The 873,204-nt window shown below is 36.8% G+C and overlaps 29 protein-coding genes and 2 non-coding genes across 46 annotated transcripts in view; 15 read left to right on the forward strand and 16 right to left on the reverse strand.

The window, feature by feature from the left end:
• The window catches only part of LOC134743078 (calcyphosin-like protein), a 403,310-nt gene extending 307,468 nt beyond the window's left edge, over positions 1–95,842 (reverse strand). The window contains exons 1-3 of one of the 2 annotated variants that reach the window (XM_063676376.1): positions 95,697–95,806; positions 6,847–7,611; positions 280–1,174 (exon numbers count right to left, since the gene is read on the reverse strand). In XM_063676376.1, the coding sequence (XP_063532446.1) occupies positions 280–1,174; positions 6,847–7,611; positions 95,697–95,791 (1,755 nt within the window). In that variant the 5' untranslated portion in view covers positions 95,792–95,806. Of the gene's footprint in view, positions 1,175–6,846; positions 7,612–95,696 lie in introns of both variants that reach the window. The other variant, XM_063676375.1, reaches the window with a different exon arrangement.
• The window catches only part of LOC134743106 (calcium uniporter protein, mitochondrial), a 144,734-nt gene extending 18,139 nt beyond the window's left edge, over positions 1–126,595 (forward strand). The window contains exons 3-8 of the mRNA XM_063676432.1: positions 113,554–113,675; positions 114,120–114,275; positions 122,003–122,164; positions 123,544–123,747; positions 124,423–124,530; positions 125,082–126,595. Coding sequence (XP_063532502.1) covers positions 113,554–113,675; positions 114,120–114,275; positions 122,003–122,164; positions 123,544–123,747; positions 124,423–124,530; positions 125,082–125,237 — 908 coding nt within the window. The 3' untranslated portion in view covers positions 125,238–126,595. The remainder of the gene's footprint in view (positions 1–113,553; positions 113,676–114,119; positions 114,276–122,002; positions 122,165–123,543; positions 123,748–124,422; positions 124,531–125,081) is intronic.
• Trnat-agu (transfer RNA threonine (anticodon AGU)) lies at positions 32,163–32,235 on the forward strand. The gene has a single exon. It is a non-coding gene; the product is annotated as a tRNA-Thr (tRNA).
• Positions 87,476–91,980, reverse strand: LOC134743066 (uncharacterized). Its single transcript, XM_063676354.1, has 3 exons — positions 91,897–91,980; positions 90,370–91,267; positions 87,476–88,557 (listed from the first exon to the last, which is right to left on the reverse strand). Exons 1-2 carry the CDS (start codon positions 91,952–91,954, stop codon positions 90,375–90,377), a joined length of 951 nt encoding a protein of 316 aa, XP_063532424.1. The 5' UTR covers positions 91,955–91,980; the 3' UTR covers positions 87,476–88,557; positions 90,370–90,374.
• A 2,448-nt stretch (positions 126,596–129,043) lies between the features above and the next one.
• LOC134743089 (uncharacterized) lies at positions 129,044–143,070 on the reverse strand. Its single transcript, XM_063676403.1, has 8 exons — positions 142,835–143,070; positions 141,787–141,924; positions 140,280–140,461; positions 137,217–137,421; positions 133,179–133,280; positions 130,885–131,060; positions 129,940–130,413; positions 129,044–129,483 (listed from the first exon to the last, which is right to left on the reverse strand). The coding sequence occupies exons 1-8, from the start codon at positions 142,960–142,962 to the stop codon at positions 129,158–129,160; spliced, it is 1,731 nt and encodes a 576-aa protein (XP_063532473.1). The 5' UTR covers positions 142,963–143,070; the 3' UTR covers positions 129,044–129,157.
• Positions 143,071–156,819: 13,749 nt separating this feature from the next.
• Positions 156,820–183,151, reverse strand: LOC134743132 (general odorant-binding protein 70). Its single transcript, XM_063676474.1, has 6 exons — positions 182,926–183,151; positions 175,041–175,134; positions 164,449–164,549; positions 162,353–162,388; positions 157,927–158,077; positions 156,820–157,035 (listed from the first exon to the last, which is right to left on the reverse strand). Exons 1-6 carry the CDS (start codon positions 183,010–183,012, stop codon positions 156,947–156,949), a joined length of 558 nt encoding a protein of 185 aa, XP_063532544.1. The 5' UTR covers positions 183,013–183,151; the 3' UTR covers positions 156,820–156,946.
• Positions 183,152–184,110: 959 nt separating this feature from the next.
• Positions 184,111–195,101, forward strand: LOC134743068 (aminoacylase-1-like). Its single transcript, XM_063676358.1, has 9 exons — positions 184,111–184,241; positions 184,524–184,693; positions 185,192–185,363; positions 185,612–185,761; positions 186,650–186,720; positions 187,523–187,633; positions 193,075–193,170; positions 193,607–193,740; positions 194,162–195,101. Exons 1-9 carry the CDS (start codon positions 184,157–184,159, stop codon positions 194,364–194,366), a joined length of 1,194 nt encoding a protein of 397 aa, XP_063532428.1. The 5' UTR covers positions 184,111–184,156; the 3' UTR covers positions 194,367–195,101.
• On the reverse strand, positions 194,891–195,885 carry LOC134743069 (uncharacterized). The gene is made up of 2 exons (XM_063676359.1): positions 195,685–195,885; positions 194,891–195,327 (listed from the first exon to the last, which is right to left on the reverse strand). The coding sequence occupies exons 1-2, from the start codon at positions 195,788–195,790 to the stop codon at positions 195,110–195,112; spliced, it is 324 nt and encodes a 107-aa protein (XP_063532429.1). The 5' UTR covers positions 195,791–195,885; the 3' UTR covers positions 194,891–195,109.
• A 361-nt stretch (positions 195,886–196,246) lies between these two features.
• On the reverse strand, positions 196,247–238,820 carry LOC134743067 (facilitated trehalose transporter Tret1-like). 2 transcript variants are annotated; one of them, XM_063676355.1, is made up of 11 exons: positions 230,006–230,146; positions 226,625–226,666; positions 211,321–211,571; positions 210,241–210,399; positions 209,031–209,170; positions 201,937–202,169; positions 200,773–200,914; positions 200,035–200,164; positions 199,441–199,631; positions 198,905–199,043; positions 196,247–197,673 (listed from the first exon to the last, which is right to left on the reverse strand). In XM_063676355.1, coding segments are annotated over exons 1-11 (1,551 nt in total). In that variant the 5' UTR covers positions 230,008–230,146; the 3' UTR covers positions 196,247–197,551. The 2 variants fall into 2 exon arrangements, with proteins under 2 accessions (XP_063532425.1, XP_063532426.1); XM_063676356.1 differs by lacking the exons at positions 226,625–226,666; positions 230,006–230,146 and adding an exon at positions 238,634–238,820.
• A 14,582-nt stretch (positions 238,821–253,402) lies between these two features.
• Positions 253,403–306,141, reverse strand: LOC134743097 (cystinosin homolog). Of its 5 annotated transcripts, XM_063676420.1 has the most exons (11): positions 306,026–306,141; positions 297,559–297,639; positions 269,900–270,010; positions 269,633–269,732; positions 268,769–268,969; positions 267,604–267,844; positions 264,513–264,632; positions 263,069–263,239; positions 262,422–262,642; positions 260,882–260,989; positions 259,896–260,564 (listed from the first exon to the last, which is right to left on the reverse strand). In XM_063676420.1, exons 3-11 carry the CDS (start codon positions 269,982–269,984, stop codon positions 260,519–260,521), a joined length of 1,293 nt encoding a protein of 430 aa, XP_063532490.1. In that variant the 5' UTR covers positions 269,985–270,010; positions 297,559–297,639; positions 306,026–306,141; the 3' UTR covers positions 259,896–260,518. The 5 variants fall into 5 exon arrangements, with proteins under 5 accessions (XP_063532491.1, XP_063532490.1, XP_063532489.1 ...); XM_063676419.1 differs by lacking the exons at positions 297,559–297,639; positions 306,026–306,141 and adding an exon at positions 289,702–289,850; XM_063676418.1 differs by lacking the exons at positions 297,559–297,639; positions 306,026–306,141 and adding an exon at positions 289,694–289,829 and having other exon boundaries at positions 269,900–270,006.
• Positions 306,142–307,201: 1,060 nt separating this feature from the next.
• LOC134743070 (cryptochrome-1) lies at positions 307,202–309,505 on the reverse strand. Of its 2 annotated transcripts, none has more exons than XM_063676360.1 (3): positions 309,352–309,505; positions 309,008–309,155; positions 307,202–308,740 (listed from the first exon to the last, which is right to left on the reverse strand). In XM_063676360.1, exons 2-3 carry the CDS (start codon positions 309,122–309,124, stop codon positions 307,307–307,309), a joined length of 1,551 nt encoding a protein of 516 aa, XP_063532430.1. In that variant the 5' UTR covers positions 309,125–309,155; positions 309,352–309,505; the 3' UTR covers positions 307,202–307,306. The 2 variants fall into 2 exon arrangements, with proteins under 2 accessions (XP_063532430.1, XP_063532431.1); XM_063676361.1 differs by having other exon boundaries at positions 309,244–309,398.
• Positions 309,506–309,857: 352 nt separating this feature from the next.
• On the forward strand, positions 309,858–316,634 carry LOC134743116 (spermatogenesis associated 6-like protein). Of its 3 annotated transcripts, none has more exons than XM_063676451.1 (6): positions 309,858–309,995; positions 310,827–311,010; positions 311,400–311,569; positions 312,488–312,666; positions 314,282–314,401; positions 316,228–316,634. In XM_063676451.1, the coding sequence occupies exons 1-6, from the start codon at positions 309,951–309,953 to the stop codon at positions 316,442–316,444; spliced, it is 915 nt and encodes a 304-aa protein (XP_063532521.1). In that variant the 5' UTR covers positions 309,858–309,950; the 3' UTR covers positions 316,445–316,634. The 3 variants fall into 3 exon arrangements, with proteins under 3 accessions (XP_063532521.1, XP_063532522.1, XP_063532523.1); XM_063676452.1 differs by having other exon boundaries at positions 316,234–316,634; XM_063676453.1 differs by lacking the exon at positions 316,228–316,634 and adding an exon at positions 314,955–315,102.
• Positions 316,630–404,396, reverse strand: LOC134743082 (ATP-binding cassette sub-family G member 8). The gene is made up of 19 exons (XM_063676392.1): positions 404,166–404,396; positions 362,332–362,362; positions 339,909–339,977; positions 339,390–339,528; positions 336,522–336,653; positions 335,660–335,800; positions 335,266–335,410; positions 334,566–334,762; positions 333,354–333,504; positions 332,443–332,598; positions 331,962–332,153; positions 323,823–324,092; positions 323,508–323,625; positions 323,133–323,313; positions 322,332–322,455; positions 321,807–321,971; positions 321,164–321,284; positions 320,490–320,773; positions 316,630–318,975 (listed from the first exon to the last, which is right to left on the reverse strand). The coding sequence occupies exons 4-19, from the start codon at positions 339,509–339,511 to the stop codon at positions 318,718–318,720; spliced, it is 2,757 nt and encodes a 918-aa protein (XP_063532462.1). The 5' UTR covers positions 339,512–339,528; positions 339,909–339,977; positions 362,332–362,362; positions 404,166–404,396; the 3' UTR covers positions 316,630–318,717.
• Positions 404,397–405,221: 825 nt separating this feature from the next.
• LOC134743086 (ATP-binding cassette sub-family G member 5) lies at positions 405,222–412,419 on the forward strand. Its single transcript, XM_063676399.1, has 12 exons — positions 405,222–405,371; positions 406,064–406,181; positions 407,645–407,829; positions 408,433–408,577; positions 408,754–408,885; positions 409,154–409,294; positions 409,661–409,865; positions 409,957–410,074; positions 410,175–410,268; positions 410,467–410,605; positions 410,898–411,083; positions 411,935–412,419. The coding sequence occupies exons 1-12, from the start codon at positions 405,318–405,320 to the stop codon at positions 412,335–412,337; spliced, it is 1,920 nt and encodes a 639-aa protein (XP_063532469.1). The 5' UTR covers positions 405,222–405,317; the 3' UTR covers positions 412,338–412,419.
• Positions 412,420–412,556: 137 nt separating this feature from the next.
• On the reverse strand, positions 412,557–416,388 carry LOC134743129 (uncharacterized). Its single transcript, XM_063676470.1, has 5 exons — positions 416,076–416,388; positions 415,705–415,829; positions 415,215–415,427; positions 414,719–414,761; positions 412,557–414,619 (listed from the first exon to the last, which is right to left on the reverse strand). The coding sequence occupies exons 1-5, from the start codon at positions 416,170–416,172 to the stop codon at positions 414,516–414,518; spliced, it is 582 nt and encodes a 193-aa protein (XP_063532540.1). The 5' UTR covers positions 416,173–416,388; the 3' UTR covers positions 412,557–414,515.
• Positions 416,389–418,912: 2,524 nt separating this feature from the next.
• Positions 418,913–456,397, forward strand: LOC134743151 (5'-3' exoribonuclease 1). The gene is made up of 34 exons (XM_063676494.1): positions 418,913–419,011; positions 419,186–419,483; positions 421,074–421,300; positions 423,574–423,626; positions 424,413–424,573; positions 424,859–425,023; positions 427,230–427,512; positions 428,000–428,160; positions 429,298–429,402; positions 430,299–430,353; positions 430,478–430,559; positions 431,056–431,248; positions 431,656–431,829; positions 432,260–432,371; positions 432,818–432,996; positions 433,538–433,707; positions 434,940–435,089; positions 435,275–435,342; positions 435,762–435,976; positions 436,708–436,837; positions 442,756–442,883; positions 443,284–443,465; positions 445,320–445,518; positions 446,643–446,902; positions 447,366–447,518; positions 447,967–448,042; positions 448,203–448,280; positions 448,414–448,481; positions 448,587–448,619; positions 449,297–449,411; positions 450,787–451,080; positions 452,679–452,782; positions 453,858–453,954; positions 454,687–456,397. The coding sequence occupies exons 2-34, from the start codon at positions 419,409–419,411 to the stop codon at positions 454,774–454,776; spliced, it is 4,635 nt and encodes a 1,544-aa protein (XP_063532564.1). The 5' UTR covers positions 418,913–419,011; positions 419,186–419,408; the 3' UTR covers positions 454,777–456,397.
• Positions 456,398–457,522: 1,125 nt separating this feature from the next.
• Positions 457,523–471,104, forward strand: LOC134743071 (maltase A1-like). 2 transcript variants are annotated; one of them, XM_063676362.1, is made up of 12 exons: positions 457,523–457,700; positions 458,359–458,538; positions 460,411–460,574; positions 461,436–461,561; positions 461,975–462,095; positions 463,308–463,488; positions 464,987–465,137; positions 466,576–466,683; positions 468,059–468,310; positions 469,321–469,418; positions 469,726–469,866; positions 470,904–471,104. In XM_063676362.1, exons 1-12 carry the CDS (start codon positions 457,556–457,558, stop codon positions 470,992–470,994), a joined length of 1,758 nt encoding a protein of 585 aa, XP_063532432.1. In that variant the 5' UTR covers positions 457,523–457,555; the 3' UTR covers positions 470,995–471,104. The 2 variants fall into 2 exon arrangements, with proteins under 2 accessions (XP_063532432.1, XP_063532433.1); XM_063676363.1 differs by lacking the exon at positions 457,523–457,700 and adding an exon at positions 457,813–457,914.
• Positions 471,105–472,289, reverse strand: LOC134743072 (DNA polymerase epsilon subunit 4). The gene is made up of 2 exons (XM_063676364.1): positions 471,881–472,289; positions 471,105–471,375 (listed from the first exon to the last, which is right to left on the reverse strand). The coding sequence occupies exons 1-2, from the start codon at positions 472,184–472,186 to the stop codon at positions 471,235–471,237; spliced, it is 447 nt and encodes a 148-aa protein (XP_063532434.1). The 5' UTR covers positions 472,187–472,289; the 3' UTR covers positions 471,105–471,234.
• Positions 472,290–475,217: 2,928 nt separating this feature from the next.
• Positions 475,218–522,318, reverse strand: LOC134743100 (uncharacterized). Of its 2 annotated transcripts, XM_063676426.1 has the most exons (5): positions 522,096–522,318; positions 520,424–521,470; positions 485,361–485,419; positions 477,590–477,790; positions 475,218–476,056 (listed from the first exon to the last, which is right to left on the reverse strand). In XM_063676426.1, the coding sequence occupies exons 2-5, from the start codon at positions 521,217–521,219 to the stop codon at positions 475,865–475,867; spliced, it is 1,248 nt and encodes a 415-aa protein (XP_063532496.1). In that variant the 5' UTR covers positions 521,220–521,470; positions 522,096–522,318; the 3' UTR covers positions 475,218–475,864. The 2 variants fall into 2 exon arrangements, with proteins under 2 accessions (XP_063532496.1, XP_063532495.1); XM_063676425.1 differs by lacking the exon at positions 522,096–522,318 and having other exon boundaries at positions 520,424–521,516.
• Positions 522,319–524,296: 1,978 nt separating this feature from the next.
• On the forward strand, positions 524,297–696,706 carry LOC134743088 (guanine nucleotide-binding protein-like 3 homolog). 2 transcript variants are annotated; one of them, XM_063676402.1, is made up of 10 exons: positions 524,297–524,455; positions 524,772–525,061; positions 526,557–526,743; positions 530,016–530,240; positions 530,518–530,701; positions 533,254–533,476; positions 534,022–534,129; positions 535,548–535,712; positions 536,449–536,802; positions 696,693–696,706. In XM_063676402.1, exons 1-9 carry the CDS (start codon positions 524,437–524,439, stop codon positions 536,782–536,784), a joined length of 1,737 nt encoding a protein of 578 aa, XP_063532472.1. In that variant the 5' UTR covers positions 524,297–524,436; the 3' UTR covers positions 536,785–536,802; positions 696,693–696,706. The 2 variants fall into 2 exon arrangements, with proteins under 2 accessions (XP_063532472.1, XP_063532471.1); XM_063676401.1 differs by lacking the exon at positions 696,693–696,706 and having other exon boundaries at positions 536,449–536,804.
• On the forward strand, positions 540,019–550,513 carry LOC134743101 (calreticulin). The gene is made up of 7 exons (XM_063676427.1): positions 540,019–540,174; positions 540,323–540,427; positions 540,641–540,876; positions 545,501–545,698; positions 546,802–547,011; positions 547,395–547,733; positions 549,152–550,513. The coding sequence occupies exons 1-7, from the start codon at positions 540,087–540,089 to the stop codon at positions 549,170–549,172; spliced, it is 1,197 nt and encodes a 398-aa protein (XP_063532497.1). The 5' UTR covers positions 540,019–540,086; the 3' UTR covers positions 549,173–550,513.
• On the forward strand, positions 568,752–640,215 carry LOC134743137 (uncharacterized). 2 transcript variants are annotated; one of them, XM_063676479.1, is made up of 3 exons: positions 568,752–568,894; positions 607,857–607,907; positions 635,851–640,215. In XM_063676479.1, exon 3 carries the CDS (start codon positions 635,909–635,911, stop codon positions 636,359–636,361), a length of 453 nt encoding a protein of 150 aa, XP_063532549.1. In that variant the 5' UTR covers positions 568,752–568,894; positions 607,857–607,907; positions 635,851–635,908; the 3' UTR covers positions 636,362–640,215. The 2 variants fall into 2 exon arrangements, with proteins under 2 accessions (XP_063532549.1, XP_063532550.1); XM_063676480.1 differs by lacking the exon at positions 568,752–568,894 and having other exon boundaries at positions 607,845–607,907.
• LOC134743085 (ATP-binding cassette sub-family D member 3) lies at positions 619,774–716,163 on the forward strand. 3 transcript variants are annotated; one of them, XM_063676397.1, is made up of 17 exons: positions 619,774–619,784; positions 684,298–684,480; positions 684,613–684,867; positions 687,763–687,832; positions 689,356–689,453; positions 701,432–701,612; positions 702,724–702,793; positions 702,897–702,991; positions 704,171–704,288; positions 704,843–704,940; positions 706,048–706,240; positions 707,048–707,177; positions 707,698–707,872; positions 709,100–709,164; positions 710,667–710,775; positions 711,710–711,814; positions 713,876–716,163. In XM_063676397.1, the coding sequence occupies exons 2-17, from the start codon at positions 684,374–684,376 to the stop codon at positions 714,008–714,010; spliced, it is 2,004 nt and encodes a 667-aa protein (XP_063532467.1). In that variant the 5' UTR covers positions 619,774–619,784; positions 684,298–684,373; the 3' UTR covers positions 714,011–716,163. The 3 variants fall into 3 exon arrangements, with proteins under 3 accessions (XP_063532467.1, XP_063532466.1, XP_063532468.1); XM_063676396.1 differs by lacking the exon at positions 619,774–619,784 and having other exon boundaries at positions 684,254–684,480; XM_063676398.1 differs by lacking the exon at positions 619,774–619,784 and having other exon boundaries at positions 684,369–684,504.
• LOC134742754 (catalase-like) lies at positions 674,955–677,408 on the forward strand. Its single transcript, XM_063675941.1, has 2 exons — positions 674,955–675,108; positions 675,940–677,408. Exons 1-2 carry the CDS (start codon positions 675,007–675,009, stop codon positions 677,383–677,385), a joined length of 1,548 nt encoding a protein of 515 aa, XP_063532011.1. The 5' UTR covers positions 674,955–675,006; the 3' UTR covers positions 677,386–677,408.
• A 1,018-nt stretch (positions 716,164–717,181) lies between the features above and the next one.
• On the forward strand, positions 717,182–728,005 carry LOC134743083 (midnolin homolog). Its single transcript, XM_063676393.1, has 5 exons — positions 717,182–717,558; positions 717,681–717,768; positions 717,881–719,340; positions 722,593–722,680; positions 725,437–728,005. The coding sequence occupies exons 1-5, from the start codon at positions 717,359–717,361 to the stop codon at positions 725,752–725,754; spliced, it is 2,154 nt and encodes a 717-aa protein (XP_063532463.1). The 5' UTR covers positions 717,182–717,358; the 3' UTR covers positions 725,755–728,005.
• A 58-nt stretch (positions 728,006–728,063) lies between these two features.
• On the reverse strand, positions 728,064–735,453 carry LOC134743095 (protein transport protein Sec61 subunit alpha). Its single transcript, XM_063676416.1, has 10 exons — positions 735,294–735,453; positions 735,077–735,144; positions 734,786–734,851; positions 734,080–734,290; positions 732,925–733,086; positions 731,995–732,090; positions 731,164–731,330; positions 730,577–730,717; positions 729,636–729,884; positions 728,064–728,780 (listed from the first exon to the last, which is right to left on the reverse strand). The coding sequence occupies exons 1-10, from the start codon at positions 735,298–735,300 to the stop codon at positions 728,517–728,519; spliced, it is 1,431 nt and encodes a 476-aa protein (XP_063532486.1). The 5' UTR covers positions 735,301–735,453; the 3' UTR covers positions 728,064–728,516.
• Positions 735,454–736,039: 586 nt separating this feature from the next.
• On the forward strand, positions 736,040–745,770 carry LOC134743073 (pre-rRNA-processing protein TSR1 homolog). The gene is made up of 13 exons (XM_063676366.1): positions 736,040–736,228; positions 736,422–736,692; positions 737,070–737,639; positions 738,006–738,174; positions 739,926–740,039; positions 740,355–740,473; positions 740,825–740,980; positions 741,504–741,627; positions 742,209–742,475; positions 743,727–743,816; positions 743,930–744,037; positions 744,626–744,746; positions 745,581–745,770. The coding sequence occupies exons 1-13, from the start codon at positions 736,132–736,134 to the stop codon at positions 745,733–745,735; spliced, it is 2,361 nt and encodes a 786-aa protein (XP_063532436.1). The 5' UTR covers positions 736,040–736,131; the 3' UTR covers positions 745,736–745,770.
• A 395-nt stretch (positions 745,771–746,165) lies between these two features.
• LOC134743074 (dnaJ homolog dnj-5) lies at positions 746,166–765,147 on the reverse strand. The gene is made up of 9 exons (XM_063676367.1): positions 763,375–765,147; positions 760,231–760,397; positions 756,277–756,391; positions 752,332–752,485; positions 751,996–752,120; positions 751,468–751,570; positions 750,823–750,924; positions 749,148–749,257; positions 746,166–748,496 (listed from the first exon to the last, which is right to left on the reverse strand). The coding sequence occupies exons 1-9, from the start codon at positions 764,958–764,960 to the stop codon at positions 748,361–748,363; spliced, it is 2,598 nt and encodes an 865-aa protein (XP_063532437.1). The 5' UTR covers positions 764,961–765,147; the 3' UTR covers positions 746,166–748,360.
• A 4,817-nt stretch (positions 765,148–769,964) lies between these two features.
• On the forward strand, positions 769,965–774,988 carry LOC134742833 (catalase-like). Its single transcript, XM_063676019.1, has 3 exons — positions 769,965–770,098; positions 771,021–771,206; positions 773,768–774,988. The coding sequence occupies exons 1-3, from the start codon at positions 769,973–769,975 to the stop codon at positions 774,986–774,988; spliced, it is 1,533 nt and encodes a 510-aa protein (XP_063532089.1). The 5' UTR covers positions 769,965–769,972.
• A 19,163-nt stretch (positions 774,989–794,151) lies between these two features.
• Trnas-gcu (transfer RNA serine (anticodon GCU)) lies at positions 794,152–794,233 on the reverse strand. Its single transcript has one exon. It is a non-coding gene; the product is annotated as a tRNA-Ser (tRNA).
• Positions 794,234–796,950: 2,717 nt separating this feature from the next.
• On the reverse strand, positions 796,951–800,547 carry LOC134743075 (uncharacterized). Its single transcript, XM_063676368.1, has 4 exons — positions 800,471–800,547; positions 799,998–800,150; positions 797,547–797,699; positions 796,951–797,146 (listed from the first exon to the last, which is right to left on the reverse strand). The coding sequence occupies exons 2-4, from the start codon at positions 800,079–800,081 to the stop codon at positions 796,988–796,990; spliced, it is 396 nt and encodes a 131-aa protein (XP_063532438.1). The 5' UTR covers positions 800,082–800,150; positions 800,471–800,547; the 3' UTR covers positions 796,951–796,987.
• Between the last annotated feature and the right edge of the window lie 72,657 nt (positions 800,548–873,204).

Consider the following 873,204-nt stretch of genomic DNA (forward strand, 5'->3'; position numbering starts at 1 on the left):
TCTTTCAGATTTTCTTAAACATTTGCCTATATTAATATCAGGTAAAGAATAGTATTGATTTTCTATTAAAGTTGTTACAAATGGTTCTGTGGTTATATTTTTAGATGAAGTGCAGTTGCTTTTAGTAGAATAGTTATCGCTCTCTATGTACGTGTTAGTTACAAATACTTCGTTGTTAGTTTTTTTCGGTATCTCGTTAAATATGTTACTTTTATTACTCAAGAATGAGTCTCGCCGGATGTCAGCAAATGTTTTCTTTTTATTAACTTGTGTGTAAATGGGATCGCTCTCAGTATTATTGTTTTCTGAATTTATAGTATGTGAAGCGACAGACGCGTTTTCTTTAAATTGTGACTCGCAGTATTCGTCGATCTTTTCTGCTAGCGAGTTAGCTAAGTATTCTAGTTTATGTGATTTGTCTGTAGACGATGCTATCGAGATTGATATGTACGAAGTGATGCTGTCTGGCGGACTCGATATTGTGCCGTCGTTTTCGGATACTACGGACTGCGTTTCTGCGTCCTTTATTTGCGTATCCTTGATTTGGAGGTTTATATCTTCAGACTCGGGGATTCTGGGTGCTTCACTCCTCTTACTCTTAATAGAAATCTCGTCATACGAGTCTGGGTTATTTACATGCTCAAGCTCGGCTAAATCCTTTTTATCCTTATCGCTATGAGTGATCGATAAACTGTCGTTGGTAAATGATTTAGGAGTATTATTTTTAGACCGATCTCTGTCTTCTTGGTCTGTGTCGTGATCTGTTATGTAAAGAGATTTGTTACGATCCGGGGTAACAACAGACCGCTCAGAGTCTGGAGAACTGTCTTTGTAATTTTTAAGATGAGCTTCAAAATTATAATGCTTTCTTACGTAATTTGAATCTAAGCTGTCTATCTCGCTAGGATTACGAGAGTGTCCAATGCTATCTTCGGAGAGATTGGTTGGTTTCAAGTCGTCGTTCAAATTGGGCCAGCTACCACTAATTGATCTTGAATGGTGACTTTCGTTTCGTGATACGGTGTCTTCTTTTTCAGATTTTCGATCGGCGTTTTCAACGTGATTTTCGTTCTCTCTTTGACCGTTTATAGCTCCAAAACAAGATGCAGTGCTGTCAATGTAAATGCCTTCCAATACTTCTTCTTTGGTTTGGTATTTAGCACGTCCCGGCAACCTAAAAAGAAAAAAAGGTATAAAAATTACTCATAAGCTTATGACATCATATTTTTAATTTGCCGCAACTTATTAGGATTAATTTCTTTAATTTGAAATATTGAAGATTTACTGTTCAGTTGTCTAAAATAAACGCCCCTCCACTAATAAATCGACACATTTAGATGTGAGCGTAAATATGTTGGATTTCCTATTACGGCGAACAACTATATTGTATACTAGCTTTTGCCCGCGACTTCGTCTGCAGGTAGTCTTCGCAGGCAGTTATTTGTGTCGCTTATTTTTTTATCAACTCAATTTCCTCGCGTTATCCCGGCTTTTTGCCACGGCTCATGGGAGCCTGGGGTCCGCTTGGCAACTAATCCCAAGAATTGGCGTAGGCAAGGCACTAGTTTTTACGAAAGTGACTGCCAATTAGTGATGGGCAGCGGTAACATTCCCGCTACCAGTAAGTTTCCATTTGGGAATGTTACTAGTAAGTTACCAATGTTACCAGTAACATTCCCAAAAGCCGGTAACATACGAAACTGACGATAGTGATGACTTACATGAGATAAAATAAGGTTCAAAACTTATTTTTTTAGTACAACTTACTCAAAAATATGTCCCATAGTTCTTAATTCGCTGACATAAGAGCTATGGGATCAATTTTATAAATTTGGTATACAGATAGTGAGTACCAGGGAAGGACATAGGATACTTTTTTTATCCCAGAACTCACCCCTTAAGGGGATGGAAAGGGGAGTTGACATTTGTATGGGGAACCAATAACCGCTGAACCGATTTAGATGAGTTGGTATGGAGATAATTTGAGTCCTGGGGAAGGACATAGGATAGATATTCGCGGGCTTGGTTTCCGCAACTCGACGTCTTACTATTGCGCCTATTTTGTGTGAGGGACATAGGATAGGTTTTACCCTAGAAATCAACCCTAAAGGGGGTGAAAAGGGAAGTGGAAGTTTGTATGGAACCTAATAAAACCGATTTAGATGAAATTTGATATGGAGATAGTCTTAATTGTTGGGGAGGGAGTAGTTTTTATTCCCGAAGTCATCCTGTTCTCCTCTCCACTCTTCTAACACTCACTCAAAGTGCCGCTGGTAATGTATGATGGAGGCAGCTCAAGACCTGGAACACCTAGAGTGCTCCTGGGTGCAACGGGTCAGGGGTAACAATCGCTCAACGTGCTGCTGGTAGTATACGATGGATAAAGCTCAAGACAATGTGGAGTGCTACTGGGAGCAAAGGGTCAGGGGTAACACTCGCTCAACGTGACGCTGGTTGTTTATGATGAGGAAAGCTCAAGACCTGGAACACCTGGAGTGCTGCTGGGTGCAACGGATCAGGGGTAACACTCGCTCAACGTACCGCTGGTAGTGTATTATGGGAACAAAAATTTCAAGATCTGGAACACCTGGAGTGCTGCTGGGTACAAAAGGTCAGGGGTAACACTCGCTCAACGTGTCGTTGGTAGTGTACTAGTGTATGATGGAGATAGCTCAAGACTTGGAACACCTGGAGTGCTGCTGGATGTACCTGATGAGGGTAAAACTCCTTTAATCTGAAGTTGGTAGAGTATGCTGTAGGCAGGTTAAGTTCTCCAAGACCTGGAACACCTGGAGGTCTGCCAGATGAAGCAGGCGTCTGACCAGAGCTACTACACGCTTAACGTGCAGTAGATACTGTTTGCTGTAATCAGGTTGAATTTTCCAAGACGTAGAACACCTGGAGGTGACTTCCCATGGGTCACTCGGTGCCTGCAAGACTGTGGTGACCAAGTTTCTGCTGGAGAGGCTGCTGATCTCCCACCAGGGGGCTACCACAAGCTGAATGTTCAGCGGGTAAAATTTAGGTAGTAAAAAGGGGTAAAAGTTTGTATGGGGAAACAATAAATCTAACTGATTGTTTAAAAATAAGCTACCCAAATTACTAATTCCACGCAGACGAAGTCGCGGGCAAAAGCTAATATTTTATATGAAACTGTGATCATTATTTATTATCCCTTTACTCTACTACTCTAATTTCAAATTTGATTAATTAATATAAAATCGAAATTCCAACAACAAAAATGACGTTTGCCACTTGAAACGTTATACAAAACTAGCTTTTGCCCGCGGCTTCGCCCGCGTGATTTAAGAATCTATGTCGTTTTGTCTAATGTACAGGGTGCGGGGGAGGCAGGGGAAGGAGAAAATATAGTTTTATAACGACTTACAAAAGATGGTTTATATGGTATATGGATCGTAGGTAGAATACATATATATGTACTTACGATGTCTTGCATTTTACTTAGAATGGAAAGCTAAACTTATAAGAAGCAAACAGACAACCACCTTCTTGTAGCACCTTGAACGTACTCATTACGGATGCAGGAAGTTTCCCGATGACTTACTCCTTCCGCCCCGTCCGTCCCGCCGCGCCGCCCGCACTCGCCTAGGTACCGATTGACGACGATCGAGATGGCACCAAATACAAATTTAAAAATCTATTAGGATAACGCGGGTCTCCATACCTCAAAAGCAAAATTAGAACCCTTATAGGATCACGTGTGGCTGTCTGTCGGTCCGTCTGTTACAACCGATTTGCTCCGAAACTACTGGACCGTTTGAATTGCAATTTGGCACAAATACGAGTACTTTCAAGAATTTTCATGAGCTCATTATTCAATTTCAAAATCGATGCGATTTTCGTAATTAACGTCCCAAAAAACCATAAAAACGACACCCATATTGATATTTAGACATTTCAACCCCATTGCACCCCAACAGGGGAGATGGTTTTTCACGTCCGTCACGTTGGATTTAAAAATCGTTCTTGTTTTCCTAATTAGCAACCCGATAAACCATAGAAACAATACCCATGTTGATTTTCAGACTTTCTCACCACATTTCCCCCTATTAGGGGGAATTTAAAAAAAAAACCTGTAACACGTGTTTTTCATTTATCGTTAGGAATACTCCTGTGAAGTTTCGAATATAATAGTCTAACTAATCTTGTTTCCCCAAATCTCCATACAAACTTTGAACCCCATTTAACCCCCTTGGGGGGTGAATTTTGAAAAAAACATTTCTTAGTGCGCCCCTAGACCTTATAAGAAACCTACGTGCCAAATTTGGAATCTCTAGAACCAGCGGTTTGGGTTGTGTGTTGATATGTCAGTCAGGCAGTCAGTCAGTCAGTCAGTTTCTTCTTTTATATATCTAGATGTTGATTGGTTTATTCTAATAATTAAACTGATTTATACACATAATTTCTTTTACTTTATACAGTTAAGCATTATTTTAATCATTTTTTCCAGATAGTAATGTTCCCAGTAACTTTGGAAAAATACCTGGTAATATTGGGAATGTTACCGGTAACATTGGGAATTTACTCTCTCAGAGATTCCTTGACTGTTTTATGACTGTAAATAATAGCATTATTATTTTCTTAAGTATTTAACACGAAAAAAGCATATACAATTCTAATAATTTTTTCAAAGTTACTCAATGTTACCGATCTGGGTAATGTTACTGGTAGCATTACCGGGAATATTCCCACTTTTGAGTAAGTTACTGGTAACGACCCATCACTACTGCCAATTGACCTTCCAACCCAGAGGGGAACTAAGCCTTATTTTGATTAGTCCGGTTTCCTCACGATGTTTTCCTTCACCGAAAAACGACCAGTACATATTAAATGATATTTCGTACATAAGTTCCGAAAAACTCATTGGTACGAGCCGGGGATTGAACCCGCGACCTCCGGATTGGAAGTCGCACGCTCTTACCGCTAGGCCAGCGCTTCGGGTAGCTTATTTTATTTATCCAATCTGCTTTTTATTGATTCCCCATACAAAATTCCACCCCTCTTTTCACCCCCTAAAGGGCCTAAAGGAATGACTAATTGGTCAACATAAACATTCTTTATTTCTAACGAAAAGTTAAATGATAAAAGACTTAAACTTAGACCTATTTTTGAGAAATTATTGATTCCCTCCTTTTTACGCCCTTAAGAGATGATTTCGGAGATAAAACCTATTTTATATCCTTTCCCACAACTCAAACTATCTCTATACCAAATTTGATCTAAATCAGTTGAGCGGTTATTGATTCTCATCTCAACACAAGCTTCTATTCCATCCTCCTTTTGACCCCCTTACAGGATGAATTCTGGAAAATAACTATCCTATGTCCTTCCCCGTGACTCAAACTATATCTACCTATACCCAATTTCAACTAAATCGATTCAGCAGTTTGAAGCGTGGAGAGGTAACAGACACACACTTTCGCATATGTAATATATATGTTAGTATGTATGTAGATGTATGAGATATGAGGAATTGAGGATACATTTAAATAAGTCTGTGATATGTTTTGGCATCGGTAACAAACATCGTATAATTATACATATAATGTATGTATAATTAAAATAAAAAGCCCGCCCTTTTGGCTTTGTCCGATCTTTAAGGACTTCTATGCATTAGCTGAACTCACACATGCACTAAATGACGCGGTTGGTTTAGCCTGAATTTAACAAGATGGTGTGATTCTATTATAAATCGAAATCTACTGAATAACAACAAACAATCTTCAATCGGCGACGTGTGTCGCCTGAAGTAAAAAACGTCAAAACGTTATGAAAAATTGTGTAGTGCCTCTATGCCCAACTCCGCCTCGCACTTAGTTTACAGTAGAATAAACTATCCTTTTAAATTACCTACCCTCTACTTTTCTTGAGCGATACTAGTATAGTTTATTTTATATAAATGTACAGGAATTAGTAAACACAGGTAAAGTACGTGTCAGACTAGGCAAAATGCATTTTTTAGGATAACCTTTAAGTAATACTTAGTTTCATTAGGGTTAACATATATAAATAAATCCAGGCAAAAAAAGCAATTATTACTTTCTTGACGGTCAGTCGGACAGTGGAGGCCGTTTACTTAAAAGGGCTACCAACGGCCAGTTAAATATATAAGTAGAAAGAAAGAAGGCTACAGGCTGCATTTTCAACCCTAAGCTTAAGAAGTTTCACTATGGGACCAAAATGTGAAAACGCGGATAAAAGGCCATTTTAAGAGTCCCCGGCAAGCTCGGCCGGATTGCACCTTCCCATACAAACGTAGTTCCGCTCTTATTTTAAAACTACGTGCTGGATTGTAAATTGTAATGAAACTTTGCACATACAATGACATGAGGTATATCGTATATCTAGGTCTGAAATTAGTTTATATAGCTCCAGTTTATAAAACAAACGAACTAGTACAAAAACAAGTTTTGTATGAAAAACTTAAATTCGCTGTATTTTTTCATTAACTATGGTATCTGAAGCTCCATAAACTAATTAGAGACATAGATATACCTTATCCTATTGTAAATACAAAGTTAAAACTAGCTAGTCGTTTTTAAATGAGAGTGGAACTTTTTTTATTGGACTAACATAATTTGGATTAAACATTTGGGCTAATTAGATAATCAACATTTATTTGGCCGGAACAGTCAATCTTTTTTCGCAAATTCGTGTCTGTGTCCATAGCATATATGTAGCACACAACTCACCATATATCAATGCAAACAAATTGATTATGTACGTAAAGTTAATGAAGTCTACGAAGTAAAATATATAATAGTATTGCAATAAATAATTTTACGTAAGTAGCTATGGTTGATATGTGAATATAATAATAAATACCTGTCTTTAAAGCAAGGTTTGTCGAATAAGCGAGCTCGAGGTATGAGTTGAGACCGCTTGCTCTTGGCGTGGTTTTGAATCTGTAGATCAGTGAAAGTCTCTTCTCTGATAACTGCTAAACTTCGGCTACGACGTAAATTGAAACCTTCTGGTTCTTTGTGTTTACACAGTCTACCATAACTGCCGTTGAATTCGGTATCAGAGTTTGAAAATCGTTTCTGAAGCAGTTCTTCCGCGGCTTTAGACCGTGTCAAATGTTGGTAAAACTCGTCTTGTGGCAATTGAACAGGAAGCTTATAATATTCGGCTAATTTACTTTGGTATTTCTCGTGTTTTTTGTTCTTATTCTCGCAAGTTTCCTTATCCTTTTCCTTAGATTTAGTTAGCTTCCGTTTCTTGGGCCGTTCTTCTTGACTCTTTTTGGATTCGAGTGAATTTCTCCGTTTATCGAACTCTAAAGTTTCCGTAGGATTTTCAAAATACTGGATATCACCGACGGTGTTTGCTGCGGTTTTGTGCTCTTCCTGATTCGATTTCCTTTCAACAAGTTCTCGAAGGCGGCTTCTTGTGGAGCTGGTGTTGGACGTAACGCTTTCGGGTCTTTTGTGAGGGTATTCCAAGTTGGATGAAGAGCGCCTGAAGAGGCTTGTCTTAATCGATCCGAAGTCGCCTTCGTCTTGACAAGAAGCCGCTGAGAAGTTCTGTGTCCTTATGCGGTCAACGTGATTCTGGCTAGAATACGACGCGACCGAGTCCACTGAATGCCTGAAACGCAAAACACAAATAGATTAGATTATGATCCTCTCCCTCTGTGTGAAGCTAAGATAACCGTGTTTGCTTAAGATATACGCTTTTGGTGTGGTTTGTTTGAGTCATAGTTGTTAAGATGACGTCACAGTCAATATTGAGTTAGGATACTCTTTTGTGTGCCGAATATTTTATTCTTCGAGACTTATCAAGGACTAGCCTTTTAGCTCAGGATTTTTGCGAAATAACGCCCTGTAACGGTATTATTATGGCTGTGAATCGTTGGCGATCTGCCAGTGCCGCGTACAAGCGGTATGACAACAAGTCTTGTCAAATACACATATCTTATTTCCCTCGATTATCATATCAAAAAAGAAAAAAATATTATGTTATAAAATAATAATTCCAAAAAGGCTTTCTGATGCACTTGTGTTACATAAAATATATATATGACGGTTTTTCTTATAATTTCTAATTCGTCATTGTTCATGCGAAATGGGCATTAAAATTGAAATTCAGGGTGACCTCTTTTATGAAGTCCCCTTTTGTTAGATCATTATTTCGTTATTATGGTTTCAGTGACGTAATATTAAAAGCTAAATTATAAACTTTTTTCTACAGTTTATACTTACAACTTTTATAATGCGATATTGTAATTTGAGGTTAATAAAATTACTTTCCGTTTAATCGACAGGTTAAGTTCAAATGTTTTAAATTTCCCTAATACATAACATTAAGGCTATGTACATAACATTACAGATACTATTTGGAAGTCGTGCCAAAACAGCGTCGTCTTTAAACCCGGCGCCTACTATTATTCTGAAACGGAATTTAATAGGAAGGCATTTGGCTGCACCATCATAGTTTTTGTCCACCCGAATTTTAATACGTTGGCACGGGATAAAATAATTTTAAAACCAAGTGCGTGCAACTCGCGCACCAAGGGTTCCGTATCCGTACCATTACGCAAAAAACCGCAAAAAAACACGTTTGTTGTATGGGAGCCCCATTAAATATTTATTTTATTTTGCTTTTAGCATTTGTTGTTATATAGTGGAACAGAAATACATCATCTGTGAAGAATTAAACTGTCTAGCTATCACGGTTCATGAGATACAGCCTGGTGACAGACAGACAGACGGACAGTGGAGTCTTAGTAATAGGGGTCCCCTTTTTACCCTTTGGGTACGAAACTCTAAAAAACGAACATCATGCTCAGACCTAACAAAGTTTATTCGTTGAGCCGGTTAAGCGGGATAATTTATAGTAATTGTTTTCCTTTTGTGTCTATAATTTGTAGACATGTTCATAAATAACCAGGAACGTCTCAGTGCAGCTATGAGGAAACTTAGCAACTTTATTTTCTTTAAGACGAAAGTGGAGGACCCGTGCGCAATCGCCTTTTCATACAAACGTATAGTCCTTCATTGAATTTTTTTGATACAATTTATTGTATATAAACTATAACCATCATGCCCCTACGTTTACGTTTGATTTTTTCGATTTTTACATTTGTATGAAATCTGTTTTTCGCTCCTAATTTTTACAATAATCAAACATCTAAAAAAATCAAACGTAGGCGCATAGCTATGGTTAGATGGTTACATATCAAATTATATAAAAATATTTTCCATAATGTCAATATTCTAAGAGGAAAATGAGGACTACGTTTGTATGGAGAAGCGGCCGTTCCCTTTCCGCTTAAAAATGTACGCTTTAAAGGTGACTATAGGGAAAAATAGACCCATTCATCCAAAGCGACCCCTATTCCGTAATTCCCGCATCTTCTATGGAGGGGCGCAACTTGCACTCTTTCGCTGACTAATCTGTACATTTGTGGGATTATGATTTAATGGTAGTAAAATAAAACACAACGTATATAAGCAGAGTATGTTTGCGCCGTACTATCATGTTTTCTGAAGACTCGAAGAGAGATTATAGTTTCTTGACCACTTCCCAAAAAATTAACACTTTCTGTGCCGTCTACTAAGAGCGTCGTCTATAAATATTCACGCTCCAGAGACGTCGCGGGACATTTGTCGACCTTTTTGGGCAAGCCGTGAATTTTACCAGTGTCCCAGATCTTTAGCTATTACACCTTAGCGCTGACAGTAATATACGACCATCCGAAGTTTTTTAATCTTGAATAAGCTTCTTGAATTGAATATTGCAATGGAACATGGGCGATTTAAGACAGTTGATATATTGTTGTCATATGTTACCTCTAATGCGGTGTCTGAGCTATAGTAGTGGCAGTCTCTACTAATTCTGAACAAACTGCAATGACAAAGCGTGGAAGTGTCGAAAATAAGACGCTTCGTAATGACACTCTTAAGACTTTGTTCTGTCAATGTCGGTGCAGAGTTAGCGTAGATTAGACGGTCTCTTATAACCATGCATTTTTAATGTAATATGTTTATACTACAAATACTTTAGTGTACAGGCAGTGATTTCTGAAGCAGGCTATAGGTAAGTAACGACTTTTTTTTCATGCATTAAATACAATGAAGCGCATAGTTTGTGATTAAATGCTTTGTAAATTGATAAAGTAAAACTATAAATCATTGCAATTGAAGAGGCTGTCCGGTCACTACACGTGTATGAGCATTTGGCTGTTTACCAAACAGTTGTCTGTCAGCAATAAAAATCGATTCGTCTGTTCCCTCCTAATATTAATATGTTGCATTAAATCAACAAGACAAATCGTGATCACGTCTATTTGCTCTTATAATTAGGTTCTGTTGCTTATCTAATAGTTTAGTTAAGTAAATAAAATGGGTCTCACATAAATTCCCGTGTCCTTGACTTTCGAAACAAATTAAATCAATGTTCAACTTAAACTGATTTGATGCAAAGTAAGTTGTTGTCCATGGGGTACCAGTGCGCACAAGTTGTTTGCAGAAATCGCGAAGCGTCTGGTTGACGTAACTGGTGACCGAAGAGCTGGCTGCTTCCTCGCACAACGTATCAGCATTGCGATACAGCGAGGAAATATATGCCGCCAGTATCCTTGGTACAATGCCTCAAGTGCCTATTTTAAATTTAAGCTAGTTATTAATTTCGTTTACGTAGTACCACTGTATATATCTTGTATGTAAATAAATAATAAATAAAAAAACTGTTACCTAAATATCTGCAGCGGATATTCTTTAAAGTATTTTTACTATTTTTCATAGGTAAGTATATATAGGTACTCCCTTATGTGTATTCTCAGCTATCTGATATACAACTGCATCGAACTGTAATTGTAAAAGTTCATACGGCCAACTGCAAAAACAAGAAAAGTTAGGAGTGTCGGAATTCAATATCCCTCGTATTACCAACTCCGCTTAAAACCTCTTAGGTTTCTAAGTAAACCACGTAGGTAAGTGGTAGAATTAGTTCAAAGAAGCGTAAGTTTCGTGTTCGGTCTATTTAAACTAAGAAGGCCGGGTTCATAGTGCAGTACAGTCTCAGAGCTCGAGGCATCTGACAATAATTATTGGACACAGGACGATCCCAATTTCTTGACGCATCCGGCGTGTGTATAAAACAATGGCGTAGGTATTTAAAACTAAGGATGTGTCGTTCTCCGCACTGTATGCTTGTTTATTGTTTCCAGTATGCATATAATTAAAATAGTGGCGAAATAAGCATGTGGTAGTGATGATAATGATGACATTTTATCCTTTAATCTCTATCTATCATATCAATCATTGCCAGATAAATGAGAGCAAGAATACAGATTATAATGATATGATAATTTAAAGGCTTATAATTCAAACATTTTATGCTTAGGTATCTTTTAATATTAATGCTAGGCATCTTTTCCACAGCATTATACTTATTTTAGTTCTCGCGCGAGAACATTCCCCATACAACATGGTGAACTTTCTCGGGAACAGCACAACTATAACTATACTACGCTACGTTTAAGTACAAGTGAGACAGCTTCGAAGCTTAGCTTGGCCAATTTCTATAAATATGTAGGCGCTTCCTAACTTTGGTTGTATGATACACACACATACGAGTACATAATCCCTTTTTTTTAATAATTCTTTAATCTAAAATTATCAACTCCGCAAAGCCTCTGTTGGGGTTCCGCGAGAATACTTGTAGTATTATTAAGAAAAAAACAGCTCTAATATAAATAGGTAAGTATATTGTATGGTCCACAGTGACAAACGAAAAATTTGTATTTGGGGCTCCGTCAAATATTTCGCTTTCCAAACGGGTTCCGTAACTATGAAAGTTTTACAACCGCTGCCAATACGAGTATAGCTAAATTGGACATCCCATAGTGTAAGTATGGAACAACCAATTTAGCTAGGATACTAAATGGCACAACAATCACAGTGTGATGGTCTTATGGTATATATATACTACATCGAGTGGGGTATCATATTGTAGGGATTTGAAAATCATCTTTATCATTTTGAAATACCGATTAGGATCTCTAACGATTTAAAGTTACACTGTCGGTTTTAATTTTTTTTTATTATTGACAATTTTTTGTGTACTTATAAGTATGTTAAATAGTAGTGGATGAGACAAAAAAACTTGACATTAAAAACAATGAATGAATTGCTTAATCCGGCCGGCAAAAAATCGCCCTTCACCTTGTAATTTGCACATAATTAACACAACGTGCAGTGTCTTTACTGAAGGTTTACCAATGTTTTGCAAATTTTCCTATCACTATGCTGTTAATTAATAGTCTCTTGTATCAAATCGTGTCGATAAATTTTAGCCGGCTGGCATGTCGTGTCGTGTGTTGATGTATATTTTGAATCCACTGTAATTACCTACTTAATCTTTTAAATGTATAAATTATCCTTCCCCTCTTTCCCACCTTCTCAGTTACGTGATTATTGTTTATTATTATTATTTGTTCATTCATGACTGTTTTTTTGCAGAGTGTTTACAATAACTATGTGTTGTTCGCATTTCCTTATTATTTTCAATACTGGTAGCCGAGGGGCAAGACGTCCGGCTTCAAATTTGGAGGTCGTTGGTTCGGCTCGTACCAGAACAACATGTCTTTATACAAAATGTCAATTCATTTTTCATTTACTTATCTGTGAAGGATAATATTGTGGGGAAACCTGCACACATCTGCGAAGAAATTCAAAGAAGTCTCTAATCTGCGTTGATGTAGCATGGTCCGAATTGTCTTGTTTACAATGAGAGGAGGCCTGTTCCCAGCAGTGGGATGCTGTACATTGTACACAGGCTGGTAACGATTATAATAGGATTGTTTAATGTAGTCTGATTGTTTAATCACATCTCAATCTGAAATGCTTTTGACGCTACTGTTTTAACTAGCAGAAGCATCGTTAAAACGTTTCTTTTATTTTCGTATTCGTCGTCAACCGCACCACATTTTTTTACGAAAGATTTGAAATAGAACAGTGTCTGTGATTCAGTGTCAGATATTTGTAGGTCACCAGAGAGGGGCGTAAACGTCTTTTATAAACATTTCACTAAAATTTCGCCACCATCTGAATGTAAATAAAAACTGGTTTTCATTATCGAGGTTGATATTCGACATTGACCCGTAATGATACGTTTGCAATTCGTAATATAAATGCGTGTATTGTTGGTATGTGGGATGTGGGGAACATAGTGCGAGTTGGCACATAATTAACTTTTTATCCACATCCGCGGTCGCCGCTTTCTTCCGTCCGTGACACCCCAGTTGCGATCTGTGTTCATACGTGTTTTTATTGATGTTGTAACTATGGTTTATTTATATTAATTAAAAGTAAGTGCTCGAACAAAAATGAAAACAGATTAATTATTATAATATATGATTCAAATGAACAAAAGAAAAAGTAGGAGTATGGGCAACATAAAACCCTAGCATAAAAATGATTCCAAGTATCCATGTTACATGGTAAAGCCCTCCGTTTTACCACAAAACCTCGTAAAAATGTCACCGGCGTTACAAAGTCCAATGGTTTGACACCTCATTCGCCAAATCGACTCAGTTATATAGACGCTATGTAACACACGACCCAAACATAACCACATAATAGACACTAAAATCATGAACCTCCCCGTAGGCGAGTAAAAACCATTACGTTTTCATATTTAATTTGACATTTTGTTAACATGAAACTATGCCACGCCTATTTCATGTTACCAACGCGGTTTGACACAATAAAGCGTGAAATACAAACCAAAACACTTAATAAAAATCAGTCTGAAATTAAAATAGCGCATAAGTAAATAGTTACGACAGTGCCCGTAACAATTATTGGCAACAGTCCAATATTTATATAAATAAAGGTAATTTCGCTGTCATTATTGTTCTTGAAGAACTATTTATAGGATTGCAAAAAATAATATAGAGTAAGTGATGACATACGTTGATCGATCACTTTTAACAACGTGTCAATGTCAATTGTGCATATTGACATTGGGTGGTGATGGTAATAGACATATTATTGAACAGCAGAAGGTTTTGCATCAATATAGGATAAATTTCAAAAACATACCTACACAGAAAATTATTTACTACTATTTCTATCTCGACACACAAGGAAATTAATAGAATAGTAAATGATTTAAGGCACAACTAATCCCGTAACTCCCGTATTCTTGCAAATAAAGAATCTTTATCTTTAACTATTACGAACATTCTGAAATCCATCCAGAGTACAATCTCTACCCATATCGAACTAGATTATTATACATTTACTGTACATCTAAGTTTTTATTCCCGTTAGACACTTCATAAAAGTAAGGCACAACTTATCCGTAATGTAAGATAATTGCATTGATATCAATACACTATAGGTACGCGAGTGAAATGATATCCATTACATAATTACGCGTATGTCGTTCTTTGCAACATTTATTAGAACAGCCATACATGTATTTTACGCAATACTGGACCATGTCTATATTTTTTAGTTAAGTAATGCACGTAATGTACTCGTAATCAAATGAAATAGTTCTGCATGGTAATTTTATTTTATTAGGTACACTTTATTTTTGACACCAATTAAGTAAAAAGTTAGCTAGGGCGGAGGTAGTGAAACATAGCTTCTGCAAGATTACAATGTTTAAAAATATGGACTCAAAGAATTCGTGAAGTTCAAGGTTAAAGAACCAGTCTACCGATTTAAGTTCACTTTAGTGACAAATGTCATTTCGCAGTGGCATTTTCCGTGAAACACATTACATTAATTTACATTAAACTATTTCTTAACTTGACAAGTAGGTTAGCTTGTATGTCAACTGTTACAGCAAGATAATCTAGTTTAATCGGTTGCTACCTACTTGCTACATACATGTTTTAACTAAACGCAAACTTAAGTCCCCGGCAAGCTCGGCCGAATTGTACCTTTTCATACAAATGTAGTTCCGCTCTCATTTTAAAACTACGTGTTAGATTGTAATGAAACTTTGCACATACAATGGCATGAGGAATATCTAAGTCTGTAATTAATTTATATAGCTCCAGTTTATAAAACAAACGAATTAGAGCAAAAACAACTTTTGTATGAAAAACTTAAATTCGCTGTATTTTTTTAACTATGGTATCTGAAGCTACATAAACTAATTACAGACATAGATATACCTTATCCTATTGTAAGTACAGAGTTTCAGAGTAATCTAGCTAGTAGTTTTAAAATGAGAGCGGAACTACGTTTGTATGGAGAACCGAGCTTGCCGGGTGGTTAAGTAAATTTATCTAGGTTCTACCAAAACTAATATTGTATTAGGTTCAGGGCTATATAAAATCTGTATAGGTAGGTCAAGTACGTCGACGTGACTAAGAACACTAACATATAATCTAATTACTTATGGCGTTATTTATAAACGCGTTACTGGCCTGAATTAGCTAGGAATCGTTTGTCTTTATCTGTCATTTTGACTTATGTATTTGTAAGAAAGGGATAATAGTTATTTGTTATACAAGGGTGCAAAGTTGTATTTTACCCGCGAGTGTGGAATTGAAACACGAGCAAGCGAAAGGATTCTATAGTTGAACCACGAGCGAAGCGAGTGGTTCTAAAATAGAATCCTGAGCGTAGCAAGTGTTTCAACACACGAGAAGTAAAATACATTTGCACCCGTGTGTAACACAAAACTTTTCACCTCACTATAGCGAGGAAAGTGCAACATCCACAGGCGTTAGATCATCTTCATCACTGAAATCACTCATTTTTTTACGATATTATAACAAAAAAGTAAAAATTTTGTTGACAATGTTGACATTTCTGACGTATGAAATGATGCAATGCTCAATGATGCGTTTTGAAATTGCATCGACTCAACTTGTGCGTTCAGAATTATATTTAACATCATTATTAAAAAACAAACGTTTCTTATGGAACTGTAAGGTTTATGACATAAAATCATTAAATAAAGCTAAATTTGGTATTTTTTATTAGATTCTCAAACCATTTGTTTAATGATAATTAATATCAAACGAATCATTATTATGAGCGTTTTCATTTTGTTATCTGTCAAGCTACTTAAACACGCTCCATCCAAGGTCAAATTACTTTCCCCACTAGTGGATAAAATGCGTTTTTCCCTGCTTGTTTTAAAGGATAAAAGACAACTTTCCGAGCTAGTGAGGGGAAAAAACATAATTTAACAAAATCAGGCCCGTAAAGTTTAATGAATAAGGGGTTTAATGTTTAGGCTCTTCGAATGACATTATATTTTACGATGTGGATAATATGCCCGACGACGTTGTTACCTTTAAAAGAGAATATAGTCATTAAGAGGTTACCTACAACGAATTATTTCCAGACGGTCAATCAAACTGGCGTATAATAATATTACGATGCAATTTCTGATAACGATTGTCTGACTTTACTGTAGTAATAAATATTTTTCCCCTCATTAGCTCGGAAAGCCGTCTTTTATCCTTTAAAACAAGCGGGGAAAAACGCATTTTATCCACTAGCGGGGAAAGTAATTTGACCTTGGATGGAGCGTGTTTAAGTAGCTTTTGACAGATAACAAAACGTAAAACGTCAAAATAATGGTTCGTTTGATATTAATTATCATTAAATAAATGGTTCGAGAATTTAATAAAAAATACCAAATTTAGTTTTATTTAATGATTTTAAGTCATAAACCTTAAATTCCATAAGAAACATTTGTTTTTTAAATGATTTTGAATGTAATTCTGAACGCACAAGTTGAGTCGATGCAATTTCAAAACGCATCGTCAGAAATGTCAACATTGTCAACAAAAAAGTTTTCACCGACTCCGACACGTAAAAATACACAACTTCCCGAGTTTTCTGTTACAATATCGTATTATCGTAAAAAAATGAGTGATTCCAGTGATGAATATGATCTAACGCCTCTGGATGTTGCACTTTCCTCGCTATAGTGAGGGGAAAAGTTTTGTGTTATACACAGGTGCAAATGTATTTTACTTCTCGTGTGTTAAAACACTCGCTACGCTCAGGATTCTATTTCAACTATAGAATCCTTTCGCTTGCTCGTGTTTCAATTCCACACTTGCGGGTAAAATACAACTTTGCACCCTTGTATAACAAATAACTATTAGAATATTGTATTGTGTGCCAACAATCATGACCCATTCACTTTGATTAAGCACACCTGGTCTGGCTGTTACTAATTCAGTTTAAATACTGTCATTTTAATCGTAATTCACTGTAATTGAAACGTTAACGTCATTGTAGAGTCAACCCATGAAATGAACTTAATGCTTTCAGCAGATTCGATTGCCCGCATCAGTGGTTTAACGTTGTCGCAGCTCAACTTCACATCGGTGTTAAGGCCAACTTGGCTTCCGCAAGGTTTATTTACGTTTTTTGTCGATTAAATTAAATATGCTGATTATCACGTTCAAATTGACGAACTAAGTGGCCTTACTTCTATTTTATTCTGACAGGAGGTAAGAATCAATAACAAATTGTACTGAAAACCTTGGGATTATTCATCATTTTTATATACTTAGTAATTTGCATAAATGCATTGAAAGCTCTATCTAGAACATATTGTAAATTTGCTCAACATTTAGCGAAAGCGTGATTTTACAAGGTTGTTAACATGTAAGTAGTCACGCAAAATTATATGTATTAATAAATATGTCGTGATTGAGTAAATCGAGTCAGGTATAAGTTACCCAAATATTGGGACTTACAGGCGTTATGTTCACAATCACGCTTTTTTGATTGAACTGAGCTATTGACGTGTTGATGTCATGCAATAAATATAACTTGTCTATTGATATGAAACGTTATTAACACTTAAAATACAATTCATTTTTTATGGTATTTATTTATGATACGAAGGTTTTTTTTTTTAATATATTTGTAAACCCCGGATACATCGGGGCCACCACTTTCAAAATCCAGTATTCGCCGCTTCGATGAGTTGAAACGAATTTAAGTCCGTGAAGGAATCAATAGGGAAGACCTAAATAGAATGGCAAGAAACCAAGAAAGCCTTTAAGTTCAATAGCTTAAGTTAACGGTCTCACAAATCAAGCGCAGGAAATAAATTCACTATTGGCTTTCTTACCACCCATTCTATCCTTTTAATGGAGCGCGATACAAAAAGGAACAAAATTTATTAGTTTCGTATCATAACGGAATAGCAATTGAAATAGCTGCAGAATCACGAATTTTCGAATGAATGCCTGCAAGAAAATAGGAATATGATTCATTTTTTGCTGCTACTGTATGTCCATTATGACATACACTACCGCTCATAACTATTTAGGCACTCGTAATTTTTTCCATACAATTGTATACAAAATCGGCTTTCAGAATTAGACCGCTAAATCGCAGTCGGGTAACAGTTTTTTGTGGAGTTTACTTTTTTAATTTAACAGACATATCGAGCTTCAAAATGATGTGCAGAATATTCATGTACATTGCCTATTTACCAAATGGCAAGCGTAAAAAAATCCATAAATCGTTTTCCAGTACAACATTGTTTTATTTTGTATGAACTAGTACATAACGGTTTTTTAAATCGTTGCATAAAGTAAACTCGAAATTTTAAAGGATGTCTTTGGCAACAATTTAAGGCTCAATATATTTACCTAAATAAAAATTCAATCCGACATGTAAGAGAGTCATTTGTCTGCGATCGAACAGTATGATTTTGAAAATATTTTTTGTATAAATTTTTTTTTTATTTTTATTTTTGTATTTTTTTTGATGAAAATTGCGGGTGCGTAAATACTTTTGAGCGGTAGTGTATGTACATTGTTCGGTAAGTATTTGATAATACTCAGATTTTGTTCTCATACGTTTACTTAGATGTCCGATTTTGCTAATGGGGTTAGAAATGTATCAAGATAGAAAGCGCTTATCTAAGATGCTATAACATGATATATCACGTTACGTCGTACCCATACCGTTCCTTATGTACATTACCGGTCGTGATAAGGTCTAAGGACTGTTTACAACATTGACGGAATTGATTCATTGAATCGACTGACTGTGATAATGGTGAAAGTGATATCGCGTTGTCATATTGGGCATTGAAAAATTGATTGCGTTCTTTTTTGATCTTTAATCCATGCCTTTAAATAACACTTGCTTGTTTTCTACGTTTTTCATATTTTTTACCCGATTGCTGAAGGTGAGAGATGGCTGTTTTTGAGCTTACATAGAGGTTTTTTTAAACCGGCCTGCGATAAGAGATCATCATCGAGATTTATTCAATTACATTTTTTTTTCAAACCCATAAGGGAAGTAATTAAATGATCAGCCATTTTTAAAACTGATCTGCAAAAAAAATAACCATTAAATCATTTGGGCAGCATACAAATATGTTGCCGGCAATAAATAAAAATCGAGGTGCAACTCTTGTTCAGCAAATAATTCACAAACGGTCAACATTATAACCAATATTTATCTGCTTAATAAATAGTTGAGCTGCAAAATTATTATTTGGTCAGCAAGATTTAAAAATTGGTTGGCAGTTTAATTGAGACGTATGCATAACAAATGGTAATCTGATATAATAAGATGGGTTGCGTTAGATTTGAAAAATCGGCAGGGTTGCAGGCGGAGCGGAATCGTGTGCCTGCATTTCATTCGATGATTATTAGCAGTCACATTGCGGTGTTCTAACGTATTTGTTGGTGATATATTTATCCGTTTTGGTACTTTGAGAATATTATAGGTGTAAAATGGAAGATATTAGCTACTAGAAAAGTGGGTTAGGTTAGGTTAGAACTGCGACCTTCACAGAAAACAACTGCTACTAGAAAAGTGGGTTAGGTTAGGTTAGAACTGCGACATTCACAGAAACAAACTGCTACTAGAAAAGTGGGTTAGGTTAGGTTAGAACTATTTTTTGCGGATCAGGATGAAATAATCCGCTTACCCACTGACTGCTTAACAAAAAACTTTGATTAATGGTGGATCGCTTACTGCCGATCAAATAATTAATTTGCCGACCAAATCAATTTAGAGCAGCTTATTATGACATTAATTGCGAACTGATTTTGAAATACTTGCTAACCTTAAGTTGCTGATCAAATACACATTTTGGCTGACTAAATATATATTTTTGTTCATCAAAATAGGAATATGAAGCAGATCGATTAAATAACACCCATTTCATAAGAACCCAAGATAAGTAGCAAAAATCTGATAGGCATTTTCTTAGGGTTCCGTACCCAAAGGGTAAAAACGGGACCCTATTATTAAGACTCCGCTGTCACAGCAACAGAAATATATCATCTGTGAAAATTTCAACTGTCTAGCTATCACAGTTCATGAGGTACAGCCTGGTGACAGACGGACAGACAGACAGACAGCGGAGTCTTAGTAATAGGGTCCCGTTTTTACCCTTTGGGTACGGAACCCTAAAAACGGCACCCTGAACCCTTCGTGCGCGAGTCCGACTCGCACTTGGCCGGTTCTTTAAAAGTACCTACGCACGCACGTAGCAAGGATATAACATGTATTTGACATTGTTCTAAGAGTATAAATTGTTAGATTTTGCTTTTAAACAGCTTTAAAGAACAATCAGAGTGACCCTTATGTTAAACTTTCGCGGGCACCTTGTTTACGCGAGGTTTACGCCACATAAAATTAAACCGCGACTCAAATATGTTTTGCACGAAAGTATAAATAGATTAATGCTAATCAACGCAGACGCTAAAATAGTCCTCTAAAAAACCGGACAAGTCGGACTCGTCCACCTAGGGTTCCATACTTTTTAGTATTTGTTGTTATAGCGGCAACAGAAATACATCATCTGTGAAAATTTCAACTGTCTAGCTATCACGGTTCATGAGATACAGCCTGGTGACAGACAGATGGACAGAGGAGTCTTAGTAATAGGGTCCCGTAAAGAAACAACAATGAAAAAAAAAAAGGGATTTCTTTTATATAGGGCTGTATCTCCGAAACCGTGCCTCGTAGCGCAAAAATAATCAAATTTTCGTTGCCCTTTAAGGAATCCTTAATTAATATTAAAAATAAAAACAAAAAAAATCTTTATAGCTTCTCCTAAACCGGTACGGAATCCTAAAAAGTGACTTTCAGTTGCCCGTTCGTGCGCTGCCAACCCTATATAGTGCACTGCCTTATGGGAATATAGTTCAGATCCGGAAACCGCTACCAATATGTTGTTGGGCATGGTACTGGGTCTCCAAAACTGGGAGACAGCGGCGCCGGCAATCTACTTCATCAAAATACCTCCCGCCTCGTTGCGAATATTGCATTTTGCACCCAAACTATGCATTGCACATACACGTGTGGGGTATTAAACGAAAGCCAATACAATATTATATATTTCACTAATATCACTATGTTATGAATGCTTGAGGTTCTGCGAGACGAGGAATGAACGGCCTTCTTCTGTTATATGTTAATCTTGATTTGTGTACTATGTGTATGAAATGTCTATTGGTTTCACAGTGCTTTGGATCACTGTTATGCTGTGAAATGTAATGAATAAAAATAAAAATAATAATAATCACTATGTACCAAAATATACAATAGTTTAAGAGAAATTTAAAAATAAATCAAAATGATGAAACAAAGAATTCCATTATTTGGGTTTTTCAACCAAACCAAAAGTCGGACGTTAAAGCAATGTACTACAAAATTAAAGCTGATGTCTCAAGCCATACACTGATATCAAAATAATCAAAATCAGACCAAAAATGTGAAAATTATGCATCAAAATGTGGGTTTGTGCTAGAACAAATGCATTAAAAAAAATCGAAATTGGTCATTTTCTGGATAATCCGCATAAGCTTCTAGTATGTTATTAGCAATATAAAAAGGATCATAAAACTGCTGGGAGACAATCTCTATAGTGCCTGAGTGACAAATAATGGCGTCATACATGATGATACATGTGACCACTACCGAAATTTGCTAAATCTAAATTATAACTATACCATGAGTCATACATACACATGTGCTATATCAAACGAAAGGTTATTAAATATATTATGATTCGTTAATACATTATTTATAAAAACAATGTATATTTTAGGCGCTACAAACATAGAAAAACCACTTTTTTGAGAAATGTTCGTGTATATATATTTTATAGCTCAACTAAAAACGTTATAACAATGTTGCGTCTAATATAAAAGAAACCAGTTATTCATATCTATACGTCGCAGCTTAAATTTTTAATTTCCGATAAAAACTATGGAAGTTGTACCAAAAAAACTAAAGCGCGCCAACAATTCTACCTTAATGCGCTCATATTATGCAAAGAATAGTCCTAATTATGGGGTTTTAAATGAAAGAACATTTAATAAAATACATGACAACGACATTTTGGAGTGGAATCATTATTTATCATTAAGGTAGAATTGTTGGCGCGCTTTAGTGTTTTTGGTACAACTTCCACAATTTTTATCGGAAATAAAAAATTTACTCTGTGACGTATAGTTGAATAACTGATTTCTTTTATATTATACGCAACATTGTTATAACGTTTTTAGTTGAGTTATAAAATATATATACATGAACTTTTTTCATAAAAAGTGTTTTTTCTTTGTTTGTAACTCTTAAAATATACATTGTTTTAATAAATAATGTATTAATGAATCATAATATATTTAATAACCTTTCGTCTGATGTAGCACACGTGACTCATGGTATAGTTATAATTTAGATTTTGCAAATTTCGGTAGTGGTCACATATATGACGCCATTATTTGTCACTCAGGCACTATAGAGATTGTCTCCCAGCAGTTTTATGATCCTTTTTATATTGCTAATAACATACTAGAAGCTTATGCGGATTATCCAGAAAATGACCAATTTCAATTTTTTTAAATGCATTTTTTCTAGCAAAAACCCATATTTTGATGCATAATTTTCACATTTTTGGTTTGATTTTGATTATTTTGATATCAGTGTATGGCTTGGGATATCAGCTTTAATTTTGTAGTACATTGCTTTAACGTCCGATTTTGGTTTGGTTGAAAAACCCAAATAATCGAATTATTTTTTTCATCATATTGATTTATTTTTAAATTTCTCTTAAACTATTGTATGTTTTGGTATATAGTGTATGAGTGAAATATATAATATTTTATTGGCTTTCGTTTAATACCCCACACGTGCAATAAGTGAAAAATGCAATATTCACAACGAGGCGGGAGTCATTTTGATGACGTCATTCCGCTGAAGTAGATGGCCGGCGCCGCTGTCTCCCGGCAGTTTTGGAGACCCAGTACCATGCCCAACAACATACAAAAATTTGGTAGCGGTTTCCGGATCTGAACTATCTCTTGACCGTTTCCCATAAGCTTACAGTCAGTAGTGAGAGCTCTCACTCAAGCGACAAAGTAGCTAGAATAAATGTGAGTTTTGATTATGCTAGAACCTTAAAATGAGTGTATACACATGCTCTTATCGTTATTCGTATATAAATCTACGTCAGTATATACGCCGTGTTTTTTTTTAATTTCCGTTAAATTCACCACGTTGCTTGGTACATTAATAGAAGCTACCTGGTATATATATCGCTTTTTGTAAAATTCGAAAATTTTTTTTTAAGAATCTCCCCTTAAAATTAACGGAAATCAAAAATAACACGGTCTATATACAGGAAGTCCTTAGCCATTGGACAAACCCTGAAACCCCACGTAGGGTTACTTCTCAGGAATGCTCTAACTAGGCCAAGCAATAAGAAGGTATAGAGGGAAATGCAAGGAACACAATTTTTAACTTCGTAGCTTTGTTCGGACTAGTTAGGAGATGAACATATCAAAAGTCCCCGGCCGTAACCCTGGTGCTGGGGGGGAGGGGGGTTTGAAGGTTCCATTTCTTGTATAGTTTTTGAGATATTCGCTCTCGAAGGTTTATTTAGGGCTGTCATTTTTATCTTGATTATCTACATCAGTAAAGCTGCTAGGCCGGAGCGTGAGCTAAGCGTGAAGAGGAGTTAAAAAAAAAGTTATTTGTTTAAAGTTTACATGTTTTTACTTAGGAATGGTGTCAATGTTGATACCATAAATGAATTCAGCACCCCCGATTTATACGAAAACGATCCCAATCCCGGCCTAGCAGCTTCACCGGTGTAGATAATCAGGATAAACCTTGAAGAGCGGATATCTCAAAAACTATACGAGATATCGAAAAACTTGACTGAATAAAACTTGTAACAAATTAAATCTCTTTTCATTTTGTATAAGTGGCCAAGTCGCTTAGACGCATAGTTTCCGAGATATAATCGAAAAACCGAAAAATGGAACCTTTAAACCCCCCCCCCCCCCCCTCTCCCCCCAGCACCAGGGTTATGGCCGGGGACTTTTGATATGTTCATCTCCTAACTAGTCCAAACAAAGCTACGAAGTTAAAAATTGTGTTCCTTTCATTTCCCTCTATATCTTTTTTTGGGCATTTATTTCCTGGCCTAAACGGTAATATTCTTTTAATTAGAATATAAGATAAAAAAATAAATTTACACACAAAAATTATTTCCAATAATCGACAAAAAAAGAAACATTCTGTATTAATCATTGGCAGTGTTTTTGACAATTTGTTCGAAAATGTACGGCAATGATGACATTTGTCAAAAGTCAGAATCATATTAGTGTCATAAATAAAAAAGGTCGAAAAAGGCTTCATACTATTCTATGTATTTATTACCCCAGGAGCTACTAACACATACAGGCTGCTCCAAAGTAAAAAATCGTAATTTCTTTCTTCGTAACCGCTACACCGGTTGTTATGATACTTTGTACACTGGTTCTAAATACCCTAATGCATATGTACATTTCGGCTGTCCAATTTGAATTTATTTATTTACATTTATAAGCATTACAGTTTAACCAAATCGCTTATAAACTAGCTATTACAAACTACGGTAGCATTACAAAAACAAATACACACATTGAAACACAATTAATTATTTACAAAAATAGTACATACATATAGGGTTATTAAATAAATTAAATTAATTACATTAAAATCATCATTATTATCATTAATTATTTACATATATCATCATTATAGCAAAATAGTAGTCAAACATTATTTCGTCAGGTATTGACTCAGGAATACTGAGAGCTCTCTACCAAAACTACCAACACTATCCGCGAATATGTCGATCTGTGGGGCACGGATGGACAAGACATTAAGAAGCTCCAGTGCCCGAGCCGTGGGCGAATTAGCGGCGCGGCGGGTGCGCGCGGGGCACCCCGCGAAGAGGCGCGCCGGGCGCCGCGCGGGCAGCGCGCTCAGGCCCGGGGGACAGGGACGCCACACCGGGACGAACAGGCCGAGTCTCTCCAGTACACTCGGATTATTTACTGTGTTGTTTATTACACCATAGTAGTGCATTAACAACAACAGTTTCCGCCTTAGCTCCAGTGTGTGAAGCCCCACCATACCCGAGACGAAAAGCGAGGGATACAGGAGAGGGTAATATCCATACTGCCTCTTGTACAGGTGTCGGGCGAATCGTCTTTGGACTCTCTCCACCATTAACTGGTATTTTTCCTCGCTGGGGTCCCACGCTATGGCTCCAAACTCCAACTTACTGCGGACGTAAGCATTGTACAACAATATCGCCACCCTGATGTTTTTAAACTTCGCGGATACCCTCATTATGAACCCGAGCGTTTTCGTAGCGGCTTTACACATCTGTGTTATATGTGTACGAAAGTCGAGCTCCACATCCAGTTTGAGTCCCAAATCAGATATTTCACTGACTCTTCCAAGCGGAACGTCCCGGAGATGGTATGCAGCGTACACTGGTGAACGAGCCCGAGTAAAAGTGATGGTTTTACACTTAGATGCGTTAAATTGCAAGTTGTTAGCATCACTCCAATCTGCAACAGCCCCAATATCTCTCTGCAGTCTGGCACAGTCATCCCGTTCACCAATCTGCATGAAGAGCTTGAGATCATCTGCAAATAACAGGCACCTAGAGTTTCTGACGACCTTCGGTAGATCGTTGATCATCAGTAGAAACAGAGTAGGTCCCAACGTGCTGCCCTGACTAACACCTGATCGGGTGTAATATGGCTGGGACTGATATCCGGACACTGCTACGTACTGACTACGACCGCGTAGGTAATCTGCAAAAAAATGCATCAGCCTAGGCGTGAATCCGAACCCAGCCAACTTCTGTAGCAAAACGTCGTTGTCAACCAAATCGAACGCTTTTTTGAAATCAAAGTAGGCCGCGTCAACCTGGGAGCGGTGATCCATGGCTGTAGTCACATAATCTACAAAACAGATGTGATTAGTTGTGGTTGATCTACCAGTCCTAAAACCATGTTGAGCGTCATCAAGTTGAGCGGCCGTTTGATTATTGATTCTATTGTTGACAACGGTTTCGAAGACCTTGCCAAAAACTGACAGAACAGCAATGGGCCGATAGTTAGTCACATCGGAACCGACACTGCTTTTGGGTACAGGTGTTACTCTGGTGATTTTCCAGCAAGAAGGATAGGTAGAGTGCTGCAGTGCCAGATTGAATATGTAGAGAAGCGGTTGCTCCAAAACACTAATACAATCGCGGACCAAGAAGGGAGGCACACCGTCCGGGCCCGAGGCAGACCGTGCCCTAAGAGCCCTGACCGCGCGGCGCAGCTCCCGCGCGTCCACGCTGTCGACAGCCACACGCACCGCATCAGCCCCCGTCACGCCACAGCCCGCCGCCTCCTCGGCGTCTAAGCGCGGCGCCTCGCTGTGGAACACAGAGCTGAAATATTCTGCAAACGCGTCTGCCGCCTCCTTCCCGACCACGATTTTACCTTTATACGAGTAGGTACTTTCACGTCTATCCCTCCTTTTACTCCTGACATAATTCCAGAATTTATTTGGCTCAGCAATAATATCTCGCTCAATGTTTTCGAGGTATCGTCCATATGTAACTTTGATTAACATTTTGACATGTCCCCTGTAGTATTTATAGAGTTCCCTGTTGAACACTTTTCCCGTTTGTTTGTATTTTTTTAGGTGAAAGTATTTGCTCTGAATATACCTGATGATTTCGGGTGTATACCACGGAGGATAGATATACCGCAAGAAGTCCTTCTTTCTTGGCATTTTATGGGGAACACAGCTAGATATACATTCTTTTAATTTTGTATAGAAAACTTCGGTCGCCAATTCAACGTTACGTGCCTCTAAGACCTCGCCCCAATCGATACAAGCTAGTGACACGTACAACGACTCTAAATCGGCTTTACGAAAATCCCACACCGGCGGCACGGAGAGACCACTCAGCGAAGGCGAGGGTGTTGTTGTCAACGGTACGCCTCGCGGCAACACTAGCGCTATTTCGAGAGGCGGGTGGTAGGCGTCCGGCGGCACCAGTGGCTCTATGTCATCGGACACTGTCAGGCGATCAGAAACCAGCCCACTCAATACCAGGTCCAACAGTCCACCGCGGTGATTATGAATTGTGTTGTGTTGGTAGAATTGGCAAAAAGCTAAAAAAGTCTCGAAATGGTTTCGAACCTTACCACTACATGAGTTCAAATTGAAATCACCTATAATTATCATATCAAGGTCAGAATATTTACAGGCAGCATTTTCCAGGCATGATAGAACGGATAAGTACTGATTATCATTGTAGCTTGGTGGAAGATAAACTACACAACACAGGAACTTAACATTTTTCCATTGAACTGTAGCAATTACTAACTCCATTTCCTCTGTAATTCCGTCTATCTCATAAATTGGGCGCAAAGTGAGAGAATTTGATGCTGCGAGTAGAACCCCTCCCCACCCAACGTCGCGTGCTCGATCTTTACGTAGCACTACAAAGCCAGGGGGAAAGAGTTCCGAGTCGCTAACAGAACTGGTCAGAAATGTTTCAGTTAACGCAACAAGATCACAAGTACAAACTAGGATATTATTTAAAAAATCTTCTGTTTTGGTTCGCAACCCTCGCACATTTTGATAATAGATAGAAACAGTTTTATCATTTCTTGGTTTATTAACTTTTTGCACGAAAGTTCTGAAGCCACGGCTTAATGCAAACGTCCTTGGGCCAATTGTCACTTGCCATAACATTTTCAACAAGATTAGGTGGTACGCTAAGTTTGAAGGACGCGTAATTACCTCGCGCTTTTAGCGCAGTTACACCACAAATATCACTGTTATTAATATCACTAAGATGCTGCCGTACCTGTTCCTCAGTAGTTCCCTCCTTAACATAGTAAAGGTGCAGGTAATGCCGCCTTTCAGCTGCCTGTAGTGTGGTGCTACCTACGGCTGCAGTTCCCCGCATTACACCTGTAAGAGAGCTACGCGAACGCCCTGGGCTAGTATCCTTGGGTGCCTCTGTGTTGTTGACAACGATTGGCTCCTGAACATCTGCAACAGCTGCATCCTTAGCCTGCACGCCCTCATTCTTCTTTTCCGCCGCTCCACTAGACTTGCGCCGCTTTAACTCTTCCTTATTACCGTTAAGCACATGCTGATTCTCCCGCTCTGAAATAACCGGTACGTTATCCACCTTTTCACTCGCGGATGCAGGTTTCGTGCTAGAACTAGCAGTTGCGTTATGAGTGGAGTGGCGCGAAGGGAGATCCTGAGATGTTACTACTTCTATCGAACTATGGTTTTGTTTAGAACTTTTCGTCCCTGAGTTGTTACCTGGGCTCTTTGCTGTCTGTTTTGCTGACTTTTCCTTTCGCTTGCCCTGCTTCTTCCCTCCCGCCACTATATCCGCAGGGAAAGTAGGAGACACACCTGGAGCAGCAACAGTAGATAGACTGACTTCAATGGACTCAAGACGCTTTTCAATCACAGACACGTTTGCGTTCACACGCGACACAATATCATTAACAATGGCTACCAATGGCTAAGGACACGCTGTATATAATATATGTATTTATAACAAACCGGGTATTTCGTAAATCTGTAAATGATTGAGTTCTAGGAAGTTTGGGAAGTCTAATTGAAAGACTGTAAGCTACAAACAGGTACACAATTTTTTCAGATTTTTTTTATAGAGGTGACTTAGGGCGAGTATAATAAATATGTAATGTAATTTCTAATAGTAATTGTGGGTAAACAGGATAAGCCCTACTTTACCGCTACACGAACGAGTGAATCATTAAATATCTCTGTTTCCCGGTAATGTTTTGTAATTATAATCTCATCATAGAAGACAGTAGAACGTTATTCTCGTCAATGTAATGATGCGAGACGGGCTGGTAACGCTCGGTATAACAATCATTTGATCTATAGAACTAAAGTTTGTGATATGGAAGGTAGATTTCTTGAAGGACTTTGAAGCGTAGGTATTTGTGGCATGTATTTGTGTTTATCACAAATATAAGTTCGTGGGATTATGTATATCGTCGCGTCGTCTACTACCCACATACACAAGGCTCATTGAGCTGTAGGACTAGGTCGATTAGTGCAAGATTGTCCTTATTTATTTATAAAATTCAATTGATAATTGAACGTAGCTATGCGATAATTGCTTTTATTGAATTTATTAACATAGGTATCTTTTGTTTTTTCTTGTATTTATAATTTTTAGCGTTCCGTGCAAAACTTTGTTTTGAAAAACGGAACACTAATGGGATCACTTCGGTGACTTCGGTCTTGCAAATCAGTTAAATGCGTTATTCTCAGAGACCGTTTGACGTAGATATTATTAATATATAACGATTATAAAGTATAATTATAAAGTGAGCGAAGAAAAACTAGAGCCATTCTTAAAGCAAAAAAAAATCTTCCTTATCCATTATGTAGAATATAAATAATGGTAATACATATGTGTGATGCTGTTAATTAATGGTATTCATCTAATTAATGGTACTAGGCCGCTTACTATTTCATCGATAAGCACATGGCGTCCAAATACCTGGACGAAAATTATTAACAAAAGTAATTGCTAACGAATGTTACCCCTTAGTGTAAGGGAATATAAACCTTTTCATTTATTGAAGAGAGTTCATTATTCTCATAGAGATCTACCATTATTCCCCCGCTTGCAAAGCGTAGTTCCTGCCACATTGTCTCTGACAAAACCCCGTGTGTTCGATTATGTATATGATAACGGTTGTTTTGGTGTCAAAATGATATCAAGTTGATCTTTCGCCGTATCGCTTTTGTTTTGCAGACAAAATTTGCACATTTTAGGCTTTTATATCAACGTCAGTTGTTTTTCGATCAGAAAATGTAGATTCGAGACCTTCTAAAAGAATATCCGCCTAAAGTTGTCGGAAATAAATAGTCATATTGACGTTATCTTTTTTATGCTTTGTTCGTTATAGTTCCTATAACTTTTGGTGGCCAGACCCAAAACTTAATATCGTCAACTCATACAATTGAATTGACACATCAGCATCAGCACATCACATTAATATCGTCAATCGCCGGCAGAAGCCCTTGTTTATTTTGGGGTTCCGTCTCTAGGACATCTTACGTCTAAATATGTCGTAAACAATAACATAAAGTTTATTGTTATACTGTATTCGGACAATACCTCTATTCATTACTCGGGACGTAATATGTCTCGAGCGTGACAAATTGACCATCCGTTATTTGTAATATCTGTACATGTATTGGTATTGCAATCTTTGAAAAAACTCTTTGGTCACGTTCTGCAAGTGCAAATTGACCTTGCTTCTCAAGTACCTAGGTAAATCTTAGTCAGCTTTGGGAACAAATCAAATTATTTTATTTAATGTTTTGATTTCGGTTTTTTAAGTATTCACACTACTATATATAAATTATAAATTAATTTTTAAAACTTTAAAATTCAGCCTTGTAATTTTTAATTATAAAGTTACACTTGGGTATTAAAGTTATATTTTACCTACTACACTTAACAGTACTTAATACTCGACATTTGGATTGTCAAATAAAAGTAAAAAATAGAACGAAGCAGTACAAAAAGGCAATTGCAAAAACTTCAGGGCCTTTTAGCGGCTACATAATTAGATAAAATTAAGATTCAAGTAACAAAAAGTAACCGTTACTTAACTTTCTAAAGGTTCTGTTGTACTGTATATGAATCTCACGTATCTACTAATTACACAACTTAGTCTGTAATAGGGCATTAAATGCCTAAGTCGTCTAAGTACATGAAGGTTCACATACGAAATGGGCTTGTTGATAATCGTCTAATCGTGAACCAAAACACGTCACTTCGCTCCATAATATAACTCCCTCAGAGAGCAAGTAGAACGTGAAAGTGACAAACATCGTGTCCTTGATACCATCCTTGAGACAAGTAATGTTATCCACGAAGTAAGGAATACTCTGAATACATTTTTGCTTAAATATTAGCGATGATATACGAGTTTACTAACTTAATTATCAGTGGCAAACCTATCACGGCCCTCGAAACATTGAAACGTGATGTTTGTATTTCGTCTTACGAAATTTCGGTGGAATACAATATATTTATCGAAAGTTAAATGATTTATCAGAAGTAGCTTGAAAAAATAATATTGCCTATTGACAATATTGACATGATATAAAAAGAAGTCTTGTCTACATATATTTTTCTTTATTCTTCAATCATTTCATAACTATTTTTATTTTAATACGAGTATATCTGCTTCCCGCAGCGATAGTACATCTCAATTTTATCAGTTAAAGATAACTAAGACCGATGTGAAACTGTCGACATCAGTTACTTAATATCTTTTGGCCCGTCTAAAGACTTGACTATTGCGTAGGTTTTTAGTTTTCTACTCAACGCTATAATAGTTTTTATCATCATTAGCTAAAAACTTACTTATGACTAAGGTTAGTTTAAAGTTAATTTGCTTTGCTATATTTCTGGTGTAGAGTTGTAGAGTCGAGGTTGCAAAGATTCCTTCCTACAAACAATGATCCGTTCTCTATTGTTACCAGGTACCACACGAACACGGTAATCAATTAGAGAATAATACCTGCGCTGCAAATACCTAACACATTGTAAAATAATACTTGCCGTAATTTGTCAACTATCTTGTATAGAATTGCGTCATTTGGCAATTAAATACTAAATTACAGGTACCAACTACCTACCTTACTCAAGTTCAATTAAAATAGTAATTTAAATACTGATTTGAAGAAATACATTAATGAAGAAGTGTAACACTCTTACGGTAGATGTCGCTAGAGCCTCCCTAATGGCTAATATAATATATGTTGGAAATATTCGCTGCATTGGGTACGGTCTTGGTGGCTCAGATGGTAAAGCACTGTACTAGTGATCCAGTGGCCGTGGGTTCAAGTCCCACCCAAGACAGTGAATTTACCCACTTTTAATTTATTTCTAAGCTTAAAAGCATCGTTCGCAGACGTTTCTGCTTGATACAAAATTAAATACATTTTCCATTTTAATTCAAACCGTATACTATTTATATGTAAATAAAGCTGCCAGAGAGACTTTTTCCAGAAGTTATTAAACATATCTGTATGTCCTGATACTGATATAAGTATGTAACATTAAATCATAACATTGTTAGTAACTCAATTATGTCAAATTATATCGTTCCATTCTAAAACGATTAAATATGTTATGATACAATGTCTGTCACGCAACTATTACCCAGTTTTATTTGTAAACATTGTTACAACTGATAACTAGATTACTCTAAGTAATGTTTACACGACCTACCTTGAGGAACATCGCGATTCACAGAAATTTTGACACAAAAAATATTAAAATTATACCATTCACTTTTAGTCACTCGCGTTAAGTACTGATAAGTATGGAGGCAACGTCAGTTATGCGGTAGGCTGTCGCGCGGCGGCGGCGCGTCTGTTTGGTTGCGTGCGCGCATACATCACGTGCGTCCGTGACGGTGGCGCCTCAAAGCCGGCTCGCTGCGGCAGATTGTAGAACTAACGGGGCATTCCACGGTCTAATGGTTATCTATAGTGCTGAATGGTTGCAATCTGACGAAATCGTTATGGCAACTTTTATACTGGCGCCGAAGCGCTTTTAAGAGCATCAGAATTGAGTTGAAAAAAAAAAGAGGAAGTAGGTGACTATTAGATTAGGTAGCTCCACTTTTGTCGACTTACGGTAACTTTTGAATGGAATAATATTAACTTACAATAAAATTAAATAAAACTGACAACCAACTTAAGCTGAATTCAATCTGATGATATCTAGTTGCCTTTTAAACTCTGTGTCTAGATAAATAGTTTTGAGTTTCTTATTCTCGTATATATTTTCAGCTGATTGTTATGTACCTACGTATCGCTTTGTCAAGATTTTAATTACGGTACAAATTAATGTGAACACTAAACTTTAACACTACTACGGAGTTTCATAAAACTCGAACTGCTTTACTGCACAAACACAAATATAATACTTTGTTACACGCTACACTACAGAAACTGTGATTACAGAGAGGCAAACAAAATCCCTAGTCAAACAAAACTACTTCATGCACTTTCTATAGTCAGACTGTGTCAATAGAAGGGAGTAAACAGAGGCTAGCGCCGGCTCCTGTTTCGCTAGCGAAGCTATAACGAGTGAACATCTGCCCTTTGAATAGTTTGAATGCTCGTGTTCGAAACCGGAACTTTTTGGCGACATCAATTTTTTTACTACATAAAATATTTGCATCGTTAAAAGGTTTCATGTAATGCACGTCAACAAAGTTTGATAGTTGTACGATGCACGTGTACCTGTACCAGTCATAAAATAAAATCAAATAGGGAAGTTGACTGTATGAAATAAAGCACCAGAACATTAGTAGAGAAACGTAGACAGCAGTTATTTTTAGACACAGTTTCTATTTAATAAATCGTATAATACTATAGTTAACTTGCAATGCTAGTGTTTAATACAAATCCCACAGTGGCAAATTATTTTGACAGTTCGAAAAAAGAAGAAGCTGATTTGACTAATAGTAGTCAAATAACCTGTTGGTGTTATTTCTTTACTTTGGTCAATACAATTTATAACTGTTTTCTTTAAGCTTTTATAATTTTTGCAGCAAATAACTTCTGGTATGTTATATAATTTATCAGCAATATTGGCTAATGTCAATACAGTTCGGTTCAATTGATATGATTCATTGATCTTAAATAAAAACTATTGTACGGACTGTTAAACACAGCATTTGTGTTCTATCTTCAGATCTTTAGGTATAAGTACCAAGAACCTATAGTATTTTTCAAACTGGAAGGGTATACGCTGACGGGTGTCATCTCAAAGGAGTCAGAATCAGTAATCAGCTCTCATTGACATAGAAACCAGTTGTTATTTTCAATTTTTTGTATTGAAATAGATTATGCCCAGCATTGTTATGGAACCTTTTGAATTTGGGACGATTTGGCATAAAGAGTGTCGAGTTAAGATTTTTTTTCGAATAAGATGTATGGATCAGGAACAAAACACCAATTTATTTCAAAAGCAGCAAAACAAACCGTAATATCCTCACGCAGATGGTTATACTACGAATTATTTGTGATTTTTTGGCATACTACATATTTCCGTCACGGGTGCGTTTTTTTAAAATAATCGTTAATTGTTTCTATGGAAAAGTGGTAAAAACCGAAATTGACATTTTAAAGTTATTTTTAATTAAAATTGGTTTTGCCTAACCGTCGGTTTATACCTAATGTCAATGAGAGCCGAATTTCAGCCCACAGTGCGTCGCGAAAATCTAAATTCGAAAATATACGAACTTTCTGCTACGGCTCATCGCCGTTGGAGACTTGGAGCATTCGGTAGAAAGGTATCCAGATCGAGACTATCGAGAGATTCATCAATTAAATCAGTAAGTAATCGAGTTATTTATATTTGGAATTATTTATATGTGTTATCAAAGAGGATATAATAAGATAGAGCGGTACTGTCATAGTAAATTTTGTAACCACTGTAAATTCACTGCCCTCTATCGACATACTTTAAAACAAAATGAAGATTTATAAAAATACGTTAAAATGTATTTAAATATGGATAAATGTTTTTTTTTATTTGCATTAATTATTTTTATATGATTTTGACCCATGTTCTTTCACTGATATGCGTTAAAATTATAAATAACAAACGAAACCGTCAACGCCCTCTATACGAGAGTAGGCCAAAACTAGTGGCGCCATCTGATCGAGAATCAAATTATCGTGATTTTCGAGGCGAGTTTTTTCCTTAGACTGTATCCATCTATTACGGAGTTATATCTATCTTTGGTGTTATTCTCCGCCTTTGTAACATGGCGGTGATCTCAACGGCAATCTGTCAAATTTAACTAGCTATTATAATAATGACTATTCACAAAAAGTTTACTAATTACTTTTTGTTATGGCAAGGTGTTTGGCGATAATTCACATTGCATGTTTCTCATCATTATAAGTAGATACATGTATCAAGATGTTTGTTGTATTTGAAAGCAGAGATATATAATTCATGTAAACGTGGCCAATGTGTAATACGGGCAGCTAAGAGGATTATTCCGCATTCGTTAACAGCCGAAAAGTAATCCATGTTTACTATCTGATTATCGCGGAACTTCTTTGGATTAATCCACTTCCATTTTCTCCTTACTCGGACTTCCTCGTAGATGTACTCGCAATACCCTTGATTCAACTTTAGCATTAGTAGCACTTATCTAAAAGTCGCTAACTTACGCACTGAATGGGTGACACATTTTGATGCAATGTAATCGTGGTGCTAGAAGGTTGTTGGAAACACACACATTATCCGATAACGTAAATCTAGGGTTTAGCCGTTGTACTAAGTATTCACGAGGCAGTCAGGGACGGTCAATGGCCAAGCTTAGTAAGTAATGCCTAGACAAGGTAATGTAGTTTCGTTTTACTAAACAATGGTGTTGGGTAAAGGTATATATGGGCAATCTTGGACTTCTTTGTTAGCTCTTTTGTAAATAATAAATATTTAGGCAGGTCAAGATGTCAACATACATTTACATAATACATAACTCAATTTTATTCAGAACTGTAAAAGAGTAAATACAGCAGTGAGCATAGACTAAAAATAATTTCAGACTGGTGACCCGATTTTGATTCAGATTATGTTTCAAGATAAATTGATTTCTAAGCCACTAGATTTCTGCTGTATTTATTAGCTATCACTTGTTTTTTCATTGTATCGACCAAAACCAATATTTAAATCAGGTGGGTTGTGTTGTTTATGTGGCCAATTAATAGTTGGTTAACAATCAATCACTGAGCAAAATAGCACTAGTTAACAACTCACCACTGTTTGTTTGTAAGCATAATGTAACAATCAATGATTGCAATCATCGCTGAAGCATAGTTTATTGGTTTTGTTAGACGAATTATTTTAACTAATAACTTCCCGCGTCTCCGTGTGTGGTAAGATCACTCAAACTTCTACATACCCTTACGGGAACTGAATTTCCGGGGTCTAAATTACTGTCTGCTAAACCAGTTTTTAAATTATGTGTTATAATCCCATTGTTTCAGCCACGTTTTAATTTAATGACTGAAACTGAAAACACAAACATTACCGTTTATAACCAAGTTATTATTTAGTTTTCGAGCTAAATTATCAGAACATTGGTTACAAACAAGGTTAAAAATACACCTACAAATTATCTGGGTTATTCTATTACTCTTGGCATACAGCACAAAATGAATTTGATCTGAAATTACCACTGCATTACCATAAAATTGGGAATGCTTTCGAATTTATTACTCCATTGTGTAGTTAAATTATAAACTGATCTTTTACATATTTTGCGTTTAGCCACAAATCTGTAAGCTTAGTGCGCACTCCATACATCAGTTTCCTTATTGTTATTGAGAGCCTGTTGCTCTCGCTTTTTCCATTTGGTTTTGTGTACATCAGCTTCCTTACTTAATAAGTAATAAGTTGTATGGGAGGTATGGTAAAACGTATTATTTAACTCGCTTAAAACTATACTTATTAAACTTTAATTTTATTACAAATAAGTTTCGCAAAGCTCGCTTTAAACTTATTAAGTGAGTTTTTATATATGTATGGAGTGAGCACTAAGCTTGTTAGGGTACCGTACCCAAAGGGGAAAATGGAGACCCTATTACTAAGACTCCGCTGTCCGTCTGTCTGTACAGACCACGGACAGCCGTCTGTCTGTCACCAGGCTGTATCTCATGAACCGTGATAGCTAAGACAGTTGAAATTTTCACAGATGATGTATTTCTCTTGCCGCTATAACAACCCCCCTCCTTCTTCCTCTACAGTTTAATTTTTTGCTCCTATTACAGGCCACACATTATATAACTCTGATATTCTTATATTAAGTTATACTCATTCATACTATTAATTCATTTTTCTACTCGTCGAGTATAATCTGTGTATTACAACTTCACGCGCAACACTACAACCTTACTCTTTTCAACGTTGTATAGTCTATGGCACTTCCGACTCAAGCATAAGAATTTTATCGATACGGTTTAGTCAATTATAAAAATTTTAAAAATGGAACTTCATACATTTTGATAAAATATTTCTTGTTTAAGGAGACTCGATTCAAAGCAAACTAGCCTACTTAAACACGCTGCTGCGTCGCACTGCTTTGTGATTGGTTGGCCAACAAAAACATTTTATTTTATGTTGTAGTAGAAACAATTGCTTCATAAGTCAGAAACGTGCATGTGACACCCTTTACATAGCAACATTCATACCCTACGAAAACCGCTTAGCGTTGCTTGTTAGTCTCCATAGGCTACGGTGGCCAAAATCGAGAAAAAACTCTTAAAATTGAATTTAGCGCGGAGCAGGTACCAGGGCCTCATGAGTTACGAGGAGGTGTCGTTGACCAACCCGCCGGGGGCGCCGGGCCCGGCGGCCGGGGCGCGCACGAGTATGAAGGTATCGCGGGCTGCGGCAGCTCGCGTATCTTAGCTGTATAGGTACTTTTGGTTTTGGTTTGGTTTGGTGGTATGATTCTACTAGTTGAAAGTATTATTTTTTTGTCTCGTAGAAAAAGTATTGTATACAATAGTGATATAATCAAGCTTTTCAATCTCGTACCTTAGTTAAGCAACTCAGCAAGCTTCGTTGCTTAAACACGGTACTCGACTGAAAAGCTCTCTATTATATCACGATTGTATAAAATACTATTTTGTACAGTCAAGGGCATAAATATATATAAATTCAAAAATATGTGTAGACAATAAAGCCGTTAGAGAATAAAGTCGTGTTTACATATTTTTAAGACATTTGTCTGGATCGATATTTTTTCCTTCGACTGTACAAATATAATTTGAATCGATTGGCTGTTTTAGGGTTCCGTACCCAAAGGGTAAAAACGGGACCCTATTACTAAGACTCCACTGTCCGTCTGTCCGTCTGTCTGTCACCAGGCTGTAGGTATAGCTAGACAGCTGAAATTTTCACAGATGATGTATTTCTGTTGCCGCTATAACAACAAATACTAAAAAGTACGGAACCCTCGGTGGCCGAGTACGACTCGCACTTGTTCGGTTTTTTTCTTATAAAGAGATTTAATCAAATGCAATGCGCAATGTTAAGAAGTTTTATACACAAGTTAAATTAATATTGTAAGCTAATTTTCAAATTTCTCAAAAATATTTCTCGTTAATTTATTAACCAATTAAGAGTCTACAATAAACTTAATTCAAAATACGAATATTATATAGGTCACTGGTTAGTTTTTACCCGATAAACAAATTGTACTCTACAAGTGCGACAAATGTTTGCAGTACGGTCACGGCGAGCTCGGTCCAAATGAGATCTGTCCGATGTAAGGGACCATTGCCATCTAACACTGGTTACTTGATTTGTTTCCTCTGTGATAACTAGAACGGCTGGTTTAGTCACAATTTAAATTGGTTGCAATTATTGAACCTTTGTTTGTTTTGTTATTCGTGAATAACAAGATTTTAGTTGTAAAGAATAGTTGAGACAGACATGCAGACATTCAAATATCTCGCCGTTGCTAAACATCCAGTTTCACGTTGAAATGTTTCAATTTATTCTGACTTAGATTCCTTTTGGGACCATCGGTTTTTTAGCGCCACTTGCACCATCCCACTAACCCGGGGTTAATCGGTTAATCCTGGAGTTACCATTACAACTGCAAATTGATTACCAGTACAACTTGACACGAGTTAACGGTTTAACCGCTTAACCTCGGGTTAGTGGGATGGTCCAAGTGGCTCTAACTGATTTGCGCGAAATAATACCTCTCAATTTGGCTTCCGTAAAAACTAGTGCTTACGCCAATTCTCGGGATTAGTTGTCAAGCGGACCCCAGGCTCCTATGAGCCGTGGCAAAAAGCCGGGATAACGCGAGGAAGATGAATACCTGTCAATTTGGCACCGTGATAAAATATTATTTTAGTAAATAAGCATTAATTACTCCCTTAATTGCTATTACTAATATTTAGATAACATTATTTATTGTGGACAAATCTATCTTCCTACGATTTGTTTTATCTGTACCTAAACTTGTGTTCTAGGATTGTCACCACTGTTTTGAAATCAAGTTAAACTTTTTTATCCTAAGAAACTTAAAATTTTACTGACTGACTTCTAAATTAAGTTTTCTTTTCTTTTGCAGGTAAATACGCTACCAAACGGCTACCGGCCTGATTATTCTGGTAATATAGAATTTTAAACACAACACGGAACAAGGATTTGCTAAACATTTATTTGCTAACTGCCTTCATACATATCTAGTAGAATGGACAACTGTATAAGGGCGTTTTCAATTAACCATTAACGGTCGGTTAGCAATCGTTACAAAACTGACGATTAATGTCAACCCCACAGATACATTTTGCCAGGAATGCGACAGACTTGACTTAAACACAACGTAGATAAGTCGCGCTGTAACGTACGGAACATCATGCTCCGCGATTATTACGCCATTTAGGGTCCTACTAGCTAAATTGGTTGTTCAATACTTACCCTATAGAATTTGCAATTTAGCAAGAACCTTAACTAAATGGCATAACAATCCCGTGTGGTGACTGTACATCTCTATACATAGAAATTCTGCAGGGGGTCACTTAACTCTGCAGCTTACTGTACAAGTTAGAATGAGAATTCCCATGTAATAGAATACGAGTATAAGAGTCTTGTTAATACTTCACAACACTCAATTGGTAGGTATTTTCACGAAGACCCTATTCTTCTAGACTTTAAACCATCCTTTAATGTAAATGAACAAAAAAAGTATACAAAAAAGAAATTTTTAAATGTGCTTAGAGCGAATAGAGAGATTAGAGAGTCTTTGTCACGTCTTTCTTTTACGACAGTTTTGTCTGGGATATTTTCTGCCAGTTTAGATGAGGTCAATGCGGGATTAAGTTAACATTGCAATGAACTTACAGTTACTTACAGTAGGCAATCAATGGTAAACGATCTACCTAAGTCGCTTTAAAACTATCGTTAAAGAAAATATTAACCTAGAATAATGTCCTACTGCTTGGGCAAAGGCCTCCCTGCTTTCCTGCCATTTGGTCCTATCCAGTGCACACAATACGTGTCGATCAAAAATAAAGGTTTTTATGCCTCGTAAACCAAAGAACACTGCATGTCAAATAGACTGAAGCTCTTGATATTACTACCCGTCGAAATCGTGTTTTGGAAATTGTCTATTCCATAAATTGGAGTTACAGCCGGGACTCGCGTTTTCAATATTGTCTTTCGATGCTATTGGTTTCCTAGCCGCAACATCGCTGGTTTTACAGTTCAAACAGGAAAAGATAGGACTATAAAAGACTCAGCAGGAACTTGTAAACGTAATCACGACCATAGCAATTTAAGGGACGCAAATGCTCTTCAGATTTCTCTTATACAGGGTTTAGGAAAATTATTTGGCCTCAGGGATGAAATGAAACTGATAAAGCCCCGCTTGCTCCTGTAATTAATGGGTGTTTAAAAGACGTTTTAACCCTAAGCCCTACAGAGCATTTAAGCAGTAAGTTACGACTTCACTTTAACCCTAAAACACCCTATCTCTTCCTTTTCGGTATTTGGAACGTTGAATCCTTCAATTTTTTTGTAATTCGCTCGGATCACTTATAATTTATTGGTAATTTGTGGAAGGACAAGTATTTGCATAAAGGTTACTTATTTATTAGCTTTTCAGAATAAAAATGTATTGATAATTTAACTGCATTTAACTGTAATTGATGCTTTTAATTGTAGAACTGTATGTCAGAAATAGTTCCATAAAATTTCAACGAAAATTCTGGAACCCTTAACAGGTTTGTTATCCCTTCACCAACAAACACCTGTTAAACTTTGTTAAGAAATCATTTTGAGGATTACCCCAAGCGCCAAGAGGCTCGGAATAATTATGCGATGCACTTGTCAAACAAATTACCACTAGTGCTTTTTGCCAAGATCTATTTGGCTTTAAACCGTTATAATCGGATGTTACGGATTAGGTACCAAAGAGACACTAGTAGGAGCTATGCATGTTTATTTAGAATTTGCCAAGTGAGTTTCCCGTGTGATTTAAATGTTTCTAATAAACCTGCTGTCAAAAACTTCTAATGTGGCACGCGCACCGCGAGTAAAATGCCGCATATAATAAGCGTGACGTCACATGCCACCCGGTTGCGCCAGGTGTATGGAAAAATCATTAAAAATAAGTTTTTCGTTGTTTGCGTCGTAAAAAAGTGCGTTTAAATATATAGTTGCCATACATTTTTTCTTTTTTTTTTTCTTTTTTTTTAAGAAATCTAATAGAAGTATGTATTTAATACGAGTATACATTAGTGCAACAAAAATATGTAAAAATATTACGTTTTTAAACTCGAACGTATTTACAATAATGTTATGTGTGATTACGGAACGGACTTGATATTACCATTCTCTATTATTAAATTGTTTAGAAACCAATCAAAGCTTAGTAAATCCCGGTTTGATTCAATAAACTAAAGTAGGTCATCTACCAAGATTTAATTAACTATTGGAACTCAATATATTTACTGTCCGTTTCATTAATATTTATTTCGGTACAAGCGCCACTGGGGGATCCTATTCTCGTAGACTAGCACATTACAAAATATCATTAGAGACTTGCCTTGAACGTTCACGGTTCATGTCATTCTATAACTAACTGGGTAAATAGGTAGATGTAATACTTTCCGGTCACGAACCGTCTATCATAAGATGTAGCTTATTAATAGTTACTCATAGGGCCCCATTACTAGATAACCGAGACAACCTATAATCTTAAAACAAACAAAATGTATGATTAAAAGATGTAAAAACACGACCTCATCATAGGCAAGACTTATGGTTTTTTTTTGTGAAAATACATCTAGCATCATTAATTTGAATGGTTATGTTGCGCCGTAATGTGTTTTTCAGGTATGGCACAGTGACATGACACTTTATCAAATAAGAAAAGAATATTTTTAGTGAGAATAAATACAAGCATATCCCTTCGTTCTCTGTAAAATGTGACGTTTTCAACCAAAAGGTACCACATTGTCGCTTGTCGATAAGGTTGATTTCGAATTGAAGCTATATGGAAATAGCGCCTTATTGACAACCGACAATAAGTACCCTTTAGGTTGAAAATGGCACAAATAATGGCGAAACGTCTGAAATAAAAAGTAATATTATATTATCATGGTACAACATAGGTTTTCACGTTCCCGCTGTAATAATCTAAAATAGACTTAGCACCGACCGTTTTTGGGCTTCTTTGAGATTTTCAGAACTAGTGATACCTTATCGTAAACGTTTATACTGCGGCCCAGAAGCTGAATAAACTGACTTAACTGACCGTTATCTTTTTATCGTTATAGCCGCGAGGGAAGCCTTATTATTTGCAGGATCGTAGCAATTAGCCTCAAATTATTGTACTTACATTGTTAGAAAAGGAACGCAATAATCTTTAATTGTGATTCTTTTCTTTCAAATATTTAGGAAAAATCTGCTGAACGATTTAGATGTTAGCGGAAAGCTCAAATTTCGCCTATTTCAAATATAGAACCTGTAGTGTCCAAAGGCTATTTGACATTCATACAAAGGATCTCCGGGAAATCCGTGTTAGCCAATTTAGGTATGCACTTGACTTGCTTGGACCGAATAGCAGAACCTTAGTGGCAACCGTCCGACAAAACTAAATTGTACTGGGCGATTTATGATGTTTACAACGTTACTGTCATCGCATGCCACACGTTTGGCAAATCAAGCGTCGTGCAATAAAAAAACTAACTTCATCGATTTCGTTTTAGGTTGTGCTTTGTTTATCTATATGTAAATTATGTAAGTCACGGAACTGTTTTTATGATAAGATTTGACGGACACGCGTACAAAAAACGCCAAATCATGCTCAACGGTAAGAAAAATTACACAATTATCTCGCTGGTTTTGCATACTCCCGGACAGTCTACTCATCACTCATCACGTTCTGCACTTCGGTGTAAGTTTGTTAAGGTCAGGGTAGTTACGAGACCATTACCTGGAACTAGGTTTGGGTTTGCAATATCCGTCAATTTTTCAAATCCGGATATTTCGGATATTAAAATTTGACGTAAAAAAGTTACGTTCTACAAGGATTCGGTATAAAAAGGCTATTTTCATGGATAGTTATTATTATTTGAAATTAACGTACTCAAATCGGTGTAGAAAAGTATGACCAAAATTAAACATTTATTCGCAAATTAACAATTAAATAATAACAATCAGTTTTTATAGAAAAAAAAAATTACAATGCACGTAGCACATCAGGCACGTGTCTTTTATTTTAACAGAAGAACCAAGCGGATCAGGCTTTTGCGAAGGCAACCGGTAAAAACCTTAAAATGATAAATGGTACATAGTTTTGTAACGAACCCAATCAGGACCTCTTTATGCAAAATTATAAAGGATTTGCAACTGTGAAGTTGATAAGGAAAATAAATACTAACTTTGACATCATAGTGGCGTTGTGGTTCGTGGTGTAATTATTCAGACACTTTATTTGTACTAGTTTATATTAAATAGGTAGTTATTATAATACAAGTTCGAAAAATAGGAGGGTTCGGTCGTGTTTTAAAATTCGCCACTCGTTGCGAATTACCTGTTCGCACGTGTATCGTTCAACATTTTACTGCTAGTAGGTATTGCTATTTTTAATATTTTGTTGTGTTTTATTGTCGCTATGTGTTTCATTAATCATTATTTGACCAACATTTTATGAATAGAATTTTCTATTTTTTACTAGTTACCGCCGCTCCATTACCAACCCCAGCGGTTAATAAAACAAAACTGATTATTTGATGATTGCGTGCTTACATTCAGACTTCAACCGCCGTCGACTAAAAATAAAAACTATAAGTAATCAATTTGCATTATACATATTATACAAGTTGAGGTTTTTGTTCAGCTTACTGGCATTTGTAATATGCATTGTATTTTGACAAAAAAAAAACTGAAAAAAAGACGGTCATTTGTCAATTTTGGGTACAGAACCCTAAAAAAGAGGATTCATACTAAAATATGTAAGTTATTTTTTAGCACAACAAACAAACAGTTCATCATCATCATGTCAACCGATAGACGTCCACTGCTGGACATAGGCCTCCCCCAAGGCTCGCCACTCCGACCGATCCTGTGCCGCTCGCATCCACCGAATTCCCGCGACCTTCACCAGGTCGTCGCTCCATCTCGTTGGAGGCCTACCGGCAGTTCGTCTTCCGGTACGCGGACGCCACTCCAGAACCTTCCGGCCCCACCGGCCATCAGTTCTGCGAGCAATGTGCCGCGCCCACTGCCACTTAAGATTCGCAATTCTGCGAGATATGTCGGCAACAGTTCGTGTAAATTCAATTCTCACATTAGTTACTCTGAAACATAAAACCAGTCTAATGCCGCACAAAGTAAGTACTTCAAGCTTGATTGTTTCCAAGTAAACGTAAAGATCTCCAGGAAATCCTCCTAGATTTTTTCATGTATTCGGCAGTGTTACATTAAAATTTAAACAAGTAGGTATTACATATTTGGTACCCCCAAGCTAGTCCTGGCATTAATATAAATAATGCATTTGGGGCCTAGAATGCCGGGAGCTTTAAGCTTGTTTAAACAGTTGGTGGCAAATATGGCCGTGATGAAACATTTCTAGTCTTATTAAATCTTGCTTAATTGGCTGTATAATGTATTGTTATGCCAAAAGGCTCTGATTGTTTCAAGAAACAAAACGCAATGCTCATTTTAGCACTTTATTTAATCTTAAATAAAGATCCCTGAGACCGCTTGGGAATATCTCGAGAATTGATGCAGGTTATTTTACATTTGACCTTCCAAGCTCAAGGGGAAATTAAATATTGATAATTTGATATATTGTTCGGATTCTTGGATTATTTTTATGTGGATTAATTTTATTAGGTTAGGTTATTGATTATTGTATCTTAGAAAATCTTTATTTTGTAAATTTTGTATTCTTTTTCTAGCACTGTAATGTGTACCAGTAAATGTCTAATAAGTCTACGTCATAATTCATAAGTTTATAGAAAATCATTCATAGAAGGTCGAAGCCAGGGTTCGATTCTAGATAACACAAAGCAACTAAAATTTACTATTTATTTCATTTCATTTCATTTATTGCAAACATATATGAACCTAAAAAGTCTGTTTAAGGCTATATTTTGTATAACTTTATTCAACATATAAAATTTCATTTCCTGCTGAAAGCTCAATGCTGAATAAAATGTTGACATCAAATCAAACCGCGCTGTTTGAGCGTATTTTGTTTCAATATTTACATTTCAGCCTGGCCCGAGTGTAACGTAAATGTAAATCATTTTTCACCTCAGCAGCTCGAACAAGCCTACTTTCGTCACTCCCTGGAGTGAGGAAAGTGCGACTTTCCTCACTCCAGGGAGTGAAACAATGTAGCTTTTTAATTTAGTGAAGGCCATGAACTTCTTTTATTACATTTTTTTATGGTATGGTACGGTACGGTACGGTACGGTACGGTACGGTACGGTACGGTACGGTACGGTCCGGTCCGGTCCGGTCCGTTCCGGTATGGTATGGTATGGTATGATATGATGTGGTGTAGTGTGGTGTGGTGTGGTATGGTTTGGTATCGTATCGTATCGTATTGTATCGTGTCGTGTCGTGTCGTGTCGTGTCGTGTTGTGTCGTGACGTGTCGTATCGTATCGTGTCGTGTCGTGTCGTGTCGTGTCGTATCGTATCGTATCGTATCGTATCGTATCGTATGGTACATATTATAATACTTTTTTTTGTTTATTCTGTGTAATTCGAAATACATTTTAACCTTTAATATGTTCCCACTACTGAGGTGAAAAATTATGTGTGCAACACGAGAGCAAAGTTATTTTACATCTCGTGTTTTTGAGTCCCTCGCTACGCTCAAGATTCTACCTTAGCATCACTCGCTTCGCTCGTGATTCAATTATAGAATCTTTCGCTTTCTCGGGACTCAAAATAAACACTCGCAAGAAAAACCAACTTTCCTCTCTTGTTGCACAAATAACTATTTACATGCTGTATTAACGGATGGTTTTCGCAATTTTTAATAATTGAATATTAAGCGTGTAAAATTTGAAAGAGAAAATTTAATACGCTTGGCAAATCAAGCCCGGAGTTCTGACGCATGACTATTATAAAAGTATCTTTACACGTACTATTGTATTTTATAACAAATGAGCGAAGATGAGGCATTCTTCTAACAAATCACGCCGGGGTACTAAAAGTGACGTCTCATGAATATTGATGGTACCTATATTCAAGCAAGCGACATTGTCATTGTCAGCGTGGTCGCGATGGTGTTTACATGAAATGTATTTCAGTGATACTGGCAGATTTTCAAGCCGTGTTGACAAATAACTTGTTTTATTTTGATTAATATATATACCTTAACATCCAGGGGAACTGAAATGATTTTAATGACAAATAAAAAAGTAGCGAGTTAGGTGTATCCGAAACTTTATAAAGTCTAGCAAACCAATTTTGTCAGTGTAACAGTAGAATAAAAAGCTTTTTTTGTGTTTATCCTAGCATAAGAAAATATATTCTTAGCATAAGAAAGAAACCGCATGGTTCTCTCTGCCCACAAGCGCAACAGGCCAAACTATAAATTATTAAACGATATGAGATTAGACAAATTTAAAAATGAGATTTAGAACTTAAGAGCCCGTTATCGATTTTATTCGCAAAAATGTAAAATTGTTAGATTTAGTCGCTGAAATTGTACACCTTTTGATACGTAATAGAAATAACAAGTACTGGTTTCTATTAGCACGTCTTCTCATCTTGCCGTTTTACAAATCAATTTTTTGAAAACAGACACTAAATTAGTAATGATTTTTTTTTCTGATGGACATTTAGGTAAACGCGCGTAAAGCACTGATTTTGTCGTTCTTATTTGTAAATTTCGTAAACTTTGGACGGCTTAAATGGTAATTTTGTATTATACATATCCTGTACTCCACCTTTTACAGACTACATTTTTATTATTATGACTTTGAAGTAGTGTAAATGAAAGTTAGACGAAATCAATTTTCTCCAGAAATTACTTCAAAACAAGTGACAATTTCGCTGGAAATCAACTTAATTTCAACGTAATTTTGATACTTAAACAATCTACAACATTTGCTGTAACTGTCATCAATTTGTATAATTTACCACCATAATTTTTTGATGAATTTTTAAAAACTGTCCCTTCTCTTCTTATATTACCGGTGACGCACGCTTGCAACCTCATTATTAAAACTCAAGATGAGAAGACGTGCTAATAGAAACCAATACTTGTTATTTAGATATTACGTATCAAAACGTGTATAATTTTAAGGACTAAATCTATCAATTTTACATTTTTGCTCCAAAATCGTTACCGAGCTCTTAAGACTTGATTAATTTGTGCACGGAAAGCTCCCATAAATATACTCTGGCACAACCACTTTGTCAGGCGCGAAGGGATGCCTTCCCATAGAAAATTATAATTTCGCGCCTTTTTCTATTGACAAAGTGGGCGTGTTTGAGTTCCAATTAAATCCAATATATGCGATGTTTTACTGGCAATAAAATCAAATAATTGTTGACGATTTAAAATGACAAACGACGTCACTAACCTACAAACATTGTGAAAATTTATGTAATTCTTAATTAATTAGACTTCAATACTTAGGTAGTCTGTGCGGAAAGAGAAAGAGAAGAGTCGTAGAATGTATTGGATCCCATACATTTCACGACTCTTCTCTTTCCACACAGACTCTACTGCGCTGCGCGGATCCACGTTCTGGCATTCAAGAGGTTAAAACAAAAAAAATACGGTCTATTTTTAATTAGTCGTTGAGGTTCCTACGTAAGCATTCTGGTGCCCAATCCCGTGAAGAGTAATTTGTGACGAAAATAGGCTCTGGGAGTACCCGATGCGGATAGACTAAGTGGACCTATTTAGAGCCCTGTCATTTATCTGGATAAGTATAAATACCAACTTAACGTCAGAAAATCTTGTAGTAAACTTGACGAGACCTAAGTGTACCTAAGTAATGAAACTTATAATAAAAAAATATATAAATAAGGGTTTATATTATATTCCTAGAATATTTTTAGACGGGGGGTTCGTAGAATTGTTGAAATTTTGAAAATGGTCCGTGACTGCAAAAAGTTTAAGAAACCTTGACTTAGGGCCTAATTATGTCCAGCTATTAAATTGTAATATCGTCAATGCATCATTTAAATCGATTGTGTAGTGATACTGATGTAGTTTTCTAATTAAAAACGAATTGGAAATTATTAATAGTTTTCTTCTACTCTTAAAACAAAATAATAAAGTGCCAGTAATACGTTTGGTACGTGCTTTGCTTCAATGATAGTTTTTGGACAATCAAGCCCGAAGCATATAGATTTTATTATAACGCGATAGAAATATTGTGATGAATTTCGACCAAGAAAACTTTAGTGCAGACCAAACTATGCGTTTTCCTACAAATTTTTTGTCAGGATAATGTAGATTATCATATTATATTTTTGCTGGATAGTTTTCGCGGTTAGCAGAAAATACCCGGATTATGTAAAAACAGCAATGTTACTTATTAAATTTTCCGGTTTCCGCTATTTAGCCATTAAAAAATGTGCAACATAATTTTAATAATACCCTATTAAAATTATGTGTGATTACTAGTCAAATCAGTTTCGTTTTTCGAACTGTCAAAACGATTTTGCTACTATGATATTTATATGAAACAATAGCATGTGTCGTCACAATCAAATTACCTACTCTTTATAGTTTTATATGGGTTTTAAAATAGAAATTGTGTCTAAAAATAACTGCTGTGTACGTTTCTCTATTAATCTTCTGGTGCTTTATTTCATGCATGGTGTAATAGTACATTATTGTCGAGGCTCGGAAGTAGCTACTTGCTGGCTGAGGATTCGTTTTAAACGGACGACCTTGGGAGTCCGTTTAATTGAATCCGAAGCCTGCAAGTAGCCTTCCAGCCGAGTCATATATAGTGCTTTTCTCAAAAATGGCGCAATAAATGCAAATATAATAGAAATATTTTACAGAAGCAACGTTCTTATGTATATATTTTCACAGAAAAAAGTAAAAAGATTTGCTTTGCCGCCGTTTTATTTTTTTAATTAAAAATGGAAGTGTATTTTTCTGCTGAAAATACGCCAACCTATTTGAGACACCTAAATAGTCGCGGTACCAACATTATAATAATAAGTACTGATCATCTGGTTGGCTGTTTAATGGACCTATGCCTTCATTTGATATGGCCACTTCAACTTTTAAAAAGTTTGGAACTCGACAAATAATGGAATTTGTATGCAACATTGCAGTCCCGAAATCGAGACTGCAATGTTTTTAACTTTTTAATTTTTTGACTGACCATAAACTACGCACTTCGCGACCTACTTTTTAACCGGCAATGTCGACTTTGCCGTTCATTTTTGAGAAAAATAATTTATTTTAAATACAGTTAAATACCCTATTGCGAAGATTGTTTCATTTGAATTGTAAAGTGTTTTCAAGAATACTGTACATGTGTACATATTATGTGAGTTGAAAAACTGTGCCATGCGTAAAATAAAACGGACTAATGTGACATGCATTCCATTTATACATTTATGCTAGCTATTTTAAATTCTACGGTGGAAACTCGCTCTTTTGCCGGTGGAATTACGATTAGGAGATAAGTTGGTCGCCGGTAAAGCGTTCTTGGCAGCGCTCCCTGCGAGTATTTTTATTTGGGCGCGCTAACGAGACGAAGCGCCTGCCGAGTGCCGAGCCCGCGTACCCACCTCGCGTGCGCGTTTGCGTGTTCTATAACCACAGGTGCTGCTTACGTGGGTTGTTTTGTTATCATTTCAAACTACATGCTTTATTTCAGTCAAGTAGTTAAGACACAAAATTTTATCAGAAAAACAAACATTATACAGATTTGAATTGGGTTTTAGTATAATTTTGCTAGCCCTAATAGTAATTAAGTTTAGGTACGCGTTGATGTCACTGGCGAGGTAAGTATGCACAATGCACATGCACATGTCGTTTTGTAACATACTTACGAGTTTAAGTTCCGAACTAATGATATTAACTAAATTATGCGTTACAGGCGTTGTGTGTTACAGGCTTAGCATACGGTTCGCTCGAAAATAAATCAAATTGAAAACACCATAAATCTTCCTTGGCATTTCTCACTTAAAACAGAATGTTTTAAAGAACAGACTGGAAAGTAAAGAAGTATAAATGTTTTCCCCCCATGCCGCCCTGTAAATAAGTTGTCACCGTTTCACTCGGAGCCGTTTCGTGAATACTAAACGATAACACGCTATAGTAACACAAGCAAAGTTCGGTTTACTCGTACTCTATTTTTTCCTATCTCGGACATTAGCCGAAAGATCTTCGCCTTTTTGTACGTGACTGGGCCCTGGAGGATCTAAACACTAATGAAACTATATTTGACGACGTTTGAAATCGATTGAAAGTCTATAAAATTTATGGGGTAGAAATCAGCACGCTAACGAATGCTTTGCGATTGTGTTTTAAATAACATATTAATCTATATTAGATAAACCTATGGGATCAGTGTACTAAGGATTAAAATATGTATCAAACTTTTTTGTACATATGCTTGTGCCGCACACTGGTGGAATCCCGCCTTCAGATACCTAATTATTATATAATATAATGACATGATAAAGGGGCTCGGTGGCTTAATTAAAATACCTAATAACAATAAAATCGAAAGACAAATTAACATGAGGAGTGAGAAATTAAGTAGACAATTCATAAAGCTCGTGGATTATCAGACTTAAGAGAATATCAGACAGTTTAATTAAAATTGCATGAAGTGGGTGACGTTGAGATAGTAAGCGCCTATTCTATAATAAACATTCTTATAAAATTCAAGCCATACAATTTTCTAAAGTTCTCAATTCGGTTTAATGTTTATTTCTGTCATTTCTTAACCAGTTAGAAAAAAATATATTTTAAAGTAATGTTTCCGGACTGGTCACTTTTATCAAAATATATATTCTGATTGTGGGGATCCATGAGGAACTGAGTTAGGTATGTCTTTACCCATCGCGGGACGTGTCACGGGACGCACGCAGAGGTAGCACCCGCCAGGAAGTAAGGAGGAGAGTTAATGGAATCTAAAATGAACTAGGCTATTGGTTGGGTGAAAGCGATTGACTAAATACTGGGCTAGGTATATGATAAAAAACCGGACTTCGGATAAAAAAACATTATGAATCTTTGTTAAGATTTCTATGTAACTTATAAAACGAATAAAAATCATTAAATCTCAAATCTTAATAATATAACTTCACATAATGGCTAACGAAACGGAACTTGCATTACGGCAAAGAAGTATTTCAGCCGTCTTTGGGATCATTGTAATTGTTATGATATTCACTATAATCGTAAACGATTTTAATGGCATTACAAACTATTTTTTGAAGTCGGTTGTGTGTTCACGGCCTTTTGCCAGAATACATTCATATTTTTGGCAAAATGTCTTATCGATATTTTAGACCCTGACTGTACGTACACACTGAACGCAAACAAATTAAAAACGTGCATTGAAATTCATAGCTAAGTACCTGCTCTTCTACTTTTATGCCGTAGTTTCAACAGTTTCCTCTTTTCCCTCGCTAATTGCATTGAAACTAGTTTGAAAATGTACTTCCACAAGTTTTTAACAACGCGACTTGCGCCGCAAATGCGTCCGTCCCTGTCCAACTAAGAACTAGGCCTGAAGTGTAAAAGAGATGATATTACTTTGTGAAACACTAAATACAATTTGAACAATCCACCCGGCTTCATTGTTTGTATTTCCTTTAATTGACGTGCTTTTAAAATAGTCAAGTTATACGTTCGTGAAAATAAACACAATCAAACTATTATGCGTATTATTTCGCGTGTTAAAAAATGCATGATTGTTTTCTTTGGATTAAAGGTGAGTTATTCACATAAATAAAATGCTTCACATGAGTACTTTCAAGAAATACGTCCCGCTGTCACAGCCAGAAACTGTTTTAACTGTGTAAACTTTTCCTGTTCTAATATGTATAATTGTATATGGAACCATATATTATTTGGCAATTTCAGTAACTGAAAGGGATAAACTAAAATAAGATGAGGAAGTTTAGTAAGGTAAGGTGGGGTAAGATTAACATAGTTTATTTTGCTCGGGGCAAGACAAACAGTATGAGGATTCCAAAGAAGTGATAGTCTTACCCCGGTGATAGTTTTACCCCACCCTACCTTAATCTGGCATCGTGAGTAGCTGTTAGATATGCCTCTACTTTATCAACTTTACGACCGGCCGAGGTTGGAATACTAAGCGTTTTGCCTGAGTATAGTCTCAAATCGTCGAGTTATTGTAGAATCGCTAACTGCATATTATAGGTATAATAGACTATCCAACCTGATAAGTGAGCATTTGATCGCTAATGTTGTTTGTATCGTACACAATTATGTGTAAACTAAACTTGGGATAGCTGTAATAGTATAATTATGTAATATGCATTAAGTAAACAGGCGAAACGCAAACATCAACGTTGGTATAGGACACCTGCGTATAATGTAGGAAGTAGGTACCTAATGATCAAACTGTCACTTTGCCTTCAACATATGGTACATTTTAGACTTTGTGTCTCAAGTTTAAAAGAGAGCAGGTTCTTATGTTGACTGTAGGAATACATCTTCTTGTTTACTGATAAAACTAGTTTCCTATTCGAACCATGACCTATGGTTTCATAGACGCCAATTATCAAGCACATTAACAACATTTAAGGACCAAACTTCCAAAACGTTTATTGGCACTCTTGGAACTACTTGCCGGGTTTCGGGGTGTCATTAAACTGAAACTACATTATTATCACCGCCTTTGGTTTATTTAGTGCGAGAGAATTCATTATATTTTACTATAATTTTATTAATTTATTTACTGCTAGACTTAAACTACCCTTTTGATGAGTAGAGCCGGAGAGTCGGAGACGCGTTCATCATACCTTCTTAGTAGAGTTCATATCTTGGAAGTTTTTTCACTTTCACTTTTGCATGCACTATAAGGCATTGAAACTATAAGGATAGAAGCTCCGGTTACAATTCTGTAAATTTTATTAAGTAAATAAGAATCTGAAATAATAAAAATCTGAATTGACATGTAACTTAACGATGAAAATAACATTCCTTTTACTCTTATAATTTATGTTCGCTGATATCAAAATGTTTACACAAAATCGCTTTCGGAGCATACTCTTGGTTATTGTGAACATCGTTGGAAAGCTAACAAGTTCCTCGCTAGATTTAGTATCTTGACTGGATAAGAACTTGTCTCGAGGATAAGACCGATAAGCTCACGCTCGTACATTTCAAATATGTTGTCTCCCATTCCTTCTTGGCCACTGGCTGGCTTCTATTCTAACTGCTCGTGGATTTTATTTGACTTAAACCTTAAGAGGAAGGGGGACGGCCACTTCTCCATACAAACGTAGTCCCCATTTTCCTCTCTTATGGAAAATATTTTTACATAATTTGAGGTATGTTCATCATAGCTATGCCCCTACGTTTGTCTTTTTTCGATTTTCTGATTATTGTAAAAATTAGGAGCGAAAACCTGATTTTATACAAATTTTTAAATGCTCCTAACTCCTTTAATAATTAAAAATTCGAAAAAAATCGAACGTAGGGGCATGGTTGTAGTTGATATACAAACAAATTGTATCAAAATATTTTTCCCTTCACTAGCTCGGAAAGCGGTCTTTTATCCTTTAAAACAAGCGGGGAAGGACGCATTTTATCCACTAGTGGGGAAAGTAATTTGACCTTGAAGCGTGTTTAAGAAGCTTTTGACAGATAACAAAACGTAAAACGCTTATAATAATGGTTCGTTCGATATTAATTATTGCCGTGTTTAAACAGGTGAGTTTAAATCGATAATTGCACCCATCTGTCTGACGCTTGAATTATATATCAAAATAATGGTAATTTTATTGCGAATATAATGGTATAGGGTTGCCTGCAAAAATCCGGTCACAAATAAGGGTTGCCAGGCTTTTAAAGAAATTAAGAAGGAAAGACTTTTAGCGATAACTCAAAAACGGCTTAACTGATTACGATTGTTTTAACAATTTTCGAATGTGTTTATTAATCACTATTTTTGTGATTTTTTTCATAATTTTTGGATGGATGGTTCAAAAGTTAGAAAGAAAAATCCTTTATTTTTTTCTAAATAATTATTTTCGAAATGATTCACTTTATCAAAAAAATTTGTTTAAAGACCCCTATCCAACGACACTCCACACTATAGGGTTGAAACGATAAAAAAATTGTCACACACATTTTGTTTCTTAAAAAAGCGATTATTTCCGAAAGTATTCACTTTATCAAAAAATGTTTTTCTAAAACCCCTATTTATTTTAAAAGACCAACGACATCCAACATCATAGGGTTAAAACAAAACAAAAAATCCTTACTTCGACTATACAATCCTTTCGCTTGCACGTGTTTCAATTCCACACTCGCGAAAATACAACTTTGCACCCTTGTATAACAAATAACTATTCAATAATGAGAATATCCAGAGAGGAAAATGAGGACTACGTTTGTATGAGAAGGCGATTTCTCACGGGTCCTCCACTTTCGTCTTCATAATAAATGATAAGCGGTGTGTTATGGTGAGTTTCGGTTTGCGACTGCAGCAGCGTTACTGCTGCAGCGTTGGCGTGGGAGACTTGACTGACAGTCTCCTTAATAAAATGAGTGACCGATTTAAATTTCTATTCCCGACAATAATGCGGCAAAGACAGCAACGTAATTTATCAAGAAAATATACGGTAATGTATGTAATGTCACCCACGTCAATGCTGCAGCAGTAACGCTGCAACAGTCAGCAGCATTACTGCTGTAGCATTACTTTTCTGTCACCTTAAATGTAAAGGAACATCCGTACCAGATAAATAATCAGAATATTTTACTGTTCGAGATAATAATATCTTAAGGTTGTATATTAATAATTATGTTTTTTAACCCCTATCTAATAAAATATGCCATTTTCAACCAAAAGGGTACTTATTGTCGCTTGTCAGTAAGGCGCTATTTCCATATAGATTCAATTAGAAATCTACCTTATCGACAAGCGCCAATGTGGTACCTTTTGGTTGAAAACGTCACAAATAATTAGTGTTATTACGGTACACACTGCTTTTTCGGTTAATACCTTGCACTGGCACAGCGGGAATAACGTCTACTAATTTTAGTAACTTAAATTATGCATGAAGGTCATCAATATTAACTATTTCCTAGAACATGTTCACACGGATTTTAAGCGACTTGTGAAATTCTTTAGCTATTCGCAGCTTTAACAATGTTTACACCTCGTAAATCCTGAAGTAAATAAATCTTGCTACGTGAATTGCTACGACGTAGCGAAGTCTACGAGGCGGCGTAGAGGACGACTTAAGGATGGTACGAGCTTATCATCCTCTAGCGCCGAGCTTTTTAAGCTATCGTCAAGATTGGTCGTTAGCGCTATTTGGAATCTTGTTCCCTATTAGTTAATAGTAACGTATTCCTTCATACATAAAATAGATAAATCATCGTTTTTGGCTTCGCTAAACAGAAAATTTACTTTGCATCTTTTCATTTTTACAATAAATAAGATATCGTCAATTTTAAATGAGCTATACAGAAAATATACAGTTGTCACATACTATTTTTAATCTTAATTATCGCCTTTGAAATAGTACATTTTCATTCTAGTGCGGAAAGTATGTCATTACTTACTAAGAATGACATTTCCGCACGTCTATCGAACGACGTTTTTTAATACAGTTGCGAAAAAATAAAAACAACAAGTAAGGAATAAAAACTTTGGAAACTTAAAACATGCTTGCAGTAAGAAAAAAACGCCTCTTCTTTGACAGGCGTTTCGGCAGCTATTGCTACCTCTACCTTCCATTGCTATTCCGTTCCATTCAAACAACTTATTAAGAACGGTTTTTCAATATTCAATATTAAAAAATAAACGTGTTATAATGATGAAGAGGTAAGTAATTAAATATGAAATATGTATATTTTTCGTATTAACAGTAGGTTTTTATGTTGGTTACGACGTTTAAAGGAAACTAATATTAACACTCATCAATACAAATAAAAAAATATGAATATGAATAAGTAGTCATGAATTGGAACAAGTATAAATTTAAAAAAAAATTTGGAAAAGTAAAAAGCACTAGTTTGCGAAAACCAACTTTCCGCACGCTAAACAGCTACATAAAGTAGCACTTTTTGAGCAACTGTATTAAAAATGGATGTTGTAATCTCTTGTTATATTTGGTAAATTTTGACCGACAAATGCGTTTGTCAAAGCTCTTAAAGCTTGTACTTAATAGCTGTAATTGTGCCACAACTCTCGCTCTTTGGACGCTGAGGAAGGGAAATAAAAATAACGGAAACATCGCAGTGAAGGAATAGTAAATACGACCTACCAAAGATAGATATAACTCCGTAATAGATGGATACAGTCTAAGGAAAAAACGTGCCTCGAAAATCACGAAAATTTGATTCTCGATCAGATGGCGCCACTAGTTTTGGCTTACTCTCGTATAGAGGGCGTTGACTGTTTCGTTTGTTATTTATAATGTTAACGCATACCAGTGAAAGAACATGGGTCAAAATCATATAAAAATAATTAATGCAAATAAAAAAAAAACATTTATCCATATTTAAATACATTTTAACGTATTTTTATAAATCTTCATTTTTAGTTTTAAAGTATGTCGATAGATGGCAGTGAATTTAAAGTGGTTACAAAATTTACTATGACAGTACCGCTCTATCTTATTATATCCTCATTGGACCTACTAATGAATTACCTAATATGTACCTACAGTTCTTGAACTCCCCGCTTGCGCTTATAAGGGCGGTTTTACGGCACTGACTAAGATTCCACATACCGGCAAGTAGATTTCGAATAATTCTTATAATTATTAGTTGATAAATTTTCATGCAAGCTCCATTTTCAACCGACTTATGAACTAAGAAGGTTTTTATATTTTCTGTTCTATGTGTGTAAACTATTTTGTGTCACCGACATTTAAAGTTGGTTTTTATTGCACATAGCACTCGTAAGTACTTAAATTAATGTTTTTTTTAATTTATTTCAAAAAATATATACCTACTTATGTCTAGGTGCCTATACAAAAGTTTCGCCAAACTGTAGACAGTTTGTTGGTGAATAGTGCGCTCTCAATTATATTATAAGTAAGTATTTTTATGCGTTATATCTACTGAGTACAGTACAAACTGTATATGTATACTATACTTAGGTTAAGTTTAATCTAAATTATGTTAACAAGTCATTATTATTATTATATTATATTAAATAGTCAGATATTAGATTTAGATGCAAACATTTGATTTGACAAATTAAATGTTTATGAGATGTATTATTTCGACTTTTCTTGTCCATTTGGTTTGTCTGTTGTACACTGTTGCACCTTGGTGAAGCTATGCAAATAGCGTGACATATCACAGCAGTCACACATTTGTCGTAATTACGCTCACGTGAGTGCTTACTGCATAACTCATTAAGAACCATTTCCTGATCGCCATTGTCTAGTTCCGTACTATCATGTGCATTCAATAAAAGTAGTTCTAATAGTTACAGTATTATCAAACTAGATATATGAAGCGAAACGGACGTTTGCTTGCGAATATATAATGAAAATCCTGAAATTTGAGTAGGTATTTGGGTAGGTATAAGGGATTTTTTTGAGGTTCAACCTCAAAGGGTTAAAATGGGGATAACAGTTTTTAACGACCTTTTGGCTATTAACTATAAGTAGTTAACATTTATGCAGACCGATCATAGGAAATGTTAGTGTATAGTGGGTAGTAGATACATGTTCTGACACGTGAAAAAGATCGGGGCGGTTTTACGTGTTTTACGTATAATGTACGATTCGGTTCTTGCTATAAGATGGTCCAGACTGAATTGGTAAGGTCGAAAGGCGAGGCGAGAGAGAAAATTCGTGTTACAAATTGTGTTATTGTGTTTTCTAGGGTTAACGTTGGCAGTGCGGGCAGGGCACTGTGTAGTGCACAGTTTATTCTTGATAAAACACTCATGTTTAGTGCTCTATTGTGGAACTTATTTCTTGTTTCACACCCTTGCTCACGGATACTTCAATACACCTGCGGAGAATAATATAAAGCCTGAAAATGTCTGTACCGCAATATGCAATGAATGAAAATAGGGATTCCAGCCCTACATGACAATCTTCCGCTCCAATACAAATCACTGGCTTTTGAGCTTGGCCTTTTATTCACTGTTTACCTTTTTGATCATAAAATAAATAAGTGCTTTTATATGAGAAACGCCGCAAATGTTTCGTGTCGCAAACATGCAAACTTTTTGCTGAATATTCTGTTGGGTTTGTGGAGCAATGTTAATTGTTTAAAGCAAATTGATGCATTCCACAAAGTTTAGTTTTCACGAGCAACTGGCTTTTTGCCGTAGATATTTGGTTTAACTGCGCGATTGTAAACCGTTGTTAGTCGTTTAAGTCTTCATGTGGTACTTACATAAATATAATATGGGGTTCACTTACCAGTGTACTACGTTGTATACATATATAATTTATGCTAAAAATGTTGCTACATACGTAAGTAAGGGGGTGCCATTACATGAAACTCCTTTCCGCATCATTGGAGCCTCAGGCAAATGCTTGTTCCGTTTATCCTTTTATGAAAATCCACAAATAGTATATTTATGTACGAATGTCGATTTACATTGCCCAATTTTTTTTATCAAGGTTTATGGTTGATTTAACATTCTATCGTATTCGATAGAATGTAACTAGATAGGTACCAATAGGTATTAATAAAATTGGGTTTTGTTAAATTATTTCCGTATCGCGTTTGTAATATTGGTTGCAAATATGGATAATCGAATATTGACCAATATCAGACCAGTTACAAATGTAGCCGTCGAATTTTGTCGTTGTCATTAACCGGAGCTATTTATTCTTGATTTTTCTTCGAGACCTACCTACTGTTTTGTTTCTTAATATTACGAAAGCCAGTGAGCGTTAACCCTTAAATGCATGATTTTTTATTTTTGGTTGGAAAAATGTTTAGCTTCAGAAACTTAAACTTTTTAGGGTTCCGTAGCCAAATGGCAAAAAACGGAACCCTTATAGATTCGTCATGTCTGTCTGTTTGTCTGTCTGTCTGTCTGTCTGTCCGTCCGTATGTCACAGCCACTTTTCTCTGAAACTATAAGAACAATACTGTTAAAACTTGGTAAGTAGATGTATTCTGTGAACCGCATTAAGATTTTCACACAAAAATAGAAAAAAATAAACTAATACTTGGAACTGAAACTCAAAATTTTTTTTTCATCAAACCCATACGTGTGGGGTATCTATGGATAGGTCTTCAAAAATGATATTGAGGTTTCTAATATAATTTTTTTCTACACTGAATAGTTTGCGCGAGACAATTCCAAAGTGGTAAAATGTGTCCCCCCCCCTGTAACTTCTAAAATAAGAGAATGATGAAACTGAAAAAAATATATGATGTACATTACCATGCAAACTTCCACCGAAAATTGGTTTGAACGAGATCCAGTAAGTAGTTTTTTTTTTTAATACGTCTTAAATCGTAAACCGCAATTTACCTTTCACTCACGCTTCACATAAAAAATACATTGTTAAAATTATGTAATGTACGGAATCCTCGGTGCGCGAGTCAGACTCGCACTTGGCCGGTTTTTTTCTGTGGAATCTGTGAGCTGTCCAATGCTTTGTATACATTTGGCAACAATATGCATTTAAGGGTTAAGTTTTATAGACACCTTGCCCCTGTAATGCTAGCCACATACTTTTACGTTGGAAGATACTTGCGCAAATGCTGGACTTGTACAAGTTTTAAAACTTGTGTGATTTTCGATTCCGAACTTGTGCAAGTTTTCGTTTGCGCAAGTTTACCGAAACGTGTGTGGCCGCGTTCGTACAAGTTTTAGCCGACGTGTCCGTCCACTACAATATTAAAAAGCATGTAGATGTAGAATAATTTATTAATAATTAAAAATAAAATGTTAGATTATTTTTTTAGTAAAGCAAAAATATATCTTTGAAAGAGTAATTCTTGTATATATCGTTATATCAATCACTACATAGTATAAAACAAAGTCGCTTTCCGCTGTTTGTATGTCTGTCCCTATGTGTGCTTAGATCTTTAAAACTACATAACGGATTTTGATGCGTTTTTTTAATAGATAGAGTGATTCAAGAAGAGGAAGGTTTATATGTATAATTTGTAAAGGTTTTGTGTAAATTAGTTGAACTACCCGTGCGAAGCCGGGGCGGGTCGCTAGTATATATAGAGATACATACATATACATACACACACATATATATATATATTCGGCTATCTCGGAAACGGCTTTAACGTTTTCGATGAAATTTGCTATATATGGGGGTTTTCGGGACGAAAAATCGATCTAGTTAGGTCTTATCTCTAGGAAAACGCCCATTTTTGAGTTTTTATATGTTTTCCGAGCAAAACTCGGTCTGCCAGATATTAAAAGGTTATGTCTCGTAAAGCCCGTCACGGGCGGAGTGATAATATACCGACAGATACAGACAGCTATCAGCGTACTAGCCAAGTACACGTACGCACGTTTGGCTATCGTTTTTCCCGCCAAAATGAGTGAGACAATTGAGAAACATGGAACTCGAGAGATTTTGGAAGAATTTATAAATATTTATAGAAATGAGCCATGTCTTTGGCTAATAACAAGTAAAGAATATCACAATAGGGATAAGAAAACTGTTGCCTATAATATATTAATTCAACTTTACCAACAATTAGAACCACACGCAAACCGTGATGTGATTGTAAAAAAATTGAATGGCTTCCGTACGAATTACCGCAACGAAAAGAAAAAGGTAGAAGAATCTACACGCTCTAGAGCAGGTACCAATGATGTATATGTACCCACATTATGGTACTACAACTTGTTAACGTCATCCATCGCACAAAACAACACACCTCGACGCTCACTTTGACAGAAATGATGTTTGCACAAGTATACTGGAGCCGTCTGTAGTCACTTTAAGACAAAGGAGCACAATTGTGCGGGTAACGAAAACGATTTAAAATTTGGTGTTAGTTTGCAAGTATCGTATCATTGTAAGATTTTTCATGTAAAGCTTATTTGAGGAAACGTTTTCTCTCCTAATGCTAAGATAAGAAATTGCCAAATTGTAAAGCAATAACTACATATACCATGTCAGCATATTTGGCTCCGCTTCGAACAGTGGTGCGAAACGCATCGAGGACGCTATCTCTGCAATGCGTACCGCTGCCGCTGCCGCCAAGTGTTTGACCGAGACGCCCTACTTTCCTTACTTTGTATAAGTACGCCCGAAGCTCATCTATGCATAATATTTTTATCCTCCTAAATCTAGAGTATAGGTGTTAACAACTGTAAAATTACATAATTGTTTAAGGGTCCCCGGCAAGGTCGGTTTTCCATACAAACGTAGTTCCGCTCTCATTTTAAAACGTCTATCTAGATTGCTCTGAAACTTTGTACTTACAATAGGATACGGTATATCTATGTCTATAATTAGTTTATGTAGCTTCAGAGACCATAGTTAAAAAAATTACAGCGAATTTAAGTTTTACATACAAAACTTGTTTTTGCTCTATTTCGTTTGTTTTATTAACTGGAGCTATATAAACTAATTACAGACCTAGATATACCTCATGTCATTTTATGCGCAAAGTTTCATTACAATCCAACACGTAGTTTTAAAATGAGAGCGGAACTACGTTTGTATGGGAAAGTGCAATTCGGCCGAGCTTGCCGGGGACTCTTAATGTGACTTTGCTATATACCAGCTTTAATATAAAATTTGGAGTATCGCTCGCAGACGTATCTGCATGTTAAAAAAATTAACATCCCTATTTATTGTAGAGTACCATTGTACAGTACAAAAGGGCACACCAAAACGTGAAATTTACCCGGAAAAGAGGACAAAAAATGACTTAAAAACTTTGTTATGGAGACGCAATGCGGAAAAGGATATTTTCGGTAAAACATCTAATAGGAATAACGCCAACAAGTTTGCTCGTTATTGCGATGGGGGATAAATTGCTTGGAATACTAAATGTTTGTTTATGACCTGTAATAAGACCCATCGATATTATCTATAAAAATAAATCTATATATCTATTGTTAAATCTTCTGTAACTTAAACTTTGTCTTTAACTTCTTACCGGAGCTTTCCATATTGACATACGTAAAAATACTTAGTACCTATATACTCAAAATTTGTGCGATACCAAATAACCGGGTGCCATGTCTCTCCTAAAATTACTGTACCACCTACGAGCGTGTAACATAATATTGGTCATAAAAATATACTTAAGCTACATCTCTTTTGGGACGCTAATAATAGTAAAACATATAAATCACACGTTTAACGGTTTATCGTCTCCGGCAACATCGGATTTTAGCACTAAAACTATTGAGCCGAGCAACTAATAACGCAGTGGCACATTTATTTCCACCTTTCTACATACATCTGCACAATGTAGATGCGAATTCATACAAAACTGCGAATTTACAATGCTGTCAAAAAGTTCGAATACAAAGCGTAGAATTGTAAAAAAATTACCACCAATAAACCGAGCATACGCTACGCTAGGTTGTAGGCCAAAGCAATAATCTTAAAAGCGTTGAAAAAAGTACCTAACGTCATTTTATAGCAGATACAATGTAGTGGTACTAGTGGTCAATTCATTCGTAGGCGCCGCCGTGTTGTCTGCCGCAATTGTGGGGTAAACTGTCCGTTTAAATAGAGCCTGGATCGCTGCAATGGGCTCGCTAATTCCTCTAAGCCTTGGCTTTGTTCTACCTCTACCTCTAACACATGTAGAAACGAGGTGTCATTATCCGATAGTTGTCAATAACCTTAGGTTCAAAGAAAAAAGTTCAAGTTATGTTTTAATGAGAGATAAAAACGGACTGTTAATGGATTAGAGATTTACCTCAAAAGGATAAAATTAGCTTTGTCATTTTAATCGAGTCATTTCTGTCACGAGTCGACGGCAAGTGAATTTATTGAATCTATTGTGGGCGATAAACGGCTGATAAGAGGATGATGTTGATTAAAAATCGTCTGCTCACGCTACATTAAAATGAAATTGATTTTACGCTGCTAATAACTGGATCAAGCACATCACATCAATCAGAGTGTGTGACATCAATGATCTGTCATGTAAGTCATGTGCTAGTCGAAGTAAACAAAGTAGGTAACAGGCGAAGTGGTATTTAGTAAACTTAGTGATATAATATCATACTCTAAGGGAATCCATTAAAAATCCATTTGAAAATTATAAGTCGTATTTTTCAGCTGAAAACACGTCCAAGATAGAAAGAAGCTGTGTGTGTGTGTGTGTGTGTTCTACCGCTTGTACAATGGGCTGTCCTCTGAAGAATTGTTTGACATAATGCCAACGGCCGCTTTCTATCACCGCACCGCTCGCCATCGGCAGGGCGTTCATCCTCACACTCTAGCACCTAAATGGTCGCGTACTGTGCGGTTTGAGAGGAATTTCCTCCCGCGGACGCTTCGGCTGTGGAATGAGCTCCCTGCCGAGGTTTTCCGGAGGGACTACAGTATGGGGTTTTTCAAAAAAGCAGTGTACAGGTTTTTAAAGGGTCGGCAACGCGCATGTAATATCTCTGGTGTTGCAGGCGTCCATAGGCTACGGTGACTGCTTACCATCAGGCGGGCCGTATGCTTGTTTGCCACCGACTTGGTATTAAAAAAAAGAAGCTACTGGCACATTTCATTTGACTTTTACGCAAATTAAGAACCTAAAAGTGAACTGCTTCAGTGTATTTTAAATAGGAATGCGATTCCACTAGTTTGTTGCTGTCGGATATATACAGGGTGGAGAAAATGTATGGGCCCTGGTGGGACAGTGCCTAAACCACACTGTGGAAAAAAATTATACATTCTTTTATTTTTTTAAAGAAACAAAACTTCCTTTAAGTAAAATGAGCTAACTTAAGGTTTAAGGCACTTTCCCACCAGGGCCATACATTTTTTCCACCCTGTATATATCCGACAGCAACAAACTAGTGAAATCGCACTCCTATTTAAAATACACTGAAGCAGTTCACTTTCAGGTTCTTCATTTACATAGAAGTCAAATGAAATGTGCCAGTAGCTTCTTTCTATCTTGGACGTGTTTACAGAGTTGAAAAATACGACTTATAATTTTCAAATGGATTTTTTAATGGATTCCCTTAGAGGATTAGGTAAGGTGCCTCAATTTTTAGGGTTCCGTACCACAAAAGGAAATAACGGAACCCTTATAGGATCACTCGTGCGTCTGTCTGTCTGTCTGTCCGTCTGTCACAGCCTATTTTCTCCGAAACTATTGGACCAATCCATACTTAATATTATAAATGCGAAAGTCTGTCCGTCTGTCTGTCTTTCTGTCCGTGTGTTCCCTCTTCACGCTTAAACCGCTGAACCGATTTAGATGAAATTTGGCATAGAGATAGGTTGAGTCCCTGAGAAGGACATAGGATAGTTTTTATCCCAAAAATCATCCCTTAAGAAAGTAAAAAGCGGGGTAGAATTGAGATAATTAACGAAGTGCCTGCTAATTTGTGTGCATAATATGCTCAAATTTAGATTGCTATGACATTTTCTCCAGGCGCTATTCTTACTCTAGCTGCGGTTACTAAGTCCACGCAGACGTAGTCGCGGGCAAAATCTAGTTAAGTTGGTATACATATGTAAGTTTGCGACCCACAGACGGACATGTAACGTAAACGAATGAATTTTAAACACGGGGGCCACTTTTGGGGGTTAAATAATAAAATTAAAAATTAAAGTTTTTCAAACTATGTCGTGTTACATACTAAATGAAAGAGCTCATTGTGAGAATTTTAAATGTATTTTTTTTATAATTTTAGGATAAACAGTTTAGAATTTATTCAAGAAAATAGGCAAAAAATGACCATTCCCTCCCGTTTTATCTCCGAAACTACTGGGTCTAAAATTTTGAAAAAAGAAATACACAAAATATATCTTTACCTATAGATCACAAGTAAACCTATTAGAAATGTGCAGTCAAGCGTGAGTCGGACTTATTTACTTAGTTTTTCATCCGACCCTTACGGGTTTTTAAAGATATTTCGCTCACGTTTCACATGAAAAATACATTGTTTAAATTGTGTAATACGGAACCCTTGGAACGCGCGTCCGACTCGCACTTAACCGGTTTTTTTTAATGTTTTAGGATGGGGTAACCCTTTGGATGCAAGAACGATTTACAACAGTTAATATAACACTCAATAACAATAAAAAATACGATAATAAATTAATGCTTTATCACATTGCACTGAAACCTTTCTGGGTCGGTTACATGAATTATTATTTAATTAATTACAAACTCATATGCTTTGGAGTTTAAAATTGTTTGTGTCCTTAATTGGAATAGTGCAGAATTTAACAAAGTTAGTTTAGCCTTAAGCTAGTTACAGACACCTAATGTGCAAGACTCGCGCGAGCTGCTTTTGACGATAGTTTTTTAAGCACACTGTATTTATTTAGTTTACTTTCAGCTCACCTTTGTTGCTAACTAGTTTCGTTCTGACGTTTCTGGGGTAAGTTTAGGTGCTTCCTCGGGGTTCTTCAGATACAAAACATGACAGCTACATTACATTAATATGTCATACTCGATAGTGACCTTCTGATCCGATACAAACATGATACAAATATGCTATGAACATACCTACATGTGACCGAATTGATTGTCTCGCAACATTCATGCTACGTTAATGTACATATGATCAAATTTGACTTTGGCAGTACATATTCCACGACGTTTACAAATGGCTCCTTATCGGTCTAATTAACAAAATGAGGTATAATAAGCTGCCTCACTACACGTTTTAATTGCTAAGTGAGGTTACATGTTAATCAATCCAGGCGGTCCTACATACATAAAATGTGTATCCGATGAACGCAGTCTAGATGAGAGTCTATATGTGTTGTATTTTACGTAAACGTAAATCGATATCAAAACAGTTTCAAACAGATTTCAATTGTAAAGTTGGTAAATGTTAAGTGCTATAAGCGCAGTAACAAAGCTTTACCCTTACAAGGCAAGGTACCTATTATCATAACAATTTCTTGGAACATTGTTGACTATTCTATAGAAAATATTGAACTCTGTAGTTATTAGGGTTCCGTACCTAAAGGGTAGAAACGGGACCCTATTACTAAGACTCCGCTGTCCGTCCGTCTGTCCGCCCGTCTGTCTGTCTGTCTGCCTGTCTGTCTCTAGGCTGTATCTCATGTACCGTGATAGCTAGACAGTTGAAATGTTCACAAATGATGTATTTCTGTTGCCGCTATAACAACAAATGTGATTTTTTTGCCGTTTTTTGCGTAATGGTACGGAACCCTTCGTGCTCGAGTCCGACTCGCACTTGGCCGGATTTTTGGCATTATATTGTTTTGTCCTGACTGTTGTCGGTTAACATATTATTTGATATTATACCTACTCGTATGCCTGTGTTTACTTTTCTTATCTAATTTAGTTGTCACTTGGTGACTTTTTGGTTTGTGACTTATTTTTAGGGTTCCGTACCTCAAAAGGAAAAAACGGACCCTTAATAGGATCACTATGCTGTTCGGCCGTCCGTCTGTCTGTCAACACGCTTTACCTCGGGAACGCGTGCTATCATGTTGAAATTAAAACCATATACTCAGGTCAACGGTCCCTTGAAGCTGTGAAAAAATCAAACTTCTAAGTTAAGGTAAACGAAAGATACGGCCGTTTATAAATTTGTAAGAAAAAGTAAGTTAAATTTGTACGGAACCCTCAGTGGACCAGTCCGATTCGCATTTGTCCGGTTTTTTCATAATGTAATTAGTTTCGCTCCTTCGTTTTATGATAAAATATGATTTCCCGTAAGCAAAGGCCAGAGTTTCGTTACCAATACATTTCTCATTGAATTTCAGGTAATTTACAGTGCGAGAATATACCCCATGAAATCTGGAAGGGCTCACATTAAAGACGTCATAAAAACTTTTATGGTTTTCCAACCGAAGGGCGGAGTTTTAAGCGATACATAAAATTTACATTATTTACGGCCAGTTGGACCACATAAATCGATATCAAAGTAAATAATACTTAAGATCAATAAGAATTCATTGGGCACTTTGGCTTTGAATATTATGATAGGTTCTCTTAATCTTAACATAGACTAAATGTATTTTGATAAAACATGCATTTTTTTAATTACTTACACGGTTAGTCGATCTGTACAAGTTTTGTTTAAAATTACGTTCAAATCAGGTTTTTGTTATTATGAAGTAGGTATGTACAAAGTCTATTTAATTCGTTTTATTAATAACCTAAGTACAAGAATCATGTAATGTAGTTTCGTCTGCATCGGTGACCTATTTTCCGGTGTTCGATTGAGCTTAAATTATAGAGATCTATAAATGTCGGATGACAATGCAATATTATTGTCATGTAGCTGTTCTGAGATGAACATTGATCTTGGGAAATGTACTATAATCAGTAAGTAATAACGATCTCCTAGCCTTGTCGGTAGTGACCCTGCCTATGAAGCAGGTGGTCTCGGGTTCGAATTGCGGTCAGGGCATTTATTTGTCACGAATATGGATGATTTATGGATGTTTTCTATGTATCTAAGTATGTATTTACTATTTATCTAGGTATATAAGTATGCATATCGTCGGATCGTCACCTAGTACCCATAGTACAAGCTTTGCTTAGTTTTGGGCTAGGTTGATCTATGTAAGATTGTCCCCAGATACTTATTTTATTTATAATTTATTGATAAGTCTAAGAAAAATAAAATAAGTAATTTATTACTTACTTACTTGTCTCAGAAATAGAATTTGGCAGAAAATTGTTTAAATTAGTGGCCATAAATTAACCGAAGGTACAGGCACAGAATAAGTAATTATCATGTACAGGTTTTTTTGCAAGCCAATGATCCAAATTGGAATCCTTTAATAAAAATAATGTTTAACTATAAAACTCCCGTGAGACTCAAACATATTAGAAGAGTGAAGACGGTCCTCGTAAATTGGACCGAAATATGTCGAGCTATTCGACTTAATTGATGTCTAAGAAAAATAAAATAAGTAATTTATTACTTACTTACTTGTCTCAGAAATAGAATTTGGCAGAAAATTGTTTAAATTAGTGGCTATAAATTAGTAGTAGTAGTAGTAGTAGTAGTAAACTCTTTATTGTACAAATATACATATTAAAAATTACATGGTACAAATAATAAGATGTACAAAGGCGAACTTATCCCTTTGAGGGAAAATTAACCGAAGGTACAGGCACAGAATAAGTAATTATCGCGAAACTAATTACATTATTATCATGTACAGGTTTTTTTGCAAGCCAATGATCCAAATTGGAATCCTTTAATAAAAATAATGTTTAACTATAAAACTCCCGTGAGACTCAAACATATTAGAAGACGTGAAGACGGTCCTCGTAAATTGGACCGAAACATGTCGAGCTATTCGACTTAATAATACGTGAGTGACCCGTTTTAAAATAATCTAAAATAAAAATAATGTTTGGGGATTACATTCTCAATCACACCCTTTTGGTTGGTTGATACCAACCCTTAACGATGCCTGCTTCGTGGCTACCGTCCAACGCGCTCCCAGAATATGATTACGCTAATGCGTGAAATGGGCTTTCCTGTTCCATGTTCTGTACTGAAAATGGGTCACTAATGGTGTTAGCCTTGTTTGTTCATTGTTTTTCTCATTAATCGCATGGACACCTCGGAGTCGGGAGTATAAATAAAGCATTGGTAAACAGCTACTTGAATCTCTTTCGAAAACAAAATACCTAAATAATAATACTGCCTACTAATAGTGCTGGAATTTAATTCCGCCGCCGATTCGTGCACTGAAATCGCTTAACACTTTTAAGTCCAAATGTCGAGCATACTTGCTGAACCATCAAATTGAGTTTCTTTCTTAATAAAGTTTCAAGAATTTTAATTTTTACATTTATGCGTAAGCTAATTTACCCGTTGTGTCTCACTGACGGAAAGAGCAACCCATCTTCTCTGCTGTTTTATGCAAGCCAACGATCCGCAACGTTGAACAAAATGTTAAATTATATCTACCTATTGCCTAATTTCAATTTAATTTTAATTTTTTTTTCTGTAATTCTGTAATTTGTGTTTGAAGTTTGTGTTGTCACTTGTTTAGTTTTAGTTTAGTTGTAGCTTAGTTTTTAATTCAGTTACCCACTGAAAATCAGCGTCATGGCTTGCCGTGGCATTATGCTGAGTGGGGATCCTGTTTTAGCATCTAATTTGTGTTTTATGTGTTCTTCATAGTTTTGTCCAATGTTTATGATGTTAAAATAAATGTATTTTCTTTCTTTCTTTTAAATGCGAGATGTGTCCATTTTCGATTGTGTTTTACATTCGATTTTCTATCGAGTGATCTGTATGTAAAGTACTATTTATTTAGTGCAAGTAGGCAACTTATAGTGTAACCATTGTAATGACTGACACTAGTCAATAGCATTTATAGGCACGATTTAGGTATCTAAAAGCTCTGTAAGTTAACATTATAGACGCGAATTTCAATTATGAAAATCAAATTATAGAGTGCAGAGGAAATGGATGACTTCTGTAATGGCCTTCTTTTATGAGTTTTTTGGTATATCAGGCCCCGTAGCCAACGTGCCAATTGTTAACGCTTCGTAGCGTATCGTAGTCGTCTTGCTCTATCACTCTTCCACACTTAACTAGTGCGACAGTGACAGTTGCGTTTCGTTTGTTACGGAGCGTTAACGATTGCACGTTGGCTACGCACCCAGATATCAAAAAAAGAAAAAAAAAAAAAAACATTATTTCATCTTTTGTCCCAGAACTTTTCAAATGTTTAATCTGTAAAATTAACGGAGTTCTCATATTTTATTCTGATCTTATTCGTATTTTTGAACAGACAGTCGCTAATTGCTATTAATTAATGCCGGCCTTGGTCCTGTATGCTCGTCGCTTACCTACCACTCGCCTCAGGAGTCCCAATACACGTGATCTGTTTGAGTACGCCTGAGGTCTTTGGTTCAATTGACAAGCTATCGGTGAGCGATTGGAATTTAGTAGGTCCGCGGTGACAAATTACTTATCACGACCTCGACCCGCCGCCCGCGACTCTTCACTGGTCTTAATTCGATGATTTACCGCACAGGGCAATCTCTCGTTTTATGAAACAAGCCGCTTGTATTAGGGATTTAATGGCACATTGCTTATAATTGAGCTGTTACGAATAAATTCAATTTCATTCGGAGAATAAACACCCAATCAAAACTAATCAAAATATCATTCATTTTCATACATTTTAGTTAGGTCGGTATAACACTTGTATGCTCAGCAGAAAAGATCAAGGGCTATATACCAAGCTCAGGGCGGGACCGCTGTAGTGACAGCCTATATACCAAAGCTTTGCGCAGCGCAGCGTCATGAATCATGGATCATCATGAATGGCTCGTACAAAAATAAAAAGCGGTCTTTCCTTTATAGTATATGAAAAGTTAGAAACAGAATTACGACTTTATCATGAAAGAAACCTAGCCAGATCGATGATTTATTAATAAGTAGGTTGCTACTTCCTACTCTTCCTAGGCGCCAGACTACCTACAAACACTTAGCGAGTTCCGCGATTAGTTGATAACAAGTTGTCAAGAATCGGAAAGTTTAAATTACACTCAATATTCTGCACAAACTATTAGTTTTCATTGCTCACGACAATTAAGAGACATTTCCCTCTATTGTGAAGCAATTGTGAAGGAGATTTGTTATAACTCGCAAGAGGCGAGCCAATTGAACACAGCTGTAGGTAACGTTTTCTGACGATGACTCGTGATAGGTATGGTATGACTGCGCCCCGTTACCATCTTTCTTCTTTCGTGTCGAGGTTCTCTCAAACAGTGGATGCCCAGAAAGCATTGTCTATTATCTTTGATATTGTATCATTTTTTATCAAAGCTGTACGGCTTCATATATGTATAGGTATATACCTATACATACCTATTTGGGTATGTATATACACGAATAGCTTAGAAAACGAAACATTTCCATAGGTACATTATTTACGTTTTTCTTAGCCTTTTGTTTTAATTTTCTGCAAACGATTGACATCCTGGCCAGTTGGCCAGTTCGGGTTGGCAGTGTTGCCACGCCATTCCATACCACGAACTAACATTGAAACAAGTTTAATTGGTCAACAGATATCTGTCGGCGTGCTTCCGTTGCTAAAGTTTGACACTTATCTAATTTAGAAACAAACCGTGCCTGCGACTGGTCGATTATTATTATTATTATTATCGTAGATCGTAGCTGGTGATAAGACTGATAAGCTACGATCATCCGCATAGGTTTGACAAGATTCGTGATTGGCACTGAACCACCTTTTACACCAGTAACACAACAACGAAATATATTACCAAGAGAAATAAACGACATGAGAAAATACATAATGTATAAATAAGTAATTTGCGTTAAGCACGTAATACAAGTCCATTTGCTTAACGTGTTTTTAAAACAAACAGCTTGACGCTAAAATTACTGAACGAACTATACTTTCGTGTCGTGTGCTGATATAAGTGCTTTAGCTCCGAGTCCCAGTGAATTATTCGCCTGGCGTCCAACAGCTTGCGTCAGTTACTGGTGACGTTGACGTTTTAATCCTTTTAAATAGAGCAAGAGGAATTTAAAGCACTTATTTTGACATGAATTACTTTATCGTGAATATTACTAATGTTAGAAGATCATTCAGTGAGTGTTATGAGAGTTTTATAGTAAAGTATGCCCAAACCCAAATAAGAATCCAAATGCATAAGAATATATTATTCTAATACGTTTTTAATTTGACAATTAAAGTCTACATCATGCATAGGGGCATGGCACACTGCATCCGATTCGCACGTCGAACGCAGTGTGCAATGCCATGCCCCATTCCTAAGGTATTCAAAGATTTTAAAAGTAAAGTTAGGCCCGTTCATATAATTTTGAGCGAACATGCGCACCAAAGGACATGTGCACAAACGCGATTTGCACACCAACGAACTGGCCCACTTCGTAGTGCCCGTCTATACGAAATAGGTAATATTATATAAGTCAATGAAGGTATTACAGTCAAACGTAATGACGTGGCTAAGCTAGGGGTTCTGTCATACGATGTTATATAACGTTATATAACAGTCAGTATAGGAGCACCATTATTATAAAGTTTGACAAGACTTCACTTAACCTCTTTCTTAATTCGTTTCCAGGTAAGCTTGTCGGCCAACTGGCACTATCTAAGTCGACGGCGCCAACTAGTTTGGTGAGTTCGCCATAGTCTTTAAACACAGGTGCTCCGTTATCGATTGGGGAACTTTTGGTTCTTCCGGGACGAACATTCAATTGATTAGAAATTGTTTGTACAAATTTTGGTGATGCAAAGTCACTTGTAATATCTTGCTCAATGAAACGAAGTGCCTAAAATTATATGAAATAGTAAGATTATGGCGCGCTTCGTTGAGTATGAACAGGTTCTAGTACCTACCTACCTACTAATAATTTTACTTGTTTGTTACTTACATCTAATGATTAAGGTTATAATTAAGTACTCAATAGTGATAAGTTTATGACGTGTAAAATGTACTGTTTATATTTACCAATAACGTCTGTATTTCTATGATACGAGCTCATATGTCTGTCTTATTACATTGTTTAATACTTTAGTTGCTGTATGTATATCACTACACTTGTTTTTAGTCATATCTGTTTTTAAAACCGTCAGTAATTTTATTGACGAATTCTCGATACTGTTTTGATATGCTATTCTTGGTTGAAGTTAACATACGAGTAACTCACATTTTATTGTTTTCCAATACTTTTTTAAACTGTCCTTTGGGGGCACGGGGAGGAAAGGGATATTGTGTACTAGTTTTTTATTAAGATCGTCCAAGTCGATCAAATCAGCTTATAACTTTTTGGCAAAAATTTCATTTTTGGCACATGCTTTTATCGCTGACTGTACTTTTTTTCCACAGGCAACTAATACTCATCGAGGCAATTCTAAAAACCCCAAACACAATTAGGTTGCCTTGTTTTATCACAGAGTTCCTATGACCACCTCCTGTCTTCATCATCAGATCTGCTCGATGGTACATCCATGCTGGGTGGATGGTGATATTGCATTGTCACCCGACTTACATGCGTATGCATATTTTCAGCTTCATCGGAACCCGGGAAGATGGTTAAATTAGTTACCTTAGATTCCATTACATAGTTGATTCCATCATGAAGTTCCAGTTCATATCTTCCGGCTCCATCATCAGATCAGTTCGACAGTACCATATTATTGTATTGTCATCAGAACTACATACGACAGCTGCCAATTTTCATGACGCTACGATCCTTGGAAGATGGTTAAATTAGTTACCTTAAATTCCATTACACAGTTAGTTACATACAGGTCGACCTAATAAAAGCTTGTTAATACTAATAGCGTCACCTATTACCAGTAGTACCCAGTACCTAAGTAAAGCCGTCCAAAGGTACACAATAATTATTGACACATATGATCCAGCTATATTCAAATTAGAGCCCAAAACTAGAAGCTAAGCATTTTCGGGAACCATATTATGTTTACCTTTACCAAAAAGGTACCAGTCGGCAAGTTTGTTCATAAAATACGTAAAAACTTTTCCAGCAATATTTTCCGTTAAATAAAGACGTATGATCGGATTGGAAAAAACGACATCTCTGTGATCCGTTTCCTATTACTGGCTCAACAGTTGGTAACTTGGCCATCTTAAAACTGATTACTAGTCGGCCAAATTGGCAGTAGGTTCTTAATTATAATGTGTTATGTAGCGGTAAATTTCTACCATATTAATAATAACAGAAAGTTAATTCAGTAGACCCCAGAGGTGGATTACAAATTATTAAGAAGAAACGAAAAATAATATCAAAGAGCTTACTTATACTTATTTACTAGGTATAGTATAGCAAACGTTAATTATCATGTTAAGTCTTCCTAAACATGTTAGAAAAAGTATGAGATATCGAGAGCACAATTGGTAAAATATAACCTTCTGTACAGCCGAAAGATCTAGGTCTTCGACAGATAAGTGTTGAAAAGGTACCGCATGAGCGGTATACAAATTTTAAACCTATTATTGATATGTTATCCCTACACTCGCAGCACATTTTGCACCAATATAATAAGTGTATTTCGTCGGGTGACAAGGAAAAGTCACTAAGTACTACCACAAGTTCATAGCCATAGTGAACCGTATTATTATCCGAATAAGGTTGATTTTTATTTAATAAATTTTTCAGTAATTAGTGAGTTTTGCTTGTCACCTGATGATTTCATTGTAAGTACCTACGAGCGAGATGCACGACACGATCAATTGGCGTGAAAATGAGATGAAATTGTTTGTTCGAATCGGCCCCCAGATCGTACTCGAACATAGCCAAAGCCATTTCGGCTTTATAGATGTCGCAGGCATTTTATAATAATCCACCGTTTACAAACGGCGTCGTCAATTTACAAACGTTTCAGTCTAGTTGTGTAGGAAATGATATAAACGCGCGTGAGGATGGTGGTGTGGTATAAAAGTTTATATAAATTTATAAAACAGCAAACCATGGTCACCCTCAGACAACCATCACGTTTACGTTGACACTATTCAGCGCACTAACAATTTGCCTTCGGCACTTTACAAACGTGAAATCGTTTGTAAATTGACGACGCCGTTTGTAAACGGTGGATTCTTACAATTTGCCTGCGACATAGACACCACGTGACGTTAATATCTCTCACGAGTCTGGTTCGCTTGATTTTTGTCGATATTATGGGAATACGACGTATCACCACGAAGATCGCGTCTATATTCATGAAACGTATTAGATTAATGCGGATGAATGCGGGTGAACAGCTAGTTTGATATGGATCTATGAATTACAATTTGCCTGCGACATAGACACCACGTGACGTTAATATCTCACACGAGTCTGGTTCGCTTGATTTTTGTCGATATTATGGGAATACGACGTATCACCACGAAGATCGCGTCTATATTCATGAAACGTATTAGATTAATGCGGATGAATGCGGGTGAACAGCTAGTTTGATATGGATCTATGAATTTGATGCAAACAAGTTAACAAGTATGTCAATTTTAATAACAAAACTTCCGTGAGACACAGACATATTAAATATATTAATAACGGGTCCTCGGTACGGAGTGAAACATGTCGAGCGTTTTCGACTTAAAATACGTGAGTGACCCGTTATTAATATATTTAATTTAATAAGTACGTCAATGCAAACTTTCTTTGAATCAGAGATGGCAATCTCTTGAGGGCCTACCGCGAATACCGAAGTTCGCAAATTGCGGGCATCTTCCTCTTTTACTCCAATTATGTCGTTATTAGAGTGACACAGAAAGATGCCCGCAATTTACGAACTTCGGTTTTCGCGGTAGTCCCTCCGGGTATATTGGCTGTTTTGGCTTGGATAGTTACGTTTTGCTTGACTTGACTTTGCAGTGTTCGTTTGGGTTGCAATGTTGAGTTCTGCTCTGAAATTGTTGTGTAATATAATCTTATGTGGATTTCTAGAGTTATTTAATGGAGGAAAAGGTAGAGGTAATCTTACGAGTACATTAACGTAGATATTCTAGGCAGTCGAATAAAAAAAACAAATACCTATAGGAACTTCACGAGTATATTCATGTATGTGATCTTTTTTCATAGATCTGTTCAGGTATGTAACTATGTATCTTTACATAACTTCATACAATATTAAATATTCTTAAAGTCTAAACATCAATCAGGCGATACATCAACTGCTACTTTTGTGCGGCCACCCTGTTTGTTGATAAGGTAAAAATTACCGAAATAATGGTGTTTGTACGTACCATATCGATGATTAAACTTTTGTATTAGTTAGGATAGCAGTCATTATTATAGTAAAGATAAATTGCCCGCCTAACCCCAGTAATTATAGCGAGGTTAGTATAGTAAGTTTATATGCTGCGTCATATCTGCGATTGTTCGATTTGCTAGGGAATGAAAAGGACTTTCCAGACAGGAAATTAATATTTTCACTTCCTGTCGCCCAGCATTTGTGACGCTGCTCTCTTTCTTGGTTGTTTTTTGATATTAAACAAAAGTTGTGGCTGCGGCTCCGACCTCTTTTTATTGGTCTGTCTTTCTCCCAAAAAACTGATTTTTAATAGTAGCATATCTTATACCTTTAAACGAGCAATTCTTATATATATCTATATATCTATCTATCTCCGAAAGGCTGAAAGGATTATTTTAGGCATTAAATTGAGTGACAAAGTGAAAAACACTGAAATACGCAATAAAACAAAAATAATAGACGCAGCAGTAAAGGCATGTCAATTAAAATGGCGGTGGGCTGGGCATACAGCTAGGATTAAGGACGGAAGATGGAGCGAAAAGATATTCCACTGGTACCCTAGAAACAGCCGCCGCCCGCCCGGCCGCCCGAGAACCCGCTGGAGAGACGACATCCAGGCCGTCGCCGGCGTTACATGGACCCGAGCCGCCACCGACAGAGAATCATGGCACAGTATGGAGGAGGCCTATGTCCATGAATGGACATCCAATAGAATTTAAATTACTATAATCAAAAAAAATGTACATACAACATACAATATAATATAATTTCATAATAGCTAAATAATAAATTAAGTAACTGAATAATGTATACAGTAAAAAAATCAATATTCTTTGTAATTAACCATGCATGTATTTGTTTCTATTGGAAATAAACGGCTTAATTATTATTATAATTATTAATTATTATCTATCTATCTATCTATATATATTTCGGGGATCTCTGAAACGGCTCTAACGATTTCGATGAAATTTGCTATATGGGGGTTTTCGGGGGCGAAAAATCGATCTAGCTAGGTCTTATGATGCTCATTATATATAATGCGCATTTTTGAGTTTTTATATGTTTTCCGAGCAAAGCTCGGTCTCCCAGATATTTTCCATTATAAGAGCTAAAGCTTTTTCCATGAAAAAATCAGGTACTTAGCGTTTATAATATAATATTACATTAGTAGAGATGATTGGATGGTACTCGTACAGTCGTTATGAAATGTATAGAATCAGTCAAAGTGCCTAATATATTGCAACACATCCTTAATGCTATGTTAAAATATTCTTTATTCAAGTAGGCCTAGCAACAAGCACTTTTTAATCGTCATTAATATATAGATATCATCTTAGTCTTATTATTTGAACAATTTAAGAAAAAAGAAGGGTTAAAGAAATAAATAATAATGAATTGCTTAATTATAGAAATGTCTAACTTTATAATAAGATATTTACAATAAAATTTAAAAAAAGGTACGGTAACAAAGATGTGGCGCTACATGTCTGGCTACGTTAAATGTAGCTACCTACATAATGATATTTTATTCAAATTAAGTATAGTGTGCAACTGTGCATGATCTTTCTTAAAATAAAATAAAACTATCAGCAATTTCCTTTTAATCTTAGTTTTCGTTTGTAAGTAGTTATAGAGTCTTAGAAAATTATACAAGTCTTGAAAATTATACTTGTTTTACAAATACTGAGGTAGGTAGCTACATTACTTTGTTCTAATATTCCCGGAAAACAGTTAACTGCTCTGTTGCCTAACTAAACTTTTCCCGTGTATACTTGTAGTAATTAGGACAAACCAACATTGTTGTTTAATGTTAGGGATCCGGGTCGGTCGGTTTCGCTGGTAATAAATGGCGATATATCTATTTCTATTAGCTTAGAAGTTCAAACGTGTATTACATTTTTGTGTATACATCGTTATTATTAACAATAAGTTAGTTATAAAGTTTTGTAAACTGCATAACTGGGTTCTGCGATAATAGCAGACTTTAATCGTTAATTCATTGGACATTTCATAACATAAGTATTGAACAATCCAATTAGCTTGAACCCTAAATGGCTTATCAATTAATGGCCATGTGGACGAATGTAGCGATAAATAGACATGACACGGTGGCTTCTCATTGTGAATGATGCAGTTTCGTGACAAAACGATACGACTGTTCTTTGCTACAGAATGAGTCGCTACGGCGTAGCATGGCCGATTTAAGTCGCACAGTGACATGAAATGGTACCTCTCAAATCGAATCAATACTTTGACAGTTTCATTCTTACAAAATCCTATCAGTACAATTGCCCCATAAAAATGTAATCAAACATATTTTTTACTACTGAAAGACTGCCTGCACGTGCTACTAAGGATCGCAGTGTCTGTTTAATAGCACTCAGAATAATATTAAGAGCTTTAACATTTTTATTACGTGTTGGTTTTCTTTTATTATTTCAGTTTTTATCATAACTGTACCACTCGGGTACAAATTGTGATTTCATAACGCAAAAAGTCACATGCACGACAAGAAATGAAAACACAAATAATGTCAATCTAGTCTGCAATCTGAGTATTATATTATCCGACCGTCTGAACTGAAGCATCAAATGTTATGACATTAGTGGTGTCACACATGTCACCGACCGTCACTTGTTGCGGTGACACAGCTGTGTCACATATGCTCACATTAAAGGAGGCCGTAAAGCAAAGTGGGGTGATTTATGCCCAAAATGCCCGGTGATTAAATTCAATCATTATTTATTTTCCGAGAGCTGAAGAAAAGTCACTAAATTCTCTAAAAGGTAAGAGTAAAATTACCTAAAAACTTAAGGGTTTAATGGGTTTGAAATAAAGGCACAGTTTATTATTTTATGAACGTATTTTTCATTTTTGGTAGCAAGTGCTAGTAAAGTCGGCAAAAGAGACAAGCCACCCAATACCCAATTGAGTATTTTTAACAAAGTTTCAGAATTCTTTCCTTTGAAATAATTTACAAATATCAAACTAAAAACAAAGAAAACTGAATTGGAAGTTTTCATTTGCTTCATAAAATCAACAAATTGTCAACAAGGAATAAAAACTTGGCATTACCTACTTACTAATCGCGTATATGTTGATCTGTGTAAACAATGTTTTAACAGTATGTTACGTACGTACTTGCGTGAATAATAAATGAATGTTTAGACACAAAAAACGATGAAGTATGGTGGTAAGCTCATAATTAAAAGTACGTAAATTCAGGGAAGTTTCGCTGTTTGGATTTGTTCAGCTACATGATAATTGATAATAATTCATAGGTTGAAATATCTTCTCAATTTTATTTTCACCTATAAAATATCTGCAAAGATATCTAGACAAACTCTCATGCAGGGGCTGAGCAATACGGTAAATTTCGTTCCTTATATCCACATCACGTACTCTGAAAGACTCGCCCATTAGAAATAAATAGACGAATTTATTTTTACAAAGTACTATATGTATAATTTACTTCTTCCTTTTTATTCTAAAAACATTTCAGTATTATTTTCGATTTAGACTCATTGGAAATGAAAACGCATACTGTTTCATTATATTCGAACTTTTCTTTAATAACATATTTTTCCTGATTGTTTTATAGCTGAAATAAGGATTTTTTTAAACTGTCGTAGCTAACGTTAAATTGAAACAGTCCACTGTAATAAATATGTAAATATTCCGAGCGTCTATAAAACGGTCGCTGTGTTTTATTTGTTTTTGTGCAAATACGAGTAGTTTGCCATAGAGCGGTATGCCTTTATTTATGACGATAGCAGATAGCTTAAAAGGATAGGTACTTTAAATTTCTGTACAAATTATTTTCAAACAAACTTGTTTTGCTGTAAGAGGGTTGTTTGCTTATGTTGGAAGATATTGTTTTTCGCAGGCCATGACTGCTAGCCAGGTCAATGTGTAATCAGCGACATTGGAAAATGTATTCCATTCAGAAATCTGCTTACTTGATTCAGGTGTGGCGCAGGATGCGCCAGGAGCATCTAACCTGACTCTTCTTATTTTATGACTGATCTTATTTTATGTTTTCTTTTATATTATGTAATGCCTTGTTTGTTTGTGCTTACGAATAAAATCTTATTCTATTCTATTCTAATATCAAAAATAGGTGGCGGTGGGAGTGGGGACATCCAGTCGGTTATTGTTTACGTGTTATGTTTCTTTCTTATTTAGTAAACATAAACATACATATATACATAGTAAACATAAATTATAAGTACCTAATTAAAACTAATATTCATTTCCAACTAATTACCTACCCGTATAATAAATTAATATAACAAATAATAATATTTTGCACCGCAGGAGGTCTATTCAGATCGTAATTTCTTGTTATTAATTTGTAATGGATATGATCTGTCAGCTGTCAAAAGTGACATTTCTGGTTAAAGAAAAGTTAACATTCGCTCAACTCTAAAGTGTCACACAGCTGGCAGATCACGTCCATTACAAATTGATAACAAGTAATTACTATCTAAATAGACCTCCAGATTAGTATCAAATTTCATAGAGTAGGTATCACTAGGAGGCCAATTCCAACTTCTTCTTCTTCAAAATGATATCTAAATGATGTCGGTCGCCCGTACGCCTCGCTCGCGCCAATACATGTACGGACAAGTACGAGCAAAATGCACGCGCGACTGACATCATTTAGATATAATTTTGATGTCAGAATATGAGTTCAAATTGTCTTCTAGGTCGGTTCGGTATATAATCTAACACAATTTTATTTTAATTATTCATCATTTTTGTATTTTTTGTTGTATATCATGTTATCGCATAGCGCGCGATGGATTCAGACTTGTGTTTTGGCACTTGTCATATGCACTAAAGTCGGATTGCTTGTTATAGCGTCGATCCTCGCACTCATACCGACGGAGATAACGAGCGGTCCCACTTGACCCCAATACACGGTTCGGCGAAGTCCCCATAAATCTCACAACAATGCTTTACAATCCTTTGTACACAGATTGCAGTGGTAAAAAGCCTGACCACTGCATTTAACTGCAAAATGGTTCCTTAAATCTTTACCACCACTTTAATTTGGACTTTAAGGGAACCAGTAGCTGGTTCAAAACGAATGACGTGGAATTGGCATATCGAAAAACCTAGGTGCTGTAAAAAATTATCAAATCGCAGTCATTATACTTACTTGAAATTTCAGCATTTAAAAATCGCAACGCAATTAGCTTAGTGTATGTGTATGTCAGAACGACGTCTGTTCGCCACGGGCACAGTACACCTGCCAGGCTTGTGGGCGTGTTTGCTGCTCCCGTATTGGCCTGCACAGCCATGGAAAATGTTGTCGCCCTACCTGACACTGTTTCTATAGTCTGCAATAGACTTTAAGGCCATGGATGATGTACATGCTATCACTAATAAAAATCAAATCCCTAATATGTATTATGTACCTATATACTACATCCGCTTTATGCACCTACATTAATGTACATTTTCATGGTACGTGCATAAAGATAGCTCCCGAAGCGTCTTTGCCTTCAGCGATTTGCGAAACTTCCTTTTCTTTATGATCCTTCATTGTTAAGAGAGAAGTTCACTCCGTGTTCTGAGAGCTCGCTGAAGATTACTGTGGTAACTTGTAATAATATAAATGTATATACGACATACGTCCGGTCTATCCGTTGTTTTAAGCTCAAAATTTCCAGCTTCGTACTTACTGTTTTGTTACTATAGGTAAGTAGTTTCGGTTTCAGGACTAGAAAATCATCAAACATTTATTCAGCAAATAGGCCACAGGGGCACTTTTACATGTCAATTTTTTTTTAGCGCTAAACATAATTACTTATAGAAATAATATCTACATTTATATCAGCTTATCTGCAATCTTCCGCGGCTCTACGTTATCTGGAAGTAGTTTATCGTAAAGTTTCGCCAGGAGCTCGTATGTATAGATTTTTGATGACTGATCCACATATTTGACGTCAGATAGGCATATTAAATTATGCTGTCTAGGTTAATTTTGAAGTCAGCCTACGCAAGCAGAATATAATTTTTCTGTTCGAGTTCGAGGAAAGACGGCAGAAAATGGATCGTGGCTTCAAACGCCTGTCATTTGTTCCCGACAGTTGTACCGCAGGCCGCGTTTCGTATTAATATGGGGCCATAATGATCTGATAGCGGATTTTACGGTTACACTCATTTCCGTGAAATGGACGTGACGCTTCCTGATTTACAGGATATTTATCATTATGAATTCTGTCTGTTTTGCCTAACTGGGATTTACAAGAAACAGCCTTACGTAAAAGTTTGTCAGAATTAATGTAATTGAAGTCACGCCGTAAAAACAGACACGCTCATACTAAAAGGGAAAAGATAACAGGAATGAAACAAACTCCATTTTATTAATCCTCAACAGACTCTCATTTCAATCCTAATTTTTGCTGCCATTCCAGCGTCTTTTCATTTTCATTGAAGATCTCGTTAGATAACGGGTAACCGCGTTAATATTTGCTTTTAATACGTGATTTTCTTATAAACTAGCAATTTAGTGTTGCGTAGTTCAGCTAGCGTGACGCCATTTGGACTTGTGTGTCATCGAGAAATATGTAGTGTGGAGAAACGCGAGAGCGGCGCACGGTCCGCTGAGCGCTTTTTTACGCGTCCAGCGCCCGCGCGGCTGCGGCCTTGTGCCAGCGGGTGAAATGCTGTATGACTCATAAACGGCTATGGCTTTAAAAACACAAAATTGTCTTCAGTTTCATTTTCAAAATGTTGGCCTCTAAATTTGCTTGATTATGACACGTCGAATAACGGTCAAAGTGGTATTTTGTGTACATATTCTTCAAATATTCTGTGCGGGCTAAAAATATTAAAGTTAAAAAAAAACACGAGGCTAGTATGTCCGCAGTGATATCAATGATTGATAACAAAATAATATTAAATTATGATCGATTTGGAATGTTTGAAAGGCGCTACAGGGCATTATTCAAAAATACAAAATCATAAAATGCTTATGTTCAGTCACAGGACAGTGTGCACTTGTGCAGTAACTGTTTTAACAGTACATATGGTACTACTTTCTCGCACTAGTGCGTAAAAGAGTACTTTTCGTGCATACGTCGAAAATTTAAAGGGCCATAAGTACTGTAAAACGTTGTACGATACACGTGCGAATAGGTAATTCGCAACTCGTGTCGATTTAAAACACTCCCTGCGGTCGTGTTTTAATTTATCACCACTCGTTTCGAATTTCCTCTTTTCCGCACTTGTATCGTAAATAACTATTCCGCTGGCAGTGGCGCGCGCGGCGCCGGTTAACAGCGCGCGCGGAGGCGATCTGCGCCGCGCTTGCGTTCGCGTAAAAACACCTATTAAAATCCCTGACCGCCATTTAAATTGCTAATCGCTCGATGAGCAATAATCGTGAAAATCCTAGTCTTAGACATATTAATTGAAATATTTCACTATGTCAGGCTGTGATATTCGCTGATTTTTATTGTAATATAATTTAGTATTCGCATGCATTGACTGATGCTTTTGATTCTAGTAACTGTAACCTAATGGTGGTGGTTGTTCTGTTCTATATTTCAAATCATTTAATTCGAAAAGTGAAATTAAGAAAATTTGATGATTTGATTCAATGCGTAAGAAAATTTTTACAGATCTCATTATTGGTTGGGAAACCACATTGGAGGCAGTGATTTAATAAAGGCGGTTAATGTTTACTGTGACGGTTGGTTAGATAAACTGCAAATTGAGTAATCTATAAAAACGGATACAAATTTATGATGACCTAGTGTTATCGAGCGGTATTTTTTGGCAAACTATGCGGTGTGCACTGTTTATTTTGGGAAACATCGCTGTAGTGAAGATCTATAAAAAATGATAAGTAATTATCATGTTAGGTAACTATAAAATGTTAGCGCTTCCGTCATGTTTACACAAAAATCTACTTAAATAGGAGGCAGAATTTATATTCGCGTCTCTATTTCCGGAAAGTAACTAGAATTGTTTAGTAATTACAAACTTTAGGGTAAGCGCTAAATGTGGTTATTTTACTGTGGTTTAGAATATTCTGGGAGTTAAATTATTTATCAATGTTTTAGCGTTGTTTATGAGGATAAATTAACAAATGTATGAAAAACCAGATGCCTACGTAATAAAACTGCGACCAATGACGGAAGACGGTGTTTCGCATCTTCCAAGACGGGCCTTCGTAAAAATCAACATCATCTTATGACTTATATGACATCTTAAAATAACACTGGCGCAAAGGGCTGGAGCTAGCTTACACAGCTACTCTCGAGAACTCACGCCACGCGACTTCTTTCTGGACAACCGATTCCCACCTATCCGACAGGGCACCGTATGGCTATGGAGCGCTGAGGTGGAATGTAATAAGGTGGAAAGTGGAGTATGTGCGGGGTGCAATAAACTATTATTGCACCGGTCATACCGATGGAGTCGTCACAACTGTACTCCTAGTGGTAAATATTATTACGAAATTAATAATAATAAATCTAGATACATATAGTACCGCCTTTGTACATTCTATCTATTTAGTTTTATTGTGTTTTAACCTGTCTTCTCTCTTCTTCTTCCTGCCCTTATCCCACGTTATGTGGGGTCGGCACAACATGTTTTTCTCTTCCATTCTCCTCTATCTTTCGTCACCTCAGCACTCACTCCTTTCTTTCTCATATCCTCTTTCACACAATCCATCCATCGCTTTTTGGGTCTACCATACGCTCTCCGTCCATCAACATTCATCCCTAACATTCTTTTGCCTATATGGCATTCATCCCTCCTCATCACATGCCCATACCACGCTAACCTACTACTTCTTATCTTCTCCGTTACTGGTACTACTTTCAAACTTCCCCTAATATACTCATTCTTAATCCGATCCTTTCTAGTCACTCCACACATCCATCTCAACATTCTCATTTCCGCTGCGTGCACTCTTCTTTCATCCGTCACTTTCATCGCCCAGCATTCTGATCCATACATTACAACAGGTCTCACGATCGTCCTGTAAATTTTCCCCTTAAGTTTAAGAGGCATTCGTGGATCGCAAGTTGTTCCAGAGACCTGTCGCCATTTCATCCATCCCGCATTTATTCTATTTTTCACGTCACGGTCTATGCGTCCGTCGCCCTGGATCAATGACCCAAGGTACCGGAAGTCGGGGCACACTGGTAGGGATACACCATCTAAGGCTATGTTTTAACCTGTGTTACGTACAATAAAGTGTTTACATACATACATTTATACATAGGTACATACATAAGTATTATTTATACCGTGTATTGTAAACGGCTTAGATTGATTCATTTGACACTTTATTAAGCTTCAAAGCTTTGTTGTGAGGTGAGAGGGATTTCAGGAATTCGATACACAATATCAAAGTTGAAAGGGTTGCTAAGTGCGTGTGTGAGCCACAGTATAAGCCTGGTAAAGGGTTTCATAAGCGCCGGCATTCCTTAGTAGCACATTATTAGTATCCGACATCACACAATTAAGAGTTGCGTGGGCGTACATGTTGCCTCGAAACATTAACTATAGTTAAATTAGGTGTTCAAGCTTCAATGTCGAAAGGATTAGTGTTCTTTAATAAGTGTTGATTATTGTTTGACTTAATAAAACAGTTTAATAAACTGGAGAATTACTTCATGCAATGCAACATAATTGAGCGAACTTGCTAAGCCTTACAAGGCGGTGATTTTTTTCACCTGCTGCCATATATGTCATATCTTCCGCATAATACGATCGTTTACGCATATCGGTCGGTAAACAAGCCGGCTATTACATAAACATGGTATTATTTAATTGGCAATTAATGCCGGCCAGCATCTTCCATGCTAGTGGAAAAAAGCCGATAACGGAGTTCCAGCTGTACCGCATCCAGTTAGTGATATGCTCTAGTTCCTTCGCTACCGCTTTGCTCGTCTCTCAGTTTAATCAATTCTTCAACAAGAATTATGGCTTCAGACGAAGATTTAAGTCTACAGGCCGTATTTACTAAGTAAATCAAAGCGGCCTGGTTTCGATCCAGGCCTGAATGTGTAATAATTGTGCTTAATTAGTGTTTGGTGGTTTGGAAATTGCGGTTAAAATTCTTGATCAGTAACTATTCTTATAACTATCCGTTCTATAGTAGCGTTTCTCTCGGTACAAATGAACGTGATGTTCCATAATATACACGCGATATAAATATTTACAGGTGGGTTATAAAAATCTGTTAAGTCTTTACTGTTAATGCCTCCATCATCTCAATAAACTTTGTTACAGATCTATGTATATCGATCCGTTTTAATATTACGTTTAAAGGCCAGTTGCACCAACCATACTTAACAGACTGATCAACATCACTCAGCAGAGTACTTGAATACCATTTCATTCATTCATTTTCATTTGTGCCATTTTGTGGCACTTTTTCTTTTTTATGTTTCTCTGTTTTGTATAATTTTCTATTTGTGTGTGCTAACGAATAAATGAATTTTATTCTATTAAAATTCCCATAAAATAAAATTTAGCGAACGATCGAACGGTGACAGACGGTTTGGTGTAACCGACCGTAAGTGACTAAATATGTAGCTATTTACATGATTAGCAAGAAAAATGCTACAATATGAGAATACGACATAGCGCGTATAATTGATTGATCAAAGGAACTTACCTGTAAGTGATCTTCGATCAAAATTATATGAAGTTGACGCCTCCTCTGTATAACTATGTAGTCATGTTTATGACGAGCCATACGACACGAAGTTTAAAGTACGAACGAAGTGTGGAAATTTTAAACTATCCACTGGTATCCCTGTTTATAGCTAGCAACACTGCGCGCCCATGTCAGCCATTATAGTTCAAAGTAGGTACTAAAATAATTAAAATTAGGCAATCATTTTTGGGAGGGATAAAGAGCAACTAACAATGGGGTAGGGACTGCACAGAGGAGGCGTCAACTTCATATAATTTTGATCGAAGATCACTTACAGGTAAGTTCCTTTGATCAATCAATTATATTCGTTGACGCCTCCTCTGTATAACTATGTAGATGTTTAAAGACATGGTTGCTATATTTTAATTATTTATTGATAACAGTCACATATGATCATAATATGCATTTCTAAAATGTGAATTAAAGTAACTAATTTACACTGTTTAAAATGCTGGTTGAAAAAACATTTTCATCTATTAAAGGTCTATTATAAAAATCAGCAAAACACCTAGATGATTCTGTCCACCCAGCTGTTTTTAAAATATATTCAACATTCACCCCATTCCTATATGCGTGGCTGGTCGACGCATGTCTTGTGCTATGAGCACTAAATCTTGATATATCTATACCGGCTTCAGATAAAATATCTTTAACCCATCTTGCCAGCGTTTGAGTTGAAGCTGGTGTATGGGGTTTCCTAACTGTCACAAATAATTGATCAGATTTTCTTAATGATTTTGTGACATCAATATAGTCTTTTAATGCTGTAGCTGGGCAAATACTCAAATTTTCTTTATAATATGGGATGATTAACAATGGCTGCAACTTGTTCCTTCCTGAAGTTTTAATATTGTCGGATATTTTAATTTTTATATTTTCATCTGTGATATTTATATTACTTAATTTTATGAGCGACATAGTTTGTAGTCTATGAGCAGTAACTAGAGTTAATAGAATTATTAACTTCTTAGACAAATTATGTAACCCAAGGTCTGTATTAGGATATAAATTTGACACATAATTTAAAACTAAAGCTGGATTCCAGGTTTCATTATACTTTGGATTGTTCGGTCTCATTTTGTAAATACCAGTAAAAAATCTTTTAATATCTTTATGTGTACCTAAATCGCAATCCATAAGCAGTGACAAAGCTGATCTAATAGAATTAAGAGTTCCATAGGCAGAACCATTGTTAAATTTCTGGGTCAGAAAACTAAGAATATTTGGAACTGACATTATAAAGGGGTCAATTGTTTGAATACTACAATATTCCCACCATTGTTTTAAACATGTATTATATTGTTTTATTGTATTATCTGATAATGAATTTAAAATTATGTTGATACATTCATGGGTTAATCCTTTTCTTAAGTAGACTTTGCTGATAATACTGCGGCAATCAGTGTAAGGTTCTGATGTAGTGGGTGGTGGTCCCTGAAAGGAGATGATAACAATGACCTATTTGGGTAAAATTTCAATATGGGTGACCTTTTTAAAAACATAAATATAGGAAAACCAAGCTTGAGAAGGCCATAAAGGGACTACCATTATACCTTCTGCTTTATCGGTTTCAATCTTTTTTAAACATTTTAAAATGAGAGAAAATGGTGGGAAAGCATAAAATTTTAAATTTGTCCATGAAACAGTAAAAGCGTCTACTGCCCAGCAAGTAGGCTCAATATGCCAGGAAATAAACCTTTTACATTTAGCATTTTCTCTTGATGCAAATAAATCAATTGTTGGACATCCAAATTTCAATTTGATTTTGTTAAATGCGTTGTTGCAAAGCTGCCATTCGGTTTGTTCGTTAGTATTTCTTGACTCTTTATCTGCTATGTTATTATCTTTAGAAGCTATATAAGAAGCAAATATAAATAATTTTCTTGATTCACAAAATTTCCATATTTGACGGGTAAGATCATTTAAATGTTTGTGCTGAATCCCTCCATATCGATTGATGTATGATATTGCAGTTGTGTTGTCACAACGCAATAAAATTTCACAATTTCTTAAATCCTTAGCAAAGCACTGTAGGCCAAAATATATAGCTTTTAATTCTAAATAATTTATGTGTGATTTTCTATCCTCCCTATTCCAAAAACCATGTAATTTTTTAGAACCACATACAATACCCCAGCCAGTCCGAGAAGAGTCTGTGAATATCTCAATTTTGTGAATACCTTCTCTAATAGGATTACTAGCCAAACAGATATGTTTTTTCCACCATTTTAAATCCTCTTTTACTTCATAAGTAAGTACCATTTTTGACTCAAAATTATTGTCATTCTTTTTAAGATGAAGAAATTTATGACATTCCAATCGTTTTGTATACATTAGGCCATATGGAACAGCAGGGCAAATCGATATTAAAATACCAATTAGGGATGCAAAAGATCTTATAGTGGTATGTTTGAGACGTATGAATGATTTTATTTTACTATATATGTTGGTGCGTTTTTCGTTTGGTAATGATACACAATACTTAGAACAATCTAAAACAAAACCTAAAAATTTACATTGCTTTGAGGGATATATGTTACTTTTTTCTTTATTTATTATGAAACCCAATGATTCTAATAAGTTTTGGCTGGTTAAAATATTATTAGAGCATTCACTCTGCGAGTTCCCAATAAATAAAAAATCATCCAAATAATTGACTGAACATAGACCTTGTTCTCTGAGGTAAGTTATTATAGGTTTTATCAACTTGGTGAAGACATAAGGGGCCGAAGAAAGACCAAATGGAAGAACCTGAAATTCGTACATATTGTTGTCAAAAATAAATCTTAAATACTTTTTGGAATTTGTGTGAATTCTTAAACAGAAGTAAGCATCCTGGAGATCTAGGGAGGCAAGGTAGGACTCCCTGTTGATTAACTTAATGGCAGTTCTAATATCCTCCATTTTGAAGTGTTGTGTAACTACATGTTTATTAAAGGATTTTAAATTCAAGATAAATCGAGCTGTTCCATCTGGTTTTGGTACAAAAAATATTTTTGACAAATATTGATTATTTACAGGTTCACAGTATTTTACTGCCCCTAATTTTAATAATTTATTTAACGAGTCATGAATTATTTGTTTTTCTGTAGAAGTGAACTTATCATTTTTTGGTATATATTTCTGGTTAGGTGTTGATATTAAAGGTATTTCATAACCTTTATGAACCCATCCTAAGACTGTTTTGTTTTTAATAACTTTGGCCCACTTGTGAAAGAAATATACAAGTCGTCCAGCCACACATACCTCGGCTATTTCTTGTGGTCTCGGCGGTGAAGTTGGTGACGCTTCCCTCGAGCTGGACGACGAGGTGACCAATGCCTTTGGGCTCTCCGGGGTTGACCAACTGCTGCTGCTGCTGCTGTCGTCCTGTAATAATTTCTTTGGTACGTTCTTATTTTGCTTAGGTAATTTTTCTTCGGCCCGCCCTGTGTCTGGTTGATGGTGTAGGACGGGCTCCAGTAGTTTAAATTTTTATTTTGTTGAAGATCTTTCATGGATTTTTCCATATCCTTGGATCTTTTTATAATTTTATTTAAGTCATCTCCAAAAAGGAAAGTAGTAGTTTGGGTTTTTTCCAAGGTGTCCTTAAGTATTTTGTTTAAGCCGGGTAGAATTACTGCCTTCCTAGTTTCCGTTTCTAGAAAATGGAGATCTGCTAGTAATCTTATAGAGTCCCCCAGTGGCTCCACATAGTCTTTCTCATTTTTATTTAGTAGGTCCTTTAATATCTTATTTAAATTAGCGATAACCAATCCAATCTGATTTTGTTTTTCACATAATTTCTCATCCCTAGTTTTGGCATTTTTATTTAAGGTAATTTCAATTTCTTCGTTTAGTTTTGGAGCTTGTACAAAACAGTTTTCTATCGAGGGAATTTTTTCTTGCAATTTCTTTTTGCCTTCTTTATCCAATCCTTTCTGAATGATACTTTGCCATAGTTCCGCTAATTTCGGGTTAATGGAAATTACATTCTTTTTCATATCTGGCTCCCCGATTAACTGCAAGATGTTCTCTTTATCTTCACCTGCCTGTTCATCGTCAGATTCTTCAATTGGCAAAATACGCCTCCGTTTTTTCTTAGGTGGTTCTTCATCCTCATCACTCGAACTTATTATTCTATTATTTCGATCATTTCGAGGTGCTGTGGAAATACAACTCATGTACAAAAAAAAAAATAGATATTAATTATTATTGAGCACACTCAGTTGGACCGGGAAAGACTTCTTAAATATCATATCTCGTGTACTCGCTCGGTAGTACCGCGAGAATACGTCTTATTTGTAATAATTTATTAAAAGGACACCATATGCACATAATAGGCATCTCATATATCAAAGCCCTGTATCTCGTGTACTCGCACAGTAGCACCGCAAGATTACATTTTAGCTTTGTATTGTGACAAGAAACAGCATGTAATATAAATACATCTCGTGTACCCGCCCGTGGCACCGCGAGAATATGTTTTCTGAATTTCTGCTGTTGTAGGTATATACTGAGAATACTTGTTTCGTTACAGAGGCAAATCAAGCAGGTACCTATGTGTGCAAATATAAATTTTGCTCGTGTATCCGCCCGTGATACCGCAAGCAACGTGTTTGTAATGTATATAGCAATGTTCACATGTGAATAAATCCCATATTTGATAAAGAAAAAACATTGCATAGGTATTATTTCAATATGACGCAATTGTAAATAATCAACAACAACAATGGCGCCTTTGCCGGTCGACTTACAGAAAACGATCAGTTTTCTTGATATCTACATAAATACCTTCATCCGAATCGTCGTCGAGTATTTTCAACAATTTCCTTAATTTCCTTCTGTTCATTTTTACGAATATAAAATATTCGTATGGATTCGTAGAAAGAACGTGTAGTGTCGTATTGCACGAAAAAACATAATGGCTGACATGGGCGCGCAGTGTTGCTAGCTATAAACAGGGATACCAGTGGATAGTTTAAAATTTCCACACTTCGTTCGTACTTTAAACTTCGTGTCGTATGGCTCGTCATAAACATGACTACATAGTTATACAGAGGAGGCGTCAACGAATATAATGACAATTCGCGTATTCATAAATGATAACAGTCCAAAGGACGAACACTGGATGGCGAAGCTTACTTACAGCTTAGAATTAGAATAATATTCGATTCAATCCCGCAATTGACTAGTATGTTGAAAACACTAGCTTACAGGAACTTTGGTTTCAATTCTCGATATTTGTATGTCAGGTAGGTAGGTACTACGCCATCACAGTAATGCAGAGCTTTGCGTTGAATTTATTGCTACAAGCAGCTGGAGAAAATGATTTTTGAGTTATTTTGTACAGTCAGCAGCAGAAGTTGCTAAGCGGGTGAGGTGTTCAAAATTACCTTGACACGCTCTTTTTAGTTAAGTCGCGCAAGTGCAGTGTCTTTTGCGCAAATACCGGATTCTTCTGGAGCTGTGTGATTAATCCTTAGTGCAATATCCCTTTAAGCTTACTTCTGATATTTGTGTTTCACTAGGGTAGGGTTCCTAAACATGACTTCACTATATGTTAAGTATTACAGCGCATTGATCCCATATATCAAATGGATAGTAGTTTAATTTGGTGATGGATAATAACCTCACCAAATTAACACTATAAAACAAACATAAACTTGCTGTGTCCGCCCACCGCCTCCGTAAGGTTAGTACGTCTTTCGTTAGGAACTGTGTACGTTTTTCAAAGTCCTCACTGATATAGCGAATTTACCACTTACCAAGCTTAAGTCACACATTACGCTCTCCTTGTTAAGAAGGCGTACTACACTGTAAATGATTTTACAGTATATATATGGTGCTACTTTCTCGTACTACTACGTAAAAGAGCAGTTTTCGTGCATATGTCGAAAGTTTAAAGGGCCATATGTACTGTAAAACGTTGTACGATAACTATTATAAACGATAGAGATGCCTTTAAGCCAGTAGCTTGATTTCCATAGTATGATTAGAGTTAAATAAATATTGTTTTTCATTTTGAATTTAACACGCTAGTGTCTAGTAGAATTGACACATGAGAGTTATGAGACAATCATGTTCTAGCTTGATTTTATTGTTTAATTTAATTTTAGTTTTGGACACTTGGTGACCATATAAGTATCTATTTATTTATTTTGTTTTTATTATTTTATTGTACATACCTATATTTTTAATGATTCTGACACCTTTACATCTCTAAATCAATTTAGGCTAGTAATTATGTGAAGCTATACCGTTTTTTATGTAACATACGAGCACAAAATGCTGTCTTACAGCTACATGTTATTACTATTTTAATATTAATATGGGCCGGTAGCTTGAACATGTCATGCGCGCTTAAAAGTCTTGATGTCTAATGAAACTATTGAAACTGCATAATATTTCCTAACTTCCTTCGGTATCTGCCGAAGTCCAAGCGTGTGAAATATTGTAATGAAATCGTTTTAAAGTACTTTTTTATTTTAATATAATAAGACTAGGGAAAATTAAGCATATAAATTTCACGACAAAATATATCTAAGTATACATAAATGAGTAACGTTGTTACACCTGTGCTGTGTGATTATGACATGCCGGTTAAAGTAAATATGTTGCATAATATTGCAAAACAATATTATTTTATTATTTACTCAAAATAGGGATATATAAAGACGATTTTTTTTTACTTTTTACTCAACTGACATTTGATTTTCCTACTTTTATTATTAATGTATTAATGGATGTACCTAACCTATTACTTACGGAACCCAATTAAAACTTAAAATGTATAAACTGGTCTTCATTATAATTAATATAATTACGAAATTTAAGGGTGTTTTGTTGGGCAAACCCGTTGTTTTATTAGATCCATGTGCCATAAACCCAATTACAAGGCTATATACTGTATGAGGTCTTGTTTCAATTTTCCAACTTTGCACCAGCGGCAACGCAGTTAGTTTATTAATGGTCTACAGAAGATATGATCTATCGTGATAAGAGTTAGCTTCCAAAAATTGCGACTTATTTCCAAACTCATTTGTAAAACGGGCTAAGATGCAGAAAAATATCATTGCGGCAATATCGTGCTCAGAAAACCAGATCTGGAGAAATCGATCTTGATCATAAGAATTTTGGTTACCAGTTAATTACATTGTTGAGAAATAACAATGTGACGTTTTCAGGCTAAAAAATAACCGCATATTCGCCGGTTATCAGTGGGGTTACGTGCTTTATGTGTACGGCGACCAACCCGTACTTTCTTTATCTGTAATATCTATCATATTTAGGTATGTACTTTAACGAAGTTTTTGTCGGTGAGAAAAGCTCCAAATGAGACTACTTTTGTCCATTTCTTTTTTCCGACACATTTATTGTCTTTTCCCAACTCGTAAACGTGAAATAAAACTTGTAACATGTTTTGACCCAACGAGCCGCTTATCGTATACCTTTATGACGTACCGTCCACCTGACGTAGGAATAAACAAACGCATGGAGATAAAATATTGTTATGAATGAATTCCGGTACTTTTTAGGGTTCCATGAAAATGTTTACAATTATAAAAATAGATAAGCGTGAACGCAAAATTTATTGTACACGGAAACTGCAGGAACTATAACAGCTTAATTTTTATAATGTTCTCAAGAATTCAACGCTCTTCAGATATTCGTGATTTCTTTCTCTTACGGTGCAGCTACTGAAAGTTGAAATAGTTTAATGTCATAAATAAATTCAATCAGGAAATAAAAATCTGTTGAATTTTTTTTAAAACCATAATGACTACTGAGGTGTATCAAAGGTAAAAACGGTTTGATACCTATAGAATTTTAGAAGAGTTAGACAATCGTCATGCATCCATTATCCGAACTCAGTCATATTTAGTAAAAATACATAATACATAACGGTCGAAAGCTGTTTCTTCAAAGTGAAAACATACGGAGTCGTCACGGCATATGCGCCACGTTTCTTGTCATTGTTATGCACAGTGGCCAGTAGGGTAATCTGTGTCGATCGACACTGCGCATTATGCTACTTTCTTAATGTAATTGTTAGGCGAAAGGATTCCCTATCTATAATATATTGCAAATGCGTTAGTAGCTCTGTCTATCTGCCTGTTACCTCTTCACGCTTAAACCACTGAACCGATTTAGATGAAATTTGGTATGGAGATAGGAGTGCCGGGAAAGGACATAAGATATTTATCTCGGAAACCATCCCTCGAAGGGGTGAAAGAGGGAGAGTAATTTACTATGGAAGTTGGATATGGAAGACTTATTCTACGCAGACGAAGTCGCTGGCAGAAGCTAGTATATTTATATCTTTACCAGTACCTACATTATTTTAACAAGTACTTTTTTAATACTGTGGCATTTTACTAGGCATTTTTTTACTGTATTTACAGAGTGTATGAATATTTGACCTGGGCTACCGTTTTTGTTAGTCGACTTATGACTCGATGATCCCTCATCTACACACTACAGCGTCTAGTGACTAGGCATCAAGTAATTGCAGAGGGCTCAAAGCATTTCAAAAATTACCTAAATGTAAAATCATTGATTAAATTGCTTACAATACGGTTAAAAAAACTCACCTTCGCCTTCTGCTACAACTTTTCCTGCGGTCGTGGGCCGGCGGGTCGGATGCGTACGCGCCGCCCTCGACCTCCGCACTATGCCCCGCCCCCATCTTACCCCATACCACAGCACACACCGTCACTAACACAGGCCACCTGCGACACCCCCGCAAAATAAAAACAAAACACCGCGTCAAACCAAATATAAATAAGTAAACTTTTTTCGGCCTGTGTCAATTGTTTTCAAGTCACTGAATTTTGTAATGATTTTGACTAAACGGGTTCGAAGGATCAGGGTGTCGAGGTTTTCTCCGCCGCGTTGTTCCCGGGCGGTTCGCGACGCGAATGTGAAGCGTACCGTCGCAAGCGCAGCTCGCGCCCGCCTTACATTCTTAATTGTTGGCGCAAGTGCCGAGAGATCTGAAGCGATAATGCCGTTGACAGCACTTTTTTTGCCATTTTCATCATGTAAATCCATAAATTAAGATGTCGTTAATGAAGCCGACTAGAAACTGTTAAATCACATATTATAATGGTGAAATGTGAAGACAGTTTAATCAAATGACTGTGATCATTTATTTATGCATCATAAATTTTCAATACCAGTGATAAATAGGTATAAACATAAAAGTGTCACGCACATTCCGATATCTTTTGACATTTTGTTAATTTAATAATCTGTCATTTTGTTCATTTTTCATTGTTGAAGCTTGCGTCTGTTGTAGGTAGGCGAGGAGCATTATTGATGACCAATAAGGATAGGAGAAGGGAGTTGGAAAATTCATTTGGTACATTTAGTAACCTGTCACAAACGTTACCGTCATACAGTGTCTGGAAAATGGGTAACATACTGCAAATATATTATTATATTCGCGCGTTCATTTCGCTCTGACTTGTCTGTTAATGTATTAGTACGAGCGAGACGCTCGCGCGAATAACAGGACAGCTAACTGATATGATTTAAATATCGGTTTGATGTCAGGTGCACGTTCGAATTGGCCTGTGAGTTTCTACTTCGCCATGTTAAGATTTCTTCGGGGTCGGGATAGGTCTGCCCTGTTAACTAAAAGGCTGCTTTTTGACCTGATTTCGAAGTAAACCTGGTACGAGTTCTGGTCAAAAATCTTTCGTGTTATAGTTGAATGAGATAATTGAAAGCTTGTACGGAACCCTCGGTACGCGAGTTAAATGAACTTGACCGGTATTTTTTAAAACTAAATGCCCATTTTTCGCATCTGTCGCATGATCGCAATCTCCTGCGGCTTGCACTGCCGGCGCTAATTGCCGCGATCCGCCTCGGAAATCGCTTCGCTCTCGTTTCTACTAATTACGCGAGCTGCTGCTTTCCCAATGGAAAACGTCGCGGAAGGAGCGTTGATCGATGGGCAGCAGGGGACAATGCGAACACGTGTCCGGTCTGCAACTTGCTATATCCAATTTTATACTGACATCGTACTTATCCTTGTAGATGTTATGTCTATTTAATGTCTTAAACTACAGCACGAAAGTATTGTTGGAGGAATCATATTGTCATTCAGTTTGTTTCAATCTAATCAAGTTGCATGTATAAGTGTGAGTAAATAATTTTGTTAAGGCGGTTCCCTGAGCCAGAAGGCGAAAAATCTCCTTATATGATCATGTTTTTCTAAGAGGCGTTGATATTCGTATTAACTTAAATAGTAATTTCATAGCTTTCGAATTTCGATATTGTAAGGTAACAAATCCTGCCGGAAGTGTAACGTTTTCAATTTTTTCCTTTAATATAAAAATTGTAAGGTAACGTTTTCAAAATAAATAAAAATCGACAAAATTCGATAAAAATTGACACTTGGCGCATATGATCTTTCCCGTTCTTTCTTGCGAAATGTGACAGTGACAGCGGCAAACCAATCGAACGGCCTTAATGTAAATTACGTGTTTTTGCATTTTTTAATCTTTTAAATAGTGATTTCCTTTTCATTGCGACACTCGTTTGGGTAGGGAAAAACAAATATTTACGGACTTGTCGCTCACGATACTTTAAATTCTTCCGTGGACGATCCATTAACGCTTCCTTTCCCTTACCTAATGTTATCATCTAGAATTTAACTAATTTGCTAAAGAGACATTTAGACTTAACTTAATTAACTTTTCAACTTGAAATTTTAAGGAAAATATTTGAGTATTCTGTTATTAATTGTGTACATAATTTAGTTTAACTGTCACAATTTTATTATAATAAGATAAGAGGCCGTAGTCGATTTTGGAGCAAAAATTTTCAATTGATAGATTTAGTCGTTGAAATTATACACGTTTTGTTAAGTAATATCTAAATAACAAGTATTGGTTTCTATTAGCACGTTTTCTCATCTTGCTTTTTAATAATGAGGTCGCGAGCGTCCGACACCGGTAATATATGAAGAGAAGGGGCAGTTTTTAAAAATTCATCAAAAAATTATGGTGGTAAATTATACAAATTGATGTATAAGAATAGTTTCAGCAAATGTTGTAGATTGTTCAAGTATCCAAATTACGTTGAAATTAAGTCGATTTTCAGAGAAATTGTAACTTGTTTTGAAGTAATTTCTGGAGAAAATTGAATTCGTTTAACTTTCATTTTCTCGAACTCTAAGTCATACAACAAAAATGTAATCTGATAAAGGTCAAGTACAGAATATGTGCAATACAAATTTACCATTTTTAGCAGTCCAAACTTTACGAAATTTACAAATAAGAGTGACAAAATCAGTGCTTTACGCGCGTTTACCTAAACGTCCTTCAGAAAAAAAATCATTACTAATTTAGTGAGTCTGTTTTCAAAAAATTGATCTGATAAAAGGCAAGATAAGAAGACGTGCTAATAGAAAGCAGTACTTGTTATTTCAATTTGGTAACAAAAGGTGTACAATTTCATCGACGAAATCTATCAATTTTACATTTTTGCGACTAAAATCGACACCGGCCTCTTCCAAGTAAACAGTTACTGTTTAAAACAAGTGTCTAATATTGGGAAGTTAGGTAGTTACGTAAGGTACCTATTTACTAATACAAAGTTTTCCTGAGAATTTTATCGCAAATCAACATCTATAGTGCCTATTTACGAAATAAAAACAATTTGTTTTTGATAGCGCTACGAAGACCAGCAATGATTTGACATTGCCTACCGCTGTTGGTTGCTCGGAGACCCTAATAGGTGATTCGCCTTGTATACTTGCACTGCATTGGAGTTGCCTTTATACCTACAACCTTTCACTGCCACGCACGCTACTTAGTTTGTGAAACTTTTTTTAAACTGCTTTTTGTAAATTTAAAACAAAATTAGAATCGTCGAACCATGAAGAGGCTCACCTATGTAAATTTATATGAAACAGTTCTATATATATTTGTTTGAAATCTAAATCGAAACCAAGGTAAAATAAATCTGAAACTAAATTATGTATTTCAACCGCAGTTGCATCAGCATCGTGACTGGGACGCTCCACTAGTCTCGTAGAATTATTCAAATTTGGCTCATGATAATAGCTCAGTGTGTGTGCAGCAAAATTATATTTATTACTATATACAGGGTGGGGGTGGCTAAAAAATAAGTGCATTCCCGTTGCCAGGGAGGTTTTGGGATTATACTGAGCAATATAACATTTAAAACTTTCGCGTTTTGAACACAACCTGAAACCTGTGTCGAAACGTCGGTAAATAAAGGTAACAAAATAAATTCGCGATAGACCCGATTTTAAATGTGATTTAATATACTGAGCAACTTTTACTATGGGACCAACCATGAAATCGCGAAAAAAAAAAAATTACCCTCCCATAGAAAATGGACCAGCCAAAATGTATGAGACAGCCAAATTTTTCTTCGCGATTTTGGAGTTGGTCCCATAGTAAAACTTGCTCAGTATAATCCTAAAACCTCCCTGGCAACGGGAAAGCACTTATTTTTCTATATGATACGCTAAAGGAATATCTTCATTTGAATTAATAATATTATTTATATATGCATAAATATATCCAAGAGCATTACAAATTTATGTTATTTAGGGACGTATAATAATTTCGTTGGAATAAGGTACCTACAAGAATGTTATACAGCCTACTTAATTAAAAAATAAAACGCTTATTGGGACTGAGAATTTTAGGTATCACTCAAAATATTTTTTCTCGAGCAAATCGCAGTAATGCTGTCACCTGGAGAATTGTACATACCTACTCCAGCGTATTAAAAAATCTCATTTCGCCACGCGACTGGCATTCTCCGGCGTTAAGTGGATTCCTCGGGATCGAGCCATTGGGATCAAGAGAATGTCAGGCCTTGGTGTAAGTGAAGACCTGGCATGTCCGAGACGTGTCGAACTCGCACTTTTATTACCTTGTGTTGCGGCTCGTGATATTTCATGGTATTTAATGAAATACTTTATTTTGATATTTAAACCCACAATGCATCTAATTCCTTAAAATGTATTAAAAGGAATGGTGACGACTGCAGGTTTGGCGTAAAAGATTAACTTTATAACCTAACTAGCTTTTGCCCGCGTTGTACAGTATTGATATGGAATTTATGTCAAAATTCTAATTTGGATTATTTTAGATAATCAATTATGTTACTTATGTATAGACCATAGACCAGAGGATCCTAAAATGATAATTGCCATGCCTGCGAACGATGTAAATGGCTAGAATAGCATGGATAACGTAATTGCTTTTAGTTCAGCGGTACATCCAGTTTAAAGTTGTTTCTCAACCGTTTTTCATTGTAGGAATAATATATCGGCCCGTAAACGCAGTTGGTATGGTCGAAGTAGTAAACGTTCTATAGCACAGAATTGTTAGTTATAAGTAGCTACGTAAATGCAGCTGGTATGGTCCAAGGAGTAAACGTTCTAGCACAGAATTGTTAGTTATAAGTAGTTAGGTAAATGCAGCTCTAAATGCAGCTCTTTCGTAAGATAAGCGAATTTGTTTTGTAATTCATGGTTCCAACAACACAAACCTCCCTTTTATCCCCGTTCTAGTTTAGTAACTCATAAATTCCTTTTAAAAAGAATAAGAAACGTAAAGGCCGTAAAAGCATACTTATTGTATATTACTTGAATCGACGCGCGTGAACGCTTAGTACAACATCGCAGAGATTTGTCAATATTGTGACGAGGCAATATTATATCTCCGAAGGTCGTATCCAGTGATCGATGGTCTCATTGTTTTCGGTCACTTGAAGGAGGAGAACGGGCGTTTTTATAAGATTCAATCTTCACCTTTATATCAATTTTGCCGCTTCGTAAGTAATTTGTCAAAAAAACTCTTTTTCTTTAGTTTTATTAATTTTTCTAAATCAGTTTATCAGATAAGAATTTGTTTGATGTTATATGGATCAGCAAGGATGTGAAAACGTTGTTTATGACTTCATGCATATGTTAAATGTAACATAAATTGGGCCCGGCAGCTTTTGGTTATCTCCCGGATACTGACGAATATTGCTTACGCTTCATACAATATTCAGTTTGCAAATGTGGTATAGCTTGTACAAGTGTTGTGTCAAGGGTTTGAACAACATGTATTAAGATCCTGCATGTGTGAAGAAAATCAACGGCGACCGTGATAATAGGTCGGTTCTCAAATCTACAGTTAAATGCACTTGTACTTTCAAGCCAGCAGTTGAAATAGTACTCGGCCGAGTAGTGCTTAAAACTATATTTAGAAACTCTGATACACTTTAAAATATAAATTTACTTGTTCTGTCACTCTGGAGAGTAATAGATGCGATGGATTGCTTCCATTCTAAAACCAACGATGTACGGTCAAGGATTTTTTTTCAGTACTACATATTTTGTACCTTGTCACAGTGACAATATTGAAACAATTATTCGCCCTTACTCTCTTTGTAGTCATGTCACCCAGCTGCAAAATTGCATGGCCACTTTGTGAATGAATTAATTCATGATGCGTCCTATACTATAATATAATTTTGCAACTCTCTGTACATATAATTTCGAAGACTCCGTTGGTTTAGGTATGCTTCTAACTGTAAATGGTCAGCATTGCGCCCGTAACGCCGTCTGCTACATTCGTAGCGTTGTTGCACGCTTATGTACATATGTCGGAAAATTCAGCATGACTTTAAATAGTGGCAAGAGAAGCGTGCCGAACGAATGCCGCTAAGAACATCTGGGGGCTTAACCAGCCGCCCTAGCCAAGCTGACAATCGCTATCGCTTAATTCGCCATCGAATCACTTTGTGTCTCTCTATCACTCTTCTATATTAGTGTGACAGTGACAGTTGCGTTTCGTTCGCTACGTAGCGTTAGCGATTGGCATGTTGTCTACGGGGCCTGAATCGTTATGGAAAACACAACGCAACGGTTAACGGTTAATGTATGGAAATGATGACGTGACTTTTCGGCACACCTGTCATCCCGATACATTTTCGTCGCACCTGTCATCCCGATACATTTTCGTCGCACCTGTCATCCCGATACATTTTCTTGGCACCCGTCATCCCGTTACATTTTCGTCGCACCTGTCATCCCGATACATTTTCGTCGCACCTGTCATCCCGATACATTTTCGTCGCACCTGTCATCCCGATACATTTTTGTCGCACCTGTCATCCCGATACATTTTCGTGGCACCTGTCATCCCGATACATTTTCGTCCCACCTGTCATCCCGATACATTTTCGTCGCACCTGTCATCCCGATACATTTTTACTTTTCGATGAAAGTTTGTCGATAAAATATTGTCATCTTAGTTACGACCCCTGAAACATTAAAGTAAATCACTTTTTATTATTCAACAACGACGGGACTTAATCGCGTAAAATAAGTTTTAAATTTACCTCCGACGTTTCGAGACGAAGGTTTTAAGATATCATCCACATGGAACCCAGTCATTAGTAAGTGTAAGCGAAAACAAATATCGAAAGTTGAAAAATCGAATATTGTGAGTGTTGTGTGTCGACCCGGTGACATCCCTAGTGCGCAAAACGTTCAAGTTAATAAACAAGACCAAGTGCGGGTAGTTCGAAAAACTCGCGCGCCTAGAAGATGTTGATGTCAACTTTAGCCAGCTTCTCCGAGACCACGGGGACAACGCCGTCCTCGAAACGTCGGAGGTAAATTTAAAACTTATTTTACGCGATTAAGTCCCGTCGTTGTTGAATAATAATAAGTAAAAATCGTAAAAGTTTAAATCACTGATATTTCGGTGGTATTCGTTTTCAATCCTGATTTACCTACTTTTAATAATATCTCGTTCATATATAGGTACGCATACTTAGGTATATAGCAGGAAAGAACCATGCGTTCATATATAGGTACGCATACTTAGGTATATAGCAGGAAAGAGCCATGAACCCGTCTGCATATGATCCTGTCTTGTTAGTGGAGATACATGAATCCATTTTCATTCATAGTACACTGACGCGGGCTGTCACCGTCCTCTAGCCCACAATACAGGCATCGTGATACCCGAACCGATAGTTTGCGATCCCTGATATCCGATGTCTTTGTTAGTTACAGTGATTTACCGCCTTATTCATAAAACTTTACGGGCCTGATTTAGTTAAATTATGGCAAAAAATGGCAAAAAGATCACGTTTGTTGTATGGGAGCCCCACTTAAATATTTATTTTATTCTGTTTTTAGTATTTGTTGTTATAGCGGCAACAGAAATACATCATCTGTGAAAATTTCACGGTTCATGAGAGACAGCCTGGTGACAGACGGACAGACAGACAGCGGAGTCTTAGTAATAGGGTAGGATTTATTATACCTGAATGTGGCCGGTCCTGCAAAACAACCTGAAAAATAAAACTAAATGTTAACGGGAAGTCGTTTTGAATCCCGCGACCGCTAGCGTAGAAATAAGGGTGTAAACTGACCACTGCCCTAGCGGCCATGTACAGTAGGGACCTTCTTACCGATTAAGATTAAACTGCATGTAACTTATCTTGCCTTGTCAATTGAAATCTCCCTGCTAGGCTTCCAGCACCGGTTTAGATGTAACAAGAGGTCCTTGTACTCCAATAGGACAATACTTTGCCGCAGGCTCATCTAGGCATTATCCTAAATTCACCATAGTCCCTTTCCAACAACAACAATCTACTTTTACCTTTTATCCACTACAACACAGCTTTTTTATACACGACAGTGTATAGCTAGTCAAATCACGTTAAGCTTCTTTTGAGGTATCCCAATGGACAATATCTCGTTTGATAATCATCAATACCTCCAATATACTCCGATCTGACCCGGAAAATGAGGTCCTGAGGGTCACATTTAAAAGGTACCGGAATTTTACGTGTAATTTAATAAAAAAACTTAAACGTAGTTATGACCGCAATCTGCTGGAAAACACAAAGAAGAACTCAAAAGATCTATGGGCATCGATTAAAACTATTACCAATTATAAAGCTATAAAAACAGACAATACTGAGTTACTTAAACACAAATCGGATCCCTTTGACGCCGTTAACCAAGTTAACTACTTCTTTACTAATATTGGGAAAAAGTTAGCTTCAGAAATCCTCACCAATGATAATGTTGCACGTATACTCACTGACGCTAGTGCTAGATGTAACAACAGCTCCAATTCGTTTGTTTTAATGGAAACGGATCCCTTGGAAGTTGAAAATACCTTAATGACCTTAAAATCTGATAGCGCACCTGGCATTGATGGGATACCCACAAAATTCCTAAAGACATGCAAATCCTTAATATCCCCTGTGGTTAGTCATCTAGTAAATTTATGCTTCGCTCAAGGTGTCTTCCCCAAACTATTAAAAAAATCACTTGTTACACCGGTTTACAAGAGTGGGGAGAAAACAGAGCCAAATAACTACAGGCCAATATCGGTGCTTACGGCATTGTCAAAAATTGTAGAAAAAATATTAAATAAAAGACTCATTGACTACTTTAATAAATATAACCTACTTTCAAAATTTCAATTCGGTTTCCGTCAAGGAAAATCAACTGAAGATGCCATTTTAAACCTAACATCTACAGTCTGTAAAGCAACAGAAAATGGAAACAAATGTCTTGCTGTTTTCTTAGATTTAAAAAAGGCATTTGATACGGTGTCTCTTCCCACTCTTGTAAACAAGCTTGAACGCTATGGCATCAGGGGCAAGCCGCTGGATGTTCTGGGTGACTACCTCCGGGACCGTACCCAAAGTGTCAGAATAGGAAACTACACTAGCACGGACGCAGAAGTGACGTTTGGTGTCCCTCAGGGCAGTGTCCTGGGCCCGACCCTGTTTCTTGTCTACATAAACGACTTGGCAGACAAGCTAGTCCAAGACGGACATATAATTTTGTATGCGGACGATACTGTAGTTTTGTTCGTTGGTCAGAACTGGGAAACGGCCTTTGACGCTGCTGAGAGGGGCCTTTACAGGATCAGTTTGTGGCTGAAAGATAATCTACTTACGCTAAACAAAGAAAAATGTAACTACATATGCTTCTCAAAAAATTCTAGAACACAACCTCAAAAAAATCTTAACCTAAAAATTCACGGATGTAACTATTCAAATAACACTACTTGCCACTGCACACCTCTAAATAAAGTAGCATCTACGAAATACCTAGGGATCATCATCGATCAACGACTATCTTGGCACGAACATATAGAATACATAACTGCCCGCATAAGAAAACTAGTATGGTTATTTAAAATCTTAAGACATGTAGCCGATACAACTCTTTTACAACAAATATATACAACGCTAGCGCAATCTATAATGTCGTACTGCATACCAGTTTGGGGAGCCGCAGACAAAACTAAATACCTGGAAGTAGAGAGAGGGCAGAGGTACTTACTAAAAACTATGTACTTCAAGCCTCGAAGATACCCCACTACAGAACTGTACGCACACTGTAAGGCACTTAGTATGCGTAAATTGTACATAACCTCTGCGACCTTAAAACTCCACAGCTCTACACCGCTTAATCTCAATTTACTAACCCAAAGAAGGAATCACAGAGTTGTACCTGAGACCAGATGTAAATCAGCCTTTGCAAGGAGGTAATACGAGGTTCAATCTGCAGTCATATATAACATGATAAATAAGGAACTTAATATACACTCGCTAAATAACTATGAATGTAAAAAAGCAATAATTAAATGGTTAAGTGCTCTTGACTATAAAGCTACTGAAGATATAATTCGTAAATAAAAGCTTAAAATAAAACGACACACACACACACACACACACACACACACACACACACACACACACACACACACACACACACACACACACACGCGCGCGCGCGCGCATGCACTCACACGATGATTAAAATAGATATGTAAGAATAATTTTAGCTATGTAAATATGTAAAATTAATAAATGTAAATGTAGTCGTTAATTTGGCAAACTAGTTAATTCATTATAAATTTATAATGTTAATGTTAACTTTATTTACTTCTCTTAGTATAGATTTAAAAAAAAAAAAAAATGTAATTCTGGAAGAGCGAGGTCTCCTGATACAGGTACTTCATACCTAATAGGAGGACTCGACCACTATGTATTTACCAACTAAGATTGAAATGAAATAAATTATTATCTTATCTTATCTTATCTTATCTTAATACCTAATATAGGTACGCTGCAACGCCTGTAACAGTAAATGCAGCTACAGTTTGAAGAAATAATACGCCGAATAGAATAGCTAATTAACAGTTTTAATGTAAGATAGAAGTTAACAACAATGATAACTATGATAAGTGCAATTTTTAATTTCGCATTGACAGTAGCGACACCAAGTGGCAATATAAGTAAACTAATTGTTCGTTCGGAAACTGTGATCATGTTTACACATCTTCAACATCCTCCCTTAAACATAATCCCATCTTGGAAGAACAATATGCCAATTTCGTGTGCGACGTTGCTTTAGTAAGAGCGTCTGCAATCATCTTGTCTGTCTGTACATAGCGCACCTCAATGGTTCCTTCAAGTACCTTATCTCGGACAAAATGGTGCCTCACATCGATGTGCTTCGTCCTGGAATGATATCCGTCAGAACCTGAAAGTTTTATAGAGCTCTGATTATCGCTATAAATTACTAAGGCTTCATTCTTCAGTTGTGGCCACAAATTTTCTTGAAATTGTTCAAGCCACAAAGCCTCTTGTACGCACGACGATAGAGACATATATTCCGCTTCTGTTGTAGAAAGCGCGACGGTAGGCTGACGTCTAGAGTTCCAGCTGATTGTTCCTCCCTGGAACTGAAATGTATAGCCGGTACAGGAACGCCTGTCATCTCCTGAACTTGCCCAGTCTGCATCGCAGTATCCATGAGCCATGGTTTCCTGACAGTCTTGCTTATAGCTCAGCCTGTAATCAAGAGTGCCTTTTAAATAGCACATAACACGCTTCAGCGCAACCCAGTGCTGCATCTCTGGTTTTGTGTTATATTTGCTCAACATATTTATGACAAAACTTATGTCCGGTCTAGTAACTTGTGAGATGTACAACAAACAACCAATTATTTCCTGATAAGGAGCATTATCTAAAATCTCGGCATTTTCAGTAGTTCCAATTAGCTTATTATTCAAATCCATTGGTGTTTGTACACTTTTGCAATCAGACATGCCAAATTTGTTTAATACGTCTTGTATATATTTTCTTTGGTCCAAATACAAGATACCTTTGGTCCTATCTCTCTCCACATGTATGCCAAGACAATAATTAATGTCTCCTAAATCTTTAATTTTAAATTTTGTATGTAACTCTTCCTAAAGTAGTGTTTTGTCTCCTGAATATACTTTACACTAGCGTGCCTGCGGTTATCCACACGCAAATTGTCTGTGATTGTTCAACTAAATTAAATTCTTAGACTAGAAATGTCGCCGTGAGAACCAAAAGTTAGTGAGCGATTTGTTGAAACTATTGGTGGTTGATGAGTACGAGTATCTATGTACCTATTTTTTTGGTGTAGAAAGAGCTGATATTATTATTAAGTACGAGTGTTTATGTATAATCGACATGTACCTTAGTATTTAACACTGCTTTCAAGTTCAAGTGTATTTTTATTGATCGAACAGTTGTGATAAATTAACTCTTTTGTTAACGTAGCATGGTGTTCAATAGCAAGAGTTATAACAGTATGAGGCAAAAACAATTATTTAATTATACAGGTGAGTAACGTTACGAGATATTATCTAAAGCAAAGAATTCTGATATTTAAGACAGGTGAAAGCGAAAGTTACGTTGTTTAGCATCACTTTAACATTCAGTATAATGGTAAACGAGTTGCGATCACGGCTGGGACATATGGAGAATATAAGAAAAGTATTAATTACAGATGAATTAATATTTAATACCCTTTCAGTATGATTATACCTTACTTTACGGACAAATACTATTAATACTAGCTCTTGATTATGATCGATCTTTACTTAATGCGCACAAGTGCACTGTCACATATAAACGTATTTCAGAATATGACACCAAATATGTCCCAAAATATATACTGTCATATATCATATTATATCAAATACTATTGAGCATATATTCTAGTCACGATTTGGTCTACGACTGGTATTAAGATTAATCTTTTGATATGCCGCATTTGAATTATTAGTGTTCCAATGTTTGTTTGATATCATATTTGAATATGTTCGTATATTTTTCGAAAGTTAGATATTGGTACATAAATGTAAATTTAATACGAAACTGGTGCTCTCACAGAGGCAAAAACATTAATCACTGTCATTCGATATTTTATTTTACTCTTTCACGCGAATTCCGAAGGAAAATAAACTGGACGATACTCGACACAGATGAAACCATTGATATGCGATTTGAAATGACCATTTATTAAAATATATTATATATTTATTAAAATATACCATTTTTTAAAGTTATATGTATAAAGTTAATGTGTAATATTGTACATTTTGCGTGCATGAAACTACTAATTTAGATCTCGTGTACATCGTGTCTGTCTTAATAGACATTTGCACTCCATCAGATGTTAAAAAAGTAAGAACATCAAATCTGCCGTTGCCATCGTTGCAATAATTTGAAAAAAGTAACAAAGTGTGTGTTAATTATCAATCAAAGATTGCGGAGAAACGTGCGATGATAATTAGGAAAGTGACAGGGCAATTACAGCGTGATCTCCCTACTTGCGCGCCTTCTATTCGTTGCGCTCGCCGCGCGCGCGATATACCTATAGCAAGGCGTGGCACAGGCTTCTAGCGATCTAGTCCCAATATGTGCCCTTATTTCCTAACGTGATGCCACGAGGGGCGGTTAACAGTACTACCAGTCAAAAGGAACGCTCAGTAGAGTAAGTGAAACGTCTGCACGCGTCTTGCTTGTCCGGTCTTGGCTCTCCTAATTATTTTTCATCACATTTGTCAGCCATCCTGTATTACATTAAAGCAATTTAAAAAAACATACCTTAGTTGCGTAGTGTTTTATTAAGGCCTATAAGTACCTAGGTAGAGAAACAGGAGCGTATCTTTATTTACGCTCATTTAATGTTGTTGGGTTTCTCTGTATTTTTGATTCTTAATAATTTATTAATAATAAATAATAGACAGCGCCACACGAGAATAACGCTTACTCCAAGAAGTTTGAAGAATTTTAATCGTAACTTAACCGTCGTATCGTAAATATTCCAATAGTCTTTTTTATGTAACATGGCACTTCCTATTTTTTTTTTGTTTTTTTTTTTTAAATACTACGTCGGTGGCAAACAAGCATACGGCCCGCCTGATGTTAAGCAGTCTCCGTTGCCTATGTACGCCTGCAACTCCAGAGGAGTTACATGCGCGTTGCCGACCCTAACACTCCTCTCCCTCGAGCTCTGGCAACCTTACTCACCGGCAGGAACACAACACTATTAGTAGGGTCTAGTGTTATTTGGCTGCGGTTTTCTGTAAGGTGGAGGTACCTCCCCAGTTGGGCTCTGCTCTAGATCTGGAATGACATCCGCTGTCCTGTGCCCTACCACACAAAGCGAGATGTCATTCACAGTGCCCATACCTCTCTTTTGGACGTAGTTTAAGGACATACCCGGGTCCAGTTTTGTTGGTAAACTAGCAAAATTGTTCAATTCAGTTTTTATGCGGGTTTGTACCCGATACAAAAACATTTCACAATTTCCTGGCATATGCCAGAGATTGGTGTTTAGTACTAACACTGCGATATACAAGCCGCGGGCGTTGGCATTCACACACTGAAATACTCGATACAGATTTACCAAAAGTTCAAATTTCGACTTCCTTGTAAATTCTGTTGATTGTATTTCCTTTCTGGTAAATTCAATGAAGCGACTAAGTTAACCTTACGAATATGTAATAATTACAGTTTTTTAAACTATATAATCTCAAGACAGTATATCAGAATATTATATCAGAATAAATGAACTGGCAAATTCTACTCGTAGTAGGTATTTCATTATTTTATGAACAATAGTAAAGCCAACAATCGTGTTTCCTCAGGCGTTTTTAATAGATGTAAATCGGAAGTGACCGAGCACATGTACAAAATGTAGAAGTTAAAGAAATGTATGATTCGTGCGAATCACAATCGCTTTTTATTTAAGTTTAATATTCATTTCACCATTTATACAGTCAGTTAAATCCAGGACTCAAAATTAATGTATGCCACGAATAGTGTATATTTTAAAAAGCCAATTCTTAAGTTAGTATACATAGATGTAAATAGACAGGAGACGGGTTCATCTCATTGAAAGTCGACTTTAAATAGAGAACTAAAAGTAGTGTTTAGTAAGTGTTGTAGGTAGTTCAAGAATAGAAAGATAAGAATCGTAGTGTTTGTTGTCTGTTGTCCCTCATAAAATATTTAATAGACAGACGAGACGGTACAACAACTTTCTCATTTATGTCTCTGTTTCTACACGTATGGTGGTATCTTATCACATCACAAATAGTGTAAATCTTTAATTGTTTCCATTCAAAATTGCCTTCCATCAGTGGGTGATTCTGATTATGGCGGTTGTTGCAAGCGGTTAAGGTGTATATTAGCATAGGTGGTGGGAGAAACTGGAAGGTACGCTAAGTGGAGCGAGACAATCAGGATGCGTCCGCGGCTTGATGAAACAATTTGCTTGTGAGCAGTATTGTGAGCGACGACGGACAAGGCGAGACAGTAGGCGGAGTTACTGTTAAACTTATTTAAATAGTGACTATTTATGGTACTGATTTAAAATTCGTCGGGTCGTTCATACTTCCGTGTTTCTTACTTGTAGTTACCGCGAACCATTACGGTATTCTTCTTTTACAATCAATGTTCTTGCAAGAGGTGGTCATCGTGTTTAAGTCGCTAAGTACCGTATCTTACGTGTATTTACCTGTAGTGCATTCGTACTCTTCAATTATTATATTTTTTGGTACAGGATCTGCAAGATTTTTAGTGATACGAGTAGATTATTTTATTACTGTAGCCCATGTTAGGCAGGAAAAAGGGCGCCTTATGTTAGCCTTCTGTCAGTGCACTACTTTAGGTACCTACCATAATATTATTATTGCCAGTGTACATACGCATGTAATCATGGCATTTAGGCAGCAGAGGTTTTATATTTGCGTTTGCAACACAAATTTAAACCCAACTTTACTTGTCGGTCAGATATGCTTCAGAAAAAACCGCGTAATAATTCAGACCACTCTTTGTTTTCCCTCGGCGATATGCCAGCATTTTTGTGAACGTATTGATTCGCGGTCTGCCATTGGCAGAAATAGCTGAAGTTCCACAGCGAATGTATGCTGATTAGCGTACTGCTTGGCTGCCTCCGTTTATCTTTATTTACGCTCTAATGCTATTTCATAAATGACAGACCGTTGTGAGAGAAGGGATTCCAATTTAAGGTTTAACTAGAATTCTGACTAAAAAATTTCTTGATGTGTTAAACTTTTCCTCGTAAGAAATATAGAATACCTATAGTTGTGGAAAAGATTGATCAGTACGAAATCAACCAATTTAAAAAAATATATTTATAAGTATGACTAGCTACCTTTTATCCAGAGAAACTAGACATATTCGGATTTCTTCGGGCTCTTTCCTAATTTTCCTATTAAGTATATTGTTTATTGTTTATTTATTACATTTATAAGCATAACAGTTGAACCAAATCGCTTACAAACTAGCTATTACAAACTACAGTTAGCATTTACAAAACAAATACACACATTGAAACACAATTAATTATTTGCAGAAATATTACATACATATTATTTTATTAAATAAATAAAATTAATTACATTAAAATCACCATTATTATCATTAATTATTTATATATATATCATCATTATAACAAAATAGTAGTCCAACATTATTTCGTCAGATATTGACTCGGGAATACAGAGAGCTCTTTACCAAAACTACCAACACTATCCGCGAATATGTCGATCTGCGGGGCACGGATGGACAAGGCATTAAGAAGCTCTAGTGCCCGAGCCGTGGGCGAGTTAGCGGCGCGGCGGGTGCGCGCGGGGCACCCCGCGAAGAGGCGCGCCGGACGCCGCGCGGGCAGCCCGCTCAGGCCCGGAGGACAGGGACGCCACACCGGGACGAACAGGCCGAGTCTCTCCAGTACACTCGGATTATTTACTGTGTTGTTTATTACACCATAGTAGTGCATTAACAACAACAGTTTCCGCCTTAGCTCCAGTGTATGAAGCCCCACCATATCCGAGACGAAAAGCGAGGGATACAGGAGAGGGTAATATCTAATATCCATACTGCCTCTTGTACAGGTGTCGGGCGAATCGTCTTTGGACTCTCTTCACCGTTAACTGGTATTTTTCCTCGCTGGGGTCCCACGCTATGGCTCCAAACTTCAACTTACTGCGGACGTAAGCATTGTACATCAATATCGCCACCCTGATGTTTTTAAACTGCGCGGATACCCTCATTATGAACCCGAGCGTTTTCGCAGCGGCTTTACACATCTGTGTTATATGTGCACGAAAGTCGAGCTCCACATCCAGTTTGAGTCCCAAATCAGATATTTCACTGACTCTTCCAAGCGGAACGTCCCGAAGATGGTATGCAGCGTACACTGGTCAACGAGCCCTAGTAAAAGTGATGGTTTTACACTTAGATGCGTTAAATTGCAAGTTGTTAGCATCATTCCAATCTGCAACAGCCCCAATATCTCTCTGCAGTCTGGCACAGTCATCCCGTTCACCAATCTGCATGAAGAGCTTGAGATCATCTGCAAATAACAGGCACCTAGAGTTTCTGACGACCTTCGGTAGATCGTTGATCATCAGTAGAAACAGAGTCGGTCCCAACGTGCTGCCCTGACTAACACCTGATCGGGTGTAATATGGCTGGGACTGATATCCAGACACAGCTACGTACTGACTACGACCGCGTAGGTAATCTGCAAAAAAATGTATCAGCCTAGGCGTGAATCCGAACCCAGCCAACTTCTGTAGCAAAACGTCGTTGTCAACCAAATCGAACGCTTTTTTGAAATCAAAGTAGGCCGCGTCAACCTGGGAGCGGTGATACATGGCTGTAGTCACATAATCAACAAAACAGATGTGATTAGTTGTGGTTGATCTACCAGTCCTGAAACCATGTTGAGCGTTGAGCGTCATCAAGCTGAGCGGCCGTTTGATCAAGAATCAAACGATTCTATTGTTGACAACGGTTTCGAAGACGGTTTCGTATAGACTATTCTAAGAACAAATTAAATTACTTTCTTATGAAAATAATCTTAAATTTCGTTTAGGTATAGACTATGTAAAACTAACATAACTAGACCCAGTCTAGTTTCCGTTTTTGCTTTTTTATGCTGTATCTATTGCTCTGCAATTTTATCTTTTTTATTGGTCGATTTTTTCGACATTTTCATCAAAGTCAGTTTTTTTAGTTTGTGGGAGAAACGTGTGAAGTGATTAACGTAGGCCATGTTTGTTTCAGATGTGACGGTGACGTACCGGCGCGGGCTGCCCGTGATCACGGTCCCGCTGCCGTCGCGCCGCGAGCGATGCCGCTTCACTCTGCGGCCCGTCTCGCAGACCGTCGGCGACCTCCTCGAACAGGTGTGTAGCCCTTTGCTGATGTCAACACTTGTTGATTGCAGACTCGGGACCAAAGACTACTGTGAGGAACCCGTGTAGTCGATGTGTGTTTAAAATCGGTGATCTACTGCTTAATTGATGATCTGTAGACTTTCTACCTACTATTTACCTTTATCTGAGTTTTGACAGGAGGGAATTGTTTGTCGTTAGCGGCTTAATGGAAGCAAGTTTTGTGATTACTTCTACGTCAGTCTGTTTCTTTCTGTGTTGTTCCTGAGAGTCCGTAATCTTAAAATAATCTAGGGAATGTTTATTCTCCAGTTGTCGGTGAATAACTACTTTGATTTTCACGGCAATTTAACTGACTAATATGTCATTATGTTCATAAATATTTGGCGCTAACTTGTAAAAGAAGATTAATCGAATGCACACAAAATAATAGTAGAATGTTTTTTATTATCCCAGGTCAAAGCAGAAGACCGCGGCGTGGAGCGAGCCACGGCCCTGGCGGCGGATGAGCGCGTGCGCATCGCGTCCAGCGACACCGTCGAGTCGCTGCTCGAGAACGACTTCCGGCTCATCATCAACGACATCGAGTACTACGTCAAGAGCCCCTCGCAGGTTAGATTTATGTCACATCTCAGGTCAAAGCCGAAGACCACGGCGTGGAGCGAGCCACGGCGCTGGCGGAGGACGAGCGCGTGCGCATCGCGTCCACAGCGACACCGTCGAGTCGTTGCTCGAAAGCGATTTCCGGCTCATCATCAACGACACCGAGTCGCAGGTCAGACACAAAGTACTCAGGTGAAGCCGGTAGGCTTCTTTACCTAACCCAACTTGAACTACCTTTTTTAAATCCCAGATAATACCTAAGTACTTATATTTAAAAAAATACAGCTCTATTGGCAAGTTTACACAATTTATCAGATTTATCTGGTTTGTAAACCTTTGTTCCAAAAACTAGGCTTGCTTACACTTACTGGCTTCTATATTCTAGAATTAGCAAGTTATGTTCGAAAAGAGGATCGTATGGAACAGTAAAATGCAATCAACGACTTATTTAGACAAAGAGACGAGTACAAATTACTAATGCCATCATGCTCAACCGCCTTAGTTAGAAATAACTAATGTAACGGCATGAGCACCACGGTACATAATAAGATACCAAAAGAACTGCGGAAACTGAAAGACCCATTATTTATGACAAAACTGAAGAAATGGCTAGTAAATAAATGTATTTACACAATCAGAGAATTTTTAGATGAACGACAATATGTTCGAGCACTCTGCCCCACTAGTAGGCTTTTTACATTTTATTTATTTTTCATATCATAACACAATGCCTGTAGATGAGGTCAGCATTGTAGACTATTGTATACAAATACCGCATTAAGTATATGCTTTGTCGGTGACATAGCTACAACTAGGATAATTAGTCCTATGAAGTTTCCAAAGGGACGTACTCGTAACTAGCATGTATTTAATATACTGCACACGTAAACGTGGGTTAACCGCGAGCTTCAAATTGCAGTTCATTCGTGATATTAATATTATTCATAGTTAGCTGCGGCATGTTCAGGTTCACGGCAGAGCTATTCTTGTTACAACGTATTAATATTTAATGCGTGATTGAGAGATTAGATATTTTCACTTGTTGGCATCAGGTACGATAACATTATTTAGTTACCACCTACCACCTACATTTTAGTCTAAAGAATCTAGAACTGGTGAAGTTATAATAAATAAGTAGATACCATATCTTCTTCAAACCTAGGATATATTTCTAAGTTTCTATATTAAGGGTATAAGCATAAGAATTTGTAAAGAAATGAAAATCACGTTACACGCAAAAGAACGTAACATATGTATTTTACAAATTAATAAACATTTTAATTTTAAAATTCCTGATCAATTGCTGATGTGATGTGGCGAATTGCAAAATATGCGGTTACCAAAAGCAGCCGATGTTAGTGTTTACCCAACCTTTTTACATATCACACTATTTTAAATTTGTTTTTCTGTGTCCTATTAAATATTCACTCTTTTTGTGTTGTTTTATAACACTCATGGTTGTAATTCCGTCCACATACATTGTTTTCATGGATCTAGCTAGAGACCCTAGAGCTAGACTAACTCGACACTATACCGAAGATATCCCGGACGTCAGCCTGTACGAGATTAGTATGGCTCTCAAACAGCTTAAGAATGGCAAAGCCCCAGGTGATGACGGAATTACGGCCGAACTCCTGAAGGCGGGCGGTAAACCAGTCCTTAAGGCCCTTCAGACGCTGTTTAGTTCCCTCATGCGCGAAGGAAAAACGCCGCAAGCGTGGAACAGAAGTGTGGTGGTGCTCTTCTTCAAAAAAGGTGATAACACCTTGCTGAAGAATTATAGACCCATCTCACTTCTGAGCCATGTCTACAAGCTGTTTTCGAGAGTCATCACAAACCGTCTCGCACGTAGGTTTGACGACTTCCAGCCTCCCGAACAAGCAGGTTTCCGTAAAGGCTATAGTACCGTAGACCACGTACATGCGTTGCGGCAGGTTATACAGAAGACTGAGCCCTTTGCCTTGCATTTGTGGACTACGAGAAAGCCTTCGATTCGACCGAGACTTGGGCTGTGCTGCAGTCTCTCCAAAGGTGCCAAATTGACTACCGGTATATCGAAGTGCTGAAGTGTCTGTACGAAAACGCCACCATGTCCGTCTCGTCGAATCCGACTCGGTTGGGCAGCGTTCGGGAAGCTCCACAGTATCTTTTCGTCCAAATTGCCGCAGTGTCTTAAGTCAAAAATCTTTGACCAGTGTGTGTTGCCAGTGATGACATACGGATCTGAGACGTGGGCGCTAACGATGGGCCTCATAAGAAGGCTCAAGGTCACGCAAAGGGTAATGGAGAGAGCTATGCTCGGGGTTTCTCTGCGTGATAGAGTCAGAAATGATGATATCCGCAGTAGAACTAGGGTCACCGACATAGCTCGCAGAATTGCAAACCTTAAGTGGCAGTGGGCGGGGCACATTGCTCGCAGAACTGATGGCCGGTGGGGCCGGAAGGTTCTGGAGTGGCGTCCGCGTACCGGAAGACGAACTGCCGGTAGGCCTCCAACGAGATGGAGCGACGACCTGGTGAAGGTCGCGGGAATTCGGTGGTTGCGAGCGGCACAGGATCGGTCGGAGTGGCGAGCCTTGGGGGAGGCCTATGTCCAGCAGTGGAGGTCTATCGGCTGACATGATGATGATGATGACATTGTTTTCATGTTTACTCACCCTCTGCCAATTTTATGCTGCGTAAAAAGAAAAATGATTTCTAGCACCCGTCTATAGCAAATTTCAGCCTATTTCAATTTAATATCTGACCATCAAATCAATCACTACAAGTCCTGTGGTAAATTCTAGGTTCTTAATATAAAGGCTCATCTAATATTCATGAAATAATTTGCTCTAGCCTTAAACATGGTTAGTCTTCGAGTCAGATTAGACTAGGAATTGGCATGAGATTGGATTTGAAATTGCGCGCCGCATTGTTACAGAGACCTTTCATTGTTTATTCGACTTGACCCTTTTTGAATATTTTCTATGGATAGAAAAGTTTCTCATCGACACAGCTAGTTTGGTATTTATTATTCTTATTTTTTAAACTTTAAACTCATATTACACTAAAAATATGTTACCTGAACAGGAGCAAAGTTAAGTATTTTAGAAGTAAATATTGTAGCTTTACTTAATATTAGTTTGATATTTTTAATTACGGCTCTGTTATGGATGTGGTAACTGTAATTGTTAAAAATTGTCTGCTTCCACGCTTCGTCGTCGGCAAGTATAAGGCTGTTGTGACGATAATAGTCTTCGGGTCGTGGTCGGGACGCAGCAAATAATATAAGTTTAGAAAAGCATATTTGTTTTGAAAACCTGTGAAAACTTCGATTGATTCACAATGAGAACGAAGATTAGAGATGACGTCAGTTGACAACATCTCTATATCCATTTCATTATTAAAAGCTTGTCGCCTGTACGTAGAAATTTGGCAATAACGCGATTACGTGCGAATTAAAGAAGTATTCATTAGCCCAGGCGCCGGTATGCAAATACATGTAAATTGAGTTAAGTACACCTTTGGTGTTAATGTACGACATTGACAAAGCTGCGTGAGGAAGAGTGAGAAGTAAACGCGACATGTCATGAAATTTAATGTTACCTACCCTTTGAGCAATCAAGCATAGCTATCCGATGACACATAAGACAAAAATGACAGTCAATCTTTGATGGTTCTTAACGCCACGCTACGGTCCCTCTTAATCACGGTGAAGGGTATAAATATACTCATAATACATTTAAAATTATAACGACCTAATGTTTCAAAATGCAGCAATGTTGCTGGTCTTATTTTACAGATTGTGAAGCCCGGTATCCGTTTTTAGCCACTCAGCGGGAGGCTTAATGTCGCGTCAGTCGCCAATTAGGCGGGTATCAAATATGCACGGCGCCACAACACCGCCTTAAAAAATGGATGGCTGGTTTCACACGGCCACCGCGCGAGTTCACTGAAAATTTAATCAAATTTTATACTTGGGTCTCATGAAATAACAGCTCCTTGGTCCGCCTTATAGCCTGGAATGCCTTTTTTCATAATCTGGCGGTTCAAGCCCGCCACAGCGGACAGCGTGGGTTCTCTTCCTGTGGGCCTGATTTTCAGCTTGAAAATAAAAATCTTTTACGATCTGAACGGAAAATTTAGTAAAATTTTATAGAAGTTCTAAAATTACTGTGCTCTTTATATTTGAATGACTTTATTCACAATCTGTCTATTAGGGCTTCATCTGCATAATTTCGGTGGGCCCAATTTTCAGGCTGAAAATGTAGAAAGCCTTCTACTATATTCATATATTTATCTGTAGTATACCTACTATTTCTTCTTTCTTAGAACTTTGAAAAGTGCAAAATAAAATACAAGTGCTCGATATACACGCTGATGCTTGGCTTGCTGACTTGTATTTTATCAGCATATTTATTTGATACACTAGCAACTCCAAGAGCTGCTAGTGTGTCAAATAAATAATAAATAAATATTGATATGCGGGACAGCGCTGATGGCCTAGCGGTCAGAGCGTGCGACTTGCAATCCGGAGGTCGCGGGTTCAAACCCCGGCTCGTACCAATGAGTTTTTCGTAACTTATGTACGAAATATCATTTGATATTTACCAGTCGCTTTTCGGTGAAGGAAAACATCGTGTGGAAACCGGATTAATCCCAGTAAGGCCTAGTTTCCCCATTGGGTTGGAAGGTCAGATGGCAGTCGCTTTCGTAAAAACTAGTGCCTACGCCAATTCTTGGGATTAGTTGCCAAGCGGACCCCAGGCTCCCATTAGCCGTGGCAAAAATGCCGGGACAACGCGAGGAAGATGATGATTGATATGCGGGACGGGACACCTTATTTTCTTTCTCACCTAAGAATTTATGAATCACGTTATGTCTCCCTAATGGAAGGAGAGGTAGGGGAAGTCCAAGAAAAAGTTATATGAGCCAAGTAAAGGAGCATGCAGGGGCCGTGTCGTACCAGGATACTAAAGGGCTGGCTTCGGATCGACCAAGGTGGAGACAACTTCATCACGCTCCACCGACAAGAGCCCACAGCTCTTAAATTGAATGATGATGTTATGTCTCCCTGACTACTAGACTGTGCCTTTAATGACTGCTCGGACCAGTCATGCGCCGAGCGCGCCCGAATAATTGAGTTAAATACCACTGATATACCTAACGTACCTAGAGAATTAGGGCCTTTTAAATGGGCCTCACGGCAAAGCCGCCGAAGCCGTGAAGCCTCACGAGGTCCCATTTAAAAGGCCCTAATTCACTAGATTTCCTGGGTGTCATGCTTCAAAACTTGTATCACCGAATTAGGTGTGTCACCAAATAATGCGAGTTTACCCTACCACCAAGAACAATAAAAGGTTTTTGTTGTCATGGTTATGTCTCCTTTCCTGGGTCACTCTGTGCTTAGGTATTCCATAGTGATCCAGCCACAAAGCGTGGTATTTAATTTATTTACAAGATTTTTAAAGCGAACGGTTGTTCTGTTATCTTTTGGATGATCGGGATAGGACAGTATAACAACAAGAAAAACAGCTAGCGCTATCTACAGAAATTTAAAACACATGCATTGTACCTGTATTAACTTAAAATTGCTTTTCAGGTGTAATAAACTGATAGATAGATGTTTAGCGCACCAAAATTATACAAGTTTGTATAACTTTGGTGAAACTCTACTAAAATTATAATTTTAGCGTTCTTGAGCAGGTATTGCAATTCAGAATTTTGTTTAAAATACATGAGATGTTGTTAGGGCGCGATTCTAACTTATTCAAGTAGATAATACACTGTTTACATGATAAAACAAAATATTTCACAACAGAACATCATGGCTCCGGACGTGGAACACATGCCAAGGAGTTTTAGTATGAACATGAACAGATAATGTATACACCCGTACGTTATACCTATTAGGGATTTTTTATTGGATATAATATGAAAGGTGTTTTTAAACCAGTGTAATGTGGGAAAATCCGAACCTATGTAAAGTGTAAGGAAACTGTCCTAGAAACCGTCATCTCTTTTTAGTGAGAACAATTTTGGTATGGTCATGTATGGTATGTCAAAATATTGATTGTTATTCCTAAAATTTTTAGAAATTACCATCACCAAAGATCGTTTTATTGCATTGAAAGAAAAGTTTATCTATTAAGATCAAAATCTAACTGGTAACCGTTTCTTTCCTTTTTTCCATTATGTGCATGACATCTCGATGAGCAAATAAACCCTCCAGGGTAAAAATGAACGGTTTCACCTTCATTCTAATTTTGACCACACTCCAGCTCAAAAACATTTTCACTTGCCGGTGAATCTGATATTTTATTACCTCCATAAATCATAAGTAAACGAGACCCTGCCACAGTTATGTGACCCGTGCTCTGCAAAAACAGAATTACTAGACAAAATGTATTTTTAAATTTCCGCTTGGCGAGATTCTACTTAATTTAATAACAAGTATATTATTTCATGTAAATATATTCTACGACCGCTCGCCAATTTGGACAATTGGGCCATACATCAATCTAAGTCTTATTAGGATCATTTGGCTTTCTCTACCAGTCAAACTTTAGGCAAAGCAGAGAGATTGTGGACGGTGCTACTTTAACAACAACAAAATATAATATAACATTAATATAATAAAATTTAACTAAGGTTATTATTTAACAAAAAAAAATGAGGCCTGTTGCGGATATAATCATTGGTATTTTTGGGACAAAGCATGTTGCTCATTTGCATTTGTAGCCACCAGACGAAGCCTGCGTTGCGGATTTCTTGCATATTGTAAATGTTGGAGGATGGAGAAACTTGAAACGGATGAGATAAAAACTTTAACTTCACTTTTTTACTGCATTTATTATTTATATTGAAAATTCTTACATTTTTGATGTGAACGCTAAGAATGGCGGCTAGGAAGAGAGAGAACAGTGTTGCCACACGCAGGAGGCGATTCAAGCTATAAAATAGGTTCTACACCACTGGACACTTACTTAGGTGTGTTTCACACATAAACTGGGGGAGGGGTGGAGGGGCGAAAATGCCTATGACAAACAATATTGCTAAGTACGCTGTAAATGAATAATGAAAGAAAACTATGGCTTAAACATGAACCAGTAATTAACAATAATACTATTGAAGCTAAAATATCTTCTACAAGTTCAAGGGTATTATTGTTAATTACTGGTTATCTAGAGATTCTAGAGTATTTTCTAGAAAAGTTTTAATAAGTTTACTGTAACGAGAAGGGATACTTTTTGCATTAATGTGGCACACGTTAAGGTCACGGACACCATCATTAGCTTTTGGGTGAACTTTTTGGTACTAAGAAGAAAGATTCCTTAAGGGAGTGAATCATTTATGGGAGTTTTACAGTCCGCGAGAATTGAGGTAATCCACTTGGCGCATTTGCATAATTGGGTCGCGAGTTTGCTCAATCGACGGGCACGGAGCAGTTTCTCGCTTTGAGGCTGTGGAGTTAATCTCTGTCTACTGCGAGTTCATTCATTATTGCCGTTCTTCAATATTTCCCCGGGATTGTTCAGTTAAAGCTCTATAATAGTTATAACCCTTTCTCCATAACTTCCTAAACATTTTCACACATTAAATGCAAGAGCTCATATAATATGAGGCTACAGCTTTAAATTGACTATGTATCCCTTTCTTTTCTTTTATCTCGTTTGCATCCTCAGCTACTGCGGCGCCCAGACCCCGCATGCCAGACCAAAGTTGACTGTGTTCATAAACTGGATAATCTATTTCAGGAGCGGCTGAGCACGGAGGAGATAACGCGACTGAGCGACGTGCGGAATCTGGTCAATCAGCTGTACGAGACGCTCAACGTACGCGAGCATCAGATTCGTAAGGAGAGGGAAATACGTTCGCAGCTCGAGAAGGTTACTGCGGAAATACAGCCGCTTGAGGAGGTGAAACACACGTCTTATTTTACGTCAGAATAGTTACACTAAAATTTTTAATTCTTCATACAAAGAAACATTGCGGGAAGTATGTAGTTAGAAACTTTGTTCAGTCGTTTGCGAGATAAATTACCCTGTTGCTTATGGAAGTCAGATAATAAGCAGCAGTAACTGCAAATATATCGGGAATACTTCTTCGCTGTGTGTAGGGTACTATGTACAGTCAGTGACACACGCAAATGTTTTGGGTCTAATTTTTTGTGAGCATATGTAAGAGTGCACAAACAAAAAAAGCCGAATGAATGTTAAAGTATTCTTATAAGTGTGTACCTAAGGGGAAACTCGCAGCAATGGGACATAGCGGAAACCGCTCGACCCCAATTTCAAAGGAATACCGCAAATCGATGTACAGGTTAGCCGTTTGGCAGACACATACTAGAGGCCAAAACAAAATTTTTGACCCGAAGTTCCTAAAAAAATTTCGCCTATTTTGTATGAAAAAAAATAATTTTTTTTTCCAAAACCTATGGTATGTGATATCATACGAAAGGGCTTTTTGAGGCGATTCTAAAAATATATCACATCATTACATTTCGGGCATTTTTTTTAAATTAAAACAAAATGAATTTTCGAAACATACCAAGTTTGGGCTCCTCCAGACACGATATGGCTGATTTTTATTTTGTACAATATACCACAAATGATGCGTGATATCCTCATGTCTAATTCCAAGAAAGCAATTTTGGAAATAATATCATTACCAATTTTTTTTTTTTAATTTTTCAAATTTACAAAGTGACACAGTTCTACTTCAATACCTATTTCACGAGACTTATGGAACTATACTGCAGATACGGTACATATTAATCATAAAATGATACATAGTATCCATATATCCAACGGGAAATACCTCTTTAACCCTTTAACTGCGCCTTTTCATCAGTTGGTATAATTTGTTTAGTTATTGACACAAAATATCAAGGTTGTATCCTCCAGCTACGATATACCTTACTGATTTTTTTTACAATATACCACAAATCATACGTAATATCTTGATATCGAACCCCAAGAAAGCAATTATGAAAATAATATCATTAACAATTTTTTTTTTTAGGAACTGCGGGTCAAAAATTTTGTTTTGGCCTCTAGTATGTGTGTGCCAAACGGCTAACCTGTACATCGATTTGCGGTATTTTTATACGAACGGGTTACACTAACAAGTATCCGCAGCTCTACTTGATGTGCAAAAATTGGTGTTACATGTTATATACATGTTTAAGAAATCCATTTGTTGGGTGGTACATTTATTTCCATTTTACTTACTACAGAAGCGACATAGTCTACAAGTGGAGACGTTGGTTGATAACACATTCATTTGCACGTTACAGAAACGGCTAAGTTTAGAAGTGGAAACCAGCCGCCGCACCTCCGCGCTGACGTGGGTCGGCCTCGGCCTCATGGGCGTCCAGTTCGGGGTGCTCGCGCGGCTGACCTGGTGGGAGTACTCCTGGGACATCATGGAGCCCGTCACGTACTTTGTCACTTACGGGACGGCGATGGCCGCCTATGCTTACTTCGTGCTAACGAAACAGGTACTTTATTTCAAAAGTAAGAAAAATAATGAATAATAAAAGTTGACGAACCAACTATATAAATGTATTAACCTTTCATGTGCTGTTGTCACAAATTGGCTGTCTGTTAAAACGACCACCTTAATATTAACATTCTTCTCAAGTGATCAGTGCCAAAGGTTGAAGGATTTATTAAGTACTGTTAGCCCATACAGGAACCGACCAAATTATAGATATCTTACGTTAATTATCTTAAGAAAAGATGCAATCTCTTCTTGCAGTAATCATAACTTTTTTTGCAATAGAAGCCTTAATCAGTTGCCAACACGTCAATTTCAGCGGCCCTGGAAAGATATTTTTTCATTTCCAAGTTTAATTAAATTCCTACAGTAGGTATCTCCAAGTTCTAGAAGATTTTCAATCTATTTCTTCGTTTTATCTTTGAAGCTCACGCGCTTAATACGCCTTGTGGTTACACGATTAATTTTATGTCACGTCAAGTGTGAGTTTCGAATAAGGCGAAATTTAATTATCTTCCCAATTTGTTCTAAATTAAATTTGAACACGCCCTTAATTTGATTTGTTGACATGATTTCAAACTCTCTTGTTTGGCATATACTTCCAAAGTTTGAGTCGTACGGTAAGATTTGCTTATAACACTTTATTTAAGTATTATCTTTCGTTTTCTGTTTTCAGGAATACATATTGCCCGATGTGAAAGATAGGCAACATCTGCTGACGTTGCACAAAAAGGCGAAAAAGGTCGGACTGGATATTAACCAGTACAATCATCTGAAAGATGAGGTAAGCAACCTTGTTACCTTTCACAAAACGAGGATTTACATTTCAACCTAAAAAGCCGTACGATTAAATTGCTTTGTTTTTCTATCGTAACATCAAAGTTTAGCCAACCGAGAATATACCGTATACCGATCTATGTGTATATGTCGATATTACGTATACCGAGGATGAAAATATTAAGTACGAGTTTATCTAAACTGTTAATTCTTGTTATATAGTCAGTCCAAGCATACCCTCTTAGTAAGCGTAGTAGTAGCATACCTAGTTACCTCCACTGTATATATACAGGGTGATCAATCCAAATGGGTCAGTAGGGAGAAGTCAGAAACTATGAGAGATAGCGACATCTGTTGTTAGGAACCCATGGCTTCGATTTTAGATTTAATAATAATGGCATTCAGTTCTTTTCTGGCAAGCGAATTTCAAAAATCTTTAAATGCGGTTTTGTTTATTTTCAAAAAAACTAACTTAAGGTTTTGAGGTACTTTCCCTCCAGGGCCCATTCATTCTTTCCACACTGTATACCTAAAACGGTTAATGTTTCCACCTAACAGATAGACAAACTGCAAAAGGACCTAGCGCGGCTGCACGACCCGCTTCACATCCACATGTTGCCGAAGCGCGGCCCCCCGGCCTCCGAGAAACGCTCGCCCCTCACCAAGATTAAGGACATGATCGAGGAGACCGGCAAGAAAATGAAGATCACGTAATATTTGCTGACCGCCACGCGTCGCTAGACCACGCGTACGTAATACTTTCATTGTAGGAGTAAAGCCAAGATTCATTGGTTGTGTAAGATTTGTAAGATCTAAGACAAATGCTTCGGATATGAGTCATATCCGAAGCAATTTGTCTTAGATCTTACAAATCTTGATATGACAGCTAATGTAGATAGCGCTGTACAGCTCCGTACAATGCGGTAACTCTGGCTGTCAAAAATTGACAACTCAGTTGCTACAAAACACAGCGCCGTATAGCGCTGTCTAGTTAGGCTGCCAAACTCGAGGCACGATTTTTTCTTACACCTCTTTTATTTACAATCAAAAAATTTTTGCAACAAAGTATAACGATGAAGTACACGTTGGATTAGATTTTTGCTTTTTGATAACTCGGAACGATCGTCAGTGACTATTCTATTATTTGCAAAGGCCTTAATGCCTTTACTGGATATCGTCAATGCGATCTTTACTAATTGAAGTCTTTGTGTGAAGTTAACATGTTCACACTGTGAATAACTACACATTGAACTTTAGAACAATGTAACGACTCTATACGAATGTAATGCCAGAACGGCCGTAACCGTCAAACTATGTGTTGGTTGATACCTACATAAATCGCTTGGCGCCCGTTACGTAATTTATAGAAAAAAAAAGTCTAGGAAAATTTTATGTTGGATAAGTTTGACATGCTCAGAAATTGTTTCCTATTAAACATTTAGTTACATTATTAGTAAAATTAACTAACCTAAGAACATCAGAATCCATACTACTTTATCATTATCAAATATTAGTGAAATCTCTCAATCTCAGTCATTAATTTAAGCACAAAATACAGCAAATAAATCTTTATCACAAAGTATCCCATTTATAATACTTTTAATCAGTGCCAATAGTTATAAATTCTCGTGTCATTGATTCAACTCAATAATACTAACGTAGCTAGTGAAGTTATCAAATTCTAGTCCTTATTGTATAATAATCTGAGTACACATGTTTTTTGGTACTTAAAATGTAGGACCCTTGCCATACTGAACAATTTACGATTAATATACATGACATGACTTAACTACGAAAGCTGTCAACCCTTTATTGTCGACGTCTTACGTCATGTGAAAAATAAAAGCTATAAACAAAGAAAAGGTACCACCTTGATGTTTAAAACAAAGGAATATTGTTAATGTAATAATAATCGATGCTTGTAATATTCGCGCAAATTTAGTTTGTACATGTTATGCTTGATTTTATAAGAAGGAGCTTTTTAGTGTAATTTATTAAAATATTGAGTAAATAAATTTTATATATAAAATTAGTTCATATAAAATGTGTAATTAAAAGTTTTATAAAAAATATTTTGTTTTGGTGCGTCTAACATGCTTAGGTCTACTAACATGTATGTAGTCTGTGCACGCTGGTGTTTATACTAAAAGCTGATTTCATTCAAATAGCACAGGCAAGATACGTTAGAGTATAAGGACTAAGGACTAATAGATAATGTGGATTTTCAACCGAAGTTCTTATATTTGCCGTAACGGGGATGGTACGCGGGAATTAAAAATACCTAATATTTATAAGTCCACCACTTAACTGAGGCTGTTGGTAAGAAATTATTATGGTTAACTACGGAGTGCCAGGAAACTTAGCTGTGTGCGACTGATTTGTTATATTCTATAATCTTTGTTAAGTGGTAGACCTGTATTGTTTCGGACTAAATGTGTCTTTAAAGCCAGTTTTATAAGATAAAACACGCCGTAGGTTAAATAATGGCTGTGAAGTAAATGTGAAAAATACATTTTTCAGTCCATGTTATTATCCGTGTTTCGTAGCGGACTCATTTAGTCATTAGTGAATGTCAAGTCGCAAGATATCTTTCAAAATTGTATTTCATAATGTTATAGACTAATAGATAAAAATTAAATATTTTATTTGTAATTATGATAGCTTTTCACAGTAAGATATTAAAATGCCCTCTATATACTTAAGTTTAATTTTTTTGTACACAAGCTTATTATACTTTTTGCTCTTGAATCATAGGCTTCATAAATGGTAAATAATGTACCCAGGACCATTACGAACGATTGATTTAGCTACTACGCACAAATCGTATGTAATCGTATTTCCATAAGTAGTACCATTTTGGCAATTTTGTACATACTTAGACAGATGCTAAGGCGACCTCACTTTATGACATAAGATACCTATTGTTCAGAAGCACGCCTACACTTACTAATACTTCCCCACAAGTAAAACAACCGTTTGTGCATTTTAAAACTAGTTCGAAGTTGCATTAAAGGTGCTTGAATGAGGTCTCCACTTCACATACCGTTGTTATGCTCGTGGTGGCACAATGTTCTCAAGGACGACTCGCTCCAGAGTCTGCAGCGATGAGGGCCTAAACCCCTTCATGTACCTAATATACTGTACTCGTATGTAAAAGCTGTAAACACGCACATAAACGTTGTTCGCTCAATCTAGTTAGCTTTCTATTGTGATTTGCGAATTTGCCTTTTAGAATCTTTTTCTATCTAACCTAGGTATAGAATTTAATATAATAACGGTTAAGGATTTAAGATGGAGCCAAGCTTCAGTTGATGTGACTATAGTTTATTTACTAGTTCAAATTTTTTATATTCGGATAAAAAACGTTAAATAATTTTGTATTTATCAACTTGAACTCAAGTATTTGAGTTACTTAGGATCATTAACGGCCTGTTATTTTTGGAGGTTTACAATAGCGTGCAATAGTTTTAGAAATTTAAGACAAGGTAGCTACGGAGATCGGTTATGTAGTCGCAAATACCAATTAGTTTTTTAAGGAGTTCGGAGTGCTTGGGTGAAGTAGATATTTTATATAATTATTTGTTTTATAACGCTTATGAAATCTGATCATTTGAAAAATCTCATTGCCATTATTTAACCTTACTATAATATTTTTTATTTCACATTTCTTATATCTAGAAATCTATATAATTTTTAATTTGATAATACCGTTTTGATCAATCTCACAATCGAGTAGTTAGATACTAATAATTAATTATACATATACCTATTTAGCCTAATAATTTAACAAGATACTAACTCTCCTGTTAATATTCACTAGTAAAAATTGCCAAAATTTAACCTTCCAACTAATACATTTCTTGTTATCTTTGTTACGCCTTCTTGCAAGTCATCATCCTCATGGAGTGAAGATATGAGGTGGTATCAACTAACAACTTTGTAATGCCTACACATTTGAAAATCGAGGGTTTTCGCGCAATCATTGTATGTTCTATTTATATTATTATCTATTTCTTGTTATACTGTCATGGGTATAGATTATAAAATGGCTTATATTTAATAGCGTTGGATGTACCTATAGGTATTATAGGCAGGTACGCTATTTTATGGTCAATGACGAGGAACTTCTTTAATACTTACATCTCGTTAACATAGACGAGTTTGTAGTACAGTGGTATTTTCTGGTCGATATAAGTAATAGTTAATAAACAGTATAAGTATATTTTTATTCTCTTTGTTATTGTGCTTATTATTAAATTAGTACGAACATATAATAATTGCGACTTTTCTCACTATTTTCGACTGTAGGTTAGTGCTGACTCCTTGTAACAGTTACTATTTTGCATTTTGTTAAATATTTACAGTGTTAATCGAATACATTTTTAAAAAAATTAACCGATTGGGTTTTATTATTGTTATACGTTATGTTGATATTATGGATCTGATTCGCACTGACGAGAACCCAATCAAACAAATAAGTTACTTGGGTTGTAATCTTTATTCGCTAAGCATGAGCGATTTTTATTACACATACAAAATATGGTTTAATACAAATTTTGTTATTGAAATGTTCGAATAGTCACGGTTATACTTAAAAGTAAACAATAATTTATTAGGTAAGTATATTTATAGTTTTACGTCTTGTCTTTTTCTATAGCTTCAGACGGCGAGATCGGTTTTGACTCGTACGGGTACAAGTCGATGCTTTGCACGTGCGCTCGCACTGACACGCCCGGAGGGACCCCGAAGTAGTCCTGGCCTGTGTTCCTAATAATGGTGGTTCCCGGTTTAGTGTGGTGTATATCGAATCCGATACCGTACAGCGGACCATCTTTATCGCCTTTCCCAGCGTCGTAATCGTCCCTGCCGTCATTAGTATTCGTCGGCTGGAAAGGTTTTAGTGGCACATAAGGTTTCTTCGCCGGTTTATAAGGCTTGCTCGTTGGCCGCCCCGGTTTGCCTGTAATTTGTAATCAGTTCTAAAGTCCGTGCGGTGCATTGCTTGTGCTGGTGCCGGAAGGTGTGGTGTAATAAAAACCAGATTGGTCGTGGATAAAGTTTATTGCGATCAAGCGAGATATAAAAGGGTCCAGTGCATTCTCCTACCAAATGTGATTAAGCGGATTGAACTAATATTGCTAATTTGCTGTGATTGTACGTGTGGCTCATAATCTCTTTAATAGACAAAAGATAATAAAATGAATTGAATGAAATGAATTCTATATATATACAAAGTGTCCAAGATTTAAACAGAATTGTAGAAAATGGGAAATAGATTCTACTTTAATAAGCGAACAAAAAAGTGATACTGATAAGTAAAATTTGATTCACTTTTCGGTGGTCTGAATGTTTCTGTCAGTTTGAAAAATCAGACAAGTTCACTAACATCTGCTTGCCATCTATTCATCATCATCACCTGGTCCTTTGGTGGACTTGTCTCCGAACCCTGCGTCTCCATCGTAGCCAAGGTCTTCGTCGCTGCCGCCGCCCTGGTTGCCGCTTTGGCTTCCTGATCCTTGATTGCTTCCACCTTGGTTAAAAGGAGGTTTACTGCTGCCTCCTTGGTTGTAAGAACCTTGACTGCCTGAGCCGCTTCCTTTGTTCCCACTGCCTAAGGGGCCCTTGTTGCCACTGCCTTGGTTAAAAGAGCCCTGGTTACTCCCGCCTTGGTTGTAAGAGCCGTCGTCACTGCCCTTGTCAAAAGGAGTGTGATTGTCGTCATCCCCGTTGTAGGACTGGGAATAATCGCCATCTCCGGTAACATCATCGTCGTCAGTTAAGCCTGTGGGCCGAGTGGGCTTGATGGGCTTTTTGCTAGGCTTGCCAGGTTTATCTTTATCTGAGAATGGCGAAGGCTTTACGTGGCCTGAAGCAGCAGTAGCATCTGGACCTGAAACAATAAAAGAAATATCGAATTAATTTCAATAAGAGGCACAGGTATATCTGTTAACTCAGGCAAATATTGTCTTCTGAAAGATCTACTGCCGAAATTGGACGTGTAAGTAACCAAAAAAAGAAGAGAAGGTAAGAAAGTAAAGGTTCAATACTTTTATTTTTATTTTACACAAATATTGTCGTATACTTATATCATGGTATACTTGGCGCGAACTCCAAACCAGCAAAGCGGAGTGGCTGCAGAAACGAGAAAAGCATTTAATTCTGGTGTCAGGACTGCTTGAGTGTGGATAGTAAAGTAAGTAACTTAGGGCCTTGTAACTTGGTTCAACACCAACTGCGGACTGATCACCCTCACTCAGCAGTGAACTATGAAACTTTCCATACAAAAAAAATTGCGATCGCCGTAACGGTCACAAACGGTTTGGTGCAACCGACCCTTAGAGTAAGCAAGTAGCTGGTATACCTTGGAAGATATCACCAACTCCTGTGTCGTCAGGCGAGAAGTCGGTGGCGCCCGCGCTTACGAAGTCGGAGTCGTACGCGCTGGGAATGGTGGGGAAGTAGGCGGGGATGTATGGGTCCTTGTTGCTCTTCACGATGCGGTAGCCAATGCCCGGCCCGGCTATGTAGTTCACCGTCCTGGAACGATGGTACGTACATTTTCATGTGACGTGATTCTTGAGTATTCGTTTACGAGTATGTTCCTATTAGCGTGCTTATTTTTCTATGTCATGGGATAAGTTATTTTTTTTTACATTAGGTATTATGTATAAACTTATCGCCGTTAAAACTTGATTAATTTAACTTTATAAATACTCAAATTAAATAAAAGTTAAGGAATATAAATAAAAGTTTCAATATGAACGTCCGACCGACGTACGTACGTACGTGAATGGTAGAGTCCGACCATGCTATGTTATTACGTCAAGTTGTATGGCGTTCCTATGGGGCATAGCATAATATATACGCTTTGTTGTTGCCAAGTCGGTGCAACCTTAGCGAGGCCGGAGTATAAATTGAAATATATTAATATTATATTTTATAATTTATGCCAATTTGCTGGTAGTCAAACGAGATATATCACCATCAGCATCACCCTGTCGTTTTTAGTGCAACTAAGGGTTTTGGAAAGGGTTAAATAGGTACACAAAGTTTAAATTAATAGTCTCAGGGGGCTACGTATCGTTACACACTAGGTATAACGTATCACCAATCGGTCCCTAGGGGTAATTAATAGTTTGAGCTTAGATTTAAATGTATTACTTTGGCACGGCTTTATCACAAAATTAACTTGTGGTCAACCATTCGTGTCAGTATAAAATGTGATGGTACATTAAGTCGGCAGCAGTTGTAGCTACGCAGGCGAGGTGTTCATAATAGCTTATATTCTTATTCCCGTAACGACAATATTGCTGACTAGTTTGTTAAATGGCTCGATTAGTAAGAAGTTACATAGGTATTGTCAGCGATGGACTGACTGAAATCTGGGCTGAATAAAGATAATTTGTATTACGTTAATTAAGTAAAAATTAGGTAAATATATATAAACTAGTTTAGTCCCAATACCGACAAAATCACAATGCCATCTTATCAACCGCCTGAGATAAGTGGTAACCCTATAGAATATGCCCCCTAGGCGCTACTGGTGTAAAAATGTTTGGGAAAACCGCTGTTTATGTCTATTCTGTAGACATTACGAAAGTTAACGATTTGGTTTTGCATACATTTTTCTAAGATTTTGTCATAGGCAGATACAACCTATAAGATGTAGAATGTTTTAATATGCCTATAAGTATAAGTAAGATAATTAGGCTTTAAAGTAAGTTTAGTAGTAGTAGTCATTGTACAAAAGAAACATAAAACAGGAAAAAACACACATCATTTGTAAGTACAAAGGCGAACTTATCCCTTTAAGGGATCTCTTCTAGTTGACCTTTGAGCAATTGAGGGAGAATTGGAGAATGGTAGACATCAAAGCTGTACTTATCGACATGAAAAGAAAATATTTAATTTCTTAAAAGATAGGTACCTACACCTACAATATGTAGTATGGGTTTTGAAAAAAAAAACAAGTATATAAACAGTCATATATGTATAGTTATAATATATAATACATATGATATATTCTATACGATATAATACAAACCCATATACAAAAACTATCTAACACACACACATCTTTAGTTTAAGTTCCGTCCGTAAAACCATATATTTTTTAAATTCGCCTTTAGCGATGCGACCGCTTGACACCTACCGTCTTAGTAAGGAATTCCACAATTTGACAGAGTACACAGTAAAAGACTTGTCACAGGACCGGTGCTCATGAGGTGTGATAGACAGAGAGAGATCCTCACTGGATCGGAGCCGGTGCCCGCTGCCATCTGCTAAAAATTTAAATCTCCGAGAGATAAAGGGGAGAAGAAGGAGAGAATAGGACATTAAAGAGAAGGGAAAGTACATGTATGTATCTACGACGCCGAATTGGGTTGGGAGCGGAAAGATGAAATGTGGTTAAATTTTCGTAGTCCAAAAATTTATCTGATGCAAACGTTCAAGCTTGTCAAGTAGCTTGTTTATTTTATGATGTCCACAGAAAAGACACATAACTCATACTACAAAAGCCGTGATTCAAGGTAGTACAAGTCATAGCCTATTTTCCATAGGTACCGTTTATGGGATTTAAGCCCTATGTATAATATTCTGAATCTTCCAAGATTTATCCTGATAGGATACCCAGGTTGTACGAGTATGGATTACCTTTGCACTCCTTTGTCGTCCAGGAAAGTGTAGGAGCCCCGGACATTGCCCTGCGCATCGCTGCTCTCCGTTCGCCTCTGATCTGGGCCCGCTGATATAAATCTATAACATTTCAAATTCATTAGAAATAAGTATGTTTGTAGATACCTACTATTCGCCCTACAATAAATAAGAATATTGAAACCACACATGCTCTGCCTTCACTCCTTCCGTGGTATCTACCTACAATAGGGTTGTTTCCTTCCACATGTTGAATTTTATAACTAAATCTAGTTAAATAGATAGAAAATGAGCAATTCAACACAATAAATTGAAATCTTAAAAAAATTATGGGAATAATCAGTTTAAAAAAAATTAACTTCCAAATAGGAAAAAAATAATGGTACCATTCGATTCCTTACATTTTATTAAAATAGTTATTTGTTATACAAGGGTGCAAAGTTGTATTTTACCCGCGAGTGTGGAATTGAAACACGAGCAAGCGAAAGGATTCTATAGTTGAACCACGAGCGAAGCGAGTGGTTCTAAAAGAGAATCCTGAGCGTATCGAGTGTTTTAACACACGAGAAGTAAAATACATTTGCACCCGTGTGTAACACAAAACTTTTCCCCTCACTATAGCGAGGAAAGTGCAACATACACAGGCGTTAGATCATCTTCATCAACTGGAATCACTCATTTTTTTACGATATTATAACAAAAAACTTGAAATTCTGTACTTTTACGTGAGGAGTTTTATAGCAAAATTTTTGTTGTCAATGTTGACATTTCTGATGCATTTCTGACGTATGAAATGTCAATGATGCGTTTTGAAATTGCATCGACTTAACTTGTGCGTTCAGAATTATATTTAACATAATTATTAAAAAACAAACGTTTATTATGGAATTTTAAGGTTTATGACTTAAAATCATTAAATAAAGCTAAATCTGGTATTTTTTATTAGATTCTCAAATCATTTATTTAATGATAATTAATATCGAACGAACCATTATTATGAGCGTTATACGTTTTGTTATCTGTCAAGCTACTTAAACACGCTCCATCCAAGGTCAAATTACTTTCCCCACTAGTGGATAAAATGCGTTTTTCCCCGCTTGTTTTAAAGGATAAAAGACAGCTTTCCGAGCTAGTGAGGGGAAAAATATATTGTTTAGCAACAATATACATAAACTTTTAGGAGGAATTAAAGTAAACGGAAACAAAATTCATTTCATACGTTTTGCGGACGATATCGCGGCATTTGCCAATAACCGAAGTCAATTACAGCAACTAGTCTCCAAAATGGATGAAATTTTTATTCAATTCGGACTTAAAATAAATTGCAAAAAAACTAAAACTCTTACAGTTGCAAAAAACATTCTGACAGCATCGAACCGCCCAAAAGTTTACAAACCCATCATACTACAGGACACACCCATAGAACAAGTCAATCAGTACAAATATTTAGGAAGCGTGATAACCAATGACTCTAGATGCACCGAAGACATTAAGCAGAGAATCGCTATGGCTAAAGGAGCCTTCAATAACAAAAAAGACCTACTTAAGGCACGCATTTCCAAAAAAGCCAAGAAACGATTGATAAAAGTGTTTATCTGGAGCATTGCGTTGTATGCGAGTGAGACGTGGACACTGAGACAAAAAGACAGAAAAAGGTTGGAAAGGATGGCGGAGGATGGAAAGGATTAGCTGGACTGAAAGAAAGACGAATGAAGAAGTTTTGAATATGGTAGGAGAAAGGCGAAGCTTATTAAATACCATAAGGAATAGGAGAGGTAAGATGTTAGGACACCTAATACGAAACGACAACTTTTTCCTTAACATCCTGGAAGGAAAAATTGAAAAGACGAGAGGCAGTGGAAAACCTAGAATCACATACCTGAGCCAAGTAAAAGAGAATGCATCGTACGAGCAAATCAAAAGACTGGCTCAGGAAAGAAAGGACTGGCAATTACTCCACCGACAAGAGCAAAGCTCTTAAGTGATGATGATGATGATACATAAACGCAAAATTTCACCGACAAAATCGCAATTTCCTTGTTTTCCACGGCTTCTAAGCAATAGCGACGTTACATGCTGACGTCACGATGTAATGTCAATTTGTTAGAAGCGTTTCGTCAGTAATGTGCGGGTGCTGACTGAACATCATTTGTGACATATTGCTTTAAGACAATTGGTCCCATACACAGACATTTGATCCTCAAAACAAACCTGATCGAATAAAATAAATAAAATAAAATCGAACAAACCTGATACCTAAATAAAAATTTGTGGAATACCCTATTACAGTAATACAATTACGAATTAAAGTAATTTTTATGGCTTGACATTTCTTTTAGGTACTTTTTAAGGAAAATGCATAATCGGGAGCTTTAAATTCTCAGCAGCCAAAATCTGGAATGATCTGCCTCCACGTCTAAGAAATAATGTGTCCCAAAATACTTTTAAAACTAAACTGAAATCAATATTACTCTATAAACAGAAGAATACTTAAGCACCCTTGAAACACCTAATGAACAGTACCTAGTAAATTTTCATGTCTTGCCCTAGCTAATAGTTTTCTTTTTCTTATTTTCCTATGCCTTTTTCTCATGCCTTACATTTACTAAGTTAACTTAGATTTAGTTATTAACAAACGTAATAAAAACACTCCTTTTTTTAATTATATTATACTTATAATTAGGGGTGCAGACTAGCTGCCACAGCGCTGGTTTTCAGCATCGCTGTGGCAGCTAGTCTGCAACACAGCAAATGCTAAATCCATCCCTTTTGTCACACTATTGTTTGTTTATAAAATAGATATAAATAGACTTAAGAAATTATGTTAATGTAATTGTTTATGTTCTACTGTTCAACATGTCTTTTTGTTTGTTTTCCTTTTATCGTCTTTGTATTCTTATTTATGTGTGTGGCAATAAATAATTATTATTCTTATTCTTATAATAGTATTTCTTTTTTCAAACGCTTGTCAATGTACTCAATAGATTTCAAATAACTTACTATGGTTTCAACTAATTATAAAGGTTTATTTAACTCGTCCAAATAAAAGATGTGACGTGGCTACCATAAATTACCATTTTCCTTCAATAGATAGGTATAGCCGTATGCGCGCCACATGTTTATGATTTGAATAGTCCCCTTGAACACAAAAGTTATTGACTTATTATTAATAAATAATTAAATTCATTTATTAAGGACCAACTTGGATCACAAATTGATCCAAGTTGGTCCTTAATAAATGAATTTAATTATTTATTTAGTGACAGTTTTATCTTAAGGCTAATGTTAGTATATACATAATTATTTATTTACTGACTAGCTAACTATATAGTACAATTATAAAATTCTAGTTTCTAAAATGACAAGGCAAATTAATAGTACATTACTACAGAGGTTGGGAAGTAAGGGGTTGCCGGCCGAATGCATATATACGGCCGAACGTCGTTAGGTACATATATGTACATATTTTGGGTAAATAAACAATTTGATGTTTAACAAAACAAAAAAGTTAATAGGGGAAATAATATATAATTTTATTTATAAATAAAGTTACATACTTTAACTTTCCTTGTAATAATATTTTATTTTAACGAAAAAACGTGCGATATCATGATATAAAAAATATCCTCAAAAAAGTTTCCCTTACGGATTAAATTTAGATTTAGAAAAAAATCTACATTTGTTCAAAATTAGGTCTCAACAAGGCAGAGGGCTGAAACAACTAGCTGATCAGGTTAAAGGTTGTTTGGGTGAGCTGGCGATACGTAGAACTCACAGTCACGCCCGGCGATGTACATTATTGTTATGTGAAGCACCTATCTTGACTAACACGGTAATACCTACAGGAGCCGTTCAGCCTTCTTTGCACGGCCGCGGCTTCTCTTGGGCGTCTTTCCCCACACACGAGTGAGGCGCGATGGAGCGGCAAGGCAATCATGGGTTGAATTGGGATGGGTTGTCGGGGTGCGCCAATATATAGGACCCAGAGTATCACCCGGCAATTTACACTTAACTAACAGTCTAACACGTCTGTAATACCTGTAGGATCCATCCAGCCCACGTTGCACAGCAGTTCGTCCTCTCGGCCGCGTCTCCCCTCGCACTAGAGGGGCTCGATGGAACGGCGAGCCGATCAGGTTGGGACTGTCCGGGTGCGCCGACGACACGTGGAAGCCGGTGTCGCGTCCCGCGATGTACGACACGTCGTGTCGCTCGCCGACGTCGTCCACGTACGAGTAGTGTCCTGATTAGGGGATTTGGTAGTGAGTTGGTGTTTAGTAAAAATAGAGTAGGTTGTAAGAATTATTTGTATGAACATTTGAAGGGTACACGGAAAGAACATGTCTAGTCACTTTAGTAACATTTTGAGTAATCGCGGTTTTAAAATTTGGAACCATGTCAAAATGTACGGTAATTCCGTGACCAGGTCTTTTTTAACTAAAAAAAAAGTTGTGTTACATATATTATACAGCGGTAGCAAAAGATATAACTAATAGTTCATTAAGAGCTCTACATTTTAAAATGAAAATCTCATTTTCCGAAAAACGTGACTAGACATGTCTTTCCGTAGACCCTTCATTTAATACAAGGGACCCGTTGATACTTGAATGTTGTAGACGGTTAAATCATGCATAATTGGAGTATCTAAGTATTGTGTGCTACAAAAAACTACAAGACACCTCTAGGTAGATAATGCACGCCGTAAATGATATGTACCAGGGGCCTAGCCAAGATGACAATAAAATAGAAAACGCGAATCGCAAATTAAGTCACGTGACTTTTCGTAGCGTCTGTCTCCCCAACACATTTTTTCTTTTCGTTTGACATTTGTAGATGTACGATTGTCATTTTGGCTAAGCCCCCAGTAGTTTTTGTAAAATAGTTAAGTATACCTTCAATTAGGGGAAGGTTGCTATCATTGGACCACTAAATTCGCTGCCTTATAATTTACACAATTCATGTAAGAAATTAAAACAAATTTGATAATTTTGAACCATTGAAATATATTTATTCGTTACCTTACAGACAAATGAATACAGTTTAATAATCTAGGAGAAAAAACGAAAAAAAGATTTTTCGCACTGTTGCCTTGTTTGGACCAGGGTCACCTTGATTGGATCACGGAGTCACCATCAATGGACTTAGGATTTTTTTGCTGATGGTCCAATCAAGGAGAAATAGAAATTTACATTTTTATTTCTTTTATTGTTATTATTTTATTTTTTATTTGCGTGGAAACAATTATAAGTATATAGATATATAAATGGAAGATAAGTACATGACGTATAGCAGCCTTCTTTAGATGACATTTTTAAAACTAAAAAAAAGGTTGCCATGATTGGACCGGACCGATGATAGGACATACATGCGGTCAATTGATAGCAACTAGGTATCAAATAACAAAAAGATAAAAATAAAAATAACGAAAATAACTGGTCAGAAACTATTATTATAAATTTAACGATTAATATATTTCTAACAATCATACGTCAATATACTCAAACAAATGCAAATATGATGGCACTTATTTGCGTTTCTTTTTCGCGTCGCCAACGCTCGAAACACACTTGCTCACGTCACTCGTCGGCCGAGCGCCGAGAAACGCGGCGCGACTGAGGAAGCGGTGGGGCCGCTTGGATCGCTCAAGGACACTTTGTACCTTGTCTATCTCTGTCTAGCATGCGTAGGTTTTAAAATATTTAGATGGTCCATTCAAAGCGCCGGTCCAATGATAGCAACCTTCCCCTACGTCAGGACTAAATGAAAAATCAACCAGACAAATGTTAATATATATTATTTTTCCTTTTTTAGGGTTCCGTAGTCAACTAGGAACACTTATAGTTTCGCCATGTCCGTCTGTCTGTCTGTCTGTCTGTCTGTGATGTCTGTCTGTCCGAGGCTTTGCTCCGTGATCCTTAGTGATAGAAAGCTGCAATTTGGCATGCAAATATATAAATCAATAAACCCGACAAAGTCAAACAATATAATCTAAAAAAAAAGTTGTTTAGGGTACCTACACGTAAAGTGGGGGTGTAATTTTTTTTCCGCTTAAACCCTATAGTGTCAATATTTTCGGAAATATTCGTTCTGAAAGAAAAAAAAAATGTGTCTCCCCCTCTAACTTTTGAACCATGGGTCCAAACAATATGAAAAAAATCGTAGATATAGAACTTAAGCAAGACATTAAATGAAAGCTATAGCGAACATGATCCTCCCCTTCATAGTAAAAAGACGTAGTAAATCTACAGTACGTTATTACGACATTAAACGGGTTTTTAAAGTTATTAGATTTTATTAATGTAAATAAAGTAAAATGTAAAATTAAAATTGCTTATTTTACTCATTTAATTATTATGTAATAGTTAATTTCTCTAAAACAGTTTCATTGGCTGAATGAGTAATGCCGTTAACTATTGGCAGCTTTAGAACCAAAAAGTAATAAATTTAAAAGTACGAGGCAATCCCGCTAATTTTCATATTTTAATAAACAAATATTTTTTAAATTACTGCAGTTTCCTAAAATATGTATTTTTTCATAAATATTGCATTTTAATGTTTTTCGTTATGGATTATTATGACCAGACATGCAAATTCTCCGATTGAAAGGAAGTTCTAAGGAAAAAATCATGGCCAAACGTACCGTGGCTTTAATTAAAATAATTAAGTACTGAAGCCCTTTGTGTTTTCGGTTTCCTCGTATTCGATATGAAAAGTACATTGTTTAACTCGGGTGAAAGGCACCAAGCATTATTTCATCCCTTCGTTAACAATCTCCTATACTAATAGCCCTAGTTTAGCCTAATGTGACGGTAGGGTAACTACGGGACCCTACACTGAGCATGGCCCGACATGCTCTTGGCCGGTTTTTATTTTATGACTAAATTTGCGTTGATTGACGGATGGTCAGCTGGCGGAATTGGTAACGCATTGAACCGGGATCCAAGGATGTGGGTTCGAGTCCCACGTTCGCCAGAGTTGATCATCGTTGATTTTTTATTGTGATTGACATCTGAATACCGTAAGGTCGGGGTACTTTAGCCCTCCAAGGTTACTTTGCACACCCATGAAAATATATTTTATTGTCATGAGATGTTTTATTACCTTTCACGTCTCCCCTGGCGTCAGCGTTCTCGTTCTTGGAGTAGGTGCGGGTGTCGAACTTGTACGCGTAGCTGGGGTCCTCGTTAGGGTCGAAGTAGGGGTCGTCCTTGTTGCCGATGGGCCCGCGCGGCCGCTGATCTAGGTCCATCTTGCGGTGCACGTTGGGGCCTTTCGCCCGAAAACTATATACATGGGAAAATAAGTGTGTATAATAAATATCCAAGGTTTATTACGTTAAGTCGTAGGCGAATCTTTTTTACTTATTTACTTGGCCAAAATATTCTCTCCGTGCCATGAATAAGTAAAATTTTCTCCATGCAAGAAATAAATAGGTCCTTTGTCAAAATGTTACTTTTTCTGAGCTTAGCCACTTTTCGTTTACTTTCTTAGTAACCTATTTCCATAAAGCGAGTATGTTTCGATAACAATGAAGTTGTAGCAAGATTGCAGGATGGTTCATGCACCTTTTACTCACGGTGCTATCCGCACGCTCTAGTGCTCCTGACCTTGCCGTTGCACGAGATGTAGATCTACACCTACCTAATACTCCTATCAATCAAAATTTAAGCCTATTATCAATGCATGCGGGTCTCATGCTAACTATATAATCGTATCAAGATGCTAGTGTGTGCAGAACGCTAATAGGACTAACTGTACTGAGTCTAATCTTGCGATTAAGGAGCGTTCGAGTAGAAATGATAAGTCCTCACAGATACATAAAGCCTTGATGATATCAGTAAGAATCAAAAATCTTTCATGGCATACCTTTACCCGTACCACGAGTCACTGACAGTGTCTACACTGAACTATACGCTAACATCTACGTAATTTACTTTCTATACATCTCGCTCGCACTAATATACCAGTACGAGCGAGATGCATAGTTATGTTCACGCTAGCATTTATGTCAGTGCCAAACTGGTGGTAGCTGTACTTTTCTATCTAACTGCAAATTGTCAACTTTAGTTGTGTAGCCAACCGTGGTGAGGCCTTAAACTTGTCAACAGGTATGTTTTTTAGGTTTAAGTACTTTTAATGGGAGAGGAATTTGGGTAGCATCTGTAAACTTCTTACCATGAGGCAGATAACTCTTAGGGTAGGTACCTCCTGCAGATTACACATTGAATACGTATAGAGTCAGTCCACGCTAACTCTGCACCGACTTGGCAAGGGTATGGCGGTGCCAAATGTCAAATTCCTATAAAAATATGATATTTACAGTGGCACCACACTTTGTCGATGTAGAATTAACTTAGACCACAGAAGAAAGAAAATGTTTTTTTCTGCGGCTTAGACGGCCTAATCAATGCACACTACGCTAACCGGTCCTAAGCATGTTTAAAGTTTGTACGTTGAAAGGGTTGAATTATTCTTAGTATTAACAAAAGCGCAATTTGAAAATCGAAAAGTGAGGTATCCCTATAAGGACATCGTGTGGGTGAACATCGTCGGGTTATCTCAACTTTTATGACTTTCTTATGGAGGTCTGGTAATGTGTGTCACTCACCCTCTAGGTCCGGCGGTGTAGACGGTCTCCTTAACGGTGCCGGACGCCGGGTCCACGGCGCCGAAGCGCCCGCCGACCACTTTGTTGGAGTTACCGTGCGCCAAGTGGTAGCTGCTTCCCCGGTCCTTATTCGCGTATCTGTCATCGGATAACTACTTTAATATTGTGACCCATGCAGTATGAAGTCATGCGAAGTAATCATATTTTGTGTGTGAGAAGGCTATTTTTACAATTGATTGTGACACAATGAATTAATAGTGAAGAATATGAAGTATTTAATTATTGAAGATAAGTACTACTGAATTGAATTGGAATTGGTGACAGGGCAGTGCGCCATAAAGACAGTCGTGATTTTTTATTGTGATTTATTATCGTTATTTATAAGAAAGTATATATAATTAATTTAAAGTGCCATTTTTATATAATAAGGGATATTACTGCAATGTTCTGCCACCAGAGTGCAGCATTAGCCTGTTTAGTAGACCATAGAGTAAATTATACATACTGTACCTTTACCTGATTTTTGATAAGTTTTCAGATAATAAAATATGACATTAATGCATCAAGGCGGTTTGTTTACAGAGGACGTACCGGGAAACGCGTAACCGAAATTTCGCTATCTGCCTCTTTATTGCTCGAATATGAAAGACAGAGATGAGATATTTTCTTGATTTGCGATAGACCCTCAGGTTGTGGTAGTGGCGCCCCCTATGCAGAGTTTCGCGTAATCCTCCTCCTATTTAGGTAGGTATTATAGGTATAGGTATTATAGGTAGGTAATAAAAACCGTGCAGTTTAACTCCTGACAATCTTGTATACTTACATTTTCTTTGGTGTGGTCTATTCTCGTTTCATAAATTAATTTCCAGGATTCATTACCGCAAATAAGATAATAACAAAATGTTAATGATGACATGATCTAATTTAACACACCTTAATCTCTACAACAGTATCGAAATACTCGTAGTTAATCGGATTAATGAACCTGCTCTAAGTAATCTCTAAAGCTCTCGTGTACCAATCGATCAATAGCAATGCACTCAGTTACCCAAAATCAAAGGATCCGTCGGTGTTCACAGTATTGTAATCCCCTTCATTCGTCCGGGACTTCCCCGGAATCACCTGAGTCCGGGCTAGGCCACACACACACAACACACTGAACACTTTCCAAGACATGGCAACACTTCACCCTACTGCGGCGAAGATGGAAATGTATTAATTTTTGGTTTTAATATTTCATTGCACTGTTGACTGTGTGAGGATTGGGTTTGACTATGGAGGTAAAAAACAAAGGAGCTCTTATATACCGCGGTCAAAACGAGCGCGGTCGGAGGCGCCTCGCGTGAAAACGCCCGGACGTCATTGTTATTAATATTGAGCCTGTGAACCACTACAAGCAATAGGTAAACTATTTATATTAAATACTGGAATTTTTTCCATTGGAAAAGCACCGTACAACGCTCATATCTAAAAATTCAAACAATCTTAAAATAGAGATGCAATTAAATCCACCTATAGGCCGATTTCTGTAGGCTCGACTAGCATGTACATAAGCGTAATTTAAAAAAATCTGCATTATTATCTAATATAATTCAACGCATTCACTGCGCCATGGTTTTGCTCTAGTAGGTACGTAGCGAAAATTGTTCGTAGAGGCGGGACGATAATAATAATTATATCGACCACTTGTATATCAACGAATTTTATATTTTACCAATACTACAGCGTGAATATTGTGGCAGGTACTACCTACAATGGCTATAATATGAAATAATCAGAAACTCGTCTAAAAAGCGCCCTAACTTGATAAAGCAAGCCAAACAATTACATATGCAAGGTCAGGTTGATAGGGTACCTACAAATCACTACATAGTATAAAACAAAGTCGCTTTCCGCTGTCTGTCCGTCTGTCCCTATGTATGCTTAGATCTTTAAAACTACGCAACGGATTTTGATGCGGTTTGTTTTAAATAGATACTTAGTGATTCAAGAGGAAGGTTTATATGTATTTTAAAGGTTTATATTATTTTGTAAAGGTTTTGTGTAAATTAGTTAAACTACCCGTGCGAAGCCGGGCGGGTCGTTAGTTATTTCTACAAATCTATTTTGAACAGTGGCCATAACTGGCACAGCAAAAGTCAAAATACTTAATCTATATATAGGTATATAAACGTAAAAGTCCTAACTGACTGACTGACTCACTTAAATCAACGCCCAGCCCAAACCGTTGGACCTAGAGAGCTGAATTTTTCACAATAAATAGCTTTTATGACGTAAGTATCCACTAAGAAGGGGTTTTTCAAAATTCATCCCCTAAGGTGGTGAAAAAGGGGTTGAAAGTTTGAATGGAGATCATACATTTTTTTGAGTGCGGGACTTGAAACTTTGTATAAAGGCATTGAAAATACTAGAAAAGTAATTTTAGCGTTTTTGAAAATTCATCCCTTAAGGTGGTGAAAAAGGGGTAGAAAGTTTGTATGGAGGTCAAACATTTTTTTAAGTGCGCGACTTGAATCTTTGCATAAAGGCATGTTATTAGAATACAAGAAAAGTGATTTCATCGTGTTTAATAATTCATCCCCTATAGTGGTTAAAAAGGGGTTGAAATTTTTTCGTGGTCCTAATTTTATTTTAAGCTAGGTACTTGAAACTTCATAGAAATACATATAATTAAAAGAGAAAAAAACTTATTTCAGCATTATTGAAAATTCATCCCCCAAGGTGGTAAAAATGGGATTAAAAGTTTGTATGGAGATCAAATATTTTTTGAGTGCGGGAATTGAATCTTTGTATAAAGGCATATATTATTAGAATACAAGAAAAGTAATTTAAGCGTTTTTAAATATTCATCCCCTAAAAGGGTTAAAAAGGGGTTCAAAGTGAATCTATTACAAATGCTTTGAAACTTCTTAGAAAGGTATTGTATAAGATTCCAAAAAAGTTATTTCAACGTTCTAAAAATTCAACAAAAAACAAACATTCCCTAAAGGGGTTAAAAAGGGGATGTAAGTTTATATGTGGTACAAATTTTCTTTTAAGCTAGGAACTTGAAACTTGGTAAAAAGGGCATTATATTAAAATAGACGAAAATTGATTACTTACACCGTTTTTGAAAAGTTTGTATGTATAGTTTCGGGAGCGAATTTTTTTTAAATAGTGGACTTGTAAATCTTCTAAGAGGGTCGAGAGGGATTATATCGGGAACAATATTTTTCAGTTAGTGTCTTGAAACTTCGTAGTTTGTGAAAGACAAATTTCATGCGTTCTATAATTATTAACAAATGATTAACAGTCCCTACTGATATCTTTTGCTGCATAATGTTCTATATTATGCTCATGTAGAATATATAACCACCAACATACAAATCCACGCGTACGAAGTCGCGGGCAACAGCTAGTGACTTATAATCACTTAAAGCATCATTAGGTTAAATCCTAAGTCATAGTTTAAAGATCACTGAAACCTGCCGGATATTAAAAACGACATAAAATCAAGACAGAATAGTCGTAAATCTTAATGTGCATGGGTACATCGTCCATTTTAATTTTAATAAATGTCAGACCCCCTGAGAACCGCCAATATATCTAATAGCTCAATCAGTGATTAATAATCACTGATTATCTTTAATAAGTAGGATGCCAACTTTATATCCCATAACGATCTATTTAGTTTAAAAATGTAAATAATTAATACCTACCTATATACCTACATATTATAAACAAACGGGATAGCTCGGGGCACGTTCTAGGGTTTTGATGTCGATAAATAAGATGTCGAGTTGTCGATATATATTTATAGATATGTGCTCACTGCTCACTGAAAAATCCTCGATTACTAAAAAGAGGTTCGATATCATGTCCGATATAGAGCCTCTTAAGATAATAAAAGTTTACCGATGTAATTTCCATCAAAATAATCACACTATGAAATCAATTTTAAAATAAAAAAATAATACACGTTTTAATTTGTTAAGTGTATTTATTTTAAAATCCAGATAAAATAATAATATTTATTTATGTTGAATAACATCTAGGTGTTGGCAGTAGCATCGATATATTTAATTGTCCATAAAATATTTTGCTACGTCACTTTAGTATAAGTGCCTCAAGTTATCCCAGGTATACATCACACCTATGAAGTCAAACTGTAAAATAGCTTGAAGTGTGCCCGAGCCCGCGGCGGCTCTAACCCGAGATGCAGCGCTAATAGGCGAGGGCCATGGCATCCTACTGTGTTCCGTCCGAACCCGGAACCGCGGTTCGGACCACTTGATCCTAGATATTCGGCTAGTCTGGTACCTAGTTAGCGCCTTATTATATAAATTATCTTTGTTGCTATTATGAGCGGGTTAACGTAAAATCCCCTATGCTCTTAAGCGGCTTAAAATTTTAAAAGCGCTTACTCAATTCGGTTTAATGTATGTTGTTTTTAACTGTGTAATATGTAGTTGTAGTCAAATTAAACGACTGTAATGCAGTAGATAAGTTATACATAAAACAAATATTAAAACCAAAGTTATCATTCCTATGGACTAAATACAGGAGGCGTGATTCTCATTGCTGTGTATCATACATACAAAAAATTAATAAAGAAAAGGGGTACAAGTCTGAAAAGGGTATAAGTGGTATATGGAACCTTATGGCTCCTCTACACAATGGGCTAACATCTGCTAGCGTGTAGAGAAGGTAGTGATGTCGGATGGCTTATGACGCGGCGGGATGACGATGGAAATGGTCCTGTCGCCGTCCGTGTAGCATTTTATCCTGCATTGAAACGAACGTGACAAAAAGCCAAGTAATGTGACAGACTTGCTGGCGTTTGGCCAATAATATTTGTACGAAGGATGTTTTATCTGAAATACGTAAAAGAACTAATATTTTTTTTGGCATAAATTTAATTTTTGGCACAAGCTTTTATCGCTTACTGTACTATTCTTTCCACATGTCACTAATACTTATCGAGACAATTCTAAAAACCCCAAACACAATTAGGTAACGTAGTTTTATCACAGACTTTCTATGGCTACCTACTGTCCCAGGTAGCAAAATGACGTCAAATGACGTCAGCGACGTCATAATGGCGTAATAATGCCGTCATTATGACGTCGCTGACGTCATTTTACGTCATTTTGCTACCTGGGGTTCTTTATCATCAGATCAGCTCGATGGTACCTTAATATTGTATTGTCACCTGACTTACATATATGCAAATTGTCAACTTCATCGGAAACCGAGAAGCGGGTCAAAAGTTAACTTGCAAGATTTGATTAGGTATAGACCAACACACAGACAACTGGACAGGTGGAACTAAATAAAAGTTTGTAAAAATATAGGGTACAGAGGTGTATCAAAAGTACGTGATTATGGAGTAAAGGTAAATGGAATTTCAAAAAGGCAGGAACTTTTAGGAATCAAAAAAAGCCGCAGCTGCATTTCGAAAGAGCTGGCGAGTAAACCACATCTTTCCGAAAGTTGTTTTTGCTAATGTGTTTAGTGATTTGACTAGAAAATTAGCCTAAACAATATTTTAACCAATCCTGAATAATACTTAAAATGCTTTCCACCTTCACGCATCATTACTGTCATTCATAAACAATAGATCATTAGCTGATCCCTATCGCTCAAGGACCGCGATGACTGCCTTCAAGCTGGTATTCATTATCGTGTTAATTAATATCAGCTTCCTGCATTTGTTCGCTTCCTCGTCTGATGCACAATACTGAAATAAACGGCCAAATCCGATAGAGGTTGGGTGCGCGAATCCATTGATTTACGATATACCTGCGAATTTCCTTAAAAATATTCTGTAGGTATTGTAATAGTCATTTACAATACCTATAGAATAAATGTCTTAGTGGCTCAGTTGGCAGAGCGCTGGAGTAAGTCTCACTTTGTACTTTGAGTCAATTTGACCTTTAGCACCAAACAAAAATAAAAAAAAGAGGAGTTATGACATCTTTTTTTGTAGAATGAAATAAAAATAATTTTCAAAACATACCAAGTTTGGGCGACTCCTCCAGATACAATACTGTTCAATTTTTTTTTGTAAAATATACTTCAGATAATACCTAATATTATAACATCCTAATAACAATTTTGAAAATATTTACATTTAGTCTTTTATTTTTCATTATTACAAAGTTTGATAATAATCCTTTCGAATTACTCAATAGAGTATAATGTCATTCGGGTAAAATATCCTTTGGTAATATCTAAGCTTTAAGTAAGAAAAAGTTCTGATGGGTGGGGGGTGAGCTCGAGGAAGGGGAGGTGAGTTTTTTCAGTTAATTCTTACATAGACAATTTTTACTACGAGTTATATCTATAACGAGATATAAGCGACAATTTCTGAAAAAACCGTTATATATTAACTTTATGCTTTCTTTTAAAATATTTAATTGATCGATGGATAGATCACACTTTGTAATAATGAAAAATAATAAAAAAAAATATTTTTTTTTATTTTCAAAATTGCTGTCATAGTGTTACAAAAAAATCATTAACGGTATCGTATCTGGAGAAGCCCAAACTTGGTATATTTTGTTTTTTTTTTATTCTAATAAAAAAAATACTGAAATTTAAAGATGTGATATATTTTTAAAATCGGCTCAAAAAGCCTTTTCATTGATAGGTTTCTGAACAAAAAAATTTTCCCATATAAAAAAAGATGACGTCATAACTCCTCTCCTTTTTTTGTGCTACGGATCAAATTGATTCAAATGGCCTAAAGATCAATCGTACCGATTTTCATGCATTTTACACAACTTGCAGCGTTTTTTGGCGTACCGCTAGCACTAATGGACACCCCAGCGTGTTTCATAGTTTTGATGAGCAGCACCACGCGTGGTATTTTTTTTTTTTACGATTTTAGAAACGGCGGATTCTTACATAGTGCTATGGAGAGCAGATGTGTAATAAATGCAATAATAACATAGGATCTCGTTAGGTCTATGTTCTACTTGTATTGTTGTAATTTAAATTGATTAAGTAATAAGCCAAAAAAATATTTCTACAATTTATATTATAATCATAAAAGAATATAATATGACTCGTATATTGTATACGTAGCTGAACAAAATCTAAATTAGATGTCTTTTTCTAAAGGGGCCCACTGACTATCAGTCCCCCGGACGATATCGTTCTTTCAGTTGTTAGGAACTGTCAAATTTTTGTTCTAACTGACAGGCCGATATCCTCCGGCGGACTCATACTCAGTGGGCCCCTTTATAAGGCGATCCTTTGTTTTTCTATCACTACGATCTAAAACAATAGTACCTACGTACCTATGTACTCAGTGTTTTATTAACAGGTGCAGTGGAAACAGTGAAACCGAAGCTCGTTCCGGTGCGATCATCTCGAATTATAGAGGCAGTGTCGAATTGAGCCGACCGCCGACATGCCAACTCTCAGCGGCCAATCATTAAGATCCCTCGATCTCTTCGACGGCGAGACGTTCCTTACCGCGCCTCTAACTCGGAAGATGGTCCAGAGGTCAAGCTACGCTGGTGGCCAGGTCAGTTCATTTGCATGTGTCCTTCCATCCAAACCATTGTTTTACGCCGCGATATATTAGTTGTGTTTTACCGAAGATGTTGTGATAGGAAAGTTGTAACAAACAAGACAATTGCGCGACTCTGATGGTGAGTGACGCACTTAACATAGCATCAGGGTTTATGTTTTAAATGAACTTTATATTATTTGTTTTTGCTGGACGACAGGGTAATGATACAGGAATTGTTGTATCATTTAATACTTTACTTACTTTTATTTGAAGATGGTACTACCCAAGTAGATACCTACGAGTATTATACCACCATACCTATACCTACTGTAGCGCCTCAAGTAAGTGATAAAATTATTACTTAGCGAAAAGCTAACGTAGGTACTATTAAGTACAAGTATGTAAATGTAGGTATTTAATACTTGTAAATTTTTTAGACGTTTGTATAATAGGTATTTTATCTGGGTACTTAAGTATCCTCTGCAATTATCAAAATTATATTTACTGGCCTTACCGGGAGCTTAACCTATGGCTTAACCAATTAATCCAGAATAGAAGATTTAAAGTTGAGAGTCCTCTATCAAAGCTATGATGTTCAAATTTGTGAAATATTCTTGCTATCTTCTGGTCGTCCGAGCTACCTGTTAGTGCTTTACAAAAGTTCGTACCTACTGCCAATTGAGGTCAATAGGTCGATCCCAAACTTAGTATTGAATTAAAGTACGTGGTACGGCAGCCAGCGAACCGTTCAGCAGTTAGTTTAACATTGAATGGGGAGTAACTACATACATCTGCCTTCGGAGGATGTTGCTTCATACAACCCCATACAAATATGAGCTACGATTGAAAAATGATAAATCGCTTCCCATTTAACGTTTGTAATCATTATTGTTTTAAGGCGGTGAAACGAAAGGGTCTCGTTATACTTATAAAGCCTTGGGAAATTAAATGATACCTCATATTGTTGTTATTAGCATCAGCCCACTGCCTGACCCAAATCCGGTAAAGGTTTTAGGTAGAGTTATTATAACTGCAGGCTATATACTGGGGGCTGAAAATGTTTAGAACTGAAACAAAAATAGCTTACCCCTATCAACCCTTAAATTGCATACTTGCGACGCTTGAGGCTTTCGGCCGAGGATGCGGCCGCACCATCGTCAACTTTGGTGCCTGGAATATGAGATGGGGCCAGGGTGTCTACGCAAGTAGCATCCCAGACAAGAGGCCGGCTCAAACTCCAAGGCACCAACGTTATCCCTTAGGCCTCTGGCCATCGTCCCTGACCAGGTCGTTGGGCTCGAGGACCGCCGGCACCTTGACACTGACAAAGGGCCCTACGGATGTTATACGTCATTGATGCTGGCGTGCTGAGGGATCCTCTCAGCACTCCAACTACATGAGAGGCCGTGGTGGCCAGGTTGTCTTCAATAACTCCGCATTGGCACCGGTAAGGCATGTTGGTTGATGCTCCTATTCTAAGGCATGTAGCCAGTCGGAATTTTGAGTTGTCCAGCAATGTTCCTACCAAAAGTAAATTGCCAACATTACCAGGAATAGGTACCAATACTTGCGGAGGAAAACGAGAATGATATGATATGGGATATGGATACTGAATTAATAACAGATTTTTCATTTTCAAATACCTGCAGTTCCTGCTCTTCACTTCATGGAAGCGCTTGCTGCAACCTGTCTAGTATTTTATGCTTCGGTACTATTTGTCCCTAAAATACCAGACAGCTGAATTTAATTCTCAAATTTTCGTCCAACTTTAAGATAATGCTTGGGTACCAATATCACTAAGGCTTTTATTTATGTTGCGCGGAGGACGCGGCGGAGACCGGAGGGTACAATGCATTGGAGGGCGAAGGGCATCGCCGTTCCGGCATCTTTCCGGTGAGTGCTTCGCGCAAGTACCTCTGCTTCTACTGCGCACATCACTGGTTATTTATGACATGCATACTATATGCATACATCAACGAGATATTAGGAGAGTATTGAGAAGCTATGGAATTTCAATTTATATTTTTTCCGATTTAGCAAAGCTACAGTCCGACCACGTTATATTTGCGCCGACTTAGCACTTATGGGATTATAATGGACTTATTATGGACTTAGCATATATGGTAATGTTGCCCGCGCCAAACTTCACGTAAAACATAAGGGGCGACTCAGTGTGGTCAGGTTAAATGAGTAAAGGAAAACATTTTGTGTACTTCCATAAGTCCGCACTGGATGGCTCTTACAAAGTGATACATATTCTTCAAGGCACTTTTTCGAACGGCGTCAAGGAAACGACTTTTTCTCGTCCATGAAATGTACGTGTACATATGTGAACCTGTGTCTATATCTACAGCCTACCTTAACAATAAAATAAAATAATTGTAGGTTCATGATCAAATGTCACTAATAAAAACTATATATATACACTAATAAAAACTATAAAACTATAGATATAACTTATTTGTTATTGTTTGCTAATTTCATATGGGAAAGACCGAGCCTTGTCTTTTATTGCTGATCCCGGATTTGTCGACGTATTACTACTTAATTAGAAACATACTATATAAGTAATTAATGACATAGAGGTGAACCTTATCGTGTCCATAACAGACAATTGAATATAGTAGGTAAGTGAGGTCGTGGGACAAACATACGGACAGATTGTGATCGTTGTGTGCGCTTTGTATTTGTGTTTTATGACTAGGAAGTTGTCTGTGGAGGTACTTTACGAGTACATACTTATATGAACTATGGTCCAGTTTTTTACGTTGATTCTTAACGAGCCTTTATGATTTGTACTCGTTACATTTATTTTGGAGCTTAGATACATAATCTTCTATATTATATATTTAACATAATTTGAAAATAGTTATTTACGATACAAGTGCGGATAAGAGGAAATTCGAAACGAGTGGCGATAAACTAAAACACGACCGCAGGGAGTGTTTTAAATCGACACGAGTTGCGAATTACCTATTCGCACGTGTATCGTAAAACGTTTTACAGTACATATGGCCCTTTAAACATTCGACATATGCACGAAAAGTGCTCTTTACGCACTAGTGCAAGAAAGTAGCACCATATGTACTGTAAATACTTTTTCATCTCTTCTGTTCGAAAAGTTCACCTTTCATAGACTGATAGCCGGGTGGAAAATTGCTTTTCCCACCCTAGGGTGGAAAGTAATTCTAATATAAATATGCCTGGCAAAACTTTTAATTTTTCGAATTGTTCAAATTTTACCGTAATCTTTAACTAATTTAATTTCATTGTTGTTATGTGGTCTAAAGCAATATACTTACCAATAATAAACAATTTGTTTAATAATTTGTTCTAAACAAATATATGTACTTACTAATAATAAACCTACATTTCTTGTGTTTCTTGACTTTCCTCATAGTCGAAATAAAACGTAGTGTTTAACTCGGGTAAAAGTAACCATCTCACCCTAGAACTAATATAATAAATATCTTGGGTGAAATGGTTCACTAAACATCATTTGTGACTTTTGTATTGCTTTAAGGCAATGGGGACATTTGATCCTCAAAACAAACCTGACAGACTGATACCATTAATTTTTTTCAGGTCTGTTTATACTCCTTTATTCTTTTTACAATAATATTGCAGTTTTGCAGTTCACCGATACACTTCTAGGAACTTTAGTTGTTTTGAAAACCTTACTTATTTTACAGCTACTGATAGATATATTGGATTGTTAAACAAATAATTTAGGTTACCTATATATAGGTAGGCAATTATTGAAAACCGGTCCCGGACTTTACTTCAGTAGGTAAATTAAATGGTTAAATCTGATGTTTTTGTCTTCAAATATTACTATTCTACTACCCGTAAAATTAATTAACTACTTACCTACATATGATTTAAACACCCAGCCCAAATATTTAAAATACTCTTAATTAGGAAAACCCGTTTTATCTGTAGGTATACCTAGTTTACCAAAAAAACAAATGTAATACGTAGTATAAATGTAAGAAGTAATAGCAGTTTGTAACGTAGATCAGAATTTGGACATTACCTACTTAGTAGTCTTATTAAAGATTGGAGCACGCCTAAAAGTTCAGCACCAGAGCCCCAACTCATCGGCTCCTCGTAGCATCATCTCGGAGATGTAGGCATGGCTACGAGTAGATTTCTCTAGCCAAATACAAGTAAGTAGCTATGCAGTTATTTTTTCTTGCATCAATGCATGCGATATTTATTTTCAGCCGTTAGGTTTTCTCTCTGTCCTCCATCTGGTTTCTTTGCTTTGCTTTTTCAAGGAATGATATTTTAAAGTAAAAATTTAAAAACTTTAGGTGTCCAGACTAATTTTTTCGAGGGTAAGTTGAACTACGACTGATTGTCAATATTGTCATAGTGCCTGCGGCTGCGGCAGCGCGCTTGCAGCGCCTCGCCTTTGACAGCGGCGCCTAGAGGGAAACCACGGGCCATAAGCGATGTAAGCACATGTCAGCGTACCTTTAACTGCTAGTTGTCAACGCACCGCTTAGCTTGTGCCGACGAAAGGCGATGCTGTTCCGATGCCGATAAGTGTGCGTTACAGTATGGAGCTTCCGTCAAATACTGGGCGAGGCGGTGGCAATCTCGTCCCGAGCTTTTAGTTGTGCTACAACCGTAATAAGTAGTAAGTAAAATACATTTATTTATTATGTATGTAGATACAGTACCTATAATATTTTTATAAATATATTTTTTTACTGTATTAATTATCGTTGAAGAAACTTGGTAACTATTTTCGTTACATTACGAAAAAAAAAACACATATTATTAAATTAAACTACCCTCCTCACGCCGTGTTTCTCGTTATGTAGGGTCACGGTGTTTTTTGTAATTTGTAAGCCAAGTTTAAGATTACCCTAGTATGTTTACTAGGGTAATCTAGTATGTTTACTAGGGTAATCTAGTATGTTTACTAGGGTAATCTAGTATGTTTACTAGGGTAATCTTCACCCTAAGCTAAGCTAGCTAAAGCTGTTAACTGTGTGCGTGTTAGCTGTATGTAGGGTAAGCTGTTGCTTAGCATTAAATTTTTTTGACCGCGATATTAATAGTGAAACAAACTTCAAGTGATCAGATCAGATGAGATTAACATTGGACACTATTGAGAGACTAGCAAAGATAACAATCGTATATCCACAAACGTCAAAGGAATAGAAAAAAAATATCGGGATCACAGATGCTACGAAAATTCACGTGACTATTTTCATACATTATTGAAGTTTCGATTGGCATTTGGCCGCTGATCAGTCAGACTGCCTCATTGTTCTACGTCGTCTAGAATCGTCCGCCTTTCTTGTAACCGTATCTCCTTAAAAGTTACAACGCCTGGCGGTTAAGACTGCGCAACACGCCAAATACTTGCTTTTACGGACTTAATATTATATGACAGTAGGCTCTAAGTAACCGGTGACTTCGAAGGGGCCCACTGATTACCAGTTGGTGATGTAGTTGGGGCCGGGTTCAGAAAGCCCTCTGCCGTCTCTTCCTGTGTCCTTTCCTCGCTACAGTGTCGCCACAGGGTTTGCGTTAGGGGCTGCTGTGGCAGCGGTCGGCTTCCCGTCGGTGCCGCTGGATGGGGGTCCGAGACGTTTCCAGCCAGCTGACTGCCGTTTTCTAGCTGTCTCAACAGCGTCTTCTGCAGGGCGTCGATCAATTGCCTCTTCGCGCTTATGGTTTTGGCAAAGCTGGCAAAATTGTCACAAACCATTTTGGAATTGGAGCGGAGTGTGTAGTGTGAATTGGAGCGCAGGACACAAGAACCTCGCTGGAGCGCCAATGGAGCACAGCATTGGCGCACTTTGTAGGACCGCAAGCGCAGCAATGGAGCACTCGACGGTGAGCTAATTGAAGCACTTTATTGACGCACAATAATGGAGCAAGTAATTGGAGCACAATACTGGCTCTCTTAATTAATGCACAATATTATCGCACTTAATTGGAGCACAATACTGGCGAACCAACTGGAGCACTTTATTGGCGCACAATATTGAGGCTCAAGGCCCAACGGTGGAGCACCTATTGGAGCACAGAGGGCGCAGCGCAGGTTGTAAAGTCTAACAATGGTCATTGTGTTGTTGTTGGTATCTGAGCATTTTCATTTTAAATTCTACTAGGCTTTCCTAAATAAGTTGATGTTCACTTATCGGCTTAAAAATGTACAAAATTAAATAAAAATGCCCTGTATCTTTGGAGGTATAGTTGAAATGGCGATAAAATTAGAACAGCCACACAAAATAAAACAAATGTTAATTTTTAACATATATACAATTTATTACTTTTATTAGGCACACTTAGGGATAAATTATTCTATCAGTTCGTTATTAAGCCAATTATTTCTTAACATTCCTAATAGTTTTAAAACTGACCCGAGTTAAAAACATACGTATTTATTTAGGTCAGTTGTTCTGAATGAAACATAAACAATAAGATCACATTTTTGTATACGTATAGAGCGACATCGTCACAAAAGTGACAAAGCTCTTTAAACAAGGATAATAAAAAATAATAAAAAACTAGGAAACAAACCAAATTGTTTTATGAAAATAATTTGATGTGTTATTTTAATTAAAAAGTCTACTATAAACTGAAATAGTTGTCATATACGAAAGAAAAAGTGACCAGACCTCCAGTGCCTAGGGTTGGTATCGGATCATCGTTTTCTGCATTCGCGGCATTCGCCTTAACTTAAATAATTTGATTTGTTTTCTAGTATTATTGATGGCAATGCTATCTCTCTCGTTATCCCAGAATAACCTGGGTGCTTAGCCTATATGCCAATCGTTTACGCTTCGTAGCGAACGAAACGCTACTGGAAGTAACTGTCGCACTAATATGGAAGAATAATAGACACAAAGCGTTTCGTTGTCGTAGCACAACCGGTTGTACGGATAGTAGTTGTGTTCTACCGTAGAGTTTAAGCCTTTAAGATTTAAGAGATTGCGTATACGCAGTTATTACAAGTATAGTATTTATAAAATACATTTAAAATACATATGGTGATCTTAATTAACTAATCACAACACGAAAGGCAGTGAGCGAGCAAGATAATCTCTTAGATACAAATTGAAATTTTGCATTTAAAATAAAATTCATGAAATTGTATTTTAACTGGAATCGGTTGAAAATATCAAGTGTAGAATTATAATTTTAAAATTCGATTTAAATTCGGTAAAAACATGTCTTAGCAAAATATTATGAGTGCATCAAGCCAAGTATTTGAATAAATCTTGACGAAAATTTAATCTTAGAATAATTATTGTTTATAATCTATGTTATTGAGCATTAAAATTTAGTAAAAATAAGTTTTATCACTATGTACACTATTCTTATCACATTCTCTTATGAAATAAGTGGTAACTTAAATTAGCCCGCAGTACTTGACGACTATTATAAATTTGCAACGAGAAAAGTAAAAGTAGTATTTGTATCATATTTTATGTACCTATTATAAACCGCGAGGTTTTTGCAAACCTACTCATTAAAACCTTGTTCTCTTTATTTAATATTGAATTTTGAGAGTATTTTACAACTGGGACGCGTCGGTTCATTACTTATCGTTGCAGAAGAACGCAAAACGCCGTGAAAAGTACAACAGTCGTAACAGTCAAATAAAGCTTTAAGATAAAATTGCGGCTTGGTTCAGAGCCCAGAGTTTCCGCAGTAGTCGCCGATGCGGTCCGATATGCACTCGAAGATGTCGAACGATACGTCGCAGTTACGCCCGTTGTCTGAAATAAATAAAATGATGTTAAAAGAATTTTCATAAATATGATCACAGTAAGTAGAGAGATTCTAAAGACACTTCATATTTCATCGAATTTAAACTGTTGTGAGACATACTAACATAAAATAATTTCACTGTTTAGACACTTCATGTCGCACGAGTGGCTAAAACAAGTGTCTAAACCGTGAAATTATTTAACACTTCATATTTCGTTGGAACCGGTTAAGGTATCTAGGCGTCAGTGCGAGCCAATTACCAACAATATGTAGGTTATACACAGTTAGCAAAGTACTTCAGTATGCAGTATGGCTTAGATGGTAATCACAAACGACGTCATCACAGGATTGGCTATCACAAGAGGGAGAAGCCGGGTGGTCGTTGCAAAGATGAGCACCTGAAAAAATGGTTAAATAAACAGCCAACAACAGGTGAAGCTAAGGAGAGAACCTGATATTTTTCACTGCTTTAATAGCGTGGAGATTGACATGTCGATAAGCCTCTGCAGACTTCCTACAAAAGTCAGGGACTTCGCCTTTTTTGTAGCTTCGGCCGTCTCATCTAGCAGATGCTTTTACGAGATTCCTTCGCAAATTGCCGCTTGCCAAACCAACTACGTTTAGGGAGCCTGAACAGAAGTGAGGCGCGAGCTTACGCATGGATACGGCCCTGGGGAACTTGTTATTCTTTATGAAGCACTTCCTAGAGGCCTCGCTCGAGCACAGCTATGAGGTCCCCGCATTCGTCTATTCCTTGTACAAACCCACTACCCTCCAGCATCTCGATCAGCTTACCAATTGGCACGGTTCTGGATAACTTATATCAGTTCTTCATGAAGTACCTGCGCTTATTCTTAATACAACCCCATCGTCCCATCCTCCGTAGGGAACCAGCTTACCCATGGGCACTGTCCTGGAGAACTTGTCGTGGTTCTTCATGAGGCACTCCCTGGAGGCCTCGAGCACTGCCATGAAGTACCCGCGCTCGTTCACGCCATCCGAGTACAGGCCTACGAGGCCCTCTAGCGTCGGGAACCCGTAGCCGTCCACCTGGAAGACAAACAGAAGTAGGTACATACATGTTTATCATCAAGGACCAATATATTTCTCATTCTTTACATAATATAACCGGTGATTGTTTCAATATTTTTTATTCGCGTTTTAGGAACGGAAAATGTGGACGCACCTCTAAATCAATACTTATATCTAGAACCCCTAAAAATAAAACAGAAATAAATTAATTATTAAAAATTCAGCGGTGTTATTTTATGTCTAATTGCACTTTAAAACTAAAATAACCGCTGATTGTTTCAATATTTTTTATTCGCGTTTTAGGAACGGAAAATGTGGACGTACCTCTAAATCAATACTTAACTAGAACCCCTAAAACTAAAACATAAAAAAATTAAAAATTTAAAAAAAATTAAAAAAATTTTAGATAAAAAAATTTACACCCTGACTCGTCGTCCCACAAAGAAAAATCGAAAAAAAAATAGAAATAAAAAATTGGTTTTAGTTGCAGTATTAATGTAGTATAAATTAAGCAGTTGTCCCGTAAAAAAAAAACTGACAAAATAAGGACCGGGTGGTCCTCGGACGGAATAAGGACCACCCTAATGTCTCGTTTCCGTTACAACATAGAAAGGAATACGTTAGTAAACTTATTGTTGAGAGGGCGACCGTACTGGGTACGGTCCATAAGGAAACAAGGCCATCAAGGGCCTTCGGAGGCGGCGGTCCGCAAACACGGACTGGTACTGGTGGTGCTGTAGAAGTAAAGCGCGAGCGTTCCTACAGCCCACCGCTACAGCACAATGGCGGCAGACGGGGGTGTTGTTTAGTGGGTAGACTTGGGGCCCCAGTAGCCCAAAACAAGGAGTCCCACATAACCACTCGGGTTCGTCCCCGTGCCCGAGTGGTATGCGTAATTGCATTTTTCCCCTCCTAAACAAAAAAAAAAAGTAAACTTATTGTTGTGTTCCTCTACCGTAGGCTGATTCAAAAAAATCAGTTTAAATTTTTTTAACACCCTATTATTTTATCCTACCTACTAAAATAATAATTAGGTATTAATTTGAGAATTTTTTATTGACATTTAGGGGTCGCTACCACCACCGGCCAACTTTTTTTTTTATACGTACTTTCTGCGATGTGTCACAAATTTTCAAATGTCGGTAGCCAACTAGCCACCCCTAAATATCAATTTAAAAATAATAAAACAATCTAGATTGTTTTCTAATGCAATACATCAGTTTTAGAGGTTGAGAGTAAAAAATAATAATAATAATGTCGCCATTCTTCGATTTCACAAATTTTCAAATGTCGGTAGCGAGTAGCGACCCCTAAATATCAATTTAAAAAATTATAAAAAACTAGGGTTTTCTACTGCAATAGATCATTTGTAGATGCTGAGATTAAAAAAATAAACTTATTTTTTTCAGTACTAGTTTGGATCACCCTACTCTACTCCTATTATTATTTTTTAAGTTAAGACCACTATTGAAACCAGAACTATAGGACCTTTTTAATATTGAAACTGTTTAACAGATTTTAAAAGTTACAAAGATTTTCGTATATCTTTGGCAGTGATATTAGAAGATGCAGGAGCTTGTGGAGCATTGTAGGGTTCAAAATTTTTGAAAATCGATTAGTAACTTTTTTTTGAAAATTGAAAATGGTGAATATGGAAAAATAAAAAAATGCTTCCGAGGCAGCTATAGATCTGCCTCGGAAGCATTGACTATCGTTTGGAACAAGACATTTTGGAATCACTTGAAAACCGTGGGCTGGGCAGGTGCCCTTATTATTGAATGATTATCATCAGATAATCCCGAAGAGTGAGATTTGGCTATATTTCCGAAGTTATAAAGATAGACGAAGGGCATTGACATAAAAAGATGCACGAGCTTACCAAAAGCAGCTTATCGCATCGTACTAAATTTTTGAAAATCGATTTGTACTTTTTTTTAGAGTATCGAAAGTGGTGGGAAAAAGCGACTAATATTTCCGTATTTTCGGACAATTAGTTGAGTGAGTCGAGTCGAGTCTAGGCTCTAGGATCTAGGGTCTGGGGTCTGGGGTCTAGGGTCTAGGGTATAAAATAGGGTAGGGTATAAAATAAAATTTAAAAAATGGAACTCAGATTTCAATGAACGAGCAGAGGGCTGAACTAGATACTAAGTACTTTTTCACCTCAGCAGCTCGAACAAGCCTACTTTCGTCACGTTGAGGAAAGTGCCACGTTCCTCACTCCAGGGAGTGAAACAATGTAGCTGTTTAATTTAGTGAAGGCCATGAACTGCCACTTCATACTTCTATTACAAATTCTTTTTTTTTTCTCTGTATTATTCTGTGTAATTCGAAATACATTTTAACCTTTAGTATGTTCTCACTACTGAGGTGAAAAATTATATGTGCAACACGAAAGCAAAGTTATTTTACATCTCGTGGTTTTGAGTCCCTCGCTACGCTCAAGATTCTAACTTAGACTTTCAACTATAGAATCTTTCGCTTTCTCGGGACTCAAAATAAACACTCGCAAGAAAAACCAACTTTCCTCTCTTGTTGCACAAATAACTATTTATTTTAGATGTTAATTTTCAATGTCATTCTATAGTTGCGAGATGTGCGAAATCTGTATTTTTTTTATTTATATTTATTTATATTTTTTTTATAGTTAAGCATAAGTAATATGAGTATTATTATAAATTTATTTTAAAATGTGAATGAGATAGCATAAAACTTGTCCAATGTGCTATAGTAAAATGGTACCTACCTCATAAAAGTTCTGAATATCCCAGGCCCAGATTAAATGTTGAAGTGTGCAATTTATTTGCATATCCAATAAATATAAGTATAAGTCATTAAGTACCTAGCTGTTTGTAAAAATATCCCTGTCATAAGAGTTTTACGATGAACATTATAAAAACCCACTAAGCTGCGGTCTGTGGTGGAGGTCTTGAATCAAGCGCCGCTTTTTTAAATAGGAATCCCGCACATACAATTAAAGTCGCCAAATAAAACGCAAATGCCAAGTATGGAGAACGTTTATGAGTTTTATATTTATGTCGGCAGTTCGCGTTTTATAGTGAAAAAATATTATTCATAATTCAGAACGCATAATTATAGCGATCTCATTCTCATACGCTAACCAGTAGGTATAAGTTGTACTTAAATATCCGTAAACTCTTTGAGAACATAGTCCAAATTATAATATATCAGGAAACTATATAGTCATAGTAAATTATAAAATTTCAAGTCAATTTAGTTTCGCATCGGAACTTGTTACGTATCTTTAAAAATCGGCAAAGTGCGAGTCGGATTCGCGTACGAAGGGTTCCGTACCATTACGGAAAAAAAACAGCAAAAAAAATCACGTTTATTGTATGGGAGCCCCATTTAAATATTTATATTATTCTGTTTTTAGTATTTGTTGTTATAGCGACAACAGAAATACATCATCTGTGAAAATTTCAACTGTCTAACTATCACGGTTCATGAGATACAGACAGACGGACAGACGGACGGACAGACGGACAGCGGAGTCTTAGTAATAGGGTCCCGTTTTTACCCTTTGGGTACGGAACCCTAAAAATGAATAATAATTTTTAATATTGAATATTAATCTTAAAAATGTAATAAATAATGTCATTGATTCTAAGTTTATTAATATAAGTTTTTTTTTATTCAACTAATACAAGTACCAAATTAAATATCAATTTAAACACAAAATAATAAAATTAATATTATGATCATTTACTTTTCACCACACCAGCTGGTAAAGGCTCTTTATTGTTCAAAAACTGATAAGAAAGTTGCATTTTATACACAAGTGAGTGTATAAGTGAGAGTTAATTTTGAGTTGTTTTCTTACGTTTTACATTGACTTTTAAATAATGATTTTGAATGATAAATATTTAATAACATTCATTTTGAATCGATTTGCTTCGATATTGTTTGATATTTTATAGGTAGTAGGTATTTTCCTTGTGTTGGTGTGGTGAAAAGTTTTGTGTTTCACTTCGTGGCAAAATTTCGTGGCTTGAAACCCTCGCAACGCTCAGGATTCCGTTTTTCGAACTACTCGCTTACTTTTGTGGTTCAATTTTGAAATATTTCGCTTGCTCGGGTATCAATATTAACACGAGAGGTTAAACAACAACTTTGCCCCCTTGTAAAGTAAAACAAATAACTATTAATCGCGTTGATTGACGCGCATTGAACACCATATAATTTCCCTACATAATTATCGTAATTTATCTACGGTAATAAACTTTTGAACAGGGGTCTATGAGTTAAACATAATTAAAACAGGCAGGTACTTACAGCTTTCACCTTCCGGTACACGCATTGTAGAAGGCACTGAAATTGTAAAAAAAATATATAGATAAACGGGTAAATAGGAATTAAGAGTTTCATGAAACTAGAACTTTGAGAATGGTGCGTACTTTCATTCTTACGTTTTCCTAAATTACAATATTGTTGATGCCAACGTACATATATCAAGTTAAATTAACAATACTTTATCCAAAATAAAGAGCGTTCGGAATTTAACTGATAATGATATAAATCGGCTAAAAGTAGTAATTAAGTGAAACACATTTTAGAAAAAGGTCACTTCTATGGACAATAGTATAAAAGTTAACGACCCGGGTGACAGCCATGTCAAATTAAGCCGAATATGGGCAATCAGCGAAAATAATTAGTGTAGTTTTGAAAATTGGTACATTTATACCTTATGATGTCCAGATAAACATACTGAATGTCTTCGAGGGTGGGGGTGACGGTGAAAGATGACGAACTGAACACCACAAGGCATAACTATACCAATTTTCAAAACTACACTAATTATTTTAGCAGATTTTTTTAAATCTTTTTTGTGCTAAACGGTTTTCTTATTTAAATAACTCTACGAGTACAGTACTGAAAAACAATAAGTATCCCTGATGCAGCACAAAAGTTAGCTTTAGATTCCCTTAACTTTGAGATGTCTACAGGAAAGGCTCAAACGTGTTTAGCATACTATAAAATGTATATAACGGTGACCCAATTATATTTATAACTTATGTTATTTATCACTATAGACGTTATTATAATATTTACAAACTAGTTATAAACTTTCGCTTTTTAACGTGCTGCAACATCAATTATAAATAACTACACGCTTTCTTTTACAACATCTCTCAATGTATCGATATCGACTATAGATAGGTAGGTACAAATCTTAGCTGCTCCAGTCAAATTTAGTAATTATTGATTTTTATTAAAAATATCATCTAAGTATGATGAAACTAGATGATAAGTTAAATAAAAATAAGCAAACTTTAACTCCACCAATAATGTCTGACTTCGATTAATTCAATTCAAACTCGGATAAGGGTGCAAACCTATTTAAATAAGCAGTACTAAGCACTTTATTGTACACAATACAGGGTAGGGTACAATACAATTAAAGGGGCTCACTGATTATCAGTCCGCCGGACGATATCAGCCGGTCAGTTGTTCGGAACTGTCAACTTTTTGTGTTAACTGACAGGCTGATATCGTTCGGCGGACTGATAATCAGTGGGCCCCTTAAGATACAAAGACGAACCCTATTTGTCGATAGCATTACCAAGTATTACCTAGGTATACCGATACGTACCGATACGTACCGTAAAATGGGGTAAGTAGGGACAAAATTGACATTCAAACCTCAATAACATTTTATTTTTACATATGCAAACTGAATGGTGTATATAATAATTGTTCCGGACGTTTGTATTTTAGTTTTTATTTTATTTTGTGTAGTTCCATTTTATAACTTTTACGATAAACAGGAAATCCCAACTCACCCCTTAGTCCCTCGTAATTGGGGTGAGATGGGATTTCATACAAATTTTGGAAGATTGTTCGATCGATTATTTTTTATTATGAGTATAGCGCTATAGCTCCATTTTAAATTGGAATACATTATTTTTGTGGCAGTAGCCTTAAAATCCCATCTCACCCCCTTTCATCCCTTCTCTCCCCATTCGTAACCCAACTCTTCCCGCGAACCCTACTCACCTCATTTTACGGTACCTATTTAATATTAAGTAATATTGTAGTTTGAGCGAGTGTTATCATCACTACATAGTATAAAACAATGTTGCTTCCCGCTGTCTGTCTGTCCCTATGTATGCTTAGACCTTTAAAACTACGCAACGGATTTTGATGCGGTTTTCACCTATCATTCTTGAGAAAGGTTTTATTGTATATAATTTGTGAAGGTTTTGTGTAATCCGATCAATATAGGTAAGTCTAGTGTAACCGTAAATCATTCAAAATAACTGTTACGTTCCCGCTTAAACTTTTTTACCAGGTCCTTGTACTATACCTACATCTGACTGGCTAGTTTCTAAGAACTGTAAGTACATGTTAAGTAACTTGTTGAAGCTCACCCCGGCGATGCGTTTCTCGTCGTGCGTGAAGGGTACGTCGCGCTTGTTGCGCCGCTTTTGCGGCGGCATCGTGTGTTCCTCCTTTATCACGTCCAGTGCCTCTGAAATTAAAAAAAAAGTTGTTGAGTAATTGTTTTCTCAGTTGGCATACTTGGAAACTTTGGAAGGTACTTGATGGTTGTATTATAAAAGCGTTGAGCGTTGGTTTGAGATGAACAATCAGTGCGACGACTGGTCAGTGGTCATCTTTAACGTCTCCCATTTCTAGCTGAATACAAAAGGTGTGCTTATTACAAAAATATATTCAATAGCAATATTTGTGGCGTGTTTAATATGCATATTGAATTAAAAACAAATCATATTGAAATTATTAGAATGCTTTTTAAATCGTTAGGTAGTTAATTTTCATGATTTGAATCGATCTCACCTAATTGAACCAATATTAAGTAGGTACCTACTTCAAATTGCACACACGACTGCCTCTTTGTTACACAAGAATTCAACAAAACCAAACCAAAGTTTTACGATAACTTCGTAGTCCTGCTTGGTATACTTCTGCCGTTTATATTGGCATAAATCTGAATGTAAACTGTAGTTGCAAAATACGAGTAGTATCTACTAGCGAATCAGATACAATAAATCACCATCGCATCTTATCATAAAACTGTTTAATACTTTTTTAGGATTTATCATCGCAATTTTTCGCGAAAGTGGTCATAAATTGAGTACTCAAAGGGATGACATTAATTAAAAGAACACGTGCTAACATGAATGCTTGGTTTTTCTGATTTATCGCTAGTTGTCTACGCTGAAAAACATTAAATCAATCATGTTGCAAACGACACGGTTATGGCATCACACTATTTATGAGTGCATGCCCTGCGCCTAATAAACTATACCGTATATGTATACAAAGTATATATGTAATGTAGGTTGGTACAGTAAGTACTCGTAAAGCTATTAGCTTAACACCCCTCTGGATACACATACCTATGTGTGCAGTGGTGCTAAGCTAATCGTTTTTCTTACTGTACATAATTTTGTCAATGTGCTTTATGATTTTTATATTGTAGAACCTAGTGTCCCATAAATATGCGGCACAACCCTATATCGGAAGACGTGTTAGAAATGATATGAGAATAACGATTATATGTAGTTTTTAGGGTTCCGTACCCAAAGGGTAAAAACCTTATTACTAATACTCCACTGTCCGTCTGTCTGTCTGTCCATCTGTCTGTCACCGGGCTGTATCATGAACCTAGACAGTTGAAATTTTCACAGATTATGTATTTCTGTTACCGCTTTAACAAGAAATACTAAAAAGTACGGAATCCTCAGTGGTCGAGTCCGACTCGTTTTTTGTTTTAATATTATATAAAATTAAATTCCCCTAATTTTGATTCCTGTTGAACAGGAACTTTCTTCTTATTTACTCGTAATGTATGTAAAATATGTGTTTTGAAAAGATGTGTCCCGCCGAATTTGTTGCCGGTCCCATATTGGGATACCCTCTTCCAATTGAGGGGGGAATTAAATCTTCTCGAGGCAGAGGTGTAGGGTTGGAGCCGGTGTAGCTCATAAGCGCATTGTAATATGCCTACTTGAAGAATAAACATTTCAAGTGAGCCATAAAATTGTACATTGACTTATAGCAGCTACCTATTAACATTTTTTTAAAGTGCTGTCACATTTAGATTCGCTTTCATCCCATATGAAGTTCTTCGTGTAAGTTTCAATTCTCAGAATATAAAAGTATTCTGTCACGCTCTGTATCATGAATAAAGCATCTAACCGCGACTAGCCCGATCGTACTTATTTAGATTTGCCTAACTACACCGCCGCACGGTCGAACATTTCAAGTTAAACGGCTTAAGTGATCAATAAAGCAGTGCACTACATTTATACAGTGCGCAAACTAGGACATGTTCGTCACGACCGCGGTATACTGCTGTGCGCTCTTTTTCGATTGTTTCTGGAGGCTTTATGGGGTTTCTTTGTACCACCAGCCAGCTACACACTAACCGACCGCACGTATATCGTACGTTTATTTCTTAAAAATGTCAAAATGCTTAACAGAACATTATTTCTATAATTGTATTTTTAGACACAGAGTGCTCACTCCATACATCGGTTTTGTTACCAAAAAGACTATTATTTTCGTAGTCTAAATCCAGCGTCAAGTAGATGTCACGGTAAACAACCAGCTAATATTAGAACCGGAATTCTATTTTCAACTCCTTCTGCTTTTAATCTTAGTTATAAATTGTTGAGCAATACATTTTTCGTCAGTCGCGACACATTGGACATCTAGTGTCGAGTAGCAGTACTGATAGTTCCGCTACCTGACGCTAGATGTAGACTACGAAAATAATAGTCTTTTTGGTAACAAAACCGATGTATGGAGTAAGCACTATGTCTTCTTAATTCTCTTTGTTTTCAATATTATTACTTTCATTCAGTTCAGTATCCAAAAATCCTTTTTTTCTATTTTGGCTACTTAATTCCGGTTGTGTTCCAATTTTTTTTCATACCAAAGAAGTCAAGTAATCGCATACAGTTTGATCTTCCATCTTATCAATCATCCAAAACCCCTTCAAAGTAAGTACTTAACGGTAGATAAACGAAACGCCTGTTAGGTATACATCACATCTCAAACAGTAATTTTGGCACAAGGCTGAAAGGCGGCTAGGCTTAATAAGGAAGGTCGCTGCTGGTCTAACTGTATCGGCTGAGATCACGCTCGACTCACGTGGGATGCTTTTTAGCCAAAAAGGGCGAATAAGTCACAAAACTTCTATGGATTTGTGCTCTTAATTTTTTTTTGACTGGAACGCTAACTTGGGACTTAGAATAAAGCATTTTTCATCAAGGGACAAATGATACGTGTCACGTATTGTCAATGTAGAGATTGCATCGCTCGAAATAGCTGCAACATAGAGCCATCAAACAAACTAGAGTCAAACTGCGAAGTGAGTTGTATTGTTGTGTTGTGTCTCCCGAAATGGGTAGCTAAACACGAATACGTGTGCCGTGTTAAAAACGTCTCATGTTTCTTTGTTGGGTTACATTATATTATGTTATATAGAAGTATTAATTTAATATAAGTTAAAAAAAAATAAGGCCTGTTGCGGATATCATCATTGGTATTTTTGACCACCAGACGAAGCCTGCGTTGCGGATTTCTTACATGTAACTAGATTTTTTTTAAAGATTTTCTCAATTTCTGTACTTATCTCTTTTTTATTGTATTGTGTAAATAAATGAAAAATATAAATATTAACGTTATACATAATTGTGACAAGTTTCTTTCCTTAAGGTGCGTTCCCGTCTAAAGAACTAACAGGTAAATAAAGGTCATGCACACCAACACAGCAACTTGCCGAAAAAGGCAGCGGCCGCGAACTAGTTCGTTGCGACAACGGTCCGGCCACGACAATTACCACGTAATATCCCTTAATATTATTTAATTGTCATTGTTAAAAACATTGCGACGATTCTGCAGAACGCGAATATTGCGTACTCAGTTATGTAAAGCGGTTAGTTACGCAGTTACCACAATCAGATTAAATCCATGGATGGCACTAGTACCTATAAACATAATAAAAAATATATTATTTAGTTTCCATTGTTTTTTATTTTTTTTTGTAACTGTATAATCGAGATCAAGTTATATTCGTATAATACCTACTTGCCTTACTTTAGTTATTGAGCAAGACTACCGTCGCTTGTTTTCATAATGTTCGGATCGTTATTTAGAAGTTTAGTCTGGCATTTGTGGCCTTTGGTAAATTCATCTTAACTTTTCCAATTACTATTTAGTCTCAGAACCTGGGTGTGTCGTGTTGATTTCTCAAAAAGGTTAGGTATTATAATGTCTACCACATCTCTGGCGGTTGGTAAAGAAGATGCGCGTCAATTTTCTAGTAAAAAATATATATAATACTTATATAATTTTACGAGTATAGAAGGAAAGGAAGGAAAAAAGTCTTGGGATTAAAATTTGTTAATATATTTCAGCTTTATACTGCCTCCAACCAGTCCGTAGCTGAACTTAATAACTTTTTGTCAACTTTGTTAGTTAAAACGTTACCTTTAAGGTCTCATAATGAATCTATAAGATTAAGTGGAAGTTGTCTTATTACTATACATAGTTGCCTTATTTTTTTTCCACTTTTTATTGGGTACTCTTTACACATTACTGAACCAAACCTATAAACTTACTACTGCAATACTACTTACAGTGACAAGCATTCGTGCACTTTCGGAGTGCAATGCCTAGTGACCCATATGCCGGTTGCATAACTCTTGCAATGCAGCATGCGATGCTCAGTCAAGTGTTGCGGCTTGCGGCTGGAACATTCGTGTGGCTTATCATAGCCGAGGAGCATGTACCGTGCGCGCAATCAGGGGAAGAGTTAATGGACCGGTAAAAGTTCAGGGGGCCATTTTTTCAATTTCGAGCGCTCGATTTCGTAACTCGTAAATCTGTGGAAAACCGCGTATGGTGTTTTGAAATACAAGCGATAGAAATTAGGAATCTAGTGGTATTGAGCACTCCTTTTCAGTAGAATTTAAAATGCCTAGTAATGGAGATAGTATTTAACGAAATACACGAAATCGAGCGGTCGAAATTCGTCATCCCTGTGGTATACTAGATATCTGCCGTAAAACACTGGGTTATAGACAACTTTATGTTAACTACGAGGGATAATTGAAAAGTTAGTGACCAATAAAAAAGTTTTTTTAAACATTCGTCTCATATGCCATTTTCAACTGTCATTATTTAGCTGTCATCCTGCGAATATTTAGTTGACATTATTTAAAAAAAAATACGGGCGATTTAAAGTTACCTGGACAGATACTTGATAATGGAGAAAATGGAATAACTTACTGTTATTAAATATCTTCATAACCTAGACATAGATATGAATCAGATCCTCAATACTTATTGGCAAGATTTGTAACTGTGGAAGAGACGAGACAGAGGCCAAACAGTAATCGAAGGAGTAGGTTCACGAAGGAGAAGGAGACTTCCGTACAAATGTAACTTTTTTTTACAGATTTATAGTTTTCAGATTTTTCCCTGTACTTGTAGTATAAGACGATATTAATTGCCAAATTTCATAGTTCTCGGTCAACGGGAAGTAGCTTATAAATTTTGATTCCCTTGAGAGTCAAAATATGCGTTTTTGCGGCATAAACGGCCGTATCTTTTTTTTTACGTTTATTTTTTCACAGCTTCAAGTGAGTATATATATATGGTTTTAATTTCAACTCAATACCTCTACGCGTTCCCGAGATAAAAGGTCTTGACAGCCAGATGGACGGACGGATGGATGGACGGACGGACGGACGGACGGACAACAAAGTCATCCTATAAGTTCCGATTTTTCCTTTTGAGGTACGGAAACCTAAAAATACGAGTTAAGGACCTGTAATTAGTCTTAAGTTAATTGATTCCATCCATTGTGTTACGACGGTTAACCATATAAATTGTATTGCAGTTATTGTTTATATATACATATATTTTATAGCATACGCTAACACACTTTCATGCACGTAATTTTTTTAGCTAAATTAACCAGTAGGCTGGTAATGAGTATTACAGGATGCTTGCGCAGGCTTCCTTTGTTTGTTCACCGATTCTGGGGAAGTTGCCAAACTGAAGTTATTGCCAATAAAGTCTGCCCAGCCTCTAGTGCTAGCATTTATTGCCGGCACGAAATATCCGTCCCTTTCGTAATTAACTAACCATTTTAGTATTTTAAGAGAAAGTCGCATTTATTTAATGAGCGTAACGAAATCATAAGACATAAAGGATATTCCACAAATGCGTGTTAAAAATAGAGATGTAGGTATTTCCATGAACTTGATGAACATAATTTCTCTACTTGTAGACTATCGTAAAGAACTATAATTTATTGTAATAAAAGTTAGCAAAGGTACTACGCAGATGCACTGTAGTCTAACTTACTTGTTTGTTTTACTCGTAACTGTAAGGCTCACCATAAAATAAAAACCCTGACCTTATTCTTAAATCCCCTTTAATAAATTCATTTTAATTCATTTTATACCCTATAATTATTGTAAATTGGCCGTTGCCTACAGTGGCAAACAAAACATGATCGTAAAATTCGCAAATAGGCAATAACTGAATGTGAATTGAATATAATGCAAAAATTTTAACAAAAGTATTGACTCATAATATATAGGTATAATAGGTATATTTTTTCCGCGAACGTCTACGTAAGGTAGGTAAGGTGTTCATTTAGGTAACACGAATAATCACAATGTACGAATTAGTATTATTGCGTTAATAACGACGCTTAATAATCAAATTAATCTTAAACTGCCAGTTTTGTGCGTGCTAAACAGCATGCTTTAGGGCCTACAAGTACACACTGCATTTCCTCGTGAAATCAAATAAACCTGCTGCAGGTTATTTGTACCTAAATATTATTATTCTGAATTGCCCATAAATCGCTTCGCAACTAATTAATAGCGTTGTTGTAACACTGACATTATATTTAAATCCACTAATGTTCGTATTCGGCCGAATTATTCGGTTAAAAGTGCTGAATTTCCGGTAAAATTTAATATGAAATATTTAATAATTTTTACTACATTTGTCTTGTTGCAACACTGTAATTTGTAAGCTCCTCCAGAATATTTGAAGTACTCTATTCCATCAGGTTACGTTTTTACATTGTCATTAAAATGCATGTTGAATTCATAGGATGTTTTGATTATTTGGAGACTACGTGAAAGTTTTAAATATTTGGAGACTGTTTAAATTTTGTATGCGAGCCTAGGAGCGATTTATCTTTAGGTGCTAATGTAATTGAAGCGTTTTCAAATGGTTTATTAGAATGATACAGATGAACCGAATAATTTTCGGTTCGGTAAGATCTGAACCGAATATTCGTATTCGGCAAACTCCATATTTAGCCCATCTCTAGACTCCATATATATATATATATATATATATTCCGTCGCTGCCCGTCACCGTCATTGCTGCATATTCGTTTAATTTTACCCCATCCCTGCTCATCTGCATCTGCGCACGCAGTACTTTTATTGGTTGTAGTTATGTTGTAAATATAATTTAGGAGAAAAACAATTTGAAATAAAATAGGGCAATACGCTGTCTGTCCGAAGGTGAGCCAGGCTCCGGACAAGGTCGATCACTAGTGAAAGTAACAGGCGCAATCATACGTAACACTCCACAATAATACGACATGATATTGCGTTTTTTTAGATCGTTCGTCATATTACGTTTGTACTGTGCCTTGGCTGTACCTATTCATAACAATAACCGAGAGCTTACGTAGTTATGATGCGCATCCGCAAGCCGATCCGGTGTCTGAACGGATCTGCGTCCATTGTGAAAACCGCCTTATCTTCGGATAAACCAGAAACGCGACCAGTAATAAGTTTACCATCAAATAAACTTATTTCTGGTCGCGAAGTTGACTCATAAGTACTGCAGCCTTATGATGGATGGCGTTATCCTCGTGATAAAATAATAGAGACAGACACATACAGTCAATATAGACAGACGCACGCACGTAGATAAGTGCGACCATCATTACATATGCGTATACTGCAGTTAAACTAAAGACGTGTTTATGTGTATGTATGTTTTACGCGTGAGGCGAATCTGCTCTTTTTGGTACTCCCCTAAACGCCTAGGCGCCCCCCCCCCTAAAAGGCGCAAGGACATAGCCCTTTCATAGGGTAAGTCTCGGTAGAGCGGCGGGCTGGTATCCCAGTCGCGAGTTCGAGTCGCGAGTGAGTTTTCCACTGTTCCTTTCTTTCTAAGCATTATCTAGAATATTTATCGGATTATGCAAGGCACGTATACATTGCTAATTAGGCTGTTGTTTACAACTTGAGTAAGAATGTATGTGCAGCTTAGAAATGTATTAAAACTACAATGCTTATAGGTGTACCGACGTTAACAATTACTACGGAATGACATGACATTATTTTACATCGATGCAAAGTAAAAAACACATTCACAAACACACAGACATTCAAACCTCGATAACATTTTATTTTTACATATGCAAACTGAATGGTGTATATTATAAGTGTTCCGGATGTTTGTATTTTAGTTTTTATTTTATTTTGGGTAGTTCCATTTCATAACTTTGTCGATAAACAGGAAATCCCACCTCACCCCGTAGTCCCTCGTAATTGGGGTGAGATGGGTTTTCTTACAAAGGCGATTTTGGAAGATTATTGGTTCGATTTTTTTTATTATGAGTATTACTATAGCTCCATTTTAAATTGGAATACATTATTTTTGTAGCCTTAAAATCCCATCTCACCCCCCTTTCATACCTTCTCTCCCCATTCGTAACCCAACTCTCCCCGCGAACCCTACTCACCCCATTTTACGGTATGTATGCAAAAATTAAGGGTGTGCCGTGCCTTTCTTACGTTAAAAAAATCAAATTTTAAATAAATAGTGCGTTATATAAATATTGAAGTCGCCACGAAGGAGAGCAAAATGTTGGTCCAAGTCGACTGAGAACTGACGGAAAAATTCGCGGTAATTACGCGGCTGACAGACAGGGCGATGGACCCATTACCCATGCTTACCCATGCTTTTTAATTCGGTTCTGGAGTAGGCATGTCCTGGAAAAAGTTTTGTCACAGGAAGGGGGAATAGAGCTAAATGGAAGTCATAAGGTGATAGGCTACGCAGATGATTTAGCCCTGCTTGGAGCCTCTGTAGACGAAGTGCGGAAAAGCGTCAGTGTTCTGAGTGACCGAGAAAGGTGGCGCTGTCTTGTGTCGGAGGCCAAGTCTCATTTTGGGTCGCTGGGCCAACGGAGTAAGTGAGATAAATATTGCATTCTTTTTGCTGAGCCTTTTACTGCTACGCAATACTTGTGACTCTTGTGAGGCTAAATAAATTTATATTTCAAAAATATTGTCACTACAATTACGAGTACCTAGTTATTTAATAAACTAAACATTTGAGTTATAAGAAGTAGAAGATATATCATATGACTTCAGGAATTCGTATGACCTCCTACGTAGAAATGATAAGTTGTCTACTTCACTTCGATTTAACATGCGGAATTGGCCTTGTAAGCTAACTAGGTATATACCTAAATACGATGTGCACTTAAAATACATCCGTTTTTTTAAATATTTCGTTGGCATTTCAATACTGTCATTGTTTAAATTAATACATGCATGGTTTTCAATTATGTACGTACTTCACGTACTTACTCTAATAGTTTATTATAACCGATTGAAGTTATGTTTGGTTTATTTAGATCTTTAAAAAATCGCTTCATTTGTTTGGGATCTAGAATGCACAGACTAGATTACCTACATTACCTAGATACCCTGAGCTTACAAATTACAGAGAATAAAAATGTTAGCTAATAGCAACTTAAGAACTCAGAGGACAACATCAGTGTTCGTGTATGAATATAGATGCTCGGACGGATAGTCATCTTTAATGGCCTCTCCAAACGTCACCGTTAATCTCATGCGATTTGCGATACATTGCGGCATTTGATAGATAGATTGTTTTCGTTGCTCCTACTTAGCCAGCAACTATCTCAAATTGCATGCCATTTGTTGCAAGGTCTGTAGAGAAGCCTTAACAATGACTATTCGTAGTCGAACACTTAGCATATTTAGATGCGAATGAAGTCCGAACGCATTCTGCGCTTACCTTGTACCTGATTATCGGACGCTTGCTAAGGTAGGTTGCTAATAAGAACGTTCTTTGATTCATTATATATTTTTGGAAATTCTCGCTCCAAAAGTCAAAAATATGGCCCCTGTAACTTTTGAACCGGACGTGCAACAAAAAAACCACAAAAAAACGGCAAATAAAAGCTTAATAAATACTTTTCACAAAAAATATTTTGAATAGGTATGATCAGGCAATTAAGTACTTAATGAGTTTTTCCAAAAAACACTTCTTTTTCTTAAGGGTCTCCAGATATATCGACGCGCATTCGCCAAAAGCCGATAGGAAAAAGCTTTATGTCCGCGCAATAAGAGCGAAAAAGCCGTCTACGCGTCGGCAGGCACCGGCCGATGTGAGCCGAGAGCTGAACGACGACTTTTTCGCTCTTAGTGCGCAGACATAAAGCTTTTTCTATCGGATTTTGCCGATTCCGCATCGACATAGTGGGGGAATCCTAAAACGAAGAATTACCCTCCTCCTCCTCTAATGAACCCTCCATTATGCGTGGTCCGACACGCACTTGGCCGGTTTTTACATAATTAACTTTTTTATATTTCCTGTGTAGATACCTAAGTGTCTGAATAAATTATTGATTGTACTAATTACTTATGACGTTATACATAAACGCATTACAAGCCTGGCCCTGAATTAGCTATGAATCCTTTGTCCTGTATCTTTCATTGTGACTTATGTATTTGTAACATAATTTAACTAATTCAGGCTCGTAGTTTTATGAATAAGGATATAGGTGTATGTATTAAGGAGAAAATTATTTACTTCACAATTAGGGTTATATTCACCGATATAATGTACGAGTAGTAATAGTATACGAAGTTCCAACTTAGTTCCAAGATCGAAACATGATACTCACCTCTGAGGATGGAGAGTTTGATCTCATCTTGGCACAGCGTGATGACTCGTTCGATCTTCTGCGGCGCTGTCGGCGGGTTCCTACATCTCGTTTCCTGTAAACGTTCATAAATGATAATTAACTCAAAAAGCTCGGCGTATCCTTTGGATTTCGGTTTCATTGTACCGTAAAATGGGGTCAGTTCCTACTCTACTTTTTGTAATCTTATATATTAGGAGTACGTGCAGTCAGCATTAAAGATAAAGAGAGGAGAGATATTAGTTAGGTATACTAAGGGCCATTTTGGTAGTTTTCGAGATTGATTAAATTATTCTGTACCGTAAAATGGGGTGAGTAGGAGCAAAACTGACATTCAAAATTCAAACCTCGATAACATTTTATTTTTACATATGCAAACTGAATGGTGTATATAATAAGTGTTCCGGTATTTTAGTTTTTATTTTATTTTGGGTAGTTCCATTACATAACTTTGACGATAAGCAGGAAAAACCACCTCACCCCGTAGTCCCTCGTAATTGGGGTGAGATGGGTTTTCATACAACGCTGATTTTGGAAGATTGTTGGATCGTTTTTTTTGTTATGAGTATTACTATAGCTTCATTTTAAATTGGAATACATTATTTTTGTAGCAGTAGCCCTAAAAACCCATCTCACCCCCCTTTCAAACCTTCTCTCCCCATTCATATTCCAACTCTCCCCGCGAAGTGCGAACCCTACTCATCCCATTTTAAGGTACCTAAATCTTTTAAAATATGGGTTAGACAGGGATTAAATTGTAATTAATAGAAACTGGTATATAATTTTGATAATTAAACTCTACCTACGGTCCCTACCTTTATGATAGGAATAAGATATATTGAAAGATAGTTATATGACTGCATAAAATTAACCAGTACCTTTCAACAAGAAGGCGAATGCTGTTGCTATAGTTTTTATTTAAAGAGCGATTTGCTAATTTATTGACATTAAGTTGATCTAGTAAACTTGCAAATATGTGGATATAATCCTTGACCTTTCCAGTTTCCTAATTATGTGACATTTATGTTTATATAAAAATAATTTCGCGATACATTTTAGATTAGAATCTTAATAGGTAACCTTAGTAATCGCAAAAAGAATAGTCAGTTTAGCTGTAGTCAGTATACTCGGTATTTTGGACTCTATATTTTTGTGTTCATAGAGAAACGACAATAATTGATCAATTCGATTTACAAGTACTTTTTATAATTTCTTGACTATACAGTAGGTACATAATGAAACATTTTCGAGTTATATACATATTGCTTCATGCTTTTCTAACGTTCATAAATTATACACCGTAATTTAGAACAACGTAAAAAGTTAAGTACTTACTTATTTGTGTTTACATTCATTTCTTATTCAAATACATATTATTAATAGTTTAGTAAAAACCAAACTGCTTAAAAATATTAGGTTTGGTCAATCGCGAGCCATGATAAGTCAGTCATACAAGTGTGTTTACATGGTACCTATTCCATTTTTGTATCTCAATTTAAATCGTTAAATACGTAAAAGCATACTGACAAACTTCCGCATGAATATCCTTAGGAAGTCGTATAAATATATCCGCTGCGATTACGATTCAATCTGCCGGCATGGGAGATTGGGCGGCACAATGACCACCTGTCTGTTTCTTCTGTTTTAATATGTGTGTATTGTGGCAAACGAATAAATGGTTTATCTATCTATCTATCTGTCTGCCCATTGTCTCTTCCTACTCACTGCAACTACTAAAACAATAGCTATTAAGTAATACGAGAAGATTATGTCTAACCTTCTGATCGTAAGTTTAGATATGATAATAAGTAATAGTCTCCCATACGATTACATCACATTTTCGGAAAAATGAGGAAATAAGAGTGTAGAGTTTGTCATAAATATGTTTGTCATGCAGATATGTATATAGTTACCAACTCACAGGTCCTATATATAACTACCATGACTTTGATTAGCTTGTATTAGTGGCTAAAGGCTGACAAGTAGTTCAATGCAACTTCAATCATCCTTTTTAGATCATTTGAACACAGTAACATCAAAATTCTAACCCATAAAAAGAAATAGCATGAGAATTGACCCAAAAGGTTGGTTGCATTTCAAAAATGTAGGTCCACGGAATGGTTAGCATAGCAAACTGGCACTACTTTGTAACCTATAATTTAGCGGTTAGGTAAAGCAACAAACACTGGCTAACCCAGTTGCTACAGGCACTCCAGTCAAGAATGTGTAATCTTTCGTAACCCGCGCTGACCTAGACTCGCCTAATCATAGCCAACAATATTGGAAGGTATTGCTAAAACTATTAGGTAAAAGAAGAGTACACTGAATACTTAATGATTTTTGGTCAATTGTAGGCATTGTAGCCGTAGTAAGTAGGTCGCACGAAATAAACTCGCATTTTCGTAATCTACCAAATTGAATAAATAGAATAGTTTTAGCCCCCTTAAATCAAATTAAAAAAAAAAACCGGTCAAGTGCGAGTTCGTTGAACACGTACGTGCACCGAGCGCTCCGTACAAACTTTCAATTATGTCATGTAACTATGTACAAACACAACAGACTTTTGACCGGAAGTATACTAAGCACTGTCTAAGCATAATTACAATTTTTATTTTATTTAAAATAATTTAATTGTAATCTAATAGAAATTTCAAGTATAATAAACACGCAAAGGTGGCAAAATTTCAAATTCAATTCGGAAAAGTTTTTTGATAATAAAAATAAAAGTTTTCAAGAAAGAGGCGTGTTTATATTTTTCCTGTAATATTTTTTGATAATGTTAATGTTATGTAAAAATTTCATAATTTTTCATAGGTAGACTTTTACTGTGAAAAAATTTACTATAAGTCTATTCCAAATTTCAATCGATAACTCAGGTAACTATAGTCCTTAAGTACAACTATGGTCCAGTTTTTAACGTTGATTCTTACGAGCCGTTATGATTTGTACTCGTTACATTTATTTTTGAGCTTAGATACACTAATGCTCTTTAGTTTTATATTATATACTCAACATAATTTGAAAAATACTTATATATATTTTACTGGAACTTGAATTTAGACCATAATTTGTAAGTTGTGGACTAAAGTTACCTAATTTTACTGTACTTCTCGAGATATTTAGCGATGTGACAGACAGACGGACAGAGTCGCGCCAAAATCTTAATAGATTAAGTGCCAGTTGCACCATCCGAACTTGACAGGCTGATCAACGTCACCCGGCACGCCGCGGCGGTTTACTATGAAACTTTCCATACAATACAATTTAGCGAACTCTTTAACGATGACAAACAGTTTGGTGCAACCGACCCTAAGACTGGGTCATAAAACAATGACCCATTAAATTGGATAGCAAAATAATTGGATTTAATTATTGGATATTTACTATGATATTTACTCTGCTACTGATGATCCCATTTACATTCCATTTGACATTGGTAGTGTGATATTATTTAAGTATTACCATCTACCATTCTTCTCCCGGTGGTCCAATTTTATCAGCTGCAGCTAAGGGAGGGTCAACGTCTGGCGGAGATTCGATCGCACTCATAAAAATGTAACTCGATAAAAATACGCGGTATATAAATCGGCACAAGCCATTATGAATGCCACCCTTATTACAAAATCTAGCATTAGGTTGACCCCTTTTTGTCGTTTACTTACTTAATGTGTACATACCTACTATTATTTACGTATGTGAATACTGGTTTAGGCATGATCTCAATTCAAGATCATATATCACAAAGACCTCTTTGACTCGATTTCTACTAATCCAAAGTTTTTAGCAATGTACTTTCGCCATATCGATACCGTGGGTGAGTGATAAAGCTACTTTCCACGAGTCGTATATTCATGTGAGAATCATGCTAATTACATCAATCAAAATCATCATCATCATCAGAATCATGTTAATACAGAACAGCCATAAATACTGCTAAAAAAGTAAGAATAGTAGTTAGGTAGGTATACTTTACATTCTGACTGGTGAAGTTATGACCTAAAATTTCTACGACGAAAATGCCGAAATTATAGTCGCTCCATTTTCCTAGCGGCAAAAAAAGTTGCTCTCCCAAAAATCAACAACAACGTCAAAACAGATGATTCAACGGAGTCACGTCGTTCTGTCGCGTTTAATGCAACACTTTTTCAAACTTAAATATATGTCATAATATATACGAAAGAAAAAGTGACCAAGGCGCCGGGTGCAGGAATTTTTTATCTGATTTTGGAATCTACATAATTAGGGCATATTGTTAGTAGTTGCAGGAAGTATATCCTGGAAAATATATAATTTTAGTAATAATACCCACACATAGGGCACTCCTACACCAAGTAAATAATAACAATAAATAACTGTATGTGATTATTTATCTTTTATGTCAGACATTTACTCAATTACGTCCAAACAGACTGGTGTGTCAACCACTTACATAACTAGTTAACGTACTCAATACTATCCCGGGTGTCAGGAAAGGTGAAACTGGTACTGGTAAAGATGTGGAAAGTCCTCTGAGGATGGTGATATTGCTAAATGTGAGCAGGTTAGGTTGCCTACGAGTAAGCAGTGTTTCAAAATTGTGAATCATTGATCAATTTATTTTTGTAATCTTATTTAGGAGTACGTGCAGTCAGCATTAAAGATAGAGAGGAGAGATATTAGTTAGGTATACTAAGGGCCATTTTGGTAGTTTTCGAGACTGATTGAATTATTCTGTATTTATTTAAATAAAATTATACCTAACACAATTTAGAAGCAAGTTACTATTGGTTTAAGCTCGGTGACGAGATAATTTGTGGACTTGAGTCACCACGGCCGGAGGTGGGTGCAGCCTTGCTGGCCTATACATGGACTTGTGTAGGCGAAGTGGCCGCGTACGTGTTTAACGGTTGGATCCTCCACCATCTTGTAAAAAAAATGAGTCGGTGTCCTAAACTATGCAGTTTTGATTGGTAAATCCTTCACGTAAGCTTACCGCGTTACATCAGGGATCGGCAACATAGTCGTCAGTGAAATTGTTCATTACGTTTGGTTACCAACTATAAATGGTTACCCTGCTCGCGCATTACCACAAAATTATAGGTTGGTAGCGTCGCTGAAGCACGAAATTGTGCAACGTATTGAGCATCGCGTTTAAATTATTGTTAGCAATAACAAATGCTATTATTTGCATAGCTAAGTTATACCGCGTTACATGCGGCAACACTAGCTTTTATCTGCGACCTCGTCCGCTCATAGATTTTAAATTAATAATTTTCTAAGACTAAACTTTCGCCCAATACTAGGGGATCAACAGTTCCTATTCTGTATGTAATATAACTAGGTTTTTACGTTTATAACTAGGTTTGATGTGTGCCAAATTTCATTCAAATCTGTGTAAATAATTTTACGTCATAGTTTTGTTATAAGTACTTACTACCTATTGTTTTATTAATTATAAATGCTTGTATGTAGAGTCAGAATCCAAAAGTAACGAATCAGCCTACGCATCGTGAGTATTTAGCATTCATTCTCAAATAGCTTAACAAAAAGACATACATCCCCGTCCGTATGTAGAACAATTGGACTGTAACAAATACTTTAGAGCGCGAACTGTAGAAAAATATCTCTATTTTGAAAATAATTCCAGGATGGCAGATATTTTGGAGCGTAGTTTCATCCGCTGCTATTGATGCTGACTGTACCTAGATATTGTTATGATGAAGTAATCTTCATACAACTTCTTCTTCTTCTTTGTATATACTTACATATAATTATACATTTTACCCGGTTTTGGTTGAGATACCCTTAAAATTAGTTAATCAAAATATAATTTGTTGGGTGTTTAATTTTTTTTTCTCGTCTATTTATGTTATATCAAACTAGAACTTCTCATGCATAAATAGCTTATAGCTTATTATAGCAACTTGTATATCTACGTACATGATTAATAACATTGCTTGTTCATATTAAGTAACAGAAAAAGAAAATAGAGCGAAAAATGTAAACGTCATTTAACCTGTCAGCTCTAAACACTAAAACACGTCGCGTTACTATAATTAGCATACGGCATACGCCAAACGCACCACGACGAATCGCGCTCACTTTCTCTCGAGTTTGTTTCCACGCACCAATTGTTGGGCACACCTGACTTTGCTTTTGCAGTACTAGTTATCGGCAGTTGCGTAAAACTTGTACAAAGTATTGTACAGCTGAATTAAGAGTGCTTAATGGTTGATTGGCATGCTTGGTGAAATGCTGTTTGTTTACATGATCATATGATTCTAGTAATGAAAGTGAAAACAGTGAAATTTTTCAAATATGTACTTCTTATTGAAGCTAATATCTTTTTTTGAGAAATCAAACGGTGACTGCTGTAGGTATGCTGTTCTAATGTTCTTATGGTTATCTATATTTATATCTAAGTTTTTGTGCTTAAAATGGCACTCAATAATAATTTTTCAATTTCATTCATTGCAATTATAAGGTTTTAATTGTTAGAATACTTACCTAATTCTATTCATGGAATAATTGACATGTATTCGTAGAGAACTATTGGATGTAGGCAGAGAACATTAAAATCCTAAACATCAGTCATGATTCCAGACACTGCAAGGTGATTGATTAAAATGAAATAAATAATTTAACTTTGAAGGGCAATAATTCGTTTGACATTGAATTTCCGAGTAAAAAAATTATTAAGTTGACAACAAACTGATAAAAAGTGTAAACAACCTTTCCGTAGTTACGCTTCAACGGCTTGTATACGTTTCTTGTAACAATATTAGTAGTTTATTATTTTAAATTAAAATAAAATAATATTATCAACATTAAAATTTTACGGAGTATAAGTAAGAGTTAGACCAAGAAAAGTCTGCAGCGATTTTGATAGCACACGCAGTGCAACTGTTTATTTATACGTCATAATTTCATAGACGTTTGACGTTTAAAATAACACTTGCACTGCGTATGCTGTCAAAATCGCTGCAGACTTTTCTTGGTTTAACTTTAGCTTTGGCATCAGTACGGTTTGATTATTGTCTCATTTAATCGTTGCTACATAAGTGTCAATGTAAAATATTTTACAACTACAAATAGTACCTACTTACACATAAGCAAATGTCACATAAGTATACAATTTTTTCTTATCCCACCTTAGGGTAGGTAAATGTTTATACATATAGGTTTAGGTTGTTTGTAATTGGGGTACATGTTAGATTATGCTTACTCTTGCTATTAATAGCTTTTGTTTTTTTTTATCTTACTACGTGTATGACTATGAGTATGCGTCACAAATAAGCTCACAGTAGTCATAATGTTCTCACTTTCAAGGTCGCACACTAGAAACGGGCGTAGAAACTAGAGCAGATTTCTATACACCTAGCAAAGGCCAGAGATCTAGTTTTAAGGATTTAAAGTCCAAAAAAAATAAAAAAAATAAAAATATATATTTAAAAAAAAATGCAAACTATGTATATGTATATCACACGTACTTAGCTAAACAGACTTGTTACCATTGTTATTTATACTTTCATTTTCATTATGTACTTTGAAAAAAAAAACACTGTATCTGGATTGATCTTACTTAACTAAGTAGATACCTATTTTGATAAATTACCAAGTTACCAGCCTCTGGAATTATAGACTAATATTGGAAGTTTTAAATGTATTATTTTTGGTAAGAAGCTGATGATTGCTCCATAGAAAGATTTAATGGAATAAAATTTATTTTTTGTTCCCGAAAAGAGCATTGGTGATACAGATATCCACAATCTGTAAATCACCCGAAAATTATCTCAAGGCTGATTGTAGGCGATTTACTACAGAGTACAGAGTAAAATTTTTGTGTTTCTGGTAGTTTCATAATTAAACACGTTACTTTCAAACTCACACTTTCAGCCGAAATAGCGCTATCACTAAGCGATATTCCAAACACGCAGAGGCAGCAGACGACAAGTGCACTGATTTTTCTAACCATTTTAAATGCACTGCACACACAACTAATTAAAATAAAACTAACACCTTTTTAATGAAATCTCGAGTATTTTTAAAAGTTTTTTTACGAGATAATGGCACGTGCAGCGAAAGGTGCGCGACCGACCGCGGTATGGAACGCAACACGATATGCGCGGATTTTTGAAAGGCGCGCGTAGGAGGGCTTCCCGCGGATTTCGTATGGCGACGTTCCTTTACAAGCAGCTGGCGTTGGTTAGCTAAATTATAAGTATTATTTCTTTATCTGAAATCAGGTTAATATTTAGTGCGTTAATATCTAGTAATCGCACAAGCTAGTTATGGTAGCAGCTTGATAGTTAATTATAAGATGATAAGTTGGGTAGGTAGGTAACTACACTCTGTCTACAGTGTCTAAGTAAGTGCAGTTAGTCTGCAGTGACTTACGGCCCGATTATAACTTTAAGATACGTCAAATATTACGTCTAGATACGATATGGATTAGATATGTCAGTGTCAAAATTGACGTTTCTGTCAAAAAAACGTCACTTTTGACACTGACATATCTAATCCATATCGTATGTAGACGTAATATTTGACGTATCTTAAAGTTCGAATCGGGCGGTTAGACGGTATACTTATAAATTTTAAAAAGCACGTGGTGGTTAGGTACCTTTAGCCATATAAGACGATCCTTATTTAGAATTGTACGGTAGGTAAATGTTAAATACCTATCAGAAAATAAATAAGATACATGTCTTATCTTATCATAGGTGTCACTAACTCTGCGGTAATTTCGTTCGTCGACAGATAAGTAGTTTTATATAGCTGTTAGTGAGAATGTAGTCAACGATGGTAAATAAACATGGAGGCTTATTCTGTTTTAACAATTTGATATCGATGTATTCTCATTTTGATATGACCTTTCAGTCGTGTTATCAGGCATCTCACGCGCACCAATACGTGCGAGCGAAATGCCTTATGAGACATCTGATTGCATTTCGTCAGCACCAATCAGCGTGCGTCGCTATAACGCTGATTGGTGTTCACGGTCGTATCAAAGTATGATAAAAAAAAATAGAATCGGCTGCATACATTAGTGTGATAGTGTTGGTTGATCAGTTGTTTACTGGCTGGGATACAGGGCGCACGTACGTCTTGAATAAGCAATGGATTCGTGGGAAAACGATGAAGCTATACAACGATTCAGGGAATATTTGAGGATACCTAGTGTGCACCCGAATGTGAACTACGGTGAGTAGATAAAATTTTCATACACAATAAGGATAATTGCCTTTATATTCGTGAAGACTACGAATTTATCCGTAGGTGAGTCAAATAATTGAAACAGTTTGTGACCTTAACTGTCATTTTACTGCTATTTCTATCTAAAATGCGGAAATAATAAATAGCGCCGCACGTATAACAATAACGAGGCACGCGGCACTATATAGAGGTTAATATACCCTTGTACTAATTACTACTCTTTGCTGAAACTAAGAAATCTTTGCCTACTAAGTTATTCGGCTTTCGCAGATGAGTGTGTGGAATTTCTGAAACGACTAGCCAGTGAGCTGCAGCTGCCCGTGGCAGTACATGAATTAATACCGGGGAAGCCCGTCGTGGTCATCACCTGGGAGGGCAAGGAGCCCCAGCTCCCGGCCATACTGCTTAACTCACATATGGACGTCGTGCCTGTTTATGAGGTAGGAGCTTATTAATCATACTGGAGTAAATCCATGACGGCGATCGCATGGACGGGTACGAGCTAAAGCTTCCAGGCATATTACTCAACATGAACGTGATGCCTGTTTAAGAGATAGGAGCGTATTAATCATAATAAAGCAAACCTGTTACCTGTGGTAGTGTCAACTGGGTACCTATATACCTACTACCTACTCAACTCCTATATGGATGTCGTGTCTGTTTATGAGGTAGGAGGTAGGAGTCAGTATAATCTTTGAAGAAGCCCGCGGTGGTGCTCAACTTCCACAGGTCGTGCCTGTTTCTTGGCAAAGGCAGTAGCCCGTCTAGGTAAAAGCCTGTGAACGAAGACTAGGTACCTCATCTTCCACAGAAGGACATGATGTTACGATTACTATCATTGAGGGAACGACTGATGACGATGATAATTTTGCTAAACTTTTGCTTTTAGGTACATTACATTCATAGTTACGTTACTTAACGATTTATACGTGTTGTAGGAATTCTGGACTCATCCACCCTTCGAAGCTAAAATATCTGAAGATGGCTACATTTACGCTCGCGGCACTCAGGATATGAAGAGTGTCGGAATGTTCCATTTGGAGGCCGTGAGAAGACTGAAGGCGGCTGGTATCAGGTTGAAGAGAACTGTCCATGTGTCCTTTGTTCCCGGTGAGAAAAAAAGTGAAAATGATGATATCTGATCCATTTTAAGACATTAAGAGAAAATGTGACTTTTTTGCATTTAAAGACCATTACTAAAATTATAATTGAGGAAAGAGACGATTCGATTTATTTCATAACAAGTATGGTATTAACGAGAACATAAACCCTAAAATGAACATTAACCATTAAAAAAAAAAGAATAAAGAATAAGTTATTTGGATCATAGAATATTTTTTATTTTTACTGCTTTTTAGACGAAGAGATTGGTGGAGAGCATGGGATGCAAGCGTTTGCTCAATCTGAGCAGTTCAGAGCCTTGAACTTGGGTTTTGGACTCGACGAAAGCTGTCCTTCTGTAAGCACGAAGGTCATTAGGGCTTTTAATGGAGAAAAAACTAACCGACGTAAGTAAAACCTAAGATGTATCACATCATCTATGTTTTTTGTTTTAATTTAAGGTGTTTGGGTCGAAAGTGTTTTTGTATTAGAACCTTAGTACGGGAAAGGTTATGATTTTATATTTATGTATATATATTATGTTCAATATACCTTATTAAATAATGTGGGTGACATATTTATGTACAATATTCTACACAGGCTACATTTCAACCAACTTAGAAAAACAATAGCCGTTATAATAATAGTTAGTTAATGTTTTCAAACATTTTACTTTTGAAATAAGAACTGCATTTGCCAAAACTGCGGTACGCGGACCGCATCTGGCCTGCATTGAATTTTATTATGACATACTTAGTACTGAAGTCCCTAACATGTCGCACTACACTTGTTGTATGGCGGTGTTGACACGTCACTGTGTTGACAAAACTTGGGAAATAATACTTATGCCTAACTATGAGTAAGATTTAGATAACAGTATAGTATTTAGCAATGGAAAAGTCTAGATTGGTCGGTACGACGGTGTCCAGATGTTAATCCACGTGGAAGTAGGTTTATGATAATCACATTTTCATTAGTAAAATTGCAATAGGTAGGTAGAAAAATGTCGCTGCTTTTTATTGTCAGTCTTGCAGCAAATGTTGGGAAACAGTGTTTATTTGGTTCCAGAAATACTTTATGACTTCTTTTAAGAATGCTATACGACTAAATCTATTACTCTATCCTTTGGTGACTAGGAATAGCAATTTGAATTTATTTGATAAGAATAAAATGTACGTAGGTATTTATAAGCATTTTATGTCAGTGCCACACCCGATAACAATTTTTACCGTTAGACCTGACATATTATGTAAGCAATTAACATAAATAAATTAACACTTCCTTTAACATTTCAGAGTTAAAAGTGAATTGCAGAGGAAACCCCGGACACGGTTCTTTGCTTTTGTCTAACACAGCAGGGGAAAAGGTAAACTACATAAAAAAAACCGGCCAAGTTCAAATCGGACTCGCGTTCCAAGGGTTCCGCAGATTACACAATTTTTAACAATATATTTTTTATGTCAAACGTAAGTGAAATGTTTTTAACAAATCCGTAGGGGTCGGATCAAAAACTAAATAATTAAGTCCGACTCACGCTTGACTGCATATTTCTAATAGGTTTTTCTGTGATCTATAGGTAAAGAACTATATTGTGTATTTTTTTCAAAAATTTTGACCCAGTAGTTTCGGAGATAAAGGAGGGGAATGGTAATTTTTTAGCTATTTTCTTAAATAACTTCTAAACTATTTATTTTAAAATTACAAAGAATATATATTTCAGATTCTAACAACGAGCTCTTTCATTTGATATGTAACACGATATAGTTTAAAAAACTATTTTTTATTTTTCTCATTTACCCCCCAAAAGTGGCCCCCATATTAAAAATTCATTTGTTTACGTTCCATGTCTGTCTTTGGGTCACAAACTTCCATATGTGTACCAAATTTCAACTTAATTGGTCCAGTAGTTTCGGAGAAAATAGGCTGTGACAGACGGACAGACAGAGAGACAGACCCACGAGTGATCCTATAAGGGTTCCGTTTTTTCTTTTTGAGGTACGGAACCCTAACAACAGTAAAAATAAAACCTAGTTGAGAGAAGCCAGAGCCATAAGTCATCTGTTGAGTAAATAATAAAAAATATGATATTGCTTATGGGCTATGGCTTAGCATATGAGTAGGTATATATTATACTATAAAAGCTAGTACTAATGTTTTTTTTCTTTTAGCTTCACTACATATTGGACAAATTTATGAAATATAGGGCAGGAGAAGTGGAAAAACAAGCCCAAGGCACGTGGATTGGCGACTTACTCTCAATCAATTTAACACAGATCGAGGTGAGATTAAAAAAATATTATGTGTGACTATACCATTATAATAAGTATCTACCTATTTATGTATATGACTATAGCTTAGGTACATACAACAGGCCTGGGGTCACAAAACTATGCCCCGCCGAACGTTTTTATCTTTCAAGTCTCATTTAAGTGACCTCGTTATTTTTATCCTACCTACTTTGTAAAGAGCAATATACAAGTGTAGGTATGTGTCGATATTGGCAATGTTTACAATACATCCTTTTAATTTTGACAAAATTTAGTTTACCCAAGCATTATCTGTCACTCAGTTATATTAAAACTTCCCGAAAAAATAACGAACCAACATTTTGCGCCTTACGAAAATTTGTAACTGTACTCGGCGAATATTCTCAATGATTGTCACAAGGCGCTTTATTAAAAAACTGGCCAACTACGAGTTGGTCTCGCGCCCTAAGAGTTCCGTACCATTACGCATTTTTTACTATTTACCAATTCACTCTTGACCAGTTTTCATTCTTTGTAATCCGTCTAATCTATACATATAATAAAGCGGAAGAGGGTCGAAAGTCTGTACATGGAAGATTTTCGAAAAAAAATTGGCTGGGGATACTTAGAATCGATAACAGAACACATTCCAACAGTTTTTAGAATTTTTGTCTGTTTATCTGTTTGTCTGTTTATCTGTTTGTCTGTTTATTTGACCGCGCTACTAATGAGAACGGCTGAACGGATTTTGATGCAAACCTTACTAATCTGTCGAAAAAATCCACGGCCAGGTTATAGGCTATAAAAATTTGAGAAATTTTACCCCTAAGGGGGTTAAAAAGGGGATGAAAGTTTGTATGGGGTTCAAGATTTATTTTAAGCTAGCAATTTAAAACTTCGTAAGAAGATATATTATTGAAATACAAGAAAAGTAATTTCAGCGTTTTTGAAAATTCATCCCCTAAGGAGGTGAAATAGAGGTTGAAAGTTTGTATGGACATCAATTATTTTTTTTGAGTGCGTTACTTGAAACTTTTTATAATGGGCATATTATTATAATGCAGGAAAAGTGATTTTAGCGTTTTCAAGAATTCGTCCCCTAACAGGGTTAAAAGGGGGTTGAAAGTTTGAATCCATTACAAATGCTTTGAAACTTCTTAGAAAGGTATGATAGACGATTACAAAAAAACTAATTTTGACGTTTTTGGAAATTTAACCCCTCAGGGGATTGAAAAGGGGATGAAAGTTTGTCTTGGGGTGCAAATTTTATTTTAAGCTAGAAACTTAAAACTTTGCAAAACGTTATTATATTAAAAAATAAAAAAATTACTTTCAGCGTTTTTAAAAATTCATCCCCATGGTGGTGAAAAAGGGGTTAAAAACTTTATCTTGATAACTTTATCATTTTAGCTACTAGGCCAAGTTAGGTATCGTTTTCGTATAAATCGGGTATGCCGAATTCATTTATGATATCAAAATGACACCATTCCCGAGTGAAAACACAAAAAATATGAAAAAACTTTTTTTAATTTCTCTTTACGCTTAAACCGCTAAACCGATTTAGATAAAATTTGGTATAGAGATAGTTTGAGTCCCGTGGAAGAACATAGGGTAGTTTTTAACCAAAAAAAATGGAGACTGCGTTTGCATGGAGAAGCGGCCGTGCCCTTTCCTCTTAATAATGGTCACGAAGGTGGGTACTTTTAAAAAAACATTTTTCAGTAAATGTCAAACGATTTGGGACTTAAACGAAAAAAATCGAATCTTTCGCGAAAGTCTCGCAATGCATTGCGGCCACAAGGGGCACGGTCTCAGGAGTCTTAGAAAAACCACGGTAAGAGACTCAGTGGCGCTCTAGCCAGGCAGGTCGCTTCGCTTTCGGCTGAAACGGCAAGCCAGCGCGAGTTCGATTGTGATCCCAAATACATCGTACGTAATACATATGTAGGCGCAGATCCTGACGGAGTGTGGCGCCGGAGAAGCCGTGTTCATCCCGCGTATCCCCCTCATTCCGAGCAACTTCCCGTTCCGCTTCAAGCGCCTACAGGTCCCAGTGAGCGTCTGCTTCGCTATGACCATCAACAAATCGTAGGGGCAGATGCATTTCCCACTCCGAAAACACAAAAAAAGGGGCAGACGCTGCCCGCCGCCGGCGTCATGCTTAGACTGATTTGACTGGAGGACCGATTTCGATGACATGATATTGATGGGAACACCCAAATATCCCGAAATACGTTTTTCCGATTTTTATAACCACGACTTTCATAATCCCGATTATTTATAAGTCCGAAATATCAAAATTACGATTTTTAAAAACACGATGGAATAAAATCACGAATGTGCTATTTCCGAAAACTTAAAATCCGATTGTCACTTGACAGAAAGCTTAAAGTTCCGGTTTTACACATTTCCGAAAATATTTTATTTTCCGAATTCCTAAATTCCGAAAAATCATTGTCCGATCGGAAATAAAATAATTCGGTATTCAGAAATTCGGTTTTTTACAAGATCGGAAGAATTAAATCCGTGATATTCAAATGAAGACTCACGTTTTAGTAATTATTACGCGTACCTGTCGTGCCGCATCATGTTAAATTCGGCATAAAATATTTTTGGCATAAAAATTCGGCATAAATAAATTAGACAGAACTGCGAACCTGCGAACCCGAACTGTTGCTAGAAGTGGGTTAGGTTAGGTTAGAACTGCGACCCCCAAGAAAACGAACTGTTGCCAGAAGTGGGTTAGGTTAGGTTAGAATTGCGACCCCCAAGAAAACAAACTGTTGCCAGAAAAGTGGGTTCGGTTAGGTTAGAACTGCGAGCAGCGAACTGGGCAGCGCACTTGGGGTCGGAAACAGATGGAGTGCGGCGTTCCTCAGGGGTCAGTGCTAGGGCCACTTCTTTGGAATGTCGGTTATGACTGGGTCTTGCGGGGAGAAAACCAACGTGGAATAAGTGTATTTTGTTACGCTGATGACACGTTGGTGATGGCCAAGGGACCAAGCTATCGTGATGCGGCCATTCTGGCTACGGCGGGTGTTGCCCAAGTCGTAAGCCGCATAAGACGGTTAGGGCTGGAGGTCGCTCTCCAAAAATCAGAAGCCATCTGCTTCTACGGGCCTCGGAAAGCACCTCCAATGGATGCCCAAATTACTGTCGGCGGGGTCCCAATCGCTGTCAAGCCAACTCTGCGTTATCTGGGAGTTGTGCTCGACAGCAAATGGAACTTCAAGGCTCATTTCGAGCGTCTGGCCCCAAAATTGATAAGCGCTGCGGCGGCCCTCGGGCGTCTACTTAAAAACTTGGGAGGGCCCAAGGCCTCGTGCCGCCGTTTATACACGGGAGTTGTGCGCTCCATAGCCCTTTATGGCGCACCCGTGTGGGCTGATGCCATTGGCAGACAGTGCACAGCTCATCTGCGGAGATCGCAGAGGGCGATGGCGCTGCGAACGGTGCGTGGGTACAGCACTGTATCCACTGATGCTGCGTGCGTTTTGGCCGGATCCCTACCCTGGGACTTGGAAGCCAAAGTTCTGGCGGAACTTTACTTCTGGCGAGTGGCGGCTTGGGAGCGAGATCATTGGCCTACTCCCTCTGAGATTGAGGCTCGACGCGCTGATTTTCTCAATGACGCGATGGGAGCCTGGGAGTGCCGTCTAGAGCGGCCAATAGCTGGCTCCCGTACGATAGAAGCCATCCGCCCGGTCCTAAAAGATTGGGTGGAAAGGCGGCATGGGGTCCTGACCTTCCGTCTGACCCAGATCCTGTCGGGGCACGGCTGCTTTGGTCGGTTCCTGTGGAAAATTGTGGGTCGGGAACCAACCCCTGAATGCCACGAATGCGGAGCGGAACAAGATACGGCCCAGCACACGCTGGAAGTGTGTCCAGCATGGGGCTCGCAGCGATCCGTACTCATTCCTGTAGTAGGGTCGGACTTGTCCTTGCCGGCAGTGATTGCTGCCATGGTGAGGCAAGACACGGCGTGGCAGGCGATGCTCTCCTTCTGCGAGGAAGTGGTGGCGCAGAAAGAGAAAAATGAGCGCGAAAGGGAGATTGCGGCGGAAGCAGACTCCACTCGCCGTCGAAGAGTAGGGAGGAGGCGCGCTGCGCACGACCGAAATCTCCCACCCTAAGGGTAGCGGGCGGCGGAGATGGAGGGTTTCCGTCGCTCCAAGCTGATCCCCTCGAGCGGGAAGCGCGTGGAAGCTCGGCAAAGCGCGTTTCTGCTAGGTCAGCCCGGGGGGGAAGTGTGATTTCTCCCCCCTTTATTGTTCTAGTCATTACTAGTCAGCTGCTGGTGGGTCCGCGGAGAATACGCAAGTGGACCCGTGTTCCCACCTAAAGCCAGCGAAGCGGCCAACGTCAGTTTTTAGCAGGTATTACGGGCAACATACACCCGTCGAGTCCTGCATAACCCGGGCTCCCTCTACAAGCCCGGGTATGCGTAAAAGCATTTTCTGACGAAAAAAAAAAAAAAAAAAAAAAGGTTAGAACTGCGACCCCCAAGAAAACGAACTGTTGCCAGAAAAGTGGAAATTTAAAAACTGGGATATTTAAAATTGGTATCACGTTAATTCGGAATAAGGGCAATTCCGAATTCGTGATTTTGAAAATCGTAAATGTTAAATTCGGTGTTTGCCACCATCGTAATTGTTATAGTCGGAATTATGTAGTTCGGAATTTACAATATTCGGCTTTTTGGGTTTTCGGAAATATAAATCTTCGTGATTTTCATCATTTGTAATTATGATAGTCGGAATTTTGATGGGTCTAGCATTTAAAAATCGGAATGATAAAATTCGACATTCTAAAATTCGGAATAAAAAATTTCGGAATTATGTAGTGTACCCGATTTGCATAGGTAGTAGGTACAGTCAAGGACGTAAAAATACAAACATGGTACTGTATCGTTCGATATACACCTACTACTCTATGCCGTTTAAATCACGTCAAAAATTTGAATAAGGGCAAAAAAAATATTCATTTTGGAGTGTAATTTTATTTAGTGGTAGCAAAGAGGATATAATATTATAGAGCGGTACTGTCATAGTAAATTTTGTAACCACAGTAAATTCACTGCCATCTATCGACACACTTTAAAACTAAACATGAAGATTTATTAAAATACGATAAAATGTATTTAAATATGGATAAATGATCTTTTTTATTTGCATTAATTATTTTTATTATTTTGACCCATGTTCTTTCACTGATATGCGTTAAAATTGTTAAATAATAACAAACGAAACCGTCAACGCCCTCTATACGAGAGTAGGCAAAAGGTAGTAGCGACATCTGATCGAGAATCAAATTTTCAGGGAGATAAATTAGGGGTGAATTAGCCGCTTACTGACACAGACCGAATTCCACGCAGGCGAAGCCGCGGGCACAGCTAGTTCTAAATAAAATAGTTCGAGTAGCGGGCAAATATTTAGTTGAAGTTCCATATCCAGAGTTCCTAACTACTTTTTCAGGGCGGCGTTCAAATCAATGTGGTACCAGACAGCCTTACAGTCTATTTTGACATCAGGATACCGCCAACACTTGATCACGACGCTTTTGATGACATGGTAACTAATTATAATACTAACGCATGCCCACGACTTAGTCCGTGAAGAAGTCCTTAAAAAAATTGAACCCCATTTTTATTCTGGAGATACTTAAATTAAAAAAAAAAACCTTAATTTAACAACCATTTAAAAATAGTTTCTAGTTTCAAGCTTTAGGCTTTTACTACATTTAACTGTTAACTGTTTAAACTGTGTTGTTTTGTCTGCCTATTCGGACCTGTTTTATATAAATAGAAGATTCTTATGACCCATTCTAATTCCTTAAGTAACACTGTTAGGTAATCATTCGAGCATCTCACTGAACTTGCTACGCATATCGAAATTCCTAAACTGTCTAATTTCGTTCTCACTCGATTACGACAAGAGCGATAGAGATGGACATAAATGTTTTTCGGATTACGATTATCAATGTTCACTGTTTTACAATATTAAACAGATCAGGAAATGGTGTACTGAGGCAGGGGAAGATGTGACATTCGAGTACATTAGGAATAATGCCCCAGTCAAGATCACAAATATCGACGAGACGAATCAGTTTTGGGCAGCTCTTCTCTGTGCAGTTACAGAAATGTAAGTTATCTAATCCGTACCCGAATTCTATTTTATGTACTACTATATACTATATACTTTTTAAGCCCCAAAATTTCTGCAAAGATTCTTTACTTTATAAATTATTGAGGGGAATTTCTACCTCTATCCGACCTGGAAAAACATGCATCTCTTTGCCAGTCATCCTTTGTTTTGAGTTTACTATCTTGTCGAGTTTTACGAGTATAGTTTTTTTCATTTGTCCTTTACAAAGCCCCTGGAATGCAGGAGGTTAGGTACATATAAAAAAACTGTCAGTTTCATATCATATGGCCTATTTGCCTTTTTTAGCGATTTCGAGGTTAACATTTATTCCTTCGTAAAAGGCGTTGTAACATACGTTTACTACCGGAATATGTCTAAAAATTGAAATAACACCTTTATTACATTGGCATCATTCCAGGGGCTTCGAAATCCTCTGCAACGTATGCCCGGGCACCACGGACGCGCGCTTCGTGCGCCAGCAGGGCATACCAGTCATCAACTTCACGCCAATACTTAACTCGCCCGTTTTGCTCCATGCCCATGATGAGAGGATCCATGTTGATGTGTTCCGGCAAGGGATTGATATTATGGAAAAGGTGGTAGAAGCTATTGCTAACATTTAGGGACAATTGATATGTGTATACATTTTATCGCATAGCAACACATCGATATTTTGTAAAAAAAATCGACGGAGCCCTTGTAAATAAATTTGCACAAGTTGTTATTACTTAATAAGGAAAATGGCGGAACACCAAATATAGGTATTGTATAATATGTATATGTAAATAAGGATTGTACTTAATTGTGTTCAATTAAAATGGTGGTGGTCGCTTTCGGATGAAAGAAGCCCTTGGCGTCCGTTGGCTCGTTGGGTGGACGACATCCGAAAGATTGCTGGTCACTTACAATACAATACAATACAATCATTTATTAATAAAATTAAAATTTTACACTTCTGGATGAGATTAGCTCAGGACCGGGACAAGTGGCGTACTAGCAGAGAGGCCTATGCTCAGCGGGCGCAAAAGGGCTGATAGGTATGATAATGATGAATTAAAATTATAAAAAATACATTTAGATCCATTTACATTTGTTTTAGATTTAGATACATTTACATTTGTTTTATTTAGTTCTACTCAGTAATTTAGTAAGTTAGTCTCACTGTAATCTCACTGCCTAACTACTTCAAAACAGTTGCTTTACATATTTAGTTTTTAACACTAAACCGAGCTTTAATTCCAGGTTTCTTGTCGGCCATGGTGGATATTATAAAAACAATATTTAAGTTAGGAGATAAGGCGGATCGGAATAGTTACAAAGTATTTACGGGGCGAAGTCCAAAAAGTAGTATACTTGAGAGGAACTACTAGTTTACGTTGTTCCTGCCGAATCTCGGATATATGTAGGGCCGCGTGTACTTGTTGTTGGCGAAGTGTGCGTCGAAGCGCGCGCTCTGCTGGCGCGGGCGCAGCCGCTGCTCCATGTTCTGCGCGAATTCCGCCATTATTTTCAGCAGCGAGCCGCGTGAGATCTCTCCGAATTCAATGCCTGTCAGGTTCCTTTGGCCGATATTTGGTTTCCATTCTGAGAAAGTACAATATGTTTTGAGCGCCACAGTCGACTGTCGAGACGACAGTATTTGAACAAAAATGGAAGCCATTTTGCATGACATAGCTTCTACTCGTAATTCTTGACTAGGCATTGCGACTTTTATAACAGACAACATATCTGACTTTTCCACATTAACATACACATCATTACCTTTTTATAAAATAGAGACATATATGTAAGATTTAAGTTGGGTCTTCCATTGGGCTCTACACCAGATTTTAGCGAGAGGACATTCGCTATTCCCTGCCTCTCAATAAAACTTTTCTAGCAGATTTTCAATTCAAACCTAATATACCTATGCTGTTCACAATAAATTCATAAAAAACATACCTGATTTATACCCAGGGTTAACATTTAGATCTTTCAAATATAACGGCACTCTAGCACAGGCCAGCGTCCATGTGAGGACTAGTAAACAGTAAGAGTAGAGTCGCATGTGAACAATGGTGCTTTTCGTCAACTACTGATAAGGGAGTTGTTTGTAACAGTGTTTGCTCAAGCTAGGTACAGTGTTTACTGACTTGCAAGTAGGTAATGCACAGTTGTTTATCAGTACAAATAGTAAGCCATAGTAAATCTTTTATTAAAACATGTTACAAATAATTTGACATGCCTAATAAATACTCTCTAAATCCTTTTCAGTACTCGAGGTCACGGAGGTCCACACTCCAAAGGTCATCCGTTTAAAATTAATACTTAGCTAGCAATTGCGTCCTTCCTCGCCTCCACAATAATGTGCTTTTATTAACATACATACTTAGTTAATTAAACGCTTTAGGAGTTAAAATAATACAAGAATATATCTGTATTAAATATAACAATAATTTATTTACAATTAATTAACTACCTATTATGTATACTTGTACTCGTATAGTTATCACAAAATACTTTTGAAGCTCTTATTTACGAAAAATGCATACATGCATAGTTAACTAACAACATTCAGCACCATGTAGGAATACTCTTGTTTTACAAATTTACAAGTTCTGGTGAATACAACAACAATGGCTTTTTGTACGAGTAAGTTGTTTTATTTTTGGCATTTACTTAAGTAGGTATAGCAAATGTCTAAGAATTCAAAAATAGAATAGGCTTGTACCAGAAATATTAACTTAAATAACTTTCCATCTAAGTAATATAATTTTCCGCATATTATAATTTTTCAATATTCGATATGCGCCTGCTGACGATTCTTTTCCCCATTTAGATTTGTTTTAAATAAGAGAGATACAAGCAACATCCAATTTTATTTTCGTTAAAAATTAAATAAATAACTTGATAGTAAACTATACTCGTACAGCGTGTATTTTGGATATTTAGCCATAATTTTTAGATGTTTCCGACGACTTTCAATGTGTAATCGGATCGGACGGAAACTACAAACAAACTTATTTGTTTCGTTAAATTTTCATTACCTTAATTAGCCGTTGTTCATTAGGCCTTAATTAGCCTAATTATGTACCATTGGAATATATGTTCATATCAAATAAAATACACGCTGTATAACAAAATCTTAAAATATTTGTTTAATGGCACGTTTTTGGTAACATTAGTCAAGATGTACGGTCGGTGCCCCAACTTCAAGTACTCACGTCGCCATACTAATAAAATTGTATGTATGTAAAAGTGGATACTTATGTTAGGGAACCGACTACCGGTACCGTTACCAGTAGACTAGTGACTACTTAAACGTAGGTATATTTTTATAATACTCGTTTAGTTGAAATCTCTTTATCTTCTACATGATCCTTACCTACAATATAAAGATTAAGTAGACGTACTTTACGTATCTAAGGCATTTGCGTTAAAGAGAGAGCGAAACCTTCATTCGCCCATACCCATTCATAAAATAGCTAGGTACTGAGTCAGTGAAATTTGTAGGTAGGAACATACTTCACATTGTAGGTACTTCACAAAGAAAGCGTGAGCATACCTATAAAATGGTTGTTTTCTGAGATTAGGCGGTCTCGTAGCCGTAAGTAGTTATAAAATATTTAAACTACTGATAGATTTTTACATTAACTGAAAGATATAGGTATGCCTGGTGCTAAATATCTTAGCATTTCAATCGTTTGCCAAATTCATAGAAAAACATCAAGTCTACCAAACGTTTCCTTACCTCGAGAACATAACATACAAAAAGCCTGACTGAAACACACGAAATGCAATTTGAAATATCAAATGTGTACTACGTTGATCACGCGCCCTCGGCCTTATTGGGTTGCTTGAGAGTTTTAGTTCTGCCGCAGAAGTAGTCTTCGATTTCCTGAAGAGTACGGCCTTTCGTTTCAGGTAGGAATATGTAGAAGAAGGCGATGCCTGGAAAACAAAAAAAAAACACGATAAAGAGGATAGTCAAGTAACGATAAAAAAAAGTTAAATTCAGCAAGGTTGGTTTTATTCAAAACCATTTTGCAGATCTACACTGAGGATTCTGTCCATACTTCACGTACCTACATACACACACACACACATATTGTATATTAATCCAGTTATTTTACGTCGTGATCTGCAGCATAACGTGAATTTAAATGGTATTTTAGTATTTTCTAACAAACTGCCAAATTGAAAATTCAGCCGTAAACTGAACTAAATTTTTTTTTTTTTTTCATTTATTTTTCAAAGGCACATATACATAATTAATTTCAAAATTACTCGCCAAACTGCGTATGCAGTTGGAACGGAACGGCGAAATGGAACGGCTGGTTTTAGAAGAGTTCATGTTGGAAAAGTTTAATAAAGTTATAATATTGTCTTCGGTTACCGCGATAGTTACTCATGAAATAAAACTATGAAAACGAATTATATCGCGTATATTGAATTTATAATACATCCCGACGTTTCGAACTCTTTACAGCGTTCGTGGTCAACGGGTGACTGAGGAAAAATTACAAAGTGCAAAAATACCCACATACTAAAATAATGAACAATCATAGACTACAAACTTTAAGGCTAGTTGTACATGCAAAATCGGTTCATAAGGCTAGTTATACACTACAATTATTTTCAAGTAAAGATATATATACGCGATAAAAACTACGCCGGCTCCAACCCTACACCACGGACCCGAGAAGATTTAAATTCCCTCCTAAATTGTAGGAGGGTATCCCAATATGGGACCGGCAACAAACTCGGCGGGACACATCTTTTCAAAACATCAGAATGTCCAGCATCATCCAACACTAAGGTCTCACAGTCTATGTCTCGCTTGCTCCTCTATCAGATGGACTACAGGATCCCAAGCTGGTGGTAGAGAAAAGCCAAACGTCGGGATGTATTATAAATTCAATATACGCGATATAATCCGTTTTCATAGTTTTATTTCATTTAATAAAGTTAATTATAAGTTACGTCCTTTTATGACCGGCCACGTTATAGATACCTAGGTACTTTGGCTTCTACATATATATTTCCCGCTTAACTTTTCCGATTTCTAACAGTATTAATTAGAGAGAGTACGGATAGTCCATCTCACGAGCGAGATACTGTCGCACCGCTCCTGTGCTAATCCTACTGGGAATATTGTACCTAAATGATTTGTAAAACTCACCACCAATAGACATGGCACCGTAAAGGGCGAAGGCGCCATAATAGTTGAGCGCGTCCTTGAGGAAGGGGAATGTCTTGACAACGGAGAATACAGAGAGATGTGCTGCTGTCGTCGTTATGCCCCCCACTATGCCACGAACCTGAAAGACATACAATGATATTATAGGGTAATAAAAAAAAACTTAGCTACCAACTAAGCCAGTATCTTTGTGCTCGGTAAGAGTCCGCCACGCTAAGTGATACGACAAGTAAGTATGGAGCTCCTATACGGACTCGAGGTTCTAGAACAAAACTAGACGATACAAATAAAGGAGCACCCGGTTCGAAGGACCAAGTTATTATTACTCAATTCTATATAAGGTTAGATAGGGTAAAAGAAAACATTGGGCCGAGAGAATCACTTATAGGTAGGGAATTCTCATGTTGTTCCTCTTGTCCAGGGCAAAATACGAGTAAACTATGTTCCTCTTACCCAACATGACATCTACTACTTAACTAACTAACTAGACTCAAGTAACACTGTGTCCGAGCGCTCACCTGCGTGGGATACACCTCGCCAATCATGATCCAAGGCACGATGAGGTACCCCAGGGTACAGGATATCATGAATATGAAGATGGCCGCCACGGGGATCCAGGCGTACATCGGCGCGACGCCGGCCTGCTTCCACTGCTCGATGAAGTACATGTAGATCGCCAATACGATCATCGTCGACCCGCAGCCCACCGCTAAATAAAAACAATAAAAAATACGATATAATTATTCAAAAGGGACTTCCGCTTAATTTCTAGACACAGAGGCCGATTCGAACTTACAAATGTATGTTAATCTTATCTCACTGACATCTTTCGCCCAATTCATCTGGCACAGCAAGTTCATGGCATCCGTTTTTTATTAGAATGAGTGAATTGCGCTGCGCCATAGGTAACAACAGATTTTTTTAAATATCGATTGTTGCTAGCATGCTACGCCCATAATAGTCTGCCTACTACGGCGTAGCATATCGATGAAAATCGCGCGACCAAAATACTCACAATGTAAAAGTCGCACGGATTTACCTAACCCATCATCTAAAATTCACGGCAACCCTCAGTTGCAACCCTGCTTAAGCTTATAAACAGTATCGCCTACCTGAGACAAATGTGAGCGGCCGCCGTCCGCAGCGCCGGCACAGTATGCACCCGACCACCGTGAATATGACCCGCACTATGCCCATAGCTATTGTCAGCCAATACTGGTTCTCCTTGGTTGCGCCTGAGGCCTGCAATCATAATTTCAAATTTTAATTAAAATCCTAAACCCAAGTTTTTGGTATAAGCAGGTATTCGACTCAAAGGGGTAACTAGACCTCATTGGAGGAGTAACTGACATAAAGACGAAACAAATATAGTTTTATACCTGATATACCGAATTCATTTCACTACGCCGCGCCGTCATCCCTTTAGCCACGTTTATGACGCATCAACGTTTCAACGAGCAACATTCAAACGGTAGTATCACATAAAATATTTGTAAAGTGATAATTATTAACAACGGCACTGAGGAATACAATTAGAGTCCGCCTAAGCTAGCTGTGCACCGTCTTCGCAGAGACAAAGTAATTATTATAGGAATTATTTATTATTTATTTATTTATTTAACCTTTATTGCACAGTACAAGAAAGTACAAATGGCGGACTTAATGCCGTAAGGCATTCTCTACCAGTCAACCAGTGGGCCAAACAGAAAATTCGACGAAGAAATTCGAACCTTAGTGCCTTTATTTCATTTCCACCCTTTGTCTCTTGTCAAATTGGTGCAGAGTTAGCTTTAACAAACTCTAATTGAAAGTTGGTAGTCGAAAATATTAGTATGTGTTTAAATAGGTACCCTAAAGACTTCAACGGCGAAGAAGGTGATGGTGTTGACGCCGCACCACTGGTAGATGAAGAAGTAGACGGCCAGGATAGCAAACGGCTTCAGCGCAGACGGGGACAGCAGCGCCTTGATGTACTCTTTCACACTCGTCAACCTGGAGCAGCCAAGTATTTTAATTTTTGTCAAATGCCATCGTAACTTTTGAGATCTGTGCGTCAATTTTAGTCAATTGTGAGTACACTCATATCTTCGGTATAAATACAAATTGAAAGGTACTCAGATCTTTCTCTAGATACTTAGTACGTCTGGGAAGATTGATTTCAATAAAAAAATGTTACGATCATATATTAGTTTATGTTATTTGTAATCAATGTATCCGTATTAGACAAGTTAAGCCTTTATTAGAGCAGAGGGAATATATTTCCCATATGAGTTTGAACTTTGTTTTAAAGTGATAGGGTTCAATTTTACATAAATTGTGATACCCTTATGCCTTATAAAGGGATTAAAAACATCAATTAACTCTTACATTAGGTTGTCCTAGCATTATAATGAACTGAGTCCATGAATCACAAAGTTTAAGTGTATAGGTTAAGTTTGATGTTACGATAAGCATATTACATTTCCTGTGAGTTAACATTCACACAATTTCATAAATGTACTCATATTTAATGAAATCATATTTACACAAGTGTCCGGTGTGTAGGTACATACATTTTACAACACGAAGCTAGCTGATAACGTGCCATGAAGACACAATCACATTTCGTTCCATGTGGTTACAGTATGAATGTTATGATCATAGTGTTTCCATTTGTTTGTCCCATTAATAAATTGTAAATAATTTTTCACCAAATTAGCAATTTGAACAATCATACTTTGCTGTTACAAATTTGTGAACATAATTCTTGCACTTCGGTCTAAGCGCAGGTTTGTCAATTCAAAGAACGGGTCCAAGCTGTATTAAATTAATTTCCATTCTATGCGCTACACGAGCTTCCCCGCAAATTATGATTGGTCATGGTTATTCTCCTTAAAGGTCCTCTTCTCGTAGATGTCACAGGTGGAGCCACGCACCTTCACTAGCAAGCTCTCGGCGCCGATTGCCGTGCGACAGCAGGAAGTTGGGCGTCTGTGTCAGCATGTACCATGGTTAGACTCTTAAGAAACACTCACGGTTCTACATGGTTCTTCTCCTTGAAGGTGATCATCCTCTGAATCTCCTCGTCGATGTCGCAGGTGGACCCTCGAAGCTTCACTAGCGAGCTCTCGGCGCGGTCTCGCTTGTCATGAGCCAGTAAGTAGTTGGGAGTTTCAGGCAGAACCAGCATGCCGAGGAGTGACAGCATGGGAACGATGGCGCTCACGCCGGCTAGGATGTTCCATGCTGTCATGCTGCCGATCACGTACTGGAATAATGTAAGGAGTAGATAAATAATGTCGTTTATTTAATTTATGCACAGAGGACGATAAGAAAAAAATAAAAATACTGTATGAGGGTTCGCCTGTTTAGTCGATCTAGCCATACAAAATATATTATGACCATAAAACACTGTACCCAGTTGATGTTAAAACTTTACAGTAATATAAGTACAAATCTTATAATTTATCGACGAATAGAAAACAATCATATTTTCAGCAAGAGATCAAGAGAAAAAGTAAAGCCTCAGGGCATATTTATATGTAAACCACATATTATAATATTATTATTACAGTTACAAAATAAACCATGAATTGTATTTAAAATGATTATATAAGAATAGGCTATTGGCAAAATCATCGCTTCATGTGTAGTTACAGTGCAGGCTTCTAAACCATGGCCTTGGCAGTTTGATTAAAGAGACAGTCGTAACAATCGTGAACCGCGCTTCATTTCCATTATATGGCCTCATACAAAGCGAATGCATTTACTGTCTCTTATAGCCAGATCTACTATTAAACATAATTCTAGGTAGGTATTTAGTTACAAACCATAACTTAACGACATCCTGAATATCTCTAATCCTTATCTTACTCCGGTTAATTAACGTCATATATTTTATGAAATAAAACTATGAAAACGGATTATATCGCGTATATTGAATTTATAATTCATCCCGACGTTTCGAACTCTTTACAGCGTTCGTGGTCAACGGGTGATTGAGGAAAAATTACAAAATGCAAAAATACCCACATACTAAAATAATGAACAATCATAGACTACAAACTTTAAGGCTGGTTGTACATGCAAAATCGGTTCATAAGGCTAGTTATACACTATAATTATTTTCAAGTAAAGATATATATTATATACGCGATAAAAAAAAAACTATGCCGGCTCCAACCCTACACCACGGACCCGAGAAGATTTAATTCCCTCCTAAATTGTAGGAGGGTATCCCAATATGGGACCGGCAACAAACTCGGCGGGACACATCTTTTCAAAACATCAGAATGTCCAGCATCATCCAACACTACGGTCTCACAGTCTATGTCTCGCTTGCTCCTTTATCAGGTGGACTACAGGATCCCAAGCTGGTGGTAGAGAAAAGCCATCTTCCCTATTAAAGTTTGGATATTTCTTAATCTCAATGGCCTCGCGCAGCATTCTGGGTATGTAACGCTTCTCCTTGGCAAGAACCAGAGGCTTATCAAACTTGATTGAGTGATTGGCTTTATCCATGACATCAACCATCCCAGTCAACTTGTTACAGTAGGCAAATCTTTGTTTCAGAGAGCCCAGAGGATATGTGATGACCAGCATCTGGCCGCGGAGCTCCAGCATGCCAGGCGCGCGCTCCAGGCAAACGAGCTCAGGATACCGCGGGTCAACCAGAGGTCCCACATTAAGATCCCCACAGTTGAGCGCAGGCCTGCCATTCTGCCTTTTGTCAGGGGGGTCACGGACAGGATCAGCCACATCTTGAAGCGTGCTTCTATAAAAACATATTTCAAGCCAATGAAGAAGATGTCACAATTCCTGAGGCCTGTAAAATGCAATACCCCTCTACAGACTGCAGGAGTGTACAGGCTGGACTGTGAGTGTGGCCTATCATATGTCGGGCAGACGAAACGGAGCATTTCCACTCGGGTGAAGGAACACATAGCTGATGTCAAGCACCGTCGACCTAGGTCTGCTGTCTGTGAGCATGTCATGGATAAAGCCAATCACTCAATCAAGTTTGATAAGCCTCTGGTTCTTGCCAAGGAGAAGCGTTACATACCCAGAATGCTGCGCGAGGCCATTGAGATTAAGAAATATCCAAACTTTAATAGGGAAGATGGCTTTTCTCTACCACCAGCTTGGGATCCTGTAGTCCACCTGATAAAGGAGCAAGCGAGACATAGACTGTGAGACCGTAGTGTTGGATGATGCTGGACATTCTGATGTTTTGAAAAGATGTGTCCCGCCGAGTTTGTTGCCGGTCCCATATTGGGATACCCTCCTACAATTTAGGAGGGAATTAAATCTTCTCGGGTCCGTGGTGTAGGGTTGGAGCCGGCATAGTTTTTTTTTTATCGCGTATATAATATATATCTTTACTTGAAAATAATTATAGTGTATAACTAGCCTTATGAACCGATTTTGCATGTACAACCAGCCTTAAAGTTTGTAGTCTATGATTGTTCATTATTTTAGTATGTGGGTATTTTTGCATTTTGTAATTTTTCCTCAGTCACCCGTTGACCACGAACGCTGTAAAGAGTTCGAAACGTCGGGATGAATTATAAATTCAATATACGCGATATAATCCGTTTTCATAGTTTTATTTCATGAGTAACTATCGCGGTAACCGAAGACAATGTCATATATTTTAATTTAAAATATATGACGTTATACCTAGTGTCTGTATGAGTCTATTATCGTCAGTATTTATAATTTTGTTAATTTATTTAGCATACAATATGTATCCAGTGTTTGCTCATTTTTACCGATATGATATGAGGACCGATATGACATATATATATGACACGCAGCAAAGCTCAAAGTAACCTATGCAAGGTCGATGTCAGGCATGTGTTTAGGTACCTTATCACATTGTAAATAAGGCGGAAAAGCGAAAAAAAAAATTTAAGCGAACTGTGTCTCTCGTAAGTTTCTCGTAAGTTACGAGAAACACAGTTCACTTAAATTTTCTTTGAATTATTAATTTATCAGCTCACCATAAAGACAATTCTAAAGAGGTTTTTTTAAGAGCTAATGAAATCATGAAATATTTCTAAGACGATAACATGAGTACATTCCAGTGATACACATGTTGGAACTGGCACACAACAGGGTCATACACATTTTTTTTGCAAACTCGTTCCCGTCTTTCCTGTAGACATTCCATTTTTTACGCGGCACTGTAAAGACAGGCGGGGTACATTTTTGAGACTCAAATCAGTAAAACGGGGTATCTATGTACCTACCAGGGTCGTTAACTTTGATTGTATTGTCCACAAAACAGACTTTTTTCTAAAATGTGTTTGACCCACAACAATGATGTTGGCATGTGCGTTCTTGGACCATAAGAGTTCCTATATGCACCAGTATTAGATTTTAGATTTTTAGGGTTCCGTACTCAAAGGGTAAAAACGGGACCCTATTACTCCGTCCGTCTGTCTGTCTGTCCATCTGTCCGTCTGTCTGTCTGTCTGTCTGTGTGTCTGTTTGTCCGTCTGTCTGTCACCAGGCTGTATCTCAAACACTGTTCAACAAAATATAGACCGCGTACGGTAGAATATATAATGCTGAAAGTAGGGATATCTACAAATTATTGACAAAAAAACCCTGCTTGAAAATCCACATTAATTTAAAAGAATTCATATCATATCATGTATGACCAGATTCTTTCGTGTCCACACTTTAAGTTAGTTGCTGTCGGAGTGACTTGTTAATAAGAATAGGTACCTATATATTTTTGTAATCACTGCCAATACAGGCATATAATGTTGTTATCACGAATATCCTGTTTGCACAGTTCATCAACAACATTTACACGATTTTGTTTGATTTCGTGTGCGACAAATTTTATTTTACAGGTCTATACTAAATCTTGCGTTGACATATATTCAATTAGCAATTTAGAATAAATTAAATATGTAACGTTAGGTTCTGTTTAGTACATATCTGCTACGCTACATAGTTGTTACTAACGTCTATACAGGGTAACATGTAAGATGTAGTATAAATATTTAGATTTTTTTTAGTTTTTTAGGGTTCCGTACCTCAAAAGGAAAAAAACGGAACCCTTATAGGATCACTCGTGCGTCTGTCTGTCTGTCTGTCTGTCCGTCTGTCACAGCCTATTTTACACATATGTAAGTTTGTGACCCAAAGATGGACATATAACGTAAACAAATTAATTTTAAAGAGGGGGGCCACTTTTGGGGGGTAAATGAGAAAATTAAAAAATAAAGTGTGTTAAACTATATCATGTTACATATCAAATGAAAGAGCACATTGTGAGAATCTCAAATATATTTTTTTATAATGTTAAGATAAACAGTTTAGAAGTTATTCAAGAAAATAGGCAAAAAATGACCATTCCCCCCCCCCCCCCCCTGTATCTCCGAAACTACTTGGTCAAAAAATTTGAAAAAAATACACAAAATAGATCTTTACCTATAGATCACCGGAAAACCTATTAGAAATGTGCAGTCAAGCGTGAGTCGGACTTAATTACTTAGTTTTTGATCCTACTCCTACGGGTTTTTTAAAGACATTCACATAAAAAATACATTGTTTAAATTGTGTAATGTACGGAACCCTTGGAACGCGAGTCCTACTCGCACTTGGCCGGTTTTTTCATATTCCAAAAAGAAATTAGAAGGTGCCAATGGTGCTATTCAATTTAATAAAATGAATTGTTGAATCGTAGATTCAGTCACTTGCTTAGCACTTATACGAAATATTTCACAAATAAGTATATGTTATTTAGTTTGTTGCCATTATTAACATATTACTGTACCTACATTAAAATACGTTTGTAAAAGCTTTATTACTGAGATAAGATCCTTGTCATTTCACAGATAACACGGTAGAACTGTATATAAACTTGACAACAGTTTTATGTTGTGTGATCCTTTTAAATAACATGTTTGAATTAATTTACAACAAATAAAAATGCTTTATATCTTTATTGCTACCGCTAAAGATAAACATTAGTAATTGAAATAATAGGTATATTTAGAATATAGAGCGTTAGGTAATACCTAAATAAATTAGCAAACAGTCGTGAATGGAATATCGTGATGAAAATACGTATCTATGTACTGCATTGCCTCAATATAAACATAGTTAGTAGGTACGTCTTGCGCGCAATTCTAATAATATCGCAAAATAGTCTTGTACACACTACTCTGCTACCGGTAGGTACTGCAGCTTAATAAAAAAATTACACTTACAAAAAAAATTGAATTCATCAAAAAAGAAAGAAATTTTAAAAATATTATTTATTTTTATTTTTTATTTTATTGGTATTTATTTTATTCATCCAAATGAAACTATGGCAAAGGCCGTCAAAGTAGGTAAGTAAGTAGGTACCTATGTAAGTAAAATAAGTAATCTTTATTGCTCCAATAAGAATACAGTTTTGTTAAACAACAACAGATTCTAATTTAGTATCTAGGGCAGAGCGAGGTACTCAAAGGCGTGAGACACATACGACTCCAGCTAAGTAAAAGAAGAGCAAGGAATAAATTAAATCAACTTTTCTCTTGTAAGTTTTTAATTACGGAACATTTATAAGCTTATTATTAATTTGACAAGCCGCGTGAGATAGATGGACTTTCCCTCTCTGCGCGGTGTCACCAGTGTGCGGAATAATTTCTAGCAAAAAAGTACTTGTTTGAGTTGCTGAGCTGAAAAATATTACGTAAAATTTTTGTTACGGATGCGTAGCGTGAATTTAAATTTTAAGGTATAAGTAAGGTACGAAGTTTTCCTTGAGATAATATTAGGATGACAATGTAATGGATGGGCTTAAAACTGTTCGATTACTGGGTCTTTGACGGGTCACCGTTACTCAAACAAACCCATACACTTAGTTTTAATTTCAAGAAACACCCAATCATGTAAGGTCTGTTTTTCTATTCCGTAGATTAAAATGACGTTTCATGTATATGAGATGACATTTCTTAGTACCACATGAAATGCGTACACAAGCGTAACAACGTGAAAAATTCGTCATTACTGTTGTTTCTCGTCACTCATTTATAGCCTATTGTGGAGGCTTAGCCTTCGTCGAAATGACAGTCAAAAATATAAGGAAATTACCTACTCAAGAGTATGCAGAAGAAAAGCCTACCTACGTCAATAACATAAGGCAGAAATATCAGTGATTCAATGGAACTGACAAGTTTATTAACCACATTGTTACGAAGATCATCTACATTCAAGCATTGTATTTTTTCATTAGCATATATTACAAAGCCGTTTTGTTGGCGTGTATATTGTGCATAATGTCGACGCGATTAAGAAACAGACGTAGTTTGTTGGTCAAATAACATTACTGTGACGTTTTTGTTCGGGATCACGATCGGTTTGTATGGGGTGTTCATTATTCGCATTATAGTGGTGGTAAACATTGGTCATTGCATAATTAATATAATAAGTAGGTACATAATGTTATGAAGCCGTTTATTTGTCTAATGACGCTTAGTATGAAACGGAAAGATAACTGTTGTTAGGAAATGCACGTGTATTTGCTTGCCTCATATGTTTAAATCTTAAGATAAGTTGTAAGCAAGCCGGATTCCGTTCGTTGCAAAAAAAGATACATGTGTTTTTTTTTAATCTTGTGTATCTGCAAGTCTATAAATTAAGGAATGTCTTTGTATTTCCACTTTTATTATCCCTGATTATTAAAAGGGAAATAATGTATTGTTAGGAATAGTCACTCTACATGAAATAAACTTTCGGCATTGATTCTTAATCCGTACGTCAACACGCAAATATAGTATACTAAGCTTCGCCTATCTACCCCCAATAGAACACTCTTCTGCGAAGTAGTTGCTAGTTGTGCGTGGGGAGCGAAGTTGCTCACTTTAGTATATTTTTAACTTTATTAAAAAAAAACCGGCCAAGTGCGAGTCGGACTCGCGCACCGAGGGTTCCGTACTTTTTAGTATTTGTAGTTATAGCGGCAACAGAAATACATCATCTGTGAAAATTTCAACTGTCTAGCTATCACGATTCATGAGATACAGCCTGGTGACAAGCAGACAGACGGACAGCGGAGTCTTAGTAATAGGGTCCCGTTTTTACCCTATGGCTACGGAACCCTATAATGAAAATAGAAACCTACCGATATTAAAACACCCGTGGAGACCCCTACAGAGGCCAATGCACCCAGCATGCCACGGAGATGCGGTTGCGAGACTTCGCAAGTGTAAACGCGGGCCGGGGCGCCCACCATCCCGGACCCAAGTCCTATCATCAGCCTGCCTGGAAAATAAAACATCGTTTAGTTCTATTGCCTTGTCTTTATCATTTCCCTTTCTCTGCCATATGATGCATGATCTATACTGTACGCTGTTAACACAGATGACCGCTTTATTTTACTTCCCGAGTGCGAGTTTCCTTCTGGTCATTAAATTAGCAGGTATTTAGAAAAGTTATGTCGCGATGAAAATTGTTTAGGCTAATATTATGGCTGGATGCAATTTCAATTCAGGCAACTCAGAAAGAGTAATTTCTTGCGAATTCGTTTCGCTTTCTTTACATTAAAGTGGGTATATAAATCAGCATGCTACTTAAGCGATTCCAGTATAAATAATACCAAATGCCTAACGCTATATAGTCCGCGCGCGAATTCCGTGCACGGCTGAGGAGTGTTAGGAATGTTGGGCGTCATGACAGAGTGATGGTGACTGGTGTCATTTTGTACGTACGGGCGCGGCGCATACCCCCCCCACTGCCTCGACCTCCGAATGCACGGAATTGGGGCGCGGACAGTAGGTACGATGCGTGCGTACAAAGTAGTAAGTCGATACAAGTACACCACATGCAACAGACCTTAAAACCTCCAGACCCAATGAGAAACCTTGCCTTGCAGAATTTATTTGACGTTATCTACGTAAATTGTACAAGGTTACACGTGGATATAATAATAATAAGTAACTTCCTCAAATCCAAATCGGTACGCAATAAATCCTGGTTAAATGAACTTGAAATCCACGGAAATGATTCGGCTTTCATTGCATTATCAGCTATCTTGAATTCCACGCTACGAGTATGCTATGAATCGTATTCTATATTGATTTTAATTTATAAAGCGGAGCGGAAATACCTACGCCACTCTCATACAAAAATAGGAAACTTGGTTTTCATGAAGATATTGTTATACTTACTGCCGATGCCGTCTATTGTATATTAACGTTAATTATAAATGTCGAGAACCAAAATCCTGCGTTACGAAAGCAAGACAGTAGGTACAAACGTTTATTAGGCAGTGCATTTTAATAACCTAGGGACCTTTCTTTTTGCTTAATGGCAAATATCGATAATATGCTTACCGACATAGATCATGGGGATATTGCAAGCAAAAGCGATGAGCAGCCACCCGAGGATCAGCGGCACTTCTGTGATCAAGAGAGTCAGGCGGCGGCCGATCACATCCATAAGGTAGCCGCTGAGCAGGCAACCCACGGGCGTGCCGGCCGAGCTGAGACTGGCTAAAAAATAAGAAATAAATGAAATAATACCTTATGAATTTTTTTTAAGTGGGATTCGTGGCTAAACAGATTTGGGCGAAATTTGGCATTTGCCAATCTTACTAATTAAGGGATACTTTATATTCCAAGAATGGTCTTATAAAGGAGTGCAACAGGGGGTAAAAGTTAATAGTAATTAAAATATCAGTTTGACAATATCGTCATAACATCACCATCGCATAACCAGCCATATGAGAAAACAAAGATGAAACCTTCCCTCAAAGTTCTAAGGAGAATTGTATATGTAAGTAAGTGTGTCTTCATTTACTTGCGTCCCAGTTTAAGAGCGATCAAAATAACTTCAGAATAAAGGGCTTTATGTGATAGTTTTATGATTCTCTGACTTCTATGTCGTACATTGAAGCCAATTACTAGTTCATGGCTTAATTTCCCTGTGGTTGTACTTTTATATTAGATTTATCACCTCGTATGCGTGGGCGTAGTTAACAAATTGAATTGAAGTAATTGCTTTAATTGCTTGTGGTATACATATCGGTTAATACTTTGAAAAAAACACGTATCTGATTTTATTGGCAGATTTCGTTTATTTACGCATTAAATCAATAAAAATACATCTCGTATGCTGCACTTACAAACTCTGACGTTCATAAATCAACGGTATAGGTTAATTATCGCTAGTTCAAAAATATTGTATCGAAACACATCGTCACTATATTTTAATTATGTATTTGGTACTGGCTTCAACTTTCAAGTATTAAAACAAATAATTGTGACTTAATAATAACTAAGGCAAGATGCCTAACTAAAAAGTATACCTAATGTAAAAAAAATACAGTTTTTTTTAATATGCCGCAAAACTACAACGGTTTTTTGTTTTAAATTTATTAAAAAATGAGAGTAAATACTATGTAGTAAACTTACCAATCCAACTGGCTTCAGTTTCTGTGATATGTATACTAGATTCATTGCTCTTCAACTGCGGCAGCACCGTAGCGGAAAACCCGAATGCCATGCCAGTATTGATAGTTCCCAGATTGGCTACTAATGACGCTAGGATTTGTCTAAGGGCTTTGCCTCTTCCAGCTTTGCTGTTGTTAGGCTTCTGAGGTAACGGTGTTTTGGAGATGACTGGCGTGGTTGTGCCATTGTAAACAAATGGCGTGCTGTCGTTTCTGCATGCAAGGAAACAAGTTTAAAAAGCAGATGTTTACATAATAGTATATTATGATACAAGTGTGCTAAGTTGGTCATTATACACGAGGCGATATTGTGCGCGCGAGCTGTAAGCGAGCGCGCAATAAGAAAGCCGATGTGTGTAATGACCAATGCACACGCGTTTCATACGACGTTTTTCAACACACTTGCGAGAAAAAAAAGGAACTCATATTAATCAAACTTTAATACTTAAAACAGTTAGTATTGTGTGTTGCATCTGTCATACTGCCGGCCGCCCCTCGCCCCGGCCGCGGGCGGCGCGGCGGGCGGGCCGGCCGGGCCGCGCACCGCGCAGTGCCCGCTAGTCTGACCATTTCAAGAAGGCTCCCATTCCATGCATATTATTAGCAATCAGTTACCTTCTTAACTCAGTCGGATAATATAATGAAAAAGCACGAGTGGAATAATACACTGAAAGAGCACGCGTGTTTAATATCTAGGTTTATGAGCCAAAAATCGGTGGAATAAAAACGTTGTTTTGAGCAAGTGTGTTGAAAAGTATTCTAAATGAATCCTACGGTAGGGGTGAACATATAGGTACTTGGTTAAGTTTTGTAAACGACTCCTTGCTCATGCCGCTACCCGAATTTGCCTTCAGGGGCTGTTTTGTGGGCGGCAGTCAAAGGACCGGTAGTGGCAGGAGCAGCGAGCGGGGCAGTAAACTGTTTATGCAACCAATAGCGGCATGCAAGGTGAGGATTCAAGAGTTTACGTATCTCGGTACGCTCGTCGCATTAAATTAAAATATAGTATAAATTAACTATTTTTAATAACTAATTCTAACTAACTTGAACCTACTTGCCGGCATTTCATACCTATTTCCGGTATATAACGTAGGTACAGACTACAATAGATTGATAAGAGTGTCTGTATTTGTATTGGGATAGGTAAAATCGCTCAAGTAAGATTGATATCATAATATATGCATTACTTATTAAAATAATAAGATACGGAGTGGTTAGATAAAATAAACCACAAACGATTTTTGATCAGATTTTAAAAGGATCAACAATATCACTATCATAATTTACCAGTCAGCCAGTCAGGAAGTAAATTAATTAATTCTTAAGACATTTTGTTATACCTAATAGTTCAGTAAAACTCGGAATACTCAAATGGCTTTAAACATTTCGAAAGAGGAGGATTATGGGGAACATATACGTACAAACCGCATGCTTCCCGATATCTTGAAGATGATTTGATTTTTTTTAAATTGAATTTTATTATTTTTAGGGTTCTGTACCTCAAAAGGAAAAAACGGAACCCTTATAGGATCACTCGTGCGTCTGTCTGTCTGTCTGTCCGTCTGTCACAGCCTATTTTCTCCGAAACGACTGGACCAATTAAGTTTAAATTTAGTATACATATGTAAGTTTGTGTCCCAAAGACGGACATGTAACGTAAACAAATTAATTTTAAACATGGAGGCCACTTTTGGGGGGTAAATTAAAAAATTAAAAATATTAGTTTTTCAAACTATATCGTGTTACATATCAAATGAAAGAGCTCATTGTGTGAATTTCAAATATATTTTGTTTATAATTTTAGGATAAACAGTTTAGAAGTTATTCAAGAAAATAGGCAAAAAATCACAATTCCCCCCTTTATCTTCGAAACTACTGGGTTTAAAAATTTGAATAAAATACACAAAATAGGTCTTTACCTATAGATCACAGGAAAACGTATTAGAAATGTGCAGTCAAGCGTGAGTCGGACTTAATTACTTAGTTTTTGATCTGACCCCTACAGGTTTTTAAAAGACATTTTTCACTCACGTTTCACATAAAAATACATTGTTTAAATTGTGTAATATACGGAACCCTTGGAACGCGAGTCCGACTCGCACTTGGCCGGTTTTTTAATTGAAACTGTATAGCTACAGTTAAACCCATTGTCATCAGGACAAGATCTGATAGTGAGATCCTGCTCCTTGTTTGGGCATTTTTTCAGTAACTCGTATTTGCTATCCGAAAACACCATTTGGTGAAGTGGAACTGTTGATGAAAACCATAATGGGCAAGAGTACATGGATATCCCCGCTTAACCAAAATGACTTTACTTGTCTCAGAAGAGTTACTGACAAGTAATTACCAATTAGTGACATTGCATAGTTAAAACCTGCGGGTAAATACATATTAAACACATATAGTTTCCATATGACCTAGGTTTTCTGTTAAATAACTTTACAATCGCGTGGGATGATGGAAGACAAAAAATGAGATGGGAAGACGAGTTCAGGCAGGTGGCTGGAGCCTTCTGGAGAAGACAGGCTCTGGACAGGGACTCGTGGAGGAATATGGGAGAGGCCTATGCCAAGGGCAACCAGACAAGACGTCTGCGGAGAAAGGCTAGCAGTAAGCAGTAAGTAATTACCAATTAGTGACATTGCATAGTTAAAACCTGCGGGTAAATACATATTAAACACATATAGTTTCCATATGACCTAGGTTTTCTGTTAAATAACTTTACAATCGCGTTATATAACGATATATGCACGTGCCTATAATAAATCAAATGTAATAAATATAAATGAATTAGGTAGGTACCTGTTAGGTAGGTAACTTACTTTTCTCAAACTTGCATTGAAATGTTGACATGACTTCAGGTCCGAAAATAGTACGTATGCGGTACGATATATGCACGTGCCTATAATAAATCAAATGTAATAAATATAAATGAATTAGGTAGGTAACTTACTTTTCTCAAACTTGCATTGAAATGTTGACATGACTTCAGGTCCGAAAATAGTACGTATGCGGTGCGATGAGTGAAGATGATATGTAAAGGAATTTCATACAGCCTTGCAAACCTAGGCCTGTAAAGCAACCGTCTTTTGTTTTTGTAACAGCAGCCGTGGCCCGGACCCCCGGCGGGTTGGTCAACGAGACCTTCTCGTAACTCATGAGGCCCTGGTACTTACTCCTTGCTAAATTCAATTTTTAGAGTTTTTTTCTCGATTTTAGACACCGTAGCCTATGGATACATTGCAAGTTTAAGAGAAGCACTATACAAATCTCGGCGAGAAACGGGGTTGCCGGCCGCGTATCCCTATCGATCTCGATACGCTCGGCCGTCTATATCTACTTGGCCTGCAACCCTTTGTTTCCCGGCCTCTACTAATATATTTAAAGTTTAAACCAAGACGTTAATTTTGCAGTCACATGTATAAAAATTGTTGAACCAGCTTGAGGTTTTCAAATTACCCAGCTCAGCTGTGAGATTTTCATCATTTTATTGGAGCATGGTTACAAGGTATAATTTTGGAGCAGAAAGACGGATGCACAATCAAATATAATTCAGATAATTTCTATAAATCAGTTAAATACCGTTACCTAAAGGTTGTCTGGAAGAAATCGCTTTTTAGCAATAAGACCGCCAGTTGTTTACCTCTACTTTTGTTGCTGTTTTCTTTCTGTATTGTTTTTTATTGAGGTGTGCAATAATAGTTATTTACGATACAAGTGCGGAAAAGAGGAAATTCGAAACGAGTGGCGATAAATTAAAACACGACCGCAGGGAGTGTTTTAAATCGACACGAGTTGCGAATTACCTTTTCGCACGTGTATCGTACAACGTTTTACAGTACATATGGCCCTTTAAACTTTCGACATATGCACGAAAAGTGCTCATTCCCGCACTAGTGCGAAAAAGTAGCACCATATGTACTGTAAAGAGTATTTTCAACACACTTGCTCGAAACGACGCTTTTATTCCACCGAATTTTGGCTCATATTAAACACGCGTGCTTTTTCAGTATATTACGAGTATAACACTCGTGCTTTTTCATTATATTATCCGGCTGAGTTAAGAAGGTAACTGATTGCTAATAATATGCATGGAAACGGAGCCTTCTTTAATGAATGAATGAATAGTATTTATTTTAGGAAAGGTCCCATATTGCGCCATACAATTACAATTATAAATATATTAACAAATAAAATTAGGTACATAATATGTCAATCTTAAAATTATTGGTCAAGTAAATTTTACCACTCTTGACTTGCGGGCGCCGGCGCCCCCAGACCGCCTGCCGCGGCCCGGCCGTTCCGCCCGCCGGCCGCGGCCGGGGCGAGGGGCGGCCGGCAGTATGACAGATGCAAGACTTTTACTGTTTTAACAATTAAAATTTGATTAATATGAACGTTTCTTTTTTTTTCCTCGCAAGTGTATTGAAAAACGTCGTATGAAACGCGTGTGCATTGGTCATGACACACATCGGTTTTCTTAATGCGTACTCGCTTACAGCTTGCGCGCACAATATCGACCAACGACCTATGTAATGACCAACTTAGCACACTTGTATCACAATGTACTATTGTATTGTATTAAAAATATATTTTTTAGATAATACATTTTATAGTTCTCGGGTGGTTTTCAAAGCCCCAGTCCAGCCTAGAAAAATAAATACAACGTTAATAATAATAGCTATCATGTACCTAATCCCTTATTATGTAACGTATGCTATTTGAACCATTTGGGGCATATTGTATTGATAGGTCATAAATGATAGTCTCGTAACTCGAAGGTGCGGCACCACCCAGCGAGATTATATATGTATATGGCCATTGACGTATTTCAGTATTGTTGTAGGTACACGCTTGTAATTAAGATACCGCTCATTATTTTAAATAAACATGCTTATATACATAATTAAAAATAATGGGGTGTTGTGGTAAGTACCTACTGTCTACAATGAAATGACCACTTTGCGAATATAGAACTACATATGAGAAAATTTACTTTAACCCTTTAATCGACAGTAAAAAATACACAATTCAAGCCTCATCACCTCTTTAATTCCCTAAAAATTCTGCAAAAGTAAAACTTACTTAAAATATGATGTTAGGATCCTTATGGATGTCTATGAAGTTGGCATCACGCGGCAGCAGCTAGCAGTTCACGTTTTTATTGGAGTTCTATTAGCATGCCATGGGGCATAACTATGGAGTTATAATGTTCCTGATACTTATTAGCAATAGTTCTGGCGTTTTTATAGTCAAAAACCAACCCGGACCCGGAAATGCTACTAGAAAAGTGGGTTAGGTTAGGTTTGAACTGCGATCCTCACAGAACCGCTAAACTGCTATTAGAAAAGTGGGTTAGGTTAGGTTAGAACTGCGACCCTTACAGAAACGAAATGCTACTAGAAAGGTTGGTTAGGTTAGAACTGCGATCCTCACAGAACCCAAATGCTACTAGAAAAGTGGGTGGTTTTACCTTCTTTTCTACATAATTAGGCAAAAGATGCTGTCTTGTTCATTTCATTGTCTAGATTCTAAGAGTGCACCATCAACAATAATCTTTCACCGGCATCCCCCATTAAAGTCGTTTTTTTTTACTTAAAAATTATTGCCATATAAACTCTCTAACGTTACCGCGCGCCTATGCCAAAGAAATTGTCTTCGTCACGAAGGAATAACACAGCTTGTAGTGTGGATGCATGCAGAAACAACAAAACAAATAAAAAATATAGTTTTTTCCTCTTTCGACGGATGAGGAAAAGTAAGTAGACATTCTCAATATAGGTACTTACACCTACTGTTATTATTTTTACGATAGTTACAAGCTACGTAGGTACTATTAAATTGTTTTAAAGATGTAGGTAATGTTTTGTACCACACATTTATAGCTAGATATCTACCTAAGACCCCTAAGTATTTGAAAGAAGCGTCGGCAACCCTAGCGTTGTGTCGGCGCGCGCGGTGCGGGGAGCGGCGCGTTGAAGGTCACTCCATTGTATTTTTGTGTAGATATCAAAACGGTAGGTATTTGCGTTTTCTTTGAGAGATAAGTATCTGTTCGTAAGAACTATTATATAATCTGTGTCACAGGTATTAGGCACTATACCCGTTCGAAATTGAAATTCTAATGACAAAACAGAAAGAACTTAATCCGAACCTGAATTAAATAATAGGTATTCTTTAGGTAAGCAGAGCAGAAGATTGATTGTAGAAGTCTATGAAAAAAACCAAGTGCGAGTCGGACTCGCGCACCGAGGGTTCCTTACAAAAAATATTTTTATTATATGATGTAACTAAAAATTTACGGTTTTCGCAATTTTTCCTTTATCTGTGCTATAAGACGTTGCTTCGTACCAAATCTCAAGATTCTGAGTTCACGGGAAGTACCTTGTAGGTTTTGATTACCTTGCGAGTTTCGAAAATTTGCGGCATAAACGGTTGTATCTTTTGATTGCATTGGCTCAGAAGTTTTCACAACTCCAAGGGACAGTAGACCTGAGTACTTGATATAAATTCTAGCTTAATACCTCCACGCGATCCTGAGAAAAAGGGTCTTGACAGACAGACAGACAGACGGACGGACGGACGGACAACAAAGTGATCCTATAAGGGTTCCGTTTTTTCCTTTCGAGGTACGGAACCCTGAAAACCAAAGAATAAGAAATAGAAAGAAATCATGATAGAAAATCTTATATTTTTGACATCAATGCAAACTTATCATGTAATTGTCTTTCATAAAATAAATCATCTAATCTTATCTAATGTATGGGGCTGTACAGCGACATCTACTTCTATTGCGCGGATACCAGGTTCCGCAAGGGCAGTGGAAAATAAACAGTCACTGTTCGCATATCAATTTGTTTTATTGTCTTGAATACACAAATATACTTGTAAAATAGGGAGCCACGTCCGATCATCAGCGTAGTCGATACCAAAGAGAATAGATAAATTCATAGTGACATATACAGAAAGGAGGTTAGGTGTGATACACACATGCGTAGGTATTATAAGGGTGCTAATACAATATTTCTAACACTTCCCCTCATACTTATAAGACCAATGCATAAACACAACATGAGCACACAGAACATTATACAAAACAAGAATAAGTTATCAATGTGTATTGGCACATCCCTGATAAAAGGCTTGAACTCAATATAATATCAATTATATCAGTTTACATTTACAATAATGCTTGCCTTAAGTAGAGACTAACTCTATCCATATACACATTCGTATAATAACATGCTTTCACACGACACAAACATGGACAAAGTGAAGAGACAGTGCATGCTATTTTTACGATTGCACATGTACATTTGTAAGCAAAATAAACTATTATATAATGACCTTACTTTCACACATGCAAACATACCTAATTATCTAACTTTATGTTCATGCTCTGAATGAATTTAGAATGTTTACATAGACTCAGCGGTTTGGTAAGTACATCGGCTATCATTTCTTCGGTTGGTAAGTATTTTACTGTTAACACATTATTATGTACCAAGTCCTTTATGTGGTGATACCGTACATCTATGTGCTTAGTACGCTTATGTGAATATTCTTTACAAAGTAAAAGCTTGTGCGCGCTCTGATTGTCATTAAACACAGTGATGTAAGGTTTCACATGTAAAATTTCAAACAAAATATTCTTGATGAAACATAGGTCTTTACATACATCATTAATTGAAATGAATTCACTTTCTGTAGAACTAAGTGCAACACACCGCTGTTTGCGTGATTCCCAATGTATACAGTTCGAGCCTAACTTTATTACAAAACCAGTATAAGAACGTCTATCTACATCATTAGCCCAGTCGGCATCAGCATATGCGGTTAAATTCAATTCTCTACTCTTTATAAAATATAAGGAATAGTTAATTGTTCCCGCTAGATATCTCAAAATCCGTTTCGCTGCAAGCCAATGACTTTTATTAAACTTTGAATTATACTGACTCAAATGGCTACAAGCATATGCTATGTCTGGCCTGGTACAAACAGCTAAGTACATCAAGGAACCAATAAGTTCTCTATAATTATAGGTTTCATCACATAAGTTTTCTCCATCAGTTTCAAATTTACATCCTACAGACATAGGTGTAGAAACAGGTTTACAATTTTCCATATTAAACCGCTTAAGTACTTTCATAATATAGTCACTTTGATCCAACTTCAATACATCTCCCTCCCTTACGACATTGATGCCTAGACAACTCTTTAAGTTTCCTAAGTTTTTACAATGAAACTTACTTTGTAGTATATTAAAAAGATTATTTTTACAAGAGTCGTTATTAGAGAAAATGTAAAAGTCGTCTACATAAAGTGCAACTATTACTAAGCTATTTTTATCTTTACTTATATAGATACAAGGTTCATGTCTACTTTGAATAAACCCATTTTCACACAGTATTCTATTTACTTTGTTATTCCAAATTCTACTAGCTTGTTTAAGACCATAGATACCTTTTTGCAACAAACAAACTTTATTTTTATGGTTATGATTAAAGCCTGGTGGAAGTTCCATATAAATGGTTTCCTCAAGGTCTCCATTGAGAAAAGCTGTGGTCACATCAATGTGATCTATGCTTAAATTATACTCACAAGCTAAAGCAAACAATATTCTCATTGTACTATGTCTTACAACTGGTGAAAATGTGTCTTTATAGTCCACACCAGGGACTTGTGTATAACCCATGGCAACAAGGCGCGCTTTAAATTTATCAAAATTACCCGATGCATCTGTTTTAATTTTATATACCCATTTTGACTTTATTACATTAATGTTATGTGGCCTATCAACTAATCTCCAAACTTTATTAGCTATGAGAGAGTCATACTCACACTTCATTGCGGTAGACCATTCTGCACCAAGGGGACCAGTGACAGCATCCTTATACGATAGGGGTACATCTAGATTGCAGACAGACGCAGCGTTGTGCGCTACCATGGAGTAGTCTGACGTATAATCAGCATACCTTTTGGGTTTTTGTGACCTTGTAGTACGTACGGGACGTGAGGAATGTACAGCCGGCGCATCAGCTGGGGGCAGGGCTTCCCCTGAACGTGACGGTCGCGGCGACAGCACTATAGACTCGCTCGACGAGTCACCTGAGCCCGAAGTAGAGCAGCCTGGCTCCTCATTCTCGCTTCCGGTACAGAATTCCTCTGAATCTGAAAACGCCATGGAAGAATCATCAGTTTTTTGATTACACATATGTTCTTCACTTCTTGAGTTACAGATGGGAATTTGCTCATTTTGAATAGACATTGAATCCTCATCAGTTTGACTAGAAACTAAATTTTCATTACTATCACTAGGGATTTCAATTACATTATCCTGACTAGGAATTAAATTATCATTATTTTCAATATTATTATGACTAGATTTAGCATTATCATTATAAGTAAATTCAAATTCATAAAATATATTCTCATTGTCAGATTGGTTAAAACTTAGTTTATCTAAGTTGTTGTAAAATGTATCTTCTAAAAACACAACATTTCGAGACAAAATTACTTTCTTAGGGTTCAGTGGGTCTAAAAGCCTAAACCCTTTTGTTGTTTCACTGTAACCAACAAAAATATAAGGTTTGCTTCTAGGATCAAGTTTGCGACGATTTTCTTTAGGTATTAAGGAATAGGCAATACAGCCAAAGACGTGAAGATGCCTGAGGTCTGGTGTAGTACCTGTCCAGAGCTCTTCAGGAGTACGTCCCGACAATGCACTTGTTGGACTCCTATTCTTTAAGTATGCGGCAGTCATAACTGCTTCACCCCAAAAACGCTTGCTGAGACCAGCTTCATATAGCATACATCTAGCTTTGTCAAGAAGAGTCCTATTCAGTCTCTCAGCAACACCACACTGCTGATGGCAATAAGGTACACTCTTCTGATGAACAATACCCTCTTTTCTAAGAAAATCAGCAAAACTTTTGTTACAATATTCAGACCCAAAATCTGTCCGAAGTGTTTTAATTGGCAATCCTAATTGTTTTTCTACCAAATTCTTATAAGTAATAAAATGTTCAATTACCTCGGATTTATGACGCATGAGGAAGATGTGTGACTTCCTGGTGTAGTCGTCAGTCATGGTTACCATGAACCTCGCACCGCCAATGCTGTCTTCTTGAAACGGACCTGCTACATCACTATGCACAAGTTGCAAAGGTTTGTTTGCACGTGTAGCCTCGCCCACGGGATATGGCAAGGAAACTTGCTTCCCAAGCAGACAGGTCTCACACTTTACACCAGAAGTTTCCTGAAATTTGATGCCGGTTGCAGGATCATCCCTTAGAGTACACATGCTTTTAAAGCTAAGGTGACCTAAACGGGAATGTAGAAGTTGAACTGGCAGAGAAGAAACAGCTACATTAGCACTCTGTGTATATTGCCTATTATGCAAGAACATGGAAGAGTGCACTTCTTGCGAAGTTCCTTTCTCTTGACTACACCCAACCCATTCATATAAACCATTCCTATTAAATGCTGAGGTAATAGGGTTGCCATGAATTTTACAACTATTATATATATTACATTTATCTTTGGTAAAAACTACAGTATAGCCTATATCACACAATTTACTCACAGATAACAAATTAGCGGTCAAGTTAGGGACATATAATACCTTATTAAGTTTATCGATGACACCACCCACTAGTAGTTCCCCGACACCTTCAGCTGATATAGAGTCATCATTGGCCAGAGTCACTTTACTTCCTTCGCCCGGCAACTCCTTGTAGTCCTTCAGGATTGTCTTGTCATTGCAAAGATGATTGGAGCAACCAGAGTCCAGGTAAAAGGTTGACTTCTTAGCATAGAATGCTTTCGATGACTCGGTAGCTAGAAGTGACCGATTCTTCACCTTGTCTTTCCTATATTTGAAGCATTTGCTTTTTACGTGGCCTCCTTTTCCGCAGTAGTGACAAATAACTTGCTTTTGTTGTCTCGGTGTTGCACTGACGGAATGATTTCTTGCCTTGGAAAACATAGCGGCTTCATCCACATAGGAAGATCCTTCCTTTTTCCGCGATTCTTCTTGGAGAAGGCGAGATCTCACCATGTCAGCGGTGAGGTTGTTGTCGGCAATATTCGCAGTCTCGAGGTTGCTTACCAGGGCGTCGTATTCATCTGGCAGTCCGCTAAGAAGTAGTTCCACCACTTCTTTGTCTTCAATATTTTTATCAATGTCCGCTAGTTGATGCACGAGCGACATCACCGCTTCCAGGTAACGGGACATGCAATTAAATTGCTTATATTCTATACGATGCAACTGCCGCAAGAGCAGCACGCGCCTGTACAGACCTTTATTCTCAAATACCGATTTGAGGTTATCCCATGCTTCCTTTGAAGTAGTAGCCTGTCGAATGTGTTGTAGGCACGCGGTCGACACGCTGAGACCGATGCGAGCCAATGCTCGTTTGACGTGCGACGGGTCCACGTCTGTCCCTTCCACAGTCTCCCACAAGCCGTCGAGGGTCAGCAGCATCCTGATCTGGTACTTCCACGTCTGGTAGTTTTCAGAGCCTCGCAGCTTTTCAATTGATTGGCTGGAGTAGCTTGGAGAATGATTCAACTCGGCGGCCATGATAAATGCGCTTACCGGCGATCCGAAGTAGAACCCACGTGGAGACGGCGTGACAGTGAACAGCGAGTGTAAATCGTGACTGTGCCCAGAACCTATTGCGCGGATACCAGGTTCCGCAAGGGCAGTGGAAAATAAACAGTCACTGTTCGCATATCAATTTGTTTTATTGTCTTGAATACACAAATATACTTGTAAAATAGGGAGCCACGTCCGATCATCAGCGTAGTCGATACCAAAGAGAATAGATAAATTCATAGTGACATATACAGAAAGGAGGTTAGGTGTGATACACACATGCGTAGGTATTATAAGGGTGCTAATACAATATTTCTAACAACTTCAGCTGTCAAAATCGAATTTACCTTAGATTTGACATCTCTTCTACTAACAGAACTCATTACTCATTAGTTTATTACTAGAACGAAAGTGGCCTCGCGTGACTCTGAACATCAGTAAAATTACTTAAAAATTAAACAATACCTACCTACAACAATTTATCTGCACCAGAACTTTCCATAACTGACAATAATGTAAGGGCTAACTGCATAATATAGTTTCTTATCAGTCAGTATTTGCTTACTTAAATTATGACCGTGGCACACTTATACCCTATCTGAATATTCCCGTCGACTCATTATTTTATGGTAATATTGTTTACCTACTCGCTAATCTATTTACAAGTAGGCTGTTTCCAATTTGTCAGGTCACCTTCACCTGCTGCCTAATGCTTTTAGCATTGTAAAATAAATAGGAATAGTGATTATCCTATTATTAAATGAGTAACATTTTGTTTATAAATATACGAGTACCTATAGTATCTAAATCGATTTTTTGTAAACTGTAACTGTGTAAACTGTTTACCTAAACAATATTTAAAGAAAAATTAGGATATACGTACACTTCCAATAATAGGCAGGTTTAATTCATGGGAATTCGTTTTGTTTTGTACAATATGGAAAGCAAAATATCTCTATAGTTTTTGTAATCACTTTGAAGGTAAGTGTGGTAATAATTAATTTAACTCCCGTTTCAGCAACAATCGATGGCATAGATCACCCAGATATTTAATTTTCATACATTTTGTTGATTTGATATTTTTTTGGAATATCAATCGTGAATTTTGACAGATGTAGCAACATACCCTACGCTATTAAAGAGCAGGTAGAAAATTTTGTTTTCAATATATATCTCCTCGAAACAAATACCATCTGCATTGAAAACTATGTCATATACCTAAGTAGGTACCTGCATGATCAAATTGACCACCTCTATGTGAAGGACATGAAATTCCGAAGCTGCCATTATTTCCAATTACCGTAACTCGCCCATTAGGAATACTAAAACTGAACCAATCCGGTTACGTCTAGTTTTAGAATCCTGATCATGCGGCTAATTTTCGTAATCAGACATTTTTTAAGTGTTTTTAACTCAAATCAAAATACTAAATAGTCTGCACAGCAGGTATTTATACCTCTCAAATGTCAATATCCCTACTAATATTATAAATGCGAAAGTAACTCTGGGTGTCTGTTACCTCTTCACGCTCAAACCGCTGAACCGATTAAGATGCAATTTGGTAGGTATGAAGATAGTTTAAGGCCCGGAGAAGAACACATGACACTTAGAAGTCACGAGCAGATGATAGTATTGAATATATAAGTATATGGAAAGTACTGGTCGATGATAAAATTTCACTCTCCAGCTTGGTAGCTTTTCTAAAATAACTGTTATATTACGCGACCACATAAAATGTTTATACTTAGTGAAGTTATACCTGCTAAGGCAATCTTATCTTAAGAATTGGCGAAATCACTGGTTTTTACAAAAGCGACTATTAATATGACAATTATTTCAGTGGATAATCTAGAGACTAATTCCAAAAAGAAGATTAGTCAAGTTTCGTCGCGGAATTTCTTGCACCGAAGTTTGTAAATACAAACTATAGAAGATATAGTTTAAGGACAAATTACTTTCATCTTCAAGCGAAAGAATTCAAACATATTATGCTATTAGCATTAGATTGCAGGTTGTCGGAGGGTTGACTAGACCTTATTATTCCTTGAAAATAACATCAAATGGATATTAGCCGACACATACAAAACAAACAAATAACCAAACAACCCAACATGCAAACAAAATTCATACAGCGCAGGAAAGCCCCCAGCTGAGTAGACCTACAATATGGTCAAGAACGCAGGGAACCGCTATATGAGGGCACCACAACAGCTCTTTGTTAAAATTTTTGCTAATAGAGATACGAGGGGTGGCTGGAAAGTAATCTACCTAAGTATGAAGTAAAAAACTGTCGTGGCTAGTTTTTTTTTATTTTTCTATATAGTCTCCTGTAAGAGAAATGCACTTATTGCATTTGTCATAAAGTGACATTAGACCGTTAAAATAATATTCTTTTGTTTTGCTGTCAAAATGCTCGTTTACTGCAGACTTCATGTCTTCATCGGTCAAAAATCGCCGCCCTCTTAGGTCTTTTTTTAAAAGCCTGAACAAAAAGGTAGTCGCAGGGGGCTAAATCTGAGCTATAAGGTGGGTGATCTAGCTGGTCGTAGCCGTTTGCTTTCATAGCTGCCTTCACAACTTGAGCGGTGTGCACGGGGGCGTTGTCGTGCAATATAAGAATTCCTTTGGCAAGTTTGCCTCGTCGTGTCTGTTTTATTTTTTCTCGGAGCTGATATAATAAGTTTGCATAATATGCACCATTCATCGTAGTATTTTTTGGTAGATAATCTATTAATAAAATCCCCTCGGCATCCCAAAAAATTGTCGCCATCAGTTTGCCTGCTGACGGACGGACCTTAAACTTGCGAGGAGGCCTCTCACCCTTAAATATCCATTGCATGGACTCCTGTTTACTTTCAGGATCCCATTGGCGAATCCAGGTTTCGTCACAAGTCACTATTTTAGAAACAATTTCTTCCTCCATACCTTTGCTCATTTCTAAAAACGCGTTGCAGCACTCGACACGTCGCTCTTTATCAAACGGAGTCAGCATTCTGGGAACCCATCGAGCACTGACCTTGGACATTCCCAAATGTTCGTGAATAATTTGGAGCACCCGTTCTTTACTAATGCCAATATCTCGTGCAATCTCCCACTGCTTAATACGGCGGTCTTCCATAATGAGTTTTTTGACACCGGCCACATTTTCACCAGTAACCGCTGAAACAGGCCTTCCGCAGCGATGATCGTCTTCAAGGCTCTCTCGGCCATTTTTAAATTGTTTCGACCAAAACTTTACGACAAATTCGGAAGGACATGAGTCACCGAACACCGCCAACATGCGTTCTCGGATGTGCGATGGAGTATTACCCTCCCGAGTGAGGAACTTAATAACCGCACGTTGCTCAATTTTTACCATTTTACTTTTTTCTTCCGACATATTCACCAATTAATGCTGCCAATTCAAAGCAAAACGTAATAAACAAATGAATGGCGGCAAATTTAAAAAAGGAATAAACAGACATTTGGAAAACATAGTGGCCAGTGTGACTTTCTAATTGTAATAGACAAAGGAGATTACTTTCCAGCCACCCCTCGTACTTGTCTAGTGGTGCATGATGATACGTCACGGTAAGTAAGTTAATAAACTTCTTACTTCATCCATCCCAACACCGACATAAAACTTCGAACACAGACCCAAAACAAAATATAAGTATTAAGCACTTACTCCAAGGAACCATAAGAAGGCAGTGATGATTTCTGGCTCCACCTGGCAGTTAGTCAAGAAGACAGAATTAAGAAAAAGTGGAAATGGAAAACTACGTTCATGGGAGAAAAGTAGAACATTATTTCACAAATACATTCGACGTAGGATTGTGTAGGTATGTATATTAAAAAAATAATTGTATTGTCCACAGAAGTGACCTTTTTCTAAAAGGTGTTCTGACTCGTTTGCTTCTTCCTGTAGACATCCTAAATCTGAGGAAATCTAAAGCTAATTTTTACGCGGCACCTTTACAGGCGGGATACATTTTTTCAGTACTTGAGAATCTAATATTCTTATTCCCTATTTACCAGTCGTTAACTTTTATTGTCTTGCCACAGAAGTGACTTTTTTAGGGTTCCGTACCCAAAGGGTAAAAACGGGACCATATAGGGTTGGGGTGGGTAGGGTTTAGACAGTTGAAATTTTGATGTATTTCTGTTGCCGCGATAACAACAAATACTAAAAAGTAGGGAACCCTCGGTGCGCGAGTCCTACTCGCACTTGGCCGGTTTTTTTTTTAATGTGTTTGACCCATGTAGCTATAATATTTCCTACCAACAGGCGAGCTTAAAAAGGATGAAATTGAAAATTAAGATTTCCGACAGGATTTTTTGCTGTAATATATTACACCCTTGTATATATGTATACACATAATTAAAGGGACAATAACGCTTTATAAACGCTCTATAAATTTATCATGACATTTATTATTTTATAACACGTGATCATAATATTTGTAATAGTTGTTGAGAAACTGATATCGTGATATCGTTACATTGACTTTCATTGCACGTGTATATAGGTATTTATTGTTACCCGACTGCTCAAGAAAGAGGACTCGTGTATTTGTTTTGCACGTTATAATCTTATTTATTTAAAAAAATATGCTTATTACATTGCCACACAAAACTGTAGGTACCTATATTATTATACAGATTATGCAGTTTGTCTGTGGGGTCCAAAGTCTCATGTTAAATCATTAAAAATTATATATATTTACTTAAATACTATAGTTATTCCGTTTTTGTTTAGCATTGGAAAAAAGGATCTTGACGTTCCTTTTTATTATCATTTATTAAATTAAAGTGAAATAATACTATATAAAAATAATCAACAAATTTCAAATTTAAAATTTCCAATAATTAATAAAAATACAAAATATAAAATTAAATTAAGATTAAATCATTATTATTATATTCTGACATGTCATAAAAAGTTTTTGTGGTCAACCATTTTTTAAACTGATTATAGAATGTCAGGTCATTTTCAATATTTTTAATGCTATCAGGTAGTTTATTGTAGATACCCGGCCCTGCATTAGTTATCGTATTGGTGGATTTCGCAAGTCGGCAACATGTCGAGTCCAACTTATTTTTGTGTTTTTGTGTGATACGTGAACTTTTAAATGTCTTTATTGGAAATAGGTGTATGTTCATTCTAATATATTTAATTATGTGAAATAGGTATTGTGATGTGAGTGTCATTATGTTACTATCTATGAAGAGTTGTCTAGCGGGGGTTCCGTGTGGGGCATATGATATAATGCGTACTGCACGTTTTTGTAAAATGAATACACGCTGCCATTCCGCTGCGGTGCCCCAGAATTCTAGACCATATCACATCACCGAATGGAACAGCGAGAAGTAGCTCCCTTAGCTGCTGGTAAGGCAAGATACGCGCTAACCTGTTCAATGCGAAACAGGCACCAGATAATTTGCCACACACCACATCAATATGCGCATTCCATTTCAAGGCCGCGTCCAACGTCACGCCCAGAAACTTAGTGCTATGTACCTGAGGAAGGACGGCGCCATCTACGTTAACACTTAGTGGGCGCTGGGGCCTACCCCCTAGGCTTATGTGCATCACTTGGGTTTTGTGTAGATTTAAAACTAGACCATTTGCAGAAAACCATCCCTGTAGCCTAAATATCTCCGAGGCTTTAATGTTCTCCAGAGACGGAATCGTATTGGCTGTTATAATATCACAGGCATCGTCAGCAAAGATATACATTTCACCATTTACGATTTTAGGTAAATCGTTTACCTGGATCAGAAAACACAAATTTGCTAAAGACGAGCCCTGGGGTACGCCGATATCTATTTTATGTTTTAATTAAAACTATCTACATATATAGATAAACCGGTAAAAAGGTTATCAGCGCAAATAAACATATTTTAATCAGAGAATTACAATTTCTATTTTCTTATTAACCTCTTAACCAGCTTATTACCTAGGTTATGTCATTATAGCTAGATAGTGTTTACTGTATGTAAATATCAGTAATAAGATAAAGAAAATACATTTGACACGTGTTCTTTGATCGCCCATTGATATTTCAATAGCCAATATGGCTATGTTCAAACCAGTACAACCATAAAATAGGGTTAGGTATTATGAAAATACCCAGGTCACTATTGATGTGCCTGTAATCTTTAAAATGTGTCTTTAATAAAATAAATCGGCGAATATACCTACGTAAAAAAAGATCCCGATGATTTGTGGACCTCCTCCTTTTAAGGGTTCCGTACCAAAAAGGTACAAAAGGCACCCTTATGCTGGTGCGACTCTGTCCGTCTGTCTGTCTGTCTGTCACATTGCTAAATATCTCGAGAACTACTGAAGCTATCGATTTGAAATTTGGAATAGCTAACAACCATAACACATTGTAAATGCAATTTTTTATTTTATTAATTATGTAAAATGCCCAATATAAAGAGGGGGCAAAAAGAAAGTCTAGTTACTAGGTCGAGTGGGATATCATTTGAAAGAGCTCGAATTGAACATTACAAAACAATCAAACAAACAAACTATCTTAAACTTTTTTAATTATCAAAAAACATTTTCTAATTTAATTTGCAATTTAAGCCTATTTGCGGGTGTTTGATATACTTGAAATGTCTATGAGATTACACTAAAAATACATTCTTTCAAATAAAACAAAACTTGTTGAAATCGGTTCACATGATTAAGAATTAAGTATCCTTGAAAAACCAACATACGTTAAACGAACTCGCACTTGACCGGTTTTTTTTTTGTTAAATTTAACCGAATTAAAAAACAACTGCGGAAAACAAACATGTTTGAGTAGGTTCTGTTCGATCTCCTAAAATAAACAATGTTGGCAGAGCACTCGAGATAAGCTTTCAGTAGACTAGACACATGATTGATTACCCCACAGATTTAATTACACACATCGATGATAACACATTACATAATTGACATTTTATTATCTACAGTGTATGTAATAATTAATATTAACGTCCCCTAATAGACAGTCAGGTAAATAACAAACAATAAATATATAATCAACATAAAAATGACAGTCAAATGACTACTTACATAATATCCAAAAAAGAATAATTCTGTCTTATTATTATTATCACTATTTTCCCTATAAATAACCAATAATTTCAACATAACTACTAAAATAAACATATAAACACTACTACTGCCCGTGAGTGTGATTGCATTCCCGTCACAACTGTTATCTTTTGTGATATAAATGTGAACGCCAACCAATCTACCGTCATACGACTACCTATCATTGTGGACACCGTTAACTGATAATTCGCAAACCTTATTGCCGAGAAATAAGGCTCACAAATGGTAAGTTAACCTTCTAAGGCCCACGGTCCTAGCTGTAGTACTTATTCAGTTCGTTGAAATTTAAATCATATTCATTTGGAACAGAGCTGCATTTGTTTCTTTTTGTTCATTAACATTCTTTTCGTTCACAAACAAAACAAAATCTAGTCTATTTCCTCCACTATAAGTTTAAATATTGGAGTTATCATTTGTATGGCTGGGCCTTATAGGCCAATTCGAATTTTAGTAATTTGATCGAGTCAGTGTCAAAAGTGACGTTTTTGGTTAAAGAAATATCACTTTTGACACTGACAGATCACAGTATCATATCGGAAACAAATCAAACAACTAAAACTCGAATTGGCCTGATTGTAGGTTGAAAAGAGTTGTTGCTAACAGCTAGCTTTACTCCCACGAAGAGTAGGTATTCGTGAGGCGTGATAGATAAAAAAGCAAATAATATGTTTGTTATGAATTAGATTAGAGTTATGACAGGCTGCATGAGTCAAGATAGGACAAACAAGTAAGTTATTTTCTTAATTTATAACGTTTAAATTTTAAGTATACGAACCTATAGAACAACAGGGGCGCACGGATAATATTACGCTGCGTCTTACGTAAGCGAACAACTCGTGAAGCGGCGCGGCGGGCCCACGGCGTTCGCGTTCGCGACGAAATCGCCCACGTAGGACACTTCTATAGGTATCAAAGGATTGATTCACCCCGCGGTTCGCTCCGCGTTCGCGTGTTGTTCGCCTATGTGGTACTTACTAAATTTAATACTAACGCGTACAGTGCAAGAGGTCAGTCCAAGTTTGATATGCTGAGTTTTTGATATGTTAGTAAAATACACCCCTAACACCATACCCTCAGAAACCTGGGGTAGGCCCTCACCCCCAGAGCATAACATATTGCACGATTAGGAATAAATTAAGTATAGGTCGTAAGGCGGAAGTCATAAAGTAAAAAATGCGTGAGTAAAAAGGTCCATTAAGTCATATACTTCAAAATATTTTTCTACAAGTAGGTTAGGTAGCTGAGTGTGCTCAGGCCATAAAAAGGTCAAATACGGCGTTCTCTGAACTAAAGATTTCCTTTGGCAGAATTAATCTATGTGTTCCTAAGATGTATTTAAGAAGTGGAGCCACCCAGATTTTTGATGCAGGTGGGGGGTCGGGGGGTTTTAAGCGTAGGCGACGTTTAAGGTTAATAATTGCTTAAGTTTAGGTTCTAAGTCAAGTTAGTATTATTTTCAACTTAATCAAAGATCTAGACGTAGATTTCATCTAAATCGGTTCAGCGGTTATTGATTTGATTCCTCATACAATTCTACACCATCCTTTTCACTTTTAACGGATTTTTTTGGGATAAAAACTATCCTATGCTCTTCCCCGTGACTTAAACTATCTCTATGCAAAATTTTATCTAAATCTCTTCAGCGGTTATTGAGTCCCCATACAAATTTCCACCTCCCTTTTCGCACCCTTTAAGGGATGATTTTTGGGATAAAAACTATCCTTTGTTCTTCCCTGGGACTCAAACTATCTCTATACCAAATTTAAACTAAATTGGTTCAGCGGTTTAAGGGTGAAGAGGTATTTAAAAAAAAAGTATTTTTTTCATCTTTTTTGTGTTTTTACGTCGGAACGGTGTCACTTTCATATCATTAATGAATTCAGCATCCCTGATTTATACGAAAAGGATACCAAAATTGGCCTAGTAGGCACTTTTTCATAACACAAAATCGAGCACCAGTCACAACATCTTTTTGTTTTTCAAAACGAAGAGTAGCGTTTCGTGCGCGTACGTCGCGAGGAAAGATTACCGACCTGTCAGTGTTGCTAACACAAAAATATGAAATTGTCTTCGGTTACCGCGATAGTTACTCATGAAATAAAACTATGAAAACGGATTATATCGCGTATATTGAATTTATAATACATCCCGACGTTTCGAACTCTTTACAGCGTTCGTGGTCAACGGGTGACTGAGGAAAAAAAACCCCTAAACCCCTAAACCCCTAAACCCTAGGTCGCACTGTGTATAGGAAACCTACTCATACTGATAGGTACTTAAATGGCAAATCGCATCACCATCCCAGTCAACTTGTTACAGTAGGCAAATCTTTGTTTCAGAGAGCCCAGAGGATATGTGATGACCAGCATCTGGCCGCGGAGCTCCAGCATGCCAGGCGCGCGCTCCAGGCAAACGAGCTCAGGATACCGCGGGTCAACCAGAGGTCCCACATTAAGATCCCCACAGTCGAGCGCAGGCCTGCCATTCTGCCTTTTGTCAGGGGGGTCACGGACAGGATCAGCCACATCTTGAAGCGTGCTTCTATAAAAACATATTTCAAGCCAATGAAGAAGATGTCACAATTCCTGAGGCCTGTAAAATGCAATACCCCTCTACAGACTGCAGGAGTGTACAGGCTGGACTGTGAGTGTGGCCTATCATATGTCGGGCAGACGAAACGGAGCATTTCCACTCGGGTGAAGGAACACATAGCTGATGTCAAGCACCGTCGACCTAGGTCTGCTGTCTGTGAGCATGTCATGGATAAAGCCAATCACTCAATCAAGTTTGATAAGCCTCTGGTTCTTGCCAAGGAGAAGCGTTACATACCCAGAATGCTGCGCGAGGCCATTGAGATTAAGAAATATCCAAACTTTAATAGGGAAGATGGCTTTTCTCTACCACCAGCTTGGGATCCTGTAGTCCACCTGATAAAGGAGCAAGCGAGACATAGACTGTGAGACCGTAGTGTTGGATGATGCTGGACATTCTGATGTTTTGAAAAGATGTGTCCCGCCGAGTTTGTTGCCGGTCCCATATTGGGATACCCTCCTACAATTTAGGAGGGAATTAAATCTTCTCGGGTCCGTGGTGTAGGGTTGGAGCCGGCATAGTTTATTTTTATCGCGTATATATATATATCTTTACTTGAAAAATAATTATAGTGTATAACTAGCCTTATGAACCGATTTTGCATGTACAACCAGCCTTAAAGTTTGTAGTCTATGATTGTTCATTATTTTAGTATGTGGGTATTTTTGCATTTTGTAATTTTTCCTCAGTCACCCGTTGACCACGAACGCTGTAAAGAGTTCGAAACGTCGGGATGTATTATAAATTCAATATACGCGATATAATCCGTTTTCATAGTTTTATTACAAAAATATGAATTGGATGCGTTCAGTAGTTTACGAATAAGTGACAAAAAATTTAAAAATTTAAAGTAATCATCAAAGTATCCTCGCAATTTGAAAGCCACCCCGTTTTACGGTATGATCAGGAATATACTGTTAAAATCTGTCAAGTTCCTCGTGCCCCTCGTGGGCACGTTGTATGTATAGCCCATATCTTGAGAAGGTGTTATGTGATAAGACAATGCGATTCCTATCCTATCATCATTAAAGTTCATTGTGAAGACTTTATTGAGATACGTATCGGCGATTGACACTTAAAGCTCACTTATAGGGTATTTGACTGTATTTAAAATAAATGATTTTACACCATGCATGAAATAAAGCACCAGAAGATTAATAGAGAAACGTAGACAGCAGGTTCTCAAGTCGTCGACGCGTACATTTTATCTTTATGTGTGACCATAAATAACTTTTTACAGAGCAGTCCGATTTTGATAATTCTTTTTTATTGGATAGCGTATACCTCGAAGTTCCATATAAATTTAGAAAGAAAAATTCCTACCCTAAGGGTGGGAAAATAGGGGCGATTTAATGGTTTTGTAGCATAATTTCTAAAATCAAATATCCTACGTACGAAATTCTTAACGACAGAACTTTGAAAATCACCGAAATCTACGTAGCGTAGGTAGGTTAGGTTCGTTAGGTAGCTTCCGATGCCCGTAGGGTAAACCGCTCAGAAATAGGAGCCCCGCGAAGCGGAGCTCCGTCTACTGTTAAATTGTGAAGGAAATGGTTTTGAAAAGAAACAGTGCGGTGGGGCCATGGTTTCGCACGTTAGACTCTTTAAACCTTTTCACCATAGCAATTTATTTATCCATTTTAAACTTAGGTCAACTGGACGTAGGAAAAAAGGTCGTTAGTATTTTCGCGCACTAGCAGTATTGTACTCCAGACATTTTAAAAACAGGTTGATTAACCGTAGGACATACATCTTTAGGAATTTTGTACATTAGGTATTTTGATTTTCGATGTTTTGTCTTTAGGGATTTCATACTATGTATGTTTTCAGAAATTATGCTACATAACCAATTTAACAGGGGTGAGTAGATTATAGCAAAAAAATTTATAAAATAAGCTTTTTAACAAAAAAATTAAACCACCGAAAAAACTGAAAAGCAAAAAATAATAAACCTTTTTTATTTAACCTTAATGAGTTATTAAAGTAATGTAAATATACCTAAGTAATTTTGAGTCGGCGCCAAAAGCGTGATGCGCGGCGGCGCGGTGCGACAAGCCCCTTCGTAAAATGAAGAACTTGATTGATTGGCGCCGACTCAAAATTACTTAGGTATACTTGCATTACTTAGTAACTGATTAAGGTTAAATTAAAAAATCTATATTATTTTTTGCTTTTCAGTTTTTTCGGCGGTTTAATTTTTTTACAAATACAAATAAATTTATTTTGCACGAAATATGGTACAAAAGGTGGTAAGACTTTCTTTTTCAGAGAATTTCTTAAGGTAATTTGATTGTGACGTCACAGGCTAGTGTTTCATAATTAATAATATAATATTTACTGGAATCATGTGACCCGCCTGAGTTTTTAAAAAGCTGCACTTACCAACTTATTGTAAAAGAAATTGTATATATGTTATATTATTAGAATTCCGGATTTGATATATACTTACGTCACATTTTTTTTTCTACATACATCTGTATGCACGAAAATATTTGTATATCTATGGAATATTATGCGAAAAGCTATGTAAATAGTAATAAAAATAATATGATAACTATTTACCTACGTATTAACCAAACGAATAACAAGATATAACTATCTTCCTTTGCCTTCTGTCCACAATACTTACTGAGTATTAAACACAATTATTTAGTATATTTGACACAATTAACACAGATTTCCTTTTGTTTTCAAACATTCCCCAGAAGGTTATTGACATCGTTCTGGCCTGAAGACGCAAAGGTTGAGCGCTGGCGCGCGGCCAGCCCCGCGACCCGCGACCTTACCCTTCGCATTAGCACACGACACGCCTGTCGAGTAGCTGTGTGGAAATGACTCGGAAAACCTAATTTTTCCTTCCCTGTGCTTTATTGACAAAGGACCTTTTATATACTGATTTAAACGCTGATTTTTTATACTGGTTTGTACGCGATTAAGTCCCGTGTTAGTTTTAAAATAATGAAGGACCTTTTAGTTAACAAGTTAAGAGGAAGAAAATGGTATGGGCTACATTACTACAGAACGACACCTTGCTTGCCTAAGAATTATACAATCAATGGAATAGTCGGTAAGGTAAAATCGACAAGTTACATAGAAAATAAGACGCAGTTTTGGTGCGGTATTAGTCAAATCACGTCTCTCCAGTGCTCTTAACTGCATCATGTGCGACCAATTTCACAATTCAGTTGTAAGAAAGATTTTGATTTGATAATAGAAAATAATGTAGAATTCATCTTGTTTTTTCAGCCAACTTCAATAGGTAGCTTGACGTAGGGTTTCAGGGGTAGGTGCCCAACGGTAAAGTAAGATATGGTGGTTATTAGCTAAGTTAAATATTAGCCGTAAGTAATTGAATTGCTTACATTAAGTTTCCTCTATTTATAAGGTTGATTGCGGTAGTTATTATAACATTTATGCGTAAGAAAATAACTAAAATAAATGTACCTGTCAACTCGTTAGATTGTTCTCGTGTACAAACAGCAACCCTCCTAACTGTACATCGGTGGACCTTATAACAAAAGGCGGTCCACTGATGTACAGTTAACGTGTGGGTACTTTTCATATATTATAGTTTGGTATATCGTTACTTTGAATAACGTAATAAATGGCATACTACCGTAATACCTAATTAACGGTACACATAATGTAATTATTGGTATAATGGTCATAAGGCATATATACACGCGGTCCACTGATGTACAGTTAACGTGTGGGTACTTTTCATATATTATAGTTTGGTATATCGTTACTTTGAATAACGTAATAAATGGCATACTACCGTAATACCTAATTAACGGTACACATAATGTAATTATTGGTATAATGGTCATAAGGCATATTTACACTTCGCCTTATATATATATTGCCATAATTATTACATACTCTACAACATATTATTTGTTATAACAAGTGATATCACATAATTATTTGTATGGCATAATAAGTTGCTTGATATAAATTGGTTAGGTTAGGTTGAAACTGCGAGTCCGCACAAACGAATAACTACCTAACAAAAGGAGGGTTAGGTTAGGTTAGAACTTTGACCCCCCGTAGACTGAAATACCTAGGAAAAAAAGTGGTTTAGGTTACGTTCGAACTCCGGCACCCACAGAATCGAAATCCGTAAATAATTTGGTTAGGTTAGGTAAGAACTGAAACCTCTATAGAATAAAATAGCTAGCAAAAGAAGTGGGATAGCATAAAACACATAACTAGAAATTCAAAATTTGTATTTAATTGTAGGGCCTGCGTACTAGTTATAAAAAGTATGTAAAATGTTACGTTATTCTTAAATAAAATATACTAAAAATGGTTATACAATATATGTATTTATAATAATGATAATTGATTAAATTATATAAAGTATTCCGTTATATGAAAATATAATAAACAAATGTCATTATAAAACATGTCCATATACTATTTAAAAATTATATTACAATAGGCATTATACCAATGATAGTTTAGATGAAATCACAATATAACAAAGGAAACGTATAATAAAAATTACATTATAACATATAATAATATATCAAACGGCGTTATAACAAATGTATGTTATTATACTTTACTTTACTTTACTTATATATATATTTATATTAAACATTACACACCCGGTACAATGCAATGTCAAATTTCCATTTTAAATGTTAGGTAGAAAATACGCGCAAATGATCTTACATACGCATTTTACATAGGTATTTAATGCCTCCTCCTTCTTCTTCTTCTGCCGTGCCTTATCCCTTTATTTGGGGTCGGCCCTCCTCGTTTTACGGCGCCAAGTCGTCCTTGAGCTCGTTCTAGATCATTAGCAACGGTTGTCCACCCCGTGGCGTGCGGTCGTCCTCTACCTCTTTTTTTATCCGGGATCGCTAGGTCCTTCTTTACAACGTTGTTCTCGTCCCGTCGCATTACATGGCCGTACCATCGCATACGACTTTCCACCATCTTATCCGCGATGGGAGCAACTTTAAAAGAGCCTCGGATATATTCGTTCCGCACTCTGTCCAATCTTGTTACTCTACAGTCTACGCTACTCGTACATCTTTTGTCCGTGCTGCTTTTTGACGGCCCAGCACTCGGTACCGTACATCATGGCTGGTCTTACTGCCGTTTTGTAGACTTTACCTTTCAGCCGATAATTAATAATTAATGCCTCGTCTCGAATTTTATAAAAATTTAAAAAAAACTAATAATTTAAAGAATCTATGGTACGAGTAAAAGCTACGCAAAACACACATTAATTAACCAAATGACAAATGTGCGAACCGGAATAATTAAATTGAACACGATATCATCAACAGTTACACTATAGAAACTACTAGGTAATAAATAATGTAAACAGACGTCACTACAACGTTATTGATGGGTAAAGTGTTTGTTATATCTTGTATACTTTATTTTGAACAGGAAGGATTGGGTTTATTTTATTAATATTTTATGGTCATACGAGAAAATCAAATATTTAGAAAACATGATGGGCTAGATATTAAATAGTAACTGTAGGAGCTTAATAGTCAATGTTAATTATAATAATGACCCATAAAAATATAGTTTTGTTTTAGTATAAGTACTGCATAAGTACGACCATAAATGGGAACGCGATTCTTCGGACAAGTACACGTAGTAACCTAATAAAATGCAAAATGTATCTACGTCGAACATTAGCATAGGATATGTTGTAATGATAATGAAGAGATAATTCATGCAACAATAACACAACTTGCGTAGGAAGACCTCCGTGCATCGCCGCGCCGGTGCCAAAATATTACGTGACTTTTACATATGCATAACATCTGTACCCACACCCGGTTGGTAGAGCTTAATGTAAACCACAGTTTAACACAACTTCCCTCTGCGTATATAAATAAACACTTGATCGCGACCTTAATAATGTAAGTTTGTTTACTTTTACAGATTAGTGATGTTAAATTTAACCTTAGGATTATTAATATTCTACTTATAAACAAATACGTATTTTAAAAGTTTACTCACGCCTCCTTTGCCATTTTATGACTGAATATTCACTTTTATAAGATAAAAATTAAAGCAATATCACAGGGTTTTCTTATAGTAATATCACATTATTTAATGTCACTTCATGTGAACTTTGTAACGTTATTTAGATACATGAGGCACAGCGCGGTTGTTCCGGCGGTAGAGCGCGGCGCGGACTGCCGTGATAAGCGCTGTTTTCATGCATATATGGTTTTCGCAGATGGCGGGAAAATGGTTGTGCCAAAACTAATATGCAATAATAGCAATTATAACACCACTTCAATTTCGACTGTAAGGGAAGCTAAATTAGGTCTAAAATACAAGTATAAAGGTTAACTCTTGTGTTTTTTTTTGACTGAGCGATATGTTATACTCATTTGCAGGACGAGGGCCAATGCCAACCTTTCATTGGCATTCAGTGCAAATTCAGTGACAGTGATTTTAGTAGGGAGTCATCTTTTATTTCGAGTAATACCTACATAACAAAAACATATATATTTCTTGTAAACAATTAAGTTATTGAAATTGGGTCACTATTTATTTAGGCTTTGCGAGCATTCAAGGTTATTTTTGGTTAAAATTATAATGTAAATAATCTCTATAAAACTCCTGTGAGACTCAAACATATTAGATTATTTTAAACCGGGTCACTCACGTATTATTAAGTCGAATAGCTCGACATGTTTCGGTTCAGTACACCCGCGCCCTCGACCAGTGAAGACGTGTCGTGTCTCCGTGAAGACGGTCCTCGTAAATTGGACCGAAAAATGTCGAGCTATTCGACTTAATAATACGTGAGTGACCCGGTTAAAAATAATCTCATTTGAAGAATTTGAAGTTGATATTTGTTTTACTGTTTATTGTTTCTACGGACTTATTAGGTCACTATTAAAATAACGCTCACTTCGTTATGTTGGACTTACTTCCCATTATTATATGAACAGGTAATATGAATATTATACTTGGTTATTAAGAAAATAATTTGAATTTTTTAAATCTAGCATTAGAAACATTAGTGAATTTTGCCAGGTAATATCTAATTTTTATATTTATAACTGGTTGCCCTAACCAAAGAGGATATTTATATCTATCTTTGCCCTAACAAACTAGTTTAATGATTGTCAGTGATATATTATTATTATCTCCGAAACGCACGCAAATGTTTTGTAGTACTTGATCTTAAATTTTGTTTTTGTAGGATTAAATATCTAGACTGGCGAGCAATGAAGACGAGACATTTTGTATACAATATTCCATACAAAGTTTATTTTATTTTATTTTGTTTTATTTATTAACCAACTTTACATTTACAGTTAAACCAAACATGCAAGTTATGGGTTATAAACATATATGTACTTAAAACTAAAATAATATGCTTATCACTAAATTAATTAATAAACGCTTATCACTAAATTAATTAAAAAGTGATATCTTACATTGGTCGTGGTCACACAGGCACGCGAATCACCACAATAAGTTAACACAACATGGTAAAGTAGGTACGGTACTGTTAATAAGCATGAAAAAAAATGCAAATGTAGGCTTTACATTCAACACAGTAAGAGTGTTGATGCTGGAATATACAGTGGTTTGTGTACAATAAATTAAATAAGTAAATAGAACTAGATAAGTGAAATAACACGATCTGTATATTGTACAAAAGTGTAAATTATTATGCTCCATTCAAATTTTTGCGAGTTAGCAATTTGACAATAATATTAATTTAAGCATATAAGGATGATTGAATTTTAGGAGGCCATCAGGATATTATTTACAAAATACCAAAATACAATGAAAGGTTAACCTAAAAAGTTAAGAACTTTTGAGTTGTCGTTAACCTTCAACGAAATTGGCGGATAAACCTCAATAAACTTAACATGAATAAAGGGGTCGGAAACCGGTATTTGCTCCATACAAAAATACCGGTATTATTACGTTCTTTTTCGTTCTTTTGTTTATGATTTCATTTTTAATGGGACGTTTTAATAATGCAAAATTGTTTTCTAAATACATGATTCAGTCCTACGTAATGAGCATAAAAAAATCCAAAATATTGGGCTATTTCGGGGTTTTTAAAAAATACCGGTTCCGAGCCCTGCATGAATATAAATGGTGTCTTGCAATCTTGTCGTTAGGGAACATTTTTAGATTTTAAAAACAGACTGTCATACATTCTTGAAATGCAGTTTTAGCAGTGGTGTGAAATATGCCAATTTACAAGTGTGCTGTGCAAAATGCATCTATTTACACCTCCCAACGAGATGCTCAGTCTTTTCTAATCTAGTTGAAAAGTAATTAAAGTAGGTGGCTATAAATAAATATATCCTTTATAATAACCGAATACAGAACTTTGGTCTTACTGACATTAGGTTTAGTAAGTTCAAATAATTAAAGGGTCAATTAAGGGTTGTTTCTTCACGTTAGCCAGTAGGATGGACTTTCAAGCGATGATACTTAATATTTAATAGCAATTATTTGGTTTAGGTTTCAAATGTTTTACAGCTAGTATTTTTCACGGTGGTGAGGTAAAAATTATGTTTCCCTCAACAGCAAAGTTTGTTCACTTCTCTTCTTCTCGTCATCATACATATTATTGAGTAATATTAACCTGTGAATTAATTTTAAAGGTAGCTAAAATGATTTCGACTATGATTTTTCAGAAAATATTTTAAAAAAAGTGTATGTCGTTCGTTGTAATTTATTTACAAGAACTTACTAACATTTTCCTTATGTATTCGCGTGCAATACAAATAAAACCTAAATCCTTTTATCAAGTTTTACGGTTCCAGAGTACCTTCGTACGTACACTTCACGCGTTAGTTTCATGCTGGCACACACGTGTTTGATAACATCTAAAAATTTTATCTGGTAATCACATATTCCTGCCATTCCTCTAATAAAACACGGATAACGGTTGACAAGTACTCTAAGGGGACCAGGGAGTGCCAAGTCAAGGAAGAATATGATTTTATAGGGTATTTGACTGTACTTAAAATAAATTATTATTTTTCCCCTCACTAGCTCGGAAAGCCGTCTTTTATCCTTTAAAACAAGCGGGGAAAAACGCATTTTATCCACTAGTGGGGAAAGTAATTTGACCTTGGATGGAGCGTGTTTAAGTAGCTTTTGACAGATAACAAAACGTAAAACGCTCATAATAATGGTTAGTTCGATATTAATTATCATTAAATAAATGGTTTGAAAATTTAATAAAAAATACCAAATTTAGCTTTATTTAATGATTTTAAGTCATAAAGCTTAAATTCCAAAAAAACATTTGTTTTTTAAATGATGTTGAATGTAATTTTGAATGCCCAAGTTGAGGTCGATGCAATTTCAAAACGCATCGTCAGAAATGTCAACATTGTCAACAAAAAATTTCTCACCGACTCCGACACGTAAAAATACACAACTTCCAGAGTTTTCTGTTATAATATCGTATTATCGTAAAAAAATGAGTGATTTCAGTGATGAAGATTATCTAACGCCTGTGGATGTTGCACTTTCCTCGCTATAGTGAGGGGAAAAGTTTTGTGTTACACACGGGTGCAAATGTTTTTTTACTTCTCGTGTGTTGAAACACTCGCTACGCTCAGGATTCTATTTTAGAACCACGAGCGAAGCGAGTGGTTCAACTATAGACTCCTTTCGCATGCTCGTGTTTATATTACACACTCGCGGGTAAAATACTTGCACCCTTGTATAACAAATAACTATTACACCATGCATGAAATAAAGCACCAGAAGATTTATAGAGAAACGTAAACAAGAGTTATTTTTAGACACAATTTCTATTTTAAAACCAGAGTAGGAAATTTGATGGTGACGTCACATGCTAATGCTAGTGTTTCATGTAAATTCCATAGTAGCAAAATCGTTTTGACAGTTCGAAAAAAGAAACTGATTTGACTAGTAGCCAAATACCCTACTCAAATACCGAGTAAATGATTTTCCAGATCCGGTATGAATAAATTTTGTACTCCTTGTAAAAAACACAAATTAAAATATTTTCATAAGAAAGTAATTTAATTTGTTCTTAGAGTAATATACACTTATACAGGAGTATAAGCTGTATAAGTGCCACAGGAGTTCCAAGTCATATTGGGGCTAGCTAGTTAGCTAAATAAATTGAGTATGGGTTAGGTAGCTCAGTTGGTAGAGCGGCGGTGCCCGGTAGCCGAGTTAGAGTCTCGCCGGAGACAGTGAGTTTTTCCACTTTTCCTTTATTTTTAAGAACCCAGGAATATTTGTTTGAAAAAATATTATTTGATTCAGGCCTTTGTAGCATGACCCGGCAATATCGAATTGTGTTAATTAGTGTTAAGTTAGTTAAGGAAATATTAATTTTATTTTAGTACGCCGATAGGCAAAGCACAGACTTCCATTTGTATATTTCGACCTTTTTGTATTCAAAGTAAATGTATTATATTATATTCTAAGATATTTTGGACACCTTGGCTTGTTGCAAATATCTTAAAGTTCAGAAAATAAATATTTTGTTCAAGAATCATTAATGGCATTAGTAGGTTAGGTGTAAGAAAATGATACCAGAAACTTCACGACAGTCTTTATTTCATTTCATAAAACTCATAATAATGATATTTTACTTCTGCAACCAAAGTAAAATATCGACGTCAAAGATACGTCATGTTTACATATTTCGCCTTATTACAAAGAAGTAAGATGAAAAGTTGTAAATATATCTTTTCACCTCAGCAGCTCGAACAAGTAGCTTTTTAATTTAGTGAAGGCCATGAACTGCCACTTCATACTTCGGGGTCTATTGCAAATTCGAAATACAGTTTAACCTTTAATATGTTCTCACTACTGAGGTGAAAAATTATATGTGTCACACGAAAGCAAAGTTATTTTACATCTCGTGTTTTTGAGTCCCTCGCTACGCTCAAGATTCTAACTTAGAACTTCAATTATAGAATCTTTCGCTTTCTCGGAACTCAAAATCAACACTCGCAAGAAAAACCAACTTTCCTCTCTTGTTGCACAAATAACTATTGACTTCGACTGTGTACTTATATTGTGCCAATTATAAATAACAGTACAATTAATAAGTATTATTCCACAAAAACACTGTGTAGGTCACACAATTGAGGAGTGTATTTTCAAAGGGCTTATTTTTGTATGGTGTTCATAGAGAAATAAGCCCTTTTGAAAAGACTCTCCTCAATTGTTGTATTTATCGAATTTTTACGTTTGGATAATTATAGGAATGAAAATATCAATTTTTTTTCAGTAAGTACCATGGTCCACACTGTAAACTAATGAAGTAATAATTATTAATCCTTAATATTAGGCCTATTTGCACCATTCCACAAACCCGGGGTTAACTGGTTAAACCGGGAGTTACCATGGTTACCAGTACCAAGACACTGGGTTAACGGTTTAACCGCTTAACCCCGGGTTAGTAGGATGGTGTGAGTGGGCCTTACACGCACATATTTAAGATCTACCCACCCATGTGAACGACCGCTTCTCCATACAAACGTACCTAGTCCTCATTTTCCTCTCTGGATATCATAGAAAATATTTTTATGCAATATTATTTATATTTAACCAGAGCTTTGCCCTTCGTTTAAATTTTTTAGATTATTTAATTATTATAAGAGTTGGAAACTTTTAAAAAATTGCATGGAATTTGTTTTTGGCTCCTAACTCTTATAATAATTAAAAAAGTCAAACGAACCCCTTCGTAGACATGGTTAGGGGTAGATAAATTGTATAAAAATATGTTGTACAATTGTATAAAAATTGTATAAAAATAAGGTGGTCTGTGGCGCTGTCGTCACAATAACAATCGATCCCGCGTATTTTAATTCCTAAAAATGTAAAATAACGCAAAAGTATCTGAAAAGTGTTTTATATTATAGACTAAAGTGCAATTATTAACGGTGAATGTTATTTCAAGAAACTGTAGTGATTTGACAACGCTGTGAGATAAAACTAGCCTAACCTAACTTCATTACTTATGCATCAGAGACTTTTATAGTAATTACTAGAATATTATAAACTTTTTCCCTAGCAGTGATTAAAAACAGTGATTACATAACTAAATAAACAATATTCAATGCTAACAATAAGTGAAAATAACTAAAAATTTTAAATGAGATAACTGCCGCCGAAAGGACGCTCAATTTAGATGTCAATGACCCTTGAACCTTTTTGCAAACATTTTGTGTTAAAGAACTGTAAATAATTATCATATAGACTAATAACATTATTCTCAGTGCAGTGTAAATATAATTCCGGTGTACTTGTGACATTTAATCACAATTGTAACAAACTTTTATGTAGTGACCGTTAAAACAAATAGTTTGATTTCGCGCCAAAAACGTCGCGCGCCCTACTGCTTTCACTTTTGAGAATAGCGCCATCTGTTGTCGACTGGCCATATCAAATAGAGCGGACTAATAACTGTTCATCTACTCACCACAAGATGGCGAAAAGTATGGGATGTATGGGATGTTTATAAGTACAGTTATATTTCAAAGTGTCTAAATCTGGCCATACACACTAGGTCACACGCACAGAGTAATAGGATATAAATACGACATTTTCTAATTCGATACAAAATGGGTAATCCTGGTAAATGTGCCAATTGCTATTCAAGAATCACGAGTAGGCGTTCCCTTGAGTGTGCCACCTGTAGACTTAGATACTGCATAGAATGCCTGGAACGCATCGGAGTGGGCACTAAACGATATGCATTAATGACAATAGAGAATAAAAAAAGCTGGAAATGCCGCAGTTGTTGCGAACAGTCTCAAACAATAAAATCTAGTACTCCTATACCTAGACTATCTAAATTACCGCGCCTAGTATACCCACCAACAAATAACAAAATTGTCAGAAAACAAAAACCCAGTGAGGATAACTCGACTTTACCCAGCTCACCTACGAATAGTACATCACCCAGTGAACTAGGAGACACAATTATTTCTCAAGCAGATATAACAATAACTCCAAATAAACCAGCGACGACATCTACACCTGACATGACCACGATAAGAAAATATAACATTCCAGTGCAAAACTCTTTTGATTCTCTCTCCCAAGAAGATTCTTTCGAGTCCTCAATCAAACATAACCATATTACACAAACCCCTGATATCTCCAGGATTGCAGTTGGACAAGATCAGCAAGTCTCTCCTCCCGAGACCAGCATAAATGATGTGGTGAAGGACCTTAGGAAACAAATAAGACAACTAAAAAATCAACTCTCAAGCGCGGACAACGAAATTCAAAAGTTACTCAACGAGAACTTTGAGTTGAAAGACATAATATCAGAGACACGAAAAGAAAGTGAAGTCTACAAGGGGCTATCGAGAGAGCCAGCTAGCCCTATAAGTACACCTGTGCAGAAAAAGGGAAAACAGATGTTGCAACCTAAAACAATTAACAAAGCTCCCCTAGATTGTGTTTCTGAAAAAACTGATTTGCCGGAAAATTTCATTCCTGAAAGTCAAGCCCTTCCAAGTGCTATAACGCTGCCAGCTGACAAAGATGGGGCCAAAAATGTAGAATCAAGGACAAGCCTAAACTCTAATATGCATGACATTGACCGAAAAAAATTGTTAATAATAAGTAGTAACAATAAAAATAATATTATCAAGACTATAACAAATAATGATTATTTCGAAAATTTTACGATATGTCATCACATCATTCCCGGCGGAGGCGTACGTGTGCTATTGAAGGATATTCACACTCTACTTTGCGGCATGTCAAAAAATGATTCTTGTATTGTATTAATCGGAGAAGAGGACTTTCATTATACGTGTGACATTCGTGGACTTGTTAACTACCTAACAGAAAAATCGAAATGTATAACTTATACCAATCTTGTTATAGCATGTCCGACCTATGTATGTGGCAAACCTATATTTAATAGTAGAGTTGAATGTTTTAATCACTTGCTACTCAATGAGTTACCTAATCATAATGAATGTTTCTTTGTATACGACTCTAACGCAAATGTAACACTTGATATGTTCTCAATCAACACTGGTAGGTTAAATAACATTGGTATGAATAATGTACTAAAAAATCTGTACAACAACATTCATTGGGTAATAACAAATAACTACCAGAATATTGCAGCTTTTCACAATAATAGCCCTGTAGAAAGTAACAATCTCACAACTGTCAATAAACAGTTTTTTCGCCAACATGCCCAAAAATAAAATGATTTTAAGTAAACGTAATAGATCATCCAATAAAGTCACTAAAACTGATAATAGTAAAATAGCACATATAAACATACAAAGTCTTACTACAAATAAAATATCACAATTAGAAATATGGTTGGCATCAAATGAAGGCAACAATATAGCATTACTACTAGTCACTGAACACCATAGAAAACCAGCTGAATTAAAAACTTTGAAGATATCTGGCTTTGTTCTAGCAAGTAGCTTCTGCCGATCCAGCAAGAAAAGCAGTGGAGGCGTTTGCATTTTCGTTAGAGAAACAGTACCTTTTGTTGAATTACCACATGTAAAACAAGCCTCAATTCCTAACGTATTCGAAGTGTGCGGTGTTAAAGTGGAAGATATATTTGTGTTATGTGTATACCGGCCAAATACTATAAAAAATGACAACTTTCTTGACACCCTAGAAAATCTATTGGATTTATTTAAAGAAACGCACAAAATAGTGATGTGTGGTGATTTTAATGTTAATCTATTAAGCGACAAAACAGAAGTTCGTGACTTTGTGCAGTTACTGAACACGTATAATCTTAAGTGCCTTGTCAATAAACCTACTCGTGTTACTAACCACAGCAGTACCTGTATAGATAATATAGTTAGCAATTTAGAACTTAACAATGTAACTGTTGTTGACCTCGCCATTTCTGATCATACACTACAGTTTGCCACTTTCCCAGCGCCGTTACAAAGGCGTCCTGCGACTTTTTATAAATGGACTAGGCATCTATGTGATTATAACCTAGACAGACTCCTATTGAGCCTACAAAATACTTCGTGGTTTCCTGTGTATAAAGAAAAAGATGTGGATTCAGGATTTAATATGTTTCATGATATAATAATGATGAATTTCAATAAATATGTACCTAATTCTAAAATTAAATTGAAAACTAGTGGTAAGAAAGACAAAGGATGGCTGACAAGAGGTATAAGAATATCGTGTAAAAGAAAAAGAGAATTGTTTATCCTGACTAAAAGCAACTCAGATGTTAACTTGTTAAACCATTACAAATCGTATTGTACTTTGCTAAAACAAATTATTACTTTGGCCCGAAAGAAATACACAGAGAAAAAAATTTCGGCTTCCAATAACAAAGTGCATGAAACTTGGAAGGTAATAAATGACAATATTAAAGGATGTAGGCCGTATGACACAACTGATTTGATAGGTTTGAATGATGGTGTAGAAATAGCACATTCTGCTAGCGATGCTGCAAACATGTTTAATAATTACTTTAAATCCATTGCAAAACTAAATTCATGCAATCCTTCAGACAATGTAGGCGCAGTCTTGCCCCCTTTTGAAACCACCACATTGTTTTCACTTCCAGTTAGTAAAAGTGAGTTAAAGAAAATTGTTGTGGGACTAAAAAATAAAAAATCATCTGGTTTTGATGAAATTCCCTCATGTGTTATAAAGTATATTGCCGACACAATACTAGAACCCCTCTTGCACTTAGTAAATCTCTCTTTGGCTGAGGGAAAGTTCCCAACTAGGCTCAAGATAGCCAACATAAAGGCCATACTTAAGCAGGATGATAAACTATGTGTAAAAAATTACAGGCCGATCTCTCTCTTAACGATGTTTTCTAAGATTTTTGAAAAGATTATGGCAAATCGACTATATGCTTATCTGGTCTCAAACAAAATTTTAGCTCTAGAACAATTTGGATTTCAAAAGGGAGTATCTACTTCTGATGCACTGTTCGAAATGTCTGACTATGTTTATGGTGCACTAAATCGGCAAGAAAATGTTGTTGCTATTTTGTTAGATTTAACTAAAGCTTTTGATCATGTAAATCATAGCATAATGCTAGATATCTTAAATCGCTACGGTATTAGAGGTATCTCAAACAAATGGTTTGAATCCTACTTGAAGCAAAGGGAACAATGTGTCTCAGTATCAACTTTGAATCATAAAACTCGTACTATGTTGAATATTAAATCTGATAACTCATGTATTGAATCTGGTGTACCCCAAGGGAGCATACTGGGGCCCATCCTGTTCCTTTTGTACATAAATTATTTGCCACAGATATTATCTAACAAAATAGTTATGTTTGCTCATGACATTTCCATATTATTTAAATTCAAGAAAAATGAAACTGAGGATCTTACCAATTTAATTACAAATAACTTGTCTACTGTTGTAAATTGGTTAAGTATGCTCAATCTAACTACAAACATTAAGAAAACTAAATGTATGCACTTTAGAAACATAAGAACCGAAAGTGTAAGGCTAGACATAAAATCAAATAACTTGTCTGTTCTGGCTGTAAATGAAACTAAATTTCTGGGTATCTATGTGGATGAGAACTTAAATTGGAAAAAACATGTTGACTTTCTCTGCAACAAACTTAGTAGCTTCGCTTTTGCTCTGAAAGGCTTGAAAAATATTTCTACACAAAAAGCGGCTCTGCAGGCGTATCATGCGTTTTTCCAATCACACGTCCTCTATGGATTAGCCGTATGGGGTAGTTGTACCGAAGTCCATCGTCTGTTTATACTACAAAAGAGATGTGTACGTATTTTAGTTGGCAGCAAATCTAACCGAGAGTCGTGCAGAGCCTCCTTTAAAAAATTAGGTCTGCCCACTATCTCTGCACTGTATATAATAGAACTCTGCAAACTAGTTCGCCGGCATGTAAATAAATTTCCTGCAAAAAATAACTTTAATAGCGACAGACTAAATTCAATGTTTGCTCACGACATTCGGGCTCCTGTTGCTACGGCAGCAATCTACCAGCGTAGCACTATCTATGTTGCTGCTAAAGTGTTTAATACGTTGCCCGTACAAATTAAGTCACTTAATGACTTGAAGTTTTTGACAGAACTTAAAAAATTTGTCATTGAGTTATGCCCCTACACCTTAAGTGAATACTATAATATAAACTGTTAGTTAATAAGTATGTAAATATGTAGCTACACCCACCGGGTAAAATTGTATTGATTCTCACTGTCCTTGTCTAACATCAACATGTACACATACAGTTTATGGCTATTGAATAATAAAAAATAATAAAAAAAAATATATTTTATAATAGAGATTCGGTCCTCGACTATCCTCTTAAAAGTATTGCTGTTAGAGAAAAATAATGAATAATGTTTTTCGTGAAAATTGATATGTATAATAAGGTCGTGTTTTGTAAACAACTAACCCATTTATTCATAAAACTTTACAAGCCTCAATTAGTTAATTTATGTTTTATCCCTTTCTTACAAATACTCGAGTCAAAATGACAGATTAAGACAAACGATTAAAAGTTAATTTAACGCCATGAAACTTTAATAAGGACTACAATAACTGGTACATACAATACTGAGATTCTTCCTATATCCTCCTTTGTAGTACTGAATGGGTTGGCCGGTCGAAGTATTAAGCAGATGGCGCCAGCATAGCTTGCCCTGTCAATCCCTAGAATTGTGTCAATTTTTTGTTTTTTAATGGAATTTTAAGCCCTGGATGCCAGCCCTTTAAGCCAAATCTCATAGAAAAATGAGCAAGCTATGATAGCGCCATCTATGCAAACCTTTGACAGTTGCCAACCCCATTTGGAACCTTCTTTAATTCATTTATAGTTCAAAATTTGATTTGATTTTATCATTTTATAAGGAATTCGGGATTTAGGAGGTTATTTAAATAATTTCTATGGAATGATGTTTGAGAATAATAAATAAGACCTTCAAGATCGTACAAATATATAAAAATAAAATAAAAATATAAAAATAATCACTGAATAATAACGAAGTATAATGAAATAAAATATTTAAATATCACATGGTTAACATTTATGTTTAACTATAACAATAGGGAATATTACGCGAAACTCTAGGGCGCCACTACCACAATCTGAGGGTCTAACGCGAAACAAGAAAACAGAAATTTCGTTATCTAACATCTCTCTCTCTCTCTTGCATATTCGAGCGATAAAGAGGCAGATAGCGAAATTTCGGATTCGCGTTTCCCGGTAGGTCCTTTGTAAACCAACCGCCTTGATGCACCAATGTCATATTTCATTATCTCTGAAAACTTTTAAAAAAGGCACAGTATGTATGTGTTACTCTATAGTCTATGGTTTACTAAAGGGGCTAGTGCTGCACCCTGGTGGCAGAACATTGCAGTAATACCGCCTATTGTGACGTTATTAGAAAAAATAACGCTTGCCCTGCATATTTATAGGTATTAGTTTACTACATATGTAAATGGTGTATTACCATTTGTCCTCGTCGTGCACAGGTAGGAATAGGCACGTGGGGCGGGGACAACACTACATAAATCGGAAACCTTAAAATGGGTCTACAAGCACACTGTCAGGTCAGCGAGATAGGTGCATGTGAAGCTAAATAAAAATTTGTAAAAAAACCAATCCAATATAAAATTACATTTTTCGTATTAATTTACAATTCATTCTATAAATAATTTCACAATTTGTAGGTAAATTATGCTAGTAATACCTACTTTATTAAGTGTACCCTTGTTGTAACAAAGATTACAATATTCTATCTAATAATCTTAGTTTATGTCAATGACATAAACTAAGATTATTAGATAGAATATTCTTATTTTAAAACTAACACGGAACTTAATCGCGTACAAACTTACGTTTATTTATGGCCTGACGTTTCGAACGTGACGTTACGTTCGTGGTCACAGACAGACTGGCGATCAACATCTTCTTGCCGCGCGGGTTTTGCGAACTACCCGCACTTGATCTTGATTATAAACGTATAATAAACGTAAGTTTGTACGCGATTAAGTCCCGTGTTAGTTTTAAAATTATGAGTGAAAATCGTGTTAGTTTAAATCAGTATAGAATATTAATGTTATAGAATATTGTTGTTATTGTGTTTTTAACACTAGCAAGATTGCGACAGTCTTATCTTGCCGCGAAAATTTTGACATTGTTACAAAAATGTTACAATAATAATGATATATTGATTTAAACTAACACGATTTTCACTCATAATTTTAAACTAACACGGAACGTCAGGTCATGAATAAATGTAAGTTTTTACGCGATTAATTCCCATGTCAGTTTAAAATTATTAATAATGATGTCTAAAAATACCAACCATTTTGGTTCTTACAATATGCAGAAAATAAATAGGTAGATGTAGGGTAAATCGTCTGTTACTTGCCACCTTCCAATAACTGGACACCTTATACCTACTCAAACATCATCATCATCATTAACTTAAGAGTTATTCTCTTGTCGGTGGAGTATCTTCCAGCTTTCCCTATCCTGCGCCAGCTCTTTGACTTTTTGATACGACACGAGCCCTACTTTTTCTTTCACTTGATCTAAAAAGCTGCGTCTGGGTTTTCCTCTACCCCGCTTCCTTCCTATCCGCTCCTCCAGGATAGTTTTAAAGAAGTAGTCGTGTCGTATTAAGTGTCCAATCATTTTTCCGCTATTCTGAACCTACTCAAACAGATTCTGTTTAATATACACACAATCCAAGTAAATTTTCAGAACTAATGTTATTTGGTTTACTTGAATTGTGTGAATAAATAAATAGAATTCGTATTAATTTTAGTATAAAGGTGTCCAGATATTGGAAGGTGGCCAGTAATATGTCTGTATGGTGACGCTAAGCGTTTAAGAGTTGCACTTGTGGGTACCTACCGCGAAAATCGTCTAAATATTTGCATCTCTCTCGCTCTTGCATATTTGAGCGACAGGGAGAGAGAGGGGGAGGTAACGAGCAAAATGATTAGCGGTTATAGCCAAAGGCAAATCGAACGTTAAGAGGAAAAGGGACGAATTTACATGACCTCTTCTCGATATAAACATAGCCCGAGCCCTGTTTTCCTCTAGATGGATATTAACATTATAAAAAATATATTTACAAAAATTGTATGGAACTGGTTTTTCGCTCATAAAACTTTTATAATACCTAATGAAAAACTCGGAAATAGTCGAACTATGCCCCTTAGCTATGGTAAATACGTGTATACAATAAAAAATATTTCCCATAAAGGTCAATATCCAGGAAGGAAATTGGAGACTGCGTTTGTATGGAGAACCGGCCGTCCACTATCGTCTTAAGAACGTTCGAATTGCCTGCACTCAATACAAATATGAGGTTAGATTATGACAATGTCTTAGAGTAAGCAAAAATTAAGCCCTCCTAGCTGTAATGTTCAGTCTTCTTTTTATTTGTCCGTTGTCACGAGCTCTGTCGTCACATCCACGATATCACTGATGTCTGATAACAATACTTTTTTTGTCAATTATAGCACTTTTCATCTCGACCACTTGAATACTATCTTAATACTTTTATTGCACTTAGATAAACACCCACGTATAATATATAAGACGTTAGATACAAAGCTTTTGTTTTTCACCGCACTGACTTAGTTTATAATCTTGTTTATATCCACATAAAACAAGTACTTAAGCCGTTATGTTTCATTATGATTACACGCACTATTATTATATACAGTTTTCTGCACTTACGTTTTAGCAATAATCATATTAATTGGTTTAAAGTTTTGGCATCAGTCATCTACTAAGCACAATTCAAATCAAATTGAGTTCTAACCGTGTACGAGTAGCAATAACTTTCACTATGCGTCGGTCGGGGCGCCCTGGTAGGGCTCAGCCTGCGAGTACTCGTGGTCGGAGGGGATATCCACGTTCTCTTGGTCTTCGCTTGAAGTCCCAGGAAGAAGAATGTAACGCGCGTCCCTGTAAAGAGAAGAGTGGCGTTATAATGTTATAAAAAAAAAACAATTCCTCGAGACCCACGGACGCGTTATCGCAACCGTAATGAAAATCCTAATTCAATTCTAAATTGAAAAACTTAAGTACTTTTTTGTGTAGCTGATTTAGATCCCTAATATTCCAATTTAGACTTAACACGTTCGCTGCGGCAATTAGTGTAAGTCGTAATTAACCATACTTTATATCGGGTCTTTCGGCCCAGTACCACAGTCAGCGTGTTAAGGATGATGCATAATATACATTTATAGGCACTAAATTGTACTAAAAATGTCATAATATCCGTGTAACCCGTAATGATAATTGTATGTGTGGAAATAACGTAATAGCAACACCATGTTATCCACCGTGAACATTTTGCCGCTTTGAACAATCCAAGGGTTAGGAACTTCGTTTAAACGGCTTGCGACTCGTAACCATGATGGTTTTCGGCAATGAATCGGCAGTGTTAGGAGCAGCGGTACGAGCAATGAGTTGACACTTGACGCGGCAGACACTCCTTCCATCGATCATGGCGCGGCCGCGGCTACATTTCCGGCAACAAACCGCGAGCGGCAGGACCATGAGTAAAGTATGAAAAAATGAAAATGAAAAATGATTTATTCAGTATCTTAATTAAATATCTCATCTGGTGCCTCTTTTTAAGTATTATAGATACTTGTGTTAAGAGAACACCGCTCTTCCATATGTTGTAGCTTAAAGTAAACGTTATATAATAAAAAATAAAATAAAATAAAAAGTATAGTTATTAACGGCGTATTACATTTTGACATCATATCGCAGTTTGGTCACTACGTCCACTTTTCGAAGTACATTTTACAGTAGATACCTACAGATATACTGTGGTTTCAATGCAAGTACAGAACAATGTAGGTGCCTACATACATTTTATTTGAGGTTTGCCTATTTAAGACACATTTTAAAAATACTATAGGTACCGTATCATACAAATCACAGATCACAGCGCGCGCTAATTCACCTGCACCAAAGATAGATATAACTCCGTAATAAATGGATACAGTCTGAAGAAAAAACGTACCACGAACCACAAACGAAAAATTTGTACCTTTGGCCTACTCTCATATAGAGGGCGTAGACGGTTTCGTTTGTTATTTAACAATTTCAACGCATATCAGTGAAAGAACATGGGTCAAAATCATAAAAATAATTAATACAAATAAAATAAAACATTTGGCCATATTTAAATAATACATTTTATCGTATCTTAATACTAATTATTTTAAATCTATAATAAATCTTCATTTTTAGTTTTAAAGTGTGTCGATAGATGGCAGTAAATTTACTGTGGTTACAAAATTTACTATGACAGTACCGCTCTATAATAATTATATCCTCTTTGACCTGTACTCACTATTCGTAAAAGAGAGTGCGCTAAGATCAATATGATCATATTTTTATATTCTGATTCCGCCTTCGCAATGAAACTCATTAACTGTGCGCCTACTCCTCAGGGCTACGACGACGCGTAGCGGGATTTTTCCCATTTCGTAGCGAAAACTGCGTGCGTAGGGGTAGGGGTAAACACATTTTTGCAAGAAGTAAAAAACACATACGATTGGGCCTTCTAGCTTTGTTTTCGGAGCAATTTGAATTGAAGATTGGTGTACATTTGTCCATTGAAGCTCGACATCGGAAGGCACTTGCAACATACCTAAAGCAATAACTGTTCTCAGATAAGAGTGCTTAGTCAAAGTGTCAACATATACCTATCTATTTATAGTATGAATTTTCTCAAATGATTTTTACACCTAAGATCTGTTAAACAAAGGCCATTGTTCCTTTTGTGGGAGCGGTGGGCTACCATGTTGAGCGCGTGCCAAAGCAACTATTATGGTTTTAAGGTACAAGTCTAAGTAATAAAATGAGCGCTCGCCTACATTGAGGTGGTCAATTGCCCTACATTACCAAAACATGTTACATGTACATAGATTTGTACCTTAAAACCACGACGATACAGCCGCTTTTTAAACGTGATTGCTGCTTGTGCATGCGCTCAACACGGTAGCCCACCGCTCGCACAAAAGAAACAATGGCTTTTGTTTACCAGATTAGTCTTAGCAGTCTTAGGCGTAAAAATCATTTGAGAAAATTCATACTATACCACTATTACGATTAGGTACAGTCAGCAGTCTATTTTTTTCAAGGACACAACTTTATTGTAAAAATAATAAAAAGCGTGTGGTCATTTTTTACACCTCACCCGCTTAGCTACTCCTGCTGCTGACTGTACCTACTTTATAGAAAGTAGATATGAGCGCCGCGCCGGCGCGCCGCCGCCGCCGACAAAATTTCCACGCCGCCGCCGCCGATGCGGCGCCATCGGCGTGGCATCGGCGTGACTTTGTTAGATACTACTACTTTCAGAATCGCAAATTAGATCGCAGCGCCACTCACTCACAGGACTCACCCTAAACATATCATTTAAAAAAAACCGGCCAAGTGCGAGTCGGACTCGCCCACCGAGGGTTCCGTACTTTTTAGTATTTGTTGTTATAGCGGCAACAGAAATACATCATCTGTGAAAATTTCAACTGTCTAGCTATCACGGTTCATGAGATACAGCCTGGTGACAGACAGACAGACGGACAGCGGAGTCTTAGTAATAGGGTCCCGTTTTTACCCTTTGGGTATGGAACCCTAAAAACCAACCTTGAGAGGTTGTTCGGTGTTTTCCCATTTGCCCCCGCCCCACGTGACCGGCTGACCGCCGTGTTTGTGTGTTTATTCACCAACGAATATTCTAATTTATCTCGAATTCGCATTCACCGATATGGTTTTTATGTAAATTTATGATGAATCTTTAATGGTACTACATAGGTTTAACTCGACAGCCGGGCTAGCATATGATTGGCGCGACAGTATCTCGCCGCGGCCCGTCCCTCTTCAATTAACACAGTTAGAAAAAGACGGGTAGTCTATCTCGCGGCGAGATACTGTCGCGCCAATCATGTGATTGGCCTACAAATAACGGTGCTATATTTTTCGTCGAGGTTATTTAAACTATGAATTAAGAATTATGTAGGTATGCATACCTAGTGTTAAATTCAAGCGGTAACCACGTCAGTTGTTGTTACAATATCTCGAAGCTAGTACCTATTTAATTACTTAATAAACCCTAACATGGGAAAATCCAAACAAATAATGTGCTATTTACATATAGATAAGATAAAAAATAATGATAAGTACAGTCTATTAAAAATAATATAAAAATACCTACGAAACGAAACAAGATATATATTTTTTTTCAAGGTTATCTGTTTACACAACCTACACAATTCGTCAAAGGTTTTAAGGTTACTTACTTACTTACAACAGTGACGCAACGACTCAAAGTGAGTCCTGACCTCCGACACCTAAGGTACCTAAATACAAAATACAGTACGTAGCGGCCCTCTTTCTTAAAGAGGTTAGATTTCGATTTTCTTCTTGCGCGGTAGACCCTCAGATTGTGATGAATTGTGGTAGTGGCACCCCCTACGCAGTTTCGCGTAATATTCCCTATTCTAAAATGCTTAGCACAGCACAATATCGTGACTTACGATTTAAAACGATCATCTACTATTTTTGTAGATCCCCGCCTTTTAACCTTGCACCTACATTTGTCCTACCCATAAGACATAGACCACCGTTATGTATGTGGTATATAGTTTAACTTAAAAATACGAGTAGGCAGGAGGTTAATTAAGGACGCTGACCACAAATAATAGTGTACATTGACGCGCTATTTCCCATATTTAAAATTAATTTGTTTACGTTACATCTTAGGTCTTCATCATTCGTCTTTGGGTCACAAACTTACATATGGGTATCAAATTTCAACTTAATTGGTCCAGTAGTTTCGGAAAAAATAGGCTGTGGCTGACGGACAGACAGACAGACAGACGCACGAATGATCCTATAAGGGTTCCGTTTTTTTTCCTTTTGAGGTACGGAACCCCAAAAACAGGTAATGAGACAAACAATAGGTAGTAAAGAAAGTTTTTTAGTGTTGTTGTTTAGGCTAAGCTTCGCCTCCCCATTAAACGTATTGCAGACGGTCAGGCCATATCATAAATTAAGCAATAGGTAATATGTTTTGTAAGGTAATTACTTGCCCTATTCAGGGTCCTTGTTGTAACAATTTAGTTTAAGATAACATCTGTATGTACCATGGAATGCAATAAATAAATGAAATGAAATAAAAGTGATGACCAATAGCATGGCAATTAAAAATGTAGATGTTGAAAAAAAAGGTTAGTTCAGGTAAAGTTTATTACCGTCAATTGCTTATATGACGGCCGGCATTTGCAAACTAACATAAGGAATCGAAAATGCACCCTAATTGGTTATCTTAAATAAACGATTTCTGCCCTTAAGGTGGTTTACCGGCGATTGTACATGTATAATTATTGTATTTTCCCCCACCCTTACCTTTGAAGCTATACTTACGTTATACCTAGTATTCATAGTAATTTTTGCAGTCGAAGAAGCAGCTATCTTGAGATGATATAATATTTATTTCTGTTACTTTATAATTCTAATAGACGTCTCCATCTCTAACAAGCAGGAATATACCTCTTAGGTGTAAATACATAATAATAACGGTCTAAATATGGTCTTACTCGTACGTGCCTCTAATTACAGATGAAGTACTTAGATGTCGTTGTATGGTTTCATACATTAGGTATGTGGCTATTTCGGTTGTCAAAAGTTGACGTTAGGCAATTCAGTTCCCACAAAACATGTGGCTTCGTAAAGCGCCATCAAAATAGGCTGTCAAACTAGCATCACGGTTTTTTTAAGTACTTTACGTCTCTACAATCAATCACTATTTGATATCCACAGCACTAGATAACCTAAGTACCTACAAATACTTACCATCGCTAACTACCAATTTATACTTGCATTTACAACGATACCTATTTACATGAATGGTGATAAGATTCAGTAACAATTACCATAGATAATTAATGAATCAGTCTGTGTATAGTGACATAGCCGTGCAGCTCGTGGGTGCCGTACGCGTACGCCGCCTTAGGCCTACTGTCCTCGGTAGCGTAGCTGCATAGACGCGTACTCGTCATTGTACGCTTGCTGTACGCTTGCTTGCAGCCTATATACAAAACCGCACAACTCTGTGACGGAGCGGCAACGTCGCGTCAGCGACGCTGCATGCAAGCTTCATGCCGCTGGGCGTACTGCATGTCATACGCCGGGCTGCATCGCAAGGAATAGCACGTTGAGTTTTTGTAAATAACGTCTTCATCGTTGGACGACATTCTCACGAATGAAAGGAAATGTAGGCTACGATACGCTTACGCTACGCTTCGCATGGCAGCTGCACTGCGTATTCATGCAGCGTCTATGCAGCTACGCGTCGTGGACAGTAGGCCTTAATCTTAAATCCGTGCGATCCGCCGCCCCTGATGGCATACCATCCATGCATCGTTATAGTCGGAGTAACGTAAGAATTAATGTTTGACAGATGCGAATTGACTATCAGTACTCAGTTAAACTGTCAAAAAATGAATTCTTACGTTACTCAGACCAGATTATGGAGCTAGCGGAGCCCTCGGATATCGGATGCGTCGATAAGTGTTTATCCGGAATGTTTGAAGATAATCCGAGTGACGCAGAGACATGAAGCAGATGTGAGCGAATTCTGAGCGGTCGCTGCTCTATCGACCTCTGCTGAGGTTCTCGAATATGCACGCCACTATTTTTATTGTTTCTGACCTAACTGCAGCACGATGACTAATCTCTTATGAGCTGGAACCACCCAGGCGGACAAGTCGATATAGCATATATCGATTTCAAAAAAGCGTTCAACATTTTATAAGACTTTTTTGATTTTTTTAAACTGTAATAGACGTCATATATTAAAGAAAAAGTGACGAAGCCCTCCAGTGGTGGTTGTTTACAAAACAAAAAAAAACAAAAAATATTTAATAAAATAGTTTGATTTGTTCCCACTTGTTTTTGATTTTTGTTATGTACCTAATATATAATAGTTATATTACATAACAAAAATCAAAAAATTCTGTCGTGGCCAGATCATAGATTGTAATTATTTCATGAAATGCCATTTTAGAATTGATACATCATGACAATGATTAGGTTAGGTTCGACTTTCATGATGTGTAACCAATCGTTTCATGAAAATTCTAAGATTTAGCCATAAATTAAACTTTTAAAGATATCATCCTTCCTAAAAAACATCCTTCCTAGGAGTCCGTGTAAAAAAAGGTTGATGGCGATGTTACTTGGCTATATACTATACTACGGGTGACGAGGGTGAACGAAAACACAGCAAAGCCAAAATACGTTTATTGATAAACAAGAAAGTTACAGCGTTTGTCTTAATTAATATATGTTAATTGGTCTAATTTAAATTGTACAAAAATAAAGACCTAATTTAAATGTGGCATGCGGGAAAAGGATGGGCTTCTCGTATATATGTGGTCATATTTTGAGTTGAAAAATAAAATAAAATAATGTCGAATTGTACACATTTTAATATAAAATGCGTTATTCAATATAATGTCATCACAGATCTTTTCGAAACGAATGACTATGTCATTCAACAACAAACTATTTAACAACACAAATATATGATATTATTCCTGCTTTTCTCTAGTACCTAATGTAAAATACAGTCAATTATTCATCTAGAACAGTCAATTTTGAATTGGTCCCTGTTAAATTATATTAAACTCAACAATACATGACTATGAAAGTCTAAAAATATAAATCTTAGTTACAAATAGGGAAGACGTAAAATACCTTTTAGGTATTTTCTTGAGCAAGCTAGACATTATTCTAGGTAGACAATTGTGGGCGGATAAGTCAATGTGTATGGCATTGCGATAAAGCTATCAACCACAGTAAATAACCTAATGTTATTCTACAGGATCGGTTTGAGCTGCCGCCAGCCTTCATCGCGCTTTTCCATTGAGATTGTACTTCTTTCCATCGGCATTCCTAAAATATAAACAAACAATTAAAATACAATACTCATTTTAAACTAATGACCGGAAACATGAGCACTCAGAATGTAATATGTATTACAAACAAAATAACATTTTGTGATAAAAATAATAAGATATAATTTACAATGAACTTCGATGGACAATGTTATGCCAAAAAGAGTAGTAACTTAAATAATATTTTACTGTGCTCAGGCATCAAGTCAAATTGTGATGTTAAACTAAAACAAGTACTTATTGATAGGTTAGTAAATAATACGGAACATGGTTTAATCTAGGATTACCGTAGAAATACAAAAGCCTGATACATACCAATTATCGACCAATAAAAAGTACTCCCGCCCGTCACCACTCCGCGTTTCCCCTTGACTCGACTCGTCACTACTGTTATTGTCTACTACATCAAAATCGTTGTTCTCTCTGAAATATCAATCACAAAAACACATTTCTTTTATCTTCATTTAAAAAAAAACTTTACATCCCCATTTTTCTGTTCTAAAAGCGAAGCAGTGTGTCACGTGTTTGATGGTTGTGTTTCCCGTGTGGAAATATTGTTTATGATTTCATTGTGAAATGAGTAAAATGACAAACAATATTTCTTAGTTTGTGTGAATTATGTGTTAATTGTTGCATAAACTCTCCCTCTTATATATCCACCTTTTGTCCTCTTTACATGCATTTCGCTGGTATGCGATCCAACTTTAAGCCTCTCAATTGTATATTTTCTTGTTTATATCAGCGGTTTGTCCGTTCACTGGTTAGTTCATCTAGTTGCCTCTTGCACCTCTCGTTCCACTTGTTTTCATACTGCCTTGGAGAGGTAAGGCGTATCATGTGCGTCATTGAGCAAGGTAGAAACACAACACTTCTTTTAGTTTCAGCGTTTCATTGTCATTTTCCGGCAGTCGGCGTTCACCGTGCTGACGCTCTATGGTATAACGATGTTGTTTCATGCTTAGCGCTGAATCGGTTGAGGAAGTCGTGGATAGGATGTTTGTATCTCAGTTCCATGTTCCATGAGACTCCATCGTAGTTCGGAATCCGTTTCTTAACGATATATTAGAGTAAGTAGAGTTTAGTAAGTAGTGTGTTAATAGAGCGTCTTACGTTTATGTTAGGAGGCCCGACACCGCGAAATGAAAAGTGGATTTAAATTAGAAAAGAGGACAAAACATCCACTTTTCACTGAGTAAGCAATAAACAAAACATACAAAGTAATACAAGTTGCCAGGTTTAGGAATGGGTATTAAATAAAGTTTATTTCAATAAAGGTTAACATACCAGTTTCGTATGATCGCATCATGCATTTCTTTACTATAGCAATATTAACCCTTTGAATGTCACGCCTATCGGCTTCGACGCGTCATCGTGAACCTTGTCGGGATGCAAGAAGGTTGATATTGGGCTATAGCCGCGCGCGTCACTTGACGTCTTTGGCGGTCAAAGGGTTTAAACACTTATTTGGTGTTTAGATTGAAATTATATTGACATATACGATACGAAAAACGCAAAGTCATTACAATTCGGAAATATCTTTCAAACATTGAGATAATAAGATTTAATTAGACTAATTATTTTTCCACTATTAACAAAAGTTGAGAAAAATGTAAGCAAATTTACCTAAATTTTCCTTAATGACTTTTGATGTCCGAACATGTTGTATCAATAGACATTACATTATTATTATTTGATATAAACTGTATGTTAAAATACCTAAATATATCAGTTTATATTCGCTTGACCCTCGTATCAGGTTTTGCGTCTAATACTTAAAACTTTTACTATTATTAACATAATTTTAGTTTCAACCACTCCGCCCCTGGCAACTCCACCGGCGTCTACACCAACTAACCTGTAGAACACATAGTGCTGCAGAATGAAGAAGACATCGAACACGAGCGAGAAGAGGCCCAGGCCGAACTTGGTGGCGTCGCCGAAAAAGGAGACCCAGTCGTTGTAGTTGTACGCGTTCAGCACCATCTGGAAAATGGACAGGAACCCGCCGGTGAAGTCGAGGAAAATGTTGCCGATGCTCCACCCGACGGTTGACTTGCGCTTGTAGTTCATGTACGCCTGCAATACAACGACACATCATTTACACAGTGTGGGAGAACTCATTGGGCCCTCCAGGGAAACTACCTTAAATCGTTTAAATATCTCAATTTGCTAAAAGGAAACATTCTGGTATTTCCAAAGAATACTGGAATTTACTACTAGCAGACTAGATAATTATTAGATCCCGCGATCTGTCAGACTCACTGCCTCTCACACTACAAACAAATCTTAGACGTAAGTTACCTGGAGAAAATATTTGATGAGCGTGATAACTAGCTTAATGTAGCTGCAGTAGTACAGGAAATCGAGCCATGCCACGGTACTAACTACACCTATTAGTATTGCCATCACTGCTACACTAGACCAAGCTTAGAATCCTGCGACCCGCCAACGACATCACTGCTTGATATCACAGAACGAATATCGTTCTTAGACGTAAGTTACCTGAGGTAGATATTTGATAAGCGTGATGGCGAGCTTGATGTAGCTGCAGTAGTTTATGAAGTCGAGCCACGCCACGGTGCCAACGCCGCCCAAGATGGCCGTCACTATCACTACGAGACCAAAAACGCCTAAGATCCCGCGACCCGCCAGCGAAACACGTTGCTCCTCGCGCTGCGAAACAATAACAAGCATAAATTAGTGATTATAAAAACCTGTGTTTTGACCGTTACTTCAATATTTGAATCACAATAGATTTAGCTGTAATGCGCTGAGGACCAATGCAACACACTTGGCTGTAATATTTAATTAGATAGTGCGTGTTGAAGACTTGAGATCATCATCATTCGCTTGCCCTTATCCCATTCATTTGGGGTCGGCGCAGCATTACCTCTCTCTCGCCCGTCATCTTGTCATTCACTCGCGTTCGTTTCATATCATCTCTCACACAGTCTATCCACCTTTTCCTCGGTTTTCCTCTCCCGTTACTTCCCTCCACATTCAATCATAATTACCTATCTCGTCACGTGACTTTCATTCCCCCGCATCACATGCCCGTACCACGCTAGGCGATTGGCTCTTACTTTTTCTACTATGGGTGCAACTTTCAAGCTTCCTCTTATATACTTATCCTATCCATTCTTGTCACACCACACATCCATTTAAAATTCTCATTTCCGCTACATGCAATATCTTCATCCTTTTCTTGTGTCACCTTTACTTGATGACTTCAGATACAAAAAAAAACCTCGCAAAGACTCAGGTGATGACTAATAGCAGCATGAAACGTAGGGTTGAGGTAGATGGGCAGATTATACAATATGTCAACGAGTATATACTTGGGCCAGTTAGTCTCTTTCAGCGACAGGCAAGACAAGGAAGTTGAGCGCCGTGTTCAAAATGCCTGGAAGAGCTACTGATCCATGAAGGAGCTAATAAAGGGCGACCTTCCAATGTCACTAAAGGTTTGTCAGCGAGCAATGGAGCGCAGCATTCTATAGGTGTCACAAGGATGGATCGCATCCGAAACACTACACTGCGCTCCAGAACAGGCATAGCTGACGTAGGGGAGAAGACCGCTAGGCTGAAGTGGGACTGGGCAGGTCACGTATGTCGCATGCATCCGGATAGGTGGGCTAGTATACCAACAAGTATGTGTGTATGTGTGTGTAAGTGTGTGTGTGTGTGTGGTGGGTAGTAGCCAACAAGTGGATGCCGCAAAATAAGCGCGGACGTATTTTGTTGATGATTATAAAACAGCGAAACATGTTGGTGGCAAAACTGGCTAAGGAAAAACAATAATCGGTCGTCGCTGTTGAACTGTCCGAACTAAGTATAACAGCCGTATGTATGTGTTAAAATTACATTTCAAAGTTAAAAGAAAATGTAGACTCTATTCCATGAGCACAAAGTACAAAATTACCTACTTTATTATAGGTATAATTACCTCATATAGGAGGCATTGAACTATCGTGATGAGGGTAGCGAAGACAGCATGGAGTGAGAAGAAAACGTCATTCAGCTGCACTGGATTCAAACTCTTCGGGTGTCGAGCGAAGTATTCCGCCTGAAATTTTATAAAACCAAATTAGGTAATGACAGCTTACTTAGAATTTTGAACAAATAATTTCAAACTGATCATTATCTATAGGTATGTATGACCAACACGTCGTGTATTCTCACAATACGTAATATCCTTTTATAATTTATACTTTAACAAAAGATAAAAAAAAAATTACGACGCAGTATTGTGCATCACTGTTGATAATAAATTAATAATACATAAGGCTGATAGGAGAAAATCGTGCAAAATAATTAATCACGCTTTTATCAAAAGTGACTCAAAATAAAAATATATAACAACTAGCTTATGCCCGCAACTTCGTCTGCGTGAAGTTAGTAATTTGGGTTGCTTATTTTATTTTCCAATCTGCTTTTTATCGATTCCACATACAAATTTACACCTCCCCCCCCCCCCTTTTAAAACCCCCTTAAAGGATGACTTCTGGGATAAAAACTACCCTATGTCCTTCCCCGGGCGGGGTATAAACTATCTCTAAACTAAATTTCAACTAAATCAGTTCAGCGGTTTAAGCGTGAAGAGGTAACAGACAGACAGACAAACAGACGGACACACTTTCGCATTTATAATATTATATAGTATGGTGCAATCTTAAGTATGTGATTTCATTACAATACAATACAATACAATCATTTATTAATAAAATTAAAATTTTACACGTCATAGTAATGATATTAGGTATATATAAACACAAATTGACAATTGAAGGCATGTTTACAAAAACAACATAACTAACATTTTTTGCGGATATGAGTTTTTGGTATCATAGCATTCGTCTAAGCAGGATCTACACGTAGAGCAAAAGATAGTGTCCAAAAATGACCCCAATTGTCCAAAATCAGTAAATCCCCTAGTAAAGTAAGATAAATCTGTACCTCTCTGATAGAATTCAAAACATAATTTCTATAGAAACTTGTTTTATTTTCTTACAAAAAGAACATAACTAACACAATTTTTACAAAAACAGCATGTGACGAACTTATTTTTCAATTTTTTCCAAAAATACTGGTCTTTGAAATGTGTAATCGTATATTTCGGAACTATTGGCCACTTACTAAAATCACCTATACAATGTTTATGTCCAATAACTAATATATAAGAAGACATTTAGTTTTTTTCGTTTCCTGTAAATTCATGTCTAGTGTAGTTATGTTGTTTTTGTAAACATGCCTTCAATTGTATTAAACAATACGAATTAAGTGTCGCAAAAGGCTAGCTATCAAATTTCCATCGTCAAATAGATAAAAAATATTATTAATAGCTTCAATTATTTATTAATACCAGCTATCAGTTGTAAGCGCTGATGGCCTAGCGGTAAGAGCGTGCGACTTGCAATCCGGAGGTCGCGGGTTCAAACCCCGGCTCGTACCAATGAGTTTTTCGGAACTTATGTACGAAATATCATTTGATATTTACTAGTCGCTTTTCGGTGAAGGAAAACATAGTGAGGAAACCGGACTAATCCCAACAAGGCCTAGTTTCCCCTCTGTGTTGGAAGGTCTGACGGCAGTCGCTATCGTAAAAACTAGTGCCTACGCCAATTCTTGGGATTAGTTGCCAAGCGGACCCCAGACTCCCATGAGCCGTGGCAAAATGCCGGGACAACGCGAGGAATTGCCAAGCTATCAATTGTTATCCAAAAGTAGTGAGCAAAACAAAACTATAAGCTGGTTCTCTACAATGTAAAGTTTACCCAGGTGCTGGCTGTTGTATTCATAAATGTTGATATGTTTTTTCTAGTCACCATATATTGTCACTGTAAACGTTCTTTTGAGTTGTGAAAAACCCCTTGAGGGCCACTTGAAGAATAATTTCTATATAAAATGAAAGCACATCCTGGTTCCTGTTTCACCACGCTGACAATTAAGGCCCGGCGCCCACTATCGGCATGGCACGGCAAGGGATCCTTCGGCATATTGTCGAGGCGTCCTCAAGCATGCCGAGGTGTGCTTAAAAAAGCCGAGGCATACCTCAGGCGTTCTTAGGCATATCAAGGCGTCTTAGATGCCCAGACATGGCTAAGAACGCCTCGCGGCATGACTAAGAACGCCTCGCGGCATGTCTAAGATGCCTTGATATGCCTAAAAACGCTTGAGGGATCCCTCGGCATTCCTAAGCAGACCTCGGAAACACCTCGGCAATATGCCGAAGGATCCCTTGCCGTGCCATGCCGATAGTGGGCGCCGGGTGGCCGGGCGTAACACATGACAATAACAAATTGACTTTACACTGCTGCTCTAACAAGTAAACATTGACGCTAGGCACTTTTGTAACTTACCCCAGAAGTGTACAGAAAATTATAATTGTCAATTGATAATTTATATATTAACAGTTGGTATTTTTATTGACGCATAAAAAAATACCTGATGCATAAAATGCACTTAAAAGACAAAAACCCGAATACTTTAGTATACTTTTGGTTTCTTGTTAATTTATTACCGGGGGCGTATTTTAAATGTTTATGAAAAGATTCATTAAATGTAATACACGTTCGTTCAATAATTTGGGTATATGTTTACAAGCGAGTGAACCGAGGTTGTTGCCACCATAAACAACCAAACTTACTTTTTAAACAAATTAAACAATACTTTAAGAATAGGTAGAGTGGTGATGATTATACACCGACAAAGGAATGGAAAGTTTATAAAATAAGAGGCACGCTTCACTCTTTGATAGTTTCTAAACTAAAGGTATCGTGAGCCAGGTATTATGAAAACACCTGATTTATATTCAAATCAAAAAAACGAATGGATGAGGCAAAATTATGAATTTATGAACCTTCCAAAAGGGTTCAACTTACCCTCGAAAAAACTAGTCTGGACACCTAAAGTTTTTGAATTTTTACTTTAAAATATCATTCCTTTTAGAAACCAGATAGGACAGAGAGGAAACCTAACGGCTGAAAATAAATATCGTATGCATTGATGCAAGAAAAAATAACTGCATAGCTACTTACTTGTATTCGGCTAGAGAAATATAGGCCGCAATTGAACAGCGAATACATGGTGAAGCCCATGACATTGAGCGCGAGGAAGTCGAAGTTAAGGCCCACGACGCTTTTCCTTTTAAAGTTGGTGTAGATTTGAGGGTAGAATGACACCGACCACGCCGCGAAGTACACCCAGCCCATGATGTACGAGATTATGTAGATGGCGTTTGAGTGCATCACGGTTACGAGGATGAATACTGTGTCCATACTGGAAGGAAACGAAGGTATACATTTATTGAATTCTCCATTGGCTCTGCTAAATTCTGATGTTCACGGAACACGGAATTTGTCAGACAAATAAAACTGAGTTTTCCAAAATAAATTTGGTTTTATTGAAAACCATGGACATTAGATCTGAATTAACTAATCACTCTGTGAACCAGCAGACAATCAGCGTCTAAATTGAGTTGTCTGCAGTGGCTCTTACTGTCAAAGTTTCTTCACAGAAAATGTGTCTAGGGATAAGGGGATATGCGTGGAACAAAACGGACACTGAACATTTATTCCGTTCTGAATTTTGCTGTGACTTGATGAATGCCCCGAACTTTTACAGCGTTGATATCATAGATATCTCCACTGTCGTGTTGGGGCTCTCACCTCCTGTATGACCTCCTGTATTGACGATGGTGACTTTTCCCATGCGCGCTGATATCTATGATTACTCGACTGTCGTATTGGGGCTCTCCACGCCCGGTATCAAAACGCCGGTTCGGTGATGGGCTTGTATTGTCACATCTATTGTTTAATTTTGTTCGTTTTACTTGACAATGCCACTCGGCGTGACATTAAAGGAAACGTCGGAATGTTCCGGACTTTTCCCATGCGCGCTGATATTTATGATTACTCGACTGCCGTATTGGGGCTCTCCACGCCCGGTATCAAAACGCTGGTTCGGTGATGGGCTTGTATTGTCACATCTATGGTTTAATTTTATTCGTTTTACTTGACAATGCCACTCGGCGTGACATTAAAGGAAACGTCGGAATGTTCCGGACTTTTCCCATGCGCGCTGATATCTATGATTACTCGACTGTCGTATTGGGGCTCTCCATCACGCCTGGTATCAAGACGCCGGTTCGGTGATGGGCTTGTATTGTCACATCTATGGTCTAATTTTATTCGTTTCACTTACTTGACAATGCCACTCGGCGTGACATTAAAGGAAACGTCGGAATGTCCCGGACTCTTCCCATGCGCGCTGATATCATATGATATCTCGACTGTCGTATTGGGGCTCTCCACGCCCGGTATCAAGACGTGAGGCGGTGAGAACTGGACGATGTCCGGGTGCTGGGCTTGTAATGTCACGTCTATGGTTTCGTTGTACTCGCCGCTGCAAATTGAATTATAAGTTAGCTAAAAGTTCTTATGCATATATTGCATAATATCTTCTTAGACACAAACTTTTTTTGCATACCTAATCTCCGACTACGCACTTACATGAATTATAAAAAAAACCGGCCAAGTGCTAGTCGGACTCGCGCACGAAGGGTTCCGTACCATTACGGAAAAAAACTGCAAAAAATCACGTTTGTTGTATGGGAGCCCCATTTAAATATTTATATTATTCTGTTTTTAGTATTTGTTGTTATAGCGGCAACAGAAATACATCATCTGTGAAAATTTCAACTGTCTAGCTATCACGGTTCATGAGATACAGCCTGGTGACAGACAGACATACGGACAGACGAACAGACGGACAGACGGACAGCGGAGTCTTAGTAATAGGGTCCCGTTTTTACCCTTTGGGTACGGAACCCTAAAAAAATATCACGAATGATCACGATATCCGCTACAGGTGTCCCGTAGCAGATTTCCGAGAAAATGTGAGTTTCATTAAATGAAATCCGCATTTATCTGCTTTTTATAAAAATAAACAGTTTTGATTTATATGCTTCAGTTTATATTTAATAAAATGTTGAAATCCAAAATCTGCCACGGGACATCCGTATATTACGAGTATGATATTAGGTACCTACATATTTACTAATCTTACATTTGAATCAATTTGAAGAGTCGCGTCTCGTCCACTAAGAGGTTAACTTCTGTGACGTCGACATACATTTTTTCTACCTGCGATTGTGCACATGGTAATCCTAAAACATAACAAATTCTATATAGTGTTATATTATTACGGGAAAATATACGCAGGTATATATTGAAAATAAGTAAAATCTTATCTTATGATTACGAACCTACCACAAATTCTCAGCCAATAAAAAAAATCAACAAACACTTATTTATAACTAAATGTTGTACTTACCTAAGAACAATACTGCAACAGCAACTTTAACAAACATTACGCTATGACTAGAAGATCCACATCCAAACACACTACCGCGCGCCATTTTTACTGCTTTCAATTTGTTCCTTTCTGTAACAACACAAATAAAATATTATTTTCATTTCTTATGTTCTGAAAGTGGGTCGTTATTTTTCTAAAAAGTGTGCAGAAAATGATTCGTTTCTGCTCTAGAACACTGTACTTTCTAATACGTTTTTTCTTTTTTTTTACAATTAAAATTTTGGTTTTAATTGGATTTGTTGTACAATTTCCATTTTGATAATTAACTCCCCATTCTATAAATAACGATATTTTTACCTAAATTGTTAATAAAGTAGCCTCAACTCCCTCAAGAAATACTACTGAAGTTTATACTTAGCCGTGATTTTTTAAATGCACATGTATTTTGCTTTCCTCGTATTCGAAATGAAACGTAGAGTGGTTAACTCGGGTGAAAGGCACCCATTTCAGTCTCGGACTATTGGCGCTCTCACTGCGTTCGAGCGCTAAACTACCTCGGCAGAAATGGGTGCCTTTCATCCCTTAGTTAACAATCTCCTATTTATTACCACATCGAAATGACTAGCTTAGCTTGTTGTGTGCAGTTTGAAGCATGAATGGATTTCTTGAATCATTGTGTCCAATTAAATACGTGAATAATAAAGGGAAAACTGCATGTGTATTGTATACAACAAGGCGATAAACTCCTAGTGGGGTTCCCCAAGTTAAAACTAAAGGTAAAAAACGCCTGCCATAGACGGACAGTCACCGAAGTGATGTCAAGCATCAAGCGTTTGGTACCGAACACTTAAAACATAAGAAGTATTAACGTAGTTTTTATTCAACAACGACGGGACTTAATCGCGTAAAATAAGTTCGTCGTTGTTGAATAATAATGAGTAAAAATCGTGAAAGTTTAAATCAGTGTTTTGCAAATACTTACGTAGTTATTGTACATAATTAACATTGTTTAGGTAGAACGTAGAACAATATTCTAACGGATAATAAGGAACCATTTTCCCGGATTTTTAGCTATCCATAAGTACCAGATGGAAGGTGACAAATGCGGTATTTAAATATCAATCACACATATTTATGATTTATATCAACCGTAAAACCCTTGGAAAAATCATTCAATAATCAATTGTTAAACTTATAGCGTAACAAAATCTAAATTCAAACTGGCTTTCCACACATAAGTTGTACGGTTTATCGTAGACCCTGAATTAGCGTACCTATTTTAAAATTGTGCTGTTTCTTATGCAATACCGTATGGAGCGATAACGATAAAAGAAACAAAGTAGGTTAGGCAAACCGATATAATGTTACAAAGCGTAAGATTTACGAGGCATTTTACTTCTACAACCGTATAATAAGTAAAGTATATTATGTAATTATGTACCTTTATATGGGCGGGTGGATGTTTGTACTCAGAAATGAAAATAATAATTGCCACATTGTAAAAAAATATGTCATAATGTGTGTAGACAATATTAAATCCCGCCTGTAACACATCACAATGCCGTATAAATTTCATCAACGGGACTACAGTAGTACTGTTTTAAAAACACAATCATAATTTTTGGTCAGAAAAATTGCACTAGGCGAAGCCGTGAGAAAATATGACAAATCACAAAAAGTAATCAAGAAATGACAAGCCTGAAAGAAAACTGTCTATCTATACTGTATAATCATTTCGTAGAAACATTCAATTGAGATAGAGTGTCTCATACCAACAAGTGCATTGTTCCGCGACCAACGACCTTTTGTGATTTCATTGTCAATGCCAGCGCACGACCCGCAAAAACTGCACAAAGTCATACAGTATAGTTATCTACACAGTAACGATCTCATTTTATAATGGCTAATGAATATATGCTAGTGTCACTGTCACTACATGAGCACGTTCTGGTTTCATAAGGCCTTGTGGTTATCAAATAGTAAAAATACACGTATTAGGACGTACCTATTTATAAAAGCAAGACATTTATTATTCGTCTTCCTAAAAGGAATTTGATAGACAGTTGTTTGGTAGAAAATCACTTTTTTTTTTTCAAGCTAAGTCATGTTTGGCATGTACACAATGTTGAGAAAGTTTACGATATTCAATGAATAAGTAATACGTAAAGCCAGCCTATTCTATTTAGAAAGATTTGCAAGCAAACGTATATTATTTTGTACATATAATTGACGAAGCGTGTTGTGGATACTATTTTTGTGTGTAGCAACTAACTATGACGAAGTTTGCGCTGTGGAATGGTATTGTGTTATATTTGTTTTATTTTCTTACTTAATAAAACTTGTCTATATATATAAATTACTTTATTCATTATTATATATTTTGATTAATCTATTGACCTCCTTATATTAAAAATAGCTGACAGTATAATATATTAGATTAGACTAGATGATTTATTTCATGAAAGACAATTTACATAATAAGTTTGCATTAATGTCAAAAATATAAGAATTTCTATCATGATCGTCAAAATAAAAATAAAAATGAAAATACATAATAACAATACTGATGAAACATCATAAGAATTATGTTAGTTATTTTATGTTACGCTGGGGGCTTCAAAGTTATTTTCTATAACAAGATGTATTTTTCCGCAAAGATATCTAAGACTTTTTTGTATAGAATTTAATAAGCTTCAATGTTGCCTTACACCATATTTTCACAGAGAACGTAGATTTAGAGTAAAACGCAAATTTCTCCAATATGGTACACATTTTTCAAGATGGCTGCGATTCCTCGAGGTCCCCAAATGTCAAATAGTGTGGGTCCTAATCCGATTGTGCTAGTAATAACCGAAGGAAATATGACAGCTCAATGTTTCATAATAAATATTGTGTAATGTGCATTATTGGTTGCGGTTTTTAAGTTACAATATTTGTATATTACCTACTTAGGTAATAAATTATAAAAATATACTCAGGGAAGAGAACTAAGAACACAAGAATCCATGTCTTAACTAGTGCAACGGTATTCACTGCACTACAGAGCAAAAAACCAAGACTTTTGCTTAATATTTAAGTTATTTAGGCTTGGATTGGGATTCATTCCAGCTCCATTCATTTACGTCCTAAATCTGATACGTCCTACATATGACCCAATGCCCGCTAAGGTAAGTGACTATTATGTATGGCACCCAGTCACTTAACCTTAGCCGATAAATAATGTGTTACATATTACCTATTTTTAATTTACCAAGTCAACGTTTAAATATCTTAAAGCACCTTGATAAGCTATGGCAACTAAATACATCTTGCTTCTGTCAACATTTTATATATTCCTGTTAAAAACTTTTATTGTTGTACCGTGCAATGCATCGACTAAGCATCAAGAAAACTAACACGACCAAACTCATTGGGTTTGGTTTTTTAATTACAGTAATTACATGAGTCAATCAGCTGCTCCTTAAGAAACTTCAAAACGATAATCACTGAAGTTGGAGTCAGTAACTAGAGAAATACACTGTGATGAATCCACCTCAATTATATGAGAATTTGCTTTGAAATTATTAAAAACGCCAAAAAAAGCCCTGTTTTATCGAGTATTTCGTAAAACTGGTTTCGTGGTTGCTGTAACACAATTAATTTAAACTATAGGCTACTGGTACCGTAAAAGTGTGTAACTTGGGTGTGTCCTGTTTTATTCTGAAAATATATAGTAAGGCTTTAAAACGCGCTACTTCATTATTAATATTCACCGTTAAGCGCTAGGAGAGTATTTATTTACACAGGTACTTGTATTGAGCAAGTAGCCAACCTTGGAGGGCAAATGGCATTAATATTGATTCAGGCACGCTGAGCCTTGGTATAAACAGGTGTTCACAGTTAATACGGTAATTGTTTTTTCTTCAAGCAATACGCTTTAGTGTCTACTATCAATTGTGTTCCTAGAAAAAAATGTGACATCAAAAGCAAAAACAAAAGAAAGAGAAGAGCGCAGGCAGATGTATGTAGTATAGTATACAAAATGGAAGATTAGAATTGGGTAGACTGCAGGATTGATGAAAACTAGCAATGAGTAAAATAAGAAATTTGTAAGAAGTCTTTTCAAATTATCCGACAGTATCGAAATGTAGAGTCAAAGTAAAAGTTTACTCTACAAAGATTTTGCAAATATAAATCTAATTTTTCCATACCTCCCCGGAAAACCGGTGTAAAACAAGATTAAGTACATGTTACCGTTAACTTTACTGACGACAATGCAACAAGAAGCTATTATGTATATTGAGTTTCTTGAGTGAATAACCAAGTATCAGTTACTGCTCATTATCGCCATAATCGTTAATGAATCAAACCAGTATAGTCACCTCATTTGTACGGTACACTTATGCCAGTTTGTGGCACAAGAGGACAAAAACTGGTCATCCTATACAACCGGCAGAGCGGAGATACGAGGTTGATATCATAATTATGCAACCAGCGTAACTGATGGAACCTTGTGGACCTTAACACAAAGGTATAAACGCCGTGTTAGTTCAGGCTACAAATGGCATGTTAAATGCAGTATATGCTCTTACGGGGACAACGATCGCTTACAGGCTATTACATTTTACTGTTATGTATTTAAGGTTCTGCCAAAAAAAACGTGTTTGCCCTGAAACGTAGAAAGACTTATTTAATTTCCTTACATGAAGTAGGTACAAGTTTTAAAAATTAAGCAAAGTACGCTTGGGAGATACTCTGATACTGACAGGCCTGTACCCTGTACCTCAGTGGATCTTTATTAATGGATTTAAGGAAAAAACAACTTTATATTATCTATACTATAAATACTGGAGAAAAAATATGAACAAAGCAAGGCCAATAACTTTTATCTTTTTAAGCTAAGATAGCGGTCGCATAATTCTATGGCCATCACAAATAAGCCTGAGATATATATATATTAACACGAACCCTTGACTAGCTTGATCCGGTACTCAAAATAAATGACGTAGTTTATCATTGTGGAGATACCTAAACCAGTAATTTTAATAACAAAACTTCCGTGAGACACAGACATATTAAATATATTAATAACGGGTCACTCACGTATTTTAAGTCGAAAAACGCTCGACATGTTCACTCCGTACCGGTGTTAACGACAAAGAATTTTTAATTCATAAATTAATTCCATTTGGCCATTGCATATCACTTGATTATGGGGGATGGTATGAGAGTTATGAGACCACGAGCGTATGAAACGCACTCCTCTTGCACCTCCCGCACACTCATGGGACAGCGCCGCTAAACAGTAAACAGCCGTTCCGGTGTTCACCACTAAGCCCTCGTGCTAACAGCAAGCGCGTGACGCCGTATCTATGCCATTCAGTGATTAGATGCGCCGACTGTCTATTGACTTTACAACTATTGTAATGTAACATTAATCACAGTCTATCGAGTAAATAACTTAAAGATGTAATCGCTAATAGAAGTCTTGCTATTAAGGATGCGAAAGGCATGAATGATAGATGGCAGACAGGTAAAAATAATAATACGAAGATAAGAATTCTAAATGTAAAAGGGCGCTGACAGTTTTATGTCAATAGTTCTGATACATGACGTGTTATCATACGATTGAATAATCTTAGAATAATATGGGACGGAAAATGCAATTGCCTCGGATATTTTGTTCGCTTCGCTTACATTCAAGAAGCAATCTAGTTCCTACCTACTCTAGACCTAGATGCATGAGCTAGACATAAGGCAGACAATCAATTTAAGAATGTAGAACGGAGGCCTAGACAATGAATGAATGATACATAATAATCGCAAGTTCATTCAACTGAATCGATCTAGTCACATTACAGGCAACCAACTGAACTACATCTGAGTCATTGAAGTCAAACTACCATCCTTAATACTTACGACGTTAATAACTCAAGCAATTTGTATAAAGAAATGTAATAAATATTGCGGTATAATAAAATACATATATTAAAAACTGAAATAACTGAACAACACCCAATAATTAACTACATTGTTTCACTGAATTTGCGTCAAAAAACAGCAAACTAGGTAAACAACGAGGTTATAACAGCCTAGTCGTTTATCAATGTAGTACCTACAACAGTATAAAATATAAATTATACCAGCATAATGCTTCATAAAAAACCTAACGACAAATAGGTAAGTCATGTGCTTTCACATAAAATGATGAAGCACCACACGAGTAACATGACACTCGGCTACACATAATCAATTTCAAACTAACGTCACTCAGTCTTGATCATGAGTTAACGTAATCGTAATCGTATACATGTCGTATATGCGCATGAAAATGTTAATTCTGATCAATTTGCAACTTTGCAAATTAACGTGATAATTTATATAGGAAAGTATGGAAATTTGCATTGTAACAGCGTAAATTACATTCTAGTTAAGATAGGAACGTCATCATATTCTTCGCTATGTTAATGTGACTAAAGCAGAGTAGATTAAAGCAAATCTGCATCATAAAGTTAAGTTCTTTAAAAAGCTGTTCGATTTGTCAATTAAAGATGATTGTGTCCTGTCCTGCATTCTTGAGTAAACATACGTGGAATAGAAAACATAAACACGAGACGCATGCGGTGACACGGTCATCTTGAATGAAAGCGGTCCGAACGCTTTCGCGACATCTAGTCCCTTGAGGTCAACGCCTTGCGCTTGCTTTTCTTTTAGTGCATATCGATGCATATATGGCCCATACTTTTTGGAACCTATAAGACTTGTGTTCCACGAATGACGGTAGTTAATTAGTTATATCCCTAATGCGCTACACACCTACATGATAGACGGTGCGAAGCATGTCGCGTATTTACTGGGAAACAAAACTGTCCTTTTAGTGCAAAAGCAAATAGATTGGGTGAGACTGCAATCCAACTGTCATCTGTGATCTGCATCCGTAATTTACAGTAATTTTGAGGGATTCCTGTGATTAGGCTAAGGATGTTTAATATAATGATAACGCTGAGCCCATTGCTTCCGATTGACGCCGTTTAACGCTACGCACAACGATAGGTACGTATGGGAAAACAGTATCATTTAATCGTGAGCCGTCAACCGGAGATTGAGGGCCTATGAGAAAGTTGAGAAAAAAAAGTAAGCGAATAGGTATGTAAAACAACAAGCGAGTTCTGTTGTAGCGAACAACGACCATGAATGGGAAGATAACTATGCCAATTACATAAATGTTTATCTCTGACATTACATTTAAATAAGGTTATTGATAAAAAGACTGAATGAAATAGTGAACATCATGAAACATTTTGCTCTATAAATACTACAATATGTCTCTGAATCTTTTTCGCATATCTGTTAGTAATCTTTGGAAGACGAATCTAATTATTTATACCATAGAGTAACTTATACTAGAGCGGTACTGTCATAGTAAATTTTGTAACCCCAGTAAATTCACTGCCATCTGTCGACACACTTTAAAACTAAAAATAAATATTTATAAAAATACGATAAAATGTATTTAAATGTGGATAAATGATTTTTTTGTTTGCATTAATTATTTTTATATGATTTTGACCCATGTTCTTTCACTGGTATGCGTTAAAATTATAAATAACAAACGAAACAGTCAACGCCCTCTATACGAGTGTAGGCCAAAACTAGTGGCGCCATCTGATCGAAAATCAAATTTTCGTGATTTTCGAGGCACGTTTTTTCCTTAGACTGTATCCATCTATTACGGAGTTATATCTATCTTTGTTTATACTAAGCTAACATTGGAAGCTGGAAGTCATAAATGTGAGATAAACTTATTTCAGTGAATTTAATGTTTGAGAGAATGCTAGGTATTGGGCCACTCTGCTTTTGAAACCAGAACACCTCAACATGGTAAAGACAGGTAAAATGCACTTATTCATTTATGGCGGAGAGTACGAAAGCAACTGCTCATTTACATTTTTCTAATGGAGATAGAAACCTTCGAGTACATAAGATACAGATCTTGGCAGAAATATTTATGGACATCATTCTTAAAGTTTCCCTATATCCCTATATTCCCTATATAAATATATATATCACACACACTTTGGTATTTTCTTATGTAAATGAGGATGAATTCTATTGAACCAAATTTAAACCCACCCCTCAAACAATTTAAAAGTATCCGACAGGTTATCACCTCTGTGACAAAGAAAAGTATTTAGATTATATGATAATAGATGTAAATGTTTGAGTATGTCGAGTGCGTAGTTTTTTTTACATTTAAATCAGTGCATGCATTTTAAATGTTACACGGCAGTGTAACATTTACATCATAAGAGATTATGACTTTAATGAAGCACACAGTTTGCGTAACTCTGTATTTATTTACATTTGCATACCCAATCCCTCTCAACCTGACTTGATAGGAAGGCATGTGCCTAGAATTGGAACGGACATACCAATAACCAAACCTGATAATGATATGGCTTACTTGGACTAAGACTTTTTGCGGTAATTACAAGTTATACAACTACCTGACGAACCATCTGACGCATCTTGAGACTGATAAGCCCCACCTGCTCTGTCTAACTGAGACCCAAATCAGGTGCCCTGCGGATGCGGCGTATCTACATTACCCAGGGTATACCCTGGAGCACACTTTTAAACCCCGCGCTGGTGTTTGTATATACGCCCGCGACAACATCTGCTGTCGTCGTCTTCGTAACCTTGAGGCGTCTAACTTCTCTACCTTATGGTTGCTGGTGGACTTGGGCGTGCAGCAAATTGTGTACGCCTTAATATATCGATCGCACAGTGGTGACCTGGAGACAACCAGGCTGTTCCAACATCTCACGGAGGCGGCGGAAGTTGCTCAGCAACGATACCCGCGAGCACAGTTGGTTTTTCTGGGGGACTTTAATGCCCACCATGAGGAGTGGTTGTGCCCATACCAGTTTACTGACCATGCTGGGAGAGAGGCCCGCAAGTTTGCATTATCTCTCGATCTCACCCAACTGGTCGACCAGCCAACTCGTGTTCCGGACGTTGCTGGCCACACACCCAATTGCTTGGACCTTCTGCTGACAACAGACCCAGACAGGTACAATGTGTCTGTGTCATCCCCCTTGGGAACCTCTGACCACTGTCTGGTGAAATCTGTGTCGTTCCATTCCCCGCAGGATCGTAGCCCAAGAGGCTCACGCCGAGTGTGGCGATACAAGTCAGCAGACTGGGATGAGATGCGGCACTTCTTTGCGTCTTATCCTTGGCAGCAAACCTGTTTCATCAGTGATGATCCGTCGATCTGTGCGAATGCTATTACCGATGTGTTGCGTCTGGGCATGGAATACTATATTCCCTACTCAGACGTAGCAACCGGAGGCACAGCTCGTCCATGGTTCAACGCCGAGTGTGACCGGGCAGAAGCCCTTAAGCACGCGGCTTATTTATCGTGGGCTGATGCTCGTAGTCGTAAAGATCCGGATGTACAGGCAAAGAAGCAGTCGTTCAATAGAGCAGCTAAGTCTTGCAAGAAGGTTATACGGAAAGCCCGATTTCTTCACGTTCGCCGTGTAGGCGCCAAGCTAGCCTCTTACCCGTCAGGGAGTAAGGCGTTTTGGTCGCTGGCAAAGTCGGTTGAGTCGAATTTCTGTCGCCCCTCTTTACCTCCATTGCTGAGGCCAGATGGATCACTGGCGCATACAGCGAAAGACAAGGCAAACCTGTTTGCCTCTCTTTTCGCAGAAAATTCGCGTCTGGACGCTGGCGTCGCTAAGCCTCCCTCCTTGCCTACCTTTGGTGCTTCAATGCCCGAAGTAAAAATACACCAAAGGGAGGTATTGAAAGCACTGCGCCGTCTAGACGTGAACAAAGCTAGTGGTCCTGATGGAGTTCCAGCGATTGTGTTGAAAACTTGTGCGCCTGAGTTGTCTCCAGTACTGACACGCCTGTATCGTCTTTCCCTGAGGTCGGGTCAAGTCCCCGAATCGTGGAAGCTTGCAAACGTACAGCCTGTACCTAAGAAGGGTAGTCGTGCTGACCCGTCAAATTATCGACCTATCGCGATCACCTCCATACTTTGTAAGATTATGGAGCGTGTTCTGAACACCAAGCTCCTGGCATATCTCGAAGGTAACGATCTCCTCAGTGATCGGCAATACGGTTTTCGCCGGAATCGGTCTACTGGGGACCTTCTGATTTATGCCACCCACCTATGGGGCGAGGCCATCGAGAGACATGGTGAGGCTATCGCCGTGTCCCTCGACATTTCCAAGGCTTTTGACAGAGTCTGGCACGACAGCCTAATTAGCAAGCTTTCCGCGTATGGGATCTCCTCTGGCCTGCGCTCCTGGATCACTGATTTCCTGAGTGACCGATCTATTCGAGTTGTCCTAGATGGATGCTCGTCTGATCTTTTGGCTATTAATGCCGGGGTACCTCAGGGTTCAGTCCTCTCCGCGACCCTCTTTCTGCTGCACATCAACGATCTGCTCAAGCCCGGTATCTTTGGGTACGCGGATGACAGCACGGTTACGGAGAGATACCTTGGTGACGCGAGGGTTAGTGTAGCTGACACCAAGATCCTCAGGGAGACCATGGTGGAGCGATTGAATCTGTCCTTGGATGCCGTGTCCGAATGGGGCGAGGCCAACTTGGTTGGATTCAACGCCACTAAAACACAGGCGTGTCTTTTCACTGCAAAACGGAGCCAGTTTACCTTGGCTCCCACTTTCCGAAATGTGTCCCTTCCCGTGACCAACACTTTAGAGCTTCTCGGTCTAAGTTTAAAATCAAACTTAAACTTCGGGTCGACTATTGAGTCTAGGGCTAAAACTGCTGCCAAAAAACTTGGTGTCCTATTTAAGGTGAAGCGGTATTTCACGCCGAATCAGCTTCTCTCCCTATACCAAGCACAGGTACGCTCGTGCATGGAATGCTGCTCCCACCTATGGGACGGTTCTGCCAAATATCAGCTGGCGGCCCTGGACTCAGTAGAGCGCCGGGCTCATAGACTCTTTGGCGATGATCCATCGGTCAAGTCAAGGATACAGAGCCTTGAGCATCGCCGTCGAGTCGCTTGCCTATCGGTGTTCTATCGGATACATTTCGGGGAGTGCGCACAGGAACTGCACGACCTGATCCCACCTTCCCCTTTCCATCATCGGACATCCAGGCGCGGGGAGCGTATGCACCCGTTCGTGGTCCACATTCCATTCGTTCGGACGAAACGTTTTGCCTCCTCCTTTTTGGTACGGACGGCTAAGGAATGGAATGCGCTCCCGCCATCTGTATTCCCTGATCAATATGACCTCGGTCTCTTTAAAACAAGAGTGAATAGGCTGTTACTGAACCGGTGAGCTCCATCGTAGGCCCTGTCTTCACTTTCCATCAGGTGTGACTAGGGCCAATCGCCGATCAGTTTATAATAAAAAAAAAAAAAAAAAAAAAAAAAAAAAAACCATGACGAACCATGTTTAAATGTTTATACATACATAGGAACACATTGTGTACCTACTTATTAGACTAAACAGCATTCCAGAGACTTTTTAAGTAAATTACCATGAAGTCTAACAATAACTTTCAATGTCGTTATCATTTCAATAACAGGTTATCGGAATAAATGCTAATATGAGATTTATTTTCTAAAAAAATCAGCGGCAGGCAAGGTCAATGAACAATAGGTATTAAACAACCACTATAAATGGCATGAAAAGAGTGATGTCAGCATCAAACCGGAATGAGAAATATAAAGCATGATACTAAACCACCATGTCGATGTAGTTATTATATAGCACGCTCATTAACATAATTTATCAATGGCTCTCCATAAATAATCGATGTTTCCAAATACCGAAGGAAAGGACGTAGCAATTTACAAAACAGAAACAGTTCACGTCTATCGACAGCTCAATAGTGCCGTTCAAATCTGGGATGTTCACTATAATGGGCCTTAAGGAAGTATGTTTAACGCTCGACGATTTGGAACAAGTAGAGTTTATCGTGGTCGGTATACTAGAGGCAAGGTAAACGCTAATTTCCTCGAAGCGAGAGACGTGTTTGATATTGTGCACATTTGTCGATGTTACAGGTATGTGTGTGGTGTGTTGTAACTAAAACTTGTATTACAATAAAAATATCATAATAAAGATATGAAGAATGAGAAATCTACCAGCCAATGCGTGGCGTTAACGATCCGCGCAACGATGAAACTGCGTTATAAATGGATACCTATACAAGTATACAGAAGCCATTTAACACTTACATGATAATATGTAAAACTACTCGTAACTTTCTACAATTTTCCTGTCTCTACCTACTGATATTCTGAAATAATGAATCGACTACCGTATAAACATCGATTGATATCCTTAAAAATCGATACGCACCTACAATAAATAATATATTTCTTTAAGTATTGGGGTTCATCCATTAATTACGTCACACGTACGTTTTTTGACCCCTCCCACCTCCTTGTCACACTTGGTCACATTTGGCAAACCCCTCCCCCCGTGGTGTGACGTCACATTTTTTCAATGAAATCGGCAAATCGAATTAAGTATTATTAATATTTTATCAAAATATTTTTGACAAAATAAATATTAGTAATTTTATAACCCAAAACTGAATAGGAAAGAAAATTAAACGAATGAAAACGATTATCGTTCCAAAAACTTGTTATTAAACTTTACAGCGAATAAAATAATTTAAATAAGTTAAAGTGACGTCACAAAGTTTGTGACTCCTCCCTCCCCCTTGTCACAACATGTCACATTTTCTTGACCCCCTCCCCCCCTAAACGTGTGATGTAATTAATGGATGACTCGTTGCTAAACGTTATCAATTCATCATTTTATTACTTTTCAAATTCAAATTCAAATTACTTTTATGTGAACCTTTAGTGCTAATAAAAACATTACATAATGCGTCACAGTAATAAAATAGCTAAGTTACATACTAAGTACATATAAAAAAAGTGTGTGCGTCTAATCTTTACGCGAGATTGAAGTAAAACTTCTTTGACGATGACGTTTAAGGCCGTTCCATCGGTTTGCCGCTGTCTCTGTCACATTTCGCAAGAAAGAACGGGAAAGATCATGCGCGCCAAGTGTCAATTTTGATCGAATTTTGTCGATTTTTATTTATTTTAAAAACGTTACCTTACAATATCGAAATTCGAAAGCTATGAAATTACTATTTAAGTTAAGATTGTTTTTTCTTCTTGTTTTGTTTATAGTATCACATGATAAATAACCGAGTTGGATTAAAAGACCGAGTTAGAGGTTACTTTGGGAATTAATTGTATCGAGCGAAGTGTCATAATTCGTGTATCGGAAGCTATGATATTAAAGATAATATAGTCAAGAACTACATATATTTTTCCACGTCTACGAATATCAACGCCTCTTAGAAAAACAGGATCATATAAGGAGATTTTTCGCCTTCTGGCTCAGGGAACCGCCTTAACGCTATGTTGGCATTTTGACGTGTGTCCTATTGTGCGTGTCACTACTGAGCGTTACTTCTGTCAGAAAAAAATCTGTGTTACCCTCTATTCGCGCCTAAAGAAGTTTTACTTCAAAATACGGCTGGATTGTATAGGTAATGGCACTAATGACGTAAAGTTGTACAAATTTACAAGTTTACAATTAATTTTCACACGCCCCGCGTAACCTAATCAGAGTAGAGTAAGTTCATTGCCAGAGTCATCTCAATTGATTTATCAGGTTGAAACGCTGTTGACCGCAACTAACAACAATGTCAAGCCACAAATCAATGGCCGAAGAAAAACTATAACACCATTATGACTTGCACATGGTTTAGTTAACAATAAATACTCATTTTGAGAAATTTTATTTGATTGAATAATAATAATAATAATAATTTCGGGGACCCATATTGTGAGTTGGCGAGTCACCACCTGTCCATTTTTGTCGTGTTTTTAAACATAGATTGGGGCAGGTGCTATAGTATTTCCATAGACCCGGTAACCAGTACACTAACATCTCAACACAATAGCCTAGTTTATTTTGTTTCTTATCATTGCAATAGTCCTGCACTAACCGGGGCTTGTCCTTGGGTGCACTACTATAGTGCATACAGGGATAATCGTCGGTTGGTGTCACATCACCTTTTAGAGTAAATTGTCTTTTTACAAGGGGACTCTGCGTGTTGGCTTCGGCCCCACGCACGCCTTCCAAATGTCCGGGACCCCATGGTCCCGAGATTATGTAAAGGACGAACATAATAATAATAATAAAAGCCTTTATTAACAATCTAACTTACATACATATTTCTAGTACCTAAACTTATGTTTACTTACATATTTATTTATTTATTTTATAATATTTCTTCTTTTTATTCTATTTTTTTCTTTTGGCACTGGTTATGTCGTTTCTGCAGATTGTCTTGCTTTGCAGCATAGGCCTCCCCAAGATTTCTCCATGCTAATCGGTCTCTTGCTATTCTCATCCATGTTGTTCCTGCTGTTTTCTTTATGTCGTCCTCCCATCTACAGTATTGACCTCCTTGTTTCCTCTTATTGTACTTAGGACACCAATCCATCACATCTTTGGCCCATTTGTCTTTGTTTGTTCTTATAATATGGCCTGCCCAGTTCCATTTCGATTTTTTGATGTAGTGTTTTATATCAGTAATTTTTGTGCGCTGTCTTATTGCTGTAAGTGTTATCCTATCTCGTAGTTTAATATTTAAAATACTCCTTTCTATGCTGTGTTGGCATGTCTGTAGAGCTTTGGTATTTTGTTCAGTGGGATTCCATGTCTGGCAGCCATAAGTCATACTCGGTAGAATGCAAGTATCAAATACTTTCCTTTTAGCATTCAATGGTATGTCAGGGTTTTTCATTACTTCTTTATAGGACCAGTATCTCTTCCAAGCGATATTTATTCTATTGTTAATTTGATTGAATAATGATTACTAAACATCAATTTTTAAGTGCGATTTTGCTATTACAATTGACTAGCGACTAGCTAATAAATACTAGCGGCGCAAATGAGTTCTTAAATAGTAAATTAACTATTGTCACAAATATGTTGCTGTCCTTTGAAAAGATTAAAACAGTTTACAAAAGCCTATTGTTGCTGCTTGATTTCTAATTAAGTAGATAAAGAATCTACTTTTCTTTTATCATTTGATTAGTTTTTTATTTCTATTAGTCCATTTTCTAGAACTTTTGGGAACTGTGAAAAGATGGTACCTATTTTCTATTTAACATCGTTTCCTATATTCAATTTGTAAATGTTGCCAATAATCCCCAAGCATTGTAAGCATTGTGTTGTATGGTACGATATCTGTTTAGTGTACCTAATAATGTAAAATATATAAAATAATTGTAACTATGCGAGTTATAAGACTTGTGCAACAAACCTTGTAAACAAAATAATATATGTACTGACGCGATATTTTGAGTTCACATGTTTCGAAACCACACACACACACAGATTCTATATTTTGGGATTATTTATGCGCCCATTTCAAACACTGTAAGCTTTTAAGTGCTAACTGTTGGACAAACGCACAATTTCTAGATTCATCTATTATTACTATTGAAGTTGAGTTAATGGCCATGCTATAATGCAACTATGGTGCAGTTTTTAACGTTGATTATTAACGAGCCGTTATGATTTGTACTCGTTACATTTATTTTGTTGCTTAGATATACTAATGCTTTTTCTATATTAGATACTCATTATAATTAGAAAAATATTTAGACATACTTTACAGGAACTTGAATTTGGACCATAGCTGTAAGTCGTGGACTAAAATTACCTGATGGGTTTTACGGTATGTATCGATGACATGACCTAGAATGGTATAATTTCAAATCGATATCCTAACCTTGCAGCATTAAGCCCATCACAGACGGAGCGATGATATATCGGCAGATACCGACAGATACTGCATCTGCCGATATCTTTTACGTACTATTTGACAGAGCCCACACACGAACCTCTAATATAATGTATTTTGGTATCTGCCGATATCTTATCGCAAGGCATCTGCAGAAGCCTTAAGATGCCTTGCGATGTATGGGTCAGTATATTTCGTCTCTCTCACAATGTAGGTGCTAGATAGAGAGCGATATATATTTTGGTATCTTTGCGTGTGTGGTGCTTAGCGATACTCGCAGATATCTGTCGGTGTCTGTCGGTATCCGCCGATATCGGCCGATATATTATCACTCCGTCTTTGACGAGCTTAATAAAGTAAACAATTAAAGTTCGAACCTATCCATTCAATGAAAAAAATATATTTGCTTGTGAGCGCAACCTAATCGGTATGTGGGACTTAAATAAAAACCGGACAAGTACAAGTCGGACTCGCCCACCGAAGGTTCCGTACTTTTTAGTATTTGTTGTTATAGCGGCAACAGAAATACATCATTTGTGAAAATTTCAACTGTCTGGCTATCACGGTTGATGAGATACAGCCTGGTGACAAACAGACGGACAGACAGACAGACAGACGCACAGACGGACAGAGGAGTCTTAGTAATAGGGTCCCGTTTTTACCCTTTGGGTACGTACGGAACCCTGAAAAGGATAGCAAATCAAGATATAATAAATAGCAAAATAATGGATTTTTGTTAATTGCATTGAATTTTTTACAACACAATTTACAAATAGGTAATATGTGGTATTTTCTATGAAAAGGGACCTTATTGTCGATGGTGCTTACGCCATTATAAACGATGCTCCGATATAAATACAATGCCGCGCGACGCTGTGCGGCGTAAGCGCCATCGCCAATAAGGTCCTTTTTCATAGAAAATACCCCATATACAGACAAGAAAATGGTTAGGTACTACGTTTGTATGAAAAAACGGTTGTCCAATTTCCTCGTACAAAAACCTAAAGCTGAGGAAATCTTAAGTAATGCCAATTTAAGAGGAAACCTCGAGGAAAAAGATTGATTAATGGGATTTGCTGCGTAGCATATTTAGATATTTACTTACTCTGTGTATGCACACAGCAGCAGGTACCACTAAAACTTTTTAAGGAAGATCATAAAGTAAAATATCTTACCTACATTTTTTAACATACCTAACGGTCTAATGCGAGGAATATGGATAATCTAAACCACAAGGTTCCATTGGTATTATTTTTATGTACAGTGAGGTTTGAAATTGCACGGAAAAATTATGAATGGAATTCATTCATAATTTCTCCATGCAATTTCGAACCTCAAAGTACAGTGAGCTGCGAAATTTCATTGAGAAATTATGAATGAATTCATTGATAAAGTCGCCATGCACTTTTGCGGCTGATGGTACCACAAAACCTACCTACAAAATTTTAATACCACTGATTAATATTGAGTCTTCGATATCGTTATAATTAGAAGAATGCCTTCGGTTATTAATAGAATTATCACTACAATAGTCGAAACCGCGTATAGCCCCTAAATAATGAATCAGAAAATGTTTTAATTTGGTTGTGTTAATTGTTAATTGATTATAAATGGGTGTCCAATATTCATGTGCTAAATCATAAAGAAATTAAATAGTTTACTGCCATTGACTCGCGCGAAACTATCATATTTTTAAGAAAAATGTGTTGTGTTAAGTTCTCGCAGGCGTATCTGCTCAAAATTTAGATACAAACTTCCAAACAAAAATAAAAGTAAAATAACGTCTACAGGAAATACTCATATACATTCATATCACTTGTGGTGGACAAACAACAAAACTAATCATAAATATATTATTCAGTTTTTATTTTTACAGCCATTTCATTATGCGTATCGAAGCTATACTAATCACTCGCTCTCGCTTTACAACCGATTTAAGTGATTTGTTTGTTACATCGTTAAAATACCTACATATTAAGGTTAATCAGATTAAATGCGTCACTTGAAATTTGAGGTAAATGCTTTTAAAGATTTCTTCTAAACGGAATATTTTAGAACTATTGCAACCCTCTCTGTTCGAAGTGTGGTCACTAAACTTGTAATGCAGACGGCTATAATAGTTGTTGCGTTGTATGTTGCGTTTCAAAGATATCTTCAAAAGACGCATTTACCACAAGAGGCGCATTTACCCCGGTTGACCTTAACATATAATATTTAATGTGACTGATAGATGATTTTAAGTAAAGTAAATACCACCTATTCTTAATAAATCAGCTATTGAATGAAAATCAACGGAGAAATCTTGTAAAATATTAGGTGTTATTGGTTGGACCACACTGTGTTCGTGTCGGGAAAGGCGATGGGCTTCCACGGGACGATGGGCCGGACTCATGGTAAACTCATGATAACTTTATTGAGAAAACTGAGCCACAAAATAGTCAGAATATGACTATTTTGGTTGTGTTAGGTTAGTCGAAAATAAACCAAATATTGATCTCCCGCTTGGTCTTTCGATAATTTCAAAAAGAATTGGATTTGGTGGATATGTGATTCACCATCATAACAACGACCCATGAATAACTATCCGTTGTATACACATGTACCGACTGTACGCCGTACAGTGTACGGTGATTCCAAGTTAGTAGCTATACATACAGGATACATCGCTCTACACAAAGGTATCATCGCTATATACACTTAGGTATCGTCGCTATACACAGAGGTACCATCGGTGTACACATACGGGTATCATCGCTGAACACGAGTAGGTATATACCTATACAAACAAGGTTTTATTTTTACGGACTATAAAGTAACGATATTGTTATTTAAATTTATTTCTATTAATGGCTGCATCCGTTGTTAATAAGTAGTTAGAACAATCCAGTCTTCTACATGTGACATAGTACATATATGTACAAGAGGTAAGTATATAATGTTACGTTGTGTAATGATATGTTACATCGATTTTCTACAGGATATCCTTTACCATGGAACGTTTCTAGACTAGTTTCATAGACTAGGTAATATGAGTAATGAACTAACGACAGACCGTAACCAAAAGATATCAGTAACGATACTCGAGCGCAATGTCCTAACTTACACTAGATTTCTTAATAGATGTCATATACAGTTGCAGTCTACATATAAGATTACCCACATTGATACTAATGTTAATATGCTATTGATATATGTATAATGTTTTACCTATCTTTATCATCGTAAATATCATACCATATCTAGAACTGGTATTTGTTATACGAGTAGTCAATATTGTCGTCGCAAATTTTGGATATTTTTTTCATACCTACTTATTTTTAGATGGGGGAGTGGGTCGCGGCTCGTTGACTTCACCTCATGTCCTTTGTCTATCAAATCCTGCTTTCTCTTGAGCCCAAACACGACGAGGAATAAATACATTTAGATAACTACCTCCCAAGTGCATCATTAGATCGGCTCAATGCGAAAATATTATAGCACTAAAACCGAAACTACGAAAGTATTACAAATTTCGGCTCAGTCAGACGCCGGGAAGTGGTTCAACTTACAAGATTTAATCAAAGTTCGTAAATAGTCCATGAATATAAATGTACAGAGTGAAGCTAAGTCAAAGCGTGTCAAAAAACATCTGCATATAGAATTGCGGTTGGAAATCATTTTATTATAGGAATATTATAATGCTATTAAAGGATTTAAATACCGTGCAGTAATGAATTAACTAAGTTCTTGAATTATATTAATTTACCTAAATAGTAGTGAAGTATTTTGCTTATTGGCACGGAATCATAAAAGCACCCTACTCATAAATCATGCGATTGATTTATATATTTTAAAATTGATCACATTGATTATTTATAGCACTTTTTGTTTGCAAAATGCTTATTTTCAATTTGAACACTATCAAAATTAATTTCTTCGCGCACTGTAGGTAAACTGTTCTAACTTTACTTTTACCTTTTAGCTCTAACAAAACAAGAAAAGAACTTGAACATACTCACTTAATTCAAAAAATTCACTAACACAACTCAGCCCAACTTGATGAAATATGCAACTGAACGAAGCGATTTAAAAATCAAACGATTTTTTATTCGCGGGCGCGTGCGTTTCCAGCTACGTCGCTCCGTCGAATGATAACAGTCAACCACAACGGTGTATATCTGTTTGTTTCAGGTAATGTGCGCTAGTCTGCCAATTTATCGTAGGCAAATACATTAGACCCTTACAACATCGGCAGAAGGATTATTATTGACTAATCCGACAACACAGTGTTACTGGTAAATCTGTTTTCAGCGTAAGCGGTCTGATAGACAATCAATAATGAGTAACATGTAGATAATGCCATTCGGTTAAATGCTCTTATCTTTTCCGTAGCAATAGGTTATTTGACAATTTTTTATTAATGGTATCAATCAGTCGATCGGGTTTGTTTTGTTTTGAGGATCAAATGTCTGTATGGGACCCATGGGATGTCTTAAAGCAGTACAAAAGTCACAAATGATGGTCAAAGTCTGGCACCCGCACTTTACTGACGAAACGCTACTAACAAAATGGCAATACATCGTGACGTCACCATGTAACGTCTATATTGCTTAGAAGCCGTTTCGATGTATGGAAAACAAGGATATTGCCATTTTGCCGGTGAAATATTGCGTAAATTTATGTAGGTATATTGTTGCTATACATTTTTTTTATAAAATGTAAGGAATCAAATGGTGTCATTTTTTTCTTACTTGAAAGTTAAAAAAAAAAACTAAATTTTGAGACTGAGGTCTTGTATTTTTTACATTATTCCCATTTTTTTTTAAGTTTCCAATTTATTGTGATAAATTGCTCGTTTTCTATCTATATAACTAGATTTAGTTATAAAATTCAACATGTGTCAACAACCCTATTCATTATGTTTGTAGTAAGTTGCAGCGTAACGATTTGATAAAATATCAGAATCTGTAACAAATGAAATGAAAGCATTTATTTCAGATACAAATAATCCATATTATGTTACAAAATCTGTAAACATTCTGCATTTGAAAAAGTTCGTATTTTATTGTTTTTGAAACTGCAAAAAGTAAGATCAGAAGATACCGAGGCCAGATACATCTTCGTGGGTTTAGTAGTGTTCAGAAAGACCGATCAATTTTAGGGTAGCATTATTTTTATAATACTGTCCCTCATCGGTATCAATAGCGCCCTAATAACGATTGACGTGACACAGAAAACAAAACATTTAGTTTTAAGTTTTTGCGGCTAATTTATTGTAAAAATAAGATAGTAAAAAAACTTAATAATACTGACGCAACAACCTCACCAATTTACTCATACTTCAACCGCCTTAAATTGGATAATTGTTTTGAATTTATTTGTCTTTGCGGTGGCATTTATTAAAACAGGTTAAGTGACTACTGCTTATAATAATTGTAACGGGGCAAGCGAGACAATGGTGTCATTATGGCAGGCCTCCTTCACTCGCTCAAGGCCACGCGCTATATGCCTACCGCTCGGCGTATCGTCGATGATACAACCGACAGAGTGGTGTCATTATGGCAAAATGACTTGGCATATTTCGTGCCTATTAACTCTAGATAAAAACATGACGTCACATCTTCGAGAGTTACAGGCTGCATTCTGAATTGAATGATACAGCAGTTTTTATAGATTTCATACGTTGTGAAATAGGCAGCAAATTGTTTGGTATTGCGAAAATTCATAAATTATTGATACATATTTAAATGTAAGATCTTTAAAACTAGGCAACGGATTTTGATGCTGTTGTTTTTAATAGATAGTGATTCAAGAGGAAGATTTATACATATATACATCAGCATTGCACCCGTGCGAAGCCGGGGCGGGTCGCTAGTTATACATAGAGTCAAAATACATAGGTCAGATGGTTTTGGCTTCTGGCACCCGCCGGCCGCTGCCTCGTGCTCGCTATTTCATATTCGGTCTCTATCACTGATGTGCAACACTGAAGTGACAGACATTTTCAAATCCGAGATTCGCGGGGGGCGGGTCGACAAGCTATATGTTGATGTTTATTTAACTCGTTTCATTTTTCTTTCGTTAATGACAAGTTTATAAACTATATGTAATCGCCAAATTCCGCTTTATGATGCGTTTACAAAGACTGCAAGAGGTTATCACGATGTGCTCTTTTGTAAAATACTATGCCGGAAGCCACAGAACATCGTACACAATTCTTTGCTTCAATACCCCCCAACCAGTTCTGGGGATAATATTTTTACCCCCAGAACTGAATTGAACAGGTGGTAAAACTCGACAAAAATAAAATGACCGGTCGTGCTGTCATACAAAATAATATATGGGAGCCAATGTGTGATGTGATGACGTAAAGTCGCCTAGACTAGATTCTAGCCTAGTGGGTATCTGTGGTTACTGGTAATAGTCATACTTGTTATAAACAAAATGCTGCACTTCATGATAAAAGCAAGCCGCTTTGCGCAGTGATAGTAGGGACCAAACTGAGCGATTTGACCCGCAGCAGCGGCAGTTTCACCCCTTAAGAACAGAGATGGCGCCACTTCTTTAAAAAATATTTCAAAAAATTCTACAAGCTAAACCAATGAACCGATTTAAATGTTTAATATCTCAAATGAAAGCTCATTATATACATTACTTTTAAAAAAATACTCAAAAAATATATACTCAATACTTTTGATAAAAACGGGAATTTTAAGTTTATTTTTTTACTCGATTGATAGTAATTACTTGATTTCTCAAAAAAATTGTATGGAATATGAATAGTTTAATGCATGTATATATTACTGAATAAATATCAAGTATTATAAAAAAAACCCGACACCGATATCTCTCATACTTCTCGAAATATGAAAGTTTGAATGTGAGTGTAAATTTCTTCAACATATATTCCAAATAATTCTACAAGCTAAACTATTCGACCGATTTTAATATTTAATATCTCAAATAAAAGCTCATTATATATACTACTTATAAAAAAATATTCAAAAAACATATACTGAATACTTTTGGCAAAAAATGGCATCTTAAGGTTTTTTTCTTACTCGATTGATAGTTTTTACTTGATTTCATAAAAAAAAATTATGGAACATGAATAGTTTAATAAATATATATATTGTACTGAGTATATAAAAGTATTACAAAAAACCCGACACCCATACCTTTCATTCTTCACGAAATATTTAAGTTCAATTATGTACGTTCTTACAAATAAATTCTTTAAAAGAAATCTTCAACCGCAGTAAGTGTTGATTGATATGATTTTAATATGAAATGTGTCATATGAAAAGAAATCACCCAATTTATTTTAATAAATAAAAAATTAGTAAATAAAAACTGAATAAAGTTTTTTCCTGGTGGTGAATTACAAAAAAATATAACAAATCTAAAATTAGGAATTATTTTTATTTAAAGTGACTACATTTGTAAACAAAAAACTTAAATGTTCTATTCGGGTTCACCGGTAGATGTAGAACTAAAAAAAAAATTCGTTTTGAGAAGTACTCGTACCATTTCAATACTACAAAATCACCGATCATACATGAACTGGTTGCTGTAGATTACTGTTGGATAATTTTTGTGCCTGTAGATTTACTGTTGAATTATTTTTGTGCCTAGTTGATTACCATTAAACCTATAATTTTGTGCCAGACCTATAATCAGTGGTCAGCATGCAAAATAACTCTGGATTGAAAATTACATTAACTTACTTTTGATTTGTACAGCCACCTTTGCATGATTTACACTGGGCTGTGCATGGTAAGCTGACGCGACGACACTCACAACGCATAGTTTCGCAGCCAGATTTGCAGCCACAATGGTCCAAGAGGCTTAATTGCGACCAAATCGCTGTAACAGCCGACCATTCCGGAGTCCAACTCTCTTTTTCCTCAGTCCATCCCCAAGAAGATGGACATGGTATGGAAACTTCTGGTTTCATAGCGTTTCCCCATATATAAGCCGCTCGAAGTGCATGTTTATAGAGAGCAGCTGATGTAGGTGGCAGGCTTGACACAAGCTTGTTTTTTGAAGCAAACAAATATTTGTGAACTTCATTTACGTTTATGTGTTCCGTTTGGCCAAACAATAACACAAATCTAGTGTTACTTTATTCTAAAATTAAAATATGTAGTTACACACCTGACAAAATCAAAAACTTAAAAGTTGACATACTCCTACTTTCCCGTCTTTTTATAGTGGCCAGAGAAAGGCAGCTTGATCTGAACGAATTCTTCCAGTACGAAAACCAAATTTGTCCACCTTCGTTGTCAGTCAATGGAGGGCGTCGTTCAGGGAACAAATCTGATTTGGCCGAGAAATTAGAACCTGCCAACCCTGCCATCTACATCAGCTGCTCTCTATAAACATGCACTTCGAGCAGCTTACCAAGAGGGCCATATATGGGGAAACGCTCTGAAACCAGAAGTTTCCATACCATGTACGTCTTTTTGGGGATGGACTGAGGAAAAAGAGAGTTGGACTCCGGAATGGTCGGCATTTACAGCGATTTGGTCTCAATTAAGCCTCTTGGACCATTGTGGCTGCAAATCTGTCTGCGAAACTATGCATTGTGGGTGTCGTCGCGTCAGCTGGCCATGCACAGCCCAGTGTAAATCATGCAAATGTGGCTGTACAAATCAAAAGTAAGTTAATGTAATTTTCAATCCAGGGCTATTTTGCATGCTGACCACTAATTATAGGTCTGGCACAAAATTATAGGTTTAATGGTTATCAACTAGGCACAAAAATAATTCAACAGTAATCTACAGCAACCAGTTCATGTATGATCAGTGATTTTGTAGTATTGGAATGGTACAAGTACTTAACAAAACGACTTTTCTTTTTCAGTTTTACATCTACCGGTGAACCATATAATTTGACATCACCTAATAATAATTAGTTGCCCGTTTATTTTTATATTTAATACACTGACAATTATCTGATTCAATTCGGCTTATATGTATAAAAACGCTTCAATTGACCTACTTTTATATATGTATGTATGTATGTATAAACTCTTTATTGTACAAAGACATAGAACACAAATATGCGCATATGTATTATACACATAGATTTAAGATTAGATTCTAAGTATGCATGTAATATTGCTATGCCCCCACGGGGTCCATGTGGAACTACCAAGAATTTGTAATACCTATAAAACCATGGTTGCAATAAATGAATATGAAATATGAACCCGAAGAGGACATTTAAGTTTTTTGTTTACAAATGTAGTCACTTTAAATAAAAATAATTCCTAATTTTAGATTTGTTATATTTTTTTGTAATTCACCATCAGGAAAAAACTTTATTCAGTTTTTATTTACTAATTTTTTATTTATTAAAATAAATTGGGTGATTTCTTTTCATATGACACATTTCATATTAAAATCAGTGCACTTACTGCGGTTGAAGATTTCTTTTAAAGAATTTATTTGTAAGAACGTGCATAATTGAACTTAAATATTTCGTGAAGAATGAAAGGTATGGGTGTCGGGTTTTTTTGTAATACTTTTATATACTCAGTACTATATATAAATTTATTAAACTATTCATGTTCCATAATATTTTTTTTAAGAAATCAAGTAAAAACTATCAATCGAGTAAGAAAAAAAATTAAGATGCCGCTTTTGCCAAAAGGGTTCAGTATATGTTTTATGAGTATTTTTTTGTAAGTAATGTATATAATGAGCTTTTATTTGAGATATTAAACATTGAAATCGGTCAAATAGTTAAGCTTGTAGAATTTTTTGAAATATATTTTGAAGAAATTTACACTCACATTCAAACTTTTATATTTCGTGAAGTATGAGAGGTATCGGTGTCGGGTTTTTTTTATAATACTTGTTATTTATTCAGTAATATATACATGCATTAAGCTATTCATGTTCCATACATTTTTTTTGAGAAACCAAGTAAAAACTATCAATCGAGTAAAAAAAAAAACTTAAGATGCCGTTTTTTGTCGAAAGTAATCAGTATATATTTTTTGAGTATTTTTTTAAAAGTAATGTATATAATGAGCTTTCATTTGAGATATTAAACATTTAAATCGGTTCATTGGTTTAGCTTGTAGAATTTTTTGAAATATTTTTTAAAGAAGTGGCGCCATCTCTGTTCCTAAGGGGTGAAACTTGCGCTGCTGCGGGTCAAATCACTCAGTTTGGTCCCTACTAGCACTGTGCAAAGCGGCTTGCTTTTATCATGAAGTGCAGCATCCGGGCAAAAAATGGCCATAACAAGTATGACTATAACTGAAAAGCACATACTGGTTTCGGCGCATTCGCCACAATGACTTCATCGGCGCGTGCGCAACTGAAAGACAGTGCACCGTGCGTCATTTGCACTATGAGTATGTTTAACTGCTCCTTGTAAATGTATCAATAAAACATATTAATTAGGTATTGTAGTGAATTGTAAAAAGACTAGTACCTAAGTAACTAAGGCACTTCATAATGCCTAAACGTTCAATAAAACCGATTGTGATTGACTGTATGTTTTGAATTTAATAAAAACTTGTACAACCGTAACTACTATTCGTTATTGTCCTGTGTTATGTAGCATTAAGTGAAAAAGTATTTACAATGACATCATCTTCTTTTGCTTTTGCTAGCAAACAAGGGATTGTTGATCGATTGTTCAATAATATTTTATCTGTTGATCTAATTAGTTTTTTGAAAACGAATGAACGAAGTCTATCTTTACTTCGATGCAGTTCATACCTAGTTTAAGTTTATCAGCTATAGTTTTAGTTATCCATCTGATGAAGGGATCAGGCAAGCTAAGCTAAGTTCTTGGACGCATAGGTCGCAAAGTTTCGAATAAAGTTGTGCATATTTTTATCCATGCATGCCAGTAGGCAAACCTTGCCAACTTTACGCATGTTTAGGTATTTGTGAAATATCGTCATAAACCTTATCACAAGAGGTGCGATTCTGCTACATGCTTTGAGATATATCCCCTTATTAAGATAATCAATATTACGATAAATTTTGATTAATTATATACTTTAATTATATAATTTTTCCTTATGTGATTGTGAATGCATAATATACGATACCAGGTGATGTTTATCGTGTTTTTTTAATGCGTCAGTGATCAAAAACAAAACATTGAAACATTTGGCTCAACTCTACTTGCTGTATAGAAAAGTGGATACTGTTGAAGAGGGCACCGAATGTACTTCTTCTTCTTTCTTCTATTACTTCAAAATTTTCTATGGGGCAGCCGATTATTTTTACAATTTTAGGTTGATCCAAAGTATAACATATTTAGTATGGCCTACTCGTACACGTTCATCGCGCCGATTGCCGATGGAAATCAAGATTTGCCAAAACGCCCAATATACATTCGCGAACTCGTTATACCTAATAACCATTTATTAGTTATATAACGTACAATCACCCCTAGAATAAATACCTCGAGATCATTGCTCCATACCTACAAATGGGTGTCAAGGGCACGTCGATAGCGTCTGATAATTTATCATCTTTATCAATTGATGCTGCTTTTCGTGACGTGTGTAGTGCCATTATAATGACGGGGTTAAATGGCACATCTCAATGATAACTTGTAATTTTAAAAACGTTCCCAAAATAGAGCAATAATTTATCATATCACGCTCATAAGCAATGTGTATCGAAATTACACAATAATATATTGCATGATGAATGACAAAGCAAATAAAAACTGATCGGAAACGAATTTATTGGTCTGGCGCCGTAAAAGCGTTTTATGCATTTTAACGCTATGAGTCGTGTAAGATTATCGCAGATACTTGCAAAACTGCATGGGCGGATTATTCATTTCAGTTCATTGTATCCGGTTCGAAGTACCAAAATATTTTGAAAATAACTTACCATACACGAGTATTTAGTCAGCCGATTCCATTGCCAACGTTGTTTTCTGCTGTGTGTTGATGGTCGCCGATCATGGCTTATCTGAAAAATAAATAGAAAATTAATAGGTATGCGGGTAGTTTGCTTATAAATTACATGTGTATGTAGCAGAAAGTTGTACTAAGTAACGCAGGATTTGAATTTAAGACACCTATTTAGAAAGCAAAGTTACTTCAGCATACTCTATGGAGGGTTAAGGGTTATACAACGGTTAAACTGATTGGATAGCTAGCAGAGTTCGAAGTTCGAAAGGATAATTATCAATGATAGTTATCTTGATAATTATCGTGATTTTTATGCCTGATAATTATCGAAAATTTACGAAATATAACTTTATTATTTAGATTGTTACATGAGGATTATCTTATATGTATTTCAATTGGTCAGTTTTTATTTATACATAGCAAAAAACGCGCCAATCATTATTTTTTACTATCAAAGAATTCAAAGAAATTAATATAGCACCATCCATACCTGGGATATCTATCCGATAATTATCAAAGACTATAATTATCTGTATAATTTCGAACCCATAGCTTATGCTCAGGGCTCAGATCGAATGCAAACTCCCATCGTTGTATTCACCTTCTATCCTTTTTGATTTGAAAATAGCATCACCCTTTGACCTAATAGTCCTCTTGTAAAGTATAAGTAGTCACCGATCTCAATAACCCTACATCAGTACTGACCAATGGCAAACAGGAAGGAGTTAGCGTATAGATTAGAGTTCGGTAGCAATTGGACAATTGTACCGCTATTACCCACCGTTCACTAATCGGCACCAATGCATGCGACAGTATCGTGCGATAAGGGGATATTACGCAAAATAGTCAAGAGTTTCAATCTAAAAATAAGGAGATATCAAAATCCGTAACGTAGTGTAGCTATTACATTCCTTTCTTAGATTCTGCTTCTACAGCGACCTAGCTTAGCACGTGTCTCTTTGACAAATAAATACATTGACTAAGTCCCGCAGTAAGCTCAATAAGGCTCGTGCTGTGGATACTTAGACAACGATATATATAATATTTTTTAGGGTTCAGTACCCAAATGGTAAAAACGAGACCCTATTACTAAGACTCCGCTGTCTGTCTGTCACCAGGCTGTATCTCATGAACCGCGATAGCTAGACAGTTGAAATTTTCACAGATGATGTATTTCTGTTGCCGCTGTAACAACAAATACCTACTAAAAACAGAATAAAATAAATATTTAAGTGGGGCCCATACAACAAACGTGATTTTTTTGCTGTTTTTTGCGTAATGGTACGGAATCCTTCGTGCGCGAGTCCAACTCGCACTTGGCCGGTTATTTAATACCTGCGTGTGCATATCCCCTATACCTATCTACTACCTCTCTACCTATGTTTAAATCGTACGTACGTAATCGTGTATGTACGAGTATATTGTATAGGTAGGTATCAAACGTTAGCTAGCTGGTATCAAAACACTACGGCAAAACAAAGAAAGCCCGTAATTAACATTGAAATGCAGTGAGGCCCTACCACGAAAAAAGAAAATCTAAATATATTAGCCTTATTCGTCTCTCTATCGCCCGAATATGCAAAAGCGATAGAGGCAGATAACGAAATTTCGATCTTCGCGGCAGGCCCTCTGGTATCGAGTCGTTTAAAAAACCGAGACCAAACAATTAGGTAAGTTATGTAAACATGTTACATGGTAATGTGTATTCTAAAACGCAGTGAGTATAAGTATAACCTACATAGAAAACAATGAACAGGTTAATCTATCGTTGACGTTCAGTTTATTGCAACTGATTTATAATGGTGTAATAGGAATTAACAGCACAAATCAGGTTTTCATTTCAAAAAGATTTTTATACAGAATTTATCTAGTGTCAGTAGGGGCTAGTAGGTTATTCCGGACAAATATTGGCTTGAGCTGTAGACCACGCAAGCGCTGCGCTATTTTAAAAGTCCCCGGCAAGCTCGGCCGAATTTCACCTTCCCATACAAACGGAGTTTTCATTTTAAAACTACGTGTTGGATTGTAATGAAACTGCACATACAATGACATGAGGTATATCTAGGTCTATAATTAGTTTATATAGCTCTAGTATATAAAACATGCGATTTTGGCGGTCTCTCCAGTTTTGCTGCCATAGAACTCGATAGCGTTACATTGCCGGTCTGCTCCGACTTCAAGTACCTCGGTTCGCTCGTACAGTGCGATGGCGATATTGACCGTGACGTGAAAAACCGGATTAGCACAGGATGGATGAAATGGCGACAGGTTACGGGAACCATTTGTGACGCTCGTATGCCCCTTCAGTTGAAGAGTAAAATTTATAAAAGGATCATAAGACCTGTCGTCATGTATGGATCAGAGTGTTGGGCCCTAAAGGTGACGGATGAAAAGAGATTGCATGTAGCGGAGATGAGAATGTTAAGGTCGATGTGTGGCGTGACGAGAATGGATAGGATAAGGAATGAGTATATAAGAGGAAGCCTGAAAGTTGCACCCATAACAGAAAAATAAGGGCAAATCGCCTAGCATGGTACGGGCATGTGATGCGGAGGGATGAAAGTCATGTGACGAGAAAGGTATTAAGAATGAATGTGGAGGGAGGTACGAGGTGAGGAAAACCGAGGAAAAGGTGGATGGACTGTGTGAAAGATGATATGAAACTAACGCAAATGAATGATGAAATGACGGGTGACAGAAAGGTATGGAAGAAAAAGACATGCTGCGCCGACCCCAAGTGAATGGGACAAGGGCAAGCGAATGATGATATAAAACAAACGAAATAGAGCAAAAACAAATTTTGTATGAAAAACTTAAATTCGCTGTTTTTTTTTTACTTTGGTATCTGAAGCTACATAAACTAATTACAGACCTAGGCATACCTTATCCTATTGTAAGTACAAAGTTTCAGAGTAATCTAGCTAGTCGTTTTAAAATGAGAGCGTAACTACGTTTGTATGGAGAAGCATAGAGTAACTGATACTAGAGCGTTACTGTCATAGTAAATTTTGTAACCCCAGTAAATTCACTGCCATCTGTCGACACACTTTAAAACTAAAAATGAAGATTTATAAAAATACGATAGAATGTATTTAAATATAGATAAATGATTATTTTTATTCGCATTAATTATTTTTATGATTTTGACCCATGTTCTTTCACTGATATGCGTTAAAATTGTTAAATAACAAACGAAACCGTCAACGCCATCTATACGACTGTAGGCCAAAACTAGTAGCGCCCTCTGAACGAGAATCAAATTTCTTGATTTTCGAGGCACGTTTTTTCCTTAGACTGTATCCATCTATTACGGAGTTATATCTATCTTTGGGAGAACCGAGCTTTCCGGGGACTCTTTAAGGCCAGAGCACAACGGCTGCGTGTGCGTAGACCTGTGGACGTGGCGCGTGCGATAAAATGTTAGAGCCATGCACGCAAGCGGTGAGCCGTTTCTTATAATGTGCACGTCTATATACGCACACACATCCCTAGTAGCATTTTGGTAGGCATTTGTTTGTTTGTTGGGCCTTTGTTTACTTACAGAGGCCCAACAAAATACTGTACCAAAATGCTACTAGGGATCCGGTGTGCACAGGCCTATAAACAATTTCCATAACTGAATCAACAAAAAAAACCGTCCAAGTGCGAGTCGGACTCGCGCACGAAAGGTTTCCGTACCATTACGCAAAAACGGCAAAAAAATCACGTTTGTTGTATGGGAGCCCCACTTAAATATTTATTTTATTCTGTTTTTAGTATTTGTTGTTATAGCGGCAACAGAAATACATCCTCTCAATCATCTGTGAAAATTTTAACTATCTAGCTATCACGGTTAATCAGTCTTTGGCCTGATACAGCCTGGTGACAGACGGACAGACAGACAGACAGCGGAGTCTTAGTAATATGGTTCCGTTTTTACCCTTTGGGTACGGAACCCTAAAAACATAGGTATAATCATAGAACTTGCTCTACATTTTACGAGAATCAGTTGAAAAACGCGATCTATTGAGGAGAACGGCTGCATGGACATATAAAATCAATTTTACCTCAAGGGAGCAACTTGGGCCCCCTTTTATTCTTGGTATATATAAACGACCTTCCTCTTACTATTCCACATAAGTGCATATTATTCGCGGATGACACTACAATATTAATAAAGGGAGAGAATATTCTAACATACGAAAATAATATTAATGATGCCTTGGCTGACATACATAGTTGGACATTTCATAATAATTTAAACATAAATATGACAAAGACATTTTTTATTCAATTTCATTCATATAATAGTAATCCATTGCAATTAAATGTAAATTATAATAACTCTTCCATATCGAGTTGTGAAAGTATAAAGTTTTTGGGATTATATATTGACCAGCATCTTAATTGGAAGGAGCAGGTCGACTTTGTCTGCAGCAGATTAGATCGATTCGTATTTGCGTTAAGGAAACTGAGACACACTATTAATACTGCGGCGTCGATTACAGCCTATCATGGTTATGTGTCCTCGGTGCTAAATTATGGATTGCTACTTTGGGGTAACTCCGTAGATGCCGAAAGAGCCCTCCTGTTACAAAAGAAATGCATCCGCGCAATAATGGGAGCTTGGGTACCCGACAGTTGCCGACCACTCTTTAAGGAATTAAACATACTACCATTACCTTGCATGTATATTTTAAAAGCGGTTCTATTTGTAAAAAATCGCCCAGACATATTTAAAATGAGATCTGAGTTCTTCTCAGGGACTCAGAGATCTCAATATCAAAATCTAATATATCAGCCAAGATGCAACACGGCTATATACAAAAATAACGCGTATAATATGTGTATCCTACTATACAACAGTATGCCTGTCAATTTAAGAAGTCTAAACACAACTGAATTAAGGAAGAAAATGACAAGCTTTCTATTAGAACATTGTTTTTATAGTGTCAAGGAGTATATTGAGCACAATAATGCGAATAATTAATATTACATACTTATAATAATCAAATTCAATATAAATTTTATGTAACGTAGTTATAATCAACCAATGTGATGTATTATATGATACTAGTCCAAGTGAAATATATTAATCGTAATTGTAATTGTTATTGCATGCATTAAAATTAAATTCAATAATAGAATTATTTTCAGTCTAACATATGTGCTAGACTGATAATTAATTGTTATGTAGGGACTATAAAATTTGCGCATCGTTTAATCACGATAGAATACTGTTCAATATACTACAATAACATCCTGTAACTAAAATTAAGTATTCTTGCAAATAAATGATTTTGATTGATTGATTGATTGATTGAAACGGAGACGGTTCGCGCTCGCTCGGTCGATATAAATGCTAGTCACTTTCTGTCTGTTACATGTTTATGCTTAAACCACAGAAATGATTTAAATGAAATTTTGAGAATTTGACTCCTGGGACATAAGATAGTTTTTATCAGAGTAATTATCCCTTAGCGGGAAAAAGGGGGGTTTCATTTACTACGGAACTTGGAAATGGAAATAATAATTACATGCAGACAAATTTGTGGGTAGATCAAGATGCTATTACTGATCTATAGTTTTATACATATCATACAAGTTACTGAATATCAAGCAATGAACAGCTGTTTTGGCTCGTAAATATTCAAGACATAATGAAAGATCCAATAGAAAGTTAAACTGACACAACCAGCTGTACACAAAGTTGAAGCTTAAGTGAAAATACTGGTCGGACTAGTGTCTGACAGTCCAGTAAATGCACTCTAATTTGCTGTTAACCTTAGTAAAAGTTGTTTATGTGTGATTCCTACTACCATTAATAATGGGAAATCAGACATTTCTACCTCATCTTAATAAAAGCAAAGAGACACTACGATTTTCTTTCAACTATTAAAGTATTTCACTAAAAAGTAACAGTGACTTTATTTTTTTTAATATACATATCTTTACACATGTCTTTAACCTTTTATATGCCACTGTTAAAATATGCTATTAAATCAACTCACTGCCTCTGCGTCCCATCTAAGACACACGGTAAAAGCGGCAGGTTCAGTGGCAGAAATTGCCGCCAAAAATAAGCATGCCAAATACTCCGGGTTACAGGGGGCGTACGATTTTGTGCCCATTTCTGTCGAAACAGCCGGACCATGGTGCAGCGAGGCGTCCGAATTGTTCAAAGAACTGGGTCGGCGGCTGAGAGAGAGGGGGAGCGATCCCCGATCTGGGTCTTGGCTTGTCCAACAAGTCTCCATCGCCATACAGCGCGGCAACGCTGCGAGTGTAATGGGGACTTTTGGACCAGGCATGCCACAGAACGGGTCTTAGGTTAGTTAAATAGTTTTAAGTTTGTGTTTGTATAGTTTTTTTTTGTAATAATATGTAGTAATTTGTAAGAGGTTGTTTGAGATGATTATTGTTATGTAATTATGATGACAGAATAAACTTTATTAATCAACCCTTGAACGTTTAAATTAAAGTTAGTCCCAGTAATTGTAACAGATATTACCCTAAGGATATGAAAGGTTAACCCAATTTGAAGTTGGTTTATTTCATTCATGGTCCATACAGTTGATGGGTTTATTAAGTATCCGCTATTAGGTATGCTAATACAATTATTAATGCTATTATGTATTATGTTTGCAATAAAATATTGAGTATTGAGTATTGAGTAATAGCAGACATGTACGTGAAACTGATAAGACCACATTTATAATGCCATTACCGTGCATAAAGATTCACAAACATATTACAAATTGTGCCTTGTTGTACAAATTGTTTTATTTTTTTATAATACGTGAATTCTAGATTATTTTATGTTTGTGTTTACTGTTTAGGCTTTATTTATGCAAATGCACCAATGCTTGAGCCAGGGACCGGACAACCCTTTCCACAATAAAACCCTTTCAATGGGCGTCACTTAAACACGACTAACACATTGACCATTACCAGCGAAGAGGAAAACTGGAAGACCTGTCAAACGGTGGACCGATGACATAGTAGAGGTTGCCGGGAAAGACTGGATGTACAATGCCAAACATAGATATTTATGGAAGAAATGGGAGGAGGCCTTTACCCAAACGGGATCCATACCCCAAGAAAGAAGAAAAAATAACAGAAACAACAACAGCATAAAAACATATTTTAACCAAATTTAAATAAAAAAAAAAAAAACTAAATAATGGAAAAGAGTATGGAAACAAAGAGGCTATAATAATAATAATAATAATAACACATTGAAAGACTTTCCCTTTTGAACTGCAAGCCCATTCATACCCCTACCTTTGACTAACCCTGACCGAAAAGCTAACCAAAAATAAGGCTAGCCCTTAATAAGGGTTACCCTTACCTTTAAGCGCTTTTTATAAAGGTTTCCCTTTGCGTGAAAGGGACAGGATTAGTATATATCTACGCTAGTGTATGAAAAGGAAAGAAAATACGTGTCTAGTCAAAGAACGCCGCCGCCGCCGCCGACAATCGCTCGGATTCAAAGTAATGTGTGCTTTATGAACTAGGTAGACAACTTAAATTAGGACGCTTATATGCTAAAAGGGAAGCCCTTTATAAGGCTAACCCTTATAAGCAATATGCAAGGTGTTGGTGAGCAGATGATAAGGGTTTTGTAATATATACTAATCCTGTCTCTTTCACGCAAAGGGAAACCTTTATTAAAAGCGCTTAAAGATAAGGGTAACCCTTATTAAGAGCTAGCCTTATTTTTGGTTAGCTTTTCGGTAAGGGTTAGTCAAAGGTAAGGGTATGAATGGGCTTGCAGTTCAAAAGGGAAAGTCTTTCAATGTGTTAGCCGTGTTTCAGTGTCGCCCATTGAAAGGGTTTTATCGCGGAAAGGGTTGTCCGGTCCCTGATTTGGGCTACCAATTACTCAAATGTGTTAGCTTTATATAAGGGTTTTTAAAAGCAAATGAAAGGGTTTCATCTGGCAAAGGGTATGGTGTGTTAAGCCTTATGCAATACCCTAATAAAACCCGGATAAGGGATAGCGAGCCGGTCCCTGGCTTGAGCTAGCATCCACTGATATAATATTAAAATCCTTGCTTCGGAGGGCTTCCTTGTTGAACATTAGGTTCTATGAACATAAATTAATATGACAAAAGTACTAACACTGCATTAAAGCTAGTAAAAAGAATAATAGCAATGGGCGTTTCACCGGTAAAAATAATATGTGGTATTTTCTATAAAAAGAGACCTTATTGTCGATGGCGCTTACGCCATTACAAACATTGTTCCGATATAAATACAATGCCGCGCGACGCTGTGCGGCGTAAGCGCAATCGACAATAAGGTCCCTTTTTATAGAAAATGCCCCATATAAAATATTTGCTTATTACGCCACCATAGCGAAGAAAATGTGACAAGTTAGAGCCAAACATACCATGAAACACACTAAGTTTGTGCGCATAATATGATTTAAATAAAATAGAAAAAGCTAGAACGCTACCTACCATAACAATTCGTGTCACGGCATTATGGACTTTCAGACGTCAAGTCCTCGTTCAGGCGGCATTAATTTATTTGGAATGGTTATTTCAAACACTAATCGGTTTATGATCACATTTTCTATAATATAAATAATGTTTGCGGATATAAAACGGATAATTATACCGAAAATATAAAATAAAATTTCGGTCGGCACATCGAACTTTGACACTTGACACTGACATTAATTTGACAGTATGAAGTATGACAATGATAAGTACGGTTTTCCAGACTACCGAACCATGGAGACTGTATAAAGGAGCCAAATCTCTATGTATGAAAAGTGTCCATCATAAAACAGTAATTAGGCGGCGCCACCATACACCGAAATACTACCAAAAACAACCTACGTAATTTGGTCGGGTTATTTGTTGCCTTATATGGTTCATGTTATACTCATGTCCCAGAGCCTAACTAGCGCCACCGAAAGAGATTAGGAACTAACCGAACATTCTCCTCACGTGTGAAAGTCAAAAACCGACATTGGCAAATTCACCCCGTGCAAAATTGCGGGGAGTAAAAGCCAGATAGGATAAAAAAAAAAAAAGTACGGTTTTATTTGTATAGTTGGTCCTCAGAATAATATTATTCTGAGAGTTGGTCAAACCAAATTGGCAGTAAATAAGAACCAAAAAAACTACACTCATCCTTTTCTTTTGGGTGCTAGTACTAGTGTAAGACAAAGATAGTATGATTATCTGTGTCTATGTTTGAAATCAGACAGTTCTATGACAAACTTATATGCTTCTGACAGGCTAAGACCATAGGCCATACTGCCTTTCTTCGGTAAAATTGTCGTGAAAATGCCATTTGGGTTATTTACCTGATTTACCTCTCCATCGCGCGAATATGAGTGAGTAACAGAAGCAGAATCTGTATTTACTTCTGGATTTTAGAAACTGCGACAGGGAATCTCACTTCCACATATTGCACAAGGTAAAATTAGATTGGTGCGTGATAGTCAGCAAATAAAGCAGCTTACACACCATCGCACCGCACCAAGGTCATTGTGCGATAGTGTGTTACGACTTTAAGATGAAAATCTTAAATGCAGTGTCATGTAGTAACCAAAGAGTAATAGTATATGGTAGGAACTTCATAGATGAATGATAAAGATACATATTAAAAAGTAAACATACAAAACAACTTAGTGCCTATTTAATAAAAAAACTTGTACTTAAAAAAGCTAACACGCATTCTTATAAAAATAATTTGTACTTGATTTTTAATGCTACCTATATTAAATGTTAATCATCAGGTCTTTTCCTCTTTAAAGATTTCTTTTCTTTTTTCTCTTTATTTGCTTTATAAGCAGCATTCATTTTTGCCATATTATCTTTGTGAATCTTGTCATGTTCAACAATTCTTTTAGGATAGCCTTCACCAACCACACAACCAGCTCTGCGTTGTACTTCTTTTGGTGCCTTCCAAGGTTCATAAATAAATGCTTCAGGGTATTTTGCTAATTCTGGGACATACTTCTTGATGTATTTACCTTCCTTATCAGTTTTTTTGCCAAAAGCCACAGGGCTATAAACTCTGAAGTATTTATAGAAGAAAGCTGAAGCTGACAGCCACATCCAATTACCTGCATTGAGAGACCAGTCATAATCCAGTAAATAATCCTCAAATACTTTGGCTCCTTCCTCCCAAGATATCCACAAATCTCCTCTGGTTAAGAAACAAGCCACCATGTGTCGGGCTAAATGATGTATCCAGCCTTCTTGCTTCAACTGGCGCATTATGGCATCAACAAATGGAAATCCAGTCCGACCTTCAGCCCATGCTTTCAGATGGGCCTCATTTTTACCCCAAGGAATTTGAATGCATAGAGGGTTACCACCCATTTTGTCAAAGTTTTCAGTGCCTGTTCCTGCAGTGTAGTAAAATTCTCTCCACATGAGTTGGCCCATTAAAGATACTGGTGGCTCTGTGTGTCTCCTACCATTTTCAACTTCTTTCAATTTATGATAGAACAACTTTGCAGACACACAGCCATGGCTAATATATGGGCTTAACACTGTAGTGCTTGGTTCAAGACTGTTTGGAAATGAATTAGGCTTCTCAAACTTACACACCCACTCTTTTCTAGCCATGTACATGTCAAGTCTTTTTAATCCTTCTGTTTCACCACCAATATATTTACAAGGATAAAGTGTGGACTCATCGATACCCAAGTCACTTAAATTTGGGACATCATACTCCTGAGAATCATGATCAGATGGACGGCAACTATCAGATATCTTTTTATTTATTTCTATACATGCTTTGACAGGTTGCTCCGATGCTAAAGAGAGAAACTTCTGGTATGTCATGGGTACACTTCCATTGTTTTTCTTTAACACACTATTGCAATCATAAACTGTGTGTTGGACTCTCTTAACAACAAATATATCTTTTTTCTCAGCAATTTCCTCAATTATATCATCTTGCCTCACAAGTTCAGGATCAATGTCAAGTTGTAAAGTTAAATTTTTCACTTGCCATTTGCCAAACAGCTCTGGTAGTTTCTCTTCTGCTTTTCCTTTTACGATGTACAAGCGAGTATTAAGTTTTTTTAAGTTAGCATCCAGATCTTGTAAACTTTGTACTAGGAAGCGCAGCCTGTTTACTCCAATCTTATCTTTGATGTCAGGATCTATGACATATATTGGTCTGAGGTAGTATTTTCGGTTTTCTGCCTGAAATTAACAAAAGGCTAATTAACTTAACTGATCCTTGAAATGATAGTAAACTCCTTAAGCCTTTACATAGTACAGAACTGATTAGCCATGTAAATTACAAAGTTATCAGAGTATTTGGGGATATTTGAAGAGCCAGAGCCACATCTTGGATTTTTTTAATTGAGCTAAGAGTAGGCATGGCTCCCAGTGAGCTTTATTAAATGTGGATCTGAGTTGACAACGAAACCAATATCATTGTAACCAAGTGTCCTTTAGTTATCTTACCTCGTTTATTGCATTTCGTAGGGCAAGGTTGTCATGTACACGTAAATCTAGACGGAACCAGTGAATAACAGACGGTAATGTAGCTGCTCCTGCCATAAGTTGAATCGATCTCAACATGCAATGTAACACGTCAAAATCTACACCTGTGCTGCAAGTAATTATAATATAGTTAGCAAAACAAAAGCTTTTATACAAGTTTCTAACGTGTTATTTGATATCATTATCACTATACCTACATTGGCTTATTGTGAATTGTGATGAAAACCTTGAGACACCTTAATGCTCTTATTGCCTTGATTCTATTCTTGTGAAATAATTACAATTACAGGGTTAAACGAACGTACCTGAAGTGAAGTTCTATTCATAAGATTTAATTGAATTTAAATTTTCTTCTTAAAAATTAAATTAATATAATTAACAGAAAATAAATTAAACTGGCTGAAGAAAGTTGACAAAACTGGTAACTTAATAACTTTATGTATGGGTAAAGGACGAAATTTTATTATCATCGAGATATTCGGGATGCATATTATTTGTATATTTTTTCTCTTGACATTTGAAGAAAAAATGGCGCAATTTCGCGCTCATAAATAAAGCCTAGTACACATTTTTGTAGTTGACCTTGACCTTTATATAATAGTAATAAATCAACATCAACTATAACTATAAAATCGGTTTCTCTAGAAATGGAGACGTGGCCTTATTTGTCCAATGAAGAATTTCTAAACGAATCGATTTTGTGTACGGATCGTTACCATAGTAACCCATCCCATTCTTGATGTCAATAGATGTCAATGATGTGTCAATGTCAACAGTGACAGTACAGTACTATTGAGAACAAATTTGAAAGTTTAATGGAATGGAATCTACCTCAGAATCATGGTTTAATTAAATTTTAAAACAGTTTTGATTTCGGCATGGAAAGTTAAAAAAAATATGCAAAATGCCCAAAACTATCGAACTCACAGTTGAAATTGTTGTGCAGAGGGTAAGTTTTGCAAGTTAAGTGTTTTTTCCTTTTTAGGGTTCCGTACCCAAAGGGTAAAAACGGGACCCTATTACTAAGACTCCGCTGTCCGTCTGTCTGTCCGTCTGTCACCACTTCACCAGGCTATATCTCATGAACCGTGATAGCTAGACAGTTGAAATTTTCACAGATGATGTATTTCTGTTGCCGCTATAACAACAAATACTAAAAAGTACGGAACCCTCGGTGCGCGAGTCCGACTCGCACTTGGCCGGTTTTTTCTAAAAATCAGCTTATATCAGAAGTGGCAGTGAAACAGTTTTTAGTCGCCTGTTCACCACTCGCATATTCCGACATTTTCCTCTCTAGATTTTGGCACTAGATGAATATTTTTTTATGAGTTCGATATTACCACTATCTGTGTCTGTAAGTACGTTTTGTTATTTTTTTTTTTGATATTCTTGTTTTTTATAAGAACTAGGTTACTTCAGTCAGCGCTAAAAACGGCCAAATAAATGTGCCGTAAACGCCTAGCATACAAAATCGGCAACATTAAACGCAAAAATGAAGACGGTCAGACACAGATAATTTCTTTCTCATTCCATTCCCAAAATTTAGTTACGATTGGTTAATTTTTGGAGGAGGAAGATGTTGAGAACGAAACCTCGATTTCTGAGATTTTTATGCAGGATTTTTCGCCTGAGCTGCATTGTCCTTATCGCACTAATCTTAGGAGCCGTCCCCGACAGCGCAATTGAGATATTTACACCTAAAATTCTCAAATCTGAAAAGGGGCTCAGCTGATTTATCCTCTTAATTTAAAAAATAAAGTTCACTTCCCACTTTTCCCAGGTTTCCTGTCCAGGCGTGTGGCTGTGTCAAGATGGCAGTGTCTCGCTCATCGTATCCGCTCTGGGCACAAGCTATGAAACCTGTACACTACCCCCCACCTTCCCCATCGAGTTCAAGGACAGATTGTACTTCCGGAAGAGGTTTCAAGAAACCTGTGCATTGAGTAACATGTGTTGTTTATTGAGTAAGTTACTCAGTTTACAATTTGGCATTATTTTTAACTTGTTTTTATTTTCATTTAAATATCATTGGTGATAATAATAATAATATAATAATCATTGGTGATAACTTGTTGTATTAGCAGGGGTTCCCAACCTTTTACACTATGCGCATCACCCAACATTATGCTAAAATACTACGCCCTGCCTTCCTAGAGGCCGAAATGGAGAATACATAAATACTAATTGAGGCTTGTAAAGTTTTATCAATAAGGGGGTAGATAGATATGGAGCAGCTCGCTGCACCTCCCTTGGAAATTACGCTCCCCAAGTGGGGCCCCTGACTGGTTGGGAAACCCTGTGCTCTGAGGTTAATATTGTATTCAAGGAAATAAATATACATTTTAAATTGCAGAAGATGAAACCTTATACTGTGAGCTAGTGCAATGGTGCCAAAACTGTGAATCTGGTCAATGTAACATCCTCGCCCAGTACCTCGGCTCCCTTAGTGATGTTCTGTTTCCGCCAAAGATGTGTTGCAGTGACGGGGTGGACTTGCTCATGAGGAGGTCTAAGAAGTATCCTGTAAGTATTTCATCATTTATATAAAAAGTTTGCATTTATGATTTAAAAATTTAAGAGCTAGATCACGACAGAGCGGTGTGGGTGCCACAACGTAAACGCCGCCGCCAGCATGGTCGACCTAAGAGGAGATGGCGGGACGACCTGGACGCATTTCTCAGCAACTGGATGTATGCTGCAGTTAATCGGGAAGATTGTAAGTCTAGGGGGGAGGCCTTTGCCCAGCAGTGGGACACTTAACAGGCTCGTTAAAAAAACCGGACAAGTGTGAGTCTGACTCGCCCACCGAGGGTTCCGTACTTTTTAGTATGTTGTTGTAGCGGCAACATAAATACATCATCTGTGAAAATTTTAACTGTCTAGCTATCACGGTTCATGAGATACAGCCTGGTGACACACAGACGGACAGCGGAGTCTTTTTAATAGGGTCCCGTTTTTACCCTTTGGGTACGGAACCCTAAAAAACCCTAGATAAAAATGTCGGAAGACTGCTTGGCACACATTTCTGTTTGAATAGGCACAAACCTGAAGTCTGCCTGTTGTAAAAGATCAGGGTCAAGGTCAGAAGTAAAGTAATCCAACTCTACTTTGTTGCGATTTTTATCTGCTTGTTAAGGACATTATTGTGTAGGTTATGTGTGTGCATGGCAAACTGTGTATGGCCACTCACTATGTATGGCTTACGTTTTTCGTGTTCAAACAGTATTTCTCTGCTGATCAAACCAACAAATTTTTTAAATGTTGTGTCTAAGACTCTTGTGTCAATTTCATTGTCCAATGTGTATCTTTTGCGTCTCACGTTCTGCTTAGTGAGAGAGTGAAACGCAATGCACATTGGACCAAGAAATTGGACAGGTTCGAATACCAACCTAACCAACTTGACTAGTAAAATTTGGCTGAATACATTTAAAATATTTTTAGGGTATTCTCTCGCCAAAGATCGAGATAGCTACAAAAGTCCGCATAGATGAAGTTTGGGACCAGAAATCCGAGCAATTTAATGTAAATATTCAGAACATCAAAAATATCACCGATTGCAACTGTATTCCTCGTTCAGGGCCAAGGCAGAAGACCGTCTGCCACACTCCAGAGTACCACAGGTGAAATTATTAGTATTAAAATATGTCCATGTTATGCATGTTAAATAACTTCAAAAGCACACACTTTTCAGTGCTCTAGATCTCTTCGTAGACACACTCATAGACACGCCAGTTAAATTTCAGTTTCACCTAGGGAGATATAGGCGTGTTTGTTTGTACGTACAACATAAATGCGTGCTTTACCACTTAAATGAACGGATATACTAAGTGCGGCTTTTAAAGCCCTATCATGGAAGTCAGTGGCGCCGCCTATTTACTGTTTTTTGATGGACACTTTTCATATATAGAGATTGACATTTCTATACCATCCATAACAGATAGGTTTAGATTGATGTTCAAGTTATGTAAAACCTTAATCTGACGATAATATGGAACAGTATCCTAATTCTACAATTTGAAGAAAAAAAAAATTTTTTTTTTAAGAATTTTAAATATTCCTGTCGTATTTATAGTCTGTCAAGGGACTGTCTCAATTCAAACATAGACAGAGATAATAATACTATCTTTGTCTTACACTAGTACTAGCACCCAAAAGAAAAGGATGAGTATAGTTTTTTTGTTCTTATTTACTGACAAGATTTGCTTGACCAACTATATTTTATTTAACATTTAAAACTTTCGCGGTTTAAACACATATTAAATCACATTTAGTAACGGGTCTATCGCGAATTTATTTTGTTACCTTTATTTACCGACGTTTCGACACAGGTTTCACTGGTCGTGGTCGCGGCTAACTGACGTCCCAGCAAAATGTCAAAACAGAGATTTGTGTGACTACCCCACGAAAAGTGCATTTAAAGTTCGAGGTAGACATCACATTTTCAAACCACCCACTACACATAAAAGTTAATTATTGTCAATAGTCCGACACACAACACTCACAACATCCGCGCACACATCTGAAGATAGATCCCTTGGCTTTAACTTCTGGATCACTGGTCCCCAAGTTGCCGATAAGTTAAAACCATCTTCCCTATTAAAATTTCTGGGGTGCTTCTTGATTTCAATCGCTTCTCGCACAACTCGAGGATAATAATGGCGTTCAGTGGAGACAACTTTTGGTTTATGAAGCTCAATCCAGTGATTTGCGCCGCATGTAAGTAGATGTTCGGCGATCGCGGACTTGTTTACTTGGCGATTTTTTACTGCCGCTATGTGTTATTTCACTCTCTCTTGCACACCACCACCACCACGACCAGAGAAACCTGTGTCGAAACGTCGGTAAATAAAGGTAACAAAATAAATTCGCGATAGACCCGTTTCTAAATGTGATTTAATATATATTTTATTTGTAATTTTTTTTGTGCCTAAAAAATTGAGCAGAATTCCGCTAACTAAAAGAAAATCGACCAAGGGGTTCAAGACATCACAGTTTGAAGATTTCTAAATAAATGTTGGTTGACAACGAATTTTTTTAAGCTCTAGTTACTTCAAATGTAGCATCTTGGGCTCCCCTGTTATTAACATTATTTAATTATTTCGTTAAAAGCGTATTATTAAAATAATGACAACGGAGGGCTATATGGGGACATTGTAAGAGACAATAAAGAAAGAAAGTTGATATTAGTGCCTATGAAAAGTATTTCAGACTCTAATTTTTATGTAATCATTCCAGAAACAAATGTCCTACTGGCACACCGGGCACGAAGTGCCGGTCGAGGTCCAGGTCGCGGTCCGGGGGCTCCGGTAGCAGTGTCAGTCGCGGCCAAGACAAATTCCGCTGTGCATACTCCGAGTAAGTATATTCACTTACATATCTTGGCGAAACAGACGTATCTTGTTATGTGCGTCTCTATCATTCTTGGTTCGAGCGATAAAGAGGCAGATAGATGAACGAAAGAACTAGGTGGCTGATGCGCTCTTAATCCTTGCTCTGAAATCCAATCCAAACTCTACGATCCTTACACGTGGAGAGTGGAACAGATAATATCATTCTACATAATTATAACTATGTCAAAATATAAGTGTGAAACGACAACGACTATATGAAGATAGAGAAAAATTTTGAAAATATTGTCACCAGCTATATTGTCCCTTGTTCCTTCATCATCACATACCTATTTAAGAGCAGGGAGCTTGACGGTGGAGCAATTAAACTCGACCCGAATCAGATATTTTACTGCACTTAATGTGTACATTGTGTACAGAGGATCTTAGGCTTTAAAGACAGTCTTAACATGAACCCTGCGAAGGTATACACCTACACACGACGTTTACGTCTTTTCCTTTACTTGATCCATTCCCTGACTTCAAATCTCTATTCTTTGATCCTTACCCTGTTCCCCTAGTCCCACATGCAAGAGAGCGACATCCGCGCAGGGTCCGCGGCGAGACTATTGCGTGTTCAACGTGAACGTAGCCCCGGACGACTGTTGGAACAATGCCACAGGCAACTATGATGATGATGAAAGGTAAATGGCATCCTTCTTCCTTACCCTGCTCCATAGTCCAGTATGCAATACCGACGACGGCGCAGGCGCGGCAGCGAGACTATTGCGTGTTCAACGTGAACGTAGCCCCGGACGACTGTTGGAACAATGCCGCGGGCAACTATGATGATGATGTTAAAAGGAAACGGCATCCTTATTCTAAGGAATAAGGATGCCGCTAGGATGCTGGACTATGGAGCAGGGTAAGCCCTGCTCCATAGTCCAGCATGCAATACCGACGACAGCGCAGGCGCGGCAGCGAGACTATTGCGTGTTCAACGTGAACGTAGCCCCGGACGACTGTTGGAACAATGCCGCGGGCAACTATGATGATGATGTTAAAAGGTAAACGGCATCCTTCTTCCTTACCCTGCTCCATAGTCCAGCATGCAATACCGACGACAGTGCAGGCGCGGCAGCGAGACTATTGCGTGTTCAACGTGAACGTAGCCCCGGACGACTGTTGGAACACCGCCACGGGCAACTATGATAATGATGTTGAAAGGTATATCCATGCAAGGTAAACTAAGGAAGAGATCCTTATTCCTTACCAATCTTACCATATCCCTGTGTCCCTTAACCTCACGTGTAAAGTCAGCGTCAATAGTAGCGGATGGAACAACGCGCCAAAAGTATCTGCCACGCCACCCTTCATTACTTTTCCAAATAGAGATATGTCTGGACAGTTTGCCTTCAAAAGTATCTGCAACAGTTTAATTGTTCTATATGTCGGCGGCCGATCGTAAAGTTTCTCTGTAATGTTTAACGGTACCTAGTCACATTAAACCAATAGATAGATAGGATAGGTTCGTTAGGTTGCTTCTGATGCCCGAAGGGCAACCTGTTCAGAAATAGGAGCCCCCGCTTTTATGCCGATCGGCCGCCGAAACGAAATTTAGTTAATGAATACTACATGTTACTAATGTTACTTATTGACTAATTACAAAACTTTAATATAAACTAAATGCTGATGGGGCAAATATACAATATGATGCATGTGCAATTTACTTGTACAAGTCCATTTTTAGTTTCATTCCTCTAATCATATCCCAAATAATGGAGTAACATCAGTGAATAATCTGTTTATATAGCGCAATAAGTATATTTTTTTTAAATGTTTAACTTCTTCCAGGGGTAGAAAGCCAGATTTCGCGGCTAATAGCGAAGAAAAAAAAGTATTACTTGAGAGCCGATACGTAGATGTCGATGAGAGACACACTCACGGGTACGAAGACATACAAACTATAAGCCATACAAATGGTTACGAAAAAAGCAAACCTTGCGTCTGCGAAATCTGTAAACGATATCACGAATTATTTCACTCGGACTCGGATGCACACGTTTCGTGATAACCAAAAATAAGTTGTATGCACATTATCATAAGATACTAAATGTATTTGCCCCTTCGTAAGTACCTGTTTCAATATTTAATATTGTTTGTAACACTGCCTTATTTATTTAGGATTGAAATTTTATTGTTGTATTGTTTTTTACGAATTGTATGTAAGTACGAATCATGAAATAAAACGAAACACACATAATTTAAATTTATTTTTATTATGCTGAGAGTAAGGTAACTTAACAATTATTAAATAATTATCTAATTGATATGGCTCCACTTTTATTCCTTTAAACTACTTAAAATTTAATAAAATATACCTATCAAATAAAGAAGAAGAATGAAAATTGGAAGTACTAGTCAACATTTGGCAGTAGGGTAATAAACACCTTAAAATGTCGTAATACTGTTCTTTGCCGTACAAGAGTATATGATGATTCATTAAGATTTAACCTTTTCCATGCCGTGTCAAACACAAAAGCAGTCATCCAGACGCCACGTGACACGTAGGTCTATGTTGCTCTGTGGTCTATGACCGATTAATCGGTCTTTAGCGTTAAACCTACGGTGGTATATATCGGTCATTGGCGTCCAAAAGGTTAAGGCCCATCTAGACGGTGCGAGCGAGTTATGTTATATTGCAATATTAGATCGGTCAATTGAATTAGTTGTAGGTAACTCGGTTTTCGGCAATATAACGTAATTCTCATTGTGAGGTCGCGCACCGGTTACCTGAGCCTTTAAGAAGAGATTTGCGGAAATGCCAATTTTCATTTATTATTTCATATAGGTACTATTTCATTGAGCACATGCACATTCACAGTCATATATGTATAAGTGCTTGAAGGACTTTTCTACGAAAGTAGAAAAGGGAAAGCTAGATAGTTCAAGAGTAAAGAAATGGAACAGAGTCACAGCTTCCAACAACAATATCCAACCTTGTTGCGAGAATACGCAAAAAAACGCCGTTCATACACGTAAAAAGAAAACGAATTTGCGTTGTTTTGACATTGTCGCTCTGTTCTTTTTATTTACTCTATCGATAATAGTTGATAATAGTATAGATTCATAGACATCACGTTTTTGACAAAACATGTGAAGAACGAAAAGATAAACTTGTGATATGTGCCTAATTAACCTAATACATGCATTCGGCACATTTTATTATACAATATTCATGCATTCTAGGCCGGAAGACGGTATACAGTCAGCCTTTCGCATTTAGTTATTAAAAGTCTATATAGTCTGCATCTTCTCAAATGATTTTTACGCTTAAGACGGTAATCTGTTAAACAAAAGCCATTGTTCCTTTTGTGGGAGCGGGCGGCCATTGGTGTGCCATTGTGTCTGACAATGGCACGCGCCGTAGCACGCGCTCAGACTCAATGGAACACAATGGCCGACCGCTCACATAAAAGGAACAATGGCTTTTGTTTAACAGATTACCGTCTTGGGCGTAAAAATCATTTGAGAATATGCACATTTTAACATATACTACTTTAGTTATAATTTCTTTGTACATTCATTTATTTACTTAATTCCTAGCGATACAACATTGAACAGATCCTAAATTATCTAAGTTCCAGTTCAGCTTTTAAGATCGAAATTTTAGTCCAGCTTTTACAGAAAATGACATAAGAAATTGAATCAACTTGCCCGTATCGTATCCGATTTAAAAGGTATAAAAGACACCTCATAAGATACAATGGTACAATGGTACATGTACAATGGTAGATACAGTGGTACAATACCCACACCCTATAAGAGTGGTACAATTCTCAATTTTTTACTCGAATAACAAAGTATGTATCCCATATTTAAATCGTCAACTACAAAATTTCCGCATCAAATTATACGGAAAATAAAATTCATCTTCCAATACAATCTGATACTAGATCACCAAACCTGTTCTAAACATGCAAAATTTTATAAAATCTAATAGTTATGTAGACAATTAGTTGATTTAGATATCTTGATTACTGACACAGGTTTATAATCACATTCTTGTACAATTACAACCTGTGTTGATCAGTTATAATACGATTCATTGATTAGAACTTTTACTATTTTTTTACTTTATATTCATCACTAAAACGGGACTTAATTGCGTATTAAATAAACTAAAAATCTGTCTTATCCAGTTTTTCTACAGGATCATGGGCGCAATGTCGTCGTCGAAACGTCGGTAGTAATTGCACGATTAACTCCGGTTTTAGTGAATAATAATTATCAATTCGACTGTAAGTCGAAAACAAACTTTTCATAAGAGTCACAGTATTATTATCACGGAGTATTAACAGTAACCTTGTGTCCTTTCAAGCTGTTTCGTTCCTTTCTCCTAACGTACTTGGTACAGTCGCACACAAAAGCGAAAAGGGCGATCACAGCGAAAACCGCATAAAATATGGCCAGAGCTATTAGGAAGCTTTCTTCTGACCACTCCCAGATGTTGTCGGCGCGGAGGTACTCGAAGTTGGAGAGGACTTGGGTGCCGTTTGGCGGTGGGCATTGGGATTGTACTATGATGTCGTTGTATGGTCTCTGGAAGAATAAGACAAATAAAAGGTTAATTAAAGTCGTCGTCAATCTGCAAGTTCTATTGCAGATAATTTAAACAGGTTATTTTACCTTCATTACTTCGTAATCTTGCTCTTTAAAAGGATAACCATGACCTTATATATCAACAGTGTATATACTTAAATATTGTATTTATATACATTTTTAGTTAAATTAAATGTTAATTATTAATATTTCAGGGAAAATAACCTTCGTAGTTCTATTGACGACGACTTTAATTATTATTAAGATTAAGGGTCGGTTGCACCAAACTGTTTGTCATCGTTAAAGAGTTCGCTAAATGTTAATGTATGGAAAGTTTAGTAAACCGCCGCGGCGCGCCGAGTAACGTTGATCAGTCTGTCAAGTGCGGATGGTGCAACTGGCGCTAAGTATAACGGGCCGAGCGAAGTGAAGGCTTTCAGTTTGGGTGAGTATTCTTTCGTATGTCCGTCCAGACATTCTCTAGAAATTTTGTCAGCAGGTTCGATAATTATTAAGATTTTTTTCAGTTATTAGATTTTTTTTTAATGACGGAGCCATGGGGGTTCTCGAGGTGTACACTCAGCTCCCAGAACCATTGGTTGATAAAAAGTGCTCCGAGCTTGACAGCTGAAGTAGGTAGATGTCGCTGTACAGCCCCGGCCGTACATTATGCGGCAGTTCTGATTGTAAGAATAAGGTATAGGTAAACGTGCGTTATTAAGAATAGGCAAACTATTATCAATAGTAGAGAAGGTATAGTCTTAGAAAAATGTTTGTCCTTCAGCTGTCCAACTCGAAGGCACGCGAACTAGATGGCGCTGTATAGATTGTATTAGATGTGTAAGTCTAAGAATGATTAGTGCTACTAATTTGACAGCTAATATAGAGGGCGCTGTTCAGTTTCGTACATTATTCTGTAGCTGGCTGGCTGGTCAATTCAGTTACCATAAATAATATATGGGATCCGGACTCCAGCCGCCATCTTGGTGGTAGTACATATTTTTTTGCTAATAATGTATTATTAATTTTGTTGATGATCTCTACCCCTAACCTATACTGGCAAAGGTCCTAGAGGCTGCCATTTCTCTAATAGGTATAATTATAATATGAAGTCACCACTTGCCTCGATAACGGGTACTAACAATGTTATGGCAGGTGTCCGGACGTCTTTGCAATATCCCAGTCTCATTGTCCATCCGAACTTCAATCCATAGACCGGTTCATGGGTGTCTTTTGTTGCGCATGTGAACGGGTTCCAGCAGGCGCTGTACATGACATTAAAGCTCTCCAAAGGGCCTCTGCGCGTTAAGCCACGCAAGCCTATCAAAAGACCCAGATATAAATCCCGATTTATAGGCCCGTGAAATCCAAAATGGAGGTAGGTACAAATATTGGGTCTTACACCGCCATCTCATTCGGCTTTTTTTCTTAGATTTGACACATCTAATACAATCAATCAATCTCTGGTTATAACTTAAATAAATTCATGCAAGATAACTAATGCATTAACATACCTGTTTATTAATACACCTCATCTCCTTACTAATACTCGTCCTCAAGGCAGTTTCGCTCAATTCCTTCATCAGGATCTCTGGTAGCGTCCACCTCGAGGGTGAAACATACTCCACCCACCGCCAGTACTGCGGCAAGTCCTGCTTGTGCAGCATCACCCCGTTGGCCAGGGTGCTAAGCAGGAAGCAGAAGCCTGCCAGGATAGTGGCCGTCTTCTCCATCGGTACGAGAAAGATGAAGGCTCGGAACATCATCTGGGTTGCTATTAGATAGAGCGCGGTGTAACCTGAAAGTAATTCAGACTATTCAGACTGTAGAGGTCTTGCTTAGTAGTATGGCCTAAAAGGAGTAAAGTTAATAGTTTATTTTAAACAAAATGGAAACGGACGAGGAAGGCCTCTCAGGCCTCCTAACCACAAACATAGGACAAAAGAGGTTTAAAAAGGATATTATTCGCGCGGACACTCCGGCTACGGAATGAACTCCATGCTAATGTTTTTCTAGATTATCGTATAAAAAAGGAATGATCTATAGAACAATCATCAGGCGCTTAAAATAAATCGAGTCAAATAAATGGTGGCAACCATTTTTGTGCCCATACAAAAAAAACAATGTTCGCAGTGTGAAAAAAACAGTGAAACTACTAATACTTGAAAGAAATACCAAAGTATCTTACCTAAATAAATATAGAATCCATCTAATGACCCCGGAGACTGGGCGTAGAGGCCGCTCATGGCGTAGCTTGGCACGAGGTACGCGAACCATGTTAGCACAGCCGACCATAGCTCCAGGAATTGCTGGAAGGAAACGGTACATGAGATCAACTTGCCACGGAATATTAAGGTGTTTGATTGACTTGGATCCTTGACTGACCCTTAAAACAGATGAGCTTAGGAAAAGACGGGGATGTGAGCAGTATTCTAAAATACAGAGAATATGGTTCAATATTTTTCTACACGCTTTTTATAGGTTTAATTGAGTATAATGTCGTGAAGTTTTACACTTTCGAATGCACAACCCTGAGTTATTAGGGAAAACTTTACCCTAAACCGACTGATTGGTCCTTATATTATATAATATAAGTAATGAGACAAACAAGAAAGGACCTTGTTACTAACATCATAAAGTATAAATACGGTGCGAGAGTACAACGGCATAGCAACATCTTTTTCTACGTGTAGTCTCATAGAACTAGCTTCTCGCGCGCTCAGCCACATTAGCAGTGGACAAGCTTTTAGGCACAATACGGAGTAGTGGAATCCCACTCAGTCCTTACAATACAAGTAATTAGATAAGCAAGAATGAACTTTGCTACTTACATCATAAAGTATAAATACGGTGCGTGAGTACAACGGCACAGCAACATCTCTTTCTACGTGTCTTCTCATAGAGCTAGCTTCCCGTGCGGTGAGCCACATTAGCAATGGACACAGACTTAGGCACATCACAGAGTAGTGGTATCCGATTCGATCGTTTTGCGTTAACTGAAACAAATAAATAATTCATTGGAATGATTAATTTAATTTTATATGAATGACAGACGGGACGGGATTAAATGCATTTATACAAAGAAGCACTTGTACCACAGCGGTGTTCATATACTTATCAGCAAGGAGTTTATTTTAATAGTTAATCATCATTTGATTCAGTGACGAGAAAACACTTAAGTGGTCCCTAACTGAAATGCTTTGGAATGTCAAGTTATTATGTATGTCATAAGTATTCCAAGTATTTGGGATTCTTTTCTATCCAGATAAAAGAAACAGGACAAGGATACAAATAGAAAACAATACAAACCTTTCAGACATAATGTTAACAGGAGTATAACATGTATCGGTTCTCACCTTCGCGTCAGTGGTGGGTAGATCCCAGAAGATGGTTCCAGTGATGAGCGACATGATGGCCGCGATGAGCACCCGCGTCACCACGTTGGACAGCGTCGTCATTTGAGTAAATACCAAACTTTTTCTGGAAAAAAGTGATAAAAACGTTAAGATTAAAAACTTACGACTGCGCCCCCGCAAACAACCTCGCCAGGCGCAGAAATTCCAAAATGTCGGTCTACTAGATCCACTCCGATTTCCTTTACAGTAGATCTAATGATGGCAGACCACCTATCAGCAGCCGCCATGTTGGAATAGAAGCGACCCCGTCAAGTTCATGCATCCCAACAAGAAGGGTGATATTCAGAATTAAGAAGATTGAACTGAGCGCTTTTTCATGAATATTTTCATAGAAGTAGAGCATTGAAAAATTTAAGTATTCAATAACTCGGTGTACTCATTAGATGTTCGGCGAACTGCAAAATTGCATAGACACATTGTAAATTAATTCATTCATAAAGTGGCCATGCAATTTAGTGGCTCGGTGTATGCCCTCAAATTTCTAACTACTCTTTCTAAGTCTGAATATCGGCGGAGCAGTCTCGAAAGTACCGGTACGGAAAGTACCGGTGGATCGATGAGGTCCAGAGAGACCTATGTGACATCTAAGCGGCTCAATGGCGTCGGAGCGCACAGGACAGGAACGAATGGCGAAATCTAGTATCGGAGGCCAAGATCCACTTCGGGTCACCGAGCCAGCGAAGTAAGTAAGTAAGTCAAAAATGAAGCTCGACAGCCGCAGCAGCTCGGATGCACACTCACTCTATAAGAGCGAAGGCTTGTACAGCCCGGTTGGGGCGCGCGACGGGCGCGGGCAGCGGCACGGGCGGCGGCGGCTCGGGCGGCGCCTGCGCGGCCGCGAACAGCCCCGCCAGCGCCTCGATGCGGCCCGACGACTCCAGCATGGCGGCCGCCGACAGGTCATCTAGGGTCACCAGGTCCACTGGAAACGAAACTCTTATTACTAATTAAGAGTTAAATACAGATTGCTATATAACGATCTATAATAGGATGAGGTTCTTGTAAATTGCGTAACATCGTCACGAAGTAACTAAATATCACACCTATGTTTCATATGCTTCTGTGTTTGTATGCCAGAAAGGTGACTCATGATGAATTGATGATGTTTGTACTCACAATAATAATCAGAAGGATTTTTGAAGGCGGGACAAGGATAGTCGATAGAAGCGAAATATGGCAACATGTCTCTTCTGTACCCGCTGAACATCGTTCTACCGGCGGATATTAGTACCACCTGAAAAATATCAATCAATATTACCCGGCTCGAAGGACCAATTATAGAAAAGAAAATTGTATAAGAAAAATACCCATAATATGAAATTAAATTCATAGAAATATAACGTAAAGTGGCTATCGAACTTACGCAGTTCCATTCGGAAGGGTTCTGTTGTATTGGTAATGACACTCTGACACTCGTCTTTGGTAACTTACCTTTGTAAGCATAGCAAAGATCTCATAAGTCGGCGGGTGTAACGACATGATCACAACGCGCCCGCCACTCGCCCAGTTCCTCAAATACTCCACCAGGAAGAATGTGTCGAATATGTCCATCTCCTTCGTGGGCTGGTCCAGGATCAGAATGGCCGTGTCGAGCAATAACTGGCAGGCGACGTTGAGCCTCCTGATCTCGGATCTTGTTAGACGGGCCACGTTAGTGTCTCGGACTTGGTCGAGACCTAGCTCTTCTATTAGCCAATTTATCTGGAACAAATTAAATTTGTAGGTACAATTCAATCATTAAGGCAACCTCATAGAGTGAGCAATATGGCTTGTTCGACTTTATAGAGTACAGAGAGTACTTATCTTATTCTGAGCAGGGAATCAGAGGATCTGGGAAACTAAGTGTAATCTTTAAGCTTAATTTTTATATTAGTGCTCTTCGGGCTTTGGTTTCTGAAACATGTTGTCATGATTTATTTATGTTAACATTTAAGATAGCAGTTAAATAATAATTCTACTGTGGCAACATTAGTACGTTACCCCGATTAATACAGGGGTAGCTGGGAAAGTAACATTATACTGTTGGCAACACGGTAGTTTTAGCAAATGGTGGGGCACGGAGTAACGGGGACAGACTCGTTCACTTGGGTTGAGGCGGTCAAAGAGGACGCATCGCAAAGGACTGGTTAAGTCAGAGTACCTGTAAGTACCTCCATTGTTGTGTTGGTAATAATTTAGAGTAACCATGCAAGAAGCTTCACAAATCAGAAGTGTTAAAGTACCACTAACCCACAATAGCATTTTTAGATTCGATCGGTAGAATAAAAACGTAAGTTGTCGTTATAAACCATGAGTGATTAATGTGATTATGTGTTTCGAATGCAGTTTTGTAGCTGTAAGAAGCTTAGACTTTCGTTACATTGTTGCTTTGTAGTGGTATTCTACATTATCAAGATATTTTATAAAAAAAAAAATAAGGTAGTTTTAATATCAATGAGTTGTACAGTTCGTATTTGACAAGCATAGTAAAATTTTACATCAATTCATTGTAAAACTATTGAATTCAGTTTGGTTTGTTTCAATGAAGGTAGGTAACCTACGTTTTGCAAACGGTAAAATAGTTATATTTAATTATATAGATGGATGAGTAAAAATAAGGAGTGTGTTACTTAGTTAATTTCAGAATAATGTTTGACAGTATTAAATTAGAGTATCTGACCTAGTTACGTGTTCTATGCAATAACCATAATTGTCGATATCATTTGAATGGTACTTGCAATTATTTTAGTCGGGTAAAATGACGATACTTACCTACAATGAAATAACAATTATTGTAGTATTAAAGGGGCAAACTTAAGATATTGGAAAGAGTTGATAATTATGTACCCATCGATTTAACGGCTATTTATCACAGATTATTCTTTTATAGGTACCTACCTACATATTAGAAATTTTCAAAAAAAAAATGCATGATGAAGTTGCAGGTAGCTTTAAAACTCGTGACCGTGAGTAAAAATAGTCATTGATAAGTATCCTACTTCTTTGTTAGCAACTGAAAACAAGAAATTGGCAGATACTATTGTGATAGATAATGTATTTATGAGAATTTATATAGATTATATTATCGTGATTTCTGTAAATCAAATGAGGATCCAAGGAAGTTGAGACTTAAATGACGTGAGCGTACGTGTTAAGTCTGATTGTTGTTTGACGAGAGTGTGCGTCAGGGAAAATGAAACTTAAATGACGTGAGCGTGCGTCTAAAGTTTGATTGTTGTTTGACGTGAGCGTGCGTCAAGGAAGTTGAAACTTAAATGACGTGAGCGTGCGTCAAGGAAGTTGAAACTTAAATGACGTGAGCGTGCGTCTTAAGTTTCTTGTTTGACGTGAGCGTGCGTCTAGTTTGATTGTTGTTTGACGTGAGCGTGCGTCAAGGAAGTTGAAACTTAAATGACGTGAGCGTGCGTCTTAAGTTTGTTGTTTGACGTGAGCGTGCGTCTAGTTTGATTGTTGTTTGACGTGAGCGTGCGTCAAGGAAGTTGAAACTTAAATGACGTGAGCGTGCGTCTAGTTTGATTGTTGTTTGACGTGAGCGTGCGTCTAAAGTTTGATTTTTGTTTGACGTGAGCGTGCGTCAAGGAAGTTGAAACTTAAATGACGTGAGCGTGCGTCTAGTTTGATTTTGTTTGACGTGAGCGTGCGTCTACAGTTTGATTTTTGTTTGACGTGAGCGTGCGTCTAAAGTTTGATTGTTGTTTGACGTGAGCGTGCGTCTCAAGTTAGATCTTTGTTTGGCGTGAGCGTGCGTCAAGGAAGGTAAAGATTAAATGACGTGAGTGCGTCTTAAATTTGATTCTTGTTTGACATGAATTTGATGAAATTGTTTGTTTTTGACGCTTACGTACGTCATTGAAGTTGAGAATTATTTAATGCGAACGTGCGACTGGTGAATTTTGAAGTATCGTATGACTAGTTGCTAAAGATTTGACTATGGAGGTCGCGAGAACGCGACGGATGTTTGTTTAGTTACAGAGAATACGACTAAGCCTTTCTTTGAGTTTTTCGTAATACATCCTAACGTGATATTACAAGTAATAGTTTACAGTATTTAGTACGATGACGAGAATGCAACTGGTTTTGATTAATGACGTAAATGTACAGACGATGATAAAAAAAAATGGTAATTTGTAGCTTGTACTTATTGATTTTTATTTACAACAAGCATACTTATGTATTGATTAAACGGAGAGACAGAATCACAATAGTGACTTGTGAGAGTTGTGAGTTAAATTGAGAATAACGTAACCTTTGTAGCGAACGTTCGTTCTCTTGAAATTATGTATGGTAAAAATTTATTTTGGACAAATCTAAGTTAAACGAGCATAATGTTAGACTTGTACATGAGGCGATGGCACTATTATTATTATCGTTATAGCACAGACGAGAGATGTATACTCGATACTGCCGAACAAGTATGAAGTTATTTAGTATTGTAATCGATGTATGTAATTGATTAAATTATCAGATATTGTTTTATTTTTTTATATGATTGAAATTAAAATAACTATTGAGTATAGGCCTGGAGAGGCGAATAAAACGAATGATGAATTAATGAAATCTTACAAAGATAAATATTATAGATTTTTATTGACGCTTGCAATTTCACGACTGTTGTCTGTGTGTCTGTGTAGATATCGATACGCTGTTTTTTTTTTCAAGTATGTCACGCTGGCATTGGATTTTTGGAATTTGTAGTGGTTTTGTCGATAAGAAAATATAAAGTATAGTTGATAAAATGTTAGACAGCGTCTTAATTACAAGTTAGATCGAAATTAATTTTGATCTCTGTTGAATTCCATAATACAAAGTTTTAGATATTGTATTTTTTGGAATGAACAAAAAAAAAGTATTACAAATTCATTAGGTGGATACTATTAATAGATTGTAAAATGAAAAGAGAGATTAGTTAAACATGCATATAGAGAACAGATATTGTATGTCTGTGAGTATTGTTCGATTTACCCTCAATATAACATTTATAACCGGGTCTATCGCGAATTTATTTTTTATTTCTCATGCTCTGAAAGAAGGTCATTGTTGTTCTAAAAGGTGTGCAGAAAATTATACGTGTCTGCATCTGCAATCTGCACTAGAGCATTTTACGTTCGAAGTACGATTTTTTTATTTTATTTGTTTTTACGATAAGCAATTGAAATTTGAGTTCAAATTGATTTGTTATACAATTTTCATGCTGATATTTGACTCTCCATTCCATAAATAACGATACTTTTGCCTGAATTGTTAATTGAAAGTACCCTCCAGAAAATACTATATGTATACTTGTCATGTATAATGTATACTTAGTCACGTTTGTAAAAAAACAAACGTACGCATTTTACTCGTGTTCGAAATGAAAAGTAGTGTTTAGCTCGGGTGAAGGGCATCATGTCATCCCTTGGTTAATTATGTACCAACGTTAACCGATGTGTTCAAAACGCGAAGTTTAATATTATATTGTACTACATATTCAAAATTTTATATGCACATATATGTAGTCGATATGTAGTCGATATGTAGAGTCGATATGTAGAGTCGATATGTAGAGTCGATATGTAGAGTCGATATGTAGATTCATGTAGAGTCGATATGTAGTCGATATGTGATATGTAGAGTCGATATGTAGTCGATATGTAGAGTCGATATGTGTCGATATGTAGTCGATATGTAGTCGATATGTAGAGTCAATATGTAGAGTCGATATGTAGAGTCGATATGTAGAGTCGATATGTAGAGTCGATATGTAGAGTGGATATGTAGAGTGGATATGTAGAGTTATATGTAGAGTCAATGGGTAGTCAACATGTAGAGTCTACACGTAGAGTTGAAATAATAAATAGACGACTCATGAAGACAAAGTAATGCAGCCAAAAAGACAGTTTTTGCAACGTTTATTAACTCTTCAAATATCGCGACGAGTTTCAGATAATGAAAGGAAAACGGTTATAAGCCTAATAGTCGGCAATAAGCCTAAGTAGTTTCGGAGTAAAGCCTAACGCGGTAAGTTTCTTCAAAAGAATGTCATTGTCGACACGATCAAAGGCTTTTTGGACATCAAAATATATTATATCTACTTGCAAACTTAGATCAAGGTGATGGGAAATAAAATCTGTTAGTGATAATAGATTAGTGTTGATCGAACGTTTAGTGCGAAAACCATGTTAACTGTCGCTGAGATATGGGCTTATTTGGACAGAGATTTTTTGATGTATAATAGATTCGAATACTTTGTATAGAGAAGAGATAATGTTAATATATAATTTTCCTTTTTTATTGTGGGATGTACCACATCATCGTTGTGATATCATCGTTGATTTTTCATTGTGATTGACATCTGTATATACAATTTATAGAAGAGAGAATAGCAATGGGACGGTAGTTTTCAACTTTGGAAGAGTCTTTGGTCGGAATGGGTTTTACACGTGATGTTTTCCATACAGTCGGATATTTACCGGTAGTTATGCTAAGTTTGAAAATGTAGTGGATAGGATGAAGCAAAAATTATTTTCCAGCTTTAATGATATAAGCAGGCAAATTATCTGGACCCACCGCAGATTTGGGTTTTAGTTTATTAATCGCTGTATTAACATCATCCAATGATATTTCTTTAAAGTTAGTTCGAGTAGCAGAGCAGGAAGAATCATTTTTTATGGCATGAGCGGAATCTAATAAAGGAATATCTGGTAAAAAGACACTAGAGAAAAAGTGGGAAAAAGCTAAAGCAGTGTCAACACCCTTACACTATTCGCCTTTGTATGACAAATCCGCCCGTGGTTTTCAAACTGCGGATATGATGCCAGAATTGTTGTGGATTAACTCTGATGTTTTGTTGAAAAAGCCGAACATGATCATTGTAACTATAAAATTATCAGGAAATTAAATCGTCGTGAGTAACGATACAGTATTAAGTACCCAGTGACAAAATTCTAACGCAGGAATTTCTTTTTTTTCTCTCTTTCGAGTAAAGAAGTTTACCTTTAACCAGGTAATTGAAAAGTATAGTAAATAGGTACTGGGTAAGCAGATTCCGGTACCTAATGATTGTAGTCAAATTGTTCTAAAACGGAGTAAAGAGAGATTGTAAGTTTTTAAGTATGAGAGCGATAATTATAACGGAAATTTATTGCCATTTGACGGGATAAAGAGACTTACCTATGTATAATGGATAGACCAGAGCAGTATGAGTAGTCTTATTGAGAGGTAGTTAAATCATATCATTAGAATGAAATAGAAATACGATATTGATAAACTACAAGTGATGTCATTACATACTAAACTATCAAGTTACCCAGTTTGGGAATGCAACTAATTACAAGCTAGTGTTATTTTTAAATTAATTCTGGGTTTTCTTAATACAACCAATAATGGAGATATGAAACAGTATTGCAAAAGTGCGCTGTAGTTTGTTTTATTGAAACGAGACGGAACAAAAAAAGGAGTATAGAAAGACGATTGTATCATGCATGGATCAAGTAAAAACAACTGTGTGAGCTGTGTGCCTGTGTCAATACTCAAAAGAGATGGCATGATTCACTGACTCAAGTTTGTTGACGATCAGGAGTTTATTAAACGAAATGGATGTTAAACCTAACCATGCTGAGTTTTTGTAAATATTATTTTGGATGAATAGTTTACACGTCGCCTTTCATGTGAAAATAAGCTGTTGTTGTTAAATTTAATCCACTTAGAACACCATAATTGACTTAATGACTATGCGCAGTCTTGACGAAATATACATGTATGAGAGTTGTAGCTCCTTTTTAATATCCAATAAGCGAAATGTGATAGTACTTCAAATATTTAAATGATATTGTGATAACATTTGACATCTTATATTTGGCTATGGATGTTTTAGTATTTTCGAGTGAATACCTACTTTTGAGTCACAAACTTTGTGACAGTGAGTTCGTGACATTGATTAAACTTTTGTATAACTCGATGTTGTTAATGATTAATATTTGAAGAAACCTCTAGTTATAGGTGAAATGTTAAATTGTTGATTACTTATGTTCATGTTCCGATGGATTATAAATTATTTCATATTGCAATAGTTCTTTTGAGACATTGCAATAGTTCTTTTATACACACCAAGTTCTAATTATCATGATTTTGCAGTGATCACAATTGTTATTCGTATTTAAAAAAATGACAAATATATAGAAAAATGTTTTACTATACAACTTAAACATAGGACACAAATATGGTACAGAGTAGACTTTAGACAGTACAAGAACATATCTGGTAATAAGCTTTTGAATAGTTGAGAATGGAAAGTATACAACAAATCGATTTGTCGTATTCATGGAATTTGTGATAAAGGCTGACAAGTAAAAAAAAAATGTAACGTTGGTAATATATTATCTTTTAACTGTAACGATTAAAACATGAATTGAGTAAAAGGAAGTCCACATTAACGCACTATAGTAATACTTGGTCAAGAAAGGTTTGATTGTTAAATGTAGAATTGAAAACGTAGTGCAGAGGTCTAACCATTTTTGGCTGTAAAACAATGGGTATTGAATTAAATCAAAGACAAGTAAGTTTAAATGGACATAACTAATGTTTGGTTGTACGAGAATACAAAATAAAGTTTACATAATAAAAACTGAGCTTTGTTAGTTTTAGCTATTATACGAAATTTACAACAGGTACGAGTATTAAGATTTTTCTTGAATAGTATAGATTGAACGTAGGTACCTACGTAGCAAAATAAACAAGTGTGGAAACCCGAGTAAAAATTTTGGACTTTTACGGGATAGTAATAAGAAATAGAAACGTTAATTAATGACTACTAAGAATGAACAAGGAGAAACCGAAGACCGAATGTCATGATACTATTTTCAAGTAGAGATACATTGTAATTTAACTTAACACATTTTCAGATCATGTAAATGCATCAATTGTAATAAGTTACGTTTGATTTAACTTCTCTGGAAACTGTTTTGATGTTTAAAATAATTTTTGACCATTGGTGGAAGATTTAAAACCGATCTAGCTTTTAGTGATGAGGTTCGTGCGCCGGAGTCATGCACGAAGTCGGATGGCCGAATGTCATGATTTATTTATGTTAACATTTAAGATAGCAGTTAAATAATAATTCTACTGTGGCAACATTAGTACGTTACCCCGATTAATACAGGGGTAGCTGGGAAAGTAACATTATACTGTTGGCAACACGGTAGTTTTAGCAAATGGTGGGGCACGGAGTAACGGGGACAGACTCGTTCACTTGGGTTGAGGCGGTCAAAGAGGACGCATCGCAAAGGACTGGTTAAGTCAGAGTACCTGTAAGTACCTCCATTGTTGTGTTGGTAATAATTTAGAGTAACCATGCAAGAAGCTTCACAATGTCGAGTGCTGTTCGACTTTAATTACCTACTTACGTACCGATTTTAAACCCGTTTAGCTGTTGTCCGTGGTTGTCTTAACATCATTTTATTTTTTATTTTATTTATTTAAGGGAAAACAAACTACAATACAATATGTATTACAGTAGGTGTAACACAAAATATGTGTTACATTATGTATAGAAGTAGTCAAATAGTCATCATAGGTTCAAAAGTCAGAACTTACCCGATCTCTATCATCCATCTTGACCTGGTGCTGGTTGTTCCTCGGCCGCCGCAGCGCCGCGTGAAATCGCAGTGTGTGTTCCACCGTCATGGAGGGACAGAGAGACGTGTCTTTTCGCACGTAGGCTGCTACTTTACGCAGCGTTGATGACGCCACAGGCTGGCCGTTGAGGACTATATCGCCTGTTAATTTCTGCAAAATGAGGCGTGAATGTGAAAAAAAACGTGTTAACCGGGGACCAAGAGCTAATCAACCCTGTCGTGTTACCCTTGTTGGAATGCACATAGGTTGATATGGGGGCTGCAGCCCCGCGCGTCAGTTGACGTCTTTAGCGGTGAAAAGGTTAATATAACCGTATAATAACGGTAATAACGAAGTTGAAATATCTTTACTAAGCGCTACCCCGTTTTCTAGCAATACGAGTACCTACCTAATATAGACACAGTGTTGGTCAACTTGTAAAAATGTCCAGAAAACTAACCTTTCTAACGCCAGCCAAGACATCCAACAGGCCCGTGGCCTCGTGCTGCGACGTGGCCAACACCGCGAGGATCTCGCCGGACTTCACCTCGAAGCTGAGCCCCGACACCAGCAGCGCAGATTTGTTTTCCGGCGCAGTTATTTCTAAACTATTAACCTGAAAGTAGAAATAAGTATTTACATACGTGTGTTGCAAACGCTGTGTGATGATGCACGTACCTACAAAAAGGCAATTTCCAATTCTTGGTGTTGTACAAAACCCGCTTTCGCTGTTTTTACCCGACTGCGACGCAAAGGAGGGTAATGTGAATTATAAATTTAATTAATAATTCCTATATACGTCCCACTGCTGGGCACAGGCCTCCTCTCATGCGCGAGAGGGCTTGCTGCATGGATATTAGCTGCTCTTTAGAAATTATAAGGTTGTATCATGAATAAATATTCTCTTCCTGCGATTTCTAGTATACTCGTAGGACACCATTCAGCAACTTATTAAACTGTCTTTAATTTATTAATCACGACCCGCCCGGCTTCGCACGGGTAGTTCAACTAATCTACACAAAACCTTTACAAATTATACATATAACCCTTCCTCTTGAATCACTCTATCTATTTAAAAAAACCGCATCAAAATCCATTGCGTAGTTTTAAAGATCTAAGCATACATAGGGACAGACAGGACGGACAGACAGCGGAAAGCGACTTCGTTTTATACTATATGTACTGATTAGTCGATAGGCACTTCTGCCTATTCACGTTCTCGTAGGTATTCGCTCAAATATATATATTTATTCATTTAAACTTTATTGCACATAAAATTATAGGTACAATTACAAGTACAGGCGGACTTAATGCCATAAGGCACTCGCAGAGTTCCCAAAACAATTTACAATTAAGGCTATTAATACTCACATAATAGTTAGGGTAAATGTAAGCGGAATGCGTGTATCCATCTAAGTGGTCCCCGGGCCGTAGGGTGGACTGTTTCCTGGACTGGGCCAAAGACATATGACTGCCGGCTTTCGACATTCGACCTCCAAGGTGGGATGCCGCCATCAGGTAACTGTGAAACAAATTAAGGTTAGACTAGATGTAATAAATTCAATGTGGTTATCAAGCAAAATTTTTTATCTATGTATGTTTTAGTAGTATAGCACCAGGGTACGGACTTGTCTGTAATGCTAAGGGAAGAAACGTGAAATAAACTTCTTGAGGTTAATTTATACATCACTTCAGTCCTTTCACCGCTGCAATTAATTCTACTCAGCTGCAGTTATAGGCTACTATACAATTACTTAATACCTTTAAGTAATTAATCTTGGTTATTTATTTAATAATACAGCGCAAAATATGTCTAAAAAACAGCACGTGTGAAGTGTTGAATCCAACAGCAATGGGCCAAATCTAATTTTGAGCGCTAACTCGACCGGCTGCCATTGTCAAAATACCGCGATGCCCCCGCAGCCATTGTTAAAACAATAGGTAACTACAATAAACAGGTACCCAAGATGACAAGCGATGCAAAACGACATTGAAATCTTTAAAACGTGACTGATATTGCAGTATTTTTAAGTTTTTATTGGCTTAATACGCTAAAAACTAATTACGTTTCAAATTTGGAGCTTGTGGGTCTGCTAGAAGTACCTTAGAATTATGATGATCGTGAGTGAGTGTGTCAGTGACATAACTAAGGAACTTTGACATGACATAATTCTTAAACTACATGTTCAAATTACATGTTTTTGAGAATATATGTAAATCGTGTTATGCTCTATACGTCACTGAAAATTCAGGGTTCTAGCTTTAGCTATAACAAAATTACAGAACGTTGAAAATGGCCTAAGTGGCTTCGAGAAAAGGATGGTACGGCCGTGCCGCTTTGTTTTGCTCTACTTGGCGGGGGCACTACCGTGCCCCCAGATACAATTTACATGGTTAATTTTCGTAACACAAATGAATCAATTAAATTAAGACTAATCACAGCTTTTTAATGACGTACAATAGCCTAGCTAGGTTAGGGCGCCGAGATTCAAATTTAAACTTACAAGTGCGCCGCGGACTAAAAATTATTGGGAACCCCTGCTCTAGAGAGAATAACTATCTATCCCTAATCAATGAGTTTACCTCTGATGGTCATTGTCAGGCACGAAGTCAGCTACACTGTTCCTCCGGTGGCTGTAAGAGGGGCGGTGTGGTCGGGCCTCTATGCCCAGAAGGTTGGCTTCGCTCACGGACTTATGCCTGGAGTTGGTCCAATGGGGCTCATTTCTGAGGCCTGCCTGCTGCATGGCTACTAGTGGTACGCCGGGGCCGCCCTGAGGCTGGAAATATATATCAAAAATAACATTACAAATAACGCTCAGAACTCAGCTAAATTACTAAAAATGTAACTCATACAATATGAGAAAGGTGAAGGTTTCCGCAATATCCGGTCCGATATCGAATATCGGATACGCCTATACAAATAAGCAAAAGTAAAAAAGTGCCTTTTTATATTTTTTTGGTAAGTAAATTTCACATTTAATTATTGTTTGTTGTTCTAAGAAAATGCGTTAATGCAAAAATAAAAGGACTTGATGCCTTAAGGAGTTATCGGATCGGACAATGTGAAAACGCTCTTAGGTTTGGCAGCTTTGATGTCGTACAGTCGCCATCAGATATATCGGAGCGGCCAAGGTGCTGAAAAATCTCTGAACACGCACTCTAACGCCTTGACAATAGAGGCATGTTCAGATATTTGTGAGCACCTTGGCCGCTCCGATATATCTGATGGTGACTGTACAGCAAAATTAATGAACCGCTAAATAATTTATAGTTAGCTTACTTGGTAGGATGTGTGTAAGTGTTGCATTCTAAAATCAGGATCCGAACGGTATTTGCGGCTATATTTGTAGTTTGTAGAGGTTTCATTGTCGGAACTGTCGTAGCCTGATGATGTCTCGCGTATTCCTCTGCTTTGCCTTTGGATCCTGTTAAAAATACAAATGTCATTAAAATGTGAATTCTAGAAATAGGACACGTGGGTAGGTATACAATAGATCTTTTATCCAAAATGCATAACCGTTCCTGTGTCGTCATCAGAAGAACTATTATATAATCTGTGTCATCAGTAGAACAGGCACCTGAACTCCAAGTACAGATAACCTATGGATTTCCTTATTGGATAACCTTAATTTTCGATTGTCGAAAAGGGACCTACCTAAAATTATTGGTATTACCTGGGTACCGGTTTCATTCCACTGCCAATCGAGGTCTTGGGTTTCGGGGTCCCAGAGCGCTGTGAGCCGTTGTGGTTCGGCGGAAACACTCGTGGCAGCCCGAATTTGAGATACGTGTACATGTTCGAACCAAGCGCTGATCTGCGGAACAGAATAATAAGGTTTTTGTGTGAAACGAGAAATTTTGTGCGGCGTGCGGACGTGCTGGAGATCTGACCCTAGCTTATAAAACGAAGAAACCAAACGAAGCAAGCATTCGTCAGTGTGTTTGTCTATTTAATATTATCATAGAGTAACTTATACTAGAGCGGTACTGTCATAGTAAATTTTGTAACCACAGTAAATTCACTGCCATCTATCGACACACTTTAAAACTAAAAATGAAGATTTATAAAAATACGATAAAATGTATTTAGAGTTTTGAATGATTCACGGTTAGTTTCACTAGACTTATACCACCCGTGAACATGATGCATGTAACTGCGTCGAAATATCGGGAGCTCACAAATAATACAAAAGGTAATCACAGTCTATATCCCGGTCAATATAAGTCTAGTAAAATGTATTTAAATATGGATAAATGATTTTTTTTATTTGCATTAATTATTTTTATGATTTTGACCCATGTTCTTTCACTGATATGCGTTAAAATTGTTAAATAACAAACGAAACCGTCAACGCCATCTATACGACAATAGGCCAAAGCTAGTAGCGCCCTCTGATCGAGAATCAAATTTTCTTGATTTTCGAGGCACGTTTTTTCCTTAGACTGTATCCATCTATTACGGAGTTATATCTATCTTTGATATTATTAATACGAATACGTAGGACACGTAGGTAGTAGAAAAGATCTTGGTCTTACTTGGGTCCATATCTGGGATGCGATAGGATGGACTGGACAGTGGTATCTCTCAGCTGGAAGTTACCATAAGGCAAAGGGCTCTTGTCGGTGCTTCCCAGCGCGCTGTCCGTAAAATCAGAGTTCAGATTTTGCCTGCGAAAAACAGCATTTGAATGAGTTACATAGATATTGGAAAAGGCATACGATAGAGTCCCCCGTAAGGTTCTGTGGTGGTCTATGAGAGAGAAAGGAATGCCAGAGAAGTATGTGAGGCTTGTTCAGGCGATGTATGATAGAGCCAGTACTCACGTCAGGTCTGAAGCTGGAGTAACCGACAAGTTCAATGTGGCGGTAGGTTTACACCAGGGATCGGCTTTAAGTCCATATTTGTTCCTCCTGGTTATGGATGCTCTGACATCGAACATACAGGAGGAGGCACCCTGGTGTATGCTGTTTGCCGATGACATTGTTCTTGTCGGAGATAATGCACTTGAGGTCCAGAGCAGGCTGGTAAAATGGCAAGAAAAGCTGGAAAGTGTGGGACTGAAAATAAGCAGAACCAAAACGGAGCACATGTTCTGCGATTTCGGTGGTCTATCCAGTTTTTCCCATATTGCCTTAGATGGTGTATCCCTACCAGTCTGCCCCGACTTCCGGTACCTTGGGTCATTGATCCAGGGCGACGGACGCATAGACCGTGACGTGAAAAATAGAATAAATGCGGGATGGATGAAATGGCGACAGGTCTCTGGAACAACTTGCGATCCACGAATGCCTCTTAAACTTAAGGGGAAAATTTACAGGACGATCGTGAGACCTGTTGTAATGTATGGATCAGAATGCTGGGCGATGAAAGTGACGGATGAAAGAAGAGTGCACGCAGCGGAAATGAGAATGTTGAGATGGATGTGTGGAGTGACGAGAAAGGATCGGATTAAAAATGAGTATATTAGGGGAAGTTTGAAAGTAGCACCAGTAACGGAGAAGATAAGAAGTAGTAGGTTAGCGTGGTATGGGCATGTGATGAGGAGGGATGAATGCCATATAGGCAAAAGAATGTTAGGGATGAATGTTGATGGACGGAGAGCGTATGGTAGACCCAAAAAGCGATGGATGGATTGTGTGAAAGAGGATATGAGAAAGAAAGGAGTGAGTGCTGAGGTGACGAAAGATAGAGGAGAATGGAAGAGAAAAACATGTTGTGCCGACCCCACATAACGTGGGATAAGGGTAGGAAGAAGAGACATAGATATTTTTGCAAGCTATTAGAATGTTTTAGGATGTGGTAAAGATCCTAGGGTTTAATACAGTAACGTAATCGACACAGCACAATTCAAGATAAACAATCATTAACCTAACCTAACCTAGACTCACCATCAAGAACGTCGATTAGTTAGCCAGATTATTATTATTATATCGTATGGCTTTATTCCTGATAAAGATTTACAATTTTAGTCATACAAAAAAGAAAGAAATATAAAGACACACGACATGATTATAATTTTATATCTAAATTGAGTAGCCAGTCCCTTGCTTCCGGTGTGAGTGCTAACAGGTCCTGTATGCCTCCGGCAAATCGCCTCATGGGACATTTTTCTACAATGTGAGTGATTGTTTGAATAGGCTCCCCACAGTCACAGGCTGCTGTCGGTGAAATTCCCCATCTGTGAAGGTTGTGATTACAGCGTCCTACTCCCGTTCGGATACGGTTCAGAGTGACCCAGATCTTCCGTTGGTCTTTAAACCCAGTCGGCAGTTTAGTGGGGTCTGTGTTGGAGTCACCATTTCGTTCATGCCACTGCTTTCTCCACTCCGCGGAGACATTAAATGGCTGGCTTGGTAGCTGGTAGTCGGACCAGATAGGTTTGCGAGATGGAAGGCGCGCCCGAGGAAGGTGGTCCAGCGTCTCTCTTATCGGTAGTGCCTGTGTGGATGCTTTATCCCATTCTCGTGCAGCAGCCTGAGTTCTTCTGATGTCCGGAGGAGCAATGTCCGATAACACGGGGAGCCAGCTGGTGGGGGTAGGCAGCAAGCTGCCAGATATCGTTCGCATCACTCGGTTCAGCTGAACGTCTACCTTACTGGTATGAGCGCTTTTGTACCACACTGGTGCACAGTATTCCGCCGGGGAATATACAAGGGCCATAGAAGATGTTCGCAGCACGTCAGTTCGAGCACCCCACGAAGTCCCGGCCAGCTTATTTATGAGGTTCACCCGTGTCTTTACATTCTGGCTTAGGTTTTCCATATGCGCCTTGTATGTAAGTGACCGATCCAACGTGATCCCTAGATATTTCGGGTTAGGATTTTGGCGGATTTTTTGACCGCACAAAGTAACATCCACCTCTCTGTTTACCAGGCTGTTTGTTAGATGGAAAGCGGTAACCTCTGTTTTTGAAGGATTCGGGTGGAGTCCCCATTTGGTGTAGTACTGATGTAAGGTATCCAGGTCTCGCGCGAGCACGGCTTCGCCGGCCTCAAAACTCTTAGTCTGAATTGTGAGCGCAATGTCATCGGCGTACAGAAATTTGTGACTTTGAGTGGGGGGCATGTCACTGGTGTATATGTTAAACAGGAGCGGAGCCAGGACTGAACCTTGCGGAAGTCCGTTCTTCAGCATGCTGAAGTTAGCCAGATTAATACCAAGATAGCAATGTCATCCAAGGCTTTTGAGGTCAGAAATTTGAATCAGAAGAGCATTTTGCCACTATATATAATATTTAAAAAACCAGCCGGCCTTTATTTAGTACAAGGGACGATGGAATGTAGCAATTTCCCTTCGGTTGTAAGAGCAGATGGCAATCCTAGACAGGTTTCCAAAGCAGACCCCGAGCTCCTTTAAGATACCGGAAAACGCTAAGACGATGAGAATGAAGTGATGACGTCTACCTGTAGATGGACCACGCGTGCAGGTCCTCGGAGTGCATGCCGCGTGGGTCGTGGACGAGCGGGTTGGAGGGCACGGAGTAACGCCGCTCGCCGCCGAGCCCCAGCGCCGACTGCGACATCATGAGCCTTGGCTGAGATCCTGAAACCCCTAATACTACTTAGATTATAGTTTTAGATCTTATGATAAATATTTGTGATGTTGTGAAGCACAAGGGGCTATTTTGTACATGTGTTACGCAATTCGCATGTGGGTGACGATGACGGTTGAATAAGGATATTTTATAAGTGAATGTGTATGTCTTAACAACCTTAATGTTTTTTTGTCTTTATTTACGAGATATTAAAGGAGAAAGCGATTTATAGATATAATTACTTTTAGATGCTAGATATCGAGGGCATCGAGGCTAGGTCAAGAGTTAAATTAACCTAACTATGAGGAAAGTGGTGATTTATGATGAGTGAGCTATAATATCTTATGATACCTGCTCATAGTAAAAGTTAGCAAAATAGTTTAATTACCCGTGTCATCCCCGTAGAGTACTGCAGCAAACAGAACTCTTCAGATTACGCATGGCCAGTTTCGGTCATCTGTAACAAATAGACACGTCTATTAGAACCATATTAGTTAGAAGTTAGAAGTAGCATAATTCGAAGTAGGTAAGAGTTTTGAATGATTCACGGTTAGTTTCACTAGACTTATATTGACCGGGATATAGACCGTGATTACCTTTTGTATTGTTTATGAGCTCCCGTAAGTTTTCTTCTTACCATGAAGCTCCGCTTTCCATATATTTCAAACGATACAGTATTTATTTGGTTGAAAATCGAATAGGAGACTTAGGAGAGCGGATCCCGCAAAAGGAGATGATATGTAACGCATGTAGGAGAAACCGAAAAGTATTTTTTTATCTGTTTGTTACTTTTCCTCGGCTAAATAATTTGGCATGTACCTAAAACTTTTAGGTCTAAGGTGGACATGGGATACATTATGTGTAAATGGCAGCGAAAGGCATAGGGGGTAAAGCGCTGAATGTTACGTGGTCGGAGGTTTAGCGACCGGAGGTTAAATGGGTACGAGTATAGTTTAATTCACGAAAGCTGGCGCAGTTTTTCTATGAAAATGTTGACAGTTCAGTACAAATCTCGCGCCAGCTCTTATGAATGTACCTATACATCTAATAATAATAATGATAGGAAAGTATTGTCTGCCCCTACTGATTTCGAATGAGGTGACAAAGTATTCATTATTATACAAGTAAACATCTCATTCGTAAAACACTGCGGGTGATACAACTCTTGCAGGAAAGCCTGGACGAAAGGCCAATCTGGCACGTCCCATCGTTTAATTCCGAGGCATTGACCTGCCTATCAATGTCACCGACGACAGTGACCTTATCCACAGCTTATTAAATTAATAGATACCATCGACACATTGGTCACATCCTATAAAAAAGTTTGTCGGATCCGATGTCGAATTGTTGAGGTCGTAGTTGCGTCACCGGACGCCAACGCGACGATCGCCACGCCAATCGCTAGATCTCATTGTTGTGGTTACGCAAATCGCATGTGTGTCAGTAGCACTATGGGTTATGCCACGGTCTTCTGCGTTGTTGTAGGGACATAATTTGAAAACCAGTTTATTGACTTCATATAAACGTTTACGCTAATGGATAGCGGTTTTGTGCGTACGTACCTACACAACAAGATGATTTGTGTATTTATTATTAGATGACTTATTCATGCTTAAATCATACGAAGGACATTTGGCTTTACTTATTTCGTTGACAATGCCGAGAATGCCTTCGTTAAAACGCGTTGTCCTAATTCCTAATAGGTAATTGATAGGTTTGAAAAGTTAAGTCTGAATTTACAATCTTCCCGGTTACTTTTTCGTATGTATTAGACAGTACAATACAGTAGACAGTAGCTAATAAAATGTATATTATAAGAAAGAAAGTTATTGTATCGTATTAAAAATATCTATTACTTATAATGCTTTTTTGAATGGCCTATTATGATACTATTATTTCTAAAATGGATCCCAAGTCACGCACTTGACGCACTTAAATAACTGCTATTTGTTATTTAACTGTAGTCGCGTGCTCGTCTAAGTAACAATATTTGCATAAATAAGAAAACAAATGAATGTTACTTAATGTCACATTGTAAGAAAAGAAGACATACTGAGGGTACATAAGTAAGTACATTCATAATAAGAGGTCAACGACGTTTCTATTTTTACCCAACTGCCCTATAATGCCCTAGGTATAGTTCTGTGTTTTCGTGTTTTATCTCTAAAGCACGACATTAATTTGAATGTGTTTTTCTTAAGCACGCCCTAAAGTTATTCATCTTAATCGTAAGAGCTTAGTAACATAGCGTAGGTACTAATTAATATAATTTTCGCGCAGTTACGAAATTACATGTTATTTTCACTTAAAAATATCACAAATTCACAAAAAGATCGATTTGGGTTGATCGTTTGATTTGGGTTGTGACACAAAGATCACATCAGATAATAATTATGGAAGGGTCAAAAACGTTGGAGAAAACCGGCGTCTTTTCTGTGGACATAATGAAAGTTAAGGATTAGGAAACATTTTACTAAGGCATTAATTGGGTAGCTCCTAAGAAATAGAAGTCCATTTTATTTTATACTTACAGAACACAGACAGGACACAGGAGAGACGCATAACTTTAACAACTCATACTAAAAAGTTTTTGACCCAAGGAACTGCAAACTTATACATATTGAACTCCTAGCTGTCCGTCAATCAACGTCACGTGCAAATATATCACTATGAGAACCTCATAGATATCGGACATACTTCCGAGGGTGTGAAATCTAACCTCGGTAAACGTTGGAACGACACACGACCACAATAGCCTAGAAACGGCTCTATTTCCTTGTCATAACATTCTTGAACTAGACCTCCACATTATACCTACTTCCGTGGGACTCAGACGCATTGTGTTAAATTTCTTCACTTGTTGCAACTTCTGTGCCTAAAACCAACCTAATCACTTAAGTAATAAAGTCTGCACTGCATGGTTGTTGTAAAGAAAAGTTAGATTACCTATGTCTGATGCGTGTTATAAATTGCTGCGAAACTGTTAATCATTGTGAACACTTAGATCATATTTTGCTTATTCATGGGGATGTCTTGTTTTTTCGCGTAATAACGTGATGTATTTTTTTTTTCGATGTAAGTAAGTAATTGACATCAACATCAATTGCCGTTGCTTAATAAAAGCTAAATAAAACGATAGGTACTTACGCGTATTTTTTGAACGATGTTTCTCGCGTAGGAAATTAGGTACCGTAAAATGGGGTGAGTAGGAGCAATACTGACATTCAAACCTCGATAACATTTTATTTTTACATATGCAAACTGAATGGTATATACAATAAGTGTTCCGGACGTTTGTATTTAATTTTTTATTTTATTTTGGGTAGTTCCATTTCATAGCTTTGACGATAAACAGGAAAACCCACCTCACCCCGTAGTCCCTCGTAATTGGGGTGAGATGGGTTTTCATACAAACGTGATTTTGGAAGATGGTTGGATCGTTTTTTTTTATTATGAGTATTACTATAGCTCCATTTTAAATTGGAATACATTATTTTTGTAGCAGTAGCCTTAAAAACCCATCTCACCCCCCTTTCAATCCTTCTTTCCCCATTCATAACCCAACTCTCCCCGCGAACCCTACTCACCCCATTTTACGGTACGTGATGTGAGAAATGCTTCGACCATTCGATAGATGTAAGTTTTAGACATCAACTAAATTTGCCGCGAATTGCTTAAAAAAAAGCTAAATAAAACGATTCGTACAAAAATAACTAATTCATAACCATAATTATTTTACATTAGCCGAATTTGCAAGCGTTATATATATGCAAAAATAAAAAAGAAATAAAAATATTAAATCATTTTACGGTTTAGACTCACTTGTTTTAGTCACTCGCGCGACATGTTTCGGAGAGCCTAGGTCTCCTTTCTCAAGCACTAATAGTGCGAGCAGCGTTCACGACGACACGCACACACACACGGTCACGGTCGTCGTGAACGCTGCTCGCACTATTAGTGCTTGAGAAAGGAGACCTAGGCTCTCCGAAACATGTCGCGCGAGTGACTAAAACAAGTGAGTCTAAACCGTAAAATGATTTAATATTAGTATGTCTCACAACAGTTTAAATTCGAGAAATAAAAATCATTTATTTCGGACCACAGAACATGCATTTACTTACATTAAATAATACTTTATTTATGCTTCAAAATATGCTTTATTTAGAAACTATCATCAAACTCTAGCCAGTCTTGGGATGTCCAGTTGTCCACCATACTAGATCATAAATAAGCTAAACAACCAGTATTTCCAGTTCATCTACAGATGTCATCTGATTGGCATGTATTGCACATTACAATGCAAAATGTCTATACGGACCTAAAGTAGATACTTGTTTTTCCTGAGGCCACTTGCAGACCCTCACCCCATTCAGGTATTCATACTTGATCGACGCTTGTTTTACCGGTAACATTACCTGTCCTTAAAGTCAAGGTGTGTTGAAATTATGGTAATATTAATGGTACGTTATGTTTGAGTAGGGTTTAATTCGAAATCTTAGCATTTACGAGCTAATACTGGGATTCGAGAAAGTTGAGTAATTGCATATGTCAATACCTTTTAGACGCGGGCGTTAGGCGTGTAAGTTATCTTTTATGTTGGTTATCGCCGGCACAAGCCTTATAATAAGTAAAAGCAAAAATGTTATAACGTAGATACCTAAGTACGTAAAATACCTGTAGTTAAGAGGCCAGAGATTTAGGTACGCATTTTTCCTTTGGGTTTCAAAATCTAATTCTTGGTCGGACTTATAATGAGCATACACCGTGGGACTTAGTCAATCTGTGTAAGAATGTCCTATAATGTTTATTTATTTATTTATTATTATACACAGCGTCTCTTCATTCACATGTCTACGGACCCAACCTAATAAATCCTTAAGGGTTTAATATAATCGTAAATTAGTAAGCCATTGAAATCGAGCAGAGACGTCTTTGCCCAGTGCCCCTAGTGGAAACGAAAAAGGCTATTAGAAAATATCTGTATGAAAACGTCTGTTGCAAAGCAAACAAAATAATCAAAACTCTCTGTTTCGCGCGCATAGCTAGAAACGGTAAGAAATAAAACCATATCATGATCATGCCCCTAGGACTAGGCGCCCTTCGGAATATTAATTTATTTTCTTCACGAAATGATTCGACGAGTCGTGAAGCCTTGGTTACATAAGCCCCGTGGGCGCCTTTGTATGTAAATCACTAATAATTACACATTACACACACGAGTCTTAGTTCTCGCCGACTTTCATACGTCACCACACTGTCAGCACTGTCACCAGGGACCACCTAATGTGAAATTCTTTTAACGATCTTCTATCTTGGCCCAGCATAACAAGAAATGTGAAACATTGTGCCTGTAGGTTGCTGGTTGGCACTTGGCACCCCAAATTTTTTAATAAGATGACGGAAAAAATGGTTAGATTAGCGTTGTGCGAAATAATTACCAACCAAATGATACCAACAGGAATTCCCATGATAGATATATATCTATAATTGATTTTAGAGGCGCCAAATTGAGCCCCGTTAACGTTCTTCTCTTCACCATAATGTAGGTGTCTTAAGTATACTCATCTATCAACTCGCAACAATGTATAAAACAAAGTACTTATACGTTACATCAGATTACCTATCAGTTACATTACACCAAAGACAGTAACTTTGTACTTTGGTAAAGTCACTTACACCATAACTCAGTGGATTTGGTCGCTTTCTGCATTGATAAAAAAAATGGAGTTGGTTGTTTTCTGCATAACTACGGTCAATTAGGAAACTTAATGTACCATTTAGAAATGTAATATGATTACGCTTTAACCTCACTCAGCTAATCTTATCTCATAGGTGACTACGCGGTATACTGTTTGTTTGGAGGAATTTAATATTTAGATATTGTAGAACTATGACACATCAAATCTTTAACGTTTACTCGTCTCCGGTCAATATCTATATGCGCAGGCGTGCCTCGTTTTATGCAACGCGCGTCCTCCAAATTCCTCCTCTGAGCTTACACGCGTGCTTGACGAATTAGTACCTGCTTGTGCTTGGAAACCTTGTCTCGTGAAGTTTAGCTTGTCAAATCTGTATGTTATTGACTAGACTATTTCGTTGTTGAAATAGAAATTCGCAAAAAATCCTATCCTGACGCTCATAGATAATTTAATTTAATTAACTAAGTTAACGTGAAAGTTTATGATGATGAACGTGAATGAATGTCAATTAGTTTTTCACTTTAGATTTGACACAGATATCGGTTTATAAATTGAAATAACTTATAGGTAGGATAATTAATTTTGGAGTTTTGCCAGTTTACCATAAATTTAATTAAAGAATAAATCTTAAAATTAAAATATTAAATAATCAACCTTATTTTAGTACTAATATGGTTCACTATGGCTATGAACTTGTGGTGGTAATTGTTGAGTTTTGGTTGTCACTTTAAGGGGATCATTTTGCACCCATTTCCCCTACGTTTAACATGAATCATTGTTCGTTGGTCTGACTTCCTACGAAAGCACATATTTACATTTCTACATATTTCACTTGTTCCTTATTGCCGTAAATGCAGTTAGCATGTAAATCATGTATAATAGATACATACTCATAATATGTATGCGCATGTCCGGGCTTTTGATCATGTAAGGATTTGATCAAAAAGAAAAAGGCGGAATATCGCGAATTACCGACTATCATATTCGTATACAAAGTCTAGTCCGGTTTTTAAAGTCCAGCAGAAAAAGGAACATTGCCTAAGCTCAACATTTTATTAACAAGTTCAGAAGGAATTTACCTCAGCTACTTTAATTTAATAAAAGATAGAAGATCTTCAAACGTACGAGATTTTATCTGTACCTACTGGGTGATTAGGTACGGGCCCACGACCCCGAATGATATAAAGTGATGCAGATGGTGATACTGAATAACGATTTCTACGAGACCAATTTGAAAATTCTGATCAAAATGCCTCGGCTACTCTCTCTCAAAGCTTCTATGGAATGAAGTGATTAAATTTACTTCTCGTTATGTTCGTAATTGGGAGATTTGGGAGAAGTTGTTCAGTATGACCATGTTCATCAGTTTTTGGCATTCGGAATCATGACCGGCCTACCGCCAACATCGAAAAATCGAAAATCGTCTCCGCCTCGTCGTCGTCGTCTCTGCCTATTCAAGCGACAGAGAGGCAGAAAATGTTTTTCCATTTGTCGATGTTGGCGGTAGGCCCTGTAGTAATCAGTAATAATAATAACAAAATATAAAGTGACAGGTACCACAGTGCGTCAGGGTCACAAACTTTATTCACAATATGCTTAGCTTTCCTTGAAAATGTCTCGGACGGTGCAGGTTGCATCTCGCAGGCTATTTTTACCCGGGACGGTATGCGACCGGCGCCCTCTGGCCATTGACCCCGGGCCATTGTAAGGACTAGGGATAATGCACTTTAAATTGCCAGCCCTTTAATGCATTTGTGATAGGCTCGAGGAGATTTGTGTGAATCGGCTATATAGTAGAGTCAACTTTGTGTTATTTGTTACTTGGTGTTTCACATCTACGACGCGCGGCGGTTAAATTCAAACTATTCTGCGTGTCTCAAAACACTATGCTTAGATTATTATTTAGCATAGAACCGAGCTCAGTAAATATTGATTAATATTTGGAGATAGGTAGTCACAGTTAACGCTGAAATTTTATCAAAGGTTTTATGAAGAATATTCGTAAAGATACATGACTTATCTACAGCTAAAAACGAACCTTATTATTATTGTTATGAACCAATGAACCTTGGCAATAATTGGCATTGTTAAATAATTGAATGGATAATACCTGCCTACTTACGACGATCACGATATTCACGATAGTATTGACATAAATAATAAGATAAAACAAAAAATAGCAACAGAGTCTGTAATAGGTACGTGCCTATTTTATTTACGAGTACTTTGTAATAGAGAGCAGACAGAAAAAATATTGTACTGCTAACTAGTGCTAACTAACCTGCGGTCGACCCTTCAGCGCTATTTGCATTTCAAAAACCCTAAAAAATCAGTTCCTGATTCGCTATTAAGTACAATCGGGGACATTTCCGGTGAACCTCTTCGGAATTTTTTTACCTCAAGTATTCAAGTAGTTTATTTGCTTTCATGTTGTTGTACATAGGTTCTTATAAGATAAAAGTATCAAACATGAGCCCCGTTAGGGCATGGCAAACTAATGTGTTTTTTACACAAGGTAACAACTGTAACTAACTTATTAAACACTACAAACAATAGGTAGTAAGGTAGTTGTTGTTGTTGTAATAGGCCACGCCTCCCCATAAAGATAACCCATTAGGATGCATTTTGGATTATCTTAGTTTCCAATGCCGGCCGTCACAAAGACAATGGACGGCAATAAACTTTACCCGAGCTAACCTTTTTTTGAACACCAACATTTTTAAGTGTCCTAACCGTCTGAAAGACGTTTAAACGATTTTTGCCCTTAAGGTGGTTCACCGGGATTGTCCCCGATTGTACCTAGTTAGTCTAAGGTTGCCATAAGTACCGGGGACGTCGACCGGGACAATATTTTTTTTAGCGTCAAACGGGGACATGTACCGGCGTACGCGGGGGCGTATGGCAACCCTAATACTATATAGTCTAAAAACTCAGTGCAACTCGCTCAAGTCAATACAAGTGCAAGTAATGGAATCAAGACAGATTTGTCTGATGGTCAATGACGATTTGACGACAGAGCCAAAGATTACCTAAGCTCATTGGTTTAGTAACAACACATTTATCTACACTTTTCTTAAAGGAGAAGTAAATAACTAGGGAAGAGAGCTGTTGAACAGGTGTAACGCAGCTAAAAAAATAAAATTTTAGGCTGTCTATACCCGTCTTCTCTGGTGCATATCTACTAGATTTAAACTTAATAGTCACTGAATTCTTGTTGTTGATGGAATAATTTATTTTTTAATACAGTTGCTCAAAAAGTGCTACTTTTCGTGGCTGTTTAGCGTGCGGAAAGTTGGTTTTCGCGAACTAGTGCTTTTTACTTTTCCAATTTTTTTAAATTTTGACTTGTTCCAATTCATGACTACTTATTGGTGAGTGTTAATATTAGTTTCCTTTAAACGTCGTAATCAACATAAAAACCTACTGGTTATGTAAGAATGCGAAAAAATGCATATTTCATATTTTATTACTTACCTCTTCATCATTATAAGTATTATAACACTTTTATTTTTAATGTTGAAAAACCGTTCTTAATAAGGTCTGAATGGAACGGAACGCCTGTCAAAGAAGAGGCGTATTTTCATACTGCAAGAATGTTTTAAGTTTCCAAAGGCAACATTCGATATTGTTTTTATAAATATACGATACACAAATAATCGTAAATAACGATATTTAGGTAATAATAGTACTATGTATTAATATTTACAATTGTTTCTGTCTTATAGAACATGCATTTGAAAAAAAAAAACTTTCATTGAAGTGGGTTCATTCTAGTCGAATAAAAGCTAGAAAAACACCTCTTCATAATGTCAATATCAATGATGTCACAGAATTAATAATATAAAAGTTTCGACTTTCGAATTCCATTCCTTACTTGTTGCTTTTCTTATATTTTCGCAACTGTATTAAAAAACGTCGTTCGATACACGTGCGGAAATGTCATTCTTCACTACCCACGGCTCGTGGCAAGATATCTCGGTACTCGTGAAGTAATGACATACTTTCCGCACTAGCATCGAAATGTACTATTACGTGCACCCTACCTAACATAACAAAGAACAGGTTTCAAAATGAACAAAGATATGACATGCCATTTGTAATATGCGGATATAAGAACTTAATTCACTCTTTGCTTGACATATACGTATGCCGTAATTAGGTAGGGGCTACTTAATTGAGTACAAATCGTTGCACCTGACAACCAAATAACTAAGCGCAAAATATGCTGCGTTAACTCACAGCAATGTAGCACGAGGAAGGACAAAAAGTCCCTTTGTCTGATTGACTGTAATGGCAGTTCGTTGCCCACGCAAGTGACTAAGGCTTGCTGTCATATAAGAAGCAGGATTACTGGTTTTCATATGAATTTGAATAATAATATTCATATAAAATAAATATCAAATATGTTGAGTCTCTTGACAAGAGAGAGTAAAGTGTGCCTCTTGAGAGTAAAGTGTGTGTGTGTGTGTGTGTGTGGTCAAAAAATATGTGGGGAAAACAGGAGTTCTAGATGCTTTCTCAAAACTGTTAGAATATCTGTTCACTTGTTTCGAACCCTGGATTTTACAGATTTACTATGATTTTTTTTGAACCACGAACCTAGCGATAGCGGTAGCTTGTCAGAAGAGAATTACTTGGCTCCGATAATAAAGAATCTCCTAACAATGTGATGATATTTCCCATAATATCTAAACCCAACCTTCCCAATCATGCATGTGCCGTGCATTTCTTTCGAAGCACACGCAAACTGTACTGCACAACTGAACAAGTGAACATGCACAATGTAGCCGCCAACACGCCTAGCCAAAGGTTGTGAGAACCGTTACGCTATCGCTATCAGCTTTTACGCTAAAATGTTTCCGATTTCTTGCCCCGCGTTACGATAGCAATTACGACATAACAGTATTGTACAATTGCAGCTAATCCATTCTTTAATTAAAGCGGTTAAAGTAAGCAGCGATAGGAACGCGTATACAATTTAATATATGTGTGTAGGCCGCGATGACGATACATTTTGAGTAATTTAAAAGGTCAGCGGAGCAGGGAATGGAATATAAATTAAAAAAACAAAAAAATAAGTTTGTTTTGTACGTATGCTTACTTCTACATAATTATAGGTATGTAATTTAATGTCCTTACATTGCACTGAGTACCCACTGGTAGAGGTCCGGTGCGCTTACTGGATTCTAATCCCAGACAAACTGGTTGTTTTTATGTCGCCTCGCCTCACCTTGCCTAGACTACCCACCTAATTTCCAGCCTTAGTAAGCTTAGGACTACGAGTAAATCAAAGTAAATGTAAGATGTATTCATTTATAAATTCCTCAGTGAATGAAAGTGGAGGAAACTACAACACTAAAACGTTTCTTCATTGCAAAAATAATAAATCGGTTAGTCAAAGAAGGCCGTTACAAATTCTTGCCGTTATTCGAGATCAATTATTTCTAATTTAGAGCTACATTATGAATGAAATTACAATTCACCAACCATAAGGTAAAAATAAATATTGCTAAACTATTTTTACATGGTAACACGCATAATTTGTAAATTCAAAATTCAAAAATTTATTGTGCAAGTTGCGCCCTTGAGGCTCTTTCAAAAGTCAAGTTCTTGGACTTACTATCACTCCAATGTACCTCTATATCGTTCGAGAAATGGGTGCCTGTTGATAGACGTAAAATATATTCAGTTTAGTCTACCGGTAGTCTGTCAATACTACGATCTCTACTCTACTATGACCGCAGAGTGTTCGTCAATTATGTAGGTAATTTATATGCTTCCGACTTCTGGCGTTTATCATTGTTATCCTTTCACACACTACAATAGACCAACAAGATGTCATTGTTAAATAATTATACAGGTGACAACATAACTAACTAGGTAGGCAACGACGCACCTGTCTATAAAGCAAGGTTGTTGGAACCCTTCCTAGATAAACAAATGATACATTCGGGTCATAAAAACTGTCCACTCCACTTTGATGAATTCTAATGCACGGTACAACAGTGGCGGTAAGATGATCTATTCAGGTGATATTAATACATTTCATTACCAATAATAAGTGCTATGTATACATGTATAGGTATAGGTAGGTAGACTAGGTGGCATAGGTAATAAATATAACCGTCGGCGTCGTCGTAACACTCGTAACTATCAACGTTGAAAGTAACTAAACTTGACCTCCGCGAAAAAGAAAAGCCAATTTTGCGTTTACAAAAATGCATTTACGTATTCTCCCTAATGGTCATCAGGTCATTTAGTGCGGAGAGCCGTTTCACCGGACATTTAACTTGCCCATAACAGAAATGAAACAAGATTGACACATCATGCATTTCTTGGAAATATTATGCTCGTAAATCTACCACTCGCTGCATGCATCTCGTGTTTGCAGCCATTCAGGTCATCGTTTCTTAGAAAGGACAGATGAAACAAAAAGCTTACGCTTTTAGTATCTCTTACTTAGTACCTAGTAGGCGCTTAAAAACCTGTTCAAAGCTTCAAAGTATAGTAGTAAGTAGTAAAACACTTTATTGCAGTCATTGCAGAAGACAAGTACCTACATTTAAAAAAATAGCCACAACCGAATACAGAACCTCCTCCTTCTATAAAATTGAAGTCGGTTAAAAAGAGAGCGAACGTCACAACCTGTAAAAAGCCTTTAAAAAATGTTTTCACATAATGGTTTTGAATTTAGTACTGAGGCATATTCGATGTTGATAGACGTCGCGGCCATATCAATAAAATTAGTCAACGCGAACAATTCTAATACATAATGCTTTTCGTTATGGACTGAAACATGTCGAGCGATTTTCACCTTAAAAACTTTAGTGATCGGTTTTAATTTATTTAATATGCCTTCACCAGATTCTGGATTAAGTAAATTTTAAATGATCAGATTAAAACTGTAAGATTACTAGCTATACTCAATGCATGCATAACCGATTTAAATTACCAATAATACAGTAAGTAACATATACTATTCAGTTAATTTCATAATCCTACGCAGGCTATAAAGCTATACAGCTGCAGTTAGTTTGTCGTTAGTCAGTGAATGAATACTCGGGTTGCGCAAAATATTGTTCACGATATCGGAATGCAGCCCAAACCCACAACCGGACGTGTAGAGCCGTGTCTTTAAATTACAATTTACTGGAAAATTATGGGCCGCAAACAGTAATTTCCTGGTAAGTACACGTACTTGGATTTGTATTAGAATCATGGAATCTAAGGTCTCAGTTTGAGCAAGCCGCCTTTTAAACAATTCCGTAGGTTTACGTTCAACCATAGAGTAACTTATACTAGAGCGGTACTGACCCATGTTCTTTCACTGATATGGGTAAAAATTGTTAAATAACAAATGAAACCGTCAACGCCATCTATACGACAGTAGGCCAAAGCTAGTAGCACCCTCTGATCGAGAGTCAAATTTTCTTGATTTTCGAGGCACGTTTTTTCCTTAGACTGTATCCACCTATTTTTTTTTTTTCATTTATTTTTCAAAGGCACATTATACATAATTAATTTCAAAATTACTCGCCAAACTGCATATGCAGTTTGTTGGCGAGAAAGCGCTCTTTTTTACAATTTTATTACTTAAGTTGTGTATTACGGAGTTATATCTATCTTTGCGTTCAACTAAGTTCGATTAAACCTGTCTTCTTTTGATAATAATCGGTTTATTATTTTTAAACATTTATAAATCGCATGCTGAAAATAACTAATGGACGAAAACTTGCTTATTCAAGTTCTTGTTGAAATTCAAAATGAAATTAGAAAACTGGTTTTAAATGGTGACCAATTTAGACTCTACTAAAAAAGTACGTAATGTATGGTCAAAATGGACGACGATGGATAGACGTACAAGTTGTTTACATGGATATGTTTACAGTGAGATAATCTAGCTATTCTTGTGTTTTCTAATGTTCTAACAAAATAACTATTAGGGACCTAGAGTTTGATCCCACCACCCCGATTTCGTCACCAGTACTTATCTTAGCTAAGTACTCGTAAGTATTTAATAGGTATCCTTAAATTCACGCAGCAAGGATTGAACGATGAGAATTAAAGTCTTAAGGCGACTGTCCATTTATAACTGCCGCTGCACTGCAGTTGCGACGTTACGCGGTGCCGCACTACTGTAGCAGCACGACTGCGGCTGTTGCGGCGTGCAGTCGCGACAGCGTTCGTTGATGGCTTGTCAATGTCAAGTCATATAATGTCAGACGTACAAATAAAATACTAATTTAAATACTTTTGTATTTTTTACGTGAAGAAGCGAGTGACGATAATGCTACATGCTACATGAAAAAGAAGACCAGTTTGCCTTTCTACAATAGTCAGAGTCCGACGAAGGCAGCTACGCAATATTAATAAAAAATCTGATATTTAATGGTGATCGTTTATTCAGATAATATTGCCCATTAAATGAAAAGCAATTCAACATTGAATGAGACTTAATAATTGACGAAATACAATCAAATTACTCAAATGAAATTAATGCAGAGGAAAAATTATTCTTAACATTAAGGTAAGTTTACAATGTGAAATTTTCTTCCCCATCCTCTTGCCTAAATGCGTGACCACCAGGTGAGCACCGCACACAGCAATCCGATGTGATGAATAAAATTATTTGTAAGAGCTATAAGTAAATGCGCAATTTACCCTTCATATTGTCAAGTTTCGTATTTGAAACTGAAACACAAATTAAAATTCCTCTTGTGTTGCAGGTTTCCATGGGCGGCACGGCACTCTTTATGATATGACCGTGCATCCATATAAAACTTGACGGGCGAGACAAGAAATCCTTTATGAAGAAAGCTATTTCCCTCACCTTGGCCGATAGAAAGAACTTCTAATAAATTAATTTGAATAATAAATGGTTTCCTCGTGTTGGTGTGATGAAAAATTGCGTGTTGCACTGTAACAAAGTTTGTTTAAACCTCATGCCTTAAGACCCCCGCAACTGTCAATATTCTAAATATTAAACCATTCGCTTCTCTCGTGGTTCAATTTCGTATCTTTTCGTATGTTTGGATATCAATATATTACCAGGAGGTATTAAACAACATATTTGCTCCTTGTAATAAAAATTAATGATTGCTTCGTTTATTTAGCTCAGGAATGGCTTTGCAAATTGTGTACAACACGTTTCCTAACTGGCTCTGTGATATGGCTCAATATAGATTAGCAAAAAAGTTTACAGTAGGGACAGTCGCCATTAGATATATCGGAGCGACCGAGGTGCTAAAAATATCTGAACATGCACTCTAGCGCCTTGACAATAAAGGCGTGTTCAGATATTTGTGAGCTCCTTGGCCGACCCGATATATCTGCGATATATGGCGACTGTACCATCGGGGTTCTATATCCTTGGGTATAATGAGCTCCTTATTGGAACGTAGTGGTTATATCCTCTTTGCTTAGAACTACTAATATCTGTGACCCAAAGACATTTCAGTGCAGGTGACAGATTTGACGTGCGGTCTGCAGCCGCAGTTACAATAATACACTAAATACGCAAAAATGGCCATGCTACGTGCAGTCGGTCTTGTCATTAATTTTAGTATGGAAATTGACAATAACACCGACGTGTCGGAGCAGTAGTACAGCTGCGGTCGGGAAAACGTTAAAATCACCATATTACGTGCAGTCGATATCGTCATTCATTTTACTATGGAAATTGACAATAACACCGACGCGTTCAGGCCGCTGCAGTAGTGTCGGAGCAGTAACGCAGCTGCGGTTGCAAATGGACTGTCACCTTTAGTCGCTTCAGTAAGTACTTACTTACAGATTAGGCAAAGGTATTGCGTCAACTGGTCCAAACAAGGTAATAAAAGCAGTCTGATCCAAAATACCTGCCGTCAATGTATCAGTGGGTTTCGCCACAAATAACCACCCGCGACCGGTAGCATGTGTCACCACGAACTTTAGACATCCTAGGTAAACATATTACAAAATACTTTTCTAGGTATTATAAATAACTGGCCTAATATTTAACGTTACGCTTCTGTCAGGAATCCTTATCTCGTTTAGAATAACACTTATTTTATTTACTTTGATAAAATTATGAATGAATAGAAAGTCTAATCGTTTTTTGATATTACGATGATATGGAATATGGACTCACAAGTCTTATGAGAGAACAATTTTTGATTTTGCATGCTTTCGATTACGATCTCGAAAGCAATTACATAGTTAATAAAATAAGTTTTATCAAAAATATATAGTCTCTGCTACAAAAGGCTTTACTTGAATATTAAAATATTCCTTTTTTAAGTAATGCATTTCTGGAGTAGATCAAATTAAATCCTTTTTCAATATCCATACTAATATTATAAATGCGAAAGCCCCTCAAGAGAATGAAAAGCGGGGTGGAATTGAGATAATGAATGAATTGTCTGATAATGTGTGTGCATATGATCAAATGGAATGATTGCCATGAGACTTTATCCAGGCGCTATAATTACTTTAGCTGCTGTTACTAAGTACACGCAGACGAAGTCGCGGGCAAAAGCTAGTTATCAATAAATTAGGCAGTTTCATCTCTCACAATAAAACTGAATGCTCTTAGGTCTCTCTAGTATCTACTCGTACTAGTTTACAAATATTATGCGTTCACTTCACACTCACAGTTCCGTATATATATTTTAACGTTCTTGCAAGTGGTCCAACCTTCCTTTTTTGGTGCAATACGCAGTGGGCCAACGGGTTTTTATCTCCAAATTCAGTTTCGGACTCGAACATACGGCGATTTTTATTCATAAGAACGGTTCCACTTTCGCTTTATTGATAAGCGGCGCCTAAAAAGGAGAAAACATTTAAAAGTTTCGAATAAAGCTGGCTTTTTCGGAATATTATCTTTGATCAAAATTTTTGAGTGTAAGAAAGCGACGACGTAAGAAAGCTTGATTTTTAGTTGCACCCCTTTAATGCTTAATCACAGAATTACGAAACACGCTACGTAGCAAAATTACCTTATCACCACGTTTGTCATGATTACGTGTGAAATTACTAGTAGTAAATTTCTAAAAAGAAAGCCATCGTAATATCATTATCTTTTATATAATTCCTCGCTGTAACAGTAATTTCAAACTCAAACTTTTTTATTTGCTAAAAATGCACGTACATAATAGATATTGTCATACATACGATACATAATATATACTGGTATCAGCGCATTCAGCCAGAAGGCATGCAAATCACAAAATATAAAACATATTTACATGATCCAAACATATTTACAAAAACATATGTACCTATATAGATATACAAATAAAAGATGTCAAAACAATTACCGATTGCAATTTGCAATTCTTGTAAACGCCGTCGACACGAACGCTAATGAACAAAGCGATTGAATTAAATAATGATAATGATAGTATCGTTAATTCATTATTGTTGCTTGGTTTGCTCTTAAGCGGATCTTTAGCACGCTGACGCGTTTAATGATGGGTTAAACTAACAATCGTGTCTTCATTTGCAACAACTCATTGCGTATGTTTAAAACATTACCTTGGTTTGATAGGTACATATTCAAATAGAGTTAGCTTTCAACAAACCGTAATTCTGTATAATATTAGTCAAAGTTACCTACTTAATTTTTTTCTTTAAAACACACTGTTTAGTTTGATGCCGAAATTTCCTGAAAGATGGCGCTGTTCCAGACGCAAACTAGGTAACGCTAGTTCATCCTAGAATCTCTTTATAGAAATCTGTCAAATATGTGAAAACACAAAAAATCTCAGAATAATGACTAAAGCAAAGAAGCCGGGCAAAAATAAAAGCTTGGTAAAAGATATCGTATTCACAACACGTTATTACTTTTTGTCTATGAGTGAGTGAGACAACAATCCGCAAGTTCTTTCGTTTTTTTCAGTATTGTCATAAGATGAACTGAGGGAAATGTCAAATGGTCCTATGTGGTTCTATAATATAATCCAGCCAAATAAAAAATAAGTTCGTTATTTCACAGGTAGGTGTCAACTGTAACAACTTGACATAGTCGTATTATTTTAGTTGAAATATTTCGGGATGTTTCAGCGGTCATCTTGGTTTATTTTAATTATATTCTTGCTATTCCTGAAAGATTGTTGGAAAACGTGTTGAGTTTTTATTTGTAATGGTTTGAAGTTTGGTTTGTGATAATGTCTTGTGTGATCGAGGGCTGTAAATCGCATACAGGAAGAAAAGAAAATACGCACGAACCGATAACCTTTAATCGGTGAGTTTTGTTCAATTTTGAAGAAATTAATTTATAGGACCTGACCCTAAACATAGAAATCGATATATTGTTTATGTAATTATTACTTGCATTCAAGTCTATATAGATTTTTGCATAAATTTTCGAACTTTTCTGCTAAGTATGAAAGGTTATATTTTTGGCATAGTGATGTATCGACCTCAGATCAATAACCTATCGACATTTACAGCTTTCTTATAGTTTGGCCCAGGACTGTCTCATTTTAATTGATGAGTACAGTCAAGGGCATAAATATATATACATTCCCAAAGTCTCAAAAATATGTGTACGCTCAGACAATAAAATCGTGTTCACATATTTTTAAGCCATTTGTCTGGATCGATATTTTTGCCTTCGACTGTACCTATAGTTTTCTTTGTTCTTACTTACTGACAGATTGTGTTTGCCAGACTATAGTATAATACTAAAAACCGGTCAAGTGCGGGTCGGACGCGCGAACCAAGGGGACCGTACTTTTTAGTATTTGTTGTTATAGCGGCAACAGAAATACATCATCTGTGCAAATTTCAACTGTCTAGCTATCACGGTTCATGAGATACAGCCTGGTGACAGACAGACGGACAGCGAAGTATTAGTAATAGGGTCCCGTCTTTACCCTTTGGGTACGGAACCCTAATAAAAAAGACATTAATGATCATTGATGAATGTTCCTTTTATTAATATTGTTGGTCACAAAACTCAACTTTTTATTTCAGATTTCCAAAGGACGAGGAATAGGGGATATTACTGCAATGTTCTGCCACCAGAGTGCAGCACTAGCTTTTTTAGTGCACCGTATCGTAACTTATTCATACTGTACCTTTAACAGGTTTTTGACAAGTTTTCAGGGGACCTACCGGAAAACTCGAATCCGAAATTTCGTTATCTAGCTGCCTCTTTATCGCTCGAATACGCAAGAGTGACAGAGATGTTAGACAACGAAAGTTCGATTTTCTTGTTTCGCGATAGACCCTCAGATTGTGATAGTGGTGCCACCTACGCCGTTTCGCGTAATATTCCCTATTATTAAATAAAAAATATATATTACACGAACGTTTTTTTTTTTCATTTCCTATTTGGTACAGTCAGCTGCAGAGAAAAGGTACCCCACGTCCATACTAATTTACAGAACTTTGTATGCAGGGGGGGTGCCTTTTCTCTGCAGCTGACTCTACATGACTAGAAACTATACTTAGTCTTTTAGCATTAGAAAAAACGGTAAACCATTTCCACGTACGTGTCTTTTTATTGACAAGTTTTTTTATAAATATAGCAATATTTTACTTATGAAAGCAAAAGTATGTAAATGATCGTATATTATATTTGTTGTGACTTATTTTCAAAGTGTTTTTCGATAAAACGACACGTTAAGATCGCTCGCCTTCTTTCTAATGATAAAAAAACGAGAGGTATAAATAGACGGTTCTGAGTGGTAGACTGCAAATGAGATAAAAGCTATATTAGATACATGCATTAATCCTCATATCAGGCGGCTCTTTGATTCCAAGGATTGCATAATTTTTATACTTTTTAATGATTTTTAGAATATGAAAATTATAAAAAGTATAAAAGTTATGCAATCCTTGTATTCCACGCATTTCATTTCATTTCAACGAGCCGCCTGCTACAGATTTCTTGAAATTGCCGCGTTTTTTCAGGTTGAACTTTCATTATATGATTATTCTTTTACACGGCACATAAACTTATGCATAATTTATCGATATAAAAAGTCGACACAGTCACATCCCTAGCAAATTATCAAACTTATGACACCGTACGTAAATGAAAAATAACAAGCATATATGCATCTCTTTTCGGCACATTATCTAATTCGTAAGGAAGTAAAGTACGGGTATACATATTTGCGAAGCATTTTTGCCCGACTTCTATGCTTTAGTCATTATTCTGAGCAAAAAATTATTGGTAACGTAGCAACTTGTTTAAACTTTAAACACACACTACCTAAAGACTGCACGTGTAATATCTACACAGAATACCTATTCTGTGTCACTAACGGCCTCTTAAGAGGCCGTAGTCGATTTTGGAGCAAAAATGTAAAATTGATAGATTTAGTCGTTGAAATTATACACGTTTTGATTTTTGTTACGTAATATCTAAATAACAATTACTGGTTTCTATTAGCACGTCTTCTCATCTTGCCTGTTAATAATGAGGTCGCGAGCGTGCGTCAACGGTAATATTAGAAGAGAAGGGGCAGTTTTTAAAAATTATATTAATAACGGGAGCCTAATGGGAGCTTAACCTTGTTTAAGATATTGTAACTTACTTAAACGTGCAATTCCGATAGTATCGATTTATTTTTCACACCATCTTTCTCCAAGTGGATGGAACAAATAACAAAGCTGCTGCCATAAAAAAATCATCGAAAAATTATGGTGGTAAATTACACAAATTGATAAAACTATGAAAACGGATTATATCGCGTATATTGAATTTATAATACATCCCGACGTTTCGAACCCTTTACAGCGTTCGTGGTCAACGGGTGACTGAGGAAAAATTACGAAGTGCAAAAATACCCACATACTAAAATAATGAACAATCATAGACTACAAACTTTAAGGCTGATTGTACATGCAAAATCGGTTCATAAGGCTAGTTATACACTACAATAATTTTCAAGTAAAGATATATATATATACGCGATAAAAAAACTACGCCGGCTCCAACCCTACACCACGGACCCGAGAAGATTTAATTCCCTCCTAAATTGTAGGAGGGTATCCCAATATGGGACCGGCAACAAACTCGGCCGGACACATCTTTTCAAAACATCAGAATGTCCAGCATCATCCAACACTAAGGTCTCACAGTCTATGTCTCGCTTGCTCCTTTATCAGATGGACTACAGGATCCCAAGCTTGGATTGGAAGACTGTGAGACCTTAGTGTTGGATGATGCTGGACATTCTGATGTTTTGAAAAGATGTGTCCCGCCGAGTTTGTTGCCGGTCCCATATTGGGATACCCTCCTACAATTTAGGAGGGAATTAAATCTTCTCGGGTCCGTGGTGTAGGGTTGGAGCCGGCGTAGTTTTTTTATCGCGTATATATATATCTTTACTTGAAAATAATTGTAGTGTATAACTAGCCTTATGAACCGATTTTGCATGTACAATCAGCCTTAAAGTTTGTAGTCTATGATTGTTCATTATTTTAGTATGTGGGTATTTTTGCACTTTGTAATTTTTCCTCAGTCACCCGTTGACCACGAACGCTGTAAAGGGTTCGAAACGTCGGGATGTATTATAAATTCAATATACGCGATATAATCCGTTTTCATAGTTTTATTTCATGAGTAACTATCGCGGTAACCGAAGACAATATTATACACAAATTGATGTATAACAATAGTTTCAGCAAATGTTGTAGATTGTTTTAGTATCAAAATCACGTTGAAATTAAGTCGATTTTCAGAGAAATCGTCACTTGTTTTGAAGTAATTTCTGGAGAAAATTGAATTCGTTTAACTTTCATTTCCTCGAACCCTAAGTCATATAACAAAAATGTAATCTGATAAAGGTCAAGTACAGAATATGTGTAATACAAATTTACCATTTTTAGCAATCCAGTTTACGAAATTTACATATAAGAGCGACAAAATCAGTGCTTTACGCGCGTTTACCTAAACGTCCATCAGAAAAAAAACATTACTAATTTAGTGTCTGTTTTCAAAAAATGTATCTGATAAAAGGCAAGATAAGAAGACGTGCTAATAGAAACCAGTACTTGTTATTTCAATTAGGTAACAAAAGGTGTACAATTTCACCGTCTAAATCTATCAATTTTACATTTTTGCGACAATTAATTAATTATAAAAAATTTCAGCTTTTTAACCCATATCCTAAATAGCCCGAAGAATTCGCCTTTTTTTTAACGTTTACGCCTTGATTTGATACTTTGTTTAAGTGAGCATACCTATCTACTATACTTATTAAAAATTTACAAATACGTCTTTCGATCCGTCATTGTGCGTGTTTAATGTTAAAGAAATCCATAAGTAGATTAGCGAGAGAGTTAAACATGCTTTCAGAATCACTCTCCAACGAGTGGATGGCGAGAATAACATGGCTGTTCGTGGGCGGAAAACGGCCGTAATGACAATGTTTTATTGATAAATAAATAGGCAGGTATCTCTATTGAAAATCTTATCAAATCATACAATAATACAATCGAAGGCACACACCATCCGAGAAGCCATGCATTAAATATCTGTAGGACTATTGACAGTGACATGGGCAGAGCCTTGAAAGTAGGAGTACCTATGGTAGCAATAGGTTTACATTTTACTCGTCATTGCCTTATCCCACTTTTCTAAAATGCTGCAAATAAGCTGCCAACGTAAAGTACTTATAGAGCTTTCTCATTCAATTATGTGATCAGTATAAACTGTGTCATGAGATTTTTGCTATAAGTAATCATAATCATAATCGTTTATTAAGTAATGATACGACAAAAAAGATTACTTTAGTATTTAGCGATATAGGCCATTTTAATTTTAATCTGTACTTTAAAGCGCGACTTAAGTAAGTCTCGTGTTTCAGTAACGTCTAACCGTCACTTTCCTATAACTAAACGTATGGGGTTTGACATTGAACGTAACGGGAGCCTAATGGGAGCTCAACCTTGTTGAAGATATTGTAACTTACTTAAACGTGCAATTCCGATAGTATCTATTTATTTTTCACACCATCTTTCTCCAAGTGGATGGAACAAATAACAAAGCTGCTGCCATATCATCCTCCCTAAATCACCCTAAAGTACAGTACAAGTTGATATCACTGCACTTAATCGTACGAGACAGGTGCAGCGCCATAATGATACGGTCACGAAATGTAAATCTCAAATTACCTGAAGCCGGTCGTTGCAGATCGTGTGTTTCCTGTAACAACAATTACAAAGTTAGGTTAGGTTAGCAAAGATAGAAACATAACGGTGATTACGCTAGTAGCACTAATGAAGGGTGTGTAATCAGTATAATCCTTTGGTATAAAACTTGTTTCTTATACAGATCATATGGTTTAATGTTCATTTGGTATACAATTTTTTATGACTACATATGTAGAATTGTAACGCCGGACACTTTTTACACAGCAAAGACCTAACCTACATTACTGGTAGCGGTTTGTTTTGTGTAAGGGTCGCAGTTATAACCTAACCTAACTTACTTTTCTGACAGGCGGTGCATTTAGCGTAGGGGTCACAGTTTTAACCTTACCTTTACTGGTAGCAGTTTGTTTTGTGTAAGGGTCGCAGGATCGCAAATTCTTAATTATAATTTTACGTTTTACTGATTAGGGCTGTTATTAATAAAAATCTAGTTCTCATTCTGTTAACATCAAAATGTGTTAAAATTTAAAGTCACATTCACAACAGGATCGGTCGCACCAATGCTTAAGTCATTGATGCTATGCAGCTAAAGTTCCGTATGTTCCGATGTTGTCTAGTTATTATCTATGTGACAAACTAAACACCGTCTTTTGTTTTTGTGAAAGCTACCTATAATAACACTTAACATTCGCAACGCTCTTGAACCCGCGTCTTCTCGATTATCTACGTACAAGCCAATTCCACGCATGCTGCCACAAATTACCCTCCACCATCTAACAAGATTGGAAGATTGGAACCTAATCGAAAAACCATAAGGTTACAAATTGAACGGGACAAAACGTGGAACACATAAGAAGAAAGCTGTTACGTTGGGCTGAATGTAGTATTGTCGCAATGATGAAAGCATTACGTGACATTTGATAGGTTAACAGGCGAAAATGCAGACGTGCGTGATAGACAGTTTTAGGTAGTTTCGAAGTATCCAACCTATGATACTTCCTTTGTGAGTACCCGTTATTTAAATAGTGGGGACGTACCAACCAGAAATTAGGGTACAGTGTCCTTAACGAGTCGGGTGGAGGACGGACATTTTTTGTCAGTATTGATATTAGTACTATAGATAGATTATACTCATACATAAAGAGCACAAAAAATACTTCCATCCATATGTATTTCTATACCTACGAAGAAATCTGTTATTTTTTTATTAATTTTCGCATTGCATTCATCTTTGTCATACTCGTTGTTAAACACGAGTTTGTCTCTTTCTCTTTCGGTGAGCGGGAGCTCGTTAGCACGTGCACTTCTCGCTTGCGCTTGCGACTAAAGGCAACTTGTACAATTTGTCACAAGGTAAGCGCTATAATTTTGGAATGCCTATAACATATCTTGAGTTATTATAAATCATTGGGAATCACTACATATTATATGTATAAGGTACCTACTACCTACTTATATTTAATTTCACATTAACTGGCATTTCACATTTCCTAGTGACTTAATTTCCAGTCTTAAAAAGCCTTCAGATTAGTATCAGATTAAGCAATCGACGGTCACGTTCATCAAATAGAATTATCGTAAGCGAGACAAAATTATACCCAGATGATTAGCGAAAAGCAGGACAAATCTTAGCGTGCAGCGAACCAAGACAAACAATTGCAGTCTTTATGTCGTTGAAGTAAGAACTTCGTCATTGGATCTGTCTTATCTTGTAGCGGTAGTAGTTGAGAAATATAACGGACACTCGAAACCGAGATGACCGTGTTAGCGGTCTGTGTTTTGTTTTGTGTTCAACGTTGTCTTGGTGTTTCAGTTACTGTTTAATGGGTAGAAAGGAATGTTATGATTATATACCTAGTAAGGTAGGGAGATATTACCTACTCTACTTACATACCTAGAAATTATGATGCTTGATCGACGGAGAGGTATATAGTATCGTCGATTTCTAGTTTCATTAATAAAATATTCTACACAGTATTGAACTGACCAATTACATTACAATTTCTCCCTTGCTCGAATAATGATTTTTTTAATAACTTCTGAAACAGCTATGATACCTACTAATACACTGTTTTGTATTTATAGTAGGTACACTAGACTCAATACAATTATTTCGTTTCAAAGCATAGATATCCATGACATTTGTTTCTAGGTGAGGTTGGAATTGGAGTACCGTAAATGGCCAGTGTGCTACTTGGTGCTAGTATTAGCATTGTCGTGCATTCGTAATAAAAACATTATATTTCTTAATATGGCACGTGCGTATTACCGAGAATTTAAAGTATTACATTCCGATATTATGATATGTCGTAGATTGTGAAATTAGCAAGCCCTATGCTAAGCATGAATGGTATTGATACACCTGAATACACTGCTCCTGTATTTACCAGCAGGTCGAATTGTAGGGCCCCAAACATAAGGTACACGTACCTATGTACCTCTATACTTTTTTTACATATTTGTACTTTAAAAAAGCATATTTTTAGTTTGATACTCAGATATTTTCGACGCTGATGAGTGGTGAGCGCTTCTGCATTCATAAATTAAAGAGTAGAACATTGTCTGAATACGAATGTGTGGAATATGATGGAGACATTGAATTTGCAAGCAATGTTTCGATTCCTGGCAAATGTATCAGAGGCAAAACAGTCACGCTAGGATAGAATTTAATATGGATAAATCAATAATATATAGTGTCAAACTTGACTGCAGCACACATTATAACCTCTCGCGTTGAATGATAGTCCCTATAACCCTAATGACAGTTCCTTCAAGTCTCTTTTGCTTGGGCTTAATTTAAAAAAATAATTGAAGAAACATTTTTTAAGAATTTTGATTATTTAAGTATTGCATACCTATCTAAATAAATGTGTGCTAAATTTCCAAAAAATGTCTACAAACATTTCACGTGACTGCTACTCCATACAAAAGTGAACTGTCATAGGAACCAACATTCGACGCGAGAGGTAGGTATACATTCATACATTTGATTACTTACTCAAATATTGTAATCAGGTTTTCTTGGCACTAATTCCTACTATGAAAAGAAGTTCACCGTGGCACGATCCAATAATAAAACAATTGCAAACATGACAAATCGCCCAACAAGTTTCCACCAATGTAGTTAATCATCTCATTGAATAACTGTGATCCCACGATACTGCATTAGTTATTGTTTCTTGATACATAGCCTACATACCAGATGGACAAGTAATTTGGTTTCGCAAACGACACGGTTGTCATTGCTGCCATGTGATTTATAGTGTCGGATTTGAACGAATATAATACCTATGATGTATTTATGTCGTTAAGAAATGTTACATGCTTAGATATTTGTCTCGAAACCTCATTAGTCATTACGTATCTACTTCTAGGTATTATCGAGAAATTAACATCAGTACCTGGGGCTACGTTTATTATGTTTGCATTTATCAAGTCAAAAACGACAACATAAAGTACGTAAGTGCGTATACGTCACTTTCTGACGCCATTCGACAAACGCTCTAAATCGCTCTATTTTGTCGCGTTATCGACGTGTTGCGAGACTTGCGAGAGTGCGTAGCCAACGTGCAATCGAAAGCTATTTCTCTACGCGACGGCGTTATATTGTCTATCAATCTATCATCGTTTTCCTTATCAAGGTAACGGAGAGGTAATTTGTTAAATTGAACACCTAAGTATATTGCACTAATGAAAACCCTAACGTACAAGAACGGCATTTTATACCAGTGGACGTTAAGTTATATTCCACATATATTATATGAGTTGCGAGAATGTAATTTATATGTCGCGATTTGAACTAGCTTAAGGTAGATAGGTACTTTCTTTAAATAAATAGGTAGTATAATTACGCAGTAGAATTCTTTTGAAATCGTTTACATATTTGGCCTTTATTAATCATATGCAGGCAATGTAAACTTCGAGAAAGAGGTCACTCGTCGAATCCGACTCGGTTGGGCAGCGTTCGGGAAGCTCCACAGTATCTTTTCGTCCAAGTTGCCGCAGTGTCTTAAGTCAAAAGTCTTTGACCAGTGTGTGTTGCCAGTGATGACATACGGATCTGAGACGTGGGCGCTAACGATGGGCCTCATAAGAAGGCTCAAGGTCACGCAAAGGGCAATGGAGAGAGCTATGCTCGGGGTTTCTCTGCGTGATAGAGTCAGAAATGATGATATCCGCAGTAGAACTAGGGTCACCGACATAGCTCGCAGAATTGCAAACCTTAAGTGGCAGTGGGCGGGGCACATTGCTCGCAGAACTGATGGCCGGTGGGGCCGGAAGGTTCTGGAGTGGCGTCCGCATACTGGAAGACGAACTGCCGGTAGGCCTCCAACGAGATGGAGCGACGACCTGGTGAAGGTCGTGGGAATTCGGTGGTTGCGAGCGGCACAGGATCGGTCGGAGTGGCGAGCCTTGGGGGAGGCCTATTATGTCCAGCAGTGGACGTCTATCGGCTGACATGATGATGATGATGATGATGAATGTAAACATGCTTTAGTTTGAAATCATCCATAGATTTAATGCTCAGTAAAAGGGGTTTAGCACACAAACCACTGCTTGCTTTGACATTTCTTTTATTACATTGATATACAGGATTAATTATAAGATTACATAAAGATAAAATCGAACATAAGTAACATAACCTCGCGCACAGGCCTGCCGCCAAATCTGACAGCTCTCTCCCTCAAACTAAAATGACCATAGATACAACAATCAAAAGTATAGAGCCAGGTACATACTACATGTAATTATCAGTAGTATTAGGCCACATATAGGATATTAACTATTGTGATGCTTACAGCTCGGCCATCCTTTTTATTTTAGTGAGTCCTCTCACTAAAGTAATTAAACATTTATATCAACAACCATATATCATAACATGTCATCCACCTTAACACTAACGAAAGATAAACATACATAACAACATTATTTTAACCTTCTGGTTATTCAGTTCCTCATTAATCAATCGCAGCCAGTGACAATATGTATATTAACCTGATGCTTTAACCTGAGATCATGTAAACAGTCATTTCATACAACCAGCACCTATAGTAGCATTTACAGCCTTCTTCTAGTCTTTCACTATATGAACTAACTTACAGTCATGGTCTGCTCTAGACAGTCAGTTAAAGTATAAACCAACATCAACATTTACAGTCTGCCCTCAAGGCCTGCTCTAAACAGTTTGGTAAAGTATAACACGTTATAAACAATCATAGTCTGCCCTTAAGGCCTGCTCTATGGCAAAGCATAATACATCATATACAATCACAATCTGCCCTTAAGGCCTGCTCTAAGCTGTTTGACATAGTATGACACATCATAAACAATCAGTCTGCCCTTAAGGCCTGCTCTAAATAGCTTGGCAAAGTATAACACATCATAAACAATCACAGTCTGCCCTTAAGGCCTGCTCTAAACAATTTGGCAAAGTATAAAGTATAACACATCATAAACAATCACAGTCTGCCCTTAAGGCCTGCTCTAAATAGTTTGGCAAAGTATAATTCATGATAAACAATCACAGTCTGCCCTTAAGGCCTGCTCTAAACAATTTGGCAAAGTATAACACATCATAAACAATCACAGTCTGCCTTTAAGGCCTGCTCTAAATAGTTTGGCAAAGTATAATTCATCATAAACAATCACAGTCTGCCCTTAAGGCCTGCTCTAGACATCATTCCAAAGTATAAAAATTGTTATGGCCTGCTCTAGACTAGACTAGTCTAGACAGTCTGCCATCACGGCCTGCTCTAGAAGACAGGCTGCTATCAAAGCCTGTTCTAGACAGTCTGCCAACATTCAACCTAGTCAATCTAATTATTTAATTAGACTGTTGTTATGGCCTGCTCTAGACTGGACCAGTCTAGACAGTCTGCCATCACGGCCTGCTCTAGAAGACAGGCTGCTATCAAAGCCTGTTCTAGACAGTCTGCCAACATTCAACCTAGTCAATCTAATTATTTATTTAGACTGTTGTTATGGCCTGCTCTAGACTAGACCAGTCTAGACAGTCTGCCATCACGGCCTGCTCTAGAAGACAGGCTGCTATCAAAGCCTGTTCTAGACAGTCTGCCAACATTCATACCTATAGCCAACCTAATCATTTAATTTGTTATGGCCTGTCTGCCATCACGGCCTGCCCCAGACAGTCTGCCCTCAAGGCCTGCGCTGGACAGTTTGCCAAAGTATAACTAATTATTTATTTATTTTTGAATCTGACTACAAGGTCCATATTACAAGTACCTATCTTTGCCAAAATATAAACTAACATAATAAACAGTCTGCCATTACGGCCTGCACTAGACAGTCTGCCAAAACTCAACGGTTATATTCTAGATTCATAATATTAATATAATAACTAGCAGTCGTGTCAGCGAAGAGTCTCGACCAACACCGAGAGAGACTCTCGCCGAATCGCTTGATCAGATGCATAAGACGGTAATCGTGGACACAGCGCATAGTACGTCGGTTGCTCACTCTGCGGCCCTGACCATCGGCAGCTTGGGCCCTGCCCACTGCTGGCAGCTCTGTCTTAACAGTTTCACCTCCTTTGCTTCAGTCAGCTCTTGCTGCGATGCCCTCACTTATCATCAACTTCATCCGTTCAGCCAGGTTACCAGCGTTGAAACATACAAAAATAAAAATAGTCATAATCATTAGCAGTAGCAAAGATAATTTTAGTCACAGTCATCCTCAACAATTTAATAATTGAAATATAAACATCGACTCAGTCAATCATTATCATCATCAATTAATCTTACTATATACCTAATCATCATCTATCATCATCTATATCGTCATCAAAATCGATCTGTTCGGTAATCATCATCGATATCATCATCAATATGGTCAGTCAAGCATTATCGCCGACATTGTTATCGAAGTCGTTCAGCTCCGTTTTCATCATCGATATGGTCAGTTATTGACCCTGTCGTGGACATCGAGGCAAACATTCGTTGACATCGACACTGTAATCGATATGTTCGGTCATATACATAATCATCGTTCTCGGACCTCTGTTACCTAAGATCTTCCTTAGATACCTACTCATCGTTACTGAAATCGTAATCAGACGTCAATGACGTCATGGATATCAGTCATTATCTTCATCGAAAAATCCTCAACATTAATTAAATAAAATGACAAATATTCCATCGATTCATCAACTTTAAGAAGATTACATTTAAAACAGGTTTTTATTAATTTATTTATATAAACAGATAATTATTTATTCAATGACCTTATGATCCTGATGTTTCGTCCTAAACTTCGTTCAGTATTTCACAATGGTAATATTCAGCCCCAGGAATCGGCAAGAACGCAGCAACTATATCTCGGGATGACATGCACCCAAAAAAAAGTAGCTCTAAATAATAGCGTATAGGTACTACACCGAGTACACCGTAACATATACTAGCGTCATTAGTGTCATTACCCTACCTACTATATTATTGGAAGTATTGGAAGTGATTAAAAGTTATTCCAATATACATTTATTCACTTTTTGTTAATTGATACAGCCAATATTTCCTGGCTATGCTAATCGTGGCGACAACGCACTTAATGACAAAAATGCAACCATACATTTTGTCTTTATGAATCATGGTTCTTTTGCCTTACTATACTTTAATTAATATTACCAACTTATTTCTTGTCATCACTGTGTCTCTGTCATAAAATCATACATGTTACCTTCCATGGTACCTTCTGTTAAACCTACTGATCAAGCAAATTTTAAGAATACAAAGTCTCATGAATTGAAATGAAAAATAAAAATTAGTTCCAAGCTCCTTATAAGGCTTCTTGAGCCTACTTTATAAGGCTTCTTTAAGTTTGAATGTTATCTACTTTTAGCTTCGTTTATTTAACTTACCTACTCTGGTGTTGATTCTTTTGTTAAGGTCAGTCACAGACTTCTGCTCAGGACCATACTAAAATTTTGTACTAACACTTGTGACAGTGGTTGTACTTATTCATCGATTTTGCATTTCAAGTCAATTTTCAATGAGAATTCTTTAAGTCTTGTTTTTTTCAAACAGGGACTGTTTTTGTAAACTTTTTAATTTTACAAATAGACTTTCTTAACTTGATAATGTATACACAAGTATGCTGCTTTTGCCTTTTCTTGACACTTTATGGTCCTTACCTATTAGTAACCTGAATTTTATAATTTGTGACCTAAGAGTTTGATTAACTTAGTTAGGCATCACTAACTGTAAAATTTCTTAACCTGAATCTGTCATACAATAATTATTTCAGATTCACCCTTTATGCAAATGAAACCATAAAGTCACAAATTAATTGTATTTCATAGCAACAATTCATAGTTTCATTTGTGGTTTGTTATTGTATTGTACAACTGCAAAATATAACTGAATACTATGCAATATGCTTAATACAAATATTGAATATTGTGTCAACAGCATGGAAAAAGTAATCTGTTCTTGTTTAGCCAATCTGCTTTTACTAGACAGAACTTGCACTAAACTTATAAATTTAGAGAAACAAATGTGTACATTGGTGTATATTTTGTGCAATAAGGTTTAAATATAAATACTGCTTGTCACCAATTCAAAGGTATGAAGTAGGTATTCAAGATTTCTAAATAGAGTGAAATATAACTTCTTTTAAATACCTACTAGGAGATCTTAACCACTGAAAGTGAACTGTACTTATTGTTATCAGAAAATAAACATTTATATTTCATTTTTTTTTTTCTTATGCTATGTCAATATCCACAACGCAACCAGTCATGTAAATCATGCTCCCTGAATGATAATAATGATGTTTTAAAATTGTTACTTTGATTTTCAATTGCATGACATTTAAAACAGTAGTATGAAATAGATGTAAAACTATCAATGTCATTCATTTCAAATTTAGAATTCATACTGTGTGTAATTCCATTAATTCATTATTGTTTCTATATGCATCTCTCGGAGAATCCAGACTAATAATTTTCAGTACAACAATGATTGGCAACTAAATGCATGTACTTACAGTACTACTATGTAGAATATACCATCTTTAATTAACATTTGTTTTTTTTTACATTTGCCTATATACAAATGTTTATAAATAATTGGTTTGCATCAAAACAAAAACTAGTTTCTTTGTCTTTTCACCTAAATAACCGATATGCACATTTATCTATTAAGATTCTTTTATTCTGAATTAGAGACCGGGGTATTTATCTCAATAAGTGTGATGCTTGGTAAAGGCCTTTTCTAAATCTTCCCATTGACAACCGTCATGGGCCAATCTCCTACAATTCTAGCCCGCTGTCAGTCGCTACCTCTCATCTTTGCTATCTCATCATTTCATCATGGCAATAACTTCTGCAATACTAATCAATCACCTTTTTTTGTTATCTCTTACCATATATAGGCATTATATACTCATGCATCATTAGAACAAAAAATAACCTTTTAGTGTCATTAGACTATCCAAAAAATAATAGTAATAATACCTAGTAAAGATTCAATTATTGTCATTTTACAACTCATTGTTAATAGTTAACTTCACTGAGCACCTGAATTGTACCTGAACAGTGCACAATACCATCCTTACCATTTTGACTTCTTATAACCATGTTGGCTCTTAATGATAGTTCTCTGCGTCTCACCAATCTCACCGTGATGGTCGTTTGCTTGCATTTTCGTCGAGATCTATTCTCATTGTATTCCAATGTGTCTCAACGTGTCAGTCCAAAAACAAACAATGACAAAAAACACAGGTTAATAACTAGATCAATACATAGCAAATGTCCAGTGCATTGCAAATTTAAAACAACTTTTATTTTAAACAAATGAAACCAATTGTCAATCATTTTGTTTACCGTACAAAACAAACTAATGAAATCGTGTATCATATATATTTATATATATATACACTATTGTCTTGATTATGAAATTAACATTCAAAAGACCAAGCAACTTACATTACTATGTACCTCTTTCATCATCATCATCAATTTTAAGAGCTATGCTCTTGTTGATGGAGTAATTACCATTCTTTGCTGGGCCAGCCTTTTGACTCCCTCGTACAACATGACAGAAACTCTATCTTTCATTTGGCTGAGATATGTGTTCCTCTGCGTCTTTCTCGCTCAATCTTGCCCTTCAGAATGTTTAAAAAGAATCTGTCGTGCGGGTCGTGCCGTATTAGATGACTAATTATCTTGCACCTTCTGTTAGCTATTGTGCCTAACAGGCATCTCTTCTCTCCTGCCATGCTCAGTTCCTCAACGTTCGTCTTCCTTTCTGTCCAGCTAATCCTTAGCATCCTCCGCCAACACCGGATTTCAAAGGCCTCCAATCGCTCTCTGTCCCGTTGTGTCACTGTCCACGTCTCACAAACATTTAAAGCAATGCTCCAGATATACGCCTTAACTAAGCGTTTTTTTTTTTCACATTCTTCGAGATGTGTGCTTCATCTCTATATAGGTGAAAATAATCATCCAATTTCTATGTGGGCATTTGAATTCACAATCCCGCTTTCTGAGTTGAAATCATCCATAGATTTAATGCTCAGTAAAAGGGGTTTAGCACACAAACCACTGCTTGCTTTGACATTTCTTTTATTACATTGATATACAGGATTAATTATAAGATTACATAAAGATAAAATCGAACATAAGTAACATAACCTCGCGCACAGGCCTGCCGCCAAATCTGACAGCTCTCTCCCTCAAACTAAAATGACCATAGTTACAACAATCAAAAGTATAGAGCCAGGTACATACTACATGTAATTATCAGTAGTATTAGGCCACATATAGGATATTAACTATTGTGATGCTTACAAGTTTCACACATTAAATTTTTCCCGCTTTCCAGCGTACGGCATACAATTTGCCGTAAATCTGGTTAATATCGTAATGGAAAGATTGCATACTTTATGCATGTACGTAACCTAGTATTACCGACACGCACTAACACTAACACATGATTATTATCAGGAGCCAATCTGTAACGAAATTATCGGTAACTAGTTTAGACTGTAGCATTTACTTAATTAATGTTTTAAGTACGTATTTAGAATGTGTACAAAGGTCAGTAACAACTGATATTAGTTTTATTGTAATTAGGTACCTATATCTACACTATAACCTATAGGCTATGTGTTTGTATTCACGATCTTAATCTATTGAAATATTTTTTGATATCAAATAAAAAGACACGACTTTAAAAACAAATTATATATGTATTTATTTACATATAAGTAAATAACAAACCGTTTCTTTTGATTTGGCAGTTACCGCAGATTTTCGAATAAAAACACGTGTTTAATCAATCCCATTCATTATAATAATGTTATAATAATGCACAATTAAAATTGTTTTTTTTTTCAGCTGCGGATGTGGGTCAAGAGTATACTCGTTTTGAGCAACGCCTTGCATTTGCTCTGTCTCGTAATTTTATGGACGCTTGCTTGATTTTAGAATTGCTAGTGACTGTAAGATTTGACTCGGAGATAAAACATACAAGTATGCATACATTTGAATTTATTTAACGCAAACCGTACATAATAAGTAGACTTTTATACTCTGGATTGACAAAAATTTGACCCACCCCGGCTTCGCATGGGCAAACGTTAACAAATTATACACCTTCCTCAAGAATCACTCTATTGATAGGTGAAAACCGCATGAAAATCCGTTTAGTATCAAGTTTTTGAGTTTATCGCGAACAGACAGACTTTGTTTTATAAGATATGATAATCGCAATTTATCGAACAACTTTTACTTATAACATGGCAAAAAAAAGTAGTACTTTTTACCGATTGTTTCATAACAACCCTCGTTGCTCATGAATGAACGGCAGTAATGATCTAACTAAATAAACGAAACGCCTACTTCTTTCTAGCAAACAGTAGGATTTCGTACGAGGATATCTGCATAAAAGCGATAGTTATCGACGTTATCGTTCAGCCGGTGAAGCGTGGAAACTAACATAAGCACATGTATATTGGTTTGCATAATGTTTACGAGCAATATTAATAGCTACTAGGTAGGTATCTTATCTTTGTTCAGTATTTGTTGCACAAAAAGTTGAAATATTATTATTCACATACTTGTTTCTTTACTTTAAATTTTATTGTTCATTATGAATTATATTACTTACAATTGAAGATTGAGAGATACGCAAAAAAATACTACCTTATTTACTTATTTCATATACATTAACTTTTAAAGATAGAGGTTAGAGCCTACTAAATAAATATTACACGAAACTATTGGTTGCATTGAAACAAAATAGCTTAGGCTTCTATTCAGCACCGCGTAATTGTATTCAGTAGGTTTATCGGACCCCTTCCGTCTATCGGAGATCGAGAAGTTTCTTCAACTTGTTCATTATTTAAGTATTTCGCTTAGTATCCGTTTAGCACAGTTTGTAGCACATTCTAATCAGGCTGTTTGCACAGGCTAAGACAAACGTTACTGACCTACCTGGTACAGCTATTTGATTAGCTGTTCGAAGCTGCGGGAGCGACGTAAGAGGCCAACGTATTTTACAGCGTCTGATAACGTTCACATTTATACTCCTACTTGCGTGAGGTTGGATTATAAAATTTTATGAGGCGCTTGTAATCACCAAACATGGTCTTACGGTTTGATCCTAGTAAATAACTTGCTATCGTGTATATATAACTAGCTGAATCTTATCGATACCTTATTTTACAAAGACTTAAATTCGAGTCGTGCCTTCCTTCGCCTCGCCACGAATCTTACAATATATTACGATGAAAATTTAAAAATTACAGTCAATACTCACGAGCTGCATTTTTTTTTACTAGACTGTCTGTTATTTACCACAGTTTGTTTACTGCTTTTATGTTTTATTTTAATGTGCAATAAAGAATATGTGTATTGTACACCCAGCTGCAAAAGTGCATGGCCACTTTTTGAATAAATTCCATTCTTAAATGTCCATGCAATTTTGGAGCTCACTGTACATTAGGTATGTACCTACATGTAAATCATATATCACGTACGGGGCTCTCAAATCCATAATACATATATTTAATTCGGTGACTTAATCTATTCTTTTAGCTCTAATTGATTCTCCGATGACTTGATGACACAATTACCGTGACCGCGTGTGACCCGCCATCGCCATCATACAATTGATAATCATCTTTCTCACGAGTGTGCCTGGCAAATTAGTTTATTTTACGTATACCTAACTGTTATTTCATGGTATGGACGCCTAATGAATCATAAATCAGGACAGTCAAAATTTGGAATTAAGTATACTTACTATTAACTTTCTGTAAGTATTCACATTTGCAAAATTCTTAAATTACCGATTTATTGTTGTCTGTCTCATAAAAATTAAGCAAACTTTTTCAAAGCAAAAAACTTAACGTTAACTGTTTTGCTTATTTCATAAATTTTCCGATTTTCACTCACTGTCAAACAAAAAGTTGCAAATACCCTTAAAATGGGCCGCTGTAAAGAACTGTTTACAATCCTCGCTTTTGTTTACCGCAAACTTTTTCAAACAAACTTATCGTTCGTTTTTTTGTCAACATCCTTATCGCACTCAGGCTGCATGCACTGCACATAGTGCACATCCTGTTTATAGTTTGGCAAGACTTACTTCACTTGTCATTGGAGCAAAGATAGGGAGAATCATACTGTTTTTTCTTACACTAGTATTATCACCCCAAATAAAGGGATTATAGTTTTTTTTTTCTACCAAATATGTAGTACTGACAAAATTGTTTTGCCAGACTATAGTTAACATGAGCGCAAAATGAGAGCAGAAGGCGCAAAACGGTACCGAGTGGTTCAGGCTCGGACTTGCGTGAGTTCAAATCCAGATTAAGTTTACTAAGTAACTAACTTTTCGCTCAAGAAAAATAGAAAAACATAGAGAGTATAACAGACTTTTTCGCAACCCTAAATGCAGAAGAATATTTTAATTTTGAATTTATTCAGACGGCAATCGCGAGCGAAAGACAGACGGTTGTAACAAAGAGCGCCTACGCCAAATGTTGGGTTGTATAGTCAAACGAAGGGCACATTTAGAATGCAAATAGGAAAAGGCTAATATGTGGGAGAATCATTGGTTGTGATGATATTGGATGAGCATCCGGTTGGCATTGAGCGAAAGGTTGAGAGCCGCAAGAAGTGACACAGTTGCCGTGGGAGAGTTGCATCAAGCTGTGGTAATGGAGCGACGCGAACGGAAATTTAATTCATTTGAATATGAATACTGCATTTAGATATTTACTAAACGTAAACTATAATAGGTCTACTTATCTCAAGACGGTTGCTAAAGAAACTAATTTATATACGTATTTAAGTATTACATTTTTAGATACTTAACGTAATACAAATCAGCTTCATGCAGTTAAGCCTTACATTAGTCCGTCGCAGACCAAAATAACTCCTTACCAACCGCCTATAATGTTCATTTTCAAATAAACATTAAACGAGGCAGTGTGGTAACAGTAAACAGTTTTGTTATTATTTAATCCTGTCAGAAACAATTAGGTACCAATTAATTATGTTGAAAATGAGAAATATATACAACACATTTTTGCCTAAGCTTAAGACACCGAGAAATTAAACTGCAGTAATTGGGTAAAAGATGGGTAAAAGACCTAGAAGAAAAATATTGAAAAACCATGTCAAAAAAGTGATCACAAAACTGCGATCGTCAGCTAAATTCGTCACGCAACCACAAAATTAAAAGGTTAACCACCCGTTATATTACGGTAACTGTTTTTTAAATACTTGGTTTTGGATTATAATAGCAGACTATTATGTATGCAAACTATGCCAGTTGGCTATCTGACGGGCATGCGCCATATAACGTGTGAAAAAAGTTGCGATAGTGTCTTGATTATGGTATACACACGTCTGTTACTATAGTCCACAGCTTATCTGTGGAAATCAAGTTTCACTTTACTAATATTTTCTGTTAAAAAATGAACCTTAGATAAATTCAATGACAGGTGGTAAAAATGTAAACGTTTTGTGGTGCGTTTTATGGCAGGCTACGTAATATGTATATCCATCTGATTCAGCTGCATAATGAGTTGAATGTCATTATCGCGGCAGTAATGCGTCGGCGATCGTCATTCATTTTACTTATAGGTATAGTTATACATTGCAGCGGCCGCAGCAGAAACAGGAATGCAGCTGCTGTTGACATCAGAATGTCACCTTTAGTGAGTTGTTTTGTTTTGAACTATATTTGATTAACTCGTCGACCTCGTCGTGGTCAGAGTGCATTCCACCTTAATAATATTTAGTATTATAAATAACAAACGCTCGTTGATGTCTTTTGCCCAAGGACTGATTTTTTTTAAATTTTTGTTCTTCATACTAGTTTATATATTGGTACACGAAACACCAACTTTGATTTAGATAGATTTTGGTATGAATATAATATGACTCTGAAAAGGACATTAATACACTAATTTTAAATTCAGGAAGAAAAAGGGCATAAAAACCAAATGATGTGTAGACGAAAACTCGACAAAAATCAAAGTAGCGTTTAATAACACTATTAAAAACCGATATCATCCAACCTAGCGATAATTAACCTATCAACCATTTAACACAAAAGTCAAAACGTACCCCATTAAAATAAACTTCTCACCAATTATCATGAGCTATACTTATGCGTAATACGCAGTTCAACGTCCCGAAGCGCTCACCATCACCACATCCACATACCAACAATTTGCAACAACCATCCTATAATCTGTATGTTGGCAACATGCAATCCTTGCCATGTGGAGTGCGACAGCGGCGAAACGGTTACCGTAACCGTTCGACCACTCATTGGTAACGGGAGAGTTTAGATTACTATTTTTGTTTATGGTACAGTTTTAACCGCATACTTATACAAGTCAGTATTAAGGTGACTGTCCAATTGTAACTGCCGCTGCACTGCAGTTGCGACGTTACGCGGTGCCGCACTACTGTAGCAGCACGACTGCGGCTGTTGCGGCGTGCAGTCGCGACAGCGTTCGTTGATGGCTTGTCAATGTCAAGTCATATAATGTCATACGTACAAATAAAATACTAATTTACTTTGTATTTTTTACGTGAAGAAGCGAGTGACGATAATGCTACATGCTACATGAAAAAGAAGACCAGTTTGCCTTTCTACAATAGTCAGAGTCCGACGAAGGCAGCTACGCAATATTAATAAAAAATCTGATATTTAATGGTGATCCTTTATTCAGATAATATTGCCGATTAAATGAAAAGCAATTCAACATTGAATGAGACTTAATAATTGACGAAATACAATCAAATTACTCAAATAAAATTAATGCAGAGGAAAAATTATTCTTAACATTAAGGTAAGTTCACAATGTGAAATTTTCTTCCCCATCCTCTTGCCTAAATGCGTGACCACCGCACACAGCAATCCGACGGAAACGGGACTCATGGAGTTCGTGATATATACGGGGGGAGTGCGCACTTGATCCACCTGCATCACGTATAGGTACTCGGCCGTCAGAAACGTGCGGCTGGATTTAGAAGTCTGTAATAAACGTCCCCTCAAAACCATGCCAGGTAGGCTCTTTTAGCAGGCCTTTTATTGATTTCTGCAAAGTGATTCGTGGGTTCTGGAGATGACGATGCGACACGTAAGAATAAAATTATCCAATGGTGGGCAGGCAGTCGTTCGGTGTTAGCAAAATATTACAGATTTATCTTTCTAAGTATCCATATTAAGCCAATTTTACTTTCCTTAGGTACCAAACAGTGAAGTATGATGAATAAAATAATTTGTAATTTACACTTCATATTGTCCAGTTGCAGGTGTGAATGGGCGACGGCACTCTATGATATGACCGCACCATCCATATAAAACTTGACGGGCGAGACAAGAAATCCTTTATGAAGAAAGATATTTCCCTCGCCTTGGCCGATAGAAAGAACTTTTAATAAATTAATTTGAATAATAAATGGTTTCCTCGTGTTGGTGTGAAGAATTACGTGTTGCACTGTAACACAGTTTGTTTAACCCTCATGCCTTGAGACCTCCGCAACTGTCAATATTCTAAATTTTAAACCATTCGCTTCTCTCGTGGTTCAATTTTGTATCGTTTCGTATGTTTGGATATCAATATGTTACCATGAGGTATTAAATAACATCTTTGCCCCTTGTAATAAAAATAAATGATTGCTTCTTTTATTTAGCTCAGGAATGGCTTTGCAATGACAAAATGAGAAATTGTCACCATAAACGACATTATATAATATGATATATTACAATACAATTACAGTTGCCAGGAATATTCGGCAACTATTCGGTATTTGGCCACTTTGCCGGATATTCGGTATTCTATTTGCCTCTCTATCGCTCGTGCCCTGTCGAGCTTATAGCTATCCTCGCAAAACTACGAAAAAATAAAAGAACAGTTTATTTAATGAATCTATAAATAATATCGTCGTATTATTTGAATCCCTAAATCAATAATCTCAAAATACGCTAAATTTGTGAAAGCTGATTCCACAAATCTGCCTTAAGTTATATACCTTAGTTTTATTGGATGTATATAATGTACAAATTTCTAGAGAAGGCGGAGAATGTAAAGTTATAGCAAGAATAGTGCCTGGGCGTGGGCATAGATTTAATAATAAACTATATAATTATTTTCTGGATCAACAAGAGTAGAACCTAAATCAACTTCAACTGAATGCTACTAAACAAAGCCCTCAATGTCAACCTTAAGTGCAGAACATGTTGAACATATAATGTATACACTTTTTTGGGAAACAGGTTTTTCGTAAATTAATAAAAAAGTAAAAAATAAGACATGTTTTATTTTTCACAACTCTTTATTAACTTTAGTTTTGTCCGCCATGATCGTGATATCAGCAGCTTGAGCCTTGAACTGCAACTTGTAGGTACCTGGAAATTAGAAATTATCTTTTCAGTTTCATGTTGTATTTTGAATATAACTATGTATTTTTGTATGTATATGATTTATTGCTTGCAAGTTACATATATGTATGTCTGTTTGTTGAATTTAACTTCAAATCAGTAAAACGGAGCTAGTAGCGGACAAGCTGTGTTAAACGGTTTGTCTTTAGATATTCTGGCCACATCATCACAGAAAATAAATAGGTAATAGTGACCCGACCACCAAAATGGACTTTTAAATATTCGTAGTAAAATAATATTAATTTTATACTTACATCGACGTGATCCTCACAGCAATATTGTGTGTAACACTTGAAGTATTCCATTCCACATTTACTTCACGACAACACCGTCTTTCACGTAGGTCTTCGCGGACTATAATTTTTGTAAATCATTCCCACAAGTGGAAACAAGGTTTTTGATATATTAAGCAATCAAAATCTACTGTTTAGGTATTAAAAATTATAAATCAAATCGTAAGAAACTAGCGGTTTAACTGATTTTTTTTATTATGACAATTGATGACAATGACATCTTTGACAATTACGTGAGTGACGGATTTATTTACTATGGTTCGATAACTTTTACTATACGATGACATTATTATATTCAGCCTCGCGAGAAGGTCAAAGGTTTGTTGAAATATCTTCAATCCTCGATTATTATATCGCAGCAAATGTCGGAAACTGTTTAAAAACCTAATATCTCGAAATGGTTTTCGAAATAGAACATTTAAAAAAAATTAACAATCCTAATTAGAGATTGGATTTTGCAAGTAGTGAGTGAGAAGTGCGACTGTGTGCACGTTTTCCCCCGCAAAAAATGGCAGAACGATTTGTACGGTAAGATATCGCTTGGGCTCCTCCCTTCCGACGTGTCGGAAGCCGGTGTTGCTCGAAGGGTTTGCCAGACTATAGTTAACTTCCGAATTTGACACTCTCTTTTTCGGACCTATCATTCTAGTTTCCTAACTGGCTCTGTGATACTCGTATGGCTCAATATAGATTAGCAAAAAAGTTTACAGTAGTACTACAGTCGCCATCAGATATGTCGGAGCGACCGAGGTGCTAAATATATCTGAACATGCACTCTAGCGCCTTGACAATAAAGGCGTGTTCAGATATCTGTGAGCTCCTTGGCCGCCCCGATATATCTGCTATATATGGCGACGGTACCATCGGGGTTGTTTATCCGTGGGTGTAATAACTCCTTAGAACGTAGTGGTTATATCCTCTTTGCTTAAAACTACTAATATCTGTGATCAAAGACAATTCAGTGCAGGTGACAGATTTGACGTGCGGTCTGCAGCCGCAGTTGCAATAATACACCAAATACGCAAAAATGGCCATGCTACGTGCAGTCGGTCTCGTCATTCATTTTACTATGGAAATTGACAATAACACCGACGTGTCGGAGCAGTAGTGCAGCTGCGGTCGGGAAAACGTTAAAATCACCATATTACGTGCAGTCGATATCGTCATTCATTTTACTATGGAAATTGACAATAACACCGACGCGTTTGGGCCGCCGCAGTAGTGTCGGAGCAGCAGTGCAGCTGCGGTTGGAAACGGACAGTCACCTTTACGTAAAAAGTTCATGTTTTTCGGTTTGTTTAAATTACGAAGCTATACTGTGAAAAGTGTGAAACTATCCAATGTAATATTGATTTGGAATAGGTTTTATAGTTTGTAATTTGAAGCCTTGAAAAGGCTTTGATTTAGGTAATATAATCTAAGTAAGTGACAGTTGTATCGTGAATTGACGTCGATATTAATAATGGCGTACCACTGGCTATATCCTTAAATCCCTAGATAAGGTTGTGCCTTGTGCCTGGTCCATTTTTTTCCGATTCAAAAGCAAAGTAGGTACAGTACACCTTACAAACTGAAACAATAACTTCAGAAAGTAAGAGAGCAAACAATAAGGTTAGAGTGTCATTCGAAAGTTGAAGATACCTCATCAGGCAGATTGCACAGCACGTAGTAATTCTTATTTAATCTATAGCTCGGGTGAGTCACATAGCCTTGATTGGATTCGAAGAAAGCGCTGTTTTATTTAGCAAATGTATACGTAATATACGAGAAAACAACCTCTAAATCGTTTGAATCTAAATCGAGGTAATGTTCGGAAATTGAAAAGTAAAAGGATTGTGGGTTGGTCACGGTTGCCATTTATTTATCGTATTATTTAGATGATTGTTATCTAGACTAGACAAGAGAATATCTGCATTTGTGTACGATTGTTAGTGTTACAACCTTTTTTATTCAAATAAATATCAGGGATAAGCGCTTATGCCGGGTCCACACTAACGGGAAACGCCGTTGATTATCGCGATAATCCCAGTGTGGCCGTATGAAAAACGTCGAATTAACGCGATAATTAACGCGTTTCCCGGCATTTCCCGTTAGTGTGGCCCCAGCATTATACAATGCCTGCTTAATATTTAAGTAGGTACAAAATATATCAAAGTAGGATATTTTCACTATATAGATCAAAGCATGAGGATTTTAACCCAATTAAGAAGGAACTTATTTAATATTAATTTTTAACAAGCAGAAACGTCTGCGATCGATACTATTAAGCTTTTGCTGACTATGGATGAGGTCTTGGTGGCTCAGTTGGCAGAGCGCTGGAGTATCGATCCAGAGGCCGTGACTTCAAGTCTCACCCAAGGCAGTAATTTTTCCACTTTTAAATTTATTTATTTGTGAATAACCAATTATTCTCATCTTTTCACGCATAAACCCCTGAAAATATTCCTCAGACATTCTTGCTTGTGTAAGCTTGGTGATTGTCCATCTTTTTTTTTAAGTTAGTTATTGAGTTAGAAATAGAATTACGTTCGCTGCTCAAATTCATGATACGCAAGGCAAGCCTATGTTTAGACTTCTTCAGTCGGCATTCTTCTTTCAAATAACTCGGAAGTCGTGACGCTACATTACACATCTCCTAAATCGTCGATTACGTAATATATAGGCATACTTAACGTTTCATACACGCCGAGCAATCGTCATAACTCATTGGCAAGCAATCATGCATACAGTATCCTTGACATTTCCTATTTCGTGTAACTTCCTTTTAAGCTGTTCAGTGTTAAGTTATGATATAACAATCAAGTATTTACTAACTACTGGGTAAGGTAAGGCGACCGAGTGCTTCTAGATTTGAACGACGACGGGTAATTCTGGCCCTTTTTAGGGTTCCGTAGCCAAATAGCAAAAAACGGAACCCTTATAGATTCTTCATGTCTGTCTGTCTGTCCGTCCGTATGCCACAGCCACTTTTCTCTGAAACTATAAGAACTATACTGTTGAAACTTGGTAAGTAGATGTATTCTGTGAACCGCATTAAGATTTTCACATAAATATAGTAAAAAAACAATAAATTTTGGGGGTTCCCCATACTTGGAACTGAAAGGCAAAAATTTTTTTTCATCAAAGCCGTGTGGCGTATCTATGGATAGGTCTTCAAAAATGATATTGAGGTTTCTAATATCATTTCTAAACTGAATTGTTTGCGCGAGAGACACTTCCAAAGTGGTAAAATGTGTGTCGTCGTCCCCCCCCCCGTAACTTCTAAAATAAGAGAATGATAAAACTGAAAAAAATATATGATGTACATTACCATGCAAACTTCCACCGAAAATTGGTTTAAACGAGATCTAGTAAGTAGTTTTTTTTTAATACATCATAAATCGTAAACCGCAATTTACCTTTCACTCACCTTTCACATAAAAAGTACATTGTTAAAATTATGTAATGTACGGAACCCTCGGTGCGCGAGTCCGACTCGCAATTGGCCGGTTTTTTATCAGCAAGGATCAATATCGATCAAAATATGACATAGGTAATATATTTTGTCATCAAAATTCGATCAGTCACAGTCACAATTTATGGTAGTTTTTTAGGATTCCGTACCCAAAGGGTAAAAACGGGACCCTATTACTAAGACTCCGCTGTCCGTCTATCCGTCTGTCTGTCACCAGAACCGTGATGTCATGAACCGTGATAGCTAGACATTTGAAATTTTCACAGATGATGTATTTCTGTTGTCGCTATAACAACAAATACTAAAAAGTACGGAAACCTCGGTGCGCGAGTCCGACTCGCAGTTGGCAGGTTTTTTTTTTATTGTTACTCTGTCCAAGGTGTCTAAATGCTTAGGTTACATGCTTAGGACATAAATTCAGTAAAGTGAGTTACAAAGGTGTACATAATACTTACATACAGTATTTAACCCGTGGAGCGTCCTACGGTCACACGTGTGTCCGTAATTAGTATAGAGTTCCATACTACTGTGAAACTGGGGCGCTCCAGGGAATAAATGTGAATCGCCTACGACAATGAACCACGAGTTAACCAAATGAGCAGCTGCCAAACCAATAATTATTAAATTAATGTTCGTGCAAGTTACAAACCAATTAATTTTCACATTACCGGATCTAAATGATGCGACCATACAGACTACGTTTCCTAAGCGTATAACGCACGCAAGACACCTACTTAAAATATCTAATAGCACCTACAGTCATAGATAATTCGGTAAGCGCAAAACAAACTCGCCTATCGAGGGTTCTGTAACATCAAACAATAATTTTTACATTGTTATTCCTTTTTAATTACTTATATGACAGATTTTTTAATGATTGGTAGGTACGCCTAACCGGTTTTATTCGGAGTTACCCATACTGTAAACTTTTTTGAAACTTAAGACCAACTAGGTAAGGTACCGTGCGTTGTTTTGTGTCTATAATAATCATCAAAATACAAACATAATTTAGACGTTGCTTCCATTGTGTTGTATGGTTGAAAAGTTAGGATATTTTACGTACCTATTTATTTTGCTTTTTAAAGGTCAGACAGGCAGACGGTATAGGCTTATGTGCTGATGGAAAAAATCTCTCTCTCTGAAAAAATTTCCTACGTGTAACAATTATTCATTCCCGGAAGCTTTCCAAAAAAAATTTAACCTTTTTAGTGGCACGTCTCTACCGTACACATACCCGAAGTTAGGGCTTAAATTAAAACCTAATTTATGGATTGAGCAGTTTTCCACATAGAGGTGAGGGAGGGGGGGGGGGTCCATTTATATTAACATGTGTGATAAACTCACTATTTACATACACACAAGCTGTTAACTATTGTCCACAAGCTAGCAATAAGCAGTTCACCGTTTAGTAATTTAGTAACAGGATCCAGTAGGCCACATTGGGGTACGCGTACGGAACCCTAAAATCACGCTCCATCTGCGATAGTAACAACGGCAGTGATCGTTTTCACGGTACATAGCGCTTTGTTTTTGCTTTCGTCTGCTGTCATTTGACGTTTGTAAGAAGATGTGTGCTTTTCGTGAGTGCAGTATTTTATGTACCTATAACAATACAGTGCTGATCAATTCTCGCATAAGCCAATGCTATACTAGAATTGGATTACAAACCTATAGAGTCGGAATTGTATTATTTTGCGTGACAGTGAAAACTTAAAAAAGTAAAAATTGTACTGAGATATGCCTGTGCCTCTATCATACAGCACAATACTTCAATAAAAATATTATAAGCATCGAGCTATTCGAGCCCTTCTGATCAACGTAAAAACTGTTGCCGCTAACATAACCGTTCATTCACAAGTGCACTGGTTTCGTAACGTCATCTAACCGATCCGTTAGATGCACAGACTACCGTTACTGCGATGCCAAAGATATTCGATATTTCGAAACGGATCATGGATATATATCTGCATAAACGTCGAGGTTGACGCGTTTTTTATGATAATCCAGCGAGCCAGTGAGGTGAAAAAAGTCACAGATTACACTGGTTCCAATCCAAGTTCCAACTGGAACGAAACGTGAGAAGTTTGTAGTCTATGGTTTATGTTTCTTCGGATTTGGCATATATAATTATATGCATTGTTTGTAAACAATTGTAGTGCTATCTGCGTTAAGCTTTGCGCGTGTATCCTCATTTTCGAGCGTTTGTGATGGTACAAGAGTAGTGGTTTGTTTGTTCAAAATCAAATAGTAAATGTTACCCTGTCATTACATTATATAACAGTTATTTAGATAAGCTTTAAAATACTGAATCCTAACTTGAAGAGCAGGGTCGTTTGAGCATGCATGGCATTGCAATTGGCATGCGAAATGTGCGTTACGTGGTCTACTTATTACTTTGTAAGTTAAATGATGTATCATACACGCCGCATGTCTGAGCCTCGGACATCAGATAAGAGCGATCTCTTTATCTCAGCACAATGCATGGTCAATCTATCGAGCGTGATTCCGTCTTGATTATGGTTTTTATCGGTCTGTAGGATGTTACATTTTTTTATTGCCGTATTATGTTCTATTTATTATTTGCAACAGGCGCATCGCAGGTTTCGTCAGACAGTTACGGTACTAAGTTGCCTGGAAAGATTAAGATACACAGACAAAAGAGGTGTTTTAAACTAAGTAAAATGTTTTGAACCAATCATAATAAAAACAGTACTATTTCCTTTAGGCGGGCCAGGACAGATTCGTATTAAATCAGTTGAGGTTTAGGCCTTAATCTGAGTAAGTACGACTCTAAGGTTGCCAGTTTCTATTTAATTCGGATTCTAAATAAGTTTGATTATGAATAGGGCATTTTCTAAGTTATCCAAGTTCCTAAAATGTTAGGTTATTAAAATCTCAAATTCCTAGCACTTCAGATTCTCATTATGCCGAATTCTGAGTAGGACAGAAAATTACATATTGGAATCTTAGTATGTGTAATTCCGAGTACGACCGATTCGATGTTGATCGGATTCTGTTATAAGAAAAAATTAAAAAAATATCCACAAAATATGTACCATTATGCCAAAATAGATACTTGTCCATTGAACATTTCCTTCTTACCCTAAGTTGACGGAGCCCCGCTATGCGGGGCTCCTATTTCTCGGCGGTTTGCCCTTCGGACATCTAAAGGTTTGATTTAAAAGGTAAGGTTATTAAAAGGTAAGGATATTAAAAGATTCTGTTCAATTTCTTAATCGAATCGTTGCTAATCGGATGAGATAAGAAACTGCATTAGTCCTAATCCAACTCGTTACCAATCTGACGTAGTACTGTCATGTCACGGGACCCCTTTATTCGAATCTGTCCTACTCAGAAATTGGTTTAAAGAGAAAGTGACTTCCATATCATAAGTCGTATGTCGAAACTGCTTTATTCAGAAACATACCTACAGCAAATCAGACCTCAACAGAGTCGTACTTACTTAGATTCTGGCTTAAAACCCAACTGCCTTAATACGAATCTGTCCTGGCCCACCTAAAGGCTTTTAAAAAATCCTCTGTTAGTATCTGGGTTGTTGAATCAAATTTATTGCAAATTAACTATAACAGTACCTAATTATAACCCCTTTCAGGGAATAGGGTCGAATCATAATTTATTTATGTGATATAGATTAATATAACAGGTATAATATGCACAACATATTATAAGACTAGACAAAATTCTATGTTTAAATGACATGTAACAATTGTTATCAATAAATATTTTTATTATCATGTCACCCGGTATGAAAGATATCCTATACACACATAAGTTTTCATATTCTCACTGACTATTTTTATTTGCGCGTGAAGCGAACGTTACGCGTAGAATTAAATAATAATGCCAATCCACGTCCTCGCTGTAACGTTCTATAACAAAATAATGATGCGGACATTGTTGGAATATTTATTAGCACTACCTATTGGTGGCCGCGGCGTCAGCATTGACTTAGGTCATGCTAGTCTTAACTGATAATAATATTAATAATATATTGTCATGTCGGCAGTATATAGCAAAGGATTTTCAAATAAGTTTTCCGAATTGAATTTGCAATTTTGCCACCTATGCGAGTGTTTATTATACTTGAAATTTCTATGAGATTACAATTTACAATTAAAACTCCTTCTTTTAAATAAAATAAAAATTGTTGAAATCGGTTAACATAATACAAAATTATCCGTGAAAAACCAACATACATACTACCGGTCGCGCAAATAAGTTAGCCGATTTTCCCATAGATTATGTTTAGCATAGGTATTTTCGGTCAAGTCAAAAGTCTTTTATGTTTATAGTTACATGAGATAAGATAATTTAAAGTTTGTACGGAACCCTCGGTGCGTGAGTTAAACGAACTCGCACTTGACCGGTTTTATTTTACAAATTGCAGCTTTCTAGCACGAACGATCACGGAGCAAAGCCATGCCCACGGACGGACAGACATACGGATATGGCGAAACTCTAAGGGTTCCTAGGTGACTACGGAACTCGAGAACTGTTGTGAATAAAAATGAGCTTAGCATAGGATCAGATAACGTTTGGAGGTAGATTAGAAAAATAACGTTATCTAAATCTGTTTTGATTGTAATTTCTGTCATAGTGTGCTATATTAAGTAAGCCGTACAGTTACCATACCAATGTGAACATGAACCCGTTATCAAGGACGACGAAAGGACACAAAACATTCTAATTGGCTAAACACGTTGAAAAGCGAAAGCCGGGCATCGGCTCACCATCGACACTAATCTGTATGATCCAGAGATAACACCACCTATCTAAACTAAAGAGTCGTAAGCATCTTTAATCTTCATATAGACTAACGTCGTTTCAGTCCTAAGTGACAGTAGTGATGTGAAACAATAGATCTCGTTCCGCTGGCGACTCTTGCGTAGCCCCTGCATTCTCATCACTTAGCTCATCGCCTCAGTACCAGTTTTAATGTGATCTGAAAGCCCCTAACAACTAGGCGAAGCCAGAGATCACACTTATAATGTCTCCTCTGAAGCGAAAGCTACACTGGAATGGCACACCAGCATTACGCGCGTGCCTAGGAAATCCTATTGCACCAGCGAATTATAGTAATTGATAAGAGGAATGCTAGGGATAGTTTAACTATTTCATTTATCTGCACTACTCACCGCTACTTTCATTCATGTCTTCTAAGTGGTGTAATTATACTAGAAGGAAGTTTATGGAAAAGGTAGAAAATAAAACCCGAGGAAATTACCGGAAGATGTCTTACAGCTTTTCTCCAATGGAAGTTTGATATGCATACTAATGATTTTAACTATGAATTTATATCTTTAATCTTTAAGGCCGTTCCATCGGTTTGCCGCTGTCACTGTCACATTTCGCAAGAAAGAACGGGATAGATCATGCGCGCCAAGTGTCAATTTTGATCGAATTTTGTCGATTTTTATTTATTTTAAAAACGTTACCTTACAATATCGAAATTCGAATGCTATGAAATTACTATTTAAGTTAAGATTGTTTTTTCTTCTTTTTTTGTTTATAGTAGCACATAATAAATAACCGAGTAAAGTTGGATTAAAAGTCCGAGTTAGAGGTTACTTTGGGAATTAATTGTATCGAGCGAAGTGTCATAATTCGTGTATCGGAAGCTATGATATTAAAGATAATATTGTCAAGAACTACATATATTTTTTCCATGTCTACGAATATCAACGCCTCTTAGAAAAACATGATCATATAAGGAGATTTTTCGCCTTCTGGCTCAGGGAACCGCCGTAACCATTGGCGGGAAATGTGGAAATCATATTCTAGAGGAAGGATTCTCTTTGAGGAGGAAAAAAATATTTGCATGTTTTTGACAATATATGTTTGTCCCGTAATATCCTGAAAAACATTCCACATTCTTCATCCTTGTCACACTATTTAAAAACATCGAGCTATAAAAGTAACGTGTATAAATGACATCGTTAATTAAATAATCACCTTTATCGTCTATTGTTATGGGTACAGTTGCAAATCGTGCGAGTTTGTTTGACCAAACAAATGAAGATAAACAACGGTCCAGTCGACATTCGGACCCTGAGAAAATTGTGAATTTTGAGAATGGTTTCTTACATTTCCCGTTCGGTCATTTAACGGTGTTGGTGAGATTAACCTGACAGTTGACAGCGGTAAATAGTAGCTGTTGTGTTATTTGTTTTGTCATAGTTTTTAGTTTCTAACTACATATATTATGGTGCTGTGTTGTACAGTCGGCATCAAAAGTAACGAATTAGACTACGCGTTAAAAGTATCCACCATTCTCTAATACCAGTCAAAATATGTCATGTAAAACAATTACACTGTAATACTTTAGAACACGAAGTGATATGTATATCTATATTTAGAAAAAAATCTAGGATGGCAGATACTTTTGGAGCGTTGTTTTATCCGCTACTTTTGTACTGATCGTAAAATTATAAAACATTTTAAAGAGTGTAGATTGCTATGGTATGTGGGACTGTGGTTATACCTTGATTAATAATCGCAGCACACCAGCCATTTCGTGAAGATTAGCCCCTAAATAGTCCTACTAGTTTTTTTTAAGGATTATTTAAGGTACCTAATTCATGATGGTATCATTATTTATTACGCCACCTAGTCACATCCTAGTCCTATTAACATCTAAAAGTCAATTTAGGTGGAAATTTACTGTCAGAAAATTCACGCCATATAAATAGTACATTTCCAAATAAAACTCATTTTCGAAGTCATTCTAAAATTCCATTTGGTAAGCTATTCATATGTGACCAGTCAATGGACCGTTAAATTCATTCCAATTAAATAAATACGTTCTCATTACGAGTTATCAAATCATAGACAATCAATAGCCATACACCGGAAGCCCGAACATTATGGGATTCCCTGTTTCCGCTTTGGTTTCCGATGACGATCACTGGATGGTTAGAGGGACACATTGGTATTCGTTTGAATGTTTTTGATTGTAAGTATATACCTATATATACATACAGATTGGTACCGTTTTTGTCAAAACGCAGTTCTGATGATGGGATCCATAAGAAATCGACGGAACTCTTCAAATCTTAGGCATACGTATAGAGATTTTTGTATTTTCATCAGAAAATGAAGCATTTACATTTAAAACTGTTGCATTTGATTAAGTGGAACTGCTGATGATGATCAGAACGGAACTCCTAACGACGCATAGTACACGTTTGGCGATTTCGATTTCGACTTGGACTGGGACCCGGACACGGATCCGGACACGGACCCGGACCCAGTTCGGACCCGGACCTGAACTCGGACCCGGAGAGAATTATAACTGCGACCCTTACAGAAACGATATGCTACTAGATAAGTTAGGTTTAGGTTAGGTTTGAACTGCATGCGGTCCTCACAGAACCGAACTGCTATCAGGGAAGTGGGTTAGGTTAGGTTAAAACTGTGGCCCTTATAGAAACGAAATGCTACTAGAAAAACGTGACGAAATGGATTAATTATACTATATCTGTTGATCAATTAAATACCAGCCAATAATTTATATGGGATTTCAAACTGTTTTGTGAAGTCGGTTTTTTTTCTATTACCTAAAGATTATACAGGTAAAGATGATTCTTGAAAAAAATTAATATACCTTCATTTTATTATTATACCTTTATTTACATAAACCAAAGAGGTTTACAATAGTGGCATGCTGGCAAAAGTTGTATGAATATTTAAAGTGAATAAATAAATTAAAAAAAAAAAAGTATCTTTATCGCATTTAGAATAGAAATGTGCAAGTTGCAGAACATTCTGGGAAGTTTCAGGAAACTTATACGAGAATTTAAAGCATGTTTCCATTCAGAAAGATTCTTGTGGTATATTTCAAAAAAGTATTACTAATAATGTTATCAGTATCATTCATTCATTTATTCCTTTATAAAACATAGTTTTACATGTCAAATACAATATTTCATATATACAACTACCTATATTTACATCTAAATTACATAGCAAAACCATCAGTATGAATATAATATTAGGTATAAGCTAATTATGTCAGGTAGGTACAATTATTATTTAAAATTTATTATTTACATGTTTAAATCACATAATATATATTAATTAGACATTCAGAAGGCATATCTAATAAAGCCTGCATCTATTAAGGTCTTGACATGTTTTCATTGTTTGCTAAATTTAAATTTCCGAGAACTTTTCGTATAGAAATTTGGCAACTTCGGAAAGTTGCAGAGAAAGGGTATGTCCCCTGCATAGAAGTTTGTATGCAAAGGTGCTAAGCGAATAGTATTACTTGACTGTACAATGCTAATTTATTAGACATACATTAACAACAATATAGGTTTGTTACCTCGTTGCATGTATTGTATATTTCGATTCCCGTAGAATTAACTCCTTGGACAAACGAATTAGTACTTCATGCAATTAATTATGCATTCATTAGTTATTATTGCTCAAACAAAGAGCCTATGTGTCCTCAAGCGCAACCTCGCTATTACTTCACATTGAAACAGTTTTGCAAGTTCTAATCTATGATTAATCTCTTTTTTTCGCATAAAAGTCGTGCATACCTACATAACGATCAAACGTTTTCGCTAATATTGTATTAAGTATTACTGCGGTTAGATGATGTGATGAGATGACATCATTACACAGTAATGTATCTACGTACATACTGACATCATTTTAGTGTGACCGGTTAATCCGAAATCCCCACGATTTCATGGAACGCAGAATACGTAAAAATGTTGTTGATATGTTAAACAGGAATTTTTGGGTCAACGGTCGCACATTTTCTGTGTCAATGTTCGATCATTTTAACTTTTAAGGTAATAATTACCTTAATTTTAGCACCACACAATCCACACATATAAAAACACCTCAGGAGCTCAGTAGTACATTAAAATATTGTATACCTATGTATAAAAGTATTAGATTACTTAAATAAATATTAGGTACTAATTTTTCGACGATTTTTTTTGGACATGGATAAATATCGTCACCTTTTATTTCAACAAATATGGACATGGACAGTATCTCGGTCACTTCTTGATTTTAAATATTATCTTTCACACAAGCTCAGCTACATTTTTATTCACTCACTAATATTTCAAACCATACAACTGCTAGGTACTTAATCATAATCAGATTTATTCAAGTGTATGTCACGATTTTCCGATGAACTTGATCGCATATTAACTAGTGTCGCGAACCACTATTTTAGTATTGTACAAATAACATAAGTACAACCTTTATTTACTTACTAACTTCATCACTTTTCCATTAAACGAAGTCTATAGTAATCCTTCCACATATGTGTAATAAGTGAGCAGCATCTCTAGTCTCGGGGATTTAGCTGCCATATTTTATACTCGTACGCATTGTGTGCACCACGCATATTGACTAATCAGATAGTTGACGTAAGAGGGACATCATACGTCAATTATGTAAATCACGAAAAGCCTCCTATTAATAAACGCGCCCAAACATACCCAACTACGTATAACCTACACAAATGGCTTTAGATGGCTTGAATGTAGGATGAGGCCCTGAAAATTGTCCAAACGGCCAATACTAAGTAGCGTGAAGGCAAATGCAGCCAATGGTGCGTATACGCATTAATAGCTGCATTGTTTGAGGCGAGGTGTTCGCGCCAGGAAGGTCAGAGGATAAGTTTCTCTGGTTTGGAATACGCATGAAGCATATCAGTGGCGGGGCGTCCTTAGAACTTGATTACTGGTTTTCTAATTTGAGACAATTGAGCACCTTCCCCTATAGGACAGAAATAAATTTAGATAAAATTATATCGGATTGGCCCAAAGGGTATTTAATTTTTGCCCAACCACTGATACCCTCAAAGCCACATCGAAAAAATAGACTCAAAAGCCCAAAATGTTTAGATACACACTGCTTCTCGTAGGCAAAATCATAAAGTCAGACTATAGTTAAGATAACTCTGAACTGACTTGGCAGTCGACAAAGTAGTACGTAGCTTCTCTTGTCGTCAATATTACAAGAAGTCATGTAACACATCTGCTGACCTTACATAAGTCTGTATGACATCAAATAACATGTCTGTAAATTAAAACGATAGCAAACAATGACTTTACCAAACAGACGTCATAGTCATAACCCACTGCCACCAAAACAACCAATCTGTGAAGCGATCAATCATAAATAATGTATTACTGTAATTGTTCACTATGGTCTTACTTAAGCAGGTCAATGACTGACGAAGTAATTACTCAGTGGGTTACTTTCAGCCCACAAGCCGACAGACACGAATCTTGGATAGACCCAAACGGGATACAATTCTAAAGTCACGATTATCGAAGCTCTAAAATAAGTAGGTTTCCTAATTGTACTTATTATACGAGACTTAACGTTTATGGTCACGAAAATCCTTAATTAGTTATCTGCCAAGAATTCACTATAACGTTTTATCTGTAATTAGTGTAATTACTATAATGAAAACATATACAATATACATAAAATACAATACGAGTGCTTGAATTGGGAGAAAAAAACGTCAAAGATTTCAATTAACTTTTCATAAAAATCCTTCCTGTATGGTCACTTTGTATGAAAATGTCTAGCAAATAAATATACGTTAGCAGATTGTACAAAGTTGCAGCTAAGTTGCGAATAATTAGTAGGCATTGCAATATTTTTATCCGATTCGTTTTGTAACATTAAATATTAAAAATTAAATTTATTTATAATTTAGTATTTGATAGCGCAACGATTGCACGTTTGTTGCACGTAGGAAGATTATATTCTCAGAATTATTTTTACCCATTTCTAAAAGTTGTGTAATACATAAAGATACCTACGATACTTACATAATATTACATATGTACCATCAGCCGTAAAAGTGTATGGCGAATTTATCAGAATCAGATCATTTATTTGCTTTCACGTACACATGCAAATACAGTTATACAATATAACTCTAAAGAACATATTTACATGCTAAAATTGAAAGATAACGCAAGTACCTATATAATCTTCTTAGTCGGTACGGTCCGCTTATCTGATGCCGATTTCTTTTAATATGGAGTATGGAGTCATTTGTACGAAACTGTCCACGATACTCCTAGCATCCGTCTCCAGCACCGCATCCATCCAATGCGTCAACTTTCTTCTTCTCGGTTTCACGAAGGGTCCATGTCTCCATAGAGGAAAAAGGGGAATATTAAGCAATAAACAAGTCTGGTTTTCGTGGTCCTGGTAATGTTCCTGTTACACCAAATCTTTTTCATTTTATCCATAGCAGACCTAGTGATCGCCATGCGCCGCTTGATTTCGTCTATGCACCCTCCTTCGTTGGATATTAACGCAGGTAAATATATGATTGGACAACCTCGCAATTCCCTATGTGTGTGATCCAGGGTAAGTTGTTATTGACGTGGTCGACAATCATCATTTTGGTTTTCGTGCGATTTATTTTCAATCCAAATTCACGGCTCGTAGCTTCCATCTTATGCAGCAGATCTTCCATATGACGAGCACTAGTTGCGAATAAGGTCGTGTCATCCGCATAACGTAAGTGGGAGATCCTTCTACCGCCAATTACGACCCCGTCCGTCCAATTTCCCAAGGCAATTCTGATTATCATCTCTGTATAGATGTTGAACAGTAGAGGTGAAATTATACAACCCTGGCGTACTCCTGCATCAGGACGGAAATCACTCGACAGCGTTTCATCTTTTCTAACTGATGTTGATCCACTCTCGTATCAAAGCAAATGTAACGTAGGCTTGTTGAACTCTCGCGCTTTCTCGATGATCTGGCGATTCTGGTGTACAGTAAAAATTTGCTCGCGGGTGCCTTTTCCTTTGACAAAACCTGCCTGTTCACGGGCAATTTCTTTCGAGAGGAAGGTCTTAAGGCGCTCATTAAGAATGTGAAGCAGTATTTCACTTGCGTGAGATATTAAAGCAATGTGTCTATAATTACGGCACACTTTTGTGGAACCTTTTTTATGAAGGGGAATGAACACGCATTTAGGAACAAATGAAAGTATTAAAACAATTTCAAGCTTGCTGGGAATTAATTCCTCAAAACGCTTTTATGGATCTGATTTGATTAATCACTGCGTAGCCGCTCATTAGACAGCACAATGTTTCGCAAACTACCTGAGCTAACTCAATTGTCAGCTCACCACTTAATCTAATCTACAAATGTTGAGCAAGGTCAACTGTTATGGTAAGCCCAGTCTGAGGTAATATTTATTTAGTTACCGCGCTACATACGTAAATCTGGTTCTTCTGTGTAAGGTGAAGAAATTATATTTTTAAAGCGATAAGATTCAAACCACTTAGAAAACCATGCATTATTAGATAAGTTATAACTAGCAACCCGCCCCGGCTTCGCACGGGTGCAATGCTGATGTATTATACATAGAAACCTTTCTCTTGAATCACTATCTATTAAAAAAACCGCATGAAATCCGTTGCGTAGTTTTAAAGATCTAAGCATACATAGGAACAAACATCCATCAAGACAGCAGAAAGCTTCTTTGTTTTATACTATGTAGTGATACTTACATGATTTTCTAAGTGGTTCCATAAAATCGAATATTCAGTTAGTATTTTTTTTTTTTTTAGTCGGTTCGATTACCGGACGAGGAAAGCTATTTAAAAAAAATTGAATGCAGTTTTGTTTGTTTTTAAAAATAAAAGAAAGTTCCCTTTAAGTAAAATGAGCTAACTTAAGGTTTTAAGTACTTTCCCTCCAAGGCCCATTATTTATTTTTTACGCTGTATGTACCTACTTATTAACTATCGTAATTTATCATGTGACATACGGCTTTTTATAAATTAATATCCCTAAGTTTTATTTATGTTTGAATTACCTGATACAAAGCGTTTACGTTAGGCAAAATTAAAATACTAATTTAAAAGTCGGACTTAATATCAATAAAGAATGTCAGGCTAACAAATGCGAACTATAGGAACAACTAACAACAATTTGACCATACGTCTAAGATCTACAGTCATCGAAACGAGAACATTTTTATGACGTCAGAATTCATAACCAAAAAGAAGCGAGTGACCACAAGAGCGTGAGTATGTAAGTAAGTTCAATGCTCCAGAGAGCGTGGCGGGTACCGTTTACTCGAATGTGTCCATAGACGTGTGTGAACTATATGACTGACGCATTTCTGTTATAATCTCGATTCACATAAATGGCAATATGTCCCAGTTATCGTTTTTAGGGTTCCGTACCCAAATGGTAAAAACGGGACCCTATTACTAAGACTCCGCTGTCCGTCTGTCTGTCAACAGGCTGTATCTCATGAACCGTGATAGCTAGACAATTGAAATTTTCAAAGATTATGTATTTCTGTTGCCGCTATAACAACAAATACTAAAAACAGGATAAAATAAATATTTAAGTAAGGCTCCCATACAACAAACGTGATTTTTTTGCCGTTTTTTGCGTAATGGTACGGAACTTCGTGCGCGAGTCCGACTCGCACTTGGCCGGTTTTTTTATTAGAAAGCCTGCAATCGATCGGTTAGTTAGTTAATTAGTTATAAGTAAAGAATCGCCTATAGTTTTTTAAAATCCGGTTACTGCATTCGTAGGTTCATGGCTTTACTATTCTCATAATAAATTAATAGGCTCTTTTCAAAAATACCTAGGTATAAAACAGTAGGGTAAGTAGCCATTAAAATTTTGAATTTAAGTTGTGTAACTTGAACTACGACACTAACACTAGAAAAACTACTGGTAGGTATATAACATATCAATTGCGACCTCTAACTCTAACAAGTACTTATTGATTAAGAACGTAAAGAATCGAACTAGCTTTCTTATTATCCAAACCCCACAACACGCTTAGCTACTATTGGTCAAATTAAATAGACAAAACAAAAAGACACCAACGTACAAAAAAAGTCCAAAAATATGATATAGCAATATGATTTTCTACAAATTCACGGTCTGGGGGCGGGTCAAACATATTTAATAGGACGCCACAGTAGCAATCAGACCGAGAACACGCTGCACATGAGCACTAAGAAGGTTTAATTAGACAATTTTCAGTCTGCAACTATGTAGGTACTCCATAACTCTTTAAAAAATCTTTCCACTTTTAAAAAAGAAAATGGAAATATAGAACCTACTCTAAAAGTCGCCAAAAAACGGTCTAATGATTTGAAATTTAACAATCGTAATAGTATACTAGACATCACTAGACGTATTATGTTCTTTATATTCCGGTTGAGCTAGACGTCTTTTGGCGTTAATTTAATACATATCTATGTAGGTATATGTATAGGGTATACTGTATAATGAAGTCAACAAAACAAGCTTCATATTCCGGTTGAGCTAGACGTCTATTGGCGTTAATTTAATACATATCTATGTAGGTATATGTATAGGGTATACTGTATAATGAAGTCAACAAAACAAGCTTCATTAAATGAAAACTGGACTTAGATGTATTCGAATCGCATCCTTATTAGAAGGGTGCCCCTATCCCTATAATTCCTATATACATATTCAAATATTTATTATACAATTACTTTGTAAGTTTGACTGATACATAAAACTTCAGGTTCACATTAATATTGACTACGGTATTGAGACACGTTTCTACAGCCTTACTTAAAACGTCACGGTTCATCGGAACCATGGTCTCGGCGGGGTCAGGTGTCTTAATGGCGTCAAGCCAATTGGACAGGCTAATGAGAAGTTTATGAGCTGTACAGCTCCCTGCAACAGTATGGCAATGAAAATATTCGAGCATTTTAGTGCTTTGCTTTAACTTTTCATTAATCTTTATGACATCGCCGACAAGCCAGCTATAAACAATGTTAATACGTATGACAGGGTAACTCCTAAGCACACCACACAAGGGCTCAAATTAAGCACCAGAATGGGTGAAATATCTTACGGAATATTCCTTATAAAAAACCATTCTGCTCATTCAGGTGCTTAAATTTAAGGTACAAGCAAAAAGGTACCTAAGTACCTTATTCAGCTTGTATGGCATGGGGTGGATCTAAATCGAGTAAATCGTAACGCTATAAATATTACTTAGATCGTAACTAACATTCACTTGCAACGCGATAACTATAATGATGAAATTAAATGAGCAAAGTGCAAAGTTTAAATACTGCGTAGAACACGCCACAGCAGTGGGTCTAGTCATGACATGGTTCACTGGTTGTATGCTCTTTGGTAAGGTCAAAAGACCGAAGTCTCGCCTACACGATTAGCAACAGACTAATCACTTAATTAAGGATCTTCAATAGCTCTTGAATCACCAAGCAATTAAATTATTATCCTACTTTATAGAAATACAAAACTTCATTAGGGTGGTTCAAAAACCTTTTTTTCATATTTTCCAACGGGGCACCCCCTTATTTTGTTACACTTTACACCAAGTTTTGTAACTTCATCTCAACTACAAGATGGGTTCAACCACTGAAATTTTTTATGTTTTATGAAATCCAAAAAAAAGTATTTACATGTGATTCATAAGTTTTGAAGTAGAAAAACATTTTTATTCCCATTTTTTATAATTTTGCAAGTTAGATTTTTTTAATTTCACCTAAAAAAACATAAAAAATGGAAATAAATTCTTTTTTTTTACTAATAACTTATAAATCACACTTCCAAATAATGTGAAAACAGATACTTAAATAAAAATCCAAAAAATATTTTTTATTTTATTTCATGCAACGTTGAATTTTTGTCAAGTGGTTACGCACCTCCTAGTTGAGATAAGGTTACAAAACTTGGCGTATTTTACAACATAATAAGTGTAATAAAATAAGGGGGTGCCGCTTCTTCTAGCTAGAGTTCGAATTTTTCCCATACAAACGTGAACCACCCTAGTACGTATTTAGGTATACCTAATGGACACTACACTTTGCAAGTAAATTACCTACATGGCAGATTTTTATTTCGCTCCACCGACTCTTGGCTTCAAGGCTCTGAGTCACATCCTGAAGAGTTCGTTAACTCGTATTGTCTTATTTTTGTCAATTCATCGTAATTTATGCAATTTGAGTAATTTTCTTGTAAAGTCAATAAACTTGTACTGTCTAGGGTATTTAGGGGGGGGGGGGTGGTTACCCCTACAGTAAACAGACGATGTGAAATTTAAGGTTACATTCGGATGGTGACTGCAGTAGGTAGTTATACCTATTTTTGCAACGTTACTGCTGCAGCGTTGACGCAGACGATGTTCATTGGTGTTGCAGGATTTGATTGATGATGATGATAGGGTCATTGCGCTAGTTTCCGTCCATGCTCTAGTTTTCGTCCACTTGAAGGATTAGCAAATATATTTTATTTTTAATTTGCTACATGCGAAATATATTTTTTGGGTAGATACATATATTGTTTAGACAACAAAGATTGCAAGAAGTACAAATTTGTGCAGCAATGTAGGTTAATGTTAATATTCAAATTTCGTCAAGTGGACGAAAACAAGAGCCGAACGAAAACTAGCGCAATGACCGTATTATTTTTCTCAAACATGCAGTGAAATGTACCGTGCGTCGTAGCGCAAAAATAATAAAAGTTTAGTTCCCCTTTAAGAAACCCCTCATTAATAAAAAATAAAATAAAAAATATATCTTTATCTAGGACTGTATCTACTAATGCGTCGTAGTGCAAAAATTATAAAAAAAATTGTTCCCCTTAAATACCCCACGCACTGAACAACCTATCACATTAGCAAAGATAGATATAACTCCGTAATAGATGGATACAGTCTAAGGAAAAAACGTGCCTCGAAAATCAAGAAAATTTGATTCTCGTTCGGAGGGCGCTACTAGCTTTGGCCTACTGTCGTATTGATGGCGTTGACGGTTTCGTTTGTTATTTAACAATTTTAACGCATATCAGTGAAATAACATGGGTCAAAATAATAAAAATAATTAATGCAAATAAAAAAATCATTTATCCATATTTAAATACATTTTATCGTATTTTTATAAATATATATTAATTTTTAGTTTTAAAGTGTGTCGACAGATGGCAGTGAATTTACTGGGGTTACAAAATTTACTATGACAGTACCGCTCTAGTACAAGTTACTCTATGACATTAGGATATGAAACAATCATCATCATCATCATCATATTTGTATAGGGTATTTGACAACATTAAAAATATATAACGAATTGCTGTCATCCTGAAAGATAATAAACTAATAAAGTATATTTCACTATATTTGAATGTAAATTATGTTTATTTTTTGGAAAATAAACGAAAGAAAATTTAATATTTTTTTTAATTTCATCAGGGACGTGAACGCTCTGTGATTGGTGAATATATATATAGGTAGAATACGATGACGAGAATAGTATCTCCATACTGCACTTTAATTTGAAAGAAAAAATATTCTACTAACTACCTACTAATGCTGAAAGAGCTATGTTATGAGGTTATGTAGTAATACATTAAATACCTAGATCTTGTTTCGTTAAATAACAAAATCCGCTGCTTTAATTACCATATTTAGTTACAGTTAAATATTACTTACATCGAAGTGGTCTTCACACATAAAAACATTTATATGCGCTAAAATGCTCTTTGGGTCTCTTCGCGCTAGTTTTAAACACATTTTTCTTTTTTTGGGATTCGTTGGAATGGAAACAAACGATTTGTCTGGATTTTTTATAGTCGTACTTGAACATTGCGGCACTATACACCATTTATATACCATTTTACATTGAAATAATGAATTCAATGCACATAAACCATAAGATTAACTAAGGTCATTGACTGAGTTTACTTGCGCGTGTCACGTGATTAGCCCCTTTGCAAAAACAGCGTTTAAGGCGCGTTCAAAATAAATAAACTTTAACATTGTTTTTTTTTTATATTTAATACAGGAAATTTTACGGAAATATCAATGTAGTGTAATTATTAAGTCATAAACAATAAATTAAAACCCTTTTTTAAAAAATAGTCAAATAGCCTATTATAATTTCATTGCATGTTTGAGAAAAGCACTCTCCCACCAAAAAAATGTTGCCAAGACGAAACCATAAGGCTCGCACTGTCAAAAAGTTATCATATCTTTTGTAGAGCCAAGCTTCTAACTCTACAGCTAACTTCACAAACTCCACACCTTAGTTAAAATATGTGGCTTGGCCGTTTCGCTACTGTCACACAGGTGAAAAATGTATTCACTATAAACTATTTTGTATGTAACAAAACGGCCAAGCCACGTATTTTAACTAAGGTGTAGAGTTTGTGAAGTTAGGGCCTGTAGAGTTAGATGCTTGGCTCTACAAAAGATCTGATAACTTTTTGACAGTGCGAGCCTTATGGTTTCGTCTTGGCAACATTTTACATAAAATGTTTTTGGTGGGATTTCAGAATCAATCAGAATTAGAATCAAATGTTTTTTTCGTGATAAACTCAAAACTAAAATTACACTCGCACACTTCACTCTACACTCACTATTTCACTTTTTTTTGTAAGTTACTTATGGCAATCTTCCATCCCCTAATTTAAAGGGTGGGGGGGGTAATTTACTATTAAAATTCCTGAAATTTCGTATCTGGGGGCATCTTTTATACAATCTGCTTTTTACTGATTACGCCCTTTTCCACCCCCTTTTCACCCTTACAGGGTGATTTTGGGGTTGAAAACTATTCTATATCATTCCCCATTACAGCGGTTATTGATTTTCCATACAAAATTCCACCACCCTTTTCACCCCCTTAGGGGCTAAAAATTTCAATTTTTTGAATTTTTTTGTTGTTTGTGTACCAAGACTATTTTACATACCAAATTTCAGCTTCCTAGGACTTCAGAAAGTACCCTAATGGTTTTGATGAGTAAGTGAGTGACGAAATCGGGGTTTTTTAGATATGAATAAAGTCTAAAGTATAAAAGCTATGCAATTGAAAAATTTTATGCTTAATAAGTCCACTATTGTTATCATATCCCGAGAATTTTGTTTATCTGGTGTAATCCAAACCCAAGTTATGAGGGTTCAAAAAACGACGAAGCGCTTCGAGAAAAGGTAGGTAGTGCCCTAAGCTTGCGTTTCGTATTGCTCGTCTGTGCGGGGGCACTACCGTGCCCCTAGATACCTCGGCGTGAAAAGGGGTTGCCGGCATCATAACTATTTGGCCTCACTACGTTTGGCCGGCAACCCCTTACTTCACGGCCTCTGTAGTAATGTACAGAATTTACTATTAATGGGTGGGTATTAATGGGTGGGTGGGTCGTTACTTATTAGCGGCCTTCATAATCATTTTTATGATGAATGTCAATGTGAAACTCATGTTTCGACACAAAGATGATAGATTAGACAATGTTAATGTCAATCAAGTTTGACTTAAGCCTAATTCAATTGAAATAGTATTGTTTACTGAAAGGAACGACCTCTTCCAGGCAAAAATTATACGGACGAGGTTATTATGGATCTTAGTTAAGAACCGTCAAGTGGGACAACTAGGGACAGGAGGGGTAAGATTCAACAAAGGAAATATTTTCCAATTATATGAACGTGGGCAACGTGGCTGACAGCAGTGTGTAGGAAAAGGCATCAAATTTGAAAAAAATAGGCGCAAGGTACGATCTTCCACACAAATTTTTTATTCGTGCCATTTTCTACAGACTAAGCTGGCTTGCCAGAGTATAGTTTAGAAGTTTAAAAAATATATAATGTACCTATTTCATAGGGGGGTCACCAGGTCACATGTTGTTGGTGTTTTTGCTCCTGACTCGTCTCTACTCGGTTTATTTATTCTGTGGTATTAGGCTGTAGTAGGTACTTATAATGTACCTACGTAAGATTTATAAATTACCCCCTATAAATAATTAATTATTGCTCGGCCGACGCTTTTAGCTTCCTGCAAAAGTCACGATTTGCAGCGCAAACTCATCAGTTAAACCGATATGACTCAGCTGACCTACGACGGGGTCAATCGTACCTGCTATAAGTTATCACTGCTTTTGATTTAACGGACTATTAATTTGGCGGTAAATAATTAACTGTTTTGCAAATAAAGATAACATATACAAGAAAAAAATGCTACAAATTTCTTCTGAAGAGGTTAAAATGATAAATCGGTATCTAATTAAGATTTGATAAATATCAAGATAAAAAGTAATGCCACCTACAAACCGGTAGGTACCCATAAAAAATGTCTATCAATATTCAAAGTCAAAACACACATAGATATAACAGTGTCAACTTACCCAATAATAAGCCGAACGGTAGTCCACAGAAATACAGAAACTTCACTGAAACCCACTTTACACATCGACCGGCCAAACTACCAAGCACTCAAACACGCCCAAGAGTCTCTTTAAAAACTTTGAAAATAACCATTCAGTTCAAGAATTCGTTAGTTTTGATTTTTAAAGATTGTTCTTCTTTCACCATGCTGCCATTTACTGCGTCCGAGTTTGACTGAGCAGTCAGTGACACTGCGCAATGGCGCCTTCCCTCTCTATCTAAGACTTAGTGTATGGAAGTGAGGGAGAAGGAGAAGACTAATCATTGGAATTCATGGGTATAAAGCTGGTTGGATATGTGTGGGCGTTCGATGGTTGTGTGGTGCAAGGAAAGGAGACAAAAAGCCTTATTGGCAACGGCGCATTGGAAATGTGCGGAAAATGAGGCGTTAAGGGGAAGCATTTACTTTTATCTAACCAGCCAATACAGTCAAAACTTAAGACTTTTATAAAAATGTTTACCTACTGTTTTATGATTATGTCACAATTTCTACTTCTCATGCCTATTAACTGGAAACGATACAATTCCAATTTTGTAAGAAAATATTTTTTTTCCATAGAAACTGATTATAAAACTGCATTAGTAAATTTGTTAGAAATACCCATTCATCTACGTTAATTTTAGCAGGTGTGCGTTATTTTTATTTTATTATTCTATTCTATCTGCCTAGACTTCTCTGAAATCTATAGATGTGGCCTTGTGGCCGTATATACTTAGATACAAATTAAATAACTGTTTTTGTTGGTAAATAAATTTTCTTAAGACTGAATATAAAGATGTCCCAACTGAAAAAATATTAAATTCAAAGAAAGCATGACTAGCAGTCACTTCCCCTTAACTAACTCGCCAAACTACTATGTAGCAAAACCAACTTAGATTCAACCTAATACAGTCTAAAATCGCGTGTTTCCGCCATACTATTAAAATTAAGTACAGTTAGTGAACAGAAGTTAGTCACAGGTGTAACTGGCAACGTCGCTTAACGGAAAGTTAACTTTGAAGTTAGTTAGTTTGCCAATTTTTAACTAGGGGACGGGTGTGTTGCTTTAAAATGCATTTGTAAATGTTTTTCGATTATTTTAAGCTTTAACTTAATATTAAAGTGATATAAAATGGCAGGGGGGAACTATATGTTGCAGTTGTATAATGTGTTTCACTCAGGACAAGTAAGATTGTTGAAATTTTATTTTAATAACTTGATTAAGTAGTTTTGTGTGTTGGTGGCCTTTCGTTTACATTTACAATGTGATACTTAATATAACATTTGATTTTGGACACGGTTTAGTGGTTAATTCTATATTATGGACAAGAAAACCTGATTAACTAACAACATAAACATGAACAAAACATACATAGGTATTATTTTTCATGTATTAATTTTAATTAACTCTATAAAATAAAGAATGTAGGTAAGTTCATACATATATAAAGTTGCTATCATTACTGTAAATTAACACTAACATTTTCAGGTTCTTACTTTACGACCCAATAATCGTTTTCTTACAAGGAATAGCTCGTTGATATCTTTTGTATGGGAGCGCGATAGTCAATCCACGGGATGCGCTAACTTGGCTATTATACGTAGTTTGTTTTTGTAGCAATGATATTTTAATTTTTACGTGTACCTATTCTATCCGCGAAACTTATTGGAAATTTTGAATACCTACATACGTTTCATTTAAAATAGTGTTATTTGGCCTTTTCTGTTTACATAGGATGATTCCTTATTATTGTTGAACAGGCTAAAGTAAAAATTTAAAGCTCAATTCCTTATCTACACTTTTAGCGAGATAGTTTTGTTTGGATGTTTATGGTACTTTACTTACTTATAGATTATAACAAAGTTGATATATGTTAGGTGGAACCGGGGAGCTTATTCCAACGCATCACGGGCGGAGTGAAGACCGGCATCATTCTCAAGGATGTCTCCTTCACCACTCACAGCGGAGAAGTCACCGCGATACTTGGCTCCAAAGGTATAGTATAATATAGGCTTGTAGGCTGTAAAGGGGCCCACTGACTATCAGTCCGCCGGTCGATATCGGCCTGTCAGTTGTTCGTAACTGTCAAATTTTTGTTCTAACTGACAGGCCGATATCGTCCGGCGGACTGATAGTCAGTGGGCCCCTTAAGCAAGAGTCCCAAAATAATCCTGCAGCGGGCGCAGCATGGTTCCATTTTTATCGCCTGTCACTATGCCCGTCACTTTCGCACTTACATACTTGTTAGAACGTGACATGCATGATCTACTGCTACGTCAGCTACGTGTGCTGGAAAGGTGATCACTATAGATCGCGAGCCAGGCGCAAATTTCGTCAGTCATCGCCTCCCGGGCGAAAACTCGTAAAGCGGTTAACGGCTATGTATGATGAACCCTCGTGAACGTCAGCTGCCGCTCTGTTGGTGGGTTAAGGAATGGCAGCCACCGAAACGCGTAACACGGTCTTTCCACCGCGATACAATCGGCTGACGATTTGTTTTATTAACAATAACATCTAAACTATCATCTGACTAAGTATCAAACGGGAGGCGATTACGCCGATGACTAAAAATATTTTTTTTTTACATGTTCATGTGACCAGCTGACGGTCTTTCCACAGCGATACAATCGGCTGACGATTTTTTATTCACACAATAGCATCTAAACTATTATCTGACAAAGTATCAAGCGGGAGGCGATGACTAAATTCTATTTAAGAGGCCGTAGTCGATTTTAGAGTAAAAAAATTAAATTGATAGATTTAGTCGTTGAAATTATACACGTTTTGTTACGTAATATCTAAGTAACAAGTATTGGTTTCTATTAGCACGTCTTCTCATCTTGCCATTTAATAATGAGATCGCAAGCGTGCGTCACAGGTAATATATGAAAAGAAGGGGCAGTTTTTAAAAATTCATCAAAAATTTATGGTAGTAAATTATACAAATTGATGTATAAGAATAGTTTCAACAAATGTTGTAGATTGTTTAAGTATCAAAATTAAGTTGAAATTAAGTCGATTTTCAGAGAAATTGTCACTTGTTTTGAAGTAATTTCTGGAGAAAATTGATTTCGTCTAACTTTCATTTACACTACTTCAAAGTCGTAATAATAAAAACGTAGTCTGATAAACGTCAAGTACAGGATATGTGTAATACAAAATTACCATGTTTAGCAGTCCAAACTTTACGAAATTTACAAATAAGAGCGACAAAATCAGTGCTTTACGCGCGTTTACCTAAACGTCCATCAGAAAAGCAAACATTACTAATTGAGTGAGTCTGTTTTCAACAAATTGATCTGATAAAAGGTAAGATAAGAAGATGCGCTAATAGAAACCAGTACTTGTTATTTCAATTAGGTAACAAAAGGTGTACAATTTCACCGACAAAATCTATCAATTTTACATTTTTGCGACTAAAATCGACACCGGCCTCTTAACTTTTTACTATTTTTTAGGCAGTGGCAAACGCGCCCTCCTGGATGTGATCGCCCGACGAGTGGCCTCGAAAGGCCACATTCTTCTAGAAGGAGTACCATTAGAAGAGGAACAGTTCAAGAGTTGCTGCGCTCTTGTCCGCCACTCTACAAGGCTGCTTCCCGGGCTCAGCGTCCAGCAAACTCTCGCTTTGTCGCTGACTAAGGTAAGGCCACATTCTTTTAAGAGTGCCTCTAAAATATAATCATTTTAAAAACTGCTGCGCTCTGGACCGCCATTTGACACTTTCTTCTTAATTCTTCAGAGTAGTCTACAACCCATTATATCTATAACATACGTAAAGCAAAGTTGCTTCTAGGGCCGGTTGCGCCAAACCGTCGGCCATCGTTACAACGTTCGCAAAATTTTATGAGAGTTTCATAGTTCATTGCAATCATTGCTGAGTGACGTTGATCAGTCCGCTTTGTCGCTGACTAAGGTAAGGCCACATTCTTTTAAGAGTGCCTCTAAAATATAATCATTTTAAAAACTGCTGCGCTCTGGACCGCCATTTGACACTTTCTTCTTAATTCTTCAGAGTAGTCTACAACCCATTATATCTATAACATACGTAAAGCAAAGTTGCTTCTAGGGACGGTTGCGCCAAACCGTCGGCCATCGTTACAAAGTTCGCAAAATTTTATGAGAGTTTCATAGTTCATTGCAATCATTGCTGAGTGACGTTGATCAGTCCGCTAATTGTAGTTGGTGCAACTTAACGGTACAGCTGCTTTGATGCAACTAGCCCTAAATTATTATTTTCTTCTAGGTTTCCGGATATTTAAAGTCCTCTAAAGTGAAGCAAGTCATGGCGGACTTGGCGTTATCGCAGGTGGCGCACAAATGCGTGACTACCCTAACGAAAAGCGAATACAGACGGCTGGTTATCGGCGTGCAACTCATTCGGGATCCATGTATGTGTTGCACCCATTTTACTTATCAATCCAATTATGGCACCATTTATGGCCTATTTGAGTTATATGTGCATTTGGGCACAACTGGAAGTTGCAAACCCGAGTCTTTTATCCACTTCAAGAAGAATAGTTCCGTATCAACATTACATTACAATTTCAATATGTCAATATTTCAGTGATACTGCTACTAGACGAACCGACATGGGACCTGGATCCCCTGAACACATACCTGGTGATCTCGATATTGTCTAACGCAGCCAAGAAATACTCCACAGCCATCATACTTACTATGGAGAAGCCGAGATCTGGTAAGAATAGCTATATTTTGACATTCAATGAAAGGAACTAACTAGGTAAACAACAACCATTGATCGGCACTTGATCACCAACATACAAGACAATTGTATTCAACCATTATTGTACCCCAGTGACCCACTACAGCGAACTGCCTCCCCCAATGCGATGTACTACAACGATGTACATATGCTTCGTCGACCAGTTTACGTGCGACTGTGTTAGTCATATATACAGTATCAACACCTGGTTAGGTTAACATGAAATCCTTATTTGTTACAGACGTGTTTCCATTTTTGGATCGCGTGGTGTACCTGTGCCTGGGCGACGTGGTGTACGCTGGACCCACAAGAAACCTGCTCGACTACTTTGGCAGCATTGGATTCCCTTGCCCGCAGCTCGAGAACCCACTGATGTATTATTGTAAGTAGCTGAAACGATGGTCTAAGGAGATGTAAGAAGAAATTTACGCTGGTATTTAAATAAAATCTTACCTTCTGTATGAAAACGCCAGAATGATTTATTTTGAGAGGGTTTTCTGGAAAACAGTTTTGTTTAGTTGTAAGAGAAGCTTGAGAAAAAGTGTCATGCTAGTGTTCAACTACGTAAGGATCTACGTTTAATTCTGCCTAGTTCTATAATCACAGTCATCGGGCATCAACTTGTCTCGTCCTGTCCCAAACTATGCTAAACTTCCCTGTAGAATGTAGAACACCGATACGTTCGTAGGGCTCATTCATTCTTCTAATTCATGCTCCCTTTGACTCATTCTTCAACACATTTTTTCAGTATGCCTATCAACTGTAGACAGACGCTCTCGCGAACGCTTCATAGAGTCCAACCACCAGATCGCAGCCCTAGTTGAGAAGTTCAAACTGGAAGGTCAGGCCATCATGCAGGGCAACGTCAACGAGCATCGGATCATCAACCCTAATAAGATGCAGCTAGGATATGGCAAACCTAGCGGCGCCAAGGTTATATGGATGTTGTATGTGTAAGTAACTTCCTAATGTAGTTATTGTCGTAATATGTAACGCTGAGACGTACTCACCTAATATATACTTTTTGTTATTTTTACTTTGCAGGCGAATGCTGGCTTCAATATTTAACTTAAAGAAAAACGGATTGAAGCAAATGTTCATGCGACTATTCTCCTTGCCCTTGTATTTCTTGTTATTATGGGCTTTCTACTTTGAAGCGAAGGTAAAATTATGTAAATGCTGTAAACCTAACCTAAAAACCCGGTTCGCAGGACATTACTTTAATTTAAAATAAATAAAAAATACGTTACTTGTTCTTGCAGGATTATCAAAGGGCCTTCATTACAAAGAGCGGACTAATATTCAACGCGATGGTTGGAACTTACTTCATCAGCATTATGAACACGATTTGTTTATGTAAGTTTTTACCCTTTGTTTTTGTTTCTATCCGATTCCGTTAAGTAAATGTCAAGATCTCTTCTTGAGGAAGTTAGTGTTCCGGGACGGGATATATAGGACGTGCTTGTCTACCTGTTTTCTTTACTGACAGAACCTGCACGGCGACTCGCAGTTGTATTTCTTACCCATTTCAATCTTTACTATTGATTACTGCAGATGGCCCCTACAGAACGCGTTACTACCAGGAATCTCAGGAAGGGCTGTATAGCGGGGCCAGCTTGCTGTTGTCCTGCAATCTGGTCTCTTTGCCCTTCTCCTTTATCAGCACTTTCGCGTCCGCTGCCATCATTTATCCGTAAGTAAATTTAACCTTTTCTTGAAGCATGACTATAATGAGCTCATGCAACAACCAAGGGATCATGTAGGTGAAAAATATTGCCAGCTACTTTTCTAAATAAAGTAGGAACTATCTTTTATTCTTTCCTGTTCATACATGATCTTCTGATACACACGTAAAATTAGATACTCACAAAACACCAGTGCCATGGTTTGCCATGGCATTTCATTGTTTCTATGAGATACCTATTGTTTAGTGTGTTTGTGTCGGTATGTTGTTGTTAATCGCTACTCGTTTTTTCTGTGTTCAGTATTCTAGCCGACCTAACAGAAGGCTTGGACTACCTATACTTCTCGCTCGTGCTGTGGTCGTGCCACGTGTACGCCGAGCAGCAAGCCATGGCGGTCATGATGTTCGTGCGCAACGGCCTCATCGCTGGCATCGTCAACGTTTACATCACGTGCGTCTACGTTATGCTGGCTAGCGGAGTGCTCAGGTAACATTTTATGAATTATAAATAAACATACCTTGCCTGATGAGCAGGCTCAAATTAGTTTGGCTGGTGCGATATGAAAACGCCGGATCCGACCTAACACCAAATCAGAAATTGTTAAGCACCTAAAAAGTGACCTAATAATTGTATCGGAGGCAAGAACAGGGAATTGCAATCCTATGCAAGTACAAGATAGTGTCGCCACGCCATCCAAATGGTACCTACCGTACTTTTCTACTCTGTTTGACCCTGGTTCTGTGAACAATTCTTCGTCACTGTATCATGTATAAGCAGGTTTACCGACATAATAGTGCATTATGACTCCGCTTATACTGACCATCCGCTTACTATGACGTAATTACTGTGCGAAGTTTGGTTTTCATATAAAATTCTTGGTGACAAAGTCGGATAAGATGACTTCGCTTATAGTGACAAATCGTTTACTATGACCTATAAATTCTATTTTCATGAAATTATGTCCGGTATACTGACACTTTCGCTGCTTTTCGTGGCCGTCCCCACGTCTTTCCCTGCGAGGACGTTTTGTACGTGCATGGCGTGTAAGTTGCTTTAATTATGATTCTCAGTGACAAGTTAATAATTGCTACAAGGTTAATAAAACTCATCTCTCACAGGTATTTGAGATTAATTTGGAAAAATTTACAAAAATAAGAAGTTAACCCACCATGCTTTTATATGACCACCGCTTAGTATGGCGAGTTTGTCACTTCCCTTCAATGTCATTATATGCGGATTCTACTGAACTCTTAAACTCGGAATTCCGATATGACACTAAATGATAAACCAACGTATTTACTTACCTATTTAAAGATCGAAACATTTTCTTTTCTCAGATCCTACAAAGGCTTCGAAGATTGGCTCTACTACCTAACCTACATAACCCACACACGCTACGCGTCCATCTTCCTGCACCAGAACGTTTTCAAACAGCCGCACTTCAACATTCTCCCCTACAGCGACTCGGAAAACTGCACGGCCATCACCAACCTCATTCAAACCTCTTCCAGTTTGAACACGAACTCGAATGCGAACTGTCGATATGCTAACGGAAAAGCGTTCCTAGCAGAAAGGTTCACGTCAAGGAGTTTTACCGGAGATATTTATCAAACTGGAGATATGAACATGGAATTCAATTTGGGAATCAGTTTTGCGTTCAGTGTTGGCATTATGCTGCTGAATAAGTTTTTGTATTTGATGCCGTTGCCTAGCTATATTAAAGATAAGTTTAGAGAATGATTTTATATTTATATATGTAAGTATTAATAATTATGATAATTTGATCCGTCCAATTATATTGTTATGTGATTAATTAAATTGATATATGAATTATGGTCGTTGTTGATTAATATCCTGCATTACGTACCTCAGTATTTATTCTATTGCCAGTTATTTTCACAAATACGTTGTTACCTAATCTTAATTATTAAGTTATTGGGAATAAAGAAAACTCCTGAAGCCACAATACAATGTCTATTTATACTTAAAGAAGAAAGAATACTTAAATTAAATCTTGTTATAAATTACGTTTGTAAATAAAAATAGCCAGTTACACACAAACATAAATTACAGTAAGACAATGCCAATCTGGATAGGCAAAATACACACTTGGTGGATTACCAAGTACTTAAAAATAATGTCGTTTGCTTCCTAAGGAAGGTACCTAACACACGGCGACTTTTTGCAGCGATGCAACCGCGATACAGTATCGATACACTTGCGATGCTGTCGCTGGTCATATGTTATATACCCTCGCACAAGTAAACACGATTCTACAGCGCTACTGAATCGCTGCATATAATGTGCTACCTCCCTAAGCGTCCAAAAATCATCAATGAATAAATTAAAGTAAAATTTACGTGTTAGCAATAGGATTTTATTTCAAAATAAATAAATTTAATATTATTATTCAATTCATATTGCTTCGAAGTGAAAAACGGATAAACACTCTTTCTGGTTACGGGCTTTTATACTCTCGCAAAGTGAAATTACTCCGTTCCGCGCGGCTCGCGTTCGTCCTGTTTATGTTTACCGTGATCGACGGATTATCGGGACTCCAGATTAGTTAGGCTCTACTGTAATCACTAGTTCTAACAGCTACTTCAAAACGTTTGAGTTAAATGAATATAAGTACTATACAAAATATTTTAGTGGAAATTTTAAAAAACTCGAGTAGGTCAACTGACTCACTTCGCAAAAGTAGAATATTTTGTATGACAAAAAAATTGCATTTCCACCATATAGGTAAACGTCTACTGTGAATTTTACTGTTCTTCAAAAATCTAGCATCAGTAAAAAATATGTAGGTTTAGAATAGTCTGCTAAATATTTTTGGATCATTACAAATGAGATTAAAACAATAATTTAGAGGCAGTTTTAGTTTACGTAAAAAAGCTTTCAAGTTCCTATATTTTACAAGAATAATCAGAAAGTAAGAAATATAAAATGTTTAGTAGGTAAGTACAGCAGTAGAAATGTTAAGTATACAAAACAACGTCGTAAATATTTATACCTACTAGTAGTGTGTCAGTTTATATCACTGCAATTTACATATAAATAATATTGTTTGCTAAATTTTATTTTATTTTTAAAAACATGATCCACGTGTTTTAGAATCAGTATTGCTACAACAATCATTGCTGATGAAAGAATAAAAATTTGACTCACTCATATTATTTTTGAACAGGTACTATGTTAATCATCTTTACATACAGTCATCAATCATTATCAAAGTTCCACTTAACCTGTAAAGATGAAAAATATAAAAGAAATCATTTGAAAATATCTCAGTTGACAATGCTTTTAGGTAACCAATTATTTGTGATAATCTTATGGATTTCAATACTACTTTTCATCTAGTTACTTTTGCAACATCTTATTAATCCTTTGACCGTCCAAGACGCTAGACGTCAACTGACGCGCGCGACTACAGCCTTTGTGCATTCGGAGCAAACAAAACTGTGTTCACGTCTTTTCTGTAGACATACTCAAAGTTAATGGCTATAAAGGTTAATTTTCTTATTTAACCCTTTTATCCGCATGAAAAGGCACTCCTTTTAATAAGTATGATAAAATCGTCACCTACATGCCCACAAGCTGTTAACTATTGTTCACAAGAGAGAAAACTTGTGGTCAGCAAACCTGTACCTACAGTTTTACCTCCTTTTTCATGTGGATAAGGGTTAAATAAGAAAATTAACCTTTACAGCCCTTAACTTTTGGGTATTTCTACAGGAAAGACGTGAACACAGTTTTGTGTTTGACCCGTTCCGTCAAGGTTCCTGATGACGCGCCGCACGCGATAAGCGTGGCGATCAAAGGGTTAAATTGAAACCAGCACTTTTGTGGTGTACACTCAATATTTGCTACAATGTCTGCATGGCCCTTAGCTAACTTGATAAGTTGAGTTTTCATATCTCATCCCAGTGTGAACTCGTCCATGCCTTTAGGGTATGACGTGTATATCACTGTGGTCTCAGTCTGTGTCTCATTGTCATTCTCGGCCTGGTCTGGTATTCCATCTGGGAGGAAATAATTTTAAATAAATGTGAGCAACAAAATATTTCAATAGTGATAATTAGAATTCCTTGAATGTGTTTTATCTGTAAAAGTTTTCTTACCTTCATACAGCACTATTGTTTTGTTAATTTTCTGAATTGTTACCTGTAAAAATCAAATTATGAGGATTAAGACTTCAGGCCCCGATTCAGAAACCTAGGGCCACTAGGCACTTGGTATAGCAGAATTTAGTGGGGCCCCCTTCTTCATCTCAAAATTATTGCTAGGTTGCTTGGGCCCCTAGGCCTGGGCCTTGTGGGCCTATGAGGAAATCTGGCCATGTAAGTATTCATAAAGTTCTAGATTTACCATACATACATATATAAAAAATATGTTGTACATACTATAAACGTACAATTAGCTATCCAGATAAAAAAAACTTGACACCAAGCTGAGTGGAAACATTGTCAGTAACATGGTAATGCTTAAAAGTGTTATATGACAATGCTAAGTATTACAAATTTTATTCTTTTCCAGTGTTCCCAAGCATAACAGCCACAAGTGGACTTTGCAATCCCCAAAATTAAACTAAAAATTCCTAGCAAATTGTTGACTTACAGGAGAAAGCACAATCTCTCTATATTTCTTCAAATAGAGTTTCAATGGTTCCACATAGTTGTCAAAACCCAGTGTATTCATAGCAAACAGGACATCTTCCCCATTTATGGTCTTTCTCTTCTCCACCTGACAACGGTCACTGGCCTCACTAGTGACAAATGAAATAAACTCTGAGATGCATTCTTGAACACATTCTCGGGCATCTTTAGCTATCTGAAATGCAATTGAAAAAATATCTTTTTTGTCAAACCCTGATCAAATACCTATCAAAGCAATTAAAAATACTTTTAACAAAAATCTATTTTAATTAATGGCCTCTATTTTATTGTAATACTTGTCAATCATCATATTTTTTAAGTTCTTTAGATATTTAGTACATACCAGCTACTAGGTGTTACTCAAAGTGCAGTGAATGAACAGATTTGGATAAAATTAGGCACACTAATTTTATGGGAGACTGTCTCAGATTATAGTTTTTAGTGAACATTACCTTTCCATTTTCCGGAATGGCCCTCTTCATAATCTTTGCAATGTTGGCTATGGGTAAAAATCTGTCCTGTTCCCTAAGTGGTGCATGTTTGCCCATGCAAGAGTCAGAATTATTCTCTTCTTGATCTGAAACAGGAACAATAGACAATGTATCTACAAAACCATATATGATCAATTCCTATATTACCGGCTTAATACCCCATTATGGAATAGTAGTAACAATCCAATTTCAAGTGTCAGATGACAGCTAATACTTTTAAGGAAGGTATTTATGCTAAGTGAAATTGATTAAACTTAATTAAACAGTAGCATTATGTTTATCAATTAACTCATTCGTACATTTAATTGTTATAATTAGTATAGCGCGCTTACCGAGTACATCGTCTGAATGAACAACGTAAGTCTCGTCATCGACCAAGAAGCCTCCGTCTAATCGGACGAGCTCATTACCGAGTTCGTCGCCCTCCATGTTCAGATAAAATGATGCGGAGGTTAGACCCAAAACATCAACACCCCTGGCGCTATGCCGTCGATCAAGCTGCAGAACAGAAGCAGCCAAAGACTATCCCACGGCGGCTGAGATAGCACTTCAATTAGAGGCTCTACTCCAAACATAACCGATTAAAAGAATTTACTCGAAATCTGTGACTCGATGCAACCAAGACACACACGCACAGCACAAGCACAACCTAAACAATTGAGTGACAATTGTTTAATAGATTGTATTTGACAGTACCCAGCTGTATTTTACTTTTATCAACATGGTTGTTTGTCCAAGTTAGACTGAAATCACGGTCGCCTAGCTTAGTCCGTATAGCTGGTCAAGCAAATCTTTTCAGTAGAAAAAGGCGGCAAATTTAAAAAAATGTAGGCGCGAAGGGATATCGTCCCATAGAAATTTCGAAATTCGCGCCTTTTTCTACTGGCAAGATTTGCTTGACCAACTATAGTTGGTCGGTGTCTGGCATAGACCTAGCATTACATAGACCAGCTATACGCGTGCGCCCGTAAGGGATAGACATAGATGACGTCATAAACGTGGGGATACCATATTGGCAAAAATCACCCCAATATTTGATATCACGTTGGGGCGATTACCCTGGAGGCAAAGTTAGCTTGTTTGACGGTATTAAAAAATTGTTAAATAAAATGTCAATGGGCCGTTCTTTTTAGGCGTATAAACAATGAAATACCTCCTATAATTCGCGCAGGTGGTACAAAACTAAACATGTTTAGTAAATAAAACGTAAAATAAAATGTATTATGGGTTTTAATTTAAAGAAATCACAAATCGCAATCACACCAATTAATGTACACCACATTTAATCTTCACAACATTTGTTTATTTATTTTTTGGAATTAGAAGTACGAAAAAACTTCGAGGTCAAAATTACCCATAAAATTATGATATTTTCATCTGGTATCCCTAACATGATTGTTATGCAGCTAAATTAAAAAGAAGTTTAAAGATGGCTGACCTCAGACTCCTACCTACCTACGTAATTTGGGCGGATAATTTTACAAATAATGTTTTGTTAATTTGCGTAAATAATTGTGATATTTTTATTTAAATCGTTTGATTCTACATTGCTTTGAGTGTAACGTAATTTTACGATGTTATTCTCACATATTGCGTTAAGAGGAAGGTGTAAAATACCGTACTTACGTGTGAAAGGTTATGATCTCATATTTTTGCTCAGAGCGGCTATTACAGCCGATTACAGAACAATTCACCAGTATTTTATCAAGGTTCAAGCATTCAAAACGCTAACCATCACTATATTTCATAAGGGAAAGCACAATTTCATACAAAACAACGATAATTAAACAAGCAACGAACAAACATGACATGTCACGTACTTATTTGTTTGCCACAACCTCGGTTGTGGCAGCGGTGGAAAAGTGAAACTATGACAAGGACAAACAATAACAGCGCTTTCTCTGCTACTCCTACTGAAAGATACATAAGACTATCCCGTTCGGTCATTTTCCCCCACTCCTCATGACCGATCCAGTTATACTAGATTCATGGTGTCTGGCTAATGAAAGATGAACCTGCAAACTGCCTACAGTCTGGCAAAACTGAGTAGAAATTAAAAAGTGGCAACACTGTAGTGTCGTCCCTTTCAAATCAATCTTGAAAAATGGGACGACACTACAGTGCTGCTACTTTTTAATTTCTACTCTTTTTTGCCAGACGTACAGCCTGCTGCCTAGTGCCTGCAAAGCAGGAGGAGGTCCCGGGTTTAAATCAAAGGTTTAGGGCCCTCCACACTTGTGCGTGGATCGCGGCGTGAAGCCGCGAACGCGAGTGTGGAGTCTATAGTTGGTGAAACTAAATTGTCAGTAAATAAGAGCAAAAAAAAACTATACTCATCCTTTTCTTTTGGGTGCTAGTACTAGTGTAAGACAAAATTCTCTTTGTCTATGTTTGAAACGAGACAGTCCTTTGACAAACTATATTTCTCAGATTTATGACGCTCGCTCCACACTCGCGTTCGCGGCTTCGTGTGGCACAAGTGTGGAGCGACCTTCTGAATCCCAGTAAGGCCCATACGCGCGTTAAAAAAGCGTGAGTTTGAATGACATATATGCTATTTCGAAGTTTGGTTCGCGTCAAGATGGCGGAAAAGCATCAGCTGATCGAGTTCAACTGCTATTTATCTATGGCATCATACGTGATTTAGCTATTTTTCCATTTTGTTTTGTTGTAAAACCGTAAAATATAGCCGCTTTATATAATATACTTATTATTTGTCTTGCCACATATGAGTCAAAATACTGTGTAATGTGGCGTCTTGCCAGTTCGCGCTTCGCGCCTCCCTTGACGCGGGCTAATAAACCGACAAAAAACGGGGAACTAGGCGTGAACAATCTGCGAAATCGACGCCACACTTACGTTCGCGGCTTCGCGCCGTGATTCGCGCATGAGTGTGGGCCCAAACGTCAACGTCGCGACATGTTCTCTCCGCGAAGTCGCGCCGCGATTCGCGCACATAGTCTGGAGGGTCCTTTTGGTACAGAGTAAAGTCGCTCCAGACCCTCAGACTACGCGGCGCGAAGCCGCGAACGCGAGTGTGGAGTCGATATCGCTGATTACGAACTAGACTCCACAAGTCCACACTCACGTTCGCGGCTTCGCGCGGTGATTCGCGCATGAGTGTGGAGGGTCTTTATAATATATTTTCCAAGTCCCAACATATATTATACTACTCTTTGGTCCCAACCATCAAAAACCAAACCATCCAATCCAACCAAATACCCTAAAATAACCAAGCCAATTTTTCAACACGGCACAATCCATCAATGTGCATCAATGTACTTAAAAATTTCAAATATATTAGCGTATAGTATACTCAGTGTTCGATAGTTTATTCATTGATTCATAATAATAATGAATAATTCATAAAAAGAATATTATGTAGGTATAAAGTTTTAGTGGTTTTTAAACAAAATAACAGTATGTACTGTTTGCGTTGCAGGTCAGCGACTTTGATTGCTGTGGAATAGATTTTTGGCCAAAAACACCTGAATTTCTATTCTATTCTACAGAAACTCCAACGGCTATCAATCAGATCCTGAAACACACTACTGCAGATGTGTAAATTTAAATATGTGATTGTTATATAGGTTAACTCTTGAATCAGTATTTCAACACAAACTATAATAAGCAAAAAGATTTTTTGCTGATCATAACCTATCACCATGGGAGTTCCTAAGTTCTTCAGGTATACCAGTGAGAGGTATCCCTGCCTCAATGAGCTTGTCAAACAATATCAGGTGAGAATCTATTTGTTGTTTTTATTATATTGCTGATAAACGAGTTGTCCTTATCTTATTGTTGTATAAAGCTGGCCATACACACTAGGGTATGCCTGCGCAGTTTTGCCTGTACAGTTCATCTGCACAGGTAAAGCTGTACAGCAAACTGCACAGTCCAATGCCACACACACTCCGTTTTACCTGTGCAGTCTGCGCAGGCTTACCCAAGTGTGTATGGCCAGCTTAAAATGATATGCAGTAACAATCATAAGATACTATTTATAGGTAATTTAACTAGCAGAATGTAATATATTTCAACTTTTTGGTATCATTTTGACAATTAATGACCACAACAAGCAGTAAATTAAATCCTTAGGGGACAGTTATGAATAAAAATGTAATTATAATAATCATACTAAAATCAAATTGTTTCATCTATAAGAGAACTGGCGATGGCGGAATGCCATATGCCGCCAAGAAATGTACATGTGTACATAAAAATGTCATTCTATAAATTTATTGGCTTGTATTACTACTTTTACTGGCATAGCAAATGAAAACAACACCAATTACTATTCTTAGCAATTACTTTTAATATAAGGTGCTAATACTATAATTACAAAGAAGTTGTGCTATATTATTTCACATATTAAATGGCCTGGTGCTGACTCACCTATATATTACACACCTATATATTCCATGCTGACCTTAAAGCTGCGTACGCATTTGAGCGGCTCGGCCCGAGGCATGCTCGCCCCGAGCGGCGAGATGCGCGTGATGATGTGTTTATGTTTGGCGTCGTCGGACGCGATAACAGCTTCTGAGGTGCCTTTGAGCACGAGGTGCCTTTGAGCACGGTCACAAGACCAACCCCCTGGCTGGCTCACGGCGCGTGAGGCGCGTACAGTTTTGAGCAAATAGGGGAGCCGTGCCTGCCTCGACCCGAGGCTGCCTCAAATACGTACGCACCTTACATGTCACTATTACAACAGAAAATTACTTTGAAAATGTCTTCATTTTTGTCTTAGTAGTTACTCAAAAGTAATAACTAATATGTATATGTATGTAGTAGAATTAGACCAAGCTAACTCTGCATGGCATTTGCAATTTGTGAGCCCGACGCGACGCTGCAAACCCTGCCGAACACTCCACTTTGAGCATCTATTCAGGCCTTACACTTAAGCCTTTTGTACTTTTCTTTAAAATTTAAAATACATTAATTATTTATAAACGAAAATGGATCCTGCTGTAGTTTCTCTCTTCTGAGGCTGTTGTAGAGACTGCATGTTAATATTAATAATAGCATATTAAGCAAGAAAAAGTGACAATACATAAATTACTAGATTGACCTGTTTTAGCAGAGACCAGCAGCCACTGTGAGACTTAAATGACTAAAAATGCCTGATACATTGTTTTTTCAATCCTTTTGATAAAGCTAAGAAGTTAATACATACTGATTTATGCAGTTTATTGCTGCCACAGCCACACATGTCACATCCTCAACAGCAGTTGTCATTCTGGCGGAATATACCTTGAAAATTAATTCTAAAATATCCTAAGATAGATCTTTTTGCCTTGCACTGTACTAGTAAATATAAAATATTTCAGATACCAGACTTTGACAACATGTACCTAGACATGAATGGTATCATCCACAACTGCTCACACCCGGACGACTCCAACCCTCACTTCCGTATAACGGAAGAGAAGATTTTCCAAGATATCTTCCATTATTTGGGCATACTGTTCCAAATCATTAAACCGAAGAAGCTGTTCTTTATGGCTATTGATGGTGTCGCTCCAAGGGCTAAGATGAACCAGCAAAGAGGCAGGAGGTATGTCAGAACTAAAAAAAAACTATCTAGAACTAAATCAAAAAGAAGTAACATCCATTCCTGCTTCATTTTTATACGTATTATGAATATGGAAGCAACATCTGTCTGTATTTTCTGGCAATAAAGGACCATGGGCAACTTTGTATGGAGCCTGGTCCAAAAACCAACAGAAATGAGAGTTAGGTCATTAGATAGTTATTTCTATGTACTTCATTTTGTTCTATGGGCACTAAGCGGAATTCCATTGCAGAACTTATATATTGGCGTTTTAGTCTAAATATCGTCACCCTTATTATCTAGGCAATAGAGTCCAAGTAAGTAAATTAATTGCTGCAGGGTAGATGTTCGCGCACTTCCGGGTGAGCACGGCGAATGGTTTGCCGCACTCGCCAGGCGGGGGACTCTATTGCCTAGGTAATAAGGGTGTCGACATTTTGACTAAAATACCAATATCTCAGTTCTGCAATGGAATTCCGCTTGGTGCCCATAGAACGAAATGAAGTACATAGAAAGTACCTTTCTAATGACCTAATTTTCAACTCTGTTGTTTTTTGGACCATTTTGACGCATAGTCCTTTTTCATTATTGTAGTTGCTTTGCATCATATCTAGAATCTTATAAATGTCATGTGTTTGCACTTTTACAGTAGGTACATTACCTAGTCGGCTCATAAGTTCTGTCACTGGCCTTTAAAATTTAAATTTGGAACTCCTAAAACAAAAACCGTTCTGCATTTGAATTTCGAATCTTTATTAAATATTTGAGTAGTATAATTTTGCAATTTTCTGTTTTCTTCAACATGGAGTGGACGCTTAAAGATAGCCGTACCGCAATAATTGCACTATATCGTTGTGGTCACTCGCCGACAAATTTTTTTAAGCTACTTGAAAATTTAAAATTCTCTCTAAGATTTGTGTATCGTACCATAGAAAGATACAGTGAGGTCTCTAGTTTAAATGACAAGAAAAGAAGCGGTCGTCCGCGTACAGCTAGGACTCCAGCGGTTGTACAAGCAATTAGGGCACGCATTGCCAGAAATCCCGCTAGGAAACAAAAAGTTATGGCCCTCCAGATGGGTTTGAGCAAAAACACGGTGAAAAGAGTGCTTAATCAAGACCTGAGACTTCGTGTTTATAAACGAAAAACTGGCCATCTTCTCAATGGTCGGCTTAAAGCTTTAAGGCTTAAAAGATCTAAAGCTTTATTGAAGAAGTACGCTAAAAATAAGCACCGTTGTATACTGTTTTCGGACGAGAAAATTTTTGACATAGAAGAAAACTGTAATAAACAAAATGATAGAGTGTACGCTCGCAATAGTAAAGAAGCGTCTAATAGCATTCCCCGTATTCAAAGAGGTCATCACCCTTCATCTGTGATGGTTTGGCTGGGAGTTTCTTATGCGGGCGTCACTAGTATGCATTTTTGTGAGAAAGGAGTAAAAACTAGTGCCAAAGTGTACCAAGACACGGTGTTGACTAATATTGTGAAACCACTATCCCATACGATGTTTCTAAACCAGCATTGGGTTTTCCAGCAGGACTCTGCTCCAGCCCATAAGGCAAAGTCTACACAAGCCTGGCTCGCCTCCAATAAAATCGACTTTATACGGCATGAAGATTGGCCCTCCTCTAGCCCAGATCTTAATCCTTTAGACTATAAAATATGGCAGTATTTAGAGGAAAAGGTGTGCTCAAAACCTCATGCAAATCTAGACTCGCTGAAAAAATCTCTTGCTACGGCAGTGGCCAATATCGACATGAAAGTGGTGCGTGAATCCATTGACAACTGGCCACGAAGACTTCAAGCCTGTGTAGATAATTATGGCGGTCATTTTGAATAAATGTTATACATTTAGATTCTCTAGTTTATAAGCTTTCAAACGCTGTACAAATTATACGGAATAAACTTAAACTTTTGATTTTATTTGATACTATGTATATGACAGAACTTATGAGCCGACTAGGTACAATTTTAAAAACAATTTATTTTATGTGACAATTTTGGTTTGACTAAGTCCCGATTAAAAGTTTTCCTAGATAAATATTATTGTGTAAAAATCTTAAAAGTTTAAATCAGAGTTTTGGTTTGTCTATATTTCCGGACAAGTGAAGCGAATTAAAAAAAATCTTTGAATGGAATTTCGTTTCTTTAATTAAAAAAATAAAAGAATGTCCCATTTAAGTAAAATGAGCTAACTTAAGGTTTTAAAATACTTTCCCTCCATGGCCCGTAAATTTTTTCCACACTGTATATCATCATTGTTTTCTCTATAGGTTCAGATCTGCCAGGGAAGCAGAAAAATTAGAAGAAGAAGCAAAGTCTAAGGGTAAGTTAAGGGGCCCACTGATTACCAGTTCGCCGCACGATATCACCCAATCAGTTGTTCGGAACTTTCAACTTTTTGTTCTAACTGACAGGCTGATATCGTTTGGCGTTCTATGTATTTTTAAGTATTTATATATTATATATATATCGTTGTCTGAGTACCCATAACACAAGCCCCCTTGGGCTTACCGTGGGACTTAGTCAATCTGTGTAAGAATGTCCTATCATCATCATCATCATGTCAGCCGATAGACGTCCACTGCTGGATATAGGCCTCCCCCAAGGCTCGCCACTCCGACCGATTCTGTGCCGCTCGCATCCACCGAATTCCCGCGACCTTCACCAGGTCGTCGCTCCACCTCGTTGGAATGTCCTGTTGAATGTCCTATAATATTTATTTATTATTTATATTTATTTATTTATTTAGTACAGGTCCAATTGCAGCTCACCTGAGACCGCTATCTGACCTCCTACTCATGAGGACTCACGCGAAGTCGTAGCGTAGCATAGCATACTCCGTCTGGTACCGAATACAAACGGATTTATTTCGAGAAATAATTTAAGGATTAAATATTCCAAACTTTAATCGAAATTAAACTATCGTGAGACATATTTCAAAATATTTAGATCAGTACGGTTTCACTCACTATTATTTTTAGTCGCTTTTGGCTACATGTTTCGGATTCTTCGGGAATCCTTCCTCAGGCACGAGTGTCCGCGGCGGTTGTACGTCGTGCACTCGTCGTGCACGTGCATTCCAAACATTAAACTTTGGCATTGTTTATAGGTGAGGTCCTGCCCACTGAAAAGCGGTTCGACAGTAACTGTATTACACCAGGGACTGTGTTCATGGCGCGTTTGCACGAACAGCTTAAGTACTTTGTGAAGCATAAGATGTCCACCGATCCTCTGTGGAGCAAAGTGAAAGTTATCTTGTCAGGGCATGAGGTAAGGACAAAATTAAACAGTAACTAACACCAGTAGCAACAGTAACAACAGTGAAAAAACCATTATTGATCCAGCGAGCGCGAAGTTCGATATTTGTATGAAATATTTTGTCGACTCACTTTTTGGTAATATAGCTCACAGAGTGACTAGTGACGATGTATGTTGTTGTTTATTTTATTTATTTAAGAAAACAGGGGTGCTATCTTGGTGACAAGTCAGCGTCTCAAATGCTATTACATTGGACTAAAAATATCGGTTGGTGGTACAAACGTAATAATTTTCCAGACCCCAGGCGAAGGCGAGCACAAAATTATGGACTACATCAGATGGTCGCGCTCACAGCCCGAATACGATCCGAACACCCGTCACTGCCTGTACGGGCTCGACGCCGACCTCATCATGCTGGGCATGTGCACCCACGAACCGCACTTCGCACTGCTCAGGGAAGAGGTCAGTTATATCTGACACGTCCACACATGTCCTACATCAAACGACGACCCGAACAAGCACTGCCTGTACGAGCTCGACGCTGACGTCATCATGCTGGGCATGTGCACCCACGAGCCGCACTTCGCACTGCTCAGGGAAGAGGTCAGTTATATCTGACATGTCCACACATGTCCTACATCAAACGACGACCCGAACACGCACTGCCTGTACGGGCTCGACGCCGACCTCATCATGCTGGGCATGTGCACCCACGAACCGCACTTCGCACTGCTCAAGGAAGAGGTCAGTTATATCTGACATGTCCACACATGTCCTACATCAAACGACGACCCGAACACGCACTGCCTGTATGGGCTCGACGCTGACGTCATCATGCTGGGCATGTGCACCCACGAGCCGCACTTCGCACTGCTCAGGGAAGAGGTCAGTTATATCTGACATGTCCACACATGTCCTACATCAAACGACGACCCGAACACGCACTGCCTGTACGGGCTCGACGCCGACCTCATCATGCTGGGCATGTGCACCCACGAACCGCACTTCGCACTGCTCAGGGAAGAGGTCAGTTATATCTGACACGTCCACACATGTCCTACATCAAACGACGACCCGAACAAGCACTGCCTGTACGAGCTCGACGCTGACGTCATCATGCTGGGCATGTGCACCCACGAGCCGCACTTCGCACTGCTCAGGGAAGAGGTCAGTTATATCTGACATGTCCACACATGTCCTACATCAAACGACGACCCGAACACGCACTGCCTGTACGGGCTCGACGCCGACCTCATCATGCTGGGCATGTGCACCCACGAACCGCACTTCGCACTGCTCAAGGAAGAGGTCAGTTATATCTGACATGTCCACACATGTCCTACATCAAACGACGACCCGAACACGCACTGCCTGTATGGGCTCGACGCTGACGTCATCATGCTGGGCATGTGCACCCACGAGCCGCACTTCGCACTGCTCAGGGAAGAGGTCAGTTATATCTGACATGTCCACACATGTCCTACATCAAACGACGACCCGAACACGCACTGCCTGTACGGGCTCGACGCCGACCTCATCATGCTGGGCATGTGCACCCACGAACCGCACTTCGCACTGCTCAGGGAAGAGGTCAGTTATATCTGACATGTCCACACATGTCCTACATCAAACGACGACCCGAACACGCACTGCCTGTACGGGCTCGACGCCGACCTCATCATGCTGGGCATGTGCACCCACGAACCGCACTTCGCACTGCTCAGGGAAGAGGTCAGTTATATCTGACATGTCCACACATGTCCTACATCAAACGACGACCTGAACACGCACTGCCTGTATGGGCTCGACGCTGACGTCATCATGCTGGGCATGTGCACCCACGAGCCGCACTTCGCACTGCTCAGGGAAGAGGTCAGTTATATCTGACATGTCCACACATGTCCTACATCAAACGACGACCCGAACACGCGCTGCCTGTACGGGCTCGACGCCGACCTCATCATGCTGGGCATGTGCACTCACGAACCGCACTTCGCACTGCTCAGGGAAGAGGTCAGTTATATCTGACATGTCCACACATGTCCTACATCAGACAACGACCCGAACACGCACAGCCTGTACGGGCTCGACGCTAACGTCATCGTGCTGGGTATGTGCGGGTGCACTTTCGCACTGCTCAGAGAAGAGGTCAGTTATGTCTTACATGGAGTTTAGGGCAAGATACATTGGTTGCAATAACATTTAAAAAAAAGTTTTCCATAACATGTATCAATTTATGTCTGCTTGAAACGGGTAAATGTGTAGAAAATAAATTACGGCCGCACGCAATGTTTTTGAATGAAATATCTTTTCCACGCTGAAGAAGTCATTACGTGATTGTGATTGTCTGTAAGTCACAAATTATCACTGAAACAATCGAATAAATTTACTAATTAAAAGAAAGAGAAAAACATTTCAATACTAGCTTGTCTCCGTAAACTGTACACTTACCCTTACTTAAAAAAGGTCACAGTGGTCGTATTTACTCGCGGCTGCGTAACTCACACTAATATTGTATTTTACATTATGAGTATTTATGACCTTTTTGCATGTTAAGTGCAACACATCTGGGGCACTGTAGTACCTCCGCCGAGATAGTAATTCTAACATTAGGTACTTACTTTAGCTTTCTCGATTAATTATGCAATCTTTTTATTTAATTTCTCAGGTGAAATTCGGAAAAACTACCCAACGAGCGACCAGCCCTGAAGAAACCAACTTCTACTTACTCCATTTATCATTACTAAGAGAATACCTTGAACAAGAGTTCATAGATATAAAAGACAAACTACCATTCCCCTACGACATAGAGAAAATTGTCGACGATTGGGTGCTCATGGGGTTTTTGGTGGGGAACGATTTTATTCCCAACTTGCCTAATATGCATATAAGTAATGATGCCTTGCCGGTACTATATAAGACTTATATGACGGTCTTGCCTACTTTAGACGGTAAGTAATTGATAACTCGTACATTGTATTTTACCGATTATTGATAACTGATAATCGTTTGCAAGTTTAAGACGATGAGTGTGTATTATTTTGTTTTCCAATTGTAATTGTTACCTAAATAAATCCATCTATAGATAATATTTAAGGTTCCGTACTCAAAGGGTAAAAACGAGACCCTATTACTAAGACTCCTCTGTCCGTCCGTCTGTCTGTCTGTCACCAGGCTGTATCTCATGAACTGTGATGAACTAGCTACAGTTGAAATTTTCACAGATGATGTATTTCTGTTGCCGCTATAACAACAAATACTAAAAAGTACGGAACCCTCAGTGGGCGAGTACGACTCGCACTTGTCCGTTTTTTTATAGTAAATATAAATGATATAACCTATTTTACATTAAATTTTTAACAATAACATTATACTATGGTGTGAACTGACAGTATATTTATATTAATATATTTACTAATTCTGTAATAACTTGGGCAGGTTACATAAACGAAGCCGGCGACTTAAACTTAGCCAGGTTCGAACTATTCATGCAAGAGTTAGCCAAGATTGACAAAGAAAAGTTTCAAGACACGTACGCTGATCTCAAGTACTTCGAGGGTAAGACCGGCAGGCGGCCCAATCCTAATGAGAGGAGAGAGGTATTTATTGCACATATTGTATATTGTTTTTTTGCAAAGCGATATCGCGTTCGAAGTGGTCAAAATGTAAATGTTTATCCCCTTATTGATAAATCTTAACGCGAACCTGGCAGGTAACTATTATTTTGTACCCCTGGCGTTTGAGACTACTGGGTGCTGGGGGTCAGAGGCTATTGCCTTTATTAGGGAAGTGGGACGTCGCATTAGGGAGAAGGGGTCTGACGCCCGCGCGGGTTCGCACCTGGTGCAAAGGTTGTCCATCGCAATTCAACGTGGTAACGCGGCTAGTGTGATGGGCACCTTTGCGTCAGGGACAACTCGAAGGGGACTTTTTGACTAGGCTTAAGTTTAGTCTTAAGTTATTATTGAATTGTAAAATTATGTGGTATTAAATTATATAGAATCGATTACATATATATAAATATAAAATTAAATTAAGATTAAATCATTATTATAATATTCTGACATGTCATAAAAATAATTTGTAGTCAACCATTTTTTTTAACTAAAAAAACAAAAACAAATAAAACTTAATAAACCTCTGTTAAATTTCGTCTCTTTCTAACAAACACTTATTTATTTACACCCTTATATCACACCATCATAATAAAGTTTCAAAACGATTGACTGTCACAGTACTTAAAGTATAAATTGAATAAAGCTACACCATATCAAATAGTTTGTGCCATTGGCATAAGATTACATTTAGGCTAACTGCTGTCAAAACACACTACCCATTTCGATTCTTGGTACGATACTGAAATTAATAATTGAAGGAAAAATTTAAGGGAAGCATGGTAGCGGTAAAAGGCGCACATCATGGACTGGAAATATAAGAGACTGGTTAAAAGTGAAGAGCATAGATAGACTAATTCGCATGACTGAACATAGAGAGACATATGGTCGCCGACCTCCCGGACGGAGATGGCACGTGAAGAAGAAGAAGAAGAACACCATATCAAATAGTTTGTGCCATTGGCATAAGATTACATTTAGGCTAACTGCTGTCAAAACACACTACCCATTTCGATTCTTGGCGTAACTCAACAGTCTCTTTTCGGATACCGATGACTTTACTTTTTTGAAAAGTCTTAAATGTTTATACAGTCCTATCAACATTAAAATTGACTGTTTCAGTACAAACCTAACAATGAGGACACGTTTAACGTGAACGTGGATGATATAAAGGCGAATGCGCCCGACGACGCTTTGCAGGCGTTGATCAACCGTACTCAAGAAATGGTAAGTCAATTTATTTTCCTTCACCTGACATTTCTTTTAAATAAATCCTTACAAATATTGCACATTGACGTGTAAAATCTTCATCATTGATGTGTGAAGGACCATGTAAAATCTTCGCTGGTCTCAGGTGTCGTTTAGGTGGTGAAATAAGAGTGGACTGTAGTATTAACGCTGGTTTACTTTCCAAATCCAAGTCCTTTCCAAGTCACTGACCCACCCACAAAATTATTGAATCTGTGATATTAATTACCTAATGTACCTAATAATAATGTATAATATAGAATAGGAATAAGCAAAATTGACATGTAAATCTTTTTATATTTTTATCAATAAATGATCTATCTATCTATCTATCTAAATTACAAAAAATACAAAAGGTGGCAAAGTGAATTGTTAGGAATCGAGAGAATGATTGGTAAGTTTTTGAAAGCTCTAACTGTCAAAGTTTTGAATACAAAATTGTCATAGTTAAATATTGAACATATAGATTTGAATGATAATTGAACTTATACATATCAATGAATATTTTATTTAAAAAATATGCAATTTGTGAAGCGCGTTTTTAAATGCAAACATTAAAATTACGCTAAAGAAAAAGGATCAAAAATGAATCCATTTTTGTACGTTTCTGAACAGATGTCATACAGAACAGAATGTATGAAACATTAAAAGCATATTATGAGGTTATTGACATTTCGAAGTGCTGGGAGTTAAGGGGTTTCTATCTCAGTTTTCACAGATAGGCAGAGGTAAGCTTGTGTGGGACTTCTAAAACAAGCAAATTTTTGTCCTTCCTATGATATTTTTTACGAGTCGACAAGAGTTACTGCATTTACTGAATCTTTCAAAGTTACTATGTTATGCCATGGCTACTAAAGGATTTTTTTGTTTCATAGTATTTTGATGATGTTGACAATGAAGAAGATGAAGAATACGAAGAAACTAGTGATGGTAACTATTATTGTTTTATTATGTGCTTCGAAAATATTGATTATTTGTGACGCAGCCAGACATAATCGTTTGCCAAGTTGGTGCAAACTATATCAACATAGTGATAAATTCGACATTTTTTCAGAGGAAGCCACTTTCGAGATGGAATTCAAGCTTCACAAGAAGGATTACTATATGAATAAATTAGATTATTCAGCTGTAACTGCGTGAGTATCTCTGAATATTTCTATATTATAATAATAAAAAAACCGGCCAAGTGCGAGTCGGACTTGCGCACCGAGGGTTCCGTACTTTTTAGTATTTGTTGTTATAGCGGCAACAGAAATACATCATCTGTGAAAATTTCAACTGTCTAGCTATCACGGTTCATGAGATACAGCCTGGTGACAGACAGACAGACGGACAACCGAGTCTTAGTTAAAGGGTCCCGTTTTTACCCTTTGGTATGGCTACCAAGCTACATATATTATTTCAAAATACAATTTTTGTAGTGGCTTATAAATGCAATTCTCGAACTGTTTTCCGTCTAAAAGTATTAAATTCCTCCCCAGAGCGGTACGGTACGGTTTGTACGGTTCCACTATTCTATATTTTATATTGCGTTCTTGAATCGAGGTTGATATAAATAGAGATATTCATTTTCGTCTCAAAACCTAGCTTTATACTCCCTTGCAATATTTAACCGTATCACTAATTCCCCAGAGAAGTATTAGCGGACCAAGCCGAAGGCTACGTTCGCGCGATCCAATGGAACTTATTCTACTACTACAAAGGCTGTCCGTCCTGGTGTTGGTACTACCCGCACCATTACGCGCCGTACATATCAGACATAAAGGGCTTCAAGGATCTGAAGATCGAGTACGAGCTAGGGGAACCTTTCAAGCCTTTTGAACAGGTATGTTTCATTTTTTACTGGCATGTAGCATCTGGGAACTAATTGTCTGTTAATACCCTATAACTCGACAAAATTATAGAAGTGCCAGTGAAAAACTTATTACTGAACCATTGCTGGTCTATAACAAATCCTTTAAAAAAAACACTCAAATCGATCCATCCGTTTTTGAGCTACTATATTTTGGGAAATAATGGTGTCGTGTTGTGAAGCTTGTCACCAATCGTTCGAGTGATGACGACGACCACTCGGTCGAGAATGAAATGATAAAGCAGAAGAGATGCCACAGACGGACAGACAGATACACTTGTAACATCTCTCTTTTTGCATTGGCGGGTAAAGAGCTCTTTTACCAAATGCAACAAGTAACTATTTGATGACAACATTGATTAATGTCATTTTTATTGCAGCTTCTAGCCGTACTGCCATCAGCCAGTAAACACCTCTTACCTGCACCATTCCATGATCTCATGACGGATGAGGATTCCCCCATAGTCCACTATTATCCAATCAACTTCGAGACGGATCTCAACGGCAAGAGGAACGACTGGGAGGCCGTAGTGCTTATACCGTTTATTGATGAGGTCAGTCAATTTTGAATCATATGGTTTGCTTAAGGTGCAATGATAGAATAGTATTCGTCCATAGTCAGTGGACTATAGACGAATACTATTTTATCATCCCATCATTGATCATCACATCAACTTTGAGACAAATCTCAACGTCAGGAGAAACGCTTACCTTTTATTGATAAGGTCAGTCAATTTTGTATTTTATCACAGTGGATTAAGGTCGAATAATTCAAGAATGATCAAACACTCTTACTACACTAACTTCGAGGCATATCTCAACGGCAAAAAGTACAGGGCCGCCCTACTTATATTCAGTTGATTAGTTCAGTCAAATTTAAGTCTAATTTCAATTGCTTAAGGTGTAATGACGGATGAATTCTCTTACATTCCATGGTTCACTGCTATGTTACTTTTAAATTTGTTAATGCGTATTTCGTTGCAGGTAAATCTGTTGTCAGCCATGGCACCATGCTACCAAAGGCTGACTGAGGAGGAGTTAAATCGAAATACACACGGACCAATGCTTGTCTATAACTGGACGAAAGAAAGTTTAGGTAAGTAGAAATATCCTGTTTTTCTCTTTTAGATAAGTTATTGCTAGATCGAATGGTGTTGACTTATAATCATATATAACGATAACCAACATACATCGAAATAACTTAATGAAATACGTAGTTGATTACGTACTTAATTATGAAATGAAAGAAATTACGAAAGAGGGCACACCGAAATGTTATCTTCTCATCTTACTCGAATCTGGTCAATGTGAAGCAGAGCAACCCAACTGCTCATTGCTACTTTGTTAGTGTTGGGCTCCTGTTGACATTAGGGTGCCGTACTATGTTGACTGTTAGGGGGGCCTTATCCGTCGTTTAATATGTCAGCACAGTGAATACTTGTATGTACACGCTTCACCGCTTTAGTTGCAACTTTAAATTATACTAAGAATAATTTTGTGTTCCTAGGTGAAAGATTTTTAATAAATTTTCATTCAACACAGGTACCGTAGAAGCCCCAGAACACTTCCCAGCTATCCAAGACTGCCACGCCGTAGAGAAGAAAGTGTACCGCAAAGAACTAGACGTGCCAGAGCACGTGCTGAAGCGAGGCATGCTGCCGAACGCCAAGCGGGACATGATGTACCCCGGCTTCCCCACCATGAGGCACTTGAAGTACAAGGTACTTTTGGTATTAATAGAGTGGGCCAGTATGCTCGACCTAAATGACGTGAATTTTCCATTTCAAAATTGAATGTTGATTGGTTTATTAAATAGCTCGATAGCTTATATGCCTGGCTATATATACTATGTATTATGTACCTAATTGTCTTTCATGAAATAAATCATCTAATCTGTATATAATGAACTGTCCCGGTATTTCCGGACCGACACTACCTTCAAACCTTCAAGAAAAAAAGCATACCCATCTTAAGAGCCGGCAACGCAATTGCAACCCCTCTGGTGTTGCAGGTTTGCCTCCTATATCATAAAAAAAATCCTTTCTAATTTTAACGTTATGGTAATGGGACTTCTTGTACGGATTCATGTGCTCTCAGTGAGAATTGAGCGTGGTGCGCCAATAAATTGTTTAGTCTGTTTACTCCAGTTCGGTGTATTTATTGTGATAAATTAATAAAAAGTATTGTTGCAATGTAACATGTAAAGTAAAAAAATATAATTCTTACATATCATATTTATATGATAATGATTGTTTGCCACAGACGAGCCTGAAGAAATGTAAGGTGAAAGTATTCGACCAGCCGTCCCGCAACGAAAACATGATGGTGGAACTCATCAGGGAGTCCAACACGGAGCCGCAGTTGGAGAAAATCGCCCAGGACTTTTTAGGGAAAGTCATCTGGGTTGGGTGGCCTCATCTTACTAAATCTAAGTGAGTTTATTTATTTCTTTATTATTGTTGTGATGGGGTCACGTTAGCCGGGGCGGGTGTGGCCTCGTACTCCAGACAGGAGCAAGAGTTTCCTAGTTAGCACAGAGGAGGGGTGAGAGAAAGAAACAAAATGTTAATAAAAAAAACCGGCCAAGTGCGAGTCAGACTCGCGCACCGAGGGTTCCGTACTTTTTAGTATTTGTTGTTATAGCGGCAACAGAAATACATCATCTGTAAAAAATTCAACTGTCTAGCTATCACAGTTCATGAGATACAGCCTGGTGACAGACAGACAGACGGACAGCGGAGTCTTAGTAATAGGGTCCCGTTTTTACCCTTTGGGTACGGAACCCTAAAAATAAAAATAAATGTTTATTTAATATAAATCGGCGGGCTTTTATGCCTTAGTTCTCTTAAATTTAGACGTCCTAGGCTAGGTACGACGCGGGGGTGACTAGTTATCGCAACGGTACGGCGCGGAGCCTGAGCTACTCGCGAGTTTGGTATCGGCATCCCCTAAGAGTGAAAGGGATAGCGAGACGGGAAGGATACGTAAATCAGGGGGAGTGCCTATTACGCGTCTAAAACACGCCGGCGCGTACCGGGATACGAAGTAGTGAAGGTTACGTAACCCAGGTGCCTTTACGCGTCTTCAAACACGCCAGCTCTGACTGGGATACAGGAATCGCGCAACTGGCTGTCGTGTTTTTTTTTTAACAGTTATCAGAGTCGGCCGGACGAAATCCGGCCCTATTTCTCTTTACCCTAAACTGGCTGTCGTGTATGAGCCGCTCGCGCTTTTGTCACGGGTATGTTAAATGTGAAGGTAAGGATAGGTACGATAATCATTAAAATGATGACAATTCAAATCATTCTCATTTATTTATTTATTGTTATGGTAGACAATTTATTGGATTAAAAATATCTAATCTATCTATCTAAACTACTATTGTTAAAGAAAAGACGCTTACGAGGAATTTCGCCACCATCCTGGTCGGGACAGCAATACATTTACGCGCGTGCGATAGAGAAAGGAACAGGCGGATCAATGTACTAAAAATTACTCGTGATAAGCGTCCTTACTCGCTAATAATATGTATACCAAAAAGCAATTTATTCTGTTAATGCCTAATTTCAGAGGTAAAAAGTCCAGTACTCTATGTACATTTTTAAGGTGAATGATCAAATGATATTACATTTAAACATTATGATTTATATCCTTCGTATTTTAGGGTAATTTCGGTATCAAACGAAAAGACGCGGCTCCACCACGTCGACCATCAGAACAACAACGTGAACGGCACTCCCAGCTACACCACCGAGTCCAACTTCGGAAACTTGCATAAGCAGTGGATATCAGAACGATCAACGATCATAGAACAGTAAGTTATTCAGTATATCGGAGTCAAGATATAAAGCGCTCTTCGTTTGTTAATGAACGGTATCAGAAAGCGACATACCGTCAACCGGGGTGAAAAGGGATTGCGGGGGTGAATAGGGATAATATTTATGGTTGTGAAATCTTTGTGACGAATTAAATTATAATTATGTTTTCTTTTTTTTTCAGCAATCAGAATCGTCTTGGAATTGAACTGGGCAATGTGAATGTTATAATTCATGCTGTTAATTTAAAAGGTGAGTAAAATATGCTTATTATTCCGTCTTTCTACCTTTTACTCTTAATATGTTGTTATCTAATATGTTGTAATATCAATTTTGTAAAGAATTTTGTATTTTTGTATCTTACTTTTAATATGTTGTGCTAGAACATATAAAAACTCATTTCACTTGATGATATGATAATTACATCCATATTATGTGTGTAACTACTTTTAGATTTATTTCCCATCTTTCTGTATTAAGATTCTTTTCTTTCCAGTTTTCTCTCCGTTGTAAATCGGCCAAATGGCGTTCTTGAGTTTTTTTCAGTATTCATGTCAGTAGTCAAATGTAGAAACTAGAAACCGATAGTGATGTTATTTAATTACGATCGTAGTCTACGATCCGTTCATAAAGCAAGCAGTATGTCAAATACTTTAATCTTTTGTTCTCAGGCTACAAATACTTAATCCAAGATAACACCCAAATGGTACTCGAACCGGAATGGTGCTCCATAGCATGCGGCTACGCGTACCAAGCAGTGGTCCGAGACGTGTCTGAACATGTTATACAAGAGGCCGGCAAGTTCTCGACGCCGCAAGAGGCCTATCCGGCGGGCTCGAACGTGTTCCTGCTCACACAGGGGCAGTACTACGGGTGCATGGCCACGGTGAGCTAATGCATACTTATAGTGGTTCAGCACGTTATACAAGAGGTCAGCAAACGTACAAAGTGGGTATAGACTTTTGCAGCTCGCTGTACCTGCTCGCTTTGTCACGTAGGGCCATGACTGTAACGCAATCCACAAATGTTTTATCTATGTTACAGAATGTAAAATTGATCTTGCGCAATTTTATCGTTACTTGGGGAAGTTGGGGACTAGGACGCTAATAGCGTCTTGAAATTTAATAAAAACCATGGGTTTCCGTTTATTCCATCTTGCCAAAGATAGATATAACTCCGTAATAGATGGATACAGTCTAAGGAAAAAACGTGCCTCGAAAATCAAGAAAATTTGATTCTCGTTCAGAGGGCGCCTAGCTTTGGCCTACTGTCGTATAGATGGCGTTGACGGTTTCGTTTGTTATTTAACAATTTTAACGCATATCAGTGAAAGAAAATGGGTCAAAATCTTAAAAATAATTTATGCAAATAAAAAAAATCATTTATCCATATTTAAATACATTTTATCGTATTTTTATAAATCTTCATTTTTAGTTTTAAAGTGTGTCGACAGATGGCAGTGAATTTACTGGGGTTACAAAATTTACTATGACACTACCGCTCTAGTATAAGTTACTCTATGATCTTGCAAAAGTTTATTATTACGGATACAAAGTCGACCCATATACAGTTTAGAGACTGGGAAAAGTACTGAGTTAATAAAAAGTGTGTTTCCAGGTGGTAGATTCGGAGGCAGTCCGCAGCGGGCGCATCAAAGTGCAAGTGACGGAGCAAACGGAGCCGACGCCCGTCGCGCACGCCAACATCTGCCCCTACCGCAGCGCCAACCACGCCGCCGCCTCCTGCGGTAACTACAACACATTACCCTCTATTATATTGTAGGGACAGGGACGTTTATTAAAGCCTAGGTGGTAGATTCAGAAGCAGTTCGCAGCGATATCAAAGTGCAAGTGACGGAGCAAACGGAGCCGACGCCCGTCGCGCACGCCAACATCTGCCCCTACCGCAGCGCCAACCACGCCGCCGCCTCCTGCGGTAACTACAACACATTACCCTCTATTATATTGTAGGGACAGGGACGTTTATTAAAGCCTAGGTGGTAGATTCAGAAGCAGTTCGCAGCGATATCAAAGTGCAAGTGACGGAGCAAACGGAGCCGACGCCCGTCGCGCACGCCAACATCTGCCCCTACCGCAGCGCCAACCACGCCGCCGCCTCCTGCGGTAACTACAACACATTACCCTCTATTATATTGTAGGGACAGGGACGTTTATTAAAGCCTAGGTGGTAGATTCAGAAGCAGTTCGCAGCGATATCAAAGTGCAAGTGACGGAGCAAACGGAGCCGACGCCCGTCGCGCACGCCAACATCTGCCCCTACCGCAGCGCCAACCACGCCGCCGCCTCCTGCGGTAACTACAACACATTACCCTCAGTTATATTGTAGGGACAGGGACGTTTATTAAAGCCTAGGTGGTAGATTCAGAAGCAGTTCGCAGCGATATCAAAGTGCAAGTGACGGAGCAAACGGAGCCGACGCCCGTCGCGCACGCCAACATCTGCCCCTACCGCAGCGCCAACCACGCCGCCGCCTCCTGCGGTAACTACAACACATTACCCTCTATTATATTGTAGGGACAGGGACGTTTATTAAAGCCTAGGTGGTAGATTCAGAAGCAGTTCGCAGCGATATCAAAGTGCAAGTGACGGAGCAAACGGAGCCGACGCCCGTCGCGCACGCCAACATCTGCCCCTACCGCAGCGCCAACCACGCCGCCGCCTCCTGCGGTAACTACAACACATTACCCTCTATTATATTGTAGGGACAGGGACGTTTATTAAAGCCTAGGTGGTAGATTCAGAAGCAGTTCGCAGCGATATCAAAGTGCAAGTGACGGAGCAAACGGAGCCGACGCCCGTCGCGCACGCCAACATCTGCCCCTACCGCAGCGCCAACCACGCCGCCGCCTCCTGCGGTAACTACAACACATTACCCTCAGTTATATTGTAGGGACAGGGACGTTTATTAAAGCCTAGGTGGTAGATTCAGAAGCAGTTCGCAGCGATATCAAAGTGCAAGTGACGGAGCAAACGGAGCCGACGCCCGTCGCGCACGCCAACATCTGCCCCTACCGCAGCGCCAACCACGCCGCCGCCTCCTGCGGTAACTACAACACATTACCCTCTATTATATTGTAGGGACAGGGACGTTTATTAAAGCCTAGGTGGTAGATTCAGAAGCAGTTCGCAGCGATATCAAAGTGCAAGTGACGGAGCAAACGGAGCCGACGCCCGTCGCGCACGCCAACATCTGCCCCTACCGCAGCGCCAACCACGCCGCCGCCTCCTGCGGTAACTACAACACATTACCCTCAGTTATATTGTAGGGACAGGGACGTTTATTAAAGCCTAGGTGGTAGATTCAGAAGCAGTTCGCAGCGATATCAAAGTGCAAGTGACGGAGCAAACGGAGCCGACGCCCGTCGCGCACGCCAACATCTGCCCCTACCGCAGCGCCAACCACGCCGCCGCCTCCTGCGGTAACTACAACACATTACCCTCTATTATATTGTAGGGACAGGGACGTTTATTAAAGCCTAGGTGGTAGATTCAGAAGCAGTTCGCAGCGATATCAAAGTGCAAGTGACGGAGCAAACGGAGCCGACGCCCGTCGCGCACGCCAACATCTGCCCCTACCGCAGCGCCAACCACGCCGCCGCCTCCTGCGGTAACTACAACACATTACCCTCAGTTATATTGTAGGGACAGGGACGTTTATTAAAGCCTAGGTGGTAGATTCAGAAGCAGTTCGCAGCGATATCAAAGTGCAAGTGACGGAGCAAACGGAGCCGACGCCCGTCGCGCACGCCAACATCTGCCCCTACCGCAGCGCCAACCACGCCGCCGCCTCCTGCGGTAACTACAACACATTACCCTCAGTTATATTGTAGGGACAGGGACGTTTATTAAAGCCTAGGTGGTAGATTCAGAAGCAGTTCGCAGCGATATCAAAGTGCAAGTGACGGAGCAAACGGAGCCGACGCCCGTCGCGCACGCCAACATCTGCCCCTACCGCAGCGCCAACCACGCCGCCGCCTCCTGCGGTAACTACAACACATTACCCTCAGTTATATTGTAGGGACAGGGACGTTTATTAAAGCCTAGGTGGTAGATTCAGAAGCAGTTCGCAGCGATATCAAAGTGCAAGTGACGGAGCAAACGGAGCCGACGCCCGTCGCGCACGCCAACATCTGCCCCTACCGCAGCGCCAACCACGCCGCCGCCTCCTGCGGTAACTACAACACATTACCCTCAGTTATATTGTAGGGACAGGGACGTTTATTAAAGCCTAGGTGGTAGATTCAGAAGCAGTTCGCAGCGATATCAAAGTGCAAGTGACGGAGCAAACGGAGCCGACGCCCGTCGCGCACGCCAACATCTGCCCCTACCGCAGCGCCAACCACGCCGCCGCCTCCTGCGGTAACTACAACACATTACCCTCAGTTATATTGTAGGGACAGGGACGTTTATTAAAGCCTAGGTGGTAGATTCAGAAGCAGTTCGCAGCGATATCAAAGTGCAAGTGACGGAGCAAACGGAGCCGACGCCCGTCGCGCACGCCAACATCTGCCCCTACCGCAGCGCCAACCACGCCGCCGCCTCCTGCGGTAACTACAACACATTACCCTCTATTATATTGTAGGGACAGGGACGTTTATTAAAGCCTAGGTGGTAGATTCAGAAGCAGTTCGCAGCGATATCAAAGTGCAAGTGACGGAGCAAACGGAGCCGACGCCCGTCGCGCACGCCAACATCTGCCCCTACCGCAGCGCCAACCACGCCGCCGCCTCCTGCGGTAACTACAACACATTACCCTCAGTTATATTGTAGGGACAGGGACGTTTATTAAAGCCTAGGTGGTAGATTCAGAAGCAGTTCGCAGCGATATCAAAGTGCAAGTGACGGAGCAAACGGAGCCGACGCCCGTCGCGCACGCCAACATCTGCCCCTACCGCAGCGCCAACCACGCCGCCGCCTCCTGCGGTAACTACAACACATTACCCTCAGTTATATTGTAGGGACAGGGACGTTTATTAAAGCCTAGGTGGTAGATTCAGAAGCAGTTCGCAGCGATATCAAAGTGCAAGTGACGGAGCAAACGGAGCCGACGCCCGTCGCGCACGCCAACATCTGCCCCTACCGCAGCGCCAACCACGCCGCCGCCTCCTGCGGTAACTACAACACATTACCCTCAGTTATATTGTAGGGACAGGGACGTTTATTAAAGCCTAGGTGGTAGATTCAGAAGCAGTTCGCAGCGATATCAAAGTGCAAGTGACGGAGCAAACGGAGCCGACGCCCGTCGCGCACGCCAACATCTGCCCCTACCGCAGCGCCAACCACGCCGCCGCCTCCTGCGGTAACTACAACACATTACCCTCAGTTATATTGTAGGGACAGGGACGTTTATTAAAGCCTAGGTGGTAGATTCAGAAGCAGTTCGCAGCGATATCAAAGTGCAAGTGACGGAGCAAACGGAGCCGACGCCCGTCGCGCACGCCAACATCTGCCCCTACCGCAGCGCCAACCACGCCGCCGCCTCCTGCGGTAACTACAACACATTACCCTCAGTTATATTGTAGGGACAGGGACGTTTATTAAAGCCTAGGTGGTAGATTCAGAAGCAGTTCGCAGCGATATCAAAGTGCAAGTGACGGAGCAAACGGAGCCGACGCCCGTCGCGCACGCCAACATCTGCCCCTACCGCAGCGCCAACCACGCCGCCGCCTCCTGCGGTAACTACAACACATTACCCTCTATTATATTGTAGGGACAGGGACGTTTATTAAAGCCTAGGTGGTAGATTCAGAAGCAGTTCGCAGCGATATCAAAGTGCAAGTGACGGAGCAAACGGAGCCGACGCCCGTCGCGCACGCCAACATCTGCCCCTACCGCAGCGCCAACCACGCCGCCGCCTCCTGCGGTAACTACAACACATTACCCTCAGTTATATTGTAGGGACAGGGACGTTTATTAAAGCCTAGGTGGTAGATTCAGAAGCAGTTCGCAGCGATATCAAAGTGCAAGTGACGGAGCAAACGGAGCCGACGCCCGTCGCGCACGCCAACATCTGCCCCTACCGCAGCGCCAACCACGCCGCCGCCTCCTGCGGTAACTACAACACATTACCCTCAGTTATATTGTAGGGACAGGGACGTTTATTAAAGCCTAGGTGGTAGATTCAGAAGCAGTTCGCAGCGATATCAAAGTGCAAGTGACGGAGCAAACGGAGCCGACGCCCGTCGCGCACGCCAACATCTGCCCCTACCGCAGCGCCAACCACGCCGCCGCCTCCTGCGGTAACTACAACACATTACCCTCAGTTATATTGTAGGGACAGGGACGTTTATTAAAGCCTAGGTGGTAGATTCAGAAGCAGTTCGCAGCGATATCAAAGTGCAAGTGACGGAGCAAACGGAGCCGACGCCCGTCGCGCACGCCAACATCTGCCCCTACCGCAGCGCCAACCACGCCGCCGCCTCCTGCGGTAACTACAACACATTACCCTCTATTATATTGTAGGGACAGGGACGTTTATTAAAGCCTAGGTGGTAGATTCAGAAGCAGTTCGCAGCGATATCAAAGTGCAAGTGACGGAGCAAACGGAGCCGACGCCCGTCGCGCACGCCAACATCTGCCCCTACCGCAGCGCCAACCACGCCGCCGCCTCCTGCGGTAACTACAACACATTACCCTCTATTATATTGTAGGGACAGGGACGTTTATTAAAGCCTAGGTGGTAGATTCAGAAGCAGTTCGCAGCGATATCAAAGTGCAAGTGACGGAGCAAACGGAGCCGACGCCCGTCGCGCACGCCAACATCTGCCCCTACCGCAGCGCCAACCACGCCGCCGCCTCCTGCGGTAACTACAACACATTACCCTCTATTATATTGTAGGGACAGGGACGTTTATTAAAGCCTAGGTGGTAGATTCAGAAGCAGTTCGCAGCGATATCAAAGTGCAAGTGACGGAGCAAACGGAGCCGACGCCCGTCGCGCACGCCAACATCTGCCCCTACCGCAGCGCCAACCACGCCGCCGCCTCCTGCGGTAACTACAACACATTACCCTCAGTTATATTGTAGGGACAGGGACGTTTATTAAAGCCTAGGTGGTAGATTCAGAAGCAGTTCGCAGCGATATCAAAGTGCAAGTGACGGAGCAAACGGAGCCGACGCCCGTCGCGCACGCCAACATCTGCCCCTACCGCAGCGCCAACCACGCCGCCGCCTCCTGCGGTAACTACAACACATTACCCTCTATTATATTGTAGGGACAGGGACGTTTATTAAAGCCTAGGTGGTAGATTCAGAAGCAGTTCGCAGCGATATCAAAGTGCAAGTGACGGAACAAATAGAGCCAAGGCCTGTTACACACGCCAACATTTGCTCCTATCGTTTCCTAGACATTTTCGTTAATTATAAGGCCCTAATGGACTTATGTTTCTTCCTATTGGTGTGGAGGTAATAATTAAAAATACATAAACTTTTCTTAACATGAAACCGGAAGGACAGCCAACAAATAAAGATATATTGAACTGACTCTTACAAATTTTCTGAGTAATTTGGTTTTTAACTGGCAAAGGTTTGCATACCGGTCAACCCCATTATTTTGATAAAAGAGGGTGACAGTTTGACGCGATCAATATACGTGGGTGTTTCCGTAAATATACTTTCTAACTTAAAATATTAATTCTCTTTGCAGGAATATCACCTCAATTCCTCTCGAGAATAACGGGAACTGTGCTGGTGGTTTCTGGCCAAAGAAACACTCTGCCTACCGAAACACAGAACAAAGTCAACGTCGGGCTAAATTTAAAGTTCAACAAGAAGGTACGGCTTACAAAATATAGTTACAAGAAATATAACATACCTATCTAATTAACCTGATGGTAAACTACTCCGTTCTAGAGCCCACCAATGGTGGGTACCTTTTACATATAGGTATCTTTTTAGTACTAATTATTATTTTATAAGCAAAAAGGTAGTTTTCCTTTTTGTTTTACTTCAGCGGTTTGAAGAAAAGGGATATGTACGTGTACGCCCTAACGGTCCCAGTGACCTACTTGCGCTACCAACTATAACCACCAATTCAGAAACTGGGTTCGAATCCCGGTAGGCATTCATTTGTGTAATGAGAAAGTATTTTTTTTTACATGTAATATTTACTTTTGAATTAAATATATTTCACTGTCAGGAACCCAGCCAAACTAACGATTTCAAAATATTCTAGAACCAAGAAGTATCGGGCTACACTCGCCGCTGTCCCGTCTCCAACACGTGGCTATACTCGCAGCGCTGCATCGAGTTGGTCAAGAGCTACGAGCAACAGTTCCCGGAGCTCTTCGACAAGCTAGCCGAGTCCATGTATAATGATATCTTCTTCGAGAGCGACATCTGGCCTAACGAAGTGGGGTGAGCATTACAGACTCATATTAAGTTGCTGTGTGTTTATAATATCACATGAATAAACTATTCTTATGTCTTTCGCCTTATGGATAATTGCAATTTATAATAGTCAACGCTTACAAATAATTGTAAATAGATAGATCCATTGCATTTTTACTACGCGTTTAGTCTACAGTTGCTTTATAGAAAGTGTTTATTATGACTAGTAATATACACTAAAGAAGAGACGCTTTCCACATGGATTTTCGTACCGCCTGTTGCTATCTCTATCGCACGCACATTATTATATTGCTGTCTCGCCCATGCTGCCGGTTGTCAATGTCACTGTGCGAGCGAGACAGCAATATAATTAATTATACGCTCGCGATAGAGATAGCAACAGGCGGGTCAATATACCCAAATCCATGTGGAAAGCGTCTGTTCTTTAGTCATACAGGGTGTCCGTAGGCATTGGACAAAGCCATAATGTACATATGCATTAGCTTATTTAGAACCAGTATACAAAGTATCATAACAACCGGTGTAGCGGTTACGAAGAAATTAACAAATTACGATTTTTAGGGTTCCGTACCCAAAGGGTAATAACGGGACCCTATTACTAAGACCACGCTGTCCTTCACCAGGCTGTATCTCATGAACCGTGATACACACACACAAACAGACAGCTAGACATTTGAAAATTTCACACATGATGTATTTCTGTTGCCGCTATAACAACAAATACTAAAAAGTACGGAACCCTCGGTGCGCGAGTCCGACTCGCACTTGGCCGGTTTTTTTACTTTGGAGCAGCCTGTATATGTTAGTAGCTCCTGAGGTAATAAATAGTATGAAACCTTCTTTGATCTTTTTGATTATCTTTTTGCTTATGACACTAATAAGATTCTGACTTTTGACAAATATCATCATTGCCGCACATTTTCGGACAAATTGTCAAAAGCACTGCCAAGTATGTTTCTTTTTGTTGTCGATTATTGGAAATAACTTGTTTTGATTTATTTTTTATATCCTTTGTTCTAATTTAAAAACCGGCCAAGTGCGAGTCGGACTCGCCCACCGAGGGTTCCGTATTTTTTAGTATTTGTTGTTATAGCGGTAACAGAAATCTGGGAAAATTTCAACTTCTAGCTATCACGGTTCATGAGATACTGCCTGGTGACAGACAGACGGCAGCGGAGTCTTAGTAATAGGGAACCGTTTTTACCCTTTGGGTACGGAGCATTCCTGAGAAGTAACCCTACTTGGGATTTCAGGGTGTGTCCAACGGCTAAGGACAGCCTGTATATTCATAATAAGTTATTTAAATAAAATGTTAGAAACAGTGAATCAGGGATGCCGACTTTTTGACATCCGCGGACGCGGATGCGGATGCGAATATTTAGAGGCTCACATCTGCGGATGCGGGTGCGGATGCGGATGTCAAGATTAGGCACTAGAAAAACTTTAAATTCACATTTTAGTATTTTTTATTATAAAAAACGAAACTTTTAGTATTTGAACAAGAATATATAGGTGCCCTACAATCGCATTACTATACTAAAGTCCAAATAAAACAAACTCTTCACTTCTTGTCGCTGTCCATCATAGGCTAGTGCTCAATCGACGAATCACAAAAACGAAACGAGATTCCTATTGGCTAATGACGAAATTACGCAGATGCAGGAACGCCGCTAAGACGTTCCTGCATCTACCTGTTCCACATCCGCATCCGCATTAAGCTCCGCATCGATTTTATGCGGTTGCGGATGCGAATTCGGATGTTGAAAATAATGCGGAAGTTTCGCGGTTGCGGATGCGGATGCGAATATTCGCAACATCCCTGTATTGAATATGGAACTGATACAAAACGTTGTTATTTAGCGAAAAGAAGCCCCAAGGAGTCCAAGCATGGCTGAAGGCCCAGCCCCACTCGAGCGCGGCGCGGCGCGAGTGCGGCTCCGACGCTCTCGAGCCCGAGGAGATGAAAGCACTCTTCCACTCCTTGGACAAGCAGCTGCACCAACTAGGGGGCGATGGGAAGACGGTCACGCTTCATGTCAAATGGAACCTTCTGTATAAGGTGAGAGAGTTGAAATCTAAATCTAAATATAATAAAAGCAATTTGTAGTAAAGTAAGCAACAAACTTGTAACTTGACACTTGTAAAATTGTAATTGTAAGTTTTTTGGGATAGGCCACAGGTATGGATTGTACTCTGTTTTTTTTTTGTATTCTACATCGGTGGCAAACAAACATACGGCCCGCCTGATGTTAAGCAATCTCCGTAGCCTATGTACGCCAGCAACTCCGGAGGAGTTACATGCGCGTTGCCGACCCTAACACCGCACCCTCGTTGAGCTCTGGCTACCTTCCTCACCGGCAGGAACAGAACACTATGAGTAGGGTCTAGTGTTATTTGGCTGCGGTTTTCTGTAAGGTGGAGATACTTCCCCAGTTGGGGTCTGCTCTAGATCTGAAATGACATCCGCTGTCCTGTGCCCTACCATACAAAGCGAGATGACATTCACAGTGCCCTTACCTCTCTTTTGGACCTAGTTTAAGGACATACCCGGGTCCACAAAAGGAGTACCAGGACAAGAATAGAACCAGGACTGCCTGAAATCAAAACCAAAATACGGAATATGATGTTTGACGTATCCCATTGAAACCAAATTTCGAATTAAAGTATAGTATGTTATAAAACTAGCTATATAAGACTACTAGCTTTTGCCCGCAACTTTGTCTGCGTGGAATTAGTAATTTGATTTCTTAATTTTTAAATGCTTTTGAATCCATCCTTGTTTTCACCGCCAAATTGATTTCGTGAATAAAAATTATTCTATATCCTTCCTCACAGCTCAAACTATCCCCATGCCAAATGTCATCTAAATCGGTTCAGCGGTTATTGATTTCCCATACAAATTTCCACCCCCTTTTCACCCCCTTGAGGGGTGAGTTTTGGGATAAAAAGTATCCTAAGTCCTTCCCCGGGACTCCAACTATATCTATGCCAAATTTCAACTAAATCGGTTCAGCGGTTTAAGCGTAAAGAGGTAACAGACAGACAGACAGACTTTCGCATTTATAATATTAGTATGAATGTTATTGATGAAAAATAAAACAGCAGTCAATTTTGCAATCAATCTATCACAGAATTTTCAATAGGTTTACAATATTAGTATCTTACCAAACCCAATATTCACAGCCGGAACTCCACGAAGGAAACGTCCAGCCGGACCCTAAAGCGGACTTCAAAATGTATGACCGCGTGGTCTGCGTGGCTCGCAGCATCACGGCTCCGTTCGGAGCCAAGGGCACCATCACCGCTGTGTACCAACCGCCACAGTCTAATACAGTGCGATTGGCTGATAAATTGAACGCCGAACCTACGTATCAAGTGATGTTTGATGAGCCTTTCCCGGGTGCCTCGCCTGAAGAGCTGTTTGAAGAGCATAGGTTCTATAGGTGAGATAATTTGAACATTCCGCTTGTAGTGTTAAGGTTACTTTTTCTAAATTGTGTGTGAATACTACTACAGCGGTTTTTTTTAAATATAAGTTCTTTATTTAACAATATATTACAAGGTATTTACTTAATCTAGTGTACATTTGGCATCCTAGACAGTCATAACAATAAGCTAATACAGTTTAGTGAGCTGTAGGCGCTCATTATAAACTTTTTAACAACTCACGTTTGTCACATTGGCATGGGTAATATCATAATACTTACACTAATGCTTATTACAAGTAAACAACAGCATAACTATTAATACGTTCGCACAGATAGCTTCCGTTTTTTGCATTTATTGTAACTTCGTATTGTTACTCGACCGTTTTATTCATCTAGTGCAGAAAATTCTCATGATATTGAGACAGTTTCCACGCGACTTTATCAACAACGACTTAAGTTTAATACATGTCTTCCACAGGATGTTACCAACGAACATGCTGAACATATCATATGGCCGTAAACTGAGGAAAGCTGTGACCGTCGCCGGGGCGCAAGAGACGCAGAGCATGAACAAAACGCCTAATCTGCTGCGGAGAGATGACGGACACAACTCCGCGTTCGCTAGTTATAGGTATGCGTTAATTGATATTTTTACAGTTTTTAAAATTGCATTCGTCGGTGGGTGTCACTAGTGCAGACCGTACCGCCAAATATTAAGATTCAAATTTAATTGTCAGTTACCGATAGCGAACGCTCTCAATACACTCTCCGTACTAAGGGTCGGTTGCACCGAACTGTTTGACATCGTTAAAGTTCTCTAAATTTTATTGTATGGAAAGTTTCATAGTAAACCGCCGCGGCGCGCCGGGTGACGTTGATCAATCTGTCAAGTGCGGATAGTGCAACTGGCACTAATACTAGCACATAATAAATACCCTTATACTATACGTATATATGAAACTAAGACCTACCGTTTTACTGATAGCCTTAGCTTAATAAAAAGGTCAATTAGTAACTGTCAAATATTACATGGTACTTACATTGCACCGACTATAGACTAATCATGTGTTTTTTTACAGTCCCACAAGAGATCAAAAGACTCCAGTAAATGAAACCCGAAACAATACCGCAAGTGCTTCCACAGATAATCCACAAGTAAGCAACCACTTGAGATTATAATTTTGCACCAATTAATATTCATCAATAAATAAATTAAGCAGTATAAAATTAACTCGATTCTCTGTTTGATAATGATAAACATTACGAATATTGTACAAAATAAATAAGCAATTTTATTTAAATGTGCCGTTTTTAGGACGATGCTACACAGCTTCTAAGGAGTCTGCTCAACATTAGTCAAGGAGAAACAGATTCTAATAAAAAATCTGGCAAGGTATATTAGTATTTTTAGACAGCTATAGTATACACAACTGCTGTTCATATTATAGTATCCGTTGAATACAATTTTTATTATATTACACCAAGGTTTCACAACGTTTACATAACTATGAACATTATTATTTTAGAACGCACGAGATCAAAATCAGAGTTGGCGATCGAGAAATGACAATAACGCCCAACAGCAACCAAACAGGTAAAACAGTCCCAGATTGTATTTTGTATACATTTTAAGTATATGTCGTATATCGTCTATCGTATAAACATATAATGCAATACTAGTATTCATTATTGCATGCAGCCAAACTAGCGAATTTTGGAAATTATTTACCAGGTAAGATTACTCAATACGTGATGTCTAAAAAAAATCCTTCGCCATAATGCAAATCTACACACAATATTAATATATATATTAAAAGGAAGTAGACGTTATTGTTGTTTTATTGGCGAGCGCAAGCTATAACCGCAAGTTCCACAGTACTGTAGATTGAACCGTAATAGTATAAGTGAAAGGTTCAATTTAAAATAAATGTCAGTAAGCATTGGCTAAGGAAAAAAAAAATGTTTAAAGTCATTGATCCCTTCACACAAGAAAGAAGTAAACGGAAATGTGTCGCGACCGTACGTTACATTTTAGCATTAACGTTAATTTAGAGCACAGCGGAACATTCGATTACTGCCTACTATTGGCAATGAAATTATAAAATGGCATCTTTAGAATACTCGCATTCTATGATTTCTAGGTATAACAATACGGCTTTGGCTAACATTTACACATATTCATAAAACTTTAAATTTTGTCCCTTTGTAACCAATACAACTATCGAAATGACGGATAAGGACAAACGATTATCAACGGTATTTTAGATTTGACAGAAGTCCCTTTATGATTCATAAGTATGTCAGAAATTATACAAAATTGAACCCTATCACTTTGAAAAAATGTTCAGAAACATGTGGGAAATATATTATAATGGCTTAATGACGGCATTTGAATTTCTCTCAATATAGGTCTCAACAACAGCAGCCGCCGCAGCCGCAGAATTGGCGCAAAGAGCAGAACGGCACGTTCAACAGGGCGCCCCCGCCGCAAGTGTACCAGGAGTGGACTAACAGGTCTTTCAAGGTAATATACCATCTTCCACACTGCTTCTGCACTTGCAAATAAGATCTCACACCGATACGATACTGATCGGTCAGTGTCAAAACTGTAATTTTTTCGACCAAAAACGTCACTTTTGACACCGACAGATCAGTATCGTAGGGTTCATCTACATATTACGTCACAGCAACAGGGGGGGGGTCATGACAAGTGTGACAGTACGTATTAACGACCTATCTTTTTCCTATGAAAAAGTGTGACAAGGATGTTGTATGATGTAATTAATGGACTACCCCGTATCCCTGTGACATCTTATAAGCATTGTAAGAATCGGGCCCAATGTCAGTTAAAAATTTTGCTGTTAGTATGTAATAAATACGTAAAAGAAACAGTTTTCTGACGCTACCAAGTAGTTCCAGTAACCAGCCATGTTAAGTCAGTATGGACACATAATGGTCCCCTATACCGCTTCTGTCTGTTAAAATTGTTTAATTGTATTTTATTGTGTAATTTATTGTAAATTTAGTGTGTCTGTAATTTTCGCTCTTTAAATATGCCTTTCATGTTGAACATATATGCTTTGGATAGCATTCCCAACCGAAACTTGTATTTAAAATAATATTTCGTGTAATAAATGTTATCTGTTTTGTGTGCCTAATAATAAAAATAAAAATAAACGGCGATGGATCTTAAAAAAGTTGTTACGACTACCATTAAAAATAGCTCGAGTAGTGCTCTAAAACTATTAAATGTAATTAAAAAAACTATTTTACAGGTGTTTCGCTTCGTTACACTGCTTGGAAGTTTTGTAAGACGTATTTTCAAATGAATCTGACGATTTCAGGTACACGAGTATATTGAAATCAACTCATCAGTTTCATTATCATATACATAATGAAAATGAATATAAAATATACAATAAACAGTTTCTTTAATTTGCATGGCATCAAATAAAACTGAAAAAATGGTAATACACATGCATTAGAAAGACTTGATTTATGTATCACATTTTTTAACAAGCATAGATTTAAACAGGCATACATTCTTTTGCATAGAATCGCGTTTGCATAGTTATCATTTTTCACGATTATTCAACACTTATTAATTCTCAAAGTGACCTTAAACTTTCCAAGACAGATACCGTTATCATAGCTTAATATCACACTTCGTTCGTAGTTCTGAAACTTCGTAATACTGAATAAAAAGGAAAATTGGGACCGACCGTCGTCATAATTATCTTGATCTTATCTTGATTTACTTTTTAATCGCCATTTAAACTGCTAAATACTTTGTCCTTACCTGAAGTTAAATACAATCTCAATCAATTATAACAAACTTTTTTTTAGGTTGCATTTATTACAGTGAGGATTCTTTTGTTAACATTTTTATATTTATGCAGAATCAACCACCAGTGCCTCCGTATCCGACGTTTGGCCAACCCTTCCAAGGGCCGGGGCCGAACCAGATCCCATTCCCCGCGTTTAACAACGCGCACTTCCAACGCAACCACAACGCGATGCGACAGCATCCGCAGAACCAGCCCCATCCGCAAAATCAGCCCAATCCGCAGAATCAGCCGCATCCACAGAATCAGCATCCGCAGCAGCAGCCGCAGAATCAGCATCCACATCCGCAGTTCCCGCAACACCTGCCCAGCGTCGCTGGAGTGGCGTTAGCGCCCAGTTGGAACAAGGTCAGTGCTCGATCGCATTAAAGGTTGCTGTACACGCAACGTTAATAGTACATTATTGTCGAGGTTCGGAAGTAGCTACTTGCTGGCTGAGGATTCGTTTTAATCGGACGACCTTGGAAGGCCGTTTAATTGAATCCGAAGCCAGCAAGTAGCCTTCCAGCCGAGTCATATATAGTGCTTTTCTCAAAAATGGCGCAATAAATGCAAATATAATAGAAATATTTTACAGAAGCAACATTCTTATGTATATATTTTCACAGAAAAAAGTAAAAAGATTTGCTTGCCCGCGGTTTTATTTTTTTAATAAAAAATGGAAGTGTATTTTTCTGCTGAAAATACGCCAACCTATTTGACACACCTAAATAGTCGCGGTAGCAACATTATAATAATAAGTACTGATCATCTGTTTGGCTGTTTAATGGACCTATGCCTTCATTTGATATGGCCACTTCAACTTTTAAACAGTTTGGAACTCGACAAATAATGGAATTTGTATGCAACATTGCAGTCCCGAAATCGAGACTGCAATGTTTTTAACTTTGTAATTTTTTGACTGACCATAAACTACGCACTTCGCGACCTACTTTTTAACCGGCAACGTCGACTTTGCCGTCCATTTTTGAGAAATTGTACATTATTGTCGAGGCTCGTAAGTAGCTACTTGCTGGCTGAGGATTCATTTTAAACGGACAACCTTACGAGTCCGTTTAATTGAATTCGAAGCCAGCAAGTAGCCTTCCAGCCGAGTCATATATAGTGATTTTCTCAAAAATGGCGCAATAAATACAAATATAATATAAATATTTTACAGAAGCAACGCTCTTATGTATATATTTTCACAGAAAAAAGTAAAAAGATTTGCTTTGCCGCCTTTTTTTTTTTAGAAGGTGGTGTATTTTTCTGCCGAAAATACGCCAACCTACTTGAGACACCTAAATAGTCGCGGTACCAACATAATAATAATAAGTACTGATTATCTGTTTGGCTGTTTAATGGACCTATGCCTTCATTTGATATGGCCACTTCAACTTTAAAAAGTTTGGAACTCGACAAATAATGAAATTTGTATGCAACATTGCAGTCCCGAAATCGAGACTGCAATGTTTTTAACTTTTTAATTTTTTGACGGACCATAAACTACGCACTTCGCGACCTACTTTTTTACCGGCAACGTCGACTTTGCCGTCCATTTTTGAGAAAAAACTAGTAATTGCTCACTTTAGATTGCCCTATAGGGAAAGGGTAGCGAGTGACGGATCATTTTCGTTAATGTATGATGGAGTGGCTCAAAAAATATTTTTCTACAGATTTTTTGAGGCACTCAAATATAGCACAAATTTAGGTATAGACTTATTTTCAGTTATATCTAGAAAAAACTGCTTTCTAACTTTATACTACACAAGGTGTACTAACAATAAAAATGCACGGCTTATGGCTTATGAGAAACAAATCAACATAAATTATAACATTTTTCAAGTTATACAAAAGATCGTTGTATTTTCGTATACAAAAGATCTTCAAAGCAAAAACAGTGATTATCTGTATTACACAATACATATGTCTATTATTATGTGAGCGAAATCTATTTTTTATTCCAGAATCCACCGCAGAACCAAGTGCAGTCCGGGCCCACGCATAATGCTCCGAACAACACCGAAAAACCTAACCCATTTGTACCGCTGCAAGTACAGACCAGCCAACGGTAAGTTATCGATATATTCAGCCAAAATTGTTAATCAAAAACTTAAATGGGTTTTTGCCTGCTGGTGGAAATGGCGTGATACAGGTACATTTTCAAAATATGGAATAAGAACACAGTTGGCAAGACTTAAGGTGCCCAGTTTTTCTGTTACCTTTTTTTTTAAACGTCTTTTTTTTACAAAATTCAACAGTTTTTTTTTTGTAAATAAAATACGTAAAATAGCCAATAATTTAGAATGGGAAACTAAAACTAATTAAATGAAACAAGTTTTCGACCGTTTGTTCAACAAGTTGTTATGATGCTTTGACAATTTATCTATGTTTATTCCATTACGTCACGGCAATAAATAAAATAAAGTTTTCAACTTTATAACCTAGACATAAAGCTCATAGTCTGATCTGATTGTAAAAATATTTTCTAATAAGTTATTTGATAAAGTCAGTCACTACTCCAGTAATCTAAAGTACCTGTGCTGTAAATTACTTGTAATTAACACACACTTAAAATCAATATAGTTTTATCAGGTTCTTATGAATTAACAATAATGTAGGTAAAGTTAGCTAGGTAGCTTATTATCTACAACACACGGTATATAGTGTAACTATTGTTTATAGAATACATCCGAAATTAATTAGAATCCTGAAACAGATAACATACACTAAAGAAAAACTCACTCTCACCTCTCTTTCTTCTCTCTGGTCACTTTTTCTTTACTGTATGTTATCTATTTCAGTTTATGATATTATACTTATTTGCAACAATATTTATATACAAAAATATTTAGTTATTTTGTATACAATTCAATTGTTAAACATTATTTAAATAAATAAAAAAAAACACAAATTGATAATATACTTATTATGTATATGTCAAAATATTCTTGGATCAAATACAAATGTTTGAGTCCTTAGAAAACTTTGAATATACATATTATTGTGCAAGTGCATTAAGTATTTGTATTACGGTCCGAACTTGATGTTCGTCCCCTGGGAAAATCCGGTTTGACTTATGACCCTATCTGGTCGTACTCGTATGTATAGGTATATAATATACATGGGTGGTTATTATTGTCCAGGCGCGTGCACAACCCTCCCGGGCCGCCACGGCGCGGCGCCGACGGCTCGCCGGCCCCGCAGCCCGTGCCTGTGCAGGGACACTCATCCTCACATTCGGTAATTATTCTTCATGGTTTGTCAATTTATCCAACGGAATAAGCTTTGCATTTTTAACATTTTTTCTTCTCGTTTCTTCTAACAACAAATATTGTTTAAAGAAATTAAAACAAATTAAATTATTTCAGAAAATATTTTAATTTGTTTTTATTTCAAGTAGGAACGCTACCTACTATATAAATTGTAAACTGAAATAAACCCTGGACTGGAGGCCTTGGTCACTTTTTCTTAGTATATGAGATTTATTTCAGTTTATAGTTAACAAATATTGTAATAGTAATAGGATATGTTACCAAAACCCCTACTAAACGGCTAGCAGCCAAGAGTGGGGGCGCAATACAATTTGATGGAAACTACAGAGGTCGTAGTGGTCAGAATTAGTAAGCGCTTTAGAGTTAACTGTTTCTGTTTAGGAATTATAGTTGCGTATATCCATATTTAGAAATGTGACACTAAAACGGGCGGGCGGCAGTAAGATTTGTTTTTCAAAGCAAGCGTATTGGCACCGTGCGAAAATGCACTATTCATAGGTGAAAACCGCATAAAAATCCGTTCGGTAGTTTTCACTGAAATTATTACGATTTACTTACTTCTCGCTTAATAGTTGTGACAAAATACGGGCCTATATACGGTGGGTCCGTACTGTAAAGTCATTTTTTTTCATTAAATTACGATAGCACAGGCAATTAAATGTATCTTCGAATGTATAATATTACATTTTCATTTGTGCAGACGTTCCGGCAGCAAGAGGACTCGTCAAAGAGACCACAAAGAAAGAAAAAGCCGAGAGTTGCCGCCAACCTTCCCTTTCAAATGGATTAATTATAAATATTATAATGTTGCCAATCGTGTACATAGTTAATGAATCAGAATCAATGTAAACAGTTTATGTATAAGTCATCAACTAAGCCATCTATCTCAATAGGGTGACTGTTATAGTTATGGGTTATGGGCCACTCCATAGTAATATAATAGGCCACTCTTAACAATAAAACTTGTATTGGTTTGTTTGTTTCTGGTTTGTTAAGACTGGCCAATTACTATAGAGGGGCCAATAACTATTACTAAAACCTGAATCTGAATACTAAAAAACAATTGAGCGAATTATCCACACAAAATCTTTCCGTATATGTAAGTAAACTCAGAATGGTGTAAAAGAGCTGCTATGAATATAGTTATAGTACTATTGTACATAGTGTATATACTGATATTAATAACTATGTATTTGTTGCAGTGGTACGTAAGATAACAATTTTTGTGATCCTATAGGTAACTTAGTCTAAACGTATGGTAGATGATGTCCATTAAAATGAAGGACCAAAAATGGACTTTAATTACTTGTAAAAAGATCTAAATTTGTTAGTTCACTTTCAACAGTTTTAGTACATACAATTATCGCGGCCTTGTTCAAATGTCGACGAATAATACAATATTTGACAAAACTAGCAAAAATTTAATAAATTGCAGGAATATCGTGCTATGTTAAATTATTTTCTTACTTCTTAACTTTAGGCGAATGAGCTTTAATACATGTTCATATATTTTTATCATTCGTGTTTTAACTAAGACGCCTAAAACGTATGGAAATGACAAATATTCTGGGAATTTATCCCATGATTTGTGATGATACATTTACAAGTTCAAGGCTCTGTGTAATTAAAATATCGTTTATAGTAAACGTTGCAGCAAAGTATATTTTCATCATACAGTTCGGTCGTAAATATGTATACATTTTTTGTATGCAGGTATATAAATGTATCATATGGGCAGACGAAGATGTGGTTCAGCTGCCACAGTATCGCTAACACACTTTACGGTAAAAGACATATGTAATATGTATATGTTTATTACCGTAAAGTGTGCATTAGCGCATTTGAGAAAAGCCACAACTGAAGAATATCGAATAACCTTAACCTGCACGATTCAGGTTTTAGACAAAAGCAAAAACGCAGTCACATTGGTTACGTTTACAAAAATAAAATGTCGTAGTTTTGGTTTTGGACTTATTACTACGCTAATTTTAATATAATTCACCCTAGTCAAATTTTATTAATAATGTTAAAAAATATTTTTTACTTCATGATGACGATTTATGATTCTCATACATTCAATCAAAATATAATTTATAAAAATAGCAAATTAAAACTGGCATCGTGCGGTTGTGGTTTAAGGAAATATTAAAAGTATTCTTTATTTTATACAATTTATGTTATTGATAGTTATTTCTATTAAAGTACAAAACACGATAATAATTTATGCTCAATTTCTTGAGTGTGTTAAATGTTGTGTATAGGTAAATGTAATATTCTGTCTGACAAGTTTAAACTAAGTGTACTCCCATCGCTCTGAAATTAAATCTCAATGTTATTAAATATACCCACAAACTGTTTCATTGACTGTTTTCTTAAAAGAAAATACAGCATAATAAATGTGGAATTCTGAATATGTGTTTTTATACTTAAATCTTTATTTCTCTAATAAGTTTGTATCATACCATTTTCGTATAGGAAAAATACCGAAGTGAGTTTGTATATTTATATTTTTTTAGTAGTGTTTCCATGATATTGGTGTAAAATTTAAATTTCAGACACAATAACTTATAAATAAATATTAAGATTCTCTTTATGCATTTATTTTGGTAAGTGTAAATGTTGCATTGATACGTATTTGTAGTTAATATACTACTTTAATAATATGGCACTTGTTTGTTGTCATCATAGAGTAACTTATACTAGAGCGGTACTGTCATAGTAAATTTTGTAACCCCAGTAAATTCACTGCCATCTGTCGACACACTTTAAAACTAAAAATAAATATTTATAAAAATACGATAAAATGTATTTAAATATGGATAAATGATTTTTTTATTTGCATTAATTATTTTTATATGATTTTGACCCATGTTCTTTCACTGGTATGCGTTAAAATTATAAATAACAAACGAAACAGTCAACGCCCTCTATACGAGTGTAGGCCAAAACTAGTGGCGCCATCTGATCGAGAATCAAATTTTCGTGGATTTTCGAGGCACGTTTTTTCCTTAGACTGTATCCATCTATTACGGAGTTATATCTATCTTTGGTTGTCATTAATCTATTTATTCCGAATATTTGGGTCGGTTGCCTAAAGACGTGTACCCTAGCGTGTGTAGTTTTGTTTTATGTATAATTTCTGGTAATAATTTCATTTTTATAATTGGTTTAACCCTTAAGACTCAAAACCTTGCTTGCGTGTAACATTATAATCCAGTATTAGTATTAGTATATTCCAGTTACTAGATACTATATTTACCACACTCTCCCATTAACATACAACAACAAACTTGCCCTGAAATATAATTATACAGATACATACATCCCAAATTGTTCTATAGAGCAGTACAATTTTTAAGCAATAGAGTTCAACTTCGTGCTAAAAGTACTTTGTACTGGACATAACACACCTCAAGTTCAAATCTCGATTATAATCTAGGAAACAATTGAATTCATACCAACCGAAACACTTGAGTGCCGCAGTAAACAACTTGAAGTGTTTACAGCAGAAGCATATTTAACGGCCGGCGAGCAAGGCGCTTCACTTAGTCTGTCCCAGACGAGGCACGATGAAAGCGGTAACTTTGGTGTTGGTTGCGGTGGTGGCGGCGGTTGCCGCCTCGGATGCGGACTGGCATGAGTCTGCCCTGATATATCAGATTTACCCTCGCAGCTTTAAGGATAGCGATGGAGATGGGATTGGAGATTTAAATGGTGAGTTTTTATTTATACTGTACGCTATGTAGGTATATAGTTTGGCCAACATTTACCACGCAGACAAGACACGACGAAAGCGGTTACGTAGGTTTTGGTTGCCGTTCCGTGGTAGCGGTGGTTGCCGCGTCGGATGCTGACTGGTATGAGTCTGCACTAATTTATCCTCGCAGTTTTAAGGATAGCGATGGGGATGGGATTGGGGATTTAAATGGTAAGTTATTATTTTTATTATCCACTTTCTAGCTTGGCATACCATATTTGTCACTGAAGAAGAAGGCAAGGCACAAGGTGTTAATTGCTGTGCTCGCGCTGTCCTAAATTTGTTAGCTATTATGTACCAACTTTTCTCTCAGATCTTCGTTACGTACTGAAGTACGCCTCGTACGTAAAAATATGTCTAAACGTAGAGCGTGTCCTAAGAACGAACTTACTTTGATAAAAAATATAGGTACCTTTTCGATTTATTTATTGTTACGATATCTTCGTCTTTGTCATTATCTACAGAGAATTTCTTAATTCTTCACATCAAGCGATCTGTTAAAATTTACCCTGACTGGGTAATTATTTGCTCTTCATATTAATCGTTAACTCATTAGATACCTAAGATAACCTAATCTTGCATTTTCATGTTTATTATTTTTTGTCTTTCCACCAGGCATTACCTCCAAGTTGAGCTACCTAGCCCACACCGGCGTGGATGCAATATGGCTGTCGCCGATCTACAAGTCGCCCATGTACGATTTCGGCTACGACATCACTGATTACCGCGCCATCGCACCTGAGTTCGGCACCATGGAAGACTTTGATAACCTCATGGCTGAGGCCAAGAAGCTAGGTAAGTCTATATACGAGTAAGTCTTCAGTCTATAGTATAGTTAGTCATGTATACCTAAGCATGTGCCAGACGGCAGACAACCACAGTTTCTGCAACATGACCTTGGTAGAAGCGAGTGGTTTACAACAAGCGACTAGACGATTTTAAACCACTGCTTCTGCCATTGATTAGCAGAGCACGCCCGTCTACCAAGGGCGTTTAAAGCATGTGCCAACCACAGTTTCTGCAACATGACCTTGGTAGAAAAACAGTGGTTTTAAGCCATGTAGCAAGTGGTTGAAAACAAATTCTGCATGACCTTTAAACGCCCGTGGTAGACAGGCGTGCTCTGCCAACCAGCAATCGCAGAAGCAGTGGTTTAAAATCGTCTAGCCGCTTGTTGTAAACCACTCGCTTCTATCAAGGTCATGTTGCAGAAACTGTGGTTGTCTGCCGTCTGGCACATGCTATATTTGTATAATATTGGCTATGTAACTATCACGCTCAAGTTTGACATCATGAAATACTTTGACAACCTATGGCTGAAACCAAGAAGCAAGGTAAGTCGTCGGTCTCTAGAGTAGTAATGTATCTTTGGCTACCACATCACTAACAATTGCGCCATTCTACACTAGTTCAGCACCATAAACGACTTCGGAACTACATTAAGCTTTGCCTAAGTATAGGTAGTATACCTGCCTGCGCAAAAAGAGCACTCGTAGAACAATTAGCTATTTAAAATACAGCACATGTACGTCGTCATGTGTTTCTGACATTATATTAATTAATATTTTTCTTTAATAAGGTTTAGATACTTAAGTGCGTATTTAAAAGCATGTTTTTCTATAAACTGTTACCTATTTTAATGTTTTTCTGTGTTGTGTGAAAAATGGGAAGAAGTATCTAGACACAACTTCGCTACTTATTGAGAATTTTTGGACGATATTGAAAAAGCTAGCTTGGTTCCATTAAAGCTTTTTTTATTAATAAGCCAATCACCCGACGACTTGGGACCTAGAACTCTGCAAAACGCTCATAATATCATTTTTCATCTTCAAAACCAACGCAAGGTTGCTGTAGGTTATATATAGGGACAGATAATCTAGATTCTAGTCATTAGTCAAGGTTAATAAAATGCCATCAAACAGACCCGCGGATAAAAAAACCTCATTACGAGGTGTCGCGTCGTTAAGTTAAACTGCGTTTTCCGGCGCGTATCGTTTTGTTGAGCAATCTTCTGACATCTCTATTGTAGATCTACAATACAAACAAAGTTAATCTTCACTGGATTTATGTTGTTAATTTTCTGTAGGGTGGTCACCTGCCGGCCTAGCTAAGGTAACAATCGCTATCGCTTCGACAACGAAACGCTTTGTGTCTCTCTATCACTCTTTTCCATATTAGTGCGACAGTGACGCAACTGTTTCGATCGCTACGGAGCGTAAGCGATGTTTCCCCCGATCAGAAGTCATTATTATGGTTGATGATGTAGCTCACTTGTTTAGTAGGTACATATGTATTTAATGTATTAGCTTATTCACTCTCGTCTCTGTTTGGTTAGATTCTTAATTCGCTTATGCTTAAAGTTGGTACTAATTTCAAAACTGATATCTTTGACCATTTTCCATAAGGCGTGCGATTATTAAGTGCCATTGAATTCGTAACTGATCAACCGTCAATACTCGTCTAAAAATATCCCAAGGTTTCTTGTAACAATATACATAGTCATCCTACAATTAGACTAAGTAGCTACTTGGGCTACTTGATTAGTATAATACCGATTGCGTTTTCGCTTTTCGGTCACGTGACCTACTAAATTACGCTATAACTTGCTACAACTTCATTTGTTTTCAATAGAATGTACCTATCCTATACTAGTTCTTTTTTTTTCAGGCATAAAAGTAGTCCTTGACTACGTGCCCAACCACACAGGCAACGAGAGCGAATGGTTTGTTAAATCGTGCAAGCGGCAGGACGGCTACGACAATTACTACATATGGGCTGATGGCAGACCGAACCCTGACGATCCTGATCACCCACTGCCACCGAATAACTGGGTTTGAATTTAAATTGTTACATAATTACTATAAAACTTGGATTTATTAGCTTTCAGGAGGTATTCAACAAATATTTTCATATTTAAGAGGATAGAGTACGACGGCACTCATAGTTCTCTTTCTTTCCTCCTTGGATAATGAATAATGACATTACGAAAAAATCTTAAAATATTTGATACAATTTCGCTTCCTTTTACTTAGCTTACCCTTGGTTTGATTTATTTTCGATATAAGTAGGTACCTACTAAATATTTAAATTACAATAATTAGGCGCGCAGCGTCCAAAATCTGCGAATATTTACTATCTAGTACAAAACGTCGAGTTGAGACTTTAATTTAACAAATATTTAAAAAAAAATTCAAACGAGAGGTCATATTCAGTAGGTATGATTATTTCATGGAGCTAAAATCAGTCCGAAGTATTCCTAGCGGTAGTTCATTTCGTACTCTCTATCTGGTTCACGAACAAGCGTAAATGTACAGTCATACATTTTTGTATGCAAGTTTGCTAAGCGAATTGTTTTGCTGACTACATTTTTATCCAAATTCTTAAATACCTAAAGCTTTCTAATAGTTTGGTCTGTTTGGTGGTTCATTACCTATCATCTTAAGCGCCATCACTTGCATCATTTCACTAACCCAGGTTAACCCATTAAACCTGGAGTTACTATGGTTACCAGTACAATTTGACACTGGGTTAACCGCTTAACCCCGGGTTAGTGGGATGGTGCAAGTGGCCCTTAGGCTCTTTACGAACTGTCAGTTAACAGTGTGGGCGATGGTACGAACGGCACTGACTTAAACTCTTATTTCATACCCGAGCAAAATGCACAAACGATATATGTACATATAACCCTACAGATCAGCGTGTTCCGCAAGAGCGCCTGGGAGTACAACGAGGACCGCCAGCAGTTCTACCTGCACCAGTTCGTGGTCGGCCAGCCCGACCTCAACTACCGCGAAACCAAGGTCCGGGAGGAAATGAAGGTAAAACAATAACACACCGCCGTTAAACCAAATTACGTTTCAATACGGTTTACGAATTACTGCATTGACAGAAAAAACCTTAAGTAACTTCTATGCGAAGAAAAATTGATGATTTGCCTTGCTATGTGTAAATACTGGGTTAGTTATGGTGCGTTCAGATCTCGCGAAGGCGGTTGTTTATAAAAGGCTTGCTAATAGTCTCGCTACCGAGTCGCGTGTTTTACATTGTTGCCAGCGTACTATGTAGGTATTACGATGTCCAGTGCTCTAGCGACTCATAACAGTGGCAGGTACTAAGCAGTGTTCGCAAGATCTGGACCTATCTACCTCAATTGCATTCATATTATTACGTACGTTACCTTACCACTATTAAGTACTTACTTTAAATAGTAACCTAATGGTATTGTGTACAGAATGTGCTTCGATTCTGGCTCGACAAGGGCGTGTCCGGTTTCCGCGTGGACGCTGTAAACATGATGTATGAAGTAGATCCAGCTCATTTCGACGGACAGTACCCTGACGAACCGCTTTCAGGTAATTCAAAAATAAATAAACATATTCAAAACACAATCAAATGCAATTTGACGAAAGTCATTATAAAACTAACTGATTGTATTAAGGAGTGGTTCAGTAAAAATGTAGCAGGAAATTGTCTGGTATATTTTTTATCTTTTGCTAATTATGAAGCACTCAGTTTTTGTTAGTAATCTGTATATAATATAGTATTAAATGAAAATAAAACCATAATGGCAAATATGAGATTGGTTGAGTTTTCTCATTTTTATTGCAATGTAAACTTTTGAACAACGCAATTTGACAACCTTTACTTGCCGTTTCCTACAATGCCACAAAAGGGAATATTACGCGAAACTCTGCGTGGGGGCACCAGGGCGCCACTTCCACAATCTGAGGGTCTATCGTGAAACAAGAAAATTTCTTTATCTAACATCTCTGTCACTCTTGCATATTCGAGCGATAAAGAGGCAGATAGCGAATTTTCGGATTCGCGTCTCCCGGTAGGTCCTATGTAAGCAAACCGCCCTGATGCATCAATGTCATATTTTATTATCTCTGAAAACTTGTCAAAAACCTGTAAAGGTACAGTATGTATAAGTTACTCTATGATTTACTAAAAAGGCTAGTCCTGCACTCTGGTGGCAGAACATTGCAGTAATATCCCCTATTATATTTCCATTTTCACAACTTGTTTTATGCTTTTAGGAACATCATGTTAAGAATAAGTTATACCAATTAAATGGATTTAATTTTGGGTAGACAGGAAGTCTCTCCAATCTAACCCCTGAAATTTCTGTAATAATGGCAAATACACAAAAGTAGAAATTCCATGTAACTACCTCAAAGTGATATCATATTAAAAAGTTAAATATTGAACAAAATCCAATTTAATAAGGTACAATTAAATTAGCTCATCAAACTTAAAGAAAAACTAACAGAAACACTTCATAAATTCTCTCAGAAGACGCTGTTCAAAAAGTGTTAGGAGAGATATGTAATATAAAAGGCGAAAACTAGAATTTGCCCTTTTATTTTAAATACGATTGTGTTTAATTTTATAGAATACTATCTACAGATTACTATAAAAATGCACTGCTTAAAAATTATTACAAAATATAATGAAAAATCCACATAATGTGCTGCCACTTTTTTTCCGAACCACTAATAACCAGTCATAATGCATACAACATTAGGTAAATTAATGAATTTTTATTAACATTCCATTTCCAGGCGACCCTAACTCCGGCCCTGACGACTACGGTTACCTAAACCACATCTACACCCATGACCAGGACGAGACCTACACCGTGGTGTACGACTGGCGCGACGTACTCAACGACTATTTCTACAACGACGGCGAGTACAAGATCATGATGACGGAGGCCTACACCGACTTAAACCTTATGCTGAGGTAATACAGTCCATTACTAGGAGACCCTAGCTCCGGCCCACTATAACAGGTGATACCTATACCGTGGTGTACGACTGGCGCGACGTACTCAACGACGGAGTACAAGATCATGATGACGGAGGCCTAAGCCCACTTGAACCTTATGCTTAGGTAATACAGTCCATTACTAGGTGACCCTAACTCCGGCCCACTATAACAGATGAAACCTACACCGTGGTGTACGACTTGCGCGACGTACTAAACGACTATTTCTACAACGACGGCGAGTACAAGATCATGACGACTGAGACCTACGCCTACATTAACCTTATGCCGATCTGAGGTAATAGAAAATGTTTTTTCACCTCAGCAGCTCGAACAAGCCTACTTTCGTCACTCCCTGGAGTGAGGAAAGTGCGACTTTCCTCACTCCAGGGAGTGAAACAATGTAGCTTTTTAATTTAGTGAAAGCCAAGAACTTCATACTTTTATTACATTTTTTTATGGTAAGGTACGGTACGGTACGGTACGGTCCGGTCCGGTCCGGTCTCGTCTCGTCTCGTGTCGTGTCGTATCGTATCGTACATATTATAATACTTTTTTTCTGTTTATTCTGTGTAATTCGAAATACATTTTAACCTTTAATATGTTCTCACTACTGAGGTGAAAAATTATGTGTGCAACACGAGAGCAAAGTTATTTTACATCTCGTGTTTTTGAGTCCCTCGCTACGCTCAAGATTCTACCTTAGAATCACTCGCTTCGCTCGTGATTCAATTATAGAATCTCGCTTTCTCGGGACTCAAAATAAACACTCGCAAGAAAAACCAACTTTCCTCTCTTGTTGCACAAATAACTATTGATTTCAACATTGTGATGATGGTTTAAATGCACGAATTTTAGAAAAACCGAACGTCGCTTAATGTTGCTTATGTTTCCCCTAGCTGTCTGCGAAACATGACTAACCTATTTTCGTATGGGCCATGCGATTAAAAAAACCGGCCAAGTGCGAGTCAGACTCGCGTACCGAGGATTCCGTACTTTTTAGTATTTGTTGTTATAGCGGCAACAGAAATACATCATGTGTGAAAATTTCAACTGTCTAGCTATCACGGATCAGGAGATACAGCCTGGTGACAGACAGACGAGACGGACCGACGGACAGCGGAGTCTTAGTAATAGGGTCCCGTGTTTACCCTTTGGGTACGGAACCTTAAAAATCACGGAACGAACGAATATAGTTTGAACAGGAAGTGTGCGTGCATGAACTGCAAGGGCAGCACAGTAGCCCCTGTTTATTGCAAAATGTAAATATCTTAGTTTAAGATTCAGATTTAGGCCACAAGGTGGCAGACAACGTGCATGTGAGGATGATAGGCAATCTGTAGGGGGCAGCACCTGCTTTTTCGCGTAAAGTAGATATCAATAAAACATGGTGGCAGATCCCTCATAGCGCAGAAGTACCTATTACCCATTACCCAGCGTCTGTTGAACTGTATTACATTTTTTTTTCTTTTAGGTATTACGGCGATGGACGGAGAAACGGCTCTATCCCCTTCAATTTTAGTTTTCTGAGCGATGTTAAGAACACTTCCAATGCTAAGGATATGAAAGTGATCATTGATAAATGGATGACGTATATGCCTGCGGGACTACCTGCAAACTGGGTGGTGAGTTAGTTATTTATAAACTTCTATAGGGTAAGTATTTGATTGTATTAAATCGCAAAAATTTAAAATTGATAAATTTAGTCTGTGAAATCCTTTACACCTTTTGTTACCTAATTGAAATAACAAGTTTTTTTTTTTTTTACTAGCCTAATTTAGTGTCCCACTGCTGGGCAAAGGCCTCCCCTCGTTTCCTCCACTCGACCCTGTCGTTTGTAGTGTCCCGCCAATCCGGATAAAATGCGTCTAAGTCGTCCCGCCATCTCCTTTTCGGCCTGCCTGCACCATCTATGGTGTTCCGTGGGTCCCACTCGGTAACCATTTTGGCCCACCTTTCAGGGTGCATGCGGCAGACATGCCCAGCCCAGTCCCACTTAAGCTTAGCGGTCCGGACACCTACATCTACAACTAGAGTTCTGGAGCGCAGTTCCGTGTTTCTGATTCTATCAGTTCTGCGAACACCTAGTATACTGCGCTCCATCGCTCGCTGGCAAACCTTGAGTAAGTACTGGTTTCTATTAGCACGTCCTCTTATCTTGCCTTTTATCAGATTTTTTTTTTAAAACAGACAAAATTAGTAATGATTTTTTTTCTGATGGACGTTTAGGTAAACGCGCGTAAAGCACTGATTTTGTCGCTCTTATTTGTAAATTTCGTAAAGTTTGCACTGCTAAAAATGGTAAATTTGTATTACGCATATTCTATACTTGACCTTTATCAGATTACATTTTTGTTATATGACTTAGTTCGAGGAAATGAAAGTTAAACGAATTCAATTTTCTCCAGAAATGACCTCAAAACAAGTGACAATTTCTCCGAAAATCTACTTATTTTTCGACGTAATTTTGATACTTAAACAATCTACAACATTTGCTGAAACTATTCTTATACATCAAGTTGTATAATTTACCACCATAATTTTTTGATGAATTTTTAAAAACTGCCCCTTCTCTTCATATATTACCGGCGACGCACGCTCGCGACCTCATTATTAAAAGGCAAGATGAGAAGACGTACCAATACTTGTTTAGATATTACGTAACAAAACGTGTATAATTTCAACGACTAAATCTATCAATTTTAAATTTTTGCTCTAAAATCGACACCGGCCTCTTAACCATACATGAAATAAAGCACCAGCAGATTAATAGAGAAACGTAGACAGCAGTTATTTTTAGACACAATTTATATTTTAAAACCCGTATAAAACTATAAAGAGTAGGTCATTTGATTGTGACGTCACATGCTAATGCTAGTGTTTCATATAAATTCCATAGTAGCAAAATCGTTTTGACAGTTAGAAAAAAGAAACTGATTTGACTAGTAGTCAAATACCCTATTGATGTAGATGTGTGCGAAATGCCTTGTGGTGGGGAACTGGAATGCAAAATATAGATTGGCAAGTTCCTGAGTCACAAAAAACTAATTGTTTTTATTTCAGAATGGTAATCACGACCAGAGCCGTGTAGCCAATCGTCAGGGCATAAATCGCATCGACGCTATGAACCTTCTCGCGCTGATCCTGCCAGGAGTAACACTCACCTACCAGGTACACGTACAAAGCTGATCACTCATGCCACACACAATAGTACCTAGATTGTTAACCAAGCGATGAAAGGCACTGATTTATGCCTATGTAGGAATATCAGAATGGAATTTTTTATAACAAACTCATTTAAAGCCAAATTTCAATTCCTTATCGTAAAAAAAAGTACTTGTAACGTAAAATGCTCTAGTATAATTTTCACCTCAGCAGCTCAAACAAGCCTACTTTCGTCACTCCCTGGAGTGAGGAAAGTGCGACTTTCCTCACTCCACGGAGTGAAACAATGTAGCTTTTTAATTTAGTGAAGGCCATGAACTTCATACTTTTATTACATTTTTTTTAATGGTACGGTACGGTACGGTACAGTCCGGTCCGGTACGGTACGGTCCGGTCCGGTCTCGTCTCGTCTCGTATCGTATCGTATCGTATCTTATCGTATCGTACATATTATAATACTTTTTTTTTCTGTTTATTCTGTGTAATTCGAAATACATTTTAACCTTTAATATGTTCTCACTACTGAGGTGAAAAATTATGTGTGCAACACGAGAGCAAAGTTATTTTACATCTCGTGTTTTTGAGTCCCTCGCTACGCTCAAGATTCTACCTTAGAATCTTTCGCTTTCTCGGGACTCAAAATAAACACTCGCAAGAAAAACCAACTTTCCTCTCTTGTTGCACAAATAACTATTTCTGCACACCTTTTAGAACAATAATGACCCTCTTTCAGAGCATAAGCAATGAAAAATAATAAATACTAAAACGCGGCATAATTATGTATGACACTGCGCAGCCCCGCTCATTTTGCGGTAAATCGCATACATCGTCTCGTTTTGCCGCGTAAGTGCGGTTTGTGTAGTATCAAACGCTAGGGGTCACCAAATGATAACATATTGTACGAAGCTCTGTGTACAAACATTTTAAGCTATCAAAACTGCGGCTACAATATTTTGCACTGCTTTACGCATCTAGGTATTCCTTAAACAAAATAAATAAATACATAAATTCATTTATTTACGACCAACCTTAACTCAATCTCTTTTTTTAGGGTTCCGTACCCAAAGGGTAAAAACGGGATCCTATTACTAAGACTCCGCTGTCCGTCTGTCTGTCACCAGGCTGTATCTCATGAACCGTGATAGCTAGACAGTTGAAATTTTCACAGATGATGTATTTCTGTTGCCGCTATAACAACAAATACTAAAAACAGAATAATATAAATATTTAAATGGGGCTCCCATACAACAAACGTGATTTTTTTGCTTTTTTTCCGTAATGGTACGGAACCCTTCGTGCGCGAGTCCGACTCGCACTTCCCAGTTTTTTTTTTATGTATGTTTTCTTTTTTGACTTCTAACAGTATTCATAAATCTTTAAGGGCGAAGAAATCGGTATGACCGACGGCTACATCTCATGGGAGGACACTGTGGACCCTCAGGCCTGCAACACCGATGACCCTATCAACTACGCCAGCCACTCTCGGGACCCCAACCGCACGCCGTACCACTGGAACGGCGGGAAGAACGCAGGGTTCTCTGACACTGATGGCAAGACTTGGTTGCCTATCGCTAGCAACTACAGAGAGGTTAACTTGGAAAGGGAGATGAGAGAGCCCAAGAGCCATTATAATGTAAGACCCCTTAAACTGCTGGTTAAACTTTTATTATATGATATGTAATGTTGGTCAGAATTTGCATTTTTAGGGTTTCGTACCCAAGGGGTAAAAACGGGACCCTATTACTAAGACTCCGCTGTCTGTCCGTCTGTCACCAGGCTGTATCTCAAGAACCGTGATAGCTAGACAGTTCAAATTTTCAGATGATGAAACAACAACATAACAACAAATACTAAAAACAGAAAAAATAATATTTAAGTGGGGCTCCCATACAACAAACGTGATTTTTCTGCGTAATGGTACGGAACCCTTCGTGCGCGAGTCCGACTCGCACTTGGCCGGTTTTATTTTTCCTAACTAGAATCGATTGTTGAGCGTCAAGGGTTTAACTTGGTTTAACTCACTACCTTGGCTAATTTGTGCGCTTTAAAGGTTTAAATTCAGCAGCGTCAGTGTTGACGATTAGCTCAGACAATTTCTAAATGTGACTTTCCATCAGAGAAGGGTCATTCATTATACTCATTATGCTTCATGTGAAGTAGGGGCCTTTCTATCAGAATTTCTGTCGGAATTACAGATAAAAAGGACCATTAGACTTATATTGACCAGGATATTATTTGTGAGCTCCCGATATTTATACCCTCAGAGGGTAGACAGAGCGCTGTCTACACAACTTTGACACCCACCCGCTATCTTCAGTCACCCGTGAACATGATGCATGTAACTGCGTCGAAATATCGGGAGCTCACAAATAATACAAAAGGTAATCACGGTCTATATCCCGGTCAATATAAGTCTAGTCAAACTAACCGTGAATCATTCAAAACTCCAAAAAGGACCATATTGCACTTGAAGCCCATTCTGTATAGATAGAAAGCCACAAATTATTAGCACTTTTGGGTGTTGCATGCCATGTCAAGTGTATTTTCAATTTATTATTATCTTGCAAGTAATCAGCGATAAAAAAAACCACTCAATTTTTCTTCCAACATTCCAATCTAGCTTTAATTCCTTTCTCGTGGCAGTTCTACAAAGACGTGGTGGCTCTGAAGAAGACCAGCGCCGTGCGCTCAGGAGACCTGGAGACCCGGGCTCTCGGCGAACACGTGCTGGTTGTTGCCAGGTACCTCCTTCTCTCTGCACCTTGCCTTAAGTTCACCATTTGAATCCCAGCAGATCAAAATATCAACAACCTCCAAATCCCAGGCGTTTTCGATTCTTCATATATTTCAAAACATTTAAGTGACCCGATATAACGTCAGTGGAGCGCAGCTTTTCTGCTCAAATTTTACCTACATAAGCTATAGAGCAAGCGGGTCTTTTCTTCTTTTCCCCCAAATTTCATGCACGAATTATCACTTTATTGCATTTATTAGAAATATTTTAGTAAAAAAATTTTTGACCATTATTTAACCAAACCTAAATTTCAGACTGAAAGCCGGCTCCCGCGCCGTCGTTGGTGTAGTGAACCTGTCAGATGAGGAGCAAGCCGTGGACCTGTCGTCGATCAAACTCCTTCCATCGCTGCTGGAGGTCAAGGCTTCAGGCGTCAACAGTGTGCTGGAAAAAGGGTATGATCCTAATTAGCTAAGATAGCTAATTTAGGCCTAAGATTTTGTCTAAGCATAAGTTTTTTTATTGCCCATGGCAAATACACCATTGTACAGTCAAGGGCATAAATATATATACATTCCCAAAGTTTCAAAAATATGTGCACGCTCTTACATAAAGTCCTGTTCACATATTTTTGGCTATTTGTCTGGATCGATATTTTTGCCTTCAACTATACATATTTGAGTGAGTAGCAAACTGTAATAACTATATAAAACATTTTAAAAACCTATGCTATATGCCAAAAAAATCTATTTTATGCCAAAATTATGTTATATCATTTTGGAAAAGAACAAAGAACTGATGTTCTTTAACGCATTCACTGCCAGGGGGCGTGGCCTAGGAACAAACTTGTATGACGGTGAACGCACATGTGCGTTGGGGGCAGTGAATGTGTTAAATTCCATTTCTATCATACATAGCTAAGAACCACCGCAAGGAAACTCGCTTTCACGTATAAAAAAACGCATCGAAATTGGTCCATCCGTTGGAGCGCTACAATGCCACAGTAGTACTTAGTTTTATCAAAGACCTATATAACTCCGTATAAGATGAATAAAATCTAAGGAAAAAACGTGCCTCAGAAATCAAGAAAATTTGGTTCTCGCACAGATACCACCAATACCAACCTTTGGCCTATTCTCGTTTAGATGGCGTTGACGGTTTCGTTTGTTATTTAACAATTTTAACACATATCAGTGAAAGAACATGGGTCATAATCATATAAAAATAATAAATACAAATAAAAAAATCATATTATATCCATATACTATATACATTTTTTTAAATATTTTTATTTTTAGTTTTAATCGTGTGTCGAAAGAGGGCAGTAAATTTACTGTGACTACAAAATTTACTATGACAGTACCCCTCTATCCTATATATTCTCTTTGGTGTTCTTAAAAATTGAATAATAATAGTAGTAGTATTTTGTTGGGGATTTACAAGTTAGTATTTTGTCAATTTAAGGTCTAATTTAATATTATTTGTTTTACAGACACAAGGTGATCAAGTCCAGATTCACTGTGGCGCCTCACAGTGCCGTGGCACTCCAATCTCTTATCTGGGTACCACACATCCTTGTATAAACATCAGCCCGATCAAATGTTCCTGTAAATGGCATACAATTAGACACCTAAATTATATCCTACACTTGGGATAGTTTTGTAGTATTGTGGTAATAAAATTATAGCAAATAGTTGTAGTTTAATTTAATCCTTAATTATTTTTAACATTTACTTACAATATTCTAGCTTTACTTTCCTTGTAAATGATAAGGTACAGTTAACAACATCATTGACTATAAATTAATAAGGCATAGACTGATATTAGAAATCCATAGCACCCTCTAAGAAACACAAGCAGTCCACCATATTTATAACATAGTCTAAATCCTTCTTGGTAATTATCTTTTTCTTCTTAGTTGATGTGTTGTATGTTTCTTTGACTATTGTTTCTAGAAATAACTCCTGGAACAAATGAAATTACTTTCAAAACCAATATCAAAAATAAAAAAAGGTTGATTGCTGAATAAGCACATGTCCACCATTTTCTTAAAAATCCTTAACATGTTTGTGGACAGTAAGTGAAGTCATGTGTCATAGGCCAAAGGAAACACAAAACTATGCGACTGTATTGATACTTGTCCGCAAATGTATTAACTCAGGATCAGGAGAATCAACATTTGTCTTTCCCACTTGGATGTCTAGGGAAATGTAAATGATAGGAAATCAAGGGGTCCTCCTATCCTATACTGGACTGGATTGGATATGCATCAAGCAACACATGCTTCATAGCCGCACCAGCAAGATATAAGTGGCGTAAAACACTAAGTTAGCCATGATTAACATTGCCGTCTCGCTGAGTGTCACAAACAATTAACTTTGTGGTAGTTTGCTGTAAATATGTCATTTTTCATAGACATAATAGACTAGATCATACAGAAACATTTTTAAAATAAAATTAACCTCTTACCGTTGCTTTCGTAACTAAGAACGCAGCTTCAGCACTGATGACGCTTACGTCTGGATCCTGCTTCATTATATTCTTAATCCTCGCTATGGGTAATCTTGTGGCCTTCACAACCTCGCTCCTTGCATTCTGCGGCTTCTTTTCCACATGTTCTTCAGAGCTGACTAGCTCGGATTCCTGCAGAATCTCACTTTCGATGGGTTCGGAGTTTATTTCAGTAGCAATATATTGTTCCGTGTCCGCATACTGTTCTGTGTCGTCGATAACGTCTGATATGTCGAGATCCGTGTAATGCTCGCTATCGGTCATCGTTCTTTATAAATTTACACGTATAATTTTACTTAATTTAAAGTAAATACACAAGAAAGCAAGAATCGCGCGCTATTGCCCACAATGCCACAATCACTTCAGAGGAATGACTGACACCACTGACACTGACAGTCTGACAGCTGACAGTGACAGCTACGTTGTTGCCTGTAATCATAGACCTAGCCTCAAGTAAGCAGACTAGGGAATACAGAATGTTAAGGAGTAGCACAGATGGTACTACAATACATAGGGTCCTACAAATAGTATCGTCTATAATATATAGTTGGTCAAGCAAATCTTGTCAGTAGAAAAAGGCGCGAAATTGAAATTTTATATGGGATGATAATTCAATTCAATTCAATTCAATATATTCTTTATTCAAATAGGCCTAGCAACAAGCACTTTTAAATTGTCAAGTTTTAAATATTACCTTAATATAAATATCAGAGCAATTTATTGATGCAGTTATTATTATTCTTAAAAACATTGAATTATTATAGGTATGTCAAACTTAATAATAAGAATTCACAAAAGAATTGTATGTTGTACTAGTCTAGAAACTTTCTAGAATAAAAATCTAAATGTCAAAAAATACGGATGACCTAATATAGGTATTTCATCATTATTAACACAATAATAATAATTAATTAATTTCAATCACAATCCCACGGTGTTTCTTCATTCATGTAGTCTTGTGTGCAATAGGCTTTAGAGATAAGTTTACGATAACCCTCCGCCCCTATTTTTTTTTATTTGCCGCCTTTTTCTACTGACAAGATTTGCTTGACCAACTATAGTTTGTCAAAGGACTGTCTCATTTCAATTATACTTAGACAGAGAGAATCATACTACATCTTTGTCTTACACTAGTACTAGCACTGTACTAGCACCCAAACATCCCCGATGCGCTGCAGTAGCGAGGCAGCCCCCTCATCATCCTGAAGGCATTGTTGTACTGTACACGGAGGGCGTTGTACTGTTTCTGCGTGTAAGAGTAAGAGATCCACAGGCTGCTCGTGTAGAAGGTTGTACAAAAGGCTCTAAAGAGAGTTACCTTAACTTCAGCAGAACAACGAGCAAACCTGCGGGCCACCATATTTGCCCTAACAGACAACGCCCTCCGCTCTCGCTCATTATCGGCATCATCCTTCAAGTCGGAGGTTACCACATGGCCGAGGTACTTAAAAGATTCTACCCTATTCAAAGGAGTGCCGTATAAGCGAATGGGGGGCACGTGTGGCAGATCTTTACCTTTGACCCGAAAGACCATGCATTCGCTCTTTTTTACGTTGTATATTAGGCCGTGACTGCTAGCAAATTGCTCACAGATGCCAAGCAACTGCCCAAGGCCACACAGAGAGGCACTCAACAGCACCATGTCGTCAGCGTAGCTTAAATTGTTGAGACATACGTCATCAATGTGGCAGCCGACATGAGTGCTGCTGAGCTCCTCTATTAATGCATTCACATACAGGTTGAAGAGCTTGGGTAAGGAGACACCCCCCTGTCTCACCCCGCACTCCAACCTGTATGGATCCGAATATGTGTTAGACCATCTCACAACGTTGACCTTAAATAGACCAGAACTTAAATAGGTGGTACAGCTCAGTGGGCATATTGATGTCTCTTAGTTTCTGCCATAATATGTCATAACTAACCAGGTCGAACGCTTTAGAGAGGTCAAGAAAACACGCATACACGGCCGTGTGTCGATCCGTATAATTTAAGCACATGATAGCTGTTTCGGTTGACAGGCCCGGTCTGAAACCGAATGAGGGCTATCGTTTTTTTGCTCACCAGTTGGCGCCTCTGTTGATGGTGGTCCAAAATACTATAGAAAAGCTGTCAGTCATTGAAGTGACAAGTGACATTTGACATTTCGAACTATGGAAAAGACCACCATCTACACTAGCGCCCCTAGCGGCGAATTCATACGCGTTAGCCCTCATTATATTGTAGATTCAGGTATTTGTCAAGCTGTATGCTGAGCAGACTGTCAAGCACTTTAGCGATCACAGTTGCCACCGAGATCGGCCTGTAGTTGCTTTTGTCACTAATATCGCCATGCTTGTTTTTAACTATTGGCACAACTACAGTTTTCATGAGTGCATCCGGCAAGTAAGAATGACTCATGCAAAGGTTAAATACTAGGGAGGTTCTCTGTAAACAAACCGCCTTGATGCAGCAATGTCATATTTTATTATCTATGAAAACTTGTCTGAAACCCGTTAAAGGTACAGTATGTATAAGTTACTCTATGGTTTACTAAAAAGGCTAGTCCTGCACTCTGGTGGCAGAACATTGCAGTAATATCCCCTATTATTGGTGAGGGAAGATTTATGAAAGAGTTCACTTATCTTTTAAAAAGGAAAAAAGCAATTACTCTAAAATTTAAATTTAGGTAGGTAGTATGAAGATACGCTACAATTGCGCACAATAGCACAATACAACGCAATCAGAAGAAAATTTCTCATCGGATGCTATATTTTATAAGTACGGTTTATACCTTGGAGGATATAACCAAACGGAGTAGCCATTAACAGGCGTTCCCCTCTGTCGAAACTCTATGACCAATGGTCATAGTTTCAGGGTCATAAAACAGCCCATTCGGAGATAACGCGTTTTGTTATCTCCAAAGAAAATACCACCCTGATTGTTCTATGAATGAGCTGTCACATAAATTTGAACCTTAATACTATCACGAGTTGCTTTTTAAATGACATGGTTACTTTGGCACGTGCTGACCGCTCTTAAAAGAAACAAAGGCTTTTGTTTAACAGATTAGGGACCGAGCCCCAGGGAAAATCATCTGAGATAATTCATACTATACTTATGACAGTAAATTTTTATATGGAATAGGATTCCAAAAGGTATAGTCATATAGTGATTACTCACCGAGTTCCAAATATGCCCACGCGATGGTAGTTTACAAACTGGATTCAACTAAACCTCGTATAGTTAACTTGAGTAATAAATAATAATATGTTTGTTTGGGACTTATTACTAAGAATGTTTGCAAATAAAACCACGATTATTAATGTTGTAATAAAAATATAATTATCAGTTCGTGTTGAGTATAAAACAACATTAACATTAATACAGTAAGTGAACTATGTACATCCCTAGCATAGCAACACAGGTATATTTCATGTTTTTAAATAAATCAACTGTACAACTTTATAATACCTAGAAGAGACGTAAAGTTATTGGAATAAATTTAAACTAGCTGCATTCATTGCAACCACAGTACATTATTAAATAAAATACATTTTTATCAGTTGTGGTTACAGAGCAGAGCAGTTTCTACCACGAAGTGATTTAGCTGCTTTAGTATTATTTATAATGCACTACCTTTGAAAACTAGTTTACAAATAGTATCTATAGAATTTCTTACAAACATAAGGCACTTGTATTAATGTTTTCGTTCATCACAATACTTGTTCGTTAAATCATTATTTACGTGCAGTACTTCAAACACAAGGTTATGGAAAAGGTTCACCTAGCACGTCCATTAATTATTTAGTTACAAATAATAATTTAGGAACGGAACACTAATTAGAAATATTAATTAGTCTTTATACTCCTTGCAAAATCACACATTGTTCCGTATTAGTTCATTTACCTACAACTCATGATATACAAATATAGTCTTTAACAATTAATTAATCAACAGTTATTTCAATTTATACAAAGCAGTTTCTTCCAAAAGGGTCTTTTGCTTTGAAGTACTGGCAACCCCGCCAATATGGCGGCGTCAAAGGTGTCTTTTAAATTTTTGCGCGTCTTTGCCGAAGTTTCGATGTAGGTCGCATTGATTTTCGCCGCCAAAGCCCTCGCTTCTGCATCAGTAACAACATGCTCGCCCCGACTCTGAAATTATAAAAATAAAACTGTAAATAAATAATAATAATTACATAGGACATAGTGTTGAATGTCATAATTATTATGTCTATTGTATGAAACTAAGGAAGAAAGGGAAATCCGTTTGTGTTAAAGGAAGAAGAACCTTAAGCCCGCTTCCTCACTTGGCGGCGCGGTGATTGGTGCAGATTCTGGACCGCGCACCGCGCCCGCGAATCTGCACCAATCAGGAAGAAATACTGCTTACTGCACCGATACCGCGCCGCCAAGTGAGGAAGCGGGCTAAATCAACTATTAATCCTAATGGTAAAGTAGTCCAGCACTACGCAATATCAGGCTATTAAGGCATATTACAAACTTCCAGTTCACCTAAAAATTATCACATCACACGCGGAATTTAAAACTAAATTAAGGACTGCTGTTAGAAGGCTGTTTTTATAGTATTTTCAAGGACATAGTTCATAAACCTATAATATTTATACACATTTTTTTAAATTTGTTTTGCGATTATCTTTTGGATTATATTATATGTAATGTTAATGATGACAACGTACAGTCGCCATCAGATATCAGAGCGGCCAAGGTGCTCAAATATCTGAACACACCTTTATTGTCAAGGCGTTAGAGTAATTAGTTATTCTGTGTAGGTACGTGTTCAGATATTTTTGAGCACCTTGGCAGTTTCGATATCTGATGGCGACTGTACGTGCCATGAATTTTTGAATTGTTTTCCTAATTTATATATTTCTTAATATTCTTAATTGTAATCTCGCTTTTTGACATTTTAGTGATGTGTGTATTTTTTTAGTGATGTTCCTAATATATATTGTACTGTACTGTATGACTGACTACCTAAAGGCGGGATTCCACCAGTGTGCGGCACTGTGCGGCACAAGCATTTTTATACTGAATTTGCTTCTGCCGCACAGTGCCGCACACTGGTGGAATCCCGCCTTAATGTAAGTTAGCATGTAAAAAATATTCAAACACAATACTGTATTGTTAATGAAATAAAGAATTGAATGAATTATTTATTTGGCAACAGAGGATCCGCTTTGGCAGTATACAAATGGTTTCCTTATTCTAATCTTTTAGAGATGTTAATTACCTGTCATAGTCAGCAACGTGCCCGATTTTCCGGTTTCACGGCTACATTATGGTGATGGACTGATCAGAATAAATCATACATTTCTGAATAAGACACCGCCTTCGACTTCGACCTAACTTCACCCTTCCGGCTTTCCCGCTAAGTATATAATGATGATGGGTTCTCAAGTTTTGAGACATTTCCCAATGAAACTCACCCTCAAGGTCTTCAGGACTCTTGGATCTAGCGCTAGATCGCTCTGCGTGCCGATCAGCAGTAGCGGGGCGATGACGGCGGCGATCGCGCGTGTCCACCGTTTCGCTACGGAGCGGAAGGTCTCGGGCCAGACTACAGAGAAGCACAATAGTAACACTTCTTTACCCGTGCATCCGGCTTCCGCACCTTAAGATGGTAAAGAGATGTCGATATTTGAAATTATTCTAAATGAAACTCACCCTCAAAGTCTGCAGGACTCTCGGATCGAGCGCCAGATCGCTCTGCGTGCCAATGAGCAGCAGCGGGGCATTAACGGCGGCGACGGCGCGCGTCCACCGCTCCGCTACGGAGCGGAAGGTCTCGGGCCGGACTACAGAGAAGCACAGGAGTAGCACGTCCGTGCCCGGGTAGCACAGCTCGCGCAGCTCGGACATTGAGTCCTGGAAAAAGAAAAAATAAGTGCATATAGAGACTGAACATGCTTTATTTTCTTCAATTTAGAATTTACAAATCTACATCGGAAGCAGAGGTTTCCATAGATCCTATAGGTATTTTTTATGTAATAGGAGGCAAACGAGCAGAAGAATCGCCTGATGTTAAGCGATTACCGTCGCCCATAGAGGTATATGAAATATAGGTGGTGTAGAATGCAGACAAAGAAACTTTGAGATATTAAGAAACATAGCACCGATTAACATAACATTTCAGTCAACTACATCGCTCAAAATAAGTATCTACTTAGTCTACTTACTTATTTTATGCATGTAACGGCACGAGACCGTAGGTTTTAGAATGAAATTTCGTTCGTGGCTTAGCTTTTGAGGTAATAATAAAGTTCCATAAACAAAATCCAACAACTATAATCCTCACCACCACGACAAGATTTATTCCAAATCGTCTTTACTTTGGGAATAGTTGGGGAAAACGAACCAGAAAGGACCTATTATATGCATATAACTTAACTTATTTCTAGCCACTCAATCGCTATCTGAAGGTTGTCTGGAAGAGATCGCTTTTTAGCGATAAGTCCGCCTGTTGTTACCTACTCACTTATGTCCTGTCATTGTTTGTAACATGTATTTTTCTTTGTAGTGCACAATAAAGTATTTTATTATTATTATTATATTTATTAATTTTAAAGGCCAATGAATATTCTAAGCGTGAAATTCGAAGTTTGTATTTCTGTACGTGAAGCGCTTAATTGACAGAATACATACCTATTAGATAGGTATAAATGTTTTGCAAAATCGTAATTTTAGTTGTCATAATGAGGTTCCTGTAATCAAAAGAATCTCGATCCAGTACATCAGAGGCATTTTATCATACTGTATTATTATTCATTAACTATATATACTTATATAATCTGTGCGGAAAGAGAAGTCGTGGAATGTAAGGAAACCCATACATTTTACGACTCTTCTCTTTCCGCACAGACGTAAAAACCTAAAGACATGCGTACACAAAAAAATCTCGATGAAAAAACATCACCTCCGATGAGGCGGTCATACAGAACGCTATGGGTGAAAGTGTACTTTCAACGCCTGAGAGCCTGACAATGCTATGTTGCCTAATAAATCAAAACGTTGCGCAATTTCGATAACCCCCTTCGCGATCGCGATCGATTGTTGAAAGTTCTGAGTGCTCTGAGATGAACAAAGTCAGGATAAAAGTCAGCTGCAAGAATAATGATAATATGGGTAGCCACTGGCCATGCCACTAAGGGCCACTTACACCATTCCACTATCCCGGGGTTAACCGGTCAGTGGACCTAATTACCAAAGGCACAAGGCGTAATTGGCTAATAATGTGTTTTTTTTTACAACGTAGGACGCTTTAAATTTGGTATGTACTTAGAAGCAGAAAAATCTACATTAGGTACCTGTAGAGTGTAGATTAGAATAGAATAGAATCATTTATTGCATGTCACAAACCAGTTATAAAGGTGGTACATATTATTGGGTTAGTTTAAGTGACGCCCTGTAAGGATACAGCAACATACATATACTTATACTACAGTTAACTTAAAACTACTAACATGACAATTTTTCATTACATATTATAAGATAATTTTAATCATATTTTTCGTTAAAGGATTCTTTCACACAACTAGGGAACAAATCAAATTATTTTATGAAATATTTTTTGATTTGTGTTTTTAAAGTAGTCACGCTACTATATTTATTTAGTGTATGTTATCTATTTCAGTTTATAGTCTTTCACAACGAAGATTTTTAACTTATTTTGGAATAATTTAGGATTTTCTAAGTTTTTTAGAGAATTCGGAAGGTGATTATAAATTTTGATACACATAAAATGAGGGCTAGATGTGACAAAGCTTTAATGAGGAAAAAGGCAATTTTGGTTTGTTTAAATTTCGGTTGTTTCTTCTATTGTCTATTAATGGTGAACGAATATTGGTATGTTTTCGGACGAATTTGCTTGTTTCAAAGATGTACATCGAGGCAAGGGTGAGAGGATCTGGTGCTTATTAAAATAAGGTCTACATAAGTCTAGTTGATCAATATTTACTAGTATTCTAATGCATTTTTTTGTAATATAAAAATTGTCTCAACATCACAACTATTTCCCCACAAAACGAGACCGTAGGATAACCTAGAATAGGCATATGCGTAGTATGCTGTAAGGGCAGTCTGGAAGTCCGTAACTCGTCGATCGATGTCGATGTTGAAGCGCGTAGTTTACTAGGTATACCTTATTTTCTATTAGTTATATTATTTAAATAGCACTGTAAATTGTATAATCTACATTCAAATAGACTTTTACTCAATTTACTATGCAATGCACATATTGCATTGCAGTCCCATGCATTATAATGCGAAAGTGAAATTACATATGGAATATGCACGTTTCTGTAGTTATGGCAGTTTCCTACAGTGTTATTATGGCTATTCAGAATTTGCTAATGGTTACGAGTAGACTTATATTGACCGGGATATACCGTGGTTACGAGTAGGTTAGGTTAGTTATGGTCCTTTCCGCCGGGGGTCTGCTATTGAAAATCTATTATTGTATTCAAAAGGTACTTAAATACAAAATACAGTAAGTACATAGCGGCCCCCTTTTTTAAATATCTATCGTTAAATTTAAATAATCACAATTATTTACCAGTGGCGCTAGTGAGCACGTTGATAGTCTCTTAAATAACTACACAGCCTTAAGGCTATAATTTACTGAATGCAAACCGTATATTCCCTGGTCGGGAGGCAGTTATAATGTAATCAGGTGTCACGGACAGAGCTCAGGTAAAAAGGCATCCCTACGGTTATAGTTTCAAAGGGACCGACAAGGTAGTTCACGTCCTCAGGTAACTAGATGTTGTAAATTAGTTTGACATACCTATTAAAATTACTAGTAGTAGTTTGACTGATGTGGAACGTTGACTGGAAGAGATCGCTTTGTAGCGATAAGACCGCCTGTTGTTTACCTATACTTGTGTTGCTGTTTTCTTTTTGTAGTATTTCCTTCTATTTAGGTGTGCAATAAAGAGTATTTTTATTTCCTGGCCTTAACTTATATTATATATTAACATCCAAAAAATTACGTATCTTTACCCTCACTACGGGCGGGTATTTGTACGAGTATTGTGTTGTTTCATTAATATGATTAAGCATTTAAGTTTATTTTTACAAATTTGGGAAAGACTAGGTGTGTAGGGTTCTAAACATTGGTGTTTCTTATAAGATCTTATAAGAGATAATCGATCCAATCAACCTTATAAGACGATACTTAAAAGTTTAGCCGCTAATCCTTAAAGCTTCTAGCCTATCGTTTATCATCTAATCTATGGCTATATCTACCCACCATCATTTTGAAACTTCTTGCCTTATAAGTACAGCTAAGACTGCGGAATGCAAATATGACAAGTAATTAAGACGAGCTCATTTATTCATGTCAAAGAATCGGCCGTTGAAGACTAGTGATTATAGAAAGCGATAATTGAAAATAATATCCTTCTACAAGTAGCTTTCCACCTTTTTATGACAGGTGATTAAAGTGGGGAAATGATGAGTAAGTATTTGCCTCCTGTCTGCCCAAGTGCCCACACACAATAAGTTAGCTTTGATGTATTGGTAACCTAAGCGTGATAAATATTAGGTGGACGGTGGACCTAACTATTAAATAAATTTAGATTTTTAGACGAGGTGTTATTACTGAGACCTGATGACGTAAAGCAATGTCATGAAGGGTTTCTGCATTTTTATGGTCGCGTTGTGTTATATTGTTTATGTAAGCTTCATGATCAGAACAACTTCCAGCAATAACTTCCAGGATCTTCCTAAAAACGAACAGGCAAAGTTACCAAATTATGTACAGTTATTTAGGTAAAAGCGTATATTCAGCAGACATACACGCAAACAATACAATACGTACCTTGTATAACAAGAAGTAATAAAATATAATTTATTTACACCTATATTTAACCCGAGAACATAAGGTTACAAATTATTCAAAAACAGTTTTGCAAATGTAAACCAGCTGTTTGGTATGCAGCTGCTAAACTACCTAGAAAATGGTTTCTTCCCATACGTGCAAGTCGTAAAACTAGCGTCGCGCGAAAAACACAATAACGAACACGCATCAAAACAGGCGGTTATTGTCATAATCGCTAAGTGCGTCGCCTCAGGCAGTGTATAAATTGTGGTCTTCAATTATATATACGTAGTTGTTAGGTTACGAAGCCTCTGTTAGAATGGTTCACATACACCGATGCGCTCGGTAAATAATAGTACATTTCGATGCTAGTGTGGAAAGTATGTCATTACTTTACGAGTACCGAGATATATATAAGACTCGGGACGAGTGAAGAATGACATATCCGCACGTGTATCGAACGACGTTTTGTAATACAGTTGCGAGACGGTTGCGTGCGGGAGAGTGGTCATGACCCTCGCTCCGGGTCGTTCCTTTTACAAAGGTTGTCCATCGCTGTTCAACGTGGCAACGCGGCGAGCGTGATGGGCTCCTTTGCATCTAGAGGGGCGCGGGGCGCATTTTGTGAATAGTTTTTGTGTTTGTTAGGTTCTAGTTTAGGTTAAGATTTTTGTAATGTTTTATTTTGTATGACATGTTGCGAAATAGTTATTTGTTATACAAGGGTGCAAAGTTGTATTTTACCCGCGAGTGTTTTAACACACGAGAAGTAAAATACATTTGCACCCGTGTGTAACACAAAACTTTTCCCCTCACTATAGCGAGGAAAGTGCAACATCCACAGGCGTTAGATCATCTTCATCAACTGGAATCACTCATTTTTTTACGATATTATAACAAAAAACTCTCGGAATTCTGTACTTTTACGTGAGAAGTTTTAAAGTAAATTTTTTGTTGTCAATGTTGACATTTCTGACGTATGAAATGTCAATGATGCGTTTTGAAATTGCATCAACTTAACTTGTGCGTTCAGAATTATATTTAACATAATTATTAAAAAACAAACGTTTATTATGGAATTTTAAGGTTTATGACTTAAAATCATTAAATAAAGCTAAATCTGGTATTTTTTATTAGATTCTCAAACCATTTATTTAATGATAATGAATATCGAACGAACCATTATTATGAGCGTTTTACGTTTTGTTATCTGTCAAGCTACTTAAACACGCTTCATCCAAGGTCAAATTACTTTCCCCACTAGTGGATAAAATGCGTTTTTCCCCGCTTGTTTTAAAGGATAAAAGACGGCTTTCCGAGCTGGTGAGGGGAAAAAATATGAAAAGCAACAAGTATTAAGGAATGGAATTCTAAACTTATTATATTATTAATTCTGTGACATCATTGACATTGACATTATGAAGAGGTGTTTTTCTAGCTTTTATTCGACTAGAATAGATTTTGTTATTATTATTGAACCCACTTCAATGAAAGTTTTTTTTTTCAAATGCATGTTCTATAAGACAGAAACAATTGTAAATATTAAAACATTGTACTATTATTACCTAAATATCGTTATTTACGATTATTTGTGTATCGTATACTTATTTATAAAAACAATATCGAATGTTGCCTTTGGAAACTTAAAACATTCTTGGAGTAAGAAAATACGCCTCTTTTTTGACAGGCGTTCCGTTCCATTCAGACAACTTATTAAGAAGGGTTTTTCAACATTAAAAAATAAACGTGTTATAATACTTATAATGATGAAAAGGTAAGTAATAAAATATGAAATATGCATATTTTTCGTATTCTTACATTAACAGTAGGTATTTATGTTGATTACGACGTTTAAAGGAAACTAATATAAACACTCATCAATAGTTAAGTAGTCATGAATTGGAACAAGTACAAATTAAAAAAAATTGGAAAAGTAAAAAGCACTAGTTCGCGAAAACCAACTTTCCGCACGCTAAACAGCCACGAAAAGTAGCACTTTTTGAGCAACTGTATTAAAAAGAAAATAGCAGTGCAGAAATGGCTGTTAGACTTCCCTAACATTCTATCTACAATGGCAACACCACGCTCGCAGGTAGAGAGAGTGTGGGAGAACGGCAAGATGTAGCCATTGTTCAGCGACGCGAAAAAAGTCAGGACTGTTCGATCAAATCTGTGCACAATCGAAAGGAAATCGGCCCGGTAAGGGACATGTGAACGCGCTGAAGTGCGTCCATTGTCGGTTGCCATTCATAAAGTGCACGTGCTATTCGCTTGGGAATTTTAGCGCTGGTTGCGTCACAAGAATAATAAATATTGCTTACGTAAAAAACTGTTTGATAGTCTCAGTCGCACTATTGTTAGGTCTACGTTTTCAATGAAATATGGCGCTAGCGGCGATAGTGGCGATACAGATGACGCCGGTAAGAGCGTTTCGAAATTAAGCAGCCTGGTTTAGCTGCTTAATTTCGAAACGCTGCTGCTGCGAAGATCAAGATGCTGCTCAAACGCTTGATTCTGTATTTTTTTGTATAGTCAGATTGGCAATTGCTATACTTAATTAAACAACATATTAACCACTTTACCGTGAGAACTTCTACGACATTTACCTGCAAAATAACATTTCACACGTTTTTCAATCAGTACAGTTAGCAATTTGGTGGGGTAAACAGCTACGCGGTGCTTCCATGTGCAAAGTGTGGATTTAATAACAAAAACTTTCCCATTCTATAACAATGTGTAGTAAAAATAAATTCTCACATTACATAATCATTGAAAAGTAATCTAGGCCCCAAAAAAGTGATTTCAGATAAGCTGTTTTCTCTTTCATTCGAGCATCATTCGAGTTTTATGATGAGTCAATTTCATACGCTTTGTTCACAGATAAATTAAATTAGCTCCTTCAAAGGAGTATCAATCTGCGATATCTTTTTATTTTTTATTTGGTCTAGTCTCGCGCTGACATTTTAACATGTGCGTCTACTGTTGACCCTTTTTAGTGGGAGCAATTTACAGGTTTGTAGGAGATCAAAAAGTGAAACTTATTAAAATCATCGCATGCAAAACACTTTTCGGGCATTTAAGGACCCTTCTTAACCAAACTAAGTATGTATAGTAGGTATTTACCTCTACCCACTAACTTACTTTACCATAAATAGCGTAGCGTATAGGACACTAACTGACCACAGGAGAAGAATGGAGATAATGTAGATGTCAATGTCATATTTCATTAGTTTTGTAAGGGATTTTTGATCTCCCGAACCACCCCGAACTTCCAAGCGAGACCTCAGGCTTCGACAACTGATACACTCAGGTAGCAATTTTTTTAACCTTAATATTTACCTTTGGGAGATACCTTCCGTCCGGTCTAATTATCAAAGAATAGCTAAGTAAATTTTTAAAACTACGACTCTATGACGCCAGGAATAGGATAATCATTTGTACATAACAATAGTTTTACTACCTACTTTATGGAGGGACAAGCCCGGAGATTAACATGAAACAGTGTTTATGATGTTTTGCAAGCAGCCATTTGCTTTTTATGCAGTGTTTATACATTTGTGGACGGGAGATTACTCTAGAAAGCTGTAATTATAAAAGGAATATGTAAGTATGTCTTACCTGGCCTGCAGTATCACAGATTTCAACTCGGATTGGTCGGTCGTCCACGTCCACTACAACTGTAAACAAAAGAGAAAAAGATATGTTTAACACGTGAAAATAAGAGTCCCTTGATTAACTCTATGCTATACTCTTAAAATTGGACATCTCTGACTTCTGAAGTGTTGCGTTAACTATGTACTAATTTCTGAATACGTACTATACATATTTAATAAATAGTAGTAGTCATAGTTTAGGTAGGTACCTATGCTAAATACGGAATACGTCTATCTTTATGTTTCACATAAAAAAAATTGCATTGATGTTCTATTTTTTTAATTTAATCAACGACAAGCCAGCCATGATTACTCAACGGATTCATATTTGGAATGACGGAAAAGTGGTATTTAAATGTCAGTACGAATAAGTACACTACACAACACCTGTGTTAACTATGTAGATGATTTTGTTCAGCTGGGCAGGTGCGCTCAAATCACGTACGTACCATAAGTATTTGGCAATAGTTTGTTGCAATAATAACTACGTGTGCTAGAAGGTTGAGAACTGTAAAAAGCGAGATCAACTGTGATTATATAGTTGGTTTCATTGTTTAATATTACCCAAAACGTAAATGACTCAAGGAAAAAGAGAATGATTATGGAAAAAGTATAATAATTGAATCTTGTATTATTACCAGACTTCCTCCTTTTTTATGAACAATTCATAACGATATAAATATAGGTACGAATACACTTCTACAACAAAACCCTAAAATCGAAGTTTTTATATATTACACAAATTAAATAAATTTAGAACCCCGTATTGCAATACGAAGACAGTGTCTCTATTTTTTCCGCTTTTAGTCCAGTGCTGCTAATAACAGTAATAACCTAATAACTGGACAGATGAGTACATAGAGCTAGCAAATATCTATTCTTCACTGTTGCGCCATATTTTGAGCCCTTCGTACTAGCGTCTTCTGGCGAACATATATTAAAAGGGGCCTTTTCCTAAGTCCTCCTGTCGTATTGTTTTAATATAAACAGCCTGACCAATGAAATAAAGCTTCCAGACAAGCGTTAACAACGATAAAGTGGCCTCTAATGAATTAATACCTTTCAACCAGTACGCCTCCCGAGATTATACCCTCTCTATTGTATTAGGACTTGGATGCTATGTCTGAGCGCTAAGAGCCTTTTTCAAACAGTAATGGAACTACATTCAAGAATGTCTGAAGCTTTAAGGATTCCTTAGATACGGGCTAAAAGGATTGTAGTTTTTCTTACGGATAGAATTATGCACTAACATCGATCTGTGTTATAGTTTTTTATATATATATACGTTTGTTAAAGTCATTTAAAAACGAAAATTAAAGGCGGCTCAATAAATCCATATAACAAATTATCTAGCTAGCTGCTCTTACAATTGAGCTTTAGCGGCAATGGCGGCATACACAAAATTGCAAGCAAGTGTAAATTTAATTAACGGGTCCATGTGGTGTGTTACCCATCAACAATACCCCAGTCATGGTCCTTGCTCGCGAAACAATTATTGCACTGGTCACACCGGTTCAGGACAACGCGCAGGATGTCCGAGTGGGCTGTTGCGTGTCCGGACGGCTCGTGCCATAAAACAGCGGGCAGGACAAAGGAACCCGTACGGTACTGAAGCATGATATTACTGAGATACATAGATTTCTGAAGTCAAACAGAATGCTTAACTGTTTAAATAGCCCTGTGCCGGCTATAATAGCGAAAATTAGTTTTGCCTATTTTTCTCGCTATCGCTCGGATATGCAAAAGCGACCAAAAGGCACACAAAAATTCAATTTTCAAGGTTCGCGGTTAGCCCGCATGGCGGACATGCAGTAGTGGTTACAGCAGAAAAGCTAAGCATCAGGTTTAATTAGTATTAGCGTGTTAAAAAGGGATTAAAATAAGTTATACTAGTACTTATACTTATCTTGTTCTAGTTTTATAAGCAGCAATAACAACTAATAAAACAGGTCATGTCCTAATCAAATTTTCAATTAGAAACTCATACTTACCTAATCGTAACAAGTATATATACTTAAACAAAAACAAATGACAATTAACTTGTCAATTCTGCGAAAAACCACTAGGTCAGTTTCAGGTTTCACCTTCGTAGATCATTAATTCAATGCTGTTTAAAAACTTGGCCTCATAAAATAGGTTACCTGGCCAAGATAGGAGAAGCTGAAGAACATACGTACCTACATATATTCAACTCATAGATTAATCACTTAAGTGGAGTACAGTCATATCCTCAGATATGGATATTGATAGTTGTAAAAGGAAGTTGATTCAGTATTTCAGTATTCATTTATTTCTTGCTTCCATGGTACATTTTTGGGTAGTATTTACATATTTCTTATGGTATCACATGGACCCTGAATAGGGTGTAGCAAATACAGATAATTAAATTAAATTACAGTTACTTAACTATATCTAGTGGCTTTTACAAACTTATAACTACGTATATAAACTTTGTATATGATATAACATCGAACGTACAAAACGGTAGGTGGTCCTTAGAAGTCGGAAATAGTTAATTTTCAAACATAACACTAGTTAACTTTTACGGACCTGGAAACAGTAGCAACCAACTACATATTTGCTTGTTCCTATTGTATTTATTTTTCATGCATGTTAGTATCTATTGTTTTTTTGTTGAATGTTTTGTATCAAGTTTTATCAAACAGACACTACATTTTTTACCTCAGCAGCTCGAACAAGCCTACTTTCGTCACTCCCTGGAGTGAGGGAGTGAAACAATGTAGCTTTTTAGTTTAGTGAAGGCCATGAACTTCATACTTTTATAAAAAAAAATTACGGTACGGTACGGTACGGTACGGTCCGGTCCGGTCTCGTCTCGTATCGTATCGTATCTTATCGTATCGTACATATTATAATGCTTTTTTTTCTGTTTATTCTGTGTAATTCGAAATACATTTTAACCTTTAATATGTTCTCACTACTGAGGTGAAAAATTATGTGTGCAACACGAGAGCAAAGTTATTTTACATCTCGTGTTTTTGAGTCCCTCGCTACGCTCAAGATTCTACCTTAGAATCATTCGCTTCGCTCGTGATTCAATTATAAAATCTTTCGCTTTCTCGGGACTCAAAATAAACACTCGCAAGAAAAACCAACTTTCCTCTCTTGTTGCACAATAGTTATTTGTTATACAAGGGTGCAAAGTTGTATTTTTTTAGTGTTTTAACACACGAGAAGTAAAATACATTTGCACCCGTGTGTAACACAAAACTTTTCCCCTCACTATAGCGAGGAAAGTGCAACATCCACAGGCGTTAGATCATCTTCATCAACTGGTATCACTCATTTTTTTACGATATTATAACAAAAAACTGGAAATTCTGTACTTTTACGTGAGAAGTTATTAAGTAAAATTTTTGTTGACAATGTTGACATTTCTGACGTATGAAATGTCAATGATGCGTTTTGAAATTGCATCGACTTAACTTGTGCGTTCAGAATTATATTTAACATAATTATTAAAAAACAAACGTTTATTATGGAATTTTAAGGTTTATGACTTAAAATCATTAAATAAGGCTAAATCTGGTATTTTTATTAGATTCTCAAACCATTTATTTAATGATAATATCGAACGAACCATTATTATGAGCGTTTTACGTTTTGTTATCTGTCGAGCTACATAAACACGCTCCATCCAAGGTCAAATTACTTTCCCCACTAGTGGATAAAATGCGTTTTTCCCCGCTTGTTTTAAAGGATAAAAGACGGCTTTCCGAGCTAGTGAGGGGAAAATAACTATTCTCTTACGATTGAAAAACCACAGTTACAACCGTGCATTGTAATAAAAGATTTCACATACGAATAGCTTTCGAAAACATTACTATGGAAAGACTACCGTACCGAGTGACCATGAATCACGGTGTTTGCTTCAATGACCGTTACAAGGCGGTTCTAATTCTAAATAGGAAAAGAAAAACTAGTTTGTTTCCTTGACCACGTCGAGAGCCTAACTAAGGTAACATGATAAGGTTGCATGCAACAATTTATGCGCTATTTATTAATACTAGAGTGCACATACATCAATAATCATGGATTCAATAATCGCACTAAATGCGAAAACTCCCTGCTGTATCTACCGAAGATGGACCCACCATATTTTACGAAACCTGCGCATCACATCCGTGCGCTGCGGTGGGCTGCTGCTTTAAAGCAAGCCACTAGTTAATTATTATCCGTGTTTTATTTTTTTGACAAGGTTTTGTTGCCGATTGTAGGTATAGCCCAGTAAAGTTAAGATACGGTTGCGATGCGAAAGTACAAAAGGCGGACTTAATGCCTCATTGAGGCATTCTCTACCAGTCAATTACTGGGCCAAACAGAAATTAGCTATAAGGTGGTTAAATTATAATAGCCAGATTTTTAAAATAAGATATTTACAGATAATATATGGAATATAGGGATCCTACAAAAATTCTACCCGGAAGTAGGTAAATAGGAAAAAACTAGCTGGGTTTTTAAAAACAATTATTGTTATTTTTATCTGCAAGCATAACGAAATCTAGTACGAGTACAAAAAAGTACGCGTGTGATACACAAGTTTTGGTAAGTAGAAACAAATAGTAATAACTGTAATAAGTAGTACTTTGTTTAGATGCTTATTAAAGGACCTAATAAATATATTTTCATAAAAATCCTACAGAAAAGACATGTAGGTAGGTGTAATAGTTGCATACATACTGGTATCGGAAGGCATATAACGATATTGTTGGATTCTATTTAGTTCATATTTAATACTAGAATCATTATATATCCCTTAAATTTAAAACATCAGGTATGTATTATAAATTATTTCCAATTCGCCATTCTTTCGGTCTATAAAAAGACTGGAGTAGTACTTTTTTTGCTTATCCATTAATTAACCATTATGATGGAAATAAAGAGCTGTTTTATTAGAGACTATAATTATGTAGAATTATTCATCAGACTTCTGTGCATTGTTATATATTATTTCTCAGATACGTAGGATACGCGGCCCTGAACCAAAAATTTAAAAATTGAATAAAAAACATCACCACGGTTAGTGGGCTCCTTGTGAACATCTCACCGTCACCACACTGACCATATCCAATTTCAGTGTAACGTCAATTTTCTTAGCACAGCTTTTGCTAAAGAGATTACCTTTTGTGTGGCTTCCCAAGACCCTTCCCGAGATAGAAACTTCTTTGTCTGCGACTTAGGTCTTCAGACTGAAATAAATACCCTTTCACAGCCGCAGAAGTACCTTCTCTAGTAATTGAAAACTGAACAGGTAAATGTGCCTAATTACATCATAATTACGTGGGAGGGCGGGAAGCAACTTTATGCGTTGAACTGAACCTATGCTCATATCTCTATATGATATACAGTAGTGGCAAATAATCATATTTTTCAGATACATTTGCAATTCATCCCTTAAAAGGGTTAAAAAGGGATTGATAGTTTGTATGAGGTTTAAAATTTAATTTTAGCTAGGAACTTGAAACTTCGTAAGTAGCCTTTTTGAAAATTTATCCCCCAAGGTGGTGAAAAGGGGGTTGAAAGTTTGTATGGAGATCAAACATTTGCGGGACTTTGTATAAAGGCATATTATTAGAATACAAGAAAAGTAATTTCAGAATTTTTAAAAATTCATCCCTAAAAGGGTTAAAGAGGGGTTGAAAGTTTGAATCCATTACAAATGCTTTAAAACTTCTTAGAAAGGCATAATATAAGATTACAAAAAGTTATTTCAACATACTTGATAATTTAACCCCTAGCGGGGTTAAAAAGGGGACAAAATGTGGTCCAATTTTTAAGCTAGAAACTTGGTCAAAAGGGCATTATATTAAAATAGACGAAAACGGTTGTCACCGTTTTAGAAAATTGAAAATTCATTCCCTAAGTTGGCGCAAAAGGGTTGAAAGTTTAGGATCGGGGACGATTTTTTTGTAAATAACTTGTATTGTATTGTAGTTCGGGCGATTTTCCGCAACTCGACGACTAGCGCCTATTTTGCGAGACATGGGGGGGGGGGGGGGCTGGCAGGACTAGCCCAGCTCCTCGAGGCATCCTATCAAACCTTTGATGTTGAGTAGGACCTCGGGGAGGTCTCTCGGGGATCCGAGATGCTTTGCCCTGTATGGGGCCACTCCGCTGCATTCCAGCACCACGTGAGAGGCTGTTTCTTCTGTCTCCATGCATCCTGTGCATAGGGGACTGTCTGTGACACCTGTTATAAAAAGATGTTTGTTAAATAGTCCATGATGACCTGTTATGACACTGGTTACCATGCTCTTTTCTAGTTGAAGGAGCACCCTTGTGAGCTTTCTGTTGCTAGGCATGGCTTGTTTGGCCTGTCTGCATCCAGTCTGGTTTAGCCAATGTTCTGTGTGTAGTTTCCCTGTTCGTGCCAGCAGCATTGAGCGCACCGTGCTAAACGGTATCGGGAGGATCGGTTCTGGGCCAATCGCTCCCGCACTCGATCCTTGCCTGGCAAGCTCGTCCGCAGCATCGTTACCCCAGGATCCGCTGTATCATTTGATCCATTGTAGGGTGATCTTATTGTTATGACATACCTCCATTAGTCGTTCGTGGCATTCGTGTATAAGTTTGGATGTGACTATATGGCTTTTTAGAGCCATCAAGACTGCTTTACTGTCGGAGAGATTGCGGATGGAGGATCCTACTACCTTCCTTGCAGTGATGGCAGTTAACGGGTTGAAAGTTTACATCGGGAGCGATTATTTTTTTTAAAGTGGACCTGAAAATCTTCTAAGGGGGTTGAGAGGGATTCATTATATCCAGAACAATTTTTTCAGTTAGGGGCTTGAAACTTCGTAGGTTGTGACAGACGAATCTTATGCGTTGTATAATAATTAACGAATGATTATCTGCTGCATAATGTTCTATGCTCACGTAGAATATATATCTAACCACCAACATACAAATCCACGCGTACTAAGTCGCGGGCAACAGCTAGTTTATCTATATACGTAATGTATATCGTCGACTACGAGACAAATCCGGACATGCATGATATGGTAAATCTTTTAAATGAATGTGCATTATCAAGCAGCACTTTTTTTAAATAATTTGTAGTTATCAAACTACATAATATAATTACAAACATAATTTAACACTAGGTTGACTGTGACTTAAACCATTATATATTCCACAGTACCGTTTTTTAGGGTTCCGTACCCAAAGGGTAAAAACGGGACCATATTACTAAGACTCCGCTGTCCGTCTGTCTGTCTGTCACCAGGCTTTATCTCATGAACCGTGACAGTTGAAATTTTCACAGATGATGTATTTCTGTTGCCGCTATAACAACAAATACTAAAAACAGAATAATATAAATATTTAAATGGGGCTCCCATACAACAAACGTGATTTTTTGCTGTTTTCTTCCGTAATGGCACGGAACCCTTCGTGCGCGAGTCCGACTCGCACTTGGCCGGTTTTATTTTTTGTACTCGGTCTTCTGGCAGTTACCAAATTCTCCTGTTAAAACATTGTATTATTCTTAATTATACAAGCCAAATTATACCTTATTACATTATTTTTTCACAATAGTTAAAACTTTTCTAATTGTAGTCAGTTTGAGATAGTTCTGAGGTGTTCTGAGGTTAAATATGCGCATTCGGAAAAAAGATATACCAGATTATGCATGCCTGGATTTTGTCGCGTACAGTATTTACCCACAACTAGTATAATGTTTTTTTTTATACAAGCTTTGCTTAGTTTGGGACTTTGGGCTAGGTCGATCTATGTAAGATTGTTCCCAAATATTTATTTATTTATTTATTTACTTACCTACACTAAAATGCAATTTTTCACCTATGATTTAAGTAGGCACAGGCACAGAGGATTATAATATATTCATTCGATTTTAATATTAGAAAAATAGGTATATATAAGGATTCATTATTGCATTTAGCCGCTTTAATTAAAATAAATTAAAGAAGATAAAGTGTCCTTTCTGTACAGCTTTTTCCACGCTACTTATTCACTTTAAAATACTTAATGTTAGCCACCTTTTAAGTAATAATCAGCCACCTAATGGTTAAAAAACTACCTGTAATTAAGTAGGAGAGTATATAGGTAGTATATATTCGTATTATAGTGCGTGTTCCACATCAACATTTCTAGTTGATGCACTATTATCCTTGTCCTAACGACAAAATAAAAATATGCATTTTCGGGGAAATCGATCAAATAACAAATAACACCGCTCTAAAAAGACGTCCCTAGCTAGTGAAGGGCGTCGAATTTCGAGAATTACTACAATGCTAAATACAAAGACTAGGGATTAAGCCCTTTTAGTGGCCCTTTCAGAACTCTTTTCTCCTTGGCCAAGCAACCTTTAGGTGCGTCTAGCTGGCGCCAAACCTGACGTAGCCCCAATTTAGTGACCTATAAAAGAAAGTAGGTTTAGCAAACAGACGTTGCGAATATATTTAGTGTGCTAATCTAGTTATACGCAGATCCTATTTTATTATTTAGGCACTTGAATCGCGATGAAGAACGAATATAATAATAAAATTGTTTATGAATCCCGAATACAATCCCGATTTCAAATAGAAAGTCGGATCGTCAAATAGTTTTTCTAGCTAAGTACATAGTCTTTGTAGATCGATTTTACAGTTAATTTTTTTCCCTATTATACACAATAAGGTGAAATCATAAAAAATAAGAAACATTTAACATTTTCCATTGCTACACATTTACGTATTATTTCTCCGAACCAGACAAGAATTCCGGATGAGGTCGCTAAGAAATATTGTCTTACAACGGTAAAAAGGCCTTTAAGATAATTTACTGCTTCGGTACACTTTAAAATGACTGGATGGAATCGATATCTCTCTCTCCAGCTCGGAATTGGGTCATAGAGATGCAGCGGTGATAACAAAAAATATGCAGCTTGCATCGCGATAGGTACCATGTTTCAATAAGCGATACTAAATGTTAATAAATCGTTCGATTTCTTAACGTACCTATAGGTAGATATATGAATCGTTGTGCAGCAAATTCAACGAATGTGAAAACTAAAAAAACAGTCAACTCATCGTTTTTAATGTATGAACCTATAACGAGTATAAACTCAGACCAAGCTAAGATGGCAGCGATTTTGACAGCACAGACTGTGCAAGTGTTAAGTAAACGTCATAATTTCATAGAAGTTTGACGTTTAAAATAACACTTTCACAGTCGGGGCTATCAAAATCGCTGCCAACTTAGCTTGGTCTGACTCTATTTGGTCTCTTAGTAGTCATGCATACTATAGGACTACATAATATCTCTGTGACTTACGTTACGGTTACGGCCCTTACGGGTAACAGGTAACAGAATTAGACAGATAACAGGCAATAAATTGGCCATGTCATGAGCTGTCGTTTAAAGAAATTGATCAAGTCCCTTCTCCACTTCAAATCAAATGTTTGTCACAATTCACAATAAGCTGCATTTAACACAATTTGCCTGTGGTCCATAATAAAGTGTATTTGTACTTGTTCTGTGTAAACACGAAATGGCATTGTGGCAATCATGAGCTTGTCATTCGTCATTACATCCGGCCGTGGAAAAGATGGAGTCCAAACAATTGCCATTATTTACTGGCATCGTCATTGTCTGCCAGTTTGTTTACCACGGCACAACATGCGTGTAATTAGGAATTTGCAAATGTTGTTTACATCTTGTTCACTGAAAAAATACAGTAATTTTTAAGTAAGTTTAATTTTTATCATGTACGAAGATCCGACTTCTGATCATATGACATCACATAAAAATGATTTTAAAATATGTTCTAGATGCTGTTTTCAGTTCATCCCACATAGAATCACGGGTGGCCTGTTACTATGTAGGGAGTTGCCAGGTTAACTTGAGTATTCATCACTGCCTCAGTGCCTCACATCTAATTTCCAACTTTAAGCTTTATGACCATGCTAATAAGGCCTGTTACAATAGCTGGCAAAATGCATCAATTGTGTCGTCCACTGACCTTTGACACGTCGCGATAATTGCCCTTATTGCTCGCACTGTTCTGGATTCATATTAATAGAGTTGTTGGGTGAATGAAGATAATGATAGCAGGTCTTGCTAGCCAGTAAACCTCAGTTTACCGGCATCTTTATTGTTACAGTTGCATTATAAGTACCAAATCATTTTCACTGTTTTTTTCATTTTGGTCAGGTATGCTTATTTACGTGTTCTTTTGTCACAGGTTTTCTTCGCATGGTCCTAACTAAATTCTTGAATGTTTTTTCTATAGGTAGGTAATTGTCTTTGATTGATCTGATAAAAAATAATAATATGTTCTGAGAAAAAATATGCAAGTGAGTCAGTTAAAGAGGTCCGTCGATTCCTCAGGGTACCGCCGTAGTCTTCGGGGACCATTTAGGGGATTCTAGCTTTCAAGAAGAGGCGCAAGATAGAATGTATATTTATGATATGAATAAGCCTACAAATTATTATTAATTCATTTGTGTCTGTCGCTCCTTTTGTGACATTGAATATGTATTCAAATAATATATTTACCTACATAACAAAAAAAAGTGAATTGTACAAATTCTTACGAGTATAAAGAATCTTGAAACCGAAATACACAAAAATAATAATAATATAAGAAACTTTTAATATTCTCTGCTGCTCTGAAAAATTGAAAATACCTCCTCGAGGCTATAACGAAGGTTTATCTTCAATAGGTCACTTAGACACGACTTGCCCATCAAAGTTATGGCCATTGCGAATGATGTAAGGAGTCGGAACATTGGCGCCATACTCGTATATTTCCCCGCGGGGAGGTCTTTAATAAGTCACAGTCGTCTCCAGGTTTACGTTTACGGCCACTAGGGCTAGGTAAGGGCTCGCAGCCACCTACGACGATGCCATTTACGGGCAAGCGCCAGTGTATGGCGCCTGAACATGGTGGAAGTGTAAATCGATAGCGATTTTTATCAATAGTGTTAAATGGGTATGTTATGTACGAGTGGAAAGGTCTCGAAATAGTGGATACCTATCGAAAATGTGCTAACTGAAATGATGTGGCTCACTGGCTGTGAGAGAGTTACTAAATAATCTAAATATTAAGTAGGTACATTTGTAATTTACATACAGGTCATACATTGAATTTCATAACGTTATGACCTTATACATAAATAATCATTTATAAAATTCCGAAAAATTTGATCTATACTTGACATATTATTTTTATAAAATCCTTTACAAAATAAGCTGATCGCTGATCGCTTCTAACTTAGCTGTTGGAATAAAACAAACTTGGAACACGGTTAACAAGCTGCAACATAAAGGTAGCTTATTAGGAAACCTGTTGTACTTTTAATTAATGCTTAGATTAGTTAAGCATCAGATTAGAATTAAGTAACTAATTAGTTACTACGTTGTGTGTAGAATTGCCAAAATCTATGTAATCTAAAATCTGCTACTTTAATATTAGGTAATAAACATCGCGCCAAAAGTATCTGATATTCCGGATAACTTTTCCAAATGTAGATAAATGTAAAATTTACGTTCAAAAGTATATCTTTTACGTGTGTTTTTCTTTTTTAAGTGGTCTTAATTGAAACATATAGAACCATCACTTTTTATTAAGCTGTTACAGAATGAAGACATAATACTTTTGACACCTTGTAAACCTTGTTTGATCCGCTACTTTTGATGCTGACTGTACCTATACTTAAATAAAATTAATAAGGCATATTAAGGTTTCGTACCCAAAGGGTAAAAACGGGACCCTATTACTAAGACTCCGCTGTCTGTCCGTCTGTCACCAGGCTGTATCTCATGAACCGTGATAGCTAGACAGTTGAAATTTTCACAGATGATGTATTTCTGTTGCCGCTGTAACAACAAATTACTAAAAACAGAATAATATAAAGATTTTAGTGGGCCTCCCGCACAACAAACGTGTTTTTTTGCAGTTTTATGCGTAATGGTACGGAAACCTTCGTGCGCGAGTCCGACTCGCACTTGGCCGGTTATTTTTTTAATTATACAACTGTTCCAGGAAGCGCTGGTGGCCTAGCTGTAAGAGCGTGCGACTTGCAATCCGGAGGACGCGGGTTCAAACCCCGGCTCGTACCAATGAGTTTTTCGGAACTTATGTACGAAATATCATAGAGTAACTTATACTAGAGCGGTACTGTCATAGTAAATTTTGTAACCCCAGTAAATTCACTGCCATCTTTCGGCACACTTTAAAACTAAAAATGAAGATTTATAAAATTACGATAGAATGTATTTAAATATAGATAAATGATTTTTTTTATTTGCATTAATTATTTTTATGATTTTGACCCATGTTCTTTCACTGATATGCGTTAAAATTGTTAAATAACAAACGAAACCGTTAACGCCATCTATACGACTGTAGGCCAAAACTAGTAGCGCCCTCTGAGCGAGAATCAAATTTTCTTGATTTTCGAGGCACGTTTTTTCCTTAGACTGTATCCATCTATTACGGAGTTATATCTATCTTTGGAAATATCATTTGATACTTACCAGTTGCTTTTCGGTGAAGGAAACCGGACCAATCCCAACAAGGCCTAGTTTCCCCTCTGGGTTGGAAGGTCAGATCAGATGGCAGTCGCTTTCGTAAAAACTAGTGCCTACGCCAATTCTTGGGATTAGTTGCCAAGCGGACCCCAGGCTTCCATGAGCCGTGGCAAAAAAAATGCCGGGACAACGCGAGGAAGATGATGATATACAACTGTTCCAGTGCTACAATATAAAATGATTCACGTGGACAACGCAAAACGATCTTGATACCGATCGGCGACCATATTGTCAGCAATAGCATTGATGATTGCTGCTGAAAATACCTAGACAGATTCTAGTAAGCACAGCAATAAAAGTAATACAAGTTGATGTTCCTTGGGATTGAAATTGTAATGTTACTGCCGTGTTCTATTCGATTAAGTATATTTAATAAATAATTCTAGTTGGAGTAATTTATTCGTCACATAATCCGTCCTACAACTCCTACACAAGCTTGAGCTCAGTATGGGACATAGTTTTCTGTAAAGGTATGAAGACAATAATTACTTACTCTTGTACCTCAGAAATAAGGTATCTTTCCACGACATTAACGATAGTACTGTCAACGTCAAAGATACGTATATACATGCAGGGTGGAAAAAATTAATGGGCCCTGGAGGGAGGGTGGTGTCTTAAAACCTTAAGTCAGCTAGTTCATTTTACTTAAAGGAAACATTCTTTTTAAAAAGAATTTGTTGCTTTTAATTTTGCTTGTCTAAAAATATTCTTGAGCACTAAATATTCGATTTTATGGATATTTTGTACCACAGACGAGTGTAAGACCTAATGATTCTTCGAGAAATGTTCTTTAACATTTAACTGTATCGAATAGTAGAATAAAATAGTAAGTGTTTATTTTTTGGAGTTTTTAGTCGGGTCGATTCCCGGGCGAGGCAAGCGAATAAAAAAAAAATTTGAATGCAGTTTTGTTTCTTTTTCAGAATAAAAGAATGTTTCCTTTAAGTAAAATGAGCTTACTTAAGGTTTAGTAAAACTTTCCCTCCAGGGCCCATAATTTTTTTCTACACTGTAAGTATATTTCGCCTTATTACAATGGATATTAGGAAGGAGGAAGGCCTAAGTGTTAACATATCTTTCACGTGGACCGTACAAGTCTTACTATGAACTCTCATTAACAACATGACGTTGCATTGCATATACTTAGGACGCAACTCCACAATCTCCACATTGTTTTTTGACAGCTTGTTTTTACGTATTTCTTCTGATAAATATATATATGTGAACGTCGCCATATCTGAACATTTGTGTTGTCCGTTTTCGAAGAATTGTGTATCTTGAACAGAAAGAGTTTTTCTGAAAGTGTGCTATTAATAGGTACATATCGAATTATCCTCCTGCTTTTTACATTCTGGTTTTGTCTTCTTCTAGTTCTATATGGTGCAATTCCTTTTATAGACAAATATTGTTTAAAATTAAAAAGGATCGTGGTATCTTCTGACTTGTAAATGGTAGGTATGTCGATAGTGATTAGTGTCCATATTTGATCCCATACGTCTTGACCGTTTAATAAATCTACAATTCAATACATATTGTAACACGCCAGATATGGTCTGTCTGGTGCCAGAGGATAATTTGAGCGTAGGTTGTGATAATTTATTTATAATTCCCGTGAAGTAAAATTGTAATTTCCGCTCAATAGGCGCCAGTGTATGCTAACACACGAGTTAAAAAGTAAGTATGCCGCGGGGGCCTTATTATGTATTTTAATTTAGATTAATTAGTTATTTTTTTTTATAAGTATTAGTAGTTTTTATATCTATGTATAGTTTAAAAGTAAGTTAATACAAAATAATCTCCTATATAAGAAAAGTATTCCAGGATTACATTACCACTACTTAGGTACCTGTTCCTGTTATGTCCAGTTTTTCCACTGATTTTTAAGGTAATGATAACAATTATACATATTGAATATAAGGTGCACTTTTCAGTTTATATTATGATATTTATGATAATACTGGTAGTGATGACGTGAGAAATGTGGTTCCGGTTATTTATTTGTCTCTGGAATTCGGCCCGAACTTCCGTTTCCGCAGCAAGTGTCATGGCCGTCGACTGTTTATTTGCACTTTCTACGCAGGTAAATATTTTAATTACGAAAAAGCTGTGTGTCTAAGAAAAAATTGAATTTTCTCGAGATCAATTTCTTTGGAAAATTTCGTTGCTGGGAAACAAATGATCATGATCAAACATGACATACTTGTACGAGTATCTCCAACTTCTAAGTTAGCAAATCGCTACTAACGCTACCTAGTTAAAGGACCTTATACGTATTACGTAATTTACGTAATTTTGCATTAATCTTAATTTACTTCTTTTCCTCGTTAAGAAGCTAAAAGACTCGTGACTATACTTGCGTGTAGTGTCCCAAGTAGATGTCTAATTTAATTAAGTTTATTTATGTCTTCAAAGATTTTAATGCTCATTTCATTAAGTCCTTTTATGACTAATAAACCGAGTAGGTGTCTTTATGATTCACTTTGCGAAGTCTATAAAATAACATAAGCATGTATCTATCCAGCACCATGTTAATAGGAAAACATATAATCTGTGGTTATTTATGATGCTTTCAATACGACTTGGCAATAAGTTTGTGATTATGGAGCTAACATTGGCTTTAATCTAATGTATAGAAAGACGTCGCGATATTATTTTAGTAACGGTGCTGGCGAGAGTTCAGCGATAATGATAAGATAGCTTCCAGCAGCGCCGTAGCTGATCAAAGTCGTTAATTTATAAATAAAATTATAGAAAAGAAAACATTGTACCTCCCCAGGTTTACTCGATCATTCTGCGTAAATCCTTCTACTATTTGTTTTAATATTAGAAGCACCCATTACCTACTGTTTACAGTTTTAAACCATTTCATATTACACTGTATAGCCTTGATACCAATGTTTCTAAAAACCTAGCTAAATGCTAAAAAATAAGTGCATTCCCGTTGCCAGGTAGGTTTTGGGATTATACTGAGCAACTTTTACTACGCGACCAACCACGAAATCGCGGGAAAAAATGTACCCTCCCATAGAAAATGGACCAGCCAAAATGTATGAAACAGCCAAATTTTTTTTCGCGATTTCGGGGTTGGTCCCATAGTAAAAGTTGCTCAGTATAATCCCAAAACCTCCCTGGCAACGGGAATGCACTTATTTTTTGCCACCGTGTATAATTATATACAGCAACAGGCGAAATTATATCCCTCGTTTTCAACAATGGAATGCTCGATCGTAATTTATAATTCGATATATAAGGACCAACTAGTTACAGATGGTAGACACGTTTCTTGTAGAATAAGAACCTAGAGCAACCCGCTGGATATGGTCATCGACTACAAAGGATGCATCATTGCATATTAAATAGTTCTAATTCATAACTTGCCTTAACCAAACTATTCATAAAAAGAATATTCGCTGAAGGCCGCTGGTATAAAGTACGAGTAGGTACTATGTACTACCAGTGCAGTGTAGGATAGTCTAGCTAGAGTCGGACCAAACTAACTCTACATCGCATTTGCAATGACAAAGTTTGGCAATGTCATCATTATTTCAAATTCTATGAAAATATGACGTTTATGTACACTCACTTTGTTCTGTTCAAGTCTGTGCAAAGTTAGCTTAGTATGTACAATGTAAAAAACCCATACCTACATTTGATTATACATAAACATGTGACATATTATCATAACTTCACAATTTCTCTTTCATTCCAAAGTAATTGCAGTGCCATGATATTCAGAACCGGTCTAAAAGATCACGACACGGCTGATCTTTACACAATTCAGTGTTTTCATATTTAAGTCAATCGTTGACCTGACCCGGAAATCCGAGTGTGTTCTCTCTCTTCCGAAAATCGTTTTCTCCAGATCCCGATTTTTGCCATTCGCAATATTTACCATTTTATTTTTTCTCAATAGCTTACTTTCCCGAAAGCATTTATAACCATACGCATATTTTCCCATTAATTTTATTTTCCAGTAGCTTATTTTCCTGTTACGTTTTCAAACCATTCGCATATTTTCCCATTTATTTTTATTTTCCAGTAGGTTATTTTCCTGTTAAGTAAGTAAGTAATACGAAAAAAAGGTGCCTAACGACAGTAGCTGCCATGTCATGTCGTTCGTAACACGACCCGATCCACCATAAAATTCATTAACCTTTAGGTGTATTTCATTAAGCACTAGAATTTATTATAGTGCTGGAAAACGCATTCCTTAAAATGAAGACTATCCTGCGGTTTCCCTTTGCACATCAGTACTGAGAAAGTTAATATTTTTTTGCTTCACAAATTAATTTTATTATTAGCACAGAATAACTAGTAGTATGTTATTAGCCAAGCCACCGTATCCATTGGAGGTATTTTTTCACAACAATGGTTCATTTTGTTATTAATGTTATTATTGTTCAACAAAACGAGAAGTAGGTACGATTGATAGACTGTTTCGACATTGGATTACCGCACTCTATGACTGTGACAAGTTTGACAGATCCAGTCCAGTCTAGCGTGATTTGCGTTGATACGTCGGTGAATGACGGGTAAAGCTATAAAGATAAAGCTGTGCAGTTTCCTGTCAAACGAGTTTGGTAAAGCAAATAATATGCAAATAATCAATTGTACGTTGTTAATAAGCTCTGTGTGTCTTTGAACCGAAGTACAAGCAGCCAAGTTCGCGAGAACACAACACACAATTGATAATTCAACTGTATCGGGCATACTAATGCGATCAATGACATACATATTTTAATATTCAAACAATATGTTATTCGAAACATGTGCTGTGTTACTTTTTTTTATTTCTTTAACTACCAAAAATAATTTTTACCCCTCGTGAACTCAACAAAGTTCTTGAATTATTTAATAAGTAAGTTTCGCAAGTTTGCTGTTAGATACCGTCGATCGAAAATCGTTTTGGTATCATATCAGAGCGTTATCACGCCATAAAGATGATAATCAATTTACAATAAACCATAACAGCTGGTGGGCTGACTGATTGATAAGGTAAAATACTGATAATCGCATCGCATCATTAAATGCTTTCAAGAAGTTGACGTTATGCAAACAAATTGCAATGTAGATACGCGTCATACTGGCAAAAATAATATATCGTTGGAATATAAGTAAAGCTGGCTCGCTACAAAGCACAGGTACAAATCAGTTACTTTTCTTATTTTAGCATAGGGCAGGGTACTAACCTAATAAGGTATTTAACTACTAAATGTTTATTTACTTTTGGGCTTTCGTCCAATATGTAAAAAACATGTGTAGGTACTTTTTTATTCAAGTACCAACCTATAGATTTTTCCTCAATCTCAGTCTAATAAACATAGTATACATGCATATGTATATTTGTTCAGTTTTATAAAAAACATACTTAAAGGTAAGTTTTATGCTCAAATAAAGATGTCATAAGAGTTTTACAAAAAGTGTGCTTGTATAATTTAATAGATATAAATACCTATTACAATGTAGCGTCATAAATAACAATATTCTAAATAAAGCATAATTCCCTGTCGCCTTGGCGTAATCGGATAACATTCACTACAACGTTAACAGGGCTGTTCCAACGACTTCTGGGAAATAATGACGTAACGTAACGCGATGCCAGCATCCAAGACTTATTTCTTGAAACAGTAAATTTAATCCACTGTTTTAGGAAAAAGTAAGACCCTGAATCGGTGTGTTGTCTTAAACTTGATATATTTCAATGATGTTTAACACAACTTTTATGTCACCATGTTTGATACCATGAATAAAATTATCGAAGTACCTTAACATATGACTGACATAACATATACTCACACCTAACTGTATAAATTAACAACGTATCGTAATCAAACTGCATAAAACATTACATATAATACGTGCCATTATATGTATATAATTTTGTTTATAAATAACGCATTGAAAAGGATAACGCTACAACAATAACAAACATCGGGTAAAAGAACAAAGGCAATGACTAGACGCCAGGTTAGTCATCGCCGTCATCGGTCAGCAGTGAAAAAAAACGAATCGAATTGGGTGACGATGTCGGTCGATGACGCGATCTGGACTGAGAGTGAGGTTATCTCATTTGCTCTAAAAAATTAGGTTATGGTTATTATTACAAGAACTTTTTATCTATCTTGAGTTCATGTTCGCTTACATAATTTTTTACTGTAGTGCTTGATAAAAGCATTTTCTTACTCTTTAGGTCTTCACTCGAGGATTCTGAATAAGCACACATTTGGAACTCCTAATATGGTACTTGAGCGACAGGAGATATTGGACATGATTTTCCAAAGAGCAGTCGTACACTTTGGCTGTTCATCTAAATTGGAGGTCTCTTCTCTAAATCAGGAGCTCGGCGGTGCCCTGATGCTCTCCCGTGCATCCTGATTGTCCAAATACAGAATAAGCAATGCGCAAGATCATTACGATCGCAGCTGGGCCGCGGCCGGCGCCACCGCAGTTTATTTTCACGCTCAAATTGGCGTCTACTTGTTTAGGGACAGTAATGACTCAAGAATCGGAACAAAACAGTAGCCCTTTTTGTAGTGACGATATCTCGGGATCTTGGGTTTCGAGGCCAGAAATAATCGTGCTAAGAAAATTATTTTCTCTCTAAGATGGGAGCAGGTTTTATGTTAAGGGATTACTGTCTTGCGTTTAGCTTAGGTAGGAAACCATTATTTCTACACATTTTCTCACTACATCTCATAAAGTATGACAAACGTGAATACAATAATGAAAATTAATGATAACGAAGATAAATGCTCTTTTACGGCTGGTGAAGCATTAAGAATTATGTTCTGTAATAAATACTAAATTTATTTCGTTGTCAGCAATTCGCAAAGTCCGACGCGGCGGGGGTCAGCATATAAAGCACCCGAATTAATTCCTTCCCGGTAAGAACGCCATAAACCAAGGAAAGTAGCGCAAGCAGGCGACTACGTATCAAACGATTGGAACTTGCACGGAGGAATGCATTAAGTGCATGTTGCGTTACTGCCCGTCACGCCGGCTTACACCGTTACTCTGCCATCTTCATAAACAATTGGATTTACACGTTATCACCTTGTAATACGCATGAGGTGAACGCCGTGTTAATTTTGTAAGACGGGAGAAGTGTGCTCCATAAGCGGTTATGATTTATTGACTGATTAAAATAATTTTCTTAATACGTTTGTTTGGAGCGTATGTGAACTTTTTATAAGCTGTTTATAAGCATTAAATTGCAGTTGTATAGATGTAGAAGGAGTATTACTACCATCAACTACTGCGGGGTGAGGCAATCTAAATGGATGTGCATAATCTTATTAAAATGTGCTTTAGGAAAGCGGTCTTCCGAGCTTTAGGGACTTTAGTTTTAGAATGTGTGGCATTGAACGTAGAACATTAGACGTACATTCCAGCTCTATTAGTCCATAAACTCGTTCGATAAGGGTCAAAAATTCAAAAGTATTTTTTTGTCCAACATAGGTATATATATATATATATATATATATATATATATATATATATATATATATATATATATATATATATATATATATATATATATATATATATATGACATAAGTACAGGTCCCATACCTGTACATCATCATTGTATTACTAAGGGGGTTGATATTAACTAATTTACGTAAAAGAATCTTCATAATCATGATATTCAAAGAAGAAACTAACTACGTCTATGCCTCGTCTCGTTATAAGGTATTGTGTAGGATGTAGGACTAAGTATACCTAAAATATGAGTCGTAGGTAATACTCGTATAGCTTAATTTCATAATCCGGTCACAATAAAATACCACAATAATTCATAACTACAAAATAAAATACTATTCTTGGATTTCTCGGTACTTCAGTATCCCAAACTGCAGCCTCTGTGTCATAACTTATTTCAGTTCACCCTTCTGAAATTAGATACGAGCTGACAACACTTACGAGTACTGAAATCTATTATTAGCTGGCCACAAGCCATTTAAAATAACAGTAAATAAGCCCATATTGATCGATCAACTAGCCAAATGAGGTCTGCACCTGACATGTTTTATTCAAAGGCATTCACTGCCAACGCAACGCTCCATGCACGGGACTGGTCGGTGTCAGATACTAGTAATCATTTTATTGTTGAAAAACAGGTGGCGGCCACATCCATTCTCTATTAGTTTGATTTAAGGTGCAGCTTTTACATATGTGTAAACATTAACTTTATAAAAAAAAGGCCAATTTTCAACTAAGTAAAACCTCTAAAAATAGGATTTTGTGCGTTCTTGATTGTCTTTAGCATTTTTTTATACAATAAAACTATATAAAATTTTAACTTTATTATGCTGGGTGCTATGTTGGTGGCACTTGTGTCAACAGCCTAAGTTATGCCGATGACATGGTGCTACTGAGCCCGTCTGTCAGTGCACTGGAGCAGCTGCTTGCCCACTGCGAAGCCTACGCCTTGACCCATGGACTAGAGTACAACACCAAAAAGAGTGAGGTGATGATATTTAAGGCGGGTAAAATCAAGCCATACTATGTACCACCTATTTTGTTGAACTCTAGCCCATTGCAAGTTGTGGACAAGGTTAAATACCTGGGACACGTTCTCACGAGCGACCTAAGGGATGATCTAGACTTAGAAAGGGAGCGCAGGGCGTTGGCGGTTCGGAGTAATATGATTACCCGCAGGTTTGCTCGTTGCTCACATGATGTAAAAATCACACTGTTTAAATCATACTGTCAATCCTTGTACACGAGCAGCCTGTGGGTCCGGTACACGAAACGAGCATACAACGCCTTGCGCGTACAGTACAACAATTCTTTTAGAATGCTGATGGGACTGCCCAGCAGGTGCTCTGCATCGGGCATGTTTGTGGCAGCTCGCACGGATAGTTTTGGGACTATATTACGTAAAAATATAGTCTCATTACTAAGTCGTGTGAGATGTAGTCCCAACAGCATTCTAAGAGAAATTGCCGATAGGTTTGATTGTCCGATCCTCAAGCACTGGACCGAGCAAATTAAAAGTGTTGTTCAATTCATAATATAAGTAGGTACCTATTGTATTAAATACTAACACTAGATTAAGATTCTGCTTGTAGTACTAACACTATGGATGCATTTGTCCGAAATAAAGAATTTTATTTTATTATTTATTATTATTATTATTGTAACCTAAATTCAACAACGCATGAGTTTCTCAAGTAAGGTTTTCAATTACAGAATCAGTGCCAGGTCTCTTGCGAATCAATATGGGTTTTTATGTTAGAAGAGCAAATCGGAAACTCGATACCTTGATTGTCACACGAAGGATTCTTTCGTGAAGTGATCTACCAAAGTGCTATGTTATTCCAACCGTATGGGTAGTAATAGGTACCAAACATTGGTGAAGTCACAAGTTTTAATAATGACGTATAGTCACATCATAGATCTCGAAGTTCACGGTTAGAATGGTTCCCTTCAATCGTGGTCAGTGGTCACCCAGGCTCGCAAACGATAGTAGTACAGGACAGGACGCAGGCACTCGGGCAGGATATCGCCTTAACGCGCATTAAGGTTGTAAGTTGCAGTATATTGATGTAATGGATGGTTTTTACTCGCTATAATTTGCGTTTTTCTGTAAACTTCTGTAAACCGGGAGCACGCAGCTTGCGTCTGGTCGGATCCTTTGGCGTTGGCTATTGTAAGCGTAGAAAGAAGTATAATATATGTCATCACAATCAACTTAAGACACTCAAGTTACGTTACGACCAATTAAGCATTTCAACTTCGTATTTGCTGTGTTCAGTTAATAAAGTGCAGGTGTCAAAGTAACGGGTCACAGTAATTTCTCGAGTGAATGATTCTTGCTAAAGTCCTGCACTTTCCACACTAACGACTTCATTAATTATAATTACATTAATGTTTACTGGTTATATTGTGCCTTTATGTCTCGAGACCTAGGCTATTACGTACGCTTAAAACTTAAGAAGTCCCCAAGGTAATATTTAAGGCCTGACGGAATCTAATGTTAGGTGAACCTACAAGTTTGTATTTAAGTTAAGTTCAAAGTTTGTGGTTTTAAACGAAATTCGCGGTTACAAGAAATCTATGGCTCCAGTAACCAGCAAAATTAATTTGCTCGAGACACATATGCCCGTTCTGTATGAACACAAGCATGATTCATGTACGCGCGTCCTTTGTTTTCTCTTGCACGTACATCTTTTATCACGTAGAACTATGCCGATAACAATTACATTACATAACGAGAATTCTTTCTAGCTTATCTTTTGGAGTAATTATGTTCAGGACAGTTAACTAAATGGTTATGTTTTAACAAGAAATCTATTTCCGTGATTCCGGGCGGCTAGAAATATTCTGTATTGCGGGTGAACGAGCGTTTCACTCTGAAACGACATGGTGTTGATAGATTTCAAAATACGGAAATGTTGTTGTTGCCACGTCAAAACAGAACCTATGAATATTAATAAGATGAAATAAATTAATGCATAGCCCAGGAGAATGTTTTCATTCAGTCAGTGTTTAAAAATACCACGGACGTGAAATATGGCTCCTTAGCTCTTTCAAAGTTGCGTCCGAAAGGGGCTCAGTAATAGCTTTGTAACCTATCACAAGAATTGACACGGGCACTAGATTTTACGAAAGCTACACTGCCATCTGATCTAATTCAGAAGGGCAACCACGCGATGAAATCGCTTAATGATTATGCTTTATAAGGCAGATGCAATTGTTACACACATTGCCAATTAGACTTTGTGTTTCCTAGCAACATATCGTAACGAATTAATTACATATGTATAGAAAGAAAAATAAAAAGATAATAAGGGAAAAACATCAAACCAACGTTAAATCAAGTAATAGGCTAGCTCCAGGTAATAGAGGTACCTAACGGCATCGACCTAAAATACCCAAATATATAATAAAATAGGGTATTTCAGATCGATGCCTAACGGACATGCAAAGATAACATTGGCATAATTGGATGGTTGTGACAATGGTTCGCAGAAGTCAGGAGCCATTGAACATCATGTTTACTAATAGGTTGTCGTCGACTCGGTGTCAGTGTCGCATGATTTTAGTACTTATTAGCGGTTGAAACCAACCGGTTTTCGCAAGCAGTAATGTATTAAGGGATTGCAACAATGAGAAATGAGGATCGAAATTTATTTTCAGTTGCAATAAAGTCTGATTCTGACGCTGATCAATCAGAAATCGAATTGTGCAGAACATTTGCTTCAGGGTCAGCCGTCTTAGAGGTTATTAACATGTTATTCATTAGGACGGGACATTACGAACTCGCGACCACTGGTTTGAAAGCACGTCTATCCCTCAGCTCGCTACCCCACCGACCCATGGTGCTCCAGTTGATCCCCTTGTGATCTAGTTAAAATTCTCTCTAAACATAATATTTTAATATATTAGTCCTCAAATTAAATCATCAATTAATTAAGCATCAGAATATGAACTCACGAACCTCAACAATAATAATTGAACCCAAACATGAGCCTAATTTAATCAACAATGTTCCCAGCGACAATCTAGCAGCCGCAATAAGTTTTGTCTTTTATTGCAACATGCCATCACTTGATTTCGCTCCTTGTTGAATAATGGTCTAGGTCATTTTATCCGTGCACTTACAAGACACAGTTTGGTCGCTGAGTCCATTCGATAACACTGACCCCGGTAAAGCAATTCAACTTTAATGACTGGACGCAGCAATCTGCCCGACGCGCCTATGACATGTATCAAGTCATGAATTACGTATGCGGAGCTGGGACACCGCGGGCAGGAGAATTTCGTATTCTGAAATGTTTAACATTCAATTCTGGCCGCAATTTCTAAAGGTAAAACTCTTTGTCAGACATGTTGATGGGTAATGAAAGATGAATAGGGAGTCGTATCAAGATCTTGCCCAAGATTTCAAGACACTCAAATAATCTACTCACTTCCACAGTGTTCTGAGGTCTGGACAATTATCTCTCCTTTTATCTCTGCGTCCCTTCCGTGGTTTCAACTTTCAATTGTTAAAAAGAACATTTCCGAAAAACTTTAATTACTGAAAAATCAAAACCGTTATTATTATAATTTTGAAGTTTGACACAAATAGTGTACGAATTTAGTTCAAGTTCGTTTATTCTAGACTCGCTTATCTTGAAGATATCGATGATAGATAATAGCGTTGAGGCATACAGAGCGTTGGTGTGGTTATATATAACTTGGAATTATTATCCTTGATTGGTTTGAGGTGGATACAGGTTTATGTAAACACCAATCGTTCGGCTTTTGTTATTTACTACTTGGTTAAGTTGGCTGACTCGTTGCATAACTTTACCGTAGGTTTACTTGCCGTATTTTGGTACCAAAAAGAAAAAAAACTTTCACGAGTTTACCAAATAATCTATAAGAATCTACCGAGCCGAGTCGTTATTAATACGAGATAGCTGTTGAACTCGTATTTAACGACTCTTCGCTTAACAGTTGAAGACAGTTTTCGCAATAGCATTAGCAACACAAATAGACTCCAATATTATTTCGAAGAAGTTTTGTCTATTAATAGATCGCTTCCTTGCTTAACTCACAATGGGTTAGATAATACTGAATTATGTAAATGTTTCTATCATCCCACAGTATTTATGGCCAAGTACTTTTAATGTACCTGCAAAATACAGAACGTCTCGAACTCCTATGGCGCCTAGAATACAATTTGAAAAAAATCATCGTCACGGATCATCAATAGTATTCAATAGCACAGCGGGGTACCAAGTTACGTAAGAATTAAGTTCTGTCCAAACATCGAAGAAACTATCACCTAACACAAAATCAATAACGTGGAAGTCACGATTGCATCTCGAGACAACACGTGCAGAACTGGTTCTAAAGTAGCGTGGCAATGCAACGTAACGTCTGATTACATAGTTTGGAAACTGTTGAATTCGGCTTCATGTGCCGTAAGTTTAGTCAATTTAAATTGTTGATGAATCATCTAAGTATTCGTAATCATACTAGACGTAAGGTCAGCAAAGCCTTATTATGCAAGTTGATGTATATCGCCATATTCGCCATAGACAAGCTTAATAATAGCAAACTTTTTTCGTTCGTCTATATTATCAAGTTTTACTTGTGTTAATTAGTCCTACTTCTGAGTAAACACTTGTCGACTGCGACACTCTTGACACATTAGCACCTGATTTAGGTTAGGAACGACCCACGTTATCCACCAAGGAGTCATAATAAACACATGTTATAAAATACTACTTGTATTAAATACATTTCCATTTACTGTTTTACCTACTAATACCTAGCTACATGTACTGATACTAGTGTGTCATCATGCGTAGAAAACTCAAATCATCCATTTTCTCGGATAAGTTTCCAAGGCGACATTTTAAACTGTTTACCCCACAATAATTTTTTAAACGAAACGATAAATTCAAGAGATCAATCTGCGAAAACCTTAAAAATGAAATGTATGTAGATTTATTAGTTTAAGTACGTTTTGTTTGCATATATGATTAGCCAGAATGGTGGGCGGTTCAAGTCAGAATGCTTATCACCTTGCCCGTGAGCCACATGGAAGCATGTATTACATATAAGATGTCATTGTCACGACAAGTTTAGACTCCAAGTTGCATCCTGTATAAGTAAAATAATTACATTGCCACATTTTTACGATGTCACTCCAAGACAACTAGGCTGTATTTTATTAAAGATACATTGTTGAGCTGGCGCTTTCGTCGCAGCAGACAAGTACGTAGCACAAGCAGTTGGTGAGCAATTGATCTCACTGGCAAAAGCAATAAAAAAGCTAAGTAGACCGACAGGGTGAAGCGATCGGACTCGGAGCACCACAACATTCCATAAAAGGATAATGGAGTAAAGTGGTTCAGAAACAAAAAGACCGAACGGATCTGATGGTAAAAAAATTTAATACTATGTGGGCGATACGGATTAATAAACATTGGTCATGGTTCTATATACTTATTACGGGTCTGTTTCCTTAGTAAATATCTATTATAAAAATCGCGAACTACTTGACGACGCGTCCACCTAACGCAATGTTAATTAACTTTGACTCAATAACCACAAATGCGCAATGGCAAATTAAAAAACATCGCTAAGTCAAAAGATCGAAGATAGAAATCAGAGGAAGATCAGTCAGGCCTGACAACACTAGTCCGCCATTTGTACATTGTTGTATATGTTTTGTTCAATAAAGTTTAAATAAATAATGTATCTACGTTTAATATCTGTTGCGAAGTTTTCTGAAACAGCAACAGCAGACTCGGGTTAGTTATTAAAACATATCTTTCAATAAACAATCTATTGTTATATGAATAATGTGATCAGGAAGAAGAGATATTAACTCTAGGTCGCATTCAGCAAGATCAATCTGTCATAACTAATGTGAATCATATGTTAACAATGGATTTCAATATTGAATAGCTGTTCCCATTGAGTGATACTATCAGTAGGTAAAGATATAAATTGTATAGCATCCGTCGACCAAATTGGCGTCATTAAACTTCTCTTTCACACTTACAGCAGCGAATGCGAAAGACAGTAAAGCAACAAGATCCCTTTCGTCAGGTCAACATTTATGCTGCCAGTACCATCTACCATCAGCAGCCCGCCATCAGGAATAGGTAGTGTGAGATTAAATACTTACACTGAATTTCCTGAGCACGCGAGGAAGACTACCTTAGGCTAACATAAGAGGCGGATACTGTTTAATAGCCAAGATGAGTGCTAGCACGCTAGCATTTCTGCTTGATACAGTAGATAAGTAAAGCAAACATATATCACATAGCAGACTAGTTAAAAATTGCGCAAAAAGTGTATCAGATCCTATAATGAGACTAAAAATAAAAATTATCGGAAATAAAACAGACTTAGCCACAGACCCAAATCCAAGATGAATTCAAATTGTTAATCGGGTTATTTGATTATATTAAAATAAATATGCAACTGTTGCTGACACTTTAGCATTATGTATCGTGTAGTTAATTGTCATCATAGGTGCCTGATTGAAAACGTACTAGTACTTCGTACTAATTTATTTATTTATACTTTATTGCACAAAAGAAAAGCTTAGTGTACAAAAGGCGAACTTAATGCCATGAGGCATTCTCTATCTCTACCAGTCAACCTTAGGGCAAAGCAGAAAAGATTGTAGGCGGTGCATTAGAGAAAATAGAAAAAAGAAATATAAGAACCTCGTACAATGCATACAATACACATACATAAATTACATAATACTTATCTACTAAATACATACCATCTTACATAAATATAAATAAATTACCCAAAAATTAATTAATGTACCTACCTACCCAATAATTAAATCATTGTAACTTATATACTCAAACCGACCTACCTAGTTACAATTGATAAATAATGTATTGGCATAAAATAAATCCCTAGCGACGGCAAACATCATTGATCGCTGATATAAATATTAAAACTAACGGCCGATCGACAGATGCGTGAGAGCCCGCATAACTTTTATTATGTAATTGCAGAGTTGCCAGAAAAAAGTGTGTAGGTCAAAGAATATTAGAGTTTTTAACAACCACACAAAGTATTTGGCAAAGGAACGATTTACTTAGTTTATTTGTACATAAACTTCTGTTCACGTTGATCAGAAATATTAGACAATTGTGTCAATTCAATTGTGGAAAAACAAGAATATTTACGAACTCGGGTAGCTATAGAAAACATTGGAGGTGTTTTATAAAGAGCAAGGAAAATAGATGCTGACCGTGGAGGCCGTAACGGTGAAAGTTTAACAGTATTTTTTTACTTTATAAACTGATTTCACATCAATTAAAGTAAATTTTCACGCTGAATTAAGGAATTATTCATAAAGAAAAACGTTACAGAAGCTTAAATTTATTAAAATCACGAATACCGTCAAACTTTCACCGATTGAAAGAAATAATTACACGTGAAAGTAATTTGATTACCTACCACTTTTTGTGTACCATACCACTCTGGCTCAGACATGGCGTATTGCGAAATCATAACAGCATTAGCGTATCGGTTTAAGTTAATTTCGGACTGTAACTGATACCTGACAGGCATTAGGTATGCGACTGTGTTTATCTTTGCATCAGTTAAATAGATCAAAGAAATTGCAAAAAGCAAAACCGGCAAAGGAATTTTAGCTTGTAATGTAACGGTCTCAAATGATGAGGTATTCATTATATTTAAGGCATCAAAAAAAGAAAAACTGTAACTTTCAAGACTTCTGTTTGTAATTTTACTAGACGTACTACATACTTAAATTAAGCTAAGGTAGAAAAATGTTACATCTCTTTACAAACCTAAGTTGCTGTTATTTGATGATAGTTAGTTCGAAGTGTGACAGTTTCATGGTACTAAGCATTTTTTTCCGGAATAAATATAGGTATGATGTAAATTATTTAAAATCTTAAGTCTCATCTTTTCACAACTATAACGTTGATGACTTGGTAAACTTCTGATGAAAAGATTCTAGTAAAACGATGTTTGTAGAAAGCTAATTCAATGGCGGTTTAATCGAAGTTTGGGTGAGAGTAGGCAATGAATACCTAGGTATTTTGGATTTATATTATTAGAAAGGTAATATTTTCCTAATATATCTAAAAGGATCTTGATAATACATACCTTATACCTAAGCCTTACTGGGATGATCTACATATGTTACATATCTCATTATTTCGTTAATATCTACAATCATGCATTGGAAAGGATAGATAAGAAATTATGTAGGTATGTAAACGTAAACAGCGTTCAACGCACGTTTCTAAATTCCCTCCCAACAGAATCGTGACGCCCATCTCAGTGTAATGCCACGTTCTTTTACTTTTTTTAGTTACTTGTTCCAATCCAAATCTAATGTGTTGTTCATAATGGGTTTCGGGGAGGCTCATAAAAAATGGGAGGTAAAGGTAGATCCCAAAGGCACCGGGCGCCTTAAAAGGTAATCGCTCGCAGGCTTTTTTTTTAATTTCGTAGAAGAAGGCACAAAGAGTTGAGCCAGCTGCCTGAACGAACTTACAGCTGGCAGGCAAAAAAAGTTTAGTCGTTTCAAAACTTTTTAATGACACCTGGCAATAAAGAACATCGCTAGATGAAATGTGTTTCGTATTAAACAATGTTTCATGAAATTTTAGTATCGTCTACCTAGAGATACTGTAAATATTTTTTACAAAAAACATGTTATAGGGTCATTGCGCTAGTTTCCGTCCATGCTCTAGTTTTCGTCCACTTGACGGATTAGCAAATATGTAATATACCTACCTATTTTATTTTTAATTAGCTACTTACGAAATATCATTTTTATGTAGATAAATATATTGTTTAGACATTAAGGATTGCAATAAGTCTAAATTTGTGCAGCAATGTAGGTTTATATTCAAATGTCGTCAGGTGAACGAAAACTAGCGCAATGACCCTATATGCACGACTGCACGAGCACCTATGTTAAAATAATTGCATAATATTATATATAATAAAGTACAAAAACAATTTCACAAATATGAATATGCACTTCTGTCTTTTATTTTTGTATCAAAAAAGAATAAACAACAATAATAATTTCGCAGCATAATAAATAATAATATTTTTCTTCTTGTTCTCTTATCTCCTTCGTTACCTTGTTATAGTATACTTATATTACCATAATATAGTATGTAATTGAAGACGGCTTTATTAAAGTTCAAATTTGAAATCAGTACATAGTTTGATTTGACGTCATCACTCATCGTACAAGCAGGCCTATGGAACTCTCCGCGCGAGCTCGGATTTATACCTACGACTCGCTTCCCGCCGGCGGGACTCAAGCTAGCCAGTTGGTTGCTAGTTGTACTCGCGCTCACGCACGCACGTCACCGTGTGCCAAAGAAATGTCTTCGTCACGAACAAATAACACAGCTTGTAGTGTGAATGGATGCAGAAACAACAAAACAAATAAAAAATATAGTTTTTTCCTCTTTCGACGGATGAAGAAAAGTAAGTAGATATTCTCAATATAGGTACTTACACCTACTGTTATTATTTTTACGATAGTTACTATTACGTACGTAGGTACTATTAAATTGTTTTTAAGATGTAGGTAATGTTTTTTACGACACATATTCTATATATTCTATTCTATTCTATTTGAAAGAAGCGTCGGCAACCCTAGCGTTGTGCCGGCGCGCGCGGTGCGGGGAGCGGCGCGTTGAAGGTCACTCCATTGTATTTTTGTGTAGGTATCAAAACTGTAGGTATTTGCGTTTTTTTTGAGAGATAAGTATCTGTCCGTAAGAACTATTATATAATCTGTGGTACCAGTACGAAAACTGCTGCACTTCAATGTTGATATAATGTATGTTAATGTTAGGCATACAATGCAAAACTATACTGGTTAAAACTCTTATTAGTAAATTATTTATTGAATCAATCAGTCATCTACAATGTAAAACTTCTTGTGGCATTAAATTAATCAATGACTTCTTAAAATCGTACACTATACCTACACTACTCTTTTAAATCTTTTAATACAATGAGTCACTTATTCCGGATTTAAAGTCAGGTCGAATATCGAAATATGTATATAGGTTAGGTATAAATGGAACGAATGTTCTTGTATCGAGACTATAATCGAGCAACCAATTTGTTAATTTGTGACCCGGATAGATTGCAACACGAATTCCTATTTATCCTACGTTTATCGTCTGAAAATAGGACAACCTGCGCGCTGATGCAACGACTATAAAGCTAAAAAATAAATTGTTAACGGTTTCTCGCTATATTCTTTGGCAACGTCACATAAGTTCAACTTCATTCCAAATCAATTTAATAAAAAAATAAGTTTAGATTATAAAAACATAGCTGAGCAACAAAGCGATAAATTCATTCAATAAAAAACTACTAACTAGTGCCTGCCTATACTACCTATTTACATCAAAATAATCGCAGTAATGTCGGAGCTTAGACTTAGACGCCACTTTCGTTTTTAGGGTTCCGTACCCAAAGGGTAAAAACGGGACCCTATTACTAAGACTCCGCTGTCCGTCAGTCTGTCTGTCACCAGGCTGTATCTCATGAACCGTGATAGCTACAGTTGAAATTTTCACAGATGATGTATTTCTGTTGCCGCTATAAAAAAAATACTAAAAACAGAATAAAATAAATATGTATTTAAGTGAGGCTCCCATACAACAAACGTGATTTTTTGCCGTTTTTTGCGTAATGGTACAGAACCCTTCGTGCGCGAGTCCGACTCGCACTTGGCCAGTTTTTTTACAAGCTCTGAGGTTTAACGTCTACCTGTTTATGACTTTTCAAATATAATACCGTAAAATGTGCGTCAATACAAAGCGCTTCGTAATAACTGCGGAAACGACTGGCAGACTGGCACAACAAAACGTCAGTTATTTTTTAAATACCATTGCATTTCCCTTCACATAAAGTTCGAAATACAAAAGTTGGCGGTTGAATTAAACATTTTATATTTATACCGGCCAGGATGATTCCATATGAATGTTATGAAATTAATGTAGTTTTATTATCACACACGTTGTGAGAATGTATTTAAATTTCAAAGGCTGTACCATTAATTGGTCTGCGGGATCCAGCCTCCATATTAAACAGGTGCTTTGACCCGTAGACGAAACGTGAGGAAATGTTTAGATTTTTTGTTTTTAGATTTAGTTTGTTCATTAACATTCAGCCGTCGTAGTTAGTTAGTTTTATTGGCTCCTCTGTTCGTATTTTAGAACGCTGTCAAAGGATCGGTATAGATACGGATCTAAGATGCTTGCATTGAATGTCTTTATACTTAAAAAAATCTCAATTCTGGAACCGAATAAACTTAAATAGAACACATTTATGTTCCGCTAATTGAATATTAATTTTAATGCAAGACGGATATTATGCATTGCATACGGAAAATTGAAAACGAATTAATTGAATATTCGTGGAAATTAAACCTGAAGATTCATGCACAGAAATCTTATAATCTAGACATAATAAGAGGAAAAACCAACAATTAGATACTAACGCCGGATCCGGGATCACGTCACGTCTCATTGCTTTATATTGCTTTTTAGTATTTGCTGTTATAGCGGCAACAGAAATACATCATCTGTGAAAATTTCAACTGTCTAGCTATCACGGTTCATGAGATACAGCCTGGTGACAGACAGACAGATGGGACGGACAGACGGACAAAGGAGTCTTAGTAATAGGGTCCCGTTTTTACCCTTTGGGTACGGTACGGAACCCTAAAAATCGTAGAAAGTTCAGCACCACGACGCGACTGTGTCCACGAGTAGCCAAACACGCATAGAAATTATTTTTAGTGGAAACCATTAAAATGTGGTCACTGTGGTGAGCAACCTCGATAGAAAATTGGAATGGAAGCGCCCCTTAATATGACCACAAGTACCACAACACTTATAATTATGTTATCGCTGTAGAAAGTATAGGACATTAGGTGAAACCCCTGAAATAGAATGGATGAACTCCTACTTTGACAAAGACTCTTTAAACAATATCCCCAAATTGATGTACTTATAAATAATTCTCTTCCAGGGTAAGACGTGTTAAGGTAGGAATAGTAAGTTCTAACAGAAGATGCCGAATTGCCGAAAACGACAAAGCGAATCCAAGATCCCGAATTAGTAGATGAGGAATTGAGGATGCAATGCACCCGAGATAAATATTATAGATAAAGGTAAAAGATTCCGTTATATTTGTGTCTTCGTAATTTGTCGATCATACGTACACCTAATATTCCTAAAGATGGGTTCAAATCACTAAAACATTGATGATTTTAGAAGATTTTAGTTTTAACGACTGAATCCCTTTTTCCTGTAAAGATCGTTTTTAAACCACCCTCCACCAACTCAACTATGTTCGCAAGTAAACATTGAAATCTGGTAATAATAGGCACCTTGGGGCCTACCGCGAAAACCGAAATTCGCAAATTGCGTGGATCTTCTTTTGTACGCCAATGAAGGCGTAATTAGAGTAACAGAGAAAGATGCCCGCAACTTGCGAACTTCGATTCTCGCGGTTATAGCCCTGGAAACTCATACGCCGGCTGCTGCTCAGGATTTATTTGATGATGTTCAATTACAAATACAACAATAGTTTCTTATATAATATCATTTTGAAATGAACAATTCTACCTTTTGTTTTGTGATTTGATAATGTTATCAAATGCTATCGCGTTTTGAGATCATGACGCGCCTTCGCACCGACTCGCAAAAAGATATCGCTATAATGACCGTCTTGTTGAGTTAGTATTATAACCTTATCTTAGATAACAATAAACAACTGCATTCAAGGAAACTACATGTTTCGGAGGAAAATTTTCGGCGGTTGCCTACATCGATAACATTTTGCTGTAGAAATGTCTAGATATCTTGTAAATAACCTCAAGGGTTTGCTTCCTCATACTGCCGACGTCGATTTTAGGACTTTTACGTTCTTATTTCCAATTTCCATTATATGGTTCACCCTTACTTTTGTTTACAGTTATAGATTCACCGTAATATCTGGTTATATAAAGTTGACTCCTTTTGTGTTTTTGTATAACTGCGTACGATATGCTAATGTTACTACAACCGCTTCGCCTCGGTTTTGTTTTGAGTATTTCCATCGCTGCACGCTGGGCGGAAATTTTGATCAAAACACTGCGTGCATAAATTATACACTGAACCAGCATAGAGGAACTCGCTGCCGATGCCGGCTCTATTATGAACTCAGGAGTACTTGCTGCAATCTGCATGCCGGAGTTAGTTTCAAAGCTCCATCGAGTTGCGGTAAATGCAATGTTCTTTTGTTGCCCAAGACTAGCAATTTTAAAATTAATACTAGGTTTAATGTAGCAATTCCGCAATATTATGCCTACATCTAAATTACGTTACGTAATCAAACTTTTCTGTTGCATTACACCCGTTCATTATAAAATGAAATGAGAAAGCGTAGCAAGAATTTTAAATAAGGAACCGACCGCAGTCTTTGTGAGTTGTGAGCGACAAACGCATGGTTTAAAACAAGTTTCTTTTGTTGATAAGGCCACAGAATGTCCGTGTGCCGTTGACTTACTGTTATTAAATATACCAAACTTAATTGCAATTACATTTTACAGTTTATAATTTAGTATTTTGCTTAGTTATTTAAAATATTAACGTTATCTTTTATTAATATACGCCATAAGACAACGCATTAAGTCTTGTCGCTGACAATGATCGATTGGAAAATGGTAACTCATATTAATCATATTATAATTGCATCTATTATCTTTTATCTTGCAGCAAATCAGGTCATTGGCGATATGATAACTGCTAACTATTAAGTGGCTTCGGATAGTTCAATTTGTCGTATGTATATTATATTATATCCTTATCAAATCCTTACCTACATTTTAGACAGCTTTGTTTGCCTGCATTGGGCCTGTCTGATGCCGAGGATAAGCTATATCTTCCTCCAAATACCTAAATGTAGGTTTAAAGTAAGCTGGCTTACCCTTGAATGTGTCGTAGGCCGTGGGCTGGTACTCCTCCCGGAAGGCGTCCTGTGCGTACGCCGCGATCAGCGAGCTCTTACCCACCGCCCCGTCCCCCACCAACACACACTTAATCTTCTCCTTCTTCGCACATTTCACCTTTCCTTTAATCTGAAACATCCGATTAAGTGTCCTACTCTTCTTTTTGTCTCGAGCCGTCCACTCGTTCACTTTATCACAACAGTTCGTTTCGGACACATCATCTTTAACTCGACCATTCTCTTCGGCGACTTCAGAATAGTCGTAGTCGTCATCGTCGCGACGATCTCGCGGGATTGGAAATTGGCTGGGATTGTGGACGCCGAATACGAAGGGCCCGTCGCGGTCCGGCAGACGGTTAGAAAACCCGTTCGCAGGCGTCGGCTTCGCGTACTGAACTGTGGGAGCGCGGTACTGGTTCGATAAATACTCCGCGGACGCATGAGGATCGAACCTGAACACCAGCTCTGCCTCTCTCCTATCTAAGCTCAGCTCCGGTGGCGTTAACTTATCCTGGAAGTAACTGATTTTCTCCCGGGACCTCGTCTCCTGCAATCTTCGTTCAAGTTCGACATTCGAGGGCTTCCAGTAATCTGGTCGGTATTCGTAGGGATTGGGCAGGTTCCTAGGCGCAGGTAGCGGCCGCTGCGGGCCGGTGTCGCGGGGCGGCGCGCGTGGAGGGACCACTAAGGGCTTCTGTGGCTCCGCCAGCAGTGGCCGGCGCGCGGACAGGTTCGCGTTCCTGTTGAACATGACCCCTTCTAGACTGGGCGACATTTGAGCCGTCACGAGTGTAGGCCAACACGACGGTTATCGGAGCGTGCGTTAGCGCACATAACTCGGTGTGGCTGTAGTCGTTCGCGTGAAAGTCTGCGATTCGGAGTGTGGCCAGGCGTGCGGTCGACGCGGCGGGTGGTTCGCGACTAAGCGCCGCGAGGCGGCGAGGCCGGTGGCTCCCCTCGCCCGGAGAAATGACCTGTTGCTGTTACCTTGCTCAGGTACAAACGGCCCTTCGCGAACGCAGCTGCCTGTGACGAACAAAGCGCGTCATATGGCAGCCTACCCTGTAGTCGTTCAATGAAACGCGCAATGAATGGGCCGAGACGTGGCCTTGTTTACTTATAAGTTTGGCATCACGTAGATGCCAACAATGATTTATTGTTGACCGGTTACATGTGATAATTAATGGGTCTCCCAAGTCCCAATGAACACAATGCTTTAATATGACCGACTGTCGTACTAGTATGCTGATAAAGGTAATCTCAAGTTTTTTCCTAAAATATTTCTTTAAGTTAAAACTAGGCAACTATTATAGTATAATCTTTAGAAACATGTGTGATAAAGTTGGTTGGTACCTACCTGGTACGCGTTGGTATGGTTCAAAGTGACAACGGAGAAAGAACTTATAACTTACATTTCTGATTTTAACAAAAGAATAATACGTGAACCACTTCCCTATTGTTCATTTTATATAATTTATTGAAGTTTAAATACGTAGGTTCCTTACTTTTACTTACCTACTTCCCGCAGTTCCTTATTTCTCCTGCTGAACTGAAGATGTGAAGCTAGGCTTTACCGTACCGACAATAAAAATAGTAGGTACGTAGGTACTTATAATTATTAGGCAAGTAGGGACATAAAAAATGTACTTACCACGAAATCTAATTAATTGTATAAATATTTGTCACCAAGTCACAGTAAGAATGAGGTTATAATTAGAAATTAAAATCTCTTTTATTAGGCCATACTTTAATTAAATATTAAATAAACACAGAATTGAATGTTTGGAATGAATTTCCGATTTTAAGTTATTAACTGGCTTAACTGCTGAAAAGTTTAAAATTAAAGTAGGCAATGTCAAATATGTGTCAAATTTAAAACACTAGAAATGAAATATGACGAGATTGACGAGTGTATTTTTCTTATATTATTACTACTTATACCATTTATGAATGAGGGCTAACGCGTATGAATTCGCCGCTAGGGGCGCTAGTGTAGAAGGTGGTCTTTTCCATAGTTCGAAATGTCAAATGTCACTTGTCACTTCAATGACTGACAGCTTTTCTATAGTCTTTTGGAGCACCAACAACAGAGGCGCCAACTGGTGAGCAAAAAAACGATAGCCCTCATTTTGTTCATATATTATACTACTCTTTTATTTTGTTTGTGAAGTGCTTGCAGGACCATGTTGACCTTAAGTCGTAACACACCGTCGCACCGCACCAAGGTCATTGTCCGACGCATCCATTAGTAAGAGTGTTAAAGCGATATCTCTTTCACGCTCTTACTTATGGATGCGTCGCACAGTGACCTTGGTGCGGTGCGATGGTGTGTTACGGCCATTAGAACATTAAATTCTTTGAACTGACAATTTGATTTCACCAACTATAACAAATAACATAAATATTTAATAACAAATTATTGTTACTTTAATTTCCATATCAGTCCTTTCATTCATGAACGTTTCGTTATCGTTTAAAGCTATCACAGACTACCGCACCGCACCGTGACCTTGGTGCACCGCATAAGAGATATTTCTCGCTCGCTCTCACTTATGGGTGCGGCGCACCAAGGTTGCAGTGCGATGCGGTAGTCTGTTACGATTTTACAGTTCATCCATTCAAGTGTTACTAGTGAAAATACACGCAGATGGGGCTGCAGTGGCTGCAATCTTTTAAAAATAAAATATGAATAAAATATATAGTTTGGCAAACCCAATTTGTCAGTAAATAACAACAAAAACTATACTTGTCCCTTTTCTTGGGTGCTAGTTAGTAGTAGCGTAAGACAAAGAGAGTATAATTTACTCTGTCTAATTTGGTCAAACCAAATGAGGGCTAACGCGTATGAATTCGCCGCTAGGGGCGCTAGTGTAGATGGTGGTCTTTTCCATTATGGATGGTATAGAAAGGATGCACATCTCTTATGGCAGAATTGTTGCAAAAGTGACCGCTTTCAGCTTTAAATAATAGTTCCTAATCTCTCCGGTGGCGCTAGTTAGGCTCTGGGACATAAGCCATATAAGGCAACAAATAACCCGACCAAATTACGTAGGTTGTTTTTGGTAGTATTTCGGTGTATGGTGGCGCCGCCTAATTACTGTTTTTTGATGGACACTTTTCATACATAGAGATTTGGCTCCTTTATATATAGTCTCCATGTTTTCTTCTTCTTCTTTTAAAATTATGGCTTCAGCCCAGTGGGACTATTTCGCCAGTGTCAAGGTATTAAGAGGTTTAAAAACGACAAAAATTGTACGGTTGTACAAGACAGTGTACGGTGATTTGTTAACTCTTGTAAATCGATAGTTAGACTTTACAAGAAGCACGTGGACTACCGGCCGTTGACTCCAAGATGATGGTTAAACGCGCTTCAAAATTAATTCTCCATTCACTGCACACTACCACATTAGTTTACTGTATAATAAGCTATCGATATTACACTTTAAACAATATTAATGAGCAAAAAACAAAGTAATTAATCACGATGCTAACTATCAAGGTGGCGCTCGAACCGGAAGTCCCTCCATGTTTTCCATAGTTCGAAATGTCAAATGTCACTTGTCACTTCAATGACTGACAGCTGTTCTTTAGTCTTGGACCACCACATGCAGATGTTCTATAGTCTTTTCAAGTCTTTTGGACCACCATCAACAGAGGCGCCAACTGGTGAGCAAAAAAACGATAGCCCTCATTAGCGAAATCGACTCCACACTCGCGTTCGCGGCCTCGCCCCGCGTAGTCTGGAGTGGGCTTTATAAATAGACAAGTTCTGATCAAAAATCAAAATGTACGCACTCATAACATTAGAAGAAAAATATACTTCAGATTTGTCGTGTTCGTTCGGTGTGTGACACTGACAGCTCACATGTGCATGCTTTCTTTTGGCAAAACGTCAGTTGCCGAATGGAATAAATAAAAAATATTCCTCAGTATTTAAACTACTTTTATTAGGAGTTATTAAATAATAAGCATATAAGTACTCATATAGAATAATGGCAAAGTTCAAATTGAGTAAGTAGTAGCAGTAAATATATATCCTATTTTATTAATATTTCATGTTTGATTCTTTAAATTCAGTAAATATTTTACCTTTATATGACTACAATATCACCTTATGGGGATTGATCAATACAGTCGTAGAATCGTTCATTTATTGTAGAATATTATGAATTACGGTCTACGTCATCCTAATAAATTTGAATGCTGAAGTTATAGGTTAACTTGCACATGCAAAATGCAATTTATTTCCACACACTTCTATTGAATATCCTGTTAAAAATATGACGTTTAATGTAAAATTTTATTTAATATCGCAATAATGTTACAGAAAAGCCTTCCAAAAGGCAACCAGCACGCCTGCGCTACAAAATAGAGAAAAAAGTTAAAGAACACAACAAAAAACAGAAAAAGGAGGCAAAGAAAAGCAATAAATCCAAGAAACCTAAACCGGTTCAGATTCCAAATGTGTGTCCGTTCAAGGAAGACATCTTGAAAGAAGTCGAAGCGGTGAAGAAACACAAAGAAGAAGAAAGGCAGAAGAGGAAAGAGTTGGCAAAGCTCGAGAAACAAAAGAAAATGGAGGAAAAAAAAAACAGCAAAGTTAGCATTAATTCTTTGGTGAGTATTTTTAACAGACTGTTAACACTTCACTTATATCTCAATAACTAACAATGGGTCTTTGAAATATGTTTGCCCGATGTCTCAAGTGCCGCGTTTTTATTTCACTGAATGTGTTTATAAAAAGGCGTCCTGTAGAAGCCATTGGGCTAGGTTAGGTTAGATTGCTGACTCTTCTAAAAATTCAACGGTTTTTAGAAAAGATGGTCACATGAAAATTTTGGGGTTTTAATAATCGGCATTAAAGTTTTCGGAAACGAGATAGGTAACCCTAACAAAAATAAATATTGCTAGTGAATTTTAACCTGCTTCTAATATCAATATCAATTTAAAGCTATGCATGCAAGAGTTTGGTACCAACAAGCTGATCTAATGATGAGGCCAGAATAGGTTTTCGCGGGCTTGGTTTCCGCAACTCGACGTCATATAATGCTGATAGATGAGGCCAGAAGATGGATAGTGGAACTCTTTAGCAGTTACTATAGTATAGTAGGCCCCTCGCGATTAGGCTCAAAAGATGAGTCCAATTCTTTGGAGCATTAAGTACAGTCGGCAATAAACAAGTGTATTTAAAAATGATGTTTTTAACTGAAACCAAATGTTGCCTTTTGATATGTTAACACATGAAAAGAACTCAAAGCAAAGATGCAAGAAGAGATCAAAAAAGGAAACAACGCAGTGATTCGCTATGACCGACTCATAATCAGAGAAAGATCAAACGCAACAGAAAAAAGAAAAAGGTCACCAACGATAACACCAACAAAAAAAGACTCCGATGAAGAAGTGCCCCAGAAGGCACCAAATAAAATATATAAGACAAATGCTTTCGATCTCATGAACCGCCCAAGGGCAAATTCATATCAGTCCACGAGCGAACGAAGCGAAGAATAGCAATGAACGACAGACCCCCGGAAACACACCACAGTAGATCAAGCAACCAACATAAACTATCATTCCCCAAGACGAATAGCGGTCATCGTGGGGAATTATGACCGCAACCCTCCAACGAAAGAACCACAAACAAATCATGCGCAACAAAACTCTAACCAGTAATCCCAGCGAAACTAAACAACAAAAAACTACACAACAGAAACTTAAACAAAAAAACAATTTCAAAACAAATGAAGAACCTGTACGCAGAAAAACACTACAAAATGACATGAAACTGCAGGGAAAGAAAAATGAAGAGAATTGGAGGAGGCCTCCACTCAAAGAGGGGTCCAAATTAAATTAAATTAGTAAATAACATACACAAACTTAACACTAACTACTAGCTATAAGAAAATTACTAACAACACGCAAAAACTTTTAATGTAAAATTGGAAATTTGGAAATAAAGGCTTTTTTATTTATTTATTTTATTTTATGTTAACACAACAATAATCAAATAACATAAAATCACAATAAAATTAAATACACCCATTTAACCATCATATATGTTAGTTATATTTTTTCCATGTTACTTTAATCATTTGAAATCAATTTCTTTCCACAGGTAGCAAATGCTGAAGTGCGTGGCAAAGTCCATGATGCATTCAAAGGTGGTGAAGAAAATGATGATGTGGAGTTTGGCAAGGACAGGAAACAAGAGAACTCACTTAAGACTTACTATAGAGAGTTCAAGAAGGTTATATCGGAGGCTGAGGTCATTTTGGAAGTGGTTGATGCACGAGACCCTTTAGGTAAGTTTTTCTCGATAGTGCAGCATTTCTGACTCATTTTATTAATTAAAATGTTTTTTTTTTACACCTGCAAACTAGACCCCAAGAAAACACAAATGGAACTGATCAAAGCTTATTATAAACAACTTCTGTAGTCATTTACACCCCTTTTTTCACCCCCTAAAAGAATTATTTCCAGGGTAAAAACTACTCTATGTCCTACCCGGGACTCATATCTCCACACCAAATTTCATCTAAATTGCTTCAGTGGTTTAAAACGTGATGAGATATAGGTATGTGTAGAAGACAGTTACTTTCGCCCCATGGGTTTCACTGGCTCTCTTGCATGTTAAAACTGAACTTTTATAAAAAATATCTTAGAAAAAAGAGATATATCCTGTGGAGCGCCCTAGTATCACCCATGTGCACCCATAAGCAATACTGTAACTAAAGTATGATCGAACAAAATCTTAACAACGTGTTCTATACCCCAAAGAAGCGTACTTGGATGCATCTTGTTCTTACTCTACGTCAACGATCTTCCTGAGGTAATAAATACGCAAATCTCAGACGCAGAGTGTTTCCTCTATGCGGCCGACATATCTCTTGTACTGCCCTGCCTAACCACTACTGAGCTAACTGACAAATTTGAATCAACTATAAATGTAATGTCAACTTGGCTGAGCGAACATAACCTATGCACAAATTTATCAAAAACAAACTTAATTGAGTTCAGGCCTCACCAAAGAACAGCGTTAGAAACCGAAATATTCTATAACGATACCAAACTGGAGGTTGTTAAAACATGCTCTCTGCTCGGTATTCAAATGGATCAGCATTTAAATCGTAAAAACCATATAGATAAGATATCCTCAAAGTTATCCCAATTTACTTACGCTTATGAAGGAAATTAAAAAAACCTCGGACCTATATAGCTACAGCAACTTCCGCAAATCATGCATTTGCCCAAGCGTGGCTACAGTGCGGCATCTTTTTATGGGGCGACAGTACTAATACCCCTGACTTATTCTTAATCCAAAAAAGATGCATTAGAATTTTAAGCAATATATATGTGGACGAAGAGTTTTGGATGACGTGATGCGCAGAGTAACAAGCCAAGAGAGGAGGGGGCTCCCGTGGGTTAATGGAGGAAGCCTCGAAGACATTGACTTTGCCGACGATCTTTGTTTACTCGCAACATCACGGGAACATCTTCAATCCAAGGCCAATGATCTTGCGGGATTTGCTGCAGACGGGGGCTTACGCATAAACTGTTCAAAAACAAAGGACATGCGCCTTAACACCTTGGATGCAGCGCCGATTTACGTACCTAGGGAGTGTGGTCGATCCGTCAGGGGGAGCGGACAGCGATGTCGAATCGCGCATCAACAAGGCGCGAGCAGCATATGCGCAGCTGAAGCCTGTATGGACGTCCACCGTGATAACTCGTCGTACGAAAATCAGGATGTTTAACTCCAACGTCAAGTCGGTCCTGCTGTACGGTTGCGAGACATGGCTTGTGAGGAAAGATGTCACCAATCGTCTGCAGGTGTTCATAAACAAATGCCTGCTACGCATTCTAGGGATTTACTGCCCACGAACCATCTCAAACGTCAGACTATGGCAGATGACTGAGCAGAAACCCATAGGACGTGAAATCCTTGAAAGGAAGTGCAGGCGTTGGATCGGACACGTACTCCGTAGGCCGGACAGCCATCTGGCCAAGCAGGGTCTCCGCTGGAATTCGGCTGGCAGTAGACGGTCGGGGAGGCCGTGTACTACATGGAGGCGATCAGTTGAGAATGAGGCTGGCTCAACTGGACTCGACTGGAAAGAGCGGGAAGTAGCCGCTCAAGATCGTGACAAATGGAGGATTCTTCTGCGAGCCCTATGTCCCTAATGAGGGATAACAGGAATACATCATCATCATCATATATGTGAACGAATCATGCAGGCCCCTGAAATTCGTGCGGAAACGTATTTATCTCTATACCCAAGCTAAAGACCATTGTAAAGGAAACCATAACCTAAGGCCAAGGAACAAACTGATGCAAATTGAAATAGCCAAACTCAAAATGATCTCGAACGGACCACATTCCATGTCGATGAGAGTCTACAATAACTTACCTAGTCATATAGTAGCTGAAGAGAAATACACGACCTTTGTAACAAAACTAAAACAGTATTTGATAAGTAAAGCCTTTTACACTCTCGAAGAATATATGAACGACGGACCTAAAAATATGTATTAGTTTTAAGTGTAAATTGTATAAATCGTAAATTATAATGTCTCGCCCTAGCAGGGTCCATGCTGTACTCCATAATGTTATTATTATATGTAAACACCTTGTAATACCATGGTTGGCATTCAATAAATGATATGATATGATGTGTGATACTAACTCAATTACTCAGTATCAGACGTGTGTTACTACAGATCAATAGGGGTCAAATTGCTTTGCATCAATTTGTTGTAAGATGGTTGTTCGACGGGATATAATCAATAATCATATAGTCATCTGGCATTAAATTTGATGACTTAAGAAATAAAACTATGAAAACGGATTATATCGCGTATACCGTCGACCTAGGTCTGCTGTCTGTGAGCATGTCATGGATAAAGCCAATCACTCAATCAAGTTTGATAAGCCTCTGGTTCTTGCCAAGGAGAAGCGTTACATACCCAGAATGCTGCGCGAGGCCATTGAGATTAAGAAATATCCAAACTTTAATAGGGAAGATGGCTTTTCTCTACCACCAGCTTGGGATCCTGTAGTCCATCTGATAAAGGAGCAAGCGAGACATAGACTGTGAGACCTTAGTGTTGGATGATGCTGGACATTCTGATGTTTTGAAAAGATGTGTCCCGCCGAGTTTGTTGCCGGTCCCATATTGGGATACCCTCCTACAATTTAGGAGGGAATTAAATCTTCTCGGGTCCGTGGTGTAGGGTTTAAGCCGGCGTAGTTTTTATCGCGTATATATATATATATCTTTACTTGAAAATAATTGTAGTGTATAACTAGCCTTATGAACCGATTTTGCATGTACAACCAGCCTTAAAGTTTGTAGTCTATGATTGTTCATTATTTTAGTATGTGGGTATTTTTGCACTTTGTAATTTTTCCTCAGTCACCCGTTGACCGCGAACGCTGTAAAGAGTTCGAAACGTCGGGATGTATTATAAATTCAATATACGCGATATAATCCGTTTTCATAGTTTTATTTCATGAGTAACTATCGCGGTAACCGAAGACAATATTGATGACTTAATTTATCAACATTTTGTCCAGGGACCCGCTGCACACAAGTAGAAGAGGCAGTCAGAGAGGCCGGCAAGCGTCTAGTCCTAGTCCTCAACAAGGCAGACTTAGTGCCCCGCACCAACCTCTCTGCTTGGCTCAAGTACCTCCGCCGCTCTGCCCCCGCCGTGCCATTTAAGGCTTCGACACAGGACCAGCAACATAATCTGGGAAGGAGGAAAATGAAACATATTGTTAAAGAGAAGGAGATGAAAGGTTTGATTTACTTTTTTCAGTAGAGTGATTTTGATGAGAATTTGCCCTCAAAAAGGTGGCACCATGGCACAAGAACATGTGTAGTCTGGCCTGCATTGCCTTTAAAGTTCCCATGGAAAAAAACTACAATTGGCAATTGGACTAGAAGCAAGTATTTTCTTTTATTTGCTGGGCGATTGTTTTTTATGGCCAAACCCTGCCGGTTTTTAGTCAGAAATAAGGCAAGTCTTTAGCTTTCCAAATTCTTTTAAATATATATTTTGTTTATAATTTGCAGGAGGAGCGTGTGTCGGCGCAGAGTTGCTAATGAGTCTCCTGGGTAACTATTGCCGCAACAAGGGCATCAAGACTTCCATCACAGTGGGCGTGGTCGGGCTACCCAACGTTGGGAAAAGCTCCATCATCAACAGCTTGAATCGCTCTAAGGCGTGCAATGTGGGCAGTACTCCTGGAGTCACCAAGTAAGTAATTTTTTGTCATATTTGTTTTTCAGTTTATCACAAGGGTATAAAGACGTCCATCATCTAAGCACTTTACTGGTTGCATCCTAAGGGAGCCTGGGGTCTGCTATGAACAACCTATTCCGTAGAATTGGTGCAAACTCTGGTTATTACGGAAGTGACTGCTATCTGACTTTGCAATTCTGAGAGGAAGCTAGGCCTAATTGAGATAAGACAGTGATATTTCGTATGAGCCCAGGTTCAATCAAATGAAACCTACAGTCTGGCAAAAAAGAGTAGAAATTAAAACGTGGCAACACTGTAGTGTCGTCCCGTTTTTCTTAGATTGATTTAAAAGGGACGACACTACAGTGTTGCCACTTTTTAATTTCTACTCTTTTTTGCCAGACTGTACGAACTCCCATTTAAAGGCCTTACCGCTAGGCCCCCGGTGCTTATCTTAGAATTCTAGGTCAGCTTAACGAAACTAACAGCATTTCAGGACTCAAAACGTTTTATTATTATATTATTATTTAGCTTTATCCCACATTAGTGGTCCCCAAGGGTATAAGCCTCCTCCATCTGTCTCCACCTCTCTTTGTCGGTGGCAACATCCATCCATTTTTTTCCCGCAGCCTGTACAATGTCATCTGCCCATCTTTTTCTTTGCCTTCCCGCTCTTCTCTTTCCAGCTGGGCCTGGCCATTTTGTTACAAGATTTGTCCACCTTTGATCCTGATATCTTGCTACATGACCTGCCCACCTCCACTTTTGTTTCAGACTAAACTGCAGGGCATCTGTTATCTTTGTTCTCTTGCGGATGTCTATATTTCTTGTTTTTTGTATTCTTCTTAAATTTAAAATACTTCTTTCCATTGCATGCTGGCAAGATAGAATTTTGTTCTTCGCTCTTTCCGTGTAAACCCATGTTTGGCATGCATATGTCAAGCTAGGAAGAATGCAGGAGTCCATTATGATCTTTTTCATGTTAAGATTGTAATTGCCTTTGAGAATTTCTTTTTGTGCCCAGTATTTCTTCCAGGTTGTGTTTATTCTTCTATCAATTTCATTTTCATTACTGGTTGTTGCGAAAGATACTAATTTTCCCAGATATACATAGTCTTCCACATAATCTATGGGTTTTTCCTCTATTTTGATAGTCTTCTTGTTGTAGTTTGACATGATTTTAGTTTTAGATGTATTCATGTGCAGGCCGATTTTTTTGCTTTCAAAGTCCAGTTCTTGTAGCATTTTTTCCATGTCTTTTGCTGATTCACTAAAGATGGCTATGTCATCAGCAAATCTTAAATGCGTTAGTTTTTTGTTTGATATCCATATTCCTTTTCGATTCCAGTCCATTTTCTTGAAAATATCCTCCAGAACCGCTATAAATAGTTTTGGAGAGAGTGGGTCGCCTTGTCTCACTCCTCTCCCAATTGTGAATGGTTCGCCTTGCCTTTCTAGTTTAACTCTGCTTGTGCTTTTTGAATAAATATTCTTTATTATGTCTATATATGTGTTGTTGATATTATTGTTTTTTAGGGCAAGCAATATAGATGACTGTGTTATACTATCGAAAGCTTTCGAGTAGTCCACAAAAGCTATATATAGTGGCCTATTAAATTCTTTATATTTTTCAATAACCTGTTCCATGGTGTGGATGTGGTCGGTTGTAGAATAGTGTGATCTGAATCCTGCCTGTTCAACCGGTTGATTTCTGTCGATGTTTGGAGCTATTCTACTCAGAATTATTGATGAGAAGAGTTTATATATTGTTGATAGTAGGCTTATAGGTCTGTAGTTGCTGATGTCAAGCGGGTTCCCTTTCTTGTAGAGTAGTGTTATGTTGGATTCACACCACTGGTTTGGTACTTCCTTGTTTTTCAAAACTAGGTTGAACAGTTTTACTAGATATGTTATTAAAATTGGAGCACCTATTTTTAGGGCTTCATTCGAGATGCTGTCTGCTCCTGGGCTTTTCTCAGGTTTTAATTTTTTTATATGTTTTAGGATCTCATTTATAGTTATTTGCTCTGGGATTGTTTCTGAAGTATTTTCTTTATTACAGTTATAGTTAATTTCTTCCTCCTGTAATGGTTTTTTGTAAAGTCCAGCATAGAAAGTTGTGGCATGTTTCACTATATCATCTCTATCCCTAGTTTCTCCCTTTTCATCATTCAAAGATTGTATCCAATTTTTGCAAGTAGCAAGTTCTTTAAAAGCTCTCTTTGAGCTTCTGAACTTTGACATGTTCCTTTCTATTACTGATTGTCTATGGCTATCATAGTCTTTTCGGATTGCCTCAAAACGTTTACTGACATACAAATTTAGCTATACCTTTTACGTAACGTCTCACTCCATTTCGGGTACGTATTTCAACATACACTAATTATTTTTCTTATAAAATATTTAATTATAAAATAAGAATAAGAATAATTTTATTGACAATAGAAAACAGTATTACAGACACATGGATACAGTGGATCCCAAACTAGGCTATGCCTGTGACTTGTAATAAAATAAAAATTTAAATTTTTCTTATTATTATAACTTAATAAAACCATCTTTCACAGGCAAATGCAGACCGTCCAACTAGACTCCAAGATCAAGATCCTCGACAGCCCGGGCATAGTGTTCACCGTCGGAGCGGAGAGTGACTCCTCGGTGGCGCTCAAGAATGCCATTCGAGTGGGCAGCCTTAAAGACCCTGTAACCCCGGCGACTGCCATACTTCAGCGGGCCAACAAAGCTACTCTTGTCGATCTGTATATGATACCAGAGTTCAGCACGCCCCAGGTAAGGATATGTTTAGGTAGCATAGCTAAGATGCGGCTCTGCCGGCAATGTAACAAGCCTTTTCTAACAAACATGCAGTGAGGAGACATTATGATTTTCGCCGCCATTGACTTGATATAAAGTCACTACATTTCGTGCCCCACACTCCACGACTTCATATGTTATACGGGTTGTCTACGTGCATTTTTTGACATGGCGTTGATGACATTTTATTACTTCATTGTCGTGGCGGCGAAAAGGTTAATCCCTGGAGCGCCCCAGTTTCAAAGTAGTATGGAACTCCTATATACTACTACTACTACTATACTACTCCACGGGTTAAACATTTTCAGTTCTGCCATGTTTGGAAATGTATGGTATCTATGCTTTTGTCGGACACTTGCTAAAAATAATAATGTGCACCATTTACTTTATGTAATGGTGACAGTGGTTTTTTTCCGACAAAATGGGTACGAATTCCTTACTTTTGCCAATCATCGAGTGATTTATCCTAATTTAAGTTGAATGTCGAGTTATAGAGGCCCGCCGCGCCGGTTTGTTCGCAGGACTTCTTTGCGTCGGTGGCGTCGCGCATGGGCCGCTACAAGAAGGGCGGCGTGCCCGACCAGGACGCCGCCGCCAGGATCCTGCTCAACGATTGGAATACTGGCAAGGTATGAACTTTTCTCAAAAATGGACGGCAAAGTCGACGTTGCCGGTTAAAAAGTAGGTCGCGAAGTGCGTAGTTTATGGTGAGTCAAAAAATTAAAAAGTTAAAAACATTGCAGTCTCGATTTCGGGACTGCAATGTTGCATACAAATTCCATTATTTGTCGAGTTCCAAACTTTTTAAAAGTTGAAGTGGCCATATCAAATGAAGGCATGGGTCCATTAAACAGCCAAACAGATGATCAGTACTTATTGTTATAATGTTGGTACCGCGACTATTTAGGTGTCTCAAATAGGTTGGCGTATTTTCAGCAGAAAAATACACTTCTATTTTTAATTTAAAAAATAAAAAGGCGGCAAAGCAAATCTTTTTACTTTTTTCTGTGAAAATATATACATAAGAACTTAAGAACGTTGCTTCTGTAAAATATTTATATTATATTTGTATTTATTGCGCCATTTTTGAGAAAAGCACTATATATGACTCGGCTGGAAGGCTACTTGCTAGCCTCGACAATAATGTACTATTGTATGTCTTTTCAGTGTCACCTCATTGTCCACCCGTCTGTCTTGTCTTTTAGGGTAACTCCTGTAAATAGGTCTTTTCTTTTAATTATTTGAAAATAATATTAAAGCGCCATCTAGTGTTGAACCACTTTCATCTCTCTTAAAGACATGATAATATCTTGATGTCTTTTTATAGAAAAACGCTTAAAAAAATAGTAACTATTACTATTTTTTTAAGCGTATGAAACCAAACGTATCTAAATACATATATGTTCTTGCTACATATTTGCTTTGACTTATTTTTCAAGTGTTTTTCAATAAAAAATACACATCAAGATTGTTTACCCTTTTTTATAATACTAAAAAAACAAGATATATATACTTTCATTGCTTTGTGCCTATTCCGTAATTGTGGTTTTGTGCATATGATAGTCGTTAAACAAGTCCAATTTTACGTTTCGAAATTATAAAATAGGAGGACGTAAAAGTTTTTATATCCACAAAGCTTTACTAAGCTTGGTATTTATTAATGCTAACATAATAAGTAAATACATGTTTTGCATTTTTAATCACGAGACTGACGCTTATTGGTCTTATCTAGTTAACTAACATATAACATATTTATAGTCTGGTAAGTCTGGCACACAAGTTTTGTTAGTAACAGTAGAATAAAAATACGTATAATTCTAGCATACTCGTAAGAAAAAGACACTATGATTCTCTCTGTCTATGCTCCATTAACAAACTGTTTTTGCCAAACTATTGGCAAGCACATTTCTGTCAGTAGAAAAGGCGGCAAATTTAAAAAATGTAAGTGCGAAGGCATATCCTCCCATAGAAAACTTGAATTTAGTTTAGTGCCTTGTTCTACTGGCAAAGTGAGTTTGCCGGAGTATATATCTTACCATGTCTCCAGGTCCGCTACTACACCGAGCCTCCAGAGACGATGGATTCGGAAATCCACGTGGACGCCAAAATCGTATCAGCCGCCGCCGAGGAGTTCGACATTAATGCCTTCGAGGCCATGGAGACTGAGGTCATGGACGCGCTCAACGATGGAAACACTACTGAGGCTATTAAGGTAAATTGGACCGATATTGTGTTGAGTTAAAGTATAGAATTGCCTACATACGTTAAAGTTGCTGGGCACTGGGCAATGCGAGCCATTGAGACTGAAGTTCCATAACTTCAATGGAAGCTACTGAAACTATTAAATATCAAATATCTTTATTTTGCATAAAATATGGTATGGTATGGTAAAAAGAAACCCTTAACCCTTTAGTGTTAACATAAAGTAAAAAATTACATGCATTTAACTCGGTCGCAATTTGCGATCAGTTCAGGCTATTGGAACTGTGCGAACTCAAAAGGATTGTCTGTATATCGGAATAAAGTTTAGAATACGATAGAAACCCTACAGAAGCTAGTACTTATGATAATCCTGCAAAATAAAAATATTATTATAAATATCATAAGGTCTCTTCTCAACAAATGATTTAAGCAGACATATACTGCCCGCGCGCCAATTCCGTGCATTCGGAGGTCGTGGAAGTGGGGGGGTGTGCGCCGCGCCGCGCCCGTACGTACAAAATGACACCACTGTCATGACGCCCAACATTCCTAACATTCATCAGCCGTGCACGGAATTCGCGCGCGGACAGTATCCTTTCATTTTTGAGTTGATTTCGATTTTTATTTTTATTAATCAAATTCCAATTTTAAATGACGTTAATTGTCCGCGAGGCGGTTCCTGCCACTTATAATAGGTTGTTTTAAGATTGGTAGTTTAGTAGTCAATCATGTCTTATTTTCCACAGATCACCAGTACCGGCCCAGTCAAAGCGCTAGACGAAATGCAAGTCGACGAGGACGAATCAAATCTACTACCTAAGACCCTCAACATACGGTCCAAATTGAGCAAATACCATTCCGAAGCTAAGCGTGCCAAGGTCGACCCTGAAATGCTCCTAGAGGGCAACACCAGGTTGAACAAATTAAGAAAACAACAGTTTAAGAAAGATAAGAAGAAACACGCAAAAAACGAAAAGGCGGCAGTGAATCTAGCGGGTGTTCTAGAAAATGTCACCTTGACTTCTTTTAAAAATACGAGTAAAAAAGACGATTATAACTTTAAAGAGGACTTTGCCATGTGATTAATCTGAATAAAAGTTGTGTTTCAATTATGTATTTTTAATGTATTCTCTCTTGGAAGAAATCGACAAAAATATACTTTAAAAATAACATCATGACTTATCGCGAGAAAGCTGATTAAAATCCTTTATAGATTGTTATTTTTCACCTCACCAGATTGTAAAAGGCTCTCTTTATTATTATTTTTCAAAAAGTGATAAGAGAGTTGCATTTTATCTACTTTGCCATTCAAAGTAATAAGATGCAATTTTGAGTTGTTTTTTGACTTTTATTATTTGATTTATAATATAATACAGTTAGTATTTTCCTCGTGTTGGTGTGGTGAAAAAAAATGTGTTTCACTTGGAAGCAACCTTTGTTTAACCCACATGCCTTGAAACCCTCGCAACGCTCAAGATTCCACTTTTGTAAATATTCGCTACGCTCGTGGTTCAATTTTTGAAACACCCCATTGCTCGGGTATCAATATTAGCACGAGGGGTTAAACGATAACTTGGCCCTCTTGTAAAACAAATAACTATTCCTTTCAAAGTGTTAAGTCCTTTAATTTCCCTGACATACCGAAAATAAAAGATTCCATAACGAATTACCTATTGTAGGCAACATGTGTGCAGAAATATTATAATCTTTCTAATTGTTTTGGTAGTCAATGGCGAAACAAATCAAATTATACACAATAAATTTACAAGTTTACTCCATGAAATCGCATGGCATTTATTACTGACAAGCTAAGTAATCATTAGATATTTCGACAGGCATGAACATTTTGCCCTCATAAGGGTGCAGAATATTTTATGCATTTTATTGCACGTGCGGGTTTTAGTCAATCCACTCGATTCGGTTGGGTTAAAGGTGGGTCAAAGTCAATCCAACCTACTTATGCAAAACATCAATAAAAAAAAGAGCTAATGTAATGTACCTAAGTTTACACTAGCTTCTGTCCGCGACTTTGCCTGCGTAAAATGATTATATACTAAAAAACTATCCTTCCCCGGGAATTAAACTATCTCTATTATACCAAATTTACTTTACAAGGGGGCAAAGTTATTGTTTAACCGCTCGTGCTAATATTGATACCCGAGCAAGCGAAGAATTCCAAAATTGAACCACGAGCGTAGCGAGTTTGCGAGGGTTTCAAGGCACGAGGGTTAAATAAATTTTGCCACCGAGTGAAACAAAATGTTTCACCACAACACCAACGCGAGGAAAATACTAAATGTAACACCTCAAACTGAATCAAAACCAAATGAACGTTATTAAAATATTTATAATTCAAAATCATCATTTCAGTCAATTCCACCAGCTAACATAAGGAAACTACCTACTAAAAATTTGCAACTAATTACTTTGCCACTTGTGGATAAAATGCAACTTTCTCGTCAGTTTCTGAACAATCTCGAACCAAAATTGGTGGTTCCCTTCTCAAAGATGGTATCGATCGAGATAGTGATGTGCTTTGAAACCTCGCTCGAGATCTGTCTCGAGATGGTTTGTGAGTTTTGTGACATTGACTTATTTTTATAAGACATATTTTTGGCCCGCGTTAATTGTTTTTTTATTACTACACCAACAATATGTACTTTTAGTTATGAATTGTCGTTAACGTGCAGGCGTTAAAAATGATAACGATTGGATGCTTATCAGCGAATAAATTATTACTGCCACGATAGTGTTGGCACGACACGTTTGAACAGTTGTTAAAAGTATGCTTTTAGTCTGGCCAATCAGGTGCGACCGAATCATCCCAAAGTAATGAATTAAAAAATTCAATATTCAACTAATTAAGTAGGTACACATACCTACCTAAAGATGATACTTGAAAATATTATTGGTGGTGGTGATAGGTGCCTTCTAGACTGCTAATATGAAACATGTCGTATCAAAACCTACCTACTTGTCATGCCTCTGCGGAGTGTTTCTCGTGATGCCGGCTATATACACGTCGTCGAGACGAGAGACCCTACTCACCCTACACCCTACTAAGACTGGCCGAGACCACAGATTAATAAATAGTTACTAACCTTACAGAAAACCGCAGGCAAATAACACATCCTACTCATAGTGTTGTGTCACTCAGAGCTCAACGAGGGTGCGGGGTGTTAAGGTCGGCAACGCGCATGTAACACCTCTGGAGCCGGCCGGAAGCGGGCCGTATGCTTGTTTGCCACCGACGTAGTATTTAAAAAAATTAAACATGTACACTTAAGATGTGTATAATATATTTACATACTAACATACGTAGGTACATATGTATATTAGTATTAGGTACCTAGTTAACAACCCACACCTTACAATGCTGAATATAGTGGCGTAGCTAGGCGTGGGCGAAGTGGGCCGTCGCCCACGGCCTCGCGCCCCAAGGGGGGCCTCGCGCGAGGCTTCAGGCTCAGTGAAAGAAAAGGCCTAGCTTTCGCCCACGGCTGGATTAGTTCACGCTACGCCACTGGTTGAATATCAAGGTCTATAGAAGGAGTAAAAGTAGGTAGTTATGACGATACTGCCCATGCCCAACTACTTTTTTCTTATGTTACTAGTATACACGGTATGGCAGGCATGGTTTCTGTTATGATAATGATTATGATAACCACGTAAGATTACGAGTCTTCGTAATCGCATTACACGACATTAGTGTCTCTCGAACCTTTTCTTACTCATGTGTTGTTATATCTTTGTCTCTTTCTAATGCCATGTGCATCGCTGATTGGCGAGACGAGAGACGAGAGCGTACACTAGGTTAACCTTGTAAAGTTTTAGAGCCGTTGTCGTTTTTATAGTTTCTCACAGTAGCTTTCTTTTTAGTAATATCGGTTGCAAATACATCTTTAAATACATGCTATTAATTAGGATACTATACTTATATTATCAAAAAAAAATATTGCATTATTTTACAACGACTAGTATGAGACGAGGTTCACACCAATTTTGTACTTTCCCGCAATTTCCGCAATTTTATGAAGCAGTGTGTTCAATTCCTATTCGCTACTAGTCATCCAATAGCACGCTTCCATCTGTCTGGCTTAGTATAATGTCATTTTCGTCGTTATTGAGTTTGCCTCTCTATCGCACTTATACAAAAACACAAATTCCGATAGTAGTCTCTCTCTTTTTGAGGTAGCGTCAGTAGGAGGTACAGACACTATATCATATTGCCGTCTCGTTTAGCTTGACGGAATTCTAATTGGCGTGGTTGAATCGGTTGTCTGTGTCGTGTCAATCCGGTTGATGTTACAAAACAGAGGTTCGACGACTTTTCATTTTATTCGTGGCCAGTCCTTTGCCTGTGCGGGTGGTATAGTGAATCAAAATGAAGTCTTTAGTATTAGCGTTTGTCAGTTTTCTGGCAATTTATTCAGTAAATTGTGAGGTGTATTATGAGGAAACGTTCCCCGATGGTAAGTGAATATATTTTATATAAAAATTGGATACTTTGGTAGGGACGCGCCGGTGCCGCGTGTGCTTACGTCTATCGATTGTCTGCGGCTCCCGTCGCCGGTTATTTTAGGGCAATAGGTGTTAATTCGCTGTGTTTTCACGTTGCAGACAAGTGGGAATCAGAGTGGATATACAGTGAGCACCCTGGCAAGGAATTCGGCAAGTTTAAGTTAACTGCTGGAAAGTTCTACAATGACGCGGAGGTCGACAAAGGTAAGCATTTATTACTTGGTTGAATCGCTTGAATCTCAGGAACGTTTCTTACAAAGATTATTAAACCAATCTAATTGTGTTTTCTGAACTGAGCTGGAGATAATCTATGATTCCTCCCACTTTCATACTTCCTTTCCAATTAAGGTGCCCGCCCATGTACCTAGATGCCAAGTAGGCTACATACCTACTTATATTTCTTTCGTGCTCTAACAGGTCTGCAAACGTCAGAAGATGCTCGTTTCTACGCCTTGTCCAAGAAGTTCAAGCCATTCTCGAACAAGGACAAGCCCCTTGTGGTTCAGTTCTCGGTCAAGCACGAGCAAGATATTGACTGCGGAGGCGGTTACCTAAAGGTGTTCGACTGCAAGCTGGACCAGAAGGACATGCATGGCGAGAGCCCCTACGAGATTATGTTTGGCCCTGACATCTGCGGTCCCGGCACCAAGAAGGTATGTGTTACTAGCTCAACTTTTTTTTTTTACCTTGTAAATTACAATTTATTTAATGAGTCTCCAAAATTACAAAAACAAAAAACTTATGAACAAAGTAACTTAACACTACATAATAAAACTAAAGAAAAACACTAAAACTAACTAGAAAATTCACATTATCTATACTAAACATAAACCCCATTCCGACCCCCACCCTGTCCAAACGTGCCAAATATACTTGCGGCATTGCCGCGCTGGATAGCAAGCGATATTTGTTGGACCAAGTAGGAGCCTGAACGGGGATCGCAACCTCTATCACGCAAACGCCGCCCCAAGTCCCTTACCAACTTCTTCGCTTCCAAACACCACGGCCCAGCCGTCTCCACCGCGACCGGAACAAAGTCGTACGCCGGTTCCAGATTGGCGTATTTGGAGTGCTTTAGCCTCGCGGCATTTTCAGCGGCCGCGCCTGCTAGCCTACTGGCGGGAGCTAGGTGAGTAGGTGCAAATGTACTCACGCACGTAGCGTCCCACAGTAGGCAGCGGCCTCTGGCCCACGGAACCAGCGTCAAGCCGTCTGGGCGCTTGCCGTCTGTACGACTTAAGCCTTGAGGCTCCAGAATGCAAGGCACGTTCGCCGAGACCATGTTACGATGTATTAACTCATTGATCGCATGGTGTCTCGGGAACCGCCCCGCAGACCGGGAGCAGCTCAGGCCGTGGTGCCCATTCGGTTCAACCATCACTCCACATATACAGCGATGGGGCTCACACACCTTGGAACCCAGCCTTAGGGCGACACCTACTCTCAGGGTATTGTTGTCTAGTAGGGTCCCCAAATGTGGCGAAGGCAGTGCCTGTAACCAGGCCCCCGACTCGGGTTGCCTTACCGCTTTAAGCCGGGCCGCGTCCTCCACCCTAGCCGCCTGAGCCAGTAATTGTGCATATGATCGCTCACACAAGGTGTCATCCCAAAGTCTCTGCAAAGCGGGGTTGTCCGGTTGCGCCCCTCCAGACGACCGAGTCGACCACTCGTCAAGAGCCTCCTGCCTGAAAGGAAGGCAGACGTTGCCACCGTCCACGGAAAGAATTTTCGCGACAAGACCCGCCGAAGCATGAGAGGAAGCAAGGAATGACACAATTCCAATGTCATGCATACGACGGATCCCCAGACCCCCATACCGGACGGGGAGTGTCACCTGGCGCCACTGCTCTTCGACCAGTTGAATGTTTAATAGACTTTCCAGACCCTGTTTGAGAACGGTGTACTCAACTTGTGTAATTAGATGAAGTTAAAAAACAGTTGATTTAAAATTAATAGGTAATTCTGTTTATCTTTATCCAATTCATAAAATCTCTTTATACAGAAAAATAAGAATGTCTAAAAATATTTGTCGTGTTATATTATGTACTGTGTGTAGTTACCTATCACTCCGATAATCAAGAATGACAATATGGACCCTACCAAGTATGGCAAATAGCAACTCACCCCATCACATAAGTATAAAAACATTTTTTTTTTTCGGAAATATTTGTTGAAGGTAAATATTTACTAAGACCTTTCACTGTCTTAATGGTTAAGTACTGGTTAACTACTTACCCTTTTTCTGACCAGGAGGTAGGTATAGTTATTGAATAGAAAGGGGTTTGATGAGTACATATTGGTAATCTCATAGTATTTTGATGGCATCCAATTTCAGTTAAAAGAATCACAGGTAATTTTAATGAAGATGGTCAGTTTCATTCTAATCCTTTATAACATTTTGATCTCTCGCGTTTTGTACACATGTTTAATGACATTGACTTCAGATATAGGTAAGATAATGAAATTTAATCACAGTATACCTGTTAATGTCATTAAATATGTTATTCACTTTAGTTAATAATTTTAACTAAAATTAGCTATAGCAATCCTTTTAACTCTACTATGCTGGCACCAAAATGTTAAGAGATTTGTATAAATTCCTATGAAAATACATTATTATTTAATGGTAAAACGTAATTGCCCTCAGTTTGTATAGGGTATTATACTGGTGACCTTCAAAATGTACCATCAATGTTACTAATAGGTAAAATCATAGATGTATGTTTGATCATGAATTCATGATCATTACCATCTGTTCAAATATGAATGAACAAACCACCTCTTTGACGTCCTTTAGGTATTAATGTATTTGTAAAACTATAAATTACTTTCATCAGTAGCTATCACAATTAATAGTAACTTAACTAGAGCATGATAACATAAAAAGTGAAAGTGTTAATTAATAACTTATTAAACATAAAAAAACTTAAGAACTAAGTTTATTTAATTTGATTATTTAACGTTTATGATATTGCTCAAGCTCATGATACCAGTGTGCCGCACTGGTGGAATCCCGTCTTTAGAGTCATCTTTGTCTCTCAACTCGTAACACTAACTAATCCATATATTTAGGCGCAACGCAATTACACTTTAAAAAGCAGTTTGTATAATCGCGTAAGACAATTGCATTGTTCCTTGCGGCATCAATGTACAGGAAATTGCAACACGTCGGTTCGGTCCTAATTGTTCTCGTTAATCGAGCGAAACAACCTTATCACTCCACTTTCCTAATATCTCGTATTTACGATAATGCGTGACTGGACGTGACAACATTTGAATTCAATTTTTAAAAAACGAAAACGATTTTTTTAGTAGGATCACTCCTGCGTCTGTCTGTCTGTTCGTCTATCACAGCTTATTTTCTCCGAAACTACTGGACCAATTAAGTTGATATTTGGTACAAATATGGTAGTTTGTGACATGTAACGTAAACAAAACATGGGGGTCACTTTTGGGTAAATGAGAAAATTAAAAAATAAAGTTTTTCAAACTATGTTGTGTTACATATCAAATGAACTCATTGTGAGAATCTCAAAAATATTTTTTTATAATTTTAAAATAAAAAATTTAGAAGTTATTTAAGAAAATAACCATTCCCCTCCTTTATCTCCGAAACTACTGGGTCCCAAACTTTGAAAAAAATACACAATAGTTCTTTACCTATAGATAACAGGAAAACCTATTAGATTTTTTTTTTAATTGTGTAATTTACGGAACCCTTTGAACGCGAGTCCGACGTCCTCCGACTCGCACTTGGCCGGTTTTTATTTTTTGGTTCGTTAATTAATGAATCATTTAGGTGGGACTTATAGAAACTAAACTATTATTTTATATAATTACTATCGAAAAAATAGGTTCAAGGATTATTCAACAATAATCTGTTCGCATGAAATTGTAGAGTGATTAACCTTTGTGGAAATTCAGTAACTACTTGCCTACAAAGAAATTGCAACATGTTCGATTAGTGTTATTTGATCCAATAAGTTAACGAGGCCTCTGAATTTTGTATTATATAGGACTTTCACTTATTTAGGACCTTCGCGTGACGGTGTACGGTATTATCACTATCGCTAGTTGTAGATATAAGTATATTAGGTATGTTGTATTTATCTTTGAAGACCGATATAGTTTTAAGGTTTGCACCGTTGCACCACCGTTGTAATGAATCGCTGATAAGCGACATTTTTCCTAAATAACAGAGCTAATGGATATGACAATTCAATTTATCACACCTTGGAAACAGTAACATTGTAGGTATTGCTTAAAAAAATCTAAAAGGATTTACATTTTTTTTTAATACAATGTGTATAAAACGTATGACTTTTTCAATCAACAAGATAGGCATGTTTACATTAACACTTATGACAGTAACGCAGTTCATTCACCCGCGTCGTCTGCTAACGGTACGCGACGTGAGCTAACCAAGCGGTCAAATACGTTTCATAGATTTCATCAACGCTTGATTCACACAGTTCAATGGCCAAAACAGCATCTCCGAGAATTGGATTTTCTTTGTGAGAACACGTGCCAAAAAACTTTTTTTAGTTACATTATGACCCAGTTTGGGAAAAACGAAGTCGAAGGCGGTTTTTGAATCAGCATAATTAATAGGTATTTAATGCCTGCATCCAACAATAGTTTGGCTGGCATTACTTAGGAGAGGGTGATATTGATGCGCAACAATAAATAAAACTTAATTTTAAAAGTGTTTGTGCAATAGCAATAGGAAATTACCAAATTCGTGACCGGTCTATTTTAGTATCAATACTTATGAATAATTTCACGGATGGCGTGTCAGGTGCTGAATGTTAAATGTTACCAAATTCTTGTTCCACTCCACAGGAAAAAAATAGCGGCTACATATTGCACTAATTGAATTAATAAATCTTATAAGAAATTCCGTCCAAGCTACGACTTACGAGATACAACGTTACAAATCGAAACTGAGGGTTTTACAAGCAAAAAAATCGAAAATCGTTATCAGCTTCTCCAGCGCTCGAATGTGCAAGAGCGATAAAAAAAAGGGGGAGAGAGAGATATATTATTTTCGATTGATTCTGTGCAATAGGTCAAATTCAAAGGTCTCTCGCCACATATTTTATTAACCCTTTTCCAGGCCGCATCAATTTACAAAGTTTTCCCAAAAAAATCTTATTTTATTCCAATTAATCCACCTTTCGTTATGATTAATTTGAGGACAAGAGCAAATAAGGTCCGGAATAAACATACATAATACAATAACACCGTATTTGATAATACAAGAACACCGTATTTCAGGTGCACGTGATCTTTAGCTACAAGGGCAAGAACCACCTCATCAAGAAGGACATCCGCTGCAAGGACGACGTGTACACCCACCTGTACACGCTGATCGTGAAGCCAGACAACACGTACGAGGTGCTCATCGACAATGAGAAGGTCGAATCTGGGGACTTGGAGGCTGACTGGGACTTCCTGCCGCCTAAGAAGATCAAGGTACGGTATTTTCGATCAGACATTCTATTATAGAGTCCCCATTTAGACTTGTGCCGTTCCCGGGTACGTTCCCGGGTACGTTCCCCCAAGTTTGTTCTACCAGTGGGAAATTTGACCATACAAAATGGGGAACGTTCCCGGGAATTCTCGGTAACGGCACAACTCTATCCCCATTCCAATAATGAGTCAAAAATTTAAAATTAAAATTAAAATATAATTAATATTATTATTATTTAAATTTAAAAGACCTCTTGGCACGAGAGCCTTTCGCGAAGATCGAAAAAAAAAAATGTTATACGCCTTTCTATCGTTTTTTCACATTCCAGAGATATAGAGCGGATACCGATACCATAGAGTAACTTATACTAGAGCGGTACTGTGATGATATAATAAGATAGAGCGGTACTGTCATAGTAAATTTTGTAACCCCAGTAAATTCACTGCCATCTGTCGACACACTTTAAAACTAAAAATGAAGATTTATAAAAATACGATAAAATGTATTTAAATATAGATAAATGATTTTTTTATTTGCATTAAATATTTTTATGATTTTGACCCATGTTCTGTCACTGATATGCGTTAAAATTGTTAAATAACAAACGAAACCGTCAACGCCATCTATACGACAGTTGGCCAAAACGTAGCGCCCTCTGAACGAGAATAAAATTTTCTTGATTTTCGAGGCACGTTTTTTCCTTAGACTGTATCCATATATTACGGAGTTATATCTATCTTTGCCGATACAGTTGCAAAATGTCTTCAAGAATTTGTCGATGCTATAGTATTCTTTGTAACTTCACATAGATACCCAGGTGACAAATGATAAAACTTTAAAATCATAAATGGAGACAACAATCTAGACTCAGTCCACAATACGTAATCTGCGTCATATAAAATAAAAAAAGCAATTCAAGGTGAGGCGCGAATCATGCTAGAAAACAAAAACATCTACAATTATTTAAAATGACTAGCCTTGATTTTAATGATGCTGGCGGCACTAATACCAAGGTTGTATTGTCTATAAAAATATCTTTACCCCATATTTGGTATTGTTTTGGTACAGTTGGTTAATTAACTCACTTCTCACATTGTTATCCTAGGATCCCGAAGCCAAGAAGCCCGAAGACTGGGACGACCGCGCCACCATCCCCGACCCCGAGGACAAGAAGCCTGAAGACTGGGAGAAGCCCGAGCACATCCCCGACCCGGACGCGGCCAAGCCCGACGACTGGGACGACGAGATGGACGGCGAGTGGGAGCCCCCCATGATCGACAACCCCGAGTACAAGGGCGTCTGGGCACCCAAGCAGGTAGGCCGTAATTATTGGACTGTTGTTTACTAAGCCAGGGTTACGCATAAGTTTGAAGCCCAGAGACAGAGAGAAGCCTCAGCATTCCCTACCCGGACGCGGGCTACTCCACAGTAGATAATGGCCGCGGACTGGAAGAGAAAATATTAGAAAATACGAAAAATAATTTTAGTGCTTTTGAAAATTCAGCCCCTAATAGGGTTAAAAAGGGGCTGAAAGTGTGTTTCGGTAAATAAATCCACGAGGACGAAGTCGTGGGCAGCAGCTAGTGAACTAATAAACTTTGTTACCCACATTAATGAGTGTTGTGGCAGATATAAAAATAGTTAAAAAACAATCTGAGTATGAGAGACTTTTGCCAATTTGATTCTCAACTTCCACAGATCGATAATCCCGCCTACAAGGGCCCCTGGATCCACCCCGAGATCGACAACCCCGAGTACACTCCCGACCCCAACCTGTACAAGCGCGACGAGCTCTGCACCGTCGGCCTCGACCTCTGGCAGGTCAAGAGCGGCACCATCTTCGACAACGTACTGTTCACGGACGACGTGGAACTAGCTAAGGAACGCGGGGAGGCCATCAAGAAGACGCAAGAGGGAGAGAAGAAGATGAAGACTGAGCAGGATGAGGCGGAGAGAGAGAAGGAGAAGGCCGAGAGGCCTGATGATGAGGAGGATGATGAGGACTTGGATGATGAGGCCGGTGAAGCGGCGCCTGTGGTAAGTGGCTCTTCATTTTCCATTATACTTCGTTTTTTTTTGCATTAATAAGACCTTCTTAACTTCTTGAAGTTCCAAATCGGGCACTTTTTGCAGTAAAATATTGAAGTTTCCTAGTGTAAGTCCGGGGTAGTTTGGCATAGTTTTTTTCAGAACGCGATAAAAAAAATAGTTAACCAGTAAATTAAGAAATCGTTATTTCTTCCTTACAGGAGAGATGGCTATAAATCAACTCTTCATTTTAGTATATGTTTAGTCTGAATTTTTATCTCCCGTGTGCCTATTCTTCTTAAGACCCCGTTCAGACCACCCAATACCAGCAAACAACGCACTCAAAGCAATCTTGGATGAGAAGAAGCTCGTGATTTTTTTCCCACACCTGCTGTATTTATCATTCTCAATGAACTCTTTTTTATTTGTTATCATTCATAGGGTGACATCATCACTGCTATCTGATAACCTTCGGAATACCCTATCCGTGATAGATACATCTTCATCACTGTGTACCTTCACAGCCATATGTCCAGAATAGTCCGACTTGAACTGGCCATCAGTCCTTTTCATCCGGGAGAGAACTTTAACAGTTTTAGGTGTAAATTCATTTGAGAAAATTCATACTAACCATAGTATACCATAGCACGACGTAAACGATTTTTTATCTTTCGACTTGTTTGATATGTGCTCATTTGTATCTACATGATATGATACTCAAATTAAAATTGATGATTGTGGTAGCTTAAAGCTGCGAACCTACATCTACATTTGAGTTGAGTCATAGACTTTATACTTTCTCTTTTATGTAGGTAGATGATTTAATCTTTTTATTTCATCACGACAATACTCAGTCATGCAAATGTTGTTTCGAAATTTGCTTGACGTGTAAATAATACGTAGTCAGACGTCTCGTTCTGAATAATTGTTTATATTTGAAATTATATATATTTATTTATCTTTAATTCGCGTTAAAAGACAAAGAATATGGTCCGATTTGACGTCTGAAGATGAACAAATGTTAACAAAGAATGTTGGCCTGTAGCCAACACCAACAAGTATAGTATATTGTGAAGATTTAATAAAGCTTAATCGTGCTACGCAACTGGTGGACAAAATACTACACAAAAATATTTTAATCACGAGTTAAACCCAGTTAGCTCTCGAATACCATTTATGAACTAGATTCACTTAAAATTGTACATTGATTCAATTTAATAAAACCGTGTGTCGCCTTTTACTTTTGATGAAAGACTAAAAATATTCAGCATTCTTATTTATCGTTAAATCGTTATTAGCTTTCAAGTCGCTTTCACTTTGACTGACGGACAAAATCTTCAGTAACTTGTAAGCGTTTCTGATTATTTTATTAGTTTAAGTTGGATTTAACACAATTTATTAACGTAACGTATTTTGTTTGTTCACAGGAGGAGCACGATGAGTTGTAAGCGTAGTGAATAGTGTAAAGACATTAGTACCGCCGGGTACACGAGTGAAACGTTCCAGCATGTGGGGCCGTGCCCCCATGCGCGCACTGTGCACGTGCCCCCGTGCGCGCACTGTGCACGGGCCCTAACGTTCCTTACCAACCTCAAACACCTTTTATTATATCAAGACCGTGCACTTATACGAAAAAACAGGCCGAGTGAGAGAGGAATTAAACGGAGTTTGTCCCTTTCTTTCACATGAAACATTACAATGTATATTTATAAGTGTATAAGTTACACTTTACCCTGGCATGTTTTAAGAAAAGGACACACTCCTTTCGACTATCCTCTCGCTGGTCCTGTTTGGTTGTATATTGCTTTGCTCAACCTTAATAGTAGCTAAATACGGTTCAAATATGGTTTGTCAAAAATCTTCAGTGCACGGTCTTGATACGAGTATAATAATAGTACATTATTGTCGAGGCTCGGAAGTAGCTACTTGCTGGCTGAGGATTCGTTTTAAACGGACGACCTTGGGAGTCCGTTTAATTGAATCCGAAGCCAGCAAGTAGCCTTCCTGCCGAGTCATATATAGTGCTTTTCTCAAAAATGGCGCAATAAACACAAATATGATAGAAATATTTTACAGAAGCAACGTTCTTACGTATATATTTTCACAGAAGATTTGCTTTGCCGCCTTTTTATTTTTTTTAATTGAAAAACGAAGTGTATTTTTCTGCCGAAAATACGCCAACCTATTTGAGACAGCTAAATAGTCGCAGTACCAACATTATAATAATAAGTACTGGTCGTCTGTTTGGCTGTTTAATGGACCTATGCCTTCATTTGATATGACCACTTCAACTTTTAAAAAGTTTGGAACTCGATAAATAATGGAATTTGTATGCAACATTGCAGTCCCGATCGAGACTGCAATGTTTTTAACTTTTTAATTTTTTGACTGACCATAAACTACGCACTTCGCGATTTAATTTTTAACCGGCAACGTCGACTTTGCCGTCCATTTTTGAGAAAAAGGTCTTTGAGTAACCTATGTTAATGTGTGAAACTATCTGGACGCCACAAGTATCTATTTATTGTCTGCAACTTGTGTACATAAGTCACGCTCATTTTAAAGCACTGCAGACTTATCTGAGATGGTTAGGCTGTCTGGTATAGTGTTGTCGTCTCAGTAAGTTCGCAGCGTCGTTTTATTTGCGACACTGTGTGTCGTCTGTGAGTGGTTTTACAACGGCGGCAGCCTAATTTTGTGAGTGTAAAGCCTATGTTGTAAAATAATCTCGAGTGATGTATGAGTTTTGTTATGTTGTGAAATGAGTCTGATTAAAAAAATAATATAAATTGAATTTGTGTTTTCTCACTTAAACCAGAGTCCCATGTCTATAGACATATAGACAACGCCAAATACCAACCGAGTCCCAGGGGCGTTTCATTTCTCATGCATTTAACGTGAAATGTCGCGTGCGATAGGCGTGCTTTCGTTGGACTTAGAGGTAACTTTTCTGCCGATGCGATATCGCTCTCCAGGGGTTAATTTTTTGTACCTATACCTACTGATTTAATATTTTTAAGATAAATATGTAAGAATTACAAACGTTGATTCTGTAAACATTTTTATCCGGAGATAGTATGACTTGCCTTTCAATATCTACCGGAATTTAAAAAAGAATATTTTTACTTGTTCTTCCGTTTATTCAGATATCCGTAAACAGAACAATAACTTTTATACGGATTAGATCGAGTGATCGAGATTTAGGTTTCGAAGCCATTGTGTATTTTCAATTTCGCGCGAGCGCCACGTGACACGATTATAGTGCGAGCCGAGCGGCAGCCCACTGCCATACGCCTGCCCGGGAGGCGCGCCCGTACCTAAACTTCGTACTGACACCCCCCTGCCAAAAGTAAAGTTACATAGGTAACATGAAGCTCGTGTAAACTTAAACAGACCGGTCTCCACAAACAGCACCCGTTCACGAGTATGACGCGTATCTCAGCCATCGTCTCCTGAGGGAAGGTTGAGACCTTTATTCGGGAAAGTGGCGACCCGATCAACGACGCCACCGTAAGCAAAGACTTTTAAGCCAGCATGACATGTTGAAGCTGCCGGGCTGTATTAATATATATAAAGTAAATTAATTAATTAATTATAAAATGTATAATTTAGCCACGTACATACACGAATAAGCATTTAGCTCAGCACGAATCGCGTGCTGTCAGTATGGGGTACAGCGTAGAGCTAAATTGTTTCGCAACTTTCCGCTAAGAAATTTCAGTAAAAGACATAGCTCATGCAACGAGTGAAAGAGAAGTACTTAAAGATAATTAAGCCAATTCTACATGTTTCCAATTCACACCATCCACTCCATGTTTCTAAATATACGTAAAAATTGTAATGAATCCAGGTATTGTATATTATCTGGTTTTGGGAATATTACAGACAACAATGGGAATTTACTGCGAATATACCCAAATGGGAAATTGCCGGTAACGGTAAGTTACTGACGGCACAAAACCTAAACCCGCGTAGCGGGTCGCTGGCAGTAAATGTGTTAATCTATGGTATATAAACGTAATCTATATATATAAACGTAAAAGTCCTGACTCACTTAAATCAACGCCCAGCCGAAACCGTTGGACCTAGAGAGCTTAATTTTCACAATAAGTAGCTTTTATGACGTTAGTATCCACTAAGAAGGGGTTTTTCAAAATTCACCCCCTAAGGGGATGAAATGAGGGTCCAAAGTTTGTATGGGGTTCAAGTTTTATTTTAAGCTAGCAATTTGAAACTTCGTTAAAAGATATATTATTAAAATACAAGAAAACTAATTTCAGCGTTTTTGAAAATTCATCCCCTAAGGTGGTGAAAAGGGGGTTGAAGAAACATTTTAATTAAGTGCGGGACTGGAATCTTTGTATAAAGGTATATTATTAGCATAGAAGAAAAGTAATTTCAGCGATTTTAAAAATTCACTCCTTAAAGGGGTTGAAAAGGGTTTGAAAGTTTGTACAGGGTTCAAACTTTTTTTAAGCTAGGAATTAGAAACTTCGTAAAGAGGTATATCATTAAAAGAGTAGAAAACTGATTTTAGCGTTTTTGAAAATTCATCCCCCAAGGTGATGAAAAGGGGGCTAAAAGTTTGTATGGAGATCAAACATTTCTTTGAGTGCAGAACTTGAATCTTTGTAAAAAGGCATATTATAAGAATACAAGGAAATTATTTCAGCGTTTTTAAAAATTCATCCCGTAAAGTGGTTAAAAAGGGGTAGAAAATTTGTAGGGGTCCTAATTTTATTTTAAGCTAGGTAAGTATATAGGTACTTGAAACTTCGTAGAAAGGTATTTAATTAAAAGGGAAGAAAACTTATTTCAGCATTTTTGAAAATTCATCCCCCAAGGTGATAACAAAGAGGTTGAAAGTTTGTATAGAGATCAAACCTTTTTTGAGTACAGGACTTCAGTCTTTGTATATAAAGGCATATTATTAGAATACAAGAAAATTAATTTAAGCGTTTTTAAATATTCATCCCCTAAAAAAAGGGGTTGAAAGTTTGAATCCATTACAAATGCTTATTGAAACATCTTAGAAAGGCATTGTATAATATTACATAAAAAAATTATTTCAACGTTCTTAATAATTCTACCCCTAAGGGTGTTAAAAAGGTGATGTAAGTTTATATGTAGTACAAGTTTTCGTTTTAGCTAGGAGCATGAAACTTGGTAAAAGGGCATTATATTAAAATAGACGAAAACTGATAGCACCGTGTTTGAAAAGTTTGTATTAATAAAGTTTGCATCGGGGGCGAACTTTTTTTTTAAATAGTGGACTTGAAAATCTAAGTGTTGAGAGGGATTATATCGAGAACAATTTTTTTCAGTTAGGGGCTTGAAACTTCGTACTTTGTGAAAGACAAATTTCATGCGCTGTATAATTATTAACAAATGATTAACCGTCCCTACTGATATCTTTTGCTGCATAATGTTCTATGCTCATTTAAAATATATAACCACCAACATACAAATCCACGCGTACGAAATCGCGGGCAGCAGCTAGTATTCAATATTTTATATAGTAGCAATAGAGTCAAAAAGAAACAAAGATAAGCGTTAACAATATATTTCTAAATTTCCATGCTACATTTAACAATTAAGCTATGCTACATACCTATGCTACATTTATCTACTTAAAATCTATGATTTTGCTTTTCGGGATAGTTTCCTTAAAATAGTGAAACCAGTGAATCTGTAAAAGAAAAACACAAAATTAACATGCAATTCCGAGGGCGCGTAACCAGAGCTTCATAACTATTTCAGCGATCTAAAACTATTTCAGCCTTGTACGAAACCAGTTGTGATCAAAAACTTATTTCTTCTTATTCGTATCCAGTTACGATCGAACACTTGTCTTTTCGCTTTTGTACAAAACCTCTCAACCGTTCATAGGTACCAGGTAAGTGGTAAGTAGACGATTTGTTAGACGAGTTTAACACAACTAGGCTACTATTTCTGGGCGGTCTGCCCTTCGGGCATCTGAAGCTACCTGACGAACCTAACCTACCTTTTTTCCCCAGTGTAATGTTTTCACGAACGTCACACTAAATCAATAAGTAGGTAGGTATGCAGTCTTGATATCGATGTATATATACCTAACAACTTCGTCGTGCAAGGCAAATTTTAGGAAAGAGTCATATACCGTTTATGTATACTTAATTGTCGAAATAAAATTCACATCTGGGATATACTTAATTATATAGGCACTACCTACCTACCTATAAATATAATTTACATTAATTAATAAGCAGCATAGCTTTAATACTTACTAAAATCCTTCTTGAGTTCTGCAACAAAGTAATAATAATAATTTTTAAGAAAAAAAAACCGACTTCAATGGGGGATGCCGCTGAAAGCATTCTTAGATTCCAGACAATGAAATGAAAAAGACAGCATCTTTTGCCTAATTATGTAGAAAAGAAGGTAAACCGACCCACTTTTCTAGTAGCATTTCGTTTTTGTAAGGGTCGCAGTTCTAACCTAACCTAACCTACTTTTCTGGTAGCATTTCGTTTTTGTAAGGGTCGCAGTTCTAACCTAACCTAACCTACTTTTCTGGTAGCATTTCGTTTCTGTAAGGGTCACAGCTCTAACCTAACCTAACCTACTTTTCTGATAGCAGTTCTGTTCTGTGAGAATCGTAGTTCAAAAGCTACCCACCCACCTAACCCACTTTCCTAGTAGCATTTCCGGGTCCGGATCCGAGTCCGGGTCCGTGTCCGGCTGTCCGGGTCCAGGTTTGGGTCAGAGTTCGGTCCGGGTCCGGGTCCGAGTTGGGGTCCATGTTCAGACCCGGGTCCGGGTCCAAGTTTGGGTTTGGGTCCATAAGGAAGAGAACAAATCGCCAAACGTGAACTATGCGTCATTGAAGAGTTCCGTTCTGATCATCATCAGCAGTTCCACTTCATCAAATGTCACTTTTTAAAATGGAAGTGCTGGATTTGTTTATAAAAGTACAAATATCTCTATATGTATGCCTTTCACATTTGAGCAGTTCCCTCGATTCCTCATGGATCCCATCATCAGAACTCGAGCTTGACAAAAATGTTTCTTGAAAACCTAACTTACTTAACAAACATAACGAAGAGGACAAATCGCCAAACGTGAACTATGCGTCATTGAAGAGTTCCGTTCTGATCATCATCAGCAGTTCCACTTCATCAAATATCACTTTTTTAAATGTAAGTGCTTGATTTGTTGATGAAAATACTAAAATGACTATACGTATGCCTTTAACATTTGAGGAGTTCCCTCGATTCCTCATGGATCCCATCATCAGAACTGCTTTTTGACAAAAACGGGACCAATCTGTATGGATATACTTACAATCAAAAAAAGAATTTTCAAAATCGGTCCAGAAATGATGGAGTAACAAACATTAAAAAAAAAACATACAACCGAATTGAGAACCTCCTCCTTTGAAATCTTGAAGTCGGTTAAAAAGTAATAAGAAAGTTGCATTTTATCGACATCCACTTTGCCACTCAAAGTAATAAGATGCAATTTTGAGTTGTTTTTTCACGTTTTGTAGTAGATTTGATTTTTATTATTTGATGTATATAATTATACAGTTATTATACTTATTATTTTCCTCGTGTTGGTGTTTTTTTTTGGTACATGGAAAACCAACAGCGCTATACATATCAAAAAACTATAATAGATTTAGAAAGCCAATTATAGGTTTTCACTTATAGCAACGGAATAAAGTATAACAAGTTTATTGCCTAACTTAATTACACATGTACAAGTTCATACAGCACAAGAACAGAGGATCGATATGAATATGATCGATTATTACAAAAAATAAGTAGAAAAGAAGGTAAAATCTGTTAGGTAGTATATTTAGCCACAGTAAACCTGCGCCAGAATCATTGTCACCCATAAAGCATCTAATTTATTTATTTTTTATTATTGATATCACTAAACATTTGAGGAGTTCCCTCGATTCCTCATGGATCCCATCATCAGAACTGCTTTTTGACAAAAACGGGACCAATCTGTAAGTATATACTTTCAATCAAAAAAAGAATTTTCAAAATCGGTCCAGAAATGAAAGTTATGGAGTAACAAACATTAAAAAAAAAACCGAATTGAGAACCTCCTCCTTTTAAATCTTGAAGTCGGTTAAAAATAGGTAAATCGTAGGTACTGTTGTAAGTTACTTAAATACCTAAGTTATATTTTGTATCTATACAGGCAGACACAGCAAGACGTACCTACAAAGAATGCCCATCTTTTGTATCCGAAAGTTACGGACACTGGAGCCTAATTTCGTTGTTAGGTACTTGCTTCGCCGAAAAGTTTACAAACCATACCGAAATCGCATTTTTGGTACATTGCGGCATTTGATTGGTCGATCTAATTCGATTGCACCTCAGCAATCTATCGCAAATTGATTATCGATGACGCCTGCCCATAAAGGCCATAAATCTGGCCCCAACTTAGTGTTCAGGAGTATTAAATAAAATATGTATCTTGGACATTTGTATCACCAATGCAATGGCCTGCACTTTCGGGTCCGAAAAGAAATGTTTGAACACTAATAAATATGTGTACGATACCACAATACAAAATATCTGGTTTTAAAACCCTGTTCACATCAAGGTACTTACGGTCTATTACTTTCTTAGGTATCTTCTCCTTATCTTTATCTTTGTCTGGTTTATCGTCATTATCATCATCGTCATTCTTAGGTCTCCTGCGCCGGGGCAATCGGAAGAAGTCGAAGAAACAAGGCTCTGGCGCCGCGGCTGCTGTCACTGCAATTAATATTTTGATTTTTTTACCGATTTTTTTATTGAGTCAAGGATGAGGTAAATATGCCGATGACGATAATATGTAAAATGTTCGGTTTGATTTTCAATGGAGCGAACCTAATACAACTGTCTAGGTAATAAGTTAATACCTAATAATATTAGCTATGTCACTAAACTTATTTGCTTGGTAGAAAATACAATAGAAGGCAACATATCGACTGGGGTCAATTGCACGTACCTACAGAACTTGCAATAAATGGCATCCTATTTTATACAACCTGCCGGTGCCGGCTAAGCAGGAGCAACGAATACAATCGATCGACCAAATGCCGTAATCTATCGCAAATCGCATGCGATTATCGGCAAAGTTTGTAGAGGCCAATCCAAATAATGGAAATATTTCACACAAATAATTTGGTTTAAGCTTAAATAGCTATCCTATTAAATTAAGTAAACTGACCTTCATTTTCAACGACGTATGATAATATCTGAAATAATCAAAATTAATATAAATTGTATGTGAAGCCCCAACCCACATTGTATCAGCGTGGGGACTTCCCAACCCATATAGCGCATAAGAGGAAGGCAGGAAGCCCAGCAGTGGGACGTATCTAAGCAGACCTTATTATTATTTAATTATTTTGTTACTTGCTTTAGTCGCTTCTTCGTCAGCGGTAGGCCTCTTGGCTTGATTATAAAAAAAAACAATAAATGTTATTTACCACAATGGATATCGCCAGGACGAACACTATCGAGTGTCTTCTCATACTGGCCTTGTTTTGTCTGACAGTTTAACGTGACAATGCCGAGGAATTTATATACCTAGCAATAATTGGATACGGTCGTACAACGTGGAATATCATTATGTCATACAAAAGACCTAATTAGTGGAATTATTAAATTTTTTACGGACATTATAGTCACGTGTCTATTTTACAAGTATATCTGACGATATTGCTCTATTTGACCATACACAGGCGAATAATAGAAACTTAACGTTCATACAAAATTGCGTGCCTCACGTACTATCAGACTGCTTAGGAAGAGTTGTATATATTGACGTGCGATTCCATAGGGATCGAGGTATGTGCAAGCTACAAGGCTACTGGTACAAGGTCTACAAGTAAAGCATAAAGGATGACTCACGTTAGACCGGGCCGGGCTCAGGCCGGAGTTTCCGGCGCTTCGTATTCTATGGAAAAAATCACGTGATCACCGGTCATAGAAAAGTAAGCGCCCGAAGCTGCGGCCCGGAGCCGAGTGAACCGACCCGGTCTAACGTGAATCCATAATAGTCGCGTTCGACAAGACATCTATACCTACCCCTAGCGTCGAATAATGGTCTATGACCAAAGAGGATATAATAGAATAGCGATCGAAACGATCATTCCATCAGCAGTATAACTGAAAACGATTACCTAAGTAACAACCAAAACGTTTAACTTTACACCTCAAATGGTAAATACGCTTTTCTGACGACTCACTTGGTCTCTGTTTTCAACCCCTGCTAATGTTATCCAAATATCGCCGCAAGAATGAAAAAATCAGTGTGTTTCTCACTAAACGAACGTAATAGAGTTGATTTTTACTTGGCATTGCAGTTAGAGGGCTGCTGATTTAAAATGGTACTTGTAGTATAAGGTGATAACGTAAAACGTCAACATTTGTATGAAATTCCACCCCGATGTCGCCGGAAATCCGGTGACGACTGATACGGGTATCTGACTGAACGCAAAAATGACGGGATTGCTTAAGCTCTTTTTAGGGTTCCGTACCCAAAGGGTAAAAACGGGACCCTATTACTAAGACTTCGCTGTCCGTCTGTCCGTCTGTCTGTCTGTCAACAGGCTGTATCTCATGAACCGTGATAGCAAGATAGTTTAAATTATCACAGATGATGTATTTCTGTTGCCGCTATAACAAGAAATACTAAAAAGTATGGAACCCTCGGTGCGCGAGCCCGACTCGCACTTGGCCGGTTTTTTTAACTTATCAATAGACTGATCCAAAATATTGTGCAGTATGGCAACAACTCCAAAACTCTTTTTACCTATAAGTAATTAGTAGTTACAGAAACATAAAGTCAGCATTAAAATAAAAACAAAGAGAGATCCAAGCTCTGCCTTCCATATCAACTGGAACACTTTTGGACGAGTCCAACTTCCGCCTCTCCGTCGCTCTCCGCCTGGGAGTGAACTGTGTTGTCCCATATCGTTGTCGCTGTGGTGACTCAATTGACCGGTTGGGCCACCATTTACTATCCTGCGGCACATGCGGCAGAAGCGCTCGTCGGGTCTTAATAGCCAGTGCGGGAGCACCGGCCGTTTTGGAACCGACCGTCCTCGCTCGCGATGTCGGTGAAAGACCCGACCCGACGGTATGACCCTCGTGCCGTGGAAGATGGGACGGCCGCTGGTTTGGGACGCAACCTGTGCCGATACCATAGCGCTGTCCCGTCTCCATGGCACTCCAGTGAAGGCTGGCTCGGCTGCATTCAGCCGAGCTCTTCAAGCGGCGCAAGTATGCAACCATAATAGTGGTTGCATATTTGAGTCGTTTGGGGTTGAGACTATGGGGCCTTGGTGGGAAAGCGCCCACAGGTTTTTTATTGAATGTAGCCGCAGGTTAGTGAAATTGACGCGTGACCAGAGGGAGCACAGTGGATCAGCATTGCCATACAACGTGGCAATGCTGCCAGCCTTCTGGGCATGCTGCCAATAGACGGCGATTTGGGGCAGAATTTCAAGTAGTTTGTAGTTTTTCTTTTAAGGCCCTTTATTGTTTGTTGTTATACTAGGTACTAGTCTTTAGTAATTAAAGTTATAATAAGAGAGATGTCTCTTTACTCTATATAGAACAATTTTTCTGTTGCAGATATTTTTCAATGCGAATTGCCGAAATATATCTCTATTTGGAAAACTATTAGAGGATGGCAGATACTTTTTTCGTGTTGTAAAATGTCTAAATGCTGACTAAATATAAAAATATATCCCTCAATAGTGTGTTATTGAGGGATTTATTTTCCTGCAAAATAATATTAAAAATAATAAGTACCTAATTACAATACATCTGAGTCCGCATCCCCTAAACTCCGTCATACTTTTATATTTCCACCCCGTGACAAATTGTTAAAGGAAATTTAACGTCGCCTGTCGTAAACATTCTTTACGTTTCTTTGGGTTCTACGAGTATGTCATGTCGTGGGGAGCGAGCAAGGGCCAATCGATGTTAACACGATTAGAACAGGACTAGGTATAAGGTATGATGCTCTGGGGGCCGATCGGTTTAAACATTTTATGTGAAGCGATGATATACATATATGTAGCCCATTATGGTAATTAGCCTACAAAACTGTTGAATAAAAAAAGAAGTGAATTCCTGGCTAAACTACCCTTTCTTCGTAAGGACTAATTTTATTTTTTCTATATTCTTAAATGTACTATTCAACAGCTGAATTTTTTACCTATAAACTATAGCTTCTTGAACGTGACTAAACGCAGAAGGCAATTTCTGTATTCTTGGTTAGGCTTAAGTACGTATTTCTAAGTTGAGTTAAAATAGTATATATAGGTAGGTAATATAACGTAATCTAACTTTTGGTACATGTGCAATTCATTTCTAAAATGAACAAAAGCGAAAAAATATTTGCTCCTCTTTTAGAGTGCTAACATAAAAATAAAACGGATAAATTATAAGTTCTGCAGGCCTGCTCTCTAACTTCTCAAAATGATCAGAAATCCATAATATCAATCCCATTAGGGCACCCCCTTGATCGAATCTAAATCGAAAATAACACGGTTAGGGCAGGCCTTTAATATATATATCGAGGGTCCGCTGGCCCCTAGGGGGACTGGTTTAAAATTTACTATTCTGCACATTTTCTGGTGCACTTCACGGAAAGACCCATTGGCCCGAGTAGAAAAGCAAACTGTTCGAAGAAAAAGTAATTGTATACACGTTGTACTCTGCCCACCTAGATTTATATCAATCGTCGCTAGACTTGAGTATTTTAAAAATATTGACTTATTTTACTATAATTCAGGTTTGGTTAGATAGTGTCAGTTTACTTTTTATTTTGAGATTTAAGTAAGTAAGTAATCATTTATTGTCAGATTGTGCATGTCAGTATACAGATGTTACAGGTGTTAAGGAAACTATTACATGTAAGATTGCGCTAATGCATATAAAATGTAGCCGCCGCCGGCCGGTAGGCCTCGAACGAGATGGAGCGACGACCTGGTGAAGGTCGCGGGAATTCGGTGGATGCGAGCGGCACAGGATCGGTCGGAGTGGCGAGCCTTGGGGGAGGCCTATGTCCAGCAGTGGACGTCTATCGGCTGACATGATGATGATGATATAAAATATTATATAAAATCGACTTTATCTACCGGTGTATAGATTGAATTGACTTTATCCCTCAATGCTAAGGATCGCGCCCACATCCCACATATGATCTTTCGCATTTCGACTGCACGGTGCAGACTGCCGCCAGCCGACTTCTTCATATCATTCGACAATTTCATACGTGCCCCACCCCGAGCACGTTTGCCATTCATTCGGCCTAAAGTCATATGTTTCTCCACATCATGCATTGTGGAACTTGTGGACGGCATAGTATGTTGTGGAGAGTCGAGTGGCAATGTAGAGCTCTCAGAGAATGGATAGGTTTGTTCTCCTAGCTGTCCATCCTAGCTGGTCAACACCTCAAAAGCGACAACCTTTGCCACGTCACACTTTTAAGGCTTTCGAATATCAGGTAAATCGAAAAAACACCTGGCAATGAAAATTAGATAACAAATGTTGGCCTCAGTTGGTCGGAGTCGGAGTAAAGCACTTATTTTTTAAATCGTAGGTATGGCAAACAAGATTCGAGTCGCTTAAAATATAAAAATTAATCAATAAATAAAGACCTATATATATCCAATGTATTCGCCCATAGGGCTGCGTCTTCAGTCTCAATACACATTACACAGTAGGTACACAAAAAATCTAAAGGTAGCAAAACGAAAGCATTTGTTTCACATCGGTCACGGTTCCATGGGTAATTGTCAAGGTCGCCAAAAGCACGGTCGATATAACTTTTTTCAGTACCTTGACTTGTGATAAAACGCTGATCTAATTTACTTATGTAGACTTGACCACAATACTTATCTCATGTATACTTACAACCGTTCGAATGATTTTAAATTTCGTGCCCATGTTCGGTTAGTGCCATAGACATAACTGCAAGTTCATGTCAAATGGTAGATGCCGCCATCTTTGTAGCGGTTGACACTTTGTCAGTCACGTCGCAAATGGCTTGCTTTTTTTAACCTCACACTCACATACTTTTCCTTTAAAAAAACAAACAGTTTTAGTATTCCTTCTTGGTACAAAGTTGCAAAGATTCAAGGACATTCCTATTAAGGTAAGCGTTGTTTATATTTTTATTTTATTTTCATTTTATAGAAATAATTCTCGCTGCTGAGAGAAGTGCCTATAAAGGCCCACCACACGGGCTCCCAAAATAGCCCGATGGGATGGGCTAACTAAGAACGATGTAGAAGATTTCTCATGTCCAGAACGCAGCTAAAAGGGCCTAAAAAACTTTAGATTTTTGTTAGTTGCGTGTATAAATACCTAAAGGTGTAGGTATAAATACCTAAGTTAGTTATTTTTGTTTCGTATTTCACTGATTTTTTTTCTATACTCCTAATAAGGCCCACTAAAATTGTAAAAAAAAAATTGTAATTTGTAAGGTTATTCGTTGCTTAAATTTAAACAACTGTTAGAATAAGCAGAGGAAAAATGTTGTTTTTAAGGTTTTATAAAGTTGTTATTTGTTTTTTTGATAGATTAAGTTTTGTTAAGCCCAAGATGGCCCACCGTTCAATTATGACCAAAAAATATATTATAAGAGACTGATTACCTAAGAAACGCATTTAATACGTTAATTTTAATGCATCAAGATACATTTTGTTTTAATAACGTTTAGAAATTACTTGCTTAAAATTGGGCCATCATAAGTGCCCATGTTCCTAAAATGGCCCACCTTCGAGGTTTTAAAAATGATTATTTTCTTTAAGATATTTTATTTTATTTACTAACCTTTATGTTGATTTTATTCGCAAATAAATAAGGTATATTTCAATAAAGTTTGATTTCAGAAATCTTTTTTTATATTTGATTTATTTAAGTATTGCAAAAAATGGGCCTTACTAGGCGCAGGCACCTTACATCATAAACTTTGGAGATGAAGGGCCAACCGCAGTAGAAATAAAACCTCGAGCCGCAGTCAGCTAGCAGGCTGAGGTCTTCTTACCTCGCCTAACTTTCTGCTATTGCTTTAATCAATATGTATTGCATTGATCTGCTAGGAGCTAGGACACATAGTAAGTTTATGTGCTTTATTTAATTTATTTTACCGGAAGACCCACTCACACAGCTAGAGTAAACCCCATCAGCGATCTGGTCAAGATCGCATTGAACCGTTCTATTCTAAAGATGATTTACATTAGATTTTTTTCGTCTGATATAATGACTTTACACCACGATAAGTAACTAATCTCAGCCAATGTGAATCGGTCGTCGACAAACGCCAAACTAAAAGAATTAAAACCGGCCAAGTGCAAGTCGGACTCGCGCACTAAGGGTTCCGTACCATTACGCAAAAAATGGCAAAAAAAACACTTTGTTCATTGTATGGGAGCCCCACTTAATTAATATTTATTTTTCACCTCAGCAGCTCGAACAAGCCTACTTTCGTCACTCCAGGAAGTGAAACAATGTAGCTTTTTAATTTAGTGAAGGCCAATTACTTCCATACTTTTATTACATTTTTTTACGGTACGGTACGGTACGGTACGGTACGGTTCTGTCCGGTCCGGTCCGGTCCGGTACGGTACGGTCCGGTCCGGTCCGTCCGGTTTCGTCTCGTATCGTATCTTATCGTATCGTACATATTATAATACTTTTTTTTCTGTTTATTCTGTTTAATTCGAAATACATTTTAACCTTTAATATGTTCTCACTACTGACGTGAAAAATTATGTGTGCAACACGAGAGCAAAGTTATTTTACATCTCGTGTTTTTGAGTCCCTCGCTACGCTCAAGATTCTACCTTAGAATCACTCGCTTCGCTCGTGATTCAATTATAGAATCTTTCGCTTTCTCGGGACTCAAAATAAACACTCGCAAGAAAAACCAACTTTCCTCTCTTGTTGCACAAATAACTATTATACTGTTTTTAGTATTTGTTGTTATATATAGCGGCAACAGAAATACTCATCTGTGAAAATTTCAACTGTCTAGCTATCACGGTTCATATGAGATACAGCCTGGTGACAGACAGACGGACAGCGGAATCTTAGTAATAGGGTCCCGTTTTTACCCTTTGGGTACGGAACCCTAAAAATGAGTCGGAAAGACGGATGCTACGAAAAGTCACGTGACTACATCCATACATTATTTAAGTTTCAATTGGCGTTTTCTGCCAACGATTGTCATCTTAGCTAGGTCCCCTGCACATTTACTATGGAAACAGACTGATGTGGGATGTGGGAGCAAGTCAATGTACTATGTACCCTACTTCACTTGTGCTATAGTGAACTCAGAACACCTCGCGCCGATTCAAATTTGCTTACCAAGCGATTAACACCCTTATATCAACGATATAGCGTCTAACACGCGGATAACGATGAAACTATGGAAAATGTGGATGATGTAATGTTGTTTAGTGCCTCAAGTAAGCCGCAGGCGCTAACTCATTGTTCCTTTGTTAGTATTTCGAGAGATTGTCTCAGCTTCCTGGTGTGTTGTTTTGATACTAAGTTGGTAACATTTAAAGATAAAGATATTTTAAGATAAAGAGATTTTCCGTCTAGCTAATGCATGCGTTTAGATTTATCTATTGGACCTGAAGTCTAAATGACATGATTGTATATAGTACAGCGAGCATAGCATAGCGAGCGAGCATTTAGGGTGTCATAAAACCGGCAAAGTGCGAGTCGGACTCGCGCTCGAAAGGTTCAGTACCATTACGCAAAAAACGGCAAAAAATCACGTTTGTTGTATGGGAGCCCCACTTAAATATTTATTTTATTCTGTTTTTAGTATTTGTTGTTAAAGCGGCAACAGAAATACATCATCTGTAATAATTTCAACTGTCTAGTCTAGCTATCACGGTTCGTGAGATACAGCCTGGTGACAGACGGACAGACAGACAGATAGATAGACAGACAGCGGAGTCTTTGTGATAGGGTCCCGTTTTTATCCTTTGGGTACGGAACCCTAAAAAAAATGTAGCTACAAAGAACTTATTTTTTATAAAATCTAAGTAACTTCAGTTTCGTAAAGAAACACTCAGTTCAGTTTCAGTTTAATATATATATATAGGTATAGTTTTATAGGACAACGGAATACACTGTAGGCGAATTCAAGTCCTAAACTAAGAAACTAAAAATTACTTCTTTTCAAGTTATTCATAGGGTTATTTTTTTGCCTGTTGACCATGACTTTTATCTGCGAGAGCATCACAAGATTCACAAGTTTGATAACATGTTTTTTTAATATTGTATAAAACGAAATGGGTATTTATTATATAATACGACGCGATTTGAACTAATTTAAGTAGGTACCACAATACATATTAGACAACATTACTTCATGGAGAATTGAAAAGTAGGTATTTGTTTTAATGACAAATACATGTTTTAATGGCTGTAACAAAAATAGCGGGGAACCGTTTATATAAGAGCATATTCGGTATTATGTTCTGATTCGGAAAAAGTAGAAGAAATTTTTTTGTACGCGAAAAAACTTTTTGGGGCTGGCCTTCCCAGTCGGCCAACACTTCAATACAAAGCCCAAAAATGTTTCACGTCTAAAATGTTTCTTCTGCTTTTTCCTAATCATAACACGATACCGAATATGCCCTTAAACGGATCCTCACTATTTTTGTTACACCGTGTATAATGGACGCTTCTAAGGTAAAAAACAAAACAGTTGCTTCTAGAACTCAGGAGCGGTATTCGACATGCGTTAAGTGACGTTACGTGTTGAACTTCAGTTGAATGGAAGAAATCGTGTGTTGTTGAATAGGTAAATTTGACATTAGCAATCCACAGTTAGGTGACAACGAAACCAAACCGAACCACGACGAGTTCAGAGCCATTTTAAACCGTATAGTAGTAAGAAAACAAAGTTGATTTTTGTTGAATAATTTTTTCAATGAATGAGTTTTGGTTGTGTACCAAATGATACTTTCCACGGTTGATGAACAAATGATTCATTCCACTGTTGAACTGATGTTGAAGACGAAACTGACAGTTGTGCATCTCGAATAGGGCCCCAGGAGTTTAAGTCCAGAAACGTAAAGTTGAAAAAGTAGACTACCTATTCTATACACTAGCTTCTGCCCGCGATCTCGTCTGCGTGGGATGATGATGATGATGATGTTTATTGATAACAACTATCCTATGTCCTTCCTCGGGCCTCAAACTATCTCCATTCAGCGCCATACTTGACGAAGTATGGCGCTCCTATGAGATATGTATGTGTTGTCAATGTCGATTCGGTGTAAATTTAGCGTATATAGTTAGTTTAATTTCTATACAAATTCTTATTTAGGTATTATTAATTCCCCAATACATTCTTTAACTTAGATCTCAGGAAAACTTGGATAAATTTGAAATGATAAGTCACTTTCATCAGATATGTCATCAGATAATCCCATAGAGCTCTAAATGTTCAAATTTGTGGAAATGTTCACGCAAAGTATTTAAGCTATTGTTTATTTAGTGTATAACCGACGACCTATAACTATAAGAAACAAGACGGAGTATGTACTTATGAAGCTATAGTATTCAATATTATACAATGAATGTAGTGAACAATCTTTTGCCATCGTATTATCTTGGAAACCTTCGTATTTTGTCATGCTACTTCAGTCAACCTCAGTACTTTTATAGGTACTGAGACTGACTGAAATAGCATAACACTTTCGTGCGTTTCCGTGAAAATACGATGGTAAAGGATTATTCACTACATCTGTATTAAGTAACCTAATAACCTAAACTGTAAGTGCCAATTCATGTGAAGGCTGATGTGGGATGGTGTCTGCTATATGATGATTGTGACGAGCCATGGTGCTAGTAATTATTATCACATATTATGTTTAGGCTTTTAATATCAATAAGCTGCGTTACCATCAGGTAGAATAAAGAAATTATAGCATTTTTTTCTTAAGTTTAAATAAATCAATTACCTATCACTTACGTTAAATCGTAGAATCGTAGCAAGTGGAAATCCGTGGTCTCTGCCTACCCCTCCGGGAAATAGGTGTGATTATATGTATGTATAGCGTGAAATTAGCTGTAGTGTACTCATTGAAGAAGATTTAATTTCTAATCGGATCGTGTCGCGGGTGCAACGAATATCTCGAAAAGAGCTTTGGATACGTACGTATTGACCCAATTCAGAACATAGCCTCAGTTTAATACAGACGGACTAAAATGCAAGAACTAGCATTTCATAATTTGCGTAATGGTATAACGAACTTTCTATCTAATACTTCATTCATATTTCTGAAAGACGAAAAGCACACGGTAGGATGAGGTTTAAAGAGACCTATGGCGAGGCGGGCGAATAACTTTATTCCGATCGGCTTGAGTCTTGACAACAGACTCAACAGACAGTAAAATCTGGTTTTTACGCCATTGAACTTTTTCTGCCTCTGTACATTTATAAATCCATTTCGAACTACTAGTCCTTTGATTGTATTGTTACAGTGTTTTTAAAAAAATCCCTACACATATTATAAACCCTCTATGATTGATTTGATTAAAAATCAAATGCCACAATGCCGGACATGATATGTGGTTACTGAACACATAATAGAGACCTTATAATATACTAGCCTTTGTCCGCGACTTCGTCTGCGTGGAGTTAGTAATTTGGGTAGCTTATTTTTTATCCAATCTGCTTTTTATCGATTCCCCATACAAACTTGCACCCCCCTTTTCACCCCCTTAAAGGATGACTTCATAAAAACTATGTCCTTCCCCTGGACTCAAACTATCTCTATATCAAATTTCAACTAAATCGGGTCAGCGGTTTAAGGGTGAAGAGGTAACAGACAGACAGACGGACACACTTTCGCGTTTATAATATTACATAATTACTATAAGTAGGCATTAAATCACTTGTGTGATGTTTTAATGGAACTCGCTTTCAGCTCGTTTCATAAACTCACTCTCGTATTTTAATGCTTTTCATTATGTAGCAGACGTAGCAGTCACATAACACTCAATGGATTATAGATCAGGCTTGCTTATAATATGGTGGCCCACAGCCACATAACATTTTTTTAGATATCATATCTCAGAATGATGAAGATACCAAAGTTTAGTCCATGCCATGCAGATACAGCTTTAGATTGTTGCACATCAGCACTTTTATTCAACTAATATTCGAACATTCCATTACTCTAATTAAAACGAAGAAGCCTCATCTGTAAAGCGTGCAACGGAGAGCTTGAAAAGCCTCGACAGGTCTGAACCTACATATTGACCTAATTCAAAGTATTTCAAAGTCTGTCAAACCGCCAAATGGTGCAGAAACCAGGGTGTTCTAGATTGCAGCCCGGGATGCACCGCTGCACGATGCGAGTCGCCGAACTCACTCATACCTGTACTAAGCGAGAGCCAATTCGAGGAAATGCGAGAGCGGATGCTGGTTGTTGGACGCTGTACATTGCTGCTCTTATACTCTAGGAAAGTTAGGGGTAAGATAATTTTATTATTTATACATATAATAATTTCTTTTTAATGATGAATATTCGGGAAATATGATCGTATAATCAAAATATGATATTATAGACGATGTTTTGCTGCTGGAGTTTTGAACTTTTCCTTTCCCAGAAACCAGAAACTCTCCCTCTGTTTCTCCAGTCAATTAATCATAAGATTCATAAGAAATGCTAATAAAAATACTAGTGTTTAGAAATCAGTAGCTAGGTGATCACTTTCTTTATTTCTTTTATAAATAAATACGTATTTAATTTACGTTTTATATAGTTGTGCTGGTAAGGGTTTAATATAATGTAGGTGCATTTGTTCCTTAAATAATTCACATTTATACGTCATATACAAATATATGTAAGTCCTCCTAATAGTATCAGAATATAAAATAGCTTACCACCCAAAATCTAAGTTAGAAATCAGTGTATATCAAATCTAAGTAATCTGCGATGCTCCCATGGTATGGAGGCTCGCCCCTCCCGCCCTCTCAAAGAGGGCAGCCCTCAGTTCTCTCGCCTTCTCCGCGTCAACCGCACGCGCGTGTACAGTGCCAATAATTGTATTAAAAAACGTGCTGTGTTCCAATTTATCACATAAAAACTATCGGATTTTCACTCCTGTAAGTCTTTATCCCCTAAGGTACGTTATTTAAGACGATTTCTGTACTGTGCGTGTCCAAAGGTGAATGAATCTCAGCTTAACAGGGACTGTACGGAGATAAGTTGTGTTTTTCAATTCAAACACCTGTTTTGCCTCGTAAACGTGACTGCCATGTCTAATTTATCGTTTTACGCAGTTGATGGCTTACAGTTAGCTTACATATCAAATTAAAACGGGAAAATTTAGAAGGTTTTCGGATATTGTACGGTTTTCAGGTTGACCAGCATTGGTTACATTAAGAACTTGCTTGTTTTGCATCGACGTTTGTCTGATCCTGGATTCGTATTGTATTCTTATTATTTAAAGTTGCCGTCGAATTAGACAGGTATCTCATATTGGCTTTGGTAGGTCTTCAAACAGCACCTCAAATAACTACGCAACCGAAGTTCTCAAAATGCGACTCTACCTATACATATATATGTATATAGTTATTTAATATAAAATTTAAGCATTCGCTATAAAGTATTTCTGCTGCTGATTATACTATCGCATAATACTTATATCTTACCATAGATATTGATACCGTGTAAAACAAATGCTTAAAAAAACTTATAAGACTACGTTGAAAACCGTAGGGTAGGCAGAGTAAGCAGTATTTTTCCTGAAAGAATTAAATGCTCGGTTGTATAGAGGGTTAACCTTTAATCTTTTGAAGTTTCCTTTATTAAACGGGTATTTCAAGTTCTGTTAATGAAATTAAATGTAAATAACTTCAAACGGTCCTTACGAGTACCATTGGCTCGGATATTCATTAAACTGAGAGGTCTAAAAGGTAGCTAGGTACCCTTGAGGATTTATGAGGAGGACTTGCTTACAGACGAGTGTAAACTGCTTAGCGTAAGAAAATTATATATTTTGAACACGACCTTAAAGTTACATAGGACTCTAACCTATAAACCACCTACGTCAACACAAAGAAGAAAAGATAAAGTAGTTGTCCTCTCTAACACAAAGTCTCTTTTCGCCAAAAGGCAATTTGTTTACCATTCTGCCTACTTGTATAATAATATAAATAATATTATCTCGATTTATTCACTGCAATCGTATAATTTTAAGAAAACACTTTTAGAATGGTTAATTAACCTAAGTTACAAGGAAACTGAAAACCTAATATATCACGTATCTTAAATATTGCAACAATAATAAAATAAAAATAAAAAAACAACTTTTTCAAACATATTCATATCAATCAAAATTAAACTATCGTTAGACATATTTCAAAATATTTAAATCACTACGGTTATTATATAAACACATTCACACATATGCACACACATTCACTCACACACACACACACACACACACACACACACACACACACACACACACACACACACACACACACACACACACACACACACACACACACACACACACACACACACACACACACACACACACACACACACACACACACACACACACACACACACACACAGGTTTTATCTCAATTTTGTAAATTCAATTGTTTTGAGTGCACTAATTTCTCAACATTATATCATAATTTTGTTTTTAAATTTAATTTTAAATAATAATTTTAATTTTACTTAATTGTAATAAATTATATGTTAAACTTTACTTTAGCTAAAGTTCATACTAATTATATAATATCTTCACCTAAATATTACTTCAAATGATATGTTCGGTTACTATTTATAAACCCTTAATAGTAGTAGCGGGGTCTTCTGCCACAAGTATTTACAATACTTACAAGGAGATTCCAAGCATAACTAAATTGTAAATTGTGAAATGTTTTAACCAAAATAAACAATTTTTCATTTTCATTTTCATTTTCACAGATGGGGTAATGGGCGATGAATGAATATTAAACTACCAATTAAAATACGATCTCATTTCACGTACCGAATGTATCCCAATCTAAATACTTAAGATGGAAGTGCGTCTACGCTCCAGTTTACTTCCTTATTGAGACCCTTTTTGGTTTTCTATATGAACTATGTTTGTTTGTTTGTCCTTCCTTTAAGAAGGTGCCAGTATTGTTGAATGATAGTAATTACATATACTGTATTACCCTTAGAAGTTGCCTCCGTGCGCTATAACTACAGCAGTTATGTTCCTTAAGATGCCACACGTATACATCAAACTTATACTTTAGAAGTTTAAATTCAACTAAGAACGTAAACCCTTCAGCACGAAATATCAAAGTGGTCGTTTAGGTACAACACAGTCTAACGCCCCTGACATTACGGTCGTGTTCACACTGAGCGTTGTCCGGCGCTGATGGTAGCTTCAAAAACTAGAGACAGCGGTTCGGAACATTCTTAAGGCAACATCCTTTCTCTCGTGACCTATTTGTTGGAGTGAGGTTTGATTTAATTCCTGTGCAGATCGCAGTTCGAAGGCCTGGAAAAGGAACAGGACAGAGGCAGGGATCACGTACGTATTGACGAGGGTTGGTTTTTAACTTTGCAATATATTTTTCGCTAAGTAATACATTTACAGTAGGAACAGTAAAAAAAATACTTTAGTTAATTACGGAGTGGGAGCCCGAAAACTAGAATCGGGGATCTGGCTGACCCTGCCTCCTTAGGATAGAGATCAGTGAAGAAATTGGGGGAGAGGCTTTTGCTTCAAAAAAAAGCTACCATTATTATGCTACCATAATAACATGTTGATAAATATAGGTAGGTACCTACAGCACAGATACACTGTGTCACATACGCAACACAGCTCCTCATAAAATATGAAAATATCAAATCAAATGAAATGGGTACCTACTTGTGTTGAAATTTGTAATGCTGATTAACAATAATAAAACGCATTTAACATGAAAACGAGTATTGTGTTTTTATGACTATACTAAATTAGTAAGTAAATTACGTAAACAAAACTTACATGATGTGTTATTTTTTTTTGGCTAGTTACCGATGAATTTTATATCCATCAAAGTCATCGTTACTAACGCAGCGTACTTAACAACACGCGAACGCAAAGCGAAGCGATGCGACGCGGGGTGAATCAATCGGCGGGATGGTATAGGCCCGCCGCGCCGCTTCGCTTCGCGGTCGCGAGTTGTTCGCTACGTAAGACGCAGCGTTATAACGCTTATAACGCGATTTACGGATATTTTATGGAAATTGCTATCTCTACGGATTCTATTGAAGTTAAGTGATGAATCTGACGAGTGAAGATTTTGATTGTTTTGTCAACTATAAGTATTAATCCTTATTACATGCAAATCTATCGAAAACAGCAATAAAATAGTAATTTATCTACTGCGCGATTAAAACTTTAACCTTTTAACGTCATGTCTGTAGCCACATTATGTAAAGTACCTTCGGTTATTCTTATCAAGTTGTTATCGCCTTGGAGCGCGGTAACACGTACCTTAAGGTAAAATATAGGTACCTATATCCTAGAAGTCAATGACAAACTGGGACGTGAACAAAATATATAATAATGTAATAAGATGCTTGCAAAAGATGCCGCTGATTATGAGGAGATTTACAATTTTAACTACTTACCGTTATCAAAAGTGACAACATCGGTAGAGTAGAGTTCATAATATGGCGTGTAATAAAGCACATAGGCAGAGGCTTATTTATTATTTTTTGAGTTCAAAAACCTGATGAATGTAATGATTGAACTGGAATCTATTCCTAACTTCATCACTACATAGTATAAAACAAAGTCGCTTTCCGCTGTCTGTCCGTCTGTCCCTATGTATGCTTAGATCTTTAAAACTACGCAACGGATTTTGATGCGGTTTTTTTTAAATAGTGATTCAAGAGGAAGGTTTATATTTATAATTTGTAAAGGTTTTGTGTAAATTAGTTAAACTACCCGTGCGAAACCGGGGCGGGTCGCTAGTAAAGCTCAACGTTGTGTTGTGACATTCAACCCAATCATCATTGATAGAAAAGTTTCGTCACGTGACAGCTTATAAGGCGGGCTCCATAATCTTGATAACGATTACTATAAACTGAAATAGATATCATACACTAAAGAAAAAGTGACCAAGTTCACCGGTGGCCGAGACGGGAAAAAAAAACACAAATCAAAATATTTGATAAAAATAATTTGATTTGTTCCCTAGTTGGATCTTGAGATTGTGTAGCAAATAGGTGGCGGCGCGTCGAACATAGCCGTTGGGTAAAGTGGAGCCTATTTAACTTGCTTTTTCATCAATTTCTAGGATAATTGCCTGAAAATATAAACACATATACATACAGACACATATAGCTGTATGTAAATATTTTGATCCACCCTATAGTTGGGTTGTCTCGAGTTCCATCATGGACGCTCCGTCACTGGTACCTACTTACCTGCTATTATTAAAGTACGCACGCAGTGTAGAATTGCAGATCGTTTAAAGAGCTCCATCCAGACTATGTTAGTACCTAACCCTAAAGTGCCTCAAGCCTTTTGCGTGCAATGAAATGCAGCGATGCAGGTTCGTGCAAGCACGACGCGCCCTTTGTTTGACAATTAGTTCGTTGACGTCGCTGACGCTGGCAATCAGCCTGTTTGGTTAGTTCGCGATCAAACGGGTTGCTGAGGATTATTGGCTAATTTATATTTGACAGATACCAATCACGCGCAACGTAACTACGTACAGTCAGCAACAATAGTAGCGCATGAAACAACGCGCCAAAATTATCTGCCACCCCACCCTCGATTACTTTTCCAATCTGAGATACCTATTCATTTGAGTGCAGGGGTAACTTCTGTTAAGCCACATTTAGACGGTTCAAGAACTTGCATGCGTATTTCGTTACATTGCGGTATTTGGTCGATCGACTGAATTCATGTATGTTATACATATAACTTATAACTACAGAGGACAATGCAATGCAATGAATCGAATAGTTATTGCATGCAAATAGGGTAGTTGGCACATGTTGAATTTTATAACTAAATCTAGTTAAATAGATGACAAGGTTAACTGGAAGAGATCCCTCAAAGGGATAAGTTCGCCTTTGTACATCTTACTATTTGTACCATGTAATTTTTAATGTGTATATTTGTACAATAAAGAGTTTACTACTACTACTACTAGATAGAAAATGAGCAATTTATCACAATAAATAGGAAGCTTAAAAAATATATGGGAATAAAAAACAAGACCTATGAGGTTTCGAAAAATAAACTTTTTTTAAACTTTCAAATAGGAAATTTATTCCTTACATTTATTTTTATTCCTTACATTTTATTTAAAAAAATATTGTATAGCAACAATATACATAAACACAACATTTCACCGACAAAATCGCAATTTCCTTGTTTTCCATAAATCGAAACGGCTTCTAAGCAAAGCGGCTTCTAAGAAAAGTGACACAGTGACGTCACGATGTCTTGCCATTTTGTTAGAGCGTTTCGTCAGTTAAAGCGCGGGTGCCAGACTTTGACCATCATTTTGTGACTTTTGTATTGCTTTAATGGGGCTTTAGTTCTATATAATTTACAAGAACTGGCACCGAATTTTTTGGTTTACAGATTGGTACATAACTTTCACCAGTTTTAAAAATTCGACCTGTATCTTGAACTTTTCCACAGAGTTCCGACTTGTTAGTGTCGTTCGTTTTTAGGGTTCCGTACCCAAAGGGTAAAAACGGGACCCTATTACTAAGAATCCGCTGTCCGTCTGTCCGTCCGTCTGTCCGTCTGTCTGTCTGTCACCAGTATCTCATGAACCGTGATAGCTAGACAGTTGAAATTTTCACAGATGATGTATTTCTGTTGCCGCTATAACAACAAATACTAAAAACAGAATAATATAAATATTTTAATGGGGCTCCCATACAACAAACGTGATTTTTTGCTGTTTTTTCCGTAATGGTACGGAACCCTTCGTGCGCGAGTTATACTCGCACTTGGCCGGTTTTTGTTTTCAAAACATGTATTGTCATAGCATATATGTAGTTGTTGTGACGTCAACCGGAGTCAAAACTATTCGAATACCTAAGGTCTGTTTTTTTATTTCGTAGACTAAAATGACGTTTCATGTGTAAGACATGACATTTCTTAGTACCACATGAAATGTCATTTTAGTCTACGGAATAAAAAAACAGAATATACTTCCTATTGAAAATAACATACGAAGGACAGAAAAAAATTAAAAAAAAAACGAATACAGCGAAAATAACAAAAATGGAAACCTGCGCGACTGAACCTGAAAGCATAATGTGATTTTATAAAACAAAAGATCGTATTCAGCCTCAACTAAGTACACCTCGTATGAATCACGGGGGAGACATAATATAAATCGTAGTTTCCTCAACAATTTGTAAACCTGTCTACGGGAAATCCTACAAAAATCCGCTCCCCATACCGCATGAGGGCCTTGCTTTCAAATAACGCATAGCCCTGCGCCGGTTGAAACTAATTTTCCGCTTGTATCGTCTGGCATGGTCTAGCCTTTTCAGCCGGGGTTGAATTTATTCGCGAGAAATGATAAAAACGTTTTTCATAACCATTCGTAGATGTGGGATGTGGCAGAAGGTTTTTAATATATTTATTATAAGATTATTATAAGAGCAGGGGCTCCGTTGACTAAGTTGAAAGTGAAGGGGGCGCCACCGGCTATCACCTAATAGCAACGGAGTGGTGTTTTGACTATTAGATAAACCTACAGAGCAATAGTTACTTTCCACCCGCCGTTACGTTTGTCCCTGCTCTCCCCTACTTACGTCTAAACCAATTGCATGTATTTTATTAAATACGTGCTAGGACATTCAACTTTTAACACGCAGTGGTAAAAATTTTACAGGTATCAGTGAAATATCAAAAATACTTCAAATTTCCTCTTAAAAAATGACTCATAATTGGTGTAAGTAGTTACTGCGGAAAGCGAAGACCAGTATTTTTATAGATCTCAAGCTTTAAAAGGGGTTTGCAAAATGCAGAATCTACGATCACTAGATACATCTGTAAATCAATTCCCTTGTCCCGCCGCGGTAAGAGCACGGTGAGCACGGCAGACCGGTTCTGTTGCGCCAGACAACGTCTGCGATGTTAGCGGATAAACTGTACCAAGTCTGACTGTAACCAATTATATTATAAGTCGAGTGAATGCTAAATGTAGGAATCGTTTAGGAAGAAAATAACTTTAAAAAAACCTTTGGCTTTCGCCAATTATGTAAAACATGACGTCGACATCGGTACTCGTTAAGTCGTAGTTAAACATGAAAACAAGATTTTAGTTAGTTTGCACATTACAGATAAGATTAAATCCATCCATTATATCCATTATAATATTATAAGTGAGAAAGTGTGTCTGTCTTTCTGTCTCTCTGTTACCTCTTCGCGCTTAAACCGCTGAACGGATTTAGTTTAAATTTGGCATAGAGATTTTATCTTTGGCATAGAGTTTAAATTATGGGGAAGGACATAGGATGGTTTTTATGTCGGAAGTCACCCCTAAAGAGGGTGAAAAGGGTGGTGGAAATGAGAAAATTAATGAATTGCCTGTTAATTGGTGTTAGCAATTAAGCATATTACGCTCAAAATTATTGCCATTAGATTTTATCCAGGCGATATACTTACTCTTACTGCTGGTACTAATTCCACGCAGACGAAGTCGCGGGCACAATCTAGTTTAGTATATATTTGCCTTTAATTTAGAACATGACATGCAATGCAACATCTTCGTCTTAAGATTTTATTGCATGACGAATAAAGGCCTAAAAAATTATCCAAATAACTGCATTTTTACTCGAACAAAACAATGTCTTTATCGATAACGTACAAAACAACAGTTTGTGAGATAAGATATTGCATCTTCTGGGGTTTAGAAACGCTTTCAGAGTGAATCATCGTAGATTTAAGATACTTATCTTGATAAGGTATGATAAATATGGAGTAAGAGAATTTTTTTTCCTTATATAGAGCGTCGGTTTTCTTTAGAAATAAATCTATTTAGTATTTATCAAAAATGTAAAATTATAAAAAAGAACAGAAATGACCAACAATAAGAGAATTTGAATTTGGAGTAAGAGAATTGGTGACTGACTGGCAACGCTGAAGACCCTTATTTAATTTTAAAGATGATATGTCATGCATTGGGACAGTGACGACTTGACGAGCACTCGGACTTCTACCTTGCGTTCTAATTTATAATGCAATTGATTTCAATTATGTACCTACTTAGAGTGAAAAACGTTCGGGAAAACCGGCGCGCGGCCAATACGAAAGTACGATTTGGGTACACTTGCTGAGGAGCTTTGAAGAAGTAAATAAATAAAAAAACCGACCAAGTGCGAGTCGGACTCGCGAACGAAGAGTTCCGTCTGTACCATTATCTATAAAAACGGCACAAATAAATGCCCTTACCAGGATTTGAACCCGGAACCATCGGCTGCATAGGCAGGGTCACTGACCCACTAGGCTAGACAGGTCGTCAAGAAGTAAAAGGTTGGAACATGCCTTTAAGGGTCCGGTAAGAATATTAAAGTTCATTTTATTATTTTATGATGTCCAGAGGGAAGTCGCAAACCTTAACTCATAATAAGTATTTTAATGTACCAATGTATTAATATCAATTAACTAATTGAATATATCTACCATGTAATGTAATGCAGGTATGTAATTGATTTTATTTAATGTAATCAATTAAATAAGTAACTAATTACCAATTATCACTCGTTTATATGTAGGTACCACTGGCAGAAGATTTATTTTCATGAATAAGGGAAGATATAAAATTCCGTAGGTATAAGCCACGGAGTTAACAAAGAAAATCTTAGATTGCATGTCAACAATTACGACCTATGTTTTTCTTTACTTCAGTAGCTTATTGACTGTCATTGAATCTATATAAGTATCCCTGACGACTTCAGCTCTATAATCATTATCATTAAATATTATCGTAACTCTTAAGGTCTTAAAGCAACCGGTTATATGTAGTTGTTAAAGAAAAAACGAGTTTTTCTCGCGAATCTTCCTGCAGTCAGCATGATATTATGTCATGAGCCATATTGGGTGGATGTTATGTGTTATAAAAGGATCGTGTTATTTTCTGCTCCCACGCCACCTTCGCAATGCATTTTGCCTTGTTTGATATACAAACATTGGACGAGAACGTTTAAAAAACCTGGGTTAAGTGCAAGTCTGACTGCACTAAAGGTTTCGTACCATTTATTCAAGTCTATATAACCATTTTTTTATTGGATTTCATTATTTGTAATACATGAGGGTTTTTTTTCACATTAGGTTTGATATCGATACCAAGTAGAATCGAAAAATACATTTTTTTTTGTTATAAGTAGTGGTAGTAGGGTTTCTATTTAACTGCCTCGGGCACGAAACTGTAAAAAGGAATAACCAACATCAATTTAAAAGGAGGAGGTTTTAAATTTGATTGAATGTTTGTAATTACCACCTTTATTGTTTTGGCAAGTTTTGGAACTTGATTAACAAATCCGAAGAAATTTCGCGTTTCTGAATCATTTTCTACACCGCGTATCGTCGAGGAAGGGATAATTGCGCTCTAGGGCTAAAAAGTACTAAATACTTAAATAGCACCCGGATAAGGGTAAGAACTGATTTACTTTCCCCATGGTGCAATGTAATTTTTACATTGTGTTCACTAGTCCAACTACTGTGCCTTGCTGAAAATCAGCGTCGCGGAGTGTGCCATGTTGGCTCACACCGTGACACCAAGCTGAGTAAGGACCATTTAGCGCAACCTCATTCTGTGTAATTATTTCTAGTTTTAGTCTTATGTTATGTTGTGCTAATAAATGCTTTTTCTTTCTTTCTTTCTAATTGTCGGACTATGATGTTGTCGATTTGTAAGTACCCGTATAAGACATTTTGGGAGCAGAATCATTGAAATGTTTTATTAGATGCTTTCTTCGATTTAAACGGCTAGTCGTAAAATTGTATCTTACAACACAAAGCATTTTAATACCCAAACGCGGCAGAGAAATACTCACTTTATCACAAAATCCAAACAATAGCACCCAAAAAATAATTTCGCCTACTTACATATGTGGAGCACAATTATATAACTGCCGAGTAAAGTGGTTTAACCATCTTCTACACCAAAACACTGTTCACTTCGAACGTGTTTATTTTATCGACTCGAACTTAGACCTTAATTACACAATGTTTTCATCCTATACAGGGAAGATTAAATATAACGGATTAAGACACATCCACAGAAACATAAGACAATTGATACACGAGGACTTCGGAAATAAGAACATCGCGACATCGCCCACTCCTGCAACCGTGGTATCTACTACACAGCCTACGAGAAGACCCTATACGCAGACCATGACTCCTACTGCTCATGCTTCGTTACAGAGAGACGGCACAACGGTCAAAGAGTCTTATACGCAGACGACCCCCAGGACCCCCCTGAAATTAAAAACAAATCAGGATTTTTTTTCTATACCTCCATCTACGTATTGCATCAGAACATAGCGGGTTTAATAAACAAAGCAGATGCGTTGTCAGTACATTTAGATGCATTTGAAGGGAAACAAAGACCTATTGATGTAATATGCATTTCTGAACACTTTATGATGGAGGAGTTAGGGGACCTGCTAACTATACCGAACTTTAAACTAGCGTCTTCTTTTTACCGCGACCAGCGTAGGGGCGGCGCCTGTATACTGGTTAGATTGCAACAAGAGTATAATGAATTAACCGATGTAAAAAAACTATCCGTAACAGGTTTAATGGAATGTTGTGCAATTGAATTGGTACGTCATAAAATTATTATAATATGTATGTATAGACCTCCGCAGTCAAACGTTACTATTTTCTTTGAACACCTTGACAAATTACTTAAAAAAATATGCAATAGTACAAGTAAAAGAGTAGTATTATGCGGTGATTTAAATATTAATATTTTATGTCGTAATAAAAACTCCCTAGAACTTGAAAACCTTCTATTAAGCTATAACCTTCAATTAGAAATAAGGGAACCGACTAGAATATGTAGTAACACATGTCTAGATAACTTCGCAGGCAATATTAAAGGATGTAAGGCAGAAGTTATAGACCTTGGTTTGTCGGACCATACTGCTCAATTACTAAAATGCCCAGTAAGGAAAACTTGCTCCATTAGCACGTGGCGTATTCCTAAACGTGATTTTAGTTCAGAAAATATAGAAATGTTTAAAAAATGTCTTGGTAGTCTGTCTTTTTCTGAAGTAGCGGAATTGAGCAATGTAAACATGGCCTTTGATTCGTTTCTGGATACGTTTTCTTGTTTTTACAACGTATGTTTCCCAATGATGAGTATAAAACTTAAATCTACTCGAAAATTGAAGTGGATATCTCATGGCATCAAGATATGTAGTAAAAAGAGAAGGTCTATGTTATGGGAATACCGTTTATGTCCCACCGCCCAGAATAGAGATAGGTTTAAATTATATAATGCTAGATTTAAGAAAATTTTGACTCTAACGCAACGCTCACAAAATGATCACTTCATTAAATCTGCGAGTAATAAATCCAAGGCAACGTGGCAAGTAATAAATAAAACCAAGCAACAGTTACCTAAGGAACCGATTCAAAAAATTGTTAGAAATGATGATACTATTGTTACAGATCCAACAGACATAGCAAATGAGTTCAATAACTTTTTTACTGATCATACACCATCAGAAGGCACAGCTCGACGAAAATATGACATAAATGTAAACTGCATTCAGTCTATGTACATGAAACCAACTGTCCCTCATGACATCTTCACAATAATTAAGTCTTTGAAAAACACTAACAGTGTCGGACATGACAACATATGCACTAAAGTTGTAAAGGAAGTTGCGCATGTAATTGCTGTCCCTCTTACCTATATTATTAATTTATGTATTGCAACTGGAGTGTATCCCGATAACTTAAAAACTGTTATTGTAAAGCCATTACATAAAAAAGGTGAAAAAACAGATATAAAAAATTACAGACCGATTGCACTGGCAACTATTTTCTCAAAAATCTTTGAAAAAGTTATATACGAGGCACTGTACAGTTACCTAGATAAATTTAAACTTTTTGCAACAGAACAAAAAGGTTTCCGAAAACAGAAGACAGTAGATATGGCCATATTTGACCTTGTACAACCCATCATAGAGGCTATGGATAGACGTAATTATATTTGTGCAGTTTTCATGGACATGACCAAGGCCTTTGATTACGTAGACCATACGATTCTCTTAAAAAAACTTAATGCGTATGGAATACGAGGAAATGTGTTGGACTTATTCAGGTCATACTTAAGTAACAGGGATCAATATACAGAGCTCACTCAAATTTGTTTAAGAACTAAGCATCAAAAGTCTTTTCAATCAAATAAACGTAAAATAAAGTATGGCGTGCCGCAAGGAAGCGTTCTTGGCCCTTTGCTGTTTTTACTTTATATCAATGACCTTCCACGAAACGTCAAATATCCCATGGTCCTGTTCGCTGATGACAGTACCGTTATAATAGAATGTAAGGATATTTATAAGTATGAGTCCGAAATTAATAATACAATTGATGACATAGTTAAATGGCTTAATATAAATAATTTATTGATAAATCTAAATAAGACTAAAATTATCCATTTCTACCAACGGATAATACCTCCTCCAATTTGCTGCAAATATGAAGGTCAATGTATAGAGTCTGTTACCGACACAAAGTTTTTAGGAGTACAAATTGATGAAAACTTATCTTGGAAAGCCCATACGGAGGAAATGTGCAAAAAACTTAGTCAGTATGCCTACGCCCTACATATATTAGCCAAAAAAGCAAGCCCTCACGCAGTCTTAGTAGCATATCATGGCTTTGTAGCTTCAAAGTTGCGGTATGGTATTATTTTTTGGGGAAATTCCACAAATAGAGAATTAGTTTTTAAGGCACAAAAGAGGTGCATTAGAGCAATGTGTGGAATCAAAACACCCGACAGTTGCGTACCGTATTTCAAGGAATTAAAAATTTTGACGATGCCCTCGCTTTTCATTTTTGAAGTAATAATGTTTGTAAAAAACAATGCAAGTTTGTTCAAAAAACATGCTGATATTTCTCATAGAAATCTGAGAAACAAGCATATGCACAATCTTTGCACAATTCCTGCAAAAACATCATTGTTGCGAAAAAGCGTGTACTACTTGGCCAGTAAAATATATAATAAGTTGCCGACTAATTTTAAGTCACTAAGTATACTAGAATTAAAAAATAAGCTAATGACATTATTGATTCATAAATGCTATTATTCCATTGCAGATTATTTAAATGATGACTTAGAATGATGTGTATTATGACAATTTGTTTTATATTTTTAATAGGCATCTAATATTAATAATAATAATCTATATTTTATATTTTGATATCTACAATTCTTATAAACTATGTACCTGATATTCATTATTGATTTGTCATAGCTGTAAGTAGGATTACAAACTCGTACTTGTTGAGCATGATAGTTTATAGTTTCTAGTATTAAGTTCAATGTTTTTGTACGCCGTTTGGTAAAATATAGTGAAACTGTACATAATTATATAAACTGACCACCACTGTAATTGTACCTATATTTACAAATAAAACACTTACTTACTTACTTACTTACTTACTTACTTACAAAAAGGAAACGATTGCACCAACATTTACAAACATAACCATACAGTCCAATTTGACTCTACATAGTTACTAAACGCATTCGAAATACTCGTAGTTATGTATTGGTTATCTTAATTTCAGATTTGACCGCCCGCAAGCCTTAGATGGTAAAGCCTGGTTGGTATCTTAGTGCAGTTTAAGTGTATGCTGTATTGTATGTTGTATGGTATGTGTTGCAGAGAATGGAACCGGTTGGCGAGTCACCCGGAGGGGCATTCCGATTTTGAGAATATAATAATTTATGTGTCCCTCTGGTACCGATATATATACATGTATACACTATGGAAAATAATATCAAATTTTAAAATAGAAGTTACGAATTGCGTGACGCGTTGTTACAATACGTTTAGGTTTGGAGCTTACAAAAGCTTTGGGGAAGCGGGAAAAGTCCACAAAAATATATTCAATAGGCGGGTAAGTAATACTGTAATTTCCTATCAATGTAATTAAAATTGTTTAGGTACACATTTAGTTTAGGTACATATGTATAGGTAATATTGAAAATATTTATCATGATTATTTTACAGTTATCTACGTACTGTATAAATAAGGCTATGATGTTCCATTAGCTTCATAATAAAACGTATTAGTTTATTAGTCCATTTAGCCTAAGTCTCCGGGCCTTTCAGCTGTAATAAAGGAACGTAGAGAATCCGGAATGCACTAGAGTAAATAGCTCCTTTTCACATTGAGTCACCCGACGACACGGTGACGTTACTCCCGCGCATGTGCTTTCCGATATCAATATGTTATCACTCGCACGTGCATTTCGCTCGTTCTTGTTCGTACATGTATTGGGGCGAGCGAGACGCACAGGCGAATGTTATCGAAATAATGTCGGAATGTAAGTTCGAATTGGCCTCGTAGTATGACTAGAACAGCTATCGAACCTGGTGACTCACGCCTCACGCACAATCAGGTTTCAATCGCTTTTTACTTATCTCATTTGTGAGGCTAACTGTGATGGCATGCTGCGTTTGTCAATGCGTTTTCTTTTATCCTCGATTGAGTTGTATAGGCGCTTAGGTACTAAGATAGGCACGTTTGAATCTTAGGCACTTACTAAGGGTAGATAATTGTAGGCTATACAACCCTAAGGCTATGTTGTACGAGGTGTACAGAACTATAGAACAAATTTTACTACAGGACGAACTCCGAAATTGCAATAAATGGCTGTCGTACAGATTACATTGATATCTGGTCAGACAATTTGATTTTACCATTAAAAAAATTGTTGAGTATGACCTATACCTATTCCCCTCGCGGAAAATATTAGCTAAGGTAGGTAATATTAGGTAAGATAGTATTAGCTAAGCTAAGGGTTAAAAAACACCCTCTATTTACATGCATACTGGTCTTTAAATACTCTTATCATTTCTCATGCTCTGAAAGTGGGTCGTTGTTGTTCTAAAAATTGTGCTGAAAATTAAACGATTCTGCTCTAGAGCACTGTACTTTAGTTGTAGTAGTGTAGTTTTTTTTCTTTTTTTTTTTACGATAAGCAATTAAACATTTAAATGGATTTGTTGTACAATTTCCATTCTGATAATTATTTAACTCCCCATTCCATAAATAACTTTATTTTACCTAAATGTTTAATTGAAAGTACCTACCCTCAAGAAATACTACTGAAGTTAATACTTAGCCGTGTTTTTTTAATGCACATGTATTTTGCTTTCCTTGTATTCGAAATGAAAAGTAGTGTTTAACTCAGGTGAAATGCACTATTTCAGTCTCGGACTATTGGAGCTCTCACTGCGTTCGAACGCTTTGGTTAATAACAATAATTTATCTACTATTTCATTGTTGGAATAGGATATAAACGGTTTTTTTAAATAATAGAAATCAGCTCAATGGGCCGGTTAAAAACAAAAGTCTGATGGTGATGGTACTGAATTTTTCGTAAGCGATTCCTACTAGCATTGAAGGATATTTAGCGAATGGTTGAATAACTAAGTAGAGGTAACTAGATATTATTATATTAACGCTAATAAAAATAAGTGATCTGAAATATATCTATCTAATAATTACCAAGTGCGTGTCTATGTTGCTGTAACAAATGGAAAATATACTTCGGAATATCTGATACCTATCTACAATTAGCGTGCTAGTGCTAGAGAAATCGGGCAACTAGGAATACCTACTAACAATAGCCTAGGTTGGAATTAGCTCGCTCTCCACTTACAACGGAATGACGGCTTAAAGTGCCTTTTATTTTTGGATTTGTTAATATTGCTTAACAAATCTATGCATATTCGTATACATATAGATAAGTACCATAGTAGTCGGTAGCGTCAGTTTAATGGGGCTGGCCGGTCGAAGTATTTAGCAGATGGCGCCAGCATAGCTTGCCCTGTCAATCCCTAGAATTGTGTCAAATTTTTTTAATAGAATATTATGGCCTGGATGTCAACCCTTTAAGCCAAATCTCATAGAAAAAGGGGCATGCTATGATGGCCCCATTTAGGTAAAACGGATAAGAGGAAAAAATCGAGAAAACTTATATAAATTATGTTACTAACTATACTGGTTTATCTAGATTAACCCTTAAATGCATGATTTTTTATATTTTTGGTTGGGAAAATGTAAAAAAAAAAACTTAAGCTTTTTTCTGTTGAATCTGTGAGCTGTCCAATGCTTTGTATACATTTGGCAACAATATGCATTTAAGGGTTAATTTTGTGTTTATAACTAGTGGTTCTGTGAGCTGTAGACCTCGCGATTTGCTCGCTAGTCGTCTTTCTTATTGGAAAAAAAAATCCAAGAACTGATACGACTAAAACTCCATATAATTATACCTAATTATCGAACCTGCTCACAAAATTTCACGAGGATCAGTTGAGAAATGGAACCTGTTTGAGATAAAAAAAAACGGCCAAGTGCGAGTCGGACTCGCGTTCCAAGGGTTCCGCACATTACACAATTTTTAACAATATATTTGTTATGTGAAACGCGAGTGAAATGTTTTAAAAAAATCCGTATCGGTCGGATCAAAAACTAAATAATAAGTCCGACTCACGCTTGACTGCACATTTCTAATAGGTTTTCCTGTGATCTATAGGTAAAGAAATATTTTGTGTATTTTTTTCAAAATTTTAGACCCAGTAGTTTCGGAGATAAAGGGGGGTGGGGGCGGGAGGTGAATGGTAATTTTTTGGCTATTTTCTTAAATAAATTCTAAACTATTTATTTTAAAATTACAAAAAAAATATTTCAAATTCTCACAACGAGCTCTTTCATTTGATATGTAATTGTAACACGATAGTTTAAAAAACTTTATTTTTTAATTGTCTCATTTACCCCCCAAAAGTGGCCCCCATATTTAAAATTCATGTTTACGTTACACGTTACGTTGTGTGGGTCACAAACTTCCATATGTGTACCAAAGTTCAACTTAATTGGTCCAGTAGTTTCGGAGAAAATAGGCTGTGACAGACGGACAGACAGACAGACGCACGAGTGATCCTATAAGGGTTCCGTTTTTTCCTTTTGAGGTACGGAACCCTAAAAACAGCCGGACATTCATAGAATAGCCGGGCATTTTTGCGCAAACTGAAACGGAGAAGCTTTGCTCGAGAAAGAACTAATTAAATTGCCCGGTGTTCTTGTATTTAAAAGCACGCTTCTATGCCCTATAAGAAAAAAACATCAACCTAGCAAACGAACAAACTCAGAACCAGTCAGAACCTTATTTCAGCTCAATAATTTTATCTACCTATTTCAAACACACTGTAAAATATAAATGCGACTGAACCATGAAGAAAACCCTGCCCATCTACCGCACTTGCCAAAAAACCCGAGGGTCTACCGCCAATATTAAAAAATGCAATCTCTGTTTTTCTATTGTCACGACATTAATGAGATGGCAACTTCACCATAACCCATTAAACTTTGACGCTGCTCGCCCTGATTCCCCTGGCATATAGATAAGGGCATCCACTATATGTTTATTGTGGGGTTGTTATCGTACCCTCGTACACTTGACCCATTTCTCGTGACATATGACAGGCTGACAGGGTTACTAATGGTTATGTTGCCGTTGTTCGATAAATATTTTATTTTATTACGCAAGTGCGAGGAATCATAGGGGTTTATAATACGAAAACTAATTATTATAGGTATTACGAAAGGGACCCACATTTATGTCATTTAGTAGTAGTAGTAAACTCTTTATTGTACAAATATACATATTAAAAATAACATGGTACAAATAATAAGATGTACAAAGGCGAACTTATCCCTTTGAGGGATCTCTTCCAGTTAACCTTTGAGTAGATGAGAGGAGAAAGTGAAAAGAGGGTGAGGGTCATTTAATCCCTGAACTTGATTAATGATTTATAAATACTACCATACCTACCATTAATTAAGTGGTACAGTTCCCCTACCTCCCTACTGTGAAGGTAAAGCAAAAAGGGGGACGAAATTAGTGCAAACAAAATTATCACCCTAACTTTGCGCAAAACTGAATTACCTACGTCCAACGTCCATTACAATTAGCTACGTTCGAATAACCCCCTGCATTTTACACTTATTACTGACCTAGCTGTAGCTAGCCTACCTTTACTACAAAGCAAAAACATCCAAGCTAAGTGTTTTCCGCTGTAGGTCTATGACATCTGTCAATTTAGCCCGATTTAGATTTCCGTGTAACCTCGCGCAGTCAAATTGGTGACATTTTGTCCATGGTCAAACGTTTTGAACGCATCACATTTCACTTGAAAAGGTCAGTCGGAGGTCATTTCAGAAGAACAATGTTGTGTTGGATAATACAGATGATTATGATTAGCTGTGTGACCTACAGGATATCCGTAATATTAATCCTCATGTAAATGATGTGTAGAAAACAAACAAACAATTCTTTCAATTTTAATTTCGTAATTTTAGTTAGTTTACTTCTTATTTGCGTAGATACTTAAATAACCTATTAAATCTTCAGTTTATAACGTATAATGTTGTCTTGCTTTAATTTCGAGTTTGCGCGGATTTATTATGCCTGCTTGCTTTTATACCCCTCATCTTTTCCGGTGACAGATAAAATAAGGAAGTTATTAAATTTAAGTAATTATAATAATTATAAAAGACAGAGAAACGAAAGGAGCGGCTTCACCCGCGTGTCTGGTTGCTGTAATTTGCTCTCGAGTCTCGACAGTCTCGGCTCAGACAGGCACACGCGGCTCAGATTGCACATTCCCTCAGAATTGAGTTTCCTTTTCTAATCTCGAGCTACGTAGCCGACGTAGGTAGCTGTAGTTTAACTTGGCACGGTTATTTTAGGTTTGTTTCTAGGTAGCTTGTATAACCACAACTTGCAGAAAATATATTAATTTTACCCATATTCTATTGTTGACTGCAATGGGAGATTGTAGTTTTTAGGGTTCCGTACCTCAAAAGGAAAAAACGGAACCCTTATAGAATCACTCGTGCGTCTGGCTGTCTGTCTGTCTGTCACTGCCTATTTTCTCCGAAACTACTGGACCAATTGAGTTTAAATTTGGTAAACATATGTAAGTTTGTGACCCAAAGATGGACATGTAACGTAAACATATTAATTATAAACACGGGGGCCACTTTTGGCGGGTAAATGAGAAAATTAATAAATAAAGTTTGTCAAACTACATATCAAAAGAAAGAGCTCATTGTGAGAATCTCAAATATATTTTTTTATAATTTTAAGATAAATAGTTTAGAAGTTATTCAAGAAAATAGGCAAAAAATGACCATTCCCCCCTTATCTCCGAAACTACTGGGTCAAAAATAAATAAAAAATACACAAAATAGATCTTTACCTATCACCGGAAAACTTATTAGAAATGTGCAGTCAAGCGTGAGTCGGACTTAATTACTTAGTTTTTGATCCGACCCCTACGGGTTCTTTAAAGACATTTCACATAAAAAATACATTGTTTAAATTGTGTAATGTACGGAACCCTTGGATCGCGAGTCCGACTCGCACTTGGCCGGTTTTTTTTTTTTTGGCTTAGTATGGATTTTTTTACTATTGCGACGAAATCATAAGGTGCGGTTCTGTTAAATTCATTATATTGATAAATCAAATTACGAAAGTATCTGTAAATAGTTATTTACGATACAAGTGCGGAAAAGAGGAAATTCGAAACGAGTGGCGATAAATTAAAACACGACCGCAGGGAGTGTTTTAAATCGACACGAGTTGCGAATTACCTTTTCGCACGTGTATCGTACAACGTTTTACAGTACATATGGCCCTTTAAACTTTCGACATATGCACGAAAAGTGCTCATTCCCGCACTAGTGCGAAAAAGTAGCACCATATGTACTGTAAAATTTTAAACATTTAGCAGGACTCTATAACAAAAACAATTTAGCTATAGTTAGGTAGGTAGGTAGATCGTCCTTTAAATTTAATGTAATATTTTATCATGAAAATACTTCACGTGTTAGGTACAGAATGCAGAAAGTTTGTTTAACCAGTTTACAATTTATAGCCATTAAAATTACAATAACCGTTACTGGATCGGAGCCTGTAATTTAAAGCCAAAGTTAATAACTCCAATTTAATTTAGTTTCGTCCTTATATTTTATGCAAGACTGCCCTGATTGTCTTTGGTTCTCGTACTGCATAAAATAATTGCTGAAATTGCCTTGCTGAAAAAAGAAAATTAATCCTTGTTACTTAGTCTGCTCTCGCTAGCAAAAAGGAAACAACAAAAGCAAAATGTAGTGTATAGGTAATGGTAATCTAAGTAGTGATACAACAAGACGCTAAAAAACCAGATGTTGACGAACACTAATATTCTTTATCAGATTTTACTTGGTTTGTGATATTGATATATAGGTAGGTAAGATACAATACAATACGAATTAAGTATTTTATTTTAGTCATGTAAAAGAGCTGCTGTAATGTAAAGCTATAAGCACACCGGCATAAAATCAATAATAAAATGGTTACCTTTTACATAATTCTCTTTGTTATGCAATGTTTGAACAGACAGCTTGCAAAATGGTCACTGTCCGGCTGTTATTGTTAAACACTTTTCAGTTTGGAAACCTGAGCATTACAAGCTAATGCCGTTTTTGAATGTAGAACGGTAAACCTTAAAACTTCAGGCCTAAAGATCATTATTGAATAATTAACACAGGCAAAACCTAAATCGGTTCTAAGTTACGATCTAGACACTAGATGTATATCTATACATAATTATGTACATATATTTAGTTAGTGTCTGGAAAAAACTACTTAAGTGTTCACTTTTGTCTTTTCATTATAGTGTAGATTTTGTAGGTCGTTCTAATTCTAGTTAGGTATCTACTGATACTGATAAACACAATCCCGTAACTACTTAACTATTTTAATTATTAAGATAACTGTTTGAAAACTTCACGTTTATGAACACTTGAACGGTCTCAGTCAGTCATTTTCTGGATAATAATTGCATATATCTGTGACGTTGTCAATCAAAAGGTACTTTGTCGCTTACCATAAAGACGAAATTGACTAGTATCATTATACCCAAGATAGATATAACTCCGTAATAGATAGATACAGTCTAAGGAAAAAACCTGCCTCGAAAATCACGAAAATTTGATTCTCGATTCGATGGCGCCACTACCTTTGGCCTACTCTCGTATAGAGGGCGTTGACGGTTTCGTTTGTTATTTAACAATTTTAACGCATATCAGTGAAAGAACATGGGTCAAAATCATGTAAAAATAATTAATGCAAATAAAAAAAAACATTTTTAGTTTTAAAGTGTGTCGATAAATGGCAGTGAATTTACTGTGGTTACAAAATTTACTATGACAGTACCGCTCTATCCTATTATAACCTCTTTGATTATACGAATTACTTGTCAGAGCAGCCTTATGGCAAGCGACAATGTACCTTTTGATTGAGAACGTCACATCTAATGGGAAAGCACCATATAAATGTAAATGAAAAAAAATACAATGATCTAACTGAAGTCATTGATAAGTGGCTAACAGATAATTATATTCGTATTTAGTCCTGGATAATTTTAACAGTGTAGTAGTCCCGATCGCTGGCCAATCTGACGCGAATTTAGAGTCGCCGAGATGAAAAAAAAAATCACCAACTGTCACGATGATATTCATATCTTCTTTTCCGCGCCACGTACGCACATGTCGCTTTATAAACAATTTATGTTTTATTGAGTAATTCTTAGTTTTTCCCGTAATAATCAATGCAGTTATACCTAAAAAGACGATATGCGGTGCAAAGTGCCCATGGAAAGTGAAATTTATAAAATATCGGAATGTAAGTACATTATTATCAGGAGATAATTGAAGCAGTCTTTATTTTCCAAATTCTTGCTACTATAAGGTGCTAAAAGTGTTCCCGTGGGGAAACTTTGGAGGTCTGATACAATAGTTTATGTACTTAACCTCACTTTATTATAAAATACCTGTACAATTTTGTATCTAGTTCTTATACATTCTCGTGTGACGAGCTGACGAGTTTGTCTATGTCCTTGTGGGACATTGTTTAAGGGTTGACTTGAAAATACCCATATGTCGCGTGGCGATATTTTTCAATTATTAACAACTTTGGAGTCAATAACCTCAATTTTACGTACGATACCATTATTTATTTTCCCCTCACTAGCTCGGAAAGTTGTCTTTTATCCTTCAAAACAAGCGAGGAAAAACGCGTTTTATCCACTAGTGGGGAAAGTAATTTGACCTTGGACGGAGCGTGTTTAAGTAGCTTGACAGATAACAAAACGTAAAACGCTCATGATAATGGTTCGTTCGATATTAAATATCATAAAATAAATGGTTGGAGAATCTAATAAAAAATACCAAATTTAGCTTTATTTAATGATTTTAAGTCATAAACCTTAAAATTCCATAAGAAACGTTTGTTTTTTTATAATGATGTTAAATATAATTCTGAAAGTATAAGTTGAGTCGATGCAATTTCAAAACGCATCGTTGACATTTTATACGTCAGAAATGTCAACATTGTCAACAAGTTTTTTACTTAAAAACTTTTCTCACCGACTCGCGTAAAAATACACAACTTCCAGAGTTTTCTGTTATAATATCGTAAAAAAATGAGTGATTCCAGTGATGAAGATGATCTAACGCCTGTGGATGTTGCACTTTCCTCGCTATAGTGAGGGGAAAAGTTTTGTGTTACACACGGGTGCAAATGTATTTTACTTCTCGTGTGTTTAAACACTCGCTACGCTCAGGATTCTATTTTAGAACCACTCGCTTCGCTCGTGGTTCAACTATAGAATCCTTTCGCTTGCTCGTGTTTCAATTCCACACTCGCGGGTAAAATACAACTTTGCACCCTTGTATAACAAATAACTATTTTTATTTTTTTAAATCCCATTTTGACACCATTCACTTTCTTACACAATTTTAGTTTGTAAATTTTTTACCTTTACTGGTAACGTAATGTAGGTAAATATTATGTGTTTTAAGCATTATTAGCGAGAGCGAGAAGCATTATTGTACTAATCGACTGTATTATACATTTCAGGTTTGTAAAGTAGGGCAATATCCTTTTCCCCTCACTAGCTCGGAAAGCCGTCTATTATCCTTTAAAACAAGCGGGGAAAAACGCATTTTATCCACTAGTGGGGAAAGTAATTTGACCTTGGATGGAGCGTGTTTAAGTAGCTTGACAGATAACAAAACGTAAAACGCTCATGATAATGGTTCGTTCGATATTAATTATCATTAAATAAATGGTTTGAGAATCTAATAAAAAATACCAAATTTAGCTTTATTTAATAATTTTAAGTCATAAACCTCAAAATTCCATAAGAAACGTTAGATTTTTTATAATGATGTTAAATATAATTCTGAACGCACAATTTGAGTCGATGCAATTTCAAAACGCATCGTTGACATTTCATACGTCAGAACAGAAATGTCAACAAAACTTTTACTGTTCTTCTCACCGACTCATGTAAAAATCAGAATTTCTAGTGTTTTCTGTTATAATATCGTAAAAAAATTAGTGATTCCAGTGATGAAGATGATCTAGCCTGTGGATGTTGCACTTTCCTCGCTATAGTGAGGGGAAAAGTTTTGTGTTACACACGGGTGCAAATGTATTTTACTTCTCGTGTGTTGAAACACTCGCTACGCTCAGGATTCTATTTTAGAACCTCTCGCTTCGCTCGTGGTTCAACTATAGAATCCTTTCGCTTGCTCATGTTTCAATTCCACACTCGCGGGTAAAATACAACTTTGCACCCTTGTATAACAAATAACTATTTTTATTAAAAAAATCCTTGCTTTAAAATAAAGGTAAAAATGTGTCTCAAATTCCACATATTTTATTATAATCCGGTTAGCAATAAAATAAGCTTCAAAATCCGATAATGGTTTCCGACTCAGGCAAGTTATAAAATGAATGGACACAATAAATCCCGGATAAGAATTTTTCCCCTCACTAGCTCGGAAAGTTGTAGTTTATCCTTCAATACAAGCGGGGAAAAACGCGTTTTATCCTCTAGTGGGGAAAGTAATTTGACCTTGGATGGAGCGTGTTTAAGTAGCTTGACAGATAACAAAACGTAAAACGCTCATGATAATGGTTCGTTCGATATTAATTATCATTAAATAAATGGTTTGAGAATCTAATAAAAAAATACCAAATTTAGCTTTATTTAATGGTTTTGTTGTTTTCTGTAATAATATCGTAAAGAAGTGAGTGATTCCAGTGATGAAGATGATCTAACGCTTGTGGATGTTGCACTTTCCTCGCTATAGTGAGGTGAAAAGTTTTGTGTTACACACGGGCGCAAATGTATTTTACTTCTCGTGTGTTTCAATTCTACACTCGCGGGTAAAATACAACTTTGCACCCTTGTATAACAAATAACTATTCTATAACTATATTATTCGTTTACCGAGCGTTGGCGATATCCTAAGGGGGGACTAGAATAACTGGGGAAGTCCCGTATCCCGTAACCGTAAGAGCTATATATAGCTGGAGATCAAATTTCTAATGGTTTGCCTAATAAGGCTGCTCGCGCGTAGTAGGCAGGCGACGGGATGGCAGCTAATGCGACAAAGGGATATTGAAAGAGGTTGAACGCTTTCTAATGTTCACGGGCTGTGGATTAAAAAAAAAAACACGATTTAGGCGCAAAAACGCACCTAAGTTTTGGTTTCCGTATTTTATTTATCTGAGATGACATCAATGTACTTACCTACAAATAGGGAACAAATCAAAGTACATAGGTATTTTTTTATACTACGTCAGTGGCAAACAAGCATGCGAACCCCCCTGATGTCAAGCAGTCTCCGTAGCCTATGTATGCCTACAACTCCAGAGGAGTTACATGCGCGTTGCCGACCCTAACAGCGCACCGTCGTTGAGCTCTCTGGCAACCTTATTTCATATTTATTTATTTTGTATCAATCATACATTGTCAGTGTTACAATTAGGTGCATCGGTATGGAAGATGGATGTCAAAACATAAATACATCATTACCACCGGCACCGGCACCGGGTGTGTATTATTACCGGCGGCTTACTCACCGACAGGAACACAACACTATGACTAGGGTCTAGTGTTATTTGGCTGAGGTTTTCTGTAAGGTGGAGATACTTTCCCCGTTGGGCTCTGCTCTAGATCTGCTGGAATGACATCCGCTGTGCTGTGCCCTACTACACAAAGCGAGATGACATTTACAGTGCCCATACCTCTCTTTTGGACTTAGTTTAAGGACATACCCGGGTCCAAATATTTTGATTTGTGTTTTTTTTATTAGTTTACAAAGAACAAATAACTAAGGCCTCCAGTGGCGGAGTCCAGATTCGAATCAGCTTATTCAAACCCTAATATAGGCCACTCGGCTACGTCGGTACCCGTCCCAATTTCTCGAGTACGTATATGTATGTGCAATATTTGAAAGGCTAGGTGCCTTTTTTAAACAACTCTAATTAGGACGAGCAGTATCTGCTTGTACCTCCATAAGCGCGTAAGCTAAAGGCGCCGGTTCAAATCCGGCCGATAATTTTGCGTTAAACGTTCATACTATCAGGTGAAAAAAATGTACCCGACTTTTAAACAAATATCTTCCATTCCATCACATAAATCTAATTATTTATGCATTCTCTTTCCACTTTCTAAATATCAATCCCATTGCACCCGAACTCCCGGAAACAATGCAAATTACTTATGTAAGCACCATTACGTGGTAGGATCAGGTGTACCGAACCTCCGAGAACCATTTTACCATTACCGTCCATCGGCCACTGGTGCCTGAGGATTACCTTTACGATTCCACTAAAACAACTGCATAACCTTTTTGTGGAATTCAATAGATGTGTTTGTTTGATTTTAGCTTTTATTTGTATAACGATAAGTGTTTCGGAAGGGTGGTAGAAAAAGTAGGGCGCTGCGTTCACGAGTACAATTTGGAGCGTAGTTTTGTTTGGGTCGTGACGCGAAGAAGGGCGAAGGTAAGAGTTCAAAACGATGGTAATTGTGGGCATTACGCGAAATTACTGGTTTTACGTACGATTCGAGGTTATCATTAACCGGGACGGTGTAAATTATAGAAATTAGAGAGGCTGCATTTCTTATTGTTTTAATTTGAATTGAGAAATTATTTAGTAGGTACTTATAATGTCATATATACCCTAATATTTAATTCACTCTAAGTTGCGATTATTACATGATAATCTGTAAAAGACATGATTTTTCATGTTTACAGTTTATTATTTCAGATTTTAAAAAAACTATTTTATTTTTCATATATTTCTGAAATCGAAATATATGGTTAGAATATAATAAAATTTTAGGAACCTGAATTATAAATAAAGACTTATTTTATGTAAGCAATTGTTCGCATGCTATATACAGGACAGAGGTGCAGCTCGCGAGCCGCATCGGCTCTTGCGAGTCAGGTACAGTCAGCTGCAGAGAAAAGGTACCCCACGTCCATACTAATTTACAGAACTTTGTATGCATACTGTACAATTGCGGCTCATTTAAGCTATTTTAGGCGCTCCTGAAACTGACGATCTATACGGCGGCTAGTTATATTTCTAAAAACTTCGCTGACCCCTGGCATAGGATATATCTATAATCGAGGTTACCTACTAAAAAATTAGGACTTCAGACTAAAACGGTAGCGAAATATTGAGTGCGAACCGAACTAAAACGAAGCAGGTAATCCGTTGACCTGAAAGGTGATTCACCGTTGAAAAAGTTTACAGCAATCAGGTTAGTGTTTTACTGTTTTCACACCTCTTGTTGAACCTGGATCGCTTTAAATATAACTAGACCTCGATAATTGTAACAATTACCTAAGAGTCGGGGTTCACATTATCTTGGTTTTCCAGGGGCGTGGTGCACCGTAAAAATTGTACAGAATAGCCTGAAATGAGTACGTGCGTGTTGACTTCTTCCTACAACTATTTGAGTTGTACAATTTACTTAGTTATATATGTAGAAGCGCTCATAAAGAAAAATGAGAAGACGGCTATAGTGAACGAACACCCCATATCAATACGACAAAAATACAGGTTGTATTGGAAGTATAATTTTTAAGGAAAGGCCATTCAGCGCGACGTCTACAGTTAGCTTTTACCAGTGCTCTTCGTAATCGTGATTACGAGTAATTTTATAAAAATAAAATCAATGTTGCAAATGTTGCAACTGGGTCGATGTGAAATGCATCGTTACCGAGTCAGTAAGTAGATAAAAGCGTTGCATTTACAGGTGACGTGCAGATTGCGGGCAGAGCGGGTTGGAATTATGAATATTTAACTGCGCTTCGTCAATTAGTATTGCTCTCTATGAGGACTATCAACACAATTAACATGCAATCAGTGGCAGCTGAAGCTAAGCGGACGAGTTGCCCAAAATGAATCTGAACACAACTATGTTTTTAATGAAAAATATTTAAAACCGTGTGTAGATCTTTTGGACTCCTGGCCCATTTATCCATTTCTGCTGACTGTAAGGTTTGAGGTGCAAATATGTAGGTACCAAATTTCTAAAAAAAATCTAAATCCTAAAATATGTTTGGCTCACTTACCTAATATTCAACTTGTAAAGTAAGAGGTGTTTTTTGTTAATTTATTTCGGTATCTTTATTTAGAAACACGACACTGATTATTATTATTAAATATTAGCATAAAATCGCTCCCGTTCTCACGCATCAATTTACAACCGTATTTAACCTAAATACGAGTGTTGTCCTGCCCTTCGTCCCCGTTGCTCGACTCGGGTCGGGTCGAACAGCGTATATGAACCGTGTAAGTTGCTATATGTCCATACGACCAATGTAGTTAATTGTAAAAGACCCGACGTCTCTGACACGCCATAATTCTACCATATGCTAAAGCAATCTATGTTACTTTAGTGAAAAAGGTTTTTAACATTGATTTATTTTGCCCAATTTTGTTCTGTGTTTTACTGTATAGGTATTACAAAGATTGTTTTGTTTTTGTTCCAATACAACTTAGGACAACAACTTGACAACTTAGGAAGAAGTTTTTTTTAAATTTTTATATTTAATTTTTAGGGGATTCTATAAGCCTATGAAAAGTGTTTTGAACCCAACACTAGGTAATACTATTATGTTTAACTACCTACGTTATTCTATGATAATGGATAACATCATATAGATATTTTGCGGATGCAATTTTTTTTAAATCATGTGACTATAATGTAACTTTGCTATACCTAATTAAAATATTTTTTAACTAAGTATTTGTTGTAAGTAGCGTACCTACGTCTTTTTATGTAGAGAAACGTCTCGTGTAATCAAAAGTGTCTTTTTATGTTAGGTACCTTTCTGTCATCCGAAAGTGATGTCACAATCAAATAAATAGCTTTAGTTTCAATTAATGAGTGCGGCGTGGGTACCTAATTAACACACAACAGCCGAGAGCGAAAGTGTGTGTTTTGGCCACGCCAAACGGAGCGGAACCAAGTGGGATGTAACTATTTATTGTTATAATGAATTTAAACACCAATAACGTAATTTTACTTTATTAATATATGCAACTTTGGCTAAATCTTGAATATTTTCTTGTTAATTTTAATACAGCAATGCTATCAATAGATACGGATTTACATGCCAAATACCGAGCATAATCAGTTAATGTAGAATTATCAATAGTCACTAGGTGAATATTTATAAGGGTATCAACAATAGGTTTATATCTGTAACGATTTCTCAGAAGAAACGGTGGCTGATACCTAGTAACTTTTAGCAATCTTGCAATCAAAGTAATATCACACTAAGGCTTATATGAAATAAATATAAGATTTTTAAGCAAACGTAAAGAATCTTAACTAACAACAGCTGCTGCAAACGGGCTCTAGGGAATTCCTTTAGATTTTCAATTACTTATTGCAAATATTTTTTGCACAAAGATGTACCAGCTCTACCAACGTAAAAAAGCAATACCTGCATAGTAAAACGGCAATCCATTTGCTGAATCACTATAACGCTTCAACGCAATGTACCTAAGTCCACGTTTACACATTCATAGGCTTTTACATGCATTCAAAGCCGTCCAATCCATCAAGCCATCCTGCACATCGCAGTGTCATGCCTCTCACTTCCTCTATGACACATCACTATTTATGCCTGAATGGTCACTATGATGTTTAGACGCGTCGATGTTGTGTTATTCAGGATATTCAGTTAGACTTCGTCTAAGCTAACTTTGCACCGACTTGGATAGAACAAAGTGAGGGAGTGGCATTATTAAACGCCATATTTTAGCTTGGTCCTACTCTATTTCTACTAGGTACGTGTACGCCTACTTCAATATACATGTATATAGTTTAATTTAATGGCTCCTCTACACGATGGCCCAGCGCTGGACCAGTGAGATGCCCATGCGATGGTTAAACGCGGATCGGACCGCGCGAACTCGCCAACTATTACATAAACCAAAGAGGTTTACAATAGTGGCATACTGGCAAAAGTTGTATGAATATTTAAAGTGAATAAATAAATTAAAAAAAAAAAAAAAAAAAAAAACGCACCCACTATGGAATGGGTCACGTGTAGATGAGTACGCACCATCGCTGGCCCACTACCTTTGATGTGCGAATGAAAAACCGACACCGTGGCCATCCCATCGCCATCCCATCGCCATCCCGCCGCCGTGCCATAAGCCATCCGACCCCACTATCCTTTTAACACGCTGGCCCATCTTAGTGGGCCAGTATGATGGCCCATCGTGTAGAGGAGTCATAGTATTTGTTAGTTAAACATTATCATACAGTCACCATCAGTACGAATATGATGGTCGTATTTGTCTACGTGACAGCGTGATAAGGACAGTGCCTGTCTCTTTCAATCGCATGATGTTAAAAAGTGACATTTATTTTATCACGTGGATATATAAAGCCATCCGTAATACGCCTGAAGATAAATCGGACCGGGCTTCTTGATAATAGAGATTTTGTTCAGATATTTGAGATCACCTTGGCCGCTACGATATATATATGATGGCGATATAACGGAATATGTTATAACTATCAAACCTATCAAAAGATGAGCTCTCTTGAGGATCTCAACGCCGTTGAGAATTTGCAATTTGAATTTGAATTTGATGTTGAACTCTAGATTTAGACGGAGTTATATAAATATGTAGTTGAGCCGCATTACTACTTGACGAATTCACTTGAATGACAAGCAGTAAGTATTTGAGCCAAATTTGAGCTGATTAGATGTTTTTGGGTTTAAAAGATACTTATCTAATGAATTATATACCTCTTTGCTACGTATTTATTATAAACCGGAAGGACTTGGCCGGACTCCAGACAGTCATGGCCCTGATGAGCATGATTGCCAACTAGACCCGTGATTTATCGTATTGATTGCTTCCCAGTCCGCGACTGATTTACGGCGTGGTTAGCGCGGAATTCCAGATTCTCAAGATCGATAGAATTGCCTCAGTAATTGAAATTCTCGTAGACTTTCTCCTCAATTGGCTCTTCAGTGTTGGATAGTCTCATACGTAGGTATGTAAAATCTTGGTAAATTTATGTTACTCACATCTGCATATACTTCCTATGTCGTGGTTAGTTAGCTTCCGCGGGCTAACGATTCGAGTGATTTAAATTAATTGCGTAAACATGCTTCGGAGATAAAAATAATCCTTTAATTGCATATTTGGCACGTATTGTACGTAATTGCAGGGCAAGGCCCGGCAGAAAAAAATAATCTGAAGATAAAGCCATAAACCTCATATTATATGGCTTTTAAATACAGTTTTGTTATTAACGGTTGCGTAAGCGACTGAGTAAAAGGGAATCCTTAAGGGATTACCTTTTATGAATCCCTTTTAGAGGCTTGTGGGTAATTTAATCCTTCTTTTCGACTTACAAAAAGAATCAAGCGAACGAGCCCTTTGTTATGTTATGTTAAATAAAAAAGGATTTTTATGTTAAACAATGTTGCGGTGATCGACAGGAAGAATATTCCAAATAAATGTAGCAAAAATTTCTAATGTAGGTAATAGGTATAACTTATGCTACAAAATTTTATTCGTTCCGGTTATAAAATACTTAGTGTAGGAATACTATTACTTATTCTGTGGTGTAACTAGGTAGAGGTAGATATATTTTTTACCTGTCCTCATCGTAACAAATCATTTCCTAAAAGGTTAACTGGAAGGGATCCCAGACAGGGATAATTTCGCCTTTGTTGTATTTAATTAACTATAAATAATGTTTCTCATGTTTCTTTTTCTATGTAAATACAATAAAGCATAATACATAGATACCTAACATTATTAACAAACTAATGCGAAATTTAACATTTCAATGATGACGTTAAATCCTAATTATATAAATGGTTGTGTACCTATAATATTAGATATACTTATCAGAGCGTGATTATTAGCAATTCACTAAAAAAACCGGACAAGTGCGAGTCGGACTCGCCCACCGAGGGTTCCGTACTTTTTAGTATTTGTTGTTACAGCGGCAACAGAAATACACCATCTGTGAAAATGTCAACTGTCTAGCTATCACGGTTCATGAGATACAGCCTGGTGACAGACAGATTGACAGACGGACAGCGGAGTCTCAGTAATAGGGTCCCGTTTTTACCCTTTGGGTACGGCACCCTAAAAACAAGACGATCCAGTAAACTAAATTAGCAGCAATCGTAGGTATAGTTAACGCTATCTCTACTGAGCTCGTTCACTTACCTGTACTAACAATGTCATTCTGTTAAACAAAAGCCATTATTTCTTTTGTGTAGCGCGTGGCCTTTGTGCCTGAGCACGTGGCCATTGTGTGTGAGCGTCAAGCACAAAGGCCACGCGCTCACACAAAAGAAATAATGGCTTTTGTTTAACAGAATGCCATTGTTAGTACAGGTAAGTGAAAGAGCTTAGTAGAGATAGCGTTAACTATACCGTTTTCATACAAGTACCTACAAAGGCGCATTATTGCACACTATCGACCGAATCAGACACAATTAATCTGTCTGTTATAATGCTGCAAGCACTATCTAGATCTTTCCGAACAAGGAGGCATTATCCATTCACAAGAAACAGGATAAAAAAACTGTGTTTCAGTGAAAGTTTGAGCTATTTTCACTTCCATTATGCGACGTGCAGACGTTTGGTTTTTGCAGATTTCTAGTGGCTAATACCTATCTGGTATTTATAGGATGTGGTTAGCGTAAAGAAGCGGAAAGAAATATTATAACATGTAGGATAAACGTACGTAAACTAAGTAAATATAAAAACGTTTTTATTATTCTTTCAATTTTAATTGATCACTGTGAAAATACTCGTAAACGAAAATTAAAATTACTTGAAGTGTATTTTAATTGATTTTGCGCGTTTAAAAGTTCTTACAGACACGAATGCATAACATGTAATCTCAAAAATTATTTAGCTAGCAAACACGTGTACCTACTGAATATTTTTTTAATGAATCCGTTATCCCTAACTCTCATTGAACCAGAATGAGCATCCCACACGATCTGACCGAAATATTTACATTTAAACTAGATCACCAAAGATTAAAGTCATTACACTAATAGAATAGATAGCTGAAGATACGAACGTACGTATATGGGTAGAGTGATAATTAGTTTCGCGTGTAGGTAAGTCATTACGCTACTGTTTTTCTGTACACACTTACAAAATTTATGGACACGATTCGACCTCAGATGGAAGCGCTAACTAAATAATTACTATTACCTCTAAATACTTATTTAATTTGGTAATGGCCGTGGAGAAAAATAATTAATTGTCTGTTCTGCGGAAAAGTATATTCAATTTATATAACTGTAGCCGCCGCGTTAGGTACTAAGTTTATTTTGTAATTTTTTGTTGCGTGTGGTGAAGTAATTATTTGATGTGTCCCGGAGACACAATAAAGGGTCTTAATTGGCTATTTATTTAACATTAGGGTGCTATTAATTTCATTATAACTCCCCCTTTGTAAGTACCTACCACAGCATATAAACCAGATAAATAGTGCAGATTACACGAGAAAGTCACTTCAACAGATGATCAGAATTTACTTGTGATAAATTGATGATTTAAGCGAAATCAAAGACCTTAACCTTAATGTCACATATGTGGATTACATAAAAATATAATAGGAATCGTCGGGAATTGGCCATTCCGTCCAAACAGATAATTCGATTTTTTAAATGTGATACCAATAAAATTTCTATGTCAGAGCATCTTGCTCGCGTAGGGTGAGCCAAAAAAATTGATCACGTTTTTACCGAATATACAGCACAATACAAATTACAAACCAAGTTAAACGGCGGCGACACTCCGTGGGCGACACTGAGTTGCGAAGTCTCAGCTACCTAATTATGCATTAACCGCCTTTGCCGGTACGAGTACCTTATCGGATTAAGCCTTTTCATGGTGACAATTACTTTATGTGAGGTACTTATACGATATAATTTGTACACATTTATGTTAATATTAACTTATTTTAGTTACCCGTTCTGACGCCAAAGATTCCCAACGACGCGAAACTTATGTACCTACTTATTTGTGGCTTTCCATCAGAGAAGGGTCCATATATGCTACATCTGCAATAAGGACCTTTCTATCAGAATTTCTATTGTAATTAGATGGAAACGCCCTTATTGCACTTATGCACTTGCATAAGGACCCTTCTGTGATGGAAAGCCACATTTATATTTTATGTAAAAACTGGGTTATCAATTATCATCATCACTGTATTTGCAGGTAGTTTGTTTACTTTATTTATGCATGTATAATATACATATGTTTTCACTTATTCATATAGGTATAAATGTTCCATAAAATAATAAATTATCATGGAAGTCCATAATAAGCTTTCAAGTCTTTCCTTCTTGGGCTAAAGACGATATTTATCTATTAGATAATGATAATGATACCCTATTGTTAACATCTTATCAACACAGTAACCAAATATGTCAAGCCGAAATCCAAGCCGCCAAGCCAAGCGTGGGCCTATTACTTCACTGAGACCCGTGTCTCAGACGTGCCTATTACTTTCTTACACGTCTATTACAATGTATCAAGGCACATTTTCCTTTACTGGCTCCTTTTAGAGAGCGCGCTCGTGACTCTATTGAACATAAAGAACCACGTCGCAAGACTTTTTCAGACCTTAACAAATCATTGACAAATTGATGATTACTTTTAGTACCGACTGTTGCAATCGTAACGTAACCTGCATGTATGACTGTCAAAGGCTGGCAAACGGTAACTGCAAACATTCACTTTGTTATAAATCATAAAATCACGTAACAGATAAGCATCTGTAGATTTGGGTAAGTAGCTGATTGATGCAGCTAGGAAGGCATATCTTGATGGGTAATCAAATCATTAATGTCTGCACTAGTTTTAGATTTCCGTGTTGGGTTTTACTTGGGTTAATGGTTATTCTTATTACATTAGCCGAATAACGGATATGCTCGCTATTGAAAATGCTTGTAATCAAGTTAACCCAAATTTGGGTTGCGCGTCGAGACGTGTAATGTAAGGATAGTGGAGTTCCTCAATAGAGAAGTAGTTAGGTTAATATGTTAGCTATCGGTAGGTATATCAGGAGGCAGATATTTTATAAATATAAAAAAAAATAAGTTATACAGGTACCTACTTTGCACTTTGATGGATAGAGGTACGTACCCCTGTTCACCTTATTGAAAAAAAACTGAAATCATATGTTAAGTAGGCACCTAAAGACTAATGCAACTAAACGTATAAATAGTATCTTTTAAAACCAACAGCCACTTAGTAATATGATAAATATCATCTCATCTCAGTTCTATAATAAGAACAGAGTGGAGAATACAACAGCCATGTGTGAAAACAAATTTAACAGCATAAATATGTGTGCCTCGTTCGGGCGTCATTCGTGTGACTAATGACGAGCCATGATGTGTGAACTCTGTAAAAACATGAACAAAAAACAAAACACACTCTAATCACAAGTTGACATGGGTGTTACTGCTACTTTGTCACATTTTGTAACGAAAAAAGTTAATATATAGCAGGTAACTAAAAATCATAAATAAAATTCTAAATAACCAAAACTTTTGCAGCCGCTGTTTTTTTAATTTTCTTTTACTTAAGAAAATAATATATGACTGGAATAGTGAAAACTGTAAGTAGATAGATAGCACCTATAAACTTTGCTGCAGATATGAATGATACAACCTACAGATTGCACTTGTTCCTAGAGAGCCCCTATTATATTGGACACTTGCGCTTTTCTCCTGGTTGCGGTCTGCAGCAGCCACGCAAGTAGCCTTTCCATCTTTCTATAAACCACAATACGTGTACACTAACATTCTACCTTAATGTTTGTGTTAGGGAATAATGAGTTTTCAATTTTCTTAAATTTCACTTGTTTCTAGTCGTAATGCAGATTCACGTAGGTATCTATACTTATTTATATACTTTTTGAGGTTAAGATGGATGACTATGTACGCGTCCGGTTTAGATTTGATCAGTGATTCGATTAGGTGGTATTTAACTTTAATGCGATGGATAGGGGCTTGACTTGCACTCTAGACTAATAAAGTATCATAATAAATTTAAAAAAACGCTATACTTATTTCTAGTAATATTACATAGGCCCAAGGAATCTTTAAAAAAAAAACCGGCGAAGTGCGAGTCGGACTCGCGCACGAAACGTTCTGTTTTTAGTATTTGTTGTTATAGCGGCAACAGAAATACATAATCTGTAAAAAAATTACACTTTGGGTACGGATACGGAACCCTAAAAACGCAGTTTTCGTTTATTTCTCATATATAAACATATATCGGATGCTTAATGTAAGAAAGCGGCAAGAATCATTTTTGTTAAAAGTAATATAATTTATCAGATGATCTGCTCCTCCTGCAATTGTTACCAAATAATGATACATTAAGTACTATTAATAATCGCACATCTGGCTGGTCACACGGTTCGAGTAATTTTGGCGAATGATAGAATAATTAGTCGTTTAGGTAATAATGTCATGGACAAAAAACACATTGTCATGTCACTGCTAAGGTAGTTGGCCCTGTGGCGTTACGTGTCGAGATCTGATCTATTTATTTGTTGTAATTTGTAGTGTACAAAAACAAAATTAGCCCTCTGGTGTTGAGCAAAAAACTGGCTAATATTTGTCATCATCAGTACGTGTATTTCTCGTTCTCTTCTCCCTATCCTTGATGATTTCTAGGTTACTTAATATACTTTATTACGTAGTTCCTTCGTCATCGTATAAACTCTAAGCTCAAAATATCCTTGATAAAAAAATAGCCGAACATATTACAATAATGTATACGCATAAGTGGATAGGTATATTGTTATTATACTTATTATCTAGAATATCTAGCTAGATCTTGGATCCTGAGTATCCTGACCTTAAAAGAGCAACCGGTTAGAGCGAGGCCTCAGTCGCGAAATCTAGCTTGTTATAGCTTTGATGCTTTATTATTTAGGTATTAAATTTGTATTTTCTATACATATTTATTTTTATGCTGCAAATGAGTCATTTGCGAGTAATACACGCATAATCAATACAGGTATATTAATTTAAAATAAAATCGAATACAGGTATATACTAAGAGCATGTATAGCTTTAGTTTCAATTAAATAACTACTGTAGTTACAAGTATGTACCTGGTACCTACTAGACGTAGAGATTTACAAAAAATAAATATTTAACTACGTTTTATATAAAACTAATTAACTACATATTTAAATTAAAAACAAGTTATTGACGTAAGCTTATATCAAGCTTTTGGGTATTACTATACTATTCAATTTATAGTATTTATACTCAATTGAGTTTGTGGCATTCACACCAGTCGTTTCTCTGGTAGAGTAAGATCTCGTTAAACGAACTGATACTCTGTTCAATTTTATTATTAATCATGACACAGACTACGTTGTCATGCTACGAATCATAACAAAAATAACTCCATAATAGTACATTTTCTTTCATTCCCCTTTCAGGCTTTCATGCTCCTTTGCGTGTTATGTTTTATTACTGTTTTATTTGCGTTGTTGGTAGTTACGTACTAAGTACTAAACGGTCTGGAATCCGTCTGAATAAAACATTTTTGTCTTATAATGCGAAGTGTTTGTGAATGCATGGGCTCTGAACTCAATTTCAATATTAATATTAACAAAAATAAGTTGATACTTATCTACTGGTAAATATGGACACAGATAATAGTTCTTATAGGAGTAATTACCTTAGTTTATTATAGCCCTTACCTTACTTACCTAGTAAAGGTACTAGCAGGTAAGGTAAGGGCTATAATACTAATAAGGACTACTAAGGAGTACCTTAGTTTATATTACCTCTAATCCTGTAATTATTTTACAGAGTTTTTTTACAATAAACTTCTCAATGACCCGGTAAGCAAAATTAGACACCGTAAAATAAAATTGATACCTGCACACAGAAGTCCCACTGAATAAATAAAATACCCAGGTAATAAAGAGCCGTTTATGGTCTTCATATTTTTTAATCACCCAAATATGATCGTGGCATAATCCTTGATCCGGTTTCCCAAAACCATCAGTCGGTTCTGATAAGCCATTATTATTTTGTAAACAAGATGAGTTTACTTTGGAGGTCCCTGTGGAAATTACTTTACCTCGTGCCGACGCCAAGGTGGTTTTGAGACTACCGCTGCATGAGTTAATAAAAGTAAAAATATTGTTAAAATAATAAAAGTATCTATATGTTAATATAGAGATGATATATAGAGACGAGATGTTTTGCTTTTTTGCAATAGGAACTTTATTGTTTATGTACCTAGATATATTTTCATACCGATTGCACGAATTTTATCCCTAGGGCGGCAAGTGCCAATAAAAAAAACTGCAGGTCGAACGAGGCTTTAGTATAGGTATACTAGTAATGAAAATTAAGTGTAATGAAAATTAATTTAAAAAACCTATTATGTCACAATTTTAACTGATTTTGGCTCTTTGCTGACCGCGGCGTATTACTTAATTAACAAATGTTACTATATTAAATAAATCCAATACTTAGTATGGAATTGATCTGCCTGATCGATGTGATACTCTTACTTTCTCACATTTTCTAACACGTTTAATGCTTGCGTGATGTGGCAAAACAATGGTGGGTGTTATTACTTATTACACAGAGAGATCTTTATGATAGTGCTATCAAATGTAATGGAGCGATTGACAATCGATCTCTGTGATTGAACACCGCCCACAGAATAATATTCTATTATGTATCTGTAAGGTGATGATAAAAAAATTACAAATGTTAAACATTATAATTTTTAGGTCTAGTTTGTCCGTTGCAATGAAGTTTTATAAGTTAAACACAGTATGTGTGTAATGAAGTTTTATAAGTTAAATACCTTTCATGAGTGTTAGGGTTAAAATTTGTCGATAAGGTATTATGATATAGCACAAAAAGTTACCATATACTTGATATACTCTTATGGCGCACGCACCTCATGGCATTTGCAGAAATTGGGTCAACAAGTCTGTGAAGACCCAAATCTGTAAATCTTGTCTTAAAAATGTATCAGGAATACCTATTTGGGCAAATACGGCGAAACGTGTGCACCACCTTATAAAACTAGGAACATCCATCGGGTCAAGCGTTAGAAATATAAATATCGTATGTTATGCCTACGATAGTGTTACCGTTGAAAAGATACAATACTTTACTACGCGAATGCGTCTGCTATTAGGTTGAGCTAAAAGCAGGTTCTGTACACTTTTTTTTACTGCGTAACCCTTAAAACACGCGACCAACAATGAATTTAAAAAGGCCTACGTGGAACCTGTTCCTGTAAACGAAAATTTATGGCCACAATCAATAAATTCCAATGTTGAAATGGTCAAAATCAGAAAGTGTTAAAAAAGTTGAAATTGGTTATTTACAGAGGCGGCGGCAGCCTGGCAAGTCTACAACACCCGGCCTTCGCAGAACATGGATCTGTAACTAAGTGAGTATAAGTTTTATATAAACGTTATTGTCTTGCTTAACAGATGCAGACATAGATTCTTTCATTTAATTTAATTTGAGGTCGATATTTAGAAGTAGCTACTTATTTTTGAATTGATAGTGTTTTATAATGATATACATACCTACTAAATACCTACATATGTTAGTATACTAGTCCAATTACAGTAAAAGAAACTCGATATGGTTCCTATACCTGCACCCTGCACCTTACAATTAATAAGTAACTTGAGTGTATGTCTAGTGTAGTTTCGAGTTTTTTTAGTTTTGTATGGTTTTTCATTTTTATTATAGTGTTTTTTTTTCTTGGAGACATCTCGGGAAATCCAGAGTAGCCAAAACGAGAGATGAGAATCATGCCATATATTTTGATGACAGCAAAATGGCCTATAGTTATCCTTTTTATACAAATTTAGTGTAGATGGGTCAGTTGACTTGTATCAGTTAACGAATTCGTCAACACTGTAGCACTCCATGTCCAGCAATATCCGTTTAGGATTTTTCTCGAACATCGAGTCCGAAGTAGATTTTAACTGTTCGTCTAGAGTATTGTTAAGGTCTACTATGTATGCATACTATGTGTAAGGAGGTAGTTTAGTTATCGATAACGTATCTCCCCTCGCTTATCTTTCGAAACTTTCGCAATAGAACTATGAAATTGCCTTGAATGTGCGAATGTATGTGTCCTGGCTCCCTTTGTTTGCCGATTCACCGCCATAACTGTAAAGTGTCCTTATAAGTTTGAGCAGGCATGGAAACTTAGTTCTCCAAGTGGAGGATTGTGGGTGATTAAAGTTGCACTAGTGGTAGCGGCATGCAGCCATTGGAAAATGTAGGGCGACCTCTTTATCTGTTTCACGCCGTTTATGTTTTATTTGCTATTGGGGTTCCTATTCCATGATGCACTTTTATTTAGTACTAAATATCTATTTGACACCTGGCGATTTTGTATATCGATCATGGTTATACAATTATTATATGTAAATGTATTTCCATACCTTGTAACTTCATCTCACGCACGCGTCTGGCATTTTAGTTTATAACGCTACATTGATACGTGTATAATAAATGCTCTCTGAACTTGTGCATACCATCACTTTCGAAACGTACGGCGCCGATAGTTGTTATATTCAATTTTACTTTAATTTGATGAAGACTCGGATTCAGCAATCATAGTAATAAAGAGAAACTAAAGACGAAGTCAATAAATTGTACAGAATACTTTTCTTACTGTCGACGTGCACTTGTCGTCTGTTCGAAACATTCGACTCGTGTCGTGACTCAGGGACATAGTTTTATTTGAAACAACGATTCTGAAGATGATCAATGCAACGTTTTTCTGTTCCGGTGCACTGAACTAGTTATTTATTTAGCCGAATTGACATTGTTCTTGTAGCCATCCAAAGCAAGACGAAAAGCATACTTAGTGCTTTATTTGATAAGTGAACGATAAGTACCTAAATTCATCAAGCGCAAAAACTAAGAAAGTTACATACGTATCGATTATTATTTGTTTATAGGTATTTTTATTATTGCTCGCCTAACTTATGTCGTGTCTTACAGGGACCTAAAGAACCTGGCCGAGGACCGAGAAAATTGGCGCATACTCCACCGACAAGAGCCATGCTCTTAAATTATGAATGAACTTATGTACCTTGATTTCAATGCTTTTTATGATGATGATGATGCTCTCCCGATCGATTTCGGCCACAGGCAGCGACTGGGTGCTCTGGAGTAGGGAATTTTTAATTCGCGTTATTAGAGTTTAGCTGCCTCTGGTGCGCCCTTAGGTGGCTCACGTACCTACCCTATCTTTACACATAATACGCGCGTACCTACCCTAGTCTAGAGGTATGCTGGTTAACATTTTAATACCTATCTGGGAGATCGATCTTCGCTTGGAAAACATATACAAACTCAAAAATGAGCTTTTCCCAGAAATAAGACCTAGCTAGATCAATTTTTCGCCCCCGAAAACCACCATATAGCAAATTTCATGGAAATCTTTAGCACCGCTTCCGAGATCCCCGAAATATATAAATATATAATCATAAAAATCGGCTTTTTTACTACCTCGCGGAAATTCTTTTAAAAACTTAACACTACGAAATAAATACAATTGTGTACTATAATTGTAATTTAGTATCTTGCCTAATATTTCCAATAAAAGCTTTACATCTAAACCCATTTCATCCAATATAATTGATCTAAAGTTATAGTTTTCCCCTAATTTTCATTTTCCTATTGACTGCTATTTTATTGTACACAACTGTATATATATGTATATAATATATACAAGAATTGCTCGTTTAAAGGTATAAGATTGTACGAGTTGTGGCATTGATGATACAATCGAACATTTTATGCATTTTTTAAATCACTAACTTATATCACTGCCGTTGAACATCAATTGAAGCTGACTGTACTTGCACCCTATTTGAAGCCAGTCAGTAACAAGGATCTCGGCAACAAAGCCCCGTGAATGGATCGTCTTTCCGGCTCCGCCATTGTTGTCTCGGCCTTGCCTTTCACTCGTTGGGAAATTAAAACTAAAACACGATTAACTTCATCGAAATGTCTATTTATTCCTATTGTTATTTATTGGTCATAACTGAATAATTGGCTATAGTTACCGAGTAGGTATTATAAGCCAGACATAATCGCTTATGCGGGCTCTCACAATAGTCTCGAAGACATGTTGTCGTGAATGTGTACCTATTACTGTATGGTCCTTTTGACGAACTAAACATAGTATTATGTAAACCAAATTCTTTTTGATGTAAACTGAATCTTAATCATAGTCATCGTACACACTCAGTCACATTACTTCCTAAATACCTTACGGACATATGTTAGATTTTTAATTTTTTCCCATTGACAAAATAAAAAAAACCGCATTAAAAGGAACAGCGAGAGATATCCTGTGGCATACAGTTATATTGAACTCATTTTATTGTAAACTGCTAAATACTGTAAAAGGCATCCACAGGCGTTATTAATTTTATGTAACTATATATATACTTACTTGTTTGCACTCATCGTCTCTGGGTATAGCAGCTGTGTTTGCATTCACGGCGTTCTAGATTTTGAACAGAAAGAACGCTCCAGTGACCCCTTTCCAGAGCTTTCTGATCCGTATGTCGTAAATAATGTTTAGTTCCAGGTCTTGTGTACAAGGCGTATAGTGTAATGTAAGCAGCTTTTCCACACACTTACCTGTAGTATTCGACATTATATCAACATATACACGAGGAGCCATAGTTATATTCAGATGCACCAAACCGTCTGTCGCTGTTAAAACGTTTGCTAAATGTAATTGTTTGGGAAGTTTCATAGTTCACTGCTGAGCTGAGTGATGTTGATCAATGTTTGTGGTTGATGCAACTGGCCCTTAAACTTCCATGCCTAATAAGGTTACAAATCGAATACCTACTTTAATCCAATTTGTGTAAGAAAAGTAAATGATCAGCACACAGGTCAATTACACGTATTTATTTTACAAGTTATTTATTGTTGGGTACGTCATCACTGATGACTTGGGCTTGCGGCTTGCAACAAAAGAAACAAATGAATGCCTGGCGGCGCATGAGCATCGAGCAGGAAGATGTGTCACAAACCACTTACTTTATTCGTAATGTTTATGGTGTACTTAAACCAAAATTACCATAACGATTTAGACTGTCATAAATTCATAATGCCCGGTGTTGAGCCAAATACCATAAACATTTAAGAAATCATGTAGAAAACTATAAGTACAACTAACTGATATATCTGTAGGTACAATTGAGGTGTTATTATCTTTGTGTTTCTCCTAAAGAATATTTCGAAACATATGTAAAGTCCATGATATTACGTCTTCCGAACATATTATCCAATATTTTTAGTCATAGCAGAAATTGTGATCATATTTATCAAGGAAAGGTTAGTCTAGTAACTGGATAATTTTAAAATTATTAGTTAGTTTGGAAATACGCCACTACATATCGCTCTCCTCTTATAATTTGAAATAAAACATACTAGTACTCTCTAGTGCTGAGAGCTAAGCGAACTTTGGTAGTTATTTATTTATAGACAGTTAGAGCCACATTATATGACCTGCCTAAATGACCTATTATTACTTAAGTTTGCATTTCTATTGTCCATATTTTACTGACTCAGCCTGCAATTACATCCTTTGCCCGAGATATCCCTAAGTAGTACAACAATTATGATTTCCGCTATTAATATGTAAGAGTTTCCGTCCTTCTGACATGCCTCGCGTTTCTTGCCATGACGGTCAACGGACGATTAGCTTAACGACTATGACATTCTACAAAGGGCTGTGGATGTAATGTATGAGGTCTTTGCTATTACACCTTGCATATGTCTACATTTAAATATGGCAAATAAAAGTAATGTTCTTCTTGAAAATATGCCACGCATCGTGTAATAGCAGACTGCTGAAATATGGACTTAAAACTCTTCTGATTTAGACATATATGTATATGTACTGGGAAAACCTCCCTAGAGGCTTATTCTGATTGTTATAACAGGCAACGAATTTGATGATCTATCAGAATGTTTATAGTGAATCGAAAATAATCAAATTACACTAAAGTTTCGAAATCAACTCTCGGCATTCATTTAGGCATTTATCACACTGGCGCTCGCTTACATACATACGACATGCATATCGCTATCGTGTTCACATAAAGTCGCCGCTGCCAGCTAGTGGGCGCTTACAGGCGCCTGTGAAGTAGCGACTAAAAACTAAAACTAGGCAAAAGCCTAGTTTACCTTAGTTTAGCCTTAGTTTCGTTTAGTTAGAAATAAGAATTTCTGTTCGTTTCAAGCAAACCAGAGGGACAAGCGAATAGATGTGGCCTTGACTCCATATCAACAGATTACTATGATGTAATTAGAGTTACATTTGTATGGGTACACTAAGTCAAACCTTCGCTAACCCCAGGTAATGATAACAGTCTACTCCATATGGGTTCCAACGCCTCCTCCATTACATAGCTCAAAGCTGCCTCATGTATACAAATTGACGCAGTATGCGCCGCCGGCGCCGTGACGTCACTAAATCGTGCGTTCGATTAGAACCATTAGTATTAGGAAGTGGGTTCAAGGCTCTGTAATTAGTTTGTGTTCAAACTATGTCTGGACACAGTGCCTTAGTGCTATGAATAATTTACTTATTTGCATCAGAAGACCTCGTGCATCTCAGAATATTATTACTATTAGACAGAGTAACTATTTGAGCATTTCTACGGTTTGTTTATCAATAACGATCACGGTTTCTTAAAATTCAAGGGGATTACTAGTATTATCTCCTAATTTGCAACCAATTATTAGTATTTTCTATAAGTAAGGTTCTGTTAATTATATCATTTATATGCATATTCTATCAATGGACAAAAACTTGAAAAAAAAAAAAAACAAAAAGAAATAATGTATAATAAATCTCCTATGCGTAAGATAGGAATCCATATTTGATATGACAATGTGCATTGAGGGACTATCATTGGTAATTTTCTTCACAGTTATTCGTTTTAGTGCGCTTTCGGCCCTAATCCTATAACCAGAGGGCCTACCACGAACCACGTTCGACGTGTTGCCTCCGTGTCGCACTTACGTATAGAAGTGAGAGAGGCAACTCGTCGAACGTGGTTCGCTGTAGGCCCTCAGACCTCATGTTGGGTCTTAAAGACTGTATTACCGTGAATTCATCTCTATTTGCATCAAGTTTTCTCACGTGCTACAATCGACATCAAATGCAACCATGTCGCGTTTCACGCTTTTTATGATTATTCACCATATCAGGGAAGTCAAACAATATTTTCTTGTGAAATTCGAAGGAAAAGATGCAAATGCTTACTAAAATGAATTAATTTTATTTAGAAAATTAATAACAACCCGATTAACTGTTGCATCGAACGATCGTTACAAGTATTTAAGATTACTTTACGTCGTCGGTAAAGGAATTCCGTGCGCGTTGATGTCTATGTTATAGAAACAAGTGTTAATGTTATTTACAGCAAAAAACTTAAATAATTCGTTAATTGCATCGTTTGATTGACAAGTAGAATTGCGATTGATCGCGTTAGTGGATGTAATTAGTCATATTTATAGATAATTGTTCAATTGACTTACTTTTTCATGGGAACCTGTTGATGTTTTGATATTGTACTTATGTAAATCTGGTAAATGATAGATTCAAAAAGATAATAGATATGTGTCGTTTTAAGCAAAGGATATTTTAAGATCGATAGTTATCAAAATGTTAAAGTCATTTGTGAACTGTATGACGGGTCAAAACAGACCAATTTGTGACTACACTCGGTTGTACCCACTTAAAAGGTAACGCATAAATGTACACATAAATATGTGTAACAGTCAGATCTGAGTAGCACTTTATTCAGATTACACGGCACTTTTAGATACTACTTACGAAGTTTACCTACTTACATGTACCTACAACTTCATCATATCAGCCCTTTATCGCCCACTGCTGAGCATAGGCCTCTCTTCCAGTACGCCACTTGTCCCGGTCCTGAGCTAATCTCATCCAGAAGTGACCCGCAACCTTCCGGATGTCGTCCACCCAACGAGCCGATGGACGCCAGGGGCTTCTTTCATTCGAAAGCGGCCACCATTCCGTTAACATTTTAGTCCACCTGCCATCACTCTGCCTAGCAACAACAACTTAGTCTTACCAAAGATAGATATAACTCCGTAATAGATGGATACAGTCTAAGGAAAAAACGTGCCTCGAAAATCACGAAAATTTGATTCTCGATCAGATGGCGCCACTAGTTTTGGCCTACACTCGTATAGAGGGCGTTGACTGTTTCGTTTGTTATTTATAATTTTAACGCATACCAGTAAAATAACATGGATCAAAATCATATAAAAATAATTATTGCAAATAAAAAAATCATTTATCCATATTTAAATACATTTTATCGTATTTTTATAAATATTTATTTTTAGTTTTAAAGTGTGTCGACAGATGGCAGTGAATTTACTGGGGTTACAAAATTTACTATGACAGTACCGCTCTAGTATAAGTTACTCTATGGTCTTACTCATTCACTTTTCTCTACGAATATTTAAAACTGGTATTTACGTGAACAACTATCTTGCATAACACAAAAGCATTGTAGGATTTACGCTGCTTTAGTTACTCGTAGAATTAAGTTCAAAACAAGTGGCGAGCCTCTTGCAGGGCTGTTCTGTTCTCCATAAATCACTCTACATCAACCACTCAACCAGCATACGAGCGATCCGGTGTTTCGCGTCTTTAACACGGACCCTAAAGTCACAGTTACACTGGTCTGTTTAGTCTAATACTCGGTAAGCTGTAATACAGGGCCAGGGCTAACACCGTTAAACATGATATCCGTGGACGGGAAGTGAGATTACACAGTTTCTCACGGTCTTTATCAACATGGATCTGGAGAAATTCTGGTGGAGATCTTTTGGGAGATAAACTAAAAACACCGCACTTGCTCGGAAAATCAAATATGTCCACGCTTGTAACGAATTACAGGAGGAAAATTCGACTTGTTTTAATGACAGACCGTAAAATAACCATCATACCTGCTTTTTTGAAAAAAAAAATACCTGTTTGATCTACTATCAGGCTACAATTAAGGAGGGATTTAAATCTTCTCGGGTCAGAGATGTAGGGTTAGAGCCGGGGTAGCTTTATATGACGTTCATAAGTGCATTGTAATATGCCTACTCGAAAAATAAACTACACATCTTTATCTTAAGAGATCCAAAAACGTATTGGCATAGTTGTTTCCCATAAAGTAGTAATACGGCTAATTTAATAATCTAAACGAATTAAATTTTGTTACTTATTGAAACTTAAACACCCACTTAGCGGCGCTTATGATAAAAATAACTGTATATATTGGTCTATTGTTTGTTAATGACTAGGTATACTAAAAACTCAACAAAGCCAGTGGGTGGCTTGAATTGAAACCTGTTTTCGAGAAAATTTCTGTTGGTTATTTGTCTGTGACATTAGGTCACCACAAGTCCACAACAGAAGTAAGTAATGAGTAAGGAACGGTAAAAACGAATGAGTAATTATATTTTTTTCAATTAGTTTTGTAAGTACCGCACCTACGTATTTCGAAAATTATGAGAGTTATGAGCAATCGGGCGTCTCAGTGGTTTTGGGCGACGTGAATTATTACTGTGAGAGGTACTTAGATCTCACAGAAACTAAGATGATCACAGACTGGCATGGTTATGGCAGCAAAGATTTAATTTATACGACGATATTTGTATGTCCTCACCGATATATACTTATAGGAACTCGTAAAATATTACAAACCTTACAGGTCATCTCATAATAATAATAAAAATAAATTCTAACTTCATATTAAATCACATTTAGAAACGGGTCTATCGCGAATTTATTTTGTTACCTTTATTTACCGACGTTTAAATGTGATTTAATATGTGTTCAAACCGCGAAAGTTTTAAATGTTATAAATTCTAACTTCATTCGAAATTTGAATCTAACTTTGGGATGTCTAGTTGTCTGCTTTATACCGGCACTAAATTCATTAGAATCTATCTAATGGTTAGATCATTGTATGTACGACATCCGGAAGATTGCGGGTTACTTCTGGATAAGATTAGCTCAGGACCGGGATAAATGGCGTACTAGAAGAGGCCTATGCTCAACAAGTCAGTAGTGGGCGATAAAGGGCTGATATGATGTTGATGATGATGAAGAACATTGATGTATTTGTACGGAAATAATGTTTATTGGCGGAATATTAAATTTTAGATGGCGGTAAGAGTAGGTATGTATCTAGATACTATCGGCCCGATTCGAACTTTAAGATATGTCAAATATTATAGGTCTAGAAAAAAAATGGATTAGATGTGTCAGTGTCAAAACAAAAACAAAAACGTCACTTTACGTTAAGATATAAAAAAAACGGAATGCCAACCCTTGTTATAGTTTGATAAGAACAAAAGAATCAGTATTGTAACTACCTATATTTAGCTTGTTAATGAAAATAGTAAAACCGATATATGTATGCATATAAGATTTGAGGAGTTCCCTGGAGTCCTAATGGATACCTTCATCAAAACTGTGTTTTTACAAAAACTGGACCAACTAGGGACTATATACATTCAAACAAAAAAATAATTTTCCAAATCGGCTCAGAGATGACGGAGTTCTGAGGTAACAAACATACAAAAAAAAATATACGGTCGAATTGATAACCTCCTCCTTTTTTTGAAGTCGGTTAAAAATAACGATCGTTGGAAGAATAATGCTTATTTTCCTCATAATAATTAACCTTTGCAATTATTGTTAGCAACCTTTCCGTGCAATTTCCATTGTTTTCTCTAAACATTAGTTACAAGTTAGTCGCACGGCATTGGTTGCGAATGTTGCGATAGACACGAAATTTATCTGATACTCGTAAAAGTAAGTGCCGGGTAGTTTACAAATATCACTATCATATACAAATTATCCTCATTGGCGTGCATTATGTCTTGTAACCTGCGATCTTACGAGTATATTGTACGATATTGCAATAGTTTTAATAGTTAAGGTCTGGTCTCTACTAAGCTCAAGTGCAGGCGGATAGGCAGACAGACAAACGGATATATAGGTAATAAAACTATAAGCGTTCCTTATTGACTCCAAACCGATGGTACTCAATACACTACAGTTTAGTTTATTGTTAGCCATGCTTTAGCTTAGTTTCTTAAAGTCAGTAAGTAAATTATTTTTTTAATACAGTTGCTCAAAAAGTGCTACTTTTCGTGGCTGTTAAGCGTGCGGAAAGTTGGTTTTCGCGAACTAGTGCTTTTTACTATTCCAATTTTTTTAAATTCTTACTTGTTCTAATTCATGACTACTTATTGATGAGTGTTAATATGAGTTTCCTTTAAACGTCGTAATCAACATAAAAACCTACTGTTAATGTAAGAATACGAAAAATATGCATATTTCATATTTTATTACTTACCTCTTCATCATTATAAGTATTATAACAGGTTTATTTTTTAATGTTGAAAAACCGTTCTTAATAAGTTGTCTGAATGGAACGGAACGCCTGTCAAAGAAGAGGCGTATTTTCATACTGCAAGAATGTTTTAAGTTTCCAAAGGCAACATTCGATATTGTTTTTATAAATATACGATACACAAATAATGGTAAATAACGATATTTAGGTAATAATAGTACAATGTTTTAATATTTACAATTGTTTCTGTCTTATAGAACATGCATTTGAAAAAAAAAACATTCATTGTAGTGGGTTCAATAATAACAAAATCTATTCTAGTCGAATAAAAGCTAGAAAAACACCTCTTCATAATGTCAATGTCAATGATGTCAGTGTCACAGAATTAAAATAAAAAAATATAAAAAAATAAATGAATTAATATAAAAGTTTCGAATTCCATTCCTTACATGTTGCTTTTCTTATTTTTTCGCAACTGTATTAAAAAACGTCGTTCGATACACGTGCGGATATGTCATTCTTCACTCGTCCCGAGTCTTGCCAGTAATGACATACTTTCCGCACTAGGATCGAAATGTACTATTACGCTTTTAAGAAATAAGGGTCCTTAACATGAACGCTTGGCGCATATATCTATCTCTATTGATCACATTATCTATATAGCATACATATAAGCATATGTATGTACCTATACTTATCCATGTATCCAATTATATGTATCAGAACAATCATAGATATGACCTTACAGACCCCAACTCACGGCCAGCGTTGCAATCAAATCGGAACTGCAAGATGCCTACAAAAATGTCACGACACCTACTTATACCCAATGCAATTATTAATATTATTATCTATACCTAACAAAGCAGCAACGTGCTTTGTCAATGGTGTGTACCTTGTTGGTAATTTTCTCTAGTTACGCAAACGTTTTATCCTTGAATCTTTCAAGAAAGTTACATTTACTATGTGCCTTACCTATCTTTAAATATATAATTACTTATATCTCTAATTTTAACTTAACTTAATTTTTATAGCGACAATTAAATATAATACGAGTATTCTGTCTAACCTAGCCTGTTGTTAAACTGTATCACGATCTTGTAAAAACAGGCATTGTGTGCAGTCGCACGCCTCGAACCTTGAATGAACTTTGCGCAACAATAAGTATAATTATTAATTGAATGAGCGGTTAAGTAACGCGCGTTATCCAATGCGCCGTGAGAATCATAACGATTCTGTAACTTGGATGAACTGCACGGGTTTTATACTCCTTGGGATAATTTTATTAGGGAATATTTGTATTTTAGTTTATGTTTGTTAATAGTCTGTTACTTGTAATAATGTAAATGATTTCAGCCTCTACACCGCACGTTCAGTTGACACTTTTAATTTTAAGCGGCAAACAAAGCGTTTTATTACACGAGTTAAGAGTTGGTAGGTGCAATGTCGAACATTGGAACGTTATCTTTGACGCCAAAACTGCGGAACGAAATTGAACGGCATATTTGTATCTTTCATTTAAGTATAAGTTTCTTAAACAGCTTGAAGAAAATGAGTTTCTTTAATATTAAAACATCTGCTAGAGCAGAAAACGTCTCACCTCCGCAATTTGCTCGCATTAAATATTACGAGCCACTGTATTTTTCATTCCGTTCGGATGAGAGGTGGAAAACTTAAATATTTGACTTTCTTGAGAGACTATTCCAACGATGGCATTATTTCAGTCTGCAAGCATTGGCGTCTTCTATTTACCAATTTTAAAATCCAAAGAGAAAACATTTAAAGATGTTAATTTTGAAGTTCACGCTGTTTACCCACACGCATACATAATACACGCATATATCGACAGGGCATTTACTTAATTGTATGTTATTTGCCGATTACCTTTAAAGTCTAGGTACTATGTATTGACATGAGGTAAGCAAATTAGGGTAATGGAAATGTTAATATAAGGAATCAAGGTTCGCCTCCACTGTAACAGTAATTGTTGCTTTATAATTATGTTTTAAAACATATTGTTTTTATTTGGTTATCGGATACTTATATTAAATTGCGGTAGACCTCGAATGGTGACTCGACGAATTTAATGCCTTCAATAAGCAATAGTTACCTACTCAAACACGCGGCATATAAATAAGCAAACTACTATTAAATATATGTACAGCGTCAAATTTAATCTTTATTAAACGCAGATTAAATATACCTATACCTAAATTTGTTGTTTTCTGACAACCACAATACTTACCTACTTATACTGTATTTACAAAAGCAAAGCGACAGTATAATAAATAATAAGAACCTTGATGTAGTTTACAATAGTGGTAGTCTAGATAATAGAGCTATTAAAAGTATAACAAAATAAACTTCAGTCTTATAATAAGTGAGTATGTATAATGTTGTCGAAACTCGGAGAAACTCGTTAAATTCGTTAACGACTATAAACAAGAGTTTTATGATGGCCGGATCATTGAAACGTCCTTCCAATGACTTCAGTCGGTCGCCGTGACATTCCATGTAATAAAATATGTACTTACAGCGTAAGAACATAAATATAATATATGAGTAAATGTAGGGGTAAATTGGTTCTAATTTGTATATATTTTATGATCGTCATAGTATCGAAAGTTATAGTGTAGGTCAAAACTAAGTCAAAAGCGCTACCTGTAATCATAAATTACAGCCAAATATTAAGCTACATTGTCGATAACTTTATGGCATACCTGAGATTTTTTTTCTGTATTAAACTGAAACTTCGTAGAGTTAATATAATATAATCTGACAATAAAATATGCCCTAAATATACGACATGTACCCCACTACACGCCGTTGATGTGTGAGTGTAATAATGAGGGAGGAATTTATTATGAGTGGTTCTGTCCTAAAACAAAATTCTAATTCAAAAAGTTTTGAGGTAGGTACTTGAATTATAAATAAGAATATAAAGGTCACAAATTGTCTAACCATATTCGTAGATGACAAGCTTCATGAATCATGATATTATTGATTACATTAGCATCGAGTGACAAAAAACGAAACAAAAGGCGTTATTAGCACCAATCTAAATTGATCATGTCGGAAATAACGTGACGAGGAGATGTCATTAGTCACTGCCGTTGCTATTGTCTCGTTTTAGGTTTAAGTAACCAAACTTGTCTCAGTATTATGATAAACCTTTTCAATAACTAAATGTGTACAGTCATTGAGTCATAGAGAAATAGTTAAAATTATAATAGAGAAATAATTAATAAGTTTATAGGATTTATAGTAAAACGTATTGCTATAATAAGTCTAAAACTCGCTTAATAGTTTAGCCTTAATCTTATTAGAAATAATATTATTTATGATTATTAAATATTTATGATTTTTGCAAAGCTCGCTTTTGAAGCTTATTATAAATGGGTTTTTATCAATTTATAGAGTGCACTCTACTTAATTATTTATCTATGGTAGAATCAACTAATAATAGTGTTTAATCCTTACCCGATTACATTTTTTTGGACAGAAAAAAACTTCTTTGTGATGTAATTTAAAAAAACCTTATGTCACATGGCCCATAAAGACGAATCAATCGACACCTTATTCATCATAGTAGTTTTGGCTCTTTCGTAGAGTGGAACAAAGATATTATCTAAAGTTAGCAATTTACTTAGCCGTATTTACTCTTCTACTTCTACATGTCTTTTGTGATGACGAAAATTATGCAACAACAATATTTGGCAAAAGAGAAAAACGACTTTCCAGCATTATACTCGTAACCATGCTTCTCCGTAGTTGCATAAATAATACTCTCAGTGGGTATTAGATTTTATAAATCCGTTTGTAACTTTAAATCCGTAAGCAGTATAAGTTGATCTATTGACATGAGTAAAAATTCAATTGTTTAATTATTTTGTTGTTCGTTATACCTATATGTATTACATATTATAATTAAATACTCATAGAGTGAGTGCCCTGCCCACTTTGTTACGTTAAAAGCTGTAATCGCTTCTAACTTTACTATCATATCATGCGTTCCAATTTGTGCGTACACGGCAATAAACACTACAATGGTAAATAAATAAAAGAGATAGCCGCATCCTGCGGACGTCATTGTCGCTATGGCACCATTGCGATACAATAGAGCGACGCGCGACTTCGCTTCTCGTCGACATATGCAGGCCAATTCGAACGAATACTGACATCAGACTGATATTTGAATCATGTTATTTAGTTATCGTGGGTCTCGCCCGCGCTAATATATTCCCTGCCTGCTATACGGCCACATATCAACATTTATGATTATTGTAGTTTCAATCCTAATTAAAAATAATAAAGTTGGTGCCCAAGTGGCCGTACCTATTGCAGGCACGAAACGTTTAAATACGGACAACTACGAACGAAATGCACGATTGCTGAATGACATCGGTCAGATGTCATTATCATATCAGTGTACGCTGTGTACGTTCGAATAAGCCTGATGGATTTTTAATAATTATTTTGAAAAAAAGGGCTAGAATGTTATGTTTAACTGGAGTGTCTTCGCTCCATAATCCTTGTTTAATATATCTGCTAATTCTTTTCGTATCAACTAACGCAGTGTATTTATTTACTTTGGAAATAAATCATTAAACAATGAAAACACTCAGAGTTTTGGATACCTATTTTGGGAATATAATTTTGCTGATATTGATATAATATTAATGATTATTTGCAATGCATCTCGCTCGCATCAATATACCTCTAAATGCGAGCGTAACGTAAAAAGTAAAGTTCGAATGCTGATCAAGGTTTTTCAAAATTTAATTTGGTTGACGATAGGTACTTGACATTTGACGATCCTCATTGCATTTATTATTTTATACCTATCCTTAATCCCTTTATATACTTAATTGAATGAACAGTTAAAACATTTTACAATAAAATCTGCCTGCAATCCACAGCAAGTTTCACCAACACCCGCAGCATGTTCAGATCAGCCGTATTATCTTGTCATTATTTAGCGTTTTATGTCATACTGGTACTTGCGTGCGAACAATCAGGCCGCGACGAAGCCATCCGCTTTTAATTAGTCTCATTAACATATAACAGCTGAGCTGTTTATTACTACTATATTCGGTTTGCTTGTCGATTTTAAAGCTGTTTTACGTGGGAAGATTAATTGTTACTTAGCTCGCAGGCGCTAAATGTAAACGGACTCTTTCATGTGGCTACGTAGTTTTATTTATTACCTAACAAACTGCTAATTGTGTAAATACGCTTGTGTGCTTCGGTTATGTCAAAGGAGCAAACAATTGTCAAAGTTAGAACCTCTAACCTCTATTGTGTCGTTCATGATGATTGGCATATGAGTTGAAGCTCGGTAGGTAATAGGTAGTACGGAATTGTATAAATATACTTAATTAGTAAGTTATATACATGTTTATATTATTGATACTTAATAAAATATTCTTATGTTTAAGACAATCAGTTTTGATGCCATTCATAAGCAGAGTTGTGAAAAAAAATATAATTGTTCTACAAAACAGCGCCTTAGTTATACTTATACCTAATAAGCAAATCGTCCCTTGCCCCAGATTGTTCTGCCTGCCTGATTTACCTACTTCAACTGATGAATGTGAGGGACAGCAAAATACTTGACTTGAATCTCCGAATTTCAACTGACTTTATTTATTAGGTACCTATGAATTTGGCCAAGATCCCTAACAGTAGTACCTAGTACCAGATGCTACTATGACGTAGATAAAACTTTTGCCAGGTATTGTTAGTCGCATCAAACGATATCATCTTGACAACAACTGTTCGCTTACACGTCACAGTTTTGTATCTCATTGTTGATACAGGAATAAATTAAGGTTTGTCTGGCACGAACTAACCATTGTACACGCACACTTGTACCAATAACTTGATCATACAAGTCTTATTATTCTCTAAAAACCTGCAAGGCCGGGCCATTGTTTTTGCGGTGCAGCGTTTGTCCCAAGTAAATAATACGTATATTGTCTAATTAAATTAATCCTTCACGGTCCGTGCCTGTTCTTTCTAGGTTCTGAAAGGCGGTTCCAAAGCGGTTGCAACCAGTTTTCGGCTTCCAATATGTATGACGTACGTATTTAATCTAAATTTATCAATGATGCAGGTGTTAAAAACCGAGGTGTTTTTAAATAATATATACTTTAAATTAGAAAACAGTGTAAAACTTATTTCTCTTGTGATAAACTTATTAAAATATGTATGGTATCGTCAGAACAGTTGTTAAGGAATGTATGTAAATGTGCATGGTTGCATGTTGCATTTTACGACCACGATACATAAGTTGCCTGAAGGTGCATTTCACGTATAGTTTGTTTGTCTGGTTAATTCCACCATGTTCAATGTAGATGTCTCTATTTAATAAATAAATATTTTATGTTCAATTTACTACGCGACTTTTCGAAATTGTGACTGTTGTATATTTTAGGACAATACTGGCATATCCTGTTATCGGATCTAAAGACAATTGTGATTGTAATATATTTAGGTAACCGAGCAACATCAATAATCACCCTTTTGTAATAAACTTCTCGATGTGTAATGGTTTTGGTATGAACAAAATGTAGGATTTTTAGAGCTGATGCGTGTTACCTTAAGAGATAAACTACTTAACTACTTGAAGAAGTAAATAGTGATATATAGCCGGTCAAACAACTTTGGCAGTAAAAAGGTGCGAAATTAAAATTTTCTATTGGACGATTACCTTTCGCGCCTACATTTTTTAAACTTTTTTCTACTGACGGAAATGGCTTGACAGACTATAATTGAACTTTCACCTTTGTCACCAATCAAATCAAAGTCAAATCATATCCTAAAGGAATTAATAACGAACTACCCTTTGAACGGTTGACTTTATACTAACTAGGTTACATACATTTTGAAAATATTGTAACCCTAACAGTTGCAGCCAGTTATATGTAATATTAATTAACATTATAATTCAATCATTTCAACTTAACTTCGCTAACTTTACAAAGGGAGTTGTAGGGCGAGCAATAACCGAAGTGCCTATTAGATAATTACCTGTACCTAATGGCTACATAATGAATATAATGATCTAATTATAACCAGTAGGTTTCAAGTTAAATATTACGGAAATAACAAGACAACATAATGTTTACATAACAAAATCCAAATATTGAAATGCTTGGGTATATTGTTTTGTTTACAGTGTATATAATGATAATAAACTTCGTAATTAACAATAATTAGTTTTAAGCACCAAAATAATTCAAGTTACAACTTACTAACATTCTTCAACTGTTTTGTTGTTTACAACAACTAGTTGTTCATTGTTTGTTTATGGGAAATCTTTATATTTACAGCTCTATTATTGTATTTCATTTAGTTAAAAGTCAACTGACAAGAAAGGTTCTGTCTAAAGTATAGGTACCTAGTGTTTTAAATGTGCTGCAAAAGGACGTGGACTTCTAATAATCTATAATTAAATTAACAAGTGTGATTATATTTTGAACACTTTTCTCATCTCAAAGTGGCATAAACGAGTTGCTGTGTGTCTGGTGTCAGTGGATCTGTGGGATATCGTGTCGGTCATCTTTAATCTGCGCAATTATTGCGGTTCAGACGAGTGCAGTGCGCGCGCCAAATACGAGGTTTAAGACGAGTTTCATTTGCTTTTTAGATCCAAGTGATCCAAGCCAGGTTAGGGCAATAATGTATCATGCTTTCTATTTCATAAAGATTAATACCTACCCAAAAGAAAAATAAATATATGTAAACATTACGTCAAACTGGCACAAGTAAAAACTTGAACTTGAAACATAATCATAATACCTACAAAATTTCTTGACATAAGATTTATGATAAAAAGCGATGGGACCTGTTTCACTAGTTTGCAAACAAACAAGATGAAACCAGATTTTCTTTAGATTCAAAGCCCATGACTGTAATGACTTGTACAATAACCTCGACCATAAACTTGTTTTTTAACCGACTTCATTAATTTATTAAGTATTTAAACTAGACATTACGTCTAGTACAGCTTTCAGCACAACTACTATTTTGAATATATATTTTTCCTGTTTTTTGCACATGATATTTATCAGTACGGTTTTTACTCACTATTATTTTTAGTCGCTTTTGCACGACGAACAACCGCCGCGGACACTCATGCCTGAGGATGGATTCCCAAAGAATCCGAAACATGTCGCCAAAAGCGACTAAAAATAATAGTGAGTAAAAACCGTACTGATAAATATTTTGAAATATGTCTCACGATAGTTTAAGTGCGATTTTTGCACATGATTTAAACATTAATTACCCCCTTAAGGATGACTCACACTAGACCGGGCCGGGCCCGGGCCGAGGCGTCCGACACGTCATTTTTTATGACGGCTGATCGGTGATCACGTGGTGCATAGAAAACGAAACCATCATAAAACTAAACAACCTCTTACAAAATATATAAAAAGATACTACTTATTTATACAAATTACAAATACCTTTTATTTTTTATACAAATTTCCTCAGCATGGTGTAACTGACCGTATACCTATTGCCTGATATTAACCTCATTTTTTATTACAAAACATAGAAAAAAGAGAGAAATACCTTGTAATACTAGTCCTCTTCAGTCACGTAACAATTGAAACTTGATGCACTTAATTCCATGTTTTATATCACGAGTGTCCTCGTTAAATTAATCCTTATTTTAACTTAGAAATAAACAAAATAAGCTTGAGGAAATGTTCAACAACAATATTTATATGCATTGACAATGATACCGACATTGACAGCTTGACGTTTTGCCGTGCTGAACGGCTAGTACAATTTTTGGTACGTAAAATCCAAAACTCGTAACATTTTTGTTTATTAGCAAAATTTTAAACTTCCGGGTATGTTTTAAAAGAGCGTAAGTTTCAGAAGTAAACTAAGAATATCTTAAAGTAAAATAATGCTTTCAAATTCGTCCATGATGAGTTCTAGAACGTCCCTTTTTATTAGGCTACTCAAACTGACTACTACTGGACTGCTGTCTATGTGTGCGTAACACTAAATTTAACTTAGTTTTTAGCGTTTACTTATGTTTTTTTTTGCTATTTTTTGAAACCAGATCATTATTTGGACTGACTATAGTTTGTCTGGCTAAGCATTCACTGCCTAACGGTGCCAAAGGATTGGATTAGGAGTCTTCCGCTCCAAGTTTGAGAGGACTTGGCATCTCTTTTATACCAACATAAGAGGTGAACTATCTCCCTGGCCTCAAAGTACAGCTGTTAGATGGAAGTGAGGGCATCACGTGCGTGCCATTGGGAGTAATCTCTACTCACTGGAGTCGGCAATAATTGAGGCTAGGTCTCGTATTAAATATATTTATATATTTCGGTGCTCTGGTTCATACTGCTGGTTGCAGGGAAAATTTCTGTCGTGATTAATACGTTACACTTACAGTCTTAGTCGCGGCAGTTTCCCATGTGATTGGTGCGGGGTGCGAGTGTGTGCTAAGGGTACCGATCCATTTATATAGGTAAATGGAAAGGGCGGCTTACTTCGTACTACCATGCCCGCGGGCGTAGGAGGGGGAGCCAAATACACAGCATTTTCAGTTTCGCCTGCTGAACTTTACAGTTTCGAACTTTGCGTATATTCCCAAACAACTAGGTCGATGGTAAGAACGAACTGTACTTTGGATGTACTAGATTAGGGTCAAATGGTAGGAGTAGGGTAGAGTTACACACTATTTATAGGGAATTAGGGTTTCTTTTAATGTTTGGTCTAGAAATCTGATATGGTAGACATATATTTCTCTTTTTAAGAACTTAAAAATATGGTTTCATTATGCTAAAATATGTGTGTTTAAAAGGTAAAGGATTCAATTGCCTAAATCTTCCAAACTTTTAATTTATCTTACGGGAAAAAGAATTAATGTTTTTCTATAAAATCTTATCTCTATTTCTATCTAGTACATTTCTAGTTTTCTGGAGTAGAGACGAAGAGTTTTGCTTTCAGGTTTCTAAGGTATTTACAAAATAAATTCTTAAATTATCATGCTGGGTTTGTTGGAATGGAAGAATGGTTTGTTTTAGGGGTCCCCTTGGCAGACAAGAGCAGTCCAATGGGAACTTTGAGTGAAATAATGCTCAACTTGATATTTCAGACTCATAAAACATAATATTAGCTACCAAATAAACCTCAGTACTTCGTTTAAACATCTAAATGACTAGAAACTCAGTCTAGACTTTCAGTTCTTAGAAATAAGATTAAGGGTTTAAGTAGCTTTTGAACATAAAAAAAAGATAAGTAACTTGGTTGATTGATGAATACTTGGCGTTTCTTTTCATCAAATCACCTAGGCGGGCCTTAGGTTGCGAAACGTTAGTCATAGCCCGTCCGGCTAAAAAGGTAGGTTAGGTGGCCCGAATAAGGTGTGTGAGCCCCATCGCTGTAGGTGAGTGAGTCCCATTGCTGTAAGATGTGTGAGCCCCATCGCTGTATATGTGGAGTGATGGTTGAAGCGAATGGGCACCACGGCCTGAGCTGCTCCCGGTCTGCGGGGCGGTTCCCGAGACACCATGCGATCAATGAGTTAATACGTCGTAACATGGTCTCGGCGAATGTGCCTTGCATTCTGGAGCCTCAACGCTTAAGTCGTACAGACGGCAAGCGCCCAGACGGCTTGACGCTGGTTCCGTGGGCCAAAGGCCGCTGCCTACTGTGGGACGCTACGTGCGTGAGTACATTTGCACCTACTCACCTAGCTCCCGCCAGTAGGCTAGCAGGCGCGGCCGCAGAAAATGCCGCCAGGCTAAAGCACTCCAAATACGCCAATCTGGAACCGGCGTACGACTTTGTTCCGGTCGCGGTGGAGACGGCTGGGCCGTGGTGTTTGGAAGCGAAGAAGTTGGTAAGAGACTTGGGGCGGCGTTTACGTGATAGAGGTTGCGATCCCCGTTCAGGCTCCTACTTGGTCCAACAAATATCGCTTGCTATCCAGCGCGGCAATGCCGCAAGTATATTTGGCACGTTTGGACAGGGTGGGGGTCGGAATGGGGTTTTTGTTTATTTCTAGTTAGTTTTAGTGTTTTTTTTTAGTTTTATGTGTACGTGTTTGTTTTAGTTTTTAATATCTAAAAAAACAAATGTTTCTTATGGAATGGTTTATGACTTAAAATCATTAAATAAAGCTAAATTTGGTATTACAGACCTAGATATACCTTATCTTATTCAAAATTATTGCGATTTTCCAAGTCGATTTCCGATGCGATGAGCACAGACAAATCAAATCTCACTTCCACCGTTTCCACATACGGCGCGATGACGTCACAAGATGGCCGCCAATCATGCGTGTTAGGTAAAGTGCAGCGACCCTGGTCAATGTTAATGTCAGCTATTAAACGCGCCAGTATCGACGGTTTAGTAAACTTTTGATGAATTCTGTGGTAGATTCGTTGGTTCACTTTTTTAATAAGTTGGTAGATTAAAGTTTTTACAATAGGTATCAAATACAAATACACAATCAAACTAATACTTTGTATGGAAAAGTATTGATTATTTGTAAGAACTTACATATATAGGTATTAAGACGAAGAGGAGGAACCGGTCGAAATCGCCTTTTCATACAAACGTTGTTCTCATTTTCCTCTCTGGATATAAACATTATTGAAAATATTTTGAAACAATTTGTTGTATCAACCACAGCAACGTTTGATTTTTTTTTCGAATTTTTATTAATTATCATAATAATTAGGAGAATTTTAAAATTTGTATGAAATCTGTTTTTTGCTCCTAATTTTTACAATAATCAAAAAATCGAAAAAGTCAAACGTAGGGGCATAGCTATGGTTAATGTATATCAAATTATGTAAAAATATTTATATACGACAATGTCAATATCCAGAGAGGAAAATGGGGACTACGTTTGTATGTAGAAACGGCCGTCCCCTTTCCTCTTAAGATTTTTATATTTGAAACAGTAAACATTTTATTTTACTTTCATGAAAAGTCATCTTATTTAGGTATTTCTTCCGAGAATTCAAACAGAGCAGAATATGTCCAACACGACTAATTATTGTAAATTTATACGATAGGGTGAATAGGGTCACGACATAAAACCGTTTAGATCCAAGCTGTGCAATCCACAGAGCCAGCCATCAGCATCAAAAAACAACAAAGGTACTAAAGACGCGTCTAAACTTGAAGCAATCTATTTGAGGAGGGTGTAACCACTCAATAGTCTGGGGCCCGTCTGTTGGCTTCCGATCGGCGATGAGTCGGACAAATACAGCATAGCATCACAACAACGGTTCACTCTATTTGTGTTTCACACTTGTACTCGGGAAGGGTTTCATCGGTCTTTTTGTAATGTCTGGTTAATTTTAGCTTAAGTTAAAGGCATAGACTATATTATATATGTATTGTATGTACAAATGTTTTAAATAGACTGCGCTCGGTATTAGATCTAACTTTCAATGGAATGGCATGACATTCAAGAATGATATGAATGTTCTTTCTTGGTTGGCCATTATTATATCGGGCATGCCTATATGACACCATTTATGACTAGAAGACTTTTGCCCTTTGCTTGACATGCTATAAACAGTTTTTTATTATTGTTTTGTTGTGTGTCAATCACACTTTATTATTATTACCTTTATCTTTAAGCGTATTGATATGAAAATTTTATAATCTAAACCTCCACGCTCCACGTGCACATACGGATTTTACATACTTTTACTTAGCTTCGCTTACAGTATCTTTTTTTGTATGTTATTTTGATTTAAATATTGTAAATTAAATTTGAAACATTTCCTGATGTCTGATGGTGCTGTAATTGGTATATATACTTCCGCGATATCGACGACAATACAATTAGTGACTCTGTGAGCTGTAGACCTCGCGTTAAGCTTAGAAAATGTAAAAAGTAAAAATACTTTAGAGAAGAACATTCGGACATACGAAAGCAAAATGCTCGAGTTAAAACGGAGACGTAAATTTGTAGCTGATATGATGATGCAATCGGAAGGTGGCCTCCGCGATTGAAAAAAGGTCCCTTGAGCTCTTCAACCCAAGCCTTTAGCTAGTTATTCTGTTGTTGCTCAGTTTATGTAACTAGATGATATTTAAGCTTTACTTAGTTACTTTCCAGTAACTGAGATCCGATCATTTGTGAAAGTAATCGTTAGAAATACTTATCTTTAAGCTCAACGCCTATCAACTAGTAACAAATTTTTCATTTCTTTTGACTCTTTAGTTCATAAGTCTTAGATAGGTACGGTTTCAGCGATAACGCTTTAGCAATTTAACCGTTTTGTAAAGAATGAAACGGCGTCACAGGTCAAATATTTTGCAAATGACATGATAGAAGCAAGGAAAGTCCATCACGTTCGAGAACAATCTATGCATTGTTGTCAAACTGTTATGCAGAACAGAATATAGTTAATAACACTCCTCTGTTTAGCCAGCCAGCTTTGGTCTGCCAACATGGTAAAACGTCTATGTTCTTGCGTTATTATTAAAAGAAAAGAGTCTATTTTTGCTTGATTCTCAACCATCAACTTAGTTTATCAACCATCACTGGGTTGTTATTCACAAGAAGTAGCGAGCTTATCGCTTCAAGCTTAACCGTTATAGGGAAATTTGATAACTATACAAAATGTCAAAAGTCGTCAGTGCAGGTCATAACCAAGATGCCAATCGAAGAGCACTTGCGAACGAAAAGTCACGTGATCATTTTCGATTCGATTGGCCTTTTCTATGAATGATTGTCATTTGTCTAAGTCTCCAGGGGGCAAGATGACAATCGTTGATAGAAAACGCCAATCGATACTTAAATAATGTATGGAATTAGTCACGTGACTTTTCGTAGCAACTGTCACCCCGATATATTTGTCGCCTTGGCTAGGCCGCCAGGTCTAGATATACTGGGGACTCACTGTTGAGGACTACGTTTTGTGAATTGGGAAGGTAGCAGCGATGCAGTCGAGCGCAATTTCCCACAATGCAACTAAACTACGGACGCGTGCGAAAATCTTTGCGGTTACTTTTTTCAAAACATTTTTTGTTTAATGAGTAGCATATTCTGCTGTCACTTTAATCTTGAGGTTTCTCATCTAGACAGCACGTGTTCTGGCGGCGGCGTTCAATTAAAATAATTATAATATCGAAGTTCTTAATGTAGTGGGCAAGTAAAATTCGTAGTATTGATGTAGAAATTATAATATTTTTTATTAAAATATTGATTTAGTTTTGACATATGTGGTATTTTCTATAAAAAGGGACCTTATTGTCGATGGCGCTTACGCTATTATTATCGATGCTCCGATATAAATACAATGCTGCGCGTCGCTGTGCGGCGTAAGCGCCATCGACAATAAGGTCCCTTTTCATATAAAATGCCCCATATTTGGTCTATGTTTGTGATAAGCCGTGCGTACATATTTTACATTTACTTATTGTTAGCTCTAATTAAAAAGAAAATGTCAAACTTCATATTTTTCAATTGTATTAAGTATTTGTTCTTTCTTCTATCCTCGGATATATATACAAATTGTATCCAGACATTGATAGGTATTTTAAGTAACGGTTACAACACCGGCTCTAGCGTTTCTTATAACGCCGCACTACTAGTATAAGGCCTCTCCTTTCTTCCGCCAGCGCCACTCATGTTTCATCAGAATCAGCAGTTTATATAAGTACCTAGGTATATTTTTATTTTTTCCACTTGTGGTCTCGAGCACCTGCCGCCTGCCGGCTTCACGGTACGCAGACTCCGTTGTTTATAGCCGCTGCATTGTGCGTCAGCTCGTCTGAGATTTCTAGATTTTAACGTAACAAGAACCCTTTCAAATTATACAAACTGTCCTTAGCCATTGGACAAAGCCGAAATGTACATATGCATTAGGGCAAAGATAGATATAACTCCGTAATAGATGGATACAGTGTAAGGACAAAACGTGCCTCGAAAATCATGAAAATATGATTCTCGATCAGATGGCGCCACTAGTTTTGGCCTACTCTCGTATAGAGGGCGTTGACGGTTTCGTTTGTTATTTATAATTTTAACGCATATCAGTGAAAGAACATAGGTCAAAATCATATAAAAAGAATTAATGCAAATAAAAAAATCATTTATCCATATTTAAATACATTTTAACGTATTTTTATAAATATTCATTTTTAGTCTTAAAGTATGTCGATATATGGCAGGGAATTTACAGTGGTTACAAAATTTACTATGACAGTACCGCTCTATCTTATTATATCCTCTTTGATTAGGGTATTTAGAATCAGTATACCAAGTATCATAACAACCGATGTAGCGGTTACGAAGAAATTAACAAATTACGATTTTTTACTTTGGAGCAGCCTGTATGTGTTAATTTAATAGCTCCTGAGGTAATAAATAGTATGAAACCTGCTTCGACCTTATTGATTCTCTTTTTTATTTATGACATTAGGAAGATTCTGACTTTTGACAAATGTCATCATTGCCCGCACATTTTCGTACAAGTTGTCAAAAACACTGCCAATGATTTATACAGCATGTTTCTTTTTGTTGTCGATCATTGGAATTAATTTTTGTTTGATAATTTATTAAAAAAATATTAACGTTAGCATTCCTGAGAAGTAACCCTACGTGGGATTTCAGGGTTTGTCCAATGGCTAAGGTCACCCTGTATATACATATAATGATACCTTTCACATTGGATATGATCGGGGCATGAAAAGGTGGTTATTTATTTTAGGACCAGTCGCCACAAACCGTCTGTCATCGTGAATGGTTGGCTAAAATGTATTTTTTGGAAAATTCTATAGTAAGTTAGGTACTCTGCAGAGTTCACTCTGACAATTGTGCCTACTACTGCAACCCGCACTTAATCTTTTACAAAATTAAAGAAAACCCTAACGGACCTGGTGCCCGAGGGCCTTTTCTATTTGTTTTTTACGCCCTATGACAGAAATCCGACTAACATAGCTATGTAAGTACTAATACTAATAGACCTAGCTGATAGAACTCCGATAGCTCAAACTAATTACAGTTGGTGCAGAATATTAACATTTTGCATATAAAAGTAAGAAATAAGAGTAAAAAGTAAGAAAATTGTTAAACAATTAGATGCTAAGCGGATACCTATAATAAATTCCATTAACAATAATAGATATATATATAATAGTTATTCAATAACTGAGTTTTTGACTGTTTTTGTTTCAAGACTTCATAAATGCCCCAAATAAATAAATAAAATAAAAAATAAAAAAAAATAAGGAAAAAGGACGAATATGTAAATGTAGGTACATAAAGGGCAAAACATACCTATATTATTATATAAACATACACAAACCCATCACTTAAAGTACCGTATACTTTTTAATGACTGTTTTGAACTTAATTATATTGTGCTTGCATTAATGGTCTGCAAAACCAATAACAAAAACAAAACGATGGCTCAGTGAAGTTATTAAATTGCTAATTACTCAGGTCATTAAGCACTAACTGTATTGCGTACCTACTGTTAGCTTAAAGCCTGCCTTCCCCGGCAAGCTCGGTTCTTCATACAAACGTAGTTACACTCAATTTATAACGACTAGCTAGATTGCTCTGAAACTTTGTACTTAAGTTTATGTAGCTTCAGCTTCTTACCATATATGTATAGTAAAAAAAAATACAGCGAATTTAAGTTTTTCATACAAAACTTGTTTTTTATACTAGAGCTATATAAACTAATTACAGACCTAGACATACCTCATGCACAACTGCACACCTCATGTCATTGTACGTGCAAAGTTTCATTACAGTCCAACACGTGGATTTAAAATGAGAAGGAAATTCCGTTTGTTTGGGAAGTTGAAATTTGGTCGAGCTTGCCGAGGACTTAAGGCTACGGCACCACATAGTACACTGAATTAAATGGAATAAATTGTAATGCCGTAATATTCGTTGACTTTTGTGAAATATTATCATCTCGATTGTACATCAGGAAGTGATTCTACTTTATAGATTCTAAAATAATTTAGCTATAGGTACATTAAGTAACAACATACTAACCTAACTAACACACCAAGCTGAATAAGTTTAGTGTTTGTTAAAATAAGTATACTTATATGTTATTATTAGGTAACTACATTAGTATGTTATTATTAGGTAACTACATTAGTTTGTTATTATCTAATTTTAAAGAAATTAAAAAAAAACTCATCTCCTGACGCGAGACCAATCGCGTGCGCGTCAAGAAAAGACTTGATTTATCGCATTTTCCAACGGGATAGAAATTTTAATGTCTATTGTTAGGCTCTACAGCGAATGTTTTAAACTGTAGCAAAAATACACAAAATATGACTATTTGCTTAATATAGATAAGAATCAAATTCGAGTGACAAATTGGTAAGAACAGACGCCAATGAATTTATCGCTAGTGCACAAGATTTACTGTTTATTTTCTCAACTATCAAGTATTTATACCTAATACCTTAGTTTCTAGATATCTAATCTTTATTACCTGCACAGCAAAAGCTTTTAACAGAATTTCGTGAGATACGAGCATAGAAAAGTAGTCAGTCAAATATTGCGTGTTGTCGAAACAATCAACAGCCATTATTTCCCACTGTTTTCAGAACATGTAGCTATTTATCGGAACGAAAATGTAGTAGCGAAGTTGTTTTTCGTTTTATCCATACAAATCTATCAAAATGTTCTACAATGACGTAATTATACAATGTACAGTCGAAGGCAAAAATCTCTATCCAGACAAATGGCTCAAAAATATGTGAACACGACTTTATTGTCTAAAGTGTACGAGCGTACACATATTTTTGAAACTTTGGGAATGTATATATATTTATCATCAACGTCAGGACACCGCACAATATATTACATTATATGATTATATATATGCACCGTGATGTATGCTTATTTTAAGGTTAAACTTGTTCTCACTTTCTAAAATATATTTTTTTTTTCAATTTCAGGTCCCACAATGAGGTGTCTGTGATCTAAGCACAAAAGGCGGTCGCCTACGATATCAAAATGACGTCAGAGCGCACCATCCCGCATCTGCGGGACATCTTCGGTCTCAACCAGCAATATGATACCAAAAGTTTCGAAGACGACGACAAAGGCAAGAAGTCTAAGAAAAAGAAGGACGACTACCGCACCTACACAAACGGTGACGTCAAAACCTTAGAACGACACCTCAGCATGAAGAAAACTATACGGAAGAAGATCATGCGGGATCTACAGCAGGCGTTCGTTGAAGACCCTAACGAGTTTAAGGTCGAGAATACGAGCCCTGAGAAATTAAAGGCGGAGTTAAGCGCCGAGGCTGTGAAAATTGAGAAGAACGTACGGAAGAATGATCCGACGTTCTTGGATATGCTACGAGGAGAGACGAGGGGTGAGGAGGCCAGGGAGGAGCAGCCGCCGGCAGAGAAGACGAGCTTCTGGCGTCGGCTCACCATGAAAAATAAGAACAAGAGATAAAGCATACATTGCCTCTCCATTCTCATCAAAGTTACTGGCCATCTAGAAAATTGATACAGAAAATGTTTGGCAAAAAAATTTAGCGCCGACTTACCTACCTACGATATAAATGTAAATATGGACGAATTAACTGAAATCACGTTAATTGACCAACCGAAGCACATTTTATCACCAAATGGCGAAACCATCGATCAGTCAGAATCAGATCAGTGCATTGGATACTTCTATAATATCTATGTAGGTAATATACAGAATGGCCCAAGAATACATTGACAAAAAAATTTTTGCAACATTTTTTACACATCTTACAAAATATAATTAAAATTTAAAACTACAATCATTTAACTAAAACAAAACGTATCATCTTCAAAATATACTCCTTTAGCTTTGGTACACAAACGGAAATGTTTGTTAAAATGATCACGAATATACAGAATAAATAAAAAATGTCAACGTATTTTTAGGCGACCGTGTATTTGGTGCTTACATCACAATATGTCATATAATAAGCAAGTATACATTTTTTTTTGCGTAGAGTGGTGCCACGTATTGAAATTCGTCAACCATACTCGTATTACCTCCACGGTCTCGTTGCTTATTTATACAATCCCGTAATTTACGAAAATATCTTTGAAGTGAACTTTAAATCTAAGACTGTATTTTGGATGTTGGCATAGACTATTTAAATAGACCAGTTTTGTACTTATTCTATGTCAATTACTCGGATAATATTTATTAATATTATTGTATAGTAAGTTTGAAATGTACTGACTATTCAATCGTTAATAAAATTAATAGCTCGAGTCTATATTTAAATTAAGGGATCCGAAAGGAAATAAGCATCTGTTGTAATAACATTTAGGTACCACATACATAAAAACTTTTCCGGGGGATTAGGATCAATACATATGTTATGATAGTTTTTAAATGAGCAAGAACTCAGATCATAAAAAGTTATAGGTAAAACTTTAGATCATTTTTAACTATTTAAAGGTAAATTTTTGCCCAACTTGCGATTCTTAACTAAAGAAAACAAACTTGTACCAAATGTACCAAATTGTATTGTAGCAAAATTAATTATAATATTGTGTCTATATGTTGGGACTTACCTTTTCCATCTTTGAGTGACATTTTAATTATACTGAATCGAGCTTAAAATTGGTCGAAACAGGTTAATTGATCAGTTTCAGGATATTCAGGTAACCATGAGTTGGTCGGTGTAAATATTTTTGAAAAACGAAATGTTTCCGACCGGAACGGAAAGCTTTCTTGGGTATTTTTGAAACAGGACTATACTGAAGTAATCGTCTTATAAGACCCATAATTGTATTGCTATGTATCTCATCTTTTCCTTATTTTAATATAAAAATGTAGTTGCAACATTACTCGATATTGCTATGGTACCTACTAAAGTTCATAATGTATGTACTGTATATATGGGTGATTTAGATTATGATAAGTGCTTTTTTGCAATAACTACACAAAAACGTTAAGAGCTTACACAACTGTCGAGGATGGTCAAGCATTTATGGTCTTACATCGTGGCCATCATTTTCTTACAAGTATGTATGTCTGCTAGAGTGAGTCGCAAGTCGCATCGTATAACACGATAGATGATAAAAGTGCAACCAACATATGAACACTCGTACGTACTGGCCGTGATACTGTTTATCGTTCGACAAAGATACCCATTTTTTCTGTTTTCTTATCTACAGGTTTGTGAAATTGTGTTAGACCAAGAAATCCTGCAGAGATTTTAACAGCACACGCAGTGCCAGTGTTATTGATAGTCACAATTTCATAGAAGTTTGACGTTTAAAATAACACCTGCACTGCGTGTGCTGTCAAAATCTCTGCAGACTTTACTTGGTTTAACTCTAGTTGTGTAGGCTTTCACATTCCTCAGGAATTTAATGTTTCAAATTCTAGTTTAACAATCGCATAAAATTAAGCAATGCCTTCACTGGAGTACTACTTATATGAACTGTCAAACTGTAAGTTAACTCGTTTGGTGGGAACGGAGCCTCAGCAATGCTCCGCTATTGTTACTTATAAAATATCTCGTTCTACATGTGATGTAACGTTAAGTCGTTTAGGTTAGTTTTAACGTGCATGCAGTCAAACACAGCGAGTTTTAATACGGTGTTACGGAGTGAATTCATTACATCAAAATTGGATGTATGAGGAAGGTATACGACCGGTTTTCGTGAGGATTCTGGGGGCCTGATATAATCTTACATTGACAAGCGCCAAACGAAAAGAAAAATCTATTGGGGATGACAGATGCTACGAAAAGTCACCTGACTATTTCCATACATTATTTAGAACGAAGGTGGAGCAACCGCGCGAAATCGCCTTTTCATACAAACGTAGTCCTCGTTTTCCTCTCTGGATATTAACATTATTGAAAATATTTTGAAACCACTTCTTGTATATCAACCACAGCTGCGCCTCTACGTTGTGCTTTTTTTTAGAATTTTTAGTTATTATAAGAGAAGCATTTTTTTTTATGAAATCTATTTTTGCTCCTAAGTTTTACAATAATCAATAAATCGAAAAAAAGTCAAACGTAGGGGCATAGCTATGGCTAATAGCTATATATACATCAAATTATGTAAAAATATTTTCCATAATGTCAATATCCAGAGAGGAAAATGGGGACTATGTTTGTATCGAGAATCGGTCGTCCCCTTTCCTCTGTTTCGATTCGACCTCTATTACATATAGTTTCCTATCAACGATTTTCATCTTGGCTAGGCCGCCTGGCCTTTACAGAGCGGTGGAAATCTTTCGACTGAAATGATAATGATGAAAAAAAAAGAAGTTGGAATGGACTGAACAACGTTTGATAAAGCTGGAAAGTTGGAAACCCTTACTTAGAATTTAAAATGTTTAGATTAATTTAGTGAAATTGAACCGGTGGATAGAATTAATATTGCATAAAAATATGTAGATAAACAATACAAATTGAGGGTACCTATATTATAATATAAGAACAGGCTAAAGTCCCATTTAGACGGTTCAAGAACTTGCATGCTACATATTTTCTTTTACATTGCGGTATTTGGTCGATCGACTGAATTCATTGAACTCTGTAGTTTAAGCAATGTATCAAATATTGCAAGCAAGTTCTTGAACCGTCTAAATAGGGCTTAAATATTTATGACATATTTGAAAATGGTTTTGCTTGTTCTTTGGTTCTTCTGAAAAAATCTGCACAAAATGTCTTTAAAGAGTGTTGGTAATTGCTATAATACAATTACAAAAACATTATCAGAGAGTGGCCATTGTATATGTGTACCTACCTACCTACCTATGTAAATTCGAGTTATGGTACCTACCTACCTATGTAACTTACATGTAAAAATGCGATCACGTACGAGCTTTTTATCAATCATATTAATTTATCTACTTTATTAGCACGAGCTTGCTTGCACTCGTCGCCAAAGATGTGTTAACATTTTTCGCCTTAATACAAAGGAGTAACATGCAAAAGCGTAAACATTATACTTGACGTCGACTGTATCTAACCAATTTTGTAGAGCGTGTTCCAGTGATCTGATCGAAATGTATCTATTCAAAATAAATTGATTGTTTCCTGCTGAAAGTGACTGTGACATGTAAATAAACTCTAATCTTAACTAAATTTAATTTATTGTTTTTGGGTACAAAATGAACTGAAAATCAGCTGTGTTTGACTGTATACACAGACGTATTTTAGACATAAGTATCATTACGTTGTTTGTAACTTTTGTAAGTGGTAATTGTATATGGTAGGCTCGTTGCAATTCCTAACAGTTTGTTGTGACAATTTTAGGTATTATATTGCAATATAAATAATTTTACAAATTTAATGTTCGTGTTATTTTCGACCTGGCGCCTAAAAACACTTTTGAAAAACAAGTCACAGCAAATATGTAATAATTATATAAAGCATATACATATGTTACAAACACTACATTCTTTTGGTTTCATAAGTAGGGGAGATGTGTATAATACGATCCTCCTCGAAGTAAAATGATTCCAGGGATCATTTCATCTCGAGCCTTGAGTGAGTTGGACCAGCCCACCGACGGTTCCGTACAAATTTCTTATTTTTTTACAAATTTATAGTGTTCAGATTTTTCTTTGTACTTGTAGTATAAGACGATATTACTTGCCAAATTTCATAGTTCTAGGTCAACGAAAAGTACCCTTTAAACCTATAATTTAGATTCACTTGAGACTGCCGAAATATACGTTTTTTGCGGCATAAACGGCCGTATCTTTCTTCAACGTTAACTTAGAAGTTTGATTTTTTTACAGCTTCAAGGGACTGTAGACCTAAGTATACTCGTACTTATGGTTTTAATAATTTCAACTCAATTCCTAGAAGGGTTCCAGAGATAAAGTCTTGACAGACAGACGGACAACAAGGTGATCCTATAAGGATTGCATTTTTTTCCTTATAAGGTACGGAATCCTAATAAATGGCGCCAATCTCATCGAGCGTCCTCACGTCCACAATTTAATCATTAATTATAGATTTTTTTATTGCATTTTTCAATCGAATCAAGTGAAATCGGGGAATCAACTTCATTTTTGTACACACCGCATAATTTAATCGGATTGGGAAAAATTGTCCTTTATGGGCTGGCAGTATTCCTAAATTTGCATAAATATGATTCGGCCTACTTTTAAGAATAATTACCTAACAGTAGGTATCAAAGACATATGTAACTCCGTAACAACACTAACACTCTATTCTCTTTGGTTACTTATAGGTATGTAGGTTACTAACTAATTATTAATCTGTGATGTAGGTGTTTAGCACTGGAAATTAGTAATTTCGCAAAATAAACACTGCTGAATCCAGTGCTTAAGTGTGTCCAATTTAAGTAACACGTACATGTAACAATCTGCCATCTTGTGGCCTAAATCGGAATTAATAGGAGTCGTTCGCTTTGAAGGGTCTGCCATCTTGTGGCCTGAATCGGAAACAAAATCACGCCAAAGCAAGTGCTGCCCTGCCCTCTACAGTTCACGTACGTTTTCTTATGCATTGTAGGTTCTGCCATCTTGTGGGCTACATTGGAACCGTAATCTTGACATTTACACTTCGTGTCAATAAACAGGGGGCTGCTGGCCCTACAGTTCATGCACGTTCCCTTCCCTATATAATTTGGCAATTCCCTGCCTCTGTGCTGCCCCCTACACTTCAATCTAGCTACTACCTGATTTTTTAAGCCGTCAAAAGATAACTATATTATTCAGCTTTGGAGCTAAGATTTTTACTGCTTTTTAACCAACTGTGACGAAAAAAGGATAGAGTTAGACCAAGAAAAGTCTGCAGAAATTTTGACAGCACACGCAGTGCTAGTATTATTTATACCTACGCCATAATTTCATAAAAGTTTGACTTGGTTTGACGTTTAAAATAACACCTGCACTGCGTGTGCTGTGAAAAACTCTGCAGACTTTACTTGGTTTAACTCTAGCATTTTTTATTTCTGCGCGTATTTTATTATGGGTAAGTTGACAACTTGATAATATTAGCACAGAAAGTCATAAATAGACATCGGAATTAAATGACAGAGAGCTCCTACAAAGATAATAGTACATTTCGATGCTAGTGCGGAAGGTATGTCATTACTTCACGAGTACCGAGATATCTTGCCACGAGCCGTAGGCGAGTGGCAAGACTCGGGACGAGTGAAGAATGACATATCCGCACGTGTATCGAACAATGTTTTTTAATACAGTTGCGAAAAAATAAGAAAAGCAACAAGTAAGGAATGGAATTCGAAACTTTCTTCTTCTTCTTTTAAAATTATGGCTTCAGCCCAGTGGGACTATTATTTATATTATTAATTCTGTGACACTGACATCATTGACATTGACATTATGAAGAGGTGTTTTTCTAGCTTTTATTCGACTAGAATAGATTTTGTTATTGTTATTGAACCCACTTCAATGAATGTTTTTTTTTTCATTGCATGTTCTATAAGACAAACAATTGTAAATATTAAAACATTGTACTATTATTACCTAAATATCGTTATTTACCATTATTTTTGTATCGTATATTTATAAAAACAATATCGAATGTTGCCTTGGGAAACTTAAAACATTCTTGCAGTAAGAGAATACGCCTCTTCTTTGACAGGCGTTCCGTTCCATTCAGACAACCTATTAAGAACGGTTTTTCAACATTAAAAAATAAACGTGTTATAATACTTATAATGATGAAGAGGTAAGTAATAAAATATGAAATATGCATATTTTTCGTATTCTTATATTAACAGTAGGTTTTTATGTTGATTACGACGTTTAAAGGAAACTAATATTAACACTCATCAATAAGTAGTCATGAATTGGAACAAGTAAAAACTTAAAAAAATTGGAAAAGTAAAAAGCACTAGTTCGCGAAAACCAACTTTCCGCACGCTAAACAGCCACGAAAAGTAGCACTTTTTGAGCAACTGTATTAAAAAATCAATTATCGGTGCTTTTCTCATATACTAATCATTGACGACCGGTCTGCCCTAGTGGGTAGTTACCCTGCCTATAAAGCCGATGGTCCTGGGTTCGAATCCCGGTAAGGGCATTTATTTATGTGATGAGCACAGATTTTTGTTCCTGAGTCATGGATGTTTTCTATGTATTTAAGTATTTGTATATTATATATATCGTTGTCTGCGTACCCAAATCACAAGCCTTATTGAGCTTATCGTGGGACTTAGTCAATTTGTGTAACAATGTCCCTATAATATTTATTATTAGGTAATTTCATTCTGCCCCCAAAAATCTAATGAGCTCCTGATTTCTGCAGGATTATGCTATGCTACGTGCTATTTTCTTGTTCAAGATTGAATATGACAATATTGATTGAAGGGGTGCTAATTACCAAACATTTGAAGAAAAATTCTTTGAATCTTTTAGATTTCTTACCATTTATTTCATACTTACACAAATATTAAGTTTCAGCAGTCGTTGATTTTCAGATGCCGCAGCGCCGCTGCCTGCACCACATCAGTTAAATGTTGAAGATAGGTCTCCGACAGAGACTATGTGTATGGTGAATAAAACTGTGTTCTTATAAAGTTAGGCTTCATTTGCAGCCCCAACATTTTAAACTGACTGGGTAAATAATTGGGACGAGATCGAAATTTCCCCATAGGACTATGCTTTAGCATCTACATTTTCATGTCGTTTATGGTCTCATCCCAACTAGTCCCACTTATATGTCGGTACCTTCTAGTGCAATACAATTTACAACTCAACTAAAGAAATGGGTTACTTTGTATGAGATTTATATTCGCTCTTGAGTGTAACAAGCGAAAGAGATTTCGGTTTGTACCTAATGAAAGTTGTAATTTGATTGCAACATAAGTTTGTGTATTGCTCTGTCTTGATCATGCCATAAACTTATCTTACTGGATTACGGTTTAAGAGAAGTAAATTTACGATATTATACAGGTAAATAAAATAGCGTTCTTTATCTTAGCTTCACCAGTAAAATAAATTTGTGGTATTCTAGTTTAAGTATAGTGTAGGCAAGATGGGGTAATTGAATTGTAAACATTTAAATTAGACAACTTTACCCCCACTTACTCTTATATTATTCAATTCTATTCAAGGCTTTATTCTCCTTGTATTTATAATCAGTCAGTAACAAAATCATATTGTTATATTCTGGTCGTATAACAATAACTCGTATAATATTATACTCATTTAAATAAATAAAAATTAAATTGTTTTTTCATAGATTGTTACTGGCTGTTTGTCTGAGGGTATACTAAGATGAAAATAATAAAATATTTAATGTTGGGATTATAAATATATTAAATATGCATTGCATGTTTAAAATTTATCCCAAAACAAATTAAATATTTTATAACTTTCATTTTATGGACTGTTGGGAATAAAACAACAGGTAGGTTTAAAATTGCCAATATATTTTAAAAGCAATAAAGATATTTATTTTGATGGCCATCAAATATTATATAGGTAATTGTTTTCTTTTTTTTGATAAAGTTTATTTATAAATGAATTTTCATATCTATTAACAATAAATCATACTTATTGTTTTATTATTATTATTTTATTTGAAAGTACATAAATTCAGATATTTGAATATTTTGTCATATTTTATAAAACGATCAAATTATTATTATTATACCTATATATTATAGTGGAGTAACTGTTTACACAATAGTGTTTTTTTTTATTTCTTTGTGTCAATTTAACTCATGAGAGAATTTTTTTCATTTGAATTTTATACCAGTTGTATGTATTTATAAATCAAATTATTATTTCTGTTTATTTATGTTGGGTTGAATTTTATTTTTCATTTGTGTTTTTATAGATTTTTCATTTGCAGTTGGGATTTAGATTTTTATCAAGATTTATATCATTTTGGCAATTAAACCTTTTTGTTTCATTTTTATTTGTGTTTTTATTAGTTTATTTTTGGTTTAAGTAGTTTCAAGATATGTTTGTGATTTTTTTGAATGTTTTTTTTGTTATGTATTATTTTTTTATACGTTTTAGTTTTGATTATTTCTATGTTTTTTTAGTATGTTAATAACATACCACAGAAACAGATTACGTTTTAGTTTATTGATAACTATATTGTATACATATAGTGTATCATATTATGTGTATAAAAGTCTTTCGACCATTTCTTTCGAGCACTACCAGTCTTTCGACCATGTCATTGTTATGAAACTAGGCATAACTAAGCATTATGACATATGTCATTCCGGGACGCATAGGTGTCGTAAAGTCTTATAAACGATAAGCAACTATCCACACTAGGATAGTGCTCAAACCGGTCATAGGCTCGTAAAATGGCGGAACCCTGAGGCGCCTTTAATTATAGAAGAAATTTTGTATGACTTACCCCTAAATAAATTAAACTTATCTCGTAGCACGAATTTAGGCAACTCTACCTATCCGCTATCCGAGTGGCCGTCGCATTAAAAATAACTGTAAAAGATAATTAAACATACAAGTATGGTAACTGACGAATATATAATATACTTAAATAAATATAAATACATATCGCATACTCTACCGACTTACGCGTCATATACTTAATACCTGTCACTATGTACCCGAAACGTGCAGTAATATTTTATTAAAATTCTGCGCGACGTTCCTGCGCCTCCGCGTTTAATTTTCCTTCGTTCGTATTGGGAATCGCCTCTCGCAACATAAGTATCCCTCAATTCGTTTGGGAGCGCCTCTCAACTCTGTGACCATGACCGCCTTCGATTTCCGCTACCGCCAGTATAAATGACAGCTAAATCTTACTGGAAGAGATTCGAGATAACTTACAAACTAAACATATTTATGAAAAATTGAAATGATTTAATAGCTATAAAACAATATAATGTACCTATATGTATAGTTTAATGTTTTCGCCAAACGACCAAATAATAAAAAAATTAAAGTTTTTTTTTAGTATTGCTTAATTTCAAAGTTACAAGAAGATATTTTATGTTAGTTTATAGATATTAAAATTGTTTATAAAATTAGTTGAAAACTATACGTCTGCAGAAAATATTTTTTTCTTCTTGGTATAACGTTACTTACTGAAGATTACCGATATATAATTATCCTCTAAATGCCACTCGTCGTCATTAGATGTGTACCTGATCAAGTTTACGCACTTTTACGTACAAGATTTCGATGAATGTATTTGCTAACGCCTTCTACCTTTCCACGTTCTGCGTCCAATTTCTCCCATTGTCATGTTGATTGAAAAAATAGTCTGATGTAAAGCTTTACTGGAAAAAACGGCATTTAGGAAAAACTTACGAGCTAAACACAATTTTGATTCAAAAGAAACAAAATTGAAATTAAAGTGGAAACAATATTACAATTCCAATTATGATGTAGGTACCTAGTTAAAGAGGCTTTTTAGTATTCAAAGTTTCCAGCGAAAATAAAAACATTGGAAAAATAATATATATACATTGGCTCCATAAGGCACAATTATCATAAGCCTGAATGTTTAATAAGTTAAAGTTAAATTAAGCGTATAAGAAAGGTTTGATTCATTTAATTTACCTGATGAAATATTACATTTAGTCAACGCCTGCGAAACTGACGGCAGGTTATTTAGCGCAAAAACTGTAGTTGGAATTTAAACACGTTCCGGATTTTCCCTCCGATGTTTAATTACACGATTTTATGCTGTCTGGCATAAACCAGCGATGACCGCGACGAAAGGTTTACTGCAAGAGATATATATGAGGACAAACTTACAGACTAAACTAAAGAAATTTTGTTGCAACTTGCTCTGGGAAAAGATATACAAAATGTCAATACAGTTTTAATTCCAAACATGGTCGATGTGGAAAATAATACTACATATTTTACATACGTAGTTTACAACGGGGTTATTTTATTATTGTTTACCTAATTGAAGTGAAATATATTCACTGTCAAATAATTGACTTTACTGTATTAACACAATTAATGTGTTTAACATATTAGAATCTTCAATCAATGACAGATTATATCCCTTTGCATTAAAATAATAGGTATGTATGAAGCCCTATTTGTTTTCTATTTTAAGTTGATATTTTAATTAAATAAAACAAAAGTACAATAATCTATACGAGTACAATAATTGTCGCCGAAAAAAACAAAACACATTTATGTGTCAAATCGAGTATATATAGTGTTTCGTTATTTTATACTGCCACGGATTTAGATTCTCAATGTAATAAAATTAAATATCTGTATTGAAAAATGAATTTAAATAATAAATCTTGCAATTGTGACTTAACTTCTACTAGTAGACATAGGTACTTTGTATTACTAATTAACAAAATAATGCTCTGTCTAATGTCTGTAAATAAATTTAAACATAATGAATTTGGCATATTCAAATAATAATTTTGTCAACTTCATTTGACTTGTGACTTACTTTATACCTGTAGATACTGTAGACTGTTGGTTGGTTGACGTTTTTTTATTATCCTTGGTAGATTTTTCAATTAGATATCTGGTTATCTAGTGATCTCCTTTAATATTTTCGTTTACTATCTGTGAATGTTTTACTGAAAGAAATGCTCATGCCTTTTAAGCTTACAAGCTATGTAATGTTACTTTGATGTTCAAATAAAATAGACGAATTATTTGAAAATGTTCGTCGATGAACTGAGGAAGTATATAAATATGCAAAGGTAATATAAAAGTGTACTTGTACCATTATAAGTATAAAGAAATGTAGGAGAAAACTATTTAAATACCTATTAAATAGTTTACCTATTAAGTATCATTGCGCTGAAATATGAAAGAAAATCGAGAAAACAAGAAATTACTTTCCTGAAGACTTGTAGTATCTTAACAAAAAGAAAATTATGACATTTTAATGAATTTTCAAACTCGTGACAGCCTTATACTGGAAAAAATTTGATAATATAAATTAATAAACTTAAGCCTAAAGAATGAAACACATGCTTTGAATGCGTTAATTTCAGCTGCTATTAATATGAGGATTCCATTTTTTCTGCATTTAATAAAGTATAATTACTTATTTTTTTATAAATATCAATTGTTGGTTTTAAACTGTATGTGCAATTGATATGGTTTTTATTTTTCTTAATACTAATTAATTTTGTTATATAGCGACCTTATATTTAAAGGTCTAAGGTTAACTTGTGTTATTTTTTAAATTGATTCTACCAGCGCTTCGGAAATGACCATCCACTGAGAAGAAGCGCCAAAGAAACTCAGCAGGAAATCATTTTTTGTGTATTAAACACACATTTATGTGTCAAATCGAGTATACATAGTGTTTTGTTATTTTATACTGCCACGGATTTTGATTCTCAATGTAATAAAATTAAATATCTGTATTGAAAAATGAATTTAAATAATAAATCTTGCAATTGTGACTAAACTTCTACTAGTAGACATAGGTACTTTGTATTACTAATTAACAAAATAATGCTCTGTCTAATGTCTGTAAATAAATTTAAACATAATGAATTTGGCATATTCAAATAATAATTTTGTCAACTTCATGTGATTTCTGACTTACTTTATACCTGTAGATACTGTAGACTGTTGGTTGGTTGACGTTTTTTTATTATCCTTGGTAGATTTTTCAATTAGATATCGGGTTATCTAGTGATCTCCTTTAATATTTTCTTTTACTATCTGTGAATGTTTTACTGAAAGAAATGCTCATGCCTTTTGAGCTTACAAGCTATGTAATGTTACTTTGATGTTCAAATAAAATAGACGAATTATTTGAAAATGTTCGTCGATGAACTGAGGAAGTATATAAATATGCAAAGGTAATATAAAAATGTACTTGTACCATTATATGTATAAAGAAATGTAGGAAAAAACTATTTAAATACCTATTAAATAGTTTACCTATTAAGTATCATTGCGCTGAAATATGGAAGAAAATCGAGAAAACAAGAAATTACTTTCCTGAAGACTTGCAGTATCTTAACAAAAAGAAAATTGTGACATTTTAATGAATTTTCAAACTCGTGACAGCCTTATACTGGAAAAAATTTGATAATATAAATTAATAAACTTAAGCCTAAAGAATGAAACACATGCTTTGAATGCGTTAATTTCAGCTGCTATTAATATGAGAATTCCATTTTTTCTGCATTTAATTAAGTATAATTACTTATTTTTTTTATAAATATCAATTGTTGGTTTTAAACTGTATGTGCAAATTGTGCAATTGATATGGTTTTTATTTTTCTTAATAGTAATAAATTTTGTTATATAGCGACCTTATATTTAAAGGTCTAAGGTTAACTTGTGTTGTTTTTTAAATTGATTCTACCAGCGCTTCGGAAATGACCATCCACTGAGAAGAAGCGCCAAAGAAACTCAGCAGGAAATCATTTTTTGTGCTTATATTTTCTTCAAGGGTATTTTATGTTAGGTCGTGATTCACAGTGAATTTTAAAACGCAACATAATCATTTATTTCTATTTTTTCGGGGTGAAAAGGAATGTTAAAAATACCAGTTATTTGAAACTATTACACAATAATAGCCTTAAATAATCAAGGCGTAATAATATAAAATAAATATAATTCATAATGAGTGTTAGTATAATATGATGTAATACTATTCATTACTTCACATATTACGACGTCATTTTAAATACCTAGATATAAGTAACTAAAATTTAAAGAATCAAGGTATATTTACCTCTAATTGATCATACGGTGACACCTTCTAATTCAAGAAACAAAAACGAACCCAACTCTTTTGACTTCTTAAAGATAAATAAAAATGTGCGAAGCTGAGCTAGTTGTAGAAGCACCTGAAGACATAAAAGTAAAAAAGAGAAACCTGAGCAAACCCTGCTAATTAATCGGTATTAATAAATATTTTTTAGTACTTAGGTAATCATTAAAATATGACATAATACGCCTTTCACAATAAACTAAAATATACGACTAGGTATTTCTTTCTCTGTCAATGCATAGGACTAAATATAACTCCCGGTCAACCCTTTTTCAAATCTTTTACTTCTATGTAAGTTTGCCAATACTTAACTGTGATTTACTTTTTCTTCTAAATATAACAGATCGATCATCTCTAAATATATTAATACCAATTACTTTACCTAAAACATACCTCCATCTTACGACGACGAAAGTGTGAATATCCGGCTTATTTTTTTTACTGCTAATAATGTTTTTTGCGTGTAAAATACCCATGTACTTATACTATATATTGTTCTTAAATATCGTACTCGTTCTTAAACTCTATTCCTGTAAAGTATCATTACGTACTTAATTAAGTCATCGACCTGCCTTTGTCATCGCCCGGATTTAACGTAAAACAAAATACATTACTTAAATTAATATATCTCTTAGATTAAATTTCATTAATAAACGGAACGATGTTGTTGGTTGGGTTCTTAAACTTGAATAATGTTTTGATATATTTTTCTATTCTTTACCTATTTGGTTGCCGTCGCATTATTTCGAAGCCTGATTACCTCTTAATAAATTATATTTCTTAGTTATACGGCGTTCCTTACATTACATTTTGCTTATTGGTGAGAGTATCATGTATATGTATCAAATAAAATTAATAAACCCATCGAATTATTTCACTTAGTCTATGCTGTTGTGTATTCGCAATTTTTCTTAAAACGTCTTATATACTACTAACGCTTCCCGCGATATATTTTTATAACGTTTAACAACTTCTATTGACAAATTAACCTCTTAACCGTTGCCGACTAATTCACCTTACATAAATCTTTTTACAATAAATCTAACATGAAAAATTACCTTCTTTAGTTTAAGTACCTATGCCATATCAATTTTAGTCCATTTTATATACATAATAAAACTCGTAAAATCCAAAAGTAGGTAGGTATAGGTAAATTTCCTGCACAGCCAGTACTTTTCATCCAATTCCATTCTCGTCTGTTTCTAATTTCTAAATGCAACGTTTACAGCATATCAATGCAGTTAATATTAATGAGACCAAAGTAAGCTCTTAATTTTACTTTATAATTTTCGAAGTTATAAACAACATACAGTTATTGTCCCTTGATGTTGTCTTGTACAAAAAATTGTAGTTTATGTGACTGCTACATCATGAAAGGCATTAAAAAACGAGTGTGGGTTTATGAAACGAATGGAATGAGTTTCATAAAAGGATCACATGAGTATTTTAATGCCTGATTAGGTACTGTTACATACACTGTTTTATCTACATCAATATCATAAGCTTCAACAAAACAAACTAATTTGACACTTACAAACCTACTAAATGTTAAATGGCGGCAAGTGTAAACTTTTATTACACATGACACGCATCTGTAGTTTTTTTTAATTCGGAGCCAAACTAGTTGGGGGAAGACTGCCAAATCGTTCGATATCAAGAAACATGCGAGATTTGTCAAAATTGTTTGCAACTGACACTTCATTTCAAATAAAACGTCATCTCGACTGCTATTAGAATTTATTAGAATAAAGGCCAAATCAAATTTCTTTGTTTCTCAGAGATATTCTAAATTTGAATATAATAAAAATTACGATTCAATCACAGATGAAGGTTTGTTAATATAGGCCATTAGCTTATTGCTTCTAAAAGATATATTTTATATATCTACTTAAATAAATGTGAGCATGGTGTTCCTTTAACATGCAATGAATCCAGCACGTTTTTTTAACAACCGATTCTTCAATTTATAGTTTACATAAACCACAACTTATAACGATAGAACGTTAATGTTTAATAAGACAAACGTTTGTGAGCTGTGTTTACAAAACATGCTTTATTAGTGCATTATGATGAAGCATCTAAACCTAGCTATTAGCGTATCAATAAACAACTGCATCCCGAATTCCAGCCATCGTGATAATATTAAGTTTTCAACTATTTTAAAGGAAATTTAAAGTAACAAATGCAACATTTAATGATAATTGATAAAGTAATAAATAAATAATTGTATGAAAAGTAGCATAATGCATGACTTTAAGATGAAACGGGATACTATAGCCGATGCAAGTCTACATCCAGTAAATCCAGTTAATAATATTAATATTAACTAATTAAAATTAAGCACCACATTGACCTATGAATTTATTTGTAACGTATCTTACAAATTATACTGTATTTTATTTCAACGTTCTGTTATATTAAATAAAATAAATATATATACGTGTTTTAAACGTAAACTATTCATATTATTTACTGTTTTCTTGTTTTAATATTGGTGAAAAGCTATTCTTCATTTTTTAAAACGTAGAGTAAAATGATAATTATATTCATTTCAAAGGTTACAGTTTTATTTGAAAAATAGTTCAGACTGAACTGCAAAATTCAAAACTGCTAAGGATTATTTACAAGTGTTTAACTTAGGTTCACATTTATTTCATCTAATATATAGTTTCGCCAAAACGTCTTAATTTAATTTCCTATTTTATACTAGCAATACTTAGTATTAACTAAGTAAACTCTACGCATTGCCTTCAAGTTTTATTAACTACCGAATTGCTAATTTGATACGTAATGACACTTGTCTGTTGTTAGCATAACATTCCTGACTCTCAAGTAAATTATAAAATAATTCTAATTTAACGTCTATAAGAATAATATAACATAATTGCATAAATATTCCTTGTTACAACTGAACTAAAGGAATGTGAATGGATGATTTGGCGAAAAAATATATTTGATGAAAAATGGTCTTAGAGGTAATCTAGTCTTTAATGACAACTGATGCGGTATGTTTTGTTTTAACAGCAGTTCGATACGAGCCGAATTTGAGTGGCAGGATGAATTACACTCAAGAGTTAAGCTTCCACATGGCTTATACCGTGTTACACAGTGTGTGATCGGAACTGATACCTCGAAGAGGGCTTACATAGTGTATGATCGGGACTGATGCGTGCTAAGTAAAGTGGTGGCTTAACACTAGAGTGCTATCAAAACTGACACCTAACTATGACGGTATATCGTTATGTTCACATTACGACAGTAACGGGACGAATTACACTCCAAGTTAAGCTTCCACATGACTTAAACCGTGTTACACAGTGTGTGATCGGAACTGATACCTCGAAGAGGACTTACACAGTGTGTGATCGGGACTGATTCGTGCTATGTACGGAGGTGGCTTAACATTAGAGTGCTATCGAAACTGACACCTACACTATGAAGGTATATCGTAATGTTAACATTACGACAGTGACGGGACGGATTACACTCGGAGTTAAGCTTCCACATGACTTATACCGTGTTACACAGTGTGTGATCGGAACTGATACCTCGAAGAGGGCTTACACAGTGTGTGATCGGGACTGATGCGTGCTAAGTAAGGAGGTGGCTTAACACTAGAGTGCTGTCGAACGAAACTAACACCTGAACTATGAAAGTATATATCATAATGTTAACGATAGACAGTTATATATTAACCAATAACCACGTTAGATAGTGGTGACTACGATGTCATAATGACTTGAATTGTTAACCGTCTAGACTTATGTATATTATTCTTGTTCCTACTTCTTTATATTATTTTGTTATATTTTAATAAATGAAGCAAATAGTTCCCTTTTAGGCCATTTTAAGTTATTTGCTTGCTGCATTAGACCTAGATATTACCGTTATGGGCTAGTATTTACCCTAATCTCACCATACCATTCTAAGTGCCTATTTTATAAAGTTTAGTTTAAATTATCCGTCTACAAAGCATTCAATTTTTGTCGATACACAAATATTCTTATCCATCAATTAAAATTAATTAAAAGTTATATTATGACAAATAATAATAAGCTTTGTGGCCGGCGGGATGCTTCTTATAAACATATTTTGGTAAAATTGACTGACAATAAGTCGTTTAAAAATATCTAAGCAGGCGAAAAACATACGCAATTTTTTAGAATGGTAAGCACGTACTTAAAACACCCAAAACATTAATGAAGAAAAAACCTCGGTGCAACGAAGACTTTTGATTGAACAAGGAATCAGCACATATACAAAGCTAAACACATTGAAAAACAAAAATTGATTCATTCATTAATGCGATTTAGTTGCAAGTTGCAAGCGAAATCCACTTCAAGCCGGGGAACGCAGTCACATACCAATGGCCATAGTTTCAACTGAAGGAATAATATTGTGCACCACATCACATTCTAATATTGTTTAACATACTCTAATCCTTGCTTGGTGTTAGAGATTCTAAACAGGTAGCACAAAATGTTAACACAATATCCATCTAATGGAAATTACTAATGATACCACCACTCAACGCATTCATAGGCAATATAGCTTTCAGTGCTAAATAAAAAGATTCTAATGTATCGGGACTATAATAACGAAATCAGAAAGGAAATCCTTAAACGGAAGCAAACCAATCTACCAAACACGAAAAATAACATATATCGTACTACTTGGAAGAATCTCATTTGTTAGGTTTATCAGTATCTACAGGTTATTGGACAGCCTTCTAGTATGTAGGTACTGTGTTCTAATAATAGTTTATCACAGTTGTTAATTTTCATCGTTTCATTAATCTTTTAGAATCTTCTTCTTTTAGAAGCTTACAATGTTCTCTCGGAATATGACATATTTTTAGTCTATTTTGAAACCTATATATAAGAAAGTACTTAAAAAAACAGAATTATTCATATAAATGTTAATCAACAAATAAATAAATTATTGTTATACGCAATAAAACGACATAAAAATTAAATCCGTAAAATGTGTTCAACTTAACGTGGTAATTTGTGAATGAGTGACAATGTAATTTTTGTGCTCGATTGTGAGAATAGATACGTTTGTAGTAGCGTTAAGTTAATAAAATCCTCTATGCACAGACACATGCAATCACAATATAATACTATATCACGTCATTTTATTGGAACCAGGTTTAAGTTTTGTTAGACACAATTTGATTGCATATTATTGTAAAGGGGGTTTTAGTGACGAGGTCAGTTTAAAATCCTTAAAACGCGCACACTTGCCTAATAAATCTGCAAAACCTAAATACTCAAAGCGTTAACGGAATATATACCAGTTAGAGTATCATGCCAGTGTGTATCTGCCTACAGATAGGTACTGTGCTGGTTATCAAAATGAATAAGTAAGTACAACAAATAAAATTTTAAATATGTGTGTAATTTCATTATAATTGTTTTAATCATTAAGCACCTTGTCATGTTAACGTACTTTACCATATATTGAACTACAGATTGTTTTTAATAATTACTAACTGAATAATAATTTTATTTTTTCTCACAAAAATGCACTGAAGATCACATCACAACACATTACTAATAACATTTTGTTTATAATTGAAATTTCATTTCTTAATTAGAAAAAATAATTTCGTTATAATAAGTATATAATCAAAATGAAACGAACACTTTTTAACTATGCATAGGTTATTTTTATCATTTCACTTAATTTCGCTTGTATTGTTTTTTTTGTATTCTCTACACAGTTGTCACTACACAGTTCACACTATAACGAATACTTAACAGAACATCATCACTCCATTTTATAACTTTTACAGTCAAAAATTACCACAGACAGAACTTTTAATTTCATTTAATGTATTAAAACTCAACATTCAATTAATGCGTGACACACTTAATCGCATACAGTAATTTCACCACATAACCCCATAAATAGTTACAGCTTACTTAACTGATATAAAATTTGTATTTGTTCAGGAGTTTGCTTTAAATGCTAACATTTTTTAATATTTTCTATTTTGTTATAATACCTGTACAGTATATATGAGTTATATGGATATGGCTTGTATTAACCTCATAGCACGAATAATAAAAATAATACTTGTAACTCTTAATATCATAACTAGATTATAATAATCCGATAAAGTATAATTTCCTTAACATCTTCTTTTGTATTACTAATTTTGCAATTATTATTGTAACCAAACCCTTTCATTAAATAATGCAAGTTCTACTCAGGTAGAAGTTTTCCTTCCACGTTATCCAACTTATCTATAACACTAACCCTGTACGTAAAGCTCTTATATTATTTCCGTTTACATTTATTTAAATACTAAAGATGGCGCTAATTTTTAATTACGTTACGTTAGCTTATTAAATTAAAATTTCAAGTAATAATATTAAATCCATAGGGATTTAACTAACTATAACTATAGTTATATGTACCTACTAACTTTTTAAAACTCAGTTATAAATTTCTACTCCCGTATTTATTACGTTTTGTTATACAACAATAATAAATAAGTACGTCAATACGCCGGCACTGAGCTTTTCCAGTGTTTCATATCTATATTTTTAGAACCAAATAACCTATCCATAAAATCTAAATATATCATTGTTTTACTTTTCTCTCATTTAACTCTCCTTATACTATTATCTCATTAGTAAATGACAAGAAGTTCTTTAAATTTTAATTCTCGTCGCTAGTCATTTTGGTATGTATATTGACTATAGTTACGTACTTTCCATATTTTAATTCATCTATATAGTAAATCGATCAAATAATTTATATTTTAATTAAATAGACACTTTGACGCAGTAGGATAACATTTCCTACTTATTAACTTATTTTCCATGTATACCACATATTAAGTGATCATATACACTTTGTTTAGTTCAAATATCAACTGGTACTATGACATGAGCTAACGTTGCAATAGAACTAACAATACTTTTATTTTATTTTAATTTTGTATTGCACCTAAACATATGTGCCTTCTTTTCTCGGTTAGATTTCTAATATCTAGTAATTGAATAGTCTAGAAAACCTTCCGTACATTATGTATGGCCTTGTTTGTATCGCAGTATGTAATGGTTTTAAACCATTTTTTTGTACGTACATATGTTAATAAAATATCTAAAATATTCATATTCATTGGTGAGTAATGTTCATAAAAAATAAAAATAAAAACATAAATAATATAAATATAAAAATAATGTTGTGGTAATTATAATTATACATATAAGCACTAATTTTATGTTAGCTTTGTTTTTTTTTTGTAATATCATTTTTTTAAATCATTGGATTTTTGTAAAACCATTTAATTTTTCGGACGAATGTTCGCAAAACTAATGGATTTTTTGGATTGAATAAAATCATATTATAAAATAATAACCAGTTTTCTTACACGTGTCTGGTGCGTTAAAAACTACTTTTTCCGAAAAATATTGGACATTAAGAATTAGGTTCATTAAACATGAAAAATCTTTCGCCACACAATAAAGAGTACTTATTCTTCTTCTTCTTCCTAGCCTTATCCCTTCATTTGGGGTCGGCTCTCCTCGTCCTTAGGTGCCAGGATCGCCTGTCCTGGGTTGTTTGCGTTCGTACACAATAAAGAGTACACTAATGGATTTCCTTTTTCATTTCAAAACACGTGATCATATATCTTAAATAAAAGAACATTGTTTGTTTAAAAATAAATAATACTCCTGTTTAAAAATTACCTAGTTTGAAATTCAAACGTCCGCACGAAGGTACCAAATAAATTTTGTCACCTAATATTGTATTAAAAGAAATAAACAGATAATTAAGTACTACTGATGAAAGTGTTGAATAATCAAAATCAATATAAAAATTCTATCGTTTTTGGGTTGGGTTGATCGTAATTTTGTAACTTAGTAAATAATAGTTCCTGTTTTCAAAATATTTATTTTTAATATTTTTTAAGAATTTTTAGAAATGGCTACTTTTTATTAAACCCTAAACTTTTGTTGTATTATCAAATAGTAGCAACATATATAACTATGTAAATAGCATTTTCTTTTGTATCTATAATAACACTCGACGTACATAATTACAACGATAAGCTTATCATTATCACTAGGAAAATTAGTACTTACGTATAAGCTAACCTAACTTGTTTGTGACCTATAACAGTAACTCATTGGGAGAGATTCAAATTCCAGATGTATTAGTATACATACATAGATAAAATTGCACAACGTTAAATATTTATTAATCTGTTATTGGAATGCTCTGATTGTTTCTTGATTTTTAGGATAAACCAATTATATTTTACATTCCCTAAAATTCGTTATTATTATTAAGATAAAACTTATAGTCATTTGTCATTGTCATTGATTTTATTATTTTCTTTTCAATTTTTGACATAACTAAATTCCTTCGTTTACAAACATTTTACACTCACTGTACTATTTCTATTCCAATTATAATTATTTATATCATTTTCGTTTTCAAAATACCTTATGGTGAAAGTACCTATTACTCATTTCGTTTAATTCACAGATCCTTTACGCTTAAACAAATAACCATTTGACTGCACAATATGTTTTTTTTTCTTCGTTTTTTATTCCTATACTAAATTTCTTCGGCTAAACAACAATTTTCATTTTCCTTTTATAAATAAATGCCTAAGATCCTTTAGAATAAATCCAACTTAAGTTTTACACTATAAAATATTATAAATTTCATTTTTCTCCCTATTTATTTCATACATATGTATACTATACAGATCACTTAGGATGAAACCAAAGTTGACTTGATTTGGATTTGGCTCTCACAGCACATTAAAAACAAATCATTTAACACTAACTGAACTTAACTTTTCCCTTCCATTCATCTAATTTTTATGCCTTGATTCTTTATGATAAAACCAATCACAATTTCATACCATAGGTAAGTCGATTTTCCTTCCTATTTATTTCATTTTTATGATATATAAGTTCCCTTCGGATAAATATAATTTGCCATCTCATAAATGCATACGGATAAAAAAACATTTGACAGCCACTGATCAATATAAAAAATCAATTTCAATTTCACACGATGGATTTCGGTTTTCCTTCCTATTTATTTCTCATGATACATAGTTCCCTTAGGATGAAAATAATGTTCATTTGCCATCTCATAATTTGTATTTTTCCCTTTGCCACACCTAAATGCCTGGATCCTTAAGAATAAAACCAACTCAAATTTCACACCATAAATGTTGATCTTTCTTCCCATTTATTTCATTATTATGATACATATTTTACGATGAAAAACAATGTTCTTATGTCTACTTATTATTTGTATTTTTTCTCCTAGCACACCTAAATCTTTTCAGATATAAACATTTTTCATTTTCCACTCACTTGACAACATTTCTCTTCCATTTATTGTACCTGAATTCTTAAATATAAAACAAGTTTTAATTTCACGCAGTTTCAATTTTCCTTTCTACTTATTTCATTTTTATGTTACAGTTACTCTTAGTAGGAAACCAATATCTATTTATCTTACCGATGAGTTGTATTTTTCCACCTATCACACTTAAATGCCTTCGGCTTAGTTATAATTTTACGCCCACTGGACTCTACATTTATTGTATAATGTATAATTTATTTAATGTGTTGATCCTTTAAGATAAAACCTATTTAAACTCACTCTATGGATTTACTTCCTATTTATCCACATCTTCAGATAAAAAATAATTTTCATTTTATTTCGTTCATATATTTAATTTATTAAATGCCTTGATCCTTCAGAATAAAGCCCATTTAAATTTTACACTATAAATTTCGAATTTGCATCGTTTTTTTTTTCATTTCTATGATATCTAGATTGTTAGGATAAAAACCAAATTTCCTATGTCAACTTATAATTTATATTTTTCCCCCTACCGCACCTAAATCTTTTCGGATAAAACATTTTTCATTTTCCATCGATTGGACTTAATTTTTCCTTTCCATTTATTTAGTTGCCTTGATCATTTTAATCATTTAGGATAACCGTATTTAAATTTAATATTCTAAATTTTAATTCTCCTAGCCATTTTTTATTTTTATGACGTCATATAGATCCCTTAGAATAAAATTATGTTTATTTATATTTTACCTCCTACCACACTCAAATCACTTCGGATTAATAATAACATTTCCCTTCTACTTATTTAAGTTATAAAATGCCTTTAACCTTTAGGATAAAACCAATATAAATTTCAGACTATACATTTCGATTTTCTTTTCTATTTATTTCTTTTTTATGACGCTTCGACCCTTAGGATAAAAACCAATGTTCAATTATTTTTACATATATTTCCCTCTAACATACCTACTGGAACCTACTTCCCTTCGATATATAATAATTTATAGAATGCCGTGATTCTTTAAGATAAAATATATTTATAACTTACACTATGAAATTCATATTTCTTCCTAGTTATTTGATTTTTATGATATATAGGTATTTTAGTATAAAAACAGTGATAATTTGTTTTGTTTTCTCCTTGGTATACCTAAATGTCTTCGGCTATAAAACAATTTTCATTAACAGCTACTAGACTTAACATTTTACTTCCTGTTTAGGTACTTATTTTTTATCACACAGAGATCCTTAACATAAAAAGTCTAAAAACCAATGTTCATTTGTTGTCTCATAACATAACTTGTTTTTTACTTCCTACCACTTGTAAATGCCTTCGCCTATAAATGATTTCTATTTTACCCCTACTGGACTTAATATGGAAAATATTTCCCTTCCGTTTATTTAAATTTTAAAGTGCCTTTATCCTTTAAGATAAAACCAATTAAATTTATTTCATTTTTAAGATACGTAATAGTCCCTTCGGATGAAACTAACACTTATCCATTTGTCTTCCTATAGTTTCCTCTTTCCTTCTACCACATATTTTTCCTTCATTAAACATGCGCTGGACTTTAAATACGCCTTTCACTTATTTGATTTGTGATGTCCTTAGTACCTTAAAATAAAACATATTTGACACTCACTGTACTTCCTTTCATCCTTAAATTCCTTTAGTCAATTAGTTTACAAAATATCTACTCTTATCTTATCAAAAAATTGAACATTTGACCATCCTAAGTTTTTATTTTCGTTTCCATTTCTTCTTTAGTAAGGTATTTTTCCTATCATGTTTTTTGTATGACATCCCTTAGGATAAAACTAATAATTTTATACCTAGGACACATAAAACTTTCCCTTTCATATATTTTGTGCAAATCGTTTTCCCTTGGGATTAATCCAATTTTCATTATACACTTTATAAGCTCCGATTTTCCTACATATTTATTTAAATTGTAAGATACGTTGATCGTTTAGAATCAAACCAATTTGACTTTTGTCATTGTTTATCTTTTCTCCGTTTTTTTGTCCACATGATACTTCAATCCTCTAAGATAAAACATAACACAAACGTAAATTCCCTAGAATGAAACCAATTCTCGTTTACCCTCTATTTTCAACTTTTCTTCCTATTTATTGGATCCCATCTTAGGATTATACATTCAGTTCTCTGACTTTTTATAATCCATAATTTTTTGATCTTAATCAAGTTAATATGAGTAAACCGATTATCATCCATAATCTATAACGATCAGTTTGTCTACCTACCTATGCATTTCATTTGTAAGGTCCCTTTGGATTAAATCAATTTCCATTTTTGGCCTCTGACTATCTTCACTTATACATAAATCAATAAAATAAAATCTATTTATGAAAATATTTGCTGATTTTGATTTACTTCCTACTCATTTTATTAAATTCATCAAACCAATACTCTTTTTTACTCTCAATTTTTGATTTTCCTAACTATTTATCTTATTTGTAAGATATGTAGATCCCTTATGATTCAATTAAATTTCATTTGTTCTCTGAGATTTTATTTTATTTTATGAGAAATATAGCCCTTGTGATATATTTTTTCCCAAAAACACTTGTTGATTTAGATTAGCTTCAAATTTCAAATTTTATTGTTTTTCAAATTCTTCTAATTCTGATATGTAAGTCTCTTAGCATGCAACCAATTATTTTCCGCACTATATATAAAGGTTTTTACCTATTTATCTAAAATTGTGAAATATCTAGATCTCTTCAGATAATACCAATTTCCATTGGACTTGTTTATCTTGTATGACACTCAGTTCCCTTAAGATAATAAAAAAATAGCATTTGCTGAATTTTTATTTGCTTTCTATTAACTTGATTAATTTCCTTCCGATTTTTATTTTGTATACAAGTATGATGCAGGCTCTACCTACACCCCCAACAGAGGATAATAGGATGAAAAGAAGAAGAATACACTTAAATATTATAGGATTGAATTGAAACCAATTCTGTTTTATTCCCTATCTTCGATTTTTCTACCTATTTGTTTAATTTGTAACGGATTTACGTAGATCCCTAGGATTAAACCAAAATTTTGATGTATCGCTACATTTCTTTACTTATATGATAATAAAATTCAAAACGATGAAATATATTTCTATGTTATGTAACACATTTTTTTTATTTTTATACTCCAACTATGTAATTTCATACTTAAATATCTCAAGAATAATAATTAATAAAACCTTAAGTATATACAAAAATAAATTAAATAAATCCCTTTTAGTTATAATTGCTCCTGTTTTCCTTGCATTTTTTCTTTCCAAGTTCCTAATACCTAATCATTAAATTTTCTTTCTACTTTATTTGTTATAAATAATAAAAATTGTATAGTACCAAAGTATACTAGGTATAAGTAGGTACCTATTTATTGAATGAACCTAGTGTTTAGAATTTTGTGACTCTTGACTTTATGTTGTCCTTCGTACTTAATTTCTAAGTTAAGAAGAATGTTACATAAGTACTTCAATTTATTTTTATCAAACTTGTAAAATAATACTATTGTTTGTTCATTACGAAAACTCATAAGAATCGATCGTTATCTCGAATATGGTATGGTCGAAGTTTTAATTTTTAAATGAATAGGTATTATAGGTAACCATATCAAGTCGTTCTTTTGAACAATTTTATCGTATATAATATAGTACTATTTAAAAATTTAAAATATGAATTTATTACCAATAACCCTAAATCATAGCGTAGTAATAATTTCCCATTCCACTCGTTTGAGAGCGTGTAGGTATTACGAATAAGTAATCACATTGCTTACTATCGACCACATCATAACAAAAACGCAATCTAATCTTATGTGTACTTATATTATTACAAGAAACTAAAAACAGGCCTAAACAAAATTCAAGGTCAGACCTTGCAATTTACTGCGCAGTAGCTAACTGAAACTGCGCAGTGGCAACAATTTCATGTTAGCTTGTAAAAACTTAATCGGACGTTTGAAAATAACTATTGAAATAACTTGTTTATAAAGTAATAATTTTGTTAAAACACGTACCTTATTTTTCTTATCCTTGCGTAAGGCCCTCCTTATCCAATAATATAGTTAAATACCGGGCGATGACGGCACGATGTCGGATACCAAATTCCTCCCTGACTCTTCGACTGCCTATATCCATATTCCAATGATATTTTAATAATAATTACTTGCTTACAATTAGCCTATTTTTGTCTACTGCTATTACTCCTATACGGTACGACCTCGCTACCAGAGTACTTTATTGTGTCTGGCGGGGCGGACGGCTCTCACATCTATTTATACACTACCGGCAACGATCTGGAACGTTCTCGATGCAGTAAACACGATCAAATACAGAAGTCGGTCCAATACTGTACACGAACAAATGGACACAGATTCTAAATTTAGCAGCATACTAATTGCAGTTATTATCCTGCCATCTCATTCATTCTTAATAATTATACGATTTGTGAGAAAGAGACAAACTAAATGTTCTAGAAAGATCTTTTGCGCCTGCGTGAAATCTGGGAGTTGAAGAGTGTGGTGCTATACAAGGGAACGAGACAAAGGTATAGATGTGGAACTTTCTGGAATATATCTGCTGTAGCAATCAATATTGTCTTGAAACTGCAGTGGAATTTTTTAACCCTGATTAAATAAGAATGTTTTGTACTATGCCCATTTGCCCATAATGATTAAGTTAGTAAAAATACTTTCATAAACATGACATGACATGACATTCCTTTGTATGTAGGTATATTACCTAGGCATGTATATTTAATAACTTAATTTAGTCGTGTAGGTATATACCTATAATTACCTTTGTAGTAATTACCAAAGTCGTTAGAAAATCATCAAATAGGTAAATAAATCCTAAATTTTTTCGCGCAAAAAAAAGTACCGGTGTTCCCCTTACGGGCCATACTCATGTAGGTAAGCTTGAAAAAATTGTGCGCAAAAAGTACCGGTTGGCGATACAATAACCATATTCGAATATGATTCTAATATAACAATACTAGTTCAGTTAGTTTTCAAAGTAAGAGGTATATTGTTCGTAAGAATATAACATTAATATTTTAAAGAGGCAAAAAAATATTTGCTATTTTTGACTAGTGTCTTGTTTCTATTTCGTCAAAACAGTCATAATTGAACAACTATATGAAATCTGGGCTTGTACAGGTACGCCTAGGCGTCACTAATAAGATAAAATTGCGTTTCTTTCATGTTATGCAATACCTAATAAAAGTATGTATCTAAAATAAATATATATTAGGTATGTAAGTACTTAAGTACCTGCATAAGAGGAGTAAAAATTCTTGGGCAAATTCTATAATTATGTTATTGAAAAGTAAAATATTTTTTTATTTCATAATGTTGTGAAATACAACTCGAAATTTCATTTTACCTTACAACGTTACCAATGTCAGCATAAAAACGTATCCTGCTAAGTCTTCTCGGAAGGTAAAACACATCACTTAAACTTATAAAGTAATTCCAATGGCGAAGATTATTATTTACGTTTAATAAATTTATTAAAATGCTTTTAAATTATAAAAATCCAGGGTTGGTTAATTGCATAATGTTGTGTATTATGTATTGATCTGACGCATTCCAACATTACGTCATTTAATGACGGGTACATCATAAAACTATAATAAGAAAACTATGGAGTCACAGCCTAAAAAAGACATGACCTCATTTATTTTTCAATTTGGTGCAATTAGGCATATATAGTTGGTCAAACCAAATTGTCAGTAAATAAGAACAAAAAAAAACTATGCTCATCCTTTTCTTTAGGGTGCTAGTACTAGTGTAAGACAAAGATAGTATGATTCTCTCTGTCTATGTTTGAAATAAGACAGTCCTTAACCATTACGTATAAACCATTTTATATTATAAATTAGGTGTACTCAAATTTGGTCGCAAACTGTTTAGATGACAAAATTCAATCTTCTTGATTTTATTTAAATAAAATAAACGGAATTTAATAGAAGCTACCGACCAATCATCAATCTTACAATCTACGTTCATAGAAGCATTTAAAAGTCTATAATTAAAATTAATATTTATATAATGCACCTAACGCGATTAGGAATATCTCATTTAAAGAAACGTAATATAATTAAAGTAATGCAATTCGTTTTCCGAAGGTCGCCCATTATCGCTTAGAATTTATCAAGAACATTAGGTACTTTAATAAGTCTTATAGTTCAGGTATCTAATAGGTAGGTGTAGGTACACAAACCTCATGATGTTTCAGAAGTACAATTCTTTAGTTTGTTAAAATTTGAAGCGGGCCATCGCCATCTTTATGACGATCATTACGTTTAGTTCAGAGCCTGAGAGGCCTTTTAAGGAGGCTCTTCTTTACTGCCTACGCCGAGGCATCTTTTGACTCAGCGTTCGTACTACTTAACATTTTTGTACAGAATTTTTGCGAACGTTTTTTTGCGTCTTAATTTATATTTTAACTTGCTCTATGGTGTCTAAATGTGTCATACTCATACTCAAAGTGCAACTGTCTGATAATCAGATTAAATTCAAATAAACTCCTTATTCGACAACGTACAAAATCGGGACCTTTGACCCTCTTTTCGCATTTTATTCCAAACACCGTCACGGAGGATTAAAGTCACTAATATCCCCTGTACATTATGTGTCGAATTAAGTGTTAAATAAAAATTTGCTTATATAATTTACTTTTGCTTATATGGATACTTCATAATCATCATTGTTAATATGTATAAACATCCTTTTGCGTTTCACGGTTCAATTTGGTTTTATTTGGATAGGTCATACCATACTACAAATACCTTTAAATAACCAAACGACTTTTTAGGAGACGTAGAGTAGGTAGCGGTAGCCACCTGCAATAATATGTCAGGTACTCTTTGAAGGCCGCAAAAATAAATATGTGCCACGCTCTTATGACTACAAATAAGATCGTGTCAGATATTTTTGCGGCATTCGTTCGTTGTGTAACATTTTATTGCAGGTGACTATACCTAATGCCTACGTGACGTATCGCACATATTCTGCCCTCCGTTCCTTCACTAAGGACATGCTAAGGACTAAGTATAAAACTAAACAATAAGCCTCAGTAGGAGTCGTATCAATTTAGAAGACATAAGAGATATACAGAAAGGTCTGACTGAATACATGTTCGTAATTATACTCCTACAAACAAACTTGCATACGCACTACGTACACAGTAGCATGGGCCAAAAATAAACAAAAGAGCTGTAGAGAAAAGTGGTTGAGCTAGCAAAATGTTTCTAAATGTTTAATATCTACCGCATTGAAATTGGCTTTTACAAACTTCGTGGTAAATTAAGATAAAAAAGCCCATGTCGATTTATCTCAATTATACCCTACCAAATAATTATTATTGTTCAAATACATTCATTACTTTAATCTGAAATATCATAAGGCTATATAATACGCTGGCAACCAAAATAACACCCATCCCACCCCAGTACGGTGAATATTTATATACTTAGTTATCAAGGAATGTTTTACCAACGCTGGGATTTTGTAAGAATATGCATTTATTTTAAAAGCACGCGTGGTATATTTTGCCTTTGAATAGCTTAGATACCCACCCTTGGTTTACTGGATTATTATTAGTAACGGCAGCTGCCATTGCTTTTATAGAAATTACCCCAAAATCAGAACATGTATGGGGTACCGCGTACCGCATTGCTTATACTTTTTTCTTTCATCACGGTTAATTTTAGTATGATATGGATGTTTTTTATTCAATGAGATGAGAGAAATGATTTTTGAAGATTCTTACCTCATGGAAAGTGTCAGTGGAGCTGTTGTGGCATTACAACAAACATATCATTGGGTACTAGAATAGGGCAAATCAAAGCAATTTTATATAGGGAACTGTATTGAAAACAGAGCAGTTTTGCCTTACGCCATGCACTTACTATTTACTAAACTTTAGTATTAACTATATAATAGTAACTAAAGAATAAGGATACACATTTACTAAAGTTGTATTTTATTATCGTTGCTAATAGAGCAATCAGAAAGTCTGCACCGTCTTGGCGGTGGCAAATGTAACCTGGACTTGACTAGAGTGAGTCTCATACTTACTTAAAGGACTTGGCATGAAAACTTAGCGTGGTCAGACTACTGACTAGGCACTCATTGACAAGGCCATACTGGCCATAGTGAAGAAAAGTTGTTGGAGATCACGGGAAATATAAATGTCTATTGCTGAATAAATCTGTCTCGTGTTTCCTGTTGGAACTATTAGGGTCAGTGTTAAATAATTACAATAAAAGGTTTCGTAATGAGAAATCCTACCGATAAAGATATAAAATGTATAGAAGTATGTACCTAGTTGCAGAATAAATAAAATCGGTTTGTATTTGTACATCTGGCTTGTGTCACCCTCAGGTTTATTGTGTACAATACAATGTATGACGTCAACGTTATATTTTAGGGTTCCGTACCTTAAAAGGGAAAAACGAAACCCTTAAATAGGATCACTTTGTTGTCCGTCCGTCCGTCTGTCTGTCAAGCAAGACCCTTTTATCTCAGGAACACGTGGAGATATCGAGTTGAAATTAAGACCATATGCTCAGGTCTCTGGTCCCTTGAAACTGTGAAAAAAAAAACGGCCGTTTATGCCGCAAAAATAGTTATTTGTGCAACGAGAGAGGAAAGTTGGTTTTTCTTGCGAGTGTTTATTTTGAGTCCCGAGAAAGCGAAAGATTCTATAATTGGTTGGGTTGGGAAATTCTAAGGTAGAATCTTGAGCGTAGCGAGGGACTTAAAAACACGAGATGTAAAATAACTTTGCTCTCGTGTTGCACACATAATTTTTCACCTCAGTAGTGAGAACATATTAAAGGTTAAAATGTATTTCGAATTACACAGAGAAAAGTAATATAATATACGTACCTACCATACCATACGATACGATACGATACGATACGAAACGATACGATACGATACGATACGATACGATACGATACGATACGATACGATACGATACGATACGATACGATACGATACGATACGATACGATACGATACCATACCATACGATACCATACCATACCATACCGTACCATACCATACCATACGATACCATACCATACCATACCGTACCATACCATACCATAAAAAAATGTAATAAAAGTATGAAGTGGCAGTTCATGGCCTTCACTTAATTAAAAAGCTACTTTGTTTCACTCCCTGGAGTGAGGAAAGTCGCACTTTCCTCACTCCAGGGAGTGACGAAGTAGGCTTGTTCGAGCTGCTGAGGTGAAAACGTATATTTCGACACTCAAGGGAATCAACAATTATAGGGTACCCCGTTGACCTAGAACTATGAAATTTGGCAAGTACATATTAACGACATCATCACTACAAGTACAGGGGAAAATCTCAAAACAAAAAAATTGAAAAATATAAAAAAAAAAACTTTTTGTCAGAACCCTCGGTGGGCGAATCCGTCACGCACTTGTTTTCTGTCACGATGACGTTGGTGGTAAACAGCTGGTCTGTCGAACACATTCGCATGGCCCGAAGGCAAACTCAACTTGTTTTATGACAGCTCGTGACATGGCTATTAAGTATATGGCCAGATGGCCACGTTCGCGTTTGGGCAAATAGGTACCAACGTGGTACCAACCTAGGTTTGCGTTAAACTGTTACTATATTCAGGCAGGCGTATCATTAAATACTAAAAGCAGATATAGTAGTAGTAGTAGTAGTAGTAGTAGTAATCACTTGATTGTACACAACACAGGTTTACAAAAATAAATTATAGTAATGGAAGTACAAAGGCGAAACTATCCCTATAAGGGATCTCTTCCAGCTAACCTTCGAGTAGATGAGTGGAAAACTATAGCCAGGTCAGATAGACAAACTTACAGGATGTACAAATTAATATTTAAAAAAAGAAATAACACTAAAGATTAAAATACATACTAGCATACATACATACAATACTAAATATATATTATAATATATATAAATATCACAAGCGTAAGAAAATAAAAATAAAGGTTAGTCACGCTGATTGGAAAGCCAAAGCTTCTTCAGATTAGCCTTGAGTGACGCTACAGACTGGGACTGTTTGAGAGATATAATTAATACGAGTATGTTACCTAAGGCATTAAAAATAAATTTTAGTTAAAACTAGTTTTAACTATGAAATAAAACTATGAAAACGGATTATATCGCGTATATTGAATTTATAATACATCCCGACGTTTCGAACTCTTTACAGCGTTCGTGGTCAACGGGTGACACGAACGCTGTAAAGAGTTCGAAACGTCGGGATGTATTATAAATTCAATATACGCGATATAATCCGTTTTCATAGTTTTATTTCATGAGTAACTATCGCGGTAACCGAAGACAATATTAGTTTTAACTAGTGAAAACGCGTTTTTACCAAGGGTTTTCACTTATAACGGATTGAAAAAAACCTACAATTAATTACTAAAAATAACGACCCTGAAGTTTTAAATTAAAATTCGTTTAAGTACGGAAATAAGCAAAATAATCATGCATTTCAAATCCATTTTCAAACTAAAAAGGAAACGCTATGTATTTTTCCACGTTTTTCGTTATCAAATTCATGAACATTGCTCGTATTAGTACCTATGTACCTATAGACGACGCACGTAGTTGCTATGAAACTTGCTATTCAAATAGAAAAATCCATAACAAAAGGCATTCGATGACGATATCCTTTCTTTCATTTACCTACCGGTTTTGTATAACAAACAATGGACAATGACTACAATTCGTCGGTGGCAAACAAGCATACGGCCCGACTGATGGTAAGCAGTCTTCGTCGCCTATGGACGCCTGGCTACACTTGTTACCACTTGTGTAATTTCTTGCTCCAAAATTCAAGTAGGCTAAGTACAGGGTAGTTATTACCTACTTACGGGTAAATCACTTGATCACTCCCTAACAGCATTTATACGTCATTATGACGCCATAATTACGTCATTATGACGTCGCAGACGTCACTTTGCTATCTGGGCTGCTAAGCTATCGCAAATTTTCCGGTACGTAACGTATTTATTAAGGCATAACGACTATGTGTCGTGATTAGCAAAAAATAGGATAAATAATTTTTAAGAAAAAAAAAACCGACTTCAAATGCCGCTGAAAGTTCACTTATTGTTGATGGTGCACTCTTAGATTCCAGACAATGAAATAAAAAAGGCAGCATCTTTTGCCTAATAATGTAGAAAAGGAGGTAAAACCACCCACTTTTCTAGTAGCATTTCGTTTCTGTAAGGGTCGCAGTTCTAACCTAACCTAACCTACTTTTCTGATAGCATTTCGTTTCTGTAAGGGTCACAGCTCTAACCTAACCTACTTTTCTGATAGCAGTTCTGTTCTGTGAGAATCGCAGATCAAAACCCAACCACCCACCTAACCCACTTTTCTACCCACCCACACAACCCACTTAACCCGCATTTCCGGGTCCGGATCAGAGTCCGGGTCCAAGTTTGGGTCAGAGTTCGGTCCGGGTCCGGGTCCGAGTTGGGGTCCATGTTCAGACCCGGGTCCGGGTCCGAGTCCGGGTCCATGTTTAGGTCTGGGTCCATAAGGAAGAGAACAAATCGCCAAACGTGAACTATGTGTCATTGAAGAGTTCCATTCTGATCATTATCAGTCATCAAATGTCACTTTTTTAAATGTAAATGCTGGATTTGTTGATAAGAAAACAAAAACTACTATAAGTATGCCTTTCACATTTGAGGAGTTCCCTCGGTTCCTCGTGGGTCTCATCATCAGAACTCGAGCTTGACAAAAATATGTCTTAAAAACTTAAGTTGCTTAACAAACATAAAGAAGAGGACAAATCGCCAACCGTAAACTATGCGTCATTGAAGAGTTCCGTTCTGATCATCATCAGCAGTTCCACTTCATCAAATGTCACTTTTTAAAATGGAAGTGCTGAATTTGTTTATAAAAATACAACAATCACTATATGTATGCCTTTCACATTTGAGGAGTTCCCTCGATTCCTCATGGAACCCATCATCAGAACTCGAGCTTGACAAAATTGTTTATTGAAAACCTAACTTGCTTAACAAACATAACGAAGAGGACAAATCGCCAAACGTGAACTATGCGTCATTGAAGAGTTCCGTTCTGATCATCATCAGCAGTTCCACTTCATTAAATGTCACTTTTTAAAATGGAAGTGCTGGATTTGTTTATAAAAATACAAAAATCACTATATGTATGCCTTTCGCATTTGAGGAGTTCCCTCGATTCCTCATGGATCCCATCATCAGAACTCGAGCTTGACAAAAATGTTTCTTGAAAACCTAACTTGCTTAACAAACATAACGAAGAGGACAAATCGCCAAACGTGAACTATGCGTCATTGAAGAGTTCCGTTCTGATCATCATCAGCAGTTCCACTTCATCAAATGTCACTTTTTAAAATGGAAGTGCTGGATTTGTTTATAAAAATACAAAAATCACTATATGTATGCCTTTCGCATTTGAGGAGTTCCCTCGATTCCTCATGGATCCCATCATCAGAACTCGAGCTTGACAAAAATGTTTCTTGAAAACCCAACTTGCTTAACAAACATAACGAAGAGGACAAATCGCCAAACGTGAACTATGCGTCATTGAAGAGTTCCGTTCTGATCATCATCAGCAGTTCCACTTCATCAAATGTCACTTTTTTAAATGTAAGTGCTTGATTTGTTGATGAAAATACTAAAATCACTATATGTATGCCTTTAACATTTGAGCAGTTCCCTCGATTCCTCATGGATCCCATCATCAGAACTGCTTTTTGACAAAAACGGGACCAATCTGTATGTATATACTTACAATCAAAAAAAGAATTTTCAAAATCGGTCCAGAAATGACGGAGTTATGGAGTAACAAACATTAAAAAAAAAAAAAAAATACAAAAAAAAAAACATACAACCGAATTGAGAACCTCCTCCTTTGAAATCTTGAAGTCGGTAAAAAATAAATTGCACCATGTATAACCATTTTTCTAAAACTAATGAAAATCGGTACCCAACTGGGTAAGGGTGGGACCACATGATGACTTGTTTCCAATATTTTTGCTCATCACACAATTACTAAATGCCCTTACCGGGATTCGAACCCAGGACCATCGGCTTCACAGGCAGGGTCACCCACTAGGCCAGACCGGTCGTCAAATAATTTTAATATTAACAAATAATTTTCTGGCTAAAAGTTAGTTAAAATTTCTATAATAAGATAGTCTCTATAAGAGTCAGAGGCACGAGGCGACATATCAAAGCGTTCGAATGCGAAGACGGAGCAGCAGCAGGAATCCTGTACTGAAAATACTAAAGATACCTCAAGATATATACATATAGGGTAAGCTGGTCTAGGACTACGCACGTAATGTTCTAAAACTTCTAAAGAAATGCTAATGATAAGATTGATAAGTAGGTAATTAAACTTGCCATTATTCCATGTACATATAATTTAATCATCTTTCATAAAGTGACATAAAAAGTAGTAGAAAAACTAAGATAGTTTTCTAATAATAATAACAAATAACAAAAATGGGAATTGCGTACTCTTACAAGCCCTATTGGATAAAAGTACCTACGCGTTAACACCGATAAAAGCACTACATTATTTTACTTGCAGAGATCACAAAATGATTCTCTTTGACCCTCTTAGTCCCTGTCAAAGAAAATTATCTAAGGCTTGTAAAAGCTGTGAGTCACAGCTTTTACAAGGAGCTTTGGAGACTATTTTTGGCACTTTCTTATACGTAAAAACCCCCTCGACGGCATGCTTGTATGGAAACCTACTCATCAAAGTATCTGACTTTGCTGTCTGGCGCGTAGATTGTGAAATAAATCCATTCCAGCGCATGGAAGAGGGACAATATCCCCGAGCGGTACAAAAGGTGATTCAACGTTTGGAATTTGGAGAAAAGCAGGTGACATATGTACGGCGCTCGTTAACACCTGCAGCAACTGATCAGATGTTAAACATGAGGGCTGCTTTATTTTGTACCAAGTCAGCAGCTGCCTGGAAAATATGTGCCTCAATAACTGTACTTGGCTGAAGTTGTTAAACGATTGTGCAATTTGCTCTTCGTGAGATCTTTGGTTGGAAAATGGAAAATTATTCATCGACATAAAAACTTCCTGTACTTATAAATAACTTTTTTTATAAAAAAATTACAGTAAGTATTACGAACGAGTAGGTAGGGTAGGACACACGGTGTCTTTACCGCTGATTTGCTGTAAGAATCTGCCTCTTATTACTCCTGAGCAATAACAGTAGCCAGTATGTATCCAAAAAGCAGCAATGCAATTGTAAATATACAGGCGTCATGGCTCAAAAAGTACAGTTTCATCTGGCTAAATAAGTATCACGCATGGGCGTCGCCAAGGGGGGTAGATATAAAAGTTGTCACTAAATGTATGCCCTCCACCTCCCCTTGGCTATCGGCCATATAAAGTGCCTAATTGCCTATCAGCTGGCGACGCCCTTTTGGTATCACGTAAGGTATCATAATATTCATAATCGTCACGGTTGCTGTTACATATTTTAATTTTTAGGCATGTCCAGGTACATAAGTTAACTTTACTATGCGTGTTATTTACAATGAAAATGTTCGTGATTGCCAAGGGCCTAAGTATAATTTAATTTCATCAGTCTAATCCAAATCTAATTTCACTTATATTGCAGGGTTTGTATATTTAATAGCCTTTAATACAAGCGGGAGTATTTTTCTAACAATTACACTTAGAAATGAACGTGATGAACTGGACTCCTTCTTAAAAGAGTGGCTAGGTAGATCACTGGATAGTATGGTATGTAGATCAGTAGGCAAAGAAATTGGGGGAAGGCCTTTTCCCAGCAGTTGGAGACGGCATGCTCCAAATAATAATAATATTAATGGAGTTATAAAGAGATATTATCTTATATTTTGAGGTTACAGCTTACAATACAACGCATTTATAGAACGGCGCCTAGGTAATAAGAACAGTTGGAGGTTACGCTAATTGGTGCGAAACTAATCATCCGTAGCAAATAAACTTTTTACTACAAAATACTTTTCATTGAGACAAAACACCGAACCCAGTTAACAAGATGTCTACTCTACTCAGTAAGGATAGGCAGTAATCACGGAGTGTTGCATTTGAGAGTGTAAAAGTAATAAAATATAACAAAATACATATCTATACATCTTATAAAACAAAGTCCCCCACCGCGTCTGTCTGTATGTCTGTATGTTCGCAATGAACTCAAAAACTACTGAACGGATTCTCATACGGTTTTCACCTATCAATAGAGTGATTTTTGAGGGAGGTTTAGGTGTATAATTTGTTAAAGGTAACCCGTGCGAAGCCGGGGCGGGACGCTAGTTTAAAGTAATTAAATACAAATAATATGAAGCTAACTTGTCACCGGACAAAATCCGTTAAGCCAATCAGGATATACGACATGGCAAAAACTTATATACTTGTACAAATACACTTGATTAACATCTTCTTCAGTCAGTAGGCGGATTTTCACATTTAATTTTTAATTTATTTCACCGTAAAATTACCTACTATGCCGTCTATGTGTGTAAGATTTTTAAAACACATTTGAAAGTTTGAATGTCCTATCCGGTTCGAAGGACCAAACTAGATCTCTACCAACTGACATTGACTACCTACCTATAATTATTAAATGGCTATCATCAACCGTAACTTTGTAAATGAAATCACCCTACCAGAATAAATTACCTATCCCATTAATATTAACAAACAACGTCTCTCCCCATACTTGTCTTTTAAAATAAGAATGCAAAAGACACATCAAAATAAGTTTGCAATCCGAACAAAACTGGACCTATTGAAACTGTCTTTCACTCAGCGAGTGATTGGGCAAACCTGAAAGTTTGGGCTTATGCATTATGTTTTTTGTTAGCTTTCATATTGTCAAGATTTGCAAGGTCGCGGTATTGCTCCACAAGTGCAAAGTCAGTTAGCAGGTTAAACGGTATTCGAGTTTAATGTAGATTAGACGTCAAAATAAATCGATATTGTTAAATAAGAGTATAATGTTAAAAGTGATAGTATTAGCGGTACTTGCGGTGGCAGAAGCCAAAGTGCAACAAGATGTCGCATCACAACAGATTATTACGTTTAAGCAGAAAACGGGGGTAAGTTTCTCGTAATCGTGTTTTAATTATAAGACTATACATCAGTGACTAATTAAACGCTTAACCGTCATTCAAATAGCCAATAAGTTATACCCATTCAAAACGTACCTTAACCTCAACCTAACCTAACCTAAACGTCGACGGTATTAATATGCCTTAAAAGCATGTATAGGGAGGATACAGCGAAATAAGTAAATCAACAACTTAGGTACCTTTACCTAGGTACTAAAAAAAACCGTTTGTCTCATTCATATTATGTTTAACGTAATCTTTGACTTGATCCCAGAGAGCACTTAATACTTATCAACTTGCTCAGAGCGTAATCGTATTAATTGTTGTAAATAGGTTAGTCAGGGAAAATCGACGCCTACAAGGTGTAACAAAAATATAAGGGATCTCTTTAAGGGCACATTAGGTGTCGCGTTCTAAAATTTAAGAAAAAGTAGAAGAAATTTTTATTTGACGCAGAAAAAAAAGGGACAGGTCGTACAAGTCGGCGATAAATTAATTAGTAGCATTATCACGTGTTAAAAATTTAGTTAATGATTAGAATAACTTTATGTTCCTCCTGCGACATCTCCTGACATTTGATAAATTTATTTACATACAAGATATATACAGTGGTACTACGTAAACGAAATTTATAAATACCTATGGAATATTTTATAGAAGAAAACGTTTTTAACGTTGTGTTTGAACCTATGGATTTCGGCTTGTTTCCTTAATTTAGATAATGTTTTGATTATTTTTAAATATTCAGTATTCCTTTAAGTACTAGCTTCTAAATGTTTCGTGCTCTACTTACTAACATCAAGCTTTGTTAATTTACAGAAACCCGTAGGTGTTATGACTGCGAGTGCGGGAGCGCCTATAGAATACAAAGAAGCCACAAATACATTAAACTCACCATTGCTCTTCAACGAATACTTCATGGACTCCCTCACCCATTTAGTGCGGGAGAGGATCCCAGAACGCCTAGTACACGCCAAGGCCGGAGGCGCCTTTGGATACTTCGAGGTCACCCATGACATAACCGACATCTGCAAAGCCAAAATGTTTAGTCAGATAGGAAAGAAAACTCCCGTAGCCGTCAGATTTTCTCCAGTTGTCGTTGAGCGAGGAGGAATAGACACATCAAGAGATGCAAGAGGATTTGCTATAAAATTTTACACAGAAGACGGTAATTTTGACATCGCTGGATTTAACACGCCGATCTACGTTTATAAGGATCCTCTACTATTTACTGCTTTCGTACGAACTCAGAAGCGTAATCCAGCCACCAACCTAATGGATGTTAACATGCTTTGGGACTATCTAACTCTAAGACCAGAGGGCTTGTATATGTTTTTACTCGTTTTCGGAGACCGTGGCATCCCTGACGGGTACCGACACATGCCGGGCTTTGGTATTCACACATACCAAGTTGTCAACAAGCACGGCGCGTCCACATTCATTAGATGGCACTTTCAACCTGATGCGGGAATAAAAAATTTACGTTCAGAAGAGGCCAGCAGAATTGCAGCACAAGACCCTGACTATGCTACTAGAGATTTATATAATGCGATCGCCAATGGTAACCCTCCTAGTTGGAAAGTCAGCATTCAAGTTTTAACACTGGAAGACGTCAAGAAAGCTGGCTTTGATGTTTTTGACGTCACGAAAGCTCTTCCTTTAGACGACTATCCTTTGAAACCAGTGGGTAGATTTGTTTTGAACAAAAATCCTATTAACTACTTCGCTGAAATCGAACAATTAGCGTTCAGTCCCACAAATCTGGTACCGGGAATACTTGGTGCCCCCGATAAAGTATTTGAAGCTAGAAGAATGGCTTACAGGGACGCTCAATATTACCGCTTGGGGGCTAACTTTAATAGAATACCCGTAAATTGTCCTATTCAAACACAAGCACTGGCTTATAACCGAGATGGCAGACCTCCACTCAAGGAAAACGATCGTGATATTCCTAACTACTTCCCTAATACTTTTAACGGTCCTCAACCGTACAAGGATCCGAAAAGGCCGCAGTTGATAGAAATATACCAAGACCTACCAAACAATTTTGACCAAGCAACTGAACTGTACACCCAAGAGATGACAAAAGACGAGCGAAGTAGATTGGTTGCAAATATCCTGTTCAGCTTGGGTGGGGCCGCGAAAAATTTGCAAGATCGAGCTGTGAAATTATTTACAGTTATACATCCAGATTTAGGTGGAAGGATTCAAAAAGGCTTACTGGCTAATAGAACGCAATATTATGATGAAGACTACGATTACTAAACAGGTACCTACGTAAGAAATTGTATTGAATTTAGGCTACCTAGATTCACCTACATTTTTTAAACAAATGTTTACTGTATATGGGATGTATATGGGTGGTGGTCTCGAAACTATTATTTAGTTTGTAATTTGTGGAGATACTTATTACATCTGGTTATGTAATGTTAGGTATAAGTGTAAGTAAGTTTGCAAATAAATAGCTTATTTGCAAATCTATATATTTATACTGCTGGTCAAAAGAAACTTAAAGCAAGCTTATAGAATCAAAATAAATAGCTCAAACCTATCTCAAGTCACCGCAAGTTGAACTTGGTTCTTGATATCAAAGGCAATCAGAGGCAATTCATCAATCAATCAGCGGGAAAAAATCCCAGCATCGTGGTTGGAATTGACAAGAATAATTTATTCAATAATTATATTTAAGATTCATACATTCAATCATAGACTACAAACTTTAAGGCTGGTTGTACATGCAAAATCGTTTTTTTTTTTTTTTTTTTTATCGCGTATATATATATATATCTTTACTTGAAAAATAATTATAGTGTATAACTAGCCTTATGAACCGATTTTGCATGTACAACCAGCCTTAAAGTTTGTAGTCTATGATTGTTCATTATTTTAGTATGTGGGTATTTTTGCATTTTGTAATTAATACATTCATTAGATTAGATAATAAAAGTGTGAAACAAGTTTTAATCAGTTTAAATCTATCCTCCTTATCAATTTTAAATTGATTTGATGACTTGACATTGATGGAATTGACACAGTCATGTACATTATGTAATGTAAAGCCTGACCAGGAATATATGATCATTGTCAAGAGAGCGCTATTATTCTCATTTATATGGCAACAGTTCAGTATAGTCTGAACAATGTGGATTGGCAACTCGTTTGACTTACATACAAAATTCACCGTAATCAAAATCAGAACCCATTTATTTACTACTATTGTGAATGTGACTACTATTAGCCACACCATCAGCTCAGCTCTGTAGAGCTGAAAAAATATTTCGTCTATCATGTTACTCCATTCAAGGGAAGAGGCCTACATCCAAGATTGGATCACCAAAAGGCCACCATGATGATGATGGTCATGTTACTAGGTAGGTACCTATATATTCCGTAACCTTACATAGGTTCGGCTACATTGTCAATTAACAAGATTTATCGTCTCCAAAGCCCAGTAAATATTTTTCAAACTTACTCATTTTTCTTACTGTGTTTCTTCGCTTGTATAACAATAACACTACAATAACTAAGTCGTAACTAGCAGACTATAATAACATTTTGATTTGTTTACCTGTCAGCTCTGATGTTAATTTGGAAATGTTTCGTAGCGAAATAGTTTAATTTCCCGAACTGTTCTTTTTCAGCAGTTTATTATTTACATTATTAACAATGTTCCGCTCCTGACTATGTATAGTTTTGGTCATTTTTGTCATTTATTATTTAATATTCAACACTTAAGCATTATTCAATTCAATTCAATCTATAAGTAGTATGGCTCCATCGATACTGTCGATGATTTCGCCAACGTCAAAGTGGGATCCACGTGGGATCGAATTAATATTTCTTGATTTTCTTCAGCCAGTGTACGGTAAATAAAATTATGGGCCTCTGGGGCTCTAGCCAGACACGGTTAGAGGTAGAAATACCAAATGCTCTTAGAGCATGACGTTGTTCGGTAGTTATTGTTTTTGTCTCATAAAACCGATAGCTGGATTTTACGAGAAGCACGTGGACTACCGGCCGTTGACTCCAAAATGGTGGTTAAACACGCTTTGAGATTAGTTCTCCATTCACTGCACACTACCTACCAAATGAGATTACTGTATAATAAAGCTATCGATATTACACTTTAAACAATATTAATGAGCAAAAAACAAAGGAATTAATCACGAGGCTACTATCAAGATGGCGTTCAAACCGGAAGTCCCTTAAGCATTATTCAAGTAAACCGCCACAATGACACTGACAACAGTGACAACCTATCATTAAAATTATTGCCAGTGTATGAAATTAGTTTCAATGAAATTCCGCAACATGGCGCATGATCATATATTTCTGGTCAGGCTTTACAGAATTAAATCCCCTCCACACTCTTGCGCGAATGTGGAGTCTAGTTCGCTAATCAGCGAAATCCACTCCACACTCGCGTTCGCGGGTTCGCGCCGCGTAGTTGGAGCGGGCTTTACCAAAAGTGAAGCCGAAAACATGAATCTAGGAGCTTCAATTAAGTGTATTAATTTTAAGGGCCCTCCACACTCATGCGCGAATCACGGCGCGAAGCCGCGAACGTAAGTGTGGCGTCGATTTCGCAGATTGTTCACGCCTTCGCGCCTAGTTCCCCGTTTTTTGTCAGTTTATTAGCCCGCGTCAAAGGAGACGCGAAGCGCGAACTGGCAAGACTCCACATTACACACTATTTTGACTCATATGTGGCAAGATAAATAATAATTTTATTATATAAAGCGGCTATAATTTACGGTTCTACAACAAAACAAAATAGAAAAATAGCTAAATCACGTATGATGCCATAGATAACTAGCAGTTAAGCTTGATCAGCTGATGCTTTTCCGCCATCTTGGCGAGAACCAAACTGCGAAATCGCCGTGAAGTTTGCGAGTGTGGAGTCATGCGTCAACGTCGCTACATGTAGTAGTAGTAGTAAATCACTTTATTGTACAAAACAAAAATTGTTAACATGAAATTCATATAAATTTAGGTACAAAGGCGAGCTTATCCCTATAAGGGATTTCTTCCAGCTAACCTTAGAGTAAATGAGTGGAAAATTCGAATTAGATAGATAGACAAACTTACAAAACGTACAATAATATTTAAAAAGGAAAACTACAATATTAACGTCTACGAATAACTAAAATACATCAATAGCATTATGCAATAAAATAAATATGTACTAGCATACATAAATATATAGTACTAAATAAATATCACATGTTCTCTCCGCGAAGTCGCGCCGCGATTCACGCACATAGTCTGGAGAGGCCTTTAGAATGTAAACGTCATGTCCCATTTGGAGGAAAAATATTCACTTCACTGGCAACATTTATAAGAAATGGCGGTGGCGGCTGAAGAAAATTTGGATTTTTGTATTTACGAATTTTACGATTACGCAAAAATATTACATTAAACTCGATAGTTACGCGTGAAATGTAATATCAGGCGGTTTATTTTTATTATATAATGACGCGTTGTGACACCCATTCACTGCACCAAAGAGAATATAATATTACGGAGTTATATAATTATATCCAAGTTACATCTATCTTTGACTGCACAAACAACCATGTTTCCTGTATTATATAGTCTCCATGCACAGGAAATATGGACGGTATAGAAAGGACGACAATCTCTTATGGCAGCTCAGAATAATGACTAAAGCAAAGAAGCCGGGCAAAAATAAAAGCTTGGTAAAAGATATCGTATTCACAACACGTTATTACTTTTTGTCTATGAGTGAGTGAGACAACAATCCGCAAGTTCTTTCGTTTTTTTCAGTATTGTCATAAGATGAACTGAGGGAAATGTCAAATGGTCCTATGTGGTTCTATAATATAATCCAGCCAAATAAAATATATGTTCGTTATTTCACAGGTAGGTGTCAACTGTAACAACTTGACATAGTCGTATTATTTTAGTTGAAATATTTCGGGAATTTCAGCGGTCATCTTGGTTTATTTTAATTATATTTTTGCTATTCCTGAAAGATTGTTGGAAAACGTGCTGAGTTTTTATTTGTAATGGTTTGAAGTTCCCTTTGTGATAATGTCTTGTGTGATCGAGGGCTGTAAATTGCATACAGGAAGAAAAGAAAATACGCACGAACCGATAACCTTTAATCGGTGAGTTTTGTTCAATTTTTAAGAAATTAATTTATAGGACCTGACCCTAAACATAGAAATCGATATGTTGTTTATGTAATTATTACTTGCATTCAAGTCTATATAGATTTTTGCATATATTTTCGAACTTTTCTGCTAAGTATGAAAGGTTATATTTTTGGCATAGTGATGTATCGACCTCAGATCAATAACCTATCGACATTTACAGCTTTCTTATAGTTTGGCCCAGGACTGTCTCATTTTAATTGATGAGTACAGTCAAGGGCATAAATATATATACATTCCCAAAGTCTCAAAAATATGTGTACGCTCAGACAATAAAATCGTGTTCACATATTTTTAAGCCATTTGTCTGGGTCGATATTTTTGCCTTCGACTGTACCTATAGTTTTCTTTGTTCTTACTTACTGACAGATTGTGTTTGCCAGACTATAGTTCAATACTAAAAATTGGTCAAGTGCGGGTCGGACGCGCGCACCAAGGGGACCGTACTTTTTAGTATTTGTTGTTATAGCGGCAACAGAAATACATCATCTGTGAAAATTTCAATTGTCTAGCTATCACGGTTCATGAGATACAGCCTGGTGACAGACAGACGGACAGCGAAGTATTAGTAATAGGGTCCCGTTTTTACCCTTTGGGTACGGAACCCTAATAAAAAAGACATTAATGATCACTGATGAATGTTCCTTTTATTAATATTGTTGGTCACAAAACTCAACTTTTTATTTCAGATTTCCAAAGGACGAGGAATAGGGGATATTACTGCAATGTTCTGCCACCAGAGTGCAGCACTAGCTTTTTTTAGTGCACCGTAGAGTAACTTATTCATACTGTACCTTTAACAGGTTTTTGACAAGTTTTCAGGGGACCTACCGGAAAACTCGAATCCGAAATTTCGTTATCTAGCTGCCTCTTTATCGCTCGAATACGCAAGAGTGACAGGGATGTTAGATAACGAAAGTTCGATTTTCTTGTTCCGCAATAGACCCTCAGATTGTGATAGTGGCGCCACCTACGCCGAGTTTCGCGTAATATTCCCTATTATTAAATAAAAAATATATATTACACGAACGTTTTTTTTTTCATTTCCTATTTGGTACAGTCAGCTGCAGAGAAAAGGTACCCCACGTCCATACTAATTTACAGAACTTTGTATGCAGGGGGGGTGCCTTTTCTCTGCAGCTGACTGTACATGACTAGAAACTATACTTAGTCTTTTAGCATTAGAAAAAACGGTAAAGCATTTCCACGTGTCTTTTTATTGACAAGTTTTTTTATAAATATAGCAATATTTTACTTATGAAAGCAAAAGTATGTAAATGATCGTATATTATATTTGTTGTGACTTATTTTCAAAGTGTTTTTCGATAAAACGACACGTTAAGATCGCTCGCCTTCTGATGATAAAAAAACGAGAGGTATAGTTAGACGGTTCTGAGTGGTAGACTGCAAATGAGATAAAAGCTATATTAGGTACATGCATTAATCCTCATATCAGGCGGCTCTTTGATTCCAAGGATTGCATAATTTTTATACTTTTTAATGATTTTTAGAATATGAAAATTATAAAAAGTATAAAAGTTATGCAATCCTTGTATTCCACGCATTTCATTTCATTTCAACGAGCCGCCTGCTACAGATTTCTTAAAATAGCCGCGTTTTTTCAGGTTCAACTTTCATTAGCCAGACTATTATAAATTTGCCAATTTCGTGATTATTCTTTTACACGGCACATAAACTTATGCATAATTTATCGATATTAAAAGTCGACACAGTTACATCCCTAGCAAATTATCAAACTTATGACACCGTACGTAAATGAGAAATAACAAGCATATATGCATCTCTTTTCGGCACATTATCTAATTCGTAAGGAAGTAAAGTACGGGTATACATATTTGCGAAGCATTTTTGCCCGACTTCTATGCTTTAGTCATTATTCTGAGTATGGCAGAACTATTGCAAAAGTGACCAGTTTTCAGCTGTAAATAATAGTTCCTAATCTCTCCGGTGGCGCTAGTTAGGCTCTGGGACATGAGTATAACATGAACCATATAAGGCAACAAATAACCCGACCAAATTACGTAGGTTGTTTTTGGTAGTATTTCGGTGTATGGTGGCGCCGCCTAATTACTGTTTTTTGATGGACACTTTTCATACATAGAGAATTGGCTCCTTTCTATACCGATCATATTCCTGTAGTTTTTAATTTTTAAACGAGAGGTGTACAGGTGTACCATGGAGACTGTATAAAGGAGCCAAATCTCTATGTATGAAAAGTGTCCATCAAAAAACAGTAATTAGGCGGCGCCACCATACACCGAAATACTACCAAAAACAACCTACGTAATTTGGTCGGGTTATTTGTTGCCTTATATGGTTCATGTTATACTCATGCCCCAGAGCCTAACTAGCGCCACCGGAGAGATTAGGAACTATTATTTAAAGCTTAACGCGGTCACTTTTACAACAATTCTGCCATAAGAGATTGCGATCCTTTCTATACCATCCATAAGGTGTACCAAAGAGTAGTTGTTTTTATTATACTATATATTCTTTGCTTTTACCTCTGGTCGCTCGGTTTCATGTCTATAACTATAGTTGGTCAAGCAAATCTTGTCAGTAAATAAGAACAAAAGAAACTGTACCCATCCTTTTCTTTTGGGTGCTAGTACTAGTGTAAGACAAAGATAGTATGATTCTCTCTGTCTATATTGAAATGAGACAGTCCTTTGACAAACTATACCTGTATTTACTATGTCTATGTCAGAGATACTATACCACTCAGAATAATGAATTATTCTGAGCTATACCATGCCACACATGCGTAAGTCGTCCACCATAACCCATTAAAAATATCTCAACATGCAAATTAACACGCGCCGTGTGCAATAACATTATTTTTCCTTACGGCAACAATGACTAAACGTCACATCGGCTAGGTTACGTGCGTGACGTCAAACGTCAAGTTTTCAAGTTTGACTTGCTTGACGAAGTCGAAGTTAACGATGTTCATTGACGTGCGATGTGCACATAATTGTAGTGCTGCGTACTTGATGAAAGTTTATTAAACAGATGCTATTTGTTAGAAATTAACGTGTTAAATTTTTCTATTAAACATGGCGCCGAATTTCAGTAAAATCACAAGTAGGACCGATGTTAAAATCGCCCTCGCAGCCTCCGCGGCAATCGGAGCTTGGGCGATTAAAAACTCGCTCCAATCAAGGTGAGATTGACAAAGCGATGTTAAGTAAGTGGTTTTCCATTTATTGTTGACAAGATAATTGAAAGTGTTGTGATATCGTTGATACCTCGGGTGACTGCGACTAGAGAATTTAACAAATGTTGTATTTTGCAGTCAAAGTAAACGAGTTAGACCAGGCCGTTTATCGGCCGAAGAGCAGATTCAATATATGATAAAGGAGAGACATAAAAAGTCACCTAAAGCTCAAGTAGATGCCAAATTTTTTGCTGAACTGAAGGCATTATGGAAGATTATGGTGCCAGGGGTCTGGTCGAAGGAAAGTGGTTTCATGGCACTGATCGCCTTGTCCCTGATAGCGAGGTCCATGTGCGATCTGTGGTTGATCCAGCATACTACTCTAATAGAAGGGTAAGTCAAAAAGATAAAGCGTAACTGTAAATACAGTATGTTGTGGCGTTAAATGGGTCATATTCTCAGAGAATTACCCAAATACATGTACTTTCTTTTTTTCTTCATCCAAATTTAAAATTACTGTATTTATTATAGGAAATTTTAGGAGTGAGATTGCCATCCTAGTGATTGGTCAGCAGCATACTTAACCAAATTGTCAAAAGCTGACAATATAATTTTTAAAATACTATTTTAACAAACAGTGTAGGTATTTTATAAAATACATGACCATGTTTAAAGTAAAGTAATAGCAGTTTACTAATTCTCAGAATTGGATAGCTTTTGAATATATTGTTAATAATGACTCGAAAACATTTTAAATAGTTTTAGTGAAAACCTTTGGAAAGAAAACTGGCGATGCATAACGCCACTGTTAGGCATAACATTGTCTTTTTAAATTATGTATGTTGCGTTTGCTTTTACTGATTTTTTCCTTGATTTTGGAATTATATTATGTTATTTAATAACAACCAACGATGTTACTAATGAAGAGACACTCGACAAAGTGGGTTGATAAACCTTGATAAATTGTATGGACTAGAGGTTCATCATTGCAACAAAACTCAAAATTCTTACTTGTTTAACAGTAATTGTACTTGAGATATTTAAAAAACCCTATAACATCATCCATCATCATTAAAACGCTAAGAAAATTGGGAAAATCAGACATAGTCTATGTAAACACATGTCAACTCGTAAGAATACACATAAGCGCCTAGGGGTGCCATATGGCATCGGCAACTTTTCTCATGCCATGTACAAAACTTGAAATTAAAATTTAATAGTCCATGTGTATCATCGGATCAACCATGCATACCAAATCCTAATAAAATATATTTCATTTATATTTTACTAGATTGTATTGTATTGTATTGTAGTTCGGGCGATTTTCCGCAACTCGACGACTGGCGCCTATTTTGCGTGACATGGGGGTGGGCTAGTCCTGCCAGCCCAGCTCCTCGAGGAAACCTATCAAACCTTTGATGTTGAGTAGGACCTCGGGGAGGTCTCTCGGGGATCCGAGATGTTTTGCCCTGTATGGGGCAACTCCGCTGCACTCCAGCACCACGTGAGAGGCTGTTTCTTCTGTCTCCATGCATCCTCTGCATAGGGGACTGTCTGTGACACCTGTTATAAAAAGATGTTTGTTAAATAGTCCATGACCTGTTATGACACTGGTTACCATGCTCAGTCGGGTCTTTCCTAATTGAAGGAGCACCCTTGTGAGCTTTCCGTTGATGCCAGGCATGGCTTGTTTGGCCTGTCTGCATCCAGTCTGGTTTAGCCAATGTTCTGTGTGTAGTTTCCCTGTACGTGCCAGCAGCATTGAACGTACCTTGCTAAACGGTATCGGGAGGATCGGTTCTGGGCCAATCGCTCCCGCACTCGATCCTTGCCTGGCAAGCTCGTCCGCAGCATCGTTACCCCGGGATCCGCTGTGTCCTTTGATCCATTGTAGGGTGATCTTATTGTTATGACATACCTCCATTAGTCGTTCGTGGCATTCGTGTATAAGTTTGGATGTGACTATATGGCTTTTTAGAGCCATCAAGACTGCTCTACTGTCGGAGAGTATGCGGATGGAGGATCCTACTACCTTCCTTGCAGTAATGGCAGCCGCCGCGTTTATGATGCCCATGCACTCAGCCTGGAATACCGAGTTATGGGCTCCTAGCGGAGTGGTGATTGACATGTTCAGGTCTTCTGAGAAGGTTCCAGAGCCCGATCCGCTGTCTGTTTTTACTAGAATACTATTTTACTAGAATAAAAAGGATTTCTGATCCATTTACTCAGAATGTAAGCTAAAAATTTGCATTTTTTTCAAGCCTCATTTTTGGGAAGGTACCTGTGCCAGTAGCAACAATTCCAATTTGCTTAAAAATATGTGATCAAAGTAATAACTGGTACTCTTGAGCATCTAATTAAACACAAATGTCTTTAATTTTCGGCTTATTGTAACCTTAAGAGAGCGAAAAACTAAGCACAGATGCGGTGCTGTACGGCACCCGCTAGGTCATAATGGGTTAAGTATTTCAAACTTGGCTATCAGAGCACAGGTCAGTTACATGAATAAACAACAAGGAATGACATTGCAGAAATGGTTTATTTTGATTCAGTATAACTTACAGAGTGCAAACAAACAAATTTACTTTTACCATAGTCACACATTTTTTCAAAATGGTCATGATCCTATCTGATAGGATGCAAAATTTAAGTGTGTAAGGCCCACTTGCACCATCCCACTAACCTGGTAACCATGGTAACTCCAGGTTTAGCCAGTTAACCCCGGGTTAGTGAATGGTGCAAGTGGCCCTAATTAACTGATTCAGCTATATATACTTTTAAAGTACATTATAAGTTGTAATATCTGTTAATTAACGAGCATTTCAAACAAGCGGTTTTATATCAAATGGTGATATGTTTTTAGGGTTCCGTACCCAAAGGGTAAAAACGGGACCCTATTACTAAGACTCCACTGTCCGTCTGTCACCAGGCTGTATCTCATGAACCGTGATAGCTAGACAGTTGAAATTTTCACAGATGATGTATTTCTGTTGCCGCTATAACAACAAATACTAAAAAGTACGGAACCCTCGGTGAGCGAGTCCGACTCGCACTTTTTCACATCTATTTCAGTTTATATTTTGCAATAGTTATAGCCTTTATGAGAACCCCTTTACAAATGTGACATTTTCAACCAATATTGTCAAATGTCGGTTGTCGATAAGGTTGATTTCAAATTGACAATATGTCCCCTTTTGGTTGAAAATGGCACAAATATTGCGCGTTAAATATTATAAGGTTTAAGCTTAGGTAGGGTATCTTTGACTCTAAATTTCCTATTTTGTGCAGGTCTATTATCACAATGAACAAACAGGACTTCAAAACCAGATTGCTGCAGTTCTTTGCCGCAATGCCCATGGTAAGTAAAGTCTCACTGAATGGATGTTTAAATGCATAGCTAATTTCTAATAAATTTTAAAATTCTCACTCTTTCTCTTCTCTTCAATGTTCTTTTTACACCTTCTTCTCCTGTATACCTCTCTCAAAAATTTCAATTTCTGGCTGAAGGCAGTGGCCACCGTCTCCGTTCTAGCGCGAATTTATCACTTGCCATCCCCTCTCACAAATCTCGTGGATACAACAAGTCCTTCGCAGTGCGTTCAGTGAAGCTGTGGAATGAGCTGCCAGTTTCGCTCAGACAGGCGCAATCGCTTGCGTCGTTCAAGGAGAGGTTAAAGAAGCTGTGGTTATCTGATTGACTAATGTGCCTATATTTGTATTGTATGTTGCTTTATATTTTTCAACTTTTTTCCAATTTTTAGTGTATTTTCCCCATTCCTTTTTGTGTAATATATTATATGTTTATCCTATTAATTTTGTATGTATTTATATCCTTTATCTTTCTGGTACCTTGTTGTACATTTTGCTACATTTGTCACCCTCTTTTCACTTTCTCCTCTCATCTACTCAAAGGTTAACTGGAAGAGATCCCTCATAGGGATAAGTTCGCCTTTGTACATCTTATTATTTGTACCATGTAATTTTTAATGTGTATATTTGTACAATAAAGAGTTTACTACTACTACTACTACTACTAAAATTTAAAAACCCTCTACGCATTATGCCAAAAAATCCATTTTATGCCAAGAATGCCTTAAGTACATCATTTGGGAAAAGAGCTGGGTGCGTAGCCGACGTGCAATCGTTAAGAGAGGGATGACTACGATACGCTACGGAGCGTTAACGATTGGCGCGTTGGCTACGTACGCGCCCTGATACTCTTCAAACTGCTGGATCGTTTTTTATCAAACATAGCTAAGAACCACCGCAAGGAAACTCTTTTTCATTAAAAAAACATCGCACGGAGTACAGCCGCCGCGGACACTCGTGCCTGAGGAAGGACTCCCGACGAGTCCGAAACATGTCGCCAAAAGCGACTAAAAATACTTGCGAATGCCGTTTTGATCTAAATATTTTGAAATATGTCCCACGATAGTTTCATTTCGATAAAAAAACTGCATCGAAATCGGTCCATCCGTTCGAGAGCTACAATGCCACACTCAGACATTGGCGTCAAACAATTAACACCCCTCTTTTTGCGTCAGGGGTTAAAAAAGCATTTTTTTAGGGGTACCCAAAGGGTAAAAACGGGACTCTATTACTAAGACTCCGCTGTCCGTCTGTCTGTCACCAGGTTGTATCTCATGAACCGCTACAGTTGAAATTTTCACAGATGATGATTTTTCTGTTGCCGCTATAACAACAAATACTACAAACAGAATAGAATAAATATTTGAGTGGGGCTCCCATGCAACAAGCGTGTTTTTTTTGCCGTTTTTTGCGTAATGGTGCGAAACCCTTTGTGCGCGAGTCCGACTCGCACTTGGCCGGTTTTTTATAAACACTGAAATTTCCTTCATCACAGTGTATTTTTTATTTCAGATATCATTAGTCAACAATGTATTGAAATGGAGTATAGGAGAATGTAAATTAAGAATACGGACAAACCTTTCACTATATTTATACCAGCAATACATGAAGTAAGTACTTTAATAGCTTTTATTTTATAATATTTGCAATCGCTATCAGTATGTATATGTATTATATTATCTTCGTACTTTGCCCTTTGTGCAATCGTAACGCTGTAAATGCAACATTGAAATAAAATAAAAATATATTAGTTTATATTATACTCATAGTGTAAATTTGGTAGGTATACTTGGTAGTTTTGAGCGAATCAATACATATTTAGGGTTCCGTACCCAAAGGGTAAACACGGGACCCTATTACTAAGACTTCGCTGTCCGCCCGTCTGTCACCAGGCTGTATCTCATGAACCGTGATAGCTACAGTTGAAATTTTCACAGATGTATTTCTGTAGCTGCTATAACAACAAATACTAAAAACAGAATTAAATAAATATTTAAGTGGGCCTCCCATACAACAAACGTGATTTTTTTCCCGTTTTTTTACGTAATGGGATTAAGGAACCCTTCGTGCGCGAGTCCGAGTTGCACTATTCCGGATTTTTTTACATTGCCTCTTTAAATGCTACATTTTTGTATGTTTAGGTCGTATTGAGTGTGGACAATGTTACCTTTAAACTTGAGTGACCTGCGATACGATTACGGTATCTCGTACTTGGCCTTTTGTTTAATTACTGTCTATTAAATGTAATAAAAATTAATTGGTCATCCGTTTCACTTTATGTACAAAACAGGTATTTTTCCTAGTACAGTTAGAGATAAAATTATGTTCCCATAGACAAATTTTATGTTTGTCTCGCGTATTTTGCGATTTTAAGCTTTATTTATGTAAACACTGGCGTTTACCCGCGGCTTTGTCCAAGTACGCGACAACATTTCCATCTTCACCACTTAGATAGTTAGCAGTCCTCAACCGTGCGTTTCTCCTGAAACTTCCTGCCTCGTACGGCTAAACTGAATGAACTGTCGCCTGCGGTATTTCCGGACCGATACAACCTTGAAACCTTCAAGAAAAGAGCGTACTCCCATCTTAAATGCCGGCAACGCACTTACAATCCCTCTAGTGTGGCGGGTGTCTATGGGCGACGGTAATCGCTTACCTTTTACTTACTCCTTACAATCCCTCTAGTGTGGCGGGTGTCTATGGGCGACGGTAATCGCTTACCTTTTACTTACTCCTATATCCTATATCATAAAAAAGGAGAAGTGGTTAAAACATTCAACCCTATATTCGTTTTCTACTCCCTTGGGGAAATAAAAAAAAAAATCGTTTTTAGTGGAGCTCTACAACATTTGAAGAATATATCTACGAGTATGTACTTATGTTTCAAATTTGAACATCAAACATTTATTTAGCAAATAGGCCACAGGGGCACTTTTACATGTCAAATTGAACGTCATATCTTCAACACTTTAGGCTGTGTACTGTTTAGAGTTGGGCAAAAATTAACTTGAATAAGAATAAAAACAGAAATGTTATTCTTATTCCAATCGATTTGAATAAGAATAATTTTTGCACTTGTTATTCCAGAATAAAATATAGGATTATTCTAAATAACGTTTTATTTAATTAAAATGTTATTCTGAATTGGATCAACTTTTGTAGTACAATTGGTTATAGTTTGTAAAATTAATTTCACCCCTCTTTTCAATTGTGGATTAGTAGATAGATATGAAATAGAGAATAGATTTGAATTTTTTTTAGCGTAAAAAGATTTTATGTTATCATGTAGATAGGTACATTTTTTTGGTGCCTTCGAAACGGTGATGATAATTTGATGATGAAGCTACATAGAAAGTAAACAGCGAAATTCTATGATGCTTCAATGTATTATCCTTTGCGTATTATTTATTTCGTTTATGATTCCTATCAACCTTAAGGTCTTACATATGCTATCTCTTTCACACCTACGGACAGTGAAAGAGATAGTAAATGACAGGTAAAAAAAAAGAACCTGCGGCGCTTATCGCTAGATGTGCAGAAAGTAGCAGCATCAATTGTATAGTATTATTTAGCGTGTTTGCACTTTAGACCACCATTACTCATTAGCAATAACAATAGGTTTAATGAGGTTTAATAAGATATTAAATTACAGCAGGTAAGAAAAGAGTCCTACGCTTATTGTATTATTCGACGTGTTTATTAATATTTATTGTAATAATACAATAAATATTAAACACAAGTAATAAATCCACTTTTGACCGTCATTTATTACTCATTGGCAATAACAATAGAATTAAGTCGTGGCTGGTGAATTCTTTGTTAGCACTGCGGCAGGCGATGTGTCAAACGATTTTAATACTGTTCCTATGTTATCTTTCCGTCTGGTAATAAATGCAAATTGTAATTATCAAAAGAACTTTTTAAAACACCATAAGTCTCGGTAATAATTCGGAGAATAAAACTTAGTAGATTTACTATCTAAATTACACATCATTCGAAAACAATAAAATCAAGAGTGTATTCCCCATTTGTTCCTGCCCCTCGTGACCGCCGCGATACATGAGGCGGGGACATATGGGAATGATTTATATGAAGCGCCTGTTTACATCTGTGCCCGGTGGGGAGAAATCAGAATAGTTTTGACGGGAATAAAATCAACCGATTTTAGTCTTACGAATTCTTATTCAAAGAATGATTTTATTCATGAATGCCCAACACTGGACTACTGTTCGTCAATGTCTAAATAAATTCCTATTAATATTATTTATGCGGAAATAAAGTCAGTCTGTCTTAACCTTAACGCTTGAACCGCTGAAGCGATTTAGATGCCAAATACAAAGGGCAAACCACACTACTTAGAGTACTTAGGGTCGGTTGCACCATACCGTCTGTCTCCGTTAAAGCGTTCGCAAAATGTTCTCTGCTGAGTGCTGTTGATTTGTCTGTCAAGTGTGGTTGGTAAACTGGCCCTTAGATGCGTATATAACATGGCTCCGGCTTCCTGCATAGACACAGTAGTGCACTGCACACGCGTGTTGTATTTTTTTTATTATCCTATTTTAGCCACTGCTGGTCAAAGGCTTCCCTTAGTTTCCTCCACTCGACCCTGTCGTTTGTATTTTCCCACCATTGCGTGTAGAATGCGTTCAAGTCGTCTCGAGAAAACAAACGGAAAGATGCTACTTTGATCATAGTGGTTGCCCTTTCACTGTGGGCACTGTGGCAATTATCGTGGTGCATGGCCTGGTGGCGATAAATCCTGCGGTAAGAACCGCTTAAAGATTCTTCCTGGCCCTTGAAGCTTTTTGAAATACCTAATTACGTGTGTGTTTTACTTAACAATTAATTAAAAAATATAGAATAACAAATAAATAAATATTTCTAGCTAGAAGACTCCAAATATAACGATACTATTTCTTATCCCGATCGACATATCTACTACAAATAGTCAACTTACAAAGCTATGTAGATATATTCTAAACGCGTTACGAAAAAAAGCCTATCAAAAATACATATTTAAGTGATTAAACACTTACGGCCCTGGCTTGGAATCCATAAAAAAGCTAATAGGTATTGCGGCGAATAGCCAAGTTGTTCATCAAGTTACCAGGTCCTCGCTATTTTCGATTATATTACCTTAATTTAAGGTCCTTTAGATCTGTCATATGTGAATCATATTTATGTGCAATTTAATTACAAGCGTTAACGCAGGATCAAGGGTCGATTCGTTATACTTTGACTCGTGTTATTTACATGCATTTGTGTTACCAAACCGTATCGGCTTTTAATTCTTTTTGTACCTAAATAAAGGCACATTTTGAGCGATAGTTCTATTTAAAAGTACAAAATAATTGTCGTACTGGCAACATTCAGTTCAATTTGATACATTACCTACCTAATGTTCAGTTCTAGCTCTATTCCAAGATTTGTTATAAAATTCCACAAATCAAACAAAGCTCCGTATTGATTTTTGTAAAAAATAGCCGTGAAATCAGTGTTGTGACTATGATGCTAGGGAACAGAATTATTGCCGGTACTACCTATAACTGCATTTCTCTACGAAGCAGTTTATAGTAGACATCAAGCAGTCTGTAGTAACAATAAAGCCCCATTTAGACGGTTCCAGAACTTGCATGCGATTTTTGTTAAGGGGTGGAAGTACCGAAAAAGAAAAAAACTGTAAACTTCAAATGAACAAAACTTATGCAATGGGGTTGGCCGGTCGAAATAATTAGCAGATGGCGCCAGCATAGCTTGCCCTGTCAAACCCTAGAATTGAGTCAAATTTTTGTTTTTTTAATGCCCTGGATGCCAACCCTTTAAGCCAAATCTCATAGAAAACGGGGCAAGCTATGATAGCGCCATCTCTGCAAACGTTTGACAGTTGCCAACCCCATTAATAAGAAACTATGTTTTTAAGAATGGCTACATTAAAAAGCTACTTCTACCTATAATTTAGATAATTATTAGTTTTTTAATTATTATGTTTTCTGTATGAGTGATATGCAGCTTCTTCCTAGCGCATTCGGTGGCAGCTTTTACGGTGCTGTTTTTCATATTTGCCTGCACCAGCCCAACACCTGCTGGAGTTGTTAAAGTTTTTTGGCTATTTTATCCTGCCTTTTTAAGAGTCCCCGGCAAGCTCGGCCGAATTGCACCTTCCCATACAAGCGTAGTTCCGCTCTCATTTTAAAACTACGTGTGGGATTGTAATGAAACTTTGCTCATACAATGACACGAGGTATATCTAGGTCTGAAATTAGTTTATATAGCTCCAGTTTATAAAACAAACGAAATAGAGCAAAAACAAGTTTTGTATGAAAAACTTAAATTCCCTGTATTTTCTTAACTATGGTATCTGAAGCTACATAAACTAATTACATAAATATACCTTAACCTATTGTAAGTACAAAAATTCAGACCAATCTAGCTAGTCGTTCTAAAATGAGGGCGGAACTACGTTTGTATGGAGAACCGAGCTTGCCGGAGACCTTAAGTCTATAGGATTACTCTATTAACTTTCCGACCGCAAGTTTTAGGGTTCCGTACCCAAAGGGTAAAAACGGGACCCTATTACTAAGACTCCACTGTCCGTCTGTCTGTCGTCTGTATGTCACCAGGCTGTATCTCATGATAGTCATGATCCGTGATAGCTAGACAGTTGAAATTTTCACTGATGATGTATTTCTGTTACCGCTATAACAACAAATACTAAAAAGTACGGAACCCTCGGTGGGCGAGTCCGACTCGCACTTGTTTTATTGAATATCGTAGTTGAAGTACTTAGGTACGAGTAAGTAAGTATAGTCAAGTTTTGTGACGCACATCAAGGTTAATACAATTAATTGTCACTAAACGATGTGCCTTAATAGATGCAAAGTCAGCAAAGTCGATTCATATGTAGAGTATAGAAAAATCACACACGATTTTACTAGATATATTACTGATACCACGAAATTGATTAAGGAAGCTAGAACAGTAGATAAATTACATAAACATTTGAAAAAAATACTCGTAGTCGCAGGCAGTGGAATAAAAGCTCAGTGTCCAAAATTTACGCCCCATTTTGTAACGTGTATAATTTGTTAAGGTTTTGTGTAAATCCGTGCGAAACCGGGGCGGGTCGCTAGTAGAATACATTGTAAATATTCCACCACGGCGTTTTTTGTCATTATTACATATCATAAAAGGAAATAAAGTGCTTACGATCAGTATACGGTAAGTATACAAACCACAGAGTCATGTAAGCCCTACTTGATTAAGTTAAACATTCTCATACTTCCCTGTCTTTATATTTACGAATCCACATTATACATTAAGTATAACCCTGACCAATTTTTCTATTTCAATAGTTATAATCGCCAACAATATAAAATTAGCTCTAGATCATATAAAACTGAACTACTAGCAGCTACTAGAAATAAAAGCTTTATTGGAATGGCACCAAAAATTTGTAACAAGCTACCAAAAGAGATTTTAAAAATGAATGATTAAAAAAAATATATATTTTTAAATAACTAAAGCATACTACTCAATCCAAGATTTTTTGTCAGACAGTGGAAACTTTATAACCATTTAATTTGTCGTGTATTACTTTGTTATTTATTAAGTTTTAGTTTTTAAATGCACGCTACATGTCTTTAGTAACTATTTGTTTGCCATATGGCGAAGCATAGTGATACATACTTATTATATGTACATTTAAGACCTACTGTTGCACCTACCTATGTTTATCAAATAAATAATTTGGAATTTTACACAACAATATTGTTATAAGAGATGATGCATAGAATTAATTATTTATGTATTTTGCGTAAACAAACTAAACGATGCTAAGTCTACATTTGATCTCAGTTTTTGTATATAATTGACCTTTATTTGTACTTATTATCGTAGTGAAGCTAAATCGTGCGGAAGAAACGAAGAATCTGTAGCCTTACCATGAGTCACTGACAGTGTCAATACTGACATAATTATTTACTAACGTCTACGTAACTTATTTTCTATACATCGCACTCGCACTATTATACCAGTATAAGTGAGATGCACAGAAAGTAAGTTACGCATACGCTAGTGAATATATCATTATTGGCACTGTCAGTGACTCGTGGTAGAGGTAGTTGACCATAAAGTTTTTAGATATGCGCAATGTCGGACATGACTATTCGACATTATCTCACTTTTACAATATTAACTGGAATGCTTTTGTATCCATGTTATCCCACGTTAAGGATCCCCGGCAAGCTCGGTTCTCCATACAAACGTAGTTACGCTCTCATTTTTAAATGAGTATGTAGCTAGTTTGCTCTGAAACTTTGTACTTACAATAGGATAAGGTATATCTATGTCTGTAATTAGTTTATGTAGCTTCAGATACCATAGTTAAAAAAATACAGCGAATTGAAGTTTTTCATACAAAACTTGTTTTTGCACTCTATTTCGTTTGTTTTATAAACTGGAGCTATATAAACTAATTACAGACCTAGATATACCTCATGTCATTGTATGTGCAAAGTTTCATTACAATCCAATCCAACACGTAGTTTTAAATTAGATATATTCAGTATCGTGTTCTGATTACGAAATAGTAGAAGCTTTTTTTTATAATTACTTCTTTGTCTGTATGTTTATCTGTCTACCTAGCATGACTCTTTTTAATTCAATTCATATCTGATTCTAAAGTCTGCTTGTCCATTAAGCTGTGAATGTCTGTTACGTACTTACTCTACGTCAACGCAATTTGTACAATCGCTTATGCGACAGTTGCATAAAAAACCTGACAAGTGCGAGTCGGACTCGCCCATCGAGGGTTCCGTACTTTTTAGTATTTGTTGTTAAAGCGGCAACAGAAATACAAAAAAAATATCGATATAGGGAACGTAGCGTTGTCGTATACTAATATATACTATACCTATTATTTAAGTATACAATCTGTGCCCTTTTGAAACGCCTATTTAAATTTGAACATATACAAATAATAATAGCTAAACACGATCTAATGGATCTTACGACGAAACGGGACTTGAGTGTCATATGAAACACGTTTCTACGCAAGCTTTGATATCAAACATTTCGTTATATTAATATTATTGTTTTTATTTTTCTTTATTTAGGATTACCAACAGATAATACATCTTACATGCTCTTAAATCTATATAACAATCATGACTGATGCTTATCTAATTATAGGTAACCACAACTTATATAAGTGTCTTGTACCTGTGAACAATAGTGAACATGCAGTAAACTTATGGCTATATGAAATTATTACATTACATTAACTAAAATATTTTATTAATATTTTATTAAGTATTACTTTAGAATTTTTAAGAAACTATGACTAACTAACTACTTTGGGACATCCAGTGAGCCAACATATTTCGTCACCTTTCTTTTAAACTGTTCAAGTTTGTCGTTGAATATGTCAACTCCCGCAGAGCCTGGGATGTGATTGTATGATTTTGCCATTCTTAAAAGGGCAGAATTACGACCTAAATTTGTTTTTCCAAATGGAATGCTAAACAGTTTATACAAACCAGGACGAGGTAGCCTAGCAGGAATAGTTATTTTAATCTTACTTAACAATTCTGGGCAATCCAGCCCCTTACTATTAACTAATTTGTAGAGGAACATTAAATCTAGCACTTTTCTCCTGTTACTTAGTGAAATAAATCTAAAGAATTTCATTCGTTTACTATATGATGTGAGTTTACGGCGTTTGGAAGAGGAATATCCTAAATGTGTTAAAAAGCGTCTCTGTACATTCTCAATTCGATTCTTATGCACCTCGTAGTAAGGTGTCCAAACCTGGGAGCAGTACTCGAGGTTACTTCTTACTAGTGTATTATAAAGCAATACTTTAGTACGAGCACACCTAAACTGCCTAGCGTTTCTTAATAGGAATCCTAACATACGAGACGCTTTTTTAATGATGTTTGTGTAATGGGCATTGAAATTTAACTTACTATCTATTGTTACTCCCAGGTCACGGATTGTATCAACCTTTTCAAGTTGCGTGCCTCCTATAGTGTAACAAGTGGGCACAATAGTTTTATTGCGAGTAAAAGAGATGTAAAAGCATTTTTTGGCATTCAACGTCATTCTATTCTGGGAGCACCAATTACTCAACCTGTCCAAGTCGTCTTGAAGTAGAATACGATCAGTAGAATTTTTAATAGGTCTGATAATTTTAAGGTCATCGGCGTAGAGATAAGGTTCGGAATTTACACAACAGCTCACTATGCTGTTAATAAAAATTAAAAACAATAACGGGCCTAGGTGCGATCCCTGTGGATCCCTGATGTTGCAAAAAATTGCTTGGATTGTTCACCATTAATAGCTACATACAGCATGCGATTGGCCAGGTAGGACCCGAACCAGGACAATAGTGACCCAGAAACGCCATAATCTCTCAATTTACTTATCAAAACAGTATGATCGACTTTATCGAAAGCCTTACTGAAATCTGTATACACAGCATCTACCTGCACACGATTATCTACATTCTTTGTAAGGCTTTCGATAAAGGCTACCAAGTTTGAGCTAGTAGATCTACACTGCACGAATCCGTGCTGTCTATCTGTAAGTTGCTGTGCAAAGTGAGAATACAAGAAAGGGTAGACCAGTGATTCGAAAATTTTAGGCCTAACAGATAAAATAGAAATAGGCCTATAATTTTTTATGTCAGACTTCGAGCCATCCTTAAATATCGGGACTATTTTTGTCTCTTTCCATGTTTGAGGAAAAATGCCTGTTTCGAGAGATTTGTTAAATATGAATTTTAGCGGTTGTATCAGGCCTTCCGCACACCTAGAAATGAATATCGGCGGTAGACAGTCCGGGCCAGGTCCCTTATTTAGATCCAAAGCTTTAATTTTTTTTAAGATCATATTTTCATCAAAAATTATTTTATGTAACTAATTGGTCAACACCGTTTGTTCTTGTATGAGGTTTGTGTTGTCGGAACTACAACACAAACCACATTTGGTTCGTAAATTGAAGAAAAGTTTCTCGCAAATAGTTCACAAATACTTTTGCAATCACAGGCCCGTTCATTGCCAAGTTTCATGTTAGATGGTATGGATGATTTGTTTTTCCTTTTATGTTTCATAAACGACCAGAAATTTTTTGGGTTTCGCGCTATATTCTTTTCAAGCGTTTTGCAATATTGATTGTAACAGTTTAAGGTTTGATCGATACATCGTTTCTTAAGCAAATCGAGAGAAAGTTTATCCAATGGGTTTTTATATTTTTTTATACCGTTTACGAAACTTTTGTTTTTCATGTAACATCCTAATTAGACTTTTTGTAAACCAGACTGGGTATTTAGTTCCTTTAGGTCTAGTTAATGGAACAAACTTTTTAATAGCGACCTGTAATGTCTCGTATAACTTATGCACCATTTCATCAACACCCTGACATGCCTCTAACAATAAGAACCAATCAATATCGATTAAATATTTAATAATTTCATCATAATTAGCTTTATAAAAGTTTCATTTTGGACGTAACGTAGGAGAAAGAGTACTCTCAAGTTCTAAGTCTAAGGACATTTCTAACGGTGGGTGAAAAGAGTCAACAATGCTTAGCGGGTAATTACTTTGATCTAGAGAGACTGTATTTGTTGAAAACACAAGATCAAGTAACCTATTATTGCTGTTCATAACATTATTATACTGCTTTAGATCGCAAAAGGCCATGAATTCAATAAGTGCTTGGTATACATTACAAGAACTATTTACAGGTATCATAGATGTATCGGAATTACTTGCAATCCAATCCACGGAAGACAAATTGAAATCTCCTAATATATATTGTGCCTATATTTGTATTGTATGTTGCTTTAGATTTTTCTTCTTCTTTCCAATTTATAGTGTATTTTCCCCATTCCTTTTTGTGTAATATATTATATGTTTATCCTATTAATTTTGTATGTATTTATATCCTTTGTCTTTCTGGTACCTTGTTGTACATTTTGCTACATTTGTCACCCTCTTTTCACTTTCTCCTCTCATCTACTCAAAGGTTAACTGGAAGAGATCCCTATTCGCCTTTGTACGTCTTATTATTTGTACCATGTAATTTTTTATATGTATATTTGTACAATAAAGAGTTTACTACTACTACTACTATTATTAGTTATTACCTCTGAATATTTTGCTAGTTACCAGCCCAAGCCGATGTAAAGTTATGGATTTATTTTTTACTTTAGTTTCGTGTTAAACATTTTCCGAGTTTGATTGAAATCAAGGCATTGCATAAATAGTCTTTACAGTACATATGGTGCTACTTTCTCGCACTAGTGCGTAAAATAGCACTTTTCGTGCATATGTCGAAAGTTTAAAGGGCCATATGTACTGTAAAACGTTGTACGATACACGTGCGAATAGGTAATTTGCAACTCGTGTCGATTTAAAGCACTCCCTGCGGTCGTGTTTTAATTTATCGCCACTCGTTTCGAATTTCCTCTTTTCCGCACTTGTATCGTAAATAACTATTAACTCATCATTCGTGTCATAAATCTAACGTCTATGTGTACGTGTACACGCAGAGCAGAACCGTGATTTTGCAAACAGGTTTTTTGTTACGTAACCTCTCATAGAGAGAACAATTACAGCATGTTTAAATGAGTTAAATAACTTAATTAGGAACTTGTTGGTTGGTGTCAGTGTCAAGTTTAACGATATGCAAATAAATTTACATGAATTGTCGTCATATGTTTAATGAAAATACTAACTTTAGTCTGTCTGTTTTAACTATAAAGTAACGCCATACATTTTCTATGCAAGAAACAAATAAGCGCTCCAGACTATTTCATATGGACATTAGTTCATAGTTAGAAAAAAAAAGACTATAGCTGTGCTCAATGGTACACCCGCGTCCAATTTGGTCATTTTACCTCCGTCCGGGGAGTGTATATTTCCAAAATTAGAGTAGCGCATGTTAGCACAATCGGAATAGGACAAACCTCGAAATCTCTTGGGCAGTCATGAAATTTGGTAGGTATATATGTTAATTAAAGGTCCCTTTTTCATGTCCACCCCATTTGACATTTGGGGACCTCGAGGAACCGCAGTCATCTTGGAAAATGTGTGCTTTTGCTGCAGCATTTTACCTTTAATTAACATATATACCAAATTTAATGACTGTCCAAGAGATTTCGATTTGTCCTATTCCGATTGTGCCGTCTTACCCTCAGCAGTGCGGCTTTTTACATTTAAAAATCATTAAAATCTGTTTCGCTATAAAATAAAAGTAATAATTAAATCGTGACGCATAACCAACAAACACATAACCGGTAAAGGACGACGATAAATTTACATTTTAACTTTTAACTAACACGATTGATTAGTGTTTATTGCGAGTTCATAATACATTTCCTACTTGCTACTAACAGGCCCTAATGTGACGGCCAGCCAGTTACCCGTATGACACATTTACCTGTACTGACTTTAAAATGAAACTAAACCAAATCCTACTGATCCAATTTAAAACATTTTATATTTAATTGAACTCAAGTCGGAAGGAGAACGAAGAAATCATACTAGTTAACTAGCAAAAATATTAACCTACATATTCCCCGTTCCAGAGGATTTACATACTACCAAGTGACGAACCTGGACAACCGGATATCGAACGCGGACCAACTGCTCACCACGGACATAGACAAGTTCTGCGAGACCGTCGTGGATCTGTACAGCAACATCAGCAAGCCGATCCTGGACATTGGCATCTACCTGTACAGACTTACCGTTAATCTGGGCATCAGTGTAAGTATCTTTTGTTGTTTAGTGAGCTTGACAAACATAGGTACCGTCCGCGCGGCAATTCCGTGCATTCGGAGGTCGAGGAAGTGGGAGGTGCGCGCCGCGGCCGTACGTACAAAATGACACCACTCTGTCATGACGCCCAATATTCCTAACATTCCTCAGCGGTGCACGGAATTCGCGCGCGGACAGTAGTGACAAAACTGTGTCTTGAACTTGTTAATTGATCCCACTGATGTATCTGCAGAAATGTACGCTATTGCTATTATACCGATAAGAGATTGTCAAATTAAGTAAAAGGTGTTGACACAAAATATACAACAATGGTACGGTACCTAACTACGTATAGATCGAATCATATCAACTGAACTAATGCACTTACCTGTACTAACAATGGCATTGTATTATTACAATACTATTATCTGCTTTTGTTCTCGTAGCCGCCAACTAGTTACTTACAAAATAAGTTAGAAGTGCATTGCATATATATTTAATTTTTAACCTTATTCCTTGTTGACAACGGTTGACAAATGGTTTTCTACAGAGTGCATTCGTTTTGGGTGTCCGTCGACGGTTGTAAAATGCAAATAAAGTTATGCTAGCCATTATTTAGTTAGTGTATTTTGTAGCCTATTGTTAAAAAAAAATTGAGTCGTTAATCTATACTAACATTTCAAGGCGGTTATAATTTGCTTTTACTACGAGGTAGTTATCCTAATTTGTGGTTTACCACTCAACGTCACTGTATTCTTGAGACTCTTTGAGTAAACAGGTAAGTGCATTAGCTCAATTGATATGATTCCATCTATACCTACACAGTTCTCAATTCTCAGGTTCTCACTGTCTAACAAAAACAATGGTTGGCAGTCGAAGGAAACGAATCATGTCGCCTCTTCTGCACGTGCACGAAGTAATGATCGAGCCTAATGTGCCCGAAAATTGAATACACACCATTAGTAATTAAAATATTACCAGTATTCAATATTATTTATTTACTAAGAGCCCACTATATCCCACTGCTTGGCAAAGGCCTCCCCTCTCTTTTTCCACTCGTCTCGGTTTGTTGCTAATTTTGTCTAGTCCCACTATTATTATCTTATTTATTAAATTTCAGACTCCTGGAATAATGATGGCGTACCTACTGGTGTCAGGAGTGTTCCTGACATACCTCAGAAAGCCTACAGGTTAGTTAATTATATAAAAAAAACTTCATTACCTACATCGAGTACCACATCGTGTTAAAGATCACTTGTATTTTTTTTTTGATTCTATTATTTTCATTTGCAGCTCGTCTCACTGTTCAAGAGCAAAAACTAGAAGGCGAATTTAGATACGTAAACTCCAGGCTCATCACGAATTCGGAAGAAATCGCTTTCTATCAGGTAAATCTTCAAATATTGAATTGACTTCATAATACTGATTACAATGCCATCATATTATCGTCTGCTAGTGAAGTGGAATTCGTTAATGCTTTTACAGTACATATGGTGCTACTTTACCGCACTAGTGCGATAATAAGCTCATTACGCAACTATGTCATTCAGTCATTTATTGCCTTCATAGGTACATAATAAGATGTTACATAATAATTTTGATCAGCTATGAAGCCTGTAGGGCACTGCAACTTAATACTCACTAATTAACTACATTCTTATCTACGTAACTTACTAACTAAGTAATTAGTAATAAGTAGCAAAGGATCACGATTATAGGTGACAATACATAATATATTAAATTTGACATTCCAATTAAAGATTATATTACATGTTATTGAATTTCACATTAGATAAGAGATCAAATATTATTAAATTTACATTAAAATGGAATTTTACATTGCGATTGGAGATTAAATATTGTTAAATTTACCTTACGATTGAAGATTACATATGTCGAAAACTTAAAGGGCCATATGTACTGTAAAACGTTGTGCGATACATGTGCCAATAGGTAATTCGCAACTCGTGTCGATTTGAAACACGACCGAAGGGAGTTTATCGCCACTCGTTTCGTATTTCCTATTTTTCGCACTTGTATCGTAATGTACTATTTCAACACACTTGTTCGTAAGATGCAAGTTATTGAACTGCTTTTAGACTCATAATCGTGAATATCATCATATTAAACACGCGTGTTTTTTCATTATATTATATTAGAACTTGTTAGGTAATGAATGATAATCCGACTGACTTACGAAGGTAACTGATTGCTAATAATATGTGAAACGGAGCCTTCTTAAATTTGTCGAGTAGGTTTTAGTGGCGTTTATTTTTGCGGCATAAACGGCCGATTTTCTTACAGCTTCAAGGAACTCTAGATCTGAGTATATGGTTTTAATTTCAACTCGTTAGCTCCACCCGAGATAAAGCGTCTTGACAGACAGACAGAGGGACGGACGGACGAACAACAAAGTGATCTTATAAGAGTTCCGTTTTTTCCTTTTGAGGTACGGAACTCTAAAAAGAAGCTGATTTAACGGCTGTTATTGTATGTTTAGACGTTAGATTGTAAACTAACGGGTGGACAATCTTACGAAGTCATTTATAAGAAATGTATGTGTGTAGGGCAACCACCGCGAGCAGCTGACAGTTCTGGCGAGCTTTTACAAGCTGACGCGACACCTGCGGAACTTCCTCAACTTCCGAGTCGCTATGGGCTTCATAGACAACATCATCGCCAAGTGTAAGTAAGCCTCAAATAACTGAACAAAAGGCGTTATTGATACGAAACTAGTTATGATCCCAATTTTCTTAGATTAGAGTGCAGGTGTTATTTTTTAAACGTCAAACTTCTATGAAATTGTGACGTATAAATAACACTGGCACAGGGTGTACTGTACCACTCCGAAAATAAAAAAAATTCCACTCCGAAAACAAAAAAAAAGGGTGTGCTGTCAAAATCTCTGCACTTTTCTTGGTCTAACTCTAACTTTGAAATGAAAACAAAAGAAAAAAAAATCTCGCTAATAAAAATAAATAAATAACCTAGATCGTACGTGCTTGTCAAGTTTTAAATTGTTGCTTTAAAAATTAAAATGGTTCAACGGTTAAATATCATCAGCTCTTTTCTAGTGGTTTGTAAGGAGCAATTTCGATGGACCTACAGGGATTAAACAATTTACGAAAACAGAAAGAATGTATCATTAGTCTGCTATTTTCATTGCAAAAAATGCGTAATTGTAAGACTTGTATGCATTGTATGTATTTTGATATAAGACTTGTAAATGTTGTCTGTAGATGTCGCGATCACGGTCGGATTCTACGCGGTGTCGCGTCCTTTCTTCGTCATGGACCATAACCTGCTCACTACGGGAACCGACAACGACAGGTTTAAGGTACTTTTACTAATATATTTATAGTTGTATATCTAATAATTAACAATAAAATAATGAATGGTCTGGGAATGCAGTATGTGAAAATGTTTTCACATTATTGAAGTTGTTATGACAACAAATGAAATGCTGCGCATGTTGCACAGGCATTCTCATGACAAAATTCCTTCATCGCCTTCTTGATAATCCACACTAGATACATACAAATATTATGTACGTTGTACGTATGTCTATTTGTATAAGTTTATCATTACAGATTAATATATATCAAATATTGCTTAGTTACATGCACGCCTATTTGGGAATCTCTATGCAAAAAGACCTATTCCACTTAGGTGACTAATACCAATGGACCTAAACATGTACCAATGTCAATTAGCATGTTCTTTTTAAGTAGTTACTAATATCAACAAATCAACATGCAACGCAATGCAATGTCGATGAATCAGTGTCAATTAATTAATCGGTTTAGTTACCAATATTAAAGACATAGGAATATTAAGACGCGAAAAGAGGTGTAAAATAATTTAGCCTCAATATTGATACATGAATAAGCGCTGGTGGCCTAGCGGTAAGAGCGTGCGACTTTCAATCCAGATGTTGAGTTGTTCGGAACTTATGTACGAAATATCATTTGATATTTATTTACAAGTTGCTTATCGGTGAAGGAAAACATCGTAAGGAAACCTGACTAATCCCAATAAGGCCTAGTTTCCCCTCTGGATTAGGAGGTCAGGTGGCAGTCGCTTTCGTAAAAACTAGTGCCTACGTCAATTCTTGGGATTAGTTATGAAAGCGGACCCCAGGCTCCCATGAGCCGTGGCAAAAATGCCGGGATAACGCGAGGAAGAAGAAGAAGATTGATACATAAATAGCGCGGTATGGTTAGCGCTAGCGTTTGACAATCCGGTTATAAAATCGTATGGCGACTTACAGCGCCAACTATTCCAGTTTTCATAACTGCGGATACAATTTGAAATGGGTACCTACTATTATAAAAATCCATAACTTCATTCGAGACATCTTTAGTTTTTCTCTATGCGTTTGCTCTAGGAACGTCAATGCACAAATGTCAAATAGTAAAATGATAAAATCGCCTTCATTACGCAGCACTACTACACGTACGGGCGCATGCTGGTAAAGATGGCGGAGGCCATCGGCCGCCTCGTCCTCTCCGGAAGGGAGTTGAGCAAACTGGCCGGTCTCACGTCGAGAGTCACGCAGCTGCGAACTGTTCTGTCTGACGTGAACCAGGGCAAGTACACCAGGACCATGGTGGGGCAGATGGAGAACGGGAACGGCGGTAAGTGTTGTTGTCGTACATAACATCGGAAAACACAACGTACCTATTATGGATGGTATAGAAAGGATGCCAATCTCTTATGGAAGAATTGTTGCAAAAGTGACCGCTTTCAGCTTTAAATAATAGTTCCTAATCTCTCCGGTGGCGCTAGTTAGGCTCTGGGACATGAGTATAACATGAACCATATAAGGCAACAAATAACCCGACCAAATTACGTAGGGTGTTTTTGGTAGTATATCGGTGTATAGTGGCGCCGCCTAATTACTGTTTTTAGATGGACACTTTTCATACATAGAGATTTGGCTCCTTTATATAGTCTCCATGGTACCTATATCTCAATGCGAAACTGAAAACCAAAACTGTTTCCTGATGCTGTAGTCGCTAGAGTTTAGTTTATTGGAAGCCTAAGCTACAGAGGTCTAGTGTATTGGAGATTTCATAGTTGGCACTCCTGAGCGAAGTTGATCATTCCGTCGATTGTGGTTGGTGCAACTGGTCTTTAGATTTGGCAGGCGTGACTCACTCCACGATTTCGTCGCACCGCTACAAGTACATGCGGCCGCCCCCAGTTCTGAGGTCTAGCCAATTTAAGATTCAGTCAAGCCTTAATTGCCGCGCACCGCTACGGAACGGACGCCTGTTCGCGCATGCGCCACCTAGCGGTCATATCTGTCGTAATAAACGCGTTTTGTTTGTTGGGAGTGAATCTTCTGTACCTAGTACTAATTTTTATTCTGTGGATTTGGTAATGATTGCTTAGTACTTAAGGAATCATTACCAAATCTAAGGATGGATATTATTGTCTAGTAATGCCGATGCTGATGGCACCAGGCGCGGGCCGCATCATCTACCAGGACAAGATCATCCGCTTCGACCGCGTGCCGCTCGTCACGCCCAATGGGGACGTGCTCATCAAGGAGCTCTCCTTTGAAGTAAAGTGAGTGACAATCCGTACCCACAGTATCCGTACAAGGACTCGAGCAAGCTGAGTAAGGTCCCATCACAAAGTGTATTCAGTTTGGGCAATAAATTCTTGCTCTACAAGTCGTATTTAACAGATTCTCGTGAAATTTTGTGAGCAGGTTCGATAACGGATTTTATTTTGTCTCACGAGATCTACGGTTCACTGAGACATTAGTTTAATCACCTATAGTTATATGAAACCATACCTTTTTTTTTGAGGTGTAATATCACATATACATATACAAGTGCTATATAACATACTAAGTTATTCAGTTTTTTTTTTCAGTATTATAATACATTTATGTACATAAAAGATATATAGTGGTACTACTAAACTAAATTAATAACTAGCGTAAATCTAAATTAAGAGTTTATGTTACTGGAATTGTAAATTAGTGTTAGATCTCATAATATCATTACCCATCCATTACAACTGATCACGGTCCTCTAAGTAGTCTAGAGGATGAAAATTCTTACTGTAATGTTTTTTTCAGATCAGGAATAAACGTGCTGGTATGCGGACCCAACGGATGCGGCAAATCATCCATGTTCCGTATGTTGGGTGAATTGTGGCCCATCTTCGGGGGCACTCTCACGAAGCCGCCCAAGGGCAAGTTGTTCTACGTGCCGCAGAGACCTTACATGACCCTCGGGACCCTTAGAGACCAGGTAAGCTTTCTTTGTGTTGTTAAAAATGATGTGATCCGTTCCGTAGCAAAACTAAATTGTCTGACAATGATAGCAAAGATAGATATAACCCCGTAATAGATGGATACAGTCTAAGGAAAAAACGTGCCTCGAAAATCAAGAAAAGTAGAAGAGGGCGCTACTAGCTTTGGCCTACTATCGTATAGATGGCGTTGACGGTTTCGTTTGTTATTTAACAATTTTAACGCATATCAGTGAAAGAACATGGGTCAAAATCATAAAAATTATTAATGCAAATAAAAAAATCATTTATCCATATACATTTTATCGTATTTTTACAAATCTTCATTTTTAGTTTTAAAGTGTGTCAACAGATGGCAGTGAATTTACTGGGGTTACAAAATTTACTATGACAGTACCGCTCTAGTATAAGTTACTCTATGATGATAGATTGTTAGTGCCACCGGTAATGCACCCATATTACGAGTAATATGCCCTATAGGGGCCGTGCGCGTTGGAGGGTCTGCCGTCTTGTGGCCTGAATCGGAAACATAAACTGTGCATTGACACATGGCAAAGCAAGTGCTGCCCTCTACAGTTCACGTACGTTTTCTTGTGCATTGTAGGTTCAGTCATCTTGTGGGCTACTTTGGAAGCTTAAACTTGACATTTACACTTCGCGCCAATAAACAGAGGGCTCCTACAGTTCGTGCACACTCCCTATACGAGTATGTAATAAAGTTATGAATGTAATGAACTCAATAAACAGGGGGCTCCTACAGTTCGTGCACACTCCTTATACGAGTATGTAATAAAGTTATGAATGTAATGAACTCAATTTTTACGGGAGAAAGTAATTCTTATCACAAATGTAAAGTGCTTTCGTTCCTTTAAAGGAACTACAAGACATCCCTACTAATATTATAAATGCGAAAGTAACTGTCTCTCTGTTACCTCTTCACGCTTAAACTGCAGAACTGATTCAGATGAAATTTGTTATGGAGATAGTTTAATGCTCGAGAAATCATCATCATTCTACGCAAAGTCGCGGTCAGAAGCTAGTAGGTGTGTATATCCAAGCTCGCGTAGGATAGTGCCTTAGAATGACAAGGTAACTTATTTATGACCGCAATAAACCTTGTGATAAGCGTGCTTCTGATTGTTGTGACTATCTGTTGTTTAATCATCGGTCGTCTTTCTGCCGATATGTAGTATTTTTTCTTTGTATAGGATGTTCTTTTTGTCCAGGTGATCTATCCTCAAACTCGCGACGAGATGGTCCGCCGCGGCCGCACGGACGCTCAGCTGAACAGGTGGGTAATTCCATGGTCTATATTACATTACTCTACCTCTGACTTCAATTGTTTAACAAAAGTCATTGTACCAATTCATAAACGTGGTACAATTATTTTAGAGTACTTTCAAATAAGTAAGATAAAACATGCAAAATGCAAAAAATTTAACCCTACATGACGTAAATTTTCACATAGCGCCACATTTTGAAAGTCTATTTAAAATATAGCCGTTAACATCGGATTGACACGTCATTCATAAAAAAACGGCAGTAGGATCGACACTTGTAACAAGGACGAAACGTACACAGATCCTCTTGCTCCACCACAATCGATGAAAGAACTAACGTAAATCAACAGTGAACTGAAATTTCGCATACAATAGGGTAGTTGTCAATTTTTTGTGAATGGTATCAGTCGATCAGGTTTGTTTTGAGGATCAAATGTCTGTATGGGACCCATTGTCTTAAAGCAATACAAGTCACTAATGATGGTCAGTCTGGCATCGCCACTTTACTGAGCAAACGCTCTAACACAAATGGCAACTCATCGTGACGTCACTGTGTCACTGCTTAGAAGCCGTTCCGATGTATGGAAAACAAGGAAATTGCGATTTTGTCGGTGAAATGTTGCGTTTATGTATATTGTTGCTATACAATTTTTTTTTTAAATAACATGTAAGAAATCGAATGGTACCGTTATTTTTTTCCTATTTGAAAGTTTAAAAAAGTTTTTTTTTGGAACTGAGGTCTTGTATGTTTTTATTATTCCCATATATTTTTTAAGTTTCCAATGTATTGTTTTTTTTATACCACGACGGTGGCAAACAAGCATACGGCCCGCCTGATGGTAAGCAGTCACCGAAGCCTATGGACGCCTGCAACACCAGAGATATTACATGCGCGTTGCCGATCCTTTAAAAACCTGTACACTCCTTTTTTGAAGAACCCCATACTGTAGCCCGTCGCAAAACCTCGGCAGGGAGCTCATTCCACAGCCGAAGCGTACGCGGGAGGAAATTCCTCTTAAACCGCACAGTACGCGACCATTTAGATGCTAGGGTGTGAGGATGAACGCCCTGCCGATGGCGAGTTGGCATCATGTCACAGAGCACAGCCCATTGTACAGGCGGTAGAACACACACAAGGGTGAGTTTCAAGATCGTTGGGATTGTGATAAATATTGCTCATTTTCTATCTATTTAACTAGATTTAGTTATAAAATTCAACATGTGCCAACTACCTTATTAAAGTTTGACGTTTACAAACGTTGTAATACTTGTAATGTACAGATGTAGTGCATAATTGTTTTCCTTCGTAGTTTTTCGGAAACGTTCGTATTTGTCAATGTCAGTCAAACTCAGTAGGTACTTTTTGTACCGAGACTGACTAAAATAGAAAGACGTTCGTACGTTTCCGTGAAAATACGATGGATAATAATAATGCACTACATCCTCCAGGGTGTAGGTTTACCAACTATTTTTCTACACAACTATATATATTTACATTAACGTACAATGTCAGGTTCCTGGAGATCGTGCAGCTGGCGTACCTGACGAGCCGCGAGGGCGGCTGGGACGCCGTGGAGGACTGGATGGACGTGCTGTCCGGCGGCGAGAAGCAGAGAATAGCTGTAAGTTTATAGCGTTCCGTACCCAAAGGGTGGAAAAACCCGCCAAGTGCGAGTCGGACTCGCGCACGCAGGGTTCCTTACCATTACGCAAAAAACAAAAAAAAAAATCACGTTTGTTGTATGGGAGCTTCACTTAAATATTAATTTCATCTGTGAAAATTTCAAATGTCTAGCTATCACGGTTCATGAGATACAGCTTGGTGACAGACGGACGGACAGCCGAGTCTTATAGTAATAGTTAGGGTCCCGTTTTTAGGGTTCTGTACCCAAAGGGTATATATATATACAACATAGACTGTTGAAATTTTCACAGATGATGTATTTCTGTAAAAACAGAATAAAATAAATATTTAAGTGAGGCTCCCCTGCAAGTCATACAACAAACGTGATTTTTTTGCCGTTTTTTTGTATAATGGTACGGAACCCTTCGTGCGCGAGTCAGACTCGCACTTGGCCGGTTGTGACTGGTAGAGAAACCGCGTGTTTGGTCTCTGTCAGCAGAGCCAATGGCGAATACGTTTCACACTCGCCGATCCTTCGTGCCCTACTGAATACACTCCTGCTGGTCCTGGTGCACCAGGCACCTGCCGTGGTTGGCTACCATCGGAGTGTGACCTGCTTGCGTGGTGAAATAACCACTATACTAAAGATTTTGCGAGATGGATGAAAAACTAATCAATTTTACAACATGTTAATATTAACCCCTCAACTGTCGTGTCACAATATATGTATAAATGCCCAAAACCGTCTATGGAATTTTAAAAATCTGTGTACAAAACAAGTCTAAGAAGAAATCACCAGCTTGAGGAATCTCAAAAAACTGCTTTTGTTTTCTGCGGTTTAAGATCTTTAAGCATTATTTTTTGGTGCGCATCGTCGCGAACCGCTATTCATCGATCCTAGCATAAGTATTAAATATATTCGTTTGTCACAGATGGCCCGTCTGTTCTACCACGAACCGCAGTTTGCCATCTTAGATGAGTGCACCAGCGCCGTGTCTGTAGACGTCGAGGGTCAGATGTACCAATACTGCAGAGAGGTAAGACACACACATTATGTACCAGGTATGTACCTATATGTTGCAAGTAGAACACACGTCCGTATGGGGGTGTTTCGAGGCCACTCTGGCCTCCTTCTGACGCGGCTCTGCAAGCTATGGCGTATCTGCTGCCGTGTCCCACGTGCTCTTAACTCGTGCTCAGAATCGGCCTCATCGATTCTTTTTTTTTTGTTAAAACACTAAAAATAACAATTTAAAAACATGATATCCGCGATCCCGGTCACGCACAGCCGTCTCGCTCACGCTTACGCTTAGTGAGAGTGAGAGAAGAACCTGAACCCAAGTATCCCAGACACAAATTAAAATGTTAAAATCATAGTGTTGCTGAAGTCTCCTCCGTTAATGTATGCACGGCCACAAGGCTTCTCAAGGCCACAAAATTCTTATATTTTCTCACTATCTAAGAAAACCTTTCTCAGCTACCAGGAGTCATCTTTTAGTGGTAGGGATCAAGCAGAAGTCAATAAACTTAAGTTTGTAATGCATCAACATTACCGCTTTCCCGTAACGTCAACTTTCCGGTTAGCTTCGTCCGCTAAAACACATACAAACATTAAATAAATGTCCAAAACATGAAATGTTTTTTTTACAAGTTATTAACATATTAACATTATTTATTTAATAAATACAAGGAACCAATAATAGGAAAACCTCCCATGAAAAATCGATAGGAATAACGATGTCAGATAATTTAACTTCAATTAATTTACCTCATAGCGTCATAACTATTTTAGGATTAATGATATATCTACAGGGAATCACTGCATGTTTCCTTAATAGTAAAAATAGTGTCAGCTTTACGAAAACTAAAGTAACAGTTCACTCTTTATATGCATTTGGTTCATAATAACACAGTAAAGTTCCGTAAGTATTTAAAAAGAGGGAATTCCTTTACCCATAAGAAATTACCTGAAGTAGGCATTCAAATATGTTTTTCACCACACCCGCTGGTAAAGGCTCTTGATTGTTCAAAAACTGATAAGAAAGTTGCATTTTATTCACATGTCGGGCAAAGTAATCAGATGCAAATTTTGAGTTGTTTTCTTATGTTAGCTGGTAGAATTGACTTAAGCGATTGGTGCTATTGAGCGAAGCTATTGATGATTTTGAATGATAAATATTTAATGACGTTTATTTGGAGTGGATTTTGTTTGACATCTTACAGTTAATATTTTGTTCGGGTCGGTGTGGTGAAAATTTTTGTGTTTCACTCGGGGGCAAATTTTGTATAACCCTCGTATTATGAAACCCTCGCAACGCTCAAGATTCCATTGTTCAACCACTCGCTACGCTCGTGGTTCAACTTTGGAATCGTTCGCTTATTTTATTTATTTTTATTTTCTTTATTGGGGAAAAAAACAGATACAGGCCAATAAGATTTACAGGCAAAGTTATAAAAGTACATATAGCCTACAGCCTAAGACAATTCCCACTAGCTCGCTCGCTTGTTCGGGTATCAATAATAGCACGAGCGGTTAAACAACAACTTTGCCCCCCTTGTAAAACAAATAACTATTATTCAGTCAGTTCTTTGATATCAGATAACCCCGTTAGTCGTCAAGATAAGTTTATAGTTGGCGTGGAAATATTTTTGCCAATCACACGACACATGCTTTGAGAATTTTCCCCATCCGCTATTGCTATGATGCGAACAGAAAAAGTCACTTATAAGAAACGATGTGATTAATTTCTAGTCAGTATTTTCTGTGCTAAGTAATAATTTACCAATGTGACGACTGCACTTATAGTTTATACACGGTGGCTAAAAAATAAGTGCATTCCCGCTGCCAGGGAGGTTTTGGGATTATACTGAGCAACTTTTACTATAGGACCAACCCCGAAATCGCGAAAAAAAATTTGGCTTTTTGACTGGTCTGGCTGGATGTTGTGGTTAGTCTCGTAGCAAAAGTTGCTCAGTATAATCCCAAAACCTCCCTGGCAACGGGAATGCACTTATTTTTTAGTCACCCTATGTGTATATGTATAATTTTACGTTCCACCATTCCTTTTCTAACTTTTCTTTCTTTTTTTTTCAAATAGATGGGCATATCTCTCTTCACGGTATCTCACCGCAAATCTCTATGGAAGCACCACGACCACTACCTACAGATGGACGGCCGCGGTGGCTACGTATTTGAAGAGATCGACAGCGACACGCAGGAATTTGGATCGTGAAATTTATTGTAATGATGAAACGATTTGAAATGGCTTGGCAGTGAAATGGTGCTTTAGTTGCGAATGGCAAATCGTTTTTTTCGACTACTTAAGTCCGCGAAATCGTTGCAATATTCCGACATACGTACATATTTTTATTCAAATTATTGATTTGATGATAAAAGTATTTTACAGTTTTACTTTCATATTATCGCAGTTTTTTACTAACTGGCAAAGAACTGTAAGTACCTAATTATTGTGGCATCATGTTTGTATATATAATATATAGCTATGAATGTCCTTTTTTATGTTTTCTTCCGTATCATTCTAAGGAATAGCTTTCTGTTATAGATGTTTTGTGCATATTTATGTAATGTGTGTATTTCGTGTTTTAGGTAAATACTATAAATAAATTGCAAACTTTAGCACAATTTCACACCGACTTTTGAAAGTTCAAAGCTAGTTTACAATAGGGACCATAGTGAATGTTTATGAAATATTATACATTAAAATCAATGTTGCCAACGTTATGAAATATTTTTCAATTACGCTAGATAAATTCAACGCTTGTTGTAAATATAAACATTATTTTGATTATAGCTAAATTTATGACATATTATTGTGCAATATTAAGTAAAATATTTCTCAAGTTAATGTATGCGTACTCAAACATTTGGAAAATTTCATCTATGTTAATTTTCATTACTATAAGATTGAGTCATATTACGTAGTTATACTCAAACACACCCAGCTTGTCCGTAGAAAAAGGCGCGAAATTCAGTTTTTCTATGGGGGGTCAACTCTCCGCGCCAATTTTTTTTTATTTGCCGCCTTATTCTACTGACAAATTGGCCGTGCCAGAGTATAAATATAGGGTGGACCAAAAGTCTTTTTATATTTACATACATCTCTCTCTCTGGTCGTTTCCTCATGACTGAGGATCGTGGTCATCACCATCTGACCTACATCTGGAGTGTATGATTTGCCTCCATTTGTTACATTTACATACATAGCTGTATGTAAATATAAAAAGACTTGGTCCACCCTATGTATAACTCAATTTTCTTTGTTTATTAAATTATTATATTTTTTGCTTTACTTTATCTACCTAATCCGAGAAGGCGGCAGTTTACAGTCTCGATTAAAAATAAATTTAATTGTAAATGGAAATTCCTAACCTCTTACACACCTTGCAACAAATGCTTGCAATTTTAGATAATTGCTGTTTAGTGGGAGCAACGAATTCAATCGATCGACTAAATGCCGGAATGTATCGCAAATTGCATGCGATTATCGGTGAGGTTAGGAGAGGCCATACATAATATGTAAATAGATAATATGGGGCATTTTCTATGAAAAGAGACCTTATTGTCGATGGCGCTTACGCCGCACAGCGTCGCGCAGCATTGTATTTATATCGGAGCATTGTTAATAATGGCGTAAGTGCCATCGACAATAAGGGTCCCTTTTTATAGAAAATACCACATATGTTTGTTTACTTTACGTTTGTAAGATTGGTCTCAGTCTCAAAAGGTCGCAAATTAAATCGAGAACAATAAAAAATAAAAAGGTTTCTTCGAAATTAATTATACCCCTTTACCAAGGAGTTCGAGACTACCGTTATCACACTACCTACCTGATAATCTTTCAAATCCTTTAATATATGTGATGTTTAATTGTGATTTATTTGTTTACGGAAAATGACTAAGTGTGTTGTATGATTTATTTATTTAATGTTATACATGTACCTTTATCACAGTAAACTATTAAGTATTACAGATGGCAACGCTTTATCATTCAAGCAAAGGTAACCATTGTAAGTTTATAATTGAATGAGAAAAGTGGGATATTTAATAGTGTTCATTTAGCATTTTATGCAAAATTATGTTATGATCTTGACAATTTTTTAAATTTGTCTTGATTGTTTTTTTTACGAGTTTCTACTGCTCAATTTTTTATTTGCCTGCTTTACTATCGTAAAAATCCTTTATTTACATAGATTTTTTAAAATGTATCTAATAGAGTTAGTATCGCTTAGATACGAAACAAATGTATAAAACAAGATTAAATCTAAATTATAATTATATATTGTGCACTTAGAGTATAAGTTACTGTGATAGTTGTTAAGTATACGTTTTATAATGATTGGTGCTGAAATAAAACGGTTGAGGATAGATGTTGTTTTTTTTACACTTAAAGGTCTGACCAATGTATGTTTTCCTTTAGCAGGCAGGCTATGCGGCTGTCCCTCGTATTCTACAGTTTTATTTTAGTTAAGAATAAGATTTATGCATGCCTGCATCCTGCATAGTCATGTTTTTCAGAATAGATATGAGGTTTTTAAGTGCATTATGTTTCCGACTTTATAGTAGGTAGGTACTGTAGCTAATGTTATTATTTACCATTTAAATAATACACGTTAAAAAACAATACTACTACAAGCACAATCGCTAGGAATATCCCCATACATTTCAGATCGCGTGTTATTTAATTTTAAAACATTGATAACATGTAGCGAGGTCTAGACTAGCACGAACTTGCATGCAATTTTCATTACATTGCGGTATCTGATAAACATTTTGAATGCAATTTACCTTAGAAGTCAGCAATGTAACGTAAATTGCATGCAAGTTCGTGCTAGTCTAAACCTCGCTAAGTAGATAAAAGAGATTAGTCACTTCCGCGGTTACCTGTACTTTGACTCCATAACATAACTGCGTATAAGATATTCAAAGAAACAACACCCTTTAAACCAATCGAGCGATAACTATAAAGTTAATTGAAACGCGCTATTATGCTATATTGCTAAAGGGAAATCCCTGATCGGCTTGAGTAATTTTTGTTTGAGGAAGAGGAGGAAGAGAATCTACTTTTAAATTTCCCACAAAAAGCCTCGATAGGCGTCGCGTGACGTCATGATGACGTCCGGCCGGCCGATGACGTATTTTCTCCGTTTCTAGTATGTTGCGTTTAAACGATATATGATAAAGCAGTAGATTACTTTCTTGAAAGGCAACAATTATATGTTTTATTTCAATATTAACAAGAAGTTTGTAAATTTCTATGATTTGCTACTCTGATTAGTCACCAATATCTAGAATAACTAACCGAATTCAAATATTGATTTACTTCATATTGCATAACGGAATGTAAAGGAGGCCCGCTTCGCATCAGCTGTTGTAAAAAAAAAAATAACGGGATATCGAAGGCGACTGGTCACACTGTCTACGGCCACATCAAATCTGGGGGTCTGGCGTGTGACCCTGTTATTTCTATCTTGCAATAAAATAGCTGTGTAATCTTAGTAAGGTAGTGCGTCGTTGAAATAGTAGGCGAATTATAAATTCTAGTGGACTATATGTGTAAAATATGGAACGCGCTACGGGAACAGAAGTGTACGGGTGTGGCTCCCCGCAGTCGACGGACATAACGCTGAACATACAAACGACGACTGGTGGTAATTTCTCAATCAGCTTGAACGGTAAAAATACAGTGGAGCATCTCAAGAAACTCGTCTCAAAGAAGTTAAAAGTGTCTAAGGATCGGATATGCTTGTTGCATCGCGAAAGGTGAGCTCTATGGTAGACGCCAAGCTTCTATTGTCAAACATATCACGGATATAATGTTGCGTCGGTGCGATGACGCATCCGCGTCCTTTAACTTGTATCGATATGAAGTTTTATGTTCGCAGGCAATTGCGAGAGGGTACGCTGGAGGAGAATGGGCTTCTGGACGGGTCGCGCGTCATCTTGCTGCCCAGCGTCGAGACGGGCCTGCTGGTACGTGCTCGTCACGTGTTGCACAACAAACTAACACTAATCAATACACGCTTTATCTACTACACCGCTCTGCCTCTAGACATTCACTATTAAGGTCGTTATCTGTTCACAGAGTCAAAGACCCGAGAACTCCGTGATGCAGGCGCTAGAGTCCCTCAATGACACGCAAGTTAACGACTTTCTCACAGGAAAATCTCCACTTAATTTAACCATGAGATTAGGTGACCACATGATGTTAATTCAGCTGCAGCTGTCAACCCTGAACTCGGGTGCTGCGAGTGGCAGCCGCTCCCTTAGGACCTCCACACCCACCAAGAGCACCTGGGTTCGTACAAAACGAGATGCCAGGGAAACTCCCAGCCCTCAATGCACTCCAGAAAAACCTTCAAACTCTGAAGACACAGCAGACGTGGAGAAATTAGCTCAGCCAAAACAAACACACACTCTTCAAAAGCAAGATTTGGAAATACTGCAAAATGCCTTTGATTTGTATTTAGCTGAAGAAAATTTGAAGAAAGAAACATGTGACACAAAGGATGATTCTTTAGACACCACAAATTGTACTCTCTCAGATCTGTCGGACACATCTGTAGAGAATGACCAGTCTCCGATCAAGTCCTTGTCCAATTTGGTGTCCAGTCCTATAGACGCATCTACCTCTGAGAGCCGAGAAGCGGCAATTGCAAATTCTGTTAAAAGTAGTTTAATAGATTTGTTGTCAAAGAGTAAATTACATCATGACATGCTCGCCTCCACCAGCAGCTCCCCCCACGCACCCTGCCCGGCTCTTACCCCTGACAGCTCCCTCAGTGATGACAGCGACAACTTTACTGACCAGAGCTCATTCTTAGCTGAAAGTACCATTGATGAGTACCCTATGGAAAACCTATTCAACAGTGCAGTTGACAAAGGCCTGTTTGAGGATCAAGACGAGTCTATGATGGATAGAGAGATCTCAAATCTGGCCACAACCAGCCATGGCACTCCGGCCGCTTCCGGTGCATTGCCTTCCTTCCAAAGCATTGAACCTTTAAAAAATAAGCGCTTCCAATATTTACTCCACAAGACTTCAAAATTTAAGCATCCTATTGGTCAAAACAAACAAAAAGCCTTTATGCAATCTGTTGTCAATAAACATAAGAAAAGGATGCAAATTCGACAAGATAGTAACCTTTCGCAGCCGTCCACCTCCCGCACTGAGCCTTTCATAACTAACTCCAGGAAGCTAATATTGCAGCCAAGTGCTCAAAGTGAAGATGCAGACCTAGCCACTCCCTCTACTTCTAAACAAATTCCATTCATAGCTCCTGACGCGCCTAAGAAACCGCAGCGAGCGTCCCCCACGCCTCCTGTCGACACTAAAGCCCTTATAGAGGCTTCAAAGAACCTCACGCAAAAGTTGAAGAAACTGTCTAAAGAAGTACTGACGAATAAAATAGATCTCAGAACTGCTGAAGAGTCAGTGCGCTCAAAGGTGGGCCCCGGAGCTGTGATAGAGTCCATGAAGCATCATGGTAAAGGAATATATTCGGGAACATTCTCTGGCACCCTGAATCCTGCTCTGCAAGACAGGTAAGCATATTGCTTTTTAGGGTTCCATACCCAAAGGGTAAAAACGGAGATACTATTACTAAGACTCCACTGTCCATCTGTCTGTCTGTCACCAGCTATTACCAGCTAGACAGTTGAAAATTTCACAGATGATGTATTTCTGTTGCCGCTAGAACCACAAATACTAAAAAGTACGGAACCCTCGGTGGGCGAGTCCGACTCGCACTTGTCAGGTTTTTTTTAGATTTCAAAACATGTAACTTTTTGTGGCAGTCTTTGTATTTTGTGAAAATCATTTTCTATTGACTGCATATTTTAATAGTATTTCATAATTTGTTTTACAAGGGGGCAAGGTTGTTGTTTAACATCTCGTGCTAATATTGATACCCAAAAAGCGAGATTCCAAAATTGAATCTTGAGCGTTGCGAGGGTTTCAAGGCACGAGGGTTAAACAAATTTTGCCACCGAGTGAAACACTAAAATTTTCACCAACACATGGAAAATACAAACTGTAAAATATCAAACAAAGCAATTCATAATTAATGTTATTAAATATTTATCATTCAAAAACATCATTTAAACCTCAATTCTACCAGCAAACATAAGAAAACAACTCAAAATTTGCATTTGATTACTTTGCCTCACATGTGAATAAAATGCAACTTTCTTATCAGTTTTTGAACAATCAAGAGAGCCTTTACCAGCGGGTGTGGTGAAAAATAATTTAATTTTTTTGCCTCGATTTATCGATATAGATTCGCAACTCAATCAGGTTTCACGTACTTGATACTTGTGATAGGCACAAAGGATATGAAAAAAACATCTACATTCCTTTGTGTGCATAACAATGATCGAAGTTTACCTGAAGCGAGCTCTATCTACAGTTCGTCGCAGACGGAAGCGATAATATATCGGCAGATACCGACAGATATCTTGAAAATGAAAATTGTTTTATTTCCTTGTAAGCTTAGTCTACAAATTGGTGGTTGGGACTTCCTTTTAGGTGAATGAACCTGTATCAGGATGCCCCGCTCCTCTATAAATATAAAAGTCTTTTTTATTTAGGAAATATTGTTGGTATACATGATGATGATGTTATTTATAAACTACTTATAATTCTAACTTATAGTTTAGGTATTTATGGTATTAATTAATGTTCTAGCCTAATTAAATTACTTACTTAAATACTGTGCTTGTGATGAAGGACATATGTATGTATGTATGTATGTATGTATGTATGTATGTATGTATGTATGTATGTGTGTATGTGTGTGTGTGTGTGTGTGTGTGTGTGTGTGTGTGTGTGTGTGTGTGTGTGTGTGTGTGTGTGTGTGTGTGTGTGTGTGTGCGCGCGTGTGTGGATTAGCGTATGTGTTCAGCCAATATATTTATGTATAGTTAATAATTTATGCGGTACAATAATGACTCTGTATCATCATAACTTAGTTGTTTCTGCCATTTAGTGAGTTCTATCTTACACTTATACAACAGTAATGGATAGATATTGATTAACTTATTTATATTGTTGTACATGTATGCCGATTGTGCTTTATATTGCCTTTTGGCAAACATACATTTATAGCATGTTTTTACGTCGACGGGTTTCAATTGTAGGGTAAAAATCTAGGGTTTTGTGTAGCCTGAGTGTTGCACTCAAAACATACAGCTTCCTGATTGTTAATTGGTCACTAATTTCATATAGTTTTTTTGTAGGAAACCAGTATGGTTTTGAGTACATCACCTTGAGCAGGCAACGTTGCCCTCTCTCCACCTCTAAAAATTTTGTTTTGGCAGCGCCACCCCAGACAGTAATACAGTAACTCATGACAGGTTGTGCCAATGTAATATAAAGTTGATGAACATCTTGAAAATCCAGTTAAGTTTTCTTATTCTATTGTTTACATTTTCCAGTTGCATGTGCCATGAGAGGCGTTGGTCAAGTAGTACACCTAGATATTTAGTCAATTTTACTTTTTCCAGTTCGATGCATTCACAGTGGCAAGGATCATCCTGGGTACACATGTGTATCTTTAGTTTTAAGTTAACATTATGTTGCGAACAGTCATATTTACTAAAACAAATATAATTAGTTTTGCTGGCATTTAGAGTAAGGAGGTTATTTCTAAGCCATACAGCCACTCTGCGGAGGCCAGATTCTGCACTTCTGAACACTGACTCCCAGGATTCTCCATCGAACACTATAGCTGTGTCATCAGCATAAGAGCCGATGTGCCCACGTTGCAGTTTGAGATTCGTCAAGTCATTGATATATATATATATATATAAGAAACTACGTGGGCCCCAGAACGCTTCCCTGGGGGACACCATAAGTTATATCTGACGCTCTCTCTTACAGACATTAAATAAATAAAAAACGCGAAAACCATAGGTGGGAACGAAAGGTCCGATCGCTGTGTCTCGCTCCAACCTATGGTTGTCGCCTTAGCCGAAGCCAGTCGCGCAATGTCGTGGCCAGGCTGTTCGAGTATCGCTAAACACCACACACGCCAACAATACCAAAATATATATCGCTCTCTGTCTAGCACCTACATTGTGAGAGAGACGAAAAATATACCGAGTGATATATCGCAAGGCATCTGCAGATACCTTGAGATAAGATATCGTAAGATACCAAAATATATATTACAGCTTCGTGTGTGGACTCTGTCAAATAGTACGTAATAGTACATTACTACAGAGGCCGGGAAGGAAGGGGTTGCCGGCCGAATAGAATATACGGCCGAACGTAGTGAGGCCGGATAGTTATGAGGCCGACAACCCGTTTTCACGCCGATGTATGTATAGTGATTTTCTCAAACCCGGCTACCATCCCCCCACACAGTCCTACCGCTCTAATGCCATAGAGCCCAAGTCAGGTTAAAAAAAAAAAAGTTTTTTCTAATAGGAGTATTGGCAGAATGTCATAAACGGACCAAAAAGCAAATATTGCTTATAGTTTTTTTTAATGGCTGAATGCCATGATGCTGTGCAACAATTACATGTGAAATAGAAATTAAAAAACAGCCACTTCCCACACCAACTTTGTATGAAATTTCATTACAGACCTCTCGTCTAGCCGCGCCTGAAACGTGATACTTCCCAGCCTAATATAAAGAACGTAATATCAATATTACATAGCATGTTTGAGAAAAATATATCGACAGATGCCGTATCTTACGTTATCTGCCTATATATTATCGCTCCGTCTGTGACGGGCTTTAGGTCGCCGACGTCGACTCGTAATATTATTCATGCTACTTTCAATAATTCCAGATATGGCCGACCAAAGAGGGACATCTCCACAATTATTCACATTTTGAACGACTTGCTGTGCGCCGCTCCGCCCATCGCTCTTGTTCAGGTATTTTATGATATACCTGATATACACGGTGGCTAAATAATAAGTGCATTTTCGGTGCCAGGGAGGTTTTGGGATTATAGTGAGCAACTTTTACTATGGGACCAACCACGAAATCGCGAAACAAAATTGGCTGTTTCATACATTTTGGCTGGTCTATTTTCTATGAGAGGATACATTTTTTTTTCGTGATTGGTCCTATAGTAAAAGTTGCTCAGTATAATCCAAAACCTCCCTGGCAACGTGAATGCACTTATTTTTTAGTCACTCTCTATATAAATTCTTTATTTAAGACCATCGAGGATCATAGTGTTAGTAATATAAATAATCTTATCAAAGTGTTAGAACAATACATAACTATACTTAATAACAATCAAACTCAATTAAACTTGATACAAGCAGCAGTTATTCAGATACAGGTTATCAATTCTGTTTGATCTGTATATTGAAATTTTTAACTCTGGCGCAAAAAGGGGTGATATAAGTTTGACGCCAATATCTGTCTGTCTGTCTGAGGCATCGTAGCTCTCAAATGGATAGACCGATTTCGATGCGGTCTTTTTTACGTGAAAGCGAGTTTCCTTGTAAATTAATGGATTATGAATCACCCTCGTCATCGGATTTTTAAATATTTTATGTTACAAAACCTACCCTGACTTGTATAAATCAGACAGTACATTTTGAAGTTTTGTTTTACTTACTTTCAAAAAAATAGTTTTGTAAAGGATTCAATTTGTAAGTAAAAAATAATTTATTTTTAGGGTTCCGTACCCAAAGGGTAAAAACGGGACCCTATTACTAAGACTCCGCTGTCCGTCTGTCTGTCACCAGGCTGTATTTCATGAACCGTGATAGCTAGACAGTTGAAATTTTCACAGATGTGTTTCTGTTGCCGCTATAACAACAAATACTAAAAAATACGGTACCCTCGATGCGCGTGTCCGACTCGCACTTGGCCGTTTTTTTTTCTCTAAGTACCTAAATAAACACTGCAGGCCGATTTGAACGTACACTGACATAAGAATGATGCCGTGTGTCTCGCCCGCGCCATCACATGTACGGACAAGTACATTCATTGTACTTGTCATTCAAATTTTGAATGACATCAATTAGATGTTATTCAGATATCAGTGTACGTTCGAATTGACCTGATAGGATAGGCTAGCTAGGTGTGACAATTTGTGTCTCCGTTCTCGAAAACACGATAATTACAGTATACTGCGCAATGCTTTTTTATATCAATTTTTTTTTAAAGGATAGGGTTTCGTCACTCAGTGACGATGTCACCCCCGTACTTAGATCTATAGTAATAATGTAGTACTACAGTACACCACACCTACACTACACCACTACAATGCTGAATTGCATGCGCAATGCTGTTCCAATTGTAATTGCTGCACTGTAGGCAATTTAAGAAGCTGATGTAAACTAATCTTGTAGCGAAATCCACGATCAGTGTTATTAATGCATACTTAAATCGTGTTGCTATGGGCCAATACCTAATCTTACACGAGCTCCCTTTTAACTTATTACTTTGAAAGCATTTCACAACATTTCTATTATGTAACGGTCATAGAAGGTTCGCAACTTCGTACTTTAAATGCATATATGTTAATGTCTCTTACACAAGTAATATATTGGAATTTAAACTAGTGTATAAATTCAATTTAAAAAATTACACGCTACCACTACAAGTGTATCTTAAGAAGACCATCTGAAGTGGGACCATAGAAGCTTATAATTATTTAGGTTGTTGAAATAATAAGGCCGCAGTTAGAAAGCTTGCGGGCACCGAAATGACGTGCGGGGGTGGTCATACATTTGACCGAGATCAATCTATGAAGTATGAACACCCGTTTCTCGAACGATGACCGCCAGACCGGGACCTAAAGCAGTTCCTACTAATAGTACGAGTCTTGTACAAAATGGTAGTGTAGCTGTAAATTATTTCACATGTACCCGAATTTCGTATTGTATTTAAATTATACTGTTACGAGTATTAACCTGCTTATCGTATGTACAGTACTTGCATGAAAAACATTTAAATAAAGAACTTATTCAAAGAGAACAAGCTAAACAATTGCGTGACGTTTTTTCAACTGCGATTACTGCATATTTTGTTAGCACGGCAGAATTTGCCCTATAGGCCAATCAAATTCAATTTTTTCGAATAATTAATTCCCAGCAAGCTGGAAATCGTTTCAATACCTTCATTTGGTCCTAAATGCGTGTAATCAGAGTCCGAATTTGCGCAATCCCGGGAGATGTGCAAACATTTTTGTTCATTTTCAGTTTTTTGGCTTGTAGCTCGAAAACAGCCGTCCGACGGAAAATTTGCTCTAATCGTGATGAAAGTTGATATCCGAGGAACCGAAAGGTACCCTAATATGAATTTCGAAGTCGGTTGTAAAAATGGCCGCCATTTTGAATTTCTTTAATTTTGGTATGATCATGCTAAAATCCCAAAACGCATTTTCAACAGTGTCCGATCCACCAAACCTTGATGGTAGTGCCATTGTAATTGATGGTGGGTTCTTTCTACATCGAGTGGTTTGGCAATCCAAAGAAAAAAATATCTCCCAAGTTCCAAAATTTATGCGACGTGTTCCAGCTCGCTGGGAATTAATTCCTCAAAACGCTTTTTTATATAATTTTATTGGCCTACTAACATTTAATATGCGATTATAAAGAAAACGTGATTTCTTTTCTTGAAAATAGGCCAAAAAGTTTGATGAATTATTATTTACTTTAAATTTCAGAAGGAACCAAAACACTCATGTTCAACCAGCACTTTGGAGGAGACGAAATGCTCCAGCTGCAGCCAGACAGCGACCTGCTCCACGGCGCAGTGCTCGGGCTCCGCGCCCTGCCACAAGTGCGACACCGCCAAAGCCCTGGCCATAGAGAACTCCAAGACTAAGTGCAAGCTGGAGCAGCTCCGGCTCGTGATGCAGCAGAAGAAGCAGCGCCGCGAGGCGCGCAAAATGAAAACTTTGCCTTACACCGCCGTACCCCCCAACACTCTCGCCTCGCCGGACCAGCCCACCATGACTGAAGAAATAGAGACGGTTGCTTAACACGCGATCATGCTCTAATCATCGTCTGCTACCACTTGCAGTTACTATTCTAAGATAGCGCATGATCGAGCCTTCAAAGTTTAAGTAACACTAACGTTCTTTTGCAACTACAAAATGTGGTTTATTCCCACTAGTTACCGCCAAGTTGTTACCAGTGGTATCTACTGGGATTTTTTATAGACCAGTGGTAAAAGGTGGAAATAAAATTCCCAGTAGTTACCACTGGTAACAACTTGATGGTAACTAGTGGGAATAACCCAAAAATGTACGTAAAATCTCGACGCCTTTAGTTTTGAAGGTTCGTTTGAGCCCTATCACTAACTACTCGTAGTGCTTAGTGACGGCCGCCATTTTGTTAAACCGTTTTGACAGCGCGTTCATTTTACACGAGTCTTCCAACTCGACATATGTATATAGCTCACTTTAAATAATTTTATGCTGGAATCTTGGAATCATTATTAGCGGACGATAGCGATAGTAGTTTTAATTTAACGACGACGTCACTAAACCCATGAATAACTGTTGGAAGACAGTCATACAAATGTTACATTCGTTTGCAGTTCAACTCCTGAACAATGGTGTCAGTTAGCTTTTAAAATGTTGATTCAATGGTGCAGATTTTCAAAATGTATGCAAATCATTGATTGTCTCGAGCGTAGACTTGTAAAATTACGACAAGTACACTTTCACTTGCTCTTTGACAATGAACCGTTTTTGCAACGTGAAAGTAGCCTTATAGACTGAAAACCCTTCGTATCAGAGCAAAATGTTAGTTGTTTGTGGTAAGATAATAGTGTACACTCGCAGTTATATCGATAGTTGATTGTTCGGGAGCGAGTGCGGGTTTGACCCAGGTATTCATATTCTAAATTACCAACGCCTAGATTCAGACGTAGACGTAACGTCGATATAAGTGCTATTATACGCATGTACAAATGATACAAGATTGAATAGCGAACCACTAGTTGTAGTTAAAGGGTAACTGTTAAGGACCTCCCGTAGAGTTGCCTGGTGCGACGATAAAATTGATTTTTGTTGTTATTTCTTTTAGATTTATATTTTATTTTATTGGTCCAACATCTGACACTTTACTAGCTTAATTGTATGGAATAACATTAGGATCGGTAGGTTCCATTGGACATTATTCCTTTGGAAATCGTAGACCTCGTATTTGTTTAAGTTATGTAATTTCTCATATACTTAGTAAATTTCGAGCGTGTTTTATTCCATAATTATTGTAGTAAATAATCGGCACTGTTTTTGCTATAGTTATTTTCTTTGTTTTCTTTTTCTCCTATCACGGAAATGTTATAACATAATAAATTGTTTTTTTTTTCTTACTTATTCTTAATAATTTTATTTTGTTTTATGTGAACGCACGACTAGAAGCTAGGATGCGAGACACCAACACGTTAGACCTCGGTAACGACCCTCTGCAGATGCGAGGACATATACTAAAGCTAGCTTTGTACATAATTATTACGCAGAAATTCTAATAGTGTAATGTGCTTTTATGATCTATAACCAATTACCCATCATTTTATGTAAGGGATTATTATGATCAACTGCCTAGAAAATGCATTAGGTGTAATAACGGAACACTGTGAATATAATATGAACTCTGCCTATGTAAACGGTTGCATATACTAAAGTATTGATAGTTTAGAAAGGAATTAACAATATTAAGCTATTTACTTCAAATAGCAACATGCAATCAAGATTTTAAGTTACGGCATCTTTAATTTTAGTCTTCCGTGTAATGATCGCTTGTTTTCTTGAAATGTGATGAGTCCCGTATTGGTAAGGGGCCAAGGTGACACAATGATTTTCCCTAGACTATAGAGGAGCAATAATCCTAAAGATCCACATCGTGAAAAGTGCCTGTCGTTTGTAAGGTGCGTTGATGTAATGATGTTGTGCCATACGTGTGCCCATTTAGTTTTTCTTTAAAATGTGAGGGAATATATGGCACCATTTAATTCGCCCTTTTATGTATTCAATCTCTTATCATATACTGGTTCAGTAAAGATCTCAAATATGATATATTTATGAGATTTTTCTCGTTCGTGTAAAAAATATATATTATTAAAAACCTTCAAGTATAATATGCAGTTTTCAGACCCTATTGTTACCAATTGTAAAATTAGTCGGGATGCGTTTTCGTTATAAGTTTTGAAAATTCGTGAGTTGTTTTTGTCCTTGTATTTGCATGTCTAGTGAGGAGAATAAAGTTACATAACAAAATATACAAGTCTGTTACTTTATCTAATCTAGTTTTAGGTGAATTATCGTGAAAGTAAAAAAGCAAATGTGTTCTAAAATATTTTAATACACTGCAACTGTCATGTGGTAATACGTAACTATCGTAAGATATAAACTATCACATCCGACCGGACCAACAGAAATTCTGCGTGCTGTTCAGTGAAGAAACAATATATTCACAACAAAATACGTCACAAAATCCTTAACACTAAGTCTTTTATAATAAATCCAACACGAGCTTAGAGTAAATACTCTCGCAAGTAACTTTACAAAGTCCGACCGAGTAAAGCTTACCAACTAGAGAACAACAATAGACGTGAGGCTCGACAAAAACAACGTCTGTACTTCTCGTAAATTATTTTATTATAAAGTTCATTTGATATAAATAGCACATAACCCACACACGCGTCGCGCACACTAGCGCCGACGGCGACGCTACCGCGGACACTCGGACAGCGCGCGGTAGCCTCGCCGCCGACCACATCGTATCGTAGAAGTAGTTAGAAGAGCAGCGTGCTCATGCCGCCCATCTCGGCCTGCTCCTTGACGAAGATCTCGAAGTACTGGTAGATGATGGTGACGGCGAGCAGGATGCCGGTGCCGGAGCCGATGGCGCCGAGGAAGTCGGCCAGCACGGACAGCGCGCCGATGCAGAGCCCGCCGAACGCCGCCGCCGTCGGGATGTAGCGGTTCAGCTCGTGGATCATGGAGTTGTCGCGGTGCCCCCGCATCACCATCTGCTGCTCCTTCAGCTGCTTCGCCACCTACGCATGACAACACAACACTATAAACACACCGTACTTTCTGATATGACCAAATCTCGTTCGGGATTGTAGTGTAATATCAGTTTAGGGGAGATCGTGTTGGACAATATTTGTTGTACTGGTACAGAGTATTTACATTTTTATTTGTAAAACTAAATCTTGCAGGTTTACAATTGACCCCAAAACGCTCACGAGATGGATTAAATTTAAAATCTAGTGCAAGACCAGAGAAATATTATTAGTTTATAATAGATTGATTTATGTACTGTTGTCTGATTATTCTCAATTTTAATTTAATTTATTGAAGGAAATTAAACCGTATAATAGTCGTGTAAGTATGCCTCAACATCAACATGCGACATGTTTAATATTGCAAAGTTTTTAATTTAATCGTTTACTAAACATACTTCAAAAACCGTAAGCGTAAAAGTAGATAAAGTTATCGATAACGCCGGTGCGGTTATGAAGTTAGGTTGTCGAACAAACTTCTGTTACGCTGTTTAGTAAAATTGCGTAGTTACGGGTTAATATATTTCGCTAGAGTGTGTCATGATCGGCTAACGTCGGCTAAATATGTTTACTGGGCATAATCTGCAAATCGCCCGCTCTATAATTGCGTAGGTTTAAAACGCCAAACGCTGACGCCACTACACGCCCTAGCAAACACTAGCGCTATTAGTTTCGGGAATACTCGGGAACGAGAACTATATTATCCCGCAACCAAACGGACGACCGGGGTCGTAAAACTTCTCATTCATGCTTACGTGGTCACGGCAAGAGTGAGAGAGATAGTGCTACGACCTCGGTCGTCAGTTTGGTCGACGGATAGTGTCGTTTTCGATTAACTGTACTCACATCCTTAGCCGAGGATCCGGACACATCGATCCAGGTCTTGGAGAAGAAGGCGCAGGAGCCCAGCATGAAGATGATGTAGAGCACGGCGTGCAGCGGGTCGTGCGCGATGTGCGCGAGCGACTCCGGGGGGCTGAAGTAGTAGCACAGCCCGCCCACCGGGTACGCCCGCGCCGGCCCGCCGCCGCCCACGTCGGCCCACACGCCGAGCAGGTTCACGAGGAAGTTGCCGCTGAACTTCACGGCCAACATCTGTCGACGAACAGAATGTTAATAGTACCACAGAATAAATAATACTCGTAGTACTAACAAAACGCATCTATTACGAGAAAATGAGAGATACAAGCGCCAGTGCGAGCAAGCGTCCGTTCCGTAGCGGTGCGCGGCACCTACTACTGATAGACACCAAAATTGGTGTGCGCCGCATGTACTTGTACCGACGCGACGAATTCGCGGAGTGGGCCACGCCTGATAACACGTGTGTAACACGTAAACAAAGACTGTGTGTTAGATTCTACGGTCTCGGTCTCTTTATGTAAATGTTCTGCCCGTATCATGTAAGTAAGTAAGTAAGTATTTATTTGCAAAGAATAAGTAGGTACAATAGTGTCTTAGGTGGTAAGTGACAATTGGTTGCTTATTCTGCTATGCATGTGAAGCCTTATGCGACTTACGTCGTCAACCGAAGACTAATATTTACTTGCGGTAGATGTCAGGAGGCGAGAGTTTTGGACGAAACCCGACAGTTGAAAACTGCCAAGCTTCTTACACTAGTAATTTTTTGACGAATTACAATTATACGTATTTATTTTTAAATATTAACAGGTACAAATTGCGGTTAGTCGTACTAAAAGGATAGTTTTACTAACTCAACTTCGGCATCCATAAAATTATTGGCTATTTCCGATTATCCACGTCAAAAGGTATAGAAAACTAGAACTCACCTGAGAGATAACGTAGAGGTTAGAGACGAGCGCAGACTGAAGAATGATAGGAATGTTGGAGGTGTAGAAGAGCTTGATCGGGTACGACGAGTACTGGCCGCGGTAGCGCGCAGACTTGATCGGTAGGTCTACACGGAAGCCCTGCAAAGAAAAATATCGTTATTATCAATATTTGGTAGTCAATATTGTTTTACAAGCTAGTTTTTTTACATGGTATGCTTGTGGTTCACATACTCTGATGGTTCACCTATGTTAAAGATGGGTGGGCTGTTTGTTTTTTTTTAAAGATCATAGATGTCGAATGGTCATTGATTATGGAGAGAATTATACTACATCCTACAAGTCCCAATGAAAAAGCTGTACTAATTAATTGATCTCTGACTCTAATCTAATGGGTATGTTTGACGTGTCACTACTGTTGCACGGCCCAAACCTTTTTCTAGGATCACACTAGAGACATACTCCACAGTCCGACAGTAAAGTATAGATAGAGGTACTGTGATTTTGATTTCCAATTCGTTTATTCAGTCTGTCCGGTCCGGTGTTGTGTGTCGGGTGTTAGTCGAGTTGTAAGTGTTAGAACAGACCTGGAAGTATATGACTATCGCGAAGACGAGCACGGTGGCGAGCAGGTTCATGAGGTTGGGCAGGTTCTGGCGGTAGAAGGCCTCGCGCAGCGCGCGCACCTTGTCGGGCCGCGTGGCCAGCAGGTGGAACAGCGCGATCACGGCGCCCTCGAACTCCGTGCCGCGACCTGCGGTCACACACACACACACACTACGGTCAGCAGATCCGTTTATCGACACACAAGTCGTACTCCCACCAGGTTGACCCTGACATATTCATGTCAGCGAATGTTAGCGCGTGCGTAACTTACTTTTTATGCATCTCGCAGTAGGTACTCAGCGCGAGCGAGATGTATAGAAAATAATTTACGCAGACGTTAGCGAATATGTCAGTGTGACACTGCTAAGGCAGTCTTGGTAAGGCTCCTAGCCATAACGAGCTATTATTCTGTCATGTATCCTCTGTTCCAGACCTTTAAATGGGCCATTTATAGGCGACAAAACAGACTGAAACTTTTTCAATTAATGCCGTACTAAGTGACTCAATCAAGTGACACACTTATGAGTTACCATTGAAAAACTACTGAATCGATTTTGATGGAATATGGCATGTAGAAATCTTAAGCACTGGAGTTGAATATAGGCTACATAATATTTGGAAATTGATCCCCTGTGAAGGGAAAAAATTTTTTGTATCTCATGTGGGCAGAGTTACAAGCACAGTAAGTGTTTAACAAACCGTTAGGACATTTGCATTAATGTTCTCTAAGTATTCAAACAAGTACTGTAGCTAAAACAAAAGTATCTTGTATAAAAAAACTTATAGTAATTATGTCAAAATACTATACTAACCAGTGTTGACGGTAGCAGGTGAGAAGGCCTTCCAGACAATGGTTTCGCAGATGTTTGTGGCGATGAACAGAGAAATACCGGATCCGAGACCATATCCTGGAGAAAAAGAAATGGAAACATTTACTTGTAGGTAGGCTGAACATCAAAGGTCATTCAATTGTTATGTTCTAAAATAGTACTGAATAGGAGTAGAAAAAGCAAGAAAAAGAGACTAATACCTTCCACAGTCAAACTAAATTTAGTTTTGTGGAGCTTGGTTCACTTGTAATTGCAACATTGAATTACATAATAAATCAAAATGAAAAGTTTTGACGCTCTAAAAATTCGAAGCAAAGATTGACATGGCCTTTTTTACACCACCAAATGACCAAACCAAATAATACGGCTTGACAGTAAAGTACGCGACAGTAACAGTGACAGTAAAGTACGCGACAGTAACGACAGTAACAGTGTCAGTAAAGTAAGAGACTGATACCTTCCACAGTCAAACTAAATTTAGTTTTGTGGAGCTTGGTTCACTTGTAATTGTAACATTGAATTACATAATAAATCAAAATGAAAAGTTTTGACGCTCTAAAAATTCGAAGCAAAGATTGACATGGCCTTTTTTACACCACCAAATGACCAAACCAAATAATACGGCTTGACAGTAAAGTACGCGGGTTTTCCAAATCAAGGATGTGAATTCAAACCGTGGCTCGTAGGTACAAATGACTTTCTTGGGTATTAGGATTGTAATATGATGTGATATTTCAGTTGCCCTTAAATAAAGGAAGAATCGTAAGCAAACTGGACTAATCCCAATAAGGACTACCTCTTCTGGTTTGACAGGTCAGCAGGCATTCACTTTCAAAAAAACAGTGTCAGCAAATTTCAGGCTATTCAAGTTGCAACCAGAAAACACTATGATAAGGAAGGCACTTCACTCACCTTTCTGCAGCAGCTCATCCAGAAGCAGCACAATAAGACCGGCAACGAAAAGCTGGATGATGATGAGCAGGCACACGCCGGCGCCGATCTCGCTGGGCTCGCCGTACATGCCGGTCATCACGTACACGATGGCTTGGCCCACCGTGATCACCATGCCGAATACTGTGGAATACAACATTGTTATACTTTGCTGTTTAGTTACTTTTTTTAAAAAAATTTGTTTTAATTATCTTCTTACACTAATAAGATTCAGACTTTTGACAAATGTTATCATTGCCGCATAATTGCCGCATATTTTCGAACAAATTCCAAATCCAAATCCATTTGTATATGTGACTGTTTGTGTTCTAAATAAACTAAAAAAAAAATATTGTCAAAAGCACTGCCAATGATTAATACAGTATATTTCTTTTTGATAAGATATAAGATATATCCCGTCACAATAAATAAAACAGCAAGTTACTTAATATAAAAAAAGATTTAAAACACAGGACTACAAAGTGGTGTATAAGTACTTCTTTCTTTGTCAAATACACATTAGCAATATCTTGTGTCACTTAATTGATAGGATTGTTTATTAGCCAGCTAGACCATTATCATTCAATTAAATAAGTTAATTAAGTAAAAATCAAACCATTTTTTATAATTATTTTTTATGAAAACTTCTCAAAACTAAACTTAAATGATATAATTAGAAGGCATTATATTAGTAATCATTTAGATTATTTTAGATCATTATTTAAAAAAAAGTTTCTTTTATTTCAATTGAAATTGAAGGCTCTCAACAATCTTTGTGTAGGTACAGTTATCTATATGTATCACTGTTGGGATTTTAAATCATTTATTTATATTGTGTAAATATAAATTGGCAATGTGCCTAAGGTGAAAGGAATTGGCATTTTGCCTGTACTATTCTGTTTCCTATCTGCAAGTAATTTCAGTTTCTCTATACTTGAAAGTAGCTTGTTTAGTACTCTTGATGTTTAAATTTTCGTGATGTGAAAACTTGAAAAGATGTTTAATTTTAAGTTACAATACTGGTATTTGTATACCAAAATTACATAATACTTTAGATCACAACAGAAAACAATGGTAAAAGTTTTTTTGATAAGCTACTGATATCAGATCTTGGTTAAAATATGTAATTTCACTTACATTTCTGGGCACCATTAAAGAGTGCTCTGTCCTTTGGAGTGTCACCAACTTCAATGATCTTTGCACCGGCAAGCAGCTGCATGATAAGACCAGACGTGACGATGGGGGAGATGCCAAGTTCCATGAGGGTGCCCCTGTTGGATGCCAGGATCACACGGATCCAGTAGAAGGGATCCGCGCTGTCTGACGACATGATGCCGAATAGGGGGATCTAGAAAGGAAGTTATTCCTTAATACATACACTGTGACTTACAAAATGGTTTCTGGTATTGGATTAAAACTTATAAGCAAATTAGCTTTTAAAGAACCAAGATCTGCAAGAAAATCTGAAAAACAATTTTACTTTGTTTAAAAATCTGTATTTTTCATGAACATGTAAAAAAAACTGAATAAAAATATTTTTTTTTTATGTGTAAACGACCCTGTCCTTTGCAAACTGGTTTTGTATTCAGACAGTAATATATGTGTGGAGGTGGCTCATAAGTTGATCATGCTTGTTATGCTTAATATTTTGTGTAGTTATTCATGAATTACATGGTGTGTGATTAGAAACTGGACAATAGGCTGGAAGCAGTGATATGTGCTCCTTCAGTGTATGTTGTAGTCATTTAATAATGAGATTTAGGCATGATAACAGTAAACTGAAAATAGGGTTAATCCTTATCATTTACAAGAGAAGCATATGGAATTAAATATATTGGCTTACCTGACAGCATACTAAGAAAATAAACAGTGTGATTGCCGTCCATAGTACTTTCTCCCGAAATTGGATCTGGAAATAACACAAGTTCAGTTAGAAATAATCTCTATTACCGTATGTATAGCGATTTACAGTTACACTTTTTGGGGCAAAAGGTGCGCCACGAATACGCTACTTTCACTTTCTTAATGAACCATCTATATACTATTTGAACTTATATTAAGCATTAATAGATTAATTCATTGAGAAAGTGAACTAAAAAGCTAGGAAATACCAAGATATATACGATCAACTTACCTTTCTCTCCGGTTTTGCGATTTCCGGTAATATACTGCAAAACGGCTTTATGACTTCGAGGAATTTGACTGAAAAAGAGAAAAAAACACAATATGTTACACGTTTAACACATAACTTGAAATTAAAATTCACATTTGAATCCGATATGAAGATAATACGTGTCGGTAGATCAGAATAAAATCTCTGGCTAATTTTTAATAATATGAACGATACTCACTTCCCATCTTGAATTATTGAGATTTCACTATCCTAACTATAATATTAACCGGTAAATTCGACTAAAACCATTCAACTTTTGTTCATTAGTAACACTCCAACTAGACTTTCGTGAAAATAAGCGTGCGCAACGCCGCCAGCGAGCCGTCTACAAATGACACGTCCACAACGTCACGTCACGTGACCTGTGATGTTGGCGTGCATAATGTTGCCCTAATAATGAAAATAAAAGGATTTTTTTGAAAATAATGTTGCATGTTTTTTCTTAAAACTCTTCTAATTAGAACAAATCTTACTTTTTTAAACAAGCAAAAGTAGTAATTTTGCTTATTATTCACACCCTCACTTACATATTAAAGGTTTCTAAATAATAATTTGTATTTGTTTCCCAATTCATGTTTATTAATTTAAAGGAAAAATTTGCGGCGTTTCTAATTGTATGTCGAATAGCGTTAAGGCCCATACGCACGAAAGCTTAAAAAACGTTGCGTGTTTGATGCACCATAACTAAGAGCGAGAAAGCGATATCTCTTTCTCGCTCTTGCGTCACACACGCAACGCTTTTTAAGCTCGTGCGAATGGGGCCCAAGTATCTAAAGTTGTTCAAGTAAAAGTTTTAACCATGCATAAATGTAGGGCTGTAAAAACATACAACATTTTAACATCTGTCTTAGATAGAATTTATTTTATGACAGCTGTTGTTAAATGTCACTTATGTCACTGTCAGTGTCACACTTCACTGTCAACCTGTCAACTCAACTCATCCGTAAGTTTCGCCATGTGCTGTTATTAGTAAATAATTGTGGTCTCCAGATATTATTACTGATATACCGACAAAAATGCAGCAAGCGCATCGTTCGGGTACTCTGAAGCAGAGCAACAAGGTTCATAAATCTCGCCATCGGTCTAAGCGTGGTATCGCCGCTGCCGTTAAAGGTTAGGTTTCATGTATACACTTTTAATGTAACTTTTGTATAGATTTATAGAATTCAGCTACAATAATTGTCTTGAAGTTATAAATTATTTGTGTTAAGTTTGCAACCAATCTTTATATTGCTTTATGGTCCGGATTTTCGTAGTATACTTAATGAAAGTCCCTAGATAATTCACGCACTTTTTTCATTTTTAGGCAAAGTAAACGCAAAGGAATTTGTTCGCCGTAACCGTCATATCCTTAAAAAGGAGGAGCGTCGTCACCAAGCTCTTCAGCTTCGTAGAAACAAGCGCGAAGAGGTGTTATCTAAAAAGCGCGCTTTAGGGGGCACTAGGAACCCGCCATTTTTGGTGTGTGTGGTTCCTTTGAATGCTCAACTTGATGTTCAGTCCGCGCTTGCGATATTGAGGACATGTTCTGAAGGAGCTGTGGTGTCACAGTCTGAAAATGGCATCCTGCATATTGGGTAAACTTTCAGTGCATTAAATAAAAAATAGTTATTAAAAAATGTCTAAACCTGAGGGAACTGTTTTTTTTAATTAAAACAATTTTACTTTATAGTTTAACTTTCTTAGCTGTTAGATAGATACATTGTAAATTTTAACTATTAGTTTTATGTGTAATTAAAAATGTTTACAGACATATTATAAGAATAAACATTAAAAAACATTAATAAACTAAACATTTTATTATTATTAATATATTTAATAAGCAGGCAGGCAGTTTTGACAACTGATATTGCCTGTATTCAGTAATCATCAAGACATTAACAAGTAGGTTTACGTTTTGAAAACTTTATTACCTTTGTAACTATTCACGTGTAGCAAAACGCATTGGTTTCAGCTTGCCCAACTTCAAGCAACGCTTCTCTTTTATCTGTCCAGAAACTGACAATGAATTGGCTCTTCTTGATACTCTCAAAGTAGCAGACACTGTTTTATATATCAGCTCAGCTCTGGATGAACCCGTTGATGAATGGGGTGAAAAAGTTCTAGCCCTATCCATGGCACAAGGAATGCCGACCCCTGTGGTAGTAGCCATGGATATTGAAGGAGTAAACCCTAAAAAACGGACCACAGAAAAGCAGAATGTGCAAAAGCTGATATCCAAATGGCTCCCAGAAGAAAAAATTATGCAGTTGGATAAGAGTTCAGATGGTTTGAATGTGTTGCGTAGGATTGGTAACCAGAAACGTAATATATTACATCACAGGGAGAAAAGACCATATATGCTTGCTGAGTCTTTTGAGTATGTTCCTGACGCAGAAGGTGAAAGTGGTACATTGAGAGTCAGCGGGTATCTGAAAGGAATGCCGTTGGATGTGAATGGTTTGGTTCATGTAACTGGGTTGGGAGACTTTCAAATGTCAAGAATAGATGGACATGATGATCCTCACCCACTAATTATGGGCAAGTAAGTATATAACTTACTTTATCATCAAATCTAAATTGCATAATGTTTTTACTATTACCACAGGGCAGACACGCCATACATCAAAAATCACTTGCGTTTCTATATGTGAGTGGCACGTCAGTACACGCGGCATGCATCATTGTGTGAGTAAGTTGCTTAAAAATAGTACTGGGCGGCCGGCAAACGGCTGTCAATCTGCTGTCGTGCAGCGAGGTAATTCGAGTCGGGGTGGGGCGGTGCGTGGCCGTTCTGTATGATAATACTATTGCTTATTCTGTGGTATTACTTTGGAAGTCAAATGACTTAATAATAAATATTATTCTGAAAGCATTTTCCTCATATTATGTTCAAATTATTGTTCAACAGAGAAAATACTAAACCTGACTCAATGGATGCGGAGGTGGTGAAGGTATCTGTGTTGCAAGTGGCTGATCCAGCTAAACAGGAAAGCCTGGACTCGGAGAATGTACCCGATCCAATGGATGCTGAGCAGACCTGGCCTACAGAGGAGGAGATAGCACAAGCTAATGCAGAAGTGAGTTATTACCCTTACCTTTTCTATGTTAATGGTTGGAGATAATGGCTTTTTCCACCAATTCTGGCTTGGTGCAGTTGCAAAACAGCATCTCCTTAATATTTTTGAGTATTTGCGATAGTGAATAAAATTTCCATGTGAATGAAATGAAAATGAAAATTGTTTTATTTCCTTGTAAGCTTAGTCTACAAATTGCCATCAGTGGTTGGGACTTCCTTTTAGGTGAATGTACCTGTATCAGGATGCCCCGCTCTTCTATAAATATAACAGTCTTTTTTATTTAGGAAATATTGTTGGTATACATGATGATGATGTTATTTATAAACTACTTATAATTTTAACTTATAGTTTAGGTATTTATGGTATTCATTAATGTTCTAGCCTAATTAAATTGAAAAAATAAAGCCTAATAAAAGTGTGTGTGTGTGTGTGTATGTGTGTGTGCGAGTGCACGCGTGTGTGGATTTGCGTATGTGTTCAGCCAATATATTTATGTATAGTTAATAATTTATGCGGTACAATAATGACTCTGTATCATCATAACTTAGTTGTTTCAGCCATTTAGTGAGTTCTATCTTACACTTATACAACAGTAATGGATAGATATTGATTAACTTATTTATATTGTTGTACATGTATGCCGATTGTGCTTTATATTGCCTTTTGGCAAACATAGATTTATAGCATGATAGGGGGGTAACATTGTTTTTACGTCGACGGGTTTCAATTGTAGGGTAAAAATCTAGGGTTTTGTGTAGCCTGAGTGTTGCACTCAAAACATACAGCTTCCTGATTGTTAATTGGTCACTAATTTCATATAGTTTTTTTGTAGGAAACCAGTATGGTTTTGAGTACATCACCTTGAGCAGGCAACGTTGCCCTCTCTCCACCTCTAAAAATTTTGTTTTGGCAGCGCCACCCCAGACAGTAATACACACACACACACACACACAACCTGTCATGAGTGATCATAATGTTTACTCATGACAGGTTGTGCCAATGTAATATAAAGTTGATTCAGTAGTTCCTTAGTAGTAATATATCTAAACATCTTGAAAATCCAGTTAAGTTTTCTTATTCTATTGTTTACATTTTCCAGTTGCATGTGCCATGAGAGGCGTTGGTCAAGTAGTACACCTAGATATTTAGTAAATTTTACTTTTTCCAGTTCGATGCATTCACAGGGGCAAGGATCATCCTGGGTACACATGTGTATCTTTAGTTTTAAGTTAACATTAGGTTGCGAACAGTCATATTTACTAAAACAAATATAATTAGTTTTGCTGGCATTTAATGTAAGGAGGTTATTTCTAAGCCATACAGCCACTCTGCGGAGGCCAGATTCTGCACTTCTGAACACTGACTCCCAGGATTCTCCATCGAACACTATAGCTGTGTCATCAGCATAAGAGCCGATGTGCCCACGTTGCAGTTTGAGATTCGTCAAGTCATTGATATATATAAGAAACAACGTGGGCCCCAGAAGCTTCCCTGGGGGACACCATAAGTTATATCTGTTTCGTTACTTATGTAGTCTCCTATTTTCACTCTTTGCGTACGCCCCTGCAAGTAGTCACTCAGCAATTGGAGAGGCAGACCCCTTATGCCAATTCGTTCCATTTTTTGTGTAAGAGTGGAGAGAGAGACCGTATCAAACGCCTTTTTTAGATCTACACTGTTACTATTTACTTCTTCTTTTCGCAAATTGCAAATTTACTGACGTATTATACATGGTACATTTTGACTTGCAGACAAAGACAAAGAAGGTGAAAAAAGTTCCCAAGGGATGGTCGAGCTACCAGGCGGCTTGGATCGTGGAGTCAGATGCCGAGGGTGAGGGCTCTGGCGATGACAGCGGGAGCGAGGTAATTTTAAGTTAACGTTTTTGTATCTAAATTTGAATACCATTGTATACCTAACTACATTAATATTCTTTAACTATTAATGGGCATGTTAAAAAACCGCAAATCACTGCCTAAAAAAGCACCCATCAGTAGTAGATAATTCTGTAGGGTTCAGAATTGTCTACTACTGATGGTTACTTTGGTTCAAAACCCACCAGATGTTTGGTTTGATGGTAACTTATCTTTAATCTTTGACTTCTATTGTAATCTCCAATGTGGGCAGTGCTTCAAAGCTAGATGCTTCCTGCCTTTGATTTAAAAAAAAAATATTAACAGGAAGAAGATGAGGACGAAGAGTTCATGTCGTGCGAAGAGTCCAGCTCAGAGAAGGAAGAGGACGCAGATAACGATTTTGAATCTGTTACTGAGTCTGAGATGGGACCTACTGACGACAGGTGATTGTACATCTATCATAATGATCTAATGATACTTAGATAAGAATGAGAGTCGGAAGTAAAGTGAAGCAATTTTGTTGTTAAGGTTTTTACAGCATTGCACTATTGTGTTAATATTATATGTTTTGGTGCAGTCTCGACGCCTTCTTCTATACACGAAATGTTCAAAACTCTAGAAAGTCTAGAACATCGAAATGTTGCACTTTTCATTATAACAAATGTATGCCTGCCGAGTTTATTACGCTGGTCTTCTCAGGGTAGAAGTTTTCCTTTTACGAACAAGTGGTATTTTTTGACTTTAAGTAGATATTTAAAATGTGAAATGTACGATGACACTCATTGTATTTACAGATACGACGCAACAATAGACGCCGCGGAAGAACACGAGCTGCTCCAACGACTGGCGGCCGCCCGACAGGACGCGCAGTTCCCTGATGAAGTCGACACGCCCCAGCACATCCCGGCAAGGGAGCGCTTCCTGCGCTACCGCGGCCTTGAGTCCTTCAGGTGAAAACTGCTGAAAACACACAGCACAGATAATTAAATTAATAATGAGAGACCTGTAGTCTCGTAAAATCGCATAAAGCATATGTAGAAACCCTTGCTATGTTATAAACTAAATAAATCATAATGTTTATTCTTAATAAAACACAAATACAATGCCATAATCAAATATTATACGATTAATAATAAATACCTAAAACTAAACGAAATTAAATGTCATATGCTAAGAAAAAGTAACCAATGCCTCCAGTGCCCCAGGCTGCAGTCGAACCAGCGTCTTCTGCTATCGCAGCAGGTGCCTGTGCCATTCGACCACCGGGCCACGGCGGCATAGGTCGAATTTTTCCAAGTATATGCACTTCTTACTGAAGGCTATGGCGCCCCCTGGCCATCCCTAAGGTAGAACAGTATGGTTCGACCTTCCTTGCTATGTTGTCAAAGCTTTAGCAATAGTTCTAAATTTTTAGTCTATGCGGCAACAGCTACGAGCTAATTGTAGAATAAAATATGTTGAGTATGAGCACAGGTCATCTCAGTGGGACCCTAAAGAGAACCTGCCGGCGGACTACGCGCGCATCTTCCAGTTCGAGAACTACGACCGCACGCGCCGCCGCGTCTACAAGGAGAAGGAGGACAGCCTCCTCAATACGGTAACGGCTGTTTTACATACACTAGAGCTCCGACGAATTGTCGCAATCGAAATGTGGTTCAATTTATTTTTATTTTTCAGAAGAATTTTTATATATCTTCAAGACGTAATACTACGAGTCCATTTCATATGTTTAATTTAATTTAATGCATATTTATTTTACTCTTAGTCGAACTGAAAAGTAGAGAGTTTTGACTCAAGCAATATGACAGTACCGCTCTAGTATAAGTTAATCTATGACTCAAGTGAAAGCACCCATCTCAAACTCGAACTACTCTAAATAATATTTTGGGTGTAATACCCATTACAATCATATAAGTAACCCTACTTACAACAGTTTCAACCCAAGGTTAAACTATTAATTTCCATTTTGTAGCCTTGCTCATTATCTAACCATTTTAACTAAATTTGTGCCATTCTCAACCAAAATGGTACTTATTGTCTTTGTATATGGAAATAGCGCCTTATCGACAACCGATTAGGCGCTATTTCCATATAGCTTCAATTTGAAATAAACCTTATCTACAAGCGACAATGTGGTATCTTTTGGTTAAAAAAGTCACATTTGTTTTTAAATTTCAGTACGGAATCTACGCAACCATCCACATATCCAACGTCCGCCAAGACCTGTGGAACTCCTTCCACTCGGCCAACAAAAACGCCCCCCTCTCCGTGTTCGGTCTCCTCCCCCACGAGCACAAGGTGTCGCTCATGAACGTGGTGCTGAAGCGGACGGGCGCCAGCGACGACCCCATCAAGAGCAAGGAGCGGCTGATCTTCCAAGTGGGCTACAGGAGATTCATCGTCAACCCGATATTTAGTCAGCACACTAATGGCGGTAAACATAAGGTGAGCTATTTAGTCTTACATTGGAAAAATGATGACTTGATCAACACAGTTTCCAATTTCCCAATATCTGAATCTGGTAGAATAGTTTTAAAACGCAACAAATATCTGTAAAGCGGTTCGGAAAACTTCGTATTTTAATTAATTTTAAAATACCTATTTCGAATACCGATTTCTACGCCATTATGAGAAAACGAACAGCATCTCAGATGCACCGATTAAGAAACAGCTCCAACAGTTTTCTAACCGAAATTGGAGAGGATTTATAATCCCTTCTGTGTATTGGGCCTCAATGCATGCCCCATTCTTCCGGATGGATAAATAACCAGCATGTTAATAGTTATTATAATCTTTTAAGAAATTAATTTTTAATGTAAATGTATATACTTAAATGTAAATTGTTCTGTCAATACTAACATAGTGATAAGTAATATTAAAACTAACTAATCATTTATGGATCTTTGATGTACGAAATAAAATCTTAATAACAATAATTAAACGCCCGATTTCTTTTACCATTTTAAGCCTGTTTTAAGCTCGCTATTTTATTTTTTATTTTTTTAAAGAAAAACCTAGCCGTCCTAGCCTATTTTTATAGGCCTTTTCAAGTTTTGATAAATCACAATGAGGGAATAAAGTTGAAGAATATATGGGGCATTTATGAAAAGGGACCTTATTGTTGATGGCGCTTATGCCGCACAGCGTCGCACGGCATTGTATTTTTATACGTATACCCTATTTACTTAATACTTTGCCCTGGGACATAGTCTTGGAACCCAAAAAAATAGTTTTCCTTGATGCGCTATAAGCGATTGTCTTCCTGATAGAGCATCCTGGATATACCTACTTACTTAAACTATATTTTCATGTAACTATTAGATTAAGTAACTCCAAAGTGTGTGTGTGTGTGTGTTACCTACTTAATAATTATATAACTTAGTGTAAAAAGAGATTGATACTTGACTCCACAGTCAAACTAATTACAGTTTTGTGGAGCTTTGTTAAATTATAATTTTTAACATTTGATTATAATAAATAGATTAAATAATAATAATCGGAGCATCGTTAATAATGGCGTAAGCACCATCGACAATAAGGTCCCTTTTTATAGAAAATACGGATAGATACGCGTCTAGAACAACGCGGTTTCCCTGCAAAAATACATTTACGTGTCGTGTGATCAATCGGCCTTGTAAACTGATTGCGTTTATAATTGTTACATTAATTGTTTTATTGTTACATTAATTGTTTTAGTATGAAAGATTCTTCCAACCGGGTTCAACTTGCGTGGCCACATTCTACGCACCTATACAGTTCAGCCCATCTTCAGTGCTTTGTTTTAAGGTAAACATATCTTTTGAACCCATATTTATCATTTTCCTCTTGATACGAAGAGTATGAAGACATTTGAATACTAAATGAAACAATAATGATATAAGATTTAATTATATTTTTAGGAAAAAAGGAATACGAAGCTGCAATTAGTGGCTTCGGGAGTGCTGCAGTCTTGCAACCCTGATAGACTGATTGTCAAGAGAATTGTACTCTCCGGTCATCCATACAAGGTATGTAACATGGACCCTAACAACCTTTGGTTGGGCTAGATTCTCTTAGGTGCCTTATCAACTAGAACAGATAACACTTTAGGTAGGACATCAATTACATCATTGTCCAGTTGTTGGAATTACAATTTTCTGTCAATTAAATTTCAATATTGCTGTCTTGCTGTGAGCATTTGCCACGCGAAGGGCTAATTATGCTCGGGCTACTGTCGCTTGTGGGTAAAACCCTCTCGCTCGCGCTTACTGTATGAGGTAAATGAGTATTATAAGCTTATTCAATATTAAAGAAATGTGATAAAATGTTGACATAGACAAGAATGGTTAAACCGTATTTTATTCCTGGCGCTGTGTGAAAGACACATTAGTTAGACATTGGTGTTTTTGCAAACAATAATACAGCACTAAGTAAAAATGTATTGATTTTATAATAATATAGGGTTTCTTAATTCACGAACCCCAGCGTGAAAAAAATATTATAGAAAAAACATGAGAAAGAGATTCGCAGTCTCTTGGCAAACTTACCAGAATATGATGATTAGTATGAGAAAATGTTATAATATTTAACTATCTTTTGTTTATTTTCCTTTGCAGGTGAACAAAAGATCCGCGGTGATCAGATTCATGTTCTTCAATAGAGAGGACGTAACATACTTCAAGCCGTGCAAGCTGCGGACGAAGTACGGGCGCACTGGACACATCAAGGAACCTCTAGGTATGTTTAGAAATAATGCATAACACGATTTCCATCAGTACACTTGAAAAAAAATCTAGAACATTAAACTATAGTTGGTCAAGCAAATCTTGTCAGTAGAAAAAGGCGGCAAATTTAAAAAATGTAAGCGCGAAGGGATATCGTCCCATAGAACATTTGAATTTCGCGCCATTTTGTACTGACAAGATTTGCTTGTCCAGCTATAGTAAGGCTTGTACCGAAAAAAAAAACTAATTTTATTTCTAAGCCAGATTACGACGGTTTTCTTACCGCGGTAAAAAGTCCTATTATTATTATTATATATTCCAATATTAATAATTCTGGTTTTATGCCATGCGACGTTACACCGGTGAATAGAAGAGATCACTGATATTTGGTCTTTTCCAAAGAAATTTTTTAACATCCTCCATGCTTACTGCCGAAACACTAAAAATTACCTCGAAGTTTCGTGCATTTCATAATAAATAACTAATTTAGTACGTTATCTCTTGAACAGAGGCCTCGAAGCGGATCAGTATTTTTCATTTGAAGTCTACAGCTTTTATTTGTCTTTTAATCCTTTGAACGCCTTTCAAACATGTCACTCACACGCCAAGATCGTGGGTGCATGCAACCCAATTAACCTTACCTGAAAGCATAGTAGTCTATCCGTGGCTATCTTTGTACCAGGTTTAGATTTGCCAGCCAAACCGACCCTGAAATTTTAAATTTAGAATTGAATTTGATTCTATTTGACGACACGATATCACGTCGGTAGGGAGCGAGATCGGTTTAGTTGTAAGAATGAAGCAGCAGCAGATAGACTACTTTATAATATCTTTTTATCTATTCTAGGTACTCACGGGCACATGAAATGCGTATTCGACGGTCAGCTCAAGTCTCAAGACACAGTGCTGCTTCACCTCTACAAGCGAATGTTCCCGAAATGGAACTACGAGGATTGCATCGTCACGGATAAGGATACAGCGACCGATGCCATGGAGGGATAGATATATGTAGACGAATAAATGTACAGTTATGTTCATGAGTTTTTTAATGTCTTTCGGGACCTAAGGACCCATATTTTCAACCCTCGTGACCTCAGTAAGAAAATTGATCTTCCAAAAGCTTTACGCACACGCCAACATCATTGGTACTTGCGGTTAATTTGACAGCGTACTCTATGGGCACATTGGGCACGGCAACGCACATCGCAGATAAGGGATCATGGCGTTTAAATGGCTAATCTTTTTCTGCACCGTACAAATGAAAGCAAGAGATACTGAACGTATTAAAAAGGGGCACCATGGTAAGTCAAAAAATACTCAACATATCGCTCTACGACTAGGAGATTTACCTAGAGCCTTGACTCGACCCATGAGTGACCCGCTTTAATATATTTAATGTCAGAAGTTTTGTAATTAAAATCAAACCAAAAGATAGTTTTCACATCTTTATTGACACATGAAGCGCGAAGTCTACGCACAGTGAACCTAGGACAGCGATCTAGCCTAGCGTAACAGTAGTAATCTCAGAAGGCAGTGTAACCATTAACGTTTTTCGTGCCTTCTAGTCTCAGCAGTTCGAAAATTCCGTGTCCCACCTGAACCTTAGTTCGTTCATTAATATGGATCAAATTTCACCGCACAGAACTTCTGAGACTAGAATAAGCAAGCGATCCCCACGAGTTTCACCGTCTAATCTCATGGTGTAAATTGCAAACTAGCTTATCGCCAGTCTAATCTCAATGTAATGGTGCCTTCATACCGGGCTAACAGTTTCGATACAATAGCAGACTAGACGTGCTACATTTAACCTAAGTGTCTCCGCTGTCTTTCGCGGGTACCATCATGAGTAAAATCCGTCGCACGCGTCCACGCCAGTTAGCGTTGTTCATACTATTTTTCGTTCACCCGCTCCGTGCACACGCGCAAGACAGCGGAGGCACTTACCACTGAACACAAATGGATTTTGTAATTCGATTTAGGGCCAGTTGCATCAACCATATTAAGCGGACTGATCAATATAACTCAGGTCTGACACTTCCCATACAATAAAATTTTGCAACGCTTTCAGGAAGACAGATGGTTTGGCGCAACCGACCCTCAATCGTGTAGCATTAAAGGTTAAAACTTTTTGGGTAAATTGTAATTAGATGGACTGGTACCCAGCCTTTGGGCCTTTGAGCGTTAAGTAATGATTTGTTAAAACGGACTATAGAATTGCTCTCGCTCTAAAACATAGCTGCTTTCTTATTGGTCAACAATTGTTCTCCCGGTGTGAATGCACTATGAAAAGGTCTGAAGATGATGGTTTAACTTCGGCAATAAACGCTAGACCCACCGGTTCTATTGTATATGGGGAGCGCGGTGTTATATCTATACATCAGTCAAAATTTGAATATTACTACCACTGTTTACATGGGACTATTTACATTGTCAAAAACTTTGTTATATTTCGTGTCTAATAAAAATTATGTAACACATACGTGAATATTAAAGTCGTTAAAATAATCATTAAAATTATGAATGCAAAAATTGTACTATTCAGTAACATTTATTGAGAGCAATAACTAAGCGCACAAAATGAAACAGTGCTACAAGTAACATTTGACTTGAAAGTGTAAAAGAAAAAGCTTCCAGCACTGACCAGCCCTCTCTCATTGGTTTTTGATTGATAATCTGTTACCTTCAACGGTTTATTGTTCTTAACATCTAATTAATGAAGGTAAATTTTCGAAATCGTTCAGTAGGTATCCAAGTTGCATACAATTAGTTAAGATAATCAATTAATCATACAATGTGATATCTAACTATATTTCAGTTCTTAGGCTCAAGCAAAGAATCAAGCTTTTCGGGCTAGCACGTTCGTATGATATTATGAGTTTGTCTCCAAGGTATTCAAAATGATCTGCACGCACAATCTCATTCTCATAACAAATTAAGTGTGTTCAGATAATTGTATACACATCGCTAATGTACTGGTGCTACTGATATACTTGTATAGGAACTAGCTTGGATAGTTGCTTTATGTCCCAATTAAATGCGATCGTGCTTGGTATGTTGTGATACCAGATACGAAAGTATACAGGTACAGATCAGTTATAACCGAATAGTAAAACGTTACATGGTTAAAAGTATTTTAAATAAAACGGACATCTCCTTCAAATATTCAAACACATGGTTCTAAAAAATACAGTTATTAGATTAACTCAAGTTTAGTGATTAAATTTAAGTAAGGCTACGCACACGATACGCGTTAATATCAGGTCAATTTCCCTAGGAATTGAGTAGCATGTGTGGCTGACCTTACGCGTCTATCCTAAGTAGGTACTTTAGCGACATTTAATTACACATAACGATCTCTAAATGCTTATTACTTATATCCTTCAAGTGTCACGTTATTTCAAAACTAAGGGAGTTTTTTTATATTTTGTTTAAAAAATTCAATATTTATTTTATGAAAGGCATTGTTTCAGTTATTTTTCATTTTGTCGAAGCGACTGACGCGTAATAAAACGCTGTTTTAAAAAGTTGTTCTACTTTTGAAATATGGCACGCGTCAGTCGTTTTGACAGTTGTGAGGATTGTTTTTGAGGTTCTTTATGGGGCACAGTTTAGTTAAGAAATCCTCGTTTAAGCTTTGGGTTTTTTATTGCGTCTCTTCTTGGCGTCGGAAGTCTCTGGCGTTGGCTGCTTAGCGTTAGTGTTCGGAGGTACTCCTGACTTGCTGTATAGATTGTTTAGAAACTCTTCCAGGTTAGGATCATGTCTGGAAACAAACGATAAGCATAATGATCAAATATAAAGTCAAAACAAACATACGGATCCAGGGGAAACTTAGGGAGTAAAATCTCGATCGGTGGTTGTAGCGGTAAGGCGTAGGGATTCAAAACTAGACGTCGTGTCATGGAACCTTGGCTCGCACTACACAAGTTTCATATCGCTAAATATATCTGCTTATTCATGTTTAAAGAGGTTTTCAGAAAAAATGGTACCATTAACTTTTTTTTCGAAAAACCACCAACTTTTGGGGGTTGGGTTGTGTGGGAATGAGACAAAGAAAAAAAATGTCCCCAGTTTTTCATACAAAAATTGTCATTTTTTGGGGCATATTTTTTGTCTTTTTAAATTGATAGTCCTGGTGATTCTGAGTACAAATAACCCAAAAGTTTTAAGTGAAAATGCCCTTGCCTTTAAAACGCCGCGCCTATCGTGTGCGGCGCGTCATTGTGAACCTTGTAGAAATGCACGAAGGTTGATATTGGCTTGTAGGTGCACGCGTCAGGGTCACGTCATCGTCAGTCTCTGGTGGTCAAAGGGTTCTCCATCTCGTTAGAGGAGGTCTGCGCTCAGCAGTGGGAGATATAAAGGCTGATGATGATTTCGGACAATGTCGTCCGAAATAAATCATACCACTTACCCAGTGGAAGGTCTCTGGTTGAGATCTGAGGCGGCGGCGGCCTTGTTCCCCAGCACGATGCGGTACTGCACCACGTGGCAGTCGGGCCTTAACTGCTTTAAGTTCTTTTTCTGAAACAAAAGGGTACCATATAATGAAATAATTGATACAAAAGGGTCACAGGCTGTCCTTGATTTCCAACGAACCCAACGTTGAGGCTACTGTAGCCTAATTTATAGATGATGTTTATACTACGGTCCGATACAAACTGTAATGTACCTACTGTCCGGGCGCGAATTCCGTGTGCACGGCCGACGAGGAATGTTAGGAATGTTGGGCGTCATGACAGAGTGGTGTCATTTTGTACGTACGGGCGCGGCGCACCCCCCCCCCCCAACTTCCTCGACCTCCGAATGCACGGAATTGCCGCGCGGACAGTACTTACTTACCTGATGGTATTTGTCATATCCTCGTATCGCGGTGCATTCGGATGCGCCCTCTGCAGGCCGTTAAGTCTCGCAATAAATATCTAAGTGACCGGACGTGCGTGTTTCATTTATTCATATATCTCACAAACTATTTTAATTTTAATATTTATTTATTATTTATTTATTTTAAACTTTATTGCACAAGAACAAGTACAAAAGGCAGCCTTAATGCCTTGAGGCATTCTCTACCAGTCAACCACTGGGCCAAACAGAAATTGTTAAGGTGGGTGCAGTGCGATGCGAAAAAAAAATTCTAAATATAAATTCTAATACTAACGCCAATATACAAACTAGTAATATTTATATACTATTATACCTTTATAAACTACATAAATAAACAATATAAATACATATACAAATTTATCATATAATATACATAAATATATATTTGCATGTGCGGGGAATTTATGTCATAAAACACCACTAGTTTAGTTTAAAACTAATCCACACTTTCAAATGACCATTTGTGAACCTTATTGTCAAGATAAATGTTGCGCTGTTTGTAGTTTAGTATATTTTCGACAATAAAAATTAGAATCTAAATGTCTCTATGACCCAAAACTGACATTACATTAAAAAAAGAAACAGTAACTTGCAACCAAAGAGTGGGAATATATTGAAAAAATGAAAACTTTTTGTTTTAGTACAAATTAAATTTATGGGAATCGTGAATATAGAGAACTAGCGACCCGCCCCGGCTTCGCGGTCTTTGATACTATGTAGTGACTATGAACTATATAAACCAATCTGTTGACATGTTTACAACTTGTTCCATTTTACTTTTACTGTTTCAAATATGGTTAAACAAACTACCGTAATTATTTATCCATTGTTCTTATTAGTGTAGTTGGCCTCCCGTTGTAACTTGAAAACGTAGTGTAGCTATGAAATAAATGTAACTAGCCTTAGTAATGCTTGCGTAATAAGGAAACCGTCATGTCGGCAGTCGGCACAGAATAAGTAATAGTACTACCGTTCAGAAAAGAAACTTCCTACAAAACCGAAGTTTGACAGCGGTTCAGGGACGAATCATCCCTTTCTTATGTATGGCACTATCCCTTTCGGCTTCTGTGGTCTTACACGCAAAAGGACGTCAAGTTGTATCAACCCTAATCATTGCTCGGAGCAATGCTGAGCCGAACGGAGCCGAGAACGCCTGAAAGGAGGAGTTTCGCACCTCTGATGTCGGGTAAATAAACGGTTTATACCTGGCAACTGGCCCACTGCGTGATCTGGTAGACGGCGCCGTCCATGCACGCGTAGTACATCACGAGCAGCCCCATCATGCTCGACTCCGCCCAGATGTCGCCCTGCGCAGAGTATACATTCTATACTATAGGGTCTAGGGCTAGGGAAGGCAACTGATTCATATTTATCCTTTCAACGCTACGCATATTATATACAACGGTTCATATTAATACCCTTTCGCTTGATTGTTTTTTTAGATTTTATTATATTATTATAAATGTTAGGACCGAAAAGCAAATCCCATACAAATTTTTAAAAGCTCCTCTCTCAAACGAACGGGCATAACTATGGGTAATATACAATAAATTGTGAAATAAAACAAATGTATAGTTATAAAAACCAGGGAGGGAAATGGGGACTACGTTTCTATGGAGAAACGGTTATCCACTATCGTCTTAAAAGTGTTGCAGGCAGTCGCCTGTCGAACACTAAATACAAAACATAATATTTATCAGCAGCATGGATTTGTCAAATATGGAAAGAAGGACACGTTGTTCAGTAATAACGCGATACCATACAATTTTCTCATTGTGTAACGTAACACTAGTAGCCAACCCTATAAACAAGTCTACATTTTAATATTTTCGACGTTGGTAGTAGTTTACCTCCTTAGCGGAGTGGCGTATCTTGCACTGCACGCAGTAGCGCGCCGCGTAGCACGGCCGGTCCGTCAGCACGCGCTTGTGGCGCCTCCCGCAGTTCGTGCATCTGCCGACAAACATTCACTCAAACACGCATTCAGTGGACCAAGCGAAGCAAAAGTCTCCGTTTCAGCTTGGTTAAAAATGCTTTTGTATTGTTTTATGCATTAACGAGACTTAATCACGTATACTTAAACTATAAAATTACCTCCGACGTTTCGAGGACGGCATTGTTTCCGTGGTCTAGGAGAAAGACTGGTTAATATTGACATCAGCATCTTCTAGCTGCACGAATTTTTCGAACTACCCGCACTTGATTATTATGTACGTTTTGCACACTAGGGATGTCTTGTCTTGTCCTGCTGCGCCAACAGCTGGCTGAGCTCGCTCCACGCCTCCACGTGGCTACTCTAGCGCCTCTCGCATACGTTAACTGATGGTGTTGTGTGCAAACTTCATCTTACCTCATGTTGTGTGCAAACTACATCTTACCTGATGGTGTTGTGTGCAAACTCCATCTTGTCCTGCAACTGCGCTAATAGCTGACTGAGCTCGCTCCACGCCGCCTCCACGTGGCGCGATTCTAGCGCTCGTCTTTCGTACGCTTCGCGCCGTTCCTGTAACAACACGATCACTTTAATATACATCAAAGAGACCCACGCCCAACAACAACAACCCCGAACTCTTTAACCTTTTCTCGGCCAAAGTTATCTAGTGAAGCGCGCGGCTACAGCCCAATAGATTCCCGCAAACCGCCGAAACACCACACACATCAGCCAGAAGTCCGTGCTGGATACGGTATATATATTGATAATGTTATATACTGACCGGCTCTCCTATAAGGTCGAACGCGTGCTGGAGTATCTTGAAGGCCTCCTCGGCGCCCGGCTGCTGGTTCTTGTCCGGGTGCACGAGGAACGCCTGCCGCCGGTAGTACCGTTTGATCTCCTCGTCCGTGCACGTTACGCTCACGCCCAATATGCTGAGGAGATAATTATATAACAATAAGGTTCTCTCTCCCAACATATATTGACGCGGATTCGGCTTAAACCGATAGAAAAAACCTTTTCTCAAACATGCAATGAAATATTGATATTATGTTCTTCATATTACCAAGGCAACTTAAAAACAAGCCATATGAGGAGAGACTAAAGGAACTGAAACTTACTACCCTAAAGCACCGCAGAGAACGCGGAGACCTAATAGAGAGTTACAAAATACTATCTGGGCACTATGACCTCAAGGATTTTCAAGAGATGTTCAAGCGCAACAACAGCGATCGTCTGAGAGGTCATCACTTAAAGCTAGAAAGGCATAGGTCTCACAGTAACCCTTACAAACACTTTCTGAGCAACCGAGTAGTAAGGGCTTGGAACAAACTCCCGGAAGACGTAGTTTCAGCACAAAATGTGAACCAGTTTAAAAATAAATTAGACAAGCATAACACTACATCTAATACTCGTTCATGATATATATCTTTATGATTACTGGATACAGGCCATATCAGTTGCCATAACTGCCTGCCTGCTTATTAAATAATAATAATAATATTAGGCTGGGAAGTATCACGTCTCAGGCGCGGCTAGACGAGAGGTTTGATTACGTCAATGATAATGTAATTAGGTATACACTTTTGCATTTTGATGCAGGGTCACAAACAATCAATAGGTACCTACTAAACTACTAAGGTATTATTATCTACTAATTGTGTGCATCGATATGCCGGTCGATCAACCCGTTTGACACATAAAGATACTGAAAACTGGTATTTAAACGTTGCTGTAAAAATAAAACTAATGCACCTGCACAAGTAAGCCTGTTGCTGTTATCAAGACAATAATACTAAAGTCATCTTCACGGCTACCACGAATTGGCGTTTGACAGTTGACATTTACGTTAGCGACTCGCGACTGAGTCAACTCAATCACATCACAATCTATCTTACCAATACATCAGCGCGAACGAAATGGACTGCGCTCGAGTTTACGCAGTCGCTAACGTAAACATCAAGTGTCAACTCGTGGTACGGCTCGGCTACTGTTCATATGAGTGATGAGCTTGGCTGGTCACAAGTCACAACCCATAGGGTATTTGACAAGCTTAAAGCAGGATGGCCCAAAAATACGAATTATGCCAGCAATAATTATGCAATCTATACTAATTATAAGGCAGCATTCCCTATAAAGGTACGAGCCCCGATGCATATGTTTTCGTCTAGTCAAACCATTTTTTGAGGTTCTCGCGTTTGTACAAAAATAATGTTTATGTTTAATGCTAATGCTAATGTAGTTTAATTTTATATGGTAATATTCTCCAATAACTAAATCCAAATATAAGAAATACCGTTTGTACTGAAAAAAAAAGAACGATTTATTTTATTTTATTTGACGGGTAGGAATAGGAATATAACAGATGTCAAAAGGGCTATTACTAGGGAAAGCAACACGGACCAATGTACTGACAATTCTGTTTCGAGCCCATGCATGAAGCAGTGCTATAGATAGGAGAGGACTATATGATTTGGAGAACGTTTTTAAAAAGTAATTTTTTTTAACAATTAGTCTCATGCAATTTTATTATACGATCAAAATAAACTAGATTAAACATTACTATTTCGGTTCCCATTACTGGGTCATTTTATCTTCATGTGTAAAATGTATTAGAATAAACAAAATTGTTGTGTGGAACTAGAAGAGCTAATTTGCATCGGCATCGGGGCTCGTATAACTTAGGGATGTTTTGAAAAAAAAAAAAACTGTATTTGTGAAAATACTACTCTAATTTTTTTTACACATCACATGATGCACGATCACGGTTTTTAAAACGGAAGGAAGTCCCGTTTTAGTGTATTATGATAGTAAAAAGTAACACATTGATTCGATTTTTGTTTAGAAAATGGTCACGCAATCAAAAAAGTAGTAATTATACATATTATGATAAGACATTGTTTACTAACTACTTATTTATTTAATCTTAATTGCACAAAAGAAAATACAAACGTACAAAAGGCATCTTCACGGCTACCACGAATTGGCGTTTGACAGTTGACATTTACGTTAGCGACTCGCGACTGAGTCAACTCAATCACATCACAATCTATCTTACCAATACATCAGCGCGAACGAAATGGACTGCGCTCGAGTTTACGCAGTCGCTAACGTAAACATCAAGTGTCAACTCGTGGTACGGCTCGGCTACTGTTCATATGAGTGATGAGCTTGGCTGGTCACAAGTCACAACCCATAGGGTATTTGACAAGCTTAAAGCAGGATGGCCCAAAAATACGAATTATGCCAGCAATAATTATGCAATCTATACTAATTATAAGCCAGCATTCCCTATAAAGGTACGAGCCCCGATGCATATGTTTTCGTCTAGTCAAACCATTTTTTGAGGTTCTCGCGTTTGTACAAAAATAATGTTTATGTTTAATGCTAATGTAGTTTAATTTTATATGGTAATATTCTTCAATAACTAAATCCAAATATAAGAAATACCGTTTGTACTGAAAAAAAAAAAGAACGATTTTTTTATTTTATTTGACGGGTAGGAATAGGAATATAAAAGATTTCAAAAGGGCTATTACTAGGGAAAGCAACACGGACCAATGTACTGACAATTCTGTTTCGAGCCCATGCATGCAGCAGTGCTATAGATAGGAGAGGACTATATGATTTGGAGAACGTTTTTAAAAAGTATTTTTTTTTTACAATTTATATTATTTATATTCTCATGCAATTTTATTATACGATCAAAATAAACTAGATTAAACATTACTATTTCGGTTCCCATTACTGGGTCATTTTATCTTCATGTGTAAAATGTATTAGAATAAACAAAATTGTTGTGTGGAACTAGAAGAGCTAATTTGCATCGGCATCGGGGCTCGTATAACTTAGGGATGTTTTGAAAAAAAAAAAAACTGTATTTGTGAAAATACTACTCTAAATTTTTTTACACATCACATGATGCACGATCACGATTTTTAAAACGGGAGGAAGTCCCGTTTTAGTGTATTATGATAGTAAAAAGTAACACATTGATTCGATTTTTGTTTAGAAAATGGTCACGCAATCAAAAAAGTAGTAATTATACATATTATGATAAGACATTGTTTACTAACTACTTATTTATTTAATCTTAATTGCACAAAAGAAAATACAAACGTACAAAAGGCGGACTTAATTCTACAAGGCAACTATCTATATATATAAAACATACTGAACTTGAACATAAGACTAGTAAACTGCTAATATATTAATATCGTTTGATATAAAAAATACAGTATATTTTGCGAAAAAATATGGGAGCAACCCAAAATCCTGATAAAAAAAATGGATATTCCCTACATTGGGTTGATAAGATGTTGACGTTTTCTAAGGGAGAGCAAAATTGTTTTCGACTCAGGACTAGGATAACAGTTATGTCGATATTTGATGTTGTCAATCCCTCGTTTTTGCTAGAAAAAGTTCTAGGTATATTGATTTTAGACCGACTACATATTTGGTTTGTTTGTTTACTCTGTCTGGTGATAGCCACGACAAACAATGGCTGATAAAACGTATTTTTAGAAATTATTTACTCAAATTACTCTAGTATCAATAAACTTTTATTATACATGAACACTAATGTATACCGACATAAATACGACATAATATGAGCAGCTTGCTTGATCTGATATACACTAGTAGAGGTATAAAATATAATTTTCTCGTGAACAAACTCACTATTGAGACCTAGTGTAGCAATACATTACCAAATCGCAAGGCTCACCTGTACGGATCTTTCCCCTTGCAAGCCAGCAGCCGTTTCATTGCCTCCTCGCCTGTCGCCGGTAGTGGTATATTGGCGTTAAGCTTGCTAGAGTCGTTGTTATCAACCTCGACGTCTGCAAAAAAATTGGTGCGTGTGAATATTGAGAGGTATGTAAGATAGTAATCAGAAATGCATTGTTATCGTGGATTGACATGTGTTAATAACGGGTTTTTTTATTTAATTTACTAGACAACATCAACCTAATTTGATGATGTACATACGTATATTTGTAACGCTCCATTATAAAAGTATTCTTTAAAATTAAACCTCTGGGAGTGAAAATGAGGTGGATATTTTTTTTACGCATACGCGGGCGGAAGCTAGTGGCTCATATGGAAGGAACAAGTCTTAGGTATACCTTTAAACGAGCAATTCTTGTATATATGTATATTTTTAGATACTATAGATATTAATAGATATAATTATAGAAAATAACTTCAATTGGGTCAAAATGACCACACATAGATCACATATGTTCAAAACTTAGATCCGTAAAGATAAAGATTCTTTATTTGCAAGAATACTTAATTCTAAAATACAGGTGTCGTTTTGTTAAAATATGGTGTACAGTATTCAGTCGCATAACGACATGCAAATTAAAAAAAAAAATGTTATCTAATAGTATAATTAATAGATTAAAATTCCAATATTAAAATTCATAAAAAGTAATTGATTGATTAATTAATAATAAGAACACTTAACTTAAAATAAATACATTTTTCAACCATTAATTCTTAGGTACTACTGCAAATTACATTCCAAATATTCCTTAACGCTATAGAAACAGTGCTCTAACAGAAACTAGTTAGTTTTTTCTTGTATTCCATAGCGTTTAGTTGTTTTATACTGTTGGGCAAATTGTTGTATAGAACTATGCACATATTGTACGCATTCCTCTTATATATATCCAAGTTGCACCGGGGTTGATAAAGTAGATTTTGGTATTGAGTTCTCTGGCTTGAGAAGAATTCAGATCTCATTTTAAACAAATCTGGACGGTTTTTTACAAGTAAACATGCTTTTTTAATATACATGCATGGCAGCGGTAATATTTTTAATTTCTGAAATAGTGGTCGGCCGTCATGGCTAACTTAACATTGCTTAAATACAAACTCCCATACAATACACTACGTATGCTTTACTTATCACTCGCAGACTCAATTATATGTTATGGTAACACAAGCTACGGGCGGCCGTACAAAACCTACTTGGAACAAATCCAATGTTAATGGTAGCAAAATATTGAAGAATAATCCACACAAAGATTTTTTTATAAGAATAAAACAATTAAATAAATAAATATGTATATGTATATATTTCGGGGATCTCGAAAACGGTTCTAAAAATTTCGATGTAATTTGCTATATAGGGGGTTTTGGGGCGAAAAATTGATCTAGCTCGGTCTTATCTCTGGGAAAAAGCGCATTTTTCAGTTTTTATATGTTTTCCGAGTAAAGCTCGGTTTCCCAGATATTTTTAGAGCTACGCACAAAACTGTTTTCGTAGCTCTTATGAGATCACTTCGGTCTTGCAAATCGGTTAAATGCGTTTCTTAGGGTTCCATACCCAAAGGGTAAAAACGGGACTCTATTACTAAGACTCCGCTGTCCGTCTGTCACCAGGCTGTATCTCAAATCTGTAACAACAAATACTAAAAACCGAATAAAATAAATATTTAAGTGGGGCGCCCATACAACAAACGTGTTTTTTTTTGCGTAATGGTACAGGAACCCTTCGTGCGCGAGCCCGCCTCGCACTAGGCCGGTTTTTTTTATAAAAACGATTAGGCTTTTTATAAGCATTTAATATTTTAATTAGATAATGAACATTTGATAAATCCACGTGATGATTAACAGGGTATCGTATGAAGTTATGAAGTCTTTATTTATATTAAAATTTCTCTAGTGTGCTACTGAGGGAAGATTACCTATTTATACTATGTTAATTACTAGTTTATTTTCTTATAAAAAAACGTTTTCACCTACATGCCGTGCTGTGATATATAGGTACCTAAGAAATTAAACAAAACAACTTCCGGTAATAATTAAAGATCATCATACTTCGACTATCGATGCGAACAATTGTGCAATTATAATTATTTAATATGTGAAATTTTAATTAATTAATTAATTAAAACCGTGTGCAATATGCATTGACCTCGATATTTACAACCAGTCTCATGCGATGTTCTTTGCTTGTGTACTTGCACTATGACGTCAAAGTGTTTAAAAAAACAACTTTATTCATAATGAGTGCTAATGCAGTTTACGGTAGTCGATATAATAATTGTAATAATGAACTTTATCAATAGAACTACGAACACAAATTGTATATTGTAATGTAGTATAAATTTATTATAATTATATGGTGGACATTGTATATTATAGTATGGCTGAATTGACGTGTAAAATTTGTACAATTTTATCAATAAATGTCTTATCTTATCTTAATGCTAACAGCCCATTTGGCAGAAGTTCCGAAATTCAGCGTTCCCCGCCATCAACACCAGTGCCATCGGATACCGGAAAAGAAAACGCTTAACCAACGAGCGCAAAAGACCAGACCAGCCTTAACCCGATAACAACATAACATCACAGATTCAGAACTGGATGAGCACCATAAATTGAACAAATTGCAACTCCGACCAAAAACTCAGGATCCACAATCTTTGTCGAAAGGTTTCCCTCGGTTCCGCAAACTTGTCAGTTCTTCACCTCGTTAACCACTGCACTCTTCAGACGCTTCAAGAAAAACAAGAGCTATCAGATAGTTTCAGAGACCTCAAGGACAGTATCGATAACACTAACAGACCGGCCACAAACGCACTTTTTGTTTGCCAATATGGTTAAAACTATAAAAACGAAATCCATTGTAATAATTTGAGCTCAGTTGCAAAATCAGTCAAGTCAAGCGAGGACATTAGACACCTAGTACAAAAAAATATTAATCCCGAAGAAATGCAATTGCACATAAAAGAGCGCTGCGTAAAGTTAAAAACTTGTTACAAAAAAAAAGAAAACCGACTACAAAAATGATAGAATAAAATATCCTTTTTTAAATACGACTAAGTATATGCGTCTCCAACTGATATGTTTAAGTCGGTGTCGGTGTCGGTGCTCGAAAGCGATTCTTACCAAAAACCTTTTTTAACGCAGGGGTAAATGCATTTACACATCTCACCCCCGGGCTGGGGAAGCCCATTGGGGGGTGGTATGTCGAACTCGCTCGTCTCGTACCTCTTCTGCTAACCAGAGGAAGGGGAGGAGAATACCCACTAACATCCCCTGCGGCGTCACCCTCTTTACCGTTAGGGCAGCGTCATGGGATCGCTTGCGGCATTCTATCCGCGAACCAACAATAAAACCTAGATGGATCCATTTTCACCCTCGTCAGCCTCTGGTTTGAAAATTAAATCGAATCATTACTTTACAATTTAATACTCACCGGCCTACCGCGAAAACTCGGGCAAAATAATTATTTTAAAAATATACCCTAGTTTGATCGAATTGTCCTTTTCATAAGTCCCTATATTGTAAATTTCATCAAAATCGCTAGAGCCGTTTTTGAGAAATTAAAAAAAAATATGCAGATGTATCTAAAAAAATATGATAGATTATTTTCCGCTATTGTATGATAAAGTTTTTAAATATAAAACAATTACAAACTTAAAAAAAAAAGCCCAAAATCATCAACTTCTGGGTTTTTCCAAGTTTTCCCACATTTCGTCTTAAAACAAATGTAATTTCCATAAATTATAATACTGCGTAAGTTTAAGTAAAAAATTGGAAAATGGATTAGTGTTGAAAGTTGACAGTTAAAAGATAAATATCAATCACCTCATAGGACAATGCTATGGTGGAGATTTCCACCATGCAAAGAAGGGTTAAGTTATAGGTATAGGACGTCAATTACCTTTCTTGAACCATTTTATTTTCCTCCAGAAGCCGAATCTGGTGTGTCCGAATTTTCTGTCAATGTAGACCAGGTACTTGTTGCCGGCGATCTTGTAAAGCCACTCCTTGCTGCTTCGCCACACCGCTTGGGAACTCACGTACGTTTGCGTAAACATCGAGGTACAACTGCGAAAAGTAAACAACATAATTGTTATGTTGATCCGACTGTACCTACAGAAGGTAAACATTTTAATCACTGACAAAATACTTGTTTCTTTCTGCCTTGTTGAGTGGCCAATTACTCTAGAGGGGCCCTTAACTATAGTAGTCACCCTATTTAAGAGTCCCCGGCAAGCCCGGTTCTCCTTACAAACGTGGTTACGCTCTCATTTTAAAACGACTAGCTAAATTGCTCTGAAACTTTGTACTAACATTAGGATATCTAGGTCTGTAATTAGTTTATGTAGCTTCAGATACAATAGTAAAAAAATAACAGCGAATTTAAATTGTTTAGACAAAACTTGTTTTTGCTCTATTTCGTTTGTTTTGTAATTTTATTTTATTTATTTATTGAAAACAATGTAAGTTTACAGTTTAAAACCAATTCATTTACATGCTAGGAATACAGACATGAATAGGAAAAATACATACAAACTAACGAAAACTAACCTTAACATAAATACTTATAAAAACATGCGCATAAAATGTCAAAACAAATTCTAATTATACTAGAGCTATATTATAAACTAATTCAGACCTAGATATATCTCATGTCATTGTATGTGCAGTTTCATTACAATCCAGATCCAAAGATACCTATACAAGTAGGCTTTATAACGTTTTTTTGCAACACCTACTCTTTTCGATTATTTGTTTTGTTTCCGCTACCCAAAGGTTGTCTGGAAGAGATCGCTCTTTAGCGATAAGACCGCCTGCTGTCTGCCTCTGTCATTAATCAATTGTTTTTCTTTAAGCTGTATCTTTTACTGAGGTGTGTCAATAAAAAATATTCTTTCTAGCTATCTATACTAACACAGCTGCATCTAAATCAATTTTTTATATTCTTATGATGGTTATTGATTGCTTGAGGATTGCAAAGAGTGAAGTGAAGAAACGTAATCTAGTAATAAAATCTAAACCTAAAACCAGTAGTTGCTTAACTTTACTTTCCGTTTTGTGTAAGAACTAATTTATTGTTTACTTGTATCGTAAGATCAGGCAGATGGTGAAATTGGCATGATGACAAATTTTGAAATTCCATTTAATATTGTCGGTATTGGTTCCGAAAAACGCAATATTTCAGCTATATTCATAAGTTTTAACATAAATAATTGCATTTTTATAGCAACTAAACCTCACGCGAAAACGTCTGGCGTCCGTTTGTTACGTCACGCTTTGGTAAACATTGCAGTGATGTAGGAAAGAGATATGAAAGGAATCGCTTTTATAGAAAAGGTGGCAATACGTAAATGTTAAAATTTTGATATAATTATACAATCTTTTTATTGAAACAACTTTATTATATAGTTTGTCAAAGGACTGTCTCATCTCAAACATAGACAGAGAGAATCATACTATCTTTGTCTTACACTAGTACTAGCACCCAAAAGAAAGGGATGAGTATAATTTTCCTGGTTGTTACTGACTGACAAATTGGTTTGACCAACTATATATTTGCAAGGTGGCCAGTCATTTTTTTTATTTTTCATCATTTTAGAAGAGGGACAGACCATACTTTTTCTATGTAGAAGGGTCTCTCCCCTGATCTCTTCAAAAACTAAAAAAAAACTAAATTTTGACCTTACAAGTTGGAGTCTTACAAATTCGAGCAAATTAAAGTGTAATGATTCATTTAAACAATAATTCATACCTCCATTGTTTATTTTGAAAAATTATGCGCCAGGGGGGAAAGACGCCAGGGAAGTGACTTTTCATGTGAAATCAGATATAATTGTGAATGTATTTATTGTAAATAATTAAAATAAAGTATTAATATACTCTATGCACAAATCATATAGTAAATATTAAATATACAAATAAAATTAAGTATTTAAATAAATAATTTTGAAATAAAACTGACCAGGGGAGATACCACTTTTATGAAAAACCGGCCATGTGCGAGTCGAACTCGCGCACGAAGGGTTCCGTACCATTACGGAAAAACACAGCAAAAAAAATCACGTTTGTTGTATGGGAGCCCCATTTAAATATTTATATTATTCTGTTTTTAGTATTTGTTGTTATAGCGGCAACAGAAATACATCATCTGTAAAAATTTCAACTGTCTAGCTTTAGGTTCATGAGATACACCCTGGTGACAGACGGACAGACAGACAGACAGCGGAGTCATAGTAATAGGGTCCCGTTTTTACCCTTTGGGTACAGAACCCTAAAAAGCATTGTCAAGATGTCAATGATCAAAACAACTGACAATCGGAACCAAAAGATGACCATTGCAGGGTTGGTCGCATTGAATCAAATGCCGAGAGACATTTTGCATGTTTGAGGTGCTATTGTAACAAAACTGAGTTAATCAATTAATTGAAATTGACTGTCTATAAAGGAAATTACCATAATTTATTTAAATTGTTTAAGAAAGGTATGAATGAATATGAATCATAGACATCGTTAATACCTCTTAACCGAGAATTACCCTAATAATGCTTTAATAAAATAAAAAATAATAATACCTCGAATTTCCGATTACGTTGATAACAAAATTTCCAAATGTGTGATGTGTAGGCAGGGGTTTGCTAAATGTGGGTGTGACAAGGAGGGGGGGTCAAAAAATCTTGAATTTCGTGTGACGTAATTTATGGATGATCCCAAATTGCATTTTTCATCCTGGACAGCTAGTGGATATAGAGGATGTGCAATAGCGTTTTGTATTCCCTGACAGAAGATGGTCTATGTTTTTAGATATTTTACGAAACATGCCCATTACTGTTTGATGCCCTAAAACAGCAGCCGGCAACCGGCGGCCCGCGAGCCTCCCAGGCTATTTTGTATGTAAGATTGACAAACAACAATACCTGATAAAGTAATAAATATTAACAATGGCCCGCGTCAACTCCATTACTACTATGTGGCCCTTGGCTGTTAAAAGGTTGCTGCTGCCCTAAAAGGTAGAAAGCATTAAAAAATCAAATAAATGAGTACTTACAGATCAAACAACAAATGTGCAGTCATTCTGCATATATCTGACAGCAGGTAGAAGAACCATACAATCGCCTTCCAGGCAGCCTCTCCCCAATGCTCCAGGTAGTTTTGAGCCAGGCCTAAATACCCAGGCTTGTTCCTCTTAAACTTAGTCTGGGTGGTTTTCTTTTTATCCTGTACTGGTTTTGCCATTTTATGGTTAATACGAGCCTCTTTTTTCTTCCGAGCCTTGGCACTGTCAGTCTGGTTATCTTGAAAGACAAATTGAGACTGTTCTTCTTCATCAGCTCTAGAATCATCCTCTGCTGTGGCATTGTTATCGGTATATTTAGCCCTATCATTAACTTTCCTATCTTTCTTAGGTTTTTCTTGATTCTCAATGAAAACAAATTGACTTCCACTGCCTTCAGTGTAGCTGATATCTTCTTCATTAGTGATGTCATCAAAAGAGGACCACTTACGAGATATATTATTACGCTTATTCTTGGATTTTTTACTGGGTTTTTGACGCTTTTCAATGTCTTCATTATTTATATCTCCAGACTCACTGCCAGAAGATATAGTGTTTGATTGCTGTTTTTTCTCTTTTTGCTTACTACTATCATCAGTATGTTTCGGGTTCGATGGTTTATCAGGCTTGGAGCTGTTTTTGTTGCTGGAAGTCTTAATTTCTATACTATTTTGTGGTTTAGCCTTAATAGCATCTGGTTGGGTATTATTCTTGTTTTTAGCTAACACGTCAGAATATGTTGGACGCATTGGTTTCACCTCGGCCACAATGCGTTTTTTGTTACTTGTGTCTGCTAAAGGACTGTTTTCATTTCTTTTTGGAGAATTCTCAGGCTTCATTTGACTTATTGGAGATTCCATTGGCTTTTTTGGAAGAACATTAGGTGGCACATCAGGATGGGTCAATGGATAGTTTTGTCCAAAGGGAGAGTAAGTACCAGAGGAATTGGGCTCCCAGTTTCCTAAAACTTCCTTCAAGAAGTTGGAGGTAGGCATAGCAGAGGTTTGATTTATGAGGTTTTCTTGTATGTAATTATTGTGGGCGGTAGTGGTTGGTGTTTGCATCTGAACATTGTTATTGTTGATGGAGTATTCCTGGTTCGGAGTAAACATTGGGGCCTGCTGAGGAGCCTGGAGAGGCATTTCACGCAGCCCCTGATTGTGGTTGAATAACTCGTACTGTCCTGACATGGGGAAGTATAGTTGTTGAGTATTTTCGTCATAAAAGAACCTGACTACTTGCCCATTGGCTAATTTAAGCATGGCGGTTCCATAATTCTGATTGTTAACGCGAGCGGCATTAGGCATGTTGTTAAGCAACATATTTTCATCTTGGCTGGCCCCGGTTTCACCCGCCTGCACGTTGTAAGGATGCTTGTTCAAATAAACATCGTTCGTGAAATCGCCGTTAGCGTACATACTGTTATCATTCATTGTAGGCGTGTTGGATGAAAGCGGCACTTGTTTTCTTTCATTTAACATGCCAGGTGCACAGTTTTCAGTTGTTTCTGCACGGTAATTCCAAGCGTTGTGCTGCTGCATGTCATTGTATCGCGGATCATCCTTTGGCGACCTTGTCATTTTTGGTTATATCTCACTGGGCACACGCGCTATAAAAATTTATATGTCAATGTAAAACTGTCACACTACACTGGTGGATTTAGCATTTTTTACTGTTCTGTAAGCTGAATTAGAAATTATTTAGTTATAACGTGGAATATTTATTGACGATTTGACGCTCTTCATTTTTTTTATTTTGACACATTGTAAGATGCGTTCCTGATTCGCGACCAATATTTCGCGACCGCCAAGTGACAGTTTATAAAAAATATTATTAATGATTACAGTAAATATACACGGCAAATATTTATAAAAGATATGTTTTATTATACTGTAAAGCATATTTTTATTATATTTATATTAATTTTATATAATATATAGTTTGTCAAAGGACTGTCTCATTTCAAACATAGACAGAATCATACTATCTTTGTCTTACACTAGTACTAGAACCCAAAAGAAAAGGATGAGTATGGTTTTTTTGTTCTTATTTACTGACAATTTGGTTTGACCAACTATAGAATGAACTTTACTCTTTGAACTACAAGCGCGCTCCAGACTACGCGGCGCGAAGCCGCGAACGCGAGTGTGGAGTCGATTTCGTTGATTAGCGAACTATACCTTCGCGTTCGCGGCTTCGCGCCGTGATTAGCGCATGAGTGTGGAGGGCACAGATTATTAACTAGTTACTTGTGGAGGGCTCTATAGATATGAAATGATGTTCCGTTCCGTTACACGCAGCGTGACAGACCAATACAAAACGGACCAAGTGCGTGCCACGTATAATGGAGGGTTCCGTACCTTCATAACTTTCATAAAGGAAGCGATTGGAGTACTAGTATCTTCCCGCTTTCCCTATCCTGCGCGAGCTGTTTGACTTTTTGATACGACAATAACATCTCTTTCTCGCTCTTACTTATGGGTGCGTCGCACAATGACCTCGGTGCGGTGCGATGGTGTGGTACGACCATAAGTACTTCATAATTATGATGTTTTAATATATATTGCAGTAAAACAACTTCTTCTGCGTTACATGTGTAATTTAGCACTTATACAAGAAATATTTCGGTTCGGTTCGGTTCGGTAATTAGGGTCACATTTAATACGGTGTATAAAATGACGACAATTTTTATTAAAATGTATAAAAACAGTACAAAGTTACATTAGCTTAAAATGAGTTGTAACCAAAACAAATTATCTTTCTGACTGTCCGCTTTCCGCACTGGCATGAACAGGTGTACGTGCGAAAGATAACGGCGTATAAATTTAGCTGTAGAAGGAAAGAAATGGATTAATGAGATGGAGATTATGGACGATAATGGCTGTTTCAACGGGTGATTGGTGCCTAAATTTAATGCCGAATATTAGGTTCACCTGACAATTAGGGGCAATTAGAATTTTGAAAATGCCGTAAAGAATTGCGGAATACGGATAACAGCGGCTTTACAGAATTAAAAGAAATAATTATATAACAAAAAAAAATAACAATGAACAATTATAGGGTAATTAAACGGGAACCGATCCCATAACGTTATAAAAATATTCAAGCTCCGTAGACGATGACAATTTGTTTGTTCCTTTCTAAAGAAAAAGTTCGGCCAACCAACGCTGTACCGTGACCTATCGAACCACGCAGTATGCGGGCTCGTGTCCTCCTAGGGTCTGATACCTGACCGAACCGCGCGGACCACGGGCTCGAATCCTTTGATGACGGTTGCCGATCGTCCCTCAAGATCGGCACTCACGAGCGCCCTCCGGGGCCCTCCCAACGGAAGGCTCAAAGCGCTGTCCTCAGCACCGCCTTCCGGATGGCCGGAGCCCTCCCAACGGAAGGCTCAAAAGCACTCCTTCAGATACGCTTCACAAACTCTTTCCAGCAACTAACTGATGTCTATGAGCACATATGTTTTCACAGATGCAAATCGTTCGTAATCTCTTTGGATATGACCCAAATTACATAAAAATATTGACTACGCGACTTAAAAAATCGCGAGCGCACAAAATATAATGATGCAGTCCCAGACTCAGTCACACACTTCCAGGGAGCAAAAAATGAACAAAAATAATGCACTTTTACTCTTTTCTCTTCAAGTCTCTAAAGTCTAGATTGATCGTGTCTTTCACAATCTCTAACACCTCCAAAATTTTCATTCAAAATTAGCGCGAATATTCTCTTAAATTCATAACTGCCAGCTCTCGGCAACCTTTGATATAAGCTCCATCTAACCATCTAGATTATTTCATTAATTCATTCAAAAGGCGTTACTTTCTGGCACTTACGTCCTTGGAGGATACTAAATCCTTCAAGCTTACGTCCTAATATGGCATTTCAAACTGTTTTGAGAAGTCGGTTTTTTTCTATTTATAAAGATTATATGTAACTTCTAAATGTAGTAGCGACTAGCGGCTCACAAAACACGCCTATGTTCCAAATTTCATTTAAATATAGGTACCTAGCTATAGTTGGTGAAACCAAATTGTAAACAAGAACAAAACTATAGCTATAGGTTGTCAAAGGACTGTCTCATTTCAAATAAAGACAGAGAAAATCATACTATCTTTGTCTTACACTAGTTAGTACTGAGTATAGTGTTTTTGTTCTTATTTACGGACAATTTGGTTTGACCAACTATTTCAGATAATGACTGACATAGGGCCAGACGGACCGACGGACGGAAAAGCAGACAACGAAAGTAAAAGGTTTCCGATTTTTGCCATTTTGGCTATAACCCTAAAAACGAACAATGAGTGGCGTTCATATTAATGTGCTTATACATGGCTTATACTTTGTGAGAAACTCCTTTTATGATTGAATAGCAAGAAGTGTTTTATCGCCAAGCTTGCTACTTTGATTTCATAGGTAGTGATATAATCTAAAATTAACTATCTAGACACGCGGCAGCGTGTCAAGCCAAGTTCAAGCTAACAGAACTGGCCAGCAGCACCGTGTGTAATATTACATGAACCATTTGGAGCCGCTTTTGACTTTTTTTGGTTTTTGATAACTCAAAAACTATTTCATATAAAAAAACATGTCAAATTTGGCTTAAGTCGTGCCCAACTCGCACCGCCAACTTGCAATGTTGCATTTGCTAATATCGATAATCGACCATCTTCGTCCAGGCGATTTAAAGAAGTTAAAACATGCCGCGTTTTATAAAACTACAAGTTACAAGTTTTCTGTTTGTCTCTCTTTCTAACAACTTTTTTTAGGAAGAGAGGCAAGAGCATGGAAGTAGGTTATGGGACGGGTTTGGGTATCTGAAAGAGTGCTGTATTACTTTACCTACACCGATAATTCTGTACCGATAGCTTCATGACTGATGGTCATACATTCGATGAGATCAGATGAGGACAAAAAGGATTTATTATTTCAATAATAATTATTATAAACTGAAATAAATGTCATGTACTAAGAAAAAGTGACCAAGGCCTCCAGTGCCCCAGGCTGCTATCGCGGCATGTGCCTGTGGCATTCGGCCACTGGGCCACAGCGGCATAGGTCGAAATTTTCCAAGTATATGCACTTGTTACTTCAGTAACAAGTGCATATACTTGGAAAATCTGAACTGTTCTACCTTCGGGATGGCCAGGGAGTGTCTTAGACTAGTTAGCCTGAAGGCTAAGACGCTCCCTGGCCATCCCGAAGGTAGAACAGTATGGTACCAAAGATAGATATAACTCCGTAATAGATGGATACAGTCTATCTATAAATCTTCATTTTTAGTTTTAAAGTGTGTCGATAGATGGCAGTGAATTTTCTGTGGTTACAAAATTTACTATGACCAAAGAGGATATGACAGTACTGCTCTAGTATAAGTTACTCTATGATGGTACTAACTAAATCATCCATGTGATTCCGAGCGAGCGAGAGAGATGAGCGCTGCCAATCAATACTGTTAGAAGTATTAGAACAAATTAAATTATTTCAGTTTATAATGTATTAATTTATATAGTAGTGTTTCTACTTAAAATAAAAACCAATTAAATTATTTTCTGTAAATAATTTAATTTGTTCTAATACTTCTAACAGTACCTAATAATTATTATAAGCAAGAAAATGTTTTAGAAACAAGGGCCTGACACTCTTTGATACGTCTTATTGCGATTCCTATGAGGAAAGAGAAAATAGTGCCATGCTTATCACCGACCGGGTGGCGTCATAGGTGATAGATAGGAAGCGATGGCGAAATACCGAAATTTATAAGTGAAAGAGAAAAATATGCTGCCCAAATTTTATATGAATATTCTTTCTCTTACCCCCAGTCGCTCGGTGGCGCGTCTATAATTATTTGTATATATGGTATATACTTTGTTATCATGAGTTTAATGTGTTCGCAAGGAATACATGAAATTCCTTTATCTTACAATTCTTCCTTTACCCTGGCTCTAAAACTATCTCCATAGTATTGAGATGAAATTTAGTATGAAGGTAAATTTAGTAACATAGATGATTTTCGGAATTAAAATTATACTATGGGGCATGGCACACTGCATCCGATTCGCACGTCGCTACGACGTGCGAGCGGGACGTCGCTATAATACGCGCATAGCGTTGTCTCGCTCAAACTTTGGAGCGACATGCGAATCGGACGCCGTGTGCCATGCCCATGTCCTTCCCCGGTCCCCAAACTCCACACTAAATTTTGCCCCAATCAGTTCAGCAGTTTAAGCGTAAAGAGGTAACAGATAGATAGACAGGAAAACGGACAGTTACTTTCGCATTTATAATATTACTAGCGACCCGCCCCGGCTGCGCACGGGTTACACAAAATCATAACAAATTATACACGAAAACCTTCCTCAAGAATTACTCTAGGTGAAAACCGCATCAAAATCCGTTGCGTAGTTTTAAAGATCTAGGCATACAATGACATAGGGACAGACAGACAGCGGAAAGCGACTTTCTTTTATACTATGTAGTGAAGTAGGGATTTAACAAAAAGATATTTTTTTATTGCAGATTAAATACAATAATTGTGCTGCTGATTCCTTTCTTCGTTGATGTCTATATTCTAGGGTCCGTATTCAAAATGTACAAGGGAGCAAATTCTTACGTTTTACGGCTGATACTCTTGGATGTGATACTCGCTGCTAATGCTGTACATTTTGAAGACGTTGCATCTCAACAGACGGTTTTGTTCGCAGAGAGGACTGGGGTAAGATGTATTGCCGAAAATATTAGTGTTGCATATTTTTCCTTAGTACTAAGGAACCTACAAATGATAAAACGAACAAAAAGAAATACTTACGAAATAGCGATGGTTGGTGGTGGTGAATCAAAATTCGTTTCATCATCATCCACCAGCATCCAAATCGGTTCATCCGTTGAAGAGTTCGGCAATATAAATTACAGAAAAAAAAACAGGACATAAACGGAATAACCAGCCAATATTTATCATATGTCTATACCCATAATTTAAAACTAATACTAATAGTTTTAAATTATGAGTGAAAATCGTGTTAGTTTAAATCAGTCTATATATACCCATAACACTCAATTATTACATAAGTGTGCATACGAAAACTTTTGTTGAAGTTTATGAACTTCAACAAAAGTCTTCTTCTTGTGTAGGCAGTTCGTCGTAGTCCTTATAATGCAAACATACTCACAACACAACGCGCTCCGGTAGAATGACATAGTGGAATTAACGAAAAATAATATTTAAATTTATACCTATTTTGGTGGGACAATATACAGGAATCAATCTAGTCCCTCAGTAAGCTTAAGAAGAGAAAAAGTTACTTCACCGAGCTTTATTCTACACCGAGCCATAGAATTGCCAACGAACGTTTATTGTCTACCTAAGGGTGGTATTCCATATGGTCCAATGTGTAGGTATTTTGTCTCACATTTTGCTAGATGAGAGAGTAAGACGCAATGACATTGGACAACGAAATTGGACAGATGGAATACCACCCTAACTCAATCTAATGGGATGACTTTGAAGTTACACTTACACCCCTGGGCCCTGTAGTAAATAAATGCCCAACGAATATAACAATTCGGAATTTTTTTTCACTTTCCGCTCCACTTTCCTTCTTTTTCCACTCGTTCATTATTTTATCATATACTTTCAGGGTCCAATAGGGATTCTGACCACGCCAAATGGAGCTCCCGTAGAATTTAAGGACGCCAACGTATCACTCAATCGTAGAATCATTTTCAACGAGTACTTGATGGAATCTATAACGCATCTCAACCGTCAGAAAATTGTCGAGCGTATAGTGCACGCCAAGGGTGCTGGTGCTTTTGGATATTTTGAGGTTAGTATAAGACCTATAGGTTTGGGCGGAGGTTACCAAATTCGAAATAGGTTCAATCCTGACTTTTCCAGTTTCTTATTTAGTCAGCTTCTGAATTCGTCCAACTCACATGAGGTCGTATTGGTAATAAGTTTAATACTGAGTAGGTCTAATCCGCTAAAGATTAAATTCTAAGAAAGTCAGATTCTATCTAAGTTCAATTAGAACAAAAGCAAATTATAACTGCGTCGAATTCAATAATAAACCCTTTTCTGATGAGGTCAGATTCTGCATACGTTTAATTCGTTGATAGTTTTTTTCTAATTTAGTTAGATTTTGATAACGTCAGACTCTCGTAAGTGACATTTCTAGTGTAAGTCAATTTCATGGTACGTCATGCGGATACACAGTCAACCACAATTTTTTGTAGCCTAATATTTCAACGAGATATGCAATAACAGTATTAGGTAGGTACAGTTTGGTGTAAAATTGTATGAACACTAAAAAGAATTCCTTCTCTTACTTATTAACCGACTTCAAAAAAATGAGGGGGTTATCAGTTCCAGGGGATATATATATTTTTTTGTATGTATTTTACCTTAGAACTCCGTCATTTCTGAACCGATTTGGAAAGTAATTTTTTTGTTTGGATGTATATAGTCCCTAGTTGGTCCCGTTTTTATTAAAACCCAGTTTTGATGATGGGATCCATGAGAAATCCGGAGCTCTTCAAATCTTATAGGCATACATATATCGATTTTAGTATTTTCATCAACACACTAAGCACTTTCATCCAAAACAGTACCATTTGATGAAGTGGAACTACTGATGATAACCAGAACGGGACTATTTAACAACGCATACTTGTTAAGCAAGTAGTTAAGTTCTAAAGAAACATTTGTGTTAAGGTCTAGTTCTGATGATGGTTTACATGAGGTCCAACTCCTCAAATCTTGATGGCTTCAGATCCAGACCTTAAAACTTGCAACGTACCCGAAGCGGAAAAATGTTTAGTAGCATGATAGTTCGGCCAGACAGATGAAGAAAAACTAAACTAACTCTGGGTTTAGGGAGTGCAGATTTCGAAAATGATGACCATTTTGGAATCCAAGATTGCGGACATGCACTGTCATAAAAGTCGTTATGGATGTCGTTTTATAGGTTTTAGGTAGTGCGTATTTCGAAAATGATGACCATTTTGGCATTAAAGATGACAGAGAAATAACCCCTGTGGCGGCAATGCAATATTTTAAATTTTAGTACCGTGCGACGAGCTGTCCCGAGCGGGCCGGCTGTCAATGTTTGCAGGTTTGCCAGGCAGCCGGCTACAAGTCGATAAGTATTTCCTGCGCTTTTGCGCGTAAAATGCGGTTAATATCCATTTCTATCACTTTGTTAATTACAAAATAGGCAGAGTTAAAAGAAAAGGGAACAATATAATATTCGCTGCATTGGAGGATGCCTTCAAGGTTCTGGACTGGAACGGACGAGGTATCAATGTAAATGGCGAGTACATCACTCACCTTCGGTTTGCCGATGATATCGTAGTCATGGCTGAGACCATGGAGGACCTCAGTGCGATGCTCGCTGATCTCAGCAGAGTATCTGAACGAGTTGGTCTGAAAATGAACATGGACAAGACGAAGATCATGTCTAACGTCCATGTTGTGCCAACTCCCGTACTAATCGGAGGCTCTGCGCTCGAAGTTGTTGACGATATGTATACCTAGGACAAACAGTCCAGTTAGGTAGGTCCAACTTCGAGAAAGAGGTCACTCGTCGAATCCGACTCGGTTGGGCAGCGTTCGGGAAGCTCCACAGTATCTTTTCTTCTAAATTGCCGCAGTGTCTTAAGTCAAAAGTCTTTGACCAGTGTGTGTTGCCAGTGATGACATACGGATCTGAGACGTGGGCGCTAACAATGGGCCTCATAAGAAGGCTCAAGGTCACGCAAAGGGCAATGGAGAGAGCAATGCTCGGGGTTTCTCTGCGTGATAGAGTCAGAAATGATGATATCCGCAGTAGAACTAGGGTCACGGACATAGCTCGCAGAATTGCAAACCTTAAGTGGCAGTGGGCGGGGCACATTGCTCGCAGAACTGATGGCCGGTGGGGCCGGAAGGTTCTGGAGTGGCGTCCGCGTACCGGAAGACGAACTGCCGGTAGGCCTCCAACAAGATGGAGCGACGACCTGGTGAAGGTTTATTAGTTTGTGTCAATCAAAGTCAGTCAAAGTTTGTGCAAGTTATATTATAAAGCAATAAAGCTGAAATTTAGCATTATACCTATAAGTAACTTCGGTGACATTGCAAAGTGATGACAACAAGTATTTCGTAGTAATAATAAAGCAGTTTGGGATCATTAGAATCGATGCGAAAATTGATAGAGTACCTAATGTATAGAACAAGCTCAAGCCAGGTACAGCATAGGTATGCTGCATGTACCTGGCTTGAGCTTGTTCTATAGTTATCGTATAAGTTCAAACTCAAAGTAAATAAAGTTAGCAATAAAATCTTGAATCGTAAATTAGATTAAAAGCAATACTTATTCGCTATCTGTCAAAATATTTTATCACTTTTCAGGTCACCCATGACATAACAAATATCTGCAAGGCGAAATTCTTAAATAAAATTGGTAAAAGAACCCCGATTGCCGTCAGATTTTCTATAATAGTTCCCAACATGGGGGCTTCGGATACGTTTAGAGACGGGCGTGGCTTCGCTGTGAAATTCTACACGGAGGACGGTAACTTCGATTTGGTGGGCCTGAGTACCCCTGTATTTCCCTACAAAGACCCTCTCTTCTTTCCAACATTCGCAAACGCTCAAAACAAGAATCCTTCTACAAATTTGTTCGACGCGAACATGCTATGGGATTACATAACTTTACGTCCAGAATCAATACACTTCTTCATGTACAAATTTGGAGACCGTGGCATACCAAACGGTTACAGGCATATGCCAGGGTTTAGCATCCATACGTACCAAGTAACCAACGAACAAGGTGAATCGCATTTCCTTAGATTCCATATATTACCTGATCAAGGAGAGCGTTTCTTGACTTCTAAAGAAGGTATGAAGATAAGTGGAACTGATCCAGATGCCTTTACAAAAGACTTGTACAATGCTATTGGAAATGGAGACTATCCTAGCTGGCAAGTTCTAGTGCAGGTGCTGAGTTTAGAACAGGTTACACATGCTGATTTTGACGTGTTTGACGTGACAAAGGTGCTGCCTCTAGACAAGTATCCACTGCAACCCTTGGGTCGTCTGGTCCTTGACAGAAACCCTGTTAATTTCTTTGCGGAGATCGAACAAATAGCTATGTGTCCCACTCATCTAGTCCCAGGTATTCTTGGCGCGCCGGATAAATTATTTGAAGCGCGTCGGTTGTCATATCGCGACGCTCAATATTATAGGCTGGGAGCGAATTTCCAGAACATAGCCGTTAATTGTCCTTTGAGACAACCTCTTACTTACGACAATGGTGGCCATGCGCCACTGAAAATAACTGATAGACCAACTTACTGGCCTAACACATACAATGGTCCTGTACCTTACGTGGATCCCAAAAGATCTGAAGTTGCTCAAATAGTGCAAGATACGTCTTTAAACTTCGATCAGGCGTCACACCTTTACCAATACGAGATGACTGAAGACGCAAGGAAACGTTTGATTAGTAATATTGTTTATAGCCTTGCACCTGCTGAACCTAGGATTCAGGATCGAGCTATCAAGTGGTTCAAGATCATAAATACAGATTTTGGGAGTAGAGTGGAGCGAGGTCTAGCGAAGGAGAATTAAGAATATGAATAATAGGTAATTAGGAACTATTGTAATTCTCCTAAGGTAAGTTGGGGTAAGACTATCACCGGGGTAAGATATCTCGGGTAAGTGACTACCCGGGTGTAGTCGGGTAAGTGAGTACCTTACTCCTCGATTGTATGGAATCCTCATACTGTTTGTCTTGCCCCGAGCAAAATAAACTATGTTAGTCTTACCCCACCTTACCTTATGTTTAGTTATGTCGTGATATTACAATTAAAATGTCAGTGGCGTATTCAGCTGAGGTAAGTTTAAAACCAGTGGTTATATCAGTGAGGATTTTGCCCGCTTTGCCATCCTATAGTTTTACGCCACTGTAAAATATATTACACACAAATTGTTAATTATGATAAAAGCAATTGAAGTACCTATCGTTTATTAGACACTCAGAATAATGACTAAAGCATAGAAGTCGGGCAAAAATGCTTCGCAAAAATGTATACCCGTACTTTACTTCCTTACGAATTAGATAATGTGCCGAAAAGAGATGCATATATGCTTGTTATTTCTCATTTACGTACGGTGTCATAAGTTTGATAATTTGCTAGGGATGTGACTGTGTCGACTTTTTATATCGATAAATTATGCATAAGTTTATGTGCCGTGTAAAAGAATAATCACGAAATTGGCAAATTGATCTGGCTAATGAAAGTTGAACCTGAAAAAACGCGGCAATTTCAAGAAATCTGTAGCAGGCGGCTCGTTGAAATGAATTGAAATGCGTGGAATACAAGGATTGCATAACTTTTATACTTTTTATAATTTTCATATTCTAAAAATCATTAAAAAGTATAAAAATTTTGCAATCCTTGGAATCAAAGAGCCGCCTGATATGAGGATTAATGCATGTACCTAATATAGCTTTTATCTCATTTGCAGTCTACCACTCAGAACCGTCTAACTATACCTCTCGTTTTTTTATCATTAGAAAGAAGGCGAGCGATCTTAACGTGTCGTTTTATCGAAAAACACTTTGAAAATAAGTCACAACAAATATAATATACGATCATTTACATACTTTTGCTTTCATAAGTAAAATATTGCTATATTTATAAAAAAACTTGTGAATAAAAAGACACGTGGAAATGGTTTACCGTTTTTTCTAATGCTAAAAGACTAAGTATAGTTTCTAGTCATGTACAGTCAGCTGCAGAGAAAAGGCACCCCCCCTGCATACAAAGTTCTGTAAATTAGTATGGACGTGGGGTACCTTTTCTGTGCAGCTGACTGTACCAAATAGGAAATGAAAAAAAAACGTTCGTGTAATATATTTTTTTTATTTAATAATAGGGAATATTACGCGAAACTCCGCGTAGGTGGCGCCACTATCACAATCTGAGGGTCTATCGCGAAACAAGAAAATCGAACTTTCGTTATCTAACATCTCTGTCACTCTTGCGTATTCGAGCGATAAAGAGGCAGCTAGATAACGAAATTTCGGATTCGAGTTTTCCGGTAGGTCCCCTGAAAACTTGTCAAAAACCTGTTAAAGGTACAGTATGAATAAATTACGATACGGTGCACTAAAAAAGCTAGTGCTGCACTCTGGTGGCAGAATATTGCAGTAATATCCCCTATTCCTCGTCCTTTGGAAATCTGAAATAAAAAGTTGAGTTTTGTGACCAACAATATTAATAAAAGGAACATTCATCAATGATCATTAATGTCTTTTTTATTAGGGTTCCGTACCCAAAGGGTAAAGACGGGACCCTATTACTAATACTTCGCTGTCCGTCTGTCTGTCACCAGGCTGTATCTCATGAACCGTGATAGCTAGACAGTTGAAATTTTCACAGATGATGTATTTCTGTTGCCCCTATAACAACAAATACTAAAAAGTACGGTCCCCTTGATGCGCGCGTCCGACCCGCACTTGACCGGTTTTTAGTATTAAACTATAGTCTGGCAAACACAATCTGTCAGTAAGTAAGAACAAAGAAAACTATAGGTACAGTCGAAGGCAAAAATATCGATCCAGACAAATGGCTTAAAAATATGTGAACACGATTTTATTGTCTGAGCGTACACATATTTTTGAGACTTTGGGAATGTATATATATTTATGCCCTTGACTGTACTCATCAATTAAAATGAGACAGTCCTGGGCCAAACTATAAGAAAGCTGTAAATGTCGATAGGTTATTGATCTGAGGTCGATACATCACTATGCCAAAAATATAACCTTTCATACTTAGCAGAAAAGTTCGAAAATTTATGCAAAAATCTATATAGACTTGAATGCAAGTAATAATTACATAAACAATATATCGATTTCTATCTTTAGGGTCAGGTCCTATAAATTAATTTCTTCAAAATTGAACAAAACTCACCGATTAAAGGTTATCGGTTCGTGCGTATTTTCTTTTCTTCCTGTATTCGATTTACAGCCCTCGATCACACAAGACATTATCACAAAGGGAACTTCAAACCATTACAAATAAAAACTCAACACGTTTTCCAACAATCTTTCAGGAATAGCAAGAATATAATTAAAATAAACCAAGATGACCGCTGAAACATCCCGAAATATTTCAACTAAAATAATACGACTATGTCAAGTTGTTACAGTTGACACCTACCTGTGAAATAACGAACTTATATTTTATTTGGCTGGATTATATTATAGAACCACATAGGACCATTTGACATTTCCCTCAGTTCATCTTATGACAATACTGAAAAAAACGAAAGAACTTGCGGATTGTTGTCTCACTCACTCATAGACAAAAAGTAATAACGTGTTGTGAATACGATATCTTTTACCAAGCTTTTATTTTTGCCCGGCTTCTTTGCTTTAGTCATTATTCTGAGATTAGACACACCGAAAATAAAACATAAGGGACGAATTGGAAATTCAACTTTTAACGCGCAAAGCGGTAGAAATTATACAGGTATCACTGAAATATCAAAAATACTGCGAATTTTTTTGCTGCCATCATTATAAGATAATTAATTTCTAATTGTTCCTGGCCCCTATTTGACGCAGGTGACGTAGTAAGAGTCGGACCAAGCTAACTCTGCATGGTAATTTGTGACAAAGTGCGGAAAGGTCACTATCTAAGAATTGGTCTATCAAAGTTGGTGCAGAGTTAGCTTTCACGGGCTCTAATCATACTGATTTAAACTCACTATTTTCCGCTTTTATTGTAATTCACTAAAACTGGACTTAATCGCGTATAAATTAATTGAAAATTACCTTCGAAGTTTCGAGGACGGCATTATTTTCCCCATGGTCTCGAGGAAAGAGTCCGAGATCGTGGTCTTGGTTTATTAAAGTCGTGGATTAAAGACAAATGATATTGCTACACTTATTTGCAATGAAATTTTAAAATTCTAACTTGTCTTCCTTCGTACCTGTGGTCTGTCTACTCTATATTTCAATCGTGACATGTTTTTCTGCGGACAGAGAGCAGAACACTAAAATGAATTAGGCTATTGGGTGAAAGCGATGGACTAAATACTGGGTTATGGGATATAAAATCGAAAGCATGTCTAATAAAATTGTATTTAAGTAGTTATATTTCCGGTGTAAGTGCTGTGAGGGTAGACAGGTACCTATCACTGGACTTTAAACATGTAATAAACTAGCTACAGAGCAGTACGGTTGTTTGCTTTCCGACCCCGCGACACACACACACACCAACTGGCCTACATAGTGCATAAATAAAATTAGATTAATTATTAATTAATAATGGCTAATTTCGTCGGAAACATAGGATTTTTTGATCATAAAGTGCAACAATGACACGTTTTTACGGAAGACTTTTTTCTTTTAATTATTATTAGTTATTTTTAAGTGTTACATACCTATAATTTGTTATTTGTACATTAATACTTGTGTATTGGTTCTAGGTTTCCGAATTAATGGTGGAGGGATGGGATATATATGTTGTGTAAGCGCATGAACCACGTCAAACGAGTAATAAACTACCTACTGAGCAGTACAGTTGTTTGCTTTGCGACCCCGCGACACACGATATAGCCAGTTTGCTAACATCTATCCATCCATCCATCTACCCTCGAGAACGCAGCTCTCGCGGCTCCACTCTGGAGGGCCGACTAAGGCAAGCCAGAGGAAGAGAGCCCTGTCCCACCCATCCACTTATCGGGTGACAGAACTCCCCAAGAGGACTCGGGTACTTACCTTGTAAACATAATAAACACTGTTGTGTGGTTTGTGAGCGCTAGTATTTGATTGTTGTTATTATAATTCATACGCGGGTGAGGTTGCGGTCACACGACACCCCGCCTGGTGAGTCATATTCCATACATATTTACTGAATAAACGCGAATAGTGGGTTATAAAGATATTTAGTTTCTGCGTCTTTTCTCCCTTCAGTCATTAAGTTGCTACTTGCTACATAAGAACGTGGTCATGAATGCATTGAACTAATAGTACTTTCTTGATGGTGACATACCGCCTACCTACTTAACTATTATACGTTTAGGTAGGTAAGTACCTATTTAACCTATTTAAAAAAAAAACTCGACTTTAGCCTTTCCACTTAACACTGGCTGTTAAGAAAATTAACAATAAGTAAAATTACGTCAAAACACATCACTAAACAATAGAAGTAATAAAACAGGAATGTGCTAGACTTGTTTCCAATTTCACGCTTTGAATTGAATTTGCACTTTCCCACAAGTAACTGAGACGGTTTATTCAGGTTTCTTTGGTCTCAGTCGTAATTCTTTCCGACTATTATTACGACGCAGCATAGGTACAAAAGTTATGAGAAACAGTATCTGGGCACGGAGCTTTACTCGGTCGGAGTGGATTTACCTAAGCGTGACATTCATTTATAAGAAACTGGAAAAAAAAAACAAATAAGTATCAATATGTATTAGTTGCCCTCTAGACTACGTCCTTTTATTCCGGTAATTCATCATGAAACAACATGTAAAAGATGGTTTTTTTACGGAGCAGTTGTGTCTGTGTAGCCCGGAGAACAAAGTGTCGACGATATATCGTCACGTATTCATATTTTATTACATTGACCTTCATACTTATATGTATAGGTAGGTACTTCATAAATTAGCCAGCAATCTATAATTGCTTTGTTATTCAGCCTGTAAAGTTACTTGTTTCTCCCATCAAGTGTCAACAGTCATTTAACTTTTAGTGCTCTGTTTGAACACGATAAAGACATCATTTCTCCGTCCACGGCATCATTGGTAATCCCAGAAATGTGTTGCCATTAGACTAGTTGCCTCTCATCAGCTCAGCAGAACGGAACGCTATCAGTAGCAATTGTCGTCGATTTACTCTTGCATTTTCCTGGTAAACTTGCTATGCATAGACTTTCGGTGTGCACGATGCAGTAAAACTTTGTTTAGCATACCAACAGCCTGTAAATTTTCTAGTATCGGCCTAGTAGTAGGTAAGTATTCTAGTACCTTGACGTGAGTATAAATTGAGGTAAAGGTGGATGAAATAATAACAGGCCAGCAATCTACATTATAGCAGTAGGAATAATAGGATCATGTAGGAATGAGGAAACTTGTTAAATTGTATACTTCTAGCTTGTACAGTCGACATAAGGTACAAAAATGTAAACATATCTCAGTAGGAATAATAGGATCATGTAGGAATGAGGAAACTTGTTAAATTGTATACTTCTAGCTTGTACAGTCGACATAAGGTACAAAAATGTAAACATATCTCAGTAGGAATAATAGGATCATGTAGGAATGAGGAAACTTGTTAAATTGTATACTTCTAGCTTGTACAGTCGACATAAGGTACAAAAATGTAAACATCTTTAACGTCGACTGTACCAATTCTGCTACTAGGTACCGCACTACCTACCGCACTACCTACCGCACTTGTATCAACATTGCGAAAAATAGAGTTCCTAGCGGTTTACATTGGCAAATCAGCCTGCAACCTGTTATTTTTTAACACTTATCTTAAGAGATCACTCAAAGGGATAAGTTCGCCTTTGTACATTTTGTTATTTGTACCATGTAATTTTGAATGTATATTTTTGTAGAATAAAGAGCTTACTACTACTACTACTTATTTTGAGTCTGCCTCTCATCGTTGATCAAGCAGTAGCAAACGCTTCAGCATTGTTGATGTAAGCTTGTAAAAAAAACTAACTTACAGCTTCATCCAACCGGCTCTCAATGGAGGCCCTTGCCCTTGCAAAATGCCATAATTGCTACGCTTACTTGTTTGAAGGTTTGGGCGGTGGCAGCAGTAGATTACTCGCACCGTAGGTGACGTTGCTGCCCATCTTTCGTTGGTCTTACTAAGTCTTAACTTTTTTTTATACCACGTCGGTGGCAAACAAGCTTAGATAGATGTATTATAGAGCATTCCTTATCAACTGAAACGTGCAAAAACCTAATAAAAAAGTCGTAAATCCGAACACATTACTCGATCGTGTAAAGCCAACTTGGCTCCAAATTCCTATGTCAATCAGAGCGTCGCCGTCGCAGCCTAATATATATTCAATATGCATTTTATGTCGACTGTAAATTCTTCCCCAGTACCTACATCTTGACATTTAGATTCTTAAGAACTGAGAGCAAACGAAGATCCGACTTACTGGTTCGGTATATCAATGTGGTTTTATGTAAGTAAGAAAATAGCTCGATATTCGATACTGTTAATCCGATCCCACTTTCACATCGATATGTCAAGAACAAAACACTCAGCTATGGACACTCAGCGATGAGAAAACTGCTGGACGTTTGAAATTCGAAACGAGAAAATGTATCAAGCACCTTCATACTAATACTTACCGTACAAAAGTCGAAATGACCGATACAACAGTTGCAGGCTGCGCAAGGCCAAGGCGTTAAAGTCGTAAGTATAGGTATAGTAGGTACGGTTAGGGAAATTTGTTAATTACCTACTTACTGAAAAATACCGCCCTCTTGAACTTTCACACATATAATGTATATTTTCTCAAACACTCTTAAACGGTAAGTATAGTAGCGTAAACAAACTCGAAATTGCCTCCGAAGTTCCGAACGCAACACGCAAACCGAATCACGCATTGCCTTGCAATTCTTACATGAAGAAAAACGGTCAGGTTAAGGGATTAATGTGGTCCAAAAGGCTTGTAATAAAATATGTATGATCGTTTTTGACAAAAACGTTCTGATCTGACTCTTGCCGATGCCGGTCACATACTTACCGGTTTGCATACCTTCATGGAATTCAAACATTGAAATATTTTAGGTAGAACCTCCATAGTGGGAAATGCTACTTCGTGCTTTAGGAATATTAAATCTACACATATGGTATATTATATGGTATATTGATGAATACCATGGTTGCAGTAAAGTATAAAATAAAATAAAATAAAATATTAATACTCTTTGATTGAAAAAAAAATGCTGTGTAAAATATTGCGTTTTTTGTTTATGCTAGTTGGTATACAATCTAATTTTCTTTGATATATATTTGATATCTATGTTTACGACAGAACTTGTCAAGTTAGGTGTCAGATAAAAATTCGACAAAAATAAAGCAACTAATAAATAATAATATTGAGCTTGTAGTACAGCTGTGAAAAAACTGCAATAACTAATTATTGTAAGTGTATAACAAACTACCATCAAACGTAAGCTATTACCGCGTGTGTATGTGAAACTTCTGGACTCTATAATACCCAGTGAGTAATATCTCTCCAGAGTCCTAGATATAGGGAGGGCAACCAGCTGTTACAGCAGTGGTAAGTATTTACCGTTAATTCTATATTAACAACATACTTAAAAGAGCGTACTTCCATCTTAAAGGCCGGCAAGGCACTTACAACCCCTCTGGTGTTACAGATGTCCAATTGGCGACGGTAATCGCTTATGATCAGGCGATTCGTCTGCTTGTTTACCTCCTAATAGTATATCATTAAAAAAAACTTAGCATCTAAACTTAAACTTTGATTCTTCTTTGTTTAAACCGTCTATCGTTCACATCAACTATCGTATCGCTTTACGACATCCTATTGGTGAATTTTTACTTCGTACAAAATTCTTGTTATAAGTTGTTACAAAAACGTGGATTATATTATTTATTAGTCATTATCTTATCTTATCTTATAATTTCGGGGGCCCTTGCGGATACACTTCGACCCATAGGGATCTTTTGTGCAGTTACCCCCTAGGAAAGATCCGTCCGCTACTCAAGAGCTTTCCCCACCATCTCCATATGCTGGATGATGGACCTTATGGGTAGCGTTTTGTTTTCCTTTATTAGATATTAAACTCTACTTTTGATAGATATATCAAAAACTTTTATCAGCTACCAGGACATAACATGTAACATAAGTAGGTACTACAGTATTTTTTTTTTCATTATCACTAGGTAAAACAAAGATTTTGATCTCGTGTTGAGAATGAGTCCAAAATAACAAGCATTTACTTATATAATTAGGCATAATTGCGTAACAAGGAAGTGAGATACCGCGCTGGTTCCCACATCGGAAGCTCTGACATTTTTGTTATACGGTAGACACTCACTGGAAGTAGTCTGCATCAATGTTTACAGTTTAGGTATAAAGACAGTTAACAGTGTAGCTGGCTTCCTTACTTAAATTAGTTTTAGTTGGGTGTAGCCTGGTATTCTTAAGTATGTGTGTACTTTGTCCCGGGGTGTATACAGTCCCAAAGTAGCTGAAGATACTGAGTTCGTATCTCATCGAGTTCAATGTCTATAATATAAATGTATGTATGTTAAAATTGTTAAACATCGTCATCTAATAGTAGATATCCAAAGCACAAGCCTTATTGAGCTAGCTAATATGGGACTAAGTCAATCAATTTGTGTCTTACTTAAGATTAATTTGCCAAAAGCGGACTCCGATACACAAGCGAAGGCGCTAAAAAGGAGGATGAGAAGGAAAAAGGAAACTTAAATCAAAGTATAAAATTAGTTGACAAATAGCGGTCTAAAAGCATGTCAGTCATTATGTATCCCTTAAAAAAATGTCCCCAACCTATTTAAATAATAAGTTGTAACGCGACACACGTACATACTACATCTCTAACGCGATTAACTAACTACGTAGGAAGTGCAGTGAGCGGGCAGATTCGCTAGTGCGAATGCCAGCCAAGTGGAATAACGCTAAATGACGCTAATGCTAAATGACTACTGACGTAGAAACGATTGGGTCAGATGCTGATTACTTGATTAGTGTAGTAGTATACATAACCTCTTAGTCATAGACTTCGTGCTATAAAGCACTTAGAAGGCTAGAAGGCAATGATAAAGGAAAGCGATCATCGTTTCTCTGTTTTGGCCCTTAGCGGCAACATGTAATAAATAATTGACTATAGTCAAACTCGCAGTAACGGTTAAGTATTCCTATCGTAAACTACTGGGAGTTGAGAGCTTAAATAATTAATAGTTAGGGCGCTCTAAGTTCATATACTTGTTTTACATTTTTTGTAATTTACAGTTAGACTAACCCCGTCTAACGTGGAGACAACTTGAGCGTTTCTCATACCAAAGGGACCACGTTACGAGTCCTATCAGGGTGTTTACTAACCAATTTTTATAGCGACCGATAACTGGGGCCCTATTCGAGATGCACAACTGTCAGTTTCGGCTTCAACATCAGTTCAACAGTGGAATGAATCATTTGTTCATCAACTGTGGAAAGTATCATTTGGTACAACCAAAACTCATTCATTGAAAAAATTATGCAACAAAAATCAACTTTGTTTTCTTACTACTATACGGTTTAAAATGGCTCTGAACTCTGCGTGGTTCGGTTTGGTTTCGTTGTCACCTAACTGTGGATTGCTAATGTCAAATTTACCTATTCGACAACACACGATTTCTTCCATTCAACTGAAGTTCAACACGAAACGTCACTTAACGCATGTCGAATACCGCTCCAGGATACGATAATTACTTGACTTTTACCCAAGAAAATTTACTTTCATATTCTTTTCACGGACAAAAATATGTAAAAATTACAAAGAACGTTTTAAGATATTAAGTAATTTTGGTATAAAAAGCAAATGCGCAAAAAAATATAAACGATTAAGTTATGACAGATTTTTTCCCACAACACTTTAAACAAGAGATTTTTTTTTCATTTGTTACCCTACCCTACCCTATTTCACCACGGTGACAGGTGCGACAATTGTCGACATCACTGTTACTAACGTCACAGGCCTCCATATGCTACGGTAATCGCTTACCATCGGACGTGTGCCTGTTTGCCACCAACATTTAAATATATAAAAAAATACCATTATATTGCCAATAAAATAAGTACTTATTTTAATAAGCTACTGACAAATTGTCACAAGAAACACGACAATTGTCACGAAATTCAGACACAAAACTCCGTTCCTGTCAAGAATTACCGAAAATTCTATTAAATCTTGTGACAATTGTCATTAGCTTCGCAAAATAAGTACTTATTTATTGGCGATATATGGTGTTTTTAGGGTTCCGTACCCAAAGGGTAAAAACGGGACCCTATTACTTAGACCCCGCTGTCCGTCTGTCTGTCTGTCACCAAGCTGTATCTCATGAACCGTGATAGTGACACTTGAAATTTTCACAGGTGATGTATTTCTGTTGCCGCTATAACAACAAATACTAAAAACCGGCCAAGTGCGAGTCGGACTCGCGTTCCAAGGGTTCCGTACATTACACAATTTAAACAATGTATTTTTTATGTGAAATGTCTTAAAAAAACCAGTAGGGGTCGGATCAAAAACGAAGTAATTGAGTCCGACTCACGCTTGACTGCACATTTCTAATAGGTTTTCCGGTGATCTAGGTAAAGATCTATTTTGTGTATTTTTTTCAAAATTTTTGACCCAGTAGTTTCGGAGATAAAGAGGGGGGAATGGTAATTTTTTGCCTATTCTCTTGAATAACTTCTAAACTATTTATCTTAAAATTATACAAAAAATATATTTGAGATTCTCACAATGAGCTCTTTCATTTGATATGTAAAACGATATAGTTTGACAAACTTAATTTTTTAATTTTCTCATTTACCCCCCAAAAGTGTCCCCCGTGTTTAAAATTAATTTGTTTACGTTACATGTCCATCTTTGGGTCACAAACTTACATATGTGTACCAAATTTCAACTTAATTGGTCCAGTAGTTTCGGAGAAAATAGGCTGTGACAGACGGACAGACAGACAGACAGACGCACCAGTGATCCTATAAGGGTTCCGTTTTTTCCTTTTGAGGTACGGAACCCTAAAAGTACGGAATCCTCGGTGCGCGAGTCCGACTCGCACTTGGCCTGTTTTTTATATATATTTTAATGTTGGTGTCAAATAAGCACACCGCCCGTCCGATGGTAAGCGGTTACTGTAGCCTATGGAAGCCTGTGATGTCAGTAACAGTAATCGACAATTGTCGCACCTGTCACCGTGGTGAAATAGGGGCCTACCGAGAACCACGTTCGACGTGTTAACTCCCTGTCACACGTACGAATTTACAAGTGCGACGGAGAGGCAACACGTCGTACTTGCTTCGCGGTAGGCCCTCTGGTATCAACTGGTATTCAAAATCTTACTATCATTTGAAACAGTTTTACTGCAGCGCTCATTATCACCTATTGGATAACCACTCAATTGATTTTAACATACTTAATTATAACATGCTTAATGATAAAAAAAATACAAGGTACCTACCTTAAATAAAAGCCGCATAGCCACAGAAAGCTTATTATATAAATAATATAATACCTAGTGCCAATATTGTTTCTGATAATTCTGATTACTAATCAACTGTCGACTCTATTCCATTGTAATAAGACATGTGCAGGTTAATGCAGGTTAACACGGTTAAGAAGCAGGTTAGCGTTATCATTAGATCTGTATTGTTTCACTCACGTACCGAGTAATAACTGTTATACCTTATACCACATTACGTTTGATTGATCTGTTATTTTGCGAATTTATCGGGTGGTTCGTATTGGTACTCGTAAAATCACACGCGGCCAAGACTGTAAGAACAGCATAAAGGGAGATATGCACATGCCAATTTGTCGTATTTTAGATTTTTTTGCTATTGGGCGATCTTTAAGGAAAATCTTATCAAGAATATCACGTATTACCCTAAGTGTACCTAGTTTTAATAGCAGAAATCGGAGTTAAATAGGGGAAAAGCGGTTAGGAATTAAACCTAATATATATATAGTCTTAAACAAAAGTATATTAGTCAATTACTTACCTAGGCGAGCGGTTTGGATACATTAAGTTACGGGTTTGGTGATTGTGCCTTTTAAAACAAAAGTTGAGCTTAACATTGATCGACCTGATGGTACCTACTGCAAGTAGTTACTGATAGGTAATTTGTAATTGTGTAATTGATATCCTTATTACAATAACAATAACAGAGCGTAGCGTAGCAGCCATTAATCTACGAGTACATAAGTAGTTAAATTTATTGTGTACTAAAATGTTAATACGTAATATTTTCAACGAGTGTAAGGAAATCCAGTGCCGTATCCACCACCCCACCGATACCACTGCTTCCGCAAGTTTTAGTTTCCATATAAGTTTCTGCTTAGATTTTAGCTGTTTACATTACAATTAATTAGCAACCATAATTAATTGTAATGTTAACAGATACATTTGAATGAAGAAATTGAATTGAATTGTTTGATTTGGTCACAAGTATCTACCTAGTTTAAAAAAATAAACTAAGAGTAATAATAAGCCAATAATAAAACTACGAGTAATTAATAATAATACCTACTTGGGTTATGTTAATAGGTAAGTATTGTTAATTTCTATGTGTGTTTTGTTACCTTTACATTCAAATTATAAAATATGAATGAAGGCAATACTCAAGCTCTGCTATAATTTTATTATATATCTGTAACTTTCAGCAGCTTACTTTGTGAAGAAACGTTTAAACCAAGGAAGCTTTAAAAAAGTCAGTAATGAATATAAACTATAGGTACGATATGTATTTTATATACCTTATATAGAATATTCTTTATGAGTGCCACACCGCAACGCAATAAAAAAAATAGCTACGGAAAAATCTATTGACTAAAGACAAAAGCACCTTACCACGGTTTCAAATTGATATCATATCCAACTCTCCCATTCGAACATACACTGACATTAAAATGATGTCATTCAGTTATTGTGCATTTCGCTCGTATACCTACTTGTCCTACTTGTACTTACGTTAATTGGCGCGAGCGAGACGCGCCATAACTAACATCATTCAAATATCATCACGATGTCAGTGTATTCGAATTGACCTGTAATTCTTATCTAACAGGAGCTAATAGGGCGGGCCCATTAGTCGGATTTAATTAGACATCGACGATGCGATCTGAGGGCGTGAGGGTTACATATAAATCTGTCGTCGAAACGAAACAATAGCGTGAATATAGGCTCGCGGAGTAGCGCCAGAAAAATAGTAAAACAATTTATTTTATCAAGCATTTCCATGTAGGGCCAGGCTGGGTGAGATGCATATGCATGCAATGCACTTATTCGTTCGTACTTAATCGTCTCATTCTGCCAATAAAATTGCAGCCCGCTCGGCTTGACCCAACATCGAAACACAGCCTTCACTAATAGCAAAGATAGATATAACTCCGTAATAGATGGATATGGATACAGTCCAAGGATAAAACGTTTTCACCTATCAATATAGTGATTCTTGAGGAAGGTTTAGGTGTATAATTTGTTAAGGGTTTGTGTAACCCGTGCGAAGTCGAGGCGGGTCGCTATTAGTATACATATTACAAAAACCTTCAGTGATGTATATCATTTTTACGACAAACGCATTTTCCTTCTTTGTTATATATATTTAGATATGAGCATTTTTTGTATGTCTATTTTGTCTGACTTATGTCATCATATACGCTTTATTTTTCTTTCTTTTATTATTCATTTACCTACCAGTTTAATATTTTGAATTCTACATGACCGATTCTCGATTAAATGCAAATGTTGCGCTGCTGGCGCTACCGTTGTCTTCCGGCGGTTGCACAAGCGGTCGGTTTTCTCTAGAAAGCGGGATCCGATATGTGTAACACTAGACGGAAAACTAACCCTTACAACACTCACTACGCATCATCGGAGATGCTTTTCCGTTACAGATCTTTTATTGAAAATTTGAAACAAAATAAACTATAAGTAGGTAGTGGCTTCGTGAACTGTGTCATCTGAATCAACATATTTCGAGCAATAAAATCGAGTGTACCTTTTTTTGGGATGTTCATTAAAAATTTAAATATAAAAGGCAGTAGCGATTAAAATCAACAATTATACATATTTATACCGTAAAGAGTTAACGTCGGGTAACGAGCTACGTTTGGTCATTTTGCACATATCTACCACATTTATTTTCAAAAATAAAGTCCGAAACACTATGAGGGGAATGTCATTCCCACAGATGCAGCTACAACTCTACCTCATCCTGCAGCAAATATTTTTACCTACTCGTATAATCGCCATTCAGTTGCCACAAAGATAGATATAACTCCGTAATAGATGGTCCTCAACAACTTTACAAGTCCTCTAACAACAGATTATCATATGAAAGTGAAGCAAACTTTACAAACAGAGACGAAAATCCAGAGCTTTTTGATGAAAACGAGATACTCAAACTGTTAAAGAAAATGAAAACTGGTAAAAGTCCAGGATGCGATGAAATAACTAATGATATGTTGATTGCGTCCAAGGATATACTATTGACCCCCATAGCACAGCTTTTCAATAAAATACTGCTACAGGAAAAAGTCCCTAAACAATGGGTAGAGTCTGAAATCGTAATCCTCTATAAGAAAGGTGACCCAAAGGACATCGCAAACTGTCGTCCAATCAGCCTCATGTCAAGCTTTTACAAGCTATTTGCAATAGGATTGCAGAACAGAATGTCTCCAAAAATCGAAAGCTTTCTTACAGTGGAACAAGCGGGATTTCGGAGAGGGTTCGGTACTGTTGATCATTTGCAAACGGTAGAGCAACTCATCGATAAGCATAGAGAGTTCCAAATACCACTCTACACCGCCTTTATTGACTACCAGAAGGCATTCGACTCTATAGAGCATACATTTATATGGAAAGCGCTGGATGAAGCAGGAATAAATAATACCTACATAAATATACTAAAACACATATACGCAAACTGCAAAAGTAGAGTCAAGTTAGAAACCACTGGCAGATACATAGACATCGAAAGAGGGGTCAGGCAAGGGGACCCGCTCTCCCCAACTCTATTCATAAGCGTCTTGCATTTAGTTATGAAAAGTCTAAAATGGGAATATAGAGGAATTAATATAAATGGAAAATATCTCACATATTTGGCTTTTGCAGACGATATAGTGCTACTATCTGGAAGTTGGAGAGAGCTACAATGTATGATCAATACTCTACACGCAGCTAGCAAAAACATCGGTCTCGAAATGAATCTTCAAAAAACAAAAATAATGACAAATCATGTAGAAAAAGAAATATTTATAGAAGACATGAAGCTAGACTATGTAAAAGAGTATATATACCTAGGGAAACAGATATCCTTCAGACCGGATAACAACACGGACGAAGTAGAGAGGCGGGTAAATAAAACGTGGAACAAGTTCTGGAGTATGGCAAATATACTTCTGAGCGCCCTGCCACTACATTTAAAAAGAAAAGTACTGGATTCCTGTCTACTTCCCACACTTAACTATGGTTGTCAAACGTGGAAATACACAAACTACATTAAACACAAGATTAGAGCATGTCAAAGAGCAATCGAAAGAAAAATTTTAAAAGTTAGGCTAATAGATAAAATACGTCACAAAAATATACGAGAAAAAACTAAAGTAATTGACGCTCTCGAGCACTCACTAAGACTCAAATGGCAGTGGGCAGGTCACATCGCGAGGATGCCAGATAAAAAATGGACAAAACGAGTAACTACTTGGAAGGGACCAAGTGGGAAACGAGGAGCTGGGCGTCCCCGCGCCCGCTGGGCAGACGATTTAGAGAGAGTGTCGAGCAACTGGCTCACAGAGGCACAAGACCGAGAACGGTGGAAGAGGTTGGAGGAGGCCTATACCCGGAAGGGGTCCTAACACTTTACTAGATTAGTAACAAATAGTATTTAGTTTAGAAATAATTTGTATATTTAAGTGGTTAAGGAATAAAAAGGCTTTTTATTTTATTTTATTTATTTATTTATTTAATAGATGGATACAGTCTAAGGAAAAAACGTGCCTCGAAAATCACGAAAATTTGATTCTCGATCAGATGGCGCCACTAGTTTTGGCCTACACTCGTATAGAGGGCGTTGACTGTTTCGTTTGTTATTTATAATTTTAATGCATACCAGTGAAAGAACATGGGTCAAAATCATATAAAAATAATTAATGCAAATAAAAAAATCATTTATCCATATTTAAATACATTTTATCGTATTTTTATAAATATTTATTTTTAGTTTTAAAGTGTGTCGACAGATGGCAGTGAATTTACTGGGGTTACAAAATTTACTATGACAGTACCGCTCTAGTATAAGTTACTCTATGGTTGCCATCAGATGCTGTATTCGTAAACATAACATGTCCGTCTCCGTACACGCATAAAACTGCAATTACACTCCCATGAGACGTTTCCCCAACAAACATGCCCTGTTACCTAACCCTTTGTTACGAGTACGCACTTTCATTGCCCATTCGCAAGATTTACGTGTGACACGCCCGTGTGGCCGCCCCCTAATGTGTAAAGCTGGCTATTCGATGCCGAATGGGAATCTTGGTACTTAAATACCTATCAAATAAATGAAATTTGTGTCGCAGTCTCGTCAAAGGTCCCACCTTGTCGCTAACCATAAGGACGAGATTTGCTTGTTTCTTTCTTTGTAACCTGTCAAAGCGTCCTTATGGCAAGCGACAAAGTAAAACTTTTTTCTTGGAAACGATACATTTTATTTCGGTCTTCATGTATGTAAAATCTTTTTATTTAAAAACTTTATAAAGGATAAGTTCCCGTTTAAGAGTTTGACTCTCCCCTGAATAAGTTTTCCCATTTTCCTTAAATATAATGTTGTTATATAAAATACCTAATAAAGAAGGGTGTGTTCACATACCAAATCAGACCGTACCTACCCATGACCTGCCTAGATTACAGCCTAGTGAAAGGGGGCAGGACGTGTATTCCCATCCCATTGGTTAGGCGAGTGAGGGCAAGCCAGAACGTGGCCACAAGAAGCAATCAATACGCGTAGGTAATCGTAATCGCAAAGTTTATTTATTGACACTGGACAGGCACTTCAAAGTACGGGTATTGTTTGCTTAACTGGAAATCAGAGGTTTCGGCGATTGTTAATTCAATAAATTCATCGTGCTATGCTCTCAGAAGTCTTCGAGATGAACTGCGCTTAGCTGAATTAAAAATGGTATACTAGGCACTGGTTGAATCCAAGTATCGTTACAGTATTAAATTTTGGGGCAACAGTTATAAGTATAATATCCAGGCTGCATTTGTTGTGCAAAAAAGAGCAATCCGCATTATTGCCAGAATTCCACAACCAACATCTTGTATAATTCTAACCATTCCTTGTTTGTATATATTAGTAGTTCTGACAGATTTGGTTAAAAATATCAAAGATATTGAAACACAAGAACAGAAGGGGAGACGTCTTGCATCTAGGAGGAAAGATTTGCCACAGCCTATTATGTGCAAACTAACAGTGGTCAAACAATTCGCAAATCATCAAGCGATTAGACTGTTCAATCAGCTACCCATTGACATGAAGTCAATCTATAATAGTTTTCTGTTTAAAAAGAAGTTAAATGCTTTCTTGTTGGAAAAATGTTACTACTCTGTAGAGGAATATTTTAGTAATAAAAATTAGGATTGATGAATGAATTATATGTCTAATAGATGTTGTAAGATTATCAAATTATATTTTTGACATGAATAATAAATATTAGTTTTTGGCTTTATAAATGAAATATTATAATTATTTTTCTAACGATGTATTAAATTTTAATTTTCCTTTTAATGAAATTTAATTTCCATATTTATTGTTAATGACATTCGATTTTATATTGTTTTTTTTTCTTTTGTTTATGTAATATTATTTCTTAAAGTGTTTTTAATTTGACGTTTTGTATGTTGTTATAATTATTTTATAAGATTTTTTGTATATAATATGATTAATATGTAAATTAATTTCAAACACAGTGAAAACTGTTTATGAATAAACTATGACTATGAATCGTTTTTGTGTCTATGTAGAATCGAATTGAGATTCTGTTAATATGTAGGTAGACAATCTGCCACCGCGGTGTGAGGTAATTCCATTCGGTGCGGGGTGGAGCGTATGAAATACTAAAGTTACTTATTTTGAGCTATTGCATGGCTATAAGCGAAGTATGTGACGATGACGACGCGACGCACGGCGTGACATACAGGTTGTTTATTTAGTCACCTGCAATAATTTACGGGGTGAATATATAGGTCATACTGAGCAACTTTTATCTTGGGACCAACCCTGAAAACGCGATAAAAGAACTGACCCGAATGAGATGAAATTTGGTATGGAGCTAGATTGAGGCCTGAGTAAGGACTAGGTATTTATATGATAGTTTTTATCAATCATCATCATCATTCCACGCAGTCACTCGCGGGCAATAACAAATATGTTCCATAGCCGCATAGTTATATCTATCTTTGATAGCCGCAAGGCGAGCGCCACGGTTGTTTACACGGCCTACTTATACTGGTCCCTTATGACTTTGATATTCCCATGTTCGGTTAGCGATTGGAGTATCTCGTGCAGTTGACCCGGCGCTTGACTCCACAGATTTATTGTATACGCATTACTGGCAGGAATTCAGGAAAGGATCATTTTCTTACTGCTATTTATGACTGTTCCCTTAATCACTCTTACAGTAATTGAGATAAAAGACGTGGTTGGCATTTCGCATGGAAAGTGTGTAGACATGAATACCTGTACTATTAAATATGTATTAGGCTTTGCTTAATAGATCTTTATCTAACAGTTTTTAATTAATGTTTTATGTTTGAGTAAAATAAACGTTAGTCTTGGTGCGATCTGGATGCGATAGGTAGATTAACTGCTCGAAGAAAAAATTAAAACAAATATTTATAATTCTTATAAAAATACAAACTTGTAAAATTAGTTTAAATATTTCGACACCCTTAATATTACACAAAAAAAACAAAAAATCGACGAGGATGGGATTCGAACCCACGCGTGCAGAGCACATTGGATTAGCAGTCCAACGCCTTAACCACTCGGCCACCTCGTCGCATGCTTTATACCTACTAATTATGCCTATACATGCCACTTTGCTAACATCACGTATCAATACGATAGTTTGAGCCAGGTACGATTCGTGACGGTTATTTTATTTAAACAAACGAAATGACGAGGCCTGTTGCGGATATTATCATTGGTATTTTTGGGACGAAGCATGTTGCTGATTTGCATTTGTAGCCACCTGACGAAGCCTGCGTTGCGGATTTTTTACATGTAACTATATTATTTTTTAAGATTCTCTCGAATTCTGTATTTTATTTTTAATGTAGTGTGCACATTTTTATTGTTTTGTGTGAATAAATGATTTAAATAAAAAAAAACGACAAAGTATCAATTTTTTATGCAACTATTGTAAAAGGAACTTACTGTCTTGGTTAATAATATTTACGTCTGACAAGAACACCAACTGAGAAACTACGAATATTTTTCTTAAATATACTTACACGTCTTTTACAAAATGTAATTAAAAAATAAAATTTAACTTAAACAAAACGTATTATCTCCAATATATGCTTCTTTAGCTGTTTTTGGGCCAGCATAACTAGTCAGCTGTTGTTATTGTAAAATAAGTTAGTATACTTAATAAGTAAAATAAAATACGTGAACACTAAAAATTGATAAAGTTTAGACAATATTTACACAATATTGATTACTTTAGCAGTATAACTGTAAATTCCCGTCAATAAAAACTTTAAAAACAATACACTCCTTTTTTGGGCAGTCGTGTAAAAACGAAGACATAGTGCTAGAGCTCTTGTCAAAAAAAGTTATTACTTATCATTTTTTCGAAGTATCAATTTTATTGAAATATGTATCATTCATGATTAATTAATAATTAATGACATACATTATGTATAGGATCGTTCATAAAATTACCTCTCTCTTTTTAATTATCATGTCTGCGTACCCTGGCGTACCCACAATGTTGCGTATGTAATTAACAAAGTAATATGTTGTACCTAACACATTTTGTTTACACTGTGACGTCATACATCTTTAACTAGCATATTTAAAGAAACAGACGGAATTTTTATTATTTCCTTTCAGTTTTTTATACCACAGGTTTACTAATAACTGGGTGACACCGTATCCCGTATCCCAATGCTCAGGCAGTCTTCGCACTGGATGCGGATCCATGTGGCGCCGGCGCTTCCTGTGTGCAAGCGGAGCATATCTATGTGCACAGCGTGGTCTCGCTCACACACCGGATATATCATAGTACGATATTGACGGACGCTTTATCAGCAAATGTATGAACCGACTACCGACGAGCACTTAAATATGGTAGACGGGCTTCTTTCATATGCTCACTACATTCAAATTTCTTTCACAGCTATCTTGTGTGTGTGTGTGTGTGTTGATAAATTAAATACACACTACATTTATATTTGAGATTACAGCGGTATTGATGAAGAGGCTCTGATAGTGATGGCAAAGTGCCAAGTGCACTAATACGCAATAAGCCTACCTACGCAATAAACTAGGTAGCTAGGTACCTACGTAAAACAAGTAGGTACCTTCACAAATTTTACGATTAATTTCGTTTTCATAAAAGCAACGATGAGTTTATTGACAAAAAGACGTTCAATGTTTATGTAAGCCTTTTTCGTTTGACGTGTAATTATTATAATAATAAGATATTTTCATAACGTATGATAATCGCAAGGAGTTAATTAAATCCCACCAAAAACATTTCATGTAAAGTGTTGCCAAGACTAGGCGCATAAAGCTTTTACACTCAAAAGCTATCAGATCCCGTAGTAGGTACCAAGACTTTTACTCTGTAAGTCCTAACTTTATTAGCTCTAACTGTATAAAGCCAACATCTTGGTCAAACGTACAGTACGGCTTGGCCGTTTCGTTGCTGTCAAATGGACAAATTGGACAATCCCTTAATGACACTTAGAATTTGAAAGACTTGTGTAACTACTTTGTACAACAAGTCCACCGAGTGAGTGTTTATGTGACTGCAACGAAACGGCCAAGCCGTACTGTACGTTTGACCAAGATGTTGGCTTTATACAGTTAGAGCTAATAAAGTTAGGACTTACAGAGTAACAGTCTTGGTACCTACTACGGGATCTGATAGCTTTTGAGTGTAAAAGCTTTATGCGCCTAGTCTTGGCAACACTTTACATGAAATGTTTTTGGTGGTATTTAGTATGCAACATGCACGTTTCTCTAAAGTGGTTTCCATCATTTCGTTTTATATTATAGTGGTTCTAGGAAATGCATGTAAAGTATTTTATGTAAGGATATCTCCATGTTCTTCCTCAGCTATAATTTTGAAAAAAATATATGTATATTATAGGTCGTTGGTGGGTGTATTACTGGTGAAAAAATGGAGCGGTCTCTTTAAAAAAATATATTTGTATTTGTATTTATTTTTATTTTTTTGTATAACAATATATCCAATAATTGATGTCATATAATTATCATTACTACGCACAACATGCGTGACGCACGTTAAAATCGGCTGGCTAGAAAAAACAATATCGAAGAAAGATCATATTTAAAAAACTATAAAGTTTTGGGGTCAGAAATTTTGCATAGGTACTTGTTACTAATAGAAAGCCACATCACCAAAAGAAATTACAAGCCACAACTCGCGGGGGGCAGATTCACTTAGCTTATCCTGCCACGGCCTTTATTAAGTGCAAAATATGTAAATATTTAAATACCATACTTTAAATACAAAGGGAGAAAATAAACATGACTTTAGAATATTATTTTATTGAAAAACTTATTCGTCTTCTTCAGACATCAATTGCATGTACATGAGATAGCATCCTTTCGTTTGACTGTCGACAAAAAAGAACAGTTCGACTCTGTAGTCCCCGTACAGCATTTGATCGTTTAGTTTTTCACTGTCCACGTAGAAGTCGTCCACTTTTACATCACCCTGAAAAGATAAATCAGCAGCCGTGTCATGAGTTGACACTTGACGTTTACGTTAGCGACTGCGTAAACTCGATCGCAGTTCATCTCGCTCGCACTGATGTAATCGTGCGGTAGAGAGCGAATGCGATTGAGTTCACGCAGTCGCTAACGTAAATGTCATGCCAACTCGTGGTAGCCGTGCTGATGTATTGGTGCGATAGAGAGATAATGCGATCGAGTTCACGCAATGCAGCTGATTTTGCAGTGTAGTTGATTATATGTAATTCAGAGGCGTATGTAACTTAAAAATCGAATACTCATTTCATCCTCTCCCATAGTGATGAAAGAGGATTTGTTATGTGATGTCGTTGATGCGTTCTACGTAAAATAAGATTTTTTGGCAGAATACAGACTGGACTTACTGGTATGGGGCACTCCTCAACCCCTGTAGCATTCAAAATCGCATTGAACAAATCTCCGGTAAGTGATTGTAGCGTTTTGCAGAATGGACCTTTCATGTAGAAGGAGCCGGGTTTGTATCCGCCGTCTTTCTTGGTCGCAGTCTTTATCTCCAGCTACGTATGAAAAATACTTAATTTATTGATAGGTACTAAGGATTTATCTATTGCCAGCATGATATTAATACCTATAATGTCTAAACACGAATCATTTCTCGCTATATTGAGGAGTCCTTAATTTTCATGTCACAACAAAAAAAATTACCTATATTTAATTCACTAGCTTTTACCTGTATCTTTGTCTGCGTATATGTTGATGATGATTGATAAAAACTATCCTTTCTCGGACCTAAAACTATCTCCACACCAAATTTCATTTAAATCAGTTCAGCGCTTTAAGCGTAAAAAGATAACAGACAGACAAACAGAGTTACTTTCGCATTTATAATATTAAGTAGGGATTATCATGATCTGGGAAACTAGATCTACAGAGACACATCTAGTCTCGTATTGTAGCAAATTTGTCTACTTTAAAAACGTCTTGAGAAGGCACTGTCAAAAACTAGTCCTTTAAAGTCTTAATTGCCCAAATCTAAAAAAAAACGAAATTTTCGCGGTTTTTTCGATTTTTGACAAAGTTGCGTTCGGCGCTCGAGGTCTCAAACTTGGATTATTCATTGAGCCAACAGCCAATACCATAAACAAGTCTACAAAAAATCAGAGAACTACTTACCGGGTTTGACGCAAACGAATCCCTTTACAAAAGGCGACAAAGTTACTGGATTGTAGGAGACTCGCTATAAATTTTTCATCACACTTGCTCGAATAAGATCTTATTTCTTGCAGGTGTACTGAAGGACAATGGCCTATATTGTTCCTGCGTGAGTTATGTATTCTGAAAAAAAAAAGCTATAACTCACTTGGGAGTTATAGCTTTTTTTTAACTATGTCCCTAATTCATACGAACCAAGTAGGTAGGTATGAGTTTTACTTTGAAAATACTGACGTTTACAAATTTTTATTTTTTGTTTATGCTTTAAAATATTTAATTTGATTAATTTTATAGCCGTTTCAAATATTTTTACACATTTTTCAATTGTGGCTGAATGCCGATGGGTCTGTGCCTTCGATGCCTAAACTGCCAAAAAATTTCAAAATGGCGGACGAATGTTTGAAATGCCACCGTATATAAGAACTGACTGCTTAAAATTTAGTTTTATCTTCGCAAGTGTGATGAAAAACATTGTGTGTTGTGTGTAACCCCAGGGGTAAGAATATTATATATTACTCGAGTCCACACTCGAGTCTTTAATTCACTCCAGACGTCCAGACTGCGGCTGTCGTGAACATATTAGACTCTCGTACAATATTTCACTTACCTCCCACGTTGTACAATGTACTATTTATTGTAAGGTTGAAAATCATCATTTTAGCGGTAGGCAACATAATAATTTTTCCCCTCACTAGCTCGGAAAGCCGTCTATTATCCTTTAAAACAAGCGGGGAAAAACGCATTTTATCCACTAGTGGGGAAAGTAATTTGACCTTGGATGGAGCGTGTTTAAGTAGATTGACAGATAACAAAACGTAAAACGCTCATGATAATGGTTCGTTCGATATTAATTATCATTAAATAAATGGTTTGAGAATCTAATAAAAAATACCAAATTTAGCTTTATTTAATAATTTTAAGTCATAAACCTTAAAATTCCATAAGAAACGTTAGATTTTTTGTAATGATGTTTAATATAATTCTGAACGCACAAGTTGAGTCGATGCAATTTCAAAACGCATCGTTGACATTTCATACTTCAGAACAGAAATGTCAACATTGTCAACAAAATTTTTACTGTTCTTCTCACCGACTCGCGTAAAAATCAGAATTTCTAGTGTTTTCTGTTATAATATCGTAAAAAAATGAGTGATTCCAGTGATGAAGATGATCTAACGCCTGTGGATGTTGCACTTTCCTCGCTATAGTGAGGGGAAAAGTTTTGTGTTACACACGGGTGCAAATGTATTTTACTTCTCGTGTGTTTGAAACACTTGCTACGCTCAGGATTCTATTTTAGAACCACTCGCTTCGCTCGTGGTTCAACTATAGAATCCTTTCGCTTGCTCGTGTTTCAATTCCACACTCGCGGGTAAAATACAACTTTGCACCCTTGTATAACAAATAACTATTATTATTACCTAAGATGTTCTCTAATGTAAAAATGCTAGCCACATACCGTCAGGTGAATCGTCAACCAAAACTCACTAATTGCAAACTAAGCAAATTAAACCTTGTATAGATATATACTACCGATTCTATAGGTATATGGCTCTAAAGTTGTGGTAGTAATTAGTAAGTTTTGGTTATCAGCATCTAACGAATATTTTCTTCGAATTTCCTAAGTAATACAAGGTACTTACTACGATGTCATCACTAAGTGGCCACGGTGTAGACAATGTCAAATCTATAACATTAGTGGTCCTGTTAAATTTTCTCTGCGTCATCCACAAATCGACTTCTGTTGCTGGTGGGTCACAGTGTTTAAATGACTGGAATTTGAAGACCCCTGGACCCTACAGATAATAACAGAATGTGTTAGTGTGCATATATATAGTGTGTGTGTGTGTGTGTGTAATGTGTAACCGTGGGACTTAGTCAATCTGTGTAAGAATGTCCTATAATAATGTTTATTTATTTATTTATTTATTTATATACAATATCATAAAATTTACGCTCTGCGCATCATCACGCTCATTACTCCGTTAATGAATCTAAATGTTAAATGCCCCAATGAAGTCGTTTAAAAAGGGGGGTTATGTGATGAGATAGAAATTCGTGTTCAAAAATCTTTTGCTGAAATCAAAAACAAAATTAAATCTGCCTAACTACTTACAATTATCTTATCTATTACACTTGAACATAGGCAAAATATGCTGGTGAAAATGACCACCCGAAGTGCCGATTGCAACATAATTACTAGAATAAACAAAACCTACGGTATTCTGTCCTTTAATAACTTATCAAGTTGCGTGACAGTAACAGATTATCATAAAAAATGCATTTTACATCAACCTGTGCAATGATAAAACTTTTCACTGTTCATATGCCATCGGTTAAACGTATGTTATATGTATACATTACAAATTAAAAATAAATACGTATGTAATAAATAACTGTAATAGGACGAGGACTTTTGAAACACTGTTTAACCGCCTGTAACTATTTTAATATACATTATAAATACAAGATGTGCTCATAAAACCACCAACAAAGTCTTGCTGCCTGAAGCTATATATTTAAAAAATCCCGGATCCCGTCATCGTCATAATTACCTATTTTGTTCTTTAGTTATTCACCAGTTAAGTTATGTTACGTGTCCCGTCCCGCACTATGCTGTCCCGCACACACCGCTGGCTCCACAGAAAACCAGCGCCGTTGACCACGCTAGTCGTGCCAGCTGCATTGCTGAGTGGAGACCATTTCGGCTTCACATCTCTATTTCTACTGTTTTCTTTATCTTTGTCTTGTATTTGCTATATATGTGTTGTATTGATGTGTTGTCTGAATAAATGATTTCTATTCTATTCTATAAAAAAGTTCTACGGTTTCTTGTAGGATGTTCGGATGTGTGTATAGATATATATTTGTAGAGCATACAATTTTAACAGTTATTTCTCTTATTTTTTCTCTATATGCCTATTTTAAAAATAAAGACCAATTTAAAACAGCCAGACAGAATGTCCGCAGTAATTTAAGGAATAGCTAAGGATGACATGTTAGTACCCAATTAAAAGTAATTTTAGGTATTTTGACAAGAATTTATGCGATACCGCAATTAATAATTAGATAATATAATTAGTGTATAATTAGATAAATATATAAAGGAATGCCAGGATCTAAAAACATTTGAATGAAAACTAAAACAATATTTTATTAGTAAGCGTATTATTCCATCAAATAATATTTTGCTAGAGCTTTAGATTAAATTTATAATTTGACATTTATATATTAACTCAGTTTATGTGTTCTCTCTTGTATTTCTTCTTATTTAAGTTATTTTCTTATTTTTTTGGCAATAACGAATTCACTAACATTTAATATACATATAATTTAATTTTTTACTATATTTTTAATTGTAATGGATTTTTTATTCTTTTGATTTGTGTAATTAATTTTGACATTACCGGTGGTATAATGTTAAATATAACGGTATTTGCATGCATGGTACTAAGTTTTAACTGCAAATAAACGATTGATTGAAACGTGTTTTAATGCAACAACAAGATATAACGATAAGGTTTTTTTGTATAAATACATACAAACATTAAATATTTCATTTTATTTGTGTTCCATACAAAAGTTTCAATTATAACAATGTTTCAATCATGACCATAATAAAATCACTGTCACTCTCTTTTTCACAAAATTGTTTCAATCGTCCCCACTTCACATGCATGTTTTACTTCAAGGACCAATATTCTTTACAGAGAACACTCCATCGCTGTTTAATGGCAGTATAAATATTCCATTATTCCCATCAAAAATACCAAAAGAATTCAAGTAAGTAGTCAAAATATATAAGTAAAAAAAATTAACTACTGCGTGGGTCGCGAGCCTGAGTATTGCGTCACATGCATAGGCATTGTAATTTTCAATAAATTTGACGCAAAAAACTGCAAAAAAATCACGTTTGTTGTATGGGAGCCCCACTTAAATATTTATTTTATTCTGTTTTTAGTATTTGTTGTTATAGCGATAACAGAAATACATCATGTGTAATTTTAACTGTTATCACGGTTCATGAGATACAGCCTGATGACAGACGGAGAGACAGACAGACAGACAGCGGAGTCTAAGTAATAGGTACCCGTTTTTACCCTTTGGGTACGGAACCCTAAAAGAAGTATTAAATACCGGATTAGTATTTGATGCCAGTTCACACTGTCTACTGATATTTTACTCGATTACCACAAAATGTGAAAGGAAGTCTTCCATCCTGACATCTGACGATCGCTGATCTTTTGACATCCAATAAAGGAAATGTGCATTACGAGTATGTGCAAAGGGAAATTTAAATGAAGTGAGGCGGGTTTGACTCTGACATGACTGTTTTATCTTAATCTTAGTTTAGTGTTACTGCTTGTGGCTTTATAGGTACATAACATAAAGCATACATATAGTTGAGATTGATCATAAGTTGTAGGCTCCCGTAGGTTAAGTAAAACAACTGTAAAATATGAGGTACCTACTTATTTGTTTACTTTTATAGTGTATTCCTACACTCTTATATAGTATTTTCTCTACGATATGATTTAATTGGTAAAGTTTAATTAGATATCATGTTCCATAGTAAAACTTCGGCAAGTTACCTTCAGAAAAACTGGAATGTTTTTCTGGGCTATCACTGTAACCATATCTACTGTACATATAAGTAAATCGCTTAGTGGACTAACGAAAAAGGAAGTGTTTAGGGTTCCGTTGCCAAAATGGCAGTTTCAATTCCCAAAAAAACCGGCCAAGTGCGAGTCGGACTCGCGCACCGAGGGTTCCGTACTTTTTAGTATTTATTGTTATAGCGGCAACAGAAATACATCATCTGTGAAAATTTCAACTGTCTAGCTATCACGGTTCATGAGATACAGCCTGGTGACAGACGGACAGACGGACAGCGGAGACTTAGTAATAGGGTCCCGTTTTACCCTTTGGGTACGGAACCCTAAAGAGGCAAAGTCGTGAGTGACATCTATCGGCGCCGAGTGTCATGAGATGAGACTCATGTCATGAGCACACGCACGCTATACTGATTAATTACTTGATAGCATGTAGTTGTCTCTGACACGACAATAGCTTTGCAATCGCGTAACATTAGGCGTGTGGTACACTGAAACTTAACTGATCCGGATACTGAACTAAAATTGTAAAAAAAACATAAGTTTATGGCTAAAATAATGTAAATAAGCAATTATGGTTATTAGAGTTAGAAAACTAAAACCACTTACTGTTTGCTTGAGTTACAGCGAACGAATGAATGAAAACGAACAACAAAACCTATAAATAAATTAATAAGCATTTTTTGTCAGAGATGAGGAGTTGAACAATTGAACATATAAAACATATTATACCTTTACACTATGACGTCATGCATGCACTATTATTTTAATAGGCTGTTGATTCCTCTACAGTCTTGATAGGAAAATTAATTATTGTAAACATGATTTTTATTGTTGCCGTAACGGAAATGCTCCAAGTACACCAACAACCCACGTCCATTGTGAAACCTCACGAGCGCACATCCGATCTTTTCTGGTTAGCCATCAATAATGCGAATGTGTTTGTTTGGATTTATCTGGGTTAATTACAGTCCAATAGGGCATGCGATTTATTCGTGGGAACAATTATTTGTGACCTGAACGATCCTTATACGTTTGACATCAACGCGCGAGCCACACCTTTTAAGCCTTAAGAGTACCTACCTAGCCGAGTTCGTCGTAATGTAATCTTATTGAGATACTGTCCACAAATTTAGCTATTTATGCAACAAGTGCGGAAATTATCTTTACGCACGTGTATCATACAAAGTTTTACTATGCATTGTGCGAGTAAATAAAAAAAATATATAATGGCAAATAAGTTTAATTATTAAAAAATTGAAAGCAAAAAGCACTAGTGCGGAAAAGTGCTCTTTTCCGCACTAGTGCGAGAAAGTAGCACCATATGTACTGTAAAAAAAATTAAAACAAAAAGCACTAGTGCGGAAAAGTAGTACTTTCCGCATGATATGCTCCGTAGGAAACGCACTTTTCGAGCACATGCATTGTAAATTGTAATAGTACATTTCGATGCTAGTGCGGAAAGTATGTCATCACTTCACGAGTACCGAGATATCTTGCCACGAGCATATAAAAGTTCCGAATTCCATTCCTTACTTGTTGCTTTTCTTATTTTTTCGCAACTGTATTAAAAAACGTCGTTCGATACACGTGCGGAAATGTCATTCTTCACTCGTCCCGAGTCTTGTCACTCGCCTACGTCTCGTGGCAAGATATCTCGGTACTCGTGAAGTAATGACATACTTTCCGCACTAGCATCGAAATGTACTATTTTTAAATACTTAACAAATAAGTCTTGACCATGTTAGATTTTCGTGCGTGATGATGACTGAAAGATGAGATGATCGAGCTCGACGTGCCAGAAATGTAATCTTTCGTGGCATCTGTCGGCAGTAAATAAAAGCTGTGTTTTATATCTTAGATACTAAAATTATAGTTTGATTGGCCAGTCTACTACTCAATCATCATGATATTATACCAGTTTTATGCTAAAGTGACTGTATTTCGCCAGGTTAGCCTAGGCTATGGTAATCGTTCCCAGCTAATACCTACCTTAATGGTCTGATAGAACGTACAAATAGCTATTTAGTTATAGAATTTGTTTGCACTATTATTATAAGTGTCAGAAAGTAATAGGTACGTTTACTATGACAATGAGTGACATATTTAGACGTGCAAGTTTGCTTAAAGGGAAATCGCTGAGAATCAGATTATATGATAACTAATACTATTTCTCTACAACAATGTAAGCTTCCGCTTAAAGCACTGATACATGATAGCCGAGACTTATTTGAAAGCGCCCAATTTCACAATGAAAACAATTCATCAGGTCTTTTTAACCCCGCTATTAACAGATATCATCGTATGGGAACAAATTGCGTCAGTAGCAATAGCAAGTGTGAATGAAACTTACTCCAATTGATACGATCTTGCGCCGGTTATATCACGAGATATTGCATTTTTGAAACCAAAAAACAGGAAGTCCGAAGTCAAAACCAGTCGAAATTCTACCGTATGATAAGTACATATCTTTAGTCTAAAATCAAATTAGCAGTTGCCGCGCGATGGTCATCTTTTGATTTACGAGTACATATTCGGGGCACGTTAAACTGATGAAGTAATTAAATTTTACGTTATTTTTCTGTCGTGACACGAGATTGTTAGAGGAACTACCTTTACGTAATTTTTATTGGGAATTGAAATGCAATTTTGTAGGTAAGTGATATTCCAAGAAAACTAAGTAACATCTCAGTAGGGGAGCCCAAGAGGGGTTTTTTGGAGTTACTCGAACGTGTGAGATATGAGTGATATCTTTCTTGCTGCCCGTGGGGATCTTTCTTCACCACTTTTAGTTAGCCGTCTATGTTGGTGGGTTGGTGGGGGATTGGTGGGCAGTTAAAAAAATCGTTAAGTAAATTGTACATTTTGGTCATTTTGGTCTTTGGTCCTAACATGGGATCTTATGTTGCTGATGTTAAGTGGATGGCAATGGAACAAATCAATAGGACCGACAAATAATATCTCTTTTATCGAATCTTTAAAAGGTAATCTTGTGGGCGCCTCTGCAAACATTAGTCAGGATTTACTACACGTATTTCTTCACATTCACAGTTTTTTGCACTAACAATAGAAATCGTGTAAGGCGTGTGTTAATTGACATAATGTTAGTATCTGAAGTACGCCTCCTAGTGCACTGCGCGTGTGTTAATTGACAAAATGTTAGTATCTGAAGTAGTACGCCTCCTTGTGCACTGCACCAACTGCACGTCCTGTCAGTAGACCTTTATTCAATCGGTTCTTATTCACTCGGTTCACTCCATACTCCGCTAACAGTGCCTTTAAAGTATATAACAATACGATTTAAAAGAAGCTACAAAAAATAAGTATTACTAAAATTGGTTAGTTAGGTAGTTATTAATTAATAAGATAATCAATAAATAAGACTAGGCCGGTCACATCTACCGCATGGACCCAGATAGGTGGACTAGTGTAGCTACCAAGTGGATAAAGAGAGAAGATAAAGCAAGACGACCTGAACACTTTCCTTAACAATTGGTCAGTGGAAGCACTAAATAGGGATGTGTGGAAATCAGGAACCTTTGACCAGCAGTGAGACGCCAGAATAGGCTAGGAAAAAACTTATTAATCATACAAGTACACTACAGTTGCACAAGCCTACTAATATACCATCGTCCACACCGTTAACTAAGTCTTGCTGCAAATACATACGATTCACCCATACCATCATCCAATTTAGAAGGGCCTTTTATGTAAGTATTTTTAAGTTTATTTTTACTTTAGTATTATTTAGTATTATTATTTAGTTTGTAATTTGTTTATTGTTTAAGTATTCACCCATGGTCAGTTAAAAATGTTGCTGTTAGAACATATGTCTAATACTTTCACGGTGTCGTCTTACACGCGGCGGACCGCAGTAAATGAGGTGTCAATTACTTTGTCTTTCCGAACCAAATCAATTTATGTGCATCGGATCTGCTTCACTGGATGATAATGATAATATTGAATTGTTTGATTGAAAGACAAGGATATAACTGAAATAAAAACAAATTAAAGTATTTTCTGTAAATAATTTAATTCTAACAGTGTAGACAAGGATATGTTACATACATGATCTTGCAATATTCCAATTAGGAAACAGATGGATTGCGACTCGAGGTATTAGTATTAAAAATATAGAGTTTTAAACATATCCGTAAGTGTTAGATTAAGAAAATAATTGTATTGTTTTAGTATAAAATAACAAGTATAACAACACAAAATAATTATTTTGTCGGACTATCATTTAATTCGGTAATGATAGTTTTAATTCGATTTGGTACGAATGTAACACAAAATCAAAATTTTAAGCGCAGGCAACGTGACCGCATCCTTCCGGATATATCCTGGGAACACGACAATTTGCCCATCTACACACCGTGACCTTTGTCCCATACAATCTGCGCTATTGTTATTAACTAACAACTCTCTTAACTAATTACTGGTGGACCTTATGTATTTGCAGCAAGGTTTAGGAATTGTTAGTTAACGGCGCGCGGCGTGGACGTGGGGCAACATATAACCAAGTTAAGACGATATAGTGGACGACCGGGGTCCATACTAACGCACTCCTCATTTTTCTCTGGATATTGACATCATGTTTACCAACTACCTATAGTTAAGCCTCTTCGTTTGGTATTAATTCCATACAACGACAACAAACCAACTCGGTGGACTTGGTCACTTTTTTAGGGTTCCGTACCCAAAGGGTAAAAACGGGACCCTATTACTAAAACTCCGGTGTCCGTGTGTTGATCTCTCTGTCACCAGTCACCAGGCTGTATCTCATGAACCGTGATAGCTAGACAGATGAAATTTTCACAGATGATATATTTCTGTTGCCGCTATAACAACAAATACTAAAAACAGAATATAATAACTATTTAAGTGGGGCTCCCATATAACAAACGAAGTGCAAACGAAGATATTATTACTATTAGTGAATTCTATGATGTTACTCCCTTTATTTATCTTTGATCTCAGGTAAGGTTTTTTTACAATATGGATGTAAAATATAAAAAGACATAGAAAACAATACAAAATATTTTTAATATACGGCTTTTAATTGACTGAATAATTCGTTTAGACAGTATCGAAACTGATTTTATGGAGATATAAATAACTATGATTTAATTGAAAGTGACGTATTTTATTATTGATAGACGAGAGGAGTCAATTTTAATAAGTATTAAAATATTAAAAAACATGCGTTTCTGTAATCTAAATTATCGATGCATGTATTCTTCACTTTTGAATTTAAAATACATGACGTTGAAATTAACATACATGACGTGGTTCTGAAATGTCAACAGCTTATTATACACCTACTGCAAGTGGTCCAGTTATGAACTTTTACTCGGGTGCGCCGAATTATTCTTTGTATAATTCTCGGACAGAAATCCCATAGTCTGGTTACCGGCCCGGCCTTCAAGCCCGACCAGTCAATGACCAGCAAACATTAACGATGCCATTATCGAATTATTGGTAAGTAACAGTGGCCAGAAAAAGTTTGGGGAGAGATTATTTTACAGACACGATACACCGCAGATAACTTAATAAAATGTTTGTTTGTAGTCGAAGCATTACATTTGTGTTCCCAATTAAATACGAAACAAACAATAAGGTATTATATGGCACTATGACATTATATCAATATTGGCTTTTTTTGCTTACACGCCTTTGTAGTTTTCAGGGATATTTTTATAGGTGTGTATATACACATCAACTCTATTTATATATTATTTTTCTAGCCGTGTATTACCAATATGAAACTCAGCAGGAAAGTTCTCTTTTTCCGTCATCTATAAAATTTATAGATTTAATGTAGATATGCTATAAATAAACGAACAAACTTGGTTGATCATTAACGGAACTGGCCAAGCACAAGTCAGACTCGCTCTCTGACAATTATTTTTGAATTGTTTTATTTTTTAGGGTTCCGTGCCTCAAAAGGGAAAAACGGAACCCCTATATGATCACTTTGTTGTCCGTCCGTCTTACTGTCAAGACCCTTTATCTCTGGAACGCGTGGAGGTATCGAGTTGAAATTTAAACCATAATAATATACTCAGGTCTACGGTCCATTGATTGAAGCTGTGAAAAAATCAATCTTCTAAGTTACCGTAAAAAAGATACGGCCATTTATGCCGCAAAAAAAACGTAAATTTTGACACTCAAGGGAATCAAAATTATCCTATACTTCGCATTGACCTAGAACTATGAGATTTGGCAAGTAATATCGTCTTACACCACAGATACAGGGAAAAATCGGAAACCTGTAAATTTGTAAAAAAATAGTTTAATTTGTATGGAACCCTCGGTGGGCGAGTCCGACTCGCACCCGGCCGGTTTTTTCTTAATATTACTGACACGCTTGATCAGTGTTTCTTTTCTTAATTAGTTAATTCTTTAAAATACCCAGCTTGAGGTTTATATTTACTTTTATTACCTATTAACAGAAATAAACTTTTTGTGAAAATGTCTAAGAGTAAATAATTGCATTCTGATTTAAAGAAGACCAATTTCGTACGAATCACGAGACTCACGACTACCTAGGATAAAGTACTGTCTGTTTTTAACAATCTACGATTCTATGTCGAAGCCTCCTTGCCTCATCCAATTGATTTCTTGTTAGGCAGTAATTGTTTATTGAATTATCGCAGCGAAAGTACGTTACGAATGTGTGATACGAATAAAAAATATGCATATCCGTGTTTTGGGTGTTTTCAAACGACACTGTAGCTGTACTAAAAGAGCCGTAGAGCCTAGGTAAAAAGGAACATGTCAAAACGTATAAGATCTATAAAATGAACCATATCCATAATATTGTTACTACGCTCTCGCCTCCAAAAAACGTGCAAGTCAGCTCGAGGGAGACCTCTGTTCCTAGGCTCCTTAGAACCAAGCGATATTAAACTTTAGCCTCATAAAAATATTATAGAACATATTTTTTTTATTTTATACTACTTCGGTGGCAAACAAGCATACGGCCCGCCTGATGTTAAGCAGCCTCCGTAGCTTATGTACGCCTGCAACTCCAAAGGAGTTACATTCGCGTTGCCGGCCCTAACACTCCGCATATAATTATTACACAAACACACAAACACAAAGGAGCCTCGTTTGCACTGTGTGGTTTGGCAGAAGAAAATATGTATTTAGTTGTACTTTTAAGTAAGATTTTTGAATAAACGTTTTATTTATTTATTTTTTTATTTACTGACTTTTTTTGACTTCCCTTTTATAAACAGCCCTTAAGTTGTAGTGGTTAGAATTTGCATTTTTTCGCCTTTCGCCTAAGTCCAGGGTTATCGTTGTCATCCACAGTTAGTAGATTCATGCGTGATATACCGCTTTTTACCTTCATATCGTAGCAGCGTGAAATCGGCGCATTTACCGACACTGCCGCTATTCGGGTTAATAGCGACATCTGAGGTAGAAACTGAAACTACATTAATCAGAGTTATTTTCCAATACTAGCACGGATCTTCAAGGTCATATGGTAAGTCTTTAGAATGTGTTTCACTTTCTTCTTTATGGTGTGTAAGTATATGTATGTCTAAGCTAAGACCATGGTACCTTATATATGAAATTTGATAAATACAGACACTTAATAGGCATGCAAAGCCAATACCTACTAATATAATTTCAGTGTTATAATATTTATTACTAGGTAAGCATATCCATAAAATGAATAAGTTGTCTACTTAGGTATTATTATATTACGATTACATTGATTACACTGTACATACGATTACACTGTTAACCTTAAGAGGCCGTAGTCGATTTTGGAGCAAAAATGTAAAATTGATAGATTTAGTCGTTGAAATTATACACGTTTTGTTACGTAATATCTAAATAACAAGTATTGATTTCTATTAGCACGTCTTCTCATCTTGCCTTTTAATAATGAGGTCGCGAGCGTGCGTCACCGGTAATGCATGAAGAGAAGGGGCAGTTTTTAAAAATTCATCAAAAAATCATGGTGGTAAATTATACAAATTGATGTATAAGAATAGTTTCAGCAAATGTTTTAGATTGTTTAAGTATCAAAATTACGTTGAAATTAAGTCGATTTTCAGAGAAATTGTCACTTGTTTTGAAGTAATTTCTGGAGAAAATTGATTTCGCCTAACTTTCATTTACACTACTTCAAAGTCATAATAATAAAAATGTAGTCTGATAAACGTCAAGTACAGGATATGTGTAATACAAAATTACCATGTTTAGCCGTCCAAACTTTATGAAATTTACAAATAAGAGCGACAAAATCAGTGCTTTACGCGCGTTTACCTAAACGTCCATCAGAAAAGCAAACATTACTAATTTAGTGAGTCTGTTTTCAAAAAAATTATCTGATAAAAGGTAAGATAAGAAGACGTGCTAATAGAAACCAGTACTTTTTATTTCAATTAGGTAACAAAAGGTGCAAAATTTCACGGACTAAATCTATCAATTTTACATTTTTGCGACTAAAATCGACACCGGCCTCTTTCGTAGTTGGATTAGATAATAAGTGCATTTAAGTGAACAATGCTACAAAACGATAGATATTATTCTAACTGTTTACGGAAATAGTAAGGAGTCTGTGCTTTAAATTTAAACAACTAATTAGGTAGTTAAGTTTGTTGAGTGATGCAAATACGGCATGATAATTTCTCAAAAGTCAATGGCGATCGTAGTAAGCATCAGGAAGACGATTAACAAACGTAAGTAGCAGACAAAAGTATACAAAAAAACTAGGCTGTTTCGAAATGCGGATTTGTAGTAGAGTACACGTAATATACTCGCCCGACAGAATAACGAATGTCAGAGTTAGCAAAATAGCTATATTACATTCAGTACCACAGCAACATCATGCCAGGTTCTAAGTAAAATCATAAAATATACTAAGGCTGATAATTCAGGGAAAACAGTTGGAAGTACATGTATATAAACACTCAACAAAGGTCATACACGCAATTTTGAACGATGTCCCTTTCACACGACCATTTCTCCATACAATCGTCATGTAATATACCTCAAATTGTATAAAATAATTTTCCATAATGTCCATAAAATAAAATAGACACTACCTTTATGTGGATATTAGTCGTCCTGTTTCCAATTAACGCTTGCATCAAAAAAATTATAAGGATTGGGTGACCGAGCTCCGCCCGACGATGCCCGTACCGCGTAGAAATAATAACGTCAGCTTTGGAGCCAAGCCATCCCACACTACTCAGTGGTGGTAGGTATCCGGAACATGTGTGTGGTGTGTTATACTCCTTCAAAATTAATTACAACAGTTATGTGGGGGTTATAAAGAAATAATACCTACACCGTCAATAATAATCGTCTAATCGATCTAACGATTGGCCCATTGTTTAAACGGAAATAGCTAGAAAGTAACCAACAGCTAATGTGTAATACCTACATAAGATACACATAATACGTCGCGTTATGATATCTCGTTACCGTTATCTCGCATCGAGATGTGTTGCTGGTCGAAATTAATTGTTTTCTTTGATTGGCTCCGATAACAATTATAGGAACTAACAGGAAAAACGGTTTATCAGATCGGTGGTTACGTAAGTGACATACTAACTTATTGACTTCTAATGTTGTGACCTATGCGACAACCATTTGGCACTGACATAAACGCGCTAATCGTAACTTACTTTCTATGCATCTCATCCGTACTGACATAATTATATTAGTGCGAGCGAGATGTATAGAAAGTAAATTACGTAGACGTTAGCGTATATGTCAGTTTTGACACTGTCAGTGACTCATGGTACGGGCAAAGATAGATATAACTCCGTAATAGATGGATACAGATCTAAGGAAAAAACGTGCCTCGAAAATCACGAAAATTTGACTCTCGATCAGATGGCGCCACTAGTTTTGGCCTACACTCGTATAGAGGGCGTTGACTGTTTCGTTTGTTATTTATAATTTTAACGCATACCAGTGAAAGAACATGGGTCAAAATCATATAAAAATAATTAATGCAAATAAAAAAATAATTTATCCATATTTAAATACATTTTAACGTATTTTTTTTAATCTTCATTTTTAGTTTTAAAGTATGTCCATAGATGGCAGTGAATTTACAGTGGTTACAAAATTTACTATGACAGTATCGCTCTATCTTATTATATCCTCATTGGTACGGGTAAGTACTAGTATTTTTATGTTCTTACTAGCTGTGCTCGCGGCTCTGTCCAAATCATGTGGGATTCGGCCTGTCAGGCCTGTGTAGTTTACCTCTACATCCCCAATGGTTACATTTTTAAACTAAAGTAGCCGGTGGTATATCCTAGAGCTTAAATCTTCCTATAGATGCCAAATTTCATCCAAATTAATTCAACTGTTTAGTTGTGTTGCAGTACCTAAATAAATTTGAGTTTTCGTACAATGGCACTCAGTAGTACTTTTATGGCATTCAGTAAAGAAAAAGTGCATATTTTGCTGACCAGGTTTTCCATCACATCATGTTATATAAGTATAAATAAATAAAGCCATTAATCCCTTCAATATAATAGCAATTATATCGTGATTGGTTTCACTCGGCAAGTCGGCACTCTCGGCAGGGTTCGTCAACAAATTGGCGAGAAAGCGATCCGCGAAAATGTAGTGACGGCACGCCTACTGACGATGCGCGCATGTGTAATTTTTGGCCAACTCTACTTACTTACCTTAAGTCGAAGTTTAAGCGGCCCACTGACTACCTATCAGTCCGTCGGACGATATCGGCCTGTCAGAACCAAAATTTGACAGTTCCGAACAATCCAAACAACTGACAGGCCGATATCGTCAGTAGGCGTGCCGTCACTACATTTTCGCGGATCGCTTTCTCGCCAATTTGTTGACGAACCCTGCCGAGATTGCCGAGTGAGCCCCTTTAGTGTAGTAAAAGCTAGTGGTTTAAATAATAATATTATTAAATTTAATAATAATACAAAAAAAAATACTACATAAGCTAAACTTATGTAGTATTTTTTTGTAGCCTACCATGCAAAACATTGCCGCTTGAAAAAAACCGTTTTTCATGCATGCTTTTGAAATATAATTTGAGCACTTCAATAACTGATTTGTAATTGACCTAAATGGTCGGTGAATTATAAAATCCTATTCATGATAATTTGAGATGTAGGTTGGTATGTATGTACTAATAAAAATGAAGGATTAAGATATGGCTACTCATTTTCAAACACATTACTAAAACTAAAAAGAGCGCTCCCTTAACCATTGGGTATCAATCACGTATGCAAATTATAATAGCGATTTATCGGCCATGTTGTCATTAATATAAAATGCTTTCTACCTGTACAAATATACCTCTTCACTTCGAAGCAGCGCCACCATATATTACCATAGCAAAAGCTCTGGTATTCCGATACATTGAAGAGTTCTCAAATCCGTTGGCACCGTCATACCGAAGTGAACTTTTTAACTTGGCCGGTTTTTAAAGCGTTGTTATAGTACCATATTTCGCCGCCCGCAAAAAGTGGTTTGTTCATTTATTCTGTAATCTAGTATATTAGTTTATGCGAATACATTCACGGATGAATTTAATGGAGAGTAATAGTGGTTAACTATAATAATTGCGATAGGATGTTGATAGGTAAACACAATTAATAAAAACCCCATCTAAAAGACTTAAACAAGTTTTAGGTAGGTATTATTCCTACAACATAGCACTCTTATATTATTACATTTATTTTACTAACAAAATAACAGTACGAAAGGTTGTACGTAAAATTAGGGTCCTCAAATATTTTTGAGGATCTGTGCCGGTTAGGCGATGACCTGATAAAAAACTTATACTTGTTCATATGCATATGGTTCGAGTATAATATTGATCCAACAAATACACCAACATGATTGGCAATCGAAATCAACAACTTTGTTTATCTGTGTGTTTCCGGCTCGTTAGGCTAAACATTCGTAATGACCTGGTAACCACAACAAAGCTCAAAAGTAGGTAGCGAACGTAATATTCAATTACGGCGCATTAATAGATGTTAGTCAATAGTCCGTACAATGACACGCTAATAAGATTTTCGGTACAATATCGGTATGGCTAAGAACGACGTCGAAAATGATTAGACAAGTCATGGTATGACACTTATGACAATTTCGTAAAGTGACTAGTCAGTCCTAAAGCTTATTCTGCGACGGCCCAGATGCACTGAACCTTTGGGTTCCGGGTTGGGATTCGGGTAATAAATGTAATAATTAACAAACGATTGTACTTTCTATGACCTAATTATTATCATTGGTCACTAAAATAATAGATCTGTCACCAAAATTGAATCACCAAATCATTTAAAAACGGTTAGCTTAATAATTGTTAAAACCTCTGGCGTATAATATCAATCTACACTTAATTGTACGAGTACATGCAGCGGCTGAGCCTGGCTGCAGGAGGAGCAAATAGCTGAGGCTGAGGCTGCGGAGGTGAGCGTGGATGCAGGCGTTTTCATAAAAAGATCTTAAGAGCCGTTAAAAATATGTTTAATAATTTCCTGTTTTTGCTGATCAAAACGAGAACCCCTTTATTTACTGATGACACATTATACTATTTTCTTGAAGACAGAATTTTTATTCAGGCAGCAGAAAAAACTGCATTAAAGTGGTAATTCTTTGGAGACCGTTTTAAACGATGAGAAAAATATATTTGATGGGGATAATTAGGGGATCGATGTACGACGTATGCACCCCCCACAGAGGTGGGCTAAACTAGCCACGGAGTGGTTGCCACAAATGCCACAATGTAAACGCCAGCAAGGTCGGCCTAAAAGGAGATGGCGGGACGACCTGGACGCATTTTTCAACAACTGGATGGATGCTGCAGTTAATCGGGAAGATTGGAAGTCTAGGGGGAGGCCTTTGCCTAGCAGTGGGACATTTTATAGGCTAGTTAAAAAAAAATTAGGGGATATTAAATTAGTAACAAATTTGCGCTTCCCTTGCAGTGCCGTCGCGTTCCTCTTAGAGAGAACAATTTACAAACTTATCTATTCTTATACATCTCAGGAAAAAAATCAAATCATATGTATATTACTGTAAATTCCTAATATTGCTCCTCATTAGTAATATTCGTCATGTGAATATAGGGTAGGAGGTAGGAGTAGGAGTCACTATGACTCAAACCTATGCGTAGGCTCTATTTTAAACTGAGATCCTTGTTTCTGAGTGACTCAATCTTTGTTATCCTATGACTCATCGGAAAAACTAGGATGCTGATACATATATTAGGAACGCCGCGTTACGCCACGTTTTCTTCATATTAACTATGTGAAGGGTTCCATATTAACTATGTCGTTGAGATTTGTTATCTTATCTTTCGGATATTCTCGGGTAAATCTTGGTTGCCACATATTGTTTAGAAGTTTTATTTACCTTTTCTGAACAAACAACACAAATAAAGTGAAATATTTACGGCAAAGTAATCCTCCTAGAGCTAATAGAAACAGCAAATGGTTGGTGACTATAATAGCTTACGTAAGAGAAAAGGAGAAACTGTCACAGAGAGTCCTCAGTGAGTAAAGTATAAGTACAAAGCAAATAATGAAAGTAACGAATCCATCTTCCAGTCCTCTTAACCATCACTGTGTTAAGAGGACTTCCTAACATTAATAAATTCACGCAGTCTATAGTCCACTACAATTCTACATATTTTTTACACAGGCATATTTTTTGAGTTTACACATATTTTCACATCATACATATATCTATCTGCTAAATTTATTCTTAATGAAATACAAACGTTTTCTCCGTATACACCTATGTATTTCCATGTTATCAGCCCAAAATAAACACGTAACTTTTAGTTTCCATGATTTGGCGGTTACATTTGTATCCCAAGTTACTTTATCTGGTCTATAATGTTGCAAATTCAATTTTAACTAATTTATAGCATAAATTGGCAAGAAAGGGTTCCAGCGAATCTCGTAACGGCAATATCAATCGAGATTTCATAAATTACTGTCACTTCTGTTTAAGGATACTAGTTCGGAACGGAATGCACCTATCTGCTTCCGCGTTTTGAATTTCTTACGGAATGCATGAAAGGAAATAAAAAGATAATTTCTATCTAACATGGAAAATCGCTATTAACCTGTAATAAATGTGTTGTTTATATTAATAACCGGTTGAATTGTGGTATCTTCAAACCCAATAAAGGGGCGGGTACGGATTCCTATGCCTTAATGGGATTTTTCTTTTCTCCGTTTCTATTAGGCAAGTAGTCAACATTTGTCTCCAGTATGTTCGTTCTATTTTGGATTATGGTCAGTATATACCTACCTTTAGTTATAACTTATCTTCAAGCGTATTTTATCGACGGGTCATATATTTCTTATAGGTGCATGTAGACGCGTATAATATTAGATTTAACTATGGAACCACTTAAATCCCAGATACCAAAAAAGGTTGTTTTATACATATTGATTGATGGCCATGTTTTCTATGAGACAGCCGATTTTATTTACTGTTCTTTAGTATTACATAATTATGATGTTTAGTATTAGAAGTTACACATTTTATAGCACATTCGATTAGGGTGAAAAAAATCACCTTGATTATTAGGTATATAATACGGACATCTAAAATTACCTTTTCTATTCCGAATAAATTATGAAATATGGCGGTTATCAACAATCCGTGTTGCGCCCCATTGGCTCGTAGTATTTAGAATTATCTCGCGTCAGTATAACGACCTAGGATTACGTCTGTAACTAATAATGTTTGATTGATGACCGACTTGTGCCAATAATTATATTTTATCATCCACTTGACTTTACTCACGTTAAATACTTCGCAGTTACACCGAAGTTTTAAAATCAATCATCATCTTCCTCGCGTTGTCCCGGCATTTTGTTTAGTTAACACATAAGTTTCGAAACATTCATTGGTACGAGCCGGGGTTGCATTGCAACCCGCGACCTCCGGATTGCAAGTCGCACGCTTTTACCGCTAGGCCACCAGCGCTTGAAGTTTTAAATCAATGAGGAACTTAAATTGACTTATTTAAAAAAAAATGGTGTTCAAATCTCAGGTGGAAAAATATTAAAAGCTGCACTGAAGACTACGTCAGCTTGACTTGTTTATTAATGCACGAAATTGAAAACTTCTTGAACCGTGAAAAAAAAAACTCATATAGTTACACTTCGGTGTAACGGGCGGTGGTTTTATATCAATATATTAACGATCAATTGATAGACGGCGGCGCGGGCGCAACGTGGCGGAAGAGCTCTTTCCGATCATTAGCGCCCGACGCCGCCTGCCCCACAAACTGGCGTGATCATAAAAAAACCAGACATTATGAAAAAAACATATCCAAAAAAGTTTTCTAAATCCCTTCCAGAACATGCATGTGGTTGGTTATAAATGAAAACTATAAATAAATAATAAATAAATATTTGGGGATAATCTTACACAGATCGACCTAGCCCCAAACTAAGCAAAATTTGTATTATGGGTACTAGGCGACGATATACATACTTAAACAGATAAATACATACTTATATACACAGAAAACACCCATGACTCAGGAACAAATATCCGTGCTCATTACACAAATAAATGCCCTTATTTGTGTGATGGCTAATGCCTATGGCTTCGCAGGCAGGGTAACTACCCAGTACGCCAGAAAGGTCGTCAGCTGATATAATGATTTCCGCCTTTGCCTTGTCAGTAATTCTTTTTTAAATATAATTTTACCTAATGTCACTCCCACAACTGAGCCATTGAAATCCGTGACACGGTGCAGACTGGCACCGCAAAGAATAAGACCTACACACATACGAGGAAAATAAATACACTATGCGCTACGTTGAACATAAACTTGTTGTTCCATCTCATTATAATAAGTAGATTTTGCATGGCTAAAATTGTCTGTGTTCTTACGCAGTCTTCTTTTTTTCTGCCCTAAAGGCCAGAAGGAAAGAAGGCGAAGAAGAAGAAGGAGAAGGTGTTTATTCACACCCGTAACTGTACCTATATCATTAAGTATTCAATATCACGTTGGCTAAAGTCGCAAACCTCGTAACTACATTTCAAGGAAATTAGTAATTGCTACCTGCCAAAGTGCCAACAATACCTAAAGTGGCAAACCTCCGGAGGAGTTACGAGGTCTGCGACTTTAGCCGACGCTATATTTTCAAGTTTATACGTCTACCTATACTTTTAAACAACACTACGTTTGTATGGTAGCCGGATTAAACACAAGCGTTTAAGGCTATATATATTACAACAGTCCGCAGCTGATTGATTATTTTCAGACACTACAGGTTAGTGCTTATTGGATTATGCCGACCCACTGTCCCGATTTACATAACTTCGTTTATGGAAAATGAAAGTCCATGCATCGTTATAAATATTTTGACGTGCGATTGAGCAATTGACGGATTTACGAATGATGAATGTTGCGAAGTATTTCTTTATCATTATTGAAATTTATCACTTGTAATATTTGTGTTCCTAAAATGTGTCATTACTTCGTCATACACATCTTGTTTTTAGGGTTCCGTACCCAAAGGGTAAAAACGGGACCCTACTCGTATTACTAAGACTCCGCTCTCCGTTCGTCTGTCACCCGGCTGTATCTCATGAACCGTGATAGCTAGACAGTTGAAAATTTCACAGATGATGTATTTCTGTTGCCGCTATAACAACAAATACTAAAAACAGATTAAAATCAATATTTAAGTGCTCCCATACAACTAACATGATTTTTTGCCGTTTTTTGCGTAATGGTACGGAACCCTTCGTGCGCGATTCCGACTCGCACTTGGCAGGTTTTTTTTGCATGTAATTGAATTGATAAATTTGTCTCCGTTTCAACTTGGGCAAACAATCTTTCGTATGTCCGGCCGGACGTTCTCGTCTACAGGTCTCATTTTTCAATGAGCAGGTTCGATAATTATATATTTTTTCTTTTGTCAATCCAATCTTACGATTTTTTTTCCAAATGGCGCAGTTATGGGGGTTTGCTAGGTCTACAGCTCACAGAGCCATCAGAATTTGAAATGGGTAGGTATATATATAGGGTTCACTAATTTATCGCCGAAAATTGTATTGCCGATTATCAATTTAAATATATCTATTTAAATTGATAATCGGCAATACAATTTTCGCAAAGTGCCGTACGTGCTGTGTATTGTGTATCCACAGTACACAGCTGAGCTGAATTAACTTTACGTCTTTCAAATGTAAAGTTAATTCAGCTGTCAAATCACGAGACAATTAAAACATCATCATGCCGCAACTCATTTACGCCGTAACAAATTTCGTATTCTTTGTAATTCCGTTAAGGAGAATCATTGTAAATGTTGATGCCATCACCGATTAGGGCTTGTTAGGAAAGCTGATGTTTAGATAAAACACATAAATACGTATTCGATAATATTAAGAAAATTATCATGTTATCTTTAGTAACCTCAAACAATGCAAATATTTAGTTGTTTTATGCACTTAAAGTGTGAACACGAAAAAATCTGGTCATGCATGATATGGTAAATGTTTTAAATGAATGTGGATTTTTAAGCAACACTTTTTTTTTATAACTAGTGGATATAAAAAAATAAGATTAGCGCTATTCATAACTATTCCAAATTTCAAATCGATAGCTTCAGTAGTTCTCGAGATATTTAGCAATGTGACAGACAGACAGACAGACGGACAGAGTCGCACCATAAGGGTTCCTTTTGTACCTTGCTTGTACTATGTAAGTATATCAAACTACATTATTAAAATACAATCATAACGTTAGGTTGTCTGTGACTTTTAGCATTATATATGTATATATTCCACCGTGCCTATATTCTTTTGAACAGCGTTTTCTGATAATCTTCACTCGCTTCCTGCTACAATGTCACAATCGTATTAATATTTTTACAAGCTGTTTTACGCACATTAGAATGTCAACTTACCAAAAAAAAATACTTTTTGAAACTCTTTCAGCATTCAGGAATAACACACTAAATTTTAAGTGTAACAGATCTTAATTTGTAAGAGGCAATAGAGCATAATTAACATGCGCCACTAAAGATTTGCACTTACACGTTTAAAATTATACAATCCAAATAACTATCAAACATCCGAAACATTTCATGATTTATTACAATAAGCAACTTAACATTTCAGTCATAGCGATCAAAATGGCATAGCAAATATTGACCCTCACGGTAATGTACCCTTTAATTTGCTAAAGTCTAATGTGGCATAATAACACGTAGATGTATTTGAGCTCTGTGAAAAATGCTTTGGCGATTAAGAACGTTTCCTAGAGCTTAAGGCGCTTTTTGGGTAATTGTCGTATAATCGTATTATTCGTATTACGTGAATCGCTATAACAGTTTTGAATTAAGACTTAACTAAAAGGCTTATGGTTTGTAGGATTGACCTTTCATGTAGGTACGGACGGAAGTACTTTTAAAGTGCATTGTGTAAAAGAATTTTGGAAGTAAGTAAATATTATTTATTTGCAATAGAGCTCAGTTTAAAATTGTATACGTCACATTCAGGCATTTTTGCATAAAATTTGATTTATGACAATATATAGGTATGTAGGTAGTTACTTATGTTTAAAGCGCTATTTGTTATAAATAACTACTGATTTAATTGTAGCGGATAAAGCTAAGCTAAGTTTTGTGAGTGTTACAAATACACTTAAAATTTCTATAACTCTCGTAAAAAGTATCTGTCGCATTTTATTTATTGTAGATACAGACAAATATATACTTATATCTGTTTATAAAGTATTGGTTTTGAGCTTTCTTATTTGTTAATAATCCTTAGATGTTATCCAATACAGACGACTCAAAAGATATTATTATCAGTCTGTCAAAAACTAGGTCTAAATTCCATCCTCTCCTAAGTCTTTACATGTAGGTAAGTAATGTTTAACATACAATTAAGGCCTGGGTCATACCTGCGGCGAGTTTACACAATCATTTCATTATTACACAGCTCATGAGCCATATGCTAAGGTAAAAGTCTTATAGTTTTACAAATAAGGTTCAAAATGTAATGAATGTATTTACTAGCAGTAATATTAATTTGTGGGATAATAAATATGGTATTAGCCGCGCGTGCCCGTGCATCGAGTGTCGTTTGTCATTCTTATTTGCTACAGTGAAAGACGTATTTGCTTCTAAATGTGTGTGCCTAAACGTCTTTTTGGATGGGTGGCAAGCCGTAACAGTTTGGAATTATGTCATGTACGGTGTGATTTGGCAAAATGAAATGTATGATTTAATCGCAACAAAATATTTCTTTTTGATTACACGCAATGATTATCTGTTTGTACAAAATTGTTGCCCAATAGATTTTATGTGTAGGTACCTATTAATTTAGGTAATATGTAGATGAGATGCTTATATGTAAGTATGTTTAAGACTTCAGCAGTGGGCGATATAAGAATGTGAAAAAATAAATAGGTAGTTGATCTGATTCTGGATATTATTATTACATGGTTATAGCAAATTAATTAAAAACTAGATTATTAATTGTAATAGATGTCATATATTTAAAAAAACTCCAGTGGTGAAGGCCGATCTAGCCGATCCGGCCTTCACCACTGGAGGGCTTCGTCACTTTTTAGGGTTCCGTACCCAAAAGGTAAAAACGGGACCCTATTATTAAGACTCCGCTGTCCGTCTGTCCGTCCGTCTGTCTGTCACCAGGTTGTATCTCATGAATCGTGATAGCTAGACAGTTGAAATTTTCACAGATGATGTATTTCTGTTGCCGCTATAACAACAAATACTAAAAACAGAATAATATAAATATTTAAATGGGGCTCCCATACAACAAACGTGATATTTTTGCTGTTTTTTTCCGTAATGGTACGGAACCCTTCGTGCGCGAGTCCGACTCGCACTTGGCCAGTTTTTTCTTTAATATATGACATCTATTACAGTTTATAATTTATATATAGTAGTGTGACTACTTAAAACACAAATCAAAATATTTAATAAAATAATTAGATTTGTTTCCAAACTTGTTTAAAAACTAGATTATCAATTTAATTAAAATTTGACAATGCACTAAAATGCTTTTCGCTGAACTATTTATATTAATAATTCTATATATTCTATTGTATATTAATAATTCGCAAAGTATAAAACACAACGCACATACAATATTAGATTATTGGAAATGCATTTTAACGACAGTCAAAATTAGATGACGTTTTCTTACAATGTTTGGTTGTATTTATAAACCAGATAAAGCTTGATAATATATGTATTTGTGAGAGTTACGAGCCTTGTTTAGAAATCTCGAGCTCGTTTAATATTTCCACCCGAGACCTTTTCCTAACCTACAAATGTCCCTTGTGTTGTGAGTCATGTTTAGCCTCCAGAGACAGACCAGCCTGAACTTTGACTCGAGAGTAATTATTGCAAAATGAATTAAAACCGAGGCGTAAATCAAATTTAGATTTATGATGGTTTCGATATTATTGGTGAAATGTGTAAGTAATGTTCTATGTATAAGATAATAATAATGTGTTGACATATAAAATACTTCTATTTTATCAATAAAAGTTTGATTGATTGATTGATTGATTGGCTTTGTTAGGGTATATGTCGATGGACTGACGATGACTGATGTATTATAATTTTTTTGCTGTTTGCTCCTTCTTTTTGACCTTGTAGATAAAATTATTATTTTCTTTGAAATAATATTATGCGTCAGTTAAAGGCCTAAGTTAATAATCGGTAGAGCCATCAACATTTCCACATTAAATATTTCGTTTGAATGTAGCAATATAAGTAATGTAAAGCTTATTAGCATTTAAAACATAAACACAGTTCATCTATGCCGTCTTTTTAAAATATAAAAAGAATGAAAAATTAAAAAGCGATACTCTCAAGAAAATAATTAAGTACTTAAAAAGCGCATTTCAATTTTGTCTCGGTTATTCAAGCGAAACAGCAACTGCTTATTGACTGACATACTGACCAATTCACGTTTTACCGTAAACAAACATTTACGCCATCTTTTTCACACAATAGCTGTATAAATTAATTTGTCTCTCTCTGAATTTTAATTAACTACGTGTAATCATAAGGAACATAGCAATCGACATATCGGTAGAATTGTGTTAGATACAAGCCTCTGCAAGTAGGTAGATACATATATTTTAGGCATTGTCAGATAATTTGGACACGAATATTCAATTCTATTAAAGGTTTTCTCTGTGCGGTTTAGAGTCTGGCCACCAATAATGGCACCTATAATTAAATCATATAGAAATTACATTATACTGTGACAAAGTATATAAATATATGTGCGATATGGAATTTTGGAATGTACCTACTTGTATTCGTTTATTTTCTGTTTGGTTTCAGTACAAGTCCCGAGGACCAGATCCTTCGTATAAAACAGGCTGTAATAGGGTCACGCAGGTATCACTAGATCACAGAATGCAGTAGAAATCAAGTGCGTCGATCCAGTATCGATATCGTAGGTGCGTGCGCAGTGAAACGGCCGCGCGGCGCAAACGCAAGGCGAACCGCCTGCTCTAACCTATTCCTGGGTGTCCAGAAATTGAGCTTTTTGTAAGTAGTTAATACACTTTTGCCTTATTTCTGTTTAGATGGGAGGGGTTATAATTATTACGATAAGTGCAATTTTAGACACTGGTTGGCAGAATTGTAAAGATTCATCTAATAGGCAATGTAATTTTAACTAAGTACGTCAGCCGCAAAATAGCATGGCCTCTTTATGAATGAATAGGAACAGATGTAGTGCATAATTGTTTTCCTTCGTATTTTCTCGAAAACGTTCGTATTTGTCATGCTACTTCAGTCAACTTCAGTACTTTTAGTACACGTTCACGTTCGTACGTTTCCGTGAAAATACGAAGGAAAATAATTATGCACTACACTTCTACACATTCGTATTGTAATCCGGAAAAGTACCATACTTTTGCATTTTTATTCGTTTTCGCCAATTCTGAGCACAGGTGATGTGACGACCTGAAAATTATACATTGACTTAAACGTTCGCTATATTTCACACGTCGTAACTGGCCACGACAGTTTGATTGAAGCACAATGTTCCAAAAAGATTTTTAAATTTAAGCATGTCAAAAAAATGCCGATCGGAAGAAAAACTTTTGACTCGAGAACATACAATAAACTCGGCGGAACTCATTTTTTCGAACCGCGAGGAAAGAGAAAGTTAGAGTTCAGGCAAAGCATATCCGTTAAGATCCCTATTTAATTGTCCCCGTTAGATGAGAGATGATGGTGTCAACAGTGCGCGTGCGACAGGTGTAGTGAGTGAGCTGACTAGCCCTGCCCTTATGCGCGCGTCCAGCCTTATTACTCTGTTAATGGACCCACTTATTAGCTTAGCTAAAACACGGGTTAATACTTTCAATGCCAGATTAAGACAAGTAGAGAGTGAAGGTGACTTCTTTTCAGTTATCTCGACATCTTTGCCGTCAAGTTGCAAGTTAGATCAATATGTTTGATATTTGAGTCTTAAGTAATTGAATCTTGGAATGGACAATACTAAAAATATAAAAACCAGTAGGATTTTAATGTTAGAGACATTGTCTCATATAGTTAGGTATAATTTTATGATCTGAATAGGTAGGTAGTCATAATGTATCCCAACGTTTCCCGGCTATGTGGGTGGTTTGGAGTTCCAACTTTACGATTATTAAAATGAGCTATCAACAGCAGTATCAAAATATATGTATTAGTCTGGCACTGGAGATTATAACTTGTTTAATTTACTGGTTTAGCACTAGAAATTTGCTAGATATATACTTATGTTTAAGTTGACAAAGGCCACGACTTGGTCACGATGCGACCCGGACTCATGGGAAAGGTCTATTCTGAATCACGAAATTTTAAGCGATACTTCTGATCTTTTTTGTTAATATACACCGTGTCCAATAAGTCTGAATACACATCTTTTTACCTTGGCTCTAACGACATATGGATTACAGGCCGTCAAATTCTTATTTTAAGTAAAAAGTATGTTGACGTTGAGGGTGGATCTTGCGGATGCCATGCTTATAAAAAGCAAAGTACATGGCATTTTCGACCGGTGTGAAGTTAGCGGCCAAAGTTATCGGCCAACGATAACCCGACCAAATTAAGAAGTCAAATTTTTTTACTTGTGCATTTCTATAAAAAGAGCTTAAGTCGGATATTTAATGGTCAAAAGTGAAGGAAAAGGTGAGGCGTCACCCTATTAATAACATATCAGAATACATTTTACCAACTAGGTATCAAAAATGACTTGAACAGATCCCAACATAATGTACTATACAAACCTACTATAAACGCATTTTTAGATACCAAGACGCTTCAAATATATTATTTACAGAAATAAAAAGCTTTTATCAAAGCTTTTAAACCCAATTAACCGCGCTTTTCAGAGTTGTTTCACGAAAACTATCCATTGGCCGAGTCAGCGGCCGAAAGCTACACAAATCACCGATTTTACCCAACTTCTAGAAACAAAGACACTTTCAAACTTACTTCATCGTACACAGCTGTTATAGGCTTTCCAAAAAAAGCTTTCAGAACCGACTTTCCTCGCTAAATATAGGTATTGCAACTGAAAAATAGTTAGCGGCCAAACGATTCTGAAAATATTTTTTTTTAAATTGTGACACAGATCTAATTATGGAAAGTAATTATAACATCAAGGAAAAATATAAATCAAGAGCTTTTGTCAAAGCTTTCCAAACCTAATAACCGCGCTTTTCACAGTTGTTTAACGAAAAATATCCATTGGCCTAGTCAGCGGCCGAAAGCTACACAAATCACCGATTTTACCCAACTTCTAGAAACAAAGACACTTTCAAACTTACTTCATCGTAAACAGCTGTTATAGGCTTTCCCAAAAAAGCTTTCAGAACCGACTTTCCTCGCTTAATATAGGTATTGCAACTGAAAAATAGTTAGCGGCCGAACGATTCTGTTTTTTTTTTTAAATGGTGATACACATCTAGATATACAAAGTAATTTTAACATCAAGGATAAATATAAATCAAGAGCTTTTGTCAAATCTTTCCAAACCCAATAACCGCGCTTTTCACAGTTGTTTTACGAAAAATATCCATTGGCCGAGTCAGCGGCCGAAAGCTACACAAATCACCGATTTTACCCAACTTCTAGGAATTAAGACACTTTCAAACTTACTTCGTCGTACACAGCTGTTATAGGCATTCCAAAAAAAGCTTTCAGAACCGACTTTCCTCGCTAAATATAGGTATTGCAACTGAAAAATAGTTAGCGGCCGAACGATTCTGAAAATATTTTTTTTAAATGGTGATACACATCTAGATATGGAAAGTAATTATAAAATCAAGGATAAATATAAATCAAGAGCTTTTGACAAAGCTTTCCAAACCCAATAACCGCGCTTTTCACAGTGGTTTCACGAAAAATATCCATTGGCCGAGTCAGCGGCCGAAAGCCACATTTTACCCAACTTCTAGAAACAAAGACACTTTCAAACTTACTTCATCGTACACAGCTGTTATAGGCTTTCCCAAAAAAGCTTTCAGAACCGACTTTCCTCGCTTAATATAGGTATTGCAACTGAAAAATAGTTAGCGGCCGAACGATTCTGTTTTTTTTTTTTTTTAATGGTGATACACATCTAGATATAGAAAGTAATTTTAACATCAAGGATAAATATAAATCAAGAGCTTTTGTCAAATCTTTCCAAACCCAATAACCGCGCTTTTCACAGTTGTTTTACGAAAAATATCCATTGGCCGAGTCAGCGGCCGAAAGCTACACAAATCACCGATTTTACCCAACTTCTAGGAATTAAGACACTTTCAAACTTACTTCGTCGTACACAGCTGTTATAGGCATTCCAAAAAAAGCTTTCAGAACCGACTTTCCTCGCTAAATATAGGTATTGCAACTGAAAAATAGTTAGCGGCCGAACGATTCTGAAAATATTTTTTTTAAATTGTGATACACATCTAGATATGGAAAGTAATTATAACATAAAGGATAAATATAAATAAAGAGCTTTTTACAAAGCTTTCCAAACCCAATAACCGCGCTTTTCACAGTTGTTTTACGAAAAATATCCATTGGCCGAGTCAGCGGCCGAAAGCCACACAAATCACCGATTTTACCCAACTTCTAGAAACAAAGACACTTTCAAACTTACTTCATCGTACACAGCTGTTATAGGCTTTCCAAAAAAAGCTTTCAGAACCGACTTTCCTCGCTAAATATAGGTATTGCAACTGAAAAATAGTTAGCGGCCGAACGATTCTGAAAATATTTTTTTTTAAATTGTGATACAGATCTAATTATGGAAAGTAATTATAACATCAAGGAAAAATATAAATCAAGAGCTTTTGTCAAAGCTTTCCAAACCTAATAACCGCGCTTTTCACAGTTGTTTAACGAAAAATATCCATTGGCCTAGTCAGCGGCCGAAAGCTACACAAATCACCGATTTTACCCAACTTCTAGAAACAAAGACACTTTCAAACACTTCATCGTACACAGCTGTTATAGGCTTTCCCAAAAAAAGCTTTCAGAACCGACTTTCCTCGCTTAATATAAGTATTGCAACTGAAAAATAGTTAGCGGCCGAACGATTCTGATTTTTTTTTTTAAATGGTGATACACATCTAGATATGGAAAGTAATTTTAACATCAAGGATAAATATAAATCAAGAGCTTTTGTCAAAGCTTTCCAAACCCAATAACCGCGCTTTTCACAGTTGTTTTACGAAAAATATCCACTGCCCGAGTCAGCGGCCGAAAGCTTCACAAATCACCGATTTTACCCAACTTCTAGAAACAAAGACACTTTCAAACTTACTTCATCGTAAACAGCTGTTATAGGCTTTCCCAAAAAAGCTTTCAGAACCGACTTTCCTCGCTTAATATAGGTATTGCAACTGAAAAATAGTTAGCGGCCGCACGATTCTGATTTTTTTTTTAATGGTGATACACATCTAGATATGGAAAGTAATTTTAACATCAAGGATAAATATAAATCAAGAGCTTTTGTCAAAGCTTTCCAAACCCAATAACCGCGCCTTTCACAGTTATTTTACGAAAAATATCCATTGGCCGAGTCAGCGGCCGAAAGCTACACAAATCACCGATTTTACCCAACTTCTAGAAACAAAGACACTTTCAAACTTACTTCATCGTAAACAGCTGTTATAGGCTTTCCCAAAAAAGCTTTCAGAACCGACTTTCCTCGCTTAATATAGGTATTGCAACTGAAAAATAGTTAGCGGCCGAACGATTCTGTTTTTTTTTTAAATGGTGATACACATCTAGATATGGAAAGTAATTTTAACATCAAGGATAAATATAAATCCAGAGCTTTTGTCAAAGCTTTCCAAACCCAATAACCGCGCTTTTCACAGTTGTTTTACGAAAAATATCCATTGGCCGAGTCAGCGGCCGAAAGCTACACAAATCACCGATTTTACCCAACTTCTAGGAATTAAGACACTTTCAAACTTACTTCGTCGTACACAGCTGTTATAGGCATTCCAAAAAAAGCTTTCAGAACCGACTTTCCTCGCTAAATATAGGTATTGCAACTGAAAAATAGTTAGCGGCCGAACGATTCTGAAAATATATTTTTTAAATGGTGATACACATCTAGATATGGAAAGTAATTATAACATCAAGGAAAAATATAAATCAAGAGCTTTTGTCAAAGCTTTCCAAACCTAATAACCGCGCTTTTCACAGTTGTTTAACGAAAAATATCCATTGGCCTAGTCAGCGGCCGAAAGCTACACAAATCACCGATTTTACCCAACTTCTAGAAACAAAAACACTTTCAAACTTACTTCATCGTAAACAGCTGTTGTGTTATAGGCTTTCCCAAAAAAGCTTTCAGAACCGACTTTCCTCGCTTAATATAGGTATTGCAACTGAAAAATAGTTAGCGGCCGAACGATTCTGTTTTTTTTTTAAATGGTGATACACATCTAGATATAGAAAGTAATTTTAACATCAAGGATAAATATAAATAAAGAGCTTTTGTCAAATCTTTCCAAACCCAATAACCGCGCTTTTCACAGTTGTTTTACGAAAAATATCCATTGGCCGAGTCAGCGGCCGAAAGCTACACAAATCACCGATTTTACCCAACTTCTAGGAATTAAGACACTTTCAAACTTACTTCGTCGTACACAGCTGTTATAGGCATTCCAAAAAAAGCTTTCAGAACCGACTTTCCTCGCTAAATATAGATATTGCAACTGAAAAATAGTTAGCGGCCGAACGATTCTGAAAATATTTTTTTTAAATTGTGATACACATCTAGATATAGAAAGTAATTTTAACATCAAGGATAAATATAAATAAAGAGCTTTTGTCAAATCTTTCCAAACCCAATAACCGCGCTTTTCACAGTTGTTTTACGAAAAATATCCATTGGCCGAGTCAGCGGCCGAAAGCTACACAAATCACCGATTTTACCCAACTTCTAGGAATTAAGACACTTTCAAACTTACTTCGTCGTACACAGCTGTTATAGGCATTCCAAAAAAAGCTTTCAGAACCGACTTTCCTCGCTAAATATAGATATTGCAACTGAAAAATAGTTAGCGGCCGAACGATTCTGAAAATATTTTTTTTAAATTGTGATACACATCTAGATATGGAAAGTAATTATAACATAAAGGATAAATATAAATCAAGAGCTTTTTACAAAGCTTTCCAAACCCAATAACCGCGCTTTTCACAGTTGTTTTACGAAAAATATCCATTGGCCGAGTCAGCGGCCGAAAGCCACACAAATCACCGATTTTACCCAACTTCTAGAAACAAAGACACTTTCAAACTTACTTCATCGTACACAGCTGTTATAGGCTTTCCAAAAAAAGCTTTCAGAACCGACTTTCCTCGCTAAATATAGGTATTGCAACTGAAAAATAGTTAGCGGCCGAACGATTTTAAAAATTTTTTTTTATAAACTGTGATAAAGATCTAATTATGGAAAGTAATTATAACATCAGGGAAAAATATAAATCAAGAGCTTTTGTCAAAGCTTTCCAAACCTAATAACCGCGCTTTTCACAGTTGTTTAACGAAAAATATCCATTGGCCTAGTCAGCGGCCGAAAGCTACACAAATCACCGATTTTACCCAACTTCTAGAAACAAAGACACTTTCAAACTTACTTCATCGTACACAGCTGTTATAGGCTTTCCCAAAAAAGCTTTCAGAACCGACTTTCCTCGCTTAATATAGGTAATGCAACTGAAAAATAGTTAGCGGCCGAACGATTCTGTTTTTTTTTTTTTAAATGGTGATACACATCTAGATATGGAAAGTAATTTTAACATCAAGGATAAATATAAATCAAGAGCTTTTGTCAAAGCTTTCCAAACCCAATAACCGCGCTTTTCACAGTTGTTTTACGAAAAATATCCATTGCCCGAGTCAGCGGCCGAAAGCTTCACAAATCACCAATTTTACCCAACTTCTAGAAATTAAGAAACTTTCATACTTACTTCAACGTAAACAGCTGTCATAAGCTTTTATAAAAAGTTTTCCGAACCGACATTCCTCGCTAAATATAGATACTGCAACAGAAAAATCGTTAGCGGCGGAACGATTCTAAAAATATTTTTTTAAATGATGATAATTTCTAGATATGGAAAGTATTTATTACATCAATGTAAACTGTAAATCAAGAGCTTTTGTCTAAGCTTTCCAAACCCAATAACCGCGCTTTTCACAGTTGTTTTACGAAAAATTTCCATTCACCGAGTCAGCGGCCGAAAGCTACACAAATCACCGATTTTACCCATCTTCTAGAAACAAAGACACTTTCAAACTTACTTCATCGTACACAGCTGTTATAGGCTTTCCAAAAAAAGCTTTCAGAACCGACTTTCCTCGCTAAATATAGGTACTGCAACTGAAAAATAGTTAGCGGTCGAACGATTCTGAAAAACATTTTTTTTTTAATTGTGATACACATATAATTATGGAAAGTAATTATAACATCAAGGAAAAATATAAATCAAGAGCTTTTGTCAAAGCTTTCCAAACCCAATAACCGCGCTTTTCACAGTTGTTAACGAAAAATATCCATTGGCCTAGTCAGCGGCCGAAAGCTACAGAAATCACCGATTTTACGCATCTTCTAAAAACATAGACACTTTCTAACTTACTTCATCGTACACAGCTGTTATGGGCTTTCCCAAAAAAGCTTTCAGAACCGACTTTCCTCGCTAAATATAGGTATTGCAACTGAAAAATAGTTAGCGGCCGGATATTTTTCGTAAAACAACTGTGAAAAGCGCGGTTATTGGGTTTGGAAAGCTTTGTAAAAAGCTCTTGATTTATATTTGTCCTTGATGTTATAATTACTTTCCATATCTAGATGTGTATCACCATTTAAAAAAAATATTTTCAGAATCGTTCGGCCGCTAACTATTTTTCAGTTGCAATACCTATATTTAGCGAGGAAAGTCGGTTCTGAAAGCTTTTTTTGGAATGCCTATAACAGCTGTGTACGACGAAGTAAGTTTGAAAGTGTCTTAATTCCTAGAAGTTGAGTAAAATCGGTGATTTGTGTAGCTTTCGGCCGCTGACTCGGCCAATGGATATTTTTCGTAAAACAACTGTGGAAAGCGCGTTTATTGGGTTTGGAAAGCTTTGACAAAAGCTCTTGATTTATATTTATCCTTGATTTTAAAATTACTTTCCATAATTAGATGTGTATCACAATTTAAAAAAAATATTTTCAGAATCGTTCGGCCGCTAACTATTTTTCAGTTGCAATACCTATATTTAGCAAGGAAAGTCGGTTCTGAAAGCTTTTTTTGGAAAGCCTATAACAGCTGTGTACGATGAAGTAAGTTTGAAAGTGTCTTTGTTTCTAGAAGTTGGGTAAAATTGGTGATTTGTGTAGCTTTGGGCCGCTGACTAGGCCAGTGGATATTTTTCGTAAAACAACTCTGAAAAGCGCGGTTAGTGGGTTTGGAAAGCTTTGCCAAAAGCTTTTGATTTATATTTTTCCTTGATGTTATAATTACTTTCCATATCTAGATGTGTAGCACCATTTAAAAAAATTTTTTTTCAGAAACGTTCGGCCGCTAACTATGTTTCAGTTGCAATACCTATATTTAGCGAGGAAAGTCGGTTCTGAAAGCTTTTTTTGGAAAGCCTATAACAGCTGTGTAAGATGAAGTAAGTTTGAAAGTGTCTTTGTTTCTAGAAGATGGGTAAAATTGGTGATTTGTGTAGCTTTCGGCCGCTGACTCGGCCAATGGATATTTTTCTTAAAACAACTCTGAAAAGCGCGGTTATTGGGTTTGGAAAGCTTCGACAAGAGCTCTTGATTTATATTTATCCTTTAATGTTATAATTACTTTCCATATCTAGATGTGTATCACCATTTAAAAAAAAAAATCAGAATCGTTCGGCCGCTAATTATTTTCAGTTGCAATACCTATATTTAGTGAGGAAAGTCGGTTCTGAAAGCTTTTTTGGGAAAGCCTATAATAGCTGTGTAAGATGAAGTAAGTTTGAAAGTGTCTTTGTTTCTAGAAGATGGGTAAAATTGGTGATTTGTGTAGCTTTCGGCCGCTGACTCGGCCAATGGATATTTTTCTTAAAACAACTCTGAAAAGCGCGGTTATTGGGTTTGGAAAGCTTCGACAAGAGCTCTTGATTTATATTTATCCTTTAATGTTATAATTACTTTCCATATCTAGATGTGTATCACCATTTAAAAAAAAAAAATTCAGAATCGTTCGGCCGCTAACTATTTTTCAGTTGCAATACCTATATTTAGCGAGGAAAGTCGGTTCTGAAAGCTTTTTCGGGAAAGCCTATAACAGCTGTGTATGATGAAGTAAGTTTGAAAGTGTCTTTGTTTCTAGAAGTTGGGTAAAATCGGTGATTTGTGTAGCTTTCGGCCGCTGACTCGGCCAATGGATATTTTTCGTAAAACAACTGTGGAATGCGCGTTTATTGGGTTTGGAAAGCTTTGACAAAAGCTCTTGATTTATATTTATCCTTGATGTTAAAATTACTTTCCATAATTCGATGTGTATCACAATTTAAAAAAAATATTTTCAGAATCGTTCGGCCGCTAAATATTTTTCAGTTGCAATACCTATATTTAGCAAGGAAAGTCGGTTCTGAAAGCTTTTTTTGGAAAGCCTAAGATAACAGCTGTGTACGATGAAGTAAGTTTGAAAGTGTCTTTGTTTGTAGAAGTTGGGTAAAATCGGTGATTTGTGTAGCTTTCGGCCGCTGACTCGGCCAATGGATATTTTTCGTAAAACAACTCTGAAAAGCGCGGTTATTGGGTTTGGAAAGCTTCGACAAGAGCTCTTGATTTATATTTATCCTTTAATGTTATATTTACTTTCCATATCTAGATGTGTATCACCATTTAAAAAAAAAATTTCAGAATCGTTCGGCCGCTAACTATTTTTCAGTTGCAATACCTATATTTAGCGAGGAAAGTCAGTTCTGAAAGCTTTTTTGGGAAAGCCTATAACAGCTGTGTACAACGAAGTAAGTTTGAAAGTGTCTTTGTTTCTAGAAGTTGGGTAAAATCGGTGATTTGTGTAGCTTTCGGCCGCTGACTCGGCCAATGGATATTTTTCGTAAAACAACTGTGAAAAGCGCGGTTATTGGGTTTGGAAAGCTTCGACAAGAGCTCTTGATTTATATTTATCCTTTAATGTTATAATTACTTTCCATATCTAGATGTGTATCACCATTTAAAAAAAAAATTTCAGAATCGTTCGGCCGCTAACTATTTTTCAGTTGCAATACCTATATTTAGCGAGGAAAGTCGGTTCTGAAAGCTTTTTTGGGAAAACCTATAACAGCTGTGTTAGATGATGTAAGTTAGAAAGTGTCTTTGTTTTTAGAAGATGGGTAAAATCGGTGATTTGTGTAGCTTTCGGCCGCTGACTCGGCCAATGGATATTTTTCGTAAAACAACTGTGGAAAGCGCGTTTATTGGGTTTGGAAAGCTTTGACAAAAGCTCTTGATTTATATTTATCCTTGATGTTAAAATTACTTTCCATAATTAGATGTGTATCACAATTAAAAAAAAATATTTTCAGAATCGTTCGGCCGCTAACTATTTTTCAGTTGCAATACCTATATTTAGCGAGGAAAGTCGGTTCTGAAAGCGTTATTGGGAAAGCCTATAACAGCTGTGTATGATGAAGTAAGTTTGAAAGTGTCTTTGTTTCTAGAAGTTGGGTAAAATCGGTGATTTGTGTAGCTTTCGGCCGCTGACTCGGCCAATGGATATTTTTCGTAAAACAACTGTGAAAAGCGCGGTTATTGGGTTTGGAAAGCTTTGACAAAAGCTCTGGATTTATATTTATCCTTGATGTTAAAATTACTTTCCATATCTAGATGTGTATCACCATTTAAAAAAAAAAAACAGAATCGTTCGGCCGCTAACTATTTTTCAGTTGCAATACCTATATTAAGCGAGGAAAGTCGGTTCTGAAAGCTTTTTTGGGAAAGCCTATAACAGCTGTTTACGATGAAGTAAGTTTGAAAGTGTCTTTGTTTCTAGAAGTTGGGTAAAATCGGTGATTTGTGTAGCTTTCGGCCGCTGACTCGGCCAATGGATATTTTTCGTAAAATAACTGTGAAAAGCGCGGTTATTGGGTTTGGAAAGCTTTGACAAAAGCTCTTGATTTATATTTATCCTTGATGTTAAAATTACTTTCCATATCTAGATGTGTATCACCATTAAAAAAAAAAACAGAATCGTGCGGCCGCTAACTATTTTTCAGTTGCAATACCTATATTAAGCGAGGAAAGTCGGTTCTGAAAGCTTTTTTGGGAAAGCCTATAACAGCTGTTTACGATGAAGTAAGTTTGAAAGTGTCTTTGTTTCTAGAAGTTGGGTAAAATCGGTGATTTGTGAAGCTTTCGGCCGCTGACTCGGGCAGTGGATATTTTTCGTAAAACAACTGTGAAAAGCGCGGTTATTGGGTTTGGAAAGCTTTGACAAAAGCTCTTGATTTATATTTATCCTTGATGTTAAAATTACTTTCCATATCTAGATGTGTATCACCATTTAAAAAAAAAAAACAGAATCGTTCGGCCGCTAACTATTTTTCAGTTGCAATACCTATATTAAGCGAGGAAAGTCGGTTCTGAAAGCTTTTTTGGGAAAGCCTATAACAGCTGTGTACGATGAAGTGTTTGAAAGTGTCTTTGTTTCTAGAAGTTGGGTAAAATCGGTGATTTGTGTAGCTTTCGGCCGCTGACTAGGCCAATGGATATTTTTCGTTAAACAACTGTGAAAAGCGCGGTTATTAGGTTTGGAAAGCTTTGACAAAAGCTCTTGATTTATATTTTTCCTTGATGTTATAATTACTTTCCATAATTAGATCTGTATCACAATTTAAAAAAAAATATTTTCAGAATCGTTCGGCCGCTAACTATTTTTCAGTTGCAATACCTATATTTAGCGAGGAAAGTCGGTTCTGAAACCTTTTTTGGGAAAGCCTATAACAGCTGTGTACAACGAAGTAAGTTTGAAAGTGTCTTTGTTTCTAGAAGTTGGGTAAAATCGGTGATTTGTGTAGCTTACGGCCGCTGACTCGGCCAATGGATATTTTTCGTAAAACAACTGTGAAAAGCGCGGTTATTGGGTTTGGAAATCTTTGACAAGAGCTCTTGATTTATATTTATCCTTAATGTTATAATTACTTTCCATAACTAGATGTGTAGCACCATTTAAAAAATTTTTTTTTCAGAAACGTTCGGCCGCTAACTATTTTTCAGTTGCAATACCTATATTTAGCGAGGAAAGTCGGTTCTGAAAGCTTTTTTTGGAAAGCCTATAACAGCTGTGTACGGTGAAGTAAGTTTGAAAGTGTTTTTGTTTCTAGAAGTTGGGTAAAATCGGTGATTTGTGTAGCTTACGGCCGCTGACTCGGCCAATGGATATTTTTCGTAAAACAACTGTGAAAAGCGCGGTTATTGGGTTTGGAAATCTTTGACAAGAGCTCTTGATTTATATTTATCCTTAATGTTATAATTACTTTCCATATCTAGATGTGTAGCACCATTTAAAAAAAAATTTTTTCAGAAACGTTCGGCCGTTAACTATTTTTCAGTTGCAATACCTATATTTAGCGAGGAAAGTCGGTTCTGAAAGCTTTTTTGGGAAAGCCTATAACAGCTGTGTATGATGAAGTAAGTTTGAAAGTGTCTTTGTTTCTAGAAGTTGGGTAAAATCGGTGATTTGTGTAGCTTTCGGCCGCTGACTCGGCCAATGGATATTTTTCGTAAAACAACTGTGAAAAGCGCGGTTATTGGGTTTGGAAAGCTTCGACAAGAGCTCTTGATTTATATTTATCCTTTAATGTTATAATTACTTTCCATATCTAGATGTGTAGCACCATTTAAAAAAATTTTTTTTTCAGAAACGTTCGGCCGCTAACTATTTTTCAGTTGCAATACCTATATTTAGCGAGGAAAGTCGGTTCTGAAAGCTTTTTTTGGAAAGCCTATAACAGCTGTGTAAGATGAAGTAAGTTTGAAAGTGTCTTTGTTTCTAGAAGATGGGTAAAATTGGTGATTTGTGTAGCTTTCGGCCGCTGACTCGGCCAATGGATATTTTTCGTAAAACAACTGTGAAAAGCGCGGTTATTGGGTTTGGAAAGCTTTGACAAGAGCTCTTGATTTATATTTATCCTTAATGTTATAATTACTTTCCATATCTAGATGTGTAGCACCATTTAAAAAAAAATTTTTTCAGAAACGTTCGGCCGCTAACTATTTTTCAGTTGCAATACCTATATTTAGCGAGGAAAGTCGGTTCTGAAAGCTTTTTTGGGAAAGCCTATAACAGCTGTGTATGATGAAGTAAGTTTGAAAGTGTCTTTGTTTCTAGAAGTTGGGTAAAATCGGTGATTTGTGTAGCTTACGGCCGCTGACTTAGCCAATGGATATTTTTCGTAAAACAACTGTGAAAAGCGCGGTTATTGGGTTTGGAAATCTTTGACAAGAGCTCTTGATTTATATTTATCCTTAATGTTATAATTACTTTCAATATCTAGATGTGTAGCACCATTTAAAAAAAATTTTTTTCAGAAACGTTCGGCCGCTAACTATTTTTCAGTTGCAATACCTATATTTAGCGAGGAAAGTCGGTTCTGAAAGCTTTTTTGGGAAAGCCTATAACAGCTGTGTATGATGAAGTAAGTTTGAAAGTGTCTTTGTTTCTAGAAGTTGGGTAAAATCGGTGATTTGTGTAGCTTTCGGCCGCTGACTCGGCCAATGGATATTTTTCGTAAAACAACTGTGAAAAGCGCGGTTATTGGGTTTGGAAATCTTTGACAAGAGCTCTTGATTTATATTTATCCTTAATGTTATAATTACTTTCCATATCTAGATGTGTAGCACCATTTAAAAAAAATTTTTTTCAGAAACGTTCGGCCGTGAACTATTTTTCAGTTGCAATACCTATATTTAGCGAGGAAAGTCGGTTCTGAAAGCTTTTTTGGGAAAGCCTATAACAGCTGTGTATGATGAAGTAAGTTTGAAAGTGTCTTTGTTTCTAGAAGTTGGGTAAAATCGGTGATTTGTGTAGCTTTCGGCCGCTGACTCGGCCAATGGATATTTTTCGTAAAACAACTGTGAAAAGCGCGGTTATTGGGTTTGGAAAGCTTCGACAAGAGCTCTTGATTTATATTTATCCTTTAATGTTATAATTACTTTCCATATCTAGATGTGTAGCACCATTTAAAAAAAAAATTTTTTCAGAAACGTTCGGCCGCTAACTATTTTTCAGTTGCAATACCTATATTTAGCGAGGAAAGTCGGTTCTGAAAGCTTTTTTTGGAAAGCCTATAACAGCTGTGTAAGATGAAGTAAGTTTGAAAGTGTCTTTGTTTCTAGAAGATGGGTAAAATTGGTGATTTGTGTAGCTTTCGGCCGCTGACTCGGCCAATGGATATTTTTCGTAAAACAACTGTGAAAAGCGCGGTTATTGGGTTTGGAAAGCTTCGACAAGAGCTCTTGATTTATATTTATCCTTTAATGTTATAATTACTTTCCATATCTAGATGTGTATCACCATTTAAAAAAAAAAATTCAGAATCGTTCGGCCGCTAATTATTTTCAGTTGCAATACCTATATTTAGCGAGGAAAGTCGGTTCTGAAAGCTTTTTTTGGAAAGCCTATAACAGCTGTGTATGATGAAGTAAGTTTGAAAGTGTCTTTGTTTCTAGAAGTTGGGTAAAATCGGTGATTTGTGTAGCTTTCGGCCGCTGACTCGGCCAATGGATATTTTTCGTAAAACAACTGTGAAAAGCGCGGTTATTGGGTTTGGAAATCTTTGACAAAAGCTCTTGATTTATATTTATCCTTGATGTTAAAATTACTTTCCATAATTAGATGTGTATCACAATTTAAAAAAAATATTTTCAGAATCGTTCGGCCGCTAACTATTTTTCAGTTGCAATACCTATATTTAGCGAGGAAAGTCGGTTCTGAAAGCTTTTTTGGGAAAGCCTATAACAGCTGTGTACGATGAAGTAAGTTTGAAAGTGTCTTTGTTTCTAGAAGTTGGGTAAAATCGGTGATTTGTGTAGCTTTCGGCCGCTGACTCGGCCAATGGATATTTTTCGTAAAACAACTGTGAAAAGCGCGGTTATTGGGTTTGGAAATCTTTGACAAGAGCTCTTGATTTATATTTATCCTTAATGTTATAATTACTTTCCATATCTAGATGTGTAGCACCATTTAAAAAAAATTTTTTTCAGAAACGTTCGGCCGTGAACTATTTTTCAGTTGCAATACCTATATTTAGCGAGGAAAGTCGGTTCTGAAAGCTTTTTTGGGAAAGCCTATAACAGCTGTGTATGATGAAGTAAGTTTGAAAGTGTCTTTGTTTCTAGAAGTTGGGTAAAATCGGTGATTTGTGTAGCTTTCGGCCGCTGACTCGGCCAATGGATATTTTTCGTAAAACAACTGTGAAAAGCGCGGTTATTGGGTTTGGAAAGCTTCGACAAGAGCTCTTGATTTATATTTATCCTTTAATGTTATAATTACTTTCCATATCTAGATGTGTAGCACCATTTAAAAAAAAATTTTTTTCAGAAACGTTCGGCCGCTAACTATTTTTCAGTTGCAATACCTATATTTAGCGAGGAAAGTCGGTTCTGAAAGCTTTTTTTGGAAAGCCTATAACAGCTGTGTAAGATGAAGTAAGTTTGAAAGTGTCTTTGTTTCTAGAAGATGGGTAAAATTGGTGATTTGTGTAGCTTTCGGCCGCTGACTCGGCCAATGGATATTTTTCGTAAAACAACTGAAAAGCGCGGTTATTGGGTTTGGAAAGCTTCGACAAGAGCTCTTGATTTATATTTATCCTTTAATGTTATAATTACTTTCCATATATAGATGTGTATCACCATTTAAAAAATTTTTTTTTAGAATCGTTCGGCCGCTAACTATTTTTCAGTTGCAATACCTATATTTAGCGAGGAAAGTCGGTTCTGAAAGCTTTTTTGGGAAAGCCTATAACAGCTGTGTATGATGAAGTAAGTTTGAAAGTGTCTTTGTTTCTAGAAGTTGGGTAAAATCGGTGATTTGTGTAGCTTTCGGCCGCTGACTAGGCCAGTGGATATTTTTCGTAAAACAACTCTGAAAAGCGCGGTTAGTGGGTTTGGAAAGCTTTGCCAAAAGCTCTTGATTTATATTTTTCCTTGATGTTATAATTACTTTCCATATCTAGATGTGTAGCACCATTTAAAAAAAATTTTTTTCAGAAACGTTCGGCCGCTAACTATTTTTCAGTTGCAATACCTATATTTAGCGAGGAAAGTCGGTTCTGAAAGCTTTTTTTGGAAAGCCTATAACAGCTGTGTAAGATAAAGTAAGTTTGAAAGTGTCTTTGTTTCTAGAAGATGGGTAAAATTGGTGATTTGTGTAGCTTTCGGCCGCTGACTCGGCCAATGGATATTTTTCGTAAAACAACTCTGAAAAGCGCGGTTATTGGGTTTGGAAAGCTTCGACAAGAGCTCTTGATTTATATTTATCCTTTAATGTTATAATTACTTTCCATATCTAGATGTGTATCACCATTTAAAAAAAAAAATCAGAATCGTTCGGCCGCTAATTATTTTCAGTTGAAATACCTATATTTAGCGAGGAAAGTCGGTTCTGAAAGCTTTTTTGGGAAAGCCTATAACAGCTGTGTATGACGAAGTAAGTTTGAAAGTGTCTTTGTTTCTAGAAGTTGGGTAAAATCAGTGATTTGTGTAGCTTTCGACCGCTGACTCGGCCAATGGATATTTTTCGTAAAACAACTGTGGAAAGCGCGTTTATTGGGTTTGGAAAGCTTTGACAAAAGCTCTTGATTTATATTTATCCTTGATGTTAAAATTACTTTCCATAATTAGATGTGTATCACAATTTAAAAAAAATATTTTCAGAATCGTTCGGCCGCTAACTATTTTTCAGTTGCAATACCTATATTTAGCGAGGAAAGTCGGTTCTGAAAGCTTTTTTGGGAAAGCCTATAACAGCTGTGTACGATGAAGTAAGTTTGAAAGTGTCTTTGTTTCTAGAAGTTGGGTAAAATCGGTGATTTGTGTAGCTTTCGGCCGCTGACTAGGCCAATGGATATTTTTCGTTAAACAACTGTGAAAAGCGCGGTTATTGGGTTTGGAAAGCTTTGACAAAAGCTCTTGATTTATATTTTTCCTTAATGTTAAAATTACTTTCCATAATTAGATGTGTATCACAATTTAAAAAAAATATTTTCAGAATCGTTCGGCCGCTAACTATTTTTCAGTTGCAATACCTATATTTAGCGAGGAAAGTCGGTTCTGAAAGCTTTTTTGGGAAAGCCTATAACAGCTGTGTACGATGAAGTAAGTTTGAAAGTGTCTTTGTTTCTAGAAGTTGGGTAAAATCGGTGATTTGTGTAGCTTTCGGCCGCTGACTAGGCCAATGGATATTTTTCGTTAAACAACTCTGAAAAGCGCGGTTATTGGGTTTGGAAAGCTTCGACAAGAGCTCTTGATTTATATTTATCCTTTAATGTTATAATTACTTTCCATATCTAGATGTGTATCACCATTTAAAAAAAAAAATCAGAATCGTTCGGCCGCTAATTATTTTCAGTTGAAATACCTATATTTAGCGAGGAAAGTCGGTTCTGAAAGCTTTTTTGGGAAAGCCTATAACAGCTGTGTATGACGAAGTAAGTTTGAAAGTGTCTTTGTTTCTAGAAGTTGGGTAAAATCGGTGATTTGTGTAGCTTTCGACCGCTGACTCGGCCAATGGATATTTTTCGTAAAACAACTGTGGAAAGCGCGTTTATTGGGTTTGGAAAGCTTTGACAAAAGCTCTTGATTTATATTTATCCTTGATGTTAAAATTACTTTCCATAATTAGATGTGTATCACAATTTAAAAAAAATATTTTCAGAATCGTTCGGCCGCTAACTATTTTTCAGTTGCAATACCTATATTTAGCGAGGAAAGTCGGTTCTGAAAGCTTTTTTGGGAAAGCCTATAACAGCTGTGTACGATGAAGTAAGTTTGAAAGTGTCTTTGTTTCTAGAAGTTGGGTAAAATCGGTGATTTGTGTAGCTTTCGGCCGCTGACTCGGCCAATGGATATTTTTCGTAAAACAACTGTGAAAAGCGCGGTTATTGGGTTTGGAAATCTTTGACAAGAGCTCTTGATTTATATTTATCCTTAATGTTATAATTACTTTCCATATCTAGATGTGTAGCACCATTTAAAAAAAATTTTTTTCAGAAACGTTCGGCCGTGAACTATTTTTCAGTTGCAATACCTATATTTAGCGAGGAAAGTCGGTTCTGAAAGCTTTTTTGGGAAAGCCTATAACAGCTGTGTATGATGAAGTAAGTTTGAAAGTGTCTTTGTTTCTAGAAGTTGGGTAAAATCGGTGATTTGTGTAGCTTTCGGCCGCTGACTCGGCCAATGGATATTTTTCGTAAAACAACTGTGAAAAGCGCGGTTATTGGGTTTGGAAAGCTTCGACAAGAGCTCTTGATTTATATTTATCCTTTAATGTTATAATTACTTTCCATATCTAGATGTGTAGCACCATTTAAAAAAAAATTTTTTTCAGAAACGTTCGGCCGCTAACTATTTTTCAGTTGCAATACCTATATTTAGCGAGGAAAGTCGGTTCTGAAAGCTTTTTTTGGAAAGCCTATAACAGCTGTGTAAGATGAAGTAAGTTTGAAAGTGTCTTTGTTTCTAGAAGATGGGTAAAATTGGTGATTTGTGTAGCTTTCGGCCGCTGACTCGGCCAATGGATATTTTTCGTAAAACAACTCTGAAAAGCGCGGTTATTGGGTTTGGAAAGCTTCGACAAGAGCTCTTGATTTATATTTATCCTTTAATGTTATAATTACTTTCCATATCTATATGTGTATCACCATTTAATAATAAAAAATCAGAATCGTTCGGCCGCTAATTATTTTCAGTTGCAATACCTATATTTAGCGAGGAAAGTCGGTTCTGAAAGCTTTTTTTGGAAAGCCTATAACAGCTGTGTATGATGAAGTAAGTTTGAAAGTGTCTTTGTTTCTAGAAGTTGGGTAAAATCGGTGATTTGTGTAGCTTTCGGCCGCTGACTCGGCCAATGGATATTTTTCGTAAAACAACTGTGAAAAGCGCGGTTATTGGGTTTGGAAAGCTTCGACAAGAGCTCTTGATTTATATTTATCCTTTAATGTTATAATTACTTTCCATATATAGATGTGTATCACCATTTAAAAAATTTTTTTTTAGAATCGTTCGGCCGCTAACTATTTTTCAGTTGCAATACCTATATTTAGCGAGGAAAGTCGGTTCTGAAAGCTTTTTTGGGAAAGCCTATAACAGCTGTGTATGATGAAGTAAGTTTGAAAGTGTCTTTGTTTCTAGAAGTTGGGTAAAATCGGTGATTTGTGTAGCTTTCGGCCGCTGACTAGGCCAGTGGATATTTTTCGTAAAACAACTCTGAAAAGCGCGGTTAGTGGGTTTGGAAAGCTTTGCCAAAAGCTCTTGATTTATATTTTTCCTTGATGTTATAATTACTTTCCATATCTAGATGTGTAGCACCATTTAAAAAAAATTTTTTTCAGAAACGTTCGGCCGCTAACTATTTTTCAGTTGCAATACCTATATTTAGCGAGGAAAGTCGGTTCTGAAAGCTTTTTTTGGAAAGCCTATAACAGCTGTGTAAGATGAAGTAAGTTTGAAAGTGTCTTTGTTTCTAGAAGATGGGTAAAATTGGTGATTTGTGTAGCTTTCGGCCGCTGACTCGGCCAATGGATATTTTTCGTAAAACAACTCTGAAAAGCGCGGTTATTGGGTTTGGAAAGCTTCGACAAGAGCTCTTGATTTATATTTATCCTTTAATGTTATAATTACTTTCCATATCTAGATGTGTATCACCATTTAAAAAAAAAAAACAGAATCGTTCGGCCGCTAATTATTTTCAGTTGAAATACCTATATTTAGCGAGGAAAGTCGGTTCTGAAAGCTTTTTTGGGAAAGCCTATAACAGCTGTGTATGACGAAGTAAGTTTGAAAGTGTCTTTGTTTCTAGAAGTTGGGTAAAATCGGTGATTTGTGTAGCTTTCGACCGCTGACTCGGCCAATGGATATTTTTCGTAAAACAACTGTGGAAAGCGCGTTTATTGGGTTTGGAAAGCTTTGACAAAAGCTCTTGATTTATATTTATCCTTGATGTTAAAATTACTTTCCATAATTAGATGTGTATCACAATTTAAAAAAAATATTTTCAGAATCGTTCGGCCGCTAACTATTTTTCAGTTGCAATACCTATATTTAGCGAGGAAAGTCGGTTCTGAAAGCTTTTTTGGGAAAGCCTATAACAGCTGTGTACGATGAAGTAAGTTTGAAAGTGTCTTTGTTTCTAGAAGTTGGGTAAAATCGGTGATTTGTGTAGCTTTCGGCCGCTGACTAGGCCAATGGATATTTTTCGTTAAACAACTGTGAAAAGCGCGGTTATTGGGTTTGGAAAGCTTTGACAAAAGCTCTTGATTTATATTTTTCCTTAATGTTAAAATTACTTTCCATAATTAGATGTGTATCACAATTAAAATAAAAATATTTTCAGAATCGTTCGGCCGCTAACTATTTTTCAGTTGCAATACCTATATTTAGCGAGGAAAGTCGGTTCTGAAAGCTTTTTTGGAAAAGCCTATAACAGCTGTGTACGATGATGTAAGTTTGAAAGTGTCTTTGTTTTTAGAAGATTGATAAAATCGGTGATTTGTGTAGCTTTCGGCCGCTGACTCGGCCAATGGATATTTTTCGTAAAACAACTGTGAAAAGCGTGGTTATTGGGTTTGGAAAGCTTCGACAAGAGCTCTTGATTTATATTTATCCTTTAATGTTATAATTACTTTCCATATCTAGATGTGTATCACCATTTAAAAAAATTTTTTTTTAGAATCGTTCGGCCGCTAACTATTTTTCAGTTGCAATACCTATATTTAGCGAGGAAAGTCGGTTCTGAAAGCTTTTTTGGGAAAGCCTATAACAGCTGTGTACGATGAAGTAAGTTTGAAAGTGTCTTTGTTTCTAGAAGTTGGGTAAAATCGTCGATTTGTGTAGCTTTCGGCCGCTGACTCGGCCAATGGATATTGTTCGTAAAACAACTGTGGAAAGCGCGTTTATTGGGTTTGGAAAGCTTTGACAAAAGCTCTTGATTTATATTTATCCTTGATGTTATAATTACTTTCCATAATTAGATGTGTATCACAATTTAAAAAAAAATATTTTCAGAATCGTTCGGCCGCTAACTATTTTTCAGTTGCAATACCTATATTTAGCGAGGAAAGTCGGTTCTGAAAGCTTTTTTGGGAAAGCCTATAACAGCTGTGTACAACGAAGTAAGTTTGAAAGTGTCTTTGTTTCTAGAAGTTGGGTAAAATCGGTGATTTGTGTAGCTTTCGGCCGCTGACTCGGCCAATGGATATTTTTCGTAAAACAACTGAAAAGCGCGGTTATTGGGTTTGGAAATCTTTGACAAGAGCTCTTGATTTATATTTATCCTTAATGTTATAATTACTTTCCATAATTAGATGTGTATCACAATTTAAAAAAAAAAAATTCAGAATCGTTCGGCCGCTAACTATTTTTCAGTTGCAATACCTATATTTAGCGAGGAAAGTCGATTCTGAAAGCTTTTTTGGGAAAGCCTATAACAGCTGTGTATGATGAAGTAAGTTTGAAAGTGTCTTTGTTTCTAGAAGTTGGGTGAAATCGGTGATTTGTGTAGCTTTCGGCCGCTGACTCGGCCAATGGATATTTTTCGTAAAACAACTGTGGAAAGCGCGTTTATTGGGTTTGGAAAGCTTTGTAAAAAGCTCTTGATTTATATTTGTCCTTGATGTTATAATTACTTTCCATATCTAGATGTGTATCACCATTTAAAAAAAATATTTTCAGAATCGTTCGGCCGCTAACTATTTTTCAGTTGCAATACCTATATTTAGCGAGGAAAGTCGGTTCTGAAAGCTTTTTTTGGAATGCCTATAACAGCTGTGTACGACGAAGTAAGTTTGAAAGTGTCTTAATTCCTAGAAGTTGAGTAAAATCGGTGATTTGTGTAGCTTTCGGCCGCTGACTCGGCCAATGGATATTTTTCGTAAAACAACTGTGGAAAGCGCGTTTATTGGGTTTGGAAAGCTTTGACAAAAGCTCTTGATTTATATTTATCCTTGATTTTAAAATTACTTTCCATAATTAGATGTGTATCACAATTTAAAAAAAATATTTTCAGAATCGTTCGGCCGCTAACTATTTTTCAGTTGCAATACCTATATTTAGCAAGGAAAGTCGGTTCTGAAAGCTTTTTTTGGAAAGCCTATAACAGCTGTGTACGATGAAGTAAGTTTGAAAGTGTCTTTGTTTCTAGAAGTTGGGTAAAATTGGTGATTTGTGTAGCTTTGGGCCGCTGACTAGGCCAGTGGATATTTTTCGTAAAACAACTCTGAAAAGCGCGGTTAGTGGGTTTGGAAAGCTTTGCCAAAAGCTTTTGATTTATATTTTTCCTTGATGTTATAATTACTTTCCATATCTAGATGTGTAGCACCATTTAAAAAAATTTTTTTTCAGAAACGTTCGGCCGCTAACTATGTTTCAGTTGCAATACCTATATTTAGCGAGGAAAGTCGGTTCTGAAAGCTTTTTTTGGAAAGCCTATAACAGCTGTGTAAGATGAAGTAAGTTTGAAAGTGTCTTTGTTTCTAGAAGATGGGTAAAATTGGTGATTTGTGTAGCTTTCGGCCGCTGACTCGGCCAATGGATATTTTTCTTAAAACAACTCTGAAAAGCGCGGTTATTGGGTTTGGAAAGCTTCGACAAGAGCTCTTGATTTATATTTATCCTTTAATGTTATAATTACTTTCCATATCTAGATGTGTATCACCATTTAAAAAAAAAAAATCAGAATCGTTCGGCCGCTAATTATTTTCAGTTGCAATACCTATATTTAGTGAGGAAAGTCGGTTCTGAAAGCTTTTTTGGGAAAGCCTATAATAGCTGTGTAAGATGAAGTAAGTTTGAAAGTGTCTTTGTTTCTAGAAGATGGGTAAAATTGGTGATTTGTGTAGCTTTCGGCCGCTGACTCGGCCAATGGATATTTTTCTTAAAACAACTCTGAAAAGCGCGGTTATTGGGTTAAAAGGATAAATATAAATCAAGAGCTCTTGATTTATATTTATCCTTTAATGTTATAATTACTTTCCATATCTAGATGTGTATCACCATTTAAAAAAAAAAAATTCAGAATCGTTCGGCCGCTAACTATTTTTCAGTTGCAATACCTATATTTAGCGAGGAAAGTCGGTTCTGAAAGCTTTTTCGGGAAAGCCTATAACAGCTGTGTATGATGAAGTAAGTTTGAAAGTGTCTTTGTTTCTAGAAGTTGGGTAAAATCGGTGATTTGTGTAGCTTTCGGCCGCTGACTCGGCCAATGGATATTTTTCGTAAAACAACTGTGGAATGCGCGTTTATTGGGTTTGGAAAGCTTTGACAAAAGCTCTTGATTTATATTTTTCCTTGATGTTATAATTACTTTCCATATCTAGATGTGTAGCACCATTTAAAAAAAATTTTTTTCAGAAACGTTCGGCCGCTAACTATTTTTCAGTTGCAATACCTATATTTAGCGAGGAAAGTCGGTTCTGAAAGCTTTTTTTGGAAAGCCTATAATAGCTGTGTAAGATGAAGTAAGTTTGAAAGTGTCTTTGTTTCTAGAAGATGGGTAAAATTGGTGATTTGTGTAGCTTTCGGCCGCTGACTCGGCCAATGGATATTTTTCGTAAAACAACTCTGAAAAGCGCGGTTATTGGGTTTGGAAAGCTTCGACAAGAGCTCTTGATTTATATTTATCCTTTAATGTTATAATTACTTTCCATATCTAGATGTGTATCACCATTTAAAAAAAAAAAACAGAATCGTTCGGCCGCTAATTATTTTCAGTTGAAATACCTATATTTAGCGAGGAAAGTCGGTTCTGAAAGCTTTTTTGGGAAAGCCTATAACAGCTGTGTATGACGAAGTAAGTTTGAAAGTGTCTTTGTTTCTAGAAGTTGGGTAAAATCGGTGATTTGTGTAGCTTTCGACCGCTGACTCGGCCAATGGATATTTTTCGTAAAACAACTGTGGAAAGCGCGTTTATTGGGTTTGGAAAGCTTTGACAAAAGCTCTTGATTTATATTTATCCTTGATGTTAAAATTACTTTCCATAATTAGATGTGTATCACAATTTAAAAAAAATATTTTCAGAATCGTTCGGCCGCTAACTATTTTTCAGTTGCAATACCTATATTTAGCGAGGAAAGTCGGTTCTGAAAGCTTTTTTGGGAAAGCCTATAACAGCTGTGTACGATGAAGTAAGTTTGAAAGTGTCTTTGTTTCTAGAAGTTGGGTAAAATCGGTGATTTGTGTAGCTTTCGGCCGCTGACTAGGCCAATGGATATTTTTCGTTAAACAACTGTGAAAAGCGCGGTTATTGGGTTTGGAAAGCTTTGACAAAAGCTCTTGATTTATATTTTTCCTTAATGTTAAAATTACTTTCCATAATTAGATGTGTATCACAATTAAAATAAAAATATTTTCAGAATCGTTCGGCCGCTAACTATTTTTCAGTTGCAATACCTATATTTAGCGAGGAAAGTCGGTTCTGAAAGCTTTTTTGGGAAAGCCTATAACAGCTGTGTACGATGATGTAAGTTTGAAAGTGTCTTTGTTTTTAGAAGATTGATAAAATCGGTGATTTGTGTAGCTTTCGGCCGCTGACTCGGCCAATGGATATTTTTCGTAAAACAACTGTGAAAAGCGTGGTTATTGGGTTTGGAAAGCTTCGACAAGAGCTCTTGATTTATATTTATCCTTTAATGTTATAATTACTTTCCATATCTAGATGTGTATCACCATTTAAAAAAATTTTTTTTTAGAATCGTTCGGCCGCTAACTATTTTTCAGTTGCAATACCTATATTTAGCGAGGAAAGTCGGTTCTGAAAGCTTTTTTGGGAAAGCCTATAACAGCTGTGTACGATGAAGTAAGTTTGAAAGTGTCTTTGTTTCTAGAAGTTGGGTAAAATCGTCGATTTGTGTAGCTTTCGGCCGCTGACTCGGCCAATGGATATTTTTCGTAAAACAACTGTGGAAAGCGCGTTTATTGGGTTTGGAAAGCTTTGACAAAAGCTCTTGATTTATATTTATCCTTGATGTTATAATTACTTTCCATAATTAGATGTGTATCACAATTTAAAAAAAAATATTTTCAGAATCGTTCGGCCGCTAACTATTTTTCAGTTGCAATACCTATATTTAGCGAGGAAAGTCGGTTCTGAAAGCTTTTTTGGGAAAGCCTATAACAGCTGTGTACAACGAAGTAAGTTTGAAAGTGTCTTTGTTTCTAGAAGTTGGGTAAAATCGGTGATTTGTGTAGCTTTCGGCCGCTGACTCGGCCAATGGATATTTTTCGTAAAACAACTGAAAAGCGCGGTTATTGGGTTTGGAAATCTTTGACAAGAGCTCTTGATTTATATTTATCCTTAATGTTATAATTACTTTCCATAATTAGATGTGTATCACAATTTAAAAAAAAAAAATTCAGAATCGTTCGGCCGCTAACTATTTTTCAGTTGCAATACCTATATTTAGCGAGGAAAGTCGATTCTGAAAGCTTTTTTGGGAAAGCCTATAACAGCTGTGTATGATGAAGTAAGTTTGAAAGTGTCTTTGTTTCTAGAAGTTGGGTGAAATCGGTGATTTGTGTAGCTTTCGGCCGCTGACTCGGCCAATGGATATTTTTCGTAAAACAACTGTGGAAAGCGCGTTTATTGGGTTTGGAAAGCTTTGTAAAAAGCTCTTGATTTATATTTGTCCTTGATGTTATAATTACTTTCCATATCTAGATGTGTATCACCATTTAAAAAAAATATTTTCAGAATCGTTCGGCCGCTAACTATTTTTCAGTTGCAATACCTATATTTAGCGAGGAAAGTCGGTTCTGAAAGCTTTTTTTGGAATGCCTATAACAGCTGTGTACGACGAAGTAAGTTTGAAAGTGTCTTAATTCCTAGAAGTTGAGTAAAATCGGTGATTTGTGTAGCTTTCGGCCGCTGACTCGGCCAATGGATATTTTTCGTAAAACAACTGTGGAAAGCGCGTTTATTGGGTTTGGAAAGCTTTGACAAAAGCTCTTGATTTATATTTATCCTTGATTTTAAAATTACTTTCCATAATTAGATGTGTATCACAATTTAAAAAAAATATTTTCAGAATCGTTCGGCCGCTAACTATTTTTCAGTTGCAATACCTATATTTAGCAAGGAAAGTCGGTTCTGAAAGCTTTTTTTGGAAAGCCTATAACAGCTGTGTACGATGAAGTAAGTTTGAAAGTGTCTTTGTTTCTAGAAGTTGGGTAAAATTGGTGATTTGTGTAGCTTTGGGCCGCTGACTAGGCCAGTGGATATTTTTCGTAAAACAACTCTGAAAAGCGCGGTTAGTGGGTTTGGAAAGCTTTGCCAAAAGCTTTTGATTTATATTTTTCCTTGATGTTATAATTACTTTCCATATCTAGATGTGTAGCACCATTTAAAAAAATTTTTTTTCAGAAACGTTCGGCCGCTAACTATGTTTCAGTTGCAATACCTATATTTAGCGAGGAAAGTCGGTTCTGAAAGCTTTTTTTGGAAAGCCTATAACAGCTGTGTAAGATGAAGTAAGTTTGAAAGTGTCTTTGTTTCTAGAAGATGGGTAAAATTGGTGATTTGTGTAGCTTTCGGCCGCTGACTCGGCCAATGGATATTTTTCTTAAAACAACTCTGAAAAGCGCGGTTATTGGGTTAAAAGGATAAATATAAATCAAGAGCTCTTGATTTATATTTATCCTTTAATGTTATAATTACTTTCCATATCTAGATGTGTATCACCATTTAAAAAAAAAAAATTCAGAATCGTTCGGCCGCTAACTATTTTTCAGTTGCAATACCTATATTTAGCGAGGAAAGTCGGTTCTGAAAGCTTTTTCGGGAAAGCCTATAACAGCTGTGTATGATGAAGTAAGTTTGAAAGTGTCTTTGTTTCTAGAAGATGGGTAAAATTGGTGATTTGTGTAGCTTTCGGCCGCTGACTCGGCCAATGGATATTTTTCTTAAAACAACTCTGAAAAGCGCGGTTATTGGGTTAAAAGGATAAATATAAATCAAGAGCTCTTGATTTATATTTATCCTTTAATGTTATAATTACTTTCCATATCTAGATGTGTATCACCATTTAAAAAAAAAAAATTCAGAATCGTTCGGCCGCTAACTATTTTTCAGTTGCAATACCTATATTTAGCGAGGAAAGTCGGTTCTGAAAGCTTTTTCGGGAAAGCCTATAACAGCTGTGTATGATGAAGTAAGTTTGAAAGTGTCTTTGTTTCTAGAAGTTGGGTAAAATCGGTGATTTGTGTAGCTTTCGGCCGCTGACTCGGCCAATGGATATTTTTCGTAAAACAACTGTGGAATGCGCGTTTATTGGGTTTGGAAAGCTTTGACAAAAGCTCTTGATTTATATTTATCCTTGATGTTAAAATTACTTTCCATAATTCGATGTGTATCACAATTTAAAAAAAATATTTTCAGAATCGTTCGGCCGCTAAATATTTTTCAGTTGCAATACCTATATTTAGCAAGGAAAGTCGGTTCTGAAAGCTTTTTTTGGAAAGCCTATAACAGCTGTGTACGATGAAGTAAGTTTGAAAGTGTCTTTGTTTGTAGAAGTTGGGTAAAATCGGTGATTTGTGTAGCTTTCGGCCGCTGACTCGGCCAATGGATATTTTTCGTAAAACAACTCTGAAAAGCGCGGTTATTGGGTTTGGAAAGCTTCGACAAGAGCTCTTGATTTATATTTATCCTTTAATGTTATAATTACTTTCCATATCTAGATGTGTATCACCATTTAAAAAAAAAATTTCAGAATCGTTCGGCCGCTAACTATTTTTCAGTTGCAATACCTATATTTAGCGAGGAAAGTCAGTTCTGAAAGCTTTTTTGGGAAAGCCTATAACAGCTGTGTACAACGAAGTAAGTTTGAAAGTGTCTTTGTTTCTAGAAGTTGGGTAAAATCGGTGATTTGTGTAGCTTTCGGCCGCTGACTCGGCCAATGGATATTTTTCGTAAAACAACTGTGAAAAGCGCGGTTATTGGGTTTGGAAAGCTTCGACAAGAGCTCTTGATTTATATTTATCCTTTAATGTTATAATTACTTTCCATATCTAGATGTGTATCACCATTTAAAAAAAAAATTTCAGAATCGTTCGGCCGCTAACTATTTTTCAGTTGCAATACCTATATTTAGCGAGGAAAGTCGGTTCTGAAAGCTTTTTTGGGAAAACCTATAACAGCTGTGTTAGATGATGTAAGTTAGAAAGTGTCTTTGTTTTTAGAAGATGGGTAAAATCGGTGATTTGTGTAGCTTTCGGCCGCTGACTCGGCCAATGGATATTTTTCGTAAAACAACTGTGGAAAGCGCGTTTATTGGGTTTGGAAAGCTTTGACAAAAGCTCTTGATTTATATTTATCCTTGATGTTAAAATTACTTTCCATAATTAGATGTGTATCACAATTAAAAAAAAATATTTTCAGAATCGTTCGGCCGCTAACTATTTTTCAGTTGCAATACCTATATTTAGCGAGGAAAGTCGGTTCTGAAAGCGTTATTGGGAAAGCCTATAACAGCTGTGTATGATGAAGTAAGTTTGAAAGTGTCTTTGTTTCTAGAAGTTGGGTAAAATCGGTGATTTGTGTAGCTTTCGGCCGCTGACTCGGCCAATGGATATTTTTCGTAAAACAACTGTGAAAAGCGCGGTTATTGGGTTTGGAAAGCTTTGACAAAAGCTCTGGATTTATATTTATCCTTGATGTTAAAATTACTTTCCATATCTAGATGTGTATCACCATTTAAAAAAAAAAACAGAATCGTTCGGCCGCTAACTATTTTTCAGTTGCAATACCTATATTAAGCGAGGAAAGTCGGTTCTGAAAGCTTTTTTGGGAAAGCCTATAACAGCTGTTTACGATGAAGTAAGTTTGAAAGTGTCTTTGTTTCTAGAAGTTGGGTAAAATCGGTGATTTGTGTAGCTTTCGGCCGCTGACTCGGCCAATGGATATTTTTCGTAAAATAACTGTGAAAAGCGCGGTTATTGGGTTTGGAAAGCTTTGACAAAAGCTCTTGATTTATATTTATCCTTGATGTTAAAATTACTTTCCATATCTAGATGTGTATCACCATTAAAAAAAAAAACAGAATCGTTCGGCCGCTAACTATTTTTCAGTTGCAATACCTATATTAAGCGAGGAAAGTCGGTTCTGAAAGCTTTTTTGGGAAAGCCTATAACAGCTGTGTACGATGAAGTGTTTGAAAGTGTCTTTGTTTCTAGAAGTTGGGTAAAATCGGTGATTTGTGTAGCTTTCGGCCGCTGACTAGGCCAATGGATATTTTTCGTTAAACAACTGTGAAAAGCGCGGTTATTAGGTTTGGAAAGCTTTGACAAAAGCTCTTGATTTATATTTTTCCTTGATGTTATAATTACTTTCCATAATTAGATCTGTATCACAATTTAAAAAAAAATATTTTCAGAATCGTTCGGCCGCTAACTATTTTTCAGTTGCAATACCTATATTTAGCGAGGAAAGTCGGTTCTGAAACCTTTTTTGGGAAAGCCTATAACAGCTGTGTACAACGAAGTAAGTTTGAAAGTGTCTTTGTTTCTAGAAGTTGGGTAAAATCGGTGATTTGTGTAGCTTACGGCCGCTGACTCGGCCAATGGATATTTTTCGTAAAACAACTGTGAAAAGCGCGGTTATTGGGTTTGGAAATCTTTGACAAGAGCTCTTGATTTATATTTATCCTTAATGTTATAATTACTTTCCATAACTAGATGTGTAGCACCATTTAAAAAATTTTTTTTTCAGAAACGTTCGGCCGCTAACTATTTTTCAGTTGCAATACCTATATTTAGCGAGGAAAGTCGGTTCTGAAAGCTTTTTTTGGAAAGCCTATAACAGCTGTGTACGGTGAAGTAAGTTTGAAAGTGTTTTTGTTTCTAGAAGTTGGGTAAAATCGGTGATTTGTGTAGCTTACGGCCGCTGACTCGGCCAATGGATATTTTTCGTAAAACAACTGTGAAAAGCGCGGTTATTGGGTTTGGAAATCTTTGACAAGAGCTCTTGATTTATATTTATCCTTAATGTTATAATTACTTTCCATATCTAGATGTGTAGCACCATTTAAAAAAAAATTTTTTCAGAAACGTTCGGCCGTTAATTATTTTTCAGTTGCAATACCTATATTTAGCGAGGAAAGTCGGTTCTGAAAGCTTTTTTGGGAAAGCCTATAACAGCTGTGTATGATGAAGTAAGTTTGAAAGTGTCTTTGTTTCTAGAAGTTGGGTAAAATCGGTGATTTGTGTAGCTTTCGGCCGCTGACTCGGCCAATGGATATTTTTCGTAAAACAACTGTGAAAAGCGCGGTTATTGGGTTTGGAAAGCTTCGACAAGAGCTCTTGATTTATATTTATCCTTTAATGTTATAATTACTTTCCATATCTAGATGTGTAGCACCATTTAAAAAAATTTTTTTTTCAGAAACGTTCGGCCGCTAACTATTTTTCAGTTGCAATACCTATATTTAGCGAGGAAAGTCGGTTCTGAAAGCTTTTTTTGGAAAGCCTATAACAGCTGTGTAAGATGAAGTAAGTTTGAAAGTGTCTTTGTTTCTAGAAGATGGGTAAAATTGGTGATTTGTGTAGCTTTCGGCCGCTGACTCGGCCAATGGATATTTTTCGTAAAACAACTGTGAAAAGCGCGGTTATTGGGTTTGGAAAGCTTTGACAAGAGCTCTTGATTTATATTTATCCTTAATGTTATAATTACTTTCCATATCTAGATGTGTAGCACCATTTAAAAAAAAAATTTTTCAGAAACGTTCGGCCGCTAACTATTTTTCAGTTGCAATACCTATATTTAGCGAGGAAAGTCGGTTCTGAAAGCTTTTTTGGGAAAGCCTATAACAGCTGTGTATGATGAAGTAAGTTTGAAAGTGTCTTTGTTTCTAGAAGTTGGGTAAAATCGGTGATTTGTGTAGCTTACGGCCGCTGACTTAGCCAATGGATATTTTTCGTAAAACAACTGTGAAAAGCGCGGTTATTGGGTTTGGAAATCTTTGACAAGAGCTCTTGATTTATATTTATCCTTAATGTTATAATTACTTTCAATATCTAGATGTGTAGCACCATTTAAAAAAAATTTTTTTCAGAAACGTTCGGCCGCTAACTATTTTTCAGTTGCAATACCTATATTTAGCGAGGAAAGTCGGTTCTGAAAGCTTTTTTGGGAAAGCCTATAACAGCTGTGTATGATGAAGTAAGTTTGAAAGTGTCTTTGTTTCTAGAAGTTGGGTAAAATCGGTGATTTGTGTAGCTTTCGGCCGCTGACTCGGCCAATGGATATTTTTCGTAAAACAACTGTGAAAAGCGCGGTTATTGGGTTTGGAAATCTTTGACAAGAGCTCTTGATTTATATTTATCCTTAATGTTATAATTACTTTCCATATCTAGATGTGTAGCACCATTTAAAAAAAATTTTTTTCAGAAACGTTCGGCCGTTAACTATTTTTCAGTTGCAATACCTATATTTAGCGAGGAAAGTCGGTTCTGAAAGCTTTTTTGGGAAAGCCTATAACAGCTGTGTATGATGAAGTAAGTTTGAAAGTGTCTTTGTTTCTAGAAGTTGGGTAAAATCGGTGATTTGTGTAGCTTTCGGCCGCTGACTCGGCCAATGGATATTTTTCGTAAAACAACTGTGAAAAGCGCGGTTATTGGGTTTGGAAATCTTTGACAAGAGCTCTTGATTTATATTTATCCTTAATGTTATAATTACTTTCCATATCTAGATGTGTAGCACCATTTAAAAAAAATTTTTTTCAGAAACGTTCGGCCGTGAACTATTTTTAAGTTGCAATACCTATATTTAGCGAGGAAAGTCGGTTCTGAAAGCTTTTTTGGGAAAGCCTATAACAGCTGTGTATGATGAAGTAAGTTTGAAAGTGTCTTTGTTTCTAGAAGTTGGGTAAAATCGGTGATTTGTGTAGCTTTCGGCCGCTGACTCGGCCAATGGATATTTTTCGTAAAACAACTGTGAAAAGCGCGGTTATTGGGTTTGGAAAGCTTCGACAAGAGCTCTTGATTTATATTTATCCTTTAATGTTATAATTACTTTCCATATCTAGATGTGTAGCACCATTTAAAAAAAAAAATTTTTCAGAAACGTTCGGCCGCTAACTATTTTTCAGTTGCAATACCTATATTTAGCGAGGAAAGTCGGTTCTGAAAGCTTTTTTTGGAAAGCCTATAACAGCTGTGTAAGATGAAGTAAGTTTGAAAGTGTCTTTGTTTCTAGAAGATGGGTAAAATTGGTGATTTGTGTAGCTTTCGGCCGCTGACTCGGCCAATGGATATTTTTCGTAAAACAACTGTGAAAAGCGCGGTTATTGGGTTTGGAAAGCTTCGACAAGAGCTCTTGATTTATATTTATCCTTTAATGTTATAATTACTTTCCATATCTAGATGTGTATCACCATTTAAAAAAAAAATTCAGAATCGTTCGGCCGCTAATTATTTTCAGTTGCAATACCTATATTTAGCGAGGAAAGTCGGTTCTGAAAGCTTTTTTTGGAAAGCCTATAACAGCTGTGTATGATGAAGTAAGTTTGAAAGTGTCTTTGTTTCTAGAAGTTGGGTAAAATCGGTGATTTGTGTAGCTTTCGGCCGCTGACTCGGCCAATGGATATTTTTCGTAAAACAACTGTGAAAAGCGCGGTTATTGGGTTTGGAAATCTTTGACAAAAGCTCTTGATTTATATTTATCCTTGATGTTAAAATTACTTTCCATAATTAGATGTGTATCACAATTTAAAAAAAATATTTTCAGAATCGTTCGGCCGCTAACTATTTTTCAGTTGCAATACCTATATTTAGCGAGGAAAGTCGGTTCTGAAAGCTTTTTTGGGAAAGCCTATAACAGCTGTGTACGATGAAGTAAGTTTGAAAGTGTCTTTGTTTCTAGAAGTTGGGTAAAATCGGTGATTTGTGTAGCTTTCGGCCGCTGACTCGGCCAATGGATATTTTTCGTAAAACAACTGTGAAAAGCGCGGTTATTGGGTTTGGAAATCTTTGACAAGAGCTCTTGATTTATATTTATCCTTAATGTTATAATTACTTTCCATATCTAGATGTGTAGCACCATTTAAAAAAAATTTTTTTCAGAAACGTTCGGCCGTGAACTATTTTTCAGTTGCAATACCTATATTTAGCGAGGAAAGTCGGTTCTGAAAGCTTTTTTGGGAAAGCCTATAACAGCTGTGTATGATGAAGTAAGTTTGAAAGTGTCTTTGTTTCTAGAAGTTGGGTAAAATCGGTGATTTGTGTAGCTTTCGGCCGCTGACTCGGCCAATGGATATTTTTCGTAAAACAACTGTGAAAAGCGCGGTTATTGGGTTTGGAAAGCTTCGACAAGAGCTCTTGATTTATATTTATCCTTTAATGTTATAATTACTTTCCATATCTAGATGTGTAGCACCATTTAAAAAAAAATTTTTTTCAGAAACGTTCGGCCGCTAACTATTTTTCAGTTGCAATACCTATATTTAGCGAGGAAAGTCGGTTCTGAAAGCTTTTTTTGGAAAGCCTATAACAGCTGTGTAAGATGAAGTAAGTTTGAAAGTGTCTTTGTTTCTAGAAGATGGGTAAAATTGGTGATTTGTGTAGCTTTCGGCCGCTGACTCGGCCAATGGATATTTTTCGTAAAACAACTCTGAAAAGCGCGGTTATTGGGTTTGGAAAGCTTCGACAAGAGCTCTTGATTTATATTTATCCTTTAATGTTATAATTACTTTCCATATATAGATGTGTATCACCATTTAAAAAATTTTTTTTTAGAATCGTTCGGCCGCTAACTATTTTTCAGTTGCAATACCTATATTTAGCGAGGAAAGTCGGTTCTGAAAGCTTTTTTGGGAAAGCCTATAACAGCTGTGTATGATGAAGTAAGTTTGAAAGTGTCTTTGTTTCTAGAAGTTGGGTAAAATCGGTGATTTGTGTAGCTTTCGGCCGCTGACTAGGCCAGTGGATATTTTTCGTAAAACAACTCTGAAAAGCGCGGTTAGTGGGTTTGGAAAGCTTTGCCAAAAGCTCTTGATTTATATTTTTCCTTGATGTTATAATTACTTTCCATATCTAGATGTGTAGCACCATTTAAAAAAAATTTTTTTCAGAAACGTTCGGCCGCTAACTATTTTTCAGTTGCAATACCTATATTTAGCGAGGAAAGTCGGTTCTGAAAGCTTTTTTTGGAAAGCCTATAACAGCTGTGTAAGATAAAGTAAGTTTGAAAGTGTCTTTGTTTCTAGAAGATGGGTAAAATTGGTGATTTGTGTAGCTTTCGGCCGCTGACTCGGCCAATGGATATTTTTCGTAAAACAACTCTGAAAAGCGCGGTTATTGGGTTTGGAAAGCTTCGACAAGAGCTCTTGATTTATATTTATCCTTTAATGTTATAATTACTTTCCATATCTAGATGTGTATCACCATTTTAAAAAAAAAATCAGAATCGTTCGGCCGCTAATTATTTTCAGTTGAAATACCTATATTTAGCGAGGAAAGTCGGTTCTGAAAGCTTTTTTGGGAAAGCCTATAACAGCTGTGTATGACGAAGTAAGTTTGAAAGTGTCTTTGTTTCTAGAAGTTGGGTAAAATCAGTGATTTGTGTAGCTTTCGACCGCTGACTCGGCCAATGGATATTTTTCGTAAAACAACTGTGGAAAGCGCGTTTATTGGGTTTGGAAAGCTTTGACAAAAGCTCTTGATTTATATTTATCCTTGATGTTAAAATTACTTTCCATAATTAGATGTGTATCACAATTTAAAAAAAATATTTTCAGAATCGTTCGGCCGCTAACTATTTTTCAGTTGCAATACCTATATTTAGCGAGGAAAGTCGGTTCTGAAAGCTTTTTTGGGAAAGCCTATAACAGCTGTGTACGATGAAGTAAGTTTGAAAGTGTCTTTGTTTCTAGAAGTTGGGTAAAATCGGTGATTTGTGTAGCTTTCGGCCGCTGACTAGGCCAATGGATATTTTTCGTTAAACAACTGTGAAAAGCGCGGTTATTGGGTTTGGAAAGCTTTGACAAAAGCTCTTGATTTATATTTTTCCTTAATGTTAAAATTACTTTCCATAATTAGATGTGTATCACAATTTAAAAAAAATATTTTCAGAATCGTTCGGCCGCTAACTATTTTTCAGTTGCAATACCTATATTTAGCGAGGAAAGTCGGTTCTGAAAGCTTTTTTGGGAAAGCCTATAACAGCTGTGTACGATGAAGTAAGTTTGAAAGTGTCTTTGTTTCTAGAAGTTGGGTAAAATCGGTGATTTGTGTAGCTTTCGGCCGCTGACTAGGCCAATGGATATTTTTCGTTAAACAACTCTGAAAAGCGCGGTTATTGGGTTTGGAAAGCTTCGACAAGAGCTCTTGATTTATATTTATCCTTTAATGTTATAATTACTTTCCATATCTAGATGTGTATCACCATTTAAAAAAAAAAAACAGAATCGTTCGGCCGCTAATTATTTTCAGTTGAAATACCTATATTTAGCGAGGAAAGTCGGTTCTGAAAGCTTTTTTGGGAAAGCCTATAACAGCTGTGTATGACGAAGTAAGTTTGAAAGTGTCTTTGTTTCTAGAAGTTGGGTAAAATCGGTGATTTGTGTAGCTTTCGACCGCTGACTCGGCCAATGGATATTTTTCGTAAAACAACTGTGGAAAGCGCGTTTATTGGGTTTGGAAAGCTTTGACAAAAGCTCTTGATTTATATTTATCCTTGATGTTAAAATTACTTTCCATAATTAGATGTGTATCACAATTTAAAAAAAATATTTTCAGAATCGTTCGGCCGCTAACTATTTTTCAGTTGCAATACCTATATTTAGCGAGGAAAGTCGGTTCTGAAAGCTTTTTTGGGAAAGCCTATAACAGCTGTGTACGATGAAGTAAGTTTGAAAGTGTCTTTGTTTCTAGAAGTTGGGTAAAATCGGTGATTTGTGTAGCTTTCGGCCGCTGACTCGGCCAATGGATATTTTTCGTAAAACAACTGTGAAAAGCGCGGTTATTGGGTTTGGAAATCTTTGACAAGAGCTCTTGATTTATATTTATCCTTAATGTTATAATTACTTTCCATATCTAGATGTGTAGCACCATTTAAAAAAAATTTTTTTCAGAAACGTTCGGCCGTGAACTATTTTTCAGTTGCAATACCTATATTTAGCGAGGAAAGTCGGTTCTGAAAGCTTTTTTGGGAAAGCCTATAACAGCTGTGTATGATGAAGTAAGTTTGAAAGTGTCTTTGTTTCTAGAAGTTGGGTAAAATCGGTGATTTGTGTAGCTTTCGGCCGCTGACTCGGCCAATGGATATTTTTCGTAAAACAACTGTGAAAAGCGCGGTTATTGGGTTTGGAAAGCTTCGACAAGAGCTCTTGATTTATATTTATCCTTTAATGTTATAATTACTTTCCATATCTAGATGTGTAGCACCATTTAAAAAAAAAATTTTTTCAGAAACGTTCGGCCGCTAACTATTTTTCAGTTGCAATACCTATATTTAGCGAGGAAAGTCGGTTCTGAAAGCTTTTTTTGGAAAGCCTATAACAGCTGTGTAAGATGAAGTAAGTTTGAAAGTGTCTTTGTTTCTAGAAGATGGGTAAAATTGGTGATTTGTGTAGCTTTCGGCCGCTGACTCGGCCAATGGATATTTTTCGTAAAACAACTCTGAAAAGCGCGGTTATTGGGTTTGGAAAGCTTCGACAAGAGCTCTTGATTTATATTTATCCTTTAATGTTATAATTACTTTCCATATCTATATGTGTATCACCATTTAATAATAAAAAATCAGAATCGTTCGGCCGCTAATTATTTTCAGTTGCAATACCTATATTTAGCGAGGAAAGTCGGTTCTGAAAGCTTTTTTTGGAAAGCCTATAACAGCTGTGTATGATGAAGTAAGTTTGAAAGTGTCTTTGTTTCTAGAAGTTGGGTAAAATCGGTGATTTGTGTAGCTTTCGGCCGCTGACTCGGCCAATGGATATTTTTCGTAAAACAACTGTGAAAAGCGCGGTTATTGGGTTTGGAAAGCTTCGACAAGAGCTCTTGATTTATATTTATCCTTTAATGTTATAATTACTTTCCATATATAGATGTGTATCACCATTTAAAAAATTTTTTTTTAGAATCGTTCGGCCGCTAACTATTTTTCAGTTGCAATACCTATATTTAGCGAGGAAAGTCGGTTCTGAAAGCTTTTTTGGGAAAGCCTATAACAGCTGTGTATGATGAAGTAAGTTTGAAAGTGTCTTTGTTTCTAGAAGTTGGGTAAAATCGGTGATTTGTGTAGCTTTCGGCCGCTGACTAGGCCAGTGGATATTTTTCGTAAAACAACTCTGAAAAGCGCGGTTAGTGGGTTTGGAAAGCTTTGCCAAAAGCTCTTGATTTATATTTTTCCGTGATGTTATAATTACTTTCCATATCTAGATGTGTAGCACCATTTAAAAAAAATTTTTTTCAGAAACGTTCGGCCGCTAACTATTTTTCAGTTGCAATACCTATATTTAGCGAGGAAAGTCGGTTCTGAAAGCTTTTTTTGGAAAGCCTATAACAGCTGTGTAAGATGAAGTAAGTTTGAAAGTGTCTTTGTTTCTAGAAGATGGGTAAAATTGGTGATTTGTGTAGCTTTCGGCCGCTGACTCGGCCAATGGATATTTTTCGTAAAACAACTCTGAAAAGCGCGGTTATTGGGTTTGGAAAGCTTCGACAAGAGCTCTTGATTTATATTTATCCTTTAATGTTATAATTACTTTCCATATCTAGATGTGTATCACCATTTAAAAAAAAAAACAGAATCGTTCGGCCGCTAATTATTTTCAGTTGAAATACCTATATTTAGCGAGGAAAGTCGGTTCTGAAAGCTTTTTTGGGAAAGCCTATAACAGCTGTGTATGACGAAGTAAGTTTGAAAGTGTCTTTGTTTCTAGAAGTTGGGTAAAATCGGTGATTTGTGTAGCTTTCGACCGCTGACTCGGCCAATGGATATTTTTCGTAAAACAACTGTGGAAAGCGCGTTTATTGGGTTTGGAAAGCTTTGACAAAAGCTCTTGATTTATATTTATCCTTGATGTTAAAATTACTTTCCATAATTAGATGTGTATCACAATTTAAAAAAAATATTTTCAGAATCGTTCGGCCGCTAACTATTTTTCAGTTGCAATACCTATATTTAGCGAGGAAAGTCGGTTCTGAAAGCTTTTTTGGGAAAGCCTATAACAGCTGTGTACGATGAAGTAAGTTTGAAAGTGTCTTTGTTTCTAGAAGTTGGGTAAAATCGGTGATTTGTGTAGCTTTCGGCCGCTGACTAGGCCAATGGATATTTTTCGTTAAACAACTGTGAAAAGCGCGGTTATTGGGTTTGGAAAGCTTTGACAAAAGCTCTTGATTTATATTTTTCCTTAATGTTAAAATTACTTTCCATAATTAGATGTGTATCACAATTAAAATAAAAATATTTTCAGAATCGTTCGGCCGCTAACTATTTTTCAGTTGCAATACCTATATTTAGCGAGGAAAGTCGGTTCTGAAAGCTTTTTTGGGAAAGCCTATAACAGCTGTGTACGATGATGTAAGTTTGAAAGTGTCTTTGTTTTTAGAAGATTGATAAAATCGGTGATTTGTGTAGCTTTCGGCCGCTGACTCGGCCAATGGATATTTTTCGTAAAACAACTGTGAAAAGCGTGGTTATTGGGTTTGGAAAGCTTCGACAAGAGCTCTTGATTTATATTTATCCTTTAATGTTATAATTACTTTCCATATCTAGATGTGTATCACCATTTAAAAAAATTTTTTTTAGAATCGTTCGGCCGCTAACTATTTTTCAGTTGCAATACCTATATTTAGCGAGGAAAGTCGGTTCTGAAAGCTTTTTTGGGAAAGCCTATAACAGCTGTGTACGATGAAGTAAGTTTGAAAGTGTCTTTGTTTCTAGAAGTTGGGTAAAATCGTCGATTTGTGTAGCTTTCGGCCGCTGACTCGGCCAATGGATATTTTTCGTAAAACAACTGTGGAAAGCGCGTTTATTGGGTTTGGAAAGCTTTGACAAAAGCTCTTGATTTATATTTATCCTTGATGTTATAATTACTTTCCATAATTAGATGTGTATCACAATTTAAAAAAAAATATTTTCAGAATCGTTCGGCCGCTAACTATTTTTCAGTTGCAATACCTATATTTAGCGAGGAAAGTCGGTTCTGAAAGCTTTTTTGGGAAAGCCTATAACAGCTGTGTACAACGAAGTAAGTTTGAAAGTGTCTTTGTTTCTAGAAGTTGGGTAAAATCGGTGATTTGTGTAGCTTTCGGCCGCTGACTCGGCCAATGGATATTTTTCGTAAAACAACTGAAAAGCGCGGTTATTGGGTTTGGAAATCTTTGACAAGAGCTCTTGATTTATATTTATCCTTAATGTTATAATTACTTTCCATAATTAGATGTGTATCACAATTTAAAAAAAAAAAATTCAGAATCGTTCGGCCGCTAACTATTTTTCAGTTGCAATACCTATATTTAGCGAGGAAAGTCGATTCTGAAAGCTTTTTTGGGAAAGCCTATAACAGCTGTGTATGATGAAGTAAGTTTGAAAGTGTCTTTGTTTCTAGAAGTTGGGTGAAATCGGTGATTTGTGTAGCTTTCGGCCGCTGACTCGGCCAATGGATATTTTTCGTAAAACAACTGTGGAATGCGCGTTTATTGGGTTTGGAAAGCTTTGACAAAAGCTCTTGATTTATATTTATCCTTGATGTTAAAATTACTTTCCATAATTAGATGTGTATCACAATTAAAAAAAAATATTTTCAGAATCGTTCGGCCGCTAACTATTTTTCAGTTGCTATACCTATATTTAGCAAGGAAAGTCGGTTCTGAAAGCTTTTTTTGGAAAGCCTAAAACAGCTTTGTACGGTGAAGTAAGTTTGAAAGTGTCTTTGTTTCTAGAAGTTGGGTAAAATCGGTGATTTGTGTAACTTTCGGCCGCTGACTCGGCTAATGGATATTTTTCGTAAAACAACTGTGAAAACCGCGGTTATTGGGTTTGGAAAGCTTTGACAAAAGCTCTTGATTTATATTTATCCTTGATGTTAAAATTACTTTCCATAATTAGATGTGTATCACAATTTAAAAAAAATATTTTCAGAATCGTTCGGCCGCTAACTATTTTTCAGTTGCAATACCTATATTTAGCGAGGAAAGTCGGTTCTGAAAGCTTTTTTTGGAAAGCCTATAACAGCTGTGTACGATGAAGTAAGTTTGAAAGTGTCTTTGTTTCTAGAAGTTGGGTAAAATTGGTGATTTGTGTAGCTTTCGGCCGCTGACTAGGCCAGTGGATATTTTTCGTAAAACAACTCTGAAAAGCGAGGTTAGTGGGTTTGGAAAGCTTTGCCAAAAGCTCTTGATTTATATTTTTCCTTGATGTTATAATTACTTTCCATATCTAGATGTGTAGCACCATTTAAATAAAAAAAATTTCAGAAACGTTCGGCCGCTAACTATTTTTCAGTTGCAATACCTATATTTAGCGAGGAAAGTCGGTTCTGAAAGCTTTTTTTGGAAAGCCTATAACAGCTGTGTAATATGAAGTAAGTTTGAAAGTGTCTTTGTTTCTAGAAGATGGGTAAAATTGGTGATTTGTGTAGCTTTCGGCCGCTGACTAGGCCAGTGGATATTTTTCGTTAAACGACTGTGAAAAGCGCGGTTATTGGGTTTGGAAAGCTTTGACAAGAGCTCTTGATTTATATTTATCCTTAATGTTATAATTATTTTCCATATCTAGATGTGTATCACCATTAAAAAAAAAAAAATTCAGAATCGTTCGGCCGCTAACTATTTTTCAGTTACAATACCTATATTTAGCGAGGAAAGTCGGTTCTGAAAGCTTTTTTGGGAAAGCCTATAACAGCTGTGTATGATGAAGTAAGTTTGAAAGTGTCTTTGTTTCTAGAAGTTGGGTAAAATCGGTGATTTCTGTAGCTTTCGGCCGCTGACTAGGCCAGTGGATATTTTTCGTTAAACAACTGTGAAAAGCGCGGTTATTGGGTTTGGAAAGCTTTGACAAAAGCTCTTGATTTACAGTTTACATTGATGTAATAATTACTTTCCATATCTAGAAATTATTATCATTTAAAAAAATATTTTCAGAATCGTTCCGCCGCTAACGATTTTTCTTTTGCAATATCTCTATTTAGCGAGGAAAGTCGGTTCGGAAAGCTTTTTTCGAAAGCTTATGACAGCTATGTACGTTGAAGTAAGTATGAAAGTGTCTTTATTTCTAGAAGTTGGGTAAAATTGGTGATTTGTGAAGCTTTCGGCCGCTGACTCGGCCAATGGATAGTTTTCGTGTAACAACTCTGAAAAGCGCGGTTAATTGGTTTTAAAAGCTTTGATAAAAGCTTTTTATTTCTGTAAATAATATATTTGAAGCGTTTTTGTGTCTAAAAATGCGTTTATAGTAGGTTTGTATAGTACATTATGTCGGGATCTGTTCAAGTCATTTTTGATACCTAGTTGGTTAAATGTATCCTGATATGTTATTAATAGGATGATGCCTCACTTTTTCCTTCACTTTTGACCATTTAATATCCGACTTAAGCTCTTTTTAATAGAAATGCACAAGTAAAAAATGTTGACTTCTTAATTTGGTCGGGTTATCGTTGGCCGATAACTTTGGCCGCTAACTTCACACCGGTGCATTTTCGAAGCGACCAAGAAAAAGAGAGTGCAAAGATCTAACATAATACCTACCTTTTTGGCACGCAGGGCAGGTGACGAGTTTGTTTTTTCTGACGAGAAACTGTTTGTGTTAGAACAGCCTAATAATGCCCTAAATGACCGATTGGGGGCACCACGGATAGAAGACATTCCGGACAACCAGAAAAATGTTCCTAGGTTCCAGAGCTCACAATCGGTCATGGTGTGGGGTGCGGTATGTAAGAGGGGTAAACTACTCTTAGTATAAAAGTCTAAATCTATTAAACTATAATAATCTTAGTATCTATAAAAGTATAAATCGTTTTAGCCGTTAACGCACTTTACTATAAAACCGAGGTTTTAGAGAAGATTGTTGCCCCAAATTTAAAATGTATGTTTGGGAATGAATATTATGTGTTCCAACAAGACGGAGCTCCTTCACACACAGCAAATGATGTTTGTTCAAGCTTGGTATTTGGTGGTCTTGGTGATTTTTTACCGAAACAAGAATGACCACCCAGTTCTCCAGACTTGAACGTATTAGATTATTTTGTATAGTCGTGCCATTAATAAAATATAATTTTAATTGTAGTAACACTAGTAACTATTAGTACATTTAATATATTCAATATTTGTACTGTATTCGGACTTATTGGACACGGTGTAGGATTGGTGAGTAAGGTTGCCAGAGCTAAACGAGGGCGCGGAGTGTTAGGGTCGACAAATTCGACAATGAGCATGTAACTCCTCTGGAGTTGCAGTCGTACATAGGCTAAGGAGACTGCTTACCATCAGGTGGGCCATATGCTTGTTTGCCATCGACGCAGTTATAAAAATATAAACTTAACGAAATTTAAATAAGTACTCGTAGAATGCAGAACCTCCTCCTTTTTGAAAATATAGTTAGTTAAATAGTGGCCCTGGATCCCTGCGGTGTCAGCATGGTTGCATTTTTATGTCACTGTCACTTTCGCACTTACATACTTGTTAGAACGTGACAGGCATGGTGACAGGCGATAAAAATGCTACCGTGCTAAGCCCGCTGGAATGAAGTGGCCTATTAATATATGTCTGTATAGGATATATCTACATATTTATATGTACTTACTTACTAAAACGATCCGACAGAGATCATCTGTAAATAAAAAAAAATGTTTGCGACGTGGGTTTAAGTGGAATGTGGATGACCGCGCGCAAACTGCTTTTCCATACAAACGTAGACCCCATTTTCCTCTCATGTATTGACATGGACATTGATCCCGAAAGGAAAATGGGGACTAAGTTTGCAGAAGCTGTCGTCCACTATCGAGTTATACGTATATACCGGTTTTGCGGTATTTTTTTTCTGTTATTTAATTCAGGTTCACCAACAATTGTTGACATCGATACATTAAAAACGTGCAAGCAAAACATATAGGGAGTGGTGTCACAATCACTTACAGGTAAACAACTATAAAAATAGTTTAAACTTATTTTCTAATATTGTAACCATATGTATATATAACTCAATGTTCTTAATAAAGATATTTTTTTACCTAGCTGCTTATTTTTTAGCCACCCTGTATACGCGAGTAAAGCCAGATGCAATTAACGTAAAGCTTGAAATAAAAAACACCAAACCGAATACAGAACCTCCTTCTATATGAAATTGAAGTCGGTTAACAAGAGGAAATGTTCGAGTTGCTTAAGAAAATACCCAAATCACCATACATGTGCCTTTAAAGTGCCTCCTCAAGAGTTCCCTCCATTCCTCATGGATCCCATTATCAGAATAGCACCAGATTTATGTGGGACCACCTGGAGGTATGTAGTTACTTTCTAACAAAAAAAATCGGACCACGGGTTTAGGAGTGATCGGTGAACATACATAAAAAAACATCAAACCGAATACAGAACCTCCTCCTTCTATGGAACTGAAGTCGGTTAAAAATTACAGGCAAAGCATTACTAAGGAATGTATATTTAGGTACTTGCTTGGTACCTATTTGAATCCTAAGAAGGCCGCAAATGAAGTTGTCTGGTTGATACACGCAGAAACAAAACAATAACGCCGGCTTTCGCTTATTTATCAAACTCTACAATATCGGGCGGGCCGTAACTCAAATGGTATCGGTGTTACATTAGTAAGGCTATCTTGACTGGGCGCGGCACACCTTAGATGAATAAAGACGCTAACATAGTCAACATCCATTACAAACCTTAAATAATCTGTTAGTTAAAACTTTATACATCGTGCGGTAAGGGGGTACCTATAACCAAAATTGTTAACTAGAGTCAATACAAACCCGACGCCCGACGCCTACGGCACGAGTTACACGCAATTTTTTTCTTTACTATTATATATGTACTATATACGAAAAAAAAACGGTAAAATTACAGATATCGTTCGCCAATTCATTTAGTTTTTGACGCCAAGACATGAAAGGCAGATACACATTCAGAATAAGCCACGATTGATAATATTATTATGTAAAAAAAAATTAACCAACTATTAAATCATTAAAAATTAACTTTTTTAATTATAAACAATAATAATGGAATAAAAAACATTAGTAATTTTTTGTAGCCACCAACCATAAGTCATGAAGGCGACCTGGAGAGCATTTTTTTAATAAGTTTATTTTTAAGTTTTATAATAAATTTAATTTAATTATTTACTAGTTTAGTGTAGTATTTTTTATAAGTAACGATTAACAAACCTGGACATATGCTCCTACAGGGTTTACCTGCACACTTGACGAGCTGTTATATGTATATATAAAGTGCTATTGCTATAAATCACCTTGATAAAACGCAACGACAGGACATTTAGCGATTATTTATGTCCATTATGTGAGTTAAATACCACCTTATCAGTGGAAATGTTAATCGTGAGAGCTAGAGAAGGGACCGTGCGAATTGTGGAACGTTTCGACATGACACTACTGAGATGGGCCAGGTTTTTATTTAGGTAAGTTTAGACAATAGTTATTTGTTATACAAGGGCGCAAAGTTGTATTTTACCCGCGATTGTGGAATTGAAACACGAGCAAGCGAAAGGTTCTAAAATAAAATCCTGGGCGTAGCGAGTGTTTTAACACACGAGAAGTAAAATACATTTGCACCCGTGTGTAACACAAAACTTTTCCCCTCACTATAGCGAGGAAAGTGCAACATCCACAGGCGTTAGATCATCTTCATCAACTGGAATCACTCATTTTTTTACGATACTATAACAAAAAACTGTGGAAATTCTGTACTTTTACGTGAGAAGTTTTTAAGTAAAATTTTTGTTGACAATGTTGACATTTCTGACGTATGAAATGTCAATGATGCGTTTTGAAATTGCATCGACTTAACTTGTGCGTTTAGAATTATATTTAACATAATTATTAAAAAACAAACGTTTATTATGGAATTTTAAGGTTTATGACTTAAAATCATTAAATAAAGCTAAATCTGGTATTTTTATTAGATTCTCAAACCATTTATTTAATGATAATTAATATCGAACGAACCATTATTATGAGCGTTTTACGTTTTGTTTCTGTCAAGCTACTTAAACACGCTCCATCCAAGGTCAAATTACATAAAAGACGGCTTTCCGAGTTAGTGAGGGGAAAAATATTAGGTGTTCAATTCACAAATGTTAATTAAATTTAAAGTTGCTGTAAGTCATCTTTGACTTCCGCGGCTATTTTGGTAGATCGTAAGGGAATAAGAATGATCACTTACTAAATAAAATAAAATAGAAGATCCGGTCTTGTAAATCTTTCATCTCACGGCCAATTATTAAAGTGTACACATCCGTCCAAAAATAGCAGAAGCATTCCGATCGTTTGAGCCGCCACTACGGATTCAACTACTACATCCTACTTGTTATACTTATATTATCGGGGGGCATCTTTTATACAATCTGCTCTTTACTGATTCCCCATACAAACTTCAACCCCCTTTTCCCCCCTAACGCCCTGTTCCATACCCTTTTCACCCTTACGGGATGATTTTGGGGTTGAAAACTATTCTATATCCTTCTATAAATTGTATATACAGATGTCAATCACTATGAAAAAATCAACGATGATCATCAACTCTGGCCAACGTGGGACTCAAACCCACATCCTTAGATTGCCGGTCCAATGCGATACCAATTGCGCCAGCTGACCATCCGTCAATCAACGCGATAGTCATTGCAACTGTGACGACGTCACTAGCGACATCTGCATATTAAGGTTCACAACCTTCCCCATAACAAAAACTATCTACATACCAAATTTCAACTAAATCGGTTCAGCGGTTATTGACTCCACATGCAAAATTCCACCCCCCTTTGCACCCCCTTAGGGGCTTAAAAATTCAAGTTCATGATTTATTTTGTTGTTTGTGTAGGTACTAATACTATCTTACATACCAAATTTCAGATTCCTACTACTTCAGGAAGTACCCTAAGAGTTTTAATGATCATCAATCATCAGTGAGTGAGTGAGTCAGTGACGAAATCGTTTTTTTTTAGATATAAATAAAATCTAAAGTATAATAAGACCTATGCTATGCAATTGAAATTTTTTATGCTTTTGTCCACTATTGACATCATATCCCGAGATTTTTGTTTATCTGGTATAATCCAAACTCAAGATATAAAGGTTCAAAAAAACGACGAAGCGCTTCGAGAAAAGGTAGGTAGCTAGGTAGTGCCCTTGCGCTCCACTTTGCTTGTCTTGGCGGGGGCACTGCCATGCCTCCAGATACTGGTAGAAAATGAACTTCACTTCACAACTAAACCATAGTGAAATGCCAGATCCTTGAACTATTTAAACAAATTAAGAGGCGTTGCTTGTTCTGAATCAGTTTTAAACAAACTATAGTTCAACTAAAACGGCCAAATATTATTATGATTTACCGTGAGAATAGTCCGCCATTTCCCAACCAATGATTTGCAGAACATCGCTTGACACGCCTCGTGTCGCCGGGTAAGGAAAACTATTATATTACTGCGATTATGAGGTTACTCAACGAAGGCTATTGTGGCCTAACGGCCTAACCAATAAATTCACTATTGCTATTCATGCCGATCTAATCTGGAGGTTAGGAGGGTAAACTGAAGCAATGACGTATGTAAACGAGACCAATGACATGAATTAAGTATTAATAACTAACACGTCTGTGAAGGAGTTTATACGCTAACTAAAATATTTTTTTGTACAACGAAAACCAAAATCTGCTTGCTGCATATGAAATAGGTGTAAAATTGATCCAAGATCTCTGAAACTCTATCAACTTCATTTCTATACATTGTTAGGTTCGAAGACTTGGAAGCAGATTACTTAGACGAAGTGCATTTTCAATATTTTTTTACAGCGTTTTGGATGCCATGCCGGGAGACCAGATGGAACTATATATCCTTTGCTGCTTTTCAAATATTTAGCTTCTTTGATTTCTTGACCTAGTATTATTTAGGCACGGGAATCCCTTCCATGTTTACGTGTTTACACATGACTGTCCTAATAGTTGATCTTTTTGGAGATCATGATTGTGTTCTTTACTTAGTAGTTAGTGTTCTCCTTTGTACTTAATCTGCAAAATCACACGCTGCCTAGGTTTCTGATGAGCATTTTCATGTTCTTGTTCGACGCAAGGGCATTAATGCACCGCCTACCAAGTTTTCACCCGATGCTTGTACATTTTCAAGCAAGTTTTGACTTGAAGTCGGTTCATTCGGGAGCAAATGCATCATATTGCCGTGTTTAATTCTGACATAATTGTGCAAACAGCATGCAGCCTTTGTAACGTGAATGGCCTTTTCTATATGGCATTCCATAGGTCTATGGAAAATTCGCCATTTTTCTGCTAAAATTCCGAATGTGTTTTCGACGACACAGCGTGCACGACAGAGCCTGTAATTATATCTTCGCTTTTTTTGGTCATGTATAGTAGTAGCTCCAGGAAATGGTCGCATTAAGAATGTTTGCAGTGCAAAACCTTCGTCGCCGATTAAAACGTGTGGCAATGGTTCGGTAGTACCAGGCAGAGGCTTCGGAGGTAGCAACTGTTTATCTTGTAGATATTGACGATAAAACGCAGAACTTTCAAAAATGTTAATCACTGTGGCGACCGTACCTGCCAACGTTTATCAAGGTGAATTTATAAAATGGGTCGGCGATGGCAAATAACACAATTGAGAAATATTTTTTATAGCAGTAATAGTTTGAGCCACTATTACGAGGGCATTCTACCCTTACATGTTTTCCGTCTGCGCTGCCAACAGCGTTTGGGAAGTTCCAAATCTCTCGATAGCCCAACTCCGATTATTGTTTCCAAATCTCTTCAGTAGGGCTAGGCATATATATACCTATATATAGGTTGACAACATTTCCAAATAGCATTATACTTCTTCTTTCCAACAGCCTTCCTGTAGTTAGTGTCAGTTTTCAATATATGAGGTGAGACCGAATCATGTAACTCTAATAGAATCATGTACCTAATATAAGTAGGTACCTAATGTAGGGACTTTATTGTCTTCCACTTCCACTCAATAAAATCTTCTGTTTGTAGTCGTTTCTATCTCAATTTAATGAAGGTGAAGATTAAGTGCATTTCCATTAACTTTCGTCCTATTTAGTAGGTAAGGTGTACGTAAGGGGTTATTATGTTTGCACAACGTACGAATAAACCGAACTATTTTCATAAAATTTTATTGCAGCAAGACACTACCTAATAAAATAAACATAACCAGTTCAGTGCTTCTCATTCCATTCCTCATAACATGTCTTCAAAATAGCTCCTCTTAGGGACCCAGACGATACGAACAAAAAGGCAATTTCATAACACTATGCACCCGCTGGCTCATAACAATAAATGAAGAAAACCTCCAGAACCTGATGCC

This window comes from Cydia strobilella, chromosome 7 (assembly GCF_947568885.1).
Source record: "Cydia strobilella chromosome 7, ilCydStro3.1, whole genome shotgun sequence".
Taxonomy (NCBI): domain Eukaryota; kingdom Metazoa; phylum Arthropoda; class Insecta; order Lepidoptera; family Tortricidae; genus Cydia; species Cydia strobilella.

Coding starts and splice junctions, on each gene's coding strand:
- LOC134743066 (XM_063676354.1), bottom strand. CDS start 91,954: ATGAACAGAAGGAAATTAAGGAAATTGTTGAAAATACTCGACGACGAT. Junction 91,268..91,896: donor CGACGACGATTCGGATGAAG/GTATTTATGTAG, acceptor GTATTTCCACAG/CACCTCGAAATGATCGAAAT.
- LOC134743089 (XM_063676403.1), bottom strand. CDS start 142,962: ATGTCTTGGAAAGTGTTCAGTGTGTTGTGTGTGTGTGGCCTAGCCCGG. Junction 141,925..142,834: donor GACGGATCCTTTGATTTTGG/GTAACTGAGTGC, acceptor ATCCGATGACAG/ATACGCGAATAAGGACCGGG. Junction 130,414..130,884: donor AGTTGGTGATATCTTCCAAG/GTATACCAGCTA, acceptor TTATTGTTTCAG/GTCCAGATGCTACTGCTGCT.
- LOC134743132 (XM_063676474.1), bottom strand. CDS start 183,012: ATGGTTAGAAAAATCAGTGCACTTGTCGTCTGCTGCCTCTGCGTGTTT. Junction 175,135..182,925: donor GCGCTATTTCGGCTGAAAGT/GTGAGTTTGAAA, acceptor GAACGTTTACAG/GAAACGAGATGTAGGAACCC. Junction 157,036..157,926: donor CTCCAGGACAGTGCCCATGG/GTAAGCTGGTTC, acceptor TATTTATTTCAG/ACAACGGGCGTAACTGCGAC.
- LOC134743068 (XM_063676358.1), top strand. CDS start 184,157: ATGGATTCGTGGGAAAACGATGAAGCTATACAACGATTCAGGGAATAT. Junction 184,242..184,523: donor GCACCCGAATGTGAACTACG/GTGAGTAGATAA, acceptor CGGCTTTCGCAG/ATGAGTGTGTGGAATTTCTG. Junction 193,741..194,161: donor CTCTGTGCAGTTACAGAAAT/GTAAGTTATCTA, acceptor GCATCATTCCAG/GGGCTTCGAAATCCTCTGCA.
- LOC134743069 (XM_063676359.1), bottom strand. CDS start 195,790: ATGCGACTCTACTCTTACTGTTTACTAGTCCTCACATGGACGCTGGCC. Junction 195,328..195,684: donor TAACCCTGGGTATAAATCAG/GTATGTTTTTTA, acceptor GTACTTTCTCAG/AATGGAAACCAAATATCGGC.
- LOC134743067 (XM_063676355.1), bottom strand. Junction 210,400..211,320: donor AACTGAAGCCAGTTGGATTG/GTAAGTTTACTA, acceptor CTTATTTTTTAG/CCAGTCTCAGCTCGGCCGGC. Junction 209,171..210,240: donor TATCCCCATGATCTATGTCG/GTAAGCATATTA, acceptor TTTATTTTCCAG/GCAGGCTGATGATAGGACTT.
- LOC134743097 (XM_063676418.1), bottom strand. Junction 269,733..269,899: donor TGTTGCAGTATTGTTCTTAG/GTAAGTACAACA, acceptor GTTATGTTTTAG/GATTACCATGTGCACAATCG. Junction 268,970..269,632: donor CTCTTCAAATTGATTCAAAT/GTAAGATTAGTA, acceptor TTCAATTTGCAG/CGGCGAGTACAACGAAACCA.
- LOC134743070 (XM_063676360.1), bottom strand. CDS start 309,124: ATGTTGAGATCGATTCAACTTATGGCAGGAGCAGCTACATTACCGTCT. Junction 308,741..309,007: donor TACGAAATGCAATAAACGAG/GTAAGATAACTA, acceptor TGTTAATTTCAG/GCAGAAAACCGAAAATACTA.
- LOC134743116 (XM_063676451.1), top strand. CDS start 309,951: ATGCCCAAAACTATCGAACTCACAGTTGAAATTGTTGTGCAGAGG. Junction 309,996..310,826: donor TTGAAATTGTTGTGCAGAGG/GTAAGTTTTGCA, acceptor CACTTTTCCCAG/GTTTCCTGTCCAGGCGTGTG. Junction 314,402..316,227: donor TTCCGCTGTGCATACTCCGA/GTAAGTATATTC, acceptor AACTTCTTCCAG/GGGTAGAAAGCCAGATTTCG.
- LOC134743082 (XM_063676392.1), bottom strand. CDS start 339,511: ATGATGTCGCAGTCGGCGCTGGGGCTCGGCGGCGAGCGGCGTTACTCC. Junction 332,599..333,353: donor ACATTTACCCTAACTATTAT/GTGAGTATTAAT, acceptor TTCTACTTTCAG/GTTAATAGTTTAGAAATAAC. Junction 318,976..320,489: donor TGAGGTGTATTAATAAACAG/GTATGTTAATGC, acceptor TTATTCTTCCAG/AGACCATACAACGACATCAT.
- LOC134743086 (XM_063676399.1), top strand. CDS start 405,318: ATGGCAGGGGGGAACTATATGTTGCAGTTGTATAATGTGTTTCACTCA. Junction 406,182..407,644: donor CGCGATACTTGGCTCCAAAG/GTATAGTATAAT, acceptor ACTATTTTTTAG/GCAGTGGCAAACGCGCCCTC. Junction 408,578..408,753: donor GCAACTCATTCGGGATCCAT/GTATGTGTTGCA, acceptor TCAATATTTCAG/TGATACTGCTACTAGACGAA.
- LOC134743129 (XM_063676470.1), bottom strand. CDS start 416,172: ATGGAGGGCGACGAACTCGGTAATGAGCTCGTCCGATTAGACGGAGGC. Junction 415,428..415,704: donor CCATTCCGGAAAATGGAAAG/GTAATGTTCACT, acceptor ATTGCATTTCAG/ATAGCTAAAGATGCCCGAGA. Junction 414,620..414,718: donor AACAATAGTGCTGTATGAAG/GTAAGAAAACTT, acceptor ATTTCCTCCCAG/ATGGAATACCAGACCAGGCC.
- LOC134743151 (XM_063676494.1), top strand. CDS start 419,409: ATGGGAGTTCCTAAGTTCTTCAGGTATACCAGTGAGAGGTATCCCTGC. Junction 442,884..443,283: donor ATTTAAAGTTCAACAAGAAG/GTACGGCTTACA, acceptor AAAATATTCTAG/AACCAAGAAGTATCGGGCTA. Junction 443,466..445,319: donor ATCTGGCCTAACGAAGTGGG/GTGAGCATTACA, acceptor GTTGTTATTTAG/CGAAAAGAAGCCCCAAGGAG.
- LOC134743071 (XM_063676362.1), top strand. CDS start 457,556: ATGAAAGCGGTAACTTTGGTGTTGGTTGCGGTGGTGGCGGCGGTTGCC. Junction 460,575..461,435: donor CACTGCCACCGAATAACTGG/GTTTGAATTTAA, acceptor ATAACCCTACAG/ATCAGCGTGTTCCGCAAGAG. Junction 466,684..468,058: donor GAGTAACACTCACCTACCAG/GTACACGTACAA, acceptor TAAATCTTTAAG/GGCGAAGAAATCGGTATGAC.
- LOC134743072 (XM_063676364.1), bottom strand. CDS start 472,186: ATGACCGATAGCGAGCATTACACGGATCTCGACATATCAGACGTTATC. Junction 471,376..471,880: donor TCTTAGTTACGAAAGCAACG/GTAAGAGGTTAA, acceptor CATTTGTTCCAG/GAGTTATTTCTAGAAACAAT.
- LOC134743100 (XM_063676426.1), bottom strand. CDS start 521,219: ATGTCGCCCAGTCTAGAAGGGGTCATGTTCAACAGGAACGCGAACCTG. Junction 477,791..485,360: donor TCTGTGATACTGCAGGCCAG/GTAAGACATACT, acceptor TTCTTTTTCCAG/GACTCAATGTCCGAGCTGCG. Junction 476,057..477,589: donor GAGTCCTGCAGACTTTGAGG/GTGAGTTTCATT, acceptor TTATAATTTCAG/AGTCGGGGCGAGCATGTTGT.
- LOC134743088 (XM_063676402.1), top strand. Junction 530,702..533,253: donor AGTACTCCTGGAGTCACCAA/GTAAGTAATTTT, acceptor CATCTTTCACAG/GCAAATGCAGACCGTCCAAC. Junction 533,477..534,021: donor CAGAGTTCAGCACGCCCCAG/GTAAGGATATGT, acceptor GTTTGTTCGCAG/GACTTCTTTGCGTCGGTGGC.
- LOC134743101 (XM_063676427.1), top strand. CDS start 540,087: ATGAAGTCTTTAGTATTAGCGTTTGTCAGTTTTCTGGCAATTTATTCA. Junction 540,175..540,322: donor TGAGGAAACGTTCCCCGATG/GTAAGTGAATAT, acceptor TTCACGTTGCAG/ACAAGTGGGAATCAGAGTGG. Junction 545,699..546,801: donor TGCCGCCTAAGAAGATCAAG/GTACGGTATTTT, acceptor TTGTTATCCTAG/GATCCCGAAGCCAAGAAGCC.
- LOC134743137 (XM_063676479.1), top strand. CDS start 635,909: ATGACGTCAGAGCGCACCATCCCGCATCTGCGGGACATCTTCGGTCTC.
- LOC134742754 (XM_063675941.1), top strand. CDS start 675,007: ATGTTAAAAGTGATAGTATTAGCGGTACTTGCGGTGGCAGAAGCCAAA. Junction 675,109..675,939: donor CGTTTAAGCAGAAAACGGGG/GTAAGTTTCTCG, acceptor GTTAATTTACAG/AAACCCGTAGGTGTTATGAC.
- LOC134743085 (XM_063676397.1), top strand. CDS start 684,374: ATGGCGCCGAATTTCAGTAAAATCACAAGTAGGACCGATGTTAAAATC. Junction 704,289..704,842: donor AGACAACATCATCGCCAAGT/GTAAGTAAGCCT, acceptor TGTTGTCTGTAG/ATGTCGCGATCACGGTCGGA. Junction 706,241..707,047: donor GATGGAGAACGGGAACGGCG/GTAAGTGTTGTT, acceptor ATTATTGTCTAG/TAATGCCGATGCTGATGGCA.
- LOC134743083 (XM_063676393.1), top strand. CDS start 717,359: ATGGAACGCGCTACGGGAACAGAAGTGTACGGGTGTGGCTCCCCGCAG. Junction 717,769..717,880: donor GCGTCGAGACGGGCCTGCTG/GTACGTGCTCGT, acceptor ATCTGTTCACAG/AGTCAAAGACCCGAGAACTC. Junction 719,341..722,592: donor AATCCTGCTCTGCAAGACAG/GTAAGCATATTG, acceptor CAATAATTCCAG/ATATGGCCGACCAAAGAGGG.
- LOC134743095 (XM_063676416.1), bottom strand. Junction 731,331..731,994: donor ACCTGCTACCGTCAACACTG/GTTAGTATAGTA, acceptor GTGTGACCGCAG/GTCGCGGCACGGAGTTCGAG. Junction 729,885..730,576: donor ACCTCTACGTTATCTCTCAG/GTGAGTTCTAGT, acceptor GTTCGTCGACAG/ATGTTGGCCGTGAAGTTCAG.
- LOC134743073 (XM_063676366.1), top strand. CDS start 736,132: ATGCAGCAAGCGCATCGTTCGGGTACTCTGAAGCAGAGCAACAAGGTT. Junction 740,040..740,354: donor GCGATGACAGCGGGAGCGAG/GTAATTTTAAGT, acceptor AAATATTAACAG/GAAGAAGATGAGGACGAAGA. Junction 744,038..744,625: donor TCTCCGGTCATCCATACAAG/GTATGTAACATG, acceptor TTTCCTTTGCAG/GTGAACAAAAGATCCGCGGT.
- LOC134743074 (XM_063676367.1), bottom strand. CDS start 764,960: ATGACAAGGTCGCCAAAGGATGATCCGCGATACAATGACATGCAGCAG. Junction 751,571..751,995: donor TTTGCACACAACACCATCAG/GTAAGATGTAGT, acceptor GTTTGTCGGCAG/ATGCACGAACTGCGGGAGGC. Junction 750,925..751,467: donor TACGCCACTCCGCTAAGGAG/GTAAACTACTAC, acceptor TACTCTGCGCAG/GGCGACATCTGGGCGGAGTC.
- LOC134742833 (XM_063676019.1), top strand. CDS start 769,973: ATGTACAAGGGAGCAAATTCTTACGTTTTACGGCTGATACTCTTGGAT. Junction 770,099..771,020: donor TGTTCGCAGAGAGGACTGGG/GTAAGATGTATT, acceptor ATATACTTTCAG/GGTCCAATAGGGATTCTGAC. Junction 771,207..773,767: donor GTGCTTTTGGATATTTTGAG/GTTAGTATAAGA, acceptor ATCACTTTTCAG/GTCACCCATGACATAACAAA.
- LOC134743075 (XM_063676368.1), bottom strand. CDS start 800,081: ATGACGCAGAGAAAATTTAACAGGACCACTAATGTTATAGATTTGACA. Junction 797,700..799,997: donor CACTTAGTGATGACATCGTA/GTAAGTACCTTG, acceptor TTTCATACGTAG/CTGGAGATAAAGACTGCGAC. Junction 797,147..797,546: donor TTGAGGAGTGCCCCATACCA/GTAAGTCCAGTC, acceptor TTATCTTTTCAG/GGTGATGTAAAAGTGGACGA.